Consider the following 1,153,433-nt stretch of genomic DNA (forward strand, 5'->3'; position numbering starts at 1 on the left):
AGCTGGAGTCAGGCAGAGCTACCTTCGGGAGAGGGTTTCTTCCCGTGACTGTCACACTCAGAGATATTTTGACTTTACTTTGGATTTCTCCAGGGCTGGTTTCAAAGCTATTTCTCAAACATTCTTGATTTAATGCCCACGTGATACTGGCCAGGAGTGAGGGTGGAGTGTACGGGAATGTCAAGGTGGGCAGGATTGGTAGACAACCCTCCTTTGAGTCCTGCCAAGCCTTACACGTGCTCACTAGGGCACAGTGCTGCAGCTGTAGACCCAGGAGCCCAGAAATCCTCCCAGGATGATTGGGGCCTAGGGGAGCAGCCTCATGATGACGGCAGGTCTGAGCGAGTGAGAGGCTCCATGCCCCCAGCAAGAGTCACCAATCCTCTGGTCTCAGTAAAAAAAAAAAAAAATGCTGGTGACCACTGGTTTTCCAGCTCATGGACTAACTCATATTTTGTTTCAGAGACCTCTCGTGAATGCAGTTAGATATCCCTGGGGTTTGGAGGGAAGCCTCTAGGCCAAGAAGAGCTCCCTTCACTTTCTTCCCTGATAGATGCTCCTAGGGTCTCTTGAACATTTCCAGAGATGGACGACACATCATTTTGAAGACTGTAGAGCATCAGAGTATGAACCTGTCAGATACTCCCATATTCCAGGCAAGGGCTTAGACGCCAAAGCAGAAGTACAACCAAATTACATCTGATCCAGTCTTGAGACTCTGTCTCAAGACTCTCACCCTATAAAAGGGATCAGACATGGCAAGAATGAGGTTAGTGTGATGGGGAACATCTGTTTAGAGAGGACTGGCATGGCTATGCTGTGGGCTCACCTCCTTCTGTGAAATAACACAAAACCTGGGTGTCATTTGTAGAGTCAATTCTGTGATGTATCTAAACCAGGGTTTCTGAACCTCAACACTAATGACATTTGGGCTGAATAATTCCTTGTTGTTTGGGCCTGTGGGTGCATTGTGGGATGTCTAACAACATCCCTGGCCTGCACTCTAGAGGCCAATATCACCCGTCCTCTGCTGTGACGGTGAAAAATATCTCTGAACGTTGCCTTATTTATGTGAAATTTTGTTCGTGTGTGTGTGTGTGTGTGTGTGTGTGTGTGTGTGTGTGTGTGGTGGTATAAAATGTCTTTTTAAAATGTGGGTCTGGAATAGGATTAAAAGAAAAGAGCAGGAAAAGGGAGGCTGGCATTTGGGATTCATGTAAAACCATGAGACATGTGCTTTTTTAATTCCAAGAAGATTGATCTGGGCAAATGTCTATACAATCACTCAGTCTTAAGGGCTCTTCAATTACGGAAAGGGCTCCCAGTAGGAAATCCTAGGGTTCCCCCAAACCGGAGAAATGGAGGGCCCTGGAAGGTGTGAGTACCCATGGCTAAGGGGTGGTGCCCTGGCCCCTGCCTGCCATCTCTTGCGGGAGCTGCCGGCTTTCTCTCCTGTTCTTGATCTACATTGGAACCCTTATGCCCTCATCACTTCCCGCTCACTAAAATGAGTGCAGGGTCAGAATCTACCACCTCACTTGAAACAAAATTATACCAGCTTTTCAACTTAGAAACATGTCATTAAAATGTATTAGGCCCTTTGTTAATTATTTTTTGACTTGATTTAATACAATGTTTCCTGGACTTTGAGGATTAGTTTTCTCTTTCTAAAATTCTCTCTATCCCTACTAACCACATGTGTGTGTGCGTGCGCATGCACACACACACACACACACACCCCTTTATGACAATCCCAGGTGATAGGGGTCTGAAGTCATAAGGCTGGTGACCTCAGACACCAGCACCAGCTGGCCAGCACCCCCGCATCCCAAGAATCTGGGTCTTGTCTAAAATGCCTGCTCATGGACTAGCCATATTTGTACAGGAAACTGAGAGGGAAATCCCTGATTAAAAATAAAAGGGCCTAGACCGCTCTAAACATTGAAAGTGAGCCATTCTTCTGGAGGTTATTTGAAAAGAATATTCCCATTACAAAAAGGACTGTTATCTACTTCTCAGGATCCAGGTTCTGCTCCTGTGTAATTTTTATACCAAGAATCTCCTCCCCTGGGCCCCCTACCATAGCATCCCAGCATCTGGCCCTGTGATTAGACTATGAATTCCTTGGAGTTTTCAGCAACTCCTAGGCATTTAGTCACGGAGATTTTGAGGTCCAAGCTCTACATTGCTGAGATTTTAGAAGCTCTCTCCTGCTAGAGATAAGAAAGGAAATGGTTGCCTTAAGTGTAATTAATGAAGGGCCCAGAAGATTCCATCCACAAAAGAATGCAGGAGGGGAAAGATATTATTTGGCTCTGAATTCACTTTGTTCTTCCAGATTCTATAAATCTTTGGTACCATTTAAAATTCCAGTTCTGTGCTTGGATGAGATGCATAGAGATTACCTGATCTAACACTGCGGGCAAGAAAAATAAGCACCAAGGAATTTAAATGACTTATCTGAGCCCCTTTCACTGGTTATTCGCAAAGCTATTGGACATGACATTGATTTCCGATAGATAATTTGTCTTGGGAGCATCAAATATAATCCATTATGAAGCAGCACAACTTATGGCAAGAGGACTACAATTTCACAAGCATTTACTTGGCATTGAACTTTTAATTTAAAAGTGTGCACCAACTAGAAAGCCCCTAATGGAATATATGGCTCCAGTTTCACATGACTTATCCCCACAGTACACCAGGCTAATGACAAGAGGTGTTGTTACCCAAGCAGAAAGAGACACACAGCATCACTCCCTTGCTTACATGGGTATACAGGCAATTGTGGATACAGCTGTATTTGTACCAAAAACAGGATTTTCAAGAAGTGAGGATAAAATTATAGACCACAAGACCATATCATATCTTAAGAAATGGTATGATCTCAGCTTCCCTGTTGGTATTCAATACACATGATTTCAAATGCCATCATATGATAATGTTCAGTTGGAGACAGGAGATGCTATACTTGTGAGTCACTAGCAGGATGCTTCGCAGACCTTACTGTCAACTGGAGATCTTGTTAGAAATGCAGGTTCAGATTCAGTAGGTCTGGGTGAGGCCTGGGATTCTGCCTTTCTAACAAGTGCGCAGGTGATGAGGATGACTCTGCTCCATGGACAACACTTTGTTGTTGTTGTTGTTTCTTTTACTTATTTATTTATTTTATTTATTGGCTGCATTGGGTCTTCATTGCTGGATATGGGCTTTCTCTAGTTGTGGTGAGCGGGGGCTACTCTTCATTGTGGTGCACAGGCTTCTCATTGTGGTGGCTTCTCTTGTTGTGGAGCACGGGCTCTAGGTGCACAGGCTTCAGTAGTTGTGGCACTCGGAATCAGTAGTTGTGGCTCACAGGCTTAGTTGCTCCATGGCATGTGGGATCTTCCCGTGTCTCCTGCATTGGCAGGCAGATTCTTAACCACTGAGCCACCAGGGAAGCCCCACAACAGACAACACTTTGAGTAGCAAAGGTCTAGTGGGTTTGTATATGAAGATGAGGAGTGGAAAGATGGAGGCAGAATTACAAGTGCCCTGATTCTCCCACTCACTAGATGAAAAATCTTAGCAAAGCCCTCGAACCATGTTCAGCAGTAGTTTTCTAATAAATAAAATGAGATAATAGTGAGACTTGTTCCAAGCAAATGAAAAAATACATAGGAAAGTGATTTTGAAAAGCCAGGCCATGCGGATAATTGCTATTCACAAATATGGATATTTTATACACACACACACACAGGACATATATAGGATATATATCTGATGTATGTATCCTATATATATATCCTATGTGTATCCTATATATATCCCATGTATCCTATGTATATATAGATATGTATGTATGTGTATAGCCTAATCTGAACTCTTATGGGAAATACATTATGGTTACTAGTTAAGAGAAAAGTTCCTCTGTAAAGCTCAGAGAGAGAATTTCTCCCTGTCTGCATTTTATAATCACATTTCCAATAGCTTGGTGGAGAGGAAGTATTTTGCAGGAAGTAGCTAAGGTGCCCACAGGTAGGAGAACATATTTACATATCAGATGGCATGGTGTTTGGTCTTGTTGAGATTTAGTTCAACCTGTGACATTCCTAGGCTGTGCTATAACACCAGAGCCTGATGGTAATGACTGTGCAGGCTGTTTACTTTATTATACTCTCAGGACTTTGTAAGGCTCTCCAGACAACAGTGGGTCTTGAGAAGATGCCACTGTGGGCTGAGAAAACACACAGTGTGCCCAGGCAAACTTTTGAGTGGTTAATGGAAATCTTACAGCTGAGCAAACCCAAGGGCTCTGTTTGTAAGGCCCTCATTCTCTTCCATGGCAAACCAAGCAGGAAAGTGAATTCCTCCGTGATGACCATGAAATGCTTCTCTTAGGTAAATAGCAGATTTGTAAAAAGCTTTCTGTCCACTCCTAACCTATTCCATCCTAGATGGCTTTTCTGCAGCATTTTCAGGTGCCAGTGATGCAAAAATAAAAGATGGACTTATCTGTTAGCCTATGGCTGCCTTTCTCCCCCACCCTGTCTCCCAACCCCCACTAAACACTGGGATATTGTCTAAGTAGAGACAGTAACATCACTCAAATTTACAGTCTGTCCTACTAAAATGGAGTAGAAACAATTTCACAATAACAACTTCCAACAATCCATGTAGCTAATGGAAATAGGGCTATACTTTATTCTGTGTGTCCAGGTAATAATTTTTCACTTATGTGATAATATCTCAGTGATATGAGGTAACACTCAGTGTTTATTTTATAGTACTACATTAAAACTAAAAGCAAGAATAATTCTTTTAATTAATAAAGAGCGATTACTTCTAGCAAATGCATTACAAATGTTTGTTCATATATCTCATTGGTGGAAAGGGCAGCCACAGAGTTAGACCTATGTTCAAATCTGAGCTCCACCTCTTTCTAGTCCTGTGATCTTGGGCAATTTGCTTATTATACCTCAGACTTGTTACCTGTGAAGTGGGCATGACACTAGCACTCCTGGCGTCACTGGGAGGCTTCAATAAGATATTGCACGTGTGCAACCACTAAGGCGAACACTATGCAGCTGTCTTAAAAAACTAAAAATAAAACTACCTTATGATCCAACCATCCCACTCCTGGGCACATATCCAGAAAAGACAAAAGTATTCATAGAAGCACTATTTACAATAGCCAAGACATGGAAACAACCTAAGTGTCCATCAACATATGATTGACTTAAGAAGATGTGATATATGTATGTGTCTGTATAGATACAGACATAGAAAACAAACATGGATACCAAAGGGGAAAGGGGAGGAGGGATAAATTAGGAATATGGGATTAAACAAACTGCTATACATAAAATAGATAAGCAACAAGGATTTACTGTATAGCACAGGGAACTATATTCAATATCCTATAATAGCCTATAATGAAAAAGAATCTGAAAAAACCTGTGTATACTACTGAATCCATTTGCTGTACCCCTGAAATTAACACAATATTCTCAATCGACTATACTTCAATAAAAAAGATACTGCACATGTGTAATGTTTAGCACAGGACTTGGTACATAGTAAATCTCAAGAAACCCTAATAATTCTTGCTATTATTGTCTTCATGCTAACCTACTGACATCACAGTATTACCTACCATCTAGTAGGACACATTTTCTGGTCCAGGGGTTTATAGAAGTGATTTCTAGGATCTCATAGAGGCCTGGGTTTCGTAGATATTGATGTTCATAATCATAGCAGCTACCATTAATTGGACAAGACAGTGGCAACTGTATCACATGTGTGAATTCTCAGGGCCACCTTAAAATATGTTATCTTTGCATAAACCAGTCAACCACATAATGGTAGGTTGTAGAACTGGGATTTGAACCCGTGGACGGCTCATCTTGTGCGCCATGACCTGACATACTAATTAGCATCCATGCTAATTATGAACATGTGCTAATTTATGAACCCAGGTGGTTCGTATCTGTGTAGACTGACTCACACCCAATAGCTGTATACTGCTGGAGAATTTGAGGGCTTTCTGGAGGAGGTACACTTTTTTCTAGAAAACAATAGAATTGGGGGAGGTTTCAACACTTAGATTTATGCAAGCAATTCCTTCTTCCTAAAAGGGAGGTTTCTACTAGTTTCTCAGGTACACTTTTGAAACGGAGCAGGACCCTATGGTCCTTGCCCCACCACGTCCTTAGCCTGCCTTTTTGTCTGTAGAAAAACTTCAGCCAATAATAAGTTTACAGAGAAGTTAGAAAATGCATAAACAAAGTGGTCAAACAGGACAAAACAGTAACAGTTTAGTCAGTAAGCAAAGTCGAGGACCTTTAGTTCCTCTTCATAGGCTATAGGTAATATTCTGAGCCATATCCTATGAGCTGCCCTGTAGATACTGAAACCCCCACCAGGTAGAAGAAGTTAACTACATGAGGACCAGACTGTAGCCATGACATAAGCTGCCACAATTTTGAGAACTAGCCTCAAAGAAATGAGAACAAACCAGCCCTGGAACTAAAGACTAACTACTTAAACAACCAAAATGATGGTGATCAGACCACTGAATGACCAATTTCGAGATGACTGTCAGAGCTGACTGTGCAGTTTCTGCATGTAGCGCCCTCCCTCTGCCTATAAAAGCTCTTGCCCATGGATTGGGGGGTGCAGAGTCAGCCTTTGGAGTGGAGTCTGCCCTCCCCTTCAGGTTGCCAGCCTTTGAAATAAAGCAAAACTTTCCTTTCCATCAAGCTTGCCTCTTCATTAACTTTGGAGCAGCGAGCACCTGGACCCACTTTCCCTAACAGATTTTGGCTCCCAGGTGAGGGTGCGCTCTTGTGATATGTCTGGGGGTGGGGGAGGGAGTTCCCCAAGCAGAGCTGCCACCATGTTGACGCACCAGGAAGGCTAGGAGGAGCCCACTGTTCCTGACTCACTGGCCCCAAAAGGCGATTTGGGGGGACATTCTAAGCAGCTGTCCAAATACTTTGTTTCGGGGCTCCTCCCTGTTTCTCTCCTGCTCAGCACTGGCTGCCAACATACGCTTTTCCTTAGTGGAACGGAAAGATGCCTCTGGACGAGCTGACGAGCTCCAAGACCGAGTAAGTCCACCGGTGTGCACCCGGCAAACTTCTCTTTTGAGCACAAAGAGTCATTTGGGCATTTTGCCAATTGGTTCTGATGTGTGTCTGATGCGGGGGACCCTTTGTTTGGCACTCCATATTGGTCATCCTCTGGAGGATTTGTGACAGTTCTGTGTTCTAGTGTATGAGTGTGTATTCCATTTATGTGATTGGTATTCTTGTGGCCTTTTGTAAAATGGGAAATTCAGGTTCAATTCATTAAGAAAAAATAAAACTATGACTACAGAAAAAGAAAGATAATTAAAAAAAAAAAAACAACAAAACTGTGTGGCCACCATTAACTTTTTTTGCACTCCAGAGAAAATTGGTTAAGATGAAACTCTTGAAACTCCAAAACTAGTACTTTTTACATATGCAGTTGGAGAAATCTAGCTTGATAAAATACTGTTTTCAGAATTCTGACCCTGAGAGAACAAAAATATGCGTAGGAGAAATCTTGAAGTCAGTTCTTATCGTGTCCTTGAAATACAAACACAGCCCATTCTGCCTGAGACTTCAGCCTTGGGTTAATTAATAAAACTTCAAGTCAAGGGGGGAAAAGGAGGAAAGAGGGTTTGGGTTTATTAAACATGCATCTTATTCCACATTAAAGGGAAATTGTGCTATGAGAAAAAGGTATGTTTTTAAAGGTTATGGAATATGCTCTTAAGCTTGCCAACCAGAAAATAATGATATAACAAATAGTTCAATTACTTGTTTCTTGGTTTTGTTAAGCTTTTCAAGGGTTAAAATTGTAATATGTAAAAATGATAAGGGAAGTATTTCAGTATATAAAGCAAGTAGGATATGTGTTGCTGGTGGGAGAAGATATAAAGAATGGAGATTTTTTTTTTATTTTTATTTTTTGGGGGGTACACCAGGTTCAATCAACTGTTTTTATACACATATCCCCATATTCCCTCCCTTCCTTGACGCCCCCTCTCGAGTCCCCCCCACCCTCCCTGCCCCAGTCCTCTAAGGCATCTTCCATCCTCGAGTTGGACTCCCTTTGTTATACAACAACTTCCCACTGACTATTTACAGTTGGTAGTATATATATGTCTGTGCTACTCTCTCGCTTCTTCTCAGTTTCCCCTTCACCCCCCGCCCCCTCCCATACCTCGAGTTCTCCAGTCCATTCTCTGTATCTGCTTCCTTGTTCTTGTCACTGAGTTCATCAGTACCATTTTTAGATTCCGTATATGTGAGTTAGCATACAATATTTGTCCTTCTCTTTCTGACTTACTTCACTCTGTATTACAGACTCTAGGTCTATCCACCTCATTACATATAGCTCCATCTCATCCCTTTTTATAGCTGAGTAATATTCCATTGTATATATATGCCACATCTTCTGTATCCATTCATTTGTTGATGGGCATTTCGGTTGCTTCCATGTCCTGGCTATTGTAAAGAGTGCTGCAATAAACATGATGGTACAAGTTTCTTTTGGGATTATGGTTTTCTTTGGGTATATGCCCAGGAGTGGGATTACTGGATCATATGGTAGTTCTATTTGTAGTTTTTGAAGGAACCTCCAAATTGTTTTCCATAGTGGCTGTACCAACTTACAGTCCCACCAACAGTGCAGGAGAGTTCCCTTTTCTCCACAACCTCTTCAACATTTGTTGTTTCCAGACTTTGTGATGATGGCCATTCTGATTGGTGTGAGGTGATACCTCATTGTGGCTTTGACTTGCATTTCTCTGATGATTAGTGATGTTGAGCATCTTTTCATGTGTTTGTTGGCCATCTGTATGTCTTCTTTGGAGAAATGTCTATTTAGGTCTTCTGCCCATTTGTGGATTGGGTTATTTGCTTTTTTGGTATTAAGCTGCATGAGCTGCTTGTATATTTTGGAGGTTAATCCTTTGTCCGTTGTTTCATAGGCAATTATTTTTTCCCATTCTGAGGGTTGCCTTTTAGTCTTGTTTGTGGTTTCTTTTGCTGTGCAAAAGCTTTTAAGTTTCATGAGGTCCCATTTGTTTATTCTTGATTTTATTTCCATGATTCTAGGAGGTGGGTCAAAAGGATGTTGCTTTGATGTATGTCAAAGGGTGTTCTGCCTATGTTTTCCTCTAGGAGTTTGATAGTGTCTGGCCTTACATGTAGGTCTTTAATCCATTTGGAGTTTATTTTTGTGTATGGTGTTAGGAAGTGTTCTAATTTCATTCTTTTACATGTTGCTGTCCAATGTTCCCAGCACCACTTATTGAAGAGGCTGTCTTTTTTCCATTGTATACTCGTGCCTCCTTTGTCAAAGATAAGGTGCCCATATGTGTTTGGGCTTACTTCTGAGTTCTCTATTCTATTCCATTGATGTTCCTTTCTATTTTTGTGCCAGTACCATACTTTCTTGATCACTATGGCCTTGTAGTATAGTTTGAAGTCAGGAAGCCTGATTCCACCAACTCCATTTTTCCTTCTCAAGATTGCTTTGGCTATTCGGGGTCTTTTGCGTTTCCATACAAATCATAAGATTTCTTGCTCTAGTTCTGTGAAAAATGCCATTGGTAATTTGATCTGGATTGCATTGAATCTGTAAATTGCTTTGGGTAGTACAGTCATTTTCACGATGTTGATTCTTCCAATCCAGGAACATGGTATGTCCCTCCATCTGTTTGTGTCATCTTTGATTTCTTTCATCAATGTCTTAAAGTTTTCTGCATACAGATCTTTTGCCTCCTTAGGCAGGTTTATTCCTAGGTATTTTATTCTTTTTGTTGCAATGGTGAATGGGAGAGTATCCTTAATTTCTCTTTCTGCTCTTCCGTTGTTCGTGTATAGGAATGCAAGAGATTTCTGTGCATTAATTTTGTATCCTGCTACTTTACTAAACTCATCAATGAGTGCTAGCAGTTTTCTGGTAGAGTCTTTAGGGTTTTCTATATATAATATCATGTCATCTGCAAAGAGGGACAATTTGACTTCTTCTTTTCCAATTTGGATTCCTTTTATTTCTTTTTCTTCTCTGATTGCTGTGGCTAACACTTCCAAAACTATGTTGAATAACAGTGGTGAGAGTGGACACCCTTGTCTGTTCCTGTTCTTAGAAGGAATTCTTCCAGTTTTTCTCCATTGAGAACAATGTTGGCTTTTGGTTTGTCATATATGGCTTTTATTATGTTGAGGTAATTTCCTTCTATGCCCATTTTCTGGAGAGCTTTTATCATAAATGGATGTTGAACTTTGTCAAAAGCTTTTTCTGCATCTATTGAAATGATCATATGGTTTTTATCCTTCAATTTGTTGATATGATGTATCACGTTGATTGATTTGCGTATATTGAAGAATCCTTGCATCCCAGGGATAAACCCCACTTGATCGTGGTGTATGATTTTTTTAATGCGCTGTTGCAGTCTGTTAGCTAGTATTTTGTTGAGGATTTTTGCATCTATATTCATCAGTGATATTGGTCTGTAGTTTTCTTTTTTTGTGACATCTTTGCCTGGTTTTGGTATCAGGGTGATGGTAGCCTCGTAGAATGAGTTTGGGAGTGCTCCATCTTCTGCAATATTTTGGAAGAGTTTGAGAAGGATAGGTGTTAACTCTTCTTGAAATGTTTGATAGAATTCGCCTGTGAATCCATCTGGTCCTGGGCTTTTGTGTGTTGGGAGATTTTTAATCACTGCCTCAATTTCCGTACTTGTGATTGGTCTGTTCATGGTTTCTATTTCTTCCTGGTTCAGTCTTGGAAGATTGTATTTTTCTAAGAATGTATCCATTTCTTCCAGGTTATCCAACTGATTGGCATATAGTTGCTTGTAGTAGTCTCTCATGATGTTTTGTATTTCTGAGGTGTCCGTTGTTACTTCTCCTTTTTCATTTCTAATTCTGTTGATTTGCATCTTCTCCCTTTTTTTCTTGATGAGTCTGGCTAATGGTTTATCAATTTTGTTGATCTTCTCAAAGAACCAGCTTTTAGTTTCATTTATTTTTCTTATGGTTTCTTTCCTTTCTTTTTCATTTATTTCTGCTCTGATTTTTACGATTTCTTTCCTTCTGCTCATTTTGGGGTTTCTTTGTTCTTCTTTCTCTAGTTGTTTGAGGTGTAAGGTTAGGTTGTTTATTCGATCATTTTCTTGTTTCTTAAGGTAGGACTGTATTGCTATAAACTTCCCTCTTAGAACTGCTTTTGCTGCGTCCCATAGGTTTTGGGTTGTTGTGTTTTCGTTGTCATTTGTTTCTAGATACTTTTTGATTTCCTCTTTGATTTCTTTAGTGATTTCTTGGTTCTTTAAGAGTGAATTGTTTAGCCTCCATGTGTTTGTATTTTTTGCAGTTTTTTTCCTGTAATTGATATCTAGTCTCATGGCATTGTGGTCAGAGAAGATGCTTGATATGATTTCAATTTTCTTGAATTTGCTGAGGTTTGATTTGTGACCCAAGATGTGATCTATCCTGGAAAATGTTCCATGTGCACTTGAGAAGAAAGTGTAGTCTGTCGTTTTTGGATGGAATGTCCTATAAATATCAATGAAGTCGAGATGGTCTAATGTGTCATTTAAAGCTTGTGTGTCTTTATTGATTTTCTGTTTGGATGATCTGTCCATTGATGTAAGTGGGGTGTTCAAGTCTCCCACTATTTTTGTGTTACTGTCGATGTCCCCTTTTATAGCTGTTAGCATTTGCGTTATGTATTGAGGTGCTCCTATATTGCGGGCATAGATATTTACCATTGTGATATGTTCTTCTTGGATGAATCCCTTGATCATTATGTAGTGCCCTTCCTTGTCTCTTTTAATAGTCTTTACTTTCAAGTCTAATTTGTCTGATATGAGTATTGCTACTCCAGCTTTCTTTTGACTTCCATTTGCATGGAATATCTTTTTGCATCCCTTCACTTTCAGTCTATATGTATCCCTTGGTCTGAAGTGGGTTTCTTGTAAGCAGCATATAGAAGGGTCTTGTTTTTGTATCCATTCAGCCAGTCTGTGTCTTTTGGTTGGAGCATTTAATCCATTTACATTTAAAGTGATTATTGACATGTGTGTTCCAATTACCATTTTCTTAATTGTTTTGGGTTTGTATTTGTAGGTGTGTTCCTTTTCTTGTGTGTCCTACTTAGAGAAGTTCCTTTAGCACTTGTTGTAAGGCTGGTTTGGTGGTGCTGAATTCTCTTAACTTTTGCTTGTCTGGAAAGCTTTTGATTTCTCCCTCAAATCTGAATGAGATTCTTGCTGGGTAGAGTATTCTTGGCTGTAGGTTGCTCTCTTTCAGGACTTTCAGTATATCCTGCCATTCCCTTCTGGCCTGCAGAGTTTCTGTAGAAAGGTCAGCTGTTATCCTGATGGGTTTTCCCTTATATGTTGTTTGTTGCTTTTCTCTTGCTGCTTTTAATATTTTTTCTTTGTGTTTAATTGTCTTTAGTTTGATTAATATGTGTCTTGGTGTATTTCTCCTTGGGTTTATTCTGTATGGGACTCTCTGTGCTTCTTGGACTTGGTGAATTATTTCCTTTCCCATGTTGGGGAAGTTTTCCACTATAACCTCTTCAAATATTTTCTCAGACCCTTTCTTGTTTTCTTCTTCTTCTGGGATGCCTATAATTCGAATGTTGGTACGTTTAAGGTTATCACTGAGGTCTCTGAGGCTGTCTTCTAGTCTTTTTATTTTTTTTTCTTTTTCCTGCTCTGTGGCGTTTATTTCTCCCATTCTATCTTCCAGCTCACTTATTCATTCTTCTGCCTCAGTCATTCTGCTGGTTATAGCATCTAGAGTATTTTTAATTTCACTTATTTTGTTATCCATTGCTGTTTGTTTTTCTGAGTTCTTATGAACTGTTTCTTGTACTTTCTCTATTTTGTTATCGAGATTTTGTATCATTTTTACTATCATTACTCTAAATTCTTTTTCAGGCATTTTTCCTATTTCCTCCTCATTTATTTGGTCTTGTGGGTTTTTTCCCTGCTCCTTTGCCTGCATGGGGTTTCTTTGTTTCCTCATGGTTGTCCAAGCTTTTGGGATTGCTTGTCCTGGTGATAGAGGTGTTTATAGAAGACTGTCCAAGCCTCAGACTAATGTCCAAGTATTGGATTAAACGAATATTCAGTCGGCTATGTCGGGCTCCCCGCAGCCCTTTCTTGTGTCCGAGGCCGTCTGCTGGTGTTCAGCTGGTTCTCTGTGGGAATTACTGCGTCCTTCCGTGCCTTCCCAATGCATCTGTGGAGAGGGATGCACTCCACGTCTCTCTACTTCGCCGCCATCTTTTTCCAGTTCTGGAGACTGGAAGACCGAGATCAGGATGCCAGCATGGTCGGTTAAGAGCCCACCTCAAGAATGGAGTTATTTTTGTTGAGGAAAGAAAGAATAACTTTATCCTAGAGCTGGTTGCTTATGTATGGAGAAAGTAAGGGACAAATTAACATGGATCCAGAAAGTGATAAACAGTTTGTTAAAAAGGAACTTTGAGAAAAGAATTTTGTACATTGTCAGGATTAAGATCAGATTGAATTTAATTAGATAAATGAAGTTTGTTATTGACAGTAAACCGATACAGGACTGAATTTGTTTTTTCTCTCTGTTAAGAGAACAAAGTTCTCCTGGAATATTGAACTGCTTTTGATAACAGATTGTAAGTTCCTTTCTCTAGCTAACTTTGAGTTTTCTAGAGGGTCCCTGAGGTGTCTCAGAGAGAAATATTGATAAGAAAATTTTAAATTTCTGATGCAAAACTATTGTTTTGCTTGTAAGTATACTTTTGACTCTAACGTTCAGGATGGAAAATTTGTTTAATGAAGTTGTTACAGTGTATAACTACTCATGATGTATATCACTGCTGGCTTTAAGTTTACTGCTTAAAACACATGTACAATGTCTGCCTGATGATTGGGTATAACTGATAAAATATTTAGCCTATAAAATGTTTGAATATGTACTTCATCTAAATAAACATATACAAATATATAAAAATATGCTCAACATCATTAACTCATTAGGGAAATGCAAATAATACCCCATGAGATACCACACATCTATTAAAATGCCTAAAATTTATTTTTTTTAAGATTTATTTTATTATTTATTTATTTTATTTTTGGCTGTGTTGCGTCTTTGTTGCCGTGTGCAGGCTTTCTCTAGTAGTGGTGAGCGAGGGCTACTCTTTGTTGCGGTGAGCAGGCTTCTCATTGTGGTGGTTTCTCTTGTTGCAGACCATGGGCTCTGGGTATGCAGGCTTCAGTAGTTGTGGTTTGCAGGCTCTAGAGCACAGGCTCAGTAGATGTGGCTTAGCTGCTCTGTGGCATGTGGGATCTTCCTGGCCCAGGGCTTGAACCCATGTCCCCTGCATTGGCAGGTGGATTCTTAACTACTGCACCACCAGGGAAGCCCTGAAATGTCTGAAGTTTAAAGATGGATCATAGTAAGTGTCAGTGAGGATGTGGAACAACTGGAACTTTCATTCACTACAGAGAGGAAAGTAAAATGGCACAATCATTTTGGAAAACAGTTTGGAAGTTTCTTGAAAAGTAAAGCATGTAACCCCCCATATAACCCAACCACTTCTAAGTATTTATTCATGAGGAATGAAGGCCTACACTTGCACACAAATGTTCATAGTGGCTTTATTTATAAAAGCCCCAAGTTGGAAACTACCCAACAATCCATCAACAGATGAATGGATAAACAAATTATGGTATATTCATACAATTGACTATAGTAATCAATAGGAAGGAATGAGGTATTGGTACTCAACAACGAGGATGACTCTCTAACTATACTGAGTGAAAACAGCCAGATGAACAGAGTACATTAGGAAATGCCAACCAATCTATAAAAGTAGATGTGGTTAAGATAAATTATTGGGTACTGTCCTTGTCCACATGGTGGATGTCGCGTCACTGCTACATTGGTGAAAATCCAAAGCAAGGAATTGTCTCTCAGGGAAGGGATACAGGATATGTACACATCACTTGAGAGGAAACTCACTCACATGGCCACCTATTTCTGCCAATGTAGCCCCTGTCTGAGTGGCCATTAAGCCCATTTAAAACTTCATTATTGAAGAAGAAACAAGGAGAGATAGTGGGTAGGACACTAGAAGTTCTCTCTACTACTTCATAATGCTATTATAAAGATTCAAAATGAACATATGTGAAAACATTTAAAAGAGTGCCTGACATAGTGTGTACTCTGTAAATATTATCTGTTAATATTATTGTTTCATACTCAAGGAAATTGAAATTTAGGGATGTTAGGAAACTTGACTGCAGGCCCACACTAAGTGGCAGAATGAAAATCTGAGCTCTAATCATTCTGAGTGTAAAGATTTCCAACCTCTCTACCAACTAATATAAGCTGCCCACTCAGTGGAGTTTGGGAAAGAGAAAACCAGTCCTGTTTCTTACATTGTAATTGCATTCATTTCATAAATGAATCTTCTTTGTTCTTTAGTTTATTAATATCACTGGGGCTCATGGAGATTCCTGGTTCTACTCTACTGATTGTCCCTGAAAGTGTTTAAAAAAATAGTCTAGATTTTGACAATAATCCCTGAATAAAATCATCAAAGAGGCTGGGTAAAGAATTCTCTATCCTCACTAAGAGAAAATTAGGAGTTTTCTGCCATGTTTATGTTCAGAGCATTTTATCTATTCTAAACAAAAAAAAAAAAGCAGAATTATCTTGGCTTTGAGGAATTCCAGTCCACTTTTAAGTTCTTTGCCTTGTGGGTTAAATGGTGTGCCTCAAAAGATATGTCCACATCCTAATCCCTGGAACCTGTGAATGTGATCTCACAACAGGTGTGGTGATAGGGTATTATGATTTCTCCTTTTTTTTTTTATCTTTTAATTCCTACTTTTTAAAGGAAGAGTCTGGCCATTGAGTGACTTACCCAGGTCATAAAGATGGTCATGGATACAGGATTGCTGATGTTAATTCTGTATTGGTCATTCATCAACTGTGTTTATTTATAAACTGACACTTATTGAGTATCTACTATAATTAATGCTGTATTTAATGCATTGGGAAGAAGAGGCCAGGTAGAATCCCTGACCTTAGGCACTTCGTAGTCTCAGAAACACAGAATACAAGGGTAACAACTTCTAAAGGAATACAAAATATATATAGCAAAGTCCTGTGAGAATGCCCCATCATAACAAAATTTGTACACAACATAACCGATGATCAGCCTCTATTTTCCAAGTAGCACCTATTCTCACACCTGGGGATGGGCAAAAGTGGACATAGGCAGGCAGGTAAGTCTGGGCAAGGAAATGGTCTGGTGGGTATGGAAGTGCAGGTGACCCCTACGTCCCAGGTATTCTTCCGGGTGATAACTGGGAGCTATTAAATTGGAAATTTGTATTTGTACATATATCCCCATATCCCCTCCCTCCCACAACTCCTTCCTACCCTCCTTATCTCATTCCTCTAAGTCATCACCAATACAGCTGATGCGCTTTGTTGTGCAGCAGAAACTGGCAGAACAGTTTAAGGCAATTATATCCTGATAAAGAGTTTAAAAAAATAAATTAAATTAAATTTAAAAAAATCACGTGAAATTGAGAGCCACAGCCATGTAAATATTGAGAGGACTTGTGCTTTTGATTTTACTGTTAAAAAAAAAAAAGAGTCCATAAAGAAAAAAAAAGATGGATCAAATAAAAGATTGGATAGATATGCGATAAAGCAAAAAGAAAATTGGAAATGTGTAGTATTGCTGTTAACTGTCCTGGCTGTGCCAGTCAGCTGTATGACTCAGAATTTTCCCCACTGAGATTTAGCCAGAACCTACAGCCACACTCTCAGGCACCCAGGCCCAAGGTGGATCCCAGCCTCACACTAGGACTCCTATTCCAACTCTGCCCACAAGCAGGCAAATTCTTTCTTTTCTTTTTTTACTACTTAAAGCAAAATCATTCTGTAGTCCAAATAAGATATATGACAGAAGAAGGAAAACAAAATTAAAATGCAAACAAATGCTGTTAGATGACTGAATGCCCTTTATTAACATGGTTTTAAGATTGTTTTCCAGTTAATGAATTTTTTGAGTTAAAATAATTCAAAATGTTCTACACTTGAATTATTCATCCTGAAATTTGATTTCAAGCCAAGTTTTCTTGTGTCTTCATAGGAGAGGCAGATGTTTCTCAGAGAGATGGTGGAATGTGATTGCTTTCTTCCCTCATGGGATTTGGATCTAGATGACAGGAAGCCAAAGTAGATCCCATCAGTGAGACACATTTGGGACCATTTCCTCTATTTTATTCACTTTAAAGTTGGCACTGCTATCCTGTTTTTGTTTTAACACATTGAACCTGTGTCCATTAATACTCTTTCTTCCGACTCTATAGTTATTATTGTTTACATGCAGGTCACACACAAAAAACTTTTTAGGGTTCAGAAAAGTAAAAGAAATGAGAGCTAAACCATGGTAAAAAATGCAGGAAACAGTAGACTTTTGGCTAATTGAAGATCAAATGTCCTTCCAAAAGCAGTCAGATCTAAAATGTTACAAAACAGTGTGTATGCAAAAAAAAAAAAAAAAGCAAAGACAAAAAAGTCTGTTAATTCAGTTGCCAGCTTGCAACTCCTGCTTTACTTGTCCGGTTCCCAGACTACACCAAATGCCCTTGGATACACCAGCTATGTGTTATTTGCTGTGGGTTAGCCAGGAATTAGCCTTGAACCTGGCAAGAACAGGTGTTTAATAAATATCCAAGGAATGAGTGAATGGATAATAAATGAATGACTAAATGGTCAAACTTTTAGAGCAGGAAAAGTGTTTTGGAGAAAGTATTTAGGGGAAAGTAAAATAAGTTGTACTGTGTTCTTATCAATATTGTATAAAAACTGATATATTTTTATTTATATTACTTAATTCTTACAATTCTTTATGTGAATGTACATAAGCATTCCCATTTATCGACTAAGGAAACTCATCCTAAGAGATGATAGGTGATATGGCCAAGGTCATATCGTTATCGGTGAGTGAAATAGGATTTCTTTTGGATTCCAAAGTCCTCCATGCTCATTTTACAATATCAGAGTACTTTTTCCTGACTCAGCTAAAATGCCAAATACAGCCTGACAGTTAAAAAATAGAAAAGTTTGATTCTTTTGACTGACTGTCAATATTTCATTCCATGGCCAGAGTGTTTAACGGCTCCACAGACTGAATGGAAGCCCCGTCCTCCCAGGAACTGGACTGTGTCAGGAAGCTCAGCCCTGGGATTAGAATAATCTTAGAAAGGTGGAGATGTGGATACAGTGTCCTTCATTAAACGCAGACTGGATTTTGGAATACGCTTCACTGTTCTGTGATACACATCCTATCACCAATGCCATATTTTCCATCCCTTTTTCTTTCAGCTCTTAGACATGTCTTAGCAAATCATCAGTGCTCAAAAGGATTATTTGAAAACCAAAGGGGCGATTCAAGTACAATGAAGAATATTTAGGGAATCTAAAATGGCAACCACAAAGAACATCCTTCTGATAGGTTTTGAAGCTCTGTAGTTCTTTAGCAAAATGTCCTTCTTGTAGCCTTTGAGAGACTTGAAGAAGTATTAAAATCAAAGAGGCTTCCTTGATTTTGATAGGGACTTATGTAGAATGTGTTTTTAGAATGGCAATGATGGACTTTTCCATTGATTCAAAGGAAATGTGATATTCAAATGTCACATGGGAAGCTGGGAAGACAAATTAGAGCAGGCAGCAAACTCACTCTCTGCCTTCTCTACAAGCCTGAGCAGTGCTAAGCTAGATGGGCAGAAAGTCATGGCAGAAACACCAGAAGGCACCTGTTATACCTTTTCTTCCCACCCGTTATCATTGAATAGGACATTTTTTATCAATTCAGACTAAAGAGAACATTACTTTTCCCCAAAACTTCAGATAGTGTGTTCATCTTTTTTTCTACATAGTTCTCCGCAAATGATTATATATACTAAAGACCCACTAGTTCACTACTCTTCATCTAATGGTGAAAAGCCTCAGTGTCCTTAAATCACCAGGGAGGTGACCTAAATCCCTCTACTGAAGCATAAATGAGATTCTTGTCATCCGATCTTTCATAAAAACAGAGACTAGCTGGCCCATCAGGCCTCTGTAACCTGGTACCCCGTCTGGTCCCTGTACATCTCTGACCTGGCACACCCCCCCCCCCACCCCAGTCCCCATGCCTCTTTAACCTAATACCCCATTTAAATAAATGAAACATATGTCAAGTCTCTGTTTTTCTTCAATGTATTAATTCTAGATAAGTTACCTAACCGCTCCCCCACCACCACCACCACCATGGTTCTAAAATCCCAAGAAGTCTATCTAGCTACTTTGAAAGGTCTTCCTGCTCTCCCATGCCTCCTGATCAAATAAAGGAACCCCAGTTGCTTGGATCTTCCTTTATATGTTCTGGTTTCTAGTACTTTCATAATCACCATTGCCTCCCTCCTGAACTTACTCTAGTATTTCTGCTCTGAAATACATAACTGATTGCTAAAATTTGATGTTGCTCTCTCTCATGGAGGATCATTCAATGCCAATAAATTTAAATATTACCTTCCTGAGGAGACGATTAAGTAATAATTTAACTACCACTCTTGTCCTCCAACCAGGAAATATTTCAACTCTGAGGAGAAACTGTGGAAGAAATACGCCATTGTTTAAAAATCACCATTGTTTAAAACTGTATTGAGTAACAAAACTAGCACAGTGTTCAGAGGTTCAAAATCTTTAGGGCATTTGCAAAATCACCTCCAGAGAAAACTCCTTAAGATAACTGACTTTATAGTATGTTTCTCTTATTGCATGGGTGGCAGTGTGATTGTGACAGGTAAGTGACATACTCTACAGAGCTGGTTTGTGGAAATAAATGAATAGGAACAGAGAAGGGAAGAAATAACAACATAGGAAGATCTCAGAATGTCGTATGTGTGGAGGTGGGTTTGATGTGGGTCAAGTAATCATATGATTTCAAGTAATCCCTATGTCTGCAGATTAGTTGATAGGATAGAGTACTCATATCAGAACATGTACTTATAAAATTTCTGAGCTTTCTTACTGAGATGAAAAGAAAATAGGAAGGGACACCCCTTACTCAATTTTCTTTTCTTCTTTCTGGTTTAACAAGGGGGATTCAAATATGGAAAAGAGTTAAACCAGGGTCTTCAAGTATGGAAATTCCATGAACTGTCCCCACTAGAAAGGAAATTTGTAACAAATACAGGACACTGTAAATCCAAAATGGGTAGTTTAGTTTCTTCGTCTCAAGTAAGTCCGTCCCTCATCTATGGGACTCTTATCTATGACTACAGAGAAAAATAATAAGCAAAACCATCCAAGTAATAATAATCTGATCATGTTTTGGTCTCTAAAATTCTCCATGCCTATCTACATATGAAGCTCAGCCATCTTTGGGGAAAATAAATCATGTTTGAGGGTCCCGTGGAATATTTTTATCTAGCAATGTCAGACAGAGAATGAAAAATCACTGCTCAGTTGTCCTTGTACAGACAAACATTCTCACACCTTTTCATTATGTTAATAATGATACAGATCTTTATTTCATGTATCTGTGGGCATGCCAACATCATCACCTTCTATTCTAAGCTATCTTTTCAGTTAGTTAAAAAAGAGACAAAATACAATATCAATCAACCACTTACTGGATATACAGAGGTGCCTAGTATGTTCCAGGTACTGTGCTAGAATCTGGGAATGAGCTGAGTAGAACCCAACCCAGGTGCTTCAGTGGCTCAGGGTTTAGAGGAGGGGTCCCATAGACAGGGAAAGCCCATATAGCACCATGATAAGAGTTACAGAGATGTTATGAACAAGACATCAGTGCGAGAGAAATAAAAACAATTTTCCTTTGCAAAAAGAACAAAGCCTCTTAACTCAGAGATTCAGAATTTTAAGCAGATAAAGGGGTAGGTAACATTCCAGGCAAAGGGAACAGTCTGGGCAAAGGAATAAATGATCACAAGAACATGGGGCACCTGGGGAAATGTGAGCGGTTTGAGTTGACTGGAGAGAAGAAGACATGATGAGAAAGGCCAGATTACCAAGAGTTGTAGATGCTCCATTAAGGGAGGGCCTTTAACTGTAGGCCATGGAGAACCAGGAAAGGTTTAGCAGGGCTCTGCCCCAATCAGCGAATGTAGTGTAGAGGCCCTTAGGCCCACCTGCAGCGTGGCAGGGTGTGATGCTTGGATTGAGGCTGTAGTGACAGAGAATGGCGTTACTAAGTATCTGGCCACTGGGTGAGAGGAGAAGGCATGGATGACTCATTTTAATTGTTGAAAACAGTTACCCTTACCCAGGCCCGCCTAAATTATAGCCAAAAACTTCCCTAACATTTGAAAGGAAACAGTCACTCAAGTCCAGGAAGTGCAGAGAGTCCCATACAGGATAAACCCAAGGAGGAACATGTGGAGACATATTAATCAAACTGACACAAATTAAATACAAAGAAAAAATATTAAAAACAACAAGGGGGAAGCAACAAATAACATGCAAGGGAATCCCTATAAGGTTATCAAAGGATTTTTCAGCAGAAACTCTGCAGGCCAGAAGAGAGGGGCATAGTATATTTAAAGTGATGAAAGGGAAAAACCTACAACAAAGATTGCTCTAGCCAGCAAGGCTCTCATTCAGATTTGACAGAGAAATCAAAAGCTTTACAGACAAGCAAAAGCTAAGAAAATTCAGCACCACCAAATCAGCTTTACAACAAATCCTAAAGGAACTTCTTGGGAGTTGTGGGGAAGAGGCCACAACTAGAAACAAGAAAATCTCAAATGGGAAAGCTCACTGGTAAAGGCAAACATACAGTAAAAGTAGGAAATAATCCACACACAGATATGATGTCAAAACCAGCATTGAGAAATGGGGAGCACAAATGTAGGAAATGGGAATTGCATTTGAAATTGAGACCAGCAACTTAAAACAAACTTGTATATATATATAGACTGCTGTATCAATACCTCATGGGAACTGGGAACCAGAAAACTACAATAGAAACACACACACACAAAAGAGAAAGGAACCAAAACACAACACTAAAGATAGTCATCAAACCACAAGAGAAGAGAACAAAAGAGGAAGAGAAGAAAAAAGACCTACAAAAACAAATCCAAAACAATTAAGAAAATGGCAATAAGAACATACACATCAATAGTACCTTAAAGGTAAATGGATTATATGCGCCAACCAAAAGACCTACACTGGGTGAATGGATACAAAAACAAGACCTATATATATGCTGTCCACAAGAGACCTACTTCAGACCTAGAGACACATACAGACTGAAAGTGAGGGCATGGAAAAATGTATTCCATGCAAATGTAACCCAAAAGAAAGCTGAAGTAGCAATACTCATATCAGACAAAATAGACTTTAAAACAAAGATTGTTACAAGAGGTAAGGAAGGACACTGCATAATGATCAGGGGATCAATCCAAGAAGATATAACAATAGTAAATATTTATGCACCCAACACAGGACCACCTCAATACATAAGGCAAATGCTAACAGCCAAAAAGGGGAAATTGACAGAAACACAATAATACTGGGGGACTGTAACACCCCACTTATACCAATGGACAGATCATCCAGACAGAAAATCAGTAAGGAAACACAGTCATAAAATGACACATTAGACTAGATGGACATAATTGATATTTATAAAGCATTCTACCCAAAAGCAGCATAATGCCCTTTCTTCTAAAGTGCACACAGGACATTCTCCAGGACAGATCACATCTTGGGTCACAAATCAAACCTTGGTAAATTTAAGAAAATTAAAATCATATCAAGCATATTTTCTGATCACTATGCTATGAGATTAGAAATAAATTACAGGAAAAAAATACTGTAAAAACCCAAAAACACATGGAGGCTAAACAATATGCTACTAAACAACCAATGGATCACTGAAGAAATCAAAGAGGAAATAAAAAAATACCTAGAGACAGATGACAATGAAAACAAGGGTCAAGTGTAAAGGCTAGACCTCTCTTTGGCTAGGGGAAATTCTTTCCTCCACAGTCATTATATATTACACCTCATATTTTTCAATTTGATTTGCTAAATCATTGTTAACAATTTTTGTATTTATGGTAACAAATGTTATTTGTCCATATTTTTATTTTCCTGAAATATCTTTGCCTAGTTTGGATATCAGAGTAATATTGCTGTTCTCAATAAAATGAGTTGGAAGGAATACTCAACTCTCCAATTTGGGGGGAGAAATTTGTGCACAATTAACATTGTTTCTTCCTTAAATGTTTAAAAGAATTCTCCAGGGAAGCCATCTGGGCCTGAAATTTTCTTCGTGAGAAGTTTTTAAAGTAAAAGTTCAATTCTTTATAGATATAGTACATTCTGGTTATCTGTTTTTTATTAAGTGTGCTTGGTAGTTTGTGCCTTTTATGGAATTCATCTATTTCGTCTAAGATTTTGAGTGTATTGGCATAAGGTTGCTCACAATATTTCTTTACTATCCTTTTTAATAGTTGTAGAACCTATCTAGTAATTTTACCTCTCTCATTCCTGATGCTTATAAGTTGTGTTCACTGTCTTTTTTCTTAATCAACTTGCCTAGAATTTTTTAAATCAATTTTATTGATGTTCTCAGAGAAACTGCTGTTGGTTTCACTGATTTACTCTACTATTTTTCTGTTTTCTATTTCAGTGATATCTTCTCTGATCTTTATTATTTCCTTTATTTTCCTTATTTTGGGTTTAATTTGTTTCCCTTATTCTATTTTCTTAAGGTAGAAAATAGCTCATTGATTTGAGGCTTTCTTATTTTCAAATATAGGAATTTAGTGCTATCACTTTCTTTCTATTACAGACTTTACTGCAGCCCACATATTTTGAAATGCCTTGTTTTTATTTCCATTCAGTTCATATATCTTCTCATTTCTTTTATTGACTTCTTATTTGACCTGTGAGGTATTTAGTATTTTGTTATTTTGTTTCAAGATATTTGAAGATTTTTCCAAAATCCTGTTATTTCTTTCTAATTTAATTCTACTGCAGGAAAGAGTATATTTTGTATGATTAGAATGCTTTTACATTTATTGAGACTCTTTTTATGACCCAGAATATAGCCTGTCATGGTAAATATTTGATGTGCACTTGGAAAAAAATTTGTATTCTGTGATTTCAGGGTGGAGTGATCTAGAGTATCAAATAGGTCATGATGGTTGATAGTTTTATTAACATGTGTTCTCTTACTGATTTTATGACTACTTTTTCCATCTCTAGTTGAGAAAATGTTTTTGAAATTGCCAACTACAATTATGGACTTATCTGTTTCTCTGCAGTTTTGTCAGTTTCTCTTTCATATATATAGAAAGTTCTGATATTAATTGCTTAAACATCTAAGATTTTTATGTTCTGTTGATGAATTGATACCTTTATCATCATGAAATGACTCTCTTTATCCTTATAATATTCTTTGCTCAGAAATCTTCATCAATATTAATATAGAAGCTATTCCTGGTTTCTTCTGGAAGTGTGGCCTTTTCCCCAACATTTTATTGGAGAATTGCTGTGTCTTTTTATTTAAAGTGAAGTTCATGTGGCAGCCTAGAGTTGTCTTGCTTTTTATCCAATCTGACAATTTCCATCTTTAATTGAGATACTTGGCTCATTTGTATTTAATGTTATTATTGTATGCATTAAAATATATCAACTTGTTATTAATTTTCTTTTGATCCAACCTATCCTTTGTTGATTTTTAAAAAATGTTCTGACTTCTTTTGGATTAATTAGGTTTCTATTTCATCTCTGGCTTATTCAATTTATGTTATTATAGTGTTTGCTTTAGGGTTTACAATATTCATCCTTAACTTATCAGGTTCTGTCTTTAGGTAATATTACAACATGTCTCCTTTTGTACCAGAACCATTTATACCTATTTTCCTGTCCTGGATTTTGTGCTATTGTTGTCAGATATTTTACTTTTACAAATATTATAAACTCTACAATACATTATTATTTTGCTTCAACAGTTGATTATCAGAGAATTAAAAAGAAACAAAAAATATTTGTATTTACCCACAGAGTTGACATTTATGGTGCTGTATTCTTCTCTACAGATCTACATTTCTGTCTGGTATCACTTTTCTTCAGCGTGAAGGGCTCCCTTTAGCATCTTTTATAGTTTGGATCTGCTAGAAATTAATTTTTCAGCTTTGATATGTTTGAAAAAGTCCTTATTTCACTTTCAGTTCTGGTGGGTAAAGATTTCAAAGTTGATGTTTTTTTCTTTCAGTACTTTAAAAATGTTACTAAAACAAAGTTGTCTTCTAGCTTGCATTGTCTTCAACAAGACATTTGCTGTCACTCATCTTTTTTTCCTTCTGTATATAGTGTTTCTTTATTCTACATGGACTTTTCAGAGTTTTCTCCTTAGCACTGGGTGTAAGCAAATAAATCACGTTATACCTTGAAGTTTTCTTTGGAATTCTTGCCCTTCTAGTTCATTGAGCTTCTTGGATTTGTGGGTTTACATTTTTTATCAGATTTAGAAAGTTTTCAGCCTCTGTATCATCAACTATTTTTTTCTGTCCCTCCTCCCATTGTGAACACCAAGTTCATGTGTTAGACCACTGAGGTTTTCCCACAGCTCACTGAAACGCAAGTCATTCTTTTCTCAGTACTTTTTTTTCTCAGAGTTTCATTTTGGATAGTTTTTAATTCTAGGTTTTAGTGTTCATTAATGTTTTTCATAATTTCTAATCTGCCTTTAATACAATTTTCATCTTTAGAAGTTTGATTTTGGGTCTTTTAAAAATACATATTCTGATGTCTCTACTTAACGTGAAATTTTTCCTCTAGTTCTTGAACATACAGGTCATAGTTATAATGACTGTTTTAATGCTGTTGTTGATTAACTGTCATCTGTGTCCTCTCTGTCAGTTTCAATTGACTTATTTTTCTCCTCATTATGGTTATATTATTATTTCTTTGCATACATGGTAAGTTTCTATTGGATGCAGACATTGTGAATTTTACCTTTTTAGGTGTTGGCTATTTTTGTATTCCTATAAATATTCCAGAAGTTGTTCTTGGATATAGTTAAGTTATTTAAAAACAGCTTGATCTATTCAGGTCTTGCTTTCAAGCTTTGGTAGGTGAAATTAGAGGCAAAGCTTTTCTCGGTATTTTACCCAATACTTCATGAACTGTGAATTCCATACTCTGGTTGAGGGTAACAGTGGGGAAGTTCAGAAATTTCAACAAAGCCACCCTCAAGTACTCGTTGCCTATGGCACCAGTGGGTAATTTCTTGTAAGACATCTGAAAGTCACAGGCAAAATCCCATGTTGGCCGTATGTCAGTGTCCACTTACCATCTCTAGCTGCCACCAGAGTAAAAAGGCTTCTTATCCCCTTCTGTTTTTGCATCTCATGTAAGTGCCTCTCATTGGCGGAATCTAACCAGACTCATGTCAGCAGGCAGCACCTGAGAAATGCAGTTTCCATTCTTTATGCCTACATACAGCAGGGGGCAGCCAGAAAAACAGTGATCTTTTTAAGAATCAGCAAACAGTATGACTTCAAAGTCGACAGGTTTTTTTTTTAATTGAAGTATAGTTGGTTTATAATGTTGTGTTAACTTTCTGCTGTACAGCAAAGTGATACAGTTATACATATAGATACTGCCACTCCATCCCAACCCCCGTCCCCTTGGCAACCACAAGAAAGACCACAGTATTAATTGCCAGGTGCAATGGATACTAATGCAAGGAAGATCAGGAACTCAAATTTATCCATATGTCCATCATCCCAATAGCCCTTCCATTAACTCATCCACTTATGCAGCCATTCAACCAATCTTTACTCATACCATAAGCATGGTATAAGAATTCAGTGTTTGCCAAGCCCTGGGATACAGTCCACAGATTACAAGTGCCTGGGGCAGTGCATTCAAGCTCTAAAAAGAAGCAAAACACATGATGATCAAGATGGTAATGTGGATGATGTCATCTGTTCTATCCAGGGACCAGAGCACTGGTAAGAGATAAAATTGCACATATTACATGCAATGTGTCTCACCACTGATTTTGGTGTACCAGAGAATCACCACATTGCAGCAGAGTTCAGCCAGTGTAGAGCACACAAAATTCTTCTCTGCTCTCCAATTGTTTGTGTACTTAGGATGCAAAGGAGACAGACCTTGATTGAAATTACGATGGACACCATTTATGGCTAATCTTTGCCTCTCTAGTATTTAGCGCAGTGATAGATTCACAGTTAACCTTCAGCGAGTATTTGTGGAACTGTACCTGATAAGAATTTGAACTGCTACAAAGATCTACCAGGATCTTTCTATTAGTAAATGCATGGTCTATGTAAGAAAGACTAATGTGCTGGTGGGGTTATAACACAATGAGCTTCAGGCTATAATACATGTGAGTAATAAGGAAACAGAGTAAGAGGACACAGGGCAGAGGAGCACTTTAGAGAAGCCTCTTCAGCGGCAGTGATAATAGAAGTGGACCTTGAAGGATGAACAGAAATTTGCCCAGTGTTGGGAGTGAAGGACGTGACAGGCTGGGGCAGTGGACTGTCAATACAGACAGAGATGCTGGAGTCAAAAGGGAGCGTTGAATCTGGGGGGAAAATTGGAGGTGTTGAGCCAAAAATAAGATTGAACACAAAGATTGAGCCAAATTGGGAAGTCCTATATGCCATATTAAGAAGCTTGAATTTTGTCCCTGCCCAATGGCTTCAATAAGGACATGGCAAGATTCAATTTGCATTTCAGACGGAGTAGTTGGCGACGGTGTGGAAAATGGAGTTGAAGGGAAGGAGGTTAGTTTGGAGGGAGCTGCAGGGCAATATGTTCCACGTGCCAAGGAGTGACGGTGTGAGTGGAGGAGGAGGGGCAGATTCAGATATTTTGGAAGTGATGCGAGTGATAAAGTTTCAAAGGGAGGGAAGAGTATTGACGGTCCTCAGGGCTTCCGGTTTGGGCGGTGGACTGAAAGGGGAATTAGCTTCTGGACCCAAGCATGTTTCCAATATCAAGTCCTTCAGGCCACTTTGCAGGCCCTAAGGCAGCATTCAGCTGATGCAACTTGACGCAATCTGCTTTCCTCTCCTCCCCAAAGCCTCCCTGCTCATTATCTCGTACCCTCCAAATGGAGCAGGAAGCAAGACCTTGTCTCCCAAGGTCTCTTCCTCCCTGCTGCTCTCAGGAAGGGAGTGTAAGCATTATTTCTCTTTAAGGAATGTGCTGTTAATTACTAATTATTTTTTTTGAATAAAGAATAGAGGTAAGTTTATTTACATTTGGAAGGCTACAAAGATCTAAAAATTATAGATCCTGGCAGATATTTCCTGACTTCTGTCCAGAATGGTGCTTATGAGACCTTACTGGTCTTTGATCACCAAGGGTGGCATTCACTAACCTTTCTCCCTGACACACCCTGCCTGTGCTTTGATGACCCATTTTCCAATTGAGTTTCCATCCCCTTTGGATGGGCCTGAAGATGTGGGCGCGATAGGAGAGCAGGGAGGGAGTTGTCCATCACTGGACTTGGGTGTCTCAAGTGAGTCATCGGCATCCCAGGGAACCACAACCTAGGAACCATATGTCTCATGGGAAGCACAGCCCCACGTTGGGCACCATAAACTCAATGGGGAGAAAAAAATGAATAAATAGCTGAGAAGGATGAAGGAGAAGGAAAGAAGTTGTTCTTTGGCAAGTTTTCATTCTGTAAGCGTCACAACACATAGAGGATGTTTTTGACTGGCAACTAGAAATAGGGGTTCTTATGGAGATTTCCTGAGTGGTGTGAATTTAACTAAGTAATATTGTGAGAACTGCCTCTGGTTATCAATAGCATACTATCATAAATAGAGAATATAAAGATCTCTGAAAATGAATTTTCTTTTTTTTAAAGGTAAAATTAAAACTTTTATTTTTCTTTAGTTGATCTAAAAATAATAATTTGTCTAAATTATATTTATGTATGATTGCATATAAGTGAAATAAATGATAGCAATGATAAAAGAGGCTGCTGGGAGAAATTGGGATTATTTTGTTATTATAAAGTACCACCCATGAAGTCACATAGTGTTATTTGAAAGTGGACTTAGGTTATGAAAGTGAATTTTCTTAAAGAAAGTCACCCAGAAAGAACTAAACATCTGAAGAAGTGAGCTCTGGTCCCGGTACCCACACTCCAGAGCTCTGTAGCTCTGAAATATATAATGCCCTAGAAGCTTGGTTTTCTCACCTCCACAATGAATAGGTTATGCTATTATTTAAAGACTTATCCAGTTCTGAGAACCTATCATTCTATCTCATTTTTCTCTAGTGTTTTATCAAAAATAAAGTGAATGAAAATCAACAGTTACCACACAGCCATCTAGAATTAAGATGCACCACCCATTTTCTAGGGACATGCTTTTTCAACTGTAAGTGAGTTTAACTAGTATTTGACCTTCATATAACCTGCCTCCCTTGTTTTGCATTTTGGAGATCAGTTCAGTTTCTCTTCTGATTATTAACACAGAAGCCAACAGGTGGCGCTGCAGGTCTGTGCAATTTAACTCTGCAGCCACTGACTTTCCTGCTCTTTTTATGGTAACAGAATATCTGCAACTCTGCATTTTTTCAGTTCAAAATACAAAGGGCCCAGTGAAATAGCCTAATAGGCTACAATCTTTATAAACCCCAAGGATCAATAATATGTGTTAGCTGTTTGCAAATGAATCTGACTGTGGTGGAGAAGACATCTCCCACCACTCCACACCCACAAGAAGTTCTACTGCAAGTTTGACTTTTATGCGTCATGTATATATTGAAAGGCAAAATCTGTGTACCTGAAAAGGCAGCATCCCAGCCTCAGAACATAGAGCATTATTCCATACATGGCATGATGGGGATCAGGAAAAGTGCTACTACTATTTCATTATCACCATTCACCCAACTTCGCAAAGCTCCCATTTTAAAAAAAATTTATTGCAATATAGTTGATTTAGAATATATATGTATATACACTCTTTTTAAAATATTCTCTTCCATTATGGTTTATCATAGAATATTGAATATATTTCCCCATGCTATACAGTCGGCAAAGCTACCATTTTTAATCAAAGAATCATAATCTTTAGATCTGGCAGTGTCCTTGTTGATATCTGAATCCAAATAAGCTAATATGACAGGTGGAGTAGCAAAGACTTAGAAATGCAGTGTGACCTCCAGGGAACCATGACTATTTAACAGCAGGTCCCAAATTATAATTGAGGTCTGGCCAAGTCCGCGTAATCTCTGGAGAACATTAGCTCATTCAGGGGTAAGTTCTGGACTCAAGCAAATCCACAAACCTCAGTTTTCCCACTCATTGAAATCTATCTATTTATGTATCCGTCTATCTATTTGTCTATCTATCTGTCTGTCTGTCTTTGTAATCTACCTGATTCTTGCATTTCATATTCACTGGGGTGGGTTTCAAGCATTGGAAACTCTTATTCTATGCTTGTCAGAATAAGAAATCGGCTTGGTTTATAATTCAGTGAAACAATCTGGCAGACACCCTTTTATGACATACTGTATATCTCTTGGACAAGTTGTACTGAATAAAGAACTTGTCTAGAATTCCTTTATTCAAGATCAATAAACTAACAAAGAGTGCGGCTGTGTAAGCCTTTAATCTACAGAGAAGCAGAGGAGCGAGCAGTGCAGGGAGAGGATGTATAAACATCTGCTTTTCCTCTCTGTGTCATTGCGAATAGGCCTCTTTAGGGAACTCCTGGACTTTTACTTACTCCAGTGGGTCTGCAGCCCTGACTTCCAAACAGGACTGGTTCTGACCTCCTGTCCACCTCTGACTTTCAACCTTGCCAACCGCAAGGGCCCTGGAACAAGGGTAACACAGATCACTTTCACTCAGATGAATCTGTTTATTAAATTGAACTTGATCCAAATGGCTTAAGCAGATGCTCAGGAATGTTGTAGAGCATGAACTGAACATCTAAGTAGTGGGTCAGGTTATCAAAGCGACTCTGGGAAGTTCCTGCAGAGGGTCGTGCCGGGAGGGAGGATGTTTATCTGTCATGTGCTAGTTAATAATCATAATAGATGATATTGTAGATCGGGTGTACTTCTTCACTTCTTCCCACAACCTGGATGACAGTTGTTAATAATTTCTTTTTCAGGTGTGACTCGTCCGAAGTTATAATCTTGATAAGTGAACAGTGTGCTAGCTGCAGGTGCCTCTACCACTATTGATGGTGGAACTACGATTCAATTTCAAGTTCTTTTGACTCCAGTGCTAGTGTTCTCTGCTTGTAATCTGATCCAAATATATAACCACAGCCTGGAAGCATAATGATCTAGAAGAATATGAAAACTTTTAATGCTAAGCTCAGGTCTTAGGCTAAGCCATAATTCCTTAAGATATATTCTTTCATTAATATATTTCTTTTTTGGTAAATCTCTCATGTTCTCAATGAAGACATATATAACAATTTAAACACATTAAAGAAATATTGTGCATAGCTCCACTGTTCTAACACAAAGCTGCTATTCAAAATCAGAGGTGGGCTTATGAAACCTGAGTGGCGAGTCCAGCTTCAGGCCTGGGCACTAGACACAGAGGAAAGTCCGCACTGGAAATTGGAATCCTGGCTTTTTCTTCTCTGTGGAGAATCATTTTTCTCTATTTGTTCCTGAACACAAGCAAAAAACCAGAGCAACCTGAGTTTCCATCTTCCCTGCCTCGTGCACCTGGGGAAAGCATCATGCAGATGCGGATTGTAAATGTTTATATTGCAAAAAGAAAAATGGTGATTATTTTTCAACTCAGATGTGAATTTCCATTAAAGTGATTTTGTTTCAAGATTTTTCTCTGCATTCTTACGAGATACATTCTGTAACAGTCAAGGATGTTCATGGCTCCATGCGATTGAAAACTCCTATTAAGCTACAAGGGGTTTGTTTTTCTCACGTGGCAGCGGGTTAGATGCAGTCAGTTGCTGGTATGGGTTCAGTGGCTTGAAGGTGCCAGTGATGACTGTTGTCAGTCTCCCAGCCTCGCCTTCAGATTTGGGCATTAGATGGCTGCCCGTGTATCAGATAAATGTCTGTATTCAAGGCAGGAAGAAGTGGAGGGACTTATGTTTGTCCTTTTTATTAGTAGAGTATAAACTTTTCAGAATGATGGCGGCAGCCTTCGTTTTGTACTGGTATTTGGAGAAGAAGCAGATTTCCCATTAGCCAAATGAAGAGTAGAGTTAAATCTGGATTGTCCCCACCTTCACTAAAAATACTTTCCTTCTCTTAGAGTGAAGGAAAATATGAGGATGATTTAAAGAAATCAGCAGCCCACCTTACTAATCACCCTAAAGAGAAATGGATGAAGCCTGCTTTGACCTTTTGGGAACTTCGAATTTCATTTCAGTAGATCTTATAGACAGAGTCCTGACAAAAGGAGAAAGTCACCTTTCTTTAAGGCAGGCCTTCTCAACCTTAGGACTAATGAAAGTTCTTCATTGCAGGAGGCCATCCTGTGCATTGGAGGCTGTGTAGCATTTTTGTCCTCTACCCACTAGATACCCGCAGCACCTCCTTCCCCTTTTGTGACAGGCAAAGATGTCTTCAAACATTACCATATGTCTGCAGCTAAAGCACCCCTGGTGGAAACCCATTGCTTTACTCTGTCATTCGGGAATTTGCAGACTTACTCTACTTCTTCAGCTCAATAGATAGTCCAGTGTTTGAAAAGGCATTGAGAGCTGTGCAATGTGACCATTTACAACTGTAAAACAGTGGTTTTCAGTAGCCCTGGGCTCAGTCTCCAAGAGTCTGACTTAACTGATCTAGGATGTCACCTAGGCAGGGTTTTATTGTTCTTAATTGTATTGTCGTTTGTTGTCTTGTTTTTAGCTGCCAAGGTGATTCTAATACTCCACCAGAGATAAGAAACATTTCTTTAGAAAAAGGCAAGCATCTCACTCCAAGCCCACCTAGGTTGGTGGGCACATGACAGCCACCAAGGTGCTGAGCAAGGGCAAGATTTGACAAAGTTCCAGTCTTTTCATACCAGCAATAGTCACTCCCAGCCAGTTTTAGGAGTCATCTGGCTAATGTCCCCAGCAGGGAAGAGTACAATGAGAAAGGCAGAACCTGTGGATTCAGAGATCAAACCCCAAAAAATAGAAAGAGATCTTTCTGACGGAAAGAACCAATGGAGGGATTGAAATGCATAACAGGTGAACGACGAAGATAAATGCTTACGGTGGTTGTTCTTTGTGTGAGAAGATGCTGTTACTGACAGTGATGCTATTATCTGTTGTTATGGGCAAAGTGAAGAAGGCAGATGCAATGTGTGCTTAGTAGCAGGGATTACTTTCAATGGCACTATTAATACCCTGGGTGTCTGTGTGCCCATTATAAGCAGGTAAGACTAAGATGGATTTGATAAGAAATGGCCTGGGAAACCTCATAACTTTCCTAGTGTTTAACTTTCAAAACAAGCATTGTATTGGTCAGAGATACTGGTAAGAATTTTTCAAGTGCAGATCAACAAAAGGACAGGTTTTGATACACGCTGACTGTGCCAGTTCTCCAACCGGGTGGAAATCTCTAAGAAATGGCTGGATTCTGGCCCCCAGGAGCCATGAAAGAGGGGACATTTTTGACATTTAGAATTCCAGAAATCCTCAGGTTGAGAAGTGGATTGTTAAACAAAGGTTTTGGAGGGAAATGGATCACAGTGGCAGGAACAGCAGCGTTTCAGGTGGAGAAAGGAGCCAGGGCTTTCTTTAAAATATTAAATAAATTGCTTCATATTGGGCTTAAGCTTTCTGAAGCTCAAGGGGATGAGTCTGTCCTAAGCATCAATCCCATATCCTCCAAGACACCCTCTCCATCCTCTTGCTGCTTCTGATCCCACACAGTGACAGCAACACAAGATACATTTCTTCAGAAAACCCTGAAATTCTTCCATTCCTCAAAGAAACAGAAATCTGTTAGGCAATTTAGCAAACAGAAACCTCTCACCTCTTCCTCACTTCCCTAAAGCAACACATGACTCAGACTCCATCACCATCCCTGACCAGAACAAGAAAGTACCTTCGTGTCTGTGTCGCGGGGAAGACCAATAAGTCAGAAGATGGCTGTACCTGAAGTGAGGATTCTAAAAATCTCACTAGTTATTGTAAATGGTATATACTTTAGTTACTATTAGGTAGGCATCAAAATTAAAGGGCATGAAAAAATAGAGACAGAAGTTATACTGAGTTCAAGTTTCTCCTCCAAAAAGCAGCAGGGTCACAATTTTTGTACCAAACTCAAGGAATGCTCTACCTCTTGGTGAAAGAAATCCCACAGACCTGAAGAGCTTCTCTGCTCTGTATCAACTTGATTTGTTCTAGGAACTGCCCTCCCCACTGCCCTGAGATGGAAAAGAGTGTGATCCTTCAACAATGTGCTCTGAAAAACAGAAAACCCTTCCTCCTCGTCCTGCCTGGCTCTGGTTGTCTGCATGCCATCATCTAATTTGCTTCATCTCAGTGCATTTTAGTTACTAAATTGGGATTGGCAAGACCCTCAGCAGTGTGCTGGTCTCTAAGGGTATAGAGTTTCTAGGGCTGGAAGGAGTATTTTTTAAATTCAAAGGGCTATACATCCAGGTTATAATGAGGGTTGAAAATCCTGATGGTAGTAAATCTGTTACAGGGAATTTTTGCCACAATAGGTGTGACTCCACTACTCTACTCAGATTGTAGTGTTAAATGATGCTTTAGATGGCAACTAGTATCATTTCTGATTGGGTATTTCCATAGTAATAGCTAATATTCAGATGGTCATTTCTGTATCCAAAGCACTTTTAGAGATAGCAGATACTTGCAGTCACACATAAGAGGTTAAGAACAGACTTTATGGGAAATGACATCTGTGGCACTTGCCAGCTGGGAATCTCTACCTGAGAATAAGGCATCACGGGGGAAAATTAGAGCCAATAAGTAAAGAGTTGATATCATTTGTTTACCCAAACCCAGCTGTACCTGAAGGTGTACTTACTTTGTTACTTTTTAAATTAGATGAGACTAAACAGTCCCTTTCTGCTTAATCCAAAGTAAATCAGATTTCTGTGCATTGCAACCCAAAGTATCATGACCAATTCATTATAATCTTTACCTAAAAGATAAAGAGGAAACTGGAGGTCAGAAAGGTGAAATAATTTAAACAACACCACAAAGACAGAGAAAGAGACAAGACTTGAATCTACTGACATGTGTTCTTTTCACACTACCCACCTGAGCTAATAATATCTGATAGTTCTTCCATCCTTTTGCTGTTGTAACAAATTAATACAAAAATAATTACTTGAAACAACACTATTAACTTACAGTTCAGGCGGTCAGGATCCTGAACCGTGTCAGCAGGGCTGCATTTTTGCTGGAGTTTCTAGGGGCCGTGTCCTTGTCTTTTCTAGCATCCAAAGGCTGCCTGCATCCCTTGGTCCCAGCATCTTAAGTCTGTCCTCTGACCTCTGCTTCTCACATTTCCTTTTCTGACTCTGATCCGCCTGCTCCACTTTCCCTTATAATGACCCTTGTATACATGGGATACAAGGATAATCTAGGATAACCTCCCCATCTCAAGATCCTTAATTTAATAACATCTGCAAAGTTCCTTTTGCCATATAGGTAAAATATCCACCAGTTCTGAAGATTAGGATATGAACATCTTTGAGGAGGGCATTATTCTTTCTATCACACCATTCAGTTTAAGTGCCTATTCTACTTATCCCAGTGAAGAGACCTAAAGTCTCATTAATTAAAAAAAAAAAATCCATGTGATTAAAGAAAGTTTGTTGTGATAGTGGGAGGGTCCAGCATTCCCATAAGCCGCTGGTGTGGGGTCATGACTCTGAGGAGAGGGTGGAGTTGGGGGAATGTCTAGAGGCATTGGTTCTGTTTTGCTGCAGTTTCCTAGCTCAGGATGAAGAAAGAAACTGCTTTTTCTTCCTGTCTCCCTCCCACCTGGGAGGGCCCGCTGATATTCCCCTTGCATTTCTTCATCCCCATGCAATAAAGCTGAATTTTTAAAGCGGTTTCTTTGGATAGTTTCAATCAGCTCTTAAAATTCACTAGGGCAGGAATCAGTTGGGTTTCTGCTTTTATGACTGAACGTGTGTGCTGAATTTTTTAAAAGACACAAACTTGGCAGCTTCTAAGCCAGTATAATTCCACAATGAAAGAAGGAAATGTATTAACCAACAGGAGTGGGAAAAAATGCCCACCTCTTGGTGCATCCACGGGAGACTGATTACTCCATGTTGGAAATTCAGAGCCTGGTCAGTGGTGGGGCTCTGCACGCCTCAGGTTCTGCACCGTCAGGAAGTCAGTGTGGTGATGGTTGTTTAATATTTCTTGCCTAAGGAACATTTGAAAGACACTGTCCTGCTGCTAACAGGAGTTCAAATGCTTCCTCTACCGCTGTTTGACCTTGAGCAAGATATTGCAATGGTGCATCTGCTTTCCTATCTGCAGGAAAGGGCAACACTCTGCCAGTGCCTCTGGAGCCCTCTGAGACTCTTACACTTAAGTTTTTGGTCATTGATTTTTGTTGCTCTCACAAAAAATAGAATCATCTTAGATTGTGCTAGGTGTTCCAACAACAAATATTAACAAATAATTGGTTTTTATCGTTAGTTTTCACCTGCATACGTAGATGGATAATTGAAAACAAATAAGTCTCATTATTAGCTGGGGAAGCTGAGAACCTCTGGTAGTGTGATGAGGACAACAAAGCCCATTGTTCAGCAGCCCTGGAGGAATGAAAACCTAATTGATGAGGACTTATAGGTAATTATGGCACGTTGAGGTCAGATCCGAGACTTCCCCCACCCAAAATTATCTAATGAAATGAATAAAAATAAAAATAAATTTTTAAGAAAGCAAGAAAGGAAGAAAGAAAGGAAGGCAAATAGTCAACCATGGTCATAGCCCCATATTGTAAATATCAAAAGTTTTGGCAAGGAAAGAAAAAGATTCTGAAACGATTCAGCATCGTTCATAAAACTCCATTGGGAATGCTATTACGAGTCAGACAAACCTTGACAGTATCATTGATACCCCAGGATTGGAAGTGAAGGAGAGATGAGGAGATGTCCATCATTCTTTCTGTTATGATATGAGGAATGGTAAAGAAAGTGGCAATGGGTAATGGTGGGATAAAATGAGAAAACAACCACAGAGGACTCTGATGTAAGTCAGACACTGGAATTCCATGCTCAGTTGGTTGAATAATCTGAATCTTCAGATATCTATCAACCATGGAAATGAGACCGTTTACTTTTTTTTTTTTAATTTTATTATTTATTTGTTTATTTTGGCTGTGTTGGGTCTTTGTTGCTGCGCATGGGCTTTTTCTAGTTGTGGCGAGTGGGGGCTATTCTTTGTTGTGGTGCATGGGCTTCTCAGTGCGATGGCTTCTCTTATTGCAGAGCACAGGCTCTAGGCATACAGGCTTCAGTAGTTGTGGCAGGTGGGCTCAGTAGTTGTGGCTCACAGGCTCTACAGCGCAGGCTCAGTAGTTGTGGTACATGGGCTTAGTTGCTCTGCGACATGTTATATCTTCCTGGGGCAGGGATTGAACCTGTGTCCCCTGCATTGGCAGGCGGATTCTTAACTACTGCACCACCAGGGAAGCCCTGGGACCTTTTCCTTTACTTCCTTTATTATTAGGTAGGAAACTAGTAACTTTTCGTTAAAGGAGACTAGTTCTAGCTGATCTTCTTTTTTTACTTCTGTAGCTTCAGAATATGAACAACGAACTGAACCCAACCTAAACCCAACCTTCAAGCTATAGATTAGTGGAGAAGATAAACACATCTTGATAAGGAACAAAGGAGGTTCAAGAAAATCCAAGCACACTGCATAAAAACAAATAAGAAAGTAGAGTCTGCATTAAATTGGAAAGATGAAAAGTGGCCTAATAGCAACTTTATAAGTATTTAGCAGAAATATGGAAGAAAAGGAGAAAAAACAGAGGAAAAGAAGGAATAAATGGATAAAGAAATTATCCTAGAAGGATGAAGAAATCCAAAGAACAGAAGTAAATTTTCCATGAAGGTTTTATGGTGTAGAATAACAAGAACATGAATTCAATAAAGACTTAGATGACAAAACAATGGAATGAAATAAAAATGAAGGTTGCAGAATTGAGGCAATCCGTTGAGAAGAAAAATGATTCTACTATAGACACAATAAATTAATTGAACATAATAGGAAACACAATAGACATAACAGTAGAATTACTGACATAGAAAAGTATTGGGATAATCACACAAAAAAAATGACAGAATGACTAAACCAATTCTAGAAAGAAAATGATGTATAAAAGTGGAGAAACTAACTCAGCACAAGGAAAATTTCTACCCATGAATGTTCTCGATAAGGTTAGGAACATAATAAATGAAAAAGAAAGGCATTCAAAGAAATGCCTTGTAAAGTGATGAGAGTTTGATTTGTAGTTGGGAAAAAACAATTTGTTTTAGGAGAAAAACTAGATTCAGAGTGATTGACACTCAGACTCACCTAAGGTTTGAAAATTTATTGAAAAAAAATTCTTCAGGCATTCAGACAGCAAGGGGGGAGATGTTATTCTGGCTGTAAGCTTTTCAACATCAACATTCAAAACTAGAATACAAGAGCAAAGTCTAAGAGGGAAAAAATGCAAGCCATGGATACGTGCCCAGTCACCTTGTCATTGTACAATAAAGGTCATATACATTCTTAAACATGCAAGAACTATAGCTGCACAGTACTCATGAATTCTTTATGGAATAAAAGTTCTCTGTGAGTTTCCAATCACTAACAAAAAATTTTTAATGAACCTGGAAATGCAGAAGATGAAGGAAAAAGACGGTTGGAGAAATGGCACTAAAAAACAATGGGAATTGTGGTCCCAGAAAGGAATACATATGTAATTCTCACCGCGAGAACTCACGAGTCTGTGTACATATATGCCCATAACAAAAGTTAAGTGCTGAGAAGAGGAATTAGGAGGAATTATAAGCGCCTAATCTCATCATCATTTATAGCAAGGAATCTAAAAGAGAAGAACACATTGTAAAAATACAATAATAACATCAAAATCTTAATCGTCTTTATAATCTTTGGTAAAGTTTAAGAAATATTTTAGGAAATAATGTATGTTGAGTTTAAGCAATATTGATTCTGAAGTTTAAATGAGTTTATTGCATTTAATGTTTTTTTCTGCTACATTAAGTGTAGTATAATTGCTTCATTTAGTTTGTGGATGACTATAAAACTTCACATCTTTGTAAAATCCCATTCCATTCGACCAATGCCTTGGGGCATAAGACAGTTATTCAATAAGACCCCAATGCAAAATGCCAATTTGGGAAGACAGGTGGCCATTCTTTTCTGTATGTTTTCAAAAAACAGTATACTTGTGGTTCTGATTAAGTAACATTTAGATTTACTTCAACAAATATTTAGTGAGTATCCACTCTGAATAGCTATTATGTTTCTCTGCTAGGTGCTTTCATATATATATTGTTTGATTTACTAAAACAATAAACCAACTTATAAACTTATAGAGACCATATTAAAACAGACAGAAATGACCCTTGTAAGCAACTAGGAGTGCTTCACAATTTTGCACCCTTTCTTTTACATCTATTGAGTGGCTTGAATGACTAGATATACATGATAGGTTTTCCTTTTTTTTCTTTCCTTTAGTCTAGCTTACAGGATCTCAAGTATAATGTTCCTAGGAAGTAGTAAACAGCATGTATCATGAAAGTATACTGTGTAGGTGATTTAAAAATCTGTAGGAAAAATAGTAACCTTATTCACTAGTTTTAGAATCAACTGCAAGGTAAACTATCACACCACTAAAAATTCAAGTTATTTAATTAAAAACATATTTATATACTATGAATCCATTTACATAGATTGGAATCTATTCACCTCATTTTCAACCTATCAAGCTAGTGATTCATGCAAATGGTTGGAGAGATGTGTGGAATAATTTTTACCTAAAGCTAAAGTTGTTATTTCTGAGTGATTTTTAAAAATGCACTCTCTTTTCCATACTTTGATATTTGTTGGACTGCTCTTCATGACCAAGCATCATTATGGACTGAATTGTGTCCTCCCAAAATTTATATGTTGAAGCCCTAACCCTGATGTGGCTGTATTTGAAGACATAGACTTTAACGAAATAATTAGGGATAAACGAGGTTGTAAGAATGGGCTATAGTCCTATGAGAACAGGAAGAGACACCAGGATGCATGTGAACAGGACAAAGCCTACATGAAGACACAGCAAGAAGGCAGCCACCTCCAAAGAGAGGCCTCAGGAGAAACCAACCCTGCTGGCACCTTGATCATGGACTTCCAGATTCCAGAATTGTGCTAAAATAAATTCCTGTTGTTTAAGCCAGCCAGGCTGTGGTGTTTTGTTATGGCAGCCCTATCATGTTTACAAAAGTTCATTTTCTCTCTCTTTCTCTCCTAGTTGATAAAAATGCCTGAATGCCTTTTAAAATGCTCTATAAAATACAGACGTATCATGAGAAAGCCCTAAAGAGTCTGAAAGGGACTTGACTTTATCCACCCTTAGAAAGACTGCACAATTCATCTCCAAGTTTCATATGAACAGGCTGTCTCCTGAGTTCCAGCTGTGTCAGAGAATCACCAGAAGAGCTTCTCCTTCTACAGGAGGTCGGCACCTGGCTCTTGTCCTCTCAGGACCCAGAGCATGCAGTGATCTCTTTCTTACATTTCAACCTTAAAAATGTTTTGGGCCATGTGAAGGTGGTGGTTCAGCTTTGCATGAAACTGGCTTTCCCCCAAAACCTCAGGAAAACAGCCCTCAAGCCAGGCTGCTTCTCCAGTTAGCTGTGCTATCATGGGGGTGAGACCAATGAAGAGAATTTGACTCTTCCATGAATCCCATCCTTTACAAAATGTGTTTCTACTGGATTTGCTCCACAAATATATGGTTTTAGAGTTAAATGCATTTTGGAAATTCTCTGGTGGTCCAGTAGTTAGGATTCCATGCTTTCACTGCCAAGGGCACCGGTTTAATCCCTGGTCAGGGAACTAACATCCTTCAAGCCATGCAGTGTTACCAACAATAAAATAAAGTCAAATGCATTTGAAAAATATTGCCTATCAACTCTTTTCCAATGGATTCCTCAGCATCCTTGGACATAATCTCAGAGCTCTGAGAATTCTGTATAAGAATTTTTTAACTTTCTGTTTCACATTTTTATTTTAAGAATCATCAAAAAACTCATTTTCTGGATCATGTATATGACCTCCTTATAATGAAACTTTGTCACAATATTTCAGTGTCAAAGTTTCCATTTGTGTTTATTAATTCAGTCCTCTGCTAAAATTACATGATAGTCTGGGATCAAAACAAATTATATTTCAGCAGTGTTTCCAAAACAGAAAAATGATCAAAGAATTGAGGCATGTTGAGACACAGGGTAGATGTGCCAACCTTAGAAGCAGATGATGCTAACCTCAGAAGAACTTGCTTTGCAGCAAAGTGTCCAGTACTCACCCTAAGAGGAGACTTGATTGGCTTCTCGTTTTAGTGTACCACCCTTGAACAGTTTATTAGTTGCATAAATATGGTTTGGTTCATATTAAATATGCTGCATAGTAATGATATTAAATACGCCATGAAGAATTTTCTGTTCCCAATTCCAGCAATAATTGGATTGGATACCCAGAATAGAAATAAGTAATTAAGGCCTTGCATTTTGAGAATTACCTTGTCAATTTTGCCCTATAATATCATTTATCTTTTTAAGACATCTGCTATTTTTGCTGCTCACACATGCCCTCATTTGCTCTGCAATCTTATTTTTTTCTTTTTCTTCTCTGGGCATTACAAATTTTGAAAAAAGAACTGTAGAAATAGGGTGACTTGCAGCTATCTTTGACACCTAAGGCCTTTGTGCTTCAGAAGAGAAATGGTGAATTTTTGGAGAGGACACTTTGGTAATTGCTTCGTGCTCCTGCTCTTGGATGTGGCTCAGTTCGTTCATGCTATGAACCTCAGACGCTGATGTAATGAAATTACAGGCAGGGAGCCCACTGGTGCCCATGCAGGGTTGGCTTGGTTCCTATTCAACATCTCTTTTTAATTTCTTTTTAATCAGCATCTAGGGAAAATACAGTGAATATCTTCTGCTGGGACAAAGGGTCTGCCTCATTCCTTGAAATTCCAGGATTCTTACTTAGATCAACCCAAGGTGCTTACCCATCTTTGCTGTTGTTCTGAAGGTGTCCTAAGATCTCTTTTCTCAAAACAGCTTCTCATCTTTGTGAAAGTCCTGATTTCTTTCCCTGAAAATACAGGCCCCAGTCTTTCATTTATTTAGGCCAAGTATTGGCAAACTTTTTCTCTAAATAGGCAGACAGTAAATATTTTCAAGTTGGTGGGCCATAGGGCCTCAGTCACAGCTGTTTAACTCTGATGTAGTATAAAATCAGATAATATGTAAACATTTTAGACACAGATACATAGAAATAACATAGACATTGAGAATCCACAAGTGAATGGGCATAGCTATGTTCAAAAAAAGCTTTGTTCACAAAAATGGGTAGAGGGAGATTTTGCCAGAGGGTTATAGTTTTCAATCCCTGTTCTACACTTAAGAAAGGAATGAAGAAAACGTTGGTAACGTTTTACATTATCAATAGCACAAAAACTGAGTAAATAGTTGTCTAATATTTGAAAATTGTTATCCAGTTTGGCAAAGAAGTCACTCATATTATTGACGAGTAAAGGAAGATTCCATCACTTCTGTTGTCTTCCTGCCATCTCAGTGGTTAACGGAAATGAAAATATCAACTTGCATTCATGTCAGAGTTACTGTTGTTTGTCAATTACAACTGTAGTCTGGTTATGAATACAGGAGTTTGGTAAAAATCGAAGAAAGCAATCTATGGGAATCAATTGGCTGTATAGAATTTACAACAAAGAGTACTGTATATTTATTATTTGACAATTGTGTGCTAACTCTTCCTTTTTATTAGTAAATTTTACTGTGAATATATGTATATATAGATAGATAATGGTTATGTATATATTCTCTTTCTTGAGGAACCATATTAGTGACATGAGACCTACCTGTTATAGAAATCTGTAGCATCCAATGGTCGATCTCATGTGAATATTATGCTCAAGATTTTGGTCTCTGGGCTGGCAAAATCTTGGTAAAAATCATGTCTTATAGAGTGCTCTGGAGGGGGGCAGAATTACAAGGCTGTTAAGCTCATGGTTCTAATCCGAGTTCAAATTCTAGCTCTACCTCATAGCTGTGCAATCTAGTAACATTAATTTTACCTGTTTTTTGCCTACATTTCCCAATATATCAAATACAGAATAATGATAATATCTAACATATTTTAGGAAGGATTACATGAGAAAATTTACAAGAAGAATTTGACACAGTGCCTGATAAAGGTAGCCCAACAATACTAGCTATGAATTTATAACAATTATAATTATCTGCTTCCAAGAGTTCTAGTTGTTCTCCAATATCCATTCCTTATTTCTTCATTAGTAATAAAGTTCCCTATATTTAGCTGGGCACCTGACTTTCAGGTAGAAAGACTATGTTTTCCAGCCTCTCCTGTGTGTGGGTATGGCCACATACCAGCAGAAGTGAGGAAGAGTCATTATGGGACAAGGATGCTCCCCTTTTCACCTCTTCTTCCTTTCTGTTGACTGTAATGTAGCTGTGATGGCTGGAGCTCAAGCTGCCACCTTGGTCCAGAAAGTTTTAGCAACAATTTGAGGACGGTAACATAATGGAGTAGAAGAAGTCTAGCTCCCTGATGATCAAGAGGCTATTGTACAAGTCCTGAACTACTTACTCTCATCTTCTTTTATCTTTTTGTGTTTTCTGTCACTCAAAGCTGGACTTAATCCTAACTGATAGACTGGGCATGTTACATGTTTCATTAGCCAAAGTCACCCTGTGAACTTTGACCATGACGGCTCTTCAAATGTTCCTACTTGATCTCATCTCCAAATGAGGCTTCACGTCTCTGTTCTCAAGTTTCTGACTTTTTTTCTCATGACTTTGCTCTGATCATTATACAGATGAAGGTGATCAACTGTCCCAGTTTGCACAGGACTAAGATTTCCTGGATTGTGGGATATTCAGTTCTAAAACCAAAAAAAAATCTGGGCAAACCAGGATGATTGGGTCATGCTTGTTTATACTGAGTAGACCAGCAAAACTTCCTTTCTTCTTCTGTACTTTCACAAGTCTGGGATCTAGATTTTTCTCACTAACAGTGCTAGCACATCTAAAATAGCTAAGAATATCTTCTTCTAGACTAGGCTGGCAAAGTTTTTCTGTAAAGGATTAGATAGTAAATATTTTAGGCTTATGGACCATATGGTCTCTAGAGCAACTACTCACCTCTGCATTTAGAAAGATCCATCTTTCTAAAGTATAGCTAGAATTAGGTCACTATTCTATCAAAAAAAATATTTGATGAATTACCCACTATCTATAAAATAAAGCATATGGCTCTCGTAAATCATACCTATCTTCCCACATAATCTCCCTCATCATTCTCATGATCTCATGCTGTACTGAATCGAACTTCTTACGTTTCTCAAACATACTATGTGTTTCCACACGTCTGTGCATGGGGAGGTGAGCCTGTGCTGTGAGGAGGCCGACTCAGAACAATGGTTCCTCTGCTTGTAAGTGGACAGAGTTCGAGAAGTTTGCTTAACCTCTCTAGTGTCAGTTTCCTATTCTATAAACTAGTGATAATATCGCACAGGGTTGTGGTGAGGATGAAACTGTGTCACTGACTGATTCATACATTTATTCATGCAGTTATCAGTTAATTCGACAAATAAGGGCTGGGCATCCCTTGTGTGATACAGCGCAAAGCTCAGGCTACAACGTCCAATTAACTAAGGTCCCTGGGACCAGGTTCAAGATAGGTATAGTTTCTGTGAAAATAGTTTAGCATAGAAAGAATGATGTTCTCTGAATGTTGGTTGGATAAGTCTACAACCCAGGTCCAGACTGCATACTACTCAAGAATGCTTACACCAGGGTTGTTCAACTAGCAGGCTAATCTGAGAGCTTATTAGCAGAAGCCACTAGTTCTGCTATCTTTATGTCAACCAATACCAGAGGTGGTTTATTTTTCCTTTTAAAAAGAACTTCATTGAGATATAATTAACATACAATAAACTGCATTAATACCAAAGGTTTTTACATTTGCATGCAACTATGGGAAGTTAGGTTTTATTTGTGAATTTAGTGTCTTGACACCATGACAAATGCTGGAAATAGGTTTGCATTGATGAAATGAAAGGTATTCAGGATCCATTGATTGGCTGTTGAGAGCTCTTAGCTCTTCAGTCTTGTGAGAATAGGATACAGGGATACAGTGAGGTATATAGCTTTTACAGGAGGATGAGGCCAAGAGTTAACCTCTAAATGGTTCTATGAAATTGGAAGATTCGCGTCAGACATCCTCAGAAAGGGTAGCACCCCTTATGTTACACAGGTTGGTAGAACGGCCTCATTGGAGTCTTACCACATCTTCTTTATCCATTCATCTGTTGATGGACATAAAATAAAAATTCTTTTAAAAAATTTTTAATTTTATATTAGAGCATAGTTGATTAACAATGTTGAGGTTGTATCAGTGTTCAGCAAAGTGATTCAGTTATACATATACATGTGTTTATTCTTTTTCAAATTCTTTTTCCATTTAGGTTATTACAGAATATTGAGCAGCACTCCTTGTGCTATACAGTAGATCTTTGTTGGTTATCTATTTTAAATATAGCAGTGCTTAATGATACCAAGTTAACTATTTTAAAAGTGAAGAGAGATGGGGCCACGCTGCATGTTTATTCTGTGATTTTGTGCACCTGAGCAAAAAGAACCTGGGTTCGTGAAATATGACTTAGGGTAGTCCCTGCTTAAATATCCTGGTTCTCATGGTATCACCTTTTAAAGTCAGCTGAGGTAACTGTTTAAAATTAAAGTTCCAGACAGGGCCGCACCTTTGACATTCTAATCCAAGATGTCTGACTAGGTCCCTTTAATTAGCACTTACAATATACAACTTAGGTGATTCTGCTATATACATGTTTTTACATGTGTCTTTCTGTGAAGGGAGACTTCTGGTCAATTAACACTCAAATTATAAGGCTTCGATTGAATGATTTTTTTGTACCTATTGGGCTATTTGAGAAATAGACCCCAAGGTGTAATTCTGCACTGAGCTTTAAGTAATTTTGTGCTGCTGACTCAAGTTTTCTAGGAAACACACAGGTCTTAAAATTTTGAGGAAATCAAACAGGTACTCTGACCTCAGGTAGATTACAAATGTTATGGCTGAAATTTCTCTACAAATTCTAAATAATTGTCCATTTAAGTCACTTTCTTCTTGCTTTTTATGATGAAAAAATGACTTCAAGAAGTTTTGACATTTGCCCAATGTAACACTGTGCATCAGAGTGAGAGTAAGAATAGGTCAGAGAACTAATTATACTCCTTCTGGGCATCTCTTCACTGCCCTCTCACCAAAGGACTGTCATCTATACCATTTCAATGACTCACTGATCTAGAAGCTGCCCCTCTGTGGCCAGTCAAGCTCCTTTATCCCTGTGCTTTATTCAACCTTGGTTTTGACGCAGTAAATCCCATAGGATCTTGCTGGGACTATGGCAGGTTTTCTACTTAAAATCATCCTGAGACCACCAATTCATTTCAGCAATTGAAGAACTCTCATCCCTCTGTATACATTTGAAACCACCAGTGAACTGAATTTGTGCCTTCTTCTGCTTATTACAAATTACCTAAACCACTACGCAGGCAAAGCCACAGCAAGACATTAAGGAGAGGCTTTTGTTCCATTTATAGAACAATATGGGCTTCCTCCAGGGCCAGAGTCACACCTGTGTATTCACTTGATAAAAATGGCTTATAACCAAAGAGTCAATGGTGCCTAAAAATGCATTGTGATTTCACATGTTTTCTCCATTAGGTTGAAAAGTAAGTAGAGAGAGACATAATTAACCTCATAAGATGATTAAAAAATCAAGGCCTAGAGAGATCAAGAGATTTGCAAAGCTCATGTAGTAAGTTGCAAGGAAATGATTAGAGTATAAATATTCTATCTCCCCACCCACTATTCTTTGCATTATTTATGATCTTTTTCCTTCTGCGTATTTTCAAAAGAAATTTGTGAATCTTGCAATGAAAAGCACAAAGAGAATAAGGTAGATACATATAGAGATTTAAAAAGAGCTTGCAATCCTGCAGAGAGAGGATAAACATGGAAGGAACCTAGAATTGCATGGTTGTCTCCACTGAGCAATACAGTTGGCACCGAGCTTCCTGGTTACCAACGTGAAAAGGCATCAGGGTGAATCACAGATTTCTGATGGTCTGATAAAATCAACTATAGTTTTTTTTTTTTCTTTCTTTCTTTTTCAAAAAACCCCAAAAAACCCAAAGTGTAAATGTCTGGTCTAAATTCTAAGACTTTATAGTGAGGATCCTCATAATTGAAACACTAAATTAAAAAACAAATTTTCAACATGAATAATGCAGAAAGAGCAAAAATGGTCTTCATATGACCACTGCTTCTTACTACCCTTAAAGAAACTTAGGAGCATGCTATTCAATGGTAACTCAGTAAAGAGCCTTCTGTAAGGTTGGATTGTTGTTCCAACACTTCATTTCTGCATTTTCTAGATAATTCTTCCCATGAGAGGTGTTTTCTTCCCAACCCCTTGAATCTGGGATGTCATGTGATTTCCTTTTCCCAAAGGCATTTTAGCAGATGGAACACAGACATGTACTTGAAATATCCTTCTGTAGTTGGACTTGCTCAGTTGTGCCTCCATTATCAGCATAAGAAGAACGTGTCCCAGCCATCCTGTAGGCTCTGGGAGGATGAGAAACCTGTAGCTCAGACCCAGACCTATAGACCTCCAGCAAGCAGAGCCGCCAGAGTTGTGTCCAGCCAGGTCAACTGTCTACCCCACAGACAACCCACAGGGCCATAACAATGAATGGTATTTTTAAGCCACTGAGTTTTAGAGTGGTCTGTTGTATAGCACTTTAAGACGGACATTTATTGAGATATATTTCCACGCAATACTGGTCAACCTTTCTAGGTCTACCATTCTATGAATTCTGAAAAACATACAGCCATGAAACCACAGCCACAGTCAAGATATAAGACATTTTCATCTCCCCCAAAGTTCCTTCATTCCTCTTGGCAGTCATCCCCCTCCAACCCTCCCTGCCCCTGTTAATCACTGGTCTGTTCTGTCTCTATAATTTTGCCTTTTCAGATTGTCATATAAACAGAATCATGGAGTATGTAGTAGTTTGTGCCTGTCCCTACTTAGCACAGAGCATTTGAGATCCATCCATTGTGTTGCCTATATTGGTAATTTGTCCTGGTAACTTGTCCTCGGACCTCCAAGATCAAAGGTATGAAACCTGAGGTGGGGAGGAGAGGCATCTTCTATGTTCCAGTGTTAATGTCTCCTTCACCATTCCAGGTAAATGAGGTTTCAGAAATCTGTTCTTTTCAGCTAAAACCATTGTACAGGTAAGGTAGGTGGCATTTCAGTAGCCTTTCTACTGCATGTATTGTTTTAAATGAAAACTCTAAGTACCAACTACAGGATGTCATTTAACATAATATCTGTTTTAATTATCATCAGTTCTAAAGCAAGTCAACCTAGGAAAAAGTGAAACGGGATTTATGTGCTACCAATGCATTTCTGGTTTAGTAATTGCAAAAGTCAGGTTACCAGTCCCAGGAATCACAACTGAGCCATGAAGCAACCATTCTTCCTGCTGAAAGGCTGTCCCAGACCAGTGATCTTTTCTTTCTCATTTACAAGAAAGACCCCAACCAGCCTTGCCACTTTTTGACATGGCTTTAGTCTGACTTTGAGCAAACATTCTTTCTACCAATCCTGTTGACTCTCGGGTATCCTAAAGTTTCTCTCTGGTACTACTTAATGTTTCTGGTAGACATGTCTGTCCCAAGAAAGAAAAGACTCATAAGGAAATAAAAACTGTTCAAATATTTTAATCCTCTCATGTGAATAGGAAGGAAACGAGTAGTTTCCCTGAGGGAAGGATGAGAAATGATGAGGGAACACTTTGCTAAGTCTTATTTGCTCAAACATGAGGAATAACTCTCTTCATCAGTAGAGCTATTGCTCAGCTCAGAAGAAATGGCTTCCTTGTGTTCAGTAGGCAAAGCCTGAAATCATATCATCTGAATAAAATCTGGGAGGCAATTCTCAGCTCTGGGACGCTGTGATTTGCCTGCTTGAGCTGTAGAAATAACCCTAGGATTTCTTCTCCTCAGGTGTCTTTTTAAAACGACTCTACTGTCCCCATATCCCCATACCTCACGACTTTCTCTCTCTCTTTCTCTCTCTCTCTCTATATATATATACACACAGAGAATTGTATTTTCCAGTAAAATCTTGGAAAATATTTAGTGGTCTTTATCCACTAAATTTTGGTTGGTGGTTGTTGTGACAGAAACCTAATTTGAAGTGATCATTCCCTTCCTGCTGTCTCAGAAAAGGGAACGTCTTGATTCACATAAGCAAACTGCAGGAAGGCATGTGTGTGGCTGGTTTAGGAACCAAGGAAGCTGGGATTAGAACACAGCTTAGGACTCTCCACCTCATCTCTGCTTCCCTCTTGTCTGGATTCATCTCGCCTATTGCTAACCAGCTTTGTCACAGAGTAGGTCACAAGGCCTCTGGAAGCAACTAGATTTATAACTCAGACCCTGATCCTTAATAGGGTAACCGACCATCTTTCCTTTGTACCCATTTTAAAAATCCTCGGGAAGAACCTGGTTTGGATATGCACCCATTCCTGTGGCCAGAGGGGGAAGAAAGTTCCTGTAACTGGCAATCCCACTGAACTACCTGAGAAGACAAATCAATTCATGTCCACTGCTGGCTTGAGTTTCCTTATATAAAAAGTTATAGCACTTCTTGTATGGTAGGCATTGTTGCAAATATTAATTCATTGAATGCTCATATCAATAAGGCCATCCTCTTACTATTTTCATATTAGAGATGAGGAAACTGAGGCATAGATGGTTTAAGGAATTGCCCAGGGAGGAGCTGGACAGAATCGAAGTATGTTCACAGGGCATAGTCTCCACACTCACAAATCTGAGACCACTGGACTCAGTGCTACTTTTTCAATGCTTTCTCCACTTCCCCCCTCTTCCCCTTCATGTATCTTTATCCTTTTACTGTGTATTTCCCCTATAACATCTAGGCTGGCAGTCTTTTGGCCTGTTTCCCTGTCCTCTCCCAATTGACAGAGGAATACTCTCTATCTGGCTGAGATGTCAAGCACTGAAAAATATTGGCATTTCTTAAAGAAGCAATTTATTTTCTCTTCTCAAACGTATCGCGTGCAGTTAAGTGGCACTGACTTGTGCCCCCACTGACCAAATCTCACAGAGATGGCCTGTCAGAGGCTAGAGAATCTTTTGAGGAATGGGTATCTTCTCTATGGAAATATCCCAATTACCATTTCTTGTGGGAAACACAGCATCACCCCCAGAGATCCGCAGCCATCAGGAAAAGTAACGAGGCTGAAGGGACATCCATCTCTGTTCCCAGTGGGGACACCACCATCTTCTCTAACTTGCTCATCTCGAGCGGTAGAGAACTCTAACTAAATAAACGAAAAAGGATGGCAGAAAATAATCCGCAGTGACTTATGCATCTTTCTCCATCCATAAATAACTTTATACTTCACTTCTGGCAGCAGGGCTGCGCCAGGAGGTAATGAGCCATTGTGAAAAACCCATCTGTTGCTCATAAGGGGAAAGGCCGGATTTATTGAGGAAGAATCTGGAGCCTGAGTCCTGTTATTGTTCATGGGAGTTGCACATCTAATTGGTCATGCTGAAAATATGCCCTATTATATTCTTTCACCAGCCAGATGGGTGTGCTCAGCTTCAATGCTGAGAAGAAAAATGTACCTAAAGATTCTGAGAGCAGTAGTGGGCACCACGGCCAGGAGCAAATGGACAGTTCTAATGAGGATAGATGGTGCTTGTCTGCGGGCCTCATTTAAAGATGTTTTCAAAAGAACCCAAAAGGCCCAATACAGGTATTTTCTAAATGGGGGTCACACGGCGCAGTTCCTTGGAGCAGATGGTGTGGAATCAGTTCAACTTGGCCCCACCAGCCCCATCATGTGAAACACCTCTGCCTCTCCTTCCTTTGTAACTTGGCCCATTGATACCTAATCATTGCTTTGAGACTCCCTCACAGTGGTGCTTGGTGATGGCAATTGAAAGCTGTTCCTCCCAGAGTCCTCTTTACCATGTGGTGAGAAGAAAGATGGAGAAATCAAAGGCAGGTTATGCTTTGCACACTGAATCCTGCACAATCATCTTCAAATTAGATTTGGTGCTGACACTCCTGACAGCGATGGGGAACAGGATCGTAACATGATTGCCGGTACAGCACAGGGGTTTAATAAATGCTGAATATAGGGGAACAAAATAAACTAACAATGATCAGGAAAATCTTAGCACCTTGTGGCTGAAGGGGTCTGGGAGATTTTATTAGCCGGGGTAGGTAACTGTGGTAACTAACAAGCCCCAGTTCTCAGTGACGTGATAAAGGTTGATTGTGTTCATATCCTGGTCCAGGAAAAGGATGAGAAGAGGGTCTGTGTGGGGGGAGCGTAATGCTCTTCAGGGTCATTCTCCATCTGGTAAGCCCATTAATGTCCTTGGGGCCCTCAAGGTCACCACAAAGTGGAAGAAGAGTGAGGAGGGGGATCCTGACCAAGGCTTGCAGTGAGACGGTCCACTTCCGATGCTTCCATCAGCCTGAACTCAGTCCTCTGCTCAACATGATGGAGCAGAGGCCGCAACGTGTAGTCTTCCCACACGCCCAGAAGGAAAACACGCTGGATATGGTGAACACCTGGGATCATCACTGAGACCCTTTAATCTGATCCTCCATTTCACAGATGGGTGAACAGAAGGCCTGGGACTGGGTGATTTTCAGCAAGTCATACGGTGGTTTGGTGGCAGTCAGGAGAAGAATTCTGATTTCCCACTTTCTGACACCCATGCACGGGGGTGAGAAGGGAGAAGAGGGGAGGAGACAGCGGGACACCCTATGAAGAGCCCTGGAGAGGGGATAGGATGCCCAGACTCCTGCTCCTGGCTCTGTCACCAGCTCAGCTACTCACTCACAAGCCTCAATTTCCCCATCTATAAAGTGACAAATTTGAAGAGATGGTTGCTGAAATCTTTTCAGGCCCTAACCATGTCTACTTCTATTGAGACATTAGGAAGAAAAAGTAAAAATTATAAGAAACGAAAGGCTGTCCAGGACCAGGAGACCAGAGTAGGATGATGGGTGATGGTAAAGCAGAAGAAAGACCAGGGGATGCAGCCTCTTGTGCATCTCAGCTCCTGAGACTGCAGACAGAAGCATCCCCTGCAGTGACTGGGGGTCAGGAGCATCGTCCTCGAGTCCATCCTGCCTCCTGTTGCCTCTCCTTGCCTGCACCCAAGCTAAGCCAGTCTCCATGCCACTTAAGCCCCACAGTATGGGTACTCATTGTCTGATTATCTTAGGCTGGAAAGCAGCCTGATCAAAGGTGGGGCAGAGGAGCTCACAGTGGGTGGCTGGGCACGTGCCCCTTTTTCCTCCTGCTCAGGAGTTCTTCTCTCACTCACCTTCAAGTGTGCAAGCTGCAGAAGCAAAGAGACTGAGGTGATTCTCCAGGGGCCTTCATTAACTGCTGGAGGCCAGCCAAGCCCCGGAGACTGTCCCCATATGGGGGTGATAACAGCTTGCACAACAAAACCGCCAGCAGCAGCCTGAAATCCCTTTTCAATTCTGCCCACTTCGGTTCGCTCAAAGGGTAAAGGGATCAATTTCTGAAATCAGCCTTTCCCTTCAACATGACCAAGTGGCAGCCAAAGCATAAACAGAGGTAATCCTTCAAGGAGCAGCACTTCAGGCTCACGGAGTGCTTTCATCTCAGGATGCTAAAGTCCTTTTCAATCATGAAGTGCATATTTTCTAAGCCCCCTGCTCTCAGCACTGGGCAGAAGCAACGTGAGAACTGTGCACGGAAGGGCGGGGCCAGGCTCTAAAAGGCACCCGGGGGGCACCTTGCATTTCTATCTTCCACCCAGTTTCCATAAATATCACGAGCAGAAATAAAATCTTGCTTGAGATAATGGATATCATATTAAGACAGCATTTCTCAAAGCTGAAGAGGGAGCAGTTAGGAGTTAGGAAATTTAGAATTATGGATTTCACTCACCTGGACCCAACTGGATCAATCACTTAATACTCTCCGGGTCCCTCAGTCCTCACCTTTGACTGGGTTAATGAGGCAACACTTTCTAATCACAATGAGAGACCCAGATACTATGACCTTAGATTGAAAACTCTCAAATGGGTTTATTTTTGTAGAAGGTTAAACTTGCCGCTACAAAATCAGATGTGGCAGAAATAATCACAGTTCCTTCTTTTTTAAGGATCAACCTAAATCAGACTCCAGACTCGCTAGGCTGATGGAATGTTTGCTCTCATCCCTTATGGCTGCAGCCCCCCGGCCCTCTCCACCTCCTCCCCCATCAGTGTTCAGGAATTTCCAGGGAAGCAGAGCAGCAGTGACCTGCCATCGTGGGCCTGGGTCCCTGGCTCTCCCTGACTCACAGTGAGATGCCCACTGCTCGGTTCCTCCAGGCCTGCTGACTGCTGCCTCTGCTCATGGTGATGTCAGCTGATTCTGGAAACTTCAGCTCCCCAGGTTCTCTGCCTCCACCAGGCAGCACCCGCTGAGGTCTCACTGTCTCCCTGGGGCTGGTCCCAGCAGAAGGGCTGGTATGTCCTCCGTGCTCACAGGATGGAGGCCTTCTAACCCCTTCCTGGGCTGAAACGCATCGTTCTTCTTTCCTTTATTACCTCCAAAGCCATTCCACTAGGTCCCTGCTTCCTTCACATTACCTTTGCTCATCAAAAGTCTAAGAGAAAAGGCAAAGCCCCTGGCTCCTGGTTTAAAAATGAGAAAGGAAAATTATAGAATGAACAGAAGGTCTTAAAAATCATCTTAATAAAGCATCATCCTAGATGCTGTCACGAAGAAAACCAGCACAAAACGCCACCACCTTAACCTGCAAAGGAAACAAGGCTTCGCCAGAAACAGACCAGTGAACAGGACCTGTGAGGCTCTGAGGCGTCTTCCCATCACTGCTGTTGGCTGTAAACAAGGTTAAAGAATCCTGAGGTTTACTGAGAACTGTTTCTGGCATGAGTGTTCTCAAAGGAACTTTCTGAAAGTCTGTGTGAGTGTTTTCTTGGTGCCATCATAGTTAAAGGACTAAGGGTCAGATAGTTCACTAGCCCATCCCTCTTCTGAAATACTCAGCAACTTCCAGTGCGAGCCAGCACTTTCTCTTGAGGAAGCTCATTCAGATAATGATTTTTGGACAGCATCTAAACTTCCTGTGGTTGATCACAATTCCATCCTCTAGTCCTGAGTCACAGAGGTTGTTGAGAAGAAAATTAACCTCTGCAAGGTTTCCATTATGTGCCAGACATTTTTAGGGCACTTTTTACATGTCCTTCATATGAATTCTGAAAGGTAGCAATTATTTTCTCCATCACTGAGATGCAGAAAGAGATTCAAGGGGGTTAAGTGATTTGCCAAAAGTCAGTTATAAAAAGAAACAGCAGCGCCCTGGTTCTAAATCAATGAATGCCCTTCCCAAGACTCCATGCCGTCCGCCATCTTACACATCACCACCCACAGGAAGTTACTTCCAAGACCACTGCCATGTCCTCACTAAATTCTCCAAGTTAATCATTCTTTCTCTACTATTCTGTTCATGGTAATAGTAGCCAACATTTATGCAGGGCTTTATTATGGTCAAGACCTCAGGTGAGGGACTTCCCTGGTGGCGCAGTGGCTAAGAATCGGCCTGCCAATGCAAGGCATACAGGTTTGATCCCTCATCTGGGAAGATCCCACATGCCATGGAGCAACTAAGCCAGTGCACCACAACTATTGAGCCTGCGCTCTACAGCCCGTGCGACACAACTATTGAGTCCATGTGTCACAACTACTGAAACCCGCATGCCTAGAGCCCGTGCTCCACAACAAGAGAAGCCACTGCAATGAGAAGCCCACGCACCGCAACAGAGTAGTCCCCGCTCGCCACAACTAGAGAAAGCCTGTGCGCAGCAATGAAGACCCAACGCAGCCAAAAATAAATAAACAATAAAATAAATCTTAAGAAAAAAAAAGGCCTCAGGTGAGTACTGTACATGGTCGTCTGGTTTAAATGGCTCAAGGACCCTATGAGGCAGGGGGAAGCCTATCCCCACTGTGTGTCATGGCGTCCTTTAGCAACAAGTCATGGGTGTGCTGCCCTGAGCACTGACCTGGAGTCAGACCACCTAAGATTCAAAGCCAACTCTATAGGCTCTACTGGCTCTACCAGCTCTGTGACTCTGGCAAATCTCTCTAAGTCTCACTTTCTTATGTGTGAAAATGCGGGTATAGTAATAGTGAGCGCCTTGGGGCTTACCAGGGGGTTCAGATGCCGTCATCCATGGAGCGGGTCTGCCACACTGAGCGCATCATAAACTAGCGACCACTACGGGGCGCCTCGAGGCCTCTCACTGCTGTGGTTGGTTTCTCATAAAGCTACTCAGCTTTGTTAATAATGGTCTTACAAAGGGCACTGACAAGGAAACCCAGTGTACCAGGGGCAGTCTGACCAACATTTAAAGGAGCAACTCAGTCCCCGCTTTGCCTTATGGCTCTTGCTGTTAAACTAATCCCCAGCGCACTCAGGCTTTTCAGAACATTGCAGCAGACTCTAGATACATAGAGAGGCTACAGTTAGCTGGGGTGTCCTTGCAAAGAGGAATTGAGGAATGCAGTGAGACAAGAAATGTGGCCAGAGCTGTGGACCTGGGCTCTTACCCATTTGTGATTAAACCAAGGTCTTGCTTACACCTCATGGGTGATGGCTGCCCACTTCCTGGAGGAATTGCTTTTGCAGTTTCAATTGTCTGTGCATTTTAAAAGCGTTTATTTCCTTTTTGGAGGCAGGCTCAATGCAGCATGCTGCTGCTTTCTGAGCAAGGAAGATGAAGGTTCTACAGTTTTACTGCAGTGTCATAGAACTCAGTAATAAAATCACTAGGCTAAGATTATCTTTCTCTAAATATATATATTAGACACTGACACGTTTCATAGTAGGAAGGAACTTTAGGAACTTTCCCATACCCTTGACCCCAAATTCCCAGCCCTAACAGAGATGACGAACCCAAACTATGATAATGCAAGCACTCTGAACTTAAAATCTAACTTTTCCATTTCTAATATGGAGTCATACACAGAGAGCACGTAACAGCATTAATCCTGCTTTACAATGGGAATTGTTCAACCTCCGAATCAGGACATCTGAGGACAAAATCCTCTGAATGACTAATATACTCCACTTCCCACGCCCTTGCCAAACTTCCGGAGGAAACACTAACTCATGCAGTGTGTTTCAGAAAGTTCTTTTTTCTTTTTCTTTTTTTTTTTTTTTTATTGCTAATAAAGGCTTTCCTCAGTTGGAAGCAGAATGTCAGGATGTCAGATGGTAACTGTGAACCTCCTGTTTCTTTTTTTTCCAGTAACAGAAAAATTGAAAAAATAGCAGTTAAATCAAACAATCAAAATAAACAACTATACACAAGATAGACAAATTTCACTAAAGTAATGCTGAGTAGAAAAGAAGGGAGACCCAACCCAGTACACACAGTGTGATTCCATCCATAAAGTGCTTAAAGCTGGGAATGCTGGTCTGTGTCAGCAATTAGGAGAGTGATTGCCTCTGGGGGCGTTGTTTCTGGGTTATATTCTGTTTATTCTTACTCACCTGGGTGTTGGTTACAGGAGTGTGTACATTTGTAAAAGTCATCAAGCTAAAAGGATTCGTGTATTCCTCTGTATGTTATACTCAAATGAAAAGTTCACTAAGAGTCAAGAAATCAAAAGCACTAGGAAATGTATTCAAACAAAGATGATACAGAGAAGAGTTTGTTCAGCATTGTGAAAATTGTCAGAAAAAATGAGTGAGTAGGGGTCAGAATTTTAGTTAAAAAGCAGTGCTTAACAAAGCCATCATATTCTGTTGGAAAGCCAAAGGATAATGACATTTTAAAATTTCCCCTTCTCTATCTTCATTTTGGAAAATATCTTCTTGAATTAAGCAGGAATTTACAGAATATCAATATGAAAGAGCATATTTTCTTCAGTTACCAAAACAGCAAAGGTATCCCCACTGTCTTAAGGATAGCCAGGTCATTATCTCAGCGTGGATGAAATTTAATGATTTCTTTTAGAAAGGGAAGGCAGTAGTGATCATATATTTAATTGCAACCCACGAGGGTTTCATTTTTAGGTCAACAAAATGCCATCCTAAAAACAGATGTCTTTATAAATGTTTTTCTCCAGAGAGTTTTGGCATATTGGAGGGGTTTCCAAATTTTAGCCTTGGAGGATAAACCGCTCACTTAACTGTTCTTCTGAGAAATCTTCCTGGTCCTCAGTGGCCTGGGGTAGAGGATCTCCTTGGAGCTGTAGAGTGCCCTGTGCTAACTCTGTCACTGGATTTAGCATGTTCCAGCCTTTCAGTTTACTGGTTCATCTTTCACCTGCCATAGGAGCCATTTGACCAGAGGTGGTGTTGCTCAGCCCCTGAGCCCTGGGTCCACTCAGCACTCACCTGTAACTGGAGGGGCAGGAATGTACAGCCGGCAGCTCCCACTTGGAGTGTCATTCTCTGCCTGTGGGCTTTCCACAAGGCTGCAGGAACCTGCTCGGCCATGCAGGGCAGTGTGAGTGGGTTGGGGACCTACTGCATCACAACAGACAGAGGCTGGACTTTGATGGGTGAGCGCGCCAGTGTCTGGTTATCTACTGTCACATAGCACACCACCCCAAACTCAGAGCCAAAGCCTTTGACTGATTTCTCTTTATTTTCTTTATTAATGTGAGTCACATATAACTTGAAATGTGTGGCAAAGAGGACAGGAAGAAGAGAAAGAGAGGATAGAGATACAGGAAGCAAGGAAGAAACAAGGAACTGACTTGGGCCTAGGTGATTGAATCAAAGCATCACTAATTACATAGGAGGCTACCTCTCAGAAATGGACCAGACCAAGCATGAACTTCCCTGTTCCAATGGGATGAAACGTTTATCAGGTCATTAACGACCATGGTATTTGCATTTCATTATTTATCCAGAAAAAAAAAATAGTGCAATAAAAAGAACTTAAAATGGATAGCTAAGACTCCCTTAATCAGTCTAAGAAAGGATTGTGCAAGTTCTGAACTTGCTTTGTTCTTATCACTAGGTAATTTTCTAAGCATTGATTTGTGAATTCAACTTGCTTTTGTGTTCTGGGATCAGGTAGTATTACAGGAAAGGAATAAACCTTTTGAGGATGGCTTTGGTTAAGAAGTTTCATGGAGGGCTCTACGAGCATTTTAATGAATTCATAGCTGCAGTAATTAGTCATCATGACCTTGGGATAAAAGACTAACCTTGAAGGTCACTCCAGACAATTAGAATATTCCAAGCTTTGTTCTTTCCTCTTTTCTTTCTCTCTTCAAGGACTTAGAGTTGCAACCTTCCAAGCAGTGATCTCCAAAAATTTCTGTTCATGTATTTCTGTTTATTTAAGGAAAAACAAAAAAGTTTGTAAGTATAATCCCAATAATAATAGATATGCACTACTATAGTGATATAATAAATTATAAAATATATGCATATTATTGAATTGATAAGCATATGAGATAGAGAACTATAAATAAAAGTTCTATTATTTTAATTTTGTACTCCACTTTGGAGCCCATTTCTTACACTTTAATGTGTATACAGATTACCTGGGGATTTCTTTTTAATAAATTTATTTATTTATCTATTTTTGGCTGCGTTGGGTCTTCGTTGCTGTGCACAGGCTTTCTCTAGTTGTGGAGAGCAGGGGCTACTCTTCGTTGTGGTGCATGGGCTTCTCATTGCAGTGACTTCTCTTGTTGCAGAGCACATGCTCTAGGTGCATGTGGCAGGCAGGCTCAGTAGTTATGGCTCGCGGGCTGTAGAGTTCAGGCTCAGTAGTTGTGGTGCACAGGCTTAGTTGCTCTGTGGCATGTGGGATCTTCCTGCACCAGGGATCAAACCCATGACTCCTGCATTGGCAGGTGGATTCTTAATCACTGTGCCACTAGGGAATTCCCCGGGATATTGTAAAATATTTTGATCCAGTGAGCCAGGGTTGTGGCCTGACAACTTGCATTTTTAACAGGCAAGCAGGAGATGTTGAAGACATTGATCCATAGATCATATTTTTAGTAGCAAGACTCAAATCCAATATCACATTTTATAAACTATTCCCTCCTATTTAACACGTTTCAGAAAATTTAACAGCACATTTTTGGCCCAGGGAAACCTACCAAAAGCTTCACAGACATGCTGCAGTGATTAGGCGGGATTCGTTTGAAAGATAATGTCCCCAAATAGGTCTAACACTCTGCAAGTGAGTCTGGCTCCCCCCAAACCTGGGCTTCTAGGCTGATGATGAATCGGAGAAACTCTTTTTTTTCTCCCTCAATCTTCCCACCCATAGTTTCCCTCCTGAATTCAATGCCCTGAGTTTGCATTTGGTAACAAGTTCCTGTTGGCTTAGTACCACCTAAATGGGACTAAATTGAGGCCCTATCCTTGGGGGCAGGGTGGGGGGGGGGCAATTAAAGAGGTGCCAAAAAACTCAGGAATCTAGATAGATAATAATTCAGTATTAAAAAATAACTTGGCCAACTACATCTGCCCATCTGTTTTTGTAAATAAAGTTTTATTGGCCCCAATATTCTTCCTTGCCTACCCTGTGGGCACAGCAGCACCTGTGGGCTCTATCTGTCACTTTCTGTGTGCCCTCTTCCAGGTAATTGTTAAAAGCAGCTTTCAATAAACTAACATTTAAAAAATCTTTAAATCATAGTATATATTATTTTAAGAAAAATCAAATATTTATAACGTCAATACTGTGAATTATTAAAAGCTGAAAAGTAATATTTAAACTTTGATGTCTCTTAATAGAATTAGCCTGAAGAATTGACTTAAATGGTCCTGTTGATAAAAAACATTACCCTAGTTTCAATCTTGAACATTGCCTAAAATCTGTTCACAATTTCTCTGCTATGAGCAGAATGCAAGAGGTATTAGATTTGTTGGTATTTCTACCAAGGGGATAGAAAAATTACTTTAACATATCTGCAAGGAAAGAATGCATTCAAACTCAGTACTTTGAGCTGTCTCAATGTATCAGTGAATGACCTTAAAATCCACTCAATCATCCAAACTGGAAACATCTGTGCTGTCTTTTATTTTTTCTTTTTCTTCATTTGTCCACATTCAATTGGTTGCTAAGTTAATCCAATTGTATTCCTCAGAGGCGTTTGCAATATGCTTTTTATCCTTTCTAATGCTTCTACCACTACCCCTCACCTTCTGCTGCCTGCACTCCTTTTCTAGAATCTAGTTTCCTCCAATTCTAATTCATTTCCCATATTGTTGACAGAGTAATCCATCATACAGAGTGGAGTAAGCCAGAAAGAGAAAAACAAATACTGTATGCTAACATATATACGGAATCTAAAAAAAGAAAAAAAAATGGTACTGATGAACCCAGGGACAGGGCAAGAATAAGGATACAGATGCAGAGAATGGACTGGAGGACACGGGGTTGGGGGGCAGGGGGTGAAGGGGAAGCTGGGACGAAATGAGAGAGTAGCATAGACATACATACACTACCAAGTGTAAAATAGATAGCTAGTGGGAAGTTGCTGTATAACAAAGGGAGATCAACTCGATGATGGGTGATGCCTTAGAGGGCCAGGACAAGGAGAGCAGGAGGGAGTCGCAGGAGGGAAGGGATATGGGGATATAGGTATAAATATAGCTGATTCACTTTGGTGTACCTCAAAAGCTGGTACAAGAATGTAAAGCAATTATATTCCAATAAAGAGCTTAAAAAATCCGTTTAAAACAATGATTTGGTCTCTTATTTTACAGCTTTAAAACTTTAGCAAACTTCCTGTTGTCGGGTGAATGCAAGGCATTCAGTCTGTCTCCAATCAGATTGCCTAGCCACAATTTCTTCCACATATACCACCAAGTTTGCTAAAGTCACTAGGGAAGATATACACTCCTCCACTGGGAAATCATGGATCCCGAGGAATATATAGATCTGGAGCCACTAGGGCTTTGTTTTTATAGAAAGAGTACATAACTGAGAATAAAACCAAGGAAAAAAGTAGAATCAAGAGATAGAGATGGAGAGGGAGACAGTGGTAGGGAGAAAGAGAGAGAGAATATTTGAGACTATTTGAGGACTGTTTGAGACTTGGATGCAGTCTTGCCCGAACCAGTGCATAGATAGATAGATAGATAGATAGATAGATAGATAGATAGATAGATAGATAGATGATAGATAGATATAGCTAGATTAGATAGATAGATAGATAGATAGATAGATAGATAGATAGATAGATAGATATAGATGATAGATTAGATGATAGATAAGATGGATGGATAGATGGATGAATGAATAGCTGGATAGATGATAGATAGATGACAGATAGATGATAGATAGATGATAGATAGATGATAGATTTGCATAAGACAATAAATTTCTTCTCTGTACATAGTAAGATTAGTTTGAGTGGGTTTCTGAGGTTTGCAACTAAAAGACTTCTGACCAAGTAAATAAACCTGATAAAATGGAATTCTAGTGCTGTTCATTTTCATAACATCGGTATACACATGTGGTTTCCTGGTTTCAGGTTGAGTTTGGCCAAAATGAAGAACAGAAAAACATTCTTGGGGGGTTGGAGAGAGGGGAGAGAAAATCATTAAAGACAGGTAAATAGTATTTATTCCTATGAAGGTTTTTCATTTTTTGGTTTGCCCACAAACTGTCTAAAACCAACCAGATTCCTATAGCTACAAATATTTGGGTTCAGTATATACGCATTATGTGGACACAATACAATTGGGAATGAAACAAAAGGATAAGCATTTTTCAGAACTGGTGGCTTTTCTTGCTCTACTTGTCCTAATGTTATTCAGAGGGAAAAAAGACAAGAAAGAATTTATCTTCATTATCGACTTTCTACTTGGCGTTCCTGCTGAGTGGCCCAGTGACTGTCCTCCTGCAGATGCTCACAAGCCGCCAGCCTCCCAGCATCTGCCACTGTGGCCACTTGAAAGCTCAGAGACTCAACGTGCAGCTGGACTTTGCATTTATTATGGTCACAAATGGAATCTCCAAAGCCAATGGGATTTATTATCTCAAACAATTAGACTGAAAGAAATATTAAATGCCCTTCAGCCATTTGCTCCAGCCTGAGCTTTTAGGGAGTCTGGGATCATCTTTGACTTTTGACTCCCTCCAACTTACTGGCCATAGCAAAAGCACTTATGGAAATCAATGGTCACCATTTAAACTGTACATTTATCTTTATTCTAATTACTTTCCTCTTTTATATGCATCACACCACTGCTTTAAAACCGTACCTTGTTCTCTGAAAAACCCTTTCCCAATATAACCTGAAAATTAACCAGAGCTTACTTACTAAGTCAGAGACTATAGTGTACTCTTTAATTCTCGAAACACTAAGCCTCCAAGGCCATTTGATTATATGCTATTGTTAAAACTTCCATTGTGTTTATAAACTTTCTACCACTAGTAATGTTTCATCAGGAAAGGAAATAAAGCATTGTGTGTTGGACAGCCCCAACTCAAAACAGATATCCTTTTAAAGCAGTACATGGTTTCTTTCATGAACAGAACATTCTTCCCTCACCAGCAAATGGGTAATGCAGGCATTGCGTTGGTTGTTCTAGTTCTGTTGAGGCATGGGCGTTGGTGGCAGTTGTCAGCAAGTGAGCCTGTGGACATGCTGGGGGTCACCCCCTACCGGTCTTCTCTTAATTTTACTCCTGTATCTCTCACTTAGATGAGAAGTCTCACCTCCCCGACACGTGGCTTTCTCAGCGGCTTGCTGGCCTGTTCACTAGTTGGGTTGATTTATGATTTAATTTTATGGATGATATCACACAATTATCTCCAGATGGAATAATCAGGATGAAGAGCTGCCAACCCATATTAGGAATGAAGCGGGTTCAGCCCGCGCCAGCCATTTCTGCACTGTAATTATTTTTTGTTTTGACTTCATAAATTTGTCCAGAGACCCTGGGTGTTCCTTTCCAGCAGGGCCTCATTTGTCTAATTCAAATAAGATTGTCTCACCCTGGTCCCCATATTTCTCTTATCACTCTGCATCCAACAGTGAGACTCATAAATGATGATTTGTGGAGCTAAAGATATATAAAATCTAATCTGCCCAATTTATCATGCGGTCACAAAGTCATCTTGATGAATTGTGAATCTTAGTTTTGATTTAGGCCAGCACTTTGATGAGGGGAAGAAGCAGGGGACAAGCAGAGTTGGTGATCTGTAGGTTCTCTCGTCACTGAAATCACCTGAATAACCATTATCGTGTCAAAGCCAGACATGTGATACCAGCTGGAGTTATTGTGTCTACTGAATTCACCGAGCCTTCCATTATTATGTAATCATGTGATCCCAACAGACATTTTTTTAAAGAAATCCTGCACTGAAGAATTCCGAGGGGTCAGTTGAGCCAGATGTCCTTCATCTTCCCTATTTGTCCCCAAGCATAAGAACATTGTGTGTCTATTCTATCCAAAGAGCATCACATTAGCCCATAAAAGCAAGAGCTCCAACTTCATCTAGGGAGAAACAGAGCATCCTCACATTAATCCATCTTCTCAGGTTTGAACATCATTGCCTTTCTTGCTCTTTCTTGGTGGCTAGATACAGATGAGGTAAAGGAGAAAGAGAAAAGGAAAACAATGTAAGAGGATGTAAATGATAGGAAAAAACAAAACAAACAAACAAAAAACAAACCCCAAAACAACAACAAAAATACCAGGGAGGTAGTTTGAGATAGCTGGTTATTACAGGCTTGGATTTCGCAGCCCATCACCCCCCCACCACCCAAAGAATTAATGAATGTTTCATTGTTCCGATACATTTTAATTATAGATCAGATTTTTCACATTGATTGTGGCAGAATCATTGTGAGACTTGATTATTCAGAGGTATTACCTCATGCTAGGTTCTTTACAAATATTCTTTCTCTTGCAGTTCATACTAGTGAAATAGGAACATTTATTTGTTTTCACAAATATTTGTAGCAAGTTTGGAATATCAATCAAAAGTTGAGGAGGTTGGGTTTGGTTATGATGAAATTCTTGAATTCTACTTTTTACTGTTTATTTTAATCATCTCTCCTTCAGGCAATAGACTTTATTATATTATTTTTTTCAATACGTCACATGCTAGTCACTATATATGCAATTAAACTATGCAGTACTATATAGATCATTTAATATTTTTCTGTATTTTGTAGCACTTTGCAAAGCAAATTTAAAGTAGGGTCTTAGGTTATGAATCTAATCCACTGTAGAAATAAAAATAGTAGATGACCATTTGGGTAAGTTGCTCTGACTTACATCAGAGACTACAGGTGAATTGAAAATTGAAGTTTTTTTCTAAGTGACATTTTGAAATTCTATGTAGATTGATTGGAAACAGGCACTAAAATAATTTTTCCCTCCCTAACAGAAATCCCCGAAAGGCAAGGTCCTTAAAAACAATAAATAAATGTAAGAACCTTTAATGACAAAGTTTTAGAAAAATTCTACATGGAAAAATATATATTAACATGTTCTCAGCATAAGTAGATATTTATTTTTTTCTTCTTTATACTTTTCATGGTTTATCATTTTTTAATAAGACCATATTACTTTTGCAATCAGGAAAAAGATGTCCTTATAAATGCTTCTGATGGCTATAGTGGATTAGCTTTCAACAAGAATCTTATCCTCCTTCTTGATTGCCCCAGTGTACTACAGAGGCTGACTAGCCAATAATTACATTTCTCTGCTCCTTTACAGCTAGAGTTCCAAATCTTTAGTTTCAATGAATCAGACTCACTTCCATGAGATTTAGAACACAAAAAGTGAGGCTGAGACATAGTTGGAATGAGGTTGTTTTTTTTTTCTGTAACAGCATTGAAAGTCACCATTGTTATGCATGTCAAGAGGCCAGGTACAGGACATCCATTATTTTCCTAGATCTCTAGTAGGCATGACATGGCTCTAGGGACATGATGGGGGGATTTGCTTTCAGAGCTCACACTCCCATGAGTGCCTTCCTAGTAGAAGTTACAGCTGCCCTAATGAACTAATTCCACAATGTTTTTCTGAGAGATATTCATGGCAAAGCCCAAGATCCAAGTTCTTCTACTAATTTTTGATTCAATGTAATTCTCTGTATTAAATTTCTTTCTGCTTAACATATCTAGAGAGGCCTGTGCTTTGTGTAATTGAAGACTGACATACTCAAAGCTATAGGATACCATTTAAACTCAGCAGTTTATAATTTCTTGTTGGGTTTCTGATTCATAAGTAAACTATACTGAAGAGGGAAAAAATACATATAAGTGCCTGGTTTTTTTTGTTTGTTTTTTTTGTTTTTTTTTTTGACCCACAGAGCTAATAACCTGGCTGTCTTCTAAGTAGCTAAAATGCAAGGAATGATGTATGTGTGCAGTTACAATAAATCAAATTCTGACCACAATTACTGAGAAGGCTGCACTGGTCTAAGGGGAATACAAGGTCAACACTTAGCAATTTTCATAGTTGAAAGTGGGGATAGAGGGCATCAGAAGTTAGAAAGAAAAATAAGTTTTACATACCACTTAGCATCAGAGGACATTCTCAACTGAGAGAATTCTTTTTTTTTTTCCTCCACTATTTAAGATTTACTCTCAGAATTTTCTGCCCAGCATGTACTTCAGTGAAAAGGTTTAATGGTTTCAAAGCAACTTGCTCTGGCCATGGAGGAAATCAGTGTGGCTTCTTACTGTAGCTGTTGTTTTCCAATTGGATTAAAATTGTGCTGATGAAGAAAATACACGTAGATCCAAAGAACATGAGAGCTGAAATGGCTAATAGAACTTCCATTTGGAAACACAGTCAATGCAAAGGGATTTTGCCAAAGTTACTTCGTGGGAACACACAAAAAATATCATCATAATTATGATAGTCCTCATAAAAACCCTACTATGTGAATACTATTATTCTATGCTTTCTACTGACAGACACAGCAAAGTTAAGTAACTTAACCAATGAGTAAGTGCTTTAGGTGACATTCAAGCCTTGGCAGTCTGCTCTAAAGTTTCCAGACTTAACCATTATGCTCTTCCTGAGAGGCAGGCTCCAGAAAGGTTTCTTTTCACTGTTGCTTCTGAATTTTCTGAACACTAAGTTAAAGTAATCACCTATATTCACTTAGTGGAATTACCACTTTAGCTTCAGTTCTGCCCGCGGCTGGGATGGACATGTCTAACCACACAGTGCAACTGATGTGGATCCTCTGAGTACAGTCACACTGTGCATGGTAGCTTCCAAGAGTAGAGGAATTGGGGTAGGGGGGATCTGCTCAAGAGAGGGGGTTGAGAATAGAGTGTTGCGTTTCCATACAAGTTGAGCCCACAAAAGTGATGAACAGTAGACAGAAGTTAAAGTTGATATTTTCATGAGTGACTCTAAGGAACCCTGGACATAGGCAGTATTTAGCAGTGGATGTTGGATGTTGAATTGGACGTTTGTGCTGGAGTTTGACCCTATATGGGGGAACCGTGGCATTCTCCCACTTCTACACAAATTGTGATTTAACCTTGGCGATCCCCAGGTTTTCAGGATGTCATCCTCAGCATTTTAGAGCTATCTGGAGGTGGGCAGCTTTGCATGGGTATCATTGGGGTCCAGTGACATTCCCGTGGGCACTGGCAATCTTGGAAGTGATGGAGTAATCTTAAGAGAAGAACAACATGGCAAGTGTTTTTCAATGAATTCAGTTGGGATATTTGATGAGGACTTGTGGATACATTTGGGATGCTATTTTTAAGGTGTTGAAAGTCTTTGTATCAGTTAGGGTTCAGTCAAGAAAACGGAATAACTATGTATTCCAGGCATAACAGACTTAATAGAGAATTAAGGATTTATGTGGCAGAAGAGTGACAGCAAATCTAATATAGAAGGACGGGGAGCTACTAACAGAAGTCAGAGGAATTGATGCTGAAGATTTCAGCATGAAACACCAAATTTGGTGATTTTTCAACATTTTTCTGGAGGCTGTTATAACTTTTGAGAATCACTGAGACGCTCCTACCATTTTCTTTAGCTGAAAAGTGGGTCATATTCTGGAGTCACCAGGAAACTTCTGTAAACTCTCGTCCCTCTGAACATCTGGCTGTACCTGCCCCCCAGAGAATAATGCCTTACGCTTTTCTTCCACCTTTCAAATCAGACTCAAGTTCCTTTCATTGGCAAATGCCAGCCTGGAACCATATGCTGAAGAGGATTCCAGGAAATACAGTTCCTACCCTTAGAGTATAGCTGTGACGGTACCAAATTGACAACAGATAACCTAGTTTAGCCTTGGGATTCTTTTTCGTTTGTTTGTTTGTTTTTTTATATTTAGTCTTGGGATTCAAATGGGAGCAAATATCTACAAAATGGTTAATTGCTGTTAACATGATGTGAGTTCTAAAATGTGTTCTTACCTAGCAATGATAGCGGTATAGATGAGTAGAATAAAAGGTTTACAAGTTTGGAAAATTCACAGATGATTTTGAGATTGATCAGCATTTTAGAAAAAGAAATATCATGCTAAAATCAAAAGGGACCACCAAGGATTAGGCATGAGGTTGATTATGCAAAATACAAATAGAAATTTACCTTTAACTTTCAAAATGTGCATGAAATCAAGGCATTCATTTTGAATGGCTAGATGCCAAAGAAAATGTAAAATAAAACCCCTAAATTCATTGACTGAACCATGAGATGAGAATAAATTACATTTTTTCATAGTTTTTGATAGATACTGAAAAGAACAGCTTATTTCGGGGAAACAAATCCCGAATTTAAAAACAAAACTTCTCAGAACCAGGAGGGAATTCTTTAATTTGGGGGCTACTTGTCTTACATCATAAAATTTAGAAATTAATTCCAACACGAGTGGGGAAAATCCATGTTTTGGGGCACCGTTGTTGTAGGTATTGTTCTCATCCTAGCACATAATTACATTATCTGTATTTAATTTCTACTCACTTTATATCACCCGTCTGATTTCTACTGCAAACCAATTCTATTCTTTGTACCAAGCTGAGATCTTGGATATCTATTATGTTCTTCGAATAAGCCAAAAATGTTATTTCATGGGCAAAATAGGATTGGAAACAAGCTTCCCTTGGAAAAAAAATGCAAAAGCATCCAACTGTGTTGCACCACTTCCCTGTATATATAAGTGATCAAAATGCAGGGTTCGGATTTCTCTTAATCGATAGGCCTTTATCTTAAGGATTCGGGAAACATCTTCCTGATGATAATTGTAAGAATTATTCAGAATTAAATATTAGGAGGCCCCTAATACTTTTGGAGTTCTTACCAGGTATTGAGAACTGTTCCTCAGGCTGCCCTGTTGACTGACTTAATCCTCTGCCTTCCCTTCGAAATGGGGGCTGTTATTATTATTCCCATTCAGATTCTATCTTGCTTCTCAAAAGAAATGAAATCAAAAATAGAGGAATAATTTTACTTTTACCAAGGACTGATATGTTTACATTTTGCCTTTAAGTTCATGATCCCCTTGTTGTTGTTTTTTGTCTATGGATGTCCGATTGTTCCTGCATCGTTTGTTGAAAAGGCTGCTCTTCACTTAATCTCTCTTTCACTTTTATATAAAATCAATTGGACACTTTTGTTTGGGTCTATTTCTGGGTTCTCTATTTGGTTCCATTGGTCTATGTGCCTGTTCCTCCACCAATACCACATACGCTTGGTTACTATAGCTATGCAGTAAGCCTTAACATCAGGGAGAGGGATTCCTTCCACTGTACTCTTCTTTCACAAGATTGTGTTACCTACTCTAAGACCTGCGCTTGACTCTGTCTAGGAAAAAGCTCACTAAGATGTTGAGAGGAATTGTACTTCATCTATAGATCAACTTGGAGAACTGACATCTTTAATATGTCCAGTCTTTCAATCCATGAACAGTTATGTTCTCCTCTTTGACTTAACAGCATTTTGTAATTTTCGACATACAAAACCTGAACCTTTTTTTAAGGTATGCACTTTTTAAAGTATATGTCTTAGTACTGAAATAATTGCAATGGTAATTGTGTTTTAATTTCAACTCCTGCATTTCATTGTTAATATATAGAATGATTAATTTTTTTGATATTAGCAATTATACCTCAAAAAATGCACTGGGAAATGTTTCCTTCTCTTTGTTTTCTGGAAGACATGGTGTAAAATTGTTTTTAGTTCTTTAAATGCTTTATAAAATACTTCAATGAAAACATCCGGTTGGAGATTTATTTTTAGGGGGTTATGCATTATTTTTTCTAGCTTTATTGAGATATAATTGACTATTGACTATTGGGGATTTAATATAAACATAAGCATGAACATGGATTGTGATACATGAGTAGCAGTTTTTTGCTAATAGGTGGGCATAACAGATAGATCAGCCCTCCGCCCTTTTCATTTTGGATCTTCCCACCATGCTTGGCAGCTTGTCTATCAGTGGCCAGAGCATGCATCTTTGTTGGAGGGCTTAGCACACAAGGTTTATGGGAAGGGCTGAGAATTAAGATTTTCCCTTCTCCAGAAGTCAGTCACAAATGACTGACAGGTCACTCTTCACTCAGTAATACTGAGGACTGTATTTTGCATCATTTCCAGAGTTTCTGCACAGGATTAAGTTCCAGTTGTCTATATGGGAGCCCACTTTATAATATACACTTTACTGTCTGCTTATCTTCTCTGTATTTCTTTGCCCCTCACCTACCCATGTTACTTGTACTTCCCGATAAGTTGCTTGCACTCAAACCTTTGTCTGAGAGTCCACTTTGGGGGAACCGCCTTACAAGATGTTTAATATCATATACGAATGTCTTATGCTTATGGAATGTAGTGATTACAACTGACACTATAAGTTGAGAATAAGAAAATTTTGTAAGGGAAAAGTATGAAATTTATACTTATATTTAGGCCCTAGATGCTTGTGTGTGTGTGTGTGTGTGTGTGTGTGTGTGTGTGTGTGTGTATTATGCAAAAATGATCATTCTGTGAGATGCATTTAAAGTAAATTTAGTGGAAATAAGTGTGCTATTTCAAACTACATTTGAATGGAATAGCATTCCAGGGCTCTGGCCATGCCCTTGGATGCCTGTAGAAACCTCAAGTCCTAGAGTGGAAATTTACTGAAAGTAAACTAAAATTTTTTCCTAGTTTTTCTCCCCTCTTAAGTAACATAGGAAAACAAAGACAACAACCAAAGTGCCTGTAAAGAACACTAGTGGAAAGGCAAATGGGACTACTTTTTAACAGTATGAGATAATTTTTTTTCCAGTACAATTACATGAATTACAAGCTAAAAATCTGGTTTGGAATTTGGCTATTTTCCATTATGGAAAGAATAAAATTTGTATTGTAAGTGAAAGTATGAGTAAAAATGAAAACTCTTTGGATGATTATTGCCAGAATATCCTTGTATATGCAGAGATCATGAGGTACTTGTTGGAATAGTGTGGGTTATTGAATGTTGGGTTAGGGATATAGGTGTAGCTGCAATTTTTGGAGCCAGTGAAGTACCGCTTAGGAAGACACTAATCAATAGCATGGGTTAACTTTGCAAATAGTTATTCATCTGAAGGGTCAGTGCTGGGAAGGTAAACATAGGTATGAAAGCAAATGAAAAGAGAGTTTGGAAACAAGGTGAGAAGGAGAGATGATGAGAGTTAGGCAGGAAATATGGAGCCTGGAGAAATACCTGAGCCTATTTGCAGGGTGCCACCATGGCTTCACCTAGAAAGGTAACCTCATCATCCCCTTGCAAACCTGATTCTTTCTCAAGAATCTTTTGGACTTCTCAACTTTTTTCTTTAAAGGCAGAAATTTATATCTTCACCATAAAAAGAATTTTTTATTCATATAGAACTTAGAGTTCACACATAATTGCACATGTATTAATTAAGTGATCCTCCCAACAGTTTTGTGAAGTAGGTCCAATGGGTTCCCATTAGTAGTATATTAGACTAAAGAAAGGTAACTTTTCAAGGGAGTTCATGTCAAAATGCAAATGTCCCTGGGAATCAGTAGCTGTAAAATACCTCAGAAGGAAAAAAAAAAAAATACTGAGCAGGTGCCTGCTTGGAAAGCAAGTGAGGAAAGATTAGGGCCTGGAGGATGAGAAGGTGCCGGAATGCTGAACTGTGAACTTCATCACTTGCCTTGGACCATCCGGGGTAAAATCCAGTGCCTCGAGGCAGGGCCACACTCAAAACTCAAACATTTAATTGTGAACTGCTCACGAATTCCCCAGACATCTCTCCAGATACCCTGTTCATGCTGTCTGAAATTCTAAACAAGAGGAAGGGGAAAAAAAAGACCTTTGCCTTAAATATCTGTAGTATTTAGGTCAGGATAATTTGGCCTCCTGTTTAATTGAAAAACTGTAGAAGGCTTGCTTTCGCCACCTAGTGGCCAAGAAAAGATTTTCATCTCTGCGGAGATGGAAAATGGCAGGAAAGAAAGGGTAACAAGCATGAATTCCTTGAGTATTTGTGCATTTACTGTGCTAAGGGCTTCACATGCACCACCAATCTGCACACCTGCCTCCCAAACAGAACACCTTAAAAGTGAGTATATTTCAAGCCAGTAAACCACATGACACAGACCTAAGAAATTCCAGAGAAATCTCACCAAATAAAAAGGTTGGATGTGCAGAAAGGCATTATAAAATATGCAGCCTGTAGATGGCAGAGAATGAGAGGGACAGACAGACAGGGAGAGAGAGAGAGAGAGCACTCAGAGCCAGATGGGGTGGCCAGTGTTCCCCACCTTGAAAGAAGAAAAGTTGAAAAAGTATATGTAATTAAAAACGATTTTGTTCCTAGACTGTTCAAGATTTCTCCAGCAGTTTCATACACAAAGCAAAATGAGATGGCATATTTGGTGGTGGTTGTTTCAGATTCAGGAAAGGGTAATGAGATAGATTTCATTTATTCAAGTCATTGGAAAAACCTATATTTTTTCTTAATGGGATGGGACATGGGAAGCATCCTGTGAGTAGCGAGACAGAGAAAGAGCAAACAAAGCTTTTCTCTCTATCCAGGTCACATTTTAATTTTTTGTTTGATAGCTTCTGAAGCTAATATATAGCAGATGATTGAATGAATGAATGACAAGTTTTACTAAAGCTAAAATCCTGTAATGCACTTACTCCTCTCTCTGAAATCCTTCTAGAATCACCTTTCACATTTGGTTGGTGTTTGATACAGAGCAACGGGGTTTCTTGTAGAGAAGCCTTTCCTACGTTAGGCTCTCAGGAATGCAGGCAGATCTGACTTTTTCATCTTAAGGTCGGTGGACATCAAAGTGTGGTCCAGAATCACCAGCATCAGTATCCTCTGGAAACATATTAGAAAGGCAAATCCTCAGGCCATGCAGATCTATTGAATCAGAAATTCTAGAGGTGAGGCCCAGGGATCAGTGTCTTAACAAGCTTCCAGGTGATTCTGATGCCCACAAAAGTTTAAGAATCACTGCATTTTAGGCAGTAAAGTCACCTTCCAAAAGTTAAATACAAGGTCTATCAACCACAGATAACATAAAGGAACACACTTCTCTCCCATATTTTAAGATGACAGAAGTAACACAGAAATTAGATGCAATCCTGAATTGGGGAAAGTGCAAACTGACTGTGATTAACTTTCCACCATCGCATGCAGAGTAGAATGAGGGCTCAAAGTAAAAATTAAATTGAGTGGCAGAAAAAGAAAGGACTTCTTCTTGCACATCTAATTTTGTAGGTTGAGATTAAACCTGCCACACTGTACTGTGACTCCTATTTATTGGTCACTAATACTTCTGAGCCCTGTAAATTGTTCTTAAATTTTTGCTTATCCCTTCTTGCTACTTCAAGAAAACAAACAAAAAATAAAAACAATGTATGCTTGATATGATTTCAATTGTCTTAAATTTATTGAGGCTTTATTTGTGACCCAAGATGTGATCTATCCTGGAGAATGTTCCATGTGCACTTGAGAAGAAAGTGTATTTTGTTGTTTTTGAATGGAAAGTCCTATAAACATCAATTAAGTCTATCTGGTCCAATGTGTCATTGAGAGCTTGTGTTTCTTTATTTAATTTCTGTTTGGACGATCTGTCCATTGGTGTAAGTGGGGTGTTAAAGTCCACTACTATTACTGTGTTACTATCAATTTCCCCTTTATGGCTGTTAGCATTTGCCTTATATATTGAAGTGCTCCTATGTTGGGTGCATAGATATTTACAATTGTTATATCTTCTTCTTGGATTGATCCCTTGATCATTATGTAGTGTCCTTCCTTGTCTCTCATAATAGTCTTTATTTTAAAGTCCGTTTTGTCTGATATGAGTATTGCTACTCCAGCTTTCTTCTGATTTCCATTTGCATGGAATATCTTTTTCCATCCCCTCACTTTCAGTCTGTATGTGTCCCTAGTTCTGAAGTGTGTCTCTTGTAGGCAGCATATATATGGGTCTTGCTTTTGTATCCATTCAGCCAGTCTGTGTCTCTTGGTTGGAGCATTTAATCCATTTACATTCAATGCAATTATCAATATGTATGTTCCTATTGCCATTTTCTTAATTGTTTTGTTTTTATTTTTTATGTTTTTTAAGAACTTTTATTGAGATACAGTTAACAGACAATAAACAGCATACATTTAGAGTGTGCAATTTGGTATCCCAGTCTCCCCATTCATTCCCTCACAATACTCCCCACTTTCCCCACTTGGTGTCCATGTGTTTGTTATCTACACCTGTGTCTCTATTTCTGCCTTGCATTTCCTCTTTCATAGTTGTTAGCATTTGCCTTATGTATTCAGGTGCTCCTATATTGGGTGCATATGTATTTATAATTGTTATCTCTTCTTGGATGGATCCCTTGATGTTTATGTAATGTCCTTTCTTGTCTCTTGCAACATTTTTTATTTTAAAGTCTATTTTATCGATGTGACTATTGCGACTCCAGCTTTCTTTTGATTTTCATTTGCATGGAGTATCTTTTTCCATCCCCTCACTTTCAGTCTGTATGTGTCCCTAGGTCTGAAGTGGGTCTCTTGTAGACAGCATATATATGGGTCTTGTTTTTGTGTCCATTCAGACAGTCTGTGTCTTTTGGTTGGTGCATTTAGTCCATTTACATTCAAGGTAATTATTGATATGTATGTTCCTATTACCATTTTCTTAATTGTTTTGTTTTTGTTTTTGTAGGTCCTTTTCTTCTCTTATGTTTCCTGCTTAGAGAAGTTCCTTTAGCATTTGTTGTAGGGCTGGTTTGGTGGTGCTGAATTCTCCTAGCTGTTGCTTGTCTGTAAAGTTTTTAATTTCTCCATCGAATCTGAACGAGATCCTTGTGGGGCAGAGTATTCTTGGTTGTAGGTTCTTCCCTTTCATCACTTGAAATATATCATGCCACTCCCTTCTGGCTTGCAGAGTTTCTGCTGAGAAATCAGCTGTTACCCTTATTAGAGTTCCCTTGTGTGTTATTTGTCATTTTTCCCTTGCTGCTTTTAATAACATTTGTCTGTCTTTAATTTTTGTCAGTTTGATTACTATATATCTTGGCATGTTTCTCCTTGGGTTTATCCTGCCTGAGACTCTCTGTGCTTCCTGGACTTGGGTAGCTATTTCCTTTCCCATGTTAGGGAAATTTTCAACTAGAATCTCTTCCAATATTTTCTCAGGTCCTTTCTCTCTCTCTTCTCCTTCTGGGACCCCTATAATGCGAATGTTGGCACGTTTAACATTGTCCCAGAGGTCTCTTAGGCTGTCTTCAGTTCTTTTCATTCTTTTTTCCTTATTCTTTTCTGCATCAGTGATGATCACCATTCTGTCTTCCAGGTCATTTATTCACCCTTCTGCCTCAGTTAAACTGCTATTGGTTTCTTCTAGTGTATTTTTCATTTCTGTTATTATGTTGCATATCTCTGTTTGTTTGCTCTTTAATTCTTCTAGGTCTTTGGTAAACGTTTCGATATTTGCATCCAGCCTTTTTTCAAAATTCTGGATCATCTTCACTATCATTATTCTGAATTCTTTTTCTGCAAGGGTGCCTATCTCCTCTTCATTTAGTTGTTTTCTAGTGTTTTATCTTGTCCCTTCATCTGGTACAGAGTCTTTTGCCTTTTCCTTTTCTCTATCTTTCTGTGGCTGTGGTTTTCAGTTCCACAAGATGAAATACTGCTGATACTGCTTGACACTGCTGTCTGCCCTCTTGTGGAGGAAGCTACCTAGGAGGCTCATGGGTGCTTCCTGATGGGAGGGACTGATGATGGGTAGGGCTGGGTGGGCAGAGCTCAGTAAGACTTTAATCTGATTTGGTGGGCAGAGCTCAGTAAACCTTTAATCTGCTTGTCTGCTAATGGGTGGGGCTGTGTTCACACCTTCTTGGTTGTTTGGCCTGAGGCTACTTAGCACTGGAGCCTACAGGCTCTTTGGTGGGGATAATGGTGGACTCTGGGAGGGTTCACACCAATGAACACTTCCCAGAACCCCTGCTGCCAGTGCCCCTGTCTCCTCAGTGAGCCACAGCTGCCCTCCACCTCTGCAGGCAACCTCCCAACACCAGCAGGTAGATCTGGTTCAGTCTTCTATGGGGTCACTGCTCCTTCCCCCTGGGTCCTGGCGAGCACACTGTTTTGCGTGCCCTCCAAGAGTGGAGTCTCTGTTTCCCCCAGTCTTGTGGAGGTTCTGCAATCAAATCCTGCTGGCTTTCAAAGTCTGATTCTCTGGGGATTCCTCCTCCCATTGCTGGACTCCCAGGTTGGGAAGCCTAACGTGGAGCTCAGAACCCTCATTTCAGTGGGTGGACCTCTGCAGTATAACTGTTCTCTAGTCTGTGAGTCACCCACCCAGCATTTATGGGATTTGATTTTAATGCGATTGCGCCCCTCCTACCATCTCATTGAGGCTTCTCCTTTGTCTCTGGATGTGGGGTGTCTTCTTTGGTGAGTTCCAGTGTCTTTCTGTCAATGATTGTTCATCATTTAGCTGTATTTCCAGTGCTCTTGCAAGAGGGAGTCTGGGTTTGTTTTGTAAGTCTTTTCCTTCTCTTGTGTTTCCTGCCTAGAGAAGTTCCTTTAGCATTTGCTGTAAAGCTGGTCTGGTGGTGCTGAATTCTCTTAGTTTTTGCTTATCTGTAAAGCTTTTAATTTCTCCTTCAAGTCTGAATGAAATCCTTGCTAGTTGTAGGTTTTTCCCTGTCTTCACTTTAAATATATCCTGCCACTCCCTTCTGGTCGGCAGAGTTTCAGCAGAAAGATCACCTGTTAGCCTTATGGGTGTTCCCTTATATGTTATTTGTTGCCATTCCCTTGCAGCTTTTAATATTTTTCTTTGTATTTAATTTTTGATAGTTTGATTAATATATGTCTTTGTGTGTTTCTCCTTGGGCTTATCCTATATGGTACTCTGTGCTTCCTGGACTTGATTGACTATTTCTTTTCCCATGTTAGGGAAGTTTTCCACTATAATCTCTTCAAATATTTTTTTGGACCCTTTCTTTTCTCTTCTTCTTCTTGGACCCCTATAATTTGAATGTTGGTGTGTTTAATGTTGTCCCAGAAGTCTCTGTGACTGTCATCAAGTCTTTGCATTGTTTTTCCTTTATCCTGCTCTGTGACAGTTATTTCCACCATTCTAACTTCCAGGTAACTTATCCATTCTTCTGTCTCAGTTATTTTGCTCTGAATTCCTTCTAGAGTATTTTTAATTTCAGTTATTGTGTTGTTCATCACTGTTTGTTTGCTCTTTAGTTCTTCTAGCTCCCTGTAAAATATTTCTTTCATTTGCTCCATCTGCACCTCCATACTATTTCTGAGATCCTGGATCATCTTTACTCTCATTATTCTCAATTCTTTTTCAGGTAGACTGTCTATCTCTTCTTCATTTGTTTGGTCTTGTGGGTTTTTACCTTGTTCCTTCTTCTGCTGCATCTTTCTCTGTTTTCTCATTTTGTTTAACTTAGTGAGTTTGGGATCTTCTTTCCTTAGGCTGCAGGGTCATAATTCTTCTTAACTTTGCTCTCTGTCCCCAGTGGGGAGGTTGGTCTAGTGGTTTCTGTAGGCTTCCAGGTAGGAGGGACTGTGCTTTTGTTCTTGTGTGTGGAGCTGCATCTTATCCTTCTGATGAAACTGTATCAAGCATATTTTGTGACCACAACACTATGAGACTAGATATCAATTACAGGAAAAAAAAACTGTAAAAAATACAAATACATGGAGGATAAACAACACGCTACTAAATAACCAAGAAATCACTGAAGAAATCAAAAAGGAAATAAAAACAATACCTAGAAACAAATGACAATGAAAACACAATGACCCAAAACCTATGGGATGCAGCAAAAGCAGTTCTAAGAGAGAAGTTCATTGCAATACAATCCTACCTCAAGAAAGAAGAAAAATCTAGAATAAACAACCTAACCCTACATCTAAAGCAATTACAGAAGGAAGAACAAAAAATTCCAAAAGTTAGCCGAAGGAAAGAAATCATAAAGATCAGATCATGAATAAATGAAAAAGAAATGAAGGAAACAATAGCAAATATCAATAAAACTAAAAGCTGGTTCTTTGAGATGATAAAAAAATTGATAAGCCATTAGCCAGACTCATCAGGAAAAAAAGGGAAAAGACTCAAATTAACAGAATCATAAATGAAAAAGAAGTAACAACTGACACTGCAGAAATACAAAGGATCGTGAAAGACTACTACAAACAACTATATGCCAATAAAATGGAGAACCTGGAAGAAATGGACAAATTCTTAGAAAAGTACAAACTGAACCAGGAAGAAATAGAAAACAGGACTGAACCAGGAAGAAACAGAAAATATGAACAGATGAATCACTAGCACTGAAATTGAAACTGTGATTTAAAATCTTCCAACACTCAAAAGCTCAGGGCCAGATGGCTTCACAGGCTAATTCTATCAAACATTTAGAGAAGAGCTAACACCCATCCTTCTCAAACTCTTCAGAGGGAGGAACACTCCTAAACTCATTTTACAAGGCCACCATTATGCTGATACCAAAACCAGACAAAAATGCCACACACACAAAAAGAAAATTATAGGTCAACATCACTGATGAACATAGATGCAAAAATCCTCAACAAAATGCTAACAAACAGAATCCAACAGCACATTAAAAGGATCATACACCATGATCCAGTGGGGTTTATCTCAGGAATGCAAGGATTATTCAATATATGCAAATCAGTCAATGTGATACACCATATTAACAAATTGAAGGATAAAAACCATATGATCATCTCAATAGATGCAGAAAAAGCTTTTGACAAAATTCAACACCCATTTATGATAAAAACTCTCCAGAAACTGGGCATAGAAGGAACCTACGTCAACATAATAAAGGCCATATATGACAAACCCCCAGTCAACATCATTCTCAATGGTGAAAAAATGAAAGCATTTCCTCTAAGATCAGGAACAATGCAAGGGTGCCCACTCTCAACATCATTATTCAACATAGTTTTGGAAGTTTTAGCCACAGCAATCAGAGAAGAAAAAGAAATAAAAGGAATCCAAATTGGAAAAGAAGTAAAAATATCACTATTTGCAGATGACATGATACTATATATATAGAAAACCCTAAAGATGCTACCAGAAAACTACTAGAGGTAATCACAGGATTTGGTAAAGTTGCAGGATACAAAGTTAATGCGCAGAAGTCTCTTGCATTCCTATATACCAAGAATGAAAAAATCAGAAAGAGAAATTAAGGAAACACTCCCATTTACCATTGCAACAAAAAGAATAAAATACCTAGGAATAAACTTACCTAAGGATGCAAAAGACCTGTATGCAGAAAATTATAAGACACTGATGAAAGAAATCAAAGACGACAAAAACAGATGGAGAGATATACCATGTTCTTGGATTGGAAGAATCAACATAATGAAAATGATTATACTACCCAAAACAATCTACAGATTCAATGCAATCCTTATCAAATTACCCATAATATGTTTTACAGAACTAGAACAAAATATTATACAATTTATATGGAAACACAAAACACCCCAAATAGCCAAAGCAATCTTGAGAAGAAAAAAACAGAGCTGGAGAAATCAGGTGCCCTGATTTCAGACTATACTACAAAGCTACAGTAATCAAGACAGTATGGTACTGGCACAAAGACAGAAATATAGATCATTGGAACAGGATAGAAAGCCCAGAGATAAACCCACGTACATATGGTTACCTTATCTTCAACAAAGGAGGCAAGAATATACAATGGAGAAAAGACAGCCTCTTCAATAAGTGGTGCTGGGAAAACTGGACAGCTACCTGTTAAAGAATGAATTTAGAACATTCCCTAACACTATACCCAAAAATAAAATCAAAATGGATCAAAGACCTAAATGTAAGGCCTGACACTATAAAACTCTTACAGGAAAACATAGACAGAACGCTCTATGACATAAATAACAGCAAGATCTTTTTTGACCCACCTCCTAGAGTAAAAGAAATAAAAACAAAAAGAAACAAATGGGACCTAATGAAACTTAAAAGTTCTTGCACAGCAAAGGAAGCCATAAACAAGACAAAAAGACAAACCTCAGAATGGGAAAAAATACTTGCCAATGAAGAAACTGACAAGGGATTAATCTCTAAAATATACAAACAACATGAGCTAATATATGTATAAAAAAAAACAATCAAAAAGTGAGTGGAAGATTTAAATGGGTATTTCTCCAGAAAAGACATACAGATGGCCAACAAACACATGAAAAGATGCTCAACATCACTCATCATTAGAGAAATGCAAATCAAAACCACAATGAGGTATCACCTCACACCTGTCAGAATGGCCATCATCAAAAAATCTAGGAACAATAAATGCTGGAGAGGCTGTGGAGAAAAGGGAACCCTCCTGCACTGTTGATGGGAATGAAAATTGGTACAGCCACTATGGAGAGCAGTATGGATGTTCCTTAAAACACTAAAAATAGAACTACCATATGATCCAGCAATCCCACTACTGGGCATATACCCTGAGAAAACCAGAATTCAAAAAGAAAGATGTACCACAATGATCATTGCAGCATTATTTGTAACAGACAGGACATGAAAGCAACCTAAATGTCCATTGAGAGATGAATGGATAAAGAAGATGTGGCACATATGTACAATGGAATATTACTCATCCATAAAAAGGAATGAAAATGAGTTATTTGTAGTGAGGTGGATGGACCTAGAGTCTGTCATACAGAGTGAAGTAAGTCAGAAAGAGAAAAACAAATACCATATGCTAACACCTACATATGGAATTTAAAAAATGGTACTGATGAACTCAGTGGCAGAGGAAGAATAAAGATGCAGATATAGAGAAAAGACTTGAGGACCTGGTGGGGGGGAGGAGAAGCTGGGACAAAGTGAAAGACTAGCATTGGCATGTATACATTACCAAATGTAAAATAGATAGCTAGTGGTAAGCAACTGTATAACACAGGGAGATCAACTTGATGATGGGTGATGACTTAGAGGGACGGGCTAGGGAGGGTGGCAGAGAGACTCAAGAGAGAGGGGATATGGGGATATATGTATAAATACAGCTGATTTGCTGTTGTACAGTGGAAACTGGCACAGCAGTGTAAAGCTATTATACTCCAATAAAGATCAAGAGAAAAAAATGTATGAATGTGATGGCAAGTGATCTGATCATTAAGAATGCATATCATGGTGATGTGCTGATATTCCATGAAAAATACATCCAACCTTCAGTCACAAATCTTTGCTGGGCTCCCAATACAAATGTAATTGCATGTCCTTATCTTTCCACTCCTACATGTTATTGACATTTTCCTTAGTATGGAGATAGATTTTACAAGTCAATGCATTTATTTAGAAAAAAGCATTTAAATACAATAAAATATTAAGATATTAATTTGACCACATGGGCAGAAGTAACCGCCCTTTTCCCAAACCTCAATGACCTGACAGAGATAGCCTTGGCCAAGTTTTTGAAAACCCCTCAGTAAAATAAACTCACTTATGGGAAATGCTACTCACCATGAAAATCTCACTAACAGCTCACAACTTTATGTTGCGTTTTGCAGTACCTAGAGTTCCTTCAGACTTTTTCTCACTTAATCAACAGGAAAGCCCTGCTTACAGGGTATCATCATTCACATTTCACAAATGAGAAATCTGTGATTTGAAGAATTTGTTAATGTGTCTTCCCTGAGATTGAGAAGTTAATGGGGGCAGAGCCAAGCCCTCCTTCCAGGGAACTGGTTTCCGTGGCTATGTTTTCACAGGTTGAGTGCTTGGATCAACACTGTAAGTGTTCCAGTTACCGACTATTACATAACAAACCACCCCCAACTTAGTGATGCAAAACAGCCACAATTAATTGTTAGTATTATTTCTCAGGTTTCTGGAGGTTGATTTGGCTCAGATAGGAGTATCTATTTAAGGTCTTATGTTTGTTACACAGTAGGTGGTGCTAGAGTAATCTTGAAGGCTTCCTCACTTGGATATCACCTGAGAGGTACACACATACATAGGGCCTGAACTGAGAAGTCATGAAGAGATGGAGATTCAGTAGCTGGGGCTCTTTCAGCATGTCTCTTATCTCTATTTTGCTTTCCCTCATGATCTGTCACACACTGCAGCTTCAGGGTAGCCAGACTTCTTACAGGATAGTTCCACACTCCAGATGTGCATGTCCCAGAAAGAAAGTGAGCCAGGCAGACCTAGAATCACCTTTTATAACCTAGCCTCTGAAGTTACCGCATAGCATTTCTTGCATTTGTTAGAAACATGTCAGAAATGTCAATCTCTATTCAAGGGGAGAAGAATTAGATATCACCTCTCGATGGGATGAATGTCAAAGAGTTTACAAACAAATAAAACAAACATAACACAAAATTCACCCAAGTAAAGGACAACTATAAAGAGGTCTCTTTTCATGAAAAATAATAATAATAATAGATTCTGAGATTGCATCTACTTAGATCCTGGCCGAAAGTAAAAACACTCTCCAAATTTCTACACATGTTTTTGAGCTAATCTCTGATTATTCTCTTTATTTTTCATAGATATTGGAAATCTCACTTCCTCTCACTTCCCACATACCAAAATTATAAAAATTACATGCAATTATAAGAATATAGACCAGGATTTTTCTTAAAATAGTAAATATGGGGAAAATAATAATTATAGCATTTCCCATGTGTGAAAGCAAGCTAGTTGAATGCATCAATCAAAATTGGACCAAATCATTAGCTAAGACCTTATATAAATTATTTATAAACTTGTGTCCCTTTCTGACCCCAATTAGCCAGGTTATTACTCTTCTTTTCCCCCAAAAGAGACCCCAAATTTGTTCTCCGGAGCAGATGCCCTGAAGTTGAGAACTATGGAAAAATGGATGCTGGACACGGAATATAAGATGCAAAACATGAGGATTAAGTCTGCTGAGACTATATTACTAGCTGCTAGGCATTTGCTACCTCCCACCCTGATTCAGGCAGGACCTTTGAGCATCTCCCAGCCAAAAGATGGTCCAAAGTTATCATCTTGTTTTGAAGCCCATCTCTGCACACAATGCTTCCAAACAGCTCTTTGTTGTCTGGGTCTGAAGCAGAAATGACAACCAACCATTTGAAGAAAGTCTTTGATAGAGAAGAAGGAATTCAAAGCAAACAGAGATGGAGAACTGTAAACCATCTAGAGCTCAGACCTGCTACCTGCTGGGCAGTTTTCAAACTACCATCAAAAGCTGTGTATATATTATTTTTGCAATAAGCCTGAAAGCAGTCACTATACCACCCCCATCTATAAATAAGGGAACTGAGCCATGGGTTTTAAATGACTTACTCACAGTCACCTAGTCAGGAAGGGGCAAAGGCATTTCTGACACTTACAGTTCCCTTTCCCAATGCTCAGTGAATTCTAACTTTATGATTCTATCCCATGCCCACCCCTCCTTCACCAATTTTATTGTAGAGATAATATTTTTTGAAAGAATTAACACATTATGGAGTGTCTTATTTCCTAACTGCATGTGCAGATCTATTTAGTACTTTGTCATGTCTGCAAACAATGTTAGGGTGCAAGTAGTGTAGTTCCAGTTTAGTTAGCTCTTCTGCTGCAGTAGAGTCCGTCACTTTACTTCTTTAACTGATCCAGGTTGCAAAGGATACCATTTTCTCAGCTTTTCAGGGAAATCTGGCCATGAGGTTTTATTTACTTAACCTCTGCCATTATATGCAGATTAAACCTCCCACTTTTCTAAGATTATATCGAGAAAGGTTCTCTTGGGGATTTTTGAAGATAGGTAAGGGGCTTTTATTGTTTCAGAGGCAAAGCAAGTGCTTTTTTTTTCCCCTAGAAAGAAAACAGACCTTATTCTTCACCAGTTGGAGGGAGAAAATAAAATGAAAGAGCAACAAATCTTTGTGGCTGGAAGTTCATTTTGGTTTAGCAGCAAGCAGATGTCTCTCTTCTGAATAATCTCAGGGACTAAGAGGAGAAGGACCCCCTGCAGGAAGTAATTAAAACTTGGCAGTAGGGACATGAGCAGACTTTTTTAAAACTCCAGACCAGAATTATGGGCCAAATCTCTTGGAAATAATTTGAGACAGGGTTTAAGATTCACTGCAAGTTGGAGACAGTCAATAATGCACTTGATTCTCAATGGAATTACTGAGAAAAGATGTACATTTGTCTTTGAGAAATTTTAATTATTTTATTAGCTCTGAGGAAAAGTCATATCAGTTATGATTATTTTAAATCATATATGTACACTCAATTCTATTTATCTCCTAATTCTCAGGAAAAGGAAGTGCCTTCCAGTTTAACATTGTGTGATCATGCTACATGATTGTCTCACAATAGCACCAAGATTGAAAATAATAATTTCTTCTGTTTCTACAGCACTTTAAAATTTACTAAATGCTTTGCCACTATTACCTTGATTGAACATCAAAAGAATCTCAAACGCTTAATCTAGAATGATGTCAAATTAGGTTGGAATCAATGAAACGAGCTTTGAGCTGGCTTAGCACTGACAGTGAAGTACATGAAGGAGAATAAAGCAAAGGCAGAAACCAAGATGGTGGTGTAGGAAGACCCTGAGCTCACCGCCACCCATAGGCTCACCAAAACTACAACTATCTACAGAGAAATTATCAATGAGAGCTATCTGTAGACCAGCAGAAAAGATTCTCCACAACTAAATATATAAAGAAGGAACCACGTGAGATGGGTGGAGAAGCAGTGACACAGTACAGTCAAGACCCACACCCCTGGGGAGATGACCTACAAATGAGAGGATAGTCACAATGGCAGAGGTTCTCCCTAGGAAGCAAGAAGTCCAAGCCCCACATCAAGCTCCCCAGACTGGGGGTCGTGCACTGGGAAGATGAGCCCCTAGAACATCTGGTTTTGAAGGCCAGCAGGGCTGTACAGAAGACCTGGAGACCTGTAGGACACAGAGTCTCTGTTTCTGAAGGATTTCAAGTCCCAGCATAGCAGGCAGTACTTTGAAAGAACCCTGGGTCAGACCCACTTACTGATCTTGGAGAGCCTCCCAGAGGGGCAGGAGGCAACTGGGACTCACCCTTGAGACACAGACACTGGCGGTAGCCATTTTTGGAAGCTCCTTCTACCGCAAGAACACTGGCGCAAGTGAGCATTACTTTACATTCCTTTCTCCAGGCTATTAGCACCAGAGGCTTACCCATCAACACAAATGCAAGCTCCCCTGGACTTCCAGCCAATTGCACCAGGACCTAGCCCTGCCCCCCAGCAGGCTGGCAGCCAACCAGGCCAGGGGCTGGCCCCTCCCACCAGAACACCCACAAAAGTTGGCCTCATCCAACACAAGGGCCCACACAGACCACATGGAGGGCTCCCATAGGGCACGTAGTTGTGGTGACCAGAGGACAGTATGCTTCTCTACTCCATAAAACATCTCCTACATAAGGCCCCTTTTCTGAGACTGAGATGTAACTGACTTACCTAATACATAGAAATAAACGAGAGAAACAGACATAAAGGAGAGACAGAGAAATGTTTTCCAAACTAAGGAACAAACGAACCCCAGAAGAACTAAGTGAAGTTGAGATAAGCCACCTACCCAATAAAGAATTCAAAGTCATGATCATAAAGATGCTCAGTGAACTCAGGAGAAGAATGAATGAATGCAGTCAGAAGTTTCACAAGGAGTTGGAAAATATAAAGAAGAACTAAACAGAGCTGAAGAATACAGTAATGGAAATAAAAAATATACTAGAAGGAATCAACAATAGATTAGATGATTCCGAGATCAGCAAACTGGAATAAAAATTAGTAGAAATTACCAAAGCTAAATAAAATTTTTTAAAAAAAGAATTAAAAAAATGAGGATAGTTTAAGAATCCTTAGGACAATATTAAGCACATTAATATTCATATTATAGGAGTCCCAGAAGGAGAAGAGAGAAAAAGGTACAGAATATATTTGAACATAATAGCTGAAAAGTTTTCTAACCTGGGAAAAGAAACAGATATCCAGACTGAGGAAGCACCTGTTTGCATAGTACTCCTATTTGTTTGAACTTCTTGATAAATTAGGGGAGAATATTTCAATAGAGAAAAGGAAGTTGTAATTCTATTTTACTGTAGTTCCTATAATTTCTGCTGGAAACAGGCTGTCCCTTTGGTTAGAATGGATGACTTTAAGGGTTTCCATAGTCTGCACTGGGCACAGTCTCATGATTTCTTTTCCTGATCACGGAATGGGAAGTGCCAGCCCTGGGCTTTAGGACACACAGAGAATTGAAGCGAGCCCTTTGAAGCCAAGTGCTGCAGGCAGAACAACTAATATATAGATATTGTTTCTCTCGCATTTAATAGGAAATAAAAGCCATGGGAAAGACTGCTCTCTGCTCTTTGTTTTCCCACAATTTCCATCTTATTGTGATTAAAGGAAACAAAGCACAGTCTGAAAGCATCCTATCTGGCAAATGCTAACTGCTAAATTTCTCATGAGAGCATGGCTAACACTTTGCATAGGAGAAACCACATCCTGTCTCTGGGGTTTACAAATCTCATTAGGATGTCAGCATTTAATGTCCCTCCGTATGGAGTTGACTCTTACTCTCTTGTGGTCTGGTGGAGAAGCACCAGCATGCCTTGTGTAGACAATAGGAATTCTCCACAGCCCATTAGGGGCCCTGGAGATATCACCATTAGTTAGTGGAAATCTCCTGGGTTGCTTTTAAGTTTTCTTCCTCCCTCTCACTCTACCACTGACATTTTCAGATTCTCCTCACTTTGTGTTGAACTTTCATGTTCTCTTCTCTCAAAGGGACCATAGCAGACTGAGAACTATTCATAGAAAGTGAGTTGAGAAAACAGACTTGTGCAGAGAGGGGCAGGCACATCAAATCAGAGCACATCCCATCTCCAAAAGAAGGGCATTTCCTTAAGATGAAGACTGTGAACACGTTCAAAGCTGCTCCTCTCTGAGGACCTATTTTAAGATTTGTAGTTAGCATCTCCTCATTGAATATAAATAAACACCACTGTATACAAATCAACATAAGGTCACATACACAAGCTCTATCAGATTTCTCGTGAACTCTGGCTTATAGATTTACTCAATGCAATATCTTGCATCTTTTTTTTTCTTCTATAATTTTATTTATTTATTATTTTTTGGGGGTACACCAAGTTCAATCATCTGTTTTTATACACATATCCCCGTATTCCCTCCCTCCCTTGACTCCTCCCCCACCCTCCCTTGATTCCCCCCCACCCTCTCCGTCCCAGTCCTCTAAGGCATCATCCATCCTTGAGTTGAACTCCCTTTGTTATACAGCAACTTCCCACTGGCTATCTGTTTTACAGTTGGTAGTATATATATGTCTGTGATACTGTCTCGCTTCGTCTCAGCTTCCCTTTCACCCCCACCCCCCCAAACCTCGAGTTCTCCAGTCCATTCTCTGCATCTGTGTCCTTGTTCTTGTCTTGTAATTGAGTTCATCAGTATCATTTTTAGATTCCGTATATGTGAGTTAGCATACAATATTTGTCTTTCTCTTTCTGACTTACTTCACTCTGTATGACAGACTCTAGGTCTATCCACCTCATTACATATAGCTCCATCTCATCCCTTTTTATAGCTGAGTAATATTCCATTGTATATATATGCCACATCTTCTGTATCCATTCATTTGTTGATGGGCATTTAGGTTGCTTCCATGTCCTGGCTATTGTAAATAGTGCTGCAATGAACATTATGGTACATGTTTCTTTTCAGATTACGGTTTTCTTTGGGTATATGCCCAGGAGTGGGATTACTGGATCATATGATAGTTCTATTTGTAGTTTTTGAAGGAACCTCCAAATTGTTTTCCATAGTGGCTGTACCAACTTACAGTCCCACCAACAGTGCAGGAGAGTTCCCTTTTCTCCACACCCTCTCCAACATTTGTTGTTTCCAGATTTTGTGATGATGGCCATTCTGATTGGTGTGAGGTGATACCTCATTGTGGCTTTGACTTGCCTTTCTCTAATGATTAGTGATGTTGAGCATCTTTTCATGTGCTTTTTTGCCAACTGCATGTCTTCTTTGGAGAAATGTCTATTTAGGTCTTCTGCCCATTTGTGGATTGGGTTATTTGCTCTTTTGGTATTAAGCTGCATGAGCTGCTTGTATATTTTGGAGGTTAATCCTTTGTCCGTTGTTTCATAGGAAACTATTTTTTCCCATTCTGAGGGTTGCCTTTTAGTCTTGTTTATGGTTTCTTTCGCTGTGCAAAAGCTTTTAAGTTTCATGAGGTCCCATTTGTTTATTCTTGATTTTATTTCCATGATTCTAGGAGGTGGGTCAAAAAGGATCTTGCTTTGATGGATGTCATAGAGTGTTCTGCCTATGTTTTCCTCTAGGAGTTTTATAGTGTCTGGCCTTACATGTAGGTCTTTAATCCATTTGGAGTTTATTTTTGTGTATGGTGTTAGGAAGTGTTCTAATTTCATTCTTTTCCATGTTGCTGTCCAATTTTCCCAGCACCACGTATTGAAGAGGCTGTCATTTTTCCATTGTATATTCGTGCCTCCTTTGTCAAAGATAAGGTGCCCATATGTGTTTGGGCTTACTTCTGAGTTCTCTATTCTATTCCATTGATCTTCCTTTCTATTTTTGTGCCAGTACCATACTGTCTTGATCACTATGGCCTTGTAGTATCGTTTGAAGTCAGGAAGCCTGATTCCACCAACTCCATTTTTCCTTCTCAAGATTGCTTTGGCTATTCGGGGTCTTTTGCATTTCCATACAAATCGTAAGATTTCTTGCTCTAGTTCTGTGAAAAATGCCATTGGTAATTTGATGGGGATTGCATTGAATCTGTAAATTGCTTTGGGTAGTACAGTCATTTTCACGATGTTGATTCTTCCAATCCAGGAACATGGTATGTCCCTCCATCTGTTTGTGTCGTCTTTGATTTCTTTCATCAATGTCTTAAAGTTTTCTGCATACAGATCTTTTGCCTCCTTAGGCAGGTTTATTCCTAGGTATTTTATTCTTTTGGTTGCAATGACTGAATGGGAGAGTTTCCTTCATTTCTCTTTCTGCTCTTCCGTTGTTAGTGTATAGGAATGCAAGAGATTTCTGTGCATTAATTTTGTATCCTGCTACTTTACTAAACTCATCAATGAGTGCTAGCAGTTTTCTGGTAGAGTCTTTAGGGTATTCTGTATATAATATCATGTCATCTGCAAAGAGTGACAATTTTACTTCTTCTTTTCCAATTTGGATTCCTTTTATTTCTTTTTCTTCTCTGATTGCTGTGGCTAAAACTTCCAAAACTATGTTGAATAATAGTGGTGGGAGTGGACACCCTTGTCTTGTTCCTGTTCTTAGAGGGAATTCTTCCAGTTTTTCCCCATTGAGAACGATGTTGGCTTTTGGTTTCTCATATATGGCTTTTATTATGTTGAGGTAATTTCCTTCTATGCCCATTTTCTGGAGAGCTTTTATCATAAATGGATGTTGAACTTTGTCAAAAGCTTTTTCTGCATCTATTGAAATGATCATATGGTTTTTATCCTTCAAGTTGTTGATATGATGTATCACGTTGGTTGATTTGCATATATTGAAGAATCCTTGCATCCCAGGGATAAACCCCACTTGATCGTGGTGTATGATCTTTTTAATGTGCTGTTGGAATCTGTTAGCTAGTATTTTGTTGAGGATTTTTGCATCTATATTCATCAGTGATATTGGTCTGTAGTTTTCTTCTTTTGTGACATCTTTGCCTGGTTTTGGTATCAGGGTGATGGTAGCCTCGTAGAATGAGTTTGGGAGTGTTCCTCCTTCTGCAATATTTTGGAAGAGTTTGAGAAGGATAGGTGTTAACTCTTCTCGAAATGTTTGATAGAATTCGCCCGTGAACCCATCTGGTCCTGGGCTTTTGTGTGCTGGGAGATATTTAATCAGTGCCTCAATTTCTGTACTTGTGATTGGTCTGTTCATAGTTTCTAATTGTTCCTGGTTCAGTCTTGGAAGATTGTATTTTTCTAAGAATGTATCCATTTCTTCCAGGTTATCCAATTTATTGGCATATAGTTGCTTGTAGTAGTCTCTCATGATGTTTTGTATTTCTGAGGTGTCTGTTGTTACTTCTCCTTTTTCATTTCTAATTCTATTGATTTGCATCTTCTCCCTTTTTTTCTTGATGAGTCTGGCTAATGGTTTATCAATTTTGTTAATCTTCTCAAAGAACCAGCTTTTAGTTTTATTAATTTTTGCTATTGCTTCCTTCCTTTCTTTTTCATTTATTTCTGCTCTGATCTTTATGATTTCTTTCCTTCTACTTACTTTGGGGTTTCTTTGTTCTTCTTTTTCTAATTGTTTGAGGTGTAAGGTTAGGTTGTTTATTCGATCATTTTCTTGTTTCTTAAGGTAGGACTGTATTGCTATAAACTTCCCTCTTAGAACTGCTTTTGCTGCGTCCCATAGGTTTTGGGTTGTTGTGTTTTCATTGTCATTTGTTTCTAGATATTTTTTGATTTCCTCTTTGATTTCTTTAGTGATTTCTTGGTTGTTTAATAGTGAATTGTTTAGCCTCCATGTGTTTGTATTTTTTGCAGTTTTTTTCCTGTAATTGATATCTAGTCTCATGGCATTGTGGTCTGAGAAGATGCTTGATATGATTTCGATTTTCTTGAATTTGCCAAGGTTTGATTTGTGACCCAAGATGTGATCTATCCTGGAAAATGTTCCGTGTGCACTTGAAAGTGTAGTCTGTCATTTTTGGATAGAATGTCGTATAAATATCCATTAAGTCGAGATGGTCTAATGTGTCATTTAAAGCTTGTGTGTCTTTATTGATTTTCTGTTTGGATGATCTGTCCATTGATGTAAGTGGGGTGTTCAAGTCTCCCACTATTATTGTGTTACTGTCAATATCCCCTTTTATAGCTGTTAGCTTTCCTTATGTATTGAGGTGCTCCTATATTGGGGGTATAGATATTTACCATTGTGATATGTTCTTCTTGAATGGATCCCTTGATTATTATGTAGTGTCCTTCCTTGTCTCTTTTAATAGTCTTTACTTTCAAGTCTAATTTGTCTGATATGAGTATTGCTACTCCAGCTTTCTTCTGATTTCCATTTGCATGGAATATCTTTTTCCATCCCTTTACTTTCAGCCTATATGTATCCCTTGGTCTGAAGTGGGTTTTTTGTAGGCAGCATATAGAAGGGTCTTGTTTTTGTATCCATAGAGCCAGTCTGTGTCTTTTGGTTGGAGCATTTAATCCCTTTACATTTAAGGTGATTATTGACATGTGTGTTCCAATTTTCTTAATTGTTTTGGGTTTGTATTTGTAGGTGTTTTCCTTTTCTTGTGTTTCCTACTTAGAGAAGTTCCTTTAGCACTTGTTGTAAGGCTGGTTTGGTGGTGCTGAATTCTCTTAACTTTTGCTTGTCTGGAAAGCTTTTGATTTCTCCCTCAAATCTGAATGAGATTCTTGCTGGGTAGAGTATTCTTGGCTGCAGGTTTCTCTCTTTCAGGACTTTCAGTATATCCTGCCATTCCCTTCTGGCCTGCAGAGTTTCTGTAGAAAGGTCAGCTGTTATCCTGATGGGTTTTCCCTTATATGTTGTTTGTGGCTTTTCTCTTGCTGCTTTTAATATTTTTTCTTTGTGTTGAATTGTCGTTAGTTTGATTAATATGTGTCTTGGTGTATTTCTCCTTGGGTTTATTCTGTATAGGACTCTCTGTGCTTCTTGGACTTGGTTAATTATTTCCTTTCCCATGTTGGGGAAGTTTTCCACTATAACCTCTTCAAATATTTTCTCAGACCCTTTCTTGTTTTCTTCTTCTTCTGGGATGCCTATGCTTCGAATGTTGGTACGCTTAATGTTATCACTGAGGTCTCTGAGACTGTCTTCTATTCTTTTTATTCTTTTTTCTTTTTCCTGCTCTGTGGCAGTTATTTCCCCCATTATATCTTCCAACTCACTTATTCGTTCTTCTGCCTCAGTCATTCTGCTGGTTATAGCTTCTAGAGTATTTTTAATTTCAGTTATTATGTTATCCATTGCTGTTTGTTTTTCTGAGTTCTTATGAACTGTTTCTTGTACTTTATTTTGTTATCGAGATTTTGTATCACTTTTACTATCATTACTCTGAGTTCTTTTTCAGGCATTTTTCCTATTTCCTCCTCATTTATTTGGTCTCGTGGGTTTTTTCCCTACTCCTTTGCCTGCATGGTGTTTCTTTGTTTCCTCATGGTTGTCCAAAGTTTTGGGGTTGCTTGTGCTGGCAATAGAGGTGTTTATAGAAGACTGTCCAAGCCTTAGACTAATGTCCAAGTGTTGGGTTAAACAAATACTAAGTCTATGAAACACATACCTGTATAAGACACACAATTACTGAATCCATTAGGACATAAGGCTCTGGAAAGACCTGACAGAACCCCAGTATGCTATCATATATTCAAATAGAAACCCAACAGAAACTGACAACTGAAACAGAACAAATCAGAGATAAAAGCAAAAGCAAACTAACAAACAAATAACACCTTACACATACAAACACTAATCTAGGGTGAATTTGTAAGCTAGGATCAAATATAAAAAAGAGCCAGAGTACCACCAGACAGAATGGAGATTTTCAGAATGAAATTAGACAATTGTACTAAGAACTAAGATAAAGACAAAAGCCTAATATTAAATACCAAGGCGGTGCGTCATCTGGAGAATAGAGCAAGGAGTCTGAGCAGATCGATTGTGTTGCTTATACGTATGTTAAGATAAAATAAACTTAAAATGGCTGGAAGAAAGGGGAGCAGAAGAGCATAGTGTGGTTGGAAATATGGAAATAAAAACAAAGGAATAGGAATGTATAAAAGATAGGGATGAAAGGAAAGTATGAGAGATATATTGTCCGTACTACCAAAAACTTAGCTAGAAATAGAAGTATATAAAAAGGCAAAAAAATAAAAATAGAATAAAAAATATCATTAAAAAATATGTTATAAAACTTGTAGATCTCTTAGGACTAAGATTGTGATTCTTAAAGGAAAAAAAGAAATCCAGAACTGATCCCAGAATGGACCAGTTCAATAGGAAATGATACTAATATTTCTGTTTCCTTAGAGTCTCAGCTGTAAGTGTCCTTGTAGTCGCCTTGGTTTTTTTTTTTTTTTTTTTTGCATTATTCTGTGGCCAGCCGAGGTTCCTTTATTGTTCATCTGTAAGCCTCGGTGTGTGGGGAGGGAGAGGGTACAATAGTGGCTCCTTTCCCTGGAAGTGAGTGAGCAGTGGTGCACTGTTGTTTCAGTTGGGGTTGGAAGTGCCTGTTGCAGAGGGATGCCAGTGGTTCAGGTGTAAACAGAAAGTCTCAGAGTTGGGACTCTCTCGGGTTTTTTCTGTTTTTTCTCGGCATCCTCCCTGCTGCCAGTGTTCCAAGGGGTTTTAAACTAGCCCCACCCGAGTGCCTGAGGGTACTTTTTATCCCTGAACACCTTGGGTGGCCCACTGGGCCTCTCTCCACTGTCTGTTGCAGAGGTGCCAAAAGAGAGAGAGAGGCTATGTGCGTGGCTCCTCGGCCCCCCCGCCTGTGAGGCTGCAGCCTCCAGCTGCCATCATGGCCGGGCAGCTCTCAGGGGCAGGCCCTCCTCACCGCAGACCTCTTCCCTCCTGTCCTCTCAGTCCGTCACCTTACTGGCAATGATTTTTCTCACCCAGAACCAGCTCTCCAGTTCCCACACTCCTGCTCCTGGACCCTCTGTTCAGCTGTGCATCACCACCTCGGTCCGGGAACACTGAGCTGCAGTGTGGACCCTCTGTGTGTTTCTCACTCCCTCCCGTCTGCCACAGCTCCGCTGCTTCACCGTCTTTGAGCCATCATAGATGCCTCCCTAAGGGTTATGTTGGGATCCTTGCGGTCCTTTCTGTTGTCCGAGGTCATCTGCTGGTGTTCAGCTGGTTCTCTGTGGGAATTATTGTGTTCTTTGGTGCATTCCCAATGCATCTATGGAGAGGGATGCATTCCACGTCCCTCTACTTCACCACCATCTTTTTCTCCCTCATCTTGCATCTTAATGAAATTTAGAATTGAGAGACTGGATTACAACTCAGGAAAATATTCCAATAAAAAGGCCCCTAGCCAGTTAATTTCAGACTTTACAAGTGTGAGCTTGCCTAGAACTTCCCTGACTCCTGTCTGTTTTTATTAACTCTTGATATGGTATTGCCTGAGCCAGGATTTTAGAGAAAAAGAGCATGGATAAAGGTATAAAATGATCTTTTCCAAGGTTCCCAACTGTCCAATCTTCTCTGAGATAAAGACTTCAGGAGTCTAGGGTCAAGATCAATTTGGAAATTCACAGAGTCAGCAGCAACATATATGATATGATTTATAGGAGAACAAAGCCGTCCCTCTTCCCAGGACCTAAGCTGTTTCCCTAACAGTCTTACCATACCACTCCACTGCATATATCTTGTAGTCCAAGCATTACACCCAGGGATTTTTTTATATGCAAATTGTCACTTGGGAGGCATGAGGGATTGTGGGAAAATTCTTTAAAATATGTTGGAAGGAGAAGTAGAGTAAAATCGAAAATTTGGGAAGCAGTCAGGAAGCACCGTGAGGTCAAAAGGGAACTTGGTCAGGGTTTAGGTGAAAAGGGAAGCAAAATGGGTTGGAGGTACTGAAAATATACTCTATTCTAAATTTTGCTTAAAGTCCTTTCTTACTTGGGTTGTTAATTAGAACCAGCAAAGGAAGGATGTCACTATGTCTCCTAAGTCTAAATTAACATTAAGGCAGTTGTAGTGCTCTGCCTAAGGGCATACAAAACTTGGAGATTCTCTATGGAATTGTTTCTCCAGTCCTTTCTGGGCAGGACTGAGCTGGGATACAGACGATTCCACACCAGATAACAGGCTTACGTTGTTTCATTCAGTGATGTCTTGTTTAGAGGCCACCCAGTGGCAAAGGCTCTCCTAGACCAAACTTCAGTCAGGTTCTGAGCCTTCTTTTCAACTTAGCCCAAGCTTGCCCCTGTTCTGCCTTTGGCCTGTCCAGCACAGTCTTTGCAAAGAGTCCTGCTAAGTTTTCCCAACCCTTGTCATCAGATCAAGTTCTTCCATCGGATCTCCCACATTTGATGTCTATGTCCTTGACCTGCAGACAAGGTCAGAATCCTGTGAGGTCAGTTTAGCAGGGACCTCCCTAACCCTCGGTTTCTCTTCTTAGTAATTTTCCATCCACTGACCCCCTCACCCTTCTTCTTGGCTATAAACACCCATCTGTCTTTGTTATATTCAGAGTTGAACATGACTTCTCTCCTCTGATACAATACCCTCATCACATCAGTTTTGGACAAAGTCTTCCTTACCATTTTAACAAATGTCCGTGATTTTTCTTTGACACTTGAATCAAGTATCCCAGAAAACAAACAGAAACCAGCATGAAAGGTAAATAACAGAGTGAATTTTAGGGACACATCCCAAGATGGACAGACTATACTCCCTTCTCTATCAAACTCTGTGCCCTCTGCTGTCCTTTGAAAAGAACACCATTTCCTTGGGATCTGTCCTTTGGAGGTTGCTCATCTGTGCTGTAGCTTTATAGTACACTATTTTATTTTAATAGTCAGTCTAAATTGACTATTAAAACACAGTAGCACATTAAGATTATTGCTACACTGCTATAGGAAAAGCAAAGAAAAAGAAAAAGGAAAACATCTCTGGTAGCTGGCACCAAGTGGGTCAACCCAGTAACAGAAGCTATGACCCAGCACAAGTGAAACAATCTCTGTGTAAATTAAGGGATAACAGGTAAAAAGAGGGATCTTCTAAAGCACACACATCCAGAAACAGATGGCTCATATCGCATCTGAAAAATTTTGACTAAATATTCACACTTAGAGCTGAAATACCAAGAGCCGTTGGGGGAAGAAATACAAGAGAGAAAGATAAGAATAAAACAAACAAACTGATAACAAAATTCTCCCCTGCTCCTCCTATTATCAGATCTGATTTGAGGAAAACCCCTCAGTAACTGCTTTGGTTCCTGTAGTCCTTCATTCCGATTTGAATACATGCTCTCAAAGTGATGCCCTCTGTTACGAACAAACCACTCATCTGCACAGAAACGCCAACCCCTTTCACAAATTTTAAAGTTTTGATACCTGAGGATAACTAGGCCTTCTCTAGTCAACTCCACAACCTCTGCTGGGAACAGCAGTGCAAAGGAAGGAACTAGGCAGGAGAGAATAGATCTGTTCATGGGGTTGAACAGGAGGAACCCAGAAGGTCAGCAAGTCCCAGGGGTAAGATTGCAGCCGGCTTCTGCACTTGCTTCCCTGAATCTTTACAGGCCTCCTTAGGCCACCTTCAGGCTTTAGGTGTTCCTCCTAAGACAGTGGGAAGTTCCTGAAGATTAATGGCTTCATTCCATATGTCTTTGAAAGTCTGGAGTGATGGAAAGGCCTTCAGGAGAAGAGGAGAGAGGAGTTTAGGAAAACAATAATGGTGATTACCTTGTGCTTAACGATGTTTTGGGCATTTTTCTGAGAGCTTTTCACATATTATTTTCTTCACTCATGGTCAAGCTGCCATCAGAACTATGAAGCTTCTTTACATAGGGCAACTGAGAGGTACTGAGTGCTATTTAATATTACAGGTCTAATTATGAGTGGGGCAGATAGCAGCAATGAAGATGATCAAGCCTCGCTGAGCATTCTGCTGGTTGGATGTTCTGATCTCATGTCACTGGACATAAGCTCTCTGAGTTAAGCACTAGCACCACCATCACACAGATGAGGCAGCAGCAGTTCTGAGAACTTCAGTGACTTCTGCATCACTCACCTCTTCACCGGCAGTAACAACATTGTTGTCTTTTCTCAGAAACCAGGGCACAGGTTTTGGAGACAGTCTTTTATCTTGTCACCATAAAAACATATGGCTTAAGTAAACAAGGAAAACTATTGGCTCGTATAACTGTATAGTCTAGGGATTTTACAGGTTTTAGCTGTGGCTTGAGGGGCACTGTCTTTCCTCTTGTTCAATGCTACTTTTACCATTAGAACTTCTGACCTCACCCCCTCCTGTATTTTCTGGAAATTTAATCCACAAAATTTCCTTTCGTATCTTAAACTGTATTGTAACTACTAGTTGTTTCTTTTTTTCCAGAAATGTAAAAATCCACGCAGACATATTTTACTATGAATAAGAACAATAATAATAAAATAATAGATAATTCACAACTCCATGCTATCTGCTTGTTTCTACTTCTATCATGACAGAATCGCCATGTTCAACTTTTAACTTACCTCTGATCTCCCATGCTTCCAAAATGTTTTTTTTAAGCTCTTTATTGGAATATAATTGCTTTACACTGCTGTGCCAGTTTTTGCTGTACAACAAAGTGAATCAGCTATATTTATACATATATCCCCATATGCCCTCCCTCCCACAACTCCCTCCCACTGTCCCTATCCCAGCCCTCTAAGTCACCACCCATCATCAAGTTGATCTCCCTGTGTCATGCAGCAGCTTCCCACTAGCTATCTATTTTACACATGGTAGTGTATATATGTCAATGCTACTCTCTCACTTCATCCCGGCTTCCCCTTTGCTCCAGCCCCACCTGGTGTCCTCAAGTCCATTTTCTACATCTGCATCTTTATTCTTGCCCTGTCCCTGGGTTCATCAGAGCCACCAAAATGTTTTAACTCTTCTGTTTCTAAATCCATTTTATGTCATCATCGAACAACCACCCAACTTGAAAGACATCATTGGCTTTTTCTTCTGGCCAACCTACATCTTTCAATCATGAAATCTGGCAGATTTCACCATCCAGATATATCTTTAACATATTTCCTACTCTCTTTCTCAATTTCCACAACCCCATTTCAAGTCTTAATCATCTCCCTCTGAGACTATGGGGACATCTTATGGGTAAGACCTTGTTGTATGGCTAACCCAACAGCCATTTTCAACCTTTTCTCCTTTGTCCAATGTCTGTGACCTGTGTTGAAAAAGTCAGATATTCACTTTTCCACTTCTACTTGCAATTATAGGGTGATCTCAGGATGAGAGCTGAGCTGTGGTCAGCAGGAGGGCTTCTGAGAAATACATTTGTGTCTCTGAAGTCTTAGTTTTTCTTACAAAATTGGGAGAACTAATTTGGCATAATTGGATCTTTAAAAATACAACTTTATTAAGGTATATTTTCCATACAGTAGAATGTGCCCATTTGAATGTACACATTCTAGAAAATTTTGTATACTTGGAATCAAGGATATATATTCTTTCGAGTCTGCCTTCTTTACCTTAACAAAATCATCTGTATTTTGCTGCATTTTTTCAGTGGTTTGTTCATTTTTATTATTTAGTAGTGCTCCTTGTACGAATATACTATCATTAGTTTATCCACCCACATGTTGGTGGATATTTGAGTTATTTTCAATTTTTCATGCTATTATGAATAAAAATGCTATGAACATTTGGGCACAGGTCTTTGTATGGGCATATGTTTTCATTTCTTTTGGATAAATAACTAACAGAGGAATTTCTGGCTAATTTTCCAAACACTGGCATAAGTAGCTTCTGACCTCCCCGATTAGAATGTCCTGCAGAAACAGTCTTGTAACTTACTTTATAATGGGCTGCTTAGCTCCTGTGACTCTTAGTTTGGGGCCCTTAGCTGATACTCTGAAACAACAAGAACATTCATATATAACTAACATATAAGATGCTCAATTTAACATTCTTCCCTTAAGTACCAGACTGAAATATTTGAGAGGACAGGATTCAGGTCCCATTTATCCTTCTTTCCTCCAGGTATGGTATTTGACCATAGGGTAGTACTCAAAAAAAAAAAAAAAAAAAGAGAGAGAGAGAGAGAGAGGGAGACCAATTAATTGAAAATTTAGTACCTTTAAAAGAACTGCCTATACACTGCATATGTAATTATTTTAGATATTTCTTTGGTTGTCTAAAATTTAATCATTGAAACCTGAAGTTAGCAAAATCCATAAACCCAAATAAAAAATGGTAACACTACATATTCACCATTTCCTCTGTGGTTAGTTGTAAGAAATCTTTTCATTTCCTAAACAGAATAAAATAATAAGGCAAAAAGGAAAAAGAAGAACCATCAGCAAAGGTACTTTTTTTATTTCTATCTTCTGGACCTCTGAGGCTGCTCCTTGAGTTTGAACGTACATTAGGATTGGCAAGAAGCCATTTTCCTCCTAGGTTATAATTTCAGAGAGCCTTGTGTAGGAAGGAGTAATCTTTCAGCCACTTCAAAAGCACCTCCTCTCTCACACCCTGTGATGTCAGGGCTTACTGGGACTATGGCAGTGCTCTCAATTAGGAAGATGACTTCCAAATGGTGTCTCATCCTGTCACCTTAGGCTTATATGGGTGACCTCTGTGGCCAGAGGGAGAATTGTGGCCACAATTAAGAGTAATGAGGCTGGACATGAACAGAAAAATGAAAATGCGAATTCCACAACTTTTTAGAGAACATTTTCTGAATAACAAGGCAGCTCTGAATATACCTGGAGTGGTCCACTCGGTCCCACAGCAGTGGCAGCTGGTTTGTCTGGGCTCTGTTTCTGAAGCCTTGCCCTCCAGCTCTCTGATCCAGGGGGCACTCAAAGCATCTTAAACATCAAAGGCATCCTTGGGAATATGTCTTAATTTTCCCCCTCAGCCTACCTTCCCTCAATCTTTCTTCCTTGATTATTTTCCATCCACCAATCTAATGCATCCGTTGGGCTTTAGAATGGAGTAAATAAAGGTAGTTACTGGGGAGACAGGAAATCTTACCACAATCTGATCTGTCCAAATAAGCCATCCATTACCTTGTTTTGACAGTTCTAGTCAAATGCAGCTAGTGTTCTATTTCATGTAACCTTGACAGATAAAAAAACAAGGGATGTTTTTATCTTACAAATGTGGGATGGAGGATCCTTACCAGTAATATACCTGCCTAAAGCTCCTTAGGAGAAACATTGGAGGGTTATATTACTCTACTCAGATTTCTGATTTCCAGATGGATGGCCAATTTAACATATCCCCACACAAAGAAGTGCACAAAAATAGTTCATTCAGAAAATTGAGTAAGGAAAGTTGGCTGATAAATTAATTTTTAAAATCTTAATTTTTACCTTGTACCACCCTCTACATTCCAGAAATATGAAAGGATTAGGGGTCAGAAAATGAAACTGTTTCAAAAGGAATGAAATACAGTTGTGTATTTAACCCCAGGATGGGGAAGGGGAGGTAAAACTAAAAGCAGTAGAAACAAACACAAAAAACAGATTAATGTATATGTATGGCTGATTCACTTTTTGTACAGCAGAAACTAACACAACATTGTAAATCAACTATACTCCAGTAAAAAAATTAATTAAAAAAACACAGATTAGATAAGATAAACAGCTGTAAAACTTCATGAAAAACTGTAAGGAATTCTAGGAAGCTATTAAGAAAGAATGTGGTGAATGTAAGTGTACTAAACAACAGAGTATCTTATTTAATTTTAAAAAGCAGTATGATTACACTCTAAAAATTACATATATGCATACGTGTGTGTGTTATCTGTGATATATGCCACTTATAGCCTGGACTTTTGTATGTTAATGCAAATGCAGTAGTTGCAACTTTTTCTAATTTAATTATACATAAGATTCTAGAATAAATTTAAATTGATAAAATGATTCTGACTGATTTAACAGACCTCGATTTTTGGCAATTTATCTTAAGATTTTCATTATTATAATAAAGACCTTCAAAACATTCTCTTCCCCTATCTCTAGTGTTTCCATAGAATGAATTTCTAGAACTGAAATTGCTTGTCAGAAACATATGCAGATTTTAAAAAGCTTCCATGTACTTCCCAAAACAATTTTCACTAACACTAAACCGAATTATACTCCCAACACAGACATAGAGATAATTCCCCAAGACACAACCCCTACTATCAATACAGGTAATTTTGTCATTTTATTATAAATTTGAATTTGTCTTTATGAAGGTAAACATGTCTACTGATATACTTCATGTTTTTTAGCTTGGTGTTTTTAAATTTCTTTTTAATGCATGTATCTATTAAGAATTATATTTGGCTTATTTTATTTTATTTTATTTAGCATTACAAACACTTGATATTTTATTGAATTTGGGGTGAAATTAAATTACAACATCTACAAGAATTCTTTCAAAAGTAGACATTATAGAGGTATCAAGAAAGACTGAAATTTAACAACATTCTGGAACAAGAGCTAGGAATAATTTACTACCAAATTTATATAAGTATAACTATAGGAAATAACTTATAAAGGATAAATAGTGGAGTCCTAGTATAAACTTCTAAAGCTTCCTTAAGGACCAGTGAAACATCTTTGACTGGTATAACTTGGCTTCTTTTAAAAGACTATTTATCATACATACCTTTAGTAATGAGAGCTTTTATTTTAATCACATAAAAAGAAGTCATCCAGGCTCCTTCTGTCTTTCCACTCATTCATGCTAACTCACAGCTTTTAGTCTCTTGCATATTTCCTTATTGTCACAAATGGCTGTGCCATCTCCAACATCACAGATGTACTCCAAGTAAGAAGAAAGGGAAAGGACCAAAAACAGAACCTTGTGTGTGCTGGAGTTTGCGCCATTATCCTGAGGCCCCACCCCTAGTGACTTCCAAGTACTTCCTATTGGTCAGAACTACGTCACATGGTAACTTTTGTCTGCAAAGGAGGCTAGCTAATAAAACTAGATGTACACATTTCCCGGCATCCCAGAAGTAACAAGTAAAGAATACTTTTCTCAAGTTTCTTATACTAAGGAAGGAGAGAACAATTGATGCAGGTTGGCCATCAATAGTGTTGGCCATAATTTCAAAATGTTTTTGCATATTGAAGATAATTGGCTTTTTTTTATTATTTTATTATTTTTTGGGGGGTACACCAGGTTCAATCATCTGTTTTTTTTTTTTTTGTTTTTTTTTTTTATTTTTTGGGGGGGTACTCAATCATCTGTTTTTATACACATATCCCCGTATTCCCTCCCTTCCTTGACTCCCCCCGCCTCGAGTCCTCGCCACCCTCCTCGCCCCAGTCCTCTAAGGCATCTTCCATCCTCGAGTTGGACTCTCTTTGTTATACAACAACTTCCCACTGACTATTTTACAGTTAGTAGTATATATATGTCTATGCTACTCTCTCGCTTCCTCTCAGTTTCCCCTTCACCCCCCGCCCCCTCCCATACCTCGAGTTCTCCAGTCCATTCTCTGTATCTGCATCCTTGTTCTTGTCACTGAGTTCATCAGTACCATTTTTAGATTCCGTATATGTGAGTTAGCATACAATATTTGTCCTTCTCTTTCTGACTTACTTCACTCTGTATTACAGACTCTAGGTCTATCCACCTCATTACATATAGCTCCATCTCATCCCTTTTTATAGCTGAGTAATATTCCATTGTATATATATGCCACATCTTCTGTATCCATTCATTTGTTGATGGGCATTTAGGTTGCTTCCATGCCCTGGCTATTGTAAAGAGTGCTGCAATAAATATTATGGTACATGTTTCTTTTGGGATTATGGTTTTCTTTGGGTATATGCCCAGGAGTGGGATTACTGGATCATATGGTAGTTCTATTTGTAGTTTTTGAAGGAACCTCCAAATTGTTTTCCATAGTGGCTGTACCAACTTACAGTCCCACCAACAGTGCAGGAGAGTTCCCTTTTCTCCACACCCTCTCCAACATTTGTTGTTTCCAGATTTTGTGATGATGGCCATTCTGATCGGTGTGAGGTGATACCTCATTGTGACTTAGAATTGCATTTCTCTGATGATTAGTGATGTTGAGCATCTTTTCATGTGTTTGTAGGCCAACTGCATGTCTTCTTTGGAGAAATGTCTATTTAGGTCTTCTGCCCATTTGTGGATTGGGTTATTTGCTCTTTTGGTATTAAGCTGCATGAGCTGCTTGTATATTTTGGAGGTTAATCCTTTGTCCGTTGTTTCATAGGAAACTATTTTTTCCCATTCTGAGGGTTGCCTTTTAGTCTTGTTTATGGTTTCTTTCGCTGTGCAAAAGCTTTTAAGTTTCATGAGGTCCCATTTGTTTATTCTTGATTTTATTTCCATGATTCTAGGAGGTGGGTCAAAAAGGATCTTGCTTTGATGGATGTCATAGAGTGTTCTGCCTATGTTTTCCTCTAGGAGTTTTATAGTGTCTGGCCTTACATGTAGGTCTTTAATCCATTTGGAGTTTATTTTTGTGTATGGTGTTAGGAAGTGTTCTAATTTCATTCTTTTCCATGTTGCTGTCCAATTTTCCCAGCACCACGTATTGAAGAGGCTGTCATTTTTCCATTGTATATTCGTGCCTCCTTTGTCAAAGATAAGGTGCCCATATGTGTTTGGGCTTACTTCTGAGTTCTCTATTCTATTCCATTGATCTTCCTTTCTATTTTTGTGCCAGTACCATACTGTCTTGATCACTATGGCCTTGTAGTATCGTTTGAAGTCAGGAAGCCTGATTCCACCAACTCCATTTTTCCTTCTCAAGATTGCTTTGGCTATTCGGGGTCTTTTGCATTTCCATACAAATCGTAAGATTTCTTGCTCTAGTTCTGTGAAAAATGCCATTGGTAATTTGATGGGGATTGCATTGAATCTGTAAATTGCTTTGGGTAGTACAGTCATTTTCACGATGTTGATTCTTCCAATCCAGGAACATGGTATGTCCCTCCATCTGTTTGTGTCGTCTTTGATTTCTTTCATCAATGTCTTAAAGTTTTCTGCATACAGATCTTTTGCCTCCTTAGGCAGGTTTATTCCTAGGTATTTTATTCTTTTGGTTGCAATGACTGAATGGGAGAGTTTCCTTCATTTCTCTTTCTGCTCTTCCGTTGTTAGTGTATAGGAATGCAAGAGATTTCTGTGCATTAATTTTGTATCCTGCTACTTTACTAAACTCATCAATGAGTGCTAGCAGTTTTCTGGTAGAGTCTTTAGGGTATTCTGTATATAATATCATGTCATCTGCAAAGAGTGACAATTTTACTTCTTCTTTTCCAATTTGGATTCCTTTTATTTCTTTTTCTTCTCTGATTGCTGTGGCTAAAACTTCCAAAACTATGTTGAATAATAGTGGTGGGAGTGGACACCCTTGTCTTGTTCCTGTTCTTAGAGGGAATTCTTCCAGTTTTTCCCCATTGAGAACGATGTTGGCTTTTGGTTTCTCATATATGGCTTTTATTATGTTGAGGTAATTTCCTTCTATGCCCATTTTCTGGAGAGCTTTTATCATAAATGGATGTTGAACTTTGTCAAAAGCTTTTTCTGCATCTATTGAAATGATCATATGGTTTTTATCCTTCAAGTTGTTGATATGATGTATCACGTTGGTTGATTTGCATATATTGAAGAATCCTTGCATCCCAGGGATAAACCCCACTTGATCGTGGTGTATGATCTTTTTAATGTGCTGTTGGAATCTGTTAGCTAGTATTTTGTTGAGGATTTTTGCATCTATATTCATCAGTGATATTGGTCTGTAGTTTTCTTCTTTTGTGACATCTTTGCCTGGTTTTGGTATCAGGGTGATGGTAGCCTCGTAGAATGAGTTTGGGAGTGTTCCTCCTTCTGCAATATTTTGGAAGAGTTTGAGAAGGATAGGTGTTAACTCTTCTTGAAATGTTTGATAGAATTCACCTGTGTACCCATCTGGTCCTGGGCTTTTGTGTGTTGGGAGATTTTTAATCACTGCCTCAATTTCCATACTTGTGATTGGTCTGTTCATGGTTTCTATTTCTTCCTGGTTCAGTCTTAGAAGATTGTATGTTTCTAAGAATGTATCCATTTCTTCCAGGTTATCCAACTGATTGGCTTATAGTTGCTTGTAGTAGTCTCTCATGATGTTTTGTATTTCTGAGGTGTCTGTTGTTACTTCTCCTTTTTCATTTCTAATTCTATTGATTTGCATCTTCTCCCTTTTTTTCTTGATGAGTCTGGCTAATGGTTTATCAATTTTGTTAATCTTCTCAAAGAACCAGCTTTTAGTTTTATTTATTTTTCTTATGGTTTCTTTCCTTTCTTTTTCATTTATTTCTGCTCTGATCTTTATGATTTCTTTCCTCCTGCTCACTTTGGGGTTTCTTTGTTCTTCTTTCTCTAGTTGTTTGAGGTGTAAGGTTAGGTTGTTTATTCGATCATTTTCTTGTTTCTTAAGGTAGGACTGTATTGCTATAAACTTCCCTCTTAGAACTGCTTTTGCTGCGTCCCATAGGTTTTGGGTTGTTGTGTTTTCATTGTCATTTGTTTCTAGATATTTTTTGATTTCCTCTTTGATTTCTTTAGTGATTCCTTGGTTGATTAAGAGTGAATTGTTTAGCCTCCATGTGTTTGTATTTTTTGCAGTTTTTTTCCTGTAATTGATATCTAGTCTCATGGCATTGTGGTCTGAGAAGATGCTTGATATGATTTCAATTTTCTTGAATCTGCTGAGGTTTGATTTGTGACCCAAGATGTGATCTATCCTGGAAAATGTTCCGTGTGCACTTGAAAGTGTAGTCTGTCATTTTTGGATAGAATGTCGTATAAATATCCATTAAGTCGAGATGGTCTAATGTGTCATTTAAAGCTTGTGTGTCTTTATTTATTTTCTGTTTGTATGATCTGTCCATTGATGTAAGTGGGTGTTCAAGTCTTCCACTATTATTGTGTTACTGTTGATGTCCCCTTTTATAGCTGTTAGCATTTGCCTTATGTATTGAGGTGCTCCTATATTGGGGGCGTAGATATTTACCATTGTGATATGTTCTTCTTGGATGGATCCCTTGATCATTATGTAGTGTCCTTCCTTGTCTCTTGTAATAGTCTTGACTTTCAAGTCTAATTTGTCTGATATGAGTATTGCTACTCCAGCTTTCTTTTGACTTCCATTTGCATGGAATATCTTTTTCCATCCCTTCACTTTCAGTCTATATGTATCCCTTGGTCTGAAGTGGGTTTCTTGTAGGCAGCATATGGAGGGGTCTTGTTTTTGTATCCATAGAGCCAGTCTGTGTCTTTTGGTTGGAGCATTTAATCCCTTTACATTTAAGGTGATTATTGACATGTGTGTTCCAATTTTCTTAATTGTTTTGGGTTTGTATTTGTAGGTGTTTTCCTTTTCTTGTGTTTCCTACTTAGAGAAGTTCCTTTAGCACTTGTTGTAAGGCTGGTTTGGTGGTGCTGAATTCTCTTAACTTTTGCTTGTCTGGAAAGCTTTTGATTTCTCCCTCAAATCTGAATGAGATTCTTGCTGGGTAGAGTATTCTTGGCTGCAGGTTTCTCTCTTTCAGGACTTTCAGTATATCCTGCCATTCCCTTCTAGCCTGCAGAGTTTCTGTAGAAAGGTCAGCTGTTATCCTTATGGGTTTTCCCTTATATGTTGTTTGTTGCTTTTCTCTTGCTGCTTTTAATATTTTTTCTTTGTGTTTAATTGTCATTAGTTTGATTAACATGTGTCTTGGTGTATTTCTCCTTGGGTTATTTTGTATGGGACTCTCTGTGCTTCTTGGACTTGGTTAATTATTTCCTTTCCCATGTTGGGGAACTTTTCCACTATAACCTCTTCCAATATTTTCTCAGACCCTTTCTTGTTTTCTTCTTCTTCTGGGATGCCTATAATTCAAATGTTGGTACACTTAATGTTATCACTGAGGTCTCTGAGACTGTCTTCTATTCTTTTTATTCTTTTTTCTTTTTCTTGCTCTGTGGCATTTATTTCCCCCATTCTATCTTCCAACTCACTTATTCGTTCTTCTGCCTCAGTCATTCTGCTTGTTATAGCATCTAGAGTATTTTTAATTTCACTTATTTTGTTATCCATTGCTGTTTGTTTTTCTGAGTTCTTATGAACTGTTTCTTGTACTTTCTCTATTTTGTTATTGAGATTTTGTATCACTTTTACTATCATTACTCTGAGTTCTTTTTCAGGCATTTTTCCTATTTCCTCCTCATTTATTTGGCCTTGTGGGTTTTTTTCCTGCTCCTTTGCCTGCATGGTGTTTCTTTGTTTCCTCATGGTTGTCCAAACTTTTGCGGTTGCTTGTCCTGGCGATAGAGGTGTTTATAGAAGACTGTCCAAGCCTCAGACTAATGTCCAAGTATTGGATTAAACAAATATTAGGTCTAGGAAACACATACATGTATAAGAACAGAATTACTGAATCCGTTAGGACATAAGGCTCTAGAGAGACCTGACAGAACCCCAGTGTGCTATCAGATATTCAAAGAGAAACCCAACAGAAATTGACAACTGAAATAGAACAAATCAGAGACAAAAGCAAAAGCAAACAAACAAACAAATAACACCTTACACATACAAACATTAATCCAGGGAGATTTTGTAAGCTAGGATCAAATATAGAAAAGAGCCAGAGTACCACCAGAGAGAATGGAGATTCTCAGAATGTAATTAGACAACTGTACTAAGAAGTAAGATAAAGACAAAAGCCTAATATTAAATACCAAGGCAGTGCGTCATCTGGAGAATTGAGCAAGGAGTCTGAGCAGACCGATAGTGTTGCTTATACGTATGTTAAGATAAAATAAACTTAAAATGGCTGGAAGAAAGGGGAACAGAAGAGTGTAATGTGGTTGGAAATATGCAAATAAAAGGAAAGGAATAGAAATGTATAAAAGATAGGGATGAAAGGAAAGTATGAGAGATATATTGTCCGTACTACCAAAAACTTAGCTAGATATAGAAGTATATAAAAAGGGAAAAAAATAAAAATAGAATAAAAAAATCATTAAAAAATTATGTTATAAAACTTGTAGATCCCTTAGGGCTAAGATCATATTTAATAAAGAAAAAAAAAGAGAGAGAAAAAGAAAAAAAAATCCAGAACTGATCCCAGAATGGACCAGTTCAATAGGTATTGATACTACTATTTCTGTTTCCTTAGCGTCTCAGCTGTAAGTGTCCTTCTCCTTGCCTTGGGTTTTTTTGCATTATTCTGTGACCAGCAGAGGTTCCTTTATTGTTCGTCTGTAAGCGTTGGTGTGTGGGGAGGGAGAGGGTACAATAGTGGCTCCTTCTCCTGGGAGTGAGTGAGCAGTGGCACACTGTTGTTTCAGTCGGGCTTGGAGGTGCCTGTTGCAGAGGGAGGCCGGTGGCTTAGGCATAAACAGAAAGTCTTAGAGTTGGGCCTCTCTAGGGTTTTTTTTTTGTTGTTGCTGTTGTTGTTGTTGTTGTTTTTTTTCCCTCTCGGCAGCCTCCCTGCTGCTGGCGTTGCAAGGGGTTTTAATCTAGCCCCGCCCGAGCGCCTGAGAGTGCTTGTTATCCCTGAGCGCCTTAGGTGGCCCAGGGGCGTCTCTCCACTGCCTGTTGCAGAGGCACCGAAAGAGAGGGAGAGGCTATGCGCGCGGCTCCTCCCCCCTGCCCGTGAGCCTGCAGCCTCCGGCTGCCATCATGGCCGGGCAGCTCTCAGGGACGGGCACTCCTCTCCACGGACCTCCTCCCTCCTGTCCTCTCGGTCCGTCACCCTACCGGCAACAATGTTTCTCACCCTGAACCAGCTCTCCGGTTTCCACACTCCCGTTCCTGGACCCTCCATTCAGCCACGGATCAATATCTCAGTCCTGGAACGCTGAGCTGCAGGGCGGACCCTCCGTATGTTTCTCACTCCCTCCCGTCTGCCACAGCTCCGCCGCTTCACCCTCTTTGAGCCGTAGATGCCTCCCTACCGGCTATGTCGGGCTCCCCGCAGTCCTTTCTGGTGTCCGAGGCCGTCTGCTGGTGTTCAGCTGGTTCTCTTTGGGAATTACTGCATTCTTCCGTGCATTCCCAATGCATCTGTGGAGAGGGATGCACTCCACGTCTCTCTACTTCGCCGTCATCTTTTCTCTCGATAATTAGCTTTTATCTTTCATTTCTAAACGTTTTTTATTGCTTTATTAAAATATATGTATTAATAATTAGACTTTTATATTTTTAAACTTTTACTATCACTTTCATAGTTACAAACCTTTTCATTTAGATAATTTTCTTCTTTCCCGCTGCATCCTTCTATCTCTGTATAGATATAGCATTGCTCACCTCACTACTGGTTCTCCCACTTTCATGGGCATAGTAGGGTTGTATCTTCTGTTAGTCTTGGGGCCTTTGACTAGGTCAGGTCAATAAACTGTGGGTGGAACTGTGTTTGCAATGTTTATTATATGTACGTCTATTTTCCCAGCTGTATCATTACTTATGTATTCAGTCATCATCTAGCTAGTATGCTAGACTAGATTATGCTGCAGTAACAAAGACTACCCAGATTTTAGTGGTTTAAATCCACAAAGGTTTATTTCCTCCTCATACTATCTGTTTTAGGTGGGTTGATTGGGGTTTCTACTCTGCCAAATTTTTCACTGGCTCTTAGCACTTTCCCATTGGAAGTGACTCAGATCTCTGCCACTGTCATTTCCTCGGCCAGAGCAGGCAGCATGGTCGCACTCAGCTTCTTCAGAAGTTAGGGAAACACAATCCTATCATACCTCAAACGTAGAGTAGGGTTGCCAGAAATTAACACATAAAAACTACAGAATGCCCAGTTAAATGTGAATTTTATATAAATAAATAAATTTTAATAGAAATGTGCCCGCATGTAATATTTCAGACATATCTATATTTTTAAAAGTTCATCATTTAACTGAAATTTAAGTTTAACTGGCAGTTCTTGAATTTATCTTGGAACCGGAGCAGAGAATTAAAAATATTTAGAAAAGAGCACTAATGACTGCTATAGGTTCCTTTTCTACCTATGACTTAGAGAAGAGGTCTTGTGCTTTTTTTCTTCTTCATTGATTCAAATTTCAAAATATTCTGATATGTTTTTCATTGCTTCCATCATAGTTTTTAATTTGTCAGTCATATTCATGTAGCAGCTATCACCATGAACATTCAGTTTTTTTCAAATTTCATAGATATAATATTTATGAATACTTAGACATTTCTCTCATTTTTCTCACAGTACTTAAAACATTTTATTACTGTAGTTAATTTATAATGTTGTGTTTAATTTCTGCCATACAGCAAAGTGACTCAGTTTATACATATATATTCTTTTTCATATTCTTTTCCATTATGGTTTATTACAGGATATTGAATATAGTTCCCTGTGCTCTACAGTAGGACCTTGTTGTTTATCCATCCTATACACAATAGTTTGCATCTGCCAATCCCAAACTCCCACTCCATTCCTCCCCCACCCCTTTCCCCCTTGGCAACCACAAGTCTGTTCTCTATATCTTTTTACAGTACTTTGTAATGATAGTAATAAATTTCCTTTGATTCATTATGTTAATTAATTAAATTATCATTAATTAAAGTATTTATTAACTTAAACGTACTTTTTAAATGTCTAACCTTTCTTTCTGTTTGTTGATTTTTACTGAGAGAGATTTTTTTCAGCACTGGGATTAGAGATGGATTCTAGGAAAGGTGATAAATGATGGGGACCATTTGTTCAATCATTGGCTGAATGTGGAGGAAGAAGGGAAAGTTTATTTTTACTGGAGTTTGATTTGGTTCAGCAGCCAGGAGGCAGAGGGAGGGATGAGAGAGGTATTTTGTTTTTGTTTGCTTGACTTGTTTTGGCTTGGCCATAGGGAATTTTATGGCTCTGCCAAAGACTTTCCATTGTGTGTTGGCAGACAAGGTAGGTAGGCAGGGCAACCCCTTTCCCCTGTGTGCTGTCCTTTCCTGGAGGCTGCCTTGACAGCTCCCATGGTGTCACATGCAAAGGCAGAGTGTGTGACACACCAGTTCCCAATTTCCTCCAGCCCTGTGGCACCTGTAATATGTCTCCAGGACCTGGTGAGATTGAAATGTGCCTCACTGTCCTCCCCTTCACGTTCCACCTCACTTCCATGCATGTTTGCTTCAAATTAAGAAAGACAACAGCTTTTAGCTTAGTGTTCTTCCAATTGCTTGCTGTCTGCAAGCAGTGAGGTAGGGCATAGATTGTATTTTCTTTCAAATTAGTGTCATTTGGATCAGAGGTAGACTGAAGGATCACCAAGCTCAAAAACTAGCTGGGGGTGTGCATCACTGTGGAACAAAAATACTACTGGAAATATGAAAAAGAAGAAAACTGTATTTACCAACACTCCATGGGGGAGGGAGTACTGCTCATCAGAAATGTGGTAAACAGTACTAATGTAATTACACAGAGACAGGATGCACCAGGAAAGACCAATTCTATATGGTTAGAAGGAATACTTGGCTCAAAGTAGGGTTAAACCTATGAGAAACCTGCTTGTGTAACAAGAGATTATCCTTGAACAGCTTGGGGAGGGGAAGGCTTTGCACGGAGGCTCCTATTAATTGCTGAGTTGAATCGGGGGAGACTAAGACCCCTAACTCTAACCCTAACCCCTGTCCTTTATGATTAAAGCTTACCAGATCCCAGAGGACGTGGGTTTAAAGGGACACTAAATTACCAGCCTGTCCAGGGTTATCATGTGTCCAGGTCTGCTCCTGATTTGTGTTCTATGTCATAGAAATTCCTTGAAGTTTCTATTCTGTGGCTGAGATAATTTTTCTGGATTCCAGAGTTGATAAAATACCTCTCCTCTTCCATGTTTATATTCCCTTGGACTTTTCAGTAGCTATCTAAAGATTTAATCATATGATTTTTCAAGTTGCTTCACTATTTGGCTCTATCTATTCACAAGCTTTAAGAATCTTGGGTTTCAAAAAAAAATCCTGGTTTTCTTATATAAACCTTGACATACATTTCTGACCCCAAGATGAATTTGTTTCCCAAGTTGATTAAGCTGTATTGTTAAGGGTGTGATGCTATATATGAAAAGTTTCATGCAGGTTGTCAGCATCCCAGGAATAAGTTCTAAGCATGGCTTGACTTTGATGTTCCCAGGTTTTTTATGCTCACCACAAAGGTTTAAAATCACCCAAACTTGTTCTTTAGAAATATAAGAGGTGGGAAGACCAATCAAAGAACAGCTGTAACCAGACAATAAATCTCAGCTCCAGTATTTTATTGTATGATAGAAGAAGAACACTTGAACAACTTCCTCATCCTCTAGCAGCTCAATTTTCTAGTTTTAAAAATTGTTCTAACTGTACCTAACTTATATTCTTATTAGAATTAATGAGTACCTGACACATAATAACTCCCTATAAGTGGAAACTGTCATTCTTGTCAGAATTTTCATGTAGTGGTAGATTTCTGAGTTGGTTTTTAGAACATCAGATGCACCAAAAGTCACCCAGAAAGAAAAAATTTAAAAATAGCAAAAACAGTACAAAACTCCATTGGAATGGATATGTGACAATTACACAATTAATACAAATGCTGGAGGTTTTCCATTGGAAACCACTTACAGTATTTAGCCAATTTTCAAATCAAACAAACCAAACCATGTGTAAATTTTCCCAGATGTTGCAGAAATCTAAGAGCTGCACTGTTTGAATTTTTGTCAGAGTCTTAGTTCTCAGAACTGCACTCAGAAGAGTTTCTTCTGTGGTTTCATCCCATCACCCCCTTTAAATCGCTGTCACTCTTCTGTCATGCTGACCCTATCACCTTTTTCCTCGATATCCTCTCTTCCTCTGGGGAGCAATGCTCTGCCTTGGGTACCAGGGGCACAGCAGGCTTAGCCTCACCAATGCTTCCCAGGCAGTCTGCTCTCTGTGATGCTGGATGGCGGCTTCACCCTGCCTGCTCCTCTGCTTGAAAGAGGCTGATGTTTCTTTCACATCTGAGAGCTCACATAATAGGAGGTACTGATTCAACCCAGTGGGAAGACGCAGAGAACAGCCTTTGGGGGACGTCAATGAGATAGAACACAGGAGCCTTCTGGCTTCATTTAACCTTCTCTCAAAAACCAGGGGCAAGTGTCTTCCTACTAGAAGCAAGGTGATTGAGGTGATACTTTTAGATCTGATTAGTTAGCCTTTTGAAGGATAACATGTCAAATGGTCATGGTTGAAGGCTTCCTAAAACAGGAAGATTTTGTGTGTATGTGTGTGTGTGTGTCGGTGTGAGTGTATGTGACGGGGTAATAAAAGAAACTCATATTCTAGCCAAGTTAAAAGATAAATATGACTAATAGAGTCTTTAAGAAGCTATTTTACTGCTTTCATCAATATTTCTAGCATTAAAGACCTGAAATTATCAGATTATTAGCACCTCATGGGAATGAGTTATGCCTCAGGAAATGCAATTAATAAGCATGCCCTCTGGATATATTTAGAATTTAATAAAAATATACATACATATATTAGGTGTCAAGTACAAAATAAAAAAAGGCTCCAGATCTAATATATTAGGGAAAATGTACACTTTTTTTTGGAGAGAGGGAATGAAAACACACATACATATGCACCTCATTTGGGAGCTTTTGTTTGACATTAAGTCCTTGATGGATGTGCTTGTTTTCTTTACCTTCTCCCCTAACCTGCTCCTTTTCCAGTGTTCCTTATATTGGAGGGAAACCATTCTGGAATGTAACCATTTTTCCCAATCATACAACCCAGAAATGTAGGAATTGCTCTAGATTCTAAGCTCTCACTTCCTTCTCCATCCAAGAGAAGATGTCATGCCCAGCATTTTAGCCCCTGAACTGCCCTCAAGTCCTCCCATCCTGCCCTCTTCCTTCTCTCTGACTTTGTCTGGTTCTATCTCAGCCTTTGCCTGGATGATCAATAGAACTCTAACTGACCACCTTGCTTTCAGTGTTTTCATCCAAGCTCAGCATCACTTACACATGACATCTAGTAGTGACATTTCTAAACAAAACATGGTCAAGTCTTTCCCCTGCTTTAACCCCTTAAATAGTGTATTAATGGCAAATAGAGATAAAAGACTGCCTAGGATGGTACCATGAGATTTGGCACATAAGGGGATATGTATAAAGATTTTCTTTTTAGGGTTATTGGTAGTCACAGAGAATGGAAAGCAATCTGAGCCTCCATCCTTGGGAGAAAGGGAAACACACCCAATGGTGGGTACAGACCAGCAAGTACTATATAGCGATGAGAAGCACTGGAAAATAAGTATGCACAGTAACATCAGTGAGTGTAATTAGAGAATTGCTGAGTGCAAAAAGAAGAAATAAAATGAGATCTATAACACAATACTACTTACCTAATTTAAAAGTACAATAGCACAAAACTATCAATACAAGCTTTGAAAGAACACATACAAACAGAAAGGTACATATTGGGTTGGTCAAAAATGACTTTAGGTTTTAAGTAAAAATAAAAGACACATTTTTCATTTTCATCAAGAGCTTTGTTGAATGTATTCACCCTTTTGTTCCACTACCATCTGCCATTTTTCAGGCAACTTCATAATTCCATCTTCCCAGAACTTTTTATCTTTTTGAGCAAAGAACTGTTCCAGGTGTCTTTTACAGTCTTCCAGGGAATTGAAATTTTTTCCATTCAGAGAATTTTGTAAAGACTTAAATAAATGGAACCCCAAAGGAGCAATGTCTGGTGAATAGAGCAGATTAATCAGAACTTCCCAGCCAAGGGATAACAGTTTTTGCCTGGTCATCAAAGAAACATGCAGCCTTGCGTTATCCTGATGGAAGATTATACGTTTTCTGTTGACTAATTCTGGACACTTTTCATCAAGTGCTGATTTCAGTTGGTCTAATTGGGAGCAGTATTTGTTGGAATTAATCGTTTGGTTTTCCGGAAGGAGCTCATAATAGAGGATTCCCTTCCAATCCCACCACATGCACAACATCACTTTCTTTGGATGAAGACTGCACTTTGGTGTGGTTGGTGGTAGTTCATTTCGCTTGAACCATGATTTATTCCATTCCATATTATTGTACAGTATCCACGTTTCATCAACCATCATAATTCATTTTAAAAATGGAATGTTTTCTTACTAGAAAAAAAATAAAATTGTACACTTTAAATATATGCAGTTTATTGTATGTCAATTGTATCTCAATAAAAGTTCTTAAAGAAAAAAAATGGAATGTTGTCATTATGTTTCAGTAGAGAATCAGATGAGGAAATACTGTCAAGAAGGTTTTTTTTGCTTAACTTATGTGGAATCCAAACATCAAAACAATTAACATAACCAAACTGGTGCAAATAATTTTCAGTGCTTGATTTGGCTATTTTGAGTATGTCAGATATCTCCCATGTGGTAGAATGTTGATTGTTCTCTATTAATATCGCAATTTCAATTGGTTCACCTGACCGTGGAGCATGGTCCAGTGAGAAATCTCCAGCACAAAACTTGGCAAACCACTTTTGACACATTCAATCCATCACAGCACCTTTTCTATACACTGCACAAATATTTTTTTTTTTTGCATTTCGGTTGCATTTTTACCTTTATTGAAATAATAAAGCATAATATGCCATAAATGTTGCTTTTTTTGCTTACATCTTCAATATTAAAATGGCTACACAGAAATTCACCAATTTTGATGTCTTTTTTTAAATGGATGCTGATATGACAGCTGTCACATACAATCTAACAAAATTGTTTTGGATGAACTTAAAGACAACTAAGTGCTAGTAGAGCCAGTGTCCAGAAAAAAATGAACAAGCCTTTTGGTCAACTCAATATTTGGTTCTTTATATACAGCTTCCACATCCATGGATTCAACCAATCAATAATCAAAAATAGTCAGGAAAAAAAATTCCAGAAAGTTCCAAAATGCAAAACTTGAATTTACTATTCATTGGCAACTCTTTAGATAGCATTTACATTGTATTTGCTATTATAGGAAATCTAGAGATGATTTAAAGTGTGCAGGAGGATGTGCATATGTTATATACAAATACTGTGCCATTTTATATAAGGGACTTGAGCATCCTCAGAATTTGGTATCTGAGGGGGTTCCTGGAACCAGTTCCCCTGCAGGTAGTGAGGGAGACAACTATACATTTAAAGATTTAGAATCATTGCCAAAGGTACAGAGAGGAACAGAAGGAGACTGTTATAAGGATTAAAGAGAAAAATTAAAAAAAAAATGAAACAAGGGAACTTATGTGAACTAATGATAAAAATGTGGCCCAAACTGAGGATAGTAATTAACTCAACTCTGAACCCAAGATTTGAAAAAGGGAAAAAATGGGTCAAATCACATTCCAACAGTCTTAACCATCCCCACCTATCCCCACAAACAGAAAAATTACAGTGAATACAATGAAGACACAGTAAAAATCAGATGATCACTTTGTACGATGATTAATTTTAGGCATTAACTTGAGTGGACTAAGGAGTGCCCCACATAGCTGGTAAAACATTTGTGGGTTTGTCTGTGAGTGTGTTTTTGGAAGATATTGGCATTTGACTTCCCAGACTAAGGAAGATCACCCTCATTGATGCAGGTGAGCATCATCCAGTCCATTGAGGGCCCAGATAGAACAAAAAGGCAGAGGAAGGGCAAATTTACTCTCTGAGCTGGGACATCATCTTTTTCTGTCCTTGGATATTGGAGCTCCTGGTTCTTGGGCTTTTGGACCAGGCATTCTACCACTAGCTCTCCCAGTCCTCAGGCCTTTGGGTTTGTACTGGACCTACACCACTGGCTTTCCTGAAGTTGATTTGTTACACAGCAATAGCTAGCTGATACAGAAACTGATATTCGTTGGCCTTTAATGAATGTATTTCCTCTGAAATGAATTCAAGTTTCTCACACTTCAGCATATGAGTCTCAAAATTAGATGACTCCCAGATGGAAAACCAAGAGCATGGATACACATTTAGGAACTGACTCTCAAAATTAACCAATTTCTGACTTAACAAATAACCTTAGAATCTTCCACAAGGAAAACTTCCATAAGTACACATCCCCAGTCATTAAAACAAACACAACTGTGTATTATACAATTCTATACACTCTCGTGGCATCAGGTAGCTTTCCTTTTTGCACATTTAATGTATTAATTATTTAGTTAATGAGTCATACCATTTCTTTTTCTCCTTTCTGTAATTCAAAAGCCTAACACAGTCCACATCTTAGAGAAGGAATGATTCACTGGCATTGCTCACAGTCTCCTTGAAGCAAATCCCAAACCTGAGACCACAGAGAAGCTCCATGTGTCCTCACCCACATTTTACAGATATCACAGTGTCATCTGACATACACTAACATACCTATGCTGCCAAACAGTAGGTTAAATCTTATATATTAGAGAAGAGAAGGGGTGAGGAGAAAAAGTCCGGATTCAAGTCATAGTTCCTCACTTAGGAGTTTCATGACCTCAAAGAAAATAAAATCTGTTTTATCATCTACACATTGCAAATGTTAAAGTATTCAATGAGATTTCACCATGAACACCTCTTGTTTTGTCTGCTCCAAACCCTATTTCTTGTGAGAATGGCACTCATTTTCTGTATGGTAACCATCTGATTCTCATGAGGATGCTGAGTTTTCTTACTCTTTTCACCCCCCCCCCCACTTTCACCCTAAGCATATCAAAGCCCTTCCCCTGGATCTTTTAGATGTGTGTTTTTTTTAAATTAGAAGTTAGACATAAGTCAGCATAGCTCTAGCAGTATGGCCTAAAAGGAGAGAGAATGGAACTCAAAGAAAAGCTAAAATGAGAGGCAGAGTTAATGTCCTCTTGGTTTTCAAGTTCCTAGTTCCAGATGTTTCTGAGCTCAGTTACATCCTTTGCCTGCCTGCAGCTTTGAATTTTTTTAAATTTTTTAAATTGGAGTATAATTGCTTTACAACGTTGTTAGTTTTTGCTGCACAGCAAAGTGAATCAACCATACGCCTACACACATCCCCTCCCTCTTGGACCTCCCCACCCCCTATCCCACGCAACTAGGCCATCACAAAGCACTGAGCTGAGCTCCCTGTGCTGTACAGCAGGTTCCCACTAGCTACCTATTTTACATATGGTAGTTTATTTACGTCAAACCTAATCTCCCAATTCATCCCGCCCTCCCCTTCCCCCCTGTGTCCACATGTCCATTCTCTATGCCTACGTTTCTATTCCTGCCCTGCAAATAGGTTCATCTTGACAGAGATGAACTCACATGACATCGTGAGGACCCATCCTGAAAGTTCAGATGTATCAATGGTCTTTATTGGTTGTACCTTTCAATTTAGACAGTACATTTTTCCCATCCCACCAGTGAAATAGCTAAAAATATGCTCCAGTAATGACTTGAAAGTTTTATCATGCTATTCATCATGTGTACTGTTCACTGCCAACAATGATTATGCCTCACAGTTCCTTCCCCAGAACTTCAAAACTCAGTAAAAAACATTCATCATCTAGCACTTAATAAGTAGACAGCACCTAATTAGTTTTAGAATCTGGAATGCTTCAGAAGAAAGGCAACTTATTAGTAGAAATTCCTAAACATCTAGTAAGCCTTACTCTACCTTTATGAGTGCTGTAAGTCTTTTAGTAGTTTAGTATGTAAAGCTGAGAGAGAGTTACTTACCACAACACAAGACAGTAAGTTAGTAAAACTTTGAGTGAATTCAAGACCTCTAATTTTAGCATGTTGCTTTCATTGCAGAACTGCACAGAAACCCTCTTAAGGGTGGACAGAGTAACACAGAGGAACCCCTAGCATTGTGATGAAATCTGGAACTTGACATAATTCCTTTAATCCTGTGTGCCTGTTGCTCTTCTTCTATCATCACAGTGGAAGATATTGACAGTCTAAGGCAGAGATGTGTTCAATCCAAAATGAAACACATGTGGAAAACTCAGGACTGAATTAGAAATTCTGTTAATAAATGTCCCCAGCAGAGTACCTTAGCTTAATTAGCAAGTCCAACTCCTACAACTTTTAAGCAGGTGCAAATCTGGAAAAGCTTTCAACATTTCCATACAAGTCTGTAAGATTTGGTGTTACAGAAGGTATTTCCCAGTTATAATGACAGAATGACATATTCAAAGCTCATTTTTCTAGTCAAGTGTTTAGTTGCTGTCTCATGTCCTTTTAGGCATAAACTTCCCTTGAGTCAAAAAGAGATTTCCCATTCACCACAGACCAAGCCAGAAGACTCAGTCACAAAATACCATCCAAACACAGCACCTCTAATCTCTAAGAGAAGTTTAGAGAGAAGGAAAAAAAATCAAGCCCTCTCCTTTCTGTTCTGACAAATAACATTATTTTTATGATCATATAATGGGGACCATACAACCAATGAATCAGCCAATTTCCATATGTTCAAAAATCATGAAAAATATGCTCTCCTACAATGTATTTGACTCCAGTTTTTTCATGTGTTAAGAAACAATTCGAACAAAGAGGAATACATTTCATAAGAAGATGCTAATACGGTTACAGTCCTCTGTGCATTCCTCCCCCATCACCTCCCCAACACGTTCTCCCAGGGATAACTAGTATACTGAAGTTGACGTTTTATCATTTTTTGGCATCCATTATATGAGGCTCATCCACCTAGATAAGTGCTTTGATAACCTCACTGAAGTACTGTAGTCCACTGCATGAGTGTATGATCATCATGTATCCATTATCCTATTGATGTACATCAGGACTATTGCCCTCAGGAGCTGTTAGGAACAGTGCTGCAAAATAGCAAGGAGAAATCAGTTTACCTCCATTACAGCATAATAACCAGGACAGTCTAACTGCTGTAACTGACTAACCCCACTCTCAGGGGTCTAAGACAATGGTATTTTTCATTACAGCAAAACACGGACTGAATGTCCCTGGCTGGTGGCCCTCGTGCCCTACAATCCTCCAACATTGTCAGGGAAGAGAAAGAGCTTAGAGGGCCATTCAGAGCATTACAAGGACCAGAAATGGAAGCAATGTGTGTTGATTTCACCCATATTCCATTGGCAGTAAGCCTACCACATGGCCCCACGTCACTGTAAAGAAGGCTGGCAACCATGTGACAGATAACACACAAAATGAGAAAGCCGCAGTTGGGTGGACACATAGCACTGTCTCCACGCCAGACACTCAGGCGGGAACTCAGGAGATGGAAATGAGAGGCTGAATCTCAGAAGTCTGAACCAGAGAAAGGACTAAAAAGTTACCATTGTATAAATGGTAGTTGAATTCAGGATGAGGAGACTTAGGGGAAGTATAGGCTGAGAAAGAAGGAACATGACTGAGACCCAAGAGAGTATATAAGTGTAGACACAGGACAAGAATAGAGGCAGAGAGGAAATGACCAGAGATGGAGTTAGACCAGATGGGAGAACCATATGAGTAAAGAAAGAAGTTGGTGATGCTAGACGTTAGGGAAAGGGGAATCACTGAAGGACATAACATCTTCTGTTGACCTTGGCAAATAGAAAGCCATTAATAATTTTAGGACAAGCAGTTTCAATAAAGGTTTGAAGGCAGAAAACCATAATTGGGTGTTGCGGAGGAAATGGGAAAAGAGAAGAATGAATAACAAATATCTCTTTAGATTCCTTAAGTGTTTTGAAGGGAAGGAGAGAGAGGAGGCACTAATTAGAGCCAGGGTGCTGGGTGATAGAGAACTCCGTGGAAAGACATTCAGAGACTGCTTTATTTCCTATTTTTATTAGTTAGAAATAGTTAATTGCCAAATAGGTTCTGACCATTGTAACCATACTGGGTTGCTATAATTCCAATGCGAAAGAATCCACTGCTTTATGTGCCCCTAGCAAAAGTTTTAAATGATGGACTACAATTTCTCCAGCCTCCTTACTATTTATATTAGACTGGGACCACCAGTTTGAAAGTCCATGTTTCTCAGTAAGTTACTCAAACCTGTGGCTGTTGTGAATTCTCCTAATTAAATTCTGTAGGTAGGTGATTTAAGCTTTGTAGGGGACATAAAACAGTCTAGAATTGGGGAGGATTAGAAAAAGGAAATCATGATGTTGTCGGGGAGGGGAAAGAAGCTACAAGAAAACTTACATTTGCTAACAAAATAATTCGTGCTATGTGGAACGTCTACTTCTTTATTTTTTAAATGGTTTAGTAATTCCTAAATTGCTATATGAAAATAAAAACAATTATAATCACTACCCAGAGTCCTGGGAAAGTAGGCGCGTCCTTTCGGCCTCAAATGTGACTCAGCTATAAAGCTGTGTTACCTCCATCAGATACAGTTGTCAGATACAAAGTGATTACAGAAACTGTATTAAAACCAGGAAGTGGCTTAAGCTGTTCAGAAGTATCTGCTTCCTCCCCATTTAGGAGTCATCATTCCATAAGCCTGAAAACCATCCCTTGATCAGTCTAAGAACTTCAGTTCCATAAACCTGGTGCCTCTGTTACTTCTGCAGGGCTGTGGCAGAAGTCCCTTGTCACAGGCTGGGAAACTCCCTTAATCCCCCTCAGCGGAGTAACCAGAGGAAATAGGGGGAGGGAAGTCACATTATCACAGGAGCAATTACAATGGGCTGTGATCTCGGCCAGCCCATGAATTTCCAATGGCGCTCCATTTCCAAATGCACTATTTCAGTCCTAATCAGCCGGCAGAACTCAGCCATGGGGGTGATACTTCACAAGCACTTTGCCTTATTGAACACTCACAGGAGACTGCCAGTGAACTTGCAGCTCATAAAATTTGCCCCTCAGAGTACAAAAGGAGTCCAAGCAAATCCCGTCTTTACAGGCCCAGCATTTGAAGCAAACTAAAGGGCAGCTTGCAAGTATTAGAGGGTCAGAGAATCAGCGCAAAGCTTGGGCTTTCAATGGATGTCAATGGGAGCTGGGGCATCGTCTATGTGAAGCAGGGCTGGGATCGCACCACTGAGTTGCAAGTGAACGGACCACACGACTGCCAGGACTAGAGAAACACCTGGAGGGCAGGGCCTTGCTTCCTTGTCGCCTTCTTGGAAATCAGGACCTAGGACAACTCCACGGGAGGCACAAATTACACATACTTGTCCCAGATGAATCCCAACAGGCAAAATGTAGGAGGACTTCATCCTGTTTCTGCCAGCCCTGTGGAACTCCTGCACTCAAGCCTCTCTGGCCTTCAAAACCGAATGCTCGAGGAGTTCTGCTTCCCAATGCCAGGCGCTCAGACTGTCTTGGAGGGCTATTTTAGGTGGGAACGTCCCTGTGTAGCCCGCAGGGGTTTAACATTTTTTAGTATGGGAGTTGTTTTTAGTATGGATGTCTGCCACATCTTTCCTCAGCATGTGCTGGCCGTTATCCCCTTAATAGGAGGTGTGGCTGGTGTCATGGTGAGCTGAACCTGCACTGGGTATGGAGTGGGGCCTCTCCTTTGCTCTGTGGTTGTCACCACCCTGTCAGGGGCAGGGTTTGCTCCCTAATTGTTGGAGTAGGGGCCCCCAGATATGTTTCTTAGCTGTGCTTCTGTTCTGCAGTGCAAAGTACATGGGACTGGAGCTCTCCCACTGGGAGAGAAGCCACTGAGTGTGCCTCCTCTGGAGCTGTCCACCTCTCCGTGTGCTCAGTGGTGTCACCTTTCACCCACTGTGCAAGCTCTCAGATTACACTGTTGTTGGCACTGCTCTTGGCCCCACCATAACCATGGGTGTGCCCGCCACTGGCCCTGGTGTCTCTCAGGCATTGTTTTCCCCAGGCCACCGGTGTACCTCCACTAAAGTCAGGGACCAGGATTGCAGTAATCATGGATCTGCACCTGCTGTGGGCACCATGGAAGCAGCTCAGACTCTGCCCTGGTCCAATCCCCACATGCACATGCCCACAAAGTCCGCAGCTGCTAAAGCCCAACTGTCTCAGCTGCAGGAGCACTCATTTCTTTGGATGTTCTGCAGGCACTGAGTTTACAAAGCTGGCAGTGGAGGTGTAAATATGCAGTTCCAGCAGCTATAAGGAGAGACTGCATCCCTTCCCCAGTTGCAAGGCCCCTGGGGCTCAGCCATGGTTTCAGCACCTCTGCATGTGGACCACCCACTAGTGTCTGCTCCCTGAGGCTGCTCCGGAGCACATGTGCCTGTCAGGCGAAAAGATGCAGAGGCGGAAGCAGGAGGGGTGTATGAGTCTTCTTAGGCGGGTGGGGTGGAGGAGGCAGTGGAGGAGATGGTGGCAGTGGCGGACAGGGTGCACAAGCCCACTCAGGTGGAGGCCTCTCCCTGGTGCCTGGGGAGAGAGCCTGCAATGACAGCCCCGCCACTTGAGCTCCACTCAGCAGTGGCACTTTGCTTCTGTGGTGGCCTGGGCTTGTTCCATAAACATCTGGGGTTGTGGACTGCCTCACTTGTATCCCCTCAGGCTGTCTCCTTGCAGCCAACAGCAGCCGTCTCCCCTGGTCTGCTCTCCAAACCCCACGTTCCAGCACCAAGCCCCAACCCCGTCCAATCCAATCCATCTCTCAGGCTTGGATGTGCAGGAGTGGCATGGACTACCTGTGTAGGTCCCACTCTGTCCTGCCTGTCACAGACTGGCTGCTGCACTCTCCTCCGAGACCCTGAAGCTGGGGAGGGGCCTTCCCCGGGTGTGGGAAACTCTCCCCTCCTTCAGTTCCCCACCCGCCTGGGGCACAGGTCCTGCCCCGCTTCCGCTCCTCTTCCTGTTCCTGTCTTTCTTTTATTCCACTGAGTTATGCAGGGATCCTTCCTACCCTTTTAAGTGTCCAAGGTCCTCTGCTAGTGTTCAGCAGGTACTTTATGAGAACTGTTCCATTTGTAGATGTGTTCTTGATTCATCTGTCCAGTGATGTGAACTCTACATCCTCTTAGTCCTTCGCCATCTAGACTGAAAAGGAGCTACTTTGTGTTTCTGTGCCCAGAACCACAGGCACGGTGGCTGGATCATAGTCTATGGCACCCTCTGGTGGAAAGAAATCAATATCATGATCCCTAACTCATAAAACCAACTGTGTTTTCAAAAAAGTTTAGATTCAGTTCATGCAGCTGTTCTATGATTTGAAAGACTGCCAGGAGGTAGAAAGCAAGCAGTTTTTTTGTTTCTCCCCAATGGCCAGAAAATACATTACTTTTGAATACTCTTTTCTTTTTCTATGTTGATTTGTCTAGAATTAGAGACTTTCATAGAAAGGTTGTTGAGATGCTCCCCCCTCTTTTATTCCATCGAAAAGAATTTCCATAATGTAAAAGAGCATAGTTTGAAAAGTGATTTTTGATAATTTAACCTCATGATTTGTTTGGTATATTTGCTTAATTAAATGGAACCCTAGAAAACAATGATGTATAAGGAAACAAATGGAACAATGACAAGGAAAGCATGACCAAGAATGTTTGCAGCCTTGATTTGCAACCTGCTTTCCATGTTCACAATAATTGTAACTTTGGGTTCCATCAATAAATAATACTGCTTTCTTTATCTCTTTTTTTTAACTTTTATTTTCAAGAGCAAAGCCACTTTAGAAAAATAGAATACTCATTTCTTCACCCCAAATCAGCCATTCAACAGAATGTGACATCCCGAATTATCTCAGAAATGCAAAGTATGTCTTTGAGAGTTTATGAGAACAAGGAAGCTTGATCAAACACACTTGGTAATATTTGACGTCAATAATACAAAAAATGGTCACCTCCTGAAACAAAAGTGTTAATAAGAAAATATTGAGAGAAAAATTCAAAGTTGTCTTAAGGGTCTGGACAAATAACTTGAGATTCAGAGAAGTGAAGATCTTGGGGAAGGTCTCCCCGTGAGGAGCTCACTGTGGGATATAGCACCCAAGGCTGATATTGATGCTTGAGTACTCCTCACTCTGCCACGATGCCTCTCAATAAGACCCCAGGCTGAGCATATTTGAATAGGCACTTGCATAAGCCTCTCTCTGCAAGGGTGAATAGGTATCCCAGCAGACATGCTCTCTGTCTCCATTGTTTATTTCCTGGTGTGTGTGCATGAAAAGACAATCATATTTCCAACCAATATGAGTGTGTTTAAGACTGCATAACAAACGCAGAGAAGGCTGAGGACACCAGCTTACTCACTCAACCTACTTACTCAAGGCTATAGTTTTACTTTGTTTACAAGCTCACCCTGCCAGGCTGCCATCATGCCAACCACAGGTCATATAAGGAGGTCTTATGTCACTGCACTTTCTAATTTTACAACTGGTTCCACTTTTACACATTAATGCTTCAGTTATAACACTGGCCCCTATTTTCTCCAGAAACAAAATAGTCTGACGATATGGTCCTGAATAGCCAGTCTCCATGATGGATGATCAGTGTCATTTCATTCAATAAATCAGCCTTCTGGTTTCGTATCAATTTATTCATTCATTCTCACATTCAAAAATTATTTACTGGGAAACTTCCTGTTTCCTTTAGGTTAATGCTGCCTGAATACAAATTGTTCTACTTTACCTCCAAAATCCATATAGAGATCATCTAGGAAAGAAAAAAAAAAAAAGCAAAATTATAATCCATGCCTGTAACAATATAAGGAGTTAAAAGAAATTACAAGTTTTAATTTACATATAAGTACTTCAGGAGCAAATATTACAAAGAAAACAGGAGGATGCAGTGGGAAAGCAATGCTTTTAGGACAAGGTAACACCCTCCTCTCTCTGTCTCTGTCTCTGTCTCTGTCTCTCTCTTTCTCTCTCACTCATCACTCTGGGGAAGCCACCTGCTATGTTCTGAGGACACTCAAGCAGCTCTATAAAGAAGTGAGGCCTCCAGCCAATACCAGGAGAGGAATAGAAGCCTCCTGCCAGCAGCCACATTAATGAGCTGCAATAAGGCCTCAGGCCACTGCAGCCCTACCTGTCATCACTGCCACCTCGTGAAAGGCCCTGTATCAGAATAACATAGGGAAACCCCTCTTGAATTCCTGACCCACTGGAACGGTAACATAATACATTTATTGTTTTAAGCCATTAAGTTTTGAGTAATTTGTTATATACAAATATGCAACAAATATATGGTGGCTCCATTGGAAAGGATTTAAGAGTGCATGTCATCACAAGTGTCAGTCTTAGGAAGTACTGCTTCTGGAGGCAGAGCTATGATGGGAAAGTCCTCCCTTCCAGGCTTGATGGTGACGGGAAATAAGAAAACACGTGTATGAATTAAGGGTCTTACTGAAACAAAGGAGAATCACCAAATCTACTCTTTGGTTTACAAAATTTAAATAATATGCTTTGGCTCTTATATTAGCGATCAAGACATTTATTCAAATTTTCCCTTCTTTTAGTTTATTTTTCTATGTTTTTATGACAAATAATGTTTATGCACTATTCTTTCATCCTTGTCCCCAACACTTCCTTTATTCTTTAGAAATATTTTTGTAAGAGGAAATGGAGGGAGGAGCAAGATAGAGGTAGGGGATTAAGAGATACAAACTACTAAGTATAAAATAAATAAGCTACAAAGTTTTACTATACACAGAGAATATAGCCAATATTTTATAACTACAGATGGTATATAATCTTTACAAGTTGTGAATCACCCTTTCTTTATTCTTTAGAAATATTTTTTTTGGAATTCCCTGGTAGTCCAGTGCTTAGTACTCAGTGCTTTCACTGCTAGGGCCCAGGTTTGATCCCTGGTCAGGGAACTAAGAACCTGCAAGCTGTGCAACCTGGCCAAAAGATATAAATAAACAAACAAACAAACAAACATACAAATATATATGGGGAAGGGGATGGAGTAAGATAGTGACAGGGGATTAAGAGTTACAAACTACTATGTATAAACTAAATAAGATATAAGCATATATTGTACAGTGCAGGGAATATAGCCAATAATTATAATAACTATAAATGGAGTATAATCTTTACAAATTGTGAAACACTATGTGTACACCTGAAATTTATATAATATTATAAATCAACCATAATCTCAATGAAATATTGTGATAAAATACACATAAGATTTACCCTCTTAACTATTTTAAGACTATAGTTCAACTACAATGAGGTATCACCTCACACCGGTTAGAATGGGCATCATCAGAAAATCTACAAACAGTAAATGTTGGAGAGGGTGTGGAGAAAAGGGAACCTTCTTGCACTGTTGACGGGAATGTAAATTGATACAGCCACTATGGAGAACAGTATGGAGGTTCCTTGAAAAAACTAACAATGGAATTGCCATATGACCCAGCAATCCCACTTCTGGGCATATACCCAGAGAACACCATAATTGAAAAAAGCACATGCACCCCAGTGTTCATTGCAGCACTATTTACAATAGCCAGGTCATGGAAGCAACGTAAATGCCCATCAACAGATGCATGGATAAAGAAAATGCGGTACATATATACAATGGAATAATACTCAGCCATGAAAAGGAAAGAAATTGGGACATTTCTAGAGACATGAATGGACCTAGAGACTGCCAGGATGGACCCAGACTCTGCCTTACAGGGTGAAGTAAGTCAGAATGAGAAAAACAAATATCGTATACTAACGCATATGTGCAGAATCTAGACAAAAGGTATAGATCAACCTGTTTGCAAGGCAGAAATAGAGAAACAGATGTAGGGAACAAACATACGGACACCAAGGGGGGAAAGCAGGCAGTGAAGGGGTCGAGGTGTGATGAATTGGGAGATTGGGATTGCCATATATACATTACTAATAAAAAAATATCAAATTGCACACTTTAAATATATGCAGTTTATTTTATGTCAAAAAAAAAAAAAAGGAATATGTTTCAGTGCCACTAAATATATTCATAGCATTGTGTGGCCATCATATCTCCATAATTCTTTTCATCATATAAAGCTAACCCCCGACCCAGCCTCTCCCAGGCCCTGGAAACCACCATTCCACTTTCTGTCTCTATGATTTTAGCTACTCATATAAGCCTCTCATATATAAGTCGAATCACACAGTGTTTGTCTTTCTGTGTCTGGCTTATTTCACTCCACATGAGGCTCTTTCATGTTACAGCAGAATTTCCTAACTCTTTAAGACTAAAGAACATTACATTGTATTTAGGTTACTTTCATTCTGTGGCTTGCCTTTTCATTCTTTTATTTCTAGTGTCTTTTGACACACATATTTTTAAAGTTTTCATGAAATCCAACTTGTCTATTTTTATTGTTGTTGCCTTTGTGATGGCAAAAGAGAGTAAAACAAATCATGATAAATTATGTTTTAAGCAAACAATTATAGATGATCTAACTCACTACTTAAAGAAGGAAAACATGCTAACGTCTATATACTCAAAGAAACACATCAGCACAAATAATAGCTTAAATGGAACATGCATCAACCAGAGAAGTGATTTGCTTTGAGAGGAGGGTGACAATTCTTAATGTGTGCTGCAAATAAGTTTAAATAGTTCATTTAAAGGAATTTTGCAGCTGAATGTATCAGCTTCCTCTTGCATCCCTTCCACACCCACTCTCAGCCTCCCTGGGACTCCAGCTGTGACCTTCAGCACAGTTCCATAAGAAATTCTACTAATCTTGGCTCTGCCCAGTTAGCTCAGCCCAAGTATGTAAGCACACATTTCACTTTCTGCCCCAGGATTTCTCTGCTTGGTGTGTCCGAAAGGAGTTAACATGCCCTAGGGCCAACTTCAACCTATGGCAGAGAGGAGCTTAGAATTGCTTCCCTTTGGAGGTCATCTGGAGGGCATTTATGAAAGGTGTTTTAGGGACTCCTCAGAACGTCTGGCTGGGTGGAGCTAGCGTTCTGGTTATCAACTCAACTGCACACTTTTTCTTTCCCTCCTTTTGTACTTTTCCTGGTCCCTAGCTCCTGCTTCCTGGAATGAACTCCAAATAAACTGCCTGCACACAAGGCTTTTCTACAGATTCTGTTTTAGGGGTGGGGGGCAGGCCACCTAGACTAGAATAGTCACCTATCAGAAAGTCCCATCCCTTCTTTTAACTGGTGGAGAAGAGCTTCCTTTGCTTTGCTCTGGGAGTATCTCTACTGAAAACCCCTGGGCTACTTTTGGTTAATTCTTTTTTTTCTTTTTTTTAAGATTAATATTATTCTCTTTATTGAATAAGGTAAAAGCAATGGAAAATTGTTTATTTTTTAATTTTTATTTTATATTGGGGTATAGTTGATTAATAATGTTGTGTTAGTTTCAGGTGTACAGCAGAGTGATTCAGTTATACATATACATGTATCTCTTCTCTTTCAAATTCCTTTCCCATTTAGGTTATTACAGAGTACTGAGCAGAGTTCCCTGTGCTATACAGTAGGTCCTTATTGGTTATCTATTTTAACTATAGCAGTGTGTATATGTCAGTCACAAACTCCCAGTCTGTCCCTCCCCCAAACCTTCTTTCCTGGTAACCATTTTATTCTCTAAGTCTGTGAGTCTGTTTCTATTTTGTAATTAAGTTAGTTTCTATCATTTTTTTTAAAGATTCTGCATATAAGCAATATCATATGATATTTGTCTTTCTATGTCTCACTTACTTCACTTAGTATGATAATCTCCTGGTCCATCCATATTGTTGCAAATGGCATTATTTCATTCTATTTAATGGCTGAATAATATTCCATTGTATAACATGTACCACATCTTCTGCATCCATTCATCTGTCGATGGACATTTAGTTTGCTTCCATGTCTTGGCTCTTGTAAACATCACTGCAATGAGCATTGGGGTGCATGTGTGCTTTTGAACCATGGTTTTTCCAGATATATGCCCAGGAGTGGGATTGCTGGATCATATGGTAGTTCTATTTTTAGTTTCTTAAGGAGCTTCCATATTATTCTCCATAGTGGCTGCACCAATTTACATTCCTGCCAACGGTGTAGGAGGGTTCCCTTTTCTCCACACCCTCTCCAGCATTTATTGTTTGTAGACTTTTGATGATGGCCCTTCTGACTGGTGTGTGGTAATATCTCATTGCAGTTTTGATTTGCATTTCTCTAATAATTAGAGATGAGCATTTTTTCATATGTTTTTTGACCATCTGTATGTCTTTTTTGGAGAAATGTCTATTTATGTCTTCTGCCTGTTTTTTGATTGGGTTGTTTAGTTTTTTGATATTGAGCTGCATGAGCTCTTTGTAAATTTTGGAGATTAATCCCTTGTTTGTTGCGTTGTTTGCAAATATTGCCTCCCATTCTGTGGGTTGTCTTTTCACTTTATGGTTTCTTCCACTATGCAAAACTTTTTGAGTTTAATTAGGCCCATTTGTTTATTTTTATTTTTATTGCCGTTACTTTAGCAGACAAATCAAAAAGATATTGCTGTGATTTATGTCAGAGAGTGTTCTGCCTATATTTTCCTCTGAGAGTTTTATAGTATACTATAGTATACAGTTTTACATTTAAGTCTTTAATCCCTTTTGAGTTTATTTTTGTGTATGGTGTTAAAGAATTTTCAAATTTCTTTTTTTTCACATGTGGCTGTCCAGTTTTACCACCATATTTTTTCTATTGTATATTCTTGCCTCCTTTGTTGTAGATTAATTGACCATAGGTGTGTGGATTTATTTCTGGGCTTTCTCTCCTGTTCCATTGATCTATATTTCTGTTTCTGTGCCAGTATCATACTATTTTGATGAATGTTGCTTTGCAGTATAGTCTGAAATCAGGGAGCCTGATTTCCCCAGCTCCATTTTTCTTTCTCAAGTTTGGAAAGATTGGATTTGGTTTGCTAGTATTTTGTTGAGGATTTTCACATTTATATTCATCAGTGATATTGGCTTGTAATTATTATTATTTTTTTGTGTGTGTGGTATCTTTGTCTGGTTTTGGAATCAGGGTGATGGGAGCCTCATAGAATGAGTTTGGGAGTATTCCTTCCTCTGTGATTTTTTGGCATAGTTTCATAAGGATGGGTGTCGACTCTTCTTAAATGTTTGATAGCATTAGTCTGTGAAGCCATCTGATCCTGGACTTTTGTTTGTTGGGAGTTTTTTAATCACAGTTTCAGTATCAGTACTTGTGATTTATCTGTTCATATTTTCTATTTCTTTTTGGTTCAGTCTTGGAAGGTTTTACCTAAGAATTTGTCCATTTTTTCTAGGTTTTCCATTTTATTGGCATATAGTTGCTTGTAGTAGTCTTTTATGATCCTTTGTATGTCTGTGCTGTCTGTTATAACTTTTTTTTCTTGTAATTTTATTGATTTGAGCCCTCTCCTTGTTTTTCTTGATGCGACTAAACGTTTACCAATTTTGTTTATCTTTTCAAAGAACCAGCTTTTTGTTTCATTGATCTTTTCTAATGTTTTCTTTGTGTCTACTTCATTTGTTTCTCCTTTGATCTTTATGATTTCTTGCCTTCTACTAACTTTGGGTTTTGTTTGTTCTTTCCCTAGTTGCTTTCGGTGTAAGGTTAAGTTGTTTATTTGACATGTTTTTTGTTTCTTGAGGTAGGATTGTATTGCTATAAACTTCCCTCTTAGAACTGCGTTTGTTGCATCCCATAGGTTTTGGATTGTCACGTTTTAGTTGTCATTTTTCTCTAGGTATTTTTTGATTTCCTCTTTGATTTTTTAGTGATCCATTGGTTGTGTTGTAGCATATTGTTTAGTCTCCATGTGTTTGTGTTTTTTACAGATTTTTTTCTTGTACTCAATTTCCAATCTCATAGAGTTGTGGTCAGAAAAGATGCTTGATATAAGTGCAATTTTCTTAAATTTACCAAGGCTCGCTTTGTGGCTCAGCATGTAATCTATTCTGGAGAATGCTCTGTGTGCACTTGAGAAGAATGTGTGTTCTGCTGCTTTTGGATGGAATGCTCTATAAATATCAATTATGTTCATCTGGTCTAATATGTTATCTAAGGCCTCTGCTTCCTTATTGATTTTCTGTCTGGATGATCTGTCCCTTGTTGCAAGTGGAATGTAAAAGTCTACCACTTTTGTTGTATTACTGTTTCCCTTTTTATGCTGTTAGTATTTGCCTTATATATTGAGGTGCTCCTATGTTGGGTACATAGATATTTACAACTGTGATATCTTCTTGGATTGATCCCTTAAGCATTATGTAGTGTCCTTCCTTGTCTCTTGTAACAGACTATATCTTGAAGTTTATTTTGTCTGAGATGAGTATTGCTACTCCTGCTTTCTTTTGATTTCCATTTGCATGGAATACATTTTTCCATCCCCTCACTTTCAGTCAGTATGTATCCCTATGTCTGAAGTGGGTCTCTTGTAAACAGAATTTATACCATTCTTTTTGTATCCATCCAGCCAGTCTATGTCTTTTAGTCGGAGCATTTAATCCATTTACATTTAAGGTAATTATTGATATGTATTTTTTTTTTTTTGTATTTTTGTTTTTGGTATGTATGTTCTTACTGCCATTTTGTTAGTTGTTTGGGATTTGTTTTTGTAGGTCTTTTTTCTTCCTTTTCTTTCTTTGGTCTCCTCTCTTGTGATTTGATAACTAACTTTAGTGTTGTGTTTGGATTCCTTTTTCTTTTTTGTGTCTGTATCTATTGTAGGTTTTTGGTTTGTGATTACCATGAGGTTTTGATATAGCAGTCTATATATAAACAAGATTGTTTTAAGTTGATGATATTTTAACTTCAAATGCATTTCCAATATCCTGCATTTGTGCTCACCTCTTCTCACAATTACTGGTTTTGATAACATGTGCAGATGATTTCCTACTTTATTGTATGTTTGTCTTTTTTGGTGAGCTTTTGCATTTGTAATTTTCTTGTTTTTAGTTGTGGCCTTTTCTTTTCTTCCTAGAGAAGTTTCTTTAGCATTTGTTGCAAAGCTGGTCTGGTGGTGCTGAATTCTCTTAGCTTTTGCTTACTGAATTCTCTTAGCTTTTGATTTCTCCATCAAATCTGAATGAGAGCCTTGCTGGGTAAAATATTATTGGTTGTGTTGTACCTCATTTGTTGCTTTTCTCTTGTTTCTTTTAATATTTTTTCTTTATATTTAATATTTGTCAATTTGATTATTATGTATTTTGGCATGTTCCTCCTTGGGTTTATCCTGCCTGGGACTCTCTGTGCTTTCTGGACTTGGGTGACAGTTTTCTTTCCCATGTTAGGGAAAATTTCAGCTATAATCTCTTCAAATATTTGCTCATGTCCTTTCTTTTTCTCTTCTTCTGTGTCAGAATCTCCTCTGGTCATTCCTTTTTTATTTTCCCCACAATGTGGGATCATAGTTCCCAGACCAGGAATCGAACCCATGCCTCCTACACTGAAAGCATGGAGTCTTGGCCACTGGACCACCAGGGAAGTCCTTCCTATGGTCATTCTTATGCTCAGCCATGATTGATAACATTGATCTCGAGAGATCAATTTCCTCACTTATCCTTGCCCTCCATCTTCATTTATCCATTTATTCTCAAATTTATTAACTGTGAACTGCACACCAGGCAACATGCTAGATATTGGGGAATGAGACAATGAACAGGAAAAGGTCCATTTGGAGGTCCTAAACTTATCTTGAATGTCCCTGCCTCTAGACAGTCCTTCTGACTACTTCTATCACTATTAGCTTTAACTTTCCATTTTCTTGCCCAGAATTAAGAGAGTCATCCTTGATTCTCCTCCAATAACTTGGACTTACCTTGACACAGAACTTATCTCATTGCACTGAAATGTTTTGTAATTCTTTTTCTTTTCCACCAGGAATTATGCTCATTATTGTGATTTGCTTAATAATTTTGTAAGCAAGAGGAAAAGAGGGAAGGAAGGAGCTAGAAAAGCAGATGGACCACCTTGAATGTCCCAGACATCATCCTTAACTTGGCCTTCTGCAGCATGCTTATTTCAGGTAGAAAGAAAGAAAAACAAGTATTAGATATTTATGAGGTGGGCATTCTCATATTTAATTCTCCCAACAGCTTTGACATACATATTATCATTTCCATTTTAAAGACCAAAAACCAGTGGTTCAAAGAAGTGAAGTATCTTGCCCAAAGTCATGCTTTCTTCTCCTAAGTGGAGCATCTGGAGTCAAAACTCAGGTATTGATGAGACAAAGGCCCAGAGATTTTCTGAAATTGTATACATGACTGCTGGAATGTGTCCTCCTGTGTGTGTAGACTTTCCATTCCATGGAAACTTCTCAAAGGCAGAAATAATATTTGTTTCATCATTTCTAGTAAAAGAGTCAGTGTTTAACAAAGTTACCATCAGGAGAGGGATACATTCTTCAAGGGACTCTTCATCTGTTTCTTTTGATTTGGGGCATTAAAGGTCTCTGTAGTCCCGCTAGAAATTTTCCATCAAGGTTATTCTACAAGTTCTTGTGTGTGACTTTGAAATTTAAATTTTTTCATCATCTTCCAAATGAAGGCTGAGGTTAAAAAGGAATATTTCACTTTTTTCTCCTTTTCCCCATGGCCTCCAATGTCTCCTTTTTCTCACCATTGTCCTCTCCCTTGTCTGTGCTATATTTGAAAAATGTTTTCCTTGTATCTTCAGCTGGCTCTCTTCCTCTAATTTCTCAGTTCCTTATGTTTCTAAAGATGCATCTTCCCTGTGGAACTTATGCCAAATATAATTGCCCTGCACCATTTGGGAAATTTGTTTCACAGGTTGTTTCTTTAGCCTTAATAAGTACTGACACTTATTAGCTGCCCACAATTTTCTTCTCCCCTCTGTGGGTTGCATTGCCTTGCTTGTTAATGTGTAAATCATGGATTTCTCTAATTACACACTGTTGCCTTTTCCTTTCCCTTCAGAGCTTGAAAATTAGCAAAGGGCTGGGACTTTGATATAAATGTCTAGAATGGTTTCCTCACACACATTTGGAGATGCTGTCAGCTCAGAGAAAATTGACTTCAGTGTGTGTGTGTGTGTGTGTGTGTGTGTGTGTGTGTGTGTGTGGGGTTAACTTCTCTGAGTGTTCAGTTTGTTTCTGATTCTGAGGTTAAGAATATGCTGGCCAGTGTGTAAGGAGAAGACATGGATGAAGAACCTTGCAAACTTGAAACTATACATTCGAATGAAAGAATCAAATATTAGCAAACAATATAGTCAGTTTGCCACTTCCCACATCTCCTTATAATCTCTCTTAATATTGCCAATCTTTGTGTTTCTAGTAAAAGACTGGAAGCTTTTAACTTGATCATAAATTGACTGTATTTGAATTGACTGATAGTAGTTATCTGAGCCAGTTTGTATGTGGAAAAACATTATGTAAAGCCAATTATAATTACAGTTCTTTTTTTTTTTTTGAGATTCTTCACAAAAATGAGAACCCCCAACATATTGTGTCTTTCTGTCCTGGCACCTCAGAGTGCACTCCTGGGACCAGCAGTGTTGATGTCAGAGTCTCAGGCCACCCTTGACCCACACCCTAATCTGGTCTCTCTGAATAATGTACAGATAGTACATTTTATCAAGAACTCCTGGGGGGTGGTTCCTGGTCTTCACATACTCTTGGTCCAGGTGCTTGAAATCTTCCCAGCTGAGTTCCCAGAAAATAGGAGAGCAAGAAAAATCATTCCTGCTGGGCTTGCTGAATTCCCAGCCCACATGACTGTGACCACAAACATAATAAAGTGGTTGCTTAAGGCCACAATTTTAAGGTGGTTTGTTTTACAACAGTAGTAACCAAAACCTTTCTCTCTTTTTGTTTTTATTCATTTTCCCATGGCCCAGCATTCTTCTATGATATCTATTATGCTCCAAAACAACTGCTGAAAATATGCAGAACTTTGACTCAGAATAGGGGCTTAAATTATATTGAATCCAGAATTCTCCCAGATTGAGTGATTTCCCTAGAGCTATATTTGCAAAGCAACTATACTGTTATTATTTTTCTTTCAACTCTCTTTACTGCATAGCCTTATCTTAAGCGATGCTAGTCATGATTTCAGAATTTTGATGCTTAGTTTGATTTTTCTAATATCATGAATATCCATACATATAAAAATAAAAACATACTATCTATGTGTCACCAAATAATATGTTGCTTACTGCCAATGTTACATGTATCCCAGTTTGGAAAACAATGATCTGGTGAAGATGTTTTATGGGATAAACAACTCCCTCTAGTCATAGACTAATTGTGTTGTTGGCCCTTCTAATTTCTTTTTTTTAAATTAATTAACTTATTGGCTGTGTTGCGTCTTCATTGCTGTGCATGGGCTTTCTCTAGTTGCAGTGATCAGGGGCTATTCTTCATTGCGGTGCATGGGCTTCTCATTGTGGTCACTTCTCTTATTACGGAGCATGGGCTCTAAGTGTGTGGGTTTCAGTTGTTGTGGCATGTAGGCTCAATAGCTGTGGCTCATGGGCTCTAGAGTGTAGGCTCAGTAGTTGTGGTGCAAGGGCTTAGTTGCTCCATGGCATATAGGATCCTCCTGGACCAGGGATCAAACCTGTGTCCCCTGCATTGACAGGTAGATTCTTAACCACTGCACCACCAGGGAAGCCCTGGCCCTTCTCATTTCTGAGCTCAAAGAATGGAAACCATTCTACTGTTTTGCCATCTTCTTCTCCTTGTTTTGGCTGTCTCTCCAAAAGCATCTATTGACTTTGACACTTTGTCCAAATATCTGTATTTTACTTATTTTATTTCTACTAACTAAATCTCACACCTTGCCCACCTCCATTGTAATAGAGTCCGTCTCTGATGATAACAGCACCCTTGGCTCTGGTCTTTACAAAACTTGTCCCTGCCTAGATCCAATAAGAAGGAAATAAGGCAAAAGTGACAAGTGGAACAAATTTGGTGTATATGAACAATGGAATAGGGTGTATAAAATGTCCTAAATGGTGTTGTAAAATCGTGCTACTCAGAGTGTGGTCTGGGGACATGTACCAGCTGATGAACTGTTTATTATGGACTTATCATAAGTACAAAATGTGAGACTCAGGGTTTATAGTAATTTGATATCAGTTGAATTAACAATTTAAAATTGGGATTTGCATTTTGTCAGTCCTTTTAGTCTTACTTCCTCTAATAATGTCTTTCTTGTGTTTTTTAAAGTATTGATTTGTAATAGACTAAACATTTTTAAGAAACCAAAAATTTGGTTCTTTGCCGCAGATAATTTGAGAAGCACTTGTGTAAAAGAAACTAGAGTAGAAAATGTTCTTTTAAATGTAACTTAGAAAATAAATTTTCTGTATTAAATTTTTTATAATATATGAATATTCTAAAAAAAAAGTGGAAAGGAGATACACCAACATATAACAATATTTCAGCATTAGTTGTCATGACATTCATGACCCACCACTGCATATCATAACCAGAAAATTATTAGGAAAAAAAGTGGAAATATTCCTTTTCCTACTCTGGATTGTCCTACTCTTTGTTCTCCAAATTCTCTGTCAGAATTTCAGCACTTTTAAATGCAAGCACCACAGTCTCTCAACTACTTTTACAAATTGTTTTTGACTGAATTCATTTTAGTAGAGAGTTTTCAATTAAATCCAATGTTGCCAGAACATCATATTTTTAAACATTTAGACAAAGCATAAGAAAGCTTAACACAGAGCTGGAAACACATTTTGTCATGTCTTTATGCTGAATTACCTAAATTTCAGCTTAATAGATGCAATAAAAGAGAGTTACTGCCAAGAGTCTCTTGTATGCCTTCAATAACATTTGAAGTGATTCTCATAGATCAAATGGGCTCATATGATACTAAGCCATGGAAACACACTCACACATAATTGGTATTCCACTTTGTAGCTGTTATCCATACAATGTAACATAGCTAAAGGAATGATAGGATTTGATGCCAAATTTGAAGTCTGAGCTTGAATGCCAATTCATCCGCTGCTTCTATGTTCATGACTGTTTTAAGAATGAGATATTAGATATGTAAGGATCTAAAGACAGACTTTATTTCATACATAGGGTCTTAAAGTAATCCATAAGATTTTGTTTAAAGGAAATTATAAATGGACTCTAATAGAGGAAACTAATCTCCACTGTATATGCTCCTCCGTTAATTAGGAAACTAATCTTCGTTAAATATGCATTAGGGCCAACATATTCCACTAAGGTCTGCTTGTGGTTGAAATACATGAATGTAATTACTACCTTAAGGATAAATTTCTGACAAAAGTGAGACTTTCTCTCAAATTCACCACTCAGCTGGCTTGCAACCTGGCTTGGACACCACCACCCACCCCCAGTAGTGTTTAATAGTATTGTTCTGTCTCTTTTTGAAACTTATTTATCTCTTATTGCCTTAATACATGTTTCTCTATCTAGGTGCACGTAATTTCTTATCCACTTCCTTACTAGCTCTTTTTATTCTGTCCAGACTTTGAGTGTGTGAGTGACCACTGTCCTTTCTTTACCCATTTTTATGTTCATTACCCATCCTCTTCTGAGCCATTTCATCTACTCCCTTGCTCTTAGCTGCCGGTTGCCTCCTCATGACTTACCCTTTTCTACCTTCAGCTTTGATATCTTCTCAAGCTTTGAGCTGTATACAGGCAGACCTTGTTTTATTATGCTTCATGTTTATTGCATTTTTACAAATTGAAGGTTTATGACAACCTTGATTAGAGCAAGTCTATCAGCTCCATTTTTCCAACAGTGCCTCTGTGTCACATTTTGGTAGCAATTTTTGCAAGATTTCAATTTTTTCCCATTATTATGTTTGTTATGGCGATCTGTGATCAGTGATCTTTGACATTCTATTGTAGTTGTTTTGGGCTACACAAACCGTGCCCATATAAGACAGCAAACCTTAAATGTGTGTGTGCTTTGACTGCTCCACCAGCTAGCTGTTCCTCCATCTCTCAAAACTCTCCTTGGGCCTCCCTATTCCCTGAGACACAAAAATAATAAAATTAGGCTGATTAATAACCCACAAGACCTCTAAATATACAAGTGAAACAAAGAGTTGCACATCTCTAATTTTAAATTAAAAGCTAGAAATGATTAAGCTTAGTGAGGAAGGTAGGTTGAAAGCCATAACAGGCTGAAAGCTAGCTCTCTTGGGCTAAACAGTTTGCCAAGTTGTAAATACAAAGGAAAAGTACTTGAAGGAAATTAACAGTGCTAATCCAGTGAACACAGGAATGATAAGAAAAAGCTAAAAGCCTTATTGCTGATATGATATAGAGAAAGTTTTAGTGGTTTGGAAAAAAATCAAATTAGCCACAGCAGTCCCTAAGCCAAAACGTAATCTAGAGCCAGTTCCTAACTCTCTTCAACTTTATGAAGGCTCAGAGGGGTGAGGAAGATGAAGAAGAAAAGTCCAAAGGTAGCAGAGACTGGTTCATGAGAGTTAAGGAAAGAAGCCATCTCCATAACTTCAAAGTGCAAGGTGAAGCAGCAAGTGCTGATGTAGAAGCTGCAGTAAGCTCTCCAGAAGGTCTAGCTAAGATAATTCATGAAGCTACACTAAACATCAGATTTTTCAATGTAGATGAAATAGCTTTCTGTTGGAAGAAGATGCCATCTGGAATTTTCATAGCTAGAGAGAAGTCAATGCCTGGCTCCAAAGCTTCAAAGGGCAGGCTGACTTTCTTGTTAGGGGCTAATGCAGCTGGTGACTTCAAGTTGAATCCAATACTTGTTTAACATCTGAAAATTCTAGGGCCCTTAAGAACATGCTAAATCTACCCTGCCTGTGCTCTATAAATGAAAAAACAAAGCCTGGGTGACAGCACATTTGTTTACAACATGATTTACTGAATATTTTAAGCCCACTGTTGAGAACTACTGCTCAACAACAACAACAAAACGTTCCTTTCAAAATACTACTGCTCATTGACAAGGCACCTGGTTACCCAAGACCTGTGATAGAGATGTACAAAAGAGATTAATGATGTTTTCATGCCTGGTAACACAACATCCATTCTGCAGCCCATGGATCAATGAGTCATTTTTGACTTTCAAATCTTATTATTTAAGTAATATATTTTGTAAGGCTATAGCTGCTGTAAATAGTGATTCCTCTGATGGATCTGGGCAAAGTCCAGTGAAAACTTTTTGGAAAGGATTCATCATTCTAGATGCCATGAAGAATATTTGTGATTCATGGGAAGAGGTCAAAATATTAACATTAAAGGAATTGGGAAGAAATTGATTCCAACCCTCATGGATGACTTTGAGGGGTTCAAGTCTTCAGTGGAAGAAATGACTGCAGATGTGGTTGAAATAGAAAGAGACCTAGAATTAGAAGTGAAGCCTGAAGATGGGAATTAATCACTGCAATCTCATGATAAAACTAACAGATGAGTTCCTTCGTATGAGGTTTTGATATACCAATCAATATATAAACAAGATTTTTAAGTTGCTGATCTTTTATTTTCAAATACACTTCCAATATCCTGTATTTATACTCTTCTCTTCTCTTCTCATGATTGCTGGTTTTGATATCATATTTCTGTGTGGATGATTTCTTACCTTTACTGTGTGTTTGCCTTTACTAGTGAGATTTTCCATTCGTAATTTTCTTGTTTCTAGTTGTGGCCTTTTCTTTTCTTCCTAGAGAAGTTCCTTTAGCATTTGTTGCAAAGCAGGTATGGTGGTGCTGAATTCTCTTAGCTTTTGCTTGTCTATAAAGCTTTTGACTTCTCCATTGAATCTGAATGAGAGCCTTGCTGGGTAGAAAATTCTTGGTTGTTGGTTCTTCCCTTTCATCACTTTAAATTTATCCTGCCACTCCCTTCTGTCCTGCAGAGTTTCTGCTGAGAAATCAGCTGATAACCTTATAGGGATTCCTTTGTATGCTATTCGTTGCTTTTCTCTTGTTGCTTTTAAAATCTTTTCTTTAATTGTCTTCTTTGTTAATTTGATTACTACATGTCTCCATGTGTTTCTCCTTGGGTTTCTACTGCCTGGGACTCTCTACACTTCCTGGACTTGGGTGACGATTTCCTTTCTCATGTTAGAGGATTTTTCAGTTATCATCTTTTCAAATATTGTCTCAGGTCCTTTCTCTCTCTTTTCCTTCTGGGACCCCTATAATGTGAATCTTTGTGCATTTAATGTTGCCCCAGAAGTCGTTTAGATTGCCCTCATTTCTTTTCATTCTTTTTTCTTTATTCTGTTCCATGGCAGTAATTTCCATAATTCTGTCTTCCAGATCATTTATCTGTTCTTCTGCCTCACTTATTCTGCTATTGATTCCTTCTAGTGTATTTTTCATTTCAGTTATTGTATTGTTCATCTCTGTTTGTTCTTTAGTTCTTCTAGGTCTTTGTTAAACATTTCTTGTAACTTCTTGATCTGTGCTTCCATCCTTTTTCCAAGATTGTGGATCATCTTTACTATAATTACTCTGAATTATTTTTCAGGTAGATTGCCTATCTCCACTTTGCTTAATTGCTCTTCTGGGGTTTTATTTTTGTTTCTTCTTCTCTTTTGGTGGGGGGGCTGCATTGGGTCTTCATTGCTGCATGCAGGCTTTCTCTAGCTGCAGTGAGTGGGGGCCACTCCTTGCTGTGGTGTGTGGCCTTCTCAGTATGGTGAACTCTCTTGTTGTGGATCATGAGCTCTAGGCACGTGGGCTTCAGTAATTGCAGCATGTGGGCTCAGTAGTTGCAGCACATGGGTCCTAGAACATGTGGGCTTCACTAGTTAGGGCACATGGGCTCAGTAATTGTGGCTTACAGGCTCTAGGGAGCACAGGCTTCAGTAGTTGTGGCGCATGGGCTTAGTTACTCTCCAGCATGTGGGATCTTCATGGACCAAGGAATGAACTCATGTCCCCTGCATTGGCAGGCAGATTCTTAACCACTGTGCCACCAGGGAAGTCCTATCTTGTTTCTTCATTTGAGACATATTTCTCTGCCATCTCATTTTGTCTAACTTTCTATGACTGTGATTTCTGTCCTTCAGGCTGCAGGGTTTTATCCTGCTTCTGCTGTCTGCCCCCTGGTGGATGAGGCTGTTTCAGAGGTTTGTGCAGGCTTCCTGGTGGGAAGGACTGGTACCTGCCCACTGGTGGGTGGAGCTGGGTCTTGTCCCTCTGCTGGGAAAGGCTGTGTCAGGGGGATGGTTTAGCAGATAGCTGTCTGCTGATGGGTGGGGCTGTGTTCCCACCCTGTTGGTTGTTCAGCCTGAGGGGTCCCAGCTCTGGAGCCCACAGCTTGTTGGGAGGGGTCAGGTCTTGGTGAGAAAATGGCAGCCTCCAAGAGGGCTCATGCTAATGAGCACTCCCCAGAACTACCGCCACTAGTGTCCTTGTCTCTTCAGTGAGCCACAGCTGCCCCCCACCTCCACAGGAGACTCTCCAATACTAGCAGGTAATTCTGGACCAGTCTCTTATGAGGTCATCACTTTTTACCCTGAGTCCTGGCATGCATGAGACCCTGCGTGTGCTCTCCAAAAGTAGAGTTTCCATTTCCCCCAGTCCTGTGGAATTCCTGGGATCAAACCCCACTGGCCTTCAAAGCCAGATTCTCAAGGGGATCCTCCTCACATTGCCAGACTCCCAGGCTGGGAAGCCTGATGTGGGGCTCAGAACTCTCACTCCTGTGGGAGAACCTCTGTGATATAATTACTTTCCAGTTTGTGGGTTACCCAACTGGCAGGTATGGAATTTGATTTTATCACAATTGCATCTCTCCTACCGTCTCGTTGTGGCTTCTATGTTTTTGGATGCAGAATATCTTGGTTTGGCAGGTCCTGGTGTGTTTTTTTGTTTGTTTGTTTGTTTGTTTTTGTCAATGTCTGTTCAGCAGTTAGTTGTGATTTTAGTGTTTTTGTAAGAAGTGAGGTCACTTCCTTCTATTCCACCATGTCAGGAGTTGCTTCTTATGATGCATGAAGAAAGTGGTTTCTTGAGATGGATTCTATTCCTTGTGAAGATGCTGTGAAAAATTGTTGAAATGGCAACCTAGGATTTAGACTACTAACAGCTGCTACTAGAGTAGAATCATTTCGGAATGGCAGATTCCATCCTCCTTGCTGTCAATGGAGTTAAATGTCCTAGATGATTTGGGGAAAGGGCAACAGTGAAATATCTGGCTGCTCTGCTAAGGCTCTGAATTAGGGAAAGGCAAAAGTGGAGGGTCTGGAAGGTCCTCTCTGTGTGTGGATGAGAGAAGATATGATTGAGTTCAGAGCAGGCAGTCTCTCCATCCACTTTGCATCAAGCCATGGAAGGGTTAAGTGTACTACTCACAAAAATTTCCTGATCTTATTTCATGCTAAACTGTTGTCATAAACCAGTGCTTACTAGAATATGACATCCTTGTAAATGAGAAGCATCTACTTTTTGTATCATTAGAATGTTTACAGAGTGTCCATGTGCTGGGCACTGTTAAATGAAATAGTCAATGAAAAGTTACGCCTATCTATTTGGTAGATGGGTCCTTTCCTTCCAGAACAAATCACAGAGATGATGGAAACAGCATGTTATTTCTGGGATGGAAAATATGAATTGTGACTGAGGTGATTAGAATGAATGTCCAGTGCCTTCTTCTCCAGAAACCACAAAAATCTCAGGTCAAATTAAGTGAACTTTTGAAAAAAAAAAAATTGAAAAAGAAGGTGCCTTCCACACTGGCATTTTCCAAAGCCCCTGGAGAAGAAAAAACCGTAGAATCCAGGTGTTGAGATTTTGAATCTGTTTTTAAAAGCATACTCTAGCCCTTCTAAGATGTAGATCCATGGGTAAGTTGCCCTACTTTCCAAGCCTCATCTGGAAAATGGGGGCAATGGCAGTACTGACCTGAGAGCACGTGTGTGGGGGCACCTGGCACAGTTTCTGGCACATGGCAAAGGCTCAGCTCAGTTCATTGTGACCCTTGCTCCCACACATTACTGCTTCTGTTTAAGATCTGGGATTTGGGTCTGGAATCCGCTGGAGACTAATACAGCAGTGCCACCTGGTGACCACTTTGTCACAGTAGGAACCTGCAACTTCCTAAGGGCAGGGGAAAGAATCTGGGAGAAAATACTGTTCCCTCTGTTTCTAAGCATTTAAACGAAAAGGCAGCCTTTTGATAGCTGAGAGACTTTTTCATCTTTATTGTAAATGACGTTTCTTTATAGAAAATCCAGAAATAATAAAGCCCTGTGAGATTAAGTTTGAGCTATATTACTTTTCACTTTACCAATGTTGTGCAGCAGCTAAAGGAGTGACCTTTGTCAGCATCCCTTTAAAAAAAGCATTATTGGTAGATGTTGGGCGTGTTTGTTAGGAGCTGGATAATCTCTGAATCCTTAAGCATAAAAATTGGGAAGACTGTGTGAGGTGCTAGGGAGAACTAAGTGGTCCACACCCCCAAATCTCCAATGGCTTTCCCAGGCTCCCTTGCGAGAATACAATGGTCCCGCTTCGCTCACATTTTGTTACCAGTGAGGGTTCTTTTTTTGAGAAATTTTGTGGGATGCCAATTAAATATACTCTTCCTCCCACTATGTCCTCCCTCAATCCATCTCTGGAAGAGTGAAGAAAAACACAACTGCCCACCTTCGTTGCTTTTATTTTCATTTTTTATTGAAAGCTTCATCAAAGAAAACAGAAGTTTAAACCTAACATCCACTGATCTACAGAAAGCCCAAGGAATGGGGAAAGTGGTAGCTAATTTGACTGTGGTACAGATGAAGAAATTAAAAATAAAACCAGAAACATTGTAGAATTACAGAATTTTCCATGACAGTCAGTGACAGCAGTACAAAATGCTCTTAAATAAAAATAAAAATTGAATGATATTTCAGAAGTTCTGTGAAGTCAGATATGGCCTGAAACTAGGGTTTAAAAGAAGCTGTGTCCCTTTTTTTTCTTCTTTAGAAACTGAGTATTTCATAGCAAGTACACTTTTACATATATATTTTTTAAATTAATATTCCAATTACATTCTTCTTTTCAAATAAATGGAAGCAATCATTCCCAGAATGGAGAAAACTTTTTCAAGTGTCTCTTTGAAATAATTTTTACAGTTCTTGAAAATAACTCCTTTTTAATATATGAGGAAATAACATATTTTAGAGAGGAGGACAAAGCATCTTTCTTAATAATGTAAGACCAGAGGGTTTAAAAGACAAAGCATAACACTAAAGTTACACTTTGAATACTGTTTAAATTTGAAATAATTATTTTTAAAAAATCCACCAGAATGTCAAGGTTATTCAGCCCTAATACAGTAAAGCAAAGTCAAAAAGTAACCAAACAATGCAATTTTTTTGGTCCAAGATTTAAGATAGGGATAAAAGTGCATATTTAACCAAGAGTGGTTGCTATATTCCCATAACTCAACTTTGAGTTGACCTGTTCTATTGGTTCAAATTTCAATAGTGAACAAATCCAAATATCTTTCCTTTGAAGGAAGCCAAATTTTTTGGTACAGTTTTTTCCTTCATATTCTGCAAGAAAACAGCCAATTCTTAATTGTTTGTGGTGGATGGGAAAGGGACATTATGGATATTAAAATCCCACAGAATATAATGCACTGACATTAATTTTACCAATGATTTCAAACTGCTTCAATAAAACAATACTTAACAAGAAACAAAAGAGACAGATTTGAATTTTATTTCCAAATGTGACCTTTTCATCCTCAGGGTGAAATGCTAACAGAAGGAAATAGAGCCCAAGACCTAATAGTTGAAAACAGAAGATAAAACAGGTCCACAGAATAGATGATTAGCCCTTCAAAAATTGGGAGTGATTGTATGTCTGCAGACTGGGGCTTCAGGGCAGTCACTAACTGGAGGGAATACAATGGAAGAAAAGCATGACCCAGTGGCCTAGTGGTTCCTCCTGCAGACTCCAAGATCCATCTTACCCCTGCTTCAGCTTTAGAGCTTCTGCATAAAAGGTGCTTTTCTAAAAACATTATTTTCCCTCCCAGAAATACAGAGAAATAAATATGGAGAAGGCATCTATCCTTTTTCATGTGACAGTTAGCATATGAATTGGAATATAAAACCAGAGACAAAAGAAATCGCCAATCTGGGCTGAACTCCCTTGCCTTACATCAAAATAGATCATTTTGGCCACACAGGGATTTTGTTCCTAGCTTTTTCCCTGAACTCTATGTAATTCACAGAGGATAGCCATGACCAAGAGCACTTGGATTAAGGGACCGATTTCATAATTCAGACTATTTGGTAAGAAATGTTCAGTTTGAGTTAGACTCAGCTGTTTTCCAGTGCCACAGTAGGTGTCATTTGCAAAACAACTTGATTCATTAATGAAATCCCATTATTACTCTGTCACAGAAAGGGTACCATGTACAGAATCAATGATCCTGTTTCAATCCCCATTAGTCCCTCAAATTAGAATGAGGGGCTGTCAGTCCCAGCAAGCTCAGAATTTTGAAACATGCCAGTCACAATAACGTGAAAAACAAAATCTCACCCTTACTCCCTACTGTGGATAAGCTAATATAGATCAAGGCTCTATGACCGGTTTAAACTTGATTATGAAGTGTAACTCTTCCAATGTGCTGAATGTTGTTATATAGCTACATAAATATTATTCTTTCATTTGATTTTACATCATATAAAAACATTTATCACTGAAACCCACTTAAAAATTTCTTTCTGCTTATCAGCTCTCCTTGCAGTGGTTCCTGCACGCAAATTAAGAATGAGACTGAATTGTCAAATGTATTTCCAATTTCCTACTAAGATTATCATCTGTCTAGACAGTCCACTGAAACTTTTTCTCAAGCATAAAGAAGACTGCAAAGGTCCTAATCACATGTCAATTTTCATTAATGGGAAGTATAGGCCACTGTGATAGACTCACAGGTTATATATATATATCACCCCAATTATTCAAATAAAGTTACAAAAACTAAGTACTTTTATTTTCTCATACATGGATAGAAAATGATAATAAAACAGTTTTGCAGGGGGTTGATGGATTCTGTAGGTACAGCAAACCTCCTGCTCCATGCAGCCTTCTCCCACCCCAGGGTTTCCATCTCTGATACAGATGCTTTTAGCACCATGTAGTTTTTCATTAGGAGGGGTGGAGGTGGCAGATCTGTTAAGGTCACAGGAAAATTGATTCAAGTAAAGCATGGTGACAACATCTGAATGATTGAAATCTACCAAGCAAACAAACTAACCCTGACCAAACTAGAACTGGGTAGATTTTTTTTTCAGAATAGCATGTGACTTGCAACATTCAAGGCATGCACATGTTGAAGGACAAACAGCCGCTCATCTTGCAAGTATTACCTTTAGCTCACCTGGGGTCCGTGATATCCTCAGAAGATGTGGCCATGCTCTAAGGAGCTCCCAGTCACTATGCACACTTACTTCCTGACAATACCTCCTCGTCATTAAAAGAATACCCACTCCTTCACCGACCATGGAACTAGAGTCTGGAGGAGATAATGTTTATCCCATTTGGATTGTGGTTCTAGTTTGTTCCCTGATGTTTAGGCTAAGTCTTGGCAATTACATTTGAAAGGAAAAATGGAAACATCTGAACAAAAGCTTGAAGCACTGTGAAACAGAATACTTTTAAAAATGACTGTAGTCCTAAACTGGGTTAAAATCACCATAATCTATATTGTTGATTAAATTAGGACTCTGATGTCTGTATGTATTGAACACATGTTTTGGTTTTACTTTTCATACAATGTAATGCTGCTTACCTGTTGATGCTTTTATTTTTTTCCCAGACTTGATTATTAAAAACAATTTTTAGGTGAGATGACGTGCAAATTTGAACATGTGCTACTTTTTCCTTTTTTTTTTTTTTTTGGTTTAAAATAAAATATTTTATAGAATGGCATATATAAAAAATTCAAACAAAAGCACACATGGAAACATAAAATGAGAAGTCATTTCCTTTTGCCTGAAGTGGCTTAAAAATTGAGATTATTGAAATTTTATAGTTGAAAAAAAATGTTGCTGAATGTATAAATAAAGCAGTAGTTTTTGAATAGAAATAGGAAGTTACCTAGGCACATTCATCAGCCACATGGTAGCTACCTCTTAGCCTCATTGTTGATTGTGTCAATGAGACTATCTTTGTATCACATTAAGTTTTGTTTTTTACAGAAGAAAAAGAAAGCATGTTGATTTCATATTCAAATGAATTATGCCCAGGATAATCCTTATTTATACAAAGTGTTCAGAGACTGAAAAAGAGAAATAAAAAGCACAGTTCCTATACAGGTTTGCTCATCCCCCTGTTAACTTGAGGGCCCATTTCTCAAAGAGAAAACTAAAGTGCCACCCTTAAAATACATAAGAAGCTGAAGAATGGAACAGAAGAAAGTATAAATTTAGGATTCTCTCTAACGCATGGAAAACCATAAGTATGGCTGTGAACAGTTACAATTTTTTTTGTAGCACATGCTACATTGTCTTGGCTATATTTTTGCCTCTAATTGGACCACAAAGATATGGACTCACTCTCTAGATATGAGCTTTCAATTCATGGGGATTTTCAAATAAGAGAATTGGATTTATTTCAACACTAGGCCTTTGCCTATAGGTCATAAATAGGTCATAAATAGAGTCAAACTCATTACTCATGTTGACCTAATGGGAATATGCTTTACCTTTTAATTTTTCAGCTTTTAAATGCCTACCCTGTTTTCTTTTATAGTGCACTTTATGCATTACCCTCTTCCTTCTGGACTGAGACAGCTTCCTGTGACTTTGTGAAGTTTCACCTATTGGTTCCAATGATCCATTAAAAAGCCAGTCTAGTGCATGATTCAAACAACGAAGTTCCACTGTCCTTCATTTTAGGTAAAACTGTACAGGTTGAAATTTGGATTTCATGAATCAAATATGCAAAGAGGTTTGGTAAGTCAATTTAATTCATTTTAGACAAAGTTTTGCATCATTCTCAATGCAAATATATCTCCTTTGGCTTTAATAATTGATCAAACCTAATTATTTGGGTTCTTATTCATATAAATCATACAATTTCTTGATTGTCAACTAGCATTAAAAACTTACTTAAATTCCACTAATAGAATCCTTAATCTTATTGGTCCTATTTGCCTCAGAGAGTTAAACTGAAATTAAAAAGTCTATTTTGTCTTTCTTCTGACAATACCAGGATATGAAAATACGATGAAAAGAGGGGAAAAAAAAGATATTCCCTCCCCAATTGCAGAGTCAAGGTGGTTATTCACAGTAGATGAGGACAAAGACTGAGGCAAGAAGACAAAGTCTAGAAGTGCAGGAAATTAGAAGGAAGACTGTTGTTATAAGTACAATGAGACCATTCAGGAGACCACTCACCACTCACCAGAGCATCACGGAGAGTTTTGGACAAGTGATCTTTCAGACCAGTTCAGGAAGTATCTTGAGTTCAAAATTCATATAAAGAAATTTCAACCTGTTAAACAAGTGTCTTAGTTCATTGGTGGCCATCAATACAGGCTTCACCACGCCAGAGAGCTAGGAAGGAACCAGAAAAGCACATGGAATTTAAAGCCATTTGGCTCTATTGCTTGAAATCCAGAACTCTTGGTGCTGAAACTGCTGTCCATGCAGGAACTAGCTTCTAGTATCAACAAAAATACATTTAAAAGAAAAACACTTTTTTTTTTTTTTTGCAGTATGTCATACACCAGTGGAAGGTAGTTTAAACAAACAACAAAGTAAGAACTGGTCCGGCCATGTAGGTCAAATAAAATTTTAAAAAAGAAAAGAGAAGAAAAGAAAAACAACCTCTATCTTCTGGACTGCAATAGGGTGCCACTTCATCTTTGGTATAAAATAGGCCATCCATAGGCTGAATTTGATCACAACTAGGAAAGACTACAGAAATTGTCAACAATTTCTCTATCTATTGCTTTTTTTTTGTGGTTTTTGTTTTTGTTTTTTTTTTGCACTTTTTGACCATAAGCTCCTATCTACTTAAGTTTTTTTTCTTTTTTTAAATGCTTTTAAGCTAGGTTTTGCAATGTGACAAGCAAAGCTGACTAAAAAGTTTGTAAAGCTCATAAAAAAGACTGCAGATAAAAAGCACTAATGCTTTTGCTAGTGATCACGCTTCAGAAATAAAAAAAATCTGCATTCTGCCCCCCAAACACGCATTATTTCTAATGCAGTTGTTTTTAAACCAATTGTTACTAACTTTACCGTAAAATGTTTTAGCCTTCTAGAATGATTCAACACTTAAGACAAAGTTCATGAAAAGTCCCAGCATTTTCCCAATTCTTGCAGTTGCCATGGTTTCTTTTATCAACAAATTTTCTTCAAATGAAGAAAAACATTTTCTTTAAACTGTACAGTTTTTTTTCACCCTAAAAACTCATAGTCTTAAACTTCTGTACCAGTGAAAGCTGGCACAATATTTCAATTCTTTCTTGATTTTTTTTAACAAGACGTTGACAGCTTGCCTCGAGAGCCTTTGACGTCCTTAAAATTAAGGCAGTTAAGATTCAAGATAAACCTTACCTAAATATTTCTAAGAAAAAATAAAATTAAAAAAAACCCCACTAGATTTAAACAAGAAGGGAAAAAGAAAGAGTAGCTTAATTACTGAGGAAGACAATTTGTTTCCGTTTCTGCTTGCCCACCTCTTGACATCAGATTTTCTGTTGAAAAAAAATAAATCTATCTACACCTTCAGATAAATTCTGAATTCAAATGTTCTTCCAGATAAATGTCAACCTTCCATGTTTTGCTTTGTTTGTTGTTGTTGTTTTCCTCATATGGGATTTTTTTTTTTAATTAAAAAAAATGATGGCAAAAATAAACTGTTGGACCACATGAAGGAACCACTTGCACAGCACATAGAAACACGTTGTTTTCATTGGGTAAAGTAGAAAATTAAAAAGAAAAAAAAAAAAAGCATTCCATCGATGCCTGTGCAAAACTGGAAGCCAACTTCTTGTTCAATGAAGTTTCTTCATTCAAGGCAGAGTTTCAGACGGACATTCTTCGGTCTTATTTATGGTCTGGGAAAACAATGGAATAAGAGTGGTCATTACAGCAAAGTAACTTTGAAATCACCTTCTGTGCTCTTTTCCAGTGAGTACTTTTTAAAAGCCACCAAGGTCTTTCAATATAATAGTTGTAAAAGCACACTGGGCAAAGGAGAGTGTCAAATTTTGCCACTTTCACCCAAATATATATTTGAGCTGAAGTTTGTTCATGTTAAATAACATGGCTAATAGATCAAGAATATCTTTCAATTGTAAAGCTGTAAATATGCAAATATATCTAGACAAGCAATATTTCATGTTCATGTTCATGTTCATGTTCGTGGACTATTTCATGTTCATGGAATGTATTCTTCAATGCTTGGCTTATGTTTTAGCTCCTCCAGAAATTCCTCGAGTAATTCTGTCTTTTCAGAAATCCCGTGAGATTCATCACAAACTCAGTCAACAAATCTGTGATGCCCTACTATGTACCCAGGATACAGCAATGGGTTGTATGTTTTTTTTTTTTTAATTGAAGTATAGTTTATTTACAATATATTGATTTCTGCATACAGCAAACTGATTCAGTTATGTATATATGTGTGTATACACACACACACACACACACACACACATTCTTCTTCTTAATATTCTTTTCCATTGTGGTTTATCACAGGATACTGAATATAGTTCTCTGTGCTATATAGTAGGACCTTGTTGTTTATCCATCCCATATATGAGCCTACATCTGCAGCAATGGATTCTAGGTTATCTCACAGAGCTCACCAAGTGTATCCACAGAAGGAGAAGGCTTATGTAAATAAGACAGGTAAGAGGGCAATGCAGTTTTGTTCACTTTCCACCCTCTTTTCTTCTTCCTTGCTTCTCTGTCTCAACAAGACTTTAAAATTCTTGAGAGTGGGGACTATATTTAACTTCCACTTTTTACTCTCCAGGAGTCTGCAAACTGGCAGGCACATCATAGGTGTTTAACAAGGCAAATGCCATTTTGATTATATGTCACTCTGCCAGCCCAGCCCACATAATCTCTTCTGCTTCTGCCCCATCTACATGGCAGGGCTGAGCTAACAGTAGGTTGATCGTTACTCTTATCTCTTCCACCCACAGATTAGAATTTGGCTCAAGAATTTCAGGGGTGTCTTTTAAAATGAAAATGCTTCAAACTATCTGTAGGTCCTGTTTAGATGAAGCCTTCTTCCCTCAGTGCTCTGTGGGTTCTTCTGCTGCCCAGATGCGTAATGTAGTAAAGAAACCTCAAGGTTGCTGGGTAGAGCTGTCCAGGTGTTTCATGGCACAGGATGTATGGCTGAAGGAGTGCCAGGGGGCTAATTCCAGCCCATGGTCTGTTCCCCAAGCTGTGTACTCTGGTGCAGGGCTGCACTTGCACTGAGCAAGTGGCTCTTATTCAACTTCACAAAAAGCCCTCAACAATGTTTTGAACTGGCCTGGGATGTTTTGACAGTTAGCCTGGGATAATCCAGAGGGTTTCCGTTTCCTAATTTGTAAAAAGCCCTTATGTGACTCAGCTATGGCTCTTAGAAACCTGGGTAATTTGTTCCTAGAAGCATGTAACTGGCTGATAGATTGGATATTTCCATTTTTAACCAAGAGTTTAAATCTCTAGAAATACATATTTTTTCTGTGTTACGCAGGAAAGTGGGGTTCCTTTTAAGAATAAAAGCAATCCAAATTTTCATAATAGCAGCAACAGTAAAGGAAATTTTAATAGTAACAGTCATTGGAACCATGACATATATTTGATCTTTCTATATATCTTTGTAAAGTTATGGTTCACTCCATTTATTTCTAAAAACCTATCTTGCTATGGGAACAACATTTTATGTGTGTTTTTATGTTTGTTTGGTTTTCGGTCTGTTCTTTGCTCCCACTCCCATCTTCTACCCTGGTATTATTGTGCGTTGAGCAGAAAATTCCTAATACGGCATGAATCTCCATCAGAGCTGCTCATTGAATGCTGTCTCAGTCGATGGACTACATGACACAGAACCCCCTCACTGCTCAGGTGTGTCACACGGGCTGGTATCCAAGCATTCATATTTATGAGTGAGGCTGGAGCTGCTTTCAAGTTTTATAACCTTACACATTTCCAATAGCCTCCTCCCATCACTTGCTTCCTCCTTCAAGTAGTCTCGTTGCTACATAAAAACAAATGAGGAGAAATAAATGGCTGCACTTTACATTTTCATGGTGGCTTGCTGAAGTTTGAAGGGAAAAGGTGTTGCTGTTTAATAGAAGTGAATTCACTCCTGTCCACCTTTTCTGTCCTAATGAAGTGTGAAAGCACATTTACACAATGCTTATGTTATGCACTGGCATCCATGAAAACAGAAGGCTCCCAAAGTGTCGAGGCTGTGATCAGGAGCCACAAGAACATTTTAAGTTGTGCAGTGAGACTATTTTAAAAATAAAATGAGTTTCAACTTAAAAAGAGAAATTTGTGTGAATGAGAGCATGATTATGAAAATCATTTGCAAGCTGTAAAGTACTGTACAAATAGAATATATTATTATTCACAAGCTTAAAGGACATGGTAATCAAGGGCATATGATTTGCTCATTGCTATACTGATGATGTATAGGCAGTTGGTATCATGACACTTCAGTTAGACAGAGAAGACCTGAAGAATTAAAAAGACCAACAATTCTGGGGTTGAGATAAAGGCCTTCTAAGGTCAATGTGAAAGTTGGAGGACTGAGAATTTGACCGAATTTAAGATCACAGAGTCATTCTGAATACTCTCATCCTCCTTCCTCCCCATGCCCACTCCCCAAAAAAGCAGAGTGAATATATTAAAAAGTAGCAAATCATCAAAAGTCTTAAAGATGATCTAAGGATGCAATATTCCCCAGTGTCATTCCTGACAGATTAGCTTCACAGATTTTCATGTGAAAAGAGGGATTCTGTGATCCAGAGTGCGGAAAAAACTGCACACTATACTCCCAATGCCAGACTCCCCACAGTAAACTAAATAGGGCACCAACAAAGAAAGGTATCAATAGAAAAAAAATTGGTTTTGAAAAAATGTAGTCTTTTAAATTAGTATCAACATAATCATCACGCTGACAATAAAAATTTTCTTACAGTTCTTTAATAATTTAAGTTTTTTTTTAAAGCATTCCAAAGGAGGAGGGTAGCACACACTCTAATCCTTCAGGAAGTGAGTATCCATCTGGCCCTCTAGGAGGTCATGACCATTAGCATATTAATAGCTTTGAAGAGGACTGCAATTAAGAAAGCATTTCACTTAGGTTAAAGCAGTTAAACACCACTTTTTTTTTTTTTAATTGGCTGTTTTGGGTCTTTTTTGCTGTGCATGGGCTTTCTTTAGTTGCGGTGAGTGGGGGCTACTCTTCGTTGTGGTACATGGGCTCCTCATTGCAGTGGCTTCTCTTGTTGCGGAGCTCAGGTTCTAGGTGTGTGGGCTTCAGTAGTTGCAGCACATGGGCTAAACAGTTGTGGCGCATGGGCTTAGTTGCTCCATGGCATGTGGGATCTTCCTGGAGCAGGGATCAAACCTGTGTCCCCTGCATTTGCAGGCAGATTCTTAACCACTATGCCACCTAGGAAGCCCTAAACACCACTTTTGACTACCCTCCCCACCCCAACTGCAGGGCAGGGTGGTAAATCCTCCCTCAGCACTGGAAACCTAACATACTTTTTGGAGAAAACTCATCTAATCTCTCACTTTAAAGCTGTGAAGGAGGTTCCCTGAGTGACAACCAGTAAGTGGCAAAGATGAAATTTTAACCAAGGACTTCTGATTTTGCATATTAGAATGTAACCTTGCTTGAAGACTCATACTCCTCAAGTCCTAGTTATTTTTAAGATTTCCCAAATAGCACGAAGAAAAATAGATTAACCTGAGCTGAGCAGGAACTAGAATTTCCAAAGAACTTCCAAAATAAACCACGGTATCATTTCCCCTGGTTGGGCTAATCAGGCGCTTGCATTAATAGCTTCTTTTAGCAATAGGAAAAAAAAAAGCACGAATACAAAATGGAAAGCAAAGTGCTTGGAAAGTAGAATTTGGAATATTAAAATTATGCTGACCCATGATTCCAAATATAACATTTTTGTTCATATGCATATTTTTAATATTTCTCTAACTTTTGTCCCATAACCTTCTGTTATGTTGTCTGTAATTTACTTTATTTTTATTTATTTTTATTTTTTATTGGAGTATAGTTGGTTTATGATGTTGTGTTAGTTTCAGGTGTACCGCAAAGTGAATCAGTTATATGTGTATATATACCCACACTTTTTAAGATTATTTTCCCATATAGGCCATTACAGAGTATACAGTAGAGTTCCCTGTGCCACACAGTTAGGTCTGTATTAGTTATCTATTTTATATATAGCACTGTGCATGTGTCAATCACCTTCTCCCAGTTTATCCCCTCCCTCTTCCCCCCCGTCCCCCGCCCCCCCCCCCCGGGGACCATAAGTTTGTTTTCTACATCTGTGACTCCATTTCTGTTTTGTAAATAAGTTCATTTGTACCATTTTCTTAGATTTCACATATAAGTGATATCACGTGACATTTGTCTTTCTCAGTCTGACTTATTTCACTCAGTATGACAATCTCTAGGTCCACCCATGTTGCTGCAAATGGTATTATTTCCTTCTTTTTTATGGCTGAGTAACATTCTATTGTATGTATATGTACCACTTCTTTATCCACTCATCTCTCAATAGACATTTAGGCTGCTTCCATGTCTTGGCTATTGTGAATAGTGCAGTGGTAAACACTGGGGTGCATGTATCTTTTCAAATTATGGTTTTTGCAAGATATATGCCCAGGAGTGGGATTGCTGGATCATATGGCAACTCTACTTTTAGTTTTTTGAGGAACCTCCATACTGTTCTCCATAGTGGTTGCACCAATTTACATTCCCACCAACAGTGCAGGAGGGTTCCCTTTTCTCCACACCCTCTCCAGCATTTACTGTTTGCAGATTTTTTGATGGCCATTCTGACTAGTGGGAGGTGATACCTCATTGTAGTTTTGATTTGCATTTCTCTGATAATTAGTGATGTTGAGCATCTTTTCATGTGCTTTTTGGCCATCCGTATGTCTTTTCTGGAGAAATGCCTATTTAGATCTTTTTTTTTTTCTTTTTTTAAAATATATTTATTATTTTTCAGATTCTTTTCCATTATAGGTTATTACAAGGTATTGAATATAGCTCCCTATGCTAAAAAGAAGGTCTTTGTTCCTATTTAGATCTTCCACCCACTTTTTGATTGGGTTGTTTGTTTTTTTGATATTAAGCTGCTTAAGCTCATGTTGTTTGTGTATCTTGGAGATTAATCCCTTGACAGTTGCTTCTTGTGCAAATATTTTATCCCATTCTATGGGCTGTCTTTTCATTTTGTTCCTGTTTTCCTTTGCTGTGCAAAAGCTTTTAAGTTTAATTAGGTCCCATTTGTTTATTTTTATTTCTATTTTCATTACTCTAGGAGGTGGATCAAAAAAGATATTGCTGCAATTTATGTCTGAGAATGTTCTTCTTATGTTTTCCTCTAAGAGTTTTATACTATCCAGCTTTAAATTTAGGTCTTTAATACATTTTGAGTTTATTTTTGTATATGGTGTTAGGGAGTGTTCTAAGTTCATTTTTCTACTGTAGCTGTCCAGTTTTCCCAGCACCACTTACTGAAGAGGCTCTTTTCTCCACTGTATATTCTTGCCTCCTTTGTCACAGATTAGTTGACCATAGGTGTGTGGGTTTATCTCTGGACTTCTTATTCTGTTCTATTAGTCTATATTTCTGTTTTTGTGCTAGTATCATACTGTTTTGATGACTGTAGCTTTGTAATATAGTCTGAAGTAAGGGATCCTATTCCTTTGGCTTCATTTTTCTCTTTCAAGACTGCTTTGGCTATTTAGGGTCTTTTATGTCTCCACACAAATTTTAAGATTTTTTTGTTCTGATTCTGTGAAAAATGCCATTGGTAATTTGATAGGTATTGCATGGAATCCGTAGATTGCTTTGGGTAGTATAGTCATTTTGACAATATTGATCCTTCCAATCTAAGAACACAGTATATCTTTCCATCTGTTTGTGTTTGATTTCTTTCATCAGCATCTTATAGTTTTCTGAGAAGGCTTTTGCCTTGATAGGTAGGTTTATTTCTAGGTATTTTATTTTTTTCATGTGATGGTAAATGGAATTTAATTTCCTCTTTCTGAGCTTTTGTTGTTAGTGTATAGGAATGCAACCAATTTCTGTGTATTAATTTTGTATCTTGCAACTTTACCACATTCATTGATGAGCTCTAGTAGTTTTCTAGTAACACTTTCGGATTTTCTGTGTATAGTATCATGTCATTTGCAAACAGTGACAGTTTTACTTCTTCTTTTCCAGTTTGGATTCCTTTTATTTCTTTTTCTTCTCTGATAGCCGTGGCAAAAACTTCCAAAACTATGTTGAATAAAAGTGGTAAGAGAGGATGTTCTTGTCTTTTTCCTAATCTTACAGGCAATGCTTTCAGTTTTTCACCATTAAGAATGATGTTAGTTGTGGGTTTGTCATATACGGCCTTTATTTCGTTGAGGTAGGGTCCCTCAAGGCCCTCTTTCTGAAGATTTTTTTTATTATAAATGGGTGTTGAACTTTGTCAAAAGATTTTTCTGCATCTATTGAAATGATCATATTGTTTTTATTCTTCAATTTGTTAATGTGGTGTATCACATTGATTTGCATATATTGAAACATCCTTGCATCCCTGTGATAAATCCCACTTGATCATGGTGTATGATCCTTTTAATGTGTTGTTGGATTTGGTTTGCTAGTAATGTGTTGAGGATTTTTGGGTCTATGTTCATCAGTGATATTGGCCAGTAATGTTCTTTTTTTGTGGGATCTTTGTCTGGTTTTGGTGTCAGGGTGATTGTGGCCTTGTAAATGAGTTTGGGGGTGTTCCTTCCTCTGCAATTTTTTGGAAGAGTTTTAGAAGGATAGGTGTTAGCTCTTTTCTAAATGTTTGAAAGAATTTGCCTGTGAAGCTGTCTGGTCCTTGACTTTTGTTTGTTGGGAGCTTTTTAATCACAGTTTCAATTTCAGTGCTTGTGATTGGTCTGTTCATATTTTCTATTTCTGCCTTGGAAGGTTGCAACTTTCTAAAAATTTGTCCATTTCTTCTAGGTTGTCCATTTCATTGGCATATAGTTGCATGTAGTAGTCTCTCATGATCTTCACTGGTGGGAGGTGCTGGATCTTGTCCCTCTGGTGGGCAGAGCCTTGTCAGGGGGTATGTTTATCTGGCTGCTGTGTGCTCAGGAAGACTTAAATAGACTGTCTGCTGATGGGTGGGCTGCATTCCTGCCCTGTTGTTGTTCGGCCTGAGGCGTCCCAGCACTGGAGCCTACAGGCTTTTGGGAGGGGACTGGATCTTGGTGAGAAAATGGCAGCCTCCTGGAGGGCTCACGCCAATGAACACTCCCCAGAACTTCCATCACCAGTGTCTTTGTCCTCACAGGAAACCTTCTAATACCAGCAGGTGGTCTGCCCCATGCTCTTATGAGGCCACTCCTTTTATCCCTGGGTCCTAGTGAACACAAGACATTGTGTGTGCAGCTTGATAAAGTAGAATTTCTGTTTCCCCCAGGGCTGTGGAAATCCTGTGAACCCCACTGGCCTTCAAAGCCAGATTCTCTGGGGGCTCCTCCTCCCATTGCCAGACTCCCAGGCTGACAAGGCTGACTCTGAACTTTCACTCTTATGGGAGAATTTCTGCAGTATAACTGTTCTCCAGTTTGTAGCTTGGCCACCCAGGTGTATGGGATTTGATTTTATCATGATTGTGCCCCTCCTACCATCTCATTGTAGCTTCTTCTTTGTTTTTGGATGTAGGGTATCTTTTCTGGTATGTTCCAGTGTTCTTTTTTTGTCAATGGTTGTTCAGTAGTTAGTTGTGATTTTAGTGTTTTTGTAAGAAGTGAGTTCACGTCTTTCTAATTTGCCATATTGTCTCCACCTCCTCTGTTTTTTGTTTTTTAAATTTACCTAAAACCTGTGTGAATCACATCAAACAATATGTTAGTCTCTGGTACTCTGTTCCAAGCAGATTGGATGTTTTTTCCAGTCTGCTCAGTGAGTTAATATTTGAGAAGGGAAAAGAGATTAGCTATGCGGGAGCACAGTGAGGGACACTGGTGGGAGATGAGAGATACCATGTGGCCAGAAGCATCAATTAAGGCTTGGTGAGGAGGTGAAATTGGCTTTAGTTGTTTCAAAGCATAATGAGGAAATCAGTGATTCTAGACCCCCCTTGGTAACAGTTTAATGATGTGTGGATAAATGAACATGACACCTTTATTCATCCAATCAACAATTATTGACTGAGTGCCCATTATGTAAAAGGCAGTATTCCAGATGCCAAGGAAAGATCAATGAAAGAGGCAGATGCCTCCCCCATTCTCTTGGACTTTACTTCTTATAAGGAATAGATGTATAATCAATGGATCAATCAGCAAACAATCAAAAAGAAAAAGAATCTCAAAATAGAATATTTAAATATATTCTGTGATAAGAAAGTGGTTGGATAAATACCTAAGGTTTGGTATCAGGGAAGGTCTCTCACGTAGGCCTGGATGTGAAAGATAATTATAAGCTAATCTTGGAGAGACTTAAAGGAAAATCATTCTAGGTAGAGGCAACAGGAATTTCAAAAAATCTGGAGGTGGGAACCTGAGGCTGGAGTCATCTAATGTAAATCAAATCCCATCATTCCTTCTCTTCAAGCCTCCAAACGTTTTGTAGCTCCCCTAGAATAAAACTGAGACTACATCGTCTACACAAAGCTAAGTATCCAAGGACAAAAGGCATGATAAATGCTGGCCTGTTCTCCTACAACTTTCCCCTCTAGTTCACCACACTTGAGTCTCAGGTTCCCACATTAGATTGTAAATGCTTGAGGGCAGAGGTACGGTGTCCTAGAATAGCATCTGGTGTGATGCTGGGTATTGCATGTGAAACTGGGTCTAAGTGTGGAGGTGGATGAGGAGACTCTTGCTGGAATCCATGAGTGGTAGAGATGCTCTCTCTGGGTCAGGCAGAGAACCCCCCCCCCCCAATCCCTGTCACATCATACAGTGACTGTGAAAGGTGGGGACAACCATGAGAAAGAAGAGAGCATCTCACTGTGGGCTGACAAGTGGGGGCAGCTAGTTTATTTAATCTGGCAGGGAGAAGAGAAGGTTCTGGACAGATGCAAGAAAGAGGGATTTGTACCCTGACCATTTTCTAGAGGTGGGACTGTGTTCTCCTTATAGAGAATCTACTTTATGACGGTCTTGTTTTGAGAATGAGCCACAAGCAACATCCCTAAAGTTATAGGCTACATGTTTCCCTACATTCTTATTATATCATTCCTGCGTAGATTGGAGAGTAACTCTAAAATACTTTAGCCAATTTATGTTATCTTGAATACTCCAAATTTCACAAATGGGAGCTCATTTCCAGTTTCATTATGCTAATTAACATGGCACTGCTTTCATCAGGCAACTCATTTCTAACAATTGTTATGCTAATTGAGATATGGGTAGTTTAAAATACTTGTACAAACCTCTGGCCTTTCTCATTAAATGAGAGCTGACCTCCTGTGGGGTGTGAAATTCTGATTAGGGTCACTGAGTGCCCCTGAAAAGTAGCTTAACCCATCACACATACATTTAATATCACAATGTATATTAATGTCTATACTAAAGGTATTTTAAATTAAATTACAGGGGAAGTCAAGATGTTGGAGGAGTAAGAGGATGTGGAGTTCAACTCTCCCCACAAATGCATCAAGAATACATCTACAAGTGGAACAATTCTCACCTGCTGAACACTAGCAAAGGACACCTAAAAGGACCACAAAGATCCTTGCATAAAAGAGTAGGATGAAAGAAAGAAGAAGGGAAAAGGAAGAGGAAAAGTGGGATGGGATCTGTGCCCCTGGGGGAGAACTGAAGGAGAGGAGAGTTTCCCATATCCAGGGAAGTGCCCTCACTGGAGGGGAAATCAGCTGGGACAGAAGGGGAGCTTCAGGGGCTCAGAAGAGAGTGCAGCAATTGGATGGTAGCAGGCAGGACAGAGTGAGACATACATAGATGGTCCATGTCACAGCCCGGCACACTCAAGCCTGAGAGGTGTATCCACTGGTGCACACAGGAGCTGGGTGCTGGAACGTCGGGTTTGGAGAGCAGACCTGGGGAGAGGGCTGCTGTTGGCTGTGAGGAGACAGCCTGAGGGGATGGGAGTGAGGAGCTCTGAGATGGGGAATGGTCATGGAGGAAGCTCAGATCACCACAAAAGTGAAGCACCATTGTTGAGTGATGTGCAAAGGGTGGGGCCACCTACGTAGCCTCTCTCCCCATGCACTGGCCCCTGCCTTCCCAGGCACTATGAAGGGCTCCTGCTGGGGCAGGCTCTCCTGCCCCCAGCTGCCCCCTCCTAACAGGGTAGGCTTGTGTGCTCCAGGGAGGCTTCAGAAGCAGATGCCTATGGGTGGCCCACAAACAGAGGTGGGGCTGAAACTGCAGCTGAGCCTCAGGGACCATGAGACTGAGAAGGAAGAAGAACTGAAATCCCTTCTCACAGCTGCGTGAACTATGGATTTTCACCCCACCCCACCCCCTGCAACCAGCTTTGTAAATTCAGACCTGCAGAACATCTGATTGGACAATGAGTGCTCCTGCAGCCAAGATGGGTTGAGCTTTAGCAGCTGTGGACTTTGTGGGCATGTACATGCAGGGCTTGGGCCAGGACAGAGTCTGAGCTGCTTTCACAGTGCCCACAGCTTTTCCAGATCCATGGTTACTGTAATCTTGGGACCTGACTTCAGGAGATCTGTGCTGGGAGCCTGATGAAAACAATGCCTGAGAGACACCAGGGACAACTGTTGGCATACCCATGGTTAAAATGGGGCTGAGAGCAGTGCCAACAACAGTTTAATCTGAGAGCTCACACAATGGGTGAAAGGTGACACCACTGAGCACACTCACAGGTGAACAGCTCCAGAGGAGGAATACTCAGTGGCTTCTATCCCAGTGGGAGTGCTCCAATCCTGCCTACCTCACACAACAGGTCAGAAACAGCTAACAAAGAGATCTGGAGCCTCTACTCCAACAACTAAGGAGCAGACCCCACCCTGGGCAGGGCAGTGACAGCCACAGAGCAAAGGGGGAGGCCCCACTCAATATCCAGGGCAGGCTCTGGTCACCACAACAACAGCCACACCTCCTATATCAAGGGGATAATGACCAGCATACACTGAGAAAAGTGGCAGACATCTATAATAAAAACAGCACTAGAACCAAAAACTATTAAACCCACATAGACTATACAAGGATGGTCCCACATAAAAAAGGCTCTTCAAGGACTTGCCTGGTGGCACGGTGGTTAAGAATCCACCTACCAATGCAGGGAACACAGGTTAAATCCCCGGTCCAGGAAGATCCCATGTGCCACACAGCAACTAAGTCTGTGTGCCACAACTACTGAGCCTGCACTCTAGAGCCTGCAAGCCACAAAAACCGAGCCCATACGCCACAACTACTGAACCCACATGCCTGGAGCCTGTGCTCTGCAACAAGAGAAGCCACCACAATGAGAAGCCCAAGCACCACAATGAAGAGTAGGCCCCAAGCTGGGACGAAGTGAGAGAGTAGCATTGACATATATACATTACCAAATGTAAAATAGCTAGTGGGAAGTTGCTGCATAATATAGGGAGATAAACTCGATGATGGGTGATGACTTAGAGGGCCAGGATAGGGAGGGTGGGAGGGAGTCATGGGCAGGAGGGGATATGGGGATATATGTATAAATACAGCTGACTCACTTTGGTGTACCTCAAAAACTGGCACAAGAGTGTCAAGCAATTATATTCCAATAAAGAGCTTTAAAAAAAAAAAAAGAGTAGGCCCCACTTACTACAACTAGAGAAAGCCCATATGTAGCAACAAAGACCCAACACAACCAAAGGAAAAAAAAAATAACCCTCCAAAACAGTCTGAGGGTCTGATATAAGGAAGTAGAATGCCCAGAGCATTTAGCTTTGACACCCAGCAGGGCCTGAGTGCAGGAGTTCCACAGGGCTGGGGGATACAGAGACTCCATTCCTGGAAGGCCCACAAGGTCCCACGTGCACTGGGACCTAGCACAAAGCAGTACCTCCATAGGAACCTGGGATAGATCTACCTAGGGGTCTTGGAGGGTCTTCTGGGGAGGTCAGGGTTGGCTGTAGCTAACTGTGGGGCAAGGATGCCAGTAGATGAGGTCCCAGATAATACTGATTAGCATGAACTCTCTGAGAAGTCCCCACTTTGGCACAAAGACCTGGCTCCACTTAAAAGCCTACAGGCTCTGGTGCTGGAAAGACTCAGACCAAAGACCCAATAAGACAGGAACACAACCCCACCCACCAGAAGACAGGCTGACTAAAGTTATACTGAGTTCACAACCACCTCTAAACACAGCCCTTGACATGGCTCTGCCCCCCAGAGGGACAAGAGCCAGCTCCACCCACCCAAGGGCAGGCACCAGTACCCTCCTACCAGGACACCTACACAAGCCCCTGGGCCAACTTCACCCACCAAGGGGCAGACACCAGAAGCAAGAGGATTTGTGATCCTGTAGCCTGTGGAAAGGAGACCACAAACAATTAGACAAAATGAGACAACAGAAAAATAAGTTGCAAACAAAGGAACAAGAGAAGAACCCACAAGAACAACTAAATGAAAGGAGATAGGCAATCTCCCTGAAAAAGTATTCAGAGTAATGACAGTAAATGATTCAAAATCTCAGGAAAAGAATGCAGGTACAGACAGAGAAAATACAAAAACAACTGAACAAAGAGATAGAAGATTTAAAGAACAAAGAATAAACAGAGATGAACAACAAAATAACTGAAGTGAAAAATACACTAGAAGGAATCAATAACAGAATAACTGAGGCAGAAGAACCGATAAATGAACTGGAAGATAGAGTGGTGGAAATCATTGCCACATAAGAGAATAAAGAAAAAAGAATGGAAAGCAGTGATGAAATTTTCAGAGACTTCTGGGACAACATTAAATGCACTAACATTCACAATATAGGGGTCCCAGAAGAAGAAGAAAAAGGGACCCCTATTCTCAGGTGGAAATATTTGAAGAAAATATTTGAAGAAATTATAGCTGAAAACTTTCCTAACATGAGAAAGGAAACTGTCACCCAAGTCCAGGAAGCGCAGAGTCCCATACAGCATAAACCCAAGGAGGAACATGCTGAGACACACAGTAATCAAACTAACAAAAATTAAATATAAAGAAAGATTATTAAAAGCAACAAAGGAAAACAACAAATATACAAAGGAATCCCCATAAGGCTATCAGCTGATTTTCAGCAGAAACTCTGCAGGCCAGAAGGGAGTGACATTATATATTTAACATTATGAAAGGGAAAAGCCTACAACCAAGAGTACTCTACCCAGCAAGGCTTTCATTCAGATTCAACGGAGAAATCCAAAGCATTACACAGAAGCAAAAGCTAAGAGAATTCAGTGCCACCAAACCAGTCTTAAAACAAATGCTAAAGGGACTTCTCTACTTGAGAAAAAAAGAGACCACAACTATAAACAAGAAAATCACAAGTGGGAAAGCTCACCACTAAAGGCAAACAGAAAGTAATAGTAGGAAATCAGCAACAAGCAAACACGATATCAAAACCAGCAACCGTGAGAAGAGTAAAAATGTAAGAAATGGGAATTGCATTTGAAATTAAAAGATCAGCAGCTTATAATGATCTTGCTTATATACAGACTCCTATATCAGAACCTCATGGGAACTGCAAACCAAAAAACTACAATAGACACACACACACAAAAGAGAAAGCACCCTAAACACAACAGTAAAGATAGTCATCAAACCAGAAAAGAACAAAAGAGGAATGGAAGAAAGAAGACCAACAAAAACAGATCCAAAACAATTAAGAAAATAGCAATAGGAATATAAATACTGATAATTACCTTGAATGTAAATGGATTAAATGCTCCAAACAGAAGACCTAGACTGGCTACATGAATACATAAACAAGACCAGTGTATATGCTGTCTACAAGAGACCCATTTTAGACTAGGGACACATACAGAAAGTGCAAGTGTGGGGATGGAAAAAGATATTCCATGCAAATGGAAATCAAAGGAAAGCTGGAGTAGAAATACTCATATCAGAAAAAACAGACTTTAATACAAAGACTGTTACAAGACACAAAGAGAGATACTACATAAAGATCAAGGGATCAATCTAAGAAGAAAATATAACAATTGCAAATGTATATGCACCTAACATAGGAGCACTTCCTGTATAAGGCAAATGCTAACAGCCATAAAAGGGGAAATTGACAGTAACACAATAATAGTGGGGGACTTTAACACCCCACTTACACCAATGGACAGATCATCCAGACAAAAATTCAATAAGGAAACAGAAGACTTATATGACACATTAAATCAGATAGACTTAATTGATATTTATAAAGCATTCCATTCAAAAGAAGCAGATTACACTTTCTTCTCAACTTCACATGGAACATTCTCCATAATTGATCACATCCTGGACCACAAATCAAGTCTTGGTAAATTTAAGAAAACTGAAATCATATCAAGCAGCTTTTCCAACCACAACACTATGAGATTATAAATAAATTACAGTCAAACTCTAAAAAACACAAAGGTGGAAGCTAAAAAATATGCTACTAAAGAACCAATGGATCACTGAAGAAATCAAAAAGGAAATCAAAAAAAATACATAGAGACCAAGACAAATGACAATGAAAACATGATGATCCAAAACCTGTGGGATGCAGCAAAAGCAATTCTAAGAGGGATGTTATAGCAATACAATCTTACCTCAAAAAACAAGAAAAATCTCAAAAAACCTAACCTTACATCTAAAGCAACTAGAGAAAGAACAAACAAAACCCAAAGTTAGTAGAAGGAAAGAAATCATAAAGATCAGAGCAGAAATAAATGAAATAGAGATGAAGAAAACAATAGCAAAGATCAATGAAACTAAAAGCTGTTTCTTTGAAAAGATAAACAAAATTGAATACTTTTTGCCAGATTCATCAAGAAAAAAGAGAAGAGGGCTCAAATCAATAAAATTAGAAATGAAAAGGAAGAATTACAGTGGACACCACAGAAATACAAAGGATCATAAGAGACAACTATGAGCAACTATATGCCAATAAAATGGACAACCTAGAAGAAATGGACAAATTCTTAGAAAGGTACACTCTCCCAAGATAGAACCAGGAAGAAATTGAAAATATGAACAGATCAACCACAAATATTGAAATTGAAACCGTGATGAAAAATCTCCCAGCAAACAAAACTCCAGGACCAGATGGCTTCACAGATGAATTCTATTAAATATATATAATGTATATATAAATATATATATGGGACTTAATGTCTATCCTTCTGAAACTATTCCAAAAATTACAGAGGAAGGAACACTCTCAAGTTCACTCTACAAGGGCACTATCACCCTGATACCAAAACCAGACAAAGATATCACAAAAAAAGAAAGTTACAGGCCAATATCACTGATGAACATAGGTGCAAAAATCATCAACAGAATACTAGCAAAGCAAATCTAACAGCACATTAAAAGGTCATACACCATGATCAAATAAGATTTATCCCAGGGATGCAAGGATTCTTCAGTATACGCAAATCAATCAATGTGATACACTGCATTAACAAACTGAAGAGTAAAAAACCATATGATCATCTCAACAGATGCAATAAAAGCTTTTGACAAAACTCAACATCCATTTATGATAAAAATTCTCCAGAAAGTGGGCCTAGAGAGAACATACCTCACCATAATAAAGCCCATATAAGATAAACCTACACTAACATCATTCTCAGAGGAAATGCTTTCAGTTTTTCACTGTTAAGATCAAGAACAAGAGAAGAATGTCCACTCTTGCCACTTTTTTTCAACATATGTTTTTCAAGTTCTAGGCACAGCAATCATAGAAGAAAAAGAAATAAAAGGAATCCAAATTACAGAAGAGAAGTAAAACTATCACTGTTTGCAGATAACAGGATACTATACATAGAAAATTCCAAAGATGTTACCAGAAAACTACTAGAGCTCATAAGGAATCTTGGTAAAGTTGCAGGCTACAAAATTAGTAAACAGAAATCTGTTGCACCCCTATATGCTAACAATAAAAGATCAGAAAGAGAAATTAAGGCAACAATCCCATTTACCATCACACCAAAAAGAGTGAAATACCTATGAATAAACTTACCTAAGGAGGCAAAAGACCTGCAGTCAAAAAACTTTAAGACACTGATGAAAGAAATTGAAGATGACACAAACAGATGGAAAGATATACCATGTTCTTGGATTGGAAAAATCAATTTTGTCAAAATGACCATACCACCCAAGGCAATCTACAGATTCAATGCAATCCCTATCAAAATTTTACAGAACTAGAACAAAAAAAATCTTAAAATTTGTATGAGACACAAAAGACTTCAAATAGCAAAGCAATCTTGAGAAAGAAAAATGTAGCTGGAGGAATCAGGCTCCCTGGCTTCAGTCTCTACTATCAATACAAAGCTATAAGTCATCAAAACAGTATGGTGACACAAAAACAGAAATATAGATCAACAGAACAGGACAGAAAGCCCAGAAATAAACCCATGCACCTATGGTCAATGAATCTACGACAAGGGAGGCAAGACTATATAATGGAGAAAAGACAGCCTCTTCAATAATTTATGGTGGGAAAACTAGACAGCTACATGTAATAGAATAAAATGAGAACATTCTCTAACACCATATGCAAAAATAAATTCAAAATGGATTAAAGACCTAAATGTAAGACTGTATACTATAAAACTATTGGAGGAAAACTTAGGAAGAACACCCTCTGACATAAATTACAGAAATATCTTTTTTTATCTGTCTCTTAGAGTAATGGAAATAAAGACTAATATAAACAAATGGAACCCAATTAAACTCAAAAGCTTTTGCACAGCAAAGGAAATCATAAACAAAATGAAAAGACAACCCACAGAATGGGAGAAAGTATCTGCAAGTGATGCAACTGACAAGGGATTAATCTCTAAAATATACAAACAGATAATGCAACACAATACAAAAAAAAAAAAAAAAAAAAAAAAACCAACAGAAAATGTGCAGAAGACCTAAATACACATTTCTCTAAGGAAGACATACAGATGTCCAAGAGGCACATGAAAATATGCTCAACATCAGTAATTATTAGAGAAATGCAAATCAAAACTACAATGAGATATCACCTCACATCAGTCAGAATGGCCATCACCAAAAGTCTACTAATAATAAATGCTGGAGAGGGTGTGGAAAAAAAGGGAACCCCCCTACACTGTTGGTGGGAATGTAAATTGCTACAGCCACTGTGCAAAACAATACCTAGGTTCCTTAAAAAACTAACAACAGAGCTACCATATGATCCAGCAATCCCAGTCCTGGGCATATATCTGGAGAAAATGATGATTCGAAAGGATATATGCACCTCAATGTTCACTGCAGCACTACTTCCAATAGCCAACACATGGAGGCAAACTAAATGTCCATAAACAGATGAATGGTTACAGAAAATGAAGTACATATATACTATGGAATATTAGCCATTAAAAAGAATGAAATAATACCGGTTGCAGCAACATGGATGAACCTGGAGATTATTATACTAAGTGAAGCAAGACAGAGAAAGACAAATACCATATGATATCACTTATACATGGAATCTAAGAAAAATGATAAAAAAATGATATTTACAAAACAGAAACAGACTCACAGACTTCAAAAACAAATCAATGGTTACCAAAGGAGGACAGGGGTAAATTGGAAGTTTGCAATTGACATAAACATACTACCATATTTAAAATAGGTAACGAAGAAGGACCTACTGTATAGCACAGGGAACTCTTCTCAATATTCTGTAATAACCTAAATGGAAAAGAATTTGAAAAAGAATAGATACATGTATATATATAAGTGAATCACTATGCTGTACATCTGAAACTAACACAATATTGTTAACCAACCACACCCCAATATAAAATAAAAATTAAAGGAGAAGAAAGATGGCGATGAAGTAGAAGGACGTGGAATGCATCCCTCTCCACAGATGCATCAGGAATACACCAAAAGACAAATAATTCCCACAGAGAACTAGCTAAGCACCAGCAGATGAACTTGGACACCAGAAAGGACTGCAAAGATCCCAACATAACTGGGTAGGACAGAGGGGAAAAAAAAAGGAGAAAGAGGAGGAGAAGAAAGAGACGGGTCCCAAACTCTGGGGTGTGGGGATCTAAAACAGAGGGGAGATTGCCAAATTCGGGGAAACGGCCCTTATCTGATGTGGAAATCCCTTCTCCAATTGGGAATTTCCCTGGGTCAGAAGGGAGACATTTGGGACTGTTCAAAGAGGGTGAAGCGGCTGAGCAGTAGCAGACAGGAAAGAGTGAGAAACACATGGGGGGTCTGTACCGCAGCTTAGCGTGTCCAGACTGAGACATCAGTTCACAGCTGAACAGGGGGTCTGGGAGCTAGAACGTGGGAACTGGAGAACTGGTTCAAGGTGAGAAACACGTTGGCAGTGGGGAGACAGACTGAAAGGAGAGGAGGGAAGAAATCCGCAGTGGAGAATGCCTACTGCAGAAAGCTGGGTGGCCATGGCAGCAGCTCGATACTGCTGACTCACAAGCAGGGGGAGGAGCCGTGGGTGTAGCCTCTCTCTCTGTGCCTGTGGAGGACAAAGGAAGAACCCCTCTGGGCCTGGCTAATGCACTCAGGGATAACAAATGCCCCCGAGTGGGGCTGGCCTAGAGTGCCTGCAGCTGAGAGCCAAAAGTCCACAGAGTGGCTGAGCTCTGGAGACCATCTGTTTACACCTGAGCCACCAGTGTTCCTCTGCAACAGGCACTGCCACAGCCAACTGAGCCACCATGACCCAGGCAGGGTGCCCCGGCAGAGTTGTAGCGGGGGGGAGGAGCCACGGTTGTAGTCACTCTCTCAGCCTGAGCCACCAGTGTCCTTCTGCAACAGGCACCACCCAAGCTGCCCGAGCCTCTGTGACCCAGGCAGAGCACCACTGCTGACTCACCCCCAGGGGAAGGAGCCACTACTGTACCCTCTCTCTCCTCACACACCAGTGCTTACAGATGAACATTAAAGGAAGCTCTGCTGGTCACAGAGTAACACAAAAAGGCCAAGGCAGGTAGAAGGACACTTACAGCTGAGACCCCAAGGAAACAGAAATATTATTATTAATTCTATTGATCTGGTCCATTCTGGGGTCAGTTCTAGTTTTTTTTTTTATTTTATTAATTATGATCTTAGTCCTAAGGAATCTACAAATTTTATAACATTTTTTATACTATTTTTTATTCTATTTTTACTTTTAGCCTTTTTATATATTTCTATTTCTAGCTAAGTTTTTTGGTAGTACTCACTGTATCTCTCCTACCTTCTTTTCAACTCCATCTTTTTTACATTTCTATTTTTTCTTTTTCTTTTCATATTTCCAGTCACACTATGCTTTTCTGTTGCCTTGTCTTCTAGCCTTTTTTAGTTTATTTTATCTTAATATACTTATAATCACTATTATCACTCAGCTCTGTTTCCTTGCTTTATTCTCCAGATGACACATGGCTTTGGTTTTTATTATTAGGTTTGGTCTTTATCTTAGTTCTGATTATAAATGTCTGATTTTGTTTTTGGAATCTTCAGTCTGTCTAACTGAATTCTCACTCTTTATTATATTTGATCCTATCTTTCAAAATTTCCCTGGATATGTGTCTGTGTGAGTGTGTTTTTTTTTTTTTTTAATTAATTACTATCTTAGTGCTAAGGGATCTACATGTATTATAACACATTTTTTCTTCTATTTTTTCTTCTATTTTTATTTTTAGACTTTTTACATATTTCTATTTCTATCTAAGTTTTTTGTAGTGCTAACTTTATCTCTTCTATCTTCTTTCTTTCTCTGTCTTTTATAAATTTCTATTTTTTCTCTCTTTTTCTTTTCATATTTCCAATCACACTATGCTCTTCTGTTTCCCTGTCTTCTATCCTTTTTTAGTTTATTTTATCTTAATATACTTATAAGCAATATTATCACTCTGCTCTGTTTCCTTGCTTTATTCTCCAGATGACACACTGCTTTGGTTTTTATTATTATGTTTTGTCTTTATCTTAGTTGTAAGTATAATTGTTTGATTTCGTTCTGAGACTCTTCAGTCTGTCTGGTGGTACTCTTGCTCTTTATTATATTTGATCCTAGCCTTCGAAATCTCTCTGGGTTTGTGTTTGTGTGTGTATGGAGGTTTTTTTTGTTTTTTGGTTTTTTTTTGGTTTTGAATTTCTGTTGGTTTTCTCTTTGATTGTCTGATGTCATACTGGGGTTCTTCTGTCAGGTAGTTCTAGTGCCTTATTTTCTATTGGATTCAGTATTTGTGTGTCTTATACAGGTATGTGTTTCCTTGACTTAGTATTTGTTTGACTCAACACTCTGCCATTAGTCTGGGGCTTGGACAATCTTCTTTAAACCCCTTTATTGCCAGGACAAGCATCCTCTGAAGTCTGGACTACTCCATCAGAAGTCAAGTAGGAGGATCTGGGGAGGGAGGACTGAATCCAGGATGCTAGACTACTAGGGAGTCCTCAGACACAGGGAAGATTAACTGCAGAGAACTCTCACAGAGCCTCATATCAGAGTCTAAGACTCAGCTTCGTCCGACTGTCTGCAACTGCCAGTGCTGGACACCTCACACCAAACTACAAACAAGACAGGAACACAAACCTACCCACCAGCACACAGACTACCTAAAGCCATATTAAACTCACAGATACCCTAAAACACACCACCTGACACAGCCCTGCTCATCAGAGAGAAAAGACACAGAGCCACACACTGGAAAGAAGACACCAGACCCCCCTACCAGGAAGCCTACTCAAGACACTGGACAAACCCCATCACAGGGGTCAGAGGGCAGAAACAAGAGGAATTACTACTAGGTAGCATAGGGAAAGGAGACAGCAAATCGTATAAAATACACAAAATTAGAAAAAAAAAGAAAAACTGTGCAGGCAAAGGAGCAGGAATAAAACTCACAAGACCAAATAAATAAAGAGGAAATAGAAAAATTGCCTGAAAAAGAATTCAGAGTAATGACAGTAAAGATGATCCAAAATCTCAATAAGACAAGACAGAAAACAAAAGAAACAGTTAATAAGGACTCAAAAGAACTAAAGAGCAAACAAACAGTAATGGACAACAAAATAATCAAAATTAAAAATACTCTAGATGGTATAAACAGCAGAATAACTGAGGCAGAAGAACGAGTAAGTGAGTTGGAAGATAGAATGGGAGAAATAACTGCCACAGAACACGAAAAAGAAAAAGGAATAAAAAGAATGCAAGACAGTCTCAGAGACCTTTGTGACAACATTAAGCACACCAACATTTGAATCATAGGCATCCCAGAAGAAGAAAAAAAGAAAGGGCCTGAGAAAATATTTGAAGAGTTTATAGGAGAAAACATCCCCAACATGGGAAAGGAAATAATTAATCAAGTCCAAGAAGTGCAGACAGTCCCATACAGAAAAAACTGAAGGAGAAATACACCAAAGCACATATTAATAAAACTAATGAAAATTAAACACAAATAAAAGATATTAAAAGCAGCAAGAGAAAAGGAAGAAGTAACATATAAAGGAAAACCCATAAGGATAACAGCTGATCTTTCTGAAGAAACTCTGCAGGCCAGAAGGGAATGGCAGGATATACTGAAAGTCCTGAAAGAGAAAAACCTACAGCCAGGAATACTCTACCCAGCAAGAATCTCATTCAGATTCAATGGAGAAATCAAAATCTTTACAGACAAGCAAAAGTAAAGAGAATTTAGCACCACAAAACCATCCTTACAACAACTGATAAAGGAATTTTTCTAAGTAGGAAACACAAGAGAAGGAAAAGACCTACAAAAAAAACCCAAAACAATTAAGAAAATGGGAACAGGAACACACATGTCAATAATCACCTTAAATGTAAATGGATTAAATGCTCCAACCAAAAGACACAGACTGGCTGAATGGAAACAAAAACAAGACCCTTCTATATGCTGCCTACAAGAAACCCACTTCAGACCAAGGGACACATACAGACTGAAAGTAAAGGGATGGGAAAAGATATTCCATGCAAATGGAAGTCAAAAGAAAGCTGGAGTAGCAATACTCATATCAGAAACATTACACTTTAAATTAAAGACTATTACAAGAGACAAGGAAGGACAGTATGTAATGACCAAGGGATCCATCCAAGAAGAACATATCACAATTGTAAATATCTATACACCTCAATACATAAGGGAAATGCTAACAGCCATAAAAGGGGAAATTGACAGTAACACAATAATAGTAGTAGGAGACTTTAGCACCTCAATACATAAGGGAAATGCTAACAGCCATAAAAGGGGAAATTGACAGTAACACAATAATAGTAGTAGGAGACTTTAGCACCCTACTTACATCAATGGGCAGATCATACAAGCAGAAAATAAATAAGGACACTCAAGCTTTAAATGACACATTAGACCATCTCGACTTAATTGAAATTTATAGGACATTCCATCCAAAAACTACAGAATACACTTTCTTCTCAAGTGCACACGGAACATTCTCCAGGATAGATCACATCTTGGGTCACAAATCAAGCCTCAGTAAATTCAAGAAAATGGAAATCATATCAAGCATCTTTTCTGACCACAAAGGCATGAGACTAGATATCAATTACAAGGAAAAAATTGTAAAAAATACAAACACATGGAGGCTAAACAATACACTATTAAACAACTAAGAAATCACTAAAGAAATTAAAGAGGAAATCAAAAAATATCTAGAAACAAATGACAATGAAAACACAATAACCCAAAACCTATGGGATGCAGCAAAAGCAGTTCTAAGAAGGAAGCTCACAGCAATACAGTCCTACCTCAAGAAACAAGAAAAGTCTCAAATAAACAACCTAAACTTACACCTAAAGCAATTAGAGAAAGAAGAAGAACAACAACAAAAAAATGCCAAAGTGAGCAGAAGGAAAGAAATCCTAAAGATCAGATCAGAAATAAATGAAAAAGAAAGGAAGCAAACAAGAGCAAAGATCAATGAAACGAAAAGCTGGTTCTTTGAGAAGATATACAAAATTGATAAACCATTAGCCAAACTTATCAGGAAAAAAAGGGAGAAGACACAAATCAACAGAATTAGAAATGAATAAAGAGAAGTAACAATTGACACCACAGAAATACAAAAGATCATGAGAGAACACTACAAGCAACTATACGCCAATAAATTGGATAACCTGGAAGAAATGGATAAATTCTTAGAAAAATACAATCTTCCAAGTCTGAACCAGGAAGAAATAGAAAATATGAACAGACCAATCACAAGTATAGAAATTGAGACTGTGATTAAAAATCTCCCAACAAACAAAAGTCTAGGGACAGATAGTGTCACAGGTGAATTCTATCAAACATTTAGAGAAGAGCTAACATCTATCCTTCTCAAACTCTTCCAAAATATACCAGAAGGAGGAACACTCCCAAACTCATTCTACGAGGTCACCATCACCCTGATACCAAAACCAGGCAAAGATGTCACAAAAAAGGAATACTAGAGGCCTATATCACTGATGAACATAGACACAACAATCATCAACAACACACTAGCTAATAGAATCCAACAGCACATTACAAAAATTATACACCATGATCAAGTGGGGTTTATCCCTGGGATGTGAGGATTCTTCAATATATGCAAATCAATCAATGTGATAAATCATATCAACAAATTGAAGGATAAAAACCATATGATAATCTCAATCGATGCAGAAAAAGCTTTTGACAAAATTCAACATCCGTTTATGATACAAACTCTCCAGAAAATGGGCATAGAAGGAGATTACCTCAACATAATAAAAGCCATATATGAGAAACCAAAAGCCAACATCATTCTAAATGGAGAAAAACTGAAAGAATTCCCTCTAAGAACAGGAACAAGACAAGGGTGTTCCCTCTCACCATTATTATTCAACCTAGTTTTGGAAATTTTAGGCACAGTAATCAGAGAAGAAAAAGAAATAAAAGGAATCCAAATTGGAAAAGAAGAAGTAAAATTGTCACTCTTTGTAGATGACATAATATTTATACATAGAAAACCCTAAAGACTCTACCAGAAAACTGCTAGCACTAATCAATGAATTTAGTAAAGTAGCAGGATACAAAATTAATGCACAGAAATCTTTTGCATTCCTGTACACTAATAACAAAAAAGCAGAAAGGGAAATTAAGGAAACTCTCCCATTTACATTGAAACAAAAAGAATAAAATACCTAGGAATAAACCTGCCTAAAGAGGAAAAAGACCTGTATGCAGAAAAGTATAATACACTGATGAAAGAAATCAAAGACGATACAAACAGATGGAGAGACATACCAAGCTCTTGGATTGGAAGAATCAACATTGTGAAAATGACTATCCTACCCAACGCAATTTACAGATTCAATGCAATCCCTATCAAATTACCAATGGCATTTTTCACAGAACTGGAACAAGAAATCTTACGATTTGTATGGAAATGCAAAAGACCCTGAATATCGAAAGCAATCTTGAGAAGGAAAGATGGAGCTGGTGGAATCAGGCTTCCTGACTTCAAACTATACTACAAGGCCATAGTGATCAAGACAGTATGGTAGTGGCACTAAAACAGAAAGGAAGAGCAATGGAACAGAATAGAGAACTTAGAGATAAACCCAAGCACCTATGGGCAGCTTATCTTTGACAAAGGAGGCAAGAATATACAATGGAAAGAAGACAGTCTCTTCAATAAATTGTGCTGGGAAAATTGGACAGCTACATGTAAAAGAATGAAATTAGAACACTTCCTGACACTATACACAAAAATAAACTCAAAATGGATTAAAGACCCAAATGTAAGGCCAGACACTATAACTGCTAGAGGAAAACACAGGCAGAACACCTTATGACATACATTAAAGCAAGATCCTTTTTGACCCACCTCCTAGAATAAGGGAAATAAAATCAAGAATAAACAAATGGGACGTAATGAAACTTAAAAGCTTTTGCACAGCAAAAGGAACCATAAACAAGACAAGAAGACAACCCTCAGAATGGGAGAAAATACTTGCCAACGAAGCAACGGACAAAGGATTAATCTCCAAAATATACAAGCAGCTCATGCAGCTTAATACCCAAAAAGCAAATAACCCAATCCACAAATGGGCGGAAGACCTAAATAGACATTTCTCCAAAGGAGACATACAGATGGCCAACACACACATGAAAAGATGCTCAACATCACTAATCATCAGAGAAATGCAAGTCAAAGCCACAATGAAGTATCACCTCACACCGGTCATAATGACCATCATCAAAACATCTAGAAACAATAAACGTTGGAGAGGGTGTGGAGAAAAGGGAACTCTCCTGCACTATTGGTGGGAATGTAATTTGGTACAGCCACTATGGAAAACAGTTTGGAGGTTCCTTAAAAAACTACAAATAGAACTATCATATGATCCAGTAATCCCACTACTGAGGACATACCCAGAGAAATCCATAATCCAAAAAGAAACACGTATCATAATGTTCATTGCAGCACTATTTATAATAGCCAGGACATGAAAGCAACCTAAATGCCCATTTTCAACATAAGAATGGATAAAGAAGATGTGGCACATATATACATATTACTCTGCCATAAAAAGGAATGAAATGGAGCTTTATGTAATGAGGTGGAGAGATCTAGAGTCTGTCATACAGAGTGAAGTAAGACAGAATGAGAAAAACAAATACTGTATGCTAACTCATATATACGGAACCTAAAAAAAAAAAAATGGTATTGATGAACCCAGTGACAGGGCAAGAATAAGGATGCAGATGCAGAGAATGAACTGGAGGACAAAGGGTTTGGGTTCGGGGGGCAAAGGGGAAGCTGGGACAGAGTGAGAGAGTAGCACAGACATATATACACTACCAACTGTAAAATAGATAGCTAGTGGGAAGTTGTTGTATAGTAAAGGGAGATCAACTCGATGATGGGTGATGCCTTAGAGGTCCAGGACAGGGAGAGAGGGAGGGAGTCATGGGAGGGAGGGGATATGGGGATATACGTATAAATACAGCTGATTCACTTTGGTGTACCTCAAAAGCTGGTACAAGAATGTAAAGCAATTATATTCCAATAAAGAGCTTAAAAAATAAAATAAAATAAAAATGAAAATTAAAAAAATTAAAAACAAAAAATAGAAATGCCTTTTTCACTGCAGATATTTCCTGAAAGTTACTGTGTAATAGTAATAATGATAGCAGTAATAGTAGTAGTATTACTAATGACAATAATAATAGTAATAATAATACCTTGTATTTGTAAGGTTAAGTCATGTTCTAGCAAATTAACTTAAAGGACTGACTTTAGAAGTTAAAGCACATACAGAAGACTCCATTACCATTATTAATCTCTTAACAACAAACAAATCTCTAAATGTGTATTGAGATGAAAGACACAGATGATCAAGAAAGGGAGCACCACTCTGCAAACAGGAAGAATCTTTTGGGAATTTTCTATTTATGAGGGCTTTGTTACCTACAAAGCAGAATATTTAGCATGACAAGACATCTGTATATAGACTGAACTTTTGTTAATTCCTTTGGTTTCAAGCAAAACCTTTCACATTTTAATCTCCACAATTACATAACACAAAGCCAACTGTACTTTGCTCTCTAAGCGATTTAAGGATTTTCAGTAGTAATTCTGACTGCCTGATTTTCGCTTTGCCACTTAATTCTTGAGTAAGACTGTACTCCATGTTCTTTTATATTTTACAATACTTTTTTTCATAAACTGTTTTACTGAGGGAGTTCAAAGCACCCTTGATAGGGGAATATTACTGTCTTCATTTAAGAATGAAGACACTGCGACCAAAATGCAGGCACGTTATTCAATTTGAAGTGTGAATAATGGAGTTTTTGCAAAAATATGTGTGGTAGAATTTTTTGCTAAAAATGGCTAATGATGCCCTTCTCTGTATCCAAGCCTTCTGGTAGTGAATTCCTACACTAACTCTGGGCTTAAATTCACATGACTTGCTTTGGCCTGTGGGGCAATAGCAAATGAAACATAAACACAATTGAAAAAATGCTGGTCATTTGGGCATCCTCTTTTGCTGTTCTCTGAATTCTGAGACCTCCACCGGAATAAGCCTGCTACAGGGTCAGCAATACACCACTCACTGGTGTTTATCACTCAACCATCAGACAACTAATACCTAGAAGCAGAACTGTGACGATGTCCAGCAGCTATGCCCAGATGCTCAAGCAAGTCCAGTCAAGACCGGAAGAACCACTCACCTGAGGTCAGCCCAAATTCTAACCCACAGAATCATGAGCTAAATGTTTGTCACTGAGTTAGGGGTGATCTGTACTGCAGCAAACGCTAGCAGATGCCACATGAAAGAGTGATGTCCAGCTGGCTGATCTGGAGGGAAAGAGTTTAGTAGAGCTCGAACTTACTTAGACTGTTGGTAAGAATATGCAGATGCATGCTCATTGGATGTGTCCACTGCTATCTGCTGCTGCTGACCACTTGTGTCCTGGGATGAAGGTGCCACTGTCTGGGGAGAGGTATCAGCAACAACACCCTATGGAGGCAATAAGAACATAAAAGTCTTATTGGCTTTAGCAAAAGGGCTTCTTGCAGATGGACTGTAGGGCACACCCATCTTCTATTTGGCTTGAGTAGAGTTACACTCAGCTACATAAAGCCACAGTAAGTACCCAAAGGAAAACCACAGAGCACATCTGGATAAGGGCTGAAGAATTACCTCAATGTGTCACCAAGAAGCCTTGCTATCAGAAGAGTCTGTGGCAGTCAAATGATCAGGAAATCATTTTGCCTATAGTTAGAACTTTCAAACCATGGTTGTATACAGCCCCACTAAATAATGATTCCTTAATTAAAAAATTCATGCAGAATTCCTATAAAACCTTGTATATTTGAGCATTTTCCTGGGACTAAAGTACTCTACCCTGTCTCATGATCTGGCAAAGCAACGGACTTTGATCTTCATAAAGATCTACATCCAAGTTTGGAATTCTTTTAAAAGGACACTGTTAAGTAGGGTTTCCCTTAGGCAATTTGATTTGTTTTATTTATTTATTTTCATTTTCCTTTATGTGAACTGGAATTCCTTTAGAAGTTGCATAAAAAGAAAGAAAGAAACAAGCATCCTTAATTTTGATTTGCTCCTCCCCTTACCCTTTCAACGGCTTTTGTTTCTCACAGATGCCAACAAGAATGGACTTCTTTAGCTGGTCTTCATTCAGAATGTGTGTTTGTTCTGAGACAGGTCTGGTCATTAGTAGCCCTAAGGAGGGACTCTATCTGAATAGAAGCCATGGGCTTCTGCAGGGATGTAGGTTTTTTGGTCAACTCCCTGTCCCTAACAAAAACTCCCTGAAATTGTTCCTTAGAATCTGAAAATTCTCCCTTTATGAATTCAGTGTTTTTTTCCTAACATACTAGTTGGTATTACGCATTTTCCTGAACCTCCCACCTGCATTGCCTTGTGTGGATCCTGGTGAATTTTCAGTGAGTGTTTTTACATAGAAAATGAATCAACGCTTTTCTTTATAAGCACAAATTCAAGGCAATATATCAGGGCACGCTTACATAATTCTTAGTGAAATACTTCTTAAATCCCAGATTTAATTATAGTTAGACTGTTCCCAATAAGCAACATTGTCAAATATGTCTCCGTATTTTCTAGTCTTCAAAAAGCTCAAATTCTGTTGATAAACACACACATTTGGTCCAGAGATAAAGAAATGCAGATATGTGGCAGAGATTTCTGCTTAAAGTCACCACCAGCGTCTAGATTCATAATTTTCTCATGGCCTAGATGGGTTTTGATAGCTAAATATAGCAAAGAACATATATTTTAATCACATATTCTTGAAATTCTGAAAAGCCAATTAAAACCTCTTTAATATTGAAACATTCCCTGGGGCCCATAGGTCTGGAACATATAAAAGATTTAAAAACTGGACCTCCTTGGTTTCCTAAATGACATGATATTGTCCTCTTAAATGTCTGTGCTTCCCAAACCTTGGTACTAGCAAATATTTGTCACACACCTAAAACAGGCAAACAAACATTTCAAAAGATCCAATATGGTTGGTAAAGATCTCACCCAATCTCTGTGGCTCCAGAGGTTGGAGGAGTCATGGTGGTCTCCCACGTTGAGTGGTACCAACATGAGCTGGCTGGCCAACTCATGGAGGAGCAATGGCATGAACTCCAGAGGAGTCACAGCTGATGAAAGAAATGCACTGTGACCATTACGGCAAATGTGCATCAGGAGAAGGGGAAAGGGGGCAGGAAACAATAATGGTGAGAACCAGAGAGAAGTACGTGCCTCTAAGCGTCTTACCACCCTCCACGTAGCCCTGTGCCCACCTCCTTTCCTGTGCATCTTGCTGGCTCTGTCCAGTAAAATAACGTGTAGAGGAAATGGATTCAGCCCAATGGAAAGAAAGAAGTAAGGGACAAGTCTTCCAGTAAGGACAATATGACTGTATCATTCACAGTGTCCGTAGCAATAATATTGGTAGAAGTTTTTCTCTCTTGTTTGTAGGATGCCACAGTCCTGTCAAGGTTCACTGGAGAGAGCAGTGGTTCTTCACCTTTGGTACACTGGCATCTTTTAAAAATCCTGGTGTCCAGTCCATACTCTAGACCACATGAGATGCTCTGGCAGTAGGACCCAGGCATCACTACTTTATAAAGCTCTTGAAATAATTTCAATATGCAGAAAAGTTTGAGAACCAGTGCTTTAATCCAATCCCTCTCAATTTTTAATGTGCACCTCGATCCTTAAGGGATCTTGTTCTAATGCAAATTTTGATTCAGTAGGTTCAGGTGGGGTCTACATGGCTGTAGTTCCAGCAGGCTCTCAGGTGATGACGATAATGCTGGCCTAGGGACCACAATTGAGTAACAAGGCATCAGAGAACCAGCTCATTCAAACAGCTGCAAATGCTTCCTTCCGTTTTCTGAGTGTTTGTGGCTAACATCTGATGGGGTAGTTATTTGACCTTTGATCTTTTCTCTAAATATAAAAATGGCACTCCTCTCAGACCTGGATACCGAAGTTGCTTATGTCATATGTAAAGCAAAACATAGGTATGTTCAAGTAAAGTACATACTTTCATAAAGTGAGCTTGCAACTTCAAATTTTCAAGTAGCACAAAATGGGGGGTTATGGTGAACCCCAGTGCATGTGGCTGAGATATATCTGCCCTAACCTCATTCTGTAAGAAGAGACAGACTTACTTCAATGGAAACAGCTGTTGGAGGCACAGGCGTGTACTGGGGAATGTAGGTCCCTTGCATAGGAGCGGCGGCAGTCATATACTAGAGGAAATCAAAGGAAAATGCAGGTGAGCTTGGGCGTGCAACCAGTGAGAAAAGTGATATCACATAAGACTGTTTTTGATGTGTGGCCCCCCGCCAATGCATGATTAAACTCAAACTCTATTTTGATCAAAAATAATGCAGTTGCTATCAGCACAGAATAGTCATCGCTTACTGATTCAGTACCAGCAGCAGCCCACCTCCCTGATGTCAGGGCAAGTTCATTCACTCCATCCCCTCACTTTGTCCTTTTCAACATTCTACATCAGCTCCCAACATTTCACTTTCACATCTAAAACACAAATGCCAGGAAGACAGGAATGACGTGTTTTTTTCTCCATTTTATTGCTAGCACATAGTAGGTTCTCAACAGATTATTTGTTGAATGAATGAATCATCATGTTGTGAATAATAACTTCTTTTCTAACTAAAGTAAAATAGAGGAATAATGTAAGAAATATTTATCTAGCAACGATCAGAATTCGTAAATGTTATCATTTTTGTCATTTGATTGTTTTTTTATTTATAAAGGAAATAGTGTTCCAGATAATGTTGAAGTCACTTTTCCTTCTTCCCCCCATTCCATGTTCATTTCACTGTCCATATTTCCCTTTCCACTCCTTTATTTCTCCAAATTTTCTTCATCCAGGTGAACAATACAACAGTCCAATCATTTTTCACCCATTGTAGTATTCAGTGAAATACGTATTGGGGATAACATGTATTTTGGCAACAGAAAACAGAAGTCCCAGAAAAATTGTATGCCCACCTCCATAAGCAAAAAGCATGACTCATATTCCTATTTCTAACACATATATCCCCTGAAAAGTCAAAGTTCTACTCTTTGAGAATGGAATCTTCTACAAAATCAACCATATTTCTGAGTTTCTAAACTTGAACATCACAAAATTTTAGAACCAGAATCATCTAATGAAAACAAGGTTTCTCAATACACAAAGTTTTTAGAGGAACACTTTGGTATGGGTGTTGGACCACAAGCCCATGATTCTTTATTCTAAATTCGCTGAGTTCACATATCGAGACCATGCCTAAATATGCAAAACTCAAATTACAGTGTTGTGCATTGATTGGTACTTTCAGTATCCAAAGGGCGTGGTAATTGTGAATCGTGGGAAATGTGTGAATGGAGACTGGCTCATCAGATATTGTTGTTTACTCTTCATGGAGAAATACAGCAATGAAGCAACTCTGGGGTAAATGCTTCTCCATCCTAAACTAAGCACTGTCCTACTACATCTATTTGCTAAAAACAGAGACAGCCTTAGTGAAACAACCCTAAATCAAACAAACCAGACTGCTGCCTGTGATCCATGTGTTACTTCTGATAGCAACTGGGTGCACTTCCTATCTGCACAAAAACAACCCTGTGACATGGACCAAGGGCAGTTGTTTGCAGTGCTTGGGGATATTAATAATTTAGCTTCATAGTTGAAAATCAGCAGAGGTTTCTGTGCCCCATCCTCTGTGCTCTCACAGTGTTCATCACTCTTCTATTAGAATTGTCCAGACTCTCATCTCCCTAAAGGCATGGACCAAGTGTTACGTCTCTGCATCTTCCAATGCCCCACACAATGCCCAGTACTTAGTAAATAATTATTCAATGGTTGAATTAAAGGACACAAGAAGAAAGACTTCCATTTCCAATTACAAGTCTTGTATGCCTCTTAGCTGTTGATAATTCTGAGTTCTCTATAGATATTAAATTCCCCACCCCTATAAACTGCGTGCATAACCTTTAGACAAACACTTCAGCCCACTCTGCTCGTCACCACCCTGTGTCCTTAAGTAGACAATGATCACAGAGGTACCTGACTGCTATCAAGGTTTCAGATAAGTACACAACTCTGGCGTCACACTTCGGCATATACTTTTTCATATCTAGCACCCATGGCAGGTGTCCGCTTTGCCAACAAAACTGCTCTAGAAAGTATGTTGGAGATAACAGTTTCTTGGCCGTTTCAGACAGGTGGTTTGCTTATGTCATATAGGTTTTAAATATCCCTTAATTTAGTATTCCCTACATGTATTTTTTTAGATTGTTAGCTCAACTGAGAGAAAAAGCTTTCTGTGTTCCAATATATTTGAGCAATGCTGCATAATGTATCCTCTTCTTTGCTATAGAGATAGAATAGAAGCCTGTTTAAAGGAGATTTTAAATCAGTGTTTCTAAAACTTTTTTTTGGTAGCACCTACTGATTTTGTTTAAAACTAGTACTCAAGAATATACTTTGGAAAAGGTTTCTTTAACTGAGTATCAAAAATCCTAGTACATCTGTAGCAAGTGGGAATGTATTTTCACCAACAGAGTTAATGTTCTTGTGGCTCACATTCTACCCTTTGGTCATGGTTTTCTAAGATGCATAATATACCAGCAAAAGGATTTGAGTACTGATTTGAGTACCTTCTATTCCTGAGTTAGTAGTTCCAAACTTTGCAACTGTCATCCGTGAGTGTGTGTGTCCTCTGCATAAGAAGACAATGTCACTGGACACCACTCCACCCACCCCTGCTCCACTGTCTGCATCGCTCAGGAGACCCTTCTGTGAACTCAATCTAGGGACATGGCCTGGGACCACACAGACCAGCATTCATGACTTCACCTGAGAATCCACCTCAGTTTTAGACCTCCCTTGCCAAACTAGAGTTCTCAAGCAGTGTGGTTAATGAAAAACATTTTGTGATTCTTAGCTAAGCTTCTTGAAATGACTCTGAGTTATTCAAAACCCCATCTGTGTTCTGTACAGTAAAATCAGTAAGTCTTCACACCATCCAAGGCATTCAATGAAGCTGTGAAAGTGGCCCAAACTGAACTGTTTAGAGCGTAAGTTCAGAGTTATCTCTTCAGAAGGATGCCGTGAGTTAGGGAGGATGGCTCACCCATTTTACAGGCTGAGAAACTGGGATTTACTGGAATAAACTCCAATTTTGTTGACACAAAATTCAGCTCACCTTTCAGTCTACTTCAGTACTTTTGCAATAAAATATGGTCCTAAGAGCTTTAATGATCATTACCATGTAAAATAATGTCAGCTTTAAAAAAATAATAGACTTTAATAACTGGAGTTCCAATTAAGAAATATAGGATAATAATACCTTGGCTAAAATTTTATTGTCATTTCATTTCCATGGATTTTTAAAATTTCACTTTACACTCAGAATCTCTAATTTTCTTCTAGAAGGGCTACCCTTTATGCTTAACTTATTTTATAATTTAATTTTATGCAGCTCTTCTGAACAGAACTAATAGAGATTTTATAGTATAAATGAGATCAGCTCAGTTTAATGTGTTGTGAATGTGTATTTTTTAATTAAAAAAAAATTTCTGGTTGCTTTTTGTTTTTTTGGTGTCACAGAGAATCTGGTCGAGTTGGAGAATGTTGTTTTAAAATTATTGGATAGGCTTATTTTAAACAAGTCAATGTTATGGAGTTTTATACCCCGTAAGACCATTATCTCTCGATATACTTTTGCAATAAAAATTTCCTGTGGTAGACATATATTTTCTAGGGTAAAGCCTCAAGAAGTGACAGTCTTATAAAATTAGGCACAAGAGCTTACAGGAAATGGCTATAGCTATGTGTAAGATCAACTCTCTGTTTTAGATAATTGGTGACAAATATCTCTGAACTTTCTCTGCAAGCATAGTTTGATTTCCTTAAAAGCAAAGATAAACTACAGTCAGACTTAATAATGCAGGCTGCACAAACATGGTTTAGATCTCAGTGCCTAAGACTGCTTTCTTTCTTACCAAATAATCAATGACAAAAACCTAAAGAAGGACCTGTGATATAAAAAAATCTGCCCTTTTACTTGATAAATTTCTGTGAATTATTTATTAAAACCAAAACAAGAATGGATGTCTATCCTTTAAGCTAATTCATTTTACTGTTTTTTTTTTGCAAAAGCTAAAAAATACCTTCCATAATTCTTTCATGAGTACAAAATATTTTGCATTTTTGGGGGTATACAGTGGCTGATGGGAAACATATTACAATGAGATAGTGTAGACAAAATGGATAAATGTATGTAATGTTTTCCTGTTGGTAGCAGCATAAAGTTTTGACATTCATGGATAACTTTTCTCTTCTGGTAAACAGTTTGATGATTTTTACATATTCTGAATGCACTGGATTTTCACATCGAAGTATGTAGGAGACTCAAATAGCCATTTTCAAACCCACAGAATAAATTCCAGACTCCATCACTTGTTCCAAGAAGTCTAGACACTGCATCACCAAGACAGTTACATGGAGAGAGAAAAAAATGGTGAAGTTGGAGAGGAAGAGGAATTGTGTTTTTGCCTGTTTAATGTAGAACAAACTGTTTCTGTTACTATGGACTCATTGATTATTTCTGAATAAACAGAAAGTGAAAACTCTAAATTTTTAATTCCTGATTTACTTTCTCTTCCCCAACCAAAGCCAAACAAATAAAAAATGTTTTATATATTTCCTCTGAGCAAATGTTTCTTTTTAATTATCTGTAGAGCAAAGGAGTGGTAAGGAAATCCCCACATTTCAATTTTTGGAATTTCCTAAAATAACTGATCAAACTTGTTCATTTGGAGTTATTGTTATACTATGTAGGTTTTCAATTGGTGCATCTAGTCCTTGCTATAACATTCAAAAGTCAGCTTAACAAATTTCAACACACATTGTTGTCCAGGTCCTATCAAACCCAGAAAGCCACTGAGTAGGATACAGGGAAGTTGAGCAGAGAAAGCCGAAATTGCTCTGGATGATGCTAACAGCATGAAGAGTGAATCACTGTCAGGACCATCTAATATAGTTTCCTTTCACAAAGGAAGCATGTGGATATAGGGAACAACCTGAGTTATGATTCATCAGTATCCGGTAAGTGGCCCAGGGGGAGGCAGAGTTACCTAAGGTAGAGGTATTCTGGGATTTTGAGGGTTCTATTTCTTGGATTTGCAAAATTCTGTCATCTCAGAGATGGGGATGTGGGATGGCAAATTAATATCATTCCACATGCTTACATTGGCTAAGTAGTAACAGCTGCCTGGAGTAAAATTCTAAGAATTGCCTTCTAAGTTCTCCATGTCACTCAGTGGATGAGAGACCATCTATAGAGAAAAAGAGAGCTGAAGAGGGTCTCCTTGAAAGGAAAGAGTGCCCCCACTAGGGCGCAAGGGCTGGATTCCTACTTGGACCTCTACTACTCAGTTCTTCCTAAATTCTTCCACTCCCGCCAACGAAATGTTGGAAAGGAAAGTGGATCCCCTCCCAGAATAGTAATAGTATATCCTTTCATAATGTTTTATGTTAGTATTAATTTATAGCCTACTTACTTCTTAAGGTACTGATGCAGAAATAACAAGTAGACAGCTATGAGTGATTAAATAATTATTCCTAAAGAGTAGGTAGATGTGAATATAGATAGCAGCACAGACTTTACCTACTAGAAGTAAAAGCTTCTGAAGATGGAAGAATACCAGTCAGTAGGCTTGATAGAAAGGGGAGCTCAGAATTTTTAGGAGTATGTAGCCAATATTATCCTATACTTTCACCAGAATAGTGCTAAACATAACCCAGAGAAATGTGCATTAAACTATTAAACAAAAAATACAGATTGTCATCATTGTATTTTGGGGTGAGGCCCATTTGTTGCTGCCATACAGCAAAGATAGGGACAGTGAAGAATCTTGGAGGTTGTTCTCAGATTGGAAATTTACAAAACCTCACCCACTGCACCACAGGGAGAAGTAGTCATTCCCAAGTGATCATAGTCTATGTAGGCCTTCAACTGTGTGTAAAAAGCAATTTTCATGAATGTACTGGAAAAAACCAAAGCCCATTAAGTTTGAGCAGGTGCACAGATCATGTGGTAGCAATAAAAATAAAAGATAATACTATGGAAATTTAGCTGGTTAAGAAACTATGTCTTAAAATTTGAACTTGAAACAACTCCATATAGATATCATGAATTCTTTCCTCCCTTCTCCTCATTTTTTTTCTTTTGTAATGGGTAATATGAAATGTAGAGAGAGATAAGAGAGATTCCATGGACCACAAAGACCACTCAGGAATAAAGAAAGGTAAGTCAGATAAAACTGGGAACTAGAATGGAGGCAACCATGAAAGCATATTCACAGTGGAGTAGCAGGAATGAAAGACTCCTTGGGCTTACTGGCAGTGGCAGGAGTGGGGACGGGGATAAGATAAAGATGTTCAGTATCATCTCTTCTAAGATTGTTTAGAGATTCTAGGCAGTGCACTAAGATAAGAAAAAGAAATGGAAGGCTGATAGAGAAAAGATCACCAGAAGTGAGAAACTAAGGAAACTGAGAGGCAAAGGTGCTCCATTGCACAATTCCAATAATTAGCAACATTCAATAAAATTGCATTGAGCCCCTAGTACGTGCCAAGCACTAAATAAGCATAAACTATAGTCTTAAAGCATGGGTTAAGCAATAGGACCTGATAGAGTCCAGAAAAAACAGATTTCATTACCAATCCATTGGATGTCCTGGATAGTCCCTTTCTCCTTTATGATCTCACATATATAAAGCTATTTAATTTTATGTATTATTCATTACTGCCAATTTTACACTTACCACCATATCCAGGAATAGATTAATATGGTCTACTGTATTATTACAATTTTCTTGTTAGTCTTCCCTTGTTGTATTTAAATTTCCTATCTGTTTATACCCTCCTTTTTGTTTCTTAACATTCTCTATTATTTTTGCTTATTATTATGGTTTATTAATTGTAAAAAATTAAGAGTCTCTGTAAAGTAGTGACCTCTTCAAATGAGAGAGGCTGTTGACATCAAATCAACATTTACTTAAATCAGCCTCTAAATCCGCAAGCTTCAAGAAGAAGAAATCACTTTAACAAATGACCCAACTGGCCTATTATCTGGGTGGTTCTTTCAGAAACTTACACGAACTCGCGGCCCAACAACTAACACCCTCAGCCTCTCAAGGCTCACTTAATCTTTCCTCTAGGAAACGGAGTTTGCTTCTTTATTTTGGGAATGAAAGAATGGAGGAACTTCGTCAAGAAGATAGACAAGTCCTCAATGTGCCTCAAAGCTTTGTTGTTTTCTACTTAGGTCTGCGACTAAAGCATTAAACTGGGTTAGGTGAAGACACCTCAGACAAACTGAAAAAGCACTCACCCAGGCTGACACACACACAGTAAATTCTATTTCCACACAAAAGATTTCCTCTCAATCAACCATCTCAGGCCCACACTTCATAAATTCTAACCATCCCAGTGAACTAGAGTAGACAATGAAAGCCAACAAGAGGAAATGCTGAGGGTGCCCCTAAATTGTCCTTTAAAACAAAGTTCAGTCTCTGTAAGAGTCAACAAACACACACTTTTGTATGTGTTTGGTTTTGAGTCAAGAGACTTTCCAGCGTGGAACTTGAACTACTCGACTAGACAGAATATCCACATTAGAGACTGATCTAAGATGGGTGGGGAGCAAGTGAAGGTAAAAAGGAAGTGGGGAGAAGCAGGAAAGATGGAGAGATGTTCTAAATAAGGAGGAAAAAATATAAAGCAACACAAGTTGAAAACTGCAAAAGTACAGCATAAAGCTATTTGAGAAAAGTACTTCTAGGAACTATACATATTTAGGGTGAAACAAGCCAGATTTAAACAGTACTACCCTATTCATGTGAGCATATATAACTTTGTCAACACAAAAGTATAATGGAGGAGTTTCTGCTGAGCCAAAGATATCACCATTCTTGCCTCCAAGGATGGGTTCAAATTAAAGAGCTAAGAGCAAGGAGATAGGAGGACTGTCAGGAAAGAGACCTTCTGGTACCAGAGTTCAGATTCCACTTTTTCCCACAAAAATTGAAGAATAATTTGTTTGATAACAGCTGTCAAACAATGGATAAACAATGGACATCATCTTGGGGTAAATTTCAAACCACTCCTATTGAGGTCTTAGAATCATCGTGACCTGCACCATCTCACTTACGTTCAGCTTTATCCAAATCCACCCGCTTGTGGTTTACTTTGAGTTGTTCAGCATCTTAAGAAATCTTAATTTGTAGCTATAAATCTCTTAGTGCATTGTAAAATGGAGTCAAACATTCATACCTAAAGATTTTCTGAGAATTATTAGTCAAATAATGCGTTCAAGGCTCTAAGCATAGAGCTGGGTATATACTAACAACCTAATAGATAGGAACTGTCATTAATTTTATTTTTATTGTTATTATTATTATTATGACAGTATGGAAATTTCATTATCTCCATAGTTTGGCAGGATCAGAAATTAGCTTAGGCAGGAAATGTTCATTTCTTTCTCTTGGAAGTTACATTGATAAGACAGTTGGTGTCAACAGAGGCTCCTAAGGCATGGGTAACAGACACAATGTACATGAAGAGATAGTTATAAATGGAGGGAGCTTACGTTTCTGAGAAAGATGGAGAGGGAGGAAGTCTGGATGAGCTAGAGGAAATTGGGAAGAGAGAGGTGCCAAGGAGAACGTGGAGGGGAAGGGCTGATGGAATCCCATGGTGTTGAGGGGGTGGGGAGGAAGTGGCGCTGAAGGGCATTTTAAGCACAGGGATGCAGCTTTATACTCAGTTTGAAATTGCTTACATGTCCAATATGTGTCCATTACTGAACATGATCTGAGTCTTCCCTAATGTTATTTTGAGTAGGATTTTTGTTGGAAAACTGGAAAGGGGGTGAATTTCACATCTGAATCAACACAGTGTGGAGTAGACAGAGCAGACAGAGGTGACTATATGGCCTTGAAAACTTAAACACATACTGCAGAAAGCCATGGATTTCTAAAGGGCATGGGATTGGGGGTTGCAGACAATCTTATCTGGTTTCAAAGTATTTTGGGATCCAGTGACATCTGGCTTACATTTTGAAAAAGAGAAAATAGACTTGGATACAGTTGACTCAAAAAAGACTGAAAAGTTGCCCTAAATTTTAGTACTTTCCATCTACTGGAGAAATAAGAAATAAAGGATTGGATCATTGAGAGAAGCATCTAAGAAGCAGTTCCAAAAAGAAATAAAAGTAATGCTTATTAAAAAAAATATGAAGAGGAAGGCCAGAGTGCACTTTTTAGGGTGGTGTCATAGAAGAAGTAAAGCAGTCAAGGTCAAACAGAAAGGAAAATCAATACAGATAACAACTGTTCTTAATTTCATCTCTGGATTTTCCTTGGCCTGGTCCTACCATTTGACCCTGATTTTTATATCCCAGAAGATGTTAGCTTCTGTGTAGGGCCTGGGAACGCTCCTTTACAAACTCACAGGCAACTAGGGACACTTTCCCTAGAATGCTAACTACAGATTTTTCTAGAGTTTAGGTCCTGTTTTTCTTTCTTTTGACCATGGAACTGTGTTTCCCACATATCATTCAAAAATATTTATGAAAGCCAACTGTGTTTAAGATGTTATGAGTCTTATTTCTCCAAAGAAGATATACAGATTAGGCATGTGAAAAGATGCTCAACATCGCTAATTATTAGAGAAATGCAAATCAAAACTACAATGAAGTACCACCTCACACTGTTCAGAATGGCCACCATTAAAAAGTCTACAAATAATAAATGCTGGAGAGGTTGTGGAGAAAAGGGAACCCTCCTACAGTGTTGGTGTGAATGTAAGTTGGTGCAGCCACTGTGGAAAACAGTATGGAGGTTCCTCAGAAAACTAAAAATAGAATTACCATGTGATCCAACAATCCCACTCCTGGGCATATACCCACACAAAACTATCATTCAAAAAGATACATGCACCCCTATGTTCATAGCAGCACTATTTACCATAGCCAAGACATGGAAGCAACCTAAATGTCCATCGACAGATGAACAGATAAAGAAGCTGTGGTACATATATACAATGGAACCGCTACTCAGCTTAAAAAAGAATTAAATAATGCCATTTGCAGCAATATGGATGCAAGTGAAGATCATCATACTAAGTGAAGTAAGTCAGAAAGAAAGAGACAAATGCCATATGATATCACTTATATGTGGAATCTAAAATATGGCACAAAAGAACCTATCTATGAAACAGAAATCAACTCACGGATGTAGAGAACAGACTTGTGGTTGCCAAAGTGGGGAATTAGGGGAGGGATGTCGTAGGAAGTTGGGGTTAGCAGATGTAAGCTTTTATATATGGAATGTATAAGCAGCAAGGTCCTACTCTATTGGACAGAGAACTAGCAATATGTTCAATACCCTATGATAAACTGTAATGGGAAAGAATATTAAAAAAAAGAATGTAAAATAAAAGATGTTATGAGACTTATAGTGGCAAATATAAACCAATCTCCTCCTTGATGAATTTCAGGCACTCTTATAGAAAACAAAAATATATGGGTTTTAATTTCCTAACAAATATCCTTAATTCTTATCTACAGGATATTTACAAAACAAGAAACTTAAAAAGTTATCAATGACTAAACTGTGGCCCAAGATCAAAAGTGAAAAACCAAAGTCTATAATAAATGTAGATTCTAAAGAGCAGGGTATGAAGAATGATAAGAGGGCAGGTGCAGTGACCAGTTATTTTCAACCACTCAATGTCCCCTTCCCCTTCCCAATGTAACCTGTATTTCCTTTGGGAATTCTTATGCTCCCCACCCCCTTCCCCAACCATATAATTAAAATGTGATTGACTCCACAGTTAGTGTACCCTGATCCCCTGTCCAGAAATGGATGAAAATAACACTTGCAGAGCCAATGAAACTAGAGAAAATGTTTTATTAGAAATTCTGGGAGAGGAAAACACTCTTTTGCGTGTGTAGAAACTTCTAGAAGTTACCTTTTCTCTTCCCTTGGCATGTAAGTAGGAGCATGTAAGGACATCACTGCTACCCTGACAATGACTGGGGCGGGGGGGTAGGCCGGGTTTATCAGATGTGAGGCTGTGAAGATGATACACAGCTTAGTAGAAAGAATACAGGTTTTAGAGGCATCATTTGAACCAGCTCTTTCTATGACTTTTCAGGTACATGAATCAATACATTTTTGTTTTTAATTAAACCCTTTTGAGCTGAGTATTTAATTATTCCTTGAGGTTGAGAAGGTCATATGAATTTGAAAGGGGAAATTAGGCAAATAAAAAAATGACTTTAAAAAGTACACAACATCATCAGCTCTGATAGAACTGGCCAGAAACAGCAGGTCGGGGTAGCACAGGCCTTTGTTACCTTGCTTATTAGGGCTTTGGTCTTTTTTTTCTTTTTTAAAGAACTTTTATTGAGATACAGTTAACACGCAATAAACAGTACATATTTAGAGTATACAATTTGGTATCCCAGTCTTCCAATTCATTCCCCTCCAATCCTACCCACTTTCCCCACTTGGTGTTCATATGTTTGTTATCTACATCTGTGTCTCTGTTTCTGCCTTGCATTTCCTCTTTCATAGTTGTTAGCATTTGCCTTATGTATTCAGGTGCTCCTATATTGGGTGCATATGTATTTATAATTGTTCTCTTCTTGGACTGATCCCTTGATCTTTATGTAATGTCCTTTCTTGTCTCTTATAACATTTTTTATTTTAAAGTCTATTTTATCTGATATGAGTATTGCTGCTCCAGCTTTCTTTTGATTTCCATTTGCATGGAATATCTTTTTCCATCCCCTCACTTTCAGTCTGTATGTGTCCCTAGGTCTGAAGTGGGTCTCTTGTAGACAGCATATATATGGGTCTTGTTTTTGTATCCATTCAGCCAGTCTGTGTCTTTGGTTGGTGCACTTAGTCCATTTGCATTCAAGGTAATTATCGATATGTATGTTCCCATTACCATTTTCTTAATTGTTTTGTTTATGTTTCTGTAGGTCCTTTTCTTCTCTTATGTTTCCTGCTTAGAGAAGTTCCTTTAGCATTTGTTGTAGAGCTGATTAGGTGGTGCTGAATTCTCCTAGCTGTTGCTTGTCTGTAAAGCTTTTGATTTCTCCATCAAATCTGAATGAGATCCTTGCTGGGTAGAGTATTCTTGGTTGTAGGTTCTTCCCTTTTAAGACTTTAAATATATCATGCCACTCCCTTCAGGCTTACAGAGTTTCTGCTGAGAAATCAGCTGTTAACCTGATGGTAGTTCCCTTGTATGTTATTTGTCATTTTTCTCTTGTTGCTTTTAATAACTTTTCCCTGTCTTTAATTTTTGTCAATTTGACTGCGGTATGTCTTGGTGTGTTTCTCCTCGGGTTTATCCTGCCTGGGACTCTCTGAGCTTCCTGGACTTGGGTAGCTATTTCCTTTCCCATGTTAGGGAAGTTTTCAACTAGAATCTCTTCCAATATTTTCTCAGGTCCTTTCTCTCTCTCGTCTCCTTCTGGGACCCCTATGATGCCAATGTTGGTGCGTTTAACATTGTCCCAGAGGTCTCTTAGGCTGTCTTCAGTTCTTTTCATTCTTTTTTCTTTATTCTTTTTTGCATCAGTGATGATCACCATTCTGTCTTCCAGGTCACTTATTCGCCCTTCTGCCTCAGTTAATCTGCTATTGGTTCCTTCTAGTGTATTTTTCATTTCAGTTATTGTGTTGCATATCTCTGCTTGTTTGCACTTTAATTCTTCTAGGTCTTTGGTAAACTTTTTGATTTTTGCATCCAGTCTTTTTTCAAAGTCCTGGATCATCTTCACCATCATTACCCTGAATTCTTTTTCTGCAAGGGTGCCTATCTCCTCTTCGTTTATTTGTATTTCTGCAGTTTTATCCTGTCCCTTCATTTGGTACAAAGTCCTCTGCTTTTTCATTTTCTCTATTTTTCTGTGGGTATGGCTTTCAGTTCCACAAGATGAAATACTGCTGATACTGCTTGATACTGCTGTCTGCCCTCCTGTAGAGGAAGCTATCTAGGAGAGCCTTTGGTCTTCTTATCCTGTCAATAAAACTCAGTTGCTTACAGAGCCTTCTCTGACACTGAGAGTTGGCTGTCCCTTTCAAATGTTTATCTGAATCCACTTTGCCTAGTAACTTTAAATATTTTCATTACTATTTACAGCATCTCAAGAACTTTTCCTAATGAGGAGACATTAATTAGAATTTTTTGAGATCTCTGAAGAAACTCATGTGGAGGTTGCCTACCATCATTCTCCAATTGCCCTGCAACTCACGTGGAAACAATCTACCACAGTGCCTAAAATTCCACCCTGGGATTAAATGCTAACTCAGTCAGAAACTGGTATTTTACCATATAACCAGCCCTCAAGAAGGAGCTGGGAGAATTCTGAGAAATGGACTGAGGTTAGTTTTGATGAAAGGAAGCAGAAACTATAGGATTAGAGTTGATTGATAGGCCCCAGGGGTATAAAATTCTAGGTTTTTAGAAAAGCCTAGGAGAAGAGACTATCAAGTGGAGTGTGGGGATCTGGACTAGTCCCAAACTAGCCCTTTATTTGTACTGACCTTGAACAGGCCACTGAGTACCATATCTCAGGAATCCTGGCATGTTTCTGTGATCCTATCACTCCACTTTCTTACCTGATTGGATTTCCCAAGTCTTTCCAGTGTTTACTACATGTGGGGACTCTCCAGGTACCATTCATCTAACTTGTTTGTTTTGTGGATTTGGGGAGATTGACTTTCCTAAACTAAATCTCATATACTGCCTAGGACCCAAGTATCCTATTTCTATCAGACACCTTGTGTAAATTCTGAACTTGTATGCTAACCTCAATAAGCTATTTTAAATACAAATGCCTCATGAGGGTGAAACAAACCAGGATATCTGCATGTTTTATATTTATATATTTATATATATATATATATATATTTTTTTTTTTGGCTACATTGTGTCTTAGTTGTGGCACAGGGGATATTCATTGCAGCATGCAGGATCTTTGTTGCAGCATGCAAGATCTTTGGCTGTGGTGCGCAGGCTTGTCTCTAGTTGTGGCGTGTGGGTTTTCTCTCTCTCTCTAGTTGTGGTGTAGGCTCCACAGCATGTGGGATCTGCAGTTTTGTGGCATGCAGGCTCTCTAGTTGAGGTGTGCAGGCTCAGTAGTTATGGCTCATAGGCTTAGTTGCCCCACGTCATGTGGGATCCTAGTTCCCCAACCAAGGATTCAACCTGTGTCCCCTGCATTGCAGGACAGATTCTTTACCACTGGACCACCAGGGAAGTCCCTGGATATCCACAGGTTTTTAATGAGCACTGTAAGAAAAGGCTTTCCTCTGGATTTCTTTTATTCAGCATCTTCCAAATTATATTCCATGGAATGCTGTTCTGAGGAAGTTTTTACAGATAGTCCACAGTCTTGTTTACTCCAAGTCAACAAATTTGGAAAATGATGGAATAAACCAAGCAAACAGGTATTTTTGTTTTCCTTGGAGAGAGGTTTCCTTTCTCTCTTTTCCCTCCTTCTTCTTTATATCCACTGCTTTTTCCCCTGCAGTGCTTCTCCATCTTTAGTTTGCAAATATTTATTATGAATCTACAAGCATCTCTAAGAAGACAAATGCAGTTTGTTACACTTCCTAAATGTGCTCGACCTCAGCACTTTAAATTTTTTACAGTAATAGCTCATGAGATGGAAGAGCAGCCTCTAGGACCCTGGTTCTCAACCTTGGCTTTACACTGGAATCACCTTAGCCATTTGAACAAAATACTAATGCCTGGGTCCCACCTACAGACAACCTGATTTAATTGGCCTGAAGTGTGGCCTGGGCATTAATATTTAATGCTCACCTGGTGATTCTAATATGCTACAAAATTTTAAATCTGCTACCCTAGGGGCTGTTTGGAAAATTATGCTTAAATATGTTCTCCAAGGAAATCTATCATCCACATACATGATCAAAAGATTAATTAACTATAAGTGATAGATTTATGTTGAGGACCCTGAATTTTTATCATTCTTCCTTGGAGAATCTTGCATTAAGAAAAGGAGAATAAAATAGGAAAAAACATATATCCCTGAAGGAACTGAAAACAATTGTGAAAGGTGCTGGAGGTAAGTAAATATATGCCCAATAAAATTTCTTCCCAATTCTACCCAGGATTCTGCAGGCACTGGCAAAGGGTGGGGGAGGGTGAAGAGGAAGAGAGAAAAGTACAATTGTCTTCATTAGCCATGAGTCACAGTGAGTCTGTAGACAACCAAGGTCAACTTGGGTGTGAAATTAGGGGCTCAGCTGAAAGCTTTGTTTCTAGTTTTATGTATTTTAGAAATACAAACAGTGAATAATCAGGATTAGATTGCTGCCAGTTACAAAAAGAGCTTTAATATCCAAGTACGAAGTAATCCTCTTAGCTGTATTTGACACCAATGGAAAATAAAAAAGACCAATTTAGTTACTGTCCTAATTACTAGAGGCTCAAAGGAATGCGCTAGGGAAGAAGATGCTTGTCGGCAATATATGAGTCCTTCCCTCGACTCGTGGGCTGCCATGAGTCCTTTAAAAGGCCCAAGACTCTTATTATATATATATATAGTGGTCCTAGGTCCTTTTAAAAATGGAGTCAAAACTCATTATATTAGTAAGACCTCCCTGAAGTATGGAGTATGAGTATAAGTATACTAGAAAGGGGAAAAGTAGCACTTCACACCCAGGAATCACTGCTGTAATGTTTGTAAACAATGTTGGTTCCCTCCCCTCCAGATTAAGAGAGGGGCTTGAGCTCCCATTTTGGTTTGGGGGTCTTAATAACCCTAAAGGTATCTCCTGGGAACTAACTGTGCTTTAGTGAATACATACACTACACCCACATGGCAGTTCACATGGCTTCTCTGTCCTGGGAGTCCCTCAATATATCATTACAGGCCATGGGCCCTGATGGTTTTGAGTATACTGTGTAATTTCAATTAGGGATCGGTCTCTTTCTCCCAAGGACCCACTCTACTCAGATTCCAACCTAAGTACAGTTCCATTGGCCTTTAAAAACACTTAGAGCAGAAGGAAGGAAATCATATACGACAACAACATTATATGACCAAATTCTGGAAGGAAGGAAAAAGTTGGAATAATAGAGGATGATAAGCAATTCTACTTTTATTCCATCATAAGTTTAATTCTCCATTATTGTAAGTGGTTTATCCACCTGGAGGGCTATTAAAGACGATAGGGCTGGATGGCCAGTTCTGGATTCAGTATGTCTGGGATGGGGCCTGGGGATTGTATTTCTAAGTCTCTCTTGTCTTCTCATTCTGTCCCTGGGCGTGGACAGTGGTGCGGAATAGGTGACGCACAGTACCCACTGCCCTTCCCCAGGCTTGAATGCATCAGTTGTATGACTTGCTTCCACACTCATCTTTGTCACACATAAATTAGCAATTGTAGAAAAAGGCCCGTAAGGCTGATGTGCTTTGCTTTGGCTGAGTGGTTGCATTCCACCCTTCATGAAATTCCTGAGGAAAGGTATTTTAGGACCTGGGCTGTATACCCACATGTGCACTTTAGCATCTTGTGGAATTAGCTCTTCAAATGAACTTGAAGTCTAAGTGGCTTGGGTAATAAGTACAAATGACAAAGATGTGAGCTTTAAAGCAAGCAGGCACCTTATAAAGTATCAGCTAAGGGCAAAATAATTCAATTGAGTTTAGGGGATTAAAAAACCCTCAAGTCTTGCCTGAACTAGCTGAGTTCAAGGCCATCAATCAAACATAATTTCCTAAAGGAATGAAAATCACAGGAGAGTTTTACTACATGAGTACTAAAAGAATGATAATAATAATTAAAAAAAACAGAATGGCTACTTATTTTACATTTATATCCTGTTTTATAATGAAAAAAAAAATCAAGGGGAAAACATCTCTTTGAGGATAAGAAATTCAAGAAGCTAATATCCACAGACAGAAACAAAGAGAAAGGTTTCCAAAAGACTAATTGATATTCTTTTCTTTATGAATACTGTTAATCTTCAAGAATTTTCAATGTCATTTAGAAAACAGTTACATTCCTTATGGGCTGTCAGGATAAATTAGGACAAAACAAAATGAGAAAGAGAAAGGGGGAAGAGAGCACAAACTTTCCTGCTAGATGAAAGGGTGCCCTGTTTGATCCTGGTTGAAAATCCTATTTAAGGGGAAACGGCCTTACATCCACTGGCTGGCTGCCTTTTTTCAGGAAGCTTTCTGTATAATAGTGCGTCACTAATGGATTGGGTATGGCGCTTTTCCATTTCATTAATGAAGAAAAGCTAAAGGCCATTACTTGTCCTGGTTACCATTCACAATGATGGTGGGGCACTTGGATACGTGTCTTCCAGAGAATTTGCCAAAGGCATGACACGTGCCACTGAAGAACTGGTTTAAGAAATGACACACACACGTGAGGCAAAAACGCTATGTCATTGTGACCAGTATGTTTGCAGTGGTGTCCATATGAGGGACCTGGACAACGAAAAGGGATAAAAGTAGTTTCAGAAGGTGACTCTGGGGAATCCATTATAATGATGTTAGTAAGATAAATCAATGTGATGACTATCTAGGGAAAATAATTCACAAAAATGAAATGTTCCAGATAAGTGGTACTGATGAAGGGTAGTTATAGTTCTAACAGTTAGATGCATTGTAGATTTCCACCAATATTTTAAACTATTTCATATAAAGATCTTCTTTAATAATTCTGCTTTCTCCAAATCCTTTCACTTTTCTCTTACTTTCCTGTTCATGAGATTTTCCTATCCCATTCAGAAAGCCCTCTATATGTAGTTATTCATCCAAATTTCCAAACTTCTTGGGAATTTGGAACCTGTTTTCCTCTTGCTATTTTCATCTTTGGAAGGTAAGGTTAGGATTATACACAAGGTGTTTCTACCCAATCAGTATTCTTACTTGTAGGCATTATTTATTCAATCAATATATATTTGTTAAACACCTACCCCGATACTACTGGATCATAGAGAAATAAGGTAAATAGAAGTAACCCCTGCTCTAAAGGGGTTTACAGTCTTGACTCTAGAGGAAAAGAAAGGTAATTAAGCAGAAAATGATGATTTAGTGTGGTTAAATTTTATGATCGAGATGATCCCAGGGACCTAAGGGAACAAGAAAAATTTGTAACTCTAGGACAAGTTGGAAGGATAAGGCCAACTTCCAAGGAGAAGGAAATATTGAAACAAGCCCTGCACAACCAGCTACAGGTCCCTGCTGAGAAAGCATCAAGTTGAAGAATAAAGGAAACATCATCCTAGCCAGAGGGACTGCTCAGAGTTACCATACTCTCACTTATATGAAGACCCTGGGGGCTCGGCCCATCCTGGGAGCCGAGAGCAGTGCACACTGCCTGGAGCACAGGAGGACTAAGAGGCGAGTCGGCAGCAGCAGGCGCCAGGCTCAGGAAGAGCTGTGTACACAGGCTGAGGGCTGAGGCTGATGTCTGGAAAGCTGTGGAAGGACGGCAGCCAGGTCATGTGTGGTAGAAAGGTGGCTCTGGTGGCTATAGAGAGAACAGATTAAGGTAGGTGAAGGCTTGGGTCAGCAAAACCCATCAGATGGATGCTGTGCTAATCCTGCTAACGGATGACAGTTAACTAGAGTAACTTTCTGGGGGAGAATGTCCAAACTTTTAGACCTTTTAGAGAAAATGCAGGCACCTGACTTGCTTAATATTGTCTCCCCATTTTGTCTTCCACATTGATTTGGAGTAAAAGTCAATGATGAATTCTTTAATTGAGGGTGAGTCTTTATTTAATTAAGGGGTGGACTGGGAGTTTGGGACTAGCAGAGGCAAACTACTGTATAAAGAATTGATAAACAACAAGGTCCTACTGTATAGCACAGGGAACCATATTTAATATCCTGTGATAAATCATAATGGAAAAGAATATAAAGAATGTATATTTATGTATAACTGAATCACTTTGTTGTACAGCAGAAATTAATACAACATTGTAAATCAACTAGACTTCAATAAAAAAATGTTTTACTTTCATCAAAAATTTGAGCTTTAGTGCCACCAGAAATAATAGGAATGGCACAGTCCTTGACCACCAAACCTCCATGGACCTACAATCTAAAAATGGGATAGAGAATGGTGAGGAATGTACAAGTACCTATACAACAGGAGCCCACAGAGGGCTTTGAGAGTTTTCCAGATAAAGTGAGATCACATCCGGCTGTGCAAATCAGAAAGAAATTCGTGGAAGCGATAGACCATTACCGATAGGTAAGATTTGACCAACAGAAACTGCAGGTGTGACAGGGAGGAAATTCCAGGTTGAAAGGCAGCAAGAGCAAGACAAGAAAGGAAGTGCTCACAGTCAAATACATCCTACAAAGAATTATGACCAGTGAAAGAACAGAGTCATGGGGGGAGACAGTAGGAATAACAGTTGGTTAAAGTAGCTTGAGGATTATACTGCAGTAGCCTCAAACACAGGCTGATGAGTCTTAAGTCTTAATTTCTGCAGTCTTTGTGTTGTGGCTCTTGACTGGGAAAATAATATATTAGGAGTTTCCCTTTGCAGAATTTAAGTATAGCTCATCTTGCTCCCCGAAAGGATTTTAGGCAGCTTCCAAACTTGTATAAAATGTTGTAGTACCAAATAAGTGAGAAAAATGAGACGAAGGGAAAGTACAGTGAGGCTAATAAAATAAATGCCATTAAAATTTATCAGAGTTGTTTAGCAATGGATTACATGATTCCCTGTGTCCATTAGGTAAGAAAACAAACCAGATGCGTGGAAAAATAATTCCCAATATGGAGGCAAGAGGGACATTGCTCCCATAAGTCTGAAAGGGAGGGATACTGTGCAATCTTAATGAACAGCAGCTTTAAAGTAAGGGAGCAAGTTTCCAAGGGCTATTTATCATAGACTCTTTCAAATGTAAGTGAATGGCATTATGCCAGTGCATACTTCAGGAAAAGCTATTTTCAGGGGGTCAGTGGGACACAGTAATCCAAGTAAGACAGCTTTCGCAGGTTAACCCAGGAATATAATTTAGATGAACCACGGAGAATGGACATACTGCACAAGATCCAAATACTTCTCCCCACATTTTATTTTCTCAGAGCCGAGGTTCTGAAAGGTATGAAGAGCAGTGACTTTGGAATCGTTCTACTCCCTGGCAAGGACTTGGAATGTGGCTTTCTTTGCTGCAGGTTATACATGACCCCTATGTTTTAACCATCAGCCACACTTGGCTTTGGATGGATGGTGTCAAATTAAGGAAGCTGAAAAGAATTGAAGAGAACCTACTCACTCCACATGGAATAAATCCCCTCTATTTGGAGGCTGGATTCCTCTCAGAAAAAATTTAGGTCTGTACACACTCAGAGGCATCACCACACTGTGGGTCTACAGTACAACATCTTCGCAGAGCAAGCTGTGTAAACCATCCGCAGCTCCAAGTAGTGGAAGAGTTCTGGTAATACTGACAGGCAAGTTGAGGCTTGCTGTTAAAAAAGATGACTTCAGATTCATAGATCTAATCTGTACCCTCTTTCTGGCAATAATCACATGGTAGGGATAGTTACCTACCAAGGTAACTCCCAATTGTTATATTAAGACTGTATCCTTGCAAATAAAGCTGAAAAATGTTAATCTCAAAATTTATTCAGGTGTTTGTGGGAAGGCTGAATAAGAAAGGGAAGGACCAGGTGTTGACACTAGGAAAACACTGCAATAATAAAATTAAAAGGTAAACACGGGTACAATCTGGCTGGGGCTAAGAGAATGGAATGGGTAGGACAGAGTCAAATTATACTGTAGAAATAGAATTTATAAGAAAAAGGAAGCTTGTGTGTGGGGTAGACTGAGCCAAAATGTATCTGAGGCTTTGAGCACAATTGCGTGGAATAAATATCACCTGTCAAAGTATAAGAGCTCTTCTATCCTTTCTATCCAAGCTCAGTTGAATATCATATGGCTCTCACCCAGGAAGAAGAGCTATACTCCAAGCCACTGTCAAAGACCATAACATTCCTAAACTATAGCTACACTTTCCTCACAAAATCTTGGCTTAGAGACATAATATTTATAGAGGTTTGTTCAAACCCTAGGGGAGTCTGCAAAAGAAACTGGATTGGGAGGGAAGATTATGAGACTTAAATTGTGAATATGAAGTTTGAACTTCCATGGAGCCATCCAAGGGTGGGGACACCTACGACGTGGCTGGAAACACAGACATGGAACTCAAAACAGAGGCAGGATGAGTAATGTAGATCAGGAGGTCATGTCTATGACAGCTAGACCTGAGGAAATAAATGACTTCACTGAGGAAGAAAACAGAGAACAGGAAAGGGCTCTGAGACCAGCACCCTAAAAAACATGAAAACAAGATAGAAAGGATCTACACCTTTTCTTAAGCAAAGTCACCCATGGATAAGTATGTAATGAAGAAGATGTATATGGGTTAGAGATAATCAATGCTGTAAAACCAAAAGAAAAAAAGGTTAAAATATATGAAATCAAGAACATAGAGGGAAGGGTTAACATCAACAAAGAGAGGATCATGACCTGACAAAATATAGGAGGATAGGAAGAGAGGAGGAATGAAGAAACAGACACCTGAAGTAAAGAGAACACCTTTGTGGGAGATCGGATCAAGTATGGTCTCCATCTTCTCATCAAGGAGGAGGTCGCCATTTTCTGAGCATGAAAAACAGGGCTCATGTGTGGAATTTGAGAAGACCAAAAGGTTTTAAAGAGCCAAAGAATGTAAATGTAAGTGAGGGTCTAGTCTTGTAAAGAATCAATTTGTAGAGGACACATATAAACTTCCTTACAGAGCGGCTGTGACAACTATATGTATCAAATCAACCCATTTGAAGCACTCAGCTGAGTGCCTTCAACATAGTGTATTTGTGTGTATATATATACACCTTTGTATTCACAGTACCTTCCACATGCACTCAATGTATGCGATTAATAAAACACATTTGACCTAGCCAATATTTGTGTTTACATTTTATCAAGGCCACTCAATGTTCAGTTATATTTTTCTCAGGCAACATGATAATTGCCCTTTAGATAAGGAAATAATTTATGGAAATCTTCCAAATTATCTTTAATTAACTGGTAGCTATTACCAAGGTCATAGTATTCCCAATTAAATTATTTTAAGATTATCAACAATTACCAGACAAAAACACACCATGACTAGTATGGATAAAGGACAGGGGGAAGGACATTCTGCAAACCTAAAAACACTGAAACATCTCCCTTTTCAGCCTAATGCGAGTGACTACTGCATCTTTTCCAATGACAACTCTAGCTCTGCTTTGTTCCTCTTACCTACTAGACAACACTTAATAAGACACCCAGTCTTTCAAGCCGCCGCCTGATAGCACCCAATGCAGAAAAAAAAACATCACTTAAGCTTTTACCAAAGTCACACTGTGCTTAAATCTTAAATTTCCCCTTCTTAGATGTTCCATTGTTCACCTGATGAAACATCTCCCTCATTTCTGCGAGCTAGTAAACCTAACTGCTTGACTATAGTTGGTTTTTGGTCTTTTTTGGCTAGTAGGTTTTACCCTTCCAAAACGAGCATCTCAAAACTCTCAATAACTATTTTTTTTTTTTAGCTAACTCTGCATATTTGATTTGCTAAAGTAACTGCTCAGTTATGAATGCAATTCCCATTCTCTGAATCTGGAGTCCTATGCTTTCCCAGATTTGATTCTCTTGGGTAGACGGCTGGATGCAGAGCAGGTACATAAAGTAATTAAATTTATGTCTTACAGGGACCTGCAATCCATTACTCTGAATCCAACATGGTTTTGCTGCCAACTGAAATACGCCCATTGCATGTAAATTAAAGGGCACCGTTGGTTTAAAATCTTTTCAACTTTTTGTTTTCCATTTTTAAGGAAACTTGATTGGAAGTGATTCTAGGTTTGATATGTAGTATCCAGGTCAGGTAGCTGATGGCTTTTCAATCAATATTTTATCAATGCTAAATCGCAGTGGTTATACCAGAGTGCATGGTTCAGACAAGTGCGGAAAAAAAGACTGGTCTGAAAAGAAATGATATACTGTTTGTGATACAGTTGGTATTACCGAAATTAATAAAAGCGGTAGAAAAGAAAGAAGAATAAGCAATATCTTGGGTGGCAAATGGACTCTGAAGTGATATCATTATAATTTTGGTAGGAATAAATATTTTGTGATCTACAGCTTGGGGAAATGAATTATCTCCAATATTAGCAGATTTCATGTATACACACACATACACGTGCACACACATAATTATATATATGTGTATATATATACATATATATAAAACTTGTAGAAGTTAGTGTCATATTGTAATTAAATTATATTATATATGATCCCAATTTCAAGTGTATGATATAAATCCCATAAACCACAAGAGACTGGAAGTCTCACTTTAAATAAACTGGGAAGATTTTAGGTTGTTCCAAGTACTATATGCAAGGAACAGAATATATATCACTTGAAATGTGATTTCAATATGAAAAATGTTAAAGGCAGCAGTCACTTGGTGGGGGAGATGCACATTCTGATAGATGGAGAGTTAATTCACATAAAAGTAACACTGTATTTTTTTTTCATTAAATTTTTTTAATTTTTATTTTTTATTGAAGTATGATTTAAAAGTGACTTAGACAATAGGACACTCAAAAATTCTGTGCCACTTCTATAGAAAGATATGTTTCTTTTAATTCTGCCTTAAATGCCATCGGGTTGAAATATAGTGAATGGAAGTGGGGACATTTTTAGAGGTCACCACTGCTGCCACTACCACCAGCATAATCATCATAATCACTATTATCCTCATACACAGTCATACACTCATGTTTCCCTGGTACATAAATATCTCTCTAAAATTACGGATATTCAAAGATGGTGCTGTTAAAATTCTAGTAAATTATACAAGTTGCAAAGCAACAGGTCCAAAAGTTTAGAAAAAAATTAAAAACACATGTGAGAATCGTTTTATGCACTCTCTTCTAGCTTATGTTCATACCGAAGTTTTAAGGCCCTAAATCCTAATGATTGTTTACTTTTGTCACCTTTTTTCACTTTCCATTAAGAAGATTATTTTTCACATTGTTAAAAAAGCTTTATAATTTATTTATTATATTAATTCAGCTAATAATATAATAGTTCAGCCAATAGAGAAGATATCTGTTTAACTCCCTTAATATACTTTCCAGTTTTAGATACTGAGTTTGGAAATTCTATTTTAAAATACTGCTTTGGTTCTGTCAACTTATCAAGTAAATGTAAGGTTAGTGACACTTCAAAAGTCCTAATACACTTCCCGGAATGTGAGGAAAGGAAAAGGAAAAGAAACCTCAATAATTTAATGTCTATTATGAGTCAGGCAGTTACTAGGTACTTTAGCTGTGTCATCGCAATGAATCCTTCTATTAATATACATATAGAGATGCTAATGCATTATTATCTATACTTAAAGAGAGGAAAAGTTAGCTTCAGAAAATTTAAGTGGCTGTCACTGTTAAATAATTATTAACTATATATCCTCTTGACTCTAAAAGCCATTTCCAATTACTATACCATATTTATTCTTATTCAGATTTGCATGTGTGTGAATGAACAAAAACAGTGCCTGCTGGCAATCTTTTCTATCAAATCAACGCATAATCATGATCATCTTTCATTTTATCTTTCTGCCGAGATTTTATAGCACACAAACTTCCCTGAGCCCATTTGCATTTGTTTCATTTATTTTTATACCACAGGAATTAAAGCTTTTGTGCTTCCAAGTGGAATTCAGTGAGGGGGTTACAAAATTAAGCACTATATTAAAAAGCACAATTAAAAACACCAGCAAACCAACAAACAGTTGAGAGCAAGAGAGAAAACATGATACCAGGAAAGTTTGCAATGTAGTGCATCTGATTCCCACTATCTTGACAACCAAGGCCAAAGGGAAATAGAATAAGTTATGTATTTCACATCGCCAGTTCAAAAGAAGTATACCCGCTCATATGGAGAGAGATACTTGCCGAGGCGCTGAACTCAAGGAGTGATTCATTGTTTGCTTCTTTATAAAGGACACTGGGTAAAATAATGGACACGTATGTCCACTTGAAAAAGCTGGTGCTGTTGCTTAAGTGTGTGTGTCATATATCACCTGTCTAAGAAAGAAGAGGTTAAAATGTTAAAATTCACTCTGAGAGAGCATTTCTACAGGGATGTGCATTTATATGGTTCAGGTATTTTGCTTTCTGATAAACTAATTTAACACAGAGTGTAGAGAAATGTTCGCCTGTCTGCAAGGCAGTCTCTTTCCCGTGTCAGGGGTCTCAAGCATGCCTTTGGCAAGGGCTGCATTGTAGTCAATTCACAGTTGGATTCTCCGACAGGAACCTCAAGTGCCTGCTTTTTGCAGTTGATTAAAAAGGGAACAATGTGCTGTCAGTGCCAGATGGGCCAATTCCTGCACATGCAATTAGCTTCCTTTAAAATCTGTTGTTGTCTTGAAAATGCTCTCTTTCTCTGTCGCCCTTACATAGGTACTACCTTTTACAGATGACTGAAATACTCAGGACACATGTGCTGCAGCTCTGGCTGCCCTAAACCCATTGCTGGCACCCACTGAAAGATTCTGCCACAGAGAAGACACTTTGGATGCCGCCTTTCCATTGGGTGTGTGTGCCAGGCAGAACACAATACTCAGAGAAGCAGTCCCCTGCAAAAACAGATAACTTCAGCGGACGCAAACCAACCACCACCACAACAAAGTACCAGCCCAGGTGGAAGGACAAAGATGTAAAATACATTTTTACTACAAATCTGTTGGGATGCTGTATCTTTTACCTTTTCTCTAAATTGCTAAAAGTACAGAATTCTAAAGGCTGTCAAGAGGATAGTAAACAGAATCTATATTTGATTTTCCTGGTTGATAATCCCCTGTTACTGGTACAGGATGACCATGTGAAAAATATAAACACACAAAGTGTGTTCATACTTTGGAACTATAATCAATCTTGTTGTGCAAAGTAAAACAGTAAGAAATGTCTCTCTTAGTCCTCATTTCCATCTCTCCACCTCTGCCTTTCTGACATTTCATCTGCCTTTCATGAAGTTAAAAACACACACAAAAATGTTAACTTTAAAGGAAAAGAACTTCATGCTCTTATTATAAGGAATGTCAGTAATAGTATTTAATTTGGGATGCTTAGGAAAATAGTGGGTTGGCCAAAAAGTTCATTCAGTTAGTGATACGTTATTCAGTTAAGTTCTTTGTGCAAATGAAGAATGTCTTTTATTTTTACTTAAAACCAGAAGGAACTTTTTGGCCAACCCAATATGTTAATTAGAGCAGAAATGGGCAAACCACAGCCCTCAGGCAAACCTGGTTGCTGCCTTGCTTTATAAATAAAGTTTTATTGGGATGTGGCCACACTCATCCATTTATACGTGCTCTGTGGCTGCTTTCACCCTGCAAGGTGACAGCGGTTGTGACATAGAACCAACGGCTGGCAAAGCCTAAAATATTTACACGTACTTCTCTACCTTTACAGAAAACACACACACACACACATACCCCTCGCTGGATTAGAAGGGCAGGCATAGGAATTTGTATCCTCCTATCCCATGTTCTCCGCCACCCCCTCCCCCCAATGAAAGAAAAGAAACCAGGCTAAATAACAGTGATGTTTATATATCAGAAAAGACTGTTGGCATAAGCTCCCTTTAGTTATCAGTTTCTTCAATAGAGCACTAAAAACTGTGGTCCCACAATTGTTTAAAACTTCATGTTTGTCATGTAGTGAAGAATACAAATGCACCAGCAGGGTCACAGCACAGCACGCACAGGCCTGTGTGTCAGATGCTTGAACAAAGTTCCACTCTGTGGACTGCTCTTAGGATATCTGTAACACGCTGTGTGACCGGTCTTTATAACTCTGCCCTTTGCTGTTAGAGTCTATGTCCTTTGAAGGCAAGGGATGCATCTTTATTTTATACCATCTAGCCTTGGTTCTTTGTAGCACTATAGAAGCTCAGTAAATATTGCTGAATGAATGAATAATAAGTAGAACAAAGTCTCCTTATTGAACTTATTAAAAAGAAAAAATCAATTAATTAGTACACTTAAACAAATGCAGTTTGGTAATCAAAGTAGATGCACAGAATCTGAGCAAAGAAATGAAACTGATTTTCATGTATGGCTTGTGGGAGCACTTATAACTCTGTGTCAGGTCTTTTACGGTAAATACAATTTAATGGCTAATTGTAGCTAACTGGAGGTACTAATGGACCTAATTTTTAATTAAGAGATGGAAATCATTTGTAATTAGCTCATGGTATCCATGAAAACAAATGTTTAGAGCTTGAAAAATGGTTTGAAGAAGCTTTTAAACGCCCCCCCATTTGAAAAATGGTTTTGCTTTTCAAAGTAGCTTAAACACCACCCCCCACTCCTGCCAAATTATGGAAGAGTTTCATGAAGTCATTCCCACTTAAGAAGAGTTAGTACAAAGAAGGGTTTCAACCAATTCCTTGGTAGGGCATCACCAATCCCAAATTAGGGGGACTTTCCAATGCAAACTGATGTTATTGACTAGCAAAACAATGTGGGAAAATTGGGTATTATTTTAACAGTTAATTTTGTATGAATCAGGGTGAGTACCATGCTGAAGACTTCATTCTCATCCTGAAGTTGTACTGATGGTAACACTGACTCTTTTCAGCCTCTTTTAGCAAGTATGTGGAAAGAACATGGCAAAGGACGACTGCATGTTCAGAAGTTTTATAGGTGCCTTGTGATGCATTTTTGGTCCTTTTTTTCATTTTTCATTTTTTCCAAACACAGATTCCAATTCTAAATCCTAAGGTCTTCAGAACAGGAGAATGAATTCTGGTGCTACTTCAGTTTGTTCTCTGTCCATAGGGTTCTTTTTGCTTGATTTCATCATGATGCGCTTCTAGGAAATTAAGTTCAAAGCAACTGAGATAAACATTTGACAACATGTATCTGTAGTTATATGTTTCTCATAAAATCCAACTATGAACAGAAAAAATGATGTTTTACTTTTCATTTTCAAATAGGAGGATCTTTTAAAGAGTTATCATTGTAAGGAAAAGAAACACTAAAAAGAGAATACACTCGTGATTTTGCATGAAAATATAGAGGACTTTTTTCCTGTCCTTGAAATGAGCTGGATAAGTTGTAGCAGAGACTTGGACAAGGAGAGAGGAAATTAATCAGGGTCTCCCATCTCCCAAACCTCAACCACTTTTTCCTGGACATCACCACTCTGGCCTTAGCTCTATTCTTCCTGAATTATTGTTTTTTTTGTTTGTTTTTTGTTTTTTTAATGCATTCACTGTTTAACCATTCACCTTAGACTTTTCCTAAGAAAAGATATCTTCAGCCATGCGTTTGATGAACTTATATTCAAATTCACATCAAAGTAACTCTACAGCTGCTGAAGTAAAAATAAAAAGTTTTAGTCCCTATACTCCTAAAATCACTGGAAGTATCATGGTGATCCACAAATCACACTCTGAAAAATACTAAACTGATATACTTTCCCGCCTGTAATTAAACGTATATTTCAAATGGTCCAGAAAAAACCTTGATTCTTAAACATTCGGTGAGGTCAGGTCTTCAGTGTCTTTGTAACTTAGAACACGTTAGAAATATGATAGAAATATGCTCTATCGGTGGTCCCCTCTGTTGGGGACATTCTTCCTAATGATTATCCTACATCTTATTCCTGTCAAAAACCAACTCAACAAAGCAAAACAAAATCCAGACATACAAAAATACCCCACTTAAAGAGCATCTTCTTATGCTCATAACTGATGGACTTCCTTAACCTCCATCACCTTCACCTCCACTTTGGCCATCTGCTCCCATGACATTGACTTTGCCAAGAAATAGTTAATCATCCAAATTCTTAAAGCCAGGTATTGTACTTCTGATCCCTTAGTATGCCTCATTGAGATCTCTAGTCTCTATCTTCCTTGCTTTCTCCTTTTCTCCCACCCTCTATTGTCTTCTTTTCTCTTTCTATTCAACCTGAAAACTAGTTTGTCACTCAGTCACTCTCTTGCCCATGTTAGCACACGTTGCCCTTCGTCTCACTCCATTCAGTGAAAGCTCAGTCCTGGATGAATCCACCTGTCTGGCTTCTTGGCTACTGATCACTGCAGTGAAAAACGAAACATCCTCACAGACTGGTATTACAAAAACCCATAGTCTATAGCTTCAAATAGACCCCCAGGGCTGCGCCTCAAGCTTCCTGTGTATTGCTAGTTGGATTTCTTTTCCCAAATCTCTGTTTTCCTTCAGTTCCTTATTGTGTCATTTCCTGCTCACTCTCAGGAGATGGCAATTAATACTTCACACAAAAACAAGTAGTATCATAGAGATGAGCACACTAAGTGAAGTCAAACAGAGAAAGACAAATATCATCCGCTATCACTTACATGTGGAATCTAAAATATGACACTAAATAACTTACCTACAAAACAGAAACAAACTCACAAAGAGCACACTGATGGTTGTCAAGGGGGAAGGGGTTGGGAGAGGGATGGAGTGGGAGGTTGGGGTTAGCAGATGTAAGCTATTATATATGGGATGGATAAACAACAAGGTCCTACTGTATAGCTCAGAGAACTATATTAAATATCCTATGACAAACCATAATGGAAAATAATATGAAAAAGAATGCATATATATATATATATATATAAAACTGAATCACTCAGCTGTACAGCAGAAATTAACACAATGTTGTAAATACTTCAATTAAAACATTAAAACAAACAAACAAAAACAACAAATAGCATTTATCATGTAGGAAACCCTACATTTGATTTCCTCCTCTTATGCTTATAAACTTAGGTGCAGGTGCATCGTCCTTTCCTCCGTCCTCCCGCATTCCTAGAAGACATCCTGGCTTCCTCAATGACCTGACCATCAGTAATCTCTTGTATGAATTACATCTTCAACCATTAGAACTCTTTCCTGGCTTCTTCCCATCATGACCAAACATTTCCCATCTTAAAAAAAAAATCACTCAATTGATCTGTTCCCTTCTCCATTCATTTTCTGTTATTATCTTCTCTCCTCTTCAAAGCCAATTTTGTTAGGTTTCCCACACTTTATTTACATCCACTTCGTCACAGGACGTTTACTATGCTCTTCCCCTTAAAACTGCCCCTTAAAACTGCCCTATCAGAATGGCTAGTGACCTCTGTATCAAGAAATCCAATGGCTTCTTTTCAAAACTCATCTTCCTAGACAGGCCTCTCCTGAAATCCTCTCTTGCTCTGGCTTCTTTGGAAACCTCATACTCTTGATTTTCCTTTTATGTCTATAGTTGTCTTCGCCAGTCTTTGCTTTAGGTTCCTTTTTCTGCCCATTCTTTATTTTCAAGGATCTGCCTACTTTTCTTCACTTGAAGCACATTCTCTGGGTGACATGACTTAATTCCATGATGATAACTCCAAGATCCATTCCTACCTGAGAGCTGTCTTCTGAGCTCCAGATACACACATCCAAATGTTTACTGATTATCTCCATTTGGATGCCTCACAGACATCTCAGACTCAATGTGTGCAACACTGCACTTAGCCTCTTTCCTGCCAAAGTTGATTCTCTTTCCTCTAGTTCAGAGCTCAGGAAACTGAGTTGCTAGGAACTTAAGAGCTACCTTTAACTCTTTCCTCTCCTTCTACTGTGATATCTAATCAGTTGCCAAGCCCTGTGTATTCTACCTCTTTCAACTTTGTCAAATTTGTCAACTCTCCATTCTTATTTCCACACCTTGAGCAAGTCAACTTGATTTTGTGCTTGGACTCTTGATTCTGGTCCCTGTTTTCCAGTTCTGTCTGTCTCCAGTGCATTCTCCACCCTATATCCAGAGCGACCATGTCACTCTCCAAATTAAACTTTTCAGTTTAAATCTATTACCATCAGGATGGAGTCCAAGCTACCGTAGCTGGTGATGCTACTCCAGCTTATTTGTCCAGGATCGTTTTCTCGGATCTCATCTCTTTATGCATCCCTGTCCTATTGAATGACCTGTAGTTCCCTGAATTTGCCATATCCTGCTACCCATCAGCTTTGTATGTGCTGCCCTCTTGGCCTGAAACTCCTCCCCCCCCATCTAATTTTCCACTTGGCGATTTCCCATGTGTCTTTATGTCGCTATTCAGAGGTTTCTTCCACTTTCTCTGACTTCTGCTGTGGGTCAGCTTTCTCTTTGTGTCCCCATAGCAACCTGTCACAAGAATGATTAGCAGAGTTGCTGCTAATAACATTTGAATGCTTATTTAATGCCAGAATCTCTGCTAAGCTGGCTATGTATCTTACCTCATCTAATGCTTACAACAACCTTATGAGGTACTTAATATTTCCTCGGGTAAGTAATCCAAGCTACAGAGAAGTTACATAGTTTTCCCAAGGTTCCATAACTAGTGAGTAACACAAATAGATTCTGAACCCAGGCATCTTATTGAAGATTTTACAAACTTATACATCATATATTTGTCCATATGGAAGCACTTATGACACTGTGTTGTAATCATTCATTTGCACCTAACTTCTTAATCGGACCCTAGGTTCTTAGAAAGAAGTTGTATCCCTAGCACCTGACACAGTGATTGTCACACAGTGTGCTCCCAGCAGATGCTATTTGAATAAATAAAAGAACAAGGTGGCATGTGGCTCAAAAAGGAAAGAGTCCTTGCCAAAAGTCAGATTTACCCTAATTACCCTGAGATCACCCTCAGTGTCCACCATCGTGATGTTTTGTCCCTGGAATACCAAATGACTTACGGTCATCTAATCACCCCATAGAATTTCATTTCTCACCTCACTCATTTCGTGTATATTTCCCACTCCTGTCCAACTGGTAAACTCACATTCATCCTTCCAAATCAAGCTTAGAATAGACTTTATTCCTGAGGGTTTCCAATCTTCATTTTAGATTCTAAATTTTAGTTCCTCCATACTTACACATTTAAACATCATCATCAAAAACATTAATTTAGACCGTGATTTTTCTTCTTTTCTTTTTTTTACCAATGGTCCATTATTCTATTCATCTTTGTATCTCTAGTACTTGAGTGTTGTGCCCAGCACTCAGAAGGCGGTCAAAAAATGTTTGTTATATTGATTGAACAGAACTAGGTTGGTTTTGTTTCTGTAGATTACCACAGAGATATGTCAAACTCCAATACATCATGGCAGTTCAGCTGGCTCTTACACCGGCAAAGAATCGATTAGTATTGGAGTTGTCCAACACTGGCATATTGGAAGATATGGGAAGAGGATGTCTGTTTCACTTTCCTGATCCAGTCAAGGGTCTGGCAAAGGATAGGTCATTTTTCAAATGTCACTCAAGTTGTGCCCACCAGACAAGTCACAAACATTTTAGGAAGGCAAGTCTATTTTCATTTAGAGATAGACTAAAGAGGCCAAAGAAGTCTGTGCAAATTTAGAAGACGTCAAACAACCAATCCAATCTTCTAAGGTGAAAACAACTGTAAAAATCTCCCAAAATGTTATTTTTCCTGTCACTTCTATTTTAGTCCCTTTGTATTGCACTGGAATGTTAGCGCTTATTTTAGTCTAGTGATATGATATCTGAGCTAACTGTTCTACAAAATTTCTGTGTCTTATTCCTCAAGCACACACCAAACTGCCAGATTAAGTTTCTCAAAGCACTGCTTTGATCAAGTCATTTCTCTGCTGAAGGACTCTCAGTGGTGCCTGACTATGGAGTTAGGTGGGAACTCTGAGTCAAGATTTGCCACCAGATGTCCTGCCACAATTGATATGTGTAGAGCTTGAACCATGACACCTATCTAGTAAGTGCTTTTGATGTTTTCATTGCTTTTTCCACTGTGTTCTTGAAAATGAAACCAGAAAACTTAATTGAAGGAAAGTTCCATTTTGTGTCTTTCATTATTATCAATATTGGTGAATTATTAAGAGTAGATGCCTCTTGTTAAGAAAAGATGCTACATGTTAAACAATGTAAAGGCTATATACATTAGAGAAAGCATCTTCCCAGGGGTCCCGTAACCTAAATAAAACAGGCATGTGAAGATATGACAGGTAATACGCTTTGGGGAAAGATAAGTGATATTTTCATTAATGACAACTTATAGATATTTCCAGGAGGACCAAAGTAACTTCACAGCTGAAAGCTAACTCACTGCTTCTCAACTGAACTCCTAAGAGGAGTATTCAGCCAGGAGCATAATTAAACAAGCCCACAAGACATGAGAAAAGGATCACCCTGCAGATGCTGGGTCAAGACAACCGGGTGGCCAAGAACACGATGTTCTCTGCTTGAAAACCATCATTCAGTTGCCAGACTGTGTTGCCCTCTGGGCTCTCACGTTCTATTTCTGGCCTTTGTCTCTTGCTCTGTCTCTACAGTGCCCTTTCTTGGTTTAGGTTTTATGTCATCATCTGACACATCAAAGGATTAAAGAGTTCAAAGCCCTTCATGCTGCCAGTATTTTATTTAGTTAAAATCAACAAAAATGAAAAATTGTGCCCATTTTCTTCTTTGCAAGAAAACAAAATTCAAAATTAAGATAAAAGCACAAGAATATCTGTGCTGTTCAAAACTAAAACTCATGTCTTCACATACATATAACTCAGTGACAAACTGCACCACTGGATTTTATCAAACAACTTCAAAATTGCTAATTAAAATGCTCAAGACACTAACATATTCTCAAATCAACCTCTGCCACTTTGTTGTACAAATGGAATGTTGGCAGATTTTCTTTCAATATCCAAAATACCATTTTCGGAACAAATTTGAAGTTTTGATTCATTCAACAATTATATCGAGCACCTACTATGTGTCAGATACTATGGTGGGTGCAGAGCAAGCAAAATGGGATGATTTTCTGATTTCAGAAGAATTCTGGTCTCTAAAGCAGTGCTTCTCAAACTGCTTTTATTCATCTGTGCTCTCTTTTGATAAACATAATTATCCTTCTCCTACTTCCCAGAAAGTCTAGTGAGTGCTTCCAACACTGAGAATTACTGATACACAGAACACAGACTGTATTTTCTGTGTATCCTTCATAGACCAAAAGTCTTTGAACTTTTACTTTTTATTTCATAGCAATATATTTATTTGCCACACACAAAACTGGATTGGAATATTAAACATCCTTTTTTTGAACCACATATGCTACTCCCCACCCCGGAAATGAAATTCAAATGCCTGCTTAGATTCACTGTTTGAGAATCACTGCTTTAAAGAGTTTTGGAGAAAACCAGGCAAGCTCCCTCTCTCCCATACAATCAAGTCTTAAAGGAATTAGAATTTGCCTACCTGACACAACAGCTGGTGGAGTATCATAATCCTGTCTTGGGACTGAATCTTTGAATGAAAAGAGCATGAGAAAGAATGCAATGAAGTACAAAAGAAAATAAAATAGAATCTTAGCTCTAAAACTTGGAAGTGCCCACTGTATGTCACATGGTACCTAAGGCTCCTGCCTTCGAGCACTCAAGGAGGCACTCTGACCCCTAGTTGACAGTTGACACAATGGTCCCCACAACCACCACCCTGGACATGTTGTTAGGCCCCATGTGACCTGAGAGGACAGCACTGTCTGTCCCAGAGTATGGTCATCTTCCTCATCTTTCATAATTTTGGTCCCTCCCTTGGGTCATCAACATGAGATCTGTACCCTCTCTGGATGACACAAAAGTTCTACAAAGTGGCCCAAAGGGGGAAGGGGCCCAAAGTACAATATGAAACCCCAGCCCTGGAGAAAAAAAGAAATAACTACAATTTCAAAAGAGATAAATGAAAAATTTGCACAGTCCCAAACTCTATGGAGGCTAACATGTTTTGAAGCTAGAATTTCGTCATTGACCACTCATCTCAGGCTCTGTCCCCAGCGGTGGTCAGTTGAGGCGAAGGAGATTTGTGTGCTGGTATCATGAGGACAGAGATCAGTAGAACAGAATCTATTCCACAGATAGCTGCTGTCTTTTTCCAAAGTGTCATAACATCGGAGGTGGCAAATTATAGATCAAGGTTAATTAAACTACATAACAATCCATTTCAAAACTTAGGGTGGTGTGGGACCAAATGTAACTGCTTTTTTAAAGATGAAAAAGGGGCTTTGACCTAATACCATTTCTTTAGCCAGGGATCTTAAAAAGGAAAGTGGGACATGGCCTAGGCTCAAGGGCCCCACTTCTAAAAATGGAAAGTTCTAATCTAGAACCGTTGGAGGGGTAAACTTTGTAAAAGGGACCGGGTATTGCTCATATTCAAATTAAACCACCCAACATGGTTAAATAGATGCTCTTGCATGACCCTTATTCCATTTATAAGATCATTATTCCATTTTAAAGACTAAAACCTCAAGCTTCACTCTTCTGCCTACTTGGTAACTTAATTTGGACTATCATGAATTTCTCCATTTCATCTCCTTTCCACAAAAGGACAATGTTGATCACTCTATCATGAGTGAATGGCATGTGAGAAGACAGATTAGAACTTGAACAATTCAAGGCCAGCCAAGCAAGCATTGATCAAAGATTCAAATGCAAGTAAGCCTTAGGCATGAGTTATTCTGTTTCTCACAACATGTATGTGAAATAGTGACTTGATTATAATCCTCAAATCTAGAATATATAAAATCATTTTCAAGGGGTCTCCAAATATTTTATCAATACTGGTAGTAATTCTGCATATCTTTTAAAAAACAATCACACATTATTAATACAAGCAAACAAGATGGTGACACTAGCCATTTTCCAAGAACATATTTACATTTTAAAATTTATAAAAAATCATGCTCATTGTTGAATTCTTGGAGAATGTAGAAAAGTATCATGATTAAAATAGAAATTATCCCTAATCCCATCACCCAGCAACCATCACACTTGTTTGCACTTGTTACAGGCTTATTTCATAAATATTTTCCATAGTTGATACTATACTCCACACATGCAAATTGACATCCTGCTCTTATGATTTAACGTGATAAATAACCCTTTTCCTAATTATTTTATACACTTAGAACTTCATGCTGCATTACATTCTAGTTTATGGACAGATTATGATTTATTCAATCATTCTTCCTTATTAGACATTATAAAGAACACCGGGCTGAATATATTTAAGATATATTTTATGTTATTCTAGAATATTTCCATAGAATAGGTCTTCGGAACTCTATTTGGTTGGGGAATAGAGCTGTTTTTGAAGTGTCTTGCAGGCCCCGCCCTGCTATCCAGCTGACACTTTCAGCAATTTGGATTTCTACCACCACACTGTCTGTGCTTAAGAAGGCTTACCTCCCATGCCTGTTAGCAATGTGCATTATTTTAATTACTTTATTTAAGGGGTTATATGTGTGTTCCTGTGTGTGTAGTGGATTAATTTGCTGTTAAGTTGATTATTTTTCATATGTTTTTTGGCTTTCTAGTTCCTCCTTTATCAATTATCTGTACATGTTCTTTGGCATTTTATATACTGGGACTTCTGTACTTTTTGCTAATTTATTGGAATTCAGAATCCATTTTTTTAAACAGCAAAAGCTTACTGTTTGCAAATAAACTTTTGTAATACTAGACTTTCACTTAATGCCTACTTGTTTATTGTTTATATTGTAAGACTAACTTCAAAAATTCACTTATCTTACAAGACTAAACAAATTTTAAAAAGTGATTCCCTTTCATCCGTATTTTCTTTCTTGTATTTAACCATTTTTAATTGATTGATACTCTTCCCTGAAAAATCATTTCAGGAGATGTACTCATGACCACTTATGAATTTATGATACTGTTTCCTAATCATGAGTCCATTTAACATAATGTATTGGTTTTTAATCACTCTGTCTTAATACTTATATTTCTGGATAATAACTGAAAATAGACAATCTCTAAAGCAAAATGAACAACTCAGGATTTTCACCTGATGCCGTCAGAATTTCAAAGCAATACAGGAGGGATGGTGTCACTGAAAAGTGTGAGAGAATCATGTTGAACAAGTCAAGAACAATTACAAGATTATCTTTGTGAGCGGCTGTGGTTACACCACCAAAATCCAGTGATGTCACAAATCACCAGTGTTTGGAGACACAAACAGAACTGCAGATAAGAAGCCTGCAGAACAAAACCTTTTTATTTCTTTCAACAGATTCTGGTGACATTGTAAGCCACTGGTGACCACCAACCAAACAAATGAAAAGGAGATAAGAAACTTGTAAGACAAGATTGTCATGCAATTTGGAGGTTCTCATAATACAGTAAAATCCCCAGTGGTTTCTGTGAAAGCTTACAATAGACTGATAAGAAGTTATGGATAACAGGGCTTTGGTTCTTGAGGGAATCCTGTGACAAAAAATAAACAAATGCAGAAAAGCTAGAGAATTCTTCAAGGTCAGCAGAGCCCTGGAATAAAACAGTTATCCTGCTTGCATAAATTATTTCTTTTAAGGCCTGCAGATTCTGTCCAGCTTAAAAATAGGTAAAGAATTAAACAATAAATATTTGAGGTGGCAAATGGCAAAGAATGGTTAATTAAACTACATGGCATCCATCTCAAAATGTGGGGTTGTGGGGGACCAAATATATCTAATTTTATGAAGATGAAAAAGAGGCTTTGGCTCAGTACACTTCCTTTACCCAGGGGTCTTAGAAAAGAAAGTGGGGCACAGCATGTGACCTAAGGCACCCCTTCTGGAAATAGAAACTTTTAATCCAGCTCCAGGTCCCATCAGCCCTGAACCTGTCTGCTTTGGTCACTCCCTGGGTCTCTCTGCCCTGACCTTGGAAACTACTTCTGGACTTGAGGTTCCTGTCTTAATCTTGACTTGTCACTGTTCACACCTTGTTTTGCAGAATTTTAGTGAGCTCAGACATATGAAAGCCTCTGGAAAATTACAGTAGGAGAGAGACATAGTCAGAGAATTTTAGACTGACTGGCTGTGGCAATATGGGGGCAAAGAGACTGGAGTAAACTGAGATGGTAAACAGGAAGAACAGTTAGGGGACTATTATAATTAAAGGAGGCCCAGGGCGAAGACTCTAGAATGTGAAGGAAGGGATGTATTTGACAGATGTCTATGGGACTTAAAAAGTAACTGTATGTGGTGGGGATTGAGAAGGAAAGGGTCTACACTGGGTCCTATAGTGTTGGACTCCCCGGGTGAGTGGTCGTGGGGTCAGCCTGAGAGGGAATAGGAGCAGGACCCTCCAGGGGTCAGTGGGGAGAAAGCTCGGGAAGCTCATGAGATTGGTTTGGGTCACGCTGACTTTGAGATGTCGGAGGGAGAGTCACGTGGAAATATTTAGCAAGTGGTTGGACGAATGACTAAAATTCTAAAACGGTCTAAAATTCTAAGATGAGGTTAGCCCTGAGGACTCATATATAAGAGTCTTTGGCATTGAAGGCGGAGCTCAAAACCATCAAAGTAGAGGAGCTTGCTTAAGGAAATCAGGTATGAATGAGAAATAAGTTTAAAAACCTATTTAGCAGCCTAAGAAGGAAAAGAAGGAGCAATGGTCAGAGAGGTCTGAGGAGGATTAGGAAAACCTTGGGCAGGAGTCATAAACCGAGAGCTCTTAGGACAAACTGGGTCCAATATTCAAATATAGGGAGATTTCCCATTAAAATTCAAATAGCTTCTCTTGAAAAACTGGAATATCTCATCCCATTAACACTCACAACACCCCTGGGATATAAATATTATTTTTCTCACTTTGCAAAAAAGGAAACAAAAGTTCAGAGAGGTTAAATAACCTGCCTAAACATGTACAGCTAATAAGGGGCAGAACCAGGCTTTAAACTCAACTTTTAATTTCCATACCCACTGTTCTTCAACACCAGGCCACCTTCCCAGAAATGGATAAAGTGAGTTGAAAAGATGTAATAAGGTAGTGAAATCTGATAAAAGAACCAACCTCAAGTGATAAGAGCCACTCTAAATACCAATCAAAAATTCAGATAAAATGAATCTAAGATATCATATGAAAGTATAAGAGTGACAGTTTAAGAAAAAAGTATAACTTCATGCTGGACACCCAACATCGTCAGTGATATTCTGTTGAATAAATCTACAAATTAATACTGTTTTCTCTCTGCCTTTTCAGAACCTTAGATAACTTTAAATCTTTGCAAAACATCAATTTACACAAAGCTTAAAATATATTTAAGCACTAGTCCAAACGTGAAGGAGGAAAATAATTTTTAAAAAAGCTAGAAGAAATTTGATGTTAAATATAAGCCACATGCTGAAAACTTTTGCTTTCTAAGAAAGAAAAGGGTCTATATCATTATTGAATAATTTGGCTATTACCAGCTGGACAAAAATTGTGGTCTTGTATAAATGTATCCTTTTTGAAAATGCCCAAACATTAGTCATAATATACATTATTGAATCAGTAAGTATTGTAATTCTGAAACTGTTCTATATAATTGAGCTTATTTTTCAATTTGTTAAAGGATTAAGTCACATTCTCAATTAACTTAGGTCATATTTTTCCTACTTTCCTCCAAACTTGAATTTCAGCCAGTCAGCAGGCTTTGCTTTTGATTCAAATGAGTAGAATTTATAGTGTTTCTTTTTACACTTTGCACTCCCTGCTTTATCAGATTACACATTATCATTCAATACAGTAAAAGTACATTACTTCATTTATTCATAATTTGTGATCACTTAAAGTAGCAGAAAGCAGACATAAAGGGAAATCAGTAGTGGGACATGAGAAACTTCATGCCTTCCAATACTGTTCTGGGACCTGCTTTATTAATAAATGAGAAAAGGGACTACAAATAATCTTCACACATTGCTAAAAGCTGTAGAAAGTGTCTTCAAATTCTACATCCCTAATGAATATTAGCTGTACCATACTGTAGAATTAAACATAGTTTTCGACATGACTTTTAAAAGTCTAGTTCAGAGACCTAAAGAATCATTTGATCTAGTCTAAGCTTTCAGACCCATAAGGTATCATCAACTGCTTTTTATAGGTTCAGCAACTGAGGCCTTCTAGATGGGTACTTTGTTTATGTTCAAAAAACTAAATTTCTTTATTGAAACAGTGGGGATCTTTCCATTAGGTATATAGACTTTCCTCCTATTTAGGGCAGATTACTGAGGCCTCAGTGGACTTGTCAGAAACTTCTTATATCCTCACAAGCCTGTGATTCAACACATGTATGTAGCAAGCAAGCTAGGTAAAAGGTAAAATCTCCAATGTATAGCTAATGTACCTAGTGTACATAGATGTTTGGAGATGATCCCAGCATAACTGAGAAGAAGCACAGAAGTGGTAACTATGAGACATATATGCATAGAGTCATGGAGGCACATGGTTGAAGGGGTCCCATCAATCTCCATGTTCAGCACTTTGAGTGGATGGAGGGGGGCACTGAGACCAGGAGATGTTATCTTCCTGAGGACAGATAAAGGCAATAGGGCTCCATCAGGCTCTTCCTATAGTATTAAAGCTGTGTCTCACTCAGAAGAAGATATGTTTTCCTTTTTCATCTTTAAAAATGACAAAATTACATTAACATTTATGATAACTAATACTGTTACATGAGAGATTGTTTTTGATATTTTTCATTGTTCTCGATAATAAAGTTGGAGCATTCCACATTGTGTTAGACATTTGTCCTCCTGACCATTTGGGGAATTGCTTTTGAAAGGATTTTTTAAAAAACAAAGTTTTGCCGATGATTTCAACTGCTGTGTTGATATAAAAGCAATGCTGCAATGGGCATTTTGGATATGCTTTTGTGCCCTAAGGAAAAAGAATGGCTACTCAAAAACACATCTACCTATTTAAAAAAAATCAGGTACATTAGATTCTTTCTTTTTTTCAACGCCATCTCTGTTGACATATTCAAAAGAAAGATTAAAATAAGTCAATTATGTGAGGTTCTCAATTACTTTTTGTTGCTTTAAACACTGAAAGTAAAAAAAAAAGCCTTGAATATTAGTTCTAATCAAGGATGGCCCCTCTCTTGTGAATAACCTGGGGATGTTGTGAGCTGAAGTGGTAAATATCTGGGAAAGAAAAACTAGGCTCAAGCATATTAAGTTACAAGGTCTAAAACAGACATACCTGGTGCATTGTATCATAGGAACCAGAAGTAATGCAAATTTAAACGCAATGCAGTAGAACCTTCAGCCTTGTCAAAGTGAGTAAATGTGCCCTGGAACTGTGCATGCAAAGGGCAGCTTATTCACAGTGGGACCTAAAAGGCATGTTAGTCAGTGGTGCAGAATCAGTTCTGCTGATGACACCAGTAAGGACAGCGAGTCCTGCATGTTACTGATGAAGTCCAAGAAAACAAAAGGGAAACAAACTCTTCACTCACCGTTCCTGTTGTGCCCAACGAAAGATGATTCATCTGTTGTGTCAGGGGGCCCATCATGTTTGCTGGCTGCATTGACATAGGATGGTCCATTGTTGGCGTAATCACAGCACCCTACAAGCACACACAACATCCATCTGAAAACATGTTCCATAACCAAGGGAACTTTAAAAAAAAATAATCTGTGTTGACATCATACGTGCTTCCTTCTCACTAAAAAGGCTAACCTGCACCATGTGTGATCTTTGTAGCCATCCATGGCGTTCTGTTTGTCTAAATATATAACATTAGTGACTTTTTTATCTCTGATGTGATTTATCTGTGATGTCATTTATACTTCCAATATTCAATGTAGAATGTATTCTAAGACATCAGCTATATCCTTTCTCACTGTTCTAAATACAAACTTCTCTGACTGAAAAGTAGAAATACTATGGAAATTCTCTAACTTTTCTTGCTATTGAGTAAAACTTTTGTTTTTGTCATTGATCCATGATTTATACAGATCATTCTTGATCACCTCAATACAACCTTCCCCCAGGGGGATAATGCTGGTCCAGATGGGTTTCTTGACTGGATATCTTTAAAGGACATATGCACATCTAACATAAGTGTTATAAAAATCAAAGCTACTATTTCCCATATTTTTTCCTCCTAATCTTTTGACCTTCTTTCTTTCTACCAATGCTTTTGACACAAGCCCGGAGGACACTGAACTCTATTAAAAGCTGGTCAAATGAAACAGCACTGAAATTTTTTAAATGCAAAAATATCAGTGTTTCATCATGATAAGCCCTACTTCTAGAATATGCTTTTTGATTTATCATAATCATTGGATATGCAAGAAATAATAGACATTAAAAACAAAACAACTTCTTTCCATATACAAAGTGTCACATGGTCTGTGAAGCCCAGAGCCAGGCCATACTACCCTTCCCTTCCTCTTCCTCTCCACTATCCTACAATTCCAGCTTAATTGACTAACTTAGAGAATGGAAGATCTTTTAAAAAAAAAAAAAATTGAAAAGCTAGGGTTGGATAGAATCTTTGAGACTGTATAATTCCAGTGCTTTATTTTAAAGATGGTAATAAAGGCAGAAGCTCATGCTATAGTAACTCATTTAAATACCTAGTGGTGGTGGTAGCAAAATGATTATGAATCTGAATGCTATTTTTTATGTGAACATTATTTTGCTCACCATGTGACTTTTTTCATATAAATAAACTTTTTGAAGAAATAAAAATAAGTCAGAGTCATGTGGATGGAAGGATCTCAGCACCTAAACTAATTACCCATAAGCAAGCGTGTCCTAAAATGCCTTAGCTCAGGATTATCAGTTTCTCGCACTGTTATCCAAATCTAGCTCCCTGACTATACCTATTAGAAGCTCAAGCTGTCACTCAGCCTTCCTTGTGGGCTCCTCCTCATCAATATGGAAGGAAAATAGAAACTGAACCATGTATTTGCAAATGATTGATATACAGAGCTAGCTTTGATTTCAAAGACATTTAGACTTTTGAGCTAGAATCAATCAAAACATATGTTATTTTATGATATGTGGCTTGTAAATAGACATAGCTGTGTATTTGCATTGTTTGAATTTCTTGATGCTGTCATAAGCTGTCATTCATCAGAATGCTTCTCGAATGAGAGACATGATAAGCTTTTACTTAATTATAATTCAGAGACAACACTTTTTCTTCCTGCTGCCTGAATATAACAAATGCATCTTTATTATTTCCTTAAAAAAAAAAACCCAAACTTACTAGCGTTTATTTCAGGTATTTGTCATATCAAACTAGCAGTAAATACTTTGAGAAGACCTGAGATTCTTCTTAAATCAATTTGGGATAAACTATAGAATAATCTCAGAGTTAAGATAGAAGTCCTGAAGCATTTTTTTTAAGCCAAAATGTGGCACTTTCACAACATTCTAATCCTTAGCAGGTGCAAGACTTCAATACTCTTCTTGAACTTGAGATTTAGGCTATCTTCTTAGAATCTTTGCCCCTAGAGGTTCTGACACACAGCTAACATGTGACTATCCCAGAAACCCCACAATTCTACTCAGATTGCCCTAGTTGCATAAAGAATTGTTCATTATTTATCAGAGATAAAAACCAAATTGTGTTTGGCCAGGACACTTTCCTCTCAATGCCCTAGGGGTGACCTCACTCCCAGTAGTGTGAGAGGTAGTCTTAAGTCTTTTTTGGAGGTGGCAATATGTAAATGAGATAAGGTGAGCCTGTGACAGACAGATAAATCAAAATCCATGCATGGTAAGAGTGGAAGGACTGAATGCCTGCATTTGAAATTAATTTCGTAAGGATCGTCTGGTCTCTTTAGAGAATCTTTTCACAGAAAGTGCTTGGGGAATCATTTGATTACAGATGCCACAGAGTGAGCGCTGCTTCTGTGTGTAAGCCAGAAAGCTGACAGTCAAAGGGAAGAGTGGGGAGGGACGTGTCACCATTTAGAATTGGAAATAGCAGCACTGGGAATGGGCTGGAAGACAACGTAAGAGAAACATTCCTAACCAGTCCAGTTATTGCAAATAAAATGAACAACAAACTAAGGCTTTTTGGAGGAGGACACGTCAGGACATACATTCTTGTTCAAATTTAGTAAGAATGTTCAAGAAATACAGGATGCCCATAAATGATTAAAATCATACATTTCTTAAGAGTCTCAAGGGATGAAGAAATTTACGAGCATGTGTAAGTTGGAAACAGTAGACAGGAAGCCCTTGGGGAAACACACTGTCTTGCTGGCACTTTACCAGGGACAGACACATGGGGAGTTTGAAGTGCTGGTTATCTGCGCCACAGAGTGGGGTTCACCAGCCACTGTGTTCATCAATTGCAATTCAATTACAGGATCTCTTCTGTATCATATAAGACATATAAAAGTGTGGGGGAGAGAAAAAAGAAAAAAAATAACAAAAAAGAAAGAGAAAAACCTTTGGTTGTTAAGGCAAAATTAAAATTGTGCCTCATTAAATATACTGTCAAACCCTTTCCTATCCAATGCATTTAAGCCATAGACTGAAGAGTGTTCTGTGACAGATGTTGCCAACACATTAAGGGTAATTTCATTTGCTCAAAATGTATAGAATGTGCTGTCGGACAGAGTTTGCTTGGCAAATGGCAAAGCAAGAGGAAACAGATTTTTCATTTTAGCATCTCTGGATGTCTGGGTTTGCTCAATGTTTAAGCTGCAAAGAAAAATACTGTAACATGCTGTAATTCCACTAAAAAGCACAATGACCAGACAGCTGAAGGGAATGTCTGGTCTGTTTTAGCCACGGCCTCTGCAAAATAAATCTGCTCACACTCAAGAGTCGTAGGGTGGAGCTGGTCACCCTAATTCTGAAATAAACAATTTCAACAGGATTTTGGATAAAGTTTCCAAAGATCATTGATGTGGAGTAAATATATCTGACCTAAGGCCAGAAAACCATCTGTGCTGTTAACCTCCTGCCAATATTTGAAAGAAATTTTAAGTCTAGAAGAGTTCATCAATATTTTAAGTTTCCAATGGAAGTATAGGATCATCAGTAAGTTGGGGGAAATGCCAGTAAAGCTCCCTCCCATCAAGAATACACAGAGCTGGTTTAAAACCTACATTAATGCCAAGATATGGACTACAATGAGAATTACCTATATGAATGTTCTGTGGTTGTCAATATTCTAAGGCCAGTGCCACTCCAAGTATGATCAAGAATTTAAATTAGAATCTCTGGGCTTCAGGCACTGGAATCTGTGTTTTAATAAGTTCTCCAAATGATTCTGATGCCCCCTAAAGTTTGAGAATTGTGTTCTGTCTATAAACTGCTATTGTATAAGCCAGTGTAACAAACACTTGGTCTTATTTTATTTATATTGTTTCTCAATTATTTGTTTTAAACCAATCTTGTGATAGGGCATAAGCCTTTGTGTAATAATTATATTACTTCTTGTTTAAAAATGCAAAGAGGTCAAGCTTGCATTTTTGATGAGCTGAAATGGGGCGATTATCTGAATAATTCAGGCCTCAGTCTGATGACCTGACATGTTTCTTTTTGATTCGTATGTCTCATGTTGGAGCACATTTAAGAATTCTTCCTGTTTGGAATCTTAGGGAGCCTTGAATTTGAAATCACAGAAATGTAACTGTATTAATAAAACGTAGGAAAATTATAACATTAAAAAAAAGGAAAAGAAATATCACCTTCTTTTTCCCTCTTGTCCAATTTAGATGCTGCAGGTCAAAATGTTTACAGCCCTGACTGGTATATATAGAAATGATAAACAACAAGGTCCTACTGTATAGCACAGAGAATTACATTCACTATCTTGTGACAAAAGATAATGGAAAAGAATATGAAAAATAATGTGTATATATATGTGTATAACTGAGTCACTTTGCTATACAGCACTAATTAACACATTGTAATTCAACTATATTTCAATAAAAAATAAATTAAAAAGAAGAAAAAACATAAAAAGAAATCTTTATGTTCCTTTCAAAAAACTATATTTGCAGCCTATATTGTGCTCTTTTCCTATGGCCACATGCAAAACCATAGCACGTGTTAGTAGTAACCATTCAACATGATTTTAAAAAATGTGATTTAGGGTCATTCATCTTCTTTCTCATCTTTGTGTTTTCTGCCTCTCAGGTTTTAATATTTCTAGAATAAATATCTAGTGGACTTTATGTACACCAGACTTTTTTTAGCACATGTGAAGTACAGAGAATGATATGCCCTTACAAGTAAACTTGTTAGTATAAAGGCTTTTCCAGTAGCAACAATGCTTTCATAATATAAATGGCATAAAGGTATTTCACTTAACTTGGGAAACAGCTATCCAAATACTGTGCCTGCTATGTGAGTGTGTGACACTCTGTGCTGTGTATGTAGAGATGTTTCACATTTTCCTTTGTTGGTGTGGGCATGGGTTTTATTTTGTTTTGTTTGCAGGGCTGCTTGGTGAGGTTTAAGAAGGCCTGCTTGGGGCGAGAAAAAAAAAAGGATTGGGAAAGATTTCCCCATCCTCAGAAACACTCATTAATCCTCAACTACCCTGATGAATTTCCAACTTGGAGAGACTGCCCTATATATATATATACTTGATATATGATATGGTAGATATAACTTCCACTCTGGAAGCATTCTGGAATGATCTCCAACAAACGCTGGAGGCTTGGGAGAATGTGAATAACCAGGTGTAGAAGAAGCCAGGCTGCCCAGAGACCCCACGTTAGCCGCTATCCTGCCTTCCCTTTATTATCCCCTACTTGCTTCTTTCAGTATACCTTCCAAGAGGGTGAGGGTAATGTCGACACACCTTTTGTCACCCCTATAATTAGGAATTACACACAGTAGATACTCAAAATAGTATTTGTGAATTAATTTTATATATCGGCACCACAAATTGTTCAGTAAAATTAAAAATGGTTAACCTTTACCAACTTTTAAAATTTAGATTGTTCATTCTCAAAGGGCTGAAATCATGTCTGCTTTTTCAAAGTGTCTATTTACAGTGTCATGATGTTGTTTACAGGAGGAGGCATGTAATATATGCTTCATAAATATTGGTTGGAAAATGATGAAAAACTCAAATCATCAGGTACTTAGAAATATTATTTTGAGATTAATAGTCAAAATGGAGCAATCTAAAGATTTTGAAAAATCTTGTTCTCACAAGGGGCAGTTCGGTTTCAAGGCCATGGTTGTGCTCACGTACGTGTGCATTTATTAATATCTGCAATCACCACATCCTTAGATGTGAGATCTGAAATTCACTTGATGTAAAAAGTTCTACTAATGCCACCATAGCATATTTTTGGAAATTATCAAAATAAAAGGTATTGGTGTAGGTGCACACGCCAGTGGTCCTCACCAAGGGGCGATTCTGCAGTGGCTAGAAGGGACATTTGGCAATGTCTAGAGACATTTTGAGTTGTCAAACTGGGGAAGGGGTGCCACAGACACCTCGTGTGTAGAGGCCAGGGATGTTGCAGAACATCCTGCAACACACAGGACCATGCTCCACGACAAAGAATTATCCAGCCCAAAACATTAGTGTTAGGGTTCAGAAATCCTGGTGTGCACAAATCTATGTTCACAAGCTCCATTTACACAAAATGAGAAAGACTTGAAATTACAATAATTAGAAAACGGCACAGAGTATGCATCCACTCTCTGCTCCATACAACCAACAGCACATCTTAGATTCTACACTGAGATTATGATACAAACCAGTTTCTTAAACACCTGACATCTAAATCAATTGCCCAAATCTGATAATTTATCAGTGAAAGGAAGCAAGACTATTATTTGATTTTATATTATATAACTTGATAGTGCTCATCTGGTTATTTTTCAGTTCAAATGGATATTGCTATTTATTTTGGAAATACAGTTAACTAGAGCTGGGTTTCTCTTTTCTAAGTTTAGACAAATTAGATTCGATTGGTATGTTCAGACTGCTATCCAGAAGTGTGTACTTGTGGGTTTGGGGTATCATGTTTAGAAGTAGGGCATTTTCCATTACATGGTAAATTTAGAAGAGTTTTGTATGTAGTTTGTCTAATGAGAGTATCTATTAACTGTAAAAATAGAAGGTTTTTTCTTACAGTCTTATAAACACAATTTCATGCTGCTTTTGGGTTCAGTTGCCATTAATTGGAGGTATTTTATTAAAAATATGTAATATTTAAAATCACTAAAGCCATATTCATTTTAACCATGGAGTCCCCTTTAAAAGAACTCTAATTCTATACCCTGTCTATTCAACTGTGAATAATGGTTTCAATTACTGGTTAAGTGTTTATTTACACAATAGTGTCATTCTGAATGAGAATTTAAAGTAAATACGTCACATGGAAGTATTTCTTACCAAAGCAGGTACATAGATAATAGTATTCTCAACAATGCTTTATTGAATCCTTTAGAGTTTTGTGCTTAAAACTAAATAAATTTATTTAGCAGTGACTTTTGATTTTTTAACAAGTGTCCTTAGAATTCTAATCGAGTACAATGGCTTTTAAATATATTACAGTATTGAGGGAAAGCTGACATTTTGAAGACCTTGGGGCCCAAGGTTCAAATGGTTTTGTTGACTGGATGTGCAGCAATTAGTTCTTTTATCGTTGAACTCCTATACCTGGTTGAAATTTTAAAAGGAATTTCATCACTCAGGTAGGTTACTGTATTCTTTTATTTTCATATTTCTACTTAAAGAGATTATAGTTGCTGAGCCAATGGAAACATGAAGTGTGCACAGAAGGACCCAGGGCCTCCTCAGAGAGTCTTATGGCTTCAGCAACAAAGGGTGAATTTGTGTTCCTCGCTTCCCATCCCAACCCGGTAACAAATGTTGGCTCTCAGCCAGGGGATCCGCTGCACACAAAGCTACGTGCTGTAAGAACCCATGTGGTGTGGTGTAGACAATGTGGAGGAATCAAGTTATTCGTGTGGGAAAACTGATGGGGCGACATAAGCCCTCTGTCTCCATTTGCAGGGCCCCTGTGGTGTATGGCTTCCTCATCCACGTGCATTGCACAGTTCCAAAGTTAGTTTAAAGAGAGCTGTAAGCTGTTATATGCGGAATGGATAAACAACAACGTCCTACTGTAGAGCACAGAGAACTATATTCAGTATCTTATGATAAACCATAATGGAAAAGAATATGAAAAACAAATGTATATATATGTATAACTGAATCACTTTGCTGTACAGCAGAAATTAACACAGCATTGTAAATCAACTACATGTCAATTAAAAAAAAAAGAAGATGCGTGAGCAGGGAAATGATGTAAAAAGGCTCCATAGTTTTTCTAATAAGAAAAAAATTTTAGAGATTCGAGAAAAATAAAAATAAATAAATATTAAGGACCAGTAAGCTATGGCACTTATTAAATGAATGGGTTAATCACATTATATTTCACCATCTTCCCTATGTTTTTAAGAACAAAAAAAAGCTCCTGATATCTACTCATCACATATATTATATAATAGAAAATTATATTATCGATATGGAGAACAGCTCCCAACCATTTTCATACCTTAAAAAAAAAAAAATCACTTTAAAGATGATTTTCTTTAATTTTTGTTCCAAGAGGGGATACAAAGGAAACTGTGTTAAACTATCTTCTCTACCAAACCATAGCCTAGATTGCACACTTACAACTCAGTTAGCATCTAAAAATTATTGTCTTATAGAGGAAATGTCACATGTTTAGGACACTGGCACTAATTAGCCAATGGCTGCTGTAAGGTACACTGGAGTATAAGGGTAGATAGGATGATCAATTATAAGACCAAAATAATTTCCATTCCTGCTTGACCTGTTCAGATTGAATGCGCAGTAGGGTCACCCATGAGGTTATGCCTTTGTACTCATTTCCACGTTTTATCTCCAATGAAGGATCCTGCAGGTAGATCCAAGATGGCCCCTTGAGCACGGTACACATGCTCCACTAAGATCCCATAGCTTACAATTTACCCTTCTAATCTAAATCCCACCCACATGAAGCCTCTCCTGCACCACACTGAACTACTCACCCTTCTCTGACCCATCTTGCTCTCCCACCCTTGGTGTGTCTGCCTGGGCATCTCCAGCAGGTTTGCATGCGTGTGCTAAGATTCTCATCAAATGCTCCATTCTCCAGGACAGCTCCTGAGCCTGACCCAGGTTGGTGGTCATTTGTTCCTCTCTTGTCTCCTAGCTTTTGGCATGCATTTGATCATGATTATACTTTATTTCTCCTCTGAATTCTAAGTTCATTGTGCCATTCATGATACTTTATTTTCTAAGGGTTTCAGAGAATGGCACAGCGTCCGTCATGAAATGGGTCATAGTGGTGCTGAATGTCTAAATTAGTGAATGCGCTTGCTCATCTGACAGGGCTGTCACAACTTTAAAAAGATATGAAACATAATAGCAGCTCTATGCTTTAATTAGACAAGACGTTTCAACTGAAATGGCGAAAGCACTTTCTTGACTGGACAACAGGATGGTCTTCAAAATCCATTTACTCAATTGCTCTGCTTTCCTTTAAAAGTGCCCATTTCTGACCACTGCCAGCTGCACAGTCTTGCCATTTACCAGAAGAATTTCTGGGCTTCTAATTCTAAGGGCCGCACATCACCCAAGGAACTCTAAGTTTGGAGCCACTGCACCTGGACCCAATCAAATGCTGCAAAATTTCCTTTATATACCACAGTGTAAGCTTTTTTAATGAGAGGGCTTTCCCATGCCACACACTGTTTTAATAGCCTTATATCTGCCTGAGATTCTTGTCAAACCTTGCCATGTGATGGAGAAGAAATGCTTTATTCACATGTACAGCCATCACTCTGTATACCTCCAAGCTGATTTTCAATGTACAGAAAGTTTAAAATGCACATCAGAAGCAAGATTCCAGGCCAGTCTTCTTCCAAATGATAAGGCAAACAGGATTCCCAGCAGAGGTCTGAATATTTATGGGCAGCGTCTTTTGTCTGGTAAAATGTTTGTCTCACTTTAACTAGCGCTCAGGATTGCATGCTGTCATAAAACTTCTCATTAAAAACTTCTCCTTGCTGACAAATAAGCCAAAAAACCCTGCTGCAAATCATTTTCAAGGCCTTGCAGGCTTCTTTTGGTGAGCGGGCCTGGGAGATCATTTCTTAAACCACGGGGTGGGGGGATCAAGAAGAAAAGCTGTCTGTTACCCTACTTATGGCTGTTGTTTATAGTGCAAATTACTGAAATATGTCACAAGGCACCTTGACTCTGGATATTACTAGGAAAGCCGCTATTCCTTGTCCTGCAATTTGTTACAAAATGCACTTTGTCTTGTGGTCCCTCAGAGGACATTTCTGAGGCATTTGTTTCCTCCTTTAAGACATTTTTAGAAATTTGCCTGGTTAAAGCTGCCAACTCAAGAAGACCTAAGACACAGGTATGAAGCCATGACCCTATGCAAGAAGGAATTTACTCCCTTTATAGCACACTTTCTATCAGTACTATTGTCACTAACACATCTCAACTGTAGTATCTACACTATTGATGAAATGTTTCGTAACCTAATGTTGATATAAAATATGTCCTGGTGGAATGGCCATATGCTAAGGTAAAAAAGTTACATAGTAGCATGCAACCAAGATATATTCTGAGTTATGTGAGATGTTAGTTAACGTACATCAAGTTGTCCAGTAGATGAGATGAAAGCCAATTTTACGTTTCTACCCTTCAGTATTCTATTTTTCGTAGAGTTTGTGCTAGAAACTTAGTTACACTTAGAATTTATTAGCATTTCCCCTAAACAAGAATACTCTATCATTGGGTGTGACTTTTTCTTTGTTTAATAGAATGGTCTTAAACTCTCTAGTACCTTGCTCTTCATAGTGTGGTTCGAGCCCAGATAGTGTCATCTGGGAGCTTAATGTGGAATCTCTGGTCCAGCCCCAGCCCCACTGAATCAGAATCCACGGTTCAATAAGATTTCCAGGTGAATCATATCCAAGGTCAAGTATGAGAACATTTGCTCTTTTCTTTTTATGTCTGCCATGGCTCTAGTTGAGTAATTATTCTACTGCATTGCTTCTACAGAGATTCTTCATGTGTGTCTTACTCATTTTGTTAATTCCCTTTTCAGTTCCTACCTGAGGGCCAAGCAGCTTAAAATAGTCTTTGTAACATTAATATGCCTCCTGCAAATATGTTATAACTACAAACAGCCAGTAATACTTAGTTCACCTTGTCAATAGTCTCCACAGAGTTTCTGCCTTTATCCATAAAATCTCTCCAAGACAATTTCGTTTCTTCTCTTATGACATACTTGCATGGCAACCCTCAAACTGAAACCTCCATTTCTCTCCAAATAATGTCCAATTGATGAGTTTGAAATGGTTACTGCAGGCAAGTGCTGGAAAAGATGCTGAATGCCTTGTAAAGTAGTGAGAGTCAACATCTGTGTACATACCACAAGTACGTACAAGGTGTTAGGTGTTAGAAGTAAAATTCCAAAATATTACTACTTTCTAAGCCCTTATGGAATTAGTCAAAAGTGTTAAAGATAGTAATAGTCCTTTGTTGTCTTGGCCTTTTTCCTGAACTCTTAACCCAAATTTCCAGCTGGTCACTGAACCCAGAATGTCTGGCACCTCAAAACTACCATGTCTCATTTTAAACATTCTCTTTCTCTTCCTCTATCTTCAGAGCACATTCTTTCTCCTCTGTTCCCCATTCTTGGAATAATATGTAAAATTCGAAGCCCCTTGCCTTCTTTTCCCTCATCACACAGAACAACCGCACAGCCAATTCTTGCCAAACCCAGATCATAGATGTCTCCAGATGCTCTCTCTTCTGTTCAGGGCTGCTAGTTAGGTTATCCCTCATTGGCTTAACCCAGCTACTTTCTGTGGTGCCTCCGTCAGTCATGGCTGGAGACATTTGTTTTCTAATTATTATTAGTTTCCCCCAAGGTGAATCCTTCCTTTTCAATATAGAATTGAAGAAAAAAAAAACCCACATTTCCTAGACTCCCTTGCTGTAAGATGTAGATATTTGACTTGTGTTAGCCAGAAGCTCCTGCGAAGAGCTTAGATTTTGAAGACACATGACAAGCGGGCAGGGCACGTGGTATCTGTTATGTAGTCCATGTCAGGGCAGAAGCAGCATGATTTCATGGTTTTGGGAGTTAGTGGCAGTAGCACCCCTTTGGGTCATGTAATAAGGGATCTAGAAATTTCTTATCTGCTAATTGTCAGCATTTATTTGCTATCAGACTAATCTATTGTCAAATTTTTCTTTCTATAGCAACTTTATTTAGGAAATAAAAACACGCTAATTTCATCATGTTTAGTTTATTTTTGAAGGTAGATGGGGTGAGAAAATAAACTAGTATCATTCTTTTAAAAATAGTTCACCAAGTTTTTGTTTTATTATTTCCTACTGCTCCCTGAAGGAAAACAAATATGTCTTTATATCTGCTAACTGGTAATCAAACTTTGACGTGTTTATCATCCTAGGGCCTTGATGACATACCATTTGTATATTACTTTTCGGAACTTCTGTAAAAGATAACATGGGGCTGCACATACCATAAAATAAACTTATTTCAAAAATGCTCTTTCTGAGTTTTTGACCACCAGCTAAAATTACACTATTGTATTAAAGTTATTCAAGAGAAAATATTCAGAAGCAGTTTTTCCTCCTAGATTTCCTCCCACCTTTTTCTTTTGCACGCCTTCCCTTTCACATAGATTGTATGTGCGATAGGTGGGGAAATAAATGCTCAGCAGAATCAGGCAATCTGACTACTCAGGGGTTTTCAACGTATACTTTTGCTTTATTTCACGCAAGAGCAGGCCCGAAGCTATCTGCCTGCCAACAACTACATTCTTCATTCCCATTATGGAGGCAGAGCCCCCACCTCATCATTCAAAGGCAATCTTCAAAGGGACCTTGTTTTTGCTCATTCCCGTTGTGACAGATGTTTTCTATCATCTACCTCCACATGCTAACTCATCTGTGAGGGTCTGACCACCCCCTCTCTGCAGCCAGCTGTGGAAACAGCCCCAGTGTCATCTGTGGCAACACTCATTCCATTCGTCTGACCTCACCAAAGACCACATCCAAGAGCAGGAAAAACAAACAGCCCTGATAACTTCCTTCAAAACATCTCCAGGGCAGGAGATAGGCCGGCACTAGACAAGAGCCCTTTACAAAGCATGTAACAAAAGAGAGGAAAGCTTATTGGAAACACTCAAATGTCACCAGGCTAGCCAATTGGGGTAATCCCCAGATTAAAGAATAATGAAGCAATAGCATCTGTGGGCATGGTTCAGCTGAAAACATCTGGTTGACTCAGAACCACTTCAATTGGCCTGGGTAAATATCAGTCAATCACCTCTCTTCTTTGATTGTATAAAGTTCCCACGATGAAATGTTTACACTCCAACTCATCCAAGTCTTTGAAATACTGTGAAAAGACTGTAACATTTCTTAAATGGAGAGATAATTAACATGAATTGCTCTGTGGCAGAGTTATACTCTGATATTAGAATATATTTTAGGAACAAAAATTATTATGCTTTTTAAGAAGTCTGTCTTGGCTTGCTTGAAATTGACAAAGCAAAACTTTTAGTATAAGAATCACATCACTTTCCGATATTGAGGGGGCTGCTTAAATTATAATGTATATGCCAAGAAGTCTGCATTGTTAGGGACTTAATAAATTTTTCAAAGATATTTTGGTGATATTTGGAGTTTAGGAGCAAGAACATTAATTATTGACTCATTCACTAATACTTGCTGAGGTACTCTTATGTCTTGCCCTGAAAAAACCTGAGTATAGTAGTTGAATAACTTGAATGAAATATAAGAAAAACCAAGTTTCAAAAATGTAATCTGGACAAAGCAATCAAGGACACTACAATTTCCCAGAGAGGTAAGCATCTTTGGCAATACCATGCCAATTTCTGCCTTCAGTTTGTCTACAATGTTGGCTGACTGATTGCTAATACTCAAGTCCTGAGGTCACAGGTAAGGCCCAGGATGTGTGTCTCCCCTATAAGTTAAGGCGTTACCCAGGTTGAGCAAGCCTGGAGGTTTTGCTACAGCAGGAGGACTTGGGCTGACAGGAAACAGCCTGAGATCACGAAGCACTAGGCTAAAGAATAGAATGGGAGAAGGAAATAGCTCTGAAAAATGAGAGAGAAATATAGATTAGACACACAGCAGATTGTGTCTAAAAATAACTCAATGTATATCTTCGTTATCAGGATCAAAAATGCCCCTATAGGCCAAGGTTTCTAGGGATGGATGGGTCATCTCTGAAGGAGAGTTGGTGGTAATTACAGATGTGTTCATTTCTGTTGTCAATCATAGTTCACTTAGCTCGTTCACTGACTGGTAATACTGTATTGTGTCATTCCTCCTAAGAATTCTGCCTGCATCTCAGAAACAGGCATTCAATTGATAGCCTTTAGTATTTGCATGGTAATGGAATAGCAAACACGACTACACCACACATGCTGTGTAGCTACCTATTCTGACTCTGGTAAGCATTTTATAAAATTTTTCAAAAACCCAAATCTAATTATAATTCAGTGGGTTTTTTTTATAGGATAGGCCTAACAAACATTAATATCTAGTGGTCTTGCTATCAGGCCTAACTTTTATTTATTTACTTTTTTTATTTTTTATTTTTTTAACTTTTTATTTTTTACAATAAACTGCATATATTTAGAGTGTACAATTTGGTCTCCCAATCTCCCAATTCATTCCCCCCCCCCAATCCTCCCCGCTTTCCCCACTGGGTGTCCATATGTTTGTTCTCTACATCTGTGTCTCTATTTCTGCCTTGCAAACTGGTTGATTTGTACCATTTTTCTATAGTCCACATATATGTGTTAATATAGAATATTTGTTTTTCTCTTTCTGACTCACTTCACTCTGTATGACAGTCTCTAGGTCCATCCATGTCTCTACAAATGTTCCAGTTTCATTGCTTTTTACAGCTGAGTAATATTCCATTGTATGTATGTACCACATCTTCTTTATCCATTCATCTGTTGATGGACATTTAGGTTGCTTCCATGTCCTGGCTATTGGAAATAGTGCTGCAATGAACATTGGAGTGCATGTGCCTTTTTGAATTATGGTGTTCTCTGGGTATATGCCCAGTAGTGGGATTGCTGGGTCATATGGTAGTTCTATTTTTAGTTTTGCAAGGAACCTCCATACTGTTTTCCATAGTGGCTGTATCAATTTACATTCCCACCAGCAATGCAAGAGCTTTCCTTTTTCTCCACACCCTCTCCAGCATTTATTGTTTGTAGATTTTCTGATGATGCCCATTCTAACCAGTGTGAGGTGATACCTCATTGCCATTTTGATTTGCATTTCTCTAATAATTAGTGATGTTGAGCAGCTTTTCATGTGCTTCTTGGCCATCTGTATGTCTTCTTTGGAGAAATGCCTGTTTAGGTCTTCTGCCCATTTTTTGATTGGGTTGTTTGTTTTTTTGATATTGAGCTGGATGAACTGTTTATATATTTTGGAGATTAATCCTTTGTCTGTTGATTCATTTGCAAATATTTTTCCCATTCTGAGGGTTGTCTTTTCATCTTGCTTATAGTTTCCTTTGCTGTGCAGAAGCTTTGAAGTTTCATTAGGTCCCAGTTATTAATTTTTGTTTTTATTTCCATTATTCTAGGGGGTGGATCAAAAAAGATCTTGCTGTTATTTACATCGAAGAGTGTTCTTCCTATGTTTTCCTCTAGGAGTTTTATGGTGTCTGGCCTTACATTTAGGTCTTTAATCCATTTGGAGTTTATTTTTGTGCATGGTGTTAGGAAATGTTCTAATTTCATTCTTTTACATGTAGCTGTCCAGTTTTCTCAGCACCACTTATTGAAGAGGCTGCCTTTTCTCCATTGTATATCCTTGCCCTCTTTGTCATAGATTAGTTGACCACAGTTTATCTCTGGGCTTTCTATCCTGTTCCATTGATCTATATGTCTGTTTTTGTGCCAGTACTATACTGTCTTGATCACTGTAGCCTTGTAGTATAGCCTGAAGTTGGGAAGCCTGATTCCACCAACTCTGTCTTTCCTTCTCAAGACTGCTTTGGCTATTCGGGGTCTTTTGCGTTTCCATACAAATCGTAAGATTTCTTGTTCTAGTTCTGTGAAAAATGCCTTTGGTAATTTGATCAGGATTGCATTGAATGTGTAAATTGCTTTCGGTAATATAGTCATTTTCACAATGTTGATTATTCCAATCCAAGAACATGGTATGTCCCTCCATCTGTTTGTGTCTTCTTTGATTTCTTTCATCAGTGTCTTACAGTTTTCTGAGTACAGGTCTTTTACTTCCTTGGTTTGGTTTATTCCTAGGTATTTTATTCTTTTTATTGCAATGGTGAATGGGATTGTTTCCTTAATTTCTCTTTCTGATCTTTCATTGTTGGTGTATAGAAATGCAAGAGATTTCTGTGTGTTAATTTTGTATCATGCAACTTTACCAAATTCATTGATTAGCTCAAGTAGTTTTCTGGTGGCATCTTTAGGATTTTCTATGTATAGTATCATGTCATCTGCAAACAGTGACAGTTTGACTTCTTCTTTTCCAATTTGGAATCCTTTGATTTCTTTTTCTTCTCTGATTGCTGTGGCAAGGACTTCCAAAACTATGTTGAATAGTAGTGGTGAGAGTGGACATCCTTGTCTTGTTCCTGATCTTAGAGGGAATGCTTCCAGCTTTTCACCATTGAAAATGGTGTTTGCTGTGGGTTTGTCATATATGGCCTTTATTATGTTGTGTTAGGTTCCCTCTATGCCCACCTTCTGGAGAGTTTTTATCATAAATGGGTATTGAATTTTGTCAAAAGCTTTTTCTGCATCTATTGAGATGATCATGTGGCGTTTATCCTTCAATTTGTTAATATGGTATATCACATTGATTGATTTGCGTATATTGAAGAATCCTTGCATCCCAGGGATAAACTCCACTTGATCATTGTGTATGATCCTTTTAATGTGTTGCTGGATTCTGTTGGCTAGTATTTTGTTGAGGATTTTTGCATCTAAATTCATCAGTGATATTGGTCTGTAGTTTTCTTTTTTTGTAGTATCTTTGTCTGGTTTTGGTATCAGGGTGATAGTGGCTTCATAAAATGAGTTTGGGAGTGTGCCTTCCTCTGCAATGTTTTGGAAGAGTTTGAGAAGGATGGGTGTTAGCTCTTCTCTAAATGTTTGATAAAATTCACCTATGAAGCCATCTGGTCCTGGACTTTTGTTGGTTGGGAGATTTTTAATCCCAGTTTCAATTTCATTACTTGTGATTGGTCTGTTCATATTTTCTATGTCTTCCTGATTCAGTCTTGGAAGGTTATACCTTTCTAACAATCTGTCCATTTCATCCATGTTGTCCATCTTATTGGCATATAGTTGCTTGTAGTAATCTCTTATGCTGCTTTTTATTTCTGCGGTGTCCATTGTAACTTCTGTTTCATTTCTAATTTTATTTATTTGAGTCCTTTCCCTCTTTTCCTTGTTGAGTCTTGCTAGAGGTTTATCAATTTTATTTATCTTCTCAAAGAACCAGCTTTTAGTTTTATTGATTTTTGCTATTGTTTTCTTTGTCTCTATTTCATTTATTTCTGCTCTGATCTTTATGATTTCTCTGCGTCTACTAACTTTGGGTTTTGTTTGCTCTTTCTCTAGTTTCTTTAGGTGTAAGGTTAGATTGTTTATTTGGCATTTTCTTGTTTCTTGAGGTAGGATTGTATCGCTATAAACTTCCCTTTTAGAAGTGCCTTTGCTGCATCCCATAGGTTTTGGATCATTGTGTTTTCATTTTCATTTGTCTCTAGGTATTTTTTGATTTCCTCCTTGATTTCTTCAGTGATCTGTTGGTTATTTAGTAGCGTATTCTTTAGCCTCCATATGTTTATGCTTTTTACAGTTTTTTTCCTGTAACTGATTTCTAATCTCATAGCATTGTACTCCGAAAAGATGCTTGATACAATTTCAATATTCTTGAATTTACCAAGGCTTGATTTATGGCCCAAAATGTGATCTATCCTGGAGAATGTTCCATGTGCACTTGAGAATAATGTGTAATCTGCTGTTTTGGATGGAATGTCCTATAGATATCTATTAAATCAAGCTGATTTAATGTGTCATATAAAGCTTGTGTTTCCTTATTAATGTTCTGTCTGGATGATCTGTCCACTGGTGTAAGTGGGGTGTTAAAGTTCCCCACTATGATTGTGTTACTGTTGGTTTCCTCTTTCATAGTTGTTAGCATTTGCCTTATTTATTGAGGTGCTCCTATATTGGGTGCATATATATTTATAATTGTCATCTCTTCTTCTTGGATTGATCCCTCAATCCTTATGTAGTGTCCTCTCCTGTCTCTTGTAACATTTATTTTAAAGTCTATTTTATCTGATATGAGTATCGCTACTCCAGCTTTCTTTTGATTTCCATTTGCATGGAATATCTTTTTCCATCCCCTCACTTTCAGTCTGTATGTGTCCCTAGGTCTGAAGTGGGTCTCTTGTAGACAGCATATATATGGGTCTTGTTTTTGTATCCATTCAGCCAGTCTGTGTCTTTTGGTGGGCGCATTTAGTCCATTTGCATTCAAGGTAATTACCGATATATATGTTCCATTTACCATTTTCTTAATTGTTTTGTTTGTGTTTCTGTAGGTCCTTTTCTTCTCTTATGTTTCCTGCTTAGAGAAGTTCCTTTAGCATTTGTTGTAGGGCTGGTTTGTTGGTGCTGAATTCTCTTAGCTGTTGCTGGTATGTAAAGCTTTTGATTTCTCCATCAAATCTGAATGAGATCCTTGCTGGGTAGAGTATTCTTGGTTGTAGGTTCTTCCCTTTCATCACTTGAAATATATCATGCCACTCCCTTCAGGCTTACAGAGTTTCTGCTGAGAAATCAGCTGTTAACCTGATGGGGGTTCCCTTGTATGTTATTTGTTGTTTTTCCCTTGTTGCTTTTAATAACTTTCCTCTGTCTTTTATTTTTGTCAATTTGACTACTATATGTCTTGGCATGTTTCTCCTTGGGTTTATCCTGCCTGGGACTCTCTGAGCTTCCTGGACTTGGGTACCTATTTCCTTTCCCATGTTAGGGAAGTTTTCAACTATAATCTCTTCCAGTATTTTCTCAGGTCCTTTCTCTCTCTCTTCTCCTTCTGGGACCCCCATAATGCAAATATTGGTGCGTTTTACATTGTCCCAGAGGTCTCTTAGGCTGTCTTCAGTTCTTTTCATTCTTTTTTCTTTATTCTTTTTTGCATCAGTGATGATCACCATTCTGTCTTCCAGGTCACTTATTCGTCCTTCTGCCTCAGTTAATCTGCTATGGGTTCCTTCTAGTGTATTTTTCATTTCAGTCATTGTGTTGCATATCTCTGTTTTTTTGCTCTTTAAATCTTCTAGGTCTTTGGTAAACTTTTCTTGCAACTTTTCAATCTTTGCATCCAATCTTTTTTCAAAGTCCTGGATCATTTTCACTATCATTATTCTGAACTCTTTTTCCAGAAGAGTGCCTATTTCCTCTTCATTTATTTGTTTTTCTGTTGTTTTATCTTGTCCCTTCATCTGGTACAATGTCTTTTGCCTTTTCATTTTCTCTGTCTTTCTGTGGCTGTGATTTTCAGTTCCACAAGATGAAATACCAGATCAGTGGTTTATTATAAATGGATAGAACTCAGGAACAGCCATAGGGAAGAGATGCATAGGGCAAGGTATGTGGGAAAGGGAATGGACCTTCCACTCTCCCCAGTTCCTATGGTTCACCAACCTGGAAGCTCCTCAATAAACTCTTTAAATGTTTGCTTAACGCAGTGTGGAGTGGTTCTTTTGCCAGCAAATACTACAAAACTTTCAGGTGGGTGTTGACAGTCAGCAGCTGCAGCAGCACATGATTTATTCTTTGTAGAGGTAGATGACAAATGCCAATAGCAAATGGCAATTGTAGGTGACACCTGCGGTTCGCGCCCCTGCACTCCGCGCTCAAATGCCGCTGCGGTGCCAGGGACCTAGGGAGGGGTCGTTGCCAGCCGCTGCATGCTGGCTCCCTAGACCTGCCCGCCCCCCCACAAACCCCCCACCCCCCCTCTGCCCATGGACTCGCCAGGGCCAATGACGAGGAAATGCCAGGAGGCGCCTCAGGCCTAACTTTTAAAAAATTATTTCTACACAATGCATAAAATTCAAACAATTAAAAATCATTAAATGTCGCTGGTTCATAATAGATTTGTAGTTTTTAAAACAACTATTTTTCTGACAAAGCATTCATCTGGGGACTTTATGACTCAGGAAATCAATGATCAAGGTTAAAAATAAAAATTGTATTCCAAGAATGTATCCAGATAAGAAATGATTTCACCCCATACTATGTGGTATAGCTCTATTGTCGACTCAGATGGGTAAAATGATATTTTAAAGGTATTTTGGAGATGAAGCTATTCTGCAAGAAGGTAGCCTGCAAAAATTTCAGAAAATGATAGAGAATTGTTTCTGATTCACCATTCTTTTTGATAACAACAGCAAAATGCAGCGCTTAATGTGACTTTCTTTCAACACCTGAGCTGTGGAGACCTGTATTCATATTTGCGATTTACTCACGTTTTAAAATTTCAAGAGCCGAAGTATAAATGAGTCTCCTCAGACACAGGTGTAAGAAGGTCCATTTCAAATGCCAAAACTTATCAGCAAAAAGCAAATGACAGTCCAACTTTCTCCCTCCCTCCCTCTCCTTCCTCCCTCCCCCTCTTCCTTCCTTCTTTCCTTCCTTCCTCCCTCCCTCCCTTCCTCTCCTCCCTCCCTCCCTTTCCTTCCTCCCTCCCTCTCTTCCTTCCTTCCTCCCTCCCTCCCTCTCCTCCCTCTCTCCCTCCCTCCCTTTCCTTCCTCCCTCCCTCCCTTTCCTTCCTCCCTCCCTCTCTTCCTTCCTTCCTTCCTTCCTTCCTCCCTCCCTCCCTCTCCTCCCTCTCTCCCTCCCTCCCTTTCCTTCCTCCCTCCCTCTCTTCCTTCCTTCCTCCCTCCCTCCCTCTCCTCCCTCTCTCCCTCCTTTTCCTTCCTCCCTCCCTCTCTTCCTTCCTTCCTTCCTTCCTCCCTCCCTCTCCTCCCTCTCTCCCTCCCTCTCCTCCCTCTCTCCCTCCCTCCCTTTCCTTCCTCCCTCCCTCTCTTCCTTCCTTCCTTCCTTCCTCCCTCCCTCCCTCTCCTCCCCCTCTCCCTCCCTCCCTTTCCATCCTCCCTCCCTCTCTTCCTTCCTTCCTCCCTCCCTCCCTCTCCTCCCTCTCTCCCTCCTTTTCCTTCCTCCCTCCCTCTCTTCCTTCTTTCCTCCCTCCCTCCATTCCACTCTTTCTCATTTACCTTTTTGGCTATGGTTTGATTTTTAACCCATGTGGATAATTTTCAGCAGGTCAATGAAAATCTTGCTTCTTATTATTGCTATGCATGACCTAATTCACGAGTCAGACCTCCAGAGGTAGTGGGACATTTTCCACATAGGTATGTTAAAAAAAATAAGTCAATAGTGGAAGAACCAAGCTTTCTGAGGAGTGCTAGGGCTAACACTCTAAAATCATATCAAATCAACCAACTTAGTCCAAAATCTTTTTCTTAGCATCTGAGAGTGGGGAGAAGCAGGGAGGTCTTTGGGTGGAAAATGTGAGAATAAAGTTCGCGGGTGTTGAGGCAGAAAAGCTGACAATCCACAGACCTTAAAAGAAGCCAGTTCAGCTGTTTTAGGCAATGGCTTTGGCACTATGCAGTGGGGCCTGCATGGAGCTTTCCAGAATTCTTGCAGCTCTCTAGAACTGCTGATCCCTGAATCTGGTTCTGAAAGGCATCCCTTAAGCCTGCTCCATGGAGGCATCCACAGTACTAAAATAAAATTGCATCGAAAACCTGAATACTCTGATTCTAATTATGAAGAGACAGGGAATTACAATGAAAATGTAGGTGGACAGTTGAAAAAATTATAAGTAGAGTTAGCAACAGTAGAAATTATTGATGCCACAAACTTGCTTGCAGACATCACACTCACTGTGTAGGAGGGCACTGGGATAGTTTGCATGAATTGAATTAGAGGTGCTACAGTTTTGAGAGCTGCATTCCTGTAGCTCTCCCTGCCCCTCCTCCCCCACCCCATGAAAGCTTCCTTCCTATCTTTTCTTCTGTGAAAAATTCTGGTTTCCTCTGGTCCTTTATTTTATTTATCCCTGACTTCCTGGAAGAGAGGCTGCAATCCCCATGCAAATCCAATATTGATTCTCTTTCCCCAAAGGACTGGGTTGGTCCCCATCTTTGTCTTTCATCTTTAGCGAGTCAGAAAAAGGTCAATGAAACTCGCTGAATTTGTTTCTGTAGTTTTAAAATTTCTGTGTTTGGCAAATTATTCTCAAATGCCATTACACGAATGTAGGAGTTTTAGCAAAACCTCCTAAGTTGTTTTAAAAAATGAGTTAGGAAAAAACTTTAAAAAATGTAGGAAATACTCCATGTTTATTGATAATTATTTTCCTCATTTAAAAAAATGTGAGCTTATATGAAAAGATGAAAAAAGGGATCTTCTTTTTTGGTTTTATTTTTAATGATTTATTATTTTTACTTTATGAAATAGACACTAATATAAGTAATATGACAAAATATAATGATATCTTTAGAAGAAATTATTTGGTTCAAGTTTAATTCAGAACTCCTTGGTTTTTTTGAATTAAAATGTGGGATTTTGAAAAAAAGTAAGAGTCTGGTCTTCAAAATAAAGTTAAATCAAAATTATGATACAATTCTCAAATTACTTCTGGTGCTTCAGTAATAAACTATCTTCTGGAAAAATTATAAAGAATTTTAGTATATAATTTCAGAATGCTCTAGTTAACATAGGCTTAAAGAAAATGCAATAATACACTTTTTGGTATTGTGCTTTCATGAAATTTTCTCTATTTATTATGTGCTTTATCTAATCTACCTCTTTTAAAATGCAAAAAGGGTCTTTAACTTGGTAAGCTGAAATAAATGTCTACAATATTTATAATATTAATATGAGCCATTTCCAATGATTATGCAGACTAAAATTAAGATAGATTTACCTTAGACATATCATCTAGCATTATATAATTTTGAGACAAAAAAAATACATGATGATACTACATATTTGGATGAAGGTGCCTGTCAAAATAAAAGATTTTAACTAGACTATATGAACTCTTTTCCATTTAAAATGTAACGATGAGATTGCTGAAAGATTAAAAATTTCTTACCTCTTATGCTACTCTATTTGGTATTAATGGACACAATTACAAATATTCTGTATTCTAGAGATTCTAGAGAAGGACCTAATCATAATTTTTTTTTATTAATCTGTCAATGTGATTTACTCTAGGTTAAATTATATAAACTGAAATATAAAAAGTTAATGAAGAATCAACCTGGATGTAATGAAGTAGAATTGGTGTTAACTGGATTGAAACATACCCATCCCAGCTCTGCCAGCAACTTATGTGATATTAGAAAAGTCAATTAACCTCTCTGAACCTCACTTCCCTCATCCATAAAAACATTAATCTAGCATCTCTAGTGTTACAAAAGGAAAGACTAGGTAAGGAATATCTACTTTTTCTTTGCTGTTATTCTTCCAAGATACAGGCAACAGAAGTTTACTTGATTCTACTGGAACTATTCCAGAAGTTAATTAATTACACAATAATTATAAGTTGAAGCTCTTGAACCCTTCTTCAGAGGATTCTTAAATACTAGGAGATTAATAAAATTTAAAACACATTTTCTTTCCCTAAGGAATCTTCTTAATTTCCAAATGCACAATATTTTTATGGAAATACAACCCATGTGTTTTTGATTCATTGGCACAGGTAGTTTTCTATTACAATTTTAGTTAGACAAGTAACAATGAAAAGCCTACTTTCAGAGAGACACATGCTTCTCCTGAACAACCAATAAGCAAGTTTCCAAATGAAAGCAGTACAAAGGATATCCAACCACTTTCAGATAGGTTCAAAAATCATAATTTTTGAGGAAGTTTAAACATTCAAAATGAAAAAAAAAGTACACACTCTCTAATGGATATTCACTGGAGTTTATTAAACTTAGTAAAATCAGGAAGTGAAAATACACCTTAAAAAAAGTGTGGTAAGATTTAGTAATTGTCTAATGAATTTAATCTGTATCAGATCAAAAGTAAATGAAGAGAGAAGGAAGGAGAGAAAAAGATCAGAGAGTAAAGGAATATAAGTAAAAGCAGGACTTTCCTTCTTATATAATTTTGACTCTGCTAGGAAATCAATGCTGTGACAATTTATTTCATTTTCTAGGACAATTGTAAGAAGAAACTGTGTCAGTCAGAACATTTCTCATCATATGCCTGGCCATGTGTGATAGAAATGGACATAATCAAATGATTGGGCCATTCTGATTTACATGGTACTATCTATATAACTTCATAAGCAAGGGTGATTGCAACTAACAGGGCAGCCTTGCTGAACCAGGCAAACTAGAATCATGAAGTACTGGGGATACATTCTAATCTATCTCAAGAGAAAAGACTGAAGCTGCACGTTCTTGCATTAGATGTTTGTTCCAGATGCAAAACTGAGAGAGTCTCTTGTTTTATTAGAATTACAAAAGGAAAAAAAAAATAACAAAATCTTAGACACCGATTCAGATGTCAGTAATTAGATGGTACAGAGATGAAAGGTTTATTCGTGAAACATTTAATCCTGTTGAATCACACATAATATTCCACTAAAGGACCCTTCTGCTGATTGGCTGCCAGTGAATCATCACTCTTGCCAATTTCAGACTGAACCTTATTTTGAGAAAAGGACGTGAACAAAAGTTAAACCTTTGAGCCACAATCCAATGTGTAAACACTGTCAAGCGATATGGACATATGCTTGGGATCCTTAAGAAATGCACTTTAAACTTGCTACTCTTTAAAATGTCAAATATGGAGGAGGGACAAGCCCAAGGAACAGCATGTACGAAATCCTCAGGGCATGGAAAAATCCCACAGGAAAAATATGATGTTCTTCAATAATTTAGCTCTCATACCCCCGTTCTGTAGCCTTTCAAGTTGGCCATTTGAAATGCTGGAATTATTGAGTCACTCTGAGCTGGTATTTTTATGATCAGTAAAAGTGGTTCTTATTACCAGCATCAAGCATAATGTCAGAGAAAATGACAGTTGGAAATCCCCAGGCCAAGGGTAGGATAATCCAGGAAAGCCTGAATTAATTTATTCTTGTCAATAAAGCAAAAGAAATGAAATGTTTTCAGGAACATAAAGACCATCCTATGCTAAAAGTGGTAAGACCCATTCACAACGACTAACAATGCGATAAATAAATCTAAATATACCAAGGCCTCTTTGGATGTTTGGCAAAGGGGTTGACTGCTTCCTTAGTTCATACCAGGCAAGGAATTGATTCTGTGCTTTTCAAATTTTGGCAGTTTTCCTCATGCTGGATTGGTGGCTACAGAAGAAAGGTGATTTAATGAAAAAATACCTCCCCAAACTGTTACATGGCTTTGGAATAAAACAGTCATGCATGAACACGTATGAAAAATTTTCAAACCGTTATATCAACTCCTAAACTTAAGTGGGAGTTGGATTAAATAGCCTCTAAGATTTCTTCTAATTGAAAGTATCTCTCTCTATTTTCCAATTTATCACTGTAGCCAGTTCTCTAAGTGGAAACATCAGGTGCAAATGCTCTGGTTGACAAAAAGTCATTTAATACATAATTAGCCTTAAAATTATAGGTGTAAGCAAAAGTATAATTAAGTTGCTAAATAATCTTGCATGCAAGGGGCATAAGGAAGTATTTGATTTAGTGCACATTAGACCAGTACTCGAGATATAATGTCATCATGTGTATATTAATTGATATTCCTGCATCTAAGAGCTATTGCACAGATCAAGCAAGGTAATTATTAGTGAAAAGTAAAGGGACTGCTAGAAATCCCACCTTTTCTCTCCAATGGGAATGAGTGACTCCCAAGTCTATCACTGCCATTTTTGTGTGCCAAAAGCAACACATTGAAAACCTTTATCTGGTTCCAAAATTCAATATGCCTAAAAGGAACTGTGTCCCTGACTTGTACTTAATCCTTCTCTTACATATACTAATCCAGTTTAAGGACATCACCTCCTACCTAGCCATCTAGGCTGAAATCAGCTAGAGTCAGATTTGACATATGCGTCCGATATCCATTCTTTCTCTTCCTCTACTTTTCTATTTCATCTCCCTCATATCTTTCATTCTTTCTCCTCTCATTCTAGTTTATACCACGAATCTCAACAGTGTTTAGTCCTTCTTTTGTATCATATGTGTGACTTTGAATATGCCATTATAAACATCTACCTATTTGTATTATACGTATAGGTAAGTGGTATGGAAATAATATTTACAGTGGAGATCAGCATATGTGGACAGAAATATATTCATGGTATCCATCCATCTATACACTTGTCCATGCCCTGTATAATATAAACTATTCTTTGAAATAAATTTTATATATGCATCTCAGGAAGTTAGAGAAATAATTTTAGAGCATGATATTAGAATCTAAGGATTTCTGCATGTAGCATGTAACACAAACTTAGCATTATAATGATTTTTTAGTATTGACTGAAAATACTCAAGATACAAGACTGAGGGATAAAGTCTTTATAGGGAAGTAAGAATTGATTTTTAATATACGTTATTGTTATGCACAAATGGTTTCAATGTGTATTGATTAAAAATGCTTTCAGGATAACTCTCTGATAAAAGGTCTCTCTTCTGAATAGAAGTTTTAAGATGACTGTTCAGAGCTCAACTTCATAATTAATCTGACTTCCTTTGTGCTAAATGAGAATTAAGAAGCCAAGAACACACTCTTCTTTTTAACATGGATAAGGATGAATCCTCTTTCTTGAAATATGCTTTCAGATTTCCCACCTTGTTCCTAGCTCCTGTTAAGCACAGTGAAGTTACACTTAGGTTAACTGGTGTAAAAAGAAACAAGCACGATACTAATTTTTTAAAATGTCTTATGGAAATAGTGTGATGCCAACTGAACTATTTGTGTCTTCCTTTGTCTTCTCTGCTGAAGATCTGGTGTTGCTGTCATTTCTCAAGTGCAGTTTTCAGAGTCAGCTGACCTTGAGAAAGGACTGTGAGATACAATGGATTGATTTGGCTGAAGTCAAATCATCAATCTATGCATATACTCTAAAATTCTCATGATCCATACCAAATAATTCCATTCTGTTGGGTTGGTTTACTACAGTTTACACCTCACTCATCGTGGCAACACATCAGGCGCTAGCACTGCTAAAAATCATGAATATGTCATAAGCCACTGAGTGATGATAGCCGACTGTCCTCATACCTGCCATCAACATTGTCAGTGAAATTGGCCTCTCAAACACTCAAAGAAACAGAACCACAGGACCTCAACTGAATACATGTCCAGGCTATTCTAAAAGATGTTCTTGAGAATTATGGCACAAACTACAGATAATCTTGCAGTCCCATTCAATAAGGAAGAAAAACAGCCTTTATCTGGATGATATTCTGTCAGATGGCATAAATTTTTATAAAATCTTGGCTAAGGTGAAAGAAATTTGAAAGACCAAACAATCCCAATTCTAACCAATTAGATTTCCCAAATGGCATGGTTGTATCAAGTTAGGTCATGAGAAACATGTATCTGAAGAATCTTAATTTAACTGCTCTGCACATTTCATTACAAAATTGAAAGTTAACATTTGCTTGGTTTTTATTGAAAGTTAATAAACTAAATGGCCACATTTATTATCTTAGCATGTGAAACTGCTAAGACATTGAGTTGGGAAATAACATTATAGCATTATAAAATTTTTTTAGAATATAGCAGCAGAAAAAAAAAAAAAAAAAACTTCGCTCCCTGGCCTTATGGTATGTTTCCTTTTATCAGAGAAAGAAAAAATATAACTGTTTTTTTTTTTCTTTCTAACCACTTGGCACTGGCTTCTAAAAACTTAAGACGAAATTTTAATACTCCATTGTAGTAAACTACTGATAGACAGCCTAAAGTTTTAATAAATTTATTTCCTCTGCTGTATGACGTGTTCCTTTTTGCTTAAGTTAACTGTCTTTTTGAGTGTCTTTCATTGTAAGTAACCTCAGCTCTTTTCTAAGAGTGGGCAAGGCAGAAATCCTTAATACTCATTCTCCTCGGGTATGGAAGGGGATGGGTATCTCTTTTTTATTCAAATGAATCTCAATATCAAAAGAAAGAGATTTGCTGGTAGAAAATTAGGTCACACAGAAAGTAGAAGAACTAAACTTGCTCAGATACCAAACTGTACAAATTTTTCCAAATTCTTTCTTTTATTCAATCTAAGAGTGTTTTCCTACATCATAGTGAAAACAAGGGTTGCTGCTGCATCTAACAAGTAGATCTACTGATTTTTCAGGTTTGGGGGAAGGAAAAGAAGATGGAGAAGACACTGGTAAGAATCATCTTCACTATATATAGCCTTTGCCTATAATGATCAACCATGGCCAACAACTGCATAAATATTCTGCAAACACTGCATTCTGGAGCTTCATAATGGACAAACAAAATCTCACAAACCCTTTCCAAATTTCCCAGAAAGTGGTCAGAGCAGAGATTAGGGAACAAATACACTTGGTGAATAACACAGTTTGTTTAAGTTCATATAAGCAAATCTATAACTGAAAAGCAATTAGACTTCTACATTATGAACACAGAAGTATTTTTCCCAAGTTGTTTTGAAAAAACCTGCTGACTGTCAATGACAAGATTTAATAACCAAATATACAAAGACAAATTTGATAGCAGCATCAATTTCCTTTAAATGTTAGGCTTGGATTCAGAGGATGCACCCTTCTGCTTTCCTCAGAAACTTTGTCAGCATCCTTATCTAACAGAAGCTGGATGTTGTAGTGTATCAGTATTTGCCAGTGCAGAAATAGCCTATGCAGTGTAGTCTATCAACAAATATTTAGTTAGTACCTAACTTGTGCCTTTCCCCTAAATGAAAAAGGATACTGTGAATTATAGTTGATAGGCCCTCAAATAGTCAACTTATACTCTAGTTGAGAAAGAACTAGTCAAATGCCTCTGGATAAGGTATCAATTACCTATGTACCTATCTTCCTATCTCTATCTATCTATCATCTATCTATCTATCTATCTATCTATCTATCTATCTATCTATCATCTATCACTATCTACTGATCTGTCTATTTTGTGATTATAATTGGATTAACTTTTCTTGTGTGATTGATTAATAAATTCCTCTGAAAATTATTCCTAAGAGGAAATTTTTAAAATTTTCTGTTCTACTATGACATCATTGGAAAATGCCTCCCAAATTGTTTCCACTGTAGAAAAAACAAAACAAAAAATAAAACAAAAGTAAAAGGCAAACAAACACCCCTCATGTAGACATACAAGTCCGGCTATTTTTTTCTTAGCATGTCAGACCTCTCACTTTATCATTTGAATAGCTAAACAATGAAGCACTTGCTGACAGTTAAGTGATGAGACACTAAGCACTCTTGAGGCTCTGAGGAGGGTGGGGATCCCACTTCCAAATGGGGGTGCTTAGAGACTGGACCTAAGAGCCCAGTGCAGAAAGGGCAGTGATTATTTTATGACACCCAAGTGATATTAAACGCACGCCCTGCACATTTCTCTCAACTCTGAGGAGAGCTTGTGAAAGGTTTGGTGTTAAGGCTTTGCCCAGAGATGTGGGCACATCTCTAGGAGAAGAAGCCATGTTGAAGGGGATGATGGGATGATGGCCGTAATTCATCATTAAGTGATACCTTCTGTGGCATCACTTTGAAGGTCACACAGATGCCATGTTCATGGCAGATGCAGCATTAGAGGCACCTGGTAGCCTGTGGAAATTCCTTGCCATCTCAGATGCTCACCAGCTGTAACACGTGATGTATAAACCAAAGTCTTGGCTGTGAGCTGGTGTTTGCTTAGAACACCCTTCCTGCCTGACATCCAAAACTGTGCCTGAAAAACTCCTTTATTCTTCAAAGCCAAGTTCAGGAGTTACCTCCTTTGTGATGCCTGCCCTTACTCCTTTACCCCTCTGCACAATGAATAACTCCACCCTTTTCACCAATTCTACGCTTTGCACACATTTTCCCTGCTATCCATCACTGAATATATTATAAGCACTTATTTTCTAACAGGGAGTTTGAACAAGAGAGAAGCAAGCAATATTAAAACAGAGAGAAAATGTGAATGCAAGTCCTACCTTTGGTAAATACTCCTGTTAGGCAGTAGAAAAGTTTGAAGCCACTTTACTAGTATCTGTATTAATATTTTGAAAATTATTACTGTAAATTGTATAACTTCTTACATTTGTTGCTAAAGATAAAATAATGTCTTTTTTTTTTTTAAAGCATACTTGATTAGGCCATATGTGACTCCATACCTATTATATCCCCTCCCTCCCATCTGGTTCATCTTAATTTTTAGCCTAACAAAACCTAGCTAGTCAACACAATTAACCATGACTCTAAATTGTAAATATACCACCTAGGTGGAAATAACTGGGCTCTCCAGGGCTAACCCAGCAAAGGTTAATCTTTAAAGCAAAATAGTGTTCCCATGACATTCTGACTAGCAAGAAATAGTGAATAATATCTTTTATTATTTAGAAATACTCTCAATATTTGAACTCACTCATCACCATTTGTTTAATGAATATCCACATACTTCACAAAACTGTTAAGGTCATAGAGAAACATAAATAAACATTTTATTCCAATGCACTACAAATGAACACATAGTCCCATAGATGATCTGTACGCTCATCCTCAGTCCTTTACTGATTTCACAAGTAGTTTCTGTTGGCCTGGCAGCACTTATAAAATAAATTATTTACCCTGTCCCTGTATGGTTGTGTTGCCCTGGTAACTTGTTGCTTTCTAGAAAGCCTGACGTGGATTTTGTTTTAGTTGCATACTTGCTATCTCCGGAGATAATCCATAGAAAATAAGGCTTCAATAGATGTGATAAACATGGCATCCAATGCTTACAACATATTTAATTACATTTCACATGCTAAATAGCTCTTAAGGATGCAATGTCAACACCTTTACAAAGGAACTTGCAAATACTGGTTTACCGATGATGCTGTGACAAAGAGATTCTAAGTACTATCTAGGGACACATTGGGGGTGATGTATCACTGGAACTTTTTCTCTTAACTCCTTGTCAATCTTATGTTCAGAATGATGCACCTTCAGTTGTAAAAAGCAATACACTATTCCTTGACTTATTCTTACCCTTTAAAGGTCCATATGAAAACAACATAAAACTGCATGCCAGAAGGCAGGTGATATGCACACATTTGGATTTCCAAAGACTCCAGATTCACCACTTATTCTTGCCACTCCTGCGCTTAGAAGGCAGGGATCTTAGACATCAGGAAATGTTCTCTCCCAGAAACTTTCAGAAGCTCTGAAGTCATCAAAAGATGACTGTTACCTCCAAAAATACTTCCATGGATATAAGATGAAAAGAGGCTGTGCATGATGACATTTTCATAATGCAGCCAAATAGAAAAGTTTTGCCCATTCATGACTGATTCATCCATGACACCCCTGGAAATTATGACTTTTTCACATACATCAGTGACAGAGTTTAGCCTTTCTATTTTATATTTTCCAAAGTAAACCTAAATTCTACAAACAGCATTGGGACCACCAAGCTAATAAAAAAAATGTAGGAAAGTGTGCCAGATTTGATGAATAAGAGTTGTATTTCAAAAGGCCACAATTTATCTTTCCAACCAAATCTTTCCCTTGTTCCTTAAAAAAAACAATTCACTTAGTGCAGGCTACCTGCCTCACTGCCCCCCGAAATACCCTGAGGACCCCCTCGGTACGTTTGGTGTGTTGTTTTCACTGAAAATACCCTCTTTTTTCTTTAATGCCACCAAACCACTCACCCTTTAAGTGCATGCTTTCATCTCTGTTCTTCCATGTTCTTAGCTGTTCACAGATACTTTGTCATTTTCAGTGTTATATAAATGCTAAATATTTCACACCTTTTCTGCAGCAGATTTTTTTTCAATTTTAAAATATTTTATTGCGAAAAAAGCCAATGATCATATGACACTACAGATGTGCCACAAACCTTCAATTTCTAAAATCACAATATCTGAGAAGTTCTTTGGTATATTTTTAACTGAATCATTCTAAGCATACAATAATCATCTCCACAAAGAGACTGTATGACTGGAGGACAAAGATTGTTTCTTTCTTACTCTCCCTCATTTCCAACAATACCTAGAAGAATATTCTATCCATATTTAATGCTCAAGAGTATCTTTTTATTATTTGTTGATTTTTTATTTCATTGAACTCAAATGTTCTCAGTTTCCTAAAATGAAGAGTTGATGTCTGGTATAACTAAGGGCCCAGGAAAAGACTTAATCAAGTGATCATTTCAAGGAGAAAAAGATACCTTCACTCCCATGTTCACTGCAGAATTATTCACAACAGCCAAGATATGGAAAAATGTAAGTCTCTATCAATGGATGAATGCAACAAGAAAGTGTGACGTGTGTATGTGTGTGTGTGTGTGTGTGTGTGTATACCAGAGTATTACTCAGTTTCAAAAAGAAGGAGTCTTACCATTTGTAACAACATGGGTGACCCTGAGAGCATTATGCTAAGTGAAATAAGCCAGATAGAGAAAGACAAACACCACATGGTATCACTTATATGTGGAATCTAGGGAAAGACAAATAGAGTTAAATTCACAGAAAGTAGAAAGTGGTTGCTAACGGCTGGGGGTGTGGTGGGGAAAACAGGAGAGTTTGGTTAATGGGTATAAATTTTCAGCTGTAAGATAAATAAGATGTGAGAAGCTAATGTAAATTATGGTGACTATAGTTGACAACAGCCTACTAAGAGTAGAACTTAAATGTTCTCACCAGAAAAAAAAAAAAAGGGATAAACATGTGAGGTGATGGAAGTGTTAATTAGTCAGGTGGTGGGAATTCAGAATATATACATATTTCAAATCACCAGGATGTTCACTTTAAGTATCTTACAATCTTACTTGCCAATTATACCTCAATATAAGTGAAAAAGAAAGAATTCTTGAGTAAATGGAAGGACATATTTTTGTTAGATAGAAAAAATTTGATGTTGTAAATATGTGATGTTCTAAACTTTCCTATAGGTTAATAAATGAATTTAAGGTGATCCCCATCAAAATTTTGGTAGATGTTTTTAAACTTATCAAACTGCTCTTGATATAACCTGGAAATGTAAAATATCCAGAAATATTCTTGGGAAACAAGAAATAACTAGAAAAGTTATTGAGAGATAACAAAAAAAGTAGCATTAGGGACAAGTCATGCCAGGGATAGATGGTATTATAAAGTGATAGTCATTAAAATAATAGAGCAATAATCAAGAAACAGACAAAACAGAGTCCAAAAATAGATCCAGAGACATAAAGAGATGTATCCTATTATAACAATTGCCATAAAGTTCTATATCATGGAGAAAATAAAGATGATTGATATGGTAGAAAAGCTTATGACAACTGGGTGTCTGGGCAAAAAAAATGTTGGATCACATTCTCACCCCATGTTACAAAATAAACTCCAAAAGTAATAAAACTTTAAAGTAAAATGTACCATAAACACAATAATAAAACATATGGTGTTTTAAATCTTATAGTTAATAAGGCATTTTGCAAGGAGTCCAGATGCTTTAAAGCAGGAGCTGGCAAAGCAGAGCCTATGAGCCAAATGCGGCCCTCAGCTCTTTCTATAAATAAAGTTTTATTGGAACCCAGCCATGGCAATTCATTTATGAATTACGTGTAGCTGCTTTCACACTACAAGCACAGAACAGAATGGGTGTGACAGAGACTCCATGGCTCACACAACAGATCAATTTGTTGTTTGGCTCTTTACAGAAAAAGTTAGTTGACCATTGCTCTAAAGGGAAAATCTGATAAACATTAAATACATAATACTAAATACTAAAGTTCTGCATGGTAAACACCATAAAATTAAATTCCAAATAAACTAAGAAAATATCTCAATTATGTCTGACAATGTTAACTTACAGATTGTAATAAGGTCCTTTAAAAATAAGATCAATACCCCCAAAAGAGAAATAAGCAAAACAAATAAACTTGGAGCTCAGAGAAAAAGAAAAGAAAATTAGTCAATACACATATAAAAAGTAACTCAACTTCTCTAGGACTCAAAGAAATGAAACATAACCATGGTAAGACACTATTCACTATTTCTCACATTAACCAAGTATTTGAAGGTTGAGATCATCCTGTGTTAACTGAGGCTTGGGGAAATAAATACTCTCACTTAAAGTACAATTTGACAATAATTATATCAAATTTTAAAACACACATACCTTTTGTACCAGAAATTTATGCTACAACTATTTTCTCTCTCAATATTACAGGTTTGATTTTATAAGCAAGTACCAGAAACAACTTAAAGGACTATGAAGAGAAAATTGGTCATTTATATGACATGTTATAAAGTGTTAAAAAGAGTTGACATAGATCTTTATGTGACTCATATGTAATGACCTCCAGAACATTCTATTGTTGGGGAAAACTAAAGCCAACTGCAAGACAGTATCTGTAGAGTGACCTTGTCTACATGCTTAAAATACACATACATTTGCACACGTGCACTTTCGTATGCCTAACAATTGGCTGCATGCTAACATACAAACTCCTTCACAAGCTTTTTTTCTGGAGGATAGAGATGATGAGTGAAGGAGTGCTACATGGAAAATCTCTTATGTTCTATGCACTTTTGAATTGTGCGCCTGGAATTTCATTGTTTAAAGTTTTTATTTCCCCTAAGGTCTTTTTAGATTATTTTTGAAAAACTTACTATAGAATTTTGAAGTTACATTTAACAATGGCAAAGCCAGCACTGCTTGTTACAGTAGTTAAGGTATTGAAGAGACTTTCTGTGGAAATGGTCTTGTTTGTATTTACTTCACCCCAGGAGTATACTTACAGGGAGGTGACATCAAAATGAAGATGTTCCTTCTAAATTTATTCTCACACATTTTGGAATTCTCTTCTGGTAGAAATAGTATACATGGGCTAGAGTTATTGTTTTGTGTTTGCTAGTGACTTAGAAAAGATTTGGCCTGGAGATCTATTGATATATCCACCAGGTAAACTCCTTACACAGCAAAAGCATTCTGTCTTTGTTTGGTATTTTGACAACGAAACTTGGAATTTTTGCTCAGCTCAGCAGTTGGAATAAAATGATAGTATCTGAAAACTTTGCTTTCTGAACAGAATTCTAATGATTTAAATATTCTTTCCAAATTTGATGATGTGCTTTTAGGAAAAACATGCCTGCAAATTTGGAGGATACAGCCCCTAAAATTAAGCCTTAGGCCTTACCTATTTGTAGGTAAAGAATGACCAAATCAAATATTCTGGAGCTTTTTTGAACTTTTTCTTTTGTTGTAGTGGGAAAGTTTATACCGGCTGTTTAGCTATAAATATAAGGTTTCTTCATCATACGTCATAATTTAGCCATGCATAGCAACAAATCATCCAATGTTTCCATAAGAGCATCTTGCATTCTTTAGAATCCTGTAGTTAGATAACCTATTTGTAATTAAGTAAAAATGAAAGTTGACCTTTTTCCTTGAGAATAAGTAATGTTAACCACATGACGAACAGAAGATTTATGATTCACATGAGCCTAAATAAAATTTAAGAGAACTGAACTCTACTTCTTCTCGGGAACTATCATCTTTTCTCCCTGTCAGAACAGATTTCACCAAATCGGTGTCTGACGTATGGCAACACGGGGATTTCAACTGGGCATTCATGTGAGATTCTAGTGTGACAAGCTGCCACGCAGCGTGGATATTCAGTGCAATCTGTCAGCTGTTAAAATCCTGTCAGTGTTGCGGTGAGATTTCAGAGTTTAGGACAGAACCCTGCACTGGGAAACAGCAACACATTCCCAGTTGCATTGGCAATGTCAGCACAGTGTGAATTCCTGACTTAGTCTCACAGTGCTCTCTTCCAGTGAACAAAAAATCCAGTGCAAATAGAAATGCTCTTGCTGCCCTCAGTGGGGTTTGACCCCATACAGTCGCAGAGTCAAATAACTGACAGAGAACGGTTTCCTTGCAGAAACAGCAGTATGAGAGATATGACTCAGGCAGGGAGAGTTTCATCCCCTCTTCCTTAAAAGTGAAAAGCCTCTCAGAGTTTTCTTCCAAGTTTACAAAAAAGTGCATTGCTCACAACTCAGAAATTTCAGTCTCCAAAGAAGCAAACCTAAACAGCCAACTTTGGCCTTACGCTTATGCTTTCTGTTTTTCTCTCATCCTTTTACTACTTCCCATCCTTCTTTCCATCAGTTCATGTCTCTCTTACAGATCATTACCTGTCCCCGGTAGGAAGAGATCAGAGACACTGTGCTCTACTTTAGGATCTGAATGAAACACTGTTTCCTCTTCAGATACAAGCCTGGTTGAGACCATGGGGCCCTTGAGTCAAGCCTAAGAAAAACCTGAAGGGCTCTGGCCGCAGTGTAGGAGCCTGTGTGATTCCTGGTGAAGGGGGAAGCATGCACAGGGTGCAGAGAGAGCTCATCTGTGCGATTTTCTCAAAACAGTGGGAGAGAAAACGTGAGAAAGGAGAAAAGTTGTACGCAAATCATTATTACGGGCAATATACTGGAGATGTGTAGCTATGGACACCTTGAACTTATTTGTAAAGTAGGTTCCAGTTACTGACATACAAGAGGTACCCAGTGGGCCTTTATTTTCTATTTTCATTATTTTTATTATGGGTGTTGAAAGATTAAGGAAGTAAATGAGATAAGTACCAATCTAAGCAATTTATCTTATTTACAGCCATAGAGGCTATCTCCACCAAACTGATTAGGAAAGTCCGCTAAATAAGCAGTATGAATGTGATAAAAATGGGTGACTATTGCTTTTTCTCAAAATCTTCCTATACGAACACTCATTTTACATAATTGGGCTAATCTGAAGCACAATGTGCAGTCATCTGCTCATATAAATGAGTACTGATAACAGTAATTTATTGAGTGGTTGCTATTTGCCTGGCACTATTTTAAGAGCTTTAAAGCCTTACTTCATTTAGTGAACCAAAAACATAATTATTTGGTCATGATTATATCCATATTACAGATGAGAAAACTGTGGCTCAGAAAGTTTAACTGCCCAAAGTCCTAAAACAGAAAGGGTTTCCTCTCCCAAAGAGCCTAACCAGGAATCCATGCTATTAATCACCAAGTCATTCATTTCTTCTCTTGAGATCCAGGTATTTTATTTCTCCACCCTAGATTGCCTAAGTATTTTTATGTTTTAGATCACAGAGTGATTAATTTAACCAATCCCCCTTTGATGATGAAACCAAGACCAGTTGGGTAAAGGTTCTCTATACAGTAAAGACAACCAATAAAACTGTTACAGGGAAAGGACTGATGCTACAAATTGTGTTTCCATGATGCTGTTTAGCCAATTTTTCCACGTTAAAGATAAAGTGGGGGGTGGCTCAGCCACTCCTTTCCCCAGGAATCTGTCTCAACCACAAGCATTACCTCTTAAACAGGGTGACCTAAGCTCAAACATCATGCAGAGCCTAGTCAGGGGAAGTGATAAGATATTAGGGAGCAGAAGCCATTGCAAGAAAGATCCTAGGGGACAAACGAACACACACACACACACACACACACACACACACACACACACACACAGCTATTGCTAGGGGAAGATATGCAAGAAGTAATACATCCCAAAATGGGTGAAGCTGGTCTGGGGAGAAGGAGCTAATCAACCATAGCTTTGCTATGTCCTGAGTGACAGTTCAAATAGAAACACATACGAATATCTTCCCATTTCCTTATGGCTCCAGAAGTACTGTGGAATCTTACATACTTTGGTATCTGGAGAAACATTCAGGTTTTGCCAGATGTGCATTCCTTTAGGCCACAACAAGATGATGCTTGACCTCAGTGTGAGGACTAAGCTGGCCTCAATGCTCTTTAAATACACACATTATTTTTTTTAGAAGGTAGTTGTTTCCATCTAGAATGTCTCCTCTTTAGAACTTGGCAATACCTCTTCCCTTTTCCTGCATTGGTTTGGCAGCATCTATTGAATTCTACCTCACAATTTGGACAGAAGAGAACAGCCTGGATTCCTTGCGTGTCGGTCTGATTTACACAACCAGATGAACTCAGGAAGCCCCCCAAGGTATGTAAACAAGACTAAATATGGGGATTTGCAAAATAGGGTCTAAAGTTCTACTGTAGTAAGCTACATATATTTTATTCTTTAAATAAAAAGCAAACTATCAAAACACTAGGAGCAACATGGAATGTTCCTTATTTTTTAAGAAAATGGACAAAGCTCAAATATGAAAGCCATGTGCTGTGATCCTTTGAGTCCAGGAAATGGATACCTGTGTGTTTAACCCCCTGGTTTTTAATATGTGCTACCTTATTTATATTTAGCTTTGAAAAGAGTTAATTAAAATGTAGCATTGCTTCTTCTTTGTACAACTAATACACTCAATAATAAGGATAGATGATAATAATAAGGTATAGCATGCCATACTTTAAACATTGTTTCACACATTCTCTGTTTTGATCCTCCCCAAAGCCATGTTAAGTGTAGTGACAGAAAAGGAAACAAAGTTACAGATTTGAATATACCCAGAAGATTACACCAGAGACCTTGTCACACAACTTTCCTTTGGGAATCTTTCCCCTATCCCATACTGTCACGAGTGTGTTGCTCTTGAAATCTCCCTGTCTTGTACGTCTATGGAGCTAGAAAACATGGAAGACCTTGACAGAGATACATGGAATCAATAGCTTTCAGCCTGCATTTTAATGGAATAGGCAATATTTTTCCTCTTGAGACTAACGTAATATTGTTTCCCACAAAATGGGAAAGCTAGCTAGTAGAAAATAGAGTTTGAATATTTTGGGAAGAAATTTTCCACTAAAGAAGAAGAGAATGGCTCTAGCTAGTTAACATAAAAGTCATCTACCAACCTTGCTATTTACGATCTATCCGCATCTATTAGTAGACAAATACCTTATTTCAAATACATTGCTTTGAGTCAACACTTAGCCATGATACGCAAAATTGTTCCCAAAGCACACCCAACTGCATCCAAAGAAAACAAAGCATAGCAGAAGAAGGACAACAGACAGGCTTTCTTCTTATAATGGATTTAACTGTCCAGAGTTCACAGTACTGCATGAAGTAGACATCCCCCCCTCATAACAAATGGTAGACAGCAATGTGACAGGTTGATTGCTATTTCTTCCAATCAAGTTTGTTCCCTCTCTCTCTCTCCATCTCTCTCTCTCCCTCTCACTCTCTCTCTCCCTGTCTCTCAATGCTCTCTCCATCACTATCACTATCTCTATCTGTTGTACATGTTTTTGTAGAATTTCAGGAACAGCTTTGTATCTGGAAAATAGGGCTGCCAGAAAGAGGCATGGGATAGAACAAAAGCTTCACCCCAAAGCTTCTATGCATTACAAAAGCTTGCACTTGGATAATAGAAACATCGAGCCTCAGGTGACTGAGAACACTTACTGTTGGTTGCATAACGTATGGCGGATGAGGCATCCATGAAGTACTCTGGACCTATGCATCAAACAGCATTTATTAGAAGAAAGCAATCAAAGAGAGAACTCGGTTCTTGCGTTCAGTGGAGTCACACTAGGTCATAAGAAGTGGAGTCCATCTGACTTACAGCGAATCAGTGCTCAAAACTAAGGATAGAAAGGAAATTCTTGGACCTGATTAATTTGGTCCCTGAAACATCATAAAATGTAAAGCAAATTCCTACTTCCCTGGAGCTGGCTGCATTGCCCACATGGGCCAGGCAGGGCCATGGAGCACATTTGGAGGCTTCAGGGATCTCCTGTTTGGAGGTCAACTTCTGGGAAGCCCCAGGCAAATAAAGAAGGAAGCATTACTTAGCATGACTGCTAAGACTTCCTCTTTTTCTTTCCTTGGTTCTAAGTTCACATTCTCAAGTGATCCCATCTTGGAAATAAATCCAACCGGTAAAAGTTGGAGAAAGAATTAGAGCGCTCAACCAGAAATTTCGGGGGAAGTTTTGGGTTAGACCCAAGTTACGCACATCTGTGACTTTTTTTCTCATGGGAATTGGTATGGCAAATAAAAATGAGTGTGTGAGCCAGCCACGTGTTCTGAATGTTCTCCATCAGCCAAATGAGAACGTCAGCTTCTGAGAGCTGATTGTGACATAGAGAGCCCTGAAGATTTTGTTTTCAGTATACTCACATCAATGAAATTGCCAATGAACTTTAGATTAAAAAAAAAAAGAAGAAGAAGAAGTGGTGAAAAGCAGGAATCAACAACATAGAAAATTGCTCTAATTCCTTTTTTGAGAAAAGAGAGCTGGAGTTAAATTCCACTCAAGAGCCCTCCCAAATGAAATGACTGTTCTGTGGAGACTATATTCATGTCACCAAAGTGCTCTACAAGGGAGCTCAGTGGGTGGTCTTGGCTGAAACAGAGGCCAAGATTAGAAAAAAATGGGTAAAAAACCAAAAAACACACATGACAACCAGGCAGGCCTGTAAGAAGAACAAAAGCTGAATAGCATATGCACTTAGCCTCATGGGTCCCAAGGAAAAGCCATTAAGAACTCAGCCATCCTGAGACCCTCTAATGCATTTCACACAAAAGTCTGTTCCGCTCACCCACCGACAGGTATCAAGAATCTAAGTGCAGACACAGAATGAGAATGATCTGCTTTGAGGGGACAACAGTTAAGGAAAAATGTGCATCGTCTCAGGTGTGATGCTCTGACAGCTGGGACCTCCTGACATGACGTATGTAGTGGATGAATAACGTGAAACTTCACTGAATTCGTAGCAATCAGCGACATTACAGTTTCCGCCGTTGTAAACCCCCCACCCCCACCATCTGTACAATATAGGGAAACACACAGGCACACGCTCGCACTCTCGCTCTTTCTTTCTCCAAAGCTTTAAACAGCGACACTCGACATTCTAGGTAGCATTCATAGGCATTTTTTTCTAATTTGAATTAGAAGAATTGTCTGAAGAACTACATGAGGTAAAGAGAAGCAGGGAGAAATATCACATCTCTGATGACTCAAAGGAATAAGATACGGAGCAGTGTCTGAGGGAGAAGGATGGCTATTTCAATCCACCTCTGCACTTAGCATTCCTAACTGGCTACAACATCTGATTTAGGACACACACCGAGTCTCAGATTTTCTTGTGTTTCAACATGTGGAACTCCTGAGGTCTCTTCAGCCTCTTTGGAACTAAGAATGAAGTAAGAGGAGGAAGTAGGAATTACTTTTACCCCTTTGATAATCTTCCCTATTTCTTAGAGCAAATGATGTAGCATGTATCCATGTCGCTTTACACAGATACACAGAACAACTGTGACAAAATGAAATGACAGTGATACAATATCCTGCAGGGAGTGCAGGGAATTGCCAGAAATGTGTTCTCAGAAAAGATACACTAGGGAACGACAATCAAAATAACAGACGACACACAAAATAACCTCTCAGTGGTAAGAAAGCTGCACTAATGTTGGCTGGAAAGTAGCAAAATCATGAAAACTCAGCAGGAAGAATGGAAAGCACCGTGGATTTCTATACTTCAGTGAAACAGATGCAAACAAGCCCTTGAAAAGTGTAGGCTCAATGGACAGTTTGAGTATTATGACATTAAGGTATGACTAAAGGGAAGACAACCTAAAATAAAAATTCTACTGTGTCCCTTTTGCCTCGATCTAGTTTGTTCCCGGCAAGAAAGGTCTCTCGGGAGGTGCAGGTAAACCGGACGTACCTGGTAAGTGGAGACAGGGGAAGCAGCAATGAATGGCGTGATGGGTGTCTGTGGAATCATGCGGTTGGTTGCAATACTGTACGGTGAAGAATAAAATCTGCAAACAGAAAAACAAAAAGAAGATTCATAGATTCATGGAGCTGATGCATGCCTGGCTGCTAACCAAACGCTACCACGCACATCTGGGGAAGACAGAGTTCCACCCTCGTGTTGCCCATCAACTACTAACAGGAGCATCCGGGAGATTGATGGTCTTTGATTACACTAAGAAATAAATTGCTCTGAACAAAATGACAACTTTGAGTTCTCTTATAACATTGGCTGCACAAAAATCTCTTAGGCCAGGTGAGTGTAACAGTATGTTTAACCAACGGGGAGAAAAGCCAGGGGCATTGTTTGTTTAAAGACAATGCCATTCTAAAGCTCCTTGAAAGAAAGACAAAATGGTAGCACTGAGCTTTATAAAGGTGGCTGGTGTTACACAGACAGAAATTGCATTTCTCTCTTCATTCAAGAAAGAGGATCAGCTTCTAGAGGGTTCTGGATAATTTGGGCTAGGCATGAATCCATGACCTCAGGCAGAAACTAAGCTAAACACTTTCTCCACGAAAAGAAAAGGACAATTTGTGGATAGTTCGGGTCTAGATGAGGATAGGATTCTTTTCTGATTCAGTCAAGGCACTGATGGAGATTCAGGATCTATGTGATATACCCCTGTATACTCGGTAAAAAGCACTGAGTTTTCTTGTCCTCCAGGGACTATAATTGCATTGAACAATTATAGAATAATACTGGGCAAGATCGGAGCTTCACAGATCAGAGGAGGGATTATCCTTCTGGAGATCTCTTAAAGGATAGTTTTAATAAAGACCTACTAAAGGGTACCAAAAACAATGACAGGCCATCTCTGCTCAGACTATACTCTAGAGTCCACAAGTTACCTAATGCTCGGATTCCCCAGCAGAATTTTAAATCACGTTTCCTTCTTCATTTCTCACTAGTAAGGGAAAGGCTAGAACGACCAGCCACACAATGTGCAGACAAAACCAGGTGGCTGGTGATGGAGTATTTCACTGATATCAGGGTAGGTTAGGAAAATGCCTCTCAGGGATCACGGAATCATTATTTCACTTTGCCATACTCTTAACAAAAGTCAACTATTACTTCCAGTTTAGTTTCTTTCTTTTTTTTTTTTTTTAATAGTATGACGGAGGTTAGAGTTTTGGAGACAAAAGCTTCATCACCTCTCAAGGGTCATTGATATTTTGAATAGAAAATCTCATGGGTCAAAGCGTTCAACGAGAACCCCACTGAGTGTAGGGGGGCTGGACTTGGATTTCAAGGTTGCCAAGGTTCAAAGAGTAAATTCTTTAAACTTAGATTCTATACAAGTCTTCAAGTAAGGATTAGGGAACTAATCTTAAATTGATCTAGCTCTCAACAAGGATTATAGGTCATAGTCTTTTGGATGAAAAAAATGTAGCTGAAAAAATTACACCATTACACACTGCATCCTCCTTACTATCCATACCCATACCTACAACACCTCTAAAATTTAGTCATTTAGCTTAGAGAAAAAGAATATTGACTACATACCTATTAGAATGGCCAAATTAAAAAGAAAAGACAATCAGAGCTATTGAGGATTCAGAGAAAGTGGAACTCTTTCATTGTTGGTGGAAATACAGAATGGTACAGCCCTTTTAGAAGACAGTTTGGCAGTTTCTTAAAAAGCTAAACATACACATAGCATATAACCCAACCATCCCACTGGTACACAGTAACTGAAGATAAAGGAAAACTTCAGTTCAGACAAAAACTTTAATGCAAATATTTATAGCAGCTTTATCTAATACTTGCCCCAAACTGGAAACAAGTCAAATATCCTTCAATTGAATTGATAAACTGTGGTCCATCCATACACTAGGATGCTAATTAAAAGGAAAGAACTGCTATATGCAACATGGTGAATCTTAAGGGAATTATGCTAAAGGAAAGAAGTCAGACTCAAAAGAGTATATTTTATATTCATTTATATAACACTATGGAAACTGCAAAACTGTAAAGACCAAAAATAAATGATGGATGCCAGAGGCTGTGGGTGGGGGAAGGGTCTGAGTGCAAAGACACGTGAGGGAATTCTGGAAAGTGATGTAACTATTTGATATCTTCATTGCTTGGTGGTTCCACAACTGTGTGCTTGTCACACCTCATAGAATTGTACACTCTTACTAGTGAATATATACTCAATATAAATTATGTTTAATAAATCTGACTTTAAAAAAAAGTCAATTACTATGTAAGAAAATATCCTTCCTTCCACTTAAAACAATGTGTTGAGCGTTTACTGTGTGTACCAAAGGTGGGTAAGGCATTCCTTGGAGTTTTTCTATTTAAGCATGTAAATTGAATCTTATCTGTACATCAACCAGCCTAAAGCTGGCCAATGGCTTTCCACTGCAGTGAGAACAAAATTTGAACTGCTGGTATTGATTAGCATAGTTAGGCTACTGCCTACCCCTCTCCTCAGAGTCAACCAGGATCCAACCACACTGATTTTCTTCTGTTACTTGAGCCTGTCACTCTCACTCCTGGGCCACTAAGCTTACAATTCTCTTTACCCAGAATGCTTATTTTCCCAAATCTCCCTAGAACTATCTCTTTCTCATTATTGGTCTCACTCAACTTTCCCTTCTTTTGAGAGGTCTGAAGCTACAGTAGCAACCACTATCTCTGTCCCAGTTGTTCTATCTTCCTTTCCTCTAATTTATTTTTTTCATTGCTCTTATCTGAACTAGTAATCCCTATCTGAATTAGTAATTTTAAAAAATGTCTTTATACATGCTATGGGCTGAATGTTTATGTCCCTTTAAAAATCATATATTGAAGTCCTAACTCCCAAAGTGGCTGTATGTGGAGATGGAGCCTCCAAGGAAGAAATTAAGGTTAAATGAGGTCATCAGGCTGGGGCCCTAACCTCATAGCATTAGTGTCCTTATAAGAAGAATCAGTAGCATGCTTGCTCTCTCTCTATCCATAGGCTCACATGGAGGAAAGGCCAGGTAAGGACAAAATGAGAAAGCAGCCTTGTAAAAGCCAGGAAGAGAGTCCTCACCCCAAACTAAATCAGCCAGACCTTGATCTTGGACTTCCAGCCTCCAGAACTGTGAGAAAATATATTTCTGTTGTTTAAAGCCATACAATCAATGGCATTGTGTTACAGCTGACTAATGGAATTATTTATTGATTATTTCTCCCTCTAGAATGTCAGCTTCAAGAGAGTTGAGGACACTTTGACTTTGCTGCCTAGAACAGAGCCTGGGACACAGTGTACACAGTGTACACAGGCACACCTCGTTTTATGGTGATTTGCTGTATTACGCTTCACAGATATTGCAGTTTTTACAAATTGAAGGTTTGTGGCAACCCTGCATTGTCAGATGATGCTTAGCATTTTTCGTCAATAAAATATTTTTAATTGAGGTATGTACATTGTTTCTTTTAGACATAATGCTTTGCACACTTTAATAGACTAGAGCCTAGTCTAAATATAACTTCTATATGCACTGGGAAATTTTAAAAAAATTGCGTGACTCATTTTACTGAGATATTCACTTTATTGCAGTAGTCTGGAACTGAACCCACAATATCTCTGAGGTATGTCTTGCTTAATACCTGTAGGTTGAATGAATGAATAAATGAATGCAGAGCAGCTTAGGGAGATAAGTAGTGATTACAGTAGGGGACCACCAGTGTCAAACTGGTGGGGGCACTGAAGAGGACTTCTGTTCAAATCAGAAGCTGAGAACCCAGAGAAAATTGGCTGACATCAGATATCTTTAAATGCTCAGTGGAAGCGTAAACTAATGCCTGTTTTCTAAGCATGCAAAAGTATTGATAACCGGGGAAAACAGACTTTTTTTGCAAAAATCATGGTTTGCATTAAAAACAAAACAAAACCCTTTTAGTTCCTATCTTTGACAGATCTTATTTATGGGTCAGTGAAAAGAAAGACTTATTTGGGGCTCGTAATGACATAACAGGTACTCATGACCACTCCACAAACAGCCCTTTTCACTCACCATGCAGGTTTAACTTCTCTTAGAAACCCAGTTTCAGCCTCTTATACCAACAGAGTGAATCATGCATCACATTTTAGATTGGCTGGTTTATTTTGCAAAATGTACCAATTATCATATTAAAATTGACAGGCTGAGTTTACAGGAAATTTTATGGGAAAAACAGAGAGTAGAAACATAAGGAAAACAGCCAGGTAAACAGGTACTAACAGAGGGCACCCTTGGGGGAAAAGTTCAGGCATTTTTGTTCTATCTGCTCTAATCCTATCCATCAAACAAGAATGATATTTCATACTTCCCAGCAAGTTCCAATACTGCCTCTCAAGTCAAAGAGTCATTTAGAACAGAAAATGTACTGAGAAGATCAGACTCAGCACACTGTCTTGATCCCCTAATTCTGGTATTCTGAAATAGGCTCTCCCCAAGTCCAAACACAAACCAGATGAATTTACAGGAAACCTTTGCTTAAACCATGACAAGAGAGGCTGTTATTGAATCTGAGGTTTAAAGGCACCATATCTAAAGGAAATGCACCTAGCCTAACTCCAAAGAGAGAACTGTAGAATGAGTTTCCCAACCTCTTCACTTTTTCTCAATCCCTGTCATATATCCTTTACGGTTTAAAAACACTCTCACATGGCCATCATATTTTAAAAGAAGAAGAAAGGAAGAAAGAACATTCAAATAAATACTTCAAGCATAGTGTCCTGTTTTGGGAGAACAGGAAAGATGAAATTGACAGAGCTTTTTGGCCATAATAACAAAGCTAAATTCATTCTAAACATGTGATTTTATGTTTTTGTATCTGGTTATATATGCATTATGCCTTGCAAATGCTATTGAAGAAAACTGCAAATGAATTTTTAGCTAAACATTTTTCTGGGACAAGTTTACTCCCCTAAGATATTGCCAAAATGCACACAGTGAATTCTCAGGTGTATAACAAGTGTTCCTTTTCTACCTTGTTCTAAACTAAAAGGGATTTTGCTCCCCAAAGGACATTTGGCAGGATCTGGAGATATTTTTGGTTGTCACAACTGGGTCAGGGGGCTACTACTGGCATCTAGTTGATAGAGGTCTGGGATGCTGCTAAACACAGGACAGCTCCCACCTGAAAAATGATCTGGTCCAAATTGTCACTTGGGTCAAGGTTGAGAAACTTTTGTGGGAATGTGAACTAGTTACCTCTGGAGAGGTTGCCCATGAACAAAATTCCAAATGCCAAAGAGGCTAAGAGGGTTAATTCAGCACGATCTATCTGTAGAACTCTACGCCCGCTTCTGAAAATACTAGTGTTTTTAAGGAAGGCAAAGAGTTACTTGGTTTTCTGACATTTAAAGGAAGGGGGCTTCAGAAATCCAGAAAATGGAAGTCTAGGTTACTAATAGGACATTATTTTGTCTGCAGAAAAAGTCATCTTCAGGGGATTTGGTAGTCAGTAGTAATATGGTGAAATCTTATTTCACTGACAATGAAAATAACATGAATATACCAATAACCCCAGGGTAGGGTGTTTCTTACTGTAGAAAACCACACACAATCCTATTTGCGCACTGAAATAAACAGCCCTGCCTTGTCTTTCATGTCCACAGGCAATTGTGTTGGAGTCAGAACCACAAACACTATCCTCAGGGCAACACTGTAGCACACGATTAATACGTTATTGGTCATTTTTATTGTGATACCAATGTATCCTTCACATTAGATTCCTTTCCTAGTATAATAAGATAAGGTTTCTGTATCACTTTATATCAAATGTCCATATAAAAGAGCTGGCAAACCAAGGCTATAGAAAACATATTTTTTCACTTCTCTCCCATGAATCCATTTTATTTAAATAAAGCAATCCAAAAGGTTTTTACACAGCAGCCCTTAGTGAAAAGAGCACAGTTAAGATGAGATTTTGACTCCGGGAGAGGAATTATTTCCCACCTCCCACACTCATATTTGAAAGTGATGGAATTTCATATTGGACTGTTAAAAAAGCAATAGGGCAATAGTAATAACACATTATAGAGTTATGGCAGATAGCTCTGAAAGAATAATGGACATTTTATCCTCCTAAGTTAGCCTAGAGTAAAAAGTACCAAGCATTTCACTTTTCCATTGTGACCCAGAAATTTCTTCAGTGTAACCTTCAAAGCCTTAGATAAAAGTGACATTGAACTAATTTTTTTAAAGTGATAATTTGGATAGATTCAAGGAGATGACAAAACTGACATGTTTTACTGCCTACATGCAAACAGCTCAGATACACCATGGTCCACATTTACAAATGTTTGTTCTTCATTACAGAAAAATCAAGCTTAATGTGGGGGACATATTTTGATTTGATACTCAGAAACCCCAATGACGGACGCCACAGGATCATAAAATATGTTTTTTTTTAACTGACGTATACTTGATTTACAATGTTGTGTTAATATATGCTGTACAGCAAAGTGATTCAGTTACACACACACATACACATGCTTTTTTATATTCTTTTCCATTATGTTTTATCACAGGATATCAAATACAGTTCCCCGTGCTCTACAGTAGGACCTTGTTGTTTATCCCCTCTATATATAATAGTTTGCGTCTGCTTAACCCAGACCACATAGGGTTGCCATGTGATCCAGCAATCCCACTCCTGGGCACATATCCGGACAAAACTATGACTCCAAAAGAGAAAATATGTTCTTTAGCTGTGTCATGGCACCTCTCCTAGAGGACAGACTCAGGTCACCGCTCCAACAAGAAGCCTTCAGAATCCCTCATAGAACGTAACTGCCTTTCCCTGTAGTCCTATGACATTAATCTTTATTTTTTGTTGTGAAAAGAATAGAAAAATATAAACAGTGAAAAATAAGCCTCCCTCTCATCCCTACTTCTCGGTACGCTGTTGGCCCTCCCCAGAGAACTAGTGTCACCGTGCCTTGTGTATTCTTTCAAAAACATTTTACATATACAAAAGTTAACACATACATAAATCTCATAGTGCTTTGTGCTTCTATCACCATACTACTTGCCTTGTATCTAGGCTTGTCATGCATGCTCATTGTTCCCAACAGGATGGGAAATATTGTTTTCAGATTTGCATCACCAGAATGATTTTAAGCAGTGCAATAGATGATAAGTTTGTTGAGCTGAGTCAGCATTAAGCGACATATAACAACATTAACTGGCTTGGAGCCAGCTGCAACTGTATCTTTGGATACATCTGTTCTATGTAAAATGGGACCAGTTTCTTCCCTACAGCAATAAATATTTCTCTCTCTGTTAGGTTTCTGCTCTCTGAGTTAGGTTTAGCCTGCTGGATCGAATACAGCAATGTAATTAGAAATAAATACTCGGCTCTGGACATGCATGTTCAATTCTTTCACGTGCTGAGTGAATTTTCTAAGTCAGCTTCCACACTTCTAAGAGGTACATGCTGACAATAACTCAAGGAACAGCATGTTGAGGAAAAATCTGTGCTTATTGTGACATCTTAACAGCCATAGAAATGACTATTCTTCTACTTCCTATTATTTAAATATTACCATATAAGGCTATAAAACCAAAGATGAACAAAACATTTAAAAATCATCTAAATGAAGAAATATCAAATGAATAAGGTTAATTAGCTACAGTCTTCCCATCTCTTCCATTTCATGATATAAAATTTCTACCTTCTTGGCACCAACAACACAGCAGATAGTGTAAGGCTTTCAAAATTCCATTCTTAACCCAGGACATGAGAAACTCATATGCAGTTTGGCTCCTTCTGGTGAAATTGGAGGTTGCATTTAAAGAGGATCAGATTAGGATGTTACATGGGGACAGAGCAGCTTGATGCCAGGAAGGGGAATGGTTTCCCTAATGCCACCTTGCTGGAGCCAAGCAGACGTCATCAGTCACACTTTCTGTTTCTGATCTGGCATTCACCGTACTAAGTTAAACAGTCTGTAAAGGTGAATAAGATGTGGGACCTGCCTTCAGAGTTAATAGTCCATCAAGGAAATAAATATGATGTCAACAGCTACCTGATAAAAAGACTGTCAGTGTATCGTGGTCACATGAAACAACAGTGTAACAACAGTGTCAATATTGACAATGAAGATTACCTCTTGCCATGCAGGGGTCCTTTGATCCTTACAAAGTCTTATGAAAAGGTACTGTTACTATCATCTCCACTTCACAGAGGAGGAAACTAAAGCACAAACAACTTGCCCATGTCTGGTAAATGACAGACTTTGGATGCGCACCTGGGCAGGTTGGTTCTGGAGTCTGCACTTCTAACCAGTGCTTAAACTGTGTCTTTTATGACTAATTGTGTCTGCCTGGTATGATTTAATGGTGTTCTTTCAATGAGAACAGTGAAAGAAAGAAAGAAGGAAGGAAGAAAGGAAGGGCCAGAAGGAGGGAGGGAGGGAGGCAGGGAGGAAGAAAAGAAGGAAGAATATCACCATTCTCTCCAGACAGAGAGAATTCCATGAGAAACAAGACACATGGGTTAAGGTAGTGTGGGATGCTCTGAGAATCTAAGAAGTTTCAGTTGAGTTGCAGGAACCAAATCATGAAGTTCTTTTTGTGCCATTCTTAGAAGTCTGAGTTCTGTTCTGTAGTTAGTAAAGTCCACATACTACATTAAACTAGGCAGGTAGATGATTACTGATTGCATTCTGCTTTACAAAAATTATTCAAAAAGCAATGTGAAAATGGTTTGGAGGTCAGTTATATTAGAGGCAGGTGAAAGCTTAGCACAGGCAGGGAATGGTGATTGAATGAACTCAACCTGTGGCAGGGAGACAGAGCTGGGTTGAAGATACAGTTCAAAGATAAATGGAATAAGTCTTAATGACCAATTTTATTATTAAGAATGTTTTAGGAGAGAACACCCAGAGAACTGGAATTTATGGCTTAATGACTTGAGCATGTATTTTTTTAAAAAGGAACAAGTAATTTGATCTTTGTTTTTCATTTGATTTGGTTTGTACTATGAAGGATTGATGAAGATAATGACCTCAGTTTGGGACAAAGTTATCCAGCAGCAGCACCTAATGCAGTTAAGACACACAGATGATTTTTTTTGCATCTAGTTATGAACTTAAGTATGGACTTGGGAGTCTTCAGGAGGAGTGGATGAGATCAACTGGAGAGAATACAGAGTGAGAAAAGACTAAACCCTGACAAAGATTAGTAAAAGTGGGCAGAAGCAGAGGAATCTGCAGACACCAAGTGAGCAGTGCGAGGGCAGAGCAAGGCAGCCCAGCAAAGGATGGAGTCCTGAAATCCAAGAAATAAGAAATTTTCAAGAAGAGGTAAATGGTAACAATAACAACAACAACAACAAGTCGAATGAGGCAAGATTTCAAACAGGATAAAGATTAAGACAGTGTCAGCTACAGCTGACGAATCAGGAGATCACTGCAGACACCAGCAGGGAAAATTCAAGCCAAGTCTGACACCAGAATTCACACTTTAATAGGCTTAATTAGAGACAATACGGGAAGAATGTGTGTATAGAAAACTGGGGTTGTTTACCAGTGAAAAGAAAGCTAAAATAGTGTGGTCACCAGAAGTGACCTCATGGGCAGAAAAGGATTGTCTTGCTTCTACCCTCTTTATAGGTGGGAGAGACGAGTATTTTACAGGCTAAAAGGAATATTCAGTGGACAAGACAGTACTGAAGACAGGGGCTGTTGGATGACACGAAGTTCTTTATTAGATGAGAGTAGATAAAATCAAGAAGATGGTACTCTCAGCATCTTAACTACAATTAGTTTCCTGAGGGAAATATTCATTGTTGTAAATGTCTAAGCGGGCAGTGAGAGAGGACTAACAACTTTTGCAACTGTTGAAGCAGTTCAAAGGATAAAATGTTATACTGTTACTATAAGGTACAGACAAAGACATCACGGAAAGTGGACCTATGTACCTGTATATGAAGTCAACTTCTATGTAGTATAGATGGTGACCTAAGAAGGGATACATGGTCCCTGTGGACCAGGCAGTCCTCACTGCCTCTAACACAGCACCACTCAAAGTTCACTTTGGGCTACTAAGATTACAGGCTGAAATCACAATATTTTTTCTCTTTAGGTTTGTAATGAATCAGGATGAATACCTGGTAAGTTAGGTCTTTGGGAAAAAAATTCAGATTTAAGATTGTGCGTTGGAAAGATGTCTGACTAAAGTAAAGCATTCACTCACTCCAGTCCAGACCTAGGTCACTGGGGCATCTCCAATCCTTGACCTAGAGCCCTGGGCAAGAAGATCTTTATAGTAAACAGATACACAGACATATATTACAGGTAGGTAGATGCATTCATCTATTCACACACATATACATGTATGGAAGCATGAATACTTGTTGAATCTAGTTAATGAATGTATAGGTATTCATTCAATTATTATTTCTATTTTCCAGTGTGTGTATAAATTTATAATTGTAATTACCTGTATTTTACATATATTAGGCTCTGAAACTATGTGCCATTAAATTACAAATACAAAATACTTGGTACTTAGTATGTGTTCAATAAATGTCCTTCCCTTACATTATAACACCTGTTTTCTGTCCCTGTTTCTGAGCATATAATGTCTTATTCTGTGCCTTTTGAGTTCACTATTTTAACTTCCCAACTATACAGTACGATTCTAGAGGACTTTATTCTCCACGTCTTTACATCTTGTCTTTTGTTCTTCTGACCATCAAGTTTAAAGTGCCTTGTTGAAAATAAGAGAAGCTTTATTGGATAAATGAAAGGATATCCTTAAGTTTCACTCCTAGAGAAGTTTTAATCAACAAAGGACAAAGGACTAGACTCTTGTCCTTAGACTACCATCTGTGTTGACTCTTTCATGGAAGGGTAAACTATGAGTCTCCTGAGGGCAAAGCCCTTGTCTCATACATTGTTTTTTTAAACTTATAGAGCATAGTACTGTGCTGGGCAGACTCACTGGATATTTATTGAATGACTAAGTAAATGACCCCCTGAACGAATAACTATAAAAATGAGGGATTTAAACATATTCTACATCCCGCAGGTTTTCATTAGATGCTGCTGACTAAATAGAAAAATGGAGTTTAATTCCTACTCTCCTCTAAGTTGATCTTAAATGAGACCTTCATTCTGATTGATTCTTTAATGAGACTGAAAGACAGAAAACTGAAAGCCATGGAGAAATCTAAGATAAAAGATTGTGAAAAAAAATAGTAATTATGCTTTGGTTTGTTAGTCCATTGCAGAGCGGCCAAAGTAAAGAAATTGGGAAGTAAGAAGAAAGTTTCAATCAAAGAATATTCAGAATGACAGAAGTTTAGAGAGGCCGGATCATGTAGTTTAACTCTGACTTTTCCAGAGGAGAATTTTAGGCTATGTGACTTGTTCTAAGTAAGAGGCTACAAGTTTCCAGGTACTCATTAAAATGAAGAATGAAAATGCAATCACCAAGTTACTAACTTGACTCTGTCTGTTACCCTTCCCTTTGATAGACAGAAGACAATAGTGGAAGCATTATTAATGTCTAAATGAACCTGGGCACATGCTAAAATTACTGAAATCTGAACTCTAGAGTTATTAGCAGGAGTGACACTCTTACCGTAGAGACGCACGGACACTTCTCCCAGACCAGTCTATCCACACCCCCCTTCACATCCTACGCCTTACTTGGTGGGATGCCATGAAATGAGAGTCACTCATAGGAAGAAAAAAATACAATGATGAGAAAGGTTTGATTTAAATTTTTGTTTAAAACAAAAAGACAGATTGGAACATTTTTCTTCAGTACTAATTTCAGAGTTCAAAGATATCTTAGCAATTAAAATAGAGAAAATGTGGTCTACTTACCCATTCTGTATGGCAGCTGTAGGGTCATAGGTCAGAGCCATGCCAGCCTGTATATGGGGGGAAGAGGGGAGAAAATGGATCTTAACATTTTTATGCTGCTGTCCAAAGCACTCAGTACATACAATGCTTTTATCTTTACTTCCTATGATTTAACTTTACTTCACCCTATATATTTCTCCTCCCTTACTACCAAGACTAGCAGTTTTACTACCTGAACACCAGAATCCACCAGTGAGTTAGGGAGTTTATATTATACATCCAGACAAATCAAAGAACAATGAGGTTTCGATGATTTGCATTTCTACTTCATAAGCCATGCGCTGTCTAATCTGGTATCCTTATAATTTCTCATTATTTTCAAGAACACCTATTGTATATCTCATGGCATGAAAAAAAAAAGGTAAGAATAGATCCTAGGGTCAGAGTAAAAATAAAAGCTACTTAAAACACATTTGACCTTTTAGAAGAAAATGTTAAGAAACATCTATTTTAAAATATCGCATGCCTCAGGGATGAATCACAGAGTGCTGTCCAATACTTTGCTGGTACCTGTCCCACTAAGAGTGTAGAAAGGATAGGTCATTGACATGTGATGGAAATTCTAGGCCTTGTGGCTAATAAGGAGGTGGTTTAGAATAAAACCACCACTGAAAACCTACATCTCTGTAACTGGCAGTTGTTGCAGAAAAGAATATAAACTTGGAGATCCTGATTGACATCCTACCTCCTCCCTTCATGGCATCATCGCATTTCATCCTCACAAGGACCCTATGAAGTAGGCAGGAGAAACATTCCCTCTATTTGATAGATGCAGACACGGAAGCTTGGAGGCGTCATGTGACTTGGTTAAGGTCACATGTGTGGAGACAGAACCAGATTCCAACCCAGACCAGCTATGACTTTGACTAGGATTTTGAACAGGCCCCAAAGATCACCTCTCTGTGGCCACATGCGTCCACCCTTCGTTTTCCAGGACTGTCAGCCTGGTTATTGCTTGTGAGCAGAAACAGAAATAGAATGAAACAAAGCTGACTAGCTTGTATTTAGATTGGGTTTTTTTCTTTTTTGAAACTTAAAAATAAATTAGTCCCAACGTCAATCTCCTTCTTCGATAATGAACTATTATTATATAAGATGTAACCATTGGGAGAGATGGGTGTAGGGGAAACAGGACTTCCCTGTCCATTTCTTTTGCAATTTCCTGTGAATACATAATTACTTCAAAATAATAAATACGAAAAAATAAATTAGCTTTGAGGACGTGTAGAGGATAAGAAAAACCATAAAAACTTTAGAGAAAAGAAAAAAGAGCTTTTGTGTTTGAGTTTTTTCCAGGGTGGTTGAAGGTGGTTTTCCTGTAAAGCTCATTTAATTCCTCAGATTTAACACATAGCTGAAATGAAAATTCTCAGGCTTTCTAAGATAGGGCCTGAAGTCCAGGATAGCCTGTTACATTCAAGCTTCTATGCTTTGTTTTCCCTAAAGAGTAATTTTAAAATTATTATTAACATTGGTATGAGGAACAAATTGAAATGAAGTTTGCAAACAAAGCTGAGCTAGACACGCACTGAGAACACAGGCTTAATGATAACTACCTATCACTCATATTAAAGAAATGCAATCTGATAATGTGACAAGCTGGGGTCTGGAAAATGAGCAGAATTGAAGGCAGATTTTTTTTTCCCCTTTGGGAGAAGAAAAGGTAGTGGTGCCAAAACACGTAGATTCTAAATCTAAATTCTTCCCTGGATGGGGCCTCTGCCATATGACGGGTGGGAGGCTGGCCTGAGGCCGAAGACTCCCCAGAAGGGACCTGTCCAGGCTGGACTCCATGGTTCTGGGTCCTGGAGAGGGCAGTTGGAAAAGCTGTCCATCTGGGATGAGATTTCCCCCTAGAAACCCTAAGCTTCTCTCCCCTAACTTATCCAAGATGTGAGACGAAAGACAGGATTCAAAAAAAAAAGGATTTGTATTCAATAAAGATATTGTTAGTTAATAAGAGATGTAAATGATCACTGTATCTTCAGACCCCTGTTCACTCCCGAATTGTTTAAATCCCAGGGGACTTGTAGGAAGCCACGTTTACTACTTTTCCTTGAACATATTTTCCAATAGTGCTCAGAGATCAACGCCTTTCTTAAATTATAAATTGTCTTCAACATTCTCTTTTTATGCGGTGTGTATTTGTTCTGGCAGCGTTAGGTAAAGATATTTTTCTTTCACATTTGACTTGAATTCTTCACAGATTATAGTTAACCAATCAGGTCTAGCTATGAGCATGATAATTATCACAAAAATTCTCTCTCTTTCTTGAATAGTATTTGATAATCAGAAAGGCTAAGTTGGCTTCTTCCTCCATCTTAAACCTCCATTCATCTTTCAGAAGATGGAAAGAACTACATAGATGATGGTATGGTTTAGTGGAAAGAATATATGTTTTGGACCTGGATTCAAGTCTTAGCTCTTTTGCTTTCTAGCACTGTGACCTCGGGCAAGGTATTTAGTCTATCTGAGCCTCATTTTCCTTAATTGTGAAATGGTATAGTAATGCCTACTTCAGATCAGTGCTGTGAAATTTGAAAGATATTACTTTTGTGAAATGCCTACCACAGTGCCTGGAGACAAGACACATGTGTAAACATTACAGCATAAAGCAACACGTGGTGAGCACCCCGTGAGTGTACGATGAGGTGTAGAGGGGAGAGGCTCAGGGACAGCACCCTGGAGGAGGTACAGGAGTGATTTCCATAGATGCAGATGAGAGGCGGAGGCCAGCTCGGGCAGAAGGAATAGCCGGAAAAGGTGTGCGAATGAAAAGGCAAGGTGGGCAATCCACTTAGTTTTGAGGGAACAGTCGAAACTAAGACTCAGAAGGAAGGAAGGAAGGTCTTGACTGGGTGGCTCCTCATGGGGAGACACTGATCATTTTTCAAGCAGGGAAAAGATACAGTCAAAGAGGGCTTTGACAATAAGAAAGAGCATGAGCCCCTCAAATAACAGAGGGAAAATCCAGAGTGATGGGTGACTAGGGTGGGCACTCGGGGACAGGGAGGTGGAGGGAAACCAAGGTGAGGATGAACCCAGGTTTCATCTACTTCATGATTTTGCCTGGGGCCCGTCCTGCCTCTGAGGACCTTTGGCAAGAGCAGCCAACCAGAGATCTGCATTTGGAACGCTGTGGGTTCCAAAGCAAGGGATGGGTTAAACAAAGGGGTGTTTGAACTTAACCCGCTGGCTGGGTATCACAGCACAATAACTAATGCTGGGCTGCACCTGGTTTTCATTTCATGTGTAACAGATTGTTGAGTTATCATTCTAACATGGTCTTAATGCTGACTTTGCATTCCACTTCCTTCTGTTTCTTTCTACAAGGTAAAAAAGAAAATCAATTTCGCTGCTCTGTCTAGCCACCTTTATACTGAGCCAGAACCATGAAATCGTCATTATGTAATTACCAAATTTTATGGCATGTTTACAAACTCCAGAGTCACACGAAAAGTAAAATAACATGGAACAAAATGAAAATGTCACACCACATAAGTAGAAAAGTGATGTTTAATCCCGTCACTCTCCTTTGAAAAGGGTTTATTAAATTCACAAACATTTTCCATTTTTTAAGTTCACATTAGTTGTGGATTAAAGGCATCTATGATTTATTTAAAACAAAAAGGGGACATTTTTGTCATTTTCCAGCAGCAGCTGAGTTTTGGCTTCATATTTCAGCCATAATGGGGTACTTCTACTCCTTTCAGACAGAATCTATAGTATAAGAGCTAAATAAAAACTTTAAAATATGGTTTATTGAAGTAATTAGGTGTTAATGAAAAAATGTTGCCTGCCACATCAGTAAACAAAGATGTCCCAGCCATCAAGCCATCACACTACAGCCACCCTGGTGAGCTCTGAGAGAACTCAGGATAGAAACAGGATGCCCTCCATCAAATCATCCACCACTGCAGCCACCCAGGACCCCATGGTACACCCTGAGGAGACACAGGATGAGAAAGCACAGGATACTGGCCCCAGATAGTTAAGGTGCATATTAAAGGAATGATTTCAGTGAGCCCTGAATTTTGCATCTCCCCATATGTAGGAAAGTGCTATATTCATTAACTTGAGATGTCTGGTTTTCCTTAATTAACAGTATTCTTTTGATATCTCGACTACCTGGTTTTTGTTGCAAAAACTTCTATATATATCCTGGCACTTCCTTTACCTCTTTGGAAGCAGTATCTCAGAGTGATCTAAGATGCTGTGTCCTGGGCTTAAGCCCTCAGTTTTGTCCGACAAATAAAACATAATTCTCAAATTTTAGGTTGTGCATTTTTTTTTTTACTCAACATAGGGTACCAAAATTATTTCCAATAAACATAGGGTATTCATTGAGACAACATTTTGACTTAGGAGCTAGATATTTGATATCCATAACTTTAAATGAAGAGGTAATAATTATGGAAATACTGCTTAAAATGTAGTCACTAGGGAAGGCATTACCACTTCAGGAAGACTTTCTGGACTGCAGTGTCTTCCCTGAGGAGCAGAGGATCACTGACTAACAAAGCCACTGAAAAGATAGCTAATAGAATCATTTCTATCATTTTTGAAACTGTTTTTACAGTATAATGTGAATGGGAACCAAAACGTTTGAGGCAGTAAACTTAACAGGGACAAATACACACTGCAATTCCTGGAAAATTGAAACACTAATGTTGTAGCCTAACGTTTCTCCCTTTTTCTAAATTCTGCCCTGACTCACGATACATCATAATTGGATGAGTTACAAGTGAATAATTACAGAAATTTCCAACGTTCTAAGATCAGATTTAAGACAACACTTTAATAAATCGGCAGTAAATATTGTATATTTTAGTAAATATTGCATGCTGAATTAGCACAAGATGAGTTCAGGAAGCCGGAGAAGATAAGGATAACTTGGTTTCCTGGATGTTATTTTTAAAGAGTTTAATTCTTGCAACTAGTTTAAGCAATCTTTATAACTGCCGGTTGTTTATGGTTAAAAATTCAATAAATGAAATAAGATGACTTAAAAACGATATATGAAAAGCTTAAAACTATAATGTGTTATAAATGTTTATATACCGCTTCTGTAGTGAAACCTCATTAAACTTTGTTTATATTTACTTACTAGGTTTTCTCTTTAGAAAACATGTCTTTGGACTTCCTAGGTGGCGCAGTGGGTAAGAATCCGCCTGCCAATGCAGGGGATATGGGTTCGATCCCTGCTCCAGGAAGATACCACATGCCACGGAGCAACTAAGCCCGTGCACCACAACTATTGAGCCTGCGCTCTAGAGCCTGTGAGCCACAACTATTGAGCCCATGTGCCGCAACTACTAAAGCCCAAGAGCCTGGAGCCCGTGCTCTGCAACAAGAGAGGCCACCTCAAGGAGAAGTCTGCATACCGCAAGGAAGAGTAGCCCCCGCTTGCCACAACTAGAGAAAGCCCGTGTGCAGCAACGAAGACCCAACACAGCCAATAAATAAATAAATGAATAAATTAAAAAAAAAAGAACATGTCTTTTAGTTAAAAAAAAAAGTGGTACAAAATTATATGAACAATATGTGTGAACAAATAAAAATTTAAAAAATTAAAAAATCTTTGACTAATAAGGAAAAAGTTAATTTCAACAATGCTAAATATTGGGATGTGTATTAAATATAAGTGGCTTTTTTGCCTTTCATATTTTTTTCTGGCTTAAGTTGTATATGATGATTATTTTATAATGGAGGAAAAATCTTCAAAGAGGCATATTATATCTTCTATTATTTGCTTTAAATTTTTAAATTCAGGAGGGTAAAATGGCATATTATTTGTAAAAGTCATATAGATCAGAGGCCTGATTCAGAAGCAAGCTTGAAAATGTCAGGAGGGTTTTGGCTTTGCTGGGTCAGTAGAATACAGAAGAGCTGGGAGGGATGGGAACTGCTACAGCCAGAAGGGTCAAGGTGAGAATGAGCAGGGGGTCAAGAATAAAGACCAAAAATCCAGGGTTAATGACACAGGGTTTCTAGAGGTGGAGGCTAGTAACAATTTATCAATCCAAAGGCCAAACTGGCTGAGAAATTGAAGGTTTCATATGTGATCCCAGAAGTGTGGCTATCCAAGACATTCAGAGGAATCAACAAAAATCACCAGAAAAACCACAAAATGGTCAATATCCAGTCAAGCTTTTGGCTAAAGGAAGGCCTTTTAACCTCTTTCCTGTTAAGAGAGTGCACTTGCTGAAAAGGACATGAGGGCGTGAACTCCTGGCCTTCAGAAGAGGCAAGTGGTAGGGTTTTACTGGGCACGGCTCTGACACAGATACTGGGAGAGGCAGTCAACTGGGTAAGGCAGGTCTCTGCTCTCACCTGCTGGAGGGATGCTCCTTGGGCTTTTTGAGGCCAGTCCCTCTTCTAAAGAGAGGATGAGGGACAAATGAGACGGGAGACAAGGAAATGTCCAAAGCCTACAAAAGGGAGCCAATACTGCATGGTCCTGAGATAAGACAGAAATCCTAGCTAACTATCCCATAAAAGATACCAACCAATCTGTGAACCAGCTCACAGTACACTCCCTGATTTTCATAATGTCTGTTATTCGAAATCATAATTATTGTTATTCCAAATCGTATTTGACTGGTTTTCATGATTTGACCAGGGATTTTTTTTTTTTTTTTTTGGTCTTCTTTCAAAACTCCTTTCCCTCGGCTTCTGTGAGTCTCTCCCCTGGTTTTTTTCTGACTTCTCAGAGGGCTTTTTCTTGTTTGGTGTCACTTGCTCGATCTGCCTTTCGGGTGCCAGGGCTCAGGACCAGGGATTCCCTCCTTCTTTCTCCTTCTGTACAGTGGCAACATTCTGTACAGTGGCAACATTCACTTTCTGATTCCAGCTATTGTTTATGTCCATGTGATGCCCAAAACTTGGTCTCAGATTCAAGTATCTACACTGAGTTCCAGACACTGCCAAGTTAAATTAGTAAGTTCATGTATCGTCAGTATCTTTTTTTAGGTTATCATTTCTTGTTTGGGTGTTTACTACTATCCTTTGGTAAAAATACCGTCTCCAGCCTTTGCTTGCACCTTCCTTTCGACCCACCAGCCGCACCATGTGCTGTGAAATTCGTTCTTACGATAGGCAGATCTGACCACATTGGTGGCACCTTGTCATCTCTAAGATAAAACATGGCTTACAGAGCCCTTCATGGTCAAATGTATCTATACCTACTGACCTCCACCACCTTCCTGTGCAGTTCCAGACCCTGCCCTTCACCAAACTCAGACATACACTCACCCTACCCTATAGTGTTACCTCTGGGCCTTTACTGCTACAGGTTTTGGCTGGAAATTCTCTGTATCATTGTCTGAGGGAATATTGAAATTCTCTTCTCCCAGCCCCAGGCTAAATGCCACAGCCTCGAAAAGCCATTTCTCTCTCCATGGGGCATTAACCCCTGCTTTTGTTCTGCCTTCATGATGCAGGACAGGAGCTAATACGACCGCACTTTGCCACATGTGCGACTCTCTTAACCAGGCTCCTGGCTATTTACAACTTGGTATCTCCTCTTGCCAAACCAGTGCTTGGAACATAACAGACTCAGTAAATGTTTGTTCAATGAATTAGTAAATGAATATATTTCCACTGCAGGGGGCACAAACCCGTGCCCCTTGCTGTGGAAATGCGAAGCCCTAACCATTGGACTGCCAGGGAATCCCCAAATTTGTATTTGAAAATGGAATTGGAGTGTTTTGGAATTTCCTTATTTTATTAGTAAATCTTCCTTTAAAAAATTTCAAGTGAACTCACTTGAACTTCTAAAGACAATGTCTCAGCCCTTGATTGATTAGGAGAGATGGGGGGGGGGGAGCAAATGACTACTGGGATCATTGGGAGACCTTCCTGATGCAACAGGGCAGCCAGCGCACTTGAACCATATTATAAGCGGGAGCCAGAAGGAACTCCAGGCCCCTCCTTATCCAGGCGTCGGACCCCAAGTGCAGAGAAGAGGAGATTGTTAGAAGGCAACTTGAAATCTCCAGGGGTTTGTCAGGAATCAACATATGAAACCCCAGGGATTTATCACTTAAAAAAGTAAAGCAAAAATAGGCAGAGAATAGAGAAAATTTGCCTCCTTGTGTTTGAGAAAAGAATGTCAAAGGGAGTCATGCTATTGTTTATGAACTTTGTCATCATGATATTTCTCCTTTTTGGCTTTCACTACAGCATTCTGGTCAAAAAGAGATGCCCTCCTTTTTTTCCAGCAGTAGAGAAGGACAAGATAAAAAGATGCAGGCAGAATGAAGACTGGAAGGCTGAGAAAGTCTATGGCGGCACACACAAAAAAAGCATTGTTAAAAGGGGAAGAAGAAAAGGTATCATAGCATTATATCGTGTAGTGAAAGGTCTCAAGGTCTTGAGGAAAAAAAGTTCCAGTCTGAGTTTGTCTTTAAAACCAAAGTTAAATGAAGCCTTGATTGATAATCATAAAAGAGACAAGAGAACACTGTCATGTTTTATGTAGGCACTTCTGTTTTTATCTCAGTCTAGATGACTGATTGATCTTTGTAGATTCTAAGACATAGTTTTGTTTCACTCTTTAATATGCGTGAAATTAGGGCTCACAGGATGCTTGATGGTATTTGAGAGTTTGGCAAGTTTCTCCTCTTTTTTAGTGGTCTTTAAAACAATATTTTATCTTTAATTGATGGTACCTTAGAGTCAATGATGTAGCATATATACTATTAAATCCCACCGTAATACAGATAAATAGGGTAAAAAATATAAGATGCTGAGGTTGCTTCCAGGGCCAGCCTGGGCAGCTAGACAGCTGGAAGTCCTGGGTATCTAGCTAACTGATCCATATTCTTCCAGGTCCCAGCTGTAGTTTGAAGTTACCTGGAGGTCCCGAGCTGCGGCTTAAATATTGATGGGAATGATTCTGCACCTTGTGACAGGTGGGCTGTCAAGACAGTGCCAGCAACTCCAGAAACCCCCAGTTGGTTGATGTCCCACTTAGCTGCCCTGATCCATGGAGACCAGGTCAAGGGCATACAGGAGACATGGAGATCAACCATCAGCCTTTCTCCTTGTAATTGCTTGATATAATCTTCACAGCCTTGAACCCCTACTAATTCCCCCAACCCCATGCCCTTCCAAGAATATAAGTAAGTTTTCCCATCTTCTCGCTTGGGAATGGAAGAGGAGGTAGAGGACTAGAGATTGCCATCAATCACATTTTATCCAAACTTCTACTATTACAGGAATTTACAAGATTTACCTTTTACCCTTAGTGATCATTGGTTAGTAAATACTGGACCCAGCAGCTTTAAAACAAGAACACTTAACTAAGAAAGCTTTCATGCTGAGTTAATGAGAATTCAAGTTCCTGTGCCAATGGGAATATTTTTTTTGAGATTAGAACTCAAGGTCATTCACCTTGAGTTTGCTCTCCAAATTGCTGGCAATGCTCATGAAATGAAAAAAGTAATAGTGTGGCTAACACACTTAACTGCAAGTGCTGTCATGTATCATAACAGCCAATCGCTCTTTTCAATATCACATATGTAAAGATTCTCCTTCAGTTCAAAGTTAACAGGACTATTTGCAGAATCTGGCCATGTTGATAGATACATCTTTTCTTTTGTCCCAGGGTCTCATTAAAGAAAACAATTGGACAACTGCCAAGCACTGTGATATATCTAATGGAAACAGTACCAAACTATACAGATGATGTTTCTACTTTCATGAAGTATGGTTGAAGACAACCTGAATCTACACGCAATTATTACTGATTTTCAAATAATTCTTTAGATACACTATTTCATAGGAAACTGTGCTTCAGTTTCTCCTCAAAGTATTACTACTAATGGCTCATTGGGGCAGAACTTCAATTCCATATCTCTGAAACAAATTTTCTAATGTTCAGTATTGTAAAATAAAATTACAGTCAACATGGCTCCAAAGCTAACAGAAATGATGAATTCCTGGGCCTGTCATCAGGTTCTTCTCATAATTAATACAAGGACTGGTGACTGATCAAATAGTTTGTAAGCAGGATACATTCTAGTCAGAAAAGATCCAACTCAAGGCCTGCGGGGGGGAGGCAAGGGCGGCACGTGTTAGGGTTGTGCCTTGTCTTCCTCACTGCTAAGAATGTCTCAAAGCATATGCTTTACAGTAACATTGGTAACAGCTAGTGACAGCCAAATGCTTTCAAGAAACTCAACAAAATATTCTGTTGCAAGGGTTCCCTATGAATTGTGACTACAGGGATAGACTCTTCTCTCCAGATTTTATGCAGCTTGTTTGCTGTTACTTTCATAGACATCTATGTGCCCCTCAGCATCGATAATGTCCACATCAACGTGACTCAATTTGGTGCCAAAAGAGCCAAAATGGCTTCTTTTCATATGCAAACAGGTGTGTAAATAAGAAAGATATAAATGATAGTAGAAATAATTCAATGTATTAGGCTAATGACTTTTCTTGGTAAGGAAGATATGTGAATCTTTACATTGGGTCAAATATTTAAGGATTTTATGAAATAATTTCAAGCCTACTAGTCACTCATAAACTAATTAAATTAATGAAAATATGAGACAGGAAGACAGTAGAGGAGTAAGATGTGGATATCACATTTCTCCCCACAAATACATCAAGAAAACATCCATAAGTGGAACAGTTCCTACAGAATACCTACTGAACACTGGCAGGGGACCTCAGACTTCCAAAAAGGCAAGAAAATCCCCACGCAATTGGGTAGAGCAAAAGAAAAAAGGGGAAAAAAAGAGACAAAGGAATCCCAAGAAGACATGCCCCTCTGGGAAGGAGCTGTGAAGGGGGAAAAGCTTCCACACATCCCCTCACTGGTGGGGATAGACAGCGGGAGCTTTACAGCTCCTGGAGGAGAGGGCAGCAACAGGTGCTTGGAGGGCAGAGCGGAGAGACCCCTGCACAGAAGATCAGTGCCAACCTGCACATCCCAGCCTAAGACGCTTGTCTGCTCGTCCGCTGGAACAGGTTGGGGCTGGGGGCCGAGGTTTTGGCTTCGGAGGTCAGACCCCAGTGAGAGGACTGTGGTTGGCTGCGTGAGGACAGCCTAGCGGGGCTAGTGTGCCACAGCTAACTGGGAAGAAGTCTGGGGAAAAGCCTGGGCCTGACAGAAAGGCAGGAGGCCTTTGTTTCCGGGTGTTTGAGAAGCAGCCCACCATAGGAGCTTCCTGCTCCGTGCACTCACAGACCACAGGGCAATGTCTACGTGAATGTCACTGCAAGCCACGCCTGCTATACTGGAACACAGAACTTGATGCTGCGGCCACCAAGTGTCCTGTGTGCAAGGCAGGTCACTGTCCACACCCTCCCAGCAGCCGGTGCAGCCTCCCACTGCCAAGGGTCCCACATTCCAGGACCAACTTCCCTGGGAGAGTGCGTGGTGCACCTCAGACTCACACTGACCTCTGCTGTTGCAGGCACTCCCTACACATTTCAATTAGACTGCCATATCCCTCTCATCCCCAGGCCTGAATAAGCAAGTGAACCCCAATCACCCACTTTCACCTCCTCTTGCCTGGGTGGAGAACTGATGCCTGACAGCAGCCCACACTCAGAGACAGGACCGAAACCCAAACTGATCCCTGGGAATGGTGGGACCAAAGAAGAGAAAGGGAAGCAGCTGCAGGAAGAGCAGATTAAATATCCACAATTGGCTTGATAGACCCTGCATCTGTGGATCACCTGAATAGACGAGTGTTCCTACAATTGAGGCTGTGGATTTCAGGGGCAACTGTGGATTTTGGGGGCAAGTACACACAGGAGTAAGGCCAGATCAGAGTCTGACCTGACACCTCAGTGCCCATAGCAGATAATTACCTACTGAGAAGTTTTGGAGGACTTCCTGGTTTGTTTGACTTGTTCCTGGTTCTATGTATTTGTTAGTTTAATCTTTAATGTATATTTTCGTATGTGAGCTTATTTATTGGTTTGGTTTGCCCTCTTTTTTGTTTTCCCTCTTCTTTTTTCTTTCTTTTCTTTTTCCTCTTTCTCTTCTCTTCTCTTCTTGTGAGTGTGAGTATATACATCTTTTTGTGTGATTTTGTTTGTTTAATTTTGCTTTTACCACTTGTCTTGGGGTTTTGTCTGTTCTCTTTCTTTCTTTCTTCCTTTCTTTATTTTCCCTTCTTTTTCTTCCTATTCCTCTGTGCTGTGCAGCCTCCAGGGTCTTGGTGCCCTGGCCAGGGGTCAGACCTGGACCTCTGAGGCAGGAGAGCTGAGTCCAGGATGTTGGACCCCAGAGAACTCCTGACCCCATGGAATATTAATCAGCAAGAGCTCTCCCAGAGGTCTCCAGCTCAACACTAAGATCCAGATCCACCCAACAGCTAGCCTTTGGGCCTGTTTGGATGCCTCATGCCAAACAACCAGCAAGACAGGAACACAACCCCACCCATTAGCAGACAGACTGCCTACAGTCATATTAAGCTCATAGACACACCAAAACATACCACCAGACATAGCCCTGCACATCAGAAGGACAAGATCCAGCTCCACACACAAGAACAAAGGAACCAGTCCTCCCCAACAGGAAGCCTACACAAGCCATTGACCAACCTCCCCACAGGGGACAGACAACAAAATTAAGAAGAACTATAACCCTGCAGCTTGAGGAAAGGAGACCCCAAACACAGTAAATTAAAGAAAATGAGAAGACAGAGAAAGAGAAAGCAGATGAAGGAACAAGATAAAAACCCAAAAGACCAAACAAATGAAGTGGAGATAGGCAGTCTACCTGAAAAATAATTCAGAGTAATGAGAGTAAAGATGATCTAAGATCTCAGATATAGTATGGAGGCACAGATGGAGAAAATTCAAGAAATGTTTAACAAGGAGCTAGAAAAACTAAAGAGCAAACAAAGTGATGAACAACACAATAACTGAAATTAAAAATACTCTAGAAGGAATGCAGAGCAGAATAACTGAGACAGAAGAATGGATAAGTGACCTGGAAGAGAGAATGGTAGAAACAACTGTCACAGAGCAGAATAAAGAAAAAAGAATGAAAAGAATTGAGGATACTCTCAGAGACGTCTGGGACAACATTAAATGCATCAAAATTTGCAATATATGGGTCCTAGAAGAAGGAGAGAAAGAGAAAATATTTGAAGAGATTATAGTCAAAGACTTCCCTAATGTGGGAAAGGAAATAGTCAATCAAGTCTAGGAAGTGCAGAGTCCCATACAGGATACACCCAAACAGAGACACACCAAGACATATTAATGAAACTATCAAAAATTAAGTACAAAGAAAAAATATTAAAAGCAGAAAGGGAAAATGAACAAATAACATATAAGGGAACCCCCATAAGGTTAACAGCTGATCTTTCAGCAGAAATTCTACAGGCAAGAAGGGACTGGCAGGATATGTTTAAAGTGATGAAAGGAAAAAAACCTACAACCAAGATTACAATACCTGGCAAGGATCTCATTCAGATTTGCAAGAGAAATTAAAAGCTTTATAGACAAGCAATAATGAAGAGAATTCAGCACCACTAGACCAGCTCTACAACTAATGCTAAAGGAACTTCTCTAGGCAGGAAACACAAGAGGAGGAAAAGACTTACAAAAACAAACCAAAAACAATTAAGAAAATGATTATAGGAACATACATATAGATAATTACCTTAAATGTGAATGGATTAAAAGCTCTAACCAAAAGACAGAGACTGGCTGAATGGATACAAAAACAAGACCCATATATATGCTGTCTACAAGAGACACATTTCAAAACTAGGGACACATATAGACTGAGTGAGGGGATGGAAAAAAATATTCCATGCAAATGGAGATCAAAAGAAAGCTGGGGTAGCAATACTCATATCAGACAAAATAGACTTTAAAATAAAGGCTATTACAAGAAACAAGGAAGGACACTACATAATGATCAAGGGATGAATCCAAGAAGAAGATATAACAATTATAAATATATATGCACCCAATATAGGAGCACCTCAATACATAAGATGAATGCTAACAGACATAAAAGGGAAATCGACAGTAACACAATAATAGTAGTAGGAGACATTAACACCCCACTTACACCAATAGACAGATCACCCAAACAGAAAATAAAGAAACATAAGCTCTCAATGACACATTAGCCCAGTTGGACTTAATATTTATAGGACTTTCCATCCAAAAACAATGGAATACACTTTCTTCTCAAGTGCACATGTAACATTCTCTAGGATAGGTCACATCTTGGTCACAAATCAAGCCTCAATAAACTTAAGAAAACTGAAATCATATCAAGCATCATTTCTGAACACCACACTATGAGATTAGATAGCAATTACAGGAAAAAAACTGTAAAAAATACAAACACACGGAGGCTAAACAACATGCTACTAAATAACCAGAAGATCACTAAAGAAATCAAAGGGGAAATTAAAAAATACCTAGGAAAAAAATGACAATGAAAACATGACAACCCAAAACCTACCGGATGCAACAAAAACATTTCTAAGAGGGAAGTTCATAGCAATAAAATCCTGCCTCAAGAAACAAGAAAAATCTCAAATAAACAACCTAACCTTACATCTAAAGCAATTAGAGAAAGAAAAACAAAAAATCCCGAAGTTAGCAGAAGGAAAGAAATCATGACGATCAGATCAGAAATAAATGAAAAAGAAATGAAGGAAACAATAGCAAAGATCAATGAAACTAAAAGCTAGTTCTTTGAGAAGATAAACAAAATAGATAAATCATTAGCCATGCCCATCAGGAAAAAAAGGGAGAAGATTCAAATCAACAGAATGAGAAACGAAAAGGAGAAATAACAACTGACACTGCAGAAATACAAAGGATCATGAGAGACTACTATAAACAGCTATGTGCCAATAAAATGAACAACCTGGGAGAAATGGACAAGTTCTTAGGAAAGTACAATCTTCCAAAACTGAACCAAGAAGAAACAGAAAATATGAACAGACCAATCACAAGCACTGAAATTGAAACTGTGGTTAAAAATCTTCCAACAAACAAAAGCCCAGGGCCAGGTGGCTTCACAGGTGAATTCTATCAAACATTTAGAGAAGAGCGAACACCTATCCTTCTCAAACTCTTCCAAAATATAGCAGAGGGAGGAACACTTTCAAACACATTTTATGAGGCCATCATCACGCTGTTACCAAGACCAGACAAAGGTGTCACAATAAAAGAAAATTACAGGCCAATATCAATGATAAACTTAGATGCAAAAATACTCAACAAAATACAGAATCCAACAACAGCACATTAAAAGGATCATATACCATGATCAAGTGGGGTTTATCCCTGGAATGCAAGGATTCTTCAATATACGCAAATCAATCAATGTGATACACCATATTAACAAATTGAAGGATAAAAACCATATAATAATTTCAGTAGATGCAGAAAAAGCTTTCGACAAAATTCAACATCCAGAAAGTGGGCATAGAGGGAACTTACCTTTGTCATATAAAGGCCGTATATGACAAAACCACTGCCAACATCATTCTCAATGGTGAAAAAATGAAAGCATTTCCTCTAAGATCAGGAACAAGACAAGGGTGCACACACTCACCACTATTATTCAACATAGTTTTAGAAGTTTTAGCTACAGCAATCAGAGAAGAAAAAGAAATTAAAGAAATCCAAACTGGAAAAGAAGAAGTAAAACTGTCACTGTTTGCAGATGACATGATACTATATATAGAAAACCCTAAAGATGCTACCAGAAGACTACTAGAAGTAATCAAAGACTTTGGCAAATTAGCAAGATACAAAATTAATGCACAGAAATCTCTTGCATTCCTATACACTAACAACGAAAAATCAGAAAGAGAAATTAAGGAAACACTACCATTTACCAGTGCAACAAAAAGAATAAAATACCTAGGAATAAATCTACCTAAGGAGGCAAAAGCCCTGTATGCAGAAAAGTATAAGGCACTGGTGAAAGAAATAAAAGATGACATAAAAAGATGGAGAGATATACCATGTTCTTGGATTGGAAAAATCAACATTGTGAAAATGATTATACTACCCAAAAAAATGTACAGATTCAATGCAATCCATATCAAATTACCAATGGCATTTTTCATAGAACTAGAACAAAAAATTATACAATTTATATGGAAACACAAAAGATATCAAAGAGGCAAAGCAATTTTGAGAAGGAAAAACAGAGCTGGAGGAATCAGGCTCCCTGATTTCAGACTATACTACAAAGCTACAGCAATCAAGATAGTATGGTACTGGCACAAAACCAAAAATACAGATCAATGGAACAGAATAGAAAGCCCAGAGATAAACCCACATACATATGGTCACCTTATCTTTGACAAAGGAGGCAAGGATATACAATGGAGAAAAGACAGCCTCTTCAATAAGAGTTTCTGGTTTGAACTGCATGCATCAACTTAAACACGTTTTTCCACCAATAAATATAGTGCCTGTATTTTGATTTAGAAAAAAAAGTGGTGCAGGAAAACTGGACAGCTACATGTAAAAGAATGAAATTAGAACACTCCGTAACACCATGTACAAAAATAAACTCAAAGTGGATCAAAGACCTAAATGTAAGGCCAGACACCATAAAACTCTTAGAGGAAAACACGGGCAGAACACTCTGTGACATACATGACTGCAAGATCCTTTTGACCCACCTCCTAGATTAAAGGAAATAAAAACAAAAGTAGACAAATGGAACCTTATGAAACTTAAAAGTTTTTGCACAGCAAAGGAAACCATAAATAAGATGACAAGACAACCCTGAGAACGTGAAAAAAAAATTGCAAACAAAGCAACTGACAAAGGATTAATCTCCAAAATATGTGAAGAGCTCATGCAGCTCAATATCAAAATAAAACAAACACCCCACCCAAAAATGGGGAAGACCTAAATAGACGTCTCCAGAGAAGACATACTGATGCCCACAAACACATGAAAAGATGCTCAACATCACTAATCATTAGAGAAATGCAAATCAAACCACAATGAGGTATTTCCTCATACCAGTCAGAACGGGCATCATCAAAAAATCTAGAAACAATAAATGCTGGGAGAGAGTGCAGAGAAAAGGGAACCCTCTTGTACTGTTGTTGGGAATGTAAATTAATACAGCCACTATGGAAAACAGTATGGAGATTCCTTTAAAATCTGAAAATAGAACTACCATATGACCCAGCAATCCCACTATTGGGCATATACCCTGAGAAAACCATAATTCAAAAAGATATATGCACTCCAATGTTCACTGCAGCGCTATTTACAATAGGACATGGAAGCAACCTAAATGTTCATCAACAGAGGAATGGATAAAGAAGATGTGACACATATATACAATGTAATATTACGCAGCCATAAAAAGGAATGAAATTGAGGTATCTGTAGTGAGGTAGATGGACCTAGAGTCTGTCATACAGAGTGAAGTAAGTCATAAGGAGAAAAATACCGTATGCTAACACATGTATATAGAATCTTAAAAAATAGTACTGATGAACTCGTGGCAGGGGAATAATACAGATGCAGATGCAGAGAACAGACTTGAGGACATGGGGAGCTGGGGAAGAAGAGTTTGGGATGAAGTAAGAGAGTAGCATTGACATATATACACTAACAAATGTAAAATAGATAGCTAGTGGGAAGCTGCTGCATAGCACAGGGAGATCAACTCAATGATGGGTGATGACCTAGAGTGGTGGAATAGAGAATGTGGGAGGGAGGCTCAAGAGGGAGGGGACTGGGGATATATGTATAAACACAGCTGATCCACTTTGTTGTATAGCAGAAACTAGCACAACAGTGTAAAGCAATTACACTCCAATAAAGAGCTGGGAAATAAATAAATAAATAAATAGATAAATAAATAAATAAATAAATAAATTTTAAAAAATGAAAATTTTGAATCACTATGCTGTACACCTGAAACTAATATAATATTGTAAGTCAATTATGCTTCAATAAAATTTTTAAAATAAAATTTCAAAAGTGAAAATAGGATCAGAGCTTTTTCCAAATCCCTTAGAAATTTTTAGAAAGTTTAGAAAGTTTTATACATATTGGTTTATTAGAGTAAGAACTAATGTGTTTAAATCCATAAAGACTGCAATAGACTGTAACACAGCTCTTCAAATTAAAACAGTTGGCTCATACACTGGTAACTGTTACTTTCGATACACTTGCACATAGCTTTTTACATCAATGGGAGAGACATAAACTTAACCAAGAGACTGGATCCCATTCAATGGCAGTGATCATAAAACAAGATAGAATTGATTCTTGTTATCTGCATTAATTATATTCTATTAAGTCATCATGAACACTGAATTAGGGAATACTGAATCACTGCTTCTAGAGGAAATATATGGTTAGGCTCCTGCAAGATTCTGGTCACAACATTTTCACCAACTGATCAATAGATAACCTTGTTTCATATCTATTTTTGTTTAAAGATACCATATTTAATATATATTGTTGATTCATTGACACTGAACTCACAACCAACAGCACTCTAAGTCACGTCTGAACAAAGCTTATCTTCATTTTTCTATATTTTTTCCTAAGGCACATAATAGATTTCTTTCACACAGAAACACTAGACAACACTTCAACACTACACTTGAGGGTCATTTTAAACAGTGAAATCACCAATGAAAATAAGAAACTGTTACCCTAAATAAACCAAAGAAAGGACATTAGTTGATAGCATAAGAACTAAAACAAAAAGGCAAGCATCACATGCTCAACCTCATCTGGGAGTGTGTGTTTGGGACTCAAACATTCTGCTACTCTGCACATCTTCAAATAACCATGAAAGCATTGTGACTATTGATCCTGGATACCAAATAAATTTTAGCAAGTGGAATAAATTTACAAATCTGTTTCCCACGAATAATGAAGATCAACTGTATCTTTTTTAAAATGATTATTTCATGAGTCTGTTTCACTAGACAAAAGGAAATTTTATAGATTAATACCACTATTTATAAGGATTCTAAAAATTCCTTACACAGAAGAATTTGGTAACCTCACCCTTGAAATAGATTAGAATGTAGAAGCTTAAAGATTATTTACATTCAGCTCTATGAAGTCCATAGAATATGCAAGAAGATTCCTGTTTGCTAATTCTTTGTTAAATCCAAAAAGTCACCAATTGTGGCATCAAAATGCTTCTTCTGTCAAAGATAATAGTTTTAAAAGATACTGGAAAGTACTTGACCATGAGGAGTATTTTTCATAGCCACAGAGGTTGCATAAGCACCTTTGTAAATGTCATTCTTTGCCAGAATAGGTAGGTTAATAATTCATCTTCTTTCCCTTTGAAAACACCAACCATGTAATTCACCAGTAGCTCAATCTTTTCCTTGGTATCTACAAGAGTTCATGTTTTTCTTTTACTTTTTTAAAAAATTTTTCTTTCATCTTCTCCATCCAAGTCCCCCTCTCCTTGCCAGCTCTTGGCTTTTTTGATTACATGACCTTCAAGAGAAAATTGGCTAGAAATTGGAAAACCATGTAAAGGTTGAGTGCTAAATAACACTTGGAATGCAAATAATGATTGTGAACATGATCTCATAAAAACATTAACAAGAAGTGTGTCAAAGTTTGTCACTCAGCTCAAAAGCTGTGGATTTGTGACTTAAACTCCAGTGTCTGGCTCCTTTAGCCACTCAAGTAGAGTGCCTGGTAAATTACGATCAAAAGCAAACAATTTTGATCATATCACAGACGTTGACACACATGATTCCTTAAAGTTCAGAAAGAATTATTATTCTCAATTGGGTGCATTAGAGAAGGACTCAAGATTTATTCAATAACAACTCAAAGCTCAAGTTACTTCTCTTAACTTTATTCTCTCAGAACCACTTAGCATCCACGGGCGTGGATGCCTCTACAGAATGGGTGACAACGCAGAGCTTTCCAACTTTCGGGAGAATTGGTGACGGGTGGGTTATGTGTACAAATGTGTACAAATCAACTGCTCAGCTACCTACCCTGAAAAAAACCAACCAACCAACCAATCAATCAAATGAACAGTTAACGGTTAGTAACATGACAAATGTGAGCTGCTATTCGTGCAGCTGCTATCTTTATTGTTATTTTTGCTGTATTTTGGCTTTGGCATTCTTTAACTGTTGTGTAGTTACAAAGCTAGTTACAGCCAGTGATTCTATTTCTATAACCTAAATTGAATTCGATTCTACTTTCAATTTCCTTCTTTGCCATTTTGGGTTCCAAGGGGGTAGGGAGTCCATCTATATGTTTCCATCATGTCTGCAGTATCCGAGACTTGGATACTTTGGCTTAAACTTCATGTCACCAGTTGCATTAGTCCCTAGCAAGAGAATCGGCCTGTCCTCTGAAGCTTTGAAGCTGGGCATTGACTTCTCCCCTCCAGCTATGAAAGTCCCAGATACCATCTTCCTCCCGAAGAAGGCTGTTTCATCTACATTGAAAATGGGTTATTTAGTGTAGCCACTTTTGCTAATTATCCTATCTACACCTTCTGTAGGACTTGTTGCAACTTCTACTCAGTACTTGCTGCTTCACTTTGCACTTTGACGTTACGGAGATTGCTTCTTTCCTTAAACCTCATGAACCAACCTCTGCCAGCTTCAGACTTTTCTTCCGCAGCTTCCTCACCTCTTTCACCATTGCTGGTATTGAAGAGAGTTAGGGCCTGGCTAAGGATAAGGCTTTGGCCTGAGAGAGTGTTGTGGCTGGTTTGGTTCTCCATCCAGACCACTAAAACTTTCTCTGTGTCAGCAATAAGGCTATTTTGCTTTTTTGAATCATTCATGTGTTCACTGGAGTAGCACTTTTAATTTCCATCAAGGACTTTTCCTTTGTGGTGACTACTTGGCTAACTGTTTGGCACAAGAGGTCTAACTTTCAGCCTATCTGGACTTTCGGCGTGCCTTCCTCACTAAGCTTAATTATTTCTAGCTTTTGATTTACAGGGAGAGACGTGGGACTCTTCCTTTCGCTTGAACACTTAGAGGCCATTACTTAGCCTAATTTCAGCATTGATGTGTCTCAGAAAATAGGGAGGCCTGAAGAGAGAGAGAGAGATGGGGGAATGGCTGGCCAGTTGAGCAGTCAGAACACACACACGCCATTTATGGATTGAGTTCACCATCTTATATGGGCACAGTTCATGGTGCCCCAAAACAATCATGATAATCACATCAGAGGTCACTGATCACAGATCACCATAACAAATATAATAATAATGAGAAAGTTTGAAATATTCCGAGAATTACAAAAATGCGACACAAAGACAGCAAGTGAGGATATGTTGTTGGAAAATGGCACCAGTAGACTTGCTCAATGCAGGGTTGTCAGAAACTTCAATTTGTAAAAGAAACAATATCTGTCAAGTGCAGTAAGGGAAGTACAGTAAAACGAGGTCTGCCTGAAATCAAGTCTGGTCATCTTCTACTCAGCCAGACATTAAAGTGATGGGCAAAGATGGAAGACAGTGCCTTTCTTCTAAAAAAGAAGTCTTTGCTTTGAAAAATAAAGTACTTTCCATAAAAAATGTACTATTTGAGTTAACAGGTGATGGGTTTATTTTTTTAATGAACTAATAACTAATAATTTTTAAGAGTATAAAGGAACATGAAGACGAGAGCTTGAGGAAAGCTACATTAAGAAATAAAATGGTAAGACCGTCAGAGCCCTTGGAAAGAGAAGGCTCACAGCCTCAGTCCCTGGTCCTTCTGCTCATAGCTTTGGGTGTCACTTGAGAGATTAGTTAATAACTTTAAAATATTCCAGTGTTCTTCACTTTTGCAAAAATATATCCACCAGCATATAGTTGTATTTCAAAACCTGGCCAATTTGCACTAATTTATGTGTATAATGTGTTCAGTATTAACATTTCACCAAACTACGCTAAAAGAATTGTTATCAAAATGCCACCCAGAAGAAAACAGCTTTACATAATAAATTAAAATTTTAATTAGCCTATCAATTGTCATGTTTAAGGTACTTCAAAGTTGCTTGCAAGGCACTGGTTTTATATCTGAAGCATTGCCTCAGAAATCCCTTTCACACTATCATTTTTTACCTAACTCAAGAGAGAGGACAAGTAAACATTAGCCTCATTCTGGGCTATGAACTCAGGTTCTGAAGCATCAGAATCTAAATTATCTTTTTTTATTTTATCTAAGGTAACAATAATTGAAAGGTTTACCATTATTTTATATAACAAGACAAAGAAGCAAAGACAAACACCCTAAATAATCTTCTTATAAAGTTGGAATGCCAAAAGGCTACAAGGTAAATAAAACACAAAACCACCCACCAGAAATGGACTTCAAGAGAAGATGCATGTCACAATCTGGATTAGGGAAGGAAGCAAAAAAAATCCCCCCTAAGAATTTGAGGCACAGTCCTTGCTTTGGTTAAAATTTCAATTCATACAATCTATGCAATCAAAGACCTAAAGCAGAGAATGCAGGTAGTGCCCCCAGGTGACTAATAGGAGAAAATGCAAACTGTCTTAAAATAATGCCATTGGTTATAAGAGGAGAGTCAATTTCAGCAGTGTCAAAATGTGAAAAAACAACAACAAAAATGTGTGTCTTAGAAACAATGAAATACAGTAATTAGAATTGACTGGTTTATAAGAAATGATTAAATATTGCTTACATAGGATTAATCTGTATGTCATACTTTATACAGCATATTAATATACATACTTTAATTTACTCTAGCAAGTACAATGCAAGGGGAAATAGAAGAAAAAATACATATAATAATGGGCAAAGTTATCTAATATTCTTGAGACCATAATCTCGGTGTAAAATCTAACATGCTCATCTTGAAACCAAGATAACCGATAAGCATATTTTCAGTTCATGTCATTTCTTTTTCTAATTTATTTCCTCTTAAATATGTCTGCATACTTGGAATATGTTTTTATTGGTCACAGATAAACTTATGATGGTCCCTTGATTTTCATATTCAACAAGCAAACCTATAGCTCTTAAAAAGCAACTTTTGAAAACAAAGATTAGGAATATACCTTTAAAACCTACACTGAAATTACAAAGTGCCTGGGTCCTAAACTTGACCCCACAACACTTCTATGAAAATAGTACACATGGTCTTTATCATGCTATAAACCCAGAGCCCTGGACTCTGTATACCATAGCAGGGTGGCTGCTCTAAGTTTACATTTCTTTTATGTTTATTGGTTTGGTTTCTAAGAAATGTAGACACAAGTGAGGTGTCCTGCTGCAATTGGTATCTATTCAGTGAATGGAATAATATAGGAACTGACATTTCAGTTACTAGTGCTAAGTTACCTAGTTAAATATTGAGGCTTTGGGCTTATGGTCTGTGATCCAGAAATCTCTAATCAGCAGGCATTTGACTCCAGTAGATTTGAAAGATCAAATGAGTCTTTCTAGACCACGGATGATTGGCATGGGGCCATTGTGGAAATGAGTGCTATCACAAATCAGTTCTTTTCTGGGGGCAGTAGGGCTGCCTGCTGATCACAAAATGCCCACTAAAAACACACGGTCACACCCTGCCCTCTTCCGTTTTGACGGCCTTTCTAAAACTGAAATACTGAAACTCTTGCTTTTTTTTTTTTATTAGTTTCAAGTGCTCAGTGGTGATCCTCTTTTTCCTTAAGGTAATGAGTTATAGATTATATGTACTTGAACACGGCTATCCACTTTACAAGGGGTTTTGAGATCTACATGGAAATATTCAAAACAGACTACAGTCGCAGAAACCGAAAAATGGCTAAAGGTTTTGCTGAGAAAAAAAGCCCACCTTCTTTTCTTTCCTTACAACTGTAATCTCAGTGTTGAAAGTGTAAAATGCTGCATCAAGTAGGATGCCTCTTCAATGATAAATGGATGAAGTAGATGCTTTGAATAGAAATGCTAAATAAAGCTCTTCTGTGGAAATGATGGTCTTGGTACAAAATGGCATTTATTCAAGGCATTCAAACAACTCCATTCTATTTCACAAAGAATAAAAAGACCTCTTAGAAGCCCAGACACCTTTTCCTTGTCTTCTCACAAAATAACAAAAATAACCAAAGGGAATCCATTCCCAAGTGGAGCTGGAGCCATAAGCTTGCTTTTCTACTGTTTTGTGTTAGGAGAGTAAATGGATAGTTAACTGTTCAGTGCTTTTCTCTCAGTTGTGAAAAGTAAAACCTTGTGTGTTTCAGCTTTTTTTCTCCTCGACCAGCAGAAAATGTCACGTTTGATATTGATATGCACATATATAAGACACATATCACCTATTTATGAGCACATGGGCATATTGTAAGTACACACATATGTGCAAGCAGAACATCTCAACAGTAGAATGAAAGAAATCTAAATTTCTGTTTTTTTCAAACACAAACATTCAACTCTCACTATTGATTGCACTGAAAATGTTTTGGTAAGTAGTCTTGCCCTCAGTTTATAACTATGACACAATTATGGATCAATTCTTCGTGGCTAGTCTTTCAGTGAGTATTATAAGTCTTGAGTTTGGTTAAAGACAGAAAACTTACTGTAGTGCAGAACTAAGGCCAACTTGGAAGTCCTATCCTCCTCCTCAACTAATTTTATTCTGATCAAATCAATACAGGCCTGCTCATTTGCCCCCTTTGAAGCCAACTGGTTTTCTACAGGACCTGGTTCCCTCATGACCCCTTGTGTCTGTCTCCTTCACCCTTCTGAGGGATGTCTGCAGCCACATTTCCGGGCAAAGGTCAGTCAGGACTCACCTCTCCTTCCCTGGGCCAAGGCCTTCCGTTCTGGGTGTATTTACTTTGATTCTGTCGCTTCTTTTGTCCTCCATCAGCGAATTTGCACAGTAAAGGCTCACTAGGGGCTGGGAAGATAAAAAACCAATTTTACATTAGCAAATCCCCTTTAAAAATAAGTGATTATGTGAGTCACAGTAGTGCTTTGTAATGCATATCTTCTGAAGTCGTCTTGCTTCTGGAGAGACATTTGGCCCCCTTTTAGTTTCAATTCTGTTGGCAGCTGTTCTAACTAACTGGGCTTCAAAAAAAGTACTGGCAGACCATAAAAGAATATAACATATATTGTTGAAAAAATAATCAGTTGAAGCAGAATGTGAACTTGCCTTAGAAGTACAGTAGAGACAAGAATCAACCCCCTATGATTATGTTGGTATTAGAAACAAGACAACAAGCCCTAAATGGAGTCACTTACGCACTAAGCCCCATGTCACCAAACGGAGACTTAATTATAGCTTCAGCATCTCTGAGAAATGGAATCTGAAACCAGTTGATCAGGAATCACTAGGCCAGCACTAGAGAGGTAACCTGCCTGACAGACTCCTGCCATCCCCTAAAGGAAAGTGACCTTGCAACAACCAATCCACTTATTGCTAGTATGCCTTTCTTGTCCTGCTCTTTTCTGCCTATAAAAGTCTTTTATTTTGTACAGCTCCTGGGAGTTCCTTTCTGCTGGCCGGGATGGTGCCCAATTCACGACCTCTCATGTGTGGTCCTAATTCTTTACACCTCCCGTATCCTTGTCTTTTGCCATGTTCACCAAGGTGCTCAGTTTTTCTGACTATCTGCCATGTATATAGGAAGTATACATGTTATTAAACTCCTGTTTGTTTTTCTCTTCTTAATCTGTCATTTATTACACGGGGTGTCTCAGTTAGGACCTGGAAGTGTAGAGAGAAAATTATTTTTCCTCTCTTACTATACATATGTCTATGTGTGTATATGTGTATATATATACATTTAAAAGCCTTTTTTTATGAAAACTTGGAAGGTATGGAATTGGGGAGCAGCACTGGCAGGAAAAGAAAAGACTGAATGAATGACTAACCTTAAGATTTCTTTTACTCACTAGCAGAAAAAATTTTGCAGAAGCATCCTTGAAACAAATATTACCAGATAACAATAGTCTAGCTTATCAAGGATCAAATGTAGATAGACTAGGAGATTCTGGATTTTAAATCTATCTTGAAGTTTACCATTACTGAAAAAAGAACTTTCAAAAACTTATTTTTAACACTAGGGAAATTCAAAAATTCATGGACTGAGACTTTCTTAGCTTTCCACTGAGCTATCTTTGCAAATTATGTTTGATAGTGTCTTAGAAGCTTCAAATCATAGCACCTTGATATTTGGGGATCTTCATAAACTGTTAGTCTATGGATGTTGACAATGATCTACTTGTATTTATTGACATTGCTAAGTTAAAACATCTGCTCTTACTTTATTAATTTGAAGATGATTATGATGGGAAAGAAGATATGACCATAATGTTTCACTAAATGAATTAAAAAAATAAAACCCCAGAAACAAATGTTCAAATGTATCATTAAAATAAGATGGAATATCCATAATATTATCCTTGAATTGCAGGCGTGTCATTCTGATTCGCAGTTTCCCAAGGGATTATTTCATTGAGAGTGGAAGAGAAAACATTAGCAAATTACATTAATTAGATTTATATAATCTAGTTCTCATGTGATGTAGAAACACCTGCAAGATAAAATCCCAACTCATCAATTAGAACATAAGAATTTGTGCCCTTAATCTTACCTTTCATTAGTCTCCTCCCCTCCCCCAGTGCTTTATAGTCCCCTCACCTCTAAATATCTTTCCTCCCTCCTGAAATTTCCTTCTCTAGCTCCCCCCACCCCACCCCTGGACCCATACCCTACATCTGGCAAACTACTACTCAACCTTCAGAATGTAGCTCAAATGTCACATTCTTCTGGAAGCTGTCTCTTACTACCCCATGTCACTTTAGAGTGAAATTACCTAGTGCTTACTTGGCAGATTTTTGTCACAGGTTGAATGATGCTTTGAAACTGAGAAGGACCCCGTGGGACCCTTCTGGGTACAGATTCTGTCTGTGTCCCCCATTTCTTTTTTGTAGGAAATAGGCTTCATTCAGCCTCCTTGACCTTCCCTGAGATCCAAAGGGCAGATTCAAATAGGTGCTAATCAGGGAGGGGAGAGAATGCAGAAACAAAGGAGGAGCAGGCAAGAAACACTAGTGCAGCCTGGTTCCTCCTCAAGGAATATATATAACAATATATCTCTGAGTTCTTCTGCAGGAACTAAGGCCCCCACCCAGGTGGAGGATGATAACTTCAACCTGAGCACAAAATTCCTGGACACCATCCTGTTACCTCACTACCAAACAATCAGAAGAAAGTCTATACGCTGGGAAGATAACAAAGACTCTGACCCCCTCCCCAAATGATTCTTCCTTTAAAAACTTTCACTGTTGAGCAGAATCTTGGGAGTTGGTTCTTGGACATGAGTCCACCTTCTCTCCAGGTTGCTGGTCACCTGAATAAAACAATCTTTCCTTTCCAACCAACACTTGTCTCTCGAGTAGTGGCTTTTGAGCGGTGAAGAGTGGAAATTGAGTTTGGTAATAGTTTCTGTTTGTGTTAAGTCTTCTAACAGTAACAATTCACAGGCTTGAAGGTGGAAAGTGATTATAGCAGGGGTCTGGGTGAAGTTTGTGTGTGTGTGTGAAAACTGTTAACAACATTTTGCACAAAGATTATACATAATATTTGACAGTGTTGCTATTCAAATCGTGGCCCAAGAACCAGCAGCAATGGTATCAGCACATGGGGGGCCTGTTAGAAATGCAGAGTCAAGGGTCCTTTCCCAGATATACTGAATTAAATTCTGCATTTGCACCAGATTCCAAGGTAATTCCTGTACACGCTAAAGTTTGAGAAGCACTGATGTGATTATGACTGACTCCTTAAGGAAGGAGAAATATATCTTACATGTTAAACATGATTCCTCTGAATAATGAGATGATTTCAGTAGCACAGAAATATTTTATTGTCTACAATTTCCTTATTGCAGTATTATGATGCCAATTAATTTTGTTTAGTCTCTTTTAACAGTAGTTAAAATAGCGGCTAAATGAAGAAAAGGCATTTGTGAAAGTGAGGTGCAGTTATAAGCCACAGATTGTAATGTGCTAGAACACATTATGGTATCTCATGTAAATGGGGAGTATTTAAAATATAATTATAACAAGGCATGGCAATAATGTGGCATGGTAATTATGAAGGAGTAATTACAATTTTCTTGCTTAGTGGAGTATTTCTAGTCTTCCAAACTTTGCATTAAACATAAAACATCAAATGCATAAGCTGATAAAATAATCTAATGGTTTACAGGATTTGCTACTTGAAGCAAACAAACAGAAGGCAACAAATATTTCGCTTGGCAAAATTAATGTAAAACACTATATATTGATTTTTATTTAAAACAACACACCTTCAGTTTTATGATTCACTGAAACTGTTTCTAACATCATATTCTATAGGTAGATATTGACATACATTTCAGCTAATATGTATTAACAGCAGAATTCCTGCTGTCCCTTAGAGAAGTTGAACATTTTTAATTTTTAGCATTCAGTTTATTTAAATTCTTCTAGTATTTATATTGGATTTGTGGTGATTTTTCTTAAAAAATCTCTTTATTAACATAACTTGCAAGTCTGATGTTTTAAATATTAAATTTAAAAGTTTCTCATCTCAGATTATAAATCTTACTTCAGAAAAAAAAATAGAGTGGAAGGAGCTGGGTGGAGAGAGTAAGCTAATGACAACAGAAGCAGTTTATAGGAGATGAGCTTAAAAAATCTTTGCGTGAGAGTAGAGGGATGAGAAGAAAAAAATAAAAAAAAAAAAGAATTTCAAGAACTAAGATAAAATATGATAAAATTTCAACCTAGAAACTCCCTTTTTTTTCAGGTATGAATATGAATTAGTTTTTTTTAATTAAACTAACCGTGTGATATTCAGGCAACTTGTACATTAAAAAGCTGTTCATATTAATAAATTTAAAAATGATACTAATCGAAGGATGTTTAAACTTAACATTTGTAACACATTCATTCATTAAAAAAAGAAAACTGAAAGTTATTCAGTACATGTATATGTTTCACTACCCTGGACTCTGGACCTGACAAAGTGGTCACAGTCTAGAGAGAAAAAGCCAAGTAAAAGGAATACTCTAATGGATTGCAATGGCTATCCTAATAGAAATACAGATCAGGATTTGGGGAGCAGAGAATGGATGTCTATCTCTAGCATGACAGCCATAGAACATCCTCTAGCTTAGAAATCACATCCAACACCACTGAGTTTGGAAAAATCACAGCTCACATGCATGGTTCTCCCCATTCCAAGTGCCAGATCATGACTGAGCACAGGAAGGACTAACACCAAGTCTGGCTAAAAGCAGGCTTCCATCAAATGTTTGCTAAATGAAAATATTAATAAATGAGATGGATAGAATGACAGGATGCAGTTGAAACACTTTTAGAACTCCAGCTGAAAACTGTCAGCACTAGAACTGAGAACAAAGAACCAAGAACCTGGCTCAACCCCCAGACCTAGGTCCTTAGTTACTGCTGTTATCAACAGGGCACCGTGAGGGGAATCTGGGATGAAAAACAGGATGAGGCACTCTGTGCTCTGGACAAACAGGCCCCTTAGACAATTAGATGCATATCTCAGGGAGAATTTTAATGCACCCCGATTCTTGCGTCTTCCCATACATAGAAAAGCACTAAAATCATTAACTTAAGATATCTGCTCTTTGTGACTAGCAGTAATATAAGCTTGACTGCACATATTCCCAGGCCAAAAATCATATATAAGCTGGTTTCTCAACTCCCTTTTTGGAATAATTCCCTCAGAGCTTCTGAGAGGCTGTCTCTCAGGCCACAGTCCTCAGTAAGGTCCCCGAATAAAACTTTAACAACCCTTATGTTGTGTTTTCCTTTAAGTTGACACACAATGTATTTGGACTTTCAGCCTTTACTATCATTCTCCACAGTGCGTAAACCTCCTGCTGACTTCTACCTGATTAGGACCCCAAATTCCTTCAATGCAGACAGAAGTAGCATGTACCGATGTGGGATAAATAATAAAGATGTACAAATTATGGATATAAGTGTGATTCTACTCTATGTTAGAACCCATGTCCTTATACTTTTACTACTACCTTTAAAACACTTGCTGTTAGATGTAGAAAACAAACTTATGGGTACCAAGTGGGGAAGGGGGGGCCGGGATAACTTGGGAGATTGGGATTGACATAGACACACTACTAAATATAAAATAGATAACTAATAAGAACCTACTGTACAGCACAGGGAACTCTACTCGATACTCTATAATGACCTATATGAGAACAGAATCTAAAAAACCGTGGATATATGTATAACCGGTTCACTTTGCTGTACGGCAGAAACTAACACAACATTGTAAGTCAACTCTACTCCAACAAAAGTTAATTAAAAAATAATAAAAAAATAAAGTGCTTTGCAGTAGAAAAAATAAAATACTTGCTGTTAGATGCAGGAAATTTTGCAGATGAATTCCTCTGATTTGTATGCAAATGATTTGTTACTTTCTCTCCCACATATGCTTTATAATGATAAAGTTAATACACAGATACGTATGTGTGTATCTATAGCTACATATCTTCCTAGATGTAGAAACAGCAAGTCCCAAATCTAGATCATAATTGACATGATAAACATTACTTGAAGGTTACAACACAGCATTATTATATTTGGAGTTAGAAAGCTTTTTGCATATGGCAGTGTGGGCTGTTTCATTCCATTTCCTTTCAGCTTCGAGCAGCCTGTTTACCATTTAATTATATTTTGTGCACTAAGTGAGGTGCAGTTGTTTGGACTGTTCTTAGTTGTACTAAAACTCCATCCTGGAAGGCCTATAGTCCCTGTCTGTCATCTGACCTTAAAATGTATTTAATTTAAACTCTTTATTTTGCCAATAAGGAAAATACAAGAATGATGAATTGCCAGCTAATTTGTGGTAGCTGATAGAAACATCATACCCAGAACCGTGTATTCTGGATTTCTAATCAGACATTCTCTTCAACTGCTTACCTTCTACCTTCCTTACCATCAGAGGTAAAAGGAAAGGAGTTTTAGGCAGTTCTTGTGATTGACCCATAGTTTAGGACAGAGCAAAAAGACTGACTGTTCACTGAGATATGATTACAGTGGTTCTCTGTGCACAGGTTAGAAGGGAAAACCAAGCATCCAATGAGATCTGCTAAGGTGATTTATACTGCCACTCTAATAACAGTTTATTTTAACAGAATAAACAAATTATAAGGGTAATATTTACAAATGTCAGACACGTGTACTCCTATCATTTAGGCCAAAATGGGAGAAGAAATGTAAAATGGTGGAAACAAAAAGTTAATAACACAAAGTGTAATCTGCATATACATTCCAATTTTATCTCTTAGTAATGGATTAATGCTTATATTTAGTTGCAAATAAAATTCTCTACTGTGGGAAATAGCCTTACAAAAAATGAAAATGCTCCAGAGTGACAACAAAAGCGAAACAGCTATTTGCCTAGGAAAAAAAGAGGAAAAAACAGAATATGATTTTTTTTCGGTAAATGATACTAAGGCTAAGTAATTATCTCAAGCTTACCTCTCTGTTTCAAGTACTAAAACAAATGGACTTGTGGTTGCCAAGGTGGAGGGGGTCGGTGGAGGGATGGAGTAGGAGGCTGGCATTAGCAGATGTAAGCTTTTATATATAGGATGAATAAACAACCAGTTCCTCCTGTATAGTACAGAAAACTATATTCAATATCCTATGATAAACCATAATGAAAAAGAATATGAAAATATATATATGTATAACTGAATCACTTTGCTGTACAGCAGAAATTAACACAACATTCTAAATCAACTACATTTCAATTAAATTTTTTTTAAAAGTTAAAAAGAGGAAACAAACAAGAAAACCACCATCCTTTTTTTTTATTTGTAGCAATTCTCTGATAATTCTTTTCATACAGAAAAAGATTATTCTTAGAAGAAAAACCAAACCTCGTAAGGGGAATAACGTAACAGAGAAAGTTAATGTTTTAAGTAGATGAACCACAAAGAACATGCTGGAAGTTCAGTTGGTTCCTTCTACGGGGAGTATGACTGAAACCTCATCTGTGCTGAGTGAAGACACCAAGAAAGTGGAAAGCACAGGTACTTCCAAGAAACACCAGCTGACTAATCTATAACTGGCTGACTTACCTATCCAACAGCAGATTGGGGACGCTTGTGTAGTTGGAAGGCAAAACATCAAAGGAAAATGTTTCTAAGATAAAGAGCCTTTAAAACAAGAGCATCTCATTTACTGACCAGGATGGACCATATCTGGTCTTTTCTTCCTCCTCCCCTCCCTCATATTTTCACAGTGCTGTACTTGCTCCTGATAGAGCTCTTTGCACACTATATGTAATCTTTATAGATTACTACATACTCTATGTAACATGACACTTTTTATTAGAAAGAGGCACAAAGAAGAAAAAATATATAGCTATAATCTTATCATACAGATATCCCTTTGATATTAAAAATCAATAAACACAGAAACAAAAGGACACTCTTGTTAGTAAATTCAAATTATACAAAAGTTGAAAATAAAAAGTACAAGAACTCTTCTCAACTCCCCCCATCCTGTTTCCTATAATTCCTTCCAGGAAAATGCACGAATATATATCTACTAATCCATATTCCATCTATCTGGTTCTTTTTTTTTTTTTTTTAATTCCAAAAGGGACACTCTTGCTCAGAATGTGGGTTTTATTGTTTGTGTAATTATATATGAAGAAATTTCTGTATCAGCACATATCATCCTTTTGAAATGCTGCTCACTATTGCAGCATAATTATCACATACTATAATTTATCAATGTCCACCAATAGGGGACCAGCTAAATCTCATTAAATTTCCATAATGCATGTCCATGTTCTTCTCTGCTATTAGGAGAATTTGATTTTATTGGAGCTGGGAGCTGGGTCACATTCACCTTTGCCCCAGAGGCCTAGCAAATTGTCTGAGAGTAGCACACAATTCATTATCTGCTGATCAAATTATTAAATACATGCAGACAGAGAGACAAAATAACTTAAGATTCCTTATATTAATGAAATCCTAAAGGATTTAAGAGTGAGAGCACAACCATTTCCTCTTTAAGAGTGCATAGGGTCCCATAATTTCCATATTTAAATATAACTAGCCAGCCTGCCTGAAAAAGCAAAAAACGAGGGAATTTCAAGTCCTAGTCCCAGGTGTGACTCCGATTTCACGAGGAGCTCGTGTTACTTACCCTAGGAAAAAACAAATGGAGGGGGAACCAGAGTGAGGAATCTTATAATGAAAAACATCAGGATTTTTCCCGGTATCCACTTACAGTCATCTACCAAGGAAGCAAACACATATGCACCCCCAAACTGAACCCAAACTCAGGTCAAGAAAACATACGTCAATTTCCCACAAGCTGTTTCTAAGCATATATTGCCTGGGCTAGAGACTGAAAGAATTCCCAAAATTCAGTGAACTGAGTTAGTAGAAATAAATATATTCCAGTTTCAAAGTGAAAGTTGTATATTATCATGCAGGTAACAGGGCTCCAGGTATAAGCTGGGAGGAGAACTTCTCTTCAGTGGATGAAGGATTTATGGGGGCAATGTCTTGGGACTGAGATTTTCTAATTCAAGATTCAAGGAACTGAAATCGTGACAATTTGAAGAGTGCTTTCATGGAGCCTGAATCACTTACCAATCGATACTAAATAAATTTAACTGAGACACTAGAAACTGAAGTTTTCAAAGAGGTGTTAAAGACTATATGTGCTGTAAACATCTATAGCTAAATCTATTTAAGGAGTCATACAAGAAGTCAGTCCCCACCATGGAGGTGCTGAGTGTAAAAACAATGCAAAAACAACACATACAAACCACTCTAAAATAGAACATCCATTTGTTCTTCCTACAGAAGCAAAGGGATAAAAGAGTATAGGCCTAGACTACCCCTGGGGAAGACTGAGTAACTATCCTGAATTCATTTTTCTTAGATAGGTATCAATTCTTCCATTAGGACTAGACGTAAAGGTATTTTATATGGATTTCAATTGCCTATAGTTCTTCCTATAATGCAAACTTTTTCCTGCTAATCTTCCATATGTCCACCTATAGGATAAAGTCCAAACCCCTTAGCACAAAATGCTATCCAAAATCACGACCCAAATGTACACATCTCTATTTCCACTTACAGGACTACTCAGAAAGGGTTGAGAGCTTTCACACCTTCCTAGATTTGCTTATACTGATCCTCTATCCTGACTGGCTTCCCATTTTTCCCACTTAATCATTTTCATAGAATCTTTCTTGACCTCTTTTCCCATACCCCCCTGCCCCAAGTTCCCACAGAGAGATCTTACCATTAATTAATGTTTTAATGCATTCATTCAATATGTTCATTCAACCTTTCCTGAAATTTTTTCAAAATTAATTTGAAACATAAGTGCTGTCTACCAGATATTGTGCTATCCATGAAAGATTTAAACAGGGAATAAAATGGACACAGTTCTTGACTTTAAAGAGTTTTCTTTCTGATAGCAAAGCAAACATTTAACAAGTAATAGAAAAATTGCAGGTCGATTCCAATCTCTTTCTGTGTGCACCTACCATATAGACATCTAATTCAGCATGTGTAAAACATCTCTGCTCGCTCAGGTTTACATGCTTTGCTCTACTAAATCAAAAACCTCTTGAGGGTAGGCTACCTGCATTATTCATCTTTGTTTTCCTCAAGCATAATGTAGTTTCTGGAACATAGTCGATTACATACACACACACACTTTCAGTAAGCATGCCTACTTTTCATTTTTAGAACAGAAGACACTCAGAAAACTGTCCCATGACTTGACAACAGCAAAACACACAGGATCATTCCTTCTGTATCCACTCAGCTGAACAAGCCAAGACTATTCAATCCAGTTGGGCAGTGGATATGTCTGTCAAGTTTTTAAAACTTTTTTGCTTGAAGACAGTCTCTAAATTTCTTAAGAATACATTTGGTACTTAATACATCTGTAAGGAAGGCTTCTGTATCTAAAGGAGGCATGGAAACTTTTTCCCGGTTTCCTAAAGATTATTGCAAATTTGGCTACTCCAAACAACTGCGGTTTGGTAATGTGTCTTTTTTCAACTTAAAAAAATCATACTCAATTATAATAATCTGGACATGGTGATTAGTTATAAAACAGGTAGCAGCAGTCACCAACCAGGAACATATAAAAGTTTTCCTGAAAGGAAAAAGCCGTCTTTGACATAATTCTCACAAACTGAGCATAGTTGAAGGTATGATGTATACAATCATTTTGCTGATCATGATTTTTATTTTCACATCTCAATTTTACCATTTATTCATTATAAAACCTTGGACCAGCTGCTTATGATTTCTGGAACTTACTTTTAAATTGTGGCCGCTCCCTGATTCATGGGATCAGGTGACTTTACATTCAGCACTTAACCCTAAATCTGGTATATAGTAGCATAGAGTAAATGTTAGTTGAATGAATGAAATATTGGGAGTAAATGTGTGACAATTACATAAGATAGGAAGAGAAACAGCCTTTATGAACCATGAAACATACAAAACAAATGTTAGGTGCTATTAATATCTTTGCGGCACACGTAAAAACATGACTTTTAGAGCCATTTTTCTCTTTTAGCTCCACCATAGATATAGTATCATTAATTGAAAATATACCCCAAACTACAAGCATCACAGTGATGAATTTTAGAAGGGATGAGAGTTCAAAGGTTCTATTTGAGACACTAAAACTTAAAGTGGTAAAACAAGAGCTTTCTTTTTGTATAGATTATGATCTGTTTTACCAGGGTCAACTTTGGGGAAAGACCTCAATATGCTGAATTACTATAAAACACTCTGCTTTGTGTCATCCTTGCAAATACAGCACACGAGAGACCCTGTCCAATTTGCCAAGTAATATCAATATAAAGGACAAAGTACTACTATTCTTTACTTTTTCCATTTTGGATGCTCTTAAAAAAAGTTAGCTAATGTCAAGGCAACATCTCTCTTCCTCTCTCTATGGGAATGAAATGAAACATGCCTCTTACTAGGTCTGGTGAACTTCTCATGTCTTGGTTTGGGCATCTCACATTGCAATCTTACTTGGCTAATACCCTGAGGCCTTCCGAGGAGTAGAGAGGAATTCTTCTGAAGGAGTTCATCTGAACCATGTGGGAATACGGTTCTAAGCAGAATGTCCATATCTAAAATCAATCCCCTGGTTCCTCATATGGGAAGCTGGTTCTGAGAAGACTGGTTTTAGATGCTCAGGAGGGTGAACCCCTTGCTTTTCCCCAAAATACAATGAGAACAGATATATCAGAATAGTCTCCTGTTGGCAAATATAAAAATGAAAATAAAGTAAATTGTAATTTAAGATTTGATCAGAACTGTAGGTTCTAAAGAACAGGTGAGCTTTTGTAAGATGAATTATATAGCTATCAATTTTGAAATGAAGCTTCTTGTGTTTGCCATTGTGCTATATGCTTTAGCACATTATCATATATAGTCTTCAAAATAAATCTTGTTTTTGAGATAAAACCATTTGGACATTTAAAAAGCAAACAAACAAACCAAAAAAACACTAAAGGTCAGTGAGTTTAGGCAAATTGAACAAGTACCACAGCTAATAGATGTCAGAACTAAGATTTAATCTCAAGTCTTTGATATTCTACCATTCACTCTATACTGCTTTTTATATCATATTATCCCCTCTTCTTTACTTCTCATCACAATTATCACAATCCTGAATGATTACAGCCTTTTCTCAACAGTAAGGGAAGAACATTCATTCAATACTTACTGAGCACTTACTATGTGCCAGGTATTATTCTAGACCCTACAGAACTAAACAGTGAACAAAGTCCCTGGTATAACAAACATTATATTGTGGTCAAGAGAGACAGACACTAACCAAGCACGTTTGTAAATATTACTTCATTTGTGATAAGTACCAAAAAAAAAATAGTCAAGGCAATGTAAGAGGCAGCGAGTGACATAAAAGGAAGCGGTATCTTAGATACAGTAATCTGGAAAGATCTAGACAAAGACCTAAATTAAAGAAATGAGAAAGTTGTGGAGCTATGTGGAAGGAAAGAGTTCCAGGAAAAAGGACAGAAGTACAAATGCCCTGAGGTGAGTGCATGCTTGGCTCTTTGGAAGAGTGACAATGAAGTGATGGATGCAAGTGAAGAAGAGGACGGTGATGGGAGAGGGGACCAGAGAGCCACCAGGTTCCAATCTTAACCTCTTTTGAGTCAGAGTGAAAGGGGATTTGCTATCCTGAGAGGTTAGCAGGGTGATAGCAAAGGAGCCTTGGCTGGTGGGGGCCGGGGGGGGGGCAGGGAGAATGCATTTTAAGAGATGAGAATCCCATTTCCAGGTCTAGCTTTCCCTAGTTATGTGGAGATACTTCCATTGCCAAACCTGAAGATGTGGGTTTTACTTCTTTGTAAACATAGCAAATCCCACTATGGAATAAATATTTCATATTTAAATGAGAGCATGGAGGAGATGCTATGGAAAGTCCCTCATTCTTGAGTCAATGAAATTTGTCCTTCTTCCATCTGGTTCCCAATTCTTTGAGACGATGGGGGGCAGGATAGAAATTTGCTTCAATTAGGTCCAAAGGAGTCCAAAAAGTTAGGAATGATATAATCTCAAAGGAATCAGAGTTTCAGTGGAAAAGAAATGGAAGTGGAAGATGAGACGATAATTCCCTTTGTGGACATTCATTCTTATACCTTCAGTGAACATTAGCCAAGAAAGCAGATCAAACACTATATTTGTGAAAGGTTATGTAACATGAATAAAGCTGGCCTCCTCATGGTCCAGTCTCAGCAGAGAATCAAGTGCAAAGAAAAACAGTTAAGAAACATCAGAAAGCAATTCAAATCTACCCTACTCTCTTTTAAAAAAATAGCAAGAAGATCCCCGTCTCTTTCTCTTCACTTTCTCTGAATGTTCCATTTGCCCCAGGACTTTCTCTGTCTTCACAGACTCCTGTCTTTTCACCCTTTCCCATTACCATCTATGATCTAATCTTATTTCTTGCTAGTACTTTTCCAAGAGAAAATGTTGCCAGTCTGCTCCTTTCAAATCTACAGCTCTGCCTACTCGTGAATCAGAACAACAACAACTAAACATATACAATATTCTTTGGGAAGCAGAGGAGCGTAAAGGCTGCAAATACTCAGGCACTCATATAACCTTGCTCCCTAGCATAACTGGGAGGCTTACTGATGATCCCTCCCGTGTCTGAGCTGCTACTTCCTGAAAGCACATGGAACCAAGGATTTTTCTATTAAATACGTAGGATTCACTCTAACTTAGCATCGTTATTACAACAGTCACAAAATGGAAATGTCTTATAAATTGCTTCCTGTTTAATTACATGTATGTGTGTGTATATACATGCAGGGTATTTGCGTCTGCTGGTTTTGTTTCTTTAATATTATTGGACTGTCCCAGTTTCTTTGATGATGAAGCAGATACATATATAAACATCTGAATTTGAAAGAGAATTTTCAGCATTACCTGATTAACAAAAATGCTGTGGTGATAAAACAGCTCTTTAACTGACTTGCTTTTAAATGTGAAAGACTACCCCCCCCACACACATACACTCATTCACATTTCAGTAGTGGGAGGGGTAGAAGGACTTCTAGGAGGGGTGTGTGTGTGTGTGCAGAGCATATTTTTAAAGAGGAATAGATAGGAGTATATTTTTCATCTATTCATGATGTATTATGACAGAAAAGAATATCAAACAGTCTCTAAGAGCCTGCAAACATGCTAACAATCACAAAAATATTTTGTGTGATTTTCTGATCAAATAAAAATGATGCCAGTTACACTCCAAGGAGTAAATTCCATCACTCACAAGGGGAAACTGAAAAATGTTCTAAAGTTGTAGCATTTTTCCCCCTTAATCTGCACTTAAGTTTTAGATTGTCCTCTTACATTTTTGAACCTTACATATCAAAGACATAAACTGTCTCAAAATTTTGTTTAAAAAGTACTCAATCATCCCTATATGCCTGTTATTTGTTTATAAATAACTTCTCTTTATGAAAATTTTCAAACATACACAGAAGAGAGAAAGCAGTATCCCTGTATCCCCCTCCCCTCATTTCAACGTTGATTCCTCTTATACCAGTATGGCTTTATCTAACATTCCTGCCTATTTTTTTTTTTTTTTTGGCTGATGTACTTTTAGGCAATTCATAGACTGTAAGAAGGCTTTTACATAAAAACCCTAGATTATTTTTAGGTCCTTGGACTTCCCTTGGATTTCTTTGTTGGACAGTAGTTGTTCTAGAACCTATAGTTATCCCTGAATAAAATCTAAAGCACATTATAAAAATATGCACAAGCTTTAAGTAAAACAAAGGCCATAAGATAAACCACTGAGCTGCTACTAAATATGAGTTAAAACAGAGTAAGGCAACACTAGAACACTGCTAAGTGGCACAGTTTATGAAATACAAACATGAAGAAAGGTGACAAAGGCGTATAGGAGAAAGAGCCTGTGAAGGCATTCCTGGCGTCTGTCCATGTGCTTGGCCCATCGACTCTGTAGGACCTCACTCAGCTGCCTTTGGAGGGAAGGACTGCTGGGGCCCTTCTTTCCCTCTTGAAATGGTCATCAGCAACTGAGAAACTCTGCATTTGGCTCCTTCACTGCAGACATAGGGAGGCATCAAGGAAAGAGACGAACAGTTGGCTCTGCTCTGTATTAAGAACAGGTGTCCTGACAGTCTACACAACTTGAGGGGGAAGCCACATCCCAGTCTGTGGATTCAGTGTTTTATTTAAAACACAAAACTAGAGTGGTCCAGATTTATCCCCTTTACTGGACTTAATAGAATTACTAATCTGCTTCATGAGAAAAAGAATTTTAAATGAGTCACTGATACTTCACTTTACTGGTTCAAGACAATATAGAAAATTATAGACCTTGGCCCAGGGAAATTTTCATCTCTGCCCATAATAACAGGCCTTCAGCTGCCAAAGGCAAGGGCTGTGCGCACTGAAATTGGAACTCTGACCCTGAGATACAAAGTCATAACCAGTAAATTCAAAGAGAGACTCCAGAACTTGCAGGACTTAATATGGAAACAAACATGGATCAGATTATCTATCCACACAATGTGTATCTTGTACAACACTGTATCTTAGATCAGGGGAGGTAGAACCTCCTGCTCAATATAAACTATTTTATTGGACACGACTGAAAAGATAAAAGGCAGGTTTAATTCATCATTCTAAACGGCTTCTCCATTTATCTCCCCAAAACAGGCTTTCCCAAGATTATGTTAGGTAAGAGCTTCCCTGAAATGACAAATATATATACCCTATGCTTCTTGTTATCATGTATATCATACCATAAACCTCTTGTATCTCTCATTTCTTCCTCATTACTACATCAGATGGGCATGACAGTAGTAGATTACACCAAACTATACTTAATTGACTCAAAATTTCAGCCTAATGTTTTATTTCATTAGAAAAAAAACCCTGACAGTTATTTTTAAAATAAGGGAGCTGTACAAGCCTGTTATGAGTAAAAACCACTCTTCCTGGTTAACTAATTCTTTTGGGCCATGGATGAATCCTCAATTGAAAATGAATTTTCTGTTTTTGACCCTGAAGTAAAATGTATATGCCTCCATCAAAAAGTCTATCTTTGTAAATTCTATCAGATGTGTCCTAGGAGGGCATTTATGAACTCCTAAGTTCATAAATCTAAGAGGTTTCCTTTCTTTAGCAATCTTTAGCTCTACTTTAAAAATACATCCCAAATCTTTCCACTTTTGTCCATCTTCCCACCCATCTAATTTGTTCAAAAGTACCAGGGATTAGCAGATGTAAGCTATTATATATAGGATGGATAAACAACAAGGTCCTAGCGCAGAGAACTATATTCAGCATACTATGATAAACCACAATGGAAAAGAATATAAAAAAAAGAATGTGTATATATGTATAAATGGATCACTTTGGTGTATAGCAGAAATTAAGACAATATTGTAAGTTAACTATACTTCAATTTAAAAAAAATTACCACTATCTCTTTCTGGGATTCTGCAATAGCCCCTAGTGCTGCTTTTTCTTTTGTGAACTAGTCAGTGAAATAAAGCAAAAATCAGGTTAAGTCTTTCTCGAGAGCTTGAAAACCTCTGATAGTTTTTCATCAAATTTAGAAAAATAAAAACCAAACTCTTTTCATAGTAGAGGTCCCTACTTAGCTCTATGACCTTATTTCTAACCACTCTGCCCATCGCTCACTCTGCTTTAATGACATTTAGTGAGTCAAGGTGCTTTGTACTTGGAATACTGCCAGGCAGGCTCTTCCTCCAAATACCTTTGTGTCATTAGAATCTCAGCTGAAATGTTGCTTCTTCAGAGCCACCTCTGATCTTACAAAATGAAATATTCACCAGTCTTTATCAAATCTTCTCGTTTTTGTATATTCATAGGAATTATCACGATCTGAAATTACACCGTTCGTTTAGCATTGCTTGTTTATTCCCTGTGCCCTCTCTACTGTTCCAGCATTCAAATTCCATGAAGGTAAGGACCTTGCCTATTTTGTTTACTGCTCATCCCTAGCCTCTAGAATTCAGTGGACACAATAAATACCTGCTGAGTGTATAATTAATGATTGTAAATATCTGTCACAAATGGAAAAATCAATATTTTATTAGCACATAAATGCTAAAATGAATCAAGGAATCTTAATACCATTACATTAAAAACATACACAAATAGGCATTTAAATGGTTTGAATCAACTGGTAGATGCAATACAGAGTAAAAATGTGCAATGACAACAAAACCTCCCTCTTTCTGATGGGTGTGCTACGTGGCAGCACTTTATTTCAGATGGTCCCTATAACAATCTGAGGAGGGGAACCAGTTTTACAACGGAAGAAATGGAGGTTCAGAAAGCTTTAAAATCTTGCCCAAAGTCAGCGGTAGTGGTGGATTCTTAACTATACACATACTGCCTTAAAGTAACCATGATGATGATGATGGTGAGGATGACGGCAGCAAAGACAATCACTAACACTTACTGAGTGATGCTAATTATGTGCCAGGCATCTTGCTAAGCATTTCTGATGCTGTGGGAAAGACCATGCCTAGAAATATCCATATTCCTAGTCTCCCTGGCCTGTGTGCTAACAAATGAGACCTGTGAGCCTTCTGAGCCAGCCTCCAGGGCTGCTGTGCCCCTCTCTGATCCCCTGTCATCATGACCTTGGAGGCCAGGGGTTCTATAGGTGGAGCCAGCCTCTCTCTCACTGCTTTCTGAGTCACTGTGCGGCAGAGTTCCCAACAACTGACTTTATAACGTGAACGAGAAATAACTTTTTAGGAGTTAAGCCACTGATTTTGGAGAACTTCATTACCACTTTATGCTATACTCAACTTGCACCGATTCAGATATGCTATCTCATTTAATTCCTAAAACAATTAAATGAAGTACATTACTCCCTCCATTTTACAGATTATATAAGTCTTAGTGACAATTCAATCCATCAAAATCATATAATCAGTAAGTGGGTGGAAATGCCAGGCTATCTGAACCCAAAGTCTGAACCTTCCACTGAGGACTGTGCTCAGTCCCACTAGTGGGATTCTTCTGTTTAGAGGAAATACCTTTAAACTATTCAGTGGTGATATTCATCACATTGGCTTACATTGCATAACCACCTAGGAAAAGTTTGGGTTAAAGGACAACTAAAATCTTATCGTCTGACCAAGATATATGACCAACTAAATCATTAGTTAATGGTGACATTTTTGGACTCTGTGTTTCCTAACAAACCTTAGACACAATGCTCTAATAACAGCCGTGAGATTGCATTGGCTAGCCCCGTCATAATTGCATTATAATTTATAACTCCCCCACTGCTTTCCACTTTATCAGAAATCATGGATTGTGCAGGTCCCCATGGGAACCAATTATAAGCAAAGCAATGCAAAGAGACATCTCAGCCCATCCGTAAAAATGGTCAGTTATTTTACAGTTAGAACAATATTTACATAACCAGGGAATTCATACCACATCTATTTGCATTCTTCCTGATATAGACAGAATAGCTACGAAGAGCAGAAAATGTATAACAACATAGTTTAAATATGAACCAAAGGAAGAATGCATCCGAGTGTTTTGGTCAATAGTTTTCCCATCCCTCAGAGGTATCAATTATACTTTCTGTGAGCAGACTAATTGAGACCAATCATTAACATTTTGTTCTTTAAACTCCAAGATGTGTAAGATAAACAAAAGCAGATACAATTCCTTTTCCATTAAGGAAGAAATAGAACAAACCCAAGTTAATGTCCGTGGGTTTGATAAGTTATGTGTACATCACAGCAAAAGGATTTTGGTAATAGATTGTGAACAGTGAAATATACCTCCGTGGCTATTGGAATAAACACACAGAAGCTAAACATACACCCATGAACATCGTTTCAATAATTTCAGTGTTTTAAGATCACACCTATGCTGATAACAGAAAAATCACTGGAGTCCTGCATTGCTTATCTTCATGACCCTGTACCTTTAAATTTTAAATTAAATTTAATCTTATTTTCCAATAAAGATATGAGGTTAAGTTCTGCAGGTGCAAAGTTCAAGGACAACTCGTTCTTCTGAAAGTGGGCTGCATATTTTGATTTGAATGTATTTACATTCATGTGAGAAAGACATGAAAGGCCTTGAGAAGGCATAGTTCACTCATTGTACAAACAGTAGAATATCTGCCACGGCAAAGGGGTTGGACTAGAACTTGAACTCCACATATCACCAATCTAAATGCTGAGCACTGCCGCAGATGTTTGGTTCTGGAGGCAGCATCTCATGGCATGAAACAAAGAAAGAGTGGAAGCAAAATGGGTGTATTAGACTCCCATTGCTGCTACAACAAATTTCCCCAAACACAATGGCTTAAACTAATTTATTCCCTTACAGTTCTGAAGGTCAAAACTCTAAAATCAGCAGAACTGGGTTCCTTCGGGAGGCTTCCGGGGAACATCTGTTTTCTTGCCTTTTCAGCTTCTAGAAGCTGTCTGTATGCTTTGGCTTGTGGTCCCTCCCTCACATTCCCTAATCCTCAGATCCTCCTGCCTCTCTCTTATAAGGACTCTTGTGATTGCATGGGATCCATGAGAAAAATCCAGGATAATCTCCCTTTCCCAAGATACTAACTTAATCACATCTTCAAAGTCCCTTTTACCAGGTAAAGTAATATGTTTATAAGTTGTGGAGAATGGGACACGGATATCTCTGGAGTGCTATTACTCAGCCTATTACAGAAGAAAGTAAATGAAAGATAAAGCAAAAGAGGTACAGAACTTTCAAGTATTGGTATAATAATAATAACAGTAGTAGTAGTAGCAGTAGTAGTAGTGGTGGTAGTAGTGGTGGTAGTAGTAGTAGTACTGGTAGTAGTGGTAGCAGTAGTAATATTGGTAGTAGTAATTATTACTCATTCATTCAGCAAATATCTATTTGAGCCATTAAATCATATCAAATATGATCTGGTACATGGTAGACACACTCTAAAATAGCCACATTAGCTACACTGGTCACCATTCAAATGTTTATGGCCTGTCTGTAACTGGATGTCCAGCGTGAGTATTGAGAAATAAGTCATATTGCAAACAAAGCCTCAAAGACAAGTCTTAAAAGAAGTTTTGCTTATTCAGTTTCTTCAAAGTGTGATAAAAATATAGTTTTAATTAGATTTGGTCCCAGGATGCTTTCAATAATGACATGAGTAGTGTGCAGAAAAAAAGCAAATTCAAAATAATATGTTTTAAAAAGTTTTAATTGAAGAACATTCTTTTACTGTGAAAAGATGTGTAATATTGCAAAGAATGAGTTGAAGGTAAAGTACGAGGGTGAGTCAAAAATTATCCACAATCCGGCTATATTAAAACTTCTGTAAATTCTACAGCCAGAATACGGATAATTTTTTACTCACACTTGAACAACTGAAGGTCTAAGAACAGCCATTCAAGGAGAACATTTTCTCCTTATGGGAATCTTCCTTTTTTTTACATTAATTGGAAAAAGTAAGAAAAGAAGACACTAAGTGGTTGGATGAAAAAGACAAGTAATTACTAAGGTCTTCTCTTTTATGCCTTGGGAAAAATTAGAGTTGGATTTCAGATTGTGTCTCTTCTTCCTAACAAGAAAATGGAAACACTTATGAAAGTAGAACAGATTTTGCCTCAGGACAATTTCAGGAATTATTAAAATTCTGGAATTCATCTATTTTGATACATTATTCCAATTATAGAAACTATCATTTCCTGATGAGTTTTTCAAAACCACAGCATAGTCTTAAAAGATTTCTATATCTAAATGCATTATTTGGGAATTTTCAGTAAGTGGAAATGGAGAAAAAGGGTGTTTGATTAACATCTCTGTAGAAGCTCCCAAAATATTAAGAGCCATGGAAGAGGGGCATAGTCTATAAAATTTAGACAGCACTGAAATTCCAAATCATTATATTGCGGAGAGTCTCTCAAAATCGTGAATGTATTGATTGGGGAAAATATTTATGGGACATACACCTACAACATTTATTCTTTCTTAGTATTTCAAAGAGCTGGGAAACAAGAGAGCATATTGTTTTGATTGAATTAAATATTTTTTTTAATTTTTTTTTTTTTTATTTTTTTGGGGTTACACCAGGTTCAATCATCTGTTTTTATACACATATCCCCATTGAATTAAATATTTATAAAACCTTTTCCTTAGAGGGTCAACACATCATACTTTATTTTTTTTAAAGCTCTTTATTGGAATATAATTGCTTTACACTGTTGTGCCAGTTTTTGCTGAACAACAAAGTGAATCAGCTGTATTTATGCATATATCCCCATATCCCCTCCCTCCGTGATTTTCTCCCACCCTTCCTATCCCATCCCTCCAAGTCATCACCCATCATCAAGTTGATCTCCCCATTTTATGCAGCAAAGTGTAAAACAGTAGCTACCTACTAGCTATCTGTTTTACATTTGGTAGTGTATATATGTTAATACTACTTTCTCACTTTGTCCCAGCTTACCCTTTGCCCCCCACCCCATGTCCTCAAGTCCATTCTCTACAACTGCATCTCTATTCTTGCCCTGTCACTGGGTTCCTCAGTACCATTTTTTTTAGATTCCATATATATGAGTTAGCATACAGTATTTGTCTTTCTCTTTCTGGCTCACTTTGCTCTGTTTGACAGACTCTAGATCCATCAATTTCACTACAAATAACTCAATTTCATTCCTTTTTATGGCTGCATAATATTCCATTGTATATATGTGCCACATCTTCTTTACCCATTTATCTGTTGAACACATTGTACTTTAAATATGCATAACTTTTTAAAAATTAAAGTATAGTTGGTTTACAATGTTGTGTTAGTTTCAGGTGTACAGCAAAGTGATTCAGATATATATATATATACACACACATATGTATATATATATATATATGCTTTTTCAGATTCTTTTCCCTTATAGATTATTACAAGATATTGAGTATAGTTCTCTGTGCTATACAGTAGGACCTTGTTGGTTATCTATTTTATATTTACTAATATGTATATATTAATCCCAAACACATAATTTATCCCTCTCCCCACCCCTTTACCTTTTGCTAACCATAGTTTGTTTTCTCTGTCTGTGGGTCTATTTCTGTTTTGTAAATAAGTTCATTTGTATCATTTTTTCAGATTCAGCATATAAGCAATATCATATATTTGTCTTTCTCTGTATGGCTATGTGCACCCCAATATTCATAGCAGCACTGTTCACAACAGCAAAGATATGGAAGCAACCTAAATCCCATCAACAGATGAATGGATAAAGATGATGTGGTACATACATACAATGGAATATTACTCAGCCTTTAAAAAGAATGAAATAATGTCATTTGCAGCAACATAGATGGACCTAGAGATTATCATACTAAATGAAGTAAGTATGCATAACTTTTAACACAGTAATTCATTTTTACATATCTATCCTTTACATATACCCATGCATGTGGACAAATGTATATTTATAAGGATATCCATTGGTGAATTGTTTGTAAGGAAAACAAAACTTCACAGCAATACAAATACTCATCTGCAAAAAAAATTTATAAATAGGGTACACTCATTAAAATGGAATACTATACAGCTACAAAAATAAAATATATTTATCTAGCAATTTTCAAATTCTGGTCTGTATTGCAGAGAACTGTCAAGGAGTTTACAAGGTCAAAACTATTTCATAATACTAAGGTGTTACTGGTATTTTTTCACTCTTTTTTAAACCTCATTTTCAACAGGTACAGTGTAGTTTTTTTTACACGCTATATGATGTGTGATATAGCAACTGCAGAAGCAGATATGAAAATTCATCTATGTTCTATTAGATAAAACATTAAAGAGACTTTCAAAGATATAAAACAATTCCACCCTTCTTACTAGTTTTTTTGCTTGTTTGGAAAATATGGTTATTTTCATAAATATCACTTAGGTTAATATTTCAATAGTTTTATCATTATACTAAACAAATTAAATAATTTCTAATAGGGTAAATTGTGATAAGTACAAGCAACATACAATTTTTTGAATTGTTGATACTTTCAAAGAGTATAAAGGAGTCCTGAAACCAAAAAGCTTGAAAACCATTAAACTCAGCCAATATGACATTTCCCAGTAGAGTTCTCCACTCTATTCATTCTCTTACAGCTTCATATTACAGACACACAGGATGAAAAGGAAGAGAGAAGGATATAAATAAGAAACACACACACACACAGAAGAATTGAAGTCATGAAGAAGTAAAAGGTATTCCTATATAATTTTCAAAGTATAGTGAATAGTAACAGGCAAATGGTATAAATGTCATAGAGAAAATTAGTATTACATTAATATTATATGGTAAAACTCTTTGAAAGATACTCTTTTTTTTGTAATAGTTTTCATTATGTTTATTATACATGGATATAACCATTATTTTAGGATTTCAAAGATTTTCCTCAAAAAACATGGCTTTTTAAAAATTTTTTTTCATCAGATATTTATTGGAGTGTAATTGCAATGTTATGCCAGTTTCCACTGTACAACAAAGTGAATCATCTGTATTTATACATATATCCCCATATCCCCTCCCTCTTAAGCATGCCTCCCACCGTCCATATTCTACCCGTCTAGGTCATCATAAAGCACAGAGTTGAACTCCCTGTGTCATGCAGCAGCTTCCCACTAGCTATCTTACATTTGGTAGTGTATATATGTCAATGCTACTCTCTCACTTTGTCCCAACTTTCCCCTTTCCCCCTGTGTCCTCAAGTCCATTCTCTATGGCTGTGCATTTATTCTTGCCCTGCAACTAGGTCCATCAGTACCATTTTTTTAGATTCCATATATATGCATTACCACATAGTATTTATTTTTCTCTTTCTGACTTACTTCACTCTGTTTGACAGACTCTAGGAACATCCACCTCACTACATATAGTTCAATTTCATTCCTTTTTATGGCTGAGTAATATTCCATTGTATATATGTGCCACTTCTTCTTTATCCATTCATATGTGGATGGACAGTTAGGTTGCTTCCATGTCCTAGCTATTGTAAATAGTGCTGCAATGAACATTGGGATACATGTATCTTTTTGAATTATGGTTTTCTTAGGGTATATGCCCAGTAGTGGAATTGCTGGGTCATACGGTAGTTCTATTTTTTGTTTTCCAAGGAACCTCCATACTGTTCTCTACAGTGGCAGTATCAGTTTATATTCCCACCAACAGTGCAAGAGGGTTCCCTTTTCTGCACACCCTCTTCAGCACTTACTGTTTCTAGATATTTTGATGAAGGCCATTTTGACTGATTTGAGGTGATACCTCATTGTGGCTTTGATTCGCATTGCTCTAATCATTAGTGATGTTGAGCATCTTTTCATGTGTTTGTTGGTCATCTGTATGTCTTCTTTGGAGAAATGTCTATTTAAGTCTTCCGTCCATTTTTGGATTGGGTTGTTTTTTTGATATTCAGCTGCATGAGCTGTTTACATATTTTAGACATTAATCCTTTGTTCATTGATTTGTTTGCAAATATTTTCTCCCATTCTGAGGGTTGTCTTTTCATCTTGTTTATAGTTTCCTTTGCTGTGCGAAAGCTTTTAAGTTTCATTAGGTCTCATTTGTTTATTTTCGTTTTTATTTCCGTTACTCTAGGAGGTGGGTCAAAAAGGATCTGGCTGAGATTTATGTCATAGAGTGTTCTGCCTATGTTTTCCCCTAAGACTTTTATAGTGTCTGGCCTTACATTTAGCTCTTTAATCCATTTTGAGTTTATTTTTGTGTACAGTGTTAGGAAGTGTTCTAATTTCATTCTTTTACATGTAGCTATCCAGTTTTTCAAGCATCAATTATTGAAGAGACTGCCTTTTCCCCATTATATACTCTTGCCTCCTTTGTCAAAGATAAGGTGACCATATTGCATGGGTATATCTCTGGGCTTTCTATCCTGTTCCATTGATCCATATTTCTGTTTTTGTGCCAGTACCATACTCTCTTGATCACTGTAGCCTTGTAGTATAGTCTGAAGTCAGGGAGCCTGATTCCTCCAGCTCCATTTTTTCTCCCCTGAGACTGCTTTGGCTATTTTGGGTCTTTTGCATTTCCATACAAATCATAAAATTTCTTGTTCTAGTTCTATGAAAAATGCCATTGGTAATTTGATAGGGATTGCACTGAATTTGTAGATTGCTTTGGGTAGTATAGTCATTTTCACAATGTTGATTCTTTCAATCCAAGAACATGGTATATCTCTCCACCTGTTCATATTGTCTTTGATTTCTTTCACCAGTGTCTTTTTTTTTTTTTTTTGGGCACACGGGCTTAGTTGCTCCGTGGCATGTGGGATCTTCCTGGAGCTGGGATCGAACCCGTGACCTCTGCATTGGCAGGCGGATTCTTAACCACTGCGCCACCTAGGAAGCCCTCACCAGTGTCTTATAGTATTTTCCAAAAAGGTCTTTTGCTTTCTTGAGTAGGTTTGTTCCTAAGTATTTTATTCTTTTTGTTGCAATGGTAAATGGGAGAGTTTCCTTAATTTCTCTTTCTGATTTTTTCGTTGTTAATGTACAGTAACGGAAGAGATTTCTGTGCATTGATTTTGCATCCTGCGACTTTACTAAATTCATCAATTAGCTCTAGTAGGTTTCTGGTGGCATCTTCAGGATTTTCTATGTATAGTATCTTGACCGCTGTAAACAGTGACAGTTTTACTTCTTCTTTTCCAATCTGGATTCCTTTTATTTTTCTTCTCTGATTGCTATGGCTAAAATTCCCAAAACTATTTTGAATGATAGTGGTGAGAGTGCGCACCCTTGTCTTGTTCCTATTCTTAGAGGGATGCTTTCATTTTTTTCCACCATTGAGAATGATGTTGGCTATGGGTTTGTCATATATGGCTTTCATTATTCTGAGGTATGTTCTGTATATGCCCACTTTCTAGAGAAGTTTTTTTTTTTTTTTTTATCACAAATGGTTGTTGAATTTTGCCAAAAGCTTTTTCTGCATCTACTGAGATTATCATATGGTTTTTTATTCTTCAGTTTGATAATATGGTGTATCACATTGATTGATTTGCATATTTTGAAGAATCCTTGCATTCCAGGGATAAACCCCACTTGATCCTGGTATATGATCCTTTTAATGTGCTTTTGGATTGTTTCCTAGTATTTTGTTTAGTATTTTTGCACCTATGTTCATCATTGGTATTGGCCTGTAATTTTCTTTTATACTGACATCTTTGTCTGGTTTTGGTGTCAGGGTGATGGTGGCCTCACAGAATGAGTTTGAGAGTGTTCCTCCTTCTGTGATATTTTGGAAGAGTTTGAGAAGGACAAGTGTTATCTATTTTCTAAATGTTTGATAGAATTTGCCTGTGAAGCCATCTGGTCCTGGGCTTCTATTTGTTGGAAGATTTTTAATCATAGTTTCAATTTTAGTGCTAGTGATTGGTCTGTTCATATCTTCTCTTTCTTCCTTGTTCAGTCTTGGAAGTTTATACTTTTCTAAGAATTTGCCCAGTTCTTCTAGGTTGTCCATTTAATTGGCATGTAGTTCCTTGTAGTAGTCTCTCATGATCCTCTGTATTCCTGCAGTGTTAGCTGTTACTTCTTTTTCATTTTGAATTGTGTTGATTTTTGTCTTCTCCCTTATGTTCCTGATGAGTGTGGCTAATGGTTTATTAATTTTGTTCATCTTCTTAAAGAACCAGCTTTTAGTTGCATTGTTCTTTGTTATTGTTTCCTTCATTTCTTTTTATTTCTCATCTGATCTTTATGATTTTTTTCCTTCTGCTAAGTTTGGCGTTTCTTGTTCTTCTTTCTCTAATTGTTTTAGGTGTAAGGTTAGGTTGTTTATTCGAGATTTATCTTATTTCTTGAGGTAGAATTGTATTGCTATTAACTTCCCTCTTAGAACTGTTTTTGTTGCATCTCATAGGTTTTGGGTCATTGTGTTTTCATTGTCATTTGTTTCTAGGTATTTTTTGAATTCCTCCTTGATTTCTTTAGCAATCTCCTGGTTGTTTAGTAGTGTATTGTTTAGCCTCCATGTGTTTGTATATTTTACAGGTTTTTTTTTTTCCTGTAACTGACATCTAGTCTCATAGCAATGTGGTTGGAAAAGATGCTTGATATGATTTCAATTTTCCTAACTTTACTGAGGCTTGACTTGTGACCCTAGATGTGATCCATCCTGGAGAATATTCTGTGTGCAGTTAAGAAAATGTATTCTGTAGCTTTTGAATGGAATGTCCTATAAATATCAATTAAGTCTAGATGGCCTAATGTGTCATTTAAAGCTTGTGTGTCCTTATTTATTTTCTGTTTGGATGATCTGTCCATTAGTGTAAGTGGGGTGTTAAATTCTCCTACTATTATTGTGTTATCGATTTCCCATTTTATGGCTGTTAGCATTTGCCTTATGTATTGAGGTGCTCCTATGTTGGGTACATAGATATTTACAATTGTTATATCTTCTTCTTGGATTGATCCCTTGATCATTATGCAGTGTCCTTCCTTGTCTCTTGTAATAGTCCTTATTTTAAAGTCTAATTTGTCTGTTATGAGTATTGCCCTTCCAGCTTCCTTTTGACTTCCATTTGCATGGAATACCTTTTTCCATTCCCTTCAATTTCTGTCTCTGTGTGTCCCAAGGTCTGAAATAGTTCTCTTGTAGACAGCATATATATGGATCTTGTTTTTGTATCCATTCAGCCAGTCTGTATCTTTTGGTTGCAGCATTTAATCCATTTACATTTAAAGTAAGTATTGATATCTGTGTCCCTATTACCATTTTCTTAATTGTTTTGGGTTTGTTTTTGTAGGTCTTTTCCTTCTCTTGTGTTTCCTGCCTAAAGAAGTTCCTTTAGCATTTATTGTAAAGCTGGTTTGGTGGTGCTGAATTCATTTAACTTTTGCTTGTCTGTAAAACTTTTGATTTCTCCACCATATCTGAATAAGATCCTTTCTGGGGAGAGTAATCTTGGTTGTAGGTTTTCCCTTTTCATCACTTTACATATATCCTGCCAATTCCTTCTGGCCTGCAGAGTTTCTGCAGAAAGATCAGCTGTTAATCTTTGTGGATTCCCTTGTATGGTATTTGTTTCTTTCCTCTTGATGCTTTTAATATTTTTGCTTTGTGTTTAATATTCGATAGTTTGATTAATATGTGTCTCGGCATGTTTCTCCTTGGGTTAATCCTGTATGGGACTCTCTGCATTTTCTGGACTTGATTGACTAGTTCCTTTCCCATGTTGAAGAAGTTTTTGACTATAATCTCTTCAAATATTTTCTCAGACCCTTTCTTTATTCCTTCCTCTTTGGGGATGCCTATAATTCGAATGTTTGTGCATGTAATGTTATTCCCGAGTTCTCTGAGACTGTCCTCCATTCTTTTCATTCTTTTTTCCTTGATTTTGCTCTGTGGCAGGTATTTCCACCATTCTATCTTCTAGCTCAGTTACTCATTCTTCTGCCTGTTATTCTGCTATTGATTCCATCTAGAGTATTTTTCATTTCATTTATTGTGCTGTTCATTACTGTTTATTTGCTCTTTAGTTCTTCTACGTCCTCCTTAAACATTTCTTGTATTTTCTCTATTCTGCTTCCAAAATTTTGGCTCATCTTTACTATCATTACTCTGAATTCTTTTTCAGGCAATTTGCCTATTTCTTCATTTATTTGGTCTCGTGGGATTTATCTTGCTCCTTTGCCTGCAAGATATTTCTCTGTCTTCCTATTTTGTCTGATTTAGAGTGTTTGAGGTCTCCTTTCCCTAGGCTGCAGGGCTGTAGTCTCTCTTTCTTCTGTTCTCTACCCCCAGTGGTGGGGTTGGTCCAGTGTCTTGTTTAGGCTTCCTGATGGGATGGCCTGCATTCTGGTGGGTGGAGCTCAGTCTTTTCCTTCTGATGAGCAGGCCCATGTCAGATGATGTGTTTTCAGGTGTCTGTGAGCTTCATATGACTCTAAGGTAGTCTGTGTATTAACGGGTGGGTTTGTGTTCCTGTTTTGTTTGTTGTTTGGTGTGAGGCCTCCAGTGCTGGGAGCTGCAGGCAGTTGCAAGGAGCTGTGTCTTGGATTCTGATAGAGGCCTCTGTGAGAGTACTCAGCAATTAAATCTTCCCTGTGGCCAGGAATTCTCTAGTGGTCCAGTGACCTGGGCTAGGTGCTCCCACCCCAGAGCCTCAGGCCCGACTTCTGGTTGAGGAACCAAGACCCCATAGCAGGTTGCACATCCAAGTAATAAAGGGGATTAAATAAAGACTAACCACACCCCAGACTAATGGTGTAAAGTGAAATCAATACACAAAAGCAGAAACAAGGAAACATGTACACACACAGAAGAAACAAAAACAGGACCAAATAGAGCAAAAAGCAAGAGAATAACCAGACAAAACAACCCCAGAAGGAAATCAGACAGTAAAAAAGAAAGCCAACAAAAACACAAAACCAAAACAAAAAACAGAAAAACAAAAACAAAGCAGAGTGCAAACTGAAGAATGAAGCAAACAGCAAAACAAACTGACAAAAATGATTTAAAAAAGAGAGAGAGAGAAAAGTGAAAGAAGACAGAACAACAGATGAGCATTGTAGAAATAGAAATACAAAAATAATTAAATAAAATATATATTAAAGAAAAAGAAAGACAAACAAAACCCCAGAGAAATGGTGAAAACAAAATCAAACAAACCATAACAGAAACAAGGAAACACATGCTCATGTAAAAGAAACAAAAACAGAACCAAATAAAAAAGCAGGAGAACAACCAGATAAACAGAAGAACCCCAAAACAAAATCAAACAATTAGTATCAGGACTAAGAATAACACAAAACCTAAAACCAAAAACCAAAGCAGTGTGCCAACTGAAGAATAAAGATAGGAAACAGAACAAACTGATAAAAATGATTAAAAATAAAATAAAATAAAAAAGGAAAAAACACAGGACAACAGAAAAGCATAGTAGCAATGAAAATATAAAAAAGACATGAAAAAATATTAAAGTAAAAGGAGAAAAAAAGGGAAAAGAACACAGCACAACAGAAAAGCAAACTAGAAATAGAAATATATAAAAAAATAAAAATGTTTTAAAACATGAAGATCCCATAAGACTAATTGAAAAAAAAAAAAAAAAACTAAAACACACACAGACATACACACACACACAAACAAAAAAAGCCAGAAACAACAATAGAATAAATCAAAACAATACAATTAATAATAATAATTATGTGTCCTTGGCATCTCAGCTGTAAGTGTCCTTGCACATGCCTTGAGCCATAGACCACCTCTGCCTCCCCAAGAGACCCTCATCTGCCCCTGGGTTGGACTCTGGACCTGCTGTGGGCCCTGTGGTGTCCACTTAGGCTCTGATCTGTCCCAATTCCTGTGTGTGCTTGCCCCCAAAGTCCACAGCTGCCAGAACTAGACCGTTTTCATTTGTGGGGACACTAATTATCTACTCAGATATTCCATAGACTCAGGGTCTACCTAGCTGATCCCAGGGGTTTAATCTGCAGCTTGTACAGCTGATGGGAAGATTTTTGATCCTCTTCCTTAGTCCCCATTTCCCTGACATTCAGCTTTGGTTTTATCCCCACCTCTGCGTGTAGTCCACCCACAGGAGTCTGGTCCTGAGGCTGCCTTGGAGGTCTTTGGTCCACCTCATTGAGGACAGGGTGCAGAGGTGGTATGGCTACTTGGATCATGGGAGCCCTGGCAGCAGCGCCAAATGCACAGGGAAGCTGGCAGCCACAGATGTAAGAGATATGGCTCTAGTGAGTGCCAGCCCTGGCCAGTCTTTTTCTCAAAAGAACTGTTTTATAACATTTACAAAATACAGAGTGCAAAGAAAAAATCTGTAACTCCACTGTTAAGACCAATGATTGCCATCATTTTGGTGTATTCCTTCTGAATGTTTTTCTACTATAATTGAATTATTTATGAAATAAAAATGAATTTATTTTTTTAAGTAACATTTTATAAACTTTTTCAGTGTCACTCCAATTATATCTTAAAATATTTCCTCATTAATAATTTTGAGAATTGTGTCCCTATGAAATTTCATGAGTTTGACATTATTTCCAGGAAAATGACCCAGCAGGGGGCCCTATGAATGAAGGGGATCCTATTTTTTAAGAGAAGTTTGAACACTTTATGCAAAATATCAGCAGCAGATATTGACAGTGGTGGCTCTAAGACAACAGAAGCTTTCCAGACTCTGAGAGCCACTGCAGGGAGGCCTTAAAACAGAGGATAAATGATTAGGCCAAATGTCACTGCCGACAGGAAATTATTTGGGGAGTGACAGAAACCTCTCAGAAATTTAGAAGTGTCCCCTGCACCACACAGGAAGAAAGCCATCTGCTCATTTCAGCATCAGGGGCCACTTAAAATAATTATTGGCTGTCACCAAATTAATGGCTACAGATGAAGGACTTGGGCTACCTGGAAGAAAGCATGAACAAATCCAATCATTACAGTTGACACTGTGGTTCCGGAATAAGCGACAATCATTCACTTCAGTAAAACCTTAGCCATTAATCAGGAGGACTCACAAAGGATAATTCCAATGGAAGCAGTCCCCCTGGCAGCCTTATAAGGATGTTCATGAACGTAAACTAGTCAATTTCAAGCACTCTTTGATTATCCTATATTCGGGGAGCTACCTCATGAAACCCAATCTAAGAGAATTTATGAACCTGTTTTTTAGATTTTTATATGTAACAAAAACATTCTAGTTGACAACAGAATTATAAATGAGTCAAACCTGAGTTCTTATCACAAATAATTTTTTCCTTTCTCTTTTCACTGTATTTGAACTTACTGCAGTAATCACTTCACAATGTATGTCAAACTATTATGTTGTATACATTAAATTTACACAGTGATGTATGTCGATTATATCTCAATAAAACTGGAAAAAAAAGTGCCAAGTAGCCCAAAATATTTCACATGAGAACATATTAAAATGGTGAATTATCTGAAGCAATCTCATGTGTTACTGTATATTAAATAATTAACATTTTCTATTGAAAATTGTCCTGTACTAATACTGATAACTATATTACTACATTTTAAAATGTTTTTTAAAAAAAGAAGTATAAACTTGACGGTAATGTGTACCTTTATTTGTATTAAATCTTTCTGGTTAATTGATTTAATTACTGCAAAAATCAGGACTAATAAACTGCCAGTTTGATTTAGCAAATATCTAGCATTTAAAATCCTCCAACAGGGCTTCCTAGGTGGCGCAGTGGTTAAGAATCCGCCTGCCAATGCAGAGGACATGGGTTCGATCCCTCCTCCAGGAAGATCCCACATGCCCTGGAGCAACTAAGCCCGTGTGCAAAAAAAAAAAAAAAAAAAAAAAAAAATCCTCCAACAGTAAGGTACATCAAAGTGACTAAGATAAAAGTATGAGCGTGTGGCACAAAATAAACCAAAACACACTTTGAAAAAGTAGGTGGGAAATTCACAATGTAATATGTTTCTTAATATTATTAGTTAGCTTTCTTTTATGGTTTTCCACTTTTATACTTGTGTTTGAAATACTCTGTTTAGATGGGGCCAAAATAAATAAAACATTGAAGAACATATTATTACTTAGGGGTCAAGTAGTCTCACCATAATCTAAGTGTTATTCATAAATAATAGATAAATTTATAGTAGAAAGTATTAGCTTTCTTTCTACAAAGTGGCCTGTTTCAATATTCAAGTATTTGGAAGAAAGGAACAGACCATCAAATACCTACCCTGTGACACAAACGTAGAAAAGGACAGTTTAGCATCTATCACACATCACAGGAAAGCCTGTGGCGAATGCTTTCACTAGCACATGATTGTATAGTCCTGTGTCTATGACTTGGAAGACCTCTGGCAGGATGCAGGAATGACAGAGGATTTAATTCCGTGGAAAATGCCTCAATGGAGAGACCCAGCAGGCATATAAGAGCACAGAGACACAAAACCAAGGAATCACAAAAATGCTAATTTGATCTTTGGTGTCTCAGTCACTATCATGGCTTTAGATTTCATACTTCCTTGACATTAAAGGTCCATTGCTTTGTTGACAGAAGTTCCACGGACAATTTTGATGACCAGGGAGTGAAATAACTATTCTATCTTGATTTCATAAAATATGGAAGCAGAAATCTCCATTGCAACAATTTTACTTATTTTCTTGAAACAAAAATACCATTCAGTAGTGGCATTAATTAAATGCATGAGTAGCTCATACCAGGCCAGGGCAGGTGGTAAAGCACTGCATCCAAGTTTGATTCAGATCTATATGTTAGAAGGACACAGGCCTAAAAACCTTGGAAAGTTTGACAAGTTTAAGTGAATAAAATAGCAATCAGAGTTTAATGTCCCAAATATACACCAATTATACATTTATAATTTATAATTAAATTTTAATTAAAGTATAAAGAAGAAAAGCAAGGAAATAAAACCTGAACACTGAGGACATAAGAATATACAGTCCACCATAAGGGTTTAAGAAATATCAATAAGCAACAATAGAAAAACAGTAAAAAAAATATTACTCTATGCTCACTAGGATACAGCTTCTATTCAATAGACTCATAAATACTGTGGTTAAGGAGAAGAATCACCTTGTGCTGAAACTATCTTTATAGCAGCATTGGGATGAAAAATTACTAAAGCATCTGCATTAATGATGACTGGTCCATTCTCCCAATGTAATGAAAACCATCATTTGAGGACAGCACTATTCAAAGATTAGATATCAAGGCAAAGGCCAGATTTGAAAGGTCATTTCTCGTGGTTCTGCAGCCACTCAAGGGCAAGGTCACCATTATATGGAGGTATTAGGAGGACAAAGACGAGGCCTCTTGTTGAAATCAGAAAGTATAGGCTAGATCTTCAGCTTATATGTAAGTGCATCATTAGAATTTAATAAATTTACCGCCTGGCCATCTAGGTGGTGTAAAAGAAAGAACTTGCCTTAGGCAAAAATATATTACAAGTCATATTTCTTTCTCTCTCTTTCTCAACTTCCTGATAGCATTTCTTGAAGGCTTCTACACGCCAAGCAGAGTGTTTAATGCATTATTAGCTTTATGGCATTTAGTTTTTACTAGTATCTTATGAAGGCATATTTTACCAGCACCTCCATTGTTCAGCTGAGGAAACTGAGACTTTGAGACTGAGGTTACAGGGGGTCTTGTGCTTAGGAGAACCAATGCCATGCTTTAGAATCCAGGTCTGTCTGCCTCCAGAGCCTGAACCAGTCATCAGTCTGCTAGACTCCTTTGCAGTGAAGTATATCAATAGATTTCATATCTAAACCAAAGAGATAGTATTTTGACTGTAGTCACCAGTTTCAATTTTAATATTATTTCAAGATGCATAAAGATAAACATTTCTCATTATATTCCTCTATTTTTCAATTAGTTCCCACTCCCCCATTTTGAAGGAATATATTCATTGAATTACTTTAAAGTGAGGTCTCATATGATTATGAGTATTAATATTAATAAAGGAAAAGAAAGTAGTGGATTTGTGGTGGGGACGGAAGACATTTGAACACAATTATTCTCACTGGTGTTTGCACCATTCCACAGATGGGAAAGCTGAGGATATGAGAGATTAAGTAACCCACCTAAACTTATGGGTTAATACAGAAATCAGGATTCTAAGCTGACTGAAAATCTAGTAATGCTTGTTCTACTCCACAAAACAAAGATTAAGTAGTCAGCCTATGAGTCTATCAGAAAAAAATATTTGTTTTAAGTATTTAACATGGCATTGAATAGAGAGACAACATATCCATCTTCTTTGGTAAATATTTCTAAGAGATCAGGGTATTAATTTCCACGGCATTGTTCCTAGTGTAGAAAATGATTAAAAAAACACAAAGGAATATTATAGAAGACAAAAAGTGGACCACAAAACAATTAAATAAGCCATTTAAGTCCTATTAAGTTTGTGATTACACACTAAAGTTTTAACTTAAAAACGGATTATTTTTCCCATCAAGAAATTTTGCATTTCAACAAAAGGGTATTAAAAAGAGTAATTGTTAACAAAGTCCAGAGATTAAGTTAGGTACCAAAGCACTCTTTCCATTAAAAAATATATTTGTTGAATATCCATTAGGAACAAATAAACAAAAGTCTGCTACCTCTTAGGAATACAAAGGTGACCAAGGCAGGCATGGTCCTTTGCCTAGTAGATATTACATTCTAATAGGTAAGAAAGACATAGAATAATTCATTACATAAATTATCATTTTGTTGAAATTGTGATATGTGTCAAAAATGCCAGTGAAACAGTCTGGTCTGATCATGGAAAGGCCAAGAAAGACTTTTAGGAAGATGAGAGTTTGAGCTGAGCTCTGAAGTTTGAGCAGAAATTAAAAGAATGAAAGAAGGGAAAGAGGATTCCAAGCAAATGGTTCAGCACATCAAAAGCTATGATGAAGGAAGAAATATAGACTGTTCAAAGGGAGGGAAAATGATGCATCTGATTGAATGATGGGAAGTGAGGGAGTAAGTTAAGACAGCAAAGTAGGAGCAACTAGATTTTATAGAGACTTTCAGACTCTGGTAAATAAAGTTGGTCCTACAACTAAACATTTGGAAAGTCTTTAAGGATTTTTAAGTATTTGAGTCAGAATTATATTTGTTTTTGTTTGTTTGTTTGTTTTTAAAGATTAGGCTGATTCCAGTGGGGAAAATAAAGTAAAGACAATTTGAGAGAAAGCTGGGGAGGGAGGAGGATAATTATTTCTATTTTAATTCCAGCTTTGAGGTACTTCTGAAATGTGTTAAGAGGAGATATTAAATAAGTAGTTGCTCACACACATTTGGAGCTCAAAGCTGGGCTGGAGATAAAAAATGGGAGAGTCATATAAATGAATACTAAAGCCTGACCATGGATTCAGGTGTTTAGAAACAGAGTATATGGCAAAAAAAAAAAAAAAAGAGTTTTAAGGGTTAACCTGGAGGGATGCCATGATTTATAGAAAGAAATAGAGAAGCCAGTAAAAGAGTGAGGAGTTATAGAAACCTAGAAAAGAAGGAGGAAATGGATAATGTGATTGTATGTTAGTGAGAGATTAAGTAAAATAAAAAACAAAAATTGAGCAATGAATTCAGTGCATGAGACCACTGATGATACTGACAAGAGATATCACAGCAAACTGATGGTGGTGGAAGGCAGATGGCTGAGATTTGCAGAGGAGTTTCTTAACAACCTTCAACCAATTATGCTATAAAAGAGATATAATAAATCGAGGAAAGAGAGATGGAAGGAGGTGTTTGTTTCGTTTTGTTCTGCCTCATTTTTAACTGCAGAAAATTGTTCCTGCATAGATATGGATGATGTTGAGAAAGATCTAATAGCAAGAGAAGAGTCAAGTAAACGGGTGATCAAAGGGATATTCATTAATGAGAATTAGAGAACAGGGAAGGGTGGTTTCCAGGGCATGAAGAAAAAGAAAACAGCCTCAGAGAAGAAGAGAGACACCTCTTTTACTGCAACAAGAGGGAAGGACACAGCTGTGTTCTGATGATAGATTTGTAAGTTTGATGGTGGCAGGTTAAGGGAGTTCCCATCACATAACTGCTACCTTCTAAATTAAGTGGAAAGGGATGTCATTTGCTGAGTGTCTGGAGAGGCATGGAAGCAGCAATTTCAGAAGGGTGAAGGTGGTTCACAACAGCCATTGCAAATTGGAGAATAAGTTAACCAGTGAAAGTAGGAGGATTTTAGAGGAATTCCAGAGATGCAGCTGAGGTTGGTGATCACAGTGTAGCAATCTGTTTTTCTCTGCTGATTTATTTTATTTACCGTTTATCTGGAACAAAAAGAAAGCAGCCAGGTGAGTGCATCTAAGATTAAGCAGATAAGAACTACAAAGGATAAGTCCAAGCTAGGGGACTGGATAAAGAAAGAGGGGCCAGTGGACCAGACATTTCCAAGAGGCTGGAGAAAGCTCATTAACTTAACAACCACACTGGAAAATAGAAGGTTACAAGATGAGAGTAGGAAGTTGACGTCATGATTTTGGAGAAAGCAGTTTCCCAGGATTGTGTGATATTGAGTTTGACTCTGAGAGTGAGTGACTGAGAAGAAACTGAAGAGGAAGTTATGGCAGATGATGAAGTAAAAACCTGGTGAGGCCAGGTTTTTAGGCAGGGTGGTTCTATGTAATAAATGACTATTGACAGCACCCAGAGTGTTGGCAGGAACTGTGTTAGAAACGGAAGCTTATCCAGATGCCAAAACTGCAGGGATAGAGAACATTATCCGAAGGCCAGTGGATAATGGGTGGAGAGGGTGAGTCTCAAACAAAGCAGAGTATTTACAAATAGGAAGAGGAACCATCATCCAGAAGCCACAAAAGAGCATGAAAGCCACTACTCCAGTGAGAAGAAGCAGAGCTCAGCAAGGTTGGAACAAAGTAGTCTCTTGGTGGAAAAGCCGGGATATGATGCTGGCGGAGAGATAGCAGAAACTCTCTGAGTGAATGCTGAGGGTACACTGTCTTTGCTGATGGTGAAACAGTGGATCCAGGGATAGATAGAAAAGGAAGAACACAATTGTATGGAATGGTAGATAACAGAGGACGAACAACATGGAGAATGAATGTTATACTTCAAGCACTGATGACTTCAAGATGAGACCTCAAGGAAGTCCTCTAAGATAAAGGCAACACTAGGTTTAAAATACGAAATTTCTGACCTATTGGGCTTTAAGCAGCACCAGTAAATTCTGTCTTTGAATTCTAGAATGACAGTATCTTAACTACTGAACTAGTGGTTTACCATCCCCACCAGAGCTGATTCGGGAAAACCTTTATCATCTATAAAAGACTATATCCTATGGTACCAATACTCCCACCTGAATTTGTTAATTAAGGTGAAAGTTTACTCTCGGGGTGAATCAATAAAGCATAAATATTCTTTTAAAAATTAAAAAAAAGATACAAATGAATTTATTCACAAAACTCACAGACATAGAAAGAATAAAACTTATAACCATAAGTTATTACCAAAGGGGAAAGGGGGGGTAGGCATAAATTGGAATTTGGAATTAACAGATACAGACTACTATATATAAAGTAGATAAACAACAAAGATATAGCACAGGGAACTATATTCAACAACTTGTAATAACCTATAATGGAAAAGAATCTGAAAAAGACTATATATATATATATATATATATATATATATATACACATATATAACTGAATCACTTTGCTGTACACCTGAAACATTGTAAATCAACTATACCTGAATTTAAAAAAATTAAAAACAAAACTCAATGTCAATTTACTCCCTAGAAAAACAAGAGGAAAAAAAAATCAGTTAAGCAGCCTTTGGAAAATCAGGATCTTATATAGAATTTTGAAGAGAATAACTCCTCTAACTGATTTACTACACATTTCTACTTTTTCTTAGTCAAAGTATTTGAGGGATTTTGAAATATGTATTTAACCTTCTGTATCAGCAAGTTTTGAGTGAATTATAATAATTAATTACAGTAACTAGATGAACCTAACATTACTCATCTATTTAACTTATATCCCTCTTCTACAGTTTTAAATTGCCTGTATTAAAGATCTTATTGTACATATATCTTGAATTATGGATCATTTAAAAATCTTTTTTGAGATGTAAATCCAGAATTTTCAAAGCTTAGAAAGACCTTGCACATCATTTTTTCTTCTACTTTTATTTTGCGGCCAAGAAAGCCGAGGTATAGAGATGTCCCACCAGGAAGGACAGTGTCCAAGGTAATTTTAGAAGAAGAAAAGTGGGATGGAAACCCATGCCCTTAATGTCTATCCAGCCCTCATGAGAAGCAGAAACTGACATATTATGAGCAAACAAACATATCTTGCTCTCAAGTGTTTCTTTTTTCATTCATCTTTGGCATCATCCCGCCTATAAATAAAGTAAAAGCACATAGTAGTCATGTTTCAGTTTCTTCATGTAGGAAGGTTGTTTAAAACACACTGAGTCAATCCCCTGGCAGTCAAATGCTTTCACAGAAGATCTGTGTTATTTTAAGAATGGTATTTTTTCACTGATCCCTGAAGAACTAGATACTTAAACGTTTATTGGTACAAGGTCATTGCTTTACCGAAATGGCTTTAACTTAACATAAATCAACTTAGCACCTCCATATATCCCTACTTTAAGGAAGGACAAATAAATCTGAAGTTGAAGGTCAATTTGATTCTTTCTTGTCCAAACTTATTGAGGTAATTTCTACCTCCCTGTACCTCTATTTTCTGTTGGGTGTCTCAGAACAAAGGCTATTGCCAACATTATTGGCAATGAATACACAAGTGACAGTCTGAATTGCAATGTGTTAGCTAAACAAGTTGCTTCTGTATTTGATGTGTTCACCAGAAATAAAAAATGAAAGAATTCAAAAGTCATAATTTTAAGTTAAATACTAAAATTCTTATCAAGAGAAACTTTCCAGGGGGCTCTTGTGACCTGCGTGTATATTACATACACAACCGCTCTTCATATTATATTTTGTCAAAGCTTTGTGAACAAAGTGATCTATTGACCACAATCAAAAGGACTTATGTTTTGAAATTTCTTGCTTTTGTTTTTCAGTGCTGCAGCCTGCCCGGAATCTTCACTATCATCTTCACTGTTGACTTTATCTGTGAGATAAATGTTAACAGCATAGCATGTGATCAAAGAAGGGCTGAAGATGGATTAAGTGGGTTGTCTGCTTGATATCTGTTCCAGAACAAAGTTTTTCTATGCAGAAACTAAAGTGCTCTCTTCTTGAATGAAACCTTTGATTTTAGCTTCTTAAGCACAAATTCGCTGAGTCAAATTGTTTAAACAATTTTAATATAGAAAAACGAAACTTTTTGAGTTGCCCCCAGCAAAACTTTTTCAAAAATGTCCCAAGACGGAGGCGAAAAGTGGAGGAAATGACTGTCAACTGCTAAAAATATCTGCACTATACAATTAGTAGATACACATATATAAATGTAGCCCAAAGAAATAGCACAGCTTGCTAACAAAATCGACTTCTATTTAACTGAAATAAGGAGACTTTCACAAGCAGCTCAAAAACAAAGCAACTTTTAAAAGTTAATTCCCTTGACTAAAGTATCGAAGAGGGACCAAGAGGCAGGAAGCCCTCTATTAATTCTGCAAGTTCTAACCAGACGTGCTAGAGCTCTGAGCATGAGAAATGGGACCAGACGCACATAAACGGAAAATCCCTCCTAGCAGAGGCAGTCTCCTCTTACTCTTCCTTTCCAGTTTGTCCTCTGCTCTGAGTCCTTTGGAAACCAATCTCGGACGCACATTCCATCTTAATGTCTGATATTGGAATACGGTATGCTATAGGAATTTGTATGAAATCTGTTGTAAATGGCTTTAAATCCAACTGCTTCGTCAAACTACAAGGTTTCGTTAGCACTGACTCTAAGCAGATGAGAAAAATTAACCACAAGAGTACCATGCTCAATGCTTGCTTTAAACAGTTTCTTTTTATTCCCCACCATCTCCACTCTCGCTCTGCCTTGGCTATCTTCACAATTCTCCAAAATACAATGAAAATGGAAAGAAGGCTGATGTGCCAGTAGCTCTGGAGAAGCAAGATGGCGGATGAGTCGGTGGCCGAGGGAGAAGAAATTCCACCAGTGAGATGGGAAACCTATCTATTTTATCTTAGCAGGATAGTCAGCAAGTTTGTGTCGTGAAATGAGAAAAGAAACTCCAAATGAGCCCTGTAGCCTAAGAAACATGCTCGCTAACAGCAGGCTGATGCTGAAGACACAGCATCTCTTGATCCTGCTCTGTACTACATGGATTATTACTGAATAGACAGTTATGTTTAGGATGGGAAGAAAAACAAATGGTTAAGCATGTAAACTGATTGCAGAGAATGCGAATATTTCCATTCCGCTTTGCTAAGAGCATTAAAAGTACACACGGAAAAAAAAAAAAAAAAGCTCCTTTTTTCACGAATTAATTTTCCTCCTCTAGACTATGCAGTTTTCAATCCAACATCTGTTACCTTTTGTTACTCTGTGATCTGCTAGAGATTGTTCTTTTCAAGGCCTGTCTTGTGCTATGTAAAATTCACAACCTTAATTCTTTGAATGTTACATAATTTTTAAACATGTATCTCTTATTTAAGGTACCAGGTTACGTGGAAGACAGTGTTGTTAATCTATTTGAAGGAACGATACACATCTTGTGCTCTTGTACTTAGGATGTGGGAAAAGATGATAATAGACTATGTACTTGATGCACTATTTTCTATGTTCCAAGTCATTTAGTGCTAAACAACTTTCAGAAGAGTGTGTGTGTCTATCAATCTAGCAGTATATATAAAAGGTCTCACTGAATATAGTCAAATAATCTGTTTATATTAAAACAAAATAAACAACAGTAATAATGATAGTAAGCAGTCTGAGTTGAAGGCATACAACTGGAAAGGGACGGGAGAAGAGGGGTCTAAAGAAGAGCGGCAAGTCAGAGCTCCTCAGAGTACGAGGACAGTGGAATTTCATGTGGCCGGAAAGTGATTTCCAGGAGAGTATGGCTAATAGATTTAGGTTGGCAGCTGAACTCTTGAGAACTGAAAAGCAAGGGGAAAGGAGATAAATGACTCAGAGTTTCTAGATGCTGTGAGGTTACCAGCAGGCCAAGTATTCAGCAAAAGATTTAAGAGAGACACAATCTAATTATGCCTTTTCTACAGGCCTTTCCCTGTCATCTTTTTGGTCTGTTTCTTTCAGGCTGCCAACTTGCTAAGTTGTGAGTTACCCAGTGAACAGACTGAGTTGGGATTCATTCATTGTTTTTTTCTTAGGTAATACACTTTTCTCCCACTATGCCCAAGATGCAATGCAATATTCAAATAACGCATCGCTAATGGTTCTGGTTCTAAGAAATCTACTTCAGTAAGTTAGCACAGTATTCAGTAACACAGTAGGGCATTGAGAGAAAGCCTCTGAATGTAAGTCAAAATTGAGGGTTCCAGCCCTGACTCAGCCACAAACAAAGGAGACGTGATCTGGAGAATCCGTTAGCCTTCTTGGGTGTCAGCAGCATGTTTATACAATGAAGGGGAAAGATGACATAAAACATCAGAACCCTGCAGCTCCCCCCAGAAAGTCTATGATCCCAGGATATTTATTCAAGTAATATATTTGCAAGAGAAAGCAAGACAATAATTATCACAACACAACTATTATCATAGTCTCAGAGAATGACCTGACAGTCACATGGCCTTGAAAGAACCACTGAACCCACAGATCCCATTAGCCCTAAGGTTTTCACTACAAATTGTTCCTGCTGAACTTGACTGATGGCACTTCAAATGACAGTGCATCAATAAGAATATTCAGAGGGACATACAGACCTCTGAGACTCAACACTTTAAGGAAGATTCTCCAGCAATCAAGAAAAGAGAACTTATATCCCCATATCCCCCTCCTATATTTATAAATAGAGCTGATTCACTTTGTTGTACAGTAGAAACTGGCACAACAGGGTAAAGCAATTATACTCCAACAAAGAGCTTAAAAAATGCAAAAAAAAGAAAAAAAAAGAAAGAAAGAAAGGAGAACTAGGTTCTAATCCTGACCACGTGACAATGGTATGATTTTGGATCTCATGAATAAACACAATCATCTCCTTGTTGGAATATACAGCTGGCTATCCTATTCCCATTCCAAACTCTGTGATTCTTGTATCACTTAATCCCCTCCTTGCTTCTTTTTCAAGCTTTGTTAAAACCAAACAACTTGGTAGGGATGGATAAGACAGTTTGGTACTCCAGAAGAACAACATGTGGTTTCACTAGACTTTATCATTTACCACTTTTCCCCAACAAATTTCTCATTCTTGTGACTGTCTCTACTGCATTGCAAAAAAAAAAAAAAAAAAAAAAATCTCAAAGAAGAGAAATCATTGCACACTCAGATAAGTATCAAAGTAAGTAAGTTGCCAAATGGCAACTTATCAAAGTGAGTTGCCAAATGTGCAACACAGAAGTCTTCCAAGGAGAAATATGCCAACCCCTTCCTTTCTTTATCATGATAACTTCACACCAATTACAGCATCAGACACTCTATTCCTGGATGAAGTTGACATCAGTATATCTACTGTTAGTGAAGGCTGTATGTGGGCAAACTTGGAAATTAGTTTGCAATTATAACCCTATACATAAACTTCAAAGAAATTCAGCTCAGAAACCAAACAGGATAAAAACATCCTAGTTTAAAGAAGAGAATGTTATATTTGTTTGTACAGATATATCTACTGATTCCTGATGAACAAAGAAACCAAACATTCACATCAAAGGATGTGTGATTAAATTGACAAAGAACATTTTTTATTTTCACTTAGTCTTTGCTGAAATTCATTATGGTAGTACACCAAACACAGCTGCATTATTCTTCATTTCCTTACTCTGTTCATTCTCAAATCAATACATTTCCACAGCACCGGCTATTCTTATAATATGGACTCTGAGAATAAGGCATCAGTTCAATATCTTTAAACATTCTTGGTTTGAATGGCTATCCATTCTGATCCTTTTTTTATTGTTTGTCAGTGATGTAACTGGTAGAACATCTTAAAGTAGTGACTCAAATTAGAGATAAATGGAAAGGTCAGAGTAAGATAGTTTATTCATCTACAGTATCATTTGCCAATGAAGTGAGCCATTAAAATCTGGGTGTCTCATTCTAATGACAAGGGACAAAATGAAAGCATAAATGAACTGAAGGCCCCCATAAGGACTCAAATTAGAAGGTCTGGCTGTGTTTCTTCAGACCTTGCTTGCCTTTTAAAACTCACGAGAGCTCTCCCATTGAGTGTAACAGTGCTATGCACTTACCCTGTCATTTTTGTTCTGACGTGTGTGTGTGTGTGTGTGTGTATGTGTACACATAAATATAAATATAAATATATATATATGTACACGTATATGTGTGTGTGTGTGTGTGTGTGTGTATATATATATATATAGAGAGAGAGAGCAAGTGTTTTATATAGAAGCACCATAATATACATCTTTTAAGTGAAGTCATTTCATTTATGTTCTAAAATTTTATCTAAATATTTTACTTTCTTTTTAAGTCATTTTACCTTAGTGATATTTCAGCCAGTTGGTTCTAACACTCACTTTTTCCATCAGCTCTTGAAGTCAGCAATTTAAAAATTATAGAGTAAAATCTAAGGTAGCCCAGAGGCAACATGATAAAGCACCAAGAAATTTTAAGAATTAAGCAACAGTACAGTAGCTCTGTCTTCCAAGTGTAATGTAGCAACAATACTGTAAAATCCAAGGCTACCTTGGCTTCAACATGAATTTCCTCTATGTACCTATTTTTACTTACTTTGATTCATTGATTCATTTTGTAATAATGTTTGATTAATTTTGTAATACCTCACTCAAAAGTAATAAATTGTTTTAACCATTGGTTTCTTATGTATGCTAATCAATGACTTCAAATGTAATGTTAAAACCTCATATGTAAATATATTTTCATTGTTCTGGCTATAAGCATACATATATAAGTTACACCACTTTTTAAATAAAATATACCTCTCCAATTGCTTGGAAGCTGCAAAAGTTTCCTTCTCAAAGTTGCTAAATTTTCAAAACATTGTATTTCCCAAGGAACAGAAATCTTGTCTCTGAAGAAACGGACGTGAATCACTTCCTTAGAAGTCAGTCGGCATCTTGAGAAGAGAATAAGTCCCAGCATAACATTTTCCTTAATGAATATCCCTAAATAATTCACACATTCTGTTATCATAAGAAGGTGAGAGAGAAAAGAGAGAGTGAAGAGAAAGAAAAAAAAATACTAGTTTGCCTTTCTCCTCTGTGTTTTGAGTTAGGTTTTTAGTAACACCTTTTTATCACAGAAGAACAGACAAAAGCAAAGAACTTACTCCTCAAGGACACTGCGGCAAGAATATTCAATCACTCATCCTTCCACTGATTCATCCGTTTATCCATCCAGCCAGCCAGCCAGCCTTCCAGCCATCCAGTCACTCATTTATTCATGTGTCCATTCTTTCAAGAGAGGAGGCTGTATCTTTTCTCTTTAACTCTGGCCAATGCACCTCCTTGAAGAAAAAATCACGTTGCTGCAGCATAATTTTAATTGTGAAGATTTCAGTCTCTGATTAGGGCCAGTGTTTCATGGGCAGATTTTTCTCGTTCCTGTAACTTTGTTCCATAAGCTTGGGAACAGTTTGGGAATAATCATTCTTACCATGTAAACAATTTTACTCAGAACTATGCAGAGAATCACACTAAATCCTAATAACAATGTATAGAGAGGCAGCCGGTAAGCTGAGAGAAAAGGGCTGGCCCGGGCTCAGGAGACCGTTGATCCAGCTCCTCTCCATGAATCTCCAAAGTCCTCGGGGATCCAGATGCCATGGTGCCTTTCATAATGGTTTTTGCTAGAATCCCTTTGGTCTTATCCCGTTCCCATAGTATTGTCTTCTTCTGAAGCTTGCTATGTCTAGTGAAGAGTGACATTTACAACATAGCAATACACTTTCTCTAGAACAAGTGAAAGAAATGAGGTCCTTCTCAAAAAACAAACAAACAAATAAACAAACAAAAAGCCACGTTTTATCTGAAGGTCATATGGGAAAACTACAGAAATGGGATATTTCCTAGGAGCAGAGCACATGAATGCTCTCAAGTGAAACCTGTACAGAAATGAGGGTCGCAGGGCACAGCAGGGGAGACACTAAGCAAGGATGTTATCTCAGGCTGGAGTCTAGTCTCAGCCTGGTCCCTGGGAGAGCTGGAGAGAAGGAGTGGCATCATAAAGGCGTCCTTCCTTGCAGCAAGATGGCTGGTCTTTTATCCCCTATGTAAGTCAGTCATTGGCTGTTGACTTTTCCTAGGAGAAGGGAAATAATCTCCAAGGAATTTCTGGTCAAGGCAGGTCCTTGCTGCCGAAGGTAATTCTTAAGAGCAGGGTACAGGCATGAGCTGTCAGCACCCACAGAGGCTGGCTGCGGGGTGATCCAGTCTGGTAACAGGGATCTGGGTTGGAGTACCAGTGGGCTTCAGTCAGGATGTTTTTAGGTTCTCTTACAGTTTGTCACAGGGGTAGTAAATGAGTCTCACAGGGGAAAACTGTTTCTACCTGATATCTGAGCTATATTTCTCTAGCTTGTTCTGAAAAGGATGTCCTTTCAGGATCAACCACAGTATAAAGATCTTAAAGATAGGCCTGTGTACAGTGACTCCTGTCATTTTGCACAGTGTGATGATAAGTGGGCAACGTGGGAAATCTTTCCACTCTTCCAGATACTATTTATTCTTTTGCAAAATGTAAAACTCTTACTAAGCTGCCTCTAATTATCCATTAAAGCATCTTGTCTTGGGATCTTAAACTGGCCTCTGAGGATGTAAATTTGGATCAAGTTTGAAAACATGGAATGAACTTACAGAATTCTAGATCCAATGTTAAATTTGGATCTGGGAAAGGGTGCTTTGGCAAGATGGTGTGAAAGTACTGAGAGCACAAAACATTTTCTGTTTTATCTTTTATTCTGAGCTAAGAGAGCTGTCCCTTTCTGTTACTAGACTTTCTTTAAAAACAATCCTAAGAAATATGAACTAAACACACTATTAATTTTTAGCCAACTGGAAGATAGTGAACTAAAACATTCTCCATTGCCCTGGAGTCTTCAAACTGTTGTTGAAATTGAGATAAATTGTATCATTATTCATTTCTAATTTGTTGCACATGAGAGAGATTAACTGGTTAGGAACTTGCCTTCCAAAATCATAAAGCATCAATTCAAATCCCAGTTCTGCCACCTACCACCTACAAGACCTTAGGCTGTTCACTTAACTGTTCTAAGATTCAGTACTATTATTAGTTTATACACAGGATTAAGAATAGTATCCATTTCAAGGAGTTCTGAGGATTAAATAACAGAGTGCTTAGAAAACGCTGTGTCTTTTACACACAGTAAACACCAAATATTTCTTCTTATTTTCTTCTTCATGTTCTTACTCTTATACTTGTATAATGCTCTTGGAAATTTTTGAAAACTAAGTGCTTTTCTTCCATCTTGATATCAGTCAGTTTGGTCATTGAGACCCCAACTGGCTTGTCCATGGTATATATTGATGGTGTCAAGCTCAGAGATTAGATGGCTAGAATGACGACTTTTAGTTTTAATTAGATACTTTAATTTGCAGTAATAACATTAGTTTAAGAGGCTGATTGCAACTTTAACCATCACAAGCCATTAGTCTATTACAGCCATTGTTCACTTTAATGCTTCATGGGTCCTTCTGTCTTATTACTGCACACACTGTATCTCTGGCTTGAAAGGTTCCTGCTATGCATCTCTGTACAAGCAAATCCAGCTCATCTCTCGTGACCCATCAAATAGGGCTCTTTCCTGAAAACATCTCTGTTCATCCCATTTGTTAGGCTCTCTCCCTCATTACCTTTAAACTTTACGTACTCTAGTTAGGCATTATGTTCATTTTTTATTGGTGTAACAAGTCCATAAACATGGTGGCTTAAACCAATACAAATTCATTCTCTCATAGCTCTGTAGGTTAGAATTCTGACATGGGTCTCACTGGGCTAAAATTAAGGTGTCACGAGGGCTGCATTCTTTCCTGGAGCCTCCAGAAGAGGATCCACTCCTTCACCTTGTTTGCTTTCTAGAGCCACTCACATTCCTCACCTCTGGTCCCCAGCCCTCCATTTTCAAAGTCAGCATCATTGGGTCAAGCCCTTGTCATAACATCATTCTGACCTTCTCTTCTGTCTTCCTCTTCTACTTTTCAGAACCCATATGATTATACTAGGCCAACACAGGTAATCCAGGGTAATTTCACTATTTAAGGTCAGCTGACTGCACACAGTTCTGTCTGCAACCCCAATTACCCTTTGCCACATAGGTTCTGGGGATGAGGATTTGGACATTTGGGGGGCGCGAGGGGAGCATTATTCTTTTGTCATAGCGTTAGTAGAGGAGGCATATCCTTACCATCACAGAGTTTATAATCCAGGTGGGGGAGAGGGAGGTGCAAGTAAGAAAGGGAAACAAATAACCTGATGAATGACAGTAAGTAGTGATAATATTTGGGAAAGAAATAAACCAGATGAACTGTTTGAACCTGAGAGGCGAGGACCTGTATAGATAGACAGCCAGGGTAGGCATCACTATAAAGGTGACCTTGAAGCTGAGACTTGAGGGAGGAGATTGGTGCTCATGTGAATGGCAGATAAAGCAGGGTCAGGAAAGGCCAGGAAGGGGAATGAAGGATAGCTTTCCAGGCAGGAGGGACCACAGTACAAAGTTTGAAAGGCAGAAAGAGAGACTGGTCCATTTAATGAACCACAGAGAGTCCATGAGCTAGAGTCCAGTAGGCTTGGGGGAGGATAGGAGCCTTTAATCCGAGAAAAGTAACCAGGACCACATCACTTTGATAAGAACCTGGCTTTAATTGGACATACAATGGGAAGTGGGTAATGAACCTAAGCAAGGAGTTACTGTAAACTGATTTGTATTTTTAAAAGCACCTGACTCTTTTGTGAAGACTAGATTGGAAGGAGCCAAGAATGGACATGGGAAGACTATGCGGGCAGCTATAAAAGTCAAGCTATTAATGGCTAATTTTATTTAGTAAAAAATACCAAGTATTATCAAGGATGTGGAGAAGCTGGAAGTATCATACATTGCTGGGAAAGCAAATTGGTTTATTTGAACACTACTGGTGGAGAAATACTAAAGCTCAACATTTGCATACCCTATGACTAAGCTATTCTACTCCTATATTTAAGAGAAATAATTCCCAACAGAAGTGAGTGCACGCATTTTCCTAAAGGCCTGTTCTAGAACTGTGCTATCCAATATGGTAGCCACTAGTCAAATGTGACTATTTAAATTTAAATTAATGAAAATTGGCTAAAATTAAAACTTTATTTCCTCATTCACACTAGCCACATTTCAAGAGTTCAATAGCCACATGTGGCCAGGGGCTGCCATATTGGACAGTGTAGATATAGACATTTCTATCATTGCAGGAAGTTTTATTAGACTGTGGAATCCTAGAAGGCTCATAGTAGCATTTTTAGTAATGAACAAAAATTAGAAGCGACCTAAAAGACTGTTCACATTAGAATGGACAAATAAATTATGACATATTCACACAAAATGATACTATGCAACAAATATAACAAATAATCTACTCCTATAGGGAACAGGATGGGTGAATCTCACAAACATTTTTGAGTAAAATGTCAGACCCAAAAGAATATGGACTGTAAGATCCACTATAATGTACAAACGTAGGTAAAACTCATGCACTATGTTAAAAGTTAGGACAGTGGTTATTTTTAGTGGATGAGGGGTGGTGAGTCAGAGAGAATATGACAGGTCCTTTGTAGAACTAGTAACATTTTGCTCAGTGATGTGGCTGTTTAGTTGGTGAAAATTTATCAAGCTATTTACAATATGCACATATATATACACATATATATTATACTTTAATAAAAATAATTTTTCAAGTTAAGTTGTAACACAACTTTTAGTGTGAATTAAAAATATATAGATAAGCAACAAGGACCTACTGTGTAGAACAGAGAAATGTACTCAACTATCTGTATAATCTATATGCGAAAAGAATCTCAAAAAGAATGGATATATGTATATGTATAACTGAATCACTTTACTGTACACCTGAAACTAACACAACATTATAAATCAACTATACTCCAATATAAAATAAAAAATTAAATTTAAAAAATGTAAACATTCACCCTCTCTTCATTGCCAGAAAGTGAGAGGTGTTTAATTTCCTGAATTAATTAACAAAACACAAGGGGTCCCTCCAGTTACCACATTTGACTAATCTGCCTTTCTTAACATTTTCAAGTAAGGCATGCAAGGGGGGGTTTTAGAGTATTTTCTACCATCAAACCCACCACCTTGCAGCAGAAGATCTCTCGGATGTAATATGGCAGCCACGACACCACTGCACGTAGGTAGGAATGGTGACACGAATGAAGGCCCACGGAGGTTACACAGTTTGCCCAATGTCACACAGCAAATCAGTCACGGAAAATCAAATCAAGTCCATATCTCCTTCGTGCACTCTCTCCAGTATATTGCTTTACCTTTCTACGCCGAGTTTTGGGCCCCAGAGCCAATAATTTATGACATACATTGTCATTGGATACACTGAAAAATGTAGACATCAAATAGAGTGGAGTGTCGGATAGAAACTCAATCTAAAGCCAAAATTAATCGAAGTGTCGCAGAATCTGACATTGCTAGAAAAAACATTGCTGCGACTCTCAATTTATTCCACCAAGAAAGTGCAACGTAATATGTTTTAATGCACTTTCTGTAGGTCTGCAATGCAAGTTTGATTTGTTTTCCCCAGAAGCAATTTACTTTTAAATTCCAAAGCCTCAGACGTCATTGAAGAATATTTTGGACTACTTAATCATGGCAACAGGGATTAAACTGGGAAACTGGCAGAAATAGTTTGTATAAAATTAGGCAGTTACTAGTCTGAAGGAAGGGAGGGAGAAAACTCAAATACTTGCAGTCACACACTTGGACGTAGGGAGTGGCAAAGAGCACTGAATGCCCTGATGGATGAAGTATGTCTGAGCAAATGTGAAAAAGAGAAAAGCACCTAACAGCCTGACACAATGCACACAAGAAAGCTTAGGGACTATCACTCTCTGCAGTTTGTAAAACGCAAATCATATACATGAGTTTGAATTAATTACCCACAAATGAACATCTAATGGGGGAATAATATTCCCTAGGAGTCAAGTGACAGTTGACTTTGGAGAAAAACAGCCATATATCATCTATTCCTGATCACCTGTCTTCAAGTTTCTATTTCCTGATGACAATTACAAAGGATCCACTTTTATCAAAATCTGATGATTTTGGCCAGAAGCAACAAGAAAGAAAGAAAAAAAAAAAAAAGAGGCAAGAACTTAATGGTAGCCACAGACATCCCTAGTTGTATTAATGGGTGGTTCAATACTATATTGACTCTGGGAGCAGTACTGAAGTAGACCGTTGAGTCTACAATGATTCTATTTCTTATAAAAAAATATATTTCAAAAGGTTTATTCTTCTTCCCCATTGGCCCCCATAGACATAGTTCTCACTAGGATATCATCTTCCATAATGGAAGATGACATTGCATTCATAAATCTACTTTCCTATACTAAGTTTGTGTCCAAAAGCATTTCTTGTTCCTGATGTTTTCTTTCCCGAATGCATGCTGATTTCTACTTTTAGCTTCAATTGGAAATAATGAAAACTTAACAGAACACACAATTACTAAACTCAATTTGTGTCTTTCAAAATGCGCCTCTTAATTTTAAATGCAGCACATTTTAATTCAAAAAATGATGAGTAATAAAAACGTTGGCTAGTAAGAGAGATTTGATATATGCTTCATTTTCCACTTATTTAAAAAAAAACTCTACCTATTCAGGCTCCAATTGAGACCAAATATGACTTACGTACTCTGTGCCAATTTTTATGGTTCACGGCAGTTCGGGGGGCATAGAAATAACTATTTTCAAAGTTTCATTTTTTTATTAAAAATGAAAAGAACTATAAATTTTGAGCATTTATAATAATATCTTTGTATTAAATTGTTTCTAATCACTGCCAAAAACTTTGATTTCTGGGCTTGGCTGTGTTAAATTCAACAAAGCAAATCACCATTAGGGGAACGCTTAGAGGTTGTGCCAATTAACAGAAATGGTTGATTTTATACCCAAATGATAATCACAGCAGAGGCTTGCTGAAATGCTCACCAGCATCTGTGTTTTCTTTCTCCTGGGCATGCAAACAGACTACATCTCCCTGCTCTTCTGCAGGTAGGGGACGAGTCATGACGGGGCTGTGTCCAGGGAAATGTGGGGAGGAGGGCACGTGACTTGGGGGTCTGCTATTCAGGCAATCTCCTGTGCTTGCTTTCTTCCTTCGCCTGCTCACTGAATAGAAGAGCACGCAGTGGAGGACTCAAAGGCCCTAAAAATGGTCAAGCCATCTGACAACAGAGGCCTGAATTCCTGAATGTGGGTGTGGGTTAGAATCCACGTACCCCACATGCTGCCCACACTGCACTGTGACATAACGAACAGTTAACTTTTACTGAGTTATGACAGGGAACCAATAGTAGCTGCAGTGACAGCTGACACACTTATCTAATTTAATCCTCACGACACCCTATTTTTCACTTTAATGTTGCTCACCCACTTGTGGCAAAGAACAAACTGAGACGTAGAGGGGTTAGATAATTGCCTTCAGCTTCTACCCAGATGTCAGTGTAAAGCCTGTACTCTTCAACATGACCATGTATTGTTCCCTAAAAAGAATGCAGAGTAAGGAAGAAGAGAAAGGAGACCTGGTTTCAGTGTTTAAATTTGCGAAAGAGGAGACTACAACTAACAGAGCAGTTGAGGCAGGTGGTCTCAGCGTTGGGGCATATAAGAGAAACAGCGCAGGCAGGAGGCTTAGGAATCTGGGAATTATCTTGTATGACCAGGGGTGATGCTTCCCTGTGTCTAAAGTAAAGTGACAATTAAATCTATTAGCTTGTGCTACAGTTGGAGATGAGACCCCAGGGCCCAAGAGAAGTGCCTGCAGGATGGAAAATGGGGATGAGCAAATGTCTACTCAATCCTGCCTGGACCATGTCGTTTGCCATGACAAGAACTGTTTTTACTCTCTCTCTCATCACGTCTTTTCCTCAACATTAATTCTCACAAAAAGATTCAACCATTGCTTTTAAAAGCATTTTAAACCAGATCGTCTCTTGCAGCATGTGGAGAGTAAGTGCAATGAGGATATTAAAGAGCCTTTAGGGTCATGATGAATACCTGACCAAACTTCCAAGGGCAAACAATCCCAGGAAGTGGTTTTATTCTGCTTTATTGGGGAAGCATCAAAGCTAAAGGGTTCTTTTGGAAGGAATTTCTAATGATGGAAAAGACCCTGAAGAAATCATCTCTATGTTCATCTGTAAAAGAAAAAGATTTTTCTGAAATTAAATATTCTAGTTTTAAATTTTCTGTAAATTGGAGGGATAAATCAGCATATCTATTTACATGTTAGATGCACTTAACCTTGGGATCCCAGTGCCCCAAATAGAAAAAACATCATCATATGTATGTAAAGAAGTCCTTTGAAGTATTGCTTCCTCCTTCTAGGGTTTAAGTGAGATCATACAGTGGACACTTGAACAGTGTGGGGGTTGGAAGCATGGAAAATCTGTGTATAACTTTACAGTCCACCCTTGGTATATGTGGCTACTCTTCTACGGATCCCATTCACTTCGGATTGTGTAGGACATTAGTATGTATTTAGTGAAAAAAATCCGCATATAAATGGAACTGCACAGTTCAAACTAGTGTTCTTCAAGGGTCAACTGCACATATAAATAACAAAAGCCCCCAATAAATTAAAGTTTTTAAAATACAAGTTATTTTCACTATAGTCAAAATAAGGAGATGGTCAAGTAAATTATGGCATATGAATGTAAATAAAATGAAGCTATTTTTAAAAATGAATTGGCTATGGATTACACAATGCCAATCAAAAATCAAGCTGCCAAAAATATTTATAGTGTCTTTCCATTTATACTTCAAGCTTATGTGCTTCATTTGGCATAGAAAATATTTGGGTATGTATTTTACTTTATATATGGCTGAGTGTTTTAATTCTTTAGAGTGAGAATTATGTAAATACAAGATAATGTTTAAAACTATAATATTAAGGCCTTATTTCCAAGCTCATCTTGCTTTACTTTTAAACTGGCAACCAGGCAGACCTATTTTCCAAATAGCCACTTGGATTTTTCAAGGAAACACTCATTCTGAAACTCTCTCTTTTACAGGGAGGTGCACGTAAAAGAGGGCCGTGTAACAACCATATGGCTTTCTAAACTACATGAGTGATGTCTAAGCTCTTTTGGTTTACTGGAAAGTGTTCCACAAAAGACAGAAAATGAAATATCAATTTGGAATTTCTGTAAAGCACAACATGGTTTTCTGAGGGAACTTTCTAGGAAGATGTCCTCACTCATCCTGTTTGGGGCTGTTATGCCAAGAATCTTATGGAAATATTATTTTTTAACAATACAAATAAAGCTCTCCAGAGTTGGTTGTAAAAGATTTACCACATTTTGAACTAGGTATCTATGAGGACACATAAAACATATTAAACTCTAAGAGTGACTTTGATAAAATTTCTCTCAGCAAATAAGTGAGGGTTTGTAGAAAGGGAGAACCACAAGTAAGCTCTTCGCAGCATTATTCATAATAATGAAAGCTGGAAATGGCATTCAGATCCAATAACAGGGGAATCAGTTAAATGTTACGGCAAATGAAACTATTAAACATATTTATATGTATAAGAGTTCATGATAAACTACCTCAGGAAAATAGCAGGTACTACAACAATATTTAGATATATGAAACTATTTATACACATGCATATGTGTGTATATATGAAAAAATCTTCATAATCAAATAAATTAGTTTGGGAAACACTAAAAATAGTTCATATATTTGTATGGGGAAAATGTGTTTTACTGCTTAGGTATATTTTTTATCGGCATCTAAAATAAATAAGATATTATTGAAGAGGAAAATTAGAAACTTGCACTCAGCTAAAAATAACTCCACGCTCGTCTGCTTTTGTAAAATATACTTGCTGCACCAAAAAGGAAAAACAAAAACAGGATAACCTAGCAATCAAATGCAACCATAGGATGTTTTGTTAAATATGGAATGTTCTGCACCTGCTCTTGTAAGTTTCTGTTTGGAAACTTCCGTGTTCTGTAAACCAAGTAACCAATCTGCCAATGCTAACTGTAAACATGTGCACAGACCCCTATAAAAGTAAAGCTCACCCTGAGCTTAGGGCCCAGAACTTTGGAGCATTAGCTCGGCTGGGGCTGCCAGCTTAATAAACCCTCCAAGTGTGGTGCTTGGTTTCTCAACGGACCAATTTTTGCAACATTATAAAAATCAAAAAGAACCAAAAATAAGGCTCAATACGTCATGACTCTGTTGTTTGGGAGGAAAAAAAAGTTTCAAGAATGAGAGGAAAAATATGAATTTGCTTACTTTAATCCCTGTTACTGTCTTCTCTGAGAATAAAAAGTCATATATATATACACACACACACACATATGTGTATAGACACCTCTGTGTGTGTGTGTGGGGGGGGTGTATTTGAAATGTCACCTGGAAGGAGATTTGTGAAATGCAAAAGAGCTCCAAGATACTTTATATATTTCAACCATTCACTTAAACAGAAATAACCTGCTATGACACATAAGTATCTAATGCTCCCTGGATAGCACAAAGGGAGCCCAGAAAGTTTTAATTTTAAGTTAGGAATAAAAGAATTACAACTCGAGATCCAGAGAATGTTAGCACTAAAGAGATCACCTGTCTTTAATGAGACATTACTCATCAAACCTCTCATTCTTATCCACCCAAATCACCTTGTCAAGATTACTGTCTTTATGAGGAAAACTTGTGCTAATTATCACCAGGATGAAAAGAATTACTTCTATTAACTAAGTGTTCACTACAATCCAGGAACTATGCTGTTTCTTTACATTTCTAACATAATGGCTTATTTGATACTGATAAAGAAACTGAAAATGATGTTTCCTAGGTTAAGAAAAAGCAGATTCCTTAAACACTATGTCAATACTATCGTAAAACGAAATAAAACAAAATTTGAACAAGTCTAACCAATGGAAGAAAAGAACCAAGATGGGGGTGAGAGCAGTGATGGAATCTTGATTTTAAACAGATGTTACTAATGCACTTTTTTCTTCCTCCAGAACTCCTGAGGTTGAAGTTCTTTTCTTCATTTACTAGAAAGCATTTCAGTCTAACATTGCTGTCTTCACAGGAAATAACAGTCCAGTTTATTAATCATCACAGTAAACAAACCTTAAAAAGGACTGTCCACAAAGAGGGCACTCTCCCCATCCCTCAAAAATCTGTGAGAAGACAGGAATACTCAGGGAAAAACAGAAAATGTGGGCTCTGCAATGAGCTGCTTCCCTGCTGCCCTTTATTTAAAAAACAAATAAAAATTTAAAACTTTAATCAATCTGCAAAACTTTAATCAATCAAATATGAGAGAAACTTTTAACTTCAGTAATGAAAATTGGTCAGAACTATTGACATAGTCAAAAACCTATATTCCTAGTAATAAATTGATGATTTATTTTCTTATTCAAGAATAAAATGTTACGCACACATGTGCATATACAAATGTAAGCTGGTATCTCTCTCTCACACACACACACACACACACACACACACACACATACACACAGTGTATCCATGTGGATAAATGAAACAAATTTAAAACCTAGGTATTTTTAAAAGTTGTTCTTATAATTGATACAATAAATATAGTAAGATAATAAGAATGACATTCTCTAATGTTAAAGAACTAAACCCAAAATTTAAAAAACAAAAGAACTTAAGTATGTATTGTCTTTAATACTTTTTATTTTACATATCCTTTAAACACTGATTCCTCTGTCCATTTCCAACTAATGAGAAATAAGAGGAAAAATCATCAAATTAAGGGTGCAGAAATGGAAATTTAAATACTAGATATATCAGCACCATCATCATATACATTTTTTTTTTTGCAGAGAAAACAAGAAGAACAATTATGTGGGAAAAAAAAGTTTATTTTATACCTCCTATGACCCAAAAATATTATGAAAAAATAAAGCTAGTAAATTTATGAACATTAACTGAAATTTTAAAAAGGAATTTTAGATAAATTCCTCATTTCTTTCATTTGTCCACCAACAAAATCTTGGTTCTTTCTTTCTTTCTGTAATATTCTATTAAACTTCTGAAGTATGAGATGGTGGCAAATAACTATTTTCTGACTTTTAAGTTTTATTTTATCTTCTTCATTGACTGGTAGGAAATAAATCAGTACTAACTAGATCTTTGGATCATTCCCACAGTTAAGGACAAATAAGAAGAATCCATATTTAGGTTCTTTTCTGTCACTGTAACAAATCACACTTGAAATCAATATTTTCTCACTGACCATTTAATTAATGTCCTCTATTCAGCAGAATTTAGCAGGAATTCTTAAAATATCTTTTTAAAAAATTATTTAATTGAAGTATAGTTTATTAACAATGTTGAATTAATTTCTATTGCACAGCAAAGTGATTCAGTTTATATATATATGTATACAAACATTTATATATATATGTACATATACATTCTTTTTCATACACACACACATTCTTTTCTATTACGGTTCATCACAGAATACTGAATATAGTTCCCTGTGCTATATAGTAGGACCTTGCTATTTATCCATCCTATATATAACAGTTCCCATCTACTAAGCCCAACTCCCACTCCATCCCTCTCCCAACAACCCTCCTCATCGGCAACTACAAGTCTATTCTTTATATCTCTGAGTCTGTTTCTGTTTCATAATTTCATTTGTGTCATATCTTAGATTTCACATGTAAGTCATCATATGGTATTTAAAATACCTTTTTAGATCGTCTTCACCTCATGAAAATGTCAGAATTGCTATTGTCATCATAATGCTTTTTTAAACCATGTTATCCCCAAAGTACTGATCCTTCCCATTTCTCACATTTTTCTTATTTTCTTCCTTTATAATTTAATTCATTTCAAAATGAGAGAACAGGTCTAAGTGACCATTGAACAGGTAACAGAATGAGCCCCACTGCGATCATTTTTTTTTTTTTCCCTTGGCCGCACCATGTGAGATGTTATTTCCCTGACCAGGGATCGAACTTATGCCCCCTGCAGTAGAAGCAACGGATTCTTAACCACTGGACCGTCAGGGAAGTCCCTGTGATGTCTCATTATAAGGAGTGGGGTCAAGCAGACATTAACTTATTTAACCCAACCTTCAGTGATGTGGGATTATGGGATCCACACTTGGGTGCTTTACTGAACAGCTGATCAGAAAATCTGCTCTTGGTATTGTATAAAACTCTTTCCCAGGGGGGAAGTGATGTGTTACATTGTAACTTCAGCAATGCATTCTTATTTTACCCTCTGTGTTTCAAATTGCTAGCTCCTTTGGCATTTTCCTTTTCATTTGTCACTTAGCTTTAGAAGGGGAGAGATTTCCTGGAGCATATTCCATTGCATGGTTAACTATCAATTCTACATTCGATACATTAGCAGGCAGAAGGAAAGAGAAGAAGCCAAATTGGGTATAAATAATTAAATTTGTAAAAGGTCAGTGAGCAATGGCAGGAAGAAGAAAGGCTGGAGAAGCTGTGGGGCTTTGTTGCTTCACCACAGAGGTATTAAAATATGAATATTATCTGCTGACATAGCCAACAAAAGGTATGAACAGCAACAATGCTGCCAAGTAGCACGAGATCCTGAACTGTGCTGATAACCAAGTGGAGACCTGTTAATTGTGCCTTAAAGGAAAGAGACACAAACCATGGACTCCTACACTCTACTATAAACTAACGCGAGAGCAACTCATCCAGTTATATTTAAAAATAAAATCAATGTGATACATGTTATGCTTTGAGTCAAATTTTGGTGACACTAATTTGGAGAAAGACTGCATTTGCTTTGGCTTAAACCAACTGACATTTGGAATTAAGTTGTAGGGGAGAGAAAGAAACGGATTACAATTTGAAAATGGGAAAATATAATTTTTCCCATTGCCCAAAGCAATATACTTAGATACTACACACACAAACACACACACACACACACACACACACACACCTCTTCACACAGTATTTTATTTTTACAGTGGGATTGAGCTATACCTAGTGATCTTGAAACCCGTTTATTTCATGTAAAAATATACTGTGGGACATTTGTACAAGTCTACACATCACCATCTTCTTTTTTTTAAATGTCTGCATAGTATTCCATTGTACACTGTAAGGTTTTTAAAATAATTAAAAAAATCATTTTCTTGTTGAGAGGCATTTGAGTTGTAATACCAGTTTTTTAATTAATATTACTAGTAATGTGGCAATGAATATCTTTGCAAACATATCTGTATGCATACAGGTAGGATTATGCATGTTTTATACTTTAATACACAGTACAAGATCACCCTCCAGGAAGGTTTCATGTCTGGCAGAGATCATAGAAAATATTTTATTTCATTTAATTTTGTTTATTAGTTTATTAGCCTCCCTGCTTCCCTCTGAAAAGGATTGGGGAAGCTGAGAGGCTAGATGCATGCAAAGCAGAAAAAGACAGTGGCTCAGTTGGTGAGGCAGTGAAATTTTTGTCATGGTGTGATATGAAAAAGCAATCTTGACGCTGACGGTTTTTTTAAAATTTTATTTATTATTTTTTAGGGGTACACCAAGTTCAATCAACTGTTTTTATACACATATCCCCGTATTCCCTCCCTTCCTTGACTCCCCCCCCAAGTCCCCCCCACCCTCCCCGCCCCAACGCTGACAGTTTTATATTCTTACTATTTCTTTCTTTTTTTTTTTATAAATCTAATAACCACAGGACTGTCATAGACCTCTGATTTAATCAAAATTTAAGTTTAATATCAGGTTCCAATATTTAATTCCCTTTGGTAACATGAGTGGATCAGTTAATTAGTGTGGGGTATAGTTTATAATTGTAAATTAAGGAAAAGATCAGCTGACCTACAGCTACTGACATGCTCGTCTTCATTAAGGCAGGATCATGTCCAATATTTACAAATCATTCTAATTTCTTTAATTATTAGGTTCATGCCAGAAAGTAACAGTAATGATTAAACAATAACAAAGTTGCTGATTTTTTAAAAATCAACACTACATTACAATGGCAGATTTTCTTTCTGTTTTCTTTCTAACTATAGCAAGACATCTCCCTAAGAATAAGAGTTTGTTATAGTGCTTTTATCTGACAAATCTTTTTTGTCCCCTGTGGCTCCATCAGGTGAGCAGCTCTTGGAATCCAGATGCTCTCTCTAATACTAAATGGTCTATGTCTATGTAAACAGGTACATTTTTTATTCATGTGTACAGTTTTCACCCTTCCTGTAGAATTTGGCAAATGGGCTTTTTCACTCTCTTTCACTTTTTTACTTAATTCTTGAGAACTTGGCCTGTTTGAACTTTGCACCTGCAGCTCCTTGAAAATTCTCAACTGTTACAAATCTTACAGGATTTGATAAACCTGGGATAGGCAATTTAGGCTTGAAAAAATAATAAGAGGCCAGAGAAGTAGGAAGAATATGCCAATTGCCTTCCCACGTCATGAGTATTTCTTGTCTGTTGAAGGCAAACACCAGGTAAACTTGGAAGCAAGGTGGAACAAGTAGAAAATTAGATTTCTGCTACTGTTTCTTCCATCAAGGCTAATAGTATGTCAATTCAAAAATAAGGTATATTTTAATTTGGTCTTTAGAGACCATAAGGAAACAAAAGCATACTTACTTTTTCTTTTAAGAACTTTTATTGAGATACAGTTAACAGACAATAAACAGCCTATATTTAGAGTGTACAACTTGGTGTCCCAATCTCCCAATTTATTCCCCCCCAACCCTCCCCACTTTTCCCACTTGATGTCCATGTGTCTGTTCTCTACATCTGTGTCTCCATTTCTGCCCTGCATTTCCTCCCCCATAGTTGTTAGCATTTGCCTTATGCATTGAGGTGCTCCTATACTGGGTGCATATATATTCATAATTGTTATCTCTTCTTCTTGGACAGATCCCTTGATCTTTATGCAATATCCTTTGTCTCTTGCAAGATTTTTTATTTTGAAGTCTATTTTATCTGATATGAGTATTGCTACTCCAGCCTTCCTTTGATTTTCATTTGCATGGAATATCTTTTTCCATCCCCTCACTTTCAGTCTGTATGTGTGCCCAGGTCTGAAGTAGGTCTCTTGGAGACAGCATATACATGGGTCCTGTTTTTGTATCCATTCAGCCAGTCTGTGTCTTCTGGTTGGTGCATTTAGTCCATCCACATTCAAGGTAATCATCAATATGTATGCTCCCACTACCATTTTCTTAATTGTTTTGTTTTTGTTTTTGTAGGTCCTTTTATGTTTCCTGCCCAGAGAAGTACCCCCAGCATTTGCTGTAGGGCTGGTTTGGTGGTGCTGAACCCTCTTAGCTGTTGCTTGTCTGTAAAGCTTTTGATTTCTCCCTCGAATCTGAATGAGATCCTTTCTGGGTAGAGTATTCTTGGTTGTAGGTTCTTCCCTTTCATCACTTGAAATATATCATGACACTCCCCTCTGGCTTGCAGAGTTTCTGCTGAGAAATCAGCTGTTAACCTGATGGGAGTTCCCTTGTATGTTATTTGTCGTTTTTCCCTTGTTGCTTTTAATAACATTTCTCTGTCTTTAATTTTTGTCAATTTGACTACTATATGTCTTGGCATGTTTCTCCTTGGATTTATCCTGCCTGGGACTCTCTGCACTTCCTGGACTTGGGTAGCTATTTCCTTTCCCATATTAGGGAAGTTTTCAACTATAATCTCTTCCAATATTTTCTCAGGTCCTTTCTCTCTCTCGTCTCCTTCTGGGACCCCTATAATGCGAATGTTGGTGCATTTAATATTGTCCCAGAGGTCTCTTAGGCTGTCTTCAGTTCTTTTCACTCTTTTTTCTTTATTCTTTTCCACATCAGTGATTATCACCATTCTGTCTTCCAGGTCACTTATTCGCCCTTCTGCCTCAGTTAATCTGCTATTGGTTCCTTCTAGTGTATTTTTCATTTCAGTTATTGTGTTGCATATCTCTGTTTGCTCTTTAATTCTTCTAGGTCTTTGGTAAACTTTTCGATCTTTGCATCCAGTCTTTTTTCAAAGTCCTGGATCATCTTCACTATCATTATTCTGAGTTCTTTTTCTGTAAGGGTGCCTATCTCCTCTTCATTTAGTTGTTTTTCTGGGGCTTTATCCTGTCCCTTCATCTGGTGCAAAGTCCTCTGCTTTTTCATTTTCTGTATCTTTCTGAGGCTTTGGTTTTCAGTTCCACAAGACGAAATACTGCTGATACTGCTGTCTGCCCTCTTGTGGAGGAAGCTATCTAGGAGCCTCCTGTGTGCTTCCTGATGGGAGGGACTGATATATATTCTTACTATTTCATCACAGGTGCTTGTAGGTCCCCCCTGACCCCCACCCTTCGGACACTCTTTAACACTGTCCTCTTCAGGAAGTAAGATGTCATTTACTTCTCTGCTTCTAAAGGTTTTCCTGCTTAATTGTCCAGTAACAAATTAAAGCATATATTTTCACACACACCCAATTTACAGCTTAATAATGCCCATAGCCAAAATTGATTCATTGTGACATTTGAGAGTGAATACAGATGTTCATGACTCAGATATTTACAAAATTCAAAAAGCAAATCCACTTTGATTGCATTGCAAAGGAATCCAAATCCTTTTGGAAAAAGCAACTGCAAATACTTAATTTGTGAAAAGCAATAAGCTTAAAAAGCATGTAGAAACTTGATCAATATTCAGGACTCAATGGAGAATAATTAGTAGGTGCTAAAAGAAATAGAATTCGTGATATACCTGAATAAAGTGAGAGATAACACACCAAGGTCCAGGAATCTGATGTTACCTTGTGATAATTATTAAAGATCATGCTATTCTAGGCTGGATTCTACAAACTGATGTGATGAAGGACTAAAGCAACCTCATGGTTCACTACTCTCTCTTCTTCCATGACATTTCTTTTTTATATATTAATTGATTAATTTTGGGGTGTGTTGGGTCTTTGTTGCTGCATGTGGGCTTTTTCTAATTGTGGTGAGTGGGGGCTACTCTTTTTTTTTTATAATTTTATTTTATTTTACTTTTTTTAAGCTCTTTATTGGAATATATTTGCTTTACACTCTTGTACCAGTTTTTGAGGTACACCAAAGTGAATCAGCTGTATTTATACATATATCCCCATATCCCCTCCCTCCCGCTACTCCCTCCTTCCCTCCCTGTCCTGGCCCTCTAAGGCATCACCCATCATCAAGTTGATCTCCTTTTGTTATACAGCAACTTCCCACTAGCTATCTATTTTGGGGCTACTCTTCATTGTGGTGCACGGGCTTCTCATTCTGGTGGCTTCTCTTGTTGCCGAGCACAGGCTCTAGGCATAAGGGCCTGAGTAGTTGTGGCACTCAGGCTCAGTAGTTGTGGCTTGTGGGCTCTAGAGCGCAGGCTCAGTAGTTGTGGCACACAGGCTTAGTTGCTCAGCAGCATGTGGGATCTTTCCAGACCAGGGATCAAACCCAGGTCTCCTGCATCGGTAAGTGGAATCTTAACCGCTGCGCTACAAGGGAAGTCCCAACTTTTCACATTTACTTGTTAACTCTGTGTTAAGTCTTCGACCTGATGTGAGAATTACCCATGTAGGTTTGAAAACTGGGCTGGCTTCTTCACTACCCATCAAAACTCTGCCAGCTGGCATGGTCAATAGTAAGTGTAAAATAATTCTAAATTTGCAGGATGACTCTTCCACAAAACATCATACATCGTACATCACACTTTCCTAGGTGACTTTAGAACTGTCTGTCCCAACAGACTCTCTGTGCCTTCTTCTTCACTGACTTAGATAATCAGGAGGAGAGCACTTGGATGAAACACTGTCATTCGACTGGTTTGAAACACATGCAAGGTGACAAGGTGATATCAAAGTGACAGGAAAGAAAGCAGTGGTGGAAAAAATTAATTCTGTTCTTTGAAAATATGGTGCTATTTCCTTCCCTAGTTTTTTTCTTTTTCTTTTTTTTCTGTAGGTTTCCAATTCTCTGTTTGAGAAGTGAAATACGGCTCATGGATCAAAGCTTTAGTTTTTAAAAATCTATTATGCTGCAGAATGAGAAAGAACAGACTACATCTCAGAGTCATTCTTATTCCTCATACATTTTGAAGACAAATTTGTGCTAAAACCAGATATTAGAGGGCAGTTAAAGTGAGAGGAAGAGAAATTTTAGTCAAGTTTGAATACACGAGGGAACAAAAATCTCTTTCTATTTGACAATTTTTAATGTACTTAGAAATCCAACAATCCAGTCACAGAACAGATAACAGAGGGATTTAACACTACTAGTGGTTTCAGAATAGAGAATTAAACAGATTCAGGAGGCATCCCTGGAAATTTCAAAATTTCAACAGGATTTTGCCACAAACATCACACACACATACACACACACACACACACACACACACACACACACACGTCTTTGCCAAGAACACCTGATACACTGTAGTTAGGAATGTTATTAATTAGATTAGTTAAAGCAATTGGTATCTTCACTCATATATGAGAAGAAAAACATCACAGATTTATTTTGTCCTTCTTTAAGGCATAATGCAAAGTGAGGTTTTATTGCAGGCTCTGTAAATGAATGAACTGGCTTTTGACAGGGAAGAAATCAGAAATAGAAGACTTTACGAAAAACATGGACTATCGCTAGTTTTTAGAATTGAACAGTAAGAAATAAGAAGCATTTTTTAAAACATATAAAGCTCAGAGTGTTAGAAGACAGCCTTTGTATCACACGTTTTACTATTTCTTAAAAGTAAAAAATAATAGACTTGCTTCTCAATTATTAGCATATGGTTTATTTAATTTGGAGTTTCTGTGATGGATTTTAAAACACACAGTTTTTTTCTTTTATCAAGCTCTCAGTTGTCTTTGAATTACTTGGCATGCATTCAAAAAACATTAAGCCAAATAGAATATATGTCTATATATTGTGAAGCTAATTAAAAATTATTCACATCTGTTTTGTGATCCTATTAATTTCTCAAATCAAGTGAAAAACAGATTTGAAACCAATGGCTTCCACACTGATATCTACGTATGTATCTTTTCTGTCAGAACTTTCTTCTCAATTAGTTTTACATCAAACATGAATACAACAAATTTCCTAAGGTTTATCATACACTTTCATAAGAAATCAGAAGTAGTTCAGAAGAAAAACACACATATAAGAAGTAAAGAACTTCGTGTCCACTCTTTATGTATACAAATATTGCCACATTAAATGTTACTCTACTCAATAATAATTACTTATTTGATAATAATTACAATAATTACCATTTATTGAGAAGGTAACATAACTTATGCTCAGTTTAAAAATACGTTCTTTGTTCTTTATTTGCAATTTCTCTGTAGCTTGAGATTGTTATATGTGTATATGTATACATACATATGTATATACGTGTATATATATATGAAATTGTCTCAACGTGTTGATAAAATACACTTTCTGGCTGTATGCTAAGACACAACAGCCAATCACTTTGCAAACTGTAAAGACCACATTAGGGTGATGGATGCTCCTATCAGTCGCAGCTTTCATCTTCAACACTCCTTTGTCCTTAACTTCCTCTCCATAGAAATCATTCATATAACCCTATGGTGAGGGAGGGGTGGAGGCAGGTACTCTGTGCTGCCATTACGGACGATGCCTTATATTTATTTAGTACGTTTTAGTTTTTTGTGAAGCAGCTTTACAATCAGCATCAAATTTCAATCTCAAAAAAGAATACAGGAAATTGACATTAAGAGCAAAGGCCCTCAGGTACCTGTAACACAGATGAACCAGAGTGGGGTCTCCGAATGATCTGTGCACTGACCTCCATTACCATTTAATGTAAGATACATTAAAGCTTTGGTTTTTCATTTGGCTTTAAATGAATAATGTAAAACTGGCTTCTATTATTCTTCATTACCTCCCTATTAGTTTATACTAGTTTTCAATAGCAAGACTATAACAGCCCATTAATTTCTCTATTCTGGTTAGGTAAGGGGAGGAAGGGATTGGACAGGTAAGCAAGTGAACAGGGAGATGTTAGGTAGGTAGTTCTAGGCCACTTTTCTCTTAACAAAAGGGTCCCAGGGACTGGAAATGCTTGACAAACCCTGTAAAAGATCAAAATACTGTGATGGGGAAGAATCTGTACGTTCTCCATGTAATTTCCACAAAGTAAGTGTCAACTAGTCACTATTAAAACAATTTTTTAATATACTTAGCTTCGCCTTTATTTAAAAAAAAATGGGCAGTCTTGAATGTATACAAATTGTTCTGGCTCCTCAGAAAATTATATTAGAGAATACTTAAATTGTATTATTATGATTAATTACTAATATAAAAATATGTGTTGTAGTGTAGTTCTGATATTTAACCTTTGGGATCTGATGATCTGATGCTGTAGAGACTTTTTTCAAATAAGCAGGAATAGTGATGATTGCCAAATATTGTGATAAAGTCTTATGTAGAAAACAAATTATTTTATTCTTTGTATTCTATATCATTGAAATTTTACCTGCTACACTTATAGGAGTTTTTTTTTTTTTTTAAGTAAAAATTATAGAAAGTAAGTTCCTTGAAAGAAAAGACCCAACATTGGGTCTTTAACGGCTAAACTGTTATTTTCCCTTCCCTTTCTTTTTTTAATCTTAATTTTTCTTTTTTTTAAAAATAAATTTATGCATGTATGTATGTATATGTGTATGTATTGGTTGGGTTGGGTCTTTGTTGCTGCACGAGGGCTATCTCTAGTTGTGGAGAGTGGGAGCTACTCTTTGTTGTGGTGTGTCGGTTTCTCATTGTGGTGGCTTCTCTTGCTGCAGAGCACGGGTTCTAGGCACACAGGCTTCACTAGTTGTGGCACATGGCCTCAGCAGTTGTGGCTCTAGACGCTAGAGCGCAGGCTCAGTAGTTGTGGTGCATGGGCTTAGCTGTTCCACGACATGTGGGATCTTCCTGGACCAGTGAATCCCTATCTTAGTTTTTCTAGACTTAACACATAACCAGGGGAATGGGGGAGGGACAAAATGTTATAACGGTGAAAAATATTATCCCTTCCTCCAAAACCATTCCGATTAAAAGGACAGGGAGTGAATACAACTGAAGATTGTTTCCTGCCCTGCATGAGATGAGCTCACATTGATGAATTTTCAAGAAGTTGAAGCTGATTAGTATTCTCTGTGTTGGCTTCAATTCCTAGATGTCATTCAGTGTACCTGGAGCATCTATCATGTGATGTGAGCAGAGAGAGCTAAAAGGGACAAGCAGCAACTGCAAGTCTTGTTAAAGGTATTCACAAGGAAAGTAGGCTCTGGGCAAACGGTATCAAAATACCCTGGCTAGCATCTTCCACATATTTACTGATATAACTAAAGCTCCTAAGGGGCCTAGGGGTGTGGAGATGCCGCTACACTCTCCTTGTAGAGGCAAATGGACAGAGGCAGTCAGTCATAAATCACAGAATTCCAGGGTCAGCTTTCTAACAGCTTTTACTTCTGTTTCCATCAATGTAAATTTTACATGTAAATGAGTGCAGCTCATTTGAATGAAGTGTATACTTTAAATGTATTAACATGAATTATTCAAGGACACAGCAGGAAAGCAACAGATGTACCCATATGAGGGGGTCATGCTTAGTTTCACTTGATGAATGTTTGTTTTGTTGCTTTGAAAAATTAATGCAATAAAATATTCAAAATGAATAAGAAGGTTTCAAATTGACTGGGAGAAAAAGAGTTTCCTTCCAGGATTTTTTTTCTGATGTGTCATTGGCATTAAGTAGGATAGTATTAATGTAGTTTGTCTTGATGTGTTAAGAAAGTTGCAGAGAATATTTATTAAGTGTAGATGTGTGAGCATCCATCGTGCATTTAAAGACAAATTTTGAAATGTGAGAAACTCAAGCGTATCATGTCACTCAGATAACTCAAGAAAAAAAAAGTAAAAGGCTTAACAGCTTGGAAACTGGTTATTTGGTGGAGGAAGATAGAGGATTATATTGTATAAAATCTGAATCATTTAATCATCTGTGTTCAAAGTTTCTTCAGTGGTCTTCTAACCTTGGCACCATGTTAGCCTTAAGTCAACTCCATTTACGAATAGTTGAGAAAAACTCACCATTATTTCCTCAACAAGAATTTGTTGCTCATGGTAAATCAATGGCATTTCTTAACAAAAACCTGTCTGAAATTTGCTAAATACTTTAAAAAGTTAAAGAAAAATATAATAACAGATCATAACTTTAAGGATCATACAATCAAAAGTGTGCTTGAGGGAGTGTTACTGGTTTCTAGAGAGTTCTTCCTCACATGGCACTTAACCATCATTGCTGGAGGTGACAATAAATGATTGAGACACCTGTGTTTTCCCCTTGTATCACTCTTCACTCAGCCAAAGTAAATCAAAATATCTGATGCTTTAATCCTCTCATATATTTCCTCATTTACAGGAGGAAATATTTTCTCCAAGTATTTATTTTTTCATTTTTAAAAAGAGCATCCTTCGGGGATTTAAAGACTAATTTCCCTTCTATGTGGAAAGAGAAGCTTTTCTCAAAGAAAACTTTGCAGATATCCTGAAATTCCCTTGGATACTGTCACAGAGACGATTCAAGTGATTACTGGGCAACAACATCCAGGGCTCAGAGCCTGGGGACACGGGGCTCCGAGGAGCCGCTGCTGGTCCAACGAGAGAAGTACTTGCCCACGCGTGTCTAGAGCAGCGGAAGACAAGCGTCAGTCCTCAAACATCAACGTGTAGGCTACTGTTTCCCTCACTCTTCCCAATCTATGTGTACTGTAAATCAACAGAGCCACGGGACTAACTCTGAAATACAGTGGCTTGTATTAACTGTGCTCCCAACGAACGAGGCAACTTTACCTCTGCCGGCGCAGCAAAGGGCCCCATCACACCACAAAACAAACAAAAACAGTGAACCGGAGGGTCTCTGATGCTACCAGGTCCTTCTATGTACCATGCCAAAGATGCAAGCTCCAAGCCTAAATCTTATAATTGTTACGTCTTTACTGAGCACTCTCTATATGCAGGTATTTTACTGGTTCTTTCCGTGAATTCTTTTATTTAATCTTTAGCAGGCATCTCTACTTGACTCCCGATCAGAAATGAACACAGGACTCTTCAGCCACTTGAAAGCATTCTTCATCTTTTCTACTTTCATAGATGATGACATCATCTATTTACATCTGTAATGTGAAGTAATGTTACTTACGTCATTAACCTAAGAGTCATCTGAGATTCATCCTGGAAACCTTCCTTTCCCCCCAACTAACACGCAATCTCTCACCAGGTCCTGCCTCTTCTACCACCAATATGTAACTATAAATGTAATTAACAATAAGTAACGTAACTTGGGATAGGACCGTATCCACCCCCCACCCCCAGGCCATCTTTAGCTCTTTCCTGTGCATAGCAACAGTTTCTAATGGTTGCCTGGTTTCCATTCATTTTTTCTATAATCCAATTTCTACACATGAACCAGTGCAATCTGTTAAAGATATAAATTAGACTGTGCTTAAAAACTTTCCAGTGTACTTAGAATCCAGTCCTGACTTTTAAAGAGGTCTCTGAGGCCCTGAGGGATCAGACCAACCCCTGTCCCAGCCTATGACTGAGCCCTGCTCTCTCCTTCCTGGGCTCCATGGGCATCAATTGTCCTGCAACTGCTCAGACCCCTCATTCCTTCTGCCTCAGGGTCTTTGCACATGGGTTCCTCTGCCTGTAGTGCCCCTCTGTCTCTCCTACTCTTCACTTTCCTATGTTCATTTCAGGTCTCAAATTAAGTAAACTCCAGGAAGCTTTTTTTGGTAACTAAAATAGGTTACATCTTATTCTTTTCATTGCAGTCTGTTCTTTAATTTACAAGATTACACATTTGGGGATTTACAAGATTATACATTTGGGGGTGATCTGGTTATCAACTGTCACCCAGCCAGACATTAAGGTTTATGAGTTCAGGGCCCATAACTACTTTAGTCACCACCATATTTCCAGGGCCTTGCACTCTCCCTGATTAATGGTAAAGATTCAATAAGTATTTGCTGAGTACATGAATAAATTCCAGCCTAGACAGACAGTGTCACTCAAGCAATTCCCCTAGATATTCTCTTCTTGTTTTTTGTTGTTGTTATTTAATTGTCTGCTACTCTAGAAAGTAATTAGGGCTGCTAATAAGAATAGCTGTCTCCCACTCCAAAACTCTTAACGGCAGAGTTTAGGATGTGCTAAAGCAAGGTGAAAGTGAATAAATAATATTGACCTCTATTTGTGTTGGTGCTGATGACAAATATTAGTACTGAGTACTTACTGGGAGGTGACTCTATGTTTAGGGCTTTACGTCTATAACCTCATTTAACTTAATAATCCTATAAGGTAGATACTATTATTGTTATCATTATACAGGTGAAGAAACTGAGTCACAGAGGGGTTAAGTCATTGCCCCTGGTCACACAACTAGTAGGTGGTGGAGCTGGGATTCTGATCTCTGGTTCAAGTTCAGTTCATGCAACCTTTTTTTTCAGAGCAGCTACGGTGGTAGAGGAAAAGGCTAGGAACCTTGGTAAGTGTCCGAGTGTGGAGCCAAAGCATGATGGACCCTGCATTTCAAAGGAAGGTCTTCAGCTGGAATATGAAAAAATATAAGACATTTAGGAACTCCTGTCCTAGAAACTGAAGTGGAATTTGGATTGAGTACCTTGTTTTTGATTGGAATTGAGACTATGACAAATGAATGATAATTATGGATGAAGCAGGGAACCAAGGTTTGGAAATTGCTCTAAATCCATTTTCTCTCCTCTTTTTAACCCTCTGTTACTTTTAGACTGAGGAGACAGAGGCCCAAAAGAGAAAACACAGCATTATATGGTTAATGGACAGCTATGATGATATAACATTGAATTCTGGTTCATACATTAAACTTTAATAAGTCATCAGACTTTAGATCATTCAAGATAGAGCTCAGTGATGTTTCTGGATAATTGAATATATTCAATAAACTACAACAGGATTTAAAACAAATTGGAAATTAAGGTATGTCATTATCTTTAAATTAAAAAGTAGAATCTGGTCATTTTAGGGAAAAAATAAATTGGTGATGATTAAGTACAGGAATAACCATTACACGCTAGTGCCAATGCAAGTGTCCTATTTATGTGTCCAAATATTGTCATATAAGTGCAAAATGCATTGACATATCTGTCACTGCTTTGTTAATGGAAGTCTTTTCTGGGACATCCATCAACAAGCTGTTAGTGGATCCCACCAGGGTATCTTAGAAGAGGAGGAGGTTCTGTCTTGGTTCTCCTAGCTGAGTAGATGGAGTTTTGGACTAGAGGATAGTTCTAGCCATTTAATGATGAGCTCAACTGTGGTATCTCTAAGGTAAGAAAATCCTTCTCCCTTACAGTAAGATCTATTCCTTATAGATTGGGCCTAGTTCAAAGCCATCTTCCAAAACTGGATTTTCTTGAAGGAAAGAAAAAAGAAAGGAAAAGAAAATAGACCACTGAGAAGCTATTTGAATAATGATGTCAGCTAAAGTACACAACTATTTGTTTCTTTTATCATTTGTTTGGATTTTTTTTTTAATGACATCCTGAAACTCCAAAGATGATAGATAAGAGGCTTTTAAGCATGATTTTAACATCTCTGGTCAGTCACTTTCATTTTGCAACATGAAATTTCTGTGAAAAGAGCAATACACACAAAAAATAGGATTGACTTCAAGGCTTTAAGATGAGATCAATGCAGGAAATGAAAACGCAATTCTACCAGGCAGCATTTACCTAACACCCTTCTTGAAAGAAATCAATGTTATTCACCTACTCACCCCACTTAGGTATGAGAGGTTTTAAAAAATAAATAAAAGGCCTTCTGAAAGCAGGATTTCTTACACAATTTCACAAACATATGGGTACAGAGGAATAAGGTGCATATTCTACCAGGGGCTGCTGTAAGGGTCCCCTCTGCTTTCCTTGACTGTCTCCCACCAAGTCATGGGAAGGAGACAAAGTTAAACAAACAGAAGGTTTGTGGAGCTCAGTATCAGGGGATGCTCACCAAAAAAGAATTAAAAGCTTTGGAAAGTAAATGTAAATCAAATTTGTACTTCAGAGATCATGCAATTGGGGAGATTTCACTCCATATCAATGTATAAATATTTTACTATGGAGGCTATAAAATAGCTCAGTATTTTCAACTTCAAAATCCCTGTAACTGACTCAAAAAGCAAGAAAATGGGGCAGGCACACAAAAACAGCATTCCTTTTGAAAATTAAGTAATTCTCCGGAAGGCTTAATCTCTTCCTGTAAAACACTTGGTAAATCACAATACCAGAGAGACGATGGGGGGGTAACACCTGGGTCATTCTGGAGTAGCTTCTACATCTGCGTAGGGTCATTCCCAGAGGCATACTTCTGAGAGCTTCAATATTCAATGAAAAATCATCAAGGCAGGCTTTTCTAATGATTATACAAGAAGTATGGGTTACAGATTACTCAGGAATGAATCATGCTCTTTGGAAAGTCACAGAGCCAAAATCCACAAAATATATTTGTAAGTCCCATCGACACTGAGGTAAACTGTGTAATGGAGTCCTCCTAGTAGCCTGCCATACTTTACAAAAGATGCTTCAGAAATAAGCAGTACAATGCAAGTGTTTTCATTCTTTAAATACGAGATCTAACCTTAACACCACAATTAAGTTTTGTTTTCATATAATGTTTTAACTTTCATATATTGTTTTTCTTCTACCACTGTGTCCAGAGTGGATTTTTTAACTGTATTTGAAATGTTGGGTAAGAAATATTTTCTCAATATCAGTGCAAAAGAGAGTTATTCATTTCGGTAAAAATGTGTTCACAGTCAAAGAAAACAGAAAAGGATCTCAACATGGTTGGTGTTTCTTAGCCAAATCACTTGTAAATATACAGAGTTATAAGATAACGTAATACCTTCTGCCTTTATGGTTTTGAGTCGTAAGAGGCAGAAAAAGGATAGCATTGCCTATGGAATGGAAGTGATTTATGTCACACTGTCTAGCACAGCAAGAAACCATTCTGGACACATGGCTATAATTGGAATGGCTGCCAGATGATGTCATAGTTTTCCTTTGCAACAAGCCCTCAAAGTTGAATGTCTCTTCTTGAAAACAACAGGTTTGTCTCACAAATGAACAAATCATAAAATGACCATATATTTTGGGAGGACCAGGTAAAAAATGAATTCTAAAGTTAGGGTGAAAAAAATCAGAAATATTATTAAAAAGAAGAAAATTGTCAAGGTAGTGATGGGCATAGCCTGTCGAGGTATTAAAACAGCATAGAAAATATTGATTATTAAAGTTGTAAGTTAACACCTGATTTGATAGGTAGATCAATAAAAACAATAGAAATTTCAAGGAAATTTAAAAATATACATAGTAATTCAATAGATGAAAATGTAGCATTTGAATTCAATGAGAAGGAATGTATCATTCGATAAATGGTGCTGGAACAACTGACTATCAGGAAATAAAGAAAAATAAAGCTGGTCTCTCCCTTTTTGTAATTTATGCTAAAATCAATTCTTAGATGATTTCACAATTAGATTTTAAAAAATGAAATGATACAACTAGAGAAAACTGATATTTTAATAGTTTTAGAGTGGGCATTACATATGTGTATGTCTGCACACTTTTAAAAGAATCTGAAATGGAAAAAAATAACCCACTTTAACGAAGGCAAAAGATAAGTGACTGGCAAACACCAGCTTTCTTTAATGTAATAAAGTACCTACAAATGAATAAGAAGAAGGCCAGTAGAAAACTGGACAAACAATATGAACAGAGAGTTCAAAAAGAGGAAATCTCAAAGCTCTAAACACATGAAAAGATGCTCAACCTTCGCTTACATTTCTTTTATTACCATTAAGACTACAACATGGTAAAATTTTACTTGTTACATTAGCTAAGAAAAAGATTCATAACCATTGTATTGGCTGAGGTGTCAAGAGAAAGAACTGCTTATACTGACCAATGTGTCTTATACTGACTAAGTGTGACTCAGGATAACCTATAAGAGGAGCAATCTGGCAAAATTTATCAAAATCTAATAAGCAAGAATATATTATTTACCTAGCAAGCCCACTTTATATATTTTTCCTGTAGATATGTTTCATTTATGTGAAAAAAGTACAAATATCAATTTTCATTTTTGTGCTACTTGTAATGGAAAAGGATTAAAAAACAACGCAGATATTCATAAGTATGGAATTTTGAACATTTTTATAAAAAGTATTGTGTATTAATAAAATGGGTTACTATACAACCATCAAAAGTAGTGAAACAGCTTTCCTTGAACCTGAAGGTACATTGTCTAGTGAAAAATATCAAGGTTTAGAAGGGAGTGTCTGCTTGCTTCCATTGAAGTTGAAAATCTACATGTCTGTTTGGTATTCACAGCCTCTGGAAACACAAGAAATGCTGACACTAGTTCTTGTAGGGAGAAAACTAGGGTGACCACTGCAGGAAGGGGAGAGAAACTATTTTTCACTGTGAAGCTCTTTTGAATGTGGTAATTGTTTGCACATATTACCAACTCAAAATCTAACATAAACCAAATGTACATTAAAAAAAAAAGAATCCATCATAGTCAAGTTTTAAATTTTCCAGGGAAATAAATGGCTTAGTATTTCAAAATATGGCTACATAAGAGACAACAAGCAAGTCAAGGGTTAGAGATAGTGTTTACCCCAAGTATTAGATAAACTCCAGGATCCACTCCCAATTAATAGTACCCTCTCCCCCAAAAAAAGACACTGATTTGGCATCAAAAATGGGTACTTTGTCATATCTAGTTTCAAAAACTTATCTGCCTTTCAACTCAATAATAAAATGAGGTACAACAATTCAAAGAAATACTACTCAGCAATAACAAGCAGTGAACTAATGGTCATTCAACAGCACGCATGGACTTATATCCTTAGGCTAAGATAAGGAAGGCAGATTTAGAAGACTTCACACTGTACGATCCCATTTATATAATATCCTCCAAAAGACAAAACTATGGGGATGGAAAACAAAGTCGTGGTTTCCAGTGACTAAAGGTGAAAGGGAGGGTTTGACTACAAAAGGGGCAGCATAAGGGAGTTTTCAGGAACTATTCTGTATCTTGATACAGTTAACCCTAAACGATGTTATTTGCATTTTGGAGAAAGTGTGACAAAACTGATTTTAAAGTAGCTCTGGAAGCAAGAATAGCTAAAAATAAAAAATAAAATCTAGAGCAGAGACTAGTTCTCTGAGATCCAATATAATGTCAGATACATGTACTGGTGTGACTCATGCAAATTAGGCACACATATCGTAGGTAATTAACCTGGCACAGGGAAAGGTAATATCAAGTATGTGGAAGGGATGCATTAATTTCTGGGTACTACTGAGACACCCTGTTAAATAGTCAATTTAGATACTTAGTTAATACCAAATACACTAACAAGTTAAATGTAGAGAAAAAGTAAAAGATACAGAAGTGAATGCTAATGAAATCTCTTACATTTAAAGTTTTTTTTAAAAGGTATAGTGAAGAAGATTATTTCACATGAAAATTAGACTATTGTTTTTAAAAAATGGAAGTTAAACAGCAAACTAGGTAAAAACACTTGTAAGAAATGTTATAGACAAATGCTTAATATCTTTAATATAGAAGCACTTAGTTAAAAATAAAGTTGATCAACTTCAGGTTTTTTAAAAAATCTAACTGGATGTGACTTAACCCAAGTACCTAGTTTAAGCCCAACCAGACCAAAACAGCCCCATCTAGTTCTATTCGATTCAAAGGATTCATCAAGATCTGATCTGGGCATCTCCCCTCCAAGTGGAATGGACCATTCCCTCCTTTACCCCCTTTCTCTGGCCCCTTTATTACTCTTCTTCCACTGTTATGCTTATCCTTCACCCTGGAAATGTATTCCTAGGTTTATTTTACACACAAATTAAAAGTATTTGCTTAATAAATAAGGAAAAAATATTAGTGTAAAGGACATTGAATTACCATCAGATAAACCAGGCTTTATCATTGAACTATACAGATTTTCTAACATGCCATTAAGATTTTGATTTTTTTGGCCTGATTAAGGATTGTTTTTTCACTCTAGTAGTTATTCTTTTATGACTTTGAGATTCATAGCCTCTTTGTAACCACAAAAGGAATTCTAGTCAGTTCTTTGAATTAGGTACCTATAGTAATTGCTTTTCTAAGTGGTACTTTTCAGCCTAAAAACAGTATTGAAAGCAAGACACTTTCTCCAGTATCTTTGGAATGCAAAGAATAAAAAGCATTATCAGGTCTCACTTAGTTTCCATGGCTTCTGTGGTCCATCCAGTGAGAGGATACCATACAGAAGGAGGAAAAACAAGTCTGTAATTCCTCTAATTGAGGCTTTTTAGCAATCTGCCTTTTCTTTTGGACCCGGCTCTCAAACTTTACATACAGCTCAAAACAGCAAAAATAAATGAAAAAAAAAATCATTCTATTGCTTAGTTTTTGAAGAAAGATAGTTCCTCTAAAGGAAGTTTCTATAAATAGGCCACCTCTCCTTCATAACAAAAGAACCACTTATTAAATACTAGTATAAAAATGAAGTACATGGTTTGCTGAAAGTGGTAGCCAAATATTTCTACTTTTGTAAAAGCTAGAATAAGTATTAAAGTGAGCAACTGAATCTCAAAAAGGAAGGCTTCAAATGCAGTGAAAGAATGAAACACTTAACCCAATACAAAATATTAATACTCATCTTATTAGCAAATAAAGAAGAAACATGGTCCCCCAAGTTTAGGAATGGAGGAAAAACATACATAGAGGGAGAGTTATGCGATTTCCTCCTAATTTCCTCTCCAAAATTCCTCCCCTTTCCATTCAAGAAAAAGCATTATGACTTAGTATAACTAAGCGCTACTTACACCTAAAAAGCACTTAGTATTTACGGGGAACATTCCAAGCGCTCTCTGTATGGGAGCTAACTTATTTAACACACAGCCACCTCACAATGATAGTACAGAAAGGAACTGTGATTAGCTCCATTTTGCCAATGAGAAAATTGAGGCACAAAGAGGTTAGGTAACTTGTCCAAAGCCACATGTCCAGTAAGTGGCAGAACTTAACCCTGGGATCAATCAGCCTGCTTACTATGTGCAAGTTTGAGCAATTTACATAAATTCTATAAGTCTCAGTCTCCTCATCTGCAAAATGGAACTGTGCCTTTTCCTAAGGGCACTCTGAGAATAAAATAGAATAATCAATAATGTGCTAAGCACAATGTTCAGCATATAGTAACCCCCCTTCATTCTCCCCAGAAAAGATGAGCTCATTGACAGGATGTGGGGGCAGGGAAACAGAGACATTTCTTGGTTCTTTTTTACCCCAGTTTATTGAGATTTAATTGACATGCAACATGTAAATTTAGCTTAGGTATTCAAAGTAGCAGTTTGATACATGCATATACTGGTTTGATTACCTCCATAGTGTTAGCTAATTCCTCCTCTAACTGTATCTTTCAGGAGATATTAATGTCAAAAAGTGAAATTCAAGTAATCACACACAAAGAGTAACAAGAGAAATACTCCACAGGCAGACAAGAAACAGAAAGACAAATATTCAGAAACTGAAAATGTTTACATCCTTAAATTAAAACAGGAAACCCAAAGACAGGAATTTTTTTCTCTGCAGAAGCCAAAAGAGTGTAAAATAATTGTACTAAATCCAGAATGAATGTGTTTCTGTGCCAAACCTAAGGCAGCAAGAGATTAATAATGTAAACAAAACAGCTTGATAAAAATTTTCTGAACAAACAGGTGACAAAGGTCAAGGGGAGAAGCTCTTGGTGCTATTGATAAAGGACTGCATTAAACCATCAGGGAAAAAGGTTATAAATATTTATTCAAATGACAGTTCAAATCAATGGAAAGGTTAATGAGTCCATTCTGCTGATGGCACTGGGCACTGTGGCTCCTGTGCACAACAAGGACAGAACCTGCAGGAACTTTAGGAGGAGAGAGACCTTTGAAAGGGCTCAAGCTGTGTTCTCAAAGAATTGTAAGTAGATGACAATAGGTCAGTTGCTAGTTGTAGAATTAATTGTAAAAGCCAACAGGATGTTTGGTGTTCAAAAACATTTATTTTATATTCTTTTTGCTTCTTTTAAATTTCATAGTCCACTACATTTTTTTTTAATTGGGAGATGAGAGCAATGGAAAGTAGAAGGTAGAACGGAGAGATAATTTAACCTTTATGAGAAAGAAAAGGATGCTTGTGCTTTTTGAATACTGACTTCCATCCAATGAAAGCTTTTTAGATTTAAATATTTTAAAATTTACAAAGAGGGACACATTATGCAAAATATTTCTATATGTAACTGTCATAGTTGATAGTTTCTATATTCACTTTATGAGTATTTACTGATCAAAAGTATTATTAAGACAGTATTAAGAAATCACACTGGAACAATGGGCTCAGTATTTTAAAATGGAGTGTATCTACATTAAGCATCTCCTATGTTAAAATGCTAGACATTGGAGGAGATATAAGGATTAAAAGAGGCATAATCCTCCCATCCAGTGGGATAAAGTAAGTAGACAGCAACTGTCATACAAGGCTACATATCACAAATGGATACCCAATACAGGAGGAAACAATTCAGTGGGATGCAGTGAAATTTAAGAGCAGAGAAGTTGTAAATCAGGAAAATCTGCACACAAAAATGTTATATTTATTTCTGAGCAAGATTTCTTTGGGAAATTAGGGTATAGGGGGATCCTAGGACCTGTGAACTGGAGGTGTAAAGATATGCCGAGAAACAAGAAATTCAAGATCATTCATGTTTTTATAGTTGTTTTACCAAAAATAATGACCCTCTGCATTAACATGGCTGTCTTGGTCCTATCAGAAGTATGCCCAGTATTTATGAATTGGGGGTCACCACAGCAAATTTCAGGTAAATACTGATCTGGTGTGCTATTCTTTCTGACCCTCCTAAGGAACAGTTGAGCTCCTGCTGGAACAGTAAACAAACTGGATGGTATTCTAGAATGAGATGTGTGTGAAGAAGGTGGGAAACTGAAGGGTGGTCTTAACCTAGCTCTAAGGGAGGTATACCTTAAATAGTGCATATACTAGATAACGCCCATCAATGACTGTAGTTCATAGATTTCAAAAGTGAAATTATATTTCCAGTCTAGAGGGTGGATGTTGATGAAATCATTCTTACAATGCAAACAGATGCTACTTATAATAGGAATATCTACCATTTCCTGCCAGAACTTTTGTGGAACTGTACCAAATCTCTCAGTTAATTCTAGCAACGCTTTTGTAAAGAAAGCATTATAAACACCCAATGGAAACATTAGGTTCCTTGATGAACCTGGCAAGAGACTAAATAACTTGCCCATATTCAAAAGTAACAAGAGACAGAACCAAAATTCAAAACAAGATCCATTAGTCTCCAAGGGAGAAGATAGTTTTCTCTCTAGAATATGTTCTCCCGCCAATGAAATTCACAGAGGAAAGAAGCATCCCAGCCAGGAAGCGCTCACCAAAAGCATAGCATAAGCGGGTGGACGGTGCTCTTTTCTTTATCATCACACATGCAGCAAAAAGGCAAAACACTTGTCCTGGGGATGAGAACAGTGACGGGGCTGTCGAAGGATGTAAACAAGAAGTGTGTTTTCCAAATAAATTACAGGAGAAATTGTACCTTATATTCTTTTATCTCTTACATGAATTCATTGGATTAAAATGATAACCATTTACTAAAGATGACTAGGTAACTACTTTCCTCAGAGACCTTTCATATTAGGTTAAGGGGCAGTAAGCTTAAAGGAATCATGATTTTGGGACTCTGGAATAGGAGACTTTACCATTTCTGAAAATTAAAAAAAATATGTGAAAACTAACAGTATATAGTGTTCATTAGTTACGTTATTGTTTATTATTATACTAGTATTATTATTTATTCCAGCTAGCAAACCTGGAAGTCTGTAAGATGCATCCCGCATGGTGGGTAGAGCTCCGAAGCACAGTCCAGCTGGAAGACTAGTACTATGTGAAATAAGCAGTAACCAAAAGGAAGGACACAGAACAGTTCTTACGACAATACGAGAACTCTTACGTCATAGCTGTTGTTAGTCTTCTGGCTTTTAAATATTACCCTTAAACTCTCCCTAAGTTCTGACAGACTCATGTGCCACTCACAAATCACACAGTTCCGTTGCCACAAACCCCACACACTACAGGTGACATGTATGCACACTGCTGCAACAAAACATTCATGTATCCGTCAAACCATACACTATTGGCTAATAAAATGATAAAACACATATTTAGAAGCATAACCATTGCCTCTGCATTTGAAAAAAAAAAAAAGACTCACTCTAAAGTAAGGAATCTGTATACTTGCTTCCAAAAAAATAATATTATGACTCATTTAATAGAAGTGTATTTCTTAATCATTCCACTTAAAATAGCATTCCAGATCACATCTAGATTTTCCACATAAGATCAGAAAGATGAGGGGATATTTTAAATTTCATCTTTATCATGGCTATCTTCCTTAGTCTTTTCTAATTCTGAGAAGATGAAAGGACTTGAATCTTGAGTTTCACTTTACATCAGGGACATTCAAAGTTGTTAAGTCTCGTTTGTTGATTATTTGTATGTCTGCTTCAGGACCTCTTTACACTCAATTATTGAAGACTCCAAAGAGTTTTTGCTTACATAGGTTAAATCTATTTATATTTTCTATTAAAAAACCCAGAATTTTAGATGTGTTCTTATTAATTTATTTTAAAATACAGATGTAGAAAACAAACTTATGGTTAACAGGGGGTAAGGGGGGGCAGGGATTGGGACTGATATATACACACTACTCATACTAATATACATAAACTAGATAACTAACAAGGACCTACTGTATAGCACAGGGAATGCTACTCAATACTCTGTAATGGCCTATATGGGAAAAGAATCCAAAAAAGATTGGATATATGTATATGTATAACTTTGCTGTACACCCAAAACTAACACAACATTGTAAATCAACTATACTCCAATAAAAAATTTTTAAAAATCACAAGATACCATAAGTAATATATTTTTATAAAAAATTCAAAAACAAAATAAACACAAGAGTGGCCTTGTTTTACATTTGCGCAAATCTCTGTAATTTGGGGCTTAATAGAAGAGAGCTGGATTCTCATATCTGCTTCTGCATTCAATCTGTTGCCGTATCATACATCATATAGCCTCAGGGAAACTCAACTCTACACTCATGAGAGGATCAGAGTGAAAAAGACAAATAATATGCCAGTATTATGAAAATATGTTGACCTTACAGACCACAAGAAAGGGGAAGAATCTCAGGGACCCCACAGGTCTCCGGACCACCATTTGGTTCAAATACACCACATCATCTTAAAGTGACTGCTCATAAAAAACAGGTTAGTTTCAAAATTTGATTTCTATGCTTTGTGCTTTGTTAAGAATGCTTGTATTAAAACCCCATTATCTTATATATTGGTACAACTTTGATTCTTTTGGATGTACCTTTATCAAGACAGTAGGATTAGCTAAATTGTGCTACCAACCAGTAATCTACTCACTCACAGGACACAGCATTGCAATTCTATCCAACACTACAAAGGTCTTATCAATAGTCAAACTCTCTTTGCTTTTTGCAGAGAAGCCTCTTAACTGTCAGCACCTGCTACCCTGCTTAGAGTGTGTCTAGTATGTCTATGTCCAGGGAAGTCAGGGAAACTGTGGAAACAGTATAGAATACATCAGGGTGTTCTCAACAGGAGCAAAAGAACTGGGATGCAGATAGCCCAACTTCTGTCAATTTTTTTTTAAGGGCTGCCCCCACCAGAGGGATGGGACTTCCTAGATACTTCTGACTCTCATTGTGCATCAGCAAACCAAGCTCTCCCAGCCTGAGGGCAGCCCACCTAGAAAGAGAGATGTAGGTGCTGGCTGATGGAAGTCAGGCAAGCACCCCAGGAGGGCTAACATCTGCTCCAACACCAAACAGCTAGAAATCAACTTAAATTGTCGACTCTTTTACTTTAGGACATTTCAGTGACAGTACAACTGTTTGATCAACTTCCGGTCCAAAATAAGTCCCACTCTCACTTCAAGACAAAATGGCTCTATTTACAGCCTCCTAATCTTGCTACGGAATTGTAATATACCTTTGGCTGAGAAGTACTTCTTGTAAATTCCCTGAACGTATTTTAATCCCATGAATAAGAAACACTTAAATCGATAAGAATTTAACCACTTAAATAATAAGAATATACAGTTGACGCTTAAACAACACAGGTTTGAACCGGGCAGGTTGACTTATACTTGGAATTTTTTCAATAGTAAATTGAAATACTGTAGTACTAAACGATCTGAGCTTGATTGAACCCATGGATCTAGGACGCCGATATGGAGGAATTATGTATACAGAGAACAAACAATAAGTTATACAAGGATTTTCAACTGCGAGAAGGGTTAGTGCCCCAACCCTGGGGGTTGCTCAAGGGTCAAGTGTGTATTGTGTTAACACAATAAATATTGACAGTTATCTCCCTGAACTTTTACTTCTGTCTCAAAACTAAGCTTTCCTATGGGACTCACCTATTCAGAGCTTTAGGGCACTCTTTATTTCATGGAACAGTGAGCTGGAATGTGGTACCATATACGCTTTAGATATAATCACCTAAAACTCAAGGCTAATATCAGCTTTATAACCTCTTTGAGCTCTTCTAATCCCTAATGATTTTTTTAATAACAGCAATTATTGAAAACAAGTACTAAGGTTGAGAGCTAAGAGATACATATGTGCATGAAATTAGATGACAGTGGTATCCTTTCCTGGCACATTTGATGGAAACAGGTGGTTTAAAATAATATTTGATTTCTTTGGGTCAAAAGTAATGTTCTCTATACCTGCACCCTTATTTTCACAGCAGCACTATTCACAACAGCCAAGACATGGAAACAACCTAAATGTCCATAGACAGATGAATGGATACATATGTGGTGCACATATACAACAGAACATTAGCCATAAAAAGAACAAAATAATGCCATTTGCAGCAACATGGATGGACCTAGAGATTATCGTACTAAGTGAAGTAAGTCAGAAAGAGAAAGACAAATACCATATGATATCACTTATATGTGGAATCTAAAATATGGCACAAATGAACCTATTTACAAAGCAGAAACAGAGTAGCAGATATAGAGAAAGGGAGGGAGGGAGAGGGATGGACTGGGAGTTTGGGGTTTGTAGATGCAAACTGTTACATTTAGAATAGATAAACAAGGTCCCAACATATAGCACAGGGAACTATATCCAATCTCCTGGGATAAACCATAATGGGAAAGAATATTAAAAAAATGTGTACATAGGTATAACTGAGTCACTTTGCTGTACAGCAGAGATTGGCACTACATTATAAACCAACTATACTTCAACAAAAAACAAAAATATTCTCTGATATCTTATCACCCACCTCCAAAGACTCTCTTTTGGGTGTTTAACAGTCTTTCATTCTAATATATCCTTACGAGAAGGCATAAAGAAACTATAAAGTCAAAATAATTAACAAGATAGTTTTTCCTGTTTAACATACAAGCCACCCAAATGATACAAAGAAGGTTAAAAATAGGAGAAACAAAGAATTTCTCCAGAGGCTGTTTATAATGTAATTTAGGGATCGTTTGGACAATATTCAGTTGAAAGAGTCTATACTATTCTATTAGTCTTCTGTTACTGATACAACAAATTAACAAAAACATGGGGGTATAAAATAATACAAATTCACGACTTTATACTTTTGCAGGTCAGAGTTTGACACAAATTCCACTAGGATAAAATCATGATGTCAACATGGCTGAGTTCCTTCCTGGAGACTTTAGGGGAGAATCCAATTTCTTGCTTTCTTCAGTTTCCAGAGGCTAGCTGCCCACATTGCTTCATCTTTAAGGCCAGCAGTTGTGGGTGAAGTCCTTCTATTGCATCCCTCTGATCTGCTGTCCTGCCCCCTCCTCCAGTGTAAAGGACCCCTGTGATTACACTGGGCCTATTCAAATAATCCAGAATAATTCCCTACTTTCAGGTCAGTTTATTGGCAACCTTAATTCCACCCGCAACCTTAATTCCTTTGGCATATTCACAGGGCGTGGGGATTAAGACTTAGAAATCTTTGCTGGAGGAGAAGCATGATTCTGCCTATCACAAGTAGCTATTGACTCATTTAACAAATAATTATTGGTATTCTTCTGTGACAGGCATTGGGTAAGATGCTTGAAACATAAACAGCAAGGTGCAGTCTTTACATTCAAAGAGTTTATGAGTTAATGGAGGAAAAAGGGAAAGATAAACATTAAAGTTCTTTCTTAGAAAAATGTACAATCTAATTGGACAAATATGTCTTTGAAATATATGAATTCTAAAAAAGATCATAAACATGCCGATTTTCTTTGAAAGATTTCTTCTTCTGTAATGAAAAATGACTAAAACAATAATAAACTAATTGATTCATCATTCACAGGCTTAAAGAGGTAAGAAATCAGAGGAAACAGTTATAAGATAAACAAATGATGGCTGCTTCAGAGCTTGCTTAATGAGTGTTTTCATTTATATTGCTCTTAAAATATTTCCTTAAACTTTGCAGACTTTTCATTCTAAAAAATTAGATCATAAATAGTGACTTGCATGCATGGTAGGCTTCTTGATGGTTACTAGGAGAGAGTGGCAAGAATTTAATTCAGGCTACTAGCCATTTATCCAAAAATTGGTTAGAATGTATTTTTAAATCAATCCTATTATATGAAACTCTAGATTTGGAAATGCACCAAGCACTTAATTATTCAGAGTTTGGTTTCTATGGCTGTGTCTTAATTGGTCTAAAGCTACTCAACCCTCTTTTCTTGCTAATAGGACTCATTTGGACAGACTCATGGTGTCACTACTCCTTAGCAATGCTGACAGAAGGCAAAGACCAGCATCATCTTAGGAATGAAATTAAGGCTTTGTAATTTATTCTGTAAGGTTTTCTTTTTTTGGGGAGTGCGCACTGTGTGGCACGTGGGATCTTAGTTCCCTGATCAGGGATCGGACCTGGGTCCCCTGCAGTACAAGTGAGAAGTCCTAACCACTGGACTGCTAGGGAATTCCCTGGTAAGTCTTTACTGTGAAATCTTCAATGCAGAAATTTTTGAAGACCTGAATGGAGTTATTATCTTAGATAAAAATACATGAAGATGGTTCATGATTCTACAGATGTATAGAAAACCTCTTCATTCTTCTTCTCAGTTCTATGAAATTATGGTTGCTTAAAAAAATCAGATTCCGGAGCCAAGTGCAGACTCTGGACAAATTCTGCTGCTATTCATTGGTGTTTACACATAATTATAGAAAATATATGGTCAGCACAATATATTGTCCATATCATATTGATTAAATACTACAAATTGTATTATATCATTATATCATTATAGGAATAATAAGGCAACGCAGTACTTCCTTTAGGCAGAGAGAAGTGACATTATGCCAAAAGGGAGAAAAGCACAGACCAAGAAACTGTCTTTTCTATTTATTCTCAAGATATTCATATCCTTATGTGAAGAAAAGAAAAGAAAAAAAGTACAGCATAGTAATAGTGCCTAACTAGATTCGGTGGCAAGAAGTTAAGATCTAGACATTATTTCACTATAAATTAGGTAATAGCATTTTCCATGTCAGAAAGCAGAATTCATCACTGCCCCATTCAAGAATGAGTTCTTTACAGAAATAACAATTTGCTTGCCAGCATAACACCTTGGAAGGCAGTCTTGGAAAGATGAGGCTTTTCAAAAAGTAACTAAATCTTTCTCAATCAAATTGTTTCTTCTTCTTGTGAATATGCAGCTCTCTCACTCCTCTCTCTCTCTGTATATTTAGATATACAAAAGTGTTGTAGAGATTTTTTGTCAAAAAGCAAGAAAAGATTTAAAGATTTCTCTCAATGTTTTCCTCCAAGTTTGTTGGTGACACCAAAGGTGGGCATCCCCCATGCACCCTCAGGAATTCCATTAAAAGCAAATGTAAGTATGAGGGTTATTCAATTCACGGAATTGTGCACCAACTTCAAAGAACATTTGTTGAGAATCTACACTGAGCTAAACAACAGCACTAGAAGCAACAACAATAATAAAAACAGACAAATAAAACAACTAAACAAAACCCTGGTTTAGAAAACCCAGAATCAAATACATAAACAAAAAACCACCCTAGCACTCTTCACCCTCCCAAACCTTCTCCTATGAAGATTAGAACTTAAGGGAAGATGGAGGGAAGAGTGAGGGTTAGTGAGGAAATCTACCACATTGTTGAAAACCCTCCCCACACAGTAATCAGAAGGCCGCATTGTTCAATTAAAGATCATTTCACTTCCGTCAACTGCAGGCATTCCCACACCTGACCCGTTATCAGCGGCTAACACTCTACCTTTATTGAAGACCAAAACCTCACAAATTCTTTTCCCTGTGTCGTGATTTTCTATGCCCCCTCCTCACCTTCACTTAGCTGGCATTATGACTATTTCCTGGTCCCTCACTCTCCCCATTTTCATCAACGACCACCTCTACATGTCCGCAGTTGTTCTGGGGTTAGCCATGCCCCACTGGCATTTCATCCTCATTGTCTTACACATCTCTCTTGCTCAATTTAAACTCTGACCACTATCTGTCTAGGACTACTAATATTCACCTTTATCATCCCTAATTCATGGTTCATAAATGCTGCTATACATTTTTAAAATAAAGTAATGAAAACAATATTTTTGGTCCATGAAATTCACTTCACTACTTTAACTGTAACTACTTTCTTCCTCTATGACCAGAAGTTTTCAATCAAAACATAATTCTCCACCACAACTGCTGGATCACCCCTCTTAATTTGAGTTCCCCCAAATCAGAGCCTGGAACAAGACGGTTTAATTGGAAGCTGATGCCAAGAAACAGAAACGTAACAGAAAAGGAAAAGAAAGTCAGGGAAGAAAGAAAAGCCAAAAAAGGTGCCTCACTGAGCTTGTTACCACTGTGGGGAACTCCTAGAATCTGCTGAGTCTTATATCCCATTGACTGAGAGTTGTCCCAGGGAGGGATAACTCCCCCAAACTCTGCAGAAAACCCGTATCAGTTTGAGTCAGATTTTATAGATTTTTCCCTGAATTACAAAAGTGGAGAGATTTGCTGGATGCCTGATGTGGGATGCTTCCTGAACACACCCTTTTTCCTTGGCTGTGATCACAGGCAGGGGAGGGTTGTAGCATGGGGCCCAAAACCCATCCCAATCATTTTTAATCTGCTGAAGATGATCCACTGTACCTTCTCTATCTGGCCTTTCATTATCTAGATTTCAGAATGTAATAATCTGTCTCCTGTCTTCCCTATCTAATGAGTTACCAACTCCCCAAATACCTTCACAGTATCAGGTGTGGCTCCATCCAAAGGAATGATTGGCCAGCAACACAGACTTCACAGGCTCTAAGACTCTATTGGCCACGAAGTGGTCAGTTTGCTCTGTGACATTCACTAATAATACTCCAGCAGTGTTTCATCATGAAGCAACTAATTACGTGTTTGGTAACAGAAATAATCTAGAAAGCATCACTAACATTAGAGATGAGGAGCTCAACAAAAAGTAGCTCCTAAGTATTGCAAAAATCCTCTTATTAACGAGAAATCTAAGGCAATGCCCAGTTGGGAATCAAGGTGTTTGCAAAGTTTATTATGCAAATGTTGCTTTAGTTTCACAAAGAGGAAGAACTCAGAGTTAGGCAATGCTTCTCCTGAGTAGAATCATAAAGATGTATTTTGACTAAACTGTACACAATAATAGTTTTCTATTTCCTGCCTTTTACTCAAGTATAGTTGCATTTGTGACTTATCAGACTGGTACCATGGAGGAAACACTGCTTGTGAGATGGCAACATTTTCCCTGATAAAAATGTGTGTCTGTTGCTCAAATATTCAGAATTGTAATCTAAATTTCATTTTAGTGCACTGTTGATACTTTACTCTGAGGGAATTTTAAATTTAAGCTAACGACATTAATTTTTTCCATTTTCTTTAAAAAATTATCAGCTTGTAAATATTTTTCCTTCAATGTTCCCTTAAATATATATACACATCCAAAATCCTACATGCTTTTTACATAAACATACAACAGTAAAATTATATGTCAAAGGATCAAGAGGGCACACAATTTTACTGTTTAGGAAAATATGATTCCTCTGTCACTTAAGTACTTGTCCAAATTTCTGTTGGTCAGAAGATTTGCTAAAATTGAAAAGACCCCCAAATAGCGTGAGATCTCTTTCAACCCTTCCCTACTTCTTGGAGTTCAACTGGGATTAGAAATAATTATCCAAAAAGTAATAAAATGATACTAAAAGTGGGTTATTCCATTGTCTTCTGGAAAGACTGCTCCACTGATAAGAACGTGTGCTTACAGGCAAAAGTCTAGTTTGAGAGCAAAACGTGATTTCTTTTTCCTCCAATCAGTCTGAATGTTCTGCTCATCAGTACATGTTCTTACATGCAGACGCCTTTCCACGGGGTGCTCCCGGGCTCTGTGAACGTGAAACTTTCTAGTTAACGCCCTACAGATTGCTGAAGTGTCCTGGAACTTACCCTCTGCTTTTGCCAGAGGGTTTTTAAAATGGAACGCTTTGGGGCTGCACATGTTGCTGTGCAATTTGGGGACAAAGAAATGTCTGAGGTGAGACAAGCAAGCAACTAAAGGGGCTTCATTTTGTCCAGAAAACATCAAGATCAATATGTAGGACACGTGACATTTATGGAACTGTTTTCTTTTCCCTGTAGGGGAGAGAAAAAATACTGGATAATCCCTTTGTGCAGAGCCATGACATGACTGACGCTATTAAACATGTCTTTGGCCACTGCTTCCTATCCGCTGATAGCAACATGGCCACACAGTCTTGGTTAATTTGCCGTACCTTGCATACCAGAATTCAAATAATTAGATTTTTTCTTTGCATGTATATATAGCTTCATTGATCCAGGTAGCCAAAATCCAGGGACAACATTACAATTCAAAGTGAACAGTGATAGTTCCGGGAGTCAGTAATAGGCATTAACGATCCGTGATGTATTCATTAAAATTACATCTTTTATGAACAAACAGGAGGAACTCAGAGAGATGAAGCCTGATCAATGTCAAAGTTTTGGGTTGAAGTAGATTTTTTTTCTTGTTCTTCTATAGAAATGACACAGGATGGGATTTGGAAACTAGATCATCATCTCAGGAAAATGAATTTTGCATCTCCTTTAAGAGGAATCATTGTCAAGAGTGACAGAACAAAAATGACACATTTCCCCAGGTCATCTGTATTTCTTTTTAAGTTCTTTATTGGAATATAATTGCTTTATACTGTGTGCCAATTTTTTCTGTGCAACAAAGTGAATCAGCTGTATTTATACATATATCCCCATATCCCCTCCCTCCCATTCTGCCTATCCCAACCCTCTAATACATCACCCATCATCGAGTTGATCTCTCTGTTATGCATCAACTTCCCATTAGCTATCTATTTTACATTGGGTCGTGTACATAGGTCAACGCTACTCTCCCACTTCGTCCCAGCTTCCCCTTTGCCCCCCACCCCGTGTTCTCAAGTCCATTCTCTACATCTGCATCTTTATTCTTGCCCTGTCACTGGGTTCATCAGTACCATTTTTTAAGATTCATCTCTAAATAGAGAAGGAAAGGATGTGACTATGGTACTGACTTCTCTCTACTTGCTTAGAAGGAGGAGGTTAGACGCAGGGCTCACTCTTTTCCTCTGCTATCTTAGGGTCTGAAGATGTCAGGTCATTTTTGGATCCTTGTGGGTCTATCGTTCACACGACCTTAAAGCATTGCATTGAAACCATCCATGTACCATTTCAAAAGCCCATAAATTTCTGACTTCAAAGATGCCAAATCTTGATAAAGTGAAATGCTGAGGTTTTTACAATTTTTTTAAATTCTATTTTAATTGCAAGTGGGTCAGATCAATTATAGGTGGTCTTAATTAGCACCCACAAGCAAGGACAGTCTCTCTAAAGCTAAATTAGTGTTCAAAAAGTTAAGGAATTCATCACTTCTTCTGAAAATATCAACGGGATCACTAGATATCAGGCCTCATTGTGACATCCCACTCACATGGCTCAAGACGGAATAGAAAATTGGATTAAGATAGGCGTTTCTGAAAATAAGACTTCAACCGTCTACAACAAATAAACAATGAGGACCAAGAAAGGCAAACGGCATGCACACAAATTTAATTATCCTTGTCACGACAGTGTGAATGAACCCAGCAGGCATTTTACTGCAATGCTTTCCAAAACACCAACCTCTTGCATTATGTCATTTTATTCCACATCAAACTTAAATATCAAAAATGATGTATCTTTAGGCTGCTTCCATGTCCTGGCTATTGTAAATAGTGCTGCGATGAACTTTGGGGTGCATGTGTCTTTTCAAATTATGGCTTTCTCCAGATACAACCTAAATGTCCATCAAAAAATGAATGGATAATAAAGATAATGAAGAACAATGGAATACGACTCAGCCATAAAAAAGAATGAAATCCTGCCATTTGCAGCAACACAGATGGACCTAGAGATTAGCATACTAAGTGGAGTAAGCCAGACAGAGAAGGACAAATACCATAGGACATCGCTTATATGTGGAATCCAAAAAATAACAAATACAAACAAACTTATTTACAAAACAGAAACAGACTCACAGACATAGAAAACAAACCTATGGTTACCAAAGGAGAAGGAGTGAAGGATAAATTAGAAATTTCAGATTAACATACTCACACTATATGTTATATCTATATGTTTATATTTATATATAAAATAGATAACCAACAAGGACCTACGGTATAGCACAGGGAACTATACTCAGTATTTTGTAATAATCTGTAAGGGGAAAGAATCTGAAAAATATATATATGTATGTATAACTGAATCACTTTGCTGTATACCTGAAATTAACACAACATTGTAAATCAACTATACTTCACTAAAAAAATTGTATGCCTTCTGTTTGCATTCGAAGCTTTATTAAACTCTATTTGACTTTCAAAGTAAGCATGAATAAACAAATTCAAGTACTGATGGTAATCGACACTGTATATTTAATTCTATGAAGTTGAGGGCAAATCTCAGAAGCGTACTGTTGCATCTCTTAAGAGTTTTTTAACTGAACAGAACTATTTTGCCTCTCATAGTCCCATAAGATAAAAGTGATTGAGAAACTCATAACCAAGTTCTTGCTATTCACAATGTTTCCATTGGGTGTAGCTATGATATTAGATAGGTTAATATCACAGCCTGCTTATTCAAGGAAGGATGCTCAGATATTTGGGGAATTTGTAGTGACTTTGTCTTCAGCATTAAATTGTATTAGTCAGCTGTATGTTCTGTGGGTTAACCTAAAACAATTTCAAATCAATCTGGTCAAGAAGGATTTCACTGTTTTTTTGTTTTTTTCTAAAAAGGAAGACCCATAACAAACTGAGACCTGTATTAAAACTTCAATCAACAATAATTTCCACCTATTTTGATCATTCTTGAGTTTTTTATATGACCATGTAATTCACATCTAGTTTGAATGCCTTCTATAAAGGCAGACATCTGTTGGATAAAATAAGATGAATAAGGGGAAAATCCTTTAACAGTGTAACTCCTTTACTCAATAATGGGTCTGAACAGAATGCCTTAAAATGTCTTTTATGCTAAAAGAAAAAAAAAAGTATTTCTCCTAAAATGCAAGGGCAGCTGACATGCTGAGATGAAAACTGCTAACTCTTTTCTTAACAACACCATATGTCTCCAGTTGGATCATAATGCAGCCGGTTCTCAAAGGAACATCACGCATGGAAACTCACTAAATTGAGGCACAAGTTCACTGCTGACTCGTGATTAACCAGGGGTCCCACTTTGGGATTTTCCAGATCATCCAAGTGTCAGTCTGAAGGGCCTTTCTCCTTTCCCAACATCCTCCCCAAACTGAGTCATAAAAGGAACCTGAAACCGCCACAAAAATATTCCTCTTTTTGTTCAAACTTCCTTTCCTATATAATCTCAATATATTTTAAGGAACCAAAATGCTCAACCCTTGAACTCTCTAGCCATCAGTTTTAAATAGTAGATACTTTATGTAGCAAAAACTACAGAGATGCAGCTTGAAATCACCAAAAGGAAAAATATTGTAAGACTGAAGGAGTCACATTTTTTTCTCCTGAGAATCCCGGAAAATCAAAAAGCAACAAATAAACCAATAGTGTATTAGTCAGATATTTCCTTATCTGTTATAATTCTTTTTTCAGAACTTCACTCAACCTTAAACACTTCTATGCATGAGTAAAATATGTTTTCTCTTCCAGTTTTATTGAGATATGAGTAAGATATATTTTTTAATTTACTCACTTAATATTCACTACCTTTCATATATACTACTTCCAAATTAATATCCTGTTGAGGTATTCCTAGCTCACATCCTGATATATCTGATATAGTCGATTCTTTTATGTTGATTGTAATTCTTAATACCATAAAGTTATATCATCTTAAAATGTGTGTCAAATCTTAAGAATTTTGCCTTTGGAAATGTGAAATGCCCTGAGGTAGTCTAGATTGGTGCTTCCTAGACTATCTCTGATGAATGGACAGCTTAAAAAAATTCAATGTACATTTGATATTTTTGTAAAATATGAAGTTATGCACTAAGATTTCATTATAATGTCATATTGCTATAAAAGTTTCTAAATGCTTACTCTCCTTCTGTACTCTTCTTGTCATGGACTGGTAAGAAATGTTTGGCGGCTGGCCTCAATCTATGGACCCACTGTTATTTTATTTATAATATATCACTGTTTAGGTATTTTACAAATTAGAAATCAGGATACCAATATTAATTATAGGAGTCACAAACTGTCTTCACTTCGAGTGCATTTTAAACTATTCTTTGTTATGTTTTTCTTCTAATTCACTTTAGGGGATTAGCACCAGAGATTCAAAAGACAGGCCAAAGAAGAATCACCAAAAAGCTTTTGGTAGTTTTGAAAAGATGTTGTTACATAGTATTAAAAAATACATATTTTAAAGGCAAAAATTTCCCTCCCAGTGGCCAACCACAGGCCTTACCATGTACTCATTCTGATAACATCAATGAGCCTAGATATTATTTAATTATTACTTGATGGCATTTCTTACCTGGGATGCCTGGTGGTGTTTTCAGATATTTTCCATTAAAATGCTGAATTACCACTTCACATTTTTCAGTAGACTCCATTCTGAGAAAAGAAGTAAACAGGAAATCATATGCTTTCATGAAGTTGTACATATCCAGGAAAAATGAAAAGAAAAGGAAATTAAGAAAACCATACAACAGCTTGATTTGAGAATTTTACTAGAACCATCAACTGTTGCCATGACCACCATGACCAGGTGGACAGAACATCAGAAACCCATCACTGCTAAGGGCATCACTTACCCTACTGAATGTCGCCACCGTGGACGGCGCTGTGCAGTCATCGCCCAGACGTAATCCTGAGGCGTTACCTTATTTAATCCACACAACAAAGCTTGGCACTTTTAAGTGCTCAATAATCGTCTGTTGAAAGTCTGAGTTAGCAAACCTGAGAGGCAGGTCTTGTTATTGCCCTTCATACTGGTGAGGGCAGCGAGGCTTTGCAAGATGAACCAGCTTGGCAGTAAGTGGCAGAGGTGGGCTTTTAACTGAGGCCTGGGTGACACCAACATGCACAGGAACTACTAAGCTGTACCCCCAGGGTCTCCACAAAACAAGGGGAAGGGGAGCACTGCGTTTCAACAACTGGCAGCCTAAAGGAGAGATTCGCACAGCAGTGTTGCCACCAGCATCATGACAGACTTATTGCAAACCCACTGGGTGAGCGATAGAGAAGGGAGTTATTTGGGGTCCCAAGTGGGGAGCAGAACATACACGCACAAACTTCACGTCCTGAACTCTCTTACTTCTAAATTTTGGACAATCTTCTATTTTTTTCATACTAGATATCCATATTCCCAGATTGGATTTCTTGTGCCAAATGCTGGCATCTCACACACAAGCTAGGGACTGACATTTGGGGCCACACCATCACCAGGGTTGCCATCTCTGAAGCAGAATGGTATCAGCGACATTTCCTAAATATTAACTAAATCTGGCCTTTATTAGTTTGTAAAATGGGGTTGGGAAGATAAAAATTAAAGAGTCGGTTGTGATCAAAAGAAATTAATTACCACAAACAGTACACTAGAGGAAAAATAGACTTAAGAAATGGCACACATACATATAAAAGAATGTGTGTGAAATGAATGAAATTTTTTGTCTAAAAGGCAAAGTGTATAATTTTGGATTTTCTGTTCCGTTATTAATATGAGCTTCCTTGGAATGGAGCCCTTTGACACAGTTTGTGAAACTTTTCTACATCCAAATTTTACGTGTGTTTTGATAATCATATCACATGCAGAGGAAACAAGGAAAATATTATATAAGCAAATGCCACATAAGTTTTATATCTATTACACCTAGAGGAATTCAAGCGTGAGAGGAATTGCAAAAGCCAGGAAAACTCTCAGAAGTGGGCACAGGAGGCCAGAAAGTCCTTTGGGGAAGTAACTAGGGCAGATGCTGGGCTGGGAGGGGGCAGGCTGTGTCCTTGTAGATGGGGTAGAGTGAGCAGAGCACTGTGGCCTGATGGAAGGTTCATTCAGGGAAACTCTTGGAGATAAGCTGAGTGGTGCAGGCAGGTTAAGAAATGTTTTTTTTAATTGAGGTACAGTTGATTTACAATGTTGTGTTAGTTTCAGTTGTACAGCAAAGTGATTAAGTTATTCAATTATACATACATATATATCTTTTTTTTTAAGATTCTTTTCCCTTATAGGTTATTACAAAATACTGAGCAGAGTTCCCTGTGCTATACAGTAGGTCCTTGTTGGTAATCTATTTTATATATAGCAGTATGTGTATGCCAATGCCAAGCTCCAGATTTATCCCTCCCCCCCCACCATGTTTCTCCTTTGGTAACCATAAGTCTGTTTTCTAAGACTGTGAGTCTGTTTCCGTTTTGTAAATAAGTTCATTTTTTTAAGATTCCACATATAAGTGATATCATGTGATATTTGTCTTTCTCTGTCTGACTTACTTCCCTTAGTATGATAATCTCTAGGTCCATCTGTGTTGCTGCAAATGGCATTATTTCATTCTTTTTTATGGCTAAGTAATACTCCATTGTATATATATACCACATCTTTATTCATTCCTCTGTTGATCAACATTTAGCTGCTTCCATGTCTTGGCTGTTGTACATAGTGCTATGAACACTGGGGTGCATGTATCTTTTCAAATTATGGTTTTATCCCAATATATGCCCAGGATTGGGATTGCAGGATCATATGGTACCTCTATTTGAAGATGGTTTCAAAAGCATGTTCCATCTAGGGAGCTCTAATTATTTTATGACCCAAATTAAAAAGAAAATGTCCAATGTTCCTAGGAAGCATGGAAAAGATGCACATCTCTTCTGCACTGACAAGCTGGTGAACCGGAGCAGGACCACCATCAGGGGTGTGAGACCCATGCAGTACCAGAGCCCTGTGCTCGGAAAACCTTGCACTTGCTTTAAAGCTCTGCTGTCACCACCTTGAAATTCTTAATACATTTGAAACAATTTTCACTGGATCCCACAAATTACATACTGATCCTGCTATGACAAGAAAGTGCAGGAAACTAATTTGACATTAACAGTTTAATATTAATTTATTAGATGCCCAGTGGATCGGCACAGTGTTATTTTGAAGAACATCTGAAGAGTGACTCACTTTTGTGTCCAAATGCAAAACTAAAACTCTTTGAGCTTAATAATATTCACTTGTAATAAGTCAAAATAAAAACAAAAATAGGATTTTATTACCTGCTTAATCACAAATTCCCCCAAATCAGAGGATATTTGGATGAGAAAGACAAGATGAATCGTTCCCCATTTCAAATACTGAGGAGCAACAAAGTACAGTTTTGCTAACTCCACTTTTTGTTTCCAGAGGAATCTTTTATGTCTTCCAACTTGTTATTTTTTAATTTTTTTTAAGTCTTCCATTTCTAGGAATAAAAGAATTCAAATTCTGCTCTTTCTCTCTTCCCACAAGACCCACTATCCATTGTCTCTTAGGGAAGATAACCTTCCTTTCTAGCAGAGACATGAATGGGAGAGGAAATGTAAGCCCTTAATTACTACAGATGTTACTTTATGGAATTTTTATTCCAGGAGATCTACGGAATGAAAAGCTTATGCCCCAGAGCCCCCTCCCTGTTCAATCTCTCTCTGGGTACTCATCTAGATAAAAGGCAGTTAAGAATCTAAAGCTTGCTTGCCAGAGTCCTACAAATCAAATCCTTTCTCTTTGTCTTCAAAATGACATGGAATTCTAAAGGAAAGCTGAAACTGGATGGGGGTGTGTGCTTATTAATTCCACGTAATGTGATTTGGAGAATACAAAGGAAGCCAAAGAAGAAAGTCAGGTGGCTGCACCTAGTTCACAAACCTAAACCATTTGTGTCCTGGTTTGAAAGCCTTATGTCTTCCCTTTTGGATTCCAGTGTGATCATCTTTTACTAGGGCTGTTTTACAGCTCCATCAAGCCGGGTGGGGGCCGTTTCTGTGAACACAAGACAGCCGCTGAGTGTTCACTCTGGCTCCATTCAGATTTAACTAAGTGAATGTCTGCAGGAGCCTTTAGAGACTCTCCTCTCTGAAAGAATAAGTGCAATAAAAGTCTGTTTTCTGTAGCTGCTGGTGCTTAGTGTCAAACCACGTTATGCAGCACCACCCAGCAGTGACAATTTCATTTTAATACACAGGGCACATTTTAACAAGGCAAAGCCATCCCAGCAAAGATTAGGCAATCTAGGAGCTGCCAAGGGGAGAGACTGGAGTGAGACCCATGGGACTCTGGGGGAGAGACTGCATTTGAATGGCCACCTTAGCAAGAATGTGACCATTTTCTTCTTTGGTTTCACAATTAGCCTATTTGAAATGCCAGCCCAAGCTATCTGCAACCTGGCACACGCTCCACTTGAAACTGACACTAACATTATCAAGTGGCTCTGAAAAGGCAGTGCGCCAGACAAAGCTGCCTTTCCATTTCCCCTTTGGATGGACCACTGAATCCCTACAATTGCATTCTTTCGAGGCAGTACCTGAACCCTCTCACATCCCTCGGAAGAGCTCCTTTGCCTGGCCAACCATTCACCCGACAATGCATTAATTAGGTTCCTACAAGGCCCCAATCATTGTATAAAGCCTCAGGGTTTTCTGTTAGGTCTGATGTTTAAATATAAGTACACAGTAAAGGTCCTGTTTGACACTGTTTCTTGTCTCTGTGCCTAGGAACCTGGCTTCAGTCATTCGAAACGCACCACCAAATTGTGATTTAGAGAACGTTTCTTTTTCACAACAGCTACTAAGAGGTGCTAGTTTCACAGCCACACGATCCCTGCAGGCAAATTACATCAGATGAGAGCCTGATCCAATATTAGGAGAATGTTCTGGGTCAGACTTAACACACAGAGGTGGAAAAGCACTGTGTAAAATGATTTGCAGCCTACCTGTCTCACCTCCATGGAGAATCTCAGTTTATGACCTTAAAGCAATGAGCGTGATTACACACATAGTTAAAACAAATCCACCCTGTCATTTATGATGCTTAATGAGAGGTTTCCACTATTGTGAAATTTCTGTGGTTTCGCAATCACAGGCGCTATACAAATTACTGGCGCCTTAGAACATACAGCTTTGCAAGCCAGTCATCCTCGCTTCCAGTTAGATTTACAGAAAGGGTCAAAATGAAAAGATTTTGTAAAAAACAAATTATGTCATTGACTTCTGTGACTTCCGTTTTTTTGGGTTTTTTTTGGCTGTGTTGGGTCTTCGCTGCAGCACACAGGCTTTCTCTACGTGCGGAGAGCGGGGGCTACTCATTGCAGTGGCTTCTCTTGTTGTGAAGCACGGGCTCTAGGCATAGTTGTGGCTCACAGGCTGTAGAGAGCAGGCTCCGTAGTTGTGGCACACGGGCTTAGTTGCTCCACGGCATGTGGCATGCGGGATCTTCCCAGGCCAGGCCTCGAACCCGTGTCCCCTGCATTAGCAGGTGGATTCTTAACCACTGCGCCACCAGGAAATCCTGTCATTGCCTTCTTAATCCATACAGAAGAAATAACAGTGAGTTTCAGGAAGAAAGAGGAGTGAAGGAATTGAATTTTCTTCTCAGTTTTTGCAATCTGTTTTCTTCCTTCCAGGTGTTTGACACCCTTAGCAGACAAGTGTCATAAATGCCAAATAGAGCAGCACACTGGTCTACCTGCCACCTCTCTTTGCAGAAACTCTGACATTTTGGAGGCCCCTTGCTTAGCACTGAAGCACATTCCTTTATGAAATGGAGCTATGGACAATATCTGGCTTATGAAAACCCACTCCCAAGTTTTAGAATCACACATATTCAGGACTGGAAATAACAACTTCTACATGGTACGGAGGAAGAAAATAACACCAGAAGGCGGTGGCTTCTCTAAAGTCAAGCTGGTGGATGAGCCTGCAACAGAACCTTCGTCTCCCGACGCTCAGTTTGATGGCCTGTTTGGAAGCGATGGGGCTCCGCTGCTGGTCTCCTTCATCACTCCTAGTTTCCTGCACTGATCTGCCTCCATCTGTGATGAAGCTGAACAGGTCCGGCCATCTCTGTTTCATCCGGCCATGATTCACTAGAGTACGTATTCTCAGAAATGGAGATTATACCCTGATATGACAAAAAAGGCACTTCACCTCTGTGGTATTCTTTCCAAAACTTAGACATGACACGGATCGCATCATGAAATAAACATCAGAGAAACTCAGACCTGGAGACATTTTCTAGGATACCTGCCTGGGACTACTCATGGAAAACAAGAAGAGTCTGAGATACTGTCGGAGGCCAGAGCTGACTGATGAGAAAGACAACCAAATGCAAAATGGTACCAGGAACTGGATTCTGGAACAGAAAAAGGGTACCAGTGGAAAAATGGGTGAAATTCAAATAAAGTTTGGTTAATAATAATGTACCAACGTCAGTTTCTTAATTCTGACAAATGTCACGATAGTGCAAAGGGTGAACAATGGGGAAAATTGGATGTAGGGTGTACGAAAATTGTGTATTATCTTTGTAACTTTTCTGTAAAACTAAACTTTTAAACTAAAAAGCTTATTTTAAAATGACTGTACATTACAATTATCAGGGAACTATCTTTTAAAAAATACCAATGTCTGGGCCCCAGCTCAGGAGATTCTGACTTCATTGCTTTGGCATGAAGTCCAGGCACATATTTTTAAAGCTGCCCAGGTGAACCCAGTGTGCAGTCAGGGTTGAAAACCACTGTTTTAGAGGTCTCCGTCAGGTGCCCCAAACTGGAAACCATAGGCCAAATCCAGCCTTCACGAAAGTTTTGCTTGGGCTGCAAAGAGTTTTTGAAAAATTTGAAATGGCTGCCAACATTTACAGATTGGGAGACTTCCCACGAAAATTTGATTTTCTAATTCCTCTTGAAAGATGAAATGAAAGACAAGGTGAGGTGTTTTCTGCATGGCAACTATGGTATGACAAAAATAAACTTGGTCTCTGTCCTTGGTTCCTGGCACAGAACTCTTAAAACCGTGGGGCTTTCCTAAGTGATAGGAATGTCTTCTGTCATGCATAACTGATCACGTTTGACTATACCTGAGTTTATATTAACGAGGTAACTCAAGGTAAGACCCCTAGATAGCTTGAGAACAGGGCTGGCCACCAGAAGGACTAAATAGTTAGAGGGCTGGAGCTTTCAGGCCCACCCTTCAGCATCTGGGGATGTGTGAGGGGCTGGAGATTTGAGTTCAACCCCAATACAAAGATTTAATCAATGGCGCCTATGTGAGGAGACCACCATAGAAACCGTTGAACAACAGGGTTTGGAGAGCTGATGGGCAAGTGGACACACTGATGTGTTGGGAGAGCAGGACACCCAGAAAGGGCAGAAAAGCTCAGAGCCATTTCTCCCACCCCCACCTTATCCTATGCATCTCTTACATTTGGCCGTTCCTGAGCCGTATCCTTTATGACATACGGGTAAATATTTAAGAGTTTTCCTGAGTTCTGTGGATAGTTCTAGTGACTTTTCAAGCCTGAGGGGTGTCAAGGGAACCCCTGAATTTGTAGTGGGTGGGACAGAAGTGTGGGTAGCCTGGTATCGCATTTGTGGTGGTGTCTGCAGTGCGGACAGTCTCGTGGGACTGAGTCCTTGAAGCTCTGAGGTCTGCTGACAATTCTGAGTAGTTAGCATTAAACCTGACATGAGTTGCTGGATACCCGGTTGGTGTCAGAGAAGTGGATAATTGATGTGGAAAAATGACACGTATTCAATGTTAGAAAAATCCACATATTTGGTGTCAGAAATGATGTCAGAAAAGAGACATCACAGCAAAGTTACTCAATTTGAGCAGCTGCTTTCTCTAAACAGAGCCAGTCTGCCATCTTTCCAACCCACCTGTGTCCATTGCCATCCTGAAGGAGAAGTGGCAGGTGGTATTTATTGCTGACTCTGCACTGTTTTCTATTTTTAGTTTTTAATAGTGGAGTCAAGAGGAAAGAAAATTAGTTAACTCATCCATGTGTACTGATATTTTCTGCTTAGCCCTCCCCCATGTGTCTTCTCTGCTCTGCTCTACGCCCCAAAGAAGTGACCCTTCCATGGACTATATCATCATTGCTCTGTTCCTTGATGGTCTGTATTGCCGTCACCACTGGAGGACTGGTAGAAACAGAGAGAGGTCTGGCTGGCCCTCCTCATCCTCTCTGTTTTGGCACCACATCTGTCTGGCAGGGGTTACATTCCTCCCTGTCTACGGTGCCTCTAGGCGGCCCCTCCTCCGAGGCTTGGGCACGCAGTTCCACCTGCCATCTGCTCTCAGGGGTAAAGGCTTCCTTCTGCTGCTCATCTCTGGTATCTCAGCATCCCTTCATCAGTTCCCTTAACTCTGCCCACACTTCTGTAAATAATCCTTCACGCTAGTCTCTTCAGTTGGATCATTTGGGCTGAAACTCTGTTTCCAGCCAGCACCCTGATGGCTATATCATAAAACTATCAACACCCGAGGAAAAAAATGATCTCTGAGGCTGTGTATTTCAAGAAAAATGTAAGAAAAAATAAGTTTACTTACACTTAGTCTGGAAACTGCTTCTTTCAGATTACCTGCCTACCCTCAGCTGACGTCCCTGTCTGGGTGCATCATAAACTAAATCTATTTTTTAACCATAGGTTAAACATTTTCAAAGGGACTTTGGTAAAGAAATGGAAAAACATTCAATTCAAAAATTAAAACTGAGATAAAGAAAGAAGTATAATATGTTCAGGTCTAGAAAAATTTCACCATTCAATGCAACTGGAATGCATTACCACTTTAAACAATCTTTTTGAGCTACAGCCATATTTCATTCATTATTAGACATTACTACCTATTACCTTTCTCTTCTTTTTTCTATACTATATCAACCTTGCCTTTTTTATGTTTCCCAAACATGAGGAACTGGCCCCACCTTGTCTCTCCTCCCTTTTCCTTTGCTGGGACAGCTCTCTCCCCTCTCCAGCCCCACCAGGGACTCTCACACTGGTTTCTTCTCATCATCTGCATCTTGGTTTAAATGCTCTCTCCTCAGAGGGCTTTCCTGTCCTTTACCTCAAACCCCTCCTTTTGTCACATTCTCTATAGCACCCCTATGCTTTATTTTGTTTTTATAACACTTTAGTTATTTGGTATTAATTGTTGATACTCATTTGATATTTTACGTTTGATGACATACTTCTTGTGTCCCCAGTCAATGAAAGCAGATATTGTGTGTGTGTGTGTGTGTGTGTGTGTGTGTGTACACCTCTATCACATCTAGCATAATTATTGGCATATTAGTAATGCCCACATATTTACTGGGTGAACTGAATGGATGTATGAATGAATACAGTTACATATCAGGAAGGGAGGCTAAAAGAGTTTAAGTAACTAGTCCAAGAACACAGAACTAAGTTATGTTATTTTTGACCATAAAGCCATGTTTATAACCACACATCATGGATGTTAGGTTGGTCCAACTCACAGAAAGCTGAGTGTGATATAAAGATATTAAATAAAAGAGGCTCACATATGTCCTCCAAATGGTATTTTGAAGTCTTTCTTTTTATTGGCTAGAAGCCGACAACCTACCTGAAATCCCCACAGCCTTTAGGGCCTGAGAATCTCTGTCAGGGTTTGTGCTTAAGGAAAGTACAAGGTAAAGAGATCTTACAGACCTTGAGCACAGGGAATGGCCTCCATTTCCATTCTCAAGGAAACGAAGTTCTCCGATTTCAGTTTCACAAAGATAAATAATATTCAGAACTCTCCTCCCATCCCATGGAGGGCTGTCTTTGGAAAAACGCCATTCCAATATCATAATAATAAAACAATAGACTTTATGTTTTTTTCTCTGCTAAATTTTTGCAAAGGCATGTATACAGCAAGATTGAAGGCCAGGAGATTTCATAGTAATAGATTATTCAACGCAGTTTAATTCACTTGTTTGTTTGGTTGATAGGTTGGTTGGTTCGTTTGGGTTTTGAAAGCCAGGGCTCCAAATACATGGAAAAGCAGGTCGAGTGTTCTGCCTTCTCTAACCATGACCACGACTTTCTGATGTTAAAAGGTAGAAAGACAAAGAGGCAATGTAAAGAAATGATGAAGATAAACTCATAAAACAAGAAAGATAAAGAAGCTAGAGGGTGGACCGGGGGTTTTCTCTTCAGTGGATCACATCTGCTGGCAATTGAGAGAGGAATTAAAATTACCAAAAGGAATAACAGTCCATCTTCTCTTTAATCTCAGCAAACACAATTGTAACCTGTATCTGTGCAAACACAGCTGTAGTTTGGCTGTTGCTAATCACTAAGTTTACATTTTAGAGATTTTCTTTGCTCACGTTTGATTTCCTAGCTCCATGCATTTGAGACAGTAATGGCAAACGAATTGCCAAAAGAGCAAGGAAGAAATGTTAACACAAAGATGGACTTAAGGTAGATATGATCGAAATACATTCCAAACAGTAAAATCACATTTAGGTGGGTCTGATGGTCATTTTAAGGCATCATATAGTTGCCTACAAAGAAAGTATTGGCATTTGCCTCATAATTTTAAAAAGTTTCTTTACTTTCTTTATGTTTATTCTGAATCCAAGTTCTCTTTCTATTTCAGGAGATGGGAGAAGATAGGCATCGGAAAGTAAATCAATAAAATTATAATGGATATTCAAAGTAATTAAAAGAAATACAAAGCTAATACTTTCAATCTATTTATCCTAATTTTTAATAATCAGGCTGATATTTTTCTTCCTATAACTATGATTAATTTTTTTTTTTTACTTAGTGAAAAGAAAGAAGAACTGAAATGATTTATTTGGAAAACTTAGCCATTTGGTAGGGAGTGGTAGAACACAGGGCTGCCCAGATGTTAAAAGTCATTCAAACAAAACTCCATGAGAATCAAATTAAGGGTACTGAAGAGAGGTGAAAAAAACTACAGAATACAAAGGTCTCTGTGCTCAGCGGTCTCTCACGCTCTTTCGCTCACCGGGGGACAGTAAATGCTCTGCTTAAAGAGGTTCTGTGTTCCCAGATGTTGAGGCTGGATTAATTGTGAACGCTTACCCCTCATCCCTTCTCTACTTCGGGTCATTCTTTACTTGCCCCTCATAACACTCGTTCAGTGTGATTTCTGTTAGACAAATGGTCTCATGTTTCTGGGAATGGGAAGCGGATAATGTGAACACAGAGTCCTGTCCCTCCAGACTCAGGCTGATTTACGTCCTGATCCTCACGCTGGAAGGCAAGGTAGTCTGTTGGCACCCGCGAGCTCTGCAGTAGTGGGTCTGACTGTCTGACTGTCAGCATTCCCACCATGAACTTTTGTTTTTAGGGGTTTATGACTTGGCTATAAAATGCTGCCTGCAGGGGGGTGGATCTTACAAAATTGTTTTATGTTACAAGAGAGAAAAAAACATAATAGTAAAATAAAACGAAAGGTCTGTAATTTCAGACACTATCTAGTGCTTCTGGAACTTTAAAAAGCCTGTAATTGTGCTGTCTCTGCACCCTACTGGCGTCCAAATCAATGCTTTGAAGTTCAGTGGTTTAAATATAAAACGAAGATACCACCTTTACTTTAAAGAGGTGATTATCAAAGAAGATGAACGTATAGCTCACAAGTAAAATAATAATGGGGGTTTTCTTTTGAGTGAAAGGAATTTCAGGATCTCTTGCACATGAATCAAGAACCACATCTGAGATTTTGTCCCGAGATGGCAGTGTAGAAAGACCTTGAGCTCACCTCCTCTCATGAGCACACCAAAATTACAACTATTTACAGAACAACTATCAATGAAAAAGGCTGTAACTTACCAGAAAAGATCTTTCACAACTAAAGATATATCATTATTTGTTTTGTTATAATCCTTGTGATCTTGAGAACATGGGCTTACATTCATCTACACCTGAACCTATAGGTAGGTTCTCCTGTTAACCTTCTGAGAGATATTGTACGGGATTTTAAACTTCTCTGCCCTCATTTTTTCTTTAACTTTTAAATGTGAATAATAGTAATATAACAAAAACAAAAAAAAATTAACTCAAAAAGCCAAAAACAAAAAAAAAAGAAGGAACTACAATGAGACAGGGAGGAGGGGTAGAGTCATGGTACAGTCAAGACCCGTGCCCCACTGGTGGGTGAATCACAAGTGGAAGGATAATTACAACTCTAGGCATTCTCCCCAAGCAGCAAGGGGTCTGAAACCCACATCAAACTCACCAGGCTGGAGGTCCTGCACTGGGAAGATGAACCCCGAGAACGTTTGGCTTTGAAGGCCAGTGGGGCTCACTTTCAGGAGACCCAGAGGGCTGTGGGAAACAGAGACTCTACTCATAAAGGAGGCACACAAAATTTCACACACTCCAGGAACCAGGGGAGAAGCAGTCATCTGAAAGGAGCCTGCATCAGACCCACCTGCTGATCTTGGAGTCTCCTGGAGATACAGGAGACAACTGGGACTGCCCCTGAGGACAGAGCTGCTGGCAGCAGTCATTCCTGCGAGCTCGCTCTGCCACAGTAACACTGGTGCTGGAAAGTGCCATCGTGGGTCCTCCCTCTAGTTTATTAGCCTCAGGACTCAGCGCCGTCACCACCCACCAGCCTGCGGCACCAGTACTGGTGCCCCTCAGGCCAACAACTAACTGGCAGAGACACAGCCCCACCCAGCAGCAGACAGGCTGCCTCAAGAGCCCCTGAGCCCACAGCCACCCCTGGACATGGTCCTGTCTACCAGAGATCCCAGGACCCAGTCCTTCATACCAGTTCACAGGGACCAGACCTGGGATCCCCAAGACCCTGCAGCCATAGACTCTGGTACTGAGCTTGCCCTGCCAAGCACCAGCCCCAGGACAATCTCAGCCCTGTAGCCCACTGTGGCAGGACCCACCCAACAGCACCAGTTGGGAACCAGCTGGCCCCTGGCCCCATCCACATCTCACCCCATAGCCAGCTGTGTCAGGAATCAGACCTGGGACTCCTGGGTCCTGCAGCCAAATCATAGGACATGGCTCTGCCCACCAGTGAGATGGCACTAGCCATCTCACTTGGCTTCACTCACTGGTGGGCAGGCACCAGCCCCAGGATCTCCTGGACTCTGACTCTACCTACCAGTGAGACAGCACTAGCCCTAGGTCCCCTAGGGTTCCACATCAGCCACCTCATGACCCATCCCTGCCAACCAGCAGCCAGCAGTGCCTGTAAAAGGCAGTACCTGGCAATCAAGTGGACTGGGTCCAGCCATGCCTACTGGACCACCCATAGGATGTCTCCTACAAAGTGGGGAAACACAACCAACCTAACAGATATGTAGAAACAAAAACGGAAAGTTATGAAACATCAGCCAGTAGAGGAACATATTTCAAATGAAGGAACAAGATAAAACCCCAGAAGAAGAATTAAGTGAAGTGGCTAGTCAATCTACCTGAGAAGAAATTGAAGGCAATGATCACAGAGATGATCAAAGAACTTAGGAGAGAATTCGTATTGTTAAAATGACCCCAGTACCCAAGGCAATCTACAGAGTCAATGCAATCCCTATCAAAATACCGATGACATTTTTCACAGAACTAGAACAAATAATTTAAAATACTTTATGGAAACATAAAAGACCCCAAATAGCTAAAACAATATTGAGAATGAACAGATCTGGGAGGTATCATGCTCCATGACTTCAGATTACACTACAAAGCTACAGTAATCAAAACAATATGGTCACACACTAATGGCTACTTCACCTACAACAAAGTTGGCAATAATACACAACAGAGAAAGATCTCTTCAACACGTGGCACTGGGAAGCCTGGACAGCTACATGTAAAAAGATGAAATCAGAACATTTTCTCACACCATATACAAAAATTAACTTGGAATGTGTTAAAGACCTAAAATGTAACACTAGAAACCATAAAACTCCTAGAAGAAAACACAGGCAGAATACTCTTTAATGTAAATCATAGCAATATTTTTTGGGATAATTCTCCTAAGGCAAAGGAAGGAAAAGTAAAATAAACAAATGGGACCTAATTAAACTTAAAAGATTTTACACAGCAAAGGAAACCACTGACAAAATAAAAAGACAATCTTCTGAATGGGAGAAAATATTTGCAAATGATATGACCAATAAGAGGTTAATATCCAAAACATACAAACAGCTCATACAACTCAGTATCAAATAAATGAGCTACTAGATTTAAAAATGGGCACAAGAGACCTGAATAGACATGTTTCACAAAAAGACACAGAGATGGCCAACAAACATAAAAAGATGCTCAACATCACAAATCAGCAGAGAAATGCAAATCAACAGCACAATGAGATATTACCTCACATCTGTCAGAATGGCTATCATCAAAAAGAACACAAACAACAAATGTTCCACTCGTGTATACATCAGAAGAAAACAAAAACATTAATTCAGAAAGATACATGCACCTCAATGTTCACAGCAACATTGTTTATGATAGCCAAGACATGGGGACATCCTATGTGTGTATCAACAGATGAATGAAGAAGTTTATATATATATATATGTTGTTTTTTTAATATTACATTCATTTATTTTTTATTGACATATAGTTGATTTACAATGTTGTGCCTATCTCTGCTGTATAGCAAAGTGACTCAGTTTTACACATATATATTGATACATTCTTTGTTTTTTTCATATTCTTTTCCATTATAGTTTATCCCAGGAGATTGGATTATAAATTGTGTGTATATATAATGAGTGGATCCTAATCCAATCTGATTGATGCCCTTTTAAGAGATTAGTAGCAAACACAAGGGAAGACCACGAGACCATATGGGAAAAGAAGACCATCTACAAGACACAGAGAGGAAACCAAACCTACTGCCACCTTGATCTTGGACTTCTAGCCTCTAGAACTGGGAGATAATAAATGTCTGTTGTTTAAAGCCACCCAGTCTGTTGGATTTTGTTATGGCAGCCTGAGCAAACTAATATATCAATGCTTTGTACCGAAAGTCTTTGTTTAGAAAAATAAAAAACAAAACATAGATCTTCTTAGAAAATATGTTCTCTTGATGAATTTGAAATATGTTCCTTCCTCAGCAGGAGCACAAATGAAGGAGAAACTGATTTGTTAGAGAGGTTTTAGGGGGCAGGGGTGGGTGCAGAACCAAAGGCATATACACACTGTGTGAAGTGGAGCATGGCAGGTTCAGTGCCTCCTGCACTGGCCAGACCTCCGACAGCAAGCTGTACATTCTCCAAGAATGACTATGTAGGCAAATCTCAGAGACCCAGTTGTTGCGATTAGCTCTGCCCTGACCATGACAATCAACGGTTAACAATGTTTTGAGAACTTGAATGCCTCATGCATACATTTAAGTCTGGGAGATGTTTTTCATTCTGCTGATTTCTCCTCAAATCTTCAGACATATATTCTGCATCGGTCTCCCAGTCTAGTATGTGTAGAACATTGTGGTGAATAAAAATAATTTTAAGACATGGCCCATGACCCCAAGGAAGTCAAGTTAGAGATCAGTTAATAACTGCATTTTCTTGTCTTTCCAAGTGGGTTCACAGAGGTTAGTTTGCGACAGTTTGTCCAATGATGGCAGGGTTCCCCGTAGGGGGACACACCTGCCTGCAAGGGGCTGCCTTCCACATGACACTAACATCCATCCCTTCATTCTTGTTGAGCTGGCTCAAGACACATAAACACACCCAACCGTGGAGACACAGCTTTTCCTTTTCTTCTTTGTTATTGAGCAGTTTCTTTTTCCCTGTAGTTTCCTTAACTTTGTTTTCTCATGAAAGCACAGCAGGTACAACCATTTAAACTCCATTGCTGGCTGAGATCCTCTTTTGTAAACATTCTCTTAAAGTTGAAAAGAAAACTACGCATCTTTTTCCAACAATGAGAAAAGTGCAATTTGTTCTTTTCTGCTTTTTTTTTAAAACATCAAAAACACACAGCCAGGGCTCTTACATGTAAATGCCCTCTTCACCTCCCCCTTAGATTTCTGAGTTCCTTGGGACTCCCCAACAACTCCTGCTTCTCTAAATCTTTCCTCTCTTCTCTCTTCCCCTGACTGAGAAATTCTACCATCTTGCTCTTTGGAAATCAATGCTAAAACATGTGGATGCTTTGTTCACCCCATGGGGGCTTTAGCTGGGGTGCTGGGCACTTACTACCCCTAACAGAAATTGACAGTATCTGATTTTGTTGATCTACAGACAGAGAGGACTGGGAAGGGGTTATGCATACCACTATAACTTGAGACAGATATTAACATTCTATGTACATATTTTACAAAGAACAACATATTTATAATTACACTGGAATTCTCTGACTCAACGCAAAGATACAGAGTCAGTTTGATAATCTACTTTTCTTTGAATATTCTATATGCCAACACTATTCTAGTGTTAGAAAGGGATAGCATTAAAAAGGAATAACAAGGGAAGAGCAGGTGTTTTACCTGGCAAAGCCAACGCCTCTGCTGACTCCATTAGCATCTCTTAGTATTCTTGTGGAAATGACATGTCCAAAGGGTTTCAGCATATTCTCAAGTTCCTGTTCATCCATAGAAATGGGGAGATTTGAGATGTATAGGTTTGTTGGGTCTTGCTCTTGTTGCTAAGGGAAAAAATAAACACATGTAGTAAGTTCTGAATATTGAGAAACATTGTACAAATGGATACATTTTGCTTACACTGCCATCTAGGTTCCAATATCTAGCATGCTCTTGAAAGGTCTTTCAGTAAGGGCAGTATTTCTTTTCACTGAACTCATTCTTGCCAGAATGCTTCTCATAGAAACAGCATCCTCAGTGAAAACCAAACTTTCTGTCTAGCCTTCCTTAGAAACGGTTAATAAACTTTTATTGCAATTGAACTAAGGTAAATATGTATATTCTATGGCCACTAACTAGTGGTTTTATTACCACTCTAACTACTGTCACCACTAGTTACTAATGTTGCATTTAGTGAGTGTTCATAATATGCTAGGCACTGTTTTAAACACTTGATATACATTATTTCATTCAATATTTCCAGTACGAATAATTGTTGCTACTTTACAGCAGACAAAGTGGTCCTGAACTTAAGTTATACAGCTCTTAAGAGTCAAAGCCAGGGCTGAAACCTGGGGGTATCGCCAAAGTCTGTGGGCTTCCCTGTCTTGCTACAGTGCCTTCCACTGGACCAATGGGGAGAAAAGAAGTGTGGTCCTAGGACAGCATTTACCGTCAGCCTCAGCATCAATGGGGAACGTGCTAGAGATGCAAATTCGTAGGACCCACCCCGGAATCAGAAACTTGAGGGTGGGCCAAGTGATCTGTGTTTTGACAAGCCCTCCAGGTGATCCTGATGACCACTCAAGTGTGGCAATCGCTGCCATAGACTACAATTAAATATTTATATATGAATGAGATTATGAAGCAGTAGTACTTAAATAAGCTTTGCTTAATAGAATGGGAAATCAAAAAACTGCTAGCATTATTGCTAAGTGCATGAATATTTTCTATTTCATACAATGAATTGGTAAGTTGGAACTTAGTTGTATGCATGTCTCAAAGTACAGCCAAAAGCCTGACATGATTGACCATTAATATCAAAATAGATCCAATATTTAAATGAACTGTTATATTTTAACCAACACAACAAGTTTAACTTCAAGAGGAAACATGATTAAATTGGAAAAAGCAATTCTGAAGTCTATGGAAATGACATTATGTAACAGTAAAATATCTTTGTGAAGAGATCATATATTCTGTAGTAAATGTGAGGTTTTAAGCAAAATGAAAAATACAATAAACAAAATTCCAAATATTATTGCAGGTCATGAAACAGTTTTGGCATGAAACTAAACTCCATTACTTTTAATAGCTCTTAATATTCAGACAGGTCATAATATTTTTATTAAGCTTTGAGATGAATAAGATCTATTATTAAGTTCTTTTTGAAACATAGTTCAGTTTCCAAACTTTCTGATCACCATGAAAAACTGTGCAAATAAACATGTAAGCAATCAGGAAAAGACAACACAGTTTTAGTATTTAGGAATAATGTAAATGTAGAAACTGTACAACTGTAGTCTCTCTCTCTCACAGACACACACACACACGCACCCACACACATACCACTAATTAATGGCATGATCCTAGAGAGAAAACAGAGATGATATTATTTTTTTCTAAGTGGATATGATCCCTGCCACCCTGCGGGGGTGATGAAAAAAAAGAAAAGAAAAATTGGTGTTTAAGATACATAATAACAAAACTATATATATACAATTTTCAACTGTATATTATTTTACTACCCATCCTTTCATTTTAATCTTCACATCATCATTCCAAAGGGAGCTAGGCAAATATCATCATACTTACTGGATAATGAGGAAATGCAGGCATGAAAAGTTCACCATCTCACCCAAGAACAATCCAATAATTAGTGACAGGGTTCACATTAAATTTAGTCAGATTTTCTACCTTCCATCTCAGTGTCTTTTTCCAGCAGCTCAGAGTTTCCGAAACTTCAATCATTTGCATATCATCTTAGAAAATTTGCCAGTCGTGTACTACAATTTTATTTACTTAAAAATTTTCTTTAAATCAAAATATCTCTGGGCTTAAGTAAGTCCATTGCAAAAGATAATATTATATTGCTACCATAGCTAAAAAGCCAGTATCACTTCACATAAGTAGGTTACTATCAACATTGGTAACAAATTCATATGATTGAATTATATTAGATACTGTTTGTTTACAGAAAATTGTGACCCTGGTGGTTGACTCTATCTTAGTTACAATTGTGATTCATAATTGAGAGCTATTAAGTACACTAGGACCAAACAGAGACTTTTTCCTGGAAAGAATCAGAATTGAGAAAAAGTTGAGAAAAGAACAACTTTCTTATAATGTGATTTCTGGAGCTGTCACCTTAGACCAACTCAAGTTCTAGTGGAGTTCCTGCTAAACCCAGAGAATGGGCTATAGCACATGGCAGTCCTATACCCCTTCATCCTTAATGAGACTAAACAACCATAAGCAACCACCCCCACCAGTGCAGCATCCTATACAGATCTAGTAGCAGTACACCAGTGTATCCTGACTCAAATCCATTTCCAAATCCCCCAAATACAGAATGCACTGCAACTTCTCCAAATGGTGTGCAATTAATATACAGAGCTTAGTCCACAGAGATTGTGCAGTAAGCTATTTTCTCAGTCAAAATTCAAATAGCAAGGCCGATTCCTTAATCTGTATTCACAGAGACAGTACAAAACTGCAGAGTGTCATTCCTTCATTTGTATTCATAGAAGGAATATAGCGTTGAGCAGTGGTATTCATTAAGTAACTCTCTCCTTTGAAATACAAGTCTTGAACATATTTGTTGACAATAGAATTTAATTTCTGCGTATAATGAACTTTAAAATAATATATAATTCATATTTTTATTTTCAGTTTTATATTTGTTTACCAGGTTTCTGTAAATAGATGGTCTCTTTCAAAGGTTCTTTGGCACTATGAACTTAAAAGAACATGCCTATTAAATTTGCAGAAAAATAACTCATGTGACACCTGCAATCTAGATTCTTTTTTAAATCTTTTTTTTTAAACTTAAATTTTCATGATCATTTAGCTCCAGAATGGACCGAAAGGGACATCTTGTCCAATCTGATTACTAAACAAATGGGAAAAACAAAAACAAAAACAAGCTAAAATAGTGCATATGACTTACTCAAGGCCGCCTAGCTAAATAGTAACAGGCTAGAAATAGAACCCATGTCTTTTCATACCTGGTCCAATGCTCTTCTCAAGTCTTAACACTGCCTTTCCTCTTAAATGCCAATGAATATCAGCAGATTGTGGTTCAAAGGAATACTTGTACAGATAAGAATAAATATCTCTGAATGCCTTATTCACTTTAGCTTATTCATGAATTAGCTTTAGTTACAGAGTTAAGGCTACAAAAAATAAGGATTCCTAATCTTAGCATATCATACATCATCACTGAGTGAATACTCTGCAGTGTATGCTAGTCTGTAAAAGTATATGACTACAATTCATACATCTATTACATTTAATTGACCGTGTCACCATAAGTAACTCCTCCGTTTTGCTCTGTTTCTGTATCTTTTCATCTGTATGGGGATTTCTTGATTTATTATTTAGTTTTGTCAAAAGATTGTGAAAAAGATAGAACAGTTTATTCTCCATTGTTACTGGGAGCAGAGGCCTTGTCATTTTATGTAAGACTATGTAAGTTTTTTCCCCTGAAATGATTTCATTTTTTTCAGATTTTTAGTGTTAGATTTATTGGCACTCATATGTTTTTTTACAGTTGAAGACAACATCAGAACATTTGAAGGAAGCTTAGCAAATGAATACAAATGGAGGACAAAATTATTGCTCATATATAGATCAAAGGTTATATCTGGGGCTGTGTGTTTTATATACGCATTATGACTATTATATATATACATGATTGTGGAAAAGGCAGCTACCTTTGAAGAAGATTTCAACGCTCAATCTGATAATGCTCATGCTTGATGAAATTATATTTAAATATTCAGGAAGTAGTTATTGGCATTAGGAATTTTAGAGCAAAGATTTTCAAGCCACCTGTGGTGGAGACCATTTTTATTTTCAATCTGCCACAAACCAGTATTTGCAAAATATTTATATTTGTCAAAGTTAATAGAACAAAATTAAAAGACACATAAAATGCAAGTTGCAATTTTTTATTACTACATTCAACAGACCAAAATTACATTTGGATAAATGTCATGCTAATGTGAACTTGCTATAAAAGGTTTTAAGTGCTTATTCTCTGTTTCTGTATGTATTTCATTGTGAACAAATACTATTTGGTGGATTAAATTTTAACAGTGTTTTAGGGGACTCTGTTTCAATTTTTACATGATAATATTATTACCCTATAGGTCTTTCTACATTACTAGTTTTTGCCTACTTTATATACTATCAAGTATTTTTTAAATCACAAAATTCTGTGTAATCAACTTATAGTCACTTTCAACTGTTAGGTGGACAAAGCTGTCTCAAGATGAATTGTCCTGAGCAGTGGTGACAAAATATCCTGAAATATCCTGAAGATATTTGAAACAACTCTAAAGCAAACGCGCAACTATAACACTTTAAAAAAAAAATGAAGGGGATGTTCATATAGACTAAAGATAATATTTCCTTACATGCAGCAGAGTTTTCCACTATTTAAGGTGTTTCAGGGGCATTTATTTTATTTTGTATGGCCCTTTATAATAACTCTAGGCAGTAGATAGGGCAAGAGTTATTATCCCCCCTCTACAAATGAGAAAATTGGTTTTAAGATCTCAAGAGGGGTACCAAAATCCCATGGCAAGTAAGTGAATAAATGACATCATAAGTGATGCTTTTTGACTCTTGATCTGGTACCCTTTCTACTACAGTACACCAGCCCTGGGGATTGCCTATAAGTACTGCTATTCAATGGATCTCACTGGTAGAAAGAAAAATCAATGGGGAAACAAAAGCGCAATTGTTTTTTAATGGAAAAGCCTATTTTAAATGCTGTAGCAATTTAAAAATTAATAATAATAAAAATGAAATGTTTTCCCTCTTCCTGAAAACTGAAGCAGGGAGTCAGAGCCTCCTGTGTTAACAAGCTGCCCTAAAGGCATCAGAAGTTTTAGAATTAGTTTAGCACTAACTTTGTACACAGATGTTCTTACCTTTCCAGTAACATCATCAGTATGTTTGCTGCACGGCTCTAGGAGTTGCAGCTCCTCTAAGTGAGATCTGGAGGAAGCCCCGGCCACTCTGGACATACTTGCTTCAGTACCATACATGTGTGTGATGATTAATTTTATGTGCCACATGGACTGAGCCACAGGATGCTCAGAGAGTTGGTCAAACATTATACTGGATCTACCTGTGAGGGTGTTTCCTGGCTGACTTTAACATTTGAACTAATTTATTGACTGAGTAAAACAGATTGCTCTCTCTAATATGAATGGGGCTCATCCAATCAGTTGAGGACCTGAAAAAGGCTGAGCCTCCCTTGAGTTAAGTTTAACAGACTTCAAGCTTGCGGCATTGTTTCTTCCCCGCCTTTGGACTCAAACTGAAATATTGGTTCTTCCTGAGTCTCTAGTTTGCAGATCTCAGATCTTAGGACTTGTCAGCCTCCAAAATCTGGCAGATTCCATGAAATAAAGCTCTTCATACACACATGCACCTCTTACTGGTTGTTCCTCTGGAAAACCCTAACTAATACAAGGTGTTAATTTTTTCAAATTTCTTTTGCCATAAAAGTATAAGGGCATATGCTCAGCTCTGGCCTTCACAGTAGGACTTCTGTGTTCCCTAGCCACAAAGTCATGGCCTTGGACCAGATAAAAAGAGAGGGTCAGGGCCTTCCCCTACTATGGGAGCATCCATTTGCGGTAATGCATTAAAGACCATTAAAGGGAAAATAAAGACAGCCAAGAAGTAGGCGTTCGCCCCTAAATGGTGGCCAGTAAACGTGTCCTCTGTCTTATTTGCTAAGCAATGAAGGGGGGTACCCTCTGTTTTCAATTGTCTTCTCCCTCTCCTAAACACAAGAAGGTGATTTCTCTTCCCCTCCTTTCACATACTGATGGAGTCAGAGGAGGACATCTACCAGTTTTTCCTTCCAAGGCACCAATAAGAACAATTTCCCTAAAATAAGAACCCAATAAGAACAACTTTCCTAAGGAACACATGTTCTAAAAGAAGGATTTCATTATCTCAGATTGCATGTAAGCACAGCAATTGGAGTTCTCATCCCCAGTTTCAGTTGGGAAGGGGGTGGTTATTTCTGGATAACACACTCAGCAAAGAATGAGAAACTGTTTCTAGGGCCAGGACAACCTGAACATCAGGTTGTGTGTGTTAGTTTTTAAGGCAGGGCTGGCTTAAAGCAGCCCTCAGATTGAGATGAGCAGTGAAGGGCTAAGTGAGCCTTGAGTCTCCATGACTGAGTTGGAGTTACCTGTGGTCCTGTGCCAGGTGACCAGGTGGGATCCTGGCTCTGCTTGACTTCTCCCTCCACATGACCTCATGAGCTCAGCCCAGTATCACCTGATGGGATGGTTTCTCCTGTGAGAAAATGCTAGATTAACATTTTACAATATTGAGATCTCTCTATAGTTTTATTGTAAGGTACTGCTATATCACAAAGACGTATGGTTTTGTACTCAGGGTCCTGATGGTCAAAAGTGAGAACAGGAAACAAAACTATAGAGAAACCAACTCAATATTGTAAACAAATCACACCCCTTTGCCTCAGACTCATTCACCTCTCTGAAGGGGCTCTCCCTGCTGTGAGCTCCCGGATACAAAGTTGTCACCTGATTTGTTGACAATGACCATGATTCTCCTTCAAACAGCTGGAATTCTGGAAGTGGCAGGAACACGGCCATACATTTGCTGTGGCACCCTATTAACGTCTTCTGGAATAAGCACCACAACACACACAAAGACAGAACAGACGCAAACCATTTCTGTGCCTTCTGCCTAGAATGTGACCGCTTAGACTTGTTGAAGCTCACAGGTATGTTGGGAACACATACAGATGTGCCACCAAGCACGTTGTAAAGATATGAGGTGCAAAGAATCCTACTTGAGGACGACCATTCCCTCTGTGCTCTATGTCAGTGACAGCCCAGAGCCCAGCACCAGCGGTGACTCCTGGAATTGTGCAACGGAACTCAGGTGGCAAATACTATGTCCCATGAGGGTAGGGCAGTCTGATAAAATACAGGACATCCTGTTACATTTGAATTTCTGTGTGAAATGACACAAGACTTTTTTAGTATACGTGTAATAGCAAAGAAAACATCTGACTCCATATTGGATTGCTTCTTTTACTTTAACCTTTGTGTCCTGTTGCTTTTACTACAAGTTAAGAATGTTGCCTGTAGCCTGATATGTACAGGATAGTCCATTCTTATGGTTCTGGCCTTTCGAGTTATCACACTTTCCATTCATACGGAGATAAAAAGTTGCAGGAAAGAGAATAACCTTTGTTTTGTTGGAGGTTTACAGAAACATCATGACCAGATCTACCTAAACAGCAACAAGAGCAAAGGATTCTGGCACCAAGAAGTTTGCAAGAACCAACCACACCCCTTCCCCTTTAAGTATAAAGGAAGCCTGAATTCTAATTCAGGTAAAGTGGTTCTTTGGGACACAAGGCCACTATCTTCTCAGTCTGCTGACTTTCCAAATAAAGTCACTATTCCTTGCCCCCAAAAACTCATCTCTTGATCTACTGGCCTGTCGTAGGTGAACAGTATGAGCTTGGACTTGGTAACGTAAGTATGTCCCAAATATTGCACAGGACATAGTCATACTAAAATATTCATTGCTACATAGGATTAATATTATTACCAAGTCATATAAATTATTTGCTGTTATATACGATTCATATTATTACCACTGCATGGCACAATATTATCTAATATTTATTTTAAGCTTACTGTTTGCCACATAGTAGGTTTTTAAATTATTTAATTTCATTATGGTTCTATTCTTAAAACAGCCCTTGAGATACATATGGTTAATGTCCTTATTTTACATGTGAGAAAGCTGAGGTTATAAGAAGACATGCAATCGTCCAAGGAGAATTCAAATCTCGATCTATTTGATTTGGAGACCTGAGATTTCAACATAACGCAGTGTGTTTAATGGCTGGCTCACAATTTTTTCTGAGGATCGAGGTGCAGGAGCCCACAGCGGGTGGATTTCTACAGGTGTTCCGTGTGTAAACCTACTTGGAAGCACAATTTACCTTTCTAAGAATGGAAATCCCTTCATCCTACTGAGGGAATGAGTTCACAAAAGACCCAAAATTAAGTTTTGTTTTCAAGGCTGGCACAATAAAAATTTCTCAAGTTCCTAAGAAAAACACATCTGGCTAGTTTTCTTCTAACCTCTATTAACTAAGGATACATTTTAAAAGTATATGCAACTTATACAGAAAGTGAAAAATGACAGCTTTGTATATGAAATGTTGCTGTTGTATTGCTGTTTTGCTTGAATCGACTTTTATTTCTAAATTGTCCAATGTCAATTTCACAGGAAACCGGCTTTGTAAAGCCATGCACATTTCACACAGAATAGAGAAAGAGGATGCAGTCAGCTCTCCACCAGAACCTTTTTGAAGAAAACAGATTCTGCTGTACATTTAAATCCTGCCATTCTAAATGAAGGATGCCATATCCTAGGTTTATTTAATCATAGTGTTTCCTAAGAGAGCTGGAAAAGGCTGCAGAATGTGTGGTGGCCTACGATCTTTAACATTAGCTTGGAGAAAATGTGTGTGTGTGTGTGCGCGCGTGTGCGTGTGTGTGTGTCTGTGTATCACCATGAAAACTGATGTATCAATGCAGGAATGAAGCAGGTAGGTGCTACCATTTTGCTTCATTTCTTGCATTTCTGGTATTCGCATTGTGATCTTGGTAGAGAAACAGCAAACAAGAGATACACAGTAGATTGCAGGTGTTCAAATAAGATAAACCACTTTACCTTTGCAAAGCATAACTTCCATCATCAATGCCAACTTTTATCTGGCATATATATTAATTGTGATTTTCTTAAAACTCATCAGTGGGAAAGAGGTAAGTCTTATTCTTAATGTGACTCAACATGGAGTTAAATGATGCCAACAAGACTTCCTGGAAGACTGATGAGAAAAGCATGCAGGCATCCCCATTTCCCCCAGTTCTGTCTCCAGGAGCCCTGGCACCCATGCCAGCACCCCTGAGCAACTGGGGGCCTCAGGGTCACCACACTGATCCCAGTCAAAGCCACTCATGGATTTATGTACCTTGACTCAAGCACTTTGCTAAGTGGATCATCTTCTTATTTCTTATACTATTGACCATTCACTCACTCACTCATCAAACGTTTAATCCCCTAGTCTATACCAGCCACTGAGCTAAGTCCTGACAACAGAGACACGATGGGCCACGATTCTCCCCCACTATAGAGAGTTCAGCCTCGCGGAGAGTTTACAACTAAATTTCACTAATAAAAGCTAATTCTCATTAGCAAACACATTAGTGCAGCCAAGGATGTAGACACCTGCCTCCTATACTCTTACTGTCCATAACTTGAAATTCTATTTTCCTCAATATGGTGATTAGACAGTCTAAATTATTTCTAAATGGTGTCTCAATTACATTATGGACACAAAAATTAAATCTCAAAATATATAACCCCCTAGGATACATTAAGCCCTAAGACAATCAAAATTTTCAATGTGAGTTCAAATATTTCTATATTTCAATTTTAACAAAAAAATTTTTTTTAATTTTATAAACCTCCATAAAATGTTGGGTAGGAATAATCTGTAAACAGATAGTGATGTGGTGACTGTCATTTACCAGTTCTATGACATTAACCAGTTATAATTTCTTAGCAAATTTCCTGAACTGTAAAGGTAAATAATACTAATAACCTCAGAGAGTCATTATGAGAATTCAATGACACAATACACTAAAAATTTAGTGGCGTTCGAGACACACAGGAGACAGTCAGTAACTCATTATTCTTTCTATAATTATGAGTAATTATAGAAATAAAGAAATTTAGGACATTGCAGAAGGACAGTTACTAACTAAATGTAAGTCATGTTCATAAAAGAGCAATTATTGCTATTTAGAATCTGTCCCGTTGCATTCCTCATTGGTGCAAAAACTTACTAGACATTATATTAAATTATGTGGAGGTGGGCATATTAAACTGATGATGAGATCCTTAAAATGTGGTTGCCGCATCAGCAGGAGAATCTACAAATATATGGCGGGGGGAGGGGAACAGAACACTCTTCCTATCATTTATGAGCTAAAAAGATTAATGATTTATTACTAGGCTCATTAATCAAAACTGTGTGGCTTTTTTTTTTTTTTATTTTAAGGAGCAATTCCACTGTTGAAGTCAATTGGCCCACCAAAGCTCTTACACCAAAGAAGCTGCAATGTTATTCAGACTTCCCTGGGAGTATTTAGAGTATAAAATAAATGCTATTATTCAGAAGATTCCAAATTGCTAAGCTTCTTAAATTCATACAATTGGGAACCTGCAGTATATTAACATGCTGAAACTCTTTAAGAGTCTTTTTTCCCCGGCTTTAGAGTCATTGGCATTCTCAGTACAGTACATTCTCCACTTCAATGAATCACTAAGGCAGAACTGGCACCCACCCTATGAGACAGTGGCTGCTTTTGCTGCATGACACCTGAATAGGACTGCAAAGTTAGCTCGTGTGGTGTGCGGAAAACGAGAGGAAAGAGAGGGAAGTTTATAGCCATCATTTCTCTTTACCTTGTTAGAGCTCTATTTAAAACATTCCAAAATACATATGCAAAATGTTAGTAATGCATTTAACCCATGAAATTAAATAAGAATCTATGAGACTGATTTTTTTTTAATTGAAATATAGTTGATTTACAATGTTGTGTTAGTTTTAAGTGTAGAGCAAAGTGATTCAGACGTGTAATGGTTAAGGTTAGGGAGATATATATATATATATTTTTTTTCTTTTTCAAATTCTTTTCCCATATAGGTTATTACAGAGTATTGAGTAGAGTTCCCTGTGCTATACAGTAGGTCCTCATTGGTTATCTATTTTATATATAGTAGTGTGTATCTGTTAATCCCAAAGTCCCTATTTATCCTTCCCCCCTTTCCCCTTTGGTAACTATAAGTTTGTTTTCTATGTCTGTGATTCTGTGTCTATTTTGTATATAAGTTCATCTGTATCATTTATTTTTAGATTCCACATATAAGTGATATCATATGATACTTGTCTTTGACTGACTTACTTCACTTAGTATGATCATTTCTAGGTCCACCCATGTTACTGCAAATGGCACTATTTCATTCTTTTTCATGGCTGTGTAATACTCCATTGTATATATGTACCACATTTTCCTACTCATTCATTTGTTGATGGACATTCAGGTTGCTTCTATGAGACTCTTCTTATGCAACTGAATAACTAAATATATGAGGGATATTTAAAATAGAATGCAAACTAATAACTGTAGAGTGAATGTTGGAATTACAAAATCACTACTTGGTAACAGTAACTGTAATAACTGACAAACAAGAACGATCAATAAACGTCAAAACAAGTGAGTGAAAATTTGATGAGAACTAGGAACTGCACATAATTGCAAAGAAATTTCCTCCAAAAGTTACTAATTACAAGGGGCAAATGGTAACTTTTCCACGGAGATACCTTGCAGACAACATCTTTTGATCAGAGTCACACCACCAGCATGAAGCAGTTGGACATCAGGTCTGCCCCGCCCCCCCCCCCCCCCCCCCGCCCCCGTGTGATGCACCAGAAGGACAGGACTGCTCTGTGCCCTTCCTTCCAACAGTGAAAACTTGAATTCACTCATTGGAAAACATGAGACAGACCTAAGGTGGGGGACATTCAATGTACAATTGAAGAGGAAAGTTAGAAACTTACACTCAGCTGAAAACAACTCCATGCTTGTTCTGCTTTTGTGAAATATGCTTGCTGTGCGGAGACTGAGAAAAACAGGATGACCTAACAATTCAGTGTGACTTTAAGATGTTTTGCTAAAAAATGGAATGTTCTGCACCTGCTCTTGGAAGTTTCTGTTTGGAAACTTCCATGCTCTGTAAACATGTGCACTATAAAAGTAAAGCTCACCCTGAGTTTGGGGCCCAGAACTTTGGAGCGTTAGCTTGTCTGGAGCCGCCGGCTTAATAAACCTGAGTTCTCCAACCCTCCGAGTGTGGTGCTTGGTTTCTCGATGGACCGATTTCTGCAACACAATAATTGGCCTGTAATCTTCAAAAATGTTAAGATGAATAAAGACTGAAGAAGTACCATAGGTTAAAGGACACTAAAGAGACGTGACAAGTCCATGTAAGGACGAATACTGGATTGAATCCCAGTTTCTGCCCTGACCAAATGCTTGCTTATTATAAAGATGTTAGTGACGTTAGATTAGACATTTTTAGTGTATCAATGTTAATTTTCTGATTTTGATCATTTTATTGTGTATGAATGTTCCTGTTATTAGGAAATACAACTGAAGTATTTACGGACAATGGGATATCAAATCTGTAACTGTTTCAAATATTTTAGAATAATATTATTATGTATATATTTATAGAGAAAATGGTAGAGCAAATGTGGAAAATGTTTAATATGTGGAAAATCTGGGTGGATGGTGTTATGCTACTTTTGCAACTTTTTTGGTAACTGAAATTATTTGAAAATGAAAGTTAAGCAGCTGCAAAAATAAAATAAGCAAGCTATTAATCTTGATAGCTAAAATCCAAAAAATTAAATGTTTATCATAAGTACTTCACCTTACAAAAGAAACATAATATACATTCTTTGTCTTGCATGCAAATTGCACTCCCTGAAGATAGAAAGAACAAAAAAAGTGGAATTCAGCATTTGTTTCCCCAAATACAATGCGATTCTTACAATCAACAACACCCTGGACAGTGACCATCTGTTTGGCTCATGTATACTCCTAGCCCCTGGTCTCCAAGACAAGGATTTTGTAAATGTTTGCCTAGGTAATTGAACAGAGAGAATGGAGATTCAAACTGGATCTCAAGACTCTAGAAACAAGACAGCATAAAAAAAAAGCCAGATAAATTCTCCTTAAAAGCAGACATAGTTCTTTTCCAATACCACCGTCTCTCTGTGACGCTGGTAGATTTCCTCCCCATAGCGTAGCCCACATATGCACTATCAGGACCCCTTCCTCATTCGCAGACACGAAGCTGATGCTGTTGAGAGTCTGTAACCTCAGACACAGCACGGAACAAGGAGGTGGTTACTGTAGTTGAGTATTGCGTGGATCACAGATCCTGAAACAAGGCAGCGCTGCCCGTCAGGAGACACCTAAGCAGTATCTGGAAACACTTTTATTTGCCACAACTGCAGTGAGGAAGCTGATGTTGGTATCCCATAACATGCAGGAAAGCCCTCTACAACAAAGAATGGTCTGTGAAAGACAGTATGTGTCATGCCAAACTTGAGATACCCTGGTATCAACCCCTTTAAAGTGGGGAAAAAAAAAATACATATATATGTGCGTAAAACACTGTTATTATATATCTATCCCTATATATCATTATACAGTTTATATAAATATACATAATAGGCTCCCAGTGTTAATCTGGTTATTTTTATTAAGAACGTAATATGTGCAAACATTTAATCAATGAAGTATATTTATATACCTCTGTTTATAGCTCCAATACAACTAGTAAACCAAGTGCATAAAATTGCATAAAAGCAAAGTTGCATAACCACTACAATTTAATTAAAACATTAATGTGATATCACAGAGGATGTCATTTTGCCAAATCTAAGTTGCCACTTGCCACATGAACATGCTACTAACTGCAGCAGGTATTTTTGTAGTTCATGGGCTATGTTATTTTTGCCATGTGACATTCTGATTCTCCCATCAATTTCTCTATTTGAACTCCTATGAAAACTTCATCTGAGCACGGCTTGCCAGGCTGTTTTCATCTGGCCTAAAAGCATCATTTACTTCTTATGTCTGCCTCGTTTTCTCCTCATTAGCCCCAGACAGTGACAGTAGGTCTCCTTGACACTGTGCAATTATAAACGCAAACACAGACACAGGCAGTGACATCAGCTGGTCAACCAGATGACCTCAAATAGGTTTTCATAATCATTTCAAAGATTATCATAGAATGGAAAGCCCCGAATGTATAAATTCTCATAGGAAAGTCATGAAGACAAAAATATTTCCACAAACTCCAGTGAGAAAGATGCCAATACAATGAAATACCACTAGGGATTTCCAAGGCCGATCTAGTTTCAAATCCAGAAGCAGTTACATATTATGTTACATATAAGTTTATGTGTATACACACACACACACACACACACACACACACACACACACGCAAACACACACACTCTATAATTCTGGACCAGTGAGTTCACTTCCCTAAGCATCTCCTCACCATTTAAAAGAAGGATACTGCTATCATAGGCATATTATGAGGACTAAATGACACTTCATAGAGGCTGATATCTATATCTTTTCCCCACCTAAGCTGCTATACACATTCACTGGGTGCCTGCCTCTATTTTCTTCTTAAGAAAATGAGAAACAAAATAAAATTAAGCACTTGAAGGAACAGGTAACTGGATCAATTTCTGACGCTTACATTAAAGAACACACTAAATCAAAACGTATCTATTTACAGGTAATGGCATTTCACTTATTAATTATTCCCTGAAAACAGCCTGCTTAGCATAGAGGAAATCAGAAATTAAAGAAGACAGGTAAGAAGGGCAACAAGGACAGAAATCACGGCTTCCTTCAATTTTTTTTTTCTTTCCATCACTGTTTCCTTATGAACCTTTAAAACAGTGGCAGATTAAGATTTACAGTAGTTAACTAGGATAAAAGTACACAGAGAAAGGATTGGTGCATATCAGATCAACTGAAAAAAAATTACAAAATTCACAGAATTCAAAACATTTTCCAGGCAGGCAGAAAGGCTAAATTCCTCAGCAGGAAAGCACTTCCTATGCACAAGGAAAAGGGCTAGTGTGGCTGGGACACAGTGAGGCAGGAGACAGGGGCAGGAAATCACCCTGGAAAGGTAGGCAGGGCCCAGACCCCTCAGGGCACTGTAGGTCATGCTGGGTCTATGTGCTGGGAACTGGGATTTTGTTCTTTTTACAAAATTATTTTATATTATAGCTGATATGCAATGTTGTGCTAGTTTCTGCTGTACAGCAAAGTGATTCAGTTACATATATATATATATATATATATATACACTCTTTTTTTGACCATTCTTCAGATGTTTAATTTATTTCTGTTGTACACAAAAAAGAATTCTGCCTACGCTTGATTTCTTTTTTTTCTTTAAGAACTTTTGTTGAGATACAATTGACATACAATAAACTGCATATATTTAAAGTGTACAATTTGATATTTTTTTCTTATTAGTAGTTTATATATGGCAATCCCAATCTCCCAATTCATTCCCCCCCACACCACCCCCCACTTTCCCCACTTGGTGTACATATGTTTGTTCTCTTCATGGTGTCTCTATTTCTGCCTTGCAAACCAGTTGATTTGTATCATTTTTCTATATTCTGCATATATGTGTTAATATACAATATTTGTTTTTCTCTGACTCACTTCACTCTCTATGACAGTCTCTAGGTCCATTCATGATACACTCTTTCCTAGATTCTATTCCCATATAGGTTATTACAGAGTACTGAGTAGAATTAGGATTTTGTTCTTAATATGCAATGAGAAGGAACTGAAGAGTTTAAGTGGGGAAAAACATGATCTGATTTTTTGAGAAAATCAATTTGTTTGTGAGAGAATGGGGAGCTAAGACACAGGGGAGAGTTCCCATGGGCTGGGAATCTTGTGCAGTAGATGGTGAGGGTGATGGAGGTAACAGTGGAGGTGGTGGAGAAAAGTGGATGTTAAAAACCACATTTTTCAGGGACATTTTACATCCTTTCTGATGGCTGGAAGATGAGGCATTTGAGAAAGGATTCAAGGATTATGTCACAGTTTTGATTTGCATCTCCACCCACACAGTTACTAGTTATTGTAACCGAAGACATGGAGGACCAAATTTGAAAGGAAAAATCTAAAACTCTCTTTTAGATCCTTTAAGTTGATGTGTCCATAAGACATTCAGGCTTGTGACCTGATAAGAGTAGCGATGATGTGTAAATGTAAACACTCAGGAACCCTGGAATATCTCAAATCCAGATTTATAGGCCATCTTGGCCAAACACATTTATGGAGCTGAGCAGACGAGAGGCTGTTTTCTTTGCTAGCAAAGGAATGCACACAGCGGACCATAAATTCTACACCAGAACCAAGGCACCTGCACAGTAACCGTGTCCAAAGCAAGTTCATAGTGGGAAATTAGTCTCCCAGCTCTACCCTTATGCAAATTTTCCAGACTCTTATATAAGATGTACTTTTACAATGCACAAGGTCCCTTCAAGTATCTGGTTGCAGAACCTTGAACTCAAAGCAGGGCTTGTGGATCAGCATAGCTCAGAAACTTGTTATAGATGGAGCGTCTCGGGCGCCACCCCAGACCTGCTAAATCGGATCTGTACTTTAGCAAGATTCGCAGTTAATTCATGAGTGCAGAAGAGTTTGAGATGCACTGTTTTAGAAGTTAAATCACTCTTGGCTTTAGGGAGGATTCTTTGGGACACCTCTAAGTTCACAAGGTAAAATGAGGACAAAAACTGGCAGTGTTCTTACCCAAGTGATTAGCTGGCCCACGTTCAGTGAGAAGTGCTACTCTTAAAAACCAAAGGTATGAACTATACTCCCTATCTTGTAATAACCTATAATGGAAAAGAATCTGAAAAAAGAATATATATCTATATATACATATATAGATATATGTGTGGATATACATATATATATATATATATATATATATATATGTATGAAAAACTGAATCACTTAGCCACACACTTGAAACTAATACAGCATTGTAAATTAACCATACTTCAACATAAATAAATAACAAAAAACAAAGGGTATGTAAGTATGTGTGTATGTACTGACTTGGGAATGTATCCAAGATCCATTGTTGAATTTCTTAAAAGCTAGTTGAGGAACAACATGTAGGATAGAGTTGGAGAGGATGCTTGGTGCTGGCAGTGCACAGAGCATCCTTGGCCCATCTAATCAGCACACAACCATGGCAGAGACTCACAGGCACAGTCCCATGTCAAGTACGTACAGGTTTTCTCAGCTCTGCCTTTTCCAGATCTGCAGAAGGATGCTAATCTGGGCACAGGCACAAGCCAAGCTGCAGAGAAGTTTATACCCTGGGGGCAAATGTCAGACAATGGATCATGGACACTGACTTTAAATGCTCCAGCCCCCTCATCTGACGTGCACTGTAAATGGTTCCTGGGAGATTTCCTAGCAAACATGAGCTCCGACTACCCACAGCCCACATCTGCTTGTTAGAACATCCTTGTTGGACATTCCTTCCATCTCTATCTCACTCTCCCCACTCCTTCGGTTTTCCAGGATCACTTCCCAAATAAACTAAATGTACTCAAATTCTTGCCTCAAGGTCTGCTTTGGGGGGAAGAAAGCTAATGCTATTTTTTAAAGTGTATGTAATACAGATAAGTGAAATATACAAGGATGTAGACTTGAATGTGTGCATGTGCATGGACAAAGGTGAGAAGGCTTGTATATAAAAAAGATAATATGTGTCTCTGGGGCAGATATTTATGAGACTTTTATTCCAGATATTTCTATATCATCATTATCATTATTTTACATTGAATATTTTTTAATTGGAAATGGAGATTTTTAATTCTAGTTGATTTACAATGTTGTGTTAGTTTCTGGTGTACAGCAAAGTAAAATATATATATATTTGTTTTATATATATGTTATATATGTTTGTTTTCTATGTGAGTTTATGTCTATTTTGTAAATAAGTACATTTGTATCATTTTTTTTTAGATTCCACATATATGTGATATCATGTGATATTTGTCTTTCTCTGAGAAGAAGAGATCTTTTCCTTTCTATACTACAGATGGGAGAAAGCGTTCATGCACACAAAATTACATAACAAGAACTGTCAGTCATGGTCGTCCCTCCCTGGCTTCCATTGCCCATGAGAATCTAAGTGTGACAATGGGTTCCTTCCAAAAGGGTGACTCTTCATGATTTTTATGGTTTTTTCCCCTGAGACATACAAAATGCTTATGGCAATATCCCAAGTCAAGGATCCAGAAAAGTCACAAGGCATAATGAAGAGATCTGAACAGGTTATCATCAACTGGCCCTGCCACTAAATCATTTTTCTGCTTCTCCTCCTCCATTCTGAAGCCTACACTGAATTCCCTGAGTCTTTCATCTCGTGTTCTTGAGGTGAGTGAGAGGATTATAAGAGGTCAAGCCCCACATTTCTCTGCAGTCCTATAGGTCAATCGTCCCATTCCTGTACACATAGACAAATTGTGGTCATTGTATAGAAATGCTAAAAGATTTTTTTAAAAAATCAGCACTTTAGCACTTTTGATTTAAAAGCTACCAACCCAGGGGCTTCATAGGTGGTGCAGTGGTTGAGAATCCGCCTGCCAATGCAGGGGACGTGGGTTCGATCCCTGCTCCAGGAAGATCCCACATGCCACGGAGCAATTAAGCCCGTGTGCCACAACTATTGAGCCTGCGCTTTAGAGCCCGTGAGCCACAACTATTGAGCCCATGTGCTGCAACTACTGAAGCCCACGTGCCTAGAACCCATGCTCCACAACAAGAGAAGCCACGGCAATGAGGAGCCCGCGCACCACAATGAAGAGTAGCCCCCATTCACCGCAACTAAAAAGAAAGCCCGCATGCAGCAAAAAAGACCCAACACAGCCAATAAAATAAATAAACAAATAAATAAATAAATTTATTTAAAAAATTAAAAATAAAAAAAAAATAAAAGCTACCAACCTATAGAGATACCCAAAAAACTGGAACTCATGATTCTATCATTTTCATTTTCATGCTAGTAACGGACAATTCATATTTTAGCAATACGTGGTGTGAGAAGAGGGGCAGAGGAGACAGGAAAAGGGGAATGGGATTACTACAGAGCTGAACATGTAAGCCTAATGCACTCAGAGTTGAGGAAAATATCCCCGACTGCAAGTGAAGAGAAAGTGTGCAGCAAAACCTCAACAAAAGCTACAATAATATCAAAAGAAAAGAGCAAAGGATGAGAAGCAGGTAGCAGGGGTGATGATTTGCCTTTCATCAAGCACTTCCTGTGTCTTAAGCCCTGTCCTGCGTCGTCTCTAAAACTTATAGCCTTCAAGGTGGATCTTTCTGTCACCACTATTTTCAGATGAGCACACAGTGGATGAAGGGTCTAAAATCACACAGCCACCAGAGTCAAGGTTCACGCCTAGGCTGGTGACTCCAGAGCCCAAGCTCTTTAAAGATATGAGACTACCACCAATGACATAACTTTACCACCTTAAATCCAAAAATATGTGTGGAGTAAAATCAAATGCTGTGGCTGAAATAAAAAGAATAATGTGTCACAGATGTGAGATATAGATATATACACACACATATATACACACACATATACATACATTATATATATATATATATATAAAAATACATAATACATATATAGTAACTTCTCGAATTATTATACCAGCCATAAAAGTGATTTACCAAGAGAGAAACAAATTAGGGTATACATACTGATCCAGACTCTGTCAACAAAGCTTTAGCAAAACCAGAATCAACCAGGATAACATGGGGCAGATAAGTCCACTAGTAAAAAATGAACGTGTAGGTACTTTTTGATCTGCTACCATCAGAGTACTTCAAAGCAAAACTGGAAACAACTAAATTTCCTGTACAAAGGGAAAGCTTAATTTACAATGTTTCCATAAAATGGAGAATCACGTGGTTATTAAAATGGATTCTTGTAGAAAGTTTTAATAAAAGAAAGTATCAATGGTATAAAGCTATATGGGGAAAGGAGGAAAAAAGCCATGTAGGCACATAATACATTTGCACAAAAAAAACTAGAAGGAAATACATTTGCTTTTTAATGATGGTTACCTGGTGGCATCCAGAACATAATTTCCTTCTCCTTTTTTCTTATCCATGATTTCAATTTTTTTAATATAGAAAGGATAAAATTTGTTACATTACCAAAATAATAAGCTTAATATAAATTCAGAGCTAAATTTGTTTTTAGAAAATGATCGACAGGTCTTTGCTTTTCAAGAATAGTGCAATAAACAAACATTTTGGCCCAGTTATCTTAACCCCAGCAGCTATGTGAGTATATCTAGGGGATACATTTCCAGAAGCAGAATTTGCATATGAAAAGAAATACTAATATAGTATGTTTTAGGTACTCCATAAAATTTGTACCAATTTTTACATCTGCCAAGAGTATAAAAAGTTCCCTTTTCCTTCCTATAGTAGCGTGTACCCATCTTTTTAATATTTGCCAACTTATTTGCTAAATTTTAGGGGCCACTTATGTCTTCTATCCTTAGAGTCATTGAAATTCAAGCTTTATATTTTGGGATCTTTTTTTTTCCCCACTTCCTAGGAATAATAAAGCACAACAAAAGATGAAAAAGCATCAAAGGGTAACAGACTGGTTTGGGATTTGCGCAGGACAAATGGACACACATGGAAGCCATGTGCACAATCATGATAAGGCATCTGATGCACCAAGCTGAACAGCCCCTTCATCAAATATGTACAGAGCCCAGCAGGTAGTCTACCCCCAGAAGAAATGCTTTGCTACTAGAAAACTGGACCTGTGGTTTCACCTCTGACCTTAAGATTGGTTTTTCATCTCTCAGTTACCAAGATCATGAAAAAAGCTAAAGATAGAAACAGCCATTCTGTGGGCAGTGAGGATTAGGGCAGCTGCACACTGAACATCCAGGGGAATTCTCTAAGGGAAGATGCTGTCGACACAGTTCACTTGTGAATGTGCTTAGTCACATGATCGGAAGAGAATAAGCACTGACTCCAGGGAGGTAGCAGCAGGTACACTTTCAACTTTAGAAAGATCTGGTTGGCTTAGGCTTAGGTGGAAACCTTGGTAGAGCTGTAAAAAGATGCAGTATGATGTACAGGAAAAAGAGCACAGGATTTGAGTTATAAACACTTATTTTAGTACTTGACCAGTTGCTTACTTTCTTTGAATCTCAATTTTCTTGGCCACAGATGAAGCTCACTATACCAATATCACAGGGGAGAGCAATTATGAAACAACCAGCACACAGTCAGGCATAGATAGGTACCCTCAACCAGCCCTTGAGTTTCACACATATTCATTAAAGGAACATTTCACTTGACTGCAGGATATCATTTTACAATTCACAAAAGACAGTGAAAAATCACTTTCCAGAAAATATTCTTCAAACCAAAGTTTCAAAACAAAACCAAACTAAAAAAACCCCACAGATGAGAAGAAGTTGGTGGGGGGGACACACAGAGAAATGAAGTTATCTTCAAGAAGAGCTACTCTTATTTTTTCCCCCCAAATTAAAACAATTCTCCACTATCTATCTGATAAAATGACACTAGTTCCCTTTATGCTTTGTAACATGGAAAACAGACAGCACACTACCCAAATAATCAGACTTGGGCCCAGGAAGGAAGATCTGTCTGAAGGCACATAACTGCTGTTATCTTCACTGTGGGCCAAATTTGAAAAAGAGCCCCATTCAACATGACCCCCATTTCTTCTGAGCCATCGTCTGAGTGCACAGATGCATGGCTGCATACGTGTGCATGCCTAAATGTCTAAACTTTACTTACTAACCCCTAACCCTAACCTTCAATAATCTAATTCTACCTTCCATGTTAAAAAAAAATATTAATCCTACCTTCTATGTTAAAGGAAAATAAAATAATTAAGGTAACTTACTACATACACCTGATCTTTGTGCTTCTAGGGAGAAGAGAGCTGAATATCCATTCTCACTTAAATCTTGTGTCCCCCCCCCCACCACCACATGCAATCCCCACCAGGCTATCTTATCAAGTCTCATGAGTTTAAATTCTATCCCTAAGCCATCTCTCCTGTCCTGCCCTTTCCTTTGATCTCCAGACACGTGTGCCCAACTGCCTACTCAACATTTTCACCTGCACATCCCACAGCCACTGCCCCCCACCCCAAATCACCCCTTCCCAGTCTTCTCCATCTTGTAAATGGTAACTCTTCAGTGGCTCAGGTAATAAAACTTGAAGTCATCCTGGACTCCTCTCGTTCTTTTTCCTTCTGCATTCAGTCATTAATGAATCCCGTTAATCCTGCCTTCAAAATCATTCAGAATTCACAGACTTCTCATCTCTGTGCGTGAAGCCCACTGTCCAGTCCACATGCATCTCTCTCCTGGGTTACTGTAACAGCCTCCTCATTGGTTGCCCTGCCTCCACACTTGCCCAACTATAGAATCTTTTCAACTCAGCACATCAGCAGATTGAGGCATCCTTGCAAAGCTATAAATACAGTCAGATCACGCTTCTGCTCAGAATCGAAATGGCTTCCCATCTCACCCAGAATAAAAGCAAATGCCCACAGGATGACCTAGAACCCCTGCCCCCTGTTTCCTCTGCCTTGCACTCACACTGCTTTGCCCACTTGGCGTCCTTGCTGTTCCTCAAACACCACAGGTGTGATCCTGCCTCAGGGTTTCTGCACTTGCTGTTCCTTCTGCTTAGAATCACCTTTTCCCAGAAAAGTCACATGGCTTTCTCCTCTACTCCTTCACATCTCTGTACAATGTCACCTTCTCAGAGAGGCCACCCTTTACAATATGTTTAGAAGTGTACACACCTACCGTTACCTCCCTCCCTTTCTATGCCTTGTCTTTCTCCAGAACAACGTGGTTCCCTCTCCCCCATGAGACCGCAGGTTTCATGCAGCAGGATATTTGTTTACCTTGTTCATTCATGTGGCCCCAGCCCCTAGAAGACACCCTGGTACACAGTAGGTGCTCAATACATGTTCGTTGCACGAAAGAGTAGATTTTTAGCAAAGTTTTGGAGCACTGGCAGGTTGTACTGCTCACAAGATGGCATACGTACTTGGAGGAAGAAAGGATCCTATATATGAATCTGTATTAAGGTGGGCAGCGTTTTCTTACTCACGCCATGGCTAGCGGGATTAAAGAGAATATGAGGTACAATAGCCAAGATATGGAAACATCCTAAATGCTCATTGACAGACGAATGGATAAAGAAGATGTGGTACATATACACAATGAAATATTACTCAGCCATCAAAAAGAATGAAATAATGCCATTTGCAGCAACATGGATGGACCTAGAGATTATCATATTGAGTGAAGTCAGAAAGAGAAAGACAAATACCATATCACTTATTGTGATCTAAAATATGACACAAACGAACTTATCTATGAAACAGACTCACAGACACAGAGAACAGACTTGTGGTTGCCAAGATGGGGGAGTAGGGGTGGGGGAGGGATGATTAGGAGTTTGGGATTAGCAGATGCAAACTATTATATACAGAATGGATAAACGAGAGGTTCTACTGTATAGCACAGGGAACCATATTCAATATCCTGTGACAATCCATAATGGAAAAGAACATGAAATAAATAAATATATATATATATATATATATATATAAACTCTGCTGTACACCAGAAACTAAGACATCGTAAATCAACTATACATCAATAATAAAAAAAGAACACAATGACTATTATTTACAAGCCACCGCAAGATATATAAATTTTTAACTCCTTTAATAGTTATGCTACTATTCACTTTTACATTGTAAATAAGGTAGCTGCTTTGTGTTATTATTTTCCTTTTCTTCAGTCACTAAGTTGAGTCAGATCTTTGTTCCATCACAAAAGACAACAGCTAATCCTTATTATAAACCCATCCAAACTTTACAAATGGTCTATCTTACTCATTAGATTCTAATTTAGATTCATTAGATTCTAATTTAGGCAAGCCAAAAATTAGAGCCTGTGTATGGAGCCATGGGAAGAGGGTGACCTTTGGAGGAGAGGATTGGATTCTAGTTTGGCTTTTGCTTCGAGTTCATTCTGAGACCCTGGGTTAGTCATTTGACCCCTCTTGGCTCTGGAGTTTCTGCATCTGTTTGAAATGGTTGGATTAGGTGGTCTCCAAGGCCTCTTTCAGTTCCAAATTCCATGACTGTATTCATCAGGCAACCTTGTAGGCCAGGCTCCAAGTTCCTTTGAGGCCAGGAACATGACCCAGTTATTCACACTCAGGCCAAATACACAGACCCAAAACATTGAAATTCTCTTCCCAAACATGTTCAGGACAGCCCAGAGATCCAGCAAATGCAGAGAAAATCATTTCCAGGAACAGTCCCAGGGGTGCATTCAACAAGGGACCAAAATTGCATGTCAAGATGGTAGGGGTGGCGGTCATGAGTCTAATCCAACTCCAATAAATAGGAAGGATGACACTGAGATCTGGACAAGGTTATAATGAGAATTTGTTCTTTGCAGACTTGGCGAGAATCCGAGCTCATATGCTGAGGAGGATGACCCAATATTTGGGAACAGTTATGCAAAAGCTTAGGGCTTAAGGTTTCTAGGTCTTCATGGTTCTTAGTTAAGTCAGTGGGTTAAACACATGGGTAACTGTGTGTTGGGTTAAACAACACTTTGGGAAAGAAAGGATTGAATATAAAGGGGAATATAATCATTTGTGTACCTTAGAATACAATCATCTGTGTATATACAATCATTTGTGTATCTTAGCACTTTATATAAAATAAATGCAATACTCACTGCTATTTACAACAATTAAAAGTTTTAGGTCATGTTAATAGGCAAATACATGCCTCAAATCCTGTTATCTGCATAGCACTTTATACTGATTCATGCATTTTTTTAAAAAAAATACCACATTTCATTGTTTTCAAGGCAGAAATGAGGAAAACATCTTCCTTAGAAGAAGTAGATCCCTTTTATTTCCAAATGTGCTCAGCTTAAGAATGTTAACAAGTTATAGATGAATTCATTAGAGCAAATTATAATTAATTGGTTTCTAGAACTCATATTGCTTGCCTCTTTTCCCATAAGGAAGTAACATCATGAAAGCGGGCACCATATCTATTTTCTTTACTATTCTGTATTCAGTGCCTCACATGCAGTAGGTGTTCCAATATTTTTGGATGAATGAACTAGTGTCCCTTGGCATATATTAGAATGGTTACATAAACAACTGTTTATACCGAAACAGAGAAATTAAGGCATTCACATAAAACATAGCATTAGCGCATGTCAAGAAATAAAAACCATGCAGGCTGATTCTTCTTAGAAGCCTCCAAAGAGAACAGTAACTCCTTAGACTCAAGTTCTAGAAACAAAAGTGGTGATACACATGGTCTGACTGTTAAAGTAGATGAAGAGAATTCACTGAAATGAGACAGAACAGATTTCCACCTTTGAGCTAACACTATGTTTTCACTTGAAGCAGATCCTATTCCTTTTGAGGACACAGAGCTGATGTCCACCATGGTTCAGTATTTTGGAAAAAGTATGGATGACAGAGTCAGGCTGTCTGACCCTGAACACTATGTTTACTCCTTTACAGCTCTGTGACCTTTGGTGACTTATTCAAACTTTCTGAGCCTTAGCATCTCATGGGGTTAGTGTGAGCTTCCCAAGACTTCTGGAGAAACAGAGAAAATATATGTAGATGCATAGGTACAGTGCCTGAACAAGCAACATATGCAATGAAATTGAGCTCTTATTATCACGGAGATATCACTACTAACTGCTGACAGAGCAAAGAAAGAGAATATTTAAATTTATCTTCCCTTCAATTAAAAAAAGTCCATATAAATTTATATGGCCTGAGTCTTTTTTATTCACAAGTCTGAAAAGGCAAATAAATTAAAATTCCAATAGAAGGTACATGAACTTTTAAAATCAAAATGGCCTAAAGGGTTGCTTTGTCAAAAATTTCCATACGTGTAACACACAAATCATCTCCTTCCATTCTGTATGTAATTGCTAAGGAAACTCTGATAAATGGGAACCTGCTTTCTCCCCAAGTGTCTTTCTACTCTCCGTTCACTCACCTGACCCCATGATCCCTCTATTGCCTTTTAGTATACCTTGTCACTGATAAAATACTAAAAATGACTTTTATGCAAGGTAATGCTTTATCTTTATTACTATATTTGATTATAACTTTCTTAGAGAAAGAATCAAATATAAATATTTTTTTTTCAATTGTCCACAGGCAGATTATTTAGAAGTTATATTTTTAAAGGTGCATTCTATAAGGCATTTGTATTCAAATGTAAGAGAAAGTACTTAAGGAAAAACATAAACGATTCTGGATAATTCATTGTTTTCGTTTATCTTTGCCACCGCTGCCCTCCACTGTAGATAATTGAATTGGCAGCATCACTGGGTTCTGATAATGAAGGCAATAATTCTTCAAAATCTTAAATCAAAAGGGTGGAAGTTTTTTAAAAGGGAAAAATTCATAGGACATTGCACATAACTCAAAAACTGTAAAAACTTCTGCATAGACTAAAACCAATATACTTCTCACGAAACAGAATAACATCTTTTGATTTTCTCCCATTTCATCAGGAGCTGATGCTTGATCCTAGATGTAAAGATAAAGGCTTGAGACCTTCCTTCCATAAAATCACATCACATTTCTATCCTCTTGGTATTAGCTGTGAAGCTGCTTGCATTGCTAACAGGACCCATCACACGTAAAACAGGATTACAATCCTACAAAGTCACTTGTAATTGCAGGTCATCCAGTAAAGAATCCTCAGTGTGTCTGGTGTCTGCTGGCTCAGCTAGGGCTCCCTGGGAAGCTGACCCTGAGATGGAGCTTTAGAGCATCACGTGTATTAAGGACAGACTCCTCTGAAAAGGAGTGGACAGAGCAGGAAGTTGAGCCGTGATGCAGGCTTGACCTTGGCTGGCCCCAGAGCTAGAATGGTCCTTAGTTGTTCTGATTTGGGCCTAGATGGCCAGGCAGTCACACCAGCACATGGGTCAATCCTTGGATGTGGCCTGCCCAAGAAAGAAAAAGCCTTGGGCCCAATGGTCCTCTGCAGCTGCAACCATTCCTGTCAACCCTGTTGTCTGTCCACAGCCCTCCCAGTAGTTGGGGGTAACAAGTTCTTCACTTATGGGACATTCGGGTGGCTTCTGGTGGCATGTCACAATGTTGCCACACACTTCAGTGCTTCCAAGGTTAGTTAGCTCCCTAATTATGATTCTTGATAGATCTAGAAAAAATGGGGTAGGGATGCCACCCACAGCCCCTGCTTCCCATCAGAGACGACGGGCTGGGACGCATGCATCCCACCACTTGGCAGAACAGTGGCTGCTGCTAGAATCGTCTCCATCCCTTGAGACTTCTCTCGACAGCCCAGTGGGAGTATCAAATCCAGATAATGGCAAGGAAGAAGAAATTAAATTTGCACAGCTTTTAATATGTTAACAAGGAAAATTATTCCTTTCCCACAAGATCTAATTTCAACTCTATAGGGATTACACTGTTTGCAATTCCATGTTTCTCCGAAAGAACACCTATTGCAGTCAAAAATGTGAGGAAATTCTTAATATTTTTCTATACAGTTAGAGCCAGAAATAGCCATGCCTCTGAAATAGTGGCTACCACTTTCTCTCTCGAGGCTTAGGTCAGTGACTAATAATGTAATCAGCAGGCCTCAAAACTTTCAATCTGCAATGAAATAATGCCATTTGCAGCAACATGGATGGACCTAGAGATGATCATACAAAGTGAAGTCAGTCAGACAGAGAAAGACAAATACCATATCACATTATTTATATGTGGAATCTAAAATATGACACAAATAAACATATCTAGGAAAGAGAAACAGACTTACAGACAGAGAACAGACTTGTGGTTGCCAAGGGGGAGGGGACTGAGGGAGGTATGGTTTGGGAGTTGGAGGTTAGCACATGCAAACTAGTATATATAGGATGGATAAACAACAAGGTCCTACTGTATGGCACAGGGAACTATATCCAATATGCCGTGATAAACCATAATGGAAAGAATGTGAAAAAGAATATATATATTTATAACTGAGTCACTTTGCTATATGGTAGAAATTAACACAACAGTGTAAATCAACTATACTTCAATAAAATAAAAACAAAACGAAAAAACCTTTCCATCTGCTATTTAAATGGAGAGTGGTGATAATCAGTAAACTCATCTTCAATCTATTGTCTTGCCTCCTGAATTCTAAAGGAAGGTTGCTTTGGAACCTGACCTCCTTGGATAAACTGCCCTCTAAGGGTGTGGAGTGTTAAAGAATGCAAAACAAAAGCAGCTCACAGGGCTGTCCGTCAGGAGGGGGTTTACTCTGCTCTTTATTGCAAAAGGTATGAAGCTCCCTCAATGGAAGGAGCCATCAGCCCATGTCAAGCCTGCCACCAGGAGCGTTTGACACTGTCACATTTGAGGGCCATCCCACAGGCTGGGCCCATCAATGGAGCTTAATAAAACAGACCACAATAAAAGTGTCTGCTGGGAGCATCTCAGCACGTAACCGTAAGCTGTTCTGTATTTTGTAGGCTTTCTAAAATGAAAAACCTTGACCTGTCTTTTCTCAAATGGGCTTCCTGGCTCCTGACAGCCTTTCCATTCCTACCCTCATTTGGCAAGAAATTCAGTAAGAAATTGTCCCATGGAGGAAAGAAATGGCAGGGGACCAAAAAATAAAAGTGTCTTTGATTTCTGTAAACATGAATTGTGTCTAGTTTAGCCTTATGTGAGTTTGAAGGAATAGACAACACAACATATTTTTTTGTGTGGAAAAAACAGAAAAAAAAACAGTCAGCTTTCTCTTGGAGAGGGGAGAAGACTGATTTAGCAGCTTTTCTTGTTGGATATTTATTTTAGAGTGAAGATGGTGATTATTAACTCATTGCTATACTCTTATGAAAAAACATTTTCACACTGAACTGAAAAAAACATTTAACACTTTTCCAAAATAAACAAGTTCAGAAAAGATGGCTCTTTGATTAAAAAGTTATAGAAAATTTTCCATTTATCCCTGATAGTCCATCCAAATGTTCTAGCTCTAAGGGTGAGGGTGTTTATTAACCCAATCAGCACAATCTACCCAGACTCTTATTTCACACAATTTACTTCATTACAATAATAATCTTGCAATAATAATATTTAAAAGAGACTCTCAGTAGGTATTTCCATAATTTGTTTAAAATATGCATGATAAAACTTTATGGTGATTTAGGGACAGAAACATTAATATAGAGAAATATTTTCCAGATGTAAAAAACTACCTTTCATGAATTACATTAACTTCAAGGCAGAGACAGCTCATGTAACATCCCCGCCTTGGATTTTACAAGCACACAATGTACCCCTCGTCATTCGTTTGCCATGGTAAAAGGATGCAGCAGTGAACTCTCTGAGGCCTCAGGATTATGTCAAGAACAGATAAATAGCAAACCATCTCTGAAAAAGTCTGTATTTTCTTCCCTTCCAATTCAAGAAACTGGATTTAATAAGACAACCCTGGGGACTTCAGCTCTCCTAATGCCATCTTCTATTCTGAAGGTAATTTGGAAAAGCAGTCATGGAAATGTCCTGGATGCAGAAGTTTCTGGGAGTGATACATGAGCCACTGTAGTTTTCCTAAGACATCTCTCTGTCAGATCCAGAGCATTTAAAGGATGGTGACTGAGTGTGTGATTTTCCTTTTCGTTCATGGCTACATCCCTGAAGATCTGTAAATGCTTCAAGATGTCACTGGTTGTTCTGCGTGGAGAATTTCTTGTGGGAGAGTGCTGGAGTGGGGTACGTGTCTTCACACTGGATGAGTTCTGCCAAATCCTGAGTCTCAACTTCACTCAAAGGCATCCTTGGAGATGCTTCTGTAGACAGCTCCCCCTTCCCCCCCACTGCACTGCTGCCTGTGCCATAAACAGTAAAGCAGAGCAATGGAGCCCACTCAGACCTGAACATCCCACCACCTGTCACTCTTGGTAGATATCACAACAATATCACAGCACCCTTGGCAGAACAGAGCAAGTCAGGGTTATTGACGCTTCCATATTTTCAGAGATTTTACTAGAGGCAGAGGAACCACAAGTATCAATGCAGGAAAACACAACACTGGGATTATGCTGCAGAAGGCAAGTAATTATAAATGTTAGGACTAGAAGGGTTCACGGAGAGAGAGATCTTCATGACAACAGTAGGCATACAGCAGATTCACCACTGTTGATGATTTCTCTTTCTGACACCAAGTGGCAGAGTTCTCACAATCAATGGCATATGTTTCTTTTCTACCTGGTGCCAATTATTCTGTCACAACAGACTGGAAGCATTCAGCAGGTGACATCATCATGTCCTTGGAGCATCAGTGGCTCACGTATTGCTAGAACCAGCCTGATGGGAATGACAACCACTAAGCAAAGGCAGAGTCCTTGCTGGCGCCTGCTGCTTTGTTGAAGGATCAGGGAAAACTCAGCCCAGAGCCCTCCCTCTCTTGTTTTCTGGTAGTAAATAAACCTCTGAAATTACCACCATTCCTTATGCTAATAGCAATATCAACTGTGTGGTGTTACTATCAGCCTTGTTGTCAAATGTAAATAATAATGCTAATTCCTGAATCTTAGTCCATCCTTCCCACAACCTGGCGACATAATTGTGCTAAGGTGATGCTTCTCTGTGAATTAAGGTTGCAATAGGGATTATAAGTAAAAGGAAATGAATGGAAGGATCAGGAGTGATTCAATGTAGGAGATGGCTAAAGAAAATGCAAAGGGTCAAACTATAATCATTCACAACAAGAAAAATAAACGCTGCTAAATTTTTTATGTGGATTAAATTCCAGCTTTAAAAGCGTATGTGCAATTTTATATGCTTTCACTCTTTGTGCTTAAGTGCTACACTCTCTTATCCTCTGGAGGGACTTCTCTGATTCTGGCTTCAAAGCAAATGAAGTGCTCCTACAACACATGATTTCTTATTACAAGAGTCAAGGAATAGGAGAAAGTGAACTTTATTTGCATGATGGGCTACTCTTAAAAACCATGCCCTGTTGGGATTAACATATACACACCATCATATATAAAACAGATAACCTACAAGGATCTCCTACATAGCACAGGAAACTAAACACAATATTTTGTAACAACCAATAAGGGAAAAGAATCTGAAAAAAAGAATATGTATGTGTATAACTTTGCTGTACACCTGAAACCAACACAATATTGTAAATCAATTACACTTCATTTAAAATAAACAAGTAAATAAAATTCTAGGACATGCCCTGATCCAAAGGAAAAATTGGGGGGATTTACCCCATGTACTTTTTTGTCCTCATGAAAATTATTTTTTAAGCTTTACACACGATACTAGATTTAAATAGCCCACTGTGACTTAGCTGATCACAGCTGCTAGGAAATCTTCCCCCTCCTTACCCTTCAGGTGGCTGCAATAATAGGTCAAAGACAACAGGTCTGCCATTCACTCCGGATATGACTGAGAAAGCTGTATCTGTATTTGCTTAGTCAAATAGCCCCCAGTTGCAACCCACTATCTAGTAGCAAACACAGGAGACTGGACACCAGGAAACATGTCTCCTTGGAAAACCATGGGGTCACATTTTAATTAAACCAATGGTTATGTGACAAGAGTTTTGCGAACTTTCTAAACTTATAATTAGGACCTAGCCTTGTCAAGCAATGGCCAAAGGTAATCAATGCCAAGTTGTCCTCTTTTATGAAAAAAAAAAAAAAAAAATTCATCTTAACAGGTAAACTTTGCTAACTCTTGAGCAGAGATAAAGTATAGTGGTATATTTGTTTATTCCTCTCAAAAATCTAAATTCTTCACTGAGATCTAACTTTTTAAAAAAGTAATTATTTCATTCAGAAAGCTTGTAATCAGCACAGGGATTTGAAAAGTAATCTCAGCATTTTTAAATAATGACAACGCAACTGTACTGCCAAGGAAGAAAAAGAAAGTACCAGTCTTAAATTGGTTGAATACCCACTAGGTGCCAACCACTTTACATGCATTTTCTCACAATATTCCTGCAAAATAGGCATAATTATTGCCATTTTATAGATGAGGAAACAGGGACTTCAAGAGGATATTACTTGCCCAAGTTGGCAGAAATGGGTTGCTTCTGTTGCTCTTGGGGGCCTGTTTTTACCTTTTGAGAGATGACGAGGCATTTAAAAGAAAATATGTAAGTGCCAAAATGCATCTGTATTTCCATACTGGGAACACTTAGCCAACGAATAGTTCTATATGTGCCAATTCTTTCCTTGAACATACACATGTAGTTTATTTTATTTTAATGTTTAACGGTTATACAGGTCTTTCGAGCTCTGACTGGAACCTGGAATTGTGACTCTCAATCTTCTAAATCTATTGTAATGAGGTGAGTTTCTACCTACTTTAACCGTGATTAACTTGCTAGAAATTGAATAGTGAAAAATAACACCTTGCCATAACATGGCAATACCTGGGTAGAACTTCAAGCCAATCACATATACACGTATTCTGGGCATGGTGGAAACGTTAGCACACATGTACCTACATGAGCCAAGATAGAAAGTTCTTACCCATAATACTTCCCAGGTGAAAACCAGTTGCCACTCTTAAATACATTCATTGAAAAGTGTCTGATCTGTTCAGAATGTTTGCTATCAACGTTTTTTATAATTTCACTAACCTTTGGGTAAAGTACCCCTTTCCCCCCCTGAATTAGAATAACGTGTACACATATTAACCAACTTCAAGCAAAAGAGCCATGCCTGCTTGCTTCCTCTCAGTCTCCATGGGAAGGTGTGTACAAACCAGTCGTGAAGTGGGTGAGTCTTGGAACCAAACCATCTGAGTTCAGGTCATGCTTCTAGAGCTGTCTAGTTCTATGGCTGCAGAAGTGTAACTGAACCACATTTTCACACAGCATACTTAAATGTAAGTGGGGATGATTGCAGTAAACACACACACCTCAACAGGTCATTTGGAGAGTTAAATAATACATTTAAAATGTCTCAAAATAGCACTCGTGTCTAGTACCGGCCTCTAGCCCTGACATAAACACTCAAAAATGTTAGTCATTATTTACCTGTCCAGAGCTCTGCATCAGTCTTTTCATCCTTCAGATGTACTAATCAGGAATTCATTCTCCAAGTTGCAGGGAGTGGCTTTTGTTTAAGGCTTTTGTGTCTTTTGGGGATGGGGATGGGGTTGACATTCCCTACTTAAAACTTTTTAACAGTTCTCCATAGTCTTAAGAATTCATTTCAAAAGTTTTAGCTGGGTTAATAAGGCCCTGACATACCTCTGCATCTTCTTCATTCTCCTCAGCAACACGGTGCCCCCATCCCCAGGGCACAAGCACACACATGCACACTCATAATCTCCCCCTCAAGACCCAGATGACTTGCAGTTCCCAATTTGCCTTTTTTCCCTTCTTTCTCTTTTGAACCTCTAAACCTTCCTACAAGACATTCCCTCCTTCCAGGACCCCCTCTCCTTTTTCCCCCTTGGCTAATTATACCTTGTCTTCTCTTTACCTGGAAAAAAAATTCTACAATAGTGAATTATGATTCCCTTCTCTGTGCCTACTTATAATTTACTATGACATTTACCATCCATAAAGTTCTATAATTACCAAGTATCTTGCCTGTTTGAACTCCTAAACTCTAAGATCCTTTAGAACAGGTATAATTTGCTATTCATAGCTGTATTCCTAGAACCCGCCAGCCAAATATTTGGATAATAAAAATTTGGGAACATGGGCCTTGCAAGAAATGTAGAAAACATGTATTCTGGGGAGATTCTGAAGTCTCGTCAGGTCTTGGCCCACCACCTGCCTCACTGGAAGGGCCTCAAACACAACACAGTGTGGGATTAACTCAGCAACACGTGAACAGAATGAGAAAGCAGTCCTTACTATCCCCGCCTTCACAGGGAGAGGTTACCCCCTAGCTTATCACAGCAAAGAACCTCCACATGTTTATGTTGGACTATAACACATCTATAATAGGCCTGGGGGAGATACTGAAAAGTCAAAGTGTCTCTGGGGTTAAAGGTCCCAGAAGGAAGAAAGAACATCCAGAGGTCACACTGTCCAGTAGTAGGACTTTATTTAGGATTTGGTTAAAATACCCTAAAATGAGTTTTTACCTTAGAACGTATCTTAGAAACTCAATAAATGTAAGTACCATGGTGTCTATTCATCTGCTCTAATTACAACTGGCAAGTCCAGCCCCATCGTTCAGTCTTAGAGGAAGTAAAATAAATTACTGGGCCATCAGCATCCTTCATATTAGTGCTACCTGAAATACTATTCAAGGGCCAGCAGCGTTGGTTCACCTGGGCATTTGTTAGGAATGTAGAATCTCAGGTTCTCTCCCAGATCTACTGAAGTGCAATCAGAAGGAGGTCTCCTGGACAAGTAGCATAAGTATACATGCATTGATGTTTAGAGTACAAATCAGAATCTTTCCTTAATTGTAACAGAGCAATATGTGTCAGAAGGTGTCATGTGTCTACACATTATGGAAAAGTTGTTAAGGTAATTACAATCTGATATTATGCAGACATTAAGATAATGTTTATGGAGAACTGTTTTTGATGTAGGTAATACTTAAACCACAATGTTGACTGAAAAAAAAGTTACAAGAGTCTATATATGTAGCTTAGTTTCCTGTGCTTTTAGGGTTGTGGGTCTTAGCAAACAGAACAAAAGCTGGAAAGATGAGGTTAACAGTAATTATCTCTGGGTGGTAAGATTATAAGTAATATTTGTTTTCATCTTTGCACATTCTGAATTTTAACCGTTAGAAAATGGCTCTATATTTGGAATCAAAACGTACTTGTAGAAAAATTCTCTGTTAAAAGCTCTTCATTGGAGCAGTATTTTCATAACAAACAACTGGATACAAGCCAACTGTCCATCTAATGGGAACTGGTTCACTAAACTGGGATACATTCACAAGGTGGAATTTTATGCATCTGTCAAAAATGAATGGGGAATATTTATATGTGCTATTATTATAAAGGCAGCACCAGGATATGTTATGTGAAGAAAGCCTGATGGAGAAAATTGAATAGTATACTATCATTTATCTAAAAACTGGGGGCAGGGGGCATAGTCCCCTTGCCTGCCCACTTGTATCTCTTACAAGCATCCTACATTAATAAATCTACTTCTTGCCTATCACATTGCCTCTCGCTGAATTCCTTCTGTGCTGAGACACAAAGAACCTGAGCCTCAGTAAGTCCAGACACCAGCTGCTGAAATCCCCACCAGGTGGAAGACATTAACCGTATGCTGCCCACAAACACACAGAGCCCAGGCTGCTTGGAACCAGAAGCACTGGCTGACTAGAGATTTATGGTTCAGATAATGTTCCAACCACAAGACAGACCTGACAGCAACTTGGAAACATGTGAATAAGACCAAAAAACTCTGAAAATAGAAGATTGCCCCCACTCCAGCATATACCCTTCCTCTTTTCCCTATATAAACTCCAAGCAAAACCTGGGAAGTTGGGAGTGGATTCTTTGGGACATGAGTCCACTTTCTCCCCAGGATTAGCAGCTGCTTCAATAAAGCTATCTTTCCTTTAATAAATAAATAGATAAATAAATAAATACATACATACTGGGGAGAGGTTATAAATACACAAACATTTTTGCTTATATTAAAAAAAGTGTAAACTGTAATTTGAAAAATTATTTACATGTGGAAGGAAGGAATAGGGCGGAGGGGAAAGGGATGAAAACAAGACGAGTATTTTGTTTTATGAGTTTACTTTGCAAACATATTAATATTTTACATAATTGTAATAAAAGTTGAATTAAGCAATCTCAAACAATTGAACATAAAATAAAACAGATAAACCTCCAGTAGAATACAGTTAGTGTCATAAGCACACGGGGAAGAATTATACAAAGTGCTTTTAATACCCAGTAATTTCTCTATAAATCTCCACTGGGATACGTACCTTAGGGAAAATAAAAAAGAACTGCAAATGTATTTTAAACTTTCAATATTGAGAGTTCCAGGGGCTGACTTGGCCGGGGAAGGGCTGGAAGAATTGGAGAAATGTGACTTAACCTTACTCATTCTTTAAGATTGATTCTTATGACTCTAGGGTGGGGGTTACCTGGGACGTCACAAGATCACTGAGTAATGAAATTCTTTGAATATCATGAATGTTTCTATAGAAACAATTGATCCTAACAATCAACCCTAATAATCAGTCCTAAGGTGGGAACTGTAATTAACTCTGCTCTGAAGGTATATAACGTGCTCATGTAAGACCCCTTCTCGGGTCTCTCCACCCCCTTCTGGGGTCTCTCCACCCCCTTCTGGTGTCTGTGCCAGAAGCTGTTGTACTTTCTTCTTAATAAACTGTTATTCTGCAACTTAAACCCAAGCAGCAGCTTGTTATTGATCCCTAGGAGAAATTCTTTTCCTTGGGAGATCACGAATCCACTCCCTAGACGGATTCTGTGGCATACTGTGGTTAGTAAGACTTCATTGTTATTTTAAGGCTCATTTTACAAATGAGTAATAAGCTAATGGTCACCTTAAAAATGAAGATTTTTGATATAAAGAAAAGGAATACAGATATAAGATCAATGAGGATTTAAAAAAGCCAATAACCCTGAATTTGAGTTGGAAGTATATTTAAAAAATCATAATATATTTCATTTTGAAAAAAACAATCCTGTTTCTGTCCATTGAAAATGCCTAGAACCAAGGACCAAAACAAAAGCAATGAGCACTCTTAGTGCCTTGATTTTGGCTTTTAATGACCATTTCCCACTGAAAGGAACCAGAGCTCCTTGAAAAATTAGCTGACTCCAGTGCTGTGATAGGAAAAGTGTAAAATGAGCTTGGAATATCTTGCCCTACCTGAAAACAAAGAAATAGACTCCTAAGATTGTGTATAAATGACTGCTATGCACTAAACTGTGTCCTTTGATATTCAAACATTGATGCCCTAACTCCCAATGTGATAGCAATTGGAAAAGGGGTCTTTGGGAGGTAACTAAGTTTGGATGAGGTCATGAGCGTATTTTTCTCTCCCTCTGCCACATGAGGACACAGCGTGACAAGTGCTCATCAAGAAGCCAGGAGGAGGGCTTTCACCAGAACCCAAGCATGATGGCACCCAGATCTGACTTCTGGCCTTCAGAATTGTGAGAAACAAATTTGTTGTGTAAGTCACCCAGGCTATGTTATTTTGTTATGTCAGCCTGAGCCGACTAAGATGAAGACTCAGAAGCCAATTTGCAGAGTTTCTCACTGATCTCTCAAGTGGGACAATTTAAGCACCATTAAGAACATATAACTACAATGGATAGAAATATAGTAAATATAGTTATTTCTGTGAGTTCTTAACGATCTATAAAGCAAAATAAAACAAAACATAACTAAAAGAACCTTTACTGTTCACCATTACGAAATATTAGGGAAGCAAATTGTTATATCTGATTACGAAGGAAAAGAATTAAGCCTTTATCTTGCTTTTCCTACATAAATGATCTTACAGAGTCACTGGATAGTGGAAAAGTGGCTTTTATACAACTATCCCAGCTAATAAACAAGATAATAAACAACAGAGTTGGAATATCACATTTTGCCGTTCCTAATGGATTAATAGAACTTAACTATCAGACTCTTGCTTCACAAAAAATTTGGATAACCAGACATTACATCCCTCCTACCACCAGTTATGAAGTATCTTTCCAAACCGCAAAGTCTACTTAACAATCCACAGGAAATACAGGGTCAGAGGAGCATATTAAATGTCACCACACAGATGCTATAGCAAAATTCAGACTACAGTAAACTCTGCAGGACAAATAACTTGGTTTCTTCTAAAAGAAATCCAGAGGGGAGATAAGCGAGGTGAGATGACCTACAAGTAAAACAAGATTTAAGAAATATTTCACCTAATCACATGTATAGACATCCTTTAGATGCTGATTCAAACAAACTGAAACTTGTAAGAGATGATCTGAATATTGAACACTTATATTAATGAACTATTAATTTAGGCTTTAATTTTGGCATTGGGGCTTTATATTTTAGAAATATATGCAGAAATATTTACAGATGTTATAATAAATTTCCAATTTGGAAGGAAAAGGAATGATTGGAATTATAAATGAAACTTGTTGGGTGACGGAGGGCAGAGTCTTCATTATACTACACTCACTGTTTTGAATATGTCTGACATTTTAAAAATAAAAACGGAAGACACGTAAAAAACCAATAGAAAAGTGAACAAAGCACATGAACAGACAACTCACAGAATCAAAATGGCTAATTCACATATTTTAAAAGATTAATACTAGGATACAGAAAAGTGTAAATTAAAACCAGAACTTATTTTTCACCTATAAGATTAATATAAATAAAAAAAAGAGAAAGGTTTCAAAGCTAGGTTCTGTGTTACTTAATCTACTAGCCTAAGATATGAAAACAAAACAAAATCTCAGTTTTTTCTATTATACACATGCCATAGCAAACTGCTTCTGAATGAAGACCTAAAGGCCTCATTGAGATGGAAATAACCAGGATCATGAATATGGTTCAGAGTGAAATGTCCATGCCACCACAAATGTTAGTCCTGAAATAGCCACTCAGTCCCTCTCCAGGGTCCCCTTTGTGTTACCTTACAAAATTGCCAGCTTTAACTCAAACTTGATGAAAATAGGATATTTTTCTTTTTGTTGCTTCATGAGGAATGACTTGATTCTGAAGCCTTCTAAGATGATATAATGAACAGAAATATGAACTAGCCATACTATGATATTGGAGAGAGAGAGAGAGTGAGAGACAAAGAGAGTTACCCAGAGCACAGCAGCCCAGACAGATCCATGGACCAATGAGATTTAAAATCATTCTTGTGAACGACGGCATTTTTTTCATTGGTTGGTTGCATTCATAGGTATGTCAAGGTCACTTCATTATATTATATCAGGCTCCATCCCATTGTATAGTGTATCTTGAAAGTCCAACTCTTATTCTCCCTAAGCCAAATACAGTAGCAATTGAGGACAGAAATTTCATAATATTCTTTAAAATGGTTATGTAATTCTATATTTTTTTCTTACAACAAAAATATGTCATTACATTTAAACAGTCAAAACAATAATTAAGAGTAGGTTTTACATATTGAGCAAAATGTCCCCTCCTTTATAAACCTTAGGAATAGCACAGTCCATATGGAGTTCTTCTGAAGTTCTTAATATGGTGAAAAAAATGAATGGGAAGATAGTAAATGATTGTACGCATTTTTCCTTAATGTTTTGGTAGACATACACAAATTCTCTTCCCACTCACATGAAACAGTGTTCCATTTAAGCCCACATCTTGACCAACCACCCATAAAAATAGGCACATTTCAATGCGTAAACAAAGAAAAAAAGAGCATTGAGAAGAAGTCAAGTTTTCTCTGAAAAACCGTAATTCTCCATTTGCCAATTTCATGACAATGCCCATTATACCCTGACTACAGAATTTACATAAAAAAATATCTAGTTTATAGCACTTTAAGAGAGAAACTGCTCCAGTTTTATTATTCCAGTAAAAGCAACGGATTGTTGATTCTCTGTTTTTCTCTCTCATCAGGGATTACATTTCGCCAAGGTTGCATTTGCTGTGTATGTAGAATTCTGTGCATTACTCAGAACTTTCTGGACACTTATAAAACTGAAGCCCTATGGCTATAAATAGAATAAGAGGTATTTGAAGAAGGAACATTAATTTCACAGGAATGTGGGCACAGCCACAAGCCTGTCCCTTCAGGGAGCCCACATAAAATGAAGCACCAGGTATGATGATTTCTATGTTGCTTTTCTTCCTTAGTTATTAAGACTGAGGTGCACATGGTACACATCAGAGGAATAACAATTATCAGCAACATAACAAAAGGACAGAAGCTGGCAGAATCTACAGGTGAATGTACTACCAGGCGGACCACGTAGCAGAGCAGCTATCTAAGTTTTTGTGTAATAAGTTTCCTCCTTTGTGAAGCAGAATAATAGATGAAATAAACTCTGCCCTGCCAGTTCATGGATAACATATTGATACTGAAAGTAGTTAGAAGGGTAGATAAGAGAATGAAAAGAAAGGGAACTTGGGTGAAGCTCTGTCAGGTACCCCCAAAGTTTCAGAGATCAAGCATGTGAAGTAAAACTGATAAAGATGATGGTGCAGTGGCTTCACTGAGAAGTAAGTGCTCAAGGATTGATGGTTTGGAAGAAACGTCTACAATTCCATAGGTATCCTATAGCTTTTCTTTATGAAAACTACGTATGTTTCTACATCAAACTTCAACATAAACCTACTGTATCCTCAAAAATATACATTCAGGAAGATTCTCATTAAAACCTTAGACAAATAATTAATTGAAAGAGATGTTTTTGCTGCCCATTTATATGTCCTTGTTTTTCCCACTACAGGGCACAAAGACCCTGCATTTCTTTATGTAAGGACTTCCCTGGCTGGCCAGAGATAAATTGTCCCCCTTTGTAGCAACCTAGAAGAGCTGAAGAACTAACAAATCACTTGGTGTGACCCTTAATTGGTGACTATCATGGGTTAGTATATAAATATTCCAACCCCCTCACTCCTAAATGTGATGACTATGAGACATGTCATGGAGTTGCCCTGGTAGGATTAAGCACCAATCACGCACAGTGGTGGCTGGCTTGATAAGGTATCCTTCCTTGTCACATTCCCCACTCCACCTCTAGTATTTCCTTCACTTCCCCGATGAATACTTGTTTTTGAATCTTTATTTCAAGGTCTGCTTCTTGGGGAGTGCACGATAACAAAATAAAACCATCAACTCTCAAGTATTATTAATGAAGTTATTTTGAGAACAGCTAACTTTCCATCTTCTTCCGGCTTCTGTTCAGAAAGAAGGAGCTGGCAGTCACCTGTGATGCAGTGTGGCTGATATAACAAAAGATCCTTCCTTCCACATTGTCATACAGTGTGTACCATGCTTTGTAAGGGCCTTTCGGCAATGAAAGCTTAAGCGCTGAGTAGTTTCAATGATTGCCATAGCACACAATAAAAGCTGGTATCATCTATCCAGCATTTACTGTGTACTAAGATAGTTTATTTTACTTACAAGATAGGTACTATTACAGTCCTATTTTAAAGGTGAAAGAAAAGTGAGAGCCTAACTCACAGGAAGCCACATAACCAGTAAGGGGCAGAGCTGTGCCTAGAGGCACGGCTGTTTGAGTTGGATGCCCATAAGCTTCCATAATCAAGTATCACCACCAGTCATTGTTGGGTCAAGATTCTAAGGGACTTGTTTAATGGAGAACAAGGAGAATTCTAAAACCAGTGCCTAGGGGATCTTTATCTAAGGCAAACAGGAGGAAAGAAACATTGAAATCCTAGAGACTGGTTTTGGTTTAGGGGAAACTGCAGCCAGTGACCCCCGGACCCTATTATGTGTCCCCTCATCATCTTGCTGCTCAATCTGACAAGCTCAATCAACAGAGACATGGACAATAAATAAAAATCAAATTGGAAATCAATAAAATTTTGCTATGGGAACTGGCTTATATTTTGGGGCAAAATTAAGTTTGGGATTGTCTGGGAGACTAAATTAAACAAGACTTGGCAATGTATACAAGAAGAGTTTGTTCTCTACTGCTGCCTACATACAATTTCCTAATAACAAAAAGAAAACTTATCATCTGTCAGTAAAAGTTACCTGAGTTTCATAACTTCCTGGCATTACTCTGATAGGACATTATTGTGATTTTTTCACATGAATTTGTTACCTGAGGACTGCCTGAGAGTTTGCTTAAAATTCTGCACTGGGGTATAAAAGGAGAAGGGAAGAAAGGGAATCCAGCAGAATAAAACCTCTAGAAGAGAAGAACTAATATTCAAAGAGTCAAAATAATAATAGAGTAAGCTCTACCCATGGGGTAGAATGCTCCCTCCTTAATGGACGTTAGGAATAGCAATAGCTCACATAGTGTTCTGAGAAGTTAGAAGAGAACATGCATTTATAGAATTCCTACTAAGCGTCCAGCCAATTGCCCACATTATTTTACTGAACCATTGTGGGAATCCGCTAAAGTCAGCAGGACTAACCATCTTGTATAGTAGAGAAAAGGCCACGTAGCTAAGTGCTGAAGTCATGTTATTTTGACTTCTACAAGTCTGTTTTATTTACTCTTTCTTATAGTAAACTTTTGCACAACTAGAGTAAGAATTCATTTCTCCTATACCATCCAGGATCCCAATATGAACAAATTCTACTTTGGTACTAGTCACAGTAAAACTCAAAAAGGACTTCTCCATTTCCTTTTAGCAAAGGTACTGTTTCAAACAAACTGCCAAACTTGCTCTCAGAGTGAAGGTGGTGAGTGAGCAGGTGGCAGAAATCACCATGGGCACAGAAAGGCTCCCACACCCCTGAAAGGGCAGGGACAAACAGCAGGCCTGCTTAGGTTATGATAACCACATAAGGAAGTGGTAGCTATATACTCTCTGTGCCCAAAAATTTTTACATGAATATAAAATCATCTGCTATGTTTTCTTTTTCTTCTTTTTTCTTTGGTACGCATATTTCTCACTCTGCTAGATTCAGGGGTGTGGGGCGGACAGGAACTTTGTTTTTGTTTTTATTTTCTTAATACTTCCTTTTCTGTAGCCACAGCATCTAGGACAGTGGCTTGCAGAGAGAATGAGTTTGAAACACAAACTGAACTCTAACTTCATGCAAATTCTGCACTGCCCAGAAATTCAGAAACCACTCATATTCATTAGAATTTTAAAAACTCAAGCAGGAAAATACTGTGGCCACTTGCATTTATATACAGATTTCCAGGCTAATTTTCAGTCTCTGCTAACAATGCATACCAATTAACCCAGAACAGAGTACCTCTCTCTAACTAGTTCTACAATCATAACATCTTATTAAAATTAAGTGAGCCCTATAAAATATTTCTAAGGCATTTTTTTTTCTCATGGATTAACAGTGGTAAGAGATTTGCCTATTTATGGTATGAAGCTGTCTCCCCCAATTTGTAGAAGTTTGTTATTAAGACAAAGGCTTCTGTGAATGATTTTTGGGGATCAGAGTTAGAAATGAAAGACGAACATAATTTTACATTTGAGTTACAATGTACGTGACAAACAGGTGATACAATTAATCAAAATTTAGTGAAAACTGGATATCAGAAGCGGAGATGACCTGGACAGCCATGACAACCCAAGGACCCTTCCACCACTCCCCAAAGGCTGTTTTGCCTTACTAAGTCATTGATTTCTCCACCAAGAAGGGAAGATTTATAAAACAAAGTGAATATGCAAGTGAAGTATGTAGGGCTTCCATATATGTTAATATCAGTTAATACTTGCACTAATCTTGTGAAGTAACACGGTCTATTCTATACATAAGGAAACATATATCCAAGAAAACAGTCATTCATGTAAGATCACAGCCAATAAATGACTCAACAGAAAAAAAATCTGTGTCCTTTACTTGTCCCCCACCCTCATTATTGGACATTTATTTGCTCATGACTTGGGCTACCCATTAGATTTAGGACTGCAAATGGTGGGTATATATAACCTGATCACAGATGAAAGACCAAGCATTCAACCATTTGAAGCCTGAGAATGAACTGACTAAAAATTCTTTTTTGACCTAAATACTCCCAGATATACTTTTGAAACAAAAGTAGTTAGACTCTTCTATATAGACCACGTCTAATAGTTTCAACATCTCACGTCAAAGAGCTAACATTTGTGTTCATTTCTATAGAGCTACACATAGATAAGCACCCCCACAGAGGCACTCACGTGTGTATATGTGAACATGCAATCAATAAATGCCATGATTTTACATTTGGTAGTGTATATATGTCAATGCTACTCTCTCACTTCATCCCAGCTTCCCCTTCGCCCTCCACCCCCCACCCCATGTCCTCAAGTCCATTCTCTACATCTGCATCTTTATTCTTGCCCTGTCACTGGGTTCATCAGTACCACTTTTTTAGATTCCATATATATGTTAGCATACGGTATTTGTTTTTTTCTTTCTGCCTTAATTCACTCTGTGGGAAGTTGCTGCATAACATAGGGAGATAAACTCGATGATGGGTGATGACTTAGAGGGCTAGGATAGGGAGGGTGGGAGGGAGTTGCTGGAGGGAGTGGATAGGGGCATACATGTATAAATACAGCAAATTCACTCTGGTGTACCTCAAAAACTGGCGCAACAGTGTAAAGCGATTATAATCCAATAAAGAGATTAAAAAAATATCAAAAGACAAGATTGGCCAAAAACAGAGGGAAAATAAATAAATAAATAAATGCCATTATTCCTCAGGCATTAAACCACCTTAAAATATCTAACTATCCAGAGAAAATTATATTCCTTAATTTGAGATCCCTGTATTAGTCTAAATTTGCCATCAAACATTACAATCATGCATTCTTAATAAATGTTTTCTGGTGAACAGACGTCTTTAATTCTAAATTTAGGGAACATGGAAAAGAAGGGCCTTGTGTTTTTATCAGATACCATAATGTTGATTTGTCATAGAGGAAAGCACCTCAGCAGAAGATAACTTTAGTCTCAAGATGATTATAGGGAAGAGTTTTAGCCATTAAACAGAATGAGTTATGGTTTATGCTTATGAAAATATACATGTAAATCATGATCTCCAGTCAGGATCTTCTAAAGTATCCTTCCATGCCAAAAAAAAAAAAAAAAATGAAAACAATTTACTTTTTATAAAGCAAATATAAGTATTGAACCTGAATATTCACCACTTATCCTAAGGAAAGGAGAGCATACTTACTCTCAACATTATATTGTGTTGTCTGCTTTGCAAAAGATCCATCTTAACATTTGAACCCTTTGGAGTTACTAGTGTATTAGTTACTATTATGCAGAAGCAATATCGGTATCCACATTTGCACGTGCTTTGCAATAGTACTACTAGGTGGTCTGCGTAGAGGATCAGAGAAATTATATTATTATATACTGTCTTCTTTCCTCCTGTCCTCCCACTGAAGGAAGGACTGAAAAGGAGGCTAAGGATCACATTGATTAATGTCTAAGAAATGACAGGAAGGGATCACAAATAGCCGGTTCCTTAATTCGGCTTCCAAACACGTTCTCTTAGTATAGAGGTTTCATGAATATCTTGAGATGGTTCTGGTGCATTTCCTCTGTTCTGTTGTTCCATTTTAATGTCAGCAAGTCAGGACATTCAACCATATTCACATTCAACTCATTAAAGCTTGTAATGCTTATTGCTATACCTCATTGCAAACAAGACACAGACAATAAACACTGGCAAGAGGTACCAGACAGTAAAAATTATACCTTTTTAAGTTTTAGTAAAGTTAAAATAGAAGCATGACACTTTAAAGAATACAACGAAGGGCCACACATAAATAAGACATTTTTTTTTTAACTTGTTTGATCACTACCAGCATTTGATGGCTATCCACGGAAACTCCTAGGAGAAAATCCACATTGATTTGTGCCGCAGAGAAGACAGTTTCTACAGATAAAAACACGCCATTTACTTTCAATAAGTGTCTTTTCCATTAGATTTAACTCTAGGGCAGAAGTATGAGTCGCTGTCAGAGAAACCAGACCAGAAATAAAAATTTAACCTGGCACTTATACTTCTTATATGACAGATGAAAAGAGACTCAGTAAGTCTCAAGTGTCAAGAATTAAGCCATTTTGTTTGGTTTTGTTTTTGCCTTTCGGGTATTTCTGTGGGACTTCTCGACTTTTCCTCCCTAGATGAGTGGAAATAAAGAACCCACTAAATAAGTGATTGGGTATTATAAAGAACTGCTGGATTGCTGTTGCCAGAAACCTGCAAACAAGTCATGAGAAGAGAAGTAACAAGGGCAGCTGTGATTACTTCTTAATAGCAGAGCAGACAGAGCAGTCACCTTCGAGCCATATTTGGGGCCGATCTTATCAGGGAAGGAAGTCATTCCTCAGGTCAAGGACAGGTGTTTTGGGACAAGGTACAAAACCCCTAACCACTTGGTCCATTTTCTTCCTGGTGCTTTTGTGACCTAGAGGACTCAGTCTAAATACAAGAGAATACTTTTGCTCTGCAAAATATTTATAGGAACTTGTGTGTCAAAATTAATGTTTTATTCTCTCATGTTTTGATGGAAGTGTCAACACAAGCCTCTGATGTCAAAATATGATTGGCCTATCTGTGTAATGTCTCTTCCTGCCTGCAATTCTGTGGAGTTAAACTTGCCTTTCAAACCACAAGATAATAGAATGCCTTCTGGTAGATTGTATTTTCTGGTACCTAATCTTCTACACATATATAAACTTTGTTAAAGAATTGCACATGAAGAATACAGAAACCCTTTAAAGTAGATGCTAATTCTGAAGAATACAGAAACATGAAGAACATAGAAACTCTTTAAAGTAGATGCTAATTCTGAAATTAATATATATATATATATATATATATATATATATATACACACACACACACATATATATATTCCCATTCTTTCGGATGAAGAAATGAGAGAGATGCTTAGTTTAATGAGTTATAGTGACATAAAAATACCTAAAAGAACATAATTTTCTAGTCAATGTTCATGTGTTAAAATTAGCCCAGATAAAGAAACTGTAGCAACGAGGCAGAAAAATAAACATAGAAGTTTAATGACAGGGCACAAAAGTTAGTGTTTAGATGAAACAAAAACATAAAATTCAAATATTGGTATAGAAAGTACAGATTTGAAAGAGGATTCTGGGCTTCTAACATTTCTGATCAGGAATTAACAGCAATGACTTTCAAAACTTTTTTTGGCAACATGAATAAATATGATTTGGTACTTGAATATTGTAAAAAATGAGCCATAAATATACATATCCAATTTCAAAGATATAGCAAACAAACAAAATATGAATTCATTAAAGATTCCTAGGAGGTGAAAGGCAATTTGAATCAAAATTTTTTTTAAAAAATTAACAAAATTTAAAAAAAGCTTATGCCATTTTACTTTCCCTTAAACGTCTCTACTAATATTTTATAAATGTCATTTATATTGTCCTATATATAGTGAGAGACATGCAAAATAAAATTTATACTCCCAAAATGCACCAAGACACAAGCAATGTGTCTTGTTTCTTTTGGGTAGCTAGTGGCTAGATTGTCAAAGAAGCAGTTATCTGGTACCACTTCCCTTTCAAGAGATTCTTATAAAGATATAAAATGTGGATGCAAAGATTGCTCTGATATAAAAGTTATTTTCCGTCTGTTTCTTGGTCTAATAACCCAGAAAATAAAATCATTTGCATAGCGTTTCCTCACAAGGTAAGCAATCAAGTTAATCAGGACGTGTAAACAAACTCTATTGAGGGCTCCATTTTGCCAGTGTAGGATAAACCTTGTATATATTCCACTCTGCTTCCCTGGTAAAATTTCCCTAATGAAATGTTGTAAAACTCATAAACCATCAACTCTCACCATATGAGTAAAATTAACCCCCTGAGAATATCCACTGTTTTTTTTTTTTTATTAGCCTGATTTTAAATATTCAAAATGTATGGGTTATAAAATTAAGCTTAAGGCTATGTTTTCACATAAGTTAATTTGTGTATTTTTTTTTTTTTTGAATTTTAAAAATTTATTTGAGAAATTATAGCTTTTGGTTATGTCAGATGGAAATTTGTGTATTTTAAAACAATTAAAAAAAGAGACCTAAATAATTTTAACCTAAATCCTTCTCTGTAGTCATGGAGAGCGCAGAAGCAATGACAGAAACAAGATGTTGGTCCTCTCCCCAAATTATTCGTTTTGCTGTAAGACAAGAAGAATATCCAAGGGGCATTCTAATAAATAAGTTTAAATTCATCCTTTAAAAGCAATTCATCCTTTAAAAAGCAATTCATCCTTTAAAAAAATATTACTTTGACCAAACTCACAAACTCTAAGAGAGACAGGAAACCAGTATAAATAAAAAACAAAAAGATCAGCTCTAGGAATTTTGGTACGGGGTTCATAGACCACAGAGCTGTGAGTCTGTCCCACACAAAGATTGAATCATGATCTCTTCTTCACAAATTCTCTGTTCTCTGATTTCCCTTTTATGAGCAGATCTTCCTATAAATCTTCATCAAGAAACATCCTGTGATTTCCTGTGCGTCTTAACTATGTTCATTAATCTCTATGGAAAAATGTTGATATATCAAACTAAAGATTAAACTTAAAATGCGGAAATCTCTACTCTTCTGGAGTACACATTACAATGTGAAGACAGGAAAACATCCCCCCCTTTTGTCCTCTTCCCAACTGACAAAAGAACTCTTATCAATAAGAATGCATTATGCCCTTCACTTTGCAGTAAGAATTTTAGGAAACTACTATAGAAGCAAATGATTTCTCTATCCTCAAGAAAATGGGGAAATGAAATGAATGCATATGAAATAACTGGAAGACTAGTCATTGTTTGAAAATGTGGTACTGCCTAAGTATAATAAGAGGTGTGTGAAGAAAAGAAAAAAAAACAAAAACAAAACAAAAAAACAAGTGAAGCCTGAAGAAACCATCTTATTAAATAGAAAGATGGTCCTTGTTCTGGGAAAAGCACTGCAGAGCAAGGGAGGAGCTGAGTGAAAACCAAATCCATTTGGATGTCACATGAAACTGACTTTAGTTATTTTTTCTGCTCCATGCAGTTTTCTCAAGTACCATTAAATAATAATGTGACTGTTGTCTTTTCTGACAAGAAAATATTAAAACACCTTTAATCTGGAAATGTTCTAATATGTGTAATGACTAATCAACATTCTACAGACTTGACTTCAGTTCACGGAGCTAATAAGCCCTTCAAGACTAGTTGTCAGTACAATTAAAAAAGTAGCATATCATTTTACCATCTTTTACAACCTACTTCTAGCAAATCACGATTATGAAAAATTGGTATTCTTTCCTGCAGTCCAAAAAATGGGAATGCAAGGTTTAACAGCCTCATTTTTTTTCCCTCAAATCAATGTTCTCTACCTTATAATGTTTTATATTTAAAAAGAAGACACATTCTCCCATGAGCGCCAACGCAGCATATTTCCAAAGCATTTGTATCTAATTATCAGTTATTTATCATTTACTTCTCAAAAAATAATCATCTCAGTGCCTGTATAATGAAGTAAAATGGGGATTAAATCGAGACACTTCATGCTACATAGAAAACAGACATTCTTTGCTCTACCAATCTGAACTAAATGTCTCTATGTTGAAAGAAAAAGAATTCTTGTAGATAATAATGTTCAAATGCCTAGATGACTTTGCCGAAGCTAACTAAATAACATAATTCATGTTGCCTATGGATGGGATTCTTTGAAGATTCTACCCTTTTGATTATTTGCAGATGACTGTATGGCTTTAAATATCAGGGGCATGAGATACACTCTGAAGGGACTGAATTAAACAGAAAGCTAGATGTCTGAGGACTTAGAAAGATTCCCTTTATGTTTGGTGGCTTTTAAAATCACTTATATTATCTGTAACCATGTCCTCAATTGACACAATTTATAAGATTCTGCATAAAGGTATAAGAGAGACCTGAAAAGGAAAAGAAAAAAATCAGACTCAAAAAGAAGGCACGCATAAAGAAAATCCACAAAATACGCTGCAGTTTCAAAACTCATGACCTCATTCTTTCCTAGAACTACGTGGAATGCAAAACAAAACTGATGATATATCTTTGTAGAGGGGAACACCTAGGCAGAGCCTGCCATTTTCTCAGAGAAAGAAAGATAATAGCCGCGTTTACTAAGGAGAGCAGGCCCCTACTCATTAAACAAAAGAATGAATCCATTTCCCCTAAACTCTAGAATTTTGTTGCATGCAGAAACTGAAGAAAAAATAAAGAAATTGAAGAAAAAATAAATAATAAACATTACAAATTAGACTGTTTAAAGTTACACCCTATTACTTTGGAGACTGTATGCACCAAGAAGGTTGTGTAAAATAAAAGGAAGGTATATGTACTAATGTAAGCAATTATGTTTTTATATTTAATTTGCTATCTATTCTTTCTCATATTTTTACTTAAAATATTAGAATTGTCCATAATATTCTATCCAAGAATGGATATGTATACCAGCCCACTCATAGACACACTGAACTTACAAAGATGGAAGGAAATATTTCTTGATATGGAGGGACTCACGGAAATATTTTCATTGGGAGATATGCAAACAATTGGATTAAAATGTTCTCTTTAAAGTAACAGAAATATAGTCAAGATGAGCAAATGAGAGCTCAAAGGAAAATCTCTTTTCTCAGCCTAAGTACCCAGGTTTGGGATGAGAGCCCTCCTTAATATGTACGAAGTCCCAGCTGGCAATCACATTTCAGGTCTGCCTATCTGAGGGCAAGAGTCCTTGCCATGGCATGGTGCCTGCCTCCACCTCCAAGTGAAGCTCCAGACAGGGACAGCAGTGCCATCCAGTTCAAAGTAGGGTCCACTAAACCCCATCAGAAGGACTGTCAGTAAAGTACATCGAACAGAAAACCCACATGAGAAGTCTTCCTGAGTCACCCAGCTGCAGAAGTGAGGTGATGGTGATGGTGCAAGTAATGTAGATGGTGGGGGTGAAGTAGGGGTAACCATGCCCATTAAAGACTGCCAGGAAAGATCACTGGAGTTCTTATCAAAATGAAAATGCAGGCAAGACCTAGGTAAGTCTTAAAATCATGCATAAAATCTCTTAAAGAAGGCTCACTGGACAACCCTAACTTTTTCCTGGCCATTATGCCTGCTTGTTCAAGATCAAGTCCTATGGTTCATGCCTGTTTTTGTGAATTATTTACTTCTAAATATATGTATATACCTCTTGATCTATCTGTCTCCTTATCTGTCTATCTCCATGACTGAGATGGCTAAAATAATGGCTAAAGAACAGTTGCAACTAATGCTTTTTCCTTTTTTAGAGAATGTAATGGAAAAAACCTGGGTTTTGTTTGTGTGAACTCCCATGGGGGTGGGGGAAGTAAACTTGGAATAGAAGTGAAGTAGTTGAGTATTTTATCAAATGTATAAAAGAAAAACAATAGAAAAACTCATATCAAACACATTAAATCTCCCTTTACAAAAAAATACCAGAAGTTGTTTTCACCACCGAAAGATATAAACAGCTACATGAACACATATACACACACACAATAAAAGAAAAATTGAAGCCTAAGAAAATAAAACATGCAAAATAAACCAAAGAGAATTTTATTTGGCTTTATCAAGAAACAGTAAGAAAAAGACGTGTATTCCTCAAAGCACACAAAAACCAGCCTACTTACCTCATTGTGTGTGTGTGTGTGTGTGTGTGTGTGTGTGTGTTTTGGTGGTGGTGGGGGGTGGGTGATGAACACTGAATTTTAGCTGTTTGAATTTTGGTCCACAGCTGTACCTCTCTAAATTTTTCTGATATCCTCTGATATCAGAAGCCATGTAGGATAGTGACATTCAAATTTTGGACAACAGGCAATACTAAAAAAAATATTACCCTATGATAAAAAAAAAGACAGAAGAGAGAAATCATATGTGAAAAGAATCTAATATCCCAGAATTCACGAGAAAAGCTTTTGTTCAAAGTGCCTTTATCTATTAATAGAAAACAGAAAGCTAACAATGCATTCCAGGAAAAAATGGCCATCCTACAACTCTCTAATGTAATTTTATACATAAAGAAATCTACTAGAAGTGATATTTTACCAGGCATGGTGAGTTTTATTTGATTCTATAAGTGCTTTAACCATGTGGCAAAACTTCTTAACATATAGCTACTCACAAAAAATACACTGACATACCTCACTTCACAGAAATGTATGTTTCTGAAAACCTCTCTTACTTTAAAACATTAAAGTACACTCTAATAGGGCGTCTGAAAGTCTTCCAAATGTCAAGAAAACAAAAAAAGGCATCAAATGTCAACATTTAAACATTGGGGCTCATCTTCTAGAAATTATAATTGCATTTATTTGATTTTATTTTTGAGTTTTATTTTGTAGACGGCCCAGCAGGGCACCTACTATTAAAATATTTGACCAACATATTAGTAAGTGTATCTTTGAATGCATTCAGAAAATTCTATGCTGTGTACTATTCAAAACAGAAAATGAACCATCCTTGGAACACATCAATGTGGGTAAGTCATTGGCTTCTCGAAAGAATATACTGAGTGGCTCCGTTTGTTTATTACACTATTCACACTTTCCTGGAGTCAGGAGTCCTCTGCTTACAGAGCCACTTATATCTAGAGAGGAACAAATAGCCTCCATCTGTGACTGACAAGGCCACTGTCAAGCCAGCAGCTCTGGGGATAGTCATTTTCCAGAACTGCTTATTCATCCCTGTCTAGCCCTGGGATGCCCACGTATCAGCTGCTGAGAAGCCTATCATGAAATGTTAATTTGGCTCTTAAAGATAACATGCTTTTAAGAAGTGATAAGAAAGAAAAGTTGAGCTGGGTTCAGACTGACTGTCTCTGTTCCCAAGTTCTGAAAATGCACTCCCAGAAATATTTTCTGTAGCCTTATCAGCAGGAGCATTCCTCAGCAATCCTGATGAAATAAAAATGTTCTCCCTTCAAGGAGGTGGAGGGGTGTGTGTGTTTCCCCTCCTGTGTATTTCTGGTCAGGAGTTCACAGGAGACTTGGTAAGAAAACTCACCCTCCAGGCATGCACCCTTAAACTTCACACTTTGCTAAAATGATTCTTTTAACTTTGCTCTCATCTGAGCCCTCCTTCCCAACCCCGCATCCCTTTCCCTCTGCTGCTATTCAGTGTGACAGAGCATTACGGAGGTAATCTGTATGAGCCTGCTGTTCTAAATAAACTCACACTCTATCTCAGCATCCTCTCATCTATCCCCCTTGGAAAAATGTGATAACCTTTGTTTTCGAAAATACTGCTGACTTGTGTGTGTGTATTTGCTTTGAAAATTGAGTCTTCGAAAAATGCTTTTGAGCCAAGCAACTCACATTTGGGGAACACTGCAGTGAAGAGGGTTAGCACAGAGCTAGGAGCAACAAAACACACTGTCTTGACATCTGCTGAGGTGTTACAAATAAACCTGGCGAGTAAAAAGATGAGAGCGAAGCTGCGTTCCTCACCCCACGGTCCTGGGCCCCATGTGCAGAGAATAATCTCGATTGACCCTGCATTTATTTGCTTTTTAGAGAAAAGCAGTAAAGTTGAGCTGGGCATTATAATCCCATAGTAGCAGTGATTCAAATAGTTCACTATTTAGAATTTTATACTTTGCATAAGAAGGGTGATTCCTGGAGTATATCAGCCTTAAGGCAAATAGTGACATTTTCATTCCTAGAATGAGAGACCATATCAGTCCCTGCCTCTCCCTGCCTCTCCCTGTCTCTCTCTCTTTTTTTTTTTTCTCTTTTTCCTCTGCATTGTTTGTTTGTTTGTTTCTTGGCCACACTGTGCAGCTTGTGGGATCTTAGTTCCCCAACCAGGGATCGAACCTGGTCCCGGCAGTGAAAGCTCGGAGTCTTAACCACTGGACCACTGGGGAATTCCCTCCTGCCTTGTATTTTTAAACACCATTTAGACATCCTGTTTGTGCACAGGACTGTTGTGAAGCAACACTGATTATTTTAATAAGATACAAATATGAACTAGAACAGATGTTTTAGACTGGCACTCAGTGTCCTTCTGCCCTTTTCAGTCGCCTGGTTCAATCTAGACATCTTTTTGGGTGGCTACATGGAACAGCTCAGGAGCTCACGCAAGACTAGTATGTAACATGCCTGCTGTTGCTTCCCAGCCGCAGCTTCTACCTGTGACACATCACTAAGCAATTGTGGTACTTTCCCACTAAGTATAGACAGAGCCTCAGGTTCCTTCTTAACACAGCACTCCCAGCCGCCATCGGCCATTACCGATGAACCAGAGCTGGTTTAAAAAATACCATCGGATTGCCTTCCTGCATCTGGTCATCCTTCCTGAGGAGCAGTAAGCATGGAGAAAGTTGTGGGTCAATCAGCATGAGTATTTACTTTTACCAGGGGTGGTTGGTGAGGGGAGGAAGCTGAATAAAGTGTACTGCTGTATCTTGGCATTCTTCTACTAATTTTGATGAGCATTAGAAAATTAAATCGTGAGCTAGGTGTAGGATATGTAGAATGGCAATTAGACTGAGTAGCATGTCATTTTCATTAAGTAGGAGAGTAGAGAAAGATATTAGAGAAGATAAACACATCAGCCCCCACAGTTTCCATGTAAAGCCCTAGGGGAGCCTCATTAAATTAAGGAAAGTGTTAGAGGTCTAGCAATATGTATACATCAATCCATAACACATACATTAATTAATTACTAGGGTAATGAGCAATATTCTATACGTGGATAGCACTTGGATTATACAGATGGATACATTTGGCAAAGCTCTTTGAATGATATACTTAAGGTCAGTGTATTTCATTTTATGAAAGTTCACCTCAAAACCAAAAAAAACAAGTATTGAACTCTAGTTAATGACATGCATGCTGAGCGTTTAGAATTAAAGTATACTGCTGTCTGCAACTGATGTCTAATTGAAAAAAATAAGATAGATTGATGACTGAATAGAGGGATGAATGTACAGTAAAGCAAGTACAGTACAAGATAAATTGTAGAATCTAAGTAGTGAGTTCACTATAAGCTGATCTCCATTTTTCCCAATGTTTGAACCTTTTCATTAAAAAATGTTGGTGAAAAACTACAATATGTAACTTATCTTATTCTGAATAGTGTGCAATCTAGTTGTCCTTTCTCCTCATTCTTTCTGATTAGAAGCAAGAAATAGCCCAGTTTGCACAAGATGCAATTACATGGAATGATGTATTACTGAAATGTCTTGGCTGTCTTCATAAAGAAGAATTGGGATGTACCCACATAACTCTAGCCAGGGGAGAAGACGACACACTATTTTACTTAGACTCTGTTATCCTCATCACACCCAGAGCAATGGAAGTGGTCTACTCTGCTGCATCCTAGTTCAGCACTTTTGATAGGCAAAGCATCACTCAAATGCAAATTGTCCACCTTGATCAGAATATCGCCTTTTCTATTCATCTTTTTCTCAGTGTGAGCATCGATGCTGACTTGGCAAACCATGGTTGATAAACTGTTGCTCTGTCAAACCTAGTCTGGAGATTTCAGGCATAAAAGATGGATATTGTGGGGCACAAAGTATTCAGAGCTTGGGCTCGTGTGAAACAAGTGCAAAGAGCTCAGTGAAAACCTATCATCACTGGTAGAATGGAGGAGGCAACAAAAATGGTCCTTCACCAGCCGTAGCCATCATCAAATCCACATGAAATGTCTCCCAATTCTCAGTCACACTTCTCCCCACTTTAGTGGTTTGAGGGCAGCTGGACATGGCATGATAAAACAGGGAATTTCCAAACAAACAGAATGAAGAACAGGATATTTAATTTATTCTATTAATTCTCACAGCAATGTGTAAGCTAAATGCCTGGCAATAATTTATAATCTTTGACTGAAAAAAATAGATATTGCTATCTTTTTTTTCCCCACCTGCTCTAGTCTGGCTGTGGGAACAAGTCCCAAGGAGCAGGATGATATTGATAGAATATGGCTAGTGAGAGTAAGTGGGCACACTGTAAAATGCTTCAGAGGGTCACTGCTCAGTCTGTGATTCCATACTTTTTAATTTCCTTGTAAAAACAGGGAACTGAAAAATGGGAAAAATCCATTTGGCTGGTCTGAGCTACAAATTAAAGCCTTGATTAAATTTAGGCAATTACATCTGCAGGTTGTTTCCTTTTACCAACATTTTTAAATACATCATGATCTTGGCAATCCATTGTATGGCAAAATGGACTCTAATAAATATTGTTAAGAGGTTAGGGGACAAATAAAAAAGTGGAAGGATCCTGCAAAGAAATAGTTTACCCTGTTTTTAAGTTGTTTGCATGTGGGAATGTGTTCCAAGAGGTAGAAAATAAACACAAGAAGCACATGTGGGTTCTTAACCAGTAAAGAGTAATCAAATTCAGCCATTCTCAGATTTTATCACGCATAAAAATCACCCAAAGAGCTTGTTCAAACACAGAATCTTGGGACTCCACCCCTAGAGACACTGATTGAGCAGGTCTGGGCGGTGCCCGTGAATCTGCATTTCTCACCAGCTCCCAGGCAATGCTTATGCTCTGACCACAGGACCACTTGGAGCAGAGCTTAATGTGTGCAAGCACAGTGAAGTGGCTGTTCAGAAAGTTCAGGAAATATCATAAATCATTTGTCCAGCTTTTAAAGATATCCAGAAAGGTGACTTCATCAACCCACCCAATAGTCAATGGCTAATAGCTCCTGTGGAGGGTCAGGTCTCAACAAATTGGAGAGGCAGGCGGGCCCGCAAACTCCACATTCTGTTTTCTTTTCCCTCAGAGGTAATGCAAGTTTCATCCCATTTCAAGAATTCAGTATCCTGTTGCCTCTCCAGTAACCATTCTCAGTCTCCCCATATCCCAGGATGGGTGGTCCCTCCCTGTAAGGAAGCCCAACCTCACTTTCACTGTCTGGAGATTATCATCATCCAACTACAGTCAATTCTCATCTGCCCCATAATCACTGGAGACAAGGAATCTCAGCTGGTTATTAATCTCACCTCTATCACAAGGGGTAGAGTATGAAATCTCCCTTCTTTCTTCTCCAAGAAAAATTCTATTAGCTTCTTTAACATTTGGTATAAGAATGGCTTCCTAACCCCTAATGATATTTATAAATCTCCTTTGAATCCTCTCAAAATTGACTTCATGCAAGTACTTGAAAGGCAAGTTTCAATGTGATATATTTTTTAAAACCCTTCTCTCTACCTCTCTCTCACCATCCCCAATCCTACAGAATACTTTCTATCAACCAGAGCTGCAACGAATCACATGTTGGCAGGGGATGAAGAACGGGAAAAGAGAACTTGTGAACAGACCTAAAAAGAGCTGAGCACACTGGAAGGATTGCTGCCTGGTCCTGCATGAAAGTATTCTATAGCTTGATGGTGGCTTTTCAATAAATAACTGTAGCTTGCGCTTCTATTTATAGTGGGTATACAGGTAACTTCCTTACAACGTCAGGTAGGTTACTTATTTAATCCTCACAACAACCTTGTAAGGAAGCAGAGATTCAGAGTTTTGGTTGTCTAACGGGGGCCACAGAGCTGGTGTGTGACAGCCAGACCCCTGGTTCAACCTGGACCTGACTCCCACTCTGGGGCTGGGCTACTCCCCACACTAACCTGAGAGTACAGCAACTGTTACTAGATTACCCTTCATTAGATCTAATTTTCAAGAAAACCATCCCAGCCTGCCTATAGAAAAATGAGCATGTTTTCCAGAAAACCCAAATAAATGAAAATTAAAAAAATCTGGGAAGCTGAGGCTATATAACAAGACTGGGAAAACATCAAAACTCCAGACAACAGATGTTGAGGTATATCTGCCAAATACAGAGAAATTTGGAATGAGAAGTGGCGTAGATATTTCTGAAAACCAAGTCACAGATCTGGCGGACAGGCTTTGGGAACACCTAACAAAAATATTCAAAGGTTTAATTAAATGTTTTTTAAAAAAACTAATAAAGACTTTCATAAACCTACAACAAAATGGAATACCACATTTTAGGAAAAATTTGATACAAAGCAAGCAATAACAAATGAATTTCCGGGCTGGAGAAAGAATCCTTGAGCCATCCATCCTGAAAAAGAAATTTAGCTATCAGGTAGAAAATCAGGATCGCTTTAGCAACACCAACACTGGAAAAAACAAACAACAAAGCAAGCAAAAACACAAAAAAATAAAAAAGAACTGCAGTGCAATGAGATTTGAAGGGGGAAAGTGACATGAATTTTATACCCTATATATAATTGTCATTTACATATGAACATAAAATACAGACATTGTGAAATATGCACAGAGATTGTACTATAACACTCACAATGGTGTCTCTAAAAACTACTAGTTTACGAAATTCAGAAAACTGTGATATAAATAAAAATGAAAATTCAAGAATTGTATAGCCATTATAAAAATGATTGAAAATGAATACTGATTTTGTTCAAATGCAGACCTAAAGCTGAATAATTTTCATTATGTTATATAACAAAATGTAAATATTATGAAGCCGGGTATAAAAACAATAATATGAATGAATTAATTTGGAAACTGGAGAAGAGAGGTAACAGCTAGAGGAGTAAGTTTGCTAATTTTTCCAAACTGTCTAAATAAAAAATGTATCTATATTATTTAATTTTAAAAAGCAACACATAGAAGAGCTAAAAAAAAGAAAAAAAAAAAAAACCTTCCAAATGATCAGAACAAGCAAGAATAACAACAAAGATTAAAAAATACATCATACAAAATACAGAATAAATAAAACAAAGGCATTTAAAAACAAAGGCATTAATAAGCATGAAGATGTATGTAAAAATCGAGACATTCTATTGAAAAACAATGCCCTGGTGTAGAACTTTAGGGACTAAAATGAGTTTCATATATAATGTAGGTAGCAGGAGAGATGAATTCAGGCCTGTTTTCTAGGGCTATTATATAATGAAGTATCACAAATTATATGGCTTAAATGACAGAAATGTATTGTGGAGGCTAGAAGTTCAAGGTCAAGGTGTCAGTAGGGTTGACTCTTCCTGAGGGTTCTGAGGGCAGATCTGTTCCCTGCCCCTGCTGCTCTTGGGTGCTGCTGGCAATCTTTGCTGTTCCTTGTGTTTGTGGAAATATCACCTCAATTTCTGCCTTCCTTTTCACACGGTGTTTTCCCTGTGTGTATGGCTGTTTCTAAACTTCCCTCTTTTGTAAAAACATCAGTTGTACTGGATTGGGGGCCTGCCCTATTCCAGAGCGGCCTCACATTATCTTAACTAATTACATCTGCAACAACCCTATTCCCAAATAAGGCCACATGCTGAGATACTGGGAACTTAGAATTTCAACATATGAATTTTAAGTGGACACAATTCAACCTATAATAAGGTCCCTTTCAGTCTTTTATGCAGTTGGAAATATATTAAATACTATTTACTGTGAATGAAAGATTTTGGCCATCACCAGAGACCAAGAAGCAATTGCCAGCAATGACTGTATGGTCCTTCTATGTTACAATAGGTCAGAAACTGACAAAACAAAACAAAAAAACTCTGAAAAATGTCAGGTTAAATGGCTTATATAAGACCCTGTAATTTGAAGCTTGGCAAAGAAAACCTTTGCAGAATGTCTTCAGAGAGACAGGGAGACATGCTACTATGAAGGAGTCCATGTGAAAGTGCTAGATGAATGGAGATTGATGTGTCTAGTCAGTTCCAAGAAGAAGCCCAACCTCTGTCCCTTGGCATGGACGGTTTGAAAAAACAAAACAAAACAAAACAAAACAAAACACTGAGTGTGGGAAGAAAATGAAAAGAAGGAAGAAAATGAAACGAGGGGAGACTCTAGAATCATGTCAAGGCTTAGCAAATCACCTACAGAACACTGGAAATGGTCTGGGCGTCACTAATACGCTAGTGAGATCTCTGTTTTTAAATTGTTTATCTACCAGCTGCTCTGGACTACCATTTGGTGGGGCCTAAAGGAAATCATAAAAATAGTCAAAATGGTTGTGAACTGTTTAATCTTCCTGATAGCAGTAACAGGGACTACTTGGTCAGTTCCTACCGTAACCCCAGGGTCAGAACATCAGGTTTATTCCCACTGAGCATGGGATCTGGGACAAGGCACTCAGACAGATGGCTTCCTGGGACTCTGCCAACTCAAGTGTGGCTCAAAGATGAGGGTGAAAAGTACAGGCAATGTCTTAGGGTTAGTGTTAGGATTAGCGTTAGGTTTAGGCTGTGTCCTAGAAGCGGGACCTGAGGCAGGAATCCAGGTGCACGTGACTTACTGAGGGGCCAATGCATGGAAAGTGAAGCAGGAGAGGACACAGGGAACAGCTGGGCACCGCTGTGGGCTCAGGCAAAGTCCAGCCTCACTCTCTTCCACAGAAGGCTCTAGAGCATCTTCCACACCATTAGTTTGTCCTGCCTTGAGACCATCGGATGGCTTTTTGTACACTTTTATCAAGTGGTCACAGAATTAGGCCCCCCCAGAGTTTGGGAGGCCACTCCCTTCAGCCCAGGACAACGCTCCAGAGAACAGGGCAGTCCTGAGCCAGCAGCAAGCAGCACTGCCAGCCATGAGAGGAGGCTGTCCTGGCCTGGCAGAGAGATGCAGAACAACCCACTGCAGGTAGGAAGAGCATCTTCCAACACCATCTTCTGCCACAGCTTTGCCTTCACTTTATCATGAACAAGTCTGCAGATTTCCTTTCAAACCCTCAATTCCGTAGCTAAAATTATTTGAAAAAAAAAAAAATCACATGTAAAAGAATGCCACGGGTCCCTGTAGCTCTGAAACTCTGCGATTCCATGAGTTCCAAGTGATTGTTTGAAGACGTGTCCTCATGTCACTTGCCCCCTTCCTTTCAGCTTCATGCCCCCCCTTTTATGTATTACCCAGATACTAGCAATTGAAAACTACATTTCCTGGATTTTCCAGGTGACTTCTGGTTAGGTCAGCCCATGGATATGTACTGGTGGGAGACTGGAGGAGAGGAGGAAGGGAAAGTGCACTTTCTCTTGGCTTCAGGTGTCACCAATGTTGGCAGGCAGCTACGTGTTCCAGTAACCATCAGAAGTTCTCGTTCAGCTGCTGGTCCAGCACCATTGCTGGAAATGGCAGGGCCAGCCAGGCTAGCAGTAGCATCTGGCAGCTCCCGCAGTGGAATTGGTGGCTCTTTCAACAGAAGTAGAGTCTTCTAGCAGTGTTAGGGACCACTGGCCCTGTCACCTGGTGACACCACTCCTCAGTTTTGTTTGGTCAGCCTGAGGGGTACCAGCAGTTTCTTGTTATCATTAATCTCTGAGTTACTGTATCCTCCTCCTCTAGTTCCTTCTTCAGTCCTTCTAACATTTTGTAAACAATTCTTGTATTAAAGGTCCTCAGTCAGAAATACCTAGAGTGGTTTCTGTTTTTCCTGCCTGGATACTGATGGATTGATTCCCTATCCACAAAGAAGCTAATATGGTTTACAATGAGAACAGCATCAAAGACACTGAGTAGGTGGTTAGTTGCAGAGCTCAGAAATAATAAAGGGAGTTTCTTGGTTGGGGGGGCATCTGCTATCCTTATTCTAATAGTTCACTCCTTGCCCCATTTCCTGAGTCAAAATTTATACAGATGTCATTAAAAAAGAATACTCCTTATTAGAGAAATGCAAATCAAAACTACAATGAGGTATCACCTCACACCGATTAGAATGGACATCATCAGAAAATCTACAAACAGTAAATGCTGGAGAGGGTGTGGAGAAAAGGGAACCCTCTTGCATGGTTGGTGGGAATGGAAATTGATACAGCCACTATGGAGAACAGTATGGAGGGTCCTTGAAAAACTAAAATTAGAGATATCATATGACCCAGCGATCCCACTACTGGGCATATACCCAGAGAACACCGTAATTCAAAAAGACACATGCACTCCAATGTTCATTGCAGCACTATTTACAATAGCCAGGACATGGAAGCAACCTAAATGTCCATCAACAGATGAATGGATAAAAAAAGATGTGGTACATATATACAATGGAATATTACTCAGCTGTAAAAAGCAATGAAACTGGGACATTTGTAGAGACATAGATGGACCTGGAGACTGTCATACAGAGTGGAGTGAGTCAGAAAGAGAAAAAAAAAATTTATCGTACATTAACACATATATTTAGAATATAGAAAAATGGTACAAATCAACTGGTTTGCAGGGCAGAAATAGAGACACAGATGTAAAGAACAAACATATGGACACCAAGTGGGAAAAGCGGGGAGGGTTGGGGGGAATGAATTCGGAGATTGGGATACCAAATTGTACACTCTAAATATATGCAGTTTATTGTATGTTAACTGTATCTCAATAAAAGTTCTTAAAAAAATACTCCTTTCATTTGTTACAATTTTTCATGAATATAATTTGCTATCTGTAGAAGATTACTGAAACTCTTCTATTTAATTTACACTCTTTCACTCTACAAATTAAAAGTTACAAATGTGGACTTAACTTCCGCGGATAAAAATGAAACCAAATACCAGAGAAAGACCACGTCAAGCTGCAGATCTCCACCAAGACAGTCAATGTGTGCCAGTACAGATACTTCAGAAGACTTTCCTTCAGAGGCTTGCCAGTTAGTGGCTTCAGCATAATTCCCTCTGCAGGAGGATATGCATTTTGCATCTTTATTGCCCCATCCTGCACAGGGTATTATTTTTTTCTTCTCCGGAGTGGTTATTACAGGATATTGAATCAGTGTATTATATATAATAAAGGTTCTATACATATCAACAAAATAGGGTCAATCAGCATTTCCTCAAACTAGCTGCATCAGAATCACCTCAAAGAAAAAATTGATTTTGAAGGAATGGGCCCCACACTCAGAGGTCTGGGAATGGGACTGAGAAGTGACACTTCAAACAAGTTCACAGGGATACTGATGTTGTTGCTCCAGGCATCACACTTTGAGAACCACTGGAATAGATTATAGAACCCTCTGAGACTTAAATATATCCAAGTGATAGGTTGTTACCCAAGAAAAATGGATATTTCCAGCCTATGTCAGTTGCAACCTGATAATAGGCAGAAGCTCTATCTTTCAAAACTATATGAAATTCCGTCTCATACAGGTTGCCAGACACAGCCATTTATCACTGGAGTTTCCTACTTGTTTTATCTTCCCAGTTCCTTTGCGAGAGGGAAAGGATAAGTACATTATTTTCCTAAGTTTCTGAGGCAAGGGAAATGTTTGATTAAACATTAAATATTAATTTACACATTCAGATAATCTCAAAACCTGACTTAGTGCAGGATAGAGCAATAAGATCTTTTTTTGTTCTTACTTGCTCTGTGCTAGCAGGATAATCCCTGATTTTAGTAGATTATTAAATTGGACAGGTCAGTAGAGTTTAGGTGAAATACTGAACTTCAAAGCTAAAGAATGTTTTGAGGGCTAATAATTAATACTTATAATGGACTAATCTCTACTTATGTAAGAATGCTAAATGTTAAACATATTTTTATACAAAATAATCAACTTGAAAAAATACATATATTCTCTTGGCAGATTTATATAGTTATCAATAAAAAGTTATGAAATTAATGTCAGCAAAGTAAATAACACCATGTTCAATTATATTAATATCACCAGATAGAGAGAATGATTAAAAGATAGTATTGGCTTCACATAATCATATGCTTGCTTATGTGACACTCCTCTCCATTCAAGTTATAAAAATGAATTAACCTTTTCCTCTGTTCCACCTGTTTGCCATGTAAGACTCTAGAACTCAAAAATACACATTTCTACTGGAAAAGTTCAAGAGCCCTGTGGACATATAAAATGCAGCAAATACACACTGATTCATTCATTGAAGAAATATCTAAACACATGTTGGATGCACACTAGATTCCAGGCACCATTTGCCCCTTGGGCACGCAGCAGTGGTAATCACCAAGACCCCTGCCTCCAGCAAGGTTTCATTCAAGCGGGTGGAAATAAACAAGTAAAAAGTAAATTAGTTAATGTATTACAAGTGCTGTGAAGAAAAATAAAGTGGAGGTGAGGATAGCAAGTAGGGCATTATAGTCTCCAGTAGGGCATTCAGGGACTGCTTCATTAAGAAGGTAACGTGAACACACACTTGAAAGAGATAAGGAAGGCAAATGGATACTTGGGAGAATTTGGGTCCAGGAAGAAGAAGTGCCATGTACTCAGACCCTGATGCAAGTGTATATTTATGGAACAACCAATACAGCAGAGAACCCACAGGGACTGTATCAGAGTAAGTGAGGGAAGATGGTGGGAGAGTGGATAAGAGGATTAACTATGGACCGGCGATATTCCAAGGCCTTGTGGATTAAAGACTGGCTTTTACTCTGAGTGAGATGGGGAGCCATTGAAGCAATTTTATTAAACATGAGATATACCTGGTAGATTCAGATAAGGGCACTGGTATTTAATTAAGATTAGAAACTTAATCTGTGCTGTGTAGTTGGAAAGTTTCATACAGAATCCCTACCACAGTACCAGATGCGAGTGATAATTAATAACTTTTTTTTCTTCTTTGAGCATACAAAACGTATGAAATGAGAAAGATCAGACTGTTTTTAACTGGTTACCAACAAGTTGTTCTCAAAATGAGATAGGTTCTGAGTAAGAAATAAAACCTAAAAGAGAAGCGTTGATGAACTTATATGCTTACTTATTTAGAGCAACTGTTTACATTGTCATTGGTTCTGTTTGCAAAGAAGAAGGCCATTATCAGAACGTCTACGTTCACAATATTGTTCCTGAAAAACTAATTTAGGCTGGGAGGGGAAGAAAGGGACAGAGGATGGAAAGAGGAGGTAGGAAAAGAATCCTAAGATACTGAAATATTCCTTTGGCATGAAATAATGGAAGCATCAAATCCAGCTAAGACTAGAATATGCAAACTATTTCACTTTCAAAATATATCAATGTTTTACAACGAACAAATGAAAGAATTTAGTTATTACGTGAGTCACCAATATATAATGGGTTGTGTTTTTCTTGGAGGCAATATAGAATTCATTTATTCTTCAGTGGCCTCCTCTTTAAAAACTACCAGTAAAAGCAGTAAAGAAGAGGTCCAATCTACCTAGATTCTCACTCATAGAATAATATTGCTAAATATTTATCTTTCAGAAATCTGGTAAGAACTGGTTTCCAAAAGTCTGGGTATGCCTAACTCCAGCCACTAGCATCTTCATCATTTATTCTATGCATTTCCTTAGCTGATATAACCTGGAGAACTGGAATGTTATTTTCACTTAACATTATTCCCCAAAATTACTTTCACTCTTCATACTTAAACTTGGGCTTTGAATATGATTCCCTTCTTTTTCCTCTAGCCAGCTCAAAAAGCAATTCCTTTTCTTTTTCTTTCTTATTCTTCCTATCTTACAATGTTCTTGCATTATATGGAAATCCAGAATGATTGTCAACATGGCCTCTATAAACTCTTTCTTATTTGGTACTCAGAAATCAACCCCATTAATCTAGAAGTGTTCCAAAAGATGTTTCAATCCACATATACAAGGTGGGCTTCAATTAGCAAGGTTACTGTTCAAAACGTTTAAGCATCTTCTAAAGCTTAACGTTTGGCTCCAAAGAAATGTAAAATATTTTCTTCTCATCTGGGCCTATTATCTGTTGACGTTTGTTAAGAGAGACTTTCCTGGCTGGATTCTATTTCTCTGGATAATGCTGTATTATTGCAATTCCATTGATTGCTAACATATTTATAAAGAATCATTTCCTCAACTTCAGAAAACAATGACAAGTCATAATAAATATATAGGCTAAGAATAACCTTGAAGAACAAATGCAGTCGGCCTCGAATTCCCTGAAATATCAAATTTCTGAATACAAATTAGAGACATTATCCTCTTTCTGTCTTAAAAGTGGTGAAATTCATGGTCAAAGAGAGTGCTAAATAATTTCATCATTTTCAAGGGAATTTATGTTTACTTATAGATCAATTCAATTGCAATATTTAGCAGAAAACAATTTTAACAGATTTCAAAAGTTTATCAGAATGAGGAAGATGAAGCCATAGAAATTATCCAATTGAGTAATTAATTCATTAATTCATCCAAAATATGTACTGAGCACCTACTTAGCAAGTACATTCTAGGCACTGGGAACACAGGCTGAAACCAACTAAGACTTTCCTCCCCAGGAGCTAACCAAAACCTTAATATTCTCTTTATCTGAAATATAATTTTTAAAAAGAAATAACCTATGATTATCACTGACCATAATACATTGTGAGGAGCTCCCCATGGTTTGTCAGACTGATCACAAGAGTTCTTAGGTAGCATGGACCTCTTGAGGCCACTGGAGTACTTACATGTCCCAAGACTGCCTCTGGTGACTACCCAACCTTTAGTCCATCAACTGGCCGCTCAGGGCTGTTGCATTATTCCAGGCCCCAAGAGAGGGGATTTTTTGTTCTCTTTTGGAAAAATGCCATAACATTATTAGGAGAATGAGAAAAAAAGGTTTCATTAAAGGCTGCAAAAATATCTACGAAGCCGCTCTACTAACCAAAACTAGAAAATTGCTTCTCTTCATATACCCCCAAAATGGCACTCCCGATAATCCAGAGTAGAAATCTTCAAGGTACAGAAAATTGATTGTGATTTTTGGAATATGTTATCTTTGGCTACTAAGGAATTTTAGAAGTAATTAGCCATTTGTGTACTTCATAGGGATGACAGGCATTAAATCTCCCTCTTTCTCTCTCTGTCTTTCATGAAATGTTCATGGACATGATTTAAAACTAGGGACTATTTTTTATGTATTACATTATAAACCACAGGGGAAAAGTGTGGTGAGGAAACATTCATTCAACCCACATTTTTTGAGTTCCTTCTCTATGAGAGGCATTGTATGACCGAGGCTGTTAAAATAAGGCACAGCTTTTGTCTCCAAAGAACTATCCATCAGGCAGGAACCTCTGCTCAGAAAGACCGCACTGTCTTCCATCTTGGTAGATAACACATTTATACCAACAAAAACCCTAGACATTTATTAAAACTAGGTCAGGTTTATAATCACAGCTAAAGATATTCTTGGAAGGATTGGAAGGATCAAATGTTTTATATCATTTATACTAATAAAGTACAAAGCTGGTGTCTTAGCAGCACAAGCTTTGTACAGCCAATCCATTGGTGGATCACCCCTTTTCTTGAAATATCTTATTATTTTCATGTCTTTCATTCCTGGCCTCCCAGGGACAGGAAACCTCAAGGTGGGCAGTTTGAGAAGTGAGAAGAATCACATGGGCAGAAGTCAGAGGTAAGAATCCTTTAGAGCTAGGCACAGCCATCAAACAGATGAGTGTGGTCAGGGAACTGGGGGGCATTTACTTACAACCTAGTTTCCTCCTGCTGTTGGAACTCAGCCTCTGCAGTTTACGTGGACAGCCTGGACCCATCATCAACTTTTGGTCACTTGGGGAACGCCTGCTTGTTTTTCATTGCCAATTTTGCCCAAGAATCTGGGTTTCCTCTACTACATACATTTGAAATGGGCTAAGTTTATGTAACCCGTTGCCTGTTACTCCAGAAAAAATAAAACATTTATTGTCAGTTAATCTTAATGTTCTCTCTCTCTTTCCAATACTCAGACATAGCTAATATAAATTGGTACTTTTGTCAAAAACACAAGAATACATCAAAGTATAATAATTAGGCTCTCTTTCAATGCTTTCAGTTAAAAAAAAATCACAGCTCATATATCTATACATGCATGGCTAATTATGGTCACAATTATCACACACCTTTTCTTTTTCTCCATAAGTTGTATTTTAACAAAACAATCCCATGTAATAAACCCTTAAGTATAGATTTTTTCCTAAAAAAAGGACATGCAAATGCTGTTACAAGATATGCAGACCACCCAATTGATAATTATGCAAAATAATAAAGAGAACAGCTGGCTGTGAAGACTGGAAATATGCACACTGAGGATGTATAGTGGCCACGGGGCCTTGTGACAGGAAGTAGGATCTGAGAATTTTATCAGACAGGTGCTCTGGGTTCCTAGCTCCTGGGAGCTTCCTTGTCCACCTCTGAGTTATAGCCTTCTACCGTTTGACATGGAAACACGGCAGAAGGACAGATGCAAGGAGAACAAAAGGAAAAGTGGAAATTCAACCTGCTGTAGAGGGTCTTCAAAGCCCAGCAGCAAATCATTGTCAGTGTTACCCAAAATCTTGACTCAACTGTACAATTCAATTAAAACAAAGATAAAGGGAGAGAGGAAAAATGGAACATCTAGCAAGATGACCAACAGATAAGAAAAGGTTCAGAATCTAATAAAGGAGAACCCTTAACAATGACATACATGAAACAGGATAATGCATTACTAAGTGGACAATTAAGGGGGAAAGATGATATTAATGGAAAGAGTAGTGATCTACATTAAGTAATCTAGCAGGAATCCCAAGACACTGCTCTGAAAAAGAATGCAATAAATTTTACCAGAAACAACAGCCAAAATAGACTAGACAAACTTAAAAGTCAATTACTGTCTTCCATTTAAAATTTTAGTCTTTTCTTTAGCATACTGAAGAAATGATAATGCCAGATCAGCCAATGGTAGACAATAGCCCAAGGGAATCATGTTTAAGAAAAAACAGCAAATCATAATAGCAAAAGTCTCATCAATGTTGAAGTCCATCAACCCTGTATCATTAACTCTTTTTCTTTTTAATTATTTTTTGGGAGGTACACCAAGTTCAATCATCTGTTTTTATACACATTTCCCCATATTCCCTCCCTCCCTCAACTCCTCCCCCTCCCTCCCTCGAGTCCCCCCCACCCTCCCCGTCCCAGTCCTCTAAGGCATCTTCCATCCTCCAGTTGGACTCCCTTTGTTATACAACAACTTCCCACTGGCTATCTATTTTACAGTTGATACTATATATATGTCTGTGCTACTCTCTCGCTTCGTCTCAGCTTCCCCTTCACCCCCAGCCCCCCCCAAACCTCGAGTTCTCCAGTCCATTCTCTGCATCTGCATCCTTGTTCTTGTCACTGAGTTCATCAGTACCATTTTTAGATTCCGTATATGTGAGTTAGCATACAACATTTGTCTTTCTCTTTCTGACTTACTTCACTCTGTATGACAGACTCTAGGTCTATCCACCTAATGACATATAGCTCCATCTCATCCCTTTTTATAGCTGAGTAATATTCCATTGTATATATATGCCACATCTTCTTTATCCATTCATTTGTTGATGGGCATTTCGGTTGCTTCCATGTCATTAACTCTTAAAACAGCATTTCCGGGCCATAAAAATTCCTGACACAAAATAAGACATATATGAACTTTTGGATTACTTCTTTTGCTCCTCAAGCATCTTGTTCAACAGCATCTCTTGCTCATTTATTGATATTTTCAGATATTTCATGCCATGAAGAGCAATTTCTTTTTCTCATCACCTGCCAGGAAGCAATTTATCACACTCCTAGATAAACAACAGACAACTCAAATTTTAGATAAGGATATAACTATTAAGTTTAATTCTTTACATTTAAAGTGTAGTCCATGGACCAGCAAAGTGAATGTAATTTAGAAACTTGTGAAAAATACATCTTCTCAAGCTTCATGACAGACCTAATGAACCAGAATCTGCATAGTAACTTGATATTTAGGTACTGGTAAGCCCATGACATTTTGAGCAGCACTGTTTTAAACCATTTTTCTCTGTAAGAAGATGCTTTTTTATCTGTGTGCTTATAACAACTAACCTTAATGAATGCTTCCTACTTGCCATGAACTGTCATAATCTCTTCACAAACATCCTCTTTTTGATCCTTGCTAAGACATCATGAGCTCCATTTTGGTTATCTTCATTTTGCAGATGAAGAAACAAAGTTTTTTGCAGAGAAATGCAGATAGGATCTGGTATGCCTAGGATTGAAATCTGGAGTGTCTGTTTCTAGAGCTCTTAACCCCTATAGCCAACTGCCTATAGACAGATAATTATTAGAGGATAATTTTTGTCACTTATTTACCTTTTAGTATCTTGAAGCTTTCCATTTTCATGAATTTTTGAAGAGAAGCTCTGTCGAAGGTTAATTAAGCCTATGTTTTCCATAGATATTCAGATTCCCAATCCTCATAACAAGCACCAGCTTGGATGAATATGTATCTATCTTCTTTTCCCTTATCATTTATCAACCATTAACAGCTGCACCATATAAAACATTGTGCTAAAAGAGCAAGACCATTAGTATTGTTTTGTGTGCATTGATTAGTATTGACTGCTTGTACTAATCAAAGTCACTGTGTAATTCCACAATATTCAATCATTGTATTTTTGCATTACACATCACTCCAAATAGAACCCTATTTGGGAGATTTGTCTCCCAGGACAGTCTCAGAATCAAACACTAAAAATAACAAACATGTATTTTTATTTCTACCCAAGAATCAACAGCTTCCACCAGGAGCTACAGCTAAGGACACAGCGGGCAGCAGCAGGCTATGTGAGTGGCTGCCAGTGCTTCCTAACAACACAGCTATTCAAGTTCAACACTCAACACTCAATGGAGAAGGAACCTCCCTCTGAAGCAATCAGATGAAGAATGAAGTTAGTAGATAGAAAGAACAGAAGGGTTAAAACAGAACAAAATGAAAGCTTACACAGCAGCGTACAAAAAGTGTTTAACAGAAAACCAAGAAGTCAGTATGCTAGCTGCAGAGCTGCAACAGAATAAAGGGAAAAGCAGACTCTGTCTCCAGTGTCTTGTGTTAAAGGAATCAAACGTATATTCATCAGGTGATAAAATGGGACGACAAACATCTGAAAAGGTTTCAAGCTTGGCAGTGACTGTGGACAAAGATTTCCTCCTCTTTAGGCGGACGTGACGACATTTCCCAGCCTCCCCTACGTGGCAACGTGACTGAGGTCCAGCCCAGGGGGCCATGAGCTGAAATGGCACGTGTTCTTTTTAGGCATAACTCATAATTGTTGTCCACATGTAACACACTGCTCCCTGACCTCATTTGCCAGTGGGTGGGGAAGCCCAGAGCATACGGAGCCATGGGATGGAAGGGCATCTGTTTTCTGAATCATTATGTGAAATGCCGCCCACCAACTGGGAGTATCTCAGAGAAACATCAGCGGTCATTGGGTTAATATAGTGATATACTGAGGCTTGTTTCAGTAGTCAGTCTACCCTAGCTATGCACAAGGAGGGAGAGAGTGGAAAAGGATAATTTGATCAGAGCATAAAAAAGGATTGTGAGCCAGAGCCCTTGGTAGACAGTTCATCCGCATTTGCTCACACTTTCCCAATAGATAAAAAGTCACAAACTCGTATAGTGAGAGTTTTGCTCTCTTCAGCTTACACTGCATGTCTACAGTACCATGCGGACAAAGTCTCCGCATCCCCACGCCATTTCATAGTTTACCGCAGGAGGTAGTCATGAAGAAGTATTTCCAGCCTCTTCATCCCTGGTTTCCTTTCTTATAACTCCCTGCAGAGGGGCAGCTAAATGGTCCAACTCTCTTTCCATGAAAGCTCACATAATTCAAACACTGTTAGTATTCATAGGCCATCTTCTTCCACCCAGCAAGGAGCGCTTAACCAAATGACCTCATTCATCTTCCCAGGCACCACCGTCCTTGATTTTTTGGAGGCAGAAAAACAAATGCTCTTACCCCTATTTCACAGATCAAGACACTGAGGAAGAAAGGGTGTGAGTCAAAGTCTCAGAATAAAACAAAAGGCCTAGAGTTTAATGGCTGCATGATGAAAAGCATGTGGATCTAGAGGCAAAATTCCAATCTTCTGAGTCCATTGTCAATGACGTCGGGTTTGGGGGGCTAGTACTGCCTCAGCAAAATGGTTGTTAATCTTTAAAAATCACACATACACACACACAGACACCCCAAATTACTTATTCTGACATCTCTTGGAAAATCAGAAGGTGGGGCACCCCCAGTTCATATTCCTGCATCGCAGGACCCCTTACAGTAGAGGTGCTCCCCTGTCCTCCAGGTTTATGCTCTTTGATTTGCTGCAGCGTTCACATGAAAACCTGAGGCCCATAATTACTGGTGACACTGAAGGCATATGAGTTTGTGCCCCTATATTTACTATACATCATTAAGCAACTAAGAAATATCGATTCTTCCATCACCATTTCCCTCCCTTACTACATGCAAGTTTTATCATTTAAAAAATGGGTTTAAAATAATCAGAAGTGGGGTTACATGCAGTGTTTATTCTGTCAATCTTTCCCCCCTTTTCTTTTTTTTCTCTTTTTAAAAAAAAAATTTATTGGAGTATGGTTGACTTACAATGTTGTGTTTGTTTCAGGTATATAGCGAAGTGATTCAGTTATACACACATATATCCACTCTTTTTTAGATTCATTTCCCGTATAGGTCATTACAGAGTATTGAGTAGTTTTCTGTGCTATAGAGTAGGTCCTTATTAGTTATCTATTTTATATATATTATATTAGTGTGTATGTGTCAATCCCAATCTTACAGTATACCCCCCCTTACCCCCTGGTATCCATAGTTTGTTTTCTACATCTGTAACTCTATTTCTGTTTTGTAGATAAGTTCATTTGTACCCCTTTCAATAGATTCCACATATAAGAAATATCATATGATATTTGTCTTTCTCTATCTGACTTAAACACTGTGTCCGCAGTGGCAGCTAGCTGTTAAATAGGGGGTTGGGGTAGAGGTAGCAGCTAAGTGGTACCTACATATGAACCCAATATCAATCTTTCTTTCCTGCAGAGAAGTGGGGAGGAAGGCCACTCAGAAGGGATGCAAAACACTACATCCTTAGGAATTTTTTTAATTAATTAATTAATTAATTGGCTGTGTTGGGTTTTCATTGCTGCACACGGGCTTTCTCTAGTTGCAGCGAGCAGGGGCTACTCTTTGTTGCAGTATGCGGGCTCCTCATTGCCATGGCTTCTCTTGTTGCAGAGCATGGGCTCTAGGTGCATGGGCTTCAGTAGTTGTGGCACACAGGCTCAACAGTTGTGGCTCATGGGCTCTAGAGTGCAGGCTCAATAGTTGTGGCACAGGCTTAGTTACTCCATGGCATGTGGAATCTTCCTGGAGCAGGGATCGAACCTGTGTCCCCTGCATTGGCAAGCAGATTCTTAACCACCGCACCACCTAGGAAGTCCCTTAGGAATTCTTGAGCATAGAACAGTAAACATGCACCAAATGAGTAAACAAATAATGAGGTTTATGAAGACACTGAAAATGGGGCCTGACCAAGCATACTTGCAGTTGAAGACTGAACAACTTCTGTTTTATGGAAAACATCAGACCTTCCCAAGCATGGTACTGTGGTCAAGAAATTTGACTCATGGCCAAGTCACAACAGGTAGAATTGTAATGGGATGATTACTAGAGATATATCATGGCATTTGATATTGGTGATATGGAGGAGCAGCTTCCAGGCTTACTAGGTGAAAAAAATATACTCCCAAATGATATGCACAAATACCACAATGAAAGTACTATTATTGTAAAAGGAAGACTATGTTAATTAAGATTTAGGCACAAAATACGTTGCAGTTCATTGAGCTTTGCTAACACCACCAGGAAGGTGAAACACAAAAGGATATAGAACCATAAGAAGGGGTGCTTTTCATTTATTATGTTTTTATTTATCTTGTGTCTGGTGCCTTATAAATAAATGAACTCATTAATATCAGGCATTATGCTTATTAGTTTTTCAAAAAATGTAAGTTAAAAAAAAATTTTGGAAGTCAGGTTATTCTTAACAATAAAAACTAATTTTAAGTTTTTTTTTTTTTAAAAGATTTAGGCACAAAGATTATTATCATCTAGAAGCCCATAGATACATATCCTCATCCTGGTCCACAACTTAGAATCTTTTAGCTACGTGGAAGCAAGATTAGTCCTGAAATTACAGCATCTCTGGCCTTGCGTAGTAAAACATGCTTCAGAGATATCTGCCTTCAGCTCTGTGTCACCTGTTAGATTTTAAACAGAATTAAGCCTCTCCAGTGTTGACGAAGATGACGATAAATAAGTCACAGTAATAGTCATAACTTAATCTTTTCTGGTTTTACATTAAAATTTGCTATTCAATATCAGTAGTCTTCAGAATAACCATGAAATGTGAGTATACTTAGCCCAGTTTTACAGATGGGGATATGCCACTTCAGAGAGTTTAAGTGGCTTATCTGAGCTCTCATCGCTAATAAGCAACAGATCTGTACCAATCTAAAGATTTGCCATGATGTTGCTATCACAAAGATGTCTTAGCAAATCTGAACAAGTAATTTTTATGAGGGCTTTTCTTTTCCTTTTTCCAATTAATGACTCTTTTCTAACCAATATCTCCAAATATCTGTCCTCTCCTCAATCTACTCCTTCCTACGGAATTTGACTGTAGAGTCTGTTTCTAGTCCACATGCCACCCGTACGAATCCTGCAGCTGTCCATTTCCTTGTTTCCTACAAATTCACTCTTCTAAACTTCACATGTGTTCAGTCCAAGGGGAATAAAATAGTCTTTGGAATTTTATTTTATTTTTTTATTTTTTTATTTTTTTGGGGGTCCACCAGGTTCAATCATCTGTTTTTATACACATATCCCCGTATTCCCTCCCTTCCTTGACTCCCCCCCCCTCGAGTCCCCCCCACCCTCCCCGTCCCAGTCCTCTAAGGCATCTTCCATCCTCGAGTTGGGCTCCCTTTGTTATACAACAACTTCCCACCGACTATTTTACAGTTGGTAGTATAAATATGTCTGTGCTACTCTCTCGCTTCCTCTCAGTTTCCCCTTCACCCCCCGCCCCCTCCCATACCTCGAGTTCTCCAGTCCATTCTCTGTATCTGCATCCTTGTTCTTGTCACTGAGTTCATCAGTACCATTTTTAGATTCCGTATATGTGAGTTAGCATACAATATTTGTCCTTCTCTTTCTGACTTACTTCACTATGTATGACAGATTGTAGTTCTATCCACCTCATTACATATAGCTCCATCTCATCCCTTTTTATAGCTAAGTAATATTCCATTGTATATGTATGCCACATCTTCTGTATCCATTCATTTGTTGATGGGCATTTAGGTTGCTTCCATGTCCTGGCTATTGTGAATAGTGCTGCAATAAACATTATGGTACAAGTTTCTTTTGGGATTATGATTTTCTTTGGGTATATGCCCAGTAGTGGGATTACTGGATCATATGGTAGTTCTATTTGTAGTTTTTTAAGGAACCTCCAAATTGTTTTCCATAGTGGCTGTACCAACTTACAGTCCCACCAACAGTACAGGAGAGTTCCCTTTTCTCCACACCCTCTCCAACATTTGTTGTTTCCAGATTTTGTGATGATGCCCATTCTGACTGGTGTGAGGTGATACCTCATTGTGGCTTTGACTTGCATTTCTCTGAAGATTAGTGATGTTGAGCATCTTTTCATGTGTTTGTTGGCCATCTGTAAGTCTTCTTTGGAGAAATGTCTATCTAGGTCTTCTGCCCATTTGTGGATTGGGTTATTTGCTTTTTTGGTATTAAGCTGCATGAGCTGCTTGTATATTTTGGAGGTTAATCCTTTGTCTGTTGTTTCATAGGCAATTACTTTTTCCCATTCTGAGGGTTGCCTTTCAGTCTTATTTATGGTTTCTTTTGCTGTGCAAAAGCTTTTAAGTTTCATGAGGTCCCATTTGTTTATTCTTGATTTTATTTCCATGATTCTAGGAGGTGGGTCAAAAAGGATCTTGCTTTGATGGATGTCACAGAGTGTTCTGCCTATATTTTCCTCTAGGAGTTTTAGAGTGTCTGGCCTTACATGTAGGTCTTTAATCCATTTGGAGTTTATTTTTGTGTATGGTGTTAGGAAGTGTTCTAATTTCATTCTTTTACATGTTCCTGTCCAGTTTTCCCAGCACCACTTATTGAAGAGGCTGTCTTTTTTTCCATTGCATACTCATGCCTCCTTTGTCAAAGATAAGGTGCCCATGTGTGTTTGGGCTTACTTCTGAGTTCTCTACTCTATTCCATTGATCTTCCTTTCTATTTTTGTGCCAGTACCATACTGTCTTGGTCACTATGGCCTTGTAGTATCGTTTGAAGTCAGGAAGCCTGATTCCACCAATTCCATTTTTCCTTCTCAAGATTGCTTTGGCTATTCGGGGTCTTTTGCGTTTCCATACAAATCATAAGATTTCTTGCTCTAGTTCTGTGAAAAATGCCATTGGTAATTTGATCGGGATTGCATTGAATCTGTAAATTGCTTTGGGTAGTACAGACATTTTCATGATGTTGATTCTTCCAATCCAGGAACATTGTATGTCCCTCCATCTGTTTGTGTCGTCTTTGATTTCTTTCATCAATGTCTTCAAGTTTTCTGCATACAGATCTTTTGCCTCCTTAGGCAGGTTTATTCCTAGGTATTTTATTCTTTTGGTTGCAATGGTGAATGGGAGAGTTTCCTTCATTTCTCTTTCTGCTCTTCCGTTGTTAGTGTATAGGAATGCAAGAGATTTCTGTGTGTTAATTTTGTATCCTGCTACTTTACTAAACTCATCAATTAGTGCTAGCAGTTTTCTGGTAGAGTCTTTAGGGTTTTCTATATATAATATCATGTCATCTGCAAAGAGTGGCAATTTTACTTCTTCTTTTCCAATTTGGATTCCTTTTATTTCTTTTTCTTCTCTGATTGCTGTGGCTAAAACTTCCAAAACTAGGTTGAATAATAGTGGTGAGAGTGGACACCCTTGTCTTGTTCCTGTGCTTAGAGGGAATTCTTCCAGTTTTTCCCCATTGAGAACGATGTTGGCTTTGGTTTCTCATATATGGCTTTTATTATGTTGAGGTAATTTCCTTCTATGCCCATTTTCTGGAGAGCTTTTATCATAAATGGATGTTGAACTTTGTCAAAAGCTTTTTCTGCATCTATTGAAATGATCATATGGTTTTTATCCTTCAAGTTGTTGATATGATGTATCACGTTGATTGATTTGCATATATTGAAGAATCCTTGCGTCCCAGGGATAAACTCCATTTGATCATGGTGTATGATGTTTTTAATGTGCTGTTGGAGTCTGTTAGCTAGTATTTTGTTGAGGATTTTTGCATCTATATTCATCAGTGATATTGGTCTGTAGTTTTCTTTTTTTGTGACATCTTTGCCTGGTTTTGGTATCAGGGTGATGGTAGCCTCGTAGAATGAGTTTGGGAGTGCTCTGCCTTCTGCAATATTTTGGAAGAGTTTGAGAAGGATAGGTGTTAACTCTTCTCGAAATGTTTGATAGATTTCGCCTGTGAACCCATCTGGTCCTGGGCTTTTGTGTGTTGGCAGATTTTTAATCACTGCCTCAATTTCCATACTTGTGATTGGTCTGTTCATAGTTTCTATTTCTTCCTGGTTCAGTCTTGGAAGATTGTATTTTTCTAAGAATGTATCCATTTCTTCCAGGTTATCCAATTGATTGGCATATAGTTGCTTGTAGTAGTCTCTCATGATGTTTTGTATTTCTGAGGTGTCCGTTGTTCCTTCTCCTTTTTCATTTCTAATTCTGTTGATTTGCATCTTCTCCCTTTTTTTCTTGATGAGTCTGGCTAATGGTTTATCAATTTTGTTAATCTTCTCAAAGAACCAGCTTTTAGTTTTATTAATTTTTGCTATGGTTTCCTTCCTTTCTTTTTCATTTGTTTCTGCTCTGATCTTTATGATTTCTTTCCCTCTGCTCGCTTTAGGGTTTCTTTGTTCTTCTTTCTCTAGTTGTTTTAGGTGTAAGGTTAGGTTGTTTATTTGATCATTTTCTTGTTTCTTAAGGTAGGACTGTATTGCTATAAACTTCCCTCTTAGAACTGCTTTTGCTGTGTCCCATAGGTTTTGGGTTGTTGTGTTTTCGTTGTCATTTGTTTCTAGATATTTTTTGATTTCCTCTTTGATTTCTTTAGTGATTCCTTGGTTGTTTAAGAGTGAATTGTTTAGCCTCCATGTGTTTGTATTTTTTGCAGTTTTTTTCCTGTAATTGATATCTAGTCACATGGCGTTGTGCTCTGAGAAGATGCTTGATATGATTTCAATTTTCTTGAATTTGCTGAGGTTTGATTTGTGACCCAAGATGTGATCTATCCTGGAAAATGTTCCATGTGCACTTGAGAAGAACGTGTAGTCTGTCATTTTTGGATGGAATGTCCTATAAATATCAATTAAGTCGAGATGGTCTAATGTGTCATTTAGAGCTTGTGTGTCTTTATTTATTTTCTGTTTGGATGATCTGTCCATTGATGTAAGTGGGGTGTTCAAGTCTCCCACTATTATTGTGTTACTGTTGATGTCCCCTTTTATAGCTGTTAGGATTTGCCTTATGTATTGAGGTGCTCCTATATTGGGGGCATAGACATTTACCATTGTGATATGTTCTTCTTGAATGGATCCCTTGATCATTATGTAGTGTCCTTCCTTGTCTCTTTTAATAGTCTTTACTTTCAAGTCTAATTTGTCTGATATGAGTATAGCTACTCCAGCTTTCTTTTGACTTCCATTTGCATGGAATATCTTCTTCCATCCCTTTACTTTCAGTCTATATGTATCCCTTGGTCTGAAGTGGGTTTCTTGTAGGCAGCATATAGAAGGGTCTTGTTTTTGTATCCATTCAGCCAGTCTGTCTCTTTTGGTTGGAGCATTTAATCCATTTACATTTAAAGTGATTATTGACATGTGTGTTCCAGTTACCATTTTCTTAATTGTTTTGGGTTTGTATTTGTAGGTGTTTTCCTTTTCTTGTGTTTCCTACTTAGAGAAGTTCCTTTAGCAGTTGTTGTAAGGCTGGTTTGGTGGTGCTGAATTCTCTTAACTTTTGCTTGTCTGGAAAGCTTTTGATTTCTCCCTCAAATCTGAATGAGATTCTTGCTGGGTAGAGTATTCTTGGCTGTACGTTTCTCTCTTTCAGGACTTTCAGTATATCCTGCCATTCCCTTCTGGCCTGCAGAGTTTCTGTAGATAGGTCAGCTGTTATCCTTATGGGTTTTCCCTTATATGTTGTTTGTTGCTTTTCTCTTGCTGCTTTTAATATTTTTTCTTTGTGTTGAATTGTCGTTAGTTTGATTAATATGTGTCTTGGTGTATTTCTCCTTGGGTTTATTCTGTATGGGACTCTCTGTGCTTCTTGGACTTGGTGAATTATTTCCTTTCCCATGTTGGGGAAGTTTTCCACTAGAACCTCTTCAAATATTTTCTCAGACCCTTTCTTGTTTTCTTCTTCTTCTGGGATGCCTATAATTCGAATGTTGGTACGTTTAAGGTTATCACTGAGGTCTCTGAGACTGTCTTCTAATCTTTTTATTCTTTTTACTTTTTCCTGCTCTGTGGCATTTATTTCCCCCATTCGATCTTCCAACTCACTTATTCGTTCTTCTGCCTCAGTCATTCTGCTGGTTATAGCATCTAGAGTATTTTTAATTTCAGTTATTTTGTTATCCATTGCTGTTTGTTTTTCTGAGTTCTTATGAAGTGTTTCTTGTACTTTCTCTATTTTGTTATCAAGATTTTGGATCATCTTTACTATCATGACTCTGAATTCTTTTTCCAGCAATTTTCCTATTTCCTCTTCATTTATTTGGTCTTGTGGGTTTTTTTCCTGCTCCTTTGCCTGCATGGTGTTTCTTTTTTCCTCATGGTTGTCCAAACTTTTGGGGTTGCTTGTCTTGGCGATAGAGGTGTTTATAGAAGACTGTCCAAGCCTCAGACTAATGTCCAAGTATTGGATTAAGCGAATATTAAGTCTATCAATAATTACTTAAAGCTTAAATTGATTGATTTTATATCAAAAGTCACAGCAGGATAAAAATAAGATCCAATGATATACTGCTTGCAAGTGATTCACTTTAGCTTTAAACTCCCCACCACGCTCGGGGCTTCTCAGTCTTCTCCACATCTTGCTCTTCAGTCACGCCGGGTTGAAAAGCCAGTCTTTGGAATTTTAGAGGTCAGCCTCCAGGAGCAGAAAATATGATGAAGTTTGCATTTCCACTGAGTTCAGAAATTCACGAAACAGCATGTGACTTGGTAAAGAGGTTCTCTTGACCCCTCTGAGATGGGAGGGCGCCATCGCAGGACAAACCTTGTAAATATCTCAGAAACAGATTCCACATATTTTGCCTGTTAAACACCGTTAACCTCTTTTTTGTTCACCTGTATTAATCTAGACACTTCCAGAAAGACCTTCCTTTGATAAAGTTTAGTTTTGTCTCTTGTTCCATGTATGTGAGCAATAAAAGTCTGCCACAGCTTCTTAGTGAATTCCTCCTCAAGTGCACGTCAGGTATGTAATTACAAGATCATGGTCCAGGGGACCAAAACCCACTTGTTTGTGATTAAATATTAAATGGCTGAAGGAAGTCATAGACATTCAAAATAGTCTTTGATTTCTTACTTAACCTTCAGTGTTTATCTGGGCTCCATGTACTTTGACAAGCACCCTGGTGATATTTTAGGTAACTGCCATTTATATGTGTTTTTTGGCTTTCTCTTTACATCTTCCCAACTCCCTACAAGGATATAACATTGTGGGAAAATTTACAGGTTTGGGTAAAAAAAAATTACAATGAGAATTTATATTCATAAATACTAAACAGGATAGAATTAGAGCTGAGGAAATTATGGCCACATCCATCCCCATGTGCATCACATGTTTAGGAAGACAGGAATTTGCCAATACACTGAAATTTCTATATTCATTGATTGTTTGGAATCAAGGACATCCTAGTTAGTGAAAGTAAAACAAGAATGCACTTATATGATTTAAAAATGTCATGTGTTAGAATTTGCTGACATAGTTTGATTTGTAACATGGCCTTTGCACAACTCCAAATGGATAAGACATATAACAAGATTTCCTGGAATTCAGGAGGGAAATTATCTTAATGATGGTCGGGATGAGAAGGGGATGCTTCTTTACATTTATTGCCATATGAACATATTACCTACTCAAAAAGTATGATACAAATTCAAAATTAATTAAAAGTAAACAAAAAAAATGACATGGCAACAGAAGTGAAGAAGGGAAAAAGAATGAGGGAGGAACAGACTTGGAGGAATAGACTTTGAGAAACTTGGACCAAAGAAGTTATGTTTATTTAAAATCACAATTAGTTCTGAAGTTGGAAATGAGGACAAAGTCACCATGTTAGTTGTACTAAAAGGTCTCAGGGCACTTTCTAATACTTTCAAAACAAGTGGTGAAGTTGGATGGTTCTTAGGGGATTTTCCTAAAGCTGAGAATAATGAGACAGTTTGCCCTTCTGTATTGGGTGTTTCGGTGACATGGAGTAACTCATATGCAATTGGAAAATAAGAGACCGATGTAAGGATAACATGGAAGTGTGTTGGTTCCTCTGAGATTCTTCCAAGCATCTTAATGTTTTAAAGTGAGCAGAGGTAAGCTTTCTTACAAGTAAATAAATAAATAAATAAATAAATAAAAACAAAGCAAAACAAGCAACCAAAACTATATAGCACATATTTTGTGATGTTTAGGGGAAAGCTAGGAATTCTGCAAAATTGCCTTCCTTTCATGCTGGATGGTTTAGAAGCTTCAAGAACTTCTTTCTAATCTGCTAATTCATCTGACAAAGCCGTGAATGCAGGTCAAGAAGCTGCAAAGACATTTCTTTCATGTTAAAACAACTGATTCATAAAAAAAGTAGCTGAATTTAGTTTTTAAAATTCTACTGTAAAGAGTCTCTAGGAGAACTGAATGCCCTCCAACACCTACATCCAGAAGGTATAAATACTTACCCCAGGGTGCAAACATGCATTGCTAGTATTTTTTTAAGTGTTAGGTTTCTGAATTTTCATATGTTTTGTGGGGTCTGCCCTAGCTCTATTTTTTCCATAAGTTGCATTATTTTTAGTGTATGATTTTGCAGAGCATGAAATCCTTAAGGAACTCATACATGTTGTTAGAGCAAATATTCTATATCTGTATGACTTTCCATCTGGTAGATCCAGTGGATTTCAGCCATCCTTATAGAAATCCTCACAGTGGAGACTGACTCATTTACTCTGTCCTTCAACTAATATTCATGTACCTCTCCCCATGTAGCCACTGCACCAAGGATAGGAAAACTAGTAAGACATGTAAACTGGTTGTTGGAACTGAGTGGGGAAGTGCAGTCACAGGTAGTATCAGGACTCAACGTTTCGTGCCTCTGGGACTGGCTAGGCCAGGGGTGTGTCTGGTAAGGAGCTTCCTCCTTCCTGGTCTTTCTGTAATGCCCTCCCCATGAGTGTCAGTTAGAACTAGTGACTTGTTTCTAATAAACAGAATGCAGCAAAGTGATAGGATGTTCTTTTCAAGATTGGTTTATAAAAGGCTGTGATCCTGTCTTCCTTACATTTTCTCTGGCTCTGCAACTTGCCATGCTGTAAGCTGCCCTGTGGACAAGCCCATGTGTCAAGAATCTGAGGCCTCAGTAAAACTACCCTTGAGGAACTGAGTCGTTCCAACAACAGGGTGTGTGATTTGGAAAGCAGCCCCTCCCCTGGGTGCAGTCCCGCACAACACTCTGAGTACAGCCTTGTGAGACACCCTAAGCCAGGGGGCCCAGGCAAGCTATCCGAGGATTCCTGACCCAGTGAAGCTGTGAGATCATAAATGTTGTTGCAAGCCACTAAGTAATGGGGTCATTTGTCGTGGAGCAATGGACAGCTAAGCCAGGGGTGGTGGCACTTCACTACAGATGGAGCATCTGAGCAAAGGTGAGTGATAAGTCCAAGTTCTCCAGGTAGCTGTTGGGTAGGAGTGTATTCTACTGGTATTTACAGTGAAAGCAGGTGCACAGCTTGCTCTGGGAGCTGCAGTAGGCTAAATATCGCTAAAATATGAGGTGCTTATGGAGAGAGGTAGCAGGTAAGACAGTAAAGGTAAGCAGTAGGACACTGACAAAAGATTTGAGGAATTAAAAAATACATGTAACAATCTTTATATTTTAAGGGAAATGGGCGTGATCAGTTAAAACACCATGGCAAGAATTCAGTTTAAAAACTCATATATATATATATATATATACATATATATATATATATATCAGAGTGCTATGAATTCCCCAAATCTTACCCTTCCAGGATTGTCAAAGCATGTTTTTGGAAGAGGTTACCTGCAGCTCTGAATACACAGTCTAGCCAAAATATAAAATACTCCTAATCATCTTGAGTTCTTCAAAATTCTAAGCTTTTGAAGACACTGGGGAGTAATACGACTTCTTTTACTTTGTGCATTTGCTCCACACTGAATTACTGTTATGAATTTCCCCTTCCACTTAGAAACCTGACAATGGAACATTCAGTCTTCTTTCTTGTCATCATTTCATGGGAAAACTGTGACCAGATTTTTGGAGCTTGATGAGTCCCAGCTTTCAAGGAGAACAAGAACAAGTGTCCACAGAGAGTGAGGATACTTCCTGGCAGGGGCCACCACAGCCCCATGCAAGTTCAGGGTGTAGTACTTGATAGAAAAGAAGAAGGATGCTTGAGAAGCCTGATGTTTGCTCCCAGATAATCCAACCTATATACACACACATTCAGAGGGAGGATGGAAGCACAAAAGATAGCGGACTTGCCTCCAAGACTTTTCTACTTAAACCAAGTGGGAGATCCCGAGAACAGAATATCTACTTTAAAAGACACATTTACATCTCCTCCCTTTCTTCCCTCTGATAACTAAACATTATCAAGGCAGAATTGCAGGAACAGGGCAGGACCAGGGAAAGGGAGGAGGAGATGGAAGAGGAAAGGAAGAAGGAAGGAGGAAAAATGAACACTTGGCTGGCAATGGGATACAGGTGACTTCGAATGAATAGAAAACAGAAGCATTGCTAAGAAGCCTTAACCAGTATTTGAAAGTAGACATATTTGTAAGAGTCCTTAAATGACAGGTTAACAGTAGTGAAATAAAAAGACAGAGCTGTCAAGTGGCTGTTGGCCCTGTTCCTTTTAAAGAATGAATAAAACCAACATATGAATGATTTCATATAATTGCAATGAGAACTCATGATGAGGTGTAATTACACGTGTGCACCTTTGAGAGCCTCAGCCACTTGTATTAACTTTGCTGCTTCTGGTATTGAACCTGAAATTGTCTGGCCACAGTTGCTCTCTGCCTCTGAGTCAATGTGGGTCTCTCCTCTGGAAGTCTGTCAAGCATTTAAGGCACTTCTAGCCACAAGCACTTCCTGAAATTATGAAAATATTCTATATCTGCCTGTCCAATCAGGAAGCCACTACTTACGAAGAGTTCTTGAGCATTTGAAATGGGATTAGTGCAACTAAGAAACGGAATTTTTAATTTTTTTAAATTGAAATTAATTTAATTTCAATTTAAAGAGGCACATGTGGCAAACTGCTACTCTATTGGACAGCACAGATATAAGGGAACATCACAAAGACAGCAGAATTGTGTGTTACCAACTTAAAGTATGAGGCACACCCAGCAAACTGTACCCCGCATACTCAACTGATGAAAAGTAATGTAAGGCTTCACAAGAATCCCCAACTGTAAGCCATGCCAAAGCACACATAAGTAGACAATATCAATTTAAAGGCTATATTCTGGGGAGGAGGCAGAGGGCTTGGATAATGGCCAGTAATAATTCACCCAAACTGCCAATTTTTAAAAACTCATCAAAGACACTGAACAATCCCAACAGGGGTAGTACGCCTTTCATACTGCAAAACATCAAATATCACCTTGAAAATTTCTAATTGTATAAGGAAGGATAGCAATCACCAGCTTGAAGCAGACTTTGACTCAAGGCTAAAGCATGTTAAATGAATTGACTTTTAAAAAAAGAAACCAAAACAAAGATGATGGGGAATAAACAGTATTAAAAATGACACAGTGAAATGTCAGATCCCTGTACATGGGATCAAAACTTGAAATAATTGCCTCATCGTGATGTAACTAAAGTTTAAAATCTAACTTGATCGAGAGCAGGCTGATAATTCATATACGGTAAGAAAGGGATTTATTATTGTTCTTTATATAAAGACCCTTTTGTCCTAGGACATTCCTTAGACAGCATCAGGCACGGAATGAGTAAAACACAAAGCTGAACTTTTACAAAGCCAAACTCATTCAGCAGATATTAATTTGAATGAGGAATCAACAATGTATACTGATTTGCAGATAACAGTTACTTGTGTAATTCAAGATCTAGTGCTTAAAGCAGAGAAAAGAGTGCCACATTTGCAAATACCTAGAGGTTCCACTGCTCAGATAATCTCTTAATATGCAATCTCCTTTGTGAGTCTCCTGCATTCCGGAGTCATTTTAACTTGTACTGAAAAACAGCCTTCAGAAAAAGAATCACTGTTCTTTTTATTTGTGCCAATTATATATGGAGATGTGGGATCATTACAAGTCATCGCTGTAACATATTTTTTTCTCATTTTGATTCTGTAAGAAGTAAGTAACATTTCTGTAAGGATTAACTACCATGGCATTAATTTCTCATGAATATGTTCATATTTTCAGATGAAAGTGTTATATATAGTAATACACAATTGACATGTTTAATATAATTATTGGGTAAACATTTCAATTAGTGACTTAGAGAATACATTTCACATGGATGGAAACACATATTCTGACTCATGGAAGCACTGATATAAACGCCCGGCATGAACTACTCTTCAGATGCAGTAAACCTATTTTTATCTGGACTTTGGAGTCAAACAATTATAGTACTTGCAATCAGAGGCTAAAATGTACTATATTGGATAAGAGTCCCAAACTAGGGCATATTTATAGTCTGAGTGAACTCTTTAGATAAACTCATAGTGATAGTTTTTGGGGAATCTACACCCAAAGCAAAGAGATGACATCCTTAGGAGCAGAAGGATGGGTACAGAAATCAGTTTGCATGCTCCATCCCTGATACACTAGCCTCTGGCCCACACGCTTCAGACTCTAGGCCCAAATATACCTGTGATTCAGCAACAGTTTCTGTGTGTATGTAGAAGCACATCTAAACAATGGACTCCTAGGGGCTTATACCTCCTACAATTACAGGAATAAAAATATTTTTAGGTCCATAAAAAATTTCAAGTGAGGAAGTACAAACTGCAGTTGAAACCTGTTCAAAATTACAACCAACAATTGAACACAGCATTTTGTTTCCTTTTTTCATTGTGTCCACCTAATATGTTGTGTTACGACTGCTAGAGGCTTTTTGGGAAGCCCATTTATCATGGATAACTTGGGGAAAATTACTACATTATAAACCTATTAGTGCCTGGAATTCCCCTCTATTAGACTCAAATGTTTGGATTCAGAATGACCAAGCAGTGATTATGCAAAGTTGGAGAAATGTTCAAAACACAGGAGTAGAAGTAAAGAGGCCTGGTGCTGGTATAATGATTTTTCAGAGACAACTAAGTTTTTTGGAGTGTCAGAAAGCCATGCATGGCAAAACATTCTGATTTACAGGAATAATATGAAATGGTCCTAAATGAGGGTTTTCAGAGAAAGAAAATGGCAGGGTATTAATTACCGTGGTGACACAAGTTCTCCTGCTCAGTGAATGTGTTTTCTCCCTCCTTCTTTTTCAGTCTTCACATTCTGTATTAAAATTGTGATGACAGAAATGATTCATGATCAATATTGCCTAGAGCCTGACATTCAGAACCACTGACAGACTAAATATCTGCTCACTGTCTCTTTTCTTATATAAAATCTCTCTCCAAAATCGCCCACATCAATAGAGAAATGACAAGCAAAACAGTTCACAAGCCATAGTGCTTTCCTTGCAGAAAAAGAATTTTTTCTTCTTCCTTTTTTTCCCCTGAAAATTGCATAGCATCTTCATTTATCCCTGCACAAGGCAAGCAGCAAGTGGACCCAAGAGTCAGCCCCCTTCCCTGTGACGTTCAGAAAGGAAGGTCAGAAGCTTGTCCTACTTAGAACTTGAGGCTGAACTAAGACCATCTTAGCCATGAAGAGAAGGAGAAAGGAGGAGGAAAACAGCAAGAACAACAGCAATACCAGACAACCTGAAGAACCCAGTTTGGGGGAGGTTGACAAAGAAATCTCATCACGATGAAGCCCATGCAGGCCCCAAACCTTGTTCCTGAAAGTTCCCCACGAGTGGCTGCCAATGCCTGGGGAATGTGATTAGCTGCCTGAGAAAGGCCTAGAATTACTCCTGTCCTGACTAGATTACTGGGTAATTAGATTGGAAGCACTCTTCCCTGACTGGGGCTGTCAGATTAAATCTGGCTGGTTCTCTTCAGATAACTGTCATGTCCTGCAAAAAGAAACAGGCTGACACAGTAAGGATCTTTTTTAAAAATGTTCAAAGAATCCAAGTGCCTCTGTTTTCTCCATAATAAAACATGAAGAATGTTCCCTGGACTTAAATGTTTATTCAAATTGTTATTATATTTGATGAAGAAAATGCTACCAGACAAAGCCTAGCCAGACAGGCTTAACCTGTGCTGGTAACTGCAAGTCACCAGGCTGCACCAGCCACGTCTGGGATATACAGATGGAAAGAAGCCTGAATTACGCAGGGAACGAAGCTGCTAACGGTTCTGTCCTGATGCTCTGAGTCACTAGGCCTTTGTTCAAGTGAAGTTAAACAGAGTGTGTTGAGCACTTTCTCTAAGCAGGAGCAGAACCTCTGGAGCCCTTCTTTCTTCTCCTCTGAGATAACCACACTCACCCTTCACACTATAAAGATGTCTCCCCAGTTCCTCCCAGGACCACACGGAATAGAACAAGAACAAAGAAACCAACAGGAAAAAGGCAAGGTCCCCAGTCTTGTCCTGCCATCTCTAGAGACTGCATTTTTCCTGTTAGGGAAGCAGGGCATGGAGCAGTGTCCCCAGGTGTGATCACCTCTGGTCTCCGGCAGGAGGTAGGAGGAGGGGATGGAAGGGTGAGATGATTTTAGGTGGTACACATGAAAGCATCTATTTTTATTTATGTTATTTATATGCAGTAAACATCAGTGATTTTCCCTTTATGATAGAAACGGAAAGTTTCCTTTAAAAAAAAAACTTTCAAAAATAAATATGAGATCAATTTAAGAAAGAGAAGCATACAGATATGGCAAAACTCACAAATGTACCAAAGACTGCAGGTTGAGAACCCAGGTGTGAATGAGAGTGGAGAGCTGGCAGTCGCAGCTGATGGTGAACCCAGCGCATCCACTTGTCATTGCAAACTCTTAGGCAAGTTAACTCACTTCACTGGCAGCCCCACGCTCATCCCCATTCTGATTAGTAAAACATCAGCACGGAGCCTGTCACAGTACGCAGGTTCAACAGATGAAAGCAGTTATGGTTTTTAGGAAAGGAAACTGGACATCTTTATCTCTATGAAAAATGCTCTAGAAATGCCAGTTCCCTCTGATCCCCTACACCGTTGGTGGGAATTTAAACTTTTGAAGCCACTGTGGAAAACAGTATGGAAGTGCCTCAAAAAACTAAAAACAGAGCTACCATATGATCCTGCAATCCCACTCCTGGGCATATATACAGAGAAAAGTCTAATTAGAAAAGTTACATGCACCCCAATGTTCATAGCAGTACTATTTACAATAACCAAGACATGGAAGCAACCTAAATGTCCATCCACAGATGAATGGATAAAGAAGATGTGGCACATACATACAATGGAATATTACTCAGCCATCAAAAACAGTGAAATAATGCTATTTGCAGCAACATGGATGGACCTGGAGATTATCATACTAAGCAAAGGAAGTCAAAGACATGATATCATATGATATCACTTATATGTGGAAACTAAAAAACTAATACAAGTTAATTTATTTACGAAACAGAAACAGATTCACAGACATAGAAAACAATCTTACAGTTAACAAAGGAGAAGGAGGAGGGATACATCAGGAGCTAGGGATGAACATACACACACTACTATATACAAGATAGATAACCAACAAAGACTCACTGTACAGCACAGGAAACTCTACTCAATGTTCTGTGATAACTTATATGAGAAAAGAACCTGAAAAAGAATGAATGTATGTATACGTATAACTGAATCACTTTGCAGTACACCTGAAACTAACATGACATTGTAAATCAACTATACTAAAATGTAAAAAAAAAAAAAGTAAGTTCCCTTTGGGTAGAATTTGTCAAACTTCCCTGTTCTAGGTTCTCCAAGAGGGATCCCTTGGCTTCTAAAATCTGATATGCATCTCCACGGCCCCAGAGGTCCCAGGCATGGTGCAGTGGGCCCTCGCTCCCCTTAGATATCATGACTCAGCACTAGTGTCCTGGTGTGTCCGCTGCTCACCCCGCAGTGCGCCTGCCTTCAAGAGGTGCTCAACCAGTGTCTCCTCAGTGAGTGCGACAATTTATGAAGTAAAACATTTTAAAAGGCTCTAATATTCGTGTATACCTAAGAGGAAAAATGGCCAATTTTTTTTCAATCTCAACAAAGCATTAAAAAAAAAATTTTAAAGCATTGACTTTTTTGGGGCAAAAATGAGAGATTGCGCCTATTGCTTAAAGAGTAGTTCATATATTATAAGTGATCGTTGGCACAGACCTTCTGTAAGGCATGTTAGCAATACACAATAAACATGAATTAAACATATATAAACATATACCATTTTGTTCAGTAATGTGAATTCTAGAAATTGATTCTAAGGTAATAATTGTAAATATGCTCAAGGATTTAGTTTTGAGGAGAGTCAGTGCAGCTTTCTTAAAATATCAATGATTTGGAAACAACCATTATGTCCAACAATATGAAATGTAAATAAAGTATAATACTTCCTTACAAATGGAAGATGTTTTGGAAGCATATTTAATCACAGAGAAAATGAGTTAGTTTATGTAAAATTAACAATCAGATTATAATACGTATAAGAGGTTCCATTTTTGTATTTTTTGTTTAAGCAAAGAAGGAAGATAAAAAGTCACTAAAATGATGGTACCTCTTGCCTTGGATTTAAGAATTTAGATTATATTTATTTCCTTCTTAATGTTTTCCCTTCTAAAGATTCTATTATGAGCAAACACCAAATCTTGTTAATTTATTTTGCACAACTGGCTACAGAGTATGGTCAGCCCTTTACATGCACTACCTCATGTGATCCTCACAAAAGCCCTACCAAGTAAGAGGGATCATTATTTCCATTCACAGGTAAACCCAGCTGCAGAGAGGAAACAACTTACCCAAGGTCACACAGGCACAGGAGTAGACGTAGCCTTCAAACTTAGTTTAACTGACAGCACAAACTACATGTTTAAGCACAAACTACATGTTTAAGCACAAACTACATGTTTATGGGCTAAATATAACATTGTTTCACAAGTATTATTTTCTAAATAGAGAAAATTTTCTTTAAAAGAAGGAAAAGGAGCCATGCATCAGTGTATGACTGATAGCAAAAAGAATTGTACAGATGAGTATAAAATCATTAAAATATTTTCCCCACTTTAAACTCGTGAAATCCATGCAGGATGCAATAGTTCAGTGTAAATTATTTTGTGTAGCATATCAGCTTTTGAGAACCCAGGAGTCTGATTTTATTTATGATAGACAGACCAATGTAGGTCGTTCTAAAATGTTAGTTAGTCTAACATAGCTCTTGGTACTTCAGGATTTTAAATTGGGTATTAGATTTGGCGTATTTACTACCACATTTAGAACTTTTTTGTTGAAAAAATCTAAAATTATCTTTATTTGCCAAAGTTTAACCACTTTTTCCTTTGTTATGCAGATCAAAGATCATATATGTCCAGTGGAGTTCAGCAACAAAACAAGATATGAAGCATTTTTAACCTCAACATGCACGGTAACACTCTACCTTTTGCTATCTGTTGTGCTTTCTCGTGTGTGTGTGTGTGTGTGTGTGTGTGTGTGTGTGTGTATGTGCAACCAATATGTCAACTTCATGGGACTACCCAGGTCTTCCAGATTTCTGGTGTCACTCTTATACTTGGGGAATCATTGAGATGCCTCTATCCCTGTGTCATCCTGATTTGTCAGTGTTCTCTTCCACCTGCCTTGCATCCACATGTCTGTGGATTGTTAGCAATGCCTATTCTCTTAAATCTCCCCAGTGCATGCTTCCTGAAGGTCAGGGCATGGAGGGGATTCCATGAAGGTTCAGAACAGTGTTGTATAGCAAAGAGTTTAAATTGCAGTAGTGGGCATCCCTGGTGCTGTGTCTTGGTTATCCTCAAAATCTGGAATAACTCATTGACTCATCAACTAATCTGTCTCTTCAGTCTTTAATCTCTTGTTCAGCCTCCCTTCCTTTTCCTTTTAGACACATCTGTTCTTGCCCCAAGGTGATACGCAGGGAACTAAAAATCCCTGCCCCTTTTCTGCAACCTTTTCACCTGTGCTTTGTCTCATGCTGGTCCTTCTCTCAAGCACATTCACACCTGGGTGTTTTCCTAAATGAAAAGGGGACACATGAGGCCAGCGTTTACAATGACACTTTTTATTTACTCTGGGCTGCATTCTGATCATACTCTCTACATAGTTTTATATATAGACTAGTTTATTTTTTGTCATTATTTATTTTATTGTGAATATTAACTCATCTTCTTACAAATTCTTTGGAAGCAGAATCTAATGGCCAAATAATATCTTAGAGATGTAATAATGTGATGTTTCCAAAGTTTGCAGAAATGTAAGAATAAGCAGGGACATTTATAAAAACTACAATTTCCAGAAAGTTCCCTTGGGATATTTTTATTTGGTAGTCTGTAATAGAATCTAGGAGTTTGTACTTTTTAATAAGTGCCTCCAAATTATCTTTCCTGTATATGACCATTTCCTTTCTTTTAGACATGAAGATCATTTCCAAATTTTTGCAAAAGTAGATAAATAATCATGAATTCTACAGCCTTTCATCCAGAGATTAAGTTAAATCACCTTCAAATTCAGCTGAGGTAGACCATCTAATAAACACGCCCAAAATCTCACCCAGGCTTCTTTTCCCAAATTGGACTGTTTCTTACAATGGCACTTTTGCAACTTTACCTTATAAATCAACTGGAGTAAATAACTTCAAAGGAAATCTGTAAGACTTCAAAATAAAAGATGACAAAATAAAAATTTAACTCTTGGGGCAAGGGTTATTCTGATCAATATTTTAGCAGATACAGAAATCTGAAAGTGTTGTCCAATTTCTGAAATTAAAAATTGTGGTCTTATTTTACATTGATATACATTAAGAAAATGTCCAAGTTTGAAGCAACAAACTTGGGGTTAATCTGTAACAAGAGAGATAAACAATCAAATAATCTAGCCTTATTCGGCTCAAACTTGACCTAAGTTGGAAATGTCTAAAAAATGGCACAGTTTTCAACTTTTCTTACCATATTTCAAGTCAAGAAATGTCAAGAAATTTAAGAGTAGGAGAAACTATGGAATGTGTTGGCCTGTCTCTTCCTTGCAGATTTTTGCAGATTTCAAATGCTTCACAAATCATTCACTTGAAAGGCATCTGAATATTTAAGGATTGATGCTATCTTTTGGTAGTTCCAGGATGAGGAACAAATTGAGAATTATAGTTCAATAGTGACTATGAGACACCCATCAACAGCTTTGGGGATGTGTTGGGTAACAGAGGATGATGACAGATAAACTATCAAGTAATTTTGCAGCTGTGCGAGAAAATCTTATAAGCCACATGATCCAGAGAGATTACATGAAATTCTCAAGATAATATCAGGGTATCAAAAACGATGAGTTATAGTCTTGGTGGATTAGTGATTGTAAATAGGTATCCATCACCTACTATAAGATAGGCTCATTATCTATTGTTAACTTGGATTGAATTTTAAATACACGTTTTTACTCCAGGAGCATCACATGCTTGAGGATCTTGTCCTGGCAACTTTTCCAAGAAGTTACAATATGCAGGAAATTGGCTACTGTGAAAGGTAGCAGCATACTGTTTGCAGTCATATTAAAACTGTGTTTAGGCTCTGGTATCTTTTTGCTTGGTAGGAGTGGCAAGTGGCTACTCTATCTCCCTGTGCTTTCCAAGAACTCAATCCCAAGCTACTTACATACCCATATGCACCTTTCTCTATAGGTCCTAATAAAATAAACTCAGCTCTATAAGAAAAGGTATCCTTCCAAAACTCACAATTCCTCTGAATGGTATGAATGTTCCAAATAGTTGTTTTTTTTTACTAGTGGCAAAGTACAAAGAAGATGGCATGTAACTATCACCAGTGATTTCTTAGAGGCCTTTAAACCTTGCAGAGTTTGGCATTGTTAGGACAGTTTCTGTACTGCTCTTAAAGCTGTTCTGTTTTTTGAAGAGAGAAATGGTTCACTCCAGTGCCAATGTTGTTAAGGGTACTAAACGCTTTATTAAATGTATTCCAATAATAAATACTGCATAATGAGGAAACAAGGCACTTTTAAAGATAATCCTAAACTTAGTGTTTTTAGTCTAAGATCCATCATACTCATTTATACAAGATGAGCCTTCTTCAGTTTGCCTTGATGGTAAGAACAAGCAACAATACTTGTTAGAAGTAAACCACCTAGGCCTTAATGAACAGAATTTCCAAAGGAAGAATCTTAAATGTACACTTTTTTACCAAGCATGTATCTCTTATTATCAGGCAACTTTAGAAGCATTAAGTTATAGAAAAAATTGAGGTCCTGAAAAGGTTGAGAAAGGCATAATGAAAAAGAATCCTTTAATTACTTCTAACCACCTTAATGAAATTAACTTGACTGCTATGTTTTTGAGGGTCGTGTTGGGCAGAGAGTACCAACTGAGGTTTCAGCAGGGTTTTTAAATTTCTGCCTCCAGAAACCTAGAGTTACCAAGAATTCCAGCAAGCACAGAGCTCCTGCTTGCTGCCTGCATCTGCCAGGCACTGACAGGAAACCACAGTCCCCAGGGCTGTCAATCTGGCATCTCTTTGGATCAACAAATTAAGTAGGAATAAACCCACAAATGAGCGACAAGAAAGAAAAAAGTGCTACTTCCTGCTGAAACAAACTCTGAGTTGTAAATAAAAGGCAGGGATGCGCCAACAAGAGAAAGCTTCCCCATCCTCATTGGAACCTCCTTGCTGCTTTAAATTGGGACTAAAGTGAGTTCATTTCACACATACACAGTATGTCACTTGATGCTTCCTTGAAATGACCCATTTGCCACTTTACATAACTTGGACAAGAGATGCCTGCTATTTCGGCATGGATGAATCTTTCATGCTTGGTTTGGTTCTTTACTCATTAAAGAAAATAAAAGCTAATTAAAATGGGGATGCATATACCAATTCAGAAAGTCTCCTGCCAGGGCAGAAAGACTGAAGTCAGAAGCTGTGCTTATTTACCTGGTGAGGCCCTACTGTACCAATACACCAGAGGTGACACTCACATTTTAAATTATTACCAACACAAACGCTCCTACAAAATATCTTTGCTTCTAATATTCCACCTGACAACCAGAAGAAACCCATTAAATATTTACATTTCATTTCCAAGGTGAAAACTTGTTAGGCATTCTATAATTCAAAAGCCAAAACCAAACCAAACCAAAAAACAATGAAATTCTAAACACAGCCTGACCCCTCACACCCCTCCCCTTCACACACACATTAGTAGTTCTAGTGACAGAGCATTCATTTACGAGTCTTAGTGAGTTTGATTTCCTTTAGGAAAATTTTTATTTGCACTCTACAACTATCATTAACTTCAAAGGATACTGACAGTTCTCAAGTTATTAAGTTAAAAGGCAGCCAACTTTCCGCTGGAGTCACTGCAAATTAATTCTGTCTTACAAGGCCACATTGGGTCATTTCCTGAGCCAATGGTAATAAATAGCCCTCATTCTAATATAAAAACAAGTGAGTGTAGTAAAGCTTTTCTGATTAAAATGCTCAGAAGTGGGCAGGACCTAGACCTAGTATAAACCACATGTAATTTTACACCAGCCGTGATAGAAAGCGCTTAGTTATCGAGACAGTATACATTCTCCCTTTCTTCTTTTTTTTCTTTTTTTTTCTCTCCCTTTCTTCTTAACTGACAAAACAAAACAAAACAAAACAAAACAAAAACCACCTGATTTTCTTCATGGCAGCAACAGACCTCTTTAAACACTTGCATTTCCCAGCATCCTTTACAGTTACGGTGGCCCAAATGACAGTGTTTAGCCAATGAGGAGTAACCCGAAAGGTTATAAAATTTTTCTGAGAGTTGTTCTTTCTAGCTTTGGGAATAACTTTGCTTTGCTTTTCCTTTTTTTCCCAGCTGGAACCACAGATGGGAGGTTTGATACACAGAACAGGGGAGAAAAAAGCTGAGATATACAGTTAATTAGGATTATATCGTAAAACCACTACACTTCAAAAGCTACTAGAACCTAACCTTCAAGAGGACAGGAACCATACATTGCTTATTCATTATTCATCGCCAAGGCCTAGAACGTGGCAGACACAGACCAAATGCTTAGAAATATCCGTTGAGTGAACAAGATGATTAATTAATTCATGTGACAGTAGTGACGTGAGAGATGGGAAAAGCAGTAAAGATGCGGGTCAGGGTGATGTGAACGACTATCAAGTCAGCCTTTATGGCCCCTGTAAGGATGCTGGCTTTTATCCTGGGTGAGTGGGAGATCCCTTGATTGGCTCTTTGCAGTTGGGGGCCATGATCTGACCCAACAGTTTTAAAGGAACTCTGTCTCCTATACCGAGAAAAGAGAGAAGAGGGGAGAGCAGGAAGCACAGGGAATAACCAGGACGTGTAGCAATTTAGGCCAACATGAGATGGCTCACGCCAGAATTTTACCTGTAGAGAGGGTGAGAAGTGGTCAAATTCAGAATATATCTTGAAGTTAGGGAGGTGAGGATTTCCTATCAGGTTAGAGGTGAATTGTGAAGGGGAAAATGATAAATCAAGCATATCTCCACAGTTTGTGGTCTAAGAAACAAGAAGAATGGTGCTGCCATCACTGAAATGGGAAAGGCTGCAGAATGAGCAGATTTGTAGGGGGAGACCAGGGGTTCAGCTCTGACATTTCAAATTTAAAATGTCTAACAGACATCCAAGTGCAGATGTCAAGTAAGCAGTGGTGCCCAAAAGACTGGCATTTGAGACAAAGGTTCCATATGGAAATATAAGTATTGGGCGTTAGAGATTGAAAGCCGTAAACCTGGATCATATCACTATAGTAGTGAGTATAGGGACCTCCGAAGCTTCTCGAATGCTGGGACTATGCAACCAGTAGATAATTAGTATCACCTGTCTGGCAGTGGTTTTCAAGATTATATCAAAGGTAGAAAAGCTGGATGTAGAAATTCTGTTTAGAATACTGCTGCAGGACTCTAGGCAAACATGGAAGAAGACCAGAATTGGTGCAAAGTGGGCTCACCACACATGTATTAGTGAGGAGCCACACATGGAGCACAGGCAAGACCTCTCATTCTTTCACCTAAATGAACAGGTTGTATTAGAAAAGGCTATTATCATGGTTAGGGTTCCCCCAGAAACAGAGTCTGAGACAAGGATGTAAGGACAAGTAGATGAATTGGGAGGTGATACCAGGAAACACCTAGTGGAGGTAAGGGACGTAAATCAGACAAGGAAAGGAAGTCAATAAAAAGTATATTATCAAGCGAGTCACCACTGTGGGAAACTGGGGAGCTCTGGGACTTGCTATAGAATGCATGTCTGATAATAGAAATAGGGCTGAGTCTTTACTTGCCTGTTGCCCATTTGTTAGTTACTCAGGGTTACTGATTACAGGGGAAAAGTCTGCAGGTGGAGAGGTGTGTGCAGAAAGCTGCCTTTGGTGTACAGAGATAAATGACAAGGTATAACTGGAGCACCAGCAGTGCCTGCTAGGTTGCTAAATTGCAGGAGAAGAAGGGAAATTTGGTTAACGAAGACAGCCCTGATCTCTCTTCTAGATGAGAAAAGTGTCCGCGTTAACATGGGCAATTACACAAAATATGCTTCTGCATATTAAAGCAATTCCATTAGTGGGACAAACTGCTATATACCGAAATGTCAACTAGTAAAAAGCCGCATCAAATAGAGCAGCATCAAAGAAAGAATGTTTCTCTCTCCCTCTTTTGTACCCCGACAATGACTAAGACAATACTAAAACACTGTTGGTGATCAATAAATATTTGTTAGACATTTGATTTCAGTTATTCTGGTGATATAGACATCTTCCTTTGTCAAAGACAACAATTAATACTGTAGGTATTAAAACATTGCTATGAAATTTACTTATGAGATATTAGCAGGTTGGTTGTCACCATTATGCCAACACTCTTGTTGGAAAAACAAATGAGATTATTGAGTGGGATAATTGAGATGGAGTCTGTGGATACTGAGTGCTATTAATACTCAACAGAGAAAATGTGGATTGGGAGTCAGAAACCATTGTGTCCAGTCTCCATTCAGCCAGGAAATCAGCCCAAAGTACGAGCTGGATTTTTCGTCTGATTATAGCAACATGGTGGGGACTTGGGGTGCTCATCTGTGGATTCATCTTTCTCCCTTCGCTCAAGGGAACTAGAGAACAGAAAGAATTCCCCCTCCACTTGCACTCTGAGTGGGAGATCTATGGCTCAAGGCAGTTTTCAGGTTAGAATCAAGTTTTTGCCGTTGGCCACTCCAGCAACTGCTCAAGAAAAAACAATTTGGAAACTAAAAAAAAAAAAAAAAAAAAAAAAAAAATCCTTTGGTGGTTTACAACAGGAAGCAAAAATAGCAAAATAGTATCCGCATGCCCAAGAGAGTAGTCAACTTGTATTTAGCACTAAGTTTGTTTATGGATTTCAAAATATAAGACACTGGAAAGGAAACAGTAATATTATATTATGTAAAAATAATTTGGTATGATATAATCCTACCACCCAAACTCTACCACTATTATCCAGAGGAGATAGGAAGATATAATGCCTTCTGCCTACTCTATTTTCCTGCTATTGTCCAACTGCATTTTTCCTGTAGTACAGATTACTCCCTTGAGAAGGTTATCTGTAGGTTAAGCAGAAAACTGGAATAAAGGTGCATTTGTAAATCTGACCATGAGTTTCAAGGAGAAAACTGACTTTTATTTCTTCCGTCTTGAATGTTCAAATTTTTAGACAGCCACACAGAAATTTCACTTTTTGGTGATCTGATATACGGGGGTAAAAGTAGCTGCCATCGTCTGAATGTCTGTGACCCCCTCTCAAATTCACATGTTGAAATGCTAATGCCCCACGTGATGGTATTAGGAGGAGGGGCCTTTGGGAATTGCTTTGGTCATGACGGTGGGGGCCTCCTGAATAGGATTATTGCCCTTGTAAAAGAGACCCCACAGGGCTCTCTAGCCTCTTCCGCACAGGCTATGAACCAGGAAGAGAGACCACACGGGAATGAGACCATGCTGGTGCCTTGATCCAAGAACTCCCAGCCTCCAGAACTGTGAGAAATTAATTTCTATTTTTTATCAGCTACCCAGTCTGTGGTGATTTGTTACAGCAGCTCAAACAGACTGAAGCAACAGCTATGGATAAATGGATATCATGAATTTGAAAAACAAAGCAGAGGCAGAAATCTTGCTTTAGCAACATGAGTACAGTGAAAACATGTAACATTTCCCTGGAATGTCCTCAAGTATGATTTATAGAAATACAGTATAAGATTTGCCTGAAGATCTTTATAAAATTGCTGTTAGCACACAGTAAATCTCACTGGAATAAAAATAAAACCAGGTATGCCAGGTATTCATAAGAAAATAAGAAATGTCGTTAGAAACTACATAAGGTGTTGGGAAATCAGCAGAAGAGAAAAATCCGCAGCCTTGCTCTTGTATTGTCCAGAGAAAACCTCTCAAATTCAATGCTGGGAAGAATGCATATAGAGATCCATTCATTGCTTATTAAGTTTTAGATATTCATAAATCTCATTCTAGAGAAATTACCTTGCAATGTCTTTAAAATGAGCAAAAACCCACTTAGTCATTTCCCCTGCCTTTTGGATAGCAAAATGCTATTTACTACACTGACCATTTTCAAAGCCATGAGAAAGTCTTCTTAACAATTATCATCAAAAATCTTAGCCACACTGTACAAGGGAAGAATAGAATTCTCAAATTCCAAAGAGTCTAGCAGCTCTCAGTTTTGAAATGAAAGATAGAATTCAAAGACTTTATAGTATGTCAATTAAAAAAGATAACTTATCATCAACCAATAAGTCTTAAAAAACTGTAAGTGGGACTTCCTAGGTGGTGCAGTGGTTAAGAATCCTCCTGCTAACGCAGGAGACATGGGTTCGATCCCTGCTCCAGGAAGATCCCACATGCCGCGGAGCAACTAAGCCCATGTGCCACAACTATTGAGTCTGAGCTCTACAGCCCATGAGCCACAACTATTGAGCCCGTGTCCCTCAACTACTGAGGCCCACATGCCTAGAGCCCATGCTCCACAACAAAAGAAGCCACGGCAGTGAGGAGCCCATGCACCACAATGAAGAGTAGCCCCCACTTGCCACAACTAGAGAAAGCCCGTGTGCAGCAATGAAGACCCAACACAGCTAATTAATTAATTAATTAATTTAAAAAAACTATAAGCATATTCCATAGCAAACATTAAGACCTTTTCTATTTTTCTTAGACTCTGCTCCCACTAAGACTAATAAGGAAGTATACTAACAAGAAGCAATGCAGAACAAAGGTAAGTCCAAGAAAAATCAAAATTTTTATTTCTCATACTGGGTGAATTCTCATACTATTAAATGATCAATAGTCTTGGGAAAGTTGCTAACTCCTTGGATCCTCAGTGCCTTCATCTATGCAAAATTTGGCTGATGTGTGGAATTTCACTCTACTGAAATCATATTGGGTAAAATCTCATCAAAGCATGTTCTCAGAGTCTAAACTGAAGCGGCTCGAGAGAGAAACAGAACAGACACCAGGCTGCACAGGACCAAGAAAGCATCTTATCTGATGGCTAGTCTTTTGCAAGGAGGTATTGTGAACAGACTTTCCTCCTCACCCACTTGCTCCCGTGGGTGGCATGTGCATGCATGTGTCTGTATCTGTTGTTCTTTTCTGTGGCTCAGAAGTTTTCCTGTCAGGCGGGGGGGTGGGGGGGGCAGTGGGAATGTTGTTGGTGGGGACAGAGGGGTGTCACGGGATGACTGTTGCTGCTTACCATTCACCCAGCGTAAAGAAGTTTTGAAAAGTTAACCTTGCCTCTCCTCTCCTTTACTGTTTAATTTGCACAGATCATTAGCCAGTGAAAGGTGCTCAGTAAACAGAACAAAATAGGTTTTCAGATAGACAAATAGTAATTTACAAGGACTAGAAAAAACAGGCTCAGACTGGGGTATTCATCGCAGAAAATCTCATTATAAATGAATCAATAAGCCACTCATGATACAGGACATGTGTGATTATTTTGGTTATGATCAAATTTTGTTCTAGTGGGATTCTGGTTTTGACCTATGGTAGTCAGCATGCCTTACTGAGAGAAAGTAATAATACTCTAAAACTATTGGAAAAGATCTCTGCTTACATTTATACAATTGTTAACCAAAATCTTACATGGGAATTTGGACCTCTTATTTCCTCTGTGATTGAGCTATCAGGTCACACAATATTGTTTATAATGCTATTTATAATAGTATTTATAATGTTTTATCTGATGCAGACCCTGATAATAGCAGAGAGAAGCAATTAGAGATTAAATGGTAGTACCGAATTTGTATGTGTCTGGAGACAGAAATGCACACAAATAGAGCTTGGCAAGGTGACTATGCCTGTCTTTACCATACTGCAATGAAAATGTTACCAAGTAGAGCCTTAAGGCATGTTCTCATTTTTATGTGCTCATCTATTTATGTTATTTTAAAATAATTTATTATTTATCTTTATAGTAATAGGTATAATGTAATTAGCATATAGAAAATGTTTTTGACTTTCTGAATCACTTCTTCCCTGAATCAATACCAACATAACTCCTTTTAAAAATACTCAGGTTCCTGAGCATTGGAGAATACTAGGTCCTCAGGTAAGGATAAAATTGAATATTTTTCTGCTGCCCAATAAGAGGGAACAGATAACTCAGGAAGAAGAGTAAAATTATGATTTTGAAAACTACCTCCCCAATCACTTGGCTTCCCAGTACCACAATTCCATACTCCTAGTTCTGTATTGGTCTGAAATGAATAACTTATTTTATCTACTTGAGCAAATTAAAAAAAAGAAAACAGATTATACTTCAGTATTTAAAAAAATTGCTTCAGCATAAGAATCATCAAGAGTGATGATTATAAGCTACAGATTTCCAAGTCTGGATTTGGATTCAGTGGGCCTGGGGTGGGGCTCAGGAATCATTTCTAACCACAAATTCAGGTGACAATACACATAATTAAGCCAGTTGCTTTGCCCCACTGGTGAGACTCCAAAAGAATTGAAGAATATTCTCTGAATAGCTAATTCCCTCTCTCTTCCCTTTCCTGTCCTATTCTTACTAATTTTCTTGACAGGCAATAAGAATTACTGAATGCCTGATGCATGGCAGGCCTGAACTAGGCTTGGGGGAAGCTGACAGTGTATCCAATCCTTGCTTCTAGATGCTCACTGCCTATTTTAGGAATGATAAAAACTGATAGCACAATAAAATGCATGTGATTCGATGATGATAAAGTCCATTTCTCCAAAATTCTCCCAACTTGAACAGCAGCTGTTAGTAACTATAAGGACATTCACCAGCTTGTCTATCCCAGGAGACAGAAGACAAACAAAATGAAGATGGAGCTCAAAGGAAGTCGTACTCTACATTTTGTGACGGAAACTAGAACTTCGGTCTTGCTTGATGGAAAATGAGATGCTTTTCCCAGATTCTGCAGGAGCGGGCAAGATGAAGAAGCAACAGAAATCAGGGAGAAAAATCAAAACACCAAGGTTAGCCAGTGGCTCCCAAGTTTTAGTCACCTCCTGGGAAAAGCCATACACTGCTTTTATTTTCTGCCTTCCTACCCTTTTCTGTTTCATAGAATGAGAAAGATGACTTCCTACAACCTATTATAAATTTAACACAGAATTATCACCAGGAATGAGAATGCTAATTCTTTGATTTGAGTTTTCAACGTGTGTACTGGAGGTACAAGTCTTATTAGCATTGCACTAAGAAATACAAGTTAGTGTCAAATAGATAACAGCCTTAGCAGGTCAACTAGATATTAAGCTGTGTCTCCGAGTTAACATTTGTTTAAAAGTTGGACTGTGGTATTGACATTTATACTCTACCAAATGTAAAATATATAACTAGTGGGAAGTAACTGCATAACACAGTTAGATCAACTCGATGATTGGTGATGACCTAGAGGGGTGGGATAAGGAGGGTGGGAGGGAGGCTCAAGAGGGAGGGCATATAGGGATAGATGTATAAATACAGCTGATTTGCTTTGTTGTATAGTGGAAACAGTGTAAAGCTATTATACTCCAATAAAGATCTAAAGAAAAACAAACAAAAACCAAAACAAAACAAACAAAAAGTTGGACTGAAAATGGGTAGAGGAGTAAGAATAAAATCAAGTCTTTGATCTACTGCTGATTCAACATTTGACCTCAGCCAAATTTGAAATTCTTGATAGGAGGAATTTAAAAAATTGACAACACAACCATGAATGGTTCTCTGTTAGGTGAAATATATTACAAACCATGCTATTTGAATATGCCCTTCATCTTCATAAAGTAACTAATTCATTATTAAGACGTAACAACTGTACCCATGTTAGCAATCTCCATTTGGAAACATCACACATAAAAGGCTCAAATACAGTGAAAATATAAGTTTAAACTTAGCTCTTATTTCACAGGAAGAAGAGAATACATTTTTGTATAACTACTTAGGGCAAGGAGGTCTATTTATATTTACTATCCCAAATAATCCTTTAAGACAGGGTTTACAGATGAGGAGACAGTCTTGGAGGAGTTAAATAATTAGCCCTCATTAAAACAGCCAGCAGACAGAGCAATATGAACCCAGCTCTGCCTGGTTCTAAAATCCACGTACTCTCCACTCTGAATTTTGTCAAGTCTTTAAAGTAGAAAGAAGACAGTTCTCATCATTAAGGTGTGAATTACTTATTTCATCGATTCTAAAAATGCACATTTTTTTCATATTTTAATGGCTCTGAAATTAGGATCCTTCTTAAAGTAGTTGTCAGCCATGCACAATCAGGAATGCACCCTTTTTTGCCCATGTGTGAACTTCAAAAGGTCCAGGATTAGTGACTTAGAAGAGAGGATATCAGTGGAGCATCCTTCTAAGCAATGCTATGTCACCAATGCTCTTGATGGCAGACAGGAGCATGGACTGTGACAATTCTCAGCCATAAAGTTACTCAGAATTTGATTCAGATTGTGAACAACTGTTTAGAATAACAAACATTTTAACTTACATATCTTTTCCTTTTGATGAATACACAAGAATGATTTTTTAAAAAAACCTATGTTTAAATAAGTCTAAGGAGTTATATGAAAATGATCTATATTATAAGATAGTGTTGTCAGCTTAAAAGGTAATGCTTTTTCTTTCCTCATACTGACGTTACAGTTACAATGTTTGCATATTCAAATCTTACTGCTCAGTGATTACCAAACAAGAATGGTCAAAATACCACTCATAACTACTAGTAAATCTGCTTGACCACTACTTGAGTAAAGTATTATTTTCTAATATTTTAGATGTAGGTCACCTGCAGGACTTACATCTCAAATTATATCTCCCATGGGCTTCCCCGACTATCTCAAGGTAGAACATTCCTATGGAACCATTCACAGCCAAAATGGCATAAAGCGAAGAAGCGATTACCTTAGGACACATCTTGCTAGGGGTGCACAACATCAGCTGAGATAAAGCACAGATGCTCAGAAACACAGTTCAAAGCTATGGCAGTCTGATGCTGAGATGCTGAGTATGGTTCCCAGGAAGGAGCTTAGTGGGGCCATTCTCACTGCTGGGGGTGGGGGTGGGGAGACTGCCTCTGTAAAAGCTCCCTGCAGAATAAACGCCGAAGGATATTATTGCTTTTTAATCTTTTCCATAAAAGCGAAAATCTTTTTCAGATTTCTTTTGGTTAGCGAAAAGTAGGTACTAGTGTAGGTCTTTCGTAAAACCGAAGCGGCATAAAGAGAATTTTCGAAAAGTGGGGAAGACCTGTATAGATGTCTAGACTGATCACTTTTTGTCCAAATCCAAAGACTTTTACTTTCAAGCAGAAGTTACTGACTTTTATGTAGTCTTCTGTGATTTTTTTTACCCTCACATTCTTTCTTCCTGGAACTACACACAAATTTTTGAGAAGAAAGTAGGCCAAACATTAGTCTTCTCATTTTACCAATACCCTGAAACTCAGAGTTTAAGTGACTTGTCCGAGACCAAAAGCTAGCTGATGGCAGGGCTGCCCAGCCTGGTTTATACGGAACCACACCAAGATATTCAACCTTGTTTTCAGATCAGGAAAGTCACCTCCTGAGCCATCCTTTCCTCTTTATAATCAAATCTTCATGTGATTAAGCACAAGCATATGTAGATACCCAATACACACACACTATTATATTTTTAAGGGCTTTCTGTTGCTATTCATCACTAAAACTATAATTCAGTCAATATACTGAAATGGTTCTTTTCCCAATGACTTGGGGTGGGGGGAACATATTCCAGGATGGCTGTCTTCTCGTATCTCAGCAAATGAACTGGTTTGGTGACCTTCTTAACACCTGGGTAGCACATTTGCAGTTCTGGTAGAGTTTACACTTTGTAGATTAAGCAGAGATTACTGGCCATAGATCACAGAAAGCTGTTAAAGCTGATGAGTGGTGGCTCTACGGAGGCATCACCAAGAAAACACGTCTTGCATCAAATTGTTTTCCCCAAGAGTCAAAGTTTCGCTTACACTTGTTTTAAGTTGGTTCCATGGGGTCTGTTACACAAACACCACAAAAATTTTGAAAAAAAAAAATCAAAAACAAAAACCAACTTTGTTCAGTAGTGCCACAGTTTGCTGTAAGTGCTGAGATATTTACATAATTTGTAGTCAATATTCTAAGCCAAGGGAATTCCTGATGGGACCAGGAAATACATTCTTTTCCATCAAAAGATATCATACGCTGAGCATTTCTGGGGAATCAAAAGAATATGTTTATATTTATTTATGCTCCTATATGTGCTCCTTGTATTTGTCTAAGTTTTAAAAATCTTTAAGTTTTTAAATGAAGATAAGAGATATAAAACCATCAGAAACAAAAATGGATGGTAGTCCATTGAGTCTCCTGGCTTCTTATATTGTCCCTTTCTCTCACCTCTCTCCTCTTTCCAGTAGTCAGAGCAAGAGTTTAAAACATAATATTAAAACTAGTAAGAGGAAGAGAAAGGAAATCTGGCCAATCAAGGCTAATGGATGTTTATAGGCTCTATTTTCAGGATATTTAGAAGCAAAGTTTCAGTAACTACCTTCCACAAAATCAATTTACCAGAAATATCATATAAAAGCATCCATTTGTTCCAGCAGAAACATCCTTCATTCTCATTGTACAGTCCACTCTCCTCCATCCAACCGTCTGTCATACCATTGGCACCCCCCACCAAGCAAGCATTCCATTTTCCAATAAGGTGAGGAAAGGCATTTGGGTTACTTTTCCTCTAGGTGGAGTTTTCATTGTTTTCTCCCGCATAACTCATTTGCTTTGAATATAGCCTTTCAAAAAATGACTTGTTTGTGTTAATATAGAAGGCCATTGTGGAAGGAGGGAAAAAGAGAACTGACTTCTATAATGTTTTATTCATTGTCTAGTATTCAGTGCATACTTAAGGGTAGTGATTTTACTACATTAGGACCAGCTTAAAATTAAACATATTAAAATAGGATATTAATAAGAAAAGACTTCTAAAATAGTAAGTTACCCTATTTATCTCCATAGCAACTTTATAGACTAGGGCTACTTTTTAACTCCATTTTACACATGAGGACACTAAAACACAGGAAAATGAAGTAATTTGCCTAAGTTTCCACAGTAAATGGTAGAGCTGGAATGTGAACGTGGGTGTTCTGGCTCTACACCACTATCCATGGGTTCTCTATGGTCAGTGATACTTTGATGGTACTTATTATTTATTTAGGCTTTAGGCTCCATCCCAGGCACTTGCTAATTTTTTACACCTTGGACGTTTCTACAATATGGGACCAGAAAGTTAACAGGTCAATTTCATTGTGCACGTCAGCTGACAGAAGACGGCTCTACTGGATACTATTTGTGAGCCCAACATTTAAAGCTGTCCCCCAATATGTCTTGATGCATTTATTGCATGAACGGTGTTTAGGTTCCTATTATGAAACTAATAGCATATGCACACTCTCAACATCACTTTGTCTTCTGGGCTCTATTCTGATAATACACATAGCTCTCCCAGGCACTATCATATCATTCTATGTGCTTCTGTTACTTCACTCAATTATTACTCCCTGAGATTATAATTTATTATGTGTTTACTTTTTTCAGGTTCTGTCTCCTTCCTCAGATGTAAGCCATTCTCTGTTTTGTTCACCTCATCACCAGTACCCACAGCACAATTCCTAAATTATACTAAGCATTTGTAGAAAGAACAAATGAATATATTCACTGATTTTTACATAGAACATCAGAGCTGGAAGAGTGCAGATATCATCAGATTCTTTCATTTTGTGAATGAAGGAACGATGTTCTAGTAAATAAAGAACACAAAAGCCATACCTTAGTTTTTATTTATCTCTAGGATCTTGTACAGTACCTGGCACAAGACAGGTGTTCTGTAAAGGTATTTACATTTCACTATGGCAAAGCCAAAGCTGAATCAAGGGTCCCAACTTCAAGACTGGAACTAATTCCATAAAGTACATTTTCTAGTTTTCACAGGTATGTGATGTCTTTTTTCCTTTTAATAAGCTTTTTATTTTTTCCTTTATTTATTTTTATTAGTTATCTATTGTATATATATTAGTGTATATATGTCAATCCCAATCTCCCAATTCATCCCACCCCACCCTACCGGTGTTCCCCGGTTGGTATCCATACGTTTGTTCTCTAACATGATGTCTTTTCAATCAGGATTTCCTCTGTTATCTGAGAGATTTTCTTTCTTTTAAAAATGGCACAGGGCATACTTTTTACTGCCACAACAAAGTAGAATGCTTGAATCAGGCAACCTTAATTTTGGCCAAAACAAATATTATTTTCACTCCAGAACTTGATGATAAGTTGTCAGAAGACTTTTCTGATAAGTTAAAATTTGTCCTTCCCAAAGAATGGAGGTAAAACTCTAGTCAAGCTTACTAAAGAGTTTAACACAAAATACTATACGCTGTCTACAGATACAACCCCTGCCTTTTTGTTTATTATTTTACTAATGACAGAAATACCATCAAAATGAATCTACAGCCTTCAAGACAGTCAGGAGCCTCCACCTTTGCCACTGATGCCTGAGCATCCTTCTGAAATGGAGAATATTGACATTTCCTAAAGTTCAGCATTTATAACTACATGAGTACCTACAGATTTATGTTTCCATTCCAGCCTCTGCAATGAGTTTGGACTGGGCAAGCATTTAAAATTCTACTCCACTATGTCTACATCTGTTGCATTTAAAGAGCTAGAATTAACATGCTCTCTTTCACCCAAAGGCAGCATAGAGAAGCAGGCATTTGGAATAAGGTGACATGAATAAATAACCCCAGAAGGCTTACCAGGACAAGGACCAGAGTTTCAGGGACACAGTATTGGCCTAACTCTCAGGCGGGCCAGGATTTTCCAGCAGCCCATAACAGTTGTGGGTCCCTGGGTATGTTTGTGGGGCACTGGAGGGAGCACTTCATTTAAAAACAAGCACTACTAGATTTCTTAGACAACAGATATTCAAATATTCTAAAAAATTGATATGTTTTACCATAATTTAAAATAATAATAATACTGAAATAATTGGTTTATCACAGTATTTCAATTATGAATAAAGCCAACCAATTTAATTCCCTAAAACAATGACCTTTTTAAAAAGGGTAAACCAGTGGCTTTAGATCACTGAGCAAATACAATTCAAAACAGTCACGGGCTAACTCCTAGGAAGACCCATTAACAAATATCTCTAGGAAAAAGTTTAATTAAGGACCTTTATTCCCCCTAAATGAAAGTCCTTTTAAGAATGGTAAAGTTTACTAACACATTTGTTGAAAATTTTTTTCATCAAGTCACATTGTGTTTTAAATGCAGATATGGAAATCAAGTATACAAAGATAATATACTTACAATTTTTTCTGTTAATTGACTTTTTACAGCATTTATACTGTAGACAGGCCATCTTAGTTAAAGAACAACGGCCTATGTCACGTGACTTTTATCCTAAAGACAGCCTCTAAAATTGTTTTTACTATGACTCGAGGTAACTGCTGACCCATGCCTGGCTTCAATGGAAAGTGAGATGTAAGCTGTAAACTTGAACATATGAAAGAGAAATCATTCGTAGCAAAAGTAAAAACTTTTTCAAAAATAATACAAAGAAGTCATTGGAAAAGAGCTGACCACATGAAATAGGTAATTCATAATGTATGAAAACATTCACTTTATACCCTAGAATTCTTAATAAGGGGCATGCATATGAATATCAAAAAATAAGAATGATGACATGCAGATCTAACTACTAAAGGGCTCAGTTTAGGAGATAAAATTTCATGGTGGCCAAAAATGTTATAAAATTCACTCTTGCCATTGGTATACTCAACATTTTCATTTGTCTTTTTGGAATCACTAAATCTCTCTTCACCATTTTTCAGCCTTATTTTAACTTACAGCAAAATTTTCTCAGGGTTCCAAGAATTTGAAAGTTTATTTTCCTATGCTCAGCTTTCATTTTCTAAGATCCAGGGTTCACCGGCTTTTAGTAAATACAACTCAACATACCACAGTTTTTTGGGAGCTTAAAATATTCAACAGATAGTACTCAGGAAAGCAAGAATAAATAGCCTCAAGTGCAAAAACACTTCACTGTACCAGAACATACTACATTTAGCAGTTTAACCTTAAGTTGGATACATAATCCAAAGAGGTCTCTGTTAAACTTTGCTTTAATAATAATATCATCCAGGAGCAAAATTCCCTTTTCCAAATCTTCCAGCATGGAAATTCTGGAGTATTCAACTGAATCGAGTGAGTTGTATTTTATAACTGGCAGAGATTAATTAGAGTGATGTACCCATCCATTGGGTGGATACACTGAGGCCTGATGAGATGAGAAACTGGCCCCGGTCAGCAGAGAGAGGTTACTTCTTCATCCCCTGCTTTCTCCACTGCCGGATTGCCCATCTGGTTTTCATAAAGATCTCCCTACTACATGCCTCTGTCTATACGAGTGGGGGCACAAAAGAAATAAACAGCATGGTTCTACCATCACAAAGTGACAATATCATGTCTGTCATTGTGATTGTAAGCAATTTACAATTGTCCCCCGCCTTAATAAATACATCACAATTTTTTGAAGTTTTTTTTCTTCTGAAAACTGTGTTTTCAGACTCTCACTTCCCTATGCTTTTCAAAGGATAATGAAAAAAATTATTTGTGTGCATTTTCTTTCTCACATACTTTCCCCTACACTTTATGAAAAGATCTTGAAAAATGTTTTCTCCTCATAATTCTTACCCTATCTAATTTTGTTTGGGCTTGGAAGGAATCACCACTCTTCTAGCAAACATTACTCTGAGTTAATTTTTGTTGTGTTGTCATGTTCTTGCTGGGATAGCAGAGAAAGAAAGCAGATCCAAGCAGCATCCAGCTGCTGGCTATAGGCTGCAATGGTAGATATTCACTAAAATTATTGTGGTATTAAAAAATGCTTGGTAAGTTTTCTGACATTAACAGCAATTCCTAGAAACCAACATATTTTTGGTAATAGTATGGACCACAGGAAAAGAAGACTTTATTTTATGGCTAAAGTAGACTTTTTGGACTAGAGCATCTTAGGTGTCTCATCATCATGCTATCACCCAGTCCCTTATCACCAAGGACCTACTGAGAAATGACAAGGTGGGAAAACTTGGGCTTAGCTCTGTACTGTTTTTTTAAATGTATTTAATTTCCTAAATAGCTAACACATTTATATACTTTAAAAATTAGAAAGTAATAGGAGATGTTGTACAGCAGAAATTAATGCAACATTGTAAATCAGCTATATGCTAATAAAATCTTTTTTAAAAATAAGTAATAGGAGATACTCTGTGCAAAGCCCCCCACCCTCATCTCCCATCTCCCCACCCCAAACAGTAACCAGTATATTAAAAAAAAAAAAAACACTTCTGAGGCGGTTTTACAGCATCATAGAAGAAAATGTGAATATCCCCTCCCTGCCTTTTCTGAAATAAAAGACTGGCTTGTGTCACTTAAGTAATGAATACACACGTGCGTGCACACACACACGCGCAACTACCCCTCAGATATTATTAGTGATCCAGAGGCCTGTGTACTCCTTCCTAATTATCACCCTCCACCCAAAGGTGGCACCTATTCTTACTGTCATCATCATAGCTGTGTTAGCTGTTTTTCAGCTTAATATATACAGAAATCATAATATGTTTTCTTCTTTGTATCTGACTTGTTCTAACTTCTTAAAGTGCACGATGTTTTTTAATTCTCAAACCAACCCTACAGAATTGACAATATCATTCCCATTTTACAAATCACAGGAATGAAGTTCAACAAGGTTGAGAGAGGGACCATCTCATGATACCAGTATTAGAGCTGGCACTAAAATCTGGGTTTCCCCAGCACTAAACCTATGTCATTACCAGGCATCATAGTAGTACAAGAACATTCCGTCTCTTCTAGCCCCTCAATTTTTGAAATTACTACCTGTGGGTGACCTTGATGTGGTCTCCCCTGACTTTCTACTTTCCATCTTTCCAACCATTTAGTGATTCACGTGGCCCCTCCCCCACACCATTGGACATGCACTGCGGGGGGGGGGGGGGGGATGAAAATTACTTCTACTCCTGACAGATTTACAGGAATCTGAGAACTATCATTTAAAAAATTATTTAAAAATTGGTACTGATGAACCCAGTGACAGGGCAAGAATAAGGATGCAGATGCAGAGAATGGACTGGAGGACACGAGGTTGGAGGGGTAGGTGGCGAAGGGGAAGCTGGGATGAAGTGAGAGAGTAGCATAGACATATTTACACTACCAACTGTAAAAGAGATAGCTAGTGGGAAGCTGCTGTATAACAAAGGGAGATCAACTTGATGATGGGTTATGCCTTAGAGGGGCAGGACAGGCAGGGTGAGAGGGAATCGCGAGAGGGAGGGGCTATGGGGATACATGTATAAATACAGCTGATTCACTTTGGTGTACCTCAAAAGCTGGTACAAAAGTGTAAAGCAATTATATTCCAATAAAGAGCTTAAAAAAAAAGAAATTGGTCTTCCTGGGACTTTCCCACCTATATATTTTCCCCATATATCAGCTTGGATTTTGCAGAATAAACATAGTTTTGGGTTTTACTACTGCACACGCAAAATTTTGAGTATTGTTTCTTGTATGTAATTGTTTTTAATTATTAAATGAAGTTGGCCAATTAACTATAAAATATATTCTATTTATTTTTCCAGAAATATAGATAGCAAATATACTGATTTTTTAAAAATCTCTAGTGAAACATAGCAGGTAAGCTTATTTGGGGATATAGGAAGAGGTATGATCAGGCTGCAAGGCTCCAGTCCTGGTGGGCAGCTGTGGCCCCTCGAGGGGCAGGGTACAGAAGCCCATCTGTGAGTGAGAGAAGGTTCTGAGCCCTGCACGATGGTGGAGTGGCCTCACAGCTGTACCCACATATCAAAACACATTGCTTTGTACATTTCCAATGGATGCCTTTTGTTGTGCATAAATTACACTTCACTAAAGTTGACTTTAAAAAAGAAAAATGGAAGAGCAGAGAACGAGCTAAATTTTCCTACACTTCCCTCCCTTAAAGGCCTCCTGTTTTCTCCTGGCCTTGTCAACTCATCCTGAACACTGAAAGGAACCAGGGCTCCTACAGCTGCTCCACCTCTCTTTCCTTCAGCCAAAGCTACTTTAGTTTCCTAAACCTCACTTTGAAAATCCCCAAAGCAAGTACTTCTGTTGCTCATTTTGAACATTACTGTTTTCTCCCATTATTCCATGGCTTTTAAAATTCTAACAAGCCAAAAGTAGAGACACAAGACAGACTTTTCATTTATATGAGGAAGTGGTAAAAGAAAATAAGAATTGATTTTGGTTCTCATGACTTTTGCCTGTTGCCCATCGCTGGGTCATGTAGGACGGAATTCAGAAACACAGAACTCTGTGTTCATCACTAAAGGGGACAATGAACTCAATATAGTCCAAATACCTACTTTATAACAATGCCTCGGATGTTGAATAAAAATTTTCATAACCGTTGAAGATGACCCAATATTCAACACTTGAACTATCACTCTGAGACTCAGTTATCTGAGTCTGAAGATTCTGGAATAAATAATCTATACTGTCTTTTACTGTAATAAAACAGCATCCTAAAGAAAATGCTGTGGCCCCCGCAAAGCATAGGTTCTTTGTCCAGCAGCTCAAGGTCATGCAAGTTGACTGTTATTCTGTTCATACTGGTGGAGGGAAGTTAACACATTACACATATTCTAAAGCCACCTCAGTTGTGTATTTTTATAGTATCAGAACATTATTAACCCAAATGCACACGTGATTATACATCATGATAAAACCAGAAATTTATAATTCAGTTGATCTTTTTATTTCTGTTCACCCCAGACTTACCAAACATATTATTAAAAACATATTTAAAATACATCTGTCCTACTGTATTGTATCAATAAAATGAGTGAAAATCCATTTATGTGAAACATCAATTTTTGGCTTATTTCTTTTCTTTTCTTTTCTTTCTTTCGTTTTGTTGGGGGTTTTTTGTTTTGCTTTTGGTGCTGACCATGGTTCAGGTTCTCCATAGATAATTTCATTAGTCTTGCAAGTGTTCTGTAACGTAGGTTTTATTATTGTCCTTACTCTACCATCAAGAAAGTCAAGCTCAGAGATGCTCTTAAAGGCTGAAGGGCACAGGCTTCAGGCTTTGAAGCCAAGTGGTCTAATTCCAGGATTTGAGCAGCTCTCCTCTTTTGATTTCTCTATCAGGTAGGAAAACCCAATCATGAACTATTATTGTGGTAGCTGCCTGCAATTAGAACCATTTATCAAAATATGGAAGAAAGATATGGACTGGGAAAAGCGGAGAAGGTGGGAATACCAACTCAGTTCAAGTTCAGCATCAGTTAGTGAGGTCAGTATCATTAGACATAAGTATTAAACTTGCCTGAGCTTCAGTTTTGTTGTTAAATTGGGATTATCAGGCAATTAGATCTCTAAAGTATACATTATCAGCACAAAATGAGCAACTTCCCATGTGACCTAACACTTTACATGGGAAAATAATTCTATCTGTGTTTAGTGATATTCTACCACAGCCTTACAGGATATGCATTTATATAAGTGCAACACATTTTTATTGTTAAGAAAGTAAGATCCCTTTGAAATAGATCTGCATCAAAATCTCATTCATAATTATTTTCTCAGAGCTCTGTATCAAACATTTGGCTTTCGCTGATATCCTGTTAGACACTGCATCTTCTCAGAAATAAGGCATGAACACAACCATGAGGTATTTCCCAACAGACAAACAAATATACTGTGTTTCAACTGAGCCAGCCTAATTAACAGGGAATTTAATTATTGCTAACCAAAACCATCTATATAATTTGTCAGGTCCAGTGCAAAATGAACACAAGGAGTCCCTTGCTCAAAAATTGTGAAGAACTTCAAGATGGAGGCAATAGGGTGCCAACCTTGTATGGGGGCCTACTGAGCATGGGGTCCTGTGTGTTTCTACAGGTCATACAGCCATGGAAGGGGCTTTGGTGCTACTAAGGGTAGTAAGAGGAGGACATGAAATTGACTTGGCTCAAAATTTCCTACTAATTATGATAATTACATTATGAAACTAATCTGATCATTTACTATATAATTTCAAAGTAAGATTATAAAACTTCTCTGCAATATTTCTTTTAGGTTTCAATAAGGTATTTTTGGATTGCCATTCTTTACTTCAGCTTTGGCTTATGATATGTGACTAGCAGTCAAAAAAAAAAGCAAACGTTACCTGCTACCAATGAAACCATTTTTGTCAACTCCAGTGTAGTTTCTTTTACCTTGGTATCTCTTTCATGAGCTTTTCCTTTTTCTTCTTTTTTTAAATTTTGGCCCTAAATAAAGAGTCTTCAAAACATTTCCCTTACATGGCAACTTCCTTATCTTGTTGGTAGAAGAAAAGCTGGAAAAAATTTTGCAGCATATTTGTCATTGACTTTTAATATTTTAAATGTGTATGTTCTCAGGCCAATCTTCACCCATTTATCCTATAGATGATGCTTTAAAAGAACACAAACATAGACAAACAAAGCTGCTATGACAACACTGTGTTTTCATAGCACAGAACTGGAGTAAATCTGAATATCAACAGAGGACTCATAAATTAATTATGGCATACCCATGAAACAGAATACTATACAGTGATTACAAGCAAACCTTTATATATATTAGCATGTCAATGTGTCCAAGATATATGTGTAAATATGAGAAAAATATATGCAAGTATCGATTTACATACATATATGCTCATGTTCAATTCTTTCAATTTAAATAGATATTCTATTATTCATAATAACAAACATAATCAATAGTTAAATTTGAAAGCTTCTTCAACAAAATAGGTGTTCTTCTAAGCTTAAAGTATCAGTTAATCCTCCAGTGTATGACATAGGTACTATAATCATCCTAAAATTACAAAGAAGGAAATGAGGAAATTGAGGGTAAGAAAGCTATATTGCCTCTCAGGTGCATATACCGGGGAGAGTAGAGGGTATACCTGTGTTTGGATACACACAGGAAATGTCTGGATGTATATATGGGACCTCTTAAGAGTGATCACCTCTCGTGATGGATGAGGAATCAGAGCTTACTTTATATTTCATATTTTACAGAACTTCAATTTTTCTAACATTGAAAACGCATTCCCTAAAAGTACACTTTAATGTACAATATGTGCAACACTTCTGATTTTCTACCCTGAAACCTCAATGGCAGAAATTTAAAAGTTGCCTGAAAGTGTAGAGCTCTCTAGTTCCAGCCTGGAAAAATTAACTTGAATTACAAACTTGAGAAGATTATTTGATTTACTCAATCCTTAGACTCTTCTAGTACATAAGACTGACTTTTTACGGCTTTGTAGAGTATGCAATTTCATAAAATTCACATCAAACTCATCCAAACAGCCAGTCATTTAGCTGTCTGTGTGGTGTACTTACGCATTCTGTCATATACTGTGAGCAAAATACAGCCAAATTTGATCAGCCTGCTGTTTATAATTTAAGACAGGGACCTCTAAATGACTCCTCCTTGGTATGTTTCTGGAAAGGTCAGGCACCAATGTGTTTTACCAAATAAAACTCAGGTTTGAAGAATATGCCTTCTAAACTGATTTTTACTACCTGATCTATAATGAGTTTTACAGGGCTTCTTTGTTAAATTGCCCTGACAATTTCCATTTCCAGTTGCTTCAATCATATTAACAGAAGGTAAAGTTCACAAATAGTAAAGTATGTCATTGCACTGCATTTGGTTTTCAGAAATAGATCACACAACCGACAAACATACAAGACATTGTGTTTGGTGCTGCAGTTCATGTTTGGGTTGGCATATCTCATTTGGGGCAGGACAAGATGCCCTACCACAAACGGAAGTATCTCATTACTCAGGAAATAAAACATGTCTGCACCCAAGACTTGACAAACCCCATTAAATATACAAAAAGAAGAATGGATTTTTTTTTTCCAAAAGAAAGGCAGAAAGGTCAGGGAGATAGGGTAGAAAATATGTGCATAAGAACATAAGTTCTTGAAAAGTTTTAAAAATATATGTATAGAATTCCACCAGAATGCAGGGATTCTTTACAGAATTATTTCTCCTTCCAAAACATGATACAATGCTCTTCTATTGCAGGGAGTGTTTTCTAGGAAATTAAAATAAAGTTGCTTGGTTTCTGAATGTTCATTAAGAGATCAACAATCTATTGTTTATTTTTATGAGTCAGCATCTTATTTCATGAGACCCTGCATGCCAGATATGAGGCTAATACTATGGGAGAGATCAGAAGAACCAGTGTCAAATGTTTTAATCATTTGACAGGATAATTATAGGAGGCTGGGAAGACTTGAGGGAGGGACATATAACTAAAGATGGGTGGAGGCATTGTCCATCAAAGTGGTTCTGAAAGAACTGTCATCTACCTAGAGATCTGAAAAATGCTCTTGTATTACTTCACCAAGGGGGGTTAGAGTGGATGGTGAGAACGAATCTCATGCATAAGCCAGGACTTGGAAAAGAACATGACAAACTATGGTGACTGCTGTATAAAATCTATTTCTTGTGGGCATTTAGCCTTATATTACTTTGTCCCTGTTCTCTAGCTGATGTTTATACATTAAACTGTCATTTCCATTCTAGAATGTACATGTGATTCAAAGTCAACTTGATTTTTTACAATGAAAATTTCTACTTATGAGAAGAAAGCCAAATTGTTTACAGTTGTAAACATGCAACTAGGATGAGGTCACATAAAGAGAAAAGCTCCATGTGAGTGCAAACCAAGTGTGCACTAAGGATTCTTTGACTTGGACATGGGTTCCCAAATGACCCATGCCCTTTTTGTGTGTGCTTAGGCCCTGTTACATCTAATTAGAAAGAAAGCCCTGCATGTCCTGACATTGACACATATACATCTTATATTGGTGTCTGAATTACCATTAACATAAACTTTAAAGGAGAAGTGTTTCTTCTACAGACCTCATTCAATCAGTCCCCCATTCACTCAACATATATGTAGAATCATCTACCATGTGATGATGGGAACAACAGGAACTGGTAAGCTTTGTGTTTGGTATACTGGCTGTTAACGTATTGGAATACCACCATGACTCTTGGAAAACCGTTTCTTACTGAACCACCCCACCCCATCTTTGACAAATTTCACCCAGACTCCCTGGCTACCCTAACTCTTCTTCCAGGACCCCTAGAATCATCTCCCAATCCAATTAAAACCTGGCACAGATAAGGGAGCATCCAGGACTCCTCTACAGGTCTTTGGTTGGGGTCTGGGCTTGCTGATCAGTGACAATGCTGTACTGGCAGTTCAATAGTATGACTGTCACCTCTGCATACAGTCACAATCCAGTCCAGTCTGCAGACTAGGGCCACAACACAAAATGTTTGCTACCTGTCTGAGAAGAGGTAAGGAATAAAAATGTAGAGTAAGCTTTTGAAAACTTACAGCAATTTATCCCACTCCTGGGCATATACCCGGACAAAAGTATGATTCAAAAAGATACATGCACTCCAGTGTTCATAGCAGCACTATTCACAATAGCCAGGACATGGAAACAACCTAAATGTCCATCAACAGATAAGCGGATAAATAAGAGGTGGTACATATATACAACCGAACACTACTCAGCCATAAAAAGGAACAAATGAATGACGTTTGCAGCAACATGGATACAACTAGAGATTATCATACTAAGTGAAGTAAGTCAGAAAGAGAAAGACAAATATCATATGATATCACTTACATGCGGAATCTAAAATGTGACACAAATGAACCTACCTATGAAACAGACTTATAGACCGAGAGAACAACTTATGGTTGCCAATGGGGAGAAGGAAAGGGATAGGGACCGACTGGGAATTTCAGGTTGGTAGATGGAAACTACTACATTTAGAATGGATAAACACCAAGGTCCTACTGCAGAGCACGGGAAACTATATCCAATGTCCTGGGATAAACCATAATGAAAAGAATATTTTTAAAAGGATGTATATGTATGTAAAACTGAGTCACTTTGCTGTACAGCAGAGATTGTCACAACATTATAAATCAACTACACTTCAATAAAATTTAAAAATAAGAAAAAGATTACAGCAATTTGACAGACTAGTTTTATATATGTTAAAACTAATTAATAATAATAATAATAATAATAATAAAATGGGGTTTGTATTTTGCCTCTGATTTCTTTTATTTCATTTTTCTGAATTCACTTTTATTATATTTTACAAAAGCATGAATCCACAGCAGGCTTGAAACAAAAACCATGGGTCCTGAAATATACAGAGTACTTTTGAGAAGCAAGTACTCTGCAAATACCAACACTGCAGTGAATGTTGCATGTAAAGAATATGGATGAAATATATAAAAATACACAACCCAAGCGTTCTATTAGCATAAGAGAAGACCGCTGGCTGCTCTCTAACATTCTCCCCAAGCCAAGCAAGGAAGACCAAAGAGAGACATGTACACACTGAATCTCTACAATGGTCTGGGAAATATTTGGACCTTCTGTCTCTCAGCTATTCTGGTTAAAGTGTAATTAAACAGTGCTCCCCCTAAACAGCTCTGGTGAATATATTCAACCATTCTTGCCTTGACCACATTCTTCTAATCTTAGCCATGTATATGTATAAAAAAAACATGTATACAACTTAGGTGAATGATGCACATAAGGGGCAGAGTACATCCTGTCATCTAAACAATAGCACAGCAGAACCAAAACACCCACCCCAAGGGGATTAGCCTGGGAAGTTTTCTGCAAAACTGTGTAGTCTTGACAGTTAAGCAGTGTTTGACTCAGAAACAATGAAGCTAAGGATTAAAGGCGAAATATATCCTGCCTTAACCTTTAATATTCCATTACCATTATTCCACTTAGTTTTAAGGCATTTCTTTGCAGATAATTTTCAATTATTTTGTTGGAAAGATTTAAATTTGATTGTAACTGAGAGCACTCTACCAAACTTACTAAAATGGTTCCACAAAAATTAAAACAGCTTTTAAAAAATAGGTCATTCAGGGGTGGTTTCATGAGTATATACAAATCCTCAGCTGGTAGAGGTAAATGGTGAAATATTTTGAGATAATGTGATGTGATGCTTAGGATGTGGTCTAGTGGTGTGAGGAAATTGAGAAAGAGCTTGGATGAAATGTTGAAGTTAGGTGATGGATATGTTAAAGCTCCTTATACTGTATTATTATACTATTTTCTCTGCATTTGTGTATCTTTTTTAAAATTCTAAAATAAAGGTGAAAAGTACATAAAATATACGTAGGCACATTTTTTCAACAAAGTTTATCTTTCCTATGAAACCAGCAATAAGGGATTAATATTATAAATAAATGATAAACTAAAGTTTGTAAGTACAATATTTAAAAACATTAACTAATTTTTATAAATTTAAGTTTTAATATTATGTGATTCATAACCTCAGACACAGAATTATGCGAAAAGTACAAGAGTAAGATATGAATTTTCTGAAAGTGGAGTAAAAATGTAAAGTGCTTAAATTTTTTAAATTTGTGTATGAAAAGGTAGTTTGAGAAAAACTTAAAAATCCAGAAAACTAAAAATAGGCAATCTTTTTTGCCAGTTGTATAGCAAATAAAAGGGGATCTTGAAATTAAATTTAAATTTAATGAAAATTTTAATTGTTTACCATTTACACCCTCTACTCATAAATATCTCACGAATATCTACAACTTGTTAATCAATTGACAAGTTAAATTTACAGTACCTTGGAAATGTATCCAATACAGCAATTCTGGAATCCCAAATAAGATGGCTGCTGTTTTCCAAAACATCTTACCTCACAGGCTTTAACAGAATACTTATGTTGAGTCACGCTGTGAAAAAAATGTTCTTTTCCACTTTCATATTTTTTAAAATTATTGTGTCTTATATTCTTGTATTATTGTCTATTTCTTGGACTGCATATTATGGAAAAGATGTGTTTCATGTGAAAGAATTCTGCCCTCCAGTGAAGATTTTTTCCCAATTTAAAGAAAAAATAGTACAATTTAAAGAAAAAATGTATAGAATGTTTCCGCCTGTGTATTTTCCTTAAACACTGGCATTAGCAACATTTGTCTGCAAGTGAGCTCTAGAAGATGAAAGAATAAATAAACAGAATAGTACAGAAAAGCTCAGAAACAGATGTCAATGTTTAATCTGGCTGCTGGTTTTTCTCATGTCCACTTATGTCAAGTTGTGATTTTAGATTGCATACGTACAATATAGTCATCTGTTCTGTTCATGAAATCAACCTTAGTTATTATAAGAAATTATACATGGCAGTTTCTCATAGATGCTTTGAGAGTCTGAGGAAAGATTCTTATGATACGAGCAAAGCATCATCGGCTCTAGCCTGCTGCAAGATTCTTTGGGTTACAGAACACTCTGGGCTCCAGGAAGACTTCAGCTGATGATCAAAGGAAGTTAAATACACTTAAACAGCCTTGAGAAGAAAACTCTTCGGTGTGAAAAATGACCTGGCCAGAATGTCCATCAGCTTGTAAGCCAAGTCCTGGTCCACTTATATTTGCATACACCTTGTTGTGAATCAGGTCCCAACAGTACAATCTTTAAACATCAATTACACAGCCACCCAAAGGAGTGTTATAAGACCATTGAGTCTGTGTAACTCAAAGATAACAGAGATGGGTAATTCACAACCTCATAGCATTCATTCATGAATCAAAAAAATTCCTACTTAGCAATAGCTTTAGTAAGTCGAAAACTGTGAAAACTGTGTTTCACCAAAGCTAGTATCTTAACTCCTAAGATACCTACACACTGCCAAGCAGCAAAAAGGAAACCTGCCTTGATTCATATCTTAACAAAACCAAAACGGGGGGCAAACAACAAGAAGATCATATAACACACCTAAATTGCTCTAGCAGACTGGCTCCTAACCAGTCATTACAAAATCTTCGGAAGTGCAATGTCCACGTTAGCTGTATTAGTGTGAAGGAGATGAATCAATGCAGCCTGCAGGAGACACATGTATTATGCCCACCCATTAAAATCAAATTAGGGAGAATATGGAAAAGGAATCAGAAATCTGCATGGTTTTTCCCCTTGCAGAATCTGAACTGCCCAGACCAAGGCTAATAGACGTCATTGATTTATTTTGCTAGTTCATCAACTTGTGAAGCGATGTTATATCACCTCTCACTTCTATTTTCTCTATATTCTTCTTGGAGAAGCCTTGTTATCTGCATCCCATATCAACCACATCTCTTCCTCTACAAGGGTCTGCCGTGAAGTACACGAGGTACAGTGATGACTCCCCAATCCATGCTATAATCTGGAATCATCACTGTTAAGAGGAACATAGAGCTTTTATGCATTTATTTAGAATTCTGGAAAATGCAACCCTGTAAAATTACACATTATTCTTCTGTAGATTGAAATGTCTAACAGTCTAGAGGTGGGGACTTGCCTATATTAAAAACTCTGCATCTTTATGCCAGTGCATTGAGCTTTTTACCATCATGTCAATGTCATCAACAATAAACATTTATAGTGCTTTCTTTTCCCTTCAGCTTAAAAATTTATATCCTGTACAGCTGCCCCATTTAACCCACAATGTGTTTTTCAGATTGCATTTTAAAGAAGAAAAAGTAAATGAGGATAAACAATTTACAAAAATATAGGAGCGGAATGTAAATATTACACTAAAAGTATTTAGAGAAGAAATAGAATCATCATCTTCAATGCAAGTTATAAAAACCAGCTATGGGAAAGTTGTGGTGCCAGCACAGAGGGAAAAAAATCTCAACATCAAGTTATCGACATGAAAGTAAAACAGAAATAAAATCATTAGAAGGTTTATGTTTGCTTTATTTTGGGAGAGTATGTCAGCATAGCTCATATGCCAAAATATATCTGAAAGCACCTGAATTTTAATTAACCATCATTTTCTATCCTTTTTAAAAGGACATGTTGGTAGGCAAATGCCAATCAAATTTCAACTCCTCTAGTGGTCTAGCCCTGAAGGAAAATGATGATCTTCAACAACTAAGATGGATCTTAAAAAATAGCAGAGCCATTTCCTGAAAAAAATTCTAACATTCAGAGCAAATTATCCAGAAGGAGCTTAATCATATGTGACTTCAGAACCCTAACTGAAAGAATTTTTAGTGATCAAAAATTTATTATATGGGCCCATCTGCAAGAAATACAGTATATTAAGTATTTTTATCCATTGATCTCTACTTTTCAGCAGACTTAATTGTTCAGCCTCTCCAAGAGAATTAACTTGCATGGAGTTTTCCAATAAAAAGTCTGAAAGCCCACCATGAGAGAAATATGAAGACTGAATCAAACATGGACTCTGGCCTCAAGAAGAGTGTGGTCATAGGACTAGACTAAAAATGGGAGTGCCATAGAGGATTAACATTGGACTTCATAGAAATTCAAAAAGAAGGGGGTATGAGAAATTAAGTATGATATATCATTAAAGGTATTAAAATTTTAATCTGTTTCCATTTAGTAATCACATAGTTTCCCATCACGTACAATATGAAAAGTCATAGATGATGGATGGATGGATAGATAAATAGATAGACAGATGCTATTTTACTGCCAATTGCAACTTAGAAAAATATTAGTTGAGGATAACAAAATTAAGTCAGATTTTAAAAATGTAGATGACATCACAATGACCTGGCATTATCATTTTAAAAAGGATTTCTCCACCTCAACCTTACTGATATTTTGGACCAAATGATTCAGTGTGTGTGTGTGTGTGTGTGTGTGTGTGTGTGTGTGGTTTGGGGGCAGGTAATGTTCCATGCACTGTAGGATGTTTAGCAGCATCTCTGGCCTAGACCTACCCTTTAAATACTATAGAAACCCCTTGCCACAACTGGGATACCCAAAAGCGTTTCTAGAAATTGCAGGTGAGAACCATTGCTCTAAATCACCCTTCTAAGTTAGCTTAGATGCTACCTTCTCTGGGAAAGCATCCCAGATGAAATATATTGTTTCCAATATGTGCTGCTGTTTGTACCTCTAGATAACTGTTTAGCACATATGATAATTACCTATTCACTTATCTGCACCTCCTTATAGACTGTAAGTTTACTTTCATCTGGAACTGTGTTTTATTCACCAGTGGTTATCCACATACTAAGAAGCCCAGGCAAATATGCTGAGTGAATCAATGAAGGAAGAAAGGAAGAAGGTAGGTAGCTGAAGTGGCCAACGCAGAAGGGAGGGCCCTTTCCTGCAGTAGATCCTGGCAGCACCCTTGGCCTGAGTTGTGATAACTGGTAACATACTCAGACATCACCAAATGGTCCCTGTGGGCGAAAGCCTGTCTCTGTCTGAGAATCAGTGCTCTAAAAGACCGTACAGAGAAGTGGTAAATATTTAATAAAGTTCAGTTTTGATATAAAAAGAAAATATACTTTGCAGTGCTTTCATTGTCCTACTCAGTCAAAAAAACTCTGAAGCACTAATGGTTGTATGACTTTGGTTAGGTTAAATTTTTGAGCTTTAATTTCTTCCCTTGTAAAACCCAAATAATGATAACTCCACATAGTTCTTTCATTCAACAAATGTTTACTATTCTGTACTGCCTGCTGGACAGATACTGTACAGCGGTGGCAGGAACCATTATGGTCTTTGCCCCCATGAATTTTATACTCTGAGTGGCAGAGGGACTGTATCCAATTATCTCCCATATAAGATTTAAATTACAAATTGTGAACATAGAGTCTATGAAGCTGAAGAGGGTTCTATGAGAATATATAAAAAGACTAGGATGTCATTAAGATTTCCGGAGGAGTTAGCTCTTGAAATGTGGCTTGAAGGAAATGTGAATGCTGACTTTGAGGGGGCGGGGCAGAAGATTAAATGAGACAATATGAACATGAAAATATAGGTCATGAGGTTGGCCTGATGTTCTGTAGAAAATCAACGAATGCAAACAACAGATTATAAATAATCAGCACCATCACTGACAAAATGAACAGACAGGAACAGGACATTAAGCAAAGTGACATCTGATTTAATATCTTCCTCACAACTATAAAATATTCACAATTCATTTTACAGAATCTTAAACTAAGAACTGTGTTATGAGAAAACTATGATAATAAGATTAAAATAAAAAGGCCCTTTCGGAGCATAGAATGTGGGCGCTTTTAACACCTTGACTGTCTGGGTATATACTTTCCCATTGTGTTGGATGTGACGGTAAAATTCTTCAGTCAGGGAAAAACAAGAATTAGCACACAGTCCAGTTAATAAAGCCCGACTGTTTCACTTTGCTAACAGTCCCTGTGAGAACTCCAGCCATCAGTTAAACAAATCATTTGGCTGGGAACGGAGCGTTTACCATATGCACAAGTTACTAATTTCCTGGACATTATCAGCCATTAGCTGGTTTCCTGCATCCCAGCAATGGCTGAGGTGAGCCTTGATTGCCAAGACTGCATGTTGCAGACATTAAACCATGGACCATTTCCTCCATCTAAGATATAATAACACTCTCTATCTGTAGTTCTTTTGTCAAATACATATGAGAAAGGGCCAGAAAGTTCAAGTGAAGGGAAATGTGTAAAAAAGGAAAGCTAACAGTGTACTAGTGTAATTATGCTGGTGAAACTATTAAAATTTGAGGAACTTGGAGCAGTATGGGCCAGAACGAATCGCCAAAGATACAAAAATCCTACACAGCATTTAGGGATTTCTTTAGAACTCAGAGTGTGTTTCTCTTAAGATTCAATACGCTTCAAGAATACCATTTTAGTAGATGAATTACAGGTTTGCTATAACCTATCAAACCACTATTCTACAAAAACTATGACTACCAAGATTATTCCTAGCTATTCGATATCCAAATTTTTCACACTTAAAATTGTTGCTACAATACGTCTTGGTCTGCATGTTGGATTATTTTAAAGCTAGATTTCTAGAAAGAACTCAATAAAGGTCAAACTCAAAGTAATTTCTGGAAAAGTCAGACCAATTTGCGTTTCAACAATTCGTAACTTTGCCAAAATATGATACTTTTATTTGTTTTAATCATTGAAAATATGATAATAAAAATATTTGTTGTTTAAATTTATTTTATTACTAGTAATATTTATGATTATTTTCAATGTTATTCGCCATGTATATTTCATCTGTCACTTATCTGCTCATGTCTTTTCTTATTTATTAAATTTGAATTTAAGAATATCTACTAAGTGAGGTGACCACTATGTATATTAAGAAGATCAGCTAACTAGAGAGTGTTTCTGTGGCTTCACTCAGAAGGCTGAATATATATATTATTTTGTGGTCTTACCTCCAACAATATGTAATCTTTACTCTATTGTCTTCTGATTTTTAACCCTATAGTAAATATGTAAAGATCTAATTCTTGTTTCCTTTTTAGTTAACCAAGTTTTTCTCCCTGCATGGATATTTGTACATTTAAATGTTTTTAATTTTAATTGTTTAAATAACCTCAAAATATCTGTAGCTATTATGTCTTTTCATTTTGCTTGGAATTTTTCCAGTTCTTTCAATCTCCATGAAAGGATGCACCAGCTCTGGAAAGATGCCTTCAACTGACACATCGGGTTACTGCTTCTGTTTCAGCTTATTTCTCCTTCTGGATGATATGCCTGCTGGTTGTTATATTGGATCTCCACTCTTTAGCCTCCATGTACATCATATTCTCTCTCATTTTTCTAAACTTGACAATTTTGTTTTTCTGAATACTGGGAGAGCTTCTTTAATCAAATCTTCAAGACAGATTTTATTTTCTATGGTGTCAACTCTGTCCCTAAATACCACCAATATGGAATCTAGTTCTGTTAATGCACTCTTTTCTTTGTAATATTTCTTCAGCTCACTAAGTTCCTTTTTCTCCTTAGCGAAATGTTTCTGGATTTTGTCCTATTGAATTTGGACCCAAGCTTGTTTCCATCCTTATAGATTTTTGTTCCTTTCACTGCATGTTTTGCATCTTCTAGAGAAATTGATCACAAATATGGTTAATCTTCAGTCTCACTGAAGAAACTTTTTAAACATACACATTTCCAGATTCTGCTTTTAGATACTCTTTATTGAAAGCATAAAAAGAATGAAAAAAATCTCCTCAGTTGAGTATGATGCTCAGCAAGGACAATCACAATAGGAGATGCTGGTATTTGACAACATGCCATGTATAATGTGGGCTTGTTTGTATGTCTGCATGTAATGTCTTCTTCTAGAAGCTAAGCAAGGAGAGAACCAAGGAAAACTAGACATAGTTGTGTAAACTCCTTAATAACAAGGTAGTGGGTGTCAAGAATCTCAATTCTGCTCCAAGGTATCAGTAGTGACTATGGTATTCTTGAGTGTTATTGGAAATTTGTTTTGTGTTATTCTTGCTTTTTCAAAGTTACCCATTGAATATTTTTTGCTATATCCTGTATATTTCATAGGGGAATTTGGAGTAGCTACTTCAGGGATTATGAAACCAGGGCTGGGTACATACTTCGAATGACTTCTACATTAGTAAATCAATATTTTTATTTCCTGCAGGTTTAGAATACAGACTTTTGTGGGTTGTGTTCAACACCAAAATAATCTCCAACAAGAATACTCTTATTTTGTTTGCTTTGTACCTTTAAAAACTGGTGTAATTTCTTACACAAATAACTGACCAGGGCTGCTTTGAAAGCCAGATCCCTAAGAATATATATGTGAATGTCAGGACCCCTACAATATGCCATTATTATCATGGAATAAAAATTATATTTTTGATTGATAATAACTTCAGCAAAGGCTATATCACCTCTTCATCAATTTACCTTTGAATCAGAAAATATCTTTATGTAAAATTCACTTTGCACTGGCCTTATCAAGCAGTTCTCTTCAATTACCTTAAATGTAAATAACAGGGAAGACAGTCTATATTTGACATATAAATAGTATTCTCAAATGTATCCTAAAAGTCTATAAAGTCTTTCATCAATATGAGAAAAAGAAAGGATAAAAGTTATTTATCAGTATGAGAAAATGAGCCCTTTGTACTGCTTCAACTAAAAGTGTATTTCTTTTATTGAAAGGCATAAAAAATTCTTAAGTCACTTTTCCAGCGATATTAAAAAAAAAAAAAAAAAGAACTTCAGTAGAGAAAGAAAGTCTGTATTTGTTTTGAATGTCACCATTTTCCTGAAGTTGAACATCTCCTTTCTGTTTGGAATCTTTCTTAGATACGGAGCATAAGCAGCTGTGCTCGCCTAGGTTGGATTGTCAACCCCAACTGATGTGGACAGGAGACACTGAGTTTCATGATGTGGTTGATTAATTCAACCAGTGAGTAAAATGTGTGTCCTGGACTTGCGGGGGAAGGGAGTCCAGCTGGGTATGATGCTAGCTCATTCACAGCTCTCAGATTTCTCTCTCCCCTGGGTAATGCATTTGTGAATAGTTCCTGTAAATATTGAAGTGATTCAAATCATATGATGCACAAAAAATCAGAGATCGCTGAGGCCTATTATTTAATTTTGTTATTGCTTAACTTTAAGCTCCATTTTCAAGCAAAAGGTAGACAGGCTGTGAAGCTGTCAAACATTTTTGTATTTACTGAGTAACTGCATGGGAAAATGATAATTAAACAGCATTAAAAAATAAGTATTTTGTAGACGTATGTGTGTGTATGCATGTATGCATGTGCAATTGCACACATAATTTCTTTAAGGTTTTTAAAATGTAAGCGCTATTGACCTTCATTTTCAAATCCCTGGCATATTCCCTTTTTTTAAAAATAAATTTATTTATTTATTTATTTATTGGCAGTATTGGCTCTTTGTTACTGTACGTGGGCTTTCTCTAGCTGCGGTGAGCGGGGGCTACTCTGTTGTGGTGCACAGGCTTCTCATTGCATTGGCTTCTCTTGTTGCACAGCATGGGCTCTAGATGCATGGGCTTCAGTAGTTGTGGCATGTGGGCTCAATAGTTGTGGCTTGCGGGCTCTAGAGCACAGGCTCAGTAGCTGTGGCACACAGGCTTTGTTGCTCTGCAGCATGTGGGATCTTCCCAGCCTAGTGATCAAACTCATGTCCCCGCATTGGCAGGTGGATTCTGAACCACTGCGCCACCAGGGAAGCCCTGGCATATGTCTTCTTAAGAAACAAAGATGTCCATCTTATTCACCACCATCACCCACAATCCATAGCTGGAATGATTACCTTGAACCATTTTTGGTGAACTCAGTAGTTATGCCCTCCCAGATAACTGGTTGGGAAATGAATTAAAGGAATACTCCAGGGCAAAAGTTAGTTCAAGATCACAAGGATTTATCAGAGTTGAAAATTATTACAGTAAACAACACTGGTTGTGAGATTGGTTCCAGAAGGTAGAGTGGAAGGATGTGTGCTCACTCTCTCTTGCGAGAGTACCAGAATCACAACTAACTGCTGAAAAATTATCAACAGGAAGACACTGGGACTCACCAAGAAAGATACCCTACATCCAAAGACAAAGGAAAACCTGCAGTGAGACAGGAGGAGGGGCACAATCACAAAAAATCAAATCCTATATCCGCCAGGTGGGTGACTCACAAACTGGAGAACAATTATACCACAGAAGTCCACCCACTGGACTAAAGAGTCTGAGTCCCATGTCAGGCTTCCCAACCTGGGGTTCCAGCAATGGGAGGAGGAATCCCCAGAGAATCAGACTTTGAAGAGCTGTGGGATATGACTGCAGGACTTCCACAGGACTAGGGGAAATAGAGACTCCACTCTTGGAGGACACACAAAGTAGTGTGTGCACCAGGACTGGGGGGAAGGAGCAGTGACCCCATAGGAGACTGAACCAGACCTACCTGCTAGTGTTGGAGGGTCTCCTGCAGAGGCAGGGGGTGGCTGTGGGTCACCACAGGGACAAGGTCACTGGCAGCAGAAGTTCCATGAAGTACTCATTGGCATGAGTCCCCCTGGAGTCCATCATTAGCCCCACGAAAGAGCCTGTAGTCCAGTGCTGGGTCACCTCAGGCCAAACGACCAACAGGGAGGGGACACAGCCCTACCCATCAGCAGACAAGCAGATTAAAGTTTTACTGAGTTCTGCCCACCAGAGCAACACCCAGCTTTACCCACCACCAGTGCCTCCCATCAGGAAGCCTGCACAAGCCTCTTAGACAGCCTCATCCACCAGAGGGCAGACAGCAGAAGAACTACAATCCTGCAGCCTGTGGAATGAAACCACAATCACAGAAAGACAAAATGAAAAGGCAGAGGACTATATCCAAGATGAAGGAACAAGATAAAACCCCAGAAAAACAACTAAATGAAGTGGAGATAGGCAACCTTCCAGAAAAAGAATTCATAATAATGATTGTGAAGATGATCCAGGACCTCAGAAAAAGAATGGAGGCAAACACTGAGAAGATACAAGAGAAGTTTAACAAAGACCTATTAAGGAATTAAGGAAGAATTAAGGAACAAACAGAGATGTGGAACAATGCAATAAGTGAAATGAAAAATACACTAGAAGGAACCAATAGCAGAAAAACTGAGGCAGAAGAACGGATAAGTGACCTGGAATTTGAAACAGTGGAAATCACTGCCATGGAACAGAATAAAGAAGAAACAATGAAAAGAAATGAAGGCAGACAGCCTAAGAGGCCTCTGGGAAAACATTAAATATTCATTCACATCATAGGGGTCCCAGAAGGAGAAGAGAGCAAAAAAATGACCTGAGAAAACTTCCCTAACATGGGAAAGGAAATAGCCACCCATGTCCAAGAAACACAGGGAGTCTGAGGCAGGATAAACCCAAGGAGAAACATGCCAAGAAACATAGTAATCAAACTGACAAAAATTAAAGACAAAGAAAAATTATTAAAAGCATCAAGGGAAAAATGACAAATTACATACAAGGGAACTCCCATAAGGTAACAACCGATTTCTTAGCAGAAACTCTGCAAGCCAGAAGGGAGTGGCATGAAATATTTAAAGTGATGAAAGGGAAGAACCTACAGCCATGAATACTCTACTCAGAAATGATCTCATTTAGATTTGACAGAGAAATCAAAAGCTTTACAGACAAGCAAAAGTTAAGAGAATTCAGCACCACCAAACCAGCCCTACAACAAATGCTAAAAGAACTTCTCCAAGTGGGAAACACAAGAGAAGAAAAGGATCTACAAAAACAAACCCAAAACAATCAAGAAAATGGTAATAGGAACATACATATTGATAATTACCTTAAATGTGAATGAATTAAATGCTCCAACCAAAAGACACGGACTGGATGAATGAATACAAAAACAAGACCCGTGTATATGCTGTCTACAAGAGACCCACTTCAGACGTAGGGACAAATACAGACTGAAAGTGAGGGGGTGAAAAAAGATATCCCATGCAAACGGAAATAAAAAGAAAGCTGGAGTAGCAACTCACATCAGATAAAATAGACTTTAAAATAAAGAATGTTACAAGGGACAAGGAAGGACACTACATAATGATCAAGGGATCAATCCAAGAAGAACAATTATAAATATATATGCACCCAATATAGGAGCACCTCAATATATAAGGAAAATGCTAACAAATATAAAAGAGGAAATTGACAGTAACACAATAATACTGTGGACTTTAACACTCCACTTACACCAAAGGTCAGATCATCCAGACAGAAAATTAATAAGGAAACACAAGCTTTAAATGATACAATAGACCAGATAGATTTAATTGATATTTATACTACATTCTACCTGAAAATAACAGATTACATTTTCCTCTCAAATGCACATGGAACATTCTCCAGGATAGATCACATCTTAGGTCACAAATGAAGGCTCAGTAAATTTAAGAAAATTGAAATCATATCAAGCATCTTTTCCAACCACAACCCTATGAGATTTGAAACAAATTACAGGAAAAAACCTTAAAAAGCACAAACACATAGAGGCTAAACAATATGCTATTAAATAACAAAGAGATCACTTAAGAAATCAAAGAGGAAATCAAAAAGTAAGTATAGACAAATGACAATGAAAACACAACAATCCAAAACCTATGGGATGCAGCAAAAGCAATTCTAAGAGGGAAGTTTATAGCAATATAATCCTACCTCAAGAAACAAGAAAAACCCCAAATAAACAATCTAACCTTACACCTACAGAAAACAGAGAAAGAAGAACAAACAAAACCCAAAGTTAGTAGAAGGAAAGCAATCATAAAGTTTAGAGTAGAAATAAATGAAATAGAAACAAAGAAAACAATAGCGAAGATCAATAAAACTAAATGTTGGTTCTTTGAGAAGATAAACAAATCGATACACCTTTAGCCAGACTCATCAAGAAAAGAGGGAGCGGACTCAAATCAATAAAATTAGAAATGAAGCAGGAGAAGTTACAGTGGACACTGCAGAAATTAAAAGCATCATAAGAGAGTACTATAAGCAACTATATGCCCATAAAATGGACAACCTGGAAGAAATGGACAAATTCTTAGAAAGGTATAACCCTCCAAGACTGAGTCTGGAAGAAATAGAAAACATGAACACACCAATCACAAGTAACGAAATAGAAACTGTGATTAAAAATTTCCAACAAACAAATGTCCAGGACAAGATGGTTTCACAGGAGAATTCTATCAAACATTTAGACAAGAGTTACACCTATCTTTCTCAAACTCCTCCAAAAAACTGCAGAGGAAGGAACACTCCTAAACTCATTCTACGAGGCCAACATCCCCTGATATCAAAAGCAGACAAAGATACTACCAAAAAGAAAATTACAGACCAATATCACTGATGAACATAGACACAAAAATCCTAAACAAAATACTAGCAAACACAACCCAATGACACATTAAAAGGATCATACGCCATGATCAAGTGGAATTTATACCAGGGATGCAAGGATTATTTAATATCTCCAAATCAATGTGATACACTATATTAACAAATTGAAGAATAAAAACCATATGATCATCTAAATAGATGCAGAAAAGATTTTGAAAAAATTCAATACCCATTTGTGATAAAAACTCTCTAGAAAGTAGGCAAAGAGGGAACCTACCTTAACATAATAAAGCATATATGACAAACCCACAGCAAACATCATTGTCAATGGTGAAAAACTGAAAGCATTTCTTCTAATAGGAAACAAGGCAAGGATGCCCACTTTCACCAATATTATTCAACATAGTTTTGGAAGTCCTAGCCATGGCAATTAGAGAAGAAAATGAAATAAAAGGAATACAAATTGGAAAAGAAGAAGTAAATCTGTCACTGTTTACAGATGACATGATACTATACATAGAAAATCCTAAAGATGCCACCAAAAAACTACTAGTGCTCATCACTGAATTTGGAAAAGTAGCAGGATACAAAATTAATGCCCAGAATTCTCTTCCATTCTTATACACCAACAACAAAAGATCAGACAGAGAAATTAAGGAAACAATTCCATTCACCATTACAACAAAAATAATAAAACACCTAGGAATAAACCTACCTAAGGAAGTACAAGACCTGTACTCAGGAAACTAAGATACTGATGAAAGAAATCAAAGATGACACAAACAGATGGAGAGATATGTCATGTTCTTGGATTGGAAGAATCAATATTGTGAAAATGAGTAACTACCCAAAGCAATCTACAGATTCAATGCAATCCCTATCAAATTACCAATGGCAATTTTTTTTTTTTTTTTTTTTTTTTTTTTACAGAACTAGAACAAAAAATCTTAAAATCTGTATGGAGACACAAAAGAATCTGAATAACCAAAGAAATCTTGGGGAAAAAAATGCTGCTGGAGACCTATGGTCACCTAAGCTATGACAGAGGAGGCAACGATATACAATGCAGAAAAGACAGCCTCTTCAGTAAGTGGTGCTGGGAAAACTGGACAGCTACATGTAAAAGAATGAAATTAGAATACTCCCTAATACCACACACCAAAATAAACTCAAAATGGACAGTCACTATAAAACTCTTAGAGGAAAACATAGGAAGAACACTCTTTGACATAAATCATGGCAAGATCTTTTTTTGACCCACCTCCTAGAGTAATGGAAATAAAAGCAAAAATAAACAAATGGGAACTAATGAAACTTAAAAGCTTTTGCACAGCAAAGGAAAGTATAAACAAAACAAAAAACAACCCTCAGAATGGAAGAAAATATTTGGAAATGAATCAATGGACAAAGGATTAATCTCCAAAATATATTAACAGCTCATGCAGCTCAATATCAAAAAAACAAACAACCCAATCCAAAAATGGGTGGAAGACCTAAATACACATTTCTCCAAAGAAGACATACAGATGGCCAAGAGGCACATGAAAAGATTCTAAACATCACTAATTATTAGAGAAATGCAAATCAAAACTACCATGAGGTACCACCTCACACTGGTTAGAATGGGCATCATCAGAAAATCTACAAACAATAAATGCTGGAGAGGGTGTGGAGTAAAGGCAACGCTCTTGCACTGTTGGTGGGAATGTAAATTTATACAGCCACTGTGGGAATAGTATGGAGGGTCCTTAAAAAGCTAAAAATAGAATTACCATATGACCCAGCAATCCCACTACAGGGCATATACGCAGAGAAAACCATAATTCAAAAAGACACATGCACCCCAATGTTCATTGCAGCACTACTTACAACAGCCAGGTCATGGAAGCAACCTAAATGTCCATCAATAGGTGAATGGATAAAGAAGATGTGGTGCATATATACAATGGAATATTACTCAGCCATAAAAAGGAATAAAATTGAGTCATTTGTAGAGATGTGGATGGACTAGAGACTGTCATACAGAGTGAAGTATGTCAGAAAGGGAAAAACAAATATGGTATATTAACTCATATATGTGAAATCTCAAAAAATGGTGTGGATGAACTGATCTGCAAGGCAGAAATAGAGACACAGATGTAAATAACAAACATATGGACACCAAGGGTGGAAAGTGGGGGGGGGATGAATTGGGAGATGAGGATTGACATATATACACTAATATGTATAAAATAGATAACTAATAGAAAAAAAGGTACAAAACATAAACACTAAATTAAAAAAGAAAAAAGAGAAAAGAAAACAACACTGGTTATTCATTTGTTCATTCATTCATTCAAAAAAAAATTCATTGCTACTACCATGTAAGTCAGAAACTCTAAAAGATTCAGAAGTCCACTGTATTAATGATTCTGTCCAGTGTGCTTTTTTACTTTAGAAATTAAATAGCCAGAGAGTGATGTCACAACATGACCATATAAGACATTTCGCACCCATATCACCCTCTCAACAACAATTTGGCAGCCATCCACAGACAAAAGTGCCTTTGTAGGAGCTGTGGGATCCAGCAAAGTACCTGGAAGAAGTCTCACCCAGCCATGCATCAGGTAATATGCATACAGATCCCAATCCCAGCTGTAGATGCTGTAGTCACCCATGAATTGCCACCAGCCCCTCTCAGCTATAGTCCAGAAGCCCCTGAAAACAATGTCTTAGATAATCCCTCATGAAAGAGAGAGTCTTCATTGAAGTCCGGGTTTCCAGTGGAAAAGTTCCAGCACACAGTTGGAGCAAAAGAATACAAGTTTGGATGCACTGGAGAGGGTGAGAGAAAAAAATTGACTTTACTTATGCCAGTCCTCCCCCAAAGTGGCACAGTTTAGTGCCAAGAGAGACCATCTTGGCCTGTGATTTCACCCAAGGAGGAGGATGAGCCAGGTGTGTGCATACCCAGATTCCCCAGCTATGGGGGACACATTTTTCCCTTGTCACATCCAGAATACTGAGCTGCTTGACTGAGGTGTGAAAGAGGTTGAGAGAGTGGCAGATAGGAGTTTCAAAGGGTGTTAAAGGGATGAGGATCCTACTAACTGCACTGTGAACTCCATCAAGAAGTCTACTCACAAGGCACTAGGGACACCCTGCCTGCCTCATAACTCTGACCACCTCATCCACACCCACCACCTCACTGTGCACTCCTGGAGATGACAAAAGTGAGTTTTGGCAGATGGCTAGTTAGCACACACAGAAAGTAAACTTGAACCTACAGGCCAGGAAGACACCACAGACTTGAGCTTTAGCTTCACCCTGGAGAAAGCAAAAGAGAGGCTGTCAGCACCCAGATAGTGTGTCATAGGATCAAAAGAAGGCAACAAGCTTGAGAACTCTACCAAAAAAGGAAGCAAGAAGTGTGGTCAGGTATATCCACATAAAGTCTAAGAAAGTCTCAGAAACCCTAGCAGGGCTGAAGGAATGTGCTTCTATCTTATACTCAGTAAAGGCTAAAGGAGGTGACTGCCACTTCAAATGCAAAGACAGCAATAGGAGACATCAAGGAACATGAGAAATCAAGGAAACATGACATCACTAAAGGGTCACAAAAATCTCCAACCGCAACAATACGGACATCTGCAATTTACTGAACAAAAAATTCAAAATAGCTCTTTTAAAGAAGATCAATGATCCATGAGAAAATACAGAAAGACAACTGAATGAAATCAGGAAAATAATACACAAACAAAATGAGAACACAAATATATAAAAGTCACTTAAAAAGCACCAAACCATGTGTCGGAGTTGAAGAATACAATAAATGAAATGAAATGCAATAGAGACTACCAGAAGCAGAATGTATCAAGCAGAAGAAAGAATCTGGGAAGCTGAACTGTGAAGTAGACAGGACTTTTGAAATTATCCAGGAGAACAAAGAAAGAAGAATAAAAAGTAAAGATAGCATAAGTGAACAATGGATTACCATAAGAAAAAGAGTCTGCAAATTACTGAAGTCCCAGAAGGAGAAGAGAGGGAGAAGGCGGCAAAAAACTTATTCAAAGAAATAATGATGGAGACCTTCCCAAATCTGAGGAGAGATTTAGATATGTTTCATGAAGCTCATAGGTCATCAAATAAACTTAAAAGATTTTCTCTAAGACACATTATGATGAAACTGTCAAAAATCAAAGACAAAGAGAATCTTAAAAGCAGAAAGAGATAAGAGTCTGGTAATTTAGAGGGTAACCCTGATAAGGCTATCAGCAAATTTCTCAGAAGAAATCTTACAAGCCAGGAGAGAGAGGCAACATATATTCAAAGTAGTAAAAGAAATAAAAACCTGCCAGCCAAGAATACTCTGTCTGGCAAAGTTGTCCTTTGGAAGTGAAGGCAAGATAAAGATTTCCTCACAAAATAAAGCTGAGGGAGTTCATCACTACTAGACTTGCCTTACACACACAAAGAGGTTCTTCAAGCTGAAATGAAAGTAACATGAAAACATATGAAAATATACAATGTATTGGTAAAGGTAAGCATGTAGTCAAATTTAGAATAATACTGTAATTATGGTGGCATGTTAACCACCAAACTCTAGTGTTAAAGAACAAAGGTATTAAAAACAACTGTATCTATAGCAATTTGTTAATGAATACACCATACAAAAAGAGGTAAATTGTGACATCAAAAATATAAAAGGAAGGGAGAAAAAGAGTTTTTGTGTGCAATTGAAGTTAAGTTGTTATCAGGATAAAATAGACCATTATAAGATATTTTATGTAAGCTTCAAAACAAAGCAAAACCCACCATAGATACACAAAAGATAAAGAAAAGGGAATCAAAGCATACCACGACATGTAATTATCAATTCACAAAGGAAGGCAGCAAGAGAAGAAAGGAAAAAGGGCATTACAAAGCAGCTAGAACAATTAATAAGATGACAATAAGTCCTTACCTATCAATAATTACTATAATTGTAAATGGTTTAAATTTTCTAATCAAAGGGCATAGAGGGGCTGAATGGATTAAAAGACCTAGCTAACTACTGCCTACAAGAAATTCACTTCAATTTTAAGGACACACATACTCTCAAAGTAAAGGAATGGAAAAATATATTCAATGCAAGTGAAATCAAAAGGGAACAGGAATACCTATACTTATGCTAAACAAAGTAAACTTTAAGCGAAAAATAGTAACAAGAGACAAAGAAGGTCATTATATAATGATAAATGGGGTCAATTCATCAAAAATATGTAACAATCATAAATATATATGCACCAACATCAGAGCACCAACATTATATTAAGCAAATCCTAATTTCTGAAGGAAGAAATAGGTATAATACAATAATAGCAGGGGACTTCATTATCCCACTTTCCACAACAAATAGATCATCCAGATAGAAAATCAATAAGGAGATATTGGACTTAAACTATACCTTAGATCAAACAGACCTAACAGATATAAAATATTCCACCTGACAGTAGCAGGATACACACTCTTCTTGAACACACAAGAAACATTCTCTAAGATAGGTCAGATAAATAAATAAATCTAAGTATATTTAAGAAAATTGAAATCACACCAAGTATATTTTTCATCTATAGTGTTATGAAACTAGAAGTCCATAATGGAAGGAAAACTGGAAAATTCACAAATATGTGGAAATTAAACAACATACTCCTTAAGAATCAATTGGTCAAAGAAGAAATCAAAAGTAGAATAAAAAAATCCCGAAATATCAAAAATAGAAACACAACATGACAAAACTCACTGGATGCAAAAAAGCAGTTCTAAGAGAAGTTATAGCAGTAAACAAAATACAACATCATTTCATGACAAACTCGAAACAAACTGGGTACAGGAGGAACATACTTCAACATAATAAAAGTTGTACATGACAAGCCCACTGCTAACATCATACTCAATGGTAAAGCTTCAGAGTTTTTCCTTTAAGATCGGAAACAAGACACAGGTGGGCACACTCACCACTCTCTTGAATATAGTGCTAGAAGTCTTAGCCAGAGCAATTAGGCGAAAAAAAGAGAAGGCATCCAAATTGGAAAGGAATGAGTAAAATTGTCTTTGTTTACAGATCATACGATGTTGTATACAGAAATCCCTAAAGACTCCACTGAAAAACTGTTTGAACTAATAAATGACTTTAGTAAAGTTGTGAGATACCAAATCAACATATAGAAATCAGTTGTTTGTCTATACATTAATAACAAAATACCTGAAAAAGAAATAAGGAAAACAATCCCATTCACATTAGCATCAAAAAGAATGCAACCCAGACACAGGAACTATCTTCCCTATCGGCTACTGAAATTTCCCTTGAACAAGGCCTCTATCCCTCCTACATGAGAGTCTTGGAGAAGCTGCCTTGTCTGGCAGGTTTACCAGTAGGCCCCACACATGTAGTGACCCCTGGAGGCTACACAGCCTGCTTACTCCCATATGCCTAGAAATGCTAAAAGCAAGCAATAAAAGCAGGGTAAAAGCAATGTTAATATTGTCATAGGCCACAAGAGTCTGGCTGAGGAAGCCTCGTATGTGCCTCTGCATTCAGAAGAGTAGCTCTTATAGACAACATCATGAGGTTAGTGGCTGAACTTCAAAAAAAATTGTCTAGGGTATTCTATGGAATAGGTCCTTCCTTCATTAGCTAAAATTCTCCTACTGGAATATAACTGTTAGGACTCCACAGAGGCGATGCATTTTTAAAAATTTAATTGTATGCATATACATATTTGAATTTACATAATTTATTTTCCTATATTCATTAATTTTTTAAATTTTTATCTCTTCTGATCTCAAAATGATTTTTCCTCAAAAGAACTACTATTAAGGTCATTGATTTATAAAAAAAGAATTCCTTTCCTCTTGTACCAATCTGGTTCTCTACAATGGTTGACATGCTATTTTTACATTATCCTAATGGTTGACACAGTATATTTACACTATTCCTGATGGTCTGACATCCTCTTGGACACCTGGTCTCTTTGGTGATTGCTTAACTTTGATTTATTCTACATATTCCACTGTGGGGTGAACCACCTTTGGTAACTGGAATGGTGGTCACAGTTATAGACCTGATAAAGCCTTATATAAAGGCCCTGAGGAGGGGGTGACTCCTTCCCTGTAGGGGAAACAGATGTGTTCTGTTTCCTCATGCTTGGAACTGACAGAAAGCAGGTAAGAAAGAAGCCTGCTAAGCTTGAGGTTACTCAAGGCTTGGCCGGTGATGATAATTGGTGACTGTAGAGTATGTAGAGCCATTCCAGAGCCTCCAAATTTACACCCAGGAAAACTCAGTTCCTAAAGCTGTGCAGCCCTCTGAGAAGGCCTCCAGAGGCCCTGGGGAGCAGTGGGCAAGGGAGATCAGTCTGGATGGCAGGCATGGGTGATGCAGTCAGCTAACCAAGGAGCCTCCTACACTGACAAAGCACAAACTTTGCTCCTGCCCAGCAGAATGTGATATGTATCAGCTATCAGTGATTTCTGTTTGTATTCCATTCTCTCTGTACCCAAGTGGTAGTTTTCCCTTGGATTTTTGCTTCCTCTTGTTTCTCTGTTGTTCTATATTGTGAGAGTACAGACAGGCAACTTGTTTTTTAAAGCTATGAGTTGCTAAGCCAAGAGGAGCAGCTAAGTCTGGGCCTGTTGGAGACGATGGCATCCCCGGATAGAATGACAGGGTGAGGTTTTGAGCTGGGCTCCCCTCAGGAAAGAATGAATGCATGCCACCCAAAATGTATAAATGGGAAGAATGGGTCTGTGGATGTTGGAGAGCCAGGGAGATAAACGATTCTTAATTTTCGCTACTAGAGGCCAAGAAGCTAAAATGTTCGTGATCCTAGAATCTCTTGCAGCTAACAGGAAAACCATATGACTCAGTTTTGGCCACTGAGATGTAAACATAAGTTCCTGCTAGGATTCTGGAAAAGCTTTTAAAATTTCAGAATCAGGCTTACGATCCTTCAGCCTTTTGCCCTTTTCCTTTTCCGGGCTTAAATGTGGATACAGTAAGGGGCACTTTAGAAAAGAACATGCAAATGTGTGGATGAAAGCCATATGTAAAGAATCACAGAGTAGCCTTGACCCTTGATGGCACCCAAAACATTCACCCTTCATTGCCTTTCTACAGATTTCTTATTCATGAGTAAAATAAACACCTAGAAGGTAAGCTATCACCAGCTGGGTTTTTTATCAGCTCTTTTCCTTTTATGCTTGAGACATATTCCTTGGCAAACGACTTTCTTGTAAATACCCTAAAATTGGCAAGAACAGCAACAGGCAATACTTTTAATTCGGAGCTGTAGCAATCCCGGGACATAAGTTATATGCTGAAAATCCAGAATAGGAAAAAAGTTTTATTCAATCTTGATTCTCCAACACCTAGCACAGTGCCTGGCACTTTGCAAGCAATAAAAATGTGCGTTGATTGATCCTACTGATTGTATTTCTCAGAAAAGTTTTAAATAAAGTAACACTTAAAGCATACATCGGGATTTACAAGAACTTCAGTAACAAATTTGAATTTAATGCATAACAATATTTATTGAATAAACATGTATTGAATTGTAATATAATCTAAACACTATACTAAATTCTTTGTGTTATTTTTTTAGTTGATTTTTACAGCAGTCCTATAACCTAAGTATTATTATTGGAGGACTTCAGAGATATTTAAATAACTTAGCCAAGGTCATACAGCCAGGTGGTATGAGATTCAAAGCCAAGTTTATCTCTCTCCAAACCTATGCTCTTAATCTCTATGTATTAATAAAATATTTTAAATCTGCTCTCCTAAAAGAAACATATCCTTTGATCCTTAAAAACCCTTTTTGGCAGGACAGCAAGTACACAGAAAATGTTAGTCTGTGTTAATGGTTATACATTATTAATCAATTACCACTTACAGGATGATTTATTGTTTAACTCCTCTTCGTTGACAAATCAATTGAATTTTTCATATGCACACATTGGAGTAAGTTAGCTAAATAAAGCGATTCACTTGGAGTATTTCATGTTTGCTCCAGGTTACTATTAGGAACCTAGGTTATTTGTGGCATTTTTACTTGAAAATCCTGGGGTCATTAAAATCTGGCCCCACAGCCTGCATAGTAGGATATTGACAAGAACAAGGATGCAGGCGGCGACTCAGTAGATACTTAAATGGCAAAAAATATAGCGCAAGTTTCCCACGCCCTGCAGACTGTAGGTTTATATGATAATAAATAACAGTTATCACCGGGACAAAGGGAAAAAGGCCATGAAATCCAATAGCTCAGTGAGAAATCTGCTAATACAGGTGGTCAAGCTTGTTCCACTTCATCGTCAAAGGGAGGCTATTTATTTGCTTCTGGGTAGTTCAATTACTGAGTCATTTACTGCTCAAAGTTTTGCAGTAGGCAGATGTGGATCTACAGCTCTGGGCTTTAGATTCAAAATCAGTGAGGAAAAAGGGAATAAGAATCTCCTCCAAAGACAGCATAATTGATATGGTAGAGACCTGTAAGCAACTCCAGAAATAAAAGAAGTGCCTTTAAGCATCCCAGTTGGAACGTCCTAACTGTGTACAGTGGGCATGGGCAAGGGTCAAGATGCTGACTATAATTAATTAGTTTTTAGAGGCACTTTAAAATATTTTCCCTTTGATAGCTTCCTATCTAGATGAGATTTCAGTGATTGGGGTGTGTGTGTGTGTGTGTGTGTGTGTGTGTGTGTGTATAAAATAGAGAAAAGAGAGAGAGACAGAAACAGAGACACACACACACACAGAGATTCCTTGTGTACTAAAATGCTCAGAAACAGAGGGGAAAGATTCACAATGGATCCTCAGTAGCTATATAATCAAACAACTTTCTTTTCCTTTTGTGCAAGATGCAAGTGGTTTTTATGCACCAAATAACACTACATATATACATGTGTTTGTATGTGTGTTCTGAGGACATTTGAAACAGTGGAGATTTTACAGACTGTAATCATTATTTCTAAACTGCCACAGTCTAGCAGTTTTCAAAATTTGGCAGTGTATCCAGAGAATAGATCAAAGACATGCCAATAACAAGGGTTTTTCTTAAGCATGTTTATTATCTTCTTGTCAATAGGTTCTGCCTTTCAATCGAAATTCAATGTACATTTTGCATACACCTAACTATTATATTTTATCATTTGTTTGCTAGGTATAAGAAACTACTACTTAAGTTGCCAAGTAGCTTGACTCTTTTGTCAAGTAACCTTTAAACCAAGACATGTATGTAATTCCCTTGTTAATTACAAAGATTAATTTCATCAATCTTAGTTCATGACCAAATTCAAAACTTCCAGGCACAATCATGATGAGAAATAGATTACACAGCTGAAAGATTTCAAATTCTAATTTATCCCACCTTGAAAAACAATTAGTGTGTCATAAAGGGCAATGAGTCCACCAAAGTAATCTCTAAGGCAAGTGACCCACAACAAAAGGTTAACAGATAGGGGAGGTATCAGCTTGCTAGAACACAACTGGAGATGAAGACAAAATATACCACCTCTAGTTATCGGATGCTGAAATTGGAAAACGTCATCAGAGAATTTTAGCAATTATAATAAAATCCAAACGACCAAAAATTTGACAACTTAGTCAATATAACTCAGCTCTCTGTGGGAGTAGTTAAGAGTAAGCATATACATAAATATGGCATAAATGCATTAGATCAGGATTTCAAGATCTATTGGCTTTTCTACCTAACTTTTGAGAATTCAAAGATCAACACATTCACTAACAGTAATCAGAAAACTTAAGTTGCATGTGAATAATTCCAAAATGACCAATATTTTAAAACAAATATGTACTAAGCATCCCTATACCTCATTTTTTAAACTTTTTACTTGGAAATAACCATAGATTTACAGGAAGACAGTATAGAGAGATCCCCTGTACCCTCCACCCAGTTTCCTCAAAGGTTATATCTTACATAATTTTAGTACAATATCAAAACCGGGAAGTTGACATTGTGTGCACAATATGTGTATATAGTTCTACGTCATTTTATCATGTGTAGATTCTTGTAATTACCACTGCAATCAGGATACAAAACTATTATAAGTGATCTTACTTATTTTCCTGAATATAAAAATGCATTATAATTTCAGGTACCAAGTTCCAGACTACTTGTTTTACAAAACAATAACAGTGTATTGAAAATTATTAATATCTAGGAAATTATTATCTAGGAAAATTCTACTTAAAAAGGCCAAAGTGAAATTCTAGTCATACAGACAACATATACTTGGGTTAAACTCATTCCCCTGCACAGATAAGACCAGCCCATCATTCAGTGATCGGCTCTCCCCAGCAGGAGAGTGAGCAAGTTTCAACACGTAGTTTATCAAAGACATCTTACTGAGACCTGCACTCCTCCAAAGCCGTTTACTGGTGAAAGCCCCAGATACACACATGTGCACACGCACACCCTCTGGTCTGGGGTAAAAGAGAGCACTTCACAAGTGCCTTTAAAGCACTAATGAGGTTACCATAATAAAAGAGAATATTAATAAATACACACAAAGAATCAATGAAGTAAACCACCCAGATTCTTCCAAGCCAAGCCTATCACGAGGTTTCTTATTTCCCTAACAAGTAAACATAATCCAAATTGTGGCAAACTCCAATTCCAATTCAGCTCATGGCAATGAAAAAATATATGATCACAAAAGAAAAAAATATCAAAATTGAAACACCATTCTTACCTTGGCCATCTGTGCCTGAACGCCATTTGCTTTGAGAGATGCTACCGCTTTCTGTGCAGCTGCCGGACTGTCAAAATCTACAAAACCATACCCTGTGAACACACAAAGACCCTGGTTAGTACCGCATCTCTGTCACACTGATGGAATTGCATTCATGACCCTGGTTGAAACACAGATCTCAATCTATGGCCCTTAACATGTCAGGAAAGATACCACAATATCATTAAACATAAAATAGCAACTCGCTTATTTTCTAGAGTTTGCTTTGGAGTTTGGGTATGTAATCAGCAAGCTGATTTAGACTGACTTGGTGAATAAGGTAGCATTATTTAACCATGTTCTTCTTTCTTCAATGGATTTGCTGTAAGAATGAGAAACACAAAATGCTGAAAAATATAAAAAAGTTTATCTCAAAAGTTAATTTTCTAAACCTCAAAAAAAAATTGATGGTAATAAAAGCTGTGATAGAACCTGTATGAAGTTAGTACCAGCAATCTCAACAGTTCCTTGTATTCAGTAGACATTCAATAAGTGCATGTTGATTACGTTTGAAGGTTATGAATGAGTCCAAGGAGGTTCAAACCTAGTTCCAGTTGATTTCCAAGCCTGTGTTAATGCATTACAGACCTTGTCTCTCTCAAAGATAACATCCTAAATAAATGATTTTGACTATTAAGGAAACTGTGATATAGAGGGAGTAAATATTGGACTGGCCAAAAAGTTCATGTGATAAAGACTGAGTAGATAAATATTCAAGCATCTTTTAAAAATAAGAAGCAAAAGACCCATATCACTTCTTTGGTACTTAAATATAACCTGAAAAGGTTACAAGAGTTGCCTATACTGTTCTCTGATTGTGTGCCTCTGTGTGTGTGTGTGTGTGTGTGTGTGCGTGTGTGTGTGTGTGTGTACAAAGTGAGGCCAAAAAAATAGCCAGTAAAACAGAATAAATGAAAAGGGGGTTTTGCATGCCCATAAAATAGCTGACATTAGTTCAGGGCTTAGCCTAACAGTAATTTCAGCTGCCAAGAATATTTCAAAATAGAAATGTTCAAGAATGAGTGTTTGGCACTTAATGCCCGCCATGCATATCCTGCTCCTCTCCTCAGCTGTCCGGCAGGGATCTGCTCCATATTCCCATGCTTGTCTTATTTAGAAGTTTTGAGGGGAGCTGCTACACCATGCACTGTGACCAACCCACCTCCCCACCACCACCACCAAATAGCCAAAGAGCGAAAGGGAATTCAATTACCAAGTTGTTTCTTGTAATTAACTTTTTAATTTTCTCCCCTTGAATCTCTTCTTCTTTTTCTCCCTCCCAGCATGTTAACCTAAAATGAACTTGTTACAAATCAGTGTACCATCAAATGCTCTTGAAGAGCTGGGCAGAGAAGCTGGGAAGTTTGTATTTCGAATCCAAACGGAAGCTTGCTCTGTGTGTACTGCTAATTCCCCTCTTTCCACAAAATTCAAACTATGTGAGTAATATGAGTATTACCACCCACTAAGATGAGTAAGATGAGGGAAAAAGCAAAAAGAAAAAGAGGAAAAAGAGCAAAATAAGTCAAGAAGTAGAGTTGGAGGAGCAGAAGATAAAACTAAAATACAGACTTTATCTCCTATGTGCCAGCGACTGCCCTGGGAGGGTGATGTGTTGACACCTGATGAAATGATAATAATACACGTACCATTGTCCTCATGCCCGTTCACGTATATACACAGAGAAACTGCAGCTCAAGCCAGGTGACAGGACTGGCCCCAAATTACGAGCTGCTTAATGGGCAGTGCCGGGATTTGAAGCCAAGTCCGCAAAGGCCCTTTCCAAATACATGGTACAATGAATTGTTTTATAACCTTACTTTGCTAACTATTTCTAGAAGCCCCCGAAACCCACCAGAAAGAGGACACAATTCTTGAAAATCCCTTAGACTTTGAGGTTAGCACCTGAAAGAAAACAATCCCACAAAAGGATTCAACCCAGCCCATTCAGTCAGTACACTTATTCATGAGGTGGTTGAGTTCTCAGCAAAACGGGCTATGTGAGGTTTGACAAGGCACCTCTCCTACTGCACGCTTTGGTCTATCTTCCTCATCTGTTCACAGGCTCATTCTTTCATTCAATAATAAAATTCAATGTCAGGCATTTTGCCAGGTACAGGGTACAGTGTAGTGACAAAAAAAGATAGACCCAGTTCCCACCCTTATGCAGCTTATAGTCGAGTTGGGAGATGGACATAAAACAAATAAGCATACAAATGAATCTATAATTACAAATTGGTCTGCTTTCCCCACAAGAAAAGGAGATCCTATACAACAGAATGTGATGATTGATTGTTCATAATTGAAAGTTTTAAGGAAGCAGTGGCATGGGATGACCTGCATTTCTTAAAATATCACTGTAGCTGGCTTGTCCTGAAGATGGTATAGTTTGTGGGGGAGGCAGGTAGCAAGAGTGGAATCAGGGAGATAACTTAGGGGCTATTACAGCCATCTGGACAAATGGCAACTGGACATGAAAGGGACAGGATGGAGTGGATGGTCTCAGTCATATTCTGGAGGCAGAATTAACAGGACCGAGTGATGGATGGACTGGGTAGGAGTAAGGGAGACATAAGCGACAAGGATTACTACTATTTTTTCAGCATAAGCCAATGGGTGGGTGGAGATGTGATTTATAGAAATGGGGAGCCTAGAGGAGGAAACAGCAGGGAAGAGGGAAAATTAAAATACTGGTTTGACACATGGAGAGCCGTAAATGCCTGTGAGACAATCTAAGTAAAAATGTCAAGTAGCAGCTGGATATATTATGTTGGTGCTCAGAAAAGGGAATAAGATTGGCAATATAAGCTAGGAGATCAACAGCATCAAGATGTGATTTACAGAAACACAGAAAGACAAAAGTGCCTGGTATAAGTAGAAACAAAGAGCCCAGGTTTGCAGCCTTCACTTCACCATTTAAGTGTCAGATAAGAAAATGAAATTGCGAAGGAGGCTGAAGGAGAATAAGAGGGAAAGAAGGAAATACAAAGGGAAGAAGATGCCTCAAAGCCAAGGTAAGAAAGTGTCCCAAGCAGGAGAGAGAGATTGACGGTGTCAGATGCCACTGACAGTGAGAGCAAGATGGGAGCTTCAGAGATCCAGTGTTTTAGGAACGTGGACTTCTTTTTTTAACTTAACCATAGTCGATTTCTAATACTGTGTTTGTTAGTATCAAGTGTACAACTTCAGATTCTTTTCCATTACAGGCTATTACAAGATATTGAACATAGTTCCCTGTGCTGTAGAGTAGGTCTTTGTTGTTTATCTATTTTATATACAATAGTGTATATCATGGAATTCTTATCATGCTCGGCTACAGGCCAGTGGTGGCAACTGAAGTGTGCTTGAGTAGTTGAAGAGCAAGAGTAAGACAGGGAGGTAAAGAGAGTGTTTACAGTCTTCTTTGCCAAATTCTCCTCTGGGAAGGAGAATTAAGAACCAGCTTTGGCCAAGGGGTATATGAGGTCAAAGGAGCTATTTGTGTTTGTTGGTTGTAAGATAGGAGATGCTATGGTTTTCAACCTTAGCTGCATGCTAGACGCACTTTGGGAGCTAAAAGAAATGACCAATGCTTATTTCTCACCCCCAGGAAAATGAAATCAGTATCTTTGGGAATGTGGCCAAGGTGTTTGCACACACACATGTGTGGTCTGTTCTCCAGCTGACTTCAGTGTAAAACCAGGGTACAGTACTGCTGAGCATTCATTTACGTTATTCAACAAATATTTATTTGTTGCCCCTACTATGAGACAGATACTATTCTTGGTACTTTTGAATGTCGGCAAGAAAGATCAAGCAGAAGTCAAGAGATTAAAACTTCAGGAAGACAAGGGAATAATTTATAGAATAATGCTCTGAGAAGGCGGAAGGGTGAGGGGTTCTAGAACATGAATGAAGTGCTGTGCTTTGCTAAAAGAGGGACCTTACCCTTTGTTCACTGTAACTGGAAGGAAGAACATAGAGCAGTCTCAGTTACCAGGTGTTACTTCTTTGTATATCTTTGTTTCTGGGACACAGCCTGAGCTTAATGAACATTTGTTGAAATTAGTTGAAACCATGTTTAAAAGATGCTAAGTTACTTCATGGGACAACAGTGGAGATTAACTAATACAAATGTCTGTTAATACATTTTGACTCTAAAGAACAATATAAATGCCAAGCAGCCACGGTTCTGGCTCAGCCACGCTGCCACCCAGGGAGGCCAACAGGGATTTCAGGACACTCAGCCCCTATCACAGCATAGCTTCCTCTGTTTTTTCCACTACACACATCACATAGGATATTACAGAATCATGATGCTGATCTCCAGGGCTGAACTCCAATCCAAACAAAGAAACCCCTGTGAGGGCAGGAGACACCTCGAGCTTTGTCTGAATTGGGGAAGATATGGGTGAACTTTGAGAAGAATGTCTTTCCAAAAAGACATCATGCCATCATGCCATCATGCCATCATGGGGAGTGGCCCCTTAGTACAAAATACCTCCTCTCCTGAAGGCTCCCGGGAAACAAAGTTCTAAACAAAGAAACAACATTTCACTGAGTTTTGTGTTTCTCATACTAACTTACTTTCACTAATTAAAATGAATGTGTAGAGGTAAAATGTCTCAAGCAACACCCACCCCCCAAAAAGAAACAAAAAAAACCCATGATTCTGGAAATAAACATTGCATTCTTGAGTTTTACGTGACAGCATATACTACATCACAATCAGAAGGGAACAAAATGAAATACGAAGCTTCCCCTAGAGAATAATGATGCTTTTACGAAGGAATAAACCAACTCCAATTTGGTTTCAATTTGCTTTCCTTAATGACAAATCATCAAGCCTGGGAACAGAAACCTCTGTACCTACATCTGGTGAGGGGCAGGGTAGGGAGATTAGTTCAGCTCCAGCTAATAATGGTTTATGGTAACTGCTAAAATCCTCAATAAAATGGGACCCACTGGAAAGGCCAGCCTGAGTGGCTGAAAGGCCACTGGTCTCACTGCCTCAATTACATAATTAAGTTTGGCAGCAGGTTCCAATGAATGAAAACTGAATGTCACTGTTTTCTCCACACACCCTTGTCCTTGTTTTCCTTCCTTGTCAGGGGAGAAGGCCAGCAGTTCTGCAATTAGCGGGAAGCAGAGAGCAGGGAGAAAAAAACATCTCCACGCTAATTAGGTCATTCGCCAAATGCACTCATTCCATTGGCAGATCTAGTCAATGCTTTCCTGACTGCTTTAAACTTGGTGTGTTACTTTAAAGTTTTGCTATTTTTATTGCACTACAAGCCTGGTGACTTTATAAAAAGAAGAAAAAAAAAATATATATATATACACACACACTCAGAAACTGTGACAGAGTTCTACAAACAATGGTAAGTGCCAGAGGGTTTTGGTTTTGTCTTCTTTAGCATATATGTAGGCAGCTTGTCTGTGACCTATGCCATTCAACTAGACCCCTGTGTGACAACCCATTTGAATTTTGTTAAAAGTCTCTTTATCATCTTTTTTATTTAATTTTTTATTTTTTATTTTACATTGGAGTATAGTTGATTTACGATGTTGTATTCGTTTCAGGTGTACGTACAGCAAAGTGATTCAGTTATACGTACACATATAGCCATTCTCTTTCAGAGTCTTTTCCCATATAGGTTATTACAGGATACTGAGTTGAGTTCCCTGTGCTGTACAGAAGGTCCTTGTTGGTTATTTATTTTATATGTATTAGTGTGTGCAGGTTAACCCCAACCTCCTAATTTATCCCTCCCCCACGTTTCCCCTTTGGTATCACCTTTACCATCTTCAACAGTTAATTTTATACTTCTGTGTTGCTACTGGCTCTGTAAATTCTCTATGTAAACTACTTACACATTTACCAACTTCAGATGGTTCTTTATGTGGGGAAATGATACACACCAGAACTCCTGGTTCAGATGTGTGGCAGCAAGAGCCGAGTGAGACTCACTGTCAGAGTGTAACCTCACACTGCATTTCACATTTCTGCGGAATAACTGTCGCAAAAGCCCACTTGAAACACAGATGGCTTGTTGTAACACCCAACTTCTTTCAAAGACGATCCAGCTGTGAGTCAAATGTGATTTTTAAACAGCAGAAGTGAACACTTTGTGCAGGAATCACAGGTTCCACGGAAGTTCTACTCCGATTTAACAGTTGAAGATGTTTAAGAATCACCCTTCCATAAATCCCCGCTTTTTCTGTTTAGGCTTCAGAATATTCTGTGGCTGTTGTCCGAAATCAGAGAAGGAAAACTAAGTTGCACAGAGAGAAGGCAGCCTGCAGGAAGGGAGGAGTGATTTGCAGGCTTCCTGGAAGTCTGCTGGACTCAAGACTGCCTCCAGGCATCTGTATTTCGGCTTGATTTTTTGTACATCCCTAAACTGTTGAGTGACTGCCAAATGTCTTCTCTTATTATCGGATTTCCTAGTTCTCTGCATTATGTTGATCAAAGGAGGGAGCTGAAGGACAGCACTGATAAATTCTTTGTTGTATGTATGGTTATAAAACCAAACTAACAAGAAAACCCAATCATTTCTTCAGTATTTCCTTTCGCATTGATGTCCTGTGACTGATCATTACAATGAAGCAAGGACGCTACAATACAATAGCCCTACAGCCTAACTTAGATGTGTGAAAAAAAAAATGTCAAAAGACAAATCCTGCTATAACGCAAAGGCCAAAGACAAGAGTGCTCATTTTGAGGGAAAATAATCCAAACCATTAAAATTTGAAATGACCTGTGCTTTGAAGCATCTTTGGAAAAAGGATGGAGCAGTTTTATACAGAAAAGAACAGCATACGTACTTCTTATGCAAAGGGCTGCAGCCTCCAGACACTTAGCAAAGGGAGGCAAATAAGATGGGTAACAGAGTCCACCATACAGGAAGCAGATTGCGTGACTCTCTTCCCCTGAATTCTGAGCTTAATTACCTAAATATTCTGATATTCTAGTGCCAGAAACGCTAAAATAAAACATCAGTTTTTGGAATAGAATTGACCTGTTATGAGGGACACTTTTGAACCATGATGTGACTTTCCTATTATTATTTAATCTTAATTTTATTTTTTATTTTTAAATTTTTATTATTTTTAAATTGAAGTACATTTGATTTACAATGTTGTGTTAGTTTCAGGTGTATAGCATAGTGATTCAGTATATATATATATATATATTTAGAATATATATATATACATATTCACTTTTTCAGATTCTTTTCCTTTATAGGTTATTACAGAATACTGAATATAGTTCCCTATGCTATACAGTAAATCGTTGTTGTTTACCTATTATATATATAGTAGTTTGTATCTGCTAATCCCAAACTCCTAATTTATCCCTTCTCCATCCCTTTCTCCTTTGGTAAGTATAAGTTTGTTTTCTATGTCTGTGAGTCTATTTCTCTTTTGTAAATAAGTTCATTTGTATCATTTTTTTTAATTCCACATATAAGTGATATCATATGATATTTGTCCTTCTCTGTCTGACTTTCTCCAGTTGGTATGATCATCTCTTGGTCCATCCACATTGCTGCAAATGGTATTATTTCATTCTTTTTTATGGCTGAGTAATATACCATTGTATAAAGACGATGTGGTATATATTACTATTGCTTAATTTACTAAACATCTACTATGTGCCAGGAAGAAAGTATGTTCAATGCTACAGGGAAAACAAAGATTCTCTGACATGGCCCTTCCTCTCAGGGAGTTTATGGTTGAGTATGGTAGATAAACACGTTTAAATACAGTGGAGGGTCCTCTTACACAACATGGGGTTACGTCAGTGAGCATATACAAAATGGCACATTTCCATTTAGTCTAATACGCATGGTTTTGAGTGCACAGCTCTGCTCATCAGAGCTGAATACCTGAGTCAGTTTCCCTCTCAATGAGCAGTGTGATGGTAAAACTATCCAGTCTACATTTATGTGTGTGTTAGTCTTTCTGTCTTCCTGTCTTTGTGTGTAACAGAAACACATTAAATGAAAAATATAGGGAGGAATTAGTATCACATAAAAGGTGGAAAAAAAAGTGCTAGTGTTCTAAAATGCCAAATATTTCTTCCTGGTGGGGGCAAACTCAGTACATTTTGCGAGCAAACCACAAAAGTGAGGACTAGGGAAAAGAAGTTAGGTCCCAAGTGGCATTTCCCAGCAAAATCAAACAATTACAAAGACAGACGAATTTAGGGAGCAACATACTTAGTGACGTGCAACTTGAAAATGGGACACTCCCTATTCCATTTATGGTTCACAGAAAGTCTTATTAAACCAGACACAAGTTCAAATTCCAAAACTCACTTCCCTTCTCACCCCATTCAATTGATTTTTAAATGAGAGATTTGATTCTTTCTACTGAATAAAGTCAAAATTAGGATCAGGATCATTACTGATGGGCTTAGAGAGATCATTATGCTTTACTGAGATTAAAGAAACTCACTGATTTGTCAAGGTCTTCGACTAAACCAGCCATGGTTTTATTATAATATTGTAGAGATTAAGGGAGCAGTCTGCTTGGCTATAAATGGATAGATTAACCTCTGTGAATTATCTTGCAAAGTTTTCCTAGTTTTCCTTTCCTTTGTTCAAGGATACAAATAAAATATATGTCTCATGTGAACAGCGGGTCCTAAGTGCCTCTGCCATCAACAGCAGTGGGAGGTGTAAGTGTGTAATGCATTGTGACCACAGGAGCAAGCCAGGTTATTGAAAAAACCATTCCACTGAGTCTGTAACTATGATGGAAGCAAGCTGTAACTGAATACTCTAATTACAGTTCTGCAATCCCAGTGCACAGGAGGGTAGGCAGAACTATGGCTTCATTCCTGGGTGCCCATCTCTCCCTCCCTCTCTTTGCTCTGGCCTTACAGACAGGTAGGACTGTAGACTGTTCCTCCATCAGAAGAGCAGAGATGATGGCCTCCGTGTGTGAGAATCAATGGAAGGACAATCCCTCTCCCCCCCCACCTTCCTCAAGTACTTTAATCCACATTCACTCAGTGGCTCCAGCCAATGGCCTGGGAAGCATGTTTGTAGTCTTACACATCCTTCCGCAGCAGAGACATCCCCTGCCTCACGGCCCATTCACCTTTAGAAGATGGACAATATAGTGCAACTAGGTAACCACCCAGAAGGATGCATTAAGCAGCTCAGTGCAAAAAGGAAAGAAGAGAAAGTGAATCCTACATACAGGTTAACCCTTTGAAGCGGCAGGCACTTGTGTGCCTTCATTTTTTACAGTCTACAATCTAGTTAGTCCCTCCACAGACTCATCACTTCATCTCTATTTCTGTACAAAGCCCTGGGTCCCTTTGAACACCATTACTTTCCTGGGAAAGGGTTCCATCCATGATTTCCTACTACTAAATCTTTGACAAAACTCACTTTGAAAGCCTCGGGAAGCTTCTGCCTAACAAGTCATGCATTTCCTAACATGTTCCCATATTTATTGGGTACAGTCTTCAGTCACATGTTTATAGGCCAAATTCCAAATATTTTAAATAAATGTCCATAAGTACTGTCTCTGTCACTATAAGTGGTGGCTTTGACATCCTTTTGGACCCTAAATTACTTCTCTCCATCCCACCTAATATACCAAATACAATTCTAGTTTTGTATTTGAATCTAGAAAACAAAGAACTTAAGTGTACATGTAGGCAATTGAAGATAACACACACATGTGGTAAAAAACTTAAAAATAAAATATAAAAATCACGCCAAGCAAAACATTATTCAGTGAAATGAAATTCCTTTTCTACCTAGACCTTAGAGCTCTGGTTCAACTTCCCAAGAAAATGCCCAATGATTCCTTCTGTGTTCTAACTTGAAAAAACAACTAGAACTAATTCTTGAGCTCTTACTTTTGTATGTATTAAAAGCACTTAGGGATTTATGTAGAAATAAAAATAATTTCTGCTATCAAAAATCATGAAATGAAAAACATTTGTCAGATTTTGTAAATGGCTCCACAATTGTCCATCTTCCTCTAAAAATAAATAGGAGTGTTATTTTCTTCTAATTTTAAAAGTCATACAATTTTATTGGAAATTTCAGTTTTTATGGAGAAAAATTAGCCATGATGCCTCCTTCTAAGTAAACTGTTACTTTTTTCCTTTATTTTTAACCAAAAGGATGCCAGTTTATACACACATTTTTATTTTTATTTTTTATCTTAATAACACATGTGGCTTCTTTTCCTAGTCAATAAATGTGGCTCTCTAAAATACGATTAATCTCTTATTTTTGGCATCCCAATTGCCCCACCTTTTCTTAAAGAGTTCTGAGCTCTACGCAATGCCTTAGCGAAATATTTCCAACTTCACAGAACTGATTTCATTCTAATATTTTGAAAGATTTTTAAAATTAATAAAATAGTAATAGACAATACTTTCAAAGCTTCCTAGACTTTAGAGAGTGGTTTTTCTTAAGTTTTTGTTTCTTTCAAAGATGTTTCAAAGAAAGACCCTTAGGCACTGCAAACCAAAGAGATCAGAAACCAGTCAAATCAAATTCAAACAATACCCTCCTGAAACACAGGGACTGGAAGCCCATTTTCCTTCTTATTGCGATTAAGTTGGATCTATCTCAAAGGAATTTTGGAAATATACCAGGGTCTTATGATGCAAAATTTCAGCTCTGTGATTCAGAAAGGATGCCAAGTCTACGGCCATACCACCCTGAACGCGTCTGATCTCAGAAAGGATGCCAAGCGTTTGAATAGTTATGCCATTATAGTCATGACTACACATTCATTTATAAGTTTAAAGCGAATTTTTTTTCAACAAAGACATGTTTTTCTCAAGGTAATCTGACCTTAATTTGTAAATTGGTACGGTAGCTGATGGCACCAAATCCTTTGAGTCCCTTTAATAGCTGGTGATCCATGACTTACAGCTGAGGTCTTCCCTCTTATAGGCAGAGCATGCTTGAAGAAACCTGGTTGTCTACAGAGACTATGATTTCATGATCCTGGGAGACGCTGATTGAGAGGCAATTGAGGGAACTGTGACCAGGATGTACAGTGGTCCTAAGTAGGTCACGCACCAGATCACTAGGGAAGTGGTTCTACAAGCAGAGCCCAGAGGGGCCTCCCGCGAGAGGCTTTCTACTTTGCTACTCTACATAGGGTCTGAGGACCAGCAGCAATGACATCACTTAGGAGTTTGTCAGAAATCAGCATCTCAGGCCCATCCTGGAGCTACTAAATCAGGCTTTACATGTTGACAAGATCTCCAGGTACCTGAATGCACATTAAAGATTGAGACACCCAGGACTTCCTTGGCAGTCCAGTTAAGGAGTCCAGTTAAGACTCCCCGCTTCCAATGCAAGGAGCACGGGTTCGATCCTGGTTGGGGAACTAAGATCCCACATGCTGTGCAGCACGGGGAAGGGGGAGGGACAGAGAGGAAGGGAGGGAGGGAGGGAGGAAAGAAGGAAGTAAGAGTGAGACACCCTGGTCTGCAACCAGGCACTCCTCAAGTCAGGACTGCACACACCATTCTCATAAAAAGGAAGAAAATGGGGATCATCTCATCCAACCTCTACCTGATCTTCAAATATGCTGTGTAATAGCACTGAGTCCAAAGGCACAGAACATACAACCAAAATTAAGCTTAATAATATTACCTTAATTATATGTTGGCTCTGGGCATTGAATGAATTTAAATGTCTTTAAAGCACCTGGCCTAGTGCCTAAGGCATCCTCTCTCTCCAACACCCTCACCTTCAGACTGTGCTGAAATCTGCACACTGATTTAATCCACTCGCCTTAAATAAATTCTAAGACATAAGCCCGGCAGGTATATTACATTTATCACATAACATTTTTTTTTAATTTTTAAAGACAGCAATCCTGCCCCTGCTTATACTTGCAAAATGAAAAAACAGAATTGGGGCTATTTTTACATAATAACCAATTTCAGGACAGGTGCATGCCCTCCTTCTCCCTCTCATATATTTGTCCTTCAGAGATATACCTAATTCTGTTCAGTTACAAAGTTCAAATTGGCCCTACATTAATACATGCCCTTAAAAAAGGACTGTTCATTTGAAGAAACAGGTAACCAATGTGAGGAGTGATTATACAATAAATGTATTATGCAAATTACAGTGAACATTTTATGCACACTGGATAAAGAATCAAATTAAAGTCTCATAACCCTTGGAAAATTAGAGTTAGCAAGCACAGAGATTGATTTGCCCTTGAACACAAAAATGGCTAAAAGCAGACATTCCCCCATCATTTCCTCAAAACTGAACCATTTCAAAAGGTTTCAGATTAAAATAAGAAATCCCCCAGGAGTCATAAAGATCAGCTATTTTTACAGGAATAATTTGGAGTCACAATTTTAAAGTGTTATAAGTTGGAAGGAATGGGTGAACTTCTGTGTCACATTTTGAAAAGCTAATATTCCAGGTAATCGACCAGTTTGGAACACCAAAAAATTGCATAGGGAGAGACAAAGTGGGAAGCAGAAAAGACTTCTGAAGAATAAGCATAGGAGGGCTGATTTAAGAGCTTTCCCTGTAACAACCCAAGTGGCAGCACTGTGAAAGACCACATGCTCCTTCGATCACCCTTCACTCGATGTAATAATGGCACATAATAGATCTCTTCCTATTATGCTGTCGTGTCCACTCTGCGCCGCTTGCCAACACTGATTCCACCACTGGACTCTCCGTGGAGGAATAATGGACCATTAGGAAGCATAATGCAGAGGGCCAGCACAGCATTTACCTATTGGAGAAGCCGTCACAAGCCTCTCACTAAATCAATACGCAAGTACGGGTGTGAAGAAGGTGAGTCGAAAACTCATTCTGCCCCCAATTTTTACACGTGGAGCCAGGATGCAGGCTCCAATGCTGAGAACAGCCCATCCATTCATCGACCCCTGCAAATCAATTCTGTTTCCTGTTCATCCTTTTTGGGAACCAGGCAGGATGTAAATATGAAAATCGTGCTAGTGATTGACATGAGGTCTTCTTCTGCGTTCCGAGGAAGGTGCTAGGAGGAGAAAAAGACAAACGAGATGCTGGCTCTCTCCTAAGGGGACAAGCAAGCCCAGAGGAGAACCGGCCTGTGTGACACCCCCGTGCTCCTTAAGGGCGGTATGTGGTAGGTGCATCAAAGCACAAAAACCTATGGCACACAGCACCATGCTGGAGGGAAAGCACAGCTTATTTCCTAGGGGGCAGACAAGCGAGATGAATCTGAGCTTTATAATACCTTCTTTTATCTTATTTTATAACTTCTTACTCAGTTTTATTGAAGTATAATTTACATATAATAAATGCCCATTTCAGTTAATGATGTTTTGACAAATACATTCACCTGTATAACCACCATGACAATCAAGATTCAGCACTTTCATCATCTCCCAAGTTCCTTGTCCCCCCTTCTAGTTACCCCTCCCCAGCTGCTAGCCTCCCAAATGCTGGTCTGCTTCCTGTCCCTACAGATGAATGGTGCCTGTCCCAGCACCTCACACAGACAGGATCACAAGTATGTAGGCTTTTTTCTGTTTTTGCTTTTGCTCAGCATAATGATAACATTTGGAGGTGAAAAGGAAAGGGCATTCTATTTTGAGCAAAGATTTGGAGCCAGGTAAGTAAAGGATGAGTTCAAAAACTCTGCTGGGACTGCTCACGTAGACCAAAGAGGTGGGGCTGGGAAAGGAGCTGCGTGAACCAGCGATCTGACCTTGTACTGCCTGGAACCTCGTGTCACCCTCCTGCTCTCTCATGATACTTGGGCCATGCTGCCTCGGGGCCTTTGCACCTCCTGTTCCCGCTGGCTGGAATGCTCCTCTCTCAGACTGTACATACCTGGATTCTCCCTCTCCTCCATGAGCCTCTGTCACCACATGCTGTTACAGTCCTTCACTGCACTAGACACAACCTGTGGACTACTTTATTTGTGTATTTTACCATAATAGACTGTTAGGGACATGATAATAGAGGACAGGATGGTTCTGCTCATAATTGGACAAATCACCAACACTTGGGACCCTTTCTGGTTCAGATGAGCCACCGAAAAAAATAAGGAAGTGAGTGAGTGAAAGAATGAATGGTAAATTGATAAGTTAAATACCTCTGCTTTCACTCCGTCACATACATAACCTCAGGTGCTGTAACTCACACAACACTCTGTGAGAAACAGCTCCTCACCTCTCTTCTTCTACAAAGCCCTTTCATCATTATATAATTTAAGAGCAATAGAGTCTTGTAAATTTGCAACACAAACCCCCAAATGGCAGCATCGGCCTGATCTGTGTTTCTGTATTTTGGGGCAACTAGATAAAATCTTCCAGGAAGACCTGGAAGCTGCTGGATGTCAAAGTCTCCACGACTAAAAAGACAGTAATTATTCTCATAATAAGGCAGGGCTCTCTTTTCTAAATATGTCCAAAGTGCCCTGAAAACAGGACTGAAGTGTTCTGGTGTTAATGCTTTGTCTGTGTTTGAGGAACTGAAGTTTCTTGCTCTAGGATTTTAAGGTGAGGTGAGCCCAGTGCTGTTTTCAAATCAATAAACGACTTTGTGTCACGGGCCTGCCGGTTGTTCGCCTCATTTATTGTGACTTAACAAAAGGGCCCGGGAACAATACTGCTCAGCAGAAGGAAAAAAATTGAGCTGATGGCTCATCTGAAGGGACCAAAAAACACCAAGATCAACGACAACCACAAAGAAGTGCAGTTGAGAGGCTGTCAGGGCCCCGCAGTGAAACAAGATCATGGCAAAGGTAGTGAAATCGCCATTTTCAAGTCCTGCTCTTAGGAACTTGACCTTGAAAACGATTCCAAAAATTCACAGTGGCACAAGCCAGAAATGTTTTTATTTTTTCTTTCTGACACAGTAATACTACAATAAGAACTCATTTTCTATAAGCTTCTAAAAGCTTTCCTTTGCCTGTACCCTAAGGTCCCCTAGCAATTCAACAAATACCACATAGAGGTAAATAAATGTTTGGGGACATAATTTAAGTTTCCTTTTCCAAACTGCTGGTGAGGGGAGAATACATTTCCCTCTTCTTCATTTTGTATCAATTTCTTCTGCAAATGAACAGGAAGCTTTGAAGCCTTCTGGGCTTGAAATACACATGGGAAAAGCACACAAAGATTGACCTAAGAGAGCTTGCTTTCTGTCTGTATGAAAAAGGAAAGGATGAAAAAATAAATAAAACTACAGGAAATTCCTGCTGCCTAAACCACCCTTCTCTAGGAAGCAAAGCAGTGACAGTTTCAGTAACATCAGATATTTTGAGATTAATTTTTGAAAGATATTCTTTTCTTGGAAATCATAGAGTTGACTTGTATCTAGATCCAAGCTGATAGCATCGTCTTTCCAGAAGCTGACTTGCCCAGCCAACACAACATTACAGAGGGCGACTTCCATCCTAAAATATAAAAAGTGGGGCTGGAGAGTAGTCGTGAGGCAGGAGATAGCTGGGCCTTAGGCAGAGCAGTTGCAGTCTCCTGTTGACACTCAAGATACAGATAAGGACAGGAGCAAAGCCCTGCTTGAGTAGAAAAGGAGACCACATTTTTCTCATTCTTATAATCAAGGAGAGCTCCCAGCCCACACATGCGGAGAAAAGATCCTCAGGAGTCAGCACCAGCCCATAATATGTCCTGCCAACCTCCCAGAAACCCTGGTGCTAGAATCCATCCTGGCTAGAAGGTGCTCCTGCACACCGGAGAGGGCCCTGAGTCAGAACAAATGTGGGCACGAGCAGGATGACTAGCCAGAGGGAACCCGGAAAACTGCCACCATATAAGCAATTTTAGACACCACTATTGGACGCGGCTCACTCTGTCTGCCCATGTGTTCTTCCATGAGTACTCTGCTTCTAATAAATGTTTTATCTGCTTCACACCCTCTGTCTCTTTGCGGAATTCTTTCTTAAAGAAGACAAGGACCAAAGTCCTGCTTCAAGCTCACGTCCGACGGACCCCCAAAATTAGTCATCCAACTCTTTGCTCTGGCAAGTTCTTTAGGATAGTTTAAACCTCCTGAATTAAGGAAACGCTCCAGTGTCCAAAATATACATATCAAAATTTGCATAATAATAAAAATAAAAGGTGCATGCTCTGTGCTGTGCACTGCATTAAATCTTTTTTACAGTTTACCTTGTGGAAATCTTCCAACACTTTCTAAGTTCAGTATTACTGCTCCTATTTTGCACACAAGGTGACCTAGTCTTAGTGAGCAGAAATGTTCTCATTGTCACATAAATGAGTTGCATAAGAATCCTTAAGTTGTGGGACTTCCCTGGTAGTGCAGTGGTTAAAATCCACCTGCCAATGCAGGGGACACAGGTTCGATCCTTGGTTCTGGAAGATCCCACATGCCCTGGAGCAACTAAGCCCCTGTGCCACAACTACCGAGCCTGCACTCTAGAGCCCGCGTGTCGCAACTACTGAAGCCTATGTGCCTAGAGGACATGCTCTGCAATGAGAGAAGCCACTGCAACGAGAAGCCTGCGCACCACAACAAACAGTAGCCCCTGCTCACCACAACTAGAAAAGCCCGTGCACAGCAACGAAGACCCAACACAGCTAAAAAAAAAGGATCCTGAAGTTGTGCAGCAGGGCTTCTGTGTAATAGATATATATATATTTTTTTAAGTAACAACCATAAAGTCAGAAACATTTTCTAGGAAATGTGCTTCAATTATAATACTTATGCATGACACATTCAAAGATTTTTTAAAAATTCATCAATTGGTCGACAATGTTTAGTCTGGAATTAACATATGCACACTACTATATATAAAATAAACAACAAGGACCTACTGTATAGCACAGGGAACTCTACTCAATATTTTGTATTAACGTATAAGGGAAAAGAATCTGAAAAAGAATAGATATATACATATAACTGGATCTCTTTGCTGTACACTTGAAACTAACACAACATTGTAAACCAAATACACTTTGATAATACATATACAAATTGAATAAATGAGTGAAAATATGACATTAAAATATTCTTGTGTAATTGTGCCAAAGGTTCCTCCTGTAGTAATGAAGATTAAAGATGTGAGAACTTCCTACTGATATATCCTGGCTGAGGGTTCAGCTAGGTGTGGGTTCCTTACAATATCCTCACCCCTGCAGGGATGTGACAGTCACTCGAGAAACACTGATTGCATAAATGAACTAATGAATGACCCTTGAAAGGGTAAAAGAGACAGACACAGGATGGTCACCAGTCATTTCGGATAACTGGCAGTAAGTTAAAGCATGGAATCTCTGTGAGTTTTAAGAGGGCATTCTATCAATGGATATATCTCTTTCCTCCTCTCCATCTTTCAAAGTAACAGATGTATGAATCAACAGCATTCCTTCCTGTAGATCTGTAGGTTCCATTCCAAGAAGGCTCTAAGGAATGCGAAAGAGGAGAGATTACTGATGGAAAGAGGGCTCCTCTAGAAGGATCTGTTCTTCCAGAGGTTTGTCTGATTATCACCTATAGGAGAACTGGTGCTGTACTCTCTCTCTCGGATCAAACTGTAAAATCAACAACTGTATGAACCCCTTTACTTTCTTCCTTCTGGCTCTTTTTTCCCTCTCTTCTAGGTTTTTCTTCAAGAAATTTCTCCATCCCCCTGTTCTTTAAGTCACATCTTTAAGCCCAAATAACAAATGAAACTCTCTAGGTAAATTGCAGAAAACTCAAGAGTGGCTTCTCTGAAGGAACCCTATTTGTAATGTGGGATGATTTTCCTAGAAACTGATTTGGTGTTTTAATCAAAGGTGGCCCATGCTCATGATGGTGGAGCATGGATTAGTGGAGGATAGAGCTGAGTTGGAACAGCTTTATAAAGTAAAATCTACTGAGGAAGAAAGATGAAGAAAGACCCCCCTTGCATGGCAATTAACAACCAAAGGCTGCTTTGGGTGTGAAATTCTACACCCAAAACAACCTTATACCAAGTAGTATGAGGTAGACTGAAGGGGAAAAATAGTTCCTTGGTTGTGCGGTTCAGACGAGCTTCTGGAACGTCCCCACCGGGAATGAGTCATCACTTCACACATGTGCCTCCACAATCAGCATCACAGCTTCCTCTGTACTGACCAGGGGCCAGCGCAGGGATATGATTTGAGTTGCTCTGTTTCTAACGTTTTTGTAAATACACTTTTTAAAAAATGCAATATGTTCTCAAATTTGAGTTATTTCAGATAAGAATCAGATTTCTCAGCTTCTCTTTAACAATCAGAAGATGCGACAGCACTGGGCCTGTGTGAAAACAGTTCATTGCCAGCTTCTTTAGTTTGGTCACAATCACATCCATTTTCCACAGTGCCCATCTAGCCACACTTCCTTCCACTTACTGTACTTCTGTGTCTTGCCTGGAATACTCCCAGCTGATGCCAACGAACATAAATTAGTCCAAGAGTTGGATTTCTGATATTCAAATGCCTCCAGCTCACAGAGTTGAGAATTATAGAATAATTTAATCATGTTCAAGAAGAAAAGGAACTTTACACAGACTTCTCTTTGCTATCAGTTGATACGACACCATCCTCCCCATGCACTGGGTCAATCTATCTTATAGGAATGTGTGTACATGTATTTCAACTTCTTGCCCAGAGACATATACATCACTGTTTGAGAAACAACCCAGCAGAGCAGCCCAGGTAAGCACTGGAAATCAGGCCAGAAGGTTTGACATCAAATCCTCACCAGCAGTCTCTGAATCTCCACCTCCTCATCAGAAAATGGAGATAATCACAGTACATATTTACAATTCATTACACCGTTGTGAAGATGAAATGAATTAATATAAGTAAGTCACCCAAAATAGTGTCTGACATGTTGTTAAGATAAGCAATCAATTATTTTTGTTAGGAAAGACCACAAAAGCTTGTTGATTAAAAGTCATATTTTTAATGGCATTATCAACTGCAAAGAGGTGTGGCCCAAGGGTAAGTCCCAGCGATGCTTGTGTGGACGCCCCCATATCAAAACTAGTATTTATGCACATGAGCAGACGGCCAGGTCCGCTGTAGTCTCTGCTCTTTCCATTCACGGCGTAATCTTGATCTTCACTCTACACCTACTGGGGCTATGTTTTATTCTCTTCATTTAGTAAAGGAAGATAGTCATGTTTTAAACGTGTCTGATTATTTTAAGCATGGCATTCCATACTAAAATCTTGGTTTTCTTCATCTCATTTCAGGAGTAGTGTTTGTACTCACTAAGGCATTTTTAAAACACAGTTTATGTTTGATGGGCCAAAAAGTTCATTCAGGTTTTCCCATAAGATGTTATGAAATACATACTTTAAATACATATAATAAAATGCCATCTTTAATTCCAGTCACTCCCCCAAGATTCTCCTTCCACTTCAAAATCACAACATCTTTTAATTCTGAGCATGAAAAAACTATTCTGGGCACCTGCCATATATGCGACATTGAGGGAAAACATTCTGCAATCCTCACATGAAAATAACAAATTTAAATGCTATGGATGATTTTTCCCTTCTTTCAGATACATAATTTTATTTCCACTTTTTGTTTTTGGGCGATACCTGTGCTGGGAAGCTTACTTTATATACATGAGTACATTTCATACTATTTTCATTGCTAAGTTGGAAAGTATTTACAAACATTTTATATAACTCATATAATTGCAAAACATAAAGGGCCATAAAAAAAAATCTAAGATAGTAATGGGAAGGAATGTAGCCACTGAAGTAGAAAAAAAAATTCTTAGGCACAGAAAATAATTAATTATAAAATACAGATGGACTTATTTTTGGCATACAATATTTGTTTGGAAAGACAGTCTCACTCACTTTCAAAAAGCAGGAAACTCCATCTGGTATTTGTACTTTCCTTTGAGAGGATGCTTGGATTCTCCCATTGTCATTTTCACTCATATTGAATGAAATTCTCACTGTTGGTTAAATTTAAATAATAATCATGTAGATACACTCATCTATGAAAAGTGATGTAAACATTTTTGAAGGCTGGGATATATGAAGAAATAGTGAATTAATACTGGGCTGAGATTTGACCATGTAGAATACACCTCTGCATGTCACAGGGTGCCCTGCACCCATTAGGCACTTCATAAAGTTTATTGAACTAAGTAGTTAGGGAATTCAAAGTTTAAGTACATATAAATTAAAATGCTAATGGCCGTTGAAAGACAACTCTGAGTTTAGGTTCACCCCTTGGGAAAACATTAATAAGTAACATATTAGCCAATAATTCATTGATTCATTGATTTCATCCATTTATTCAATAAATGTCAAAGAGTTGCTAATGCCACTGCGTGGCCCATTTATTCTTTTTTTTTTTTTTTTAGCTCTTTATTGGAGTATAATTGCTTTACACTGATGTGCCAGTTTTTGTTGTACAGCAAAGTGAATCAGCTGTATTTATACATATATCCCCTCCCTCCCTCGACTCCTTCCCACCATCCCTATCCCAGCCCTCTAAGTCATCACCCATTATCGAGTTGATCTCCCAGTGCTATGCAGCAGCTTCCTACTAGCTATCTATTTTACATTTGGTAGTGTATATATGTCAGTGCTACTCTCTCACTTCTTTGTCCCAGCTTCCCCTTCGCCCCTGCCCCCCACACTGTGTCCTCAGGTCCGTTCTCTACATCTCCATCTTTACTTCTGCCCTGTCACTGGGTTCATCAGTACCTTTTTTTTTTAGATTCCATCTATGTGAGTTAGCATACGGTAACCCTTTCTGGCTTACTTTGCTCTGTATGACAGACTCTAGGTCCATCCACCTCACTACAAATAACTCAATTTCATACCTTTTTATGGCTGAGAAGTATTCCATTGTATATGTGTGCCACATCTTCTTTACCCATTCACCTGTTGATGGGCATGTAGGTTGCTTCCATGTCCTGGCTACTGTAAATAGTGCTGCAATGAACATTGTGGTACATGTTTCTTTTTGGATTATGATTTTCTCTGGGTATACATCCAGTAGTGAGATTACTGGATCATATAGTAGTTCTATTTTTAGTTTTTTAAGGAACCTCCAAATTGTTTTCCATAGTGGCCGTACCAATTTACATTCCCACCAACAGTGCAGGAGGGTTCCCTTTTCTCCACATCCTCTCAGCATCTGTTGTTTCTAGATTTTTTTGATGATGGCCCTTCTGACCAGTGTGAGGTGATATCTCATTGTGGCTTTGACTTGCATTTCTCTAATGATTAGTGATGTTGAGCATCTTTTCATGTGTTTGTTGGCCATCTGTATGTCTTCCTTGGAGAAATGTCTATTTAGGTCTTCCGTCCATTTTTAGATTGGGTTATTTGCTTTTTTTGGTATCGAGCTGCACGAGCTGCTTCTATATTTTGGAGATTACTCCATCAGTTGCTTCGTTGGCAAGTATTTTCTCTCATTCTGAGGGTTGTCTTCTTGTCTTGTTTATGGTTTCTTTTGCTGTGCAAAAGCCTTTAAGTTTCATTAGGTCCCAATTGTTTACTCTTGATTTTATTTCCATTATTCTAGGATGGGGGTCAAAAGGATCTTGCTATGATTTATGCTACACAGTGTTCTGCCTATGTTTTCCTCTAAGAGTTTTATACTGTCTGGCCTTACATTTAGCTCTTTCATCCATCTTGAGCTTATTTCTGTGTATGGTGTTAGGAAGTGTTCTAATTTCATTCTTTTACATGTAGCTGTCAAATTTTCCCAGCACCACCTACTGAAGAGGCTATCTTTTCTTCACTGTATATTCTTGCCTCCTTTGTCAAAGATAAGGTGCCCATATGTGCATGGGTTTATCTCTGGGCTCTCTATTCTGTTCCATTGATCTATATTTCTGTTTTTGTGCCAGTACCATACTGTCTTGATCACTGTAGCCTTATTTGAAGTCAGGGAGCCTGATTCCTCCAGCTCCGTCTTTCCTTCTCCAGATCGCTTTGGCTATTCGGGGTCTTTTGCATTTCCATACAAATCGTAAAATTTCTTGTTCCAGTTCTGTGAAAAATGCCATTGGTAATTTGATAGGATTGAATTGAATCTGTAAAATGCTTTGGGTGGTATAGTCATTTTCACAATGTTGATTCTTCCAATGCAATAACATGGTATGTCCCTCTGTTTTTATCGTTTTTTATTTCTTTCATCAGTGTCTTATAGTTTTCTGCATACAGGTCTTTGCCCCTTTAGGCAGGTTTATTCCTAGGTATTTTACTGTTTTTGTTGCAATGGTGAGTGGGAGTGTTTCCTTAATCCATTTACTTTTGAGAACAGTAATAGATGTTCTGCACTGTCCTATGGACAAGTAAGTTTGGAAAGCCCTGAAGTAAATAATATTAAACAAGTTTTTTTTTAAACATTGAGACTTTTCAGAGCCTTTAAAAATGCTAATGTGCATAACCAGTTTTTAATGAATGAGGTAAAAGGTGATGAATGCTTTCAGGAGGTGCTGACAGAAGAATTCACAGATGGAATTCAGATGCAGGCTGGTAGGAGCTTTACCAAGAAGACCACATTTGAACTAGGACTTTTTACGGGGGGTTATTTTCCTTTTGCTCAATATAAAATTAATGTATATTCATTTACAAAATACAGAAAGTTTTAAAGATGAAAATAAAAACTAACTATTAAGGACATGGCCTAGAGAGAATCACTATTAACTAGTTTTGAATTTCCTGAAATCTGTTTGACACCTCTCTTTTCCATTTTAACTGTATCTCTTTATATAAGGAACATGGTATGTACATTTTTATGCTGACTTTATGCAGTACCCTAATGTTGGGATTTTTCTACAGCACTGAATAATCTTCAAAAATATTTCAGCAACTACAACTATATAATCATTCCAATGCAGCTGAACATTTTTGTTATTTTTCTTCCCAAATACCAGCTAATATAAATCAGTGGTTCTCAATGTGTGGTTCCTGGACCAGCTACATCAGCATCTAGTAGAAACTTCTTTTAAATGCACATTCTTGCATCTACTCAATACCCCAGATCTACTCAATCAGAAACGCCAGGGGGAGAGCCCAGGGTATAAATCATTTTGAAGATTATAGCTTTGCATAAGCCTTTGAATGTAATTGTGATAATCAATTATTTTTAATTCCATATAAGGATGATTTCAGGTTGTAAATATGTATTGTTGTATTTTCAGCAGTTAACACAATGCTAGACACACAGTAGCCGCATGCCATTTTCTACGTAAATGAATTAAAGGACAGCTTCCTAAATTTGCTTCATCATCCTTTGAAATTTTGTGATGCAAATAAATCTATGGCACCAAATTAATATTAATTCCTCTAGAGATAATCTGTAGTTTTCTTCTGGATGTTTGTCAGTCTTTTTCCTTATAATTTAAAAATATATCAGAAGAGGGAAGACGGTGGGAGGGGGAAGGAATGGGAGTTTGGGATTAGCAGAGGCAAACTATTGTATACAGGATGCATAAACAAGGTCCTACTGTACAGCACAGGGAACTGTACTCAATATCTTGTAACAAGCCATAATGGAAAATAAAAAAATCAAAATACATCAAGATATGGGTCTAGTTATTTAAATTTTGCCTGGATTATGGCAAACTTCTGTCAACTGCATCTCTAGCCAACCCCCTTTCCTCTCAACCCCCCAGATTTGAGGAGGGTCCTTTAATTGTGACTTTTCCAAATAATCTAGTTTGCTTCCAGAACACTTACCATTCTGAGTTTGTATCTTCTACACTGAAAGGTATAATTTTCACTTCATCTAATATCACTTTCTTCTGTTCTTCTCTGTGCTGTGATGGACTCCGTGTGTGGAGCACCGACTCCAGCGTGGTTTTAATTTTGAAGTTGTTGTTCTGGCTCCGCGTGCTCCTCCTTCATCTCACTGGGCTCCCATCCCATCCCAGCTTGTTTCCTTGCCCTCACATCCTGTCCTCTCTTCATTTCATCCTGTTGTCCCTTCATCTCAGCTTATTCTATTTTGCGGCTTTCTTTTCCTGTTTACCAAAGGCAATGTCTTCTGAAATCAGATTAAGTATGACAAACAGTCTTCTAAAGTTTTTCTGGTTCCTGTTATAAACATTGCTCAGAGGTCTGCTCTTCCTCTGATCTTCAGGGTCATTTCTGCCACAGGATGATTTTTGTAGGTTACATTTTTGCTACTGATCCAAAAGAAGGAGACCATTACCCAGATTTCGTGTTTATAAATAGAGTTAGTGGATTTCCCTTGCTTCAAGATTATTTTTAAAATATCTGGGTTAAAGTCCCCATCAGATCTGTAGTTGGACTCCGGCTGGGCAACTCTGGTGTCTAACACTCAGTCTGTGTAGGTGTCCTCAGCAGAGGTGGGCTCCTCCACCCCCTGCTGTTCATTAGTTTCTCTGAATCCATCAAACATACTAAAATCTTCAGTTCCCAAGATGCCTTGTACAACTTCTCCCTTTCTTCTTCCTGCCTACAGCACCCTACTTATGGGAAGTGGCTTCCAGACAGAGCTTGGTCTCAGCAGCTCTTTCTACATTTTGGGATTACGATCACTGGATATAGAAAGAACAAGGTTGGTAGAAATGGTCACAGTGCCTTGGGTACCACAAAAAGCAAATTCCACACAGGCAACTGTTTTTTTTCTATTTCTGTAAATCCTGGTTACTGGATCTATATGCCATTTCAGGTGGTGGCGAAAGTTCCGTTTCCTTATACTTATCTTTCTCGGGGTTATTTGCACAACTGAGAGGATGCATTAACCAAGAATACAACCCTAAAAGGTGGACTATAGGAAAGAAGTGCTTTATACAGAAGCACTATCTTCAACTCACCTGGAAGTATACTCTAGGACGAGTCTTTATAGGAAAGCTGTTTATTAAGGAAGCACTCCCAGGCAATCCTGTTTTGGAGTGATATAGGCAGGCAAAGGAGAGGAAACCGAGAGAGTATACAATACCGGACCAAGTTTTATGAAAGGTAGTATTAGCCTAACCCTGCAGGGGAGTTCTGGAGTGTAAGTTACACTTTGTCGCTGTCCCAACCTAAGCACGGGAGCTGGGTTTTCATATTTAGACATCAGATAGGTACTGGGTATGAGGTCCTGGTGGGGAAGCGGGCCTCTCACATATCCAGGTATTTGGCTTGTGCACCTGCAGGCAAAGCAGCTTGAGCAGCCTGAGGGCCACGCCAGCAAGGAAAGTCAGAGACACTAGCAGTTGGAAATAAGCACACCCAAGTCTGGGAGAGGTGTGAGAACAGATAAAAGGGAGCCAGGAGTATCCACAAGTACCGACAGTGTGCTGTCTAAATACCTTGCCGATTTCAATTTGCTCCTTACCTACACCCAGTCCGCCCCACCAGGGGTATGGGAAGCTAACCATACCCATAGGTAACCAACACAAAGGTTGCTAATTCCTGCCTTAAACCAACAAGTAAGAGTACACTGATTAAAGGATGGTACCTAAGATAAAATTTAGTCCTCTGAAAGCAGAAGATGTTTTACCTGATCATGAGTTTTTTCTTGATTTAAGTTTATATTAGCTGACAGACAACTTCTGCTTGCAGCAGAATCATAAAATGCCTATTTGGAAATCTCTAATGTAAGTAATGACTTTCAACATGTCTTCAGATTAAAACATGTTTTCACAAATGACACTTTTCAACTGTAATCTGGTTTTATCTTTCTTATACTTTATCAAGCACTTGATGGAGCTGTCATAGGTAACGTATAAGAATTAATTACTATGATTACATTAGTTCGGAAAAAAGTTTTGGAAAATATGTCTTGTCCTTTTTAACAAAACATTTTTCTTTAGAGCAGTGGCTCATCTGTCACTATGACATCTAAGTGACGCAGTAACCACAGCCTGGTATCACGGTGTGTGCCTGACTGAGAGCAACATTGAGGGTAACCTGCAGAAGGTGGGGTGGGGAAGGACCAAATCCCTCCTGCGATGATGCAGAACAGCAGTGTTAAAATGCAGGGTGGTATCTTATGGACTGGAGAACTCGAGGTTTAGTGGGGGGTGGGGGGTGAAGGGGAAGCTGAGACGAAGCGAGAGAGTAGCACAGACATATATATACTACCAACTGTAAAACAGATAGCCAGTGGGAAGTTGTTGTATAACAAAGGGAGTTCAACTCCAGGATGGAAGATGCCTTAGAGGACTGGGACGGGGAGGGTGGGGGGGACTCGAGGGAGGGTGGGGGGGAGTCGAGGGAGGGAGGGAATACGGGGATATGTGTATAAAAACAGATGATTGAACTTGGTGTACCCCCCAAAAAATAATAAATAAATAAATAAAATTTAAAAAAAATGCAGGGTGGTATCTCAAAGACCTGGATTTTTCATAGACGTGAGAATGTCCCAAAAACTCAGGAAACCAATACAAAATATTTCAAGGTATTCTAATTCCTCTTGACTCCCATAGAGTCAGATGACTTGGCCTGCGTATTGTTCTATTTGGGTTTGGATTTTGCTTCTCTGTGTATAGACTGAGGAGAAAATATGGGAGACGAGAGTGATCCATTTTCTCTTTGAGAGTCAGGGTGAAGCATCATTTAGAGAGTCTGTCTCATCTCCTCTGTGGAATGGTACTTGGTGAGAACTTCAGCGTTCTCTTCACATTGCTTAATGTGACAGCCTATAATCACCAAATGCAATGCCCTATTCACAACCCGGCTAAGAACTCAAGTTCAGGAATTGAGATGAATTCAGCTCTGACTACCCCTTTTCCACAAAGTAGGCTCTCAAGTCATATTTGTTGGGTGAACGTATAATTTAAAACTAGATCTTGATCTTTATTCTAATAGTCCCGGGCCTAACAGCCTGGCAGGTGATTGTATATTCATGAATTATGAATGAATGAAGGAAAGGAAAAAAATGCAAGAAGTTAGTAAACCTTCCTTGAACTAGTACAATATCGTCCCACCTGGAAGGTGAGTCTGCTCACATCTCCCACTCGTTCTTACTTCCTGTTAGTGCCAGTTCCTGGAACACATGACTCTAAATGATCTTTTCCATCACATTTTTATCTTTTAAAAGTCACCATCCCAGATGACTCACAGTTCCTTATATCCATAAATTACTTTCACAGCTTTTCTTTGCTGTTACTTTTCTTTTGACTTAAAACGTCCTGATCATCTTTTTCCCCCTGTCTAAATTTTACTTATCCTGCAAGGCCTAGCTTAAGATCCTCCTCTTCTATGAATCTTTCCCTCCTACACAGTCAGAAGTCATCACTCCTGTCTCTTCTCCACTGTGTCACTGGCTATGTTTTATTCTGTGCCTACTCCTTTTTACGACTGGACCTCACTCTCATCCCTAAACTGTTTCCAGGTGCAGACTGAGTACCATCATTGTTATAGCTGCCCTTTAACATGAGCCAGCGTCAACCATGACTATATAGTGAATTGAAATGATTTGCTACATTCAGAATTTTATAATTTATAGGATGATTTGAAGGGAAAATCTGGAATAAAGCTGAAAGCCAAACAATTTACAGTACAGCAACTCATTAGAAACCTGTGTTTCTATTAAATTATAATTGTGAAAATGAGTAGCTACATGAAGATATTTATGATGCAATGTTAAGAAAAAAGATAACGAAAAATATAGACTTACCATAAATAGGCTGATGTAAAATTCATTTGCATATTAGGAAGGGTAATACAGCAATTCGAAAAAAAATACAGCTGATATCTTAGTATGGAATAATGATGGCTACATTTAAAATCTCCTTTATTTTTGTTATAATGCAATTTATGCCATGGAAATGAAAACAAAAAGCGCTTAGTGAGCTAGGCCTGCAAGAAGATTATAATAATTCTAAAATGTTCAAACATTACTTACAAACTGAACTGTATCTACACTCTAACAAGACGACAAGTTGAAACATCAAAACTCACAGAGTGAATTTTCAGGTTATAAGGAAACAAGTGCCTGGGCGAAATGTTGTTTTTCACTGAACTGGTCAGTTATTTGGCATTACGAGAAAATTGCTTTTCATTATTCTCAATCTGAGGATGCAAGATCTATATTCAAGCAAATTCAGACACTGGTGACATGAAAATATGAATATTACAATGCACACATGGTGGCTGTAGTGGTGTCACTTGATGCCCCTTCAAGACTGCGCGGCTCCCCAACCCCCCAACCCCACCCTGCCCCAGCTGTTGATGCTGTTAGTGACTGCCAGCTGCCAGGTGAGTCACTCTCAGCCCGCCACGTGACTCAAGATGCAGAGCAGCAGTTTGCATTCAAAGACTCCTCAGTGTGAAGGGATGCACAAGGGCCTGATCCCCTCTCTGCCAACTGGGACAACCTGGAGGACCATTCTAGCTCTAGAGCTTCCTTGAGACCCAGCTGCTGGTCCTGTGTCAGCCCACCTGCTCCTCTGCCTGGTCCTGCCTCCTTCATTCCTCACTACCATTGATCCCCAGGCCACCCCCAACAACCTTCTGCTGCAAAGCTCTACCTCATGACCTCTTTCCCAGGAAACCTGGCCTGCATCTGTAATTAAATTAGCCTAAAACCTAGAACACTAGAAATAATCAGATATAGGCAAAATATATTCTGTGAGATGTTCTTTGGCCATTTGTAAATAAAAGCAATATTCTTTCATATTTTCTAAGAACTTACAAGCAAGGCATAGTGAGTGCCACACATCTTACAGATATTAACATATTAAATGCTCACAATAACCCTACAAGGCTGATCCTATTCCCTATCAGATGAGAAACTGAGCCCTAGAATTGTGAGTTTACCTGCCTAAGAGCTAGTTAGTGGAAAAACTCAGGGGCATGTAAGGGCATTGAGCTTCTACCTTATGCTATGCTTTGAGCATGGTGCCCTAAGAAACTGAACATGCAAAAGAAATCATAGATTTCCTATTCCCATCTGATGTCATGACCACCTAGAAATAAACAAGATCCTTCAGCTCTGAGGTGTTGAGCAGTGGGATTTTTTATTCTTTTCTTCAGACAATGTCGAATAAAAATTGTAAGGGAGGAAAGATTCAAAGCAAAACCATTCGAACAACACTACTGCTATTCACTTCTTGCTTAGAGATGACAACTGTTGCATTTTATTACCAGCTGACTTAATTCTCGGTGTGCTTTCAAAGGAAATAAAACAGTTCCTCTGCACGCTTCCGGGATTGCAAAAATCAGGTAAAAAGAAGACCAGGCCATTTTCAGAGTCATGCTGCAAGGAAGATTCTAGAGTACAAAGATTCTGGAATACAAATCTTTCCAATTTGAGATGTCTTTTTTTTTTTTTTTAATGCATGCCCTGATCATGGATGCCTAGTAAAGCAAGGGTGACCAAGGGTGGGTAGAACAATTTAGATCTTACAGCAAACACCTCTTGAGACTTTGGAATAATAACTCCAACTTCCAAAAAGGGCAGGAATGTGAAACATTAAGATAACATGGTCCTGAGTAGAGAAGGATGTTTTCCTCATGATGTTCTGACCAGACGTGTCCACTAACCCTAGCAAGAGTAAACATTCCTTTCCCTCCCCAAAGCCATGGTGTGCTGCATCAAGATTTTGATTTTCAGTTCCTGATATTCAGAATCTCAACAATTAACCCCTGAAATGTACTCACCATTACAATTTGGCTCCCAAAGCTAGAAGCAAATCTGTCCCACAGTGTTTCGTTTTTTTTCTTTATGGGCTTCAACAATTTTTTATTTGGGGATATTGCAAATATATCTCATTAAAGCAAACCAACATTTTAAAGTAATGAGTCTTCAATAGTGAATGGGAATCAAGATCTTTGTCTTTCCAGAAGCAAAGAGCTTATTTTCAGAGAAGGATGTACATCTTCCAAGATGTCTTTTAAGACGAGAATTCCCTTTATTTTCTATTAATACACTGAATGTTTCCAGAAAAGAATATGTATACTTCTTTATATTTAAATTGTCATATTAACTTTTAAATTTTTGACAAAGTAAAAAGTGTTTTTTTCTCTTCCAACACGTCTCTTATTATCCCTCTCAAGATTTTGTCAGAACCAGACAAATTCCCTGCAAACAAAACTCATCAATTAGGGATTACTAAATTCACAACAAATATACAAGGTAAAATCTTAAATACAATTGAGTCTATGTTCTTTATCCTTATAGTATCTTTGGGGTTTTTTAAAGCATCTATCCAAAACTTCCAGAAGCTTCAGATTTCTCAATGTGACAAGATCTTCTCTTGTTTTATAGGTGGAGGTATAAGCTAATCATGTAATTTGAGGATTTACCATCTAATTTTATTTGTTATATATGACCACTCTCTTGTCAAATGCTCCCATAATCCACAACCCTCTTGCTCCCCAGTTTTTCTGATCATCTTCATAGCATATCATGTGTCAATTTAAAATTAAATCCTCTTTTTAATAAGGTACCAATAGGGATGATGAACAAACTTGAGAAATCTATATGCTAATCAAAGTGCAACCAGTAGAACCAGGTCAACTTCATCTCCCTTATGTTTTGGCTTTCTTACCTCTGTGGTAATGTTTATGCTGTTTTGCTCATAAAATGCCCTTTTACTCCTCTCTACCGGCCCATCACGACTCAGGTTAGAGTCCATCTCCAACATGGCACTCTCAGGTAAAAGAGATGGTTCATTCTGTTAAATGCTCATAGCACTTCCAGAGTTCTCTACTGCTATGTAATCATCCTTTTGCCTTTACTTATGCACAGGTATCATACAACAGAGCCCTTAGTGGTCACGAATTATCCATGAGCTGTCATTGACTCTCAGTCTCCACTGCAGTCAAAATGACACCATGTGACAGGTTCTGGCCAACAGACGGTGAGCAGAAATGATGTGTATTACTTCCAGGCCAAAGAAGATAAAGTGCCAGGCATGCCCTCCATTTACATCTTCTCCTGGCTGCTGTCACCTTGGATGGCATTTGTTGAAATGTGTAGGGTTGCCAAATAATGTACAGGGCTCTCACTTAAACTTAAATTTCAGAAAAATTGTTAACAATTTTTAATGTAAGTATGTCCCAAATATTGCATGGGATATACTTATACTAGAATTATTATACAAAATTATTATTCTATTGAATATTATAATGTAAATTATTTACTGTATATGTCCATAGTTCAGTAATACTATATAAAAGATGTTATACACTATATGCTAAATTATTATACTATTATGCTAGTTCTGTTTGGATACTGAAAACATAAACTATTATTAGACTAATTTTTTTCGAAAATATTGAACTTCAGATAAAAAAATACTTTTTAGTATAACTATGTGTATATTATGCATGTACTGCATGCGACATACTTACATGAAAGGAAGGAAGGGAGGGAGGGAGGAGAATGAAAGAAAGAACACATCTTAAATAATTCATTGCAACATTTTCTGTGACAAGGCAGAGAATTAACTACATATTTTAGGGTCCTTTGCTTCTTTGATAAACATAAGTTGTCATATCATATGTGATTTTTTTCCCAAAGACATTCTAAACTGTTCAAAGATTGTGGGTTTTGTTAGCCCTTTTATCTTGCTTCATAGTTTTCTTTTCTGTTTTTACTTCAAACTGAGTTCAGAAAGTGTAAACTTTTGCCCAGTACATGCAGCAGGACTTGGGTTTATCTTTTGATAGTAACACTCAGCTCTAAATCCAGAGCTTGACAGACATGCCTCTAAGAGATCCAGGAAAAACATGGTTTTAAAGCTGTTTGTTCCCCTCCTACCACGTAGTGGATTCTCTCAGAAACTCTCCCACACCCAGAGACAGGACACTGGCCAGAGGATTCTTTACCATACTGATGCTTTGCCATTTCTCTTAAATCATTTAAAAATATTTTTACTGCTTCTGAAAATTCCTATGGACTCTTAAATTTTACCTTTACCAAAGCTGGTGAATGGTATTTTATAGATGACTTAAGAGATTCTCTGTTCTTTTTACAAAAGGCAAGAAAAGAAGCTAGTCTTTGACCTAAATGCCCCTCGGGAATGGTAAAATAAGAGGAAGAGAATTAATCAAACATTCCAACTAACTGTCAGCCAATCTAGAAATGGTTCGACACTTATTAGAGGGAACAGAGTGGTTAACAGGGACGAAACTGTCACCTCTCTGGCCATGTAAAAATCAAGGATGTTAATTCCTGACTGGGGCAAAGAATACCACCTACTTGGCAGTTGGGTAGGTGAGGCTGCACTTTGGGGGATCTGAGCTGAGAATACATTTTAAAGAAGTTTTCACATTTGGATGGTACTTAAAGCCACATTTTATATTCATTTGGTGCTTAACAGTATGAAATTTAAGCCCACCCACTTAAAGCAGGTGCAGGTAAACTTGAGGGTAAACATAGGGGTAAACGTGCTCAGGCCATGTTCATGCCCCTGTGAGCACAAAACTATGCAGTTTTCTGTCTACTTCCCAGTTAATTTCCCTGAGATCACAGGCAAGAGCAGGCAACTGAGGGAAGATTAGTTGTAGGACTCTGCATGAGAGTAATAACGCAGTTTGGGAGAGTAGAAAAGCATTTCCAAGAAACGTCACAGATTGTGAAGAAATTAACCCCTATGTCAAATGGAGATGAGCCCAAGTCTGCATCTCTGCTGCTTCTGAAAGAAGTGTTATGGGTGTGGGTAAAAGTTTTCTGCTCCCAGGCATCAACCCACACCATGGCCCTGTGTCAGTGGCATCACTCAGAGTACTGCCATGAAGAGTGCTGTTGGTGGGAATGTAAACCGGTGCAGCCACTGTGGAGAATGGTACATGAAAGTTCCTCAAAGAAATAAAAATAGAGCTACCATATGATCCAGCAATCCCACTCCTGGGAAGCAACCTAAATGTCCATCAGCAGATGAATGGATAAAGAAAATGTGGTACATATATACAACGGAATATTACTCAGCCATCAAAAACAATGAAATAATGCTATTTGCAGCAACATAGATGGACATAGAGATTATCATACTAAGTGAAGCAAACTAAAGACAAATATCATATGATATATGTGGAATCTAAAAATAAAAAAAAAGATACAAATGAATTTATATACAAACCAGAAATAGGCCCATAGACATAGAAAATAAACTTATGGTTACTAACAGGGAAAGGGGGGAGAGGGAGGGATAAATCAGGAGTTTGGGATTAACATACACACACCACCATATATAAAATAGATAACCAACAAGGACCTACTGTATAGCACAGGGAACTATATGCAATATTTTGTAATAACCTATAAGGGGAAAGAATCTGAAAAAGATTGATATATATGCATGTATAACTGAACCACTTTGCTGTACACCTGAAACCAACACAACATTGTAAGTCACCTACACTTCAAAAAAAAAAAAAAGAGTTAAGTTCACCCCGCCTGCATACAATTCTAGTTCACAGGTCTACTAGCTGACTGAGGCAAGTAACTTAACTTTCCCAGCCTCGGTTTTCTCATCCATAAAGTGGGGATTATAACTTTTTGTGTCAAAGAGTTATGATGGAGCTACACAAGATTATGTGTGTGATGTCTTGATCCTAGACTCAGGGAAGATTAGGAGCACAATAAATGTCAGCTAGTAGATCTGACAGAAGCATTTTAAATACCACCCAACGTGTTATAAACAAAACAGAAAGATCAGGCGGAACTATTGATTGTTAATGAACAAATGTGGTGCACAATACAGTCTTACATAGTGGAGTCACAGGAAAAGAAGTAAATTAACTGCCTAATGGGAACTTCAAGAAAGGTGGCACACAACCAAATTAAAAAAAGTGAAAATTCTGTAGTCACATATATCAGAGAAAGTATGAAACAATGCCCTCCTTCCGGTTTGTCATATGGGAAGCACTTATTCCTGTTTCTAGTCACTTTATCTTTAAGGAATAGTGGAAATAAAAATATCCCCTTTGCAACGTACTAGGAGCTATGGCCTATGGACAAGGAAATATTTAAATGTAATTTAGTTGAAATGAAAACTCAAACTTGAAGATATTTAAAAGTTAATTTAAATCCTTGAGTAGTTGTTTTAGAACTTTTCTTTTCCTTCTCACTGTGAATGAAACCCAAAGAAAAAAGACAGATTATTACTCAGAGGCATGCAGGTGAGACAAAGTAAGGATGCTTGAAGGATGAGTGTAGCTAAAACTTGGACCACACCTACAGAGAAGAAGTTGAATATTTCCCTCCCTCAAAATCTTTAAGGAATAAACAATCACCTCTTGTGAATAATTCCAAAGGGAACTTGAGAAAAGAGCTATAATTCTACATTAGAGAATATAACTGAACATTCAAGTATTCAAGAATTTTAATGACTTTGAACTTTGTGCATGTGGGGCCTTCCTGAGGTCTTGTCATTTTTGATAACGCTTGGAGAAAACAGAATAACATTTCACCTTCCAGAACACAGTGAAAACCAGCAATTAAATCAAAAGGAGTTCCAAGGAACTAAAAGACAAGACACAGAATTCATGTATAAAAACCCAGGTACTTGTTACGTAGACAACTAGATTCTATTTATTCTTATTTTTTTCAAAGTTAAAATTAGCTTGATTGTCTGATTTTCAAATCCCGAGCAGGTTAGATGTTATGAATTAGAAGATCAAGAGGCCACAGGGCTGGTAAAAGGAACAGTGTGGCTCACAAATCCCAAATGCCCAGAAGCCTGGGGCTCCTTGTGTAGGACAGACATTCCAACACCCACAAAGCACCCCCAGAGTTAGCACTGTGTTAAAGCACAAGAAAGTCTAATCATCCTAAATTGCTTTAACAGTTTATTTTTATTTGGCATATCCACCTTTAAAAAGCAATCCAATTTGAGAAAGATTTTCATTATGAATAGTTACCTTTATTGTTTAAAACAATAGTATGTTTTGTTCCTGGAAGGGTAGACCCGTAGCTTTGGAAGCCCACACAGCCATAATAACTCGTTTCCTGCAAGTCCCAAATAACTCTAGCATCAGCTGCTGAACACAACTACCCTAGTCAGTTAGAATTTCTGTGATTACACTCATTTATTTGTGTAACATATTCTTTGATTATGGAAGTGAAAATTATTGACCAGTGGAAAAGCACAAAAAGTGAGGAAAACAGATACTTTTATCTTTAGCATCAACGTTTGAGACAGTACTACGGCAATCTTAGATTTTTTAGATCTGTTTTCTCATGTAATCTCAACAATCACGCAATTTTACATTTTTACTTTAGAGAAAGAAAAAGCCTGAAGGTCACAGAGGTCACAGAACTAGACCAAGGACATCCAGCTGAGTATGAGTCCAGGTTGCTGGGACACTGCACTGCCTCCTAGTTGGCCTGTGCCTCTACTGACCACGGGACAAAATCGACCTGCTACTTATTTTCTTCTTTCTAATAGGACATTTGTCAAACTAATACTGAAAAAACCCGAAGCCTGTAATTTGGAAACATAAATCTACCCATAGTACTGTTTTTAACCACCAAATTCAAACTTGCTGGCTTCTAAGCAACTCTTAAGTAAATTAAAAACATTTCTTTCAGAATTTTATGCCAGAAAAAACTCTGGCCTCTCCCAAGGAACTTCCTCAGTTGTAATAAGGATAAGGACATCCCTTATTTGCGTCCCCTTCTGTTTGGGTTACCAGGAAGCTTAGCATTCAATAACAGTCTACACTTCTTTCCACTTCCTGTCAATACTCTTGGTTTTCTACTTCTAATTTAAGTTTGTCCTATTTATTGTAAAGCATATTCTTTTGTAAGTCACCTCAAATCTTTTATGGGCACATCTCTGAACAGAGGTCGAGATGGTTTATGTGGTCGTGTACTTGATTGAGCATAAATGCTCCAGTACTTTCTTTAGTATCTATGAATTCACACGTATCTGTATCCACGTTCCTCAAGTAACACCCAAGCATTTACACTGGGTTAACATCATAGGTACAGCCTGTTTTCTTAAGTATCATAGATTCTAAGTATCTCAGATATCATAATCACCTGCCCCCTGATTTTCAAATGTAAAACTTTGATCCATACACACAAACTCACAAACCAAAGAGAAGACTTGACACACCTGCTAATGCAACGTGTTCACAGCCAGCTGTGATTCGTGATGTGAAGAGGAAACAGAGAAAGATTCAAACTCATAGTATCAGAGGCAGAATTCATTTTTTTTTAATTTTATTTTTTTGTGGGGGGGTATACCAGGTTCAATCATCTGTTTTTATACACATATCCCCGTATTCCCTCCCTTCCTTGACCCCCCCCCTCGAGTCCCCCCCACCCTCCCTGCCCCAGTCCTCTAAGGCATCTTCCATCCTCGAGTTGGACTCCCTTTGTTATACAACAACTTCCCACTGACTATTTTACAGTTAGTAGTATATATATATGTCTGTGCTACTCTCTCGCTATTTTTAAGAGGGCTCCTGAGTGATTCCGGAGAAGACGGTACAAGACTGTCTGGAAACAACTTTCTTCCAAGAAATTTAGTTTGCAGTATTTTGGTAACTTCTTAGGATTTCATGGTATTCACTAGCATACACTAACTTAAAATTGCTGTTGCCAAGGGGTCAGATTTGGAAGCCATAATGTTCGTCTATTAAAATACTTATTCTTTCCAAATACAATAAAGTAGTATTTCACCTAGTAAACAGCCTTTGCGGCCAAAGTTAAGGTCCTGATAAACCATTTCAAATTCCACTTGAAATGAAAACATGCCAGTGGTCCATTCTGCCAACTTAAATATGTTTTCAAATTGGGAGAAAGAGAAATTATTTGCAAATGTTACAGAGGTAGAGATTCAGTGATGAATAACCCAGACACTTCATCTTTTCCCAGAAGAGCTGCCACTTTCCCCCATGTCAGGTCTGTCTTTCTTACCTCTTAGCCCATTCTCCCCTTGGCAAAAGATCTAGAAACACATTTTTAAATTAATACAACACCTAATCCAAATTTATTTGGAAAAATAAATTTGAAAAATTTAGGAAAGCTGTCATTCCTTGTGTTTCCAAGAAAGGAAGTACATATCATAACAACTATGAAACAAGAATTATTTTCCTTTTCCTTGCCTTATAATAGTTGTATGGACTGCATGTTTAACACCCCCCCCCCAAATTCCTATATGATAGCCCTAAGTCCCAACAGGATGGTATTAGGAGACAGCGCCTTTGGGAGAAGATTAGGTCATGATGAGGTCACAAGGGTGAAGCTTCCATGATGGAAATTAGCACCCTTTTAAGAAGAGAAAGAAAAAGGGAACCCTCCTGCACTGTTGGTAGGAATGTAAGCTGGTACAGCCATTATGGAAAACAGTAGGAAGTTTCCTTAAAAAACTAAAAATAGAACTACCATATGACCCAGCAAATCCCACTCCTTGGGCATATACCCTATGAATCCAAACAAGAAACATGTACCACAATGTTCACTGCAGCACTATTTACAATAGCCAGGACATGGAAGCAACCATCAACAGATGAATGGATAAAGAAGATGTGGCACACATATACAATGGAATATTACTCAGACATAAAAAGGAATGAAACTGAGTTATTTGTAGTGAGGTGGATGGACCTAGAGTCTGTTATACAGAGCAAAGTAAGCCAGAAAGAGAAAAACAAATACCGTATGCTAACTCACATATATAGAATCTAAAAAGATGGTACTGATGAACCCAGTGACAGGGCAAGAATAAAGATGCAGATGTAGAGAACGGACTTGAGGACCCGGGGTTTGGGGGGGACGAAGGGGGAGCTGGGATGAAGTGAGAGAGTAGCATTGACATATATACACTACCAAATGTAAAACAGATAGCTAGTGGGAAGCTGCTGCATAACACAGGGAGATCAACTCGATGATGGATGATGATTCAGAGGGCTGGGATAGGGAGGATGGGAGGGAGCCACAGGAGGGAGGGGATATGCGGATATATGTATAAATACAGCTGATTCACTTTGCTGTACAGCAAAAACTGGCACAACAGTATAAAGCAATTATACTCCAATAAAGAGTTGAAAGAAAAAGAAGGAAGGAAGGAAGGAAGGAAGGAAGGAAGGAAGGAAGGAAGGAAGGAAGGAAGGAAGGAAAGAAAGAAAGAAAGAAAGAAAGAAAGAAAGAAAGAAAGAAAGAAAGAAAGAAAGAAAGGAGGGAGGGAGGGAGGGAGGGGGGGAGGGAGGGAGGGAGGGAGGGAGGAGAAAGAAAGAAAGAAAGAAAGAAAGAAAGAAAGAAAGAAAGAAAGAAAGAAAGAAAGAAAGAAAGAAAGAAAGAAAGAAAAGAAAAGAAAAGAAAAGAAGGAAGGAAGGAAGGAAGGAAGGAAGGAAGGAAGGAAGAAAGAAAGAAAGAAAGAAAGAAAGAAAGAGAAAGAAAGAAAGAAAGAAAGAAAGAAAGAAAAGAAAAGAAAAGAAAAGAAAAGAAAAGAAAAGAAAAGAAAAGAAAGAAAAAGAGGCTAGAGCTAACTCTCTCTGCCACATAAGGACACAAGCCAGGAAGAGTTCTCTCACCAAACACCAAATCCCCCAGCACCCTGACCTTGGGCTTTCTAGCCTCTAGAAAAGTGAGAAATAAATGTTTGTTGTTTAAGCCACCCAGGCTATGGTGTTTTTGTTATAGAAGCCCAAAGTGACAAAGACAAATACTCTTTCAGGAACCTACAGGTTGTGAAAGTGTTAGTATAATACCTTTAAAGTCATTTCAAACTGACTCTCTGAGATACACTGATCAACACCTTTGAGTCCAGCCCAATCCTCATATCTCTGGTGATCAGGGGAGAAACTGCTTTTTTTATGCTAAGTGATAAGAGAGACAGGTGCAGAACATGAGGATTCATTTTCTCTCTCTTTCTATGGCAATTCAGGGTGGCATCACAGTGAGGTGAACTAATCAACCTGGCCAGAGAGCACATCACTCACTCTCTGTGGGCTGCTTGGAGCATGCAGCTCACTTCTGCAGCACTGCTGGGCATCCCTTAATGTACGAGGCTGGGACGCTCTTCTGACACGGCTCCAAGGCCTCCTAAGCCCTTGCAAGATCACAGTGGTGAAATATGACAGAGATCGTGGCACAGTTACACCAGCATATGTTCCAAATCAGTGACTATCAGAACAGAACAGGTAACTACAACAAAATTGACACAACATGTGGTGCAAATGCTGAGAAAAGTAAAGAGAAGCAATATTAATAATCAGTCAGTAATCCTGGAAGCGATTCTTTTTTTTGGGTGGCTAGTCTGAAAAAATCAAATGCTGATCTAGTATATTGTAAATGTTAGTGTCACTCAGTTATTAAAACACACACACACACACACACACACACACACACACACCTTCTTCCCCTTAACTGCCATACACCCTATTAATGAGATTACTATAACAACTGCCTGGATCCTACTCTGTGCGTGTACTTGCCTACCAAGAGTTTTGTGGCACTGCCAGTCGCAGATATCCTCTACTTGGGAAAGTAATACAAATCAGAAAGAAGTTTGAGACTACCAACAATGTTAACTGTTCAGGTCTTTTGTTCCCACTTGTTAAGAGGTTCAGAGGTCATTCCTTGGCAGGACTATATATGCCTACCTAACTCTGTAGTAATTCCAAACTTCAGATGAGAAGTAAAGAGGAATTAGATGGGCACACTTTGGAGACTATTAGAGCAACTTTGTTGCTTATTGTCAAAGGCTTATAATCAAATGTTGCTGACATGTCAAACCAATAGATTATGTATAAACCGGAAGTAGATGACTTTACTAGACCGAGAGAAATAACTCAATAGAATCCTTGTTTGAATTTTTAATCAGCCCATGAGATGAGTCATGCAGTCCAAACCCACTACACTGGATACCTCTTGATCAGCTGCAACCCAATTGCCATTTACTAGCAATGAAAAAAACAGCAATGACATCAACCATCTCATAGCTAAATGCCTTATTAGATATGCATCTGTTTTACAGGATCACAGATGATTCTGACTAGAGCATCAAGGGAAAATTTGTGGAAGGAACAAGGATACAGACTAGATTTGACAAAGTTTGGCTCTGAGGACTCCAGATCTGAGGAAATGCCATTATCCTGAATCTTCAGAGATCTCCAGAGGACAGAAAATGCTAACCAGAAGAACTGCACATTCAAAGGGCAAAATGAAGTTACTGGAAATGGCATTTAGTTCCTCATTAACCATCACCAAATAATTTTAACAGTGTCATGCAATGAAAAACCTTTAATGGCAGTGATGTTAAGATTCAGCAAATGAGACTGTAGTGACACATTTACAGTTGTGAGAACAAATTGTCACGATGAAAACAATCCTTCAGTGACACTTGTAAAATCAGGCTATTCTCATCACCATCTAGAACACAAATGTCTTTGCTATATAAAGAGGGTGTGTTTTATTGCTTACATTAAAAATTGCTCTGAAAACCCCTAAAGGAAGTTAGCAAAAATGTATGAACCCCTTTGTCTGACAAGGGAATGTCCTTAACAGGGAAAGGCTATGTAAATGATCTTTTATGTTTTGTACTAAATTGCTTCATTATTTGCAGTCAGTTTCATTCATCAGAGTAAAATACACCTTTGATATTTAGTTTGGCAGTTTCCATAAAACTAACTGCCAATATACATCATCATGGTGACTGGATTTTTATTTTCACAATTTGTGCTGGGCTTCCTTTTCTTCAGATACTTCTATTGAATCAATAATCTCTCTCATCAAAAAACTTTTAACTAATTAAAGTATTATGGTTATAATTCTTCACCAAGTTTGCCTGATGACATATAAGATGAGTGGATAATATGTCAACTGTACTGCTGAAAGCGGAGGAACCATACTTGAAGAGGGATGGATAATCAAGTCTTGTTTAAAGTATAATTGATTTGTCACCACCTAGAAGATTTGAAATAAATTCTTCTCAATTCCCAGTGCTAAATATCTTCGTGATCCAAGAGGTTATACTCATTCCAGCAAAATCTATAAAACTGATATCAACCATCTAAAAACCTCTTAATGCTAATGCAAGATGCAGAGAAGCTTTAGAAAACATGTTCTCTCATTGAATAGATGTGGGTCATCCCCCACCTATGACATGTCTGTAAGAAAGACAACATTTGTATTGTTTTTACCCTATTACAGAGTATGAACTTCTATGTAATCACAAAATGAGATATTTCATAAAAGAAGGAGGTGAACTCGTGCCCTTGTTTCACTCCAGCTACTTCTTAGTTGCCCACTTTGGGAGACAGAAGGAATCCAGTCATACTTTGCTTTCAATCTGCAGAAACTTCAGATTTCTTGTTTACAGATAATCAGCTGCGTCTCAAAGTAGAACGTGCTGTTATTTACAATTGCCAAGACATGGAAACTACCTAAATGCCCACTGACAGATGAATGGATAAAGAAGATGTGGTACACATATACAATGAAATATCACTCAGCCATAAAAAAGAATGAAATAATGCCTTTGGCAGCAACATGGACAAACCTAGAGATTATCATACTAAGTGAAGTAAGTCAGACAGAGAAAAACAAATATCACATATCACTAATATGTGGAATCTGAAAACTGATACAAATGAATGTATTTACAAAACAGAAACAGATTCACAGAAAATAAACTTATGGTTACCAAAGCGGAAAGGTGAACGGGAGGAATAAATTGGGAGTTTGGGATTAACAGATACACATTGCTCTATATAAAACAAATAAACAGCAAGGACCTACTGTATAGCACAGGGAACTCCAGTCAATATTCTGTAATAACTTAAAAGGGAAAATAATTTGAAAAAGAATAGATACATGTATTTGTATAACTGAATCACTCTTCTGTATACCTGAAACTAACACAACATTGTAAATCAACTATACTACAAGTATAAAATAAAAATTAAAAAGTAGAATGGGCTGAGGGATAAAAGCTTGCTCCAGGTGTGGATGGACCATGATCTTTGTCCCCAGACTGCTGAGAAGAAAGAAAACTATATCTTTGGGCAACGTGTGCTACTTCTAGAGTTGGCAGGTGATATTATATGAAGACAGATCATATCATGGTAAGATAGGAAACAAAACTTCAAGGTCCAAGAACACTAGCCCGGTCTCTTTTCTCAATTCAAGACCTGGAGTGTAATTACTCTTCCATTCATATTCCCACCAATGAAAAAAAAAAAAAAAAAAACCATGAAAATACAGCACATATGAGAGACTTAAGGCATGACCCATAATGTTGATCAAGAAACCCTTGCTTTGGCTTTCTAATCACAGGGCATTCAATGCTCTGCAGAACAAATAGATTAAAAACAGATTTTCTTAATCTCCACAGTAAGAACTGAGCAAAAGTAGAAACTCCAAAAGGGGTATTTAATAGATGGCAGTAGTTAAAAATAACTGCGTAAAATGATACCAGCATGAGGATATCTCATCCAACCACATGGGCCTAAATGCTTCCAGCTTGGGATGACTTCATGATTGACTGGCATAAAATGCAACCATTTAAAAACTCAAAATCAGACAAAGGCACCTGAGAGAAAAGTAATCATCAGAAGCCTTCGAGGTAGTAACTTTTAAAATAAAATCTAAATAGAAGTCCCCAAATCCAGAGAGTAAACTTGTATGAGTATCCAGTGACTTAATTCACACAAAATATTTTTAGCAGCCATGCTTCTCCGGTTTTTGCTGCTGCACAAAGTGAACAGTAGAAGGTCACAGACAAAATGCACCTTATTACTTCCTGTTAGAGTGACACTGGTGTGCTGTGTACTATCAATTATTTTTATTTCTTACAGGATTACGCTCATTTTTTAAGAGCTCTAAATTTTTCTCAATAAAATCCTTATGAAGGGACTTCCCTGGTGGTCCAGTGGTAGAGAATCTGGCTTCCAATGCAGGGGACAAGGGTTCGATCCCTGGTCAGGGAACTAAGATCCCACATGCCACGGGGCAGCTAAGCCCATATGTCACAACTAGAGAACCTGCATGCCGCAAACCACAGAGCCCATGCATTCTGGAACCTGCGCACCACAACTACAGAGCCCATGTGCCCTGGAGCCTGCACGCCACAACTAGAGAGAAGCCTGTACACCACAATGAAGACCCTGTGTGCTGCAATGAAAGATCGCACATGCCTCAAATGAAGATCCTGTGTGCCACAACTAAGACCTGATGCAGCCAAAAATAAATACATAAGTAAATAAATACCTAAATAAATAAAATTTTATAAAGAAGTGTAGTACGTACAGTGGGTTGTGGGGGCCCCAGTGCCAAAAACAGGGAACCTGAACCCCCTACCCTCAGCTTCCCTAGAGAAGAATGGCACTAAGGCACCTCCATCAAAGCCAGAGCCCAAGGGATGCTTCTCTCAGGATGGATCAGCATGAGCTCTCTGTATAAAGATGGTCTTTCAGTCTAAGTCTTACTTCATAGTTGAGGAATATGCAAGCTGAAAGAGTTAAATAGTACCTCAAAGTCCTATATCTAATTATTAATAATGAAAGAGGGAAATGATCTAACATTTACTGAAAGCCTGCAATATTAGCAGGCACAGTACCTGCAGGCCTCCTGAGACTTAGAATGGTGCTCTTTCTGCTATTCCAAGGAACAGAGTAAACAGATTGGAGACCAAAATAGTTCATGGACCAGACTTCTAGAAGAATGGACAAGCAATGGAAAAAGAGGAAAAATAGTAGAGGAATGCTACGTGACCACAGAGAGTTTATAATGATCCCCCAATGAGCTTGCCAGGCTAAGTTCAGACTCTAGTGGTCCAAGTTCTATTTTTGTTCCTAAAGTTTGTGTCCAAATTTGATAAATGCTGAGAGGCACAGAGGCTTAGTATCATATTCATTAACAGGACAACATCCTGCACAAGCACAGAATTGCATTTTCCTTGCTGCCTCAGCAAGAACACTTGAAATGCTCAAACACCAGGGGAAGGGTGCTTATTAGCAATAGAAACATCAGAAGCTGAAAGAGGATGCATGGAACACTGGCATCCATTATTCTGCACATATCCTGGTGAAGAGAATCCAGCTCCAAGAGACATCACAGGTTTTCTTTTCAAATTACATTGTTTATGTCCTAAATGAAGTGGAAAAGAGAACAAATGAGGAACAAAAGACATATCCCTTTGTATAAGCATGAAGGTGAGCAGTGTCACCATGCAGTCTATAGTTTAAACAAACAAATGAAAACAATCCAGGTAGAGCCCATAGTGGAAGCTTGACTGATGAAGCATTAGAACAGACTAGTGCTTCTCAAATTTTAACATGCATGTGCATCATCTAGGGACCCAGTTAAAATGCAGATTCTGATTCTGGAGCTTTGTGCTGGGACTAAGATTTAGTATTTATGGCAAGCCCCCAGATGATGCTGTGGCTGCTGGTTTTTAGACCACACTTTGTGTAGCAAGAGAATGGAACACCTTCTCCAGATAATGGCCGCAAAATACTCAGCATTCATCTTGTCGTGAGATGGTGATTAAGGTTAAATTTTCATTTTCTTAAATTCTCAAAATTTAAACTTTGAGTTCCACAAATATAGTAAGCCAATAAAATGGAAAACCTAGAAGAAATGGATAAATTCCTAGAAACATACAATATCCCAAGACTAAATCAGGTAGAGATAGAAAATATGAACAGACCAATCACACTGAATGAAATTGAATTGGTAATCAAAAAACTCCTAACACACAATCTACCAAGTATTTAAACAGTTAACACCTATACTTCTCAAACTTTTCCAAAAAATTGAATAGGAAGGAATGCTTCCAAACTCATTCTACAAAGTCAGCATCACCTTGATACCAAAACCAGACAAAGACACCCCACACACATACACACACACACACACACACACACACACAAATTACAGGCCAATATCACTGAGGAACATAGATGCAAAAATTCTCAACAAAAGCAAACCAAATTCAACAATACATTAAAAGGATCATACACCATGATCAATTGGGATGTATCCCAGGGATGCTAAGCTGTTTCAATATCTGTGAATCAATCAATGTAATACATTATATTAACAAATTGAAGGACAGAAATCATATTATCATCTCAATAGATTCAGAAAAAGCTTTTGACAAAAGTCGTCCATTTATGATTAAAAACTCTTTACAAAATGAGTACATAGGAACATATCTCAACAAATTAAAGCCCATATACAAAAAGCCCATAGGTAACACCATATTCAACAGTGAAAAGCTGAAAGAACGTCTTCTGAGATCAGGAACAAGACAAGGATGACCACTCTTGCCACCTTTATTCAACATAGTATTGGAAGTCATAGCCACAGCAATGAGACAAGAAAAAGAAATAAAAGCAATCCAAATTGAAAAGGAAGAAGGAAAACTGTTGCTGCTTGCAGATGACATGATACTATATATAGAAAACCCTAAGGAATTTCTATACTATATATAGAAAACACCAAAAACTCTTAGAAAGAGTAAGTAATTTTAGTAAATTGCAGGATGAAAAATTAATACATATATAAATCTGCTGTGTTTCTGTATGCTAAAAATGAACTATCAGAAAGAGAAATGAAGAAAACAGTCCCATTTACAACTGCATAAAAAAAATAAAATAAAATACCCAGGAATAAATCTAACCAAAGAGGTAAAGGACTTGTACTCTGAAAACTGTTAAGAAAGTGATGATGGAAACTGGAAATGACACAAACAAATGGAAATTACACAAACAAATGCTCATGTATTGTCATGGAATTACATATCATGCTCATGGAAGAATTAATATTGTTAAAATGACCAAACTACCCAAGGCAATCCACAGATTCAATGCAATCTCCATTAAAACACCAAAGACACTTTCACAGAACTAGAACAAATAATTCTAAAGTTTGTATGGAAATGCAAAGATCTTGTATAGCCAAACCAATCTTGAGAAAGAAGAACAAATCTGGAGGTGTGACGAGCCCTGACTTCAAACTATATAACAAAGCTACAGCCATGGTACTGGCACAAAAACAGACATATAGATCAACAGAATAGGATAGACAGCCCAGAAATAAACCCATACACCTATGGTCAACTAATTTAAGACAAAGGCGCCAAGTGTATACAATGGCGAAAAGATAGCTTCTTCAATAAATGGTGTTGGGGAAACTGGACAGCTATATGCAAAAGAATTGGAAAACTTTCTCACATCATGTACAAAAATAAACTCAAAATGGATTAAAGACTTAAATATAAAATCTGAAACCATAAATCTCCTAGAAGAAAACATAGATAGTATGTTCTTTGACATTGGTCTTAGCAATATATTTTTTTAAATTATTTATTTTATTTATTTATTGGCTGCACTGGGTCTTCATTGCTGCACACGGGCTTTCTCCAGTTGCTGTGAGTGGGGGCTACTCTTCATTGTGGTGCGCGGGCTCCTCATTGCAGTGGCTTCTCTTGTTTTGGAGCACAGGCCCTAGGCACGTGGGCTTCAATAGTTGCAGCACATGAGCTCAATAGTTGTGGCTCACAGGCTCTAGAGCACAGGCTCAATATTTGTGGTGCACGGGCTTAATTGCTCCGTGGCATGTGGAATCTTCCCAGGGCAGGGCTCGAACCCGTGTCCCCTGCATTGGCAGGCGGATTCTTTACCACTGCGCCACCTAGGAAGTCCAGCAATATTTTTTAAGATCTGTCTTCTCAGGTAAAGGAAACAGAAACAAAAATAATCAAATGGGACTACATCAGACTAAAAAGCTTTTGCACTGTGAACAAAACTAGCAGCAATACAGAAAGGCCACCTATTGAATGGGAGAAGATATTTTCAAATGACATATCTGATAAGGGGATAATATCCAAAACATACAAAGAATTCATAAAACTCAACATTGAAAAAAAAAACAAACAACTCAATTTAAAAAAATGAGCAGAGATCCTGAATAGACATTTTTCCAAAACAGACATACAGATGGCCACCAGGCATCTAAAAAGATGCTCAACATCACTAATCATCAGGGTAATACAAATTAAATCCACAAAGAGATATAACCTCACACCTGTCAGAATGGTTATTATCAAAATAATAACAAAAATATGTGGGTGAGAATGCAGAGGAATGGGAACCCTCCTGCATTGCTCATGGGATTGTAAATTGGTGCATCTACTATGAAAAACAGTATGGAGCTTCCTTAAAAAATTAAAAATTGAACTGCCACAGGATCCAACAAAACCACTTATGGTATGTACCTGAATAAGACAAAAACACAAATTAGAAAAGATATATGCAGGCCAATGTTCATTGTAACATTATTTACAACAGCCAAGATCTGGAAGCAACCTAAGGGTCCACTGATAGATGAATGGATTAAAAAAAAAAAAATGAGCTACATACACACAAAGGAATATTACTCAGCCACAAAGATGAGACATTGCCATCTGCGACAACATGGATGGACCTTGAGGATATTATACTAAGTGAAATAAGTAAAAAGAAACAAATAGTGTAAGATCTCATTTACTTGTGGAATTTAGTAAACAAAACAAAAGAACAACAACAACAAAAAAACCAAAATGAAAGCAGACCATAAACACAGAGAATGCTAATACTCCTCACACCCACTTTTTTAATTCCAACTACTGATGACCATGTGAAACGACGCTGGGAACATTTCAGAGTCAGCAACTGCATCCCTTTGTTCCACAGTCCAAAAAAAGAAACAAAAATCCCCTGTACTTCTCGACAAACACATACAACAAATACACTTAGTGATAATCTCATTGCATGTTATATATATTATATCCCATTTTACACATCATACCTTCAGAAAAACCAGACATCCAGAGTCCATTAGTGAGAGAGTGATAATTATTGATGACAAATGCAGAAAGCAGGCACGGTAAGATACAGAAGAAAAGCTACGTAGCATGACAAGAGATAAGAGGGGAGGGATAAAGAGCAAGTGGGTAAGAGCCAATAAAAAAGAGAATGAGAGACAGAGAGGGAGACAAAGAAAAGGCATGAGAAACCCGCTACCTATCTTCAACTATTTGAAAGGTCATATTAGACCTATTCTGTTTGCTCTAAAGAGAAGAAACAAGCTCTTAGTGCGGAAACTACAAGGAGGCAGAGTTCAGCTCTCGAATAATTCTGGCAAAAGTGACATCCCTATTATTGGAAGTGATCAAAAGAGATTGGAAAAACCCCTCTCAGGACTGCTTATAAGATGCATTTGCAGTGTGGAACTGCAGTTAAAGATTTTCAAACTTTAATTTGCACAGGAAACACTGGGGGGTCTTGAGAAAATGCAGATTCTGAGCAGCAGAACTGGGGTGCTGCTAAGATTGAATATTTCTACCAAGCCCCAGGAGATGCTCACGGTGCTGCTGCATGGACACACGCTGAGTCACTGGAGAACAGATGATCCTTAAGGTGCCTTCTCACTGAAAATATTGAGTGTTTCCTTGGTCAGGTAGCGACATAAAAGAAATCAAGAAAATCACAAGTCAAGTGTTAGCTACACTACATGCTCAAATTTCATTGATAAAATAGCTAAACTACCCTGTCTTTTCAGAGGTAGAAAATAGCTGAAAAACAACACTTCCAGAGATAATAACATAAGCACTGAGATAATGATACTAAAATACCCTCAAAGAAAATTGGCAGCAGTGTCAGATTCATACTCAAACGAAGACAACTGTGAGGACCTTGAAACTGAATGGAACTGCTAATATTGAAATTGGACCCTGCCAGCTAATAGCATGTTCACACAAGCCGGTGTTTAGAGAATGAAGATAGGAGATTGAAGGACTTCTCGAGGGGATGCACATAGGAACGAACTGCATCGCAGCCCCCGTGAGAGTGCAAATTACCAGCCAACACACTGCACTGCTCTGTCTTCCTTTTGACCTTTGGACTCAAGCAAACCCAGAAAGGAAAGAGAATTGGCATTTTGGTTGCATCTCATGCTCCTTTCAATCAGCTGGATGATCTTGCTGCCCTGGAGAACACTGCTCCCTATTCTGTGCGGCCAGCTTGACCACGGGCCAGCGGAAGGGCTGTCACAGGGTCAACAGGAAGTGAGTCTGGACAAAAGGTCCAAGTTTAGGAATGCCTCTCTGGATTTTATTTGGATACAGAAGCTAGTCAAACTCAGTTCCTGCAGCTGGGGTCAGAATAAAAACGTGCTCACAAGCTAACTGTGGGCTTTTTAAAATATATTTTTAAAGTCACAGTTCCCCATAACAGTAATACGCAGAAATCCAACTGGAAGAAGGTCCAGAAGGAATACAAGGATTCAAATGCCTCAGTTAAAGGGCTTGCCAATTATACTTAAAATAGATGTTCATTTAGGTTTTGCTCACTAAAATAAATCCATTTTTGAGGTACTTTCTTCTGCTGCTGGTGGTCACAAGAGGTCATTCCTAAGAAGTAAAGGCTGGGACTTCCCTGGCGGTCCAGTGGTTAAACCACGCTTCCACTGCAGGGGTCGCAGGTTTGATTCCTGGTCAGGGAACTAAAATCCTACATGCCACACAGCTTGGCCAATAAATGAATAAATAAATAAGTAACATTTAATTTTTAAAAAGTGGGGGAAAAAAACCATTCCCTTTAAAAAAAAAAAGAAGTCAAGGCCATCTTTCCTCGGCCTAAATGTTTTGTGAAATCAGTGTACAGCACGTGTATTTTAAAGGTACATCCATATTCCTCAGGCATGAGAAGGAGCATCTGCATTTCCTTCAATCCCTTCATCTCTGTGTGCTTTCATGGTGTATGGGATTATGTGTCTTTGAAACCTTTGTAAATTTTGTACTGGACGGATACAGTTCAAATCCCCTTTCTGTTGCTAACTGGGTGTGACCCATGAGCCTGAGTTTCCTCATTTTGAAAATGTCCTCATACTGAAACTGGACATGATAATAGTGGAAAAAGAATAGGCAACAAACAAGGATGCAAAATAAAGGCCCTGAAAAATTTTATCAGAATGCTCACAGGGTTGCCGTGTGCATTGAAGACAATCACGTATGTAAAGCTCCTTAAGTACAGGAAGCCAGCAACAGCAGACTGATAAATAGAAAGCAGCTGTCATAAGAATTTTGCCTCATTAAAGTCCACTTTCCAGGAATCAAACTTATTATGTTCCCAAGAATGTGGTTTATGACAATATCCCTTCCCTGGGTAACACTGGAGAACTCTAAAGAAGATACCTCTTGATATCTGACCCTAGGAATTTGCTTTCCAGAAAATAACATGCAGTTGTGGAGATGAAAAACCACAAGACAGTCAGACTATGGGAGATGAGACTATTGAAACATGAAAAAAAAAAGGGGGGGAGAATAATTTGGAAAACAAACTCAAGTGATTATAAAAGTTTAAGAACCTAAATGATTACTATGTAATAGTAAAATCAGGAAATTATTCTTCAAATGAGTATTTAATGAGTCCCTGCTCCATGCCCGAGGCCTGCACTAGATGCTTGAGAACTGGAAGGGCAGGAATCTTGAGAGGCAGGGGAATGTGGTGTTAAGAGAATGGACATTGGAGCTGGACAGCCTGGAGTAGAATGCAGGTTTTGCTGCTTACTATGTGTGCCTCAGTTTCCCTATTTGAAAAATGGGGATAAAAGTTTGCTTACTTTATAGGGCTCTTTTGAGGGTAGCAGAGTTGCTGTGTGAACAGTACTTACAATGGTGCTGTACATAATAACACATGATACCTAGTACAAGTGTACATAATATATAGTGCAACAGTGCTGCACTATGCTAACATCTATCATGCCTGTATCATAAAAGAGGAAAGGTACTAAGGAAAAGGGCCATGGGAGCTCTCATGTCCCAGGACACCTTGTATCCTGGTCAATTACCCATTAGCCAGCAGAATTATCCTTCTGCTCTGTATCCTTGGAAACTACATTTCCCAGGCTCTTTTGTCAGCTACATTCCAGTAAGCTTGGCCAATGGAGGCCCTGGCAGAAGAACAGGCAGCAGAGGAGAATACAATGTATTTCTTTCTGCTACAGTATCTCCTGGCTCAGCTCCCACCAGGCAGCCCTTCTGTAGTCCTAGTTTTCACTGGATGGCCAGATTTCCGGTTATGGTAACCCCAGCTCCCCATTCTCTTTCTCCAGACCTGGATGTGCTGGCAGTCCCCTGCTGTCCTCACCTCTGGGTTCTCCTGTAGGCTGTGTTCAGCTTCTTGGCTCTTCCATCTCTACGCAAACAATCCCTCTTTCTGAACAGCCTAGAGGCATGTACGTTTTCCTGACTGGTCCAGATTTTACAGCATGCTTAGTCTTGTAAAATGGGTAAGACTGGGTTATGCTAAGATGGAGATGAAAAACATTCCAAACTGACATCATGTCCAAACCAGAGTAAACAACTCAGGATCTTAAACTTTATAGAAGAGGTCAACAGTAGTTCTATTTTGGTAAATACACAAATGAGTTAGCTGCATCGACCTTAGGTTTCAGGCTGTTAAAACATCCTGGAGCCAGCCTGTCTTACTGATTGTGTGCCTCTCCTTGTCTCGGTGTCCTCATCTGAAAAATGGGGGTGACAATAGCACTGGTGGTGCAGTGAGGATAACTGAGATCATCCACATGAAGTGCTGAGAACTGGCCCCCGCGCAAAGTAAGTGACCCGTATTTTGTTGATGCCATTAACAAATAGCAAACAAATTTGTCAGCACAGATTGATACATCATGGACTCAATTTTGCAGCACTTTTGTTCAGAAAGGAAGCTTAAAAACCACTGAGACTGAGATTGTTCGTAGGAAGGCAACCTTGCTGAGGGGTCAACCTCCAGCTCCACGAATTCTGCTGTATTCTCCGCAGTTATTACTATATGCCTGACTCAGTGTGGAAGCTCCAGAGGAGGAAGTGCAGGAGCAGAATCCAGGAGCTGTTTTGCTGACATCCAAAGTGGGAAAGATCCATTCAAACTTGGTTTTCGAGATATCAACAAACTATTAAATAACAAGAAACAAGAAGAAATAAATGTGCTAGTAAATATCAGAAAGCCACAGCAACACAATCCCTGCTTATGACCCAGGCACTATTCTAGGTTCTGTGGATACTGCAGTAAACCATTTTGCCATCCTGAAGCTTTACGCTAGTTGGGAAGACAGAAAGTAATATATACAACTTAAAACAATTTAAAATCTTCAGTACTATGAAGGATGGAACAAAATGAAATAGAATGCCAGTGTTACAGACAAAATAATAAAGCGTGTCAGCATGAGAAAGTGACAGTGTATCTCAGATAATACCGTCATGGGGGGCCCCTTGAACAGATGACATTTGAGCAGAGACCTAACGCAGTAAGGACTGACCCAGGGCCTCTCTGCAAAGTACGTTACCAGCAGATGGAACAGTTAAATTTTTTTTTGATGTGAACTTTGACCTTAGTTAAGTAATATATTGTGATTCCTTCCAAATTCAGATGTCTGTGATAGGAGTCTCTAACTTCACTGGGTAGAGTTAAACACGAATAAGTTATAGTGAACTCCTTGGAGAAAGACTGCCTTGTATCTTTGAAATTACGGAGAAATCAGCATTTTCGGTGTTTTGCTGATAAACAGCACTAAAGGATAACATGCTTTCTATTAATTTGTGCAGGATACATATGCATCCACTGATATGGAATGTTTATCAAATCCAACTACTTTCTCCAACGTGAAGATATATTCTCATTTTTCTCACTTGACTTTGGCTAGGTGTGTGCTATATAAATCTTCTACAACTTTCATTCAGCCTACTCTGCTGATGGTATTTACTTGCCTTCTTAGAAATATCTTCTGCAAGAGAAAACAGCTAAAAACCAGAATTTCCCCAGGCCTAGAAAATCAATACTGTCCAACCGAAATCTAATGCATGCCACAATTGTAACTGTAAACTTTCTAGCAGCCACATTAATAAAAGTAAAAGAAACAGGTGAAATAAGTTTTAATATATTTAACCTAACCTATCCAAAAGAGCATCATTTCAACATGTAATCAATATTGAAAATATTAATGAAGTATTTTCATTCTTTTTTAATGCTAGGTCTTCACAACCTGGTGTGTATTTTACACCCACAGCACATTTCAGTGCAGACAAGCCACATTTCCAGTGCTCAGCTGTCACAGTGGCTGTTGTCACTAGGTCTCCACATTAGCATGAAGGTACCTTCTTAATACTGAGACTAAGTTGCCGGATTTAGCAAAGAAAAACCATGATGTCCAATTCAATTCGAATTTTAGATAAAGAGTGAAAAATAATTATATGGGACATATACTAAAAATGCACATACTAAAAAAATGCATATACTAAACATATTTATATTAAAATGCATTTGTTGTATATTTGAAATTCAAATTTAGCTGGAGCTGCTATATTTTATCTGGCAACTCTAATTAGAATAGAAAGGTCAAACAAATGAAACTATCTATGAAACAGAAACACACCCACAAACAGAGAACAGACTTGTTATTGCCAAGGGGGAGGCGTGGTGGAGGAGGGATGCATTGGGAGTTTGGGATTAGCAGATGCAAACTATTATGTATAGAATGGATAAACAACAAGGTCCTACCATACATCACAGGGTACTATATTCAATATCCTGTGATAAACCACAAGAGAAAATAATATAAAAATAATGCGTGTATATATATATATATATGTATAACTGAATCACTTTGCTATACAGCAGAAACTAACAAAACATTGTATATCAACTACAAATCAATTAAAAAATAGAGAATAGGGCTTCCCTGATGGCGCAGTGGTTAAGAATCTGCCTGCCAATGCAGGGGACACGGGTTCAATCCCTGGTCCGTGAAGATCCCACATGCCGTGAAGCAACGAAGCCCATGTGCCGCAACTGCTGAAGACTGCTCTCTAGAGCCCACACTGTGCAGCAAGAGAAGCCGCCGCAATGAGAAGCCCACACACTGCATGAAGAATGGCCTCCGCTCGCTAGGACTAGAGAAGGCCTGTGCACAGCAATGAAGACCCAAAGCAGCTAATATAACAAATCAATGTATCAAAAAATAATAAAGAACAGAAGGGTCAAGTTTTTGGCCATTCACTCAATCACAGAAAAAGTTATCATGAAATAAAACAAACAAACAAAAACCCAACCATACCTTAGAATGCCATTGTAAAACTTCCATTGTAATAACAATACAGGAGTTTGATAGTATTTGGGGGAGATAAATTAGGTCCAAGTTTGGGATTGCAGCAGTAAAATCTACCCCATAAGCCCATCCTAACTGATCTAGCTGACAGAAAGTATGAAGGCAAAGGAGGAAATTTTCAGATAGAAACCAAAGAGGCCAAGACTGCCAGCCTCACAGTTCAACTGATTTGACTTCTGTTGATTGACCTCTGAGTTTCACACCCTCATGTGAGGAGAAAAGCATAGACTGGATTTCAAACTGTGGTCCTCACCTAAGGGATAAGGGAAGTACTTGGGGTGGGGCTGGGCCGGGAAGAAAAAGTCTTATAGATTCCTCGCAAAGCTTCAAGTAACGATGTTCCATTTCTACTTGTTTCAGGTATGCTATCTAAAATTTTACTTTATGAAATAAAAAGATTTAAGAATCACTAGCTCCTAACAACATTCCTCAACTTTATAATTCTACAGCAACATGCAGGTTGAATGTATGAATGCTTTCATGTTACTCTTGTTAAACAAAAATAGTAAAAATAGTATTAATAGCAAATCAAAGAAAGCATTTTCATCATCCTACCACCCATTTAAATTACAATATTTTCATTTTTTTATCTCCATCTAGTCCTTGTCCTCATGCAATTAGGACATGGACTCACGATTAAATTATAATCATGGCAGGGATGTATTTTATTCTCATTTTTTTACTTAATGTTATGAGAATTGTTCCAAGACTCAACACAGCCCTCACAATGATTACTGTGTACTAGTATTCCACTCAGTAAATATATTTTTACTTCTTTTTTGGGGTTGCTTCCCCAGTGACCACTTATGACTTCCAAATCTATATCTCTAGCCTGGATTGCTTCTAATACTAGACCTGGTATTTTGTTTGTTTTTCTTCTACTCAGCATCTTTGCCACACTGACATTTCCAGTGCAACAGTACTCAATGCAAATCTTGGGTAACCTCTCTAGTATGTTTTTCTCTTTGTGTATTTTGTTTCTAAATGAGTGAGCCAAGACAGATGACCGAGTCTGAAACCTGGAGGTCATTCTAGGTTCTCTCTTCTTCACCTTCCTACCCTCCACTCATCCTCTTCATCACCTGACTAGGTCAAACTGACCTTCTAACATTTCCTGAATCTCTTATATCTTCTCCATTTGCACAGTCCTTACATTATTCAGCCCTCATAATTTCTCATTTTTAGTTTTCAGGTGACTTTCTTCTTCTTTTGGATTAATTTCTGTCCCAGGATTAGTTCCCAGTAGTATAAATGCTGAGATGATATACATAAGGGCCTTAAAATTATGGACATATCGCTTTCTAGAAGAGTTGTACCAATGTACTTTGCAACTATCCATAAAAGCTATGGCAATTTCACTGCAACATTGCCACTTTCGGTTATCATTATTTGGGGAACAGAGAAATATAGGTAAGGCATATGAAAGGCAATCTCTCCCTTCCCACCTCTCTACATCAGTCCCCCATCAGCCATGCTCACATAGGTATCCCTATCATTCTCTGTTTGGTTTGTGTGTTTGTGAATATCATAATAAATTCCTTATGGAAGAACTGAATACTTTATTAGTTGAGACACCAAATTAAAATGTCATCTTTTCCACCTTGTAACACACAGTGTATAAGTGGACCCCTGCCTTCAATGAATTACAAACTCTGAATGAGCTTACAAACTCTTACTGATTCTGAAAGATGAACAAACCAAGTGGTATGAAGTGTGTTGACAAGATGAAAATGGTCACTTAAACTTTAGAGTTTTCCTGCTAAGGTGAAAAGAGAGTTGCTGACTGACCCTGAAAACTATAAATGTTTTCATACTTGCCTCTGTTAAAGGATGCATCTTTAATCATGGCCTTCTCTTGCGATGGACGAGATCAAGAGGAGTTATCCATATAAGTTAACAATAGAATCTACCTGTATTTTTCCTGAGGTATTTTCATCACTTACATGTGTTCATGCATGGAGATGGCTACTTTATAGCCTAAAACAAGAAATGGATGCAGCAGTTTGATAGCCAGGAGATGCATGAGATTGTGCCCAGTACCATGATATGATAACTCATAAGACAACGGTTGTTCTGTCTTTAAATTCAAAAGAGAACTCATTTCTGAGTGGTTGTGGGTACACTTAAGAAAAGTAGACATGTGTTTAGTATTTCTCAGAAATGATCTACAGTGAGTCTGACTGAGTCGTCCATAACGCTGGTGCAGGCAGACACAGGACGGTCACTCAGCATACACAGCGAATGCATGGATGAAAGTCCTGTGTTTGGAAAGAGATAAGAGGCAAGGACTATTTTTAAATGTAAGCATTGCAAGTTACTTCTATTTACACACAATAGGCTTGCTTTATGCCCTTTTAGTTACCCCAAATGTTCTGTAAGTCACAGTTTTCAAAAGCTATAAAAATGGGTGTGTAGTAGCTCATACAAGCTGACAACAAAAAACCAAGCAACCCAATCAAAAAATGGGCAGACGACCTGAAAAGACATTTCTCCGAAGAAGAAATACAGATGACCAACAGGCACATGAAAAGATGCTCAGCATAGCAGATTATTAGAGAAATGCAAATCAAAACTACAATGAGGTACCAACTCATACCAGTCAGAATGCCCATCATTAAAAAGTCTACAAGTAACAAATGCTGGAGAGGGTGTGGAGAAACCACAGAGAAACAGTATAGAAATTCCTACACTGGTGGTGGGAGTGTAAGTTGGTGCAGCCACTGTGGAAAACAGTATGGAGGTTCCTCAGAAAACTAAAAATAGAATTACCATATGACCCAGCAATCCCACTCCTGGGTATATACCTGGACAAAACTACAATTCAAAAAGATACATGCACCCCAATGTTCATAGCAGCACTATTCACAATAGCCAAGACATGGGAACAACCTAAATATCCAATGATGGATGAATGGATAAAGAAGATGTGGTACATATATTAAATGGAATATTACTCAGACATAAAAAAGAATGAAATAATGCCATTTGCAGAAACATGGATGGACCTAGAGATTATGATACTAAGTGAATTAAGTCAGAAAGAGAAAGACAGATACCATATGATATCACTTATATGTGGAATGCAAAATATGACACAAATGAACTTATCTATGAAACAGAAACATAATCGGGAACATAGATAACAGACTGGTGGTTGCTGAGGGAGAGCAGGGTGGGAGATGGATGGATTGGTAGTTTGGGATTAGCAGATGCCAACTGGTATATATAGAATGGATAAACAACAAGGTCCTACTGTATAGAACAGAGAACTATATTCAATATACCATGATAAACCATAATGGAAAAGAATATGAGAAAGAAATTATATATATGTATATGTATATAATTTCTTTCTTATGTATATATGTGTGTGTGTGTATATATACATACATATGAGTGACTTTGCTATACAGCAGTAATTAACACAACATTGTAAATCAACTATACTTCAATAAAAAATAAATTTTAGAAAAAACTTAGAAAACAAACTGGGGCATGCAGGATTCTAAGAAAGAAAGAAAGTATAAAATTCAGTGTTTTCACTTAGAACTTGACTTGTGGTATGTGCCAATATTTTCTTGATGTTTCTTATCCCCAACACTATTTTTGTCTATCAGTAGATCTTGGATCTGCCTTGACTTCTATGTGATCTATTTTCTAAACATAACTAGTCCCTGAAAGAATATGAAATCAACCTACATACAAAGTTAAGAAGTGCATGTGTTAATATACTTACTTTTTCAACATCTGTTGAACACTAATTGCTGGCCCAATATCTTTTTGCAGTCTGGAATCTTCAAGGTACTCAACACCATTGAGCATCTCTTTTTAGAAATGCTACTCTTCGCTTTTATGGCTTTTATGGCATTGCTACCTGTTCCCTGTTTTCTGCTTACCCTTAAAGAGTTCCTCTCCTTGGTCTTGTGTTATCTGCCATCCCATACACCTCCTTAGGTGGTTAAATCAGCTGCTGTGGTTTAGATAACCTGACACTCATATCATCATCTCCTGAACTTTAGGTCTGTTTATACCAACTTAAATTTTTCACAGGACATCCCAGGGCTATATCCAACTCAATATATCTGAATCACATGTATTAGTCTGTCCATAAAACTGATCTTTCTTTATTCTCCCCGCATGTGTTAAAACCACTGTTACTGACCCAGTTGCCAAAGTCAGACACTACAGCATCTTCCTTGATGCCTCCCTGTCCCCAGCCTGCCTCATCTTATTGGCACCTGGGTCTTCTGGATTCTCACCTATAAAATGTGTCTCCACTTCACCTTTTCTATTCCCAAAGCCCTTCACCCATCCTTCTCAAATTATTCCCAAAAACTGAAAAGGAATGAATGCTTCTGAACTTATTCTATGAGGCCAGCAACAACCCTCATATCAAAATTAGACAAAGACATTACAAAACAAAAAGAAAAATAGAGGCCAATATCACTGATGAACATGATGCAAAATTCCTCAACAAAATATTGGGTTGGCCAAAATGTTTGTTTGGGTTTTTCCATGAGATATTACAGAAAAGCACGAACAAACTTTTAGGCCAACCCAATAGCAGCACACCAATTCAACAATACATTAAAATAATCATACATTACGGTCAAGTCTGCAAATCAATCAATGTGACACACCACATTAACAAATGGAAAAATAAAAATCATGTGACCATCTCAGTAAATGCAGAAAGAGCTTTTGAAAAATTTCAACATCTACTTATGATAAAAAAAAAAAGCTCTCAACAAAGTGGGTATAAAGGGGAACATACTAAAAAAAAACAAACAAAAAACTCTCACAGAGACAACTGTAATATCTACTCTGACAGAATTCTCTTCTTACCAGCATTCTATTTAATTCTATTTATCAGTGATTGGCAATGTGCACAGCTATATGAACTACAGTTTCCATCCTCACCTGAGTATTCTGCACCCATAACTGTGGTACAGTCTGGGGCCAATGACCCATAATTGGAAAACCCTTGAACAAAGATACCCTCGGCTCTCACTTATCCTTTGCCCTTTAGCCCTGTCATTCTTCCTGCCTGAAATGCAAATATACTGATAAATTGGAAGCGAGGAGGTCTGCAACCACAGACGAAAGGCTTAAAGATAAGAGGCACACGCCAATGACAGGTTCCTAATGGTGGAATCTCTGTATTGGCTCTGGGTTGCCCATCTTCCTTCAGCCTCCTCCTTTTGCTGGGGACAAACATAGCTTACATTCGTGTTCAGCCATGTTTTCTGTTGCTAGGAGATGAATGTACAGGAAAGGATCCGTCCTCCTGTGTTCCTGCATCTGGCTGTCCCTCCTCTTCTCTCATCCCCAATTTTTTTGCTAGAATGGACTTTCCAAAAGATAGCCCTGACCACATTATTTTCCTCTGCCTTTAAATCTCTCTTTGGTTCTCAGTGCCTTTGTAATCACTCAGTGCCTTTCTTTACTCTGGCTTTTACACAAAAACCTCTCACCATAAGACTTGAGCTTGCATTTTAGGTTATATCGTATCCTGTTCCCACACATGCAAGCACTGAACTTTCAAGCCATCAGAAAACACCATGCTCTTTTGCAGCTCTCTGTGATTGCAGGTCTTTCCTATTTCAGGTAAATCTCTCTCTGCCATTTCTGCCACATAAACTTCCATTCACCCATTAGAGTCAAGCTCAGTTATCACCTCCTCCCTAAAACTTTCCTGCGTGCCTTTTCTAAACTCAGGGGAAATGTAACCACTTCCTCATTTTTACCTAAGAGCACTCTCGTTGTGGCACTATTGCTTGGCAAGTGAGAGCATATATCTTGGAACTATCTGGATTCAGACTCCATGGGTAGGAGGTTGAGTGATCTTGAGAACAGTGCCGGACTATCCTCACCTGTGAAATGCTAATGACCTTTACACCTACCTCATGGAGTCATTGGGAGGATTACGTGAACTCAGGTAAGTGGATTCATTAGAAGATCTGATTTGTATAAAGTGTTCACTGGCCATTACATATTATTATCAGCTATTGTGTTCATCTTATCTTTTAATTTTATACATGTATATAGCATCTGCCTCTCCTACCCTCTGAGTACGTGACTATAGGCAATATACCTTCCACATTTCTTACCCCATTGCCAAGCAGTGTCTGTCAAAAATACATATTTGAAGTATAGTCAGCCTTAAAAAAGAATGAAATAATGCCACTGGCAGCATCACAGACGGACCTAGAGATGATCATACTCAGTGAAGTAAGTCAGACAGAGAAAGGCAAATATATATCGCTTATATGTGGAATCTAAAAAAATGATACAAATGAACTCATTTACAAAACAGAAATAAGACCACAGACTTAGAAAACAAACTTATGTTTACCAAAGAGGAAATGAGGGGAGGGATAAATTAGGAGTTTGAGATTAACATTTACATACTACCATATATAAAATAGATAAACAACAAGGACCTACTGTATAGTGCAGGGAACCATACTCAATATTATGTAATAACTCACAAGGGAAAAGAATCTGGAAAAGTATATAGATTGATAGATAGATATAGATAGATATATAACTGAATCACTGTGCTGTACACCTGAAACTAACACAACACTGTAAATCAACTATACTTCAATAAAATATGCAAAAAAACCCCATATTTGACAAATTTTGGATCAAATCAATTTAGTTTGAGTAACTAACATGTATAAACCCCATTTAATACTAAATGTCAGTCTACTAAAGTTCATTTTTAATAAAGTATCATGTATGTTAAATAAGAACTACCACTTGGCCCCATCAAATCCAGACTTCTTAGGAAGGCAACCACTGAGATGAGAAACAACTACCTATGTGAAGGTCTGAGTGGCTTTAGGTTGGTACAGAATCGTCCATCCTGGCAAGGAAGTATCTGCCATATAGCTTCCCATGGAGTAGATAAGATACAGAGAAGAACTAGGCATTTTTAGAACAGAGAATTGTGTCCACTGCTATTTCCTCAGCACAGTCTTTAATTCAGAGAACAGTTCCTGACTTTGTAAACTGTCATAAATCCCTCTTTTACCTGCTCTATGCATCCTGATGCCGTGACACGCTGCCCACTCGAGCCTACCACACTCTGTAAATACGTCTGAAGGCTCAGAACACGTCAGCACTAAACTGGTCACCAGAAGTGCAGAGATGAGTCAGATTCCAGGACCGAGCAGGGAAGCCGAGGGCACGGCATATTTGAGAGGGTGATGAATACCCTTCTCTTTCCTAGGGGCAGGATTGTGCCAAAGGAAGTTATGGGTGTTGAATTTTGAGCCCTCATCTAGCATTTCATTATTTTCAGATATGGAAAAGCAAAGCAAGAAGAAAAGTGTAGAATGACATCAGGGAAGGAAGCTCATTATTATAAGCTTGACTGTGGCCTGGCAATATTTTATTCCAAATGGAAGGCAACAGAAATGGGCAAAGTGTGTGGTGTCTCACAAAGAGAAATTTTACAGACACCCTGCCTACTTCTCTCACAAAGCCTGCTTCCTCCTCCCAAAAGAAATGGAAAAAAAAATGATAGAAGTTACTAAAAGAACTGTAGAAATCCTGGCAAGGTAATTAATGAATGACAGGTCAGTCACCCATGTGAAAAAATAAAATGTGGCAAGAAATCATGGCTTTGTCAAGAACTTTGAGGTTTCGTAGACTGGAAGCAATTTGTCCAAGGACTACTTTGACCATACCACTTCCTAATCTCAGTTCCCATAAAGTCTGGGTGGGGGCCAACTGGAAAGGTTCGTCTCAGCTGCACAGATATCGTCCACAGAGGAAACAAAAGGATTTTCAACATCGGAGTCATTTCCTTTGGTTCTCAGCTCTTTGAGGGAAAAGAAAAAATTCCTTTTGGTTAGTGATATCTCCAGCTGAATTCCTGCAGCCTGGCTTAGAAAAATAACAAAATCTGTTCTCTGAAACACTTTCCAATCAGACAAGGACAGGTTTCAACTAGAAGTATGAAGTCCAATGACTTTCCTGGGCCAGAGCGTTCTAGGAAGACACACACATTCTTAAGATTCAGACTGCTTCCTAACGAGTTCCATAAAAATCCGAAACAAGTGTAAATGTCAGATGTGCAAGGTGTGTTGAGAAGAGGGACCCGGAGAATCAAATCTTGAGCCTGCTCCTTTGGAACTGATGCTGGGGGTCTTGTGGAAAATAACAGGGCCCACTTATGAATCACAGCACACATGGAAATGTTACCCAAAGTGGGGTCTGGCTGCTCGCCACTCTGAAGCCAATGTAGAGGCAAGCTTGGTGGAAAGGAAAGTGCTTGATTTCAGAGGCCAGCCACTGGAGGTAGAGGGGAATGCTGTGTTTTTATTTCAAGGCCATGATAAGAGTTAACCTCAAGCTTTCTCCTAGAAATATTTTTAGTCTCTCAGGGTCAGAATTCTGAAATAAGCATTTTATCAAGCCAGCTTTCTCTAACTGCATATGCAAAAACAAGCAGTTTTGGAGTTTCAAAAGAGTTTCATCTTCACCATTTTTTTTCAGAGTTTGAAGAAGAATTGAACCTGAATCTCTCATTTTACAAAAGGCAACAAGAATACCAATCACACAAATGGAATACACACAGACATCAGAGGACATAAGTGTCACAAACCCTCTGAGAGGATGACCTATACAGAGTCCCAGACAAACACTGCCCAACACAAACGGGCCTCAACGTCAGACGCACATCAGAACCAACTGGCAAAACGTCCAAATGACACTCAGTGCTCAGAAGTGAAGTTTGCCAGGTGTACACCGGTGGACTTACTCGATCTTGGCGTCGTCAGCTCGTCCAGAGGCATCTTTCTGTTCCACCAAGGAAAAGCTTATGTTGGCAGCCAGTGCCGAGCAGGGGAGAAACAGGGAGGAGCCCCGAAACAAATGGTTTGGGCAACCGCTAGGAACGTCCCCCCAAATCCTCAACTCAGGGCCAGTGAGTCACGAGCAGTGGGCTCCTCACAGCCATCCCAGTGCGTCGTCATAGCAGCGGATCTGCCAGGGAAACCCCCGGGAGCCAGGTATCGCGAGAGCGCAGCCTCACGTAGGAGCCAAAATCTGTTAGCAAAAGTGGGCCCAGCTGCTCGCTGCTCAGAGAGGCAAGGTTGGTGGAAAGGAAAGCTTATTTTGGAGGACAGCAACTGCAGCCGGCGAGGGCATGGAGGGCAGACTCCTGTCCAAAGGTCGACTCTCCCCACTGACAACCAGTGGGTAAGAGCTTTTATAGGCGGAGGGAGGGGGTCTACATGCGGAAACAACACAGTCAGCTCTGATACTAATCTTGATCATGTGGTGGTCTGACCAGCATCATCTTGATTTTTTTAAGTACAGTTCATCTTCAGTTCCAGGGTCGGTTTGTTCCCATTTCTTTCAGGCCAATTCTTGGAACTGTGGCAGTTTATGTCATGGCTACAGTCTGGTACTCATGTAGTTAACTTCTTCCACCTGGTGGGAGTTTCAGCATCTACAAGACAGCTCACAGGACATGGCTCAGAATGTTATCTAGAGCCCCTGAAGAGCAACTAAAGACCCTTGAAGGTGCTTAATGACGAATCTATTATTATTTAGTCTTGTCAAATTGTGTTCCTTTGTTTCTGCATTTTCTCACTTCTCTGACTAAATTTATTCTTTGGTTAAAGTTTTTCTATAGACAAAAGGCAGGTGGAGGACATTGCAGGGATGCATCATAGCGTCCTGCTCCATTTCGGTAAAAGCAAGTTCCCTCTCAAGTGGTAACTTGGCAGCTTTGGAATGGTTACCTGAATGTGTCAAGAGCAGAAAAGCAGCACTTTCCAAATCTATCCTCTAGTCAAGGACTTTTGGAACTGCTGCAGAGATTATAAAGAAAAGATCAATTGTCAGAATAAATCTCTGATCAAATACATGCATTCTATTTTCTTTTTTAATAAATAAATTAATTAATTAATTTATTTATTTATTGGCTGCATTGGGTCTCCATTGCTGCATGCAGGCTTTTTCTAATTGTGGTGAGCGGGGGCTACTCTTTGTTGTGGTGTGCAGGCTTCTCATTGAGGTGGCTTGTCTTGTTGTGGAGCACAGGCTCTAGAGCGCAGGCTCAGTAGCTGTGGCGCATGGGCTTAGTTGTTCTGCAGCATGTGGGATCTTCCAGGCCGAGGGATCAAACTCATGTCCCCTGAATTGGCAGGCAGATTCTTAACCACTGTGCCACCCGGGAAGTCCCTATATGTGCATTCTAAATGCTGAAGTTGAAAGCCCATGCATGCAGCATGGTTCACATGCCACAGCATTTGAAATATTAGACACCCTTTGTCCAAGACGGATCTGCAAGGAAGTATTACAGCTCTCCTCACCACCACTTGGTGTTTTGTTTAGTGTGCTCTATTTTTTATTTTCCCTGCAAGGTCCTCAGTGCTAATTCTCAAGTCTTTGGGTCAGTTTCTTGGTGAAACCGTAAAGCAGCTGGATCAAATATCAAATGGGAAATGTAAAGAAATGCAATTACTTTTATATCTTGCCATCAAATCTTAAAGTTTTAAGACTAAGTTCCTTATTCCAGGAATTCTCATGGGCAGTTTGACAGATTTTCACTATCAGCTTTGAGTCATGCAATATTTATAGTCTCTAGATAATAATTTAATTCTAACTGTAATGTCAGGTGAATCAAAATCCCCTTTCTGCACTCATCACCATGCTGCAGCTAAAGAACAAATTACTTTATTTTTCTTACTTTTTTTCAAATGCTCATATCCCCAACTTAGAAATACGTGAGGTATATATTTACTAACCAGCGTAATATAAAGTGACAGGGCAATTCTCCATTTGCTTAAAAAATCCTAATGACCATCTCTTGAGAGATAGGGAAGGTGTAGACTTCCATTTTTTCTCTCTTTTGCCTTTTATTTTTAATAATCGTAATGAATAGTTTAGAAATTACATCAAAAGGGAGGCTTTTCCTAACTGTATCCGAAACAGCTAACGTTACTGAAACCAAAAAGAGAAAAATATTAGTACCATAACATAAGAATTTTAATTGCATGTAAATTTAAACCAAATGTTACTGGGAAAGCTTGCTGTTTCCCTTCCAACTTCTGCTCTCCAAGGAATTCCAAACTCAGGAGCACAGTGTCAGTGACATGACTCTGAACATGACCAGATATGACGTTTCTGCTTTCAGTCACTTAGTCTTGTGACACATGTGTTTTCGTTCTTTCCTAAGGCACAGTGGGACCCTTCAACTTTTAAGTCATAATATGAAAATCCCATTTTGTTATTATTCTTATAAACGGTGGAATGATGGAGGAATAGTCCCCAAATAAAGGCAAAAAGGGTGTTATTATTTATATATGATGGTCTTATGAGGAGGGCCCAGGCTTGCTTTCTTTTTTGGCCTACCCATTGAAACTCTTTTCCCAGGTTTCCCTTTATAACTAACAGTAGACACTGGCCAAATGTTGGGCTAAATATAGGATTGAGGTCTTCTGACATGGGGTGGTCAGTAGACCAAACACAGCAACTCACAGAGGTATAAACAGCTAGCAGAGGGGAGTAAAAACTGTTCTCCACATATGTTACATGCTACATACTAAATATTAAAGTTGCACAAGACACCCAAGACAGAACTGGTTTTATGCTGTCATCTGTTCACATACAACAATGCATCATTAGAATCCCTCTCAAATCACAAATTTGAGAGTCAAACTTATTTTCAGAACCCAACTTTTGACTTTAATCAATTCTGTCTATCGAAAGCTTTCTCCTTTGTCATTAACCAAAGGGAAACAAATCTTTTCCTAATAAAATGTTCATAAAACATGAAAAATAGATTCTAGCCCATAGTGGGAACTCAATATCTTGTGGTTAGAAACAACAGGAGAAATATGTGGTGTCTGTTAATAATTTTGCAGGGAAACAATGCTAGCGTAACTAAAGCATTGCTGAAAATAGTCAATGATATTATTAAGAGGTAAATTGTCTGACAGAGGCAATAAGAATTCACAGAAAAGAGACTTTACCAAGAGCTAAAGCAGATAGGGAAGCTTCCATCTAGTAAGCAGAATCTTAATTTACCGATAATCTAAGTCTAGTTTAGAATTGAAGAAGATTCCAGAAAGATGTATTCTGGAGAGGTGGGATGAATTGAGTAAAGACTCAAGGGTGATGGAAACATGATGTGCTGGGAGAGTAAAGTGACTGGCCAGCTAAGCATGAGAGGTACATGTTGAAACAGAATGAAAAGTACTACAAGTTAATTCATATTAGGACGCCCTTTATTCTGAGGAATTCAGACTTGATAGGCAACAGAATAACAAGTCATGGACAGGTTTTAACCAGGCAAGGGGCATGCTTAAAGCACTGTTTAAAGAACGCAATGAATCTGCAAAAGTACTCTGAGTCCAAATGTTCTTAACAAGACCCTGAACTTAGTACAGCTGGGTGATAAATGGCTACAATTTAATCCCAGTTTCTAATCACAACCAAAATCACATGCTTGATGATTTCTTGGTGCTACATCCATGTATTGAGAACCTAAGATGTGGTTCAGCCATTCATTTTCTTATTCTTCCAGCCATTCATGGGATAACTACTTCATGCATCAAGCATGTACTAAGTACAAGTGAACAAGAAATGAACAAGATACAATTGTTTTTTTTCCAGAAAAAGCATATAATTCTTGACCATGATAAGCTCACCATCGAAGAGGTAAAATAAAAATAAAAATAAAAATAAAAAAAAAACAACACATTATATCCGGTTTTCTAAGTGCTGGGGAGACTTTTGGGAAAACAAAGAATTTTATTAGGGAGACAGAGGATGGGTGTCTAGGTTGGCTTGGACAAGGGTGGAAAGAGCAAGAAAGCTTTGAAGACTTGGTTCTTATCAGCTGAGTTGCCCAAGTCAAGGAAGAGCACAGGCAGCACAGGAGACGGATGTAAGAGATTAAGTAGTCAGGCTTTAGAACAAAGCAGACCTGAATTTACATCCCACATCTGCTATTTCATGGCTGTGGAGACGTGGGTAAGTTCCTAGTCTCTCACACCTATGAAATAGAGATAATAATTATAACAATTTGGAAAACACCGCCATCATGTATATAATATATATGTGATTCTAATTTCTGTACATACCAAGTGCTCAATAAATACAAGACTTTATTATTAAATAAGAGGTATAGTGATTGTTCCAAGCAAAGGGAATAGGCACCAAAGTACCTTTGCACATGGTGTTAATAGTTGGGGATGATTAGACACATGGTAAGTGATAAAAGCTGAGTAGGGTCTTCAGGATGGCCACCTAAGTTGCTCATCACACTAGTGGGGCTTTTCATGACAATTTACAATGTGAATGTTCCCCAGTCCCAGAGCCTGGCAAGGCTCACATTTTACAAAAAGAGCAGTAGCCCTGGTATTAGAGAGAAGAGAACAATCCAGACCCTGAAGGGCTGTGTATTCTACAATAAATAGAAGTTTATCATTTATGACATCTCTTTCAAATGATAGAGATTCAAAAATGTACCCATATAATTAAATTTTAATGAAGATACACATATTTAAACTTTCTCATTACTGAATAAATGAATGTTTTCTTCCTGTGGCATTTCAATACTATTAAGTTATGCTGATGCTACTTGACTCATTTCTTTTTTTCTAGATGGCATATAAATAAATATATATATATAAAATGGAAATTCAAAAATCAATATATCACCATACAAAGAATCCTTGTAATCACTGCTCCATGATATCAAGTTTTTAGCCTTTTGAATGTATTATTTTTACAGAATTATGTTCAGATTTTAGATATAATTTTATAATTTGCTTTTCCTGGCTATCTTTTAGTGGATTAACTGAGAAATAGTTATTAGCTCTTATAATATGCTAGGTCTTGGTTTTGCAGATATAGAAAAATGTGATCCCACCCTCAAAGAATTCAGAATTCAGAGAAGACATAAATGTCAATCATCAGTTACACCTACCAAGCAAAACTATCTTCAATAATTATCATGTATCATCTTCTGACCTAGTTATTAGCAGAGCATAGAGACTTTTCCATTTTCCTTTGTCCCACTTCACATCATACTATAGCTAGTTTTCCACGCCACCTCAAAGCCTTAACAATTATCTTTTTAAATGGCTGTAAAATACTCCATTGCTTTAACCAGAATTTAGTCATTCTCCATTTCTGCACATTTAGATTATTTCCAAATTTTCAGTAGTACAATGCAAAGATGACATTCATGAGTGTAGCTTTTCCATACCTAAAATATTCCATCTTTAGGAAAAAACGACAAGACTGAGTTTATTTTGCTGAAAGGGTTGGAAAGTTTAGTGACTCTTGAAATGTAGTCATCAAAGAATAAAACAAACAACTCTTGCTTTTAAACAAGGCTGATAAAAATGGGACATCTCTGTGGCTCCTTTAATTTTTTTTTCTTGGTTAGCTTCTCAGATAAATTATCAATAATTTCACCAATTATCAGTCATTTCCATTTTGTTTGGGTCCATATTTTATGGCTTAAAAGAATCCTACAGGTCTATGCGCTTTAAGTGAGCTGCCGTCTGCTAGACCATGGACACGGTCAAGTCTTAATGACGCACGTATTACCCAGGAGGTCATTTTTTTCCCTGCTGGGTGGGACAGCTCAGACGTCTGTGTGACCCGGGCAGAGCATCAATCCCAGTTCCTGGCTAGAGACAGGGAAGCATTTCCTCTCTAAACTTAGAGGCCAAGTTTGTATTTCTGGAGTGGATCTGAAGGTCACAGCCTCTGTATTTCCACATGTGTGCAGTTAGCTAATGAGGGCTGGGAACTCTGAATACAACCATCTATCTACAAATTGTTCAGAGAACAAAGCCTGAATGAAACCACTGGCAGCACAGAGCTTCAGGTAACGTTTTAATTCTTGAGTTAAATCCAAGTGAGAAAGCTTTTCCATTTTATTCCCATTGTTTGTCAAAAAAATTCAAGGAACTCTGGTGATGTCCAAGCTGACTGGTTACTATGGAAGAACACAGAAGCCATGCCAAGGTAGGACGTTATAGTTTCCAGTGCATGAGGAATTCCTGTTTGCCTATTATAACAATCTTCAGCTTAACAAGAAAGCCCACAAAACACATTTATGCCCTGCCTCAGAATGACTTAATTTTGGTTACAAATAGGAAAGGGCTACCTTTCTTGCAAAAATCCTAGCAACAGAAACAGACTAAAGGCAGATGATGGTGTCGGAGAAGTAAATAATTCTCTCAACAGTTCCAGTAAGTAGGATCTAGTTATAAAGTCAACATCTGGAAGAAGAACATCAGGCCTGAGACATGTAACCCTCAAGGACTAGACCAGAAAGAAACAGAATTACAGTCCAAACATTAAAAAATTTAGACTCAGGGCTTCCTAGGTGGTGCAGTGGTTGAGAATCCACCTGCCAATGCAGGGGACACGGGTTTGATCCCTGCTCCTGGAAGATCCCACATGCCTAGAAGCAACTAAGCCCGTGCGCCACAACTATTGAACCTGTGCTTTAGACCCCGTGAGCCACAACTATTGAGCCCATGTGCTGCAACTACTGAAGCCCATGCGCCTAGAGCCCATGCTCCACAACAAGAGAAGCCATGGCAATGAGGAGCCCGTGAACCACAACGAAGAGTAGCCCCCACTCACCGCAACTAAAAAGAAAGCCCGTGCACAGCAAAAAAGACCCAACACAGCCAATAAAATAAATAAATCTATTAAAAAAAATTTAGACTCAAATTTGGGCAGGGGATTCTAAAGTGAGGTTAAGAGAATAAAGCATGTAACGGAATAGAGCTGTTGACAAAACTGAGCAATGCTCAAGACGAGGCAGCCTTTGGGTGGACCTGGAGATGTGAAGGCAGCTTAAGACAATAGGAAACTATGTGGACGGGGGAAGAATCTCTGGACAAAAACCAGCTTGAAAAAGGAAAAACTGACCTGAGCAGGCATTTGGGTATTTTGCTGCAAGAATCGGTTCATGCATAAATTCGAAATATTAACTGTCTTATTGATTAAACTTGATCATGCCTTTAGAATCCAAATAGAAAATAGTTGTTTATCCCTGGGTTCATCCATCAAAGTGATAATTACCCCAAAACACTCTCCACAACTAAGTGCAAGCTATTTAAAGAAAAGAAGGGAGCCTGGGTAAGTAATTGGGATGGAGTGGCCTCTTCAGAGGTCTTAACCTTATCCCCATGAGCAAACATGGGAGGCCAGCCAAACAGAACTTAAACAAGATGAAAGAGAGTGTTTGCTGTGAAACTCTACCACACGGCCCTTTAAGGAAGCACATGCCTCATTCTGAATCATGAGAGTAAGAGAAATTATCAACCGCATTGCACCTGCCTACCACCATCTATAATTCTATGATATCTCCCCAATTAAAACTGATTAAACCACTGCTCACAGTAAAGTTAACACAGATGGAAGGCTAGACATTGGTGAATATCACAGAAGTGCAAAACTGAAGTGAACAGAAAACGATCCCCACCCTCCCCAAAAAAAAAATATATATATAAGAAAATAGCTCTAAATGAAACAAAATGATCAAAATATTTTCAAAAGGTACCTGTGCTTTCAAGGCACAACCTGCACATTCTTCTACATCTATATTAGGTGGCACCACAGAGCTAGAATCCCCATCAATTCTGTTCTAACGGGATGGAAGGGCTCAGGTGAGAACCACGGCACGTTTCTTTCAAACTGTCCACCTTCTCACAAACTTGAAACACGGTGCGTGCGTCTGCTTGTCATTACTACCATCAAGGATGTGCTCTGTTGGTTTAACTTATGGAGATTTTTTGAGGGAGGAATTGCAAATAGCGGGGAGCGAAGCTTTGACAGACTATGACTGGATGCTGGCAATAGGGGTCGACAAGTTGCCCACCACCTCCAGGTTTGTTTCCTCTGCAGTAAAACGGAGGTAATAATAACTCTCTCAGTTACTTGATATCCATTCAACAAGCTATTAAAAGTTGAAGCCATGCGTGCATTCCATGGCCAAGCTGGTACACTCACTTAGTGAAGTGGGCCACCTTTATGAAAACAGCAGAGTGGCTTAGGCCCCACTAAAAAGTATTCACATCTAAACACTTTTAAGCAGTGCTATAGCCAAACAACAATCCTTCCCTCCACAGATTTGCTCCGTTGATGAATTACAGAAACGTTCTCAGAGATTTCTAGGCTCCAGGATGCTGAACAACTATTTGACCAAGGCTGAGTTGCACCGCATATTGGTATAAATACATCTGCTGCCCCCAGAGCCACTGTTTACCATACTCCTGAGGGCCCCACAGGGCATCGTCAACTCAATCGCCAGCTCACTCTGTAAAGCAGGGTTTCTTTCCTGGGCAAACAAACCAAAGACACCATTCCTGACCCCTGTTACTGGGATTCACTTTTTGTTTTTGTTTCTGTTTCTGTCTTGTTCCTTCAGTCTGTTTTATTTGGCTTACTGGTTGATTTGTTGGTGGGAAATAGGTTGAAGACTTTACTTCCTACACTTCAGAATTCAGATGGGATACACAAGATAAAAATGTTGGTGAATGTTGATAGGTCTGATAGACCTTGACACTGCAAGAGACCGTGGGTTAACAGAGAAACCATCTGTCTTCCTCACCACACAGATCTTTCAATTTGCCATCGCAGCTGATTGTTTTCACCAGCGCATGGACTACAGAAGGTCACTTATAAACTGGAACTATCTTATCTGCAAAGTTACACTTTATATGATTTTTTAAAAATAATTTCCCTAACAAGGAGCAGAGCCAAAGGACTGGGTCCAGACGAGTAACTTTAAAAAGACATAGAGAGAGGAAAGATAGGCTACCTTAGACAACATAATAGGATGCGTTATTTGTATCAACAGTCCATGTTAATAGGACATAACAGGTGGAGATACAATGATGCAAGTAGAAATGTTACATTTTTACACAGATTTCACCCTAAACCTAACAATATACACACATTGTATCAATGCTTGAACAAGCTTGTATTTGGTAATTGTATATGCAATGCTAATACCTTATTACTAGTCTTACATTATCTTCTCATAATAGGAGAAAATCACAAAGCACCTGACCACTATCTAAAGGCATAACAATGTCCCCTGGACAGAGATGCTTAAGTTACAAAGAATGGTGAGGATTTTGCTTCAAGCTTCTTTTAAGCAAATTATATTCTACTAAATTACAACAAGCTTTGATGTAAATCTTTATAGAATGATTTTTAAAACTCTCTTAGGATACGTGTCTCATAAATATTTCCCTGTCTTACACATACACACACACACACACACACACACACACACTAACATACACATATAATAATATATATACTAAATATATAAATAAATATATTAATACATATAAAAGTTATATGTGTACATACACATTTCACTTGGAATTACTTTCATTTGGTTTAAAACAATGGTTATAAATTGAATAACTGAAGGAAATTCCACTTTTCATATGGGAATCTTTGGTTTGTTAAGTTTTGCTTTAGTTGGGAAAAAATATTTGCAAACCATATATCTGATAAAGGGTTAATATCCAAATTATATAAGGGACTCATACAACTCGATAGCAAACAAACAAACAAACATAAACAACCCTATTAACAAATGGGTGAAGGACCAAAGGATTTGAATAGATAGAAGATATACAAAGAAGATATACAAACGGCCAAAGATAATGAAAAGATTCTCAACATCACTAACCATCAGGGAAAGGCAAACCAAAATCACAATGAGGTATCACCTCATAGCTGTTAGGATAACTACTATCAAAAAGATATCAAAGAATGTTGGCAAGGATGTGGAAAAAAGGAAGCCCTAGTGCACTGCTGATGGGAATGTAAATTAGTGCAGCCACTGTGGGAAAACATACGGAGGCATCTCAAAAACCTAGAAATATAACTACCATATGATTCAGCATTACCTCTTCTGGGTATTTATCTGAAGGAAAAGAAATCAGTACCTCAAAGAGATACCTGCTCCCCATTGTTCACTGCAGTATTATTCACAGTAGCCAAAACATCTAAACAACCTAAGTGTCAACAGATGAATAAAGAAAATGTGTATATATATATATATATATATACACACCCCCAATGGAATATTATTTTATATATATATATATACCTATACATATTGTATAGGTGTATATATATATATATATATACACACATGTATATGTACACAATGGAATATCATTCAGCCTTTAAAAAGGAGATCCTGCCATTTGTAACAAAATAGATGAACATGGAGAACAATATGCTAAATGAAATAAGCCAGACACAGAAAGACAAATACTGCATATCACTTATATGTTGAACTTGAAAAATCAAATACACAGAAGCAGAGAGCAGAAAGGTGGGGGAAATGGGGAGATGCTGGTCTAAGGGTACAAACTTGCCGCTACGTTGGCGGACCACGTCTAGAGATCTGCTGGGCAGCATGGTGAGTATAGTTAATACTGCAGAACTGAATCCTGGAAATGTGCTAAGAGAGTGGATTTCAGGTGCTCTCCTCTCTCTCTCTCTCTCTCACACACACACACACGCATACACGCACACACACGCATATACGCACACACACACGCAAATGGTAACTCTGTGAGGTAACGTTAATTAGCTTGACTATATAATCATTTCACTGTGCACATGCATATCAAATCACCATGCTGCCCACCTTAAATATAAGCAATTTTTATTTAAAAAATAAAATGTAAAAAGTTTTCCCCTAGTCAAATTATTCTCAATTTCATCACCTGCTTCTCTATGAAAAATACAGTATTAGCCATAATTTCTTTATGTAGTATATATGCAATTAGAGATTTTTTTGATTTTTAACCCCTTGTTACTCAAAAACATCCCATGAGAACCCTGAGAAACTTTTTAATCACCGTTTTTTTAATAGTATTTTTTAATGAGCTTCTAAATTCTATCCACATAACTCTCTTTTTTAAGGAAAAATTTTATTCTTTCATTCTTCAATAAAAAGCTACAACTGGCACTTTAATTATCTAATATAATAAAAGTACCCTAAAGACATAAACTCCAAGGTGCCTTACAGTCCATGTCTCATGGATTTTGCCACTTGGTTTCATTTAGTACAATCTCAAGCATGGTTATTTTTCACACCACCTTTAAGCCCAAAGCCTAGTGTGTTTTTGAGCAGTTGCTTCCCTGAAATCTTTTGTTTCAGCTATCACTTTTCCCAGAGTGGACAAGCCCCAAGGATGTGAACAGCTGTGATATCTGCAGCTTAAGTGTTTTATTATTTCTTCTTGAGAGCGACTGTATCTTTAAAAGTGGCACAGAGGAGGTGTCCCAAAGATGCTTCAAGAATACAGGTTTCTTCCAACTCAGGGCTGATGTCAGTTTAATGGTCAATAGGTCTATTCAGATGCCTACTAATTAAAGTCAACTCCCCTTTTCTTAAGAGAAGTAGTACAAATTAAATGCAAACTATTTTCTCTTATTTTCTCTTATTTCATAACAGAAGGGGGAACCAAGCTGGTTTTTAAAATGATCATATGAAATAGAGACCTTATATCACCAATATTTTATGAATAAAGAGACATGAGCCCAATTACAGTCACTTACAATCATAAGAAATGATACATTCACCCTTCAAATTCAATTCCAGTTTTCATAGTTTGGGTTTTTTTTTCAGTCATGTACATGAGTTTTTCTCTTTCATACTCCAGCATTCTCATTTCTTTACTAAAGGAAAGGAAAAATAGCTATTTTAAGAGCAACATGAATAACCATTAGGTCAGTAAGAACAAGCATCAAATCGAGCGATTCTTTACCATTCCTTAAACAAAATATGCTTTTACTACAGTTTCAAAGCTAAGGAAGCAAGAATCTTTAGGCTTTTTTTCCTTTTACCTTTGAACTTGTAAAACAACGTTATGAAGTGAACATCAAGACAAAGGGTGAGCAAAGAAGCACTTTTTTTTTCTTTCAGAACCTACCCAACTCAGAATGAATTCTATCACCTGCCCCTGTGATGGAATGCACTTTTCCTCAAAGACATCAGGTTTACAAGCCTTGAAAAATCCTGAGGGCTATCATATGGCTAACACCAAAACATACGAAAAAAAAGTCCTTTAAGTACTTTTACTTTTTGCTATTAACAAAGCCAATCTCATGAATAAACAACAAGGTCCTACTGTGTAGCACAGGGAACTAAATTCAATATCCTAAGATAAACCATAATGGAAAATAATATAAAGAAGAATGTATATATATATATGTGTGTATGACTGAGTCACATTGCTGTACAGCAGAAATTAATACAGCATTGTAAATCAACTATAGTTCAATTAAATAAATAAATTAAATTAAATTAAAAAACAAAGCCAGCCTCAATAAGCACGTGTCAATTGATGAAATACACATTCCTTGAAAACTTCAAAAGCATTCAGAACTGCATTAAATTTTGTAAGATACAAAGGCACCCTAGACAAGATGGTTCCTACAAGAAGAAATCCAAGTCGAAGACCACAGAAAAATTTACCTGACAGACGTTCCAGACACATTACAAACAGGGTTCAGTGTAATTTTGAAAATACTTCTTTCATTGTAGGTATAAATAACCTCATTTGACAGTAAAGGAAACAGATGTTTAGAGACATTATGTAACTTGTCCAAGAAAACTAAGATTATTACTTAGAAATTTTCTCAGTATAGACTTCATCTGAAAAGTCCTTGAAGGACTAAGTGGGTTATTGGGGGGGGGAAAGATCTATATTTTTTTGAAGTCCTATATTTGAAAGCATATGTATTTATATGATATTGCAAGATTTTAGTAAACTAGACACACACAGACATCATATTCGTCTACTCTATGTCATTACATTTCATATATTATTTAAAAGAAATATTGTATTGGATTTCCCATATATTTATGAATTCATTGATGAATGAAAATAGATAATTTCAAATTAGTCAAAGGGATGATTACACATTAATAAATATTCTCAGTTACAAATGCTCACTTTTAAAGAATAACTGGGAAACGTGTGTGTGCTATGTCTCTGGTACCCTCGGTGCTGTTACAGGCCTTTGGAACATATACCCAGCCGTGTCTGTTCTTTCCATTGATGTGACATCAAAGGCTCATAGAGAGAAAGATAAAGCCCCTGGAATCGAAGACCCCTCTGAACTGTCCTGTTTCCTCAACACTTTGGCAGTAGAATATAAGGCCCACGGGAAGCCCGAGGAGTTTATAATCTAGAAGACAGGAACTAATCACAAAAGCCCAAGAGATAAGGGAGTGTAAGATCTTTGCTCCCAGATGGCCCTCAGAGGAGGTGGTGATGTAAAGTGTCTAAATAGGATGAGGAGAGTCTACTGAGGACTTCTTGGGAAGGTGAATTTTGGAAGAAATCATTGACAGACTAGCAGAGTTAAGAAGAGTGAGCATTTTATATATATTTTAACAAACTGTAAACATAGGGAATTGAAAGACAGGATCAGGAGAACAAACAATATCTGGACAAAAGGATTTCTGCAAAGTTAGAAGACATGTTAGCAAAAGTCACATTCAGATTATGGCTGAGAGCAATGTAACTCTACCATTTTATTTTTTAATTTTTATTTTATATTGGAATATAGTTGATTAACAATGTTGTATTAGTTTCAGGTATACAGCAAAGTGATTCAGTTATACATATACATGTATCTATTCTTTTTCAAAAATTTTTTTAAGAAATTTTTTTGATATGGACCATTTTTAAAGTCTTCATTGAATTTGTTACAACATTGCTTCTGTTCTATGTTTTGGTTTTTTAGCTGCAAGGCATGTGGGATCTTAGCTCCCCCAGCAATCTGCACCCCCTGCATTGGAAGGCAAAGTCTTCACCACTGGACTGCCAGGGAAGTCCCCTCTTTTTCAAATTCTTTTCCCACTTAGGCTACCATTTTCTTTTTAAATCATTTTAGACTCCATGCAAATTATTTATACTTTTTCCAATAAAATAATTTCCTCATGTGCAAAAGAGATAGGGAGATAGGTTACAGTATTAAATGATGTCAAATACAAATTTATGCTCTAAAACGGCAATGTAGGGACTTCCCTGGAGGTCCAGTGGTTAAGAATTTGCATTCCAGTGCAGAGGGTGCAGGTTTGATCCCTGTTCGGGGAGCTAAGATCCTACTGCCTTGTGGCCAAAAAACCAAAATATATAACAAGAGTAATATTGTAACAAATTCAATAAAGCCTTTAAAAATGGCCCACAAACAAACAAACAAACAAAAAAGCCCAGCAATGTTACCTGTTAAATTTAATGTTGGTGGAGAGCTTTACTTTTGCATAATGTGTATATTCACAGAGATTACAAGCAAATACTGAGTAAATATAAAACACCCTTGAAAAAAAATGTGCAGTTGTATGCCTCTCAGAATATGAGCAGATATTTTGTTTTACATTTATCTCAAAGACTTCTCAAAGTTAACACAGCACCATCAATCAACATCATCATCTTCACAAAAGAACCCTCTAAAATACTGAATATACTGAACTGAGAAAAACAGCTTTGGAAGGTTTATCTTTGACAGGAGAAGTGTCCTTAGCTGCAGTTGCCTGGCTGAGTTGGAGACAACACACAGCGACCGTTTAGCTTCAAAGTAGATGCTCTTTCCTAACTCTAGCTGTAAGACTATAAACACTGGAGTTTTTTCAAAAGAGGCCCAGGGTGAAAATTTCATGTAAAAGGTGCCTACAGGACACTTCCGACTGAAGTTACTCAAGTTTCTACACAAACTAACAGTTTCTGAAATGAAAACAAAACTCATTATCAATACCAAAGGAAGCAAATATATGTTTATATATTGATCACCTGTACCTAGCTGTGAAGTTAATACTGGACTAGATTAGAGTAAAATTCACAAAAGAAATTCAGGGAAAAATCTTACACTTCATATCCCAAACAGAAATGGGAAATGCAGTTGTCTAAACAGAACTGTTTTCATCCTTTTGTTTTGTTTTGCTTTGTTTTGTTTTGTTTTGTTTTTCTAGTCACATTGCCTCTTGGGCTCCTTGCTCTAGAGACTGTGAGCCTACCAGGGGAGAAGCCTATTCCTCTCAAAAATATAATTCCTCGGACTCATATATTTCACAGAACATTTAGTTTGCAGTTATTTGGGGAAATCACAGGTACTAGAAAAGAGGCTTTTCATGGTATTTAGTTTCTTTCTTTACTTGCTTAGTTACCTTGCACACCAGCCCTGGGTAGGTATGCTATTTTCCAGAAACCAAGCGGTTCTACTTACACGCACGTTCTGCCCAGGTGCATGTCAGTGACACTTACTAGGATTGGTCCGTAGGTAGGGGCTATTGTATACCCTGCAAAGACTACATAAAAATATGACAAAATTGAGTATCCGTCCCTCCCTCCAGGTTCATGGGACATAATACAGAAATCCACACTTTCCTCACTTGCTTTTTTTTTTTTTTAATTTTATTGGCTGTGTTGGGTCTTTTTTGCTGTGTGGGGGCTTTCTTTAACTGCAGTGAGTGGGGGCTACTCTTCGTTGTGGTGTGCGGGCTCCTCATTGCCCATGGCTTCTCTTGTTGTGGAGCACGGGCTTTAGGCGCATGGGCTTCAGTAGTTGCAGCACATGGGTTTAATAGTTGTGGCTCACGGGGTCTAAAGCACAGGCTCAATAGTTGTGGCGCACGGGCTTAGTTGCTCCGTGGCACGTGGGATCTTTCTGGAGCAGGGATCGAACCCGTGTCTCCTGCATTGGCAGGCGGATTCTTAACCACTGCACCACCTAGGAAGCCCCCCTCACTTGCTATTTAAATACTCCCTGTCAGTGAGTAAGGGAGAAAATTAAATAATAAATAAAATGGATTGATTCCAAATCTGTCCAAGTGTACTGCCTCCTACTTAGTTATGCAGAAATACTTTTAAAAAGCATATAACACAGCCATGAATCTAGAGCTGCTAAATCTAATCCTCCCTGAAACAATCTAGGTGGGTTCTATGTTCTATCCCTCTCTACAAAAATGAATCTAGGATGCAGAATTATTTCTCTTCGAGAAGAATAACAATTTATGGTCTCACTTAGTAAAGAATGATAGCCTTCGTGGATGATCTCAGAACTTCTGGATACTTGTCTTCTACTATGATTTTAGGGGTTCAGTGAAATGGTAAGGGCAACATAATTTTCCATAAATATAATTCAACCAGCCTGTGACAACAAAGGCAAGAAGGGAGTATTTCAAGCTCTTAGAAGTCCGTATGCTTGGCATACTCTAACGGCTCTTATATCCTTTGGCTATTAAGCATGGAAACTTTCTATGGAATATCCATTACTCATTCCCTCGGCTCTAAACACATAGCCTGTCAGGAAAAAATGGCTGGCGGGGGTGGGGGGTGGCACAGAGGAAGCCAAACTTAAAAAGCAGGAAAAGGCAGAGACAAGTCAATTCATCGAGGATTTACACCTTGTTTTCAATGGCTTCTTTCATTTCACTTCCCCTGACTTTTTTTAAATTAGCAAATACACTGGACCCAGGAGGAAAACACACGGGGAAAAACAAAACAACAAAAACAAAGCAGTGCAAATCTCGGTGACTTGTACAATAGCTCTTATTGGGTCCTGGTGTTTGAGTAGCTGAGTGAACTATGGTCTGTTTTTCATTACTCTCCATCTGGAGCTGCGGCCTGCTTTGTTCAGCAATTTCTGGTCATTTGGGCCTGCTGGTGACTGTTTTGTTTTATGTTGCCGTATTATACAGAATGAAAGCTGCCGCAGCCACCACCCAAGAAAGAACAATCCTGAAAACGAGAGGTTATTTTGAAAGAGCTCCCCACAACCCCTTCCAGAATAGAGTGTGTGTGTTTATCTGGGCTTGCCTACCTGCAGACTTAGAGGGCCTGCGGGGGTGGGGGGGGCAGAATGCAGGAGGGAAAAAAAGCCTTTCTTTCAGATGCTAAGACCCAGGAAGTGTCCAGAGTTGGGTTAATGCCTCAGGGTTAATTTTGCTGCCTTTTCTTTTCACCTCTAAGGAGACTAGTGCATGTACTTTCTCATACCTCACATGCAATAGCTCATGAAAAACTGAATTCATATCATGTCTTGAAAAACAAAATCAATAAATCCTGTCTTCATAATATTTGGTTTTAATTGCAGAGCCTTAGTCCAGAGGGCACACTGCAAATTATTCAAAAGCAAGTGTCTCCAAGAAGACCGAATCCAATTTTCATTCTTTAATGACAGGCTCAATGCCCTTAGTGATTATGTTTAAAAAAGCCACCTCAGACACCCTTTCAATTTCTCTCCTTAAGAAAGCAATGGTCAAGAAGAACTCTCTTCCACCTTTTTGTTAAAGAAGCGACGGGTAACATTCTCTCCTACCTAATTCATTGCTATTTTCAGCTAACATTAATTGACAAAAACAGAGAAACAGAGGTGCTACTAAGCTTTAACAGAAAGAACAACCAAAATATCAATATAATTGAAACCACTTTAGTTTTCCCAAAAGCTGTTTTGTCGTTATGGTTGTTTTTTGCTAGAAAAGACAATATAAGAAGTTTGCAGAAATGTAAAGTTAATAACAATCTATCACTTTAACACAAAGATTTTCTTTGCTTAATGTTGCCAGTATTTTATACAGTCGACACAAGGTATTGTTGAGTATTACCTACATATTAACTCCTTTAATTATGAAGTCAGGTCCTATTATTATTATCATTTTATAGATGGGGAAACTGAAGCACCCAGCAAAGTTGAGGGACCGACCACAGGTCACACAGCTATGAAGTGGAAAGGCAGAGTTCGCACCAAGCGCTCTGCCCCCCGCCTCCCGGACATAACCATGAGTACCACTGACTGTCAAGTATTTCCATAGCCCCATATATGGTGCACATGATTTTATATTCTCCCATATTCACTGAACTTCCTCTAATAAACAATTCCATGTTTTGCCATAGTTTAGTTCTCTCGACTATCTTGGTAATGGCTGTGTAACAGTGGTACCCACTCCACACGCTACGATCGGGACATTTCCTATATTCATTCCCATATAGAGAATAAAGGGGTGCTATAAGTGAGCGTATAAAACACTTTAAAAATACATCTGAATAAAGTCTCTCAGTAGAATTATTAGCATCATAGTACATTCCTGATTGCTCTTCTCATACTGACTTTTAAAAGGCTCTACCAAATTACCGTTGTCCTAATGAAGAAGGGGTGAATTAGTTTCACAGCAACCAGCATTGGCAAGCCCACATGTTACATTTGTGACCTGAGTGGATATAAACTATCACTGCAAATTGCTTTCATTTTCACGTTTCAAATCATTAACTGATTCACCCTGGGGACACTGGGCCTCTGAAGCCCGCCCAAGTGTGTTTTTATCCCACTGAACGTGTAAGTGCGGAGCTCTTCTTGGTCCAAACTCCATATAGCTTCCATCCACCCTAAAATCTCCAATTTAAATCTCACACCACAACATTTTATTACCACTGCACCTACATTTTCGCCATGGTCTACAGACTCCTGGTATCATTCCTCCTGTTTCCCCACAGATATCTTCTGGACCAGTCCGTTTACCCAATACTACTCCTGCTCCAGTTCTTGGCTATTTAAATCAATACTTCAATGCTGCTCTGGTGCCTGGTCCCATCAGCTCCTTGAACTTCACAATGAGCTTCCTCCCAGCCTCAGCACCTTGCTCACACACTCAACAATGACTATAAACAACTTTGCATAAATGGAATTGCTTTTTCATCCCAACTCTGTGGAGTTTCTATCTGTAACTATTTCAGGGACCATTTTTCTGCGGAAAAAGACAACTCTAAATAGGACCCAGAGTAGCATTAAAGTAGTATTTTTACTTAAACATGGAAGTGGTACCCCTTCCAGCAGTACCTCTCTGTTCACAAGGGTTTACCTTGAGTGTACCCACCCCATGTGGTGAAAGATGTCATTTGGTCACCACTGCCATCCACAGACTCCAAACGCTGACGCCAGAAAAGGCCTCTGGAGGTTTTTATTCGTGTGAAATGATGGGTGATAACCTGCCTCTTTCACACGAGCCTCAAGGCAAAAAGTCTAACAGCCCTTTGCCCTCCCATGAAATCATCTTCAACTGCCCTTCCTCCAGTGATGTCCCCAGGTGGCTCTGTGGTCCCTCCTTCCCTTTCTTCCCTCTTACCCTCCCTCTGTCTTCTCCTTCCAACTTTATCAGTGCTTATGTTTGAGACCGGTAGTCTCCAAACTACATTTTACATCCACATTACTATGAATAAAAATATCCTACAGCAGCAAACTCTCCCGAATGCCAACCTTTTCCAAGCTCATCCATTCTGCCTTGCCTTTAAAACTTCATTCCTCAAAAGAGAATCTCCATATTCTCCTCCCATAGTATTTTGTGGATCCCTGTATTATAGACAGCTCTGCTACACTCTCATGTATATTAGGCTGATATACTGATCCTAACACTTGGTTTCCTTGGTGGTTTCCTTTTCAACTAGAAATTGAACTATTAGATGATAGAAATTACTTCTTGTCTTGTGGTAGCTAAATATACAGGGCATTTGTGAGTTTATAGGACACAAGGAATGTTGTTTTTTCCTTTAATTGCTGAATTAGAATCTGACCATTACCCAATTAAGCCAGGATATACCTGCAGTGTATAAGTGTTCCTAAAACTTGGACATGTTACATTTGTATGTGAAATAGGGGCAGTATTTAGAATGACCTTGACCCTACCATATTTCTTGATGTTGGTATTATAAAAAAGACTGAATTAGAGAAATATCAAATAACACATGTTACAAAAAGCATTCCAATTTTCCAGTACAAACTGAGTCATGCAAGAGAGACCATATAGATTTCACAAAGAAATGAATGCAACCCTTAAAAGAGTAACGGATTCCCAGACATGAAAAAAACATGAGCCACAGATACAGTCAAATAACTTGGGAAATATTTCCAGAAAAAAAAAAAAAAAAGCCTTGATAAGATACAAACTCTGAGATGCTGTGAGATGCTTACAGTTGAAGCTGAGACACAATGAGCCCATCAGTAAATTCATTCCTAGTCAACCAATGTAGTTAAAGCTTTAAACAACAGATAAGTTAAAATGTGTTTTACATGGGAAAGTTTTCCCCAGAGTTCCTCATTTTTACATAGGAAATCAATTTGCATCACTGATGATATCATTCAAATCCGACAACTCAAAGTTGTTAGGAGGTAATTTAGTCTTATGCTGAAGCAATTTGATACTTGTTCTGATTTGTGATTTTCATTTTGTGTGTTAATGAAAAAAATTAATGAGCAATGTTACTAGAAATACAACTCATCAAAGCCTCTGTGTTATTAGAAAGGTTGCCATATACTGTACATCAGCTCGTCGTGCAGCTGGTGCCTGGGCCTTGCCTGAGAGGAGCCATCAGTGGGACACACAGGCACGAGCTCAGGTACCAATGCCCTGACACATACCTTTGCATTGATTTGTGTTTTTGTCAAGGATTGCCTTTGTGGATACGATTTTTCCATACCTGAAAGAGAGAAAGAGAAAAAAAAAAATCCATGTTATTGTAGTCCAATGAAGACACTGAAAACACTGTAATGAACATCGGTACACACACAATTGAGCAGGAATAAACCAAGAAAACAAGTTCTGAGTCCCTATTTCACAGCTGGATGACCTCTTCTCAGCAGCTCCCCTTTATAACTCCAGAATGGGCTTCCTTCCCCATGCAATCACTGGGTTGAGCCTTCAAAAATAAACCCGTCAGGCTGTCATAGTTGCCGGGGAGGGGACTGCATGTGATTTTGATCAAAGTGAATCACACTCTGTGGATTCACGGAAAAACGCGTGGGCCTTGGAGCCAGGCTGATGAGAGCCTGTGTCCAGCATGGGTGCTCACCAAGCGTGTAACTCAGAGCAGTTCAGCACAACTTATCCAAGCCCACTTTCTCATTTGTAAAAAGGAGACTTGGAATAATCAGCTTTCATGATTTGGGAGAGGGTTAAATTGAAATGTTGCAATTTCCTAGTGAGTCCTAGGATAAATAAGACTCTTTTTGCTACTAAAAAGGTATTAATTATACTGTAAGTTAATTGAGGATAAGGACTGAGTTTTGTATTCTCCATGCCTAGTGCCATTGGTAAGAGAACTTAAAAAAGGTTTGCTGTAAATAATCGGTGATATAAGTTATCCATACAAAGTCATCTAGAACAAAGTTTCTACCACATATATCTACATATTTACATCATAAATGTTTTAATTATTTTTTCATCTCTTGCAGGAGACCTAGTCTAGGTTTTTTTAAACAGACGGGTAATATGGGGAATGAAGTAATCTTGTTGAGCTCATTTGTGAGGTATAAAAGACAGGACTGAAGAAGATAACTCCTAAAACCCTGTCCTTCTTTAGGATTCCATGAAGGATACTTCTGGATCAACATAAGAACATGGAGAAGTTACAATGCAAATTTAAATACCAAGGTTATTAACAACTCATGTTATGTTCAAGATTTCAGCTATGGTCACAAAATATTTGGCAAGTTTTCCTTTAATTCTATGTTCCTAAGGAATTGTAAGAATATAGGATAAATATTAAACATTCCATGTATTAATGAACTAGGTTCCCTACCACCGATGTTTCTTTTGCATTATAATCACATTTTACGATACCATTAATTCTTTGGAGCATTTCAGTGGTCATTTATTAAAATTCTAGTGTTGAAGATAGCATAGTGCTGGAAATGCCCTTTGCCTCTTCCCCCTTCCAACAACCCCCCAACAATGGAATTGCTATCATTATACTAATATCACATTATACTAATATCACCGATAGCCTTGAAAATCATTCCAAAAGGAGCTGAGCTATTGGTAGGTCACAATAGAAGCAGGAATAACTGTATGATATCAGTGGAAGCATCTGAGATGATTCCAACCTACAAGCTCCACCTTTGTTAAGACAGCCAGAACTAAGCTGGAGCTGTCCAATGCTGAACTGGGCAGATTTCACCATCCTTACCCTGATGCTTCAGCTGCTTGCATCCTTAGTAGCCCTGCCTTTCCTGCACCATTACAATGACAACCCTACAGTAAACAAAATCAAAGAGAGCTAGGGTTGAAAATGTCTACTACTATTTTGCAGATGAAGAAAGTATGTTCTAAAAGATCAGTAACTTGATCAAAATCACATAATTTGTGAAAGTTACACTGGGGACTTGAATATGGGATTTCTGAGTTTGGTGCAGTGCTTAACTAATACAGCATACATCCTCCAAAATAGAAAAGCTACATATATCAAGTTTTCTTGCTGAATCAACCTTCATGTCTTTGGGGATCCAGGTATTTGACCTCCAGGGCAATGCAGTGTAGTCATTAAAAGAATATATTGTGGCCATAAATTTCCATGGCTCAAATCTCAGTTCAGCCTGGGTATATTTGATTGACTAAGTCTTATGTGCTCTTTGCATCATTTCATCATCTATAATGATATACATCTATTTTTAATATTGATTTTGATTATTATTTATTTAAAGTTGTATACATCTACTTATAAAACTATAAAATGATGATAATAGTCTCTACCTCATAGGGTTGTCATGAGGGTAAGTGGGGTTCACCTAGAGTGCTGATAACACTGGCTGGCATACAGAAAGTGCTCATTTAATATTAGCTTTTCTTACAATCACTTTCTTGCTGTTATCTAGTATATAAAACTATCTCTAGTCCTTGGCATTCTCTGACGTAGGCAAGAAGGGGAAGGGGGTTAGGGTTGTGTCCCAAATCACAGCTTAAAACACTACTACTTAGACTGTCAAAATCTTCCACCAAGAAACTTGGCAGGTAACGTTATTTGCTAAAAGGATAATTTACATTTATAATATATGTTGTTAATTTTAATGTTTGGGATTTTATTAACTATGTTCTCACTGTACTGAATCATACAGTTACCCGTAGGTTCAAATCTTTTTCTGGTTTGTTTAGTGCAACAAACTTTCTATTACCTCATTTTTTTTAACTTGTAGATTTTTATTGAGCAGAGATGCAAATAATTTCTGTCCAGTAGGAAAGATAACCCTAAAGTTACAGCTTATTGTCATGTGGAACATTAATTAGTTTTGTATCTAAACCAACATTCTTATCCTAATGTTCCTTTATAAATTGCCTATAGATATCTAGCTTTTCAAATGCTCTTTGAACTGGTTTTAACACCTTGTATACATCATCATAGGCACCACTCCCCCAAAATTCTTCATCCTTCCACCTTCCCCAACCCCCAAGACACACATACCGTCTCTCTTTAGAGCTCTATTTCATCCCAAGAGTTTCTCTTTTAGGAAAATAATCAGGACAGTAATACCATAGTTTAACAGTGTGTTTGGTAGACAATGGTTAAAGGTACCTAGAACCGTACCTATTAACTACAGTGATGTTTGCTAGATTTGGACTGTTCAGGCAAGGAAATATTTGCAAAACTATATGGATCTTAGAGAAGAAAACAAAAAGGGAGAAGAAAGGAAACATTTGCTGAAACATTTTTCCCCACACAAAGCACCCATCAATACAATAAAGAAGAAGTAAAAACCAGAAGAGGAAAAAGAATTTAGAACATTTATAACCATCTCACAGCAGGCACAAAAACCCTTAAGACAAAAATCCTTCTTAATTGGTTTCTGAAGCTACTCCTGAAATTTTTATATGTGACTTCTAAATTAAAATTTAGCTCTGTCTTTTAAAGAGGAAATTGAAAATTACTGTATCTCATAGTGAATTCTGTCTCACAATGGGACTCTTAACCTACGGTGTGCATACTGTTCTACTGTATCACTATTACAAGGGTGTCTTCTCCTTCATGAAATGCAGTATATGGGAAAACATCACTATACTTTTACAGCCAAAAAAGTGAAATATTTTCTTGTAGAAAACATCTGTGACTAGTTTAGCAAGCAACATTTTTCTTAAAAAAATTTATCATTCAGAAAGTATTACAACACTACTATGCATGGAAAAATCACACACACACACACACACACACACACACACACACACACACACACGCCCAGAAAGCAAAGTATGCTGTTTCTTGACTTCCCTATTCCTAATTACTCTCTAGGCAAGACCTTCCAATGGTCCAGAATTACAAAACCACAGAACACAACTTATTAATTCAGCCTCTACTCTGGCTGGAGTTACAGGAATTTCAGTCCTTGGCTCAGGTACAAGATTCTGCACTGACAATTATTTCTCAAAGCTAGAATATGTTTTAAACAACAAGAGAAGGTATTTAATGGGCCGCTGGTTCTAGTTCATGTCTGAACTCTCATGATGACAAACAAGGGGCTTTATGCATGACTGGTGCCGTATCCTCCCTGTCCTGCAAAGGCAACTACTGATGTAGGTAAATCAAATTTACACTTTTTTTGGAAAAGACCTAAAAACACCATAAAGACAAAATCCACCCATATAATGTACCTGTGAAGAATTATATTGTTTCTCTTACTGATGTCAAAGTAGGGTAATATCTACTGACTAAAGACACATTTTTATACACTGTGAAGAAAAAAATATTCCTAAACTTACGTTATATTACTTATTTACTCTTCCCTTTTTTGGAGTTCAGATCAAGACCTTAAGTGTTCAGAAAGCTTTTTTTTATGCCACCCACAAGTGGAAAGCAAAATCTGATTTTAAAGGAAAATATGTGACCCAATTACTGAACAATGCCTGGAAACAGACACCTCAGCAGGGTCCCCAATTCTCTCTTCCATGTTTTCACTTCCTGCAGCTAGAGGGGATAAAATATTACCCACAGTCAACTTCCTAGGGGGGGTATGGGGGGGGTTCAGCTTCTTGGAGGAAACAAATAAATGAACACATTTTTTTTTACCATAATTCTTTCCATCTGGGCTCAGTGCCTTCTCCAGCCAGTGTGAGAAGCACCTTATACAGCACTTCTGGAGCACTTTTTGATATAAAAACACCCAAGTCCATGTCATATCTACAAAGTTACCAACTATCCTGAGTGCCCATACATTCTCCAAACACAGCTGAGTCCCAAACACCATTTTCTTTATAGTCTAAGAGGACTCTGTAATGACAAACAGAAGCAACGTGCAATAACCACCCACTTACTACATTTTGAGTTTTCACAACTAAGTTTTATAAATTCACATGTTGTCTATCAGCTCTTCAAAATATGTTTATGCGAGCTTGTCAATACAAATTTTACATTTAAATTTTAAAAAAAAATAGTCAATTCTTTCTGACATTTATTCTTAAATAGCATCTGAGTCATTTGTTGATAGCCTTGATTATTCCACATATGAACCTAATTTAAACTAATGGCATCTTTTAGTTTCCAAAATTGAAGAGAAAATAGAGCTATTATGGGTCTACTTTTCATGAATTATGAAGACATCAATTCAGTGGGATCTTTCTATAAAGAATTTCTTTTTAAAGCCTTTTGCTGAATCACCCACTGTGTATATTAATTCAAAAAAATACAGGCAGAGACTGAAAATAGTTTCCACAGTCAATCAACTCCCAGCTAACTCATTTTTCACATGCCTTCTATACTGACACCAAGACAAGAACAAAGGTATTACATTTATTTAATGGATGGAACATTATCCTTTTAGTCAGTGCAGTTGTTTGCCTACTTCTAGATGGCTCATTCATTCTTTGGCACTTGGGGCTGCTAATAGGGTATATCTATGGCTTCCGGGATCCAGCAGGAATATGGTGGGACTATCCCTTTGAGGGACCACATCATCCAAGTTCCATTTACAAGAGAACAAACAAGTCCACAGCCCACTGACGTTCTGAATCATTCTACAAACAAGTGGTCAAAGCCAGGAATAACTGTTGTGGACAGAACTATGTCCCCTCAAAATTCATATGTTGAAGCCTTAATACCCTACACATCAGAATGTAACCCTATTTGGGCAGATAGACTTTAAAGAGGTAAGGTATACTGTATAGCACAGGGAACTCTGCTCAACATTATGCAACAATCTAAGTGGGAAAATAATTTGAAAAAGAAAGGATACATGAAAAGAAAAATAAAGAGGTAAGGTAAAACCAAGTCCTATGTGTAGACCCTAATCCAATATGACTGGCATCCTTATAAATTACGGCAAAGGCACAGAGGAAAGAGCGCAAGGCACAGAGGGAAGAGATGGCCATTTACAAGCTGAGGAGAGAGGCCTCAGAAGAAATCACCCTTCTGACACCTTTATCTCATATTTCTAGCTTCCAGAACTTTGAGCAAATAAATTTCTCTTGCTTAAGTGATACTCGGTATGGCAGCCCTAGCAAACTAGCACAACAACCTCTTATCCAAGGCCTGGCGAGCATTGGTAAAGGGAACCAAGGTGAAACTATCCAGACAACACTTCTCCTTAAATGTTTCGTGCAGTGATTTTGTAGTGGGTCCCACCAAGCCCTCACCTAACACCTCCAAGTTCTCTGTCACCCAACATGTGTGTGTGACAACAGAGGCCAAGAAGTATCACAGTGTCACCCAGAGCAAACAACTAATACTCTAGAACCTGGTGCATGGCCTTGTCGTCTGGGCATTCTTTTCCTCCCCCCAGAGATAATCATACTTTTGAATTCACACCAAGCAAATGTCACAAGTGTATTGCACAAACTGATATGTCCTTTTTAATTTACAACTTGGGACTACCACACTCCAAAGAAAACAAAATAGGAGTTTCTAGCTGGGAGAATTAAAGAAAATTTCAAGGAGGAGAAAGTGTTTAAAGAAGGGGCAACAATTTGACAATCAGAATGTTTTTTAATACTTCTTAGGGATAAGACAAACAATTCTAAAAAAACAGTTTTCAGTTTTAGACCGATGTATTACTAGTTAGTAAATTATTATTTTCACACCACAAATAGATTCACCAGGATCCTAGGTCTGTCATGCTGCATTTACAATCTGACCCACTCTAAGACAATGGTTCTCAGACTTTGAGGTGCCCCAGAATCTCTTGGAGGGTTTATTAACTGGTTACTGGACCCAACTCCCAGAAGTACTAGCTCAGCAGGTATGAGGTGGGCCTGAAGGATTTGCTTATCTAGTAAGATCCCAGGTGATGCTGAGGGTGCTGACAGTGTTTTGAGAACCACCACTTCAAGAAAGAGAATAGAGGACTTCCGTGGTGATGCAGTGGTTAAGAATCCGCCTGCCAATGCAGGGGACATGGGTTCGATCCCTGCCCCAGGAATATCCCACATGCTGCAGAGTAACTAAGCCCATGCACCACAACTATTGAGCCCATGTGCCACAACTACTGAAGCCCACATGCCTAGAGCCTGTGCTCCACAACAAGAGAAGCCACCACAATGAGGAGCCCGTGCACCACAATAAAGAGTAGCCCCCACTCACTGCAAGTAGAGAAAACCCATGTGCCACAACAAAGACCTAACACAGCCAATAAAAAATAATAATAATAAATAAATAAATAAAATTTTTAAAAAAGAATAACAAACAAACAGCAAGCATGTGTGGTTTGTTATCTGCAAAATTCACAGCCACGGAGAACTTCTTTCAAAGCTGGAAACAGCATTTGCTTGTGTTCAAATGCTCTTCTACGTTGAAAAAGATGGACTATAAATTTTTTTCAGAGTTTTTGCTTAATAATATTTTTTCATTTAGACATTATAATGACAACTTACAACTCAAAGGCAGCTCCTTTGAAATTTTTGTTAGGGACTTTTTAGAAAGTCCAAAGAAAACACATGGGCAATGTCTATGTAACACTCTTCCTTCACCTGAAATAACTAGTGCTAATTCCTAGTTTGATTAAATTAGAGGACTAATATGAAAAAAAAAAAAAAAAACTGGCAGGCAGATAATGATCAGTAATTGGTCAGTGTCTTCACTGGTTCTTTAATTAGAAATGGATATAAAGCTGGAATGAATAGAGTAGACCAAAAATGAATACTTTCAAATTCTAAAACAAAACCAAAAAAAATCACTGAGTTGCTAACTCCTGGGTTATACTTTAGGTTATGTATTTATGTTAATGTAGTTAGGGCATATAGCCTGTCTTCTTAAAGAAGCTTGTGAGAAAGGGATTTCCATGCAAACAAACAGTATGGCAAATCACATCCTTTGGGTACTTTGTACAACTGATCATACCACATTTCAGCATGCTTAGCATCCCTTAGTATTTGTTCTGCTAATATGGAAAGAGAATGGGCTTTGGAATCAATTAACATGGACTTGAGAATTTGAAAAAGACTAGATACATGTACATATGTAACTGAGCCGCTTTGTGGTACACCTGAAACTAACACAGCATTGTTCATCAACTACAGTCCAATACAAAACAAAAAATTTAAAAAAACATATGGACCTGAATCTGACCTGTACTACCCATAGGATGTGAGACAAACTACTCAACATCTTGGCACCTAGGTGTGCTGATCGGTGTAGTGTAATCGCCAGGCCTGCTTTTTTAGTGGCTATAAAGATGAAATAAAATAGTGTGTGTTAAACGTCCTAGTACAATGTGTGACGTTGAAATTTCTTCTCCTGTCTTACTAAAGCCGGCCTTACGCTTTATGACCTATACACTGACTGTGTAGCATACAAATGATAACTTGGACAACAATATCTCTTGACTGTTTGATAGAGCCAGTCTCCATGCTTTTAGAGGCCCGTTAGGAAGCATATGCTTTGGTGCTCATATGACCTCTCATTTATACTCCAAGTCAATTCTCAATTCACAGTTTCTCCTCCACTCCTCCAGTCTCCTCCCAGCAACATCTGACTCCTTACTCAGTCTGATCTCAAAGTTCAGTCCCTTCCACGTGGCCCCCACTACCTTCCCAGAGGCTTCTACTTCTAACCTCCCACCAGTGCCCACTGCTCCTGTTACTACCACACGCCCACTCATTCCGAAATTCCCCCTTTCCTGGCCAACAGCCAACAAGTCATGGTACTTGGTGAACCACATCTGGACCCCGGACCTGTTTGGTTCTCACTGCTGTCCACTCCTAGTTCATCCGTGCATGGCTGACTGTCAATAGCACCCCACCCCAAGGCTATTTGGTCTCCGAGAGCCCAATCCTGGTCTTCTATAGATGGATTTTAGATTTTGGGGATTTTAAATACCTCTCCTGCCAGAAGCAAAGTTATCCTGCCAGGATTCATGGGTTTGCCCTTCAAAACCTCTCTCATGTCCATCCCCATTTGTTTTACTTAGTTGACACTTTCACACCACTTGTTATGGGCCAGCCCCTCTTCTAGGCTCTCTACATACATCCACTCTTGTTAGTCATCACAACAACCCCTGGAGGTGGGCACTCTCACTAGCTGTGTTACAGATGAGGACACTGAGACAGAGACATCTGAAGTAACATTGTCAAGGTCACATGACTAGGAAGTAGCAGAAGCAGAATCCTGGGCCGTCTGGCTTCAGAGCATAGGGTCTGCCTCTCAGCTCTAGTGCCTCCTGCCACCTTCCTGTCTCAAAAAAGAAGCCATTGCTTCTCCTTTTCTCTCTTCCAACTCCCATTCATCCCTGCCATGTCTGTGCCCTTGTTTCCCTATGTATCACCTACGTTTTCTGAAACTTATCCTTTTTTCCCCAACACCAGGGCTCCTTCCCCTCTGCCTACCCTTGAACATTTGCAGATCATTTTTTCCTATCCATTGGTTATCGTCTAGTTTCTCTCTTGTCATTCCTTGACAGAATGTTCTTGAACGATTGCTCTGCTCATGCTACTTCTTTCTTCTCATTATCTATTTTCTAATTACATCCTAAATACTGACTTCTATTATTGGAACATAACTGCAAATTAACTAGTAACTTCTTAATAAGTAAAAAAAATCAGTTATCATCATCCTTGACTTCTCACTACCATTTAACCCTCTGGAAAACCATCGTCTTGAAACATTCTTCCGTTGGGTTCCATGTAACACACTAACCTGGTCCTTATCTTTCTTTCTTGCAGACAGTTATCCCTGTATCTCTTTCACTTGGCTTTTCTCCTCCTCTAGATTCCTAAAAGTGGGTGCACCTCAAGCGTAATCCTTAGCCCACTTTTGTTTTAGTGCTACAATATCCATAAGACTGGTAATTCTCAAAAATAACATGCATCAGAATCATCTGGATTTCTTCTTACAACTCTGGGCCCCCACCTGAGAGTTTTGATTGTTTGGGATGAGGTACAAGAATGTGAATGTCTAACATGCTCACAAGTTAGAACCAAGAACCACACTGTGAGAGCCATTAATTCGAATTCTCCTTCATTATCACATTCTGAATTTCCATTTCTTTGTGTTTCCCTTTCATATTTCTTTCTCTAGATCTGCCTTCACCCTCAATCCTCAGCCTGGAATCTCCAATTAGAGTTACTGGATATTTAGAGTTATTAAATATTTCCCTTTGGAAAAATCAGAGTTATTGGATATTTCCCTTTGGATGCGGAGAGGTCATCTCAGAAACACAATAGAGTTGAACTCACCATATTCTTCTTTCTCCCTTCTCTGGAAACATCTCTGGGGCAGAAGCTAGCTGGGTAGTAATGGATGTACAAGGTGGAGACTCTGACGACCTGGACAACTCGAGCCCCAGCTGGAGGGGCTTTGCTTCCCATCTCAAGCCATTGTTACAGCAAAGGAATGGGATTCCAATGTTGCCAGGCCTTCAGCTTGCTTTTGAAAGAAATCTGGATTTTCAGGCAGTATTTCTCAATTTTTCAAGGTTGTCAGAGATTTTTAAACAATGTGAAAACACTCTTCTAGGTCACTAAGCTTGAAGGCTGTCAGTTTGTGACGTTGTCCTGATGTCCTCCAGCTGCCCCTTCTAAATAATATAGTTCCTTCCAAGGTAAACTGCATAGTTTGACCCCGTTATCTGCCAGCTATTTCTCCCAAATCTGAATAGCTGTTGTGCTTATAGCCTGCATAAAATCACCTAGCATTATTATTATTTTTTACTGCTTTATGATATTGTCTATTTGTTCCCCATGAGATTGTCTCTTCAACCAGACCTTGATTTTTCAGGGGTTCAGATGATGCTTTATGCTTCTCTGGGAATCCCTGAAATATTGAGGATAGAGTTGGATGAATAATAAATGTCTACGAAAATCTGTTGATTTTTAAATAATTTTTATGGACCTGACAACGTTTTCCAGATCAGAAACACCTACTAATGATTGGACTACACTTATACACAAATACTTATATACCATTAATTGAGCATCTGCTATATGCCAGTCACCACCCAAAGTGCATTAGGCATTTTATTCCAAATTCTCACCACTACCTAATAAACTGATATTATTATTCTCATTTTTTAAAGGATGAAGAATTAAACTTAGATACCTTAAGTGACTTGCCCAAGTTGACACAACAATTGAGTAATATTGCTTATATTTGAACTCAGGTGCATTTGGCTATAAAAATCCCTATTCTTTTCTTGATAATCACACTGTCCTTAAAGCGTAATAAATAAGCTTGGATAAAAGTCAGTTCCCTGGCCAGAATTTTTTTGCAGTCACAAAAAATTCTGTAAGTCTTTTGTACGTGTTGGACATGACTTCAGCTCCAAAAGGCAGGAAAACGACCAAAAGTTGTTGGACATAGTATAGCTGGACAATCATCACGGATTGTTAGAACTCACTTCTAGAGAAATTTATTCCTTAAAGAAGCTTCTGGTTTCACAACATGTAGCCCATTCCAGTACAACTGCTACTTTAATGTGAACTGCATGCATAATGCAAAACATAGCTTTGCAGCAGAATTTACCTTTGCTATTTGCGGAAGACATCAAACCTCAGATTCTGAAAATCCTGTCATCATCTATCGACCCAACACTATTAAAAAAAAAAAACTGCATCAAACACGCTGCCTATGTGACCATTTTGAGAGGCGTATTTTAGTAGCAGTGGAGCCCTGCTCCACGGTAGAGTAGCACTGCTACTGTATTTCAGCTGTTCAGAGAACACGCTCAGTTTCCATGCTATCCCTCAGTACCAAAGCACATAATCAGGTTCTCAGGAAAGTTTTGTGAAGGAGTTGTTACTGATAAAGTAGTAGTTCCCAATCCTAACATAGGCCATTTAGCTTCTTTCTAATTCCCACCCAGATTTTCTTTCTCACTACCCTTCTCTTCCTCCTCCAGCTCAACTGGCATCTTCTCTCTGATGCCTTTTCTCTCTCCCCCAAGTAGCTCATCTCAGTTCTAGTTATGATCCAACATGGCATTGAGCATATCTTTACTGGAAAGTGCAATATATCATCAACTGTGTCAATGACAAAAATGCAATACTTTATCAATACTGCATTGTACTGTGCTGTACTATACCTTTCCCCAACCTAATATTGAGGATGAGTTCTTCAAGGGTAGGGCATAGGTGTTATTTCTCTTATAGGCTTAGCCTTACATGCAGGGCTCACTCAATAAGTGTTTGCTGGCTGAATGAATAAATGAGTGAATACCGTGTATCACACCCCCAACATCAGAGAAGACAATGAGAGTAAGTGTATCTAGGCACAGATATATCTCCTACTTTGCAACATGACAAAGTGCATATCCTACTGACAATGACACATCACTTTTTATATCTTATACTGAACACATTCACTTCATTTCATTCAAAAAGAGAGTGAGTTATAACATCATTCAAGAGCCAAAATAAGAAATAGCTTTAAAGTCTTTGTCTTAAAATGTTTTTTGGCATTATGTTATTTTAAATCAACAAAGACACTCAAGAAAAAGAATTGACAATATACCGAAAGAGGAATTTTGTATTGTAGAGCAGCTACTCTAAGCTATTTTTAAAAGCAAGAATGCCACTGCTTCATTTAAAAGAATCAGAACTTTTAGTGGGAAAAATGACAAAACCATATCATGTTGACAGAAGTGGTCCCATGAAACTCACACACACCAGAAGCAGAAAAGATGAAAATCAAGCCCAACTTAAAAAAAATTCTCATAGCCTTAATTTCAAAACTTATAAAACAAGGTACCCAAGTGGATGAGAACACAGCCATTTTTGTCAACACATCAATCTCTTTGCATAAAATTTTGAGAAAGTTATAAACTTTCCAATACAAATATAAAATACTGGATAAAGCTGCCCTATCACCTCAAAAGATTCAGTCCTTGTGTCAGAAAGCTCACTATCCACTGGATATTCAAATAACTCATGATAACATAAATCAGTGATGCAGTCCAATTATCTCTGTGAAGATTATTGGTTTTATAGATTGTCTGTATTAGCTATAGTATTTTAAAAATTACGTGAAAAAGTATAGACAAATAGAACAGTTGCAGGAGGCCGGCAGGGGGACCTGAGGCCCAAACAGATGGCAGGAACCCCAGAGCAATCAGGTATGACCTGGGGGAAGTCAGGGGGGTGGGGAAGGGGAAGCCAGACGGGACCGGCGCTCCTGGGGGGTGGCTGGGTGAGGGGGGAGGTTCCCCCTGGAGGGACCCTTGTGGGGCTGGGGAGATAGGGGAAACTGCAACTGGGTTTCTCCCGTCCAGGAGGCCAGGAGACCTGCTGAGCTCCCCGGCTTGGGGGCCTGCTGGGCTCCCCAGCGGGGTCGTCCACCCTCCAGGGCCCCCTCCAGACTGCCTGGGTTCTGGGACTGTGGGAAGGAAGGAGGAGGGGCAAGGAGGTGGAGAGGCGGCAGGAGGGGGTGGGGGCTTTTTTTTTTTTAATGTTCTTTTTTTTTAATTTTATTTATTTATTTATTTATTATTTTTGGGGGGGTACACCAAGTTCAATCATCTGTTTTTATACACATATCCCCGTATTCCCTCCCTCCCTCGACTCCCCCCCAACCAACCTCGAGTCCCCCCATCCTCCCCCTCCCAGTCCTCTAAGGCATCTTCCATCCTCAAGTTGAACTCCCTTTGTTATACAACAACTTCCCACTGACTATCTATTTTACACTTGGTAGTATATATATGTCTGTGCTACTCTCTCACTTTGTCTCATCTTCCCCTTCACCGGGGGTGGGGGCTTTGAGATTGGGAGACAGGGAGGCGAGAGGGCGTTTCACCTGCCCTCTTGGCCAGGGAGGCTGACTGGGCTCCCGAGCCTAGTCCTTCACTCTCCGGGCCCCCTTCCGGCACAAGGGTCCTGGGGGGGTGGCGGGGGAGGAGGGAGAAAGGCAGACAGTGGAGGTGGGAAGGTGTCTCTCCAGGTGAGAAGAATAGGGGAGGAACCACCGGGTATTTCTTCTGGGCAGGTCCTCCACCTTCCAAGGCTCCTCCAGCCCGTTGGTCCTAGAAGTACAGGAGGGAAGCAGTGGGGGGAAAGGAAGACAGGTGGAAGCAAGGAAGGACCCTCTGGAATCAGAGGATTGGGGGAAGAGTGGAAGGCATTTCCGCTGTCCACTGGCCCAGGAAGCCTGCTCGGCTCCTGGGCCTGGTCTCCAACCCTCCAGGGTCCCCTCCCTGATGCAGCAGTCCAGGGGACATTGGAGCATGGCAGGGAAGAGGAAGAGAGGCACACCGGTGGTGGGACGTTCCAGGAGCAGAGGACCAGGGGAGATGTAGAGGACCTTTCCCCTGACCACTTGGGCCCAGAGGGCCAGCTGGGGTCCCGAGCCTGGTCCCTTGGTCTCTCTGGCTGAGTGGGTCGTACAGGCTTGGGAGGGAGGGAGGAGAGGAGAAGAGGAAGAGAGGCAGACAGCAGTGGGAGGGACCTTGCAGGACCGGAGGATCGGGGGGTGGGGGGGGCACTGTGGGAAATCTCCCTGCCCACTTGGCACCAGGAGGCCAGTTGCTCCTCCAGGCCTGGTCTTTGGTCCTCCAAGGGCTCCTCTAAGTCTCCCTGGTCCTGGGGGTGTAGAAGGAAAGTGGGGGAGAAGAGGAGAGGCAGGGAGGGGAGGGCGCCTTCTGGGATTGAAGGATCAAGGGAGGTGGGGAAGTTATTTGCCCTGCCCACTAGCCCTGGGAAGCCTGCTAGGCTCACAGACCTGGTCTTTCACGCTCCAGGGCCCCTCCAGCTGCTTGGGACCTATGAGAGTGGGGGGTGGGGAGGGGATGAGAGGCAGACAGGGACCCTACCAAACTGGGAGATCTGGGGAAGTGCTGCAGACATTATCCTAGCCCAGTTGACCCTGGGAAACCTGTTGGGCATCAGAGTCTGGTCTCCTGCCTTCCTGTGCCCCCTGCAGCTGTGAAGGCCCAAGGGGAATAGGAGAGAGGGGGTGATGAAGAAGAGAACCCAAGGGGGAGGGACCCTCTGAGATTGGAGAACTAGGGGAGATACCTAGCATTTCTCTGATCAACTCGGGCTCAGGGAGCCCACTGGGTAACTCGACCTGCTCCTTTGCTCCCAGGACCAGAGGCATTCCTGGGCCCCTCTGCCTCGCTGGGCCTAAGCCCCATTCCCCACCACCCCCAGGGCCTTTTCTAAGCATAGGCCCTGCCCATTGCCTAACCTCCCACTCCCTGCCCTTGTCTAAGCCCCATCCCCACAGTCAAGGCCTCTTTTGGCTTTTTTTTTCTTTTTCTTTTTTTTTCTTCCCACCTCCTCACTTAGGCTACTGCACTTGTTTTACCTTCCAGTTGTTGCTCCATCTTTTTTTTTTAATTTTTCTAATACATCTGTTAGTTTCCTATTATCATACTTTTTATCTTGCTATTGTTCTGCTGTTCTCCTAATTTTTTTTTGTTGTTAATTTTTTTCATTTTCCCTGCTCCGCATAGCTTGTGGGATCTTGATTCACAAGCCCAGGGTCAGGCCTGAGCTCCTGAGGTGGGAGCTCTGAATCCAAAACATTGGACTAACAGGGAAACCCAGTTCCCAGGGAATAGTCTTCAGAGTGAGGTCTCCCAGAGGTTCTCACATCAACACCAAGACCCAGCTATACTCAACAGCCTACAAACTCCAGTGCTTGAAACCTCAGGCCAAACACCCAGTAGGACAGGAACACAATCCCGCCCATCCAAAGTGGGGGGAAAATGAGATGACAAAAAAATATGTCACAGATGAAGGAAAAAGATAAAACTACACAAGACCAAATAAATGAGGAGGAAATAGGAAAATTGCCTGAAAAAGAATTCAGAGTAATGATAGTACAGGTGATCCAAAATCTCGACAACAAAATAGAGAAAATACAAAAAATAGTTAATAAGGACACAGAAGAACTAAAGAGCAAACAAACAGTAGTAGATAACAAAATAACTGAAATTAAAAATACTCTAGATGCTATAAACAGCAGAATAACTGAGGCAGAAGAATGAATAAGTGAGTTGGAAGATAGCATGGGGGAAATAACTGCCACAAAGCACGAAAAAGAAAAAAAGAATAAAAAGAATGGAAGACAGTCTCAGAAACCTTGGTGACAACATTAAGCACACCAACATTTGAATCATAGGCATACCAGAAAAAGAAGGAAAAAAGAAAGGGTCTGAGAAAATATTTGAAGAGGTTGTAGTGGAAAACGTCCCCAACATGGAAAAGGAAGTAGTTAATGAAGTCCAAGAAGTGCAGAGAGTCCCATACAGAATAAACCCAAGGAGAAATACACCAAGGCACATATAAGTCAAACTAATGAAAATTAAACACAAAGAAAAAATATTAAAAGCAGCAAGAGAAAAGCAACAAATAACATATAAGGGAAAACCCATAGGAATAACAGCTGATCTTTCAGCAGAAATTCTGCAGACCAGAAGGGAGTGGCAGGATATACTGAAAGTCCTGAGAGAGAAAAACCTACAGCCAAGAATACTCTACCCAGAAAAATCTCATTCAGATTTGATGGATAAATCAAAAGCTTTACACACAAGAAAAGTTGAGAATTCAACACCACCAAACCAGCCTCACAACAATTGCTAAAGGAACTTTTCTAAGCAGGAAACACAAGAGAAAGAAAACCCAAAACAATTAAGAAAATAGTAATAGGAACATACATGTCAATAATCACCTTAAATGTAAATGGATTAAATGCTCCAACCAAAAGACACAGACTGGCTGAATGGATACTAAAACAAGACCCTTACATATGCTGTCTACAAGAAACCCACTTCAGACCAAGGGACACATATAGACTGAAAGTAAGGGGATGGAAGAAGATATTCCATGCAAATGGAAGTCAAAAGAAAGCTGGAGTAGCAATACTCATATCAGACAAATTAGACTTTAAAGTAAAGACTATCACAAGAGACAATGAAGGACACTACAGAATGATCAAGGATCCATCCAAGAAGAACATATAACAATTGTAAATATCTATGCACCCAACATAGGAGCACCTCAATACAGGAGGCAAATGCTAACAGCCATAAAAGGGGACATCGACAGTAACACAATAATAGTGGGAGACGTTAACACCTCACTTACATCAGATGACAAATCATCCAAACAGAAAATAAATAAGGACACACAAGCTTTAAATGACACATTAGACCATCACAACTTAATTGATATTGATAGGATATTCCATCCAAAAAATACAGAATAAACTTTCTTCTCCAGTGCACACAGAACATTCTCCAGGATAGATCACATCTTGGGTCACAAATCAAGCCTTGGTAAATTCAAAGAAACTGAAATTGTATCAAGCATTTTCTCTGACCACAATGCCATGAGACTAGATATCAATTACAGGAAAAAAAACTGTAAAAAATAAAAACACATGGAGACTAAACAATATGCTATTAAACAATCAAGAAATCACTAAAGAAATCGAAGAGGAAATCAAAAAATATCTAGAAACAAATGACAATGAAAACACAACAAACCAAAACCTATGGGATGCAGCAAAAGCAATTCTAAGAGGGGAAGTTTAAAGCAATTCTAAGAGGGGAAGTTTAAAGCAATACAGTTCTACCTCAAGAAACAAGACAAATATCGAATAAACAACCTAACCTTACACCTAAAACAATCAGAGAAAGAAGAACAAAGAAACCCCAAAGTGAGCAGAAGGAAAGAAATCCTAATGATCAGAGCAGAAATAAATGAAAAAGAAGCAAAGGAAACAATAGCAAAGATCAATGAAACGAAAAGCTGGTTCTTTGAGAAGATAAACAAAATTGATAAACCATTAGCCAAACTTTTAAGGAAAAAAAGGGGGAAGATGCAAAGCAACAGAATTAGAAGTGAAAAAGGAGAAGGAACAACTCACACCACAGAAATACAAAAGATCATGTCAGACTACTACAAGCAACTATCTGCCAAGAAATTGGATAACCTGGAAGAAATGGATAAATTCTTACAAAAGTACAATCCTCCAAGACTGAACCAGGAAGAAATAGAAAATATGAACAGACCAATCGCAAGTAATGAAATTGAGACTGTGATAAAAAATCTCCCAATAAACAAAAGCCCAGGGCGAGATGGATTCAGAGGGGAATTCTATCACACATTTAGGGAAGAGCTAACACCTATCCTTCTCAAACTCTTCCAAAATATAGCAGAAGGAGGAACACTCTCAAACTCATTCTACAAGGCCACCATCACCCTGATAGCAAAACCAGGCAAAGATGTCACAAAAAAAGAAAATTACAGGGCAATATCACTGATGACTATAGGTGCAAAAATCCTCAACAAAATACTAGCTAACGGAATCCAACAGCACATTAAAAAGATCATACACCATGATCAAGTGGGGTTTATCTCTGGAATGCAAGGTTTCTTCAATATATGCAAATCAATCAATGTGATATATCATATTAACAAATTGAAGGATAAAAACCATATGATAATCTCAAGAGATGCAGAAAAAGCTTTTGACAAAATTCAACATCCATTTATGATAAAAGCTCTCCAGAAAATGGGCATAGAAGGAAATTACCTCAACATAATAAAAGCCATATATGAAAAACCAACAGCCAACATCGTTCTAAATGGGGAAAAACTGAAAGCACTCCCTCTAAGGACAGGAACAAGACAAGGGTGCCCACTCTCACCATTATTGTTCAAAATAGTTTTGGAGGTTTTAGCCACAGCAATCAGAGGAGAAAATGAAATAAAAGGAATCCAAATTGGAAAAGAAGAAGTAAAATTGTCACTCTTTGCAGATGACATGATATTATACATAGAAAACCCTAAAGACTCTACCAGAAAACTGCTAGCACTAATCTATGAATTTAATAAAGTAGCAGGATACAAAATTAATGCACAGAAATCTCTTGCATTCCTATACACTAACAATGAAAAAGCAGAAAGAGAAATTAAGGAAACTCTCCCATTCACCATTGCAACAAAAAAGAATAAAATACCTAGAAATAAACTTGCCTGAGGAGGCAAAAGACCTGTATGCAGAAAACTATAAGACACTGATGAAAGAATTCAAAGACGGTAGAAACAGATGGAGACATATACCATGCTCTTGGACTGGAAGAATCAATATTGTGAAAATAACTATACTACCCAAAGCAATTTACAGATTCAATGCAATCCTGATCAAATTACCAACGGCATTTTTCACAGAACTAGAACAAGAAATCTTACAATTTGTATGGAAACACAAAAGACTCCAAATAGCCAAAGCAATCTTGAGAAGGAAAGATGGAGTTGGTGGAATCAGGCTTCCTGACTTCAAACTATATTACAAGGCCACAGTGATCAAGACAGTATGGTACTGGCACAAAAATAGAAAGATACAAGTTTCTTTTGGGATCCATGGAGCAGAATAGAGAACTTAGAGGTAAACCCAAGCACATATGGGCACCTTATCTTTGACAAAGGAGGCAAGAATATACAATGGAAAACAGACAGTCTCTTCAATAAGTGGTGCTGGGAAAATTGGACAGCAACATGTAAAAAATGAAATTAGAATACCTCCTAACACCATACACAAAAATAAACTCCAAATGGATTAAAGACCTAAATGTAAGGCCAGGCATTATAAAACTCCTAGAGGAAAACATAGGCAGAACACTCTGTGACATACATCAAAGCAAGATCCTTTTTGACCCACCTCCTAGAATTATGGAAATAAAATCAAGAATAAACAAATGGACCTAATGAAACTTAAAAGCTTTTGCACAGCAAAAGAAACCATAAACAAGACAAGAAGACAACCCTCAGAATGGGAGAAAATACTTTCCAACGAAGCAATGGACAAAGGACTAATCTCCAAAATACATAATCAGCTCATGAAGCTTAATACCAAAAAAGCAAATAACCCAATCCATAAATGGGTGGAAGACCTAAATAGACAGTTCTTCAGAGAAGACATATGGGTGGCCAACAAACACATGAAAAGATGCTCAACATCACTAATCATCAGAGAAATGCAAGTCAAAGCCACAATGAGGTATCACCTCACACCGGCCAGAATGGCCATCATCAAAGCATCTAGAAACAATAAATGTTGGAGAGGGTGTGGAGAAAAGGGAACTCTCTTGCACTGTTGGTGGGAATGTATGTTGGTACAGCCACTATGGAAAACAGTTTGGAGGTTCCTTAAAAAAGTAAAAATGGAACTACCATATGACCCAGTAATCCCACTACTGGGCATATACACAGAGAAAACTATAATCCAAAAAGAAACATGTACCGTAATGTTCATTGCAGCACTATTTACAATAGCCAGGACATGGAAACAACCTAAATGCCCATCAACAGATGAATGGATAAAGAAGATGTGGCACATATACACGATGGAATATTACTCAGCCATAAAAAGGAATGAAATGGAACTATATGTAATGAGGTGGATAGACCTACAGTCTGCCATACAAAGTGAAGTAAGCCAGAAAGAGAAAAACAAACACTGTATGCTAACTCATATATATGAAATATGAAGAAATGGTACTGATGAATCCAGTGACAGGGCAAGAGTGAAGATGCAGATGTAGAGAATGGACTGGAGGACACGAGTTTGGGGGGGGCGGGGGTGAAGGGGAAGCTGGGACAAAGTGAGAGTGTAGCATAGATATATTTACACTACCAACTGTAAAACAGATAGCTAGTGGGAAGTTGCTGTATAACAAAAGGAGATCAACTTGATGGTTGATGCCTTAGAGGGTCAGGACAGGGAGGGTGGGAGGGAGTCATGGGAGAGAGGAGCTATGGGGATATATGTATAAATACAGCTGATTCACTCTAGTGAACTGGTACAAGAGTGTAAAACAAATATATTCCAATAAAGAGCTTAAAGTATATATATATATATATATATATATATATATATATATATATATATATATGTATCACACCAGGTAAGTGAGAAGACAATAAAATAATACATGTTAAGCATTCCAGCTTAATGATAAGCTTATGGGAGTAGATTCTCCAAAACAGTAGTTGCTGGGGTGATGCTCAACCTTTCAATTACTTAATAGTCTGAAAATTCAAGCTGATATTAAAAATAGATTCCAAAAATCATAATTAAGAAAGTGAGTAGACTGCAAAATGTGTGCAACGCTGCATCCATTCAGTTATCAGTGGCTGCTGGTTCATTTGCTTCCACCCTTCTCATTCTCACCTCAGGTGTACACACACCTTTGAGTCCTTTCCTTTCATTCCACTGGGAAATGTTTTGCATAACAAACACAGCTCTGAGACTTTTTTATTCCATTCCACTTGGGAAGGTCCAGGGCTAAAGGGAAAATGCAAGGAAAATTCAGCTGCTCTCCGTGTCAGGAAGACTGTCGTGTCTTCTTGTAGATTCTTTTCATCTGATCAACTCTTATTTAATAAAGCTTGAATATATGGTCTCTAACGTCCATTATAAGGCCCCTTAAGATGCTCTCAGTGTAACATAATATCTACATTAACACAACCCAAAGCCTTGCTTGCATACCTTCTTAAAAAACCTATGAGAATGAATTCTGTGTGTAAGCACAGGTCGTGTCCCATCACACCACAGGGGTACTCCATGGTTTATATGTACTCACGGTGCACAGCATCTACACCTGGTAGAAACACAGTAAGCATCGGATGATATGATAATGTTCCTCCATGAATGAGGAAAGCAGCTGTTCTCAGCAGTGGTGCAAATTCAAGAAAGTAAAACTTACCAGAGTTAATCACTTACTGACAAATGCACGGTGCCAGATTAATTATTCTCTTTGCTCTACGTGTTTACTTGTGCCTTAAGAGTCCATTCCAGACACTACTCACACCAAAATACACTCTTCTTTTTGTTACATTGTATGTATAATGTCACTCAACCAGGTTGCAGCATCACCTCAGTAAAAAAATCCAAGAATAATTTTGTGCTCTAACAGTCCTTTGGCCCCTCAGTGCTTTATGTACCTCATTCATACTACATGTGTCAGGGAAGACAGCCAGCTCAGCTTCTCTTTCTGGTCTCCAATCTCATCATTCCCCAGTGTGAGCCCCCAAATCCAACCAGAGTTGATTCCTGGAAGGTTCTAGAATGTTCACTGCTAAATGCAAGAAATTGTCTTCCTTTCTTCCCGCCTCTCTACTCACAACTTCCTTTGCCTCCTATCGGTGTGTCTCCTCCAGAAAGCTTTCCCTCCTCATCTTTTCTTTTAGCTGAACTAGGAGAAGCCTCTCCCCCAGGGGGCCCGGTACTTCTCCTTGTTGCTCTGTCCCTGCTGCATATAAGCACAGGCCTACTCCTGAGAGTTACTTGAGAACAGAAACCATCTTTCTTGTTTGCATTATCCACCTGACATACAGCAGACAGAGGAGAAGAGATGCTCAATAAAAACGGTTGAATAGACAATGATGAGAATGTTAATTCCTATGTAAAAAATCAGCTTACAAGAAACCAAACTTGAAACTTTTTTTCTCCTGTTAGACCCACAACGTATGAAATGATTTGAGAAGCTGTTTCTTTTTCCTTGTATTAAAAATGGTTTATAACAATGTTCATCAGCAGTCCCAAACTGGAGACAACCCAAATGGCCGACAATAATATAATGGATAAATATATTGGGTTTATTCAAACAATGAAATACCATAGCGTGATGGGGATGACAAACAATGGCCATGAGCAATCATGTGGAGGAACCTCCAGCCACGAGCAGAATGAAGCAGACGGACAAGAGCACATGTTGAAAGATTCTATTTATGTAAGTTTATGTATTAAATGTCAGCTGGGGCTTATCTTTGGAAGGAGTTAGTAACTAGAGGGGGCGTTAGGGGTCTGCAGTGCTGGTCACGTCCTGCTCCATGAGCTGGCTGCTGGTGACACCTGTGTGTTCAGTTTGTGAAAACACACCAGGAAGCTGTACATGGGCAATTACTGCACTTTTCTACTATAGAGTATTTTTCAATAAAACATTCAGAAAACAATAGCACTGGTGGCAGGAGTTAATGATATTTCTAATGAAAAGGAGCCACACACACAGGCAAGAGCAAAAGATACTTCCCATCCACCCATCCATTCTCTGAGGGAATTTTACTGTTTTCTTTCAAGTCTCTAAGATCCTTAGTGTAGAACCCTTTGCCACAGGCTGAATAAAGAAGAAATATACAAAAAGATACAAGTAAAGGTGCTAAGAAACTGTCAGCAACATATTGGTTTTTATTGTGTAAAGAGACTTTTCCCCATGTCATAGCACAGTAATTTGGAAAAAAAAAAAAAAATAGGGCCCCTGCCATAAAATTCATTATAGCAATAAAAATGGTAGTTTTGAGAAGAAAATATTACATATACCCTGTATCCCCATACATATATTTATTTCTTGCCAGTAAGTCTGATTCTGTTGCCAGGTGGATTCCCTTTGAAGCTACATGATTTTTCCCAATTGGATTAGGGTGGGTTTCATTGTACCATGCTTACAGGTGTGTGTTACACAATAGGAATTCACCCACAAGGAGGAAGTAACATATTCTGCTCAGGAGGTGGCCTCTTGTCCCCTTTGTCTTAAAGTTAACCACTGGTAAACCAAAGTAAAAGTTGATGTGTTTAGATGGTATGAACGTTCCATGTGCCACGTGAACATAATTGGTTCTACTTTCCTTAACAGTAAATGTAATGAAAAGCCACATTTCATGCCCATAAGATTGAAATTCTATTAACAGTGTTCAGCCCACTCCTCACTTGAGTACTGACATTTTAGTGAGTGATTATTTTTCTCCATTATAGAGGGGCTATATCTCATAAAATCACATTTGGAAAATGTAGAAAAAAGTAGAAATTATTCATAATCTCACCGCACAAAGTCTTGCTAGGTGGGTGAATTTCCTTTCCTACATATGGGTTTTCTTGTTTATGGGTTTCACATATCACACCACTCACATGATTCCTTATCCAGCACTAAAACTTTCAGACTTTCTACATGAATTTTAAATATAAGCAATGCCAAAATCAATGTAGTATCTTACACAAAAATTATTTCAGTACTGTTAGAACAGTGTAAGTCACACACACAAACAAGCAGGTATGAAAAAGTTGTGACTTTCATTAGGTGGTTTACAATGTATACACTTACAAAGGAATATGTTATTATTACTATTATTATTGCTGTTATTATTATTAAATTAACTCATTATCTAACTTTCAGTGAATGTTACCAAGTACCAAAGGATGTCCTCAGGAATGTAGGGGTCTTAGTTCGTCTACTTCATTTCTACTGACTTTTTAAAAAATTATTTAATTAATTAATTTTTATTTATTGGCTGCATTGGGTCTTTGTTGCTGCGTGCAGGCTTTCTGTAGTTGCAGAGAGAGCGGGGGCTATTCTTCATTGTGGTGCACAGGCTTCTCATTGAGGTGGCTTCTCTTGTTGTGGAACACGGGCTCTAGGCATGTGGGCTTCAGTAGTTGTGGCGCACGGGTTTTGTTGCTCCGTGACATGTGGGATCTTCCCCAACCAGGGCTCGAACCCATGTCCCCTGCATTGGCAAGTGGATTCTTAACCACTGTACCACCAGGGAAGCCCCTCTACTGCCTTTTTTATTTCAAGTGTATCATCATTTCAGGGTATGTCATCATATCAAGGAACTTCAAAAGAATAAAGGTGTGGATGGCTGACACCTACCAATATCTCCTGGCTATTTTATTTTATTTAGTTTTTTATTTTCTTATTTTTATTTTATTTTTAGCTTTTCATCCCATGTGCGGCGCAGCATGTAGGATCTTAGTTTCCTGACCAGGATTGAATTCACACCCCCTGCATTGGATCTCCTGGCTATTTTAGAACTGGTGTTGCTACACATTATCTTTTGAGCTAACATTTACTGCTTCCTCCTAGAAATTACATGTTTTTCAAAAAAGCAACATTGGAAAGCATACAGATCTGGGTGTTTGTGTGTACATGTGCTTATATAAAGGTCTCTTCCTACAGCCCCTACAGTGGGGTCCCTAAGAGAAAAGATTTAATCTTTCTTGAGAAATAACATATTTCTACTTCAAGTTGTCACTATGCTAAGAAAATTCATTCACTGCACATAAGGGACAGGCCTTCCAAACACTCAAAGAAATCTTTGAAACTATGAAACTTCAGTTTCCTATTCTATGGCAGCTATCAAACTGCAGTTTAAAGACAAATATATTTTTAAAACTTAAAATACACATCGCTTGTTGACATTATTTTCTATATTGTACTCAAAAGGTAAAAGTTTGAGGATAGTCATGGAATTTTTTAAAATTTTAGTTTGTTTACATCCAAACCCTGTCTTGTTTCTGTTAGAATTTAATTCAGAATATTGAGTTTTTTATAACTCAGATTGAAAATAATAAATGTTTATTTTAATTATTTTACACATTGAATTATACAATATTGTATATATTGTTACATTAAATTATATATTCCTTATATAAATAAATATATTAAATTATATATTTATAAAAATAAATTAATAAGCAATGTATAAATGAGTATTGATTTTGTGAAAGATTATTTATAACATACTTAAAAAATGTGAAAACTTTTTAGATGAACATACATCACAGAGCTAAAAAATAAATTACTGGTTATAATTGTGAAATATCTTGTTTGCCTCTTTCTAACCCCATTTCCTGCCCCTTTCTAACCGCATCCCCATTATATAGATAACCACTACCTTATATTCTGTAATAAAGTACCCCTTGTTTTTCTTATTGTTTTATCATACATATGATGTCTATTGTTTAGTTTTAGTCATGTTAGAGCTTGAATCATAGTTTACATATTTTACTGCAACTCATTTATTTCACATTTTAAATCATCAATTCAACCAGGCTGGTCCAATGGACTAGGATTCTTTTATTTTCACTGGGGTAGGGTGTTCCTTTGAACAGATAATTCCAAATTGTTTATCACAGCTCTTCTCTATTTTCACTTAGGTTTATCCACACACATCCCTTCATTTTTGACACTATGAACATTGCTGTTGTGAATATTTTCGTATCCACTGATGCAGATGTTGAGGAGGGCAACAGCTGAGGCGTGGAGAACCCATGTGGTTTCCCAAAGTGCTGTATCGCCACCAGAATACTGGTTTCTCCACAGCCCTACCAATGTTTCATGTTGCAGGCTTCTCTAATATTTCCCAAACTGTTGAGTTTAAGATATTATCATCCTTTGTGAGTAAAATGTCTAAATTTTACAGATTAGTAAACAGAGCCTTAATGAAACATGATGAACTAAATTAGGCCAAGTTTCTAGGCACGCCTTTCCGCTATTTATGAGAAATCAATATACTGTAACCTTATTGCATCAACTTCCAACACATGGTCTGATTTTCAGAAAAGGTAAGTGTTTGCAATGTTCTGTCTCACTATGTTCTCTAGAATTCACCACGATTTGAAATAGGATCTTGAATCTGTGCGTGTGTGTGTGTGTGTGTGTGTGTCCTTGACTATAAAGCAGGCAATGTCAGCCAACTCAAAATGATATTATCTAGAGAGCATCCGCACTTCCCAATACTCCTTAGAAGGTTTTGTCTCCACAAGATTTTGGTCAATTTGAGGCAGTTTACGTTAGGTCTGGAGAAGATTCTTGTAGCTTAGAAAACTGATGCCATACAAAACAAACTACTTAAGCGGGTTTTCAAATAATCCCAATAGTAAGTAGCTGACAGTCAACATAAAACTATGTCTTCTGGTGTTACCATAGAGACAAAATTAAAAGCTGAAGTAAATGTTCCTCTTATTTCAAGTCATCTCTCAAATGTTACATAAGCTATCAGAGTACTTTCTATACTGAAGAGCCAAAAACCTAAGTCCTACAAAGTTACTGCATTTCACCAAGCACTCCGGATCAGTCATTTATATTAGTTCAGATTAGGTTAATGCCACATGATGTTTCCCAAGTGTAGTGACCATACAAAAAGCCAAGGCTTTCTGGAGGTAACACATGGATCTCGTGTGTGGTTATCTCAACAAGCTTACGTTTTATCAAGCCACAAGCCTTCTGGGGGATCTGGCACCACAAAAGCCAGAGGACATGAAGATTTCTGGTCCACCCCTCCTTTCTGAAGGATAGAAAATTTCAAGAACATCAACAATGTAGCATTCAGACTGCTGGCAGACTCAAGTTCATTTTAAAACCAAAAACTCAGCGAAAGCAACCCAATTTATGGGATCTTTTATGACCCTGAAGTCACTTCCACTGTCGCACCTGTTTCTGTATTATACATATACAAGACCACATTAATGTAGAGAAAGGAAATAGCTGAAGGTATGCACAGCATTCCTTGAAAGGTTAAACTTCAGCTAAAAGGCAAAGAGGTTAAACAATATTTATTCCTCTCCCCTGATAAAAGTCTTACTAGACTCTCTGTTCCTTAAGTTAATAGTCTCACACATATTATTTTCAAGCCTAATTCTTCACCTACAAAAGATGTCACATGTTGAATTCTCCTGCTTTGTGACCCTGCTGTTCAAAGTACAGCCAACGTAACACAGCACGGACATCACCTTGAGCTTCTTAAAAATGCAGAACATGAGGCCCAGCTCCAGACCTACTGAATTAGAAGCTACACTTTAACAAGATCCCCAAGGATTTCATATACACATCACTGTCGTAAACACACAGTTTAACGACATCCACACACAAAAGTTATGAAATTCCATGCATTTTTGTTGAACCTGGGAGCTAAAAGCAATTAACTTTCTATTAGGATTCAAGGTAAATTTTTCAGTTACTGGAACTCTGCCTTTGCCAAAGCTGACTAGTTGAAAAAGGTAGATTTGAACTTTATGTGGGGCTCTTGTTTTCTTCCCCTTTTGCAAGATTCTGTACACTTTCAGCTGCCATGTGCTCATGGTCTATAGCTAATACATACAGACAACCCTTGTCAAAGTTGCAGCAAAAGGCACTTTGGTCTCATCTGGGGAAATCTGTAAAACTTGCAAAGAAAAGAAAATCCCAGCTTAAAGAATGTGAAAACTCTTCAGAAATTTAATTATATGTTTTCACTTGGCCTAAAATGTCCCCATAGCCTTTGGTCAAACAATTCGAGAGTAATCTAGTGGAAATGGGATCTGTGTTACCAAGTGTAAATCAATGCCAGCCTTATGTAAATAAAGACTTCGGGACACATAGCCAAATTCCGCTGGCATCCTGCATTAGTATCACTAAATACAATGGTAATGAAACAATTAAGCAAACATTCGAACTGCACAGAGAGTTAAAATTACAGTGCCTTTATTACCTAAATCACAGATTACGAAAAAAATAAGGCCAACCCTGTCTGCGTATAAACAGTGCTTAATCTGTCATTGTGTGAGCTCCGAGAGTGTGTCTGTGTCTGACAAGCCGTTCAGCCTCCTGCCTTCCTAAGTAGGTTTTACTGTTAAATTATGGCTAGAATTAACCAACATGCCAGTACTCCATGATATTAATCTCCCAAGTATTCAATCACCTAACAATAGCACCATTATTCTGGAGAACTCTGCTTGTTCACTGTTTGTTCATGTTTTCAGATGTTTCATTAAGAGTAATTTTGTTTCCAAAGAATTCAAAAGCTGTGCAACTGCATGATCTAAAAAAGAAAAAAAAAAGTCTTAAATATTTCATCTTCCGAAAGGAGGCCAAAAACAAGATAATCAAACAATCACTAGGTTGGTGAATTCAAAACAAGAATTGAAAATCAAAGCATCTGGAAAGTTCATGGAAAGGACACTTGAAAAGGGAGTTGTGGAGCATGGGAGGCTGCACTCTGCTTTTCACAGAGAAATCACCCACTTCCAGGTATGTTTTCCTTTAGTTGCTATAATTCCGCTGTGCTTGCAACCGCCGCGTTCCCTTCTTGTCATATACCTATGGCCTGGAATCGGCATCGGTGTGTGGAAAGGTGTGTCATCACAGTATCAGAACTGGCCTTTTCTTCAGACGACTGATTTGTATGGTTCATTAAAAGCATTTCTCAAGCGGCATTCCTACTGAATTTTGACTTCCAGAGTGACCACAGAGGAAGTTACAGGCAGTGAGTGAGAGCCTGCCATGGAGTCACGCTGCTTCTTGAATGACATTCAAATGCCGTGAGCCCAGTGTTTCCAGGACTCACTGCTGACATATTTCTTCAGATGGCCCAGGGCAAACCAGAGTGACCACGTCTCTCTCCCAGTCAGTTCCACCAAGATACACCCAGACCCACACTAGCACGGGATTAAGAGGTCAAGTCACAAAGCGTATATGTAAAGCGCTCTTTCGTGATTTCAGAATCTGTAGGGCTGAACAAACACTTAGGGAAACTTCACTTTAAAAAGTCAATAATATGAATGAGTTGCTTTGGAAAAGTCAGTCCTCTGAACAGCAATGCTTTCTGTCTTTGAACACACCTTTTTGTGGACTTTATATAAAGGATTCCAATTAAAGAAGCTTCTCACCATATAGATACCTGAACCTTTAAATACAAAGTGCGTGTTTCTGAAAGGCCTCCAGGCTTGGGGTCTCCCTAGATATGCAGGAAAAAAGAAAAAAAAAAAACATGTTTCAAAGGAAATGCACATTTCTCTCTATTCTGGTCCCAAATCATAAAGCCTTTTAAAAAGATAAACGGAGACAACCCAATAGGCCAGAAATAATAGAAGCAGCCTCTCTGGAGGAACATATTAATTATTTATTATTAATTATTTAAGTGCTATTGTGTTCCCATCTCTAAGTAGAGGTTTGCACGTTTGAAGCAGTCATTGAAATGTATTACCCAGCTGCTAGTGCTGGCACATTACGCCAAGACGCTGGCATAGTTACCACCAATAAATCCATTCCCTGACATTTATGTCTTTTATTCACGTGACTTGTGCTGTGGCTTTTCAGAAAGCAGGAAAAGAAGGAGCCAGACTTTATTTTCCATTTCCTGCCTTTAAAACTTTTCATTGTCATCTGCATTGTTTCTGTGGACCTGGAACACTCTTTCGGAGAAATCAGACAGAGCTAGACAGGTAAATGAAGCGACTTATCATTGTCGTGTTTATTATTTACTCTTCACGTATGGATTTTAGAGCTACATATCTGGCTGCTTCTGTGTTCCAACCACTGTCCCGGGACTAGAAATGGAACAGGTGTGAGCTCTGTCTCCGAACTGCTCACTGACTAATGCGGCATCACAGACATAAAAATAGATCTGTCCAATACAGTGACAGTGGCACAAAGTGGCTGTGATTCAAGCACCCAGACTAAGACATCATGAAGAAAGTGGATGAGAAAGGACACACCTCTACTGGGAGCCAGGGATGGGTGGGGTGAGCACAGGAAGACCCGTCTCACAGGCTTCCTTCCCAGAGGAAGTCAACTTGAGCTGAACCGCAGAGCTGTGTTTGTTTTTGTTTGTTCATTTGTTTTTCTGACAAACAGCATTCAACCCGTGATATTCATTGAAAGCCTTGTGGACTCTGGTGGTCAAGAGAGCTCAGTTCATCAGCCAGACATTTCCTTGGTGCCTGTTAAGTACAAGTGCCACAGAAGACATTTGTGGGGGGCAGGATTTTTTTAAAGGTTTAAGGTCCTGGCTTTAAATTGCTTCCACTTTAGCTGAGAGTAACCATGGCTTGAACAACTCATTTGAAAGCCTAGGCAGGCTGAGAAAAATCAAATGTGGTCATTTAAAGGAGGGACTGGGGGTGCAGGGAAACTGAGGAGGAGAGCAACCCTCAGTCTGAACTCAGCTGTCTTGAGCAAACGGCCCTCTTGACAATCTTGAAGAAGACAGACACCCTGCACATGGTCACTCACCCCTGTAGACAGGTCTCCCCGCTGTCCCCCATCCTCACTGGCCACCACCAAGGATGTACTCGGCTTCCTTCATCTTACAGTTCTTTATATTTGAGAAACCCTTAGAGCCCCAGGTAGTGGCCAGGCTGACTTTCTACTGAATCGTGGTCCATTTTCATGTTAAATTATTTAAGAGCTGCAGGTGTTGAAGAAGAAACAAGATCACAACAGATGCTAAAGGTCTTGAAGACAATTACACATTATGTGGGAAAGGTGTCACAGTCAGTGAGGGGACCTGGCTGGCTGCACTTTGTACTTTGAAAGGTGGAGCAGGTGTGGCTGCATCTAGTCCCCCAAGAGCACATAAGGCAACAGGATACACACTGCCTTCTTATTTTACTCATCTAAGTTCCACAAGATAGTTTAATGTCATGTGTGAATAAAAGAACCTTTGGGAGATAGTAGCAAAGGAGGCAGATGTACAGAGTCCTGGAGAGGATTTCTAGGTAATGAGGTGTCCACTGGACTAAGACTCAGTGTTCTGGCTGCTATGGCCAAGACTAGTGCCCAGAGGCCCCCCTGTGAACCAAGCACACTTCTGCTGTCAGGCTGTTCTTTAACTAACCACAAACACAGTATCCTGGACTTTTGGTCTTTTGACAAATGGGCCTGTAATCTTTCTGTGACCAAAAATCCCCCAGAGAATTGTGCCCATAGGATTGAGCACGACTTCCAAGGGAGCAATGGTAAGATTCCAGGCCTGGGAAGAAACTGGTCTATGAAGAAGGATTCAAGAATTCCAACATGTTAACCCCAATCACATCAAAGCTATGTTCTTACACATTTAAGCTAAATGTGGGAAAGGCATTTCCCAGCCAGGCAGGGCTGTGGAAAAGTTGCATATTCACCATTTGACTTTGCTGATCTTAAGTTATTGTGTACATGTGTTCCTTGGTTCTTGATCAAAATGCCGAAGATGCCCAAACATTTACCTAAAAGCAGGTTAAATGTTAACACACTGTGATTCACCACACAGAAACTCTGGAAACACAAATCACCCAAATGTCACCTTGTTCTGAAAGCCCTTCCTTGAGGTTCCTCTCCTCAGCAGCTTAAATCAGGCCCTTGTAACACTGATGCTCATAATATCCTGTACTTTTCTTCTATAGCTTTTAGTGGTTTCATGTCCACTCCCTCCATTACACTTACAGATTCATAAGCACGTCATCATATCAACTCTGCTGCCCTCTGATACCCCAACACTTAGCATAGCACCAGTCACATAATGTTAAGATTACATAATATTAATAACTAAGATTTTGTTGAATCAGTGACTGAACTCTGTATCTAAAACACTGCAGCTATCTAAAAAAAGAAATAGGTTGAATTTTGCCATTCCACTCTTAGTTTTCTTAAGCCATTTTGCATTTCTAAGCAAAAAGCAATAAGTAAGAGCCCTCATGGGCACAGTTTATCCTCCTAGCTTATGGATTTATCATCCCCAATAACCTAGTATGGCTGCAATCTATGAATACACATTTGGCACAGCATCAAAGATAGCTTCACTGAAACTGCTAAAATAGGAGAAGCTGGGGTAAAGTAAGTGCTACACTCACTGTAAGGGCTGAACATTCCGGAAAGCAGGGCCGGTGGCTTTGCCCCAGAACTGACATTTAAGAACCAAGGCAAGTGAGGTGCAGCTCTGTTGCTGAAAACAGGTAACTGCCACAATGTGGGATAAATTAGGAATTTGGGATTAACAGATACAAACTACTATATATAAAATAGGTAAACACATGGACCTACTGTATAGCACAGGGAACTACACTCAATATTTTGAAATAACCTGTAATGAAAAAGAATCTGAATATATATAAAACTGAATCACTTTACTATATACCTGAAACTAACACATTGTAAATCAACTATACTTTAATTTAAAAACATTTGAATTAACAATAATAAATGAAGAAATGTCATAGCCTGAAGACAGACTCTCCCAAAAGGAGGCCCAACCTGACAATGATGTCAGCACCCTTGAGAAAGGGTCTGTAGAGAAACGGGATTTACCCTAACAAATGAAGCTGTAATTCAGGAATCAGATTAACAGTGGTAATTAGATCAGAATCTTCCATGAGTGTTAAGTCTTTATTTTGATCATGCATTTAAATCACTCCGCTTCACGATGTTAAAGAGAAAGAAACAGAGTCCTAGGAAATGAAGTAACTTGCCCAAAATTTACAAGGTTGAAAAGGAGCAGATTTAACCTCAAAATGTTAGACTCTCTTTTTATATTTAGACTTCTTGTCGTCAATACAAAATATTAAAGACTCACGAGTATCTCACAGAGAGAAGATTACTTCCCACTCCTACCTCTACATTTCAAGAGGTCCTCATGCACAATGTTGAAATATTACCAAGATGTACACTCTTCTAATCTGTGTGTATCAAAGCTTCCTTTTGCAATTGTTAGACTTTTTCAACACTTTTTTGGAATTGTGTGAAACTAGGGGTGCTATTTTTTTGTTGTTGTGGCTGTTATTGTCTGCGTGATTGAAGAGGCTTGGAGAGGTAAGGCCAAGTGAGGCTTTGGGTTTCAGGAAGGGAGACAAAAAGACAGTGAAAACAAAGGCTTGGGCGTGATGCTGAAGCATGAGTCTCTGAAGGCAGAGACAGACTTAGAGGGTGGGGAAATCCCTCAAGACTGAAAGACTATACAATGAGTGTGTTCTCAGAGGGAGTCTTCAGATAATTCTAAGATACAACAAGAAAGGAAGAAGAGAAAACTGCACAGTCAAGTGAAACAGCAACAAAATGAGAAAATCCAGACAGGACATCTGCTTGAAACCTTGTATCCAGTTGGAAATGACAAATAAGAAGCACTCAGGCTACTCTGCACTGGGGATTTGCATTAAGGAAATGCGCTTTTGGACTGGAGAATTAGAACCAATGATGAGATCATGAAAGAAGGCTGAGCTTACTGAACAGAGGTTCTCCCCAAATGATGTAAGGACGGTTCAGGGAAAATGTGTTAAGGGAACTAAGAAGGGTCTGACCCTTGCTGAGCTCAGCCCATATAAATGAGTTGACTCCTGGGAACCAGACAATCTTCTAAGTCTTCTTGAGTTTATATCTCTAATCCTGGTCTCCCTTGCAGGAACTATTCCCAATTCTCCAGCAGTCTCCAGAGGCGGCTATGAGAAGAAACTATTAATAATTTCTATTTAGTTTGATTTTAAATATAAAACAAAGTGTTACTACACATTGGCTCTATAGATTGACACACTCTGACTTTCACTTAGTTCTCTTGTAAGTTAGTCAAGTGCCACTAAGGGCAGTGGGACTGAGGGTGGTCTCCACAGTTCAGCAGTGGCTGAACCCAGGAGCTTATAAAAATGGAATTCATATTAAAATTTCAGTGCAACTCATCCCATGCCAGACACTTCGAATCAGAATCTGGAGAAGAAGGAGGAGGGGAATGGAATATAATCTGTTTTTAACAAACTTTCTAGGTGAGTCTTATGCACACTGACTTGCAGAAACTCTTATTTAAAGTATGTGAAGTCTCCTGCGGTGATGTATCAGTAGTTATTTTATTTTATTTTATTTTATTTTATTTTATTTTATTTTATGTATTGTGATTCACATTAAGAAATAATTTTACTACCATATTATATCACTTATACGTGGAATCTAAAATATGACACAAATGAACTTATCTACAAAACAGAAACAGACTCACAGACATAGGGAACAGACTCGTGGTTGCCAAAGGGGAGGGGGGAGAGGAGGGAAGAACTGGGAGTTTGGAATTAGCAGATGCAAACTAGTATATACGGTATGGATAAACAACAAAGTCCTACTGTATAGCACAGGGAACTATATTCAATATCCTGTAATAAACCATAATGGAAAAGAATGTGTGTGTGTGTGTGTGTGTGTGTGTGTGTGTGTGTATGGCTGAGTCACTGTGCTGTACAGCAGAAATTAACATTGTAAATCAACTATACTTCAATTAAAAAAAGAAATAATTTAAATCTGGGATTCAGTATATATATAAACACAGACATGCACACACACATCTGAAATAAACCTTTCCACAAAATAATAGTTATGCTTACCATGTGTAAAACACTGACGTTTTGTATTTTATTCTATTCTAGTCTAATTCTTACCCCTCAGAGTGATCTCGCTACCCACAAATTGTAACTGGCACATCGAAAAATACTCTTCTATTTTTTATATTCAGAAAAGACTTTGGATGGTTAACAGACTTCTATCAATAGTGTATTGATTTTATTTAGCCTGGAGAAAAGACCCAAGGGCATTGACAATTGCCTTGTTATATTTTCAAGGCTGTTATCCTGAAGAAGAATTAGCTTTGCTCTGTATGGCAAGATGTACTTTGAGTTGTTACAAGAAAATACCTCATAAATAATGAGAGGTGATCAACAGTGACATGAAATACATCAAAAGGTGGGGAGTCCATCTCATTACAAATATTCAAGGTGCAAATATTCTTGGCACCTGGGTTTTAGATGGAACTCAAGCCTTAGGAAATAGTTTGGACTTGTGTTTTAATGCCCACTCTAACCCTGTGAGTCTATCGTGCTCTTAATTCTGGATCCTTGCCTCACACTAGCACATTTCTGGTCTAATTTTTCTGTTTGCACTCTCTCAAAGGGCCTGTGTAACAGAAATGCTCCAAAAGCAGAAATGTTTTAAGTTAGAAGTCATGCACTTAGCAGTTAGCACACTGCTGTGATCACTTCCTCTCCTGGTCCCCCAATTCATCTGTAAGGTCCTCATGGGCTGAGTCTTTGCTGTAAAGGCTTTTTATTTTCAGCACCTATCACAGCAGCTTAAACATAACTGGCAATTAGTCAGAGTTTGCTAAACGAGTTAAAGACTGAAGGAATGAACTGCTTTCACGATAATAAGCACTGATTCCCAAGAAGCAAGAGGATGGTTTAAAAGAAGAATATAATTTGTCTTTATGACATGTTAAACAGGTAGGTGACAAATAATGCCATTCATTATTTTTGTAGATGAATGTTATATGCTTATGTGATTGTTCAGCTGGCAGTAGGACAAAAAGACAATACAAATCAAGTCTTCAAATTCTAGAGGTGCTCTTCCTGATGGCACTGCTGATGAGAAGTCTCCTCCTGGTAAGAGTATCTCATGATACTGTGTGCTCTGGGGCTGGAAGACCAAGGGAGGGAGGACAGTGGTGAAGTTTTTAGCCAAGCAAATTAACCCTGTCAATTTTACCTCCTCAAGATAATTAAGAAAAGATGATGTGTGTTTATCAATGGACCTTGGAAAATGCCCTGCACATAAAAGAGTGTTAATAACTTGCTTGTCTGTGGGAATAAATGACTTGCAGTTTCTAATCAACTCATCCCAGCAGCTCTTTTCCCCAAAGAGAGTCAAAATAACTTATCCAAGGCTACAGTCTCAGGAACACAATTTCCTGACTGTGTCACTCTGTTCACTTCACCAGGATCCTTCACATCATGATGTAATAGGGGATCTATTTAATTACAGAGAAATACTTTAAGGAAGTTGAATCAAAGAAGACATGGCCCTATTTATAAGATGTTATATAATATGCTATGCTTAGCTGAGAGTATGGTGCTAATATTCATCCCACCTAACCCCTTTCCACCCAAGGACTCAAAAAAAGACTGGCAATACTCAATGTCTATGTTTGGAAAAACCACTCAAACAACAGTTCCTCTGCCTTTGTCCCTGTCAAGATTTTTAGTTGGTTTTTCATGATCTCTATACAATTATTTCTAGATAACTGAAAGACTTAACCATGAGTAACCATGAACCATGAGTATACAAATATACACTACACAAATAAATATGTTAATCTCTGGCTACGTATCTGTCCTTCCTCTAGAAATCTTCCCTACCCTGTGTACCTATTACTGTAGTCATTCAATTTACACTGGAAAATATAGGGTGGTAAATAAGACGTAGTCTTCGTCCATGAGGAGCTTACGATCTAGTTGGCGGGTAGGCCAAAGATTTTTAAATGTAATTATAATACACTGTGGATTCATTCTATGTAAGCACGGGGTGCTCTGTGAGAAATTCAGAAGGCCATCTGGTCTAATCTGAGAGGAGTTGGGAATGGCTTCTTAAAAGAACTGGCATAGACTGATACCTGAACAGGTGCCTAGGAGTTACCCAGGCAGGAGGAAGGGAGAGTGCCCCAGGCAGAGGTAACAGTGGGTGTAAAAGCCTGGAAGGCAACCTTAGCAAACTGAGGCGAGTTCATTAATGTTGACCTAGAGAGTGCAAGGTGCCTAGTGGTCAGAAGTGAGCTGGAGAAGGAAATGGGGGACTCCTTGACTTTGAGGAATCTCGATAGTAGGCAAGGGCGCTAGGAATGCTTGAAGGCTGAGGGGGGACCTTCTCTGGGTCACCTAATGTGAAGCTGATTCCAGTTGCAATGCAGAGGACAGGCCAAAGGGCCTTTGTTAGGGCCCTTCAGGAAGGCCTTTCCACTAAGAGACAGCAGGACCTGGAAGACAGCAGCGGTAGGAAGGATGAAGGAGCAAAAATGAACAAACTCAGGAGAAATCCAGGAGACAGATGTGGCAGGACACGGAAACTGACTACATGTGGAGGTGGAGAAAGGCTGAGTCAGGGATGGCTCCCAGATTCTGTGGCTGAGTGAGTTAAATTCACCTCTGTGGGAACTCATGCCCTGTGCTCCCCACACACGGGTCAGCCTGGACAGAGGTGTGACTCCAGGCGTGCTCTGTGCGGCCCATTCACAACACTGTGCATGCAAGGTCCGTCTCAAAAGAGACTTTCTAGGTCTTCTCATTCTGGTGGCATCTTTATCACACCCTTAATCCTATTACCCTTGTATGAAAGTTACTTCTATACTTGTCTTTTGTGTGTATGTGGGATGAGAACTTCAAAGATTTACTCTGTTAGCAACTTTCAAACATGCAATACAATATTATTGACTAAAGTCACATGCTGTACATCTTCAGGACTGACTTATTTTATAAGGAGTCTTTTAACGCCCTTCACACATTGCACCCACATATACTTGTTTAATTCCTGTGCTGTGCCTCCCCCCATCCCTGTGTTTTCAGGGCTCCAGGCAACAGACAGATGCCTTATGTATTTCTTATACCACCTTCCATACACAAATACTTGGTTCTTTAACTGAATGTATTTATTTAAAGATGTAAAAGTTTAATTTTTCTTGAGTTTCCTCAAACACTTACACATGCACACACACTTGAATAATGCCTTGGAAGTATAATATCCATTTTTTTCTATTAAAAAAAAATCTATTACTGTGACTATGGTCATTACTTTCCTATGAGTGTTAATGAACGCATCCTTCCAGTGCTGTTCATAATCCCACACAAGATGAATAAAAAGATGCATGTACTGTAGCCAGTGGTACATGATGGATCAAATACATTGCAGAGGGAAGTTCCTTAGTGTGAATTATCATCAATAATACATGCATATTTATATTCTATCCTGAGTCAAACTCATTGCTGCTGCTGAAAATCCATTGTGCAGAGATCTGTTCTTGGGATGAGTCTTTACGCATTTAAAACTTTATTTTTTTAGTTAATATTGCATTCACTTCTAAATTAGAGCAAATTGTAGATGGTATGGAGTGTCTTCTGGAAAACACATGTTTTTACATGTTCTCATTTTTCTTTTGGAATCAAACACTCAAGATAAAACGAAGTGCCTTACTTAAAGGTAAAATCTGGGAATTCCCTGGCGGTCCAGTGGTTAGGACTCTACACTTCCACTGCAGGAGGCATGGGTTCAATCCCTGGTAGGGGAACTAAGATCCTACAAGCCAAGTGGTATGGCCAAAACTAAGTTAATTAATAAATGTTAATTGTAAAATTTGAAAAAATATTTTAAATCTACTTCACAGAAACAGACTCTTAAGCATAGAGAACAGACTTGTGGTTGCCAAGGGGGAAGGGGTGTGGGGAAGGGATGGGCTGGGAGTTTGGGGTTAGTAGATGCAAACTGTTATATGCAGGATGGATAAGCAACAAGGTCCTACTGTATAGCACAGGGAACTATATTCAATATTCTGGGATAAACCATGATGGAAAAGAATATGAAAAAGTATATATATATATATATATATATATATATATATATATCTGAATCACTTTGCTGTTTGGTAGAATTTAACACAACATTGTAAATCAACTGTACTTCAATAAAAGATAAATAAGTAAAAAATAAAACCTACTTCAAATGAAAATTTCCTGATCAGTACTTATAAAACACCCACAGAGACAGCGTTTTCTAATTTTACACCCCGCCAAACACCCAATTTGGATTAAACAAAATGGCGACTATCAGATTAAACAGTAGCAATACATAATACAGTCCATCCTTGCTCTTCACAGATTTGGTATTTGTGAATTTACTTACACACTAAAATGTACTGGTAACTCCAAAATCAATACTTGCAATGGTTTCCTTGTCCTTTGTGGAAATGTGCAATGAGGTGAGAAAATGGAGTTTCCTGACCCACATGCTTGCAGCTGAAGCTGAACAGGACCACACTCCGCCTCCCTGCTTCAGCTCATCCAGAAAACAGGTGTCCTTTTGGCTGCCTATTTAGTGCCACATTTTTCACATTTTTGTGCCTCTTTTTTCTTCTGTGTAAAGTGGCCCCCAGGCCTAGCACTGAAGTGCTCTCTAGTGTTCCTGAATACAAGAAGGCTACCAAGTGCTGTTAAAATAACATGGAGACCAGGATTGAAAATCTCCCAAGCAGACAAAACCATATAAGCCATGGACACAAGCTGAATCTAGCTTATTTCATGAACATGAGTGAAATCGCACTTAGGTGATTTCTTGGAAATGCCTCTGATAATCATAAAAGACACTTAAGTTATCTTCCTAAAAGTGGTATCAGATCATCACTGCCTCTGGAAACCTCCGTTGTAATAACCCATCATTGTAAAGGTTACACAATGTCCTCATTGTTACTTTATAAGCCATCTTTTCCTGTCAGGCCTCTGAGCTTCCTACCAGTTTTGAACTTGAAAGTTCCCAATTTATAAACTGTTCTTATTTGAACAATCAACTCTTCCTAAATATCGTTTTACTGATTTGGTAGTTTTAATTTTGCTATTTCTGGGTTTTTGACAGTGTGTTGCAGAGAAAATATGCATTAGGTCAATTTGTTCAGGCCTCAGTTATAGTGCTTTGGCCACGAGTTCAATGCTAATGAATTAACAATGTATATTAAACAGGTGTCTTGAAACACACAAAACAAGGTTATGTATTGCTTCGTTGATGAAAATGTTGTAGTCAGAGTTTTGCAGAAACCTAACTCTCTATTAGGAACAATGGTCCACTATTTGCTAAGTCAGTGTTTACAGTAACTTTATAGAATAACTACTGCAAATAACAAGAATCAACTGTACTTCTGTATCTGGAAACTAAAGAAGTTCTTGCTGTAAATGGCGATCATTTCACTTCTCCATAAAGTTTAGTGTCACTGAAATGAAAATGCATACAAATACGAATAAAGAGCAGTCCACTCCTCAGCGTGCTCACCATTTAAGGGGAGAAATGATAGGAAGCAATGAACTACAACACAGGGTGATAAATGTGACAATCAGCATACAAACAAGGTGAAACTGAGTTACCATACAATACAGCAATCCCACTCCTGGGCACATATCCAGAAAAAAACTCTAATTCAAAAAGATACGTACACCCCTATGTTCACAGCAGCACTATTCACAGTAGCCACGACATGGAAACAACCTAAAGTCCATCAACAGACGAATAGATAAAGAAGATGTGGTACATGTATACAATGTAATATTACTCAGCCATAAAAAAGAATGAAATAATGCCATTTGCAGCAACAAGGATGCATACTAGAGATTATCATACTAAGTGAAATAAGCCAGACAGAGAAAGACAAATACCGTATGATATTACTTACATGTAGAATCTAAAAAGTGACATAAATGAATTTATCTACCAAACAGAAACAGACTCATAGACATAGAAAAGAGAGTTGTGGTTGCCAAGGGGGAGAGGGGTGACAGAGGGATGGATTGGGAGTGTGGGATTAGCAGATGCAAATAGTACATATAGGATGGATAAACAACAAGGTCCTACTGCAGAGCACAGGGAACTATATTCAATATCCTGTGATAAACCATAAGGGAAAAGAATATGAAAATGAAAGTATGCACACACACACACATATGAGGCTGAGTCAAAAATTATCCACATTCTGGTTATTTTAAAACTTCTGTTGGCCACACTGTCTTATCAGCTTATCAGTGCTTTCTGTTCAAGGCTACTGTCTCCCCAGTCACTGCCGTGCAACTGTGAATGTGTTACGTCAGTTCATTTGTAACTGCAGTGCAAGCAAAAATGGATGCCCCACTTGTGACCTACACAGAAGAAGAACAGCGTGCAGTGATTTGTTTTTTGTGGTCTGAAGGTGTGTATGTCCGCACACTTCTGCCCATACTTTTGGCACTATGCAAAAACTTCATTTTGAGGTGTTAAAGCATCCTCCCTATAGTCCTGATCTAGCTCCATGGGACTTTCACCTCTTTGGTCCCCTGAAAGCAGCCCTACGAGGACGAAGATTCACTTCCAATGAAGTGAAGATGGCGGTGCATTCGTGGCTCGTAGCTCAGCCTGAAACAATTTTTAATGAAGGAATACGAAAGCTTGTTGACAGATGGACAAAGTGTATTGAAAATCAAGGAGATTATGTTAAAAAATGATGTATTTGTCTTTTCTAAAAGTTAATTAAAATAAATTCTACAGCCAGAGTGCAGATAATTTTTGACTCACCCTCGTATAAATGTATAACTGAATCATTTTGCTGTAGGGCAGAAATTAACACAACATTGCAAATCATTTATAATAGCACTGGCATATATACATTACCAAATGTATAGCTAGTGGGAAGCTGCTGCATAACACAGGGAGATCAACTCGATGACTGGTGATGACTTAGAGGGGTGGGATAGAGAAGGTGGGAATGAGTCGCAGGAGGGAGAGGATATGGGGATATATGTATAAATACAGCTGATTCACTTTAATTAATTAATTAAAGTGATAGATGTACTACTCATATACCTGGCTCCAGAAAGTGACCAAATATTACGAAAAAAAGATAAATTTCATAGAAAGTATCCTGTGGGTACTTGTCCTATGTGGCGAGGCAGGAATCCCAGCAATTAAACACAATGGAGTCTTTGGTCCTCTGTGCCAACATTTTAAATAATTCCACCATTGTAACACACTTCAACTTTCCTCGGGAGAAATTACAGGCATCCTTTGAAAGACACTGAGAATTACCCTGTAGCTATGTTCAAATGGTCAGGCTTCATTCTGAACCATTCTGAATAGCTCTCTGAGTTCCAGGGAATCGCACAGAGGGCACAGTGCTGCGAACTGTATGATGGTGTTGGTTAGAGAACAGTGGGAAAAGCATCTCGCCAGAGTCCTTTCTCTGCACTCTCACCCCAACCAAAAAAAAAAAAAAAAAAAAAAGAGGGATGAGTGCTTTCCAGATATGCCATTCCAGCTCACTCAGTTTCAATTCATCAGCAGCTGCAGCAAACGTACAGATGGTGCCAGACCCCAGGAGGGGAACACCTACAGCGAGCTGAAGCCTCCTGAAAAGCTGTGCTTTCTGCCTTCCAAAAGCTTAAGATCAAACTAGTCCCAAGGTCCAGTAATTCTGGCAGAAAGAGAGAGTTCAAAAGCACTAGGAAGGGATATTTTTTCCACTTTGGAAACTCAGAGAAAACTTAGGAATACCCTGATCACCCATGGCTAATGTTCCTCTATGCCTTGATCATGACTGTATCTCCTGGGCCAGTTTCTCATCCCTCGCCTCCTCCTGGAAATTTCCTCTTGACAAGTTTGCTCACCAGGCCCCTCAATCTTAGCACTTTTCACAAAAATCAGCACAACATAGATGCCAGCACAGCCAAAGGCAGACGCCAGCAGGCGGTCACCTCTTTGCCCCTGGCTAGAGTGGAATGCCAGCAGCTCACATTAACTCTGCCCTCTCCCTGCCAGCCTCTAGTGAAATCATGCTCTGGCCAGTACCCGCCCCCCACCCCAAGCCCCCCGAGCCAGCCCCGGCTGCCCAGTGTTCCCTCAGCTTTTGGGGGGGTCTGTAGGCATGTAGGCATCTCCTCCAGCCAGACACCCCAGCTCAGGACCAGGCAGGAGACCCCTCCTTGCCAGGGCAAAGCCCATCCCAAGACAAGACAGGGAGGGAGCCAGAGAAAGCCTCCAGGGTTCAGCTGCTAACGGGGTTGGAGGGTCTGGCACCAGATTCAGGGCCCCAAGCTCAGATTCACTGCAATAACCAGCTGCTTGTCTGGCCGCTTGTTGCCAAATAGCAATCTTGGCATCTAGCCATCCATCGGGCTGGCACCATGATGGAAATGCTGCAGTTCAACAATTTTCGCTAGGCTTTGCCAACCCAGAGATACAGGGACCTGCCCTATCTGCAAGCCAGCCCAGTGCTTATCTACTTCCTGGGGAAGCTTCAAGTCTGAATGTTCCCTGACTAAGTGGAGTAAAAGCATTTCAGAGAAGATGGCTGAAAAGCCAGCGCTACCTACTAAAACGTCTCTTCCAAATGAGTTGAAAGTAAAACATTTGAGATGAGCTAAATCTGGTGTGCCTGCAACAGCTGCCTTGGTCCCAAGGCTTCTGTCTTAGCAAGAAAGAGAAGCAGGAGGAATTCAAAGAATTTTCAGTGGAAACTGCATGAATATGTAGATTTTCTTCCATCTATAAACACATTAATAGCAAGATTTACATGTATGGAATTACTGTAGATCCAAGAATCTATTAACCTGTCTAACAATTTTTAAACATTTTCAGGCTATGTAAATTTCACCCAGAAAAATGTACACTCAAGCCTACTTTCAAAGTTGTGCATGCACTTTAGTTGCTTCTTAGACCCCTAATTAAGAACACAGCTTTATTTCTTCTGTTTAATATAAAACCCTTGGTTTGAACTTCTTGAAAAGGAGAGTACCCAATGTATGTTTCTCTCTTTTTCATCCCATATTTACTACCTGCTTTTGTAAACTGTAAACTAGATCCCCTCCAAAAAATCAAGCAAACAAAGGTCAACTAATTGGCGGGACATCAGTGATGATTTTGGCTCAACAGCTAGAGCTGTTTCTTCTCTCAGGCTCTCCTAGACTGGTTTCAATCCTCTGTACAACATTTGAAGTTTACTTATCCATTGTGTTACTATCACTGGCTTAAGGGCATCCTAGGTGTCTGGAAACCTTAATTGTTCATCATGCTGACACTTGGAACCACAGAGCTCACTTTTTCCAGCTGCTTCAAGAATTCTGAACTTTGATATTGATTTTACAGAAATGGTTGATTCTAGATCACAGAGTAAACTCTAGGAGGCTGTCCATCATAAAGTCATGTCCAGGACTCTGAAAACAGGAGGCAGCTAATAAGCCACTGGTCTGTTTCATATGAGTTTGTTTCCATTCGTCCAGATTGCAAGAAAGCAGATCTATACTTTGTCTGTCCTGAGGGTTATAGTATGCTAGAGATGCAACAGAGAGAGAAATAAGTTAAGATTCAACCAAGAGGGATGCTTCCTCTTAGGGAGCTAAACATTGTACACATCACGGTTAAAGACTATCCCTCCTTAAAAAGAAAAATCCCTGCATTGGTCTGAGGTCTCACCTACATGTATAACTTGACATCCTGTGAACATAATGAACACATCTGGATCCAGAAAACATCTCCTCTGAAAGAATCATGGCCCAATTTGCCTTTGCCCAAAATATCCTTAATACTCATTACGCAGTTAATTTTTTTTTTCCTTTTTCGGGGTAAACAGAGGGGATTAGCACATGGTGCTCTTGCACTTTAGTGAGTTATACCGTGATTCGTTCACATCACTGGCGTATCCTGACAGCAGTATGCTTGCAGATTCTCCAGGAGGAACTTTCTTGAAAAAGTTGTGTATTTCCTATTTAAGCTGCCTAGTAAAAAACAGCCAGGTACCTATCCAGCAGTCCATCTCAAATGAGGCCGTAGAGACGTGAGTGAACTGGCACACTGCCAATCACTTTCCATCCAAGGAGGGAAAAGCATGAAAATGCCAGCACCCTTCCTCTTAGGGAGTTTTTGTGGAAAACCTGCCATATCTGCCTTCTCAAAAGGAATCCTGATCTCCTTGACTGTCAGGAGAAAACAAAACAAAGCCCCTCATAAGCTGAGGACTGAGGTCATTGTGGGTAATATTGAATGTTGTTTCAATATTCAATATGGAGAGAGACTAAAAACCTGACAGAGGCGTCTTTTGTCTATTTATTATCTCCTGATGTCATGAAATGTTTGCCTTTACTGTCTTTTTATTTTAAAGAGCCCAGAGAGGGGAGTCAGCACTGATTTCTGAAAGTACCTAAAGCAACATCCTATAAGAATGTTGCTCAGCCATTAAAAAGAATGAAATAATGCCATGTGCCACAACATGGATGGACCTAGAGATGATCATGCTAAGTGAAGTAAGTCAGACAAAGACAAATATCATATGATATCTCTTATATGTAAAATATAATAAAAAATGATACAAATATACTTATTTACAAAACAGAAACAGACTCACAGATCTCAAAATCAAACTTACTGTTACCAAAGGGGAAACGTGGGGGGAGGTGATAATTTAGGAGATTGGATTAACATACACACACTACTATATAAAAAAATAGATAACTAACAAGGACCTACTGTATAGCACAGGGAACTCTACTCAATATTTGGTAATAATCTATATGGGAAAAGAATCTGAAAAAGAACGGATACATGTACATATATAACTGATTCACTTTGCTGTACACCTGAAGCTAACACAACATTGTAAATCAACTATATACTCCAATATAGATTTTTTAAAAATAAAAAGTGAAAAGAATTTCTTTCTTGTTTTACACTCACCTACACCCTTCCAACTACCTACTCAGTATTTTGTAGGTATAAAAAAGTTGCTCCTATAGTTTTAATATCCAAAGGGATATTAACAGATTTAGTTATTCTGTTAAGTCTGGTTCTGGAGATAGCCATTTCTTCCCACTCTGCCCTCAGGAGTAAAAATGATAAGCGTTTAAGATGTAAGAAGCATTCACAGCACCCAGAAATTAGTCCCCAACAGATAACAACATTTCATGCCACAAACTGTGACTCGGCCCTGGGCATGTGGCAGTCACTGAGCTACATTTTGGGACTATGAAAAAGACACCATCACTGCTCTCAAGGAAATTACCTCCAGATATATAAGTGTTCATAAGCATATAGACACCGTGTGTGTGTGTGTGTGTGTGTGTGTTATATGCTGATAAGTCCTGGCCATAGTTCTTGCTTTGGAAAACCAGCCACAAGTTTCCATTTTGCCCCACTATTTTTTGGCACACAGTATTTAGTATATACTTTCCTTATTCGCTTGACATTTGACTTGCTTGTTTGTTTGTTTTCTGTTTATCCCCATGGTTTAGGTTTACTTAGGACATCTGTGTTCCATCAGGTTGCAAAGTGACCTCTACGAACGAGGCACACAGGAACTAAAGATGAGGAATACATCTTCAGTAATTTCAGTGTTTTAACAATTAGTGTTAATGCCACGCAGTTCTGCGTACAACATAGGATTCTGAATGCAGGTGAAACCATTGTCACTGTAATCCAGGTGAAACTGACTGTCCTCCTTGAAGAGACAAGTCTACTCACTCACTGAGACTGATTAATGCTTTAGGACATACTGTTCATTAGCAGAAAGCAGGGATCTCAGAGAACAGGAAATCAAACAGCTGTGTGTTTTATAACAGAAGGATTCTGGAAGGTCATACAATCATAGGGGCAACTGAAGCTTAGTGGGTAAAGGGAATTGCCAAGGCCATGGGGCTCTCTGGCGGCAGAGCTAGGCAGTGACTTGGGTCTCCCAATCCCCCATCACCAACTAATGAACAATCCTCGGCAATGATTTTCAGACCCAACCTATGCCTTTCACATCCATCTCTGACTGCTCCTTCCTGGTGAGTTGGGAACTCTGGGTCAAGGGTAAGCACCCTGAGCTGAGACCCGCCCCCACCTGGGGTGTGCTAGCCAGATGTTAGCCTGCCACCGCTCCTTCCATTCTTGGCGCTGGCTTGGGGGCTGCGGTTCCTCAGCATCTCTGTTTGCCCAGAAAACTCTCAATTGAGTGAAACAGCGTGAAATACGCTGCTCCCATTTTTGTCAACAGAGGGATGTGAAATTGGAATTCTACAATGGCTGTGGTACAAAAGGGAACTCTGGAGTAGTTGGTGTCGTGTTGCACTGAACGCAGTTGCACTGAACACTGACACAGTGGTACCCAAAACAAGTGTCTGGGGGTGCTATAGTGCAGTCAAGTTGTTTTTTCCAACATAACACCTATTTTTGTAATATGTTGAGATAAACTTTCTTGTCTTACACTAAGATGATGGCCCATTTGGTATTAAGATGGAATTTTGAAAAACAAACATGCTACTTCTAGTCAATTTTTGCTACTAGATCTATGTGCTAGTAATCATCATTTACTAGTAGCAGGTATTTTATTTAGTATGATTGTTTAACAAACTTAAAAGTTGGTAATACCACATTGCCTTTCTCCCCTTTTTCCCCCTTTTTTCATTATTTGATTGTTTTTCTAAATTTGAAAGTCTGGGAACTATTATACTACTCTCTTCAGAAGATTTAGCAGTTTACGTAGGGAGTGAATGATAGAAGGAATAAAACTATCAAAAGGTATTTATATCACAATAATATTCAGGAAATAGTAACTTTCATTTGAAACATGGTTTGGTATTTTCTGATATTTTATCATCATTTGTTTAAAGAGTTCTTCATGCTTTTTTTTAAAGGACCTTAACATAAACAAAACACATTTCGCTGAATTGTTTTTTCCCCAAACTAGACACTCAACACTATTCCTGAAGTAGTTACCATGCAACACGCTACAGGACTGTACAGTACAGGTGTGTTGTGTTGGCAGAATTGTGCAAGTTGTTAATCAATTTTCCATGGTCGCTCAGAGAGTCCTTCCTTCATGCCCACTGACAGGCATTTCTGAGATTGCAGTTTGCAATATCATTTGGTGTCACCTAAGAATGGCATAAAAGTAATTGTCTACCTCTCCCTATATCCGCAGGCATTGAAGTACCCAAGTGCTAGGCCAAGTTTTGGTGGAAAGGGTCTGTTTCAACAACTTACATGTTTATTCCAACACCTAAACCCAGGTAAAAAATGAGGGTCAGCTCTACTGCCTAGGTTTGAGCTCCCACTCAGCCACTGGTAGGATGTGTCAGTGGTTCTAGAACCTTCAGAAAATGACTTTACCTCTCTGCCTCTCAGTTCCCTTAGTGGCAAAAGAGAATAACGTTTGCTCATTGGTAATGGAAGAGGTTGGTAATGAAATAATACTTGTAAGTAGAGGCCCAGTTTGCCTGGAATCAAGGGGATTCCCAGGATGTGGATCTTTCATACTAAAACCTGGAAAGTCTTGACAAGCCAAAAAAAGCTGATCACTCTGATCCCCACCAGGGTTCCTGGCCTTCCCCTATCAATACAAATTGACTAGAGGCCAGACAAGAAATTCAGGCAATGCTTTATTGGGGCCCCTGCTGAAGCAGTGGGGAGCAAGAATAAGTAACAGGCTCCCTTGTTCACTGGCTCCCTCAGGCTAGGTGAGCTTGTTCCTTATGTGGGGTGAGGGTAGGGGTGTGTGCAGGGGTTGGGTCAGAGAAGTGGCTTAGGTGGTCTGCCCATCCCTCTGGTGGTGTTGAGGGCGGGGGCGTGCATGGTATCCTGCATTTGCTCGCAACACCCTGTTTTTGCCCCTGGCTCTTCAGAAGTGGCAGTTAACTTTTTTGGTCTTTTGTATCTTTTTGACCCATAATTTGCCCCAACTAAGCACCATGCAGTTATTTTTAGTCCCATATAGTTTCTTTGTATTTTGTTTCTGAAGGAGAGGTTTGTCCAGGTGCAAGCATTGCAGCATGGTAGCAAAGGGTCCCAGGTTCCAGCCTGTCTCAACTCTACCTGCAAAGTGCTTGCAGCAGTACCTGGCACAGAGCACTCGCTGAGATGTCAGTTTCACTGCCACTGTTGTTCATTTCACTGGAATTCAAACATGCAATGAATGTGAACACATTCTTGGTCCACAGAATTAGCGGGGACCTGTAACCTCATGCATACTACCTTTTCGCTTTAGAATTAAAGCAAACAGAGTCACATACAGAGGAAGAGAACCAGGAACTGTTTATGTAAAGTCCCACAGCAAATCACTTTCCGCTCAGTCAAAATGATCCTGACATGAAAGCATTCCCTGGAAATACGCCTCCTTCCCTCTCTCAGAGGTGTCATTCATTATTAGTGCCAGATGCCTCTTCTTTTAAATTTTGAAACTGGGGGAGAGCCTTTTACAGTTCTCTGATAACCTCATTTCTAGTCCTTACTTGAACTGCTCACAGCCTTTTTCTGGTTTGTGGTGGTGAAAGTATCCTAAAGATACTTTATCCAATAAAGCATGCAGGTAATTGCAGCCTTCACAGGGTTCTCTGTGTCATCGTGCCCTGGCTCCGTGTTGAGACACGCAGATCACCCAGAGATTATGTGTCTGGCTTGCCCTGGGACGCTGAGGCATGAATCAGTTGAAACAGGGCAGCTTTTTATCTTAAACTTGGTTGCTTTCCCAAGATTCCTGTGCACAAATCAGCAAGGCTCAATCCTGCAAGTAACAAATCAATGTGAGGCTTGGGGCCTGCAAAAACTCTGGTGGGGAGGGCAGTGATTACCAGCAACCAAGGTCTGCGTCCTGAATAATGAAGGCAATTGTGTTTGTATAGATGAAGCCTACAGGTAAAGAATCGCAGAATTCCAGAGCTGGAAAGGACTTGGGATAGTATGTTGTCATACACAGTTTCGGTACAAAGCTAGAAATCATTTGAACCAAATGACCAATCACTTCACAGAGAATGTTTACATTGAAAGCAAACTAATTCCAGTTTATACTGGTGAGTTCTTGTAAGCATAATATTCACTACGTGCTCACTCCACGCCAGGCCCTATTTTTGTGCTTCCCATGTATTAACTCATTTAATTCTCTTAATAACCCTAAAAGCGAGGTATCATTACTGTGTCCATTTTATAGAAAGAGAAACCGAGGAACAGAGAGGTAGTGTAACTTGTCCAAGAACACAGAGCTGATAAAGTTAGATTGAGACTTGAACCCAGATTGGTCCTCAATAATGTACAGAGAAAAAGGCAACCTGTCACAGGTTCTGGATTTTCTGAGAAAGAATTCAACCTAAACCAAATTTGAAATGCATCTGAATGTATATAGTTACAATGAATATTTCAGTAATTGATATGATTTAGGAGCCGTCTCCCTGATTCTATATTTAGAGTACTTGTTTAAATAAATAGAAGCTTCTAGGAAACAGAAAAGAGCTTTCTATGAAATTTTTTAATAGAAGCAGAGAAAATACTTTTTACATATATACTTTGGAAGAAAATTTAGTTGGTAAGAAATGATTCAAGCTAAAACCAACGCAACCTATTGATTCAGCAATAAACTCTAAGTGAGATCATAACGTCATCAATGTACACCCATTGACTAAGATTACCAAATATGTTTTAAACCACTTAATTATATTCAAGAGCTAAGAAGCTCGGCATTAATTTGATTCAAAAACTTCCATTTTATTTTTAAAAACATATCATTATGACATGCTGAAGCACTGCGCTGTTTTAAAATTTATTTTGCACTCTTTTAATTTTAATTTTTAGATAGAGCATAAGGTGTATGTATTTATCCTGGTAGTGTGACTATTTATAGTATGACTGTACCACTGCACAATGGGTAGCAATGATCATACAAAATACTACAAGACAATACAAGAATTTATGGGTACATAGAGATCAATAAGACAGGAATAATGCAGAAAACAAAATATGTGCTATGATTCAATATGGAACCCTTAAAATTACAGGTGAGCTCTACTTAATTTAGTCCTGTTATATAGAAATATAAATGACAAAAAAGATGTTTCCATTGCATAAGTGAACAACAATAACTAGCATTTATTTCGGGTTAAATATGTATCAGTCACTAACACGCTCAGATGGGCTACATGACTTTATTAAACTTATACAACCTCTAAGTGGTTATTGAGAACACACAACAGATTCAAAATTCTCTGCTACTCTCATGGTCTGATGCCACCCCCTTGCTTTCTTAAGTAGGACAGCTTTATTTGTGAACTTCTTAGCACACTGACTGTATTTTTAAGAAGTCTTAGGGACGATGGAAATCTTTTATATCTTGATTACTGTGGTGCCTACACAGGTGCATATATTTGTCAAAACTCATCAAACCCTACACTTAAAATGAGTGTATTTAATTTTACTCCTAAATAATACTGATTTAAAACTAAAACAACAAACCTATGTACAAAATTCTCAGGGGTATATTTAAACCGTAGAATGAAATTCTCACTTGTCAAGAGACACAACATTGTTAGAGATATAATGAATATGATAACAAATAAAAAGTAAAGCAAACTTTTTTTTAATTTTCTTTTTAAGAATAAATTGTTATCTATCCCCAAACACATTAACAAAATGGACAAAAATCACATGAACATCTCAATAGACACAGAAAAAGCTTTTGACAAAATTCAATACTCATTCATGATGAAAATTCTCATCAAAGTTGGTAAAGAGGGAATATATCTCTACATAACAAAGGCAATCCCGCTGCTAACATCACACTTAATGATGAAAAGCTGAAAGCTCTTCCTCTAAGATCAGGAAGAAAACAAGACTCAGTATCAAAAAACAAACAACTCGATTAAAAAATGGGCAGAAGACCTGAATAGACATTTTCCAAGGAAGACATACAGATGGCCGACAGGCACATGAAAAGATGCTCAACATCAACAATCATCATGAAAATGGATATCAAACCACAATGAGATATCACCTCCCACCTGTAAGAATGGCTATCGTCAAAAACACCACAAATAACAAATGCTGAAGAGGATATTGAGAAAAGGAAGCCCTAGTACACCCCTGGCAGGAATGTACACTGGTGCACCCACTGTGGAAAATAGTACGGAGGTTCCTCAAAAAACTAAAGGTCGAACTACCAATTATCCAACAATTTCACTCCTGGGTACATATCAACAAGAAAACAAAAACACTAATTTGAAAAGACACATGCACCCCACTGTTCATAACAGTATTATTTGCAATAGCCAAGAAATGGAAGCAACTAAGTGTCCATCGACAGATGAGTGGATAAAGAAGATGTGATATATATACAATGGAATGAAGTTTTGCCATTTTTAATAACAGGGATGGACCTGGAGGCTATTAGGCTTACTGAGATAAGATAGACAGAGAAAGACAAATACTCTATGTTCTCACTTATATGTGGAACCTAAAAAAACAAAACAAATGAATATAACAAGACAGAAATAGACTCACGGGTATAGAGAACAATCTAGTGATTAGCAGTGGGGAGAGAGATGGAAGGAGGGGCAAGATATGGGTAAAGGGTTTAGAAGTACAAACTACTATGTATAAATAAGTAATAGAGAAGGATATATTGTACAGCATAGGGAATATAGCCAATAACTTTAAATTTAGTATGATCTATAAAAATACTGAAACATTACCTTGTATGCTTGAAATTAATATAATATTGTAAATCAACTATAATTTAATAAAAAGAATAAATTTTAACTATAACTTATTCATAATATGATTGAATAGTGTATACAAATCATACCCTTGCCAATTTTCAGATTAAAAGCTGTCATTTTTAATATGACAAATACACAGACATGCTTTGTGTGTTTTTTTCAACAGTCTGTAATATTGTGGCCTCAGAAGTCACTGGTTTTAAAGATCAATCTGTAGAAAAATTCCAGAGCCAAAAATTTTCGGCAAACACCATACTATAAGCCCAAATTACTTTGCATTAGCTCTGGAATTAGCAGTCAGTTGGCACACTGTAATCTGTATGACAGCTGAGACCTGATAGCTCAGGCCAGCATAAATGGTTATTTCCTGTCTCAGTAGCAATATTGAGTGAGTAATCAAAGTATCGATCCTTATTTGGTTCCTTAAATACATGTGCCTCAGGTTATGCTGAAGCTTCCCTCCAGAAATCTCCTTGGGATCTACAGGGTAAAAAAAGAAAGAAAGCTTCATATCCAAAACATTTTTTCTTTCATTTGAGAAGTACAACTTTAAATGAAATGTCTAAGAAAAAACCCTACATCCTATATCTCCCACTATAAACTCAAAGTCTACCCTGAAACAAGTTTTATGATTAAATCCAATAAAATCATTTTTATATTAATAATGAATTCGGACTTTATTCAGTCAAATATTTATCAGTTACCTCTTAAATACCAGAAACTATGTTACGCACTGGGCATGCAAAATTGAACAAGATAAATCTACGCTTGTCAAAAGCTTACAGTTGAAGGTGAGGGGAAATTGATAAAGAGTGTTAAAGTGACAGAAGTAGAGATACAGATAAAGAAAGAGAAAGAACAACCAGGAGATCAGTGGGAAAAAATGACTATTATGCACAGGTTGGGCATGAAGGAGAGAAAGGCATTTCCACTTGGAAGCATTGTCAATGATGATCCTGAAGAAAGCCCACCAAATGGCTTTCAGCTGTTAACCCCCTACAAAGACTGCTTGGTCAAGCTTGCCAATGACCTTGGTGATGCCAAAGCCAAACGTAACTTCTCTATTTCTACTTTTTCTACATTTCTTAACTTTTCAATAGTATTCCACACACTTGATCATTCTGTCTTCTTGAGATACCGCACCTCTGCCAGCTTCTATAATATCACACTCTCCTGCTTTGTTGATTTCCTCTATCTCACTGGTTCCTTTAAAAACTCCTTTCTTGGTTTCTCCCCCTCTCAGAATGTTGAGTTTATGACCACCTTTCTTTTCATGCTATGGGCACACCCTATATATGAATCATGGTTAAAAGAGGGGATTCAAACCAGGCTCCTTATTTTAAACCCTGGGCTTGCTAATTACCACCTGTGTAACTTTGGGAAAGTCACTTAACTTTTTTGTGTCATTGTTTTTTACCTATAAAATGGGGGTTATCACAAAGTATAAATGAATTAACACAGGTAATATGAAGTACTTACGTGTAAAATACTTAGAATAATATCTAACACATATTAGGCACTATAGTATTATCTTCTCAGTACAATGTGTTTAAATACTATTTATAATGCTTAGGACTTGCATTCTGTATCTTTTACTCTAACCTCAGCTTTGAAAACTAGTCATGTATTAAGCTATGAATTTGTATCTCATTTTAGATGTCTAATAGCATCTCAAAAATAACAAAACTAAGAACACTTGATTTCTCTCCACTCAAAACTGTTCCTTCCACAGTCCCTCCTATTTTATTAAGTGACTCTATATCTGGATGCTAAAGCCAAAACCTAAGAATTATCCCTAATTTCTCTTCCCCTTAACCCTCCTGATATATCCAATTCATCAGGAACTTCTATCAAAACTCTCTCCAAAATATGCTGTAAAGCCATCCCATCTCACCTCCTCCACCACTATGATCCAAATCCAAGCCATCACCATCTCCTTCCTGGAATTACACAATGACATCTTTGCTCATTTACTTGCTTCTTCTCTCATACTCCCTAAAATCCATTCTTTACAGAGTAGTCAAAATAACTTTTCTAAAAATAAATAAATAAATTAGGATAAAATCCAGTCTCCACACTCTGACATAGAAAACTATTGATTTGGCCCTGGCATACTTTTTTAACTTCATCTTTTACCACCCCCCACTTCCCCTTATGCACTATTCTTTTGCAATTCCAACCTTCTTTATATTACTGGAAAACATGGAGCTCATTTCCACCTTTGGGATTTTGTACAAGCCTTCACATTTATCTGTAACGCTGTTCTTCCTGAGTATCATACTCCCGGTTCCTTCTTGAAATTGACATCTCACCTCAAAGGGGGTCCTCAGTTCATAGTAACCTCCCTGTCATTACTTACAACCTCCTTTCCATGGTATTTCAACCTCCTTTTCATGGCATATTCTGATGTTTTCTTCTTTATTCATTAATTCATGTATTATCTCTCTCCATTAGAATGCAAGTTCTATGCAAAGACCTACCAGTTCTTCAGGTATCTGCAGTGCTTGCAAGACACATAGATGACATTCCACAAATACTTTGGAATTAATGAGTAAATAAACTATGGCAGTAGTGAAACAAAATAGGCCAGCACTTGAAATATATTTACCTTGGAAACTATTTCTACATTGGGGAAAAGAGTGATCCCAAGATTATTTGTTTGCATGACCAGATGGATAATGGTGTCATTCACAGAGACAAAGAACACTGAAGAAGGGAAAAGTCTAAAAATAATCCTTTTTGGACAATGAGTTTGATAGCTCTTGGGATACAAATTTGAAATTGTACAAGGAATAATGAGATATAGATCTAGGACTAGAAAAATTATACCTCCATGGACTGGAAATTTAAATTTAATAATCATCAGAATAGCTTAAGTAGAGGAGAGCAGAGAGTTTATAGAATGAGAAGAGAGGAGGTCTAAACTCTGAAAACACCAAAATATTCAAGAGGTGGGTAGTGGAAGAGAAGCTGGAAGGCAAAATCCTGGGAGGAGACCCAGGAAGAAGGAGCATGCCAGCCAAGGAGAAAGAAAGTTTCTAAAATAAAGGTGAAGTCAACAGGATCAAGTAACAGAGAGATCAAATAAAATAAGTACTAAAAAGAGTCAGCTGTATTTAGCAATTAGAAGATTAACTGGGCACACTGAAAACCAAGATGCCATCTGAACTTGCCAGAGTCCTGCGCTTGAATTCCAAGGCCCTCAAACTTTCAAGCACTTAGCAAGATATGTGCCTGGAATTCCACTTCTCCCAGACCTAAGACTTGACTTGGCACATCCAGCTTTTTTGTGCTGCCACCAACATAGTAACCTAAGTTAACTGGTGCTTTCAATGGTTTCATTTTTGTTTTCCTCTTCTCTATCTGTAGAATACATAGGAAGAACGTATTATCAGCTATCTGCAACTTAAATACGTATATTTTCAAATAAATCACAGAAATTCAACAGAATCTTCTTCATCCAAGTCATGAAAACGATAATGAATGGACAGTCAATGAATCAGCGGAACAATAATTTCCAGGATGCCCCCAAAATTTCTGGAAGATGCCAATTACTTTTTAAGATTCAGTACACTTACATTCAGCAGACTATGGGGCAGCAAGAAAAATGTAAATATATATAGAAGTTTAATAACCTGAATCAAAAATAGCAAGAATTTATTGCTTAATTATCAATTAAATGCAAACATTATTAAAAACTGAAATGTTGAAGAAATGTTTGACTTATGAAAATTATGTGAAGGAGAGTATATTCTTTAAAGTACTTTTAGCTACCTATTCCAGATCTTGATTTTTCATATGCCTAATCTAAAAAATCCCATTTTGTGATCAGAAAATCCAATTCATCCCCAAATTATCTTAATAGAATTTATTTTTAAGTCTCTTGGTTAATTGAAAGCAAATTGTCAGGTCTTATGAAATTTCTAGATTCTATAAAAGTCAGAGTAAGGAAGTTAAACAGAGGATTCACTTATGCTTTCTGATTAGTGTGGCATTATTTACTCCAAAGATTCTCAAGCTTTGCTACACAGAGAATCACCTAAGCAGGCTTTTAAAATCCTCTGTGTCTAAGATGACCCCATACTAGCTATTTCAGAATCCATTGGGGGTGAGATCCAGGCATCAGTATTTTTTAAAGCTCTTCAAGGATTCTCCTGGGCAGCCATGGATTTGAGAACACAGGATTTACGCTACCCTTCCCCTTATTAAATGAATGTTTTAGGGGTTATGAATAAAGGCTTTGAAGTCAGAGCTGGATTTGGAATCCTGGTGGCTATATAGACTTGGACAAGCTCCTTAATACATTTGCGCCTCAATTTACTCAACTATTACTCAGTAATTATTATTCTCATTCTATAGTGTCGTTTTGAGCATTAAATAAGGTAATATAAAAATTCAGCAGAACACGTGGTATGTAATGCACAATAAATGTTAACAACCTATATAAATATAAGTGGGTTATTAATGATAATTATTTACTAATTACAAATCAAATACTCTGTGTGGTTTCTAATACATACTTGGCAAATATAACTGTACCTAAAGCTGAATTATTATATATAACTAAGTATGAGATCTATGCTGACTCACTGAATTCAGGCATCCAGTTTGGGCCTTAGAAGCACTCTCTCATTTAAATGACACAAAGGCAGAGTTCAAAGAGGCTCAAATTCACCTCCTCCTCACACCTGCCACCGTACAGATACATGACACCTCCAAAGTAGCTGCATCATTTAGTCTGACTTGCAGGAGAAAGCTACTAATAAATTTCCTCAGGTTCTATTAGGAGGAACTTTTAAATTTTCATTGACATGGTAAGAAAGAACTCAAAAAAAAATTCCAGTCACATTTTTTGTTATTTACTCAGTTCCTGTGAAGTGTGTGATGACTTGTTTTCCTTTAGTTGTATCTGAACAGTTTGACATATTACTGTGACAAGGTTACTTTTAAATTGATAAAAGGTTTGATTGTGTCAGTGCATTTGTCAAAACTGTCTGACACCACATATAATGGACTCTGCACTCAGAGCTCGGATGGCACTTGAGTCTCCTCTTACTATTCTGCTTTCAGCCCATACCTTAACCAGACATCCAGCAGGGTTGGGTCAAAGTCGGAGAGATGAGCTTGAGCACAGACAGCCCTACTTTGTTCCCCTGGCTTTACACTGCGGAAGCGTCTCCTTTCTCGTTAAATGTTAAAGTGACATTTACAGCTTCCCTTTCAAGGGAGCGATGCTAGGATGTCAGAGCCTGAGCAAGGAAAACATTTACCCAGAAAAATGAAGGTTAGGGCAGCTGACTTCCTGGTCTTCGGGTGATGATTGGAAGTACGTCTGCACCTACCCTAGAGTTTCCCCGCTTTTCCTTCATTCTGCTTCAAGCGGCCTTGGCAGCAGCATGTTCACTTTATAACAGAACAATTCACTCTGTACCTGCATGATGCTGGCCTTAATTCCTGATTAATCACTTGCAAGTGAGGGCAATCTGGCTGGGGCTTTCTGAAAGCAATATATTAATTAAAATTTATAAGTTATGAGAATGGTTAGATAAAAGGTCGATGTAGAAAACATAAACATATTAATGATTTTCCTTTCCATTAAAAAATTCTGTCCATTATATTATATACATGGCTTTATTTTTCAAGACTAATTTCAATGTGTTTCAAGGGGATGTTTAGAATCACATAACAGAGGTTATCAATTTCTTTGAAGAAACTGATAGAGCTTAATAAGTGAAAAATCATTACACCACCAAAATTTTATTTGGTCCGAAAAAATTACAGTGCTCTCCCTCCCTCTCTCTCTCTCTCTCTCTTTATTAAGCCAAATTTATCTTCCCGCACTTCCACATTCGCCTTTTGAGATATGCAGAAATTGTATATAACTCATGTATTCCACCTAAAGTCTCCAACTGATAACCATCCCATGAATATAACTGTACAATCAACTGGATTTTCAGTTTTCACTATATTTGCCTTACATGTTTTAAATACTGCAGTCACTAAATATTTAATAGTATATTGATGACCCATTCAGGGTAAGAGAAAGAAAATAACTAAAAATCAACTAACTTGGGTCCTCTTCTGTGCTACTTTGTTGTTTCTTTTGGAGTTCGTTCGGTTAATTGTCTCTCACGTCCTTGTTTTTTAATAGAAAAATAAATGCATATGAGAAAAGACATCTTTCACCACCCATAATTGTTCCCCCACCACAAATTAATTCTCACAGCCTCTTTTCTGACCTACTTCCAGCTCGCTCTTCAACTGTCCTGCTCTGTTCCTTGATGCTGTAAGGTCCTTTCTACTTGGCAGTCGGAATTATCTTTCTGAAACAAAAATCTGACTCTGTCACCTTCCTGTTTGTGACAATCCAATGATTTCCTTCATTGAAGTAAAGCTCCTAATGTGACACCCAAAGAGATCCCCTTACCCCCATCCGTGTTTCCAGGTGTCCTTGCCCCAGGCTCCACCCTCTCTCTCTGCTATAACCACATGGACCCTTCCTCAGCCTCCTGCATTTGCCATGTTCCTTGCAGCCACTGCTTCTGCACACATGGAGTTCCTTCTGCCTAGGATACTCCTCCCTTCCGTCCTCACTTAGTTAAACCTCTTCCTACTCCTTCTGATTTTAGCTTAGAGATTCCTTTGCCCATTGCCCTCATGAGGTCTCATCCGATGTTACAAACCCTCTCATTTCCATGTGCCTCTCTTTGGTTTTTTTTTTTTTTTTTTTGCATTTGTAGTTGCAATTTTATATCAAATCACACAATCATTTCATTGACTTCCATTTTCCCTATTAGAATATAATCTCTGAGAGACGCAGATGTAGAGAACAAGCATATGGACACCAAGTGGGGAAAGCAGCTGGGGGGGGGTGTTGAGGGGGAACGAATTGGGAGATTGAGATTGCCATATATACATTACTAATAAGAAAAAATATATCAAATTGTACACTTTAAATATAGGCAGTTTATTGTATGTCAATTGTATCTCAATAAAAGTTCTTTAAGAAAGAAAAAAAAGAATACAATTTTTGATAAAGCAAGACCTTTGTCAAAATGTACTCACCACTGAATCTTCAGCACACTACCTGGCATGCAGCATAGGTGCTCTGTGAAAATTTCTTGATTGAGAACACAATAAATTTCCTTGAGATTTTTCAACATAAAGACATTTTAAGGTCTTTAACATTAGTATTTCCTACAAGACACACAATGCAATGTATTCATCCAAAATACAGGTATAGCTAGAGAGATTTTCCATAGAGTAAAATCATTCTTCATGTCTATTCTTTAGTCTTGCCTTCTTTCCTTTGACTTTTCTTCTGACCCAGTCATAGGAGCTTTGATGATAAATGTGAATGGAATCTCTTAATAACAATTTGCTTTCAGATTATACATTGAAAATAATGCAATTTCTTTCCTTTAATATCATGTTCTTGCTGTTTATTAGTATTCACATGGATATTGTATTCTAATGCCAGATAATTTGATATGTCTATGCCTTTTTAATATATCTCTGTTTTCTATTATTTTATTACTATGGATATTAGCAAATATTGCATTTCCTATAATATAAGGAAATCGTAACTCTGAAAATTCTTATAATTTCATAGGAATAACCATGGAAAATGGATCTTGATGGCGAGATCATTGAAACCTACAAATATTATCTGTTTTAAAGTGTTGGATGAGTCATAGGAATGCAAAATGATTTGAATCTTTAGAAGAATGCTAATTTAAAAGAGCAAGGAGCCCTCTAAAACATCACCACTGCAAGAGAGGAAACTAGGATTTTACTAAGAACCTACAAGGGTCTCTAACAAAGGCATCCCCAGCCCTCAGGTCATACTCGGGCAGCTGAATCAGCTCAGGCAGTGGCCCTGCCAGCACTGCAAAGGGAACTGGTGAAAGGTGGCCAGAGTAGGTTTCACTGCTAACTAACAGGGGCCTCAATGAGCTATCAGGCTTTTAAAGTAAAAAAAAAAAAAAAAAAAATTTAAAAGATTATCATGTATAAACACATTATTTTATACATGGGCGAAACCAAAATTGAGGGGACACGTCACTTGTCTAGGGCCACATACCCATTTGATGACACAGCCAGGAGTAAAACCCCAAACTCTCAGCACACGACTGTTTCCTCTACATTATGCCGCCTGGTCACATTAGTTCTCTAAGAGTCTCCAGGAAAGCAAATCTCAGCAATAAACCCCAGGTCCAGACCACATCAGTAATTGAAGAACTCACAAACATTTTTGCAATAACAATAGCATGGGTCAGATCTTATTAGCCAGCAAAAATTAATATGAACAAGTAACCACTACCCTCTGTGCCATTGGCAGTCTTTAAATTTCTCAAATGCACAGAAGAAACACAAACAAAACTTTATTTTTCTTTAAAACATAATGGTTTTTTGCCACTAAATCTCTTTTCTGAGTTAAAAAATGCCAATGCAGACTTTAGGTAACCCTTTCAATTTATAAATTTCTGGCAATATTCTTTGCAGAAATGGACACTGACACAGAAAGTCATGGTATAATGCTACATCAGTGGTATGTTCATAAACCAGCTCTCAAAAAACTACATACAATTTTAAAAGCCCTCATTTATAAGGCTTGCTGATCCCTGTGATATAAATACTCCCATCCCGGCCGATTTCAAGATACTAAGTGTGTGACAAATCACTCACAGAATTCCTCAATATGTAACCATTGGCTCTGATGCCCCAGTCAGAGGCAACTGCAGTACACAACTGGTACTACAGGAAACTTAGAAATAATCAAACCCAATCCACTCTTTTGTAAGAGGAGACAGAGGCTCAAAGACAGTGAATGATTTGCCACAGATCACACAGTGGCCAAGCAGGTGTTATAATACACAGGATTCCATCTCAAACACCTTCACATATTAAGTGAGACTTTCTATGTTAGGAATAGTCAGTGGTCTTTATATTAATGTAGAGATATGTGGATGAAAAAGATCCTTGCCACATCAATAAACAAAGGATGTTGCAGACACCAAGCCCATCAGCCACTGCAGCCGCCCTGACTGTGCATCCTGAGGGAATTCAGGATAGAGAAAAGCAGGATACTGGCCCTAGATAGTTAAAGTGCATCTCCAAGGGATGATTTCAATGAGCCCAGACTCTTGGATCTTCCCATACGCAGAAAAACGCTAAAATCATTAACTTGAGATGTCTGGTTTTCTTTAATTAACAGTAATCTTTTGATGTTCCAACCACCTGATTTTTGTTGCAAAAACTCCTATGGATGTAATTGGCTCCTTCTTTACCTCTTTGGCGCAGTCTCTCAGAGTTTTCTGAGAGGCTGCTTTCCCGGGCTTAAGTCCTCAGTAAGTCTGTCCAATAAAACATAATTCTCAACTTTTAGGTTGTGCCTTCTCAAAAAAGTGTTTCTCCAAAAACAAGCAGCATCATGACAACACCAGGGAACCTGCTGAAATTCACATCCTCAGGCGCTACCCCAGACCTAGTGAATCGCAATCTCATGGGCCCAGATATCTGTTTTTCAACAAGCTCTCTGAGTAGTAGAGAGCAGTAAGGAAGAATCCCTCCTTAATACTCACCAATATTTTTTATGAATAAGATTCCTACACAAAGATAACAGCTAACCTTCTTTTTCACGTCAGTATCCATTACAGGAGATACTTCATCTAAAGCTTTTAACATATGTCCGCCATCTTTCACATTTTCAAAGCCTCACTTACCAAAATAGTTTCTAATTCTCTAACACTAGCAAAAAGTAAAAAAAAAAAGTTGAGTGATTTACCTTCCAATTCTCAAGCTCAACATTTTATAGACCAAAATCTAACATATTTGTAAATCTTAGCCCTGGCACCTTTCTTTTTTTTTTTAACAGCTTTCAAATACACATTTATTTTTCAATGTTCTGTCTTACCTCTTTCACAAATCAAGGCAGTTGATAGTAGCAGGATGCCCCTAGCCTAATCTACATACTGCCTTGTCAACTGATTATATAGTTATGTATTTGTGTTTTGTTTAATCTGCCACTTCCTGTTGTTTTGACATTTGTTCCCAATCTTCAAAACCAGAACAAAGGCAAATAAATACTATCTGCCTTGTTTTCCTCTTTCAATATTTTAGAGGTTGGAAAATTTACAAAATAAATATCCTCTCAACCTTCTTGTAAAAGCATTGCAAAAGAGCAAAAGAAAGACTGAGTAATAGTTTCCCCTAATTTAAAAATACCCAGCTAATGCACAAAGACAAATAGCTACACTGACATTACTTTGAAAATAATCAGACAGCCATCTAAAAATCCAGGTCTATGATTCTTAATTTGTTATCCATTATTCATTTAATTTGGAGGGTAAGCTTAAATATATTTAATTGATTTGCACAGAAATAAGAGAGTTAATAACATAAGCGTTGGTAGACAGTAGATGAATGAAAACATTTTGGAAGGGCATTTAATCATTACCATATTTCCTGGGAAATATAAAACTACTTGGTAAGTGCGGTTCTTGGCCTTGGTGGGAATAGATTCACTGGACTTGGAAATAGATGTTTCCAAGGAAACGAAAGGATTAGCCTTCGAATTTTCCAATTACCTGGTCCCAGCCGAATTAATATTTACCAAGCAAGAACTGACCAGAAGAGATTTGCAACAGCAGGTGACCATCCTGAAATCTACCACTTCTGAGTTTTGGGGATTCTCATCACTAATAACTCTCCAAGAAAAAGTAGTTTCTTTTATAGATTCATCATTGATTCCACCAGCCACACATGTGAGAACCTACCAGCCATAAGGTGTGAGAAACCACCAGCCACAAGGTGTGGGAACCCACCAACCACAAGATGTAAGAACCCACTAACCACAAGATATGAGAACCAAACAGCCACAAGATGTGAGAACCCACCAGCCATAAGCTGTTAGAACCCAATTCCACGATGGCTCCTCATCTTCCCAGTCACTACATGCAAATCAGCCAGCATCCCTATGTCTCTCTATTCAAGAACCTTCTCTTTCAAAGCAAAAAGCAAACAAACTCCATTTCCGAAAATAAGCTGGACTCAGATCTCAAATCTAAGTTCCATTTGTGCAGCGGAGTCTTCCTCACTTGGTACATTGGGTGCAAAACCCAGGCAAAGATGCAGTTGGAAATGGCGCAGAGAGCAGGGGGCACTTACGGTTGGCACAGCTTGATTAGGTCCTGGTCAGTGGTGCCTGGCGGGAGGCCTCGAATGTACAGGTTGGTTTTACTCAACTGTTCCCCGCTGCTGTTGCTGCTGCTGTGGTTGCTGCTGCTGTTTGTGCTGGGGCTGGGAGGAGCCATGGGGTGGGGAGCTGGTGCATAGGACTGCTGGAAACAGAAAAGGCTGTTACTGGAAAAACAAAGCCAGCAACCTATTCCCAGGCCAGCAGAGCAACTTGAAAGCAATGCAAGCTTCTTGGCCTCTCCAATCCACACACGCACACTTGTGTTCATGTCTCTACTCTAGGGTACTTCTGAAAACATCACTTGCTCTCCCCCCCACACCCCCGGCCTTGCATTTGGATCAGTCTAGCACAGTTCTTTCCTGGGTGCACCAAAGCTCTGCCCCTAGCTCACCTTTGAGAGCCAAGCATCTTTGCCTTGCCTCTACTCTGTCTTACCTCCTTTTATGCAAAGAAACTTCCTCATATTGTTTTCCTCACCATTACTCTCCAGTACAACACTCTATAAATAGCGATGCTGTGAACCAACCAATGAATGAATGACTCGTCTTATCTTGTTCTTCCATTCCCACATCTGCTCCTTCATCATGAATGCCCTTTGTTTGCACACTGAACTACAGTTCTCTCCTCTTTGAATCACTCTGACCCAAAGTCTCTGCTTAGGCACTACTGACAAACTGGACAGGATAATTCTTTGCTGCGGGGGCTGTTCTGATCACTGTAGGCTGGTGGCAGCATCCTTGGCCTGTACCCACCAGATTCTAGTAGCAGTCATCCCCCAGCTGTAGGACCAAAAATGTGTCCACACACTCTCAAGTGTCCCCTGGGGCGGAGAAATCTCTCCCAGTAAAGAACCATTGGTCTAACCTGTCACACTATGTTATGACCCCAAGTAACCTGGAATATGCAATGCGAGGATCTTTATAATTACACATGCCAGAATTAGCAGATATATTACACTTTATCCTTTATTTCCTTTTCACACAGGCATATCTTCAAAAGTTCTAAAATTACACAGACTGTCTGGGTTTGAGTCCGTGATGTGTCTGTTATTGGCTGTGTGACCTTTGGACGGTGCCTGAACCTCTCTGAGATGCAGCATTCTCATTAATATGAGGAGGATAAAATTAGCACTACCCTGTATCAAAGGATCTTTACAAAAACTCAACGAGTTCATGCAAACAAAACGGTTCCTGGAAATAAGTAACTGCATAATACGGGTTAGCAATAACAAACACACAAGAGTAATAATGATGATAATGGGACTTCCCTGGCCGTCCAGTGGTTAAGACTCCACATTTCCACTGCAGGGGGCGTGGGTTTGATCCCTGGTCGGGGAACTAGGATCCCGTACGCCAAGAGATGCGGCCATGAAATAATAATAATGATAATAATATTTGTGATTCATATCTGTCTTGCCAGTGATATTTGTCTTTAAATATATCCCAGATTTTCTCAACCATAATCTAGAATGTTATGTAAATACACAGTGAATGCATTGATCATGATTCCAGTGGGGATATTTTGGCAGAGTTCTAAACTGGAGAAGATTCATTAGCTGAACTATCAGGGTGATGAGGTGAGTACTTATCCAATAGCAAGTGGGTGCTTCGTAAACACTCAGGCTACATCCCGCACAATAAAAACTGTGATCACAGTATTTAGCTCATAAAGACAGGAGGAGGTGTTCAGTATTGTTTCTTGCTATAATAATCCATTTTACACCTTCCAGGATTTCAGATTTGTCCCAGTTCATATTCCCAACTGGCTATAAGACAAGGCCTCTTGGATGCCATATGTGAAAATGTCACTATTCCTTCTGGTCTCTCCTCTCCCATTCCCCACACAGCCACCCGCCCATCACAAAGACCCACTGCCTTCTGTCTTGCTGTCATTCTTGCAGCCTCCATGCTAGAAACCTTGGTGTTAGCTGAATTCAGTATTACTTAATCTATGCCTAACATTTTTAACATAGAATTTGAAAATGAATCCACAGGAGAATACTTTTCGTTCTCAATATTTGAATAAAATAGCAGATATTCATTGCTGTTTGGAATGTCATATCTACATAAAGTTGAATAAAATTTCTTGGCTGACATTAAAAAAAAAAAAAATCCCTTCTTGACCTACGAATTCTACTTCGCTTCTTGGACACCCCAGAACACTTACGTCTATATCTTTACAAGTCCTGCACTTAGTAGGTGTTCAGTATGGCCTTGCCAAAGCAGTGTCCTGGTCTGTGTGTCTCACCACAGGACAGATGGGATTTATCTTTGACTTCCCTCCTCTGCGTTATTCTTTTAAATTTCCCAGGGCTTTTTTCAAACTATTTCTTACCACTTTCACCTCCCCTCTCTCCAAATTCTTTGAATTCCATTCTGTACTCAGGCTTCTTTTAAAATGAGGCTTTGTTTAAAGCAGTTTTTCCCATTGCAGAGCCTTTAAAACCACCAGGGAGCCAGAAAACTGTCTCCAGCTTTATGTGTCACAGCTCAGATGGACCAGTTCAGACTCAGTGAGCCCTCGACTGATCAAATAAGAAAACACCAACTACAGGATGATCAATCCGACTTAATTCTTTTTTCGCCCCAGGGGTCTTTGCGAGCATTTCCATAACTGGACATCATTTAGTAAATTGCATGGTGCCTAAAACAATAAATGTACCCTCCAAAGGGTTCAGTGTATTCACTGGGAAAAATTAAAACAAAACATTCAAAAGCGAATCAAAGCTGGGATGAGGATAGGGAACTTGTATGCATGGAAATGAAGAATGTAATTTAAAAATAGGAGTGGAAGCACCAGATTCTTGGAGAGAAAGATGTATTTCAAAAGCCCTTTAAAAACATATACAATGAAAAGTGGTTTTCTATGTCCTGTTCTTGTTTGTGAGTTCTAGAAATTCTACTGAAAGATGTAGACTTTCTCAGTCTTATTGAACCAATCAATCCACAGGTTTTAAGACCCAGTGCCAACATTCTTGCTAATCCTTAATATTTTCATTTATCTGTTGATGATACACTGAATGATTCAGGTAGCAGTATATATTGTAAATCATTCTTTTGTTTTAAGAATTATTCATTCCTTCCTCTCTATTCATTTTCAAAATACACAATCTTTAATCAACAAAACATTGGCAGAAGTTTCCCAGAATGTCTGACAATGAATTGTCTTAAATGAATTAATTTGTGAAAAGCAAAAGCAGTTTTGCACACTCCGGCTGCCAAAGACAAATGACTGAACTACAGCATCTTAAAAAAAAAAAAGAAAAAAGAAAAAAAAAGGAGCATCAATAAGCTCTAGGGGTCAATGGGTCACAGCAGCCGCTTTCCTGATTAAAAGGGGCTCCAACTCCTTTCTCAATTCTTTGTTTTTAGATGGATTTGCAATCTTATCATTGATTAAAGTTTAAATCATTTTAAGGCACCAAGAAAGACATCTTAAAATGTTAGTTAAAAGTATTATTTCCTTCCGATAACATTGCCTTTGCTATATTGCTCAAAGCCACACGTTATGAATCCTGTTTAGGAGGGTGGGGACTTAGAATCTGGGGACACAGCACATGGTAACGCTGAGCTGGACCAGGGCAGGGCATTGCTGTGAATGTGCAGCGTCAGCTTGTTAGAACCAGTAGAAACAGCTGACTTTCTCAAGAGGGGCTTCAGATGGTACTGAATTAAGGAGGGGGTAGAAGGCTTGTCTTGAAGCTGCATGTGCTTGGCAAGTACGCAGATTTTTCTTAGATATTTATCTATGGTGGCATTGCTGGGAGGGTCTGTTAGGGATGCTAACACGGGGGCTACAGCCCTCTTAACCACATGTTGGAGCTGCTAAAATCAGCCAATCAGTACCAGCCTCCTCTTTAGGAAATTAAATAAAATGACTTAGCATCCATTTTGGAAGATGTTTCTTAAAATAACAATTCGAATAATTATAGGTAACATTTACCATCTGCTTGCTAAGCATGTTATATGTTATCTTCACAACAGCCCAATGAGGCAAATCATTTTCTTCTCCGTTTACAAATGAGAAAACCAAGGCACAGGAAGGGCAAATGACCTTCTCAGGGTCACACAGCTGGAGCCCCAGTTTGAACCTAGGGTGTCTGACTCCAGAAGCCACACAGCCCCCACAACACTACATACAGAACCTCGCCTTTTCATCATGTGGGCACCAATAAACACAAAAGGCTTCCTTGTAGTGCATTCTGCAGGATGACGCCCCGCCTGGAACTCTGGCCCATCCAAGTATGAAGGGGGAAGGGAAGAATGATGATGATGAACAGCCTACAGTCACAAGCCCCTTCCCTTTATCAGAATTTAAAGGAGGTCCACCTTAAATTTAACTTCAAAGGGGAAGTGACCATCAGAAGCAAGCGTGTTGTGAGTTTTCCAAATAATGTCAAACAAGGGGGTTCATTTGTCAAGATTCATGGTTTGTTATTTAATAAGAGGAAAATGAACTGGCTTGTAGATCACCCTAAGCAGCTGATTCATTTGGTGTGCTTTGTTAATATGCCTCATTTTTCAAGTTTGAAAAGTGAATCCACCAGGTCCGCCTACATTTTTGGAAAATGTGTGGTTTGGAGGGCGGCCCGTTTGTGTTTTTAACCCCTAGGTACTTGCAGATAAATGGGAGAAGGATGTGAGTTGTATTTTTGTTTGTTTTCCTATTTGTTTGTTTGTTTGTTTAAACAGAAAGCATTTGGAACATCAAATAAATGTTCACACATCAATAAAGGAAATGATTAAAAATCATCTTTTATATGATGTCAAGCTATACTGAACACCTGTCTGAGGCTGCACGGTAATGCACAGACACTAACCACGTGGTTTTAAACCAGGGTTCCCACCTTGGCCCTACTGATGTTTTGGACAGGATAGTTCTTTGTTGTGGGGACTGTCCTGTGTAGTATATTTAACTGTGCCCCTGTCTTCTACCAGTAGATGCCAGTTGTGCTACCCTCCCCACATATCTTAGCAACCAAGTATGTCCCAGATACTGTCAAACGTGCCCTGGGGCTGTGACATCGCCCCTGGTTGACAGCCACTGCTTTATACAGATCCATCCCCTCTCCTTGAAAGGCCAATACAGTCCCCGTTGTGGAATAACGACAATAGCTCAATGGGCTAAAACTATTTATTGAAACACCCCTCACCTAATCAAAGTTCAACTTCTTCTCCCCAATTACATGCATTGTTCACCTTTCAATGCCTCCACCCTTTGTAAGTAACCATTCACCACATTTCCTTTGCAGCAGACTAGGTCTGAAACATACATCTCCCTCTGATTGAAAACATAACTCTTTTACAAAGAGAATTTTAAATATTTTCTGCATGCAATTCCCCTTGGCTGGGAATCACAGGGCCTTGATGCCAAACTGCAGTCAATTCTCTTCCCAGCGCCTGGCTGCTGGCAGGATCCTGAAGCAGTTGGTCTGGTGGTTTGGGGTAGCCTTGGACTCCATCACGCAGCAGTCTGCTCTGCGGATGGTCTTCCCAATTTGTTTTTATTCATCTCCAGTGCAAGAGCATTTGTACTCTTTTATCCACTCAAGGGTAAAGCCCTGGATAAAGTCTCCCGAGAGACTGACATGCCAACTCTTTTACTCTCCAAAAATGAATACAGACCACATTCCTGTCTTGAATCATACATTATTTAGCCTGCACGTACGCATGCAATCCATTGCTCAGAGGATGCTGCTGTGGCAGGCTGTGGGATTCCTCTCACAGGCAGGGTAATTTCCACGTAACCTTGTTTCTGCAGACCTGTCCTCTAGTATGAACACAACATGAGAGAGTGGACATGACAGGAATCATGGCAATCACTGCAGTGTCTATAATAGCCTCGAATGAGGGTGAAGAAGAGTATGTAAGGACAGCCATGTAAGCAACAAGAAATGCAGCTAAATCAGTATCTAAGGCAAGCCATGCGACTGCAGCAAGAGTTTCATGAACCACATACAGGATGGCTTTGCAATTATATGCTAGGCAACTGCCTCTCCATTCTGGAGACTATGACTGTAGAAAACAATCATTTCAATTATGCCTTTTATAATGGACTTTGGTGAAAAATCTATCCCACTTCTCTTTGCCTACCCAGAGCTCAGATATGGAAATAAGCACTAAAGGACAAAATTACCCACAAAATGCATTCATTTGCACATTTTGGCCACTCGCCTAGGCAATAGCTGCTGTCAACAGTGGTAACAGGGTGCTTAAGAGCTCCAGATTGCCCCCTGAGAAACCACACCACCACTAACTCGGCACTTAAGCCTCTAGTCATGAGTAAAAGACGGATTATGATCATCTTACCTCGTAGGTCAGTTGTGAGGCCTTAGTGTATAAATGGCACATAAAATATTTAGCACAGTGCCTGGCACAGAGTCAATACTAAATAAATTCTTTTTTTTTTGTTCTTATCACCTGCATCATCATCATGAGGCAGATCCTTAAAAGGAACACCAATTTCTCAGTCCCAGTTGGAGTAATTTACCTTGAAGGGAGCTAGAAGAGTCGATTTTTTTTTCAGGCATGGCAGCCACTATTCTTGAGATGAAACTATGTCCTTAGAACTGTGGTTTGCCATTTTTATCAGGAACCAAACAGCACTAAGCACTGACAAAATGATCACTGTGGGTGGAATGGATGATTAATTGCAAGGTATTTACACATCACTACCGAGGTTTGATTAAAATTCTGTTAGGATGAGATTCACTTCTGCTCTAAATGTATGAAAATCCCAGCAATTGCATCACCACACATTGCTCTGTGCTATTTACAAACAGGCTTAACCTGAAGTCACTGAAGTCCATTCAGAGGTTTCAATATTAAATGACATTTTAAATTCATGGCACTTTGAAACACAAGTAAACCTGTTAGTGTTCATTTCAAGCAGCTATAACCCAGTTTCATTACTAAATTTACAAGCTGGAGAAGAGTGACTACTGTAAATGATAGAATGGCTTTTTATAAAGACCGCTCAATTCTCCAAATGCCAATGACATCTGGTCTCTGCCCCAACCCCTCTTTTAATGTGGCCAACTCTTGATCTTTTAAAGGAAAAATAAACAAAATTCAGGCACACTTCAAAATCTGAGGTGTTTACTTAGTTTAAAAAGTCAAATCTACATTTTGCAAATAACCCGAACAGCTCATGATTCCAAATATTGATAATGATTCGTTCCTCCTGCAAAAATTGAGCCATGATTGGTCTCCCAGGTGGAGACTAGAGAGTCTGCTACAGTATAACTGTAATTGTCAGAATTCCCCAGAAGTCCTGAGAGTGACTAATCCCTGTATGGTACCTCTGTTCTGCCTGGGGAATACTTCAGAAATAAACTCAAATGTCTGCTTCCGTGATAGGCTAGAATCACTGGGAAAAGAGTGAAAATCCAAAACAGGTCCCCATCAGCTGTTGATGGAAACCTCCAGGTGAGCCAGTGGTCAGTAACTCAATTCAGAATGCAATCAGAGATGAAGAGTAAGGGAGGGACTTGTGGAGAGTCAAACTGAGTCATGTTCTTGTACCTTATATGTTTACTTAAATTTTTAGTTTAGTTTTTCCCCCCACAATCTCTAATTTTGAATCTTTTCCTCTTTTTTTTATAATAGTCTGTTTCATAGTTTAATACACTGTTTCCCTAAAATCACAATTAGCAATATTGCCAAGGATTAATTCTCTAGCTTTCTCGTGTAGGCCACTCTCAACTGAATAGAGACCAACAGACGTAGCTTAAAGAACATCCACCATAAGATATATGCGAACACTTTCAAAGTTTTCAGTCATGAAAACAGATAGAATGAGCCATTTTCCCATTAATTGACTAATTTTCATATTAACCAATCACATTACTGATTTAGTTACTGACAGCTAGTCAGTGATGAAAAGAAAGCAGTTTGTTTCAAATTTGTTTTTTGTAACAAAAATTGTGGTCAACAATGGAAGGCCAATCAGAACATCAAATGGCATAAGGCTTTTTTGATGCACCAAATCGTTTTGTCCAATTAAATCAGAATTTAGTTTTTCTGAATGTAGATCTATAATGACTTGGGAGCACTGTAATAATAGCATAAATATCATGTAAAATCACATCTGTTTTCCTTCTCCAGGCTCCCATCCCACCTCCATAATGTCCCTCCAGCCCAGACCTAACCCTATTTCCTTCTATTTCCCTGTGTTCTGTCACCACTCACGTACCACGCCATAGTCACATGTGCATGAAGGTCTTTTTCCCTTCACTGGGAATAACTGGTCTGGATTCCTATATCTTACTCTAGGGTGACTCTAAAAATGCATCTTTCCAATGCCTTTGGGATACTTTTGAGAACAAAAGAGTAGATATTAATAATTAAACCAGGACACAAGGTATAAATTAAAACTGTCCAAAGCAAATTGGACTATACAGTCACCCTATAATTACTGTCTCTATATCCACATCTCACATATGTCTCCACTATAACCTAAAATTCTATCCCATGTCATGGATTTTTTTGTTTATTACTTTAGATCTATTTCACTTCTATCTCTTTTTCAATTTCTACATTCTTAAAAGCTACAAAAGGCCATAAAATAATGAACAAGAATAGCAAAAGCTAATGTTTGTTGAGTAAATATTTTATGCCAGGCATATTTCAAAGAGCTTTACACTCAGCGCTTTATTTCATGATCTCAGAACGTTTAGAGGTAGATCCTATTATTATGCCCATATTGGAACTGGAAATACTGAGGCTCAGGAAGGTTACAGGGTTTTCCAATGCTGTTTAGCTACTCTGCAGCAGGTCCGGCACCAGAAGCTGGGCAGTCTTCATTCCAGTTAATCCTAGATTTAGCCCTAGATATTTGCAGTCCAAGACAGTAGTCACTAGTCACATGTAGCTATTTAAATTTAAAGAGAATGAATTCAAAAAAAAAAGAAAGAAAAAATTTAGTTCCTCTGTCACACTAGCCACATTTCCAATGTTCAAAACCACTAGTACTAAGTGTTATGTCGAAGAGGCAGGCACAGAACATTGCCACCAGGGCAGGAAGTTCTACCGCACGTGCTGTTGGAGATCACCCTTGAGATTCCAAGGCCCTGACTCCCACAACACTCTACGCGTCTAGAGCCCTCAGCACACTGAGCAGAATAGTCACAATTTCTATGCTGCTCTTCGTACATTTTTAAATGCAGTTGATCTCCTCTCAGTAAAGACCGCATTTCAGTTTTTTCTTCCTCTTGAGTGGGTCTAGATTTTGGTGTATAAAATCTCTTCCAACTGATCTCCCCTGACCCAAAGTAGACATCATTAAAAGAGATTTCCAGGAAGTCAAATATAATCTGTGGGAAGGGCAAGATGTGATTTATCTGTTTTTAACTAATAACCAAAGTTTCATCTGTATCATAAAATTGCTAAATACCAAGAAAAGAGAGCAATTAAGGTAAACTGCTGATACAGAACAAACGTCTCTGTTTTTGGCAGACGAGCTTTATTCTGAGAAGGAAGCTTTGCATTTTCAATACGACATCATCTACTTCACCTGCACATCCCCCCAGAAGAGCACCTCTACCCCATGTTGTCTGCTATTCTACCAACCTTAATTTGCTCTAAACTAGACCAAGGCAAAAAACAAGAATGCTTTCCCATAGTGAACCACTGGGCAATTTAGCAAATTCATAAACGATAACCCACATTCCATGACAAAATATAATCGTGTTGTTTTATTAGCCAATTCATTCATATTTTATTGATGCAGCAAAATTAAATGTGAACAGAACCAACACTTTGAAAGTCCTAAATTTAAGAAATTTAGACTATAAAAAACAATAATTTCCTCAAGAAGACAAACTTAGAGCACAGATCAAAAATGCAACAGCAATTAATATCTGCAAAGTAATTGCTTCATTATAAAAATTGGAAGGAACACTTGCGGATAATTTCCTATGAATATATTTTCAACATTTATGGTATATTAGGCCATGAGATATTAACTATGAGAATAAATTAATGCTCAAGTTCAAGAAAAAAATGGCCTGATAATAAAATTACTATTAAACATTTATATTGTTTTCAAATTTATTATAATTTTTAAATCGGAAACATGAAGTATTTACACATATTTAAACTTATATTTCTCATCAACATAAACCTCTAAAAGGCTCTTTTTTTCAGTATATTTTCAGTCAATTCACCTTGTGCTTTAGAGAGTTTCCAAAACCAAATCCAATTGTTGATGGGTCTTCTTTGTTGTGTGATTACTGGAGATATTTTTTTTTGCACAGGGATATTCTCCATAATCAACAGAACAAACTATCCCCAATAATAAGACAGTCCTGCTTTTCCTTCTCCAAATTACTCTTGTCCTCTTAAAATAAGTGATTAAGGCTTCAGGGACTGGCAAATAAAGGGTATTTGCCCTTGGTGGGGAGACTCTCCAAAGACTCAAGATGAATAAGGAAGTGTTACTGTCACCACGCAGCCACTAAAACCCTAGATCCTGAAGCCACACCACCCAGATTTCAATCCTGCGTACCACTCATTTGTCTGTATGACCTTGGGCAAACTACCTAACTGCTTTTGCCTCAGTCTCCTCATCTGAAAACTGGGGATGATAACTACCTTAGAAGATTGTTAAACATTTCAAAGGAGTGATTACATAGAAAGTACTGAGAATAAAACCTGGAATACAGTAAGCCCTCTACAGGGGCTAGCTAGCTAGAAATCCTAAAGCATTTTTATAATAGTCATTGTTATTATAAACAATCATGATCTATTGAGTAAGACATGTACTGATTGGTCTCTTGAATGGTCTAATGAACTTGGGTTTGCCCGGTTTAAAATCTTCCAATGCAAAGTAAACAGTCCATTGATGCTTGCCAAACTGAAATTCTCTCAATTAGAAACCAAGAAATGTCATTCTTCAATGAGATATTAGGTTCAGTTAGTACCATTTCAGCTACTGATACTAATTGCCTTCAGATAAATGGATGACAAGACCCTCAAAAGAATTTTTTTAAGATAAACATAAACTTTCACAAGGGAAGTCATTTTTAGAATATACAAATTTTGAGAAAATATCTACAGATTGTGAAAGTGCTCGTTAAAATAAGATCTATCTCATCGCCAGTGGAAAAAAGCTTATGGGTTAAATAACACACTAATTACTAAATGTCCAGCGTCTTACAAGGAATTTTATATACATAAAATAAACTACCAATTTCATAGCTTCCAACTCTAAAAATAATTAGGTTTTTAAAAACTGTTGCCCTGAAAGAAGACTGTGGGAAAACAATTGCTTAAACTGCTTATTTCCGTTTAATTATCTCCTTAATTTCTAACAAGTATCATATGTGCCCTAGGGTAACTTTTGCAAATAGTTTATTGTATACAAATGGGATAGTCATACATGTGTATGTTCCAAAGTACTTACTACACATCTCCAATATTCCAGAGAATGATTTTATTGTTTTGTTTTGCTTTGGTTTGGAGAATCCTATGTGTAGCTTAGCAAACAGAGATAAAAGCCTTCTTCTAAAAGATAATCACTAAAAGAGTATTTCGAAGAGGGTCCATTGCTTTGCTTCTCCAAAAGAAGCCACAGTTTTTGCTCTATTCAGTAGAAGGCAAATTGGCCAGAGTGGGGACCAAAACAGAAAACTAACTCAGAATTAGTACTATGCCGGTATTCCAGGTCTCCAAGGAAAACACCAAAAAACATAAGACAAAAAACAAAACCAAAAAAGCCCTGATATATAGCTTTGCTGACTTTTGTCATATACATAATTTTACTTAGCTGATTTTAACCTACTAACAGTTCAACAACTGGCTGACAAAATTTCTAAGAACTTAGCCATCAGCTTTCACAAATGGTACTAGCCAGCGCCAGGACCTCACTGCATCACAAACAGATGTGACCACAAATGAAACACCCAACATCCTAGAAGACATAAACAAAGGAAAGGGTTTATATGCATGTAAAAAGGAGCTAGGAATATCCTGGGAAGGCAGAATAACAATTTCTTGATGGTTTTGTCTCAGTTGCTAGGACCAGAGGGCACGCTGAGAGGGTAGGAGGGCAGAATATGCAGACAGATTGAGTGAATCTCCATGATCTAATGATATAACATTACAGGAAACATAAGATCCCTTGAAGAATAGTGGGCTCAAAGAGAACCTGCTTCTTTAGCCAATAGAGAATTCCTTAAAAAGAAAATATTTTTATGTCATTACCCCTTGATGTACAAACACTCAAGACCCACTTAAACTCTTTAAGCACAGACCGTTAAACTCCATGAATTTGATCACATCTTAAGCAGAATCAAAACAGAGACAACCAAATGTAAGAAGCTAAACTATGACAACATCCACCACCAAAGCAACAAGTATGGTACTAACTATTGCAGTAGTGATAAAAGCTGCCTCCTTAAAATCATAATATCTGTAATTTTATAAGTATTGCTTAATTCAGTAAATAGGTCTAATGAACAGTTTGTGGAGTTAAACATTTTAATAAACCAGCCTAACATATTAAGTTACATATGTATCATAAAACATACATGTATCACAGCACCACTTCTGCTTATAACCAACATCACACAGAACTCAAAACTTTGGCAGATAATGGGTAAACAACTTGGACAGGAAAGCAGTGGGTAACAACATGGACAGGAAAGCAGCCTCGAATTACACCTCGTTATAGTTTTGCAAATAAACTATTTCTTTTCTATATGTAGAACTCCTGAAGTTGCTAGCTTTAAAATTTCTGTCCAGAATTTTGACTTGAATAAGGGGTCTATTTAGAGAAAATTTATATTATACCAAAGAAAGACCCAAGAGTTCTAATTCTCAGATAGCCACTACAAATTTAATCTGTGCCACATATGAAAAATAAAACATATGATATATAATATATAAAACTAAATATTATTATAAGATATTTTAAGAGATAAAATACAATCAGTGTTAAAGAGACAGAGAAATTGTTTAGTCAGGTAAGGTTAGCATAGATTTCTGAGCACATATAATTGCAGGATAGAAAGTAAATAAAAGATAGGAAAATTGACATACACCAAAATGTCGTCAATATTTACATCTATTAAAGTATAAGAGAAAGAGTTACAATGTTTAATCTCATGAGAACATCTATTTCTTTTATTGTAAGTTATGCTTCCATAATAAATAAAAAACAACACATTTTACTACTCAGGTGATCGTTTTAAGCATGGGAATGAATAGAACTGTGAAACGGTCAACTTTTATAACCAGAGTTCTCAAAGACAATAAGTGGAATTAATTTGACTGCTTTTTCTAGCGGTTTACAGAAATTAGACAAAATTACTTTCATAATAATAGAAATAAAATAAAATGAGAGAAGGTACTTAACCACATGGAATTTTCTCTACCACTGTGGTGACTTTTACTCAAATGAGTTATAGCCATAATTAAGACATTTTTTGGCAAAGGAATATTTTTTAACCAGTGGAACCGGCATCCACTGGTATTGGGTTCTGATTTCAACAGAGGAAAGAAAAGATCCCCAAAGTGCAGGCAAATGGAAGAATAAGACCATAACACACCCACCACTGGCCAAGAAGCACTGTTTGGGGTATAGTCTGCTTTTCACGTCCAAGGCTGCAGAGCCTACAGACACGGAGGCCTACTGTACCACCCCATTTCCATTTCATACAAGAGATTTGAGCATCTGCGGATTCTAGTATATGTGGGCGGCCCTGGAACCAATCCTGGTGGGTACCAGGGGATGACTGTACTACAATATCCTACACTGTTGACTGTTCATTCACCCCGAGGCTGGCTGTGCTATGTGCAAAGACAGGTTTCCTTTTATTTAGTTGGATTCCACTGGTCATTCATTTCAATCAGTACTAAGGTGTCTGACAAGGCCAGTTAGTGTCATATGTTAGCAATTTGAGAATGACAGACAGACACACCTCTAATCTTGGCCAACAGTTCCTATTGTGGACCTATTCTACCATCTTGTGTGAGCACAGAGATAAGCACAAAAAAGATGCGTTTTGCATTTGCTTCCTCGTGATTAGAAGACTGATAAGGGGGTGACCCAATATGTTCCGTCTACTTTGAGCTACTTATCATACCCTGGCAGGTCCAATAAGGATAAGACCTGTTTATGAATGGAATGAAAATGAAAATTACGTTTGTAGCTGATAAATTACTTCTAGTGATCAATCAATACTCTCAGGTCTTATCCCTACCTAATCTTACAGATCCTTTTTTCATGAAAGACATAGAGAAACTGGGAAAATTCAGAAAAATGATCACTGACATTCCAAATTTGTTCATTATGTAAACTTCAATTTCAATGGGTGGTCTTCCTGTGGGCTAGAACATATCTTATATATTCTGTTATAAAATGACTCCGTTATTATTTAACATTTAATATTTAATTATTTAACACTTGTTTTACTGGCAATGGAGTATTGATAGATGATAGATAATCCCTCTCCACTCAAGATCATTTGTGTACTTCTGACAGTACTAAGTGAAACTTGTTACCATCCCTGAAACCCTCTATGTGGAATAATGTTACAGGTCAAGATCTTCTTGACTTTGGTTTATATTCTATTGTGGTTTTGATTTGAACCACTTATCTCTGATTTGAACCAGTTTTAAAGTTCTTCTTAAATATATTTATCAAATACAATGTTACGCAGAGAGTGGAACTGTGTTTTAACTGGATTAGAATACAGAGTATTAGGGAATAGTAATGTATTCCACTAATATATAAACCACTAAGACATTCCCTAATTATAAGAATTAGAGGATGAGGATATTATAGAGTAGAGCTAGGTGACAGAACATAAAAAAGGGTGAACACACGAAAGTAAAAAGCAACAGACACTGTTAGTCTGTTCCTGCTGCTATAACAAATTACCATAGGCTGGGTGGCTTACAAACAACAGCAATGTATATTTCTCATAGGTTTGAAGACTGGAGGTTCAAGATCTCAGGCCAGCACGGTTGGATGAGGACCCTCTCCCAGGTCCCAGATTATTTTGTATCCTCATAGGGCAAAGAGGCAATGGGTATTCTGTGGGGTCTTTACAAGGGCACTAATCCCATTCATGAGGGCTCCACCCTCAATATCTAAGCACCTCCCTAAGGCACCCCATCTTAATACCATCACATTGGGCATCAGAATTTTAACATATGAATTTGGTGGGGTGAGTGGACATAAACATTCAGACTATAGCAGGTGTTTAACTCCAAAATGGTCTGCATGGTTGGGCCAAACATTAAGATTACCTACTTGATTATAAAATTAAGATCAACCCCTCAATGCAGAGACAGATCCAGGTTTTGTAGTACCTAAAACTACAAACTGAGGGTTGGAGGACTCACTAAAACAAGGTAAAATTTATAAATATAAAATTGGTTACAAAAATGAATATTCATTTAGAATGAAAAAAGTGTTGCAACAAATCACCAATTTTAAAAAGGTAATAAAGTTTTTAAAAACACAAGCATCAAAAGTGTTGGAGGGCATGGGAAGACGCGGAGATCGGGTCTCCCCACAAATAGATAGGTAGCCGGAGGCCGGCAGGGGACCTAAGGCCCAAGCAGATCGCAGGAACCCGGGAGCAACCAGGTAGGACCTGGGGGAAGTCAGGGGGGCAGGGAAGGGGAAGCTGGAAAGGACCGGCATCCACGGGGGGTGGCTGGGTGAGGGGGGAGGTTCCTGCCTGGAGGGACCCTTGGGGCTGGGGAGATCTGAAACTGCAACTGGGTTTCTCCCCTCCAGGAGGCCAGGAGGCCTGCTGAGCTCCCCAGTGAGGTCCTCCACCCTCCAAAGCCCCCTCTGGTCTGCCTGGGTCCTGGGGGTGTGGGAAGGAGGGAGGAGAGGCGAGGAGGTGGAGAGGCGGACAGCTGGGGGTGGGGGCTTTGAGATTGGGGGGCAGGGAGGCAAGAGGGCGTTTCGCCTGCCCTTGTGGCCAAGGAGGCCAAGTGGGCTCCCGGACCTGGTCCTTCACTCTCTGGGCCCCTCTCCGGCACGAGGATCCAGTGGGCATGGCGGGGAGGGGGACAGGGGAATGAGAGAGGCAGACAGTGGGGGTGGGAAGGGATCTCTCCAGGTCAGAAGAATAAGGGTGGCGCGGCCAGGTATTTCTTCTGGGCGGGTCCTCCACCTTCCAAGGCTCCTCCTGGCCAGTGGTCCTAGAAGTACAGGAGGGAAGCAGTGGGGGGAAAAGAAGAGAAGCAGAAGCAGGGAGGGACCCTCTGGGATCAGAGGATTGGGGGAGGAGCAGAAGGCATTTCTGCTGCCAACTGGCCCGGGAAGTCTGCTGGGCTCCCGGGCCTGGTCTCCAACCCTCCAGGGTCCCCTCCCAGATGCTTTGGTCCCGGGGACGTTGGTGGCAGGGGAAGAGGAAGAGAGGGAGACTGGTGGTGGAATGTTCCAGGAGCAGAGGACCAGGGGAGATGCAGAGCACTTTCCCCTGTCCACTTGGGCCTGGTGGGCCTGCTGGGCTCCCAAGTCTGGTCCCTCAGTCTCTCCAGCTGAGTGGGTCGTACAGGCTTGGGAGGGAGGGAGGAGAGGAGAAGAGGAAGAGAGGCAGCCAGCGGTGGGTGGGGGGGGACACCTTGCAGGACTTGAGGATCAGGGGAGAAGCTGCAGGAAATCTCCCTACCCATTTGGCACCAGGAGGCCAGTTGCGCCTCCAGGCCTGTTCTTTGGTCCTCCAGGGGACCCTTTAGCTCTCACTGGTCCTGGGGGTGTAGAAGAAAAGAAGGGGAGAAGAAGAGAGATGGGTAGGGGAGGGGGCCTTCTGGGATTGGAGTATCAAGGGAGGTAGAGAAGGTATTTCTCTTGCCCACTAGCTCTGGGAAGCCTGCTAGGCTCACAGACCTGGTCTTTCACACTCCAGGGCCCCTCCAGCTGCTTGGGACCTAGGAGAGTGGGGGCGGGGGAGAGGATGAGAGGCAGACAGGGACCCTACCAGACTGGGAGATCTGGGGAAGTGCTGCAGACACTACCCTAGCTGAGTACACCCTGGGAAGCCTGTTGGGCATCAGAGTCTGGTCTTCTGCCTTTCAGTGCCCCCTGCAGCTGTGAGGGTCCAAGGGGAATAGGAGAGAGGGGTGACGAAGAAAAGAACCCAAGGGGGAGGGGCCCTCTGAGACTGGAGGACTAGGAAAGGTGCCTAGCATTTCTCCACCAACTCGGGCCCAGAGAGCCCACTGGGTACCCTGACCTGCTCCTTTGCTCCCAGGACCAGAGGCATTCCTGGGCCCCTTTGCCTCATTGGGCCTAAGCCCTATTCCCCACCACCCCCAGGGCCTTTTCTAAGCATAGACCCTGCCCATTGCCTAACTCCACCCCACCTCGCCACCCCTGCCCTTCTCTAAGCCCCATCCACACAGCCAAGGCCTCTTCTGGCTTTTTTTTTTCTTCCCACCTCCTCACTTAGGCTATTGCAGTTGTTTTATCTTCCAGTTGTTGCTCCATCTTTTTTTTTTTCTAACACATCTGTTAGTTTCTTATGATCGTATTTTTTATCTTGCTATTGTTCTGCTGTTCTCCTATTTTTTTTTTTTTTTGTTAATTTTTTTCATTTTCCCTGCTCCGCATAGCTTGTGGGATCTTGATTCACAAGCCCAGGGTCAGGCCTGAGCTCCTGAGGTGGGAGCTCTGAGTCCAAAACATTGGACTAACAGGGAAACCCAGTTCCCAGGGAATAGTCTTCAGAGTGAGGTCTCCCAGAGGTTCTCACATCAACACCAAGACCCAGCTATACTCAACAGCCTACAAACTCCAGTGCTTGAAACCTCAGGCCAAACACCCAGTGGGACAGGAACACAATCCGGCCCATTCAAAGTGGGGGGGAAATGAGATGACAAAAAACGTGTGTCACAGATGAAGGAACAAGGTAAAACTACACAAGACCAAAAAAATGAAGAGGAAATAGGAAAACTGCCTGAAAAAGAATTCAGAGTCATGTTCGTACAGGTGATCCAAAACCTTGACAACAAAATAGAGAAAATACAAAAAATAGTTAATAAGGACTCAGAAGAACTAAAGAGCAAACAAACAGTAATAGATAACAAAATAACCAAACTTAAAAATACTCTAGATGCTATAAACAGCAGAATAACTGAGGCAGAAGAATGAATAAGTGAGTTGGAAGATAGCATGGGGGAAATAACTGCCACAGAGCAGGAAAGAGAAAAATCAATAAAAAGAATGGAAGACAGTCTCAGTGATCTTGGTGACAACATTAAGCACACCAACATTCGAATCATAGGCATGCCAGAAGAAGAAAAAAAGAAAGGGTCTAAGAAAATATTTGAAGAGGTTAGAGTAGAAAACGTCCCCAACATGGAAAAGGAAATAGTTAATGAAGTCCAAGAAGCACAGAGAGTCCCATACAGAGTAATCCCAAGGAGAAAAACACTGAGGCACATATAAATCAAACTAACAAAAATTAAACACCAAGAAAAAGTATTAAAAGCAGCAAGAGAAAAGCAACAAATAACATATAAGGGAAAACCCATAAGGATAACAGCTGACCTCTCTACAGAAACTCTGCAGGCCAGGAGGGAATGGCAGGATATATTGAAAGTCTTGAAAGAGAAAAACCTACAGCCAAGAATACTCTACCCAGCAAGAATCTCATTCAGATTTGACGGAGAAATCAAAAGTTTTCCAGACAAGCAAAAGTTAAGAGAATTCAGCACCACCAAACCAGCCTTACAACAAGTGCTAAAGGAACTTTTCTCAGCAGGAAACACAAGAGAAGGAAAAGACCTACAAAAGCAAACACAAAACAGTTTAGAAAATGATAATCAGAACATACATGTCAATAATCACCTTAAACGTAAATGGATTAAATGCTCCAACCAAAAGACACAGACTGGTTGAATGGATACAAAAAGAAGACCCTCACATATACTGTCTACAAGAAACCCACTTCAGATGAAGGGACACATATAGACTGAAAATAAGGGGATGAAGAAAAGATATTCCATGCAAATGGAAGTCAAAAGAAAGCTGGAGTAACAATCCTCATATCAGACAAATTAGACTTGAAAGTAAAGACTATTACAAGAGACAAGGAAGGACACTACATAATGATCAAGGGATCCATCCAAGGAGAACATACAACAATTGTAAATATCTATGCACCCAACAAAGGAGCACCTCAATACATAAGGCAAATGCTAACAGCCATAAAAGGGGAAATCGACAGTAACACAATAATAGTGGGAGACTTTAACACCCCACTTACATCAATAGACAGATCATCCAAATAGAAAATAAAGAAGGACACACAAGCTTTATATGACATATTAGACCATCCCAACTTAATTGATATTTATAAGACATTCCATCCAAAAGCAACCCAAAACCTATGGGAAGCAGCAAAAGCAATTCTAAGAGGGAATTTTATAGCAATACAGTTCTACCTCAAGAAACAAGACAAATATCGAATAAACAACCTAACCTTACACTTAAAACAATTAGAGAAAGAAGGACAAAGAAACCTCAAAGTGAGCAGAAGGAAAGAAATCCTAAAGATCAGAGCAGAAATAAATGAAAAAGAAGCAAAGGAAACAATAGCAAAGATCAATGAAACGAAAAGCTGGTTCTTTGAGAAGATAAACAAAATTGATAACCCATTAGCCAAACTTTTAAGGAAAAAAAGGAAGAAGATGCAAATCAACAGAATTAGAAATGAAAAAAGAGAAGTAACAACAGACACCACAGAAATACAAAAGATCACGTGAGACTACTACAAGAAACTATATGCCAATAAATTGGATAACCTGGAAGAAATGGATAAATTCTTAGAAGAGTACAATCCTCCGAAACAGAAAATATAAATAGACCAATCACAAGAATGGAAACTGAGACTTTGATTAAAAATCTCCCGGCAAAAAAAGCCCAGGGCCAGATGGCTTCACAGGCGAATTCTATCAAACATTTAGAGAAAAGCTAACACCTATCCTTCTCAAACTCTTCCAAAATATACCAGACGGAGGAACACTCCCAAGCTCATTCTTCAAGGCCCCCATTACCCTGATAGCAAAACCAGGCAAAGATGTCACAAAAAAGGAAAATTACAGGGCAATATCACTGATGACTATAGATGCAAAAATCCTCCACAAAATACTAGCTAACAGAATCCAACAGCACATTAAAAAGATCATACACCATGATCAAGTGGGGTTTATCTCTGGAATGCAAGGTTTCTTCAATATATGCAAATCAATCAACGTGATATATCATATTAACAAATTGAAGGATAAAAACCATATGATAATCTCAAGAGATGCAGAAAAAGCTTTTGACAAAGTTCAACATCATTTATGATAAAAGCTCTCCAGAAAATGGGCATAGAAGGAAATTACCTCAACATAATAAAAGCCATATATGAAAAACCAACAGCCAACATCGTTCTAAATGGGGAAAAACTGAAAGCACTCCCTCTAAGGACAGGAACAAGACAAGGGTGCCCACTCTCACCATTATTGTTCAACATAGTTTTGGAGGTTTTAGCCACAGCAATCAGAGGAGAAAATGAAATAAAAGGAATCCAAATTGGAAAAGAAGAAGTAAAATTATCACTCTTTGCAGATGTCATGATATTATACATAGAAAACCCTAAAGACTCTACCAGAAAACTGCTAGTCCTATTTGATGAATTTAGAAAAGTGGCAGGATACAAAATTAACACACAGAAATCTCTTGCATTCCTATACACTAACAACGAAAGAGCAGAAAGAGAAATTAAGGAAACTCTTCCATTTACCACTGCAACAAAAAGAGGAAAAAACCTAGAAATAAACCTGCCTGAGGAGGCAAAAGACCTGTATGCAGAAAACTTTAAGATACTGATCAAAGAAATCAAAGATGATACAAACAGATGGAGGGACATACCATGTTCCTGGATTGGAAGAATCAATATTGTGAAAATGACTATCCTACCCAAAGCAATTTACAGATTAAACGCAATCCCTATCAAATTACTAATAGCATTTTTCGCAGAACTAGAACATAAAATCTTACGATTTGTATGGAAACACAAAAGACCCCAAATAGCCAAAGCAATCTTGAGAAGGAAAAAGGGAGTTGGTGGAAACAGGCTTCCTGACTTCAAACTATACTACAAGGCCACAGTGATCAAGACAGTACAGTACTGGCACAAAAATAGAAAGGTAGATTCATGAAAGAGAATAGAGAACTCAGAGGTAAACCCACACACATATGGGCATCTTATCTTTGACAAAGCAGGCAAAAATATAGAATGGAAAAAAGACAGCCTCTTCAATATGTGATGCTGGGAAAACTGGACAGCAACATGTATAAGAATGAAATTAGAACATTTCCTAACACCATACACAAAAATGAACTCCAAATGAATTAAAAACCTAAATGTAAGGTCAGACACTATAAAACTCTTAGAGGAAAACATAAGCAGAACACTCTATGACATACATCACAGCAAGATCCTTTTTGACCCACCTCCTAGAAGAATAGAAATAAAATTAAGAAGAAACAATTGGGACCTAACGAAACTTAAAAGCTTTTGCAAAGTGAAAGAAACCATAAACAAGACAAGAAGACAACCCTCAGAATGGGAGAAAATACTTTCCAATGAAGCAACAGACAAAGGATTAATCTCCAAAATACATAATCAGCTCATGCACCTTAATACCAAAAAAGCAAATAACCCAATCCACAAATGGGAAGAAGACCTAAATAGACATTTCTCCATAGAAGACACGCAAATGGCCAACAAACACATGAAAAGATGCTCAGCATCACTAAATCATTAGAGAATTGCAAGTCAAGGTCACAATGAGGTATCACCTCACTCCAGTCAGAATAGCCATCATCAGAAAATCTAGAAAGAATAAATGTTGTAGAGGGTTTGGAGAAAAGAGAACTCTCTTGCACTTTTGGTGGGAATGTAAGCTGGTATAGCTACTATGGAAAACAGTTTGGAGGTTCCTTAAAAAACTAAAAATAGAACTACCATATGACCCAGTAATCCCACTGCTGGACATATACCCAGAGGAAACCATAATCCAAAAAGAAACATGTACCATAATGTTCATTGCAGCACTATTTACAATAGCCAGGACATAGAAGCAATCTAAATGCCCATGAATAGATGAATGGATAAAGAAGATGTGGCACATATATACAGTGGAATATTACTCAGCCATAAAAAGGAATGAAATTAAACTCTATCTAATGAGATGGATAGACAGAGACTGTCATACAGAGCGAAGTAAGCCAGAAAGAGAAAAATAAATACCATATGCTAACTCGTATATATGGAATCTGAAGAAATGGTACTGATGAACCCAGTGACAGGGCAAGAGTGGAGATGCAGATGTAGAGAATGGACTTGAGGACAGGGGGCTGGGGTGGCTGTGGGGGGCGAAGGGGAAGCTGGGACGAAGTGAGAGAGCAGCATAGACATAGATACACTACCAACTGTAAAACAGCTGGTGGGAAGTTGCTATATAACAAAGGGAGATCAACTCCATGATGGGTGATGCTTTAGAGGGCCAGGACAGGGAGGGTGGGAGGGAGTAGCGGGAGGGAGGGGATATGGGGATACATGTATAAATACAGCTGATTCACTTTGGTGTACCTCAAAAGCTGGTACAAGAGTGTAAAGCAATTATATTCCAATAAAGAGCTTAAAAAAAGTGTTGAAAATAACAATATTAACTCCCTGACACACTTCAAAAATAATTTTCCCTTTTTTTGTCTGCATAGCCTCTCTTATCATATGAGAGTAATTTCATAATATTTTCTGCAGCGAGAATATAAAAGTAATGCTCTCTGTCCTCTAGTGGCTGATAGGCATTTTTTTTGTAGGAACAGATTTTCTTTTCTTTTTTAATTTTGATTGGAGTATAGTTGATTTACAATGTCGTGTTAGTTTCAGGTACACAGCAAAGTGAATCAGTTATACATATTTTTAATTGGTAGTTTAGAATAGCTTTTTTCTTCAGCCTCACAACTCATTAATGGTAATGGCTTATAAATGGTTGGGATGACAAATCTGGGGACAAAAAATTGGGAAGAATTTTGCATAGGCTATCTTTTGGCTTCAGATATCACACAAAAAAATCTTTTTCTCCTCCTTCCCATATACTTGCAGTGTTAGGGGCCTGAGGCGACACGACTATCACACTAGGATCCTGTGGCCATGTGTGACTGCCACAATGTCCAGAACATCACACAGTGGGCAGTCAGAGGTTCTTGAAAACCATTCTTACCACAGGACAGACAGTGGTAACACAAACATGCATGCATCTCACGAAATCCAGACTAAGTTCACATCTCCACCAGCCTCCTCTCAGCAGAATTCCAAAATACCACCACCAGTTGGGAAAAGTGACAATGGGGCAGCTGACATGGAAAAGGCCAGGGTCTTAACCAGCTGTTATCAAAATATCTTTTGCAAGTTCTCCAAGCCCATATGACCACATGAGCACACTTTTAGACAATGGAAGAAAGTTTGTGTGTCCAATTTGGATGGTCATTAGCCTTTTTAAGGAGAATACAGAATGAAGATACAAGATTAGTCATAGGACCACTGAAAAGGGTGGAGAAGAGAAGGGACCCTAAAGCTTCATCAGCTTCAAAGCAAACCTGTTGCCATCTCTTCTCCATCACCTCTCAGCCTCCCCTCCACCCCTTCCCATACCAATCAGGGATCTCCACTTTCAGACGTGAGTCCTCTGGTCACTTGTACCCATGCTTTCCCATGTGCTGTTCTTTCTACCAACAGTGTGCTTTCAGCCCACATTCCCCAGTGTCCTTTTCCGGATGCCTGCTGCACTGCCGGGCATCTCTGTGTGTTGCCCTGGATCACAGCAGGAATGTCTCATAACACATTACGTCTTGAATGTTCAACTTGAACTTAGCAGCCATTTTTCACAGATCAGCTGTGCTTTGGTGACAACATCTGGATACATCTGTTTTTGATCTTCATGGCTCTTTCTCATCCCAGCAACCCAGTCTTGCTTATGCTTTCTTCGCTGTGCCTCTCACATCTGTCTTTTTCCATTCACTCCCCTGACCCTGCTCTTGTCTGGGAGCACTTCACTTCACATACGGATCAATATTCCTGTCTCCAAATTGGGTTTCCTGTTCCCAAGCAACAGATATTGATAGTGTAACCTGTCCTTAAGCTTTAGCTTCCTAAAACAAAACTTAATTTTTACACTTTATCCCCATGTTAAAAAAAAAAAAAAAAGAAAATCATGAAATGCTAAGGAGCATGTTCCTTTGATATTCACGGGCTCTGAACCATTTTTTTTAAGAGCTCAGCTTTTTATTGAACATGTTACTAAAGACGCTTAGTCAGAAAGACCAAAGCCTATGTCATCATCAGACTCCTCAGATTCTTCTTTCTTTACTTCTACTTTCTTCTTCTCAGCTGGGACAGCAGTGATGGAGGGGGCAGGACCTCCTGCTGGGCAAGTCCACCAGCTCCCACATTGCAGATGAGGCTCCTGATGTTGACAGTGGCCTAAGCCTTTGCAAACAAGCCTGGCCAGAAAGGTTCAACACTTATAGCTGTCGCTTTAATCAGGGCACTGATTTTACCCTCCATGCCCATCACCTCATCGTGGTGCAGGATGAGGACCAAATAGATGCAGGCAAGCTCTGAGACAGAGGCCATAGTGTGGGTGAGTGCTAGGCGGGGGCTGCCGGGTGCGGTGCTGGTCATGGGATGAAGCGAGGGCCTCACCCCAACAGGGCCTTAGCTTCCTCGGAAGGGTCAAGCACCTTAGCAGCAGCTGAAGAAAGCCAGACCATCTTCACAGTCTCAGTGATCATTAACATACAGAAATAAATTCTTATTTCCAAATGTTCATACATTTTACTCTCTTCTGTCTGCAAATGATTCTCATTTTTTTTTTTGCAAATTTAGAATAATGCAATGCTTTTGTTAAAAAAGAAAAAAAGAATTGCTTTCTGATGCACACCTGAATACCTATGATTCAATAAAGGATGTCATTTCCCAGGTACAAGTTTCTAAAGTTTGCCGATTTTCCACCAAAAAATCCAACACAACCAGACCATTATGTGGGCTCTATTGAGTGATATCATTTATAGGGCAGAAGTGTATTTGCAAAATTCATATTTACAAAGATGTGAGTTACACAGATCTTTAAGCAGGGAGACTGCTGCGTTGTGATTGCTCCCATCGAAATGATCTGGGATTGTCCTTCTCAGCATTCATCAAGCATCTCCTAATTTTATTCTATTAGGAGAGAAGAGAGAGTAATGCCAGGCTGATCGATGTGTCGGTGAGTCTTATGGCTGTATTTTAGCATGACCTATATTACAGGAGTTAGGCAAACATAAGAGAAATTTACTGCTCACAGGGTAATGACTCACTGCAGCATAAGGGTTTGCCAAACACGGCATGTTCTTGCTTTATTTACACCCCAATGCTTGACTGATTGTCTTTCTCTTATTTTGCCTTACTTTTGAAAGCATGGATTCTCTTGCCTTATCGATCTCTTTATACCCTTATCATTTTCCCGAGTTATTAGGTGTGATGGCAGGGGTGCGGCGCTAAGGCTGATTTAATATCATCCCCCAAGTATGCAGCCCTGAGCTCAGAGTCGAATATTTTAAGACTGAAACATGTAACACATCTGTCAGGCAATGATACAAATACAGTCCCCTGTCAGAACGAATGAATGAGGTAATCCAGAGTATGGATAAATCGCAGGGAGATGGAAGATGCTAGAAACTGTGTTTCACCAAAAAGCATTTCTGAGTAATCAAGTTATTTGAGGGAGGATGATGTTCCTTTGTTTGGGGTTCGAACTGATTTTTTTACCCAAAAAGCCCTACTGGTAATTCCTAAAGAATGAAAGTGAGGTGAGAAGCAGATTCAGGTATACACACATAATGGAAAAAGTGTGTGGTCCTTTTCTGGGCTATCTCACGGGAAGGATTTTTTTTCTGTAATATTTTGTAAAATTTGCTTAACCAGGTAGTTCCTCTTTACACGATTATAGTCCCATCTTTGTATGTATTTATTGCAAAAACCAGACACAGGGATAAACCCAGAAACCACAAAAAAGGTTCAACAATGGTAGAAATGGACACAGGTACCTCATCATAAAACCTGAAAAAATTCTCAACAAAGAAAAAATAATATCCCTAAGTTGGTTGTTTATATACGAATGTATATAAGCTCCTTCCCACAGGGGTAGGGTGTGGAAGGACAGATGTTTCACATGTGTGATTAGAAACAAGAGGAAAAGTAAGTCAGGCAGAGAAAGACAAATACCATATGATATCATTTACATGTGGAATCTAAAAAAAAAAAATGGTACAAATGAACTTATTTACAAAATAGAAATAGAGCCACAGATGTAGAAAATAAACTTATGGTTGCCAAGGGGAAAGGAGTAGATAAATTTAGGGACTGGAATGGATATTAAAATAGATAACTAATGAGGACCTACTGTATAGCACAGGAAACTGTACTCAATACTCTGTAATGACCTACATGGGAAAAGAATCTAAAAAACGAGTGGATATATGCATATGTATAAATAATTCAGTTTGCTGTACAGCTGAAACTAACACAATAGTGTTAAGTCAACTATACTCCAATAAAAATTAATTAAAAAAAAGAAAGAAGAAGACAGAAGTGCAGCCTGCACGGGGAAGGTTAAGTGAAAGGAAAGAGGAGAACAGGAGGACCACGTCCCTGGTCTCCCATCGATCATTCCACTGGGAAGGAAGTTCCCAACCTTACACACGATTGGCTCAGTTATTTATAAGTTGGGATATGTCATTTGTTTTTTTTTTTGTTTTGTTTTGTTTTGTTTTGTTTTGTTTTGTTTTGGCACACGGGCTTAGTTGCTCCGAGGCATGTGGGATCTTCCTGGAGCAGGGATCGAAACCGTGTCCCCCGCATTGGCAGGCGGATTCTCAACCACTGCGCCACCTAGGAAGCCCGGGATATGTCATTTGAAGCAGCGATTCAGTTCTGCGAATGGTCCATGCACACTCAATTATCTTCATCTGGAAACAGAGGTGAAGATCAAAGATAACAATGACCTGCCAGTGCATGTGAGTAGAAGTTAACACTAATCTCATTTAACCCTGCACGTACTTACAGTCCTGATACCATCTTCCATACTATTCTCAATGTGACTCTTATACATACAACTCACATTATATTTATAAGTACATGAGTTACTAGATCTTTATTAGGATAGGACTGTACATCATAGTCTAGTGTCTTCTCAAGACTAAACTGCATTGTTCCTTATTTTCCAGCTACAACTTTGAAGAAGAGAGAAATAATGCCAATGTTCAAACAGGCCACTTATCCTTTTTTGTGCCATCTCACCTAACCATGGTGCCTGAGAGTTCGGCAAAGTGGAATCTACTGCCTCCTGATGAGTTCTATGAGGGATGCTCCCCTCGTGGCTCCCACTGGTAGGAGAAAACCTACACATCCTGACTCAAATCCCACCTCCTCTGAGAAACCTGTATCACAGGCAGATTTACCTCCTCCCTGCTTAAGGCTCTATCTAGAGGCCCTGTTCCCCCCGCCTCTGCTGGTGATAAATATTCTGTGCCATATTTCATCCTGCAGTAGCCATCCCCGCCTTGGTGCACTGGAGAGTTGAGGACAGGGCGTGGGACAGGGCACACCATCACCCTCAACACTAACGTAATATACAGTGAATCCCCTACATACGAATCTTCAAGTTTCGATCTTTCAAAGATGCAAATGTGCATCTGGTTCCAGCAAGGAACCACAACACGTGCCACCAGCATCAGGTGGTGAGTGAACCTGCAGCTTGCCCTCCGTCTCCTATTGTTGACGCTTCTTCGGCTCTACTGTCTCCCACCTCCTCCCCCTCCTCCAGTCAGCAACTCTTCTTGCCTGTTCACTTCATGCCAGCCCCTGTATGCTGGCTCTTGTATGGTACTACTGGACTTATCAAGGTACTGTACTGTAAGATTAAAGATGTTTATTTTTGTGTGGTTTTTTTTTTACGTATTATTCATGTGAAAAGTATGATAAATCTATTACAGTATAGTACTATAGAGCCGTTTGTGTTAATTGGGTACCTAGGCTAACTTTGTTGGACTTATGAATAAATTGGACTTAACAAACATGCTCTTGGAACGGAACTCATTTGTGTGTAAGAGACTTACTCTACTTAGGATCAGTCTTTCAGTTGGTACTTAGTAATTTGCTAGATGTTGAATTTTACCATAAAAATCTTGTCAACAGTGATTGTTCTTGGTAGATCCAGGGATAATCCAGAAACCTAGCCCCCAGTTATATTCTTAGTTTTATGGGATAAATGTATGTTGTGTTATGTGGTTGGGAAAACATGGCATCCTGAGGAAAGACTGTGCCCAACTTTCTGCTGATGGGGGCCCATATGAAGAACAGAAAGAAAGGAACTATAGAAAATAGATCTCCTCCTTTCTTCTCCTTCTGCAGCTCTCTGCCAAACACCTGCTAGCATGCTGCTTGCAGACCGAGTTATAGCAGCTGGGCTGTCCCAGGAGAAGTTATGGAAATGTATTCACTCATCACCGGCCAAAACACACTCAAGTTTCAGACACAGGACAGTCACAAATGTCTGTCAAAACTGTGAAGGCAGTGAATTCCATATTCTACATCTCACTATATGTGTATCAAGTAAATTTTACCTGTTACAAAAATACAGAGAGAGAAAGAGCTCATAAGACTTTTGTAAATATAAATACATGTAAATAAAGGTCTTTCCTATTACAAACTGAACCTGTGTATACTTAAATTAAAATCCATTTGCCTATCAACACTGACACATAAGTTTTAAATTTTGCTTTTAGTAAGGATTTTGAAATAATTGTTACAATGGAGCTTTCCAACTAGTTTGGTAAATAACTTCTTTCTTCATATCACATCCTTTGATGGCTATGGGACATGCACATAAATTTCTTTCTGCTTCATATCAGATTTGTGTGTGCATTTAAAACAATAAAACTCAATTCAGTTGCTATTTGTGAGTGATGATGGAAAAGAGCCATTCTTCGCTGGAAAAGAAATATATTTGTCACAAATAGCCACCAACTTCAGTGAAGAAAATTATTTGCACACTGAACAGGGAAACTGCCAAAGCAAAGAACAGAGCATCTGCTGTGGAGAAAGGTATAATTATCTTGCTCATCCAAACACTGCTGGGCACAAAAGTTTTACTCTCTCTCTGGCAAGATGCTCTGCTCAGACTTTTAACACAACATTATTAGCAAATAATAACTAGTTTGGAAGTCCCTTCAATAACAACAATCCATCTTTTGGACCATTTCCTGAAAAATGGAAAGCAGGCTCTAAATCTGATGAAATTAACCACTTAGGTGCCAAAGTGATCAAAAGCATCAGTTCGGTCCCATCATAATCCTTTCACATACATGCACACATCGTTTGACATAGAACTGTGAAGAGGAAACATTTTATCTCTCTGGTTCTAGATCATAATTTACTGTACATTTCTATGAACTATTTTCTAATGCTTAATGTTTTCTTCCCAGCATGGTGAGGGCAACATTACTTTTATGCCACTCTACTTTCACATAGAAAGAAATATGAGTGGACAATTCTGGTAGACCAGATGGATAAAAGAAGTCTATAATGAATAGATATCAATGATCAATGGTATGGCTGCTTTTCTGAATCTGCTGTTGCCAGTTCTAACTTTTTTCTTGGATTTCAACTTGAGACGGGCAAGAGACTTGAGTCTGCTCATAAAACCATTGAATCAAGGAGGCTGGACATCCTTTCCAATTGCTTACATGTAATTGTTGTGTTGTCTTTTTTAACAAGAAGAGGGGATGGGCATCATGAAGCCATTTCCAATCAATGCCGGTAATAGGCAGGCCTGATGAACTAATGTCATGCAACTGTCTTTCCTCAAAATGTCCAACCTCTATCAGCAACAGCTGACAAGCTCCAGCTAATTGGAAATTGTGTGTTTTCTCCTGTGATGATCAGACCACACACACAGTACTGGAAAACACCCAGTGATATCATGATTTCCCAAACAGAGGGCTCATCATGTTCCTTCTTCTGTGCATAAAAAATTAATGTGTCCTTTTTATTTAGAATAGAAAACTTTCCCATCCATTTAAATTTTAAGTCTTGAACTTTTATTCTTTAGGAGCAGGGAGAAAGGAAATCAAACATTAAAGTCCATTAAGAAAGTATAAGTGACAACTTCCTCCAAGGTTGGTGATTCCAGACACTAGCACAAATTCATCCATCTGGGGGTCTCAAGGACATATTCCCACATGAGGATCCAAGAGGGAAAGTGTCACAGAATTGACAGATGGGCTTCCCTTGCCTAGATCAGCCTAATGGAGCTTTTAGGCAATTTGCATACTAGCTGTCAGTGACACAGGTGTGTATCAAGGACTTGAGAGCAGCCAAGAGAAGCCTCATGGAAGACATGGCTTCATGACTGATGTGTGTGTGTGTGCTGATGGGCAAAATTTGTTAGGAGGCTGGCAGTTTAATGGCAGCACTTCTTTTCCCTTCTGAATTACTGGCTGCAGCAGTTCATTACAGGGCCAAAGCCAGAACTATTTTCATCCCAAATAAAAGACATATGACGCCTCATGCTTTCTTTTGGTTAATCACACCCAAAGTTGTGTTCACATGCCTTCACTTTTTTATTACATGTGCATTGGAAATATTGTTTCTTTCTGGTCTTATGATTGAATATTTAAATGTTGAAATATTGATAGCTGCCTGGCTTATCAAATCTTACTATCTGAAATAAACAGTGGCTAACAAACTGGACAAACTACAAGAATTAAATAAATTTGTAAAAACATACAAACTGCCAAGACAGAATCAAGAAGAAACAGACAATTTGTAGTGGAAAAAAAAAAAAAAGCACTAGTGGTGACACTGAATTTGTAATTTAAAAAATTCCCAGCAAACAAAAGTCCAAGACTAGGTGGATTCTCAAGGGAATACTACCAAACACATAAAGAAGAGCTAATACCCATCCATCTCAAACTACTTTCAAAAAATTGAAGATGACAGAACACTCCAAAATTCATTCTATGAGGCCACCATTACCCTGATACCAAAACCAGACAAAGACATTCCAAAAAAAAAAAAAAAAACCCACAAAATCACAGGCCAGTATCTTTAATTTTGTATAGATGCAAACATCCTCAACAAAATATTAGCAAATCAAATCCAACAATATGTAAAAAGGATCATACACCACAATCAACTTGATTTATTCTACAAATGCAAGGATGGTTCATTATTCTCAAATCAATCAGTGGGATGCACCACATAACAAAAAGAAGGATCAAAATCACACTATCATCTCAATAGATCCAGAAAAAGCACTGGACAAAATTCAATATCCATTTATGATTTAAAAAAAAAAAAACTGTCATCATACTGAATATAGAAAGAATTTTCCTCAGCACAACAAAGGCCATTTATGAAAATCCCACAGCTAATATCACACTCAATGGTGAAAAGTTGAAATTCTTTCCTCTAAATTCAGAAAAAAGACAAGGATATCCACTCTTGCCACTTTTATTTAACATTGTATTGGGAGTCTTGTCCACAGCAATCAGACAGGAAAAATAAGTAAAAGGCATCCAAACTGAAAGGGAAAAGTAAAACTCACTATTTACAGATGACGTGATTCATTATATAGAAAACCCTCAAGTCTCCAACAAAAAATTGTTAGAAAGTTGCAGGATACAATATGAAGTGTACAGAAATCTTTTGCTTTTCTATACACTAATAATGAATTACCAGAAAGAGAATGTTTAAAAAAATCCCATTTAAAATAATACCAAAAAGAATAAAATACCTGGGAATGAACTTAACTTAACTAAGGAGGTGAAAGACATGTATTCTGAAAACTATAAAACACTGATGAAGGAAATTGAAGATGATACAATGAAATGGGGAGATACCCATGGTCTTGGCCAGGAAGAATTAATATTGACAAAATGTCCATGCTACCCAAAGCAATCTATAGACTTAATGCAATCCCTATCAAAATACCCATGAATTTTTTTCACAGAACTAGAAGAAAAATCTCCTAAAATTCATGTGTAACCACAAAAGACTAAATTGCCAAGCAATCTTGAGAAAAAAGAGAAAAGCTGGAGGTATCACCCTGCCAAACTTTAGACTATACTACAAAGCTACAGTAATCAAAACAGTATGGTACTGGAACAAAAACAGACACATAGATCAATGGAGCACAACAGAGAGCCCATAAATAAACCCACACACCTACACCAATTAATCTTTGACAAAGGAGGCAAGAATATACAATGGGGAAAACACAGTCTCTTCAACAGGTGATGTTGGGAAAACTGGACAACTACATATAAAACAATGAGATAAGAACATTTCCTCATACTATATATAAAATAAACTCAAAATGGTTTAAAAACCTAAATGTAAGACCTGAAATCATAAAACTCCTAGAAGAGAATTTAGGCTCTCTGCCATAAATTGTAGAAATATTTTCTTGAATCATTCTCCTATAGCAAAAGAAATACAAGCAAAAATAAGCAAATGGGACCTAACTTAAAAGTTTTTTTTTGCAGCTGAAAAACCATCAACAAAACAAAAAGACAAACTACTGAATAGGAGAAAAATGTTTGCTAATGATATGACCAACAAAGGGTTAATATCCAAAGAATATAAACAGCTCACACAACTCAGTATCAAAAACAATTAACAATCCAATAAAAAATGGGCAGAAGACCTGAATAGACACTTTTCCAAATAAGACACACAGACGGCTAACAGGCACGTGAAAAGATGCACAACATTGCTAATTATTAGGGAAACACAAATCAAAACCACAATGAGATATCACCTCACACCTGTCAAAACAGCCATCATCTAAAAGTCTACAGATAACAAATGTTGTTGAGGATGTAGAGAGAAGGGAACCCTCATATGCATATGTTATTGGTGGAAATGTAAATTGGTGCAGCCACTATGGAAAACAATATGAAGGTTCCTCAAAAAACTAAAAATAGAGCTACCATATGATACAGCAATTCCACTCTTGAGTATATATCTGGAAGAAAATGTAAACATTAAGTTGAAAAGATACATGCACCCCAATGTTCACAGCAGCATTATTCACAATAGCTAAGATTTGGAAGCAACCCACATGCCCATTAACAGGTGAATGGGTAAAGGAGATGTGGTACATATATGCAATAAAAATGTGGTACATATATACAGCCATAAAAATTAATGAAATTCTGCCATTTGCAGCAATGTGGACGGACCTAGCAATGTGAATATTATGTTCAATGAAAGAAATCAGACAAACACCATATGATATTTATATGTGTAATCTAAAAAAAGTAAAACAATTGGATGTATATAACAAAACAGAAACAGACTCATGGATATAGAGAACAAACTAGTGGTTACTAGAGGGGTGAGGGAAGGGAGAAGGGGTAATCCCATACAGGTATGGGATTAAGAAACACAAACTACTATGTATAAAATAGACAGGCAACAAGGATATATTGTATAGCACGGGGAAATACAGCCATTATCTGGTAATAACATTTAATGGAGTATAATCTATAAAAATACTGAACCACTGTGCTAGACACTTTAATATAATATTGTAAATCAACTGTACTTCAATTAAAAAAAGAAACACTGGCTGTCAGAGTGAATGTGAATATTCCTGTTGCTCATCATATTCTAGAAAGCTTTACCCTAATCCTACAATCTCCTGCAGGATTGCTGTGCTGAAGCAATGCAAGAAATTAAAGTAGCATCAGTTCTACCTGTTAATATACTGTCTTCCTGCAACTTGCTCTTTTGACCTTGACCACATAAATTATCTGTCACTTTGTTAGGCAGGCACATGGGTAGCTCCAAATGAGCCACATCCTCCACAATTTACACTCTATAATAATGCCCTCTCATATTAGCTCTGGTCTGGACCATAATACTTTTCTTTGACCAATGGTTATCCACACATTTGACACAAGTCAAGTTTTGATGACCACTTACACACTGGGATTTATTCTCTTGAGATGCTTTGTCTTGTAACACAGTCACCGTGCTGTAAGGAAATTATCCTAACAGCATAATCTCTTGAAGTGGGTTTATGTATACTCATTGAAAGAAAGACTGTGTTAAGAGTTAGGGCTGAAATGTGTGCCATTTCAGTCACAGAATTTTCTGCAGGAGAGAGAGACTCCACGGAGATTCCCTGGAGGCCAAGACAGCATATGGAGAAAGAGGCCATGGAAAGGAGAACTGAAGTGCCCCAACTGAGGGGGCTCCGCAGAGCTCTCTGATAAACAGGTCTGTGTAAGTGGCCCTAGCTGGCACCACACGGAGTAGAAAGCCTGCCAGGTCAATGCAGAGAATCACGACCTTATTCAACAAATCAATAATTTAGTAAGCAATATATCATATTTGTTTCTAGCCACTTTGTTATCTATTGAATTGTTATGCAGAAACAGATAACTGAAATAACCACTTAAAAATGCAACTTTTTTTCGAGATTCTGATGGACAGCTAGCTAATTTGCCATGTGACATTTAATCCGCCAGAGGCTGTTTTCTCATCTATAATATGAGCAAGTTGGACTAGGTGACTTTGAGATTCCTTCCAGCTCCAAGAGTCTATTTCATTCTGTACTGGGATTAGAATAAAGGTTGTCAGCCATCTGACTGCAACAGCGAAATAATTATACAGCATTGCAACCTTCAAGGGAAGGGACTTTAGTCAGCAGCCCTGGCCCAAGATAGATTCATCAGACAACCGAACATCCTTTGAGAAAAGGGCTTCTATCCCAGCCTCATCATAGCTGAGCATTTTTGATGTAGATTCTTCAACTCTGTATTATATGTTTTTTGAAGAAAACAACAATTGTTTTGTGTTAGTGATTACACAGTCTAATGAGACGTGTGCTTTTCAAAAGAGCTAGGATCTGTTGATGTAAGTTCATTCCATTATTTAGAAAGAAAAGGGATAAAAATATAATGTATATGATGACATCAGAGTCAGAAATCTGTACCTATTTACACATATAAGTTCCCTAAGGTTACAGGGTAATTTAAACACCATTATCAAATGTTTACTCTACACCAATTTAGTACCCAGAATGAGATTATGATTGCTTCTTAAGCCTAAGGGTTTTTTTTTCCTTAACCATCACTTTTATAGTGTTTGTGGTGTGGCATACATTGTCCCAAACATTTTACAGATGAGGAAACTGAAGCATGTAAACATTATGTACACAGGTGACATGTTAGAGCTAGTCTTATATCCCAGGCAGTCTGGCTCCAGATTCTGTATCCTTACACATAAATGCACTGTTTTCATCCATATGAGAAGTAAACCCAGGATCATCTTGTTATTTGAACCAAATTCTGAGTTAATTAACATGATAGTTATATTTAAAAAGTTGCAGAATTATGTCAGAACTGTTTAGAGATATGAAGGTATTAGTAACAGAAAAATCAAAGACCAACCTAAGTCAAAACAAATCTGTAATTCGGATGCACACTAAACCGAAATATTTTACTTACTCAGTTTCAAAAAGGTACCTATTAGAAATGCTTTCTCGAAGTTCTGCAATAAAGTTTTCACTAATTTTATTTCCATTCATAATGTGAATTATCCTATTATTACCCAAGTGAGAATATTTACATACATATCACAAAATCCCCAAAACCTAACTTCATCATGTTGTTTTATCCAGATTAGCTTTGGGGACACTGATTTGTACCCAGTGTAAAGAGAAATGTGTTGAGTCATTTCAGCCACAGAAGCAAGCGCAATGCCTGAGTCTAACTCAGTTATCTCTCAGGGTGAAGAGGGAGGTGGCTGAAGGACTGTTTAAGTGCCTGGTTAAATGGGGACCCTGGAAACATCTTCCTAGACTGAGATCTTTGACTACGTAAGCTAATCACACTCAGATATTGCATTGGTCTGTATTATGATTCTTTACCTCTGCATATTTGAATCAAATTATGTGCTGAGTGCTGAGAGAACGGGACGCTGAAAACTGCTGAGGTTTGCATACAAGCTTCTTCAAGATTATGCGACCTTTCAGAGGTTATTGAACCTCTCTGAGCCTCAGTTTTCACATCTGAGAACTGAGGTTAACAAGAGTACCCACCTCTTGGTGCTGCTAGGATGATTCAGTGAACAGAGCAGATGTGAACGATTTAGAACCGTCTCTGGGACTGAGTAAGTATGTGTAATTGTTAGTTCCCAGGATCACTTGTATTGTTCTTGCTCATAAATTTATTACTGAACTGCACTGGCATCTATATTGGCCTTACAGAGTATACCAGCAGACAGTTCTCCATGTGAGCGCTTCCACTTGGGACACTGTCTATGACATCAGCATGTGTCTGATTGTCATAAATATGATTTGTATGAAGATCACACAACATTAAGATCATTTCCTCTTTGGCCTTAGAAACCTGCATATAGGTAAGTGACTAGAATACACAGACAACAAATTTGAGTGTTTAAATTTTCTGCCGATTTGAGCTATAGTTCCACAACTTCAATAAAAATAATTGAGATTTCAAAAGACTACAATATTTTGCTCTTCCTATTAAAAAAGGTAAAAATTCTGTTTAATAAAACAAAATGATTAAGCCATAAAAGTGTATGTATGTCTGTGTGAATACACAAAGATGTGACTTTTTTATTTTTTAATTTTTATTTTATATTGGAGTATAGTTGACTTCCCATGCTGTGTTAGTCTCAGGTGTACAGCAAACTTATTCAGTTAGACATGCACGTATATCTATTATTTTTCAGATTCTTTTCCATTTTAGGTTATTGCAGAATACTGAGTAGAATTCCCTGTGCTATACAGTAGGTCCTTATTGTTTATCTATTTTATATATAGTAGTGTGTATACATTAATTCCAAACTCCCAATTTATCCCTCCCCCCACCTTTCCTGTTTGGTAAGCATAAATTTTAAATACAGTTAGAAGTCTAGTTAAGGGTTATCAACAACATTTTTGAAGGCAAAGCCCAGTTTTGGTTTCTGATGAGTGCACTACAAATATTTGCTAAAATATGAATGACAAGGCAAAGAGGTTGAATTTAACAAGTCATGTGTAAGAAATGTTTGGCTCGATTATCCAGGGGGAGTCGTGATGTGGTTTAATGAGCCAGACTACCTTTCATTAGGACACAGAAAGGGGCTTGGCGTGCCATTTAGGGAGTGTAGCTGTCTGCAAAGAATGCACTGCTCTGTGTTAGCTTTAAAGATTACAATCACAGCTTTTAGCACAGATATCATTTTTAGTAATCTCCTTAAAAATCACTAAAAATATCACCCCACCGTGTAATTTGTTTCCTTCACACTGATGGCACTCCCACTGTTTAAAACTAATTGCTTTTTTACATTATCTTAAGGTCAGGCTCAACAGAATGTATTTGAAGACAGCATAACTGTGAGCCTCAACTATTTAACACGTCGAGAGCAGATCACGATGCTGATTGAATGTCTCCTTCAGAAACACGCTGAAGATATTTACTTTAATTTGCCTCTAGGCAAACATTACAATGACTGACAGTGTAACTTGAAGGTTTGATAAACATAGTCTGGTGTTTATTTGCCTCTCTCTGGAAGATGATCTAGAAATTACATCTTTTTTTTAAATTCAGCAACTGGGATATGCAGCAGGAAAAAAATGTATGTCAGTATTCAGCTGGAGTTTTTGTAAGGATATTCAAGTACTATTTTAATCTATCTAATCGAATACTTCTCTTTTAAGATGGCATATAAATTCCAAAGTTGTGCAATCTTTTCCAAAGAGCAGAAACTCAGAAAACCAAAATAACAAAGTATATTGTCCAAATCAATCAGTAGCTGACCAGGTACACCTTGAGTGACTGCAAATATAGCTAAAAGGGCTGACTTTCCCCCACCGATGTTGGTGACAAATAAAGCAGACAGTTGAACAACAGTCATACAATTTGCAGGTTGAGTTAAGCAAGATGTGTTTAAGCAAGTCTGTGTGTGTGTGTGTGTGTGTGTGTGTGTGTGTGTGTGTTTGTGCATGACTCATTCATCTAACTAGTACACACTCCCTCTGTTCCTACCTTACCCAACATATGTGATGACCACATGTGTGGCCAAGGGAACTTGCAACATATCAAAAATCAATGTGACTCTGTATGAAAATCATGTACCCCGATTTGCCACAAAATCAAAAAAAAAAAAAATCAACAAAAATAAAACAAACAAAAATGGATAAGAAGAATTATGGATTAAGAAGTATTGGTGGAAATTGTTTTTCTTTTCTTAGAGATGGTTAAGAATGAAGAATTTTCAAAAGAATGACCCGGCAAATACATTTTCTGTGATTTTTTTTAACTCAGGTGCAGGACCGTACACAAAGTCTGGAAGTCAGCAACCAAAAGCATTGACAGCAGTTTTCCTATCTGCAGTATCTATTTTCTCAAAAAAAGTTTTGACCATCTTGAATTCTCCAAAACAGCATGGAGGCTTCCAAATAACTTATTCATGAAGAAAACCCAACTTTCCCATTAAGATCTAATTTTCTTTTGAAAAAGACTGTTTAAAATCCATGAAAACTTAGATTTCAGTCCTAGAATTTAAAATGCATTCTAAAAACATAAACTCTAGACACAAAATGACTAAGCACAATCATTCACCCATGGTTACTGTGACTTTTAAGTCGAGATAAATGTTTTCTTCCATTCCTACTTTCATTATCATTCATTAAAATTCAGAGAGGATGAGAGAACAGTCTAGTATTATGATCATTCCACAGTTGAATGTTTACCCAAGACTACAACAGTTCACAGCTTTCATAGTGATGGTTTGGTTGCCGCCTTTAGGTATATATTTTTCACTACAGGTTTTGGGAGAGAAGAGGGAGCCAGTGGCCTCAGGTTGCAGGCGCTTTGCCATCTTCAGAACTGACCTACTTGTAACTCGGTACTCTCACTTCTGTTATTGAAGCAAACTGACGTTCCTTCACTCAGGGCGGACATGCCAACATACTACCCTTACGCTGCCCTCAGAGGTCAGCAGGTGGCATAAGGGGGGCATGTCCCTACAAAGTCCAAAGCTACTTAGGCAGTCATGTCCTTCCTAAAAGTAGCTGGTCCACAGAGCCACTACCCTGCAGATGGTATGACAATTAAGTGATAACTCTACAAAACTAGAGCCTGTAAACCCTCAGCTAAAAGATGCTCTTTGCTCGTTTATTTACGTGGCACCTAACAGAGACCATGTAGATAATAGGCTGAATAGCTGACAACTAGTAAAAAGAAAATTCTATCAAAAAGGATAGAATCATAGGATTTCAGTGTGTTCCCACTTCATTTTATAAACAGGGAAAAGAATTTCAGGGAGGGAAAATCACCATCCCAAAAACAAACCACAGATCACTCTACATGAGTGTGGCTCTGAGTGTGGCCTGTGGGTGGGTGCCCGTCTACAAGCCAAGTCCAGTCTGCCGCAAGTTCAATTACAGAAATGGAGAGCAAATGCTTACAGATATGGATGCCAGCTTGACATGGTCACAGCATCCAAGCGTCTGGTTTTATGATTTTCAAAAGCATCAGGCTGCACTGGATTGGAAATAAACAAAAACTTCGTCTTCCTTGTGGGTCATCCAAGAAGCACCGCTGGGCATCAGCGTCTCCTAACTTCTGGGATGTTAGTGTCTCTACCACACCTTTTTGGTCTTTCCTGCAGTCCGGGCTATGACGATACTGCATAATCCAGTTGAGAAGACTGTTGATATCAGATACAACTTTATGTCAATAGGAAAATAACGTAAAACTAATTCAAATGTCTATTACCAAGAAGCTTCAATTGGGAGAATGGAGAAATCACAGAGCAGTTTGGGAACTACATTACACTGTCTTTAGGGTCAGATTTGTATACCTTTTAAAATGTGTCTGATTAGTTATTGTTTTCCTAGGTTAGAAGCAGAGATAGGGAACTTGTTTCTTTAGCAATAAAGATCTTGAATCGTATATCTGCAATCATATTTTATTAATAACAGAAAAAGAGAGAAGTAAAAATGATCAGTTTTCCCCAATTTCAACTGGATTTCATTGTTTCATCCACTTTCCAGCAATTATAATACTACCCAGGAAAAAGGTTTTCAACAGCCCTGGAATGTCCTTCTAGAAATCCCATTGCTTCTTCAAGTCTGGTCTTTCCTGTGAGCCTCACAGTGGATCGGGCCTCAAGTTGGAGGTACCGTTCTTACAAGTCTGAGATCAGCTTTCTCCCAGCTCAGGTAATCAGGTGATGGGATGGAAAAGTTGGCCACCAGAGCCGTTCCACTGCTTCTGCCTAGAGCCAGATCTGGTCAGATACACACTGCGGTCACTTCCGTCAGCCACACCTCAACTGAAACTGACAGCAGATGCTACATGTTTTGCTCTAAACAAGTTCCTTAAATATTTGAGACCAATAGCTTTTGGGAAAAGAAATGTCATGTTATTTATTTCCTTTGACCTCTCCTCCTAAACTTCAGCTTTGGCACAACTGGGCACTTCCCTGTCAGGATAAGGAAATACATTCAAATACAGCTACGATTCTGAAAGAATTATAGGAAAATAGGAGACTAGGTATGTTTGTTTGTTTGAATTTGTAACCTTGTAATCTTTTACTTTGCTTGAGAATAGGACATATCTGATTGATATATGATCACAGCTCAATCCTCCCTTCCCTTTATTCTCCTATTTTAAAACACTACAGGATCCTGTTATACTTTTCTTCACTGTTCCAGGACCTTGTACATATTAAATGCTCAGTAAATAAAGTACAAATAGCTATTGCAGGAGATCATAGTGGCTTTGGTCTCCCTCTGTTAGGAACTGTGGAGTCACTTTGTGTCAAGAAACTCAAATTCATTTTCATAGCCCTCCATCTGAATTCTTTATTGACCCAGCTTGAATATTCTCTGCTATGAAGTTCTGTGCTACAAACTGCAAACTGTGTAGATAGAGCACTGCCCCCAGCCCCCGCCCCATGAAAAATATAAAATTTCATCTCACTTCCAAATCCATAAATATACTTCATTCTGGAGTCAGTACAACTTATACAGGAGGGGTCTCCAAAATCTTCTGATCTCTGACCAGTTATACTTCTATTCAAGACTACTGTGCCATCAAATGGCAAAACAATTCCAAGATCTCTCTGAAAAGATCGATATAGCTAACTCTCACCTATCACATTTAGAAAACAAAAAAGGTAGTCAAGACACATCTTACAACTACTTTATTATGTTACTCACGTTTTTGGTTTTTGGTGTTATAAAAACCTACATCATTGCTTAATCTGTTCACTCAGGGAACATTTATTGGACAAAACTGTCTGCATGGAATACAAAAATAAGTAAGTTGCAATCCCTTGAAATATTTTGACTGATTTCAAACATGGGCAATTAAGCTGTTTGTGTATTTGGCTTAATATACAATTTTGCTGGAATCTTCAGTCTTAACTTGAATTCCTGGTTACAGACATTCCAAATAACCTCTTTCTTCATTAGAATAATTTTTCCTGCACCCCTGGCTTTAATGATTGGAGGGCCATAGCATTTACTATTTTTTCAGATATGTATCCAAAAGTCTAATCTTCAGTATATTACGAAGAGCTCTTTTTGTCACTATCACTGTAAAGTCATCACTGTGGCATAAAGTGGAGGACAGTGAAAGTGGCTATCATCCAACAACTAACACAAACCAGCCTGGTGTCTGTGCTGTTGTCAAAATTACAGTATTGGCAGCTACGCTAACGTGCTTGACGTTTAAAATGCTTCACTCTGGGGCAACTTGTTCAAAGCTGTCTTTCTTTAATTTGAAGCAATTTTCCCCTTTTCCAGTTAAAAAAAATTAACCATCATACCATGACCACAAGAGAGAAAAGAACTGTAGCAGCTGTCTGAACACTGAGAGGAATAAAACCACAGCACTGAAGTTTTTCTGTAAAGGGAGTTTCTCTGTTTAAGAAAGTTTAAAGAAGGATAAATTCAAGTTCAGTCTTACTTATAAGTAGTCTTTGAAAGAAGAAAAGATTTCTATCCCTCAGTTCCATTTAGAAAGTCCCACAATGTCGCTATACACATCTATGCTCCTTTATGACACTAAAGTGACTATCATTGTTTAAATTAAAAGCCAGCCTAGTCTGGTTGTATCTTTTCTTCTGAAAATCTGCTGAGGTGTAAATAAACAGTAGTAAACGTAAGCAATCCTCCTTCCTGAAGCTCTGCTTCCATGAGGGCATCATGTACCCCCTCATGATGAAAAGGTGCTTTGTTCTGCAACCCTCCACCCTGCCTGAAAATGTACATACCATAAAGGCAGAGGCCCAAGTTAGATTTCATGTCTCTTTCACAGAAGTACACATAATAGTTTATAACTTAATTTTACTAGTGATTTGATGGAATCTCGCTCAAATATATGTTGAACCAATGTTAAATTACAGAACATGACATTTTTAATAATTTGTAATTAATATGGGCTATTTTTAATGAGTGATAAATGCTGCTGGAAACTCTATTTGACTTATTTATATCCAGTACAGTGTATTATTTATAATAGGTTTTTTTAGAGCATTTTAGGTTCACAGCAAAACTGAGCAGAAAGTCCAGAGTCCTACATACCCTCTGCCCTATGCACACACCCTCCCCCATTATCAGCATCTTGCATCAATAAACCTGAATTGACAAGTCATTGTCACCCAAAGTCCTTAGTTTACATTTGGGTTCACCCTTTGTGTTCTAGATTCTATCAGTTTTGACAAATATTTAATGATGTATATCCACCACTGTAATATCACAGAATAGTTTCACTGCCCTAGAAATTCTGTGTTCCACCTATTCATCCCTCCTTCCCCTCAACCCTTGGTAACAATTGATCATTGTACTATCTTCATAGTTTGCCTCTTCCAAAATATCCTATAGTCGGAATCACACAGTATAACTGGTTTCTCAGATTGGCTCCTTTCACTTAGTAATATGCATTTAACATTCCTTCATGTCTTTTCCTGACTTGATAGTTCATTTCTTTTTAGCACCAAATAATATTCCATAGTCTGGATGTATCAGTTTATTTATCCATTCACCTATCAAGTAACATGTCAATTGCTTCCAAGTTTTGACAATTATGGATAAAGTTGCTATAGACATTTATGTATTTTCTTTATTCACTTATTTGTTTAGCTTAATTTTTTTTCAGCTAGGATGCGATCTTGGATTCTTTCATTTTTCTTGGCAGTTCTTATTGAGATTTCAGAGTTTCTTTAACTGTAACTTGTGAAGTGATTAAAACACTGAGAACATTTACCTTCCACTGCATTTAAAGAGATGGCAAAACTGTTAGAACTAACAAACACATTCAGTAAAATTGCAGGATACAAAATCAATACACAAAACTCAGTTGCATTCCTATAAACCAACAATGAAACATCTGAACGAGAAATAGAGAAAATAACCTGGTTTGCAATAGCACTAAAAATAATATAATACTTAGGAATAAATTTAACCAAAGAGGTGGAAGATCTGTGCACCAAAAACTATAAGGCATTGATTTAAAAAAATTAAAAAAGACACAAATAAATGGAAAGATTTTCTGTGTTGTGGACTGGAAGAATTAATATTGTTAAAAAGTCCACATACCCAAAGCAACCTACAGATTCGTTGCAATCCCTATCAACATTCCAATGGTGTTTTTCACATAAATAGAAAAAACAATCCTAAAATTTATAGGGAACCAAAAAAAGACCCTAAATAGTCAAAGCAAACTTGAGAAAGAAGAACAAATTTAGAGGCATCACGTATCCTGATTTCAAATTATACTATAAAGGTATAATAATCAGAATAGTATGGTACTGGCATTAAAACAGATGTATAGACCAACGGAAATGAATAGAATCAAGAACCCAGAAATAAACCCATGCACATACTGTCAGCTAATATTGACAAAGGATCCGAGAATACTCAGGGGAAAAAGATAGTCTTTTCAATAAATAGTATTGATAAAACTGGATATTCACATGCAAAAGAATGAAATTGGACCCCTATCTTACATCACTCACAAAAATTAAGAAAAAATGGATTAAAGACTTAAAGGTAAGACCTGAAACTATAAAACTCCTGGGAGAAAATATAGAGGAAAAGCTCCTAGACACTGGTCTTGGGAACAACTTTTTGAATATGACACCAAAAGCACAAGCAACAAAAGCAAAAGTAAACAAATGGGACTACATCAAACTGAAAAGCTCTCCACCACAGAAGAAATGATCAAATGATCAACAAAATGAAGATGCACCCTAAGGAATGGCAGAAAATATTTACAAACCACCTATCAAATAAGGGTTAATATTCAAGATATTTAAGAAATTCACACAACTCAACACCAACAAAATTAAAAACCTGATTTTTAAAAAGGCAAATGACTCAAACACAAATTGTTCCATAAAAGACATGCAAATGGTCCTCAAGTACATGAACAGGTGCTCAATATCACTAATCAGAAGGGAAATACAAATCAAAACCACAAGACATCACCTCATGGTTTTTAGGATAGCTAGCTGTTCATCAGAAAGACAAAGATAACAAAAGGTTGGTGAAAGGTATGAATGAGTTCTGGGATGTGATATTCAGCATAGTGACTGTAGTCGACACCATCACATCATATACCTGCACCTTGCTAAGAAAGCAGAGCTTAACTATTCTCACACTGTATATGCACAAAAATTGTACTTATATGAGGTGATGGATATGTTAACTAATTTTATGGTAACTATTTAGCAATATATGTGTGTATCAAATCATCATGTTCCACACAAATTTGCACATGTTATATGTCACTTATATCTCAATAAAGCTGGAAAAATAAAAGAGCAGAAACCCAGTGACACAAGCACTGGAAGGTAAATGGTGAAAGTTATTATCTGTCCTCATACTACCTCCTATGGGTTTTTCTTGTTTGTTTTTACTCTGTTGTTTTCACCCAGGTTTTAAAGCAATCTCTGCAGCCAATATGACATTTACCCTTCCAGCTGGAACTTCCAACTCTTCCTTTGATTTTCCTTGGTCCCATTCAACCTTGGTCAGTGTAGGGCTAAGAGGGGCTCCTCTCATGCTCCCATATCTATTCCTGCCCCTCTGACTGCCCTCCTTCTCTCCTGTAATTTTTAATCTCTCCCTTTTCCTTCAATGGCTCCTGGTAAAATGCCCAGGTCTCTCCAGTGTTTAATATCCTTCTCTAGATCCTGCTTTCCTCCCAAGGCTCTATTCTCATCTTCTTTCTTTAACTTTTGAGCTTCCTTAAAGGGTCATCCCCATGTGCTTCTTCTAGTCTCTCAATCCCCTCCCCTTCTCAAACTCCTCTCCTCTGAGTTGTGCTGTAAGCATTCTAGGATCATCCCACCCTGTACAGTGAGATCTGAGATCTCTGATCACCTAATCCAGTGGCATTTTCTCAGGAGTCATCTTGCTCAGATTTTGGAAGTGGCTGCACTCCATATCATTTGACATTCTGGAAACTACACTCCAGCTTCCAACATTCCACTCTGCTGCCTTCCTTCCACAACGCGTTTGACTGCCCAAGCCTGTCCTTTTGGGGATGCCTGTTCCTCACCTCCCCTATTCCATGCAATCCAGGAAGGCATATCTCAAAGGCTCCCTTCTCAATTCTCTCCCTCTTGCTTGTAATGCTTGGGACAATGATTCCCAATACCAAATTCAGAGCAGTCTGTATTTCCTGTTACTCATTGGTCATGCTACTGAAATAAATAGAATGTAACTCATTATCTTCCTCAGGTATACCTATTGGGGTGTGGGGGGCGGGGAGGGGGAACGAGACCACTCCCAGTCAACTGGACTCAATTCTGAGTCACCACTGAATTTCACTGCCTGACCCCATATGACATCAGCAAATAAAATCAAGAGCTGTAACTGCATCTTGCTCTCCTTCCCTCACTCTACGTGCACTGCTTCTTCTCTAATTGAGTGTAGAGGAATACTGATTACATCAATATCTACTTCAAAAGCTTCAGTGGTTTCCAATGACACAAAGCCTTGCATGGATGGTTTTACATTAGTATTCACCTATTCTCCAAAAGGAACTTTCCAGTCCAAACTCCTCTTTTTTTAGTTCATACCCCATGCTCCCTTAGAAATGTCACGTCTTCTTTGTATCTTTCACCATGATCCCTACCATTTTCCCCCATAAACTTTGAATACATGCACGGAGAGCCATCTGAAGTGACTAAAGACCATATGTATGGAGAAGAACGACCTCATCTGGCTGACCAAATAGGATCTTTCAACCTGATGATCCTTATAGACACTGGTTCCATTTTAGGCTATTTATTACTCTTCATCTGGTCTAAGGTTAAGTAGCGTACTTCTCCTACTTGCTATGCAATTGTAAGCTCCTTGACAGTAGGTAGTTTGCTTTAGTTTTGGTTTTTTCTGGTTTTTTTGTCTTAATTTTTTATGGTAAAATATACATAAAATAAAATTTACCATTTTAACCATTTTAAGTGTACTCTCACATTGTTCTGAGTATACAGACATTTGTCTGCCAAATATCTTTATCATCCCAAATTGAAACCCTGTACCCATTATACAGTAACTCCTCATCCTCCTTCCTCCCAGCCCCTGGTAACCAGGATTCTACTTTTTGTCTCTATAAATCTGATTACTGTAGGTACCTTATATAAATGGAATCATACAATATTTGCCTTTTTGTGGCTGGCTTATTTCACTTAGCATAACATCTTCAAGTTTCATCTATGCTGTAGCACGTGTCAGAATTCCTGTGGCATCAGCACAGTGTTTTGAACTTAGTAGATACCTGCTAAATATTCTTTGCATTCATTATTTGTCTCAGAATTAATTACAGACAACAACATTTCATTGGCTTAGTAGGTTTACCAAGCTTTTCTCCCCAGGAGAGATGGCAACTAGACATTTAAAGATTTTAATTATTTCTATAGCTGAGTGATCTGCTTGTACAACTTTTCTGCTTCTGAGTTGACAAAAATTGGGCTATCCTTTTGCTCTATTTCTTTAAAAACTGAATACAATAACCTGGTGCACATATAGGGACCCCCACAGAGTTGTTTCCCCTTTGTAACCTATCCACCCAACTATGTTTTATATGTATGTGTATGTGTGTATATATATAAATATTAAAATATATTAAATATTATATAATAAAATTCGCGATTCTCTTGGGACATTTGGCAAACACAGTTGGTTACCTGATATGGCCCCCATCCTTCATTCTACCTCTTTCCCTGCCTAGCAACCTTCCAGCTGGGAGTGGCTTCCGGACAGTTTTGACCAACTAGGTATAACTGGAAGTCAGCTGAGCAAGTATTCAGGAAAAATCTTACTTTTCTAATCAAGGTAATAGACTCAGCTGGCACAAATCTCTGGCTTTTGTTCCTGTCTTCTCAGCTTATGTGGGAGCGTTGAACACTGTCATTGCAAGATACTGATGTAATCAGGGCATGATGGCTGGAGATTCTGTAGCTATTTTGAGACCATGAGGCTAAAGCCAAGGTGCTACGAGTGTCTGAAACTTTTGAGTATCTTCTCACTCCTGAAGTGCTTCTCTCAGCCCTTGTTTTTGATAAAAGACAAACAAACCACGTTTTTTAAAGCTCCTGATAAACATTCTTTTACTTATAACCAAGAGCATTTACTTCTTAAGCAGGATGCTCAGTTAAATTGCATCTAAGCTGACCTTCAAATTCAAGTGCTTTACTATCAAATTATTACTGATCTGAAACTGTAAGAGACAACATATATGCAACATGTGTGCATATTTATGTGTATGTGTACATATTTATGCCTTGTATATATATATATATATATATATATATGAATGTGGGGCTACAGCTGTTTGAGATTTGGGCTTTCTCTGTTTATTTCTTGCAAATGATTATGCCCTGTAATTTATGAAAGGAAGTTCAAATTTCTGGGGACAAGAAAAGGGGATGAGGCAGGTCTAGAAGAAGCAAGGAGGCTTGATCTAAGAAGAAGCGAATTTCCAAGGCTGGCATTCAGCCAGAAACACTGTCTTAGCTCCGGCAGTCTGGGAGCACAGAAAACGGAAACGCCTTTCTGAGATCTACACAGTGATTCACACTCTCGACAAACATTTCCCAGATGTACAGCAGAAAATTGTCACAAAAACACCAAAGCTCTTCTCTTCAAAGCTGAGTTCCAAGAGCCTAAATCACATTCTCTCCTTTTTAAGTGTTTCCCTGCACACTGACACGCCATAAAAAAATATACTGGTGGAGATTCACAGCCCCTGGCTTTATTCATGCTATGTAAACATTTCTCGGGTCACTTGACACTCGCAGCACATGACAGTCTTGGAAGGCGGGGTTTTTAAAGCACTAAGCACACTCTTTCACTGTGTACCCCTCTAACAGCGCTTCCAGAATCCTAGTTACAAACTGTTATATGGGGGCAACAGCCATGTGTTCTCTCTGGAATGCTGCCAGTAGGGAAGAGCTGAGAAAGATCTTTTCATCTCTAATTGAGGAGAATTTTCAAACCACAAAAATAATTCTGGCTTTTGCCAACTCAAGATCTGGTTATTGTCAGTTAAAAGATGCTTTTGTTTACTCCCATAGCTGGCACATGGTCCTAGGAAGTACAGTTGATGAGATGTTGGCCACTGACATCTCGAGGACTGAGCTCCTTCACTAACCCAAAAAAGCTCTGGACAGACTGTCTTAGAGCTGGAGAGCAAAGTCTTCAAAAATTAAAGAAATAACATTGCTGAATAATATAAGAGCATGCCAGCCAAGGCAAGACTTGTATCTGCATCATCTGAGTTCATTCCTACAAGAATCCTCTGAATGGTACTGTCATGACCTCCACTTGATGGATGAAGAGTCTGGGGTTCACAGAGGTTGGCTTATGATGCTCACCCAGTTAACAGGGGATGCAGAAGAGACAAACTCAGGTCCATTTGAATCTACAGACTTTCTACTCTCAATGACGATACTGAGAGTAGTTGCGTGCGTAATTCCCCAAAGGCCACAAGGAGATTTCAAAGCCTCTCCCACATCCTTCCTTTCTCACCACACTTTGAGGACTTGATCATCAGGGAAGCATTTCTTCTATTTATTCTGTCACTGATCCCAGAGCAAGACCCTGCAGTTATGGGATGGCCTGCCTGTAACTCTTTTGTGGCTAAAATGGAGAAAAGCTTGGAAGAGAAGAGCTATAAGTGGGGAGCTTAGAGGGTGTGAAAGAAGGAAGGAGAAGGGAAGCCAGTGAGGGAGAGGACTCTAGGGGCATGGCTGTCTTAGGTGAGCTCATGCTTCTCTTGAAGACTAAAACTAGGCTGCCTCCCGCCTTCCAAACTAGCCCTGGGCAATGAGAGCACTGCACATGCTAAGCAGAAATGGTAAAAGTTGTGGGCAAACATTCAATACAGGAACCATTTAGGACCAAGGTCAATCTTTGTGATAGCACCACCACAAATCGAGAACTAATTGACTCTAATTTATGCAAAGAACCCTGGGATATTAAGGAAGAATATAATCAGTATTTGAAAGTGAATATATTTGTGTGGACCATGGGAATCACGTTACTAAATGATGCTACAGTATGAGCCTATCAATGGATCTCTTAGACGATGTAACAAAATGTTCAGTGAGTGAATGGGCACTTTGTGTATAGCAGGCAACTCATAAGGTGCCAAGTTAACCTGGCCATTGTGTATGTAAACGGGTATTTACAGAGCATGAGTTGGTTTCTATGTCTGTAATCCTCCCCTGATAAAGTGGTTTGAAGTGCATATTGCATTTGTGTTCCTAACACATATGGAGCACAGACATTTGAAAATGAACTTTGCACAATTTCATTATTAAACACTCAGCAGGCTTCAAAGACAACTGCATTTCATTAATAATAAATAATAAAAATGAAAATGCAGTAAAATATTAACATATCAAACACTTCCATGGTGCTATTTTTATGCACAAAACCTCTTCCCTTCCCAAGAGACCAAGTCCCTGCCTGATTGTGAGTTAGGTATTTAGTAAAGAAAATAAACTCCTTCAGATGAGTCAAGAAGTCTCCACTGCGGCCCTAGGTGGTAAGTGAGTGCCTCATTATTTTTTAATTTTTTTTTTAGAAATAATTTCAAATATAGAAAAGCTGCAAAAATAGTACAAAGAATATCCAAGATACCCCTGCCTTTTCTTCATTCTCACCTGTCACATTCAACTCCACTTACCTTAAATTTGCTCTTCTCTCTATCTAGACCTCTCTATTCATCCAACCATCTCTCTCTCTGAAACATGTCTTTCTGAGCCAGCTAAAGGTAAATTAGTAAATCGTGGCCTCAGTGGGAGCTGGGATTGAGGGAAGGTGCAGGAGAGGCTATTTGTAAATGAAAACAGGGTGGTCTGGATAGATTTAATTAAGTTAACATGTAAACAAAGTCTTGAAGGAGGCATGACTACTTAAAGGAAGAGCATTTCAGAGAGAAGGAATAGATAGTGCGAAAGGCCTGCAGCCAAGACACTTTTGAGGCTCAGAAGCAGCCCACTGTTGCTGGAGCAGCAGGGTGGGTGAATGGACCAGAAAAGTACCAGGAGATGCAGTCAAAGAGGTGAGGAATGGAGAGCTCATGCGGGGGTCTTAGAAGCCAATGTGAGGGTGTTAGGGAATCATTAAAGGGTTTGGGGCACCAAAGTCACATGATCTGATGACTTACATTTTATTAGGACAAGTAAGGTTGATATTTCCATTCTGTATGGTAAATCTGGTTTTGCTAAACCTGATAAAATGGGTATCTGGGTAGCTAATTGTTATTCTCTCTTTACCCTGATGTTTATGCATTCCATAATTAATTTAATTAAATTTAAATTTAATTTAATTTAGTGTGTGTGTGTGTACCTGTGTAAAATTTAGGACATACACCTCTTAAATCATCTCCACTTGATTTACTTCATTCTTCAACTTTCTCCTTTGTTCACCCACAATAATTTGAAAGGGTCCATTCCTTTTCCTTCCTACGTTATACTGTGTATATTGACATATTGGTGTCATATCTGGGATCATAATTTCCTTGAAGGAAATACCATTCATCTTTTAATTCATAGACTCCAATAGTTTCTAGGTCACAGAATGGGTCTGTATAATGTTGAGTGAGTGACTACACACAGAAATAAGATATATCATATGATTCAGCAATCCCACTCCTGGGCATATACCCGGATAAAACTATAATTCAAAAAGATACATGCACCCCAATGTTCACAGCAGCACTACTCACAGTAGCCAAGATATGGAAACCACCTAAATGTCCATCAACAGATGAACAGATAAGGAAGATGTAGTACATATATACAATGGAATACTACTCAGCCATAAAAAAGAATGAAATAATGCCATTTGCAGCAACATGGATACAACTGGAGATGATCATATTAAGTGAAGTAAGTCAGAAAGAGAAAGACAAATACCATAAGATATCACTTATATGTGGAATCTAAAATATGACACAATTTAATTTATCTACAAAACAGAACAGACTTACAGACATAGAGATCAGACTTGTGGTTGCCAAGCGTGGGGAGTGGAGCAGGGAGGGAGAGGGATGGATTGGGAGTCTGGGGATGGTAGATGCAAACTGTTACACTTAGGATGGATAAACAAGGTCCTACTGTATAGCACAGGGAACTATATTCAATAACCTGTAATAAACCATAATGGAAAAGAATATAAAAAAGAATATATATATGTATATAATTGAGTCACTTTGCTGTACAGCAGAGATTGGCACAACATTGTAAATCAAATATACTTCAAGAAAAGAAAGAAATAGGATATATCTGTATATATGACCATGCTATATTATATTACAAGCCATGGAAAAGATTCTGTCCTGCTAAGTGTTAAAGAAAAATGCATCCATCTTTAAAAAAAGATTGTTTTGAAGACTATCAATGAAAAAGGTTAAATTTTACACTGACTTTCAGGATTTGTATAAAGGAAAGAAAACTCTTAAAAGGCTCCCCTTTTCTGAGGCAGCATTAAAATGCAAAGAGATCTCAATATATCCCCTGGTATGCATTCTCACATAAATACGACTGGAAGTTTACAATTCAAAGTTTAATGATTAAAAAAAAGTGGCTCCTATCCTTGGGATGCCAAGACATCATTTTCATGTCCATCAAAGACATTGCTTCACCTTGGTGGTGTAGTTTTTACTTGTAAACCAGCAAACATTTACTCATTGTTAATGGAATCTGTGCAAATAGTGGCTCTTTCAAAAAAAGAGGGAAAATGTCATCAGGGTGAATTTAATGCTCAGCTTTGGAAGAAAAGTTCTAACAGGGAAAAGAGAAGGTTCCTTGGTGGTTTCTCTGCAGACCCTGTGCCACTTTGCAATGCTGATGCCTGGCATAACCTCTTTCCACCTGAGGAAAGGTCACAGAAAGATCCTTCTGTGTTACCCTCGCCGGCATAGACATGTAGTAATGACCGATCACATTAAGCCAATTAATACACACATGTAATATTTTCCCCTACTGTGGCGGTCATGGTTTGTTATCTAAAATATTTTGTTATCTGTATTTTTAATAAATTACCTAGAAGACTATTATTCACTAGGCAAAGGTTTAAAAGCTTCAAAGAGGATACACTAATTAATAGTAGTGAATATGATGGATTAAATTACATTGTTTATTAATTCACTTTGTAAATATTTTGTAAATATTTACTGAGTGACTCCTATAATCTAGGCACTAACACAAGAGCCAGGATACAATGATGAAAAAGACAGTCTACTCTCATTAATGATACTTTCCAAATGGATGAAACAGAGAAGGAACAAGTAAGCCAAAATAAGGTAATTGCAGATGTACTAATACACATTTCCATTTGGTTATGTTTCATGGTCTACCTAATCTTTATTTTTCTCTATATTTTAATGTAATTGTATTTGTCACAGGTGTAACTCATTTCTTCTGCTAAACATTAGTCTCATAGTTATACTTCTCATTTAGTTGTCAGCAAGTTGCGTAATGCCAGTACTTTAGATTTATGTAGATAGTTTTACAAACTCCAGAATGACAGACTGTGACGATATGAAGTGCAGAAGTCACTGAGCAGTTGCACGCTGAGATCCTTAGTTACTTGGTTTTGTTCACCCCTCCCTCTTGACCGTTGAGGAAGCAGCTGACTGCTAAGTTGCACTCTTTTTCCAAGGATCTGAACCATATCTCTTCCTCCCCCAAACCTGCCCATATAAGGTTCACAAATACAATTGGATCACCAACGTGCATCAGATTTAAACAGCATTTCAAGAAGTGTTCCATGATCATACCCAAGATTATATCAATGGCAATAAGAGCATCTGTACCTGTGTCTCTCCCTGTACACTCTCGCCAATCACAAGCTCAGACAACCTTCTTTCTGTCCTTTTTCTAGGTGAACTCCTCTTAGTAAAATCAAAGACAGATTTTTGCCCAAATTCAATAGCTTGTTAGAAATATTTTCTTCCATTTTGTTTTCTATATACTTAACAATTGCTTTACTGGATTTGTTGCATCTATTTTTTCAAGGTCATCTTTCATTTCCTCTTTTATTTTTCTCACGATTTCTTCAAATCTTTCAATAGAGCACCTGTCTTTGCATTCTTGTATTGGATAATAATCCACCAAATAATTTCTAACAAATATTATAAAGTCAAGTGGTGTGATAAAGACTCAGATGGTTTAAAAGAATTTCAGCAGAGAATTTTATTACAGTCTCTCTCAACAATAGTACACTAATGTACCCCATGACTCTTCAAGAAGATTGTATACATTGCATTTCATAAACTCGGAGACATACATTTTTTTTCCTACCAAAAAATCTTCAATATAGACATATTTCTATAATCAAATCATAGTTTAATTGGCAGCAATTTTTTCCTTGGCTGTACATTAAAAAGTGGTCGATATTACAGTCAACAGCAACTTAAGATTCAATAAAACATGTTAATATGCAGTGTCTTCCAAGCATATTCGATAATGAAATTTTATTACATAACAATATATTGGGTTGGCCAAAAAGTTCATTCGGGTTTTTTTTTCATACTATCTTATGGAAAAACCCCTTTGAATATGTGGCAATATAACACATTTTGGGAAATATTGTGTAAAAGCCAAATTTCCTAAGTCAGTTTGTTGTGGAGCAGTGAAATTTCATCCTGAATTTGGAAATCCCCAACCTATCCACCAAGGCAGGGGAAATGGTGGCAGAGGGATTTTTGTAATCTTCAAATTTCAAAAGAATTTTTAAAATCTCCATAGCACTATTACTCATTCAGAATGGAATGTGAGATAAAGCTGTGCTAACATAAGTTGCAACTTTAGTTTTTAGCAGAGGTGGAACCGGGGAACTTTTCATAGGAGTCCCTTAAAATCTACCATCTCCATCACACTCTCACTGCCCATCAAGACTCATCAAAGCCATGAGAAAGCAAGCAAAGAGAGGGAGCGGACCACCTTCAATAGCTTTCCCCCACCCCTCCTTCCACCAGCCAAGAGCCTCTCACTCCCACCCCCAACCCCAGGGAGCAGTTCTGTGGCCTGTGATTGAGTAAGGATCTACTTCACGGCGGTGAAGTCCCAAAAGCACGAAACAAAACTACAGCACAGCCTTCAATTGCGGATAAGAATGGAGGCTGCAGCTACTCGAAACTCAGAGGATTATGGCTCTTATTTTACTTAGGACCCACTTCTCTGGTCCTACTCAGTGTCTGTCACTACAGAGAACTGTAGAAGCAGGAAAGCCACTTTCACTAACTATGTTTACCATCCAACTTGATATGACGTTCAAACATTGACTTGACCAGAGATGTTAAATCAAGACTTCTTTGCCTGCTAAGCTGACCTTCAAACTGGAAAGTCCTGAAGTGTGTTGGCCCACAAATAAATTATGCCTGAGGACATTTAGAGGGTTGCACACCCTTCCAAAGTTCAGTTTCTATGACAAAACACTTGTTTGGGTATTTAAACATCAATGTACACGTAGCAAACACAGAGCCAAGCAACTCTGTAGCTCGAGTGGCCTTTTCCCCCATGTTTTTTCTTACTAAATTTGTAAACTTGTCTTATCAGAGATTCAAATCACTGTTCCAAAAATCTAAAAAGGGAACTGTTTTAACAGAAGATAAAAAGTTAAGCTCAAGGTAAGGAGGGGAAATAAAAAGCCATGCTAGAGGCATACCTGGGCACTGGGGGGAAAGAAAGCAGAGGGTTGATCTTTTTGCACATTTTAATTTTTTCTTCTTATCTAGAGGGAGAGTCAAACTGATTCTGTTGTGATCACATCACTATTTTCCCCAAGGTAGAATAATTCCCCAAAGGGATTCAATTAAAGAACACTTTTAAATTAAAAAAAAATAATTGAGAGGATTTAAGTTTTAGGTAAGTGCTATCCCCCTCTACCAATTCCTCTCGAGTGCTCAGACCAACCAGCACTGCAGGAACTTGGCTAATATTGTGTCCACATTAAAAGGAGGGGAGACATCCAGTTTGCAAGCTCTTTCTGCAGGAAAAAAAAATGGTATCCTGTTGCAGCAGAACAATTTCACCACTCTACAGATTGGGGGAGGGGGGGGGACAGGGGACACAAAATGGTGTTTACTCAAAATGGTAAACATTTTTAATTGGCCTTCCTGGAAAGCAAACAGGGGTTAAATACTGAAGTGATGAAAAGGACAAAAATCAAAGCTATGCACAAATGTTTGTTATTCATTCAACAAATATTTATTGTGCACCTGCTCTGTGCCAGGCACTCTTCTAGGTGCTAGAAATCCAGCAAGGAACAAAGCACACACTCCTGAAGTTTGCATTCGATCGTCGAGAGTCAGATAATAAACCGTCTATCTACCTACTACCTGGGAGAATGCTATATAGGAAGCTAGGAATAGAGAGAAAGGTGACATGTGTTATATATGTATGTGTGTATACACACACACACACACACACAAATATATATGTATATATGTATGCCTATGTATTGTATATAGTTTGGTTGGGGAAGCTCCCTCTGAAGGGGAAAAATTTTGTTAGAGACCAGAGAAATAAACAAACATAACTGGAGGTGTGGGTGACAAGAGGGTGGGATTGGGTTCCTTTTAGCACAAGGAATAGGTAAGAAGCCAGCGTAGCTAAGATGCATTACCTAGGAGAGAAGAAGGCAAAGCAGAAAAGTAACAGAGCCTCATAGATGTTTATAAAAAAACCTCTGCTTTCATTTCGATTGAGATGAGGAACTTTTGCAAGGTTTGTGGCAGAAAAATGACAAGAACTGATATATTTTTTGTTTGTTTTTTTAATCTTTATTGGAGTATAATTGCTTTACAATGTTGTGTTAGTTTCTCCTGTACAACAACATGAATCAGCTATATGTATGCATATATCCCCATATCCTCTCCCTTTTGAGCCTCCCTCCCACCCTCCTATCCCACCCCTTAGGTTGTCATCAAGCATCGAGTTGATCTCCCTGTGCTATGCAGCAGCTTCCCAAAAAGGTTTACTTGGGCTGTAGGCTGAAGAACAGACCTTAGGGAAGCAGGAACGAAACAAGGTCATTAGTTAAAAATTATTGTAACAATATAGGCAAGGAATTGGTTTGGACTGGAGTTATAGAGATGAAAATGGTGAGAAATGATCAAATAGAGCCATTAATATTTGCTGATTAATTACATGTGATATATGAGGAAAAAGAGAAGTCAAGGTTGTACCTGAGTCACGTAGAAATACAGAGTTGCTCTTTATGGAGACTGTAAGGACTAAAGATAAAGCAAGTTTGAGAGGCAAAGAATGACTTGTTTTGAACATGTTACCTGTGGAATTTCTACTTAATATCCACAATGGAGATGCTGGTTTTCAGTGCTTTGCGAAGTCTGCTGTTTAGTGGAGAAGCGAAGCTTAGCCATACACGTTTGGGAATCATCACGATATAGGTGATGTTTAAAGACGCACATTTTGATGAGCTCACTAAGGATACAACCAACACATTCAGAAACTCCAGGACTGAGCTCCGGAGTCCTCCAGTACTGAAATACAGGAAAACCAGCCAGGACAGAGAAGAAGCAGGTAGTGAGCTAGTAGGGGCACAGAGGAGAACAGTGTCAGACAATCCTAGTTTTATGAAGGAAGAGTGGGTCGAGTATGGCAAATGCTGCCCAGTATTAACAGTCCAATAAGATGGAAATGGCCCATTGGACCGGGCAACAAGACATCCTTGGTGACCCTCACAAAATAGGGGTGACGAGGACATGATGAGAGAGGCCTTAGAGAGCAGGAGGAGGGCGAGTGGAAACAGCGAAGAGACGTGTCTCTTATGGAGTTTTGCTTTAAACTTGGGCAGAGCAAAAAAATGAAAATTAAAAATTAAAAAATTAAAAATTAGAAATTAAAAATTAAAAATATAGAAATAAAAAGAACATTAAAAATAATTAATTAAAAGTTAATAGTTAAAAATAAAATAAATAAATGGGCAGAGAGATTAGGCAGTCACTAAAAAAAAAGTGGAGTTGAGAACTTTCCTTTTTTTTTTTCTCTTCAAATGAGAAACCTTACAGCATGTTTGTGTGCTGAGACGAGTAATTCTATTTGAAGATGTGGTGGTGGGAGCATTTAAAAATTTTTCTTTTGTTTGTTTGTTTGTTTCTATGTTTTCCGCGAAATAGCAAGCAAGGAAGAAAGAGAAGAGAAAATGGACCAAATAGGAGGGGGAGCACTGAATAGAACAGGGAGATCCAATATTGCATAGCAGCACTAATGGATGGCTTGAGAGGAGGGGCGGTGAATTTCAAGTGAGACCAGGTAGCAGGTATGGTGTTTTTCTCCAGTCAGGTTCATGGGAGTTAAAAGGGAGAGAGAGTTGGATATAGCCAGAATTAGAATTTTACCAGAGTCGTTCAAAGGAGGGAGCTTGAGATAAGGAAGTTTGTCTAATTATGTACAAGACAGTCATAATGGTCTTCCATGAAACCTAAGCAGAGGATGGAGGGATGAGGGGGGTTGAGGAAATGAGTGACAAAGAAGAAAATACTGAAGCAATGGCTCATGGTTCCTAATGAGATTTTTCTTCAGTGTTAAAATTCCCAAAGCAGTAAGCTAGAAAAATGGGAAGAAATGACCCAAGAGTAGGGCCCCTGGCAGTGGGATGAAGGAGGGGTTTTAGTAATTGGTAATGACAAGGTCTGGGTTATGGCCATTGGATGAGTGGCTGAGGGAGAAGAGAGATGAAACTCACTGGAGAAGAGGCCAAGGAACTGAGAGGCCAGGGTCCTAAAGTCACCAAGAATTTGGCAGGATTCATGTGGGATACAGGAGTCATCTGGGAGGGAGGAGTCTGGATGAAGGATGGAGGGGAGGTGGGTGATTTGGTCTGAAGATTCATGAGACTCAAAAATGGAGGTGTTTACAGGAAAGAGAGTGAGAGTGATCTGAAGATGGCACCCAGGAAGCCCTCTGACACCAGTGGGGTGCCTTCCCCCAATCTGAGGTGGTTTGAAGGGAAGCAGTGTCTTCTGGGATATCCAGGTTTGAGTTTGAGTGAGAAACGGAAAGAAAGAGACCAAGAAAAGTTTGAGGATAAAAGAGATGCTATCTATGACTCTGGAATTCTGGAAAACCCAGGAAAAGGGGTTGGATCTGGGTCGGAAGGAGGCATAGACAAAGCTATGCAGGACCAGGGTGTGAGTGTGAACCAGACAGGCGGGGGCGGCGTGTAGCGTGGCATCAGCCCTGAAGGTCTGCTGGACGTTACAAACGACTGCAGTCACTGCCACACATGCTCAGGGACAGCACGCCAATCACTCTGGCTCATTTCTCTCCTTAAGAGCCTGTCTTCTGATCCCGTCCTTCTGAACGGCAGTGCTCCCTGCCCTCCCACACTGAAGACCATCTGTTATTAGGACTTTCCCTCTTTACCTTGCTGTCCCACACAGGAGGCAGGAAGCCCTGTGTCGGAGATGGGAAGGTTTGTCCTGCAATACACTTTTTTAACAATTTTATTTATTTATTATTGAAGTATAGTTGATTTACAATGCTGTGTTAATTTCTGCTCTACAGCAAAGTGAATCAGTTATACACAAATATGCATTCTTTTTGTATTCTTTTCCATCATGGTTTATCCCGGGATATTGACTATATTCTCTGTGCTCTACAGTAGGACCTTGCTGCCCATCCATTCTGTACGTAATAGTTTGCATCTACTAACCCCAAACCCCCAGTCTTCCCTCCTCACGCCTCCACCCCCACCTTAGCAACCACATTTCTTTTTTTTTTAACCCCGGGAGTTACCAGATCGTATATCTCTGCTCCAAGAGCACTGCCTTGGACAGCTGGAATTGTGGTGACAAAGAACGTACGCTCATACTTCTGCATTTAACCAGAAGAAGGTAATCTGAGCAGGCTAGAAAGCATGTCTCTCCTCCTGGCTCACAACACCGAGGAATGTGGGAGTGCAGGTTGGTGATGCAGGGCGGCCTGCAGGGGAAGGAGACCGCCTGGGGGTCTCCAGCGCTACCCTCTGAAACGCCACCTCCTCCCAGTCTTTCCCACTTAGACTCCAGACACCAGCACAGAAACACACTTATATACTAATACGTTTAAGGCATCAAATGGTTGTCCTTGACAGCAAAACTTCCCTCCTTGTTTTACAGCCTGGGTGGTTTAATAAAAAGTTCCAGACCAGAAAGCAGTCACTGCGGGCCTCTGTCTCACTCACGACCCTCCTTCAAATCCCATCAGGGTAACTGAACACGTCTGGAATCTTTCTGGCTTATGTGTTTTAACTTTTCAAGCAAAGTTAGAATTCTGTCTCACACTTAGATTCTTTTCCATTGTAATTTCATCATTACCAACCACCTCCCGGTAACAGCTCACCTCCAAGTTCCGTGGGTATGATACGGATTATATGGTTAAGTTAACGTGTCTTAGCTGTTCACTATGGGCTGAGGACCCTTACCTGCATTATCCTATGCGATCTTTATAATAATTTTAGGAGGTAAGTAGTAATATCTCCCACAATTTACAGTTGAGACACTAAAATATTGAAAACTTATGACCCCAGGATCCTCTAGCAAGTAGCAGAGCCAGGATTTGAACTTGGGTAGTTGACTCCTGATGACACATATTCTTAGCTACCATGATACACTGTCAGATACTGAGTCTGGCACAGGGTATGGAAGGTGATTAAGACGACGGAGCTAAAGGAGCTCACAGTCCAGTCTGGAATTATATATTTTCCTCTAACAATATCTTGCTATCATCTGACCCCTAGGTGCATGCCCACACACAATATTTTGAATCACAATAAATGAAACTAGCCACTAACATTGATTTTTAAAGCATGCTTGTAGGCTGAGAGGAATCCTTCTTGGCAAATCAATTTATGAGTGTCACAGAAGAAAGATTAGTGTTAGAGAAATAACTTTCTGCAGCCTTTTGCCCATCTCAAAGGAGTCAGTAGAATCAAGCAAACATGGAGAGCCAAGAGATGGGCATCCAGAGTCAGAGCAGGGCAGAGCAGGTTGTCTTCTACAGGGAACCACGAGCTGCCAGAGGACCACGTGCTATTCGCAAAAAAGAACTATTTCCATTTAAGTTTCAATTCCTACTGAAACACACTAAACCTAAAATATCACACAGCCTTGACTTGTTTATGAAATCAGAATGTACCAGCTGCAATGACAGAGATCAGCTTCCCTTTAAAAGTAGCATCTTTTTATAAGTAGCATCCCCAAATTAAAGGCATTGTTACTTTGACAATATATCATCTATGACATTGTAGCCTAGAGGCCTGAGTACAGGTGAAAGTTGGCTTCACTAAGCCATTCTCTTCCACACTTTGAACCTTAAACATTCTGTTTTGTTCTCTCATCATAAGGATCATATGGATCATCTAATAATGTGTGTAAATCAATGTGTGTATGATTTTTTCTTAAATTAATCAACCCTAGATTTTTTATTATTTGCTTAACGAGTGTTAGTAAAAGAAGGGAGAAAAATCTCAAAATTCAGAATACAATCTATCTAAACTCCGTATTAAAATTGTCAATGTTTCTATTAGTTTGTTTGCATGGTGATAGAACAGAAGGGGAATATAATTTTTTTAAAAAAAACCTGAATTACCGCATATCTAGAGTCTACAGTAAAATTGTAAAGGTATTTTAGTGGATCACACAGTACATTAGGTGTTGCCTCCTCAAGTCAAAACAATGTTGTTCCCAGGATCTCAATGAATAGAGCAGTCATCTTATGAAACGTGTTTGATGTTTAGTGCTCCCAAGAGCTAACTGAAGAACTGTTAATACTTCAGAGCACATATACCCCTTCCCCTCCCCAATATCTAGTGGACAAATTTCTTAAGTGAGGCAGTTTAAATAAAGCAACGGATAACTTGCAACCTTGAAGATGCAGGAAGTAATAGGCATTAAGGAAGAAATCAATCAAGTGTAAGCGTGTGCTTCTCCAGGTACATTATTATACGTGCGAGATCATTCATGTCACCATAGGCCACCCAGCAATTACTTTCCTGTTCCCGTTTACTCTCCATGAAGCAAGCCAGTCAAGGCAAATGTTCTATCTTCTATTGGCATAAGTAGGTGATTTACTTGAAATGAAATTTGCATTGTGTTTGGCTAAGACAACATGAGAACTAAATGTCTTCTAAAAATTCAGCATTTCTCTCTGTGTGTGAGTTGTTTGCGGAAGCGTCTATGCTTTGTGAGTACTGTGAGCCTTCAGAACGTCTTTACCATGGCTGTGATTTTAATTCAAAACTGCAAAGAAATGCCCATGTAATGGCAACATTCACTTATGATTTTTTATCATGTTTTTCTAATTCTCCAGTAGGAAAGAAAGGAAGAAAGGAAGGAAGGAAGGAAGGAAGGAAGGAAGGAAGGAAGGAAGGAAGGAAGGAAGGAAGGAAGGGAGAAAGAAAAGAGGGAGGGAGGGAGGCAAAGAGTTTCCCCATATAAGCTGTGGGCACTGTTTTGTTTCTTTCAGGAAAGAGGAAGGAATCTGATTCCACAGCCAACACAGAATCCCAAACACAGATGGTAATATTAATAACACCAACAACGAAGACCAACTAAAGTGGACACATCCCTTCCACCCAGGTTCCATGTGTCTGATATCTGACCCAGAGAGTCATTAGCTCAGGAACAAAATGGACCTCTTCATTTAAAGCCAGGGGGAGAGAGATAATTTAAGGGTTATCATAGTGGATTAAAAGATAAAGATTTCTAGGCAGTATGCCGCTGGCACTGATTTGCTGTATAACGTTAAGAACATTACTACTTCAGTTCCTTTCCTGCTATTTTCAAAACAATGCACCCTCCTGCCCCCCACCCCATGGAGGTGACGTTACAGGCATCCATCCAAATCTCATAACCCATCCTATTTAACCAGGCTGGTAGGTTGTAGCTGCTTCAACTATTGCCTTGGTAAAGAAAAAACGCAGCACAGTCCATTGGTCCACTTAACACTAATCTCCTGGACCACATGATCAGAGATAACCTTGACAAGCATCCAGCACTTAGGCCACCTTGCTCCTCCCACGGGCTCACCATTTCCGGAGGTGCTACAGGATGGCTGTCAGGAGGTAACAGTCATACTAAGGTGTCCCTTAGCAGCGTCAGTGAAGGGCAGGAGGTCACATGACCTCTCCCCCTTCTGGACCTTTCTCTCACACTTCCTCAGAGGCCCAAGGGGCAGGAAGGAAATAAGACAAGCTTCCACAAGGCAAATGACAAATGACACTTTTGCAGATGATGTATCGCATGGGCTACCAAAAGACGCAAAAGAGGAGATATACCATCGTATTTCATCTAGGGCAGGACAGCGTATGCTTCAGACCTGTGTTTTTGGAACTACCTGAAGGAGCATTTTCCTCCCAATCCATTATGGACACATAATGTGGACTGTACTCAGGTCACAGGCAAGTCCACGTGACTCTCGCAACAGTTGGTTCAAGGGGACAAGACCACTGATCACACACTTGCTCCCGACTGCACACTCATCGCAGACCTAGGACAAGTTGCTCACAGACTGGCATCGCGCTGTGTGGAGTATGGGATGCGGAGTCTCACTGCCCGGCCTTGACCTCGGCTCCACGGTTTACTTCCCAATGTGTGTGGCGTGGACAACTTCCTTAGCCCTCTGCGCTTCATCTCCTCATCTGTGCAGCGGGGACGAAAACAATAGCCACCACATGGGCTTGTGGTGAGGACTGAAGTGAGTTAACATACACAAGGCCACCAGGACAACTGCAACAATACCAAGCACTCAGGAGCCCCTCTGCGTGAGATGTGATTTCTCTTGTGCGCTTTCATCCATAGCCCAGCTGGCTTTGCCACCTGTACACTTCAAAAGGGGTAGAGCCACAAATTAGATGCTAGAATATCAGTAGCCCTTGCCACTTGTCAGAACAAGCCATATTTATCTCTCACATACACACACACACACACACACACACACACACACACACGAGGTGGGTGAAAACCCAGTCTGTCGCCACTGTCTGTCCTTTGTAACTGGCCTGAGAGGCCCTGAGGCAGGGTTCCCACCACTGGTTGGGTGCCTGCTGTTCCCTCCTTCCCTCTTCTTTCTCGTCCCCTTACTCTCTTGCTCCTTCTCTCCATCAGAAGTGCTCCCCTCTGGGTCCCTCTAAAACTCACTCCTGTTTCCTGAGATCTCAGATAAAAGGCAGTCTCCTCGCTGTCCTTCCTGGACCATGCTGAATCGTCTCCCCCATTTGGAAACTATTTATCATGTGTTTGTCTACCTCGGTGTGGATCACACGATATCTGTGGTCCTCACTGCTAACAGTCATCTTCACCTTGATATTTGACATGTAGTAAATATTCAGTAAAAACCTGCTGAATTGATGAAGTATATTTCGCTATGAATCAGAAATAAAATTTAGTAGTTTTTCCCTTTGATCTTTTTTCCTTGTTACTCTTAACTTCTCTCCACCTTCAAAAAATGTATTCTCTGATTCAATCACTACTTCAATATTTATTAGGTTACAGGTACACATCAGCACTCTTAAGTACAAAGGGGATGGAATCACACACTGGTCATTGCTTTGAAGGATTAGCAGAAAGTGATGAACAAATAAACCTTATAAAATTTAACGTGTGTTCCAAATGTGAGAGTGTGTGTGTGTGTGTGTGAGAGAGAGAGAGAGAGAGAGAGGAGAGAGTGTGATGCTCAGAAAACTCAGAGAAAAACACAGAGAATGGCACAGGAATTTTATCACAGTGGATTCAAAAATGGCTACAAATTTGAGGCTTACCTTGAGAGAAAGTTTCTAGGCAGACAAGACAAAGATGATACTCTGAAGGCGAAAATAGTTAAACCAGGAAACACGTTTCAAAAAATTATAAAATAAATGAGCAATCTTATTCCAAATGCTAGTTGAGCTTATTTGGAAAATGAGTTCTGTCTATTCCTATATGCCTGCATTTTGATTTCATACATTTTGTATCAAGTTTGATGCCATACTTAAGAATAAGATTAGAAAAAAATCATTCTAAGAGTTTCAATAAAATTCTATCTTAGCAAAGACAGAATCTGCAACCAAATCAGATCTGCAACTAAAATAATATATCAAGATAAAACTTACTTATGTTACAAAATAATCATCTGAACACACATGCATTTGTATGTTTATTATCTTTACTTGTAACAGCTAGCACCACTTGGCTAGCCAGTAAATATGAATAATACTTTACAGTTGTAGTTTGAGACTCTTTTCAAAATTATCTCATCAACATAATCTCATTTAATCCCCATAATACCTCTGTGAGATAAACAGACAGGTATTTTAATCTCTATTTCACAGACAAGTCAGCTGATGGAGAAGTGTTAAGGGACTCATACAAGGCTGCAAAGTGAGCTAGAGGCAGATCAGAGATGTTATCTCAGGAGTTTTTCCACTATAACTTTTGGCTTTCTCTGGCCACCGATGCTCAAAAGGAAGAATTTAGACTTCTGTATGTTAAGGTTATAATGTCTGAAATGATATTAATCTATATACGCTGATCAAAAATATATGCAACAAGTGTCACTTTTATTCTAGTAAGATCCTTGCTGAAAGACCAGACTTGAGATAAACTGGTAACTACCACCACTTTTTTGCTGATGATTAGAATGGACCCTTTAATACATGATTCCAACAAGGGCCACTCAAGCCAGTGGAGCAGACGTACATCAGTGTGCTCGGCACCTGTCTTGGTGGGGTTGGCCCTGGTACAGGAGCATCACTGGGCAGAGGGATGACCGTCCAGGCTACAGTGATTGGTTGTGAGGTGGACACACACACTCCAAGCCACACCCATTCAAGTTCTCCTGTGGCTTTTAATGGAACTATTGGGAAAGGGTTCCTCTCTGGTTTGGTGACGAGCAGCTCTGGGGCTTGTGCAATCCTGAAGCTTGCCATCGACACAGAGGTGAGGGAAGAATTACTAAGACAGTGAACACAGGCGATGCACGAAGGCAGCAGGGTAACTCAGGAAGAGGAAATCCACAGGGAGGAGAAAAGCAAAAATACATGGTAGTTTTCCCTGGACTAGTGGTTTTCAACCTTGCCTCCAGATGAGTGTCACTGGGGAGTCTTACAAAATCCCATTGTCCAAACCTCACCCCAGATCAGTTAAAGCAGAATGTTGGCTCTGCCCATGTCCACGTTCCTGTCCAAGTTCAGCACATCTGACCACCAGTGGTGCCTGGAGTCTTCTAACTTTGGCAGAGGTTCTGCTGAAGTAGTAGAAGTTGGTTCTTAAACACTAAGAAACAAAGCTCTAAGAAAGAAGCCAGCAGAGGGTTGATCAAGAGGTGGACGTTAGCAGAGCATTGCATTTTTTTTTTAATTGAAGCATAGTTGATCCACAGTGTTGTGTTAATTCCTGCTAGACAGCAAAGTGACCCAGCTATACATATATATTCTTTTTCTTATTCTTTTCCATTATGGTTTATCACAGGACATTGAATATAGTTCCCTGTGCTATACAGTAGGATCTTGTTGTTTACCCATTCTATATATAATAGTTTGCATCTGCTAATCCCAAACTCCCAATCCATCCCTCCCCACCCGCCCCCTCCTTGGGAATCACAGGTCTATTCTCTTTGTCTGTGAGTCTGCTGCCACAGCTCTACAAGAAAAATAAAAAAGCAAACAACCCAATCACAAAACGGGCAGAAGACCTAAATAGCACTGCATTTAATACACTGTGTATTTTCAACTGTCCCTTTGAAGCCATCAGAATCACTGTCCTGCTGCTGCTTTCCTGTGGTGGGAGTAAGGCCAGATGAAGTGGTGAACAGAAAGCCAATTTCAAGCTAGCAACATCACATCACAAAGTGCAGAGTCGGGAGAAATGAGCAGTTGTACCCCATTTTATGATATTTTTACCATATGGATATAATAAATGTTAAGAACTTCAAGAGCCTAGATAATAGCGAAACCCAGCAAAATCATTATGAAGTGGTGAATTTTGGGTATTGCCTTTTTAAAATATAATTTATTTAATTACACGTTTCTATCAGGCCATGTTGAATAATGACTGTGTTTAACAACCGCCTTGCAAAATTCCTAGAAAATTTAAAAATTGGCTCTCACAAGCCAGGAGAAGCTCTCAGTAGGACACCACGGATACCTTTTACAACTTCAGGGATGTATTCTCATAAGAAAGCAACTCACCAGATGCAAACTAGTATAAATAGGATGGATAAACAACAAGGTCCTACTGTAGAGCACAGGGAACTATATTCAATATCCTGTGATAAACCATAATGGAAAAGAATATGAAAAAGAATAATATATATATATATATGTGTGTGTATGTGTGTGTATGTATATATACACACACACATACATATGACTGATTCAGATTGTGAAAGACCCTCCTTCAGAGGTTTGGACGCTGGTTTTTGCTAACCTCTTTGGATTGATTGTTACACTCAGATGGAGAGGAGTCCAAAGGGCTCTGGTCCAGACTCACACATCCTCCCTTCCCTGTAAGCACTTGTCCCACTGGCCCCAGCACTAAACCCTCTTTCTCAGCAAACTGCAGAGCACCCTGGGTTTCCCTGCCTCAGTGCATTGAGTCCAATGCTCCGATGCTGACCACCCACCCCCAGGCAGAATTTGCAAGGTTTCCAGGGTCACCAGGCAGGATACTAATACAGCATTTGATTTGCATCATTGTGCCTCCAGCTCCAAACATTCCTTGCTCATTTTTAATGCTAAAAAGGCTTTGATTACTTCTGAGAACACTACCCACCCCTCTCCTCCCCTTTTCAAACAGCAAAGTCTAGAATTTCATTTCCTGCAAACAGGCACTCCGAAACCAGCTAGATGAATATCAAAAAGTGCATTCCCCTAAATGACAGCCGCTTTCCAAAGGATCCCTCAAGGCTCAATTACTTGCCACTTCTTTGCTTGGTTTCATATGTTAGCATTCCTTCCCAGTCTCCAGCGAAAATCATAAGGACCTTAACCACTGATAACAGTCTGCAAGCAGGGAAAGTGATCATTACCATTACTTTAACCAACACGGAGGGTTTCCTACCCACAAGGTCCGGGGGCCAAGTCTGACTCTTGTTTCTCTTTTACATCTTTTAGTTAATTGCTTCAATTTGTTCCATTCCCATTCACTTTCTTTTGCTAAATCACAATTATTCATCACATATGTGCAGCCAGGAGGTTAGGGAGAAAGCCCAGCTGGTATTATCGGGAAGCCAGAATTTCTTTTAGGGGGAAGATTATCCTTAGTACGAAACAACATTATACTTTTTCTTTTCTTCTTCTTTTTTTTTTTTTTTTTTGCCTAGTTTCAGAAGCTGCTTATACCCAGAGTAGCAGTGCTGTGAATTCATTGGGTTAAACAGATAGAACAAATTCAACAGTAACCCACAAGAAGCCATGACATCACCACTACAGGCATGTGGCCTCCAGACAGAAACTAACACGAGAAACCCCAGACACCAACCTATAAAATAAGTCCCGGCATCCTGCCTCACGGGATTAAACATTCAGCGGAAGTTATCTGTACCTGTGTCTTAGAATTTCACCTGCTAGTTTTTTGAAGTTTAGAATTAAGTTTCCTAATGTATAAACACAAAATAAAAGAAGGAATATAACTGAGCTCTTACTACATTCCAAGCACTATTCTCATGGCTTCAAGAGCATTTTTTTTTTTTTTCTCATTGAAACATCACAGTAAGGCTCTGAGGTAGGTCCTGTTACCATTCCCATTTTATAGATGGGTAAACTTGAAGGCAAATCTCTTTTGTTTTCGTGTTGTTGCAAGAGTAATTCTAGGCCAATTAATGGTTTCTGTTTTCCCTTTGGGAAGACAGACGTGCTTAATCTCCCATAGATTTTATTACTAGAGGAATCACGGAACAATTGAGAGTGAGAAACAGAAATCCAATATTTGAAAAATACAACAATTTTAAAAAGCAAGGAGAATTATTTTGTTGCTGATCAGTTCGTGGAGACATTGAAAACTCTGGCTCCCAACCAAGCCCATTTTATTTATTTTTTTCTTACACTAGTTTCCAACTTAAATTTCTGAAATATTCCTGTTTGATTATTCACTAGATATTTTCTTGTCAGCAAAGGAAAATAAGGGCACTTTAGCTAGCTTATCTTATTACAAATACATACAACCAAGAATGAATGAATTTTTTAACAACGTATTTAATCTTTTCTCTCAAAATGAAAGTGACATTTTGGCTAACTTTCATACTTTAACTGTTTACTACACTTACTTTTGCATGCTGGCAGTGATCACTGGAAGATTATAACTGCTGGTGCCTGCCCCCCTTCCTGTATGCTTTTGGGCAGTGCTTTTTATTCTATGATTTTGTATACTTGCCTTTGAATCCTTCACACTCAAGAGAATATTGATATATGCGTGTTATATAAAAAATGTTTAAAGTATGAATGCATGAAAGAAGGAAGGAATCTTTTAAAGGGGACGAGGCTATGGGAAAATAATTCAAAAAGACCTTTTGTACTTGGAACTGATTGAAACACTGCCTGGTTCTCCAAACTCTAGATCAGTCAAGTTTTGTGGTCTCTCTCCTTCAGAGCATCATCTCTATCTTCACGCTGGACCTTTCCTGCAAAACCTAGATCAAAAGCAGAGCTTTCCTTGAATCCACCATAGGCAAATGATCTGTGCCATCCCCTGCCCCCGTTTTATATGATGTGCGCTCTCTCTCTCTCTCACACACACACACACACACACACACAGAGTTAATAAAATCACTGTCATATTTTAATGTGGTTATTTGTGTGTACTACCTCTCAGTTCCCTGACAGAAGTGACCACATTTGCTTACTCAGTTATACATGTGTGTATGTTTCCGATGATTCTTTAGAGAGACACTTAAACCCAATCCTGATGAATAACTTTGGCTGGCAAATTTTTTGGCTTTCTCAACACCAGAAATTGCCCCAACCCATTGGCAAAACCAATCAAATGTCTATTTCCATCTCAAAGATGAACTATTTAACTTGTCACCTGGTGCCTGCCTTTCTCCTAGTTCACACCACTGCACCATCCAAGTAAACCCTCCCAATCCCAAAACACTAAGAATGTTGAGATGATTCTTAGGGTGGTTGAAAGGAACACGGGTGTAGGTGAACCACTATGTCAGAGAAGATACTTCCTGCTCCACAAACAAAACACCAGTGTTTTCTCAAGGAACCATGAGGACACAGCATCTTGGGAAGCTTCATTCAGCTCATGGCTGGAGCTCTGAGCCAACAAATGTAGCATAAAAACCAAAACACGAAAATGGTATTGGTGATGATGACATTCAGACATTTTCATCCCTCTCTTTAGAATGTCAGCTACTCCTGACAGCTGGGTCCAGCCGCTGGAAGTAAGAAATATTTCTATTTGTGAATCCCTCCCACCTCTGTCACGGAGGATGACTTCAAACAACCATCAGTAAACAGCATTCTCATCACTCCAGCCCAGACTGAATTCTAATCAAGGTCTTTTAAATGCCATTGAACAAATCTATACACTACGGATTGTTTCTTGTATGCTTCTAGCCAAATGCTATTCACTGGGTCATTTATTATTTTTAGAAAACCAAAACAATCCACACTAATAGTATAAATTATAGCACATCTAGAAGCAGCACCCAGGCATCCTTGGTAATTTAATTATAGAACTGAAAGAAGCTTTTAATTATTCCTCCTCTGGTGATTTATTAGGCAGTCTGAATCTAGGAATTGCATGAGTGGAACATCCAGGTTTATATCACCATTAACCAACAGAAAGTTTCTGGTCTGAAAATGCCCTCAAAATCAAGTACTAAAATCCAAGGAGTATGCATGGCTGAGCTCAAAGAGAAACAAAATAGGGAAATTTTAAAAGTCCAACAGATTATCCAAAGATATCTCACAGGAGTCAGGAATTCTTAAATAGGTTATCTAACATGAAAATGAATGTCCAACTTGAAGGACTTTTGATAAAATCTTTATGTAAATTTTAATTTTAATTTAAGGCATGAGATGCAGGGTCAATTACTCTAAACTGGCTCAGCAATGTCCAGGTGAAATCAACAAACGATGTCATAATTTACTCACCCTCTCTTGAGAAAAATTCATCAAGGAAAGCAACAGAGAAAACAGCAGCCCACTTAGCTGCTCAAGTTCTTTCCATCTGTAGACAAGTCAATTAAAAAGACTTTCCAGAACCCCATGTCAGAAGGCCCGTCTGTCCATCATCTCCGAGTGTATGAAAGGAAACACACAGCCATTCCTCTGGGCTGTTTGTTAGAGAGACATAATTGTAGGCTTCAAGAAAATGAGATCTGAACGAAGAGCTGGGCCTGCATTGTATCTTCAGATTAATGAAGCCAGAGCCTTGGAGGTTTGGCATTGAGGTTTCAGACAGAGCGGCTGTTTTTACTGAGCAAAGTTATCTCTGTAAATCAGGGCTGGAATTGGAGTGTGACAGGAATGGCTGCCTTTACAATCCTCACTGTCACCATTTGGGGACCTTTTCACTGGACAGAAAGAATCATTTCAGCTACATTCATTTCTAGGAGCATTAATCCATTCGACACTAGTTTCCTATACTTCTCTCTCTTTCTTGCTACTTAGCTCTGGACGCTGGGACACTTTTCACTGGTTTTGCCGATACTCCCTCATTCCTTGATGCTGTCCCAACCATCACCAAGACAAGCCAAAAGGAAATGTCAACAGTTCCCTTAATTTATACAACATCATTTTCTTCATGGCTCCCTCTCCCCTCCCCATCTTCAAACTCTGTGTCTGCATGTTAGGGACAGTAGTTTAAGAAGTTTCAACTGAACTACTGCAAACACTTGTGAGATTGGAAAGATTAAAACAAACTGGGGATCTCTCTGATTCAAGAAATTTAGAACAGTTCTTATTTTTTTTTTGCTGTGTTCTCTTTAAATTTAAATGAAGCTTTATTTTTTTAAAGCCTCTACTGAACTCTCATTTTTCAGTAGTGATGTGAAAGATAGCTCAGATTGAAGCTGTAGGATTCATTAGTTCATTCAACAATATTTATTGAGCACTTCCTAAGTGCCAGGGAATGTACTAGGCATTGTGGGAAACGTGATGACAAAGTTGCTCTCCAGCTGTCACTCCAATGAACATAGGTCAATCTGCTCTCTTGGCTTTCCACATCTCAGTAAAGGCACTTCCATCCCTCTGGGTGATCAGGCCAAGTATCAACAACAGGGTTTGCTGAACCAGCTTTACTCCATACATCCCTCCACAGGCCTTGGTGGTCTTTTTTTTCCAAATGATACAATGTTAGATTCCTTTCTAACTTCTGGCAAGCTAGTTCAGGCTGAAACTTCTCTATTTTAATGAAAAGTTAATTTATAGCCACATAAGTATCCCAAATCTACATACAAAGAGACATTTTGCAATTCTCTGACTAGCACACGGTCTGAAGAATTAGTTACAGTTTCAGTGAATTCTGTGCACACACTAGTCTCAATGTCTAAAAGAAAGATGCCACAGTGATTCTCTTATTTCTATCCAAGTTGACATCTTGATCATTGGTTCATGGATGTTTCAACAAATCATCCTCAATATTTCTTTTCATTTATTGGCTTAGAACAGAGGAAGAAACATAATAAAATAAAGTGCACTCTTGTCCTTCCTGATTAGTTATAATCTAGTTGCAGAGAAAGTGCATTACTGTCCTTTATCTTTCTAGTTTCATCAAAATATTTGATTAAGAATGGGGAAATTTTATTTTCCTCTTTTGTAAAAAACAAAACAAAACAAAAAACTTATCTTTTCTTCCAAGAGAAATACATTTGTTCTTTATAGGAAAAATGGAAAAGATAAAAAGTCAGAAAGAAATAAGAAGTAATTATACTCCTAACAAGCAAATGCGACCACAAGTTTTAAAAGTTGTATATCCTTTAAATTTTTTTATGCTTTATTGGTGATTAAATAGTGTTTATGGTGTTTTCCTGATTATCATGGTAATACATGTTAATAACAGGAAATCTGGAATATAGAGAATTCTATAAGAGATAAATTATCTGACTCTAGCCGTGTTACTGTTTTGACACATTGCCTTTCCGCATTAACTAAAATATTTCTTTTTGTTTTGTCTCCCCTGTCTCTCTGTCTCTTCTCTCTCTCACACACACACACACACACATTCACACACACATTGTATGTTGCTTTCTTAACATATCATAATTGTTTTTCAGGTTATTAAATGATTTTCTTAAAGATAAATTCTAGTGGAGACATAATATTTCATCATATAGATGGAAAGTAATAGAATGCCTACCTGTTAGAATTAAATTATTTTTCTATTATAATTACTGACGGGATAAACATCAATCTTTTTGAAATTACATTATAACTTCATCCATAAAATGGAATACCACATCAAATTATTAAGCATGTTGAAGACATAAATATCACATATTCAAATCAGGAATAATTTTTACACAATTTTCACCAGAAAATGCATACAAATATATAGTCTTTTTCTCTTTCAGCTTTTCCACATGTTTCCAAATATCATTTTATTTTTTACAAAGTAGTTCCCCCCCATTGGACATCTGGGTTGCTAATTAACCTTTACAATTGTTTTTGATTCCTTGACCAAGGATGAACATGCCTTTCTAGTAAAGACTGACTTTCATTTTCATTTTTAAAGCTGTAGATATAGAAACAATAACAAAGAAGTCATCAGTAAGTATCACAGCTCAACTACATAAAGGATAGAAGACTTTATAAAGAGATGAGCTTTATTTTATTTGTGTCAAAGTAGTTGCTTTGCTCTGTGGGGTGTTTAGAAAATTCTCATCCTGCAAAATACCAAATTCCCTCTAGTTAGGCTCAGAAAAACAAATTTGGAGGAATCTTTCATTAGAATCCTAAGTTTCTGTTTTTTTTTAAATATTTCTCAAATAGAACAATATAGATCTGTGTGGTTAGGTAACGTCTGCATAGCACTAATAACAGAATTGTCACCTAAGTAATCCTATTTTAATTTTTTTATATTAAAAGAAATAAATCTGACTTCAGTCACATTTTTCCAAAGTGTGATTTCTTTACCTGTCCCAAATTTAGATGCATACGACAGTGTGGAATATTCTTAAAGCTGAAAGTTGCTTTGACTCTTATTTTAGCCTAGCATTATTTTTGAAGATGCAAATGTTTATTACCACTTATAAGTACTGCTTTTTTTTCCCTCGTTTCATACAAACAGGAAGATTAACCAATTCTAACAATATTTGAATGATGGGAAAACGCTGTTATGCTAAATTTCTAAACTGAATGGCAATTCCTCAAAATTTTAAAAGGAATATCTGTAATACAGTATAATTTTCCTAAGTCTTTTTGATATCCTTACTTTGAAAAAGCAAAGCTTAATGGTGAATTTACATATTACTGCTTTCTGAAGCCTTCCTCATGAATACTGTGCTACCTACAGAAACTGCCATTTAGTGTGGCAAGGCCTTTTCCAGAATCTCTCTGTTTGAGAACTGCAATTTAATGCAATGACTTCCATTCATATACATAGATGCTATTGAATGATCTTGATAGTGGTATTAGTGGAAGCTGGGGTCAGACTCCAATTCAAAACATCACAAAGTATTGTAAGGGATCTTCCTTAATACTCCTTGTGAGGTCTGTTTTCATTCACTAGGTCTTATTTTTCACTGAGTTCTTCAACGTTGAGAATAGAAGACTGTGTAGGGCTATGGCAATTTGAACTCCACAAAATATTTTAGGCCTCAATGACTCCAGGAACTCATGATGCTCGCAAAACTTGGGAGGAAGTGTTAGATCGGCAATCCCAATACCTCAAGCTACAGAAAAAGGTTAAAAGCATAAATGGTATATGCACCTGAAGCTCAGAAAGCCAGTGCACAGTGAAGTGAAATTTATTATTCTAATGACTTTCCCAGCATGAGAATCTCACTAGGAGACACACGTCTGTGCATCTAATAAGGCTGCAGAGATCGGGCAATTCCTGAACAACTCCTGTGGCTGTTTCCAAAGCCTTTACAGATGGGAAAATGTGAAGTAACTGAAAAGGGTGCAAGACTGATACTATCTACACTGTTTTGCTGCTAGCTACCTTCACATATATTCCTTGGAAACGAAGCCAATTTTGGCCAGCAAGCTCCATTTAAAACATTTAGGTGGTTTTAAATGCTTATTCATATTTTGCTCTTGAAGCATGAGAAATCCTAGATCAGGCTCACTGGAATGTCTTGCTTGTGGCATATATAACTGGGTCTGCAACATCTAGGTCCCTCCAAGTTCATCTTTCTCTACTTTATCAGCCCTTCTATGCAATTATAAATGTTTATGGACATATACCCATAAATCTGTTTTTACATAATAATGTGATTATTCTACATGCATTGTTCTGCCAGTTTAGTACTTTTTTATTCAGTAAATGATCTGTCTGAGGTTTTTCAGTGTCATATATGTAGCTGTATCACATTTAACCAAACGCCCTCCACTTTGGGCCTTTAGTAGGTTCCAACGTGTTTACACAGGCCATCCCTGCACATATATCATTTTGTCCACCTGCACATAATTCCTAGAAGCAGAAATTCTGGATCTAAGGTATTTTGATGGACATTTCCAAGCGGCCATCCAAGAGGCTTTTCTGACGCAGATTTAGTCGTCTGTGAAAGTAACCATTCCTGGGCATCGTCATCCACATAAGGTGATATAGTTCTTATATTTGTCATCCATTTGATAGCAAAAAAGTTTTCTTGTTGTTTTAAATTGGAACTTAAATTAACCTCAATCATTCCTTTTACATCTTGATATTTCATGAAACCCTGTGTTAGACAGCCTCGGTAGGGATTACTTTATATAGCCATCAGGTCTTGCTAATGTGTTTGTGATTATTTGCAAGGAAGATCCTGGTCCACAAAGTAGGCAAACCCAAATAAGAAACAGTCTATTCCTAATTCTTTCCAGGCTCATGTCTGTCCAAATGTATTTCACATTAAATGTATTGTGTCCCACTCCTGAGTTAAGTAGCAAGCTGCCTCCGGGATTATAATGAGGCACTCCCAGATTTAGGCCAGAGCACGAGGACATACTGAGTTCAACCAAAAGGCCTAGCAGGTAAGAACGTAAATCAAAATTAGATGCTGCCAACTCGAGGATGGAAGATGCCTTAGAGGACTGGGGCAGGGAGGGTGGGGGGGACTCGAGGGGGGGGGCGTCAAGGAAGGGAGGGAATATGGGGATATGTGTATAAAAACAGTTGATTGAACCTGGTGTACCCCCCCCCAAAAATAATAATAATTAAAAAAAAAAATTAGATGCTGAAGCTATTATCAGATGTTTGGAACAGACTTGTCTCCAGGGCAGATGAGAGAGAGGCAGAGTTTCTACATGGCCCAGGATGTCACAGCACGGAAACCACTTATTTATTCCTTTGCATGCAGGAAGATCTCAGAAAGTATTGATGTTGGAATGACATTCCAAACAGGATTCTACCTAAAGGACCAAACAACTGCAATGGGACAGAATTGCTCCCTACTTGGGAGTAGGTTCTAAAGTCAGTATTAAGGCCCAAGTACAGTCAAAACTACATGTTAAAAATACCTGATGTTATTTGTACAGTACACTGTACATGGTCCAACATGCAAAATAAGCTGAAACATTTGGGAAGTAACCATATAGGTTAAAATTGTGAATATGGCCACTATTTTTCCCTTTTGGAAACTAGACACTTGTATGCACTCATGTATAAGATCTTGTAAAGGCTATACTCAATGTAAGACCAGCTCTCTTTACACATTTTCAACCAAAAAATACCTAACTTCTCTTGAGTATGTTATCTCTTTTGGTCCTCCAAGGAGCTTGATGCCATAAGTGTATCATTGACTCTCTATCTTGGGGGGGACTAATTCCCAACTGTTTAAAGCGATACAGTCATGAAGAAAAACCGACACATTGAAAGTGACAGTTATTTGTAAATATTTTCATATGCGTATTTAGCAATAATGGCCAGAACAATCGTGAATACTTATTTAATAGAATGACAGTCGTTAAGACCACACGTTGGCTAGTCTTGACAAGTGGATGGAGGTTAACCAAGCTTTCTGAAACTAAGAGATACCGTTATTTCTCCCGAGGACTTTTTGGCCCAATAAATTGCCTTAAGAAAATATCCTCTTGAGGGATAATTATGATCTAATTGCTTGAGATCTGAGCACCACAAAAATTTGCCACTAGGGCAACAAAACATAGAGTAGATGGATTTTCCCATCACTACTTTATTGAGAGAGTTGTGAAATCAAAGAAAGATGATGCAACAGAGGTGAGAGAAACTGTCAGTGTGAGGCCTTCTTCTCAAGAATGATCTTGAAATGTCTGTGTTCGACATCACCTGACTTGCAAATTCAACTTACACTGGTCCTACCTCATCAGCATTTTTCTCTGGATGACGCACCTACCATGGAACCAACAACTGGACCTTACAATAATAAAAGTGATCATGATTATGGTTCTTCTTAGTAACTTTTGTTTTTACAGGGTTCACATAAAGTTCTAGAAAGGAAAGACAAAATTAAGATATCTTGATAGAAATCATATCAGGGCCTGCTGAAGGGTGAGACTGCAGAGCATTGGCTGGAAGGAGGAATGTGGGAAATTTCTGGAAGAACAGAACTGTTCTGTATCTTGCTTGGGGTGATAGGTAAGAGTATATACTTTTACCATAAGTCACTGAATTGTAGAATTAAGATTTTTGCTTTTTGTCTTATGTAAATTTATCTTCAGTGTCATTTCCATCAGAATTTCTTCTTTGGGAAAAAAGTAATTGCCATTTATCCAAAGCTTTCCCTCTGATTTCAGAAACAAAGGAGCACACTGTGTAGCCACTGATGTTTTGGAAGACTAAATGTTGCTGTAATGAAGACGATGTTTTTTGGAGGGATGTGACACCAGAAGATGACCAGAACATCTACATTTTTAAAAAAATATGTAGATTGCCCTACAAGGAGTTACATTCTTTGGCTAAAAGAGTGAGTGAAGTGTAGGAAGCTCCAAGTTATAAGAATGGCCACTTGTAATGAACATTCGAAGTGTGCTGATGACAAATGTGAGTTAAGCAGTAGGCCAGATGAAGCATGTGCTGGAAAAATGTAGGGTAGTTTTTCTGTATTGCCTACTTGTAACCAAATTTCATCTTTTTAAAGCTTATTATGAAGGCTGTTTATGAAGAGGCATAATAAAAGGGGTATTATAGAGACAAATTTTTATTTTCATTCAATTTAAAACAAAACCAGTTATGTATTCCCTATACATGGTGGGCCCTGTGATGACACCAGAAAGGCAGACAAGACTGTGTGGTTCCTTAGTGCAGTTTGGCAGGAGCCCAGGCACGGAAATGAATAATTACAACACAGATAAAAACTGAGGCAGGGCTGTTGTGGATAAAAGTATGGGCTCTGGAACCAAACTGTTCAAATTCTGGTTTGCACTTCTTAGCTGTATAATCTTAGACAAGTTGCTTAAATGCCTCGTGCCTCCGTATTACACCTGAAAATGGAATGGATAAATAGGATCGATCTCATAAGGTGTTGAAGGATTAAGTAAGTTCACAGATGTAAAGTTCTTAGAACACAACCTGGCAGAGAGTGAGTGCTAGGGGAGTAACAAGGAGACACGCAGCCACCAAGGGCACTTCCTCTTGGTCAGTGTCCACTCTGCCAGGGGTCCTGATGTTGGCAATGAATGCATCAAGACTGCAGAGCCCAGTACCGCTCAACAGAAGCACCATCTGTCTCCTCACGTGTTAACTCCATGGAAATCCATGAAAATCTGAATCATTATATATACCTGAATCAATCAATCTATCTATCTATCTATATGCATACATATATACATATATATATATAGAGAGAGAGAGAGAGAGAGAATGAGAGGAAGAGACGGGGCAGAGAGACAGAGAAACAGAGACACCAAGAGAGAGACAGAGATGGTGAGACTGTGAGAACCAAAGCTATGGTCTGCTTGAGAGTTATATTTCGCACCATAAATGAACAAGGTTGTATTATGGCATGCATATCTGTGGGCAAAAATATGGTGGAGATTAACATACATACATGTAAACATGTACATATTCCTTTCACACACACCCATGTGGAATGAAAGGAAGAGACAAAGGGGATATTCGAATGTGTGGCTATTTCCTAATTCTAGAGTTGGGATAATACTCTAAGAAAAGTGAAAAATGTCAATGATTAATCAATAAATTGTAAAAGCAATTTTAAGGCATATTTCCTAAGAAAACATCATTAAGTAAAAATCAGAAACAAAAACAAACCAAAAACAAATGAAAGCCCATCTCACTTTCACTGGAGATGAGGATTGCTGGCAACGCATCTGGATCTCATATTAATCTGTGTCAGATAACAGGATTTCAAATGTTGTAGAGTCCAGATGAAGAACTCATCTACTTCTAAAGGGCTTTGGTTTACACCTAAAATAACTCTGCATACGTTTATCAATGAGACTTTGTTAATAAAAAAAAAACTGCATATGTATGAAAATACAAGTGTTAATTCTTTTTCCTGGTTTATAATTTTATCTCATCAAAGTCCACATGCCCTTTGGTAGAAACTTCCAGGCAATAATTAATTATGTTGTTTAAAACATTATTGGCTGTTTTGGGTTTCTTAAGTTGTGAAGATTAGAATCCCATTAGCAAAATCATCAAGTGAAAAATACATAACTCTATTTGATTTGCTATACAGAGATTCCATGATGAATAATTAAAGCATCCCCACCAGGACTTCTGGTTTCAGATGGCAGAATGAAGCATGATTTCAAAATTTTCCTTCCCACAAGCCTAATTATAGTAAGTAAAGGAAGAGAAAAAATGCCCAGCTGCAGTCAAGCAAAAAAAAGAAGCTGGTGGCCATGTAAGAAATAAACGCTCCTATGACTCTATACTCCTTAATCAACACAAAAATGGCACAGAGTTCAATCCAACAACAGAAATATCTGCTTTCTTTATACCAACACAAATACACATGCACACATGCACACGCGCACACACACACACAGAGTCAAACACTGTCACCATTTTTAATAGGGTAAAAAGAATCAGTCACATTTAATCCAGAATGTAACAAAAATACGCTATAATTTTACACTGCTTTGTAGGTATTAGATAATACAATCAGATAAGAAAAAGAAAACATAAAAATAGGATATCAAGAGACATTTATCATTAATCTTAGGTAATGTGATTATGCCTCAAGGAAATATTAAATTAGAAATATATTAGGAACAATAGGAGAATTCTATAAGAGAGTGATATGTAAAGTCATAATCTAAATGTAGAAAATATAATGAAGAGATAAACCAATTGTCAATAGTAAACAAAAATATTAAATACTTGGTATAAATCTAAAAGAAATCCACATTGATTACATGAAGAAAATTTAAAACTCTACTACATACTATGGTATATTTGGTGAGTGAACAGATATGCCATAAAAGGAAGACAGGATAGTATAAAAAGGTCTGATTGTTCAAAATTAATCTATGAATACAAATGAGTCCCTCAAAATACCCATATGTGTATTTTGTTTGTATGTTTGTGAAAATGAACAAAACGTTTATCTCAAAGAAAAGACATTAAAAACTTGAAAATTTTGGAAAATGAAGATTAAAGAAATGAGACTAGACCTAAATGGTATATAATTAATAACAAAATTATAGCTACTAAAATTGTTTTGGAAGAGAAAAAAGTGGACTTATAGTATATGGAATAACATTAGAAGAATTCAGAAATATAGCAAAAACATGGAAATAAAATCCACAGTACAACTAAATGTCAAAAGAATTTGAAAGAATTATTATTCAATAATTAATGTTGGAACTGTAGACCCAGTTGATTGGATTTTTTAAATTACATATATGAACTATAATGTATATATGTGTATATACGTCATAAACATGAATGTGTGTTTATGTATATGTGTGTTTATTTTACCCCTTACACTAGAATATAAAAATAAATTCAAAAAATCTACAAGAAAGTATGGTTGAATTTATTCATAATCTTTTAATGGGAAAGCTATTTTAAGGAGGTCTAAAAACCTAGAGAAAAAAAGTTAGATTTTATACACATATATTTTAAACTTCTGTATGGCAATAATATTATGAAATCAAAATGTAGAAAAGAAATTGGGGAGAATATATGTGCTACATCAGATACAATGTTATTTTCTTTATACAAAACAAAAAAGTCAGTAAAAAGATATATAATCCAAAATAAAAATCTGTGAAAAACAGTAAGTTTCTAGAAAAATATACAAATGATGGCTAAGCTCCCTCATAATGAAAAAATTGTATAAAAAAACGAGGTTACATTTTTCACAGTTCAGATTGGCAAAAAATTTGGAAGTTCAGCCGTCAAAATGCTAGACAGCTTATGAGAAAAAGCAGACACTACTGGTTAAAGTATAAATGTATGGATCATTTCTTATGGGCAAGTTGGCAATCTCTGAAATAACAGAAATCTCAGGGTTCCTTTGCTCTGGTGTTGAGACTCTTTGGAATATATCACAAGGTTCATAAAGATATATACATAATAAAGTTCATCACATCATTGTTTGTATTAGCAATGAAAGCTGTCATCAAGAGTGCACTGATTGATTGACTACATTCTGGTACCCAAATTACAAGGAATACACTATTGCTAACAAGAATGAGGTAGAGCTGCAGGAGAAATAGAAAAGGTGAAGAAATGAGGGAAAGAGGAAGCGGCTGGTATTTACATATCTCTAATGATAACTTTATATACGTACACGCAAATATAAATATGTACACATTAAATTCTCTAGGAGAACAGGCAAGAACTGTTAGGAGTACATAGCTGGATTTGGAAAGAGGAAACAGGACACAGGACAGAAGATGTTCACTTTTCCTTTCATAGCTTTCCATCCTATTCAAATTTTCTTAACATGCACTTATATTTTGGTTTCGTTTTATTTTGTTTGCTTTTTTTGGTTTGTTTTGTCAAAAGGTATTATCTGTGCAGTGGATCATGGACCATTTTTTCTTTTCTCTTTATATTCCTTAATACTAAACACACTACTTAATGTTACATTTTAAGTTAATTCTCCAAATGATCAATTACCATCCAAATGAAGCTAAGCTGCTCCACATGTGTGATGTTGATTACGACTTATCCTAGGCAACCACCTTGTCCTAGAGCAGACCATGAGCTTTGTTAGTTCTGTGCATCTTCATGACCTCTGTACCATTTACTACACTACCTTGCATGTATAAGATGCTCATTGCAATTTTGTCAAATGAAGACATTTTCAGAATGTATGAAGTTTTCCTTCATTTTATATGTGGTCAATTAATTGAAATCTACCTATAGAATTTTCTGTTCCATGAATACAGACCTGGAAACATCTGTAAATAAATTAGTAATTTCCAAAGTGAATCAGTCCTAAAACAATCGATTGTTCAATTTATAAAAACAGAACAAATAATCAACAGTGTTAATGAACAGGAACATTCATCCCTTAATTCTTAGCCACAATTTTGTAATGACAATTAAAATGGACTGTTAGAATCATGAATAAACAGGGATTCACTGGATGGCTTCACAAAGAGAGACTGGAATATGAAGTTCTGAAAGTTGTCAGAATTTAAATTATTTCTAACAGTATATTAAATTATACTCTTCTAGAATCTAAGAATGGACATATGTATATGTATAACTGAATCACTTTGCTGTAGCGGAAATTAACATCAACTATACTCCAATATAAACTAAAAATTAAATTAAAAAAAAAATCTATCACAAAAAATAAGCTATAAGGATATACTGTATAACGTGAAATATAGCAAATATTTTATAAAACTATAAATGGAGTATAACCTTTAAAAATTGTGAGTCACTATATTGTACACCTGTTATACATAATATTATACATCAACTATACTTCAATAAAAATAAATTTAAAGAAAAAAATTATATTCTTTTGAAACTGAGGTAACAAGATACAATAGCACTTCTCCGAGTAAGTTATATTTGTAAAATGTCAGAGCAGAATGACAGGAAGCTGGTTAGATGGCCTTAAATGTATATTGAGTGTTATAAAACGGTGCAGGCCAAGGAAACCAAGATGAAAGAAGACAGTGTGAGAAGATGTGTTTGGAGAAAGTAGTTCTGTGCTAACCCCTCAACTCAAGCAGAGAGAGGAGCCTCAGAAGCACCTCTCAAGGGCTGAGTGCACTGGCTCTGAGTTGACAGGGCCAAAGGGACTGTGCTGGGTCCCTACTTAGAAAATATAGAAAGTGAACAGCTGGTGAGCTGCTTTGGGCACAGATTAAAAGTGGGGGAGGTCTGGGAGTGGCCTTGCACTCTCAGACTTTGTGGAAGCCAGGATGCTTGTCTTCCCTGGACAAGATGTTGGCTACAGAGGAGAGGAGGACAGAGCCAGGCTCAAGCATTTCTGTCTCCTGTCCAAGCTGGACAGGCTGGACCTCCAGGGGCTGAGCAGGGAGCAGAGGGCTGGAGAAAAATGCTCATCAGTGAAACAGTCGGTCTTTCAGACATCCATGGCAGAGGCCTCTGAAGATTCGAAGAATGTTCCCAAGAAAGAAAGAGACTTGGGAAGAGAATGCAGAGCCATCTCATGACAGAGGTCAAGTGAGAACTTCTCTGCCCTTCTCAAACGAACCCCCACTTCCCTCTTACGCTGACACCAGGGCAGAAAGGATCTGCTGGAGGGAAAGACAGACAGAAGTGTGGTGCCTCCTTGATTCTGAAGAGTCCATTCCATTACAGACTTGAGCTGGAGGAAGGGATTCAATCGACTGTGAATCTACATTTTATTAAAGATGAATTACTGGATGGGAACTACATATTCTAATTTCTGAACTGAACTTCAATTTGCTAACACCCATCCTGCATCCCTGTGACCTCACTGAATAAGGAGGAAACTGGAGCTCAGAGAGTTTAAGATTTTTTTGCCAACTATTATCCAACTGGCTAATAAAAAGCTGAGACTCTCAACTACATTTCCATTATTGTATGGTACCCCTTTTAAAAAACAGTGATTTGACTTGATCTTTTTTTAAGCGTTTTTTTTTAAATCAATCTGCATCTTTTTTTGTTTTTTAATTTAATTTTTATTTTATATTGGAGTATTGTGTTAGTTTCAGGTGTACAGCTAAATGATTCAGTTATACACATACATATATCCATTCTTTTTAAGAACCTGACCTTTTTTTAAATAAGTGGAGTCAAGAGTGACAAGTTCCCACGGCCTGAGGGCCACCACAAATATGTGGCACTGTAATAAAGCTCACTGATGAAATGCATAAATTAACTTTCATTTTCTGGAGACAGTAAATGCAGTGTTTTGTCTGAATATATGCACCATGAACAATGCAGCATTTTACAGCATTCCTTTATGCATAGCCCCACTTGCATATTATTAATATTTCCTGACTAGATTAAAAGCCTTAGAAATGATTTTGCCTGAAATGTTTTAGTTCAATGTCCCCTTGGGGGAATTATTTTCAGCCTTAATTAACTTAATTGACAAGGCAACCAACAGAATTGAAATGAGAGGAAAACAAGAATATGGAGCGAAAAAATAAGGTTTCCCACTTTATTTATAAAGAGCCCCTGAAACTCAGTGTGTAGCGAGTATGCACAAATCTGGAATGTTCACTTATTACCGAGTTCATTACCATTTCACGTGCTTGGCCAAACTCACCCTGTGTAGTTATGTTCCTTCCTGAAATGTTTTGAATAGCTTACTATTATGATCACCAATCTAAACTTTTTTAAAGCCAGTATCATCTAAAATAAATGCCTCTGTGCCTCACATTGCTAGAAATTTTTATCATGAAAGTATGCATCCTCTCCCTCATAAGGGTGGCCGTCACAACAGGTTTTGTTTGGAGAAATAAACTGAAAATTTAATTCTGTCCCCACCCTGCACTCCTCCCAAAGTAAAGCATCTGAATTGTAATTCCAGCCAATCTCCCTTCAGACCTTGGTTCATGAATTTCAGAGGTAAAATCTTGGTCACAGCCTTGGGAACTGTGTGGAATCCACATAATTTACTATTTCCTGTGATTCATCAAAATGCCATTCTTCCCAAGAGGCCATTTTTTCCCCATCGTGGACACACACATACACTCACATACACACATACCATAGATAACCTTAATTATCAAAAATATACAAATAGACTATAATTTAAGAGGATTACATGTGTTTAGCTATATTAAATTAAAAAAAACAGATCCCTAGACCACTTTTTCGCCTATAAATTTTTCTTTGCATCCTGCAAGTAACAAATAGAACCTATTTGTTAAGTATCTAAAAATTACAGACCCGGAGCGAGTGGACTTACCTACACTTATTTGTCACTTGAAGAACACAAACTTGCATTCAACTTGAAAGTGCTAGACAATTGACTTATGCTTCATAAAAATTCTCAAACATTTTCAGGTCTTATTTTAAAAAGAAAATTAAATAAATGCGAGGAATTGGCATGATGATTACAACACCCTCATTTTCCATCTCTCTCATCAGCCTCCAGTCCTCATATTTCCTTTTGGGCACCAAAGGAATTCCCAACATTCTTGGAGAAACTCCTTTTTCATGTACCCAAAGGCATTAACTGAAAATCCACTACTAGGCTTTACAGAACACAAAGAGCAGGAAAGCCTGAAGTCTGGCAAGAACTTATTTCTCATATATTTTAGTTGGAAAGTTCCAGTCAACAGCTACTGAGATGTTACATTTGCAGCCCCAAAGGTTCTTCCCGGTAATATCTCCCTCCTGCACTAAGAGCGCCATTCCCACAGTGTCAAATATCAGCTTTTCTAGAAGCTAAGAATTTTTAACTAAGCTATGTGTGCAAAGAGGCCTGAAAATACAGTTCCACTAATGCTCATTAGCAATCCACATACTGATGGGTCCGGGATAATTCAGCGGTTCTGAACCTGTAAGACTGAACTGCCTTCACTAGAATTCCCAGAACAGAAAAGGCCTCAAAACCAATGGAAAGCAAAACTTCGTAGTCTTTGCCCTTTGCCATATTCAGAAGCACTGTTCTGGCTGCCTCAGTGCACACAAATATTAAACTCCTACTATGTGCCCAGTATTCTCCTGCTGTTTTTGTATTCCTTGTATTCCTCTAAAGTAGCAGCAAGCAAGTAAATATGTGGTCCTTTTGACTGAGAATTAATTTATATCAATATGGGCCAACTCCAAGTTTATAAATATTCTCCCTGTTTTTAAACCATCATCCCAGGCAGCAAATTTGGGCTTGGATGAGAGACCCAAAGACTCACAGAAAAACCACCAAGATAAAAATAACTTATACTTTTTCACTCTGTAGCATCCTCTCCATAAAAGAATGAGCCAAGTTGAACACACATCTTCATTTTCCCTCTCTGTATCAAAAAGTTGGTTTCCCCTGGCCATATGTAGTCTGCAGGTATGCCCAAACCATGTTTCTCATTAGTTTGAAACATTTCTCTTATTCCAAATTAATCACTTAAATTTTGCTATCAAATGCTGTGTCAAGACTTCCATCAAACCCATTTCCTCAATGGTCCTCTCTGGCCATGGACTGCCAGCCCGTCCCTTAAAACATCAGACCCACACATATGCCTGATAACACGCATTTTCGGGGATATTCCAGTAAGTTGCATTACAGCATGATGAGCTTTACATTTGGATGAGAAAATCATGCAAGTCAAAAAATGTACAGACAGAAAGGGCTGTCTCTGATGAAAGGACTTCCTATAGGAAGAGGCATTTTATTATTTTAGCAGAATTCCCATCAAAGCAAGAAGAGAAACCAAGGTTTTGGATCAAGCATAGATCAAGCAAGAGTGAGAGAGACCGAGTGGGAGAAAAAATATCCCTCTTCCTCCAAAAATGTTAGAATATAGGACTTCTTGTAACTATATACATTCCTCAGTCAAAAAAATTTAAATCCAAAGCTTTCTGTGATAGGATTAGATAAAGCCATGACTTTTCAGGAGACAATTTATCATTCTCAGTCCTCTATTCCTCTCACAAGGAAAATTATAGACAGGGCTGTCAGGTAGGACTCACTGAACAAAGAATGCAAATTGCTGCCTCTCAGTTCATGAGATCATTTACAATCATAAAGGAAGCCTAGATGGATGGGAAGGACTCAGCCAATAGCTTGCTTCCAACATAACTAAGAAGTTGGCCTGGAAGGAAAATAGTGCAGCAATGATTTCACTTTAGGTCTTTAACAAGACAAATATCGCTGCCATCACACTTGGCTAGATGGTGTTTGCGGGAGGGTTAATATTCGACATTGGATAATTAACAATCCTACAGCTCTTTGTGAAAAGACTTCTGGTTGGGGTTGAAATTCTCAAAGAGAAATCTTCAGGTCCTGGGCTGGCAGTCAGAGAAAGCATTCACTGGAAGTGTCTGTATTCTCTTTTCTGGAGAAGTCCCTTATGGAGAGATGGCAAAATAATCTATTTTATTTATTTCCCATGTGATCACATGTTGAAAAACTTAAATGATCCTTTTTGGGAAGAGAGAAAGGGAACCACATACATGAAAATTAACTTAAACTAGTTTCAGAAAAAGTGCCAAATACTGGTAGCATTCACAAAAGAGAAATGTTACCTTTCTAATCAGTAGCCTGGTTGCACATAACAGCTACTTGATTTTGGACTGCACTTAAGACATTAGCCTCAACAAAGTGAATACCGTTTATAGACATGAGATAGTTAGTCCTTATGAAACCAAAACTCTAATATCTAGCTCTGATTGGGAACTTGCTCTCTACCAGCAATTCCTAAAAGAAGATTCAAGACTGGTGAACAGAAGCGAAACCAAGGACAATTTCCAACTGCACTTGTTTAGTGAAGGGAAATATAAGTTTTTAGGAGGCAGTGTCTGTTATACTTTACAGGAATCAAGCTACTGCTATCGTGTGATAAAACTCTACTGATCACACTGTATAGTCAAAATTGTTTAGCCTCTACAGGGCCTAGCACAGTACCTGGTTTGCAGCACGCCATCAAAAATAATGGATGGATACTAAAAGAAAGAATGAAATCATGCCATTTGCAGCAACATGGATGGACCTAGAGATTATCACACTAAGTAAAGTAATTCAAAGACAAATATCATATATCACTTATATGTGGAATATAAAAAAAATATACAAATGAACTTATTTACACAACAGAAATACACTCACAGACAGAAAACAAATTTATGGTTACCAAAGGGAATAGCAGAGGGCAGAGGAGGAAACAGAGAGGGAGGGATAAATTAGGAGTTTAGGAATAACACATACACACTACTGTATATAAAATAGGTAAACGACAAGGTTCTACTGTATAGCACAGGGAATTATACTCAATACTCTGTAATAACCTACAATGGCAAAGAATCCTAAAAAGGATACATACATACATTATATATATGTGTATGTATATATATATGTATGTATAACTGAATTGCTTTGCTGTACTTGAAACTAACACACTGTAAATTAACTATACTTCAATCAAAAAATGGATGGATAAAAATGCTAAGAAAAGGTTTCCCTTTACAAATATGACTGAGTTCAGTTTCTTTGCTTTAATAGAAGGAAGGTAGGAAAAGAAGGAGGGAGGGAGGTGGGGAGGAGGGAGGGAGGAGAGAAAAATGTGATCTTCTGTCTGGGATCAGTATAAGTTATAACTGACTTAGCAAAGTGATCTAGGTTCAACCCCAGCTTTGCCACCTTTCCTTTGGGCAAGTCCCTTGGACAGGTGCCTTCACTGTACCTACACCCCATTTCCCCACTTGTGAAATGGGAACACTGCCACCTACACTTGCAGTGTTCTCTGAAGCAGTGCAGTAGTAAAGAACAAGTACAGTGGAGACAAAGAGACCCACTACTAGTACAGCCAACTGGGCATGGCAAGATAGTCCCAATTCAACTCTGGGCTCTGCCACTTACCAGCAGTGACCTTGGGATCAAAGGTAGCAGAGAAATTAAATATATGCCACTCTAATAGACTCTTTGCCTTGTGAAAGAACCATTAAAAATAGAAGTGTTTTTGAGGGGCAGTGAGTTAGAATCAGTTTCCCTGGTGCTTTCAATTCACCAACACCCCTACCAAGACCTAATTGCTACTCCAGTGCAGGAAACATCATCCACCTTTGCAGTTAGGAAAATTTTTCTATGATTTGATACTATACGCAAAAAAAAAATACTTGCTCATAAGTAAGGGGAACATATGAGCCATTAACTTAAGAAAAATGTAAAATATTAATTATACAGATGTGTAAAATAATTTTCAAGTTGTAAGTTTTATTTTGAAAGTTTCTCAAGTTATTTATTCATCAGACTAAAACTCTTAAGAATTTAAATGCCAATGTTCTTCTTTGCCTATTAAAGTGGTTTTTATAGACTTAGCTACATTTATCAATGTTGATATTACTAGACTTAAGTAGAAAACACATGGTTTCTTCAGGTAACTGGCTACATTTTAAGAGAAACGGAAGTTTCAATACAGCATCATTTAGGTCTTTTTCCAAAAGATGGTTCACTCAGACAAGAAATAACTTCTATTAATTGGACTCATGCATGCTCTTTCTTAAGTTGTGTGTGTGTGTGTACATATATGTATACATACACATATGTATTTATTTATATTATTGTATTAGATAAAAATATGGATGCAAGCACATTATTGAATCTAGTTACATACAAAATACAAATTTTTCGCCTTTTCAGAAATTTTTCTTCTACTGAATAGCAACGATATAAGAAACCAGTTGCACTAACATTCTTTCCTAACAGCACAAGTTTTAAAATAGCTTAAACATATAAGACATTCATCTGATTAGAATTTCAGTTTCCACTTTAACAGAAGCCAGTAAATCAGCCCAACAAAAATTTGTCGCTGGTTTCTCAACACTTTCTTTATCTTACAAACTTAGAATCACGACAGTAGAATTTTACAGTGAGAAGGGTCTTTGGGGGATCATCTCCAACTCTTCCTCAAATGCATGAGCTCTTCCTATAATGCGGGGAAAACTTCCTGATTAAATCACAAGTTGCAGATTTTAATGTATAAGTACCTAACTAAGCAATTGGTCAAAATATGAGTAGAACATAAGGTTCGATGCTGTCATATTTTTGACACTATGGAAATAAATTTCTCACACACTTGGTAATACCCAAGCATTGTAAACTGATCCATTATGTTTCTGTAATCTAAATCTTAAATTATCTATTCATTGTACTGTGATCCTTAAAGATAAACTTTAAAAGACATTTTTTTCAATGATTCTTAACTTTCAATACCTTAGGCAAATAGACACAAGACAGAAGTGTAGATGAGCAGACAACACCAGGTAAGGCATAGGAAAATTAATTTTTGCGTATTCCAAATCCAGAAAAGCAACCAGCTAAAAAATATAATAAAACCAATTGAAGATTCAGTATTTTCTATTCATTGGAAATTGCCTTCAAAGTTGATTTTACAATTGGTTACTTTTTCAGTGTACCTATGAATGGTAGAAAGAACTAGGTCTCAAATCCCCATGGCTGAGCCACTAAGTCCTTTGTAAAGAGCACCAGAATCTATTTTTTGTTCATATTGGAAGCCTCCATTCTAGGAAACAACTCAGAACTCAGCAGAATCTCTTCTCAACTTATTACACATTATTATTGTGGAAATGTATCCCCCAATCACACTGGAAACTTTCAGCCTTCTCTAGAGCCCCCAGCTGCTCCAACTTTATCCCCAGGGATGCAATCTTACCAAACACATGATGTTTTACGAAAATTAAACCAAAGAGGGGAGGTTCCACAGAGAGAAAAAAAAAATGCCTCTTTGGTTTAATCCAACTAGCAGTGTGTGGCATGGTCCCTAAAATGAAGAGCTGAGTTCTACATTCTCAGAATGAAAATGACTAGTTTACTTCCTTGTTTGACCGTAATTATTATTTTAGATGGTCAGAGATAGCAAATCATAACTCTATACGTGTTAAGTAGTTAAAGATTTATAAAGGATCATACACTACTGAGGATAAATGTATGCTGTTACTTAAGAGTAGTGACCGCACGAGAAGCCAGGCTGGTCCAGGGACAAGAACCCAGGGCTGGGTCACTGGTGCAGCGTCCTGATCGCTGATGGGCTCCTGAACAGAGCGAGTCACCCTAGCTCCTTGAGCTTTCATAATCTTGATCAAATCGAATAGTTATTATATGGCTTACTTCATATAAAAGACTAGGGATAAAGGGACATCATAGAGTAAAAATACTGAGAAAAATTCAAAATGTTTTGCTTGAGGCCACAGGGTAATATTGAAAGAACACAGGTTTTAAAATTAATACAGACCTGTATCTTGAACACACCAATGTATGAAAATGGGCAACATAACTTAATTTTCCTGAATCTTTCTTTACTTGAATGAAGGGTGACAAGTCTACTTCACAGAGTTGTTAACAATTAAAGCAGAGAACATTTGAAACATTTTGATTGCTCTGTATTTCTTACTATCACTCTTATGTAATTATTAGTTATAAATTTAATTATATATATTATTAATGAACGATTTTACTGCTTATTTATTTACTTTATATATGCATATGTATAAAAGTGTTGTAGATGGACAGAAGAATGGATAGATAGGCAATTTATTTATCATTTCTTCGTATTCACTGCATGGGTGGTGTGGAGCTTATGACAATATCTCACAGGTTGCAAACTAATAAAAGATAGATGAATATGATTAAAAAGCATCAAGTGAAGATCACCTTTTATCTATTCAAAAAGGATTTAGCTTAACCTAAGTTTTAAAGGATATACATAAAGGAACAGGATGATCAAAAACACAAAATATACTTTATTTGCTACCGTTTTTGCTATACCACTGAAACACTGTGATAGAAATATCTTGTCAAACTGAGACAACAACAACGAAACAAAAGCACGTAGAAGAAACTGAGACACTTGATATCTCCTAAAAAAGCAGAATTGCTTATAAGAAATTTTGTGATAAGACCAGCTTTGCTTTTGATATGATGGATTCAGACAAAAGGCATCGTCTCTTCTAAGGACACAATCTTTGAAAGAAGAAAAGAATTGGCATTTTGCCAAATTTCACTAGTACAAACTTGGAATTAACATTAGGAAGAAGGGGTAGATTTTGAGACACATTCAACCTTCAATTTATTTGTCCATTAAAGAAGGTATTTTTCCATTGTCAAAATCCTCTATTAAGTCAAGCGAGAACTTACAATACCCAATGTTGAAAAAAGACTTCACAAAATTGCATATGATGGCACTCCAATGGTGATGCACATTGCTCAAAAAAGGAGACAAATACTTTGAAAAACTTAATAATGGAAGAGAGTCTGCACGGGCACAAGACTTGTGCCCAGGGCTGTGGCTTAGAAGGATGCTGCCTTTGCTTTAATTTTCTGCTGCTGGCACCTAGACATTCCTAATACTTTTTGAACAAGGGGCTTCATGTCATCATTTTGCACTGCACCCTTCAAATTATTTAACCGGTCCTGAGAGAAGACAGAGAAACTGCTAAAATCTCTCCCTAGATGGGGCTAGAATTTCTCTGATCTAGAATTGGCCCCACTACTTGGAGAACACTGCCTTGACAGACAGAAAAAAATCTGTCAGTAAAGACCAGTCCTCGACAAAAACCCAAGACAGTGTTTATGTCCAGCTCTATCTCATCATTTTGCATCATTTCCCCTCGGTGGTCATCTTCTTAGGGGTTCTTCTTTTCCTTCTTCCTGCAACCAACACAATGTGCCTGTCGCTCTATCCAAGAGCATCATCTGAAATCAGAACTCTGCACCATTTTGTGATTTGCAATCAATAGTTTGTCTCTTCTCAAGGCATTTCTACTTCAGGTCTTCCTTGAATTTATTAAAAGTTCTTTTCTCTGAAAGGGAACCCTCCTACACTGTTGATGGGAATATAAAGGGGTGCAGCCACTATGGAAATAGTATGAAGGTTCCTCACAAAACTAAAAACAGAGTTGCTATATGATCCAGCAATCCCACTCCTGGGCATATATCCAGACAAAACTATAATTTGAAAAGATGCGTGCACCCCTATGTTCATAGCAGCACTATTTATGATAGCCAAGACATGGGAACAATCTGAATGTCCATCAACAGATGAATGGATAAAGAAGATGTGTGTGTGTGGGGGGGAGGGTATTGTGTGTGTGTATATAAAGGAATATTACTCAGCCATAAAAAAGAATGAAATAATGTCATTTGCAGGAACACAGATAGACCTAGAGATTATCACACTAAGCAAAGTAAGTCAGAAAGAGAAAGACAAATACCATATGATATCATTTATATGTGGAATCTAAAATATGACACAAATGAACTTATCTACGAAACAGAAACAGACTCACAGAAATAGAGAATAGACTTGTGGTTGCCAAGGGGTGGGGGGTGGGGGAGGGAAGGACCAGGAGTTTGGAGTTAGCAGGGGCAAACTATTATATATAGAATGGATAAACAACAGGTCCTACTATATAGCACAGGGGACTATATTCAATATCCTGTAATAAACCAGAATGGAAAAGAATATGAAAAAGAATGTGTATACACGTACAACTGAATCACTTTGCTGTACAGCAGACATTAATACAGCATTGTAAATCAACTACACTTCAATAAAAGTTTTTTTAAAAAGTTCTTGTCTCTGTAAAAGTAATTTCTGGCACCTGTGATGTATTAGAAACGTATTATTCTAGATAGGGGTTCTTGAGAGAACTCTTGGAATTGTAGTTTGGAGGCAACGGCTTACTTAACACCACTGGCCCCCTCACTTGAGAGATGTGACTTTCCTGACAACATCCTTCTGCTCCTTTTTAAAAAAGTGATAAGGTTTACATGAAGCATCTATTTCACAGCACTGCCAGGAGTTAAATAACAGCCATGCAGCTCTCCTCCCCCACTGCTTAATAATCATGATTCACGACCCTGCTACATAGCGCTCTTCAGCCACTTCTGGACAGCAAAAGATCAGAAATTCAGACCAGAAATTCTGTATCTGTGAGGACCTGCAGCCACTTCCAGTCAACCCTATCAGCACCCCAAACCAAAGAGAACAAAAGATCTCTCATCAGCCACGCTCCAGAGCCGTTGCCCCCATGATGGTTTTATCTGCAGATGCATTTGTCTTGATCTTTTCTTCCGCCAGACAGGGATAATGGAGGGAACCCAGGTTGGTGAGAAAGGAATTCAGGTCTAGAACTAGAATTATGGCCCAGGCTCTAGAGAAAGCTGGCCTTCCCAACCAACCCACCCCACTCCACTCTCCTGCCAGAAGGGTCTCAAGCAGGGTGAGAGGGGAGCGAGACAGAGAGAGGCTCTTGGAGTCTCCATCTTGCCAAAAGAGATGCCAGTTAGTGACAAGCACAGCAGAGAGAGACACAGTCATCTGAAATTAGCAAGGGGAGCACTGGCCAAGAATCATATTGAAATTGATATGCTGGTCCACTCATCCATGAAGGGATGACAAAATTGGCTTTAAGTTACGTCAGAAGTCCAGAAACATGGCTGGCGTGATGGGTGCTTAATAATTCTAGAATTAAAAGGTATTAACTATGAAAAACCAAAAACTAAAGTACTTACGTAATTAGAAAGAAAAAAGGAAGAGAGGAAGGGCAGGCAGCAGTATGTTAGACTAGTGTAATCTAAATAAGTAGACCAGTAGTATTCAAACATGAACCTGCACCAGCATTACCTGGAGAGCTTTTAAAACAAGTTGTAGGGCCCCACACAGACTTCCTGATTCAGTAAGTCGGAGAAGGAATCTAAGAATTTGCTTTCTAACCAGTTCCCAGGTGAGGCTGAAGCTCTTGGTCCAGGGACCACCACTCTAAACCTTTAAAGGAGAGATTCTATTCTAGTTTAAAAAGGCCATATTGTTGGGCTGAAGGCAAGCCAATTACTCTTTTTTTGTCCCTCAGTTGACATCAATCTAGAGTACACACATTTATTTGCTTTTATATAACTCACAGATGAAGTATAAAAACATGCTAAGCCTTATTTATGATATTTAAGATGCTGGAATTGATATTTTATAGGTGTCACATAAAAATGAATGCAAATCAAAGACAAAATAGATGTGAAGATTGTTCAAAAAAGTCTAAGGAGGGCCAATCAGGATGCAGAGGAAAGACCACAGAACATGCACATGGATTTTGTTCCACTCAGTCCATCTTTCACTGGCCTTAGGTATTGGGCCTGTCACTTTGTGCTGTTGGCCTCAGTTTTCTCATTTAAAAAATGGGAAGGCCACAGCAGAAGAACTAAGTTCCCTCCACGTGCACTATTCTAACCTGGAATACCAGGTGTCACTGGAGCTGTTTGTTTTTTCAAATCCCTTGCACCTTCCTAAAGCACAATGACCAGATACTATTTTGCACAGTAAACATAATCTGGAAAGATCAATCTTGCCAGCCCTATCCCTTAACTATGCTCCTTGGAACACAGAGCACCAGTAGAGACAAGCAGCGTTGTGAGGTTGTTTTATACTTATGTCTTAGGTTTATAAGGTGGTTTTAGCATCACATCAGTCTTTGGTTTTGCGCAGCTACATATGCCATCAGAACACACGTGGAAATCTGAAACAGAATTTTCCCTAGAGTGTCCCTAAAGACTATGGGTCACTTGGGCCATGCAGCGACCATTTCTCTAATAGAAGAAACAGTGTTGATCTTTGGGGACAATTTTTCAACATTTTTTATCAGATATTCCTATGGTCATATGCAGGACTGCTAGAAATTCATCCTGTGACAGCAATGGTTTCATTAATTTATAATCACCTCTATAAATGTCTATCCACTTCAAAATGAAGTATTTTCCTTCATCATCTCCACAAAATAACAAAAGAAATAGGTTTGGAGGGTTAAGAATAATTAAAGATTTTGTCTATGTTATTGTCCCAGAGTTAAGTTTTGAATTTTAAGCACGTTACCATGAAATCACAATGATAGTATTTTTTAAAAACACAGTTTCAGATTTTCTGAAATTCTGTACATTAAAACACCAAATAGTATTAGAAGGCTAGGAAAAAGAAGGTACACAGAATTTGAGCTTCATTTTTTCTAATTATTTAACTAGCGATTTGACCAAAAAGATCAAGATTTTGCCATTTTTTCCTCTTCTAAGGGTAAACACAAAGTCAAAGTAGAAGGTGTCTGGCCTGGTTTTGAATCTCTTTGCTAATACTTATCAGCCAGTTTACCTTTGGCAATTTGCTACACTTTCTGAGATTCTGTTTTCTCAAGTTAGAGTGACTGATTATTCGGATATACTAATCCTATAATTTAATGTTTACAGGATTAAATGAGAAGATGTACATAAAGTTCCTTTCATGATGCCTAACACATGGCAGTTGGTCACTAAATTAGAGGTGTGGTTATTGTTCTTACAGTGGCTCAGCTTTCCTAGAAGGCAATCCTTTGGTTTGGTACCAAAGTCACTGCCATCCAGGATTGTTTGTAGATCAGGCTATGAACACAACCCTCACAGGCTGGCCTTGATCTTCATGTAAAACTTGTAAAACTACATGAGACAGCTCAACACTGGCATAGGTCAGCAGACCTCGACGGATCATTCTGCTCTGGGTCCTTGAATTAGAGTTTTATGTGAAGGTTGACTCATGGTAACATAAGTGGGGCCTTGATAACAAACACACTTACTATATTATATTTCGGATCAGAAAGCATCCTTAGGCAGAATAGGTTGTACACAAAAGTACATCAACTCTTAAGCCCGTGAAAATTAACAGAAAGCCTGTTTCCAACTGTGCTTACCCCACAAGACATGAAGAAAATGTCAAAATATTTTTTCCTACTTGTTAGAGCACTATTTTTAGATGGTTTCTGAATAGAGAACACATATTTGTTAAAGACGCAGAATTCATTCCAGATGGAGGCTTCGCTGTGAAGTGATGGGATGCAAAAGATCTGGTTTTCCTTTGTTAAGAAAAAGCAGAAAGCCTGATCAGCTGAAAAATTAAGGTTCGCCAAGCCCAGGCCTCAGAATGTCTGTGAATATTTTATAATCATTTTTCATACATTTAGAACAGAGCTCCCTTCGAAAAGAAAACAGAAGAAAACACAACATGAAAGAGAGGGAGGGAGGGAGGAGTTAGAGGAAGGGAAAAAGGAAGGGGGGAGTCCGAGGCAGGAGTAAGGGAGGGGGCGGGGGGGGGCGGAACTTCAGGGCTTTCTGGTGTAATTCACCTCCATTTAAAAGCTCCCCTGTGAAAATGCATCTCTCTGTGGATCTCTGGGTTGGTGGCTGCCCCCCGGGACTTTGGAATGCTCACACTTCAGACGTGACAGGCGCTGTACGATGGGCAGTCCCGGAGTTACGAGTTTCTCCCACATACCAAATACATGAAGTAGCCCTGGAGTGCTTGGAAGAGCTTTGGCTCCGGGCCACCCTGTAACAGGAACTTGCTTGGCAAAGAGCAGCTCGAAACACATTTGCTGTGTGCATATCCGAAGCCATTTCTTTCCCTTCCAGCCCCTTGAAACTGACATGGGTGGGCCAATTCTCTGAGGACGTCCACCACTGAACAAAAGGCAAAAGCCTGACCTTCAAGAATTTGCCCCATGGGCTGGGTCCATGATTTCTGCTAACCAATTCTCCTTCTGTTCGCACCCACATGCCTTATAGGTGTACATCCCATATTTTCCTCCGTGGGGAGCTGAGCTTTGAAATATTATATTTGTAAGCATTCTCATAGGGGATTAAATCAAAACCAGGAAGGAGGCAAATATCGTTGGCTCGATCACAAACCTGACAAAAATGGAAGAATGAAAACACCTACGACACCCATAGTGGAGCCTCATGGCAGCCGTGAACCCTTTAAAAAATGCCAAAGGTAACTCAGAAGCCGATTCACCCTCCAGTATGTTAACAGCAAGAAAGGCGGACCTACAGTCAGGAGGATAATGCCTGGTATTAAAACATAACTGATGAATGTTACAAAAAGAGTATTTGTCATCAAACAATGCTTCCATTGTAAAACAATTTCACCCTATGCATGAAAGATTCCAAACGCTAGTACAGCATTCAGTTTAATACTGGAGTTTTATCATATTATTTCATGCGAAGACTTATATACTCAATCTGTCTGACAGCTTTGCATATAAAGAACAGTTTCTGCAAGACAAATGTGGCAAGCTTATTAAGTTACCAACACACTGCCAAGACATATTGTCTCGCAACAGCAGACCCCAAATATTTTCAAATGATTTTTTAAAAGGGCAATGCGGGAAAGCCAGAACAACCACATGTTCTGACTTTAATATTGCAAGAACATTTACCTTATATCTAATTAGAACAAATCATCCATAAGCCTCATTGAGCCCATGTTTAGTCTGTCACAGGCTTTAATTTTTTGAGGTAGTTAGAGATATTAGTTTTTGATTTATCATTTACTGCCTCACAGCTGCAAAAAAAAAAAAGCTATTAAACTTGATATAAAAACAGACCATTTTTTGTTTCTTAAAAATAGAGAAACATGAGAGACTTTACAAACATTCTTCTTTTTTTAATTTATTTATTTATTAATTATTTTTTGGGGGGTACGCCAAGTTCAATCATCTGTTTTTATACACATATCCCCGTATTCCCTCCCTCCCTCGACTCCCCCCCCACTACAAACATTCTTGTATGATGGGAAAGAACACACTATTAAATAATGCAAAAGATTATTTTAAGAGTGTAGGTAATCAAAATTGGGAATAGAAAGTAATTCAAGCAGACTAGCCTCCTAGTTTCCTCATATTCTTGAGGACACCTTTATGCTCAATCTGGATATGAACTAAAAACACTAAGTTATATTTGTATTGCAAATAGGAATTGTGAAAAGTTCAGATAATCATGTATAATACAAACAAAAAGGTAACTCAAAAACTAGGACTCTACTATTAATATCATTAATTAGTTCCACTAATAAGAATTTGCTAGGTGTCAGGTACTAAGCTAAGAAATTTAGACACTTTTTTTTGTTTTCATTCTCATATCAACTCTCTAATTCACTGCCATTTTACAGATGAGGAAAAAAAAACATAAACTATACAACTTGCCTAAGGCCACTGGGCTCCATGCAAACCCGAGTTTCTCTGATTCCTGAAGCACTGACCTCATAACTACACTTTTACTGTATTTTCTCACACAAATGAAAACTAGGTAGGGTTGTAAGACTATCAAAGATCATAACCTAGTCATACTAAAATAACAAAGACAACTTTGCATCTCTGCTGTTATTCTACAACAACCCAGTGGAGACACAGCTAGTCACATGCCTCACTCTTTGCTGAATGTTTTGTCTCATCCATGCCAACTATAGGGTAAATTGCCAACTAAGGACAGGGGCCATAGCTCACTTGCCTTAAGTATAGCTTTATTATAAATGTAAGAGTTTAATTATCCAACAGATTGAAAGTCATTTTGTTTTGCTTTGATTCCCCTCTATCCAATATGGTCTAGAGTTCAAGATGCAGGGGTTCATGCAGTGGAATTTTTAATGTATGTTTTCTATGTGGCCTCATGACTTGAGGCCACCTCCCTAGCACTGAATGTTACGTGCGTTGATTTCCACTTGGGCAGAAAACCTTGAGAGCATCCCGGATGCCAGTGGCCAAGGACTATCTCACCTTTGATCATAAGAATAAGGGACATTCATTTTATGTTAATATTCACATAATATTTAATTTAAAAAGCTAGCGAAAGAAGGATTTGCAGGGGCTTTCCTAGTGGTACAGTGGTTAAGAAATCTGCCTGCCAATGGAGGGGACACGGGTTCGAGCCCTGGTCCAGGAAAATCCCACATGCCGAGGAGCTACTAAGCCCATGTGCTGCAACTACTGAAGCCTGCTCGCCTAGAGCCCGTGCTCCACATCAAGAGAAGCCACCACAATGAGAAGCCCACACACTGCAATGAAGAATGGCCCCCCCACTCTCTGCAACTAGAGGAAGCCCACACGCAGCAACAAAGACCCAACACAGCCAATAAATAAACAAATTTTTTTTTTTTTTAAAAAGAAGGATTTGCAGCATTTTCCTTGAGCATTGCCAGTTCCGGATATTTGAAAATTATTACTTGAGCCAAGCAGGTACAGAGGAGGAAAAGTAAGAGAGAGAAAGAAACAGGTTGAAATGCAATCTAAATGTGATGTTTGTGGATGATTTTGAGCCTTTTAAAAATGAAAGTGCTGAGTGCAAAAAAAAAAAAAAAAAAAAAAAAGGACATAATCTACCAGGTAGTATCATGCCATGAAAGGGGCAGACAAGTGATTTGAAGATAGTTCAAGCTGAAGTTTTAGACCATTTTTTAGACTATTTTTACCAAGACCATTTTCCTTAATTTCTCTCTGATGTAAAAGCAGCATATGCAAATATTACTATACCCATAGATTTCATATTCATACACATATTCAATAAGATACCAACCAAATGAAAAAAAATACATAGTCACTGAGTAAAAGGTTAGGTTTTCCTATTACTAAAATCTTTCAATATTTACTTCCCATTACTTAATTTTTTTCATATTTAAAAGAGTAACTGAGAAAATAATAACAAGCAAAATCATATGCTAGTCTACAGCAAGGGTATGAAGTCATCCTAGAACAATGTCATGATTTAATTATACTTTGAATTCTCATTTCAGTGTCAGCCTGCTAATGATTGCAGGAACATGCAACGTAAATACAACTTCCTTATTTATTTTTCAGTATTATCAATTATGCATTCAGAAAATAGCTTTTTGTGCTTACAGGAAATACGGTCCCAAGTTCGTTTGCTCCTTGCTTTATTTATTCAACATTAATTTGAAAGACATTTATGAAGCTCCAACTGTGTGCAAGATACACATAGAAGGAGAGCAGTTAACTGGCTGTTTCAGATAGGGCTAGGGTTAGAGTTAGGGCTAGGGAGTTGAGAACAGGAGACAATTAAGGAGTTGAGACTGGGGACTTCCCTAGGGGCGCTGTGGATAAGACTCCCTGCTTTCAATTCAGGGGGCCCAGGTTCAATCCCTGGTCAGGGAACTAGATCCCACATGCATGCCGAAACTAAGAGTCTACATGCCACAACTAAGGAGCCCGCCTGCCGCAACTAAGACCTGGTGCAACCAAATAAATAAATATTAAAAAAAAAGAGAGAGAGAGACTTGAGCACAGAAGGAGACACTGACACCACAAAGAGTGTGTTGTTCTCAGTTTCAGTAAAAACTTCTGGAACATTCATGAACAGGCAAGCTGTCTTTGGCGCCCCCAGGCTAATCAACACTGTAGTCAGGTCAGCTCTCTCATTCGCAGGAAGATATTCATTTCTAAGATAAAGCATGTTTCTCAGTTAATATTTCTAAAGTATTTGAGAGACAGAGGCAGAGAGAGAGAGGAGAATAAGCTGAAAAATAAAAACAAAAGTTCTATTTGTGGATAAAGACCCACAGGAAAGAACAAAAGAGGTGAGTGAATGATCATGACTGGTTCTTATTGTTTTGTCCTCAAATGCATCACTTCTTCCTACCTTGCCACTGATCCTTGATTATAGCAATATTCTGATATTTATTTACTGGGGATATAAAACTTTATTGGACTTAAAAGAGATAAGTCAGGCAGTGTTTCAGGAGCTAAGCTATGTAAACTGAAACAAAAGTGGCAAGCCAGTGACCCAGTCAAGGGGACTTTACCACCATTATGGATACACTTAAGTCCTTTCATCAGGAGAAGGCAGCAAACAACTATTGGGCAGCTTTGGAGTAGAAGACACCATATGTATGAGTTGTTTGTCAAGGGTTCTGACAAGCAGGTACCCCCTAGAGAATTCATGGTCGAGTTTGAGGACAAATCTTGCAGTTGGAGGTGGTGCATAGCCTGTGGTCTAACAGATGGACAAGCTGCTTGCAGAAAGAGCATGAGAGATGCAGCAAAGCAATATCATGGACAAGCCCCTCTCAATCTTGGAACAAAACGTGATTTCCATACGCAGGATTAGATGGGAGAAAAGCATGCTTGGAAATCAGAGTTGTTACCATATGAGGTGGAAGAGCCTGGCTTCACATTCTCAGAGGATCAAAGAACAACGACTGCTGTCTTGATTCTGGTTCCCTAGGAGCAAAATCCAAGACAAGGAGGGGCACGATTTGTTGAAGCAGTGTCCCCAGAATAAAACTGGTAAGGGAGTGGAGGAAACATGCCAGGGAAGGGAAAGAAACCAAGCAAATGTACTTTTCTAATGAAATGCTACAAGGAGTAACTTCAGTTTGATTCCACTGGAGACCAGAGGACTGCAGGTTGCATGTTAGGGCTTGTTCCAACTAAAAGCAAGGGAGCTGGGCTTTGACACACACACCAGGGAGGACATGAACCCCTAGGCACCTCAGCTCTCCAGCAGCCCAAAGGCAGCCCTCTAAAGAAAGTCCCAAATGCTTGCCAACACAAGCAAAGAATCCAGAGCCTGGGCAATGGGAGCTCAGAAATGGCACATGGAATTCAAGGAGATATGGGTACCGTGCCAGTGCTGGGTAGCACAGGTGGATGAATGAATGGGTGAAGAAACTCCTTATCCAGTCTCCATAGCCAGTTCTTTTCTGGGACAATTCCTGGGCCACACTCTCCTAGGGCACATCCAGCCAATGTCCTTGTCCCAACACTACCACAAACATGCCAGGATAGCCCCTAAATCATTGTGTTAATCTAATGCTACAATTAGAACATGCAGGAAGGGAGGAACACTACTGGCTGTGAAGTTCACATGTCTGCAAAGCAATTTCATGCCAGTGGCACTAACAATTCAATCACTACCCCGGGCAGCAGATTTAATAGCTTAATTTTCTAAAGACTGACAGCATCCATCCTAGCAGGCTCAGGATAAAGCTGCATAACATAGCATTCAGTGCTGTGTGCTCCCATAATTACCCTCCTTCTAGAAGCATTCCACAGGGTGGGCAGGGAGGAAAAAGTTAGCAGGGGAAACTTCAGCACCGGCTTCAATATATTTAGAGAACAGAAGGGATCATTACAGGATTGATAAGCAAGGCTAGTTCAGCAACAGCGAAGACGGCCAAGGAAGCACTGGGATTGTTATCACTGGAGATAATGAAGGCTGAGAATAGATACCCACCCAGAATGGATTTCATAGACGATAAAAATCTATCTGGCTCTTCTCGGAAAGGAGATGAGCTATGTGTTTCACTGGAGGTCTCTTCCAGCCCAAATGATTTCATAAATTAGACAAAGTTGTTTAGTTTAAAATAGCACTCATTGGACTTCCCTGGTGGCACACTGGTTAAGAATCGCACCTGCCAATGCAGGGGACATGGCTTCCATCCCTGGTCCAGGAAGATCCCACATGCCACGGAGCAACTAAGCCCATGAGCCGCAACTACTTAGCCTGCACTCCAGAACCCGCGAGCCACAACTACTGAAGCCCACGCGCCTAGAGCCCATGCTCCACAACAAGAGAAGCCACTGCAATGAGAAGCCCACAATGAAGAGCAGCCCCCACTCGCTGCAACTAGAGAAAGCCTGTGAGCAGCAACAAAGGCCCAACACAGCCAATAAATAAATAAATAAATTTATTTTTAAAAAAGCACTTATTAAGTATGACTTATTCCAAAGTGTATCCAGTACAGGGGTGGTGGAAGGCAGAAGCTACTGAGTGACACACACGGCTGGAATGATAAACCATGGCTGGCACCTATAAACAAACGCCCACTCTGGAAATAGGACCAGGAGAATCCAGGAAGGCAGGTTTTTACAGTGGAGAAATCAAGACCAAAATATCACATCATGGTGTATCTGAGCTTCAGGTATTTGGAGCCTGAAGTAACAGTTTTGAGTGTTGAGTCTGTGCTTTGTTCAAACACTGCCTGATGTCTATCTGTTGTGCAGACGTAGAGCTCTGAAGACCTAGTGCATCCTGGTGACCCAGCCTAGGAATGTCATAGAGGGCGAGCTGAATTTCACAAATATCAGGAGGGCTGCATAGAACAGATGATTCTGGAAGTTGGAGGAATGAATAAGCTTTTAAAGCATTCTGGGAATGTGAGAAGGGGGTTCAAATTTCCAGATCTGATCATGGTCTCTTTAGGTCAGGAACAAAATTTTTAAATTCCATCAGGGAACGGAGGACCAGCTCCTCACTGAGACACCTCATACCTGGCTTGGAGCTCAGCACACTGAAGCACTCCATTTTCTTTGAATGAGTGAATTGAGACAATGATATATCTACCTATTTAACTCTCTGCAGTAGCTTTTGGCCAAAGGAAGTACAGAGACTAAGAGATTCTCTCCTCTTTATCCACTTTTTCTATGATGCTCTTCTATGATTCAACTCAATAAATTATTTCTTTCAGTTTCGTTCTAAATCTTTCACTAAGTCCTCTTGCTAGGGAACTAATTCTGTGGCTTTCACTGTATACGTATCAGATACATGCTAAATATAGAAACTGCTATGACTTTTAAATTTTCAATTCTGATCTTAGAGCAACACAATAAATTACTGAAACATCTCAACCACCTGCCCTTCCAAATTCTAATTACACCATGAGCTCTGGAGAACTGTATATACACTTTAAAGCCCATATGCTTACACTAGTAGTTGGTTCATGAAGATGTGGATGTGGTGATGCCCTGAAACCAAAAGGGTTATCTTCAAAAACCTGGAGAAATTTTAATTTTAATATAGGGAGAGAAGATATAATGTATTGTGGAATTAAAACCCCAAAATACCTAGAATGGCTACATAACAAGGTCCTACTATATAGCACGGGGAACTATATTCAATATCTTGCTTGTTATCAGCCACATTGGAAAAGAATATGAAAAAGAATATGTAAATGTATAACTGAATCACTTTGTAGTACAACAGAAATTAACACAATATTGTAAATCAAATACACTTCGATAAAATAAAATTTTTAAAAATACCTATATTACTTACATACTGGCATTGAAAACAATATTAATTTACTTTTCAGAGTAAAGAAATGCTATTGATTTAAATTTCAGAAAATGGATAGAATCATAAAATCATAACTCAGTATACATTTGATAAAGATACCCCAAATGATAAGCCAAAAATGAGTATTTTTAGATCTGAACAGACTTCTATTTTTCAAAAATATTGATTCAACATCTACTATGTACAAAGCTCTAGACTAGGGGCTGATAATACGATAGGGAGTTGAACACTGTCCTCAGCTTCACTGGCTTTAGACTAGTGAGGATTCAAATAATCACATAAATGAATGTGAACCTGAAGTTGTGAACTTGAAGTTGTGACAAGTGTTAGGAAGGAAGTGGTGCCCTGAGGACCACACAGGAGAGTCTGACCAAGCCAAGGAGGGCAGGGAAGGCTTGCAGGAGCGTGAGAGAACCGAGCTGAGATTAGAAGGTTAGAGACGCTAATGAGTGAAGGAAGGAGAGATGACTTTCCAGGCCATGAACATTCTGATGGCATTAGCTGCCAATACAGTTACCTAGAGGCTGGGAGAAAGGAAGACAGATCCCAGAGTTCTGAAGTCATCTACCTATTGCATGGAATCTGTGGAAAGCAACAGATCAACCCAAATTCTGGGGTGAAGAATTGGTGGTGGGGGATGATGGAATTTAAAAAGAATTGTATAATACCAAATATCCATTTTGTGTTAACCTTGCAAGCTTTCACTCTTCATTTCCGCTTATTCACATTTATAGTAAACACATAACAAATCACAGTAACCACTTCCAACAAACAATCAAGATCTCACGATTCTTATAGACTTTTCAATTTCAATAGCCAAAGTCATGCCCACTGTCATATACACCTGGTTTCAATAGAAAATTTGCTCATTTAAAAACTCTTATGGCCAATAAGCCAAAGATTTTATAGTAGGATGAAACCATTTGAATGTGCTCAATGTTTGGCTGGAGAGGCACTCTGGAAACAGCTGAAGGGTGACTGCAGTATAAGGGCCATGGCCGAGCCATTTAATGCTGTGAAAGACGAGATCAGAGCAGGTCCCACTAAGAGAGCACACGGCAGGATGATGCCATTCTTTTTTCCTTCTTTGTTCGTCAATAATCATTTATTGATAAAAGAAGAAGGGAAGCACTCAATAACCAAGATGCAGGAATTAATATTTCTCTCTCTCATCTTTTAAAAAACACTGTAAAGTGATGAATGATAGTTCTTTGATGCTAATTTTGATTAACTGCAAAGGCAATAGTGAATTACACATAAATACTAGCTTTTATTATGAGCTACAAAACAGGGAGCCCAATCCTTGGGTGAGATAAAGATATCATGATCAAAACACCCTCCCGTAGTAAAACTCTCCAACCCCAATTACCACTTAGTAACGTACTGCATTGGCCGAAAAGTTCATTTGGTTAGTGAATACGTTGTTCAATAAAGTTCTTAGTGAAAATGACAAAGGCCTTTTATTTTTACTTAAAACCAAATGACTTTTTGGCCAACCCAGTATCTGTGCAATCGACAGGACCCACACACCAACAAAGAATTCACATCCCAGGACGAGTATTTCCTCCACTGGAATAATTTAATATTTTTTAACAAAGATAAAAGTCCCACTTAGATACTCTAGGCTAACAGGCTATTATTTTTCCAGAGTAGAGAAAATAATAATAATAGCAATAATATTTTATTATTATTAACATAAACAGAAAGGGAAGGGATAGGAGGAGGGGGAGAAGTAGGAGGAACAAAACCTCTCCTTTATCCTCCACTCAGAAGTTTTAGATTTAATTTTTGAAGAATACTCAATTCTGTCTATGGTTTCAATATAGCCTGAATTTTTACAATTAAATATGAACATAGGCCTTCAAAACTACAGGAAGGATCAATTAACAAAAAGGCATAATTAACAAAAAGACTCAACATAATTCATAGAAGTCTATTGCTTTCATCATCATCAAAATCAACACAAATATGAAGCAAAGGAGATGATCAAAGAGAACCTGTAGACTACATTCAGACTAACTCTAGACCTGATTGCAAATAGTGAAGAAACTGCAGAGTCTGCTTTAGACTTTCATCTTTCAGGTCACAGTGGATAAGCACTTCTTTCCCTACTCTCAAGATCTTTCTGAACATTAGACTCCGGTCTTTTTTAAGAAGATTAAAATTTCTTCCTTACAGAAAAGGAGTCTAAGGGTAAGACTGAAGCATTGCTAAATATGACAATACTAGGACTTCCCTAGTGGCGCAGTGGTTAAGAATCCGCCTGCCAATGCAGGGGACACAGGTTCCATCCCTGGTCCAGGAAGATCCCACGTGCCACAGAGCAACTAAGCCCATGAGCCACAACTACTGAGCCCACATGCCACAACTACTGAAGCCTGGGGACCTAGAGCCAGTGCTCCGCAACAAGAGAAGCCACCGCAATGAGAAGCCCATGTGCAGCAACGAAGAGCAGCCCCCTCTCGCTGTAACTAGAGTAAGCCTGTGAAGACACAAAGCAGCCAATAAAAAAAAAATATATATATATATTTACTAAGCGTAAAACTACAGATTAGATGCTGAGCTGAGCAGAGCAAGTACAGGGTAACCAGAACCTGGGTTTCTGATGTCAAGTGCTCACTAGTTAGTAGCATGACAGACACATAAACAAACACCTGGAACACACTACAATAAATAACTTTATAATAAGAGTAGGTATACGGGACCGTGGAAGCATAAATAGGAGAAAATTAATTCTGGATGGCTGGGGTCAGAGCTACAGACAGAAGACTTAACTTGTACGAGAACTTTACTTGGTAATAAGATGTCTGAAAGGCACGGAAGTTGAAAAAGGTCCTTCTTGGTAAACAGAATGTCATTCTCAAAGCCGTGACCTAGGGGGGAGGGCACTTTGGGCAAAGTAAGGTACAGAGTGTTTGCGAAAAAAACTAAGTGACTGGAGGTGAGAATGGGGCTGAATGGCATGCCTTGCTAAGGAGTTCAGTCCATATTTACTCTGTAAGCAGTGAAGAGAGATGGTATGGGTGATGGTTAATGTTAGAGGTCAAGTTACGTAGAGGAAGCAATGCCCAGAGAGTTGGTAAAAGGTTATTTCTCGGTGTGTGTGTGCAGATGTTTCTGGAAGAGTTTAGCATTTGATTCAGTGGACTAAGTAAAGAAGATCCATCCTCACCAATGCAGGTAGACATCAACCAATCCTTTGAGGGCCTGAACAGAGCAAAAAGGTGGAAAAGGGTGAGTTCTCTCTTTCTCTACTTGACCTGCATGTCTCTCCCTGACTCCATCACAGCCCTTTGGGCCTCTAACTGGGAATTACATCGTGGGCTCCCCTGATTCTCAGGCTTTTGAATTCAGACTGAATCATACCACAGGCTTTCCTGTATCTCCAGGACTTCTAGGCCTCCAAAACCGCTTGAGCTAATTCCTGTAATAAACTTCCTCTTATGTCTCTCTCTCTGTATATACTATTGGTTCTATTTCTCTGGAGAACTCTGATTAATACAGGATGAATTTACTCAGGAGAAATATGATCCAAACTGCCTTGTCAAAAGATAAATTTGGTGGCAGTGAGAACCTTACACGTGCAAGGAAAGCCTGGAAATCAGAGTGACTTTTCAGAAGACAGCTATAATCCCGTGGTAGATCATGAGGGCTTCACCTACAGCTGTGCGCAAAGTTCATCAAGCTTGGATGGAAAGGTAATTCCAGAGAGAAATGCCCCACCTCATAGCACTACCCAGGTGGCCCAGCAAAGTGAATAAAATGAGACTCCAAAGGGGTCTAGAGCACAAAAAGAAATGAAATAATACTTTAAGGGCATCATAGCCCAGGCAATCTGGTGGCAGCTTTTTGATGCCTTAACTAAGATAAACATTCTATTGAAATACATGAAATTGCTTTTGTTCAAAAGTGTTTTTGTCTATGAAAATGACAATTTTACATGATTCAAACCATAAGCAACTAAGAGGTTAGAAGGGCACCCATGAATGTGGACAAATGTCCCAGTCCAAATGCTATACATTTTTTTAGCACTTAATGCGTCAGTAGTTTTCTTTCAACTGAATCTTACTTTGGCTTTTGACGTTTATATTGTTAGATTTAATTTTGAAATAGATGATGTATTAATATGCTTTAAAATTTTAATAAATACAAAATGGTATAACAATGAAATCTCTCCTCTCATTATTCCTCAGCCCTGTTACTTATGAGTAGCTTCCAGGGTTTCCTATACAGATTTCTTTCTGTGTTTACTAGTTACAATAAAAAGAAAAGGAAAAAAAAAAAGACTCTGATTTCCCACAACCACTTTTTTCACAAAAGAAAATATAAAATCCAAGTTGTTATGCCCTTTACTTTTTTCACTTAACAAAATGTCTTAGAGATATTTCCAAATTAACACACGGAGCACCTTCTGATTCTTTCCTGGAGTTGCATGATGGTTCATCACATGGACATTTATTGTTTACTCAACACGTCCTCTGCTGATGGACCTTCGAGTTGTTTGCAATTTTTTCTTATTACAAACCATTCTGCCACTAATAATCTCCAGCATGCAACTTTGCACCTGTGTGCAAATAGATCTGTGGGATAAATTTCCATAAATTGGGATCTAATTTTCATAACAAAAAAGAAATGAAAGTAGAAGATCATCACAGAGAGAAAAGAAGAAAACAAAAGAACTATTGTGAAGAAGGAAGACAGGCAGACAAGGAAAAACAAAAAGAAGGAAGGAATGAGAAAGGAGAAAAAGGAGAGAAGAAAAGAATGAAGAGAGGGAAAAGCTGTTGATTTCTACAAGATTCTAGGAGGGGAATGATTCAGCTGTAGTTCAGGGGGTGGGGGGGCTTAATGGGAAAGGTCAGGGAGCCCTACAATGATGGGAGAACAGGACAAGGAAGCCACTCTTCCTGTCCAAACAACCCACCCACTATGGCATTGCAGGGGAAATACGTTCCAAGGCTAAAAATACCGCACACAGAGCCCAAGATGTGGCTATTCCAGGTTATCCAGCAATAAGAGTGAGCCTTGAAGACCGAAGCCAACTGTTTTGAAAAAGAACCAACTGCATGTAAAGACCTGGCTTTTGAGGCCAATGCAAATCATACGAGTCAAAATGGTGCATAATCTATAAATAGTTAGGCTTTAAAAGAAGCTCACAAGTATCTATTCTTTAGATACATGTATATGTATAATTGAATCACTTTGCTGTATACATGAAACTAACACAACTCTGTAAGTCAACTATACTCCAATATAAAAGAAAAATTTTAAAATAACAATAATTTTTTTTAAAGTATGGAATACAGAACCAGGATTTTAAGTTCCAATCTCACTAGCTCCACTACTTCTGTTCACTCCAAAACCATTAATATGCTCAAATTCTACTAGTAACTTTCACTTACAAGCCAGGCAGCTTTTGAGAAGTTACTCACTGTTTCACTTTTCTAAAAAAATAAAAATAAAAAATAAAAGAAGCTCACAAGAACTGTGCACATAGAAAGGGACAAAGAAGAGGCTAAAGAAGAAAGAAGAACCCAGACCAGAACAAAACGCTGTGCCTCTTCGCTCAGTTTCAGTGACGAATGCTTCCAACTGGGTCCCCCCAGAGGCAACAAGAGGGCAGAGGCAGTGCTTGTGACGTGCTTTATAGAAGTGAATGCATTTAAGTTCAGCACACACGATTTAATCTTCATCATCCCCACTCGAGTTTCTTTGTCCTCTTAATAAAGTCCAGAGTTAAAAATAAAAACAAAATTTTAAAGAAATCTCTAGGTGATTTGTCTTGCAATGAATGTATTTCCAGGCAGACTGGGCAAATCCTAGAAAACAAGCCCCATTGTCAGAACCCTGTTGGAACAAGGCGGATATCTGACCAGCTGTGCTATTTTGTTGGCTTCATTCGCCTTATCCCAAAATGCCTCCAACAGCATAATGCCCTAAAAAGTTTATTTCATGCCTGAGACTGCAAATATGCTTAAATGGAAATCATGGGGGAAATGCCAAGGAAAGACATAGATGATATTAAGAGATATTAAACTCATTCATCTAGGAAGAGACATTTCAGAAGAGAAGAGAAGGGATCAAAGTGTATAACAGACATATTACATGTGGCCTCTGACTTTCATTTCTTTCTGTTGTTAATGTGACTTCAGTACTGGAGTTAAGCATGCATTTTAGGTCATGTAAAGATCAGAATAATGGAAAAAACATAAAAGATTTGAATCTCAGTATTTCCCAACTTTCCATTACCCCAGTCCCCAGTTTGCCAAATGATCAACACTGCTCTATCCAAAAATTCAAAAGATCAAGGCGGTAACATGAGCTAGTGTGAAGCTTTGATTTATTCACTATGGTAATTGCAAATGATTCTGCACTTATTGTAAATTCCATTGTGTCACGCACGCCTATTACAAAAGTCAACTTTACATGAGAAAATAAACTGAAGTATATTTCTATTTTTATTTAGAAAAATAAGATATATATATACATATATATATATATATATATGCTGTATGTCTGTTATTTTGACCATGTATATACATGACACTTGAACATTCAAAGCCAGATAGTTCATGAGTGACCTTCAGTCTGATCCTCAGTCCTTCTTGACTTGCCAGCACCAACGGCTTGGTTCTGAAAAATGAAACTAGAATTTGAAGGTCTCCATGGCAATGCCAAGTCCACTTCTTGGCACACTGTATACTCTTAAATAACACTTATTAGATGAATGAATGACTTCTAGCAAGAAACATCAAAAACATAATCTTCAAACAATGGACTGCTCCCGAGTGCCAAGTGGTCCCAGCAATTCTGCACGCTATGCATTCAGTGGCAAAAGGGTGCTACTCTAGTTAACTTCAGTTGCTAAGGAGCTGATGGCAATCATTTATAAACTCTCTCCCTGGCTTGGGGTTTTCGTACCTTCAAATGCCCATGAAAATTAACTCCAAGGAACTATCTACAAATCCTTTGCGTAGAGTGGGGTTTCCTTATATGACATTATTTCCTGAAATACAAAGACCAGTAGGTGGACTGTGGGCCTTTTTTTCCCCACATATGAAAAACGATTAACAACGCAACTGCCTTGGTTTGAACTAGGTGGTTTAACAGAACTGCAATCAGGAAATTGCAAGACTCGAATTTTCTACTCATAAAATGTACCTCATATTCACTAGATCTATTTGAATGTTAAAGAATGAACTTTCTTTTTTGTTATTGTCATTTTTTATTTTTACTTTTTAAGGATGAATTTTCTAATTTTCTCTATGGCATGTGGAGGCTTAGCTAACTGATAAAGTTTCCAGAATATTATTGTATTGTAAAGTATTCAACACAATTATAGCTTAATTAAAATTTATATGTTTATATGTAAATAAAAACAACTTCTGGGTAAATTCAAAGCAAAGAAACAGAAAACATTTTCACTAGATTAGAAATTCTAACTTCTCATTTCCCTGGTGCCTTGTATGATGTCTGGCTCTTGGTAGGGATACAGTAAATGTTGGCTGACACAAAGAAGAAAGGAGATAGGAAAGAAGGGAAGGAAGGAAGGGAGGGAGGGAGGGGATGAAAGGGAAGGAAAGAAAAGAAGAAAAGGGAGGAGAAGAACTCTTCACAAAGGGAGTGTCCTGCAGAGAATTCTATAAAACACAAACCACAGTCCCCAGTATGATCCCTGTGAACTCTTTTTCCACGCTTTATCGTATGTTCCTGGACAAAAAACCACTATTGGGATCCATCAGAATATCTAATTTCCAAAAGTCAATAAATAAAATAATTCATGTTTTGTTTTCTTCTTAAAAGGAAACCATGCAAAGCCACTTAGAATTACTGAGTAGGAGTAGAGCCGTTAACAGAGGAGGGAGGAAGGTGCCAGGACTCAGGCTACAGTAGTTGTAGCCCTAAGCTGAACACCTCTAGCCAGCTGAGTGGCTTTGACCTTTATAAATTTGTAAGTTGCTTTCACTTTTAGCCATGTAACTAATATTTGTATCCATGATGGCAGGAAGTATATGGAAGCAGTACTGGTGTTGAGATGCATTTGCTTTCATCTTACCACTACTAGTTCACAGTCAACTGTAAGAAGAAAAAATATAGGTTGACATACTGATATTTACAGTTTAGATCTTCATTTGTAAGGAATAAAAAACTACATGCTAGTAATATGTCACAAGTTGAAAAAGCTCACAACCTAAAATGTGTCCCTTCTCTCATCATTTAGAAACAACTTGTGAACATGATAGAATTTAGCCACACAAAATATGCTGCAATTGGAAATCTTCTGTGATCAAATTATTCCTATATTTCCCTGTTTTCTCTAAGTTTTTTAAAATTTTAACTTTGAGGTAATTGAACAGGGCACATCATTTGTTAAATGAGAAACAAACAAAAAAATTATCTTATTTCATTTTGCCCCAGATAATAATGTCAGAATGATTATTTTTAGTTCGTAAGGAAGTTCCTAGAATCATTTATTCAAGGAAATGAGCTATTGTGTTAAAAAGTTTGGGAAACCTTAATCTGGTGCAATAAAGCTCAATGCAAGTGACTGTCAGGTATCTATTCAGGTTGTAAATGAGGGAAAAGCTCAAGGGAATTCTCTCTTCAGATTCCTGCCCTATGACATGAATATGACATCTAGGGGTCACTTGGCACCTGCCCTGGCTAAATATTTTATATCTTAATTCAATCTATTCCTCAAAACATACTGGTAGTGCAGGACCCAGGACTAAGCTCAAAGACTTTCCCAAGGTCTTAGAAATAAAGAACACCGGGGCCTTGGTGTTCCATCCTCTCTGCTTCAAAGTCTATTCTTTTCACTATGTCACATTATATTTACCTCACCTTTCTATGAAAGGCTATTTTTATCTGGCATTTCACAATCTCTTATAAGCCTCTCACTTAAAAAAAAAAACTAGTTATTTATTCAAAGTCTTAATTCATAACTAAAAATAATATCCTTTCTCTGGTTCATTTCAGATGACTCCAAGTTGCCCAAGTAGCAACACCGTGACTGATAAGAGGCAGCTAATAAAATAGAAAATCCACCCGTTAGCAAAAGTGTCTTTTTAAAATATTCCTCCATAAGTGAATAAAACTTTCTCTGATTATTATTCCCAGGGATTAAGCATCTTCAAGTGATGTATGTTATGCCTGTAAATTGTTCTCTGTGATAGTATAAATGTCTCCATGTATATGCCACAGAATATTTCTAAGGAGGAAGATGATCCAGTTTATTAAGCAACGAATGGCCCCTTTCACCTTTGGAAAGAGCGTTTTTCATGACATACCTTGAGGACATTTTTAAGGAGTTTGATATTTAAGAGTTAAAACAAAACCAGGCATTCTGAACCTTTCAGAGAACCCTGAACTTACAGAGTCCTCTTATTTGGTGGAACCATTGTCCCTTCCCATCCACAGTCAACCAAGGTCTAATCCCAGCACAAGATTAGCTCCTTGTTACCTAAAAGTAACCCAGCATCTTGTGCAAAGGTCAACTAGATAGACAACTGGATGTCTCACCTGAGAAAACAAAATCCATGGACTAAATGAGGTAAGTCAGATCCTTTTACACAGTAGGGACTGAATTGAGTCCAGTCTCAGAGATTGGCATGGACAGCATCAGATTTAAAACCTAAATCTTCAGAATCTCAAAGCTGATTTTTCTGAACGAGTGCCTGCTGGAGTATTCGTGCACGAGGTTCCAGAGGGCAGGGTTTGCTGGGGACTGAACCATTACCTCCTATACCTACCCTGATGGCATCTCTGCCCCTTTTCATATACAGTCAAACAAGTATCAATCAAGGGAAACTGATCACAAGAGCCAGCCAGGCAGTGCAGGCCCCCGGAGCTCAGTTGCAGAGGAGAGATACAAGCGCAATGAAAGGAAGAGACATCTCTTAGCAGCTGGCGTGCGAATTCCATTTAGGAAGAGGAGGCTTGCCTTTACTTTGAAGGTCAGACCCCGTATCCCAAGGAAATGCCCTGAATGAGACAAAGGAAGAGTCTTGTGGCTCTGGGGTTCTCATGATACTCTGGAACAGGCAGGGTGGACCCTTCCCTTAACCTACACACTTTGTTCCCAGTTAGGGCAGCGTCCCCTAGCTTAGCATCCCAACCTTTTGGGATCTGGACTCTGGCATTGTCCTCAGCTTACACACTTACTCCCTATCCTCAGCTCCCACACCTCAAGTCCAGCGAAAGTGCTTGCCATTCCACAAATACCTGAAACACTTTTCTGTCTCCGTGACTTTTTACAGGTGTCAGGGCTGTCTTATTGCCTCTTTAACTAGAAATTCCAGTTGTTCTTCAAAATTCAGTCTAAATTTACGTTTCTCCAGGGTAATTTCCTTGATTCCTGATTTTGATGCCCTTATGCTCTCCTAGTATTCTGTTCATGCTTTTAGTATAGCACTGATAAAACTGTAATGTAATCATGGATTTGCATTTTTATTACTCACTCTAAGCCTCTGGAGGTTTGGGATCTTGTCTCACTCAACTTCATATCCCTGGCACGCAGCTGGCACTCGATAAATGATAAATGTGTGAATGAATTAATGAAATGTCCAAGGGAAGAGGCTAGTCCATGGTTGCCTACATTGGTTGTGACTTTTGGACAAGCCACAAACTCTGTCTGATCATCCAAAGGTCATCATTCAGAATTAATCATGAATCATTGCCAGGGGATGATGTATTTCATGGGAAGGGGCTTTTTTAACTGAGGAGCTAAAACAATGAGGACCTTGCATTTTTGCATTTTGAGGGCTTTTAAAAAGTGCCATATTGGCCAGCCAGCTGACACACAGGGTCATCCATCTTCCTTGCACAGTGCATCTCCCTCTCCCAATGGTGCTGCTTCTGGTACCCATGGTGCTACTTCTGCATTTATGCACCTTCATTTCAACTTGCAACTGATGCCCAAGTGACCGCAGTTCCTATAGTCCTAATTCACAAGATTCCTGACTACCTATTTTACAAACCTAAGAAAAAGTTAACCAAATTAAGCCAGGAGGCATGGACACAGCATAAAATACAACCTTTGCTTACAATCTCATAAAGACACCAAATTTTTATGAATGTCACAAATGCCTGCTTTTTCTGGTTGGATTGACATAAACAGAAGAAAAAAAACAGGAAATTAATTCTGAAGATTCTCAGGACAAAATAAAAGTGTTAAACAGGATCCCATATGGGGTAATTTGATCTTTCCCATTATTATCTTGTATGTACCTACAAATCAGAACAGGAAAAGGAATTCTTGAAAAAAAATTAACTAAGATGAAATAAGATACTGCATTCATCACTGAAATTCAACTATAAAGAGGTTAAAGCTGCCCTGTAAACTCCGGATAAAAGGCACATAACTCATTTCCACTGGAGGGTAATAAGACAAGCTGTTCTTTCCATGAGTGGAGGGAACAAGTGTAGTCTTGTAAGAAGAAAACTAAAGGTGAATAAAACATAGTGCCACTGGAAGAACTCTGGAAGAACTCTGTAGTGTAAGTGATATGACATCACTGTGTTCTTGACCTTTTATAGTCATTAGGGAGAAGCATTCCTTCTCAAATCTTTCGTACATAAACATAAAATTACTTTCATATTTCCTAATTTCTTACATACCTTAATTATTTATAATTTCCTTTATTTTCATGTACTTCTATGTGTGTGTATGTGTGTATTACACGTATTTATTGATTCTTCTCTTTTCTATCCAATTAACCTTAGATCATGTGTTGTCTCTGTGACTTCTGAATGGCTGCAAATTCATTACACATTCCTCAGCTTATCACATGACGGATACAACAGGTGAGATTTTCCACTACAGGTGATTTAAAGCTTTCAGGTTCAGATAAAACCTAAAACCAGAGAGAGAGGATGAACAAAACTCAACATGCTACTGTAGTTCCAATAGACATCCCATCTTACTGCTTGAAATATAAGGGTAAAAAAATAATTCTATTCATCATATTGTACTTGCTTTCTGAATATATCATTGTTCAAATCTACTATAGGTGAGTTTAGATAAGCCAAAAACATATTAGCAACTGACATAAACCTTTCTAAACAAGAATAAATGTCACCATACTCAAACTGAATAGGCTGTCTTTTAGACCTATTGTATTTTGATTTAAGGTTTTTCTCAAATGTTGGACTGAGTCTTTTCTAAACTCTTTTTATCTCTAAAAACATTCTGAAAAAAGAGTGAATTCAAAGAATAAACTAAACCTGATACATGACCAAAAGAGCAATCAAAGTATAAAATTGTACAACAAATTATTCCTGGACAAATTTTATTTTGGTGTGTCAATATATCAGTATTCATTGTTCATATTAGAATCACTAACATTTCTACAGATGAGTAATAATGGTATTAGTATTTTTCACTCATTCAATAAATGTGTCTTTGAGTGCATAGGAATTAAAGTTTAATCCACATAGCCATTTACACAAGCCTCATTTCCAAGAAGTGTCTAGTTCAAAATCGAAGATAATACTGCCTTGTATAATTGAAATTTGCTGGGATAGATCCTAAATGTTCTTACCACACACACACCAATATAACTGTGTGAGGTGATATGTTAATTAGCTTGATTGTGGTAATTAATTCATCATATATATTTACATATATATGTGTCACATTGGTTTTTTTTTATTGGAATATGATTGCTTTACACTCTTGTACCAGTTTTTGGGGTACACCAAAGTCAATCAGCTGCATTTATACACATATCTGCATATTCCCTCCCTCCCTCGACTCCCCCCCACCCTCCCTGTCCCGGCCCTCGAAGGCATCATCCATCATCGAGTTGATCTCCCTTCGTTATATAGCAACTTCCCACCAGCTATCAATTTTACAGTTGGTAGTTTATATATGTCTATGCTACCTCTCAACTCGTCCCAGCCTCCCCTTCACCCCCCACCCCCCCCAACCTCGTGTCCTCCAATCCATTCTCTGCATTTGCATCCTTATTCTTGTCTTGTCACTGGGTTCATCAGTACCTTTTTTTTTTTTTAGATTCCATATATATGAGTTAGCATACAATATTTGTTTTTCTCTTTTTGGCTTACTTCACTCTCTATGACAGACTCATACGACTTTATATATATCTCAATAAATTTGGAGAAAAAAATAGAGTGGCTGAATTTTGGGTAGTAGAATTGGAATAAGAATCATTTTGACACTTTATTCTATACATTTCTGTTTGATTACTTTTCAGCCAGAATATTATCCCTTAGCAAGATAAACAGATTGATAGAAGGTAGATAGATGATAAATAAATAGATAGATAGATAGATAGATAGATGATAGATAAATGATAGATGATGATAGATGATAGATAGATAGATAGATAGATGATAGATAGATAGATAGATAGATGATAGATGATAGATAGATAGATAGATAGATAGATAGATAGATAGATAGATAGATATAGATAGATAGATAGATGATAGAACATAAATGCCTCCCTCCTCTCTACTTATAGGATAATTAGATAAAAGCTTATGAACATTAATAAATATTGCCACATTGCTTTGTAATAGTGCCAACAGAGTCTAATTTGTATGTTTTCTTGTTCAAGCTAAATTTCAAGTTAGATTTCAGCAAGGACTGTGATCAGATCAGAGATGGCCCTGCTCCTAGGCCTAAAAGCTTCCAACTATAAACATTCAAGCTCTGTATTTCTGACCAAAGGCATTTAGAATTTTTCCCCGTCCTGGATTCCCCAAAGTCAAATCCAGATAGAAGATACAATGCTATTTTGGTATGTTTCTTACTGATCTCATATGCCAGCTACTGGAATCACTTTACCACATGCCTTTTGTGGTACTTTAGGAAAGAAAGACTCTAATTCAGGAAAATGCAATTTAAGACAACATTCATGGTTGATACATGAAGTTAGGTTTAAAATAACCCCTCCAGTTCATAAAACTCATTTTGAGATAAAACTTGAAACTTGAATTCAAAGTGGAGGCCCCTGGATGAGGCAGCTCCTGGCCTTGTACACACCTGGCTCCCCCTACCCTCACGCACCTGGGGAAAAGCAGAACACAGGGCTGAAACACAAGGTATCTGGAACTGAACCAAGGTCAGGGCCACAGTCTCCTGACGCTTAAGCAACAACTTTATCCCCTAGACACCTTTTATAAACCTCAGGCTATACGGGGCTCAGAAGCCACACCGACTCAAGATGCCTCCTGCCTTCTAGATCTGTGGTCTTGGAAAAGCTATTTAAATACTCTGTACCTCAGTCTCCTCATTTGTAAGTTAAGGATACTAATAGGACAGTAAATCCCTGTCATACCCTTAGTATTGCCATATACATTAATATGTATAAAATAGATGACTCACAAGAAAAAGATACCAAATTGTACACTTAAAATATATGCAATTTATTGTAGGACAAAAAAAAAATTCAAGCTTCAAACAAAATGGCATCTAAATATTCAATCCAATAAAATATGAGAGTGCATTCTTGCAAGAGTCATGGGATGACCAGAGTTAGCTAGCTGGCTGAAAGCTCCAGGGATCCTGGAGCTCATTCCCCATTTCACTAGGTCCAAATTTGTAGAGTACAGTGTCATGGCAATGAGCTTGCTGTGAGGACCAGGACCAAGGTAATACGTCAAACACCTAGAGCAGGGCCTGTCACGGAGTCAGTGGTATAGACGATGCCCGCTGTGATCACTACGTACGCTCCTGCCATGACCATAACCCCACACGTGGCCACTGCTGCAGCACCACCAGGCAGACAAAGGCCAAGGAAGAGAATCTGCTGATGACCAAGCAGCAAGAGGATGGCAAGGAGGGGCAGAAAGGAGATTTCTATTTATTTCTTCAAGGGTAACCCCTCTAGGCTTACCGACTATTCTCCATGCCTCCTGAATTTTCCTTGTGCCAAAAACTATAAACAAATAAACTCTGGGAGGGAACAGGGCTAAGACTTGAGGCTGGCATTTAAGAGAGAGTCTCCATAAAAGAGGCTGGATGGATAGTACGCACACTGTCCATCTATAAACCCATCACCTGCTTGGTACCCACTGCTTGCTCTGGAGACAGAAGCTCCCCTTCTAACGGGCATCGTGCCTTTCTAACAAAATATTGTCTACCTGAAGTCTGTGTACCAACAGTTGTAGATATTCCCATGAGAGAACTGTGGGATCCCTGAGGGGGAAAAGTACTGCTTTGCAGCTAGCAAATTTGGGAGGTGGCAGTGGTTCACATCTCCTTTATTAACATCATGACATTTAATGTGACACGGCTGCAAGTAAATCATGTCCCCACAGACACCCGTGACCTGTGTCCCAGCCTTCCTCGCTCCAGGCAGCGGTCCCAGAGTGGAGTCTGGAAAAGCTGGCCACACAGAGCTTTCAGGCCCACAGACATGAAAATGAGTTTTGGCAAATGTAACTGTCGTAGAATTAACTTCTTCTCTCTTCTGGAGGCAGTAAGTGTCATAATACAATTGCAGAAAGAGAAAGACATCAGGGTTGAGGGCAGTGGGAGCCTTTATGTGCTTCCTACCTCTTTCTTGTCATGCACTAAACAGGACCAGATGTTTCAACAAAGAAATGAAACCAGTCACCCTGAGTTTGATTTGTGGGACCACCCTTACGTGAAATGCCAGCTCATGGTTCCAAGGTTTTAAAAATGATGTGCATAACAAGCGAGATAAGAAATGTGGACATTCCTTCAAAAAAGTCATTAATTATATGATCCACAGATGGTGAGAAAATGCCTTCCAGGTCGGCACTGAGAAATGCGGAGATTATTTGCCAAGGGGTTACAACAGGGGCGGACTCTCAACCCTCCGATGCTTCTGCCCTGAAACGGGAGCATGACAAGGGTGGAGTGACGATTCCGGAAAGCAGAGTCGAGGAAACGGGGCATATCAAAAGCACAGGGTCTTGGGATTACCTAGCATATCCACGATTTCCAGGGAATCGCAGTTTAGCAAAAAGTAAGTGCAAGGAGTCACCATACATGCACATTTAATTCATGGGAACTCAACTTTATGCTTGTCGATGTGCTGGTTTGGAGCAAAGATGAAGAAAGAGAGAGAGAAAGGGGTCAAGAGCTGGAGATAAAGAGACAGAAATAAACCAGGACACGCAAATATACAGGACACAAGACAGGAAAGACACACAGACACAAACGCAGAGAGAGAGGAAGAAGAAAGAAAGAGACCGGATTAGTGATCTATGTTTGTGGTCACTTGCTATGGCCAGACCTTAATGAACTTATAACAGAGGAAGAGCTCTGGTCCTGAAAGAGGAATTTCTCTTCCCCTGATCATTCTTGGTTTCCCTATGGCTGTATGTAAGTTAGCCTCCTGCCAAGTTAAGCAGTTCAGCTTTCTAAAAATAGAGCATATATTGTTCAAAAAACAGGTTCCCTAAATACAAGTCATTGACTTTATCTTATGCTCAACCAAAGAAATAGAATTCTAGAGGAAAACAAGTAGCTGGTTCTTTAGGATTTTAAATTTCTGATCATTGCCTTATAATTTAGAATGAGACCCCAGTGTTAGACTCTAACCCTGGAGGTATGCTACACAAGATGGTGTGGACAGAAAGTTTAGGAAACGGTGGGTTCACCATATGGAAACAGATTTCCTCCCTTCAGCCCTTCTCAGAGCCTGTTATATACTGATGGACACTGAGTTCTCTACGGTGCCGCCTTGCCCAAGCGAACTTGGAGAGCCCTTCCTTTTTCAGAGAACACCTCAGTGTACAAATGCATTGTGGAACACACTTAAGGAATCTCTGATCCAATACAAGCCCTCTCACTTCCCCGTTTCTTGCCTTCTGCTAGCCAAGTATATATGCCATCATCAAGCAAATCTTCCCAAATGGACACTTTATTGCATGTTACCATGCTTCTTACTCTATCATGGTTTCCAGTTGCCTAAAATTATAAACTTTCCCCAAACACCTGAAATAACGGATATATAACCCAGGAACATATCCCATATTTATTCCCTGGCTTCAAAAATCTTCTGGCTCAATAGTAGCTTTCTTTGATGGTTTATATATCACGATAGGAGACGCACATTCAGAATATCAAGTACCTATTCCTCTCTCAATCTGGCAGCCACCGCCCATCACACTCAGACCTCAGCCCAATCTTCCGTCCTGTGTCCTTCCTTCCTGAGGTCTGGCTATGGAGCATACAGCAGTCTACAGAAACTGTTATTACATTCTTCCAACTCGGACTGATCAGAGATCTCAATTTCAATGAGGAGAAGAGCCACATTAGAGAACAGGCCAGGCTCTCTAGAGATAATAAGAGAATCCAACAAGCAAATGCACCTCGAGTCTGTTTGCACATAACAGATAATGTCTAGCTTTGCTTATTAGCTCTGTTTCTCAACCAGGACACACTCAGCAGCCTCCTTAACCTACAGGTTCAGGGAGAGGATTTGAAAAAAGGTGCCTATGGCTTGGACCACAGAAAAGGCAGTGCTAACACAGGGGCACCATCGATATATAACCTCAGGCATAGATTTGGACTCACTGGGAGTTGCCCTATGCAAAGTAAAAGGTTTTATGTTTTGTTTTGCTTTGCTTCCCTCTTATCTGATAACAGAAAAACTCAGTGGAGATAAAACACTAGTTAATTTATATAAAACACACAGAATAACACATGGCCGTCAGAGCCATAAACATGAGCGAGCATGCGGCATGCTGCTCCTCGAGCTGCCACAGGACAGTACATTTTCTTTGCATTGATGCACCCCAAGGAGTCTCTCGTGAGGGATTTTCCCCTCCAGCTTCAGCCTAATAACAAATGAGAGAAGGTGGGGCTGGAGGAGGTGGGTCCTTTCTTCTGTTTCTTTCTTCTGTTTCATTTCCCCAGGAAGAGAAAAATCCTCCCATAAAACAAACAAACAAAAAGTCTTAATATTAATATGTTCACACACAAATATGGTTTCTAAGCCTCTTATTCTTAATCATCGTTTTGAGAATTTCACTAAAAATAAAGGTTTTTTAAAAAAATACAGAAGCTTAAATTCTTGGATTCAAGTGTTTTTAAGAATTTCAGTGGAAAGGATCCAATTCCACCACACGCGTTTCCTGTGCACTTGGTAATAGTTTCCTCTGTTTGAAAATTCCTCAATTATTGGAACTGTAAAGCACGAAGTTCTACTAGGAAGAAAAATTTGCCTTTGCCTCTGCAGATATGACCTCTCCCAGGCCCTCCTAGCTCACTCACAGAAGATGACCTACTTTTCTGAGATTAAAGTTTTCAGACATGATCTATTTCTACTTCATCCCAACGCAAAATTTATCTCTGTCCTCATCTACCCTTTCCTTCCTCCTCTCTTGGAGGAAGAAGTGATTATTGATTAGGTTTCTAAGGCCAACTGTCCCACCAGTGCCCTTGATCTGTTCAACATCTGCCCCCTGGATTCAGGATATGTGTTTCACGCCATCTCTTACCCACTTCCTCACACCTCCAATGCATTACCGGCCACCTCCTCCCTTCACTGAAACCACAAATACTCTCAAACCTCCTGATTTCAAAAACACCTTGCGTTAATTACATGATCCCCGTTTAGGGTTTGCCTATCTCCTGATTTTCAACCTCAAACTTCTAGAAAACGTGAGCTGCACTACTGCCTCCCACTAAATTTTCAAAGCTTTCTTCACCTGTCCTCCAGCTGAAACTATTTTCCCAAAGGTCAACAGTGACCTCAAGTTACTAAATGCAGTGCATTGTTTTCTGTCGTCAAATACAGTTGGTCCTCCTTATTCAATCAAGCTTGTATGGAAGACATTAAGAAAAAACATTGGAGCTGTGGTTGGTGGAACCCACGGATGTGGAAGCTACAGATACAGAGGACCAACTGTAAGAACTGTGAGCATCCTGGGTACCCACCCGCCGGTGGGGGAGGAGGAGGTGTCCTAAAACCTTACCCCCCGGATGCAGAGGGATAATCATACCTTAACTCTTTCTATGCAATACATGGACTAACTAAATACTTCTCTTGTTATGACATTTTCTATTCCCTTTGCTATCATAATACTCATTTCTGTTTCTTCCATCTCTCTGACCAATTCTTTTTTTTTAATTTATTTTATTGAAGTCTAGTTGATTCACAATGTTGTGTGAATTTCTGCTGTGTAGCAAAGTGATTCAGTTTTACATACATATACATTCTTTTTCATATTCTTTTCTATTACGATTCATTGCAGGATGTTGAAAATAGTTTCCTGTGCTATATAGTAGGACCTCGTTGTTTACCCATCCTATATATAATAGTTTGCATCTGCTAATCCCAAGCTCCCAATCCACCCCTCCTCTCCTTGGCAACTACAAGTCTTTCCCCCATGTCTCTGACCAATTCTTGCTCCTTCACTGTCTCGCTCCTTAATATTCCGTAGGATTCTGTGCTTGAATTGTTTTTCTATTTCCATTCTAATCTTGTTTGTTAGAGCTCTGCTGGTGACTCCCAAATATCAGCAAAATGATACCTCTGGTGCCTACCTCATAGGTTGTTGTAGGGATTTAAAAATGAGTCAATACAATACAACATAAAACGCTCGAAAAAGTCTTAGCTGTTGCTGGTATTATTCTCAATATTATTAAACCTGAATCTTTACTCCAGGTCTTTATTATACGCTTCAGTACATTTTTTTCCTTATCTCTGTACAAACTTCTAACAGACCTGGAGGCAGCTCTGACAAACACTTCCATACTCACACATCCAAAACTCAGCTCACTCTCACCTCCCCAGCACTTGATCTTCCTCCTAAACCTCCTCCTCAGATGAGAATGTCCCATCCTCAGGGTGACGCCAGCATAAAGCATTGGTTCACCTTTGAAACCTCTATATCCCTCACCCCCATTCATCGAACCCAATTTCTGCCAACACCCCCTCGACAGCTCTTCACTTTCAACAGAACTTTCTGAAGCCAGAAGTTCATAATCTCTTACCTGGGCTAATCTGATAACATCCAACCTGACCTCTTGCCTCCAAGCTCTCTTTAGCATCCCCACCCTAATCAATTATAGAGTAACTGTTCACAAGGATTGTCTGATAATATCGTCCCACACTGAAAACAAGACTACAGCTCATGATCTTCATGAGAATATACAGCATCCTCACCATAGCATTCAAGGTCTTCCTGATTTGACCAAACTTTCTTTTCCAGTTTTTTTCTCCCTGTTTTCCACCACTATCCTCTACTCCTCTCAAGTGCATCCTTTCCAACTCCAGACCTCCAGCCATGCCATCCTTACAGACACTGCCACAGGAGACTAGACATTCTTCCAAATGCAACTCAAACAACACATCCTCCATGATGTTTTCGTCAATGGTTCCAGACTGACACAATCATAAACTCTGGCCCAGGCAGGTTTCTGTACCTACTGTAGGACTAAACCCATTCTATATCACATACTATGCAATATGCTCCTATCTTAAATCACTTCCTAAATTATAGACTGAGGTCTTATTTAGTAATTCATCTCCCTTTTTCATTCAGGGTTGACAGAGTGCTTTCCATGATAGACTCTGGAAATGCAATATGAAAATCTGTCTCCTCCAAGGAACCAACTCTTTCAACCAAGTAGAGCACCTGGGATATGGCAGGTGCTGAGTAAAATATGTGTACCATGGAATGTTCCCTAACCTCACAGGTGAACTAAAGGCACTGTGAATTCAAAAACTTTTCCAAATTTCTCTGACAAGCTAGTAATTCTAGTGGAACTCTGCATTTATCAGTTCTATCTATTCATTCCAATTGCCAGAGCACACCATCCGACAACTGCTAAGAAAGAGTTTTATGAAAAGGTTTATACTACTTTACTGGTTCACAAAGATTTTATTACACAAAAACTTGGGTTTCCTCTATATATGCTTAAGTTTTTAAAACAGGGAAGAATCTGGTATATTTTCAGTAAATCTCACTCAAAAGCAAAGTGTGAGCTGTAATTTTCTTGATTTACCTATCTACACATTGAATGATTTGTTAATTCACTTCTTCTACCCCATAGGCAGCCTGCTCCCCTTAATGTTCTCTTAAAATCTCATCACCAAAGACAGACACCGTCTATGTGCTCAGTGCTCCACCTGAGGCATCTCATCCGTTCTGCTCAGGCTTCACCTTTGCACTGAACAACGTCACCATGCAAGGAAACACAGTGCAGTGATGAGTCACCCCAACCCTCCTGGGTTTCCCTGCTCGTTCCCAGCACCATCCTGAACTCCAGAAAAGCCCTCTTTCAACAGAGACCACTTGTAGCCAGGCTGGCATGGGAAGGGACTGGGAGCTACTTTATAAATAGAGAATCACATGCCTACTCTTTGCAGCCCCAGCTGTAAATGAATTACTCAAAATAGGACTAACACACATGCATAACTGCTTATAAGCAGTGCAAAAATATTGACACTGGAGAGAGCTCGACTCCTCCAATCCTCCACTTGTGATTTCTTTAGAGAAAGCACAGTGCAATGATTAGCTCCGTGACCAGTTGTGGAAAGGATACGAATGCAAGTGGAGACATTTGGGGAGGCGAGTAGAGTCAGAGAGAGAGGAAAGAATGCTCTCAGGCTGCCAGAGTTTGATGAATGAAATAGAAGTAGTGGCAGCAGAACTAGCAGCTATTTTAAACAAGGTCACCACATGTAGCAGCGAATATATTTTTAAAAGAGTGAGTTTCCTCTTAATTGCGCTGTTTTTTCTTCATTTAGCAGATTAAGTTAAAATATGGCTTTTGTCTAGCAGAAAGACACAAGGCCTGGGCGTATGCGCTGTACCTGCTATAAAATGAATAAGACTCAGTGAAGAGCGGGGGAAGAAAGAAGAGGAAGGGAAAAGGAGATTCCTTTTTATCTCTGAAGCTGTAGTTCTAGCAAGTAGGATGTGAGCAGGACTTGGAAGATGAAGCTGGGACAAAAAGATCTAAGGAAGATTCCAAACAAAGGAGACAGTGTAGCAAAGTCAAGCAAATAGAACCCCAACTTGATCAACTGAAAGGCCATTCTGGTAAGAGAGATACTGCATTCTTTAGAAGTAAGGACTGCTTCTACCTTATATAAATATTAACATTACATGGCTCTGGTTAAGGCAGAGAGGCAGAAAGAAGGGAGGGAAAAGTCTGAGGTTTTGCTCTATTTCCTCATAATATGAAATATCAATTCCTTGTCTTATTATTAGCCGACATTTATTAAATACCTACTCTGTATGAGTTAGGGTTCATGGTTGCAAGTAACAGTGACTGACTCTTTATTAGTCAAAGCAGAAACATCTAACTGCCTAAAGCAAAGGCAAACCTAGAGAAGCAAGTATCTGAGAAGACAGGAAGCAGAGAAGCCACGAGAATCTAAGCTGAAGAAGCTGATCGACAGTTAGCTAAAGTCAACACGTACAAATCAAGACACATTTTCTTGGGAAAGAACATCAGCTTTTGTGAGATTGGGTCAAGAGTCTATCTTATGTCCAGATGCCTTGCCCCTTGATAAGTCATTTAACCAAAACCATATCTGACAGATTAGTTTCCCAATAAGAAACTGGGGTGCAATTATAAGAATAGGGAAGAATGGGTGTTGGGCTAGCAAAATCCAATGTTCCCAGCATGCAGATTTCAGCATAGAGAGAAGAGAAAGGAAGTGTCAAACAACACACTGGCACGGAGCGTGCACACGTGTGTGCTACTGCTTCCTCATATGTTTTTAGAGAAGCTGCTGAACACCCCCTGTCTGCTGTGGTTCTTGTTCCCTTTGAACCTCTCTGATCACTGAGTTCTAATGAGACCCAAACTCTGCATTTCTGCATCTTATCTTTTGCTAAGTACCTTCAGGTGTTTTTAAAATGAAGAGCGAGCTATCCCTAAACAATTTCCTCTGAAAAACCAGTTTAGTTAAAAGGAATGTGGATAATCCACCATAGGTACCATCAATTCAATTCTGGTAGAATGGAAATTCGGAAACAACTTGAAGAATCAAAGAAGACACGCTGTTTTGATTTCACACTCTGGTCAGCTGTGGAGCCTCCGAGAACACTAGGAGGGTCCCGAGGAAGTGGGAGGCCCTGCCATCAACCATCTGTGTCCTTCTGCTTGAGAGGGATGGATGGTGGAGCTGCCCGATACTGCTTTCAGACAAAAGAAGCATGATCTTGGCCTATAATCTGGCACAGGCACTGGGAAAACAGAGCCAGATACAGACAGAAAGCTGACAGGCAGCTGGTTACTCACTCAACACATGTTTACTGAGCACCAACTATGTGCCAACCCTTGGTTTGGAGCTCTGGGAATACAGCAGAGAAAGAGATAGACCAGATCTCTGCCCTCGCAGAGTTTACATTTTAACATGGAAGGCAGATAGTAAGCAAAGAAGAAAACAAATAAGAAAAATACCCGGTAATGTAAGAGCTCTCTCTGGGTTGCAGGGAATGAAAATAAGGTGAAGCAATGAAGCTTGACTGAGGGATGCTTTCCAACTGGGTGGTCAGCAGATGTGTTTAAGGTAGGATTTGACCAGCAAGAAGAAACCATTTCTGTAAAGACTGGGCAGAGTAAGGGAGGAATCGAGGCAAAGGGAACAGCTCTTGCCAAGGTCTTGGTGTATTGGAGCAATGGAAAGAAGGCCATTGTGGCTGGAATAGGAAAGGGTGAGGGAGAGAGGGTAGGTGATGAGGTCATAGAGGTGGGCAGGGGCCAGATGGGCAGTTGGTCACGAGGGCAGTTTCTAAAGGGCAAACTCAGAGGATGTTTACGGAAGCAGTCACTGTGGATGTTCATTACCACGGTGGGAAAACCAGGAAGGCAGTCGAGTCAATAAAGAGCCATCTCTAGGAATCTGGGAAGTAACGTAAGGGGAGCAGCAAAAGATGAGGTTTCCATAAGGAGGAAGAGGGCAGAGCTGACTCTTGCTGGGGGTCCAGAACCGCCCCACGAAACCACATGGTGCACCAGGAGGACAGGAAGGTCAGGTAGAAAACTGAACAGTCAGTGAGGAGGGGGTGAAGGAGATGCACGGCTCGCAAAGACTCTGTCCAGAGGTGGTCTTGTGCAGAAACGCCAGGCATTGGCAGCACTGTGGCCACATTACCACATCCCATACGTGGGTGGGCAGTTTATTCCCCGGGCCTCCAAGTGGTGAAGTAAGAGCTGCGACAGCCCCCTCACATGAGCCAAGACTGGGGCAGGCTTTGTCTGTGGGGTTATGGTCTCAGGGGATCTATCTGTAGGAAGCTGGAGAAGGCAGAGAAAGCGCTAAAGGGTGGTGAGTCCAGACATTCTCTCAGTGCCTTTGCTTGGAGTCTTACCACCTATTCTAAACACCAGTTTGATTTAAAATATACTCCTTAAGAATAACTACCATTACTCAAATACATACAAAGCACCACATACTGAGCAAGTTGCAAACATTATTCCTAATTCTTGCATCCAACTCTTATAGAGAGGAAAACACTGAAACCCAAAAATGATAGTAAATGATTAGAATCCAGTGTTTATGATACTTTCTCCCGTTATAACAGAGAGAGCATAAACGCAAAAATATATGGAGTTCTCTATGAAAAGAAAACAAAGACTTACTCTACTCTGCTCTATCAACAATGAATATTTGAAAGTATAATTTCAAATGTATGGACCTAGGACCATAGGCCCACAGTCCATTCAGCCTTATTTGGAACTCTGATGCCTATTTTCCTGCTGGTACGTTTCTAAGAATATATTCACATCAATAGGATTTATTCTTTGAGGTTTTTATCAAGAAGTGTCATCCCGTGCTACAAAGGTTAAAAAGAGAAATTCAATGAAAGGGACGTTCACTTTCAAAGGTAAGCAAAACAGACAGGTTTTCTAATGCACATATGTGCTTCTTAAAGTGAATGAAGGAAGGGGCCTTGAGGTTAAGGTGTGATGGGTTCTCACTCTGACTTTGGCACCGGAACCCAGTGCTAAGTCCCACACTTCAGGCTAAGACACCGCAAAGAGAAACACCCCACAGGCCGTGGAATATTTTGACAATGAACTTAGCCTTCAAATCCTGTCAGCTGCCAGGCTCAAGAGATAATCAGACGCCAGTGGAAGGTTATGGCCTCAACTTTACAATGAAAGGGCTGACCCTAATGACTTCAAAGTTCCTTTCAGTTTTATGAAATTCTCTAGCTCTGTTTCCTAGTGAGTGAACAAACGCATGGTGCATAAAGTGCTCAGGAAAGCAGAGGGGTCTCCGTTCAGGCCTGGCCGCTGGCTGGCCACAGGACCCAGCATTTTGCTGTCCTGGTGAATTTACAGTGGATCATGGTTTTCCCAGCCTTGCAGATTTAGGAACTGCACTTTTTCAGCACACACTGAGATGATCAGAATCCCGGAGACAGACTCAACCTAACTCAACTCCCATGAGACCAGTGTATAAACAAGAAGGCCAATTTATCATAGATAACACGCAGTATTATGATCAGCATATTTCCATCTGTGGAAATAAAAACGTGGGAAGTTTGCTAATAAAATGCAGTTTAAAAACAGAAGTAAACAGGCAAAAGGGATTTTTTTTCCCCCAGAACAGGTTGAGTTACACAGCAGAGACCCCCTTCTGTATTGGCAAGAATGCTTGGATTTCAGGATTCAAAGTCCATCCCCCTTGCATAGGGCAGCACACATGTGCTCAACTGTCAGTCCTTTGTAACAAAGTTTTTTCTCTAGATAACTTTAATAAATCACTGATTACACTAGATATTCATGCATACTTGAATAAATATTGCTTTTCCATATGTACTGGCAAAATCAGTTAATTTTAACTATCAGAAGGCAATTAGTTTTTCTTTTAGCCAAGATCCTGGGGATAACTCACTGTGTTCTCCCTGAAGTCTCTTTCCAATCATATCATGAATGTCTGAAGGCACCAGGGTCAAGAGAGGTAAGCCACAAAAACAACTTTAATTGCTTAAACTATGCGCAAATTTAAATCTGGATACATGGCCACAGAGTATATTATAATAATCAGGAAATGCCACCATCAATAGGCTACTTGGTGATGGAGTTGGATGGTTCTTTGTGAAAGGACACTAAGTGAAGATGAAAGTGGGCTTCAAAGTCATGTTTCCTAGAACAGTGTGATTCAACGTGTCGTCAGCAGGCCACAGCATCAGCCACACTTAGGAGATCACAAGAAATATTTCTTGGGCCCCACCCCAAACCTATTGAGTCTGAATCAAAAAAGAAAGAAAGAGAGAGCTAGAGAGAGAGAGAGAGGAAGGAAGATCCACCAGAGGCTTATTTATGTATGCTAAAGTTTGAGAGCCAGTGCCTTAAAGTGCAACTCGAGAAACAAATCCCACACAAATAAGCAGTTGGGTCAGTGAAACAAATAAAATAAACAAATAAGTAAAAACCAATCATTTAAGCACGGCCACAAACAAACAAAACATCACCAACTGTCTCACTCTCTCTAAATAAAACTTTTCAAAAATGGGTCCACACAAAAGGATCACTGCAACAAAACAGACAGTGAATGAAATGAAAGGAGGGAAGTGAATGGCCAAGGACAACTGCATGTAAAGATAAAATTAAAACCTAGAAAAGACGACTTCAGGCTTTAAGATAGGTGGAGTTTCTGCCAGCCCAGTTCTAAACTCCCTGAGGTTTATCACTTGAATACTCTTGCTAGTAACGAATTCTTTTCTTGACCTTGGCAAGAGCTTCGCTGTACTGAAGATGATCTTAAACCAGAAGTACACACAGGGCAGATGTAGGTCAGAAGGTGCATGACCTCTCTTTAGTGTCCCCTCTACAATCGTCGGTTTGTCCCCACCTCCGGTTATCTCACTCACACTTCTCACATCAAATGTCACCTCCGTGTAGGTGACACCTACATCTATGCTTGCCCTTGGATTCACTGCATGCTCAGCTCTTCCTCCTGGCCTACAGCACATCTTCATCTGGGAGTCCCACTGTCCCCCTGAAGTCACGTTTCAAACTGGATCATAATCTATTTTCAGATCATGCTCAGCCTCTCTCTCCAGCCTCTGTGTCATCTACTACATGGCCTTTTTCAGTCCCTGATATTTCGTGCTTTCCTGTCTATGCTTGCCAGGGCGGAGGGCACGGTTAGCTTGACATCCTAAATGTTACCTTTCTGGGCAACTACATCTTGCAACATACTAGTAATCAATCCAAAACACTCCTTTCCATGTATGTTTTATCCTTTCCAGTGAAACAATTTGTAATCCCTTCCTTCTGCTAACTGCATCAAGAGCCTTACTAGTTTGTGCAGAGTCCTCTTAGCTGATCATTATTATTTCTTGGAAACGACTTCATTTCCAGTGTTTGAGTGATCATCAACTCATACAGCAAAAGCATTTAAAAATATGTCATTCCAAAAACACAGACAAAATTATTCCTGTGTTTTTCTAGGAACAGGCTGAAGAGGAAAATTAGAAACTTGCACTCAGCTAAAAATAACTTTATGCTCCTTCTGCTTTTGTAAGATGTTTGCTGCCCAGAGAAAGAAACAAGATGACCTAGCAATCAAATGTAACCATAAGATGTTTTGATAAATATGGAATGTTCTGCACCTGCCCTTGCAAGTTTCTGTTTGAAAACTTGTGGACTCTGTAACTGCCAGGCAGGCCATAGCAACCAAGTAACCAATCTACCAATGCTAACTGTAACCATGTGCACTGACCCCTATAAAAGTAAAACTCACCCTGAGCTTGGGGCCCAGAACTTTAGAGCATTAGCTCACCTGGGGCCACCAGCTTAATAAACCTGAGTTCTCCAACCCTCCGAGTGTGGTGCTTGGTTTCTCAACAAACTGATTTCTGCAACAAGGTAAGCACAGGACAAGCATAAACATGAACGCACATACATACACGGATTTTAAAGCCAGGGTTGGAATCATATTATAGCACTGTCTTATACTTTATTTTAAAAACCTAACAATATGTCATTTTCCCTAGTCCATATATCCACATGCATCGATTTCACGGCTGCATAGTGGTTTTTTGCAAAGATATAGCAGCATTTATTTAATCTACTCCACATAAATGGACATTGAGATTGCTTACAATCTTCTCTATTAAAAACAGTGCTACAAAATAAGCACCTTTGTACACACATACTTTAATCACTTAGCAGGCATTTCTAGAATTGAACTTGCTATATAACAAGGTATGTACACCTTATAACTTCTGATACATTCTTTCAAACTGAGATCCAAAAGTTACCTCTGGGTTAATCATCCCCTGAGTACGAACAGTGTGTTGGGAGCAGCCATCTCCCTATACCTCAATGTACCCTGGCTGTTAAGAAATGTTTATAAAAAAACTAGCCAGTGAAAATAATATCTCACTGTTATTTTGGTCACCATTTCTTTGATTATTAGAGACATACTTTTTAGTGCTTGTTAGCTATTTCTATTTTTTTCATTTGGGAATTTTTGTCCCTTTTATTATTGGAGTGTTTTCTTTTTCTTTTCATCCTATCGAATAGTAGCAGCCTATTTTATATCTAGAGTATTCAACCTTTGTAATATGCTGTAAACCTTTGTTATAAGACTGTTTACTTGCTTTTTACTTTAAATTATGGTATGGTTTTGCTAGATGAAGATGTATAAATATGCCTGTAGTCGAAATGTGGGAATTGCATTGAAAAATCAAGAATCTTGAAGGTATTATTCTTTTATTTACAGTTTACATCTTTGGAATGAATCTTATAAATCTACCCTGTGCAAAAAGATTAAACAATTTTTCACTTTTTTGACTTCAAAGGCCTTTCAGTCGTTGCTGTGCTCTGGCTACCCAACCAATTCCGTCTCCCACCCATTGTCTGTTCCAGCAAATCCATTCTGATTCCTCACTGTCTTGTCACACCCCTGCCCCGCACCAGTGGTACCTCATGCCTATGTTATGTTCCTGCTCTGATTCCAGCAGGAATGCCCGCCCATCCTTCCCTGACTTCGCCACTATGCCAAATGCCCAATTCCTTTGTTCTCCTCTAGACTCACCCCAAACTCTGTCTCCCTTCACAGCTCTTCTCACCCAAACAGCCCTTTTCCCTTTTCTTTAAGTCAGTGCCACACAACTTAGCATCTCATTACTCCTCTTCATTCCATGTGTCACCTCTGCTTCCTCAAATAAATGATCCATGTCTAAAGAGCAAGAATCATCACATAACCTCCTTCCGTCTTGAACAAACTGTCACTGACACCGGTCCTTGGACTCTCTAATCAATAGAAACTGATGAGAGGCCGAAGGAGAGTTTCAAGCAAGCCTTTATGGGAGCTTGAGCCCAGGCTCAAGGGAGCAGCGGCAAGAGTCAAGTGCCCAGGCCCGCTCCCCTGCCTGGGTCCATAAGTGGAGAAACAGTGGGGCAGATCGGTGGGCGGGGCAGGAGCTGTGCCTTAAGTGGTCTTGCCTACCTCCTCGCTGGTACAGGGATCATGTATAGGACCCTGCTTTGGTTCCCAGCACTTCAGAAATGGCAGCTGGTTTGTGGTCTTTTTGTATCTTGTTCATAATTTGCCCCAACTGCGCATGCACGCAATGTTTCGGTCACTTACACTTTCTTTGTATCCTGTTGCTTAAGGAGACCTTTGTCCAGGTGCAAGCACTGCAGCAAAGGGTCCCAGGTCCCAGCCTGTCTCAAAACCCCCTCTACAGTGCCAGCCTAAGGAAGAGCTCCATAAACGCACACTGACTGACACCTTTGATGTCACAGTTAGAAATTCCATGTTCCAAATCCCTTCTTAATAACTATAGATATGAAATAAATTGGCACAGCACCGGGCTATAAGATATTATAATTCAACAGTTCGCAAACAATGAAAAATCTTATTTCCTCCTTTTCTAAAGCATCTTCAGACCAAACATACATGCCAGGTGTACACAGACACCTGTTTTCTGGCTAAGTCAATGTTGACTCGGGAGTAAACATGAGAATGAGCAAGAATAAAGCAAATACTTTACAGGAAAAAATGCCAAACACCTTGAGAAGAACTTCACCTTTCTATTTCCTTCCTAGTTTTGTGTATCTTGGGAATTGAAAGTGCAATATTATTTTGAAATTAAAAAGGAATAAAGAAAACTATAGCAGAAGCACAGATAAATATGGAATAGTTTCATTCAACTTTCCAGAAGATTCTACAATCAATTAAAGGACGTTTAGAGAGTGAAAGCATCAGTTTTCCCCCCAGGGGAAACTGACCAGTACTGCCTACATGCAGGTCATTGTTGTAGGGTCTGAGGATGAGATGAAGAAGAAGAGGACAAGGACTCTTTCCTGTGGTGGCTGATTTATTTGGGAAAACCAAAGGGAAGAAAAAATGGTTAGGTGCACAGGAAACATTTATTAGTAAGTGTTACTAGAGCTCAGGATATGTAACAACTTCCATGTCATCATTTGACATTTATCAAGCACCTACCAGATGCTGGGCAAGCGCTGAGGGTCACCCAGCTGGAAGACCTTTGATGGCCCTTGGATTTTGAGCATGAAGATGTAGGTGACAGAAGCCATTACAGTTGGAAGAAGATTAACAAATAATTACAACTGAGTTCAGCAATGTTATGTGAGCAAGTGTGAGGATATTTGAAAACTCAATGTTAACTGGAAAAACTAAAAAACCTCAATTCCTTCATTCCCCAATGAACAGTCTGGAAAATTATCCAGTTAAAACCCAACACCACACCCAGAGCCAGTGCTGGCCTCACTCAAAGCATTTTTAAACACAAGCTATATAGCAAGGGCTGACACTCTATAAGCTGGCTGCAAGAAAATGACACCCCTCCCTCCTCTAATTTAGTTACTTTGGGAGACAAAAAGCATCCTGGGAACTTAAATGAGGAAAGTGCAAGTATTGTGAAATATAGCAGTGTAAAAACCAGACAGTTTCTTAGTAGATTCATCTCAGACTGCAGGATGAGTTTTCTATGAAGCGCTGAAACAGACCTGCATTGCTTTCCAAAACAAAATCACAATGTAAAAAATCATGGAAGAAATATGCAAAATACTGAAAACAAATCTCTCTACATGATTTCAATCCAACTGATGGCAGAGATGGAGGTAAGAGAAACATAATGGAAGTGCAAAGAAACGTTTCAATGAAGGGCATTGATCTGAGCTCTCATAAGGACTTGTGGTCCATTATATTCATGTATCAAGTCAATTTCAGGCCTCTCAGTCCCCCTCTTCTTCCCATTATCACTAATAACAATCTCTTGGAGTTAATGGTTCTTATTTATATTTTATCAACTTCATAATATGTTAATATATTGGCATTCTTTACAGAACCCTGAAACACATCACTACTAGTCTAATATTGATCATCGAGACATTCTTATCAAATAACTAAATATTCTTATGATGGGAAGAAATGGCAGGAAACTGAAACATAAAAAGGTCAGGAAACCCTGGAGATATGGTATTACAGTAAATTCTAGAATCAAAAAATTTGGCATCCCATACCTCTCTCTCAGAGTCCTTTCACCTAACAAAGCACTGTTTTCATTTCCGATTATTAAATTCCTTGTCCAGACTTGGTTAAAATGTTTCAAATTGCATTAAATATATATGAAGTATGATACACTGTTGCTTTTTAAACATGGGTAAAAAATGGTAGGTATTCTAGTTGTAAAAAGAGAAAATACTAAATTGGCCCTCCTGTGTTGAACTAAGCTCGCCTTCTCATCTCATACACAAAGTAAGAGAAAAAAGTCATCCTTGAAGGTCTATGTTTAGGAAATTCCCTGAGTTTCCAAAGAAGCATGTGGAACTTGATCATCAAATTTTGAAAGGTGTGATTAAGTTCTATGAAATATAAATACGTGAAATAGACTTAAGTGTTATTAGAAACATATGTCCTTGATCTACCTTTTTTACAGGAAGAGCAAACAGTTGAGGCTTTATGATCTACTGTCTTTTAGATGGACTCAGTTGGTCAATGTTTCTATATCAGCCAAGCATAGCATCTTCTGCATCTTTTGTTTTATTCTTTTCATTTCCATGTTTTAACTTTAATTAAAATTGATATTGGAAGTGAGAAACAGGACAAGTACAGGGAGGAAAAAGAAATAAAATCAGATTTAACTGAGGTTCATTAGATTTTCCAGAGTCACTTTTTCCAGCTCAGTTAATATACCAGGACATTTCCCCCACGGTCAAGGAGTACCAAACAAGTGCACCAGATGAGGGGTATCGCAAAATGTAATTCTGCAGTATTCCCAAGATAATAACATAGAAAAGAAAATCCTGATGTCCAAACTCTTGGGACACAAATATTTGCTCTAGTACAAAAATGCTTCAGTGGGATTCCAACCACTTAGGAAGACCTGGGCTGATTGAAGCTGTCCTTGCCTGCTGTTGCTCTTTCAACTTGGAATATGACTGGCAGACAAAGGAGATCAACCTAGAACACAAGTGCAACCTCATGGGATGGACAAGAAGCAATGAAATGGTGGCCCTGCTGACCCCAAGCACTGCTGGGATCCCCTGGAGGGTGTCACACACACACACAAAGAGACATTTCTTCCTCAGCCAAATGTGAGAGGATCCCTTTCAGCTCAAATCTCAATCCAGAAGTTCGTCTTCTCACCAAAAGTAACAGACCTTAATAACCCTTATCACCCCAATACAAAGGGGCAGGCAATCCCACAGGACACAGAATCTTCAGGTTAAGAATCCAAGCACTGATGTCAATCCTTGTGTAACAAGGAACTCATCAAGGCATTTTTCAGTGTTTTATAGGAAACAAAACTGCTTCGAAGATCAGTGATTCAATTTTCAGTATTGAAATGAGTACCGTATACATTTATTGTAGCATTGTTCATAATGGAAAAAGTGGCAAAAAAAATCCATGCTCATCGATGGGCAACACTTGCATAAAATGTGATGCAAACACACTAGAAACAATGACCCTGACAATAAAAAAATGCATATCTAGTGACCTGGGGAGAATGCACAAAGCATGCTTATCATTGAAAAAAGGAGTAAAATAACACAGTCAGTTTGATCTCACATACCATAGATCTTCTTGTATGTTTGTATGAGCATAAGGAATGCTATAGAAGGACACATATCATTTTGTTATTAATACATGTTATTTCTGAGAGTTCGTCACAGATCGGTGTGGTATACAGAAGATTATTAATATTTTCATTATATATCTTGAGTTGTTTCACTAGATACAATGAATCTGGATTACTTTGCAGTAGAAAAATTTACTAAATGTTGAGGAATTACATATATAGAATCTATATTTTCTACAATTGGTAATAAGAACCTTGATGCAAACAAAGAACATGGTAGGAAAAGAAACCAACAAAAACTGCAGAACAAACATAAGGGAATCATCACAACTTGGGAAAATCAAGAGGCATCCAAACCAAAAACACAGTTTGTTCACAGCCACAACTGGGCTATTGTTTCCATAGATTCCTTAGTAAGGAAGCCTTTGAAGTTGACATCAGAATTCAGTCTTATATCATCTTTTATTCCTTTAGACATATTGTTATGCCTTCTTAGTTAATTGTATAGGGAAACTAGAGCTTTCTTTTCCAAAAATAGGAATTTTGTCATTCTTACTTGATCTTTGAAGTTGTCTTTTCAAAATTTTGAGTTAAAAAATTCATGTTGCTGTGGCTATCTACATGGCATGGGGAAATAATATATGACTATTATACCTAAGACCCTCTGTCTCAAATAAGAAAAATAGACAAAAAAGATTGCCTAGCACTCAACCCACCTCCTAGCTGCATCTGCTGAGTTCACGTCCTGATACGTCCAACTCTCCACTAACCCAAGGAAGGAAGCCACATATACAAGCTGATACTCTTGGCAACTGCTTAGGAATGGCCTCTCCAGTCCCCTCAAACCACCACCACTGCCATTTAGTCCTGACCTCCCTGCTTATTCTCATCCCCAATTTCCAAATACTGGCTACTAAGACTGTCTTTGAAATCCACTTCTGTCCTTCCAAGCTGGCAAGCATTCTAATGTTTTTGCCAGCATCTTGGGAAGCAACACTGTGTCAGTTTTTCTCTTCTCTTTTCTCTTCTCTTCTCTCTTTTCTTATTGCAGTTTCTGACTTAGCTCACTTGCTATCACAGTGTGTCCCATTAGCTAGGTATGTAACCTAACTTCAGCCAACAGTCCTGGGGTCCTAGTGGCCCACATGTTTCAGGGGAGAGAGGTGGAATAGGGAGTGATACATCAATTGGTATATGTAAAAAAAGTTAGTTTAGTAAGACATTTCTGGTACACAAAATGCCTTTTGACATAAAGCATCACAGAGGTATAGGCAACATTAAGCAACTATGGTTTTAAAAATGACTGCCTTCAGCAACAGATGACTGTGGGAGACACACTGAACAACACAGATTAATGCATGCTAAAAACTTTCCCTTACGCACTCTGCCTGCACCAGGCACTCTACCAGATCCTGTGGGGCATTCGAAGATGAAGACCCTGCGGTCCTAGTCCTCAGGGGGTTCACAGACTAACTGACACAAATCTGATCCTGATAAGTAACGGTATGCCTGAAAGCCAAAAATAAATTTACAATCAAGTAAGAAAAGAAAGTCAAAATCCAATCCCACTCTACCTTGGAAAGAAATGGGAAAAAACAAAAAGCAATAACTAAAAAGATAAGAGGGAACTGAGAGCAAAGAGAACAAAAACGAGAAAGCAGAAATTTAGGAGCTACAGGCAGGGAGCCAAAGAAGGCAAATCCATAGCAGACAAGTTGAGGACAGGAGAAAAGGGCTGAGAGGGAAAAGGCAAGGAGAGTGGAAGCTATGATACAGAGAGAAAATTACTTCCCAGGAAGGACAATCTCGGAAGGGCAGGGAGATGGAGAGGATGCAGTGTAAATGTAAGGTCACTGCAGACAGACATCCTAAATGGAATAAAGATGAAGTGAGTAAAGTGAACTTGGCAGAAAAGACAGACCATGAATAATAACAACAATAATAGCTAACTTTTCTTGGACCACTATTGACCTAAACCACAATAACCATGTTGAAATCTAGACACTGTCTCACCAAGATCCACCCTCTAACCTATGAATGTGCTGAGAGTCAGGGCACTTAAGCGCGACTGCACTCATGTCTTCAATTCAATGGCTCCGTGGATTCCGGGCACATCAGTGGCCCTCAAGCATCACTACTGTCTGGTTAGCACTTGGCATTGTACGATTCTCATACCAATACAGCTCTGCTGGTTTTATAATGTATGCTTACCCCCCTCAAAACCAGAACCTTTCTATACAGAACAACATAATTTCACTCATGATTATATTTTCAAGCAGATAAAAATTTTATATGAACATTTTATATACAGAAAATTTGAAATACATGTAAAAATTTTATTCCAATATCCTTCTAAAAAACATCCTTGTTTCTAGTCAAAAGCATCAATAAGGCTTTTATCCAGGTCATCTGTCGGAACAAGTCTGTAGGAACACTGGGTAAACCAGGACAAGAAAAGCAGGTGCTGGATGTTACCAAGTGCATTGATATATGGAAGCAAAACAAAGCACTAAGCTGTCCTCAGAAGCATTGATGTTTTACTTTTTCACAAGACACCCAAAGTCTCAACTATATGACTCCTCCAAATCAAGTTCTATATCCACATTAAAGTGTTTCCCAAAGATTCCTAAACTATCACTTCCTTGCCAAACAGCTCTTATCCTTCGCCTTTGGAAAGGAAGAGTCAAATTACAGAAATTCTCAAAAGTAAATTAGAACTTGATAACATTAGCCTTTTATTTTCTATTTCTTCTTTTCTTTGTTTTAGCTTTCTTGGTGCTTCCCATAAAACACTTGTAAAATTAAAATCATGGAACTGCCATTTTTTTCTACCGTGCTATTGACAGCCTCATGATTACAAGCTTTCAGGATCATTAGAACTTCCGCAATATAAACAGCAATTAAGAAATTATTTGGGGAAAAATTAGAGTCAATCTATCAATAAGATTTCTAAAAAATTCCATCGAGAATAATGAAGAAAAAGAATATATATCTAACTTGCATAATACATTTTCAACATATTCTCAGATCATGGGAAGATACTACATTTTTGAAAGAAAGTAAAAGTAATTAGTTACCTGTATTTTGGTGAGACTCGCGCCTTTTTGCCATCAACTAGCAGCAAAAAAATTTATTAGACCTGAAAAGAATGGGTATATGTCTCCTTAAGACCACTTTGCCCTTCTGTATTTCTCAGTGATCAGTTAGCCTCAGAGAAAATCAGAAGCATCAAAACAATTCTTAAAGTTTCCAGAAATGTGTGTGTGTGTGTTTGATGTCCATAAGAGAGAAATCAAAGCTTACTCGTTGAATCTGCTGATGAAATTTGGTGAGATCTGGCTAGAGGGTTGGGAAGGAAAACTGAGTAATTAGGTGGAGAATCAAAACATGGGGTGATTATAAGAATTCTCCCTTCAAGATTGTGTGAGAGGGAGTTTTTTGTGTAAGCATATGCAGTGGGCTAGAGACAAAGAGAAAACTCCTTCTTGACTGAGGTAGGGGAAGAAGGCCATGCTCTGGACCTGGCACCCTGGTTTTCTTGTATTACTAAAAATAATTTTTTAAAAATCAGAATAAAAATGAAGAAAGCATAGTGCTTGGCTTAGGACTAGAGAAGCAGTATCTTCAGGATGCCCACCCACTTGTCACTGTGGGTCTGACTGGGGTGTGCATGTGTGCAGACATGTCTGCTTTCAGAGGCACATAGATGCTGCAGCACTGACAGGGACCTCTGGAAACCAAGAGAAGTCATCCAAGGTGAATAATCATGGACTTGAGGAACAGGAGGTGGTGGCCGTTTTAATACACGTAAAAACAAAAACAAAAAAACCAAAACACCATGACGCTATTTAGAAAGAGAATAACTTAGAAAGATTATGCCATAAAATAAATATTGTGCCAAGGACTTGTCTTCTGCTTGGACCCTAAGCTGAGAGCCCAGGGAAACACCTGCTACAGTCAAGCTTTTTTTCTTTCCAATTGGTAAACAATTCCACCAATTGCACAATGAAAAAATTCTGTGAACCTGGCACCCAGATCTGGAACTCTCAATTGCTTTCACCACCAAAGGTCAATCCAATGTGTCTGCTTGTGACATATTTTAGCCAAAGAATGCTAATGACACTTTCCAATACACTGTGCTGTTCTAAAACATGCCCCACCCTGAAAATTTGGGATTACTAAAATACAGAGATATCTTGAATGCCAAAAGGTCACAGTAGGTAGAGATACCACCAGCTTCTCAGACTCCCTAACCGCTTTAGGGACCCACAAAAGCACTGACAAGATGAGAAAAATGTATTGCCTCCAAACGAAAAAGAAAACTGTGAAACCAAAATTAGCAAACATTTGTTTCTACAAAGCATAACACGTTGCCAACTTTATTCATTGTTCTGTTTAGTAGAAGCCAAAATAATCTTTCTTTGTACCTCAAGAAGATCTGTAGATTAGATTTTTTTCATTTTGCAAGAATACCTCCACACGCAAGATGATAAGTGCACAGAAATTCACAAGCACGTGTAAATGAATCTACTCGTACTCAGAGTTTTAGCAGCAAAATTATAAACCTCCATATCTTATTGCAAAAAATATAATTTGATGTGAAATATGAGTACACTTTAATATGTTTAATATATTTGTTGAGAAGTGAGAACCTCCTAAAGTGTTCAGAAAATATGGAGGTTTTAGAATGACCCTTCACTTCTCCCATTGTTAAAGGACATCACTAAACTTGGAGAAAAATTCTTCCCTGTTCATGGATAAACAACAAAGTTCTACTGTATAGCACAGGGAACTATACTCCATGCCCCATGATAAACCATAATGGAAAAGAATATGAAAAGAATATATAAATGTGTGTGTGTGTGTGCATATATATATGTATAACTAAATCAATTTGCTGTACAGCTGAAATTAACACAACTTTGTAAATCAACTATACTTCAATAAGGTTGTTTAAAAAATCAAAATTCTTCCCTGTCCACTGAGTTATTCCCTTGCATTTTTCCTCATCTTTTCCCAGCTTATCAACAAAGTTAAACACAAGAACAAGCCAGAGAGGGAAAATTTCCTATTGCTAACACAAGTCCAATTGCCCAAATAGATGAATAATAAAGTTTAAAGTCAATAGTCAACTTTTTGGAATAAATTGAGAAAAGAATATCCGAACTTTATTCTTTTCAGATCTCCCTGCATACCTAAGATTACAACCCGACATCCTTATTTCTGAAGGCACAGTCTCGAGTGGTGTGCCCAGCAATGGACAAGAGACCAAGGGGCTGAAAGCCAAGACCAAGGCTAACCCAGGAGCTATCACAACCCTTCAAGCGACTAGCACCAAGCTAAAAAAAATGTATTTTTCTCATCTCTCAAGAAGAATGTGTTTTTCTCATCTCTTCATCTACTGAAAACTCTTTGGGGGATTTCCCTGGTGGGCTAGTGGTTAAGACTCCACACTCCCAATGCAGGAGCCCGGATTCGATCTCTGGTCAGGGAACTAGATCCTGTATGCTGCAACTAAAGATCCCAAATGTCACAACTAAAGATCCCACATGCTGCAACTAAAAGATCCCGCATGCCCAACTAAGGCCCAGCACAGCCAAATAATAAATAAATATTAAAAAAAAAAAAAACTATTTGGGACTTTAAAAGTATATTTGCTTAAAAAAAGAAATGAAAAAATAGAGAAAAATGTATATTTGCTTGAATTTTAAGTTACCTTAGTTCTAAGTTATATTCAGGGTGCCACCATCCAACCTGTGTGAATAAATTTTAAAAGGGGCAACCTAAGAGTTTACAGACATCAATAATGGCCTCAAATATGACTTCCATACATAAGAAAAGCTTTTTAGAAATCTTAAACAGGTTCAGAAAACCAGATAGTTAGCATTCTGTTTTCCATTTTCCTTTTTGACTAAATTGTCATCAATCAGAAATATGACTAAGATAAATAGACAGCAGTCCCTAGATAAAAACAGGAAGACTTCTCCAAAATCCTCATTAAATTCTATACATGATCCATATTCACCTTGAAAACTACCAGTTAAGAATGAGGTAGCCAAAAGGTCACTGCATCTGGCCAGACATGCCAATTTCTTAACCCTACAGTATAATGATAGGAAAGCTAATTCTAGAACAGGTTAAAATTCAGTTTTCCAAAACACTTACTACCAATATTTAGAATACCATGAGATTTATTTTTCTTCTATTATACCTTACTTTCCACACAACAGGGAAGGATATTATTAGGGTTGCCTTGACTGTGTATGTAGTCTAGTTTATTTTGGGTATTTGTTACTCATTCATAAAAACAAAACTCAAGGTTCCATTTACTTTCATTAACTCAGGTAACAGGGGCTTGGTGGGGGGTGGGGTGGGGGGCAGAAGAATACCTAATGAGAAAGAGAAGAAAAGAGAATGTTCTTCTTTATGTGTCCTGGAGAAGTTATTATTTTTTTTCCTACAAGACTATGCACTGGTCACTAGAGTCATTTTTCCCCTTGCTTTAAAGACTACTATTCAGAAATTCAGGGATTTGAAGGTTTTGCAAACTCTAGTCAAAATAGCATTTCATCTATGGATTGTTACTTCCACATGTACAGGAGCTCCTAGACTCATTCATGAAACTGGGGCTGTCAGGATCTTAATGAGACCAACTGGTTTAGCCAAACGCATGCATAACCATTCAGCTCATGCCACCCAGAGAGAGCAAGTCTTTGGATAAGGCCTAATTTTATCCACTCAAGGAAGAAAATGTGAACCACGACAAAGCCAGCAATGATGATTAAATAGTGCCTGTCACTTTGCCCCACCCCTGGGACCTGCTCTCCACCCACTCCTGGGTGCCGCGGTGTTTCTCTGGGTGCCCTGAATTTAGATGTGGTGAAGCATGCAGACAGTTACACGTGTCAAGTCTCCGGAGCTGGGAAAGCAGCGCTTGATCTGCTCTGTAGAAAGCACTGAGGACCTGAACAAGAACTCATCAGTGGCACAAATCTGAGGTCATCTCCCAAATGCCCCGAATACATCAAAGCAGCCTCATCTATCTCAAAGCAAGAGTCAGTAATGCTAAGCCTAGAGGGGACCTCAGGGAACTTGTCCTAGACACTAACTCACTGACACACAAATCAGAGAATTCTCCCAAAGAAAAGCTGAAAGAATGTCTTATAATTTATTCTCCATCCTCTAGAAATTGGTTGTGTATTAAAGGTTGAAGTTTTGAACAGCAAAACTTCATTCGGATTATCTGAATCCACATGGTATATATTTCCTGACCAATAAATCTACACAGAAAAATAAAAAGTTATGTGAACAAATTCTTTGCCAATATCAACTGGAAAAAGAAAAATTAAAAACCAAAACAAACAGAATCCAACTTATCTTGGTCCACACCTCTTTTTAAAACTGCTTTTGAATATCTGAAATCTGAAAATAAGTAGTTAATTCTACAGACTTTTTCAAAGCCCTGAAAATTATCACTTAGTAATAAATATTTTATTAGTATTTGTAAGCCTATAGATTGATAATCTCGAGAAGACTAGAGATTATAGTTTTCATGAGAAAACATTCTTTCAAAAACATTGTAGTTAAAGCTTCTTTACTATAACATCCCTGCTAAAGAAATAGAGGCAAAAGTTGTCTCCTTGTGTGACTATGTAATTTTTAACACTAGCAACAAAAGATTAATATTCATACCAAACTGAGTATCATCATATTTTCAAACATCTTAAATAAGACTCACTCTGCCACCTATTTTGTTCTCAAGTCGCTGATCCTTACTATCTATGACTCTTTTGTTTAGGGATAAATGACCTGAAGGTTTTCTTACAATAGTTCCATAGATTTAAGTAGCAAAAAAACAGAAGAAAACCATTTATAATTTCAAAACAGAAAGGAAAAGTTCACTTTTGTTTTCTGAATGTGTGCTTCATGGGAATAACTTTCATCTCTCCATTTTCATTGCTTTCAGATCCATTCAGCAACTATGTGTTTTGCAATGAAATGGCATTCATATTTAACATAAAAATTGGTATGTTATGTTGGTTTCCATTTTCAAAGAGCATATTTTAATCACATCCAAAACAGTTCGGCGTTTTTCCCACTACTGCCAAAAATAGCAACACGTACCCTCAACCCACGTAGCATAACTCCTATCCTCAGCAGCACACGTATCATCACACACGAGCACGTCTCTGCTCTTGGTCTCCCCTCAGCCCCATCTGTACTCTTGCTGTGAACAGCTATAGCATAAAAATGTCTCTTCTCACATGCTTTTGATATTACACTATTTAATCACATACAGCTGTGGCTTGTGAGACTGTTACAAAACACACTTTTAATGTAGTACTCGAAGCCAATTTTGGATAAACATCAACCATTTACTCTGAATAAGAAGTCCAACACTCCAAAGATTTTCTTTTAAAGGAAAAGCCTGGTTTTCTTAGAATCTGGCATGGGCATCATTGTGACTGAGCCCTCTCTATGCCAAAAAAGACTGATAATGTCAAAAAGGATTGTGTACCTCATAGCAGTGCAAAAACTAAGCTTTTCAGAATTCCTGGAACCAGGAAGACCTGGAATAATGTGCATCCTCCCTTCTCCTTGGCCTCTTCCTTCACATGGCCCCTACCTCCAATACTTGAACACATTTTGTTACTTCATGGACATAGTTTTGAGTTATAATTCTATTTTTGTTTTTCCAAACTGAGAGAAAGTGAAAGGAAAATGTGTTGGAAAGATACTGCTCAAAGAAATATACATGGTATTTCCCTTAAGTTTGGAATTATTCGGGGGCGGAGGAGATGAAATTTTTACATTTCTACTCCTTTTAGTAGGCAAACAAATGTAGTGTTGTGAAAACAGTGACAACATTAGAGAAAAGAGAATCCCAATGCTAACAAAGATTTGGAGGAGTACAGAAAAAAACAAACAACTGAAAAGGGAGGGTAGCCTCTTCTTTCTCTGTTTCTCCCATTTCACACCAATTAAAATAGTATACATTCTAATATGAGACGAGATGGATCATCCTATCATATCACCCCCTACAGTGAAAGAAATACTTGGAGTTATTCCTAAAAATTCTCTTGCTGGAAGATTTTTAGAAAACCAGTTTTGTATGTTCAGCCTTTCAAAGGAAAACAGTACTTGGGAGTTTTCAAGGCTGAAACGTACAAAACTGGTTGGTAACTGGCAAGTTACCAACTCCAACTATCAATGCAAATCTGAGGCAGGAAGTACTAAGGAAATTCTAAACTCATTCCCTCCCTCTGCCAGATTTTCTACATTTTCATGTGCAAGGAACATGTGAGGGTTGTTGTGTTTTGCTTTTGCAGGATCTGTACATTCATATCTTTAAGAATATCCTTGGCCCCACGGGAGGCTCCCTTCTCCTTTGCCAACTGCTCTCGCCCTGTGTTGTCAAGTGTCTGCTCTTTTCATGGCACAACTGGGGTCCAGCTAGATGTTTGGAGCCAGGCGGCAGTCCAGCTGAAGATGGTTAGAAATTCAGCCTGAAATCAGTGTGCTGGTGGTGAAATACTCCTCCACCTGACCCCAACTTCACACCAGGCTCTGAACAGAATCTGAGTACCACCAGCCAGAGAAACCTTGTCAGGGTTCCATGGTCTGAGCCCCTTTCTTCAAGGTCTTCTGGGGAAGCAGATGGCCAAAGAAGGGCAGGCAGAAGACTGATGAAAAAGAGGGATTAGAAACTGCACTCAACTGGGAGAAATATAGTGATCTGGTCAGAGCATGGAAAAAGAAGAAAAGACAAATTTGCTGTGTATGTTTGGGTGAATTTTAAAGTTTCATGAAGATGACTAAAGTTTTCGAAATATCACGTATAAGAGAAACATCTATACCTCAACTACAAAATATGAACTGACCAGGCTGGGGACCACGTTTTAACTCTTTTTAGCTTTCCCAGTTCAACTCGTTTTTCCAAGACCGCCCCCCCATCCGGAAAGTACCTCAAATTCAGATTGAAATTCACCCTGGGTCATAATGTAAGAGCAACAAGTTGGTTTACTGAAATGGGCTGTAACAAAATTCTTGAGAAATACTGCATCACAACTTAATCAAACATTGTTACGTATATTATCATTAAGCTAAAAAAACTATTTTTTTTTGGTCTCCTTTCTCTGAAACTTGATTATTCTGGGTGGCCTTCCAATAGCAAATTTGTTTTGATCGAACTCTTTTTTATAAAACCCAGTTATGTCTCTTATTTAAATATTATGACATGTCACCAAGATTTCTTCATTATTTCCAAACAAAAATAGAAATTGCCTCTTTGGGTAGGAAAATAATTGGTCAAAAAGAAAATTGACAAGTGACAACTTTAAATGTGAGCTCTGGGAGAGTAGGCATATTACACCCACCTTGCTACAAGATACAGCTACATATCAGCCATGGGTTTTTCCTTTTATTTGACTTACACATACATTTTTCTAATATAACATTTTAAGCACCTGGAAATTTATTCAAAGAAACAAAAGCATGCATGCCTTATTTCTATTTTTTTTCTTTTTAAGCAACAAAGTGAAGACCTTGGTTCTAATGTGATGGGTAATAAGGGGAGCAGAGAAGGCAGGGAAGTGTCGCATGTTTTTCTAAAACTTTAATTGCATTTGGGAAATGGAAGACATTTGCATTTATTTCGAAATCCATTATCATTTTGATTTATCATTGGGAAATAGCAGCTGCCTCTAACACAGATATTTAGGTTGAAAGAGAAGGCTCAGTATTTTGGCATTTTCTGAATGAATACAATAATAAACATTTTAGTTCTTGAAAACCTCATGAAGATTTTCCATCCAAAACTAATGTCAGCAAATAGCTTTTGTGGGTTACTTGAAAACACCTGAATTTAGAGAACAGTTTAAGGCATGGTATCACCAGAATATGATTTTTGCTGTCAACCATAGAATTCTGTTTTTACCAACCATAAATGCTCTTTACATATCAGCACCATTTTAAATAGCAGTGATTTTAAGACTGGATTATAACTACGAGCCAAAGCTGTAAGGACAGTGGATTTATGAAATTCCACCTGGGCTTACCAAATAAATCTAAGCAGCATGCATTTCCTTCAAAATTACTGCAGGTTATATTTTGATATAAGTGTAAAAGGTGCAAAAAGTGCTACTAAATAAAAGCACCCAGTTGTTTTCATGCTATACTGGGGTGTGATGGGGCTTTATTATACAGTGTTAATGCTGTCAGAAAGTTCCCATATTTTAAAATATTGCACATTGACCCTCCCTCCCATTCCCTGAGTGCCTGTTTCCAAATAGGGCACATTTTCATATCTTCAGCTTCCAGGAATGTCATTAATGTCTGTCATTTCAGAGCCACTGTAATAATATTCGACAACTACACTGCACTGTCAAAATTTTACAATGTAATAATCAATATGAACTACCATGATAGCCAAAGTAGCTGATCTTATACTCCCTACCACCCTGATCTGATTACGCAAATATCAGCTGAGGTCGCCTAATGGATCTAACTTCTTTAAAAATGTTCCAGAAGTTGATGGCTTTGACTAGCTTGAAAGTAACAAGATCCAGATGCTGCCTGTCTACACAACACTAAACTACATAGCACCCCAAAACAGAGTTTTTTAAACTCCCTCTCTATTTTTCTGGCTCTCTTTTCCCTCAACACCCTAGGTTTCCTCTTTACCCCAAACACACACACACAGGCACACACACACAACCCCACCAGTGTAGCTGGTCCTGTGTCTTTAATATAATGTGTCCAACATTATTTCCTACTAGTAATAGTTAAAAGAAATCTCAAGCCAAAAAGCAATTATTCCATTCATTTTGATCTAATGTTTCTCTTCTGAATAGACTTCATCGTAGAAAACGAGAACCAAAGAGAAAGCATGAATTTTGAAACATTTGGAAAAATTTAGCCAAATGACTAAAAGGGATGGAATGTCCGATATTTTTCATGCAACCTTTGAGTTTGTTGTTTTTATTTCTTTGGGGGATGAGAAATGACTATAAATTTCCCCTTTTTTAACTTGTCCTTGTTTTGCCATTTCCTTGAGAAAGGCAGGTAGCACTCTCTATCCAATCCCCCAAAGAGTTAAAACTCCAGCCACTGGAGCAGGAGGGCTGGTCTATTTATTTCAGCAGCAGCCCAAACTAAATGCTCACAAAGGCAAAAGGCAGTGTGAGTCGACCTTGGAGGGGCAGGGCAAATTGTAGAGCAATTGAGAAAGGAAGGGAAAAAAAGAACAGTCTTTAATATAATACTGAAAGTAAGTCTGCTGCCTGATCTGGTTTACAAATCGCCATCGTTTGGTGAAAGAATAAATGAGAGTTAACTATGGCATGAATTACCAAACCCTAATCACAGCACCCAGTCCTGTGACAGCAGAGATCACTCAGCATGCTTTGTTCACTCCTGGCATATTTATTTATTAAGAACATGGTAGAGTCTGGCTAATGCAATGTAAAATAATATCATCTGTAAAGAAATACAATCCATGCATTCAAGGGGGAACGACCAACATTTTCCCCCTAAATCAAGTCCAATGTAACTGACAAATTGCAGCAGTGATTTCACACCTGAGAGTCTTCCATGTCTGAACTGCAGGATAAAGTTCATGGTTGGCACGACCCACAGCTCAGTGACGTGGGCTTGCCACTGGCCCCCTCATGATCATTTGAGCACACACATAAAGCCTAAAGTATTTAACCAATTCATGTCCGCTTATTATCAGTATATTTCATCCTGTTTCAAGACCCAGGTCTCCTGATGGCAGCCAACACAGAAACATCGAGCTTCTAAAAGTAAAGTACATCTATTGTAAAGCTCCTAAATTCACTCTCTAGCATCCTGATCCTCCTCAATATAAAATAAAATATGTAAGGCCACAAAAAGAACAAAAATACATGCAAACAAACTCTCAGAGACTTGAGCTAGTTCCCCGTATACCTTCCCACACCGTCTTTCATTCCACACTCAGCGATTAAAAGTTTGCGTCGCCCCCACCCCGGCGTGTCCTATCCAGTGGGAAAAACCCTTTTAGAGCCACAAACAAAGAACAGCTCACCAGAAAAGCCCCTGAAATTGGATTCTTGTGCCTGATCATCCCTGATATGATCTCCTTGTTAACAACCCTGCCCATCTGCAAAGGACTTGACGGATATCAGGCACATCCAGGCAGCCAAATAACAACAAAGGAACTCAAGTGAAACTATTATCTCTCCTTAAAGAGAAAGCCCCAGTTGCAGGCTTGCTTTCTTCTTATATCCTTCTCTGCTTCATTAACTCCATGGCTATGTGACTCATGTCAAAGAAGCAGGAAGAGGGGCTGGAGTAAGGGGAGGGGCAGTAAACCCGAATTCACACGCCTGTCTGTTTCCCACCCCCAGTGCAGAAGGACACCCCACTGCTGCCAGACTGTGGGGCGAGCCATACCTTGGTTTGGAGATAATGAGGATAGTAGTATGTGTACTGGGGGTACATTTGTGGCTGGTCCAGGCGTTTGCCCATGTAGCTGGAATCGCTATCTCCGAGGCAGGGAACTGGATGACAGGGTATGTGCCCCAGGCCGAGCTTCCTCTGGAGCCACTATTCCTGACAGTCCCGATGACTGATGAGGCTTCGGAGAGTCTTCCACCACTCGCTAGTTCCAACACAGCAAGAATTTTAAAAAGAAACACACCAAAAAAAAAAAGGGAGGCGGGGGATTCGTAGGAAAAAACCCCACACAGCCTCCCCAGCTCTCGCCCGGGGTCCACTTGGGATGAGGCAGTTTGTTCTCTACCCGGCTGTCCGTAGTGATGTCAATTGCCAGCGTTTGTAACGGGAAAAAAAAAAAAAAATCAAAGTCCTTTTAGCACAACTCGGAAATCTTGCAGATCAGCTTCCTGTCTCCTGTGTGTCTCTTTCCCCACCTTAAAAAAAAAAGAAAAAAAATAGAAAGAAAAAGAAAGAAAGAAGAAAAAGAAAAGGGGGGGGGAGAAAGGGGAAAAGAAAAAGAAAAAAAAAAAAAAAAAAAACCTCGCACAGCTCAGTTGCTGCTGTGTCCCTCCCAGAGTGACATGGTGTTCAGGGCTTGTCCTGTCCTTTCATTCACGTCCCCTCCTTCCAGCCAGTGGGTGGGACCCGGAGAGCCCCTCCAGGGAGCAGCGTACGCAGTCCAGAAGGCTGCAGTCTTTCCTCCAAGAAAAAAAAAAAAAAAAAAAAGGCTGCTTCAACCCCTGCTGCAAGCAAAGTTCCGATTCCCTCTGCTGGCTATCTCGAATAGCAAAGCGATTTTTGCAGCAAAGCTGCCACCTCTGCCGCCGAACCCGGGGAACTCAAATGTGGGCGGCGGATGATTCCTTATCCTTCCCTCCATCAACCCCGCGCAAGAGCTGCCTTCTTTGCTTTGCTTGCCAAGTTTCAAGGTAAGCCACACTGCGAAACAAAACACAGCAGACCCTGGGAGGGACCGGAGGACGAAGGGAGGAAGGGAGAGAAAGGGAAAAAAAAGGCAGACGGACTAAGCTTGCTGGTGAAAATGGAAAAAGTGTGTCCCGGATGCTTTCAAAACCTGTGAAGGCACTAAAGCCGAAGGAATCCAAGACCTGCTTTAGAAAGGAACCTTTTACTTCTCGGAGGACATGGAGGACGGTAAGTGTTGAAGAAATGTTGGAGTCTACTTCAGGACTGCTCTTTCTTAACAAGCTAGGCATCGTCAGATCACAATAGCCAACTTATCATAGCAGAAATACTCATTCTTATCATTCCATCCATTTTGTAAAAATCAAAAGAGGTGTCCCCTTCGGTTTATGGTCGTCTTGATAAATAAAATCACTGTTTCTCTCACTGTCTTATCTCTTTATGATTCATGGATCACTTTCCTGATACACACACATACACACACACACGGAACAAAAATCATAATCACTTGGCAAAGTTTCTCCACCAATAATAAGTAGTATTCTGACATGTCTATCAGCTGCTACATTATAATACAAATTGTTTCAGAGGAAATATATTTCCTTAAAGGGTCCTTCTTCAAGGCGGGCGAGGCTAAAATTAGACGTGCCAGCTGTGTTTTGCTGAGAGCTCACGCATGCCCAGAGCGTGGGCAGACCGGCACTGAGCTCCTCTCGACTTTGTCAAGTTGGCTGTGTTCTCCCCAGCCCAGAGTCGCCTTTTCAGATAAAAGGTTCTTGGTCCAAGTCCAGCTTCCTAGGCAAAAACACCGGAGACTGTGTTCTCATATACAATGGGGTGTCCATCCACTCAAAAGCCCTACCACCCAGGGTGCAATGGGCTTCCTGCAGGGGTCTGGCTTCTGGGAGCCCTGGGAGTGCACGTAGGTTCCTTGGAGACAGATCAGGATAGTGGGTACATAGTTTTATGTTTGCATTTTGACAAGAGCGACTATAGGAAGGAAGGGGAGAAGGTGGAGCGTAGTGGGGAGAAGGTGGAGTGTAGGAGGTAGAAGCCCTGTCATTGAGAAAATTAAATCAAGTCGGCCAATGTTTATATGTTCTTCTGGGCCTCAAAGGGTCTCATCTAGAAAATGGAACTACTTCCCACTTACCTGGCTGGAGACATTCAACTGAATCAGATCCTAAATAAAAATCCCATTGATTTCAAAATCTTTTGCAGCATCTCACTGCTCAGACAATAGAGTCCTGACTTTTGGTATACCTTTCAAGTCACTTAAAAACCTAACTTTCTTCTCAAGAGGCAGTCAGTGGACCCTTTTCCCCACGTTTGATGCCTATTTTCAGGACTGGGCTGTGCTCTCAGGGCCTTCGGACATCCCTTCTGCCAGAGGGGCTCTCCCAGACTCACCTTCACCAGACCGTCCAGCCCACTCTTCCGGCTCAGCACAGATAGCACCCCGCCCTCGGTAGCTTTCTGTGCACTCTGGCTTCCCCACTGCACCTTGTATTTGCCCTAATATAAGGCTTATCCTATGTCACTGCCTATGAATTGCTTGTTTTTTTCTGTGATGCTCTAAATACATCAGGAAAAGCAGGAAAGGAGGAGGTCCCATCATTCTTATTCACCTTCCTCTTTTTAAAAACTGGCCTGGCATCTGGCACCAAATGGATGCTCCATAAATGTTTGAAGAATAAGACATCTCAAACATGAGAAACAACTCTAACCCAACTCATATTCATCTTTCCGTACATTTCTGGGTGCAGCGGATGTAGTGCTCCACAGATCAGAACAAGGCGCCTCTTCTTTCCAATGCCACTTCCCACTTCGTAAAGTTACTATGAGAGTTCACCGAGATAAACGTGTGAAGCACTGCTAGCACCTTGGGACCTATTGGATCTGCTCAATAAACATAAGCCTGCATCTGGGGAAGAGCATCCCAGGCTGAGGGACCAGTAAGAACAGAAAGCCTGGCAGCAAGCATGTGTCTTTGGAATGTGCCAGTGTAGGGGCTGGAAGGGAGAAAGGGAGGAGTAAAGACTAGCAAATGAGGCTGGGACCAGATCTACAGCCTTGGTGGAATTTGGTGGGGAAAGCTAAATTAGTGACGGTTAACAGTACAGCCAGGACTCTATCCAACCCTTCTGACTCTAGGCCTAGTCATCTTCAACTACAGAATGCTGTCTTCCTAAATGACAGATTGGGGTTCCTCCAAATTATAAGACCAGGATCCTAGGTGGCTTCTGCCAACGTGGCTACTTTGGACAAAGGACATCAGTATTCTTTCATTCATAACGGCCGTGATGCTCCTTGAAGGGAAAGGACTACTGTCTTATTTACAAATAAAAGGCCAAATAAATAGCTCCTCACAGTGCACACTACAGCCCACTTATATGCAAAGTTCCCAGCGTGTGTCAATACTATTAGCAATTTCTACACAAATTGCCACTTCCCAAAATCTATTATATTCCATTGGATTATCGGTATTTTCTGGGCATCAATTGTCATTAGCTTAAGAACATTCATTGAACATTTGAAGCTTTTAAATAATGTAAAGACAGTTTAGCCCTCGTGAGGATCATAAAACCTGTGTTTTATTCATATTTTATTTGTTTTCCCTCAGAGAACCCAGTAGCCATGGCGATTTGGGAGGCAAGATAGTCATGTCAGAAATAGTTTTTATATCATGTCTGCTCTGTTGGAGCTGTAGCACTTTCCATTTAAATGATCAAGTTAAGGTAGGAGGTAACTAGTTTAAGGCACTCTCTAAATCAGAAGCCAGCTGTGCCCCATTTGCCAAATAACAAACAAATTTTGTACAAATCCAAAAGCAGCAAACTGCATCAAAGGGCATGGACTCTTTTAGATTCATGTGATTCACAGCACAGACTGGAGAGGCACTCACTTAAGACAAGTTCTTGGCTAACAGAATTGAGAGGATGCTTCAGACACACATCCGGAGATGGGGGAAGTGATGGCATTGAAATGAAGGTCAATTGGGTAGAGACAGAGACTCTTCTGGTTTGCCCTTGATCTAGTCACCCAGAGAAGAACTGGGTCCTCTCTCTGGGGGATTTATTTTTGTAAATTACAAAGACTTAGTCAAAATAAAAGAACAGTAGAGATGTAAGGAAAAACCATGATCTTCGAAAGCAGGTATACCTTAAAGAAAGACATCCACGACCTTGAGTAAAACTTAAAAGAAAAAAAATGTGGTATTTCCTGCCCTCTTTATTTAAATTTGTGAAGTCTCTTTCCAACCCAGCAGCTGCCAAATGAGTATGAAACATAAAAGTTGTTTGTTTTTTCAAAAGACAGTAGATTGCAAATTCCAACATGAATGTTACAACTTTCCTTTCTCTTACTGAATCCTTACCAATGGTTTAAGAAAATATCTGAGACAAATGAGAAGAAAGAGATTAACACTCAAGTATGTGTGGCCCAAATTTAAACTATAATTGAATGTAAAAATATTAATGTAGATAAAGACAATAAAAATTGGCCTTGGAAGCAAATTTCAAGCCTCAAGACAAAACTATAATGGACTATAGTTCAAGACAGTTAATCAAGTAGAAAAGCAAGAGCAATTTAAAACAATAAACAATATTAACTTCAGCAACAGTTTGCTGAGCCTCTACTCTGGGCCCAAAAAATCGAGGGGGGTGCCAGTATAAATATGGTATCATCATCCTTGTCCTCAAGTAGATTTAACAAATCAGTATCTAGCAAACTACACCCATTCACAAATGACCTTAATGTTTTCTCTCATATCTGAGTACCAATTTGAAACAACAATTATAAAAGTAAATTTCTTTAAGTTGATTCAATTTTTTTCTGAAATCCATATGAACTTTATTATAATTCTAAGTAATAATATACATAAAGTTCATATTTATTTTGCTTCTATTATCTTTTTAAAAAATGCACACTATCCACCAACTCTCTATATACATTTTTCTTAGCATTCAATACTGTGGCAGGCACATCTGGATCTCCTTTACCACTAGGATTAGCAAGGCTCACACTTCTCCATTTCATTGAAAGCAGAAGTGGCCACATGACTTGCTATGGCCAATAAAATATGAAGCACAAGTGACACTCGTAAAAGCTTTAACTGCTGCTGTTTGATTCTCCAGCACACACTTCTATGAGGTAAGCATGTGCGGATAGGGAGGGAGCATCCCGGAGGGGTGAGAACAGCTGCCTTGAATAATCACCTGGACCAGCCACTGACTTGTCATGCATGAGATGTAAACCTTTGTTGGATTATGCTAGTGAGATTTGGTGACTTACCACAGCATCACCTAGCCTACCCAGACCAATCCAACATTACTTGTAGTTTGATTCTATATGCATTGGTTTCCTTGTTTGAATGTCTCCCCCACTAATATTGAAGCTCCACAAGGGAAAGGGACATATCTATCCTGTTTACTGTTATATCCCCAGCACCTAGAACAGTCCTTGGAATTTAATACACACTTAATAAATGTGCATTAAATAGATGAGTAAATAAAATGATTATCTAAAATCATCTCATTTACTTCTCAGTGGTTAATGCATGCTACTTTAGGAAATAATGGAAGGGAAAACGAAACGTATACACAAAAAGTAAAAACTGAAGTTTCACAGGGACCCCTCCCACACTGCTGGTGGGAATGGAAATGGTGTAGCCACTACAGAAAACAGTATGGGGGTTCCTCAAAAAACTAAAAATAGAGCTACCACATGATCCAGCAATCCCACTCCTGGGCTATATCTGGACAAACTATAATTCAAAAAGATACATGCACCCCAATGTTCATAGCAGCACTATTTACAACAGCCAAGACATGGAAACAACCTAAATGTCCATGGACAGATGAATGGATAATGAAGATGTGGTACATATATACAATGAAATACTACTCAGCCATAAAAAAGAATGAAATAATGCCATTTGCAGCAACATGCACGGACCTAGAGATTATCATACTAAGTGAAGTAAGTCAGACACAGAAAGACAACTGTCATACGATATCACTTATATGTGAAATCTAAAATAAAACACAAATGAACATATCTACAAAACAGAAACAGACTCACAGACATAGAGAACAGACTTGTGGTTGCCAAGGGGGAGGGCACGTGTGGGAGGAAAGAATTGGGAGTTTGGGATTAGCAGATGCAAACCATGGTATAGAGAATAGATAAACAATAAGGTCCTACTGTATGACACAGGGAACTAAATTCAATATCCTGTGATAAACCTTAATGGAAAAAAATATGAAAAAGAAGGTATATATGGATATGAATAACTGAATTACTTTTCTGTACAGCAGAAATTAACACCACATTGTAAATCAACTATATTTCAATTAAAAAAAATACAGTTTCATGGAAGAAGAACTGCTATCATAGTGATTACTCAGAAGAAGGAAAGGGTCCTTTTCATTGACTAGTTGGAGTGAGCACTGGGGTGTCGGGTTAACTAGTTAAGAGATAAAGAAGGTGAAGAAGTAAATGAACTCAGATATAGATGGCCAACTACATACTAGACATTGGAGGAGATGCCTATAAATATTTCCTTAGTGAAAACTCACAAGTCCCTGGGAATTGGGTATGATTTTTCATACTTCACAAAACTGAGAGGGAGCAGGTTTAACTATCTGATCCATACTTACCCAGTTATCATGTAGTAGAGGATCACTCCCACCTCATTTCTGTACAAGGTCCAAACTCAAGGCTCTTTCCTCAGTGTCCTTGACAGAAACCTTAAATGCTCTTTATTCTAAAATCAGACGAGAAAACTTTGTGTTTAAAAAGTAAAACTCAAAGTATAGAGAAACATCCTAAATAAGTCAGTTATGTCTTCATAGCAAACTGGAAAGAAAGAGCATCGGTGTCTGTACAGCATAAACTATATTTGGAAGACAGGTGTGATGGTTAATACATAGTTATGTGTGTCAACTTGGCAAGGTTATGGTGCCCAGTTGCTTGGTCAACACCAGTCTAGATGTTGTCAGGTACTTTTTAGATGTGATTTACACTTAAATCAGTAGACTTTGAGTAAAGCAGATTACCCTCCATCATGTGGGGGGCCTCATCCAATCCGCTGACGGCTTTAAGAGTTAAGACTGAGGTCCCTCCAGAAGGAAAGAAGTCTGTCTCCAGACTACAGCTGAACCAAAGGTTCCACACCCGCTCTTCTCTGCATCTCCAGCTTGCCAGCCTGCTGTACAGTTCTGTGATTGGCCAACTCCCGCAATCATGTGAGCCGATCCCTTAAAATAATTCGCTCTCTCTGTCTCTGTCTCTGTCTCTCTCTATATGTGTATGTATATATGTATATGCAAATACCATCTGACTACTTGTGTTCCTCTGGAGAAGGTATTAATAAAATGAAAGGAAATGTGGCAGCAGTGAAGGTCAGTGAAATGGGCACTCATACATTTCTAATAAATGTCTATAGTGCTTTTTACGACAGCTTAACAAAGGGTAGAGCCTTAAAAATCTCCACCCTTGTCACCCAGCAATTTCAGTCCTAAGAATTTAAAACAGATCATCATTAGCACTTTAACAGTAAATAACTGGAGAGACCTGAATGTCCAACTCTAGGTGATTAAATAAATTACAGTATAAGTATGATTCAACCATTAAAATGATTCTTAGAAAACATTTTAACAATATGGGAAATGCTTAACTTGAATAACTAATAGAAAAAATCAAAATTCAGAAAAAACAGAACATTGTATGTGCTATAGGTTTTCAACTATGAAATATAAACCCATGGACAATAGAAGAACTGCACCAAAACAACAGCAGTGAAACTTTCCTTTCTGGTGGGGTTATTGGTGATTTTACTTTTCTTTTTTTACAAATTTTGGCATTTTCCAATTTGTCTTAAAATCAGCATATATCTCATTAAGTGAAATAAACATTGTTTAAAAAAATAAGTGTATTTCTAAGTAAGTTTTTTATTATTAATTGAGAGGAAATTTTTAAACTCTGAGAAGTGATGATATCAAAATAAATTACATGCACATTTTAAGTAGCCGTTTACTCCTTACCTGAGACATCGATTTAAGAAAAGTTTGTCTTTAAAGACTGGAAGCATAAATTTTACATCAAAAACGTTCAAAACTCTCGTTGAAGACATAAAGACTGGGACTTCCCTGGTAGTCCAATGGTTAAGACTCCGTGCTTCCAGTGCAAGGGGCCCGGGTTTGATTCCTGGTCAGGTAAATAGATCCCACATGCCACACAACTAAAAAAGATCCTGCGTGCCACAACCAAGAGCCGGCACAACCAAATAAATGTGTATTTTAAAAATAAATAAATAAATAAAATCAAAAAGCCATTATCTTAAAAAAAAAAAAAAAACCCTAAATACCTATTCTCTTACTCAATAAGAATAATGAAAAAATAACAGTAATCAGTGGCAGAGGACATAGTTTCAAAAGGATTAAAATAAACCTGAATCATATCTAAGACTTTATCTTCAACTAATTCTGCCTTTGGGGACTTCCCTGGTGGCTCAGCGCTTAAGAATCCATCTGCCAATGCAGGGGACACAGGTTCAATTCCTGGTCCAGGAGCATCCCATGTGCCACAAAGCAACTAAGCCTGTGCGCCACAACTACTGAGACTGTGTTCTAGAGCCCATGAGCCACAACTACTGAAGCCCACATGCCTAGAGCCCGTGCTCCGCAACAAGATAAGCCACCGCAATGAGAGGCCCGCGCACCGCAACAAGGAGCAGCCCCTGCTTATCACAACTAGGGAAAGCCCACAGGCGGCAATGAAGACCCAACACAGCCAAAAAATAAATAAATAAATAAATAAATAAATAAATAAATAAATAAATATACATAAATTCTGCCTTTGTACTTCTAAGATTCTCATTGAATTTATTTGTAAAAAATATTGATGCATCTCTGCCAGCTTGTTTACGATATGTTGTAGAAACCAAGAATGTTTTCTCCTTTTGGTTTATCACTATGCCTCCCTGTATATTTCCATGTGAAGAACGTCACTATTTCCAGCCCTTAAGTCAGTTTGGCCCTGATATAACTGGCAGATTCTAGTGGCCCTTCTTACAAGTACACCATCTGCCATGACTTGTGCCATTAGTGGGACTAGAGCTTTTGAAAACCCCAAACTAAAAGCCTCAAAGTAGAGAAAGATGAGTAACCGCTTTGTTACATGGGAAACACATTTTTCTAAAAGGAAGAACATCACTTTGTGTTGACCATCCAGCTTCAACCTGTCAATAGCTAAGCAAGTTGGGTCGATATGGCCAGATTTGATTGGCTGGACTGATTCCTCTTGCTGGAAAAATCCAGAGTTGCAGAAGTCCAAGCTGAAAGGCTACTAATAATTAGAGTTACCATTTAAAATACAGCACACCTAATTCAATATGAATTTCAGACAAATGGTGGGTATGTTTTTAATATAACTATATCCCAAATATTGCATATGATATGTCCTATAGAATATTTGGGTCATACTTATAAAAATTATTCATTGCTTGCCTGAGATTCAAATTTAGCTGGGTGTTCTGTATTTTTATTTCCTGAATCTGGCAAACCTACTCGTAACCGATGCACTGACATAGTTCACCGGACTTTTAGAAGACATAAGAATTGATGGAGAGTTTAAATTTAATGACAACTGACAATGCCTAATATTTTCAATCCTCTTTACACTCAAACCAGATAAAGCAAACACGTCCCCAAATTAAGTCTCCCTTCAAAAGACTTAAACCACATTTATGTTCCCAATATGAATCCTTACAGTGTTCCAGGAGCTCTGTTTTTTTGTTTTTGTTTTTTTTAAAATAATTATGAACTTGTTTCTTTTTAGCATAAGGGAATATTTAATTGTTTTTCTTAAATTGTTATACAGCACAAAAAAATGCCTGTCCAGAATAACAGATGCCCAGACCCCCACGTCTGATATCATAAAGCTCCAATTCAGAGAAACCAGATAAATGTGTGCAAAATACAAGGGGGGCTTCCCTGGTGGCTCAGGGGCTAAGAATCCGCCTGCCAATGCAGGGGACATGCATGTCAGCCCTGGTCCAGGAACATCCCACATGTCGAGGAGCAACTAAGCCCGTGTGCCACAACCACTGAACCTGTGCTCTAGAGCCCATGAAACACAACTATTGAGCCTGTGTGCCAAAACTACTGAAACCCACACACCTAGAGCCTATTCTCTGCAACAAGAGAAGCCACCGCAATGAGAAGCGCATGCACTGCAATGAAGATAGCCCCCATTCTCTGCAACTAGAGAAAGCCTGCGCGGCAACGAAGACCCAACACAGTGAATAAATAAATTAATTAATTAACTTAAAAAAATTCAAAGGAAAAGGCGATCAGGGACAGGGCTACTTGAGCATGGTCCCCAGACAGATGCTGATGGGCAGACCCTACCATGTCCACCGAGAACAAGGCTCGAGGCTGGGTGTCCATCAACTTTATAGGAATTTGTCAAAGGAATCTTATGTCTCTTGTCTCTAAGTAATGTAAGTGTGGACTTGTAGTTTGAAAGTCTGCTTCTTGGATTTCATTTTTCTAGTAATTTACAGAAATATCAGCTAGTCAGTTAGAAATAAACAAAAACCAGTCTCTCACTGGAGAGTTTGAAATGTGCTAATCTAGGAAATACACAATTGTCATGTCCTCTCATTTCCATTTGCACATTTCTAGTGGTGAAAACGTTGCATTGATGTCTTTTCTGATTGCAATAGAAGAATAATGAAACCCACATGAACTACAAAGGAAAACATTTGTTCTTGCAAATTTCCTATCTCAATCTCTTTTCTTTGTCTGTTCCTTACCCTCTACCCTATGCCACCTTCCTGACCCCAGGGATGACATTTAAGAGTACCAAACCAAAAGCTTCTGACTGTGAGTGACTGACCCTGAAGAAATCAGCTCCCTAGCTGGAGCCTGAGTTTTCTCAAGTGTAAAATGCAGGTTGCGATCAGGTCTTTTAAGGTCTGTTTCTGACTCTGATATCACACGGTGCCAGGATGCACTTGTTGAACCAAGTTGAAACTGCACCTTTTTGGCTACAGGGGTACCCTGGCTGGCCCTGGGGCGGATGGGAGGTCACATCAGCATCACACCTGAGGTTGACACATCTGAGCTGCGGGGTTTGTGTGATTCCCAGCAATTCCCAGTAGCTGTGTGCTGGGAAGCACCAAGTTCAAAAGCAGCCCAGTCATAGGGAGTAACAAATCTGACTCTGTATTGAATCTGTTTCTTTTACTTTAACCTTTGTATCCTATTGACTTTGTTTTGAGGTAAGAATGCTAGCCTGAAATATACAGGATAGCCCGTTCTCAGGGCTCTGACCTTTAAGGGTGTAATACTTTTCTGTTCATACAGAGACAAAAAGTTGCAGAACAAAAAAGAACATTTGACTTGTTGGAGGTTTCCAGGAACATCATGACCTGACCTACCTGGACCAATGCAAGAATTCTGACACCAAGAAGTTTGCAACAACTAACCATGCCCCTCCCTCACCTGGCCTTTATAAATAAGGGCTTTGCTGAAACCCTTGGTGGAGTTGGCGGTTTCCTCCCATTCTCCTTGCATGACCCTGCAATAAACATTTCTCTGCTCCAAACATTTCGGTTTGTTTGGCCTCGCTGTGTGTTGAGCACACAAACTTGCATTCAGTAACAGCCTCGCACAGATTATGATTTGCCTTCTAAAGATGACATCCCTGAGTGGAACTGAATTAAGGCCAGAGGGTTACCTGACCCTTTAGCCAGTACCTTGAAAACAGTTCAATCCCGGGAAGTTGTGATGCGCCATCCGTCCCACCCAGGGGCTCTCACTGTTCTGAATGTCTATGCTCATTCTGCAGTCAGGAAACATAATTACTCGTTTTTCTTTAAGGAAGTTTATGACCGAAGGTAATAGGGGGAACATAAAGGTACTGACTGTTTACTGAGACTCATAAATGCTAAGAACACAGACAAATAATTGTCGCTTGGAGATTTGTTTTTGTCATGTAGAATCTTCATTTTTAGCAATTTAACTACTAAAAGTTTCCCCACCTGGAGGAGAATTATTTAGTCGGAAATAAAACTTAGCACCTAATTCATTCCCTGCTCCGACAACTTTCATCCTTTTAGAAAAGCAACTTTCACATAAAAGGTGCAGAAGGTAGCTTGTTACATAGGGCTAGTAAAACTCAGAGGTAATTAGTATAAGCTAACCCTTTAAATAATAATGCCAAGTTTTTAACTTTCACAGAGCTCTGGGTTCACATTTACTAGTAAATTCTCTGTTTTCTTTTCTGAGAGATAAACGTTGTTACAAATTATCAAGAGAGAAAAAAAAGAAGTCACTGGAATCTGTTCTGGCCAATTAGTTAAAAAAAAAATGGTTAAAGCTCAGGTCAGAATTTAGCAAGAGCTGTCAAATACGTACACCTCTTCAGAGTTAGGAATTTAGGAACTGTGCTCATTTATAGCTGGGGTGGGGCACAGGTCAGACCTGCTCATCTTTGGAGAATTTCTGGGAAGGTTTGGCATTGCAGGGTGGAGAAATCAGTGTGAAGACCCTGGAACTTCGGAACTCCGAAATCCTACCTTAACTGCCACAGTGACAGGTAAATGATGACATTCTGTCCTGGGGTAAAGGGTGGGTGGGGGCGACACAGAGAGGTGCAACAGATAACTCAGCCTGTAGTACCTTCCCTCCTGCGATGGAAGCTGCACTAAATGTGACAGCTCACTGCCTCAGCTCCTCCAGCCCTGGCCATCTCTCAGGTTCCCCAGCTCTCTGCCTTTGCAAGCTCAGAGTTAAAAGTGAACCACCCCAACAAAGGAAATTTTTTTTTTCAATGCTGAATAAGACCCCTTACTGGCTCATCTCTTTTCCTTCCTCTCTACATCCAGTGGGGGAGAGAAGTGAGAGCGTTGCAGAATCAGAGGCGTGGCATCGAGCATTCCCTTGTGGAGAGGGTACAGAGATGGCGCGGTGGCACCTCGCTTTGGGGAGTGGCACAAAGGAACCCGGGGACACACATCTCTGCAAAGCAGCAGTTGGAAAGGGAGACATCTGACCTAGAGACGCCTTCCATTATTCCTCCCTTAGGTTGGAAATGCTGAGTTTTTGGTCCATAAACAGCACAGATTTTTAAGAGGAAAATAGGGAAGCCAGTCCATTTCTCAGTGCGAAGGATTCCCATCAAACCAGATCTGGTACAAGATGCCTCACTCTTCATCTCTGAGGAGGGGTGGGGGGGGCTAGTACCAATGCTTGGGTTCATATTGGCTTGGAGACTGAGACAGTCTCTTTTGTTCTCCCCGGAACAAAGATACACGTTACTCAGGATGCAGAGACAGGCAGGGGACCCGTGTGCTGAAATGGACCTGCGGCTTTCATGGTTCTGATGAGCAATCGTCACACAGCAGCTGTTGGAGGCTGAGGTCCAACCCCAGCTTATTTCTTTTTGTTGCAGAGTCTGAACATTAGCTTAGTTTCTTGGTAAAGAAACAATGCTGTGTCAAGACCCCTAAAAAAATTGTACTGTGCCGTTGCATAAGCTGGTAATGGAAGGATCTGTCCATGATGACCAGGGATAAATGTATTGGATTTGATATGTTTGGTTTGGGAAATCTCTTTTTGTCAGCTCCAGGATAACCAATTGTCCTTGCTAAGAGGAGCTGATGTAGAAATATTTCACCTCCCCATCTATAAACATTTCTTTTCTCCTAGAGGAAGAAAGAGTTGACCTTCTCAAGGCCTTAGTGTTATTTCTTCTTTTTTAAAATTGTTTATTTATTTTGGGGGGAATGTCATTTTTTTAATGTTATTTCTTTTCAAATGAAGAGATATCATTTTTATACCAGGTGCAGTTTTCCTTTAGTCTTTGTTTAAGTGCCTGCCTTTTAAATGACTCCTAGAACTAAGATCCTGACCACTTGCCCTTGTTAAATACCTGGTGATCCTTCTCCCCAGCAGATGGGAAGAGCCTCCTGATATGCCCCTGGCCTCACTTCAATTTGGGTAATTGCATTCTGTCGACTTGAAATTTCCCCACCAGTTTCATCTGCCTGGGCTACACCGCCGCACTCTTGGCCCTGAGCTGCCTGGCGTGCCGGCGCAGGCTGGGGAGCAGCTGGTGCATTCCCCCCAGAAGTGGATGCATTTTAGTAGCAGGTGCAAAGGTTTTCTTTGGCCAAATACAAATTCTAACCTAGGAATAAGCTGCATGGGTGCTCTTAATTTTTTTTAATGAATGTAAGTAACCACCAGGAAACCAAAAATATTAAAATATCCAAAGCATAAACATGAATTGGGAGGAAAATACACTTTCACTAAAACCAGTCTATTGTGTGATCATTTTGTATTCCATGAATCTTACCATGCTTCTTGATTTGAATTTTGACAATAAGAATAAATAATTCACATAAAGCATATAACCATTCCTCTTCTGAAAGGAAGAATTTTATGCACACATACACACACATGTACACACACACACACACACGCATATATATGTATGTCCCAGCTCTTACCTACCTCTGGAGTCTTCCTCAGTTTGGAATAAAAGCAACTTTCCCCAGGAAACCACATTATGTACCCTAGGCTTACCTTCTTCAAGTAGGTAACACATTTAATTGTAATGAGCTTATCTCCCATACCAAATTGGAATCTTAACAACTATTGCATCAATTTTTGTTACCCCAGAACCAAAAACATAATAGGTGCTTAGCAAATAAATTAAATACAGACTGCATAGGCCAAACCTAATTAGTCTTAAGCTCTGATCCCAAAAATACTATTTCTAAAGGCTGCGAATCAAGGTGTGCTTTTTTCAGGTTCACACCCTTGGACGAAACCCTGGGAACTTGGGGATCCACGTCACCATGTCACACAGCCCAGGCCACCTCAGCTTGAGGGAGCAGTTCCTGCCAGCACAGGCTCTCTGCACAGAGGACCCCGCTGCCAGCAAATGGCACCAGTGGCTGCACCAGGGAAGCTGAGGACCAGAGCAGTTGCACAAAGGCTGCTCTGAGGACAGGAGCTGGTAGATACATGTCCCTGCCTCTCAGCCTTCAGGCCGACAATCTGCAAGCCTTTCTGTCCCTTCTCAGGATGCCAGTGAAACTGGTCCCCACTGACCAACCACAGCATTTTTTTTTCCTGCAAACGTTTCATCAGTGACCTTGATAACACTGTGGAGTTTCCTCCTTCCACTCTCCTCCTGCTTTGGGGAATCACCTCCCAGATATACTTTCTGCACCTAAGTCCTTGCCTCAGGCTCTGAGTTGGGGGGAACCTGAACGGTGACAGCTTGGGACATCCCCACACTGACAGTCACACCATCCATGTGTGCACATATAGTATAACTGTTCCTCCACCCTCCATTTCCTTTCCCTGTCATAGGACAGATAAATAATATGAGGAGCACCCCAATGTATACAGGCTGACAGATTGCAGGCGATGCTGATGCCAGGAAATAGGGGGACCACTAAGACTGTGCGTTGATGTGTCTTCTGAAATATGAAAGCTTTCAGCTCTAAATATCCTGTCTTACCAATGATGCAGGAGCCATTCCCAGAGTCTCATAATAGAGGAACAGTCCAGATTCTGCCTCATTTTAGCCTCTGCAGGTCACTGTAAATTAGGTTAGAGGCCCCAAGCCTCTGTAATGACTCGAGCTGACTTGCATCCTAATTTGGACTCTGCGGCAATCTTGTCGATGCCATCTGCATGTGTGCGTTAGCCTCACGCTGCCCTGGCCTGTGGAGTGGAAGAAGGTTTATATAGTAAGACCAGTGACTGTCATCCATGCTTTGTGTAGATCATCAGTGTGCAGTGCACTCATCAAAGAGGAGGGCTGGATGAAGCCCAGAGGCCACCATCGAAAGCCTAGGCAGCTGGGGAAGTCAAGTGCAGGGTGTCACCAAGGGGCCATCCTGGATTTCCAGTGTCATGTCATACTCACTGCAGGGCTACCCCACTGGCCACTTGAGACAGAGAAAGGTAGCAGACAAGTGGACTGCAAGGAATTCTCATCAGTTTTGGAGGCACTGATGCTTAGACCCCAGGCTACCATAATGTATTCAAATTGAGGCAAGAGCCTGATGTAGCAGCCAGATTGAGGCAAAGCTGGACAGAGGGGCCCAGAGGCTCTCAGTTCACGGGAAGGACTCTGACACTTTAGAAGTTGGGTTAGAGAAAGCCAAGGAGGCACATGGATCATCCTTTGATTTTTGTAAAATTAGTAATTTTTTATCTGACTATAAAAGCTCTACTTTTGATCTTGGAGGATCAAGAGGGCAGAATAGGAGGATGTGCACTCACTCCCTCTTGCAAGAGCACCAGAATTACAACTAACTGCTGAACAATCATCGACAGAAAGACACTGGAACTCACCAAAAAAGACACCCCACATCCAGAGACAAAGGAGAAGCCACAATGAGATGGTAGGAGGGGTGCAATTGCATTAAAGTCAAATCCCATAAATGCTGGGTGGGTGACTCACAAGCTGGAGAACAGTTATATTGCAGAAGTCCACCCACTAAAGTGAGGGTTCTGAGCCCCATGTCAGGCTTCCCAACCTGAGAGTCCAGCAACGGGAGGAGGAATCCCCAAAGAATCAGATTTTGAAAGCCAGCAGGATTTGATTGCAGGACCTCCACAAGACTGGGGGAAACAGAGACTCCACTCTTGGAGGACACACAAAAAAGTGTGCTCACCAGGACCCAGGGGGTAGGAGCAGTGACCCCATGGGAGAATGAACCAGACCCACCTGCTGGTGTTGGGGGGTTGCCTGCAGAGGTGGAGGGGGGCAGCTGTGGCTCACTGAGGAGACAAAGGCACTGGTGGCAGAGGTTCTGGGAAGTGCTCATTGGCATGAGACCCCCAGAGTCTGCCATTAGCCCCACCAAAGATCCTGTAAGCTCCAGTGCTACATAGCCTCAGGCCAAACAACCAACAAGGTGGGAACACAGCCCCACCCATTGGCAGACAAGCAGATTACAGTTTTACTGAGCTCTGCCCACCAAATCAGATTAAAGTCTTACTGAGCTCTGCCCACCCAGCCCTACCCGCTATCAGTCCCTCCCATCAGGAAGCATATAGGAGCCTCCTAGAGAGCTTCCTCAACAAGAGGGCAGACAGCAATATCAAGCAGTATCAGCAGTATTTCATCTTGTGGGAGTGAAAACCACACCCACAGAAAGATAGAGAAAATGAAAAGGCAAAATGACTTTGTACTAGATGAAGGGACAAGCTAAAACCCCAGAAAAACAACTATGTAAAGAGGAGATAGGCACCCTTGCAGAAAAAGAATTCAGAATAATGATAGTGAAGATGATCCAGGACTTTGAAAAAAGACTGGATGCAAAGATCAAAAAGCTTCAAGAAAAGTTTACCAAAGACCTAGAAGAATTCAAGAGCAAACAAGCAGAGATATGCAACACAATGACTGAAATGAAAAATACACTGGAAGGAACCAATAGCAGATTAACTGAGGCAGAAGGATGAATAAGTGACCTGGAAGACAGAATGGTGATAATCACTGATGCAGAAAAGAATAAAGAAAAAGGAATGAAAACAACTGAAGACAGCCTCAGAGACTTCTGGGACAATGTTAAACGCACCAACATTCGCATTATAGTGGTCCCAGAAGGAGAAGAGAGAGAGAAAGGACCTGAGAAAATACTGGAAGAACTTAGAGTTGAAAACTTCCCTCACATGGGGAAGGAAATAGCTACCCAAGTCCAGGAAGCACAGAGAGTCCCAGGCAGGATAAACTCAAGGAAAAACAGGCCAAGACATAGAGTAGTCAAATCGACAAACATGAAAGCCAGAGAAAAGTTATTAAAAGCAACAAGGGAAAAACAACAAATAACATACAGGGGAACTCCCATCAGGTTAATAGCTGATTTCTCAGCAGAAACTCTGCAAGCCAGAGGGAGTGGCACGATATATTTCAAGTGATGAAAGGGAAGAACCTACAACCAAGAATACTCTACCCAGCAAGGATCTCATTCAGATTCGATGGAGAAGTCAAAAGCTTTACAAACAAGCCACAGCTAAGAGAATTCAGCACCACCAAACCAGCCCTACAACAAATGCTAAAGAAACTTCTCTAAGTGGGAAACATAAGAGAAGAAAAGGACCTAAAAAACAAAAACAAAACAGTTAAGAAAATGGTAATAGGAACATCATATCAATAATTACCTTGAATGTAAATGGGTTAAATGCACCTACCAAAAGACACAGACTGGCTGAATGGTTACAAAAACAAGATGCACATATATGCTGTCTATAAGAGACCTACTTCAGACCTAGAGACACATACAGATTGAAAGTGAAGGGATGGAAAAAGATATTTCATGCAAATGGAAATCAAAAGAAAGTTGGCGTAGCAATACTCATATCAGATAAAATAGACTTAAAAATAAAAAAATGTTACAAGAGACAAAAAAGGACACTACAAAAAGATCAAGGGATCAATCCAAGAAGAAGAGATAAAAATTATAAATATATATGCACCCAATATAGGAGGACCTCAATACATAAAGCAAATGCTAACAACAATGAAAGAGGAAATCGACAGTAACACAATCATAGTGGGGAACTTTAACACCCCACTTACACCAAAGGACAGATCATCCACACAGAAAATTAATACGGAAACACAAGCTTTAAATGACACAATAAAGCAGCTGGATTTAATAGATATCTGTAGGACATTACATCCAAAAACAGCAGATTACACATTCTTCTCAAGTGCACATGGAACATTCTCCAGGATAGATCACATTTTGTCGTAAATCAAGCATTGGTAAATTCAAGAAAACTGAAATTGCATCAAGCATCTTTTCCAACCACAACGCTATGAGATTAGAAATCAATTACAGGAAAAAAACTGTAAAAAACACACACATGGAGGCTAAACAATATGTTACTAAATAACCAAGGGATCACTCAAGAAATCAAAGAGGAAATCAAAAAATACCTAGAGACAAATAACAATAAAAACACAACGATCCAAAACTTATGGGATGCAGCAAAGGCAGTTCTAAGAGGGAAGTTTATATCAATACAATCTTACTTTAAGAAACAAGAAAAATCCCAAATAAACAATCTAACCTTACACCTAAAGAAACTAGAGAAAGAAGAGCAAACAAAACCCAAAGTAAGTAGATGCAGAGAAATCATAAAGATCAGAGCAGAAATAAATGAAATAGAAACAAAGAAAACAACATCAAAACTCAATAAAACTAAAAGGTGGTTCTTTAAGAAGATAAATAAAATTGATAAACCTCTAGCAAGACTCATCAAGAAAAAGAGGGAGAGGACTCAAATAAATAAAATTAGAAATGAAACAGGAGAAGTTACAACAGGCACCACAGAAATAAAAAGATCCATAAGAGACTACTGCAAGAAACTATATGCCAATAAAATGGACAACCTGGATGAAATGGACAGATTCTTAGAAAGCTATAAACTTCCAAGACTGAATCAGGAAGAAATAGAAAATATGAACAGACCAATCACAAGTAATGAAATTGAAACGGTGATTAGAAATCTCCCAACAAACAAAAGTCCAGGAACAGATGGATTCACAGGTGAATTTTATCAAACATTTAGAGAAGAGCTAACACCCTTTCTTCTCAAACTCTTCCAAAAAATTGCAGAGGAAGGAACACTCCCAAACTCATTCTATGAGGCCACCATCACCCTGATACCAAAACCAGACAAAGATACTACAAAAAAAGAAAATTACAGACCAATATCACTGATGAATTTAGATGCAAAAATCCTCAACAAAATACTAGCCAACAGAATCCAACAACACATTAAAAGGATCATGCACCATGATCAAGTGGGGTTTATCCCTGGAATGCAAGGATTCTTCAATATATGCAAATCCATCAATGTGATACACCACATTAACAAACTGAAGGATAAAAACCACATGATCATCTCAATAGATGCAGAAAAAGCTTTTGACAAAATTCAACACCCATTTATGATAAAAACTTTCCAGAAGGTGGGCACAGAGGGAACCTAACACAACATAATAAAGGCCATATATGACAAACCCACAGCAAACACCATTCTCAATGGTGAAAAGCTGGAAGCATTCCCTCTAAGATCAGGAACAAGACAAGGATGTCCACTCTCGCCACTACTATTCAACATAGTTTTGGAAGTCCTTGCCACAGCAATCAGAGAAGAAAAAGAAATCAAAGGATTCCAAATTGGAAAAGAAGAAGTCAAACTGTCACTGTTTGCAGATGACATGATAGTATACATAGAAAATCCTAAAGATGCCACCAGAAAACTACTTGAGCTAAGCAATGAATTTGGTAAAGTTGCAGGATACAAAATTAATGCACAGAAATCTCTTGCATTTCTATACACTAACATTGAAAGATCAGAAAGAGAAACTAAGGAAACAATCCCATTCACCATTGCAACAAAAAGAATAAAATACCTAGGAATAAACCTAACCAAGGAAGTAAAAGACCTGTACTCAGAAAACTATAAGATACTAATGAAAGAAATCAAAGAAGACACAAACAGATGGAGGGACATACCATGTTCTTGGATTGGAAGAATCAACATTGTGAAAATGAATATACTACCTAAAGCAATTTACAGATTCAGTGCAATCCCTATCAAATTACCAATGGCATTTTTCACAGAACTAGAACAAGAATTTTATGATTTGTATGGAAACGCAAAAGACCCTGAATAGCCAAAGCAATCTTGAGAAGGAAAGATGGAGTTGGTGGAATCGGTGGAATCAGGCTTCCTGACTTTAGGCTATACTACAAGGCTATAGTGATCAAGACAGTATGGTTCTGGCACAAAGACAGAAATATAGATCAATGGAACAGGATAGAAAGCCCAGAGATAAACTACGGTCAGCTATTCTATGACAAAGGAGGCAAGGATATATAATGGAAAAAAGGCAGCCTCTTCAATAAGTGGTGCTGGGAAAACTGGAGAGCTACATGTAAAAGAATGAAATTAGAACAATCCTTAACACCATACACGAAAATAAACTCCAAGTGGATTAAAGACCTAAATGTAAGGCCAGACTCTATAAAACCCCTAGAGGAAAACATAGGAAGAACACTCTTAGACATAAATAACAGCAAGATCTTTTTTGATCCACCCCCTAGAGTAATGGAAATAAAAACAAAAATAAATAAGTGGGACCTAATGAAACTTCAGAGCTTCTGCACAGCAAAGGAAACTATAAGCAAGACAAAAAGACAACCCTCAGAATGGGAGAAAATATTTGCAAATGAATCAACAGACAAAGGATTAATCTCCAAAATATATAAACAGTTCATCCAGCTCAATATCAAAAAAACAAACAACCCAATCAAAAAATGGGCAGAAGACCTAAATAGGCATTTCACCAAAGAAGACATATGGATGGCAAAGAGGCACATGAAAAGCTGCTCAACATCACTAATTATTAGAGAAATGCAAATCAAAACTAGAATGAGGTATCACCTCACATCGGTTAGAATGGGTACCATCAGAAAATCGACAAACAGTAAATGCTGGAGAGGGTGTGGAGAAAAGGGAATGCTCTTGCACTGTTGGTGGGAATGTAAATTGATACAGCCACTATGGAGAACAGTATGGAGGTTCCATGCAAAACTAAAAATAGAGTTACCATATGACCCAGCAATCCCACTGCTGGGCATATACCCAGAGAACACCATCATTCAAAAAGACACATGCACTCCAATGTTCAGTGCAGCACTATTTACAATAGCCAGGACTTGGAAGCATGCTAAATGTCCATCAACAGATGAACGGATAAAAAAGATGTGGTACATATATACAATGGAATATTACTCATCTGTAAAAAGCAATGAAACTGGGACATTTGTAGAGACATGGATGGACCTAGACACTGTCATACAGAGTGAAGTGAGTCAGAAAGAGAAAAACAAATATCATATATTAACACATATATGTGGACTTAGAAAAATGGTACAAATCAACTGGTTTGCAAGGCAGAAATAGAGACACAGATGTAGTGAACAAACATATGGACACCAAGTCGGGAAAGCGGGGAGGGTTGGGGGGGAATGAATTGGGAGATTGGGATACCAAATTGTCCACTCTAAATATATGCAGTTTATTGTATGTTAACTGTATCTCAATAAAAGTTCTTTAAAAAAAAATTTAAAAAAAAGCTCTACTTTTTCACTGTAAAATGTTGAAAGCAAGATTGTATAAAAACAAGTACAAATTTACATATCTGACCTCATCTGATTCTACTACCCAGAGGTAATTGCTATTAGTATTTGCTCTATTTTCTTGTGGAATTTTTCTGTATAAATAACTAATATATATTTCTCTCTGTCTCTCTCTGGGTCTATCTCTCTGTCCATCTCTGTCTCTCTGAGTCTCTGTCCATACATGTGACATCTGGAGAAAATACTGTATTTATATTTTTTTGTACTTATTTCGTCCAACAACATATGGTGAGCATTTTCTTTGAAAACAACATGCAATTGGGACACAATTTTTAATTATAATTCACAATTCTCTATTGAAAGATACATAGGTTGTTTCTTACATTCATTATCACAAGTATATATAATATATACTCTTGGGGTTTATTCCCTTTTGGTGTGGATTCTGGAACTCCTTTTTGCAGCAAGAGGCAAAGAAACTTTCCATCAGTGGATGGTGCCAGGGTCACTCACATAACCATGGAAGCCACCCTCAGGGTGTTGATAGCTGTCCTCATGGTCACAAAATGGCTGCAGCAGCCATGTTATCTTCACCCACCAATATCTGGAATTAGCTACCTCTCCCTCCTGTGTCTTTTAAATAAGTTTTACTAGAAGCTCCTGCCCCAAGCAGTCTGCTCCTTGTTGGTCACATGGTCACCCATTGGTCTCAATTGGTCAGAATTAGTCACATACTGTTTTCTAAGTCATTCACTAATGAGGAAAATGGAATTACCATGATTGGCTCAAACTACATAAGACACACTACCCTCCTGAGCCTGGGGAAAAGGTCATTTTCTCAGAGGAAATGGTGACTCGTTGCTTAAGAATGGAGCCTGTACTACAGATCGAAATTAGAGCCCTCCAGAAAAGAGGGCATGAAAGGGGAATTAATTTGGGGAGGCAAAACACAACTGCCTCCAGTAACAAACTAGTTTGTTGTCACCTACATTATAACATTCTTTTCTCCTTAATTCACCACCTAGACACTTTTTTTCCCCGTACATCAAATCTTTGCTGGATCTCCACGAATCTTCAAAAAGTTAACAGAAAAATGAACATGACAATGATAAGGAGTTGAGGTCTTGCTCTTCTTGAGGGCATTTCTGTTCCAAAAGGAAGTTCTGGAAGATAGAAACATCTTTAAGATCTATATGAACAAGGAAATAATGGGGCCTGGCAGGCACAGAAGGACTTGAGGCCCTCCTCTCCTCCCCTCTGCCTGCTCCCCCGCTCCCACTGCCATGCTCACCGGCCTCCTGCCCTTCCACCAACAGGCCAGCTGACTCTCTTCCTCGAGCCTCGGCACTTTCCTTCCCTTGCCTAAAACAGGCTTTCTTTGGATGGTCACTTGACTTAATGCCTCACTTCTATAGCTCTCTGCACATATGCCACTTTAATAAAGAGGTTTTCGTTCATCATCTTACACAACCAACACTTTCACTTCCTCCTTTATCCTATTACCCTGGTTTATGCATTTTTATGGCACTTCTAGCCACCTGACGTGGTATATATGTGTTTATTGCCTTTCTCCTAAATAGAGAGTAAATTCTATGAGGCTAGAATTTACGTTTGTTTTTACTGTCGTTTCCTCATACGTGTTCCATAAAAACATATGGGATGAACTGGTGGTTCGATGGATACTTTAGCAACAAGTCACTTAAATGGTCTTCTTGCTTAACCAGGATCATAGCAGAAGTCAAGTAGGACCTAGTCCTGTGCAGGCATCTTTCTCTGTCATAACCAGCGGTGCCCGTAAGTCCAACTTAGTCAATATTTCCCTTATTCCACCTACTTCCCTCTAGGCAAGGCCTTTATTTTCCAGGATGAGCTGTATATTTTGAAATCTACACAGTACCTATCTTTCTAACATGAAATAAAACGTGAGTTTCAACTTAGAGAAATGAGACACATCATACAATTATAATACTATCTAATTAACAAAACAGATTTTAATTCTGATTAAAATTTATTTTGCATGCCAAAAATAGTCATAAAACCGTATCTCAAAGGGATGAGAAGTGTAATATAAGTATGCAACAGTAACTTAAGAACTAAGTTACTGTATGAGTTGGAGTTTCCATTTGATGTTGTATTTGATAAACACACACACACACAGCGCACACACACATACACACACACAATGTTTCAGAGACTTTCCAGCAACATGAACACATGGACATGATTGCCAACATGAAACTATGAAAAAGCCCGTATTAGAGTTCAAAAACGGATGTACTGGGAACAATAGCTACCTACCAAAGAGCAGAAGTGATTTCTGTTAGTTGTGGTATAAATGTACCAGATGGACAAGAAGGCAACCAGACCATAGTGACATACAGGAGAGGGGACAGCCTGTCTGAGATAAATATGGAAGAGATTCCAGCAGAATCTACTAACACCCCCTGTGTTGTGCATGGGGACAGTGGTGGTCAGTGTGTGTATATTTAGAACTGGCAAGCATCTCTGGGGAGACCGTGGGGTACAGGAGACCATGATGAACATGAACGGCCTCTCTAGGTCAACATTAGGTGAGCAAAGCCCAGGCAGTGTTGGAGGAAGATCGGGTAACCTCCAGCTTAGAAGAAGGGCACCCTTTCCTGACAAAAAGCGGAGCTCTGCCCAGCTAACTCTTGGCTCCCACACCAAATTCAGAGAAGAAATTCTTTGGTGAATCTCCCAAGCTAAGGAGCTCTGAAGTGACAAGACAAAAGCACAGCAAACCCAAATAGGTCCCTTCTCTGAAACACTTCTGCCCACTGCTCCCCAGTCTCTGACAGAATCCATCACAATTCTCAGTTCTCTATATTGGGTAATATATTCTATTTTTGGAATGCTATAAAACTTTTGTTTTAAATATCATATTCTCATTTAAGTGAAAAATTCATACACTAGTAGGTGGTATGGATTACAACCTTAAAATATTTTATATAGATAGCACACACACAAATCCATACAAAAGTATTAGATAAATATACTCTATTATGGTAACAGTGCCCCAAAACTTGAAGTTATTTTTATTCTCCTATATCATATGTTATATCAAAAGAAATTTAATTGGCCCTTAATCCAAAATACATCCAGGATCCAAACACCATCCACCACTGCCCCACCCCAGTCTGAACCACCATCATTTTCTCCTAGGTCATCATCATCCTGGTCAGATGCCCTCATTTGCCTCCTTATAGGTCGCCTGGCTTCCCTCCTGGCTATCCCGTGACCCATTGTCTATTCTCCACACAGCAGCTAGAGTGACTGTGGAAAATATAAGTCAGATTCCCCTGCTCAGAATTCTCCATTGGCTGCATCTAACGCTCCTTTCATAAGCCTCTCTAGTTCTTTCCGGATGTCATCTCCAGCTACTGTCCTCATCTAACTCTCATCCAATCACACTGGCCTACCTCCTGGGCCTCACACTTGCTGAACACCCTCTTCTCTTTGCATGCACTGGTTCCACAACCTGGGACCCTCTTCCTTTAAATAGTACCCCCTTCAAGGTTTTCATGTCACCTTCTGGAGCAGCCCTGCCATCGCCCCAGTCCTCTTTCCTAGGGCCACGTGGCACCCTTCCAGAAAATGAGATTCTTGTAAAATAGAATGTGGATGGTACCCTCTGAAGTTGTATGCAGTGTGAAGACCTCCCTTTCCTCTTCTTCATCACTCTTATCACCTTCTAACACACTATATCCTTTACTTTTGTTGTTATCTATCTCCCCCCATGGGACTATCAGCTCTGTGAGGGTAGGAGTCACTACTGCATTTACTGCTTGAGCCTCAGTTCCTAGACCAATGCCTGACATATAGTACATGGAGTGAATGAATGAATCACAGGGTAGTAGAAATAAAAGCGATTTTTGTTTTATTCCATCAATGATCTATATTTTCTCTATTATTTTTAAAACAAGAAAAAATATAAAAAGAAAAAAAATATAACATTGGTCCTTTCATTGCCCTTTTTCTTAGCCTGGAAAATAAATTTCCTGAAGTCAAACTAAAGAACAACTAAAAAAAAATATCTATTTAAACTATTATTGAGTCAAACTCCCAATAAAATACATCTAAGCTCTGAAGTTATTTCCATGGGTTTTCCCACTCCCACTGATTTTGGTGTAGTTTCTGATCAATCATGACGGTGGGAGATGACCCAATTTCATAGCATCTGAAGCTATTCAATTTTTCTATGATACAATTCCATCTTGAGCCAAGTCGAATGGTCCAGCAGAGAGATGTTCTCACATTCTCTTAAAAGGTTTTCCTTTTGGCTTTCTTTAAGATATTGTTTCTTAGATAGAAGAAAAATTGAAACTTATATGAGGTCAAAACTATGAGATGAAAACTTGTTCTCTGTTACCAATCCTCCTACCTTCACCCAAAGGAGAAACAATTCTGAAGACTTCTGCTTTCAGTTCTAAAAATGATAATGATGGCAAGTGAATTTGAACCTATCTTTAAATCAACTTTTAAGTATTATTTTTATTAGTTTAGACATTAACCAATTGAAAAGTTTGTTATTTTGTAAAATATCTCAAAGCTGACAGTCTGACAATGGTACATAAAACCAAACCAACAAAAAACAATAAATGAGATTTGTTTTCTTGGCTTCTCTTAGCTTTCTTTAACATGGCAGCAATTTCCTCTGTAACAACAACTCAAAACCAAGTAAAGACATACAAGCCGTAAAGGAGACAATAAGTCTGGTCAACAGAGACTTGGGACCCACCATTAAACCTTTAATAATGGTCCAGAAAATGATTCATCTCTTGCTGTTATTTTGTATCTGGCAATTCAACCAAAGACGTCATGTTGTCCTCAGCAGGGACAGTAATTTTGATGCTAGCCTCTGTGAATAGCTTTGTATAATTTATATAGTTTTTAATTTTGGTCATAGTGACTAGCTGGTTAAGGCAATAAGCCCTTTTTGACACAGACTAAATAAAGAAATCTCTCATATTTCAACTAACGAAATGAACCAAATCATAATGAGAGTAACTTTCATTTCATTTGACCGTTGCTCAAAGAAGGTTCATTTAAAAAAATGACTCGTTAATATTTACAATGTTCACATTAATATTGGAGAATTAGAAAATCATCAATCTGTAATAGAATGACCCATTACATCAACAAAAAGTCTTGTTTTCATCGAATTAATGGTGTCGTCCTTGGCTTTTCACTTCCTGAAATGAGACAGGTGCCAGGGAAGCAATGGGCGGGGATTGAGATGGTGCAGCACACCAGGCCATGCGGATGAGCTCCGTCTTCTGAATTTATCAATAGCCTCACTAGTTATATGCTTTATGCTGAAGATTAAAAAATGCATGCACATCTAGATAGACACTTCTCCAAAGAAGGAACACAGATGGCCAAAAGGTACATGAAAAGATGTTCAACACCACTAATTATTAGAGAAACACAAATCAAAACTACAGTGAGGTGTCACCTCACACCAGTCAAAATGGCCACCATCAAAAAGTCCACAGATAATAAATGCTGGAGAGGGTATGAAGGAAAAGGAACCCTCCTACACTGTTGCTGGGAATGTAAGTTGGTCCATCCATTATGGAGAACAGTATAGAGGTTCCTTAAGAAACTAAACATAGGGCTACCATATAATCCAGCAACCCTACTCCTGGGCCTAGATCTGGAGAAAACCATAAGTTGAAAAGACACATGCACCCCAATATTCACTGCAGCACTATTTACAACAGGTAAGACATGGAAGCAACTTAAGTATCTATTGACAGATGAATGGATAAAGAAGATGTGGCACATATATACAATAGAATATTACTCAGCCATAAAAAGGAATGAAATTGGGTCATTTGCAGAGACATGGATGGACCTAGAGACTCAATGCAGAGTGAAGTGAGTCAGAAAGAGAAAAACAAATATCATATATTAATGCATATATGCGGACTATAGAAAAATGGTACAGATCAACCGGTTTGCAAGGCAGAAATAGAGACACAGATGTAAAGAACAAACATATGGACAGCAAAGGGGGAAAGCGGAGAGGAGGGGGTCGGGGTGGGATGAAATGGGAGATTGAGATTGCCATATATACATTATTAATAAGAAAAAATTATCAAATTGTACACTTCAAATATATGCAGTTTATTGCAAGTCAATTGCATCTCAATAAAAGTTCTTTTAAAAAAAGAAAAAATATCAAATTGTACAATTTAAATATATGCAGTTTATTGTATGTCAAAAAAAGAGATGTGGTGCATATATACAACGGAATACTACTCAGCCATAAAAAAGAATGAAATAATGCCATTTGCAGTAACATGGATGGATCTAGAGATTATCATACTAAGTAAAGTAAGTCAGACATGAAAGGCAGATATCATATTAGATTGCTTATATATGGATCTAAAGAAACGATACAACTGAACTTATTTACAAAACAGAAAGAAGTTCACCAACATAGAAAATAAACTTATGGTTACCAAAAGGGAATGTGGGGGAGGGATAGATTATGAGTTTGGGATTAACATATACACACTGCTATATATAAAATAGATAAACCAACAAGGATCTACTGTATAGCACAGGGAATTTTACTCAGTATATGGGAAAAGAATCTGAAAGGAGAATGTATACGTGTGTGTATAGATAGATTAGATAGATAGATAGATATAGATATATATATCTGAATCACTGTGATGTATACATGAAACTAACATGGTATTGTAAATCAACTATATTTCAATAAAATACATATGTATAATATATATGCACAACAAAATACTGTTTTCAATATTGCATATACCATTCTAGCAAATCATAGTAGTCCCTAAGTAAGTATAGATAAATGTAGTTAATAACCTCTTCTCAGATATGACACATAATGATTATCTATGGAAATATTATATACTTGTCCTCGACCAAAGGTGTTTCAAAAAAGTATATGCAGATTCTGTCAAAAGTCCATCCTTGCGATCGACTTGGAAGTACAATAATTCTTACAAACACTTGTATCTACTATGTTGCTTTTAAAGTTCAAGTCATTTAAAATAATCCATTGTGAATTAATTTGAGAAATTAAATTGATAATCTAATATTGTAAAAATTGAAATACAAACTTCTTCCTATTTGCCATTTGGCTATCAAGATTTATATATTCCCAAATTTCATGCACACGTTTGTTTTACATTTGAACATCTCTGAAAGGAGGCTGTGTGAAATAATGGAGGATAAGAAAGTACTGCATTATAATTTAATAGGAATTATTGTGTTTTCCTTCCTAGTTGAACAGAGGAACATAAAATAAAGATGTGTTTTGCAGTCAATGCTTCTTGAACTCAACGAAATATAGGAATAGACATTGTTTCCCCAGCTCAGTAACTAGATCTGATATATGATATTATCCCTGGCTGAAAGCCAGTTAAATAGAATACAGAATAGAGAACCAAGTGGCCCAAGCCTCGTACATAAGTCACTTAGTACAGCACTTGGCAAAAAATGAGATCTCAACGCATGTGAACTATTGCTCTCTTTGATATCATCGAATATCTGTGTATGTGTAGCAGATGTTTTTCCTGCCCCCCGCCCAGATCTCCTTTACCAAGCCTGTGTTCCCACACCCCCATCTTCTCTGGAAGCTCACCTTTAGCTTACAGGAGGCACCTTGCCCAGAGCTGCTAGGAGGTTACAACTACCCCCCCTTCCTGGGGTGACTCATGACCAAAGGCATAAAGGCCCAGATCATTTGCCTAAAGGCAGGCAATGCTCTTTCACAATCCAGAGCTTCCCCTGGGACCAGGCTGAAGCTGGACTCCTGAAACCACACCTCCCCAGCTCCGTCCATTTCTTATTGGGCTCCCCTCACTCCCTTAAATGTTTCTCTTAAGTGCCCGCCTTCAATAAATCACTCACAGAGGAACTGCCCAGTCTGCTTGGAGAGAGTCCCACCTAAGAGTCTGTTTCCTTGGGTTTCAGCTGGGTGTGGGATTTCTACTGGTTTCCACGAGGTGTTTGGCCAACATAATCCTGTGAAAACAACCAGTTGAACCTTGGGGAACCATATGTGTTTATATGGTCTGCCCTCAAAGTCTCAGAGGAGAAACAGATATGTAAACAGGCAAACAAATAGTAAAATGCACACATGTAAGAGACACTACAGAAACACAGGACAAAGAGCAATAACACTGCCCGCAATGCCACGGAAAGCTGAACTGAAGAGGTGAAATGTGAATTCAGTTATGAAGACATGAGATTGGCTGAGATTGGCTCAGGCAGACAAGAGAGAAAAGGCAAAGAAATCAATAAAAAAAAAAAAGCGTACGTAATACGTGAACTCTCTTTGAAAAATTATCGTCCAACTGAAGGAAAAGTACATGTCCCACACTCCTTGAATCACTTGCTAGGACTCTGAAAACAAGTGGATAGTCATAAACTATTGAAATTGAAATAAAAAACTCTGAAGGAAATCTATCAGGAAAGAATAGACTGGAAATTAGCGACTTTGAGAAAAGCATTAAAATGTTTTTCCTTTGGGCAGAAATCTTTTTAACAAGTATGTTATGAACTGAAATGGGTTCCCCCAAAATTCGTAGGGTAAACTTCTAAACCAAAGAGAAAATTCCACGTGGTAAAACTCAGAGGTTTGAGAAAGCGTGTTGTGTTCCCAAATCTGTGAGTTGTTTGGCATGTGGGATGTAAAGATGCAAACTGGTACATCAGTGTGTGAGTACACACACATACACACACACACACACACACAGAGTTATATACAATTTGTGATCAATTACATGATGGAAAACCAGAAAAACATAAGTAGGAAAATGACATTTTTCAATTTTTTAAGAACTGTACTTGTTTAACTTTATGTAAAGCACACATAAGAAAAAAACTTAAAAGGTACAAAAATATAGAAGTTGGGTTTGATAAAGAGGACTCTAGTGGCAGTACAGAGAATCTGGGGAAAGAGAGTGGATCCCACAGGGAGGGCAGCCAGTTGAGAGATGCAAGAATGGAGGTAGCCAAACCTCAGGAGGGAGGGGAGCGCAAGCCCCCGGGGGATTGGTCTGCCCTTCATTCTGGTCATAAGTACTCAAAGTGTGTTGGGGCTGTTCTGTCTCTTGCACTTAGTAGGTAAGAAGGCAGGCACATAAGGTCAGGGTGACACACAAGGTCAGGGTATAAAACTTCATGGAGAAAAGCCAGGATGGGTTCTCAAGGAAGAGATGGACTCACATCCCTCGGCCCTATAACTGGTGTCAGGTACCTTTGTGAAGATAAGAGATACTTGTCTCTCCACTGAAATGGACGTTTCTGAATCTCAGCTCGGTAAAGCCATTTCCATGCAGTTGATAGAGTCACATACACCTCCTTATCCGCGAGGGATACGTTCCAAGACCCCCAGTGGACACCCGAAGCTGCATATCATACAGCACCCTATACATGTTACGTTTGTTCCTACATATACATGCTTGTGATAGTTTACTTTACAAATTAGGCACAGTAAGAGATTAACAACAACTGATAATAAGGGAGAACAATTATAACAATATGCTATAATAAAAGTTACGTGAATGTGGTCCCTCTTTCCAAATATCTTATTGTCCAAACATAATGCCTTTTCTATCCTAACTAGGCACTTACCACACACAGTGGCTGTAACTTTTGCAGTTCTGTATGGCAGCAAAACTAGCACAGATTTCTTTTTCCTTCTTCACAATTGCAAGGAAAGAAGATTCATTCCTACCGTAATCTTAGCCACTTGGGCATATGATTTTTTTCCCTTTCCTTATGAAGCTGAGAGCTTTTACCTTTCACTGAAAGGAAGCATTTTAGGGCTTCTCTTTGGCATAATCCGAACGGCCAGCATCACTACCCTTGCACGCTGGGGCCCATCATTAAGTACATAAGGGTGACAAACACAAGCACTGTGATACTGAAACGGTGGATCTGGTAACCAAGACCAACTTAGCAACTAATGGGCAGGAAACGAGGGCACAGGGACATTCACATCCCAGGTGGGACACAGCAGGACGGCACAAGATTCATCACATGACTCAGAACTCAAGCAATTTAAAACTTACGAATTGCTTATTTCTGAAATTTTCCATTTAATATTTTAGGAATATGGTTGACTGTGGGTAGCCGAAACTGCAGAAAGCAAAACCACAGATAAGGGGTATGACTGTATTTTGCATCTTTTCCTATATTAAAAAGACTTGTATTTTCAATTTCTCTGTAAATCACCATTAGGCTTTTGACAAGCACATAGCAAGCTATCAGGAGAACCCAGAAAAGAAGCGATAAGGGTGTAAACTAACACGGATATCGGGAAGGAGAAAGGGGTGGGAGTATAGGGAGAACACAAGAAAGATTTATTTACTAAAAATAAGATAAAATGCAAATTGACTATCCTTTGAAGGAAAGATAGAAGAAAGCAGCAGATACCTATTTATGCCACCTTAAAAATCTGAATGCTTAAAAATGCCTCAGTGTTCACCCACTAAAATGATATTAAATAGCCTAACATTTGTTAAACCACAAGTGTATCAGTTCACAAAACTCAAATCAAGAGGGGCAGAAAAGGAAAAGGGAAATAGGACAAGAGCTATCTACCTACGCCATAAAAGCAAGATACAAATGTTTAAGCTAGACCTGCAAACTAGGAAAACAAACAGAAAAGTACTATTTTTCCCATACAAAATTTCATTATTAAACTGCTGGTGTACTAACCACAGCCGTGAATCACAGCTATGATAGGGATAGAGTAGGATAGTTAAGTAGTCAGACTAGAAATCCCACTAGGCGATTAAGGACAGAAAGGGAATTTTAAGGGAATTTGGGAGACTGTTGTAAGCTGATGACCACTCAAGAATCCGGTAACCTAGCAACAATCTACACTACCTTGAAGGAAGACCAGGTGCATTCAAGCACCAGACACACTCAAGCCACAAATCCTGATAGTTAAAACACAAGACAACAGATATGGGGTCTGAATCTTATTACAGGAAGTCAGGGAGTTAATAGTCCTTGAAGACTAGCATTTCTGCATGTAGCCAAGACAGAAATATAGGTGAAAGGGGAAAGAGAGTAGGTGAAAGGGGACATTATACCAAAACCCAAGATGAATCACCATATTTTAATATATGTGACCACTCTTCTGCTAATACACATAAGATTTAAATAGCACCATGACAGTCCCAGTTAGACCATATAGGGTCAAAGGAGGTACTAATGATGTAAACCTTGGCATCTCCCTAAAAATGGGAAAGAAGGTGGTCTTCTCCCCTCCCCACTTTTTCTTTGATTATAAAAATGTAGCCCTCTTTGTTCTCTGGGCTGTGCTCCCTTGCCTGCCAGCTTCTATTCTCACAAGTGTCCTATGCTAATGAACTCACTCTTTGCCTGCAGTTTTGCTTCATGCTGAATTCTTTCTGCGACAAGACAAAAGGATCTGAACTTCAGTAAGTCCTGATACCAGGTGAGCTGTTTTAATGAAAAGACAGTGGGTTTGAGTCCCCTCCTAATCAGGAATTGTGGATTCAAGTTCCAATCTGAGGTGTGGGTGGGTTCAAGTCCCAGCCTGTGGGTTTGAGTTCCAATCTGAGTTTTGGCTGGTTCGAGTCGCCCCCAAGAAGGTGTGAGGTTTCAGTTACATGGCATTGATGCTACTCCACTCTCCTCTTTGCAAAGCCATATGTCACGACTCTATGAAAGCAGGTCCAAACCCAGCCAATGCATTGTCTTAAGTATTGTCTGAAGTATACAATGACACATGCCCTCCTGCCAAAAACGAGCAGGCTCAGTTAGGAGCTCTTTCTGTCAGAAAGGAGGTTTGCTGAGGAGTGGACACTTTTGTCGCAAGGAGAGAGCAAGCAAAGACCTATCCTCCCTTTGACCACAGGGTATCACCTGGCAATGACTCAACTCCTGAATGTAAAATGAGAGCTGAGTGTTCACGGCTAGCCCAGATCCCTTATATTGATCTGGTACCTGCCCCCCACCCCCAGCGCCTGTGCATGTCATCTACTAAAGACTCACAGTTGCCCAGCTTTGTATAACTGCCCACAGGTGACACCTCACCGTCAGGGAGAAGGACTTTATAGTGTCACTTAAGCTCTGGAGTCCCCTTGAGGATGGGGTCAGGGCTCGCTATTTCCACCCTTGAGCACATCCTTGCTTGCCTCCTTCCTTTTTCCTATTGTTTCCCTCACTTCCTTTAAAGTATTTCTGTTTGTTTCCTGAATAGCACTCCTGCCATAAGTCACTTAAACCCAAACCCTTGCCTCAAGACTGGCTAGGAAATCTGACCTAAGCCAAATGGGTTAAAATCAAGATGACTGGTTTCAAATAAAAACTGACAACCAAGCTTTTTAGCAAGAAAAGAGGACACAATGTAGTGATAATATTTATAATCCTAACAATATTGGCAGAAAAAGAGACACTTCTATTTTATTAGGTCTCAAGGTATCACGATGGTCCAACAGAGAGGTGTCATGTACCAATTATCCGTGACAACAGCAATATCACATCAGCAAAGCCAACTAACAAGTGCATGTTGTTTTCCTTTGGGATCGTATTGGCAGTAATACACCACACCATCATATTTGTATGTCATTAAGTATGTGACGCTGACAAAAAAGTAGATTTAATCTCTTTGATCCTCAGTTTCCCTATTAGTAAGATAAGAACAGGAAAGCCTTCCACCTATGATCAGGATGAATATTCAATGAGAGGGTCCTGAAAAGAAATTAGCATAGTACCTGGCTCTCTCCAGATATTAATTTCCTTCCAACCTCCTACCTTGTCACCATCAATTACTATTTCTTTTTAATGTACTGGCTTACTATACCTTAATCAACACTAAGATGTAATCCAAGTTTATTCTCTTGTCATTGCTCAAGATGCTGTGATCAGTATGAGTGACTATTTCCCATGCTTCTGGAAAAACAAGCAAGCAAACAAAGAAAAAAAACATGAGAAAGGGATGGGATTAGCTCAGTTACTGTAGTGGATATTTGTGTTTTTACCCGCCAAGCATCCTTTTTATTTATTTATTTTTTAATTTTTGTTTGTTTGGTAATAGCATGTTAATTTTTCCCTGGGAAACAGTCCCTCTGCATTTTTGAATTTTTATTAAAGATGGTCTCCTATTCCCAGGAGGGTTGAGCACTGACTCAATTGAACCAATAAGATTCATTTCTCAACAATGCTTGTCTTGGGTGACCTCATGATGGACAATACGTGGCATTTCTTCCTGACCAGAGTAATGCCCAGGAGAGAGTAGAGTCCTCATTATTTCTTGTTTCTTGATCTCTCCATTTCAGCTCTTCTTTGACAGGGCTTTGGTTTTTCAATCTGCATATCATTTCAATAAATTGCTTCTATTGTTATTAGCCAGGGACAGTCTCTGTTGCCTGCAACCAAAAGACCTAAATACAATGACTCTTAAATAAAAAAATCTAATAATTTCAAAAAGTCTTGAAAGATGGTCTTATGACTTCACATTCTAAAGGAGAATAGCTTAAAGAAAAGGCAAATGAAGAGACCATTCTCAATTTTACTTGAAGGGATCAATATCATAATTATTCTTAAATATATGTTATGTATAGAATCACTTGCCAATTAAGATGCCAATGGATTATATACCTTAATTAAACATTTTTGACACTAGAAATGTATTACACAAGTGTTCAGATACACCTTTATGCCCCTTTTATATTCCATTGATGTTTTATAACATAAGCCCCTACTCAAACTAAAAATTAATATATTAACAGACTTTATAGTATCCCTATCTGTCAGGTTGGAAATACAAATATTAACAGTATTGTCAAATTATAACTAACTTATGGCAGAATGGAAAACTATCCCAGACCTTCTGATTACAGATGAATTCCTAGGACGCTAACAATGCACTATTTTACAGGGTATGTCCTAGTATCTATTGTCATTCTGCCAAATAGGAATTAATATGGCAGCAGCAGACCCTGCCCGAGTGGTACTGGGATGATTTTCACAGTTAAGAGAAGCATCTTTCCAGACACGTCCTCCCCCCATCCCACCCTTATCACCAACATGCAATCTCAGCCCTGGGCTGCACGCAACTATGCTTAGACTAAACAGACAACAAAGACCCCACGGCATCCGTGGGAAGTTTAGCATGGATGTTCCTGATGCATGGTATTCTGGACACCATGTACACGTTCCCAAGGTGCTGTGACGTTCTCAGTATCTCTCACTTCGGTTTTAAGCCACTTTGGTTTTAAGCACTAAGTGCTCCAAATTCTCTTAACCAATCCCTCACATCTTTTCTTTCTCTCAGAGAAACCACTTCAGGTCAAGCCCATTCCATTGCAAACTCATTCATTCACTGATATTCATTCATTCAAACACGTATCGCTTGGCAGCTATGTGCAAGGATCCCAACTAGACTCACTGAATACACTGGGGAACAAAACTGACAAAATCCCTACTCTTATATTTGGGGGGGGCAGGGAATGGGCAAGAAGCAGGTAAATAAATAGGCTAAGTAGACAATTTCAGATAGTCATAGGCACTATGAAGAAAATAAGTAAGATGAGTTGGTTGAGAGGGTCTGGTCTGGTGACAAACGAGGATGGTCAGAATTAAGCTTGGTAGTTAGGGAGGGACTCTCAGGGGAACTGACCTTCTTATCCTATAAGGTGTCAAAGAACTGTAGAAACTGATTTAAATTTGGGGGGAAGAGCAGAGGCCACCAAAATACAGCCACAATGCTTTGGCTATGGTAGTGTATGTGTCCCACTGACCTGTATCTATCTGAAACACACAAACCCAGGATATCTTAGTTTTAAAAAAAAGATCTCAAATCTCCTGGAAGCCACACATTTTATCTGGGTTGTGGTGTGCTTTGTAAACATAAAGGATAAAATGACTTGGCTACCTGAAATGCTTTTTTCCTTGAGAAGAAATCATTCTCTTTTTCCCCCGCTTTGGCATATTGATTACTCATTAATCCAGCAAAACAAAGGATTAATTAATCTCCACGGTTCAATGAGGAATAAATTAGCACAGTTTAAAATGGGCCTGATCCAATATTACAAATTGGAGGAAATGGTCCTCACACTCTCTCTCCATTCACTTCTCCAAACCTAATCTCCGGAGAATGGTCTCGGAAGACTGAATTTACTTTGCATGATAGTTTGTACTCTTGCTCCTTCTTTAGAATTCAGTCTCTTGAAAAGGGCTCATTGCTTTTCTCAAACCCCATTTTAACTATTGTCAAACACAGAGAAACAGTACTATATTTTAAGAGTGTTTTAGACATATCACATATCTGAAACAACATTTTCTTATGTAGAAAACGATTTGAATAGCCAGTTTTTCGAAACAGAAAATAATACAACAGCCACATACATTGAGGCATTTACATAATTGTTTGATTATTTCCCCTGGCAAATGAAAAGCGCTCATACATACCACATTCAGTCACGATGCCTCCGGAAACTGCAAAACATGAGGTGCCGTCTCTGAGCATTTCAGGGGAGAAAAATGGTGTGTTTTCTAAAGTCATTTTGTTGGTTCTAAATTGAGTTTTTCAGAGGTATAAAAGAACGTAATGTCTGATTCTCAGAATGCACTAAGGGGTAGGATCTACACTTGTGAAGAGAATCCTGCTATTTGAATAGTCAATATCTAGGATATGATACCCCCCTTATTATTCCCTCCCCATTTTTGTTGCAATTATATCAGTTTAAACGAATTGTGCACCTAGATTTGGCCTCTGGTTTCTTAGACAAAATTCCTTGAAAAAGTGAGAAAGAAAAACTTAGGACTAATTTTGATCTCCTACAAGCTTATCTTTGTTAGATATTCTAAGACAATGATCTCATTTTCTGTTTCTCTCATTGACAAGAGATGATAAATAATTTTCAAGTATAAATTTTAGAACAATAAGTGAAAAACAAGCTCTTTTCTATAAATATTAAAACATAAAATCTTATCATAGACTATATCCGGGATATCCAATATTTATTTCTATAATATAGTATCAGCATATGGCATATTAGTAGCAAAAGGACACTCTATCTATGGCCAAGGGAACTTACATGTTGCGTTCTGATGATACCATGATTGAAAGAGTTCAGGACCGGGAATTAATATATGTGCTTTCTCATTCATGTATATTCACATCCCCTACCTGTTTGGCAAATTCCTCCAGTTCCCTGGAGGCCAGCTTTCTCACCTGGGGAAAGAGAGGTTCTGATCAGATGAACTTGAAGATCATTTCCAACTCTAAAATTGTATGACAATAATTCAGCTAACTACTCTTGATAACATCATTAAAATGAGATTGGCTTTGGAGTCTATATTTACAGACCAGGTACCTTTGGCAAGATAAAGCTTTCAAGGAATCAAGCTGGCAGTGAGATGAGGAAGCCAAGGGGAAGTGTTGATGTTGCTGGTAAAGAAGCGCGATGGTTCTCCATCAAAGAGGCCCCAGGTGTCCCGGGCTTTGCCCATGGTCACATGACCCAGAGACCAACACTCACTGGTGAGAAGTCCTTGTGAAGGAGGGGAATGCTCACTAACATGCTGCCCTCTCCATGGCTTTGTGCTCAGATGCGCACAGGATCAGAACCTGTACTGAGAGCCGACCCAGGCATGGGGACGATGTCTGTAAGTCTCAGTCTCCACATCTGTAAGATGGGCATGAAAACCAGACATCCCTCCTTGGGTTTTTCTGAAAGTTAAACAGTGGCTGAAAATCACGTAGCATAGGATCTCATTATTGTTAGCAGTTTTTATAGATCTTTCTGACTTTCAGACACAAAATAATCTGCATGGGGGTTCACCTACACTGTATGCTTTAGAAACAATCATTCCAACAGCAGGTCCAAAGATGTTCTCAATAGGTAATGATGTACTTCCCTAAAGCGAAAGTCAAGGGTTTAGTTTTATTAAAACAAGCAAAACAAAGGTAATGAGGTTCTGCATTTAGCTGAGCATTGGTGGGAACATAATTATAACAAAGCTCCATGAATCTGACAGCCAATTTCAAGCTGGATTTTATGGAAGTGTATGCACGTCACGCAGCCCTATTTGGAACACAAATGACATACAAATGCATCAGCGCTAAAATTCAGAGATCCACGTGGAGGCCCACAGAACACCAAAAACAACTTCAGTATCCAGACTACAAGCTTGGAGTCCCCACAACCTTGATGTTTGTCATTGGTCATGCTGGGCAGGCCCAATGCTGGCTTCTGATCTAATCAAATTCAGAATGATTGTGAAGCCGACAGCTGTGTCAGAGCAAGTGAAAAAATAGCTTCAGACCCATCTCTCTAGGGCAGCTCCCTCTGGAACATATGCTAAGCTGCAGTGGAATGTATAAATATTTCATTCACTATTTTGTACGACATTCCTCCCATGATTTATATATGTCCGACCCATTACTTAAAAACTACATTAATGTCCCCTGTCAGCGATGTCCCCTCTATCTGCCCACCTCACTCACTTATTGAGCCAGGGGAATTGGAACCCTAAGTAGAATCTGTGTCTGTTCTGTATAACATCACAGAGTATTGAGCCCCAGTGAGGCTCCTGGGCACAAAAGGCTTTCTGTGCCCCCCATTTCTTGATTACAAGAAATAGGTTTCATTCAGCCTCCATGACCGTCCCTGAGTTCCAAAGGGCAGGTTCAAACAGTTATTAATCTGAGAAGGGGGGGATGCAGAGACAAGGGAGGAGCAGCCAAAGCAATAGTGCAGCTTCGGGGCAGGGTCCTGGTTCCCCTACAAGGGATACATGTAATAGTATCGTTGAGCAGCTTTGCAGATACTGAAACCCCCACCAGGTGGGAGAAATTAACTCTATGCTGCCCACAAGCACATAGACCCCAGACTGGTTGGAACCAGAAGGTTGATGATGCTGACTCCCACTCACCTCCCACCAACCAATCAGAAGAATGTCCACAAGCTGACCACGCCCTCTTTGAACCATTACTATTGAAACTCCTCACTACCCCCTCCAGGGTGAGACACAGTTTTGAGAGCATTACCCTGCTGTGGCCCCCTTGGCCTAGCAAAGCAATAGAGCTATTCTTTTCTGCTTCACCCAAAACTCTGTCTCTGAGATTTAATTCAGTGTCAAGGTACAGAGGCCAGATTCAGTTTCACTACCAGAATATAAACGCATTTATTTTCTTTTTTGTAGAAGGGTAACGTCACTCGGAACAGCTGCTTCTCTGGGATGTTTTCTGTGTTTTGTTTTCCTTCATGATATTTGAGAGGGATGAGAGTGGCTTCTGGAAAAATGGCATGAGGAGGAAATGAGACCCTATGATTTCTATTTGTTTTGGCATCTGAAAGGGAGCAGTGAGAGAAATGGGGGGACAGGCATGCAGAGAAAGGGAGGGAAGAGGGGAGCAGGTGTGAAGCTGCTAGAAGGAGCCAGGGGTCCACTGGCTCTAATCCTTTTCTGATCTCACAGCTGGGCCAGGGGCATCAAGGACATGAAATGGACAGAATCCACATGGCCTCCTTCAATTGCTGACTGTTGTCTTTGCAAATTATTAAAAAAAAAAATACAGTGTCTAAGCGGATTAGAATAAATGCAATATATGATTAAGCATAATCCCCACCCAGTGATTTTCACTTCCTAATGAGGACCCTACTTAGATTTAGAAAGATGTGGGCCTGAACACTATGGGGCACCCAACAAGTCAGGAAGCACAGGATTTAAAATATGAGTTACATTTTTTAAAAATAAATTTATTTGTTTATGTATTTATTTATTGGCTGTGTTGGGTCTTTGTTGCTGCGCGCGGGCGTCCTCTAGTTGTGGCAAGCAGGGGTTTCTTTTATTGCAGAGCATGGGCTCTAGGTTCACGGGCTTCAGTAGTTGTGGTACATGGGCTCAGTGGTTGTGGGATCTTCCTGGACCAGGGCTCAAACCTGTGTCCCCTGCATTGGCAGGCAGATTCTTAGCCACTGCGCCACCCAGGAAGTCCCTGAGTTACATTTTTTAATAACATGATAATTATGATTTTTGTTAACCTCCAGACACCTTTTCAAGGAAGTAGCTCAAAATTTAAAACAATGGGGTCCATTGCTCATCCAGAAAAAGCACAATGGATATACTGTTTCCCCATTACCAGATATTTTGGAAACCCTTAGGTGCTCCCGGTCCCCCAAGTATAAACAGAGCTGCACTGATGAAGAGCAAATGCTCCAGAGTGGATCTGCAATTTCTCATTCAGTGAAATGTTCCTGTGAAGGTAGGTCCCTGTGCAGGTAGGTCCCTGGTCCGGTTGCCCTCCTGTTTGTTCCTGTAGTCTCCCGTCCTCCAGCCCCCATGGAGAGGGGTGCCTTGGTGCACAGATTGTATTTCCCAGGTTCCTTGGCTTGCTGGCTTCTGCCTGGCTTCCATCTGCCTGGAGACTGGATAGCAAGAAGGAAAACATCATTCCCTCCTTCTTCCCTGCTTTTGGAGGCTTCTCCATCAGCAAGTAGTTTCAGCTTCTACCACTTGGCACTGGTCTGGGGCCATGGCAGCACTGGTTCTCCCATCTGCCTCAGACAGGGGGATGGTGGCTTCCTGCTGTTGACAATCTCAGGGAGCTCTGTTTGTTTCCTCAGTTCTTTCATCATCTGTGTGGACAAATCTCTACACCACCATGTTCCTTATTTATTTATTTATTTATTTATTTATTTTTTAATTAGCCCAGATTCTGTATTTCTGGCTGGACTTTCACTGACACAGCTCCACAGTCACCGACAGACTACTCATGTTTCTTTCATTCATTCATCATTTCTTGAGCACCTGTATGGGGCAGGTACCCTGCTGTGGCTGTTCTCATGAAGCTTCGTAAGTTCCAGGAAAAGACACAGTAAACAAAATATGTAGAATAATCGGTCATTGTTGTGAAGGGCAGAGATGGGACAGCAGGTGATGCAAGGGTGGGACTGAGCGTGACTTAGCTGGGAGAGTCAGTGGCAGAGTTTCTCAATGGGCTCCGTTTGACCTGAGATATGAAGGACCAGAAGGCCTCACCTACGCACTGGAAAAAATATCCCAGGCAAAAACAAAGAAATTTAAGCAGAAGGCGCTTAGGACAGTGGAGTGACAGAGAAAGAGGGAAGGGAAAGCTAAGAGGAGCAGGCAGAGGTCTAGGGTGGAGGGAGAAGGCTGATCACGGAGGTAAGAGTGTGAATTTTATTTTTCTAAGTGGGTTTGGAAGACATTGGAGAGTTTTAGCAGCAGTAGGGGGCATGAATATTTGACAGTTTTAGAAATTCACTGTGACTGCTTTTTGGGGAGTGGATTAAGGGAGGGCAGGGTGACAGCAGAGAGAGGAGTCACCTATGTTGCCAAGTGATTGTGCTGGTGATGGCTGGACGAAGGTGGAGAGGGAGGCTGCTTAAACACCGTCAGAAGGAGCGACAGACACGATGCTGATAGAAAGGAAAAGAGAAAAATGAAATATCTGTGATGTGGTTTTTTGCTATTTTTTGTTTGTTTCAATCGATTTTTTTCTGATTCATTTTTTATTCTACATTGTTTTAATTGATGTATGGTTGATTTACAATGTTGTGTTAATTACTGCTGTACAGCAAAGTGATTCAATTATACATAGATATTCTTTTTGTTAATATTCTTTTTCATTCTGGTTTATCACAGAATATTGAATACAGTTTTCTGTGCCATACAGTAGGACCTTGTTTATTTATTCTATATATGAAAGTTCAAAATGACTGTGATGTTTGATTGAGCAGCTAGGTGGATACTGAAACCAAAAACCACTCTTCATCATATTTCTGTTGGCTTACTTGACTTAACTTTCTTTTCTTAAGACGTATTCATACATGAATATTAACGAATATAAAATACAAACAAATATTTGTTTCATTCCCCAATGTGTTAGTTTGAAAACTTTCAAACCTCTGGGAATGTTATAAGGACAGTACTATAAACATTTACGTTTTACTTTGCCTAGATTCACCCATTTTAACATTTTGCTACATCTACTTTGTCTTTCTCTCTCTGAACCCCCACACATGTACATACACAGATGTTTATTGAAACATTTAAAAAGAAAGAGGCAGTCAATGACACTTCCCCTCCTGATTATTCAGCATAAATTTTCTAAGAACAAGGACCTGCTCTTATAGAATTGTGCTGTTTTCACTCCCAAGAATTTTGACTTTCATGTGACACTATTATTTAATATACAGCCCCTATTCCCATGTTCGTAACAACAAAAAAAATGTTGCTCATAGCTCTCAGGGCACTAAAACAAAAGGAAACCCAGCATCCAGTAGAGAAGGATTATTTGCTTCTCATGTATCAGTAGTCTCCTTTAATCACAAATAAAACCTTTTTTTTTTTTTTTTTTTTGGTTTTATCATCTTGAATTTTTTGAACCTGTTAAAAGCTCATTGATGGGGTTTTGCCTGAATGTTTCTTCATGATTGGATTGAAGGCAAGCTTTGTTTGGCAGGATTACTACCTAGATTATACTGTGCCCTTCCTAGGACATCAGTCAAGAGGCACTTGGATCTGATTATGGGTGATGCTAAGTGATCACTTAGTTAAGAAAGTGGCTTTTGGTTTTAACCAACATAATTCTTAACAGCCTTTGCCAGCCTCCTCCATCTTTAATTCTTCTTTACATTAATCTTTTATTTCTATTTAAAATGTGGGAGTAGCAACTCTACAGAATGTGCATAAAAAAAATGTCCACTCCCTTTAAGAACTTTATATGCAAGGTGGATGGCTCTCTGGAAATATAGGGACATCAGTAACAGTGACAGTGAAAGAAGACATTGTGTGTGTCACTCATCTTTAACATGCAGCTGGGCCAGTTTCCAACAGCAATCACTCCTTGGAGAAGAGTTAGAACATAGTATGAGTAGAAAATGATACACAGACCTATATTTCAATGATCACAGAAAGTGGATTCTTCTACGCATAGTGTCAATCATTTGCTTGAAATAAGTGCCCCCAACTAATTCTGGGAAAGGAAACTTACATGTAATGAGAAAACATTTATGCCAGACAAAATGCTGGATAGTCTTGTATTTGTTTTCCCTATGAACCCTCAGGAAGACCTTGTTATTTCATAAGGAGCAATGGAGACTCAGGAAGATCCTTTAAGTTTCAGTAGCTCAGATTCTCAAATATAATTCTCAGTACTGATTCTCAAATACTCAAGGTTAATATGTGCCAATTTATCATTTGGATCTATGTCTAAAATGCAGATACTTTCCAGCCATGCCTTGCAGCTTCACAGAGTATATCCTTAGTGACAACATTTTGAGTCATCACACTTTTCCTTGATTATAATCATGAAAGGGGATGGAAATAAATTAGGAAATTAATTAGAGTACAAAACACTTTGCTTTTATCTCATCCTTTAAAGAAAGGTGGGAAAAGAAGATTTATTTTTTATTTTTTTCCTTTCAACTATAATACCTTCTTGAAAATTATAAATAGTCAGTGAGAACTGGAAATATAACACTGTGGTTAAAATCCCAATGTAAGTTAAAATGAATTATATAATGAAAGCAAGTGTTACTTAAAATTTTTTTTTCATAGTTTTCTCTGTAAAATTCTTTCCTATAATTTTTAATTCATAGAAGCAATCCTTGTTGGCTGGTTGGTATCGTTAAGCCCATTTAAAGGTTTACTATTTAAATCCAAAGTCATTGGCTGGTCTGTGGAGAATTGGTCCATACAATTGAAGGCAATGGAAAAATTGGCAGGAATAGTACACACTCATTCTTTCCAACTACTACAACTGAACTACAGGCCAATTACAGTTGAGGATAACAATAACTGTTGAATGTTCTCTGTAAAAATCCTGAGACTAAGTAGAACTGAATAAGACACGGCTTCTATCCTTAAGTGGCTTATAATCTGTTTAGCCCTTAACTTCTTTAACCGGGAATAAGAAGAAGAACTATTTCAACAACGTTTCTTTCAACACATTGTGTTGGGATTTAAAATCCCCTCCATTTGTCACATCATGTCATTTCTTCAATCATCCTCAACTTTCTCAGGAACCATGCCTTTTAAGACAAATTTTAAGCAAGTAGGGGAAGTGGAAGACTTGAAATATAAAAACAAGATGAATAAATATTTTCTTAGTGCAATCAGCTTGTTTGTTTTTTTATATCACTTTCTAACATGTCTGGAATCTTACAGCTTCATGAGTAATGCGACAACAATAAGCAGTTTTAGGCAAAGAAAAAAAAATAACCCTCATACCTCATTTCTTCACCTTTCAATTTTAGAAAATTGGTGCTTTGCAGTGCTTTGATTTTGCTTATTTTGACTGTTTGTCTTCCTTACAGCATTAAGATCAGCAAATAGATAAAGTGTTTATAAAATATTAAATATTTAATTTAAAAATACAGGAATTTTCCCTAGAGGATCTCCAATTCTTTAAAAAACTGGCTCTCCAGTTATCATAATCTTTTTTTGATAAGCAAAAGGCCAGGGGTTTTGATAGTCAGGAGGGATAAGACTTAAATATGCAGATTGTTTGAATAAAACTTCCCAGAGTGACATACTAGTCAGAATGACAGCGGGAGAGAATAAAGGCAAGAGACAAAGACTAGAGAAAGGCAGATGGATTACTGAATTTCATTCTGGACTTTAAGTTCCTGAAATGCCACTCTTTCTACCCCCTCATAAACATTAACACCAGTTGAAAAATGAATAAAAACAGGAAAGCTGAATGGACATGCTTCAAGAAAGGAGAAGATATTTGAGTTCTATTCCAGCTCAGAAATCATTCAGCTTCAGAGAATTTGGAAAATTCTCTGGTAATCTTTATGTGTCTGCCAATGAGGGGATTGGACTAACCTCTCTTCAGCTCTAAGATTTCACAACTCCATGACTGGAAGTTTAAAGAACTTTCTAGTAGTCCATTTCTACTGGATATAGAGTATCTCTATGGCCTAGGAAGAATCTGAGATTATCTGACACATCTTTACAATTTTTAAGATAATGGTTAAATTTCTTTTCTATGTGCTTATTTCTTAAGCAGTATGTGTGTGTGTGTGTGTGTGTGAGTGTGTGTGTGTGTGTGTGTGTATGTGTGTGTAGCTTTATATCAAAAATATTAAAACTTTACCACCTCTTATCCTGCAATAAATTTAGTTTGGACATAAGATTATTGGCAATTGATCCTTGAATCCTAAAACTCCCAGTCAGCCAGCTGAGCCAGTTCCTCCCAAACATCTCATTAAGTTCTCAGTAATGTGAACAAACATTTTGTGCATTTGAATTTTTGGTTACCACTTACAGTGCTATGTTGGGATTATACTAATATGTCTAAGTATGTGTATGTATTTATCTCGGTAAATATAAAGTCAGAAGTGGTTGCTTTCTTTCTTTCAGTGTGAAAAGATTCTGAACTGTCAGTAGAGGGGTCAGGAGACAGGCTGTTATTTCAAAGATTCCACTGGACTTTCTGGATGACTCTAGATCCTTTCTGCTGCATGAATATTTCCTGATCAATGGTTTCACACCTGCAGGACACTGGCCAGACTATCCCAAGAGAGTCACAAAGAAAGAAATATATTCAGATAGAGTCAATAATTTCTAACACCTAAGTACTGGAAATTCTCACAGACAATGCAAATGGGCTCTCTCAAACAATTCTCCATCCTAGTTTCTTTCTCAGCATTTTTACAGACAGGATATTTTTTTTCTCTCCCTTGTTGAACAAGAAAGAACAAAAGTGGATTCCCCAAAGGAGGAATCATTCATGCTAAGTTTCTTTATATAGGTCACCTCTGATGTGTTCTTGGTTGCATTTTAACTGCTAAATTTCCCATGTCAAGCTTTCAGTTCTGATGGCTCTGCACATAAATTCTGTTGCTTTCCAAAAGAATAATTGTTTAAGTTCCCTGTTTGAATGTTGAAGGATATTATATGTTCCACAGATGGTCAATACATTATTGGTTATGTTAGTAGTACCATACAAAATGCTAGAATATTTTACACAGAGGCGTCTCTGTGTACGTAAATTATAACATGTTAACAGGAAAAAAATGTTGTTCATTAAACTACGTTAAGAAGAGTGACTATCACCTATATTCAAATAGACTGTAAAATTATGTCCTTTGTTGTTATCAGTCTACCATATACAAGGCCAGTTTCCCTAAGTTTTTCTCTCCTCCAGATTTATGTCTTGTAAATATCTCTTGAGCCCATGCCCTCTGCTCTATTCCAAATGTCAATGTTTCAGTTCAAACCTCTGGCAACCCATTCTACACCTTCCATTCTCAGATCCATCCTCTACTGTCAGATGTTTCTAAAACATAGGTCTTGTCAATTCACCTCTGCTTGAGAAACTTCCCTGTTTCCTCATTAACTACGAAAAATGATTCAAACACCCTGACATGGCACTCAAAATCTCTGATAATCTGTTATTAATTTATTTACTCAGCCTCATCCATTTATGTGTTCATTTCATCAGCCAGCAATAGGATGAAAGAGCCTCTGCTAAAAAATTTAGTGCCCAGTAGAATGTATGCTCCGCAAGGGTATAGATTCAGATTATCTACTTCACTAATGTCTACTAAACATCTAGAACCATATGTGAATGAAAAATATTGCCTGCCATATCAGTAAATAAAGTGTGTTGCAGCCATCAAGCCATTACACTACAGCCACCCCAATAGTGAGCACTGCGGGAACTCAGGATAGAAACATAATGCCCATCATCAAATCATCAGACACTGCAACCACCCACCACCCCACGGTGCACCCTGAGGAAACTCGGGATGAGAAAGAACAGGATACTGGCCCCAAATGGCTGAGGTGCATATCAAAGGAAAGATTTCAGTGAGCCCAGCATCTCCATCTTCCCATACATAGAAGAGTGCTAAATTCCTTAACCTGAGATGATTTGTTTTCCTTAATTGACAGTAATCTTTTGATGTTCTGACTACCTGGGCTTTGTGCAAAAATTCCTACACACCCTGACTCCCTGTTTTGCCTCTTTGGAGCAGTTGTTCAGGGTTATTTGAGATGCTGTATCCAAGGCCTAAGTCCTCAGTTTTGTCCCCTGAATAAAACATAGCTCTCAACTTTTAGGTTGTGCTTTTTTTTTTCAGTTGACATGTATTTGGCATTAGGTAGATGCTTAACTGATATTTTTAGAATTAATAAATTCAGGAAACTTGCTGAGTGCTTATTATGTGCTGCATAGAAAGCCTGGCATTGGGGATCTGTGATGAAAGCTATTGTCTCTATTTTTAAGGAGTTGGACAAGGAAATTGACATTTATGATGAATTCAGTGTATATCTGTATGTATCACTCTGGTTTCTGGTTCCTAGCACCTAGGAAGCAAAATCATAATTCATTCATCTGTGTATCCTTTGTTGCAAACTAAGGATTCATTAAATGTTTACTAAATAAATTAAGCTAAGAATGCAATTAGGGCAGAATGTCTGAAGGCTGTGGTAGGCAAAATAATGCCCCCTTACTCCTCCCCAATATGACCAGATCCTAATTCCAGGATCCAGTGAATATGTTACATTACATGACAAAGGTGGAATATTTACAGATGTGGTTAAAGATTAGAAAGCTGGAGAGGGAGAAATTATACTGGATTATCCAGGGGAGCCCATTCAAATCACATGAGACTTTAAAAGTGGAAGAGGAGGGAAAAATAGGGAGCCAGAGAGAAAGGACTTGAGAAGGACTCAATTTGCCATCGCTGGCATTGAAGATGGAGGAATGGGAACAAGAGCCAAGGAATGTGGAGGTTTCTAGAAGCTGGGAAGAGCTCTCAGCTGAGTCAACAAGGAAATGGGTCCTACAACTAACTGCAGGGAACTGAATTCTGCCAGCAGCTCAAATTAGCAGGAAAGGGAGCTTCCAGAAAGGAATGTAGCCCTGCCAATTCCTTGATTTCAGCCTGGTGAGATGTTTATCAGACTTCTGACCTACAAAATTTGTGTTGCTTTAAACCACTGAGTTTGTGGCAATTTGTTCTGGCAGCAGTAGAAAACTAACACAGAACTCGCCATATCCTCGGAAGACTGGCCAAAGTGAACCTCTGCATTGGGTTCCCATGACCAAAAGAAAACCATCATCCTCGAAATTCTGACAGTACAATCTCAACATTTTTTGCAAAGGTCATACACAGATAGAAAATTAGCTACATTTCCAAATAAAACAAAACCTTCAAAAATGGAATTTAGATAAAACCATTTTCCAAAATGATGATGGCTTATTGAATTATTAGAATTAGTGTCCTAGGACGTCAAGCTGTACTATAAAAATTCTATACATAAGTAGCCTTTGAAATGTATTTTCAAATTTTTATGCCCTTGAAGACTAACTTTGACATCAGGGAGATTCTGAGTTACAGTTTTCCTCTCAGTCCAGAGATCAGCAGAAAAGGACCACAAAACAATGGCTCAAGAATGACATTTTGTAGATGGACCTAGAGATTATGATACTAAGTGAAGTTAGTCAAACAGAAAAAGACAAATATCATATGATATCATTTATATGTGTAATGTAAAAAAAGTGATACAGTTAGACTCACAGACGTAGAAAACAAACTTATAGTTACCAAAGGGGAAAAGTAGGTAAAGATAAATTAGGAGATTGGGATTAACAGATACACACTAATATGTATAAAATAGATAAACAACAGGGACCTACTATATAGCACAAGGGACCATATTCAACATTTTGTAATTACCTGTAATGGAAAAGAATCTGAATATATACACATATTACTGAATCACTCTGTTGTGTACTTGAAACTAACACAACATTGTAAATCAACTATATTTCAATTAAAAAAAAATGGGAAGGAAGCACAAGGCTATGAATTAAATAGGAAACTTCCTTAGCCATGAAAGAACAAGCTGGCAACAGGCTGCCATTTACATCCATGTAGATCACAACGGGCAAGTTGTAGCTAAAATGCAGGTCACACCACGCCATGTGCTCTGGCCTGAGGCAGTGACTCTCCCAGAGGAAGAGGACTCCTGATGGCAACACCCTAAAACTGAACAGGTTATGTCTGGCACAACTTCACAGTCTACCTCGAAAACAGCATCACCTGGAGATGATGCAGTGGCCCTAGACATACTTTTGTAGTTTGCTTGCCTACAATTCTCCAGGCAGGCTGCCTTCCCCAAGAAGAGTAGTGTTTTCCAGTTCTTGCAATGGCATCACATATGCTAAAGGTGGCTCTGGTTCAGCCTGATACAGAAAATACGTGTTGGCTTTTTATGTTATTGTAGCCAGATACAGAAAAATAAAAAAGGGACACTAAACCGAGGCTTGTAAGGGTTATGTGGGGAAATGAACGTGGTCTCTGTGTACCACTCTCACAAAGCCCTATGGAGGTCTTAAGTCTCTGTCCCAGGTAGAACTTGAACATAATTTCAGGAGTTTTAGGCATCCTCCATGGTACAGTGTTTCTCAAGCTAGAAGGCATGAAAATGGAAAACCCACCCAGACTCATTCCCTTATTCTAAGTGTGGACTCCCCTCCAGAATTTCCCTGCTTTGGGTCTACGATCAGTGCTTTTGAGGCAGGAGATAGATGGGCCCCAAGCTAGGCATTTACAACTGGCTTCCCGTTTACATCTCATGGGGCGGGAAAAAGTGGGCTTCAGGCAGGACATTTACAACTAGTCTCCTGTTTGCATTAGGAGATAGATGGGCTCCAGGTTAGACATTTCAAATCAGCCATCTGTTTGTTCTCCAAAGTGAAAATAACAACAGAAACAGGGTAAATAGCCAGGCTTTGTCTCCTGTGGACACCCTAAGATAACAGTCACGGCAGGAACAGAGAGGTGCTAAACCTTGTTTGAGTAAAGGATCAAGAAGTCATATATTCCCCATCCTTGGGGCAAGGGAGACATCGCACAGGTGCAGAAAGTCTCCTTGCGGGTCCAAAAGGAGGGGACACCACTCCATAATATGTGCTGCTAAGGCTGCCCCCTACGCCCCTGGGGTGAAATCCACCTTGGAAGAAAGTTGCACACACATGTTGGGGAGGGTTCTAGAGCAGGTCAGGTGTGGAAAAAGAAACCAGGTCATTGGCCAAAAGTAAACAAAGACCCGGAAGAACTGCCCTATATAGATGATTTAAATGCCTCTTCACTGTGCTCCTCCTCATTGGGGGGGTGCCCACACCCTTTCTCTCTCTGGGTGTGCATCTCTGCCTTGCTTCTGACTTAACTAAGCGAACTGTTTATCTGTGTGCTCTCCCACTTGTTGTACCTGTACTTTGCACCTGTTTTTACAGTTTTTGCCCCTGTGAGAAATGCATTTTTCACGGGGTGCAAGAGCCAGGGGGTCTGGTGGCTAGAATTCCTGGTTTTCATCCAGGCTACACAGTTTCAATTCCTGGGCAGGGAATTAAGACCTCACTTCATACCACCACTCGCAGATGCCTCTCCGAGATCACTTTCTGTTAGCTGTTCCTTACATTTTGCCCAGAGTTTACTGTTATCTATAGAAAGGTTGGTCTAATATGGGTTGCTGTATCATACTGAAAGCAGAAATCACCCCTCACTTCACTTTTGTCAAATATGTCCAGGTGTCAGTCTGAGGGTCCATATTGAAGCCTTTGTCCTGGTATACAATCCAGTCTAGCATCTTACTGTACTGAGCTTTCAGGCTTCAAGAATTAAAAAAAAAAAAAGGCCACCCTACCCATAAGACACACTAGCAAGAAAACTGTATTTTCCAGAAGAGAAATCAAGAATAAGGACTCATGAGATAGCAGGAAGGGTTTACTTCCTTTTACCCTAGGAGAGAGCATTCTGTCTGAAGACACCCTGGGGACAGGAACCTATTTCTATGTTAATTATGATAATACTCTGCCTAAGCACTCTTTTGTTGAAATTTAATCCCATTTTCTCTTTTCTTGTACTTTGTATAAATTGACAGTGTGTTCCTTTCTTCCTTAAAATTACCTTTTATATACTTCAAGAGAATTAGGAAATCACCTCTTAGCCATATCTTCTAGACTGAATAACCCTAATTCCTCTTTCTCCAACCATAAGTACTATTTCACTTCATTTTAATCATTTGTTGTGCTGTCCTTCCCTCTGAACAGTATTCCAAATCATTTTTTGAAAATACAAGCCTGACCCTATGACACCAAATGCCATTCCTAGGTACATACTCAAGAAAAATGAGTACCTACGTCCACACAAAGATGGTGAAGATCATGGCAAGAATGTTCTTTAATCCAAGTATCCATCCACAGAAAGATGGATAAACAGATTGAAAGAGATTTAGACAATGAACTACTACCAAGCTATGAAAATGAAAAACAAACAAATAGTAAATGAAAAAGATCATGGGTGAATCTCAAAACCGTGTTGAGGGAAAGAAGTCAGACTCTCAAGAATGCATTCCATGTAGTTCCACTTTCACCAAGTACAACATGGAAAACTGCTGTAAAATATACGAGGGTAGAAGTGAAAAGATTGGCACGTATATGTGTATACACAGGGGCTGAGGGTGGGAGGAGCCCCTTTAGACTAGAGAAGGGGTGAGGGAGCCTCCTGGGGGAGGTTGAAATGTTTACAGTCTGGGTATGGGTGGTGGTAACATGGGTGTATCCAAGCATGTATGCATAGATGTGTGTGTGGACGCATGTGTGCTTTTTGTGGATGCAAATCAAAGCCAAACATTGCTCAACAAAGAAAGCCCTCCTCTATGATGAAAGACCCCCCAAACTGAAATCTGCAACCTCTTATCTTCCTAGCAGCTCTTTGTACTGCTTCCTAACAGAAATGAACATGGAAGAAAAAGCCTCAGGGACTCTTATGAAAATAGAGATTGTTTTACAACAGATTCATGAAAACATCAGCAGGACACTTCCAGCTGAGAAAGTTCCTCTGATCGGAGAATGCTGTCTATAGATGCTTCATAACATGTCTGCAAGTGACTTAAAAATCCTCAAAAAAGAGTACTTAAATATGCCAACTTGACTGAATGCAGTATCTCTGGGCTCCTGATTAAAATGCCAGGTTGGAAGAGTGGTTATAAGCCTAGAAAACAGAACAAGGACTTTGAGGTAGGATAGCCCTGAAAGTGGGCCAATCTCATATCTCTACCGAGCTATGTTACCCCATGAGATCCTACTAACCTTGGAGGTGTTCAGTTGCCACATCAGGAAAATGGGATGTTCAGGAAAATGTCATAGCATTCTCTGAGAATTAGGTGAAAAGGTATATAAAAGGGCTTAGTAAAATATTGGTAGACAGAAGAAAAATTAGTAATACCATGAAATTTTTGACAAAGGGGGAAGAATACACGATGGGGAAAGGACAGTCTCTTCAATAAGTGCTGGGAAAACTGGACAACAAAGAATGAGACAGGACCACTGTCTTACACCAAAAGATAAAAAGTAACTAAAAATGGATGAAAGACTTGAACATAAGACCTGAATCATAAAACTCCTAGACATTATAAATTCCTTAATATCAATCTTGGAAATTTTTTGGATTTGACACCAAAAGCAGAGGCAGTGAAGGCAAAAATAAATAAGTAGGACTAGAACAAACTAAAAAGCTTCTGCACAACAAAGGAAACCAGCAACAAAATAAAAAGCAACCTACTTTTTATGGGGGGAATAGGAGAAAATATTTTCAAATCATATGTCTGATAAGGGATTGATATCCAAAATATGTAAAGCAACAGCAAGCAAAAAAAAGAAAAAATTGATTTAAAAATGGGCAGAAGATTTGAATAGACATTTTTACAAAGAAGACATACAGATGGCCAACAGGTACACAGAAAGATGCTCAACATCACTAATCATCAGGGAAAGGCAAACCAAAACCAAAATGAGATATTGCCTCACACCTGTTAGAATGGCTAATATCAAAAAGACAAGAAATAACAGGTGTGGATAAGGATGTGGCGGGAACCCTTGTGAACTGTTGGTAGAAGTATCAAATAGTACAAGCATTATGGAAAACAGTTTGGAGGTTCCTCAGAAAATTAAAAATAGAAGTACCATGTGATCCAACAATTCTACATCTTGGTATTTATTTGAAGAAAACAAAAGCACCTACACAAAAAGATATATGCACCCCCATGTTCACTGCAGCATTATCTACAGAGGGGCATGGAAAATTAGGGGGTGATGATGGTTACGTCACTGTGTACATTTGTCAAAACTCACAGAACTGGACACTAAAAAGGGTGATATTTACTGCATGTAGATTAGGCCTTAATAAAAATAAAAATAAATGACTATTCATGTTTCAAGACTTTGCCTTTCTATGAATTTGTTCAAGCATGTGAATATAACAAATCTGCTAGGAAAATTATTCTAAAAACAGAAGCAGTGTTATTAAAATAACACTATGAGCAATTCTAGGAGTAAAATTTAGGAAGTGTATGCTAGGGAGTCTGGAAACACAAAAACGGGATATAAACACAAAGTGTAGTAAGAGCTAGACTTTGTTGCCATTGTTGTTTTTTAATTTTATTAAAGTATAGTTGATTTGCAATGCTGTGTTTAATTTCTGCTATACAGCAAAGTGATTTGGCTCATACATATATATTTTAATATTTACTTATTTATTTATTGGCAGTGTCGGGTCTTAGTTGTAACAGGTGGGCTCTTCATTGCATTGCATGGGCTTCTGTCTATTTGTGGCGCGCTGGCTCCAGAATGCACTAGCTCCGTGGTTGCGGCGTGTGGGCTCTCTAGTGGTGGCGTGCAGGCTCAGTTGCCCCGTGGCATGTGGGATCTTTGTTCCCCAACCAGGGGTCGAACCTGTGTCCTCTGCATTGCAGGATGGATTCTTAACCCCTGGACCACCAGGGAAGCCCCGGTTTTATATATGTTCTTTTCCATTAGGGTTTATCACAAGATATTGAACATAGTTCTCTGTGCTCTATATAACTATAAAATAGTTAGAGCTAGACTTTGAAAGTCACCTCAAAGAAGCCAAGGAAGGCAAGTATCCCTACAATCAATTGACTCCAAATCTGGGATATGTATTTAGATAATTCAATGAAAACTGTCCCATTCTTTAAGTTATGGGATATACATAAATAGATAATAACGTCTGTGAATCTTGCTGTTAAAATATGTCATTGCATATGGGATGAGATCCCAACTCTCTTATACGAATAAAAGGTAAAGTAAAAAAGAAAAAAATACACATATATCATTGCAGAATAAGAGCTCCATGGTTTCACATTGGTTTTGAAGATGGGAGAAGGTGTAGTAATAGAAGTAAGGATGAAGATAAGGATAATGGAGGGAAGTGCGCGTGTTAGACAAGGACTATCTGATGGTGCTCTCTCCCTTATCTGAACCTTTCCCTGACACCACGGGCAGGCCAGGTCTCATTACATACAGGATCACTGCAAACAGAAAGTCAGGGGCAAGGATAAAGGACAGAGTGTTCGTAAACAGAGAAAGGCAACCCTGTGTAATCGAAAAGCTTAGTCTCCGTTTGAAAAGGAACCATTATCCTTAAATCCTCTCCCATTTTTATTGGATCTTTCAAGTCATTTATAAGAATGGATTATTCAGAGTTTCCAAAAAAAATAATACACAAAAAAACTATCCTCTGGGTGTAATATAAATACTACTCATACATAAGCAAAAAACAAGATCCAGAAATACATTTGCTTCTCATGTTACGAAATCAGGATGCAATACTTTACACAGTCAAGAACTCATTGGAGAAAGAAAAAGAACTATGAGGAAAAAAGTCAAGAGGCTCTTCTTTCTAAGCCACACTATTTATAATGCTCTCAAAGAGGTTTGTGTATTGTGTAATCATAATGAGTGAGATCACAATTTGCCATCAGTTCCATATTTAAAGAAAAAACTCTGGTGGTCTCCTAGCTCACATTTAATTAATGGAAAATCTTTCTTTATAGCTATTGGAATATTTTTCTACCAAATTCTTTTACTTGAAGACATTTCCAGCAAAGTGTCAGCCCCCACTCTGATCAAGCAAGCATAACTCCCTCCATGACACGCCATGGTGTTCACTGGCACAGGCGCAGATGGTAGGCTTTTTACATTACCGAAAGCAGTTCAAGTCGTCTGCCCCACACACCTTTCAGCTATCCCATAAATCTCCTTCAACTGATGCTCTGTGAAGGTGATTCAAAAATAGTAAATTTTCATACATAGGTTCAATCAAATATCTTCTTGAAAAAACAGAATTTACTTACACGATGAAAGCACAATTTAGACATTCATCATTCACTCATTAATTCATTCAATTAATATTAATTGAGGACCTAATAATATATTCCAGGCACTATTCTAGGAACTGGAGAGAAACAAACATAGGCCATGCCCTCTAATAGGGGAGACAGACAGTAAAGAACATAAAACAAACAAAATGAAAAAGGATAAACAGGGAAGATAAATATGACCTCTGAAAGCTCAGAGCATCTAACCTCAGCCCAGCTGAAGTTCTACACTGATGTACAGCTAAAGAGTTTTATTTTTCATGCTGCCAGTAAAAGACACACAGAGCTAACCAAAGATATTCTGCTTACACCTCTTCTTATGATCCTTGTGGAATTCAAATGAAATTCAAATGTGCTGACCTGTCGCATAGTTTACAACAAATCACTCTGAATTATTTTAATCTTTCATCTGGAACTGCTAAAAATTCTGCTCTCTTCCATGCTTTCACTTTCACATAGATAATAAATTAGATGATTTCCATTGTGTTCTTTTCGTTGTTTGGATTTAGCTGTATGTATTTGTCCTCCCACCCCCTCTAACTGTTCTTCAGTAAACAAGAGAACCCCTAGAAAAGAGCCTGCTCACAGGGCCTCAGAGCCTCATTGTATTAAAACAACAGAATTACAAGAGGATTAAGTAAAGGAAGCTGATCAATACACATCCTAGTTCTGACAACATCAAATGAACTGATGTATTCACCTTCTTCCTCCCCTCCTAGGTCCAATTCCACAAGCCAGCTTTATCAAAGGCGGGAGGTGAGGGGAAGGCAGTCATGCCTGCTTTAAATCAGATATCCAATTTGTGGCAGCTCCTTAAAGCTATCACAAGAAATGCTCGACTTGACCAGGTCAAATTTTATTTGTCTTGTACTTTTATCACTCTCCAAGCTAGTGTAACGTGTTTGCCATAGAAATAAGGAAAACAAAAATGAACTGCCCCATTGGCTTGTCAGGTTAAAAAAAAAAAAGTGGATTGATTTATACCTTTGAAATAACCAGCTGGCTTGAAGACTCTCCTACTTTCTCTGTTTCAAGATTCTTGTACTCTTTGGACTCAAAGAGAAGCGTTAGGTTGGATAAATGTAGGACACAGTTCTGTTCACGATGATGACAGCAGTTATTTACTGAGCACAGTGTACTAACTATGTGCTAGGAGTGATGCTACATGATTTGTGCTCATTACCTTATTTAATACTAAAAACAACTCTTATTACAACCTCTTCCTATCTGCTTATTAACTTGCTCTCGCCCGCCCTCCTGAATCCTCCACTTTTCCCCAATCTATTGCTTTCTTCACTTCATCATTTTTAAAATGCACTTGGCAAGCTATAACCCCCACTTACTGCTTACCTCGAAAAGCAAGTAATTAATACATGTGCTACACCTGAGTCAATAAGCTTGGCTGAAGTTCTACAGAGAGACAGCTAGTTTCCACTGGGGATGTAAGATCACCAAACTCAAATGGGAGCACGGCATTGACTGGCAATCATGGTCCGTTTCTTTGATCAACTTAACTTGTCATCATCTGCAACAAACCTCAACCTTTTCTATTTCTCTCAAAGATCCAACTCCTGACCCTTCAACTCCCCCTTTCTCCCTTAATCTCAGAAGATGACTCTGCCTTTTACTTTGGTGAAAAAAGTTGAAGTGACCAGCTGGAAAAGCCCTCACTACCTTCTACTAAAATTATAAGTGCTACAGCTTCCTTTGTCTTTGACCTTCATGGCCCCTCAGGTTACTGAAGTGGGAGGCTCTTCCCATCATTTCAGTCCAATAAGCCCATTTCCGTCTTCTTCCTTTCCTATCATCTTCCTCCTTCTCAGTAACTTTTTGTTTCCTGTATATTCCTGTATATCACTTATAATCAGTTCTTCTCAACCAAATCATGCTCATCAAAATTTAAATACACTCACCTCTCCCACCTTAAAAGAGTCGCTTCATCCATCATTCTAAACTCTTTACATTCTCTTTCATTCCATAGACAAACATTTTGAAACAACTGACTCCACATTCAATATCCGTATGCTCAATCCACTTGATACTGGATTCTAACCCCAACTGAATGGAAACAGCTCTAGCTGGGGCACTGTGAAATAGATGGAACTGCTCAATTTATAGAGGTAGTAGTGGTGAAGCTGGGATTTGAACCCACATAAGTTTGATTCTAGAACTCAGGATCTTAACTAACAAATTAGACAACATTAAAAAAAAATTAACCTACATCTACCCAAATTACAAAATCCTTAAGCTTTTGACCTAACAATTTCAGTTGTGGATATTTACCTTATAGGTATATTTTTGCACCTCAAACTGGCATATGTACTAGGTTATTCCTTATTCATAGCAAATATTTAGAAATAAATATGGTGTCCATAAATAGAGGATTGGATAAATAGATTATGTCATGTGGGTAAAATGGAATATTATGCAGCTGTACAAAAGAATGAAGAAGCTTTCCAGTTGTTGATATATAAAGATTTTAAAAACATTAACTTTTTAAAAGTAAGATGACATTTTGTGCAGAGTTTGCATAAAAATGAGGAGAAATGAAAATACTTGTTCTTGTTTTCTTATTTTTACATAAAGGACAAGCACACACAAAAAACAAAAATGATCACCTTATGTTGGTGGATGTTGGGAACTGGGCAATAGGAGAAAGGAATAGGAGTGTGATTCAGCATAGTATACCATAATAAGAGCCATCATTGGCTGAGAGAGTCTTTTCTGCCAGATCCAGTTCTAAGCATTAAATATGTTAACATACTTAGTTTGCACCTACAAAGCAGGTGCTAATAGTATCCCTACTTTACAGATGAGAACACTGAGACACAGACTGGCGTATAATTTTGCCAAGGTCACATAGCTAGTATATAGTAGAACAGAGTGACTGAGGCAATTATCACACCATCCACAAGTCTAGAATATTTATTGCTTGTCCCTTAAAAAAAAAGGTTTTCTCATCTCTTATGTCGATAACATGAGCAAACTGTATCTATGACTCGAGGTCAAAAAAGATCCGACCCTGTAATATACAGAAACAAGACGTTCTTTTCCCTGACTCGATAATGTTACAGCAGTTGTCCCTACAAGCCATCCATGGCATCTGTGTTTTTAAATGATTTTGTGTTTGTTTTGCTAAATCATGAAATGTATGTTGTTATTTTCATACTGCTCAGAGTCTTCCCCAGGTCCGGAGATAATTTGTAATCTAACAGTAAAAATACTTGGTTCTGAAACATAACAGTGATATTTGAGGACAGAATGCCCGAAACACCAACTCGTTGTTTTGATGAATATTTATGAGCATCTCCACCTGGCCTTCCAGTTTCCCATGCTTCATTGCTAATGTATTTGTGCCTGCATGGAAGGGTGTGTGTGTGCGGTGGAGGAGGGGGCGGTGGGGGTTGAGGAAAGGGAGAACCATTCTGAGCCTCCCTCTTGCAGAATGATCAAGTACGCTAAGTTCAAACTTCTACTTCCTTCCTTCCTTTTACGAGCCCTGACTGTGGATCACCTTTGAATCGTAACTATAGGAACTTTTCCTGACTCTTACATACGCGCTGTCTTCATTCATGTAATTATCACCCCTTTTCCCTGAGACATATTTTTTCCATTTCTCTTAGATCATTTCCATCAGCACACAAGCATGCTGTTTTGGCTCTCTCCAGTTTACACTAATTTCTTTCATTATCTTTATAAGAACACTCTCTGAAAGACCTTTCTGTGTGTGCCCTCTTCCATGACTCTCTTCCATTCTCCCTTGAATCCATTCCAAGCAGGCTATTTGGCCTCTGCTACCCACTCCACTGAAACCGCTCTTTTCAAGTCACTGAAGAGTCACTGCCAAATTCGACGTTCAGTTCTCAATGCTTACTTTACCTTTCAGCAAAATTTCTTGATGTCTATCAGTACCTTCTCTTCATAACACTTTCTTCACCTGATTTCTGGCTTACCAGTCTCTTCTGGTTCTCTTCCTAAATTCTTGGATATTTCCTCTCAGCACCTCTGACTAGTCCAGCCCCATCTCTGACCTCTAAACATTGGAGTAACTGTACCTTTTTCCAGCAGATCTTTTCTCTTTTTTGACCTGTTTTCTTCTTCTACACTCACTTTCTAGGTGAGCTGATCCAGTCTTATAATTTTAATTAATTAATTAATTAATTAATTAAATTTAATTTATATTTTATATTGGAGTATAGTTATTCACAATGCTGTGATAATTTCAGGTGTACAGCAAAGTGAGTCAATTATACATATACATATATCCATTCCCTTTCAGATTCTCTTCCTATACAGGTCACCACAGAATATTGAGTTCCCTGTGCTATACAATAGGTACTTGTTGATTATCTATTTTATATATAATAATGTATATCTGTTAATCCCAAACTGCTAATTTATCCCTCCCTACTTTTCCCCTTTGGTAACCATAAGTTCTTTTCCTATGTCTGTGGGTCTGTTTCTGTTTTGTACATGTGTTCATTTTTATCTTTTTTTTTTTTTTTAGATTCCACATTTAAGTGACATCATATGATATTTGTCATTCTCTGTAAGACTTACTTCACTTTGTATGATCATCTCTAGGTCCATCCATGTTGCTGCAAATGGCATTATTTCATTCTTTTTTTTGGCTGAGTAGTATTCCATTGTATGTATGCACCACATCTTCTTTATCCATTCATCTTGTTGATGGAGAGTTCAGTTGCTTTCATGTCTTACCTGTCGTAAATAGTGCTGCAATGGACATGGGGTGCATGTATCTTTTTGAATTATGGTTTTCTCTGAATATATGCCCATGAGTGAGATTTCTGGATCATATGGTAGCTCTATTTTTAGTTTTTTACGGAACATCCATACTGTTCTCCATAGTGGTTGTACCAAATTACACTCCCACCAACAGTGTAGGAGGGTTCCATTTTCTCCACACCCTCTCCAGCATTTATTGTTTGTAGACTTTTTGATGATGGGCATTCTGACCAGTGTGAGGTCATGATTTTAAATACTATTGTTATCCTGAATAGCTCCTGCACTAATTATTAGTTTTCAGCTGGTATGGACCAACAGTATGCCTGTGCTGTCTTGCATGAAGACTGTGCCAGTTCCCCTCCCCTCTGTCATAACCTAGTCTGTAGAAATTGGATTGTCTGGACAGTCTGTAGAACACCACACCGGTCCAGCTCACAGATGGGATCATGATGATTGGACCTGGAGAAAAGGAAGTAGTATGAGGCTTAAACGCCTTATTAAGAAACTTGCATGCCAGAGGAGCCTTCAATAGGACAATCACAGTGCAGACCTCGAAGCTTTCAGAGCAAAGGCTTATCCCAGTCTATGATAACTATTCTCTTTATGAGAAACAGCTCCTAAGTGGCCACTTGGTTCTCCCAGTGCTGTACACTTGACTGAACATCACCTGACCATGCATTCGGAGCTGCCCATCATGGTATTTGACTGACCAAATCAGAAAACTGGGTGTATGCAGCAGCAACCCGCCAAGTGGAAATGGGCTGTGAGAGACGAACCTGGAGCAGGTCGTGAAGGAAGACACAAGTGATGTATCAAGTGATTCATACATCACCTGCTCCTGCCGCATTATCTCTCGACCTCAATCTCTGCTTCCAGCATCATGGGGCATCCTTGTGACCAGTTGGGCCTGGTTTATAGCGTGAAATACTGAAAGCAACTGGAAATAGATTGCTTCAGCATCACTGCCCCCATCTAGAGGACTTCTTTTTTTTTTTTTTTCTTTTACAGTCCAGGTCTTTTATTTCCTTTACACCCATCATACCATGAATTCATAGGGAATGGGCTGCAATAGTTGAGGCTCTTTTCCATTGGTTCTCATGAAGTATGCTTCTCTGGGTGGAGCAGGCTGGCACTTCAGGTGAACCCAAAGTACCCTTCTCTTTGGCTTCCTTCTTTTTCTGATCATTTTCCTTCACCCATTTCAGGAAGCTATCTTGGCTCTTAGAGTGCTTAATATGCTCGATAAGCACATGAATTCTCTTGGCAAGAATCTTGCCCTTAACATGTTTGTTTACAATGATACCAACAGCACACTGGGTAACACTGTAGGTTCTTCCAGTTTTGCCATGCTAACATTTGTGGGGCATTCCTTTTTGAACAGTGCCCATTCCCTTGACATCTACAATGTCACCTTTCTTGTAGATTTGCATGTATGTGGCCAAAGGAACAAGTCCATGTTTTCTAAAAGGCCTAGAGAACATGTAGCAGGTGCCCCTTCTCTTCCCCCTTGTGTTGGTCATTTTGGTGAATTACTGGAAGATGGCGGTTCCGGCCGAAAGGGCTAGAGGACTTCTTAAAGATGGAAGTGAAAGGAAAACATCCTAGTAGAGAAAATTTAAGCAGAATATTCTTTTGTCTCTTCCTCTAGATTCAGAGATGGCTAGAGGAAAGGGTCTATACTGATTCATGGGCAGTGGCTAAGAGTTTGGCTGAATCGTCAGGGGCTTGGAAAGAACAGAAATGGAAGATTTGTGACAAGGAAATCTGGGGAGAAGGTATGTGGATAGCTCTTTGAGAAAGGCATATACAAAGATATTTTTGTCCTCTATGAATGATAACCAAACATCATTCACAACAGGGGAGGCTCTCAATGATCAAAGGGCAATGGAGATACGCTGAGTGAATGCTAATCAGCCTCTTTCTCTAGCTGTTCTAGCCCTTGCTGATGTGTTTGTTAAAAAAGTAACCAGGCAGCAGAGATTGAAGGTACCTATATGATTAAAAGCATGGACTTTCCTTTTCTAGGCTGTCTAGGCTCTTAACACTACTGAGCAAGTACCTTGCAGGCATTAGACACCAACACAGAGCCTCCTACAGACACCAATCCCAGGGCAGCTGGTTGATTATATTGGATCCTTCCACCCCAACGGGACCAGCCATGTGTCTTCATAGGTGCAAACACTTGTCACACTGATTTGCATTTCCTCTCTGCAATGCCTCTGACAACATGACCATCTCACAAAACATCACTTCTGACTAAAGAACCCATTTTCCTGCAAAAGCCCAGCCACAGCTTTGGACCCTGTGGACGACACTGGAATTTACCACATATACCTTCTTATGTGGAAGGAAATGACCCAGTAGATCAGTAGCATGGCCTACTGGAAGCTCAAACGCGGCCTTTGTTGGAAGCAACAATCGGAAAGCTCGAAGCAGTTCCCCGTGGGATGAAGTATAGCTTTGAACCGGGAACCATGCTGTTTCCCTCATAGTCAGAATACTGTGGTGAAAGGAAGAGTGGGTCTTCTCACTATTATAAGTAATATTCCACTTATCAAGTATTGGTTTCCTGTTCCTCCAAATTTGTCTCTGCTCATTTAGTGTTTTCAGTTCCCAAGGGAAGAAATGGTCAAGGTGATGCAACAAGAGGTCCACTGGGTTGGGAACCAACACTATCACCTGGTCATCTGTGCCATTAGTACCACTAAAGCAATATGCAAAGGTGATTAAATTATTGTTTGGGTAACCACTGCCATTTACCCAGAGGAAACAGAGTTGATGTTATACAGTGGGGGCAGGGAGGAATACATGTGGAACCGAGGAGATTTTCTGAGATGCCTCTTAGTCATTTCAGATCCAATAGTATAACTTATCGGAAAACTATAGGAAAACACAAGGCACAGATCATTCAAACCTTTCAAACCTTTCAGAGATGAAGGCCTAATTTAACCCACCAACTAAAAAACTGTTGAGATGAAGAAATGAGAAATACACGAGTAACAGAAAAAGAGTTATAAATATCAACAACAGCCTTGCTCCAAATGAAAGGCAAAGTCTTCACCTTGGCGTCACAGTCTCTACAGGGTCTGTGGCCCAGAAACATCTCAGACCCTATGTCTTGCCACACCCTCAGGCTCTCTCTGCTGCGATCAGCTGTTCTCGCTGCTCCCAGCACACCCAGCACCATTGCTACTCAGGGCCACTGCACGTGCTGTGAGCTCTGCTTGACCCACTCTTCCATGTCAAGGTCCTCTTGACTTGAACATGCCTGATGAGAGGGCCTTTCCTGACCACTCACTCGAAACAGCCCATGTCATTTCTCTGTAATCCCTACCTTGCTATATTTTTCTTCTGATCATATGCCACTACCACATGACAGGTTAAATCTTTATTACCTATTTATCCATCTAACATTATTATTTTTAATATTTCATTTTACTTAAAATATTATGTAATGTTATTCATTTATTAAATGTACTGCTATAATAATATTTGATAATATGTTTGATTGATTGATTGATTTCCTTCCCCTCCAGAATGTAAGACCCACAATGATCACGCCTATATCTCCCTGCACTGCTTAATATAATTTCTGGTATATAGTACTACAATCAGGATACTTTTTTATCTGGCACTACCCAACTACCCTATAATCACTTTTGAAGCAATCAAAGGATTCACTGCTGTCACATGTTCAGCTCCTCCAAATAGCTGACCTTAGTAAATGAACACAGTATTAATTACAGCTCTGGATCCATCGCAACTAGTGACACACAACTTTATAAAGGCAATGCTTCTCCCACAGTGCCAAATTGAGCCCTGGACAATTTGCCCTTTTAAAAGGATTTATTTACTCACTAACTCTTGGATCAGAACTCAATGGAAAGGAATGAACAACTAGTATCCCATCAGTACTGAAAGACTAAAGACTTCCTCAATATTGTCAGGTTGTCAAGACTCTGGTCTACACTTTTACCTCCCTCAGAAAACATGCTGTCCTGCACTTCTGTTCCTGACTTGAGCAAAATCACAGACGAGTCCTTGCAAAGGAAAGAGGTTGTACCTGTAGGCATTGTGGATACATCTGTTCTCTTGTGATGCTGTTTCAAAACAAAAGATGCCCATACACAATTAAAGATTCCACCCTAATAATTTCACATGTCTATGTTCTGAAGAGACAAAACAAGGATGCATGTGTTATATCTGATGATGCTCAAAGTTATGTTGTAACTCGAGTCTAATGTAAAACTATTTAGAGAAGGAATTAACCTTAAAAGAATTTGAAGATAAATACGAAGAGTTAATACACTTCAGTGCAGGTTGCTGTTCCCAATAGCTGTCCTCTTTTTACATACTATTTGAATTTTGTTTGTACATAATCATCTGGATAAAACTCGATTTTTCAGCCTTTCTTTGTAAGAAAGTACTGCCATATGACCAAGTTCTAGCCACTAGATGTGAGATGTGATGTGTCAACTTCTGAGTTATTTTTAGACTTTTACATGTGATGAAATATATTCATAAATTACTTAAACTGCTATTATTTGGGGTGTCTCTTACAACTTTCAAACTGATATCCAATATGCCAAGAGTGTTTTAGGAGATGGAACATGCTCACTTCTTCTATAATATAGTATAATCTTTAGGAACATAGGCTCAACTCAATCTCTGGGTTTGAATCCTAGTTCACCATTTATAAGCTACAGGGCTTGGGTCAAGTGATTTTACCTCTTTGTAATTCATTTCTTTGTGCTTTCAGTAAAATTGGGACAGCACTAGTGCTGCTATTCAGACTTGCTAAACGCCATGAACTACTATCCTTAACAGGCTTAGAAAATAACCTGGCAGTCAATAGGCATTACCTAATCTATTTATTTAGGAATTCCCCAAGGCCATTCATACATTCATCCAAGTTTTTTATCAAATCAGTGAAGGTTTCTTTTTGTTATACAAGTTTCATTCTCTTCGCAGCTGGTGTGGCAATTCCTGCTTGAGGGAGAACTAAGAAAATGTCTTGATAAGCTCAGCTGAGCTAGGTGAGTTCTGTGGGGGTGGAGTGAGTGGAGGCTGCTGACAAAATTTTTTATAAAAGAGACTTGATTACTCTAAAGAGAGCCAGGGCGATGGTTTTCTGATACCAGAGGTGAAGAAAGAAAGAAAGGAAGGGAGGTAGGAAAGTAGGAAGAAAGGGAGGCAGGTAGGGAGGGAGGGAAGGAGGAAGGGAAAAAAAAAGATGGTAAAAACTAGGAAGATGGTAGAAGGCTGTGCAACAGCTGTTATCCCCTCTCTAGGGTCATGAAATACTCAGTGAACTTACTCAAGGTTAGAGAAATAGTGTGATTAAACATTTTTAGGAAATTGATGATGGAGCTGAGTGTCCCATTCCAGTTAACATGAATTAAAACAGAACCTGGGCAAGCAGGAACAGCGTTGAATATGGAAGTTACTTGTAAGGACATAAAATCTTAGAAATGTGTTAAAAAATACTCTACGGTAAATCCTTAGGTCCTCTCAATGCTGGACCTGGGTGACTGAGTTAAGTTCAGGTGGCTCTCCACTGAGGAGGTCCATCCCCTCCGCCCATTTCTATCCCAGGGAAGCTGACCACATTCTCCCTGGAGTCTCCATTGTACCACGTACACGCCTCTTTTCTATCAGCTATTATGTTGTATTGAGTATTGCTATTTGTTTCTTAATATACCTTTCTCCTCTACTAGAATGTGAATTCCTAGTGGTGGGTGTTGTGTTTACTTATGTCTATACCTTTAGCTTGTGTAAAATGCAAGTAATTATTGAATGAATGAGATAAAATAACGCCTTGAGATCCACTTTTCTACTCACAATCATGGGGAAAGAGAAGAGAGTGGTGGGTTCAGCCACCTATGACGAGTGAAGATGTTGAAAGAAGAGAAACTACAACTATTTCATCACATGCCTGTTATGATGATCATAGTAGCTTATCTGCATGTTACATTCTGTCAAACAAAATTGCCAGTGGCTAATCACTTTTTAAAAGGCAGGTTTTTTTATAGAATTTACACAGAATATCTACTATATATGTACCTATAGTAGTATCTTTCTTTGCACTGATCAATAGGAGTAAGTTAAATATCTTAGAACCCCAAAAGGGGGAAATCTTTAGTTTTATCATCCCCTGCATAGATCATGACTTTTCTACTTCCAAAAGCTTGCAGGTTCTCTTTATTCATTCAGTTTTTTAAGATCAGTGGAATCTTGCTTTAAAAAAAAAGTACAGGCACATATGTTAGTCATCTGGGAATGAGAAAGGTGGTGGGAGATATTTTGGGAAACACTTAAAGGATGTACAAGTAATAAGAACAGCTATCCTTCAGCAACATTCACGCTATTACCCTTAGTTCCATGAATTAGGAATTTTCGAGAGGTTAGAGTTTGGTTAACGTTTTATGTTTCCAATTTTATCACCGTTATGCATGTGTGTGGATGAATCCATTCGTTTACAGGGGGGTGGTGGGAATATGCAAAAGAAAGGAAACAACAGGAAGTATGAAACAAAATTCCAGGGCTTTGAGCTCTTCTATGAATGAAGCTGGATATCTTTGGCTTGCTGTGTCCCTGCCTCTGCCAACGCCAAGTGAAATCAATAGAATCTGTTAATTCAATAATTATCAAATGCATTAAACATGATTTTTTTCATTATTCTCATTTGAAGTATTGCAGGGTTTTTTTGAGTTTTAATATTCTTTACACAAGGAGTCCATCTGGGGCTTTTGATTTTAAAATCTGATAGAGTTCATCTGTGGCAGAGTGAATGCAAATAAAATTCAAACCAACTTGGAAAGGACAGTATGTGTGGCTTGTGAGCAACTTATGGTGGAAACAGAAAGCCCCAGTGTATTATGCATAAAAGAATCTCATTACTTTCTATTGGATGGCATTTCTTGGCAAAACTGTTTTGCTCCGTAATCAAATGAGCAGAAGTACCTCAAATCCAAAATTTTAAGAGACTTAACAGGATGTACAGAGAAATGGATAGGAGATTGAGGTACATCAAGACAAAGGAGGTAGACGGAGCTGCATGAAGAGTACAGACACCCCTTCATTTAGCACGTATTGCTACAGCACAACTTTTTACGTCTAACACCCCATTCACCACTGCCATTGAATTACAGCACTTCTAAAGTTGGCCTTAAAATTCTTACTGACTCCATAGACCCCTGCCCCCATCACCTATCGGTTGCATCTGGAATCATTAAAGATTTGCAAACAGTTCAAGGACAGCGAGATGGAAGAAAGCAGCAGCAGAAGCTGAAGTGGAGGCAAGTAGGGCATGAAGGATTAGAGAAGCAGGTTCAGAAGGACAAAGTGGGGAAGTGTGGAGGAAGCAGCTCCTGACATGGGAAGAGGGCTTCTGCAAATGCAGTGGCACCAGGAAGAAATGAGCTTGGCTAAGATCCACACATGAAATCAGATTCTTTGTTTGCTTAGCTTCCTACAATAGATATACCCATTCCAAATTAGAACTACTAATTCATTCGATTTGTGAAGCCTCACAATTTTTTTTTAACAGCTCTGTGCTTAAAGCAATATCAAAACCCCAAAGTATTAAATTATAATGTAGAATCTTAATCTGATGAGTTACTTTTAATCTTAATTATATTTGTCCAACAGTAATTCAAGGAATTGGAACAAGGTTTTTACAATACTCTGATTAACAAGGGGTTTGTTCTGGTATTCTAGTCCAGCCAAATCCTTCTCATGACACAGTTTATGGCTGAAAAGCATACCATCTAATGTTACCTTTCATATATGTCAGTTTCCTGACACTGAGTTAGTTTCTAGTCTTCTAGGTTTCCTTATCTATAAAATGCTGATAACAATAGCATCTATCTCACAGGTGATTAATAGAATTAAATGAAGTCATGTTGAAAGTTTTGTTCATTGCCAAATGTAATTGCACTCAATAAATGTTAGCTGTTTCTCCTACTATTATCATCAGTTTCATCTCAGACACAATATGTCCAAGGAGACAATGTTCCCATTTGGAAATATACAGTATAAAAACGAGAAGATCTGTTCAAATGCCATGCCTCAGAAGACAGAATTTTTCCTGCAAAAAAAACAAACAAATGACAAAAAAATTATGAACTAATATTTACTTAATTCCTTTTCCCCAAGTCCTGGGTCCATCTAAGGTAAGCCACTTCAGCCTCTTGTTTATTTGTATCTATCACATTAGAGAAGATAACATTGTGTATTTCATGGTATTGTTTTGATAATTATGAAGTAATGACTTTAAAAGGGTTAGAAAATACTAAGTATTTATGACAGATGAAATGATATTGACCAAGAAACATATTTAGCAATTATGAATAGCTTAGATAAAATAGAGAAAGAATTGTTCAAATATTTTTCACCATACTGCTAAAGATTTTCAGATTACAGCCTACCTATATTGATTAATTATCTCTATCTAAATGTGATAAACAGATAAAACAATATGCTTTTGAATCTTACACTGACACTAACAAAATATGTGAAATAAAGAGTACAATAAATGCCAAGCACCTGTTTTAATGTAATAGGTTTTCATGTGATTTTTCATAAAATTGTCTGGCTTTCTTTGGCTCTTTGGGAATTGTTCTTATCACGAGAACATAAATTGTAATGTGTGCTAACAACAGATACTACTATTGTGCATTTCTTTTTTTGAAATATACACAAATAAAAAAGTTTTAAAGGCAGAGCCCTAGTTTTCTTTAAATGTGATATTCAAGAAAAGCTAACACCTATGCTCTAACCATCAAAGAAAAAGAACTCCAGGGGAACCAAAAAGAAATCCATTTTTCAGCCTCAAACAAGGGAGAAACCATCTGTGCTAAATCATAAAACAAATGCACTGAGAGTTTATATCAATATACACATGGAAAGGAGGTTATTTACCCTGTGGAGGAAAAAATCCTCGTTATATTTAATCATGCGAATTTCATGGGCAAGTAGACTCCTAGACCTTTTTTATGCTTAAAGAAAATACTTAAAATTTTGGTCTTAGAGAAATATACTCAATCCACTGTCAATTAAACTCAAATAGAGCCAAGCTCAGAAATTTCCTTATCTCTATCCAAAAATGTCCAGGATTTAAACTCTGGAAGGGAGTATTAGAAAATGAGTTATTCAGTTATTCACATCTTTTCATGTTAATTCTTTCTCTCTAGCAATCTCTCACAGTATTTTTTTTCCACATTAACTGATTCTGCCTGTGGACTCTCAAAGGTCTAACACCAGATTAGCCAAGGAAAAAACACAAAACACTGAAGTAAGAAGGTGGTGATTTTGGAGGATGTTTTTTAATCAGGTTACTAATATAATGTATTATAAATAGATTTGGGTATCTGAGCAGTATTCAAAGAAGAAAACGTTTCTATATTTGAGTTCAGAGTGAGGCTTGCCTTGAACCCATTCAAAGGAATTTATGCCTGGAAGTGATAAAGGACCCTCATTATAACTCTATCTCATAGCAAGAGGTCCACATTAGATTTCTGTGAAATACTAAACTTGGGGTAGAAAAAGAAAATCAGAGAATATTTTCTGAAAAGCAATTGCAATAGAATCCAAAATAATTTGCTATAGCTTGATGATGAAGAGGCCGGCTTTATAATTAATGAGCACTTAAATGGATATTTTCGGGTATATAGAAATTTTTATAATCAATATTTTTATCTATAGTGTTGGCTTAAACAGAAGCTTTGTTGCCTTGGTGAGGGCAAAAATAGGTCTCAAACGTCTAAAAGATTATGGAATTCAGCTGGAAGGGAGCACTTCCTAGAATTGAAACATTTCTCTAAACAATTTAATGAATAACAAAATTTCTCTCAAACTTACTCCCAATAATAGAAGTAGCTTGTTTTGTATAAATAGGCTAAGAGAAAAATGGAAAGATGGAGGCACAAAATAAAATTGTAACTTTTGGAGTTTTTATTAAACTTGACTAAATGTATTTTAAGAATTCTATGGGTTTTGCCATGAGAATCTGCATAAATGACTTCCATACCATGGTCTACACTGTATTCATCAAAATCTGTCACACGCTGAGATAAGTCTATAAAATATACTCATTCTTTGCATTTAAAACTTCACTCCATCTGAATAACTTTCTATTTCCCTACTGGTCTTTATGAATACTTTAATATTCATGTCCATTGTGTAAATAAAAAGCCAGCCTGTCATTTGGTTATATGCAAGATTCATAAAGTTTGATTTCTGAAATAACATCACTTCTAAACTTCCCTTCCTCATGCACTGTTGGCTCCAGTCAAGTATCTGGCATTCTCTCTCATCTTGTTTATCATGATCTTCAGATGGGAACTTTCTTTAACTACCTTGACAGCTGAAAAGTTACACAAACTATCCTGGGAAACTTTTCACTTTTCACTCAATGCTCAAGCAACAATTATATATTGAATCCCTCCTGTGTTAGCTCCTAGGATATAGCTGGGATACAGCACTCAACATTCTGACTCAGTGGTTCCTTCCCTCAAAGAATACATACTACATGGGGACTTGTGTTGGATAATAGGCCGTCAGGAGAGCACATGAAATCTAATTTGTCCAAGGCAGTTTAAACTGAGTTTAAACTGAATGATGAGTTTAAACTGAACGATGATGCATTAAAAAAAAAAAAACAAAACAGGCCTTTGCCTTGCTGTTCTGTTTGTTTTTCATGACATCCCCCACACATGGCTAACTCTTAACTTTCCGAGATTCCGCTAAAGGACCCTTTCTTCTGTATTGTCCTCCCTCGTAGAAAGCAAAGGCAGTAAATCACACTTGGAGCTGCCATGGCACTTTCCAGACTTTTACCCTTGTCTTGTGATTCTAATGATCTGTATGTGTCTCCTATTCTCTTGAACTATGAACTCCTTAAGGGATTACATCTTATTCATTTCTGCACTCCAAGCACCTAGACCAACATGTGGCACACAGTAGATCTCAATAAATATTTGTCAAAAGAATGAATAAATGAATGAATGAATATATAAGCCCTTTTCAATTTGAAATAACATGTGTTTTGAAAGAATTTTGTAAGAACCTTGCAATCCAAAACGCATTTCCCCGCAAAACAAATTTCTATAACACTATGCAGTAGTATATTATTTAACCACAGCCTGTAGCAATGTTTCCATACAGAAGAGGATGAAGTCAGGAAAGACTTCCTGGGAGAAGTGATATCTCCATTGAGTTTAAAATGAAGGGAATCTTAAATGACTCCCTTTGTCCCCAGAAGAGAAAAATCATTTGATTCAAAGAGTCTTCAAGTCCATCAAGTCCAAGCAAATAATAGGAGTACAATGGGCCCAGAAGACAAGAGCAGTACCTCAGAGGGACCAGGAAGAACAGAGGAGCGGGGATAGTAATGGAGGAGAGGGAGATGAGAACTGCTGAGTGATGCAGGGATGCACAAAGGAACGAATGCATCTATGATTCCACCTGCTCTCAAAACTGCTTCCTTGATCCTAGAGGAATTATAGGGAAAGCTCTGAATGAAGCAAAGTAAAAGAGAGCATAGAAGTCAGGATGGTCCAGGCAGGATGGAAAGCTCAGGACAGGGATTTTACAAAGAGAATGAAAGGAACTTAACTGTCAGGATGCTGGATTGAATCACAAATATTTGATTCTAATAATACTAATATTTTTCCATTAATATAACATTAAATATTTACCACGTGCTTTCACCTATGTTATCATACTTTGCAGAGAATACCAAGTCAAAATTTACAAACGATTTGCCCAGAATAAGGAAACAAGTAAACGGCAGTCCAGACACACATGTAGGTCTTCTGACACTATACTCTCTGCTCTCGGTACAGCATTGGCCTTACAAAACATAGTAGAAAAGCTGGATAGTAAAGAGGAGATAGCAGTACATCAGTAGAGATAACCTGGTCTAAGTGCCTTAAGTTTTCTTCTTAAAAAAATTCACTCGACTTCTTTCAGCCATATAGAGTGTTTGTCTGTTTAATCTCCCCTGAAAATAATCACAGAATTCTCCCTATCCTTAAAAGAAAAAACAAACATTTTTTGAAAATCCTTTAAATTATTCATGCATTAGTAGAATAAGGAAGAACAAAAGGGAGACTTTCTATGCTGAGATGCACATGTCATGTAACAATTTCAAAGTTCTACCAGCTTGGTTTCCCAAGTAGAGGTTTTCCACATAGTGCATCGCACTGCGGGGCCCTTGTTCTTGGTCATCTTACATCATTTAAGGAAGATAAATCAGTGGCCAAGTCCTCCACCTACACGTTTCGTGCTGAATTCCTTTCGTTTCCCAGGATTCAAAAGTGAACTTGTATCTGTCCTCCTTAGACAGACAAAAGATGCCATGAGTATAAAATAAAATGAAAGAAACAGGAAGGCATTGAAAGAAAAATGGAATGACAGAGTTAGAACAGGACTCCACGCTATCTTTCATCCTTAATTGGTTGAGGATTTCCAGTGGTCTAGGTTTTGAGGGAAACATAGACTTACAGTGATTTAACCTATTAACCTAGGCTTCAGAACACATAGGTAACCTTAAGGAAAGTTAGATGTCAAGAAAATAGAATGAAAGTAGGGGCACTTTGAACACATATAAACGCTAAAAATAGCAGGTTAGATGGCAGTTAAAAAAAAAATCATGGTTCATTGGATAATCCTATGGGTTAAATTTGGAATAAGGTTGCCATACATTTTAGAAGAGAGGAGTATTTGCGAGCAATATTTCTGTATAAAATGCTTTGCATTAAATTCCACAGGTTTTCTTACATCACAATAATTTCATTATTGACAATGACTAAATATGACTAAACTTCTTAATATAAGAGCAAAGCATATTTATTATAGAAATTCTTAAATTAAAAAATATTATAAATGTCTTTGTTAAATATGCATTGGCTTGGGAACTGTCTCAGTGGTTTTGTTTGTCTGAAATTTTAAGATGGCAAAACACATTGTTTTGCATCATTTCATGCAGGAACTAGAAAAAAGTCCTCAGTATTGACTAAGAAATTGGTTGAAAATGTGGTTACATTGTGGCTGGAAGTGTGGTTTTGGAGTCTGACTCTGGTATAAATCTGACTCTCCTTCAACGGCCATGGACCCTACAGAAGTTATTTGAATTCCATGAGACTACTTCCTCATTTATTTCAGGGAGAACAATAAAATTCACCTCTGAGATTTGTCAAAATAATTAAATGAGATAATGCATCTAGAACGCATAGCAAAGACCTCTGTACCCAGAATCAGGGAAGACCTCCAGGCTCTGTGTAAGATGGTCCCCTGCTTCCCCTCTCTCCATACATCCCACTTCCAATCTCCATCCATAAGCTTCAGCCAGAACCCCTTTCTTTCTGAGTTTCAAACACACTAGGCTTGTTCTGACTCTGGCCCTTTGCTTTCTGTCAGGATAGCTTTTCTTTGGATTTTTGCGTAGCTGACTCTTTCCCTTCATTCAGGTTTCAGATTTTTATCTCAAGAGAAATTCCTTCTCTCATCATGCTCCTTAGAAGAGCTCCCTTCCCTCAGCTGTTCCTCCTGAACCTCCTTTGCTCTGGTGTTTTGGACACTGTATCCACCACTACCTGTGAGTCTTACTCACATGTTCACGTACATGTCTGCTGCCTGCTGTGCTGAACCAGAATGGATGCCGCAGACTAGTGAGAACCTCAGTCTGTCTTGTCCAATATTGTAGCATGTTGGGCACAGACTGGCTGTATGCTCAATAACATATTTTCTTTTTTCCAGGAAATGTAGCCACATTTCCCAGCTTTCCTTAAAATCAGCATGACCATGCAGCTGAGTTTCCAGCAACTGGAATGTGCTGGCACTGACCTTTGCCTTTCAAGGCTAGATCCACAAAGACCTCCCAACTGCCATTCTCTGTTCTGTCCTCCTTTCCTGGCGAATGGGACGCAGAGGGTCCTGGAGATGACCCCAAGGCTCTAGGGGATGGCAAAGTTGGGAGGTGTTAGGAAATGAGCACCCTAATCACTGTGCAGAAACCTTCACACAAATAAGAAATAAGTTCCTCTTTTGTTTAACCTCTGAGATTTGGGGGTTTCATATGGCAAACAGACATAGGGAAACCTGAACAAATATACTACAAGACCCAGAAAACTGCCCGCCACAGTAGGTGATATGGGCTGAATGTCTGTGTCCCCTCCAAAATTCATATGTTGAATCCCTAGCCCCCTAATGTGATGGTATTTGGTGAGGAGGGACTTATAAAAGTAATTAGGTAATTAGTTTGTGAGGGTATTGCCCTTATGATGGGATTGATACTCTTACAAGAAAAGAAGGAGACCTATCTCTCTCTGTCTCTCTCTCTCTCTGTTTCTCTCTCTCTCTCTTTCTCAGCAGTCACTAAAGAAAAGGCATCTGACCATGCAAGAGGAGAAGCTGGCATCTGCAAGCCAGGAAGACAGCTCCCATTGGAATCAGACCATGCTGGTTCCCTGATCTCAGCCTTCCAGCCTCCTGAGCTTTGGGAAATAAACGTCTGTTGTTCAAACCACCCAGTTGACAGTATTTTGTTATAGCAGCTCAAGCCGACTAAAAGAGTAGGTATGCAATAAGTACGTAGCAAGTATTGGTTAAACAAGCAAAATAATTAAATTAGTGGCATTTTGTGCCAAGCCATATCAGGTCTCTGTGCCTGACTATATTGTCTCCAGGTGGGCTGAAGAAAACATCACTCTGCCGTAAAAAGTTCCATTCATATGATGCTTGAACCTCTCCGAGGGGTACGTGATGTTAGAGGCTGAGGAAACTACACCTTCTGGGCTTAGAGGTTTAGAGAATATTAACATAAAAAAGAAACTAAAGCAGATTTTGGTGTGCAGTCTTGCTCATCCCCTGTACGGACTTTTCCTGTTTGGTGTCATAAAGGGAATATGAAGGCCCCATAAAAACCTAAATGAATTGTGCCGTAAATGTTAACTGCCCTGACAGCAGTGCGGAGGCTGCTCTGGTATGGGGCTGCCATGGGGTGTCTCTGCTGAGGGCAGAAAGCCAGAGTCACAGCCAAGTGTGGACATTAGACATGGCCCCGCCCCCACCAGAGGCTACTCTCCTCTTCCTGTTGCCAGCAAAATGCTTGGCCAACTAAAGTTATATTTTTTGAAACAAGCTAGAGCTCCCCACACTGAAAAAGCTGCTTCACAAAATACTCCTGTGCATTTTCATTATTAAATCCTAAAGTGATAATTATTAGCCTTTAAGCTATTATCTTCCAAAATGAGCCAGAGGTCCGAGTGTGTGACCACACAAAGCTCATCCCTCTTACCCTTAGGCTTTGATAACAAATACATTTTTGGAGATTTTAGAAACTCATCATCTCTGGACTTCCCTGGTGGCACAGTGGTTAAGAATCCGCCTGCTAATGCAGGGGACACAGGTTCAACCCCTGGTCTGGGAGGATGCCACATGCCGTGGAGCAGCTGAGCCCGTGCGCCACAACTACTGAGCCTGTGCTGGAGCCCGTCAGCCACAACTATTGAGCCCGCATGCCACAACTACTGAAGCCCGCATGTCCAGATACCATGCTCTGCAACAAGAGAAGCCACTGCAATGAGAAGCCCCCCACACTGCAACAAAGATGAAGAGTAGCCCCCTCTCACCACAACTAGAGAAAGCCTGCGGGCAGCAACAAAGACCCAATGCAGCCATCAATCAATCAATCAATCAATTTATTAACAAAAAAAGAAACTCATCATCTCAATTTAAGAATTAAAAGGTATGAGCTTAAATTCTATATTCTCATAGGTTCAAACTATCAATGAAAGAGAAAAAGAAGTTGGTTACATTTTTACAAAATGTTTTATCAGCATAGTTTGGGGCAGATTTGTTGAGTCATGTACCACTTCCATTTTTCATTCTTTTCTGCAGATGCCTTTAAGAACGTTTACTCCTTGTGGTGAATGAGAACTAAAAGCATTCTAGTAATTGTTGGACTGGAGTGCTCCGGCTGCCAGGCGGAGCCCCAGCATCCAGGCGGCCCCTGCACAGAACGACTGCCAAATATCCTGGCTTGTGAAGCCCCTCAAATGTGATCATTAAGCTTTAGAGCGGTAATGCTTTTTTATGTGCCACTGTAGAACTGGAAAAAGGCAAGTACTGAGGTTTTAATTTTTAATAAATATTTTACAAATATGAGAAACTATAAACCATATATGCAGATACCCGTGTCCACATTACCCAGTTTCAGGAATAGAATATTAACAGGAGAGTTGAGGTACCCATGTATCTTCCCAAATGTTCCCTATTATTCTGAATTTTGTAATTTTCCTGGCTGTTGTTTATGCTTTTCTATGATTCTGTCATTCACATTTAAAAATGTTTTCACTAAAAGCTTCAGTTACGGAACAGGGATTAGAATCCTGAATATATAACACCTCTTGAAAAAGCTTTGTAGTACTAAATTAATAAATATTTTGTTGTTTTGTTTTTTTTCATTTATATCTGCTGATTTAAAAGTATTTTAACATGTAACGAATCATAAGATAACATTGATGAGAATTTTGAGAATCTCTTTTTATTTTAAAACATCAAAACTAAAAGATTTCAGGCAACAAACCCAGACAAATCCATTAGTTTTTAGCATGGTTAGGTCTGTGATGTTTTAGGTTAGGCACAAATAGCTACAAAAATACCAATTTGCAGGTGATGTAAACATAATTTTATTGCTTTTATGATGAAAATAGGATGCTGTAAAATGGCAAATATCTCTTCAGTTACACTGGTTTATATTACCATTCTACTTTTATTTAGGGAAAAGCGAACTTCATCATAAAATTATAAATGGTTGATAAACACTTCAAAAGATGTTTGGACTCTCTAGTGACAAAAGTAATGCAAAAAAAAAAAATTGCATACTATTTTTCAACCAGATTAACAAAAATCTAATTGGCAGAGACCAAATATTGGCTAGTGTGTCGTGAAGCCTACCCTTGTCAATATCAGTGGGAAGGAGACCTTGCAGGTACTGTAAAAATTTTAAATGAAAATATCATTGGTCACAGCAATTGTGTTTCTCCAAGACAATGCTAAGGAAGCAATCTTACAAATATATAGGGATATACATACACACACACCTATGTACACGTTGAGTGTATCTACACTTGCACATATTTCACCCTATCATTATGATGATAAAGAACAATGGGGACCACCTAATGGCCCCCAAACAGCAAGATTTAGATACTTCATATAAAGCCATGTTATTATATTTTATGCAACAATGAAAAGGAAGATAGCTTTTATATTTCTAGCAAGGAAAGAATGTTCATGATACATTGTTAAGTGAAGAAAAGGAAGTTAAGAGCAGTAAGCATAACTGGCTTCCACCTCTGTTAAATCCAATTTTGACTTCAAGAGAATTCTTGCAGGAATAACATTGTATGTGTTCCAAAGAAATTCCTTTATGGACTTGTCTGGGATAGAATCTGAGGTCCCAAGAGAACCTGAGTAAATGCAGCATTGTTCTTTCCCAGAGAACTTCCTGGTGGCTCCGTAGAAAAGAAGTTACTAGAGTGGGGTACACAGCACCCCACAACACTGAATGTATGGACCCTCTCAACCGTCCCTCAAAGACCCAATGCAAAACTCCTAAAATAAAAAAATACAGTAAACTTTACCTTCTTTGCTCCAATTATCCTAGAAGATGGATGGGGGAGAGAAGAGACAGCCATTGTCTGCCTTGGGGTCAAAAAAAGAATTTCTCAAACAACACAAAAAAAGTACTACCCATTTTTTTTAACTTTGATTAATTTTGCTACATTCAAATTAAGAACATTGTTCAGCAAAAAATACCACACAAAATGAAATAGAAGCATCAAACTGAGAAGATATTTGCTATATACACAACTGTCGCAAGATTATTATCCAGCTATATAAAGAAACTCTACACATAATACGGGAAAAGACAAATATCTCAATAGAAAAGTGAAGAAAAGGCAGCGCTGGTCTCTCACACAAGTGGAGATGGCAGAGTCATGCTCAGCCACAAGCTGGGGGGGAGCCGCCACCTGGCAGTGCCTACACAGCACCTTCTACAACCCAGCAACTCCACGCCCTGGCGTAGCAACAAGTGTGCCAGGAGACAGGAACCTAGCAGCATTGCGCATTATAGGAAAATCAAGAAACAGCCCACATACTCATCAATAGGAAAATGGATGATGTAGCTGCGGCATAGTCAAACAATTTCATAACACAACAGTGAAACTGAATGAACTCTAGCTAATTACATTAAATGGATGGATCTAAAAACGTTGCACAAAACAAAAAAAAATGCAAAATACATGTAGTACTGTACATTTCACATTTATATAAAGTTCAAAACTAGGCAGTGATATGTTTAAGTACCCATATGGGGCAAAGCTATGAATAAAGACTCAGAAATACTTAGAAAAAAACCCTGTATTATGGTTACTCCAGGGGCTAGGAAGTGGATGTATTAAAGGAGCTTCAAAGATACCAGTAACGCTCTGTTTCTGAAGCTAGATATAGGTTTTATTTATTTATTTATTTTTAAAATTCTAGCTTTAAAAATATATATATTTATTTATTTGGCTGGGTGGGGTCCTAGTTGTGGCATGCAGGATCTTTAGTTGAGGCATGTGGGATCTTTTTGTTGTGGCATGTTGGATCTAGGTCCCTGACCGCGTCCCCTGCGTTGGGATCGTGGAGTCTCAGCCACTGGACTACCAGGGAAGTCCCTAGCTGTTGGATTGAGAGGTGCATATTTTGTTACATTTATTGTGATTATTTATCCATTAATATTTATACCTGTCTAAGTCTGAAGAGCTATTAAAAGAGAGCATTTACAACCAAAAAGTCTCTGAAAGGATAAACAACAATCCTCTATGGCTAGGAAAGAAGGAAGCTGGAATTTTCACTTTAGTGTACATTCCAAAAGTTTGAACATTTATCCCCAAAGAACCTGTGCTGATCTTGTCATTGAAAAGAAAAGACCCAGCCTTAATGGGTCTCCATAAATGAAGGATTAGGGAGCTGCTCCAATGAGCCAGTTGATAATACTCATGCCATCCAAGTTCACTGCCTGTGATTACCGCAAAGCTCAGCCTTGAGAGGCAGCACGGAAAGTCCCGTCATAAAAGTGATCAGTAAAATCTGAATTTTCTAAAAGGGTAAGGGGAGATAATCAGAGCATTTGTTTGTTTTTTTTTTTAATTTTATTCTTTTTATTTATTTTTTTTACCAATTTATTTTATTTATTTATTTTTATTTTATTTTATTGGCTGTGTTGGGTCTTTTTTTTGCTGTGCATGGGCTTTCTTTTAGTTGCGGTGAGTGGGGACTACTCTTCGTTGTGGTGCGCGGGGTCCTCATTGCCGTGGCTTCTCTTGTTATGGAGCACAGGCTCTAGGCGCATGGGCTTCAGTAGTTGCAGCACAGGGGCTCAATAGTTGTGGCTCACGGACTCTAAAGCACAGGCTCAATAGTTGTGGCGCACGGGCTTAGTTGCTCCGCGGCATGTGGGATCTTCCTGGGGCAGGGATTGAAACCACGTCCCCTGCATTGGCAGGCGGATTCTTAACCACTGCGCCACCTAGGAAGCCCAGAGCATTTGTTTGTTTGTTTGTTTGTTTTTAAGAACTTTTATTGAGATACAGTTAACAGACAATAAACAGCATATATTTAGAGTGTACAATTTGGTATCCCAATCTCCCAATTCATTCCCCCCCAACCCTCCCCGCTTTCCCCACTTGGTGTCCATGTGTTTGTTCTCTACATCTGTGTCTCTATTTCTGCCTTGCATTTTCTCTTTCATAGTTGTTAGCATTTGCCTTATGTATTGAGGTGCTCCTATATTGGGTGCATATATGTTTATAATTGTTATCTCCTCTTCTTGGATGGATCCCTTGATCTTTCTGTAATGTCCTTTCTTGTCTCTTATAACATTTTTCACTTCAGAGTCTATTTTATCTGATATGAGCATTGCTACTCCAGCTTTCTTTTGGTTTTCATTTGCATGGAATATCTTTTTCCATCCCCTCACTTTCAGTCTGTATGTGTCCCTAGGTCTGAAGTGGGTCTCCTGTAGACAGCATATATATGGGTCTTGTTTTTGTATCCATTCAGCCAGTCTGTGTCTTCTGGCTGGTGCATTTAGTCCATTTACATTCAAGGTAATTATCGATATGTATGTTCCTAGTACCATTTTCTTAATTGTTTTGTTTCTGTTTTTGTAGGTCCTTTTCTTCTCTTATGCTTCCCGCTTAGAGAAGTTCCTTTAGCATTTGTTGTAGGGCTGGTTTGGTGGTGCTGAATTCTCTTAGCTGTTGCTTGCCTGTAAAGCTTTTGATTTCTCCCTCGAATCTGAATGAGATCCTTGCTGGGTAGCGTATTCTTGGTTGTAGGTTCTTCCCTTTCATCACTTGAAATATATCATGCCACTCCCTTCTGGCTTGCAGAGTTTCTGCTGAGAAATCAGCTGTTACCCTTATGGGAGTTCCCTTGTATGTTATTTGTTGATTTTCCCTTGTTGCTTTTAATAATATTTCTCTGTCTTTAATTTTTGTCAGTTTGACTACTATATGTCTTGGTGTGTTTCTCCTTGGATTTATCCTGCCTGGGACTCTCCGCACTTCCTGGACTTGGGTAGCTATTTCCTTCCCCATGTTAGGGAAGTTTTCAACTATAATCTCTTCCAATATTTTCTCGGGTCCCTTCTCTCTCTTGTCTCCTTCTGGGACCCCTATAATGCGAATGTTGGTGCGTTTAACATTGTCCCAGAGGTCTCTTAGGCTGTCTTCAGTTCTTTTCATTCTTTTTTCTTTATTCTTTTCTGCATCAGTGATTATCACCATTCTGTCTTCCAGGTCACTTATTTGCCCTTCTGCCTCAGTTAATCTGCTATTGGTTCCTTCTAGTGTATTTTTCATTTCAGTTATTGTGTTGCATATGTCTGCTTGTTTGTTCTTTAATTCTTCTAGGTCTTTGGTAAACTTTTTGATCTTTGCATCCAGTCTTTTTTCAAAGTCCTGGATCATCTTCACTATCATTATTCTGAATTCTTTTTCTGTAAGGGTGCCTGTCTCCTCTTCATTTAGTTGTTTTTCTGGGGCTTTATCCTGTCCCTTCATCTGGTACAAAGTCCTCTGCTTTTTCATTTTCTCTATCTTTCTGTGGCAGTGGTTTTCAGTTCCACAAGACAAACTACTGCCGATACTGCTTGATCCTTCTGTCTGCCCTCTTGTGGAGGAAGCTATCTAGGAGGCTCGTGCGTGCTTCCTGATGGGAGGGATGATGGTGGGTCCCAGAGCATTTGTTTTTAAGCTTAAAATTATTAGTTTTTTCTTTTTGAGAGGGATTCATTACAATGGAAGCATATTTTGCCTTTGTTTCTTTCAAAAAATCAGTTGAACACGTTTATGTTTAGGCAATGTCCTTGACTCACATGGGTAACAGATTACAGACAACTCTGGTATCTGGTCAGCCCTAGTGCTGATCACAAACCAAAACCCTTCCGTCTCATGTGCCTTATTGTAACAATGGTGCCATGTCTCTTCCTTCTTGTCTTGAAATTCTTCTCATGTGTCAGATTCTTTGTTATAAAGAGAGTTTAATCTCACTCCAGGGCTCATCACCAAATTTGAAAGAGGCCAGGCTGTCTACTAAAGTCTCTGCAAATAGTTTATTTCTGTAATAAATTGGTTTGTTGATGATTTTAAAATTTACCATTTCATTTGATGCTGTATTACATTTAATCAATTTTAATGGTAATTTTTAAAAAATTATCAAAACAGGGGATTTTTTTTTTTTTACAAAAAATCAAACCCACAAACCCGAGAGCTGCTTTGGGCAACCTGAGATCCCGCACTGAGTTCCTACAATGTCTTAGGAAATCCAAGCTCTGCCGCAGGAGGTATGGACCAAGCTTGGGTGGGTGGCTGAATCCATTCCCCAGAATGTCTGTTCTGGATACTCAGAATTAAGTGGTGTCAAGCCATGCATTATGGTGGTGGGATAAGCGACTGTTAGAAGAGAGGCTCGGCCATGGGAAAAGACACCATTATGACTGGGAACTGAACAAAAGGCATAAAGTACACCAGATGAAACCTCAGCTCTGGGAAACATCATGGGAAAAAAATAAAGGTCAGGAGGGAGAAGCAGGAAGGCCAGGATTCTTAACTTTATCTGGAAAACACTGCCTTTGCGGAGAAAACCACATGAAACAGATGACATTTAGGTCTTAGGGTCACTAGAAATGACAGACTCTGGGCAAAGTTATTATGGCTTCCTCGTCTTGATCTATTAAACAGGATATTCAACAGCCAAGGAAGGAGAGAGTTTGAGATTTCCAGGCAGACACATGTACCTGAGGGACTCTCAATAATTCAAATCCTGAGCCCCAAGGTCTTAAGGAAGATGCCATCCAAAGAGTGCAAACTGGGAGCCTGGAAGCCTTCTCTGATGCCTCAAATTAATAGTGATTCCTTTCCTATTTTAGTATAACATCTATCTATGAACTGATTCATAAGGAATAAGCCTGTGTTAAATAGCTATGTATGTATCATCTCATTAAATTCTCACAATGAGCTCAGGAAGTAGGTGATAAGTTTCCTTTTCTATACAGAAGGAAGTTGACTTAGAGGCTCAATAACCTTGCCTAAGGTCATCAGCTACTAAGTGCTAGAGTTGGGATATGAACCCAAGCTAGTCTGATTCCCGAGTCCACATGCTTATTTGAGTCCTCAACCTACCCTGTTACAAGGATCCACATTTAGTATTTGAGAACCATTGGTTTAGAGCCTTGTTACTATCCTCTAATTTCAGTCTGTTTCCTCAAATCTCTTTCCCACTAGCTTTTAAGCATCTTGAAAATACGGACACTTTGTATTCTTCTCCATTCCCTTCCTCTTCTACCCTTCCTCCTACCACTGTCCCCACCCAGCACAATTAATATTTGCTGACTGAAGACATGACTTCATTCAAAGTTTAAGAGCACTGAGGGTCAAGGTAATATGCACAAACACGAGACAACTGAAACTGCATAGTCAGGAAGCAAGCACACTTTAGTGAAACAAACCTTAGCCCCTGAAGGATTATACACAAGAAGCAGGAAAGTTTAGGTCAGTAAGACCAAGAATATACTCCTTGAGACACGTACAGATGGGTAGCCACCAAACAGCCTCACAGTGAAGTCAAAGAAGCACAGTTGATTTAAGCTTGGTTTTGTATATTGTGATAAAGGCAGGAACTGGCTTTCAGTGTATGATTTTTAGAGCTGTGTTCCAAGAAGACAATCTTCTAGGGAGATGCCTCAGGGCATGCTGCGGGAGGCAAAATAACAGGAGTCTGGGTCCCTATAGCAGACTCTGTTGATTGCTTTCCCAATAGTCATTTTCCTTTTTCTGTACAATAAAACCTTGACTTTGTTTAGCCCCAGGGGATAATATGTCTAGCCCCAGGGGATAAATTATAGTTTGTTTAAACCAGTGCTTTTCAAACTTTCATGTGCATACAAATAACTGGGGATTCAAATAACATACAGATTCTTATTTAGTAGGCGGAGACTAAAGCCCCCAGGTGATGCTGTTACCATTGGTCCCTAGACCACATTTTAAGTTCCAAACCAATGATTCTCAACTATGATTGCAGTTCCAAACCAATGATTTTCAACTATGATTGCAGTCACCTGGGTAGCGTCTGCTTTCTTTGGTTTAGGAGTTAAGCTTGGGATTAGTTTTTGTTTTTTTTGTTATTTTTTTAAGAAAATAAAAAAACTCCAGCCAATTTAGATATGCCTGGTTTAGATCTATGTTAGGAAGTCTGTTTTTCTTTGCCCCATGTTAGTCTAAAATTGAGCAGAAAAACCATTTCCAGTCAATGAGGTATAAGGGTAAGTCTACCAAAGGAAATCTGGGGAAGATTCTCCTCCTTGACAAAACTAGTGCAAGATGACAGCCCCTGCTTGCTCCCCTCCTTCCTGAGATGCTGCTGTATTAAATGAAATGTCTGGAGTTGTGGGTGTCTTCTTGTGCCTGGGGAAGGTGACACCACAACACTGAAAGTAGCAGAGAAGAAAGACAGAAAGAACCTGAGTTCTTGATGAGGCCGACTGACTGCTGCACTTGGAAACTTCTATTGTTCCAGCTGCTATTTCTGAACAATAGACCATCCAAGGCTGTGACATAAAGCCACAGCCATTTCACGCTCACAGTTCTGAGGGTCAGGAATTTGGACACAGTGTAAATGGTTTGTCTCTGCTCTCTCTCTCTCTCTCATGTCTGAGGATTTACATGGGAAAACCTCCCACAAATACCTGGGTGTGGCTCAAATATCAAGGGATTGGAATCATCTGGAGGTTTCTTCACTCACACATGGGGCACGTGGGCTGAGAAGACTGGAAACCTGGGTTCAGCTGAGACCAGAGGTCATACATGCAGCCTCTCCATGCAGCTTGGGCTTCCTCACAGCACAGGGACTGGGTTCAGAAAGGGGTTTCCTGAAAGAGGGCATTAAAAAACCCAGCTTTTTAAGAGAGCTAGATAAAAGTGCATGGCCTTTCCTTTTTCAGCTGTATGTACATACCCCTGGGCTAAAGGAGAAGAATAGTGTATCCAGAAGGATGTACCTTGATCTGGAAGTCATGAAACATCACTTCTGTCGTGTTCTGTCTGGTAGAAGTAAGTCACAAAGGCCAGATTCAAGAGGGCACTTAGATGCCAATTTTTGGTGAGAGAATAGCAGTGTCACATAGCATAAAAGCATGTGGGATGGATAGTACTATTGCAGCCATCTTGGCACATAGACATGTGCACCTCTACTTCCAGACTTTGTATTAAGACAGTCAATATGCATCTCTCTCTTTGAAGTCACTGTCAGTTGGACACTCTGTTATCTGCAGCAAAAGTATCCTAACTGATAAAGTTCCTTACCCCAACTTCAATGAATGTGACCATGTTATTATCTGTTTTGTATATTCAGTATTGTAGGACATTTTATGAATGTGGGGAGACCTATTGCCTTAGAAGTGATGAAATGCAAAAGAAATACAGATGTGTAGAGATATGCAATCTCTTGGCCTTTGGAGTAGCTGGTCCAAGTTGGAGGCTGAGTCCTGAGCTGTGAGCAGCTTTGTTCACTGTGAACAGCCTCTGTGATATGAAAAAAAAGTGTAGAAAAAAGTACCATTGAGTAGTGGTTTTCAAACTCTGTTAATGTGTTCCTAGAAGAATTTTGAAAACTTCCATACCCTCTCTCCCATTTTTAAGTTATCTAAAATTTCATTATGAGCTTAAATAATTGCACAAGATTTATGCACAGCTGGGGAAGACTAGAAGCCCCATTGGTTTAGGGTGCCTGATTAATCATCACATGAGGCATTTCTTCCTTGGTGCCCCCCTGGGATGTTTCCACATCCTGAGGCAATAGACCAAAGTAAGATTTATGTGCGAGCAGTATGCTTTCTTTTGTAAAGGGCTGTGGTAGGGAGACCATATAATATATCTTCTCAACTTGAACATTTTTGGACGCTAAGGTAAAGTATAAACCAGGAAAGTTGGGATAGTGACGCTAATTATCAGAATAATAGTAAGTTTTAGGACAAACCAGTTTACACAAGAAAATTCATGGAGGCTGAAGAGCTGGTCGTATTTCACTGAAAACTGTCCATTTTCAGTACTCTTTGAAATGTTTTCCATTTATTTCCAAAGTTGGTGGGTTGTGCAGAAACATAAACGTCCTTATATTGGAGAAAGGAGACTTGCCACCACCTTTAATGCCTTCTATAAAGCTCCCGAAGAAATGCTTGTCCCTGTCCATGGCAGGTCTGGGTCCAGGGAGCAGCTAGCAAGGCAACTGGGTGCCATGGACACAGTGAAAAACCGCCTTCATTGTGGGATAACATCCTTTCTGATAGGTTTGTGAAACACTCGTTTTATTTGACAACTTAACTCCTGATGGAAGGCAGTTGTCCCTGTGCTTTGAAAACAAGTTTCTAGAGAGGGAATTTCCTGGAACCTATTCAATCACTAAAAGAGAGAATCCTCTAGCAAGACTGTGGTGTGGTCTTCACCCATTTCCTGGCAGGATATTTTTTAGAAAGAGAACTCTAGCACTAGGCTACCCATTCTTCCTCTCTTATCTGTTTGTTCTCTTGAGAGAGAGACAGGCAGGACTTTCCTGGTGGTCTAGTGGTAAAGAATCTACCCTGTAATGCAGGGATGCGGGTTCCATCCTTGGACTGGGAACTAAGATCCCACATGCCACAGGGCAGTTAAGCCCGTGCCACAACTACTAAGCCCGCTCTTCTCAGTGAGAGAGCCCACATGCAGCAAACCACAGAGCCCACGTGCCACAAGTAGAGAGGAGAAAACTGGTATACCACAACTAGAGAGAAGCCCGTGAGCTGCAGTGAAGAGTCCGTGGGCCGCAACAAGGATCCCGCATGCCACAACTAAAGACCTGACACAGCCAAAAAATAATAAATAAAATAAATAATTAAATAATTTTTAAAAATCCATTATTATTTAATAAAAGAGAGAGAGAGACAGGGCCTTAGCAGAAGCCATCACTATCTCCAGGTAGCATCAGCCTCCAAACACAAGCCTATTACTTTTTAATTTACTTTATCTCTTTTTCTCTTTAGCTGTTTTCGCTTTGTCTCCATTACTTACTGAGTTGCACCTGGTCACTGCCTCATGATTGGCACCAAGAGAAAATAACACACAGCCCTCCTGGCCTCAGCAATGAGGATCAGATACTCCCCATCTACTTTTTATCTCTTCCCACTTCCCCTCTCCATCTCTCCATGTCCCCAGGATAACCCAAATGATGACACCATTTCAGGTGTGGGAAGAGAAAGGTGCAAGTTAGGAGCAGAGGCAGGGGTCTGGAGAACTCAGTTCTCACGAAGGGCAGCCCAGTGAATCCCCTTCTTTTATTCCCAGCCACTTAATGGCTATCAGTTCATAGGAAGTTGTTGGAAATTTGAGGTCATTCCCCATGTCAAGTCATAAAGCCATCAGGGTTCTCATTCAGCTGCTGACAAAAGAATCAAATGAAAGATCAGAACCAGCTCCTTAGTCAATATACTACTTGGAAATTAATGGGATTAATTGGATTAATTTTACAAATGAAATGTGCTAGAAATAATATGACTAGGTAAAAAATGCACATGATATATCACCTTCTTTAGTCAATAAAAAGAGAATGCTATGTTTAATAGTTTACTTATCAATTATATTATTATACTACTTGAATATTTTGAATATTATTTTTTGCCACTTTATATTCCAAGTTGAAGAGGCCACCTTAGATGCCTGGAAGTGTTTTCTTCATTTGCATGGTTTCTTTTACTAGTGCAGTGGATTAAATCTTTGTAGAATTTTAATCACCTTGCCTTCACATTTTCTTTTAAGATATATACTGGAGTGGCTATCAGCTCATTTCAGAAGCGGAAAACCAGTGGGTTCAGAAGAGTCAAACAGATGCCAGTGAGTGTCAATAATTTTGAATTGCCATAGAATATCCACCTCAGTCCTCCACCCCTCAAAAACCCTCTCACATTATGAGCCTCAGAGAAAAGTCTCATCAATTTCAGGAAGCATCGAATAATTACCTAATGGCTCAGAATTAGCCACTGGGTCACTGGGTAGGATTATTGTGGTAGCTGAATAATAATAATAGTAATAATAATAACATACACCCAGGTGTTCACATCCTAATCCTTTGAACATGTGAGTGTTACTTTATGCGGCAAAAGAACTTTGCAGATGTCATTAAATTAAGGATCGATTACTGGATTATTTGGGTGCGTGCTTAAGTGGAACCACAAATATATGAGAGAGAACAGAGAGAGATTTGACTACAGAGATGGCTGAGTGAAGATGAAGCAAAAATAGGTTTGAAGATGCTATGATGCTGGCCTTAAAGATGAAAGAATGGCCCAAGAGCCAAGGCGTGCAAGGAATGTAATTCTAGAAGCTGGAAAAGGCAAGGAATAGATTCTCCCCTAGAAGCTCTTGAGGGAGGGCTGCCTTGACAACACATGATTTCAGCTCAGGGAAACATATTTCTGACTCCTAACCTCCAGAACTGTAAGGGAATAAATGTTTATGGTAATTTGTTACAGCAGCCATAGGAAACAAATTCAGTGATGTACAACGGGGCTCTCTTGGTCAGGGAGAGTCTTAGCTGTATTCTGAGATTTCTGTAGGCTACTGATATCGCTACCTAACCAGACACTTGTGGGGTATCAGCATTCCTCAGTAGCAGGAGTATGAAACATCTACTGATACACAAGCAAACTAAAAAGCTGGAAATCAACCAAACCAGTAACTTGGGAAAAAGGACCAGAATCTCACGTAAGGCAGAACATTTACAGCTTCATTAGAGGCTATTAAATTATATGACTCAAGAAAATCACTGGCAACATGTTCAGACCAGAATTTTGTTTCTGTGGTTTTAACCAAAAAACCTCTGTGGATCTTATACTGCATGGTGACTGCGGGATCTACTCTCACATTTTGGAGCCTAAATTATTTCTCTAGCATTTTGGCTTGCAATAGAGACCCAAGTAAAAGTTACAAGGCAGCCAACATTTTTGTATGTTGTCATCATACGTCAGCTCTCCAAGTCTCCCTATACTGGACATCTGCTTTATTATCGGATGATTTCATTCCTTTTATAAGGTGGCAGCAGAGTTAAATGGGCACTGATCTTGGAGTCAAGAGTTTAAGGCCATCTGATCAGGCAGGGTAGGAAAAGGCGAAAGAGAATTTAAAATGTTGAAATAATGGGAGACTGTCAAGCAGGCTCTAAAACCGATCCTTAGAGTAGCCTTGAAATCAGAAGTACAACACCCATGACTATGTTTTAAGTATTTTCTAACCGTTCGCTTCTACTTTCCATACTTGACTCACTTTACTCTCAGTGGTGTAACAAAAGAAAGTATCAGTTTCTGGATTTTGAAGCACAAAAGAATGGCTAGACATCCTGTAATTACCCTAGTGGTTTTCAATAACACCTATTCTTTATTCCAAACCCCAGATCTAAAATTGAATATCTTATAAACACAAGTACCTCTTTAAGAGCTAGAGAGGTATATACACATTTAAATTAAATGATTAAAAAGAATTCTATCTGAGGTACAATCGTAGAATCGTTCTCAACATGTAAATAAAGACACAGGGACTCAGTGGCAAGGAAAATAATACATAGAATATAATGGATAAGGTGCAGGTTGGAGGCCAGACTGCCAATGTTTGAATCTCAAGTCCCACTACTACCTGTGCAACTCTGGGCAAGACATTAATTTTTCTAAGCTTTATTTCACTAATCTTTAAAATGATGATAATAATAGTACCTACCTCCTAGGGCTATTTTGAATATATAGACATATATAATACACATAAATGTGCTCAGCTCAGAGGTTGAAAAATATTAAGTGCTCAATAAGTGTTAGCTAATTATAGATGGCCTTGAGGCCAATAAGAACAGTGTATTAAATTATAATTTGTCATAATCTGGTTTGACAAATAATGACTGAAATTAAAAGCTAATGAGACATTTTAGATATGGAACTGGTTACTAAAAAATTTTATGTAAAATATATGCAACTTATCTTTTATTATTATGGAAACAAGTTGCATATACTTTGAAGATCAAAGAGATCAAAGGATGTATAAGAAAAAGTCATCCTCTTACTGCAGAACTTCACTTCCATTCTATAGAAGTTACCCCACACATGTATACACAGACATGCACACATGTGTTTATGTGTGTGTATATGTAATATTATCCTAATTTGACTCTCTGATTTCCTTCTTTTTCTGCTACCAGAAATTCTTCATGCAGCAGCCAGACTGAGCCCTAAAATATACTAAATTATGTCATTTAATTTCCTTACTTCAAACACTCCAATGGTTTCCCATCAGACAAATAAAATACAGACTCCCTTGGCATTACAAAGGGCTGCACACTCTGGCCTCTGCCTTTGCCTTTCTTTCTGATCTTACCTCCTTTCCTCCTCCCCAGACCAAGCTTGGGGCACAATGGCTCCCTCTGTATGGAGAACATTCAGGCTCAAACCTGCCTCAGATCCTTGACTCTGTTTCCTCTGCTTGGCATGCTCTTTCTCATGATCTCTGTATAGTTTTATCTCTTGTTTTATTTGGATCTCAGAGGAAACCTGGCTCCAAAGAAGACTTGTTGACGATACAACCCATGGAGCCACCTGGTCCATCTCCATCATCTCAAGCTATTGTGAGTATCTGCATAACATTGAACACTGCTGTATATTTTTCTGGTTTGTTTGCTTCTTATCATTTATTCACATGTTTCTTTTTGTAGTTGTCAGCTTCCCTGTTCCCTAGAATGGAAGCTCCCTGAGAGCAAGACTTGGTCTTTTTCACTCCTGTGCTTCTTTCACTTGGAAGAATACAATAAATGCCTAATCATGCTTAAAACATTTTTGAAAGGATGCATGAATGAAATTAATGAGGGTTGTTTAGGTTTCTTTTCCCAAGTACTCATAAAAATGTTGCTAGCATCATTCTTAGGCATATATCTTGTACATGTCCACTTAATTGCCAAAAGTTTAATCATTGAGTCAAAGGTATGTGCAATTTAAATTTTGATAGTTTTTCCAAATCACCTTTTAACAAAATCATACCAGTTTATATAATGAGTGGATTCTCTGAGTCTTAAGTGACTTTATATCATGATATTGGACACAAATTATCTCAATTTGGGATAAAGCTTGGGACACTTTCTGATTTCATAACCTTGTAATGCAAAAAGGAGAACCAAAGTGCAGCTATGGCCCTTCTGAACGCTGAAGAATACACATTTATTGATGATTAGAGGAATTAATGTGAGAAGCTTGCACAACCTACTTAAAAAATTTTTTTTTAATTGAAGTATAGTTAACTTACAATATTATATAAGATTCAGGTGTATAACACAGTGATTTAATAGATGATACTCCAAGTAAAGTTATTATAAAATATTGTCTATATTCTCTGTGCTGTATGTTACATCCTTATAACTTATTTCTTGTATACCTAGCAGTTTGTACCTCTTAATCTCCTTAAGCTATCTTGCCCCTCCCCTAATCCCTCTTCCCTCTGTGAGCCACTAGTTTGTTCTCTGTATCTGTGGGTCTGCTTCTGTTTTGTTTGTTTCATTTTTTAGATTCCACATATAAGTGTAATATTTGCATTTCTCTGTCTGACTTATTTCACTAAGCATGATACCCTTCAGGTCCAGCTATATTGTCACAAAGACAAAATTTCAATTTTTGTGGATGAATAATAATCCATTGTGTGTGTGTACACACACACACACGAGGGTGAGTCAAAAATTATCCGAACTCCAGTAATGTTAAAACTTCTGTAAATTCTACAGCCAGAGTGTGGATAATTTTTGACTCACCCTTGTGTGTGTGTGTGTGTGTGTGTGTGTGTGTGTGTGTGTACACATGCGTGTGTGTATCACATCTTTTGGTGGAAACTGGGGTTGTTTCCATATTTTGGTTGTTGTAAATAAGGCAGATATGAACATTAGGTTGCATATATCTTTTCAAATTAGCAATTTCCTTTTCTTCAGATAAATACCCATGTATGGTATTGCTGAATCATATCGGATTTTACTTTTACCTTTTTGAGAAACCTCCATACTGTCTTCCACAGTGGTTACACAAATTTACATTCTCACCAACAGTGCAAAACAGTTTACTTTTCTCCACCTCCTCACTGACACTTGTTATTTGTTATTTTTGATGATAGCCATTCTGACAGATGTAAGGTTATATCTCATTGTGGTTTTGAGTTGCATTTCTCTGATTATTAGTGATGTTGAACACCTTTTCATGTGCCTATTGTCCATCTGTATGTGTTCTTTAGAAAAATGCCTATTCAGATTCCCTACCCAGTTTTTAATCAGGTTATTTATTTATTTATTTTGATATTGAGTTGTATGAGTTCTTTACATATTTTGGATATTAATCCTGTATCAGACATAGAATTTGCAAACAACTTCTTCCATTCAGTAGGCTGTATTTTCATTTTGTTGATAGTTTCTTCACTGTGCAAAAACTTTTTAGTTTCATGTAGTCTTATTTATTTAGTTTTGCTTCTGTTTTCCTTGACCAAGTAGACATATGCAAAAAATATTGCTAAGACCCATGTCAAAGAGTGTACTGACTATGTTTTCCTCTAGGATTTTTATGGTTTCATTTCTTAATTTGTCTTTAACCCACTTAGAGTTTATTTTTGTATATAATGTGAGAGAGAAGTACAATTTGATTCTTTAACATGTACCTGTCCAGTTTTCCCAGCGCCACTTGTTGAAGAGACTGTCTTTTCCCCCATTGTATATTCCTGCTTCCTTTATCATACAGTAATTGACCATATGTGTGTGAGTTTATTTCTGGGCTCTCTATTCTATTCCATTGACCTATGTGTCTGTTTTTGTGCCAATATCATACTGTTTTGATGACTGTAGCTTTGTAGTATAGGCTGTTACAGAATGTGATACCTCTTGCTTTGTTCTTTTTTCTCAAGATTATTTTGGCTATTCAGGGTCTTTTATGATTCCATAGAAATTTTAGGATTATTCATTCTAGTTCTGAAAAAATGTCATGGGTATTTTATTAGGCATTACATTAAATCTCTAGATTGGTTTAGATAGTATGGACATGTTAATAGTATTAATTCTTCCAATCCATGAACACAGGATACCTTTCCATTTATTTCCATTGCTTTCAATTTCCTTCATCAATGTTTTATGGTTTTCACAGTATAGGTCTTTTACCTCCTTGGTTAAATTATTTCCTAGAAAATTCATTTTAAAAAAGTATATTTATTTGGCTGCACTGGGTATTAGTTGCAGCACTTAGGATCTTCATGGCTGCATGTGGGATCTTCGTTGTGACAATTGGGATCTTTAGTTGCAGTATGTGAACACTTAGTTGCAGCATGTGGGATCTAGTTCCCTGACCAGGGATTGAACCTGTGCCCCCTGCATTGGGAGCATGGAGTCTTAGCCACTGGACCACCAGGGAAGTCCTGATATTTCAATACTTTTGAAACATTTGTAAATTGGATTGTTTTCTTGATTTCTCTCTCTGATAGATCATTATTAGCATGTACAAATGCAAGAGATTTCTGTATATTAGTCATGTATCCTGAAATCTTACTGAATTCATTAATAGTTCTAATAGATTTTGGTGGAGTCTTTAAGATTTTCTATGTATTTGTCATCTGCAAATGGTGACAGTTTTCCTTCTTCCTTTCCAATTTGGATGCCTTTTATTTCTTTTTCGTGTGTGACTGATGTGGTTAGGACTTCCATTACTATGTTAAATAGAAACAGCAAGAGTGGGCATCCTTGTCTTGTTCCTAATCTTAGAGGAAAAACTTTCAACTTTTCACCATTGAGTATGATGTTAACTGTGAGTTTGTCATAAATGGCCTTTATTATGGTGAGGTATGTTCCCTCTACACTAACTTTGTTGAGAGTTTTTATCATGAATGGATGTTGAATTTTATCAAATGCTTTTTCTGTATCTATAGAGATGGCCATATGATTTTTATCCTTCATTTTGTTAATGTGGTATATCATATTGATTTGCACATATTGAACTATCCTTACTTCTCTGGAATATACCCCACTTGATCATGATGCATGATCTTTTTTATGGATTGTTGAATTTGGTAATATTTTGCTGAGGATTTTTACATCTATGTGCACCAGGGATATTGGCTTGTAGTTTTCTTTTTTTTTAGTGTCTTTGTCTGGTTTTTGTATCAGGGTGATGCTGGCCTTGTAGAGTGTATTTGGAAATATTCCATCTTCTTCAATTTGGGGGAATAGTTTGAGAAACATAGGTATTAACTCTTCTTTTAATTGTTTGGTAGAATTCCCCTGTGAAGCTGTTTCAAGTCCTGGACTTCCATTTTTTGGAATTTTTTTGATTACTGATTCAACATCAAAACTAGTAATCAGTTTGTTCAGTTTTTCTATTTCTTTCTGACTCAATCTTAGAAAATTGTATGTTTCTAGGAATTTATCCATGTCTTCTAGGTTGTCCAATTTGTTGGCATATAATAGTTTACAGCATTCTTTTATGATTGTGTGTATTTCTGTGATATTGATTATAATTTCTCCTCTTTCATTTCTAATTTTGTTTATTTGGGCCCTCACTCTTTTCTCTTAATGAGCTGGCTCATCAATTTTGTTTATTTTTTTCAAAAAACAGCTATTAGTTTCATTGATCTGTTTTTTTAAAAATTATGTCTTCTCTGATCTTTATTATTTTCTTCTTTTTTTGAATTTGGTCTTTGATTGTTCTTCTTTTGCTATTCCTTTACATGGAAAGAAAGTTAAGTTGCTTATTTGCAATTTTTCTTGTTTCTTGGGAATAGGCCTGTTTTGTTATAACCTTCTCTCTTAAAACAGTTTTTTCTGAATTCCATAGATTTTAAGAAGTTGTGTTATTATTTTCATTCATCTCAGGGTATGTTTTGATTTCCACTTTGATTTCTTCATTGATCCATTGGTGTTTCAGTATATAGCAAGTTGTTTAGCCTCCACATGTTTGTGTGTTTTCTTTTTCCCCCCATTTTTCTTCCTCTATTTGATTTCTAGCTTCCTACCCTTGTGCCTGGAAACAATACTTGATATAACTTCAATCTTAAGTTTATTGTGACTTGTTTTGTGGCTTAGCAGGTAATCTATCCTGGAGAACATTGCACATGCACTTGAAAAGAATCTGTATTCTTCTGTTTTGAAGTGGAATTTCCAGTAGATATCTATTAAGTCCACCTGGTCTAATGCGTTATTTAAGGCCACTGTTTCCTTACTGATTTTCTGTTTGGATGATCTATCCATTGATGTAAGTGGAATGTTAAAGTTCCCTACTATTATTGTATTACAAGTCATTTTCTCCCTTTATGTCTGGTAATGTTTACTTTATATATTTAGTTGATGTTGTATTAGGTACACACATTTGTGAATGTTATAGTCTCTTCTTGGGTTCACTCCCTTTTCATTATATAGTGCCCTTTTTTGTCTTTTATTACAGACTTTGCTTGAAAGTCTACTTGGTCTGATGTGAGTTTTGCTACCTTAGCTCTATTTTCATTTCCATTTTAATGGAATATCTTTTTCCATAACTTCACTTTCAGTCTGTATGTGTCTTTAGCTTTGAAATGAGGTTTTTTTTTTTTTTTTTTGGTAGGCAGCATAGAGACAGGGCTTCTATTTTGTTTGTTTGTTTTTATCCAATCAGCCACCCTATGTTTTTTTTTTTGAATCATTTAGTCCATTGATATTTAAAGTGATTATTGATAGATATGTGTTTATTGCCATTTTGTTACTTGTTTTCTGGTTGTTTTTGTTGTTCTTTTCTTCTTTTAGTCTCTTCCCTTGTGATTTGATGATTTTCCTTAGTGTTATGTTTAGGTTCATTTCTCTTTATTTATTTATTTTTTTTGTGTGTGTATCTATTGCAGGTCTTTGATTTGTGGTTACCATAGAGGTCATATATATCAACCTATAACTATATCTATTTGTTTTAAATGGATATGACTTTCTTTTAAAGGCTTCTCATTACCTAGGAGTCTTATGTTTATATTTTTAGCAGAAAACAGATGTCTTCCAAATCTACATTCACCATAATTTTTCCAAGCATGCAAGTGTAATTGACAACAAAAATCTTAGTGTATGAGAATTGGATTGAGACACAGAAAACAATGGCAGAAACAGGTACCCTGTTCTAAAAGTTTCTCACATTCCATGAGTTTATTTCTCTCTTGCTTGCCTTTGAATCATCTATGCCGAGAACCTCAGAGTTCTGTGTAGTAGTAACTGGAAAATACCCTACTAATGAATTTATATCTGTATGTTAATGTCTGTTTAACTATATAAATATAAACAAGGCCATTGATGAAAGTGGGGACCTACAGGCTCCATTGATTCTTCTGTGCCATTTTGAAAGACACCCTCTTCTAGTGCAAAAACAACCAACTAAATTCATAAGCAACAGCCGGGAAGAAGCCAGAAAATAAAACAAAAGATGTATGTACATTCAGCCTCCACACTAACAGCATTCTGAAAATTCTGCCAATGCATTTCACCTGGAAATAACTTTAAATAAGACATCAATTTTCAGAAAAGATCATCCAGGCATGTCATTTAAACACCTAAGACATTCTCCATTGCTCATCTCTTTTACTCAAGAGTAGTACATTCTTACTTTAGAAGAGTTATAACGTTGGGAATATTGCTCACTTAATAGAGAGATACCAACTCTGGATTCAAAATGTACCTGCATAAAGCATCCAATTAACTAAATACAGAAAAATGGAGTACTTACAGCAGGGTGTCCAGTACAGTAGGTATAGCTGGCATGGGATTGATAGTGCAAGCTTGCTCTCGGAAAGGAGTAGGTATTCCAGACTGGCTGGCTGCTGTTCCACTGGGAGCTGAAGCCAGGGCTCATGGTCACTCGAGATTTACTGGTCTGATAGGCTCTCACTGTGGAGCTAGACTATCAAGAAGAAAGAAATACAGTGTAAAGACAGCTCTGTATAGAACCCGAGTCAGCAATGTGCACTCCCATGTATGATCACGGCACAGGACTTGGCTGATTAAAGGACATGCCTGATTTCTTAGGAGGAGGCATAAAATGCTGCTATGACTAGGATAAAAGTGTTTTTTCACTGTTAGAATTTCATGTGGATCACAAAGCACAAAGGTTCATTGAAATTAATCTTATTAAAAAACAGTTTTTCCTAGCTGTAACATGTAACTCCATCCTTCAGGAGTAAGATACACTTTACTGGTGACAGCAATGATGATATTTTCAATTACATAAATATCCTTTCATTACAAGGTTCACCTTGGAAATTCACCATTAGTTTTATCTGAATGCAATAAAAAAATATCTTAGTTTACAAGGGTTGGATTGAGGCATAGGTTGGTTCCTGACTCCAAATGGTCTTCATATTCCATGAGTCTGTCCTGTGGGAGGCATCAGCAGAAATCTGGACACATTCCAACACGTCACCATTCCACCAATGTTATAACTACCTAATGACAGCAAAATGATGAAGGATTTGAAATCATCATTTACCCCTGACTGGCCCAATGTAATTAAAAATAGAGGAACAGAAAAATATCAATCAATTTGCCAAATGTTAAATATATCTAGTTGTTCATAATTGTATATGGGGTAGAATGGACTGAAAACAAAACTCACTTGTGTCTTCTTTCTTTGTCCTCAGATGGCCATGACATATAAAGCATATAATAGTTTCTTTTCAGAGAACACTTTCTATCATCAAATTGCAATAGCTACTTACCCAAGTAGCACAGTAACTATCACAATAAATTCTATTTATAAATCTATGGGCACATGCCAACTCAATCACTGGGAAATGTGCTAATCTCATTCCCATTATATTCAGGAAACCTAGTGGGGAAGAAACTTTTATCCGAGATTGTTTCCCATTGGGCTAGATTCTTATGCCATTAGATACTTAGAGGAACAACTTTTCTGAAGACAGATTTGGGCATATTAAAATAACCAAAAAAAACTTTAAAAATTAAGGATGTCAGCAATCCAAAGGCAGTAGTCAGAACTATTTCTCTCACAATAGCCTCAAAATATTTGGAAAAGGAAAAGAAAATTTAAATCAGTGATTTACTTATAGACAATTTAAAATATTTAAAGCAAAAATTGGAGAAGCAATTAGCCTTGTTAAGGTAGACACATTTACGTGACTCTCTGTATCCCGTCTCATCTCCATCATTACCCTAACCATGTGTGCTATTCAGGTGTTCAATATGTAATAGGGAAGAACAAATCTGACTCCACATTAGATCTGTTCTATCGCCTGTGCTTTGTCATGCTGGCTCTGCACCTTTTGTAAAAGAATGTTGCCTATAGCTGAAATATATAGGATAACTTATTCTCAGGGCTCTGAACTTTAAGTGTCCATTCATATAGAAATAAAAAGTTGCAGAACAGAGAATAAGATTTGGCTTGGTGGAGGTTTGCAGGAACATTGTGACCTGACCTATGTAGACAGCTGCAAGAACAAAGGATTCCTACACCAAGAAGTTTGCAACACCCAACCACGCCCCTCCCTCACCTTGCCTTTAAAAGTGCTTTTCTGAAACCCTTTGAGGAGTAAAGGGTTTTGGGGGCATGAGTCATCGTTCTCCTTGGGTGGCCCTGCAATAAACCTTTCTCTGCTCCAAACTTCAGCATTTTGAGGATGGAAGATGCCTTAGAAGCCTGGGACGGGGAGGGTGGGGGGGACTCAAGGGAGGGTGGGGGGGGGAGTCGAGGGAGTGAGGGAATACGGGGATATGTGTATAAAAACAGATGAGTGAACTTGGTGTACCCCCCAAAAAATAATAAATAAATAAATAAAATTAAACAAAACAAAACAAAAAACAGGTTAAACCCAGTTCAAACAATGTATAAAAAAAAAAAAAAAAAAAGACTAGCTTTAAATACCAGATGACAATATAGGGTTTACTGAGTAAACCCTGTTGATCTTGTATGTCTGTAAAGTACCATCTACTTTAGGATCTTCCTCATTTTAAAATCTCATTTATTTATGAAATTTATAATATTAACCTGCAGCTGAAGATTTTCAGCAAGGATGACTATATCAGTTAGGGATGTATCAGGCTACAACTATTGAAAGACCTAACTTAAAAAAATACTAACAGATGTCCAAAGGTAGATAGTTGCTGGCATTGACTAAGAAGCTCTGCGATGACATTCGATACACAGGTTTTTTACCTCCTTCCACTCTATCATCCCATGTTTGTTGAATGCCACCCTCATAGTTGCAAAGTGGCTGATGTAGCTCCAGTCATCACATCTACATTCAAGGAGGGAAGATGTGTGTTTGTGGTGTGGGGGAAGGACAAGCCAACTGCTTCTGTCCCCTCTAAAAAATGCTAAAATTTTTCTAGTGCATGAGTGGACTTTTACGTATATCTCATTGGCCGATGGTTTTACAAGGCTATCTTAGATGTGAGAGTGGATGAGAGAGTGAACATCTCACCTGGGGCTAGACACATCACTGCTCCAACAACATTTGGGTTTAGCTGACAAGGAAGCACCAGAAAATGAAAACACGTTGAGAAACCAATAATGTTTGCTACAGTGACAGAAAAATGATGAGAATCAGAAGAATAAAGGCATAAGTAAATAATTTTCTCTTTTATTTGGTGTTTAAAGCTATAATTGCTTTGAGTAGGTGTTAAAAAAAAAAAGTGCTTTTCTGAAACCCTTTGAGGAGTAAGGGGTTTTGGGGGCATGAGTCATCGTTCTCCTTGGGTGGCCCTGCAATAAACCTTTCTCTGCTCCAAACTTCAGCGTTTCTGTTTGTTTGGCCTCACTGTGCATGGGACACACAAACTTGCATTTGGTAACAAATAGGTTCAATGAGATGGGCAGGTGCAGCAGCACAAAAGCACAAGCTATTGCATACCTCCTTAGAACAAATCTGTGCTGGAGCAGTGATAGTGGACTTTCATAAAATTAGGATACTTGTGCTTGGTTCTAGGCACAGAAGCTCCATATTTACATAAAAATCCCCTACTATTTTTTACCACGTATACAGTCACTTCAAAGTGAGCCTATCCACAAAACTACCTTTAGCCCTGAAAATGTCATCTATGGACACTAAAATTAATCACTCTCACTAGCCCGGTTGATTCTATAGGTAGCTTCTGCAAGACTAGACATGTTTAGGTACTTTATCTCTTTTCACATTTAGATTGGCTCAGGGATTTTTTAATTCTTGGAGAAGCAGGCAGTATATGCATAAGTAAGTTTGTAAATATCCTCATTTCTTAGTTTAATTATGTTCCCAAATAGCATCAGTCTCTCCTCAGTTATTTTATACATGAGGTCTTCCTCCTGCCCTTCCCTTTCTCTCCTTTTGCAAAGCTCATGCTCAAGTTGCACCTGTATCTAGCCCCATTCCCCATGCCTGTGGCTTTTGCCAACCCCTTGCCTTCCTGCTCTCACAAAGCTATCACAGTGTGGCTCAAACACTCTAGCATAGGATTGTGTTGTTTTGTATTGTTTCTTATCTATCTAAATTTCAGCTCTCCAATCAGGCTGAGAGCCTAATGAGGTCAAGATCATGTGTTGCCTTTTCCATAGCTCCAAGGAGTGTTCATCCTCCTGGGAGCCTCTAACCATCTGACCTGTAAAGCCTCTAACCATGTTTTTCCCCTCATTATTGCAATCATCTTTCTCTTTGACTCCACAACCCTTCTGGCTGTACCTTCTTCTCTCACCCTCTTGCTTCTCTTTCCCTTCATTTGCTCTAAACGTGTTCCTTTGCCAGGGCTTAATCCTCGGTCTGTGTTCTTCATGCTTTTAAATTCCTTCTTTTGTGATCTCATACATGGCCAAAGCTTTAAAAAGATGATTCTCAGATATCATTTAACAGTACCAACTCTCTCCTAAATTTGAGTTCCAGATCTTAAAATATGTGTTGCATATAGATATATAACTCTTAAAAATCACCACAAAAGGACTCAAAGTTGAAATTATGGTGTATAAAATTAAATGAATTGATTGTTTTACTCTAAAACTTTGCTATATTTTTTTAAAATTCTGTTAACATTCTGGCAATATTTTGAAACCAACTGCCTTGAAGTCCTAAAACAACTCTGACTCATTTATCTGTCCTCTAAGTTCCATCATCAGTGTCACCAAATTCTGTTGGATCTTCTCAGTAGTTCTTGAATTGATGTTGTCCTTTCCGTTTCCATTAAGCACTACACATTCTTTTAGGGCTTTATCAGTTTATATCTGAGTCACTAAAACTACATCAAGAACATTTTACCTTGAGCCTTGATTAACTGTCCACAATGACACTAGATTAGTTTTTTCCTAGAAAGCTACTTTATTGCCTTACTTCCTGCTGAAAGAATGTTCAATGACTCTCCACTATCTATTAGACAAAGTCTTTCTTGCTAGTCTTTCATTTGAGATTCTAATTTGATCCCAACCAACATTGCAGGTCGTATTTTTTGTCCTTTTCATATACTCTCAAGCTCCAGGTAGATTGTAAACCCAAATATGATTTGTGCAACCATGCCATTGTTAAAAGCCATATTCCTTCCTCGAATGTCTTCCCTTCCTCTCAGCTTACATTTCAACGACCTTACCTGACTCTACCTTTTCTGGAAAACCTATTCCAACACTCAGTCACGAGCCCATAGGGACGTTTGCTTCTACTAGCCACCGACATTATTGACTTTCTGTCATATTCATTTGGTCCTTTCATTTGTTTGCTACTCAGGAAATCAATGTAATAACTTCATGAGCATACCATCAAATCTCTTAGTCTTACATACAACTCTTTTGTCCCAACATGCACCTTTGTGGAAATGTGTCTCATCTGTGTTTCCTCAGAAGAGGATCGCAATGACAGAACTTGAGTACAAGTAGCTCATTTCTTAGTCACAAAATGGGAAAGGAGACAGAGAAAGGATGTGCTGATAGTTTACATCTTTGAATAAGTGATTACTGTAGAGAACTAAGGCTCAATTCCATTGAAGGGCCCTGGGAGACAGTGTAGACCACAATACAGAGTTATTTCACCCAAAGTGCAAGGAAGATGGTGTAATTAACCTCCAATTCGCATTCATCATTGACTGAAGATCGTTCCTGGAAACATTATTCCCTGGCATTTCGGAGCTGCCCTACACATAGGGCAAAAAAAAAAAAAGAAATCTCACTATAGAGTTCCAGGATGTTGTTTACATGCTCTGGGAAAGTAAGTGCCAAGAAAGCACAGGCAGACCACCGACAGCATCTGCTGCTGAGTGGAGGACTACCTGAACTTCTCTGTATCTGCCAGAGAACCCCAGATATTCACATTTTCCTTTTGAACAATTAAGAGCAGGACCTCAAAAATATTGGTCAAAGTAGCTTTACTAAACTACCATTAAGGACTTGAAAGGACAATGCACAAAAATATGTTAGTTTAATGGGTAAGCATGGTGAAAGGTACTCAATCAATCATCAGGAAAATATAAAAATAAAGCTGCAATAAGATATCAGTTCATACTCACTAGAATGGCTGAAACCAAGGCTGACAACTCTAAATATTGGTGAGGTTATTGATGACCTAGAACTTTCACACATTGTCAGTGACAGAGTAAAATGTTATAGCTACTGATTGGTAGTTTCTTATAAAATTAAACACACATCTACTTTAGGGCCCAGCAATTCCACACCTAGTTATTTACTCTAAAGAAAATATTTTTGCACAAAAATGCTTTTATAAGAGTGACCATGGGGGACTTCCCTAGTGGTGCAGTGGTTAAGAATCCACCTGCCAATACAGGGGTCATGGGTTTAAGCCCTGGTCCAGGAAGGTCCCACATGCCATGGAGCAACTAAGCCCGTGCACCACAGCTACTGAGGCTGTGCTCTGGAGCCTGTGAGCCACAACAAGAGAAGCCACCACAGTGAGAAGCCCACACACCGCAATGAAGAATAGCCCCTGCTCGCCACAACTAGAGAAAGCCAACATGCAGCATTGAAGGCGCAATGGAGCCAATAAATAAAATAAATAAAAATAAATTTATTAAAAAAATAGAGTGACCATGGGGATTTCTCTGGTGGTCCAGCAGTCAAGACTCCACTCTTCCCAAATGGAATTTACTCAAATATCTATTGACAGATAAACAGATTTTTAAAAAATTGTATATTCATGTGGTAGAATACTACCCAGTGATAAAAAAGAATAAACTTCCAATACACACAATTACATGGATGAATCTCAAGATTGTGCCAAATAAAAGAAGACTAAGAATGGAAGAAAAGTTACTTGTGATTTCATGTATTTGAAATGCAAGATAAGGAAAATATATATAGAAATCGAAATAAGAAATTGGCTCAAAACTGCAATGAGGTACCACCTCACACTGGTCATAGTGGCCATCACTAAAATTTCTACAAATAACAAATGCTGGAGAAGGTGTGGAGAATACGGAATCCTCCTACACTGTTGGTGGGATTGGCATAGCCACTATGGAAAACAGTATGGAGGTTCCCCAGAAAACTAAAAATAGAATTACCATATGATCCAGCAATCCCACTCCTGGGTATATATCCAGACAAAACTATCAATATAATTCAAAAAGATACCTGCACCCCTATGTTCATAGCAGCACTATTCACAATTGCCAAGACATAGGAACAACCTCAATGTCCATCAACAGATGAATGGTACATATATACAATGGAATCATAAGAAAAATATAAAAATAAACCTGCAATAAGATATCAGTTCATACCCACTAGAATGGCTGAAACCAAGGCTGACAACTCAGCCATAAAAAGAACAAAATAATGCCATTTGCAGCAACATGGATGCAACTAGAGATGATCATACTAAGTGAAGTAAGTCAGAAAGAGAAAGACAAATACCATATGATATCACTTATATGTGGAATCTAAAATAAGGCACAAATGAACTTATCTATGAAACAAAAACAGACTCACAGACATAGAGAACAGACTTGTGGTTGCCAAGAGGGAGAGGGTGAGGGAGGGATGGATTAGAAGTTTGGGATTAGCAGATGCAAACTAATACATATAGAGGATGGATAAACAACAAGGTCCTACTGTATAGCACAGGGAACTATACTCAAAATCATAATGGAAAAGAATATTTAAAAAAGAATGTATTTATGTGTATAACTGAGTTACTTTGCTGTACAGCGGAAATTAACACAACATTGTAAATCAAAGATACTTCAATGAAAAAAGAAATAAGAAAGTGGCTACTTGAGGATGGAGCAGAATTGATTACAAAGGGGAAGAAGGTCATTTTCTAAGGCAATGGAAAGCCTTACCATCTTATTTTGGAGAAAGCCTTACATGAATGCATATATTTACCGAAGTTCATCAGATGGAACACTTGAGATCTGTGCATTTTATTATGTCTCAGTTGGATCTCTGTCAATGAAAAATACACTGCCATTGCAGAAGGCTGATTCTGAATTTTCCAGGGTAATGGATGGTAGAGATGGCCCAGAAAACTGAAGCCCAATGATCCCCAAATCCTAATTTTCTAGACCCCATAACTGGCTAATCTGAGTTCCGCTATCTTTTCCCTAGTTTGAGCACCCTCTGAGAACAATGCCACGGAACATCGGACAGCCAGAGGCGGGCAGCCAAAGAGAAGAGCAAAGAGTCTGGATAAAGAGAGTCTGACTACCTGAGAGCTGGCAGCGTCATTTGGTGTCTGCCAGCAGATCAAGGGGCAGGGCACAGCACAAAGGAAGAGCCCGCTGACATGCTTCCAGAAAGTGCAAATCTCCAGGAAACACTTGCTAGTCTACCTACTCAGTCAGCACTAGCAGACAAAAGGGAGAGAAAGAAAGGGGCAGAAGGAGGCTGCACTAAGTAAACATGTAATGAGAAAGAACAGAAACAGCAATACTAAGATTTATAGACACAACTGAATGCGTGCTGTGAGGAGACAGTAAGACAATGCTTATATGCAATGTCCCACCTATCGGACACGTTCTAAGTGTTTCATATTTACACTGCCATAACTCATCTATTACTCATAATGTTAGGAGATAGGTCCTATTATTATATACATTTAAAAAATTATTTATTTATTTATTTATTGGCTGTGTTGGGTTTTTGTTGCTGTGCGTGGGCTTTATCTAGTTGTGGTGAATGGGGGCTACTCTTCGTTGTGGTGCTTAGGCTCCTCATTGCTGTGGATTCTCTTGTTGAGGAGCACGGGCTCTAGGCATGTAGGCTTCAGTAGTTGTGGCACGTGGGCTCAGTAGTTGCAGCTCACGGGCTCTAGAGAGCAGGCTCAGTAGTTGTGGCGCATGGGCTTAGCTTCTCTGCTGCATGTGGGATCTTCCTGGAGCAGGGATGGAACCCGTGTCCCCTGCATTGGCAGGCAGATTCTTAACCACTGCAGTACCAGGGAAGTTCCTGCTATCTGCATTTTGTAGACAAGGAAATTGAGGCAGAAACAAATTAGGTAACTTAAAAAGGTAAGGTAGTATAAGAACTAAGCAGGTGAGTTGAGATTCAAATTCATACAAACGACTCCATAACCCACACTCTCAACTACTCTATCATTACACTGTCTTAGTTTGGATTTTCTCTAAAACAAATTCTAAGGCAAGGATGGTTTGTTTGTTTGGAGGGTTACAAAAATCAAGAGGGAAGAAAATGTGAGCACGGGTCAGAAAAAGAGAACAAAAAATCTACAAGAATGTGCATTATTGAGATGCATGCTATAAAGTAAAAAGCACAGGATTCTCCTCAGATAACTGAGAAGGGTTCAGAATGCCCCTGAGAATTATCCACTGAAAGATGCTGGATCATTTGTGGACTGGCTTCTGTCCTCCACTGGGTCAGAGATCAATCCTCAAGGGAATGATCACCCCCAGAACCTTCAAGCTGTGTTTGGGTGTGGGAGACTGAGCTCTCTTGGCATCAGAGAAGCGCCTGGGGTGAAGGTGGAGAGACACACAGGTAGATTCAGGTAAGATGCTGTCAGTGCTTCGTGAGTAAAACTGTCCTTCACAGTTGCAGCTGAAATCAGAGATGAGCCAGGGATGGGCTTGTGGGGATTTGATTGGTCACCAGAGGAAGCTCCTATAACCACATCTCTGAAATAGTAAGTGCAAGGGAAATGATCACAGTAGCAATGCTTATTGACACCTGCTGCTTTGTGTCTCTCATTCATTGTGTTTCTGAATCCTCAGAACAATCCAATGGCAGAGGTGTTGTTATCCTCATTTTACTGGTGAAGAAACTGGGATGTATGGTGGTTAGACAGCTTTCCTAAGGATGCACAGCTAGTAAGGATACAGAGCTATGGATGAAAGTTCAAAGAATGCAGAATTAGGCTTGCTTATGTGATTAACAAGTTATCTCGAAAGAATGAGGCTTAAGAATGAACCACATACTCCATCTGAAAGAGAGATTGAGAAAAACCATTATAGCTATATATTAATATAAATATATAGTGACAGTCAACAAGCCAAAAGGGTACAAAATTGTTATAGCATGCAGGCGTGAGCACCACTCACTATATGGAAGAACACCATCTTTCCCTGCTGGTGACATCATCATCATGTGATAATGTACCACCGTTAACTCAAGTTCAATTACTATGATGACACAATAGCTAACTCAAACTGCCTGCATTTAAAAGTTGCTCAGTCTCCATCAATGAATGTGCTTCTCAGCAGGATAAAACTGCAAGATAATTCTAGAAATATAGTTAATAAATTTACACTGAAATTATTTTCAGTATATTCCCATGGTAACCTACAAATATAGCTCGTTAGTCTTTCTTTTAATTAATTAATTAATTAATTAAATTTATTGGCTGTGTTGGGTCTTCATTGCTGCGTGTGGGCTTTCTGTAGTTGCAGAGAGCAGGGGCTACTCTTCACCGCAGAGTGCAGGCTTCTTAGTGCGGTGGCTTCTTTGTTGCAGAGCACAGACTCTAGATGCGCGGGCTTCAGTAATTATGGCGCATGGACTTACTTGCTCTGCGGCATATGGGATCTTCGTGGACCATGGCTTCAACCTGTATCCCCTGCATTGGTAGGCAGATTTTTAAACACTGTGAAACCAGGGAAGCCCCTCAAATGAGTCTTTTTTTTTTTCCTTTTTTAAAAATTTTTTTAAATTTATTATTTATTTATTCTTATTATTTTTTTGGGGGGTACACCAAGTTCAATCATCTGTTTTTATACACATATCCCCGTATTCCCTCCCTTCCTTGACTCCCCCCACTCAAGTCCCCCCCACCCTCCCCGCCCCAGTCCTCTAAGGCATCTTCCATCCTCGAGTTGGATTCCCTTTGTTATACAACAACTTCCCACTGACTATTTTACAGTTGGTAGTATATATATGTCTGTGCTACTCTCTTGCTTTGTCTCATTTTCCCCTTCACCCCCCGCCCCCTCCCATACCTTGAGTTCTCCAGTCCATTCTCTGTATCTGCATCCTTGTTCTTGTCACTGAGTTCATCAGTACCATTTTTAGATTCCGTATATGTGAGTTAGCATACAATATTTGTCCTTCACTTTCTGACTTACTTCACTCTGTATGACAGACTCTAGGTCTATCCACCTCATTACATATAGCTCCGTCTCATCCCTTTTTATAGCTGAGTAATATTCCATTGTGTATATATGCCACATCTTCTTTATCTATTCATTTGTTGATGGGCATTTCAGTTGCTTCCATGTCCTGGCTATTGTAAATAGTGCTGCAATAAACATTATGGTACATGTTTCTTTTGGGATTATGGTTTTCTTTGGGTATATGCCCAGGAGTGGGATTACTGGATCATATGGTAGTTCTATTTGTAGTTTTTTAAGGAACCTCCAAATTGTTTTCCATAGTGGCTGTACCAACTTACAGTCCCACCAACAGTGCAGGAGAGTTCCCTTTTCTCCACACCCTCTCCAACATTTGTGGTTTCCAGATTTTGTGATGATGGCCATTCTGATTGGTGTGAGGTGATACCTCATTGTGGCTTTGACTTGCATTTCTCTGTTGATGAGTGATGTTGAGCATCTTTTCATGTGTTTGTTGGCCATCTGTATGTCTTCTTTGGAGAAATGTCGATTTAGGTCTTCTGCCCATTTGTGGATTGGGTTATTTGCTTTTTTGGTATGAAGCTGCATGAGCTGCTTGTATATTTTGGAGGTTAATCCTTTGTCCGTTGTTTCATAGGCAATTATTTTTTCCCATTCTGAGGGTTGCCTTTTAGTCTTGTTTATGGTTTCTTTTGCTGTGCAAAAGCTTTTAAGTTTCATGAGGTCCCATTCGTTTATTCTTGATTTTATTTCCATCATTCTAGGAGGTGGGTCAAAAAGGATGTTGCTTTGATGGATGTCATAGAGTGTTCTGCCTATGTTTTCCTCTAGGAGTTTTAGAGTGTCTGGTCTTACATGTAGGTCTTTAATCCATTTGGAGTTTATTTTTGTGTATGGTGTTAGGAAGTGTTCTAATTTCATTCTTTTCCATGTTGCTGTCCAATTTTCCCAGCACCACATCTTGAAGAGGCTGTCTTTTTTCCATTGTATACTCGTGCCTCCTTTGTCAAAGATAAGGTGCCCATATGTGTTTGGGCTTACTTCTGAGTTCTCTATTCTATTCCATTGATCTTCCTTTCTATTTTTGTGCCAGTACCATACTGTCTTGATCACTATAGCCTTGTAGTATAGTTTGAAGTCAGGAAGCCTGATTCCACCAACTCCATTTTTCCTTCTCAAGATTGCTTTGGCTATTCGGGGTCTTTTGCATTTCCATACAAATCGTAAGATTTCTTGCTCTAGTTCTGTGAAAAATGCCATTGGTAATTTGATCGGGATTGCATTGAATCTGTAAATTGTTTTGGGTAGTACACACATTTTCACGATGTTGATTCTTCCAATCCAGGAACATTGTATGTCCCTCCATCTGTTTGTGTTGTCTTTGATTTCTTTCATCAATGTCTTAAAGTTTTCTGCATACAGATCTTTTGCCTCCTTAGGCAGGTTTATTCCTAGGTATTTTATTCTTTTGGTTGCAATGGTGAATGGGAGAGTTTCCTTAATTTCTCTTTCTGCTCTTCCGTTGTTAGTGTATAGGAATGCAAGAGATTTCTGTGCATTAATTTTGTATCCTGCTATTTTACTAAACTCATCAATTAGTGCTAGCAGTTTTCTGGTAGAGTCTTTAGGGTTTTCTATATATAATATCATGTCATCTGCAAAGAGTGACAATTTTACTTCTTCTTTTCCAGTTTGGATTCCTTTTATTTCTTTTTCTTCTCTGATTGCTGTGGCTAAAACTTCCAAAACTATGTTGAATAATAGTGGTGAGAGTGGACACCCTTGTCTTGTTCCTGTTCTTAGAGGGAATTCTTCCAGTTTTTCCCCATTGAGAACGATGTTGGCTTTTGGTTTTTCATATATGGCTTTTATTATGTTGAGGTAATTTCCTTCTATGCCCATTTTCTGGAGAGCTTTTATCATAAATGGATGTTGAACTTTGTCAAAAGCTTTTTCTGCATCTATTGAAATGATCATATGGTTTTTATCCTTCAATTTGTTGATATGATGTATCACGTTGATTGATTTGCGTATATTGAAGAATCCTTGCATCCCAGGGATAAACCTCACTTGATCATGGTGTATGATGTTTTTAATGTGCTGTTGGAGTCTGTTAGCTAGTATTTTGTTGAGGATTTTTGCATCTATATTCATCAGTGATATTGGTCTTTAGTTTTCTTTTTTTGTGACATCTTTGCCTGGTTTTGGTATCAGGGTGATGGTGGCCTCGTAGAATGAGTTTGGGAGTGCTCCTCCTTATGCAATATTTTGGAAGAGTTTGAGAAGGATAGGTGTTAACTCTTCTTGAAATGTTTGATAGAATTCGCCTGTGTACCCATCTGGTCCTGGGCTTTTGTGTGTTGGGAGATTTTTAATCACTGCCTCAATTTCCATACTTGTGATTGGTCTGTTCATGGTTTCTATTTCTTCCTGGTTCAGTCTTGGAAGATTGTATTTTTCTAAGAATGTATCCATTTCTTCCAGGTTATCCAATTGATTGGCATATAGTTGCTTGTAGTAGTCTCTCATGATGTTTTATATTTCTGAGGTGTCCGTTGTGACTTCTCCTTTTTCATTTCTAATTCTGTTGATTTGCATCTTCTCCCTTTTTTTCTTGATGAGTCTGGCTAATGGTTTATCAATTTTGTTAATCTTCTCAAAGAACCAGCTTTTAGTTTTATTTATTTTTCTTATGGTTTCTTTCCTTTCTTTTTCATTTATTTCCGCTCTGATCTTTATGATTTCTTTCCTTCTGCTCACTTTGGGGTTTCTTTGTTCTTCTTTCTCTAGTTGTTTGAGGTGTAAGGTTAGGTTGTTTATTCGATATTTTTCTTGTTTCTTAAGGTAAGACTGTATTGCTATAAACTTCCCTCTTAGAACTGCTTTTGCTGCGTCCCATAGGTTTTGGGTTGTTGTGATTTCATTGTCATTTGTTTCTAGATATTTTTTGATTACCTCTTTGATTTCTTTAGTGATTCCTTGGTTGTTTAAGAGTGAATTGTTTAGCCTCCATGTGTTTGTATTTTTTGCAGTTTTTTTTCCTGTAATTGATATCTAGTCTCATGGCATTGTGGTCTGAGAAGATGCTTGATATGATTTCAATTTTCTTGAATTTGCTGAGGTTTGATTTGTGACCCAAGATGTGATCTATCCTGGAAAATGTTCTGTGTGCACTTGAGAAGAAAGTGTAGTCTGTCGTTTTTGGATGGAATGTCCTATAAATATCAATTAAGTTGAGATGGTCTAGTGTGTCATTTAAAGCTTGTGTGTCTTTATTTATTTTCTGTTTGGATGATCTGTCCATTGATGTAAGTGGAATGTTCAAGTCTCCCACTATTATTGTGTTACTGTCGATGTCCCCTTTTATAGCTGTTAGCATTTGCCTTATGTATTGAGGTGCTCCTATGTTGGGAGCATAGATATTTACCATTGTGATATGTTCTTCTTGGATGGATCCCTTGATCATTATGTAGTGTCCTTCCTTGTCTCTTGTAATAGTCTTTACTTTCAAGTCTAATTTGTCTGATATGAGTATTGCTACTCCAGCTTTCTTTGGACTTCCATTTGCATGGAATATCTTTTTGCATCCCTTTACTTTCAGTCTATATGTATCCCTTGGTCTGAAGTGGGTTTCTTGTAGGCAGCATATAGAAGGGTCTTGTTTTTGTATCCATTCAGCCAGTCTCTGTCTTTTGGTTGGAGCATTTAATCCATTTACATTTAAAGTGATTATTGACATGTGTGTTCCAATGACCATTTTCTTAATTGTTTTGGGTTTGTATTTGTAGGTGTTTTCCTTTTCTTGTGTGTCCTACTTAGAGAAGTTCCTTTAGCACTTATTGTAAGGCTGGTTTGGTGGTGTTGAATTCTCTTAACTTTTGCTTGTCTGGAAAGCTTTTGATTTCTCCCTCAAATCTGAATGAGATTCTTGCTGGGTAGAGTATTCTTGGCTGTAGGTTTCTCTCTTACAGGACTTTCAGTATATCCTGCCATTCCCTCCTGGCCTGCAGAGTTTCTGTAGATAGGTCAGCTGTTATCCTTATGGGTTTTCCCTTATATGTTGTTTGTTGCTTTTCTCTTGATGCTTTTAATATTTTTTCTTTGTGTTGAATTGTCGTTAGTGTGATTAATATGTGTCTTGGTGTATTTCTCCTTGGGTTTATTCTGTATGGGACTCTCTGTGCTTCTTGGACTTGGTTAATTATTTCCTTTCCCATGTTGGGGAAGTTTTCTACTAGAACCTCTTCAAATATTTTCTCAGACCCTTTCTTGTTTTCTTCTTCTTCTGGGATGCCTATAATTCGAATGTTGGTATACTTAATGTTATCACTGAGTTCTCTGAGACTGTCTTCTATTCTTTTTATTCTTTTTACTTTTTCCTGCTCTGTGGCATTTATTTCCCCCATTCGATCTTCCAACTCACTTATTCGTTCTTCTGCCTCAGTCATTCTGCTGGTTATAGCATCTAGAGTATTTTTAATTTCAGTTATTTTGTTATCTATTGCTGTTTGTTTTTCTGATTTTTTATGAACTGTTTCTTGTACTTTCTCTATTTTGTTATCGAGATTTTGTATCATTTTTACTATCATGACTCTAAATTCTTTTTCCGGCATTTTTCCTATTTCCTCTTCATTTATTTGGTCTTGTGGGTTTTTTTCCTGCTCGTTTGCCTGCATGGTGTTTCTTTGTTTCCTCATGGTTGTCCAAACTTTTGGGGTTGCTTGTCCGGCTATGTTGGGCTCCCCACGGTCCTTTCTGGTGTCCGAGGCCATCTGCTGGTGTTCAGCTGGTTCTCTGTGGGAATTACTGTGTCCTTCTGTGCATTCCCAATGCATCTGTGGAGAGGGATGCACTCCACGTCTCTCTACTTCGCCGCCATCTTTTCTCCTCTCAAATGAGTCTTAAGGAGAATATATGTCCTTTATAACAAATACTATTAAAATATTACTTGGAATACACTGCATGGACTAATGGATCAGCGAAGCCTATAATAATGATTGTACTAGATACGTTTCACCAGCTAAGCAGCCTAGCTGGTCTTCCCACAGGTCCTGCTGAACACAGAGTTTACCTGTGTAGACATGATTATTACAGGTGACCTCCCAACCTCAATCTGACTGACCAATCTGGGCCAATCAGGTGACTTATCCTTGAAATGTGAAATTGGCATCCAAAGACTTGAACTGAAAAGTGATGTAAAGGAAGAACAGGAGCTTGGTTGTATGGATATAAAACAAAAGCCCATCTGGGAAGAGTAGGGGGAGTGACAGTGAAAGTGAGGGGAGGGCTGGGGAAAAAAAAAGTTTTAAACAGTGACTGAGACAAAAGAAAAGAGACATTCTAGCTACAGGGAAGTGGGAGGAACGTTTCAGTTGTGGGTGACTTTTATAGTTTTTGGCTCCTCTCTCTCAGAACACATGGCTGCACTCCTGATTCTGTATTCCTGGGTCCAGATATTAAATCTTTCTTTCCTGCTTAGGTGATCTTGAGGAGAAATTGCAATTAAATGGCCACTGACTACACAAAGTGAAAGGAGCAGATGTGTAGAAAGAGGCAGAATTGAGTGACCACATGGCCCAGATGCACAGACAAACCAAGGGCTTTCTGGTCCCAGAAGGCCTGTAACGTGTTTCACAGGAATTCCAGGAACAGTTCCAGGGACGCCCCCTTTGCCTTCACTTATCTGGGCAGATTTCTCTTCCTTAGGACCACATGGGGGACATGGTGTTCCTTCCCTTCATCCATGTACCTTCATTTTCTCCTGTAAAATGAATTTATTGTTCTTCTCCTTTGGCTTTTTAAATCAGTATTTCCAGTTGACATTAGGGATTCAGTGACGCTTCACTGAAGATTTTAAAGTTGTTTCAGCTCTAAAGCAAGAATCATATAATAAAAATAAAAAGTGTGAACTGAACATTACATATAATATTGACACCCTGGGGCAAGCAGTTAGTGCAAAACCCTACAAAGTCCATGTGAGAAAGACCACCCAGCAGACTGTTAAAAATTCATTTAGAAATATATCACCTGTATTTATTTTCTACTCCCAAAACACAGTGTTGTCAAAGGCAGCCACACCTCTATTTTTTGTGATATTCTTTTTTTCCCCATTGTTGATTTTGCTAGCATCACATCATAAACATTGTGGTCCAGGAGGATTAGAAAATGTTTATATATATAGACATACCTGTGTGTACACACAGATACACACATGTATATGCACCCACATACATACATTTTGTAAGTATCACATTGAACTTTTTGGTGAGCAAATGTCAGCATGGAGTTCACAGAGAGGCTAAATGTCTTCCTGTGTGTGTTTATTTCCTGTACAGCCCATGAGGAAGTCTAAAAAGAACAGTTTCTACACAACAGCTCTCAGAGTTTCAATAGGTTTTTCAAAGTCCTCTCCCCACCCCGTGCCCCAAGCAAAGGATTCCTGCTGTGTGGTTCTAAAGATCCCCCTTACAAGCTGCTGAAAACAGAGCCTGAATGGACAGTAAACCCGCCAAGCCCCACTCTGCTCCCTGTGTGGGACAAGTGATAACTTTGTTCGCTTACAAAGGCTGAGACAGAGAGACAAACTGCCCTGTGGTATAAGAAGCTTTTTTCAAATTAATCCTTTTAAGTGGATCTAAATTATGACACTCAAAAGGAAGGAGTCTGCACAAGGAAATGGGGAGAAACTTTTAAGTCCTTCCCACACTGCACTGCCCCAGAGGAACAGAAAATGTCTTCTCTGACATCTTGGCTTGGTTTTTGTTGTGGTGATGGTGGTGGTTTTTTGTTTGTTTTTTGTTTTTGTTTTTGACATGGAGATGTACAAACATTTATTTTTAAAAATTTTTGTTTTATATAATAGTTGATTTACAATGTTGTGTTAGTTTTAGGTGTATAGCAATGTGGTTCAGTTACACATATATGTATGATGGTGAGTCAAAAATTATCTGCACCCTGGCTGTAGAACTTATTTTAATTAACTTTTAGAAAAGACAAATACATCATTTTTCAACATAATCTCCTTGCTTTTCAATACACTTTGTCCATCTGTCACCACGCTTTCGTATTCCCTTATTAAAAAATGTTTTAGGCTGAACTACAAGTCACAAATGCACCACTGTCTTCACTTCTTCATCCGAAGTAAATCTTCCTCGTAGGGCTGATTTCAGGGGACTAAATGGGTGAAAGTCTGATGGAGCTAGATCAGGACTATAAGGAGGATGCTTTAACACCTCAAAATGAAGTAATCTATGACAGACTTAGGTTTTGAAAAGTTTGTGCAAGATGGGTACTGAAACAACTCACGGAAGAGCATAAACAGAAGGATTGTGATATCTGCAAACAAAATTTGGACCAATACTCTACAGAAGGTGAAAGTTTCTTGAAGAGAATCATAACTGGTGACAAGACACAGATTCATCACTATGAGCCTGAGAGTAAACGGCAGAGTATGGAGTGGAAACATCCTCAATCATCAACCAAGAAAAAGTTCAAGAGTCAACCATCAGCTGGAAAATTGATGCTTACAGTTGTCTGGGATTCTCAAGGGCCAGTACTGGAATATTATCAGGAAAAACCTTCAACAATCAACAGTGCTCATTACAGTAAGATGCTTATTGAAGAGCTGAAGCCTAAACTGTGGATTAAACATAGAGGACTGCTATCCAAGGGTGATAGCAATTGTGTTGTGATCTTGCATGTCATTGTGATCTTGCATGACAATGCACATCCACACACTTCTGCCCACACTGTCGACACTCTGCAAAAACTTCGTTTTGAGGTGTGAAAGCATCCTCCCTAGAGTCCTGATGTTGCCCCATCGGACTTTTACCTGTTTGGTACCCTGAAAGCAGCCCTATGAGGATGAAGATTCACTTCTGATGAAGAAGTGAAGACAGTGGTGCATTCGTGGCTTGCAGTTCAGCCTGAAACATTTTTTAATGAGGGAATACGAAAGTGTGTTGACAGATGGACAAAGTGTATTGAAAATCAAGGTGATTATGTTGAAAAATGATGTATTTGTCTTTTCTAAAAGTTAATTAAAATAAATTCTACAGCCAGAGTGTAGATAATTTTTGACTCACCCTCGTATATCCATTCATTTTCAGATTCTTTTCCCATGTAGGTTATTACAGAGCATTGGGTAGAGTTCTCTGCGCTATACAGTAGGTCCTTGTTGCTTATCTATTTTATATATATTAGTGTGTCTATGTTAATCCCAAACTCCTAATTTATCGCTCCCCCCCACCTTTCCCCTTTGGCCATAAATTTGTTTTCAAACTCTGTGAGTCTGTTTCTGTTTTGTATGTGGAATCTAAAAAGATGATACAAACAAGTTTATTTGGCTTTTATAACATTCCTCAAAGACGAGTCTCTTGTTCAGACTCCACAGATTTGCTCCTCTGAGGAAAATCGGGTTTTTTTTTTGGTTATGTTATTGTGACTGTTGCTCCCCTGTCATGGGGACTATCTTTATTTTCCCAACACTGCTTTTTTTCATGACTTGTCAATATCAAGTACCTGAGTGAGCTTTACTTATCATAGGCCCTTTTTATAAAATAATCATAAAACATCGGGCTTTCTGACACTGTATTCTACTGTTAATGTCGAGCTTCAAAACTTCAAAGGGTGGAATCTGACAGAATGTTCTGTGTGCTCTGCAGGCACCCTTTAGGGGCCTTGCCAGCCACTCTGGTGCTTTCTCAGCTCCAACTGAGGACTGTCCCTACACTGTAACCCAGCAGGACCTTAGGGGACCTTCCTGGGACAGACCCCTCACCGTACCCTCTGCTGTAGCTCCTCTCTGAAGTACCCAGATAATAGTATCTCATGCCTATTTCCTGAGTTTTTCAGATGCTAAAAAGCACCACCAAATGGAAGAAATTAACTACTTGATGACTATGAGCATGTAGCCCCAGACCTATTGGAGCCTAGGATTGATAATGTTATCCCCTGTGACACTGTGCTGTCACCTCAATATCAACCAATCAGAGAATTATGCAGGAGCAGCTCACATACCCTGTGATCCCACCCCCAACCTTAACCTGGCCTTTAAAAATGTTTTGCTAAAACCCTTCGGGGAGTTCAGGGTTTTGAGCATGAGCTATGTGTTCTTGCTTGGCCCTGCAATAAACCTTTCTTTCTCTGCTCCGGACTCTGATGTTTTCATTTGCTTGGATTCACTGAGCCTCAGGCACACAAACTGCATTTGGTAACAAGACCAGCAAGGGTGTACCATTGACTCCTAGCTCACTCACATCCCTGGACCCACCCTGATCAGATACTCTCTCCTAGACACTGGGAACTGTCACTTCGTGATGAGGGAGGCTCTGTTAGGGTAGAGTAAGAATACACCCTGTCCATGGGTAGGTGCTAATTACAATGGCTCAGTACCTTGAAAATTGGAAAGAAGGTTTTTGGCATGTATGTGAATGTAGAGAACATTTCACATTCTCTCAGTTGCTGGTACATACTTCTCCAGGAAAGGATCAGGTAGTTCAGAGCTGGGGTCTGCTCTCTCCCAGCTTTTTAGCTTTGGAAAAGTCCCATACCCTTAGGATGCTCCTATGACCATGTAGTTCTTGCCAAGAGGAGAAATTGCTGGTACAAAGACCATACTTTCTTTTCTTTCTTGCCCACATCACCTCAGCTTTTAGATTCCCCCTACCTGATGGAGGGGTCATAGGACCAGGGCTGCAAATACAAGTGCTGGAAACAGGGATGATTTCTAAGCAAAAAATTGTAACTATGTCTTTTAACCTTTATGTCAGAATCCCTAAGGGCCTGATGGGGTGGGATGTGCCTTTCCTTCATCTGACACATTTAAGGCTAACAGTGGCTGCAGCAATATTGCCTGGTGGTGAAAATCACCCAACAGCTCTGCACCTCTGTAAACTCACCCTGCTGAATGGGAGTGGATTGTTCTGGATTAGTTGCCGGACTTGTGTTGCTGTCTTCAAACTAGACCAGCACAGTGGCTGAACCCAATGTCCCTTCCAAAAGTAGAAAAGCTTTGGTATAAATAAAGCATAGAAGGAATAGTAACTGAGGGTAAAAGAATGAATAAGTGGGTATGTAATGAGGGAAATCCAATATCACATTAATACCGCAATAGAAGCTCAGAGCAAGAGATGACACTGTCTCTTAATTCAGTGACACCAGATGTCTGAAAGTGTGAACTTTGCTGAGACCACTCGTGTTTTTAAAACATGACAAGATCAAACAGAAGCCTGCCAACCCAAGTGGCCTCACCCAAGGAGAGTTTTCGTGCAATATGGTGATGGCCTACAGTAATTATTAATGACTGAATGGGATTCTGCAACATGCCAGGATCTTGTGAGTTGTTTATCATTTTACTATGAGGGGTTCATGGCCAGAGACTGGGGGTGCATTGTGAAATAATAGAAAATATATATATATTGGTTTCTGCCCTCAATTCCTGACACAGAGCTCCAAATCCCCCAATATTTCCTGGGTGACAGCAGTGTATTTTGTTCTTATGAGATGACTCTGGGTGGACACCTGGATGGTTGCGGGTCACCAGAAAGACTAGCGCATAATGAGAGGCTTGGAGCTTTCAACCCCACCGCTTGTCCTCTGAGGAGGGGAGAAGGGCTAGAAATTGACCTGATCAACCAGCCTCATGATGAAGCCTCCATAAGAATCCCAAAAGTCCAGGTCGGGAAGCTTCTAGGTGGGTGAAAACGTGCAGGTGCCAGGAGAGGGCCTGGAGGTTTTACGCCTCTTCCCACAGACCTTGCTCTGCTCATAGTTTCCATCTGGATGTTCATCTGTACTTTCTTTTTATCATATCCTTTCATAATGAATGGGTGATCTAATAATTAAACTGTTTTCCTGAGATCTGTGAGCCTCTCTAGCAAATTAATTGAACTTGAGGAAGTGGTCATGGGAACCTCTGATCTATACAGGTTGGTGAGAAGCACAGGTGGACTTGTGATTGACATCTGAAGTGTGTGGTAGCAGATGGGGGACCAGCTTGCAGGACTGAGCCTTTAACCTGTGGAATCTGACACTATTTCCAAGTACACAGTGTGAGAATGGAGTTAAGTATAGGACATCCAGCTGGTGTCACAGAATTGCTTGATGTGGGAAAAATTGCCACATATTTGGTGACCAGAAGTGTCCACTGTAAAGTGCTCTGTGTGAGTAGTCAAGGCGAGAACCGTAGGGGAGGTGTATTTTCCTATTCACACTTCCTGTGCCTCAGTTTCCTCTGAGGTCAAGTTGAACTCATAATAGAACCCACTTCATAAGATTGTCATTGGGATTAAATAAGTTAATAAGACATCTCATAGAGTGTCATACTCATTAGATGTTACTAGCAATTATTAGTGAATTAAAATCCTACTATTTTTTTTTAAACAGTACAAATATGTAACTTTGGGGACTGGAATTTATGAAAGCCTTTTTTCCTTCCCTCTTCCCCTCCTTCCCTCCCTCCCTCCTCCCCTCCTTCCTTTCCTCTCCCCCTCCCTTTTATCTTTCCTCTCTTTTCTCCTAAATGGAAAAAAACACTAACCTAGCAGAGGCTAATTTCTTTATATCTAAGTAATTGAGTACCATACTTATCTTTTTTTTCCACGCTAAAAGTCACTTTACAGCTCATTCCTGGCTCAGTGCACATCCAATGAACCCATGCCCACTACTGCTCCTGCATGAATGGGTTGGAAGTTGGAGTCACATAGAACATCCCTGGAGGACAATCCACAGCCCCAGAGTAACTGAGCCTGGAATGGGCTGATTCCCCAAAATGAAATTAGCATATAAAAGTGACAATAAGATAAATGGAAACGATTCTTACAACTCTTCTAATAGCTTAACATCAAGAGGTAAGCTAGTTTATCTGTTTGAAGAGGAATTTCCATGGCAGACAGTGAGTGATGCTAGGGCAGAAGTTAATCATCTTCTTATCTCTGCAATTGGAACCACATCTAGCTCACAGTAAATGCCCCACATGAATCATCTGTCCTCCATTCATTAAACACCTATTTAATGACGGCCTATAATTGGCCAGTATTGTGTAGAGTCTGGGACTACAACAATTAATAGAAAGAAAGAAGGAAGAAAGAAAGAAGAAAGAAAGAAAGAAAGAAAGAAAGAAAGAAAGAAAGAAAGAAAGAAAAGAAAGAAAGAAATAGAGATTAGTAATTAGCAAAGGAGACAGGCATTTGAATAACACATAAATACTGATTGTTTTAATGGGGAAAGACATAGTAAAATGAGAATATACAGCAGAGGCCCTACTGTGATGTGGTGGCAGCAGAGGAAGCTGGAAGAATTGATGTTAAAATAGAATCTGGAAGACAGAGAGGAGTGCCCGAGGTGAAGAGAGAATAGAGCCATTGAAAAAATGGCCTTGATTATGTGCAAGAGGGCACTTCATGTGGGAAGTTCAGTGCGACACCATATACAAAAATAAACTAAAATGGATTAAAGACCTAAATGTAAGACCAGAAACCATAAACCTCCTAGAAGAGAACATAGGCAGAACACTCTTTGACATAAATCATAGCAATATTTTTTTATCTGACTACTAAAGGAAAATAAAAGCAAAAATAAACAAATGGGACCTAACTAAACTTAAAAGCTTTTGCACAGCAAAGGAAACCATTGACGAAATGTTAAGACAACCAACTTAATGGAAGAAAATATTTACAAATGATTTGACGGGTCAGAGGATAATATCCAAAATATATAAACAGCTCATACAACTCAATATAAAAAACAAAACAAAACAAAACAAACAAACAAAAAAGCAATCCGATTGAAAAATGGGCAAAAGACCTGAATGGACATTTTTCCAAACAGAAAATGCAGATGGCCAAGGGGCACATGAAAAGATGTTCAACATTGTTAGTCATCAGAGAAATGCAAATAAAAACCACAGTGAGATATCACCTCACACCTGTCAGAATGGCTACCATTAAAAGAACATAAATAACAAATGTTGGTGAAGATGTAGAGAAAAGGGAACCCTCGTACACTGTTGGTGGGAATGTAAACTGATGCAGCCACTGTGGGAAACAGTATGGAGGTTCCTCAAAAAACTAAAAACAGAATTACCATATGACCCAGCAATTCCACTCTTGGTTGTATATTTGAAAAAACAAAAACACTAATCCACAAAGATACATGCACCCCAATGTTCACAGCAGCATTATTTCTAATTGCCAAAATATGGAAGCAACCTAAGTGACTATCAACAGATGAATGAATATAGAAGATGTGGTACATATGTACGATGGAATGTTACTCAGTCATAAAAAAGAATAATATTCTGCCTTTTGCAGCAACATAGATGGACCTAGAGAATACTATGCTTAGTGAAGCAAGTCAAAAAAATACAAATAATACTGTATGATATCACTTATTTGTGGAGTTTTAAAAGTAATACAAATAAATGTACATGCAATGCAGAAACAGACTCACAGATATAAAAAAACCCTTTTGGTTACCCAAGGGAAGAGAAAAGGGGGGGAGGAGCAAATTTGGGGTATGGGATTAAGAGACACATATGACCGGGTATAAAATAGATAACAAGGATATACTGTACAGCACAGGGAAATCTGCCATTATCTTATAATAACTTTTAATAGAGTATAATCTGTAAAAATACTGAATCACTATGCTGTATGCCTGAAACTAATATAACATTTTAAATCAACTATACTTCAATGAAAAAATGAAAAAAAAAAATTTCTGAGCAAATTGAAGCTGAGATGTCTATGTGTCTACCATATGGAGAACTGTGGGTTCGGCATTCAGTAGAAAACTTTGGGCTGGAGACTCAGAAGTCATGAGTAGCTAACACCATGCAAATGGACTGCTTTGAAAAGGCATAAAGCTTAAAGCCATCACCAAAGTTATTAGCAAAGCTTAAGGTGATGAGCTAATTTAATTAGGCCTAGTATCCAAAAAAAAAAAAAAAAGAAAGAATTCCCATCAGCCAAAGACATAAGGAATAGCTTATTAGTGGAAAATCCTATAAAATTACTGTTTCCATGCTGCAAAGGATGGCAAAGTACCAAGAGTCATTTGCCCTTGACATCAAGCTCGTTGTAATATTAATACCACTCATTGAGTTCCTACTTCAAAGGACACAGACAATGGGTAGTTTTCATTCTAAAGAAAACAATGTACTCTCTACATGCCATGAAAGTCATCATAGATTGAAAAGCTGGACTTGGGTGTCAGAGAATGAGGGCTGCAGTAACAAATGAATCTTAGTAGAAAGTGGTAATCATCACCCAAGATGATTCAATGGCAGTGACCCTCTAATGCATCCCTTTCAGGAAATCCTGCCAGAAGTTATGCCTTCTCAACATTTTAGTGGTTTATGCTCTAGCATGTTATCATGCATTTGTTACACACTATTTCAGCAGTTAATTAAATACCAGGTATTTATTGCTAACTTACTATGTGCAAGACACTGTGTTAGGTCCTAGAGAAGGCATGAGAAAGTTACATATTCTCGTGCTAAGTAAACTTCCCATCTATATGAATACATCAGTAGATACTTAGCAAATATTTGTTGAAAAAAAACCTGCCTCTGCTAACCTCTTGTTATTAAAATTATACTAATTTTAAAATAGAGCAAGTTGTTCTGTGAAGTCTTATTCAGTTTGTAGCCCTGCAGCAAATATTAATTGCTCTTTCATCTTTATCATCACATCATTTTGGAACATATTTTTTTTGGTAACACGTATATCCAAGTTCAAAAGTATTAAAGTATGTACTTATGCAAACATTTATATCTTACCCTATTACAGATACACACACACACACACACACACACACACACACACACTCCACCATCTTTTAGATGAGAAGTGGGCAAACTTTTTTCTGTTAGCCAGATAGTAAATATATAGTCTCTGGGCCATAGAGTCTTGATAGTAAGTATTTGCCTCTGCCATTGTAGGGTGAAAGTAACCGTAGGCAATCTGGAAAAGAATGGGCATGACTAAGTGCCAATAATAGTTTACTTGCAAAAATGGACAGTAGACTGGCTTTGACTTGCTATAGTTTGCTGAACCCTGTTTTAGACAGTCAACTTTTTAATTAATCTCTGTACTTTCCCTAACAAATAGCATAATGGTATGAAAATAGAAGTCACTGAAAGCCAAGGCTTTGAATCAATTAATGTATTTCTTTTTTTTTTAAGATTTATTTTATTATTTATTTTGTTTTGGCTGCATTGGGTCTTCGTTGCTGCACATGGGCTTTCTCTAGTTGGGGTGAGCCGGGGCTACTCTTCATTGTGGTGCTGGGGCTTCTCAGTGTGGCAGCTTCTCTTATTGCAGAACATGGGCTCTAGGTGCCTGGGCTTCAGTAGTTGTGGCATGTGGGCTCAGTAGTTGTGGCTTGCAGGCTCTAAAAGTGCAGCCTCAGTAGTTGTGTTAGTTGGGTACCTAGGCTAACTTTGTTGGACTAACAAACAAACTGGACCTACATATGCACTCTCGGGACAGAACTTGTTCATATGTAGGAGACTGTGCTATACAGTAGGTCCTTGTTGGCAGATATTCACTTTAAGGGATGACTGTAGCTTACAGGGGGAACTTTAGAGTGGGAAACTGCATCAAAAGTAACCTAGCAATGGTTAGGATTTTGGAATAAAACTGACAGAGGAGTTTTAGTGAAGCCTCAGTTGCTGCACCTGTAGCAGATGGTGATTCTGTCAGCAAGAGGGATTTGGCAGAAAAGAAACTCTAAGAAAAAGAGAAATTGTCAGATCTTGGAGCAGCATTGAAACATCCAGGTGAATGTGTGAGAAATGCCTAGAAATTCCGCACACCACTTTTAAAGTTGCTGTGTGAGTAGGAAAGATAAATGAGAATTTTCTGTATCTCCATAGTAAGAGAACTGCCAATATTGCAAAATGGTTTGCAGGTTACACATCAGTAACCCTTTCAGGCAGAAGCCTTGATTTGCTAAACTGATTTTGAAGATTTTTATTTTTTATTCTTCTTTGGGATGGCTAAGCAGATACAGAAGACTGGGTTTTGCGTCATAAAAGGAAACATATATGGCTATATTAAAGAAGCTAATCTCATATTTCCTGTCATAGCATTAAGTCCCAACTTTGTAGGATCAAATCCATAAATTAAAAAAATCAAAATATCTTCAGTAAATCATAGTTAAAATTAAGCAACGAAGTGGGGAGGGTTGGGGAGAAATGAATTGGGAGATTAGGATACCAAATTGTGCACTCTAAATATATGCAGTTTATTGTAAAAAAAAAATAAAATAAAATAAAAAAATAAATAAAAAGAGAAACTCCTGTTTCTCAGAGATGTTAAAAAAAGAAAAAAATTAAGCAATGTATGCAATTTTGTTTGCATAAGTTGAAATTAAGTCTTTAAATTTAAAAATGGCATATATTTAGTCTGATTGAAAACATCAAATACTATGCATATTTTGTGTGTGTGTGTGTGTGTGTATGTCCTGGCATTTTTATTCCCTCTAGAAGCTTCACTACAGAAACATGTACAATTTTTGTTAATTGTTGTAAAACACTGAGCTTGTAAACTTCCTCGCTCTGCACCCCATCCCGTAACTGCTTCCACCACCAACTGTGAACTTCTGTCCTTCTGAGTATTAAATTTTGGGGTTCACAAAGTTTGAAACAAGTACTAAGGTTTGGGGTTCACAAATGTTTTGTAAACTCATCTCAACTTTATAATTTTTTTTTCAAAATCATAAGTTTAAGTTGTGATATTACACAAGGAAACAGACAACAGTTTGGAGTAACAGCCACAGTTCTTTTGATGGCTTTCGAGGCCCTCCTTGATCTTGACCTCCCAGGCTGACCTCTTCTGCCCTCCCCCACTCTCCCCCTTAATCACTGGGCTCCAGCCATACTGGCCTCCCTGCTGTCTCTAAAGTATCCTCAGCATGCTCTAGCTTCAGAGACTTGGCACTCGCTTTTTCTTCATCCTGGAAAAAGCTCTTCCTCCAGAAATCTCACAGCTGTGTGTAAGTGTCACTTGCCAGCCTGTATAAAATGGCACAATGCTCATGAACTCCTGCACGATGCATCCCTCATTCTGTGTATGTAGGCACGATTCTAAAATCATCTTCAAGATCCCCACCTCTTGGTGTATGCACCTTCCATAATCCCAGGACTATGAAAATCACGGATTCTACTTCCTTGATTAGGTTATGTTCTATAGAACAGTTGATTATACCAAAGGAAGATTATCTGGGTTGACCTGACCTCACCACATGAGTCCTTCAAATCTGGGTCTACAGGTCAAAGACAGAGATAGGAAGAGGTTCACAGCAGCAGGGAATTTCTCCTGCTGATCTTAAAGAAACAACTGCCATGTTGTGAACAGGACCATGTGGCAGGAAATGATGAGCAGCTTCTAGGACCTGAGGACAGTCCCTTGGTAGACATACAGCAAGGAAACACGGATCTTTGTCCTATAAATGAAACGAACTGCATGAGCTTGCAAGAGGACCCCATTCCTCAGATTTAATAGCAGACACCTTGATTTCAACCACATGAGATCCTGAGCAGAGACCAGATGTGCCATGATAGTCTCCTGACCGAAGTAAAGATAATAAATTTGTTTTATTTCAAAATGTTAGGTTAGTAATCATTTCTTACACAGCACCAGAGAACAAATACAACGTTTTCTAACTTTCTCCAAAACACTTGTCTCCACCTGGCATATTATGCATTTATTTTTTTCTTTATTTTTCATCTGTCTCCCTCACTAGAATGTGAGCTCCATGAAGACACGGACCTTACTGCCTTTGTTCACTATGGTATCCCCACCTTCTAAACAGTGTCTACAACATAATGGGCTCTTTCGGAATATTTATTGAATGAATGAGGGAAACTTTGCATTTGAAGAGGGGTGAAATGCTTCAAAAAAGTCAAGGCAGAATCTAGTGCCTGATTGCACTCAGAAAAATAAGAAGGGTCCCTTCCAAGGAGATTGGCGATTGTCCCACTACACCTTTCAGCATCTCCCCATCCTTTTCCTTGGAAATAAGCTGAAGCACACCCTTCTCAGCAATGAGTCTCTCTTATGTTTCTAGAGCAGGCACTAGGAAGCAAGTGCAGCATTCACTGAAGGACTCATAGGAAATCTCAAGAAAAAAAATGAACCCCCAACTGAAATGCAAATCAAAACTATAAGAAAATACTACTTTACACCCACTAGGATGGTTACTCTCAAAACAAACAAACAAACAAACAAACAAACAAACTAACAAACCCCAGAAAATAACGTGTTGGTGAGGAGGTAAAGAAATTGGAACTCTTGTGTACTGTTGGTAGAAGTCTAAAATGGTACAGCTGCTATGGAAGACAGTTGGGGGGTTCCTAAAAAAATAAAAAATGGAATTTTTATACGTTCCAGCAATTTCATTTTTGGGTACATACTCAAAATAATTGAAAGCAGGGTGTCAAAGAAATATTTGCACACCCATGTTTATAGCAGCATTATTCACAATAGTAAAACATGGAAGCAGCCCAAGTATCTATAGACAGATGAATGAATAAGTAACATGTGGTTTAAACATACAATAGAGTATTATTCAGCTTTAAAAAGGAACTTCCCTGGTGGCTCAGTGGTTAAGAATCTGCCTGTCAGTTCAGGGGACATGCCACAGAGTAACTAAGCCCATGTACCACAACTGCTGAGCCCATGTACCACAACTACTGAAGTCTGTACACCTAGAGCCTGTGCTCTGCAACAAGAGAAGCCACTGCAATGAGAAGCCTGAGCACCGCAATGAAGAGTAGCCCCACTAGCTGCAACTAGAGAAAGCCCGAGTGCAGCAACCAAGATGCAATGTAGCCAAAAAATAAATAAATATTTTTTTTTAAAAAAAGGGAGGAAATTCTGACATATGCTACAACATGCATGGACCTTGAGGACGTTACACGAAAAGAAAAAAAGGAATTACAACAATATGAATGCACTTAATACCATTTAAAGATAGTTAAGATGGTAAATTTTATATGTGCTCCACCACAATAAAAAATTTGAAAAAAAATGACCCCTACAAATCACTATATATATATATATATATATATATTTAAAGTCAGGAGTTACAATAATATTTGAAACTCAAAAAAAAAAAGAGAGAAAGAAAGAATACATGCAAAGGAAACTGATGCTGGTAGGGAATTCAAGGCTAAAATCAGTAAAATGGGGGAAATTGGATTTTTCTTACAGATCAGAGAATAATCTACCCAAAAGATGGAACTTCAAAAACTTTAAGCATATAACTGAAATATATTTTAAGAGTAAAAAAAAGTAAGATGAAGGGAAAGTGGGCAAACTCACTGCTAGAACAGAAAATTTTAACTTGCTGTCTAAGAAACTGACAGATCAAATAAGCTAAAAAAAAAAAAGGCAGAGCTATAGACTATTTAAATATAATACCTAAGAGGCTAGACTAATAAACACATATATACACACATCTATGATACTTTGTGTCCCCAAAATATCAATAGAATATACATTTTTTCATAAGACTAAAATTCATTGACTAAAATGGATTTTGTCGTAGATCACCAAAAAGAAGAGATCCTAGAAGTTATTCTCAAAAGCCACAAGAAAGTGGAAAGAAAGTGGAAATTAATTCATAAAGATCTCTCCCCGTCCCCTCAACGTCAAGGAAATAAACTAAATAAAATAGAAGGAAGGAATTAATGAAAGAAACATTATGAAACACACACTCAGTAAGAAGTAAAATTTATCAAAGTTGAAAGTCAGTTTTCTTAAAGTTCACCAAAAGAGAGGAAAAAAAACTTTTGAAATTATGATTTCCTGAGGAAGAAATAAGGATGAAAGGCATCGACTTGAGGAAAAAAGAAAAAAGAAACAAAGAAGCCAACTTTAAAGGGGGAAAAAAAGGCAAACAACTTACAGAGGATTATTTGAATAAAAATTTTTTTAAGGTAAATAAAGGAAGAAAAGAAAAATTATGTTTAATTTTAAGCTAATATACTAAGCAAACAACATTATATGAGACATATGTGTTATATAGTATATATACTATTATTGGCTCACAAAGGAAAATAAAAGGAAGTAAAGCTCTATCTTTAAAAGTCACTAGACCCAAATAGATTTAGGTATTGGTTTCATCAAAACTTTCATGAGTGTAATATCTATTTCACATACATATCATTATATCCATATTTACATAATCCTATAAAAGAGAGAAGAAGAATGAAAACTACCCAGCACATTACATAGGTTTGTTGGGTAGGCACCTGAAATCCAATTCACTTATGAACAGAAATTCAAAACTACTAAATTAAATATTAAAAATTTAATCCACTGTATTCCAAAAGAAGAACACTTCAAGATAAATTAGGGGTTTCAGGATGACTGAAACCTACCTAACAAAATTACTAACCAATTATGTAACTTTGGGCAAGTCACATGAGAATTGTGTGCCCTAGTTTCTCCATGGGTGAAATGACTGAGAATAAATGAGAGATTACCTGTAAAGTACCTAGAACAGTTCCTGGCATAAAGAATTCAATGCATGTTAGTCTTTGTTTATGGCTATTGTTTATTATCGGCAATACCATAGTGGAACAAGAAGAAGATATAATATCTTTACTGGTGAGACACTCTCAGCAAACTGGTATAAGTAGGAAGCATACTTTACTTAATCAATGACATCTATTAGAAAACTAAAGAAATGTTATACATTAAAGCTAAATAATACAAAGGATCCCATTTTATTCCAGAACTAGATAAGAATTTGGCTACTTGTTCATCACTGAATTGAATATACTAGACAATTCAATAAGACAAGAATAAAAAAAGTTATAAAAGTAAAAAAGGTCAAACTCTATGTCAGGATAACATATCCATCTGCATAGGATTAACTTTGAAATTATAGACATATGAAGAGATTTCAGCAAGGTGGATGGGTTCAGAATCTAGTTACATAAATTAATTGCTTTCATATGTACTCACCATATTTGATTAGAAAACAATAAGAAAAACAATCTTTTTTTAAATTTCTTTTTCCTTTCTTTTTCATTGATGTATAGTTGATGTATAATATTATGTAAGTTACAGGTGTACAATATAGTGATATACAATTTTTTTAGAAAAATAATCTTTTTATAATAACAGTAAAAAATAGAATATCCCAGGGAATAAATCCATCAGGAAATATGTAATACCTTTATAAAACAAAACTAAAATGCATTACTTTGAACAGATCTTGACAGACTATAATAGCCATATAGAAGGAAACATATACAAGAATATTTGAGCAATATTTAAAAGAGGTAATAAGTGGAAATCGTTTCTATCAAATATAACATGATAGTTTAAAGGGTGACTAATTTTAAAAACTATATGAGATAGGCACAAATGTAGACGACTAGTTTATAGGATCAGAGGGGGCTTTGAAGAAGCCCATGTGTAAATAAACATTGAGATTATGATAAAGATACCATTTCAAATTAGTGAAAGTAATTTAGTATTGAGTAACTAGTAAAGAAACAATTGCCTATTTTTTTGTAATAAAAATAAAAATACGGTTATATTTCACCATTAAAAAAAAACCTGATGAGTTAACTAAATTTTGTGTGTAAACACACACAGACACAGACACAGACACACACACACACACACAAAACAACTAACAGAACAACAACAGCAACAAACAACTTAAAAAGTGGCCTCTCTCCTTCCAAGGTGGGAAGAATCTCCAAATATGACATGACAGCACTCAGCCTCCATGACCCTGAAAATCCTTGTCGAGTTCTGGTCAAGATGGTGACATAGGAGGCTTGAATTCACCTCCTTCTATGGACACATCAATTCTACAGCTACACACAGAGAAATTACCTCTGAAAGAAATTCAAATACTAGTGAGCAAATCCTACTCAGATGAATGAGAAAATACCCACACTGAACTGGGTCTTGGCCGGCTACTGGGAGCCAGTGTGAACAAAGGAGGAGGTTCGGATGATCCCTTAGTAAGTCGAGCTTGGTATATGAAACAGATACTGCTATGTGCTGCTGGAAGGAATATGAACTCTTACAGCCATTTCAGAGAGCACCGTGGTAGTTTAAAATTAAAATATTTTACATCCTATGGCATCAATTCCTCTTCATTGTATTTTCATAAGAGAAACAAACCCATAAATGAAAAAGGAAGCAGGTAGAATAATTTTGACTCTAGAACTATTTTTAAAAATTAATTAATTACTTTATTGGCTGCATTGGGTCTTCGCTGCTGCACATGGGCTTTCTCTAGTTGCAGCGAGCGGAGGCTACTTTTCATTGTGGTATGTGGGCTCCTTTTTGTGGTGGTTTCTCTTGTTGCAGAGCATGGGCTCTAGGCAGGTGGGCTTCCATCGCTGTGGCACACGGGCTCAATATTTGTGGCTGAGGGCTCTAGACTGCAGGCTCAACTGTTGTGGCCTACAGGCTTAGTTGATCCGAGGCATGTGGGATCTTCCTGGAGCAGGGATCGAACTCGTGTCTCCTGCATTGGGAGGTGGATTCTTGACCACTGCTCCACCTAGAAAGTCCCTAGAACTATTTTTGACAGCAAAGATTTGACATCATCTGTCAATGAACATGGAAATTTGAGAAACACATTCTACAACAGACTGAACTGCCCATCCATCATCCATCCCTTTCTTCTTTCTTACAACCAGAACAGTTGTATTTGCAGTGATATGTGATGACTCAAATAATAGATCATTGTAGGTCTAAATCAGTGATGGCTGTATGGTTCCCATTTGCTGGACATTCTTGTTCTGGCTATCCTTTGCAGCTGACCCAGTTCTGGTGAATAAGATGTAATGGGAAGTATGCTGAAGGGTCCTGGCTTCCTGATAGAAGAAGAGTTACTTTGTCCTGGCCATCAGCTCTTGCTTTTAAATGCAGTGTGAACAGATGCCAAGACTGAAGTAGTCAAAAAGCATGAGGGAAAAAGCCGACGTCTGAGGATGAGTAAAAAGATGACAAGAACCTGGGTCACTGGGTGATACTGACGAGCCCTTGAACCAGCCCTGAAAGTACTGACCTTCAGTTTTCTTGCAAGTGAAATAGCATGTGTCTATATCACTGAAGCCACGGTTAGAGGAGTTTTGGTTACTCTCAGGCGGATGTCTCCATTATACATACCATGGAATATTATGTGGTAGTTTTAAAGGAAATCATATAAATCTGTATTTACAGATATGTACTTAATTGTTGAAGCAAGCTATAGATATATATATACAAAAATATATATACATATATATACACTATATATACATATATACACACATAAATATACATATATTATGTAAATACTTCTGAGTGTGTATGTATTGATACCTATATATCTATATCTATATAAATGCTTAGGGGAAGGTCTGAAAGCTTGCATACCAAAGTGACAACTAATTACAATGGTGTCTGGGGAAGTTTGCCAAGTTGGGGATGAAGGTACATTTGGGGATCTAGCCACTGAAATTGTGATTTCTTGTACAACTAAAAGTAAATAAATAAAAAGTTAAGTGAAATAAAATAAAATAAAAAGTAATAAAGAGGCCACATATGCATTTTATTGATGTCAAAGTCCTACCAAAGTGCATCAAATGATCATAAACTTGGAATGAATCATAGATACTAGGTGTTTTTTTTAATCCATTCATACTTAAAGCCTGTGGAGGGTGTTGTATATAAATTATCTATTCATATACCTTCAACTATCCTATGGAAAATAGATTCATTTGTGCTAAACAAACAAAGATACTGGGAAAGACATGTTCTAACCATTTAGAGATATATGGGAAACACATGGCTCCACACACAAAAGGATGCGTTTCTCAACAGATGTTGCTGTGGAAGGTCTGTTGTTGTGGTGAGTGCATTCTGTAAGAGAAGTACAGAGTCGCTTAAATCCGTAAAGACTCTCCCATAAATGGCAACCCACAATATTTTCCAGACTCTACCACCACAAGATAGCAGATGGTGATGGTACCAATTACAGAAAACTGTTAAGACATCATATGTTGAATACATTAGATAATTTATTTTCAAGATTAATAATGGAGTTAGACATTAACCAATAGACAAGAAAAAAAGGTATGCTCAAAATGAGATTCAAATGAGACAGAAAGCCAACTAGAATGATAAATCAGCAAGACTGGGCAATCACTGTTAAAACATAGGAAACTTCAGTTTATAGGGGAAAGAATGTGAGCCCTTTCTCAAACTCTGCATATCAGTATGGAGGACCGGCTATTTATTTAACACTCATTGTACGCCTGTTTTGTGCAAAGATTGTGCTGGATGCTTGAAATTAAAAAATGAAAGGCACACACTTTCCTCTTGTGGAATTACCATCTAGTTGTTGCAAACAAATAATGTCAGAGTGTGATAAATAGAATATTACTAAGCAAGCAATGAAGAGAAAGTGGCCAGGATGGGGAATAATTAGCTCTGTTGGGGAAAGGAGGAAATGAGGGAGCAGTGACATAGGAATTGGTTGGGTAGCGTGGTGAGCAATCAGACAAGTTTTGGGAACTGAGTGAAGTCAGGCTTTACTGATACATAGTGGGAGGGGCCATGATGTGGACCAGAGGCTGTACGTGGCTGAGCCAAGCTTGCAGGGTTCCTCATGCTAATGAAAAATGCCTGTCCCATGTCCTCAGACATTGGAATGCAACTGCAATGACGTGGCCAGATTTGTATTTTGGAAATTTTAGATATGCACCTTACTCTGGCACAGATGGGGTAGAGGGACTAAAGGGGCAAACTGCAGATGGATGGAAGGACCAGTTAAGAAGCTGTTTCAACAGTTGAGGCAAGAAAAGCTTAGGGCTTGTGTTCGTGCATCCATTAGGTGCTCAAAAATATTTGCCGAATAAGAATAACCTGAAATATGTTTCCACCCTGTACATACTGAAATAAAGAAAAAAGAAGAGAGAAAGAAGGGAGGAAAGAGGCAAAAAAGGGGAAAAGAGCCTGTCTGCAGCACAAGAGTTCTATACCAATAAAGGGTTAAGTGTTGCAATTGACAAATCCCATTTTACTCAGTACACACCATCTTCTTTCCTGGCTTCCATATGTTGTTTTAATAGCCATTTTCCTTTAATGACTGTCCTGGAAATGTCCCCTTTCTTCTTTTCAATAGTCTTCTTTCTATATTAGTAACTACTTCAAATTCTCCTTTTCTATCAGCTCTTTCCACATTCACAATAACCTGTCTCTATCAAAAACAATACCAGGCATTCTGACTATATGACGCATTTCTGTTTTCCTGGATATTTATGTGTCCTCATTTCCTTCCTAATTAATGTTAGGCTTCCTAGACTTTGGGGAGTTCTAATAATTTGCATTTCAGTACCTAGCAAAGTGTTGAGCCCAGAGAAGCACCAAATTTAAGAGCCATAAGGGACCTAAAATCACCTTATAAAATCTCTCGTTATAAATGAAGAAACCCTTACTGAGAAATATTGAATCCTACTCAAGATTACATTGTTAGAGAAAGAATGAGGATTAGAACCTTGGAATTTATCCACTCAAGCATTTTTCAAGAGTCTACTATATACCACGGCATTATCTCATATTCTTATATCAAAAGATAAAAAAAAAGATCATGTGGGAATTCAAACCAGATTGTGCTTCTAATAAATTGCTCATTTGATTGGAAAGGTACGCAGGTGGATTTTGCAGCAGAGACTACCAGTCCATTAGGCAAACCTGAGTCCCTGGGCTCTGCCGAGATGCACCAGGAAGGTTGCTAACAAAAGATGTAAGAGATATTGTACCTGAAAACTCCATCTTTTTCCTAATGCTAGAGAGAAGACGTGCTAGATGTACTCAATAAGAAGTGTATTCTGACCATTTTATAAAAGTGGTCATGACCCAGCACATGGAAAGTTCCAAAATGAGAAAAACAGAGTCCATGGTGAATCTGAAAACAATCAAAGGAAATTCTCTCTCCCCCCGCCCCCTTTCTCTCTCTCTCTCCTGAAAGCAACGGTTAAACTAATTGCAAAGAACTCCAGGTCTTGCACTCAAATTAAATATTCATAGAACTCCATTTATGTGCTGCATTTAGAAGTTAAGAGACTTTAAAAACCCTTCTGCATTCCCAGTAGTCAGCTAATCCATTAGAAATATGATACCCATGCTAACCCACAGTAACAGAGTGCTGGCCTGGGAGGCCAGCTGAGCCTGGAGCTTTTTCAAGAGCTGCAGGCGGGGGCTTGAGGATGCTAAGTCATCCTGGTGGCACCACTCTGGGCCTTCTCCCCAGTGAGGTGTATCACCAAGCAGCTGAGTAAAAGAGAAGGGTGTGTGAAGGGGGATAAGGTGAAGAGGGAGGGCAATGTTTCATGGTGATGGAGACATTTTCTTATTTGGTAATGGCAACTGATTCATCTGTGGCCTCGGGGGAGAAAGATCTAGTACTCAAGGAATTTAAATATTTCTTTAAGTTGGACTTGCTTGTAAATGTGTTTACACAGAGAGGGCTGGCTGTGGTGTAGACAGGTGGCTTCTTTCCCATATTTATCCACTTTGCATTTTGTTAGACTAGGGATTAGTAAGCTACAGGCTTGTGGGCCCCATTTAGCCTGCCACCTGTTTTTGTAAAAAAAGGTTTATTAGGGGCTTCCTAGGTAGCTCAGTGGTTGAGAATCCACCTTCCAATGCAGGGGACACAGATTCGATCCCTGCTCCAGGAAGATCCCACATGCCGTGGAGCAACTAAGCCTGTGCGCCACAACTATTGAGCCTGCGCTTTAGAGCCCGTGAGCCACAACTGTTGAGCCCACATGCTGCAACTACTGAAGCCCACATGCCTGGAGTCCGTGCTCCACAACAAGTGAAGCCACGGCAATGAGGAGCCCGCGCAACACAACAAAGAGTAGCTCCCACTCACCACAACTAAAAAGAAAGCCTGCGCACAGCAAAAAAAGACCCAACACAGCCAATAAAATAATAAATAAATAAATAAATTTATAAAAAAAAAGAAAGGTTTATTAGAACACAACCATGTCTATTTGTTTTCACATTGTTGAGAGGATTATTGAGCAGTTGCAACAGAGATGGTACAGCCCACCCAGACAAAAAGATTTACTATTTGATCTTTTACAGAAAAAAATTGCCAACCTCTGCGTTAGAAAGATATCAATGTTATAAACAAAGTTCAAATTTGTACTTAACTGTATTAAACACGCATGCATCCACACACACACACACATATACTGTATTAGGAAGGTAAATTGACGATTCAAGATTTAAGAGAATTCAGAATTCAGGGAAGTTACATGTCTTACAGTCTGCTTCAGCTGAAAAGGCGCAAACAGCAGAAAGTGTTTGAACATTACAATGCAACCATCACTGAGCAACAGTGTTTCCTCTCCTGCCTCCTTGCATTTCCTGCCATTTGTCAACATTCTGAACTTACTGGTAGAAACCACATTTTACTCTCATGGTTCTTTACACCCAAAGAGGGTGGGGAAGAACATTTCGTGGTGACAAAAGAACGTGCTTGGGCGAAGTCTGTTTGTTATATACCAGATGTGTTGGAAAGCTTGATGGAAACACTCCTTCATAACCTCTTGCTGTCCTCTAGATACTTTATTATTTATTCAAAGGAAGTCTTCCATGGCACATAAGAAATACATATGTTGCTTCATTTATTATTTACCTGACATGTTGTTAGCAACTAGAGTTGGAAACCAGCTCAGAGCACAGATTCTTAGGAAAACACCAGGCAAAGAGACCAGAAGACTCAGGCCAGCATGGTGACTAGGTACATAATGCTGGAGTCTTTCAACCTGAATTCTTGGGAAAAGAAAGATTAGGTGGAAATAAATACACAGGGACACTGAGGTTCACTGTATATGTGTATCTTCTCTTTCATGGCAGATGAAAGAACAAGTGGGCACGCCAACAGCACACTCTCCAGGCAAGAAAAAAGTGTTCAAAGAAACAAAATGATATTTGTTCTTTGCACCTCTGGAGACCTAGCTTCTTAGATAATTAACAGGAGCCACCTCGATCATCTCTTGGGCAGTGGGAATGTGACTTTTTATAAACAGTTCACTTATTTAAACTGACCCTACTTTTCTTAAATCACAAACAGATATCATGCTTTCCATTGATCTTAAGATCACGTATCACATTTCTAAACCTGGTTCAGTCTGGCATTTATTGAGTTCCTACTATATGATATGACATTATGATTCCAAAGATGAATAAGACATATACCCTACCCTTGATATGTTAATAGTTTAGTGGAGGAGAGAGATATTCCAATATATTGAATATATATTTAATAGATCATTCAATATATTGAACATACATTTCTCAGATCATTTCAAAATAGTCGAAGACCCAAGAACAGTTTTAAAAATGATAATCCTGTCTTCAATGATGTTGTTCTCTAACTAGGGGTCAGATACACAAAATAAATGAATTAAAGATATGCATTAAAATAATGCTTTTAGTCATTCTTTGTTCTCAGCCCGAACATTGGAAAGACCAAAAGCTCTAAATGCAAAGAGGCATAAATATTCACTGGTGCCTTCAAGAAATGATGACTCACTCTTGACTTCCTTCCTGGATGGCTTCGTGGATTCAAAGCTCCTAAAGGACAAGGACTCTGTGCTGGGAATCCTAGTACTTCCCACAGCATCTTACACAGTGTCAGGTGAACACAAGGAGATGCCCAAGTTTCTGGAGTGAACAAATGACAAAATGTGGGTCTGCTTCTCAAGATTGTGCCTTTAAGCTACATCACACTCCGGGCCAGTCCTGATATTCAGGACAGAACTCAAATTGCAAAGGATGGGTGCCAGGTGCCCACACATCTGACAGCTCCTACCCCTAGAGCAGCTGTGCTTGGTTTCACTCAGCTTCTCCTACAAAATAAAGAAATGGTCTGTGTGTTGTTGCCACCCATGCCTGCAGAGAAAAAGAACTTCTCACCACTGGTCATTCTGGTGTCTGGTACTGTCCATTGCAATGGAATTTTTTAAATTTATCTTTGGTCTTTTTATTTACTTACTTCCTTATTTGTTGCTGCTTTTTTTTTTTTACCAATTTTATTGAGATATAATTCATATATAGCACTGTATAAGTTTGTGTGTAGCATAATGCTTAGACTTACATGTATCATGAATTGACCACCAAAGTTTATGAACATCTGTCACCTCCTATAGATACAACATTTAAGGAGACAGAAAAAAAATTTTTTTCTTGTGATGAGAACACTTAAGATTTACTATCAGGAGAAAAGATGGCGGCGAAGTAGAGAGACGTGGAGTGCATCCCTCTCCACAGATGCATTGGGAATGCACGGAAGGACACAGCAATTCCCACAGAGAACCAGCTGAACACCAGCAGACGGCCTCAGACACCAGAAAGGGCTGCCGGGAGCCTGACATAGCCGGTAGGGAGACATCTACGAGGGCTCAAAGAGGGTGAAGCAGCGGAGCTGTGGCAGATGGGAGGGAGTGAGAAACATACGGAGGATCCGCAGCGCAGCTCAGCGTTCCCGGACCGAGACATCGATCCGCGGCTGAACGGAGGGTCCAGGAGCGGGAGCGTGGGAACCGGAGAGCTGGTTCAGGGTGAGAAACATTGTTGCCGGTAGGGTGACGGACCGAGAGGACAGGAGGGAGGAGGTCCGCGGAGAGGAGTGCCCGTCCCTGAGAGCTGCCCGGCCATGATGGCGGCTGGAGGCTGCAGGCTCACGGGCGGGGGGGAGGAGCCGCGTGCATAGCCTCTCCCTCTCTTTCGGCACCTCTGCAACAAGCAGTGGAGAGATGCCCTGCGGGCCACCTAAGGCTCTCAGGGATAACAAGCACCCTCAGGCACTCGGGCGGGGCTAGATTAAAACCCCTTGCAACGCCAGCAGCAGGGAGGCTGCCGAGAGAAAAAAAAAAACAAAAAACAACAGCATCAAAAAGAAAAAAACCCCTAGAGAGGCCCAACTCTAAGTCTTTCTGTTTATGCCTGAGCCACCAGCGCCCTCTGCAACAGGCACCTCCAAGCCTGACTGAAACAACAGTGCGCCACTGCTCACTCACTCCCAGGAGAAGGAGCCACTATTGTACCCTCTCCCTCCCCACACACCGACGCTTACAGACGAACAATAAAGGAACCTCTGCTGGTCACAGAATAACGCAAAAAAAAACCCAAGACAAGGAGAAGGACACTTACAGCTGAGACGCTAAGGAAACAGAAATAGTAGTATCAATACCTATTGAACTGGTCCATTCTGGGATCAGTTCTGGATTTTTTTTTTTTTTTCTTTCTCTCTCTCTCTCTCTTTTTTTTTTTTTTTTTTTTTTTTGATTTATTAAATACGATCTTAGCCCTAAGGGATCTACAAGTTTTATAACATAATTTTTTAATGATATTTTGTATTCTTTTTTTTTTTTTTGCCTTTTTATATACTTCTATATCTAGCTAAGTTTTTGGTAGTAAGGACAAAATATCTCTCATACTTTCCTTTCATCCCTATCTTTTATACATTTCTATTCCTTTCTTTTTATTTGCATATTTCCAACCACATTACACTCTTCTGTTCCCCTTTCTTCCAGCCATTTTAAGTTTATTTTATCTTAACATACGTATAAGCAACACTAGCAGTCTGCTCAGACGCCTTGCTCTATTCTCCAGATGACGCACTGCCTTGGTATTTAATACTAGGTTTTGTCTTTATCTTAGTTCTTAGTACAGTTGTCTAATTACATTCTGAGAATCTCCATTCTCTCTGGTGGTACTCCAGCTCTTTTCTATATTTGATCCTAGCTTACAAAAACTCCCTGGATTGATGTTTGTATGTGTAGGGTGTTATTTGTTGTTTGTTTGCTTTTGCTTTTGTCTCTGATTTGTTCTGTTTCAGTTGTCAATTTCTGCTGGGTTTCTCTTTGAATATCTGATAGCACACTGGGGTTCTGTCAGGTCTTTCTAGAGCCTTATGTCCTAATGGATTCAGTAATTGTGTGTCTTATACATGTATGTGTTTCCTAGACTTAATATTCATTTAATCCAATACTTGGACATTAGTCTGAGGCTGGGACAGTCTTCTATAAACAACTCTATCACCAGGACAAGCAACCCCAAAAGTTTGGACAACCATGAGGAAACAAAGAAACAGCATGCAGGCAAAGGAGCAGGAAAAAAACCCACAAGACCAAATAAATGAAGAGGAAATAGGAAAAATGCCGGAAAAAGAATTTAGAGTCATGATAGTAAAAATGATACAAAATCTTGATAACAAAATAGAGAAAGTACAAGAAACAGTTCATAAGAACTCAGAAAAACAAACAGCAATGGATAACAAAATAACTGAAATTAAAAATACTCTAGATGCTATAACCAGCAGAATGACTGAGGCAGAAGAACGAATAAGTGAGTTGGAAGACAGAATGGGGGAAATAACTGCCACAGAGCAGGAAAAAGAAAAAAGAATAAAAAGATTAGAAGACAGTCTCAGAGACCTCAGTGATAACCTAAAACGTACCAACATTCGAATTATAGGCATCCCAGAAGAAGAAGAAGACAAGAAAGGGTCTGAGAAAATATTTGAAGAGGTTCTAGTGGAAAACTTCCCCAACATGGGAAAGGAAATAATGAACCAAGTCCAAGAAGCACAGAGAGTCCCATACAGAATAAACCCAAGGAGAAATACACCAAGACACATATTAATCAAACTAACGACAATTCAACACAAAGAAAAAATATTAAAAGCAGCAAGAGAAAAGCAACAAACAACATATAAGGGAAAACCCATAAGGATAACAGCTGACCTATCTACAGAAACTCTGAAGGCCAGGAGGGAATGGCAGGATATACTGAAAGTCCTGAAAGAGAGAAACCTACAGCCAAGAATACTCTACCCAGCAAGAATCTCATTCAGATTTGAGGGAGAAATCAAAAGCTTTCCATACAAGCAAAAGTTAAGAGAATTCAGCACCACCAAACCAGCCTTACAACAAGTGCTAAAGGAACTTCTCTAAGTAGGACACACAAGAAAAGGAAAACACCTACAAATACAAACCCAAAACAATTAAGAAAATGGTCATTGGAAGACACATGTCAATAATCACTTTAAATGTAAATGGATTAAATGCTCCAACCAAAAGACAGAGACTGGCTGAATGGATACAAAAACAAGACCCTTCTATATGCTGCCTACAAGAAACCCACTTCAGACCAAGGGATACATATAGACTGAAAGGAAAGGGATGGAAAAAGATATTCCATGCAAATGGAAGTCCAAAGAAAGCTGGAGTAGCAATACTCATATCAGACAAATTAGACTTGAAAGTAAAGACTATTACAAGAGACAAGGAAGGACACTACATAATGATCAAGGGATCCATCCAAGAAGAACATATCACAATGGTAAATATCTATGCTCCCAATATAGGAGCACCTCAATACATAAGGCAAATGCTAACAGCTATAAAAGGGGACATCGACAGTAACACAATAATAGTGGGAGACTTGAACACTCCACTTACATCAATGGACAGATCATCCAAACAGAAAATCAATAAAGACACACAAGCTTTAAATGACACATTAGACCATCTCAACTTAATTGATATTTATAGGACATTCCATCCAAAAACGACAGACTACACTTTCTTCTCAAGTGCACACGGAACATTTTCCAGGATAGATCACATCTTGGGTCACAAATCAAACCTCAGCAAATTCAAGAAAATTGAAATCATATCAAGCATCTTCTCAGACCACAATGCCATGAGACTAGATATCAATTACAGGAAAAAAACTGCAAAAAATACAAACACATGGAGGCTAAACAATTCACTCTTAAACAACCAAGGAATCACTAAAGATATCAAAGAGGAAATCAAAAAATATCTAGAAACAAATGACAACGAAAACACAACAACCCAAAACCTATGGGATGCAGCAAAAGCAGTTCTAAGAGGGAAGCTTATAGCAATACAGTCCTACCTTAAGAAACAAGAAAATGATTGAATAAACAACCTAACCTTACACCTCAAACAACTAGAGAAAGAAGAACAAAGAAACCCCAAAGTGAGCAGAAGGAAAGAAATCATAAAGATCAGAGCAGAAATAAATGAAAAAGAAAGGAAAGAAACCATAAGAAAAATAAATAAAACTAAAAGCTGGTTCTTTGAGAAGATTAACAAAATTGATAAACCATTAGCCAGACTCATCAAGAAAAAAAGGGAGAAGATGCAAATCAACAGAATTAGAAATGAAAAAGGAGAAGTCACAACGGACACCTCAGAAATACAAAACATCATGAGAGACTACTACAAGCAACTATATGCCAATCAATTGGATAACCTGGAAGAAATGGATACATTCTTAGAAAAATACAATCTTCCAAGACTGAACCAGGAAGAAATAGAAACCATGAACAGACCAATCACAAGTACGGAAATTGAGGCAGTGATTAAAAATCTCCCAACACACAAAAGCCCAGGACCAGATGGGTACACAGGCGAATTCTATCAAACATTTCGAGAAGAGTTAACACCTATCCTTCTCAAACTCTTCCAAAATATTGCATAAGGAGGAGCACTCCCAAACTCATTCTACGAGGCTACCATCACCCTGATACCAAAACCAGGCAAAGATGTCACAAAAAAAGAAAATTACAGACCAATATCACTGATGAATATAGATGCAAAAATCCTCAACCAAATACTAGCTAACAGACTCCAACAGCACATTAAAAACATCATACACCATGATCAAGTGGGGTTTATCCCTGGGATGCAAGGATTCTTCAATATACGCAAATCAATCAACGTGATACATCATATCAACAAATTGAAGGATAAAAACCATATGATCATTTCAATAGATGCAGAAAAAGCTTTTGACAAAGTTCAACATCCATTTATGATAAAAGCTCTCCAGAAAATGGGCATAGAAGGAAATTACCTCAACATAATAAAAGCCATATATGAAAAACCAAAAGCCAACATCATTCTCAAGGGGGCAAAACTGGAAGAATTCCCTCTAAGAACAGGAACAAGACGCTCTCACCACTATTATTCAACATAGTTTTGGAAGTTTTAGCCACAGCAATCAGAGAAGAAAAAGAAATAAAAGGAATCCAAATTGGAAAAGAAGAAGTAAAATTGTCACTCTTTGCAGATGACATGATATTATATATAGAAAACCCTAAAGACTCTACCAGAAAACTGCTAGCACTCATTGATGAGTTGAGTAAAGTAGCAGGATACAAAATTAATGCACAGAAATCTCTTGCATTCCTATACACTAACAACGGAAGAGCAGAAAGAGAAATTAAGGAAACTCTCCCATTCACCATTGCAACCAAAAGAATAAAATACCTAGGAATAAACCTGCCTAAGGAGGCAAAAGATCTGTATGCAGAAAACTTTAAGACATTGATGAAAGAAATCAAAGACAACACAAACAGATGGAGGGACATACAATGTTCCTGGATTGGAAGAATCAACATCGTGAAAATGTCTGTACTACCCAAAGCAATTTACAGATTCAATGCAATCCTGATCAAATTACCAACGGCATTTTTCACAGAACTAGAGCAAGAAATCTTACGATTTGTATGGAAATGCAAAAGACCCCGAATAGCCAAAGCAATCTTGAGAAGGAAAAATGGAGTTGGTGGAATCAGGCTTCCTGACTTCAAACTATACTACAAGGCTATAGTGATCAAGACAGTATGGTACTGGCACAAAAATAGAAAGGAAGATCAATGGAATAGAATAGAGAACTCAGAAGTAAGCCCAAACACATATGGGCACCTTATCTTTGACAAAGGAGGCACGAGTATACAATGGAAAAAAGACAGCCTATTCAAGATGTGGTGCTGGGAAAATTGGACAGCAACATGGAAAAGAATGAAATTAGAACACTTCCTAACACCATACACAAAAATAAACTCCAAATGGATTAAAGACCTACATGTAAGACCAGACACTCTAAAACTCCTAGAGGAAAACATAGGCAGAACACTCTATGACATCCATCAAAGCAACATCCTTTTTGACCCACCTCCTAGAATCCTGGAAATAAAATCAAGAATAAACGAATGGGACCTCATGAAACTTAAAAGCTTTTGCACAGCAAAAGAAACCATAAACAAGACTAAAAGGCAACCCTCAGAATGGGAAAAAATAATTGCCTATGAAACAACGGACAAAGGATTAACCTCCAAAATATACAAGCAGCTCATGCAGCTTCATACCAAAAAAGCAAATAACCCAATCCACAAATGGGCAGAAGACCTAAATCGACATTTCTCCAAAGATATACAGATGGCCAACAAACACATGAAAAGATGCTCAACATCACTCATCATCAGAGAAATGCAAGTCAAAGCCACAATGAGGTATCACCTCACACCTATCAGAATGGCCATCATCACAAAGTCTGGAAACAACAAATGTTGGAGAGGGTGTGGAGAAAAGGGAACTCTCCTACACTGTTGGTGGGACTGTAAGTTGGTACAGCCACTATGGAAAACAATTTGGAGGTTCCTTAAAAAACTACAAATAGAACTACCATATGATCCAGTAATCCCACTCCTGGGCATATACCCAAAGAAAACCATAATCCCAAAAGAAACGTGTACCATAATGTTTATTGCAGCACTATTTACAATAGCCAGGACATGGAAGCAACTGAAATGCCCATCAACAAATGAATGGATACAGAAGATGTGGCATATATATACAATGGAATATTACTCAGCTATAAAAAGGGATGAGATGGAGCTATATGTAATGAGGTGGATAGACCTAGAGTCTGTCATACAGAGTGAAGTAAGTCAGAAAGAGAAGGACAAATATTGTATGCTAACTCACATATACGGAATCTAAAAATGGTACTGATGAACTCAGTGACAAGAACAAGGATGCAGATGCAGAGAGTGGACTGGAGAACTTGAGGTATGGGAGGGGGCAGGGGGTGAAGGGGAAAATGAGACAAAGCGAGAGAGTAGCACAGACATATATATACTACCAACTGTAAGATAGTCAGTGGGAAGTTGTTGTATAACAAAGGCAGTCCAACTCGAGGATGGAAGATGCCTTAGAGGACTGGGGCAGGGAGGGTGGGGGGGGACTCGAGAGGGGGGAGTCAAGGAAGGGAGGGAATACGAGGATATGTGTATAAAAACAGATGATTGAACCTGGTGTACCCCCAAAAAAATGAAAAAAAAAAGATTTACTATCACAACAACTTTCATATATAACATACAGCAGTGTTAATTATATTTATCATGGTGTATATTACATCCTTGGGACTTAATTATCTAATAATTGGAAGTTTGTAATTTTTGAGAGCCTTCATCTAAGTCCCCTCCCCTACTCCCTGCCTTAGTAACCACAGATCTGATCTCTTTTCCTATGAGTTCTCTTTGTTATTGAAGTACAAGTGGTCTACAATGCTATATTTGTTCCTAGTACACAGCAGTGATTTGATATTTCCATGCATTTGAAAACGATCACCAGGGTAAGTCTAGTTACCATCTGTCATCACCACACAAAGGTATTACACAGTTATTGACCATATTCCCCACACTGTACATTTCATACCCACAAATAATTTATTTTATAACTCTAAGTTTATACCTCTCAATTTCCCTCCACTATTTCTCTCCTCCCCCAGATTAGTTCCCCTCTGGCAACCATCCATTTGTTCTCTGAATCTCTGACTCCATTTCTGTTTTGTTATCTCTGTTCATTTGTTTTATTTAGATTTCACATATAACTGAAATCACACAGTATTTGTCTTTCTCTCTCTGATGTATTTCACTGAGCATAATACCCTCTAGGCCCATCCTTGTTGTCACAAATGGCAAGATATCGTTCTTTTTTGTGGCTGAGTAATATTCCATTGCATATATATATATATACTACATCTTCTTTATCCATTCATCAGTGATAACTCTGTATGGTGACAGATGGTAACTAGATTTATTGTGGTAGTCATTTTGTAATGTATAAAATATTGGATCACTATGTTATCTATCTGAAGCTAACATAATCCTGTAAGTTTATGATACTTCAATGAAAAAAAGGTAACGTAAAAGAAGCTCAGAGTTCTTTTATTGTTTTGTTTTAATAAAATAGGTACAAAGGATTGCACTATAAGGCACACTTCTATCTGTTAATATTTTCAGCAACTCCTTAGCTGTTTTCTCTCCCTTCCCTTTCCTTCTTTCTCTTTTCTACATCTTGTTGTGTGTACACATGCAGGTTTGTTTAAAAAAAAATCAATGCTCACCCTGTGAATTTACGTTGAATAGTACCATTTCTTAGTGTTCTCATCTGAATAATAGGAGATAAAGTTGAAAGGTAGAAGGAAAGAGGAGAATAAAAGAATGAAATGTATAAATACAAACAAAGCTAATTTAAACATTATATATGTTGTTACTAATATAACAGGAATTTGATAAACCTTTAAAAATATACTAAAGTAATGCCTTGCAAGCAGTTCAGGTCACACACATGATTTCTCCAAGTTCATGGATTCACAACATTAATTTTATAACTTGCCGCTAGTGAACATTTAAAAAAAATTCTTAATCATCTGAATCCTTTCAGTAGAAATGAAGATGTAGAACCAAGAATCTGGGGTGAAAAGTTCAGTGTTGAAAATATCTTATTTGTCACTGCTCTTAGTGTTCTCAGAGACTGACTTTCTTTAATCTGACCAAGAATTAGCTTTATGAAAAACATGAATTACATTTGTTTTTCTCACCCAAATAAATATTTACTCATAAAAACCACATCTTTAAACCAATTATTCAGGCACCTCTCAAAGACATTCTTCACATTTCATCCCATTGGTCTTATATATCAAAAATTCTAAAAGATACTATCCTAAAATTCAATTACTATATTAGAATTTATAGCACGTAAATTGTTCTGATTTCAAGCTCTGCCCCAGGAGCAGTAGAAACTGAAGCCTTATACGCAATTTGGATTTTAAAACAATGAAATAGTTCTCTAGGAAATATTAATTTATTTTAAAAGAATGTAGTAATACAGGCAGAAAAATCATATTTTGTAGTAATACAACTGAAAAGTCATATTTTGGAGTTCATTTCCAGAGAAATGAGTTGGACACATAAAGTCTAGGAATGCAAAAGATACCAGGTAGCAACTAACAAAGAGGCCCCACAGTGGACAGCCAGCCCAGGGGTCCTCGCCTCTCGGGGGACACCTGGCAGTGTCTGAGGCATCTGTGCCTGGCACTGCCGGAGGGGCTGCTGCTGGCAGTCAGTAGACAGAGGCCAGGGATGCTGCTGGGTACCTTGCTGTGCACAGGGTGGCCCCACGACCTGGAGCTGTCTGCTCTAACAGGTGAGCAGAGCCCAGGCTGAGGACCCCTGTGCCTCCTCTGTGGTCCACAGTCTTTTAGGACCTGCTATACCCTATCATTTCAAAATATGCTTCTTCCCACATGACATATAGTCATCCTATAAATGAAAGTAAACAAACATCAATTTTCTTTTTACTGTTTCTGTAACACCCCTTAACGTGACCAGAGGCCCCACCTGGTGTTGCATAACTGAGACTGGACCCATGACCCTCGCTCAGAGCTGACCCAGTTAAATGCAGGCATTTTGGCACTTCTCAAAGAATGGCAAAGGATGCTATTTTATTTCTCATTCATTGCCAATTCCTCAAAAGCCTTAAAAAGAAAAGGTTAGAATATACAAGCTCATAATCAATTAAAATCAGAAAAAATAGAGTTTTTCATCTCTAAGCAAGGAAAGAGCATTTTATAAAGGTCAAAATTTCTTTAACTTTTGATCTTATCTTCTTCAGGAATTTTCCATATTGGAAATTCTGCAGTTGAAGCCATTTATTAGGTTAACACAATGCTACTGAATTTTAGCCTCATAAAGCAGAGTGCAAAACAAAGCACCAAAAATGTATTCTAATGTCAGGACTCATGCAGGACTGCCCAGAGCCTGGGTAAGTGAGTGTGCCCTGTGACTCTCCAATGCCAGACCGTATCTCACAGGGTCTCCTAAAACACTTCACTACCTTTAAATAGAACACTTCATTTGGTTGCATTTCATGGAACTGGCATTCCACAGAGCATATTTTGGAAAGCGCTGGAATGGTAAACCTGGCTCCATCCCAATGAACCTTTCTGCATGTGGAATAAAATCAGTGGTCTCAGCCAGTTTATCTGATGGTTCTATTAGCTAGTTTGTCTCTCATTTAATTGGACCAAGTCAAGCCATGGAAATGCAGTTCATTAGGCTGTTCTAATGAATATAGATTGGACTGTTCTCTCTTTAAGAACCTAAACCCTTCCAGAGCAACTGGTCACATTCTATAGAATTCAAAGCACCCTAGGCATCTCTGAACTGGTGGATTTTCTGTTTTCTTCCTTATTTAAAGAAACACTGACAATGTATTGCTCAATATATATTTAAATCAACAAAGCCACAGAAAGAACAGGGATACATGTTATCATGGCTTTCAAAATAGCATTGTTTCTCTAAGTCAAAATGACCAGGGTAGTCGATGTAAATATCTATAGACATAGAAAAGCATAAATATAGGTGCAATAATGATGTAGATTTGCAGTGTTCAAAAGGAGTTTTCATTGACTAGGATGGATTTTGTATGCAGTAGCAGCGTGAATAAATCATGAATATTTCTTCTAAATGTGTTGTCCTTCACTTATTCTAAAACACCATTTATCTACACCCAAAGGATATATGCTACAAGGTACATTTTTAGTTACAGGGGAGGATTTATTTTGATTTGCCAATATTCTCTTCCCTGGATCTTCTTATCAAGAGTAAGCATTTGCTGAGCTGCTGTTCACATTTCAATGTTGTCTGTTGCTGTTAAAGTAGTCGGTCCATGGTAAATTTGAACTTAATACAGGATTCTTATTGACTAAGTGGATCAGTCTCATATATGGATATAACTTTGTTATACTGGATGGCATCTTTTTAAAAAAAAGTATAGGTGTTTGTACCCTAATATGGGTACACGTCTAAAAATTAAAATTTGCCCACAAATCTAAGGCAATACCAAAGGAAAAGTAGATGAGCAACAGAATTATATTCAATTTAACATTTTTTTCCTTGTTCAAAATATAAAAGTACTGAGATGGGGGCAAATAGATGATTCTTTCAAAGAGCTAACTGTATTTATTTTTCCTCTTTATTAATTATAAAATTTTCTCCATTTTAAGTAATCTATCTCTTTCTTTCTCCCCAATCCCCTTTTCACTCCATTCATTCATTCACTCACTCACTCAACATTGTTTGAACCCCTGCCAGGCATTCTACTAGGAGGAGTATAGTATAGTGGCATTAAACTAGTGCTAGAGAAGACATTAGAAAACAGTGGAATTAGGTCTGATGCATAAGAGATTGCAGTAGTAAATATAAAAGAGAAGAGCCTAAAAACCACTCTTGGACAAAAATATGCTTCAGCTTAATAAATGTTCTCAGTACTTCATTAAAACTCCCCTTTTCGTATAATTCAGGGGCCAGCAAACTGTAGCTTAAGGACCAAATTCAGCCAACTGTATTTTTTCATACTGCCCACAAACTAAGAATGTTCTTTTTACATTTTTCATACGGTTGGGAAAAAATCAAAACAATAATAATATTTTGTGATGTGAAAACTGTGAATTCAAATTTCACAGTGTTCAGAAATAAAGTTTCACTGGAACACGGCCACACCCATTCATTGATATAATGTCTATGGCTACTTTGGTGTTACAACAGCAGAACTGGAGTCATTGTAATGGAGCCCTTATAGCCCATAAAGCCTAACATATATTTACTCTTTGGCTCTTTAAAGAAAAGGTTTATGAACTTCAGACATCATTGGTCTGAGGGAAGCATTATATGTTGACATTGTAACTTCAAATTCTGTTACATTAAAAACAATCAGTAAAAGAGTTTCCTATTTATCTATTAACATATAAAATAGGCTGGAAAAAAAGAGATGTTATATACAAATCCACATGCAAGTATGTGAAGAAAGGATCAAGGAATCACACTAGTCTATGATTTTGTAGTGACTGGGATATAAGAAGGAAAATATATCCAAGAATTATTAGATGATCCATCTACCCACTCCAATCAGCACTGCCTTGATCCTACCAAATAAGTCTAATTTAAATGAAGAGTTTAAAAAGAATTAGGAGAGAAATGCGGGAAATATAGAAAGCTATAAACTAAAATAGATGGAAAAAAAATGAAAGAAATCAGAATAATTTAGTGGGGAGAGAAGAAAGCCAAGGGGTGATTTACTACCGGACTTTCAGGCATGAAGAAGGCAAGGCAGAGGCAATGATCTTGAGCTACAGTTGAAGGCATTGAGCTTTCTCATGAGGGTGACTTCTGATAAAGTGTGTTGTTAATCATGAAACTGTGTTATCTAGAAAGACAATCGGTTCTTCCAGCCTGGAAGTCCTGAAAAAACAAAAAAGACATTCATTAATGCTATCCTTCAGAGAAAAACAGATTTACGTACATAGGTGGCACTGAGTGAACTCTCAGGATGCTTGGTCTTCTGATTATTCAAGACTATTTCTGCAAATCGAAAAATGTGAAGAATGTTCCACAGCAGTTGGGAGAAGGTAGTCAGAGGGATGAGCACATACACAATGATTGCTGTGTCTGCCAGTTGTCCCTATAAAATGGGGGTGGGGGGAGAGTAACAGCCTCCCTGTATATCTTTGCTGTGTGAGCTCAACAACTCAGGTCAAGATTCTTCTTGCCAAAAGCAGAGCTTTCCAAGTAGTACTGATATTTTTGGCCTTGATTTATACTGATCAACAAGCATATGTCTGTAGGGATTAAATTAATTAGAGGAGATTTGCTGGATAATGTTCAAAGACAATAAAATTCCTCAAGGTTTACAGGTCATACAAGTTGGAGCACAAAATGGTACACCTTGGGGAGGATTAGGAAGAACTAATTTTGTACCCAAAGGACTGTCATTTTCTATCCTCATGCAAAAGGGGGACTTTGCTTCAACACGTTTCCAATTGGAGAACTAGGTTAATTACTATAGAGTTACACGTGTTGGGAAATAGGTCCTGAAAAGATAAACTTAGGGGGAAAAAAAAAGGATTACATGAAGAAACATGAAGTGTAAAAAGGCAAATAGCCTCTTTAAACATGTTTTTTTCAAATGTCCAAAGGAAAGGGAGAGGATATTAAGCTGTTATTTTCCATTTTTTAATGTTCTAAAAACAGGATAAGAGAGTGGTTTGCCTTAAATAAGACACAGGATAAATTTACAGATGAAGAGGACTGTTAAATTTTGAATAAGTTATTTTAAAAGCTGTAGACTTTTTTAAAAACAGGATTATTTTCTATGACACAAATGAACCTATGTGCAAAACAGAAAAGACACACAGACATAGAGAACAGACGTGTGATTGCCAAAGGGGAGGGAAGTGAGGGGATGGATTGGGAGTTTGGGGTTGGTAGATGCAAACTATTATATATAGAATGGATAAACAACAAGGTCCTACTGTAGAGCACAGGGAACTCTATTCAATATCCTATGATAAAGCATAATGGAAAAGAATATTTAAAAAAGAATGTGTGTGTGTATATATATATACACACACATATATAACTGAATCAGTTTGTTGTACAGCAGAAATTAACACAGCACTGTAAATCAACTATACTTCAATAAAAATAAAATATAAAAGATAAAGTAAAATAGGATTATTTTCAGCTAGGAAGGCTGTATGGGAGTATAGTCCTTCCATACCAGGCAAGAGACAGAGCTACAGCTTGACAGAGTTCTTCCAGTCCCAGACAAGCTGTGAAACAAGTCCCAGACAACAAAGTTGAAACAGGTGGCTGCCTGTCTCTACAATGTGTGGGTTACTGAAAGGCCCCTGGGTGACATATCCTTCAAGCTCCTGACCCTCTACCCTTAGGATCTGCATTTCTACCAAGTTCCCCCATGATGTTTCTGCTTCTGGTCTGAGGACCATGCCATGGGAAGCAAAGATCTAAAGCCATCTGTGCTTCATTTAACACCACTTAGAGGGAAGACATCAAAGATCCAGGTCTTTCCCTAACTCCTAGCCTTCCACTGAAACACAAACACTTTTATATCTGCTCAATTGACACCTTCTGTAAGACTTACATTTAATAATTAGTTACTGACTGTACAATCATATTCTGTCATGGCTCATTTTACTCAAAAAACATACAAAGCAGCCAATCTGCCCAGGTCCTAAGAAACAAAATTACAGGAAGAAGAATATTTATGGGGGTGGAGGTGCAGGGATAAATTGGAAGATTGGGACTGACATACACACGCTACTATATATAAAAGAGATAACTAACAAGGACCTACTGTATAGCACAGGGAACTCTACTCAGTACTCTGTAGTGGCCCATGTGAGAAAAGAATCTGAAAAAGAGTGGATATATGTATATGTATAGCTGATTCACTTTGTTGTACACCTGAAAATAACACAACATTGCAAATCAACTATACTCCAATAAAAATTAAAAACAAAAACAATCTGCCAGTAACAACAAAGAAAGAATATTTATTTGGCTAAGGGCTAAAAGCTAAGGTTCTACTTAGGTTCCCCAAACCCTAGTCCCACAAATTCAATAAAAATAGAATAAAATAAAATAAAAACTTTTTTAGATTGCAGCTTGCGTTTAGAGCCTTCCACTGGACAGCAGAGATGTAATGATACAAACAATTAGGAAGTCTGATTCAGGAATTATAATCTCAGGAACGTGAAATGCAAGAAAGTTATCAAGACCTTGCCAACCTGTGACTTTCAAATGCTACTTTTCCCCAGGGCTCATATATACCCAATGACAAATTTAAGTTTATCCTATGCTAATAATGATCTACAATGTTGTTTTTAAACCTGTGCAAAGGACCATCTCTTAGACTGATTCCTTTATCCAGTCAATATTGGAGGACTGGCTGAGAAGCAAACCCTTATACAAAAGATACATTCTAAAATATTTTGAGTTAATTGTATATATGTAAGTTGAATTGTTTTACATAAGTTGAATCATTTTACATATAGTAAGGGTATTAGCTAGTCAAAGTAAACATATAATGAGTCATTTGATCAAGTTACATAATTTTAAGTTAAGTACTTTAACTCTTTAGTTAGTATTGGTAAGTTTTAGTTTCATGTAGTAAACAGCATGTGAGAAACTGTGACACAACAATTTTATGCTCTTTGGTAAAGGCAACCCTTACTTTCATGAAATTTGGCCCCTTACTGTTTATATAACTAGAATGAAAAAAAGAACAAGAAAGGGACAGAACAGAAGAAAGAAAGAGGGCAAGGAGGAGAGAAAAGGGTGTAGGGAGAGAGAGAGAACATATTTTTTGTCTTTTAAGGGGAGGTGATATTAAGCTCCATACTTTGAGATTGCTCTGTGAAGGGTCAGCATAAATAACTACATAACCCAATATTGAGAAACTGGTGAATCCCAGCTGAGGCTCTGAAACATGCACAGTATCTGCAGTGCCCTATATGTACACCCAGCTGGTTCTCATTCAGTGGATTCCAGCCAGCTACATGCAAAGGGGAAATTTTAGGATTTAAATGAATTATTTTATATTGATGTTTCAAAGCATCTGACTTCAAGTTCTTGTAGCCTTATCCATGTGAATACTTTGTGACCAAAATGCTCCAGAGCCCAGCTCATAAAACATATTTAAATTGTTACACTTTTCTTAAAGGGCAGAGCTAGGTCTGAATTTCCCTAATCTTTATAACTGTATATAGCACAGCCACTTCAAACGCTTGCATGCTCATAGAAGTTTAATAAATCTGCTGTCTAGCACAGAGAACATCTCACATACAGTGAAAACAGACTGGCAGATAGTAACACGTCCCTGTTGTGAAATGCAGTTAGTTTAGAGCTCCATCTGTTCCCAGACTTGAAAAGTCTGGGGTTTTCTGAAAACCACCGCAAAAGATTTGTGTGTTGTACCAACAGAACACAGACATTTTATGAGCATTGGGCCAAATGATCATTTATAAATAAATCTCTACCCTCATAACCAAAAAAAATTTAAAAGCATAAACATGCTCCAACCTTCAACAAATACCATTGGCCCCCGATGTGGTCACTGTTTATCTTTCAGATGTATCATTCATTTTATGAAAACACAGTAACAAGCAAATAGCCAGTTTCCTCAGTCTATAAGGATATTTTCAGAACTTCGCCCTTGAAAAACGTGGATTTTTTCTATAGTTGTCTCAACAAACTCATTTCAATCACTTTCTTGCAATTTTCTGCAAGGAAACACCGCAAGGCAAATATCAGTGATCTAACATCAGGCAAGGTTTCTTCCCTGATAATAAATATGTTACTTTGGAGCAGGCTCACAGAGAATCCAGACAGCCGGAGCTGGCCCTCTTCCAGCAGTGAAGTCTCTGGTGTTGGAGGAAAACCTTCAGCTGCCTCTCAGAGATGTACTTCTATCTACCCCTGCTGTTGGCAGCGTGAAACAGGAGTGGCAGCCACAAAAGACCTGTCTTCCGGGCCCTGGTATAAAACATCTTTCTAATCACAGTGCAGTCACCTGAGAACATCCTGTTGTTTACCAGGGATTGATGCTTTGAAATTGTGTGGCACAAGTCAGGGTAGATACTAGAGAGTTAATGAGACTTAGAGGCCACTCTTTGTCAGAATTAATAGTCAAAATTATAGCATTAGCGTACAAACTCCGGGTTCTCTTTGGAATTTACATCTATTCTGTGGGAAATTTTGGGATGTGCATCTGGTCCTAGACTAACAGCTAATTTTGTGCAAGTTGCGTGTGTTATGGCTAAGCCAAAAGGAGGAAATAATGATGCTTCTACTACAACACCTTAAACAGTATTCCGGAAATAACAGAAATTCAGTTAAGGGTTGGTAAGAGGGAGTGATCGCCTACCTTATTCCAAAGTATAAAGATGGAGTGACATTTAGCAGGGAACTTGCCATGGTTTTGCTTGAATAGTTTCTGAAAAATGATTAAAGTGTCACAAAAAGCTGATGAGGTTGAAAAGGAGACACAGTTCTCAGGGACTAGGTGTATAGAGGTTGAGTGCTTTGAAGGCCCTGAGTCAGCAGGTGGCCTAAAGAAGCAGCGGCCATGTGGCTACATGTGAGTCTAACCCTGAACTGAGCAGTGCGTGCAAGAAATAGAGGGTCTGACAGCCACTGAGTAAGAGGACAACCGAGATAGACAGGGATCAAACAAGAAGTTGGGAAAACCAGGGCCAATTTGGACCTCAGACTGGGATTAATGCTAAAGTCAAAATAAGGCAGAAGGCAAGGAAAATGCTAAGTTAGAAAAAAGGCAAGGGGCACCAGGCATGAGTGAAACTTGATTACCTCTGGATATCCAGAAATCAAGCTCACTCATCATGAGCTCAGATGCCTGCAGGACCAGGCTGGTAACCTAGGATGGGAACCTGGTGGGGGAGAGTAAGACATAAGGGAGTGCGGTGGGGGGGGGGGGGGGGTGTCAGGTCAGCCCTAGAGAATGAGATCTCTGCCATCACATCCTGGCCAATGAATTGACCTACCACGTTGTGTTCCAAAATGGGCACGGGGGTAAAAGAAGGAGTTAGGAAGACCAGCATTTAGCAAGAGATCTGGCTGACTGGAGTTACCTGCTTGAAGATCAAGCCATGGGAAATTTTAAAGTAAATTGGGTCATTTATTTATCAGCTGAAAGAGTAGCTGTAGAAAACAAAGACATTTAAAGCACATTTGCTTATATTTTGAATGTGGCCTCTAATCTGTGCTATAGCAATTTATTGAGTTCAACATAAGATCTCTAAATTCAGGGAAAGGAGATTTAAGGATGAACCATACAGCATTATAAAATATGTGTTGGCCCCCGGAGGGTAAACTGTTGGAGGATTGGGGAATGTAAGTGCCGACAAGTGGAGGGGGCAGATTAGGCGAAGGCAGTCACATTACAGGTAAAAGAGCAATGTGCATGTCACAAAGCTGGAAGGTATAACAGGACATCACAAAAACCAAACGGGCAGCAAGCAGGGATGATGTGCACATCCATGGAGTAACTAGTTCGTGGAGGGCTGTGATGACCAGAGGCCAGGGCTGGACTCCCAGTTCCGTCCTAGCTGTGTGACAAAAACCCAGTTAGTTAACCTCTCTGTAGCTCATTTTTCTCCTCTGGAAAATGGGAATGATAATAAAAGTGGGGCCATCTCACAGGGCTGTCAAGAGGGGTGGAGGAGTATTTGCAGAGCACGCAGAACCTGTCTAGCAGGTACTAAGTTTCACGAACATTTAAATACGATTGCACTGGGTACTTAACATTGTTTTATCAAATCCTTTCAGCAAATCTGCACTGTAGCGTTCTTCCCAGATGACATTTCATAGATGAGAAATTGAGGTTCAGATGGTACCTAAGGATCACAGGGATGGGAGCTGGCAGGGCTGGAACAGGGGTCCCACCCTCCCCTACCACGCATCCATATCCCACCACCACCAGCTTCAGGCCACAAGGCACAGCATCTCATTCCACAAGCCCCCCAGCAATATCCTCTATATAGGGGTTTCTGTTCCTAAGAATTACTTTTCCTGAATACTTCTTACCTTTAAAAAATTGACCAGACCCTTCACCAAGACTGTGAGAAATTGTTAAATCACACCTAACCATGTTGGGAATTAAAAGATAGGAAGGGAAATAGCTTTTCTCATGAATATGCAAATAAACTGTAAATGACATCTACATATTTAAAACAGGCATTAAGAGGAGATGTGATCCTCTGTCTGAGACAGAATGGATGCTGCATACCAGTTTGTGGAAACTGGCATCTTAACCATTGTGAATTATACTGTCAGTGCCTTGAAATGTTTGGTCTAAATGTGAGCAACTCTAAGCCATGCATAAGAATGAAAGTGAAAGAAAAAAAAAAAAAGGGAGGAGAAAGCCATAGAAACGGCTTTTTTTTTTCAGTGATTATGAGAAATTAGGTTCAGATTTGCTTTTGTAGGCAAATTAACTGCCCATAGCCCTAATATCACATCTGGAAACCCCAGTTCTGGCATGCAAGCATTATGGATGGGCCTCTGGAAAAACCTCTTGCCAGGGAGAATTGTGGATTGTCAGCCATTCATGCCGAGCTTGGAATGTTACTGTCCCATTAAAGTTTCCAAGGCCTTTCCCCTAAGAAGCTTTACAGGCATCCTGGGCAGGCCTGGCCCAGAGCCTCAGGACTCAGAAGAAATTCGGAAAAGGAAGGTTTCTAAAGGGGGAAAGTAGAAGTAAGTATATGGTAAGAGAGAGAGAAGGAAAGCAAAGTGATTGTAGAAAATCATTTGGAGGCAAACTTGAATGGGCTACTTGAAAACAGGAAAGACAGAGAATGAGAGAAACACAGAGAAGCAAGAAAGGGAGATGGAAAATGTAAACAGACAGCTAAGAGACAGGAAAGCAAAGGAGGAAAATTATGAACCATGGAATGGGATTTCATGCCACAGAGTCCTCAGCGTGTGGGGACAATGGCACTTTTCAGAAGAAATTCTCCACACCTCTTCTTTCTCCAAGATGGAAAGTTTTACAAAGCATGGAGGAAGGATGGGAGAGAGAGAGGAGGGGAGAAGGCCTTTGTTTCTCTGTTCCACCCCCACTCCACAGGGTTTAGGGTTTACTTCCAGCTCCCCAGGGCATGGGAAATAGACAAAATTCAAGAGACACGGGTAAGCACTTTTACCCAGAGATCAAAGCAACCTACAAATCATGCAAGTGTCTGTTCCTACCCCAATGTCTACAGCAGGACAGGGATGGAAAAGCAGGTACATCAGGGGAGAAAGCAAGAACTGAGCCCTTTCAATTCCTGGGTTTCGGCACCAAAAAAAAAAAAAAAAAAGGAACTGAGCCTTCCTGCTTTCTTCTCTATCCCAAGTGCCATTTGGCTTTCTCCTTCCTCATACCCCAGAGCCACACCAGACAAAGGCACTGACAATGCCAGGCTCTCTGCAAAGGGAACAGCTTCAGTCCAAGAATACACAAGAACAAGGTTTCTCCTCACACCTGGGACTAAGAAGAAGAGGAAGATAATAATCTCCCATGTCACCTGTCAGGTATTAATGACCCCTACACCTCAAGCCAGAGCAGCTGACCTGGATTAGATGCTGAAATTGTGGTGCCCAAGAAGGGTCCTGGCTGCTGCCCAGTTAAGGGGTCCCCTTCCCTCTGACTTCAAAGCCTGCCTGTTAGTGATATTAGCATTGCAGAAATGAAAGCCCCGAGAAGATCAGTCTGCAGGGAGGGGACTGGGGCTGGAAGTTCTGTGTCACCTTTATCCCAAATGAGAAGACGACAGAGAAAAACACAAAGGACTTATTGTACGCTGAGCCAGACAATCCTGACTTTGGGGAAAAAAAGGTGGATACGTGCATGTTTCTCTCAGAAGATTCTATTTTGATGAAATGGAGAAACTCCACCAGATTCCTCACATGTTTGCTCTCTCTATATATTTGTTTTAAAAGTACAGTATTTCAGTGATGAGGGGACTTTTGGCTGAAGTTTCTACTGCATGAAAGATACAAAATTATTTCTCAAGTCCAAACAAGTATTGGGTTGACCTTCCCCATGTTCTAGCTTATTAGTTCTTAAACCCTGTTGAATAGCATGAAATTTAATTTTTAGCCCCATCATGGGAACTGGGAAGGATTAAGATCCTCATCATGACCTCACATTCCATGAAAAATAAACGACTGGACCAAGTGTATGCATAAACCAGCTCTATTTTTGTTAAAAATGACAGAAGAGTCCAAATCCAACTAACAGAAACTGCAAAAGAGAAATCATTGCCTTTTGTAACTATAAAGTCCAAGGAGAGACTAACTTCAGGTATAGTTTGATCCAGGTCATTAAGGGAGTGACAAGAGCTGGTTTATGTCTCCATCTCTTAACTAAGCTCGCTGCAGCCCATCTCCGTATTGGCTACTCTATCAAGCAACCTCATGATGGCAAGATAGCAACCAGTAGTAGCTTCTGGCTTTCACCCTTACAAGCCTAAGTCCAATGGAGGGAAAACAATGTGAGCTCCTAGCAAAAGCCCCATAAATCCCCGGTTTTGCTCTGATTAGATTGGCCGGGGTCACATCATCCCTGAGCTAATCACTGACGTTAGGGACGGGCCAGACTCTCAACAGGCAAGTGTGAATTACAAGTTACCTTCTTTGAGTTACCATACAAGCCTCATAAACTGAAAACTCGAGCTTTTCCAGAGAGAAATTGTGATTTTACCCAAAGAAGGGTATATGGAATCTGGGCAGGTACAAAAAACACACACTAGTGCACAGTAGAATATTCAGGGATTTGCTGCTAACATGGGAGTATAATTCCTCTAGTCGTACTTGAAGGCAAACAGGTGGTAACAGACTCCAAAGCATTAAAAACAAAACAAAACTAGGAGATAAAGTTTAAAATGGATACAATTACATTTTTCTGTAGATTATTGTTAGAGAAATCTGTTTGTTTTGTTTTGTCTTGTTTTTTGTTTGTTTTGTTTTGTTTCCCTGGCTTACACCCTCTACCTGCTTTGCTGGACACCAAGAAGGAGGGTGCTCAGGGCCTGCAGGACTGGCTGTCCAGGTGCTACCCCTCCCCTGCCAGTGGGGATGTCTAATGACAAGGTGTGTGATGCAGTCACCATTGCTGTCCTGGACTTGTTCCTTGGTGGGGACCAGTTGTTGAGTCCCTGCCATGCACAAGATCCTGTGCTATGTACTCTCAACACAAAGTCTTTAACCCTCAAACCAAGAGACTTTATGTCACTTGTCCAAAGTCACACAGTTGGTAAATGGTGGAGCCATAATTTGGACCAAAATTTGTCAAATGGCCCTCTAGGCTTTTTCTAGGTACATCTTCTTTTGTACTTGGAGTTTAAACACGTTCCCACTTTCCCAGTTTCAATCTTGAACCTACCTGCAGGTGTACAGTGCATTTTCCCTGAAGCTGTGCTGTTCCGGGCTGCCCTATGTTAACAGTTCTGGTCACCTTAGTGCTGGGGTTTTCCAACACTGTGAGTATGAATAGACTATTAGACCCCTTACTAACTCTCTCAAGTCAAATTAGATGAATTTTCCACTGCCTAGTATAACATGTGCCTTTTCATTTCCATTCCCTTCTTCATAGTGCTTACTCAGAAGTCCCTCCAAATGCCATCTATCACTAGTCCATCTATTGCCATGTATCAAAATCTTACCCATTAAAGGTCTACTTTAACTCACTGCTATAGTCTTCTGGAAGATAACTTTGCAACATATATCCAAAGTCTTAAACATAAGCATACCCTTAGACCCAACAATCCCATTTGTTAGAATTAACCTTGAGAAAATAAAGATGGCTGTGTGGAGCTAAACAAACAAACAAATACACACACACACATACATATATTGTCATCTAATTTTAACAGCTGAAGATGGAAAAATCCTAATAGTTACATGGTGGGGCATTCATTGAATAATTTATAGTAAACCATTTTATGGAGGAATATACAATGATTAAAAATAGCATCATATGGCTAGTGGGAGGCTGCTACAGAGCACAGGGAGACCAATTTGATGCTTTGTGAAGACCTAAAGGGGTGGGATAGAGAGGGTGGGAGGGAGGCTCAAGGGCGAGGGGATATAGGGATATATGCATACATGTGGCTGATTCACTTTGTTGTACAGCAGAAACTGACACAATACTGTGAAGCAATTATACTCCAATAAGATAAAAAAATTAAAAAAAAATGAGATTTGGAGGGAAAATGAGACTTGAAACATTAGAAATGAAGGAATAACAGAACTTATAAATACCTGGATAAATTTTAAAAAATAGCATCATACAACAATAGCTAATAGCCCATATACCACTCACAATGTACAGGTTACAAAACTGTCCATACAGATTGACCCAGTTATGGAAGACACACCAATTGGCCCTTTTGGGTTTACTCGTGGTCCTCCTCCACCTTACTCTCTGATCTGTAAGCTCTATGCACTGGGCCCTCGCCTAGGGTTGGTAACAGCTCCTTTACTATTACTAGCCCTGGGTTACTGCACCATGCCCGTGCTTCTACCCACTCATAGAATTTCTCTCTGCTATCTGTTTCCTGCTGGAAACTTGACTAACACAATACAAACATAAACACAAACACACTCACTCATAAACGGGGGCGAAACCTTGCAACAGTATGTCTCAAAACCCAACAGTGCGTATCTCACTAGGTGGTCAGATTATGAGCAATTTTTTCTCCTTATTGCTTTTCTGTACTTTCCAATTTTATACAATCAATATATAATACTTTCAGAATATGAAATAACCACAGGTATTATGTTCTTACAAATCTAACTTATGACCAATGTTAGCTCTACAGTAAATCTTTCCCTGATCACACACCCTCTAAACTTTCCACTCTCTAAACTGACATTTTTCACCATTTATTTTCTGGGCCATCTATGTGACACTGACAACTTCCCGGTGGTGAAGTGTGTGTATGTATTTTACTTAACACCAGCCTTACTCAGTGGGCCATTTAAGATAGCACATTTTGTCCCCAGCACTTTCCTTTTTGGAGATTAAAATCTCTGGAAGGGCAGGGGTTACGCTTTATGTTCTCTCTGTCCCCTACTGTACCTATTACACAGTAGACAATCAGTAAACATGGATGGAAAAAATGAAATCTATAGAAGAGATTTAAAATCTCATTTGTGTCATTTCAACTTCCTTCCTATCAACTCTCCTCTATAAGCAATAAAAATGAATTATTTGAATTCGATTTCTCAACAGATCCATCTTATAGTGAAAGTGCAAATCAGGAATGAAATAGCTTGCGGCAAGCAGGCTGAAGGCCGGGAGGAAAACAGGGTTGGGAAAAGCTGCTATGAAAGAGCAATAATGAGTTCATGGATTATGGAGAGGTGACTAAGTTTTAGGACTGAGCTTTCTCACTAATGACAAACCTTAAGGTTTTCGTTTCAGGCTTCTAAAATTTATCACCGGAGGAAGAAATCTGAATAATGGTATTTGGATTAATGGGGGTCATCATTATTCATTGTGGAAAAGAAAGCACCTCGGCTAGAATCAGCCTTACAGAGGATCAAATTCTGACCTCAAAGCATCATTTTTTACTTGCTATTTCTGTTTCCCAACCTCCTACTATAAATAGAGGCAGTGAATCTAATAAGGTGTTTGAATCGTCACCAAATGCAATTTTTAAAGTTCAGCTTTAGCAATGAATGAATGATGTACCCTGAAACAGTGAAATGCTACCCTCAGAGCCTGCAGGGGAGGCTGGCTAAAGTGAAAGAAAGTTCCCACCATCCTTCTGGAGATGCCCTTGCTGTGGTCCCCACTTCCGAATATCCTATCCCTGTGGCACATGTCGCTCCTTCCAACAGAGGTTGACACAAGATGCCACATAGCTAAAAGCACAATCCTGGGATCAAAAGCCAGTACACATAAGCCGCTAGGAGAAGGAACTCTGTGTCTCCTGATTCAGGGGCTCTGAGCAGTACCTTTAGTAGAACAGGTGAAGCAAATTAAAGACACAGTAAGCCGGTAATTTATTTCCATTGACTTCCTTAATGAAAACGGAGGGACAACTCATCTACAACCTCCCTAGGAAGTTCCGGATCTCGCTGTCACATACACTTTTATTTTATTACAATATGAATTCATACACTCCTGGTCTCACCCTTTGTCTATAACACAATTGCTTTTTGATGTTTCCCAGACCACCTGTTGTTCAGACACCTAATATATGCTTCCACTTGGCTTTTATTATTAAAATAACATTATCAAGAGGAAGAAGCCCCAGGACCAATGGCAAGAACTTAGCATGTCCAGATGCAACCGGTGCTTCTGCTTCACTGTCTGGAGCTGCACTGGTGTTCCTACCTCAGCCCAGTCATCTTATCTTGTTTTCACACAATACTTGTTCCCTCGAATTCAGTGATTTAAAGAAACTGTTTATTCCTACCAACTGAATATACAATACAATGCATATGTTTTTCTCGATAAATCATTTTACTAAATACACTCACTGTACTCAGCTCTTAACAGATTCTCTATTCTAGTACAATAAGTGTTTCCCCGACTATTCCTATACATTGCTACAGCATCAGGAATACACCAAGCTATATAATTCTTCACTGCCCCCCTCAGGATGCAAAGCTCTCAAATCTCTTGTTATTAAAATCTGCTCTCAGAATCTGATCAAATAATTCTCCTTGAAATATAAATGGTTAGTTTAAAAAAAATGGATCCCATATTTCTAGATTTTTCTATTCTAAAATATAAAGTGCTTAAAATGGGAAAATCTCTTAAGGTAGAATTTCAACAATAGTGGTAGTGGTGCATTACTAGGGGTAGGGTGGGGGTTTTTTAGGGGAAACCTTCATGGAGCTTTCCCAGCCTTAGGACACAGACTCTGGAAGGTCACTGCTGACCTTGCTTCCGTGTCTGCCAGCCCTGTGTAAGAATGAGAGCAGTCGTAACACATCAGTAACAATGTTTACTGTTATCACTCACACTGTCATGTATCAAATGCCTTTTCTCTTCGGCGTTGGGATTTGAATTTTAAAATCATTATTTCATGTTTGCAACAGTTCAATGGAATCACCTTGTTATTCTCACCTTATAGTGATGAAATATAATTTGGTTAAAACCACCCAACTAAATAGATGGCAGAACTGGGATTTTAACTCAAAGCTGCGGAATTTTAAGACCCATGGTCTTAACCATTATGGTCTATTTTCTGGTCATCTCAAACAGATGGAACTTTTAAGATATTCACTGCCTATGTGGGGAAAGAACCTAAGAAAGAGTGGATATATGTATATGTATAACTGATTTACTTTGCTGTACAGCATAAACTAACAACGTTGTAAATCATCTATACTTCAATAAAAATTAAAAAAAAAAGAGATTCACTGGATAGATGTATTCTTGTCTCCATTATTTCTGCTTTGTTTTTCTCATTTTCTCTGGTCAGTATCCGGAGGATCAGGTGATTGATCACATTTGAACATCTCAAGTTTTTCAGGAGCCTCATTGTTGATCTAGTCACTTTTATACTCCATGGAAAGCTTTCTTGGGATAGATTTTTCCATTAAAGGTCCCCCCCCCCAGCCCTTCCAACTCATAAAAAATATATTGAAGGGGAAATTAAAGCATGCATTTACTCCAACCTTATTACTAATCAAAGAGAAAGAAAAAAAATCAACAAAATACTATTTTGTACCTGTCCTAAGTTGATGATGTTGTGAGATAATGAGTGCTTTCAAACAATTCTGGCAAGGGTACAAACTGGTAAAATTTTCTGAAGAGCAGTTAGACAACATGACTGAGGAATTCCACTTCTTAGAACTTGTTTAATTAAATAATCAGAGATGCACTCAATGATTTATGTATGAGAATATCTGTCTTTGTGTTAGGGGGGGAAAAAGAGAAAGAAAATAGCCTAAATACATAATAATAGAGGACAACCAAATAAAATTTGGTACTTTTGTATGAAAGTAACTGGAATGTTTTCTAATAATTCTTAACGAAAAAATTGTTAAAGATATAATAGTAAGTGAAAAAAGAGATACAAAACATATGCTTCAAATGCATTTAAGTTTCTGAGAATAAAAGATATTACACCAAAAAATTCATTGTTGCTATTGCTAAGCAATAAGATTGTGGATATTGTACTGTTACTTTGTTACACATTTTAAAAATTTCCCCAAATTTTCCAACAAAAAATTATTACTTAGAATCAGAAGAAAAATAATTAGTTTCTAAAATAGAACTCCAAGGAGAGCTTTTGCTTATATTTAATAAGAATGATTGGGTCTTCTTTTATTTTCAACCAATTTCTACCTTTCATAATTTGTGGTGTCATTTTAACGTTACTTACATTTTAATATATTGTCCCGATAACTCAATACTGACCCATAGCCACTCATTTTTAGCTATTGACACCACGATACAGGAAAATTAATGTAATATAAGCATATCATTCAAAGCCAATTCAATGAGCTTGGGATACATAATGTAAATAAATGTAAGTTCCACTCATCCCTTTCTTGTTACAAATTCCCTCTAGTAAAATGCAATGTGATGATTAAATTGTGTGGAATGGTGACCAGGTGCAGCTGGTATTCTCCAAAATTGCTCACAAAAATATTGGAAAGAGGAAACAATGGGAGGAGGGGAAATTGATATTACAATAAAAGAATTATTTCATATCTGTTGCATACAGATGATAGTTAAGTGCCATGGATTTAATGTTGCAGCAGAAAGAGAAAGTGCTATATATTGGGAATCCAGGTCTGTAACAGTCAGTGTGATCTACAGAGGCCATGAATCCATCATGGTCCCTTAAAAACAAATAGATGTCTTTTTCCCAAATCTGGAAGAAGGATAAAGGGACATTTATAAGTCACAATCTGATGATAGAGTATGTACACATATAAGGTGATAAAGACATTCACTTGTTTACTGATTATTTGATTCATTCACTGAAGAATTTATTGAGTAGATGCTATGTGTGAAATCCAAGTTGAGGTTCTAAATTGTTCTCTCAGTTATAGCAACCAATGCATAACTTGGTGCCTTGGGGTTCTCATTAATGACACTACACTCCCATGGGATCAGAATTTATGGGGTAGGACCAAGAAATCAAAATTGTTACCAAGCTGGCTCCATGAGTGAGTCTTATGACCATTACTTTAAGTATATTCTTTTGTCGTTAGACAGACATGATTTGTACATGAAATATACAATTTTTTTGTTAGTTTACAAAATAGCAAAGGAGCAGATTCATGGTTATTAGCAGAAGTGAAGCAGTTAAAGATATTAATAGGGTGACTTTCATGCTTTTATCAATTTAACTTTATTACAGTAGTGTACTTTTGGCTAAATAATTATAAAATATTACCTATGGTTGGTCAGTAATGAATCATTAATCTTTTTTTTTTAAAGTAGCAATAGATTTGCCTAGATCAGTGGCTGAATCAGAACATAAATAAAATAAAAATGTTTGGTCAAGTTAGTGTGAAGAGAATGAGGTATTCTGAAGCACAATTTCTGGAGCCACAGTTTTTGAAGCCTTGGAAAGGAGTATGACTTTTCCAGAAAATTAAATAGGTGATGCTACATTTAATTTCTGGGGAGACAGCCTCCAGGCTCTGAAAAACGAGTAATCAATATTTAGTTTGCAAAAGTAAGAGGACATCATTTACTAAGAATTTACCATGTGCCAAGTAGTATATTAAGAACCTTATTAAATTATTTCAATTATCTATCAAATTAAGAGGTAAATAATAACATGTTATTATCCCATTTGAAGATGAATAAACAAAGGTAAACATGGAGATTAAATAGCACTTAAGGCCACATATCAGTAATCCACAGCTTGTGTGCAAGCTATCGCTTAGAGACCAAAAGAAGAGTCTGTAAGGAAGTGAAAACTAACAACAAAAATCTTGCATCTTAGCAAATTAGGGAAGAACAATGGGAAGACTAAAATAAGTGGCACTGACAGGTACAATCATCCCAGGATTTTGATGGTACACCATTGATAAAAGATCACAGAATCACAGTAGTAATGGAGAAAGATAATTTCAAAGTCATTTTTGTCCCACTGCCTCTACTATAGATGAGGAATCTTAGTCCCCAAGAGCTGAAGTGATACAGAGTTAAGCTCTGTATCCAGACACTCAAACACCCAAACACCTAGGAATGGAGCTTCCACCTCACTACTCCACCTCATGGGTCCTAGAATTTTTCCTTCCAATCAATACCTCACTCAGATGGGATTGCAAAGTCAGTATGTAGAAAAATAGGTACATCTCCAGTTTAATGTATAATTTTCCCACTATAGAACAATGGTAGCAAACATCTGTAATGTAAAGAATATAAAAGGACACATTTCTTTGGCTTGTCTTTTTTGGAATCAAATCCCTAGCTCACGTCTCTTCGTCCTCCGTTCTCTATTCCATGCCCTTACTTGTGTAAGGTGCTATCATCATTGCCACCATTATCTTCCTGTTTCTTGTTTGTAGTTCAACCTCTCAAATTCTTTACGCATTCTCCAACTCTCTTTAACTTCTTCTGTTTGGAGTACCACACTTGAGTTCTCAGCTCATTGATGCTACTTACAAGCTGTAAGAACTTGGATGAGCTACTTAACTATCCAAGTGCAGGTTTCCTCATCTTTGAAAACTGACATAATAATGTTCATTTCATAAAGCTGTTGCAAGAATTAAACTTGGGTAAAATATCGACTTCACTGACTAGTACAACAGGTATTTGAAACTTAAATGACTTTTCCTTGCTGCCTTGGCCTGAGTGTTTAATTTTAATGGCTCCATCATTCTTCAGCCACCATCTTTTTTCTTCACTTGCCTTTTTTCTTGCCTCAGAAAAACTTCCTCCTGCTTCTTCAGTTTTGACTTTCTAAATTTCACCTTTGAGTGTTTTTCTACAGTTCTCTGATTCTTTAAAGAAGAAAAGGGAGGGAAAGGGAAAAAAAAATAATGAGAAATTTAGCTGTCAATGAGTTTTTCTCATTTTTTCCTTTTGTTTCAATCTTGTCTCTTTTATTGTAGCTTAAGATAAATCCTGTTTATTCTGTTCTTAGAATGTATGTTACTATCTGAGGTATCCATTGAGAAGAGGGAATGCTTTTTCACTGACAATAATCTCCAGAAACGTTAACCTGTTAGGATAACTGACTCTAGTCATGCTATTAACAGGAGATTGCCACCCAGAGATTACCCAAAAAAAAAAAAAAAAAAAAGGCATTTTTTAAGAAACCTAAAACTTTTTCATCTTACATAGCTGTGCTCCATAGAAATGACTAAATTTTCAAAGCTTTTTCTTCCTTAAAATAATCAGCTCTGCAAACCCTTGGACTATAAATCATTTTAAAATTCACAGTGTTGAGCTGTAAGGATGAAAGAAAGATCTTAGGGCTTGAAGAGAGAGAAAAACATGTGCAAAAGGGTGGGGGGGTGGAGGTGGGGGCTAGGTCAAGAAACCTGATATAAATGAGGCCAAATTATAGAAGAACAAGAGTGCAGAGTCAAGGGCTGAAGTTTTAAAAATAAACTTTACCCTCTATAAAATAAAATCCTGTTCCAAGTGGAGAGAGTCATGTCTCCACGTTCAACTCTGGGTCTCTGATATCAGAGACACACAATTTATATCCAGCTCTTGGACTCATCATTCTAGGTAGAATTTCAGACATATTAATCTTGAGCCAGAAACACGTTTCTAAACAGCAATTGTAGGACACTAAAATGTGTAGCCAGACTTAAGGATGTGAATAACGAACAAAAAGTGCTTTTCATTTATAGTTCATATTCTGGAATCCTAACTTCACAGTGGAGTCAGTCAGAGAGAAAATATTATTAAAGATTGAATGAGAGACTTTTTAATGATATGTATATAAATATTCATTTAAGTCACACAAACCTCCTTGGCAGAGCAGTTGGAAACCTGATTGTCCCAGGCCTGCAGCTGGCCTGGAGTCTATGCAAGTAGAGTCAGGGTGACATGCCTCCTTCCTGTGTGCCAGCTCTGTCTGCAGCTGAGCAAGATGGGGCTCAGAGGGGAGGTCTGCCATGGGAAGGGTGATTTGGCAGCTCCTCAAAGGTCAGGTGCTCTAACGCAGCTACAATTTTGCCTCTTCTATGTTGTCATTTGTTTCAAAAGTCCCCATAATTTGGAGAAAGTGCAATAATAGATATTTACTACATTTCTATGGGGCAAAAAAGAACTGGGCAAATTAGGTTCTTAAGCTCATGTAGCTGACATTCCATTCACTATGCTTTAGTGAGCACTTACTATACGTCACAAGCTAGACAGGGTACTAGGTACTGTAGATTTAAAGATGGAACCAGAGATTCCTGATGCCAAAAGGTGCATGGCTAGGTTCAGTCAACAGACTTGTACGTCAATACCTCCATGGCGAGATAAATGCTAAGAGCTGTTTGTACAAAGTGCTTCCTCATCATCTAGATCATGGCAACAGTGCCCTGATCCCTCCCACATTTCTAATATCTTACAGAAAAATTGCATTTGTTAGGTCCCAAACAGCTATTGCATTTATGAGTGAAACAGATACACCTGTAAACCAAAATCAATCGTTTTAAACAAAGAAAGCATTAGACACCATTATATTAGGGCATGATATCTACATTTTCTCTTCTCTATTCTGATGTAATACATTTTAAAATGCATATAATAAGTGATCAGACCAAGGCTGTCATCAAAAAGTGTTGTTTTCCATTACAGGTGTTTGTGCTGGTTTAAATAACAAATTGGGTTTATGGGAATAAAATGGTAAGGTAGATATGGGATATCACCTATTGACCTACATTAAGCGGCTGTTCTCAGGACCATGGATTTCCCATAAATTGTTCAAGAGGATCACAATAAGATTAGGTCAAATGTGGTCTATGGTAAGTTTCTTCGTTTATGAAACATAAGTATTTAGCAACAATAAAATAATGAAATTATGAATAAATTCACATAAATGATGGGCTTTGCTTTGGTTAGGTTTTTCTCCTGCAATTAAATGTCAGGCCCCCAAAATTGAAAGTTGGTGTGAGGGAGGTAAAAAGAAACAATTTGGGGCTTCGTGTTACTTACCTTCAGTCTCTCTAATCTTTATATCTGAACGGGTAGTATGCACAGCCAGAATTGACCAATTTAGGGAAGATCCCACAAAACCCCCAATAAAAAAAAAAATTTAATAGTATCCTCTGTACTTAGCATGGAAAAAAAAGCCAATTATAGTTTTCCATCAGTTCTAAGTGCCATTAATTGCATGACGCACCATTATTTTACATATTATATGCAATAATTTAAAAGCTGCCAATTAAAAAAATGACACAAGATTTTATCACACAGAATCTTTTTTATCATAAAATCCCTGTTTTACCTTTTTTCCATACAATAAACTGCATATATTTAAAGTGTACAATTTGATATTTTTTATTAGTCATCTGTTTCATACATATTATATGTATATGTGGCAATCCCAATCTCCCAATTCATCCCACCCTATAACATAGAATCTTTATTCTACTTATTGAAAAAGTTTTGTTAGGTTTACTTAGACATATAATTTTAATTTTATCACTTTTGTGTGATCATAAAAAGGAAAATATAAGTGAAATAAAAGGACTCATAATATTCTATCACATTCTGAGTCTGAATTTTCTGTATCCCTTTTCGACTCAGAGATGTCACAACCCGTGTTTTCTGTACAAATATTCCCCAAGTCAACGAGAGCGTGAGTGACGCAGCTTTTCTTACTTGGATGTCTTTCTATGTCTCTGAGCTTTTCTTCCAAGCTTCAGGCCCCATTTCTGCTATCCTTGATGTGGACTCTTTCTAAATCTCAGCAGACAGTGTTATTAGAAGGTTTTAGGGAGCGAGCAGGCTTTATGTCCTCAACAGTCTCCTCCAGAAATCCTTGAAGGGTGTGCAGAATGAAACTTGAGACCTGAAAGGGTCCAGACGCGCTACCATGGACCAAACCAAGTCTGCTCAGGAGCAGGCTGTGACCTCAGTGCCCAGACAGCTGCCTGACCAGAGGTCGTAGGATGTCATTGTCTGTGAGGCACAGCGCAGGTTCAGAGATGTTAGGATGTGAACATACGCACCTTAAAATCTACGAAACACAGCAATCCCCACGTTAAACTATTCAGGATAACACACTTCTCTGGCATTCTCATTACCTATATATTAATATATAGCATAATATACACTATATAATAATATATTTATGTATGAAATAAAAGATCAATCATAACAGTAATGTTTTGCCAGATACTTTGTATAATGTTAGCAAAACCTTGTTTCTAGTCTTTGTTACTATAGACAAAAAGAGCAAAAATGGTGTCTTTTTTTTAACTTAACAATGTTGTTTTAGTTTCAGGTGCACAGCAAAAGTGATTCAGTTATACATACATATTTTTTCAGATTCTTTTCTCTTATAGGTTATTATAGAATATTGAGTAGAGTTCCCTGTGCTATACAGTAGGACCTTGTTGTTTATCTACACTATATATGAGTGTATCTGTTAATCCCATACTCCTAATTTATCCCTCTCCCCCCTTCCCCTTTGGTAGCCTAAGTTTGTTTTCTATGTCTGTGGGTCTGTTTCTGTTTCGTAAATAAGTTCTTTTGTACCATTTTTTTAGATTCTATATATGTGATATCATATGATATTTGTCTTTCTCTGACTCACTGCACTTAGTATGATGATCTCTAGGTCTACCCATGTTCTTGCAGATGGCATTATTTCATTCTTTTTCATGTTTGAGTACTGTTCATTCTATCAATATATATGTACCACATCTTCTTTATCCATTTCTCTGTCAATGCTTCCATTTCTTGTCTATTGTAAATAGTGTTGCTATGAACATTGGAGTGCATGTATCCTTTCAAAGTATGATTTTCTCTGGATATATGCCCAGGAGTGGGATTGCAGGATTTTTAAGGAACATCCATACTGTTCTCTAAAGTGGCTGTACCAATTTACATTCCCACCAACAGCATAGGAGGGGTCCCTTTTCTCCACACCCTTTCCAGCATTTATTGTTGTACACTTTTTGATCATGGCCATTTTGACCAGCGTGAGGTGATACCTCATTATAGTTTTGATTTGCATTTCTCTAGTAATTACTGATGTTGAGCAATTTTTCATGTGTTTGTTGGCCATCTGTATATTTTCTTTGGAGAAATGTCTATTCAAGTCTCCCTCCCATTTTTTGATTGGGTTGTTTGGTTGTTTTTTTTTTTTTTTTTAGATATTGAGCTGCTTGTATATTTTGGAGATTAATCCTTTATCCATTGCTTCATTTGCAAATGTTTTCTCCCATTCCAAGGGTTGTCTTTTTGTTTTGTTTATGGTTTCCTTTGCTTTGCAAAAGCTTTTAAGTTTAATTAGGTGTCTTAACAATGGTGCCTTTTCTAAGTGATCAAAACAGTAATTATTAGTAATATAAAGAATAATTGACTTGAAAAAAATGTAAGTATATATTATGAAGGGCACATAAAATAGGAACAGGAAAGGAAGAAAAGACTCTCTCCTCCCATTCTTGACCTATAAAAGCGTTGAAAAACTTGGAATTGGAAAGTCAATGAAAATGAATAAAGCAAGGGTTTCAGTGTGGAGAGGTTTTGCTGCATTTTTTGCCAAATTTCTATGAAAGAAATATTTCCCTCCTTTTCAAATTCCTACAAAGAAACACCCATCCCTGAGCAACATCTTATAGAATTTATAGAAGGAAAAACATCCAGTTGGAACAATAGGGCAATTTAAAAGATGCACATTTTGGTGAGTTCTGCATAATGAACTTATATTAGGGACTCGTCCTTTGTTTAGATTCCAAAGCACATAGTAGAGTATATGGCCAAAGAGGATCCTAATATGTTTCCTTGCCCATCAGCAATACTCTTCTGACATATGGACTAAGTAGATCATAGAACACAGAGGTTTTCACATGTATAAAACCTCTAAACTATCTCAAGGGCAATAGCTCTACCACTTTTAAATTCCGACATCACTGATAACATGTGACACATAATTAACACTTAATGATACAGTCCATCATATTAATTTTGCAGGACCATAATGGGTATGTGCAAGAGTAAATGAAGGATGAGGTCAGAAAGATGAATTTAAATTGGAGCCGTGTTATCAGCTCTCTTTAATAAATGTTAGCAAACGTGCCTAATGAATAACCCAAACCCTCATTAGAAATTCATTCAAGTGTTTTCTGAACTAATAGGCATTTTGTGGAACTTTCATTTTGTTCCAACAAACAATGATGTAGTGTTTCAAAAGATTTTCAAATGTAGAGATGAAAGGCAGATAACAAGCAAAGGGAGTTGATAAATGTGACTAAATGTAGAAATGCAGGCATCATATATTGAAGTACATTGAACGTTCTTAAGTCAATATGTATAATATTATATATAATTTTATTTATGTAATATTGAACATATAGTCATGTCTTTTAATCTACACTTATTTCTCAGTATCCGCAGGGGTTTGGTTCCAGGACCCGCTGAGGATACCAAAATCTATGGATGCTAAAGGCCCATAGTCAGCCCTCTGTAGCCACAGTTCCAATGGAAAGCTAACTGTATATTCATTGAAAAAATCCACATATAAGTGGACCTGCGAATCGAACCCCATGTTCAAAGGTTACTGTGTATCCCCGTATCCATCAACTCATCTCCCTGTCTGTTGCCTCACCTGGTAGTCATACAGTGGTGTTAAAGATCCTACGTGATGTGACCACACTCCTGCCCACTTCAGGTGATGACTTTTATGCCTTCTTGTACCCTAGGCTCCAGCCACACAGCAGCCTTGCTTGTAGCATTTGGAACTATTTGCCTTCCACAAATGTAGCTGTTGTTTCAGAACTTGAAGCCTTTGCTTATGCTCCTCTCTCTGCTTGGAAGTTCTCCTTGGCAGTGGCTGAGCCCCTCTCCATGCTTCAGACATCCCTGACTGGTGGAAAGCTCCAGTAGGCAATGAACAATGGAGCCACCGTGATGGGAGGGCTATAATGCGAGCAAAAGTTTTCCATTGTCTTTGTTGCAGGCATGAAAGAGGTGAATTCATTTGAAAACAAAACTGACCATGAATGAAATTTTGTATGTATTTTCTAAAGACTAGGGCTACAGTGTTATCATTCTGATATACATATTTTAATTTAGCTTGGAATATTCATGACAATAGATTAAGCAAAAGTCTGTAAATAGCTCTGCTTATTTATTTTCCAGGCCAGGAATTCAAATGGTGAAAAATACATTGTGAAAAATAAAATAGGTATTAAAGAAAAATTTTACCCTCCTCAATATCATCATTGATGCAATGACTGCTTCAAGTAAAATCACTAAAATATTTAATTGAAAAAACTATCTTTGAGATTGCTAAAGTGGTTATCATAAACTAGTATGACAAGAATAGTCTTTTTTTCTGAAATATGTTATTTGGTTATTTATTTTTAACAAATTTTACCCAGGTGTCTACAGAAGAAAGTTCCTGCTCTGAATTAAAACTAATTTCAACTTATTTTAAAGAACAAATCTAGTACATAACATTTAGTAGAGTTAGCTCTAATAGAACATAAACTCCAGCAGCTGAAAAGATGGAAACTGCAAAATGTACTGATGATTCAAACAATGCCAAATCAAGGTGAAGAGCAGAGTAGATCTCAAAAGAAAATTATATCAATGAAGTGTTATTCTGATTTAATAGAGTTTCCTTTTGCATTTAGACTTTAAGCTATAAAATTTATTTTTATGAAAGCTTTTTGCTTCAGCAAAATATTTTATTAAGTTAATAAAGATATCAATAAGTATCACAAAATAAACTATTATATTTAGAGGGCTAAGTTTGTACAGACAAAGAACATACTAGTGATTAGGCTGTCTTCTCTCAAGATTCTTGAAAATTTCATAAAAAATGTAATATGCTCCCTAAAAATTTAAACATTTCAAAAAGCTACAAGTTAAAAAGTAAAATTTCCTTTTCATCTCCCTGTACCTCTACTGATCACACTATCTTCTCTCCAAATAACTCCTGGTGGCAGTTTGAATGTAGTCTTGCAGAATTATTTAAAGTATTTACATTATGTATATATCAGTATCTGTATATATTATCTGTCTCATGTTATTCTGTAAACTGTTTTTGTCTCAGAAGATAAAAAAAGAATTTACACTTCAGTACACACAGATAGACCTGTGTGAAAGGTGTTGAGTGTCCCATGCTCCATTAGTGTGGACGTCCCTGTGTTTGTCTATTTGTCTACTGATTGAAATGTAAATTACTTCCTAACCTTAATTGTTATGAACAATTATTTTACTTTATTGCTATGCACTCCATCTCCTAATATTGGGTACAAAGAATATTCCAGTGAAAATAATTAACAATATTTGATCGCATGTTGTTAATGCCCTTGAAGGCATCAATCTTCTGCTAATAAAGTAAATAATATTACACTGAGGCCAGAAGTGGAGCTTCACCTGGTGCCATGAATGTTTGTGTCCCCGCCAGAATTCATATACTGGGACCTTAATCCCTAATGGGACAGTGTTTGGAAGTAGGCCTCTGGGAGGTAATTGGGTCATAAGGGTGGAGCCCTCATGAATGGGATTAATGCCCTTGTAAGAAGTGACACAGAGAGATGACCTCTCTGTCCTGTGAGGATACAGTGAGAAGGTGTCCATCTGCAGATCAGGCAGAGGGCTCTTCCTGGGAACTTAACCAGTCAGGACCTTAATCTTATTTTCCCAGCCTCCAGAACTGCGAGGAAAAAATTTCTGTTGTTTAAGTCACCTGGTTTATGGCATTTTTGTTAGAGCACCCTGAGATAAGACAGCTTGCCTATATCTTAAGAAAAAATTTGAGCATCTCCAGAAGACAAAATCTAGGGCTTTCTCTAGGTGAGAGGTCTAATAGGAGATGCTAAGTAACTCAGGAACCTAAAGGGCAAACCCTTATTCATAAAAACTAGCTGGCCAGACACTTTCAGTGCTCCCAGGCAAATGGCAGAAACAAACAAAATTCCTTTCTGGAAAAACACATTTTCATCCTGAAATATTAAAAAATTCCACAATAAAAATTTAAGGGAAAATGAACATCTTAGATGTCCAGTTTCCAGTTCCACATGTAAGGAATGTAGAAGTCCCCTCTCCATTCTAAAAAGTATAAAACTGAACAGACTGAAAAATCAGCAACTCTTCATGCATTTGTCTACAGCAGCAGTAAGGCTGGGAGTGCAGACTTCTTGCAAAACGTTAGGAGCAGTGGCCTGTGCGTTAGCAATAGCAGCCTCGGCAGCATGTGGATTCTGGGGGACACTATTTTCCCTTTTTCTCTTCCACAAATAAGGGTGATTCACAGTTGTTATAGTAATGAACCCCTTCTGGTTTTTACCTGTATTAATTTTCTTTTGTTTGAAAATACCTGCAGAGTTCCTGTGGATACTCACTGATAGAGCTCCATGATACCTTTGAACACTAAGATGTGTAGGAAGCAAACTGTTCCTCTGGTGTACTTTAGTAAGCATCTTTCATGGTCACTTTGGTCTGAAATAGTATGAGAGTAAGTTGTTTTAGTGTTAACCATGATTTCCCTCATATTCAACTCTAATCTGGTCTTCCTGTATCAAATAGGCTTAGATGAAGAGAAGCAATTTGAAGAGCAGTGACTTACTATTTTGGAGAAACACAGATTCATTAGATATAGTCTATACTTAGTAAAGTCAAGTCTACTGCAATGTGGACCTAAAGAATGCATGTATCTTTAAATATATGTATACACATATCTGTATGTCTATATTTCATATGCATACATTTATCCATGTTACTGTATCCATATTTACTGTATTCTTTAAATATTTTGTTATTTCCTTGTAAATATTTTTAAGAACTCTCCTTAAAAAGGTAATATTTAACTCTAAGGGAAAATCTTTTATGATCTTTCCTTCTTTCTTTCTTTGTTGAATGAACCTAAAACTCATGCATTTTTCTAGAAAATTGGAAGACTAGATGACTTCAGCATTTCTATATTGAGTCATCCAAATAGTCACATCAAGCCATTTGAGCTTCTATTTAAACCCCGAAATTTTAACTTTCTATGAGAATAGTTTCATCTCTGAGGCCAAATAAAGATGTAAAAAAAGTCCTTTGTCAAGAATAAAAAGAAGATTACCTCATCAACTAACTATAAAATAACAGAACTAATTTAACTTAGACAATGGGGACAATTTTTGGAACAAGGTGGTCATGAACCTACAGAAGTGTAGAAAATAAAATATTTTTTAAAACATTGTCACAGAAGTGGAGATGGATGGAAAGTAATACATCAATTTTGTTTTTTGACTGCTTTTTGTTTTCTGCTGAAGACTTTACCTCTCAAAGGGGAATCAGGGAGGGTCAATTTTTATTAATGCAGTAATACTTTCAGCTAGGCTAATACATTCAGAAACAACCACGGGTTTAAAGCACTTGGACAATAAATTTAATAACGTGAACTTAAATTATGAGCAGTGAACATAAAGCTTCATTTTTTATGAGAATTTTTTTAGACCAGTATTAGGTTCACATCAAAACTGAGGGGAAGGTACAGAGATTTCCCCTCCACCCTCCACCCCCAGATATATATAGCCTCACCCATTATCCACACCCCCACCAGAGTGGTTTATTTGCTACAATTGATGAACTCACATTGACACAACATAAGACTCCTAAATCCATATTTTACACTACGGCTCACACTTGGTGTTGTACATTTTATGGGTTTGGACAAATGTATAATGACATGTACCCATTTTGGTATGAAAAAGAGTATTTTCACAGTCCTAAAAATCTTCTGTGTGCTACCTATTCATCCCTCTCCTACCCCCAACCTCCAGCAACCATCAAACGTTTTATTGTCTCCATAGTTTTGCCTTTTCCAGAATGTCAGATAGTTGTAATCCTACAATAAGCTGCCTTTTCAGATTGGCTTCTTTCACATAGCAATATGCATTTAAGGTTCTTCCTTGTGTTTTCATAACTTGATAGCTCATTTCTTTTAGCCCTGAATAATATTCCATTGCCTGTATGTACCAAAGTTTATTTATCCATTCACTTACTGAAGGACATCATGGTTGCTTCCAAGTTTTGACAATTATGAACAAATCTGCTATAAACGTCAATATGCAGGTTTTCATGTGGATAAAAGTTTTCAACTCATTTGGGTAAACACCATGGACTGCAATTGCTAGATCTTATGGTAAGAATATGTTTTGTTTTGTAAGGAACTTCCAAACTGTCTTCCAAAGTGCCTGTACTATTTTGTATTCCACCAACAAAGAATGAGAATTCCTGTTGCTCCACATTCACACCAGCATTTGGTGGTGTCAGTGTTCTGGATTTTGCCCTTTCTATGGGTACGCAGTGATATTTTACTGTTATTTTGATTTTCATTTGCCTGATGATATATGATACAGAACATCTTTTCATATGCATATTGCCAGTTGTGTATTTTCTTTGGTGAGGTGTCTGTTGAAGTCTTTGGTCAAATTGCATTGGCTGTTTTCTTATTGTTGAGTTTTAAGAGTTCTATATATATTTTCAATAATAGTCCTTTATCACATGTCTTTTGCAAATATTTTCTCCCAGCCCATGGCTTGTCTTCTCATTCTCTTGACCGTGTCTTTCATAGAGCAGAACTTTTTTGTTTTTGTTTTTTAAATAATTTTATTTATTTATGTATTTTTTATTTATTGGCTGTGTTGGGTCTTCATCACTGCGCACAGGCTCCCTGTAGTTGTGGAGAGCGGGGGCTACTCTTCATTGCAGTGCATGGGCTTATTATTGTGGTGGCTTCTCTTGTTGCAGAGCACTGGCTCTAGGCACACGAGATTCAGTAGTTGTGGCACGCAGACTGCATAGCTGCAGCTCATGGGCTCTAGAGTGCAGGCTCAATAGTTGTGGCACAAGGGCTTAGTTGCTCCATGGCATGTGGGATCTTCCCAGACCAGGGATTGAACCTGTGTCTCCTGCATTGGCAGGCAGTTTCTTAGGCACTGCACCACTAGGGAAGTTCCGGGAAGAACTGACATCTTGACAGTATTGAGTATTTCAATCCATGAACCTGGAATATCTCTCCATTAATTTAGTTCTTTGATTTCTTTCATTAGAGTTTTGTAATTTTCTTCATGTCACTCTTGTACATATTTTGTTAGATTTACACCTTAAGTATTTCATTTGAAGGGTGATAATGTAAATGGTAATATGGTTTTAATTTCAAGTTCCATTTGTTCATTGGTGGTATACAGGAAAATGACTGATTTTCGTACATTAACTTTGAATCCTGCAACCCTTCTATCACTGCTTATTAGTTCCAGGAGTTTTTATTGTTATTGTTGATTCTTTCAGATTTTCTACATAGATGATCATGTCATCTGTGAACAAAGACAGTTTTATTTTTTTTCCTTCCTAATCTATATACTTTTTATTTCCTTTATTTGTCTTATTGCATTAGCCAGGATTTTCAGTACAATATTGAAAAGAAGTGGTGAGAGGGAATGTCCTGGCCTTGCATGTGATCTTAATGGGAAAGCTTCTAATTTCTCACCATTAAGTATGATGTCAGCAGTAGGTTTTTTGTAAATACTCTTTATCAATTTCAGAGTTCCATTTTTAATCTTCTTAAAACTAAAATAATGGTGTACTTTACATGTAAGAGTTTTTGTTTTTATTTTGTTTGGCATCTAAAAGATTTCAAAATTTAAAAGCCTAGAATTCACGTAATTTGCAATTCTATTTGTTAATTTAATATGATTTCCTTTTTTTAGAAGACTACTGAATTCACATTATTTTAATTTTAGGGCAGCCTTAAACAAGATTACAATTAATCTAAGAGAAGTCACTATTTAATCTAGAGAAAGCAATGGGCTTATACTGAATATCCTCTGTGGACCCTTGACCCCTGTCCAACCTGTATCATAAGCATGATCACAGGTTAGGGAAAAAAATGATTTTTGTTCACTCTTCAATCAAGGATGTTCACCTACTACAGGCAAGATAGACCTATCTTATTTTAGAAATTAAAGAGGTCTGGAGTGTGATGCTAAAAGGCTAACTCTAGAGTCAGTGGGTGTGGTTTCAGACCTCAACCCACCACTTACTGGCTATGTGACTCTAGGAAAGTTATTTAATTATCTGAGTGCCTCATCTTGTTATTAGTTAAGTGGAATAATACCAACTTCACAAAGTCATTGTAAAGATTAAATGAGTTGCTATACATTGTTCTCAAGACAAAGTCTGAAACACAGCATATATTCCAAGAGTATTACTATTATTATAAAGTGATGAGAAGTACAGAAAAGTACATGCAAGAATAATTCAGGTAAATTACCAAGTCACATAATTTTTCAGACTCTACAATCTCATGTAAATGTCAATATGACCAATACAAAAATTACTACGATGATGGACTAAAGAGCCAACTTGTGTGTGTGGGAAGAGAAACTGTACATGAATTTAACCAGCTTCTATGGGCTTATTTATGTTTTCTACTCTTGGTGGACCCAATGAAGGAACTAATTTGAATGTTAATTGATTTATCTTAACTTCTTACCACCAATAAATAAATAAACAAGACCAGGATCATTTCATTTATCTAGATAAGCTACAATCTCCCTTCAGGAAAGTTAATGAACTATTTAGGAAAGAGAAAGAAAATAAGAGAAGCATTGACCCCTGTTCTCAAATCAAAGTGTGTATTGAACATATTTTTCTCTGCTTAGCTCTACAGTGTTTCTGCCTCTACAGCCGGACATTTCTTTTATGAGGTACAATAGGAGGTTAATGGATCAAATGAGCAGATGGTAATATTCTGGAAAATAATGATGCTACTTATGCCACTGCCAGGGACTCTACCCTGCTGAGTGATATGGTAACGCAGCAGTGGGGAATTGTTCCTGGGGGTATACAATCTGTAGTGCTGCTTCCATTAAGTGGCTGAATGATCAGCTGCTAAACACACATACACACACATACAACTTACATTAGGACATATTGTGTAAAATACACTATTAAAAACAATTATTTGAAGGAATGCTCAGGGACTATTAATTCTTCAAATCAACAAATGTCTAAGGAATGTCAGCTCCATGCTGGGCAACATTGCATAGTACTTCTCAAAGTATGTTAAAATTAGAAACTCACAAAATAATCTTGGGCTTTATATGCACAATTAAAAATATGCTGTATGTTTATTTTCTATGCATAAGAAAAACATAGCTTCACAGAAAAAAAACATTATTTCACAAACATTGCTTAAGACAAAATGAAAGCAGATATGTATGTTTTTTAAAAATGGTTTAGGGGAGGATTAGACAAGTCCATTTAGATGTACTCCTTCCCAAAATGCCAATAAAATGATGGTAAATAAATGTTTTAAAAGAACAAGCCAACAAGGACAAAAGGAAGTGAAAAGGGGACCACAGCAATATAATTGGATAGTTTGAAATCAGAAGGACTAGGGGAAGCTTGCTAACCTTGTCCTGGGATAGCTGAAGGAAGCCAGGAAACAACCCCCTTTTCACTACAGAACTCCCACAACTTAGGAGTGGGCCATATGTAAACTTCTAGAAGAGGAAATGACAGTAGGAAAAAACCTGAAGAACATACAGTAATTTTGCTCAAGAAGAACTTTGATGCCCAGATTCTTTCTTACATTTTGCAGAGCCAGGCAACTACCCCACCCCTGCAAAAGACTAGAGTATCTGGGTCCAAAATGAGTATATAAATATGTCTGTGAGCAGTGAAGCAGAGCTAAGAGCAGAGATACTCTGGAAACAAAAGTTCACATACTAATGCTGAGATTACAAGACTGCAAGATTCTTCTTTAGTGATTCTAACCAAACTGACTAAAAGGTAATGATCTTGGGGATGCCTTAATAAAATAGCCTCGACAACCCACATTTGAAAATTATAATCTACATATAAGAATTTTCAACCACCTCTGGTACCAAACTCCTTAGTTTGAGCAGGTAAGGAAGGATAGCCAGATATCTGGGCAGGGGCAGGGGTGGCGGATGTGGGGGTGGGGACAAAAAACAACACTAATGTACAAAACAGAAACTAAAACACACAGGAAAACAAGGAATTTAGGGGAAGCAGAAATGATGCATGAGAAGAAAATTTCAGAAATATTGTTAATATTTTAGAGAGCGGATGGTGAGTATTTTATTCATGAGTCAGGAACTGAATGATATAAAAAGAACATTCAAAGAACAAAAATGAACTTAAAAAAATTAAAAGATATGCTAACAGAAATTAAGACCTCAAAGAAAAAGGTGAAAGAAAAAGATAAGGACATCTCCCAGAATATAGAACAAAGATGGAAAATGGAAAATATGAAAGAAAATATAAGATGTTTAGAGAATGAATCCAGAAGACTGAACATCTGAATAACAGTAGCTCCAAAAAAGAAAAACTGAATTTAAGCAGAATGGGAAGGAACTATCAACCAAAAAAAAAAAAAACAAAAATTCTTTCAGAAATGAAGAATTTAGAATTCCAGACTTAAAGGGGCACCAATTTTGCAGAGCACCCACATGACAATGTGAAAAAAAAACAAGATCCTAAAATCAAGCAAAAAAAGTTAGCATGTAAGTGATCAAGAATCAAAATAGCATCACATTTTTAAATAGAAGCACAGGAGCCAGAACACAATGGAGTAATGCTTTCAAAATTCTACAGATACATTGTTTGCAACCTAGAATTTTGTATTCCACCAAACTATCAATCACGCATGATGTAGAAAAAAAATAATTTCAGGTATGCATCACTGCCAAAAATTTACCTCATATGTGCTCTTTGCCAAAAAGATAATGAAAGTTGTATTTCTTAAAAACAAGGAAGTAAATTAAGAATGGGAAAGATCCAGGATCCTAGAAACAGGAGATCCATCACTAGAGAAAAATAAAAGAAATTCTCAAAATGATGGTAATGGGGAGCCCATGATAACAGCTTTCAGTAAAGAGCAAGCAGTATAGAATGAAGCCGTAGAAAGACTCTGGGAGAGATGTCTTAAACAAGATGAAATGAATATAGAGCCCAATGGGTATAGATGTATTGAGAAGATAGTTCCTAACTGGATGACTCTGGGGAGCTGAGTTAGTGGTACATAAATTATTAAGCAAAGAGGAGGAAAAAACTACAATTATTAACTCTGGGGAGAGTAAATGATTGTACATAAAAAGGAAAGCAGTATAGGCTCAGCTGTCAAAACAATACAAACACTAAATCAGATATCTAATGCAAACCATGAGCTGTCTACACTGTAGAGAAGGGAAGTGGCCCCTCTCTGACAGTTAGGATGGGTAAGAGAATCAATCTTCACTTTCCAAACTGAAGAGTTTATACATAAGGCTAATAATTAGAAAGGAACAGCAACGTAAGTGTGTCATTGAGTGAAATCAAGGTGAAAACAAAGAACCCACTGAAGGAGTTGAGAGTTGTCACCTCTGAGGAACAGGAAGTATGCATGTGTGTTCAAGAAAGGATTCTTCTCTTCCTACTGCCGCTTATCGTTTTCAATCGTAGGGGTTATCTACAGACTTTTTGCACTTTTTTCTCTTTATACTTACGTGCATATATATTTTTGACAAAAGTGGTAATCATAGAGATGGTACCAGGATACGTCAAGACTCATAAATGCAGAAACTACAGGACTGAAATGGGGAAACACGAATAGCCTACAAAACAATCAGTTAGACTTGGGCCCCAAGAGAGGAGGCATCTACAGTTTTGTTGGTGTCAGGTGCTAGACACCTAGTTTGTGCCTACTAGACAGCTCCATAGCAGAGGTGGGGTGTGAGATGAAGGGTATATACCATCGTGACAGGTGGAGGTGTGTTTAGGGCTCTCCTTTTACAGAAAATGGCAATCACAAAAGACAAAATGTGGGAGAAAAGGGAAACAAAACAGAAGAGAGTCACAGATTTGGACAAAAGAGGGAAGGAAAGTGAAGACTAGAGCAGACATGGGGGTCCGTTTTGTCGGGGTTGAATATGGGATGCCCAGAGAACTTCCAGAAGGGGACATTCAGCAGAGTCAGTGGAATTATGAAGGGAAGTCAGGTCTGGCAATAAACACTAAGAGTTATTCATACAGGATATTACTCTACCCTACTTCCTCCACTTCTTGCTTCCCTCTCTTCCCTCCCTCAACAAGTATTATTGAACACTTAGATAGAATAAGAAAAATAAGATCTCTGCACTCATCAAGCTTTCATTCTTCTAGGAGGATGCTAATTAAACGCATGAGATCAAGAAGAGAATATGTCAAGGAAAGACGAATGTGGTTTTGATGACAAGGATGCCAGCACTTCCACATGTCTGACTTGCTTTTAAGCCCTTTTCCTCCTTATTTCTCACATGTGCAGTAAGACCAGCAGCACCCTTATCACTGAGGAACTTGTCAGAAATGCAACCCCTCAGGCCCCACCCCTGAGCTACTGAATCAGAATCTGCCTTTTATCAAGATTCTCATTTGAGTTATATGTGTGTTATACTTTGAGAAATTCTGTTTTGCTCACTTGTACTCAGTAAATCTTCATATACCCAATGAGGTCAATACTATTATTGGCTCCATTTGAAAGATGAAGAAACTGAGGCATAGAGGGGACCTGCCCAAGGTCACACAGCTAGTAAGTGGCTGAACTGGGATTTGAAGCCATGACATCCAGCTCAAGCACCTAACCCTAACCCTAACCCTATTGAGAGACAACAGTCTCTCAATGGTATTGCATTGTGGCAAAAACTCTTATATTAAAAGAATGGAAACAGTAGGGAAAGTCTTCTGAATGACAGAGTTGGGAAAGAAAGATTTAGGAAGAAAACAAGAAACATAAGCACTTAAGAATCAAAGATTTGAGTTTATAAAGGAAAATGTCACATGCCACATGGCCACCCAAAAAAGATGAATCCAGACCATTGGCGTTACCAGTTGGGAAGTGATTAGGGATGTCTGAAAGAGGGGTGCTGGCTGCAAAGCAGGGGTGCTGCCCCAATGGAAGGGATGAGAACAGGCCCCTCATTCAAAAGCAGCACCAAAGACAGCAGAACTCAGCTGCAGTAGAAGCAAGCGAGGAAGCATGGAGAATCAGAGCCCAGGAAGGTGGACATTTCCCGCACTTGGAGGATTAACACCCTCCCCATCAGGTTCACTGCTCTCTCCAAGACGACTTCAGAGCTGAATTTTCTCTCCCCTGTTTGCATAGACAAATGTCAAGCTGAACATCCGCGTTAAAGGGATTTTGATTGGTGTTGAAGCGTTGCATGGATTAAATGAAAGAGGGAAATAGAATCTGCCTCTGTCACAAACCCACCTTAGTAAATGTGTGGGAAAATATGTTTTCAGCAACTTTCTGATCCTTTTAAACTTCAAAATACTTTAGATTATACCTACTCTCCACACTTCTGCCTTTTTCCTGCCTCCAAATTTTAATATGGTTTCCATTTAAGTGAAAACTCAGATGAAGATGCTGTGCTCTCCTTGTCGGCTCATTCACCAGGTGTGGATGCAACACCACTCCTCTGGCTCTCTCAAGTTAATTTTGGAGATTTTATCTTTCTTCTCCTTTACATGTAAACCTGCTAATTCTGAGGAAAGTATTAGGGTGATATACACCAGAGAATCCTTCTTAAATGCTGCTTTCATATTATGTAAAGTCACAAAAAGGCCTGCTGGAAATTTATTCATTGGTACAAAGAAATAGAAAAACAAAGCTGTTTATGGCTTGGATGATGCGTTATCAAACCTACATTTTCCCAATTAACGTATTTTTACTATCTACAGATGATGAGAAACTGAAAATTCAAGCATTGAGTTAATCACAGGAATGATTATGAAAGACAAATGCAGCCTTCAGGATCCTCCATGTGGACCAGTGTGGGCAAACTATGGTCTGCTGGCCAAACCCAGCCTGTCACTTTTCCTTGTAAATCAAGTTTCACTGGAACACAGCCGTGCCTATTTCTTTACTTATTGCTACGGCAGCTTTTGCCCTATAACAGCAGATTTAAGCAGTTGCAACAGAGCCCATAGTGCTAATGAAGCCTGAAACATTTGCTTTTGACCCTTTATCGAGAGGGTTTGCCAATCCCTGACAGGCGTTGTGGAGAGAAACATGGGGCAGAAGAGCAGAGAGGGTAACTAGCTATGAGATTTTGTTTGTTTTTCCTTTTTCTAAAATGTGGACTAAACTTTGTAACAAAACAGATGACTCAACACTCCCATTTATCTCCAATTCCTTCCAAAGTTCCAATAAAATGATAATGAAGATATACAAAATTTATTCATAATAACATAGAAAAGGAAGAATGCAGTCAGCAAACAAGACATTTTGACAAATCTCTGCAAGGCAGTAGTTAGATAGGTCTTATTGATGCATAAGTCAGATCAGAGGAAACAGAAGAGGCTGCAATGGAGGTGGGCACAGTGCTTCCTGGTGGAGCCCCCTCAAAGCCCCAGCAGGTACAGGAGTACAAGTAAACTGGAGGTGAGAATTAGGAATTAGTTACAGGGCATGCTGTGCACACATGGGGCTGGGCAGCCCCTTCAATTTATACCCTGTTCAGTTGGCCACAGCAATGAATCCCATCTTGAGCCTCAGGTAGGTCTCTCTAATGGGAAAGATTTATTTGTAGAGTCCATTAGTGTGTATTTTAGGACAAGAGAAAGATATTAAACAAGTACAATGCCATGGGATCAGTGGGGTGGAAAAGGAAAGGCTATTGGACCAGGAGATAGAAATAAACTCACATATATTTCTCCACATAGAGGATATGGGACATTTCAGACTCCTTTCTGAGCACTCGCTCTGCTTTTGCTGATCTTCCACATTTTGAATACTGCTTCCTGAGTTACACTTTTTAAAGCCCTTACTTCCTACTCTCTGTTGCAACCAAAACATAGACATATGACTAGCCCCCCAGTCAGCTGTATCTATTTAGGTGTGAGCTGCATGAAGTAGCCCACAGGGCACAGAGCATCTGCTGGGGTGGCAGCACAGGGACAGTGCTCTAGGCCCAGTAGCTCCCTAATTAGGCCAGTTCTTCAATGAGTTGCTGAAAAACAGTTTTTCCCCCCACCGGCAGTTTCTTCTAGAAACTGATTTCTCCAACTCTCTCAATAATTGCACAAGTTATTTAATGTCTCAATAAATCCCTCCTTGATTAAACCAAATGGAGTGGATTCTTTGTTCTGTACCTAGGAATTCTAACCAATAAATCTCAAAATAAAATGTTCTTTAGCTTAGTAACAGTGGCGGCCCTAGGCTTGCCTATATGTGTCCTGTCCACATACCCTGAAGGGAAATATGTGAAAGGACAGGGCCCTTTTCCTTGTACAGAATCAGCCTTCCCTTTCAAAGCATAAGATTTTGGGGACAACAGCTCCACAACTGTAAAAGAAACACAGGCCACCTATCTACACTAATCAATGTGGTTCTTCATTGGTTAATATGAATAGCTAGTCAGGCTTTACTTGGCATTTCAAGAAAATTTACAACTTCAAAGAGAAAGATCAAAACAGAGAATAAAAACACTGACCCAAAGGACACACAAATAATGTACCTTCTAATTAAAAAGAAAATGCTATTTATTTTCCTCTGAGAAATTTGAGGAAATAGTCATCTATAACAAGACAACTATTAAAAAAAGTATCAATTAAATGGCAAGAAAGAGATCTAGGAAATCAATAAAATGACTACAAAATAGAATGTTGACTACAAAGACTAAATAGCAGAATGGACACACATATAGGACATATTAATAATAAATTCAATAATAAATTCAATAAATTCATAAGATAAATTCAAAGAAAACCCCTAGAATATAGTCCAAAAAGACAGAGACGAGAAATATTAAAAGAACATTAAGTGATATATCCAACAATGTCCAAACCTAGTCTAAAAATTGTACAAAGATAGGAAAACAAAGACCATAGAGGAAGAAATTAAAAAAGAAAAATTGAAGAAAGTATATCTCCAGTCTTCAAAACCAATGAAAAAAGCTTCAAGTATACGCATTTTGATGAGATTTCAGCATTCCACTGGGAGTATATCCTAAATCTTCCCCAAGGAAAAGCACGTCTTCTACAAAGGAATAAGAATCGAAATGGCATCAAAATGCTTTCTCATCATCAACATTTCAAATGGAGCATTAAAAAGTATCAATTAAGGATGACATGGAAGAATTCTGGAAATTACTTTCCACCTCTTCTTTAAACAAAATAAAGCAAAGCAAAACAAAACAAAAAAAGCTTGAAAATCTATTCCAGCAAACTGAGAGAGGAATCCGAGAAAAAAAAATCATGGTATCTTAGAAACAATAGAAAACTCTGGGAGTGAAATAAAAAACTTCAACAAATAATCAAAGAATAGCAGTTAAGATATGCAAAGAATGTCTTCAAGAAGAACACAGACTCCATTCCATGTATGTGATAATAAGATAAAAGCATATGTTCTCTATTAACTACAATTCCACGACTATTAGAAACTAGACAAAAACTTGAAAGGCAAGTCAAATCTTAAACAAAAATTGTGTCATTTTGAATAACTGATGGAGTATAAGAATAAAGAATACACATTTGACATATTCTCTTGGAATCAGACATTCTATTTTCCACTTTGATTCTGAAATAAATAATATTAATGAAAATATAATAAACTACTAAGATTTTCAAAGTATAATATCAACTTATGGACAAAGCATTGAAGAATTTAATTATAATCATAGAACAAAATGTAAAAGACACAAGTCTTGACATGTTAAGCTTGGAGGTAGGAGAAGGAAGAGGAGGTGAGAAGCAAGGTCAGGGAGGCATAATACAGGGTTATAAGGTTATAAAACAACATCCTTATATTACCTAGTAGGATCATCCAAAGTTTAGGATCAAGAAATAGACAGCAAAGTATGTTAATTTAAATTGTTAAAACAATAATATCATTAACAAAATCAAGAAGCAGGGAGACTATATCAGAATTGTAACTGCAAAGTTTCTAATTTTTCATATCAGGAAGTCAGCAGAAACTGTATATCTTAGCTCAAACTGCTATAACAAAATATTATACACTGGGTGGCTTAAATAACACACAATTCTTCCTCACTGTTCTAGAGGCTGAGTTAAATATCAAGGTACAAGCAGATTCAGTTCTTGGTGAGGGCCTTCTTCCTGGCTTGCACACAGCCATATTCTCGCTGTATCCTCACATGACAGAAAGAGGGAAGCTGTGTCTCTTCCTCTTCTTATAAGGGCACTAATCCTGTCATGGGAACTCCACCCTCATGACCTCATCTAAACCTGATTACTTTCCAAAGGCCCCCACCTCCAAATATCATCACATTACAGGTTAGAGCCTCAATATATAAATTCTGGGAGGAAACAAATATTCAGTCCATAACACTACATAAAGATAAGTTTCAAAAAAATTACAAAGTAGTACATTATTTTAAATGATTGAATTAACCACCAAGGAGTCCCTGGAAAGATTTAAAGACAATTTTCTCTAAGGAGTGGCATTAAAAGTGGAAAAGTCAAGACAGAAGACTTTTTGGCTTTTATTTTTATAACTTTCTGTTTTGTTGGAATAGTTTTATACTATATGCATACTTAATTTTATAATTTAAATAAAGCACTGAAGTAGGATAAAAGCCAAATTTGTAAGGATAACCAAAACAAGATTTAGATACTCCAAATTTTAAGAATTATCAAAAATAATATGATTAGGATGTATGTTACAAATCAAAAAATTTTACTTTTGTTATGTCTGAGCCACAGACAAATACTTATTAATGTATATGATAACAAATTTCAAAATAATGTTTTATTCTCCAGGCTCAGCTGTACTAACATGCACTGGAGTGTTTTTTGGATAACAGCTATGTCCCATTCCTTCACAATAAAAGCTCAGTTTCTTTCAGAAAAGGCGGTAGCTTCTTATTTTTTAGATCAGGGGTCCCCAAGCCCCGTGCTGAGGACCAGTACTGGTCCCTGGCCTGTTGGGAACCAGGTCGCACAGCAGGAAGGAGCAGAGCTTCATCTGCTGCCCCCCATTGCTCCCTATCACTTGCATTGGTGCCTGCACAATCCCACCTCCCTTGTCCTGTGGAAATATTGTCTTCCATGAAAATGGTGCCAAAAAGTTTGGGGACCATTGTTCTTGATCATGTGCTCTAGCAGCCCTACCTCCTCCATATCCTCAATCCATTGGTACCACATCCTTCTTCTCAACTACCAGGCTGCTCCTCCCTGTTTTTACCTCCTTACTAAGACTTGGGCTCTGGGTTCTCTTTCTTTCTTCATTCCTCAAAATCTGCCACTGATGGAGACCTCATAGTCCATGTGAATGACCCATCTCATGTGGCTTCTTTGATATTTGGCTCCCTTGTCTCCAGTGACTTTTCCTCATGTCACCTCAGCTACCCTGTTCCCATAGTCAGATTCTAGACTTTCAACCCTGGAAACCACTCAGTCTCTGAAGGCATCTGTTCAATCATCCACTCTCTGACAATAAATAAATGGGGGAATGGATGCACTCTTTCTGTTCCTTTCCCTTCCTGTTGGTTGGAATGGAACACCATTTGGGAGCATGAAATGGAAGTCAGATGATGGAGAAAACAGTACCAAACAGAGGGGTCCAGGCCCCTCTATACCGGCCTGGACTTAATACCAAGTAATCTGAGAGAGAAACTTTATGTAAGCTACTAGCATTTTGTGTCTAGGTCCACTGAAATCTGACTCTAATTTGCTGACATCACCATAATTTCGTGGTTACTTGTTCAAACAGCTACTCGGCACTGCTTAGCCTTCTTCACATCATTTCTCTAATGAGTTCTCTGTCCACCACCCTCACTGCCTTCTGATACCTGGACTTTCTCCTCCCCACTTCCCACCCTTTCTCCCTCAATGCAACACCAATTTCTTGCTTCATAATTCTTAAAGAATATATTTAATATTCATATCAAATATATTAACTAAATTAAATCTTTACTGTTCCTTTTTCTCTCCAACAACCTTGGAGGAAGGGAGGCTCCCACTAGGAAAGGCCAGTCCCTCTACAGATGCCCAGAGTCTTGCCTTCCTGCTGCCTTGGTTACCCCTCAACTTGCCTTTTTTGGCCCTCTTGCCCTCCTGTGCGCTCTCTCACTCTCAGTTCTCTGAAATCTGCACTTTAATTTGCTCCAATTGGTGTCAACTTTTAAAAAAAGAGTTCCCTCCATGCCACCTCCTCTCTGGCTACTGTCTTCTCTTTGCAAGCTGCTCATAAGTGTTAACTTTGCACTCTGACCACTTTCTCACCTTCATAAATTAGCCCACTTTGAAGACACTTGTTTACCCTAAACCTGAGGACATTGCTCTTGATAAGAAAACATGCACTTGAAATTAAATACAAACAAACAAAAACATTTAAAAGACCCTTGTATTAATGCTGATATCAAAAACTGAAGTGTTCACCAACAGCCTCCAATCAGTGGACTTTTTTTTAATCTTAAACTTACTTGACCTTATGTGATCATACTTTCTCTTGACTTTGGGACAACAAAGTCTCCTGGCTTTGCTCCTATCTTTCAGGCCAGACATGTTCCATTTCCACTACCAGTTCAGCTTCTTTTTATTAGAAAGATCCACATTCTTCGCCTGGTCAGTAACTGTGTGGTGTTGATCCCTTCCCTGAAATACCCTCTACTCTCCTCTTTGCAAGGCAAGCTCTTACTCATCCTTCAGATGCCATTTAAATGTTACTATGTCAGATGGGACTTGTATGCATCCCCGATATGAAATCATGTGCCACATTGTCTTCTTTATTTACTTTTTATTTTATACTATAGTTGAGTTACAAGGTTGTGTTAGTTTCAGGTGTACAGCAAAGTGATTCAATTATACATATATCAATATATATATTCACTCTTTTCCATATTCTTTTCCCATATAAATTATTACAGATTATTGAGCAGTGTTCCCTGTGCTATACGCCACATTGTCTTTTAAAGTCTCTGTCTTTTGTAATTTTATACTCATTTTTGATATTATTTGTGTCAGGGCTCACACTCTACCATAATCTCTATAAGGGCAGGGACCACGTCTGTCTATTCATTGCAATTTGAGCATCCTAACACATGAAAGAGGCTCTACAATTAATTGTTGGATAAATGAATGAATAACTGAGGACTAGGACAATTTTCAGTTACTGCTATTGTAACATGACTACAGAAAAAGAGGGGACATGCATTAGGTATACTCATATTTGATTCATTTTCTACTTTTTGCACCAAAGATCAACAAATGTGTGGGGCAGTTGTATATTGTAGCTCTCTGTACTTTCTGTTCAATTTTTCCTGAAACCTAAAACTGCTCTAAAAATAAAGTTTATTAATTAAGAAAAAAATATGAAGGGACCACAGCTTAGTAGTGAAAAGCATGGGCTACAAGTCAAACTGCCTAGTTTGAGTTCCAATTCTGTTATTTAAGAACTGTGTGACTTTGGGCAAGTCCCTTAAACTCTCCCTAAGGTTAGGATGGTTTTTGTTTGCTTTATTTTGTTTTATTTTAATGTTTTGGTCACTGATGTATCCACAACCCCTAGAAAAATGCCTGGCATGTAGAATGGACTCAATAAATAACTACTGAATAAATGAATATATTTTTTAAAAAGTCAACAAACAAGTCTCAAACTTTGCAACACAAGTTTGTGGCCAAATTGAGAGTTTATAAGGCCCACATCATTTCATTTGCCAAATGGACAGATCGCAGCATCAGTACCAAATGCTTATACACTAAGATTTCCTCCAATTCATGTTTCTCGGTATTTCAAGTCTGTTCCTCCCAATGGGGAAAAAGGCAAGTTTCCCATCCACCTAGAATTTTCATCAAGAAAGCATTTCTTGCGAATAAAAATGGAAAGACATTCTTCACAGTTTCATGGACAAATAAGCACTTCACTCTACTTGTTTTCTGCGATTGGGCGAAACAACAAATTTTTAACAAACTCCAGCTGAGAGTGGTTCACTTAGACCCAGTCTCCAGCTTGCAGAAGCCCTTGGTTACACCACAACTTAAAATGTCTCAGGGAGACAATCTACTGCTCTTATCTAGTAATAATATCATGTGGATGACTCCCAGAAGTACAGAGGAAAATAATTAAGGTCTTTCTGTAGAAATTATAAGAAATAAAATAGCTTATATATAGGAGATTGCCAAGACCAAAAGTATGTTCCACAAAGCTTGGCAGAGGAATAAAAGTTGGCAAAGGAATCAAAACATTCCTACTACGCAGGTTGGGATCATGTTGAATTCATGTCAACAAATCATAGTTCTCGAAGGACTAACTCAGCAAATTTATGTTGTTTAAGAAAGAAAGAAAATGTGCTCTGGACGGTACAGTGATGTTAAATGCCTTCAACTTCATGCAGCACATGGGGAACATTTGTCCTGGTTTTTCAAAGTTGAAGAGTTTTTTTTTTTTCAAGATTATACTTCTAAAATATATTGCCAGAGAGAGATACAATTCATCCTATTGAAAATGTTAACCCTTGTTGTGAAAGGAAAAGAAAATCACTCAGTGCTATCACAGCTAGATCATGAACTGTGAGCCTCATTCTTCTGTCATCAATCTCATCATCAACAAATATATAGTGAGTATATATTGGGTTGGCCAAAAAATTCATTCGAGTTTTTCCAACACATCTTATGGAAAAAACCGAACCAACTTTTTGGGCAACCCAATACTATGTGCTGGGCATTGTGCTAATCTAAGAAGACAAGTTGTCTTATCTACACTCAAAGGTGATAAAATATAGTTGAAAGAAAGTGAGTCAGTACTTGTCTGTTCATTCATTCATTCAGTCCATCAGTCTTTCATTCATTTATTCCATAGTCCCTATTATTTGCCAAACACAGTGTCCAGTGTCTGGCATCTACAAGTGAACAAAATAGAAGTGGTCTCAGCCTTCATGGAACCAGACATTCTACTAGGTATTTTACAAATACTACCCCCTTAATTTAAACCTCAAAGTTACGATTACCAAGAAACCAGTTTCCTCTGTGGCAAAAACAATGTGCTGCTTCTCAAATATCCACATTTTCCTAGATTTTCCAGCCCTCTTTGTAGGTATGTTGGGCTGGGTGACAAGTTTAAACAATAGATGGAGATAAGAAGTAACAAGTGTCCCTTCCAGAACAAAAACCATTAAAGCTGATGTGCCCCCTCCATTTCTGATGACTATTTACCTGTGTCCATGAGGTCCACGTGTTCAGATAGTTCTGTCACAAGACAGATACTGCCTGGAGCCCTGAGTCACTGAATGGAAGAGAGAGTCCTTGGGGAAATCAATGGAACTGCAGAGTAATTTTCATAAGCAAGAAAAAACATGCATTTTGTTAAGTCGCTGAGATTTATGTTTGTTACCACAGGAAAGCCTGACTAATACACCTTCCCCCTTCTTAATCATGATTCCTAAGATTCTGAATTAATGTAAATTAAGATAGAAGCTCTTTGGTTCATGAATCCTCTAGGATTTCACTGGTGTCAGCTAAAGGTTGGCGCTTACCATCTGGTTTTACAAGGATTAAATCCCTGCAACCACTGACCTTCAGCACCACTGAAAGGAGTTCAGAGCGGAGATGAGAAATGCACTCTGTACTCTGGAAAAAATTGGCAGAACAGGAATTCAGACAGTTAGATATTTTCAGGAGAAGATTTTATGAGCCCAACTCTTGCACCTCCTCTTATTTAGAAAAGCACTAAAAACTTTCATGGTGATGACTGTTCCTCGTGACTAGCAGTTATCTTCATGAGACTAGCGGCAACCTTCTGCAAAAATGTGTGCTTCACTGCAAGTACTCTGCCTTCACCAAAATCACATATATGCTGACCTTCCCTTTGCCTTTTTGGAGCAGTTTCTGAGAGCTATGTGAAATGCTGTCTCCCGAGCAATAATCCTCATTTTGCTCCAAATAAAACTTAACTCACAACTCTCATATTGTACATTTTTTTTTCAGTCAACACTGGTGATCTGTCATCTCTAATGTCAAAAAAGTCCAGTAATATCAAATGACCAACGTCTAGGCAGGGTGGAAAGAGGGTTTATCAGGAGAAACAGCTGCTTATCTGAAGGGTTTCTGATCTATCATGTCCCATAACTTTACCTCATAATTTAGCATTTCAAATTCTCCATAACATAACTCTTGTCTCTTTAAGTTATATGTCAGACTCCTAAAGTTATGTAACAAATGGGGTAAAACAACCATTCTTCACTATTTCCATCTCTAAACTATTTTTACATAAAGTTAGACCAAGTTCAGGATCTAAGTCAAATTTGTTTATCAGAGATATTTTGACTCTAATTAAATAGAAAGACACGATGAGATGAAAGCCAGTCTGTACCTGTTTGATCATCCAAAGCCATATTTCCTTATGCATCAAAATATTGGCAAGTAGAAAATTTGCCTAAATCTCAGACATTATGAAGAACATCACTTCTCTATACAGTTATTCATATTATAATTCAATATTCAAAATACATTGTTGAGGTATTTAGTATTGTTTCATATTTTACAGATATGAAAACTGAGGCTTGGTAAATATTATGTAACTGGTGAATAGATAAAAATCCAGCTTTATCCGGTTCTTTTTCCAGGGTTTCATGTAATACTGAGAAGATAAAACAGTGTGAGGAGAAGGGAGATATATCTGACACTGTTTGCTGGCTAACACAGCAGCCACTCCCAAGCCCATTTCCAGCATCCCCTGAAGTAGCTGAAGAGCCAAGTACTCACTTCTCAGCTGCCCTAGCAGCTCTCAGTGGCCACATGGCCCATTCCTATAGCAGAAGTCTGGTAGGGATGTCAGAGAAGTTCTGCTTTCCTAATGAGTAGAACTGGAGCAGTTGGTGAAGCCATTTCCTCTTTTTCTTGCCCTGAGCGCAGATGTGAGGACTGAAGGTAGGGTGGCCCTCTTGCCATGAAAAGAAGCCAAGACGTTAAAGATACAGAGATGCTCAATAATGTCATCAATACAGCCCTTGACTGTCTGCCCCAAACATACTTCATATGAAATGTAAAACAGGAAAGAAAAAAAGAAAGGAAGGAAAGAAAGAAAGAAGGAAGGAAGGAAGGAAGGGACGGAGGGAGTTAGCTTTTGAAAAATCCACGAGAATTTACTATATCAGTAATCTATTGTTGTGCCACAAATCACGCCAAAACCTAGTGGTTTCACAGAGGTACCATCTATTGATAGAGGACCAGCAGTTTGGGCTGGGCTCAGTTGGTGGTTGTTCTGCTGGTCGTGCCTTGGTTCCTGTGGTGTCCTCAGCTGGGAGCTTGACTGGGGCTAGGTGATATGAAGTGATCTTATCTACCCGTCTGGAAGTGGCTCAGTGCTTGAGGGTTCAAGTGCCAATCAGAGCAGGAAAGTCTTGAAATTTAGAGGGATTTCAAAAAGGAAATTTTTTGAATGAGTTTTTTTTTGCTTATTCACTGACTTTAGGATTAGGATGCCTGTGTAAGATGTAATTCCAATGTGAAAACAGGCTTTGAAATGTTACCACCAAGTGTTCTAAAACTCCACTTGACTTTATTTAGAATAAAAACTTTATTTTTCCTAAATATTCCACCTGACGCTCTCTGAGGGGAAACACTAGCAGCCCAGTTATTGTTAGTGCCACTGCTTCCACTAATTTCACTTTGCAAACCAGTGAAATTAGTGGGGGGGAGGAGTAGAAATGGAGACAAAAAGATGAACATGGAGAAAGTATGTTGCTGCTACATTTCTTCTCAGAGTGATATTAAAACACGGAACATGCAGGGAAGGACCACATGCAAATCTTTCATCCAATAAAAAAGTTAACACCGAGTATTTGACACAAATGCTAATTTTTAGTTCCTGAAGCAGGTTTGTGATTGGCTCCATAAGTTTCCACAATAAGAGACAGTGTAAGATTCCTGTATTCCCATGTTTCCATCCAGTCCATCTTCCTCCCAATAGCTAGCTTTGCATCTTCTAAATTCTCTGATGTAGCCAAGGAGCAAGAATAAAAGGTTTCCCAAATGCTCATTCCTTCTTTTTCTCTCTGAAATTAATGCCACCGTCAGCTTTCCAGACATTGTAGGGCAAGGAGGGACCTTAAATTTATTCTGAGACTATTTAAATTGGCTGGAAGGACGTTTGAATGTGTGGCAGGTTTCAGACTGACTTTCTAAAGAATTTCCTTTCATAATTTGACAAAGAGATATTAGTGGTTGCCTCTCAGCCTTAAACTTCCAAGCTCATACTTCTTTTTTAAAAAAATATTTATTTTATTATTTATTTATTTTATTTTTTTGGCTGCGTTGGGTCTTCATTGCTGCGCACAGGCTTTCTCTAGTTGCGGTGAGTGGGGGCTACTCTTCGTTGCAGTGTGTGGGTTTCTTGTTGTGGAGCACGGGCTCTAGGCACTAGGGCTTCAGTAATTGCAGCGCGAGGGCTCAGTAGTAGTGGCACATGGGTTTAGTTGCTCCGAGATATGTGGGATCTTCCCAGCCTAGGGATCAAACCCATGTCCCCTGCGTTGCCAGATGGATTCTTAACCCCTGCCCCAGCAGGGAAGCCCCCCAAGCTGATACTTTTGAATTTGTATAAACTCAACCAAAAATATCTAGGAAGGCAAACAATAGAAAATGTTCTTCAAAATGGCTGTAATTTTCATTAATAGAGTGTGACAATGGGTCAGATGAAAAAAATCACTTTTCAATACAAGATACTGGCAAATATCATTTTTCCAAAACAATCTGTTCTTCCAGAATAGTTTACCAAAAAGCTATTGAAATTCAGACATCTGCCTACTAAGCATTATGGAAAAACCATCTTTTGTTTATTATTATATGTAAACATGATACAGTTTGAACAATGAGCAATAAAGCAAAAGTCTCAAAAAATCTCTATCACAGGGATGACATATTTCACCATTCTCAATTCATTTTAGAAAGTATTTTAGGGGGAAAGTGAAAATTACTGGAACTGCTGAAATTTTTTTAGAGAAGTAACATTAAAATAATGTAATAGGGCTGTCCTCAAGGCAAGCAAATGATCTTCCCATGAGCAAAGAGGAAATAATATTTTACTTTTTTTTTTACATGATAGACCTTGGTTGAATTAATTAAAACTTCAGATTGAAAGTTTAAATGCTGCTGCTTGAAAACTGAGTAGTTGGTAAATAAATCTAATGAAGAATACAGAGATGCTGTGTCTGAAATAAGATGCTCAACTCACCTAGGACTGTGCAGAAACACATTCCGTAAATGCTCTGCAAACTGAAAAGACCTGAAGAGATGGGACAGCTTTCTACACCTACTCTTTAGAGGAAACACAAAAGCAAAGGATGGAGAACCATCCACTTTCACTCAGTTTCAGACTGCGGGAATACAAGGACTTTGCTCTTAACCCATCTTTTCATTTCTCAAAGAGTGATGAAAAGAGCAAAATGTTGCCTAGGTTTGGTGTGACAGTAAAATCAATGTGAAACATTCCCTGTGTTTAAATCCCACCAAAAAAAAGGGTTATAGCTCCCAATCATTAGCCTGGGCAGGTACTGGCAGGGTCATTTTTTGATGGAGACAGAAAAATGTTCCTTTACCTTTGCAAGAAAGACCGTTTTAAAGAGTAGTTCTTAGCTACACATGATAAATGTGAGTAATGGGGAAAATATTACACACTCATTACTTTCTACAATTTACTCATTGAATGTATTATAGGTTATGAAAATTCTATAGCCAGTTATTTTTGTTTGCCTGCCTATAACCAACTAATATTTCTCTCTCTCTCCCTCAAATGCATATTAATAGATAAATACATACATGAACAAATATATATACACATACAAACATAAAAGAGAGTTTTTTCTTCTTACAACCTTGGAAGAATGTAAGACTTCTTGCTCAATTTCCCTTGATTCCCCTATTGTAAGTGTGCAAAATATGGCCAACAGGTTTCATCTAGCCTGCCGACTTTCTTCCATTTGTAGTATCTGTTTGGAGCGAGCAGTTGAGAAGGATTCTGAGGCCAAAAATGGTATTAAAATGAACCGGTGATGGCCTCTCTGGGGAGGGCCAGGGAGCTATATTTTTGCTCTTTATTTTAGATCTCTCTCTAAGCATTGTTCTTTGCTTTAAGAGACATGGCAATACAGACTGCAAAAGACAAACCAGCAGCCACCAAACCGACGGGTGCTGGGTCTGTGGGTATGCTGGATGTACAAGGGTGGAAAGGAGAGGGGTGTGGAGAAGAGATACATCCTGCTGAGACAGTCAACCTGCAGCTGCCTCATTCAGGTACCTGTTTATTAGCTCAACTCATCACAAGTAAGCCTTTCGGACCGGGCACAGTACTCAGCACTGGCAAATTCACTGTGATCACGGGAAGCAAGTACACGTTAGAGGGTCGATACTCGGGAAGAAGCTACACTTCCTTTTTCCACAGATGATGAATCCAGGAAGCATCTCCAAGCCCGATACGCCTTTTAACATCCAAAAGGAGAAACTCTGCCGAGGGGTCAGGCATGGCTGGCAGGACTGTTTACATTTCCTAAGGAGCCTACACTCTCCCTAAAGAGCATGACTTCAAGGTGGCAGCCTTTCACTACCTGGATGCTTGTGTCCCCCAGGAAGGAAGGAAAGGGCCCTCAGCTGCTTGCCTCCTTCCTCTAATCTCCATAGGGTCCGCCATGTAGAAGGGTGGCTACCATATATGGCTTCCTCTGGGAGCCACCCATGTCCAGAAACTCTTAAAGAAGTTTAGCTGTTGAGCCTCATCCTAACCCTGTGCTGTTCCTTAAACCTACGCTGTCCCCTGGGAGGGGATGAATGACAGCTGAGGGCAAAAGTATATAAAATTTCTAATTTGTAACTTGATAACACCATACTTTAAAATCATCAGCTCTTAACAAGTTGCAAACTTTGTTGTTAACATTCAGGATAATCACAGACACATAATAATTTTATTTGAATCCTAAAACTATTGACTATTGCCACATCAAAAAACTAAGTATTTGATAACAGCAGGGAGGGAATTCTTCAGGGAATTCTTCAAGGCCAACCCTCATAATAAAGATCACCTGGACAGAGTAGAGGGAGTTTGGTGTTTGAACTCTGTCATTCCTTACACATTTTCCACAGGAGGATTTCCACAGTGGTGGCATGGCTCAGCGACACGATTTAAAACCAATAAAATATCACATATTTTGAGAGGACATTGGTTATAAAGCAACCAACTTCAGTATTTGGCCTAGAGTAGGTATTAAATAAATAGTGGTCACTCTCATTTTGTGAACTTTTGTGCAAGGGCAGAAGTTAAGCCAGGTCTCTATAGAGCTGCCTGAGACTTGCCCGGTGAGCATCTACATCTTTAACCAGGTTTTGATTCATATAAATTATGTAGAAATTAAGTCCAGTCCCTTTGTCATAATCTAATGTTGTGGTTTATTTATTTTTTTAAGATGGTATCATTCTTCTTCTTATCTCTGTGCCTAGAATAACTGTTCTTTCACTTGGTGACCTTCTACTTGTCCACCGTTAAGGATTCAACCTAGACCTCACTTGCTCCAGGAAGCTTTTCCTTGCCATCCTCTTCCCATCACTCAGGATAGGTATCACTTTTTTCTCATATTGTCTTGGCCATACGGCTATCACAATACCCATCACAAGTTGTGTTATTACTCTTTGTTTTACTGTTGTCTCACTATATTCTGGGTTCTTTAAAGGCGGGACCTTAAATATAAATATAAAGTGCCAGACATGTTTAATAAATGTACACTAAGTGTCAATTCTGTTTTAAACAATATAACTATATTTCTATTTCAGGTGAAAATTTCCTGAATATTTGCTTAATATCTTCATCAAAATAAAGAATCAAAGGTGAAATCTACTGAGAATTTAATACCTGCCAAGCAACATACTAAGGAATTTATCTGTAGAATCTCATTAAATCCTCTCAAAAACCCTATAGAAAAGGTTCCATCATAATCATTATTTTAAAGAAGGAGAAATTGAACCTTGGAGAGAAAAGTCAGTTGCCTAAGGAGGCAAAATTAGTAAATGGGAAAGTCATAATTTACATGTATGTGTTCTGACCCCCAAATCCTACATTTAACCACTGTCATGCTGCCTTCCACAATATTTCCCAGTTTTCAGTTAAAATCCTGTTTGTCAACCACAGTGTGCATTGAAGTACATACCTACACACGCACATGCAGATAGATGTATGCAAATAAAATGCTAGAAAATAAATCAATATATAATGATAATACTACCAATTCCAGCATAAAGAGGCAACTGTGACTAGTTTCGAGACTTGTGAATTCTACAGGCATCACAAAATCCAAAGTCAGGTGGCAGATGGGAAATGGGAAGGTTTCTGATTATGCTAACTTGCCTTGATTTGACAGGGAGGGGAAACCCACACACAGGTGATGTAAAGGAATGCCAGGCGGACTCCAATATCTTGGCTGAGGAGGCAGATTGATGGCAGGTGAAAATTAACTCTGGAAAGGGAGAAATGATACACGTAGTCAAAGCATCAGATCAACTTTCAGTACCACATTCTGGATTTACTTTAACCTTAGTATAAAAAGGCAGCTCACAGATTTCCTTGTCACAGGAGCATAGCTTGTGGATGCAGAGAGTAAATATCTCAGGATGATAACATTTCCCTTGTAACTTGCATTGGTCAACAGCTGGGCTCTAAAGTGACCGAAGGTTCTACACAGAAGATAGTTTGGAGTTATTTTGGAGTTACTTTGATGATGTTCTTCACCATAAAAAACCAATTTTCAGAAAGCAAACAGGATGCCTGGCAGAATGTGAAAGGGAGAGTCGCTCACACACTGCCTGGGCCTTTGAAAGGGGGGAAACTGCCCTCGACAGCAAAGAAATCCTCTTTTTCTATGTAAAGGGCAATATTTGGACCAGAACCCAAGGGACTTCAAAGCAGTGCAATGGGAGACGCAGCCATACGTTTAGATTTTATGAAGTGACAAATATAATTAATATTTTCATTTTTGCTATTGGAAGAGCCTGAGAAGTCCTGTTTTAATAGTACAATGAGCTGGGGAGAGGGAAGCTTTGTTTTCTGTGTGATTGTCTTCTGCTTCCTTACACGATTTTACAAAGCAAGAATGAGGGTCACAGGAGGTGATGGTGAGTAAACAAAATATATGAAAAGAAATCTTTCTTCTGCACCGGACAAAACCAGCTGTGGCATTCAAGGTCGCTGAAGGTCAGAGTGTCAAATGCTGTGGTTGGAGTTAAAAGAAGCTGGAAATTTTAAGATCCACAGTAACAATGACAATGGGGTAGCTGAATGAGGTGTGATCAAATGCCAGGCCGAGAGATGAACAAATAACCTTAGAGGTATTAAAAAGACTGGATTAGCCTTTCATCAACCTTGAACCAGAAATCTGACTGGGCTGTGGGCATCAGAGGCCAAGCCCTGCCTCCCTGCCTCTAGGAGCAGAGAGCATCTCTTTTAGCATCAGAGAAATAGTAGAACAGGGACATTCCCACCTTCCTACTAATCCAAAGATGTTCTTTGCTTATTATTGACAGACTTCTATGAACAGAGGTCTTTCTTACCAGTAAAAATTTAATACTAGTTAAAACCATTTAAAACAGGAATTGTTCAGGAGTAAGGTGGAATTCAAAGGAAATTCTTCAAGAATATATATGAGGCTTTTCACTGTCTATCTATCTACCTACCTATCATCTATATCTATCTATCTATCTATCTATCTATCTATCTATCTATCTATCTATCGATCTATCATCTATCTACCTACTTTTCACTGTATATGATCAGATAAAGTTTATCTTTCCTCTTTTAGTAACATAATTTTGATATATATATATATATATATATATCCCACTTTTAGTACCCATGAAAGAGTACTATATGCCACATATTGAGGTTTTAATATTATAAGGAAACATCTAGAAAGGTGGTAGAATCATGCCCCATCCCCTCAGAAGATGCCCATGTCCTAATTCTCAAAATTCGTGAGTATATTATTATCTCAAATAGCAAAGGGGACTTTGCAGATAGGAGTAAGGGCACTGAGATGGGAAGATTGTCCTGGATGATCTAGGTGAGTCTGTATAACCACAGGGATGCTTATAAGAAGGAGGCAGGTCAGAGTCAGAGAAGGAGCTGTGACAGAAGCAGAGGCAAGAGGGAGAGAGAGGAGGAGATTTGGAGATGTTGAGCTCCTGGCTTTGAAGATAGAGGAAGGGGCCATGTGTCCAGGCACAGGCAAGGGAATGAATTCTCCCTTAGAGGCTCCAGGAGGAATAAAGTCCTGCCAACATTGTTGACTTTTTCTCCTCCAGAAATGTAAGATAATTTGTTGTTTTAAACCCCTAAATTTGTGGTAAGCAAGTTGTTACAGAGGCAATAGGAAACACACACACACTTGGGCACTGGAAGTAGGCTGCTGCTATTAAAAACAACTGAAAATGTGGAAGTGGCTTTGGAATTGGGCAATGGGCAGAAGCTGGAAAAATGTTGATGACCAGGACAGAAAAAGTGTGGATTGCCTTAAAAAGACTGCAGGTAAAAATGTGGATATTGATAACTTTGGTAGGGAGGACTTAGATAAAAATGAGGAGCACAGCAGAGAAAACTTACATTTTCTTATTTAAGCAGGCTGCTGGTGGAAATGTAAACTTCAAAGACATTGTTAGCAAGGGCTCAGGATACGAGGAATACATGATTGGAAACTGGAGGAAAGGGTCTCTTTTTATGTATACAATGGCAAAAAGCTTAGTTGACACGTGTCCTACAAATTTGTGGAAAGCAGCCCTTCTAAACCATAACTTAGGGTACTGAGCTGTGGAGATTTCCAAGCAAAGTGTTGAAGATATGGCCTGGTTTCCTTTTGCTTATAATAAAAAGTAATAGGAAAGAGAAAAATTGAGGAAAGAGGTCATAAGCAACAGAACAACACAAAAATTCAGGACTTGATGATTTTAGAAATCCTCAGCCAATCCAGATTTTTTAAAACCTGTGATTGTAGGACTTCTCAAATATAGAACTGTAACATAATAGATTTATGTTATTTCATGCCACTGAGTTTGTGGCATTTTGTTACATCAGCGAAAAGAAACTAATACAGTGGTCAAAATGAGATCCCTGGGTGAATAAAGAACATGTTCCTTTGTGGGGAGAACTTCTGAGACATGGGACTCAGCTGGTGACTCTCCTTGACACTGATACTCACTATTGCCCCATTTTCCTCACTTCTGTGGGGCCCATGACAACTGCAGTGTCAACAAACCACCCCCGATCTTGGTGACCTATACACCGCAATGTGTTATCTGTCATGAGTCTAAGGGTCACCTGGCATCTCTGGCAGACTCATGCCTGGTCTGCAGCCAGCTTGGAAGTCTGCTGGGTTCTGGCTGGTCTTGCATGGCTTCGGTGGGGATGACTTAGCTCATCTCCATGCTGGGTCTCCGCCTGCAGCAGGCTGACCCTGCTTGTTCTTGCGGCAGTGGCAGGGCTCCAGAAAAGAACACAGAAGCATGCAAGGCTTCTTGAGGCCAAGGCTCTGAAGCGACATACCATCACTTTCTAATGCCTGAAGCAAGCCTCACAGCCTGCCCAGAGGAAAGGGTGCAGAAATAGACTGACTCCACCTCTTAAATGGAGGTGCTGCAAAGCCCCACTGACACAGCTTGCAGGGACAAGTGAAAAAATGGCATTATTTGTGCATCATTGCACCACTATGTTTATGATAGAAATATTGATAATGACTCTTCAAATGGAAGTCAGGCCCAGGAACCTAGATGTACCTGCAAAATATCTGGTTTTGAAATCATTCAGCTAATATCATGGTCCAGAGCCTGGAGAGGGAGGGAAGGAGGCAGAAAGAGAAAAGAACAAAAGATTGATTCAATGGTATATTCTTTGATGGCAGAGCCAGAAAAGAGACTACAAAACTTGGCTGTCCCCTCTCCAGTGGGAATGAATCACTGACACACGGTCTAGTGCTGCGGTGGATTTTCCTGCGATGTCACAAATGCAGAATTGTCCTGATCATCAATAGACCTGAGATTTGCAGAAAACATCTTTCTGACATATTGGTTGTCATTCTTAGCTTTACTTTGAATCTATCAAAAAAATCTTTCTTTTTAAAAAATAACCTACATAATCAACTCTTAAACAGAAAAACATAAATGTGCAATTAGCCTGGAAATCAGTTGAAATTGAACACAGATATTAAATAAGGCCCATCACATTTTTAATTCCCTAGAAACAATATTGCCCAGTAATCTAGAACAATAAATACCCAAGGGGTACCACAAAATGCTTAACATGGAAATGTGTGAAACACTAGAAATATTTTTACCCGAAGGAAAAATTTGATAGTTTATGTCCCCCACTCCCACCATGATTCATAAACAACAATTCAAGATGTGTTGGCTAGATCAGCAGAAATAGACAATGTTGTAAAAATGCTTAGATCTATCATAGTTTGATAGCTGAGTTCTACCTAAATTGATTCCAATATTTTTTAGACTTTTCTATATTAAAAAAGGATTTTGGGGGGAAACTGAATCTAAGCTATTTTTGCCTAATAATAAACACTTTCTTTATCCTGCATTGGACAAGTGTGTTGTATATGTAAAGCATTTTCGTAGAAGTTATTCAATTTACTCTTCGTTCCACCCATGAGGTGGGCACTACTGTCCCATACCAAAGTGATTAAATACTTTATGTATGGTTATGCCACAACCAGATTGTAGGGTTGGGATTCTACCTGAACTCAAAGGAAGTAATCTTTTTGCTTTGCTTTCTGCCTGCTATGCCTTCCTATGTAAATGTGGAAGTGACAGACTGAAGAGTAAACCTGGGATGTTAAAAGAAAAGATGTGTGCTTAATAGTAATACCTAGGTGTGTTCCAGGGCACAGTCCTTAATAGGGTTCACCAGACCTGGCTGTATCCTTGCCTCCTGGGCCAAATAGGAGATTTGCATCCCTTTTCTCTTGTGCCTGGATGGGATCAAGTACCTAGATCTGGCTGTTGATGCAAGAGAACTAAAAGGTGAGTCATGTTTGAGGCACACCTGGTCAAAGAGCAACCTAGTCTTCCTTTGTCTCTGGACCACGGTCAGTAATGTTGAATGCATGGTGTCCCATCAACCTGGGGTCCCAAGTGACACCAGGAAAGCAATGAGAGAGCCCTGCTGCCTGTGACAGGAGGACACTGCAAGCCAGAAGTCAACCTTTGCTGATCTAAGCCTCTGACATGTGGGGGTTGTTGGTTACAGCAGCACAATCTAGCATATCCTTACCGATACACGTGATGTTCTTTCCTCCCCAAGAGAAGATGCTTTGTGGGTTGCACCAAATCCATACACTAATACACCTGGAAAGAGTAACCAGCTAACCTCAACATTAGAACAAAACACAGGGAAGCTTAACCAGATGTAGCAGATATGAGCAGAACTGACCTACACATGAATGAAATAAGAAGGCATTTCCCAGTAATGAAAGAAAAGTAAACATGATGTTGTTTCTCATATTATCAACGGTGAAGTTTCAGTTATCATTTTTTTAAATCTCAAATTTGTCACAGACCAGTATGTGGTCTCACCATGTGAGTTCATGTGCTGCACTATTTAATAGCTGGTGACCCCCTCTGACTTGCCATGTGAATTCGCAAATTGTTTGTTGAGATGTGCATTATTAACTTGCTCTAGAAGTTTCTAAAGGCTTACTTTCAATTTCTCTACCTAAGTCATCACAGACCAGTAATCAAATGTCTGTGGTCCTTCGGCAGTTCAGGTAACCACACTTTGAGTAGCACTGCATAACATAACAAAGTTTTCTTGATTTGTCTTTAAAGTGAGCTTTACATTTGCACAACCAGAAATTTGTAATTTTCCATAATTGGTTAAAAAACTCAGCATAAGGAAACTGCTGAATAGTATTGGATAGAAACAAAATGCACACTTTGGAGAGCATTAGTGGAACTTTGGTGATGAAATGAGCAATCTAGTTTCTGCAGATCAGAAATATTCCCACAGCCACACTTACTAAGTGTTTTACCAATTCCTAAGGGAAAAGAATTGATCATTAATATCAAAACATGCTGTATATTATTTATAGTTCATTGTACAGAAATCGTTCTTAGAGACAGAGTAAACCATTCATAGTTTCAACTAATTAGGATAGGTCTGCTGTTCTCAGGTAATCTTTTATAGTTTAAAAAAAGAATTGCAGTTATAGGAGTGTTTAAACAACTTGTATAATAAGTCTGGACCCAAGATTGACAACTATTATGAGAAAGGCCACTTCCCAGTCTGAGCAGATGAAGCAAAAACAGCTTAGATGAAAAGATGCCTTCACATAGTTTATTCCTATCTGAGCATGCTACACATTAGGATTTTTATTTAAAACTGGTGTGTATGTATACACATATACAACACACAGCACACACGTCACAACTCTGTATATACACTATGGTTTCTCAACCTTGGTGCTTTATTACCTGACAATTTTGGGCCAGTAATCCTTGTGGTGGGAGCTGTTCTGTGCACTGTAGATGTCTAGAGGTATCCCTGGACTCTATGCACTAGATGCTAGTAACGTGGCCCCAGTCGTGACAATCAAAAATATCTCCAAATATTGCCAAGTGCCTCATGGGGGAAAATTGTCCCTGGTTGAGAACTAGTGATATGTGTACACTATATACCTCTCTTAGGCCATTCAGGCTGCTATAACAAAATATCACAGACAGAATAGCTTATAAACAACAGAAATTTATTTCTCACAGTTCTGGAGGCTAGAAATCCAAGGTGCCAGCATGGTCACATTTTCCTGGCTGTGAATCAGGGCCTTCTCACTGTGTCCTTACGTGGGGGAGGGGCAGAGGGACTCTCTCTGCAGCATCTATTATAAGGGCTCTAATCCGGTTCAGGACTCCACCCTCATGACCTAATCACCTGCCAAAGGCCCACCTCCTAATACCATCACCTTTCGGGGTTAGGATTTCAATACGCGAATTGGGATGGTGGAGATGGCACAAACATTCAGTTCATAGCAATATCTTTCAACAAATAATCTTAATTTCTTCGGAAAACTTGCATGAATCCATCATAACTCATTAAAAAGCAAACAAATATATTCTTTTCAAGAAAGCAGGGTGGGACACAATATTAAAAGCATTACTTGGTCAACTTTTTATGCAGTGATTTAAAGATACTTAAATTGTGTCTTGATTCGTTTTTCAACACATTGTATCAGGCACTTGGTCTCTGTGAAGCCAAGTCCCAAATATCACCCCAAAGTAAATGCTAGATATAAAATACTGCAATTATATCAAGCGGACTGGAAGGAAAAAACAATATTGAGACGTGGGTTCTGCATCTACATTCCAGTGTGTGGGAAGACCAGGCAGAAGACACTCTTTTCCTTTCCTCCCAGGACTGGAGGAGCAGCTGGAATAACCTGCACCACCCTCCTGGGATGGGGAGGAGTCTGTCTAGTCAGGCCTCTGGCAGGGCCCTGGCAGCTTTGTTTGTGGGCAGGCGACCTCCTCACATTTCTGTTACTTTATCCTTAAGAAAGTTGCCATGGAGACTGGCACGGAGATGGCAGCCAGCCAGGCAGAGAGAGACAGAGAGAGTTTTAGGTTGAAAGAAGCACACACACTCATGATCCCAAAAATACAATCTTGTACATACATCATCAACTTAAAAAAAATACACTTAATGTCATCGCCTATTTGGGTAGGTGGTTAAACTATTGTCTCTTTTCTAACTTGCCCAAAGAAACAACACCAGCTAAAGAGCAGTTAATGAAGACGGAAAATAACACCTATTAAAAGTAAGCCATCACAGCTCGTGAACATCCAGCTTGTGGGCATCTGATGGCAAAATCTGTTTGCTTGGGAAAAAAGAGTCACAAGAAAGAAAAGTGAAATGATACAGTACGTGAAAAATGTATTCTTCGTTTGGTGACAACAAAAACAGTCCAACATTGTAGTTTATTTGCACACACAAAAAGTAAAAAGAACATAAGGCTTTGCTGATTTAGTTTTTAAATTTTGGAAGGACAGCTGAGTGGGGATTATCGTTAGCATTCTGCATGGCCTCAGATTTTATCCAATATTTGGTGTTTGGTGCACTTTGCACTACAACCTTCGACTCAAGGTATTTTGTCAAAAGTGATGAGAAAATACTGAAGGATATCTGAGTTGGTGAGTGGCACATGCAGGAAAGTCATAAATCCTTCAGAACACCCCAAGACAGTGTTACAAATGTGTATGCTGTGGAGGCATGAATCAGAGTTTATTTGGAAAGTAAATCTCTGTATGCAGCACACACACAATAAAATCAGAGTTTCTACATGCTTTTATTCCCAGCATAGGGATATGCATATCAACAATATGCAGAAAAGCATCTCTGTAATTTAGATTATTGGAGAGAGGATGGTGCAAACAAGCCATCAAACAGGAAGAAAAAGATGAGAGAAAAAGTCTGTAAGACAAAACTTTCCTTTCTGCTTCTTATGAAAGTGGTGTGGACTCTCCAAAGACTGGCAGCTTCTATGCATGACCAACTAACTCAATCAGATTATGACAGTTGTGAAGGTTTTCCTCTATCCCCTAAGGACAAATTCTCTTGGACATATTGGACTTCTGCGTGGCCCCAGTAAGCTGACCCAAAGCCATCTACTTAAGGTTTAAGTTGAAGCTTTGTTTTCCAAGTTTGGAGAACACTGCACAGTCTCACTCTAGAATCACTGCACATGTACCAAAACTTAGTGTTTTGTAGTCCTCCCAATGACCAAGTATGCCTGGATTTTATATGGTCCTTTTGTCACTAGATAAACAAGACCTGCTGAAATTGCAGAGAAACTATGTGATTATTCGGGCGGATGGGCACGACTGACACTATTCAAATCACCTTGTGGTCCATAGGTCAGCAGCATCAGAATCCCTCACCTCCACTCAATTCCCTGTTTTCCTTGCCCGATGAGTGATACAGCAAAAGGCAGAAGTAATCTATCCAAACCGTCTCCTTCTGTAACCCACAGAAAGAGATATCTGCAATTCCCCCACACGTGACCATGGAAACTGACAGTAATTAACATGAAATTTCACCATCACATTAATGGCAACCCAAATGACTGAAAGAAAATCAATTAAAATCAATTTTTATTTTAAGGCAAAGGGCATGCTTTGCAACAAAGGAGAGTTGGGTTTTTATTAGAGAATAAAACAGTGTGTCCTCATTCTGTGACGCAACTCTGACTGTATTCAACTATAACATATTTATGGTACATTAATCCTAGCATAATTTTCACAAAGAAATCTTCAAAGACATCTTGGTAAACTTGTTTAAAATTTGAATTAAAACCTCTCCCACCCTCTACACATACTCCTGCAATGTTTTGGTATTATTTTCAGAAGAAATGAAGGTAAGGATGTTCAACAAGAGTCATGACTTTTAAAAAAATATTTATGTATTTATTTGGCTGCACCAAGTCTTAGTTGCAGCATGAGGGATCTAGTTCCCTGACCAGGGATCAAACGGGCGCTCTGCACAGGGAGTGAGGAGTCTTAGCCGCCGGACCACCAGGGAAGTCCCAAGAGATATGACTTCTAACTTTTCACAAATGAAAGGAATAGTGTGCTTTTGAGTCTCCACTGACACATCAGGCTTCCACATTGCTTCAATTAAAAGATTTGCAAGTATTGACCTACTGTATAGCACAGGAAACTCTAGTCAGTGCTCTGTGGTGAGCTAAATGGGAAGGAAATCCAAAAAAGAAGGGATATATGTATACGTACAGCTGATTCACTTTGCTGTACAGTAGAAACTAACACAACATGGTAAAGCAACTATACTCCAATAAAATTTTTTTAAAAAAGCTTATGATGCCACTGTAAAATAGATAGTCAGTGGGAAGTTGTTGTATAACAAAGGGAGTGCAACTCGAGGATGGAAGATGCCTTAGAGGACTGGGGCGGGGAGGGTGGAGGGGACTTGAGGGAGGGTGGCGGGGGAGTCAAGGGAGGGAGGGAATACGGGGATATGTATATAAAAACAGATGATTGAACTTGGTGTACCCCCCAAAAAATAATAAATAAATAAATAAAATTAAAAAAAAAAAAGCTTATGAAGTTAGTTAAAAGATATGCTGGGAAAATACAAAAAGGCAAAAAATGTGATTTTCTTTCAGAGTTGCAATTGCATAAAGGATAACTTTCCTCCGTTGAGAGAAGGCAAAAAGCAAATAGACACTTAATCACAAGTTATTTTGTTTATATAAATAAAAGCAATTTCTTCCCTAAGTGCTATTAAGCCTGGAGTCATTCTCAACATGTATGATTCTGTTAATAACCTTGGAGGTCACTGAGATCATGATGCTGCTTTTGTGTTTTATTCATTCTACTCACCCTCCCATCTGCCCCATTTTTAAACATTTCTCCAGATTCTTGGGACCTCCCTCCTCCTGCCACTTCCTTCCCACCTGTTGAAACCAGACCCAAGTCTTCTCTCACTAGGCAGTATTTTATCATCTTTCTCTTTCTATGAAAACTCACCTGTCCTGCATTCCATTCCTCCATTATCTCAGATGGGGTCTCCTTGTGTGACAACCTGATTTAAATGCATCTAGTGAACGCATTTAGTGATGGGTGACTTGCTGTTTGGGGCCTATATCCCCACCGGGCACAGTAGACACAGTGCCCAGGGCCCATAGTACTGTTAGAGATCTGTGAAAACGCTTTCTTTTTTTATTAGGAGAAAAAAAATATGAACTTTGAGGTCACAAAAATGTTTCATCAGATAATATTAGTATATTTGTCTTTTCACCAACAGAGTTCTAAAATATAATTTAAAATATGTTTTTATAAATGAAGGGGCCATGAAGGTCTAAACGTGGAAATGTTGCTGTCTGGCAACTTATGTTCTGGGCGGATTAGAAATTCTCATTTATTAATTCCTCTGTTTTCTGCAACCCATATCTAATTCTTTTTGGATAACTTCAAAAAGAAAACAAAAATCATGAAGCAAAGATCTTTCTAATAACAATCTGAAAATAATCAAACTAAAAAAATCTAATCCTCATAGAAACTGAGGGATGATTATAGGTCTAAGATAGGATCCTTATTTGTGATGACAATGATGATATGATGAGTCACATTTGCAATACGAGGTATTTTCATAACCCTTATTTCATGTATAATGAGAAAATGTATCCTTTTAAAATATCTCCCCAGATAGTTAGTGGTGTAGCTCTTGCACCCTTATGATCAATTTCCTGTACTTACCCTTATAAACTCTAGGATTATTATAATATTTTAGTACCATTTCTGGATGGAAAGTAATGAGGCTGCATAAGAATGATCTCATGTTTAAAGATTTTTGTAAACCATGTTGTGTAAAAATGGTAAAGAAACTTGGAAATTCAGCTTGTCAATCTTTCCTCTTATGTGACAAACCATACACAGTCCTGAAATACAAAGAAAAAAAATAATAAAAAGGCAAAAGGGAAATCAGGACATGGTCAAATGTGAATATATACTTTCATCCGTAAGCATAACTCAGAGGAGTCACTGTAAGCAGGACAGACCCAAACTGCACTACAGAAAGGACAGCAGAACTATCGGCTCATGGACTCCAAGGGGGGCAGAATAACCACACCCCAGGAGGGAACACATATAAATGGCTTTGAGGACCATCAAAATCAAGGACACAAATGCCTCTAGGATTTATTATTCGTTTATTTTCTCTGCTTGTCTATGTGTAAGAGGAGGTCAAATTTACAAAGAAAGTGAACGGTGGACCTGGGATTTTAAAGTTCTTTTAATCACTCTGCTACACAGAATATCTGTTACAATGGAAATGCTGAGTGAAATCAGGGAATCACATTAAAACATGGGCATTCCAGAAAATACATATCCCACTAGTTTTCTGGTCTGAAACTGAAATATGTAACTGAAAACAGCCAACAGAGCATCAGGTGTCATGAATTTTGAGACAAAGGCATATATCCCCTCTTTGCAAAGTAGCTTCTTGGAGCTGTGACTGTGGTCAGTACTCAGTGTTTGCACCAGTGATGGACCTGTCATCAAAGGATGGGACCTCAGATAAAAAAGCTATTGGGAAACCTATGTTTACATGAACAGGAAATTAAAGGTACAAAGATCAAGAGCATTACATCCCCAAAGTCATTACATTGGCATGCATTTTCTAGAGTTGGCCCTTCCCTGAGCTCCTGGATCTAGGTCTATATTTGTTAATAACAAAGAGCCATTAGTAATGAATTGGTTAATCATATAAATATCACTATTTGGGACTAAAATAGCATTTACTATTAACTTTTCTTGGTATTTTTTGGAACAATAAAGATTTGTCAACTTAAAGAAATTTTTGAAGTTGTGTGTATTTTTAAATGTAAGTAATCAATCATTTAAAAAATAACCAATTAAGAATTTTAATGTTTAAAAAGTCCCCTCTTACATTCTGTTACCATAACTTCGTGCAAGTTTCTTGTCCATCAGTTCCCAGACATTGGCAGAGTCACACCGCATCAGACACCAAGAGTGAGGAGAAGCGCTAAGTGCTATGTCAGACATGGCACAGCTGCAGGCACCTCGTTACTGTATGTGCACTTCTGAGGGTCTTCTATGTATGTTCCCTTAGTTAACTGACTGGTGGGTTCAGTATTTGTAGTGAAATCTAAAAAACCTTTTAAGGCAAGACAGCTAAGTGAGCAATATAGGGAAAAAGTGTTTCTTACTGCTTGGTAGCAAAGATTCAAAGAATTAGATGGATTAAAGACCACTCTAGTAAATGTCAAAGGCAAACCCTAATTTTGTTTGACATCCTTAATACCATACTATAAGTGTACTTTTTTATTCATCAGAGTAAAACACAATGGCCTCCATAGCGGATCTGTTATCATATAACACTATAGAAGTATTTTTATGCAGAAGGGTGGAAATTTTTTTAATCAGTTTTCCAAGATGGCAAGGCTATAATTTAGATTATGAAAGTAATGATTTTGTTTGGCGTTAAATTACTGAGCATAAACCAAGACTTTTTTCCCCTGAATTAATATATTTGGGCAGGAAAGCTGCCGTTTTGCTTTTTTCTTTGGCCAAGATGGGAGGGGTTAAAAGTTCACAGCTGCAAAGAAGTGGAGATTACAGTGAAGTTTCTACTGACTAGGGATCATTTTAAAAACTACTGTAGACCCCTCTCAAAACACATTGATTCTACAAGAAGACCCTGATGCCAATTGTCCCTCACTTCAGTGTGGATAGGTCTGGAATGCACTGTGTATTCAGAGGTAGCCCAAAGGCAGAACAATCCTGGGCAAACAAGAGAATGGCAGTCACAAGAGCCAGAAATCAAAGCAAGTACCAGAGCAGGAGAAAGGCACTGGGGCCTTTGCTTGGGGCCAGACCAGGGTAAGCTCGACTTATTTCAGCTCAAGGAAAACTGTACGTTCAACAGCTTTGTTTACAAAATAGAGAGTAACCAGAGCAGAAGGAATGACATTATGGGATAAGGGAATGGGAAACAGGCAGGTGGTCAGAAAGTAATTGCCACAGTGCCCAGGACATTGCCTTTGCTAGGGTGGGGGCCACACAGGACCAAAAGCCCAGAGGAAACCCTGAATGCGGGCACTTCCTTCACACATCTAACTGCTTTGAGCCACAAGGCTAATAGAAAAGCTAGTGTTCTGCAAGACCATCCAAAGCTCCTCAAGATGTGCCACATGAAATCAAAAGACTGTCAATTTAATGAACATTTGAAAAGGTGATTAATCTCCTGAGTCATTGGGAAAAGGCAAATTCAAATCACCATAATATATCTAAACACATCAACTAAGTTGCTGAAATTAAAAAGACTGACAATACCAAGTGCTGTCAAGGATCTTAAAGAAATGGAACTCTCATACTCTGCTACTGGAAACCAATTGTAAATAGTGCTTGGCAACACTCATTGTAGCTGAATGTATTCATCCCTGTAACCCAACAATCCACTCCTAGATTTATAACCAACTGCATTGCATTCATATGGGTATCAAGAACCTTGTTCAAAAATGCAAGGAGCAGCATTATTTATAATAGGCAAAAACTGGAAAAAGAGCAAAAGTCCATCAAAAGTAAAAAATATGTATATATATATATATATGTATAGTATACAATGAAATATACAGTAATGAAAATGAATGGATTGATGTTTAATGAAAAACCTGCATGAAATCCATGAACAAAATGTAGAACAAAAGCCAGGCACAAAGGAGTACATCCCCTATGATTTTACTTACCTAAAGATCAAGCTTTTTTTTTTTAGTTAAAAATTTTTTAAAAATTTTGTTTTATTTTATTTTTTTGTGGCTGTGTTGGGTCTTTGTTGCTGCATGCAGGCTTTCTCTACTTGTGGCAAGCAGGGGCTACTACTCTTCGTTGCAGTGTATGGACTTCTCACTGCAGTGGCTTCTCTTGTGGAGCACGGGCTCTAGGTACATGGGCTGTAGTAGTTGTGGCACGTGAGCTCAGTAGTTGTGGCATGTGGGCCCTAGAGCACACAGGTTTCAGTATTTGCAGTGCATGGGCTCAGTAATTGTGGCACATGGGCTTTAGGGTATGTGGGCTTCAGTAGTTGTGGTGCATGGACTTAGTTGCTCTGTTGTATGTGGGATCTTCCTGGACCAGGGATCAAACCCGTGTGCCCTACACTGGCAGACGAATTCTTAACCACTGCACCACCAGAGAAGTCCCTAAAGATCAAGCTTTGTGCAGGTTTAACTGAAGTGTTATTATTGCTAATTAAAGATCAAACCTAAGCAAAACTATGTTGTTAGAAGTCAAGACAGGGATTTCCTTTGGGGTTACTTACTGGAAAGGGGCGCAACGAAGATGCGGAGGATTTCAGATGCTAATGATGTTCTAGTTATTGATCTTGGGTGTGACCTTATGTGGGTATGTCTACTTTGTGAAAATGTATCAGCTACACAATCATCATTTGTGTATTTTTCTGTATTAAAGTTATCCTTCATAAAATCTGTAAAAAATTTGTAAAAAAAAAAAATCTGTCAATAAATGTCATAAACAGATGGAGGATAGCGGACAGTAAAAATGAGAGACATTAGCAGGGAGATTCCTATAAAAGAAGGGACCTGAATAGGCAAGCAGAGGTGCTGTCTGCACCAGTTCTGGAAAAGTTAGCCAAGGGCACACTTCCCACCAGAAAATGGGTAGTCCTTTGTGCTCAACCTTTCCCTATTTCTCACTGTGTTCTTGGACACTCTAATACCCGATTATCCCATCTGTAACTTGGAAATATCTTGTAGCTTTATTCAGAAACATTAAACGAAAGAGGGAAAATGTCTGGTAAAGTACCTAGCTCTATTGTTGGTACATAGTTGATAAACGACAAATACAAGTCCCTCTGTGACTTTCCTCTCTTATTCAGTTAGCTCACATGAGAGGCCGTTTGAGAATAGAAAGAATAAAAATCTAATTTACTCCATTTATTTACATCAAAGAAAATTATTTTTCACATCCATCTCTATGAACAAGGAGACCTCAGTTACTACAAGAGAGGAAGAAACATGGTGTAGGCTTGGCCTCATTTCTTTTGTTTTCTTTCTTTTTTTGTTTTAATTGCAGTATAGTTGATGTGCAGTATTATATAAGTTACAGGTGTACAACGTAGTTTGCCTCAATTCTTAAATTAACTTGACTGTAAAGAAAAATGGCCAAACTTCCAAACACAATGTCCAAAGGCAGGTGAGAAAATAAGGAATTGTATCTCAGGTATTAGTCAAAACTAAACTTCCAGTTATAGAATTAACAAATTTTGGGATCTAATGTACCGTGTAGTGATTATAGCTAATAATATGGTCATATGCTTGAATGTTGCTAAGAGAGTAGATCTTAACTGTTCTCACCACAAATAGAAATGGGACAGGACGTGAGACAGGCTGGGACCTGGGACCTGGGACCCTTTGCTGCAGTGCTTGTACCTGGACAAACAACTCCTGGAGCAACAAAATACTAAGAAACTATAAGGGACTAAATATAACCTCGTGAATTCACAGTTGGGGCAAATTATGGACAATAAGATACAAAAAGAATAAAAGCCCAGCTGCCACTTCTGAAGAGCTGGTAGCAAAAGCAGGTACTGCACATGACACCCACACTCAACACCACCAAAGGGGTGGGCAAACCACCTAAGCCACCCCTCTGGCCCGATCCCTGGACCCACCCCTACCCTCACCCTATATAAGGAACCAGCTTGCCACTCACCTCCTTGGGAGTGAGAAAGGGAATCTGTTGCTTATTTTCACTGGCCCCACCCATTAGAGCAGCAGCCCCAATAAAGTCTTGCCTGAATTTCTTGTCTGGCCTCTTATCAATTTCTAATGATTATGGAGGCCAAGAACCCTGGTCAGTAAGGGATGGAGGTGGTAGGTAACACTATGGTGGAAATCATTTTGTAACTTATAAATGTATCAAATCAACATGTTGTATATCTTAAAATTATACAATGTTATGTATCATTTATATCTCAATAAAACTAGAAAAAAATGTATCTTATGGTTGGGAAGGTAGGATTGGATTCAGAAAGGTTACAGCAATGAAGAACAGGCAATAATGATATTTTTCCCCATCACAATCTTCTTAACTATAACCAAGGGGAAGATCTGTTTGCTGATATGGATAACAGATCAGTGGTTCATTTTGAAAAGAAAAAAATTAAAAAGAAAAAGTTTACAATGCTAAAGTCATTTTGGAAAAGCATATCATTGATCAAACAATAGAATTTATGGCTTCCAAGATAGATCTTATTTTGAAATAGCCTGCTCTAGAGCATGATGGGAGATCCTTAGTTCTGTTCACAATTCTTTTTTTAACATACAGCAAAAGTTTTTGAAAGCAAGAAAATGCTGATTATATAGTGGTCTGACTTGCAGGAAGGCGGCTAACTAGAAATGGACGAACGGCAAGTCAGTTCTTCTGAAGGAGACTAAGATGACACCCTGCACATCAGGGGAACCAGTGGACTGCCGAGTCCCCTCTACGCAGAAGGACTGAAAAGGAATAAACAGAACTGCCTGCAGTTCCACGCTATGGCAGACAATACTTCTGTGGAATAAGAAAAGACAATGGCACAATTCTTAGCTTCTCTAAAATTAGAAAAAAGGTGAGGTAATCCAGGGTTCAAAATCTAGTGCCAGGCAAACAAGGTCCCTGCATGTGAGAAAGTGGTCCTGGACAGCCACCAGGATCCAGGAGTCCCAGGGCAGGGTGACAGGCACTTGGCTTTGGTGAGCACAGCTAGACCATAAGACTGCATGGTGTGTCAAAGCTGGTAGTAGATCACAAGCTTCACCTACAGAGTAACAATTCCTTGCCTTGCACTGTTCTAGTAACACACGGTCCTGATTCCTTGCTTTCTGGTTCCACTCATTGTTCAAGTAATGAAGCAATAATTTCCATAGTTGATTTGGCTGATTTTCCTCAGCTTCCTTCTCCTTGGGTTGAACTCCCAGTACAGAAAGACACAGCTGTGTGTTTCCAGCTCATGGGCCAGATATGTTATATCTACTTCTTTCTCTTCACTTACTAACTCACTGATTCAATTGGAAAAGTGTGACCAAACTTGTCTAGCCCAATTTATACTTTATAAAGCAAGTTCATTATTGCTAATGTTCTGTTACTCCCTGGATATATACAGATTTTTCCTCCCTATTTTGGTCCCATTACTTTAATAGAATTTGAAGCTAGACTTAGTGGCTGGTAATTGACAAGACCACAGGTGTGGCTTTTAGTTTTTATTAGTGTTTGCTTGTTTTCTTCTCCTTCTGTATAAACAAGGAGGGGGGAAAGCTGTTATAAAGGTTTTTCAGGTAGATGTTCATTTATGATTGAATGCTAACAAATATAAGGACATTTATGTGTCAATTAGTAAAATAGAAACAAAACATCAATAACACAGGAAATCATGAACACCCAATCTCTTAATGAAACATGCCTTCTTCCTGCCTCCATGCATCCATCTCTTTCCCCCTCCCTCTCTTTCTTTCTTTCTTTCTTCCTTTCTTTCTCTCTCTCTTTCTTTTCTTTTTCTTTCTTTCTTTTTTTCTTTCTCTTCCTCTGATACACTGAACAAGCAACTTGCATCACTCTAGAAACTAGAGGTATTGATAGAAAAAATATAACCACAGATGTCCCCTCAGGTCTTATTTTCATTAGCATTACTTGCATAGTAGCCCTGTGGTATAATAGAAAAGACACAGAATTTGAAGCCAGGGAACCTACGTATTTACCCAGGCCAAGTTTATTTAGCCTCTGTGAATTGTTGTACCCTCCTTGATAATATTAGATAAGAGGTCATGGAACAAGGTGGCTGAGAATGAGAGCTTTCAAGGTCAGATTGCCTGAGTTACAAGTCTTTTACCACCATGCACTAATAATGTGACCTTGGGAAGTTACTGGTGTCAACTTCATCCTCTGGAAAATAGGGATAACAACAGTTCAACCTTATGGAGTTACAAACATTAAATAAATCAGATTATACAAAGCACAGTGCCTCATATCAAGGAAGAGCTCAATCAATGGTATTATTAGCAGCAGAGTGCTCATAAAACAATTCATAAAATAAAAGCACAATTTTAGTTCTTTTTAGATTTTAAGGGAGATGTGAAACGTTGCAGAAGGTAAGATGAGGGTGAGGTGAGAATACACATGGCAAGCTCTGAGGCTTGTAGACTGGACGGATGAAAGCGAACATTATTACAGTGCAATGGTAGAAAGTTTTAGGAAGTTATAAGGGAGCAGATGTTAAGTTCAGAGGCTCAAGAGGGCAGAAAAGAGAAAGAAGAAAGGATTCAGTGTGGTGCGCTAGAACCGTTAACTGGGAAGGGTTGTGCAGAGGACAGACAGGTCCAGGGGCAGGGGAACAATTATGAAACAACCTGAGTGCTCCAAAGTGCTTGGGTTCCATGTATTATTCCCTGCAAATATGATGTAAGCCAACTGATGTGTGTGTATGTGAGTACACGTGTGTGTGCACACACTCAGGTCCCCACGTATGCTTGTACTGTGCACCAAAATCTCTTCCATCAAAGATTATAGAGTTGATACACAGTAGCCTATATCTGCATGGCTGGTAAGCCTATCCTGGCAACTGACTTCATGTACACAAGTCATATTTCCAAACCATGTGAATTCTCATGAAAGTGAAAATATCAAAGAGGAAAACAAATCAGTAAAAGTTGTCTTGTTTTAGGTATTATGATTATAGTATACATTTTAAATAAGAATAGCTAACATTTATCAAATATTAAGTAGGTGTTAGTCACCTTTTATGAATAGATAAGACATCTATTCATTTATTTAATTTTCAAAATGGTCTTTGGACATATATCCTATTATTATCCTATTTTGTAGGTAAGGAAATTGAGGCGATCAGTGAATAATGGCGACACAGCTAAGAAATGGTAGAGCTAGAATGGGCAATGAGGCTCTAGAGACCAAAGAATTCTTACTCACTTTCCCAAAGGCATGTAATAACCATCTGTGGATCCCAGGAATTATTTAAAACACAGACTCCTGGGCCCCACCTCCAGAAATTTTGATTCATTAAGCCGAGGGTAGGGGCCCAAGAATTTGCACATCTAACAAGTTCCCCGGTGCTGCTGATGCTGTGGCATATGGACCACACTTTGAGTAGCATCACACTATGTTACAATATTTAAATTGCTGGGTAAAAAGAAGTGAAATGATAATATGAAAAAATGATCTCTCATTTTCAAGATGCTTAACATGAACTTAATTTCAAGGCAACATCCCAAAGCATTGATATGAATATTATAGATTCAGTCCAAAAGCATAAGCTTGTTCATTGAGCATGGTGATAGAACCAGTCCCAAATATACCAGTATTTAGGACGCAAGCTGTGTTTGTATATTTATTTTCTAAATTGTCCCAGCATTTCTTCTCTATATCTTTCCTGTATTGAGTAACAGCTTATAGCTCAGCACACTATTTAAACCTTATCAATATTGTAAAATGTTTCTTAATTTAAATTACAGGAGACAATCCACTTGGAAACATATTGAACAGCCTCTTTTAATGTTTCATACAACAATCAGAATCCAACATGATAAACAAAAAAAATGTACACAAATTGGAACCATATTTAGTGTCAGTAGAACATGCTTCATGATAGTGAACCTCGTGGAAAACAAGTCTGTTCATTTCTCTCATGAGAGAACTTTCAAATGTTGATAAAAATAGAGACATTTTTCTCTTTCTGGGAGGATACAGTAGGCATGTTTCCCTATTCTTCCCACTAGGTATAACCAAAAACCTTAACATTATATAAAAAACAATCATAAGATTGCAAACCAACCAGGGACCTCAGGAAATAAGGAATGACACAGTGGTGAGTTCTCTAAGTTTATTTTCTGCTCATATATCCCAGACTTAGGATTGAAGATGCCAGAAACTCAGAAACATGGGAAAACAGGAAAAATAAAAATGAGAAAGAAAAAAACAGCGCGAACAAGCAGAAAACAAACAAAAATGGCAGAGGTAGGATCAGTCAGAGTAGGAAGACCCTGAGCTCCCTCCCCAATGAACACATCAAAACTGCCACTACAGAGGCAAAGTCAGAACACATCTCTTAACTTGCACTTTCTCTTTCTTCCCCTTCCCACAATGTGAGAAGTGGGTCTCCCTTCCTCTTCCTACAGGAATCTTTACTTTATGGTCTAGTTAGTCAAGTCTAGACTTTGATCTCCTAAAAGGGGAGATAAAGGATGCAGACTACCCTTTCTCAGTAGCCTCACAATGGCTTATAAGGCTCTTGCTTTGCTAAATAATTCTATTTTATGTGTTGGAAATTAAAACAAAAACAGAAACTACTACAACAAATAGAGCAACTCTCACTGAGAATGACTGAAAGATGGGCAGAACAGCTCTTCTACAACCAAGCTGTAAAGAAAGAACCACATGGAGTCAGGCAGGAGGGGAAGAGAAGCGATCTAGCTGGGTCCCAAACCCCTAGCAGGGACACAGGAGGGGACATCACAGGCTTGGGGATCCTCCCTGAGGAGCGAGGGATTCAAGCCTCACGTCGGGCACCCCAGCCCTGGGATCCAACACCGGGAAGACAAGCCCCTTGGCTGGTCTAAAACCCAGTGGGGCTTACCAAAGGGCTGTAAGAAACTGGGACACAGCTCTTGACGAGCACACAGACTTCCTTGCTCCCAGTCACAGTGTGGAGGCAGCACACTGAAAACTGCCTGTGTGCTGACCACACTGGTCTCCTGCTCCAGCACTGCTCCCTGCTAAGGCAGAGACTGCCTTTAACAGAGTGCACACAGGTGCCCCAGCATAGAAGCAGGGCCAGCTGGGGCCCCTGCCCAGCCTCTACCCAGGGCAGAGACCACCACTGCCAGGGATGTAGCAGACCCAGTTCAGAAGTGCAGCTCCAAGCCCTCGAGCTCTGACCTCACCCCCAACCAAGACAGAGAATGTCATCACTCCCAGGAGACGCTCAGCTCTCTCAGGGTTTCTGCTCTAGACCTTTGGGCTCTGGTCCTGCACCAAAGGGGTGTTGACCACCACTGAACTTAGGAGAAGCCCTGGCTCGCACTGGTTCTGGCTCTAGCCCTCTAAATTCAGCCCTACCTCCCACCAAGGCGGTGGCTGCCAGCCCTCACTGTGAGAAGACATGGTCCATTTCACTTCAGATCCAGCTCTCCCACCACTCGCAACTGTAAAGGGTGGCTCCCACACAAGGATACCCCTTCAAGACTGGATTAGGTAACTCTTTTACCTAATTTCATAGACAAAGTAAGTTGAACAAAATGAAAAGACAGAGGAAAATGTTTCAAACAAAAGAACACGATAAAACCCAGAAAAGAAAACCACAATCAGAGAGAAATAATTTACCTGATAAAGAATTCAAAGCAATAGTAACAAAAATGTTACCTGAACTCAGGGGAAAGAATAGATGAACTCAGCAAGAACTTCACAAAGAATTAGGAAATATTAAAAAAAAGAACCAGTCAGAGTGAGGAATACAAAAACTGGAATGAATAATATACTACAAGGAATTAGCAGCAGGTTAGGTGATACAGAAGACAACATAAGCAACCTGGAACCCAGAATAGTGGAAATCATCCAATCAGAACAGCAAAAAGAAAACAACATTATGAGAATAGGTTAAGGGACGTAGAGGACAACATCATGCATACTAACATTCACATTATATGGTCACAGAAGGAGAAAAGAGAGAGAAAAGCGAGATTGAAACTGTACGTAATGAAATATGGCTGAAAACTTCCCAAGACTGAAGAAAGAAAGATATCCAGGTACAGGAAGCACAGGGAATCCCTAACATGTACCCAAACAAACCCACACTGGGACATATCATAATGAAAATGGCAAAAGTTAAAGATAGAGAATTTTAAAGGCGACAAGAGAAAAACAGAGTCACATACAAAGGAACCCCCATAAGGCTATCAAACGATTTTTCAGCAGAAATTTTACAGGCCAGAACAGCATGACATGAATATTTGGAGTGCTAGAAGGGAAAACAACAACAAACAAATAAACAAACAAACAAAAAGCATTCTACCTACTAAGATATTCTACCCAGCAAGGCTACCATTCAGAATTGAAGGGGAGATAGTTTCCCAGACAAACAAAAACAAAATCACCACTAAATCTACCTTACAAGAAGAAAAGTTAAAGGTTTTTGTTGTTGTTTTGTTTGTTTTTGTTTTTGACTACACTGCACAGCTTGTGAGATCTTAGTCCTTTGACCAGGGATTGAACCCGTGCCCCCACAACAGAAGCATGGAGTCCTAATCACTGGACTGTCAGGAAATTCCCAAAAGGTCTTCTTACTGTGAAAAAGAAAAGGCTATAACAAGAAATAAAATATAGGACAGGAAAATCTCACTAGTTAAGGAAAATATATAGTAAAGGCAAGGATCAACCACTTAAATAAGGTAGTACAAAGATTAAAAGACAAAAATTGTAAAATCAACTAATTAAAATAAACAGTTAAGGGATAGGCATGAAGTTGTAAAATATGACATTGAAAACACAAAATCTGGTAGGGGAGTTAAAAATGTAGATCTTTCAGAACGTGTCTAAACTTAACCTACTATCAACTTTAAAATAAGTAGATTACAGTTCTAGGTTGACACTGTAACCACAAATCAAAGACCTGCAATAGATGCAATTTAAAGAGAAAGGAGGGGGTTGAAAGATGGCAGCAAAGTAGAGGGAAGTGGAATGCATCTCTCCCCACAGATGCATTGCACCAAATGATGCAATAATTCCCACAGAGAACCAACTGAACACCAGCAGATGACCTCAGACACCAGAAAGGACTGCAAGGATCCTGACATAACCAGGAGGGAGGCATTTACCATGGTTCAAAGAGGGTGAAGCGGCTAAGCTGTGGCAGACGGGAGGGAGTAAGAAACACACAGAGGGTCCACACCACGCCTCAGCATTCCCGGACTGAGACATGGATTCATAGCTGAACTGGGGGTCTGGGAGCAGGAGTGTGGGAACCAGAGAAATGGTTCAGGGTAAGAAACATTGTTGGCAGTGGGGAGACAGACAGAGAGGACAGGAGGGAAGAGGTCCACAGCGAAGAGTGTCTGCCCCAGAGAGCTGCGGGGCCATGGTGGCAGCTGGATGCTCCTGGCTCATGGGTGGGTGGAGAGGAGCCGTGGGCATAGCCTCTCTCTCTCGGCACCTGTGATGGACAGAGGACGGACCCCTGTGGGCCAAGCTAAGGCACTCAGGGATAACAAAAGCCCCTGGGCGGGGCTGGCTTAGAGTGCCTGCAGCTGAGAGCCAAAAACCTGCAGAGAGGCCCAACTCTGAGACATTCTGTTTACACCTGAGCTGCCGGCATCCATCTGCAACAGGCACCTCCATGCCTGACTGAACTCTCATGACCGAGACAGGGCACCGCTGCTCAATCACTGCCAGGGGAAGGAGACACTATTTTACCCTTGCTCTCCCCACACACCAGTACTTACAGATGAACAATAAAGGAAGCTCTGCTGGTCATAGAATAACACAAAAAAACCAAGGCGGGTAGAAGGACACTTACAGCTGAGAACCCAAGGAAATAGAAATATTAGTATTAATTCTATTGAACTGGTCCATTCTGGGTTCAGGTCTAGGTTTTTGTTGTTGTTGTTGTTGTTTTATTAATTACGATCTTAGTCCTAAGGGATCTACAAATTTATAATATATTTTTTATTCTATTTTTATTCTATTTTTATTTTTAGCCTTTTATATATTTCTATTTCTAGCTAAGTTTTTTGTAGTGCTGACTATATATCTCTCCTACCTTCTTTTCATCTCTATCATTTATACATTTCTATTTCTTTCTTTTTATTTTCATATTTCCAGTCACACTATGCTCTTCTGTTGCCCTGTCTTGTCTCCTCTTTTAGTTTATTTTATCTTAATATACTTATAAGCAACATCATCGGTCGGCTCAGTCTCCTTGCTTTATTCGCCAGATGACACACCACCTTGGTATTTATTATTAGGTTTTTGTCTTTATCTTAGTTCTTAGTATAAGTGTCTAATTTCATTCTGAGAATCTGCAGTCTGTCTGGTGATACTCTAGCTCTTTATTATATTTGATCCTAGCTCTCAATATCTCTCTGGATTTGTATTTGTGTGTTTGTGGTGTTATTTGTTTGCTTGTTTGTTTGTTTTTGCTTTTGCTTCTGTTTTGTTCTGTTTTGGTTTTGAATTTTGGTTGATTTTCTCTTTCAATGTCTGATAGCACACGGGGTTCTTCTGTCAGGTCTTTCTAGTGCCTTATGTTCTATTGGATTCAGTATTTGTGTGTCTTATACATGTGTGTGTTTCCTTGACTTAGTGTTTGTTTGACTCAACACTCTGCCATAAGTCTGGGGCTTGGACAGGCTTATTTAAACCGCTCTATTGCCAGGACACGCAACCTCTGAAGTTTGGACTACCATGAGAAAACAAAGAAACGCCATGCAGCCAAAGGAGCAAGAAAAAAACACACAAGACCAAATAGATGAAGAGGAAATACGAAAATTGCCATAAAAAAATTCAGAATAATAATAGTGAAAATGATACAAAATCTTGATAACAAAATACAGAAAATACAAGAAACAGTTAATAAGGGCTCAGAAGAACTAAAGAACAAACAAACAGCAATGGATAACAAAATAACTGAAATTAAAAATACTCTAGATGCTATAACCAGCAGAATGACTGAGGCAGAAGAACGAATAAGTGAGTTGGAAGACAGAATGGGGGAAATAACTGCCACAGAGCAGGAAAAAGAAAAAAGAATAAAAAGAATAGAATACAGTCTCAGAGACCTTGGTGATAACATTAAACATACCAACATTCGAATTATAGGCATCCCAGAAGAAGAAGAAGAAAAGAAAGGGTCTGAGAAAATATTTGAAGATGTTGTAGTGAAAAACTTCCCCAACATGAGAAAGGAAATAATTAACGAAGTCCAAGAAGCACAGAGAGTCCCATACAGAATAAACCCAAGGTGAAATACACCAAGGCATATATTAATCAAACTAAAAACAATTAAACACAAAGAAAAAATATTAAAAGCAGCAAGAGAAAAGCAGCAAATAACATATAAGGGAAAACCCATAAGGATAACAGCTGACCTTTCTACAGAAACTCTGCAGGCCAAAAGGGAATGGCAGGATATACTGAAAGTCCTGAAAGAGAAAAACCTATAGCCAAGAATACTCTACCCAGCAAGAATCTCATTCAGATTCAACAGAGAAATCAAAAGCTTTACACACAAGCAAAAGTTAAGAGAATTCAACACCACCAAACCAGCCTTACAATGATTGCTAAAGGAACTTCTCTAAGTAGGAAACACAAGAGAAGGAACACACCTACAAAAAAAAAAAAAAAAAAAACCCAAAACAATTAAGAAAATGGTAATCAGAACACACATGTCATCAAGCACCTTAAATGTAAGTGGATTAAATGCTCCAACCAAAAGACACAGACTGGCTGAATGGATACAAAAACAAGACCCTTCTATATGCTGCCTACAAGACACCCGCTTCAGACCAAGGGATACATATAGACTGAAAGTAAAGGGATGCAAAAAGATATTCCATGCAAATGGAAGTCAAAAGAAAGCTGGAGTAGCAATACTCATATCAGACAAATTAGACATGAAAGTAAAGACTATTAAAAGAGACAAGGAAGGACACTACATAATGATCAAGGGATCCATCCAAAAAGAACATATCACAATGGTAAATATCTATGCCCCCAACATAGGAGCACCTCAATACATAAGGCAAATGCTAACAGCCATAAAAGGGGACATCAACAGTAACACAATAATAGTGGGAGACTTGAACACCCCACTCACATCAATGGACAGATCATCCAAACAGAAAATAAATAAGGACACACAAGCTTTAAATGACACATTAGACCATCTCAACTTAATTGATATTTATAGGACATTCCATCCAAAAACTGCAGAATACACTTTCTTCTCAAGTGCACACGGAACATTTTTCAGGATAGATCACATCTTGGGTCACAAATCAAACCTCGGCAAATTCAAGAAAATTGAAATCATATCAAGCATCTTTGCTGACCACAACGCCATGAGACTAGATATCAATTACAAGAAAAAAACTGCAAAAAATACAAACACATGGAAGCTAAACAATACTCTATTAAACAACCAAGAAATGACTAAAGAAATCAAAGAGGAAATCAAAAAAATCTAGAAACAAATGACAATGAAAACACAACAACCCAAAACCTATGGGATGCAGCAAAAGCAGTTCTAAGAGGGAAGTTTATAGCAATACAGTCCTACCTTAAGAAACAAGAAAAATATTGAATAAACAACCTAACCTTACACCTAAAACAACTAGAGAAAGAACAAAGAAACCCCAAAGTGAGCAGAAGGAAAGAAATCATAAAGATCAGAGCAGAAATAAATGAAAAAGAAAGGAAGAAAACAATAACAATGATCAATGAAACTAAAAGCTGGTTCTTTGAGAAGATTAACAAAATTGATAAACCATTAGCCAGACTCATCAGGAAAAAAAGGGAGAAGATGCAAATCAACAGAATTAGAAATGAAAAAGGAGAAGTAACAATGGACACCACAGAAATACAAAAGATCATGAGAGACTACTACAAGCAACTATATGCCAATCAATTGGATAACTTAGAAGAAATGGATAAATTCTTAGAAAAATACAATCTTCCAAGACTGAACCAGGAAGAAATAGAAACTATGAACAGACCAATCACAAGCACAGAAATTGAAGCTGTGATTAAAAATCTCCCAATAAACAAAAGCTCAGGGCCAGATGGATTCACAGGCGAATTCTATCAAACATTTAGAGAAGAGCTTACACCTATCCTTCTCAAACTCTTCCAAAATATAGCAGATAGAGGAACACTCCCAAACACATTCTATGAGGCCACCATCACCCTGATACCAAAACCAGGGAAAGATGTCACAAAAAAAAGAAAATTACAGACCAAGATCACTGATGAATATAGATGCAAAAATCCTCAACAAAACACTAACTAACAGAATCCAATAGCACATTAAAAAGATCATACACCATGATCAAGTGGGGTTTATCCCTGGGTTGCAAGGATTCTTCAGTATATGCAAATCAAGCAATGTGATACATCATATCAACAAATTGAAGGATAGAAACCATATGATAATCTCAATAGATGCAGGAAAAGCTTTTGACAAAATTCAACATCCATTTATGATAAAAACTCTCTAGAAAATGGGCATAGAAGGAAATTACCTCAACATAATAAAAGCCATATATGACAAACCAACAGCCCACATCATTCTAAATGGTGCAAAACTGAAAGCATTCCCTCTAAGAACAGGAACAAGACAAGGGTGGCCACTCTCACCATTGTTATTCAACATAGTTTTGGAAGTGTTAGCCACAGCAATCAGAGAAGAAAATGAAATAAAAGGAATCCAAATTGGAAAAGAAGTAAAATTGTCACTCTTTGCAGATGACATGATATTATACATAGAAAACCCTAAAGACTCTACCAGAAAACTGTTAGCACTAATTGTTGAATTTAGGAAAGTAGCAGGATACAAAATTAATGCACAGAAATCTCTTGCATTCCTATACACTAACAACGAAAGACAGAAAGAGAAATTAAGGAAACGCTCCCTTTTACCATTGCAACAAAAAGAATAAAATACCTAGGAATAAACCTACCTAAGGAGGCAAAAGATCTATATGCAGAAAACTTTAAGACACTGATGAAAGAAATCAAAGATGATGCAAACAGATGGAGGGATATACCATGTTATTGGATTGGAAGAATCAACATTGTGAAAATGTGCTACCCAAAGCAATTTACAGATTCAATGCAATCCCGATCAAATTACCAATGGCATTTTTCACAAAACTAGAGCACGAAATCTTACGATTTGTATGGAAACGCAAAAGACCCCGAATAGCCAAAGCAATCTTGAGAAGGAAAAATGGAGTTGGTGGAATTAGGCTTCCTGACTTCAAACTACTACAAGGCCACAGTGATCAAGACAGTATGGTACTGGTGCAAAAATAGAAAGGAAGATAAATGGAACAGAATAGAGAACTCAGAGGTAAGCCCAAGCACATATGGGCACCTTATCTTTGACAAAGGAGGCACGAGTATACAATGGAAAAAAGACAGCCTCTTCAATAAGTGGTGCTGGGAAAATTGGACTGCAACATGTAAAAGAATGAAATTAGAACACTTTCTAACACCATACACAAAAATAAACTCTAAATGGATTAAAGAACTAAATGTAAGGCCAGACACTATCAAACTCCTAGAGGAAAACATAGGCAGAACACTCTATGACATCCATCAAAGCAAGATCCTTTTTGACCCACCTCCTAGAATCGTGGAAATAAAATCAAGAATAAACAAATGGGACCTAATGAAACTTAAAAGCTTTTGCACAGTGAAAGAATCCATAAACAAGACAAGAAGACAACCCTCAGAATGGGAAAAAATACTTGCCAACGAAGCAATGGACAAAGGATTAATCTCCAAAATATGCAAGCAGCTCATGCAGCTTAATACCAAAAAAGCAAATAACCCAATCCACAAATGGGCAGAAGACCTAAATAGACATTTCTCCATAGAAGACATAGAGATGGCAAGCAAACACATGGAAAGATGCTCAACATCACTAATCATCAGAGAAATGCAAGTGAAAGCCACACTGATGTATCACCTCACACAGATCAGAATGGCCATCATCAAAACATCTAGAAACAATAATTGTTGGAGAGGATGTGGAGAAAAGGGAATTCTCCTGCACTGTTGGTGGGAATGTAAGCTGGTACAGCCACTATGGAAAACAGTTTGGAGGTTCCTTAAAAAACTAGAAATAGAACTACCATATGATCCAGTAATCCCACTCCTGGGCACATACCCAGAGAAAACCATCGTCCAAAAAGAAACATGTACCGTAATGTTTATTGCAGCACTATTTATAATAGCCAGGACATGGAAACAACCTAAATGCCCATCAACAAATGAATGGATAAAGAAGATGTGGCGTATATATATATACAATGGAATATTACTTAGCTATAAAAAGGAATGAGATGGAGCTATATGTAACGAGGTGGATAGACCTAGAGTCTGACATACAGAGTGAAGTAAGCCAGAAAGAGAAAAACAAATACTGTATGCTAACTCATATACATGGAGTCTAAAAAAAAAAAAAAAAAAAAAAAAGTACTGATGAACCCAGTGACAAGACAAGAATAATGATGCAGATGCAGAGAATGGACTGGAGGACACGAGGTTGAGGGGGTGGGGGTTGAAGGGGAAGCTGGGACGAAGTGAGAGAGTAGCAAAGAAATATACATACTACCAACTGTAAAATAGATAGCCAGTGGGAAGTTGCTGTATAACAAAGGGAGATCAACTCGATGATGGATGATGCCTTAGAGGGCTGGGATGGGGAGTGTGGGGGGGAGTCAAGGGAGGGAGGGGATATGGGGATATGTGTATAAATACAGCTGAATGACTTTGGTGTACCTCAAAAACTGGTACAAGAGTGTGAAGCAATTATATTCCATTAAAAAAAATATATATATAGAGAGAAAGGAAACCAAACAAGTAGTTGGTGTAGCCAGGATTCACACCCTGGCCATCCAGCTCCATAGTCCATGGTCTCATCCGTGCCTGAACCTCATTCTGGCTCCTTTTTAGATCTGCCTCTAATGACTAATTTTTCTTCGCTTAGATTTCACTTTGACCTCTGTTTGATCTCAAGCCATATATAACCATTACAATCACAAAAGAGAAAGTAATATGGAATATGTCAGCCAATTTTTATTCCTCATGTGGTCGTTAAGTAACATTTAGTCACTCTATCTCCAGTAAGAAATATGGCAAGTGAGGTCTCAGGGTGGGGACTGGGTTTATTTAGACGAAAAATTTCTAGAATATCAACTTGGCCACTATCTCTAAGTTGGCTGCAGAAGCTGGGCCCTGAATAGTATCCCTGGAAACTTTCTAGTCATGTTTCTGGTGTTCCAGCTGTAAAACCAAATGCATATCAACATACGGCCACTGCCCTCTTTGCAGTATCCTCATACGCATCATGGTTTGCATCATTTGTGGCGTCTTCAATGCTAATGGAGTTGGGCAATGATAATTAAAAAGACGCTAAGGCATCTTCCATCCTCGAGATGTGTACCCCCCCAAAAATAATAAATAAATAAAATTTTAACAAAAAGATGCTAATTGCCAACATGTTTATAGCAAAGAAGTAACAATTCCAAGTTTGTATTTTCCTAATCTGATAAAGAATATGTCCTGGTGTTAGGAATAATTTGATTTACCACCAGAAGGAAAAAAAGACCAACATTTGTTAATCATTTTCTTGAAATAAAAAATAACAAATTAGGATTAATTCAAGGTTTTTCCCAGTCATGTTCCCTTACATGCTGTTATTATGTCTTCTGGAGTGGGAAGGAAGGATTAAGTTGGACCTCTGACATAACCAACATTCTATCCCATCTATGAGTCAGTCCACAGGGAGTACATTGTTAATAGTTATGAAAATTACGATTCATTGGAGTGCTTGCGAGTTGTGATTCTGTAGTTAGTTCTGCTTTCGTTTTAATTTTCCACATGGGTAATTTTTTAATAAGCAGGAGGTAAGGACAGATGAAGAAAGCCAGTGTGTACCCACATCTTCATTTACATCTGAGACGCACGGATAGTGTGAAAATGTGTCCGTAATGACACAACCTCTATGGTTATCAAGCCAATGGCAGACTAAAGGTGATGATATGAACTTGGCATTTATTTGGACTGGGGAGTAAGACAGTGTTTTTTGTGGAGGATTACCCTGTTGAATTAATTCAATTGCCCTCTAAGAGATCTTCAGCATTAGGTGATTGTATTAAGAAGTAACCCACTTTGAGGGTGGGGGGGACTCGAGGAGGGGGGAGTCAAGGAAGGGAGGGAATACGGGGATATGTGTATAAAAACAGATGATTGAGCTTGGTGTACCCCCCAAAAAATAAAATTAAAAATAAATAAATAAATAAATTTAAAAAAATGCAGGCAAAAAAAAAAAAGTAACCCACTTTGAAAACAATGATTCCTTACGTTAATAAACTCTCGTATTGATGTCAACTAGTCAATAATTTAATCATTCTCAATTTATTGGCTGGGTTTAAAACATCTTCTAAAGAAACATTTAGCCTAGTCATTTCTTATTTACCTATCTGAAAGGAGAAATATCCATTTGAGAAGTAGTTACTCATACACTGCTTATTCAAAAAGTTATTCCATAAATACCCATGAAGTACTCACACTGAACACCAGGTACTTGGTTCAGGATGAGCCCCTATGGGTGGAAGACAGAAAAGGGGAAGGTATAGCAGAAGAGAGTGAATTTAAAAAAAATACTCTCCAGGAATTAAAATTCTAAGCATGGAGAGTAAAATAAGAAAATTAGGCAGTGTATGATTGTGTCAGATGAATGGTATACAGTGAATCAGATAATAATTACCACAGAAGCAGAGGTTAATTTACCACAAAAAAAAAAGGAAGCTTGAACTCCAGGGACCCTCACTTGTATAGGACCCTCTACATAAATATTCACTCCTTTAACTAATTTCATATATGTAACTTAAAACTATTTTTTTTCTGTAAAAAGGGCCCCTCAAAGTGTATGTTCCAGTCCCCACAAAATCTGGACCTGCCTGTGAATAGGGATTCAGAAAAGCAGAGCAAGAATTTTTTCAAGATCTTTTCCCAGCAAAAGCTGGAATCTTTCCAACTTCTGTGGATCTTTCTTTCCAACTCTGTATTTCCTATTTTGGCCATGGTTAGTGGTTCTCTTTATTCTCTCCTCAGTTTCTAGTCTTTACAATATTTAAAGAACTACTTTGATAAACACACACACACACACACACACACACACACACACACACACACACACACACACCCACCCAGCCACCCCCACACACACCCCCTTCTAATTTTTTTTGCAGAAGAAGTACAGGGCTGTCCTTCATCTCTGAACATGAAGGGTGACCCCAAGGCACAGCTGTTTCAGAAAAAAGTACTTACTAAAGAACAGACGTTGATCACAAAATCCAGAGCCCAACTCCTCCTGGAACCAGCAAGTCTTGTTGCTCATGAACAATACTGAATCTTGCTTGGAGATAAGGTGTGGAGTTGAGCCTCTACAATTCTATTAAATGCCCTCAAATGAGTCAGGAGCAGCCCCAGAGCTGACACCAGGACTGAAGCAGAAAGACGGCATTTCATGGTCCCTATTTCAAAGCTCACAGGAATATAGGGACAAAGAACCTAATGGATTATTTATGTTGTTAATGTAAATTTCACATTAAATATAAATAAATATATGTGTATATTTAAATAATTCTAGTGAATCTATTCTTTTGTTTTATGGCTTCTTGACTTTGTATCTTTCTTAGAAAGACTTCACTTACACTATGGTACTCTAACTTTTTGATTCTAAAATTTTACAGTTTAATTTATATGTAACATGGTGATCTCAAAATGATTTTAGCATAGAGTTTTAAGTAGGTGTTCAGCTTTATTCCTTCTCTAGATGTCTGGATAGACTTTACCAAAATATTTTATTTAAAAATTTGTTTCCCATTGAGCTAAAATGCAACCTTAATATATACTAACTTTTCATAAATATCTGGATCTATTCCTAGAATATCTATATTATTCCATCCATTTACACTGAATCATCTATCCATACCTGGCTATAAATTATTTTAAATATTGTAGTTTTAAAATATATCTAAATATTTGTTAGGGTTCTTCACTCACTATGCTACTTTTCATATTTTTTTCTTAAATTTTCTTTATTCTTTTATGCTTCCATTTTATTTGAAGTTCTGATACATGATGCATGCTTAATTTTTATAGAACTAAATTTACAGATACACTCTGCTTAGAATGGGCATCATCAGAAAATCTACAAACAACAAATGCTGGAGAGGGTGTGGAGAAAAGGGAACCCTCTTGCACTGTTGGTGGGATTGTAAATTGATACAGCCACTGTGGAGAACAGCAGGGAGGTTCCTTAAAAAACTAAAAATGGAATTACCATATGACCCAGCAATACCCAGTATATACCCAGAGAACACCATAATTCAAAAAGAAACATGCACCCCAATGTTCACTGCAGCACTATTTACAATAGCCAGGTCATGGAAGCAACCTAAATGTCCATCGACAGATGAATGGATAAAGAAGATGTGGCACATACATACAATGGAATATTACTCAGCCATAAAAAGGAACAAAATTGGGACATTTGTAGAGACATGTATGGACCTAGAGACTGTCATACATAGTGAAGTAAGTCAGAAAGAGAAAAATGAACATCACATATTAATGCGTATATGCGGAATCTAGAAAAATGGTACAGATCAACCAGTTTGCAAGGCAGAAATAGAGACACAGATGTAGAGAACAATCATATTGACACCAAGGGGGGCAAGGGAGTGGGGGTGGGGTATTGGGGTGGGATGAATTTGGAGATTGGGATTGCCATATATACATTACTAATAGAAAAAATACCAAATTGTACACTTTAGATATATGCAGTTTACTGTATGTCAATTATATCTCAATAAAAGTTCTTAAAAAATTACAGATACATATTTCTCTGTTTTTTAATCATTAATTTAAAAAATATACTTGCTTTCAAAACCTATTACCCACCTCTGACTTTTCTTTCAAGCTTAAAAAAAAACACCTGTCTAAATTGCTTAGAAAAACTTTATGATACATGTTGCTCTAATGTAGGTTTGGCTGTAAAGTGCCTGCCCATTGAATCCATCTCCCATGATGAAGAGAGGCTCTCCCTTCCGAAATGCAGAAAGCTTAAAACGGAGGTGTCATCCTTGCCCCTCAAAGGCAGTTTAATAACGTTCTCCTACTGTTACAGCTCTGAAGTAAGCTGTCTCCTTGAGAGATTCATTACCTTTGGCGGTTTTCCTTCACACACATTATTAAACAACAAGCAAATGCAAAATTCTCTGAATTCAACCAAAGCAAACCTTTACATAAATCTAAAAGAAGTGTTATGTTTTACAAATAAAAAGGATTGCATGTATTTATTTTTTATAAGAGCGATAAGAACTACATTGCCACTAGTTATGTCTTACATTTGCTTAGAAAAAAATGATTAATATTAATTAGGTATTGTGATGTTTTTTCCTCATCTTACAAAACAAATATTTTAGCTTAGCTATTAATATTAGTTATTTTTTCTCTATTTTTGACCCAAAAAGGATTTGATGCAAATGTATCTTTACTTAAGTTTACTTTAAAAAATAAAATTAATGAAACAAAGGAAAAGTTTTGTATTATTTGCTGAGAAGATTTCTTATTATTTTTTGTTCAAATCTGGGCAATATATGAAAATAAAATTTCCTAGCTCTCTTGAGCTATAGCAGAATCAAAAGGCAGTATGCATATATATATTTATATACATATACCTATACATATTTACACCTGAAATTAACACAGCATTGCAAATCAACTATACTTCAATATTAAAAAAAAGCAGTATGCTCAGCACAGGGTTAAAATATGCTATTTGTTTATCCTTCTCATTAATTTCTTAACTAACTCTCCCACAAATATCAAAAAGATCCATTTGAAAACTGTGACTTAACATATAATAAACCCAATTAAAACTTTCTCTCATACACACACACACACACACACAGATTCATGCACGTACACTTACACATTTGTGCAGCTCCTAATGGTGCCAATAAATCAACTCAAAACTATAAAAAAAGTAATTAGGGACAAATAAATGACCTGTCTGGATGTTGTTTTTTTCTTAATATGATTCTAACACAATTATACGTGCATACATAATCACTACATCTGCTGACCTATGGTCATAGCTTGATTTCTGTATTACAAATGGCCTGAAATTTAATTAGTTTGTGTGATTAAATTATGGAATATCTGCATGGTGACCAAATGATTAAAACTTTTTTTGTGCCTCTAGTTTTTCTCAACACTCGAGTTAATCATATCTGCCCACATAAACTGTATATGAACAGACTCAAACAGAAATCTTTCCAAGTGAAAAGAGAGTTACAGTTCTGCAAATTAAGATGGAAAGAATCATCACTGAATACACCTCATGAGAGGTGCAGTGGGATGGCGTAGGACTTCAATCACTGCAAGAGCTTCAAGCCTAAGTTATAATGAGGATGGAGCTGGTAAGGGGTTCCCACATCTCATTCATTCTCATTTCATTCTCTAAGGAATTGATGGCCCTGGATGTATGTATGGGATTTTTTTAATTATATGAAATGATCAATTTATATAAATTTTAGATTAAGTTTTGTTGTTACTGCCACAATGTCACACTTATTTCTGCTCTTTTTGCATTCCAAGTCAATACAGCTTGTCACCTGAGTTGCAACAACTCTACTCTCACTGGTACAAGTGTCAGAGAATCAGGAGCCTTGAGTCTCCACAAAAGGTGCGCTTGTTGTAAGTCCCAAGCAGATCTGAAGAATAGCCATGAGAAAAGGATCCCTACTCCCATTTATATAAGCAAGTTGAATGCAGCAGGGAACAAAGTTAGAATGCCTCTTAAGACATGTCTGCATTAACGAAGGACATCGTTTTGACATCCTGAACACCTGTCTCATTCACCTTTACCCCATCTATATGATGTGAAGGTAGTTAGTACAAAAGCTGCTAATTACCCAGCGATAGTAATGAGAGACAAAGAGGGAACACTGAAATCCACCAATAATCCTGAAACCTTATTCAGCCAATGCATTCAATAACTGCCCCATGAGAGACTTTTTCTTCATAACAGATAACAGAGAACAAAGTTGACTGACATATGAATCTCATACATACAAAACTAGCTGGTTAGAAAAAGAAAAACTTTACTAATTTGACATTATTCCAATAGCAAGTTACTTCCTAAACAGCTAGCTGTGATTACTTAGTAGGATTACATGATTTATATTAAAAGTAGTTACTTGATGAAACCTCCATGTCTTCCAGAAGGTAGAGGCAGATATAAAAGTATGTTATATACCTTTTCCTTTTCTCTTAATTTTACAGCGAAAGTTGCTAGAATGTTTCAAATGGCCAGTATGAGAAAACAATGGACATAAGCAATCTAGAAATTAATAAATCTTTAAGCAAAGTCATGGCTCTACAGGAGAGAATGAGGAAAACTGAAAACAAAAACAAAAAAATTAAAAAGTGGGGGTATTAGTAAAAGCACAGAGACAGAAAAAATAAGAACAAAAACTCTGGAGCATAAACAAGATATGATTTAAGTCAAGTTTATAGAATTAGAAGGTATAAATGACTTAAAATGATATACTCAATGTGAACTCAATGAACTGAAAATGAAAGAAAACAGGCTTCTAGTTCAAGATGGCTGCCTGAAAACCTACACATACTTCATGCCCCTCATGACATATACTGAGATTAAAGTATAAATATGTAAGAAAAATCACACTTAATGTAAAGAGAATGAGAATCATCATCAAACAAGAGAGTTAACAGATTTCAGAAAGTGGTAAAAATAGGTGAAAGAGTAAACTAGGGACCTGCTTTAAACAAAAATTGATAGGACAAGGCTTAATTTAGAGTCCAATCGAGTGAGTCTGGTTCCCCAGCCCTTGCTCTTAACTACTATATTCAAAGGTGAAACACAGGAGAGAAAATATATGAGACGTGGAGAAATAATCAGGAGCTCAATATTAAATCAGCAGGAACTTATTCAATATGAACAGAAAAACAAAATTTGAAGGAGAGGAAATTATCACAAAAAAGGGCCTAAGAACTGCTAAAAGGATGATAAAAAATGTCCTAGACTCACATTAACTTGAAACTTCAAGGATAACAAGGAAATCCTTAAAACGTCTATAAAGAAACATTCCAGGTAAATAAACAGGTTACCTAAAAAAGAATCAGACACAGCAGAATTTTTTCACCTGTCTTTCTTCATACTAGAAGAAAATGGATCAATGCTGTCAAAGTTACAAAAAGTTTTTATTTTAGTCCTAGAATTCTATAATTTACCAAAATATCAATCAAATGTGATAGCAGAACAAAGTCTTGTCTAAACACATAGAAACTCAGAAAAATTCTCATGCTTTTGGGGGAATTACATGAAGATATTGCTAGCAAAACAGGTAAGAATATAAGAAAGAGAAAAAAATAAAGTTTCAGGAAACAAAGGTCTAACCCAGGGGAAAGTCAAGAAAATTCCCAGGATGGGAGCTATGAAAGAGGCTTGGAGAATGCCCCATCCTGAATGAAGCAGGGGCTAAGATGTTTTGGAAGCAATGTCTCTGGGGCAAAAGGGAAAACAATAACATAAAATATTATTGAAGTTCCAGGTTAACTTGAGAGTATGCAAAAGACATCATTCTTTTTCATCAATACCAACAAAAACCAAAGGCAATTAGAAATTCTGGAAAAAAGAAATGAAAAGAAAAAGACACAAAAGTTACAATACAAATATGAAGTCACTTAAAAATTTTCAAACGTGGATTTTCTTGTAATTTTTATGCTACTTGATTTCTAGCAAAATGTCATTGTCATCAGATAAAATACTCTGAATGACTGTAGTCATTTGATAGCTGATGAGATGTGTTTTGATCCATTTATGGTCAATTTTCATAAAAGTTCCATGTGTGCTTATAAAGAATGATTACTCTGCAATTGGAACATGGGAAATTTCCCCACTAGCTTCAATTAAATACCCAAATTTCAAGAACAAGAGGTGGTATAAAGAATCCAGAAATCTCATATTGATTTACAACCAAGTACAGCTCAAGAAAGCAGTATGTCCCATCATTAAACACAAAGGCAAAACCCACTGACAAAGAGGTAGAGTAGAAATGTCCAGATAATGAGTGTAGGCAATAGCCTGAAATAGCTTGCCAGAGTTCCCAAGTGACCAAGCCAGTTAGATGAGGTCCATATATCCTCATATTCTAAAGAGGTGGTAAAAGACTTTGCATAGCTCTCATCAGTTGCCTGTAACTTGAAGTGAACTGAGGAAAAAAAAAAAATGAAAGAATTAGTCCCTGCAACCCAGAGGGTGAAGAAAGTTGCTGGCAGAGATCTAGACTTGCAGAGACCTTGATAGAATAAGAAACGATAAGGCAGTGGTCTGCAGGAATTGATGACCAAGGACCAGAGGAAATCATGTTCATTTCAGCCATGGCCAAAACGGAGAGACGTTAATCTAAAATAAGATTCACGCCTTTCTCCATGTCTCCAACATACTAAAAGATCCCTCAAAAATCAGAAACAAACTCAGTGGTCTTATCAAAATGTGAAATGATGACCTTTTAAAAGTGTCGAGAACTGCGCATGTCAACATACAGCCTTGGCACCTACACATTATCGTTGACCTCTCTCATCCCATACTCCTGGGCTCTATTAATTTCCTATGGCTGCTGTGACAAAAAACAAAAAAACAAAAAAACAAAAACCACAAACAGAGTGGCTTAAACGATACATGTATTGTCACCCAGGTCTGTAGGATAGAAGCTTGCAATCCAGATGTGGCCAGGTGTTGGTGTTCTTTCTGAGGACTGTGAGGGTTCACCTAGGTTCTGCTGCCTTGCTGGCAATGTTTGGTATTCCCTGGCTTGTAGGTTTGTCATCCTGATCTGATCTCTGCCTTCATCTTCACGTGGCATTCACCCTTATGCGTGTCTGCCTTTCTGTCTTTGTGTCCAAATTTCCCCTTTTTATAAGGAAGGCCACCAGTCATATTGGATTAGAGCCCACCCTGATGCCCTCATCTTAACTCAATTACCTCAGTAAGACCATTTGCCAGCTAAGGCCGTATCCTGAGGTCCTGGGGAGTTAGGACTTCAACATGTCATTTTTAGGGTACAAAACTCAACCCATAATTGTACCAGACCTCACTATCACCCCCATCCCAGTACCACCTCATTGCTGGCCTCCACACCAGAAGTGGGGCTAAGACATCAATTTGACATGTTCTGTGATAACAAAAAAAAAGCTGAAAATTTATATTTGAAGTTTTTTTTTTATTTTTTTAAAGTCCTGTGTGATGGAGCCAAGATAAAGGACTATAGTCCTTCCATGATACCATTTTCTTTTTTCTTTAATCTTTTTAAATTGAAGTATAGTTGATTTACATTGTTGTGTTAGTGTCAGGTGTACAGCAAGGTGTACACCTATTCTTTTTCAGATGCTTTTCCCTTATAGGTTATTACAAAATATTAAGTATAGTTCCCTGTGCTATACAGTAGGTCTTTGTTGGTTATCTATTTTATTTTATTTTTAATTTTATTAAAGTAGAGTTGATTTACAATGCTGTGTTAATTTCTGCTGTACTGCAAAGTGACTCAGTTGCTATGTGTGTGTGTATATATATATATATATTCTTTTTCATATTCTTTCCTCTTCTGGTTCATCACAGGATATTGAATATAGTTCCCTGTGCTACACAGTAGGAACTTGTGGTTTATCCATCCTATATATACCAGTTTGCACGTGATACCATTTTCTGCCTGCTGACAATTATTTAAAGGTGAAAAATACGTAGATTTGGAGTCTTCATGCCACTAAGATTGCCAATCTTCTACGTAAGTTGCATAGAACTTACTGCATCTTCCCCCATCAAAGACATTTAAAATGCTATAGAAGACCAACAAATTTCTTTTGGTCTTGATTTCCACTGCTGTTTGTTTCACTGGGGAAAAATAATCAACCAATTGGAACAGAGATGACTCCTGGAACAAACTCAGAAGCCAAATATTGAACAAGGAGGAGCTATAAGGTGGAGGGAACTCAGCTTTTTGCATCATACCTTGAGGAAAAGCATCTGGAATCAAGAACAACCATGGCTTTACATCAGCAAGAATAAATTTCTGGACTTCTCTGGTGATGCAGTGGTTAAGAATCCACCTGCCAATGCAGGGGACAAGGGTTCGATCCCTGGGCTGGGAAGATCCCACATATCTCGGAGCAATGAAGCTGGTGTGCCACAACTACTGAGCCTGTGCTCTAGAGCCCTCATGCCACAACTACTGAGCCCATGTGCTGCAACTACTGAAGCCTGTGCGCCTAGAGCCTGTGCTCCACATCAAGAGAAGCCACTGCAATGAGAAGCCTGCACACTGCAACAAAGAGTAGCCCCACTCGCAGCAACTAGAGAAAGCCCACGCGCAGCAATGAAGACCCAATGCAGCCAAAAGTAATAAATAAATAAATAAATAAATAAATAAATAAATAAATAAATAAATTTATTAAAAAAAAAAGAATCAAGAAGATTGAGGGTTTTGGTACAATATTCACCAACAGGTTTCACTGGGATTAAAAAAAAGATGCTCACCTCTGAGCTACTTCCTGAAAAATGAAGCTTGGTTAAATTATTTCAGGCTAAACTCCCCTGGCTAACAGCCAAATGCCAGTATTTATATAAAGAGAAACTAACTCTTCCACATACTGTGTTATATCTGTGAGTTTCATCTATAAGGGATGCAATTTTGTCCGTGTTCCCTGTCAAAAGAGAGAATCCTGATGTATTTTCAGACTTCATGTGCCCTTTACAGTGCCTACCTCAAAGTCTAGCACACAGTAAGGCTTAAATAAATCATTTTAAATGAACGTATATGTGCATGAATAAATTTTCCATCATTTAAAATTTTGAACCTTCCACATTCTAACTCTTCTGCAATGAATCAGTTAATTAGTCTTACTTTTGAGATGATTTATTTCCTCTCTTTCCCAATTTTCACTGTCATTTTTTTTACGAAAAGGAAAAATTAATAAAACACATTTTAGAATTTGAGAGCAGAAAATGACAAGACATGAGGTATTATTTTTAAAGTACAATTTCTCAAAAATACATATCTGTGCATATTGGGAAAAGTGCATACCACTAAGTACATTAGTTTTTAAAAGTACAGGGCTGGATAAAGTATTTGCAATCTTGAAGAACTGTATGCTGGTAAATAGATCAATTAATATTCTTTTTTATAAACATTAATTCAACTAACAACTTATACTTCCCCAGCTTCTGAATCTGTCTTTTTCATAGCATCCCTGGTAAATTGTTTCTAGAACAACAACCTTGGGCCAACATTTCAGGCTCCAAGATATTCTAGCCCAGATGTCAGCGAACTGATCTGTGGGCCAAATCCGGCAGCTGTTCTTTTTTGTCAATAAACTTAGACTGGAAAGCAGCCACACCTATCGGTTCATGGATTGTCTACAGCTGCCTTAGTGCTACAACAGTGGAGTTTATAGTTGTGACAGAGACCTTGTGGCCTGCAAATCCCAAAATATATACTATCTGGCCATTTGCAGAAAAAGTTTGCCAACCTCTGCTCTAGACGATAGCAGATGCACTGAACTGATTTTCTTTTATTTTGCCTTTGTAGACAAGTCCAATCACCAAATGATTTTGTTTAAATATTTGTATTTTGCTTGTCCATATATAGATCTGCAAAAAATCAGTTTTGATGAAACCGGTCACTGTGAAGTGACGCCTCTGTTGGCTGCAGCTTGTCTTACCTGCCTCTGGAAAAAGGAGTAAGTTTCTACCAAGGTGGAAGTATAACTTTATTAGAGGTCTCCAGTTCCACTCAAAAGAATCCTTCCTGGAAACATGCTTGCCTTTGACAGTCATGTCTGTACTCTCACTGCAAACATAAGTGTCATCAGTCAAGAAAGTCTTGTGGCGATGGATGTATTTCACTCCAGGTCAAGTTGAAAATGAGGGTGGTGATCTCGTGCCTGTGTCTTCCTCTTCCCTCTATTCTCTCAGCTTCCTCTTTATCACTTTCCACATGTCAATACTGAATGTCCTCATTTTTCTTATAAAGTGCTCTCATCTATCCACTTCAGAATTAAAATTAACTTAATCTCTCACTTCTTTATTAATGAGGATTGCTTTCTTCTAGCCTATCTTCCCTCCTACACATTGAAAGAAAAAGATTTGTTTTTACCTTTTTTAAAACCCTAGGGTTAACAATCCATCTAGTCAACTGCCCTCAAATAATCTTTTATTTCAAGCTTCATGTATAAGTTTATGATTTGTTCGTCCATGGATCACTGCAAAACTGGTCATCTTCTTTTTAATAGAACTGTAACCAGTTGGGGAGGGATAAATTAGGAGTTTGGGATTAACATATACACCACTATATGTAAAATAGATAATCAACAAGGACCTGCTATACAGCACAGGGAACTATACTAAATACCTTATAATGAAGAAGACTCTGGAAAAGAATATATATATATGTTTATATATATATATATCTGAATCACTTTGTTATACACTTGAAACACACAACATTCTAAATCAACTATACGTCAATAAAAAATAAAAAATAAACACTTTTGAACAAACAATAAAAGAATCTTTCATACAACACAAATGTGTGGAAGACTACATAACCTCAATTAAAAAAATTTTTTTAATTGAAAAGGAAAAAAACCTAACTGTAACCAGTGCTGTGGAGGGTTTCAGAATGCTTCCATGGCAGTACAGTTCCTTCACTCTCCTAAACTTTGGTTTGGAAAATTATTTTTGTAATTGTATTAAGAAAAGAAAGTTTCTGGAATTTCCTCTCTTCACTTTGACTCCAGAAGAGATGAGACAGACTCACCAAGAGGTGAGGCTGTGCTGGCAGAGGAGGTGGTAGTGGGGGGGCGGGGGGAGGTAGGAGCAGCACCACAGGGCCCAGGGCTCTGGGGGAAGGGGGCCACAGTCTCCTTGCACTCAGGACAGAGGCAGAGGGTGTAGCACTGGACCCTGGGCAGCAGACTTGGAGAGGAGAGGGAGAGGGGTCTCTGAGGTCCCTGCAGCTGCAGGATTCAGGAGACAGGTGACAGGAACTGTCAAACTCCAAAGCACAAGACTTCTAGGATAAAGACCTGGTCCCTCCACCACTTTTCCAGCACCCAAGAGACCAAAAGACAAAATCTTTTGTTTTTAATTGAAGTATATTATAGTTTATCTACCATGTTGTGCCAATCTCTGCTGTAACAGCAAAGTGACACAATTATATATATATATATGCATTCTTTTTTTATATTCGTTTCCATTTTGGTTTATCCCAGGAGATTGGATATATTGAATAGTTCCCTGTGCTATACAGTAGGAACTTGCTGTTTATCCATTCTAAATGTAATAGTTTGCATCTGCTAACTCCAAACTCCCAATTCATCCCTTGCCGTTGGCAACCACGAGCAGAAGACAAAATCTCAAGGAGCTTGGGAGGGAAGCCGCAAATGGCTGAGGCTGACTTTTCTATCAGACTGGCATGGAGCACCGTGGAACAGAGTAAGTATGATTTAGGGAAGAAAAAAGAGGCGGAATGTTCTGGGCTAGAACTACAACTTTGTACACTTTGAACTCTAAAAGAATTAAGTTTCAAGCATAACTTGTACCAACAATGCAGTAATCTAATCTCATTTGGCAACAAATAAAAGCTATGCAATCTAATAGACTTTTAGCTTAGCCATCCAGAGACTTAGATCCAAATACAGTACTCACTAAAAGTAATTGCTTTTTTCAGATTTGTGATGCTTCTTGTACTTAATCTCTTTGTTTCCCTTACATATTTGTTTGCTTTTTATCCTGAAATGTACTATTTTGTGGACTGTTTTGTTCAATTTATAATTTGCCTCAAATCCTGCTAGAAAGTTGAATGCACACGCTAACTGAGGGATTGATTCAAGTTCCTTAGCTTCATGTTTCTTTAGAATTAATTTTCATCAACTCTTTGAATCACATTATAATATATAAAAAAATATACCCCCAAGGGGCTTCACGTAGCTCTCGTTGCCATGCTTTTTCATTGCAGTTATTTCATGTAGTAGAAAAATGAAATTTGTTTTTAAAGTCACTTTTTGAAAAACAGAATGGTTCAATTATGTAGACTGTCTAACCAAAGTAACAATAACACTATAATTTATCAAATTTATTCGTGTCCCTTGAAAGCATTTTTAATTTTGAAATGTTTCTGAGGGAAAAAATATAACATAGGACATGCATGAGAACTAACAATATTTTGCTATTTTTTGTCTCAGCATTACTTTTGTAAAAGAAAAAAAACATAAATACACTAAGACTTCATTATAACTTTCTATTTCTATTCTCTCCCTCGTTCCTTAAAAGTAGGCATTATACGCAAACTGGAATGTATCATATAAATATATACATCTGTATACTTTCACTACTTATATCTCTATCCAAAACATATGACATTGATTTATTTAGCCATCTTAATGTATATAGTGTGCATCAAAACTTGCTTTTACTAATAATTAAAAAATTCTTGAAAACTATTAACCATTATTTTAAGAATTGGATTCTGTGTAAAGTATTTTCTCAAGAATTCGGTGCATTATACATATTTTTTAATTCAACTTTTAACTCTGAGATAACCATAAATTCACTTACACTTATAGCAAATAATGCAGATGGATCTTGTTCTACCACCATAAGGATCCCTTGCATTGTCCTTTTATAACCACACCCTCTTGTCTCTGCAGTGATACTCTCGTCTCTAAGACACGGAACTACTCAGCTGTTCTCCGCTGCTATAGTTTCATCATTTCAAGAATGTTATGTAAGTGGAATGATACAATCTGTAACATTTGGGATTGGATTTTTTTCACTCAGTTTGCTTTCCTATGGGTTTCTTGGTCGTTTTCTAAGCCGTTATTCATTTGTTTGTTTGTTTATTGTGTTGTTGAATGTGTTACTTTGTGTAGTTTCTTAATGGTTTCTCTGGGATATATACACATAACCACAATTGACTGGTATCAACATTGTACTACTGGAAACCTTCCACGTAGATTCCCTTACCTGCCCCACTTTTAAATATCATACTGTCTTGAGTGACAGGTGGTAGTATCATTTTTGTTTCAATAATCAAATATAATTTAGAAAATTCATGAGGAAAAAAATCTATTTTTTTTTACCCATATTTCTGCTCTTTTCATTATTCTTTCTTCCATCCTCATGCTCCACAATTTCTTCTTCTATCTTTTCCTTGAGTCATTCTCGAAGGGGAGGTCTGCTGGTGGACCTTCATTTTGGTGTCTCCGTGTCTCCCCTTCCTTCCTGAAGGACAAGGTCACCAGATACAGGATTCACAGTGGGCAGCCCCTCACTTCCAGCACTTGGAAGTGGTGTTGGGTCCTCTGGTCTCCACGGCTTCGAGAGAAACTCGCCGTCATTTGAAATGGTACTTCCCATAGGGAACATGCTGCTTCCCTCTCCCTGCTCTCAAGGCTTTTTTCCCCTTCGCTTTTAGAAGTTTACTGATCATGTGTCTTGGAATGAATTTCTCTGGGTTTATCTTATTGGCTTTGCTCTCAGCTTCTCGAATCTGTAGGCTGATGTCTTTCATCAAGTCTGGAAAGTTTTCAGCTGTTATTTCTTCATCTACTCTTTCAGCCCCACTCTCTCTCCTGTCCTTCTGGGGCAGCAATATGAATGTTGGGTCTGTTCTGATCATCCCACAGGTGCTTGAGGCTTTGTTTCTTTCTTTTCAGTCCATTTCTCTCTGTTGTTCGGATTGAGTACCTTTTGTTGATTTGTCCTCAAGTTGACTTACTCCTTTGTCATCTCCCCTCCTTGTGGGCCCATATTTTGAGTTCTTAATCTCTGTTATTAGCTTTTTCAATTCTTTAACATCCATTTGGTTTTTCTTTAGAACTTCTGTTTCTTGCTGTGATTTTTCTATGTTTTGTTTTTGGTAATTTTCTATCATTTGTTTTAAGAACATTTTTAATTTCTGGTTGAAGCATTTTTATGGTGCTGCTTTAAAATCCTTATTAAATGATTCCAACATCTAATTCTAATTCAATTGAATGTCTTTTCTCATTCATGTTGAAATCACTATATGTCAGGTTATTTCCTATTATATTCTGAATATGTTGGCTATTATGTAGAGAGACTGAGAGTCCTATTTTAAATCTTTTAACTTAGCAGGCAGTCACTTTGTTTAGGCTTTTGCCTATTTTTGTGGGCTGTGAATCCAACAACATAGCATTTTCTGAGACTTTGTGATGCTCTCTTGGTCTGATTGCGTAATTTTGGGGCTCTCAATGATTCCTCCTGATACGTCCTTGAGAGGCTGGAAGGTGCTTCCTTAGGCCAGGAATCCTGCTGCCTGTAGGTGCTGAACCAGAGCACAGAGCATATCCTGGGCTGCGCATTGTGCTGGGAACTCATCAGTGTCAGCTGGCTGGCCCTGGTCTCCAGACATGGGGAGGAATTCTGCAGCTCAGAGAGGACTGAGAATGACTCCCAGGCCAGGTGCTTGCTGGCAGGTTCCCCCATGGATGACACCCAGCTGCCCTGTGTCTCTAGGTGGGGAAGGAAGTCTCAGGCCCAGTGGAGAAAGAAAGGACAACCTCTGACTGCTTATTGTCAGAGGGACCCCCAACGGATGCTGAGCTTGCCTGTGCTGTCACTGGGGCTCCCTTGCCATCCAGGGCAGGGGCAGGGGGAGTGAGACAACTGGACCACCTTCTGTTGCTTGGCTGGGGATGAGGGGATGCAAGGCCTGGGTTTTGTGCTGTTGGGTGGAAGGTGATAATATGTTCTGTGTGCTCTGTTAGTCCCCCAGCCCTAGAGTCCCTGATCAGCTTGATTCTTTCCACTTTTTGGACTTCTCCTTTGGTTGCCCCTTGCATTATTTCCAGAGTTTACAGTTAACTTCATGAAGAGCCATATTATCCAAGCAAAAAGTCAGGTGTGCTTTTTATACTGTAAAAGTTCATCTGCAAATTGTATTTTATTAAGGGAGGAGTTTTGAGAATTTTATTTTTTAAGTGGCAAATATTTCATAAAGATATGATAAAGGCTAAAATGTATGAAACACTTCCCACGAACACATTATTTCAAAATAGGTATTCCCATAATTTTCTAGGTGAAATCTATGAAAACTTTTCAGTATTGGAAGGATAGTGTCCTTGCTGACATATTCGTAGAAATGCCGCCTTTAGGCTGATGGTCCAACAGATTCTGTTAACAGTGCCTTTTGTGTGGTAACTATAGGAGCCAACTGGACCTATAGCAGCCCAATACTCTAGTGCTTTCCACTATGAGTACACTCACTTATCATAAAAAATAATTAAAAGGAAATCTCTACTAAATTTACATAATACATTGCCAGTATTAAGTCTACTTTGTAAAAAGATTGGATATTCAATCTCATAACCATAGAAAAGCATTAAAAAAGCTTTACAACTTCTCTGTGTATCTAAAACTATCTAACACAATCCCTATTTAACTCCTTATATATAAAAATAAATACCTGCTGGATCAAAAATTTCATATAAAGTATAAAACCACAAAAGTGCTAAATATGAACTTTTAAAAAAATGGAAAAATATTATGGTTAAGGGGAAATGAGCAAAATCTCTTAAGGATAATACAGAAACCAAATAAAGTATTTATAAACCTGACTAGGTAAATAACAAAAAAATTTACATAGCCAAAAAAGAATTCTGTGTAGTATAAGAAAGTCAAAATCAAATCACAGGACAGAAACTTAAGTAAATAAATAATAATTTTTTAAAATAATAACTTTAAAAAGATTATTTTCTTAGTATATAGTTGCTTATAAAAATCTGTATGGAAATGACTAGAAATCAAAGAAAATAAGGAAAAAAATTAATACACAATTCAAAGATAAATACATATAACTTTAAACATGTGACAAGATGCTTAAATCAATTGTATTTAGAGAATTTCAATTAAAATACAAAAGTGAATTATAATTAAAAAAAAAATAGGGAATTCCCTGGTGGTCCAGTGGTTAGGACTCTGCAGTTTCACTGCTGAGGGCCTGGATTCAATCTCTATTGGGAGAACTAAGGTCCCATAAACTGCGAGGCACAGAAAAAGAAAAAAAAAAAGTAGTTTTGTAGCAATAAGTGCGTGTTTAAAAAATAATAAAATAAAACTATTCTAAAATTAAAATTTTATTTTTAAAAAATTTGCCTCGTCCATAATGATGAACCTGAATGATTCTGGGTTTTAGCAGCTGCCTGTTCCTTTGGTCAGAGGCAACAGAAGGACTCAAGCTAATGTAAAGCTTTTTATCATCAGAGTTGAGAACTCAAGGTTGACACTTTTTTTTTGTTAAGGAAACAAAGGCCAGTTATCCTAGTTTGTGTTCTTTTAAAGATATAGATAATGAAAGATAAAAATTAATCTTTTTACCACTAAAGCAGAAAGAACTTATATGAGAAATTCTGAATTTTAAATGGTTAAATGTGACTTGAATACATTCTTATAATAGAGGCGACACCTAAACATACCACCAGGAAACAGAGGAAACTAAGGTTTCTGGCTTAATGAAAGGACCTGGCAAGAAAGATCTTTTCTCTTTCCTAATCTTAATAATAAAGGAATTCCACCATCATTGCCTCACTCACAGGACAAAAAAATAAAAGGAAAATTACTGATACAGAAAAAAAAGAACTTCTGGTAGCCAGTGACAAGTGTTAGGTCAGACAGGCATTGAAAAGTGGTTACAAGGACCCAATATTTATAGTCAATCAAGGTACAAATCAGGCCTCTCCATAAGTTCAAGTTCATTAAACTGTGCCACAACCAGCCATCTACACTAGTAAATGCATTTGTCTGGCTAGAATATTGTTGAGCCTACGATGCAGAAGAGCCACTCGGAACTTAAGACACAAGCCACAGCCTAGACAGGTCCCAAGGGCCAATGTTCAGAGTATACTTAGCCATCAAGGCCTATCTATTGCTCTGATTTATAACCAACCAGTAAGTTCCCTTTGGAACACTTGAATGCCAAGACAAAGTACTGTATGTTTATTTTCACTTGTGTTTAAGAGCAGTATTTTTATTTTTTCTCATTAATGTAGCAATGATGGCTCTCGATGCACAAAGGATGACAACAGAAGTTGCTGAGCTGAAGTTTACCATGAGACCCATTGGGGTGGTCCAATGGACAGTGATGTCCTGCTCTGTGAACAAGTTGGTTCACAGCTGGAAAATCCTTAGAGCTTTCTGAGCAATCAACTTTCCACACACTTTATAAACAATCTACATGTGTTTCTACAAACTTTACAAACAATCTGGTTTTTTTGTTTGTTTGTTTGTTTTGTTTTTTAACTAGGTTGAACCTGAAGTGTAAGGATGAGATACTTAGACATACTTAATATACAGCTTACAGGGGTGCCTTATACATGGGGCTGGTCAGTTACTAAATTGTAAAGCTGAACTTCATCTCTGGGATGAATCACTGAAGTGACAGTGCTAAATATAACAATAGGATCTGAGGATCCAGACATTTCTTGAAAGCTTGGAAAACTTATTTCATGTTGTATGTAGCACAATATACATTTTCTTTCTTTCCATGTTTCCTTTCTTCCTTCTTTTTGTTCTCCCCTCCCTCCCTCCATCCCTCCTTCCCTCCCTCCCTTCCTTCCTTCCTTCCCTTCTTCCCTTCCTCCCTTCCCCTCTCTCTTGCTCTCTCTCTCTCTCTCTGTTTTCTTATGCAATGTTTTCGTGGCTTCCCTAGGCATGCTTTAGAAAATGCATTTTGCTCAGAATTCCTCTGATTATATTACATATAGGTTATTGAGAGTAAGGTTAAAAACTAACAATACACTAAAAGGTTTTAATATATTATGATGAAAATGGTAAGAGAGTAAACAGGAAAATCTTAACCATGGATAATGAAACAGATCACAGAGCTTAGGATAGAGATCTTTATTTTGCTGTAAGAAAAGGACACATGATTTAAGAATCCACCAGAGCCAACCCATTTGCAGTGTTTACATTTGCTTAATAAGGATTAATCATTCTTGCATCCATATTCTAGGCTCTTTCACACATTAGTCAACAAATTAGAACATTCTTACCCTTGGTTCTCTGTCACAGGATAGCCTTAACCTGTGCAGAGCACTGTCATGTACACTTGAATGAAGGAAAAAAAAAGCACTGCTTTCCATCTCTGCTTTCCTAGAGATAGGAAATAAAAAATCTGTGGGCATTTTCCAATGCCTGAAGGTGGTAAGTTAGTTCCTTTTGGTCAGACTTCCAAACACCAGTTGGGTTGTTAGGAAAACAATGCTGTATTTCAGCACCGGAAAACCATCTGTTTCTCCTCTGGGTAATATACTCCCTGCCCTCTAACTCTGGAAAAGAAGCTTTTTTGTCTTCCTCAAGCCTTCTTCCAGACACACAGTTAATTCTGAGGCTCTGGAATAGACACAATATCCAGTATTATTAGCAGAGAACACTGTATTATACAGAACACAACTCAGCATTTGCCTTTCAATATGCTTGAGCTTACAAGGCTCAGGGCAGTGGAGGAACACTCAGCTTTTGTGACCTTTGTGGAAGTGTTGGATGTGCATTTGTGTGGGTACAATGCGATTAGCGTCTTGAGAATTCAATGACTTTCCTAAAGAAGAGAGCAAAAACGAAGCAGCTCCTTGAAAGTCACCCATGAGAAATGACCTCCAAAACTAAATGTTTGGTGGAAAGATACATCCAGAACTCACTTGTTCAACTTTTTATTCCCAGGGCAAAGAAAAATGAAAAAAAAATTATATATCATTTATAAAGCCAGATCAACCCTAGAGAATGAACTGAGAATTAGATGCCTGGACCCTGCTCCCATTCAATATGACAAACTCCAGAAATGCTCACAATCGCCACGGTTAATTGCGACATAAGAGTTATCACATTAATGCAACTCAGATGCCAAGAAGGGTTTAAAGGAAGTTAAATGAGTAAAGCATGCAAAATGCTTTTCATTGTTCAGGCTTATGGGTAGTCAGTGAGTTGTATAATTGGGATCTCTCGTGTTTCCAACTCATTTAGTCTTTACTGTATTGTGTGAACTCAACAAGCATCTGCCAAAAAAAAAAAAAAAGAAAGGTGCAACAGCTCAAAATCAAAGATCCCCAGTGCAAAAATAAAATATAACTTTCCTCCCATGCAGAGTTTCCTTCCTCAGAAACCATGTTTTTAAAAAAATACATTCGTTTGCCCTTTTGTTTTTATTTTTATCCAACTGCCACAACTGCTAAATCTTTGCTAGTCAAAATACAGTCCATAGTCCATCAGCCTCACCTGGGGGCTTGTAGAAACGCAGACTCTTAGGCCCTCCCCAGACCTACAGAATCAGAATCTGCGTTTAGCAAGATCCCCAGATGATCCGTGTGCATATTATAGTGTGAGAAGCACTAACTAAACAGAAACCCATGTGGAATCAGTGAAGAAAAAAATACATACATTTTTTACTTTGGAGTATGTAACATTAGTCTTTTCAGTTCTTTGACAAATACTCATCCTAAGTTTATAAGCTCCTAGAAGCTCTCTTGCTCTACTGTCTCTTAGTGTTGCTAATTAAATGTGAAACACTTGACTACAGACATATTTGACATTAAGGTCTTGCAAAATTGTAATAATAAAGTAGAAAATAGGTAACTCATGTGCAAAGGTTCTTTTGCCACTTCTTGTCATTAAATGTAATCTTGTATTGAGAGGGTGCCTGAAACTTTGTCCGGTGGTATCCTGGTATGTGGTTAACCACTGGCTGTCCAGGAGAGGGGACAGCTCTGATTTAAAGCATTTGGTGATTACTGGTGTGAATAGTCCAGTTATGGCCAATTTAAAGCCACTAATATGAGGTCATGGAACCCAGATTTGGGAAGAAATGTGCACAATTGGCTCTCACTAGCCAGTAGGAGGCAGCTCTAGCTTTCTACTACACAGACACACACAGTTGGCCCCTTAGCTCTCCCTAGAACCTCAAGGCTTCAGAACCCAATTGAAAAACTGCTTCAATACAACAGGAGGAAAATCAAAGCAACCAAGCATAAAATAGCTTTTGTTTAATACTTGTAATTTCTTTCCTTGGTTCTGACACCTGTTCTGCCTGCCCTGCCTTGCTTGTCCTGGGATCCTCTACCTTGATCCCCATTCTGACACTGGCATCCTTCTCATGTACTCAACTCTCTACCTCTCTGATGTACTCAATTCTCAACTATTGACCATGATCAGAATCTAAAGTTATGGCTCATAAGTTTTAAACGAATGATAAGGTATACAGGTTCACAAATGATTTCCTTTTCTAAATATATTAAAGTTCTATTCCAAATCCATTCTACAAATATTCAGTGAACCTTCTATTGCCAGCACTGTAATAATTTCTTTAAAAAGAGGAAAAAAGAGGCTGAAAAACAGCTGGGATGATGAAGGCTCAGGTGTGTTTGGCTGATGAGTTTCATTCATGCAGGGATGCACAGGGAAGAAGCCAGGGCTCTGGGCTCCGCATCCCGGGTGTCCCACTGTTCATTCTACATAAAGGAAAGACGTTCCCCACCTCAGCCCCCTCCCTCAGGCCCGGGAACCATCCAGAGGACAAATTTCCTGAAATAGATATTCAGTCTTATAGTTTCTTTCAGAAGCCCTCCTTTACAATGATGGAGTGAATCAAAGAGAAAGCTGCCCTGGGCTTTATGATGACTTTTTAGGGTGGCTAGTGGCAGGCGGATGTGGCCTGGAGGGGGGCAGACCCTGACAGTGGGGCTCAGTCGGGATGCCTGAACTTTATTACTACTCTTGTCTCCTACAAATGCTTTCTAAAAGTAACCTATTCTCACATCATGCAACTTCTGGAATTCATTCTTAGGTGCTCAAGACATAGACGTGAACAGGCCTTGGCTACAGGAGAAGATGAAATTGGATATAAGACAGGGAAACTTACGCAAGGGCTGTTGGCACCACCCTCAAGTCGAAGGTTCCACGTATTTGAGCAGAGTGGCCTGTAGTCAGTTTTCACTTCGCTTTATCCTCTTCAATTTCCTTTCTGAGAATGTCTATCCTATAGCAGTAGCCACTATAGTAACAGCAGCCACAACAATTTTCATGCTTTATTGCATGCTGATATTATCTTCTGCTTAGAGTTTCTGTTAGTTTACGAAAAAGAAAATGTTGATGTTAGAGTCTTTAAAATTCAGCAATTTTGTTTATTTTTCTAAAAATAAGTAAGAGCATGCAACTAGTGAATTTGTGTGTTATTTGAGTAAAATAGACTTTCAACTCCCATACACCAATTATATATTCTCATATAGGAAAACAACGTTCTTTAAACATCTACTAATATTCGAAAGTAATTTGTTTGAGGATATAAACTTCGAGACATTCCGACAGACTCAAAATTCCTGTAAAACGACAATTATACAATTGTTCTTATGATCTGTACAGAGAACATGAAAAAGTGATTATTTTAATAACATAACTATGCACATAGAGGTAGCTCAAAAATGTGTGCTGAATAAACAAAGTGGCCATTGCATTTATAATAAGAAAGTTATGGTTCTGCTAGTAATGACTAATAACTAAGCAGCACAGGTTAATAGTGTGGTCCAGTATGCTATTCTATGTGTACGCTATTCCGTATTAGTAATTTAAATTTATCTTAGTGGAAATTGGGGATGAAAAGTACATACAACACTTCCACCTGAATCTTACCTCTCAATCTTAAATATTCTCTAGTGCTGTCATTTTCTCATCCTTGGCTTATTTACTGCTGAATCTTTATTATGATATGATACAACTGAAATAATGTGCAGACTTGTAAATATTTGGTTAATATATTTTGAAGAACAGTTGGGCTAAGGTCCAGATAGACACTTAAATTTCAATGCTTAAAATTATACTTCGAACTATAAAAGACCCATTTTCCTTTTAAAATAAGAGTTTTATTTTTTTAATTTAAGCTCTTTATTGGAATATAATTGCTTTACACTGCTGTGCCAATTTTTGAGGTAAACCAAAATGAATCAGCTGTATTTACACACATATTCCCACATCCCCTCCCTCCCACGACTTCCTCCCACTTGCCCTTTCCTGGCCCTCTAAGTCATCACCCATCATGGAGTTTGTCTCCTTATGTTATGCAGGAACTTCCAACGAGCTATCTATTCTACATTTGGTGGTGTATATATGTCAAAGCTACTCTCTCACTCTGTCCCAGCTTCCCCATTGTCCCCCCCCCCCCGCACCCTGTGTCCTCAAGTCCGTTCTCTGTATTTGTATCTTTATTCTTGCCCTGTCACTGAGTTCATCAGTACCACTTTTTTAAAGAGGTTTAGTATCGTAATTATTGGACAGCCCTCCCCTCAAAAAATCCACAAAAATAAACCCAACTGTAAATTATGATTTTACATATGACTAATTGATTTTGAAGAATTAAAAGAAAACAACCTCATACACTTATTTTCATTTGAATGCCTAAAGTTAACCTCAGGAGAAGAGAACATATTTTATTTATAAATATGAAGAAGAATGAACATTGTAACTCCTGGAATAAAAGCAAGTTAGAGGTCTACAGAAAGTATAAGAAACCATTCACTGTGGTCTCAAACAATGTGACTTCATTTCATTTACCTAAATGTTTTCTATTTTAGATTTGTGCTCTGGGGAGACTTTTAGCGTTAAAACAGTAATTTTATGAAAAGCATAGCATTCTTTAACAAATAATTCATTATCATGATTTGTGGTAGCAGAATTTTAAAATCCTATGCTCCCCCATAGACTTGTAAACCTCAGTCTTGTGTGACAGACTCACAGCGGGTGAGCTTGAGCTGAACGGCACTGATGGAGAATGAGGGGACCATCCATCCACTAACCACATGACTATTCAAGGTACTAAACTAGAGGAGAAACTGTATTATTTATTCTAGAAACCCTCTTTGTTCATGTTAAACCATCTACATATTAACAAATAATGAATATCACCAATAGACATAGAGAAACAAAAGCCTTGCTTTATATCTGACAATCATCTGTGCTCTGTCTTCCTTCGGCACCTACGTTCTCCTGGGGCAGCTGGGTCCCAGCAGCCCCTGGAGCCCTCAGAGATGCAGAGCAGCCTTCAATAACAAACCCCAGCTTCTCTCTGTCCCTGCAGTGCTATTTTCATACTGAAAGCAAGTTAAACAGTGGCAGCTTCTCATAAATTCTGAAAAATGTTCCCTTTGACCAGGCACAGTGAAAAGAGGCTGCGGGTTAAATATGACCCTGGGATAAAGCAATGAGACAGCAAGCCTAGCTCTGTAGAAACCAGAGTTCCACCAACATCAGAAGAAAGGCCAGGTCTCTAGGGCCAATAACACCATGTAGAGATGTGTTTATAGTCCCTTCCCAGTTTGAAAGAAAATATATAGTAAACTTTGAACTTTGACGGTATGCCTTTTCTTACATCTTAAAATATTCCCTTCTTTTGTCTCAATTTCTATACTTTTCCCACATTTATTATTCTACTTTATTTTTGTCTAGGGTTTAGGTCTCAGAACCTTTCGCTTTTTCAAAATCACTGAGAATCTCAAAGAACTAATGCTGGTGTGACTTATGTGTATCAACGTTTACCATATTCAAAATTAAAACTGAGAATTTTTTAAAAGCACAAGTATGCATAAACACACAGTCTTCTAGCCACTAGAGTAATGACATCACACATTACATAGCTTCAGAAAGCTCCACTGCACACTTGTGAGGTAATGAAGAAACCAAAATTATCTGGGGATTATCATGAAAAAAGTGTTGACCTTGTGGACAGGGGACTTCCAGGGGCACCTGGATGGTAAATTAAAGACTGCTGCTCTAAATAAATAGCAAGCGAAAAATTAGACTTGTTTTTATCTTTTTCTTACAAGTTTCTACTTTTCCTCTAAATGTTACAAAAAGAACAAAGTTGAACTTACACTATTTGACTTCATGAATTATATAGTGCATTGGTACTTCAGACCATGGAGTGTTTAGACCTGTTAGAAGACTAAAGGGAAGAAGACGATCACGACAGCTGTTGGTGAAGATGTGGAGGAACTGGAGCACTCACAGTGCTGGTAAGAATGGAACACAATCCCTACATTCAGTCCACAAAAGCAGACTTTGATCTGTATACCAAATATTTTAGGGAAAGCTATTCAGTTCCTCTTGACTCCAGGTTTTTTCCCCACTTGTCCAATAAAGAGGTTGGAATCAACTGAAATACCTTTTAGTTTGAAATGGATGTCATCACTGATGGGTGAGCTCTTCAAATGGAATGATTGATATACGAAGAGCAGTAAGGGAATATCTGTTGTTTTATCTCACTTAAGGTATTTAGGTTTGTCATCATGTCACACTTGCTTCAGTTAATCTGCCACTAACTATATTAACCCACGTACATGATGAATAAAAGTATTTGCACAAAAGATTTATGTTTTCTTTTGAATTATTGAAGAGTAGTTCATTCCTTTCTAAATTTAAAATTTTGAATAAAATTATATTCTTAAAAAAAAAAGAATGTAATACAATCAACAGGAAAACCGGTGGCAACTTCCTTAAAAAATTAAACACACACCTACCATGTGATATGGCTATTCTGCTCTTAGGTCTTTACACACAAAAAAATGCAAGCAAATGTCCACACGAAAACCTGTACATGACCACTCTGGTGCCTTCGATTGTAATAGTCAGAAACTGGAGATAACCAAACACCCATCAATAGGCAAGTTGATAAGCAAATTATGGTACATCCATACAACGGCATGCTACTTAACAATAAAAATTAATGAACTATTGACATATGCAACAACAAAATTGAGTCTCAAAATAAATTTGCTTAGTGAAAGAAGCTAGTCCAAAACAGTACAATATTAAGGGAATGGAAAAAACAGATCACGGACCTCAAGAAAATCTTTGCAAAACACATTTTAGATAAAGGATTCATATCCAAAATATATAAAAAAATTTTTAAAATTCAATAAATAATAAGTAAAAAATACGACTCCACTAAAAATAGGCAAAAAATAGATGCCTCACAAAAGATATACAAATGGAAAATAAGCATATGAAAACATGCTCAACATCACATATTATTAAGGAATCACAATGAAAACAATGAGATGACCGCTATATATTTATTAGAATGGCCAAAATCCAAAACACTGACAACGCCAAATACTGGATAAGATGTAGAGTAACAAGAACTCTCATTCATTGTTGGTGGGAATGCAAAATGGTATAGTCAGTTTGGAAGACAGTTTAGCAGTTTCTTACAAAACTACGCAGACTCTTACCATATGATCCAGCAATCATGCTCTTTGGTATTTACCCAAAGAAGATGAAAGCTTATGTCTAGATAAACATCTACACATGGTGTTTATAGCAGCTTTATTCATAATTGATGAAACTTGGAAGCAATCAAGATGATCTTCAGTAGGTGAATGAATAATCAAACTGTGGTACATCTATACACAGTAATAAAAAGAAATGAGCTATCAAGGCATGAAAAGACATGGAGGAAACTTAAATGCATATCACTAAGTGAAAGAAGCCAATCTTAAAAGGCTGCAGACTATATAATTCCAACTATGCGGTATTCTGGAAAAGGCAAAACCACGGAGACAGTAAAAAGATCAGTGGTTGCTGGGGGGAAGGCAGGAAGGGAAACAGGTGGAAAACAGGGTTTTTTTTTAAGGGCAGTAAAACTATGATTCTAAATGATGATACGGTAATAGTGGATACATGTCACTACATATTTGTCAAAATCCATATCATGTACTACACAAAGCGTGAGCCCTAACATAAACTATGGAATTTAGTTAATAATCATGTCTCAATATTGGCTCACTCACTGTAGCAAATATACCACAATAATGCTAGACGACAAAAATAGGGGAAATGGGGTGAGGCTGGGCAGGGGTGAGCGGGTGGGGTGTGTGGGAGCTCTCTGTAACTTTTGTTCAATTTTTTCTATAAACCTAAACGTGCTCAAAAACTCTATTAAGTTTTTAAAAGTACACACTGCATGATTCCATTTATATAAAATTCTAGGACATGAAAAGTGCTCTACATGACGGAAGTGGACGGGTGCTTGCTGGTGGCAAGGAGGAGGAGCAGTGGGATAGAGGAAAACCTTTGGGAGGAACTGGCATGTTTGTGATTTTGATTGTGATGATGATTCACTGGGGGCATATGTATACCCAAACATATCAGGTTTTATACTTTGTATATGCATGGCTTATGACTTATTTATGTTGATTTGCATTTCTAACCATTTCCCAGGTGTGTGAGTGAAGAAAGAAAGCTATGACCTCTACTGTCCATATCAGCCTCAAGAACCTTTTTTCCATATAACCCATTTTTAGTCTTTAAGGATTATTCCTCATTTGATGTTCTGAAAAGTAGCTCAGGCCACATCTCATAGAAAGGACCCTCGGATCTTCCTCCAGTGATCTGCACATGGCGAAGGGGACATCTCTGGACAACCTTTGGTTGGCTAATAAAACTCTGTTGAGTATACAAAAAGCTATATTATCAGCCATCTGAATTTTAATCTGTGGTTTCAACTAACCAAGCTAGGTTAGTTGTACCTGGCTAGGTATCGCTGTACCTAGCTAAATTCCTAAATCAATGCAACCCAGGCTTTTTTTTTTTTTTTTTTAAGAACTTTTATTGAGATATAATTGACATACAATAAACTGCATATATTTAAAGTGTAAAATTTGATTTCTTTTTCTTATTAGTAATGTATATATGGCAATCCCAATCTCCCAATTCATCCCACCCCAACGCCCCCCCACCCCACATTCCCCCTTTGGTGTCCATATGTTTGTCTCTACATCTGTGTCTCTGTTTCTGCCTTGCAAACCGGTTGATCTGTACCATTTTTCTAAACCCAGGGCTTTTAAAATCAAGCCTAAAGGCAAAGGTAATTTTATAAAATAATATATCTATAATTGAATAAATCAATATAGTCCAACAAACAATAGGAAGTTCAGTCCAAGAGTATTTCAAGGCACTTGCTATTTTAATGTGATTTTAATTTTAGGTTTAAATTTATTTGCAAAAATGCAATTATACTGTATTCACTTCAGCATTTATATTCTGATGTCAAGGAGCTATATTGTTTTGTGTAAACAATTTATTGGAATCAATTATCAATGAAAACACAAAGTTCCTTTCATGACCATCGAATTGATGTCTTTATTAAAAAATGAATTTTAATGATTTCAACAGCCAGCTTTGGCAATCTGAGAACTACATGCTCAAATTCCAATGAGGCTCTAACTCATCCATTCCACTTTTTAAACTCATTCCAACTAAATGCCACAGGGGTGAGGAAGATAGTGTTTAGAAAGGGCCTTCACAAGCAGAAGCCAAAATTATACTGGAACCAGTCCTGTGAATGCATACTTGATCTCATCTCCTCAAGAGTGAGGCAGGTTTTTCTATCAGAAAGCTGTTTCTACTTCTATACCTCACACAGTTCAGATTTAATCTGTGCAGCAGGGCCCCCACCCCCACCCCAGGGCTGCAAAGTGACTGGGTTCAGATGAGCTGTGTTCTACAGTCAGGCTGCATGGCACACACATGGTGGAGAGAAGAGACGCTTGTGAAGAATCCAGGTTCTGGTCTGGCCCTACCCTTTAAAACTGATTTCACTTCATGGTCAACAAAGATGATAATTTGACCTGAGTTCACTTCTTGGATGTGATGCTCTGACCTTCTGAGAACTAGACATTCAAAAGCAGTTACTGTGATAAATCATAGTGGAAAAGAACATGAAAAAGTACATATATATACATAAACTGAATCACTTTGCTGTGCAGCAGAAATTAACATAACATCGTAAATAAACTACACTTCAAAAATAAATTTAAAAAAAAGAATGAAAGAAGATAAAAGCTCAAATTGGTCAGAAAAGTAATGAAGAAAATGTACAACTGAAAAAAGAAAGCACTTACTTCTACTTCTGTTGAGGAAAGAAAGTCACAAGATAAATTCACTCTCACTTTTAACATAATGAGAAGCCAAATAAATTTAAAAACAAAGTCTTTTTCAAAGTCTATGAGAAAACTGAAGAAATAATAATAGTAATAGAAATAATAAAGCCGAAAGTGTGACAAGCCTCTCACACTTGGCTGCTTTTCTTCCCCAGCTGAGAGACAGAAGAAAGAAGCCACCTGAGATACAGGCAGACAAAAGCTGCAAATGTTAAGGCTGTGTGTGGACTGGCATGACTAGCCTGGGAGCCCCAGATGACAAGGGCATCTCTTTGTTTACAGGCTTTCAGGAGTATTGGTGACAAAGCCTGGGCAGGAGGACCTAGTGGAGTGTCAGGGAATCCCCAGGGCAGCCCAGGAGAAGTGGGAGAAACACCCCAGGGAAGTTGGGCTAACACCTGAGTGCCACCCACGGCTATCTACCACTAGAACAGAAATGGGAGAACTGCATAAAGATACAGATAATTTTCAAAATGAAAGGAAGGAAAAAGATGTACTACACAATGGCTAAATGAATAATATCTTATATGAATAGTAGACAAAACAGACTTCAATTAGTAGAGTAATATCCGTACAGACATTTCATGAAAAGGTAAAGATGTCTACATCTATAGATATATGGAATGGGGCCCAGGGATCCCATTCCTAGGTACGTATTCAAGACAAATGAGAACTTATGTTCTGAAAAAAATGCTCATATACAAATATGTGTCAAAGACTTATTCATAATAATCCAAATCTGGAAGAGTTAAAGTATTAACAGGGAAAATAGACAATTAATAGCTATTCATTTCCTGGAATACTACTTAGTACTAATACGAAATAAACTACTGATATATACAGCAACATGAAAGACTTGACATTATTCTGAGAGAAAGACTCCAGAAACGAGCAGTATATACCACATAATGATGTGTATATAGAGTTCTAAAATAGGTCAAACTAACGTATTATGATGGTAGTAAGACCAGTGTGGGTTTCTGGGTGAGGGGCACTTGACTGAAGGGGCCCCAGGAAATATGCTGGAGGGTGTAAATGTTCTCTACTTGACAGAGAATATTTACAAATATTCATTTGTCATTTTTGACAAATGAATATACACCATCAAGTGTATTCATTTGTCAGAAACTGATCAGTCTGCATACTCTGTACCTGTGCATACATTATATACCTCCATAAACATAACATTTGGTTATAAAAAGCATTTATACATGATGATGAAAATCAGTAGGCATTTATATAAACTGACTATAGTAATATAAATACTTGTTTGCTAATTAAACTTTGTTTTGGTCCAAGCCAAGAAGAATATTTGCTAATTAGATTCTTCTGCTGCTAAGATATCAAACACCCTTGGATAGTTCATTACCTGACAAAAAAGGTAACATATATAGAAACACATAGCATATAATAAATATTCAACATAATGCTTTTCTTCTTTTTTGCTTAGATAGGACCTAAAGGGAAAATTTCTTATCCAAAATTTCACATCCGTGTAACATATAGCCCTTCCATGTCTGAGACGCCTATGACCCACTAGCTACAGCATTCTTTCAGCAACCATGGTAGCCTCCTCCAATGGATCCGAATTGACATAAAGCTTGAAACTTGTGTGCCACCTGCCCCAGGGTATGAAATGCAGCTCTCAAAAGCTTATGCCACCGGTACAAACCGGGCTGTGGCACAAAAAGATAGTTTCGGTTAAAGTCAGAACTTGAATGTAGACAAGGTCAGTTAGTAGAGCAATATGGGGGGAATCCTGTGATAAGTTAAAGCTATGTATCCTAACCTGGCCATCAGCCTGGTAAAAGTGGAGACAATGGTGGGGGGGGGGGGCGGGGGGGCAGGGGAAGGATGACAGCAAGAATAAAGCCGAGATTAGGGAAAAGGAGTTCAGAGGAATTAGAGGGAGTCAAGCTTGAGTTGATGGACTCAGGTAGAAAGTACATTCTGTGTATAAAAGAAGGCATCAGAAGGTCAAGCAAAGTGACGTGACTTACCTCGGATGCCAGCTTTAGTTTCCAGTAAAGCTGGCATAAGAAAAGTGTTTCCATTATATTGAGCTCTTTTCACAGTTATTGTTGGGCTGATGGCCCAGGGAGAGAGGGGAGTTTCCTATTTGTATTTCAGAGCGTATAATTTAGGGCTTTCAGTGAGGGAAAGAACAGGATGTGATGCCTGTGATTGAAATTAAATTGTAATAAAATTCCATGTCTCTCAGTTCTGCTTAAAATGCTAACTTGCAACTCGTGCTTCTGATGAAGTCCAGTGAAGCACAAAACTCCCAGGGAGAACTAGCAAAGGCAGATAATGAAATAAAACATCTGGATGAAGTTAGCAGGACCTGTCAAGGAAAGGCAGGAATGCAGAGGCCGAGACAACAGAAAGAAAGATCCTTGAGCTGATCCCAGCTCTCTGCACACTGCTTCCCCAGGTCATTTGTGTTCCCGGTACAGAAGGAGAAGCTAAGAAGCCTGGCAGATGCCAGCTATGACCTGGCAGAGGAGCCAGCAGGGCTTTGCCACTCACGGTGCTATAGAGACAAAAATGGCATGATGAGCTGCCAAATGAGAAGATGCTGAGTGTCCAAGTAGCTGGAGAGAAGCAATCCCAACTCTCAGCACAAGTTGTGCCCTTGAGGTATGTACTGATTCTTAAGTTACACTGGACAAAATACCAAGAAGCTGCTTAGAAAGGAAGAAAAGAACTCAAAAGCACAAGGCGTTATTAATAGTCACATGGTATGAGGAAGATAAAAACTGGCTTTTAAAATTGCTGCAGGAAAAAGCCCTCCTAAATATCTGAGGTGCTCAGATGGAATACCCGGAGGGCTAAAAGATGGGAGGGTCTGAAGCAAAGGTAGACTGAACCGAATAAATCTGCAACCCAGCTTTGAGTCAGCTCAGTCCTTGGCTGAGGTGATGTCCCTCTGCCCAGATCCAAGCATCACCTCAGGAAAAGGATAATATCACTCTGAGTCCCACACTGTTCCAAACATGTGCTAAATATCAATAAACCATTGCTAAAGATTAAAACAATAGGAGCAGGAGAAAAACAAAAAGACATCAGACTCAGATATGAATGCCAGGAAACAGACATGATGCCAAAATAAGTGATGAAAATGTCAAGAAAATCAACGTTCAGGTCAAAAGTTTCACTAGAGAACTGGAATCTGTGAAAAAGAAAGAAACAGAAATTCTAAACATGGAAAATGAAATAGTGAGGCATCTACCAGTCAAGGAATGCCAAGGATTCCCAACAACCACCACAAGCTAGGAGACATCCTCCTATACAAGGCTTCAGAGTCTGATGTGTATTTGACATTTACAGCACATCTCAATTCAATTAAAAATTCAGTTTTTCAGCCGTACCAGCCATATTTCAAGCACTAAATAACCACATGTGGCTTTAGACTACCGGATAACATACTGGACAGTATAACTCTCTTAGATAAATAGATAGATGATAGATAGATGATAGATAGATATAGATAGATAGATAGATGATAGATAGATGATAGATAGATAGTTATAGACAGATGGATAAAAGAAAGGGAGAAAGGCACAGGTATGTATAGAAACATGCATGACTCTCGTAGACATACATTGCTGAACAAAAGAAATCAGATTAAAAAGAGGTCATGCTGATAATTCCTTACTCAAATGTCAAGAAAAGGCAAAACTAACTGATGATCATGGAAATTAAAATAGTGATTATCTCTGTGGGAATGGCTTTGACAGAAAGGGGCATGAGGGACATTTTTGGAGTAATACTCAACATCTTGACCCGGGTAGTGGTGTATATATAAGTAAAAACAATCAAGTTCTATATTTCTTTGTGCCCCGCGACATTTACTGAAATGTGTACTACTATCCTGCACTGTGCTGTTAAGCTGGTGTTCAAGGGAAGCGAAGGGGAAGGGCGAGGGGCGGGGAGGGAAGGATTCCTGGTCTGTAGAATCTGCCCGTTTCCACTGTGAACTACATATTCCAACAACGGCCAGTTTCAAGCTACCAACGGAACATCATGGAATATGAACTTGGAAGAGAGACGCAAAATCAGCTCTTAGGAGCTGGTGCCAGCCAGCTCTGGCACATGCACCTTCATAGGAAAGGAACAGATATATATGTGTGCAAAAGTTGGGATTTGCACACAAGTCATCTGCATACAGAACCCACTTCTTTGATGATTCCCTCTGCACTGTAGAACTAATCATGATAAGGAGAAGGGGAGAAGGATATCTTTTTTCCCAAGAATTTTATGATGTTCAGAGCGAACAGTGGTAAAGATGCTACTGAGTGAGACATGGTATACGTGGGCACGCACCCTCCTGCTTCGTGAAGCTTACTCTCAACACACCCAAATGGAGCTGACAGATGACACCTGGGCACGCAGAATGGCACTTTCTCCTCTTACATATTGTACAGTGCCAAATATGCTGTCAAATTCAGGAAATAACACACTTTAAGATAATGAAGTGTATTAAACAACAATACCAAAGGCAATATCGAAGTGTCAAGTAAAAAATATGCAACGCTAAAATAAGGCAGATGTTCCCATACACCTGGCTTGTTCATAGGAAAATATATATTTAAGCAGAAATAAACAGAATGTACTTGACTGGGTCTCTAAATTTTTACATAGTTGCTGTGTAAGAAAAGTCATGCTGAGAGTTGCTGTCTGCATTTTGTAACCTTTGTTAGGACTCTACTGCCTTTGTGACACAGGGCTGCAACAATTTGAAATTAATTTCCTGGTTGCATTTAGCTCAAAAAGATACTGTCCTTTAAAGGTTATCAATTAATGAAAATTCTAATTCAGCATTAACACGGGGCCATAAAAGACCTGGTTTCTGTACAAGGTGGCCTATTCCAGAGGGTGGTATGACATTTGCCCCAAGGCCTAATATGACATACAAGAAAGAGAAAACAATGGTAATAAGGCCCTTTACAATAATCTAAGGCCATAAAACAGTGTCACTGAGAAAAAAAAATTCTGATTACAATGGTAGAGTTGTTAAGAGGCAAGGCCCAAGCATCATCCCCTGAGGTTGAAATCCCCTTGTGTCAATTACCAGCTACGCAACCTTGGGAAAGTGTCTTAACTTTCTGTGCCTCAGTTTCCTCATCTCTGAAATGGGAATGATAACTAACTATCACACACACACGTAATCTCACAAATATATATATATATAGCACAAACATATATACACATATATAGCTTATGAGTAAACAAGCACTAAATTTTAAAGCTAGGAGACACTGTGGATAGACAGCATCAATCCAGTGGTTTTCAAAGTGTGGTCCCCAGACCAGAAATATCAGCATTACCTGGAAACTTGTTAGAAATGCATATTCTTTCACCCAACCCCAGACCTACTGAACCAGAAATTCTGGCCTGAGAGCCCACCAATCTGGGTTTGAGCAAATGAGGTGGCTATAATAAAGAACACAGTTTAAAACCACTGACCTAGTCACGTCTGTCTTTTCTAAATGAGGAAAGCAGAGCAGAATAAAACGACATGACCAAGATCACGTACATCAGTGGTTCTCCTGAAGCACACTGGTCACAGGCAGCTGTGTCTGGGTTTTTCCCCTAGTTTCCTTTTTTTCTTTTTTTTAAAATAGTTTTTTATAATTAGTTTTTTTAATTAGAAGTCATTTCTTCATGATCTAAGATGTACACAGATGCACATATGCAGACACACATAATTTAAAGCAAAGAAAACTATTATATAAAAGTCAAGGGATTATGTACTTTCTTTCCCCAGCTTCTATTTGGAAACTTCCAAGTGTGAGATTGTCCTAGTGAGAATAAAGAGCTGGTAGGACACAGGCCCTGGCCTAGCAGAATGGGTGCCAGCTCTAAACAACTAGTATGGCCATACATGTTCTTCTGAGGCAGGAGATAGATGGGCTCCAGGTTAGGCATTTACAACCAGCCTCTTGTTTTTATTTCGAGACAGAAATAACAACAGCAACAGGATGAATAGCTGGACTTTGTCTCCTGTGGACACTCTAAGATAATAGTAATGGCAGGGCAGAGAGGGGCTATGCCCTGCTTGGGGAAAAGATAAGGAGGTCAAATATTTCTCATCCTTGGGGGCAGGGAGACCTCCTGACTGCACATGAGTATAAAGGCTCCTCAGGGATCAAAAAGGGAGGGGGCACTACCCCATAATAGGTACTGTCAATCTCCCAGAGACCCTTGTGCTGGAGCCCATCTTGGCTAAAAGAGGTGGGTGCATATCCGCATATCTGGGAGGGCCCTGGGTTCAGTCAGATGTGGGAAGTGAAGCCGGGTGGTTGTCCAAAGGAAAACAAAGACCCCGAAGAACTGCCCCTTGTGATTAAATCCACCCCCAAAGCGTCTCTCTCTCCCTCTCTCTCTCTCAGCCTGCCTGTGTTTTCTCTACACTTTTCTTCTCTCCGAATAAACACTTTACTTGCCTCACTCCTTTTCATCTCTTTGCTGAAGTCTTTCTTCAAAGCAGACAGGAGCCAGGGCAGTGCTTTGGCCACCCCACAGCCACCCAAGATCACTTCCTGGCTGCCTGTAATCCCTGCCTACCTCAAATCTGCTGCTAATGACAGAACCAGGTCACCAGGAGTATTAGAACTCTCTCGAAAGAGAGCCTCTCAGGGAGCAGCTGACTGGTCTCCTTGGTATAGCATCCTGATCTTGAAACCCAACTTCAGACTGTCCACCAGACTTTGTGCTTTTTCCCAGTCTTTGCTTCTTTCCCAGAGGTTACATTGAAAGGGTGTGGTCTAGAGAAGTGAGGTGCTATTGTATCTAGATTTAAATAAAGGTGTTAAAGATATTTTAGAACTTTAAACTCGTTCTAAAAATAACATAAAATCTCTACTGTGCAAAGGCCAGCTCTGGAGATGGTAGGAAAACTCTGGCCTGTCTTACTCTGACTGCTCTCCAGTCTTTGATGTATCTCCACTGTCTCATCTTTTGGTGGAAAGGGACTAAAGTAAAGCTAGGATTTCGTTTTAATGTTCTCTTTTTCCAGTTGTCCAGGAACAAAGTGAGCTAGGTAGGATGACAGAGGTAGGAAAATAATTGCTTTAGCATGCAAAGCATCCTCCCACTGCAACTGATAAACTGTGTTCTTTGTTTCTGTTTCACAATAAAAATAGATTTATTTTTGTGCTATGAAAGTTATACACAGATCAGGATGATTTTCAAACATTTACCAGCCACAGTGTCATGGGGACCAAGCAGACAGCAGACATTGGCTAAAACCAAAGCAGGCTCTGGAAGGTCCCCCCATTGTGTGGCGTTACTTTAGTTGCTAAACCCTGGGGGATAGAGGAGGGTGGGGACCAGGGACCAGGTGGCCAGGGCAGCAGAAACAGGGCCACATTTACTGAGGGGACTCAGGATACTTTTCATATTTTAACCACTAATATGACTTTAAGAAAACATACCAGCTGAAGATCAGCCTTGTATATAAACATTGTTAGTGCTTAAGGAAAAAACAAAAGGAAATTTGAAACCATGTTTAACCCCACCACACATAGATAGCCACCATTAAAATGTTATTGTATATATCATATAAAAATATAATATACACACTATTTTGAACCAAACAAGATTATTCTTCACATACTTTTGTTTTGTAATCTGCTTTTTCATTAATAGAATGTCAGTATCTCTCAGTGTCAATAAGTATAGATCTATGTTGTTATTTCAATGATATAGAATATTCAGTTTTTGCAAGCATAATTATCTATCTGACATGTGACTGGTGGACAGTTATGTTAATTTTAAAATTTTACATATAATTATTATGAATAAATAATATAAAGTAATGGAAATATAAACAAAAATAAACAAGGGGGACCTAACTAAACTCAAAAGATTTTGCACAGCAAAGAAAACCATAAACACAATGAAAAGAAATAGGAGAAAATATTTGCAAATGATGCTACTGACAAGGGATTAATCTCCAAAATCTACAAACAGCTCATGCAGCACAATATCAAAAAAACAAATGACCCAATCAAAAAATGGTCAGAAGACCTAAATAGACATTTCTCCAAAGAAGACATACAGATGGCCAAAAGGCACATGAAAAGATGCTCAACATTGCTAATTATTAGAGAAATGTGAATCAAAACTGCAATGAGGTATCATCATACCAGTCAGAACAACCATCATCAAAAAGTCTAAGAATAATAAGTGCTGGGGAGGGTGTGTAAAAAAAGGAACCCTCCTACACTGTTGGTGGGAATGTAGATTGGTACAGCCACTATGGAGAACAGTATGGAGGTTCCTTAAAAAAACTAAAAATAGAGCTACCATATGATCCTGCAATCCCACTTCTGGGCATATATCTGGAGAAAACCATAATTTGAAAAGATACATGCAACCCAGTGTTCATTGCAGCACTATTTACAATAGCCAGGACATGGAAACAACATAAATGTCCATCAACAGATGAACTGATAAAGATGTGGTACGTATATACAATGGAATATTACTCAGCCGTAAAAAAGAACAAAATAATGTCATTTGTAGCAACATAGATGGACCTAGAGATTACCATACTGAGTGAAGTAAGTCAGACAGAAGACAGAGAAAGACAAATATCATATGATACCGCTTATATGTGGAATCTAAAAAAACCAGAAAACAAAAAGATACCAATGAACTTATTTACAAAACAGAAATAGAGCCACAAATGTAAAATATAAACTTGTAGGGGGGATAGGAGGGGGGAAGGATAAATTGGGAGATTGGTCTTGACATAGACACACTACTGTATACAAAATAGATAACCAATAAGGACCTACTGTATAGCACAAGGAACTCTTCTCACTAATCTATAATGACCTATATGGAAAAGAATCTAAAAAGAGTGGATATATGTGTAACTGATTTCACTTTGCTGTACAACAGAAACTTACACAACATTTTAAGTCAACTACACTCTAATAAAAAAATTTTAAAAAGAGAATGAAATAATGCCATTTTCAGGAACATGGATGGACTTAGAGATTATTATATTAAGTAAAGTAAGTCAGACAAAGACAAATCATATGATATTGCTTATATGTGGAATCTTAAAAAATGATATGAACGTATTTACAAAACAGAAACAGACTCACAGACTTAACAAACATGGTTATCAAAGGGCAAAGCTGGGAGAAGGGATAAATTGGAAGTTTGAGACTGACATATACACACTATATATATATATTTTTTTTAATTTATTTTATTCATTTATTTATTTAGTTGGCTGTGTTCGGTCTCTGTTGCTGCACACGGGCTTTCTCTAGTTGCGTTGAGCGGGGGCTACTCTTAGTTGTGGTGCGCGGGCTTCTCATTGCAGTGGCCTCTTGTTGCAGAGCACAGGCTCTAGGCACGTGGGCTTCAGTAGTTGCAGCACAGGGGTTCAACAGTTGTGGCTCACGGGCTCTAGAGCACAGGCTCAATAGTTGTGGCACACAGGCTTAGTTGCTCCATGGCATGTGGTATCTTCCTGGGGCAGGGATCGAACCCGTGTCCCTTGCATTGGCAGGCGGATTCTTACCCACTGTGCCACCTAGGAAGTCCACACACTATGTATTTTAAATGGATAACCAACAAGGACCTACTGTACAGCACAGGGAACTCTGCTCAATATTCTATAATAACCTAAATGGGAAAAGAATTTGAAGAAGAATAGATACATGTATATGTATAACTGAATCACTTTGCTGTACACCTGAAACTAACACAACATTGTTAATCAATTATACTCCAACACAAAATAAAAATTTTAAAAGAATATAATGCAATGCTTTCACCTATATATTTCTACATTATTTATTTCCCTTGGAAAATATCTAGAAGTAGAATTGATAGATCAAAAATATGTACATTTTTAATTATTTTGAATATGTATTTCCAAAACTTATTCCAGAAGCTTATAAATATACACATTTCTAGCCCTTAAGTAAACTCTAATAAGTATATATCTTATACTTATATATATCTTCAATTATTTGGTTTTAATTGTGGGTTTCATTCCACCTTATTACAAAAGAGCTTCAGGTAGCATTTTACACTATATATGAAATAAAAAATGTAAGCAAGTAAAAAAAAATATGATCAAATGGAAACTAATGATAAGAAAAATAAGATGAGGACAGGTGTGATATTAACATATAAATACTCTGAGGTTCTTCACAAGCTGAGCATCTTGACTATGTAAGAAACCATATTCAATCTTTATAAATATCCAGATAAATACTTGATTAAGCAAAGTGATGGCTTGAATGAATCATCTCCACTTCCTTTTGAAAGCTGGCATAGTATGCATAATAAATGACGGAGTTAATGACAGTAATAAAAAGTCATGTCGACAGTCCACGAGACAGACATGAATAATTAGATGATGACTGTATTAGAAAATGGAAATAATTTTCACTCAGATGGACATAAACCTGTAAAGTCCACTTAGGTCTTCCATCCAACAAAGGAGATTTACTATTCAAATAATTATTACAATCTCCTATTCCTTTGCTCTTTCCTGTCAGAAAATTTTAATCAATACCTGTGTCCTCCTTTACCCCAAATACTCACTATACATGCAAAATTAGCCAACTTAGCCCTGTTTATATTGCACAATTCCACTTCCAAAAAACTGAGTGGACTTTTAGACAATGTTTGTATGGGAGAAGGAGGTGGTAAGCTTCAGAACCAACCATTAACAATGGTGAGAACAAACAAATGAAATCAGCAACCTTTCAGTGCTTCCAAAGGGGTCTGTCCACTATGGTAGCCGCTAGTCACAATGGCTAGTGAAATTTACATGCAAATTAATTAATGTAAAATAAAATTTAAAGATCAGCACTTCAGTTAGACTAGCCATGCTTCAAAATGCTCAGTAGCCATATATGGCTGGTGGCCTCCACTCTGGACAGTGCAGACATGCAACATTCCTACCATCACAGAAGGCGCTATTGGAGAGCAGTACTTGTAGAATATAAGGTGTCTTTGAGCAATAAGAAGACAGCACACTTAAAAGCTCATATATAAGCTGATTGACTAGAGGTCAAAATGTATTTTCCAATAAAATCATGAGCACAGATTATTTCTAGGTGAGTCTGTAAAAGTCTCCTTGGAAAATAACAAGTGTTGGCAAGGGCGTGGAGACATCAGAGCCCTCATCCACTGCTGGTAGGAATGCAAAATGGTGCAGTCCCTGTGGAAAGTCGTTTGGCAGTTCCTCAAAAGTTAAGAATTACCATATGAGCCAGGAACGCCACGCCTAGTATATACTCAAGGGAATTTAAAAGAGGGATGTAAATCGATACTTCATTGCAGCATTGCTCACAATACCCAAAAAATGCAAACAATCCAAGTGCCTATCCGCAGATGAATGGATAAACAAAATGTGGTCTATACATACAGTAGAATAATATTCAGCCATTAAAAGGAGTAAGTTCTGATAAATGCTACAAAACATGGATGAACCTTGAAATAAACCAGAGGCAAAAAAAATATTATATGAAATACATGAATATATAAAATATCTAGAATAGGCAAATTCACAGGGACAGGAAATAGATCTGTGTTTATCAGGGGCCCCAGGGTGGCATAATGGTAGTTACTGCTTGATGGGCACAGTTTCTGTTTGGGGTGATGAAAAACTTTTGAAAACAGTAGTAGTGGTTGCACAACATTGTGAATCGTTCATGCCACTAAATTGTGCACTTAAAAGTGGTTAAAACGGCATATGTTGCATTATATATATTTCACCACAATAAAAAAACCCTAAAAAAAGTACTCATTGAAGGCTTGACCAATGTAAACGCTAAAAATAAAGTCTATTTAACCTTCGATGTAGCTGGAATGCTACACACTGGCAATGCAACATAGTTATAAATAATTGTATTGTACACTTGTAATTAAACAAAACAGGAAAAGAATTGCATCACCGAGAAACAGAGCTTTATTTCCTGGGAATACTGTAGCTAAGAAATAACAAGCTTAATTGGAGAAGGAGGTGTTCATCTGAGCAGGGAATCCTGTGACAATTCATTAAACATATTCTCGGCTTTTCCATCAACATTAGAGGTGGCTAACAAACCATTCTGTAGTACTATCTGATTGAAAAATCACAATGTAGAGTTTTTTATTCTTTTCTTCTAAATTTTTTTGGGGGGCTGCATCGGGTCTTCATCACTGCGCACAGGCTTTCTCTAGTTGCAGGGAGCAGGGGCTACTCTGTGTTGCAGTGCTCGGGCTTCTCATTGAGGTAGCTTCTTGTTTTGCAGAGCACGGGCTCTAGGCACGCGGACTTCAGTAGCTGTGGTGCACAGGCTTAGTTGCTCAGCGACATGTGGGATCTTCTCACAGCAGGGATGGAACCCTTGTCCCCTGTACTGGCAGGCGGATTCTTAACCATTGGGGCACCAGGGAAGTACCTAGGGCATTTTATCCTTGACATGAGGGTATCACTGCCACTCAACTTACAGTGATGAGTTCAGGTATTTATATTTTGCCTTCATAAATGGAATTTTAAAAGAGGAAGAAAAAGAGATGGGGGAAGGAAATGTTTCATCAATTAAATAAGCAAGGGTAGGGAAAAAAAAGGAAAAATTGAAGAGTTTTGCAGCTAACATTTGATTGTGCTAAACACTTTATATACATTATCTCATTAAAGTGCCTGCAGGGACAAATGAGAAAATAAAGAGATAAAGAACAAACTGAACTGTACATAGAAAATGACAGAAAAGCACACCAGAAACTAACACTACATTGTAAATCAACCAGACTTCAATTTAGAAAAGAAAGAAAATGACAGAAGAAAGATATTAAAGGAAGAGATTGTGGATAGATATCATTACAATGAGACTGAAAAAAAAAGATGTGATAGAATAGAGGTAGAACTTTGTTACTGCGGTCTATGGTCCTGCCACTTTGACATCACCTGAGAATTTGGAGCTACCATTTCATAATGTGTGTTTCAGCAAGATCCCTCAAGGATTACATGCACATTAAAGTTTGACAAGAGGGCAGCACAGAGGAAACCTCTGAAGGAGGCCAATTTGATTGCTCCCCAGATGGCATCCAACACTGGCAGTGACCTACCCATCAGCCATCACCAAACCCCTTCTCTCTTACCTGCCTTCCAATAATAAAACTAAAACAGCCAGCTACTTTCCTGCTTTCCTTGCAGCTAAGAGTAGCAATGACCACCCAGGGGGACAATGAGATATGATGAAATGTTTACTGGGAAGCTTCTGGTAAAGATTTTCCTATTTGAGAAAAGTAGAGATGGTGAGGTTAGATCTTTTTGCCTCCTGCTAACTTCCTTTGTGCTAAGATTCCTATTGTAAAGTTACAATGCTCAGAACTGGGATAGCTGTTTCATGGCTAATAAGAGCAGGCATCAGCAACATAGATACTAAGAACAGCTAAGTGGAGTTAAGAAGAGTTCTTAATGACATCACTGAGCTGCTGCACCAACCACACTGCCCACCTTTGAACTTCTTGTGTTTTGTGAGATATATGTGTCCTTTTGTCTAAGTCACTGTTCTATTACTTGCATCTGAGAGCATTTCTAATTGTCCTTGGGGTCAGCAGAGTGAGGAGAAAAGAGAATGGAGGGAACTATTCCACATGTAGAAACTCAAAACTCGAAAGGACTCAAATTTTTAGTCATATTGTAGATTTGATTAATTCAGCAATTTCCATCTCAAAGGGTTTTGTGCGTGTGTGTTTCCTCCTATAAAGAAATAAACCTGATTGTTGGTAAGTCTGTAACTCACTTTTTCTTTATAGATGTAGAATGTGATTCACACTTAAATTTTAGTTTTGCATCAAAAAAAACTGTCTATATAAATCAGTGATTAAAAATAAGAAGCTTTGTATAGCAGAAATTAACACAACACTGTAGATCACCTGTACTTGAATAAAATAACTTTTTTAAAATGACAAGCTTTGCTACTTTTGTTAACCAGGTTACTTTTAAACCTTATTTATTTCAGATTGTGTGTTGTTGCTACACGTTCACTGTACCTCCCCAAACCTGCTAAAATATAGAATTTCAGTCCATAGGGAGCAGATATCAAAGTGATGTAAGAAGTAAACAGGTTATATTTTCCCCAGACTTCTCATGATTAAAAAATTTAATCAAAGAGTATTTCCTCCCATTTTCTTTCCCTTCCTCTGAATCAACAAAGTCTTGCTTGGAAAAAAATGGAAATTGCAGCATCTATTTCTGTATGGAATTGAAATTTTCCATGAAATTTTCCATTTTCAATCACACCCTACCAGCATAAGACAGGGCTGCTACTACTGCTGTTGCAATAAAAAGAAAGTGCAGTAAAAGATACAAATGACCAGAATTGCAAGGTTTAAGGTTTAAATCTTCTAGTTATTGAGTATAATGAAAGAATATATTTAAACACTTGCAAATGAAAATCTTTTATGAATCTATAAATGCATTTCCTTCGTTACCGTTATAATAGTAACATAATAAATTTTTAGATCACTGTGAACTTGCATGGGCCTCATAGTAATCAATGATGTTCAAACTATAGAAAGGTTACTATGAAAGGTGGGTTGTCTGAACTTCTGTTCGTGTAACCTAGAACATACCTTGGAGAGAGAGCTATATGGGTGTTGTTTTTGGATTTTTTTTAAATTATTTGTTTTTGGTTCAGATATTTTTTTCTTTTGCAGGGGGCTTGTCATTAATCCCGTCTCTCAAAAGGTTACAAGATTATGTTCAACAAATAATTTAGGTTTGTCAAAGTTTTATTATTTTTATTTTATTTTTTATGTACACCAAAATGAATCAGCTGTATTTACACATATATCCCCATATGCCCTCCCTCTCATGACCCCCTCCCACCCTCCCTAACCCAGCCCTCTAAGTCATTACCCATCATCAAGCTGATTTCCCTGTGTCATGCAGCAGCTTCCCACTAGCTATCTATTTTACATTTGGTAGTGTATTTATGTCAATGCTACTCTCTCACTTTGTCCCAGCTTCCCCTCCACCCCCCACCCCACCCTGTCCCTGTGTCCTATTTTTTTTACAGTACATGCACTCAAACTTAATATATACCTAGCAAAGTAATTCTCAGAGTCTAATGTGCCTGTGAATCACCTGGGGCCTTGTTGAAATGCAGACTCAAATTCGGTAGACCTGACGCTGGGCCTGAGACTCTGCATTTCTCACAAGTTGAGATGGGTGCTATCGGTTCCCACATCAGTCTTTTGGTAGCAGGGCCTCATATCTTATTCCTCACAAAGTGCTTTAACTTACATTATCTCCTATAATTCTCACCCTACCCCCACCTTATCAATGCATAACAAAAAGTAAGTTACTTTTTCTTAGAGAGCTTCAGGGTCTTGTCAAGACCATAATTATCAATAATAAAGCTGACACTCCAACCTGTACCATCTGACACAAATCTAATTTTCTTTCTACTTCAAAAGAGGGCTTTCCCCTGCACCTCTGCCAGGTGAAACACCCAGTTCTTTGGAGCAAATCAGAACAAATCCTGCAGTCCATCAGTTCATTCAGACTATATACTACCTGGCTAATGGATGAGTGAAATACATCAACTAATTTTACAGACAACATAGAGGGATCAATTTGGCTTCATTCACATAGCAGAATGCACTGTAATTTTGACTTTAATTAGACATTAGAATGTTACACAGAGAGAAACGTCCACTTACATACCCTGTGTGCCATTAGCACACCAGCTTTATACAAAGTAGAAGTTAGTTTATCTTCAGATTGGGGAAGGACGGGTGGTAAACAGACTTGCTAATTCAGAAGACGCTGGTCACAGTCCAGAGAAAAACAAAATTAGGGCTTTATTCTCTTCCCACTTTCGTCTTTCCTTCTTCTCTCTTTATCTCCCCCCTCCTTTCTTCTCTGCCACTGCACACATAACTATAAAACCCTTAAGGATCTGATTTCATTTTTATGGTTCAACTAACTGAAAAAGCTAAAATCCCTTTTAAGGCCTGAGAGCAATAGAAAATCTGGTTATGTGGAGTTCTGTTAGCCAGAGTCCTACGACAGCCATCCAGAATGAGCATGTTGCAGACCTCGGTAAGCAACCATCATCACTGTCACTGTTCATTATGTTTGAATTAACAGCGACAGCACACATCCTGCTTATTAGATGTTTCTATTTAATTCCCTATTATCTATGAAAATCTCTGAGCTCTTATGAAAGGATGCACAGAAAACTCATGTCCAGAGGCTCGAGGACCACCCACATATTACTTTTCCCATTCTTTCCACAATACAGTTCAAAAGAGTTGACTTTAAAAACTAACACCACATTAGCACTATAACCTCATACTTCTGGTTCTGACTAGAGTGTTGGGAGGAGAAATGCATTGGTGCTTTTTTCCTATCTATGAGCCAAGTTACACTCATTCCTGGTGAAGGGAGTACAAATGACACTGAACTGCAGAGTTGCCCGGTGAAAAGATGCCTTCAATACACTGTCAACGGTATTGTTATGTAAGCTACCCCAGCACTGCCGTTCTCTGATTCTACACATCGGCCATTGGGTCAACAGCTCTAGCATCATGAGACTGGAAATGAAGGCCAACATGGACCTACTTAAAGACCACTGCTTCTGTCCTATACAGCTCCAATATTGCTCAGCTGATACGATGTGGGAGGACTGTGAAAATCAACTGCAAGGTCTCCATTCAGGAGGTGTCTGAGCTAAGGCCTTGGTCCTGTGGGTTAGCTCAAGGGAGACATTTAAAGGTCTTTCTACTTGGATTTTCTGAGATCTGAAAGCTTATTATCACCTCTTAATCTCTCATCCCAAGTGACCACCATGTTGTTGGGATTCAACCAGCACTAGGATTAGCAAACACAGGCCCCGGTGTCTCCTATTTTTTGCTTGAAAAGTGTTCTTCTAAAGTTGTAGGTTACCCACTGTTGCAAAATAGCTATAAACACCCTGGGGACTTCATTCCCATATGCAGACTTCTTCCCTCCCCTCCTCTGATTTGATTAGAGAAAACACATCCTTGCAGATCTAATACCTGCCTTCACCATGTCACAGCATGAGAATCAGGAACTCTATGCTGTGAGGCTTTCCAAGGTTCTATCTATTTGAAGCTATCATAACAAAATAAGAGTAAGACATTCATTTTTGTAGGGTTTCTGATTTTTGAGGTTTATGTAAAAATGGCTCAGAGTGGGGCTTGGGTACAACATGTAGACACGTCCCTAACTTGACAGTGGTGAAATGCCCTCATGACACTTAGGTTTCATTAACTCTAAGTGGATCCTGTTTTCACAACTGATTATCTTGCATTGAAAATAGAATTATGAAAGTTTTCCTCAACAGAAAAACTGAGGCAAAGTCTTATTAGTAGCCTAAAGACTAAAAATTCATTTACTGAGTGCATTTCATTTAAAGTAGCATTTAATCGATTCAATGTCTGAGTTCACTTGTAAATAAATGACTACCCCTTCTAATAACAATAATGATAACGTGTTAAAATCTTTTATACTTTCAAACACTTTCCATATGGATGAACCATTTCTAACTCAATAAACACCCACACATTGATTTATCTGTGAATGTTCCACCAAAAAGATATGGTGAAATCCTAACCTCCAGTACCTCAGAATGTGACTTGTTGGAAAAAGGGTCTTTATAGAGGCAATCAGGTTAAAATAAGATCATTAAAGTAGACCCCAATCCAATATAAGTCTCCTTATTAAAAAGAGGAAAGTTAGACACAGACAGGCACAGGGAAGATGATGTGAGGAGACAGCAAAAAGACAGCCATCCACAAGCCAGGGAATACCTGAAGCCTCCAGGTTTCTTCTGCTTACCTGAAATCAATCATTTCAACTGCTGTTTTCTATAATGAGGCTTCTCTTGGAGGATCTGACATGGAAGCTGATGGGGTCTGCTTCCTAGATGGATGAGCTACGGTTACAAAAATGCTGAATTTCTAAATTTACATAATGAGTATTCAAGTAATATGATTGTATACCCTGGAAAAATAATTTTAGAAGCAAGTTCCTTCTTTCTAAATGGGGGCTTGTAATTTCATTGCATAAATGTCCTAGTTTATTCGGCATATATTTATAAAGTACTTATTATGTGCCTGGTACAGTATGAGACAGAGGATCATTCATGAAACACACAATTAAAATGAGATGTCATTATAAGTAGACCTGACAAAAGAATGACAACAGTTTCCTAAATACTCTGGGTAGAGCTAGGAAAACCATTGACTTTGAAAGCTTGGGCTAAGTTTGATACTCTCATGGAAGAACTTGGCATATTCTCCATCAAAATGGAGATGTTTTTGTTGAACTTATTTTAATAAACAATGTTAACCAAGCTTCACTTTTCAATTAACTGATAATTGAGTAAAATGATAGTATTAGCAATTCTCATGCAAGCAAGACCTAACCTGTGCTTACCAGTACCACTAGGCGTGGAATTTGTCAAGTACTTCCTTCTTTGATATTTAAACCACCTTATTGGGTAGGTACTACAGTGACCCCACTTTACAGATGAATAAGCCAATGCATAGAGAGGCAAGTAACTTACTTAAGAGGTCACAGAAGTAACAAAGAGCGAAGTCAGATTCTAACCACGTATGTTTGTCCCCAGAACTGACAACAAGAACAGAGGACACTCAGTTTCTAACAGCAAATCTACTAACTAGTTTAAACTTTGGGTAAAAATTCACCTTCAAATTTCATGAAATAATAGCCTTTGATTCATACTTATGCAAAATCCCCCCTTCATTTTTACAAAGTCTGAGTCCAAGAGAGTAACAGTTCCCCCAGAAAAGAAAATAACAATAAAAACTACAGAGAGCAAGCTTTACAGATTCTTCAGAATGTGAATTTCATCTGCTGAATAAGTCACTCCAGAAAACAAATTAGTATTTCAGTAAGAGGAAAAGATATGTATATATAATCATTGGAGTAAAGAAAGTAACAGATGGCAAGCGTAGTCTTTAAAAATCCTGTACGGGTGAATCAGACACATGAGATTGGAAAATAGCATTGTGTTTCTACCTTCAACAATTCTCTTCCCAAATAAAAATTCTCCTGTCAGCTACAGAGTTTATATCAAATCTACCACCAAGTGTCCAAAAAAAAAAAAAAAAAAGGAGGAGTGGGGGGAATCATGGCAGTGTTGAATGACAGAAGTGGAAATGGCCTTAGAGGCTATGTTTAACCCACATACAGAGGCTTTTATTCACTGGGCTCATTTTTACATAACTGACTCCTTGATCCATGTTGACATCTACTCAGGTTAGTATCTCAAGCTTATCAGTGTGTGTTATAAACAGAGATTGTGGCTGGAATCCCTGCATACATGATGAGGACATGGAATCAAATATCCTTTAGTTGGTATATCTTCCTATTTCTGCTCTAGGTTTAGGCACCACTATAGCCAATGAACACCCTTCACATATGTTGATTAATCAGGACCACCAGAATTTTTTTTTTTAATTTTGACCTTTTCCCTTGATAGGTTGTTTTATATAAATGTGATATTCATCTTATCTGTGTTAGACATGGGAGATTTCATTAACAACAAAATGTCAAGAACAACAGATCCACCTAAATCTTTCCCCTTTTATAGGGAGTGTCAAGATCTCCTGGGACTTTTAAGAAGAGGATTTCCTTAAACTTGAGTTGAGTGTTAGAAAAATTGCTCCTTGTTTTCTGACATTATGTGAGACATAGTTGTTAACAGTGATGGGGAAGAAAAGGGACTGATCTTGGAGGAGATTCTGAAATGATGAAGTGAGAATAGATGGATTTGAGAATAGCTTGCTCCTCTGAAACCAGCAGGAATCGCCGAGTCAATAAAAGCTCCAAATGTTTGGAGACAGACAAATATTACAGTCTCCCTATTTTCCTTTTCTAAAGAGATGTGGTCACTATGCGGGAACAAGGGGTGGGAATATTTATAGCCTTACTTTAAGGCACCAAGAAACAACCCAACACAAAAGAGAAGCATGTGAAAAGGACTTCTGCTCTCCTATAATAGATACAGAAAAGATATTATCTTTGAAGATATGCAAAAAATGGCCTGAAGGACTAAAAGTCTTTGTCCAGAGAAAGATGGGAGGAGAATGCAAAGCTGAAAGAATTGTCAGGAAAATACAACAGTATGTCCAAACCATGCCCAACCCGTGAGTGAGAAGGAGCACAGTCACTTAAGGAACCTGCAGTGGCTCAGAACTGCAATAGCAAAGAGCATGGTGCATGACCCCCTTCACTCACAACGTACTGGTACTTGGCCAACATTTTAACCCATCGTCATAAGTCAGCAATCACCTATACCATCTCGTGAATCTTCCTTTTGAATCTGGATAAAATAAGAACTATTTTTTTGTGAAAAATCTTCTCTAGTGGATATTGATCATACCTCTCGGATGCCCAGAAGCTTCAGATACCCCTGCTGCTTTGGAAAACTCCTTACTTTGTTAATTCTGGTGTAAAACAGAGGTCACTTTTCTGTATAAAAGTCTCATTTTCAGAGCCTTCCTCAAAGATTTATATAAACCAAGAACTTGCCTATCAAACAAAATGGCTTAAAATACCCCCAGTTTCTCGGGTTAGCAGTGAACAGGGTTCTATGTTAACGCCTAGTGTCCAATATTACAAGTGTCTGCTGTGGTGTCGCCATTTGTCCAGATATGATGTGTGATACAGGGCATGGGTCATCACTCTGTGATACTGGCACCTATTTCTCTAGCTTCCTAGAAATTGTGACCTAGTCAATATAATTTAATATACTTATTTTCTGCTTAAACCACTAAGGATTGATTTCTCTTGTTTGCAACCATAACCCTGAAGTGGACACTGTCCATGCTCTGCTCAGATCCTCTGATTCCACTCCTCAGAGATGTGATTCTCTCTCCCAGATTCTGTGCACTCTCGCTTGTAAAGGCAACTCTTGCAACTTTCTTTGGAAGGACTGCCCTCTGACTGTAAAGCTGTTTTGTGCACATGCCCAAATTGCTGCAAGTGCTCGGAAACTGACACTCCCCAAGGGCAATATTTGGCAAATGACTGACAGGTGTAGGAATATGAAAACTACTGTATTAGCTGGCTAGGGCTGTCAGAAAAAATTACCACAGCCTGGATGCCATCAACAACAGAAATTTATTTTCTCACAATTCTGGAGGCTTAGAAGCCCCAAATCAAGATGTCACTAGAATGGTTCTTCTGAGGCTAATCTCGTTGGTTTGTCTCCTCCCTGTGTCTTCACATGGCCTTCCTTTTGTGTGTGTCTGTGTCTTCATCTCTTCTTAGGAGGACCAATCGTATTGGATTGGGGCCCACCATAGGACTGAGAAGTTAGGACTTAAACATCTGAATCTTTAGGGGGACACAATTCAGCCTGTAACAATGACCTCCTTTGTCTCAAAGAGATATAAACAATGAAGCCTGATATACTCTGGAGAGCCTCTGCAGGATAAAGCTGAGGCTGGGAAATAGTCTACACTCACACTCTTTCCTGGGCTTTTTGCCCTTGTTTGGTCTGCTTCGCTCAATCTTTCAGTGGTTTCTCCTGGGAGCCCTTCCTTAATAAATTGCTTTTACAGGGATTCTCATCTCAGGCTCTGCTTCTTGGAAAGCTGAATGATTATATAATCCTGAATAACACAATTTCCTTTGCTCAGATGGTATTCCAACAGAAGAAGTTTCAAGAAAATATGCGCATCCTCTTTAGGCATCAGGAAGTGCTTTAATGGGATGGAGAAGTAAGGACTTCAGAAATCCTTCTCCTCCATAAAAGCACTGAGAACACTGGGAAAAACCGTCAAAAATCACCTTTTTCAGAGCTCTGGAAATTAGCCAAAGGCTTGCAACACTCTGTGGAACACATATTTAAGAAAAATGGCTGAATCTTAATAAGAACAGGGAGTTTGTAGCATTTTAACTTGATCTATCTCTAGCCCTCTTTTCCAACTCTACAGTAGCCTTAAAAACAAACAGCCTGACAATCACAGTGAAAACCAGCATTCTAGAAACCACTGAAAGTGACAGAATAGGTTTGGAGTTATTCCAGTGCCCATATCCCAGAGACTTGTCATTATCTGACCTGCCTGTCCATTCCCTGGAAAGGCATTCTCACAGAGTTCGTTTTAATTTGCCCTAATGCAGAGCTCGTCCAGTGCAAATTCTTAATACATCATAGTCAAACCATGAAATCTGAAGACAACAAGAGATTCTTGAAAGCAGCAAGAAAGAAGTATTCATCACATACTAGGGATCCTCAATAAGATTAATAGTGATTTCTCATCAGAAATCATGAAGGCCACAGGCAGTGAGATGATATATTCAAAGTGCTGAAATAAAAACACTGTCAACCAAGAACTGAACCAGAAATTCGATAGAACCAAGAATTTTCATCCAGTAAAATAATCCTTTGAAAATTAAGGAGAAATCAAGGCATTCCTAGATAAACAAAAATGGAGAGAAGTGGTCATTAAAATACCTGTTCTACAATAAATACTAAAGGGAATCCTTCAGGAAGAAATGAAAGAACACTAGACAGTAACTTAAATCCACATAAATAAATAAATTGCACCAGTAAAAAATAACTACATAGATAAATATAAAAGATGCTATAATGTGTGTGTTATTTGTAGTACTTCCTCCTAGCTGATGAAAAGAAAATTGAATAAAGCAATAATTATAAATCTGTGTAGATGGGTATATAAAGGAAGATGTAATTTGCATGACAATAATAGCACCGAGGATGATGGAGAAACTAGGGCTTTCTAGGAAGAAAGGTTTTTAAACTACTGAAATTAAATTTGTATTAATCTGACTAGATTGTGCAAATTAATATGTTAATCATAATTTCTAGGGCAACCACTACAAAAATAATGAATATATATAATAAAATAAATGACAAGGGAATTAAAGTGGTACACTAGAAAAATCTAACACAAAAGAAGGTAGTAAAAGAGGAAATGCAGAACAACAGCAACAAAAAAGACATGAGGCATATAGAAAATAAGTAGCAAAATATGTCTTACCTTATAGTAATTTCATTAAATGTAAAGGGAATAAACATTCCAATTAAAAGGCACAGCTTGGTAGATTGGATTTTTTCTTTTAAATAAGAAAAAAACATGATCTGACTACATGCAAATCAAAACCACAGTGAGATACCACAATATGTTGAGTTGTTATTTGTTCTTCATTCTCTTTTAAAGCTAAACTATCTTTACTAGAGGGCTACTGTTTGGGGCTCTGAGTGTTTTGAAAAAGACACTGAGTCATACCCTACCTCTGTGTACACACACACACACACAAACATATTTTTATGTCTCAGTTCTATGTGCTAAAATGGAGGAAACAACAGATAAAGGCAAAGTACTTGTATTCATAGAGCTTAATGCCATGTCAACAATTTGCCCATATCTACCCATGTAGGATTTCCAAAAAGTTTTAGAAACAAAATTTATACCCGTAAAATATGCCACATCCATGAAAACTGGGCCAGAGAGCCTTGCAGAATCAGAAGGGACTATTTTGCAAATATACTATCTCACTTTATCTCCATTTCAACCCTGTGATGTAAATTTAACAGGTATTTTAATCTCTACTTAGAAAATAAGGACTTAGACATCAAGAGAACACATTATTTGTAGAGGCTGCACAGTTAGTTTGTGGCAGAAACAGTTGGAAACAGATCCTAATTCTTCCCTATGTTTACTGGAAAGAGCACATTTTTCCTCTCATTGTGCTAGCAGCCCACTGAAGTAGCAAGTGAAATTGTTCTAACTTGGTAGTTAAAATGCCAGAGAGAATTTTAAAGTAGGTGATGAGGTTTTGCTATTCTATAACTTAATTTAAAAAGAGGAATGAAAGAAGTTGTGCTGAGAATGGGATGCAAGTCTTTAATGGCATATTTGCTTAAAATATCGGAAATGGAATTGCCCATGTGCTGCTTATTGAAATCAAATAAATTTCCCTAAATCACTGTCTTTTTCTTTTCATTAACAAAGTCTACATTGGCAATGAGTTTGCAGTCTCCACAGTCATAAAATGTAGTCCATCAACCTGTCTATATGAAGTCAGCAGCACACTAAACTAAGCCCCCTCCTTCAGCATGCACGCATGCATGCGTGCGCGCGCACACACACACACACACACACACACACACACACAAATATCCTCATTTAATGGCCTGAAGTATTTTCTCTTCTAGTATGTGCTTTCCAAAAAGTGGCAATGCCTTAGAAGCATAAGGAGGACCCTTGAGGCACTTTTGAAATAAATTCAATATCTACTCCTGTTAGAGAAAATTGCCATAAACCACCAGGTATCGTATTTTGGCTAAACTATCAGTCAGCCACCTTTTATGGAACTGTCTTTACTACCTAGTTCATTTCTTGAAATTGCCCAGGTTGCTTATAAATGTCAAACAAGGTTCACATACCTACCTGGGCTTTTCTCTTTAGCAAGTGACAGCAAAATGTCCTCCCAGTAGGACATAATTTAGCTGAGGAAGTAAAACCAAGAACCACTGCAGTCGCACTGCTGAACTAGGATATTTCCCCCTGCTCTCCATCAGAAGCAGCACCAAAAGAGAGCATAAGCGCATGCCTGTATGATGCAACCAGCTGTGCATGGAATCAATCCTTAATTAAAAATTATTTAAGAGTAATAAAACTAAGGTCACCACTACCATTTTAATTTCAGTGGAATTGAAAGGCAATGCTGGTCTGTCATACAGAGTGAAGTAAGCCAGAAAGAAAAACAAATATTGTATGCTAACTCATACATACGGAATCTAAAAAAAAAAAAAAAAAAAAAAATGGTACTGATGAACCCAGTGACAAGACAAGAATAAGGATGCAGATGCAGAGAATGGACTGGAGGACATGAGGTTGGCGGGGGGGCAGGGGGTGAAGGGGAAGCTGGGACGAAGTGAGAGAGTAGCATAGGCATATATACACTACCAAGCGTAAGATAGATAGCTAGTGGGAAGTTGCTGTATAACAAAGGGAGATCAACTCGGTGATGGATGATGCCTTAGAGGGCCGGGACAGGGAGGGTGGGGGGGAGTTGAGGGAGGGAGGGGATATGGGGATATGTGTATAAATACAGCTAATTGACTTTGGTGTACCTAAAAAACAGGTACAGGAGTGTAAAGCAATTATATTCCAATAAAAAGCTAAAAAAATTAAAAAATAAACTAATTACATAAGGCAAAAAAAAAAAGAGAAAAAAGAAAGGCAATGCTTTGCCAACATTAAGCCATTCTGTTTCATTTCCATCAAATGATCTCCTTTTCTAGTATTTTGTAGCCAGTGCAGCACAGGTCTCCATTCCTATGAGACGAGATTAGGTAGGAAGGCAATCAAGGACTACTTTAAGGCACAGAAGGGTCCTTATAAAACCTATAATATTGTTCTCCCTTCTTACAGAAAAAAATTTGGCTCCCTATTTTCTCATTTGTAAAATATTAATAAAAGTATCTGTCCATTAAAACTGCTGTAAAGACTGAATGAAAAAAAAGTGGGTAACAAAGTCTTCTGATTAAGATGGCACCAAAAGTCTGCATGGAAACACCACCCAAAGTCACCTCTAGCCAGGCTAACCAAGAATGAGAGGACAGAAATTGCCAATGTCAAAAATGAAAGAAATATCATTACTACTGATTTCATATATATTAAAATGGTAACAGAGGAAAACTTACTACAAACAAATCTAAGCCCACAAATTTGACAATTTAGATAAAACAGATGAACTCTTAAAAGATACAAATTACTAAACTCCCATAAAGAGAAATAAATAAGCTGAATAGCCCTGTATCTAATTTTTTAAAAATGCATCAATATTTAATAGCTTTCCAAAAAAAAAAAAAGAAAGAAAGAAAGAAAGAAAAGAAAGTATCAGACCAATGATTTTACTGGTAAATTCTACCAAATGCTTAAAAAAGAAATTATACCAATTCTCCGCATTCTCTTCCAAAAAATAGAAACAGAAGAAATACTTCCTAATTAATTCTGAGGCCAGCATTACCCTAAAGATGAAACCAGACAAAGATATTACAAGAAAAAAAATAAATAAAATCTAAATGATTAATATCATGAGCATAGTTGTAAACTTCCTTACAAATATTAGCAAATGATTTTAAAAATGCATAAAAAGAATTCTATACCACAACCAAGAGGTATTTACTCCGGGCATGCAAGGTTGGTTCAACATTCAAAAATCAATCAATGTAATCTATTTTATCAACAGAAAATTCTTGATAACATAAAATGAACAAAAGATAAAAAGACTTTAAGGATCAGAAGCAAAATAGCAACAATCATAACAACACAAAGACAACTGAAATCACTCACCGAGCCCTTAAGGAAGTGACTGTTGCACTCACTGCCATAGGAGTTCAGCCTCATTCTATCTGGAGCCAACAGAAAAATGACAAAAGGCAAGGCCAGAACTATTAGGGGATTTCTTTCTCCTACCTTACAGTCTGAATGATGATCTGGAAATATAGTTGTTTATGTACGCATTTCACAGAAGAGAGAAAAACCGATCCTCAAAAAGACGACATAACCTGCCTTGGATCAACCAGCTCTTGAGTAACAGACCAGGAAAGGATGCCAGGTCTGCAGCAAAGCACTAGCCATTGAAGCAGACTGGATCTTAGAAATCAGCAGAAAGGAAACTCCTGAGGGACAACAAAGGAGCCATCTGGGAAATTCTTACATAGTGATGGGAAAAGAGGCCTGGATTAAGAAAAAGGGAAGTGAGTCTCCACCACAGGAGCAAACAGGCAAATCATTCTCTTCCCTCTCTGCTCCTTGATTCATGGAGAGCATATCCCTGGAACTCACCGAGCTCAAAGGCCGAGAGAGAAGCAGACAAGTAGAAAGGAAGGTTCCTATAACACTGCAGTGTAGACAGGAGTGCCACCGCAGTGCTGTGGGGGTGGGGACATGCCTTACCTCGGTGGCTCACAGAAGGCTTCACATTGAAAGTAAGGAGTGACCTGACCCTTAAAGATGAATAGACAAAGACCTCAACTGTCAACTCTTCTATTAAGTAACTGTGTGTGCCTAGGTAAGTCATGTTTAATCTATAAAATGAGAGAGTTTTTAAGAGCTCTCTTTGCTCCATCAGTCAAGAATCCTATAAATTTGTAATAGGATGGAAATACTGTTTGACTGTTCCCCCCATCTCTCATGCGTGCCATGTTCTTCCTTTCCTTCCTGCTTGCTCTGGCAACCCCACCACTGCCCCACCACCACTGAAAAAAGAGCAAGCGAAGTGAAAGTTTTAAAATGACAAGTGCCTTTACTCTTAGCTAAGTTTAACATGCATTTAATCATCTGCTGTGTGTTATTTTGGCTTTAGACTCTTATTTATTCTGTTGGTCAATAAAGAAGGTACCACTTACCACACCACCAGCATGGCATATATGCAGATGCTAGCATGGAAAGAAAGGACTCCTTTCGTGGAATTTTAGAAAAGCTATCAGCTATATGGGATTTCACTAATATTTTTGGCATTTCAACGTAGGACTTCAAATCTTAGGCAGATGGGATCTCTAAGAAGTCTATTATATTTGAATGAACCATAATATTTTATTGTTAAAGGGCTACTTTTTAGATAAACTGAAGAGGAAAGAAAGTGATGAAAAATGCTGAGTCGTAGAAACAGAAGGAAAAAGAAGAGAGGAATCAATACAGACACACACCTCGAATTCTGACTAGATCTAAAGGGCAGAGATGATTGCAGAACCAACATGTGCTGATCCAGTTCTTCAAGAGCTTCTCTCCATTACCAGCAAAGAAAAACCAGTATTGCTGTGAACATGTTCTGCCACACAGGTGTGCTGTGATCAAATCTACAGAGAGGGGGAGGGTCCCGGCCTCTGAGAGAGCAAAGTTGCAGACCCAACTTCTGAGTGCTATGTGACTTTGGAGAAACTCTTCAACCTCTCTGAACTTCAGTTCCCTCATGTGCAAAATGAAGTCTTTTTAAGAGAAGAGGAAATGGAAAAAAATAGGGTTTAGGTCACACTATCTGGGTTCATTCACTCATTCTTTCAATCCTCAACTCTATATTATATGCTTACCAGGTACAAAGCACTAAGGATCTCCTGGTGAGTAAAAACAAACATGAAGCTATGAAAAAATAAGTACACCTATAAAAATAAAGGTACGGTGGTGAGGTGGGCAGAGTAAAGATGTATGACACCAGGAGAACTATGATAGGAGCTGAGTTGTGCACGTGATGAAAATAAAGGGTGGGGGGGGGGAATAGGAGAGAAGGTTCTGAGCGTAGTCTTGAGGAACTGCAAACCAGAATGATCTGATCAAGCAGGACAAGCCTCCAAGACAAATAAAGGAGAGGCTGGAGAGGAAGTTAACATTGTTGAGGACAGAACAGGGTCTCTCAAGCAGGTGGCCGTGGGACACTGTAGACCACTGCTGGAAGGTCAGCTGGTACCAGCCCTGAGAAAAGACCATCGCACTCAACCACAAGGATGCCCACAGCTACCCAGATGAGCCTGGTGACCATGGGTGAGCAGGCAGGGCCTTATCTACCTCTCTTAGCTTTGCAACTGTCAGTAAGTCTTGAGGCCAATCTGAACCTCGGTTACCCCAGCTATAAAAATGGAGCTAAGCACATCTCCTTCAGAGAGAATTCCACAGTATTTGGCAGAGTATTTCCATGCATGATCAAGGTTTCTCCAAGAAAACTGTTTTCATGGCATTAATTCAGATTTAACATGCCTTCAAATTTGTCTTGGTGGGGTTAATCAGAATAACAATTATGAAATGGACTCCTATAGTCAATTACACTATAATTGACAGCTTTTAGGTAACAATCTACATAAAAGTGTGAGTATGCAAGCAAATAAAATCAAAATTAAAAGATCATAAGTAGGCAGTTCAGAAGGATTATGTAAGAGGTCTATTATACAGGTCGGTTACATTGTTCACAGCACAGTCCTCGTCATTTAAAATTTCTCTCCGTCATGGACTAAACCAGTCTTGCAACTCCCAAGATGATACCTCATTTACTACCCCATTCTTTTGCAAGAATTAAACAAAAAAACAAAAACCTCACCTAGATTCCTGCCTGTTGACATTCTTCAACAAATAAACAGCATCTACAAAGCACAGGGCATTTCCCTCTTGGTCTGCTTTATCTGGGAGAACAGGAGGCAGGACAACATTTTGCTCCACATCTGTTATGCTTTACACACATCATCTCACCTACATGCCTAGCAGTCCTACCAGGTAATTATGCTCAGTCCCAACAGGTGATGAGACTGAGACTCATGGAGAGGAAATGACTTACAGGTACAAGGCTGGTCCACAGCAGAGCCAGGATCTGAAAACAGATCTCTCTGGTTCTAAAACCTAAGACATTGTTACATCAATTTTTTTCCCAAACTCAGTGGCTCAATGGTGTAGTAATATGGGAAGCAGGCAGCAGTGGGGAGGGCAGAAGGAGGAGTCCAATGACAATACTGGCAGTAAAGGAGGACATTATCTGTAGATAGTGATGCCAGATTTAGCAAATAAAAATATAGGACATCCAGTTAAATTTGAATTTAAATATTTTTTTGTATAAGCATGTGCACATGCAATATTTGGAACCTACCTATACTAAAAAATTGTTTGATGTTTATCTGAAACTCAAATTTAACTGGGCATCCTATATTTCATCTGGAAACCCTATTTGTAAAGAATTTTAAAATAATAGTAAAACTCTAAAACTTGGTATGCTTTTTATTATCACTATATACCAGCAATTCTAAACACTGTCAGTGACGGAATACTTCTCTCTTGTGTGTGGACTTCCCACTACCCCACCACTACTACACATATAGATTCACCATCACCCAAACTGTTCTCTAGAATGTCAGTGTCCATAAGATGCTGAAACGTCTGGAAGGTAATCAGCAAAGATGCCCACCATTCATCTCGTCCCTTCTTTCATGCTCAGGTGTCTCCATCAAGAGGTAGAGTCTAATTTCTCCAAAGAAGATATACCGATGGCCAAAAGGCACATGAAAAGAAGCTCAGCATTGCTAATTATTAGAGAAATGCAAACCAGAACAACCGTATGTCACCTCAGAATAGCCACCATCAAAAAGTCTACAAATAACAAATGCTGGAGAAGGTGTGGAGAAAAGGGAACCCTCCTACACTGTTGATGGGAATGTAAATTTGTACAGCTGTTATGGAGAACAGTATGGAGGTTCCTTAAAAAAACTAAAAATAGTTACCATATGATCCAGAAATCCCTGGGCATATATCCAGAGAAAACTATAATTCAAAAAGATACATGTACCCCCAGCGTCCATTTACAATAGCCAAGACATGGAAGCAACCTAAATGTCCATTGACAGAGGAATAGATAAAGAAGATATGGTATATTTATACAATAGAATATTACTCAGCCATAACAAAGAATGAAATAATGCTTTTTGCAGCAACATAGATGGACCTAGAGATTATCATACTAAGTGAAGTAAGCCAGACAACAGAAAAACAAATGTCATATGATATCGCTTATATGTGGAATCTAAGAAAAATGGTACCAATGAACTTATGTACAAAACAGAAATAGATCCACAGACATAGAAAACAAACTTATGGTTACCAAAGGCAAAGCAGGGTAGGGATAAATTAGAAACTTGGGGTTAACACATATACACTACTATACATCAAATAGATAACCAACAAGGACCTACTGTATAGCACAGGGAACTAAACTCAATATTTTGTAATAATCTATAAAGGGAAAGAATCTGAAAAAAAAATATATCACTGAATCACTTTGCTTTATACCTGAAAGTAACACAACACTAAATCAACTATACTTCAATTTTTAAAAAAATTTTAAGAAAAGAGGTAGAATCTAACCCCCTTCTCCTTTGGATATGGGTTGGTCTTGGACCTTGCTTAACCAAGACACTGTGGTAGGGTGATGTTCTGAGACTTCCAAGCCTGGAAAATTAGATGCTTTGGAGCCACCACCACCCTGACCCTACCGACCTCCCCTGGGGTCTCTTGGGATGTTCACCCCCAGATGCTCGCTGTGAGAACACTCCCTCCCAGAATCCCCGTGAGAACCCAGAGGCCTGCGGCCAGGATGTGGGCAGGCACTCTATTGCCAATCATAGCCGAGCTCCCAGCCTGCAGCCATTACCAGCTGCCAATCACATACGTATCCAGGCCAGGTGAATCTCCAGGTAATCCCAAAGGTGAGCAGAATCCCAGTCTCCTCCGATTGCACCTGCACAAGAGCCACCCAGCCCAGGCAGGCCCACACTGGGAGAGACAGTCATAAGCTGTTCTACATCAGGGGTGTGTGTGTCATACAGTAATCGACGCCTATTGACATCAGTCATGCTGGGGGAACAGAATTTTTGTGGGATTAAAAACAAGAGGTTCTACATAGACATTTGAGAAACACTGAGATTCTCCCTCTTGGAGATTCACAATGTCATATCAACAGTTCTGGGAATTCAAGCAAGGAAAAAAAGATTTAATTTTATTCAACCCAGTGTTTCTTAAATGGTCACATAATCCATTCTGTATAACACTCTCATTAATATTTGGAAAACAGTGTCTTAGAGAGCTCAGTTTAGGAAACCCTGCACTATTCCATGCTATTTCTCATCGAAACTAATGAAATGACAAATCCTGCTAAACTAAAAGTGAGGGCTCTAAGAGAGAACTAAGATGTAGAAATATTTAGATTATACAAAGAATATGGTTGCTACATTCACTGAACAAACAGGGATATGTGTTCTAATGAAGAAGAACATGTACACACAGAGACTGGGAGGGAATATTTGAAATCGACATCTATTGATTGATTGAGGACTATTCCTGGAAACCTAGGATGCAAAACACCTGAAACAAAGTGTTACCTTTATGTTTAATAGGGAGTTCTCAATCAAGAAGCCTTCTATCTTAACACAAGCTGGAGATTTCAACTCAAAGTTTCACTTCACAGTTTGAATTACGTGGCTTGGCTTCAGCTGACAATCCAATTCAAATCCGAACTTTAAGCTGTGCTACATAGGTAGGGCTTTACTAGTAAAATAAATCACTGTTAAAGTACAAGGAATATTTGTCTCCATCCATTTGTCTGAAATAGATCTTGAGTCATAAAAACTATAATTCTCTAGCATTTCTTGACATATATACTAGTTGACACATGTTCCCTCTTTAGTTCATGATAGTAGGCTGAAAGGTATTTTTTTAACTTCTCATTTATCTGCTTTTAATAAATCATAAAGATAGCATATTCTTTGGCAGGTTTTCTTAAATATGAGTGTTTTTAAAGTCAACTGCTTGAAGGAAAAGACATTTTTATTTGTGGGTTCAGCTGAGATGAAAGAAAGTAAACAGCTGTATAAATAAATTGCTACAAACATCGCCTTCATTTTAATGTAGTTATCAAAGTACAACAGGTACTTATGATGAAACACTGCACAGAGAGAAGGCAAACACGTGAAAGGAAGCAAGAGAGATGTATGTAAGAATCTGTGACCTTACTATTCTATTCGTGAAGGTTGAGGACATCACTGAATGGAAAGCAGGGTCAGCTCAGCATAAGCCATCAATGCAGAAGGAGTCACTCTTCTCAAAATGCTTACCTTATTTAACCCTATCTGGTTCATTTTGCAGAAAGGAGACTTGTGCTTAGATAAAAGTCCCCACCCACCTCGGCGGTTGGGCAGTAGCAAGTTCTCCAGGGTAGCACCTTTTCAAAAATGTTCACATGCCCATTGTTAAGATAATATGTTTTTAAAAAGAGAGAGAAAAAAATGTTAGACGGAGTGGAGTGAAATACAGTACAGAATCATCAATAATCAAACTTTAGGAAACAGTAATCAAAGGGTATTTGGTGAGTGTGTCTTTGTGTTTTAAATCTGTTTTCTCCCCTCTACTAACAACAAAACAGGCTCCTTCTCTAGAGAAAATATGTTGTCCTGTTCTGGGGGTCCCATTCATATTGAAATATATAGAAATGGGACTCCTGGAAATGTACAGTGCACACGCATGGCCCTAAGAGAGGCCCTGCCCGCCTCCCTCCCCTTCATTGGCCCTGTGCCAGGTTGCTGAACCTGACTACACCTATATAGCAAATCAATTCTTCAAGTTCATATATCCTTCCAATACCAATAGTGGCTCACCCAGAGTGTACACCTAGCCCCTCTGACTTTAAATCCTATTATGGTTTTTAGTTATATGTGGCCAAGAGAATTAACACCCCAAGAACATGGTAAGCAGATCTAGGTTGTCATCAAGTGGGGAAAAGTAACTTAGTTATAGGTATGCAAGAGTAGAAGCCAAGTAAACAAGTCCAAATGGCTTTGTACATTTAAATTCTTAAAACCCTAGCTCAGGATGCCTTCCCAAATGTTTGTTACAGAGACTGACAACCAATCTAACAAGACCAAGACCCTCAAGAGATCCCTTAGGTTCTCTTGGAAAAAGAAATATTAATACATTTATACACACACACACACCCGAATCACATCTGTGTGCCCAAGCATGCGTAGCCACTGATGAAAAGAAAATACTCTGCTTACTAGAAATAAACTGCATGAAACTATCCTTTCACTTAAAGTTTGCAGAACTACCATAAATGAGTCAGTTCTATGAAAGTAAAAACTTCACATCCTTGACCTGAGCCCTCTTTGCTAGTTTTGAATTTACCTTTCAAGTAATAATTGTACTTGAAAGTTTATTATCACGCTTACTGCTCCATGTTCTTTTTCTAACTCAGTTCTCATGACAATCCAGGAAAACTGGAACCAATTACATAGATAAGAAAACCAAGGCCAATAGGACTTTGGTGAGTTTCCAAGTAACATAGCTACTTAAGGGCAGACAAGGTTGAGACTTGAAACTGTTTTTTCACTATTAATTAACTGTTGTTTCTCTAATGATCGATTCTCAGTTTATGTTTCTCTCATTGCTTTGCACCATTTCTGTATTCAATTTTATGGTGATAATATCAGGTAACTCTCAGAGTTATTTGCGATCATCACAGGAAGGTAAAAGGAAAAATTTGAGTTTCCAAGACAATTCAGACCAGGAAAAATGAATCTCACTATATAACAAATGAATGACAATGATGCTGAAATGGGTGGGGGGAAACAGGTGCAGACCTAGGTAACTTTGGAAATGAGTGGAGGTTGTGAGGTTAAAGATAAAAGGAACTGAACATAGGCACAACACTGTAGTTGATAAAGGTGTTTCTCATGGGAGTAGAGCCTACCAATTTTGAAACCACTGTATATGTATACTGGGACTAAACATACAGGTAAATGGCAGTGGGTAGTAGGAGCTAAGTTGCTCATAATTATAAAAAAGCAACAGAGGAGGTTAGAATGAATTATGTGATAAAGGATTAGAGTTGGAGACAGTAGTATGAACTCGTTTAGCTTAATATAGACACAGATGGATAAATATAGAAATGGTTGTTGATGTGTATATATACACATGTTCATAAACCCGTGTGTGTATATGTATTTCCAAATTCTTTTGCTTTAAGCAATGAGATCCCAGTAGCAATGAACACATCTAGTGCCCATACCTAGGTTCCTAACATCATTCTGCTATACAAGGAACTAGGACTCCTTGGATAAACAGCTGATTCTGGGGCTAAGGCAGAGAATATACAAAGTGAACCCAGAGTACCCCATAGTGCCAGAAAGTAAGGAAATACTCAGAAAACAAAATGGTGGGCATATGACAAAGGAACACAAGAGCCAACCGAAAGTGCTCAATGACCAAAGCTGGAACACTTTGAGCCAAAAATAAATAACATACTATTGGGTTATAGCCTAATAATATCAAGTGAATATCCATGAGTCCATACTGATATAAATAAATGACTGAATAAATAAATAAATAAGGAAGGACAGGCAAATCTCCTAGGCAGAAGAACTCCAAATAATTTATATAGTTCCTCCAACTCAAGGAGGTAGAGCATAACACCCCCACCTCATCCCAAGTGTGGGCTACACATAGTAACTTCATTCTAAAGAGTATGGTATGGGAAGGGAGGGGAGGAGTAATTTTATGGTGAGAAACCTATTTCAACCAGGTGATCAAGCTTAACATCATCAGTAAAAAGCCATGTTGATAGCATGCGCTCTTTTTTTTTCTTTTTAAATTGAAGTATTGTTGATTTGCAATATTACATTAGTTTCAGGTGTACAGTATAGTGATTCAGTACATTGGCAGATATTGGGTATAATTCCCTGTGCAATACAGTATATCCTTGTTGCTTATCTATTTTATATATAGTAGTTTGTATCTGTTAGCCCCATATCCCAAATTTGTCTCTCTGCCCTTCCCTCTCCCCTTTGGTAACCACAAGTCTGTTCTCTATGTCCATGAGTCTGTTTCTGTTTTGCATATACATTCATTTTTACTATTTTTTAGATTCCACATATAAATGATATCATATAGTATTGTACCTATGATTTATTTCACTAAGCATAATATTCTCTAGGATCTTATACATTGCTGCAAATGGCGTGATTTCATTCTTTTTTATGGCTAATATTCCATTGTATACATACACGCCACCTCTTATTAATCCAATCACCTGTTGATGAACACTTGGGTTGCTTCCATGTCTTGATAATTGTAAGTAGTACTGTTATGAACACTGGGGTGCATATCCAAGGTATCTTTTCAAATTAGTATTTTCATTTTTTCTGGATATATACCCAGGATTGGAATTACTGGATCACATGGTAGTTCTATTTTCAGTTTTTTTGAGGAAACCCATACTGTTTTCCATAGTGGTTGCCCTGTTTATATTCCCGCTAATGGTGTACAAGGGTCCCTTTTCTCCACATCCTCTCTAACATTTGCTCTTTGTAGACTTTTTGATGATGGCCATTTGAGGTGACCTCTCGTTTTGATCTGCATTTCTCTAATAATGATCGATGTTGAGCATCTTCTCCTGTGCCTGTTAACCATCTGAATGCCTTCTTTGGAAAAATGTTTATTCAGGTTTTCTGTCCATTTATTGATTGGGTTGTTTGTTTGATATTGAGTTATGTGAGTTGTTTATATATTTTGGATATCAACCCCTTTTTGGTTACATCTTTGCAAATATTTTCTGCCATTCTGTAGTTCGTCTTTTCATTTTGTCGATTGTTTCCTTTGCTATGCAAAACATTTTAAGTTCAATTACATTTCATTTCTTTATTTTTGCTTTTACTTATTCTCCCTTAGGAGATTGGTCCAAAAAATATTGCTACAATTTATGTCAATAGTCTCTATGTATATATGCCTATGTACCCTTCTAAGAGTTTTACAATTTCCATCCTTACATTGAGGCCTTTAAACCATTTTGACTTTATTTTTGTATATGGTATGAGGGAATGTTCTAATCTCATTGTTTTACATGTAGCTGTCCAGTTTTCCCAGCACCACTTATGTAAGAGACTGTCTTTTATCCACTGTCTTGCCTCCTTTGTCACAGATTAATTGACCATGGTGCATAGGTTTATTTCTGGGTTCTCTAGTCTGTTCCATTGATTTATGTGTCTCCTTTTGTGCCACTACTATAGTGTACTGATTACTGTAACTTTGTAGTAGTCAGAAGTCTAAGATGCCAATACATCTAGCTTTGTTCTTTTTTCTCAAGATTGCTTTGTCAGTTCGAGGTCTTCTGTGGTTCCATATAAATTTTAGGATTTGTTCTATTTTTGTGAAAAATGTCATGGTTGTTTTGACAGGGGTTGCATTAAATCTGTAGATTTTTTGGGTAGTATGGTCATCTTAACAATATTAAGTTTCCCAAGCCAAGAGCATGAAATGTCTTTCCATTTCTTTGTATAATCTTCAATTTCCTTCATCAATGTTTTACAGTTTTCAGAATATAGGTCTTTAATCTCCTTGGACAACTTTATTCCTAGGTATTTTATTCTTTTTCATTAAATTCTAAATGGGACTTTTTTACTTTCTCTTTCTGATATTTTATTATTAGTGTATATAAATGCAACAGATTTCTTTACACTACTCCTGCATCTTGCAACCTTGATGAACTCATTTATTAGTTTTAATAGTTTTGGGGTATAACCTTTAGGGTTTTCTGTGTAAAGTCATTCAAGTCATTTACAAATAGTGACAGTTTTACCTCTTTGCTATCAATTTGAATACATTTATTTCTTTTTCTTGTCTGATGGCTATTGCTAGGCCTTCCAATACTATGTTAAATAAAAGTGGGGAGAGTGGACAGCTTTGTCTTCTTCTTGAATTTAGCAGGAAAGCTTTCAGCTTTTTACCACTGAGTATGATGTTGGCTGTGGGTTTGTCATAAATGTCCTTTACTATGTTGATATATGTTCGCTCTGTACCCACTTTGAAGAAACTTTTTATCATGAATGGATGTTAAATTTTGTCAAACATTTTTCTGTATCTATTGAGATGATCATGTGATTTTTATCCTTCCTTTTGTTAATGTGGTGTACCACAATGGTTGATTTTCAAATGTTGAACCACCCTCATAATCCTGGAATAAGTCCAACTTGATTATGGTGTATGGTCTTTTTTTATATACTGCTGGATTTGGTTTGCTAATATTTTCTTACAGATTTTTGCATCTGTATTCATCAAAGATACTGGCTTGTAATTTTGTTTTATAGTGTCCGTATGTTTTTGCTGTCAGGATAATGGTCTTATAGAATGATTTGGGATAGGTATTGGTTCTTCTTTATTTATTTGGTGGAATTCCCCTGTGAAGTTATCTGGTCTTGGACTTTTCTGGGAGTCATTTTTTATTACAAACTCAGTTTCACTTCTAGTGATCAGTCTGTTCAAATTGTCTTTTACTTCTTGACTTAGTTTTGGCAGACTGTATATTTCTAGAAACTTTTTCATTTCTTCTAGGTTGTCCAGTTTGTTGGCATGTAACTGTTCATAGTATTCCCTTATGATTTTATGTATCTCTGTGGTATCGGTGGCTATGTATCCTCTTTCATTTCTTATTTTGTTCATTTGGGTCCTCTCTCTTTTATTCTTGGTGAGCCTAGTTAAAGGTTTATCAATTTTATCAATTAAAAAAAACAGCTTTTGGTTTCACTGATCTTTTCTATTTTATCTCTATTTTACTTATTTTTTCTTTGATCTTTATTATTTCCTTCTTCTGCTGATATTGGGATTTGTTTCTTCTTCCTCTTCCAATTCTTTTATGTGATATGTTAGGTTTTCTATTTGCTATTTTTCTTGTTTCTTGAGGAAGGCCTGTATCACTATAAACCTCCCTCTTAGAATTGCTTTTGATGCATCCCATAGATTTTGGAAAGTTGTTTCCATTCTCATTTGTCTTGAGGTATTTTCTGATGTCCTCTGTGGTTTCATCTTTGACCCATTGGTTTTTTAGTAGCATGTTGTTTAGTTTCCTTGTGGCTGTTCTTTTCCCATTTTTCTTTTTGTAGTTGATTTCTAGTTTAATACCATTGTGGGTGGAAATAATTCTTGATGTAATTCCTCTCCCCTTAAATTTGTTGAGGTTTGTTCTGTGGCCTAGTATGTGATCTATCCTGAAGAACATTCCATGGGCACTTGAAAAGAATGTATTCTGGGTTTTTTGGATATAGTGTCCTGCAGGTCTCAATTAAGTCCAACTTGTCTATTGTGTCAATTAGGACATCTGTTGCCTTATTGCTTTTTTGTCTGGATTATCTGTCCACTGATGTCATTGGAGTGTTAAAGTCCACTACTATTATTGTGTTATTGTCAATTTCTCCTTTTATTGCTATTAGTGTGTGTGTTAGACACACGCACTAATAGCATATACATATGTTCCTGTATTTAGGGCATATATGTTAATGAGTGTAATATCCTCTACTTGTACTGATCACTTTATTGTTATACAATGCCCTTCTAGTCTTTTTTTAACAGCCTTTGTTTTAAAGTCTATTCTGTCTGATGTGAGTATTGCTACCCCCACTTTCTTGCCATTTCTATTTGCCTGAACTATCTTTGCCCATCCCCTCAGTTTCATTGTGTGTGTGTCTTTAGAACCCTGAATAAAGTCTCTTGTAGGCAGCATATTGAAGGGTCTTGTTCTTTTATCCAATTAGCCACTGATCTTTTGATTGGAGCACTTAGTCCCTTAACATTTAAAGTAATTATTGACAGATATGTACTTTTGCCATCTTATTACTTGTTTTCCAGTTGTTTTTGTAGTTCTTTATTCATGTCTTCTTTTTGTTTCTCCCATTGTGGTTTGACAATTTTCTTTAGTAGTTTGCTTGGTTCCTTTCTTTTTGTTTTTTGTGTCTCTATTGTAGGCTTTTGATCTGTGGTTACCACAGAGTTCATATATGTTGATCCATAATTATATTTACTTGTTTTAAATTCATAGTCATTTAAGTTCAAACACATTCTAAAAGATCTGTTTTTATACTCCCCTCCCCCACATTTTGTGTTTTTGATGTCGTATTTTACATCTTCATGCTTATTCCTTAGCTGCTTATTATACTTGTTGCTTTCTGTATAATTTTTTTGTCTTTTAATCTACATACTGGCTTACTTAAGTAATCTTCGATCTTTACTATATATCTGCCTTTCCTACTGGAATTTCCTTTACTATAGATTCTTTCTTCTTTTCCATTTAGAGAAGACCCTTCAACATTTGTTTTAGGGTAGGTTTAGTATTAATAAATCCTAGTTTCTGCTTGTCTGAGAAGTTCTTTAGCTATCCTTCTATTTTAAATAATAATCTTGCTAGGTAGGGTATCCTAGGTTGCATGTTTTTCTTTTTCAGCACTTTGAATATATAACACCACTCTATTCTGGCCTGCAAATCTTTTTTAGATAAATCAGCTGATATCCCTATAGGGATTCCCTTGTATATGACTTCTTGTTTTCCTCTTGCTGCCTTTAGAATACTCTCTTTAACTTTTGCCATTTTAATTATGATATGTCTGGGTTTGTGTCTGTTTGAGTTTATCTTATTTGGGACACTCTGTGCTTTCTGTACCTGGATATCATTAAAATATGTACCAAGTGAAAGGAAGAATCATTGTCATGGATATTCTAAGACACAAAATATTTAAAATTACCTTTATATTTGCTTACAGAGAAACTGAGGCAACATCTTTCTTCTCTTACCTGATTTCCCTTCCTTATTAGACTTTGCTTGGGCTAACGCTAAAGTTACTCAGCACACTGTAGAGTCACCAGTTGGCATTGGGAAGCAGTGGTTTGACACAGTGGGCAGGGGAGTCTGAGATTCAAATATTTATAGTGGATAGGGTTGCAAAGTGGACAAGCAACATATGGATAAGGAGGAGTTAGCCATATGCTCAAAGCATTCATTAATTCTAGACTCAAGAATCCAAGGTTACACTGGTCTTTTAAATAGAGTACATTAACTGCAAATACAAGCACAAATTAGAGGGCTTCCCTCAACTTGGTCCAAAATACAGAATGCATGGGAAGCTTTTTTTTTTTTCCTACTTCAATTCTAAGCTGCACAGTGAATTAATATAATGGATGAGCTGAACCCAGCATGCTGCAAAGTAAGTATCTTTCAATGAATGGCACAGGAAGCTGGAGGGGGAGGGAGATGCCACAGCCGTAGGTAGGTAGGGGACTTGAAAATTACACTTTATATTCCAATCACTGTAAGAATCGTGGCAGGTTCAGATCTCCTCACTATCCAATTTTTCTCATTCCTAAAGAGAGCAAACAAAGCAAAAGAAAACAGCCTCAGTTCTCAAAATAGCAGGTTTCAAATGCTGAGAATCATGATGCGTACAACACCTTATGGCAACCCACTGTGTATGATTTCAGAGCATCAGCAACAGGTAGTGAAGGGATACAGGCACAGGTATCACTACAGCATCACCTGTTAGAAGTTATTACCAATCCCAGTTCAGGAAGGCTATTCAGGAGACTTGGGAATTTTCAAATTCTAAATACTCATGAAAAGCCAAACTGAAAGTCCAAGAAGCCCCAAGAAAATCTGTAAAAGGTTCTTCCTGGATACTTTTCCTGGGCATTTTTGATGCTCTAGTCTTGGGCACATACAACCACTTCAATGGGAATATTTCTCTAAATGAGATGCACCCATAGAATCTCACTGCTGGTTCTAAATTAATTACAATTTCTGGCTAATTCATCAGATCCTTTTCCCAGGGCCATCCCCTCTTGAAACTCCTGAGAATTATGTTTTCTCCATTGGGGGGGGGGGACGCCCAAAGTCAGTGCCTGTTCATGGGTACAAAAGTCGGTTCCTTTGTTTTGGAGTGGGACAGCTTTTGGAGGTCCATCCTCTGGAGCTCCCCATGGGGTCATACTGAGGTTATGCCTCAGCTGAAACCACATTGTTGCCTTGATTATTCCTTGTCCTATCTGAAATCTTTCACTCCCTTACAAGTCTCAACCTGAGAGTAGTCCCTCTAGAAATACTCACACCAGAATCCCTTGCCCATTTTCTCCTACTAGAGAGCCTGATCTAGGTTGAACCCAATAAAAAATTATAATGATGATGATGATGACATTATCAACAACTACCAACACAATAGAAACTTATATTTACTGAGTGTTTTATTATTGCCAGGCACTCTTCTAAGGGTTTTTCAATAACCATCTCTTCAACCTCACAAAAACCCATGAGGTACATTCTATGAGTATCCCCATTTGGTAGAAGAAGAGTTTTGGAGGGGTTGAAGTATTTTCCCAAGGACATATAGCCAGTAAGAGTTGAAACAAGAATCCCAGGGAGTCAGGCTACAGAGCCTGGGCTCTTCACTTTTATTTTACTCTAATTCACATCCTAATATATTTTATGACCACAAGACTCTAAAATTAATCCATTTGTTGTAAAGTTACTTATTTTTAGGACCCAAAAATGTATCTTTAAGTCCCTAGTCTATCTTTGGCCCTGGGATCTAAAGAAAGTGTGAAGAATTGTGGCCTGAAGATACATGTAGGCCAGTTTCTGATTTGTAGGGTGTTGGGACACCATTGAGAGGAAGGGGCCCCATCACTTCCCCTTCTGTAGAGCTCAGACTACAGAAAATCAAAATCCAGATTCCTTCTGTTTCATAGACTGACTTAAGGAAAATCTGGATATTACAGAGCTGCTGGCTATCCTGCACTTTGCTTGGGTTCATGACTCCTGGCTGTAAGAACCCAAAATGGACATCATAAAAAGTTGATCAGGAAAGGAGTTAGGACAGCCTTTTCTCTCCTCTTCCCTACAAATGACAGCTGCACGTGCCACCATAACACAGAGCCTCAGGAGGACTGTTTTTGCTTGCAGGAGCCAGTGAGAAAGCAAAAGGCCAGCAACGTCCTGCCAGACACTCACTGTGCCCTGGACAGCTTCCCACACAAACAAAGTGGGGACGCCTTTAAAGAAAAGATGTCCTTGGCTTTTTGAGGGTGAGAGTGATCTTTCTACAAAACCACAACCTTTCCCTGGCCTTGAGTTCCCCATTTGCAAAATGTAAGTATCTGTGGTTTTACTTCTGTATAACCTTTTGCAGCAAACCCACAA

General features: G+C 38.4%; 1 protein-coding gene and 1 pseudogene across 7 annotated transcripts; both read right to left on the reverse strand.

Moving 5' to 3' along the window:
• Positions 1-144,121: 144,121 nt before the first annotated feature.
• Positions 144,122-851,182, reverse strand: RBMS3 (RNA binding motif single stranded interacting protein 3). 7 transcript variants are annotated; one of them, XM_057698459.1, is made up of 15 exons: positions 850,560-851,182; positions 699,469-699,638; positions 635,993-636,051; positions 552,514-552,605; positions 409,210-409,367; positions 393,284-393,363; positions 300,359-300,465; positions 275,593-275,639; positions 263,697-263,793; positions 261,430-261,480; positions 222,259-222,369; positions 215,239-215,286; positions 180,963-181,043; positions 178,142-178,269; positions 144,122-150,499 (listed from the first exon to the last, which is right to left on the reverse strand). In XM_057698459.1, exons 1-15 carry the CDS (start codon positions 850,632-850,634, stop codon positions 150,493-150,495), a joined length of 1,311 nt encoding a protein of 436 aa, XP_057554442.1. In that variant the 5' UTR covers positions 850,635-851,182; the 3' UTR covers positions 144,122-150,492. The 7 variants fall into 7 exon arrangements, with proteins under 7 accessions (XP_057554442.1, XP_057554439.1, XP_057554445.1 ...); XM_057698456.1 differs by having other exon boundaries at positions 699,469-699,641; XM_057698462.1 differs by lacking the exon at positions 261,430-261,480 and having other exon boundaries at positions 699,469-699,641.
• LOC130831030 (60S acidic ribosomal protein P1-like) lies at positions 723,832-724,184 on the reverse strand (annotated as a pseudogene).
• Positions 851,183-1,153,433: the final 302,251 nt, after the last annotated feature.

Source organism: Hippopotamus amphibius, chromosome 11 (genome assembly GCF_030028045.1).
Source record: "Hippopotamus amphibius kiboko isolate mHipAmp2 chromosome 11, mHipAmp2.hap2, whole genome shotgun sequence".
NCBI classification, from domain to species: domain Eukaryota; kingdom Metazoa; phylum Chordata; class Mammalia; order Artiodactyla; family Hippopotamidae; genus Hippopotamus; species Hippopotamus amphibius.

Excerpts from the sequence above, each read along its gene's own strand:
- RBMS3 (XM_057698456.1), bottom strand. The coding sequence starts at position 850,634 with ATGGGCAAACGCCTGGACCAGCCACAAATGTACCCCCAGTACACATAC. Across the intron at positions 699,642-850,559 it reads CTCATTATCTCCAAACCAAG|CAGTCCTATGCACCAGCTCC; the intron begins GTATGGCTCGCC and ends TTCTGTTTCCAG. Across the intron at positions 261,481-263,696 it reads CCCCTGTCTCCACTTACCAG|GTCCAGAGTACTTCATGGAT; the intron begins GTACGTCCGGTT and ends TTTGATGCATAG.